This window comes from Gopherus flavomarginatus, chromosome 5 (genome assembly GCF_025201925.1).
Source record: "Gopherus flavomarginatus isolate rGopFla2 chromosome 5, rGopFla2.mat.asm, whole genome shotgun sequence".
Taxonomy (NCBI): domain Eukaryota; kingdom Metazoa; phylum Chordata; order Testudines; family Testudinidae; genus Gopherus; species Gopherus flavomarginatus.
This window is the reverse complement of record NC_066621.1, coordinates 72,431,925-73,585,357: the sequence shown is the minus strand read 5'-3', so window position 1 is coordinate 73,585,357 and position 1,153,433 is coordinate 72,431,925. Positions and strand designations below refer to the sequence as shown.

General features: G+C 41.3%; 5 protein-coding genes and 1 long non-coding RNA gene across 21 annotated transcripts; 5 read left to right on the top strand and 1 right to left on the bottom strand.

Moving 5' to 3' along the window:
- The first annotated feature begins 36,095 nt into the window (after nucleotides 1-36,095).
- On the top strand, nucleotides 36,096-47,422 carry HTATIP2 (HIV-1 Tat interactive protein 2). Its single transcript, XM_050955531.1, is given in 5 exon segments — nucleotides 36,096-36,324; nucleotides 36,415-36,522; nucleotides 39,799-39,936; nucleotides 47,050-47,129; nucleotides 47,194-47,422. Coding segments are annotated over 5 exon segments (750 nt in total). The 5' UTR covers nucleotides 36,096-36,129.
- Nucleotides 47,423-57,785: 10,363 nt separating this feature from the next.
- Nucleotides 57,786-176,822, top strand: PRMT3 (protein arginine methyltransferase 3). Of its 5 annotated transcripts, none has more exons than XM_050955383.1 (16): nucleotides 57,812-57,992; nucleotides 58,071-58,200; nucleotides 67,529-67,611; nucleotides 72,401-72,450; nucleotides 73,994-74,096; nucleotides 76,953-77,106; nucleotides 83,405-83,549; nucleotides 88,161-88,226; nucleotides 101,725-101,846; nucleotides 104,886-104,985; nucleotides 122,774-122,852; nucleotides 134,210-134,397; nucleotides 141,096-141,182; nucleotides 160,831-160,881; nucleotides 161,079-161,166; nucleotides 176,156-176,822. In XM_050955383.1, the coding sequence occupies exons 1-16, from the start codon at nucleotides 57,968-57,970 to the stop codon at nucleotides 176,263-176,265; spliced, it is 1,581 nt and encodes a 526-aa protein (XP_050811340.1). In that variant the 5' UTR covers nucleotides 57,812-57,967; the 3' UTR covers nucleotides 176,266-176,822. The 5 variants fall into 5 exon arrangements, with proteins under 5 accessions (XP_050811341.1, XP_050811340.1, XP_050811342.1 ...); XM_050955385.1 differs by lacking the exon at nucleotides 57,812-57,992 and adding an exon at nucleotides 64,002-64,048 and having other exon boundaries at nucleotides 58,102-58,200; XM_050955386.1 differs by lacking the exon at nucleotides 57,812-57,992 and adding an exon at nucleotides 64,002-64,085 and having other exon boundaries at nucleotides 58,102-58,200.
- Nucleotides 176,823-213,367: 36,545 nt separating this feature from the next.
- Nucleotides 213,368-261,538, top strand: SLC6A5 (solute carrier family 6 member 5). The gene is made up of 14 exons (XM_050955398.1): nucleotides 213,368-213,380; nucleotides 213,626-213,757; nucleotides 214,246-214,419; nucleotides 219,230-219,371; nucleotides 219,804-219,936; nucleotides 225,571-225,705; nucleotides 228,475-228,578; nucleotides 231,426-231,550; nucleotides 239,873-239,985; nucleotides 240,283-240,414; nucleotides 241,618-241,717; nucleotides 255,005-255,105; nucleotides 258,782-258,949; nucleotides 261,383-261,538. The coding sequence occupies exons 1-14, from the start codon at nucleotides 213,368-213,370 to the stop codon at nucleotides 261,536-261,538; spliced, it is 1,728 nt and encodes a 575-aa protein (XP_050811355.1).
- On the bottom strand, nucleotides 253,053-272,983 carry LOC127052187 (uncharacterized). The gene is made up of 3 exons (XR_007774696.1): nucleotides 272,811-272,983; nucleotides 260,062-260,285; nucleotides 253,053-253,146 (listed from the first exon to the last, which is right to left on the bottom strand). It is a non-coding gene; the product is annotated as an uncharacterized LOC127052187 (long non-coding RNA).
- A 140-nt stretch (nucleotides 272,984-273,123) lies between these two features.
- On the top strand, nucleotides 273,124-725,293 carry NELL1 (neural EGFL like 1). 7 transcript variants are annotated; one of them, XM_050955297.1, is made up of 20 exons: nucleotides 273,126-273,305; nucleotides 279,364-279,489; nucleotides 307,328-307,478; nucleotides 330,160-330,330; nucleotides 350,960-351,056; nucleotides 357,053-357,125; nucleotides 358,005-358,087; nucleotides 365,495-365,629; nucleotides 366,470-366,572; nucleotides 371,421-371,494; nucleotides 373,856-373,955; nucleotides 383,437-383,565; nucleotides 461,706-461,831; nucleotides 507,532-507,654; nucleotides 618,881-618,976; nucleotides 689,745-689,885; nucleotides 707,601-707,794; nucleotides 713,971-714,147; nucleotides 719,330-719,554; nucleotides 723,061-725,293. In XM_050955297.1, exons 1-20 carry the CDS (start codon nucleotides 273,257-273,259, stop codon nucleotides 723,109-723,111), a joined length of 2,424 nt encoding a protein of 807 aa, XP_050811254.1. In that variant the 5' UTR covers nucleotides 273,126-273,256; the 3' UTR covers nucleotides 723,112-725,293. The 7 variants fall into 7 exon arrangements, with proteins under 7 accessions (XP_050811258.1, XP_050811256.1, XP_050811260.1 ...); XM_050955301.1 differs by lacking the exon at nucleotides 461,706-461,831 and having other exon boundaries at nucleotides 273,124-273,305; XM_050955299.1 differs by lacking the exon at nucleotides 507,532-507,654 and having other exon boundaries at nucleotides 273,124-273,305.
- A 334,367-nt stretch (nucleotides 725,294-1,059,660) lies between these two features.
- Nucleotides 1,059,661-1,151,431, top strand: ANO5 (anoctamin 5). Of its 6 annotated transcripts, XM_050955280.1 has the most exons (23): nucleotides 1,059,661-1,059,976; nucleotides 1,085,405-1,085,449; nucleotides 1,088,535-1,088,605; nucleotides 1,095,540-1,095,587; nucleotides 1,101,798-1,101,839; nucleotides 1,103,996-1,104,109; nucleotides 1,117,260-1,117,328; nucleotides 1,118,620-1,118,904; nucleotides 1,119,360-1,119,473; nucleotides 1,122,062-1,122,177; nucleotides 1,123,357-1,123,491; nucleotides 1,125,056-1,125,161; nucleotides 1,125,257-1,125,317; nucleotides 1,127,181-1,127,332; nucleotides 1,132,224-1,132,298; nucleotides 1,133,057-1,133,279; nucleotides 1,136,508-1,136,677; nucleotides 1,140,197-1,140,294; nucleotides 1,140,627-1,140,757; nucleotides 1,142,451-1,142,656; nucleotides 1,143,745-1,143,926; nucleotides 1,145,606-1,145,711; nucleotides 1,147,297-1,151,431. In XM_050955280.1, exons 1-23 carry the CDS (start codon nucleotides 1,059,916-1,059,918, stop codon nucleotides 1,147,519-1,147,521), a joined length of 2,835 nt encoding a protein of 944 aa, XP_050811237.1. In that variant the 5' UTR covers nucleotides 1,059,661-1,059,915; the 3' UTR covers nucleotides 1,147,522-1,151,431. The 6 variants fall into 6 exon arrangements, with proteins under 6 accessions (XP_050811237.1, XP_050811242.1, XP_050811240.1 ...); XM_050955285.1 differs by lacking the exon at nucleotides 1,125,257-1,125,317 and having other exon boundaries at nucleotides 1,125,056-1,125,120; XM_050955283.1 differs by lacking the exon at nucleotides 1,085,405-1,085,449 and having other exon boundaries at nucleotides 1,059,662-1,059,976.
- Nucleotides 1,151,432-1,153,433: the final 2,002 nt, after the last annotated feature.

Below are 1,153,433 nucleotides of genomic sequence, written 5' to 3'. Positions count from 1 at the left end.
GATTACTCCAGCTGTACAAATAACATAGGAAATGGATTTTTTTTGCATTAAAGTTATGCAAGCCCAACAAATACTTGCAACAATTGCTTCTTAAGTCACCAAAATTTAAAACCATTCAGTTTCCTTGTAAGGAGCTCACGGCTTCTTTGATGCTAAGGTTTGTTAAGCTCAATGTGGAGAACCAATAAAATAATAAAAAGGCTCCAGAGGTGTTTATAGATTTCAATTATCTCTTGCTTTCTATCCCAGGATTGGACTAGGCAGGATTGTGCTGCCCTCAAGTAGTACTTGAGGCTAGGCTGCATTTTATACTGGCTGTCTTCACATTCTTCAACGTTTCTTCTTTGTAGCTGAATTGCCTTAGTGTGAGTAGTGTACAGAGGTGCTAAGAGCTGGCCTGGACAAAGCAGACATGCTTCACAAAAGCAAAGGAGCAAAAGGAAGCAAAATTGAATCTCTAGCACCCAGCTCCTGAGCAAACAGGCAAAACTAATGGATCCACTCTTGCTCCTCCCATCCAATTACTGTGATCCAGTAGAGAGAATATGGCAACATCGGTTCACACAAATTCTAATACTCTTAATCCCTTCCATACATATAAATCTCACATTCACCAACATTACTTCATTATCAAGCCACCCAGGCAGACTGAGTATTGGAATGGACCCACCAGCTGCAAAAACCTGCCTCCTTCAGGTTTTAATCAGCTAATGAGGGATATGCAAATGACAAGCTTATGGGATTATGGTTTGTCTAACAGCAGTCCTCCCCACAGTGATACAGTACTAATACAGGTGTTAGTAAACTGGTTATTAGGCACTGGCTAATTTAGGCCCATTCATGCTGTGATTGTGCTCTCAGCCCTGCCATTTGTACTAGTGTTTGTGGCCCAGTAGGAGATCTGTTAGTACTGTGGTGGGTCTGACACAAACTCCTTGCTGTTAGATATGAAGTTAATAAATCCGGTTGGTTTGGTGTTTAGCCATACACGACAGCACGTGACTGAAATGATTATTTCTCTTTTTGCCTTTGCCTGGGAAATTGCCATGGGGTGGGTAGAGGGGAAATTTAATTAAGTGTTATTTACCATTTATATGGACTTTTCACATACTTTATTAAGAAAAGTGTAAAGCACAGTAACTCATTTAACCTCTGTTTTCTCTTGGTTGCAAGTAGCCAACTCTGTTTTCCATCAAAGGGGATATAGCCTAACAGGGTATATGACGGGAATGAAATGTGCAGCTTCATTAGGCTAAAGAAGACGAGCTGGCAAAAAGGGAAAGGCACATAAAGTAATTTAGGCAGTAGCTTGTGCTTTGAATGTTCCAGTGATCCAAACTAGCACTCAGCTTTACTATACTTTAAAAGAGAGAGGTGAGAGAACTTAACATAGTGACTGCCTTGCTGTGTGCTTTGGGCAAGTCACTTGGACCAAAATTTCCTCACTCAGATGTCTGAAGTTTGATAAAGTATACTCCAATGAGAACAAACAAATGGACAATATTACATGATACAAGCATATGGGGTCAGGTTTTCACCTGTGGTTTCAGCCATCCTGGACTTCAATGGTGCTATGCCAATTTACAGCATCTGAGGATCTGGCTCATGGTGATTTATTATAATTATGGGATGACTGAAATATTGAAGACAGGTGTCCTTCATGAGCAGTGTGGTATGTAAATATATCCGTTTCCAGGTATGCGTACTCTGTAAGACAGCAGAAGAGTAGGTCAGGCGCAGAGCTCATCAAATGATGAAAATAGGTATTTGTAAATAATTTGATGATAGATCGATGGGAAAATATCTAATCAGTGATCTCTTGAAAATTATTGGCTAATCAAATAATGAAAAGAAAATGTAATAATACATTATTTAATGAAAAATGTCACCATATGTTAAATAAACTATTCCCAAAGAATAACAACATTGACTGGCTCTAGCCAAGAGAGGGAATATGGCCATTGACTTTAATGGATGCTTTTAGTGTTGCTGAGCATTTGAAGGATTGTGCTACAAAGATATCTTCCTCCCTGAAAAGCTTACACAAAAGTAATCTTTCCTTTATACTTACTTATCGCATAAAAACCCAGAGCTAGACTAAAGTTTTAACGTGCCCTGTATGAAGCCAGACATATTTCAAATCCCTGTAAAGCCATTAACTACTTATTCTTCAAAGTTCACTGAGAGGTAGGGACTGAAGAAAAGGATTATTATCCCCATGTTTCAAATATGGGAACCGAGGTACAGAGATTAATGTGAAAAATGTCTGAAGTTTGGCACCTAAAGTGAAACACCTGAAGCTCCTTAGATTTAGGTGCATATTCGTATGCAGTCCTCCTATTTTGTTCTGATTGGACCTAACCTAAATTCATATTTTAGACAATGATACCAAATCTGAACTCTTATTTCCCCCTGAACTTTGACACCTTTTTAATTCAAACTCAGATTCAGATTTTGCAGTTGGGTTCCCTCTGTTTACAGTGGCTCAAACAATCACCTCAGATCCTAAGACTCCTGAATTTTGAGGCATTCAAAATTCTAAACTGAATGTTGTGGCCATAATCCACATATTGCCACAGTTTTGTATCTGTTCTGCTGGTGCTGCCCCTTTTTATTTTTATTTATCCTGGGTAAGGCACTGATGATGTGCTTGGTGCTGTACAAACTACAAAGACAGCCTCTGCCCCAATGACTTTACAGACACAGATAAGACCAGACACAATGAGGGAGACAGGAGAAGTATGAACACTGAATGCTACATGTTTCTGTTTGGTTATTGCTCTATTTTCTTACTCTTCTCTTCTTCAAAATAATGTTGGGGTGGAGAAGGCATTTCACTTGTCTGGGCTACTAGCGGCTCTGAACCTTGCAGAAAAAAGTAAATTTTATGGGAGGGATTTGAATGAGGAATCTGACTTCGGTGCGGTCGCACCAGCATAACAGAAAGCAGCATTCACCTACAATGTATGTATCCAAACACCTCTTTTTTGAAGAAACCATTATCTAGTAACACTAATCTAGTCTATTTTTAAGGAATATGAGGCATTAATTCAAGTTCTGAGGTGTTGGGCAAAGTATATCTATTATTTATATTGCAGATGTAATAACAAAGGACCCAGTGCTGTAAGATGCTGAGAACCTTACCGTGTGACAGTGGTAAGGATCAGTTTCTTCTAGTACTGACCAAGGAACTTGATTAGAATTTTTAAAAAATGTATTATCCCTAAAGCCTCCCTCTCTGCTTCCCTGTTGAGCTTCTTTCTAGAACCTCATTCAGTCTCCTTCATGACTGGATTCCTGCTACAATTTTAAAGAAACAATACACACACGTGCATTGACTTAGGTGCTCAGGGCCTCAGGATTGGGTCTCATGCAGTAAAACTTTCATTCAGAGGACTTCTTTTCCCCAGAATATGGAAAAAATGTATGTCACACTATATCCTGTTTAACACACTTTTACCCTCAAATTCAATTTTATTTCTGTTCACTTCTGGCCATTCATTCAGTACAACACATTGGTAAAAGATAAAACTGTATTCATTATTTTTGCTGAGTTGGTGGATTATGCCATTCAATGCAATAGCAACAGCCCTGAATGTTTCTCACTGGGTTTCATCTGAGAGCTGAGAGAGTGAAGGAGGGTATGTGTGCCTCTGAAATGTCACAGTTAAGTGAACGCAAATAAGCTGCGATAGAAAAATCTGTTAAGCTTTCGGCAGAACTGTTCAGAAATGGGAAAATCAGCTGCTTGTACATATGATAAACGTTAAAACAAGACCCAGATTTGACAACACCATGAAAACGGTGATGGCTGCTTCGGTGGAGAAAAAACAACTGCGTGAGGTTTTTAGACTGTAGTGGTCTGGGAATAATATGTGGTTTTAATGTAAGGATATTTGTTTGAGGCACGTAGAGGAAAATTTATACAGTATCCAAGAAATGGAGATTCTATAATCAGACTAGGACAACACACTAAATATGGACTTCCAAAAATGAAAGTGTCTGTGTGTGTAAACACATTCACACACGTATACAGAGAAGTTGGAGCCATAAGTATATACATACATATATACATGCATACATAGCAATAAAACTATGATAACAATGAGAGTAAAATGGACAGCTGAACTATATTCATTTCTTTCAGGCAGTCCTAATGAGAGCAAAATGGACAGCTGAACTGTATTCATTTCCATAGGGCAGTCCTGTTGATTAATGTGCCACCATCCCCAAAGAGAGAACTCAGAGCATATAATGCTGATTGAGTCTCTGTTCTCTTTCCTGGGAATAAATATCAGGGAGGGAGAGGAATTATTTAAGCTTAGTATCAATGTGGACACAAGAACAAATGGATATAAACTGGACACTAAGTAGTTTAGACTTGAAATTAGATGAAGATTTCTAGCCATTAGAGGAGTGAAGTTCTGGAACAGCCTTCCAAGGGGAGTAGTGGGGGCAAAAGACATATCTGGCTTCAAGACTAAGCTTGATAAGTTTATGGAGGGGATGGTAAGATGGGATCAATTAATTTCCAAAATTAAGCTATCTTTGATTATTAGCAGGTAAATAGGCCCAATGGTCTGTGATGGTATGTTAGATGGGTTGGGATCTGAGTTACTACAGAGAATTCTTTCCTGGGTGCTGGCTGATGAGTCTTGCCCACATGCTCAGGGTTTAACTGATCGTCATATTTGGGGTCGGGAAGGAATTTTCCTCCAGAGCAGATTGGCAGAGGCCCTGGAGTTTTTCGCCTTCCTCTGCAGCATGGGGCATGGGTCACTTGCTGGAGGATTCTCTGCACCTTGAGGTCTTTAAACCATGATTTGAGGACTTCAATAACTTAGACATAGGTTAGGGGTTTGTTACAGGAGTGGGTGGGTGAGATTCTGTTGCCTGCATTGTGCAAGTGGTCAGACTAGATGACCATAATGGTCCCTTCTGACCCTGAGTCTATGACACTCTCCATGTCTGGGTATGGTCCTGGTAGTGCAATTCAAATAGGGTCATGTTGCCAGGGAGCAAAGATGAGATACCTAGATTGGGTCAAAGAGGTGGAAGTGTGAGGTATTCTGTGCGGATGTCCCTGGTTTCCGGTGGATCCCGTGAGTTTGAAAACCAAACTTGCAGCTTATTCTGCAGGGAATGGGGCTTCTTAAATATTATACTTAAAATAGGATGATTAATCTTATTAGAACTGTTGACTTCAGTGGGAACTTTGCCTAAATAGACACTGGTTTAGGATTTAGTTTACAACAATAAGATTATTGGTGGTAATGGGAAACAAATTAAAGATAATTTCTTGTCTGCAGTATCTTACTGAAGTGTACTCAATTATTTGACTTATTTATTATTGTATGACTTAGCAGATAATAATTGAACATGTGATTAATGAAAAGTTAGCAAATTTCAGGCTTCTATTATATATTTATCAGAGGGGTAGCTGTGTTAGTCTGGATCTGTAAAAGCAGCTAAGAGCCCTGTGGCACCTTATAGACTAACAGACGTTTTGGAGCATGAGCTTTTGAGGGTGAATGCATGCATCCAACGAAGTGGGTATTCACCATGAAAGCTCATGCTCCAATACGTCTGTTAGTCTATAAGGTGCCACAGGACTGTTTGCTGCTATTATATATTTATCACGTTTATTATGGTAGTGGCTAGAGACCAACGGACAGTGGGGCCCCAGGATGCTAGATACTACACAGGATATACAGTTACAGTCCCTGATCCAAAGAGCTTACAGTCCTACCATGTTACCTATTTCTAATACACAGACATACAACGGCAAATTCTGCCCTCAGAAACTCTTATGCAACCCCAGAATGAGCGTGCACAACTGTAAGTAAGGGCAGAAGCAGGGCCAGCCCCAGCTTTTTTGCGGTCCCAAGCAGTGAAGGAAAAAAGAAAAGGAAAAAAGAAAAACCCAATTGAGCTGCCGCCAAAGTGCAGCTGAAGAGGAAGAGAGGGACTGAAGGACCCGCTGCCGAATTGCCACCGCAGACCTGGATGTGCCGCCCCAACAACGGACGGACTTCTGCCCCTTTCTATTGGCCGCCCCAGGCACCTGCTTCTTTTGCTGGCTCCTGGAGCTGGACCTGGGCAGAAGAATTTGACTCTCTGGCAACACAGCTACCTACACCAACAGGATGGCTTCTCCCATCGGCATAGGTACTCCACCTCCCTGAGAAAATTCTCCCATCGACCTAACTGTGGGGGTTAGATCAGTTTAATTGTGTTGCTCAGGTATGTGGATTTTTCATGCCCTGTGCCAGGTAGTTATACTGACCTAATTTCCTAGTGTAGACCAGCCTCAGGCTAGATGGGGTCTAAGAAGTACCTTGTACAGTAATATTAACACCTTGTTAGAGAGTGAATCCCGCAACTTGATGAGCACCTTTAACTCGCACTTACAGGATTGGGGCACTAGTCTGTTTATTGTCTTTATTATGTTGTACTCTGTGTTATTGCAGTTGCTATGGCAAATGCTCATTTTTTGGCTCAAATGCCCAATTAAATATCATTGTTATATTACCAGAGTTCATGGCAGATTTAGTTTAAGTGGTCCTCACTTTTTGGCTTGCCAGTGCTTGCATAGTTTTTATTAGTCTGCCTTTATGTTTGTTTTTTGTAGATCCCTATTTGCTTCCCATGGAGGTGATAATTTTTCCCCACAAAGTAAAAATTGCACGAATCATGTAAATGTATCTCTTCTTAGAAAATTTATGTTCTACAGTTTCCCCCCGTATTTACTGAATTGAGCAGTGTTGGGTGGAGGGGGGGGGGGAAATCTTCATAAACAGGGCACATAGCTTTTTTATGAATCAAAAACCTGAGAGCTTTTCAACATGGGTTTCAGATGCCAGTACCTAGCCTCAGCTGCTGGTTTTACAATAAGGTTCACTTGTAAATTAGTTCCTGGAAACAAAAATATTAATAGAAAAGATAATCTCTCATTGCATTAATTGACTTTAAAATACTACATCAGAATGCTAAGAACAGTGTTTCATTCTCAGACTATCCCAGTAGTTACCTGTGTATTGTTTGAAGATGTATTAATTTTTTCTCAGTAGTACAGCACAAAGATTTCAGACGGAAGGATGTCCCCTAACCTAGAGATGGGTTCAGCCAAAATTCTGGATCCAAACTCTGAATCCAACCTGAACTGTATCTTTGGGTCTTGCTGAACTCTGCTCAAAGAGCATTGGGGAGAGAGGGTGCTTCAGGACAAAGGTTACTATATGCAACTTTTATGGTCTGTCACCTTCTATGTTGGGGTTGTCCAGGAGCTGGGGATCACTGCAGCACTCTAGCTACTCCTTCATCCGGTAGCCACTACTCCAATGTGTCCCCTGAATTCAAGGCAGTGAGGGGGTTGCTTACACTGGCCCTACACCATTGGAATATTCCTATATACAAGTGGAACTCTCTGTTCCTGGCTTAGACGTGTTAAATTGCTGGATGAAACTCTGGCCCCACTGAAGTTAATGGCAAAACTTCAATGGGGCAACTGATGTCAACGATTTCTCCTGCTGTGCTTTGTCGGAATGGTATGAAACAGGTTTAATGAGGCCAGGTATGGCCCCATCTTCCTATAAGGGGCAAGATCAAAACATCAGAGCTGAATAAGCTCCTATTTGGGTGGTTGAAATCTATATCTAAGCTTTTTAAAAACTTGGGGGTGATTGTATTTTTTACTCACATTGGCCCATTAAAAGACTAGAGCTGGTCAGGAAACCAATTTTTTTTTTCTGTGAGAAATGTTTAACAAAAATATTTTTGATTTTTTTCAGTCAAAAAGCTTCAACTTTCCTAGGGGAAGGTGGATTTTTTTTTAACATTTCACACACCCCACAATTAATGCAGTTTATATTTAAACTTTGCTTTGTTTTGATTTTTCAGTTTAAAAAAACTGAAACAAAACAACATTTTAAGTCAAAACTAAGTTAACATTATGTTTTGAAACCAAAACGCAATGATATGTTAAGACTAAACAAGATTTGTTTTGTTTAGAAATCTCTTTCAGGAAAACAAATTTTTTCTTTAGAATCGACATTCTCTCATTACAAATTCTGGTTTGAATGAAACCATAGTTTTTTCCAAGGCAGCTTGCCTCACAAAAAACTTTGGCTGGCTCCATTGGAAACACCAGTTTTAGCTGCTAACTTGGATCCAAGTCTAGATCTGGGATTTTGTTTCTGACCTAAATCTATCACTTTCAGGTCAGGACAAATGGCTTTGTAAAATGCTGGAGTGATTAGAGACGGGACTCTGCCCACAAAATTAAGCTAAGGCTGTAATGATGGGTACTGGAAATAAAAGTGTAAAACTATGTCATGCGCTCTAACTTCTCTACAATATGCCTTTGGGCAGGGGGAGCTTATCTTCCTGCTCCTTCACCCTTCCAAGTGGTGATCAATTTATATCCAGAAGTCTGAGATTTGTTAACCCTTTAATTTTGTGTCTGACCCACTATAAAGTAACTGCAGGTTGTAATTTTTTCATACAGATCTCTAATCCCCTTGAAGGTTGCTAGTCTTTTTGCCTCTCATACATTCTGTGGTAGTAATTTCCAGGGGTTAATTATATATAGCATAACAATGTAGTTCTTTTATCTGCTTTACATGGTCAGTCTTTCAATTATGTACCTGTGTCCTTTTGTTTGTATATTATGGAATAGAGTACATAGGAACCTTCAGCTGGCATCTCTGTACCCTTCAAAAAGAACAGGAGTACCTGTGGTACCTTAGAGACTAACAAATTTATTGTAGCATAAGCTTTCGTGGGCCACAGCTCACTTCATCGGATGCATGTAGTGGAAAATACAGAAGGAAGCTACATATATCTACACACACACACACACACACACACACACAGCATGAAACAATGGGTGTTACCATACACATTATAATGACTGTGATCAGTTAAGGTGAGCTGTTATCAGCAGGAGAGAAAAATAACCGTTGCCAACTCTGTCCACATATCTATTCAGGGGATACCATCATAGGACCTAATCACATCAGCCATACTATCAGAGGCTCGTTCACCTGCACATCTACCAACATGATATATGCTATCATGTGCCAGCAATGCCCCTCTGTCATGTACATTGGCCAAACTGGACAGTCTCTATGTAAAAGAATAAATGGACACAAATCAGACATCAAGAATTATAACATTCAAAAACCAGTTGGAGAACCCTTCAATCTCCCTGGTCACTTGATTACAGACCTAAAAGTCACAATATTACAACAAAAAAAGCTTCAGAAACAGACTCCAACGAGAGACTGCTGAATTGGAATTAATTTGCAAATTGGACACCATTTAATTAGGTTTGAATAAAGACTGGGAGTGGATGGGCCATTACACAAAGTAAAACTATTTCCCCATGCTTATCTTCCCCCCACTACAGTTCTTTATATCTCTTTGTCAAGTGCAGGAAATGGGCCATTTTCATTACCACTACAAACAGTTATTTTTCTCTCCTGCTGACAACAGCTCACCCTAACTGATCACTCTCCTTATAATGTATATGGTAACACCCATTGTTTCATGTTCCCTGTGTATATATATATCTTCCTTCTGTATTTTCCACTACATGTATCCAATGAAGTGAGCTGTAGCCCATGAAAGCTTATGCTAAAATAAATTTGTTAGTCTCTAAGGTGCCACAAGTACTCCTATTCTTTTTGTGAATACAGACTAACACGGCTACTCTGAAATCTGTACCCTTCCGTAATTTATACATTGCTTTCATAACTCTGACTCTCCTCTTTTCCAAGTTAAATAGTCCTGAGGGCTTTGGATAACTCTACTCTATGGCTATGTCTACACTTTAAGCTGGGGTGCAGTTCCCTTGCTCATGTATATATGTTCTCTGTAGGCCAGTGAGAGCTAACATGGGTGTAAATAGTAGTGTAGCTGTAGTAGCACAGGCAGTAGAAGTGGAGACGTGGCTGAGCCGTGCAGAGTAAAAACCCGCCTTAAAATGGTGGATACATATTGGCATGGCTCAGCTGCGCCTTCCCTGCCACTGCGTGTGCCACTATGGCTCACTACTATTTATACTTGTGCTAGCTCTCATCGACCTACTGAGGGTATGTGTATTTGAGCAGGGGGATCACACCTCTAGCTTGTAGTGCAAACATAGTCTACAGGAAGTGGCCTTCCTCACTGGGGTAGACAGACTGATGCTAGCAGAATTCAAGCTACCACGCTACGAATAACAGTGCGGACATTGTGACTTGGGCAGGAGCTCAGGCTCTCAAGCCCCCCAATCTGGAGAACCAGACCTACAGCCTGAGCTGGAATGTCCATATTGCTATATTTTAGCGCACTAGTTTGAGCCCTGCTAGTGTGAGTCTTGCTCCCAGCCGTCATGTAGATACCCTAACGAGTTGATTTTCAAAGGCAATTAGGCACCCAATTCCTGTTGAAAATCAATGGTAGCTTCAGTGCTCTTTTGAAAATCTCCCCCCTTAAATGATCTATGACTTTTTCATAAAGACTGACTAGGTTCCCTATATTTTTATTGGGAACACAACAATGGAAAAAGATACTAAGCTCATACTAAAAGATGTGTTTCTTTGAATCACTGTTTAAGGAATTAGTGGAAACATAAGAAAGAAATGAGATGATGCTGTGCAGAAGTTACCTCTAGAAAATCCTGAGGTCAAACAGACTTATTGTTGGTCTTCTACAAGGAGAATTTTAAGAAGATCCCTCCCACATGGCAGTGCAAAGGGTTAAAGGTTAACAACTGACCAATTCTTAGGACAAGGTGTTATTCAAAATTAGGTACTTAAAACATTTGCTAGAGGACTTAGCCATTAGATTTATTTGGAATAAGTGCATTTCCCAACAGGGAAAGTATTTAGGGGACAAAAAGAATTTGGAGACAAAGAATTCCACAAAGCTTGTCACAGTCTCTTGTTACTGTATAAACTGAAAAACCCCAATTAGAAGTTGAGTCTCCTTAACAAAACCTGAAAATATCCGCATGTGTTCTGGGGAAGGCATTCTTGGCAGAAAGAAAAAGCGAGCGTTCTCAATAAATAGAACTTAAATAAGGCAATCCTAAGTTAACTGCAACTTGCACATTGATTTTCTTTTCCCATGTCATTTGCCTTTGATGCTGTCACCTTTAAGAATTATGATGTCTATTTAGCCATCAATCACCTAGTCTATCTACTTATCAGACTAGTACTTATTTTAGGGCTGGCAGGAAGTGGTAATGTTATAATCAGTTCCGAATTAATGGAAAAGACTGACAGGGGATCTATTGTTCCATCAAAACTTGGAGGTTATATTGTGATGCTTTGAAATCCAAAATGCCTTGGCCCTACTGTCTCATAATGGAACTTCTTTTATAAACCTGGTTGTCCAGAAAATATTCATGTTGTTTAGTATGAAGAGTCAACTATTTTATGTGTTTTCTGATCCAGCTTAGCAGGATTCTCTTCTAATTCTTTTTGCTTTTGAGGATCTTCTGTGTAGTAGAGCAGTTGCCTATTTCAGACAGGCTGGACATCCATTCTTTGTCCATTCTACTCTTTAAACATTCTTCAAAATGTCACCATTGTCTTCAGCAGGATATAAACAAATGAAAGTCCTGGAGCTTCTGAGGGCACAAAAAGAAAGCCCTCCAAGGCAAAGTACCTTTTAGTCTGTGACCAAATGTCAAAATGTACATGTGGGTAAGCATGTGGGATCTTCTTGGATTCCTGTAAAATGGATATAAGAATACATTCTACTCATGCTCATACTAATATTACTAGTTGGAGGGGGGTAGGAAGGGAATGCTGACTCCACTTCTCCAGCTACTAGTATCACTGTATTGGGGAGACCTGAGTTCTGTCCCTGGTTTTACCTGGAACTCGCTTCTTGCTTGACCTTGGACAATACACAATCTCTGTGCCTTAGTTTCCCCATCGGTAAAACAGGAATAATAGTTCTTAGTACAGTGTTGTTGTCAGGCTAATGTCACCGATATTTGTAAAGTGGACCCTAATCCTCAGACTGAAATGGAAAGTATTAGTATATGTTTAAGTATATTTGTGAATAAAAACAAAATACATCTGTTAGTAATGAAATGCACTGAATTGTCAAGCACTGACTGTAGAGGTAAAGAAGCCCCTTAGTATTGAACTAATGTGAGACAGGACTTGCTTTAACATAACTTTTTGTATTTAGGAAGATTTTGAACCACCAACCCAAGCAGTTGCTGGTGTCTCTAAAAACAGACAATAGGGAGCTTTTAAAGTGCAAACATAATTCAAAGACAAACCAAATACAGATAAAGAATGCTGACCTTTTGAAACAATGTAATTCTTTTTTGTCTCAGTCTTTGCCTTCTGGGAATAAAATTCTAAATAGCACATTGCACAGAGATGCTTCTAACCCGCCTATCTCTTATGATTGCAAATACAAGGTAATAGCTAGAATACTACATTCAAATGTGGACACTCTGAAGTTGGGATTTTCCCACTGGGAAGGAGTGAATGTCCTGTCCCTGACCCAGTTTGCGTTTCATGGTATGATTTGAGTTTTACACATTTGTTACTCTAAGGAAGATGAGAAAGAATAAAAACATCTTAATCATTTGAAGAAGTTTATTTGTGGCACTTAGCACTTACTCAGCAGCCAGAGAGCTTCTTGGGAAACTGAGAATGAGAGCTGGGACTTGCCCAAGAGCACATGACAAGTCAGCAGTAAAGCTAGGAACAGAATTTAGGTTTCCTGACTTCTAGTCCTGTGTCCTATCTCCTGGTCTACACAATTATTGGCATTGCTGAGCAAGAATAATGCGCCTGGTGTTGAATAGACACAGAAAACCCATGCAGTTTTGAGAAAAAATATATATGCAAGATAAAGCAGGTTAAATTAAAACTAAAAGATGCTACATCTCACATTACTAGTATATATGGGCTCAGCCAGAAAAACAGGATCCAGACTTGGGTTTCCTAACACCCCAAATCTGGATGAGGGCAGGGGCTCAGTAAGATGAGGCATTTTGATTTATTTGATTACTTAAAAAAATTGGGTGTAAATGGAGTTTGGTTCAGGATCATGTTTCATTAACAGAATGTATTTAAACCCAACAGAATGGCTACATGATGATCAGTAATCAACCCTCCTGGATATCATGAATATTCCTCATCTGCAGAGCTGGTTAGTTTTCCATCTAAAACTTCTTCATTTGATTTGCTCAGTAATTAATGCATTGTATTTGGCTAAATACATTAGTAATAGGTCTTATTAAACCTAGAGTGAGGACCCAGTTTTGTTGGTATCTGTGATAGATCTCCCTGAATCGGTCTTAGCAAATATGCCGACATCCCTCTCATTCAGGGCACACTGCCTCTTAAGTGAATGTGCCAGATGTGGGGCTAGATCCTCTGGTGTGGCAGAGATCCACTCAACATAGCAGGACAGGAAAGAGTGGCCCGTCAGGAAACCAGTTATGGCTTTCTAATTCTTTGGTCAGTTCTGCATCAGGCCAAGCCCTACTGGAATAGAGTGCAGCTCAAGGGATCACCCATATTCTCCAATCACCACTCTCCACCCTCAACACTGGGACTGCAGAGAAGTAGTTTATGGTAGCATGCTGGCTTTCAACTTACTGAGTAACACTGTCATTGCTTACTACACTACCACTTTCACTGTACTGGTGGAGCTGAACTGGGATAGCAATGATGGAAATTTTAGGAGGAAAATAGCCTCGTGCAGCCAAGATCCTAGAGACAAGGAACATAATTAAAATGTTATTCTAGTAATCCACACTGCAAGTGATAATTGTATATTGGAGAGTTTCGTTATCTAGAGTAATGGGCTTCCCATCCTTCAGTGGCTGGGTTGCAGCTGGGTATAGTTTGAGAAAGAGGCTGGGGAAAATAACTTCTCATGCAGGCTACTGTTATCAGAAGAAGGCTGGATTTACATGTTCATTTACAATCCTGAACATTGTTTGAAGTTGGACAGTGGAACTACATCAGGTTACACCCTTTAAAAATCTGGTCCATTTTATTTCGTTCTGACAAGGGACGTTAACATTTGGAACGTTCTTTCTCATTGTCCCTGCACATACAGTTTACTCTGTTAGGAGAGGTACTAAACAGGCTTCATGGATGTTCTCCACCTTCAACTCCCCTGTTCCAAGCCTGAGCTATTAAAATTATGCATTCTTTACTGCCTTCTAAGAAGATTACCGAGGCAGATGACCCAAGCAGCAGTGGTATCAATTAGTTATCATTCAAAATTAATAAACAATATGATGATAACAAATAAAAGGATTGATTCTTCTGATGTGAGAATCATTTTAATTAATTTAATCCTTGTTGAAAGATCAGCTGTGCACAGTCTTGCTCACCAGCAGGGCCCATTTGTCCCTGTCTGTCCCCATCACCTAAAGCCAGTGAATATGATCAGTAGCCAGCACTTAGGGAACAATAAGAAACAGATTGTACTGTCAGGCTTCATTAAAGATCATCATTAGTATTCCAATTTGGAAACAGTCAATCTATCCTAACCTTTTACCAATTCTTTTCGGGTGCTTTTGTGAAGTTTGGTTCAGCTGCTAAATGTAAAAAATTCTGTCTGGGCTTCTTTAAAGAGAAGGCTGGATTTCGTTGATGCCTGTCAGTCTGCAGCTTAAGGACAAAGCTTCAGGGAAATAAATGTTATGCAACTACGTTCGAAACTATATCATGTGCAGCTGCTTATGATTTGAGTATTAATGGGCAATGAAACTTTCTTAAACTCACCCTTAACAATGATGAATGGAAATGAAATTGATATGGCACCTTCTTTTATCCTGCTGCTGAGATGTTTGGTCACAGGAGATGGTTTTTCAGGGATAGTTTTCTGGCTGTTCTCTTCCCCTTGATCTGGCTGTAGAGGGCATTTTGAGCATGTTGATGAGGTAGATGGAATTTTTAGGTTTGTTTGCAGTTCACCTTATCTTTTATACTAAGGTCAGAAGGGTTAGTCTGTTAGTTCATGATTCTTACCACTGGAAATAGTTATGGACAAATGGATTATAGGATTTCAGTGTATGTTCCTATATGACCATCCCCACATCTCAGCTGTTCCCTCTGGCTGCACAAAATATATGTGCCCTGGATCTTAGTTTGTAAAACTTTGTCTGTCAGTTGTTAACTTCACTATTTTAATGTTCTTGAAATTTATTATTTACTAATCAAAATTGTGACCCTGAAACAAGCAGCTTTACACAAGATAGGGGAAAATAAACCTTTTAAAAATGGTAGAAAAATGTTTTGCCTGATGTGATGCAGATGGTGAAAAATTCAAAATGGTAGGATTAAACGTGGGTTGGTGTCTCTTTTCAGATACACTGGTGCTAATCAGGAGTTACTCCACTGAAATCACTCAAGTTACATCTTTATAAACTGATCTATATGGGAGTGGAATCAGGCCAATATAAAAACCCCTGAAACTCTCACTCACTAACTCTTAAAAATCTATTGTTTATGATTACTGTGCTATAGTAATACAAAACCATAACTATATTTGCTTTTATGGTTTATGAGTTAAATGTTTACCAGCTGTAAAAGACATAATCATCTCCTATGAGTTAGTGCTGCTGTATTTCCTCAAAATTTAAGTACTTTAAGACCAGAATATTTGAAATAAACTACCCATTCATTGCATTAACAATGGAAGCTGTTAGTTCATTTTAAAAACATATAGGAGATTCCTGTAGAGAGCAATGTCTGAGACCACTTCAAGCTATTTCAGGGTGGCAGCAAAGTTTATTGCTGAATACTCATCTAAAGCTTTGTATGGGTTTTTAAGTTAGTGACATGTTATGGAAATTAGTTACATAACTTGCACTGATAAGTAACATACATACTTATTTGAGGTTTTAGGGATCAGATGTATAATGTCATTTACTGGATGCTAATTTTCCAAACTATGATTTTTTATTTTTTTTATTATTTATACCTTTAGTGATTTATTCATTACTTTCCAACATCTGATATGATTATTTTATTAGCCATATGCAGTATAAACCTGGTTGCAGAAGAAAGGCCAGATGGAGTTATTCCACAATTACAATAGTGCAACTGAGGCCTGAAGTATGTTTATAAACTTCGTTCTCAATAAGCATAGTGAAGAGCAAGAGGGTTTTTTTTTTTTTGTTTTTTTATTTCTTACTGAATTAGGTCATCTCCACATGATGTGTTCCCTTTCACTCTTTTTGCAGCTCTTGGTTTCATCACTATTCTTTTGACTCTTTGACAACTCCTATATAACGTCTCATTCCTTGTCAGATTATTGCCATTGCTGTTCTGATTTTTGTGTCTTATATACCTAGGCTGGAAAGTGACATGCTTAAAACGTGAAATTCTTAGGAAGGAGCTGCTTGCATTGTGCTACTAACTTTATATTTTAAAAAGAACTTTTTATTGGATTTGTTTTACTTTGTGATGTTTTACATGAATTTAATACTTATGAAAGGTGGCAGATTGAAAGCCCAGAGGCCCTACTTCCTGCTACAGGACACATGTAATGCCCATGACTTCAATGGGAGTTACTCATATCCTGCAATGGGAGAATAAAGCCTCAGGAGCAAAGGGCCAGATCCTCTTTTGAATAAACTAGTGTAGCTCCCTAGTAGACTATGAAGCTTTGCTGAATTACACCAGCTGAGTATCTGGCCCATGATCTAAAAGTGTCAGCTTCCCAGTACTACTAATGTACCCACAAACTGACCTGTAGAAACTATAAGGTCATTTCAGACCTGATCTTGTGTGGTGCTAAGCACATTTATAAGAGGCACTACCACTTCACAGGATCAGGTGCTTTGACTCCATTATTGGGGATCTCTGCTTAAGACTTCAACAAAGGTGCCAACTGTGGAAATGTAGCTTTTTTTCTGATCGGGATGTCTATATAGAATAAGACTGAAATAACTGGTTTATTTCCTACTGGCCATGAAAGAGTCATCCCATGATAACATTGTTGACCCCAGTTGGATATGAAGTCATGAGCTAGATGTGAAAGATTCCATATAGCATGGCCCTGACACCATCTCCTCCTTGACTGAATGTTAAATGGAGACTTGCAAGACTGTAAAGATAAACCAAAAATAAATTTACTCAGACATAATAAAGCTTATTTAAATATGAATTCTAATCTATCTTAAAAATCACATTATACAATAAAGATTATAACTGGCATTAGTGATAAATATACATATACGTCCTTAATGAATACAACCAGCCACCAACAAAAAGGCCGAACATGACATGACTGGACTGGGCCTCTACTGTATAAATGTGTCAGTAACTGGTTCTGACAAATGTTGTGAAGCTACTGCATGGCATGCACTCCATGTAGTATTACTGATGAAATATCATCCATCTTGTTGAGCCATTTTCTCTAGTCTCCAAACATTTCTCATCACTGAGGTATGTGACAAAACCCAGGCCGCTAGCAATGCTGGGATGGGGTGGGAAGCACATAAACAGCACATTCCCTTTGCTCTGCACTGTCTATGATGTCTAAGATTAAAGTCAACCCCAGGCTAAACTGACTTTTCTTCACAGTAAATAATTTACATTCTTTCATTGCATTGGAGGCAAATAGACATGTGCTTTAAAAAAAATTATTGGGCTAAACTGCACAGTGCTTTCATGCACAAAACTCCCATTCACTTCAATGAGAGTTTTGATTGAGTGAAGATTACAGGATTGGGCCCAGTATTATTAATACTTTATTTTACAGAATACTTTTAAACATGGTGCCCTGTTGAAAAAGATAGAGTAAAATGAGTTATGAATAAAAATAAACCAACTAGGAGAGACAGAGAGACAAGGAACAGTTAGTAAACACATTGTACAAAGTAAGTTGTTCAAATATTAGTTTAGATAATGGGAATGGAACAGCGAATGTTTGCTTAACAAGTTATCAGAGAGAAATGAGTTAAACCCCAACATTGTTTTCTCATTATTTGGCCAAATATTTTCTACTTGATTTAAAGAAAGACTAAACATACTCCTCGTAACCATGGCCAGCTTTCAGTCAATGGTAATCCTTCCAATGGCTTCAGTGGGCACTGGGGAGGGGTACATAGGGAACAATTTATCAGCCAAGGTATAGAATGCATTTTTAAGATATGTGAATAGACCAGAGGTGGGCAAACTACGGCCCACGGGACCCGCCTGCCCAGCCTCTGAGCTCCTGGCCCGGGAGGCTAGTCCCTGGCCCATCCCCTGCTGTTCCCCCACCCCTGCAGCCTCAGCTCAGTGCACCGCTGCACAATGCTCTGGGTGACGGGCTGCGATCTTCTGGGGCAGTGCAGCTGCAGAGCCCGGACTGACCCAGTGCTTTGTGCTGCGTGGTGCATGGCTGGTTGCAGCTGAGTGGTGCCGCTGCCTGTCCTGGTGCAGCCGTGCCGCCAGCTACTGGTGCTCCAGTTGGCGTGGTAAGGGGGCAGAAAGCAGGGCGGTTGGATAGAGGGCAGGGGAGTTTGCGGTGGTGGTGATCACGGGGTAGGGGGGTTAAATGGGGGCCGGGGTCCCAGGGGGGAAGTCAGGAAGGAGGGGGGGTTGGATGGGGGGGCAGTCAGGGGCAGGGGTTCCAGGGGCGGTCAGGGGACAGAGAGCGGGGGGGTGGATGGGGCAGGAATCCCAGGGGGGCCATTAGGAATGTGAGGAGGGATTAGATGGGGCGGTGGGGGGCAGTAAGTGCTGGAGGTTCTGGGGGTAGTCAGGGGACAGGGAGAAGGGGTGGTTGGATGGGACAGTCAGGAAAGAGAGAGGCTGGATGGGGAGGCAGGGGGCAATGGGCCCAGGGGTGGTCAGGGAGAAGGAATGGTTGGATGGGGTGGAGGTCCCAGGGGGCAGTCAGGAAGGAGTGGGGTTGGATGGGGTGGTGGTGGGCAGTTGGGGGCAGTCAGGGGACAGACAGCAGGGAGGGTGGATGGGGCAGGGGTCCTGGGGGGCTGTCAGGGAATGGGGGGTGTGGATGGGGCAGGAGTCTTGGGGAGGGCTGTCAGGGAGCAAGAAGTGGGGCAGGGATCAGATAGGGGGTGGGGTCCGGGCCACACGTGGCTGTTTGGGGAGGCACAGCCTCCCTTAACCGGTCCTCCATACAATTTCAGAAAACCGATGCGGCTCTTAGGCCAAAAAGTTTGCCCACCCCTGGAATAGACATACGATTATTAGAGGCAACAACACGTGTTTGGTTTAGAAATATTCTACATATGAATATATATATTTAGTCAAGCACTATTATACACAGGTATTTGATGTAATACTGTTGTTATAAGTCCACAGTAGTTAAAAGGGAAGAGGATAGAGGTGTGTGTGTTTAGACAGATAGATAAAATGAGTAATTGAAGACTAATGTAAAGCCCATTGAAGTCAATTGAAAGAGTGATTGAAGACAGTGGACTTTGGATCAGGCCTTAGATGAAAAAATCTCATTTTTATAATAAATTTTGGTCATATGCATTTAAAAAGCACGGACACACACACACACACACAGAGAACTCTATTTGGGATGAAAACTTTGTTGCTTGTAAGAACCTCTAAAATGAGCTCATAAAGTACAATGAAGGCTGACTGATCTTTCACTGCTGAGCAGCACTATCAAGAACTCCTGTACTAATGCTGGGAACAAATTACTCTAACTGTAGTTGGTCCTGGAAGGGCTGGGCTAAACCTCACTCTTTTTGTCTACCTTACAAGGTGCAGGTGTGGGTGGGTGTGTTTAAATTTTAGTCAATAGGACTACCATTCTTTCCTTTGTATATAAAAAAAATATGGGAAGAATTTACTTTCCTTTAAAGTGAAAAACTAAAACTAGTCATTAGAGTTAGTGCAATGAAACATTGCTGAAAACTTGTCCAATGCACTTCGATCATACAACATCCCCTACTGTTTCAGACTTAAATCTCTCATAAGCAGGCATTGCCAGTCATGCATGACACAGTTCTTTTTAATATGTGGAAAAATATTGGGAGGGGCTTGTAGGAAAACAACCAAATTCATTTTACTTTGGCCCTAAGCCAGAGGTCTAACTCCCTTCTCCAGAGTTGAAAGGCTAGTGCACTAACCTACTGCATGGCTGAAAAGTGTTCAGCTTACTTGATGTATGTGTGGCTAATACAGATCAATAAAGTCCAGAAGAAGTTTAAACAGCTTTAGCTTGCAGTGCTATTACTCAGTGCCTTTGAAAAGATCAGTTTCAGACAAACTAGGTCTGCTTTTGAACACTGAACAAAGAGGAACATAACGTGGTGCTCGCTGTCTGTCTCACATTTACAAATATGGGGCCAAATCCTGAAAGACGCTGAGCACTCACATCTAGTTCCAAAATCAATGGAAACTGTAGTATTGCTAAGAAATCACAATCCTGTGCTGACAGAGCGATTCCAGTTCTTCACACTTAGGAACATGAACATTCACCCTCCTTGTCTTTTTTGCCCCTGACGTTATAAAGGTTCATTGTGTGTGGAGGCTGGGGAGGATAAAGTAGAAAAATGTAGTAATTAAAGTTGGGCTTTTAACTTGTAATACTGAGACAGATGACAGATATCAACCTTTAATGTCAGGACTGTGTTTCTTAGACTTTGACTGATCGTTTTCTGTGTTTATCACAACCCACAAACTTAACTTCTGCTTGATACAGAGAGCTGTACCCAGTTTAGAACTACACTGCCCTCTTGTGTTCTCAAAGTGAAACTTGAGTGCAAGAAAGAAAGAAAGAAAAAGAATCCTACTCTAAATCCTAAATAAGGACCCATATATTTGTAATTTAAAGTTAGATTTTTAGGTACTTAACTTTTAATTACATGATGAATATGTCAGCTGTAGCAGAATGAAATTATTCCTGTGCTAAACCAGCGATAAGGGGGCATAATCAAATTAGTTTAGTCTGTTCTGGGAAAATACATGCAATACAGGGATAAGTGAGGGCAGAATTTGTCCATTCTGGACTACACGTTATCAGGTTGCTTTAAAGAACTCCAAATGTGTCTTTTGTCAAAAGTAACTAACTTTTTTTTCTAATTATGAATCACTCGTGTTAAGAATTCTGAAACTTAATGAGATTTTATTTTTACAGATGAGTGTTTCGTACTAACTGCAACTGTTGAAAAAGGTAACATGAAAAGATTTTAAAAAATTTAAATCCTAAATATTTAACAAAATACTGATGTAAAATTACAAAAGAGTCTATTTTAAAATAACTTAGTTGAAATTAAAAATATGCTGTGCGTATATTCAAGCATCTCAGGTATTTTAGCAGTATTAATGAATCAGTATAGGTTAGGAATTACTATACTTGTTTTTAAAGATGGGGAAACCAAGGCATGTACCATTCCCCCATCCCTTAGAAAAGAGGTTCTCAAGTGGGGGGCACCCCCAAGGGGAGGTCTGTTGGATTTTCAAGGGGGATGCAGCAAGTCTTCTGATGGTTTGGTGGAAGTGAGCAAGTGCCAGTTGCAACACCACTCCATCTAGGGGTAGTCAGGGTGTGGCAGCTGTCTGGGTACTCCAGTTCAAGACTCAGGACAGCACAGGATCAAGGACTGCTCTAGCTACAGGCAAACTAGGGGGAGTGGTCAAGCCACATTTGAGTGAGTGGCATTGCAACCTGGTGCACAGTACTGCACATCCTGGCCTCCACCCAGTGGCTATTGAAACCATGTAGGCTGGGGCTATAACCCTAGTGGTTTCTCAGTCAACACACTACACATGGGAGCTCTGATTGGAAGATCACTAGGCTCCACTGATGGGTCCAACTATGCCATTTAAACCAGGAAGAGGAACAGAAATTTGTCTGAGCAACAAAGTGGATTCCTGTTGCAGCTGCATTGGACCTTGCTTGTGCCAGCTTCCTGTACCCAACCCTGTTTCTGGTTCCTGCTCTGCTCCTGGCTGCCTTACCCCCATCTTCACACCTCTACACATTATGCTCCTGCTCCGTGCTCGATCCTTGCCTCTTCTCCCACCCTTATGTTTCACCTCCAGTGCTCAGTGACCAGTCATGGCTCCAACACTTGCCTCTGACTTCTGTTCCTGACTCCAGCTTGACCCTTGGCTCTGGCATTTGGCCTCTCAGCTCAGCTTTCAGCTCAGCTTTGATTCCTGATTCTGACTCTAGCTTGACCCCTGGCTCTGGTAACTGGCAATTGCCTCTGGTGCTGATCTTTGGCTCTGTTCCCCAACCTGGATGCCTGATTTGCTCACTAGACCTGATTCCTGCTCTGATAAAGTAAGTGAGACCACCTACATCTTGGTCCTAACAGCTCTTTCCTATCTCAGTGATGGTTACTAGTATCTGCCATACTTATTTAATTTGGAATGCCGACAGGGTGAATAGTATTAACAAACAAAATAATTGGCCCATGCTGTAAGGCACGTTAGCTTAATTCAGACCCACCCAATATGAATAGGAGGTGACGTAAGAATCTAGGACCTTGTTTACACTGGGCATTTGCCTCGTTACACATCAATGGCCAGCAGCTGATGTAGGTGAAGGATTGCAACCCTCTATTGCAGACAAAGCTGCTGTAAGATGTGATTTGCACTAGTGCAATTTACCCTGGTTTCAATTAGGAATAAACTTCACCATTGCAAATCTTGGTTTATGTTGGCTTTGCCTGTGTACACTATTGGTTTGCACCAGTCCAGCCACACAATTCTCTTCTACTCTATACAGGTTCTTACACCACACTCATCACTGTAGATCTGAGTGCCTTCCAGTAGTGCATTAAGCAACATAACTAACATCTGTCACATGCTTGTTCTTTCATCCTCTTTGGAAGTGTGTTCAATGGAGAGTTTTGTTTTGGAATTTAAAATCTTGTTTTTTAATAACATCAGTATATACATACACATGTTTCAGTGTGTTTATGTTAGAGAAGGCAAGGTCAAAAAAGTGTTCCTGACCTTTGGAAGGGAAGGTGGTGAGGTTAGTTCCTGGCTGGATGTGTGTGCGTGTGTGTGTGTGTTCATTCTGCAGTCTTGGGCCGGCCCCTGAGAAAGCTTCACCCACTGCACAAAGGAGTCTTACCCTTACCATTCTTGCTTTAAGGTTCATACAAGGATTTTTTGTAGATTTCAAGACCATAAATTTTAAGAATCTGCCTGCTGACACTCTATCACTGTTGAACATTTTGAAATATTGACGTCAGCCCACCCTCCCCATAATCAGTAAGAGTTTGCATCATTTGGTGCATATAAAAGCAAGGCAGAAGATTTCTACCACATGAAATGCATGTCTTCAACATTTGCAATATAAATAATAATCCATATTTGAATAATAAGGGCATACGAGGAGGGTGTTTGAGAATATAGAATAAACCTCAATTTTCATTTCATTCATTTCATTTTAATGTGAAAAATATCCAAGAAGTTATATTATAACAATAATATTAACCAAATACTGCAGTGGATAGTGGAGGTACATCTGGAGACAAAGCATTTTCCCCACATGTGTGCCTGAAGATGTGCTTATTTTACATTTTCTATAAATGCCTCAGCTGTTGGTGGTAAGGAGCTGAACTTTGGTGTTGACATGGTAATTTTGCCACTTGTTGCTGCCCATGATTTCTGCCTTGCTTCAACATAGCAACACAATGTGATTGACTGTAGCATGCGGCCAGTTCAATGACGTTGGGCACTGCTGCACTGATGTCACCCAGCAGAGACAGGGAGTATCCAACTCACAGAATCTTCAACATAGTGCCTCTGTGAGACCAAAATAGGAAGCTACTGTATCACAGCTTGAGAGCGCATGGGCAGCTAACAGTCCTGAGTCAATATTCGGTGTTAATGTGGTAGTAATATGGATATCTATTACAGCTCTCTTGCAGTGTGGGGGTTCCATAATCACTAAAGATGTTAGGCCTGGTTCAAGGTATTGGTGCAAGAGTAAAACAAATACCTCAATGTCATCTGATAATATTGGTATGCCCACTGCTTTCTCTTTTGTAACTATCATCATTTATCATACAAAGATGTTGTTGGCGTCATCATGCAGGGTGGCCATATCTCTTCTGTTGACCACCACCTTCCTGGTTTATTTCAATTAGGGTATTGTCTCTGCCTGTGCTTTAGTGAGTCATTGGTGAAACTGTCTTTAATGAGTTCTATACAAGTGATGTCAATCAACTCCTTTTTATTTTCAGTAATTGTCAGACAACTTTCTGTGGTGGTAGCTATGTACTTATACTCTGCTGATATATTCTTCATGCTTCTGTGGCTATGCTAGATCTTGTGATTCCTTGTGGTGAAGTTTTTCTACCCGTCAAAGACATGATATGCATCTCCTGCCATTAGCTTGAGTTCAGTGTAGAGTCTGAAATTGGTCATAAAGTTCTTAATGATCCCGCTTGCTGACCATTGTACTACCCAAAGAACTACGGAATCTTCAATCGCTGTGCAGATTATTTCTCATGAAGTATGTCTAGTTGACACTTCAGTCCAGAGCTGCTGCTTTAGGTTAGACTTAGCCTATGCAGTCCTCATGTAACCAGAGTCATGTAACCTCTTATGAATTTGCTTATAGGCCTATTACTCTTGAATAGATAAGGTAGGTGTCCAATATCTTTGTTGGATGAACCTGTACACATTTTTTTTTGTCAATATCAGTGCCTCTGCTATCCTTGATATTGTATCCTAGAACCCTGGGCCAGCTATGCTCAAATTCTTGCATTTGGTGAATTTCAATTGTAAGTGTGTTGTAAGTGTACATTTATTGACCGTGGTGCCACATGAACACTGACAATATTTATTATTGTTGTTGGGTGCTTAGGGATCAATGCACAACTCTAGTTTCTTACTAATGGCGTCTCTGTCCCTTGTATCTTCAACAATCCTTGATTTCATTTCTTCCTTGTGGATCTCTTGTACTTATGTCTCATTGGTGCCACCTATGTTCGCAATGTCTTCCACCAGTCAGCTGCATATGTGGAGGTAAGAGCCCAGGTCTTGAGAGTCTTTGGTTTCAGGTTGTCAAGGCTTTTCCCCCCACTTTGAACTTTAGCGTCCAAAAAGAGGGGACCTGCATGATCACTTTTAAGCTTAATTACCAGCTTAAATTTGGTACGCTGCCACCAGCCAGAAGTCTGTGTCTGGCACACTTCCGTTCCCCCAAAACCTTCCCTGGGGAACCCAAGACCCAAACCCCTTGGGTCTTAAAACAAGGAGAAATTAACCATCCCTCTCTTTTCCTCCCCCCCCCAGACTCTCCCCTCCCTGGGTTGCCCTGAGAGGCTACACAGATCCAAACTCCTTGGATCTTAAAACAAAGAGGAATTAACCTTCCCCCTTCCTTTCCCCCCACCAATCCCTGGTGAGTTTAGACTCAATCCGTTGGATTCTGAAACAAGGAAAAATCAACCAGGTTCTTAAAAAGAAAGCTTTTAATTAAAGAAAGAAAATGTAAAATTTATCTTTGTAAAATCAGGATGGAAAATGCTTTACAGGGTACTGAGATTCATATAGACTAGAGGGACTCCCCCCGCCCCACCCAGCCTGAGATTCAAAGTTACAGCAAACAGAGGTAAAAATCCTTCCAGCAAAAAGACACATTTACCCGTTGAGAAAACAAACATAAGACTAATCTGTCTTTCCTAGCTATTACTTACTATTCTGAAACATGAGAGACTGATTCAGAAAGATTTGGAGAAGTCTGGGTGTACGTCTTGTCGCTCTCAGTCCCGAGAGCGAACAATGAACAAATTCTACAGGCCACTTCCCTCAGATCCCACTGAGGAATACACTAAGAAACTACAGCATCTACTCAGGACATTCCCCACACTAACACCAGAAGAAATCAACATACCCCTAGAGCCCCGACCAGGGTTATTCTTCCTACTACCCAAGATCCACAAACCCGGAAATCCTGGATGCCCCATCATCTCGGGCATTGGCACTCTCACTGAAGGACTGTCTGGATATATGGACTCTCTACTCAGACCACCAGCACTCCCAGCTATCTCCGTGACACCACTGATTTCCTGAGGAAACTACAATGCATTAGTCACCTCCCAGAAAACACCATCCTAGCCACCATGGATGTAGAGGCTCTCTACACGAACATCCCACACACAGATGGAATACAAGCTGTCAGGAACACTATCCCTGACGATGCCACAGCACAACTGGCTGCTGAGCTCTGTGCCTTTATACTTACACACAACTATTTCAAATTTGATGACAATATATATCTCCAGATCAGTGGCACTGCTATGGGCACCCGCATGGCCCCATAATATGCCAATATCTTTATGGCTGACCTGGAACAACGCTTCCTCAGCTCTCGTCCACTCATGCCCCTTCTCTACCTACGCTACATTGATGACATCTTCATCATCTGGACCCACGGGAAGGAGACTCTGGAAAAATTCCACCACGATTTCAACAGCTTCCACCCCACCATCAACCTCAGCCTGGACCAATCTACACGGGAGGTCCACTTTCTTGACACCACGGTGCAAATAAGAGATGGTCAGATTAACACCACCCTATATCGAAAACCTACCGACCGCTATGCCTACCTTCATGCCTCCAGCTTCCATCCCGGACACATCACACGATCCATTGTCTACAGCCAAGCACTGAGGTACAACTGCATCCGCTCTAACCCCTCAGACAGAGACCAACACCTACAAAATCTCCACCAAGCATTCTCAAAACTACAATACCCGCACGAGGAAATAAGGAAACAGATCAAGAGAGCCAGACGTGTACCCAGAAGCCTCCTACTGCAAGACAAACCCAAGAAAGAAACCAACAGGACTCCACTGGCCATCACATACAGCCCCCAGCTAAAACCCCTCCAACGCATCATCAAGGATCTACAACCCATCCTGGACAATGATCCCACACTTTCACAGGCCTTGGGTGGCAGGCCAGTCCTTGCCCACAGACAACCTGCCAACCTGAAGCATATTCTCACCAGTAACTGCACACCGCACCATAATAACTCTAGCTCAGGAACCAATCCATGCAACAAACCTCGATGCCAACTCTGCCCACATATCTACACCAGCGACACCATCATAGGACCTAACCAGATCAGCCATACCATCACTGGTTCATTCACCTGCACATCCACCAATGTAATATACGCCATCATATGCCAGCAATGCCCCTCTGCTATGTACATTGGCCAAACTGGACAGTCTCTACGGAAAAGGATAAATGGACACAAATCAGACATTAGGAATGGCAATATACAAAAACCTGTAGGGGAGCACTTCAACCTCCCTGGCCACACTATTGCAGACCTTAAGGTGGCCATCCTGCAGCAAAAAAACTTCAGGACCAGACTTCAAAGAGAAACTGCTGAGCAAATCTGCAAATTTGACACCATCAGCTCAGGATTGAACAAAGACTGTGAATGGCTTGCCAACTACAGAACCAGTTTCTCCTCTCTTGGTTTTCACACCTCAACTGCTAGAACAGGGCCTCATCCTCCCTGATTGAACTGACCTCGTTATCTCTAGCTTGCTTGCTAGCATATATATACTGCCCCTGGAAATTTCCACCACATGCATCTGAAGAAGTGGGTATTCACCCACGAAAGCTCATGCTCCAAAATGTCTGTTAGTCTATAAGGTGCCACAGGATTCTTTGCTGCTTTTACAGATCCAGACTAACACGGCTACCCCTCTGATACTTGACAACAATGAACAAAACAAACAGCACAAACAAAGACTTCCCTCCACCAAGATTTGAAAGTATCTTGTCCCCCCATTGGTCCTCTGGTCAGGTGTCAGCCAGGTTCACTGAGCTTCTTAATCCTTTACAGGTAAAAGAGATATTAACCCTTAACCATCTGTTTATGACACAGGTTGATCCCGACCATGCTGCCATGGCCATGGCCATATCTCATGAAGGTGGTTTCAACATACATGTCACTCCATATGCCTTTCCATATTCCTGGAACATGGTGCCTCAAGAAAACAGCTGACCATGTGTTTGATTTATAATCTGTCCAATACTAGGAAACTAATTCTTATGAGTGAATGTGTAAGAATATGTAAGAATTTGTTAAGTAAGCTCTGAGAGTACAAAAAGAATATGCCTTGTATGTTGATTCAGGCATGGGGAAGGAACATATTAGCAAGATACACTGCTAGTACAGACACATATGTACCCCCAGCTAATTATCTTCCATAACAAAGAATTAGTATGAAGCTTTCATTAAAAAATTATTGAAATCCAATTAAAGTTGTTTCATTGTCACCTGGCTTGTGAATCTGGAGGGGAGGTGGTAATAAGCGCTGAACATAGTTCAGAATGCTTAATAGTGACAAGATGTCATCAAGCAGTATCTTTGAATTTAGGGTTTTGAAATTCAGAATTCACAAAAAAAGTTTTATGGACACTGAAAAAGGTACCGCCAAAAACTTGCATTTGGCTACCTGATTAAATGTTCCACTGTGCCAGAAGAGTTAAGCTGTAGATCATGGTCTTCATCCTGGAGCTTTAGGCAATATTTCAGATATCCTTGGTCCTAGCTATTGAGTGTCTTGAAGATACAGACTGAAACCTTGAACTTGGATTTGTTCATGGAAGCTTGTGTTCCTGAGGAGGCTTCCTACAGCATTTGGTGCTAGCTGGAGTTTCCTATTGGTTGATGGCTTCATGTCTAGGTACATTGCATTTTTGTGGTGCAGCCAAGAGGTGATGATGGCATGAATAACTTAGGGCAGGTCCTTGTTTGCCAGGATGGGATGGAGTTTCTTAGCTAAAATGGAGATGATAGAAAGCATTTTTCACAGATGCTGCTATGTGAGAGCTTAGCATCATTGAGAAATCCAGGAGCGTTCCAAATGTATAGACTGAATTTACCAATTGTGTATGTGTGCCTTCAACCAAAGGACACTGTGCTGTGCTGCGAACTCTTTAAAATGCTTTCCTCTGCTCACCAGCAGCATCATATCTGTCTTGCCCTGTTTCAGCTACTTGGTAGTGGTGGTGTGGTTGTACAGGGAGAAGGAAAGTTAGAGCTATGTATTATCTGCATATTGCTGGAACTTGAGTCCTTGTAGTCTGACCAGATTATTTTGTGGCTGCATGTGTATGTTGAATAGGACCAGAGAGAGAACTGAACCTTGTGGGACTCCACAAGTGAGGGATCTAATTATAGAGAAGCAGTTTCTTCTCACTGTTTTTTGGGTGCATACCTCCAGGAAGGCTCAGACCATGTTAGCACTTCCCCTGGGATCCCTGCCACCTCTCTCAGGTGATAGTGTTGCATATTGCAGAGAGGTCTTTGAGGATGAGCCTGGATGTCAGTCCTTTATCCACTGACTAAGAGGAGGACCAGGCATGCTGAAGGCTCAGAGAGGAGTGGTTTTGTTGGGGACAGAGAATCTATGCTTAACCTCTGGGAGTGTGTGACCAGCGAGAAGGACTGTTGCAGGAACGGGGTCCCCCAGGGACTGTGGTGAGCAGTTCCAGGGGTGGAGGAGTCTGTGGCTTGACACTGGGATAGTGGTGGTGACCTGGAGAAGGGCTGGCATGCTAGAAGTTCTTCCTGGAAACCATGGGGAGCTGAGAACATGCAAGCCTGCGAGTGCATGGCAACTACAGTAACTTCGGGGCCGCCGGGGACAGGGACGGCTTTAGGAAGTGCGGGGCCCAATTCGAACAGTTTCGACGGGGCCCCGGCAGGGAAGACAAAAAAAAAACACTTTAAGAAAACACGTGGGGCTTGTACTAACCGGGTGGTGCACGGAGTCTTTGGTGGCACTTCGGCGGCAGGTCCTTCACTCGCTCCAGATCTTCAGCGGCACTGAAGGACCCACTGCCGAAGACCCAGAACAAGAGAAGGACCCACCTCTGAAGTGCTGCTGAAGATCCGCAGCGCCACCAGGTGAGTAAAAATTAAAAAGGCGCCTCTAGCCACGGAAGAGATTCTCACTGGGCGCGGGGCCCTCTTAGGCGCGGGGCCCGATTCGGGGGAATTGGTGGAATTGGCCTAAAGCCGGCCCTGGCCGGTGCGATGTATAACCATCGCCTTAAGAGGGACTTGGTCGAGCTGTGCAAGCAGAGGGGGCTACGCATTGGGAAACTCACCAAAGAACAGTTGATTGCCCAGCTGGAGGAGGAGGATTGCTCAGATTAACCGATCCCTGTCTCTGAGGAAAGCAGCCCCGCAGATGCAGGGAGGACACCAGGATCTGTCCCGGCAATGGTGTCTGTCCTGGCTGGGAGGGCTCAGACTGCTGCCAAGGGCATCCTGAGACCCCTCCTACCTATGGATAGTGGAGGGGTTGGAAGGAGCCCAGCGAACACCAAGGGCACCCTGACCCCTGAGGCCAGCAAGGGATCCTCCCGGTGAAACTCCCCATCGCTGGAGCTGAGGTAGCTGGAATGGGCAAGGGAGCTAAAACTGAAAGAGCTGGAGATGAGGCAGCAGGAACTGCAGGAGGAGTGGGAAGAAAGGAAAAAGCAGCAAGAGGATTGCAAAAAGCAGCAGCAGCATCAACTGGAGTTGGCGAGTCTGAGGAACAGAGAGCCCCCTGCTATGGTGAGTGAGGGGGGACCCAGGACTGCATAGAGCTTTGATAAATGCATCCTGTCCCAGCGTAAGGAAGGGGAGGACATAGATGAATTCCTGATTGCCTTTGAGAAGGCCTGTGAGTTGCACAGGGTTGACCCTGCAGTCAGGCTCCGGTTTCTCACCCCCTTACTGGACCCCAAAGCTGTGGGGCTGTACAGCTGAATGGAAGGGGTGGAGGCAGGAGACTATGAACTGTTCAAAAAGGCACTGCTACATGAGATTGGGAAGACTCCTGAAGCATACCAGAAAAATTCCAGAGTTTGCGTAAAACCCCTGAGGTCACATATCTGGAACTGATCCTCCGAATGCAGGGCTATGTCTATAAGTGGGCAGATGGGGCCCAGACTAAGGAGGACATGGTTAACCTGATTGTACTGGAGCAACTATATGGAACATTGACCATTTGATCTGAGGATGTGGTTGGGGACAAAAAGCCAGAGGACCTGTGGCGCACAGGGCAGCTGGCCCATGAGTTGTGGACCGCCAGTCAGGGGGTGGACAGGAGGAGTCCCAAAGGAATAGGCCCACCGGGATGCAGAGAGAGAGTCACCCTGGGATTCCCCAAAGAGGGAATGTGGAGACCACCCTCGCCAGGGGAACAACCGGCATAAGGACCAACCGCCTGAATCAAGGAGACCAACAAAACGTGATGTGGTGTTATTGTGGCCAGAGAGGCCACATACGGACCCAGTGCCCCAAGCTCCAGGACGGATTGAGCAGGCCAAACCTGTACAGGGTTAACTGGGTAGAGATACAGCCAGAGGGGGGCAAGCTTCCCAGGCAAGGTGGGCTGGCAGCTTACCGACTGCTCAGGAGGGAGGAATTTTCCAGACCAGCTCCTCTGGGGGGGCTGGATGCTCCGGACCCAAGGTTTTTAGTTTACAGGGTGGGCACAGGGCTGTCCCTGTGGAGCAAGTGCCTTGTTCCCCTAGAGGTGGAGGGGAGGAAGGTCAATGGGTACTGGGACATGGGCACTGAGATGATGCTGGCCTGGCCGAGGTGGTGGCCCCAGATCAGGTGGTACCCAACACCTACCTGACCCTAATGGGTGTGGGCGGGACCCCATTCAAGGTGCCTGTGGTGAGGGTACATCTGAAATGGGGATCCAAGGAGGGTGCCAAGGACATAGGGATGCACCATCATTTGCCCACTGAGGTGTTGATGGTGGGTGACCTAGAGGACTGGACAAGCAACTCCCAGAATGCCCTAGTCATGACCCATAGCCAGAGCTGGCTAGAGGCACTACGCCCTGACATCGAAGAGGCGCAGGACACTACCCTGGTGGGGAGGGAGTGCCCGAGGCAATGCTCAGAGGTGCTGCGGCTTCAGACCCAGCCTGCAAGTGGGAGCAAGTCTCTGTCTCCTGCCCAGAAAACTGAGATCAGAGGGGTCTATACCGAAAGCTGTTTTCCAACCAGCCGGGACTTACTAATCTGACTGTCCACTGGGTGAAGATGGGATTGCACCTGCCTATAAGATGCTCCCCCTTCCAAGTCACAGGGAAAACTGCTCAAGACTTGGAAAGAGAGGTCAACGACATGCTGGCTTTGGGGGTGATCCAGCCATCTTCCAGCCCTTGGGCCTTGCCAGTGGCGCTGGTCCCCCAAAATGACGGGTCAATCCGGTTCTGTGTGGACTATCAGAAGCTCAATGCCATCACTGTATCTGATGCCTACCCCATGTCCAGGCCTGACGAGCTCCGAGACAAGCTGGGAGGAGCTCACTACCTTACCACCATGGATCTTACAAAGGGCTACTGGCAAGTGCCACTGGATGCAGATGCCAGGCTGAAATCAGCCTTTATTACACTTCTGGGGCTCTGTGAATTCCTGACCCTGCCTTTCGGCCTTAAGGGGGTGCCGGCCACCTTCCAGCGCCTGGTGGATCAGCTACTGAGGGGGGTGAAGAGTTTTGCCATGGTGTATATTGATGACATCTGTCTCTTTAGCCAGACCTGGGAGGACCATGTGTCCCAGGTTAGACAAGTGCTGGACCGACTCCAGGAGGCTGGGCTGACTATAAAAGTGGAGAAGTGCAAGGTAGGGATGGCTGAAGTATCCTACCTGGGCCATTGGGTGGGGAATGGCTGCCTAAAGCCAGAACCAGCCAAAGTGGAAGTGATCAGAGACTGGCCCGTTCCCCAAACTAAAAAGCAGGTCCAAGCCTTTATTGGGATGGTGGGGTATTAGCAAAGATTTGTGCCACACTTTAGCTCCATAGCCACCCCCATCACTGTGCTATGCAAGAAGGAGAAGCCAGACAAGGTGGTCTGGACCGAGCAGTGCCAGAGGGCTCTCTGCACTCTGAAGGAGGCTCTGGTCAGGGTAAACACAGACTTTGACAAGCCCTTTATGGTGTTCACTGACGCCTCAGACACGGGGCTGAGTGCGGCGTTAAATCAGGTTGATGAAAAGGAGGAGAGACACCCCATTGTGTACTTGAGAAAGAAGTTGATACCCCGCCAGCAGAACTATGTGGCCACAGAGAAGGAATGCCTGGCAATGGTGTGGGCTCTTAAGAAACTTCAGCCATATCTCGTTGAGCAACACTTCACCGTGTACACCGACCACTCTGCCCTGACCTCGCTACAGCAGATGACAGGAGCCAGTGCCAAGCTCCTGAGGTGGAGCCTGCTCCTGCAGGATTATGATATGGACGTGGTCCATGTGAAGTGGAGTGCTGATGCCTTGTACTGGAGAGGGGGGCCTGAACTTCTCCAGGTCACTGGTTAGAGTGACCCCGCTCAGTTCAGTCTCGAAGCGGGGAGAGATGTGATGAAGCAGGTAGTGGGGAGGACTGACCTGGGGATATTGCGTGGGAATTTTGCAGGTACTGTCTGCATGGTGATGGGATATCAGGGTGTGACTTCACTTGAGGGATGATACCTGAGCATGTAACCTGAGCCCAGGAGGGTGATGGGGCTAGGTGACACCTTCTGCCTGGGAAACTGGACAAAGGTTGGAGGAGGAGCTGGAGGTGTGGAAGGAGGGGGTTTCAGTTTGGAGCTGACTGGGGAAACAGAGGAGACCTCTCCCCCAAGGTATTCTGGGAGAGTTTGGTTTTTTTTAATCCCCTTCCACAGCTGGAGATGGGGAAATTGGGAGGGGTGGGCCAGGGCTTTGAGGTAGCACTGAGCATTCTGTCTCTCAGCTGCTTGGCTGACTGGTTATTGCTCACAGTTTCAGGGTCTAACTGATTATCATATGTGGGGTCAGGAAGGAATTTCTCCCAGGTCAGATCGGCAGTGACTTTGTGGGGCAGGGTGGTTCACCTTTCTCTGCAGCATATGGATGTGGATCACTTGCCAAGATTATCTGGATATTTTTCATTTAATCACTTCCCTGACACTGCAGGGGCCTCAAGCACTGGTGCATCTCAAACCCTCCTGTTTTCTGCCTGTGCCATATAACAATCGTGTCTCCTGTAGGCTCTAATACTTTGGACTTGTTTCGATTGTTGGGTTTCATGTGTAGCTGTTGGGTGGTGTTGGTGGCCTGTGATATACAAGAGGCCAGAATAGACAATCTAGTAGTTCCTTGTGATAGGGTATACAGACCCCACACTAGACAAGAGGGTGTTAAGGAGCTGCTCTGAACTCAGTTGACTTTGCCCGACCACATCTGCAAAGCTTGCACTGGCTTGAGGAGGAACTTAAAAAGGGGAGCACAGTAGGGTCAGTGGAAGGCAGACAGTGGAGGTGAGTTGATTTACATGCTAAAGTCCCTAGGAAGGAGCCCTGCAGGAGTTTTTGCTGCCTGAGGCTTGGCTGTATTGGTGTGACCAAGCCTACAAGGAAGGCGCCTGTGACTCTCTGAAGGTCAGAGACTTTATGTCCAGTTCTTTACTTTACCCTGTGGGAAGAAAGGGGGCTTGTAGGAAGTGATCCAGGGAGGCAGCCACATAGTACCTGAGGGTGCAGGACTTAGCTACCTACCACTGGGCTCTGCATCCAAGCTCAGTTGAGAGGGTGGGCCTAGGCTCTTCTACCACTCACTGAAGAGGGACAACTATAAAAGCCTGTCCCTCAGCAGGAAACCTGGTTGATGGAAGGTCCTGAAGATACAGGATTCTGGACCATGAGCCCTCAACCTAAGTGGGAAGCCCTGAATCCCTCACTTGATCCTGAAAAATTCCCTGATCTTGGACTTCTTATAGGTACCCTAAAAGGGACGGACTTGAAACCATGATCAGGCTGAAGGTCTGAGGCATTGAACAGACAGACCACAAGTCTACAAAATCACCATCAACTTACTTGCAATATGAGAGAGATCAGCTGAGTCAGCAACTCCTCACAAAGCGGCAGTCTAATTAATGCTGTAATACAGGGCCCATACCACCTGCCTGCTTTTACATCAAAGGATTGGGTTAGCCCTTTAAGCTACAGCTTCGCACTGGGAACTCATGTTCAACTCATTGTCTGCTATGACCTGTAATTCCTTTTCATTGTCACTGCATTCCAGGATATGATCCCCCGTTTTGCTTTCCAATCTGTAAAAGGGGGGTGATGATATTGACCTCCTTTGTAAAGCTCTTTGAGATCTATCAATAAAATGCAATATTTAAGAACTAGGTATCAGCATTGTTTGTTCTTTGTAACCAGAGATCACCACCCCGTGAAGTATTATACGTAGTTCCAAGAGCCTCCTCATGCTGCCAGCCAGGATACCAGCAGCACATGCCTCTGCTCCTCCACCAAGGCTTTGGTGCTCTACACTCAGAGAGCATTCAGGTTATTTATTAGAGAGAGAGGTCCTATTTATGACTGGGGATAATTAGCTCTTTTATGTCAAACCTATGTGAAAGCTGGCTGACCCCCCTTAATAGATTACAAGCGGCCAGTAGGTGGTGGTGGGGGGCTGAGTACTGCTCATGGACACAGTAGCCTGAATTTTTGCACTATCTCTTTTCCTCTGCCTCAAAGCAGGAAGATCCTGCTCCAAACCAGTTAGTACTACCCAGATAACGAGAGCATGAGATTTTACACTTACTAATCAAGTATTAACACACAAGGGTCTTTGTCTGAATGTGTATAAAAGGTTTGTGAAATTTGTGTAAGACAGAGTCTTTTGTACCAAGGTACAGGCTCTCTTTTTTCTGCAGAATAAAGCATTTTTCCTTATCCCTGTCAGGCTGTTAATTGGCTCTCAGCTAAGCAGACCCGATATTTCGGTAACACCTATTACCTTTCCCGGCAGAGTTCCAGAAATAAACCAGTCACTTTCAAGGATACTTCCTTATTTTGCATTAATGTTAAAGAAGTTATTTTCCAGCTCCCTGTTACAATGACAGGTTTCCTAGTGTATGTCAATGAGACATAACATTTCACTTTTCATTTAAAAAATATTTATTCAAATTGTCACAGTTTGAGAACAGTCCTGAGAGACTGAAGACATGGTTCAATTAAAAGTCTTTAAAACATTTAAACCTTTCTTTTCTGCTATTGAACAAAAAAACAGTAAATCTGATATAACAGAAAAAATCAGTATCTGCGTTTATACCTCTAGACAAAAGGATGTTTAAAAAAATCCATTGTGACTCTTTTAAAGAACTGTATGTTTTTTTCTTTTCATATACAGAATGGCTGAGCTTGAGAACATACAAAACCTTCATGAAAACTTCAAGAAACAAAATAAATCTTGTTTTATCCTTGGTGCGTCAGGAGCAACTGGCAAAGAATTGTTAAAAGAAATTTTGAAACAGCAATTGTTTTCTAATGTCACCATCATAGGATGTAGAAAACTGACTTTTGAAGAAGTGGCATATCAAAATGTGGTAAGTCATATAACTGGCATATTTGTTGTCAGTTTTAACACTGCTTTATAGGTTAATGTTTTCATGTTATTTTGTATCCTTGTGTTTTAGAATCAACAGGTGGTAGACTTCGAAAAACTAGATGAATATTCTGCAGCATTTCAAGGTCATGATGTTGGATTCTGTTGTCTCGGTACCATAAAAGCAAAAGGAGGAGCAGTAAGCAAAAAAAACCCATTGCTTAGTTTTCACTTTGCAGAAGTATATTACAAATCCCCTTGTTTCATTCTCTTCTTTCAATCAGCACAGAACCTAATAACCTCCCCCAACCCTCACATTTAGGAAAATTTGGATTTAGCTCTGATTCTAGGTCAAAGCTTTACCACCTGGGGCCATGTTTTGTTTCACTCTTGTGAGTGATATTTGTCTTGTAAAGTAGATTTTTGTACGGAAATTTCTGTCAGGGGCAGGGCTGGAATTAAATGTATAAAATAAATATAGAATGTGGAAAAGATTCCTTTAAAAGAGATACTAAAGAATCTACTTTGGCAACTTTTTCAATATTACACTTCAAGTGTATACTGTCAAGTTAACTGAGCCTAATTGCAGAGCTGAAATTTCAGCATGAAAAAATCATCTATTTGAAACTTTACCTTTGTAATATTTCATTTGTAACTTGTGATGCAAAACTATCCACAATATGCACAGCCTCTGCCAAAACTGATTACTTAGGGCATGTCTACACTACCCGCTGGATCGGTGGGCAGTGATCAATCCAGCAGGGGTCAATTTATCGTGTCTAGTGTAGACGTGATAAATCAACCCCCGAGTGCTCTCACGCCAACTCGTGTACTCCACTGCCATGAGAGGCGCAAGTAGAGTTGACGGGGGAGCGGCAGCATTCGACTCTCCGCAGTGTGGTCTAAGTACGTCAACTTCAGCTACATTATTCACATAGTTGAAGCTGCATAACTGAGATTGATTTCCACCCCCCCGCACCCAGTGTAGACCAGGTCTTAGAGAACAGGTTCTACACTAAGGCCTACACTACACTTGGGGGGAGAGGGGGAAGGGACGGGATCATGAATAATGTAGCTGAAGTTGATGTACTTAGATCTATTTACCATGGTGTCTTCACTGAGGTAGGTCGACTGCTGATACTCCCTGTCGACAAGCCCCTGAGCACTGCAACTTTCAGTGCTGTAAAGTGCCAGTGTAGATAGTGCACCAGTGCTGGGAGCCATTCCCCTCGTGGAGGTGGGTTTTTTTATAGCGTTGGGACAGTAGTACTTTAACGTTTCTAGTGAAGACATGCCCTTATTCATCAACATCATTATGGTACGGTGAAGCAAGTAGATTTATGTTCATAATGCCACCCTGGCTCATCCTCTTCTGACATCAAAGAAGAAATGTTCATGACCCAATGTACAAACAAATGGCCGTCAGAATGTACCAGGCTTTCCAATTGTTGAACATGGAGTACATCATTCAGCAGTTAGTTAACTGTGTTGCCATTAATATACTATAACTAGACTTTTTTTTTATTTTTTGCTGTGGCTGTTTCATTCTGCCTGGCTGCAGACTCAACAAAAATGCACTATGTTATTGTATGGAGCAGGGCAGGCAAAAAAAAAAGATGTGGAAACTTTATTACCACTATTTGGTTTTAAATGGAAGATTAGAAAGCAGAGGATCAGTAGAAATCTTCATGGAGATCCTAAATCTATGGAGCTTTTTGTGCCAAAGATTTGATCATATTTAAAGTGTATCTTAAGTCTTTGAGAATTGATAGCCAGTTAAATGTAACATTAAAGACAACAGGCATTTTTGGCTGTTGAGGTTTTGCTCTCAACTAAAATGCCACATGTTGGAGGTTGAAGGAGGAAAGGAGAAAACCCATCTGAATTTAGCAGCTTAGAAAAACGAATGTTTATAATCAGTTTGAGAGCTCAGTGGATTTGTGAAATCATTTAGGATTAACAGGCTATTGATTGCTAATAAAACAATATTTAGCTTTGTCTGGGGAACAGCAGTGGAAAAAACGTGTGGGCACCTTGTCAAACAGGACCCATTGAGGAGAGATGATGGGTTAAGTGTGGGGGTCTGAGTGGCAGCGTGGGTGCCAGTTCTTCAAGGAGAACTTGTCAGTTGTTAGTAAGGCTAGTGAAAGGAAGGACGCCAGCGTCTGATGGCTGGGGTAGTATTGATGCAAGTTAGCTGACTAATCAGATTGAAAAAGTCTCATGGTATTTATGTCACTTTAATTTTCATCAAACAATTGGAGACGACAGCACTCTATTAAGGAGAGGTTGATCCAGAACTAAAGCTAAATAAATTAGGGTCTCAGTTTAATCAAATTATCCCTTTACTGGCCTTGGATTAACTGAGAGAGACAGCGTCGGTCTAGGGACTTTTGATTGGCTAATTTTTTTTTTAAGAAGCTGATACAAAGAATGAGAGATTTAACGCAGACGCCTACTACTCAAAATACCCCAAACAAGCATATAAAAAAAAAGTTAAAATTAATATTTATCAGGAGCATTTGTAGTTTTATTGAGGGAAGCTTCTATTTTTATTAGTTTTATAAGGCAAAAATCTCCATTTAGTCTGAAGGGCTGAGGTTTTGTCACATTTACAAAACAAGACAACTCTGAAAGCATACCTAGAAATCTAAGAACTATCCTAATGCTACTATGTAACCTTCTGAGGAAGTTTTTCTATTTTCCTAGATGGTGAATTACTTATAGATGCCTTGTTTATCTGCTTTTAAAATCTCCTGATTAAACAAAGATAAAATTTAGGAATTTACTTAACCGTGGGTTAAATAACTTGAATATTTGGCTACTTTTTGTTTTCTATGTGCTTTTAAATTCTACATTGGGGACAGATAGAACCAACCTGTGCTTGCAGGAGTAGATCCTATGGAGTTACTTCAGTAGGAATTTAGGGCATTCCTTATTTCTTAGGATGCACTCAGGATCTTTCAAGATTGGGCCATTAATGAAGTGTGCTTTACAAAGTGTCTACAAAAGTGTGCTTTACAAAGATTCTGCTCAATTGCAAAGATAAAACAACCAACCTTTGAATTACTGATTTAAATAGGACTGGAAGGGAGCACTTGAGTCATCAAATTCAGACCTTTGCTATCGCAGGCAACCCCACGATAATAAATGTATTAAGAGCAATCTTAAAACTACCTAGGTTGTTTGCCCCCCACCCCAACCTGTTGGGAGGATGTTCCAGAACCTAATTCTTCTAACGGTTAGAAACCATTTACTCACCCTTAGCTTAGTTAAGTATGAAAAGATTTTCTAAAATGAAGTGCCATGAAATTTCCCTTCAGTCTTTGTTTCAAAAATGAGAGAAATTTTGAAGAAAATGGAGAGTCACTGAATTTGGTCCCACTTATAGTTTTGCTTTCCCCCACCCCACACACTTTCCCTCTTCTGTGGATTCTTCTGACCTGGCTTTAATCCAAATAACTTTTTATCCTAGGATGGATTTGTTCGCGTTGATCGAGATTATGTTTGCATGTCAGCAGAGTTGGCAAAAGCTGCTGGTTGTAAACATTTCCTCTTGGTATCTAGCAGTGGAGCTGATAAGCACAGCAATTTTTTTATTTTAAAAATCAAGGTTGGTCTAAATCTTGTAATAATAATCTGGAGAAATTTATGTATGGTTTAAGTGTGTAAAGTCAAAATTTCCCTGTGAATTGTTTAAGCAGTTATCCAAGGCGGGGTGGGGGTGGGGGAACGACATGTTAATCAGGAGTAAAACTGAACAAAGAAAAACTGGAGAAGATTCTTAGACAGCTCCAGTGACTGAGAAATTTAAAACTAGATGGGGGGGGGGGGAACACTAGAAAATGTACTATCAGAGATAATCCTGCACTGGCAGATGGATGGACTAGATATAAAGGTCCAGCTTTTCAAGGTATTTATTTAGATGGCTTAAGTTGCGGATAGGTGCTTCAGAAAATCCCGCTAGAGATGGAATTCACAAAGGTATCTATGCACCTAACTCCCATTGAAATCAATGGGAGTTAGGTGCCTAAAAACCTTTGTAATCCACCCTAGGTGCTGAACCTTGTTAGGTGCCTAAATATCTTTGAACAGTTGGCCCAAGTTCTTTTTCATTTCCACTTTCTATGATTCTTTACAATTTAGCTACATTGTTGCTGTCTCGAGCTTCTCAGGATTCAGTTCTGTCCTCTTATGTGAATAAAATTCCCACTGCCTTCCAGAGGAGTTACACCTGTGTAACAGAGGACGGAATTGGGCCACATTTTCAAGTGCTCAACACCCACAATTTGGATCAGATTTTTAAAACATTTCAGCTCTCATTTACGTACCTAAATAAGGTCCACACTTTCCAAAGTGCTCAGTGCCCACTAGCTCCCATTCTGACATTTATGGTCAGCTTTTCAAAAAGAAAGTCAGCCCCCAGCAGTGAGTGCTGAGTTCCCTTGAGAATCTGGCCCTATCTGTTTTATCTGAGGTTCAACCTGCTAACTCATGTAAAAACTACAAACTGCCTTGTCAGCAGTTGGATTTTACCTTGAGTTAATTAATTCCAGTTAGCTAACTCAAGTTAAGAACTTTTTGTGTGTGTGAAGACAAGGCCTAAGGTAAACATAGAAGATTAAATACCTGTTTTATTGACATCAATGAGAAAACTTCCGCTGACTTCAAAAGAGCCAGGATTTCAGAGAGGAGAGGGATTCTTCATGCCTCTTGTTTTCCTGAGTGTCTTAATAACCATATATCTCCAGAACAGTTCCTTGAATCAAAATATATTTTTGATAATCATACATCGTACAGATGGAAAGTCCTATTGCGTTTAGGGTGACCAGATGTCCCGATTTTATAGGGACAGTCCTGATACTTGGCGCTTTTTTTTATATGGGCTCCTATTACCCCACCACCCTCTGTCCTGCTTTTTCACACTTGCTGTCTGGTCACCCTAATTAGGTTACTAATTCATCCGCCTCACCAATGCTGGATTGTTTTCTACCATGTTTACTAGTGGTTTGAGCTGACTTTGCTTTGAAGAGGTTAATACTATTCACTTTGGAACAAATTCCTACAGGTCAGTTACCACCAGATATGTTTTTAATGCTACCACTTACAGCTACTTCAGTTTGAAGTGAGCTGGAACTCAGTTGAGTGACAGTGTAATGATGCAAGTCATCTGAGGTCATCCAGCTATTCCTAAGTGCGTAGTCACTGCAGCCAGTATATGAGTGGTATTTTTTAGGGGTTGCTTCATTCCATTGCTCCAGGATAGATACAGTTCTCTCAGAAGAAGTCAGAAATCTGTCTTCTCTTCAAAGTGTACCTGAGTGCCACAGTGATTTTGACCTCTAAACAATCTACAGCCCTGTCTACACTCGGGATTTGTCTCAGTTACAGCCAATGTTGTAACTGCACTGGGTCAAACCTCTTATGTAGGCAGGCAACGTTGCTATTTGCACCAGTGGTGCTAACCCCTACTTGAAACTGAGGTAAGTTCCACTGGCGCAGCTAGGTTTGACCTAGTGCTGGTCACCAAGGGAAAGGGCATATCCCCAGTGCAGACAAAGTCTAAAGACTTAAGATTTTCTATCTTGCTTTTGATTAAAACTTATTAAAGTGATAAATGGTCTATAGATGATATCTGGTCTTATACTCAGTAAGAGTTTAACACCGTAGGCATAATTACAATGAGCAACATCTTACATTTATGAAAAATGCATCCTCTAGTGTTAATGTCCCCATTCCCTCTGCCTCTCTTCCTGAGCAACCTATGAGCAAGAAGCCTCTCTCCTTCAGATAGTCTTTTCACCCTCACATCCCTGTTGTAATTTTCAGTTTCTTTGAGGTTTTTGTCCTTATCATCACATCACCCTGTCAAGAACCAGAGCAGAGCCAGTTTCTGGGCTACCTAACAAGTGTATCTGCAGTAGGTGGCCTGACTGGCTTTGCCGCCTGATCAGCTGGAAGGATCAGCTGACCGGCTCTTAAGCCTAGCTGCAATTCAGTGGCTGCTCCAAGCATCTGCTCATGGCTGTAGTAGCTTCTGTTTGTTCCCAGACTTGCCTAACTTCAGCTTTGACCCTTGGCTCCAATTCCTGCCTATTGACTCCTGTTCTGGCCATTGGGCCTGACCACCCATGTTCTGGTCAAATGAACCTGCTCAAAGTGGTGTACCAAGTATTTCTGCACACTGGGTATTACTGTCTGTCTCATGTCCCTTGAATTTTTTTTTCCAAAATCACTCGCTTTGTTAGTCCTATGTTGCTTTTAAAAGTTAATCTGCCTAAAGTGTATACAAATAATGACTGATTGTTATCAGGAGATGTTTTCTGTCCCTGAATGAATGTGCTAACCTTGAAAACAGGTTATTGTCTGCCTTACATCTGAGGTTACAGACAGGGCTCATAAAATTTTTATAATTTTTTCTACTCATTAAATTGATCCTATGGAATTAATATGTCAATCATTCATATTTTACAATCTACCACATTCTTCTTCCAAAAAGTTATAGAAATCTTACTCTCTCCTCTCACAAGAGTTAACAAAAAGCGAGATAATTTTGTTTGGTCTTTTTTTGTAACAACCATGGTTCATACCTCTATGGTACAGGAGTGGGAGTCAGGAGATCTGGGTGTTACTCCCAGCTCCGCCATTGATTACCTGTATTACCTTGGCACATCAGTTAGCCTCTCTGTTCTTTAGTCTGTAAAATGGGCATAGTTATAGTTGCTCATCTTTGTGGGGTACTTGGAGATCTCTGAGTGAAAAATGCTATGTAACTGAGATCTTCAGAGACTGAAAACGGTTGATAGGTCCCTACCCAAGCTTTCCCACAGAGGCGCTCAGGCATAAGAATATAGGAACTGCCATACCTGATCTAACAATCAACCCATGTAATACAGTATCTCATCTCCAGCACTAGCCAGTACTAGATGCTTCAGAGGAAGATGAAATAAATCCCTTAATAGACAATTATGGAGTAACTTGCCCAGTGGAGAAATTCCTACTAACTTATGTCTATTAGTGGTTGGCTTATACACTTTTATCCAGTATAATGTAGTGGTGGATGTTCTAATTTTTCATAGAAATGTCTAATCCTTTCTTGAATCTTACTAAATTCTTACTTTTCAACTGTATGTTGTAGCAATGAGCTCCACAGGTTAATTATGTGATTGCAATTTGATTACATTTATTTTGTGCAAACAGAACAGATTCCAAACAATCTTTATATATATAAATATATATATATATACACACACACACTTACTGTTTTAAAAGGGCCAAGTTCAGAAAGTTGAAAGCAATTATGAGCCAAATCAGCTGAAAGTATTTTTTAAACCACTGTAGTCCTTTTGGATTGTGGCTTTTTGGGCATCTAATAAAATATTCTTATACCGTTCCCAATTATCATTCACATTTTCCTGTTTCAATTCTCTCAGCTGATTTGGCTCATAACAACAAACAAAAGACCAGCCTGGCTTAGAGGGGAAGTGAAAGAAGTTATAATATATGGCTGGGAAAGGTTAGATTTTTATTGGTAAATGATGATAAACAACACACATAACAATGAAAAAATATTTCCATCAATAATAGAAAAATTACAGATAAGCAAAGTAAGAAAAATGCTGCTTGAGAACTTTATTAGAGTTTGATTTAAGGCTAAAATTTTGACACATAATATTTGCAGTTTCTCTTTTAGTGGTTATAAAGCTTTACCTTTTTGAATCTGTGTCTAGTGTCCTTTAATTATTACGTAACACGCCCCCATAATTTCCTGCAACTGTGAAAATTTAAATAAATAAAAATAGGGAATAAATGCTTAAAACCCATAATTTTGCACATTGTGAAAATTTAAATAAAATTTTAAAAAAGCTTCAGAATAAATCTTGAAATTACCCATCAAAATTAAAAAAAATAATCAAATTCTGCCTATTCTCTATATACTTATTTAAAAACAAATAGAAAAGGGGGGAAGTTGATAGCAGTGAATATAAATTAGAAGTTAAGAATGATAGAAAATTGATAAGGGAAACAAAAGGACACAAGGAGAAATCTCTGGCCAGTAGAGTTAAGGAAAAGAAGGACTCTTCTAAAAAGTATACTAGGAACAAAGGAAATCCTACCAATGGTATTTGTCTATTACCAGCTGGAAATGGTAGAATTGTTGTTGAAAAGGCACAAGTGCTGAATAAATACTTTTATTCTTCTTTGAGAAAAAAACAGATGATTTATTCATATTATATGATGATGATCAACTACTTTCCATTCTAACAATAATTCAGGTGAATGTTAAACAGCAGCTACTGAAGGTAGCTACAGGTATTTTAAAATCAGGACGTCCAGATAACTTGCATCCAAAAACTTTAAAAAGCTGGCTGAGGAGCTTTCTTTAACATTAATGTTAATTTTCAGTAAGTCTTGGAACACTAGAGAAGTTCCAGAGGACTAGAAGGAAGCTAATGTTACACTAATATTTAAACAGGTGTGACAGAGTGCTGAAATCTGACAAGGTGGGTCAGCACTCGATCACTGTAGCCTCAGTTCTGCCAGTAACAGTTGATTGGATAATTAGCTAATCAGAAGGTGAGGCCGAGGAGGTAAGGAACTAATTAGCCCTTAGATGAACAACCTGATAAAAAGATAGGAAGGAAGTGTTATGTAGGAGGATAGGGCTAGCTGAGTCTGGAGTGAGTGATTGGTTTTCCTTCTAGGGCTCTAGCAAAGAAGTGTTCAAAGAGGTAAAGGTTAAAATGGTGATATTGCACTGTACTGAGTTAGTGTTTGGGTTTAAAATAAAATACAGCCTACGCACAAGGTGAAAGGGAGAGGGATAGCTTAGTGGTTTGAGCAGTGGCCTGCTACATCCAGGGTTGTGAGTTTAATCCTTGAGGGGGCCACTTAGGAATCTGGGGCAAAATCAGTATTTAGTCCTGCTAGTGAAGGCAGGGGGCTAGACTCAATGACCTCTCAGGGTCCTTTCCAGTTCTATGAGATAAATATATCTCAATACATTTTTTTTTATTAAGTGGGTCTGATCAGTTCCCGGGGCATCAGAGAATCAGGAGAGAGCATCTCCCCATCATGACAAGGTAAGCAGGATGATCTCAGTAATTATAGGTTTGCAGCCTGCCATCCATTCAGGGCAGATTAGGGAATAGCTAAAACAGGACTTGATTGATGAGCAATTAGAGAAAAGTAATATAATTAATACCAATCAACATAGCTTTATGAAAAGTCATTTAGCTTGATTTTTTTTTATAGGATTACAAATTTGTTTGATAAAGGTAATAGTGTTAACTTATTATACTCCTGTTCTGCATGGCATTTGACATAATCAAAATATTTGTGTGGCACTAAGAACAAGAATGATACAAAATCAAAATGGTCTTAAAAGGTAATTGTAGTGGAGTCCCTTACGGATTGGATCTTAGCCCTATGCTCTTTAACATTTGTATCAATAACCTGGAAGAAAATAAAAAGAAAATCATTACTGACAAAGAGAGCAGATAACACAAAGATTGGGGGAGTTCACTGATTTAGAATTACCTGGATTGCTTGGTAAACTGGGTGCAAGCAAACAATGCACATTTCAATATGGTAATTGTAAAGTCATACCTATTGGAACAATGACTACAGGTCATATGCAGAGGATGGGGGACTCTATCTGGAGAAGCAATGACTCTTAAAAGATTTTGGGATCATGATGGATAATCAGTTAAACGTGCCCTCCCAGTGTGATGCTGTGGCCAAAAGTGCTAATGCAATCTTTGGCTGTCTAAACATAGGAATATTGATTTGGAGTAGACAGGTTATATAATCTCTATATTTGGTACTGGTGTGACTGCTACTGAAATGCTGTGTCCAGTTCTAGTATCATGAATTCAAGAAGTATGTTGATGATAAAATAGAGAGCATTCAGAGGATAGCTGCAAGAATGATAAAGGATTGGAAAATATGCCTTATGTGTAGGGCCATTTTGGTCAATTTCATGGTCATAGGCTTTTAGAAATCACAAATGTCATGATTTCAGCTATTTAAATCTGAAATGTCATGGTGTTGTGACTGTAGGGGTCTTGACCCAAAAAAGAGTTGTGGGGGTTTGAAAGGTTACTGTGTGTGTGTTTGGGGGGGGGTGTGTGTGCGATACTGCTACCCTTACTTCTGTGCTGCTGCAGGTGGCAGTGCTGCCTTCAGAGCTGGGCAGCTAAGAGCAGCAGCTGCACACCGGAAGCCCTGTTCTGAAGGCAGAGTCACCACCAGCAGCAGTGCAGAAGTAAGGATGGTATAGTATGGTATTGCCACCCTTACTTCTGCACTGCTGGCTTCAGAGCTGGGCACTCAGTCAGCAGCTGCTCATCCTCAGTTGCCCAGCTCTGAAGGCAGTGCGGCTGCCAGCAGCAGCACAGAAGTAAGGGTAGCAGTAGAGGGTGAAAATAGTTGGGTGGGGGAAAGAGAGAGAATGGCTAACTGTAATATATTTTGCTATAGACTAACTGCATGTGCAACTTGTGGATACAGCTGGTTTGGTTGGGTTTTTTGTAACTGTTAGGAGACAAAAAAGCAGATCCATAGTAATAACCTACGGTGTGTAATACACAGTTCTAAAGTCTTTTGCTCTCAAGGTTGACTCTTTTGTCAGAATTGCACTGACAATACTTTAAGTATGCTAGAATGATGAGCAGTAATTTTGGGGTTCCTGTTTAAACATGTAATGGATTTTGTTTTTTTTAAGGGTGAAGCAGAAGTTAAAATTGAAGAACTTAATTTTGATTGCTGCACTATATTTAAACCTGCATAAGTAATTGTTGATGTGTGAGTGGAAACTGTTTGCTATTTTTTACCTCTTCTTAATCCCTCTTTCTTTTTTGTTTTAAAGATTGATTTTATGTGACCGAGAAGAGTCACGTCCATTAGAATGGTGTGCTAGAAAAATTCTGGGTTGCCTTTCTCATGTGATGTCTATTACTGCACTTTCTGTGCCCATTTCAACGTTAGCGAGAGCTATGGTGAACAATGCAGCAAACCCCAGTAACAAGAAGGTAGAGCTGTTAGAGAACAAGGATATCCACGTGATTGGAAACCAAGATGAAACACAGACCAGCTAAATGGTGTGATATCAGATATTGTGTATTTCTTCTCCTCCCTAATAGCATCACCAATTTCTATTTCAGCATCTGGAAAAAGTTTGCAGTGCAGTAAAATTTTGTTAAATGTTTGTGGTTTCTTCCTGCTGCCCCAGGATTATGAAATAGTAATTCATTACATTGTAAATCGTGCTGTACCATGAAAATCCTTTTATAAGGATTATGAGATTGTAACAATGATATGAGTCATTTTTTTAGGACGTATTTAATGAAAATGATACTTTTCCTACATAATTTTTTAGTATGATTTTCATCCAGCCTACTACATGCATCGATCCAAATAAACAGGTGCCTTTCATTTATTAAATAGTATTTCAATATATGTAATAAGAAAAAGATTTCAGTTACAAGACTGTGGCACATTCAGTCAGTTATTCTCAGAACTGAACACTAGCAAAGGGTGTGCAATGGAGCAAAGACTGCAATCAGTGACCCTTTGCCCCTTCACTGGGAGAGAATTTCAGTATAACACAAAGAAGCTGCTGTTACTAGTTTTGCTGCTGTCAGCCAGGGACTGCTTGGAGAATGGTTGCTGTTGAATTTGGGCCTGTGATTACGTTACTGACTAAGTGTAGAGGGAAAAATAATTTAGCCAATGATTTTATTGCAACTAAGCCTTGCTGCATGAAGTTGAAACCATTTGACTTGCAAAGGGTTCTTGTGTAGATTGATTAACAAGAAAATATGTCTGTTCGCAAAGGGTTCATACTGTTCCCTAGTCTTAGGAATTCCTTATCCTACATTATATAGGAGAAACCCTAGAGAAAAAACCCTTTATCAGTAACAATGGTTGATTTTTGATAAACAATGTTTGAAGAGTCACTAATTTGATATACCTCAATTTTTATAATCAGAGATGGGTCCAAAGGAGACCTTATAATCTACCCCCTTCAAACTTCACTGGGGTTGTTTATGTTAAATTAAGTTTCCACATTAAAACATGTGGTTTTGGTACTGGGTCAGATGCAAAATTTAAGAGGCCAATGTTTTGGTTTCAATGTCACAAAATGCTTTGACTTCTTCACAGGTGATTTTTTAGCCTAAGGTAGTAGACGTTTAGAATGACTTCTGTGATTCTGGAGCTGAGTAATTTGAAACAAAAGCCTACGCAGAATCTAATCTGGATCTAAACACTTTTTTAAATCTAATCTATCCATGTGTAAACTGTTCTTAGTCTGCTATTGTATTTTAGCCCCTTCTTTGCTTAAAATAGGAGTAGGAAAGAGGAGGAGGAAGTCAGGTTTTGGAAGAGATACTAAACTTCCCTGGGCCAGATTCTGTTCAGTTACACCTCTGTAGATCTAGAATTACACCAGTGAAATTACTCTGAATTTACTGTGCTGTAACTGAGATCAGTGTCTGACTTGGTCCCAATGTGTTAATAATTAGAATTTGGGCCACTAGCCCAAATACTTGAATCACAAAAAGTAATGCTGGTGTTCCCTCTGGTGGTTGTACGGTGGTAAATAAGCACTGTCCAAAGGGCACTTGACATCTATAATTATGCTGATAGCAAAGTTGCTGGGTGATTACTGTTACCTCAAATGAATTGTTTCTGAAACAAACATGACACATGAAGATGGGAGTTGCAGAGAAGAGAAACCATGTTTGTCAGTGGAATGCAAATAGGGGAAAGCAGGACTTAGCAGAAAGGAATATGCCTTGACCTTCTCAGAGGGTACTACAACTACTCCAGTTACATAAGAATTAAAGGAGATTAAAAGGAAATACATGACAGTATCTTTCTATATGAAAACCAAAGTCCCAAACCTGCATTACTTTATGTTGGATTTGACTCTGTTTGTTTGTCACACCAAAAAATCAGTATGCATCCCTCTGGAGCTGTGCCAGTTTGTTAACCAGGTTACAGTGCTTAGCTGAAATTACCAGTGCCAGAAGGATGCACAGCATGTGCTTATTGTTGCAAATAGGAGGTGTCACAAATAGAGTAGCTGGATTTAAAGGGGAGGCCAGATAATTTCATGGACCATATTAATATTTGTAACCAATCAACTCTGGTGCTTGAGGGCATAAACTGATCACTGCGGGGGGGCAGGAAAGAGTCCAGTTCCTCCTCCTCCTTCTCTGTGTGCTTCATTGCACAGTTGGAGCTTGATCCAATTCCCATTCAAGTCAATGAAAAGTTAGCTTCACTGTGAGATGGACTGAGCTTCACTTAGGCTAAAAAGTTAGCTTCACTAGGAGATGGATTGAGTTTCAGTCAGGCAGAGGGTCAATCAAAATAGTAGACGTGACAGGCTGTGTCAAACCAGGTCAGACCAATGGCCAATCTTCCTTGACGATGGCTCTCACACTTTATATTCATATTTATTTCAATTTGCAAATTAAAATAATTTTTAAAGCTATTGTACCTTTTGAATGAAAATTAGGATCTTTGTTACAATAAATAGTAAAAAGCTGGTGCCAAACTTTGAAACAGTTGATTTTTCTGCCTTTTTAGATATTTAATTTCTTCTTAACTAATCACAATGACACTCATCTTTGATAAAAAAGGGTGAATCATTTTGCTTTAATTTCCTTTAAGAAATAATTTAAATCTAAAACTGGTAATTAAAACTGTTAAGTGCCTGAATTTATTATTCTAAGTTCTTAGCAATAAGAGAAGTAGTAATAATTATAGACCCTCAGCTTGTGTAAACTGGAGTAGTTCCATTGACTTCAATGATGCTATACTGATCTACATCAGCTGAGGACTTGGTCCTTTATCTCCCTCTTTCTCGTGTCACAGTTATACATACATATGTATTTGACACCATAAATTTACACAATGCTTTTCAAACATATAGTAAGATGCAATTTGTGTCCCAAGCAGTTTACAATCCACATATACACATGTGATATATACAGTCAATGGAGGCAAGGATTGATTGCAAAGCACTGTGTACATGTATATATCAGTGTTTGAGTACAGTTTGTATGGACTTGAGAGGGGGCACTGCAGATGTCAAGGAGGCCAAAGAAGAGTTATCTGGAATCAAGAAAAATCTACAGCTGGGCAGAGCGGTCAATCAGAGTAGCTAAAATGGCAAATACCAAACAAGATGTTAATAATGGCAATTTTAGCAATCACTTATGATTCTTAGTCTCCTGCTGCTTTTTTTATTTGCATTTATTTCCTAGTCACATGTTTACAGGAATCTGTCCCTTACACCACTTGCCTTGTACTACTGGGGAAAAAAAATGGTGTGCAAAGAACTGTGTGGCTACTGATGTATATTACAGAGTAGTAAATATTCTTGATTCTATTATTTTTGTTACTACTGACTCCAAGTCTTAAAAAGCTATGCAAAGTAATGTTTTAAGATACTTAGCAAGACACTACATATTGTAAAATCAGTATGAATTAAATTGTATTGTTTGTTAGTACTCAAGTCCTGTGCCTAAACATGTTTTCTGCTTATCAAATTTGTGTAAAATATATTTAAAGTGTTTCTAAAAATAGCAGCTGCTGCATATTTTTAATTTTAGAAAATGTGACATGCACTCTCCTTTTCTTGATTGTATTAAATGGAATCCGGTCCTAAATTAGGATATGTATTATTTTTCTTAGACAAATTTTGCTATTGCAGGTTTGGCTCACCTGCAAAAGCTCAAAAAACATGAGTAAGTCACCTCCCCTCTCCAAATAATGAGATTTAATTCAAAAGATGTGATGTTTTCTAATCTGTCTTCTGCTTTTGGGACTCCTGCTGAGCATGTGTGAGCAGGACACTGAATAGAGTGTTGCTATCATTCCCAGATCTATAAAGTAAGGGAATTTTTGGCCTCAGCTTCAGGAGCTCTCCCTGAGATCAAATTATAAAGAGCTGTATAAAATGCTCCATGATAGTGTGCAGCTTCCCTTTTTCCTGAACCCCCTCCCCAAATTTTAACTATTTGCCCCCCAGCTCCAGATCTGCTGTCCCCAGTCCATGAATTATACTACCCCCTAGCCCCACATCTGCTCCTTCACCCTCAGCACAGCTGCTTGCTTCTAGTTGTGCTCGGGGGTGCTCAATCCCTGCTCAGGCCCTGCCCCTGCCCCCACCCCCACCTTGCCTCTTCCTGCCCCAGCTCTGCCCTTATTCTGCCTCTTTTTGCCCCATCCCTGCTTCTCTCTCTCCCTCCCACCTGCTGCAATCAGCTTCTCTGCAGAGTGCAGAAGGCAGTGGGAGGGAGGAAGAAGAGTTGATTAGCAGAGCACCAGGGAGGCAGGAGCCACTGGGGGCAGGGGAAGAGGGGAGCTTGGCTGGCGGTGGGTGCTAAGCACCTGCAACTTTTTTTTTTCTATGGGTGCTCCAGCCCTGAAGCACCTATGGAGTTGGTACCTATGCCACTCAGTGCATCTCTGCAGCTGCAACGGTTCTTCACCTCCTTCTCCCAGGCCTGGGGAGAAGCTCTGAGAGTTGTTTAGCTTAGTGGGGCAGCACTGAGGTTCCTTGGCAGAGGGTCTCCATGTTCAAAGGTGACATGTAGGAGGGTGTATGTGGGGGTCACATCCCCCCCATATGTTTGCCAGCCCTGCTCAGTCACATGGTATGACTGGCCCCTCTCCCTTTGCAGCTGTCAGAGCCAGTGAGTTTCAAGCTGTGCCACATGGGGAGAGGCAGAAGCAACAGCTGGGAGTTCCAGGGTGAGGCTCTGGTTTCCAGGAGGGGAAACTGACTGTAAGAGGGGTCCTACCTGAGGAGTGTGTGTGACTTGAACTGTTGTTCCAGGGACAGCTGAACCTTTAAATTGTCTCTCCACTTCCTCGCTAATAGCAGGTACAGGTGGTCTCTGCCTGTTCTTTGGAAACAATTCTGATGTCTGACCAGACAAACTCACTATACCAAACACAGCTTGCAGAATATTTAGCCATAAAGAATAACAAGATCTATAGAAAAGATTCATAATCATTGCAAGATGTACGCACAGGTAATAGTTAAGGAATAATATGTTTATATTGAAAGCATGGTTTACGGACTGGGAATAAAAGTTAATCCCCACTGGATATTATGTCTGTGATTGTCATGGTATAATTCCCCACTCTGAACCTTAGCGTCCAAAAGATGGGGTACCAGCATGAATTCCTCTAAGCTTAATTACCACCTTAGAACCTGTAGTGCTGCCATCAACCAGGAATTCCAGTGCCTGGTACACTCTGGTCCTCACAAAACCTTGCCCGGGGACCCCCAAGACCCAGACCCTCTGGATCTTAACACAAGGAAAGTAAACCCTTTCCCTCACCATTGCCTCTCCCAGGCTTCCCCTCCCTGGGTTAACCTGGAAGATCACTGTGATTCAAACTCCTTGAATCTTAAAACAGAGAGGAAAATCCACCTTCTCCCCCCCCTTCTCTCTCCCCCTCCCAGACTCTCCCTGAGAGAGAAAGAAATCCTAACAGAGAGAAAATTAACCTTCCTCCCCACCAATTCCCTGGTGAATCCATACCCAGTCCCCTGAATACAGTCTCACCAGAATAAATCAGGTTCTTAAACAAGAAAAGCTTTTAATTAAAGAAAGAAAAACAAAAATTATCTTTGTAAATTTAAGATGGAATATGTTAGAATCTTTCAGCTATAGACACTGGGAATACCCTCCCAGCCTAAGTATACAAGTACAAATTAAAATCCTTTCAGCAAAATAAAAGTTTGAACTCCTCCCAGCCAAATACACATTTGCAAATAAAGAAAACAAACATAAGCCTAACTCGCTTCATCTACCTAGTACTCACTATTCTGAACTTGTAAGAGCCTGTATCGGAGAGAAACCTGGTTGCACATCTGGTCCCTCTGAGCCCCCAGAGTGAACAACAACCAAAAACTAACAGCACACACAAAAACTTCCCTCCCTCAACATTTGAAAGTATCCTGTCCCCTGATTGGTCCTTTCGTCAGGTGACAGCCAGGCCCACTGATTCCGCCAACCCCCTACAGGCAAAAGAGATATGAAGTACTTCAGTTCTATTAACTCTTACTTATCTGTTTATGACAGTGATAAACCATTTGGTTATGCTGCTGCAGAAGAGGATCTGGGGGGGTCTTGGGGATTACCACCTGCCTATGAGTCAGCAGCAATGTGATGCAGCTGCAAAGAATTGTCTAGCCTTGCTCCATCCCAAAACTTTTAATGGAAAACCACCAGAGCCCACTGCAAACCATCAAAATCACTTGAAGGTAAAAAAAAAAAAAAAGGAACATTAAAACAGACAGAGCCTCATCCTGACGGTCTAAGCATAACACAGAGTGGGAAAAGGCACTCTGGATCCTTTAACTGAGGAGACACCTTGGGGAGCAGGGATGTTCTCATGAAAAACTGAATCCTAGTTCCTGTGAAACCAGCCAGCTAAGCTGCAGACTGACCTTGGTGTGAGGGCGGGACCCCTATTTTATTATGTTTGTGTTTTATGATTTTGTTTTGTATGGGAACTGTTTGTTTCCATCACTTTCTCTCATTTCTAGTTAAATCTTTACCCTTTCTTAAATAAACCTTTTGTTTTATTATAAGTGCTCACAAGTGCTGTATGGTTCACAGTGGAGTGGCGATTAAGGTAAATCCAGTAAACTGGGGTAAGCTGCATCTTTGTGGGCAGAGGATCTGGGACTGGTGTGAGTAGCCAGTAACGGGCTGGATATTATAGGGAGACACTTCTATGGGATTTGAGATTGGGGTGCACCTATTGTTAACCTGCAAGATGAACAGAGGGCTCGCATAGCCCAGAGGAGAGTGCTTGAGTGGCTGAAAGGTTGGGAGCATTAGGAAGTTGAAACCCAGCCAGGCCCAGGCAAGAATCCCTCACACTGGACACAGGGGGTAACAAGAAGACTCACAGTCCTGGGAGGCCCAAGAACCATCATACATCTCCAGGGGTTCTTCACCACCCCATTTTTCACAGGAGGGAAAGGGGAATATACTGGGATAATGTGGGTTACATACACAACAGGGTGCAGGTGGGAAGTAGAGGGCTGTCCCTGCATCGTAATAAAAAGTTGACCTTCTTTCTTCTTCATATGGCTGATGTAAAGGTAGAGCACAACTATAATTTTATATGCAGATGGGTAAGCCAGATAATTGTGTCTGGAGTAGCATATTGCTGTGATACCTCCATATTTGTGAACTGGGCATTGAGTTGTTATAGGTTCCATGGTCTGTTAATTAAAGGACTGAAGAACAACAAAAAACAAGACTGAATGTGTCTGTTGCCCAGCGCACATTGCACACAGTGTTAAATTTCTCGCATTTTTAGGAAGCATGAGAAGGGTTATGGCACTAGTTTGGGATTCAGGAGAGCCAGATTCAATTCCCTGCTCTGCCACATACTTCCACTGTATGACCCTGGGCAAGTCACTTATCATGTAATCAGACATGTGCAGGCCTGGAAGAGACTTTGAAAAGACATTCAGCCCAGCCTCATGTGCTGAAACAGGACCAAGTAAACCTAGACCTTCCTTGTCAGATGTTTGTCCAATGACAGGGGTTCCGCAACCTCCCTTGGAAGCCTATTCCAGAGCTAAACTACCATTATAGTTGGCAAGCTTTTCCTAATATTTGACCTAAATCTCTCTTGCTGCAGATTAAGCCCATTACATCTTGTCCTATCGTCAATGGACAAGGAGAACAATCCTCTTTGCGTGTGACTACACTGCAAAGAAAAACTCACAATGCCGTATCTCAGAGCGAGGATCAGTTGACTCAGGCTCAGGTTTGGGCTTCAGGACTAAAAACTGCTGGAGCCTGGGCTCTGAAACTTGGCAAGGGGGAGGGTCAGAACATCTACACTATTATTTATGGCTCTGCAGCTGTAGCCGCGCAAGCTTGAGTCAAGTGTCCCAGGCACTGAGATGCAGTCCTGCGGGTTTGCAGGGAAGACATACCCTTGAGAACAGCCTATAACTTATTTGAAGACTGTTATCAAGTCATCCCTCCCCAAGTTTATTTTCTCAAGACTAAACATGCCCAGTTTTGTTTTTTTTAAACTTTTCCTTCTAGGTCAGGTTTTCTAACCTTTTATCACTTTTGTTTTCTTTTCATAGATTCTAGGACTGGAAGGGACTTCGAGAGCTCATCGAGTCCAGTCCCCTGCCCTCATGGCAGGACCAAATACTGTCTAGACCATCCCGGATAGACATTTATCTAACCTACTCTTAAATATCTCCAGAGATGGAGATTCCACAACCTCCCTAGGCAATTTATTCCAGTGTTTAACTACCCTGACAGTTAGGATTTTTTCCTAATGTCCAACCTAAATCTCCTTTGCTGCAGTTTAAGCCCATTGCTTCTTGTTCTATCATTAGAGGCTAAGGTGAACACGTTTTCTCCCTCCTCCTGATGACACCCTTTTAGATACCTGAAAACTGCTATCATGTCCCCTCTCAGTCTTCTCTTTTCCAAACTAAATAAACCCAATTCTTTCAGCCTTCCTTCATAGGTCATGTTCTCAAGACCTTTAATCATTCTTGTTGCTCTTCTCTGGACCCTCTCCAATTTCTCCACATCTTTCTTGAAATGCGGTGCCCAGAACTGGACACAATACTCCAGTTGAGGCCTAACCAGCGCAGAGTAGGGCAGAAAAATGACTTCTCGTGTCTTGTTTACAACACACCTGTTAATGCATCCCAGAATTAGGTTTGCTTTTTTTGCAACAGTATCACACTGTTGACTCATATTTAGCTTGTGGTCCACTATGACCCCTAGATCTCTTTCTGCCATACTCCTTCCTAAACAGGGGGTTGCTCTCCTCCAGGCTCCCTCCAATTTGTTGACAATTTTCCTAAAGTTTTGCGCCTGGAACTGGACCCAGAACTCCTGCGGTGGCCCTCCTAAAATGAAGCAGTGTGATACAATTACCTCCTCAGTCCCTAACACACCTGAGAATATTAGCTTTCCTTGCAGCTGCATCACATTGCTGCTGACTCATAGGTAGGTGGTAATCTCCAAGACCCCCACCCCCAGATCCTCTTCTGCAGCAGCACAACCATTGCCTAATCCAGGGGTTTTCAACCTGTGGGTTGCAACTCAATACTGAGACATGGACTGTAAGGCACTGGGTCATGGTGGCTCTGGTCATCACCGCCAACAAGGCTATTTATAGTCCAGTTGGCAATGTTGCCCGGCTAAGGCAGGCTAGTGCCTACCTGTTTGACACTGCGCTGCGCCCCGGAAGGGGCCAGCAGCAGGTTCAGGTCCTAGGCAGGGGCGTGCTGCCCCGGTCCTAGCACTGGTGGTCAATGGGAGCGGGAGGGGGGTGTGTGTGTGCCTGCAGGTGAGAGCCATGTGGAGCAACTTGCGTAGGGTGACCAGCTGTCCCATTTTATAGAGACATTTCTGATTTTGAGGGCTTTTTCTTATATAGGCACCTATTACCCCCACTCTGATTTTTTACACTTGCTATCTGGTCACCCTACACTTGCGTGCCTCCAGCAAGGAGCTGGACCTGCTGCTGGCCGCTTCTGGGATGCAGCACGGTCCATGCTGACAGGATAGGCAGGAAGCCTATCCTGCCTATCCAACCCCCTGCCCCATCCCTGAACTCCCTGCAAACCCAGAGTCCCTTCCTGCACCCCAAGCCTCTCATCCCCCCAACCCAGAGCCCTGACCCATTCCTGTACCCCAACCCCCAGTCCTCCCAACCTGGATCCCCTTCCTGCACCCCAAAGCCCTCATGCCTAGCCCCACCTCAGAGCCTGCACCCCCAATCCAGAGCCCTCACCCCCTCCCACACTCCAACCCTGAACACCTCCAAACCCAGAGCCTCCTCCTACAGCCCAAACCGCCCATCCCTAGCCCAGACCCCGTCTCACACTCTGAACCCTTCTGCCCCCCAGCCCTCACCCCTGCACCCCAACCCTCTGCCCCGAACCCCTTGGCCCCAGCTCCGTTGGGTCCTATTGGCATCAACACTTGTCTTCAACTGGGTCGCCCTAAAACCACTGCCGGGGGGGCGGGGGCAGTCTGTCTTCCCAGTGGGGCGGGGCAAGGCCGGCCCGGCCCCCCGCGGAGGTTCAATGTCCCCAGGCGGCACGCGAGGCGCTGTGACACCAGAGTGAGGGGCCGCGGACAGCACGGTGCGAGTTCAAGGCCGGGCTGTCCCCGAGCGTCCCATTGCCGCCTCCGGCAGCGGGTGCCACGCTCCGCCCGCGAACCAGGGTAGCCGGCGTGACCCCGCCCACACTCACGGGAGGAGCCCGGGATCCTCCCGCAGCCAGCCGAGCCAGCGCCCCGCCCCCCTTTCTCACACCGGCCATGGCATGTTTACCCACCTGCTGTCTGAGGGCTATTTCCTCGCCGGGCAGCAGGGGCCGCTCAGCCGAGCAGTGCCCCCCTCCTCGCAAGCCCTTGGAGCCCCTCTTGACCCATTCTGCTTCTGGCGTCGTAACCTCGGCTCCGCCCCTCCACGCACATTCTCTCCGAACCCTATTGGGCGATGTCTGGAGCGACAACCCGGAAGTGGGGCGGGGCGGCCGCTGTGCTACCCGCACGCACGTGGGCGAGCTGCCGGTGCGTGGCGCATTCCGTGGTGTCTGTATGTGTTCCAGGGCAGCCCCTGCAGGTGGGTACCCGGACAGCCCCGTTCCCCCGCCCGCGGGGCAGCGCGCGGGTCGCTCACCCCTCTCCCTTGTGCCCGCAGCTTCGGGGCCCGGCCGGGCGGCGGAGGCGGAGGAGGAGATGCCGGAGCTGTCTGACAGCAGCTGCGAGGAGGCCTGGGAGGATGAGGAGGACCTCGCGGAGCTGCAGACCCCCTGCCTCTTCTGTGACCGGTTCGTGCGCGCAGCCGGGGAGCTAGTGCTCGGGGGCCGAGAAGGGAGCGGCTACCTCGGTCCCTCGTGTCTGCTTCTGGCTTGATGCTGGGGGCGGAGGGGCCCTTGCGGGCAGACCGGGCACCGGTGGCTGGCTGGGAGAGGCCCCGCGGGTGGCGTTCCATAGTCTCCCCAGTTGCCCGTTGCTCCCTGGGGTGATGCCCTTCCTTCCACCTTCTCGCACCCGCTTGTCTCCTTGAGCGCCTGCTCCGAACCCAGCTGCCTTCAGACGAGCGGTTTGTGTTTGCGGTGCTGTTTTCTCAAAGCAGATATCCTAGAGCACGTTATTCCGGCGTGTTTTCCTGTTAGGCGAGGCCAGCTCTGCTGCTGATTTGCTGAGTGATTGTGGGTAACTCGTGCTCCCTTTCTCTGCCGCTGTTTCTGTTCGCATTCACTGTGTCTTGTCTGCTTAATTCCTGTTCCAAAGTTTACGATCTGATGCTGTAGGTTTCTACAGTGCCTCGCACAATGGGTCTCTGATCTCAGCTGGCACTTTTAGTTGCTATTGTAATATTAATACTAACTTTAGTTCGTAGGTGGGAATAGTGATGGGCACAGGTTGAGAAAATAAATAGATCATAGTTTGAGATTTGCAGTTCTTTTGCTAGAAAGATTCCCCAGGGTCAAGGTTAAAGTAGGGGAAAATTGTGTGTGTGTTTGTTTGTTTGTTTGTTTGTTTAAAGATTGTGTTTCTGGGAGGAAAACAAAGGGCTGTCTTTCTCTTGACTCTATTCCTCAGCAAATAGAGGCTTTTTGTCTCCTATGACATGAGTGTCATGTTGTCTGGAGTGTCTTATGATTGCCTGCCTCAAGGCAGACTCAAAAGCAGGGCAAACACCTCAAACTGGAGGTATGTTCCACAATTAGATTTCATTAACCCAGTACCAGATGTAAACTCCCAAAGTACTACAATAGTCTATACTGTAACTGGGAAATTACCGACCAGTCAACTTAACTTCTGTACCTGAAAAGATAATAGAGTAAACAATTAAGAAATCAATTTGCAAACACCTAGAAGATAATGAGGTGATAAGTAATAGTCAGCATTGATTTGTCAAAAACAAATCATGTCAAACCAACCTGATAGCTTTCTTTAAAGGGTAACAAACCTTGTGGATAAGGAGGGAAGCGGTAGATATGATATATCTTGACTTTTTAGTAAAGCTTTTGATACTGTCTCGCATGACCGCCTCATAAACAAACTAAGGAAATACAACCTATAAGGTGGGTGCATAACTGGTTGGAAAATCATTCCTAGAGAGTAGTTATTGTTATACCAATATAATAAAAACCAGCAGGATCTTATTAAGAGGGATAAGGCAAAGATGCCACATTTATTGTAAATATAATAGGCAAAAGATAAAAGCAAACAGCGTTGTTTTACTACTTATTCCTATCACTATTTATTGCTTATATACATACACACACACATATATATTCATTCAGACAATCATTCATTCAGGTTTGTATAGGTGTTATAGTTACCAGCCTAGAAGTTGCTCATGCCAAGTTACTGGCCAGGTATCTTGGTCATGAGGATGGAGCCGAGTCTGTATCAGATGCACCTGATGCTCCTGGAGGTTGGCAGCAGAACCAGGGACTCAAAGTCCTCAGAGTCCATTTTTGTAGGAATTAATTCCTATGTTAGTCTTTGGGAACTGTTTCATCCTGCTGTTGTTGACTCAGTCAGCAGATGGCACGTTCCTGGTGGCTCTACACCGTTTAAAGTGGCACATTCCTTCCAGATGTTTGAGGTGGATCCCAGTTTACCCTCCAAGGGTTGTCTGGTGGTCCACTTGACACATTCTTCGGCTGATGGATCCTTTCCAGGCTGGCACCTCCCTAACCATTCATGTACATCAAACATTCATCAACATACATTCCATATCTTAACCATATTTTAATTTACTGTCTCCACCACTTTTGGGGTGTATGTTAATTCCTATGAGATTTCCGGCCCTGTAATCACAGAGGGTGGGAGTCTGTTTGTTTACATTGTATCAATTACAGCTTAAGGCTAGCATAGTGTTTACTTCAAGAACAGAGTCAATTAACTTGTTTGTAAGTTTTACGTAGTAATAGAGTATCTTTCACAGGACAGATACAATCAGTGTTTTCTGCATATAGGAGCTTACAAGTTTTAACGTAAGAACTGCAAGATTTTTGTACTTGGTGAAACTGGGGGATCACTGTCACTTGGGGGAATCACTGTTAGTACCTTTTTTAAATATCCCTACATTATCACTGGTTCACAGTCATGCTGGAAGAGCATAACGAGTGGGACCCCTCAGGGATAGGTTCTGGGTCTGGTTCTGTTCACATCTTCGTCAATGATTTAGATAATGGGCATAGTTATAAAGTTTGCGGACGATACCAAGATGGGAGAGGTTACAAGTGCTGTGGAGGATAGGTTTAAAATTCAAAATGATCTGGACAAACTGGAGAAATGGTCTGAAGTAAATAGGATGAAATTCAATGAGGACAAATGCCAAGTACACCACTTAAGAGTACACACAATCAGTTGCACACATACAAAATGGGAAATGACAGCCTAGGAAAGAGTACTATGGAAAGGGATCTGGGGGTCATAGTGGATCACAAGCTAAATATGAGTTAACAGTGTACCATTTGCACACAAAAAAGAAAAAATAGCTAACATCATTCTGGGAGTATTAGCAGGAGTATTGTAAGCAAGACGTGAGAAGTAATTCTTCTGCTCTACTCCGTGCTGATATGGCCTCAACTGGATTATTGTGTCACCGCATTTCAGGAAAGATATGGACAAAGTCCAGAGAAGAGCAACAAAAATGATTAAAGGTCTAAACAACATGACCTATGCGGGAAGATTGAAAAAATTGGGTTTGTTTAGTGTGGAGAAGAGAAGACTGAAAGGGGACATGAGAACAGTTTCAAGTACATAAAAGGTTGTTACAAGGAGGAGGGAGAAAAATTGTTCTTATTAACCTCTGAGGATAGGAGAATGGGCTTAAATTGCAGCAGGGGCTGTTTAGGTTGGACAATAGGAAAAGCTGTTAAAGTGGTTAAGCACTGGGATAAATTACCTAGGGAGGCTGTGGAATCTCTATCATTGAGGATTTTTAAGAGCAGGTTGGACAAACACCTGTCAGGAATGGTCTAGATAATACTTAGTCCTGCCTTGAGTGCAGGGGACTTGATTAGATGACCTCTAGAGATCCCTTCCAGTTCTAGTATTCTGGTCATATAATGGAGTCAGCCCTTTTAGATGCTCCTGTTTATCTTGCCACCCAGGCAAGCTGGACTGTGATATAAATGGTGATTTATGCCAGAAATCACAAAATACTCATGTCACATCCAATCCCAAGAAACCAATCACTCAGGTGGATATGCATTCTAGATTTCACACCAAAAGCTTACTATAGAATTGGCTAAGGGCACATCTACACTTAAAATGCTGCATAAGCACAGCTGCAGAGATTTAATGCTGACCCTCTTAAGTTGATGGGAGAGAGCTTGTCCAGTAGGCTTAGGACGTGGCTACACTTGCAGATGTAGAGTGCTTTGAGTTAACCAGCCTTTATAGAGTGCAGTGGGGAAAGCGCTGCAATCTGTCCACACTTACAGCTTCAAGCGCAGTGGCGTGGCCACATTTGCGGCACTTGCAGTGGCATTGGGAGTGGTGCGTTATGAGCAGCCTGCAAGTGACTGCAACGTGCTTTTAAAATGGGAAAGGTGGGGTGGAGTGTGACAGGGAGTGTGTTGTGTGTATGTTGGGGGAGAGAGTGTGGGTTTTTGGGAGGCTGAGAACATGTCAGCATGCTGTCTTGTAAGTTCAGACAGCAGCAGACCTCCCCTCCCACTCCCCACCTCTGTCTCTCACAGACAGCATTCCACGGTAACAGCTTGTATGCTGGCTGTCAGAAACAGAGCTTTGAAAGGACATTTCTGCATTCCTACAGGAGTTCAAAACAATGACAAGAGTGGCCACTTGACTTAAGGGGATTATGGGATGTTTCTGGAGGCTGATCAGAGGGCAGTAACGCAACACCTTGTTCACACTGACGCCCGGGTGTTGTAGCCAAGGCACAGTAAACATTATTCTTCTCGCCGAGGTGGAGTACTAGCAGCCCTGTAGCCGAGGAGTCAGCTCTATGTGCCTTACCAGTGTGGACGGGTAGTAAGCTAGTGCACCTAGGACTTCTTTATTGCACTGTAACTCACAAGTGTAGCCAAACCCTTCGCTACTGTCTCTAAGGGAAGTGGATTAACTATGTGGGTGAGAGAAGCTCTTCTGCTGTCATAGCGCTGTCTACACGAGGAGTTAGTTATACTGATCTGTGTTGCTCGGGAGTATGGATTTTTCACACCCCTGAGCAACATAGTTATATAAGTCTAGTATAGACCTAAGTAAAGGTTTATCATCTGAGAAAAAGGAACGAGAGTTATTGAGAAGTTAAAGTGAGTAAAAATATATGTACAGGTAAATTAATCTGTGGTTTCAAAAGATAGCAGAGATGTAGTAATCTACCAGTTTCTCAAAAGTCTTTTAGGGCTATAACTCTGGGGTTCTCCATCTTCTCATTTGGTTACTCTGCCCTGTTAGAATCCCAACAGTCCGGAGATGAAGAATTCTTCATTGTGTCCATATTTATAGCTTCCTTTCACAGAAATTAAGCTGACAGCAAGCATGTTGTTCCCTTCTTTGTGGAGGAGCTAGGGGAAGGAATGCACTTAACGGAGTGTTTGATCTTTGATCTCGCACACAATGACCATTTGCTTTCAATGTTCAGGACTTAGCACTTCCCTGTTAAAGTTCTTCATTTACATTACACTGACATTTTTCTCACTTGATAGGTTACTTCGTTACAATGCAAATGTTGGCCATTATATTTTAACAGGGTACAGATAAGTGCAAACAGTGCACGCAACATCCCACCAGTTTTTCATGAAGTTTAAACATTAAACACATGTTATCTGTTTTAAACTATACTAACACACAAGTGAGTTGGTCTAGCCTCCGGCTGTGAGTTAAGCAGTTCTCAGCTGACCCCTAGGCCTTGGCCAGAGCTGGCATTTGGCGTACCATCATCCCTACTGATACCTGGCATACTTCATTTTATTGACAAAAACTTGATGTCAGGTTATGATTTTCATGTGCTTACCGGTAAAGAAGACCGGTTTCAGAGGGATAGCTGTGTTGTTCTGTATCAGTAAAAACAACGAGGAGTCCTTGTGGCACCTTAGAGACTAACAAATTTATTTGAGCATAAGCTTTCGTGGGCTATAACCCATCTCATCAGATGCAAGGAGTGGAAAATACTGTAAGCAGGTATAAATATACCCCACATGAAAAGATGGGAGTTGTCTTACCAACTGGAGGTCAGTGCTAACGAGGCTAATTAAATTAGGGTGAATATGGCCATTCCCAACATTTGACAAGAAGGGGTGAAAATTACTTTTTGTAGTGCTAACGGGGCCAATTCAATCAAGGTGGATGTGGCCCATTCCCAACATTGGATTAGAAGGTGTGAGTATCAACAGAAGGAAATTTACTTTTTGTACTGACCCGGCCACTCCTAGCCTTTATTCAGGCCTACTTTGATGGTGTCAAGTTCACAAATTAATTCCAGTTCTACAGTTTCTTGTTGAAGTCTGTTTTTGGTTGAAGAATGACCACTTTTAAGTTTGTTGGTGCGTGTCCAGGAAGACTGAAGTGCTCTCCTACTGGTTTTTGATTGTTACAGTTCTTGATGTCTGATTTGTGTCCATTTATTCTTTTGCAGAGAGACTGTCCAGTTTGTCCAATGTACATGGCAGAGGAGCATTGCTGGTACATGATGGCATATATCACATTGGTAGATGTGCAGGTGAACGAGACCCTGATGGCGTGACTGATGTGGTTAGGTCGTATGGTGGTGTAACTTGAATAGATACGCGGACAGAGTTGGGCAATGGGTTTTGTTGCAGGGATTGGTTCCTGGGTTAGTGTTTCTGTTGTGTGGTGTTTAGTTGCTGGTGAGTATTTGCTTCAGGTTGGGAGGCTGTCTGTAAACAAGGACTGGCCTCTCTCCCAAGGCCTGTGAGAGTGAGGGTTCGTCCTTCAGCATAGGTTGTAGATCCTTAATGATGCACTGGAGAGATTTTAGCTGAGGCTGTAGGTGATGACAAGTAGCATTCTGTTACTTTCTTTATTGGGCCTGTCCTGTAGTAGGTGTGACTTCTGGGTACCCTTCTGTCAGTCGGTTTCTTCACTTCCCCAGGTGGGTATTGTACAGGGTGGAAGTTGATTTAAATCACTAGTTAGGAAGACTCAATTTAATCATGGATTTCTATATAAAAGTGCGTTCTTGTTGGTTGTTATAACCTTAATACATATTCTTCACAGCTCAGAGATAGAGGTAGGATTCATTTTTAGAAGATACACACTATACATTTTTTAAGTGATTTATTTTGAAAACTTTTCAGATTAGTTTTACTGCTATATCAGAAAATGGATGATTGGTTATTTCATTTACCAAAGGTAATTGAAGGAGATATTTATGAAGTCATTGGGAGGTGCTTGGGGATTAACCAGTTCAACAGGTTAATCATTAATATTTGGAGGATTTTCTTGCCATGCTGTATTAGGAGAACATCACCAGACAGACATTTAAATTGTTTTTTTTTAACAAAAACAGCAACGTTATGGATTTTTTTCTTCAACAGCAAACATGATATTTTAACAAAACAAGCATATGAATTTTTCAATTTAAACGTTCAAGTTTTTTAAAATCAGGTTTGTTTTTGTTAAAATTGTTTTTAACTAAAATAGTTAAATGAAATTAAAAAAAACTCTCAAAAATTAAATTAACTATGTCAGCCAGGTCAGCATGAGAAATTTTAAAATATTGGCTTCTGCAGCAAACTCAGTCATCTTCATCTTCTACTTTGTTCATAATCTGGAAAAGAAAAACAACCTTTCCTGCTTTTTCAGGTCTCAAACGATTTCTCAGATTTGAATGAATTAGTCCAAAGGAAGAAAATATTCTTTCTACACTGGCAGTGAGATTATCACTTCAGCACTTCTGAATCCAAGTGCTTAAGTGACTTTCACCAGTTCACTGGTGTGACTTTCTTTAAAACATCATCAGCAAACATATATTTCGTGAATGTTTCTTATTCCCAAACTGAGTCTCTTTTATGGCCTGCTGCCATTATAGGTTTTCCCTTTTCATGAGAGAATAGTATGGTAGACCTCAAATTAATGAAGGCTACACTCAGAAAGACCTCCAGACTTCTGGAACAAACTGTTTGAGCAGCATCACTTTTGTTTCTTCTGCCTGTCCCTCCCTTCTCACAGTTATCTCCAGACTTCCTCTCCTTGTCCAAAGCTATTCCACACTCAACAATCTTCTATTCATTGGACTTTTTGAAACTTTGCACCTTTTGAGAGAGGCAAGGGATTGACTCTGTGTACACAAATTTGTAGAGGGACAATAGGTTTGAGGTCTGTTACTTCACACCTCTATATATTTATTTAAAAACATTTTTGCTGTTAACAAGCATGTTATCTCTGGAGACACAAATTCTCAGTTTGAGAACTGGAACACTAAGCATCTCTGATTTTATTTTTTAGATTGGGCATTGAGTCCCATTGGGTATATAGAAAGATTAACCTAAATAATCTATACAGAAACCCTTGGAACCCCATAAAATTGGGTCCCTAATCCATGAACTATTGGAACTAATTTACAAAAATTTTCTTAAACATTGCATGAATATATTGTCTCATACTATAGAATTTATAATCCCTATTCCATGATGAGATATCTTTGAGCTATAATGTACACCTCTATTTTGATATAACGTGACCTGATATAACATGAATTTGAATATAACGTGGTAAAGCAGTGCTCCTAGGGGGCGGGGCTGCGCGCTCCGATGGATCAAAGCAAGTTCAATATAAAGTGGTTTCACCTATAATGCAGTAAGATTTTTTTGGCTTCCGAGGACAGCATTATATTGAGGTAGTGTTAATTAAGATACACCTTTATCTTTAGATAATGCTTTTTGAGGAAAAAACCTTAAATGAAAAAAATCCAATGATTTTTTTAGAGGGATTGGAGCAAATGTGGTTCTATCTGAGGGCTTGGCTGTAAACAATGGATGTGGTCTGGATGAAAGCTGGAGGCAAGTAGGTGAGTATAGCAGTCAGTAGCTTTTTGGTATAGGGTGATGTTCATGTGACCATCGCTTATTTGTACTATAGTGTGCAGGCAGTGGGTCTCTTGTGTGGACTGGTCCAGGCTGAGGTTGATGGTGGGGTGGAAATTGTTAAAGTCATGGTGGAATTCCTCAAGAGCCTCTTTCCCATGGGTCCAGATGATGAAGATGTCATCAATGTAGTGCAAGTAGAGTAGGGGTGCTAGGGGACGAGAGCTGAGGAAGCGTTCTAAGTCAGCCATAAAAATGTTGGCATACTTTGGGGCCGTGCGGGTACCCATAGCAGTGCCGCTGATTTAAAAGTATAAATCATCCCCAAATCTGAAATAGTTATGGGTGAGGATAAAGTCACAAAGTCAGCCACCAGGTTTGCCGTGACGTTATTGGGGATACTGTTCCTGATGGCTTGTAGTCCATCTTTGTGTGGAATGTTGGTGTAGAGGGCTTCCACATCCATAATGGATATCACACCTTCTTGTCAACTGTTGGGAATGGCCACATCCACCCTAATTGAATTAGCCTCATTAGCACCGACCCCCCCACACACTTGGTAAGGCAACTCCCATCTTTTTATGTGCTGTCTATTTGTACCTGCTTACTATATTTTCCACTCCATGCATCTGATGAGGTGGGTTATAGCCCATGAAAGCTTATGCTCAAATAAATTTGTTAGTCTCTAAGGTGCCACAAGGGCTCCTCGTCATTTTTACTGATACAGAATAACACGGCTACCTCTCTGAAACCTGTCTTCTTTACCGGTAAGCACATGAAAATCATAACCTGACATCTAGCTTTTGTCAATAAAATGAATCCTGTAGGAAATTTTAAAACAAAAATCTTGGTGTTTGTCTATCATGTTATCTCAAAGCACTCCACAAAAAACAATTAGGCTACTCAACTTTGTGGTGGTAGGTAAGAAATATTTAGGCACCACTTAATACTTCCTCTACTAAAATGCAAAAGTTTGTTTAAATGATTTATAACATCAGCATGGGATAGGTTAGACTCTTACATGTATGTCACACCAAAAAAAAAAAAAAATCAAATTTTAAATTAATGTTATAATACTATTGACTCAATGTATATTCATCTCTCTTTTTACCTGCAGGCTGTTCAGTTCTGCTGAAGATACATTTTCCCACTGTAAATCGGTGCATCAGTTTAATATTAGTAACATGATCCATAAGCATGGTAAGTACTTCTGTGATAATTTTTAACTCTTTGCCATGAAATGACGTTTTATTTAAATTTTTTTTTGTGGACCATAAAAGAAAAATTTTTTAAAAAGGAAAAAAAAACCCTCCTTCTGAAGACTCGGCAAACAAAACATATTTCTGTCTGGGCCATTTATGCCCTACTAAGCCTAATAAAATTCCTATACAACATTTCAATGTTGGGCACTTTTTGTCCTTTATTTCTGTCAGTAAACCAGTTCTGTCTACAGTTTAGACAGAGCTTAAGTGTGAACAGCATCTGACAGTTACTGCTAACATAGCTGAGTGCATCTCCCCAAGAGCCATCTTCCCTTCTTAGCTCTTTCTGCTTTTTCATACCTGCTACGCTGAACAGCCATGTTTGTACTAGGGCATTCTAAGATCTGAAAATGCCTCAACTGTTTTTCACCGGGTGCAGTCCCATCTACATTTATAATTCTGCTGTTGCCAGGGGACCCATCTTAAAAGGTTGTTATCCTTTTGACACATTGGGGTTTAAATCATTTTAAATAAGACCTGTTTACGCTGCAGAATAGAATTGCTCTATAGTGTCAGGGCAGTCATGTTGTAACCAGGGTCCCTGTCATGGTTCTACAAGTAGTGTAGGATAAATCTCAGAAATTATTTACTAGGGAGAGAGGTGGATGTGGATTGGATGTGAAGAGAATAGGGAGACATTAAAGCAGGGTGGTAGATATGGGAGCTCCTAGTGAGGGGAGGTTGATGTGAAGCAGATGGCGGTGAGGGGGTGGAACTGATGGAATTACAGGCACTCAGATACTAAGATATTACAGTGACGGATATGGTAATAAGAACCTAGATAGGGATTTGTCACGAAGTTTGAGGGAGACAAGGCCCTGCACCTCCGGCTTCCTGCAATTCACCATGATTCTCAGCCAGCCAGTAAAACAGATGGTTTATTTAGATGACAGGAACACAGTCCAAGACAGATCTTGCAGGTACAGACAACAGGACCCCTTCAGTCAGGTCCACTTTGGGGTTAGTGCTGGTGGGCGGGAGGGGGTAAGGGAGACCAGAGCCCCCTCCGTTTTCCCAGCCAGCTCCAAACTGAAACTCCCTCCAGCCGTCTCACTCAGCCTCCCCCCCCCCCCGACTCCTCCCCCAGCCTTTGTCCAGTTTCCCGGGCAAAGGTGTCACCTGGTCTCCAACTCTCCTCCTGGGTTCTCATGTTACGTGCTCAGGTATCCTCCCTCAAGGAAAGTCACCCATCCCCAATGCAGACAGTCCCAACAGAACTCTTCTGAAACCTTCCCAGGTCAATACTCCCCACTCAGTATTAAAAAAAAAACATTAAGAACATTCCCACTTCGTCACATCTCTCCCCACTTTGAGACTGAACTGAGTGGGGTCACTTTAGCCAGTGACCTGAGGAAGTTCAAACCCACCAACATTCCCATGGATGCACCAGCATCCCTCCCATTCCTTGGTGGGAATTACACCAGGCCCTTCCAGTTTCATGCCCTCTTTAGGTCTGGTATGCTCGATGGCATTTGTAGTCCACATGTGGTAAGGCTTATGCGGTCCGTGCCCTTTTCCCACTCCAATACCCCTGGGATTTAAACTGGGATTGGGTCTTCTCCCAGCGTTCCAGTCTGGAGGGCTGTAATTCGGGCTCTCTTGGTTAAGAGCCCCCATTTTGACCTTGACCACCCTCTGGAAAGGCTCCTGTATGATGGGCAAGAGCCTTAAAGCCATTTTCCCCTTGTCCTGGGCTTTTCTTACCCTCTGACATGGGCGACAGGACCGGCAATACTGTCAGACAGTAATAAAGACCCCAGGCCAGTAAAAGTTCTGTAGCAGCCTCTGCCTGGTGTGCCAGATTCCCTGATGCCCTAACAGGGGAATGTCATGGGCCAGGTACAGCAGCTGGCTGCGATACTTCTGGGCTACCAACAGCTGTCTCCTAATTCCCCTCCCCCATGCCTCCATTTCCCCTGGAGAAGCCCATTCTCAGTATAGGAAACCCTTCTCCCACAGGAACCTTTTCTGGCAACCTCTCCCCCTGGTCTGTACCGCACTGAGGTCGGCCAGATCCCTTAGCTTCTGCTCGGAGGGATCTTTCTGCAACTTGGTCTGGAACTCAGCAGCTGGGACAGGGATGGGGACCTGCTCCCTCTCTGGCTGGGTCTGAAGCCGCAGCCACCCTGAGCCTTGTCCCTGGGTACTCCCTCCCCACTGGGGTAGGGTCCTGCGGCTTTGGCAAGGTACCCTTCCCGAGGTTAGGGCGCAGTGCCCCTCGCTGGCTTTGGGTCATGACCAGGGCGTTCCGGTGGCTGCTTGGCCAGTATTCCAGGTCCCTCCCATTAACACCTCAGTGGGCAAATGGTGGTGCACCCTCACATCCTTGAGGTCCTCCTGCTGCCCCATTTCAGATGTACCCTCACCACAGGCACCTTGAATGGGGCCCTACCTACCCCCGTCAGAGTCGGATAGGTGTTGGGCATCACTTGATCTGAAGGTACCACCTTGGGCCGGGCCAGCGTCACCTCAGTGCCTGTGTCCCAGTATCCATTGACCTTCCTCCTGTCCACCTCCAGGGGAGCGAGGCACTCATTCTGCAGGGATAGCCCCGTGCCCACCCTGTAAACAGAGAACCTTATGTCCGGAGCATCCAGTCCTCCAGAGGAGCTGGCCTGGGGCACTCCTCCCTCCTGAGCAGTTGGGAAGCTGTCAGCCCCCGTTTTCTGGGAAGCTGGCCCTTCATATGGAAGGGTCCCTACCCAGTTAAACCTGTGTGGGTTTGGTCTGCTCGATCTGTCCTTGAGCTTGGGGCACTGGGTCCATATGTGGCCTCTCTGTCCACAATAATAGCAGCTCATGTCCCGTTGGTCCCCTCGAGCCAGTTGGTTGGTCCTGACGCTGGATGCTCCCCAGTTCTCCATGCTCCCCCTTTGGGAGGTCTCAGGGTGACGCTTTCTCTGAATCATGGTGGACCTGTTCCTTTGGGACTCCTGCCACCCCCGACGGGCTGTTCACAAACTCATTGGCCAGCTGCCCCGCACGTCGCGGGTCCTCTGGCTTTTTGTCCACCAACCATAGCCTCAGGTCGGATGGGCACTGTTCATACAGTTACTCCAGTACTGTTAGGTTAACTAGGTCCTCCCTAGTTGGGGCCCCATCTGCCCACTTGTAGGCGTATCCCTGCATCTGGAGGGCCAGTTCTAGATATGTGACCTCAGGGGTTTTACGTGCACTCTGGAACCTTTTCCGGTACATCTTGGGAGTCAGCCCAAACTCACATAGCAGGGCCTTTTTGAACAGTTCATAGTCCCTTGCCTCCACCCCTTTCATTAGGCTGTACATTGCCACGGATTTGGGGTCCAGTAAGGGGGTGAGAAACTGGAGCCTGACTGGCCGGTCAACCCTGTGCAGCTCGCAGGCATTTTCAGAGACATTCAGGAAATCATCTGTGTCCTCCCCTTCTTTACGCCGGGCCAGGACACCCTTATCAAATCCGCATGCAGTCCTGGGTCCCCCATCACTCACCGCAGCTGGGGGTTCACTGCTTCTCAGCTTGGCCAACTCCAGCTTGTGCTGCCTTTGCCTTTCTTTCTCCTCCAGCTCATGCTGTCTCTCTTTCTCTTGTTCTTCTAGCTCACGCTGTCGCTGCTTTTTGCAATCTTCCAGCTCTCTGTTTTACTCCTTCTCCCATTCCAGCCATTTGTTCTTGGGAGCAAGAGGAGTTATTTAAGTTAAGGGCCAATGTTAGCCCAAGAACAAATGGCTATAAACTGTCCATCAATAAGTTTTGGTTTGAATTTGGATGGTTTCTAACCATCAGAGGAATAAAGTTCTGGAACAGCCTTTCAGTGGGAGTTGTGGAGGCAAAAAACCTAACTTGTTTTAACACTGAGCTTGATAAGTTTGTGGAGGGGATTTTATAGGTCAGATTGCCTACAATGGTATATGACCTATCTGTGACTGTTATTAACAAATATCTCAATCACCAGAGGTGGGACACTAGATGGGGAGGGCTCAGAGTTATGACAGAGAATTATTTCCCAGGTATCTGTCTGCTCGGTTTTGCCCACATGTTCAAGGTTTAACTGATCACTGTATTTGAGGTAGTGAAGGAATTTCCTCCCAGGTCAGATTGACAGACCAGGGTGGAGGAGAGGCCTTTCGTCTTTCTTTGCAGCATGGGTCACTTGCTGGTTTGAACTAGAGTAAATGAAGGATTAATATAGCAACCTAATGGAATAGTTCTGTTGCTATAGTTGCATAGCGAATATGAGATATGTTTAAACCACTTCTGTTGCTGTGCTGCATAGCCAGTTTAAGGGATTGTTTGTCATAAATTAGTCCTAGCTGACACAGTTTATTCAATAATTAGAAAGCTGCTAATGTGTATCAAAATTGTCATGGGATAAAATACCAGCATTTATACTCAGGTTTCTAGCCAAAGAGTCTTACTATCGATGTTACTGTGGATGTTGCGGCCTTTCTCAGCAGGCCAAGTGGAAAACTGTTTGCTGAGTGACAGAATTCCCTCTTAAATAAGCTATGTTTACATGTGTTCAGTTTTTAGTGTGTAGCAAATATAAACTGAAGACAGAATTAAAGGATCTGACACTTAAGTCCTGAAGAAAAATATCAGAATAATGTAGATGGCAAATTAAGATAGGGACACTGCGCTGAATATTAGTGTGCACCCCTGGGAACACTGGCCAATTGAACAACTAATTAACGTTTGCACTGTTGTCAAATGTGATTTTATGTTACATGAGCTTTTTTTTATTTTGCAGCACTTGAGTTTTATGGATACATTAAGCTAATAAACTTTGTTAGAATGAAGGTAAGTGGACAGTTTATTTAATTTTTTACTTTGTGCATGGGGAAAAAGATATTTTGAGTTTGTTTTTACGGAATAATTCTGCATTAAGTCTCTAGAAATAAGTAATTGTGGAAATTGATTTAAAATTTATAAATGAATTTATGCAGATCTCTGAGCAGCTTAAAAGGTTTTTAGTTTTTATTTTGTAAAATCCACCTTAAGTAAATTAAAAGTATTTTAAAATTGAGACACAAGATTTATTCATCCAGGGCAATTTTTCCTGTCTCCTATAAAGTCCAAGTAATTGGCCTTCATGTGATTGTGCTGCATATTGGGGTTTGATGAAATGAGTGGAATTTACCTACCTGGCCCCAGTTGGAGTAACAACCGCTGCTCCATTCAGTTTAGGGAGGGGATTTCCTTGCCACTGGGTCCATGTCTGTACAGAATCACTCTGGTAGTTAAGACTAGATTACATAAGGTGGGTAGAAAGTGCAAAAGGAGAGAACCCTAAGTAGTATTGAAAGTATTGCGCACTTCTAATTTGATTGTTTTAGGCCCTGTCTCTGTTTTACTGATGTCAGGATATCTGGTTCAGAGCTGTAGTGGGGGCTGCTTCATGTCCCTGTGTACACTACAACTTATTAATGTGTTGTAATTCTTTCTCCTGATTCAGTTTAGTTTTAGCATGGATGGGGTCTTACACAGCTTAGCATTTTTGAGACCTGTAATGCCCAGGCATGCTTTCATCTTCAGGTCGTATGGACTTGTTAATTACATCTTACTATTAGTCCTGTGAGGTAGGTAATTGTTGCGATGTTGCAAATGGAGAAACTGATGTTTCGAGCCTGATTTTCCCCTCAGGATGTGCTGAACATATGTAACTACTTAGAGCTGTGAGGCTCAGCACTTGTAAAAACTGGGCTCTGAGTGACCTACTCCAAGTCACAGTTGTTGTCAGAGCCAGATCTGGAATCCAGGAGTACCTGTCTCTAGTTTAGCAATTCTCAATCAGGGATCTAGGGCCCCCTGGGGGGCTGCAGGCAGGTTTCAGGGGGTTCTTAAGCAGGGTCGGTATTAGACTCATTGTGGCTCAGGGCAGAAGGCCCCTGCCATGTGCTGAAGCCCCCAAGCCCTGCCATTTGGGGCTAGGGCTGAAGCCGAAGCCTGAGCAATTTAGCTTTGTGGGGCCCTCTGTGGCATGGGGCCTTGGCCAGTTGCCCTGCTTGCTACTCCTTAATGCCAGCCCTGGCTTTTATATGCAAAAAAACAGTTGTTGTGGAACAAGTAGGGCCTGGAGCATGTTGCGGGGGGGCGGAGGGGGCTCAGAAAGAAAAAGGTTGAGAACCTCTGCTCTACTCTACGTCATGTTGCCAAGTAATGCTTCTGTCTCAGCTTTTGCTACAAGGTTATTTTAATAAGTCGTTTAGACACTTGCAGCCCAGGTGATTTTAATGATGGGAGAATGTGAAACTAACACAATTGTCTTGTAGTTTACTTCTTAAACTAAGGTCCTATGATTTTGAAGAACCTTATTTCACATGCTCATTTAACTTCTGTCTAGAAACCAACTGCAGAGTACTTGAATTCTCTCAGCAGCCCACTGCCTTGGGAGGAAGAGGAGTACTTGAAACCAGAGCTAGAAGATGATCTATTACTTCAGTTTGGTAAGACTTTTCAGTCAGAGTATAGCCTACTAGAAAATTAAGTGAATTCGTCCCTTTGCTAGTTTAGTACATCCCAGGTGAGACAATATCCGTAGCTGTAGATGGGCTAGATTTACATTTCCAAGGGCAGTGGACTATCCAAAAAGGTCATGTGAAGTGATCTATGAATATTTTGTATCAAATGAAAAAATAAGAGGTGGTATGAACAGATTGGGGAGGGAGTGTCACACTTAACTTTGAATGTTTATGGAATTTCCATTCTTATGCTGCAGCAAAACATCTTTGAATATTCCATTTGGGTACTTAAAATTAATCCCAACACATACAAATAAACACATTAGAGGAAGATCTGTGTCATTGAAAACTACTTCATGTTTTCTATTGGTTGTCTTTCATTAGGTACCCAACAAATACAATAATATAACAAAATTATACATTATAGAATTGTGTTTCCACCTTGGAGTTCTGATGACCTATACAAATCACTTGTTTATCTCACACAACTTATATCTATGTTACTTGTATTCTTCCTCCCCTTTGCCAATACAATTTTTGTCACTCACTTGGTGTATCTTTCCTTCATTTAAAATTGTAAGTTTTGTAGGGCAGGGACCGTGCCCTATGTTTGTACATTACCTAGCACAAGGGGGACCCTGTCTTAATTAGAATTTTCTGTATTGCAGTAGCACACAAGACAGTAGCACCCAGTTCCTAACCAACTGATAGCTTGGGATTTTTCTGAATATACTGCTGACTTGCAATGTTATACTTGAGCAAGTTGCCAAGGACCAGATTTCCAGAGGTGCGGTGTACTCACAGCTCCATTTGATGTTATTAGGAGTTAGAGTTGCTCAACACTTCAGAAAATCATGCTGCAAATGTGTATCTCACTTTTACCTATTGAGTAAAATGAGTATTGACCTACCAGCAGGGGTATGATTTTTAAATCCAATTATTCCTGTTATTAGAAATTATTCTTTCTCTATATAGCTCTAGTTCATTTTTTAGAACATCCAAACTGTATCTAGAGGAAGCTATGATTTTGCTGTTGATCCACTGAAGTAACTTCCAAGCTGCTTGACAAAATCTAAATAACAAGGCTCTCTCCAGGACTTCAGGAGCAATGTCCTGTACTTCATGACTGTCTTACCAATGGCTTGTCGTGGCTTTGACATCCACTTCAGTCCTGTTGTGTGGCTTTATTTGTGCTTTACTCTGTGCCTCCATTGTAAGTGTTTTTGATGGTTTCTAACATGTTCCATGCTTGCGCTTGCTCCCTTTCCTTCTCCCTCCCTCTCGATAGTTTTCTGCCCTGCATTTTCCTCCTAACGTTCATGTTGGGGACTAGTGGGGAGGGCTAGCTCAGAGGTTTGAGCATTGGCCTGCTAAACCCAGGGTTGTGAGTTCAGTCCTTGAGGGGGCCATTTAGGGATCTGGGGCAAACATCTGTCTGGGGATTGGTCCTGCTTTGAGCAGGGGGTTGGACTAGATGACATCCGAGGTCCCTTCCATCCCTCATATCCTGTGATTCTAAGACTGCCTTTAGGGTGGGATAGTGATTTTGTTTCCTGTTCTGAGTGGTGTGGAAGCATTACTTCCTCCATCCTCCATGACCCTCACCAGTTCTAGACATAGGCATGGGAACTAGGGATTCAGGGGGTGCTGCTGGACCCCCAGGTTTTGTGTGGGGTCCTGGGTCCTAGCCCTGTGCCTGGGTCCCGTCTGCTGCTGACCTGGTGCCTGGGGCTCTGTTCCTGGCACCGCACCCTGGGGTCCTAGCCTCCACCCCTAGCTGTGGTTCCAGCCTCAGCCCCTCACCCTTGTCCATGACTTCTCCCACCTCTGTCCTCCCGGAGCCGTGGCCTGGTCCTGGCCCCAGCTATGGGGAGAGAGGGCATGGATGGGGGTAAAGGGGGTGTGTGAAGTAAAAATTTCGGGGACAGCTGGCTTTCAGTATCTGCACTGTAAAAAGTGTTCCAGTGTCACTGGTTCTAGAATTTCTGTTGCCACAGCTCTTGTTGGCCTTGTGCAAGCCCCCTCCCCCCACCCCTGAAATGCATAGCTCCATTAGATCAAAGCAAAGGTGTATTTGGTCCCTAAATCCAAGCTCATTTTCTCTGCGGTGCTTCTGGCTAGTCCAGGAAAGACAAACCAGAGACTCAGTTATGATAACCTCATCTCCTAAGTGTGGTTGGGCCTAATTCTGCACTGTTGACATCCAGTGAGAGTTATGTCTGCTGTGTTCAGTGGGTGCAAGGTTAGACCTATATTTTGAGTCCAAGGCACTATTTTAATAATAATGAATTCTACTTACCTATAGATCTCAAAGCATCTCACCCATTTTTATTAAGCTCCACAACAGCCCTGAGGGATGAGTTTGAAGGGCTGTGAATATATTTTTTGTAGCATGCTAGTTATGAAAGCCTTCATCTTGTAGAACAACTTGTCTTTTGAGTTAATAGCCCTTCTAGCTCTTGGCTAAGGTAATTGGTAAAGCAAGGTGTACCACCTTTATTGGCTTCAGCTAAAGAGAATGTCTGATTTGTTAAGTCACGAAGACTAGCATTCAGACACATTTTGAAAGGTAGATTTTTTGAGTGTACTGGTGTTAAGGGCCTACTTCCTCCATGCTCATTTATGTTAAGTGTTATCTTGCTCTGTCAGTAGTCCTGTCCATGAAGATACTTGTAGAATAAGGTACTATTTAGTGAATGAAGGTAGCAGCATCAGGCACTTAATTTATCCCGTTATTTTTATTACACACACACACACACACACATACCTACCTACCTACCTGTAATTAGGTAATGCTGTCAGTTGACAGTGGTTGATGATATTTGTTTTTTGTTTCTTTAGACATAGAGGATCTTTGTGCTTCTACAAACATCTTGGACCCTAGTGGATTAAGTGATAACACAGCAATCCTTGAACAGTTGAAATGTATGGAACACAGAGCAAAGCTTGCAGAAACAGCATTAGCCAGAGCACAAGAAGATCTTCAGAAAATGAGGTAAGATGTTTTCGATTGAAGCTTTTTCTGAAACACTTGGCAGTGTTCTAGATGGTCGACAGAAATGTGTGCAGGTAATGCTAGCAGTCAGTGGAAACTCAAGCTGCAGAATTCAAGTGTAAGTTAGCACCAAGAGGACATTAGTCTTACCTGTGTGTTTTGCCTCTGTTTGCAAATAGTGTTGATTGTGCTGTGTTTAAAAATGTTGCAAGTTGAAGCACAACTAAGGCCATGGCTACACTAGAGAGTTGCAGCGCTGGTGAGGGGGTTACAGCGCTGCAACTTTGGATGTGGCCACACTTGCAAAGCACGGCCAGCGCTGCAACTCCCTGGTTGCAGCGCTGGCTGTACACCCGGTCGAGCCTCGGGTGTAGCGATTCCAGCGCTGGTGATCCAGCGCTGGTCAGCAAGTGTGGACCCCACCAGCGCTTTTATTGACCTCCGGTGTATAAGGAGGTATCCCAGAATTCCTGTCCACAACAAACCGGAAGAAAGGGGGAGCTCGGAGTTCTGCCAAACTGCTTATTTCAAAAACAAACACAGCTCCTGTTTGCTGAGCGAGCGGAGGCAGGCAGGGGAATTACTTTGGAATGTTCACAGCTGTTTGCTTGAAGAGAGAAACAGCACGCTAACACGGCAGAGGGGGAGGGGGAAGTCCATGTTGAGCAGATGCTTATCTGGTCTGACAGCTATTTAGGAGTGCATAATTTGCATTTAGTGAATGAGAGAGGGGTGGGGGAAGGGTCAGAACTTTTAAAATGATTGAAGGTAGGCACTGTGTGTCTTCCAGTCCTTAGAACTTGCAAGGCAGGGAGCTGAGAACAGTGTCAGCTCCAAAAATCCATTCTCTCTGTCTCCCCCACGCTCCCTGTCACATTCCACCCCACCCCCCTCTTTTGAAAAGCACGTTGCAGCCACTTGAATGCTGGGATAGCTGTCCACAATGCACCACTCCCAACAGTGCTGCAAATGCTGCAAATGTGGCCACACTGCAGCGCTGGTAGCTGTCAGTGTGGCCACACTGCAGCGCTGGCCCTACACAGCTGTACGAACACAGCTGTAACTACCAGCGCTGCAGAACTGTAAGTGTAGCCATGGCCTAAATTGACTAAATGTCTATACAAAACTCCTGAGCCATGAAACAGATTTCTTCCCCTTCCCCTCCCCCAGCCATCAAATTCTAATGTTGAGGAATTCCCATTGAAAATTTCTTTCCTTCCACTGCTCCCTTATCCCCAAACTCAAATCTAGGGAGTACTAGCAAAAATATTTCGGCTGATTTTAACTTTGTTGTGCATGTTAACTTTTAAATCATAAAGTTTTGCAATATGTCATTGGTGGTGGTGGTGCAGCTGCATAAATACAAAGGAATTTCAGACTTCGTTGGTGTCTCCTGGCATTTATGAAATCCTGTCAAACTGTTAGTTCAAGATGACAACGGCAGCCACTCCAGTTGAAGCAATCAATGGCATTGGAAAGATGAAGTATTAATGTACCTTGAATCATCCTTATTTAAGAAGTTATGGTTGCTGCCTGTTGGCAGAAGCAGTTAGAATCCCAGGACTGGAAGGGACCTCGAGAAGTCATCTAGTCCAGTCCCCAGCACTCAAGGCAGGACTAAGTATTATTTAGACCATCCCTGACATGTTTGTCTAACCTGCTCTTAAAAATCCCCAATGGTGGAGTTTCCACAACTCCCCAGACAATTTATTCCAGTGCTTAAGCACCTTGACTGTTTTTCCTAATGTCCAACCTAAACCGCCCTTGCTGCAATTTAAGCCCATTGCTTCTTGTCCTATCCTCAGAGGTTAAGGAGAACAATTTTTCTCCCTCTTCTTTGTAACAACCTTTTATGTGCTTGAAACTGTTATGTCCCTTCTCAATCTTCCCTTCTCCAGACTAAACAAACCCAATTTTTTCCCATCTTTTCTCATAGGTCGTGTTTTCTAGGCCTTTAATCATTTTTGTTGCTCTTCTCTGGACTTTCTCCAATTTGTCCACATCTTTCTTGAAATGCGGTGCTCAGAACTGGACACAATAATCCAGCTGAGGCCTAATCAGTGCAGAGTAGAGTGGAAGAATGACTTCTCATGTCTTGCTTAGAATACTCCTGCTAATACGTCCCAGAATGATGTTTGCTGCTTTTTATTTTTTTTTGTGTGCAAGTGTTACACTGTTAACTCATATTTAACTTGTGATCCACTATGACCCCCAGATCCCATTCTGCAGTACGCCTTCTTAGGCAGGCATTTCCCATTTTGTATGTGTGCAATCAGTTGCACACATACAAAAGTGATGTACTTAGTATTTGTCCTTATTGAATTTCATCCAATTTACTTCAGACCATTGCTTCAGTTTGTCCAGATCATTTTGAGTTTTAATCCTATCCTCCAAAGCACTTGAAACCCTGTCCAACTTGGTATCGTCTGCAAACTTTATAAGTGTATTCTCTATGCCATTGCCTAAATCAGAGGTGGGCAAAATTTTTGGCCTGAGGGTCACATCTGGGAATAAAAATTATATGGCGGGCCAGGAAGGCTCACAAAATTGGGGTTGGGGTGCGGGCACTGGGGTGGAGCCAGAAATGAGTTCAGGGTGCGGGAGGGAGAACTGGGTTGGGGCAGAGGGTTGAGGTGTGGGAAGGGGTGCAGGCTCCAGTTGGCTGTGCGGGCTCTGGGTGGAGCTGGGGATGAGCGGTTTGGGGTGCAGGAGGATGCTCCGGACTGGGATCGAGGGGTTTGGAGGGCGGGAGGGGGATCTGGGCTGGGGAATGGGGTTGCGGTGTGGGGAGAGGCTACGGCATGCTGGCTCCAGGTGGCGCTTACCTCAAGCATCTGGAAACAGCGGCATGTCCCTCCGTCTCCTATGTGGAGGTGTGGCCAGGCAGCTCCTTGCACTGCCTTGTCTGCAGAGACCGCCCCTTCAGCTCCCATTGAAGTGCTGGAGGAGACCATTGGAGCGGGGCCATTGGCATGCATAGAAGCCAGAGAGGTGGCCATGCCGCTGTTTCCAGGAGCTGGGTGGAGCGACCCCTGACCCTGCTCCCTAGCTGGAGTGCCAGAGAGGGGCCATGCTGCGTCTTCCAGGAACTGTGTGGAGAGGCTCCCAACCCTGGCTGGAGCCCTGCAGGGAGGCCATGCTGCGGCTTTCAGGAGCCACGTGGAGTGGCTTCTGACCCTGCTCCCCATCTGGAGCCCCAGAGCAGGGCAAGCCCAAGACCCCAGACCCTCCAACTGGAGCTCGAGGGCCGGCTTAAAATGGTGATGGGCCCAATCCGGCCCATGGGCTGTCATTTGCCCACCCCGACCTAAATCACTGAAGATATTGACAAGAACCAGACCCAGAACTGATCCCTGCGGTACCCCACTTGTTATGCCCTTCCAGCTTGGCTGTAAGCTACTGATAACTGCTTTGTGGGAACAGTTTTCCAATCAGTTATGCTCCCACCTTATAGTAGCTCCATCTAGGTTGTATTTCCTTAGTTCATTTATGAGAAGGTCATGCAAGACAGTATATGTAAAGTCAAGCTATACCACATCTACCACTTCTCCCCTATCCACAAGGGAGGTTCTCCTATCAAAGAAAGCTATTAGGTTGGTTTGACACAATTTGTTCTTGACAAATCCATGCTGACTGTTACTTATTGCCTTGTTATCTTCTAGGTGTTTGCAAATAGTTTATTTAAATTATTTGCTCCATTACCTTTCCGGGTACTGAAGTTAAGATGACTACTCTGTAATTGCCCTGATTGTCCTTATTTCCCTTTTTTACAGATAGGCACTATATTTGCCCTTTTCCAGTCCTCTGGAATCTCTCTCGTATAAAAGTCTTACATGTTACATAATGTGAGATATTTGAGTCCACCACATGCTTTCAAGTTACAGAACTACAGTTCTGCGTACTTCACAGACATGTGGAATGCAAACTTATTCTTGTTCAGAACCTAGTCATTACACTTATAAAGAGCATGCTGCATTTGAGACCCCGTAATACTTTCATGGGATATCAGCGTGATCGTCACAAAGTAGAAGTCTCTTCTTGAGCCATGATTAAATTTTTAAGTCGTGGTTTGTGTTGTACAATGTTCGTCTGGTACCATTACAATTTTAGTAACTTCTCTTATTTGTGGTAAACAGGGTAGATAGGAGGGGTTTGTATCTACATCTTCCTAATCAGTATGTCAGGGTTAACATCTACAGTTATGAAAAATGCTTTGGAAGTTTAAATGACCGCATGTTCAAGACTTCAGTTTTACATCTCATTTGAGCAGAGAGGCTTCTAAAACTATTAAAGCTATCTCCAGCAATTAGTGGGAGGACAGTCACCTAGTGAGTCACAAACATTTCTTGCAGCATCTGAGTTTTCCTTAAAGGTTGCCAGTCCAAATAGTCATATTCTGATGAAGTTTAGTTTGAGCTGACAGCTTGAGAATACAGTTGTATGTGGTTGGAGGTTAATAGTAGCAATCTTTTGCTTAACCGGTTGCAGGAGTAACCTTTTTTTCTAAACATAACTGGGTTACAATCTACAATATTTGACACAGTTTACAAATTTAAATGTGTGTCATATTTATCTTGAATTTATCATCAGTGTCCAATTGAATGGCAACCTTTGTTTTTTGTTGGTATTTCTCATGATCTTTCTTGACAGTCTTAAATTTCATTCTATTGGAAGTTTAGACCTAGAGTTTCCTTACAGTTAAATTACTTGATAATCATAACACTGGCTTCGGGGCAGAGTGACTTTAAAAATAGTCTCATTTAACAAAAAAATAAAAACAACTTTTTTTAAACCAGATTGAGACTTTATAAAACTAATTTGAAAATATGTACTATTGCAACTTTAAACTAAAAATTATAACAAACAAAACTAAATTCTGTTTTTAAATTCTGCTATTGAAAGATTCTTATTTGAAATGCACAAAACTGCAATAGGAGAAAACAAAATATTGCCCTGCTCCTCCACACACTGAGGATGTATGTAACTTTGCTCACATAAATAGTGGTCCTACTCATGTGTAAAGTTAAGCATTTGCACCGCCGGGCTAAAATTGTATTTAATTAAAAACTTTTCTCTTAGTGGCATAAAATGTTATGTCACTTACAGAAAAAAATGTTCATGATAAAAGTAACTACATTTCCAATAAACTAATACAATTCTTCTGAAGTCTTTTGTACAAACTAGCCAAAATTTTCAAAATAAGTTCCTAAAGTTAGGCTACTAAGACTATATTTAGGCACCTAAGTGCTTTTGGAAATCCTGCATCTAAATCACTTAACAGCACAAGTCCTGTTGACTTCAGACCGTAGACTCTGATGGAGTGTAGCCTGGTTGAAGCATTTCTGTTTGCTTGACTTGTGGGAATTCATAATATTTGGAGGTGCTGTTGGGTGCAAATATAGTACAAACTGTTTGCTTATAAGTTTTTTTTGTGTTTTGAGTTTATAGTATTCTAACAGTGAGGCCATGGTCTTATCTTTTTTTAGCATAGAGGAATATTTTCAGTGGCAACCTTCTTAGGAGAGAAAACTGTAAATTCTCGTGGAAGAAATAAGACATCATCAACAAGGAACAACGTACAAAATATCCTCTTTAGCAATTTGACTATAAAAGGGGAAATAAGTGGAGAACTAGTAACACACAAAGGAAAAAAAAAACTTCTACCCTTAAAATAAATCAACTTGCATTAAAACATCTTTTTAAATCATTATTTGTATCAATCCTGTCTGGTTTTCTCTTTTTTAAAAATTTGTTGGTTAATATACTCTACCTTCCATAAATCACTAACGTAGGTGTGTTTTAGAGTAGTTTTTAAAGGTGTCATGATATTGAGCCACATCTCTAGATAATATGGTCTGTCATGTTTGTCTCATTCTTTATTTTGACTTCTGACATACTGTTACCATAGAAACACCTTGCAAAATGGTAATTTCCCTCTTTAAAAAAACCTCTAATGAAATCTAAATCAGGTGGGTTGTAATTGGGATGCTTTTCCAAAATAGATGGAGGGTGCAGGGATAGCAGGCAGATAAATGAAACACTGCAAACTTCATACTGCTGGAATTTAGTGTCTATAATGCGGAAGAAATGCTGATGTTGAAATGCAGAGAAATCTTGCAGTAGCTTCTTTCCAAAGCCAGCAGGGGGAGTTTCAGCACGTTTAAGGCATAACAGAGTTTTGGTGTTGTAAAAGGCCCTCTGGAGTCTGTATTCCTTATCTCCTCTCTGCTCCCCCCCCCCCCCTCTTTTTCATCGTCCCGTAAACATGTCTCAAGGGTATGTTTCAAATTGATTACAGACAATTTGCCCAGGATTTTGTGATGAATGCAGATGTCAGAAGCAACTCATCGTCGTCTAGCGCCATTGCGGAACTCCGGGATGATGAGGATGGCGTTTACTTCAGTTCATATGGGCATTATGGGATACACGAAGAGATGCTAAAGGTTAGAAAGTCAGCAGAAATGTGTCTTACTCATAACTAGGATGGAAAAATGGGATGAAAAAAAAGCGACGTGCCCGTAAATATACACTGCAGAGTAGCTGCATTTTTAACCCTTTCAGTGCTTAATAGTTTATCCTGGGAGCGAGAGTGAAAGAATCACAGAAAAAGAGCTTATATTTTCAGCTGCCTTTGTAAATAGATCCTTGTTGTATACATTCTTGACTGTACTAGAAACACTAGAAATTTAATAAGAGTATATTGAGCTTACAGGTATACTTGATGGCTAGTAAGAAAATATTAATCTCTCAATATTTGTAACATCTATTCTTGCCGCTTTTTTGTTTCTTTTGCTGTAGAAATGTAGTGTACAGTATTCATCCACTAAACGATATAAACAGTAAATGTCCTTCATTTTTTATTCTGCTCTTTAGATGAAAATTTAGGAAGCAAAAAACACACTAAACCTTTAAATGCTATGTCTGCCAATTTATGTAGTTTATTCAGAAATTCTTTGAACTTCATTTAGTGTGTTGATAAGCATTACATCGAACAATTACTAGGGTTGTCTAAATAGTACAAAATTTAAAAATGGAAAATATGTTTAAAAGAGAATGTCTAGAACTCTTCAGAAAACAAACAAAAATTCCTTCATCCTGAGTATTAACTTAATTTTATAAGTGGCTTTTATTTTAACCCAAAATCTTTAGTACCACCTCTCTGAAAAAATAATATTATGTAATATACAAGGACAGGAATTTGTTGCTCTGAAATATCATAAAGCATTTTTGCAATTTCATAATAAAGAACGATTAAACAAAATCAACTAAAATCTGAAGCCATAAAGTACACTCACTCTTGTATAGCATAGGTAGCAGATTTAGGCTTCCTGCTTTCTGAAACATTTACCGGTCCTAGCCTCAGAAAATTCCTCTGCGTCTGTTTTATGGTACATTTGAACAGCATTGAGCAGCCAATGTGTTTTTATGGAGCATTCTTGCAGAACTGCTTTTGTGGCACAGGTATCTGTGGATACAGAAAGTAATACGCTTTCCAAAATGAAAAGCATAGTGGTGAACAGGTATGTGCAGAACTTGGAAACGATCAGATTTGCCTCAGCATTGTATGTCTGGCAGACCAACAAAATGACTTTTAAATATGAGGCTAGAGGTGGGTTATTTTTTTAAGTCAGTCACACAAAGAAAATCTGAAATCATAAGCTCTAAATTACTTTGTCAGATGGGGGTAAAAAACAACCATTTTGTCTATACTAACAGTTCATAGTACCTTGTTATGGAGCTATACTAAAAGATCTTGAACCTCTAAAGAATTGATAGTTTTGTAGTTTGTGATAAATCTTTCTATTTCACTGGCTTCAGGAAACTTTTTTTGTGATGTTAAAATCCCTTTAGTAACATCTGATTTCTGCCCAATAAAATGTGGAAAAGTTATGGCATGTATAAATTCTTGTGTATATACCTAGTTTTTAGCTCCAAATTACTACCCAACACATACAAACATTTTTTTACTCAAGTTTTTATTATTGTGAGTTTTTTACATTAAAAATATTGGCTCATTAAATCTAAGTGACAGCAAACTGTTAAATAAATCCTAAATTTGTTAGAATTACAAACGTTTTGTTGGTTTAAAATAAACAAAACGATACAAAAAACAAAACTAAGAACCATGCGCACACACAACTTGTTCTTTTTTTTTATCGTCTAACTTGGCCTTGGCAGGTCAGCATTGTTTATGCTGTCCTCTCCCATAGTATTTCAGAGACAGGAGGATTGCTACTTGAAACTGATGGTGCACTTTATTTAAAAATTGCTTGAGGAGTGTCTGATAATAACTTAATTATTCAGGTAATTGTACTGAAAGGTTGGATGGGAGGAGAGAAGGAATTGATGAATAGAGACCCAAAATGAATGACTGAAGTTTATTCAAGCAGCAGTGCATGTAGTAAAGACAGCAGTTGGAATTCTATTGATTAAGTTGGGGGAGTGCTGAGGCAGTGTGATAGGTGAGGCTGAAAGCTTTCCAGCTGACTGCTTTCTTGATTGATGCTGAACCTTTCAATTTTTTCATGGTTTCAGCAAATCCAGTATTTCAATGCTACTGAGAGCATAAAAAAATCCTAACTCCTTAGAATCTGCCCTCATAACAAACAGATATAATTTTAGCTGATCCTAATGATAATTTTTATAATTCATAGTTTTATCAAAACAATGCAAAGCTGTGATTCTTTCAACATTTTACTAAACTATCTCATTTTTGTAATTTTTGTTCAAATATTGATTTTTTTTTAATTTATGTATATATTTTTTGGTGTATGTGAAGAACTGACTTACCTTAAATTAAAATGGAGCGCACTGGAATCTAAATAAAGTTTTTAACTTAAGTTTGCATGCTTATATTTTACTCTTAACTTTTTTTTAAGTAGCTTTGTTTTGCTTGTCTTGGCTGATAGAGAAATTATTCTTTTATCTTCCATAATATTAAATTCTTGATCCTTTGTCATCTAATGGTGCAGTACGAACTTTGTATGCATGCACTAGGGTTCAGCTATCTTCTTCAGCACAGTATTGTTTTTAGACTGTCCAAGCCAGAGTCATAAATAGTTATAATCATGGCTTTTAAATTTCCTTTTCTTTTACTCTTTCACTTGATTCTCTGGCTGTTGCAATAGGGACTCTAAAACAGATGGCTTACTGTCCATTTGAGTGCCTACACGTATAAAGAGGATCAGTGTTAGCTTGCTGGTAAATTGAGCTACTCTGCCAGCTCACATACCTATCCACTACAGATATCCCAGAGAGGTGATTAAGAAAAAGCAGAAAGGGATCAGCAAGGCAAGCTACCTTACTGAGGTCGGAACATGTAGGGATAAAGTGAGAAAGGCCAAAAGCCCTGTAGAGTTGGACCTTGCAAAGGGAATTAAAACCAATAGTAAAAAGTTCTATAGCCATATAAATAAGAAGAAAACAAAGAAAGAAGTGGGACCACTAAACACTGAGGTTGGAGTGGAGGTTAAGGATAATCTAGGCATAGCCCAATATCTAAACAAATACTTTGCCTCAGTTTTAATGAGGCTGATGAGGAGCTTAGGGATAATGGTTGGATGACAAATGGGAGAGGACATGGAAGTAGATATTGCCACATCTGAAGTAGAAGCCAAACTCGAACAGCTTAATGGGACTAAATCGAGGGGCCCAGATAATCTTCATCCAAGAATATTAAAGGAACTGGCACATGAAATTGCAAGCCCATTAGCAAGAATTTTTAATGAATCTGTAAACTCGGAGGTTGTACCATATGACTGAGAATTGATAACGTAGTTCCTATTTTTAAGAAAGGAAAAAAAGTGATCCGGGTAACTACAGGCCTGTTAGTTTGACATCTGTAGTATGCAAGTTCTTGGGGGAAAAAATGTTGAAGAAGAAAGTTGTTAAGGACATTGAGGTCAATGGTAACTGGGACAAAATACAACATGGTTTTACAAAAGTTAGATCATGCCAAACCAACCTGATCTCCTCCTTTGAGAAGGTAACAGATCTTTTAGAAAAAGGAAATGCAGTGCATCTAATCTACCTCAATTTCAGTAAGGCATTTGATATGGTTCCATGTAGGGAATTATTAGCTAAATTGGAAAAGATGGGGATCAATGTGAAAATTGAAAGATGGATAAGTGATACCAGTGATACCTTGTAAAGGTGACTTGAAAAAGAAGTTTTCTCAAAACTGGGTTTGTGCCGATATGCAGAAGGTTTTTAAATGTTTATTTTTCCCAGGGCCGCCCCGGGGCCCCCACGAGTACATAGTATTGCAACTTTTTTTTATGGAAGGGGCCCTCAAAATTGCTTTTTCCCCAGGCCCCCTGAATCTTCTGGTGCTTGGTCATTGCTTCTGAACTTAGTATTTCATAGTGTGTGTCGTGCAGCTCCAATGATTTATTTGTTGTTACGGTTTGTAGGTTTCTATGTATTGACAGTTAAATGTGCTTCCAGAAGCGAAACGAGGTAATCTGGTATCAGGAACTGATCAATAGCTTCTTTAAAACAAAGCAAGAAGTTTGAAACCCAACTGATTGCATAACCCGATGTATAATAATTTCACTACACATGTTCATGCCCCAGATGTCAAGCCTCAGGTAGATGACTGTTTGATTTATGTTGATCAAGTATTACCTTTTAGTTATCAGTGCTGCTGCGAGGGATAGGGAATAAGTATAAAACAAATACTTTAAAATGTGAAGCTCATTCAAACACTTGAAAGCAGAACAAAAATCACAAGTAGCTTCTTCTAGATTTTGATAGTATGAATTAGAACTATGTATAATTTCAAACGTGGATGCTTGTGTTACTGCCTGCCACAGTTTGTAGCAACCCAAATTGTCTTTGCTTCATAAACAATGTACATTCTGAAGAATCATTGTGTGGGAAATCCTGAAATTACACTAATGGTTGTGTCCCTGTGGCTTTTTAATATGTAGAGCAGCGAAGGGTTAATTAATCAATATTTTCTTAGAAATTACGATTTAAAAAATATTGCTCCAACATCTTCAGACTGTCACATGTACATAACTGTGTGCACTCTGTTTATGCTTAATTTATAGGATAAAGTGCGTACTGAAAGCTATCGTGACTTCATATACAAAAACCCACACATCTTCAAGGGCAAGGTAAGCGAAACAGCTTAGAAGCTGTAATATTTCTGCAGTCCATGATTCTCTCATGCAGTGGAACCCTCTTTGGTTTGGATATCTCCCTGCAGTGGGGATGGAGTATCACTGACAGGATTTGATTTAATGCACTCTGGCTTTGTTACGTGGAAGAGTGTTATTTAACTGCTGGAGGGTGCAGACTGCTGATAACAGAAATGCTCATCAGTGTTGTCATTGTTCTGTATGGTGTCTTGGAGTGTTCATTAATTATGATGGCATCGCTAAGGTAAACGTTTCTTGTCCAGTATTTTAAGCAGAATCTATTTTGGACAGGCTCTATTTACAGCAATTCACCTACATCTGGCATCGTAGAGGTCCCAGTGCAATTGGTATTGGGAAAGGGTTCAAATCTAATTAATTTATCTAACTCATGTTGTCATGAATTAAGCTTTCTTGGTCAGATTAGGAATTAAATGAAATGGGGCCCAGGGTTAATCATGCTTTATTATTGGTGTATGTTGTCTTTGCTAGATTACTTTTGGTCGTCAATTGTTACCCAGGCTATTTAACTTCTGTTTTTCTGCAAGGCATTTTGGCTATTTCTAATGCTTACCATTCTTTAAGATCTATTTGCAGGTCATCTGCAATGATTTCTCTTACCTTTTCATAGATTTCAACTGATAGTCAAAGAAAGAGAAGCATTAGATGCTATAGGTATTTCTTATTGAATGAGAATTTCTCTTCTCTGCCTCCCCTATTTCCCTCTAAATTCTTATACTCGCAGGATGAAGGTATTTTGTAAGTGATAGTGCTACCACAAGGCATCAGAATAAAGAGTTGTTCTTCCTTAATGGTCCCTCAGCTGGAAATCGACCTAAATAGCTCTCTAAGGTAGGAGGTTCTTATTTCAAGAAATGCTACCCTCATAATAGGGTGCCTTGTGACCCATGTTTCCTCCCATTTGATCTTGTAACTTCCCTGTGGCAACCACAGCTATTGTTCATTTGAAAAAGTGACATTAGGAAGGAGAATGGTATTCATGTATTTTCAAAGCTCTCTAATGTGACATGTCCTTTGTGAAACCAGTCAATCTTCCCCTGCTTTCCTGCACACGGTTCTGTCTCTCTTCCCTGTCTTCTCACCTTCTACATGCTTTCTTGCCCTCTGGTTCTCTTCTCCATAGGTTTGCTGCTCAACCATCTAATTGCTTCTCTCCCTTTTTGGCGGCTGGCAGCTGCAGTCCTATTGGTGGCTTTCAAATAGAATAAGCCTCACTCCTGTTAGTAACCTCATGTTAGTTCCACAGACTCGTTCTTAAGCCTAACATTGATGAATCAAGCCTCTTACAGTGCAACTTCCTGCACAAAATAAATTTTTATTGTTTCTAACTGTGCATTTGAACCCTTCTCAGTATGTGAAAATGGAATGGGCAAGACTTAAGGAAAGGATACTCTAGCAGTGTCCCACTACTGCCGTAACATCCAGGAGAAAACTACCACGTTTACTTGCATCTCATTCTGGCCAAAGCTGAAATTCTGGTGCTGAGATACGATATTGGTCTGGTAAAAGCCACATCTTGAATTTTCTTCAAGACCCTGTGTCTAGGTTTTATGCCCAGCCTGTTAAAAAACCATTCCCTGTGCCCTCCTTTCTCCAGCAGCAGTCTTTCTTGTTAAGAATTGCTTGAATATTTTTCTTCATCTCCATGCAAAATATTTCCTGAAAGCAAAATATCTTACTAGACCATTAAGATTGTGAAGTTCCAAGCTGGGAACTATATTAACCAAACATCGTCTTGAACTTCTATTTTGTCCAGTTTCAAGTCTATTGGCTATAATAATCAGAGTAATATGAATATTCAAATATAGCAGTATTGGAAGAAAGGAAATTGTGGTGCTTAGTGTTGAACCTGTCTGTCTGAAAGGTCAGCTGTGTATTTTCAGAAAGCTCAGAAAATGTCACTTGCTTTTTAGTCCAGAACTTAGGCATCAAAAAATACAGAAGTTAGGAGGGCAGTTAAGTGCACTGGTGATGCATTAATTCAGAAAATCAACTGACCTGTGCTGTAATATCCAGAATAAATGATGCCTCTATCAGTACGTGGCTCAGGAAATTACTGCTTGCTGCCTCTCAACATAGAATTGTCAGATTTTAACAACTTGAGGCTGATTTGTCCCCAAAAAAGGAACTTTGTTTCACTTTAAAACTGAGACATCTGTTTTGTTTGGTTTTTTTTTTTTAAAGGAGGAGATTGTATGGAACAAAGAAGTTGCTTTGCCTAAGATTTGTTATAGGTACGCTCCATGTCTGTGACGCTCTGTGGGGTATCTGTTCATGAGTTCATAATTTAGCTCTTCCTAAGATTGTTGGCCGTTGAGGGAATAGATTTAATTGACTGGATAGCTGACCGCTTCTTTCCTGAATCCAAAGTAATTCACTTTTCTGTATGAAATTGTACTTCCCGGAAAGTAACTGCAGAGGATACTCAGAATTCAGTAGCTACAGTGCTATAATACGCTGCAGTGCTGTCAAATCACCAGCCCAGCTACTCCAGGTATCTAGCGAGAGGCCATATGTGATCAGGGCAAGAATACTTTAGCTGTAGACCTCTGTCCTCAGGCTAAGTGGTGATTATTGTTCGTCTTTCAGTTTTTCAGATGTGCTCCAATTCAACTATTCTACCTATCTATCCCATCCCTCACGTTCCCGTGGTGGGTTAGTTCCATTTGGTTTTTAACTAACCAGGGCAACTGTCCAAAATGCTGTCGGTTTTAATTTTCCCCATTAATGGTGATTGCTCGCTTCTGTGCAGCTGTGAAACATGATCATTGTTTTGCAAAGGTTTATTTTTAACCCTCATTTTCCAGCTTTCATGGTTCAGCTATTTTGTTACATCCTGTAGATGAAATGCTATGTAAGAGCAGGACAATATCATTTGGAAAACATGAGACTTCAGCTGTTAGAAAAGCATTAGCTTTATTTTCCATTCCTGTCTCCAGAAGACCTCAGCCTGATTCCTGTAGCCGCTCCATTCTAGAACTTCAGTGGCAATGGCAGTACCATGTATGGATTGGCCATTGAATTGACTTCTTACTGGAACAATTGCAAAGGTTGAAGAGAAGTGCATAGTTCCTAGGAAAAATTCTGTGTCCAGAACTTCCATTTCCTTATCTGTTGATGGTGGATTGCGGACTGGTGTATTGGTGTCATCCCCTACCAGGCGGAATTCACAATGGTGATTGGGAAGCACAAACAGTTAAACAAGTATTTATCATGAAATTTTTCCTAGATACTTGCACATTTTTACGAAGATGTGCAGGGAAGTTAAAAGTAAACTTCGTCTTGCCTTCTTTTTTAGTACCTTGCCACAGCATAACAAACCTCCTGTAAACAATAGGCTGTAGGGGATGAGGAGGTGGAAGTGTGGTGCCTGGGGGATGAATTCACTGTCCAAAATGCACAGTGGGATTGTATGCAGTCCAGATGTATCATGGGATGGAGGTCTGGCTGTACAGTTCTTAATCTGTATTATCATGTGTGTTTGCATGTAGTCCATATGGAAATGTAATCACATTTCAGCAAAGGGTGTATTTTTCAGGGAAGCATTTCTGTGACAAACTTGTGATGGACATCCTAGACAGACAGGGCTAACAATCAAGTACAATAAGAAAGGGAAAAGGATTCAGAGTAAGTGGAAAGGCACAGACGGGCAGCAGAGCCTGTGGAGAGAATTGCAGTATGTGAGGAGACACTTGCAACACAGTTTCTGGAGCAGGCACATTGCTTGAGGGAGGAAGATAGAGCACAGCAGAAAGACCTATTTGCACTAACTGCTGCTAGAGTTCAAGCTCCTGCACCACATCCTGAGTCCCCTCCACGGTACCATGTTCTGCAGACTGGGAACACATTAGGCAATGCCATGGTTGGATGGCCCGTGCAAGGGGAAATGAATGCTAGTTGGACAGGGTAAACCACATGCCTGATTGCCTCAGAAACTTCCACCACCACTTTTCCCACAGTTGACTTTCCAATACCAAACTGGTTAGCAGCAGCATGCTTCTGGACCAGCATGGCCTTCCCCATGCATGTTCCCTGAAGCTGGAGGGTCAGGGCAAGCAGCTCATGAAGCTTCAGAAATATTGTTTTCTTAATATGACCGTTCCAGACTCACTGCTGATCATCCCAGGTCCATGTGATGATGTGATTCCACCAGTCTGTGCTTGTGCTCCAGAAGCACTGGTCAACATAGGGGGCATCAGCAGCTATGTAGAGGGTCATGAGAAGGATCAGTGAGTTCGAGTCTGTTGTCATTGCCCTCCTCCAACAGACTCTTCCGTAGATCAGAAAAACACCACTGAAATGCCCACCAGTATCTCATGGATGCTCTACCTGTTTGCTGACAGAGGAGTAAAAGTGCAAGCAGAAGAAGCTCTTCAAACAGGGAGCTCTCCCTTTTGCTGGCCAAAGTCGCCAGAGGCTTGCTGACCCAGTAGATGTCTTGGCTTGATGTGTTGGCAGGCTGTAATGACTGTGATGGTCAAGTTTTCCTATAGAGCACCACGAACAAAGGTTTAGAGCAGCTGGGGAGGACACTAGGCAGCCTGGGATGAAGTGGTTTGACTCAAGTGTGTGTAGTGCACTGGTGATTTGACTCAAGTGTGTGGACTCATGAGCACTGGTGTGAGACCCAGTCAATGTTCAGTGTGGATGCCCAAGTGCAGGCTTACAAACACCAAGCCTGCTGTCGTTAAGTCCCACAGGTTTAGGTTTACATTAGAGTGTAGACAGAGCCTTAGGGTTTACAGGGTTCTTGCCACTGTAGCTGGCAGCCTTGGGAGCCCTGGCTCAGGCTGTGGCTTTGAGTCTAGGCTCCCAGCAACACAGCAGGGAGTCCAAAAGCTCTCTCTGCTGGCTGTGGGAGTTGGGCAGGCTGGGGAGCAACTGGCTTGGGAGTTCGGAAGCCCTGGGGTCCAGATGGCAGGGCTGCCCTGGGGCAGTGGACTCAGGCGTCTCAGCAGTTGCTGATATGTTTCATGTCAATTTTACTGCGGTCCATCACTGAGTAGCAGCTGTGAAACTGATCAATCATTGTTAAAGGTTACTCATTTCCATTCAGTCCTGCATTTAAGGTGTAATACTGTACTGAAAACAGCAACTGTCATCTCAAGTTCAAAGACTGGAAAGTTTGTGGTCCCATTTTGTAAATGGGAAAACCGAGGTAGGGATTAAGAGTCATCATGGCTTTAAAGCCATTACTTGAGAAGAAAGATTTGTGTGAAGAGTAGTAACCATGCTGAATTGAGGAGCCCTGGAGAAATTCTAACTGGCTAAGTTAGCTAGAATTCCTGCTGGGGAGCATTTGCTAGAATGGGAATATCTTTCAAGGGCTGCTACTGGACTCCTGCTGTACCTATCTAGTTCTGCTGGCAAGAGCAAAATGAGAGGCTAGGAGAAGTTATGCCCATCTTCTCTCCTTGTACTTTTAGGGAGTATTTCCCCAGACTCTGGTTAGCAGGGAGAAATGTCAGCATTTACTGATATCTTGGCCCCAGCCAGACATGCAGAGGGAGATGGGGAAGACTCTCTTTTTGATTCCCAGTCTCCATCTAAGCCATTTCTTGCACCTGCATAGGCTATGGGTAGTGAAGCCCAAAGTGACTTGCATAGTCATATAGAAAGTCAGTTGCAGTTGGAAACTGAACATGGGGCTCCTGAGGCTCAGGCATCCATCTCCTGTGCTGACTCTGGAACACTTCAAAAAATGTCTCCTACTTAGCATTCAATCACCAGCTGACAAACTAGGTTTCAATGTCAAATCCATGGTGAGGTGCAGTTCCCATACCTGGTAAAAGCAGCAAAGAGTCCTGTGGCACCTTATAGACTAACAGACGTTTTGGAGCATGAGCTTTCGTGGGTGAATACCCACTTCGTCAGATGCATGTAGTGGAAATGTCCAGGGGCAGGTATATATATATGCAGGCAAGCTAGAGATTATGAGGGAGGATGAGGGAGGATGAGGCCCTGTTCTCGCAGTTGAGGTGTGAAAACCAAGTGAGGAAAAACTGGTTCTGTAATTGGCAAGCCATTCACAGTCTTGGTTTAATCCTGAGCTGATGGTGTCAAATTTGCAGATGAACTGAAGCTCAGCAGTTTCTCTTTGAAGTCTGGCCCTGAAGTTTTTTTGCTGCAGGATGGCCACCTTAAGGTCTGCTATAGTGTGGCCAGGGAGGTTGAAGTGTTCTCCTACAGGTTTTTGTATATTGCCATTCCTAATACCTGATTTGTGTCCGTTTATCCTTTTCCGTAGCGACTGTCCAGTTTGGCCGATGTACATAGCAGAGGGTCATTGCTGGCATATGATGGCATATATTACATTGGTGGATGTGCAGGTGAATGAACCGGTGATGGTGTGGCTGATCTGGTTAGATCCTGTGATGGTGTCGCTAGTGTAGATATGTGGGCAGAGTTGGCATCGAGGTTTGTTGCATGGATTGGTTCCTGAGCTAGAGTTCCTATGGTGCGGTGTGCAGTTACTGGTGAGAATGTGTTTCAGGTTGGCAGGTTGCCTGTGGGCAAGGACTGGCCTGCCACCCAAGGCCTGTAAAAGCGTGGGATCATTGTCCAGGGTGGGTTGTAGGTCCCTGATGATGCGTTGGAGAGGTTTTAGCTGGGGACTGTATGTGATGGCCAGTGGAGTCCTGTTGGTTTCTTTCGTGGGTTTGTCTTGCAGGAGGAGGCTTTGGGTACACGTCTGGCTCTGTTGATGTGTTTCCTTATTTCCTCATGCGGGTATTGTAGTTTTGAGAATGCTTGGTGGAGATTTTGTAGGTGTTGGTCTCTGTTAGAGCAGATGCAGTTGTACCTCAGTGCTTGGCTGTAGACAATGGATCGTGTGATGTGCCCGGGATGGAAGCTGGAGGCATGAACGTAGGCATAGCAGTCGGTAGGTTTTCGATATAGGGTGGTGTTAATGTGACCATCACTTATTTGCACCGTGGTGTCTAGGAAGTGGACCTCCCGTGTAGATTGGTCCAGGCTGAGGTTGATGGTGGGGTGGAAGCTGTTGAAATCGTGGTGGAATTTTTCCAGAGTCTCCTTCCCATGGGTCCAGATGATGAAGATGTCATCAATGTAGCGTAGATAGAGAAGGGGTGTGAGTGGACGAGAGCTGAGGAAGCGTTGTTCCAGGTTGGCCATAAAAATATTGGCATATTGACATGCATCTGACGAAGTGAGTATTCACCCACGAAAGCTCATGCTCCAAAACGTCTGTTAGTCTATAAGGTGCCACAGGACTCTTTGCTGCTTTTACAGATCCAGACTAACATGGCTACCCCTCTGATACCTGACACCATGCAAGGCGCTGCATTTAGCCATATGGAGTGGAAATCCATCAACCTCATGAAGAAACTTGCACAAACACAGACAGATATCATCTTCCTTTCCAAATGCAAACGGATGGACATTATAAGCATTAAAAAATCCACTGCTATCTACATACTACACAGACCACAGTGAGAGATTATGCCATACTCTATCAAAGAAACTGAGGAACCACCTAATCAGCATCCTATACAGCAAACAGGAAAACATCAAAAAAGAGCTCTTCAACCTGGAGACTCTCATTAATAACCAAATTTCCATACAAACGGACTTCACTAAAATAAGACAGGAGATCTACATTACTCACTTCACCTCTCTACAAAGGAAAAAGGACTGTAAGCTGTCTAAACGCCTATCTGCCTCATGGGGCCACAACCGTGGTACCCCCAACCCACCCAGCAATATCATCAATCTATCCAACTACACACTCAGCCCAGAAGAAAAGTCTGTCCTATCTCGGGGACTCTCTTTCTGCCCTGCCACCCCCACCAACATGATACAGTTCTGCGGCGATCTGGAAGCCTACTTCTGCCGTCTCCGACTCAAAGAATACTTTCAGGACAACACTGAACAGCACACTGATACACAGGTACCCTCCCACCAACAGCACAAGAAGAAGAACTCCACATGGACTCCTCCTGAGGGTCGAAATAATAGTCTGGACCTCTACATTGAATGCTTCCGCCGACGTGCACAGGCAGAAATTGTGGAAAAACAACATCACTTGCCTCATAACCTAAGTCGTGCAGAACGCAATGCCATCCACAGCCTCAGAAACCACCCAGACATTATCATCAAAGAAGCTGATAAAGGAGGTGCTGTTGTCATCAAGAACAGGTCTGACTACCAAACGGAGGCTGCCAGACAACTCTCCAACACCAAATTCTACAGGCCAGTTCTCTCATATCCCATTGAGGAATACACTAAGAAACTGCAACATCTACTCAGGACACTCCCTACACTAACACCGGAACAAATCAACATGCCCTTAGAGCCCCGACCAGGGTTTTTCTATCTACTACCAAAGATCCACAAACCCGGAAATCCTGGACGCCCCATCATCTCGGGCATTGGCACTCTCACTGAAGGACTGTCTGGATATGTGGACTCTCTACTCAGACCCTATGCCACCAGCACTCCCAGCTATCTCAGTGACAACACTGATTTCCTGAGGAAATTACAATGCATCAGTGACCTTCCAGAAAACACCATCCTAGCCACCATGGATGTAGAGGCTCTCTACACGAACATCCCACACACAGATGGAATACAAGCTGTCAAGAACAGTATCCCTGATGATGCTACAGCACAAGTGGTTGCTGAGCTCTGTGCCTTTATCCTCACACACAACTATTACAAATTTGACAAGATATGTCTCCAGATCAGTGGCACTGCTATGGGCACCCGCATGGCCCCGTAATATGCCAATATTTTTATGGCCGACCTGGAACAACGCTTCCTTAGCTCTCATCCACTTATGCCCCTTCTCTACCTACGCTACATTGATGACATCTTCATCATCTGGACCCATGGGAAGGAGACTCTGGAAAAATTCCACCACGATTTCAACAGCTTCCACCCCACCATCAACCTCAGCCTGGACCAATCTACATGGGAGGTCCACTTCTTAGACACCACGGTGCAAATAAGTGACGGTCACATTACCACCACCCTATACCGAAAACCTACCGACCGCTATGCCTACGTTCATGCCTCCAGCTTCCATCCCGGGCACATCACATGATCCATTGTCTACAGCCAAGCACTGAGGTACAACTGCATCTGCTCTAACCCCTCAGACAGAGACCAACACCTACAAAATCTCCACCAAGCATTCTCAAAACTACAGTACCCGCATGAGGAAATAAGGAAACACATCAACAGAGCCAGACGTGTACCCAAAGCCGCCTCCTGCAAGACAAACCCACGAAAGAAACCAACAGGACTCCACTGGCCATCACATACAGTCCCCAGCTAAAACCTCTCCAACTCATCATCAGGGACCTACAACCCACCCTGGACAATGATCCCACGCTTTTACAGGCCTTGGGTGGCAGGCCAGTCCTTGCCCACAGGCAACCTGCAACATATTCTCACCAGTAACTGCACACTGCACCATAGGAACTCTAGCTCAGGAACCAATCCATGCAACAAACCTCGATGCCAACTCTGCCCACATATCTACACCAGCGACACCATCACAGGACCTAACCAGATCAGCCACACCATCACCGGTTCATTCACCTGCACATCCACCGATGTAATATACGCCATCATATGCCAGCAATGACCCTCTGCTATGTACATCGGCCAAACTGGACAGTCGCTATGGAAAAGGATAAACGGACACAAATCAGATATTAGGAATGGCAATATACAAAAACCTGTAGGAGAACACTTCAACCTCCCTGGCCACACTATAGCAGACCTTAAGGTGGCCATCCTGCAGCAAAAAACTTCAGGGCCAGACTTCAAAGAGAAACTGCTGAGCTTCAGTTCATCTGCAAATTTGACACCATCAGCTCAGGATTAAACCAAGACTGTGAATGGCTTGCCAATTACAGAACCAGTTTTTCCTCCCTTGGTTTTCACACCTCAACTGCTAGAACAGGGCCTCATCCTCCCTGATTGAACTACCTCATTATCTCTAGCTTGCCTGCATATATATATACCTGCCCCTGGAAATTTCCACTACATGCATCTGAGGAAGTGGGTATTCACCCACGAAAGCTCATGCTCCAAAACGTCTGTTAGTCTATAAGGTGCCACAGGACTCTTTGCTACTTTTACAGATCCAGACTAACACGGCTACCCCTCTGATACTTCATACCTGGTAGTGACCCTTATTTTTACATGTTGGCAAATGGCCTTCCATATAAAAAACCCTCAAGTAATTCATAGGGTTTTCATGAAGTAAATAGGTGATGGTCAATATCCTTCTGTCAGCCCTATCCATCTGTTGCAAGCCTCCCAAAATGATACTTCTACCCTTCCTGCCTCAGCCCTCCAGCTGAGGGAAGTTTGGGTAGGACAGGTTGCCTTATTTAGTATTATGAATGATAAAGGTTTGTAGGAAACCCACCAAATCCCCCTTGTGGGGAATATACCCAACCCAGAGGTAAATGGAGAAGAGGTAAAAATGGTATTTACATAAGCAGGGAAACAGGCAAGTTGGGGGGCATTTTTGTATATTTATGTAGTGTCAGTAAAGAATTGAGCAACATATCGGGAGAAAGATGGGGTTTTTTGCTTTTTTTTGTTTGTTGTTGTTGTTTAAACCTAATCATGGAACTTGCATGGGAATTCCAGACACAATTCAATTTTTTTTTTAATGATCACTGTGTCTGTTAATTTATTCTTTTCATGGAAAGTAGGTATTTAAAAGTGCTTGCAGATTATAAACACTCTTTGTAGAACAAAGATTTCTAAGTTCCAATTGGCTTATAAACTAACACTTCAAAATATTTTAATTTTTACTTCTAATCCTTACTTATTCTTTCCTTTACTTCTTGACTCTAGTACTTACCTAAGCACTTTGTAAATAACTGTTTTAAAAATCCTTATCTGAGCTTTTTTATACCAAGTTTGTGCTTGTAATGAATCTTTACGGCAACATTTAAAAATCACCAGATAGGCTCAGAATGGAAAAAACTGGGAAACCTTTAATTACAGTGCCGTGAATGGTACAACTGGAATGCAAGTTTTTCCACAGCAGTGCTAGTTTAAATTCTGACAGTATGAATGGTTTGGTGATATTGAAATTCTAGTCCAGGAGTAGACAGCCTTTCAGAATTGGTGTGCCGAGTCTTCATTTAGTCACTCTAATTTAAGGTTTTGCGTGCTGGTAATAAATTTTAATGTTTTTTAGAAGGTCTCTCTCTGCAAGTCTATATATTATATAACTAAACTATTGTTGTATTGTAAAATAAACAAGGTTTTCAAAATGTTTAAGAAGCTTCATTTAAAATTAAATTAAAATGTTGATCTTACGCCACCGGCCCGCTCAGCCTGCTGCTGGTCTGGGGTTCTGTTCACCTAGGCCGAAAGTGGGCTGAGTGGGGCCTGCGGCTGGGACCCCAACTGGGGAGGGTCTGGCAGCCAGAGCCCCAGGCTGGCAGTGGGCTGTGCGGGGCCAGCAGCTGGGACCCCAGACTGGCTGCGGGCTGAGCGGCTCAGCGCACTGCCGCTCAGGGGTTCCATCCGCTGGCTCCTGCCAGCCGGGATCCCGCTGCCGATCTGGGGTCCTGGCCCTGCCCACATACAGTGGGTACTTACATTCTTCCGGTTCTGGCCCATTCTCTTCCTCTCTCTGCACTGAGCTGAGGGTGGGAGTGGACTGAGCACAGGGCTGGGGGTGAAGGGTCTGGCCAGGAGCTAAAATGAGGGAGGGGGCTTAGGATTGGGGCAGGAGGTTTGAGTGTGGTGGCACTTACCTGGCCAGCTCCCATTTGGTGTGAGCGGTGCAGGTGGGATTGTGAGTAGGGGTGCAGGAGCTCTCGTTTGGTGCTCAGGCTGGGGATGTGCGGGGTGCATGGGATGTGGGGGGTGCAGGTGTCAGGGTAGGGGGGCTGGGTATGTGTGGGGCTGCCAGAGTCAGGGCTGGGGTGATGGGTGGGGGGTGAAGGAGTCAACAGAGGGCTGGGTGGTACAGGGCTCAGGGCAGGGTCCTTGGGTGTGTGTGGGGGTGCAGGGCTCCAGGCAGAGGACTGGGTGTGTGTGTGGGGGTCGGTCAGGGCTCAGGGCAGAAGGCTGGGTGACTGCCCCCCCCGAACTCTCAACCCCCCCCGCTCCTTGTCCCGACTACCCCCTCCTGGGACCCCACCCCCTGTCTAAGCCTCCCAGTCCTTTGTCCCCGATTGCTCCCCTAGGACCCTACTCCCTACCTGTCCCCTGACTGCCCCAACCCTTACACACACACCCGCACCCAGACAGAACCCCCTGGACTCTCCTGTCCCATCCAACCGCTCCCTGCCCCCTGACAGGACCCCCAGAACTCTGGACCCATACAACCCCACCCTGCTCCCTGCTTGCCCATCCCCTCTCCACACCCCTGCCTCCTGACAGCTTCCCCAGAACAACCACCCCAGCTCCTTGTCTCCTGACCACACCCTCCAGAGACCTCCCCCCACTCTAACTGCCTGCCCGACCCTCCTTGCTCCCTGTCCCCTGACTGCCATGACCCATATCCACCCTCCACCCCCTAACAGACCCCGGGACTCCCATGCCCCATCCAACCCCCCTTGCTCCCTGACTGCCCCCTCCAGAGACTCCCACCCCGAAACACTCCCCCCGGGATCCCACCCACCCTGCTGCCTGTCCCTTGACTGCCCCCACCCCTTACCCAACCCCCGGCCCCGGACCCCTTACCATGAGACGCCGCGCTCATGTGGAGCCCTGCCTCCATGTGCACACGCACGCAGCCCTGCTCCGCCCCTCAGAGTGCTGCGCGCATGGCAACAGGGCTCCGGATAAGCGGGGAGCATCTCCCTCCCCACGGCCGCAAATGCTGCCCCGCGAGAGTACGCAGCCCGGGCCCCAGAGCCCTGCACACGCGGCGGCGGCAGGGCTCCAGGGGAAGGCGGAGGAGGGGCCGACGGCTTGCTGCGCTCGGCCAGAAACTCCGGCCGGGGAGCGTGGACCCTGCAGCTTGTTGCGTCAGCAGGATTTTTAATGGCATGCAGAGTCCCAGCAGGCAGTCACGTGCCATTAAAAAACGGCTCATGTGCCATCTTTGGCACGCGTACCATAGGTTGCCCACCCCTGCTCTAGTCTTTAATTTTCTGTCCATCCTAGTTATGCAACTTTCCCATGTTAATTTTTTTAGTAGTTCTAGTGTCGCATGCCCAAATAATTGCATGTAAATGTTATGACTCATGAATTGCTCTATCTGAAGATGAAATCAATCTGCCATGTTTACCTGGCTCTTCAGAGTTACTCCTTTTGTATGGTGACGCTTTTAGCTTCTCTTCAGTTGTAATGGATGATTGGGTCATGGTTGGATTTTGGGACTGACGTTATTTGAACAGTTTAATTCCTCCTGTTAGGTTATAGTTTCAGCAGAGATAAAGAAAAGCTTTGTGGTGATTGGAAGGAAAATGAACTAAGAAAGTAAATGCTACCTTCTTTGTTTCAGGTGGTTTTGGATGTTGGCTGTGGGACTGGAATACTCTCCATGTTTGCTGCCAAAGCAGGTGCGAAGAAGGTGATTGGAGTTGACCAGTCTGAAATTGTTTATCAGGCAATGGACATCATTAGGTAGGAAAAGTTCTGAAATTGTTGTGCTGTAACTTAAGTGACTTTTAGTGGTTAAAGCTACTGCTGTTAGTGATCAGTGGTCAGATCTGTTCATGTCTTTAAAAATCTTCCCTTTTAACCAGCCTTGGCAGAGATTGAGTGCATGTCTTTTGGTGAGGATAAATGGAAAGCAACCACCAGTGCCTTTTCTATTCTAGTGCTTCCACTAGTAGCTCCACCAGTGGTAGCAATGGTGGGAAATTTTAGGTAAATTTTAGGTAACAAATCTTAGTGTAAGGTAAGAGCCACATCACATTAAGTTATTGTTACAATTTCTGAGCCACTCTAATTAATCAAAGCAGTCCAATGTAATTTTATATTCTATGTTTTGTAATTGTCTTTCATGGTTCAAGTCCTTGTTGGTCCTTAAAAATGAAGACTTTTCATGCTTTAGCTTATTTTACGCTTTTAAAGAGTTTTAAAGAGGGTTTATAAAATTCACTTTGCTGACTTAGTTATATAAGAATATATCAATTGATGTCATAGTTAAGAGGGTGTCTTAGCTTTATAAGTCTGCTGTCGAGAGCTATACTATTGGCTTGCTATAAATTGGTTGTCTGTAATAGACTTTAATGGAGTCTTCCTTTTGTAGCGCACGTTACAGAATGTCCACTTATTACTTGCTGCATTTTGTTCCTCTCTTAAATATACAAAATCAGACTAATTGTCCTCTATCTGTTTTCTTACTAGCTGGAGGGGAACATTATTATGTTGCTAACATTAATTTTCGTTAGTGTCAGCAAAACCTTTGTTTAAAAAAAAACAAAACACTGCAAGGTCACCAGGAACAAAGTACTGCTTCCAGTTTCACTAGGATGTATGTGGCCATGTGTAAAAGTAGGATGTTGTGATGGAACAGGGAGGACGGTGACCCTTGGAAGTTGAGGACTTTGCGATATGAAGAGTGGGAGCATGAGAAACATGGAACTAATGAAATGAGAAGTAATGTGTCAGGAGAAGCTGGTGGGAAGAGTGGCTGATCCCTTGGTTACAGCTATATGTTTGGTTACTTCTTCTGTAAAACTGTTTTATTTCTCCTATTTGCATTCAAGCAATTTATGACAGCCTTGTTATAAGTTAGTACTTTTCATAAAGGGTGTAACTGTCAAGTTCATCATAATATGATGAATGTTTATTGTAATATCATAAAATGACAAGGTTAGGAGTAATGCAAGAGGAGTAATGCAATTCCTATGTTGTGAGCAAGCCTGCTCACCTATGTCTGTCATGACTTCAAGTACATCTGCCCCCCAGGAAGTACAGTTACTCATATATATGCTGAATTAGTAGCATGTGGAAGAGGTCAGTGACTAGAGTATAACTGACTTAAGCTGAAAGTCATGGTGAAAAATCAGGGTAAAAATGAGGTGAATTAATCATGATGAAAATTAGGGTTCTGAGTCAGGTAACTATCTGCATCACCACATAGAAGACTCCTGAGTTAACTAACTGTGCTTCTGGCCTTGTCCTGAATACCTAATAGCTGTCCAATGACTTTCTAGTGTGAAGCATGATTTGAAGTTGTCACTGTAGAGTAAAAAACAAAAATTGACCTGCCAAATGAGATTCTTGCATTTTTCTATAGTGTGGTTGCTAAATCACTTTTTACTACTGTATTGCACTTCACATAAGTAATGGATATAATGAATTTCCACTTTTTCAATTTACTGTTCCTCCTATGTATATTTTGACCTTTGCTTTGGCTAGATTTCTATAGCTAACTGCTGCTCAGATTCGTTGATCTATTTAAAATTTCTCATTTATCAAACTTAATTCTAACTTCTTTTAGTGCATATTTAGCGGCAGAAACAATTCTTTTTATCACTATTATCGCCCTTGGTGCTGTAAATTCTCAAAATATTTCAACAGAGGATTCTGAGGTTTGGTCAATATTTAATTGCCCCCTCATTCAAATGTTCACATAGCCCGTCATCGTTTCCATTTCTCCCTCATGTTGTCTCTGCTGTTGTCCTCTAGATTAAGTTTTTAATGAGATTACTGGGTTTCACTGAAAGTGAGGCATAGAGAGATTGTAGGAGTAAGATATCCAGAAAAGGGGCAGAGATAAGAATTGTGGAGAAATAAATTTCTCTGGTGCAAATAATTATTCTGTCCTCTATAACATTAGCTGTCATGATAATGCACATGCAAGAAAGATTGATATGGTGCACTACGGAGACTGGAAATATTATAACTCAAGTTGTTTAGCACTTAAGTGGCAATGTGTTTTTATTCAGAAAACTGCAGCAACATGGCAAAGAAAACCTTTTGTACTGAACATGTTTCTACTATAAATTGTGCATAAGGTAATATCGGAATACTGCAGTTATTAAACATTGCAGATAACACTGTTGCAGAAAGCACAATGAAGAAAATGCCTTTATTGTAGAATGATATTATTGATCTATGGGGAGCAGTTGCTCTCAGTTACTTTGCAGGTGGTTTTGCTTGCACGCAATTTGTTTTTATTAAAATAGCTTTGTGAGGGAGTTAATTTTCATCACTCATTAGCGTGCACGCCTCACAACACTCTAGGTTTATTCAGGGAGGTCAGAGAAGAATTGGGAGCCTACAACTGAAAAGAAGGGGGAGACGTATTGCATTTTATTTTTTCCTGTGCTTTGAGGCCAACAACTTCGTATGCACAGTGCTTCAGGGATGCCCCTATTAATCTTCTACTGACCACCATCTTTTACTTGTCACTTGCCTGATAGAGTTTTTGGAACTTTTAGTACGCTCTTTGCTATTTTGAAAGATGACTCAAAAGAGGAAGATTAGAGGTCAAATTTCCAAGCAGTAAGCACTAAGTTTGCTGAACTCTTACTCTGCTACAGGTTCTTTACTGCATAGTAGAGAAGAATGTTTTACCCCTTAGAAAGGAGAACATGAAAAATGTAAACATTCAGAATAGGTCTTCTACTGTATTATTGAAACCTCCATGGTGAGTTAACATTAAGGAGTCATCTAATATGACTGATATTGTGAAATTGTAACTCGCAGGCTGAATAATCTTGAAGATACGATTACCCTCGTCAAAGGAAGAATTGAAGAAGTTGATTTGCCTGTTGAGAAAGTGGACATTATTATGTCTGAGTGGATGGTAAGATGCACAAATAACTAAATGTAGTGTAAAAGACTTATTTTTTTTTTAAGCAAAAGCATTATCAAAATCAGTTTTACAAAAATAATCCTGATTTTTTTTCAGTCTAGACTGTTCAATTGAATTTTGAAATCTGTCTTGCCTGAAGGAGAACTTTTGTCACTAGGAAAGGTGGAGAAAATGGTCCTCAATATCTGGCACCAGAAATACCTGATAATCACTAACACCTATTTTCTGGGTTGTCCCAATTGAAGATTTTTAAAGCACAGTTATATTGCCTTTTTGTAGTGTACTGTGTCTGATACAGCTCACCATCTATATTGAATTTGCAGCTTGAGGCTTGTGTAGTTTGTGACTGTATGGCATGATGTTTCAAAAACTCATGGGTAAAGTCTTATAACATAGGTTTCACGTAGAAAGTCCATTTAAAAAAATTGAGCTTTGCCATGATCTTGAAACATCATCATCTTGCTTATACAAAGTTATGTAGTGTAGCTAATCTTTTTGAGCATCTGTGGAAATATAAAACTACATTGGGAAGCATTAGATTGCATTGTTAAATGCACTCCCTCCCTGCCAAGTGGTTTAAATTTTAAATTGATATCACAAAATTTGTATCCGCATCCCATCCATGATCCGCAGACGTGGTCCGCAGAGGTAAAGCAGATATCTGCAGATTTGCGGGGCTCTAGATGTAAAATTTCGGTCTGCATCCATCCGCGATCCACAGACATGGCCCATGGATGTAGATATCTGCAGTTCCTTAGTTGTCTGGTGTTCTCCATAGACAAATGAGACAAAACGTATGTTTTACAATCTTTTTGGGACAGGTATCATGTCTGACTTTTCATACAGTCAGCACTTAACAAAGATTAACTAGCTTCTTATTGCATTTGCAAATGTACTCTTGGCTCTAACTGCATTGACTTCCATATCATTTGCATTAAGTAGCTCAGAGTTGGAAATATGCAAGTGTTTTGAGTTGTACTGCCTTTAGTTTCAAATATTTCATGCAGTTTTATAACAGTGTGATACTTGGGTTTAATCACATGCTAACTAAATTAGTAAAGCTCCCAGGCTCAAGTTAGCCACTTTGGTTACTTTTGACAGTATAAATACTTGCTGTTTGGATGGCATTACATTAGGTTTTCTGTAATTACCTAGTGATAGACACCAACTTTGGAAATTCCAAAAGCATCTTAGAGTGTGTCTACACTGCAGCAAAGACAACAGAAATGGTTTCCATAATACTTAGTCAGACACACACACACACTCAGTTTTTTAAAATAATTTCTTTTTACAATGATATGAAAAATACCAGTACAGATTTTAAAAATGTTATTTATATGGTGGTAGCTCCCAAGGCCTTTGTTAGACTTATGGCACTGTTGTATAATGCACCATACAGACATTAGGAAAACAGATTTAGATTAAGCTTTGTGCAGCAAATTTATTCCAGAAAACTAACAGACTGATAAACAATAGAATGGAAGGTGGAGGAAGAATGAGGTTAATAGTAACAAATGAATTCCCTCTCTTATGCTTCTGAGTGGTTTTTGGAAGAGATGTGACATATACAGAATAAAGTGTGGTATAAAGATTTAGTGTTTCATTACACGATTCCAAACCTCAAGCAATCCTGCATATGTCTTGTGGTTTACAAAGCATTATTTTAGAGTTTAAAAAATGTATATTGGTAGATCTTTCATACTTTTCATCTGTAAAGTCAGTTACCTCAATCTGTCCAGGTCTCTGAGGGAGATAAAATTGTAGCTGATAAAATGGGGAAATCTCTTGGCTTTATATACACCGTATTGTTTTTTTGAGGGGCAGGGGAAGAGTAAAGATTCAAATGCCCTTTTGACCTTCTAGAATGAACAGCAAATGATATGCATCCTAATAAAAAGCTGGGACTCTTCACCTTTCCAAGAGTCTAAAGTTCTTATTTCTAACCTTTGTGGGTCATGAGGTGTTGAATCATAGACTTCCACAGATGCCAGATCAAATTATTACCTGTCCTCGAATTAGTCTAACTTATTCTTGCATGGGGGATGTGAATTTACTGGGGTGAGGTGACAGGAAGGGTTTCCCCTTTTTTTTTTAAAAGGTGACTACTTGAATTGCTTAGAGATTTGGAATACAGAAGTAGCTCTAGCAGATTCATAGAGTCCAAGGCCAGGAGGAGATGGATTAGTGGCCAAAGGTGCAAGTGAGATGGTTAGAGAGATGATAAATTCAGTTTATCGTAAGGATACTGCCACATGTGGATTCACACTTCAGCCCTACATGACAGGGAACTGATGGTCTTTTGTGGGACTACAAGATTGAACTAGCAGTTTTTTTGCAAAAATTCTCACCATAAGCAAATAACTTTTTGATGGGAGAATAAAAAATACCTTACCATCTTGGGTGGGTAGGTGCAGTATCACTTGAATTTTTTTTTTTTTTAAATGACAAATGGATGAGCACTTTTTTTTATTTGCACTAGTAATAACATTGTAACAACATTGCTGGTCAATCCTGCGTAATGACATATTACACTCTACAACATCTTCCATGTTTTACTATTGCCTTGGTAACATTCCCAGTCTACTGAGAATTTTCATTTTTGTTTAGAAACTGCAGATCTTATATAGCACGGCACAACTACATAGCTTCCAAGCTGGCTGCCTCCTTAAACTATTTTTCTCACTTAGCCATTTAAGTTCTATACTCCAGTGGAGCTATTGGAAGGGGAATGGAAATAATCATACATAGATACAAAAATGAAAAATTGAGACTAGTGAAGATAAGCAGGCAACATTGTTGAGTTTAGACCATGCTAGTTTTTAATTGTAAGCGTTCCATTCTTTGAAAACCTTTCAGTGGCAAAGATATCGCTGCTCTTATTTAGCAGATATTGTAGCAGACTAGTTGGATTACATTTCCCTTAACAGAACTATGGAGGAAGGTAGAGCCGGTGGTACGTTGCATTTTGTGGGTGTCTCATTTTGTGTGCCTAAAACAAAGATTTCGTGCTTTCTGCTCTACTTATCATCCTCATCAAGCTTAGAGGTAGGATGAATGAGCAGTTTGTCTCTTCTGTGAATTTTATTTGTGTTTCTTGGCTGGCTAGCAGGCAGGGGATGTTGATAAATAGCAAAGCCAGTCCTCCTCCGTGCCAGAGGCTGAATGCACTGTTGGTAAAACTGAAGGACTAAAATGTACATCTTACCTCTTAAGTCCAAAATGTAACTAAGACACCAGTTTGTTTCTGTTCTCCATTAAAACTAGCTTGTAAATTACTCTGAAGATATAAAAAAGTGTGGTCAGTTGGGAGCTACCCTTCCATGTAGTGTGTATCGAAAAGCATAATGCGAAAGACTGGAGCTAACTCAGTAGGAGGTTCCCGGCCAAGATTCCTCCCCAGCTGTGTGTTTAATAGAGAGACTGGTTGGCCTTGCAGCCCGAATCAGGGATTTCTTGTCTGGGCATTTGGAGCAGAGGACCACCCCACCATAATGATCAACATGGTTTAGAGCAAGACGATAGTGACCAAGTAATGACCCCTCCTCTTTTCCACACAAGTTGGCAAAGTATTGGAGGAAACTGATCTGTTGTCTTACGGTTCTGCAATTATCCTTTTAGCCCTATTTATAGGTGAAGTCCTAGTATGGGGAAAAACTCTGCAGAATGAACAAAAAATACAACTCTCCCTGAAGAGCTGCAATGTCCTCAAACAGTTAGATGCTTCCATAGCCAGCATACATGGAATTAAAAGGCTTATCTATCTTTCCGCATAAAGCAGGGCCATGATTTAAGGTTGCGCCTTTAATGAACGAAGAGTTGGCAATGTTCAGTGTTTTGGAGTAGTTTAATAAAAATAAGCTACTTTAGAATAGCAGTGGTTGTAGGGATTCTAAGTAAGCAAATGTTGTGGTTGCCAGACCTCCAGGTTTTAAGTGACTGTGAATGTAGGAACATAAGATTTTCTCTACCAGATTAGACCACTGGTCTTGTATGCAGAGGTGCCTTACCTCTGGCATTGTACTTGTGGTGTTAGAGAAGGATGAACCTGCTATAATGCCCTTCAGTTACCTTGTGTTCTGAAGTATAGAAAACCTTAATTTAGAGAACTATAATTATTATTGGCCACACAATTATCCAACCCTTAAAAAAACCAAAACCATGACCAGTATATTTAATTTGTTGCCTTTGTCATAGATATTCTACAGGCAGACTGATCAGATCACTTTATTCAAAATGTAGTTCTTAAATAAATTCCCACTTACTCTTGTATTCTGTATCGAGATGCCGCTAAAACAGTGCTCATATATAGTCCATTGGCAGTCTGCAAATGGTTACCAAGTAGAGGATTTTCTTTGTGCATTTGTGTATGTACAGTGCTTCAAGGTTATAAATCACTATGGGTGTCAAGTTTTGTTTATTATACCAGATTTAAGCGGAAGTTCAGAATCGTGCTCTGAATACTGCATTATCATCAGGTATTGTGTGCAAAATAGCTTGTTGCAGGCAGGATCATGTTTATGCCCTTTCCCTGGAGATAAAGATTTTTAAGAGGCAGTGATGTCTTACATCAATTAGAGTAATTCTACATACGGTACTTAACTGTGAAACAAGAGCCACTATATGAAGTGCTGATGCAAGTTCTATAGGTATTTTGAATCAGACATGCCCTACACAAAAATTAGAGTGGTGGGTATTTTATTGCAAACATGAAACACCTTTTGGCATATTTGCAGATTTTATATGCTGCTTGTAGAGAGAATCAGTGCAGGTAACTGAAAGAAAATACCATGTTGCACTAGTGGTTCATGGCAAAATACTCCTCTTCCAAAATGTTGTCTCACATTTAAACCTGTTTATCTTTCCTGTTTGGGGGGTTTTTATTCTTTAGTTATTCCCTCCCTTCCTCATTTGAGCCTGAATGAATTTTAATTACATTTTTGGATCTGAAAAGGAACCTGGAATATTATCATCACTTGAAAAACATTTGTAATTCTTTCTCCGAAAAGGATTTTACAGTTGAATGAAACCTCCAGTATTTCTGAGACTGTTATGCTCTTTTTACATGTGGGTAGATGGATAAGTCACAACCTCTCCATACCTCCAAGTTAAAACAGTGAATCCTTTACAGAGCCAGGTATAAAGCCCCAAATTCCTGTCTCTTAATCCTTCACTTATTAGAATTGCTGATGTTTGAAGGAAAATCTTGTCAATTTTTCCTTATAGTTATTGCTATACATGTACCATAGTCAAGTCTGAAGCTCATCATTTCAGTGAGGAGGGAAGGGTTGCAATGAGATGCAAATAACATTTATTACTCCCTACTGGTGGTGGGAGCTAGAGAACGAACATGTTTTATAGCTGTACATTATTTTTTAAAAATCATTTTTATTAGCTTAAATAGTTTGGTGCTTTTTAATATTATTTACCACATACAGTAGTACTTAAAGTTAATTTTGTGATGACTTCATTAAACTTTGGAAGTAAGAGCTTATAATTTTGCCAGCAATAACACAACCTTTAAATATTTTCTTTGAGAAATCGTAACCTATATTTTGAACTAGACTTGAATTTTTTTCAGTTTATTACATTGTGAAGAGAAGTTATTTAAATGCTGAACACATTGATTCCTGTAAGGTTGTATGAAAATATGATTTCAGCCCACATCCAATACTGCGTATCCAATTTCTACTTTAAAATCTTCAGTTTGGCTCTTTTTCTATCTGTTCAATATTACACTTTCTTAAGGACACAGCAAGATGTGAATGCTAATAAAATCACTGGTTTTTTTGTTTTTTTTGCTGTGAGTATAAATATTGTTTCCCTGGTGCATTTTTGAATTAACTTGCATAATATCATTAATTTCAAGTAGTGTGAAGGCCATGTTAATAAAGTGTTAGGAGACTGGGAGATGCTGCAGACCATGTGATGAAGTTCCTGTACAGCTTATTCTTCCTCATTTAAATGTGCCACAGCTTTATTTTGCATTTATTTGTTCCCCGTGAAATAGTTATAAAGAGCAATTTAATAAAATCTGCAAATCAGTCTTTCTTTAACTAGAAAATTGAGAGACTGATTGTCCTGTTTGTGTACCTGGCAGTGCAATATTGTTCTGTAGATTATCAGATACAATTTCCTGTCGAGTTTATTCCACCTTGTACCTTACTCCACAGTCTAACAGGCCTCATATTTGGGAATTTATCTTGATAGTTAAAAATCTTCTTGCTTAAAGAAATAAGACAAACTCTAATTGGGGGTGGGGGGGAGGAGGAAGGAAGAGATTTTTATGGACAAATTATTCTGTAACTGCATTCTGCAGGATTTCTTGTTTTCATCTGGAATGTTGGATACTAACGTCTATTGGAGGCAGGGTATTAGACTAGATGGACTAGTGGTCTGGTCTGGTACAGCATTTCCTATGTTCTCAGTTTGCTACTACCATAAATCCTAATCAGGCAACAGAATATTATTATAGCGGTTATTCAAGTGGCTGCCAAACTAGGTTGTTCAGTTCTTCTTTCATTCCATCTCGGGTCCTCCTCTTTACTGAACAAGTTATCAACCCGTTTTATAAATGTCATATTTCAGGGCAGCTGCAGCTGTATTTCCCCATAGAGGTTCAGCAAGGGCAGCTGCTCTCAGGCTTTCAGCTCCGCAGCTGTTGCCTTTCTAGAGTGGCGACCCACACCTCTCTTCACCCTGATGGGTTATTTCCAGGCTGAGCGGTTTCCTGCCTTTGCTGTGTTCCCAGCAAAAGACAGTCTGCCTTCCAACCCTAAGAATCTATGATTCTGTGATTCTAAATATAGCTACTTGCTTCTCCCCTGAGAAGCAGTATGCAGTGTAATTGCCACAGTTATAAGTTAGAGCACTTCCTAAGGAAACGTTGTTTATTCTTAAGGAAAAAGCATTCCAGAGAAAACATTAAAAACCAAAGAATCTACATGCATGTTAATAAGTTTACCAGAGTTCCTTCTTTCCTCCTCTTTCCCTCTCGCCACCCCACGTTGTCTCCAACATGGGCCTCTGGCAGGTGAGTCCTCCAAAGGGGTCTCTGTTGTGATCACAAGTTCATCACAGCCTCAGCTCAGAACTAGCACCCAGTTTTATGAGGCCTCAATAAGCTTAGGCCTTCCAACCATTTGCTAAGGATTGGGCCCGTCCATAGACCAAAGGCCCTATTTGTTTCCTGGATCAGGAAGAAGGCCCTGAGTCATGTTAAACCCAAGCTGTTTGTTTAAACGTTCTTTCTTTGTCTGTTTGGTCCTTGGAGAATCCAGACTGTGCCTTTACACTGTTCTCATATAACTGATGATCAGCTGCCCACTCTCACCCCCCACATCAAAGCTTTAAAGGCTGAGTTTGTAGGTGGGGGTTTCCAAGTATTTCCTAGGAAATCCACTTCATGTGTGTTGTCCCAAAAAAACCTTATTCTTCCCAGAGATTATATTAGTCAATTGCCTACAGGAGTTGCACACAGTTCCACAAGAACAATTTACAATTACATTTTTAATCCAGTAGATCCCAAAGGTATAACATTTATTCAGCAAAGCTTATCTTAATTCCATATGATTTGTTGACATTGTTGCAGGATATTGTCATTTGTCACATCGTAGAAATACATTTGACAAAATATTTCAGCTCTGTATATAGCTAAATAGGTGTACTGCTATACCTTTTTTATTGCAAGAACTATGTTTCCTATTGCATCCAAAGAAATTAATCATTTACTTCCCTTTAGTGATGAGAACATGCCTAAATTGCTAGGTGTTGATCTGAAACTATATACACCATATTTTCTGTACTTTGATTTTAGTCCATCTTCAGAATTTAACAATTTAAGGAAAACTCCTTTATTTTTCAGTGACTATGACAGACTACAGGGTATTGCATTTCATGGACTAATAGAGAAGGAAACTAATATGTAGTAATATATGCTATTCAACTGGCAAGAGTTTTGTGAAACTGTTGAAGTAAATCTCTCCTCTCGTACTGTATTTAAAAATTTGACAAAAGAGTTTTTTGTTAATGTCAGTAACTAACAATTTGTATTAATGTCTGCAGACAATTTCTGTAGCAGGGTCTCTTTGCATAGAACTGACCTTTTGTAACTTTGCTTTAAAGGAATGTGCCCAATTTTTAGCAACATTTTTGTTCATCACTCAGGCCAGTCTGCTGATTTAACCTTCTTTGAATTTAATGCATAGAACTGTTTATCTATTTTTATTGCTTTTTGGCAGCAGGAGAAGTGTCTCATCACTTATGATTGTAAAGCGTAAAGAAAGGAAAAGAACCTTGGTAATTTGTTTTAACTATTGATTGTTTAGTGGAAGAATGGTAAGCTTTGTAAGAGAGAAACGCTTAATTCCACAGCACAGGATTTAAAGTGTTCCGTGTATTCAGTTTGGTCTTTTACAGAGAACATGTCATTTTTATGTCTGTTAGTTCAGCCGCTAGCAAGACTAACTCATTAATATTCTACTCACAGATTTGTGCAGTACAGATCCCTTTGCAGTAATTATTTTTGAAGGTGCTAATGCAAGTTTTTTGGGTTTTTTTTGGTTTGTTTGGTTTTTTTTTTTAAACTTGAACATTGTCAGTGTGGAAGCAGAGCATCATGGGAGAAAATGTCAGGTATAATTCTCTTTCCAGATGGCACCCCTACAGGTGAGGCAGTAGCCTGTGAAATTACATTCTAAATTACACTGCAGATGAGCACAGCACATAGAGCGAAGAGTTCTGATATTGATAATAAATGACTTGATTCAGTACCAAGGACAGTTTCCAGTAACTTACCAGGTTGTTATATTGCATTGGGGAGAACATAGGGCTTACATAAAGCCAGCAGAGCCACAGTGGAAAGGTCAAAGAAAGGACAGTGGTGTTTACTAAAATCTGATTGTGTTGCTGGTAAGGAATATTTATCATCCAGCCTTATCATTTAGACTAGATTAGTAAACGTTATAGATAACATGAATACAGTGTTGTTGCAGCCCTGTCGATCCTAGGATATTAGAGAGACACAGTGGGTGAGGCAATATCTTTTTATTGGACTGGTCCAATAAAAAGCTATTGTCTCACCCTTCTTGTCTGTCACTGCAGATGGCAGGCATTTTAGAAGAAATTTAATAAAGAATTAATCCATAACATTGAAACTTAAAGCTAGCTGCTAACATCTATTTTAGAACTTTAAAAAAAATTGAGTAGTGTAGTCTTTATGAAGGCACATGTGAGCATGACCTCACTCACTCTGGCTCCTATATTAAATGTTAGGGCATTAGTCTTCAATATTCCAAACTAAATCAAAATTGAGAATTTGGGTGTTATAACTAAAATCAAGTGAACTATTCCTAAAGTATGTTTGAATGATTAATTTAAACATATATATTGCTAGAACCTGGGCTCGTTCTTTGCTAAATTAACTATACTTTATTTTTGTAACTGCAAAGATGGGGTAAAGTAATGAGTGCATATCCTTCTCTTTTCTTCAAAAGGAGGTGAAGCACATTCTTCCCCTTCCCTGGTTTGTTGTAAATATAGGAACACCTCCATCACTGGTGCAGTTCAGCCTTTAACCATTGTGCAAAAGTTAACAAAATGTTTATATTTACCTTATGCAAGGGTAAATGCATAGAATGATACTTAAAGTTACTATTGTATATTGAATCCCTTAATGTTAAGTAAGAGTGATACTAGCTAACTTTTGGGCTGTCTTCATCATTGAGAATAGTATTCATCCTGGGACATATTGTTGGGATTTTTATACCCTTCTTGTGGTTTAATGACATAAAGGCAATGATTTCCTATTGGTGCCAACAAATTAGTGGAGGAAGCAGAACTAGAGAAGAAAATACCTAATACTTGACAAATGTTATGATCAAATTGTGTGAAAACAAGCCAGGTATCTAGTGTCTCTGTATCACTGAATGACTTTAACCTTTTGACTGACATGAGTATCAGTAACATTTTTGTGGGGTCATTATTGGAAACTCCAGGTAATCTCTTCATTCATTCAAGAGCTCTTAAAAAATCATTCTCTACTTTGCATTTATAGACTTAAAAAACATTTCGGCCTTGCCTGGATGTCTTTTTATAACATAGAAAATGCTGATCTTGTTATGGCTGAACACCAGTTGATGGCTAAAGGTAAATTAGTATTATCAGCTCAGTTGCTGGGCAATTATAGGAAGTTAAGTTACTATTTGTGGATCTCACAATCCAGCTCTTCTTGGTATAGGTAAATATTCCAGTATGTATTGGAATAACCTATAGCCACAAGGTCCTACTACATCAGTCACTGCTTCTGAATTTCTAGGTTACAGTACAGTGGTAAGCCATTGTTGTTATAGGAATGATGAGAATGATTTAGCCTTCTCTACTGAGGTCCTCACAACAATTTGTTCCCCCTCTGATGATCTCCAGTATGTTTTACCATTAGTTACTTCTGGAGCTCTGACTAATGCAAAATTAAGCTATTCAACTCCTGAGTGCTGTAGGTTGGTGTAAATGTGCTTGTGTTAATCTCTGTATCATCGTGTGTGTGGGGAGGGGGGTTAATTTTTGTCCTCTTTAAAGGCCCTGGAATGTCTGAGACGTGGTTCCTTGAGGGTACATCTATAGAGAGAGAAGACCCACAGCACGGCCATGGCTGGCCCAGATCAGCTGACTCTGGCGTGGCCTGCTGGGCTAAAAACAGTTGCTGTGTAGATCTTCGGGGTTGGGCTGGTGCCTGAGTTCTGGGATCCTTGGCCTGAACAGGGTCCCAGAACCTGAATGTCTACACAGCAATTTTTCAGGCAGGGCTCAAGTCCTACTCAGCTGACCTGGGCCAGCCATGATTTTTTTTTTTCTCCTGTGTAGATGTACCTTGAGTAACTACCTGTCACATCAAGTAAGATTGATTGCTTAGCACATAGTAATGGAGCCTGGTTTTGAACACTCAGTTGGCCTTGGTCTCTTTTAGTTCAGGATGCTCTGGAATGAGAGCCCATCAGAATTAAAGTTGGTTAGTATTTGATTAACTTACTTTATTTTGTGTCATTTTCTGTAAAACTATGAACTGCCACCATGCATCCTGTAGGAACTGCTGAAATAAAGTAATTGATGGAAACTAAACTGCCTATATTCTACTCAAAATCTGTATTTGGCAGGTATTGGCTATATTTATGCAAACTGTATGAAAGGATTCAGAGCTGCTGTGTGTGGTGATGGAAATTTCCTTTTGAGGCCTGGTCCCCACTACGTGTTTAAACCGATTTTAGCAGTGTTAAACCGATTTAACGCCGCACCCGTCCACACTACGAGGCCCTTTATATCGATATAAAGGGCTATTTAAATTGGTTTCTGTACTCCTCCCCGACGAGAGGAGTAGCACTAAAATCGGTATTACCATATCGGGTTAGGGTTAGTGTGGCTGCAAATCGACGGTATTGGCCTCTGGGCGGTATCCCACAGTGCACCACTGTGACCGCTCTGGACAGCAATCTGAACTCGGATGCACTGGCCAGGTAGACAGGAAAAGCCCCGCGAACTTTTGAATTTCATTTCCTGTTTGGCCAGCGTGGAGCTCTGATCAGCACAGGTGACCATGTAGAACTCATCAGCACAGGTAGCAATGCAGTCTCCTGAGAATCGAAAAAGAGCTCCAGCATGGACTGCACGGGAGGTACTGGATCTGATCACTATATGGGGAGAGGATTCAGTGCTAACAGAACTCTGTTCCAAAAGACGAAATCAAAAAATATTTGAAAAAATTTCCAAGGCTTTGATGGAAAAAGGCCGCACCAGGGACTCAGTGCAGTGCAGAGTGAAAGTTTAAGGAGCTCAGACAAGCCTACCAGAAAATCAAAGAAGCAAATGGAAAGTCCGGGTCAGGGCCAAAAACATACCGCTTCTACACTGAGCTGCATGCAATTTTAGGGGACTGCGCCACCACTACCCCACCCCTGTCTGTGGATTCCGAGGTGGGGGTTGTAATCTCAACCATGTCTGAGGATTCTGCGGAGGGGGAAGATGAGGAGGAGGAAGAGGAAGAGGAAGACGACCTTGCAGAGAGCACACAGCACTCCGTTAGCCCCAACAATCAGGAGCTTTTTGTGACCCAGACGGAATTACCCTCTCAGCCCTCCCAAGCCACTAGCCCAGACAGTGAAGCCATGGAAGCGACCTCTGGTGAGTGTACCTTTGTAAATATAAAACATGGTTTAAAAGCAAGCGTTTTTTAATGATTGATTTGCCATGAGGGCTTGGGATGCATTCGCGGCCAGTAAAGTTACTGGAAAAGTTTAACATGTCTGGGGATGGAGCGGAAATCCTCCAGGGACATCTCCATGAAGCGCTCCTGGAGGTACTCCAAAAGCCTTTGCAGAAGGTTTCTGGGCAAGGCAGACTTGTTCCGTCCACCATGGTAGGACACTTTACCACACCATGCATGTAGCAAGTAATCGGGTATCACTGCATGACAAAGCATAGCTGCGTATGGTCCTGGTGATTGCTGGCATTCAAGAAACATCCGTTCTTTATCTCGCTGTGTTATCCTCAGGAGAGTGATATCATTCATGGTAACCTGGCTGAAATTCAGGAATTTAAGTAAGGGGACAGAGATGGCCATTCCTACTGGGCTGTTTGCCTGTTGCTTAAAAGAAATTCTTCCTTGCACGTAGCCAAGCGGGGGGAGGGAAATAGCACTGAGCTTTTTCGCGTTTGGCTATCAGGAATCTTCCCTGCTACCAGCCACGCGGTGGGGGGGGGGGGCAGCAAGTGGGGTGATGAGCAGTGATCTTCCATGATACCAGCCATGTGGTGGGGGGAGGGGTAAAGCGATCATCCCACAGAATTGGAGTGGGGGGTGGCTTCTGCTGCTGCATGTTAAAGGAAAGAAGTATCACTGAACGGGATTTGCTTGGTTTTTGGGAAAGGAGGGCACTGTGTATATGAAGGCTGCAGAAGCCGAAAGACAGTGGCTTACCATGGCCACATGCAAGCTGAATTCTGATGCCTGGGCCTGCGTCTGTGAGATCTGTAACACCAGAGCTGCAGGCACTCAATATTAAGATGCAAAATGCGACCTTGTAGTGAAATCACATGTGCTATGTAAGGTGAATAGTGTTGTTCACTGTGAAAGAGTATAACCATTGTTCTGTAAAATGTATCTTTTTAAATACTTCTCTCCCTTTTTTCCCTCCCTCATGCAGCTGCACATTTTTGAAGTCTCCCTGCTCCATCCCGAAGGCTATCTCAGATAAGGCGGAGGAAAAAGAAGATGCGAGACGAAATGTTCTTGGAAATCATGGAAATGACCCACAATGAAAGAGCTCATCTGAATGAGTGGAAGAACGTGGTATCAAATTACAGGAAAGATGCCAGTGAACGTGAGGACAGGAGGGACGCTCGAGTTGAGAGGTGGCGCCAGGAAGATCAGAGGTGTAGGCAGGAAGATATGCTGTGGCGGGATGCAACGCTCGGGCTGCTGCGTGATCAAACTGATATCCTCCGACGTCTGGTGGAGCTTCAGGAAGAGCAGTGGGGTCACAGAGTGCCGCTGCAGCCCGCGTGTAACCACCCTCACCACTCACCATGTTCCATATCTTCCTCACCCAGATGTGTAAGAACGTGTGGGGGAAGGCTTCGTGCACCCGCCCACTCCGCCCCCATGGATAGCCCAACCAAAACGCTGTAATTACACTGAAATGTTTTTAGTGGCCTTTTCCTTCTCTCCTATCCTCCTCCCAAACCACACCCAGGATACCTTGTCATTTCTCTCCCTCTTTTTATAATGACTTTTTAATAAAGAATACATGATTTTTAAACGATAGTGACTTTATTTCCTTAAGCAAGCTGTAATAGAAGGGGGAGGGTGGGTTGCTTACAGGGAATGAGTCAATCAAGGGTGGGGGGTTCATCAAGGGGAAACAAACACAACAGTTACACCGTACCCTGGCCCGTGATGAAACTAATTTTCAAAGCTTCTCTGATGTGCACCGCTTCCTGGTGTGCTCTTTTAATCGCCCTGGTGTCTGGCTGTGCGTAAACAGCGGCCAGGTGATTTGCCTCAGCCTCCCACCCCGCCATAAAGGTCTCCCCCTTACTCTCACACAGATTGTGGAGCACACAACAAGCAGCAATAATAAAGGGGACATTGGTTTGACTGGAGTCTGAGCTAGTCAGTAATGTGCACCAGCGCGCCTTTAATTGGCCAAATGCACATTCTACCACCATTCTGCACTTGCTCAGCCTGTAGTTGAACAGCTCCTGACTACTGTCCAGGCTGCCTGTATCTGGCTTCATGAGCCATGGCATCAAGGGGTATGCTGGGTCCCCCAGGATAACTACAGGCATTTCAACATGCCCAATTGTTGTTTTCTGGTCTGGGAAGTAATTCCCTTGCTGCAGCCGTTTAAACAGAGTAGTGTTCCTGAAGACGCGAGCATCATGAACCCTTCCTGGCCATCCCACGTGGATGTTGGTGAAACGTGCCTTGTGGTCCACCAGTGCTTGCAGCACCATTGAAAAGTACCCCTTGCGGTTTATGTATTGGGTGCCCTGGTGCTCCGGTGCCAAGATAGGGATATGGGTTCCATCTATCGCCCCGCCACAGTTAGGGAATCCCATTGCTGCAAAGCCATTCACTATGACCTGCATGTTTCCCAGAGTCACAACCTTTGGTAGCAGCAGCTTAATGATTGCTTTGGCTACTTGCATCACAGCAGCCCCTGCAATAGATTTTCCCACTCCAAATTGATTCCCGACTGACTGGTAGCTGTCTGGCGTTGCAAGCTTCCAGAGGGCTATTGCCACTCTCTTCTCCACTGTGAGGGCTGCTCTCATCTTGGTATTATGGCGTTTTAGGGCAGAGGAAAGCAAGTCACAAAGTTCCATGAAAGTGCCCTTACGCATGCGAAAGTTTCGCAGCCACTGCAAATCGTCCCACACGTGCAAAACTATGTGGTCCCACCAGTATGTGCTTGTTTCCTGGGCCCAAAATTGGCGTTCAATAGCTAGAACCTGCCCCATTACCAGCAGGATCTCCAAAGCGCAGAGGCCCATGGTTTGAGATAATTCTGTGTCCATGTCCTCATCCCTCTCGTCGCCGTGCTGCCGTCGCCGCCGCTTCCTTGCCTGGCTTTGCAGGTCCCGGTTCAACATAGACTGCACAAGAATGCGCGAGGTGTTTATAACGTACACGATTGCGGTATTGATCTGAGCAGGGTCCATGCTTGCCATGGTATGACGTCTGCACAGTTCACCCAGGAAAAAAGGCGCGAAATGGTTGTCTGCTGCTTTCAGGGAGGGAGGGGTGAGGCTGTACGCAGAACCACCCACGTCAATGATTTTTGCCCCATCAGGCATTGGGATCTCAACCCAGAATTCCAAGGGGCGGGAGAGACTGCAGGAACTATGGGTTAGCTATGGGATAGCTACCCACAGTGCAACGCTCCAGAAATCGACGCTAGCCTCGGACCATGGACGCACACCGCCGAATTAATGTGCCTAGTGTGGCCACGTGCACTCGACTTTATACAGTCTGTTTTACAAAACCGGTTTATGTAAAATCAGAATAATCCCGTAGTGTAGACGTACCCTCAGTCTGAGAGATTTTAAGTACTGTTGTCATCCTCAATTTGCCTCTCTTTCTTAGTTATAGCAGGTGATTTTTGCCTGCCCCATGTATTAGCAACATCCAGCACCTAGCAGGTTGAATTTAAAAAGGAACTCTGTTGTTAACTCTGCATTTCCTGGCTTTAATGTTGTTCTATTGTGTGCCAACTTCTGGGGGAATTATAATAGGCTATTGACTGTAGAGATCTTTAATATATGGATAGTGGTAAAAATGCAGAAATAAGTGTATGCTAAGACATGTCCTATAAGAATATAAGTGGAGCAGACGAAACAGAGAGCATCCCAGAGGACAGTTTTAATTCTCTAGTAGATTCAGCAATGATAGTTTGCTTGTCTGATACAATTTTTTACTCAGTGTTGCATGCTGTTGGCTAGTGGTACTTTAGTTATAATTATACTTAAATGTGGTATTACTTGGTGGTAATTGCAGGAGTATCCAATGTAAGTGATGCACACTTATGAACAATATTTTCTGAGTTGTTAGTTTTCATTTGAAAATGCATACCATCTGCAAAAGCCAGTTGATTTATTCTTCAATTTTTTTTCTTGTGTAGAAAATGATAAATGCTTTCATGTCGGAACAAACAATATATTAAACTATGCAATTGGAGTCTGAAGTGCAGAATTTTTGTAATACGTTTTTCTGTGGTCTGTTTTTTCCCCTGCATAAAACATTTTCCTTTCTGGAAATGCAGATAACATTTTATAGATCAGGCTCTTGCAATACCCTACCAGAAGTGTTTGATGTGCTTTAGTCGTGTGGTTTTCCACGTGAAAGTTCAATTACTGGCACAGGTCCAGTTGTATCGATAAACTTTGTTTTAAATAGAGTGGGAGTGAGGACTTCCAAATGAAAATACAAAATCGGTGTTAACTTTTTTTCTCAGTTGCTTCAGAAGTATAAAAACAAATGTAGATGAAATGTATAATAGTAGTGAAGATAAGGGCCATTCTGTAAGCCATAAAATACAAGGACTGTGGCGTAATGGGCACTAGGCCAGTTTGTAGAACAATGGTTATTTACACGTACTATAAAACATGCTGTGACTACTGAAATGCTATTGTATTTAAATCTGATTCCTCTAATGCTGTCTTTCTGTTGGCATTGGTATTGCATGGAAGAAAACAATTGACTTGATGTTTTTGAAAAAAAATGTGCGTAATATGTTTCAAACAATTAGAGTTTAGCAATTAGTCTTAAACAAATATAAACCTTAAATATTTATCAAAAGAAATAAACAGAATTTACCCATCACTCAAAGTTCTAACCAAATTATTTCCTGTAAATGTGTGTGCTGATATGCAATGTTGTTGGTATGGAATCCTGTTATAAATTCATGGATTATAGCACCTCCAGGTATCTCTGGAGTGCGGGGGAAGGTTTTGTGCGTATTGTCCAAGATATACCACCAAGAATACAGAATACCACCAAGTTAGAGATGCTAAATAATATAAACATTTTGTTTTTGGTGTTTATCTCTTTGGTAGTCATTTTAAGTGGAAAGGAGTTTTCCTGTCTTGTATTAATTTTGAACTACTGTACAGTCAAATCAACACATACAGTTCATCGCTCCTGTAAGTTCAACAGATCTGATTTCTAATCCATGTCTAGTTCCATTGGCTAGTTCCAAAATTTCTTTGGGAATCCTATTTAGAAAGTAATTTAAATACACAAGTATACCTGTGTTGCCTGAAACTTAATCAAAATACATTAATTTAGAAACACTTTTGTAGTTGTACATTACAGGTGTGTGTGTGTATGTATATTTATATATATAAAAATTGGTGTGCATGGAATAGTAAATGTATATAACTTCTAATTTAGCAGGTCTTTTAGCCATTAGAGAAATGTATGATGCTCGTCTATGTAACTAGAATATTGCTGTAGAAATACTATAGCAAAATCAAAATTGAGGAAAAACATTAATTTTTTGTAAGACATTCATACTCTGGTCATGGGGAGCATATTAGAACCTAGATAGCTCTTCTCTTCTAAGCCTTTATATTTAGTTGCTAATAACTTTATCATATAACCTTTGGGGCCTGAAAGTTCTCTAGTGAATCAATAGGAGGAGATGATGTACTGGTGTAATAACAAATATTTGCATTGACTTGTAGATATAGAAAACAATTCTTTCTAAACTATCTTTTTTCCCCTTTCCAGGGCTATTTCCTTCTCTTTGAGTCTATGCTGGATTCTGTCATTTATGCAAAAGACAAGTACCTGGCAGAGGGAGGCTCAGGTTGGTTCAGAATTCTTTCTAATAAATAATCCAACTCTGAGGGGAAAACCGAATGAACCTAAAGGCTTACAATATGCTATGCATGGCTGATACAGTTCTCAGTCGAAGTGAAAAATGCTTCCATTAGAGGAAGCTTCAAGGCATTCATTTACCATAGAGGTAATAGAAGAGTATTAGATGGGATTACTCAGGCCTTAAAGTTAATGGTGTTTTCAAGAACACTTTGCATTAAAACAAAACCTTGAAAGTTTGTAAATAACAGGGTACTTTTGCAACCAGAAACTGCATGCCACTTCATTTTCACCTATGTAAATTCTTCAGTGTGCTATATGCAGTCTTTCCCAAGACCTGTTTTAAGGTTGAAAAGTATATTAACTTTGCTTAGATTATATGCCCTATGTACATGGAGAACTAAAGCTGGTCTATTTCTGGAGGAATCTAACCATTTGGAGGTGCAGTGATTTAAATCTACTCACATCCATGCTTCAAAATAACATATGCCTCTACCTCAATATAACGCTGTCCTTGGGAGCTAAACAATCTTACCGCATTATAGGTGAAACCATGTTATTTGAACTTGCTTTGATCCACCAGAGTGCACAGCCCCTCCCCGCTGGAGCACTGCTTTACCATGTTATATCCAAATTCATGTTATATCAGATGGCTTTATATCCTTCTCAATCTTATTTTTGCATCTACTCTATTTAGATGCACACACTGGGCTATTCTGAAGTAGTCCCCAGCTATAAGAAACAATTAGGAACTGCACTAAAGGTATGTCTTCACTACCCACCGGATCGGTGGGTAGCGATCAATCTAGCGGGGATTATCGTGTCTAGTCTAGATGCGATAAATCGACCCCTGAGCACTCTCCCGCCGACTCCTGTACTCCAGCGCCGCAAAAGGCGCAAGCAGAGTCGATGGAGTGGCAGCAGGCGACTCACCACATGAAGACACTACAGTAAGTCGATCTGAGTACGTCGACTTCAGCTACGTTATTCAGTGTAGACCAGGGCCAAGGCTTCCTAGTTCAGTTTAGTTGAAGTTTTAGTAAATCTGCTCTGTCATCACCTTTTGCACCCATCCTGCCACTGCAATTTTATTGTGTATGCGTGTATGTATATATAAATTCATTCCCAGGATGCTAGTTAATTTTTCTGACTGCTTTCAATCCTATTATCAAAATTAATTTTGGGGATTTTTAATATTCCCAGTTTTGTTTTTCTAATAGAAAATGGGGCCATTAGGTGGTCACTTATTCACAAACTCGTTACATGCACAGATAAGTGGCTTAATTAAAATTGTGCCTAGCTAGGGAAAAGTGCAGGTCAGTTACCAGATGGGCTTTCAGTATTTCAAGAACCCTAGGTCTGTCTTTGAGTGATACTGTATATTATCTTAGATTAAATAAACTATGAATCTGTTATGTTGTTAGTACTACAATTGTAGATTGGTAGTTGTGGTTATTTATATACTAGTGTTGATCCATCAACTGTTTGACAATGTAGTAACAGGTTGTTGTGTTTTTTGAGAGGCAAGAACCAATGTATTATACAGAATCAGAAAGGTTTTTAGTGTTAGTGATCTCAGACAGCTGTCCAATATAAAACTGAGCTGCCCATAATGATGATAATTGGTCCATTGCCTCATCAGTACAGAGTCAACAAAATTAAAGTCTTCATAATGTTGTTCTTTTTCTTTACTTGTGCACAATGCAGCACATGGAAGTATTCAGGGAGATGTTTGAAAGAAGGGGTGGCTTGACAGGCTGGCATAGGGAGAATGGTGTGAAAATGATTGTGGTGGCGGGAGAGGAGATTAATTGTATATCAAGACCGTTATAGTTGGTGGTGGAGCACAAGTATAGAGATGTGATAAGGGGCTTGGTCTCAGAAGTAGTCCAGGATGTTGTATTGAGCGGACCTTGAAGAAGAGAAGCCTGCATCTGATTGGAAAGCAAGGGGAAATGAAGGATGGGGTTCAAGTAAAGGAGAACTGACATGGTTGGAGTAGGCATAGAAATTATGGAAGGCTATTTTTTTGAATGAAATGGAGATGGGTAATGTAGTCTTCAACTTCCCCACTACCCACAAGTTGTAGTAAGGACATAGGAATTAACATATGGATCAGACTTGTGATCAGTCCAATATCCTATGGCTGACGGTGACAAGGATCAGGTGTTTCAGAGGACTGTGTAAGAAATTGCATTAAAGAGGTGTGGGATAATCTACCTTGCATTTTAGGTGGTCTCCTACTCCCCTGTAATTAAAGATTGGCTTAAACCCTGAAGTATGAGGTTTTATCTCTTCCAAATTTGTAGCCTTGACTATTATAGCACTGGATATTCTTTGTATTTGTATAAATGTACAATCTTCTTTTTTTAAATCAATTTTGCTAAGTTTTTGGCCTCAGTGATCCATTATTAATGAAGATGGTCAATGCTTATGGCATGGGCAAGAGTCTCAGTTATCTGGACAGAGAGGAAGGTTTGGATATTTGGGTAAGGGGCAGAAGAAGAAATGACAGTTTTGGATCAAGCATGGACCTTTGAGGACTCAGCTCTTCCAGTTCATCATTTAGCAGTAAGGCATTCCCTGGGAAATATCCCACCCTCTGACTTCACCACCTCAACCAAGCTTCACAATCATCATCACTGTGTACAGTATGAAATTGTTTGTTTAAAACGTGTGTGTGTGTGTGTGTGTGTACACATTATATATATTTTTATAGTCTTTTGTCTGGTGAAAAAGATTTCCCTGGAACCTAACCCCCACATTTAAATTAATTCTTATAGGGAAATTGGATTCGTGTAATATTGTTTCGCTTAAAGTCACATTTTTCAGGAACATAACTACAGCGCTAAGCGAGTAGTTACTATACTCCATATGCTAAGGCACTGAGACAGGAAATAAGAGTAACTGACTTAGAAGGGGAAAAGAAAGGAGCCACAAAGATAACAAATAAGAGATGCAAACCAAATTTTGTGTATTAAGTTTGAAAGTGTTGGCATTAATTTTTGGGTGTAAGCCAGAGTAAAAGCAATATAGCACTAAATTAGAGAAACGGTGGTGGGAAAATTGGGTCTTAAGGTAAGTAGTTAATATACTTGGCACATATAGAGACTTTCGCAGGCACAGGAAACATTATGAAAAAAGCAGGGATTATAAATGTGGCACTGTTTCATGGTTTTTTACACATGCATTTTTATCCCAGGGAAGTTGTGCTCTTTTTCTAGAACAGAAAAGACAGAGGTGGGTTGGATAGAGTAATTTGCGCAATTTATGTGGTTTTGATAGTAGTAAAATGGGTGCTATGAATAAGTCTTTAAAATATTTCATACTGTTCCTATGATACTGTTGTCTAGACTATGCATTTGTATACGTTTTATTAATGTAAGATTTTTACCTCTCGTAGATTTCATTTTGACCTTTTCTATTGCAGCTGTTCACACTGTTTTTCCATGTTGTACTAACCGTGCTTGTATTCAGTTTCACTATGCTGACTTAATGACTGGATTAATGACTTTGTAACAGCGCTCACTGCAGTGCACTGTTTGATTGCAATGTGCTATCATGCGATTAGAGGCGCAGCAGCGAAAAAAGGCACTCTTGTGGAGATGTGTGGAATTCAGTTATAAAGCTGAAGATTACACAGGCAAACAAGAAATTAGTATTCCTGGGTTAAAGAAAAAATGTAATAATATGTAGTGTTGCTCCAGTTAATGCTTTTACAATAGTGCACAGGAACTCCATTCAGAATTGGGATCCAGTCGTGTTAAGCTTCCCACAGATCCCTATTAATAGGTAGTTCTTGTCTTGAAATATGTAATGTAGGTATATTAAAGATTTTTGACATTCTGTAATGTAACAGTGGCATTTAGCAATGCTTTTTCCCCCCGATTGCTCCAAGCACATCTTAGAACACCAAGAAATCTTTGACCTCCCATTTAACCTAGCATACTATCAATGTTGAAAAAGGGAGGTAATATGTTGTTCTCCATCCTCACTGCTGGAAGGATTGTTAGAAATCTGAGCCTTCCTCATTTTCCTCAAGGGACAGAACGTGATGGTTCAGCAGCAGTGCTAGGAATTCTCTCATCTTTTTTTCCTCAGAGTGATTCCATATTATTCAACCACTGTCTGTCCAGCTCGTTTAGTTAGATTTTAAATAGAATACTTTTTCCTTTAGGCATTGATAATCACTACTCTACTCTTCTGCCAGCTGGTATGGAAGGTGAATAGGATGCCTCTGAGACAGACCAATGTCACCCCATAAATCAGCCAGCAGGTGGGGTTCAGGCACCAAAAGATCCCTACTCTCCATAGCACAAAAAGGTCAGCTCTTCAGTACATGTGAGTAGCAGTAGAACTAAAGACACTTCCAAACCCAGACAGCTAAAAGTATAAATCAGTTGTAGGATGAATCTTTCTGGCTAGCCTTCAGCTGGAGGTACATTATTAAGGTCCTGAACTTTCCAACACATTTTATTCTTGTATCTCTAACCACTTTACAAGGTGGATAAGTATTAGGGTCTCTATTTTGTCAAATTCCCTGACTTTGAAAGAGGTTGACTTGTCTATAGTTTTTGCAGTAAGTCAGGCTGAACCTGGAATGGATTCTAGATCTCCAGTTTTATGCTTTATCAATTAGATACTAGCTGCCCCAACTTACTTTACTAGCTCCTCAAAATATCTGGGTTGATGTGTGTGATTGGTTCCTCTCGGGGTGCCACCTGGAAATGGGGTACCACTGATCCTGCCTGACCCACCAGCCTGGGTTCCATTTACAGTGTACTGCTGTAACAGGCCCTCAACTCCTCACCAGCAAACATACAGGTAGGGACACACTCATCTGCAGCTACACGCATTTGCTGAGGTCAGCTCTGCATGGGAATGCTCCGCTAAATTCCTAAGGCATGCACACCCCTCTGGAGCATAAACCCAAAATTATACTGTCTTGCGCTGCCCAGAGAACTGTACAGCGCAAGCTCGTGAAATTTGCTCCCTCCTTCAATGTGGAGAGGAATATACACAGCATTCTGCCTCAAGTTAGGCTTTCCACACACTAGTTTTAGACAAAAACAAAACAAGGTTATAACTACAAAAGAGAGATTTTAAGCCATTATAAGTGATAGCAAACAGATCAAAGCAGATTACCTAACAAAACCGCAAACTGAGCTTAACACACTAGATAGGTAGGATATGGGTTAGCAAATTCTCACCCTGAGCGATAAACAGGCTGGCAGATTCTTAAGGCACAAGCTGCCTTGGCTTTTCAGCGTAGATTTCCCAGGTTTTCATACACAGGCTAGAAATCGCTTTAGCCTGGGACCATCACTTCCCCCATTCAGTCTTTATTCCTCAGGTGTTTCCAGGTGTGGTGTTGTAGGGAGAGTAAGGTCCCATCATGATGTCATTTTCTCCCTTTTATATCTTCCTTCTACTTCCTGGAAAGCTCTTCTGCTGTGACCTGGGTGCTATCTCTGAGAGGTTTCTTTATTATACACAGTTCCTGGGGTAATCCTTGTGCTTGTGTGCATTTCCTCAATAAGCCAATATTGTTTGGCCTTTTTACTGTTATACCTGAAAACCCCCACAAGCAGCCTTTCAACTTTGCAACATGTTTCAGTAACACATACATAACCAAACTTCATAACTTCACATATGACAATAGCACATACAATCCAACAAGATATTAATGTCTAGCAGATCAAGACTTTTAGAATGATACCTCACGAGGCATACTTTGTACAAATATCCTAATTACATGACAGTGGTGAATGTTGGGATGCCAAGGTGTCTCAATGTGTATAGAACATAATACCTTTATTTGGGAGTGAAAATTTCTTGTTACACAATGCCTATCTGTTCATTATACATAACTTTTTTTTCTTGATTAGGCATGTATTTTCCCATATATTTGGATGAAATACAAAGTGATTGTGAGTGGGCTAGGTACACAATCTTCATGGGGGGTGGGGAGGAGTGTGTCATGTTTGCTTGTTCATGACTAGATCACATTATTGTTCACTTGGAATTATTCCTATATACCCTGAGGTTTATAGTCTTACCCTTTAATGTCCTGAAATTTGTGAGGCATTACTAAGGGATAAAGGATTTCCCATCTTACTCTGTTCACCACGTGAGCTGTTACCAATGACAAATGATTTCTGGGCAGTGAGTCGAGAAGGACACAGATGTCAAAGCTATGAATTTGTGAGCTGGCTGCTGAGTGCTTCTGTCCAATCAGCATTTTGTTAATTTCATTTGTGAGATGGAATAAGTATTCAGTTATAGCTTCAGTCAGAGAAAACTAAATGACAGACATGTCAGGATTGGATGGGAAAATGTTAGGAGTGGGTCAGACAAAGATGGACTGGGGAGGATTTAATTTTTAGAAACAACAAGGAGGATGGGGAGTGAAACTGACCAATATGATTAAAGCCACTTATTTTAAATGTTTACAGACCTACTTTCCTATAAATCATGGGATAAATGGGGTGAAAGGAGAGACTTTAACTGATAGATCATCCAAATGACACAAGTTCCTAAGTATTAGAATCAATGTTTACATCTCTGGCAAAAGCTCTTAGTTTTGTAAAGCACTCAGATACCATGGTGATGAGCATGGTATAAATCCATAGCCACCATTGGATTTGTAATTATTACAGATAATTTGTAAGTCAAACATCCATTTACGTCCCTTTATAAGGATATGTGAAGTCATGTTGTTATCAAATGTGAGAATTTAAGTCTTGCGTTGTTGCATAAAATTGTTAAAATCTCATTTGCAGGATAAGATTAAAAACAATTTAAGCATAGCTGTACCTGTTCCTGCTATTTATGGTCTGAACAATATTATAAAAGGGCAAATAGTTCTACAAACAGTGGTACGTGTGTTTATGGTCCTTTGCCCATGTGTCCTGGCTGTGGCACAGTGTCTTGTTTAACTCTATTTACAGGGCTTGTTAATTCATGTTTGGTTGATAAACTAAAGATTACATTTGGGCACTTAGTGTTTACCCTCCAATTGCTGTTTAGAGCTTACTCTAGTCTAATCAATCAGAAGTTTTGCAGCTGATTTAGGAGTTTGGCACACAGTGGAAGTAATTTTAAAGCAATTGGATGGCAAACTTATATTATTTCAGGCTTAACATACAAGGCAAATCATCTCCTGTTGACACAATGGCTCAGAACTATGGACCTGATCATGGTAGTACAGTAACTCCTTACTTAAAGTCGTCCTGGTTAATGTTGTCTTGTTGCTGATCAGTTAGAGAACATGCTCATTTTAAAGTTGCGCAATGCTCCCTTATAACATTGTTCGGCAGCCACCTGCCTTGTCCACTGCTTGCAGGAAGAACAGCCTGTTGCAGCTAGCTGGTGGGGGCTTGGAACCAGGGTGGACCAACAGCCCTCCTATCAGCTCACCGTTCGGTAGCTGCCCAGCAGGCCATCAGTTGCCCCAGCAGTTCAGCTGTCCCTCCCCCACATTGCTATGTACTGCTCATACCCTCTGCCTTGGAGCTGTTCCTCAGAGCCTCCTGCTTGCTGTGGAGAGTGGGGGCTAATGTCAGGGTGTCCCCGTGCTTATCCCATCTTCCATAGGACACATGATGGAGCTTGGGACAGAGGGAGCTTCCTAGCAGCAGCTTCTATCTCAGCTTGCTGATCTATTTAAGGTATACCTCCAATTATTAAGTATTTATATCTCCTAGAACAACTGGAAGGGACCTTGAAATGTCATTGAGTCCAGCCCCCGGCCTTCACTAGCAGGACCAAGTACTGATTTTTACCCCAGTGGACCCCCTCAAGGATTGAACTCACAACCCTGGGTTTAGCAGGCCAATGCTCAAACCTCTGAGCTATCCCTCCCCCTACAAAGGCAATGTACTTAGAGTGGGGTCAGGGACTTAAAGGAGCAATGCGCCTCTCTCACACACAAGTGGTGTGTGTCTGTCTCTGTCTGCCATGCTGTCTGTCCTCCCTCCATTTGTGCTGCCTTGTAGAGTGTGAGGCTACGTTAACAACAATGTGTTTAACCCTTGAGGGCTCAGCCAACTGCTAGTTGGTCATTTAGCAGTAAGGCATTCCCTGAGAAATATCCCACCCTCTTGACTTTACCACCTCAACCAAGCTTCACAGTCATCATTGCCGTGTACCAGTATTAAATTGTTTGTTTAAAACTTATACTCTCTGTGTGTGTGTGCTGTGTACCAGTATTAAATTGTTTGTTTAAAACTTATACTCTGTGTGTGTGTGTGTGTGTCTTGTCTGGTGAAAAAAATTTCCCTGGAACCTAACCCCCCCTTTACACTAATTCTTATGGGGAAATTGGATTCGCTTAACATCGTTTTGCTTGCATTTTTCAGGAACATAACTACAATGTTAAACAAGGAGTTACTGTATTACATACCTGTTGCAGGTTGCCGTTTCCTCCCTCATACACTACAATCCTAGTGCCACTTGCTTGCTAGCATGTCCTTATATACTGTACCACACTATTGCTAAGACCTGCAAGATCTGACCAACACTCACAATTTTGAGAGTACCATCGTAATATTCCCTTCCTCTGCTAGCCCTGGAAGCAAAATTCCTAATTGTTTTGGAACCCTTCCTGCAAACCTTATTAGCCAATTCGTGGAGCAGCAGTAACGTTCAGGACATTTTGCTTGCTTTGTGAATTAGTTATTACATAGTCTGCATTCTCATTGGGGTGTCCCTTGTGATCCAAGAGGCGGCTTGGAATGCTGGGAGGCAAAAATTAGCAAAATGCAGTTTGCAAGACTCTCTGGCACAGACAAGCAACAGGGGAGTATTGAGAAACTGCAGCCCCTTGTCGCTTGCTCCAGGAAACCACTCACAAGCCAGATGCTGGTTTTGTGTGACAGCTGTCAGGTGTGTGGAAAGCAACTGATTTGTTGCAAATGGTACATGTTGGGCTGCTGCCCTTTGATCTCTCATCATGTTGCCTTTTTCCTGGTGAGTTAATCAGAGTCCTGTCTTGGAAAAAGTCAATAGCTTTGCTTCAGTTTCCTCATCTGTACAGTGGGCATGATAGTCTTCTGATCAATGGTGTGTTGTTAATTAATGCTGTTTAAAAGAGCTAGCCAGAAATATGTTAAGAATATTACAACGTGCTTGTTTATTTATGTAGAACTTTTTTGCAATTGTCAACGATGATGCTTTCTTAATGAATATTTTGTATGAAAGAGTGTGACTTCTTTAGCAAAGATGCCTTTCTGTGTGGTTGGTTGGTTAAACTAAGGGGGGGACTTCCTTTGGAATAAACCTGCTTTTGTTGCACGGAAGTACCTTTCAGTTTACTATTGCACTTCAGTCACCTAATGGATAAGGCATTGGCTTCCTAAGCCAGGGATTGTAGAGTCGAGTCTCATCTGGAGTGACAAATTATTCACGGGGAGGGATAGCTCTCAGTGGTTTAGAGCATTAGCCTACTAAACCCAGGGTTGTGAGTTCAATCCTTGAGGGGGCCATTTAGGGATCTGGGGCAAAAGTCTGTCTGGAGATTGGTCTTGCTTTGAGCAGGGAGTTGGACTAGATGACCTCCTGAGGTCACTTCCAACCCTGAGATTCCCTAATTCTACTATTTTCTCACTTCAGTGTATTAAAAAGAAAAATTATATTATCTTTGTATATTTGTCTTCCTATACATCCCCTGCCTCTCACTGATTCCATCATGCTCATTCTCATAAAGTTAAAATTTCAAGTATTGAAAAAGAAATCAATTTTACAGTTAACCAGATGTTGGAAAAGAAAAGAGAAACCTAGTTTGATTTTTATTACCATTTGCCGCACTTCTCTGTAAAAACATTAAAATGGTAAAGTGCCCTGCAATGTGCTTACTACTTATATTTAGACAAAAAAAAATGTCTGGTTGTGTGTATGTATTAATGATAAATCCTCCAATAAAGGTTTAACATCTCACCAGTGGCAAGTAGGAAACTTCCCTGTGGGAAGAATCCTAGCCATCTATTCTGCAAAAGGTAAGGTGCTATTTTAACTTAATTCCAATGTGAGGATAACCTTCCGGCTGATGCAGTGCTGTTCTCCAGAGACTGCAGACTGCGATATCCAGTGTTACTGCAATTCACAACTTTTCCGGTCAACAACCGAGTGAAATTGCCACAGGACCAGTTTCATTTCTTAGCATATGTGCAGTGTGCTTCAAGCGGCACATGACCAGGACTCATCATCAGATGCAGTCCACTGGTTGGATCATTGGCTTTTCCAGCTTGGGGCGGGTGCTGGCAGGAAGTGCGATGTGAATGCTGGTCCATGCCCTCCCACAGTGAAACTGGTGAACTGTTAAACAAGAGTGTCAGTCACCCACTACTGTTTGAGAAAGCAATAAGCAGAGACAGGTGCTGGTCCTATTCATGGGAAAGGAGCAATCACAAATGGAAGTTGGGGAGTGGTAGAGTCCCAAATGTAGTGTGCGTAGGGAAGAGATTTCTTGAAGATAGGAAGAAGGAGGAGAGAACTCCTCCTCCTTTCCGGCAGCCAGAAGGTATTTCTTAAAAATGCCATCAAACATCTATGAGCAAGAAGCTGATACAAAAGATAGCGCTGCAGTAGGCATCACTGCAATAGGCGTCACGTCATTCTTCCCCTTTCTGGTGGAGGACGTTTCATGAGGGATTTGCCCTTTGACATTGCTAGTAGGCTTTCTTCAGCTTTCCTAAAGGCCTTTGGCCAGTAACTGCCTGGTAAATTTTCAGGCTTTGGTATACTCACTTATGGGTAGTTTCAGCATAAAAGCCGAAGAATGCCCTATGGTCCAAGGCATTCTCCATGGAATGTTTCGCCTCCGTATCCTGGCAGCATGGCTCAACCATAGAGGTATCTTCTTTTGAGACATGTTGCCATGGTAGTGTGGGGCAAACTTCATAAAGGCAATGACTTGTTTATACTGCTTGATATACGATCACTGAAATGTAAGTACAATATTTATATTCCAACTGATTAATTTTATTATTATGTGGTAACAATTAGAAAATAAGCAATTTTTCAGCAATAGTGTGCTGTGACACTTATGTATTTTTTATGTCTGATTTTGTAAGCAAGTAGTTTCTAAATGTGGTGTAACTTAGGGGTACGCAAGACACGTCAGACTCCTGAAAGGGGCACAGTAGTCAGGAAAGGTTGAGAGCCACTGGTCTAGCCTATCCATATTCTGTGGCTAAAAGGACTTCAGCCTATGAAACTGTTTGTTGGTTGGATCCCTGTGCAAGCGCTAAAATCGGTTCCTTTTTTTTTGTTGTTCATTTATAAAACATAAAAGAGCATCTGAAGTCTCATTCTTTTTTCACCTCTAGTCCTTTCTGTTTGTTACAGTCTATCCAGACATCTGCACCATTAGCCTGGTGGCTATAGGTGATAAGAATAAACATGCAGATAGACTAGCTTTCTGGGATGATGTGTATGGCTTCAACATGTCCTGCATGAAGAAGGCTGTAATTCCTGAAGCTGTTGTGGAGGTAGTGGATCCAAGCACACTTATATCTGAAGCCAGTGTCGTTAAGGTACTGTACCAAATACCTCTCTAAAATAAAAGCACACTAAAAATGCATTCTTCAGGTTTTTTATTTCCATTCATAAATTCTCAAACAACTATTTTTAATATGGAAAAGATTAATAAAGCATATTTAATCTAGAGAAATCCTGGAACAAATGCAACAAGGTATTTACAGCATTAAAATGGCTTACTTTAAATATCAAAAACTAAGTGCAGATTCTAAAGTCCATTTAGGAACTTCTGGCTCCTGATATATAAAAGTAATGATCTTTAAACTTTTTTTCCTCTAAATCCAGGTCTTTCTTCTGCCCCCCAGAACAGAGGAAATAAAGTGGTTATATAATTTTACAACTTTAATTTGCTACAAATTTCTGACTTTCCAGTCAGCTAATATCTTCAGGTTCTCCTGAGAACCAGATTGTGCTGTCTTTTCATAGTGACAGTGCAAAGGAGAAGAGTGATTACAAAGTAAATAGCTTTCATTGTAAACAGATATTGTGATTCTTATTTCATACTGAGTCATTTAATATTGTATGTCTTCTGGCAGAGGTTAAATTCTAGAATGCTCACTTGTCTGAAATTTTAAGGTGTGCACTGAATTGCACATACCGTTCAAGCCACCTCAGTAGGAGAAAGGGTTGCCAGGAAAGAAAGATGTAGATAAAACAGGCTTGTCTGTGGGCAACTGGAGAGCTTTGGTGAAATACCATCCATCCCTTCATGGTTTTTTTCCCCTCCATCCTGGAGAAAAGAGGCTTTACTTCAGCAAGAAATTTTAAGATTGTAAGGAGGGAAGACAATCCAACTAGGTCCATGTTCTCTGTTTTCATTAAAAGTTGTTGCTGTCTTTCCTTCAAATATTTGAACTCTTAAAACCAATGTCAATTAATTTCTCCTCTAATTTCCCTGGATAGTTATTTCTGTAAAGGAATTCTGTCCAAATACTTCTAGTGCCCAAGGCTCCCCTAGCTTAACCTTGTATTTGATAGGAGATGAATGTATCTTGTATTTATAAACTTTGTCAGAGGTTAAAATATGGCCAACGGTCTGTCGGTCTTGATTACAAGTGTTATACTTACTGAGTTATAACCTATCCAAGATGAGTTAGCAATGACTTCAGAATGTGCTGGTATGCTCCCAACTCAAAATTAGCATGGAACTATGGGCAGCTCCACAACAGCCCAAAATACATTGCCTAAGCCAGTTTTATACAGCCATATGTCTCAATATCATGTTGGGGATGTGTATGTAATAACATCCAGGAAGACAAAGGTAAAAAGGCTAAGGTTTCAGAATTAAGCGCTCAAAAGTTAGGAAATGCCAGTTGCCAGTGCAGCCTTTAATTGCTCCCCTTTTGTACTTGCACCAGGAGACAGTCTTTGATTACTTGATCATGTGCTATTTGAGCACCTGCCTCATTCAGTGCCCAGGAAAGATATTTCTCACTGAATAAACAGCTATTAAATATTTAGACTCATAGACTCATAGGTCAGAAGGGACCAACATGATCATCTAGTCTGACCTCCTGCACAAGGCAGGCCACAGAACCCTACCCATCCACTTTTATACAACCCCTAATCCAGGACTGAGTTATTGAAATCCTCAAAACTGGTTTGAAGACCTCAAACTGCAGAGAATCCACCAGCAAGCGACCCATGCCCCACGCTGCAGAGGAAGGCGAAAAACCTCCAGGGCCCCTGCCAATCCGCCCTGGAGGAAAATTCCTTCCCGACCCCAAATCTGGCGATCAGCTAAACCCTGAGCATGTGGGCAAGACTCACCAGCCAGCACCCAAGAAGGAAATCTCTGCAGTAACTCAGTTCCCATCCCATCCAACATCTCCCCGCAGACCATTGAGCAGACTTATCTGGTGATAATCCAAGATCAGTTGCCCAAATTAAACTATCCTATCATAACATCCCCTCCATATACTTATCAAGCTTAGTCTTGAAGCCAGATAAGTCTTTTGCCCCCACTACTTCCTTCGGAAGGCTGTTCCAAAACTTCACTTCCCTAATGGTTAGAAACCTTCGTCTAATTTCAAGTCTAAACTTCCTTATATCCAGTTTGTACCCATTCGTCCTCGTGCCTACATTAGAACTAAACTTAAATAATTCCTCTCCCTCCCTAACGTTAACGCCCCTGATATATTTATATAGAGCAAGCATATCCCCCCGCAGCCTTCTTTTGGCCAGGCTAAACAAGCCAAGCTCCTTGAGTCTCCTTTCATAAGGCAGGTTTTCCATTCCTCGGATCATCCTAGTAGCCCGTCTCTGGACCTGTTCCAGTTTGAATTCATCCTTCTTGAACATGGGACACCAGAACTGCACACAATATTCCAGATGGGGTCTCACCAGCGCCGTATATAACGGTATTAACACCTCCTTATCCCTGCTGGAAATACCTCGCCTAATGCATCCTAAAATCGCATTTGCTTTTTTAACAGCCGTATCACATTGGCGGCTCATAGTCATCCTGCTATCGACCAGTACCCCAAGGTCCTTCTCCTCCTCCGTCGCTTCCAACTGAAGCGTATATCTAAAATTCTTATTAAAATTCCCAACGTATATCTAAAATTCTTATTATTAATCCCTAAGTGCATGACCTTGCACTTTTCACTATTGTATTTCATCCTATTACTCTTACTCCAGTTTACAAGGTGGTCCAGATCTTCCTGAATAGTATCCCTGTCCTTCTCCGTGTTAGCAATACCCCCCAACTTTGTGTCATCCGCAAACTTTATTAGCACATTCCCGCTCTTTGTGCCAAGGTCAGTAATAAAAAGGTTAAATAAGATCGGTCCCAAAACCGATCCTTGAGGGACTCCACTAGTCACCTCCTTCCAGCCTGACAGTTCACCCTTCAATACAACCCGCTGGAGTCTCCCCTTTAACCAGTTCCTTATCCACCTTACAAATTTCATATTCATCCCCATCTTTTCCAATTTAACTAACAGTTCCCCATGCGGAACCGTGTCAAACGCCTTACTGAAATCGAGGTAAATTAGATCTACCGCATTTCCTTTATCTAAGTAATCTGTCACCTTCTCAAAGAAGGAGATCAGATTGGTTTGGCACGATCTACCTTTAGTAAATCCATGTTGCAATTCGTCCCAATTACCATTGACTCTGTGTCCTTGACTAATTTCTCCCTTAAAATTTTTTCCAAGACCTTACATACTACAGACGTCAAGCTAACAGGCCTATAATTACCCTAACAGGCCTATAATTACCCCAACAGGCCTATAATTATAATTTAATTCCATTCTCCTTATTCTGTGTGTTCCCATGCTTTATTTGCTGCTCCAGACCCTGCACTGAATACAGAATTATTAATTTCCACTTGGGCTTTTCTTTGCTGCTGTCGTCCTCGTTGCTTGGTGTTTACAGATATTATTGAATTTTTCAACATCCGTGTGAGATGGAGATGGTGGTATTATGCCCTTTTTACACACGAGGAAACTCGGGTATTAGTTGAAGCCAAAATTTTCTAGTGTCCACTAACTTTGGGTGCCCAGATTGAGAAGCGTTGGGCTAGATTTATTGCAGAGTAATTAGCATTTTATAGCACACTTCATAGCTCCAGAGCAGAGTTCCTGCTGATGCAGTTGAGTGCTCAGCACTTCTGCAAATCAAACTCCAGGTGTTTCTGTCTGGATAACACAATGGCCACCTATGAACATTTTGGTTCATGTGTGTCGGAGACTGGGATGTGGACAGTCAGCCTAGTAATCAGAGCAGGAATCAGTAGCCAGGAATTGGAGCCCAAGATCAGAGCTGGAGTCAGAGGCCAGATGCCAGCTTGAAGGGTCAAAGATTACCTGTAGTGAGTCAAGGCAGGAGTATGGTTGGGAACAAGCAGAAGCAAGTGGAGGAGCTATCACAGCTGCTGCTTCTGGGCTTGAGAGCTAGGCTCCAACCACTCAGGCAATATAGCCAGTTAGGCAGCCTACTACAGGCCAACTGCACTTGTTAGGTTGCCTGGAGAGTGGTTCTGCTGCAGTGCCTTATTCCTGATAGTGTATTTGCCCAATATCACACAGGAACTTTATGCCAGAGGCAGGGATAGAATCCAGTTCTCCATGGCAGCACTGAACTGCTGTAAGCATTAGCCTGTCCTTTCTCTTCCTGCCTTATTTCTGGCATTTCCTGACTTTAGAGTTCTTGATTTTGCAACCTAATGTTCTTATTATGTAGTACTTTGGGATGTAACTTCCTGACCTCTTATAACTACATTCTGTAGAACCATTCTGACCCACGCATGTATCATTAGCAGGGTTGGGATCTTTAGATCTGCAGCATGGCTCATCTGTCACTTGAGCTAATGGAATTGCTGGTAGTAATAGAAGGCTGTTCTGTTTTCTAAACCTACCACAAAAGGGGGATGGAGACACATTTTGCCAGTGAGTTTCACAGTTATTTGTTAGACAGTAGAGGAATATTGAGGCTTGAGGAATATTGGGTTCAATTTTAGGTTTTTTAGGGGAGTGCTCTCTAGTGGTTTAGACCCCACTCTTGTCCTCCTTCCTGTTCCTGACCTTCCCCTTCTTACTGTTTTAGACCTTCTCTGATCTTGCTTATGTCACCCCAACTCCTGTTCCTGTCCTCACCCTTCTGCGTTCCAATGTGGTTGTTTGCTCCTTCTCCTCCTCCTCCTTCCCAGCACCAGCTGAGGGGAGGAGGGAAGAGGGGGGCATTGATAGCACAGGAGAGGCTATCCCTTCACTCTCAGTTCTTGTGCCTGGCAGCACCTCACATGAGGAGCTGTGTCAAAAAGGCCAACTTTACCCCTGCAATCTAGGGTGGAGCTTGCTCTGTGAGAATGGTGCAGTTTGGTCAGTGTTAGGAATCTGTGGGGATACAGCATGCTCAGTGCAGACAGAATCTTTGGAGAATTTAGCTACCGAACTCTAATAAGTCTATATGTGAGATTTATTCCAAAGTTTAAATTTTGGCATATTTGGGTGAATTTTTACATGGTTAACAAAAGGCATATCCTTGATACAAAGGCCACCCCTCCCCCCTACCAAATTTCCTGCTCCAAAAGATGGAGGTACTGGTGCTTTTTACTGAAACCATTGAAGCAATGTTTAAGGTGGACAAATCAGACACCTGTTATGGAAAACTTCAGCCTGAGCAGTCTTTTAGGATAAGTCATAACTGAAAACAGGGTCTTTTAATAGGTAGTGTCTTAACTGTAGGTGTTATTCCTTACTCTACCTATAATATAACACTAACACTATTTCTGTCATATTACTGAACACACTAGTCTTAAAGTTAAATATGTATTTCCTGTATCAAATAGTGCAGTAAGCTCTCTTTAATGTATACCTTTAGGGACAATCATTGTCTGAGCTGTATAAGTCAGCCAGAGTATCCATTCATAAAATAGGCCTGTCATCATACAGCTCCAATATAATATGAGAACTTCTTTACAGTTTAAATTTATTCTTTTTACATAATTTTTAGTAACAATATCTTTTTAAAATAAATCCATTAATCTTGAGCTCCTTTGTTTCTTAGTGTTCATTGCACAAGCTGTAGTATAATTAATGAGGGAAGCAAGAATGACATTACATATAAACAATTTTAATCAGTAACTGTTCCACATAATAAATGGATTTAAAATAACTAGGAAATTATAAAAATGTTCCTATTCATCATAAGATTATTAAAGGAAATAGTTTAGTACACTTTCCTCACATTAGCTATTCATTAATTTTGAGTATTGCCTGTTAGAATTGGGTTCAGAAAAAGTATAAAAGGTGTACAGCATTGAGAAATGTTTGAGTATTACATGATCAGCTAAACTATGAAGAGTATAGGCATTAGAAGTGTACTCTTTTTAAACTCAGTAAAATGTTCAGTTATCATTCATTCATTAGCTAAAATGTGCTGGCCGTGCTGCACAAATTTTGAATTTTCTGTAAGGAAGCAAATCAAAAGAATCCATACGATGCAAAAATAGTGAGGTATTTTCCGAGCTATGACAAGATTGAATATGTAGTGAGGCTCTGTTAATAATGGTACTGAGTTTTCTTACTATTTTTCAAATTTTTAATTCACAGTATGCATACAGCGTAGCGGGTAGCTCCAACGCAGGTTCCCCATTAGGCCAAGTCACCATTCCTCAGCTGTAACCTGGAGGACTGTCTTTTCAAAGTTTGGAGAGTAGAAGTCTCCATGGTTAACCATTCTTTTCTTTTTCTGCTGAACCTGCCAACATGGGTGCCAATTAATAAGTTCTTTGAGATATGGGCAAATGTCCATGGAGAGAGAGACTGAAACCAGCAACTCATTCAGCTTAGGCTACTGTTGGCCAAGACATCCAAATGGGTATAGGCTACATCACTACCAGCCTTAACAAGATTTCAGCCAATGGTGAAAGGCTCCGTATTCCAACTTTTATTTAGTTTCCTTCTTTGTTAAGTTTAAATGTTTGGGAACGATTGTTGTAGACATATCTTTGTGGGTTGCACAAATATTGCTTAATATATTATAAAAGTTATGTGTTTTTTTGAAAACTCTAATACGTAGCATTGTTTTACTCTTTCCAACTGATGAGTTGAATCAGTAGTGTACTATAAGTAGTCTTTATTTTATTTTACTTTTTTTAAGGGGGATGTAGTTAAGTTCATCTTAGATGTATTTTTTAATTCTGATTAAACTATTTAATGTCAAAATTGATATTTCACTTTTTTGATAGCGTATAGACTGTCACACAACATCCATTCCGGATCTTGAGTTTTCTTCGGATTTCACCCTAATTATTACTGAAAATACCATGTGTACGGTAAGGCAACTTATTCTTTCTGCATTTAACTAACATTATCCTTGATTGGCAGGCTAGTGCATTCATTGAAGTGCTGATGATAAATGAATGTAAGTATTGCTATTGACAGTTCATCTGTGCATTTACAGAGGTGTGAAACTGGTGCTTTAAATAAATTAATGCAGAACCCCCAATAATAGTCTGGTTCAGTGGGGCAAGTAAAAGTGGGCATGGTCACTGAAAGCTATATTTTCTTTTGTATCTTTTTTCCATTGCCTCGAACTGTGACTCTCTTCCCTTCCAGCTTAGTCAGAAGAATTTCCTGTTACTATAACTTATATTTCACTAGCATAGAGCTGAGTGGGAAACATTTTCCCATCCTGTAATATTTTCAAGATTTGCAAAATTTTCCTATTCCATATCGGGACAAATCACTTCCCCTACTCTCACCTCCCAGAAAATGGGAGACCCACCCTATCATAACAAATGTCCTGGCTGTTAGGAGACTCACTTAAGATGTGGGATAGCCAGGTTCAAGTCCCTGCTCTGAATCAGGTCAGTATAAATATTAAATTAATTTGTAATGGGCACTTGAACCTGATTAATGCAATAGGGACTTGGCATGGCATTGATGTATTATTTTTACCATTAAACTTTTATGCAGGGAAACTTTGGCAATGGTTTGAGTCCTGTATTTTTTTCTGAAGGTTGGTTATTGGATTTTAAGAGTGTTTATAGCCATGAACCAATAAGGCTCTGTTTCCCAACTCTGTCTAGTCCTGGTCCCATTTTTCCTGAAGGGCACGGCCAACAATGTGGATCTTCCTCTGGAGGGAGAAGCGGGCTCTTAAAATAAACGACTTCTAACTGTTGGTAGTTCTAAAAATCAAGGTGAAGACCTTGAATTCAATCGAGTCATTAATTGGGAACCTGTGTTGATTAGCAGAGTGTATTACTGCTGCATGTTAAATCAGCTAGATCTTTTTCATTGTCTGTTCATTTTTGGATGTTATGTATGGGAATAGTCGAGATTGACTGTCTGTCAGTCGAAAATATGTGGCTAAATTGCTATATCTGTAGAGGGAAGGGGGCATTTTTTAGCTGTTACTATTTGGGTATCCATTATTAGTGGAGTCTGAAAGGGCTGCCAAGATTCCGTGCATACAGTTTTCATAAGATGATGGGTGACAGGGAGGTAAAGCATTGGCTTCTTCACTGAAGGCTTTATTACTTTTTGCCAGCATTGTGCCTGTTTTGTCTGCATTTAGCTTTAAACAATTGCTGATTGCACTCAGGCACTGTTTGTACTACTTTTGTCTGTCATTCCGAGGTAAGAGATGTACCTAATTCATTTATTGCGCATCTTAAGAGGCACCTTACAAGGCTGTAGAAAACATGTAATCAGACTATTTAATATATACACTCCATGTGCAGAATTAAGGTTGTTAAAATTAAATTTCCAATCTATTGAAGCTTATCACGTCAACCTTAATGTTTTCTTATAGTTTATTTAATCATTTGTTATGGTAGCACCCAAAGGCATTAGTGAGGGCCATTGCTCTTATGCTAGGTACTTTCAGTAGAAACATTTCTGTGGGTTTTTGTTCACAGCAAGTTAAGTGAGCTGCAAGCCAGCATGTGAATCTACAGCACAGTATCTTGCCATGTGGACCCGCTATGGCGCACTAACAGTTCCATAACTGCCGTAAAGCACTTTGCCATACTGTTGGGATGATGTACGTCAAAGCACGCTATGGAACTTCTACCCAGCCATAGCAGGGGCCACATGACGAGTTAGTGCATGGCAAGCTAATGAGCTGTGGATTCACTTGCTGGCTTGCTGCACACTAAACTTGCTGTGTAGACAAGCCCTCTTTAAAACATGTTCAGAAGTACAATGCAAAACTATAGCTCAAGTGTACAAGCATAGCCATCTGTCACAGGCTCTGTGCGTGTAAGTGGAACTATTTTTAATGCCTGCTTTTCTTATTTAAACGTGTGTTTCAAATGCAGCCTTGCAAAATAATCATCAAAAGGTTCAAGTTCAAGCACAAAATCTACCAGACTCCTATTACTGTAATGGAGACAATAGTGAGGGGAAAAAATCTAGTGAAATTTTACTTGAAATTACCTTGGGAAAGCAGATGCACACAATTTTTGTAAAGTTTTCTTAATGTGTAACTGTTTGTTAAATGTATACCATAAAAATAAGTAAAAAAGTGAATTGCTGCTACGTTTTGAATTTCCTGTCTTCTGTGTATCTGATTTCTCAATTAAAATTGCATTTTTGTGCTTTTTTTCCAATTAATGTATATGATAAAGCATTCTTTTGTATCACTTTATGAATGTCCGTATCAAATTTGGTTGAGAAGTTTGACATTAGAAAGGATTTGCCTAACAAAAGGGTGATCTTTATTAATGGACTGTTGTAATAGGTGCTGAAAGCACAGTCCTGGAGCGTGCTGTGCATCTTAAATTCAAATTGATTTTGGTGGGAGTTGTAGATGCCTGCTATCTTGCAGCAAGTGCTCAGTACATCACAGAATTGAGGACAGAGAGAGGCAAAAATTAGTGCATAAACAGTAATATGAAGGGACAACAGCCTAGTGTACATGTTAAATTCCATTGCTTTTTTATATTGATTCAAGAAAATAATATGCATTTTGTCTGACATATGCAGTCGCAAAAGGATATGTGTAGCCATATAATAAATACAGAATTAAAAAACTCACATTAATGTAATGGTAAAATCGAGAAATTAGCTACACTAGTCAGGAAATCTTAAAATCTAGCCACTTCCTAGCACTTCTACTTGTACCTTCCAATAATGCTATTGGCCGTGTGTGTCAAGAGAGGTAAAAATATGCATTGTTGGGTGTTTCTCCATGTTTTTTGTAAATTGAAATGTTGTGGTTAACATTGTGTTCTCTTGTTCACTGAATGTGTGTCAAGCAAAGTGAAATGTGCAAATTCTCAGTGCAATTCTGTTATATGCATAAACATTTCATAATAAAATGTTAAATATTGCCTAATAAAAAAAATTGAAGGCATTTTATTTTTTAACTGTGACAAAATGATTTCTTGACCTTGTGACCTAAAAAAATGCTAGTGTAGGGTGACACTGATTTCTTTGGCCTTCTTGGAATAATTATGATCAGTTAGAGAACTCCACATGGTCTTTGTTGTCCTGTATTGTTTGATGGAGCAAAACAGGATATTGGTTAAAGTATCACTTTCCTCTAATACTGGACCTTTACAAAATCACCTTCTATTGTTGTGCAACTCTTTTAAGGTAATGTTGGTTAGATGTTGTTTTAAGTTTGGAAGCTTTGTGAGCGCTAGTGGTTTATTTCTGGAATTTTCTGATTAACATAGGTCTTAAAAAAACAAGTAGAATTCTCTCAAGTATTTTGCACTTAATCATGTCGGATTATTAACATTTTATGAGTAGAATTTCCACTCCTTTTATGATGGAGTGTGGAGGTTTAGTTAGAGGCTGACAGTCCATCTGTCATATCAGGCTGCCTAACCTTGCAGTAAATGAACAATAAAAGTCCATTATTTGTATTGAGAATTTTTGAGGTACAGTTTTGTGCTTTGAAAGCAGCATTACAAGGCTTGCCTTGAATGCATCAGCTTCTACTTTTTTAATATGCTAATTTATATTTTACACTCTAGGAAGAAAATCTAAAAGCTTTTTTTGTACCTGACAAAAGTTCTGATAAAAGAAAATGATGAATGTATCTGCTCTGACTTCCTTGTTTTTTAACATAAAAATGACACTGTATTTTGTTGTATGCAGTGTTGTTGTAACTGTGTCGGTCTAAGGATATTAGAGAAACAAGGTGGGTGAGGTAATATCTTTTATTGGATCAACTTCTATTGGTGAGAGAGACAAGCTTTTGAGCTTACACAGAACTCTTCTTCGGGTCTGGGAAACTTTCTCAGTGTTACAGCTAAATACTAGATGGAAGAAATTGTTTAGCGTAAGTAGATAACACATATTTCAAAGGACCATGCAAGGTGAGGTGGCCTGTTAACAGGTCTCCTGTTATAGGGCGAAAAGGAGGGGAAGGGGAAGTAGTTGTGGGTGGAGTGTTAATGGGTTATAGATTGTTGTAATAAGCCATAAATCCAGTGGCTCTATTCAGAGCATGATTTTTAGTGTCTGGCAAAGTTATGGCTGTGCCACGGTACAATGTAGACTAGTGAGTAGCTGTGCCACCTCTGCTTTCTACCCTGGGGTGCCCTTTCCACTGTTTTGCTGCTGTAACCTCCCTTCAGGACTGTTCACAAACAGCTTACAGCATGTAAATTACTCCCAGCTGTGTCCAAGTGCACTTATAGCCTGCCAGTCACACCTAAGCTCTCACTAGCCTGAATTACATTCAGGGGGTCCCCAAAACACATGTTTTAGTAACATCGTACAGTGGAATCTTGTAACTTTACTGTGCCGAGTTTGGTCACAGAGACTCCCTCAAGACTGTCACTAGATGTGTTGGGATGCCACTGAGGACAAACCACCCTGCCAGAGAAGGCTTTCCTCCACTCCCATCTTGCTGAGCTGGACACACCATTTGGCTACAGCACAGACCAAAAGGTTAGGCCAAACCCCTCTTGCAGTTTACAGAAACTAAGATTCACTTACCCCAGGGGCTTCTCAGTTAACAGGGACTTTCCCAGAACCCAGTATTCAGTATTTCTGGGAGCCTAAACCCCAAATGCATCTGTTTTACTCTGTATAGCGTATACTGGGTAAACTCATAAATTGGCCACCCTCTATAACACAGAGAGAGATGCCCAGCTGTTTGCTCCCCCAGGTATTAATTACTTACTCTGGGTTAATTAATAAGCAAAAGTGATTTTCTTAAGTATAAAAAGTAGGATTTAAGTGGTTCCAAGTAATAACAGATACAACAAAGTAAGTTAGTTACCAAGCAAAATAAAACAAAACACGCAAGTCTAAGGCTAATACAGGAAACTGAATACAGGTAAATCTCACCCTCAGAGATGTCCCAATAAGCTTCTTTCACAGACTAGACTCCTTCCTAATCTGAGCCCAGTCCTTTTCAGACCAACATTGTGGTTTATGGTCCAGGTCCAGCAATTGCTCACACTCCTGTACCAGTTTCTTTCAGGCATCTCTTTAGGATGGAGAGGCCATCTCTTGAGCCAGCTGAAGACAAAATGGAGAGGCTTCCAGGGACTTTTATATTCTCTTTTGTGGGCGGACATCCCTTTTGTTCTTCTATGCAAATCACAGCAACAAGATGGGAGGTTGTAGTCACCTGGGCAAGTCACATGTCCATGAGTGATTCAGCTTTTTGCAGGTCCATGCCATTGTTTGCATGTTAGTTTGAACATTCTCAGAAAAGCTCAGATGTGGATTGGCGTCTCCCAAAGTCCATTGCCAGTTAAATGTTTCTTGATTGGGCATTTACTCAAAATGGTCCTTTCTCAAGAAGGAGACCAAATGCTTCACTGATGCTACTTAAAACCAAACACATTGAGATACAAGTACATAGCCAATATTCATAACTTAAAATACGAAAATGATAACACATACAGACAGCATAATCATAACCAGCAAATTACAACCTTTCCATAGACACCTTACTTAACTTCCTTTGTACAAAATTTGGTGCAACTGCCGGACCTTGGTTGCATCAATGATCTATATTGTCACAGTTCGTGTCAGTAATGTCACATGTACATACAATGTTGCTACACATATTTTACCAGAACAATAATGACCAGCAAATTGAGTTCTCAAATGATCCCTCAAAAGGCATATTTTGTACAAAGATTATTACAATAGTGTGCAAAGTTTAAATACAGGGGTACAGTCTATCACAATGGCTCATTTTTTGAACGTGTTCTGCAGGTTTCCTTTGAGGATGAGAACTGATAGCTCAGATACAGAGAGATCGCTTTGTGACGAGTGTTCTCCCACAGATGAGGTGGTGGTTGTCTTTTTTTCATTTTCCTGTGTGTGTTCATTCACGAGCATAGTGATTGTCTGGTTTCACACACATAGCTGCTATTGGGGCACTTGTACCTCACTCTGTGGACTACCACGTGCTGTACCACTATAGGCATGTGTTGGACCATGGATCTTGAAAAGTATGTGTATGTGTGCGGGAGGGGGGAGTTTGATCATTGTGGCAGAGGAGATGTCTGCTGATTTTGCAGCTGTTATCCTCATAGGGTTCTGTGTTACTTTGAGGTACTATGTCCTAGTCTGTGAGGGGCTCGCTGCTGATCTTGGAGATATTAGGACATAGTTTGTCATAGTCCAGAAGTGGCGGTTCTGATAGAAATCTTTCCTGGATGGGGTCCCCATTGCATATGATTGTAGGTGTTTGATACTCTGTATTGGTTCCAGTATGCGGTGGTAGGTGACAACTAGGAGTGTGCAGTTGGGGGGGGTGGTTATTTCTGTATTGAAGCAGGTTCTCTTTGGGTATTTTGGTGGCCCATTCCCCAGTTTATTTATTAATTAAATAAATATGATAAATTCATGCTGAAGCATCTATCGTAAACTTGGCATCAAAGGCTGAGTTTCTGTATAAAGAGAATTACGGGGTGGGCAATCTAACTTTTGAAGTCAGGCTTTATCAGTATAGCACAATAGGTCAGCCTAAGTATCCTAAGAGACATGGGGCAGATCTGGACTAGAAATTTTCATTGGTGCAGCTGCACGCTGTAGCGCGTCTGGTGAAGATGTTCTAAGGTAATGGGAGAAAGCTCTCCCATAGGCTTAACTCCACCTCCGTGAACGGCTGTAGCTGTGTTGACAGGAGAAGCTCTCCCACCAACATAGTTCTGTCTACAGTGGCACTGAAGTCAGTATAGCTCCATCGCTCAGAGGAGTGGATTATTCACACCCCTGAGTGACATAGTTATACCGAAGTTATTTTGAAGTGTAGACTAGGAATTTAAGATCCAGTGTCTTTTAAATTAGGCATATTTGAAAATTTTTCTCAGGCTGACCTTAAATATCAGTTTAATTTTCTGACTACAATTAATCCCTCTGTTTTAATAAATCATTTAGTTATAAATGGGAAACATAAGAGAAGTTTATCCAAAATTTAAAGTTGTTTTGTTTAATTTAAAGCAAATTTTGTAGGCTGTTTTGTGTTTAATTAAATTCCACTTACCATCCTAATGCAGCTTGACACAAATCATGAGCAAAAAGTTAATTATCTAGTAAATATATCAATGTATCATTCACCATTCTCTAACATACTAAAAATGTACAGTTTTTATAAGAATCTGAAAATATTAAGCTATATAGTTGCTTAAATAAATCTGTCTTCCTAGGTAGCACAAAATATACCAAATCTATTGTAAAGACTCTATTTAGTTGTAAATCAACATATTTTAGTGATATATCAGCCAATGAGAATATGCCTTTCTTGAGAAAATAACTGAAGTACAAATGGATAAGTTGATTAAAATTGCTGATTTAAATCACAGCTTTCCACTTGGTGATTTTTAAATCAGTCCACGTTGCCTTTAATTGACTAGTATGTCAATCGAAATATCATCAGTCTTGCACTTCCTCCACAACAAGTGTTACTAAAGTCTGATTTCAGGTGTATTCTAGAGGATCCATCCTTCCTTCTAGAAGTTACCATTTTACTCCACAGTCCCTTGCTCCCAAGAGCCCAGCACTTCATTAATTTTTGTCAGCAAAACTGGCACATCAGTATTTATTTTATGAGTATCTTATAAAAACAACTAAATGCAGTACATGTGGATATTTTGTATTAAATGTAATGGAGCTGAGAGGGCCGTGAGAGAAACACTGAAGATGGGCAATGGGGACAGTGAGCTGTGAACACAAAACTGAAATAGATGCCAGAAAAGTAACACAGTATTAAATACAACATTGCTGAAACTGTGATTAACTTCATTTATTTGGCGGATGGGGGAGGGCACGTAAAGTATTACATAGGTGGAGAAGATTTCAATAACATTAAAATTACAAGGTGGAAATAAAAAGTTATTAAGATATTTCACATAGTTAAGTAATGCAGATTAATGAAGAGATTTAGGGAATGTCTCAACTGCAATTAAATACCTGTGTTAGCTGACTTGAACTCCTGGGACTCAAGCTGCAGAGCTATAAAACTGCAATGTAACTGTCGAGGCTTAGGTTAGAGCCTGGGGTTCGGGATCCTCCCCGGCTAAAGCCTAGGGTTAGTAGAACTCAAGTTAGTAAACCCTGGATTTATTAATCTAGGGCTTGAGCGTCTACACTCATTTGTAATCCCACGTTAGGAATTGTTGAACCCAGAGTCCCAACCTGGGGCTACAGCATCAACACTGAGTTATGTAGGTCTGAGTCCAACCATCCATATCCCAGGCTTTCTAGCGTCCTCTCAAAATGTGGCCACTTGAGCTTTTTGTTCGTGGTGCGGTGAGGGAAAATTTGACTGTCCAGAGTACAAAGAAAGTCAGCCCACAAGATTGTGGACTACTTTTGACAGACTCCCAGAGCATGTGTTCAGTGGGGCTGCGTCTACACTGCAAAGTAATAGGGCAGGGGTCGTCAGCCTTTCAGAAGTGGTGTGCTGAGCCTTCATTTAAAGTTTCGCATGCCCGTAATATATTTTAACGTTTTTAGAAGGTCTCTTTCTATAAACTATTGTTGTATTAAAGTAAATAAGGTTTTTAAAATGTTTAAGAAGCTTCATTTAAAATTAAATTAAAATGCAGAGTCCTCCGGACCAGTGGCCAGGACCCCAGCAGTGTGAGTGCCACTGAAAATCGGCTCACGTGCCGCCTTTGGCACGCGTTCCATAGATTGCCTCCCCCTGCAATAGGACTTGAATGCTAGGTTCCAGCTTGACTCAGGCTTGGACCGTCCATCCTCACGGGGTACTGGGACTCTAAGTCTGAGCCTTGGGTTAGCATGATTTATGTGGAGATGGAAGCGAAGGTAGGTTTGAGCTTGAGTGTGAACTCTGGGCTTACAATGCAGTGTAGACGTGCCCTTACTGTCACCCTGTTTTAATTTGCCTCTGCAGTGTTTATGAATCAGCACTACTCCAACTGATCCTGTGACTTTTTTTATATATTTATCCTATAATATCCATGAAAAAGAACTGACTTGGTTTCTTTAAATAGTCATGTTTCTTCGAACAATTGAAGAATTATATTAACAATTAACACAATTTTGCAGAGCTTTTGGGAATGTTTTCATTTGACTTTTGAAATATGTGAAGTTAAGTGTAATTAAGTGTTTAAAATTTGACTATAAGCTTATTATTTAATATTAGATATATCTGGATCTTCATCTTCAAAGCTCTTTGAAAGCATAAATTTTCAAGCCTCTACTGTGGCACAGTTTTCTCTTTCCATGATTTCCTGCAGTTAAATCTCTTATAGGATTAAGCTTCTCCTTTCTTGGCATCACCTTGATTTTAAATTCTGCTCAAAACCTCAGAAAACTCTTTGAGAGCACGAAACAGTCTCAAACTGATCATAATGAATCAGTTCTAAGAGCAAACTGACCTATTTTCAACCTCACAAAATTAATCTGCTTAAAAAAAAAACCCTAATTATCTTTAAAAGCACATCTTTCCTGTTAGAGAACTAAGTTTGTCATTGCAGATTTTAATGAAACATCTGGCTGAAATCAGTCAATAGATTCTGTTAGGAAAATATGCCATTAATTGTATTTGAAAGTTCAGTGTTTGCTATTAATTGTATACTAGTTTTGAGATTAAAATATAATGGTTTCTTACTCTCAGAGATCAATTGATGAACTTCCTCTTTTGTTTGAATGCTTCCCCCCGTGATCCTATCAAGGTTGTTTTGTTTTTTTCCTAGCTGAATGGTAATATCCCCTGGGAGGAAAATGGCAGTGTCTGTTCATTTCTCCCAGCAGAAGTTGTCAAAGAGCAGGGTATGCATTTTTGTTGAAAGAGGATGGACAACGGTAAAATGAATAAGATGATATTATTGATATACTAAAATCTCAGTAAATAAAATACAAATTGAGTTAATTTTGATTAAAGTAATTTTAATTGAAGGATAGCTGTATTTATAAAAAATTTAAAATTTTGTGCAATGTCATTTTCTGCACTTGAGAACTCATTTGCCAGTTACAATAAGAGGTATTTGAATACATAAGTGTTAATTTGAACCATAATCATAGTACTGAATATCTTCAGACTCAGGTTGGAAACCCAAACCTTCTGTAGTGTGTATCAAACACATTCTAGAATACACTTTCTTTGTTTTAAATTTAGTAACTTATGCATTGCAATAGCATGCTATTAAAAATGACTTATATTCATAATCAGTTTGTGCCAAGAAGACTATGCAATAGGGAATCTCAAGGTTTTGTATTCTTTTTTACAGAAATAGTTTTTAAAATAGCTGTTGTATTTCTGCGGCACGGATGTATAGTAACTTTCTCTGCTGCATGGATTACAAGCATTCCATCTCCATGCTTGGATAAACTCCATCAAAAGCACATTATCCTCCTACTTCTCTGGCCAGCTGCCTAATTGTATCTGCTATAGCCACACGCTGTTGGAACATGATACCAGTGATGAGCAAAATGATAAATTACTCCCTGCAGGTGATAGTGATGATGATAATTTTTAATTTCCTTGTTCCTTAACTGAATTGGTAAGGTTGTCTTTACCACTTCTCAAGGGGGTCTCAAGCAGTCTTATTTGTTTAGATCAGATTAGATTCTGTGTGTTTACAAAGCAATTTCCTTTACAGAAAGACTTTTCATAATAATTTTGAATCAAAATCCAATTGTTTTCATTTCAGCTCACTAGTCATAAAATAAGACTAAGTGTAAATGTAAGAACTATGCGTTGGGTATTTAATTGCTGCAACATATGCCATGTGTTAGCTTTTTTGTATCTTAATATTTTTGGTGACTTTATATTTTACATGCATTATTTGAGTGAAAATTACCTATTCTCCCTATGGCAATTCATTAAAATATCTGTAGTTTGTGACAAATATTTGTTGTTGTAATTTGTGCTGGAAGGGTACAGATTATGATCTCTTTCTGAAGGTGCATCTCCAAATTGAGCCATGTTTAGGATGCTAATACCTGTTTTTTAAATACAGGTTATTTACATATTTAGAACTATCCTGGCTATGTTGCGTTGCAGTGATCGTATTCTGTGCATAAATTATCTATTTTGTTTATAGATTGGCTATCACATTTACCATTTGAGGAGGTTTCACTTTTACTTTCCTGTAGCTGGTTGAAATGATGCTGACTGCTGTGGAATGCTGTTTTGGCAGTCTAAGCAATAGAAGTCAGTTATGAATATTACTTTGCTTCTTAATTAACCTAGCTACTTTAGCTTTGAGATGGCTTTAATCTTTTTTGTAGCATTTGTTTCTCCTGACAAGATATTTATAGAGAACAAGAAGCAGAATAATCTTGCTGCTGTGTTTCCTAACATATAGAATCCTTCCAAAGCTGATGGCAGGCTACAGTTTGTTTATTACCAATCTAGAAGTCATTGTTTTCAGTTTCCTAGTGCATGTTGTTCAGAGACTAATACTTGAATGCCTCTTCCAGAGAAATACTAAGGTTCATGGTGATTAGTCCTCAAGGGAACTATAAATGGGCTGTCAAAGATGAAGTAATGAGGTAGTGAAATTGCAACAGAAGAAATTAGCTAGAAATATTGGACAAAAGTGTGGAGCACTGTTGCTGTTTGATTACCTCAGCTTTTTCCCAACCTTGTTAGATAGTTACTCAATTCAGAGACTAACTGTAAACAGGTGAACACTGTTTGTTTTAAAAACAAAGCTAGAAAATGAATAGTAATCAGTGATTTGTGGATTACTATATTTCTTCTTTGGCACAAATTCTGCTTCTGCTGCCATAAAGGCTCCCCTCCCCTGGCAGCAGCTCTGTTGAAGACTGACCCTGTGGCAACCTGAATGGGGTGATTGAGTGTGAGTGGGAAGGACAGTCAGAAGATCTGCTGGTCCTCTGGTGTCCAGCAGTTGCTGTTTTAGTTCTTGGACTGAGCCTCTGAAGTAGCTGTGCTGGCTTGCCAAGATGATGTGTCCATTACACTTACCCTTTCTGCACATCTGCCCAATGCTCAGCTACTTCATGCTTGGCGTTGAGCAGAGAATTGGGGCATTAATAGTTTTCCTGTAAAATCTGCTTAGTGACAAGTGTGTCCCCTATCTGCCAACACTAAAGACTCAGCATGGGATCAGAAACTTATTTCTGTCATCCAGGTAGCTTTCCATCAAAGTCAGTAGGAACTGCACACAACTTGTCCCTCTGTCAGGAAAATGGAGCAGGTTTGATTTGGAAATAGACTGTAAAGAGAGAGTTGAATTTGAAAGTGCCAGTTTTACATGTCCAATCTCCTGTATGTAACCACACTTTATTGATACAAATACTGCAGATGAGAATCCTAACCTACATCTCTAATCCTCTTGTTTTTTCCAGATATCTGGCACATAAGGTTATATAACATTGCTGCTGTGTGTTACCGAATCTGTCAACTCCTCCTAGTGACTGATAACTTCTAGATGAAAATTATATACATAAAATTGGGATAATGTTGGTTTGTTTCTCGTAGCTGTTTTGGGGACAATGCCTAATTCTAATTTGGTGTATGTTGGATGAAGTCATTCTTTTACCTGCTAATAAGATGGGGAAATGCTTTGGGAAACTTAGATAATTACACTGATTTATTTGTGACAGTAATTCTCAGCAGAACACAACAGGCCTTCAGTATTTATGTTACCGCACAGAAAGTTATATGTTTCGAGGGAGAGAGGTCTTTTTTTCAAAATCTCAACCTTCCCTGTACCTCTTAAAAAACTATAAGTGGGGAAATCTGTGTGTGGACACGCACTTTTTTTTTTAAAGTTCTTCGAAATGTATTGTGGGAGGGAAAACCGTTCTGGAAAGAGCCTGAGAAAATGAGTATTATATTTTATTTTTTTATAAACAAGAAAACTTGGCATATATGCTACTAAGGTTGGAACAATGCTTTTTGGTTTTAAAACTTAATTTTAATTGTTACATCGCCATTCATAAGGAGGATTTTGATCTTTGCAAGTTTGTACTTAATTGTTTTGAAGGGTCGCCTAAAATGTTTAAACATTTAGCAACGAATATTCTATCAAGTAAATAGATTTTAAGAGTAGGCTTTGTGTTCTGAGCCTTTTATGAATATCTTAGTAAATACCTTTTATTTTATGGCCTGTAGACAAGAGGTTAAATGTCAGTCTGAGAACATGTTATAAGTACAGAGAGTCTTGTTCAGTGTTCATTTAGATCAGTTTTAAAATGTTAAATAGTGTTTTCAGTAACTAAGACTTACATTCCAGTTGGGAGTCTACTCCATTGAATGATTTTGTAGTCTTGGCATGATTTCAGTAATGTAGCTTTCAGAATTAAAAGGAATTAGTTATATTAACTGAGTTCAGTGAGTCAGTGATTTTATTGCATAAGTTTTAAAAAGAGGCAAACATAGTTCTGAATGTTACTGTGTATATGGCTCACTGGTGAAGGAAAGCATGAAAACAGGAAATCAACAGTGGGAAGACATAGCTAAGTGTTGGAGTGTAAGGACTATCTAACCACTGTGTTATTGATCTTCATTTATGGACTCAACTAAGCAACTGTAGTCTCTCCCCAATCCTACCTGGATGACTTCTGTTTGAGTGTCAAAAATCAATTATACTGCCAGTCATGTTGAGTCTTGTTTCGTGACAGTCAACATATGCTTCCTAAATCAATGATTCTGTAGTCTCAACAGAAGGTTATTATGAAAACTCGCTTCACAATTCATACTGTTTCTCTTGGCATATTTAACATGTGTTAATATGCTAATATGTTTTGATTTATTAATCTTTTAAAATGTATTAAAAATCTATTCAACGAAGACTTCCTAAAGGAAAAAGATGTGTCCTACTTTGAGAAAACAAACTTCATAGGCAGGTGATTCTCATAGTCATTGGCTAATTTGGCCAGTTGACACTATTTTTCTAAAAACAAGCCTTATTAAACCTGGGATTGACAGAAATTAGAGTTGTCAAGCGATTAAAAAAATTAATTGTGATTAATCGCATTGTTAAACAATAATAGAATACTATTTAAATAGTTTTGGACTTTTTTACATTTTCATGTATACTGATTTCAATTACAACAAGATATTTTTGTGCCAGATGCATTAAAGATTCATATGTCCCTTCATGCTTCAGCCACCATTCCAGAGGACATGCGTCCATGCTGATGACGGATTCTGCTCGATAACGATCCAAAGCAGTGCAGACTGACACATGTTCATTTTCATCATCTGAGTCAGATGTCACCAGCAGAAAGTTGATTTTTCTTTTTTGGTGGTTCAGGTTCTGTAGCTTCCTCGTTGGAGTGTTGCTCTTTTAAGACTTTTTTAAGAAAGCATGCTCCACACCTCGTCCCTCTCAGATTTTGGAAGATTCTTAAATGTCGGGTCGAATGTTGTAGCTATCTTTAGAAATCTCACATTGGTACCTTCTTTGCATTTTTTGGTTTTTATTTTTCAAATCTGCAGCGAGTGAACATCATGCTGGGTCATCATCAGAGACTGCTATAAAGTGAAATATATGGCAGAATGTTGGCGACTCAACTTGGATTTTTTCTGGTGTTTTTGCTTTGTCAGTTTGGTTATGTTAATATAGGTTTATGCACACTTAAAGGTAGCAAAGGGACACTGAACAAGATCGATAATAGGCACCGCTTGTGCTCTGCATTGTGAGGCTTCAGGAGAAATGGATAACACCTCAGAGAAAATGATAGTGCTATATCCCTGCCCCTTTCTGCAGGCATGTCAACAATACCTCATCATCAGTAGTATCAGTCTAGTAGCCAGAAAGAATTTGCATGACTCAGTAGACCTTTGTCCATTCTCAAGAAATTGTGGATTAACAAGAGCAGTTTGACAGAGGTCAAGATAATCTGAGGACTCCAGGCCTTGACAAAACATTGTGGATCTTCCAAGGAAAAAATAAATTAGAAACCAGTATATTATTTAGCTGGCATTCTCAACATGAACTGATGGCCCTCAAGGAACTGAACAATCACTGCTTTGAGAGGCTGGCATTTATACCTTCTGAAGAGAGTCATTGACAGTGTGTCTCCTTAGTATGGTTTCTCTGCCAGGAGGAATATTGCTCCAAATTGGAGCTTAAAGCTCTCCAAGAATTTTCAAACTGCCATTAGTTAAAAATCAAACAAGATGGCTATACGTAGATGGATCCATCTTAAGAGATGTCATGTTCTCCATTTAGTACATGGTCTATTCAAGTATTAGGCTGGAGAAGGGAAACATGAGATTGTACAAGTGATGAAATATTTCACATCCTTGATACCCATTTACCAGTCACATGTTTTGTCTTCTGGAAGATACTTAAGTGTTTTCTTTCACACAGCCCATTTCTTTGAGTCAGTACTGAAAGCATAATGCTTAATTTATGACTTGCATAATCACTTTCATAGCAAGAGATTGGTATTCTAACTAGACATTAAGTAAAAGGTAAAATGTTGAACTGTGACTAGGAAACTTCTTTCAGACACAAATATTTATAACAAAAGCAAGTCAATTGCATTAGGGAGGAATGTGATTTGAAACAATGAACTAGCCGTCACGTGGAGTCCTGATTAAATGTACCAGAAGAGACTTGAGGGAAATCCCTATTTGATATCCTAGTGGGTGGAGATTCCCCAGCTGCCAGCCTGACAGTCTTACACAATAGAGCATGGACTCTTTACAGGTCTCAGTATCTTGTTTCTGAGGCTGACTTTTGGACTGCATAACCATAGCCCACCTGAAAGGGTGGGGGAGGGAACTCCAGTTGCTAGGAAAAGGCAGGTGTTAGTAATGGGAGATTCGATCATTAGAAACAGATAGCTGGGTTTGTGATGACCGGGAGAACTGGATGGTGACTTGCCTGCCTGGTGCAAAGGTTGTGGATCTCTCAAGGCATCTGGACAGACTTAATTGTGTAGTGCTGGGGAGGAGCCGGTGGTCGTGGTACATGTAGGTACCAGTGACATAGGGAAGGGTAGGAGAGATGTCTGGAAGTCAAATTTAGGATGCTAGGGAAGAGACTGAAATCCAGGACCTCTATGGTGGCATTCTCAGAAATGCTCCCAGTTCCACTCACAGGGCCAGGTAGGCAGGCAGAGCTTCAGAGTTTCAATGCGTGGATGAGACGATGGTGTAGAGAGGAGGGGTTTACGTTCATTAGGAACTGGGGAAACTTTTGGGATGGGGGGAGCCTATACAGGAGAGATGGGCTCCACCTAAACCAAAGTGGAACCAGACTGCTGGCACTAAACATTAAAAAGGTTGTAGAGCAGTTTTTAAACTAGGAGATGGGGGAAAGCTGACTGCTGCAGAGGAGCATGTGGATTGGACAAAGACTTCTCTTAGGGGAGAGTCTGAGGATAGGGAATCTCCAGGTTATAGTCAGAAACAGAGGAAGGAAGAGGATAATGTAAGGGCTGGATCAGATGATAAACAGTCACTTAAAAAAGAATCTGGCACATAAGAAAAGGGCAGACAAATAAACAGGGACAAGTTTTTAAAGTGCTTATACACAAATGCTAGAAGTCTAAATAATAAGATGGGTGAACTAGAGTGCCTTGTGATAAAGGAGGATATTGATATAATAGGCATCACAGAAACCTGGTGGACCGAGAGCAATCAATGGGACACAATTATTGCGGGATACGAAATATATTGGAAGGCTAGAACAGGTCGTGCAGGGGGAGGAGTGGCACTATATGTGAAAGAAAATGTAGATTCAAATGAAGTAAAAATCTTAAGCAAATCCACATGTTCCATAGAACTGCTATGGATAGAAATTTCATGCTCTAATAAAAATATAACATTAGGGATCTATTACTGACCACCTGACCAGGACAGTAATAGTGATGATGAAATGCTAAGGGAAATTAGAGAGGCTGTCAAAATTAAGAACCCAATAATAGTGGGGGATTTCAATTATCCCCATGTTGACTGGGAACATTTCACTTCAGGACGAAATGCAGAGATAAAATTTCTCGATACTTTAAATGACTGCTTCATGGAGCAGCTGGTACGGGAACCCACAAGGGGAGAGGCAACTCTAGATTTAATCCTGAGTGGAGCGCAGGAGCTGGTCCAAGAGGTAACTATAGCAGGACCGCTTGGAAATAGTGACCATAATACAATAGCATTCAACATCCCTGTGGGGGGAAGAACACCTCAACAGCCCAACACTGTGGCATTTAATTTCAAAAGAGGGAACTATACAAAAATGAGGGGGTTAGTTAAACAAAAGTTAAAAGGTACAGTGACTAAAGTGAAATCCCTGCAAGTTGCATGGGCCCTTTTTAAAGACATAATAGAAGCCCAACTTCAATGTATACCCCAAATTAAGAAACAGAGTAAAAGAACTAAAAAAGAGTCACCGTGGCTTAACAACCATGTAAAAGAAGCAGTGAGAGAGAGACTTCCTTTAAAAAGTGGACGTCAAATCCTAGTGAGGCAAATAGAAAGGAGCACAAACACTGCCAGCTTAAGTGCAAGAGTGTAATAAGAAAAGCCAAAGAGGAGTTTGAAGAATGGTAGCCAAAAGCTCCAAAGGTAATAACAAAATGTTTTTTAAGTACATCAGAAGCAGGAAGCCTGCTAAATAACCAGTGGGGCCCCTTGACGATCGAGGTACAAAAGGAGCGCTTAAAGACGATAAAGTCATTGCAGAGAAACTACATGGATTCTTTGCTTCAGTCTTCACGGCTGAGGATGTTAGGGAGATTCCCAAACCTGAGCCGGCTTTTGTAGGTGACAAATCTGAGGAACTGTCACAGATTGAAGTGTCACTAGAGGAGGTTTTGGAATTAATTGATAAACTCAACAGTAACAAGTCACCGGGACCAGATGACATTCACCCAAGAGTTCTGAAAGAACTCAAATATGAAGTTGCGGAACTATTAACTAAGGTTTGTAACCTGTCCTTTAAATCGGCTTCAGTACCCAATGACTGGAAGTTAGCTAACTCGTTGTAGCTAAATTAGCCCCCATCATATTGTATGTCTAGTTGGGGTTATTTTTTCCAATGTGCATTACTTTACATTTATCCACATTAAATTTCATTTGCCATTTTGTTGCCCAATCACTTAGTTTTGTGAGATCTTTTTGAAGTTCTTCACAATCTGCTTTGGTCTTAACTATCTTGAGTAGTTTAGTATCATCTGTAAACTTTGCCACCTCACTGTTTACCCCTTTCTCCAGATCATTTATGAATAAATTGAATAGAATTGGTCCTAGGACTGACCCTTGGGGAACACTACTAGTTACCCCTCTCCATTCTGAGAATTTACCATTAATTCCTATCCTTTGTTCCCTATCTTTTAACCAGTTCTCAATCCATGAAAGGACCTTCCCTTTTATTCCATGACAGCTTAATTTACGCAAGAGCCTTTGGTGAAGGACCTTGTCAAAGGCTTTCTGGAAATCTAAGTACACTATGTCCACTGGATCCTCCTTGACCACATGTTTGTTGACCCCTTCAAAGAACTCTAATAGATTAGTAAGACACGATTTCCCTTTACAGAAACCATGTTGACTATTGCTCAACAGTTTGTTTTTCTATGTGTCTGACAATTTTATTCTTAACTATTGTTTCAACTAATTTGCCCGGTACCGACGTTAGACTTACCGGTCTGTAATTGCCGGGATCACCAATGGGGGCTGCAGGAAGGGCAGCCAACACGTCCCTCGGGCCGCGCTGCTTCCCACAGCCCTATTGGCCTGGAGCAGCAAACCTCAGCCAGTGGTAGCTGCGATCGGCCGAACCTGGGGACGCGGCAGGTAAACAAACTGGCCCGGCCCGCAAGGAGCTTTCCCTGAACAAGCAGCGGCCTAAGTTTCACAATCACTGCTATAGAGGACATGAGGGTCCCTGTACTGACTGTGCCCTACCCTCCATGCACAGGGAGTTTGTGTAGAATAGGCTCCATGTCACTCAGGGAGATAAAAGAAGCCCCCATCCACAGCCCCTCTTTGTGTGTATAATTGCACCCTAGGTGCATGTTATAGCAGCCACAGAAGAGAGAGGTGGATTTACCCATTTGTGTGTATACCTAAAGAATAACTGTTGTAATATTAAATAGCTACGATATTAAATATTAAATAAGAATGTTCATTTTTTAAGTGAAAGGTTGTGATTGAAAGCTGCAGTATAATGCAGTGTAGAAGTCTAATCTTTTGACTTTCAAATAGAGTCTTGCTTAAGAGAGCATCTGTCAATAATATGTCTGTTTTTTCCTGAAAGTACAGACTTCTTGTTTAGACTGAAGTGACTCATCACTTCAGTTGTAAAACAGAATTTATGGCGTGCTTGGAAGTATTAGAAATATGTCTATGAATTAATTCAAGAATTGTCTCCATCTATTCTGTATTATAGGTTTCTAGTAAAGTTCAAATAGTGTGAATATCTGAATTTCCTGAATTACCCCTGAAGAAAAATGGAAATGATCTATGTAATGGAAGAAGTTACCTTTGCTGCTTCAAAAAAGCATATTTTGTTCATAGAAAATGTATAGAATCATGGGTGTCACTATTATTGTACTTAATATTCCCTGTTCATATTTGTTTTTTTCCTTTTATTATAGGCAGTTGCTGGCTACTTCGATATATTTTTTGAGAAGAACTGCCACAACAGTGTGAGTACTGGTGATTGTATGTTCAAAATTAATTATGTCGAATGTGTTGTACTTTTTCAGTTTGTCGCCTCAAGGTGTTTGAGAGCAAGCCTATTTTGCTGTTGCAAGCATTTGAAGTGTGTTTTGTGTAATAGATTAATGTAGCATGATATTAAAAATGTTGTACTTCATCAGATTTTTGAACTCTGTCAATTCAGGTCATGTTCTCAACGGGTCCCCAGTGTACCAAAACACACTGGAAACAGACAGTATTTCTTCTGGAGACCCCTATTTCTGTAAAAACAGGTATGCTTTTTTATTTTCTTTTATTTTCAGTGTAATATAGTTTTTGATGTGACAGTGCTATAAGTCACAAGTCACTGTTAAATTATGTCTTAAAACGTTTTTAATGGTGATACCAGTTTTTGACCATGATAATTTGAAAGTTTCTTTTTACAATAAGCAGGGAACTAGAAAATGCATCTATTTATGTTTTTATCCTGCTTCCATAACTACAGTCTGGCTTTGTTTTTAAAAAAATTGCCCATATTACAACAGATATAGATTGTTTTTCTTTCCTGTAGCCGAGTAATATAAAACTAGCTTATTGTGGTATTTTTTGTTGAGTATTTATCAATCTTACAAATGTTTTTTAAAATGTGACAGTTGTACCCATTTATTTGTTCCCTATTTGTCAAATTATGTATAGTTTTATTGAATGCCAGTGCAGAAGTATGCTTAAATTAATATATCAGATCAATGACTACATGTTTTGCTGTTGCTCTTGCTCTTAAATTAATACTGTGGAGTTGAAATGATGAGTGTCGCAATGCCTAAGTCCTTTTGTGGATATAGCCCAGCATCTCTTGCTGTCCATCGGGATGAAACAAAACTCTAATGTAAGATTTCATCTGAGAACATTGAAATTAAATAGTGCTAATGAAAATATTAAAGTAGTATTTCGCTATATCTTAAAGCATTGTACAGATATTAAGCTTGAAAAACATCAACATCTGTGGCTAAGTAGTTTAATATTACCCCCCATTTTACAGAGGGGGGCACTGAGGCACCCTAAAGGCACAATATTAATTTGTGGCAGATCAAGGATTAGGATTCAGGAACTCCTGGCTTCTCTTCTTATGCCCAGTTCACTGGGACAAACTTCTCCCTCTTGTTTTGGGTAGCATCAACCTTTTTTAGAGCTTTACAGCCAAAGTAGACAAAATAATTTTTACTGAGCTATGTTTGTAACTGAAGTTGTCATTACCATCTTGTGAATGCTTATCCCGTCACATTCAGTCATTATGAAGACTATTTGTATACCTAGGGATCAACTAAGAATGGGATGATGTGCTAGTCACTATATAAAAGCAGAGTAATAGGTGTTCCCTGCTCCACACCAGACAGATAGAGGGTGGGGAAAAATGGAATATAACACCACAAGAAGAGTGAATATACGATGGCTGCAACCGTTTTGTTCTATGACTTTGGGAATTATGTTTAGTTAGGTAATAGCCTAAACAGAAAGACAAGGGAAGGGCCAGTCCAGAAAGAAGAACGTGGTGAGAAAGCAGTGTAGGGCATGACAGCAGGTGTGAGGTGAGGCTGAAGTGAAGAGTTTGAGGGAGGAGGCCAACAAGGGATTGGAGCAAACAGACAATCAGTTCCAGGCATTAGTGTCTGTTGCCTGCTTAAACTGCTTCTGCATCTGCTCCTGCTTGCTTCAGTCTCTCTCCAGCTTCTCCCTCTAGTTTCTTTCCCAAAGGCCACACGGGTCCTAGTGCCCCAGAGGAAGGTCTCCACAGGTGGGAGGATTTCCCTAGTTGGGCGCCATTTCCCCCCCTGCATGCTCAGTGCAGTAGTACCTGCTTCAGGTAAGCACGTGCTTTGCAGTACTCAGCAATCCTACTTAATACTATTGTTCAGGCACAAGAGCTCATTCTGCTGCTTAGTTGCTTTGTGTGTGTGTGGTGTTTTAAAGGCAAAAATCGCAATGCAGGTGCCTGGTATGTTTGCAGGTTACCTGAGAGCATGTTGATGCTGCAGCAGTTGGGATCTAACGTTCCTAGTTCTCCTCATTCTCGTTTGCATATTCTTACCATTGTAACTACTTGGGTTCCTCCATAAATCTCCAAAAATCTGTTCTGCTCCACACCTATCTCCAGAACCCTAGGGTTCAGTAACCTCTCAGCTAAACTACCACAACTTCCTTTTCACCTCCGTTCTTTCAGTCCTTTCACAATGCTGCTGCTTAATTCTTCCTCTTGCCACTTTGACTAGGTTACCCCACTCTTTGATTCCCTTCACTGGCTTTTGCTCTCCCTTTGTCAGACTCCAGTTTCTCGTGCTTGTCTCTGTACAGCTCCACTCCTGCCTATTTCTCCTCCTCGTTTCTGTCTACTTCTTCTCCCAGTGCTCATGCTCCTTACAGACCAATAGCTCTGGCACCATATCGGTGCCGTTTTCCATACATACTTTTCACCTGCTGTGATAGGTGACCCCCCTCTCAGCATTTAGATCAAAAAAAAATTTTTCAAATGGATCCTCTCAATGCTAATACACTGCAGAAATAAGTATAAAAGAGCAGATAGTGCAAATGTGGTTTATTTGAAGACTTTATCCTCTCCTGGCCATCCAGTGGGTTTTTAACTGTATTTATCTAACAAATATCTAAATTCCTTGGGCAAGAATTGTATCCTTTCAAACATTCCAGTGATCAGCAAAAATATTGATAATGGTGAAGTTATCAGTGCTCCTAGTAGGCTTTGGAAATATCTAGTGAATAGGTATGAGTCTTGCACAGCTCTGAGCATAATGGTGGCCAGATACAAGCATTAAACAATTAAAAAACTGGGGAAAGGGAAAAAAGTAATGTCAGCATTGAATAGATTGAAAAGCATGCAGCAATTGGGAGGCTCTTCAAAGGCAGCTGCCCATATCCTGCCAGTTCCATACGAGAGATGGCATCTCCCTGATTCCAGATGTGACCTTTTAGAGGACTTCAGGGAGATGCTTGACTTCTAGGACTCTAGGACATAGGTGGGCAAACTACGGCCTGCGGGCCACATCCAGCCCGTGGGACCCTCCTGTCTGGCGCCTGAGCTCCTGGCACAGGAAGCTAATGCCCAGTCCCTCCCCTGCAGCCTCAGCTCACTGCGCCGCCGGTGCAATGGTCTGGGCAGCATGGCTGCGAGCTTTTGCCAGGCCGCGGTTCTGCAGCTGTGCTGTCCGAGCCAGTGATCTGTGCTGTGCGGTGGCATGGCTGGCTCCAGCTGGGCGGCGCGGCTGCCTGTCCTGGTGCTCTGGGCAGCGCGGCTGTAACGCCACCAGTGCTCCAGGCAGCGCGGTAAGGGGCAGGGAGCAGGGGAGTTCAGGGTGGTGGTCAGGGGAGTTTGGGGTGGTGGTGTGGATAGGGGGCGAGGCTGTCAAAGGGTGGGGAATAGAGGTTGAATGGGAGCAGGTGTCTTGAGGGGGGCAGTCAAGAAGTAGATGGGGGTTGGATGGGGCGATGGGGGAGCAGTCAGTGGCAGGAGTCCCAGGGGTAGTCAGGGAGAAGGAGTGGTTGGATGGGGCAGGGGTCCCAGCGGGGTGGGAGGGATAGTCACGAATGAGAGGAGGGGCTGGATGGGGCAGCAGGGGACAGTCAGGGGCAGGAGCGGCGCCAGAGTTTCTGGTGCCCTAGGCAGAATTCGGAGGGGTGGCATTTTGTGCGCTCCCCGCGGGTGCGCGGGAGCTTCCGGTTCTGCTCCCATCGCGCCGCTGAAGAAGGACTCTCTGCCGAAATGCTGCAGGCGACAGCAGCAGTCATTGAGCTGCTCAATTGCCTGCCGCTGTTTTCCACGGCATGTCAGCAGAAGGTCCTTCTTCGGCGGCACAACGGGAGCACAACTGGAAGCTCCCGTGCACCCCGTGGGGAGTGCACAAAATGCCGCCCCCAGAATCCTGGCACCCTAGGCGACTGCCTAGGGTTGCCTAATGGAAGCGCCGGCCCTGGTAGGGGGACAGGGAGGAAGGGTTGGATGGAACAGGGATCCGGGGGGGAGGGTGCGTCAAGGGACAGGGAACGTGGGGGTTGGATGAGGCAGGAGTCCTAAGGGGTGCTGTTGGGGGTGAGAAGCAGGGGAGGTCAGATAGGGGGTGTGGGCAGGGCCATGCCTGGCTGTTTGAGGAGGCACAGCCCTCCGTACAATTTTGGAAACTCGATGTGGCCCTCAGGCCAAAAAGTTTGCCTGCCCCTGCTCTAGGAAGATAGTTAAAGACTTAATATTAGTGTTGAATTCTATTTCTTCCTTTTGGTTCAGTGAGTAGTTCAAAATTCTGCAGCCAGTGGGAAGATAGACGTACTTATTACCTATTTGTTCAAAATTATAAATTATGTACCCTTGGTGACACTTGCTTTCCATATTTTATTTAGTAAGGATGCTTGAGAAGATGTTATGACAGTTACAGAAAAAAGTAAATAATGTTATTCTTTATAGCAATAGTCCCCAAACTTTTCAGTCCACCACCACTCTCATCCCCCAGGGCCCACAGTGGGGCTGTGGCTCCTGGGGAGAAAAGGAGATGGAGACAGAAGTAAAAGGGCTGAGGTTGGTGCCACAGCTGGGGGCAGGGGTGGGGACAGGAGCGCAGCCCTGTGGGGGCTGGCCCAAACTTTACTCTGTACCCCCCCCCAGTGGGCGTGCCCCACTGTTGGAGATGTCTACTTTATAGTGACTCTGAAAGCAGGTTTATACAACCAGTTTGCCAAAACTCAAGTTATTTTTGTCCACCTTTTCTAGTCTAAGTAAAACATTGTTAAAATTGTCATCAAAAATTAAATCCTCATTCTCCAATGATCAGATACACAAAAGCGCCTTTTTGTTTTACTTGAGTTGCTTGAAGTGATTGTAAAGCATTTGTTATATTATTAGATTTGCTGTCTGCAATGCTTTTGGCTGATTGAGTCTATTGCATGTTACTTTAACAGGAAGAGGGCTGCATTATGCCAAAGCATGACTATTCAGTTCTGCAGCATGAGCTAGTTCAGTCCTTCCTTTGGTATCATGCCAGTTTGTGTTCTCAAATTATACATCTGTGTATTTTTCTTTTAACGCTAACAAATGTATATGTATTCTTTTTGACATTAGTGCTAATAATACCAAATAGAATGAGACTGCTTTAATAAAACAACCCACACCTGGTTGGAAGAGGCTGAAAAGAATTATGTTTGTGGGGAAATGAGAGAGGGAAAAGATTCAGCATGGGTCAGAAGTTCTTGAGACCAAGTTAATGGAAATTAGTCATAATGATAATCATATGAAGAGTTGTCTGTAACCATCAACTTAAGCCAGAACTATGTAGTAAACCAAGATATGGGATGTTTTAACCCTGTAGAAAGAAGCTCCTGCTGCTGATTAAATCTGAAAAGTAACTTTTGTATTTTTTTTCTGAGTCTTGAAGGTGATGAACAATGAAGTAAAAGTGCTGTGAGCATGCTGGATTTGTTTTTAATTATTAATGCAGCAAAATGAAAGAAACTAGAGGGAGAAGCCAACTGACATTTTATTGGCAAGACGCACATTTTTTTTTTCCATTTTGAAGGACATTGCTGGGTGAACTCTCTGCAGATAGCCCCCCTTAAAAAGCTTGAAAATTCCTTTTAAAAAACAAAAGTGATACTTTATATCTATTTGGATTATTAGGGAGGGAAAATTGCATTTGTTTCTTGATTTTTTCCATCTGCGGCTTTCCATCCTGTTAAACATTTTTGCTAAATTTCTCCAAACAGAAGAATATAAAGAGAAGATCATGAGTTCATGAGTTTGATGTAGGTCCAGATATATGGTAAATAAATTTAAAGCTTCCAAAAATAACCTTAAGAGTCTCTCTGTTGAATTTTCCCCCCTCCCTTATAACAATGCATTAAGTTGAAACAGAAAATCTGTATGCAAACAAACTCCATTAGCAATAAAACAGCACATCCCCATTATTTTATGTTCTTGATATTGCCTTGCAGTGGAAATAAAACCTTGATGTTATTGTTTTTCCACAATGCCAAAAAGGTTGAGCACAGCAAAACTGAAATAGGACTCGTGCAACTAAACCTTGTAAAATTCCTGATTATCTTTTTACTCCTCCTCTGTTTCCACCATAATTAGGTTGCCATTTGTAAGCGAACAAACTTTAAAACGTTAATTTTCTTTCCTTGAGTTTGTTAAATTGTAGGAAATCGGCTTTGGCACAATTAATGCATCTTCATGCTTTGATTTTAAACTGAAATACTTCTACATTCCACATTCAGTTACTGGAGGATTTAAGCTCTTAAATGAGATTCTACTTCCTATTCTGCCTATCTACCATTGCAATTAAATTCTCTGTTGTAACACTGTCACCACTGCAGTTGTTCACTGATAAATGAAGTGGTGATATCTCATCCTTTTTAAATCTAGTTTTCCTTGCAGCCTGAACTTTAAGGTCAAAGGGGACCAGGCCAATGAAACGGCTGATACCTAGCCTTTTTTATATTGGTTTTCATTTCTTAAGATTAAAATATGAAATTATCTGCATTGAGGGAGATTGTCAATATCTTGCATATTATGTTACAACATGTCTTTCAGGACCTGACATTAAAAACTGCTCTCAAGATTTTTCAGGAACCTCTGTAACCTACTACTTCAAGCACTAAGGAAGAGGTTTTCTCCTTTCTATTGCCTCTCTTATGCTGCTGCAATGAAAAAGGGATGTTAGAGCCCCAGATCTGGCTAGTGGAGAATTCACCCTGGCTTTGTGTTAGACTGTTTATGCACCCCTGTCCAAAACTCCAACATAGGGGGCATATTGGAGTAGGAGAGGCACATAGCGCTGCAGGGGTATTCCAAGCAGCATTGGTGAGTGTATGCAAGTTGGCCCAAGGTAGGACAAGTGGGGACAGGGTATTGTAATTTAGGCAGCAGTCCAGGGCCAACTGGGCTGCAGTGACCCCTGCAGCCACTCAGAAATGGCAGGGCATTAAGTTGTCATAAAACCAGTTTATCCTCTTACCCCTTCCCTGGCCTGTCTGTTTACAAAATCTCACTGTAAGTATTTAGTCTACACCACTATGCTGTCTGAGCGTAAAACATCCCAGTAACTGATAATTGTTTTCCATCCCCACAATGCAATTGCAAAATGCTTCTGATGCAGAGGTACAGCAGTATGTGGTCCGACTTGAGGAAATCCGTAATATCTCCACCTGCAAAATCTTCGTGAGGATGTGGTCATGAGCCTCCGGACATGAAAGCAGAATTCTAGAACACTTAACAAGTCCCTTGAAACATAGTCTCATGAGTTCAATTTTATGTCAGCAGTAGGGATCACTGAAGTGGGGCTGCTCTTCAGCGTTCATAAGCTGGTGATGACAGCAGCAGAAGTTACAAACCAGGAAGAGAGAGTGGGGTGGGTGGCTGTGGCTGGAAGTGTCTAGGATCTAAGAGAAGATACATGAGAGGCTTAGCAATATGGAAGGAATAAGTAGAAGTTACTAAGTTTAAGGCAAACAATCCTTTGGAGAATTTCTTACCCTTCTATGGGTGGCTTTTTTGTTTGTTTAGTTGGTTGGGTTTTTTTGTTCATCAGATGAGACTGAGGTTTAAGACAGAGTTTTTCAACCCATGGGTCAGGACCCAAACTTGGGGTTGCCAGAATGTTTCAAAGGGTCATGTGATGGCTCCTGTGGCCCTTGTCCCATGGGGCTAGCTGGGCTTGGCTCTCTGCTCCCAGCACTGCAACCTCTGGGGTCCCAGTGCTACTCAGGTTTAGTCCAGCTGTCATGATGATGGGAGTCCGGGTAGGCCAAATTTGAGTGAGTGGCACTGCAACCCCATGAGCCAGGTCACAACTCCACTCTCAGATTTGCTGTGGTCGGGGACGCAGAGCCAAACCTGAGCTGCACTACAATGCTGGATCTTACAATGCCCAGCGCAGAGAGCCAAGCCCAGCCAGCCCTGCAGCACAGGAGTTGCAGGAGACGGGGTCCAACAGAAACCACCCCAAGGCCTCTACCTCCAGACTATTTATTGAGTTGCAATGGGCCATAAACATTTACAAATGGGTCCTGAGCCCAGAAAGGTTGAGAACCACTGGTTTAAGGAACCAATTTTCAAGCCAACTTTTCTAAGCAATAGTGCTCATTTGAGGTTTATACCCAGTTAATTATGATATAAGACTTTGGATATGAAGCCTAGTTCTACAAAAAATAAATTCTGGTTTGGATCTTGATAAAATCTAAATTATGCAACTATTGTCTGTCTCTGTCCCAGATGATTTTCCTGTTGAAGCACATTACATTCACCGCCTTTTTCATAAATCATTAATCACTTGCTGTTTGGGTCATGAGGATTGGAGAAAGGGATGCAGTTTGCCTTGATGTGGGATGGGAGAGTAGCCTGCTCTTTGAATTTCCACCTTCAGGTCTGTAAACCATAAAATCAAAAGAAAGGAATAAGAGAAGGCTTTGCTCAGGTTACTTCCTAAAACCAAAAGGGTCTGTAAACGCTTTTTCCAGATATTGAAGAGCCAAGTGATTTTTGTTAGTAAAGTGGGGGTGTGTGTCTTTTTTCCATATATAAAGGTATACAGTAACGAATGCTATACACACTTCTATTTCCCCCTTTCTCATAATGCAAGAACAAGGGGAGATTCAATTAAACTGAAAGGCAGAACATTTAAAACTGATGCAAAGAAATACCTTTTCACCCAAATGTGACTAATTTGCGGAACTCATTGCCACAAGACACGATTGAAGCTTAGAGCTTAATGGATTTTCTTGTTCTTAAAAACATCCAGTCTTTTTTTAAATCCTGAATTATAGTAGTAAAGACTTTTAAAAAATCATCTTTGGAAGGGATCTAAAATCCTATGCTTCAGGGCTTAAATTTAAAAGTCATGGGGGTAGGAAGAAATTTACCCTGTGTGCAGATTATTGCACTATTTCTTTCTCTAACTCCTTTCAGAGATGTGATACTGGAGTAGGTGGATCACTGCCCTGACCCAATATGAAACTTCCAGTGTTGGCACTGTACAAATATATGTGGAAGTTATTGTCCCTGTTCTGAGGACCTTTCATACTCATTGGTAATACAGAGCAGAGTCACAATAATACATCAGAGGTATTATCAGTGTCATATCCATAGCATGCTACCATATGTAGGGAAATTGCAAATATGTAATTTATCTTTAGATTATTTTGGTATGGAAATAGAGGCACTTTTTTTAATCTGCTGCGATAGCAAGTTTCTTGCTGCAAGCATTTACTGCAGTATTTTTTTTTCTTATTGGGAGACAAAATTTAAGGTTTTCCAGGGGATGAATAAAAATGCTGCAACTGGATTATAACGAATTCAGTTTTGTCCTAATTGAACTGCAGCACTACAGTATGGTTTGTTTGCATCCTGCTGAGCATAATAAGAGCAAGGTGATGCAGCTCAGTCCCAGAGAGCGCTTCCTCTGCAGCCTGTAAGACAGTAGAGCTCTTAAAAAGCGTCAGTCATCTTATATCTCCATGGCATAGATTAATTGTTCTGATCTGCCTCCTTCTTACATGGTCACACAGCCATTGCTTGGTTCAGCTACAGAAAAGGCTATTCAGAAAGGCAGATTTAAGGGGGGGGAAGGCATAGCTTGCCTCTTGACAATGAATTACACTTTGATTCTCTGGGTCGTTTAATGCAATTAACTTTTTATAAATAACTGAGGGTGCTCTTTCATGAAATCATCAGTAAGTTGTTAAGAGATGTTCTTCCTCAGAGCTTGCCTTGAGGCTAAATGTCTTCCATTTGCTGGTAATGAAGTAGTTAACTGGTATCAAATCTTATTCTTTTGCTTGACAGGATTGTTGCATTTAAATAACTAATCATTCCATTTTAACAGTGTATTTGTGTATAGAATAACAATTACCACAGTGGAGCAGTCTTGTTGAGCAAAGTGGACATTTAATAAAAAGCTCAGCTGGAATTTCAGGGAAATAGCTAAATAATTCTAGAATTTGAGAACAAGATTTGTTTTTATTATCCTTAGGAGGGTACCACTCTGCCATGTTTTAACTCTTTTCTTGAAAATCATTCTTGACTGTGAAAGTATTCTGCATCCTGTGACGAACTCCTGCCATTCAATCATTTTAAATGTGGATCTGGTGTCGGATTTATGTTTAATATGATATCTGACAGCTGCAAGAATAGATTTTTTTTAATCCATTTAAATTTGAAACCGGCAGTCCCACTTGATTTTGAACTGTGCAGATATGCTGCCATTTGTTGGCTCATAACTTTTATTTATCCAAAGACAGCACTATAAATTTCAGCTTTTTCAGCAACAAAAAATGTTGCAGACGTTGACAATCTCTTTAGAAATCCTACTAAATAACAAGTATCTCTAGCTGCTCTGAGACTAAGAAGGATGGGAGATGCCAAAGAGGCAGAGGAGGCATAAGAAGGTAGCAGAGGCTGGGATTCGGGGTAGGAGGGGTCAAAGATCAGGTAAGGAGCAAGGCCTGCTGTGGGAGCAGCAGAGTAATTAGTGCTTTATATGGATAGCCTTCTACTTTATTAATGCACCATTCAGCGCCATACAGTTTTAAACAGAACTCCTCATTTTTTTTTTCTGCTTCAATTGATAGAACTTGGTTTAGTATATGGATTTTCCAAATAGTAACTATTTACAAATAAAAAGCACAATTCCATTTTGAAACTCTCTTAAGACTGAAAGAAAAATACTTCCTTTGTAAAGCTTTTTCAGTTATATTTTTTCTAAATATTTTGGAAAATGTTAAAGGAGAGAGCTGCTAATTTAATCTATTAACTGTTCATATTTGTCTTCCAAAAAACTCCAAAACCCTAGGGATAATTCTGTTGCACATCTGCTCTCAATTTTTTTTCTCAAAACAAAGGTAGCAACAACGTTGAGATCCCTCTGCTAGATAATACTGTTGTAAGCCCAGAGGTCAAATTTCCCCACAATGTGGAAAAATATCCATATCGGATGATGATTGCTTCTGAAGAGTTGGTGGGGCATTCATATGTAGCATGATGACTTACTCTTAACTCTTGTGAGCATCAGAATGGAAGGTGTGATGTGTATGTGCCAATAAACCAAAGCTAAACCATTACAGTGCATCTAAATTTAATGCATTGACATTTGCAGTCTCTTTTATGAGTCATGACTGAATTTTTGATGCCATATTAATTTGTATTTAACTTCCAAAGGTGTTGCATCTCCACAACTTCTGTTCACTTAGGAAATGCAGGTGCTTAGTGCCTCCAAAAATCAGGCTGCTATTATATGGATGCTTAATTTTAGACATTCGCGTATGAAAAGTTTGGATCATGTGAATTAAACTTCTGTTTTTAGTGCAATCTGGCATAAAAGTACTGATAGTATTAAAAAGCCTTGCCCATGGTAATGAATGTATATAGATTTTTTTTTTCTTCTCGAATGTCCATTAACCATTATAAAGATCTAGGCTATGTCTACACTGCACTTTCGTTGGCGGGAGAGTGTCTTCCCATCACTGAAGCTACTGCCCCTCATAGGGGATGGTTTTATTTTGTCATCAGGAGAGCTTTCCTCTGGTGACAGAGTGCCTACTGGGAGTGCATTACAACAGCGTGGCTGTAGCAGCGCGGTCGTGCCGTTGTAAGGTGCGCACTGTAGACATAACCCTGGTCTGACACCTGCATAAGACAGGCCATAGAAATTCACCCACTGATTCCTGTATCAGAATTTCTGATTAAAATATGTGCCTAATTTTTAGTCTGAATTTATCTAGCATCAGCCTTTGTCTAGTGGATCATCAGTACTTTATGAAATAGGTGTTTTTGTATTTGATAAACGATCCATTTTATTATACATGGGTTTAAAATGAGCTCTCAACTAATGGACCAAGAAACACAATTTGTGCTGCATTCATACATGTATTCAAAAAGTTGTAATGAAAATTAAAGCAAACTTTGAAGTAGGCACAAAATGACAAGTATGAAAAGAGTCCCAGCCGTGTACTTTGACAAATGGCATTTTTGTGTAACAGCACTTCACTTTTAACTGCTACAGTACTTTCAAAGACCTAGTATTGTTTTCTTTTTTATAATCAAATATGTAGTTAACAGAATGCAAGATGAACCGCTAACTAGATGAAATTTGCAGGAATGCTTCTGAATTGGTTAACTTAAAAATATGTCTTGTGCATCTAGATTTTCAAAATATTCGTGCACACAACTTTGTTCAGTTGTGCATGTGTAAAAGTGACATACTTTATTTATACCCACAGTCCTGTTTGTTCACGTGTGGTGAACACAAGTGGATTTCCTACAGGTTGTTCCAGTACAGAGGACATTGGACGGTGGGTTAGGACACTTGGGTCCTAATTCCGGTGTCTGCTCTGGCCTCTCAAATGTGTTCATTGATAACTTATCTGAAATTGTAGCAGGAGGGAGAGTCTGAAGTGTTTTAGTCAGTAGCAAGTGCTGTTTTGAGTCATTTGCAAGTCCTTAATCAAAGAACCAGAAATGAAGATTTACTGCATTATTTCCTTTTTTGTTTTTTAATAACATTTCAATCTGAGTACATAATAAATTTGAAAAGTAAGCAACTGTGACTAGTTGCAGTTGTTAAAAATACTTCAGCATTTATGTGTACCTCTTTATTCTATGAAAGTATGTACATTTATTTATAGCTCTCTATCCTTTGTTTGTTCAAATCCATGAAGCATGGATCAGCTGTTGGTAATCTTTGTAATTGTAAACTCACTACTGTCCTCTTGGTCTATGAATCTTTCATCAAGAAAAGTAAATTTTTCTAGAACTAGCATTGTAACTCTACAGAAACAGCTATTGTCCATGTCCTACGTCAATAGTAAAAACTTGCAGAAATGTGTACCCCTTTGGATACACACTTTAAGCCTTTCCTGGGAAGATATTTTTATGTAACTCTGGAAAATTAAGGGCTGGATCCTGCCTACAGGCATATGTCTCCACAAATCTTATACAGTCTGCTACAACACACTAATCTTAAAAAAAAATATAAATATGCATACACATGTACAAATTAATAGTATTAATTTGCCCTTATAATACCACTTTTCATTATAGGATCTATAAGTGGTTCACAGTTAATGAGCTTCAGAAACCTCTAAGATGATAAAGAATATATAGGGAATTTTTTATCCACTACTGAAGCACAAAAGTCTCTGGGATAAAACACAGTAGCTGTCTAATAGCACCTGTTTAATAGCAAATTCAGCATATCACAAAAGATTAAGATGAACGGAATGTTAAATTGAAACATTAAGGAGTGGAATTTAGGTGGATAAGTGCAATTACCTCAGTTGGGATATGGCCAGCAAACCAAAAGTAACCTCCTCCCTCCTTACCCTTCTGAAAAGGGCTGCGGGGCCTCTGTCAAGGTGTCTGCTTGATGTCTTAGCCCCCAAAAAACTGTTGCTAAATGACAATTTTTGTTTGGGGTTTAACAAAATTTAATGCTAATTGTGACTGATCTGACAGTGATTTGCCATATCCCGGACAAACCTTATGGAATTAAACCTCATAGAATTCAGTTTAAAACCTATGGAGTTCATTGTATTGAAAATGCACATATTTGTATATTATTGTGGGATTGTATAGAACTTCTTTAGGAGGAAGGCAGGATTAATGCAGTCTCTGGGAGATATTAAGAGCTTCAAAGGACTTTCTGGGTCAATAAGTGTGAAGTGGATTTCCTAGGAAATACTTAGGGGTGAGAGGAATGCAAATGACCCACCTCAAATCCATCCTTTTGAAGCTGCAGTTTGAGCAAAGACCCACTGTCTGGCTGATTATCTAGTCATGAACTCTTCAAAGAGTCAGGCTGGATGAATTGGTGACTCCCTTGCTCATAACAGTTGTTCAGAGCAAAGGATGTAATGAATTTAAAACTACAGGAAAATCCCTGGGTGGGGTTTGAAGGCCTCTCCTGATACAGCCCTTGTTGCAGTTGAGGTGATCTCTGGTAAACTTATTAGCATGTGTGTAGGTTCTGTATTGCTTTTCGTATGTTTTCTCTGTGTTGCTTTTACCTTAAAAATAAATTGGTACTTGCTTAGAAAACTCGTTCGGAACTTACAGATGTGTCAATTACACTATGTACCATTGGAGGAGAGGAGAGAAGCAAAGCAGGCCTGCTTTAGATAGACTGTCTTTTTCTGAAATGACATAGTGAAGGCAGGGAACTGTTGAGCCTGGAAATACCATAGTCAGGAGGGAGAGGAATGCATGTCTCTGCCAGCTATTGCCTCTCTGGAGTGGAGCCAGAAACCTGAGGGTGGGTGTCCTCTATGGACAACTGAGGGAAAATATAGGTGTAATTGCCCTGAATTGTGACAATTTATGTTTTTTGCAGTTTTTTAATTTAATGAAGTTTTTATTTAAACATTCCCCTGCAGGACCTGACTCAAAACAAAACCATCTTAAAAACCAAGGCCAACATTATTGTAATACAAATAAGAAACACTCAGCATACATGGTGAAAAGTGAACTAGACTTATACTGTTCACTCAGTTTTAACTCCTCTGACATGGTTGTAGTAATGTCCCTTGTTTAAACACAAGGAAGGAATGAAGAAATGTCCACTTCAGGGAGTAATACTTTCCCTTTAGTAGTGTGCTATGGCTAACACAGATGTTTACTTCATGAAGAAAGTTTGTAATATGTTATTAAAGAATTTAAAATTTTAACTTTTCCTTAGGGAATGAGAACTGCTTCTTAAACTCAAGGGCAAAAGTGATACCAAAATGACTTTTTATATCTGCTATATTAATGAAGTATTGAGAAATGCTTCCAGAAGCTATTGCAAATGGCCTGCTAAGCAGTTGCTGTGCAAATCCTCTTAACTGGAGACAATTTTTGAGAGTCTTGGGGAAGGAGAACTCTTTGTATGCAGGACATATTGAGTCCTTTACTATACAATCTGATTATAGCAATCTTGATTGGAATTAATAGCTCACTGGATGGGTTAAGTGAGAAGTTAACAGGTATGATGAAATCTAACCTATGTCATAGTAAGTCAATCAGTTTGGCCAGATTTGTAGTCAATGACGTTACTAATTGATAGAACAGGGAGATGGTTTCAGCACGTAGCTGTAGCTGTCGTAATATTTTGTGCCTTTTATTCATCTCTTGTCCTCTGAAACAGACTCCTCATGCAAACCAATAAAAGGAGATAAATGTAACACTGCTGTTTTAATCAAGCCATTCAGTGTATCCAGCTTAGTGTAAATGCAATCATTGTTTGTGTTTTGCTCTTGTAGGTGAGACTTTGAGAGGAAAGATAACGGTCCTCAAGAATAGGAAAGATCCACGGTCCCTCATTATAACTCTTTTGGTGAACAATACAAAACAGACATACAGCCTGCAGTGAAAATACTAAACAGACTTCAAGAAATGCAAATTTTATATGTATCTGATGTCAGTTTTTCTAAACAAAAATGGTGTTTGGCTCAAGAATACAGCAAGAGTTGGAACTGATTAGCATTGTGTGGTCTTGCAAAGGTGATAGATGAGATGATGATGAAACCAAATCTGAACATTTCCTGTAATGTGGAGAGAAGGAATGAAAAAGATTTTAATTTTGGTGAATCTGCTAGAAAAGTCAGATAAGACTCTGCCATTTACTGTAATGATAACATGCTGTCTGTAAAATTTTAACTCCGCAGAGCATAGCTTATTCTTACTATGCTCACTGGCAAACCTGATTATTCTCACCAAAAAAGGCAATCTTGCACAGTTTCTTAGCTAAGATCAAAAGAGGGCCAACTCCTGTGCAGACCTCATTTTTATTTGGAACAATTCAGTACAAGTAAGTGCTTCAGGATTTGGCCCATCATGCTCTAGTGATGAAAACTACATTTGTTTTTATAAACTTTCTATTACTGTATGATGTAAATTGCACTTGTCAAAATAAACTATCAAAGTACATATCGTTATTCAGTTGCCTTAATTTTCGTTATTTATTGGAAGATTAAGACCTTCAATATCTACAGTGGCTCTCCTAGTAATTACTGAAGCTTTTCCTGTCCTGATCTATTGGACTGGCTTTTGCAAAGTTGCACATGTATCTGGGTAGTACCAATATCCTTCATCCGCTCTTGACTTCTTCATAGCATAGTGACACAAAAATGCAGTCAGTTGTCGTCATATGTCCATCTTCTACAATTCAACAAAATCAAATTCCATAGAGCTAGCAATGAAGCTCCATTTATCGAAAAGCAGAAGGCAGAAAGTCTGGCGGTCCTGACCGTAGGAAAACTGAAGGGATGCAGGTGCATCTCTGACATTTACCAATTTGCTGGTCACAATGCACCATTGATAGCGGGACCAAAACTGCTACCAGTCTTTGGGCTGAATTGCAAGTAGAGCAGCCTTGCGAGCATATTGTCCCATTTCCCACCTACCCATTTCTTGCATTTTTGAGTTGGAATTGTGGGGCTTGATTTGTCCACAGTGAAAAAAATTTGGCTTGGACTTTGTGCACATGATAGGAATTTTACCCTATGTTAAGAGTAAAAATGGACGTTGCTTTAATGTTTAATACTGGACACTCTCTCTAAAATACAAAACAAGAGATTCAAAAGTCCGTGAGCCAAATTTTCAAGAGCTCTGCTCCCATTTAGGCAGCTAAATGGGAACAGCTGGAGGCTGAGCCCTTCTGCAAGTCTGGCTACTTCACATAGGGGCCCAAGCGGGAGGTGAGGTCTTTTGAAAAATCCCTCGAGATTCCTGCAGTAACACTAGCACAGCTGTGTTGTGCACCTTGTGGTGATGAATGCCCAGTTGCAAAGTTTGAATCCAACTTTCCCAGTTCATTGGGGAAGAGAGAGGGTGCTGTATTTAGTTTTTTCGTTTGAGCCCATCTCTAATGAATAAAATCTGTAAATGTTCCTTAGTAGCATTGTGATTCCACACAACAAAATTCCATTAAGTTCATTGACATTAACTCATCTATTTTAATTGCTCAGTCTGAATGAAGTACCATGAGTGAATAGCATAAATGACTGAATAGTTAACTTCAATTTTCAGTTTCTACAGTTTCCTATGCTACTACGAGCAGGGGTTTTAAAAATGATTATTTTGATAATATCCATTGTAGCCCAGTGTAATTCTAATGGAAAGCTCTTGTAGGTTGATACATGCACACCATCAGTTCAGTGTAGAGGTATAAAGAACATAGGTGCATCAGATTGCAAATTAACTTAAATCTTTTTAACTACAAGAATAACAGTTTTTAGCACTAAATTTTTTTCACTCTTCAAAAAAAACTTCTCTCTAAAATATTCTATGGCTCATTTAACTCTACATGTTGAAGCAACATATAGAAAAGGGAGTGGAGATGGTGAAGAGGGATCCAGTCTTAACTTTTCCAACCAAAAACTTCAGACAGTTAAGTTTAGAGTGATATCTGCCATGGGGGGAAGAGGCATTTTCTTCAGTCCTTAAAAATTAATAATCTGTTTTCATACTATTTTGTGAGAACAGCTCAATACTTAAAGGAAGATTCCCAAGAACTTGATCATTAATGTTGGTTAATGATTAGTTTGCTAGTTAATGGCTCAGAGATTGCAGGCTATTAAAGCTAACAGATTGCTCATTAGCTGCAGTAACTGCAGAATTTGAGGAGAAAGCTACTGTATTCAATTAGCTCTTCTAGTAACCCGTAATTATTTTTGGTTTCCACCCCCTCTTTCAGTGGGAAATAGTTTGAAAAATCATTCATTAGTCGTTAATATTCTCTGCAAATATGTACCATTTGCTGTTTATAAATGCTTGATGCAGATGTTTATAGATGCTGTAACCATGCAGAGCTTTCAGAGTGAAAGAATGTTTCACTTTATTGAGAGATAACTAGTGTAAAAACAGAGCCTGCTTCGAGTAATGATGAGTTAGTTACATCAGCCATCAATTTTCCCACAGGTATTATATATATACTTGGTTAATGAAAACTGTAGCAAATCTCTCTTCAGATGAGCATAAGGACTGACATTGTACTTTCAAAACATATCCATATGCCTAAAACCATATTCATGCACCTTTCAGTACAAATGGCTTGATCTGCAAGGATGCTGGGCCCCTGCTACTACCAACTTGTATTTGGATGCTGGATTACAGGAAACTCAATTTTCAAATTGACCTTTCCTTTGTTTTTCTGGTAAAGTAAAGTTTTTGATCTCCGGTTTATAAACTTCTCCTGAATGGCTTTGAACACTTGTCGGCCAAGCTGCAAAAGTGATCTCCTAGTTTACCCGTGAGGGAGAGGGGAAGCCAGGCATTAACATGGATGCAGCTCCAGTTCCTTCATTAGCATGTGTCTCTTGAATGAGTCTCCTGCTGGGGACCCTAATAGGATTTCATAGTTTGCCCCTGATCTTTATTCTATAGCATGGTGTTTGCTTTAATGAGACACAGCTCCTGTGATAAAGAAAAAGGCTTTTGATCTTCAGATGGACAAAGCTTTAAGGGGAATTCGTAAATATATCCACCACTTTTCAGAACACACATGTAGGCTGCTAGCAAGATTGCAAGCCACCTTTTTTGTTTGTCAGCTGAATTTTAAAGCGTACAGATTGTCTAGCAGTTGTCATGTGCAAACATACCTGTTTGATAGTTCCTGAAGTTCCCTACAGTTATAATTCTTAACACACTAACAACGTTTTATGTCTCTGGTTAAATTCCCCGTGAGAAAAGGTTATCTGTTCACCAGGATTTTTGGTAATGTGCCACAATAGTTTCACTACCACCTGTTAATGACTTCCTCTCTGTTGGAGGATGTAGAAAGAGCCGAAAGCCCTGACTATTAATGTCATAAGTCAAAGATGGAAAGGAAGAGTGAGAGAGCAGAGGGAGTGATAATGTCTCCTGCAGGAGACGTTAAGCCTGGAGCAAGCTTGCTAAAGGAGCTAACCAGAAACACCTTGCTTGTGGGGAGGGAACTGCAAGCAGCTGGTTCCGTATAAGAGAGCCAACACAGTTGGGGAGCTTACGCTGGGAGTCTACAGCTGAGTCCACTCTGAAATGGACAACTGCAGGCTGAACCTCAGGCAGGTCACCCCTAAGAACGCATTCAAAAAAAGAAAAGGAGACTAGATGAAAGAACCCTTTCAGCCACCCAGGCTCTGAGGTAAGAGTCGTGCCTTGGGCCAGGTACTTGGTACTCTGAGTTTTACTTCTGAGTTATTGTCTGAATAAATCCAGACTCCTATAAGGGTGTTGATTGGATAAGAAGTGTGTGCAGTGTCTGTAAAAGAGCCTGTAAGCAGGAGAATAAAGGGCAGAGCAGAGGCACCATGGCTGAACGGGGCAACCATCTCATCTACAAGGAGTGAAAACCAAAGCTTTAGGAAAGGAATGGCCAATGTAACCATGTGCTGAGGCCATTTTGCTGATTGCCCATTGGAAAACCCTTTCTATTCGCGATATTTAATTTCTGGAGATAAATTTCAGGAGCCTGTTAACTTTGATAACATCAGTAACACGATATAGCTAAGTTCATGGTCATTGATCAAAATACTCTATCCCAGAATTTCTCTTCAAACAGCACCAGTATGGTAGGAAAAATTCTCTGTTAAAGTGCTGTCTAAGTAGTTTTAACTAGATTTCTAGCAAACTGGATGGAATTATTCCAGTGAAAGATTTCGTTTATAAAAAAATTAAAATTATTTGCAGATTACTGCACACTTGCAGTAGAAACAATGAATGGAACTATTTGAAAAGTCACTTCTCCAATTACCAGCCAAGACCTAACTTCTGTGGAAAAGCTTTGACATTACATTCACTTAAAACAGTTCAAGGTCATTAGCTGCCTCAGGGCAAGCCTGACTTTTGTACTCAGGACTTAGCATGTAAGTATAGCTGTATTTTGTTTTCTGATACTTTCATATATTCATACATGTAGGGTCAAATATTCAGTGACCTCTGTTTGCACACAGGCAAACACATGTCCAGGGGTCAGATTCAAACTCCTGTGCGCACACATGATAGAATGTACATGTGCAAATCCTGTCACACCATTGTGCACAGATGTTAGTGGTTGACAGTACATGCAGGAGTGGTAGCATGTGCACAAATAAAGGATGATTTGATACCACTGGGGAATGATGTTCCTTTATTCTGTTATTGGCTTGGGCTCTGAAAGTTTACATAAACGTTTAAAACTGTTTACACTTCAGATAAAAATACTTGGGCCAGATCCTCATCTGGTGTAAATTGGCATAACTCCATTGACTACAATAGAGCAACACCAATTTACACTATCTGATCTGGCCCTTTTACTTTCAAAATTAGAGTATATACCAACTAGTAAAACTGGGAGTGGTATATAACACCATATTATCCTGTTGTCATGTATCCACGGGTGCTTTTGCACTGTAAGCTTCGTAAGGTTGTGAGACCGTTGTTGCTATTTATTACTAATGTCATGCCGTAAATGTGAATGTTATGTTTAGGTCTGGTTTGCCTGTTGTAGAGGGCCATGTAAATTTACAATGCTATATAAACAACTTTTACCTATATATGAACTTCAGAATTGTTGACAGCTAATTGAAATCTCTTATTCTGCTATTCTTGGTATATTTAGAATATTTACCACATGTTCATATATTGGCATATGAACATGCATATATATTTGCATATTAGAGGCTCAGGCTGTGCAGCATTTGTGCCGTACAGTAAGTCCCAGTCACCACATTCATCTATAGTATACAGTATATTAAAAAAAAAACACTCAACCCAAGTTCTGTTTTGAACAAAAAATACCTTGTATAATTCTTAATAAGGTTACCAATATATTCAGATCCTTTTAAAATAAAATCCATTTGTAGCATGAAACACTTCTTAACTATTGAACATGCAACCTAGATAGTGAAGGATTAGATTAATAATTGGTCTTAGGCATCTAAATCCCAGAATCAGGCCCCACTGGGATCCACAAAGCCTCCAAACTCTGTAGGCACCTAAACTTGCTTTTTGCGGTACAACTAAACTTGCAGTAAAAATTTCCTAGGTGCTTACATTTCTGCCTCTGAGTATACACCCTGCAGTCCTAAACTAGCCTCAGTGTGATGCACAAACTGGGAGAAGATAGGCGTTCCTCTGCCCAACTTGTCTGTGGGGCCTCATTTAGTAGGCAGGCCTTGAGCCTGCTTACTGGTTTGGACCCCCAGAGGTAAGCTTATTCAAAAGGGTCATGGGAGGAGCAACCTCCTAACTTCTAGCCTAGTGCATAGATACTCGCCTGTGATGTGGAAACTTTCAGTTCAAGTAATACCCTTTTTCCTGAGGAGAAGGGATTTGAACTGGGATCTGCCACTTCTCAGATCAATGTCCTAACCATTGAGCTATTCTGATGTGGGGCTCCCTCAGTCTTTCCTGAATGCTCTGGGTGGCAACTGTTCACTCCAAGCAGGATGTCGGCATTGCACTTGATAAATCCAATCATAAATTAAACGTCAGTAACCTCCAGGAGAGGAAATACCATAACTTCACCATGAGTAGTTCACTGCAGTTAAATCACTGGACTGGTATGCAGGACATCAGAGTTCAAGTCCTGGCTTTGCCAAAGACTACCGGTGTGACTGGTTGCAATCCTAGAAATGTTGTGTGTGGAAACTGCATCAAAGATTTGTGCATGTGCTTAAAGCTGAGCACATGTGCATTTGCCAGATCAAAGCCTACATCAATATCTTTTGCTCTGCCTCAGTTCCCAATCTGTACAATGGGAATAATACTTCCCTATCTCACTGGAGTATTCAGGATAACTGCACTAAAATTTGTGTGGCTGCCATCTTATGGTGAGTGTTCGTGAAGCATGTAAGAACCTTGAAAGATATACTGAAGACTGCTTATATTATATAAATTACAGAGCACTGAACAGCAAATAATAGCAAATGCTGACATTGGCTTAAACAAATGACATTCACTTACACCAAACATAATGTATAGTGGATGAGATAAAGTATAGAAGGCAGCTAAAACAAATGTCATGAGCACAGTAGAGAATTACACTGAGAGGCTTGAGAGATTAAACATGTAGAAAATGAATTTTATCTTTGTTGTGAGGAATGTCTAGTGGGCAATGTGAGGAAGCCTCAGCATAAAGGAGCTAAAGTATGTAAAATACATGATAAAAGGTTAGAAGGTTTGGATTTCTCAGGAGACTGGAGCCTTTTACCATACCACCAGCTGGTTCTGTACAAGTCCAAGTGACCTAAAATTGTAACCACCTGATGGCTGGCCTAATGTGAACTCAGTAGGTATTCGGTCAACTTTACACAATGAGAGCATCAGCAATGCAGGGAAATCTGATCTGTCATCTTACTGATTACGGTGGTCCACCTGGATCTGGGGCGAGGCATGTTAATAGGATATTCGAAAGCCTGCATATATTGTCCGTCTACTGCTCTGTGAATAGAGGGCTGCAGTTTCACAGGTACTACACTCTGATCTACTCAGCTGTTCCCTCACATTTCAGAACAGGTATTAGCTCTTTCTGTGAAGTGAGAGTTTTACTTAGTTGCTTTGGATTCTTGCTAATGCTTTCAGTGTTCCATACAGCTCTGAAGCCGGCCATGGCAAATAAAGAGTGGGCTTCAGCCTTACCCAGCCAAACAATGGTACTGTGGAACAATCAAGTACAGCTTTACAACACTTCATTCTGCTCTTGCAAGATTAACCAAAGCAAAACAAAAGCCTCGTAATGAGAGCGGTAGCAAATTAAAGGCGAATAAAACTTACTCAACAAGTTAATTCTATTTTCCACTTGGGTACTGTTTATAAGTTACTGTGGAAAAGTGTGTATGGCGTGGTAGCAAACGTGCCCTACTGAAAGAATATATTTTGCCTCCTCACAATGAAACCTATAATCCTCCTCTGCCCCCAACCCCTCCAAAAAAAATTGCTTTCTTCAGAGTTGCTATTAAAATGCCCACTTTGCACGTGGAGGTCTAGGGACCTTTTGTGATTTTCAAAGCAGTCTAAGGGAGTTTGGTGACCACAATACCTGCCTAGATTCATAGGCTTGTTTCTCTATTGCCTTGAGCCTTGTGATGGTGGTGTTCACCTGTACAAAATGGCTGTCAAGTGTTCACACAATGAAATGTGTTGATATGGAGGGATTACACCTGTGCAAAATGGGTATGAAAATGACCATACAAGGTAAGGTAATAAGGGAGCAAGCCCTTAGGGCTGTTCTATATTAAGGAAATCTGTATTGCTGCAAACTCCTAATGTAAACTTGCTGCACAGTGACATTACCAGGTAAGCTATACTGGTGCATGCCCCTCTTTATACTGTGCCATACATCTACAATTAGGATTTTATGCTGCAAATTCCCCTGATGTAGATAGGTGCTTTATCTAACCATATGTGCAGTACTTGTATGACACAGTAACAAGTGTTCTATTTTATTATTTCTTTCGAGTTCTAAAATGGGGTGCCTATCTTAGTTTTGAAAAATACTCTCTATTCTCAACATAAATATACACACACTTGGTTAGCTAGTATACCATTATTTGTACTGTTGACAGAGGGGTTCATTACAGTAAATTTCCGCCAACAACTTACAATCACTATTAGAATTTAGCATCAAACAATGTGCCCAACTTTGGGTGATAGAAGGAATTTCCACTGATAACTGGAATTTCCACTAGACAGAGAAAGGATGGTCTGGTGGTGAGATTGCTAGCCTAAGACTTAGGAGCCTTGATCATATAAGTATTTTAGATAGAAATAAATGCTACTGGGGGACACTACATGAACCTCAGTTATCCAAAACAGAGTAATCAAGCTTGACCTGTAAATAGAATTGAATTTTGATTAAGCCATTTAATGAGTTATGCAAAGGAGAGTGAGCAAGGATGGAATCTTCTAATACCATTGACCTCTGTCACAATGCTGGACATCCGGCAAGCAAAATCCATTCAGCTGGAAAATTGGATGGGATGTGGGCGTGGAGCAGGACTTCGCTGTAACTCACTTGCTATAGCTACATTGGGCTACACTTGCCTGAATGAGTAAATTGACACAAAGCTTTAAGTTGAGAAGAGAAGGTGTCAGAAAAAGCCAATAGATTTTTCCTCCCTTCCTTCCCGTGTTGGCATGTGCATCACCAATTCTCTTATAACCTGTGTTTTTCTAGGTCTTTCACAAGTCTAGATTGCTCAGCAGGGTTAAAAGGCTGCAAAACAAATTTTGCCTAAGGAAAGGTAAATGTCATACAGTGTCCCTAGAGAGAGAGAAATTAAATAATAATTTTAATATTTTTAAAAAGGGGGGGGGCTGATGTTTGGGTCACTTTCACAGCACAGACAACATTGCCATTACAGCTTACACACTATTGGAAATTAATGGACTTTGCCCACTTGAAATCCTGACATCTGCAGTGTCTCACCCCTCTTCTGGACTGCCACAAAAAAAACAAACCAAAAAAATCCAGTGGGAGAACCCTCAAGAGTCTGTATGCCTTCCTCTGTGGTGTCTGCCACCACATGCAGGGCTGGGAGAAACTTCTGTAGAGAGAGGCTTTTTCATTTATTTTTAAAGAATGAACGACGGTAGGTATATGTGAGACATTTGCCTATCCAACTACCAATCCCTTCTGGCAATTTAGTCCCATGGGTTGGAGTAACTAGAGATTATGAATGCTTTTGAGTGCCCAAACTGATACTTTTAAAGCTGGGGCTAATTTTCAGAGAGTACTGAAAATCAGGCCTCTTTGAGGTCAAGTGAGAGACCCCAAAACTCAATGATCACTTGAGAATTCAGGCCATGAATCTTTTGATTTTTGGCTAATCCCACTGTCTATGACTTCTGCTTATGACCACTCTGTTTGCTGTGGATTATGAAGCTATAAACTGATAGTTATAGCTTCAGGTAGGAGGAACTCCTTAGGAGTAAGATGCAGTTTTTCTTCAAACATTAAAGTGAGCTATCAGCATATAAAACAAAATAGTATTTATGTAGTTTTTTCCCCTGAAATTTCTGTAGGAAGAAATTTTGTTTTAATTCTTAAAATAATCTTGTGCTTTTTCTATTCTCCCTCCATTCATAGCTAATTATTGCTGCACAGTAAGTGATGAAAAGATCAGATCTGAATCTGAACTTCTCCAAAGTGTCTGAAGGTGTTTTGAGCTGGGCTTTTTTCCTGTTCCATTTTAAGCAGGGGTGGCTCTAGCTTTTTCACCACCCCAAGCATGGCAGGCAGGCTGCCTTCGGCGACTTGCCTGTGGGAGGTCCCCAGTCCTGCGGATTCGGCGGCATGCCTGCGGGAGGTCCCCGGTCCCGTGGATTCGGCGGCATGCCTGCGGGAGGTCCGCCGGTCCCACGGCTTTGGCGTACCCACCACCAAATTGCTGCCGAATCTGCGGGACTGGCAGACCTCCTGCAGGTGCACCGCCGAAGGCTGCCTGACTGCTGCCCTCACAGGGACTGGCAGGGCGCCCCCCGTGGCTTGCTGCTCCGGCCACGCACTTGGAGCGCTGGTGCCTGGAGCTGCTGCTGATTTTAATGATAGAGGCCAGCTACAACGTCTAGATTCTGATTACAGCGTGGAGCAGCATTTTGGTTCAGACACCTCTCTGGATAACTGGGCTGTATATTCTAATCAATGTGATTGGTTCATCTATGTCACAAGTCATTACCGTTTTAAAGCAATTATAGTGCCACTGAAGGAAGTGAATAAACGGGATTCATGACAGTCAGCAGTGCATATGCTATTGTGAGCATGGAGTGGACAGCTACAGTTTTATCAATAGAATAGCATTGCACATGTTCCTTTGTGTGCTCTTGGATTTACTCCCCAAGAAAATGTGCCTTGATCATCACCAGTGATGGGAAGGAAATTTAGCAAACATACAGGGAGCATAATGGGTTTTTGATAAAATATTATGTTTTCAGAGCTCTGCTGGAGCATGGCAGTTTCCTTTAATTCTACCACTACAGCTCTGGGGATTTTTCGGTGCTTGAATTCTATAGACAGCTCCATCAGCTATTTTGTACATTTTATTAGAGCAGCTTTAGCAAGCTGGAAACCGCCCCCATTGGTCATTCTGTCCAATTAATGTATTGCCATTATTGTAGGCCTTGTTTTTCAGCAGGCCATAGGCTAGTCAGTCAGTCACTTTCACAGCAATTGCTGCCATGTTTTTAAATCACTCAAGTTTAGAAATCTATCAAAAGAGGATACATAGACTTTTTAAAGTTTGCTCTGCCTCAGTATTATGAAATTTTATTTGGTACAAAACTGTACATGGTTCTTGGTAAGGCTTTTGGTTTGGATTTAAACTGATCCATTCTGAAGTTCTGGCTTCATCTCCATTATGTAGCCTCATCTGTTGATTTTATATATTGATTACTTGAGAATTCCCATTATCACTGTGAGGGTTGATAGGTTCTTGTCCCAAGATCAGGCCCAGGATTATTAAAATTACTCTATAGTTGGGAATCCAGATGTGCACAGGTGCAACGCTCATGCTATAGGAACTTTTATATTTGCATATAGTTTTAGTGCATTTAGCAAAGTCACAAACACTTTAACTTGGTAAGATAAATAGGGACGCTACAGAATACACACCTGAACATCCATATACTCACATCAAACTGAAAAATTAGCTGTTGTCTTTCTCATTACCATCACCTTCCTCATTATCACCAGTGGCCATCATTCTGGCACCTCCCAAGGACTACAGCTCTCTCTCCTACTGCCCACAGGCTGGGATGCAACTTTTGTAATATGTTACATTGATGCTACTCTATCTAATGCATATTCAGTAGGTTTTTTTTTTCCCCTTTTATTTATTTGTATTTCCTCAATCTACGAACGTTGAGGTGTCTTCCGATAGGTTAGTATATTAATACGTGTAACTGCCATTTCAGCTCAGGATCGTACCTGTCATCCCTTGCGTAAGCTGATTTACAGTTATTACTTCCATATTCCTTGCAGTAGCATTTACTGGAACATTCTATCGCCTGCCATTGAGCAAGTTCTTCTTAGTTACTAAAATCTAAAGGTAGCCATTGATCTATGCTCAGGATTAACCACACTTATGCTAATTTAAATTTCCTGTAATATCTTACAGGATACTGACCTGTAGATTTCTTGCATTACAGCTCAATATAATAAAGGCAAGCTAGTTCTATGGGCTATAAGTAGCTCTTTCTAAGTCAGCTCACACTAGTTTCTTTGAACTCAGAAATCATTGCAACAGTTAGTAAAAACGCATTGCAGGTGAGAAGTACTAACAGTGAATCTTCACAACATTGTAGGGTGAGGAAGGAAGGAGGGAGTTATTGGGAAACTAGGTAAAAGAGGTAAAGTGATTTTGTCCAAGGGCACAGCGGGAGTCAGTGCCAGTATTTTAACATGGCAGTTTAGTTTGAGTACTCTGCTCAGACTAGTACCCCATCCCTTTCAGCTGAATATCCAATTCACCCATTAAACTCTGGGCATAGTATCAATAGTTTAAAACACAATACAAATCCACAATAGAATTCAAAAATAAACTCACTCAGCACATCCATCAGAAAAATCCTGCAAGAATAGGCTTTTCAATGTGCCCTCCAGACCAACAAACCTGGACTCCATCAGACCTCAAGGGTGGTGGGAACGAATTTCAGTTAAAAGACCTTTGTTGTTTTTGTTGTGGTTTATTTATTATATTAACACTAGAGTCCCCAGCTGAGATTAGGGTCTCATTGTGCTAGGTTGTGATGTTGCACTCCATCTGCTTAATGAAAATATGTTTATGAATGTGGATATGATGTAACTGAAATATGCTTTATGCAAAAGATCTCTTGTAAGGTATCATTACAAAGCTTATAATCTACTGAGTGTGTTCATCCTATTTGTTTGCATGTAATATTTCTATGTCTGAAGTTAGGAGAATAAGCTATAAACTTGTATTACTGATGTAAACATATTAAGTGGAAGCCGTTAAGGGTGCATCAGACTCAATAAACTGTAAATGGCTCTGTTTACTTGCAAGCCTTCCTGTGTACATGTGGGTCAGCCCAGGAAAAATGGAGGCTGGGGTCTCACAGGACATGTGACCATTTCACAGGATACTGAGGTGGGAACACCAGAGAGACGCAAGATTTCCACCTTGTGCCAAAGCTATAAACGGGGGTGGAACAGAACAAAGGGCGGCCAGTCATGAGAGAGCCCCTGCTTAACACCTCAGATGTCTGCTGGAACTAACAAGAACTGTACCAGAGGAAAGAATTCGGCCCAGACTAGGAAGGAGTCTAGTCTGTGAAATAAGTTTATTGGAACATCTGAGGGTGAGAGATTTCTAGTAATCAGTTTCTTAATGTACTAGACTTAGACTTGCGTGTTTTTGCTTTATTTTGCTTTACTCTGTTCTGTCAGTTATTACTTGAAACCACTTATCCTACTTTTTGTACTTAAATAAAATCATTTTTGTTTATTAATGAGCCCAGAGTAAGTGATTGCTCCCCCAGGTATTAAACAGCCATGCATATCTGTCTGTCAGTGTTATAGAGGGCAGACAATTTGAATTTACCCTGTATAAGCCTTATACAGAGTAAAATGGATTTATTTGGGGTTTGGATCCCATTGGGAGCTGGGTGTCTGGGTGCTGGAGGTAACTTGCTGAGCTGTTTTTGGTTAAAGTCTGCAGCTTTGGGGGTGTGGCCCAGAGCCTGAATCTGTGTTGAAGCACGCTAGCATATCTGGCTCAACAAGGCAGGATTCTGGAAGTCCCAAACTGGCATGAAAAACAGGCTCAGAGGTAATTTCAGTACATCAGGTCCCAAGGGGCTCTCTGTGACCGAACCCATCACACAGGTAATGTAGACACACAAAGTAAGAGACAGTGCTCTGAATATCTTACAATCTAAATCAGGGGTTTCAAACTCAATTTACCTTAGGGCCAGTGCCAGTCCTCAAATTCTCCCAGTGGGCCAATGTCACTCATACCACCCAGAACCCACCCCCTAAAAACTCTGCCCCCCAATAACTCCACCCCCACCTGCCTAAGGCTCTGGGACAGAGTTTGGGTGGGAGAGGAGGTCTGGGGTAAGGGATTGGGGTGCAGGCTCTGGGACAGAGTTTGGGGGCTGGGGGAGTGTGAGGAAGGGGTGCAGGCTCTGGGAGGGAGTTTGGGGGCAGGAGGCGGTATGTGGGGAGGGAGTGTGGGTGCAGGTTCTGGGACGGGGTCAGGGGTGTAGTGCATACCTGAGGCTACAAGGCAGGGCGACGGGGGCCTCTGCACACTTCTGCCCCTGGCAACACCTCGGCAGCATCCCATTGGTCGCAGGGGTGCTTGGTGCAGGGACAGTGTGCAGAGGCCGGCAGCCATTAGAGCGAGCAGGCAGACACTGTTCAGCTCCCCTGTGCTGCTGGGGCCTCTGAGGGGGGAGCACCCAGTGGCTGTGGGTGGGGCCAAGGGAGAGACCCAGCCCCAAAATTACTGGAACCCTGTGGGCTGGCAGTTTTAAACCCCTGGTCTAAATAGACAAGACAAAAGGGGGAGGATGAGGCTCATTCTCTAAAATTTTTGCAGATGGGGCCCAAGAGAATAAGTAACTTGCTCAAGATCATCCAAAGCATCCGTGGTGGTGAATAAAAGCTCCTTAGTCCCAGTCCAGTTCCTTAATAACAAGGCCATCCTTCTTGTCCTTTGCTGAACACTAAGACCCACAAATCTAGGAACTCTGTCATCTTGACCAGTTCATCGTAAGTGCCGATTCCATGGGTGCTGCACGGCTGGAGGGTGGGAGGGAGGAGGTCAACCCCCCATCCCGGGGGCAGAAGGGAAGTTGGTGCCTATGAATCTCGTATTCTCCCAATTGTTGTGATGAGTGTAAAAGGACCCAAACTTTGAATTATACCCAGAAATGAATTGAAAATCAGAGCAATCTCTGTAACACAGATGTAATAATCTCCCTATGTGAAGCATGCCTGACCCAGATTGTGCAATAGCTGATGCTTAAGTAAATATCTGTATGTAGCCCATCTATCAGTAATCTATCTGGATGCACAAAAACATGAAGGATTGTGGCAAGGTTCCTATAAAGTAATGGTCACAGCCTCCTAGTCCAGCACAGTCATATAGCTTAGGACTTGACTCTCTTTCATTGAAATGTAGGAATCAAAGGGACCTCGAGAAGTCATCTAGTCTCTTCCCCCACTGAGAGGCAAAGCCATGACAGGTGTTTATGTAACCTATTCTTAAGAACCTCCAATCATGGGGAGTCCACAATCTCCCTTGGAACCCTATTCCAAGGGAGCTTAATGAACCTCATAGTTGGTAAGCTTTTTTTTTCTTCTCATATCTAACCTAAATCTCCCTTGCTGCAGATTAAGCCCATTACTTCTTGTTCTATCTTCACGGGACATAGAGAACAATCTAGCACCATCCTCTTTATAACATCTCTGTCTTCTTTCCTCAAGACTAAACATGCCCAGTTTTTTTAACTTTTCTTGATAGGTCAGGTTTTTCTAAACCTTTGATCATTTTTGTTGCTTTCTTCTGGACTATCTCTAATTTGTCCACATCTTTCCTAAAGTGTGGCACCCAAAATTGGGCAAACTATTCCAGCTGAGGCCTCACCAGTGCCAAGTACTGTGGCATGATTACCTCCCATGTCTTCCATTCAATACTGCTGTTAAAACACCCCAAAATGATAATCATTTTTACAGCTGCATCAGTGTTGGCTCATATTCAATGTGTGAGCCACTTTAACTTCAGATCCTTGTCTGCCGAATTGCTGAGTAGCCAGTTATTCTCCATTTTGTAGTTGGGTATTTGATTTGTTCCTTCCTAAGTGAAGTACTGGTTTTCATCCTGTTGATTTCAGACCTATTCTCCAGTTTGTTGTTCCATTTTGAATTCTAATCCTGTTCTCCAAAATGCTGACATCCCCTCCCAGTTTGGTGTAATTTACGAATGTTATAAGCATATTCTCCACACCATTATCCAAGTCATTTATGAAGATGTTGAATAGTAATGAACCTGTGACAGATGTGTGGGACCCCACTGGATTGTTCTTCCAGTATGACAGCCACCCATTGATAACTACTTTTGACTACGGTCTTTCAGCCGGTTGTGCACCCACTTTATAGTAATTTCATCTATATCAAATTTCCCTGGTTTGCTTATGAGAATGTTATGTGGAACTCTGTCAAAAGCATTATTAAAATAAAGATAAATCACGTCTACTGCTTTCCCCCCATCCACTAGGCCAGCAATCCCTCTCAAAGAAGAAGATCCAGTAAGTCTGGCAGGTGTGTTCTTGAAAAGTCAGTGTTGGCTATTGTTTCTCACCCTATTATCCTCTAAGTGCTTGAAAATTGATTATTTAATCATTTGTTCCAGTACCTTTCCAGGTATTGAAGTTAGGCTGGCTGAGCTGTAATTCCCCAGGTTGTCTTTGTTCCCCTTTTTAAAGAAAGGTACTATGTTAGGGGCAGGGATGTGTCCCTAGCCTCTGTTTAGCAGAAACTGGGAATGGGTGACAGAGGATGGATCACTTGACGATTACCTGTTCTGTTCATTATCTCTTGGGCACCTGGCATTGGCCACTGTCGGAAGACAGGATAGTGGGCAAGATGGACCTTTGGTCTGACCAGTATGGCCATTCTTATGTTTGACCCTCTCCAGTTCTCTGGGAACTCAACCTTCCTTCATGTGTTCTCAGAAATAATTACTATGGTTCTGAGATTGCTTCAGCTAGTTCTTTAAGTACTCTAGGGTGAATTTTATCAGGCCCTGCCAATCTGAATACATCTAACTTGTTTAAATATTTTTTAAACTTTTCACCCTCCATTCTGGCTTGTGTTCTTTACCCCCTTATTAATCGTGCTAAGCATCTGGTAACAATTAACCTTTTTAGTGAAGACTGAAGCAAAACAGTCATTTAACACTTCAGCCTTCTTGGTGTCCTCTGGCGTTAACTCTCCTTCTCGCCAAGTATAGTCTTTTGTTAGTCTTTCTCTTAGTCCAAATGTACTTATAGAACCTTTTCTTAGTGTCTTTTACATCCTCTTCTATGTATAACTCATTTTGTGCCTTAACCTTGCTAATTTTGTCCCTACACACTTGTACTAGTCCTTTGTACTCATCCTTAGTAATTTGTCCATGCTTCTACTTCTGTAAAATTTCCACCTTTTTGATTTTCAGGCCATTAAGGAGCTTCTGATGCAGCCATATTGGCCTCTTACTATTCTTTCTATCTTTCTTTCACATCTGGATAGTTTGCTGTTGGGATCCTGTTGATCTTTCTCAGTCTTCTCTAAGGCCCATAAGGTATATTTGATCAGATGGGGATTGTTAAATGAGGGGGGAGGGATGGAATGGAGGATAAAAAGGGGTCACCTCCATCAACTTTACTTGGCAGGTTAGTTGTATAGTGAGGGCAATAAGAAGACTATCTGAGCACTGGAGCAGAGACAGGACTTGTGCATTACATGGAGTAGAGCTTGTGAGAAAGCTATGTGCAAGTGCATGTGGTTGATGTGTATATACGTACATGTAAGCAAAAGCATATACATATTCTTGTGTATAAAATGTCTTGTATCTAAAAATGTCTCTTCCCTCTCACTTCCTCCTCACCCTCTTCTTCTCCAAGAAAAATAAAGTAGTCAGCAGTCTACTTTACTTGGCTACAGGGCTAAGTTCAAATTACATCAATGGGTTGCTACGGTTAGGTGGGGGTAAAAGAGTGTATGCAGGAAAGAGAATTCAGTGAATAGAGTATAATAATTACTACATTGCTTTATGTGCAGATTTATATAAATCTATAGCTACACTGTGATTCAGAAAAATATATTGGATTCCTGTTAGTTTCTTCCATATTTTGCACAAGTCTTTGCAAGTCTAATTTCTTCCCCTTCCTCCTCCAGCCCCTGGGTATCTAACATTGAGAAGCTTTTTTCCATGAACAGCAGCATGGAAACAGAAGCAGGAGCATGAGGCAGTACCTAAGGGATTTTTGCCAGGTTGTTACACATGGATCTCTTGAAAGGCCAGCTGCAGAATTTGCAGATGCCACTTTATCTTTCTGTAGTGTGCCCTGGTCCTCTGGGCGGCTGTTTGCATTGTCTTGGCTCACTGCAGTTGTGTGAATTTTCAAACAGATACGAAAACTTGCTATAGATGCTAATAACAATTTGGCTGTAGATAGAAATCTGTCAGGCTCTGTCTACAACTATATTTGTGCAAAACACGAATCTGGACATTCACATATCCACCTCTCTCCCTCTTTTCTGAGACCATCTGGGTGGATGCTATTTGTTAAGTCTTCTTGCCTATTGTCTTTCTGTCTCTGGTCTGATAATGGAGAAGCATGATGATACACATCAAATTAGAGTTAGAAGAAGGTGCACTGATTCAGGGATCTTTGGACCTTGCCAGTTGCTTTGGCCAGTGTTATTTTTCAAGCATGAGTTGTTGGGATCCAGATCCCTTCCATGGAAAATTTTGAGGACTATGTCTGGGCTCAGGAATTCCTTTCTCTTTTTGGATGTTTTCATTTTCTGACTCTAGACTTTTCCATCAATCTGAAATAAATGCGTCAAAGTTGTATATCTGCATAACATTGCAATGTATGCAGTGTGCTTTTTTTTTTCAGCTATCCCAGGTGGTCTTGTGGTTAAAATGCTCAAAAGCGGGAGTCATGAGAGGTGGGTTCTGTGCCTGGCTCTGCTACAGACTTCCTGCATCAATCCTTGGTACCCCAGTCTTCCCATCAGTAAATACATATTTCCCTCACAAGAGTATGGGGGAAATAAATGCAAAAGAGAAGTGAAAACTACCATTTTTCTAAGTTTCATTGTTGAAATTTAGTAACAATTTGGAATTTTAATTTCATATTTTAAGGATGCAAAAGTTGGGCTTGGAGAGGTAAGAACCATCCCTTTGATGAGTCATCAAGAAATAATAATCATTTATTGTCTTCTAACACCTCCTGTAAGCTACCTGGATATAGATTACTGCTCATGGAAATTGGCACCCTCTGACCTGAAGAAGAAAATACCTGCCCTCTCACTTTAAAAGCCTCTACCAAGTAAGTATGGCAGAGGTGGAGATATAAAGCCTCATTACCTGTAGTTTGGGTCAACATGAGTCTGTCTGCTACCTACTGTTGAAACAATTTATTCTTATTCTATGTTTTACTATGGAATTGTTGATACAGGATACAGACACTGATGTGAGATGCTGGCGTTTTTTTCTGATATTTTGAACAACTTAAAAAACAGAGGAGATGGATATAGCAAAATGAAGAGTTTTAAGTGAAAAAAATTCAATGTCAAAGATCACCAGCAATAGGGAAAAACACTATATATAATGTTACCTTTTTGACCATCGTGATGTTTAAAAGGTATAAGTCAGTCAGCTACAGTCTTGTGTTCAGCTACCTTTACTACATGGTCAAATAAGATTCAGTAAATATTAGGATGCTTAGCCCACAATAAAACAGAATTTAACAATAATATTCTTACTTTCTTAAGGAATTCAGAGGATCCTTGACAATAATGGTAACAAACGCAGCACAGCCACAGCCCTGATCACCAGATGCAGATGCTATTGCAATGGGATCTTTGGTTAACATTTTCAAAGCAGTCTAAGGGATTTAAGCATATCTCCCATTAAAATTGAATGGAAATATGAATCTAAATCCTTAGCCTGCCTTGAAAAGTTGCATGTATGTAAAAGTGTCTGTTCAAAAACATGGATTATAATCACACATAGGTAACGTGTTTTGTTATTCTCTCTTACCAGCTTTTTGGGGAAAATAGTCATGTTGTCATGTTGGACTGGATGATCTCCTGAGGTCCCTTCCAACCCTAATAATCTATGATTCTATGTAATCAGTCGCTTTATCATATATCAGCACAATGACGCCAGTCTTGCTTAAATTTTTTCTGCCTACAAAATCGATATGCTTAGGTAAAGCTACCTTGGAGTCTGACTATAGTAGAAATGAAAAGCAGAATAACTGAGGTAGGCCTAAGAGTAACACTTTCAAAGCATCATGTATAAATTGGTATTGTTATGAAAACAGAATTATGCAAAGGGTCCCAATGCACTGGAGGAGCTGCCTTTTTGTATTTTATAAATAAATATGAGAACTGGCAGCAATGTCTAAAGTTAAGGATTGACTAGAACCTTTCATTATAAGACTATGTTTTCAATTGCTTATAACTTTGCCAAACTGTTCAGGCTGAAATTTTCCATGTTAGGTGTCTGACTAAGGCTGATTTTTATTGTGTGTAAGTTTCAGCAAAAAGGGTTTGGCTATTTTTGAGAATGAGAAGAAAATTTTATGTTGTCCTTATTAATTTCTTACTGTTTAATTGAGAAGCTCTATTGCCTCCATGTTTTGGAGCAGGACTTGAAATTTGGCATATGTATATAATGGGATTTTCTAAATTGCTAAGGAGATTTGTCACCTTACACACTTGAAAACCCTTGTGTACTCCTGAAAATCCTATCCACAGTGTTTTAAATATTAAATATTATATATTTAATTTTACATATGCAGATGTACATGTGAGTGTGTTGGTTTTAATGCTGGCATTGTAGTTTCTTGCATTGTGTAGTCTCCTGCAATATTATGTAGTCACCTGCAATGTAGTGTAACAAAGGTGTTATGCTGATCTGACCCTCTGTTTATCTTCGTTGAAGCACTACTCAGTCAGCTGCTGTTTCTGTTCTTGTTGTAAAGTGTTTTGAGATACTTTACCTATAAACTTTGCCATAACACTAAATTCTGTTCTGTTTTCCATTGCAGAGTTCCTGAGCTTACTCATCTGCATCACACGCAGAAGCAAGAGGAAGCAGAGGCATTGGTCTGGGCTGGAAGATTATCTGTAAGATCATAGTCAAAGTAACAGATAACATTGCCATAATGTGTAGGCAATAAAATAACCTTGCTAATACTGTTCTTCAGTTTCTATGTTCTTGGAAGCTGTTGCAAACTTAGGGCTTTGTGAAGGGTGACTTGACTCAGCCTTGCTGGTGGAAGTTGTCAATTTATCCAAAGAACAGGTTTAATGCAATCTTTTGGCTTACTGCCTGGCTAATATGCCATATTCCTGACCTGATGGAACAATTTTTGGGGCCTGAGTTCTTCGGTCTCCCCAATCCTTGAGCTCTCAATTTAGAGAGACAAGGAAATCAGTTTTGACTGGAGATTTTGAAATATATATTTTTTTCAATAGGGAATTCCATTTAGAGCATCAAATAATTTCATGAAAGTCATGGGCATTAGAGTTGTTAGACTATTTTAAATGAAAATATTTTTCATTAAGAGATGATCTTTTATATGGAAATTTTAAAAACATTGCATTTTTTCATTTTTCTCCCTCACAAAACTAGAAAAATGTGTTTTTTTTCTTTTTTTGGTTTAGCTTTCATTCTCCACTTCCTATTCAGTAGCAAAATGGAAAAAAAAAGTTAAGTAGGGGGAAGACAGAGGAGGAACCAAAATCTCAACATGTCAATCCCAAAATTTTCAGTAAAAATGTTTGACAAAATTTCAAAGAGATGAAAAATCATTCTTTTTCAAAAACCCTTGTAACAAAAATAATTCCTATTCTTTCACAAAACTCTTGGTCATTTTTCAAAAAGGTCTACTAAACAACAATCAAATGGCATGTAACTTTTGTCTCTACCAATCTTGGGCATTATTTGAACTAGTGATTTAGATGTGAAAGGTTCGTTGGTCTTTCACTATTGTTTGTTACCATCTCCTGAGCCATCCAGTCCTATAGGAAACTGTTTGTGTGTTTGAGTTACTTTTCACACACAGGAAGAGTGAATATCTGGAAAAAATGTGTCGTTTCTCCTCCTCCCAACCCCCTAAATGGTGTATGCTGCTAGATTTTGCCAGACTGACATGGAGAATAACTTGGCTACAGAAAAGACACCAGCTTCAAAGTAGATCAGGATGACTTGTAATCCTCTGATTTAGAATTGGTGCTATATGGTCTTTCATGTTCTGTAGATAGAGGAAGAAAAGATACTGCAGACAGGCTTGAGAAGAGCACTGATCTAGCCCTCTTTTTCCTTACTAGCATTGTTCACGAAGTCTGATCAGTGGTTAGTCAAAAATAATTTGGATTGAATTGGACCAGTTGCTGACACACACCCCTTAATCTTTATGGTAGGTACATGTGGAATAGTTTGGGGGTGGAGATGGGGTACAGAGGGGAGGCAAAATGTATCAGACTTCTTTGAACTTCCACCTGTAGAAGCTTGATCTGTGATCATGCATAATTAGCTGTGAGCTTTTGCACCCTGGAGGGCCATGGGTCTTCAAAGCATTAAGGACCCTGTATAATATTTGAAGCCTTGAAACAATACATAACATGTGATGAAATTGGAACCACAACATGAAAGGCTGTGATACATTACTAAGAGCGACCCTGTAAACAGTGCCCAAGTGCTGGGAGCTTCCAGCCCGGGGAGCTACACCCCTCACTGAGGTGGGTTTTTTTTAGAGCTCTGGGAGAAGCTCTCTCCCAGTGCTGTGCCGCAACCACACAAGGCACGTTAAAACACTGCCGCTGCAGCACTTTAGCGTTGCCAGTGTAGACTAGCCCTAAGCATAAGACAAGATGGATACAAACAAATGGGGGAGTACAATGAAACAGACAACGCTGATCAGTATAAAAGGCACACCAGCAGCCATTGTCACATTTGTTTTGTAAGCCGTGAAGATGGATTTGAAGGAGAAGGATGAAGTGGCTTTGGGAATGTTTATGAAAAGCTCCTTCCAAGCATGAGGGGAGTGTTACGGAAGGCACAAAAATGCTTGTTTGAAAATTTAACAAGTGGGTAACAGAGGCTAACATTGTGGGCCGATTGGAGGCCAGGGTCAAGTTTTCAATACTGAATGAGAGATGATAGGTAGGGTGGGGATAGGCTGTGAAGGGTCTTGACATTGAAGGCAAGTTTGGTATACTAGAAAAGTGCACGCCAGTGAAGGGCTTCAAAGAGAAGTGTGATGTGATCAAAGCAAGGGGCTAGGAAAATGATCTTTGTAGCACCATTCTAAACAGATATCCATGGGAAAAGATTGTATCTGTTGAGATCAGAGAAAAGGACATTGCAGTAATTGAAACATGAGATGGTGGGAGTCTGGATGAGACTTAAGAGCTCTGTTTTAGCCCTGTTATGAATTTAGTCATGCCATTGGGGTTATGCTAATAACCTATATCAGTTTAAATTTACACCTTAGCTTATACCTGTATAACTTTCCTGTGTAGACAAGTTCCTCGAGTTTATTACCTTCTCCGTGGACAGTAAATCTATCTCAGTACCTTAGGCAAGTAGTGCAGTGCCTCAAGGTCACAACAGAGATTAGGATTCCATTGTACTAGGAACTGTGAAAATGCACAGTAAGTCCTGGTCCACATTCAGTTTTTGTACTGATTTAGCTACTTCGGATAGCAGTGTGATTTTTATTTTTTGAACAGAGAAATTAAAATGGTCTAGGTCTTAATATGGATGCCAGTATGAGGATGCCTTTACACCTGTGTAGCTTATTCCCCTAAATTTACAATTATAAACACAGAGATTAAAATTAGTCCCATTTTTCATATGGGGAACTAAAACACAGAGACTTGCCCAAGGTCATGCAGGAAATCTGGGATTAAAGGCGCTCTGTAAATTCTATGCGATATTATTGATGTTTTATTAGTCCAGAGTTAAAGATCAAATTCAGATTTATTTTGGAGAGTCTGTTGAAGTATGAGCTTTGGTGATCTCCATCCACACTCTTCCCCTCTCAGTATTACTGCCATTCAAGCCTTAAACAAATCAAGAAATCACTGGCGCACACAGAAAGAAAACCAGTCTGAGAACATTCCTGATACAAGTAGTCTGGCTTCAGTTTTTCAGCATTTGCATATATTGATCAATGTGAACTTTTGCTGGTATATTTTGCCCGTTTGGTGCTACAGCTCTGCATGTGTGGAAGTTATGGGCCAGAGTCTCTGCTGTGATCCAGCCCCTTTGAACATTGTGACAGTGCAATGGATCCCTAAAGCATCTAAGATTCCCCCCACATGGGATAATCTGCAGCTGTTGTAGGTGAACTCTACCACCTATGCCCATTGCCCCCAGTAAAGTACGTGAGGCGGGAATGCTTCTACACTTTAGCTATTCTTTGCTCATGTATTCATAAACTAGTATTAAACAGTTAGTCACCATCACTAGGTGCTATAGTGCTGGTCCAATACACTAATATACCTTGGAAATGACAAACTGGTAAAGCCTAAGAGTGAAACCCTCTTTGATTTAAAATAAACTTATACTTTTGTCAGAGGAGATGACATAAGGAAGAAAAAGAAGTTTTTTTTGTGTGCAGCTGAATTTTAAAGACCCAAAATACTTTCAGAGAGGTGCATTAAGAAATACATAAATAGTTATGTTTATATGGCCTGATTCTGGTCTTGTTGGAATTAAAAATAGGGAACGATTGCCATTATCTTCAGCAGAAGCTGGATAAGCCTCATAGTGCCCTGATGGATCTGTATGCAACCATTTTACATTGCTACAGATGAAAGTCTACACTATCGAAAATGACTGACACCCTGTAAAGGTATTCAAATACATTGGTTATTCATTGAAACCTGCCTGAGTGATGATGCAGTGTTTCCAGAATGTACACATGCCCACAACCCATCTGACCTGGAAAACTCACTTCCTTGCAGCTTCAGATGCAGATACTTCTATTGCCTTTTCTCTAAACACTGGGCTCTTCATGGTTGTGAAATGGAGGGAAAGATTTTATTATGGTGATTGGAATAGTGCTAAGGCTGGATCTGGTGCCCACTGAAATTAATGGAAAAACTTTTATTGACTTCAGTGGATGTGGACTGGGCTCCTAATAACAATGGAACGGACCTGAAGCACTGGATATGCTCAATTTATAATTAAATGGTATCTCTCTCACTAAATATGTCCTGTCTGTCTGATTTCTTACTTTGTAACATTTTCCTATAGTAAGCCAGATACTCCGATCCAATTTTTCTGTTATACCAGATATGGAAATTCCTCTGTGGGCAGGGGAAATGTCTGGCCAAATGAAGAAACATGTAACTATGGGTTAAATAGCTGTTAAGAGCATGAGTGCCTGACCAATGGTGCAGAAATCTCTTTCAGATGCTTGCACCTGATCTCCCATCTCCCGAATTGCATTATTTCTTGTGGCTTCCCCTGAAGGAATTAAATTTCCCTGGCACTGGGTCTTTTTACAGTGAGGACTCCTGAATTTGCCAGTTCTCTGAACGTGCAAGTACCTGCCACTGAGTTACTCAGGTTAAAGTAAATGAAGACAGGTAATCCAAAAAGTGTCCAGTCTGATTAGAAAAAAGCATGATAAGCATGAGGCATTTCACAGAAGAAAAAGTACATGTAATTAATGCTTTAACGATTTACCAGACTCTTCATTATCAGAGTGTAATTATCTGGACTGAGAGAAGTACAATATCACAGAGCCTATTAAGGTGAGGCTTCCACTTTAAAAGGGCCCGGACTTTTTGTGGACAATCACACTGTTCAGATAAATTAGGATTCATGTAGGTCTGGACCTTGAGAGGAGAGGAGCAATGGGACTGGACTATGAAGGACAGGATGTGCTGAGCAACTTGCTGGATCTATCCCATAAACAGGTTTTTAAACCTTACTGACTCCAGAAATATATAAATCTATAGTCTTCCTATTATAATTGTCAGTGGGCAATGGAAGATAATTAACACGTTGCTGCTAGTCTTCTATTTTTGGGTTTAAATACAAGTTCTCACCTGTATTCATTCTCTTTTATATAAAAATTAGCCTGTATGTTCACTTGCGTTTTCTCCAAATGTGGAATAACAAAATGTTGTTGTCCCATGGCCCAGGATGGGCAGAATTTTTTTTCAGACCAATGATACGTTTAAGGTCTGACATCTTGCAACCTTGCAGAGCTAGAAATAAGAACTTTTTAAAATTGGAGAGAGGAATGTTCCAGGTTTGCTGCTGATATTCATTTGAGTTAACCCACATAACTCACGCAAGTAATGTGAATAATATAGCAGGCAATAAGATCTCACACTACTACCTACCCGTATATATCTATGGCTGTGTATGTGTATACATCTTTACTCTAATGAAGCAAATGTACATATGCACATGTAATCTTGTGCCTTGCACCATGTGGAAGTGAACATTCTTATAAATCTAAAAATTTTAAAAAATACTCCTGTAAGTCATCCCTACAAAACTCCCCTTAAATGCAATGTGAAGATTGAGCAATCAAGCACCTACAAGATAACAAATTCTAAAGTGTAGTGTTAACCTAGTCAGGTTGAACATCTTTCATATATCGTTACATAAAGTTTAAAGTAATAACAAATTTTATTAGCTCTAATTTTAACTAAGGAAATAGCAAAATATGCACATGATTCTAACTTAAAAACTCTTCACTGTCAGAATTTACTGTGGTGGTTGAAATGATTTCTTATCCCAAACATTGCATTGAAGACAACTTTTGGCCTTTAGCTGAAAAGTAGAAAAAAGAGAAAACAACATAAATGATTGTAGATTCATTAACCCAGGCTGCTTTCTCTGAACCTGCTGAATAGCTCTATTCTGCAGAGGTGCCAAAAAAGAGTAGAGGAGAAAAAAAACAGAAACCCATTTGATTTTCTTCAGACTTCAACAGTTTTTCTTTTTCAGTGAGAACTATAAAACAAAGCCAAGATTTAAGTTTCTAACATTAGTCAATCTTGTGTTTTATGTGGGTTGCAAAATGTCAGCTGGCAGTTGCATGAAAAGTGGGTAAATGGGATGGTGGCAGGGAATTATGTATCTGATGTGGTGTGTTTTCCTGCTCACATACCACTCAACAAGCCCAACCAATTTTGCTCAAGCTTTCCAAGCACCCATCCACACCCCAAACAACACCACAACTTTTAAGTTAAGATCAATAATGGAAAAGTTCAACCAGAATCAGGAAGTTAGGGGAAGTGAGACAGAGATGTTTGGCTTGGAAACCAGAATTCACTTTATTATAAATATCTGTGTGTTTTTAGATGTGTTTGAGTAGTGGTGGATAGATTTAGATGTAGGTACATGTATTTTAAAATGAAATATCAGCTTTCTTCTTGTGCAGATGGGGCATGCCAATATCCATATAAACCCACACTTATATCTGTTCTGGGGGTAGGGAGGTTATCTAATGGTGTTTTAAATTAATATATATCTATATCTATATATCTATATATAATTGTCATATACACATTTACATATATTCAAAATCTTTCCTCTTTGTTTTCTCCCTTCTCCTAGCCAAACTATCCCAAGGACGTGGACAGCTTCTCTGCAGAGGTGTGTGTGTGTGAGAGAGAGAGTGAGTGTGAGTGAGAGAACCTCCTCATGCGGTTTCATTATCTGAAAGTGTAAGCTTACATTTCCAAAGGAGCCCTGCTTTTTGTATTTATTTGCTTATCTATGAGGAGAGAGCAGAGGGAAGCGAAGCGATCGAGGACAAGATCAATTGCTATTTTTCATCTTTGACAAAGTAATTAAGAATGTAGTGACTTGTTAATTCAATCTGAATGTCTGCTGCAGTGATGGATGCGGATTTATAGGCAGTTCTGCTTCAGTGTAGGGAAGCGATTATCACTCCAAGCAGGCGGCCAGAACGGGGAATAGCTCCAGGAGGACGTGTTTTCTTTTTTAAAAAGACTGTGGGTGCTGACTGACACAGCGAGCGAGTGAGGGGCCAGTACACACAGGTCTATACACACGGCGAGCTATGCAACACATGCCGATCTGTGCACCAGCCGCATACACCCCCTCTCTCCCTCCCCCGCCCCGAAAGCAGAGGGAGTTTTAAGCACCCAGAGGACCACAGGGAAACGGATCCATTCATCCCTTATATGGCCAGGGAGTTCATAACTCAGCGCGTAGGGGAGAAATTGGTTGACATGCAGGGTTTCCCAGCTCCGCTCTCCTGTCTCTGGGCACCCGGTGTTCAGCAGGATAGCGCAGGGGTGGGGCTACCTTACTCCTCTGGCGTGTGTTTGATGGATTCGGTGCAATGCTTAAGAGAGGGAGGAAATAGACTCCGCGCTTAAAACTTTAAACGGCCCAACTTCAACCGCATTATTCTGAGTCACGGCTGCGCCAGTCCCTAAATCTCCCCGCTCAGCCTCCGCGTCAGGCTGCGGTCGTTGTGGGGACACTGCACAATAAGGCGGAATCGCTGCATGTCCGATCTGATGTTATAACAGCTCTCACCAGCCTGTACAGAGGAGACTTGGAGGGGTAACCCAAGGAAACGGGCCATGCACTTACCCTTCCTGCTCCCCGAAAAAAGCCGAGGATATTGTTAAAGGGTAACTGATGAGGAGGGGAATTACGCAGGGACATGGGTGAGGGGAGCTTTAGTACTCACGAGTTCTAGCTATTTTTAACCCAAAGGAGACTAATACGTAAATGCTGATCCTTGGTGCCCACTCTTGTCAAGATGACCCGGTAGTCACGCACTCGCCCAGCTCAGCAACATTTGTAAAATTCTGCACTAGAGACTTTCTACCCAACCTTAACTCTTCCTGTCCCAGAAACTAGTAGGAAATTCATGTTCATGGTGGGTTGTGGAAGTTGACATAGAAGAAAAAACAGGCACATGACACAAACTCAACTAAACAGCATAGACTTATGCCCAGGACCCAGGCTCTACTAGCTGGTCTTTCTTATAGGTAGTGTTTTGCATTCATTGGGTTTACTGAAAGCCGCAGCATAGAAATTAGAGTGCGCCTTTCAGCTTAAACTAAAGGCCACTTCGAGTCAGCCTTTTGGATCTGTGTGCAGGGAAAGAAAATTCCAATTAATTAGGATTCTGAGCGCGTTTTATTTTTAAGGGCTCTAATTGGGTTTGCGAGGAAAGTCAGTAATTGATATTTTGAGGAAAAGGAAAAGTTGTATGAAGAACTCAAAGGGGTATTTCTTTTCGGGTATTCCCCCCTTATTTTTCGTTTTGTAACTATCACACAGATACACTATTAATTACTTAATTCTATTAGAACCTTCGTGGTTGAGGAAATTCCTTGTTCTCTATAATGTCTGCAAAATACTCTCTTTTTCCTAACAAATTTCTGAATCGAACTAGTTTTCTTCCTGCGTCTTGTTTTCGTGTAACCGTCCGAGAAGTCAAACGTTTAGTTAGCACCTCACAGCTGATGAAATAGACAAGATTAAGAATATTTCAGGAATTGGAATTCACCATTCAAATCCTGTCCTTTTAAAAAGCAAAATAAATCAAGCCTGTTCCTGGAAATCCATGGGTATCTGGAAAAGGAACTCAATTTTCTCTCACCAAAAATACTCCTTGGACAGCTGGCTTGTCGCTTTTAATTTAGTCTTTGAATGTAAAGGTATTACTATAAACTGAGGGGAAAGGTAACTGAACTGACGACCATCATCAGTTCCCCGCTTCTGAACAGGCTGTTCTGCAGTTAAATATATATGCTGGTAAAGAAATACTGAAAATATCACAGAAAGCTGCTGATGTACTGCTAAAATAAAATAAAAGTAGATTCTACCCACACTTCCCACTATTTTCGAATAAATATAACTGGGGGGGATGTTAAGCAAGGATATTTAAAAATTAAGTATGTATTTTGAGTTTAAATATGTTTTAAATAAGAGCAGAAGGAAGACTAAAGCCTCTGCTTTACAATTCTGAGTGTTTAATTTGAAAGTTTTGGAATGTGATAAAAATTTCCAAGAAAAATGACATTTTCTGTTCTCAGTTGCTAGCCGCAACCTCCCTCACCTTGTGGTGCTTTTTATATATTAGTCCTGCAGATGAATTTCTGCCTATGGCTGCAGTGAGAAGGTGTAATTCAAAGACCCATGTTGAGTTATGATTGTGATGGGCAGTCCTTGCAGCTACATGTGTAGTGCTGGGCTGCTGCCTGAGACTCCTGGGCAGAGCTGGCTGCAGGGGAGCAGAGCTCTTAAATCACCCCGCTAGGAACTAAGACTAATTATGGCACAAGACAGTAGGTAGTTTGGAAATAATGTGTGTTAAGGGTTAGTTTTTCTATTGAAATCCAGGTTAGTCTTCTATAAGAGAAGGGGCGTAGCAGCAGATTTTTTAAAAATATTTTAATTTAAAGTTATATTTGCTCCCGGTTAATAACAGGCATACACTTGGGATTGACCACACATGGATATAACATAATGTGTGGAGAGGCTGGGAAGAAACAGAGGGCATATACTTTCAAATGGAAAGACAGAGAGAGTGTTATTTAAGGCACATCGAGATTTGTCAAAAGTAGATGCTATGATTACTTACTTTCAAAGCAATGACGCCTTGTGCTCAACTGCAGTAAGCAGCCTCCCATAGCACCTATTTACGAGTGATTATTAAATGCATCGATGGATTCCTTCACTGGAAAATCAATTCTATCGCCAACTTAATATCTTGACTTCTAAAGAGTTTTCGTCTTGCTTGTAAAGGATAACATCTAAAACTGCACTGAACGTTGTACCCCCCCCCGCCCAACTGCAGTGAAGAGGGTCTTGATGAAAAGAAATATTTCTTTACTGAGATAATAAACTTTGTCGGGTGATTCAACTTCCATTTGTTTAGGTAGGGCTTCCCCCCCGGAGGTGCTGTAATAATAAACACGTTAAAATATTATTGTCTAACGGTGTAGAATTAGGTGGAGGAAGAAGCTCTTTAGAAGTCTAAATATTATATGATTAAAAAGGTTTTCTCTTTGGAAGAAGCTCTTTAGAAGTCTAAATATTATATGATTAAAAAGGTTTTATCTTTGGAATCATTGTCAGATGCAGAGATCCAGGGACAAGAAATATCGAATGTTGAATCAAAAACAATAACAAAGGAGAGAGAGAGAGAGATGAAAGGCTTCTCCTCTTGGCTCTTCTCCTTTGGGTGCAATAGGACGTGTTTCTCACATGTTCCTCCTAATTACCAGCAAGAAAGTTCTGCTTTTGCCAGTGCTCTTGCGAGGTTTGGTTTAGTAGTCAGTCCCATATGAATCACACTGAACACGCAATCCCACTCCTACCTGACTGACAGCTTGCCGGCGCTCTGGCTTCTTCTTGTCCCTTTAAAATCTGAATCCAAGGGTAATGATTTATCAAACTCTTATTATCAAGAAAATGTCAAACGAAGGGCACCTTGCTCTGCACTGACGCAAACCCAATCTTTCCCAAGGAGCTATAGAAAGCTTTGCTCTTGGATGAGCAAAATTCAGTCTATCAATCGCCTGTACTGCTGTTTTTACCTCCACCCGTTCAATCTATTGCTATTTAAGACATGGTAAGTGCTTGTTTTCCCGTCTTAGAGATGTGGTTAAGGTGGGGGGAGAGTTTTTCTTTAGAATTTACTTTGGCTATACTCTATGTAGTTTCTATTTGTTAATTTCACGTATTACTTCATGTAGAGAGTAACAGTCATGCGGAAGTATCAGAGGGGTAGCCCTGTTAGTCTGGATCTGTAAAAAGCGACAAAGAGTCCTGTGGCTCTTTAACAGACGTATTCTAGGTTGTGGGGTGAAGGGGCTGGTTTCAAATAGGAACTGTCCAGGGTGCTGAAAGGCTACTTTCCACTATGGAAAAAACCTTTCTCAACCTATAAGAATAGCCAACATAAGAGAAGAAAGAGAACGTATTCAGAAAGGTATGTACTTCAGACCTCAGAGCATCGATGCTGAGTTCTATGCAGATGTTTCATTAGCTGACATGAGGTGGGTTTGGAGATTGTTAAAGATAAGCAGGATATATGCGAAGAAAACTGCATCGGGCAATTTTCTTCCTTTGAAATATGACAGTGTAAAACAAAGAAGGGCACACATTTTAACAAGAAATTGTTAAATGGTGAGATTTAGCAGCTTGTTTGTTTGTAACTAACAATATTTAACCAATCAGGCTATCTGCTATTTTCGAAGATTTTAGATCTTTAAGAGGAGCGTGATTTCGAAAGCTTATTTTAGAATAATAATCCAGCATTTGTTTTGGTGTAGAATATCCCTTCATGGTGTTGTCTTTTCCATCTTTAGAATGAATCTAGTAACTTCATTGGGAATATCGGGAATGCTAACCAACATTATCCCAACTATTCCGTTTGGATGCAGCATCTCTAGCTGCCTACAGGGCAGCTTGTTTATTGCCTATAAAAAAGCCAGTGTGCATTGTTGAATGACAGAAAGGAAATGGGGCGTAAAATTAAAGAAGCTTTCTGCAACGGTGATAGGGGAAGGGAGCATTCTACAGTCGTGATGTGAAATCCAACAAGGTTTGGAGGTGCACGGCTGTAGAAACATTGTCTAGAATTATAGGTTTGCAGTCTCTATTGTTTTTGTCTCCCGGTTAGCTTCTCAGAATATTAGCGTGTAATGTGATAAGGCTACCGAAGAGAGCCGTGTAGACTGAAAATACTGCAAAACCTTCCTAACCACGGTTAGCAGCAAAATTGCACTGCAATTTTATGCACCGTGCTTATTTGTGAACTATCGAAAAACAAAATCTTAAAGCTTTTTTTGGTGTAAAGTATGTGATGTCATTTTAGGATTACACCAGTCAAACGGATATGAACAAGCAGGTTGTCAACAGCCCTGAAACAGTTGCCCTTGGACAAATTGAAGGTTCGGGAGTTATAGGAACCAGCCCTGAAAATGAACAGCAGAACCTACCTTCAAAAGCCCCGTCCCAGTTGGCCAAGGTCTCCAGATCTCTCTCCAGCGACAACAAAATCTCTCTATCTGAAGAAGCCAAACAGAACGATTTTGAGAGGACCAAAATTGGGATCTGCAAGCTCAGCAGCACCCCAGTCCAAGCCAACTCCACCACCAGAAAGGATTCTGTAGAAACCTTTCCTCTAAAGAACATCCCCAGCGCAGGAAACCAAGGGCAAGTCAGTATCCTCCACTGCAAAATCCCCCCTCTGCAAAGCACAGAAGGCGAAGTTAATCAAAGTCTTGGTAAGAGCACACTGGAGCAAAACAATGCCAACAGCGGTTGGGTGACCATGAGCCAGAGCACCGTGGTTTTGAGCACAGATGGGAACACTTCTGTTCTGCCTGGCAGTGTTAACGGGGTAAGTTATTTCTCTGTCGCTTTCCCCTCCTCTAAGTGAACCGGGTAGATCCCATGTGTTTTGACACCATTGAGCAAAGCTCATTAAAGTACATATGTATTTGGACTCCAAGTTCTAAATGCCTAACACAAAGAAGGTGATTTGGGCACAGTCCAAGGGGATGATTACTGAAAATCTCCCCCTCTCAAAAGGACCCCCTTATAGAAAGAAAACGGTGTGACTGAAATTATGCAACGGGAGTCTCTTTGCTGCTGATTAATAATAATTTGTTAACAATAGGAAAATGGATGATCTATAGTTCCAAGCTAATTCAAAGGCGCTTATTGAGCGGTGCCTGCCCCTAAAGCTCAGCTGCAATGGAGTGGTTCTCTTAAAATGGGCGATAAAAACCATCAGAATTTGCCCGGAACGAAATAACGAAGCTCAGAATACTTGTAGTAGAATTCAGTTGCACAGGGTCTCCTTCACGGTAGGAAGAAAAGTTTGTTTACCTAGTTTTTTTCAGGTCAACTCTCCCTTTCTGGCATTAAATACCAAGAGATTGCCCTGCCTTTCACTGGCCCCGTTTATAAAGGCTTTGCATTGCGCTAACACCTCTGCGGATGTTACTGCCTGTAACACATTGGAGGCTGTAACCAAAAACAAGAACAAAATCAGCCAGTCATTGCACAAACCCTACCAAACCCTGTCCCTGACCAGCCACCGGGCTGGGGCTGGTGCTGGTGATCAATCACTCCCTCTCAGACAGCTCGATTGTTATTTAGGGTCAGTGAGCGGCTCCTAGGCATTGCTGAACTATGTGAAAATGTGGCTAACGCTCACCTCACACTCTCCCCTAGCAGGGGCTTCTGTCAGTGGAATATAATCCGGGAGACAGGCTTACTCCGGGCTGCAGAGCTCCTTGCTATTACCAATGCGATGGGAACGGCGCTGCACTTTCTCTTCCACATGGACTGGGGACATTCGTATTCAAGGGAAAGAGGCGACCCGGGATCATTCAACAAAGATCTTTGCTGGGGTGGGGTGGAGCGGGAGAAAGCGAGACGGCCTAGCTTTATACTAGACTAAAAGATGTTTACATGATGCCAAACTGTGGTGGAGTTCTACTGACTCTACTGGTGCGCAGGATCTGACTCCTGAGGACCAATCAGTTCTGGCTCACTGGGGGATCGTTCTCCTCAGAGCAGCACGAACCTCAGAAGAGCAAAGCACCTCAGGTACACCCCAAATATATCTAACCTGGGTTAGATTTTTTTTTCCAGAAAGAATCGCAACAGAAATCAGTTCTCTTCCCATCGGTCAGGAGCTGGAATAAAAGTTCGGAGGCCTGGAATTTAAATATCAGATACACCGGGAGAAAATTCATGGCTGTTCATTGAACTCACATGGAAGGATTAAGAAGCACTGGGCCGAATAGTTCTCGCTCTCACTAACCCCTCCCCAATTTGAAACAATGCCCAAACTGAGGTCCTCTGTTGCTTCCACTGAAGTCAATAACAAAAATCCTCAGCAGGAGCCCGATCCAGAGCTAGGTGATTGTATCCAATGAAACCGAGAGCGCACAGAATTATTGGTGTAGATTGCATGGGGAGGTAGGAGGGTGAAGACGGGGAGTCTGCTTGTTATATATAGTAATATCTCTTTGTATTGGATATTTTCTCCCTTTCACCTCCCCGGAGCAGCTGGTCTGTAATAACGTCTTCTTGCGGCTCCAGGTAATTGCAGAACTGAGATTTTTGTTTGATCTGAAAACAGCCACGTTGACAATGTGTTTTTCCCCTCCACCCTTCAGGAGGACGATAAAGGGGATGAAAATAAAGCCCGAGGGAACTGGTCTAGCAAGATGGACTTCATTCTCTCCATGGTGGGTTATGCAGTGGGGCTGGGCAATGTCTGGAGGTTCCCGTACCTGGCCTTTAAGAATGGGGGAGGTATGGCTTTTCCTGTCTTTATACACCCTGCTGCTCTTCAAGCTATACTGAGCCAGCAAATAACTTGTCGGGGCGGGGGAGGGAAGGGGACTGGGGCGAGAGGAAAGTGCCTGGGAAAAGACCTCTCTCAACACCCGCTCTTCAAAACATATCAACGAATATCCTGCATCAATCAAAGATTTAGGGCTAGACCAAACCATCGTTTTTTAAAAGCTAAAATTCACATTGACATCAATGGTCCTTAGAAAATAGCATGTTCTGAGCTTTTTTTTTTTTTAAAGGAGATCCTTTCCTGCTTAATACTGGCCAGAGAGAGAGGAAATGAACAAACACACTGATAAACTTTGAGCACCGGTTTTCACTTGACTAAGAACGTTCCAACCAAAGTATAAATTAAAAGAAACGTGTGAATTTAAATTCAATCGCACAGAAGCGGTTCTAATCCAAATACTTGGCTTTGGCAAGAGAAGGTAAAATAGGAGAACCCAAAATAAGGGGAAATCTCTGCAAAATCTGAATCAAAATCAACCCTCATTAATATTTTACGTCGAACTGCTCATTTATTTTAAACCCCATTTCACTGCCTCAGAAACAGTAATTTTTAAAAAGTCTGAATAATGTTCAACGAAGTAACATACACATATAATAAATGTGCTGAAAAAGCAGTGTGCAGTTGTGCTGCTTAAACCGTTTTATTATAGAAAACGCAATTTGACTTGAAAACTTCTAATTAGATTTAAATAGCCTTTTCTGTTGAGTCCAACAAAATCTTATAGACAACGAGTTGGCTTTTTTTTTTTTTTTTTTTTTTTTTTGTGAAACAGTTGCGGTAATCAAGCAACTGTTACCACTGTCATATGGTAAAATATAGTGAACACGCCTGTAATTGTTTAAAATACCAGATAGACTAAAAATCCTTCAGATAGTAAGAAGTGGATCATTCACGGTGGTATTTTTGCCAAAGAATGACTTCCTGAACTCCGTTATATAAGAGGTTTTTCAGCGAAATTCCTTTATTCATTTTATAAAAGGAAATGTAGGACTTTCACTGTAAATCCTTTATACAGCGGAGCTCAGTAGGTCATTCTTTGGCAGAAATAAGAGTATATAAAATTTGATAGGTTTTATTCCACCCCCACCCTTTTAAAAATATCACATTTTCCACACTCATTGTAGCTTACTGTAAATATGAGAAATCAAGGATTGTACTGAATTTGGATGAAAACACGTGTATCTTATGACACTCAGAATCTGGGTCTTCATTTTTTTCCTGTTGTGCTCAAGCCGATACAGCATTTTGCAACGGAATGTGTATGTGCCTGTGTACATATTCTCTGCGTATATCAAAATGACTGTTCCGCTTTAAGAGCAGTTTTCCAGCAGCAGTAAGGCTAAACTCTTTGAAAGAGATCCCTAATAGTTTAAATCCTTGATTTGGAAATAAACTCCAGGAATGCAACGAATATATATTTAAACAATCTTTTATGATCATCAAAGTGGTAACCAAGATTAATTAAGTGACTTTTCCAAAGAAGCACATTTATTGCCTCGAAATCTGGCTCACCTGCCCTGGCAGTAATTAATAAGTGTCTACAGAGGTTCTGTTGGGAAGTCTTGTATGTACTGCATGTGATGACTCTTCCTAAGCCTTTCTAGGGTTTACTGGCGTTAACCAATTTCCTGATGAATACAATTGTATTATAGAAAGATTAAAAGAAAAAAAATACAGACAACATTGGAGAGGGACAGTGACTGGCAATCTCATTGTTAACCCTTCTGGGCAAGCTGTTACATGCGTCTCAGGACGTAGGTATTCACTTTATGCTCCAATACCTCTGCTAGTCTATAAGGTACCACTGGACTCTTTGTTGCTTGTTACAGAAGAGCATGCTTGCTCATCTCATCCTCGATTTAGATCCCTTCTGTTGTTCTAATACACCAGAATCTCGGCATGATGAGTGTAAAGTTGTCTTTTTCCCCACATTGACCACTCCAGCTGGTTGCACCAATGACTCTTGCCCTCACCAGGGGCGGCTCTAGCCATTTCGCAGCCCCAAGCACAATGGCACGTGCCTGTGGGAGGTCCACCGGAACCGCCTGCCGCCCTCCCGGCAACCTGCAGAACGCCCCCGCTGCATGCCGCCCCAAGCACGCGCTTGGCCTGCTGGGGCCTGGAGCCGCCCCTGGCCTTCAAGCTCACTGGAGACTGGTTCCCTTCAAACACGGACAAGGAAGCACGTTGCAGTTGATGATGAGGGGAATTGACGCTAATTAATTAAATAGGGGTTACCACCTGCAGCGAGACTGGTATTCATTTCCAGACAAAATAAGAACCCCTGGAATGTGGCAAAGTACAGAAATAAAATCTCCCGGAGAATGAATAAGGACTGATTCATATAATTAGAACAAGACTTTTCTCAAGACACAATACTAGTCCTTCTTAATGAGTTAGTCAAACGTATGGCGGTGAGCAGTATGTTTAAGATTAATTTACTGAAACAAAACGCCCTACAGTGTCCCTTCTAAACAGATTAGAGTGTGCGGTGTTCCCACTGCATCAGCCTTTTTCATCCCCTAATACGCTAGTGGACCAGGTTCTTTTAAGGCTTCCTAAATACCAGGAATCTTTGTTAACTTGATTGGTGTTTGATGCTGAGAATTACCGCAGCTTGAGCATTTTCCCACTGCAGTTCAGATCTTTCTTCTCTTTTCCCCAAGGTGCATTTCTCATCCCTTACTTGATGATGCTGGCACTAGCTGGAATACCCATTTTCTTCCTGGAAGTTTCACTGGGGCAGTTTGCTAGTCAGGGACCTGTGTCTGTCTGGAAAGCCATCCCAGCCTTACAAGGTGAGCATCAGCCCTCCCCTTCATGTTTAAGGGAATGTCTGTAGAGAAGTGTGAGTTGCCTCAAGCTTTAACAGATATTTGTAAAGGATTTTATTTGGTATGGCATTGTCACTTGAACCATGCATTATAGTCTTCATTTGACCTTGGAATGTTATTGCAAAAGGGAATGTTAATTTGACTTGTCCTCTTTTTTCTTAGGAAATCCAAATAATATTTTGTGTTAACTTCACAATTATATCATTATTTTATATAACTGAATTTTAAAAAAATATATACTGATCTGTATTCAATAAGTGACTTGCATAGCTAATGCTGGGGTATTGTTGCTGGGCCTTCAAGGAAACGGTTTTTATATGTGCAACAGCTGAAAAATGTCTTTCTGCTTATGATATGGTCAGGTTTGGATATTTTACAATCCATTGATAGTATAGGTTTGTAATCAGGAATATGTGTGATTGTATTAACCTTTCGTTTCCTTTCTTTTTCAGGCTGTGGCATTGCTATGCTGATCATCTCTGTTCTAATAGCCATATACTATAATATTATTATGTGCTACACACTTTTCTACCTTTTTGCATCCTTTGTGCGTGTATTACCCTGGGCTTCCTGCACCAATCCTTGGAATACACCAGATTGCAAAGATAAAAGAAAACTTTTATTAGGTAAGTTGTGACACGCTTTTTAAAAAATTTATTTTAAAGGACATTCCTTACAAGCTGGGTCAGAGGAGATTTTGTACCTATGACACTTTATTAGGAACTCACACTGCAGTCCTTATTTCGACAACAGTCCCACTGAAGTCAGATCCTGAATGTCATTGGCAGTGTCATTTGATGCAGTTGGTTTAAAGTGATCTGTATAATCATGCACTCTTTTCTTAGATCCATTGGTTGCATTTTGTTTTTGTTTTTTATTTTGGAAAAAAACAATAATAAAGAAGGTCCAAAATGACCTTTTTGGCCAATATTGATTTTTGTCAATTTTTTTTCAGTTCTTCCATGAAAAATTGGAAGCTGGAAACCAAAATATTATTGGTGAAAAGTTTTGGTTTTCAGTAAAAGTTTTTGACTTTTTATGAAAACTTACAATTTTTACTGAAAGCCAAAGAATTTTACTGAAAACAGGTTTAAAAAACAGAAACAAACAAAATCTAAAACCTGAAAATTAGTGTGTGTAGGGGTGGGAGTTTTTAAACTTCCCACAAAAATAAATGGTGTTTTTTTATCAGCTCTTTTTAACAGTAAAATGGTATTGCAAGTTCTTTTTAGGTTCCTTCCATCTGTGCTTCCAATACCAGATGAATTTTAGTGCATTGAGACTGGAAGTGCTATGGCAGTCACCTGCTTGTGCCATCGAGCATTTCGATGAATCATTTGTGGTTAGGTATTATTTGTTGAAGAGTTTTTATAGCAGCACTTAATAACAAATAACTTTTAAAACATGTTTTGAGAGGGTGGGGAGTAGAAGACAAATGTCGTTTGTGTACTGTGATTCAGTACTGACCAGCTCAGTTGAACCAATTTCACCCATTGCTTTAATTTCTAACTCATCAGGAATAAATCTTTCCCAAGTTTCCCTCCTGATCTGCTGGAGCAAAGCAGGCCAGAGTCACATGTTTCATTTTATGACTATGACCACTGTACAATCCACTAAAATCCTACTGTGGCAGATTTAGGGCCCTGTCCAAATTCCATGTAAGTAAGGGGAAAGACTCCCATTGACTTCAATGGGCTTCAGATCTGGCTTTTATAAAACTGATACATTCAATTTTTATATTGATTAATCTTTGTAATCAGACTTAATTTAACTGTATTTGCGTCTCTATTGTGTTTGAGTCCTGAAAATATTCCAGCAAAGGAGTGTGCTAGCAAGAATGGTCACTTGCTCATTACTCAATAGTGGATTTTAAGTGGCTGTTTAAGGAAAGTCAGTTTCAAATTTGTAACTGTACTGTTCAGCCTGAGAACCTGATTCCAAGAGTTTCATTTGGTCAGGGAAAAGAAACCTACTAAGTGGCTTGTGTATCCAATCTAAACTGCTTGCATTGCCAATCTTGAGAGCTCATGATGCACTGTGCACGCACAAGCTACAGATTCAGAATTATTTACAGAAATTATTTAATATCTCATTTCAAATAACTAATACATTCAAGAAATCTGTGACCTGTTAGTGAATGATGCACAAACTGGACAGGGAGAAAAATTAATGGAATATGTTACACCTTATGATTTATTTGCTCAGCTTTACAGGACACAATGGCAACATAATAAGAAACAAGGACATTGCTTCTGAGGTTTAAACCCCCATGTTGTACAGATATAGGGCTCCTAGGCACTAGGATAATGCAAATAATTTATAACTACTAAAACAACAAGTTAGGAAAATGTTAATAATTACTGATCATGCACCGGAGGTCTGAACTTTTAGGATTTGGTCCTATACTGTTGATGTCAATAGAAAAGGATCCTTGAGGACCAATTTCAAGAGCATAGGGACAAATTCAGCCCTGCTACAATCCCAACTGTTTTGATGGAGTTGAGTGATTATGCTAGGGTTGCATTTGATCCATAGTACAATCTGACTCATGCTTCTAGTGTTCTGAAGTGTGTCTTTCACATCTGCCTGGGACTTCCAGATAAGCAGCCCAGCCCCCCTTTTCTTTTCAGGCACGTAGCAAAGACAGCTGTTGAACTGTGTGCTAATTCATAAAGCCAATGAATGATTTTCATATATTTGCTTGAAAATTTGTAAACATTGGCCTCTTTTAAAGGTGAAAATGTAAACCATTATATTCCCTTAAAGTATTTTATCTCCTCAACGTCAAAGAAGCCTGAGAGAGTACAATCTGAATGCAGTGCTATGGCTCCCATTCAGCAAAGCACTTGAGCAATGTGCTTATCCTTAAGTATGAACTGCCCCATGGAAGACAGTGTGACTCCTCAGGTGCTTAAAGTTAAGCATGGTTCTAAACGGGTTGTTGAATATAAGGGCTTTGTCTTATAAAGATATAGCACAGGAATGATCAGATCTCATTTTGAGGATCCTTCATTTCTATCTGTAAAGTTGGGGAGTGCCATCTGCAGGTTTTCTTATTGGTTTAATGTGGTCAGTTTCTCTGACATGTTTATCCTTCAACTTGCTCAGCAACTGAAAAGTTTTGTCTATCTTCAAAAATTAGAGTCAGGTCTTGAAAGGCCAGAGATTGGTCTCAGCTTTCTTCTACAGAAAAGCAAGCACAGTTACCACTGGACTTAATTAAATTGCTCTTATCTTTCCTGATTTCAAAAAAGTATGGTTTTAATTATGAATGTTTGTCCATGTAAATGTAATTTCATGTTAACATCTTCCAAGGTAGCGTAATCCTTGTTTCTGTGGCACGTTCAGTTTTGATCAATAGCACTGCATGAGAAGACTTATTTATACATGATTGCAGGGGCTTGTGCTTGAAAGTACAATTGTGCCCTCTGCTGATTTTAAGAGGATAGTGCAAGGAAACCGAAAGCTTTACAGAACTAAGCTATTAAATGTTAATGCTGTGCAGAGTTGCTGCAGTGCAGCAAAAGTGACCTTAGGTGTCACCCTGTGAAACCGCCTATGAGCTGGTTGCAGTTGGACGTGTAGATTAATAGTTTCTGTTTGTAGCAGAGATTTCAAAGCCTCTTACTGTTCATTGTGCCATGGATCTTTAAGGCTTAGTCTCACTGGAAATGGGGAGAGATGTTTCTAATACATCTGTATAATTTATTCTGTGTGCATGTCAGCAAGGTGTATGTGCACAGGTACACATGGATTTACATTGGATTGGAAGGTTTTCTTTAAGTAGATATATTATTATAGTGTGTCCTGTATATTTGTGCACTTTGCATGCATAGAGAGACACTATAATAATTAATAATTCTATTTAAGGAAAACCTTCCAATACAATCTAAAACTGTATGCACCTGTACATATACCCCTTGCTCTCGCTTGTGGATGCGGGTGCACACACTCTCGGGGAATATATTTTACAGAAGTATTAGACTTGTCTCTTCTCATTGCCATTGAGAATAAGCCTTAGAGAGCCATAGAACTATGATCACAAACAAGTAAGTAGCTTTGAAATTGGTGCTAGAAACAGAAAATATCAAATTATACATTTAATTGCAACAAACTCATAGCAGGTTTCATAGGGTGACAGCTAAGGTCACTTTTGCTGATCTCCATATCTGCCTGCAGGTAGAGCTCAGGGGAATCATGGACTTGGTGATATCATTAGAGTCTGGGGGGAAAGGAGATGACAGCTCAACACATCCTTCTTTGCTTATTGCTTTGCAGTGTGACAATATCCATTTCAGAGAAGTCTGGGCTTTCCTCTTATCAGAGAGCTTAGCTTGGCTGTGTCAGGCAATACAAATGGGAAGTGATGCCTTGCTGGCAATGCTTAAACATCTATGAAATATTTTTGTATTTCATGTTTCTTTTGTATAGTCTCAAATAATTATTAAAATTGCCAGTAATGATATCTTCAGGAAGGAGTTACACTAAACAGAATGATTCTGTTTAGTGTAACTGAACATAGTGGTTTAGAATTATGTAAGTTACAAGTAAGGAAGTTTTTGAGCTTCAGAAGATACGGATAAATATTGAGAAAGAGAGAGACTATGCTAGCTGTCTATTGGCAATTCAGCTTAGAAAATTTATACTTCTTACTCAAATGAAATATCTTGAATTAACAAACCTGTTTGTTTTACATTTGTTGGTGATCTTTGGGAACTTCGGCAAAGACCATCATTTCTGTAATCACAGAGGGCTTCTGTTCAGACTAAAGTAGCCTCAGATTATACATGGATTCCCATCCAGTTTGAAGACCCTTAAAGTTTGGGGATTTTCAGATCTGGAATTTATTTGAATGTTGTAAGGATAAGTATCAACGTAAAACTTATATCTGAATCCAAACTCTCTCAAAATAGATCTTAGGGTTTGGTTTGGATCCATATACGGCTAAGATTCAACCATATTACCTTATTTTTAACATTTACAGTGGTGTGTTTTGGAGTACAATTGTTTTTCATAGGTGTAATTTTTGTTGGATCTCTGTCTCTGTATTTACATCTTTTTAGTGGATGGGACTTCTGGGTTCTGTTTTCAGTGTTGCCACAGATTAATATTGTCCTTGGGTAAGTGAACTGGGGGTCAATTCTGCATTATTTGCTCACCCATATCTCCCATTCACTCAAGTCCCTAAACCTCTCTGTGCCTTAGATTAACCATTGGTGAAAAAAAGGATAACAGTGCCAACTATCTGAGATGGGTATTGAGACTTAATAAAAATTATATTTATAAAATGAATTGAGATCCTTGGTTCCAAGGTGCTATAGAAACGTAACATATCACCATTAAATAGATCTATATTATACAGTGTATGTTCAGAGTTGTCCCCATCAGTCCCAAAAATGTTTAGTCGAGTACTTTATTTGTACCTTTTCTTAACAGATTCGTGCATCATTGATGACCACCCAAATATACAGATCAAGAACTCTACTTTCTGTATGAGTGCCTATCCAAACTTGACTATGGTTAACTTCACCAGCCAAGGAAACAAGACTTTTGTCAGTGGAAGTGAAGAGTACTTCAAGTAAGACCCCTATTTGATTAGAAAATGTCAGGTTACTTTTCTGCTAATGAAGTCTGGGGGTTAAATTGAGTGGGTCACTTATGATTGGTTCCAGAAGACACCAACTATAGCATGTGAGAACTGTCCTTCAGGCATGAAAGATAAGAGCTAAGTTTCAAGATTAAAAAGACCATCTTTTTGTTTTGTTTTGTACAGTACCTAGCACAATGCAATCCAGGTCCATGACTGTCTCTCTTAGGCGCTGCCACAATGCACATAAATAATAATAAACAAAAATTATTAATAAAAGGCATAACACTACATGGTGAATTTTACTGAAGCCTTTGGGGTAGCTCAGAGAAACTTCTCAGCACTATAAGCGATGTCTAATGTAGATCCTTACACTGGAAGAATGCAGCTTGCAATCATTGTCGCTAACTCTTTGACTCTCAGGTACTTTGTATTGAAGATTTCTGCAGGGATTGAATATCCTGGTGAAATCAGGTGGCCCTTGGCACTTGCTCTCTTTCTGGCTTGGGCGATTGTGTACGCATCCCTGGCTAAAGGAATCAAGACATCGGGAAAAGTGAGAATATTACTTTACCACACTAAACCAGAAACAGTACACTATGTTGCTTTAAATCCATAGCGCTTATAGTTTAAGACAGTGAATCGGTTGGAAGTTGCTAAAAGCAAAAGTTTTTATGGGACCTGACTGGAAGTTGAACTTACTAAGTACCATCAGCAGGGCCAGTGGAAAATGGCAGGAAGAGATGCTGGTGTTACTTTATGGAACATTTTGAGAGGGGATGATCCCATTTTATGGGAAGTTTGTGAAGTGATCTCATTTTGAATCCAGGCCTATTTTCCTTGTCACTCAAGGTGGGAGCTGGGCAAAATGTTTTAACAAAAACCTTCTTTGAGCAAAAATGCAGATTTGGTGACACCAAAACATTTTGAAAATTTGTGTTGATTTCACTGAATTGTTTTGGTCAAAAATTATGAAAAAAATTGAAATATTTCATTTTGCAATTTAAAAAAATAAAACATTTTGATTTTTGATTCAAAAGGATTTTTCATTGCAAAATCTCCTTTAACTTTAAGAAAATTTAAAAAATATTAATTCTTAAAAACAAAATAAAACATTTTATTTGAGCAGAAATTATTTTCTTTCTATTTGATTTGCCAACAATTTTGAAAAGTGCCATCTTTGGTGCAATCTCAAATGGGTGTTTTTTTGTTTTTTGTTTTTGGAATTGCCAGTGAACCAAAACATCTGTTATTTGCCCAGCTCTACACAAGATTTCTGTTCACTTCAGGGGGAATTCTAGGTGCAGGATTGCATCCCAGAACTCAGCGGTTCTCAAACTGTGGGTCAGGACCCCAGAGTGGGTCACAAACCTGTTTTAATGGGATTGCCATGGCTGATGTTAGATTTGCTGGGAACTGGGCCGAAACCCAAGCCCAAGCACGACCGTCTGAGGCACAAGCCAAAGTGCAAGCCCCAACATCTGGGGCCAAAGCTCAAGGTCTTCAGCCCTGGGTGGTGGGGCTCAGGTTATAGGCCCCCCCACCTGGGACTGAAGCCCTTGGGTTTGGCCCACCCTCCTCCCTGCCCAGGACGGCTGTGCTCAGGTGGGCTCACGCTTTGGTCCCCCATCCTGGGGTTGTGAAGTAATTTTCGTTGTCAGAAGGGGGTCGTGGTGCAATGAATTTTGAGAACCGCTGGTAACTAAATTTCAGTGAAATATTCTATTAGTATTTGCTCCTACATTCCTGATTAACTAGAAAGCCAGTGGAAATCGGCAGATATTTTTAGTGGGATGTTCACTCCCAGATCTGCAGAGACTTTAACAGTGATCCACTGCTTTTTAATGTATTTGGCAATTATGTTTCCAGGAGACTTGGACAACCTTTCATATTTCTGTTCAGTGTTCATAATGAAAGCCCCTTTAACAGTTACAGTGACACTTCTGCAATTATGATAAATGTCTATACAGTAACAATCATTTCTGCAGTCATGGAAATTAAGCAACTTCACTTCATAAACTGGGGGAGTCAAGTTCAAATCTGAGTCCAGACACCCCTTCCTTCTCAGGAAATAGTTATTACATTGTAGCTGTGGAATTTCAGACATGACAACTCTTTCAAATTGAGTACAAAAGGTACAATTTCTACCTAAAATTAAGCCTCATTCATGTCTCACAAGATAACTTTCGGTCAGGATTTTTTTTTTCAGCCACTCCACAAATGTTTCCAATCAAACATTAGTTACCCCATCCTAAACAAAGAAATGTGGTTTCTCCACTGGGCAGTTAATTCCAAAGTACTTTGAAAGAAAATAATTCATTTACATATCAGATAAACAAAGCTAGCAAGCTAACAAGAGACAGCTGGCTACACCCCAACAGGGAAGAGAAATTTCATCTGAGAAAGATAGAAGCAGAGGAGGGCCAACCTCAAATAAGCATCAACTGGAATAAAAGCCTGACATGTAGAGTTCTAAAAGTGAGGCTTAATTTTACTTAGAAATGCTATGTGCAGCCAGGGCTCCAGCTGACGACCCTGAGTGGCTGCTCCCCTGCCAGCCTGGGACATGGGAGAGGGATCCCCACTTCAGCACCCTCAGGCCGGGGGAGAGTGAAGAACCCTAAGGAGCAGAGGTGAGGCTGGAGGCTACAGAGGAGGGGCTGAAATGAAGAGGATGAGGGCTGATGGGGTGGAGGGGGCTGGACTGATGATGGATTCTGAGCAAATGGAGTGAGTGCTGGAAGGATGAACTGAGGAGGGTAGGGGTTGATGCAGTAGGGGGGATGGGGTCTATGGGGATGAACTGAGGGGGGTTGGGTAGGGAGAAAACTGACGGGATTGGGAGTAGGGGAGGCTCTAGACATTTCGCCGCTCCAAGCACGGCGGCATGCTGTGGGGGGCGCTCTGCCGGTCACTGGTCCCATGGCTCCGGTGGACCTCCCTCAGGCGTGCCTGCGGAGGGACCGCTGGTCCCGCTACCGAAGCCACAGGACCAGTGGACCCTCCACAGGCACACCTGCGGGAGGTCCACCGGAGCCATCTGCCACCGTCCCGGCGGCCAGCAGAGTGCCCCCATGGCATGCTGCCCCAAGCACACGCTTGGCATGCTGGGGTCTGGAGCCGCCCCTGCTTGGGAGACAGGATTAATTGCTGGACAGGAGATGGGCAGATGTGGGGGGTGAGAGCTCCTGCAGCAGAGGCCTAAAATCACCAGTACACGTAGGGGAGTGGGCAATGTTAATTGTCACATGCACACACCACGGGGGAGTTCAAAAATCAAGACACTGACCTAAAAAATACAATATGATCTTTTTTTAAGATGTCCTGATTTTAAGGCCAATCAATGATTTTTGGGAGTCTGTCTCATGATTTTTGATCTCTTGAAGTTGGCAATGCTGGAAGTTCCAGGGGTGGGAGCAGGGCTTGGCACTCCAGGTCTGATGGGAAAAGTTGCTTTGTGAAGGGTGTGGGAACAAAGATCCAGAAATGAATAAACTGAGACTTGCATATAGTAGTAAAACTGGTTCTTTTAATGAACCTAGAGTTCATGGAAGAACTCTGGCTTGTAAGCATTGAAGATTGAAATTCTCCATGTAGCCACAGAACAGGTTCAGTCTGGCCAGAAGTAATGAAGCTTCAGGGCCCTACCAATCTGTTACAAGCCTGTCCTGTAGGGTTCACCTCCTGAAAGACTTGTGATACCATGGAAGGGGAGGATTACAGTGACCTGGCTCAAAGCTGCAGCTAAACTGAAATGAGTGCCCATTCAAACTTCTGTACCAATTTACCTAAATAGGTTTAAAAATGACACCTTTAAAGCAGCGTAACTTTCTCATGTCTCATGTAGACAAGTCCTTAGAGATGAAAGGCTGAGCCATCCAGTTTTTCTAGTTACTGGGCCACATTCATGTCTAGTGTTACTCCTCTGACAATAAAGGAGTTATATTAGGGATGAATGGTGCCTAGGGTTTTCATAATAGTCCTTTGTGTCCATTTGGGGCTGGGCGTTCATTTGGTAGAATGCACTCTTTAATCATGCTACCTTTCAAATAGTACAAGCCAAATTCAGATCTTAATAGCAATTTGAATGAAATAAAAGAAAGGGATGTAGAATTATCCCCTTTTCTACTTTATTTTTTAATTGGAGATATTTGTCGCAAAAACTGTTTAACATAATATGGAAAGCAGTACAATGAATTAGGAAGCCATACACTGGCAATCTTATTTTTCACCTTAATTAGAAAAATGGCATATTTCAGGTATCTGAAAACTGCAGCATCTTATTTTTCTTTTAACTGCAATTTTCCACTGGCCACCATCATAAGCTTTGCAACTGCATGTTCCTTTTTGATGAATAATTATTATTCAATGAAAACAGTATTACTGTTTGGACTTTCCAGTCAGGTGTGTATCTATTTTGGGAATAACTCAGTGGTGCAATGTCTACTGCCAACTCAAAATCTAGGCTTTTTCAAATTTTATTTTTTTTGGAAGAGATAAATATCAAGATTCCTAACCAGAAACACTTCAAAACACACAGTTAGTCCTGGCTTATTCATTTGCTATGCATTTATATCAATATTAATTATGATGCATTCATGTTATCTATAACTGTGTTAATAATGTGCCGAGTGTTTGTTGACTGAAGTTCCATGAAAAATGCTTCTAGTATCATTAAAGTCAATACAGATTTTGAGATTGTGCTTTTGTTAAGATGTTTCTTCCACACATCCCATGATTACAAATATTCGATGATTATACATATTTTCATAACTAAGTGATTAAGGAGCTTAAATTCCTTTTAAAAATGACTTAAGCATATGTCTCATTAAAAGTCATGTGACATAATGATTACAGCACAAATTTTAAATATTACAACCAAATGACCAGGGACAAGAATTATTTACTATTGAAATTCACGTAGAATTTGGAATGAGTAAATACAGAAAATTGTGATCTGTTTGTAGGCTGAAAAAAAGAGATGAAATTTATTGAGTAAACCATTTCATTAATTTATTTGCCCAGCACTAGAGTTTATCTGGTAATGAAATGATTTTATAGCATTGTCTTTTTGGCGTGGTTCTGAACTATATAAATGATTATGCTTTGGCACAATCATAATTTTTATTAACACTGCAATGAGACAAAAAATACCAAATTTATGGCCCCTGGATGCTCCATGTATTCCAATGAAACTCTCCAGCAGGGATTCCTTGTACAAAAGCTTAGGAGACAGAGAGGAGTAGGCTACCAATGGAGTACCAATGGGTTCAAGTGAGATGGAAGCTGCGAAGGTATGTTCAAAAGTCATCTCAATTAAGAGGGTTGCGGTGAAGGATCTCAGTCCCAATAAGAGTTTCAGGAGCTGCAGGATATAAAAGATTTCAGTTTTTAGACCCTACACCATAGCCTGTAGCAGATCTTGATTCACTCAGCTCTTTTTATATGACCAGCTGGAACAACTCTACATATCAGTGTACTGAATAATTCATAATTTAAATGATAGATCAAATGTGTTCAGGACACTAGATACTTAGGGCCTAATCCAAAATTAATGGTATTATTTCCACTGACTTCAATGAGCTTTGGATCAGGCCCATAATTAATGTTTTAATTCTATATAAGTTTTAAGAAGTGCAAACAAAAACACTTCAGATTTAGCCGATATTGGAAAATGAGAGAGGCTAGATTCTTCACCAGTATAAATTGGCCTAGCTCACTTTATTCTCATAGAGCGATGTTGATTTACACCAGCTGAGGATGTTCGAATTTGGTTGTAAACTCCAACTTTTATCTCTTCCCTTTTCCCCCTTAACCAGGGCTTGGGAGCTGTACTCCGGCTCTGCTCCAGCTCCAGGCAAAAACCTGCAGCTCCACTGCTTTGGAGCAGCTCCATGCTCCAGCTCTGGGCTCCGCTCCAAAGCCCTTCCCTTAACTATCTACCACCCCAGCTCTCTGCACCTAATCTTTAGTGCCTTTGCTATTGACACTAGCAAGAAGTGGTGTAACAATGACAGCATTGTCAGGATCCCTGGGAAATAAACCTCTTATCTTCCCACTCTGCTCCTCCTCTGGGCTAATTTGTCAATGTATGTGGCTGGGAAATTGCTATTTCTAGGTAGTGGTGGACTACTCTTATTTTCGTCTCCTCATACAGATCCAAGTCAATAACATTTTGTGGTCTCTCTAGGTCGTGTATTTTACTGCTACATTCCCTTATGTAGTGCTCATCATCCTGCTTATCAGAGGAGTAACCTTGCCAGGCGCTGGGGCTGGAATCTGGTATTTCATCACGCCTAAGTGGGAGAAACTAACTGATGCTATGGTGGGCTCATTATTCCACTTATAACACTTTATGAGTTTATTTTCCCTATCAGACTTATTAATGCTTATTACAAACATATTTGAGATGTGGAGTATTGGTGTTTGAAAATGTCATCTGTGGAATCTTGTTCTCATATCACTAATTTATTGTATGTTTCATTGTGTTACATTAAGAAGTGTTACGGTGACTGGTATGTATCTTAGGTGACTTCCCCAAGCAGGGTATTTGAGAATAGAAGTGTGATGGATGACACAAATTGGGGGAGTGCTAAATAATGAAGAGGACAGGTCACTGATACAGAGTGATCTGGATCACTTGGTAAACTGGAGGCAAGCAAATCATGTGTTTTAATACGACTGAGCGTAAATGTATACTTCTGGGAACAAAGACGATAAGCCATACTTATGGGATGGGGGAATCTATCTGGGAAGATGTGACTCTGAAAAAGATGTGATGGGTCATGGTGGCTAGTCAGCTGAACTTGCGCTCCCAATGGGATGCTGTGGCCAAAAGAGCTAATGCGATCCTAGCATACATAAAAGGGAATCTAGAGTAGGAGTAGAGAGGTTATTTTACATCTGTATTTGCCAGTGGTGCCATCGCTGCTGGAACACCATGTCCAGTTCTGATGCCCACAATTCAGGAAGGATGTTGATAAATTGAAGAGGGTTCAGAGAAGAGCCACGAGAATGATTAAAGGATTAGAAAAGAGCTCAATCTATTCAGCTTAAAGAGAAGGTTAAGGGGTGACTGATTACTGCCTTTAAGTATCTACATGGGGAACACCTATTTAGTAATAGGCTCTTCAATCTAGCAGAGAAAGGTATAACATGATCCAATGGCTGTAAATTGAAACTAGACAAATTCAGACTGGAAATAAATTGTACATATTTGACAGTGAGGATGATTAATCCTTGGAACAAATTTACCAAAGGTTGTGGTGGTTTGTTGTTTTTTTTTGTAGATTACTTTAGGGTTCATGGTGAATGATTTAATACACACTGGAAAAAATTAAGATTATTCTGAAAAGTGAATCCTACTTTGATCACTATCAGATCAGGTTATGTAACTCTACTCCATCAGTAATTTTGCTTTATAAGAAGTGCAAATGTGCAGGTATAGAACATCTGTTATAACCAATATCATAGGTAACTAGAACCCCTAACTATATATAAGGGTTAGGGTTGAAGAATTTTTGATATCTATATGTACTGCTAAACACTAGAACATGAATTGGAAAGGATTGGAAGAAAGGTTATTTCTCAGCTTTCAACATGGCTCCCTCCCATACAGTTTGAACTGATGTTTGAAAACAAGTAGTTTATTAGAGCAGCTAGTAAATTAAAACCTCAAAGATGTACATGTATAATGTGTTTACTTTGATACTGATTCGCAGATGGGCCATGGAGGAACATTCATCCATGGAGGCATATTAAGTTTAGGTTAGATTTTAGTGATCAAATTCAGGTCTGAGCTAGGGTTGGAGTTCAGGTTCAGATAATTAACATTGAAATCAGTTCAGGTGTTGTAGCAAGATTTTGGTTTCAAATTGCTGAGATCTCAGAAAATCTGCCAATTTTCCAGGACATAAATCATCTTCCCTGACATGATGTTGGGACACTGGTTGTATCTGAATTACAGCTTTAAAACTGTTCCCTTCTGGTTAGGTTTTATGAGTGGTTTCTTTCTTCATAGCTACTTTGCTTATATTGGATTGTTTTTAACTCTGTGTTGTAGCAAGTAGTAAACCTTTTCTGCACAACTCCAGTTTAAACACTGAAATAAGTGGACAGATTTCCAAAAAAAATCTGAAAATCTGGCCACAAGTGTCACAGTGAGAGCTGCTGGGATTGAAGCACTTTTGAAAATATGATGAAATTTTTCAGTTATGATAAAAATGACAATCATTTTTATTGCTGGACACAAAACCCAACATTTGGACAAGTTTTGGTTCAATTATTTGTGTTGAAAATCAAATATTAAAATTTTGATGTAATAAAATTATCAAACATTTGAAAAATGTTGATCTGCTGTACTAAATGAGGTGCTGATCTCTCTTGAAAATTTGGCCCTAACTGCAGGTGCTAAGTACTTGAATATCAGGCCCGTAAATGCATCTGAGGCTTGTGTTCATGTTCTGTAGAAAACAATCTATAATGACCTATAGCATAGACAGTGTCTGATATTTTTAAAAGCCTTGATCCCAGGTGTATTTTCCTCTGATACGATGAAATTCAGACCTCGGCAGTGAGTTCCCACAACTCCCATTGAAACTGGAGCTGAACTTGGCTCTTGGTGTGTAATTAAGCTAACACAAAGTGGAGTTACTTCCTTGCATCAAGAGGAGAAAATGCCATTTTGACTGGATTTGGGGATATGATAGATAACCTATTAGTATTGACTGAACATTTTTTTTCTCTAGATCTGCATTTTCTTTGTTGAACACAGGTAAATCCATTCTGTTTTATACAGAACATAATTCACTGAATATCTGTTTTCTATATTTGCCAAAGGGTCTAGTCTGTCCTCAGGTAGGTACATCATTCTTGTTCAAGCTCATGTGCAATTATCAAATAGGCACCATCCAGTTGAGGGCAGAATTTGGCCATAAATTGCTGTCTTATTAACATCAATTGTGTTTGAGTTTATTTAAACCATTTGTGTTAACACCTTACCTGTAATGTTTAATGGCACCATTGATTTCATTAGTCTGCCCAAAGCCCTTCACTGAAGCTGACACTGTTTGTTTTTGTTCCTGTGCTTTCTTAGGTGTGGAAAGACGCTGCCACTCAAATTTTCTTCTCGTTATCTGCTGCATGGGGAGGTCTAATTACTCTCTCTTCATATAACAAATTCCATAATAATTGCTACAGGTATGGAGAGATTAAATCAATCAATATTATTCAAGACACACAATCAAGTAGTTTAAATCCAAAATGTGATCTACCTTTGATTTGTTGAAATCTGGTTGGAAAGGGTCTCCTTTTGTTGTAGTTTTTTATTTCAAAATCCACCACTCCCAAAATGTGCATTGAGCTCACCATTGTCCCTGTGGGACATTTGTTCTCATTACAAGCAGTCAGTCCCAGGATGAAAAGCAATCCCGAAAGCTGTCAAGGACTCTGGGCTGTGGCATGAAATCAAGCACAACTGGTAATCTCTGTTGAAGAGCAACTCATGATTACAATTAGGTGAGGGTCAAGCTGTACTGAGAGATGTGTGAGTGAGTAACACTCAGTTTTCACTTACGTGATTCCTGTTTCTAACAAGGCTGCTTATTACTCTTGTAGTTTCATTTACACCAATGCTACTTTTTTTTTAAAAAAAAATTTCTCTCAGGTCACAAACTTAGGAGACTTTTTTATTTTATTTTTATTTTTATTTTTAAAGAAAAAGTTCTGTTTCGTTGGTTGAAAAAGTTGTCTTCACTCAGATTATTTTTTTACTCAGAAATCCTATAAAAGAAATGGTCATTTAAAAAAGCATAATTATTAAGATGCGTGCAATGCCAATAATAATGATTAACTCACTTGCTGTTACATTGGTCTGCCCTCCCCCCTCCTTTGCTTCACTGATACTGCCTTTTTAAGAAGCAGTCCTTCTTCCATTGAAGCAAAGCTCCCATTGATTTCCAGAGTAGTGATTAGGTGCTGATTCAGGAAAGAATTCCTATTCAGAACACCATTTAAGCACATACTTAAGTGTTGTCCTGAATAGGAATGGACTTAAGCATATCTTCAAGTCCTTTTCTGAATCAAGACATTAGATTGTAAGCTTGTTAGGGTAAGGATCTTATACTTAACATCTGTGAAGCACCTAGCACATTTTTGGCACTACTTACCCGGTAAGTATGTTTCTGAGTATCTTTTTAAGTCCCTGGACCAAGATTTTTGAAAAAATAAAGCTGAAAATTAGCCTCCTAAATTCCTATTTAAGCACCTAAATATGTAGCCTGATTTTTCAGAAGAGCTGAGGGCTCAACAGCACTCTCCGAGTTCTAATTTTCGGTTTTGTTTTTTAAAAATCTTGGGCCCATGTCTTGGATTTATTAGTGCTGTCTGGACTCCTCTAACCTTGGAAAAACAGTGCTCCAAAGCATGAGGAAAACATGCAGGTGCAAAAACACAATATGTCATCTTCTGGTGACTTAGTGTATTAATTAGCTACTGGCTTACTGTATTTGGAAATGTTTGCTGAACTTCAGAATTAAAGGTACACTACCAAGTTTTTAAAAAAAAACAACCTCAAAAAAATTCTTAGGTTATTAATAAATCTCATAGTATTAAAACTGGAAGAAATTTAAGAAGCTTAGTGCTTTTTCACCTATTGGTTTAAATTTACATATCACACAGCTTGGATGGTAAAATAAGGCATATTAGTTTTTCTCTTTATATAATCAGTTTTGTTTTCCAATTGGTTCATTCTAGTACGGCAAAGGCAAATGTAATTATTTTTAAAATGTAAGTGAAAATAATTTTTTTTTTAAACTTCATTAAACCATTTAGAACTGTACCAGTCTTGCATAAATCCTCTTAGGCCCAAAATTTAGGGTATGTGTTACAGAAACTCTTTGATCCTGTCCATTTAACTGAAACAACGGATAATGCTTCCTACTTTCTGTCTTTCGCTCCTTTAGAGGCTTGTCCCAGCCAAAACCCTTCCTTTGGAACAAGATTAGCACACAGTGATCTCCTTCCAAACAGAACGTTATCTGCCTTCAGCAGAACTGAAGAATGATCGTATATTGTAATATCTCGTTTAACGGATGCTCCATTAGGGACTCCAGGATGCTGTCAGCTCAGTATGGATCTTGACGGCTTTCTACATAGCTTTTCTTCTTGGGTCTAATGAGTAAATGTCAGTGAGACTGTGAGCAATTCAATGCCAACTTGGAAAAACTTTTTTTCCAGGGTTTGAATTTTTGGCAAAGGGCTTCTGTATTCATAGAGTTTGAAGTGGGAGTCTGACACATGCCTGTATTAATGGCAGAATAGACATCTTAGCCAGGATGAGAGAACTCTGAAGGGGGATCATTATGGATTCCTTCTTTATAAAGTCACACACACATAAAGAATAAAGCCCACTACTCGGGCACACACATCTCCTGAGGCTGCTTCTCACAACTCTGAAAAGATAATGAACATCGTATCAGAAAGTACTTGACAGAGGAACTAGATGTGGGGGGCTGGGGGAATGATACAGGATATGGAAAACTTCACATTGAGATGTCTGGTTTAAATTCTGCAAAGACAAACTGACTGAAAGTCATGGCTGTTTGGTGACCTACACAAAATCTGTTGAACAGGTATCCACATCACAAACAATAAAATCCCCCCATCACAATTCATCATAGCTTTATTAGGCAGTTTCATCAGAGGAGCCAAAGACTGAAAGGGCAAGAGAGCTGAATGTCCTGCTTAGCCCTTGAGAAGCTCTCTCCAGAACATTGATGGGTTACATTGGTGAGTCAGTGCAGGGGATCTTGTAATGCTGCTTCTTGTGGCAACTGCTCATCCAAAGACTTCTGTCTCCAGGTCAGCCTGACATCTTTCACCAGCACTACATTCCCTTGAAAAAGGGGTTGATGTGTGGTTGGGTGGGAAGTATCTTTATCAATATTTTTATTGCTTGTGTACGTTTGTTACTTGAAGCACATGTACTGTCTACAAAGCTCTCTTTTACATATTAAAGCAAGCTGGCACATGTCTTTTTCTCCTCAGGGACACATTGATAGTCACATGCACCAACAGCGCCACAAGTATATTTGCAGGCTTTGTCATCTTTTCAGTTATTGGCTTCATGGCAAATGAACTCAAAGTAGATATTGAAGATGTGGCAGACCAAGGTACAGTATTTTCCCCCTCCTTAGATCAGCTTCCAAAATGTGTACGAGTGTATTCAATGATCTGTCTTTAATTATATTCTTATCGCACTGCAAACATGCATCAGTTGGAATAGGGGAGTATGGCTGCAGTGTGTGCTGGAGGAGTCCAGTTGCCATACCAGGACCTCTTGCAGTGCAATAGGCAGCAGGACAAAGCAAGACTGTGGGTTTCAGGCCCCCGGCAAGACTAATTCAGATTAGCCTACAGTCTGTCCTCCACTGCTGCTGCTTCTGCTCCTGCTCCCCCAGGCCCAGTGTAGATTTAAGAAAGTGTGTGTGTGGGGGGGGGAGTGGGCAGGGTGTCTAGCATCACTTGCACATTTGCCTCTTCCCTCCATCAATTCTGCACACTTCTCCTGCAGTTTCACCTCTTCTTCTCCTGTAGTCGCTGGGGTTTCTCACCCTCGATGCTTGGGAGGACTGCAACAGGGTCCCCTCTCCCCCTTCCCAGGATGGATATTGCAGGGAGGGAGGCCCAAGTAGCCATCCCATTGATCACAGGAAGGGAGGAGGAAGGAAAGAGCAGAGCTGTTGGGATCTTTCCGCTCCCTACTTCTCTCTCCTCTCCTGTGCAATTGGTGTGGGGCGGGGGAGCAGGGGAGTCCTAAGGGGATGGAAGAGAGCTCTGTTGGCTTCCTGCAGCAGCTCAAATTGGCTGCTTACAACCCAGGAGGCAGGAAAGTAGAGAAAGCTGCCTAGCAGAGGGGGGTTTCTCCAGATGCTATTACAAATATGCATCCTTCAATCACCTGGCTTGCTTTTTAGAGATTTTATTTCCAGGGTCTGGGACTTGTGTTGATGTGGTGCATGTTAGGCACTGCCCAGATCCAGTAACAGTTAAAAGGGATTGCTGATTTGGCAGTGAGATGTGAGGGAGGGGGGCTTTAAGCAGAGGTCACTTCAGAACCTGGGAACACGAGGTTCTGAAAGGTGGAACCAGGGAGAGGTTTGTGAGCAGGGCTGGCTAATGGAGTGGGGTGGCATGGGAGTGGTACGGATTGGATTGACAGAGGTGTGTATGTATGTATGAATATGGAGTGAGTACAAGTGACAGGTGAATTGGTGCTTTGTGTGTGATTGTTTATGGGATGGGAGGTAGGAGGGTAAGAGCTTTATTGGCCAGGACAGAGAAAAGAAGTTGAGAGGAACTTATAATAGCCTGAAAGAGGGATAACTGCTATTCTCCTTTGACTTACTGTGCCTGTGGGTGCTCCATGTCACGATGTGCATGTGCCTGTACATTCCTGATCAGAGATTTTTTGTCAGCAGTTTCTGTGGGTCTTCACTTGCACCTTATACATTGTCTTTCTTGAGAACAAGGATTTATAGGGAGGGAGGGATGTGTTGCTGCTCCAGTTTCTTCTCAATTGTCTGTGGATTGAGAGGGAGTGTTGCAGTGTCTGCTTGGTAGCTATACAGCTTCCTTGTTTCCTTTTTCTTATTTAGCACAACTTTTTTGCTTTTGGTGGGACTTCTTCCCCCCGTTCTTTTTTTGCCTGGGTGGGGCCTCAGTTTCAGCTTGGCCCTTGGTAACTGTGGCCTGCATGGTTCAAGGGCCACCCCTTTATCCTCAAAACTTTTGCCTGAGCTGTTCAGAATGCTCCGGTGACTGCCCCAGCTCCAGCTATGTTAAACACAAACCTTGGGAGCCCTTTGAGTTTTCTAGACTATTCAAAAGGAAGAGACCCCATACTCCAAAAAGGAAGACAGAGAGGAGGGAAGTCATCCTCTCAACCTGAGGAAAAAGGAAACCTTGCATCCTGGTATGGGTACCTTGAGGCTTCTACCTCCTCTGGTACTGAGACCTTGGGTCCACCTAACAGGAGCATGCTGCATACCAAGAAACCTTCCAGTAAGCAATCTCAAGTGGCATTGGTATCAGTACCAGAATCTGAGAATTCTAAGCTTAAAGACTCCTCCAAGACCAAGGCCTCGAAGCCATTGACAATGGTGTCTTCTTCAGGCCACAGTAGAATGTGCACAGAATCATCCATGATACTGCCTGATGTGGTGATTCCTGAGAAATAGCATCCAGATTCACCAGTACTGTCCAAAATCTTTTCTCACAAAGACCTCTTCATCCTGGAAAAACCAGAATCCCCTCTGTTGAGGGCTACCAAGAGGGATTGTCTGCCAGTATTGACTTACCCTTTTTGAAGCTGACAGGCTCCAGTCCTTCCACATACTTCTGTGAAGAGTTGACCACTGGTATGATGTCCTCCCCCCCATGGGCCTACTGAACCCCATCTGTCAAGTGACACCATGATGGATTTCCAAGTACTGACTTATCCACTTATCTTAGCACATCCTTCTCCAAAGGCTTGACCGCTGGTACTGATGTGTTTACTGGTCCCTTACTGGCCTCCAGTATTGACAAACCCCCCTGTACTGACACCTCTTGCTCCAACTCAGGATTCCAACACCTTGCCCTTCCAGCCTCCCTCCCTGAGGTGCATCCTGAGGAAGAGCTACCCTCCCCGCCCCCGGCAAACAAATGACCCAGTAACCCTGCCAAGAGCAAACATGAGATCTTGTCCCTTTTTCCTTGTGTCCCATCACAGTGGGCTCATTGGATCTGTTGGGCCCCAAATGGTGACCAGTTCTACAGCATGGCCTCATGCAGAGGGCCCAGTAAGAACACCACCACCAGTAACAGATCCACTTCCACCGGAAGGACCCCCAGAAGAGCAACAGCTAGGTGCAGAGGAGGAGACTCCACTTTCTCACAAATCATCCTCTTCACTAGACAAGGCTGTTATCCTGCCATCCTACATGGATGATTTCAAGACCTTTCAGGATCTCATGAAAAGGATTGCAGAGGCCCTAGAGATTCCACTGGGGGAGATACCAAAATCTCAACATTCTTTACTGGATATTCTACATAACAGGAATGTGTCCCTCTACTTTCCTTAGACACTTTGAGCAACCTTGCCTGCGACAAGAAGAATACACAGCAAGTCATAGGCAGTTCAGTGGTCTCACCCAGTTCACTATCAATTCAGAGACTGACTGAACTTCTGAGAGAGAACCCTAGATTCCCTAGAACGAGCCATCTTCCACAGTTATATCACAGTTGGTCACTTCTTCTAAATGGCTGATTTGACCCGCTGGTCAAAAGTCACAAACCATTCCCCTTTCTGAATCATATACTGCACCTATTCCCCGACCCCCTCCTCTGGGGATCATCTCTCCCAGTTCCTACCTAAATATAAGGTTAAACAGACAGAATATGTGCTAACTATTTACGATAATCTGAAGGACTATTCAAAGTGATTCTCTTGTATTTAGCTGTGCCACTTTGAGTACCTTTCCCAGAACTGAGGAAGAGCTCTGTGTAACTCTCACCAACAGAAGTTGGTCCAATAGAAGATATTACCTCAGCCAGCTTGTCTCTTTAATATCCTGGGACTGACATGGCTACAACACTGTATGTGGTTGCAACATTCAGTAAAACTATTCATTTGGCTCATTCAGTATCCCTACCTAAGGCAACCCAATTCACTAATCTATTTTGTAACCACATACAGCATGATGAGACACATTTTGCAATGTACTATGTCTAGACAGCAAAAAGTGCTTTACCTGAGGAGCTCCAGTGCATATTGCAGAAGTTACAAAAAGGGAGAATTGAAGCATTTTTGTGATAAGATGTTGCAAGTCCCACAATCTGAGGGATATTTAGCTTAGGAATTCAAGGATTACAGCTTTATTCAAATATTAACATATATATCAACAGAGCAGAAGTTGGTTGGTTTTCTACCTGGTCCATCTTTCCATTATATGTTTGCCTAGGACAATGGGACCCTGATGCTGATTAGAACCTGTAAGCACTATCACAATACAAATAATAATAGACAGTAGCATCTGGGGAACGGTGCGCTGCCTTTATGTTTAATGAAGGCAGCTGAAACCCGGGGGATTGTAGCTAGTGACCATCCTTGGTTATAATCTCATGAACCTTGAATGCTGTTCTCTTTCACATCAAGGGCCTACGATTTTGGTATGTTCTTCTCCTGGATATATGCTGGAGTATGTGTGACATCCTTCTCATGCAGTGAAGCTTAATAGTCTTTTTTTTGTTTCTTTCCAGTTTCATTTGAATGGAAGGTACTGTTGTGTATTCTGTGACTGGTGTACTAACGATTTGTTTTCCCCCTCTGCATCCACCTCCAGTTAGGGAATGTTACTTTTCTATTTGTGACATTCATTAATTTCCATCGTTCAATATTAATTTCCATATTCCCAACAGAGGCTCTGGTCTTTGGGTTACTTTTGAAATAGATATTTTTATCATTTGCTTACTACATTTGACTGGATGTGGCTGCTGTGGCTTGAGTATGACATTGCACTGAAGCATTTTTTTACTTATTTGCGATATTACTTAATGACTACTGGCAACAAGTAAAGTTTTGATGAAAATGACAAAGGGAAGGGATGCTGTCCAGAGCAGAAGAGAGCTCTTAAATAACATCAGGCACAGCACTGTGACTCCTAAGCCAAAATTACTAGCCCTTTGAAGCATTTCAAATGGAAAGACACAAGATGAGTTTGCCACTATTTGTGTGTATGAGCACACAAGCCGCAGATTAAAAATAATTATGCAACCATCACTGATCTTTTTATGTACACGTGGGAATGCTAAAAGTGTATCACATGAAGTCAGATTAACCTTCAGCACACATGCAATCCTTTCCAAGAACAGGAGTAAAATGAAGAACAGCCTCAGTGAGTCATAACAGAATGAGGGAGAACAGCACAGAATACAAAGACGCTCCTAACGTAAGGAGGACTGAAGAGTTCCAGAAGTGAATGTCACATACTCATGACTCCTGGGCATGAAGATGTTTCACTGGCTGCATTAATGTGTAGACATTAAGCTATTTTTCTGACAGCTTTATTATGTGGATAAATCCAGCAGTTTAAAGCTCAGAACAGAGTCTAAGGTAACCGGTGAGCATCTTGATTCAAAGGCTGTATTAGTGAGTTGATAATGGAACACAGAAATCAAGAAGTCTGGTAATGTTTCCAGTTATTAAGCGCTCTTTCCGGAGTAGGTGTTAATGAGCGTGAATTTTCATTCAGTGCCCTGGATCATTTGGTAGAGTTGCAGGATTCAAATGGAGCATAGGTAGCATTAGCTGTAACATTCAATTTATGGGGAATATTGCCAGTGACATGGATAGAAGCATTTCTTGTTCCATTCACCAGTCTTTCACTGAAGCATATGTTTTCCCAGAGCAGTGATAGTTTTATATTATCAATGCTGCTACAGTTTAAAAAAATTATAATGGAAGGAACAAGGGTGATGAAAGAAAGAGACGCTCTCATTGGTTCATTCTGTATATTGTTGTTCCATAGACTAGAAGTGGTAGAATGTAGTGTTGGAAGCATAATCAGCTGGATTCTAAAGTTTCTCCTGAGACATAAAAGGTGCAGTTAGGGTATAGTAAACCTATAGGTAATTCTTTATTTTTAGGATGCTGGGCTTGCATACACATGGTAGCTCCTGGGTTTGTTAGCTTGCATCTTGAAAAACTAGCTTGTGTGACATAGTTCTACCATGTAGAATCTGTTTATGTTCTAGCCTGGAATAACCAATCATGGAATGAATTGCTTACTACACTACAGAAACAACAACTCTAGTGAGTGAGAGGAGAATTTTACAGCACATCAGCAGGTCAATTATACCTCTTCTCCCTAGCAAGAAATAGGTGACATGCTATTTGGGAAGTCAACTTCAATTAATTCAGCCTTCAATGTCTTCTCTGTTATGTTTGTCAGTTACTAAACCAGACAACCTTTAGTGCAGTCCCATCTCATGCCTGGACTGCATTATCACCAAATCTGGGATCCAAAAACTTGGACCCTTGTATTTCATAGACAGATGCTCTACTGGATGAGCTAATGATGGTCTTCTCCTGGCCAACCAAGTGGAAGGTGTGTTAAATTTGTTTAAACTATAAGTCATTTTGCCTGTCTTCCTGTGATAGGACAGTAATAGCAGTATTATCATATGCAAACTTACATGCCTGCTGTACTGTATATCTGCTTCTGACCATCATATAATGATAGCTTGAAAGCAACTTCCCCCCCACCACTGATAAAGATACATTGGAAATAGGATTTGTCACAGGTTATGCTCGTATGAGTGATAGTCTGAGGAGGTGCTTCTCTGAGTCTGAAAAAGCAGTGAACTCCAAATCAATCAAGCAACAGAGCATGTTAAAATAACCCATTTTGTACTTGTTGGGTTTGAAGGTTACAGATGACAAGTATCTCTAAGAGGAGCTGTTGAAAACACATGCATAGGAATGTAGCTCCATCCCAAGTATCCAAAAACAGGCAACATCATTTCCATCAGCTTTACTAGGAAACATAGATGCATGCTTTATGAAAAAAGAAAACACTTTGGTGAAGAATTATCCCTTCAAACATACTAGGGCAGATTCTTTTCTTGTAACCCATGAAATGTATAAAATTAAATTTCCAATTGTGTACCTCTCAGCTATAGAGTTGAGCATCTAAACAGTTACTGATACTGTTTTTGAGCTGCTTAGATGGTTCATTACTACAGAGCAAATAAAGCCAGCATCCACATCCTTAGTGGCACTGAAGTATCTCAAAAATGCAAGATGGCCCAATATAAACCAATGGCATGAGATTTTAACTCACTAAGGAAAATATATTGGTTTTTGTCTTCCATACAGTTGTCAGGGAAAGAAAAGACCTGGTTCACAAAGTATCTTGAAAAAATGAAATACTGTATGCTGCTCAAAATGTTTCCTACAGCTGTCATTTTTGAGCTGAAATAATTTGTACATTATCCTTTCGTACTTCAAGAAACTGCTGAATTGGCACCAATAGGGATCTTGACAGAATTATTCACGTTCCATAGAATGAAATGAGCAGCTAGAGGAGGCTCATTTGCAACACACAATTTTAATGGTCTTACAATACCCAGAAACTATGCTAAATGTTCCTGAGCACCATCTACCAGCACCTTTTCTCTTAACCATTTATCTATGTAAAGAGCGAGCATTTGAGTAACAGAACTTTTACCCCTTAAGGGATTCAGCTGAGTTATGCTGGAATGGTTTGCACAAAGATGACTGGTTAACTGAAGCATGAACACTTAACAAGCTGGCTTTTCTCAGATTGGTAGCCAAAGAATCCGAGGGGGAGGTGTTATTGTATATTTCCGTCTTGTATCTTTCATGTATTCATTCTCTTGTGTTCAGTCTTCTGAGCGCTCACATTCTCTTTTACATGCTGTCTCACCCATTCTCATGTGATGATTCCATGCGCCCTCCCTTTCTTATTTTACTTTGTCTTCCTAAAACCTCACATATAATGGGAAATGCCAGTGTTTTTAGGATTAATGCTTCCATTAATCAATCTTTTTATTTTAAGCACTATCTTGATTCAAATAAATGATATTGCAGCCTCCAGAAATAACTTCAAGGTGCACTGTTTAAATTACACTGGAACAGATGAAACATTTGCCAGACTGAAAGTATGGAATATGACAGCAAGCTTGGCGAAAGAATTGACAGCATGAAGCATGGAATCATAGGTGTTAGAGATGGAAAAGATTAGTTTGATCACTAGTCCATCTCCCTGCCAACAGCATGGCTTCTAGTGCAGCGGTTCCCAAACTGTTGTCTGCAGAATGCTCATATGGCGCTCAAAGAAATGGCGAGTCACATGGTGTTGGTTTTCCTTCCTGTTTCCACTCCTTGTTTCCAGCTGCATCTGCAGAAGGCCAGGTAAATGTGAGTAGTATAGACCATAAGACAATCTCTCTTAGAATCTGACCCATAGTATACGCACTCTCCCCTTGTCTAGAGATTGTTGATGGTGGGAAATTAATTTCAGATTATGAAAGAAAGTTACAACTGAACTTCCCTGGTCTGATTTTGTCTGATTTAAAACTAAATTTGTCTGAAGTGTGTAATATCCAGGTTAAACATCCTGCAACTTGAAAATTATGTACTGTATTTTATATATAACATGCTGAAATCCATTATTCAAGAATAGGACACGAAAGCAATAGAATAGTAGCCATCCAGGGCCAAATTCTGCTACACTTACTTTGCAACAGGTAAGACTTCACACCGTGGACTAAGGGAAGCAGAGTCTGGGCCTTAATTGTAAACTAGAACAAAGTAGCATTGTATTGTTTCCTGAAACTTAGCTCTTTGTGGCTCCCTGATATTTTCCTTCCTAAAAATAATTGTTGTCGCTCAAGATACCACAATCATTTCGTTTTTTTGTCATTTCTAGGTCCTGGTATTGCCTTTGTGGTTTATCCTGAAGCCTTAACAAGGCTTCCTCTCTCTCCGTTCTGGGCTATAATATTCTTTTTGATGCTTCTAACTCTTGGATTGGACACTATGGTAAACTGCTTTTTTCACCTTTCCTCTTGCTCCATCACTTCTGTCTTTAGGATCATGTTACATACTACTTGCTATGTGGCCTGTTACTAAACCTCTTTGAGAAGAGAGAAACAAACTGAGGACAATAATACTTAATTCATAGGGAAGCTTTGAATTTTCATAGTTAATGTTAAAAATAGTAGGTGTTGAGCACAATCACGTACACAATGAATTTATCATGTAGGCTATTTCTCGATCATATCATATTTTGTATAAAGACTAGATTATTATTAATGTTTTGTTTTTCTGTGATCCCAGTTTGCCACTATTGAGACGATTGTGACCTCCGTTTCAGATGAGTTTCCCAAGTACTTGCGTACCCACAAACCACTGTTCACTCTTGTTTGCTGCATTTCCTTTTTCATCATGGGATTTCCTATGATCACTCAGGTAAAATATTGTCTTTGAGCACCACTGTGACTTGTCCTTCGATTCCTCTCTCCTATGGGATAATGGTTACGTCCGAGTTTCCCAATGGCCCATGCCTTCTGACTCTGGAATAGCCAGAGATACTGGATTTTAAGAACTGTTAATTTTGTTTTAAGATTCTTTTCAGAGATTATCTCCTTCTATACCCTGTAAACTGGGACTCATGGGTACTAAGGCCATGTCTACACTGGGAGCACTTTACCAGTATAGGAATACTAGTATACTATGCCAGCAAAGTGCTCCTAATGTGGACACAGCTACATCTACAAAGCACAGTTTTGTACTGGTATAGTAAAATCCACCCCCACAAATGAATCAAGCTTTACTGGTAAAAACATGGTTTTGCTGGTATAGCTGAGTCTACTCTAGGGACTTGTGCTGGCATAGCTATGTTAGTCAGACCTAACACATTTTTATACCCCTGAATGACATAGCTATACTGGCAGTGTAGACATAGCCTAAAGCACCTTTCCTTACAGGTGGAGGGATACAAAAATAGTTCCAATCAAAATTTTGGAAAGAAATCTAAATTGTCCTGTAGTGTATACAGCATACAGCCAGTACATGCTGGGTTGCTGCAGTACCTCAGGCCATAGGTTGTGTGTGTGTGTGTGTGTGTGTGTGTGTGTAAATATATGTAAATAAAAATTGTACATTAAAATGAATTTGCTGCTGATATAAGGTGCTGTAAGGCAGCAATAGACACAGGACAGATGCAGGATGGACAACAGTTGTGGAAGCTTCCTCACCCTGCCACCCACCTCAGCCCTGGCTGAGCTGTGTGTGTGTGTGTGTGTGTGTGTGTGTGTGTGTGTGTGTGTGTGTGTGTGTGTGTGTGTGTGACATTCCTTGCCCTGTCTGTTGAGATTGCCAAGAAAGATGGTGTCAGTTGTGGTGATATTTTGCAATATGAGTCCCTATCAACTGGGAGCTGAACTGAGAACACACTCACCCACACATTTCACATAAGCTATTGAAAAGCTGCTAACTCCTTCTGGCACTACTGACCTTGGGATGGATTCAAACCAGCAAATTAGAGGTGAAAAGCTCTTTATTCCATTGGTCCACACTTTGTTATGCAGAGATTGGGAATAGTATATAGTAAAGACAGATACAATATATAGCATGTGTGTGCCATAGGTAATTGCCTTTTTTTAACTTTAGGGTGGACTGTACATGTTACAGCTTGTGGACACTTACGCAGCTTCTTACTCTCTTGTCATCATTGCCATCTTTGAGCTTGTTGGGATTTCATATATATATGGTAAGAAATCAGTATTGTTGTTGGATAGCATTTAGAGACAGATATGGCGAAAGGGATGTTTACGGTACATGATGAAATAAGAAATAAAGGAAGTGGCAGCGCATGAAAGTTTAACTTTGAATCTCCTCAGCAGTGCAATGCAATATTAGCAAACAAGAAAAAGAGATTTAGAAACATTATTTTAAATGACAGTGATTCAGTGATGCTTCCTTACCAGAGCAATCCTCTAAACTTATATATTCAGGTGATTACTATTTCTATAGGACCAACAGTGGGCTGGTCATTTCAGCAAGTGGTTAATTATGATTATCGTTGTTATACATTTATCCAATCCTTGTATTGGATGAATACTGAGAAGTTGTTTAAAATATGCAATAAATTAAACAATGGGTAAGATCCTCAGCTGGTGTAAGTCAGTGTAGTTCTCTTGATATTAATTCTCAGATGTAGTTCTCTTGATACATCTTGATACATCAGTTTATACCAGCTGAGGATCCTGGCCCTAGAAACTGTTTAGGAGTGACATTTTCAGGAGACCCATTCTTGGAAAGAGGCACTGTCCAACAATGGTACAAGGAAATGCGAAGTTCTCCCTTTGCAAAAGACAACTCCTGCCTTCAAGCTTAACATTCTCCTGGAGACACTTGGTGACATGTCTTCATTAGAAAATGAGAACGTGACACTGAGGGGTCATGATGAGAAGCACAGTTCTGCAGTCAGTGCAGACAGGGATGAATTGTATCTAATTTTATGTCAGTTGGTAGTAGGTAACCCTCTCATTTTCTAGTGAAGAGAAACCTTGGGCACACACAATGTTTCATTTTTAGACCCTGCTCCTGCAATGTGATGTGCACAGGCACTTGGGTCCATCTGTAAATGGATTGCTCAAAGCTGAGCTCGTTTCAAAGCACATTGACCTTGTGGTAACTGTAGAATGCCAACTTGTTGCTGAGGGGTGAAAGTTATCTAAAGGATATGAAAAGAAGGAGAGATTGGGGCAAAAGTGGTATAACTGGGGCTATTAAGCCAGTTTTACCTATTATCTTCTACAACAGCATGCTAGTTAAAATGGTGGTAGTGTCATTGAGGGATGGGCATGGCAGCGGTTAAAGTTAGCCTTTGCCATCAGTCTGTGCCTCTGATTATATAAATCTTGTTACGTCATTAAAATGTGTGGAGCTGAATTCTCTGAGTTTATGGACCCGGGTGGAGTGGGTTTGTGTAGGGGTAAGTTAGGGCAGAAGTTAGCTCAATGAATGGGAAATGTTACCCAGCTATACAATGTGAAATGTTAAAGGAGAGCTTCTGGTTGTTGGATTTTATTTGATCAAAATCCTCTTTGCTCCCATGCCCACAACATTTATGCATTTTAATTAGAGATGATTCAGAATTATAATAAATCAACACACTTACTTAGGTAGAACAAAAATACCAGATAATATTGGTAATGGTTACCAGCTTGGCATCCAAATAACTATCCTAAAGATACTCAGATCTGAAGCTTGGCAAGATTCCCTGAAGTGAAATCTAAAGGACAGGTCATGGGGGAGGAGAGAGGGGTGAGGGCAGTGGTGGCGGGATGCCTGGTTTCTGCTCCTAGCTCCTAAATGAGCTGCCTCAGTTTACATGTGGGAAGGCAATGGTAATACCTCTCTGCCCCTTTGGGATGCAGTGAGACTCAACTAACATTTGTAAAGCACATGCAGATCCTCAGATAAAATAGCAGTGCATTACATGTGCAAACTATTGTACATTTCCACATTTTATATTGATAGAGAGCACCCTGCACTCTTTTTCCAGACATGTTGCAACAAATCAGTTCTTCTCTCTTCACCACTCTTAATTAACTCCTAATTTTGAAAGAGGCCAAATATTTTTCAGAACTAAGTTTTTGCCCTTGTCTGCTCATGAATAATTCCCATTGAAGTCAGCTCCTGTTGAAGTCAATGGAAACTACTGATGCATCCATCTAAGTCCAAGGGAAGAGTTGACTGCTAAATAACCCAGAGTCAAACAGGGTGAGCATTATAAAGAGATGTTTATAATTTGAGGCAGAAGAGGTGAGCAGCTTTTACCTTTGCCCTTCTCCAACAGCATGCTAGTTAAAATAGTGGAATGTGGGGGAATAGCTGAACCCCCCCTTTTTTTTTTGGCTGAGCCTGTTGGCAATAGGTGGTAAAACAGTGCAAAACACAGCGCCAGATGTTGTTTATGAAATGGAGTGATTGCATATTGCTCTGTGCCAAAAGAAAGCATTAAAATGACAGGACTCTTTCATTACATTCCCCATTTGACTTATTGGAAGATGAATTGAGTTCCCACATGATTTCTCTTGAGAAGCTCAACAGTGAGGCCTGTTTATAAGATTTGTATTGCCACTTTGTGGTGGATTTTATTTTTATGGAAACACATAAAAGGAATCTAACAGAAAAAAAGAACAAATTTTAGTAAAGCAGCAGCCTCATGTGAGGGTTGTGTGGGCAAAGCACAGAACTGAGGGTCAGGACCAGGGTTTTATTGCTGGCTCTACTACAGACTTCCTGGCTGTGTCTGGCTGTTTTTTCTGTATAGTTTTTCACCATTAGTAATGTCAGTATAGCTGCAGCAGTTGTCACAAGTGGTGCTAGCCACTGGAGGCCTTAAGCAGGAATATTTTTGGGGGTCCCCTGCACACAATACATACTAAAAAAAAATTGAATAAGGGGCTCCCTGAAGCTGCTTGGGGCCCAAGCAATTGCTTAGTCTGCTTATGCCTTGCGCCAACTCTGAGAGTTGTAGCAACAGAGGGAGTGCTAGTGCCTCTTGGGCTGCAGGTGGCAGTTGGTGTTCTTAGCCATATTGTGTACATTTGATCACAGCAGGTTTGCAACAGCCCTGTGCTAAAAGCACCCTTGGGATGCTGACACTGTCTACACTAGTGCTTTCGTGGTTGCTGTGCCAGTGTTAGCAATAGTGTGTGGGAGGAAAAGGCTTGTGTCTTTCTAAGGCTCCACTGTGACTGTGGGCAAGTCACTTAGGCCCACATGTTAAATAGAGGCCTTTAATTTTGGGGTGTTACAATTTTGGGATGCCCAACTTTAAGCTCCTAAAGTTTTAAAGATCTCAATACTTTGCTGAGAGCAGTATCCACAGCACTCTTTAGGTTAATTAACAAAATGAGGGGCTTGCATGGTTTTTAGGTGCTCAGCATTTTCTTCACTTTCAGTCATCTGGCTCCACAATGGGGCTTCTGTGCGCTCTCATGGACCTCTAAGTGGGCTCTTCACAAGCAAATCTGCCCGCATGAAGTTGGTTGCAGGATCAAGGCTGTCAAGGTATTATTCCCACTTTGAACTTTAGCGTCCAGAAAGTGGGGACCTGCATGTACCCTTCTAAGCTTAATTCCTAGCTTAGATCTGATAGCGCTGTCACCAATCAGAAATCCCAGTGTCTGGTGCACTCCCTGTCTCTCCAAAATCTTCCCTGGGGGACCCAAGACCCAAATCCCTTGGGTCTTAAAACAGAGAGAAATAAACCATTCCCCCTCATTCCCCCTCCCAGACTTTCCCTGAGAGGTACACTGATCCAAACTCTTTGGATCCTAAAACAGAGAGGAATTAATCTTCCCCCCACTTTCTCCTCCCACCACTCCCTGGTGAGTCCAGACCCAATCCCCTTGAGTCTTACACAAGGAAAAAAATCAATCAGTTTCTGAAAAAAGAAAGCTTTTAATTAAAGAAAGAAAAAATAAAAATTATCTCTGTAAAATCAAGATGGAAAATGTTTACAGGGTCTTCAGCTTATATAGCTAGAGGGATTCCCTCCCCGCTAGCCTAAGATACAAGTTACAGCAAACAGAGGTAAAATATCCTTCCAGCAAAACACACATTTGCAAATAAAGAAAACAACCATAAAGACTAATCCGCCTTCTATCTAGTACTTACTATTTTGAACATGAGAGACTATTTAAAAAAGATTGGAGAAAGATCTGGTTGCACATCTGGCCCCTCTTAGCTCCAAGAGAGAACAAAGAACAAAAAAACCCAGCACAAACAAAGACTTCCCTCCACCAAGATTTGAAAGTATCTTGTCCTTCGATTGGTCCTTTGGTCAGATGTCAGCCAGGTTCACTGAGCTTGTTAACCCTTTACAGGTAAAAGAGACATTAACCCTTAACTATCTGTTTATGACAAAGGCCCATGTGGATGTCTGCAGAAAGTGATGGGCCAACAGATGTGGGGTACTGTGACAGAGTGCAAGGAGTGAACAGGTGAGATGGCACTCTGAACACTTTAGATGCTAATTAATTCCTCCAGAGGAAGCTGATTGGGGCGAATAAATAATCAGGCTGGCGGGCTGGGTGGGTTAAAGATTCAGTTAGCCCATCAGTCCAAGTCTGAGATAGTCAAAGGAAGGAAGTGCCAGTGGGGGAAGAAAAAGTGGAACGAGACTAATTGAGCTCAGTTCACACAGAGACCTCAGGTCCTGAGAGGGCCCAATCATTGTAGATGTTGTAAATAGACAGTTGCTCTGGGACTGTAGTAGTACTAGAGGAGGGAAGTTGCAATAAAAGGTCACTGAGTAAACACCTAATGGAGTTGGTGGAGTTTTTGCAGGGAAGAAGACAGGAGGAGATGGATTTCCTGTTATGCATGGGGGCTTGTCTGGGATCATGATGTTCCCATTGGTGGGGACAGAGGACCAGATGGGGGAAGCTGGTGCCAGGAGTTAGCATTCTGGTAATGGAGCAGACCTTACAATGGTTGGTGGAGCAAAAAAAGAGATGCAGAAAGTTATGCATTTGTTCCAGAAACCCTACACGTGGAAGGACAATCCCTCCTTGCATGGCAGGTTGAGCAGCAGAATTGTCTGCAAGAGTTCATAAAGTAACAGGTGCAGGGGCAGCAGAATTGATATAGGGTCTGGTGAGGCCAGTGTCAGGGAACAGCAGTTGGACGTGGGGTAAGCCTGTGTAAGATGGGCCCAGCAGAATACCTCAATGTGTTTTTATTAACTTTTGAGAGGGTAGCAATTGGAGCTGGATGGGATAAGGGATTGTGGGCCTTCTGTGTGGCACCCTATTTGTGCAGGGAAGGCAGGCTATATGGCCCTGAGTGAGGAACAGGCCTTAGTCTATGATAGGATAAAAGCAGCCAACCTGGACAGGGTTGACCTTTTGGTTGAAAAATACCTCTGAAATTTTGGGACACTAGATGAACTGGAAGCATGTGACCCAAGACATTCATGCAAAAATTATCAGACTGGGCAACATATCAGCTGAGGGCTGAAGTGCAGGGGAAATAAGGCATGATGATATTGGAACAATTTCACCAGAGCCTTCCTAACAGTGCACGCATTCGCATCTGGAGGTACCAGCCGATGACCCTGGAAGAAGCGGTAAACTTGTAGAAGAGCTTGTGAACACAGACTTTCCCAGGAAAGAATTCCACACATTTCAGGAACTGAACTCAGAAAGAAGGGGGCCATGCCCAGGATGAATGAAAGGGAAAAGGAGGAGATGAGGGGAACTCCTGTGGGTAGCTGGGGGGTGGTTTGCTACCAGTGTGGGTGGCTGGGACATATGAAATGGGGCTACCTGATTATGGAATGTGGGTGTTCAAGATTTTGTGGATGGTCTAAAACTATTGGAGATGGGCAGAAAAATAAAACACCTGCAATCCCTGTAAAAGTGGGGAGGAGATATTGGGGGTGGGGAGGCTGGTGGGCACTGTCTCAGGATTCACACTCATCTGGAGAGATTTGGTGGGATTGGATGCTGCTAAGTGGGATCCTGAAACTAGAATATATCCACAGCAAGAAGAGACTCTGCTCAATGGCAGAAATCCCCCTAGAGGCTAAGGAGAGGTTGAAGTGGGTAGGGTGGAAGATGGGCTGCCTCATCCAGTCACTATAGGGACAAACTGGAGCCTCTTCCCTTATAAGAGGAAAATGTGTCCAGAGGCCCTCGCAGAAGGAAACAAAACTAACAAGGAATGGAGCAAAGGACTTGACATAGAGAAATCGGAGAACCCTGGACACAAGACAGGAGGAAAGCAGGACTTCCCTGGAGAAATGAAGGGAGGGAAAAGACAGCTTTAAACAAGGGATAGTGGAAAATACAACCCTTAGCTTGCAGATGAAATAGTTCCAGGGAACCTCATTGCCAGAACAGCGGGAAGAGGAATCCCAGGAACAGTTCCTGGGGCTGGTGGAATCAGGGTCCCTAGTGGAGGAGAAAAAGAAGGGACAGCAACAGGTCCTGCCCCAAACCAAAAACAGAAAGGGAAAAGAGAGTGAGGAAACAGGCTGCCAGTGGTGCAGAAACAGTTATGGGGGTGACCCCCAACATCAAGTGTGACTTCTGTGTGTGAAAGATGAACAGCCACCCTGGGGGCAAGCATGAGCAGAAGGAGTCCAGCACCTCTCTTAAAGAAAGGAGGATACAGGGGAAACAAAACCTGGCTGGGAGGCAAGAGGGACTAGGTGTGTGACAGTTCAGGGAGTGAACAGGTAAGCCTGCACTGTGATGACTTAGATGCTAATTAGTTCCCTAGAGGAAGCTGATTGGTGTGATTATCTAATCGGGCTGGTGGGCTGAGTGGGATAAATATTCAGCACAAGTCTGATAACGAGACACAGAAAGAAAGTGCTGGGGGTGGGGTGGGGTAGGGGAACACAAAATAGTTGAGCCAGTCACACATAGGCCTCATGGAAGGAAAACCTCTATTCCCCTCAGATCCTGAGGAGGGGGGCCAAAAGCACTGTAGCTACTGTAAACAAACTGTTCCATGGGGACTCCAATAGTACCGATGAAGGAAAGTTGAAATAAAAGGTCACTGAGTACACACCTGCTGGAGTTGGTGCACTGTCTGCAGGAAAGAAGACAGGTGGAGAGGCACGCCCAGTTACATGTACCAATGAGCTAGGGTGACCAGACAGCAAGTGCGAAAAATCAGAACAGGGGGTCGGGGGTAATAGGAGCCTGTATAAGAAAAAGACTCAAAAATCAGGACTGTCCCTATAAAATCAGGACATCTGGTCACCCTACAATGAGCACTGGCTCAATCTGGCACCTGGCCTCCAAACTGCTAAGCCAAAAGCATTTAGAATTGTCATTTTGCTCATGATTTTGAATCATTTCTACTAACATACTTATAGCATAGATAAGCACTTATGCAAAGGAGAACTAGGTTTTATGCAGCATCTTAGTTTAGAATAATTAGAAATGGAAAAGATCTGTTAGGTCAAATCTACTTCTCCTGACCCTCCTCTGAGTACAATATTGATGTTGTAGTAATTATTATTGTTGTTAATAATAATAGATGATACTGACATACAATATAGCAAATATTAGCTTCTCAAATTAGTCAAGTGTCAAAGCTTAGAGACCCTGGCTTTTGTTAGCACTAAAAATAAAGGGCCTTTTATTTCTTACATTTTCTTTGTGGTGTTATTTATGCAGGGTATTACCACGACACTAATTTAACTATACATTCCTTTATTAAATCCAAAGTCGAAATAATATTTATACTATTGCTCTAAACATGTCTTTAAAAGCCTAAATATTAAGCAATTTACTGCTACTAAACAGTAACAAAACATTTATAAGCATTTCGTCAAAATATGGGTTAACCCCAGGTGTGCTTAGCCCGACATGGGTTACTTCCAACATGGTCAGGCAGGTATTAGCAAGGAGCCCTTTAAAAAAGTTTTCTTTTTTATATCTTTTTAACCAAGTGATGTCATTGCCAGTTATTGGACCTTAGCTAAGGCAGATTGAAGGAGTTTGTTATCTAGCCAATTGTTTACTGTGTTTACAATTAACTGTGTTCTATTTCTATTACTTTAGCTCAAAGCTTAAATGAGGTCACACTGGTATTTTGAAGGGTCTTTACAAGTTTAACACAACAGTTCTTCTTTCTCGTGATTTTACTCTTTTTGGTCATATGTTTTGGGCTTATTGCTCATGCTAATATCCCAACTCAATTTAAAATCATAGTTTACTCATATCTACATTTCTACTCCCTCAACTAGTCTCCTTGACTTCAGTGAGACTGGTTTTATAAGGACTCCTCACAGGAGTAGGGTGCAGTGTCCACAATTTGCACTGGCAGAGGTGGGAATTACATCTTCATTTGTGTATTTATTTTAACAGCGCTTTAAATTGGCATGATGCATTTTTGAACTCCAGACAATTGCTAGTTTTACACTCCAGTGACACCTTTCTCCACATACTTGTACCCTTCATACCAAGCAGTCTGGCATTGTACCAGGCAGGAGCTTTTGATGATGAAATAAATCTGTCTTTAGCTCTTGTTACACATTCTGCTTGCTGAACTCAAGTTTTTTAAATTAAAAAAAAGAAAGCCATGCTTGGTTATTTCCTTGCAGTCATTTGTTTTTCATTAGTACTTGTGCTACATAATCCAATCAAAGCCTTGCATTCCACATGCCCTGCACAGACATTTATTCTCCACTTGTTTAGATTATGGATGCATGATTGGTAAGTAGCAGTTTAGGGCTTCACTCGTTAATTGAATCATCTGCATAATCCCCATCAGTGTATTTTGGAACACACAAAGATGCCAGAGCTGGGTGAAACACTGCAGAAAACTATGCTCTTGAAGTTTTAAATGAATTCTTTTGATGCTCTTTGTCTTTGTTTCTTGGCAAGAGCATGGCAAAGATGTTTAATCTCGGAAATATTCATCAACACAACTGCCTTGGGATATTTGTAGAAAATAAATTTTGAAATGTAATTATGAACATTTCTATCTGCATCTAGATATTTACATGGCCCTCCTCATCCTAGTATCTGAGCATCTCATACTTATCAATGGATTTTTTCCTTACAACACTCCTGGGTGTAAGGAAATTGCCACATTTTAGGGATGGGGAACTGAGACGAGGGTAGGTTGTGACTTACCCAATGTCACACAAGAAGTGTGTGGTTGAGCTGGGAATTGAACCCTTGTCTCCTGAGTCCCAGTCCAGTGTCCAGTTCCTTAGAATATCCTTCCTTTTCTTATGGGACACTTGATACTAATATATATGATCATCCGATCAAGGAAGAGAAACATACTATGTGACTTGTGCGTCCAGTGTACTGTGCTTGACTTCTGAATTGCTGTTATCGAATGCTTGAAGCAATATTTGCAGCAGTATGTTTCTGAGCGATCAAGAGGCTGAAGTAAGTTTTATAGAAGGGCTTCAAACATGTCGGGGTTGGAGTCACAGGCAGTTTTGACAAGAGAAAGGGGCTAAAATACATATCTGAATTGCTTGCTGCAAATTGTTCATTCAGCTCTACTAGACTTGCAAGTAGATATCAGTATAAAACAATGAGGGCCAAATACACTGTTACATAAGTACAACTCCCACTTAAGGCTCCTGTTCAGCAAGATATATAAGCAAGTGAATAGTCTCTGTGGCTACTATGAAAGTCAGATTATATAGCTACTTTGTGGTTCTGTAGTTCTGTAAGAGAAGCACTGGAAAAGTCACACTAAAATGGTGAACTAAAATTGCTCTTAATAACCGTAGAAACAAAATGAAGAACAGAAGTGGTCATGTGAGGAGGGGGGCATTAACCATCAGGAGCTAGGGAAAGCAGAGGGTACGTCTTCACTACCCGCCATATCGGCGGGTAGCAATCGATTGCTTGGGGATCGATATATCGCGTCTAGATGAGACTCGATATATCGATCCCCGAACGTGCTTATATCGATTCCGTAACTCCACCAACCCGAACGGAGTTGCAGAATCGACAGGGGGAGCTGCGGACATCGATCCCATGCCGTGAGGATGGTGAGTAATTCAATTTTAGATACTTCGACTTCAGCTACATCATTCACGTAGCTGAAGTTGCATATCTAAGATCGATTTCCCCCCGTAGTGTAGATCAGCCCAGAGAGAGCTCATTTTTCTTGCTTTCATAGTCCAAGGGAAATCGGACAAATTTTATATACTTTCATCCTTTGTAAATTTGTGTTTTTCTCTAAATATAACTTTTCTTCAATACCATTTTTCTCTTCTACCTCATTCCTCCCCCTTATACGTTACCATGAATGGGGTTTTATCTCTTTTCATATCTAATGCTCAAGTCCTAAAAGAAGAAGTGCCAAGAGATAGTACCAGAGGTACCAGATGTTCTGGCCAGGGGTGGCTCCAGGCCCCAGCACGCCAAGCTCGTGCTTGGGGTGGCAAGCTGCTGGGAGCGCTCTGCCAGCGCCGCGAGGGCGGCAGGCAGGCTGCCCTCGGCAGCTTGCCTGCGGAGGGTCCGCTGGTCCCGCGGCTTTGGCAGTAGCCACGGGAGCAGCGGGATCTCTGCAGGCAAACCTCCGAAGGCAGCCTGCTTGGAGCGGCAAAAACCCTAAAGCCACCCCTGATTCTGGCTCTCCCCCATACCCCAAAAAAAGCATTGGAAAGGCATTCAGGAGTATGATGGCATGACATAAGCCCTGGTCTCATCTGGTATTACCCCCGCAAGCCACCTTATGCTGCTCATATTTCTGCTCCTTCTGTCTGATCCAGGCATTGCTTTGTGAGGAACTTCTTAGCACTATCTGGACTGGTACCTTTTTTTCAGGGGGAATCAGAAGATACTGTACACCAAACTACTACTACTCATGCTGTGGAAATGTTAAGGCCTGGACTATCCCTCTGCACAAGTTTCTAAGAGCAGGACACCTTGAGTCAACTCCAACTGATGTCAATAGAAACATCTTCCATTGACTTCAAAGGAAATTGGATTAGGCCATTAAAGCATGGGCATCATCTACTCATGCATTCAACACATTCACATGGCTGGTTATATAAGGGCAACAGGAGTGAACAGCCAGCAATGTTGCTTTTTCTTGTAATCTTACTCCTTTCTTTTTCCTCTACCATTTTAGACTCAATCCCCCTCTCCACATCATGCAAATTGTATAAACTGCTGTAGAAGTACAAGTAAGGAGAAATGTTAAGTTTATATAATTTAAATGAGAGAGGCACATCATATACATCATACACAAATACACATCATAGCAGAAAATTTAGCCTTGGGCTCAAATTTTCTCACTTTCTGTCACTCTGAGAAGGACAAAAAATGGCACATTTAGTTTTGTTTTGTGGTGGGATGTGTTTTTTTTTTTGTTCCCTTTGGATGAATAATTAACAGATGTGGCAATGTTCTAATGAGATATGGGTTTCCATTAGAAAATATCTGTTACTGAGCACAGGCAATCTATGTAGGGCTGGTCTACAATGTGTGTGGGGGGGAGGGGATCAATCTAAGATATGTAACTTCAACTATGCTGTTGGTGTAGCTGAAGTCGAAGTATCTTAGTTCGACTTACCTAGCTGTCCTCATGGCGGTGAGTCAACTGCCGCGGCTCCCCTGTCGACGCTGCTTACTTCTCCTGCCGAGGTGGAGTACGGGCGTCGATTCACAGATCGATTTATCGCATCTAGACGAAATGCAATAAATTGATCCCTGATAGATTGATTGATTTACTACCCGCCAGTGTGGGAACCCTTGGTGGTAAACAGGTGTGCCAAATAGTAGTGACAAGTCAATGAGTGCCAGATCCTCAGATGGTATAAATTGGTTTAGCACCCCTAAGCAGAAACCGGGAAATGGGAGTTATGCCAATTTACCACAGCAGATTATCTTGCTCAATACAAATTAGATAGAAGGCACTTTACTGCATATAAAGAACTGTTGTAACAAATGAGGAGAACTGGCTTCCTTAGGATGCAGATCGTCATTTACTTCAGATCAATGGAGTGATGACAATTTACACTAGCTGAGGATATGCCTTATGGTTTTAATGTAGTCAGTCTAATTTTGATCTCACTTTCCACAGTGTAAATCAATAGTAATTACACTGAAGACAATATATTAACACCAGTGTGCGAGTATAGATTTAAGGAGATTTGGTCAACCTTTACTTTGACTAGCTGGTATCCATCCCTGGCCCTCAAAGGTTCTGGAACCCATGTTGCTTATTGAAAGAAATGATCAATATTTAGCCAGTTTGCCTCCAAAAATTAATAGAATCTTTGTTTGAGTGCCAGTTATGAGAGGACTATATGTCCAGTTCTGTGGACTGGTAAGGGCGTCATAGAATTGTCTCTGTTATCTGTCCTGACACTTCTTAGGTCTGAACTCTGACTGCTGCAGAAGAAACACCTGAACCACTCATTTTTCCAGTCTAAACAAATCAAATTAAAATGTAGTGGGTTAATATTAAATCATCATATTAATCAGATAATTAATGGGTCTGTGTTGATAGTTCAAGACATTTGAGGTACAGGGGCAATCCACTGACATCATCTCAACCATCTTACATAAGTCCCAACTCAAATATAATTAAATGCAAAAATAGCAAAAAGTTGACACTGAAATCAAAGGAAAGCATCAATCATGCATTCACTCAGTCATGCACATAAAGGAACAGTTCCTGTTTTCAGACAGATACTTATAAATCTCTCTCTTATATTTTGTCAAGTATCAGGGGGTTAGCGGTGTTTGTCTATATCCACCAAAACAACAACAAGTCCAGTGGCACCTGAAAGACTAATAGATTTGTTTCTACTGTTAAAATTTAAAGTATTGTTTTTAAGAAGTTGTTTTCTGTTAGTCTTTAAGGTGCCTTGTTGTTCTCTTATATTTTGGTATTCAGTGGCTCAACTTTGAACAGCCTTTTTAACACACAATGTTTGGATGAAAGGTCACACTTGAACTTGGTCATGGCAAAAATCTTTGCCTCTAAAAAAGTCACAATTTTAACTTTCACTTTTTATATACAGGCCTGTCTGCCTCACAAGCACAACATGAGATCTGAATCAGGCCCCCTGTGTGCAGTGTTTGAGATCATGGTGTAAATTAAGTTTATTATTTTTTTACAGTTGTCAGGTGGTGGATGAAGCAATTAACAAAGGTTATACTCAAAGGTGTGTGTGTGTTGGAGGGGAGAAGAAAATAAATATAGAAATTTCAGACAACATTATAGATTTGCAGCTAGCCAACAAAAGGGATTTTGTGTCATTACATTAAAAATTATTTTTGAAACATACTATATACTTGATCTGTATATACAATTTCAATTTGCTGTAATTTTTAGGGAGTAAATAACTTATTAGAATTGTGTTCTACGCAGTATTCTCCCACCATACTGTATAGTTAGAACATCTATTGAAATTTTGAATTGACAAGTCAGAGAGTTTGTTACCATAATTAGACACAAGGGAGATCACAATAGTTGTTTTGCAGACTGCAGCCAGTCTCTCACCCCTAACTGTATTTGCATTTGTTATTTACAGGCTTGCAAAGATTTTGTGAAGATATAGAGATGATGATTGGATTCCAGCCAAGTAAATTCTGGAGAATCTGTTGGGCATTTGTGACCCCAACTATTTTAACTGTAAGGCAAAGAAGTTTCTGAATGTCTCCTGTTCAATCAGATTTTGTTTGTTTGTTTATGAAACCTGCTCTTTCCCAAAGACAACTATAGCTCAAATATAATGTGTGCACATGTACACATATGTATGTGTGTGTACATGTGTGTGTATATATACATATGTGTGCACACATACCTACATATACCTATATGCGTGTGTGTGTGTGTGTATATATATTTAATTCTACAGTATTCTCATCCATTGACTTCTAGAGGAATTTCGGGTGTGTTAGGACTTGAGCTGATCCTGTAAGTCCAGATTCCGCAAAGCACCTAAGCACATGTGTAATACCCATGGAAATAAACTTTAGTAAGGCTTTTGATACTGTCTCGCATGACCTTCTCATAAACAAACTAGGGAAATACAACCAAGATTTAGCTACTATAAGGTGGGTGCATAACTGGTTGGAAAATCGTTCCCAGAGAGTAGTTATTAGTGGTTCACAGTCATGCTGGAAGGGCATAATGAGCGGGGTCCCGCAGGGATCGGTTTTCTGGGTCTGGTTCTGTTCAATATCTTCATCAGTGATTTAGATACTGGCGTAGAGAGTACACTTATAAAGTTTGCAGATGATACCAAGTTGGGAAGAGTTGCAAGTGCTTTGGAGGATAGGATTAAAATTTAAAATGATTTGGACAAACTGTAGAAATGACTTGAAGTAAATAGGATGAAATTCAATGAGGACAAATGCAAAGTACTCCACTTAGGAAGGAACAGTCAGTTGCACACATACAAAATGGGAAATGACTGCCTAGGATGGAGTACTGAGGAAAAGGATCTGGGGTCATAGTGGATCACAAGCTAAATACAAGTCAATAGTGTAACCCTGTTGCTAAAAAAGCAAACCTCATTCTGGGATGTATGAGCAGGAGTATTGTAAGCAAGACACGAGAAGCAATTTTTCTGTTCCACTCCATGCTGATTAAGCCTCAACTGGAGTATTGTATCCAGTTCTGGGCGCCACATTTCAGGAAAGATGTGGACAAATTGGAGAAAGTCCAGAGAAGAGCAACAAGAATGATTAAAGGTCTAGAAAACATGACCTATGAGTGAAGATAGAAAAAACTGGGTTTGTTTAGTTTGGAGAAGAGAAGACTGAGAGGGGACATACGTTTTCAAGTACATAAAATGTTATTATAAGGAGGAGGGAGAAAAATTGTTCTTCTTAACCTCTGAGGATAGGACAAGGAACAATGGGCTTAAATTGCAGCAAGGGTGGTTTAGGTTGGACATTAGGAAAAACTTCTTAACTGCCAGAGTGGTTAAGCACTGGAATAAATTGCCTAGGAAGGTTGTGGAATCTGTATCATTGGGGACAGGGCCGGCTTTAGGCCAATTCCACCAATTCCCCCGAATCGGGCCCTGTGCCTAAGAGGGCCCCGCACCCAGTGAGAATCCCTTCCCTGACTAGAGGCACCTTTTTAATTTTTCCTCACCTGGCGGCGCTTCGGGTCTCCAGCGGCACTTCGGCGGCAGGTCCTTCGCTTGCTCTGGGTCTTCGGCAGCACTTCGGCAGGGAGTCCTTCAGTGCCGCCAAAGACCTGGAGCGAGTGAAGGACCCACCGCCGAAGTGCCGCCGAAGACTCAGACCACTGCCCGGTGAATACAAGCCCCACTTGTTTTTCTACAGGTGTTTTTTGTTGTTGGTTTGGTTTGGTTTTTTTTTTAGTCATCCCTGCTGGGGCCCCGTCGAAACTGTTCGAATTGGGCCCTGCACTTCCTAAAGCCAGCCCTGATTGGAGATTTTTAAGAGTGGGTTGGGCAAACACCTGTTGTCAGAGATGGTCAGACTCTAGATAATACTTAGTCCTGCCTTGAGTGCAGGGGACTGGACTAGATGATCGCTCGAGGTCCCTTCCAGTTCTATGATTATATATAAATAGATATTAAATGTGTAAAAGCTAAGCACATGCTTAAGTGTTTTGTTTTATTTCAATTTTTAAAATACCTCCATAGGAACCAAGCCAATGCGATGCTGAATAGGGATGGACTTAAGCATGTGCTTAAAATTAAGCACTTAGTTAAGTGAATTATTTAATTGGGGCCTCAGTGTGTGATCCAGTTCTCCTGTGGTGGTAGTGGGAATACACACATCTTTCTCCGGGAGTGAAAGTGGGGGCATAACTATTTCTTACCTAGTGTTAGGATTGGTTTCTCTTGGCACTTAGCAGGACCAATAACAAATGCTCTGTTCTATGTCATTGTGCCAAACAAATTTAGTTCTATTGAACAGTTTCTGAATTGCACAAACACCATTCAGGGCACCATAAACTGAGAGTAGACTTTTTCTTTTTCTTTCTAACACTAGAGCTAGTCAGTTATTAAAAGCAATGCTTCACAGTGCCAGTAAGTGGCACTGTATGCTAGTAGTTTGGTTGTGATATCTCTAATGAAACTTAAGTTGATATTTTTGGGGGCAAAAGCCATATAATTTTTCTGCTGCTGTCAAGATTATCTTGTATGGTGTTAATTTTCTTATATATTCCTATTAAAAATTATATTTTTTAGTTTTATAACTCCATACCAAAAATGTGGATCATATTATCACTAATTCCCTTTTATTCTTTGCTATAATTTTAGATCTGCATTTGATTAAAAAATTACACAAAGGCTCTGAATTTTAAAATCAGTAAAGCAACATTTTCCATTGCTACAGTCAAAATAGGGGATCCATGGGCTTGTGTAGCCTGAGATGTGAATTTTGAATTTTGCCACAGTGTTGTATTTTCTTGACATCTGATAAACATTGGCACTGAAATGAGAGAACCAGTCTGTGATTCTAAAACTTCTGGTTGACTGCTGAGCTAAACCAAGACTTAAGAACTGATAGCAGTCAAGGACTAGGACCAGGAATTGAATCTTGGTCTCCCCTATGGTCTCTTACCACACATTGGAAGCAAACCACGAGGCCAGCTCAAGCCCATATGTTTCAACTGAATTACAAGAATGGGAAAATACAACATCTGTAGTAGTAAATGATTTTATATTGATCAGTCATGATACAATCATTATGCAATAGGAAAAGAGCACAGAAAACAAAGCAGTATATCTTCCTACTGTGGTCTTCTGTAATACTAATATTTGATGTATTTGAATGTCTTGAGATTAGAGTTTAAATTACTTCATGTCTCCAGAAATAAAACTGACCATTTTTGTACGTGCCTTCACATAGCTATATTGTATAAATCTTGTGTGCAATTATTGGGCACATATGCAGTTTACAAAAGTTACTGAATTATGCACAAATGTAAGCAGATGCATTGCTATTTATACAGTAAGTGAAATGGAGTAACTTAACATAATTATATTAGGAAACACTGCCAATAGACTGTGTAATAAAGCTTATTACCCTAGGGACAAGATTCTAATCTTAATTCCGACGGTGTAAACCTAAAGTAAATCCATTGATTTCAGTGGAATTGTGCTGGCTTTACACTGGTGAAACTGAGATCAGAATGTGGCCTTTAACTTCCAGAAGCGTCATTATAACATAGTTTCTCTCTCTCTCTCTCTCTCTTTCTTTCTCTCATGTGTGTGTGCAAACATCTCTGATTATACTTGTGTTTACTGAAAGTGTGCATGTAAATCAGACTGTGTATGTGTGTGTTGCTTATTAAAATATATTTTCTTTGTTTTCAGTTTATTCTTTGCTTCAGTTTTTACCAATGGGAACCAATGACCTATGGAGCTTACCATTATCCAGGCTGGTCGATGGTCCTTGGGTGGCTGATGCTGGCCTGCTCTGTTATTTGGATCCCTATTATGTTTGTGATAAAAATGCACCTAGCACCTGGCAAATTTATTGAGGTAATTCTTGAACATCCCACCCTCTTAAAAATATAGTCACAGAAGATTATTTTCTATAATTTACACTGATTCAGGTGTTGGGAATTGTTGATTGTTTATTAGAAAACTTTTTTTATTGCAGTACAAAATGCAGCTGGTTGAAATGCACACCTACTGCTCCCCTCTTCCTGAATAAAATGCACCTAAATCACTATAGGCTTGATCCTGTGAGATTGAAGGAGCTCAGACCCTCACAGGATTAGGCCCTAAAACAGTGACAGTTGCAGATGACTTACTTGCTGGTCTTTCTGCTTTTTGACTCAGATCTGCCTCTTGTGGAAGCAGAATGGAATTAGAAAGCAGCAGGTACTAGAGAGCCAGAAGGCGTTTCAGGCCCTAGAAAGTTTCAGACACTAGAAGGCATCAGATTAGATCGCTCTATAGAGAATCATGCAACAGAGAGCATCAGTCCTTAGAAGACATCAGACACTAGGTATCATCTGGACATATCACCCTGAATATCCTGCTCGCAGCTCAAGCTACAAATGGTGAAAATGAACTCTTTATCTTTCCACTTAAACCTCTTTGCTTCTTCATTGCGTTGAAAACACCCTAACCTTCCCTGTCACACAGACTTATGACTGCTGTGTTTTGAGTTTGTTTTTTATTCCTCCCTCCTACAATTCAGGGTGCTGCTGATTCTCTTTCTCTTAAAAATTCCCTATAGCACCTCTGGTTAATACTTGGCCATTCTCTGGCTGCCTCCCATCTTGGCTTCCACAACCTCCCCTTCACTTGCATTCCAATTTCCCATCTTACTCCCCTGTGATCCTTTCACAATGATATGGCTAAAACCATCTCCCATGCTAACTACTTAGACCATATCACCCCTTCACTGGCTTTCTCCCACCATTTGAATCAGTTCAGTGCTCTCATCCTCACCCTTGACACTCACTGTGTCCTGGTCTATGAACCTGCATTCATTTCATGCTACTCCCTTCTTCGCATGTTGCCTTTCCCTCTCCTCTTCATGCTTTCTTTCATACTATCCCCTATTCCCCTATTCTCCCTCCTTATTCTAAAGCAACAGGCACCACCACTTTCCTCCTTCCAAAGCCCTCTTTGCAACTCACCTCTGCAAAACCCACAGAGAGCAAGGCTGTGGAAAGGAGAAAAAAATAGAAACGTCTTCTGGGTCCCTCCATGTGTCAGACTGTCCACGCCACAGGGCAAGGACCACATCTTCCTCTGTTTTGTACAGAACCAAGGTGCTTGATGTTCAGTGCTGGAAAACCCATCGGGCAATAGAATGCATCTATGGCTTGTCAGACTGCAGAGGGCACTGGAGTGCATCAGGCTATAAAAAGAACATAGCACACAACAAGTGAAGCAAGAAGTTAAATTTACTCATTTTCCTTTGTCCAACTCTGATCTAGTATCAGAGATGTGGGCCTAAGTTGGAAAATAGCAATACACAAACTGGTGCTCCTTTTTAAAAGGCCACGACCCAGTTTCCCTCACTGAGAAATAGTACTCTGCTTCTGGTTTCCTAATTTATCCATTTGGCACTGGGATTATTTATTGCCTCAGAGAGCAGGGCATGCTCCCTAGTGTCCTTTAACCAGTGCACCCAAGGAAATGCAAAAAGTCATATCCTGCGTGAAAGGAGGGAAGGGTTTAGCTGCAGTTATTTCAGCTTAAGCGCAGTATTTCCTGAACCATTGAGTCTGCTGCATAAATTTATTATGGTTGATTTGGGAGGTAAAGGTTGCAAACTGGTAATTAAGCAGAGATTAAAATAACTGATATAGAGACTTGATTCATTTTAACAGGTAATAAACATATAATTGTTCCCTCTTAAACCATCAGAAATATGTTTTCTTTCGTTTTTATATATAAATGCTCCAACCAAATTATATCTTCAATAAAGAGATCAGTGGAAAGATTAACAAGATATTAATTGTTGGTAATTTTGCCAGGTTAATCTGCTACTTTTTTTGGGGGGGGGGGACAGATAGAAATGATATATTTTGTCATCAGCTAATTAAAATCTTTGCTCACTCATAGCAATGTATTACTTTTTGGTCATTTATATACTTTTGGGAAATATGCTAAACAAAAATCCAATTATTTTGATGCAGCTACCCACTGCTTAGCCGATTGGCCTAAGTAATTGAGCACGTCCTTTAGTGAGTGAGTTTAGCAATCTGTGGCAGTGGTTATGAGTTCCCTTCATATGGTATGGGGGGAGAATATATAATTAAAATCTGAGCATTTTATCATCTATTAATCTTGCAAACTTGTGCAAAACAAACACTGAGCAGCAGAGCATTTTAATATCCCCTTGCAGGATATTGTCAATAATTTCAGATCAGCCTAACCTAGTTTCCTCCATTGAATTGTAATTCTGCTCTATAATTTTAAGGGATTTTTTTTCTCTCCTACACTGTACAGAGGCTCAAGCTGGTCTGCTCTCCACAGCCTGACTGGGGCCCATTTTTGGCTAAACACCGTGGTGAACGTTACAAGAATATGATTGATCCACTGGGAACTTCCTCCCTTGGACTTAAACTGCCAGTGAAAGATTTAGAATTGGGAACCCAATGCTAGTAATTCCTATATTGGTGGCAATAATGTGTACAGCCTTTTTAATTTTTCTTTTATTAGTTTGTCTCCTTTGTTCTTTTTCACAGATGCTAAAAGTGGTTGCTTAGAAAGTAGGACTTATTGTTGCATGCTGTAGTGAAAAACTAGACGGCCACTTTAAGTACTGTTTTTTTGTTGTTGTTTGTTTGTTTTTTGTTTTGTTTTTTAGTGGTGCCCATGACCTATTATTTCCACTGTGAAATACTAACATGACATCATGCAACTGGTCAAAACTCTTTTTAAAAAATAAAATAAAAAAAGGTCATGCACAGCCCAACAGGAGTGATTGTTGAGTTTAACCATTTAGATAGGGAAATGGTTTCAGCCCATTTAGGGCCAATTCTATTCTGTTGCAACCCCTTTGACATGAGACTGAGAATTCCTTACTAGTGTAACTGAAACGAGAGTTTGACCATTGGGATGGCATGAGAGGGACTGAGTGGATATTGTGGCCCATTTGGCCAGATTCTGACCTCTGTAATATTGATGGTAATCCAGAGTGACACCGCTGGCCCTGATGGAGTCACTCTACATTTACCTTGATAGCAGAATGTGGCCTGCAGAGTCTGCAAACAATCCTTCTATTAAATAAGTACTGATTATACCGAAGCTTATTTCATGGCTTTCTGACTCAGTCAAGGAGTTAACCTTTAAACACCAAGCACTGGTATCGGATGCATGACATCAAAACAGGAAGAGCTTAACGAGCCATTCAACACTTTTGAGGAGAAAAATAAAAGCACATGCAAAATGTATTTGAGATCAGGACTAATGTTGTATTTGAGTCTGAAAGTTGGTTTGAAATAGCACCATAATGAGGCAGATGGGCATCACTATTTTAATTAATTTCATGCATTCCTATTAATAATTTGATGTTTTTTTTCATTAAAAATGCCTCAGTTACACTATCTAAACTTCATTGGCAAACTGCACACATAAGTACAAACCCAGTTTTATTCACTTCATCCAAGTTTTCTGAACATGTTTTCTTCGCTATCTTCACTTTTGTTTAAAATCTCCCGTAAAGAAGCCATCATATAATTTGTGCCTAATTTTATATTCTTACAGTAGTAGATGTATTCTAGTTTCCACATAACAACAGTTATTAGAATGTAGGTGTGCTGTTCAACTTTGTGATTCCCCTATTTGTTCTCTTATAAACTTCTTTATATAACCTGTAGCTATATTCTTCTCTTTCAGCCAAAGGGGAAATAACTGAACCCCTATTTCTGTCTCTCTCTATAGTGTGGGTGTGTGTATATATATATAAATTCTCCAAGACAATATCCTCGTATAACAATCTGAGCTGTGCATAGTTTCTTTCCTTAAATTTTTTTTACTGTCAACCTTTTCATTAAAAACAATTAAATACAATAAAGTGATAAGACTGGATAGATAAAATTATAAGGAAGATAATGCATACTTTAGTAGATTGTTGTTTTAACATTGCATTGCAGTAGTATATCCTCTATCACTGCATTTTAGAAATCCAGTAAATGTATGGCAATCTGAGTGTTAGTCTTAAATATTTCTGCTACCTAATGGGCAGAGTACAAATAGAGATTTTAAGAGTACCTTTAATTAACTGAATATAAATTACCCCAAATTATTGTAAAGTGCACTATAAAGAGGGAGAAAAATATGTCTTCAGTAAATCGGCAAAACTGCAACCTTTATTATGCTGTTGTATTCTATACATATATATGAGATTTTTAAGAGTGATCAGTGTTCATGTAGCGTGTACTAGTGATGTTTTATGTCCCTATAAATATCTTATCAACCAGTGTAGAGATATGGTGAGTTTAGAGTAGTGTAACCTGAGTTTTTCCCCCACTATTGTAGTAGCCAATCTAAATGTAATTTCCTTTCGGGGGACTGTTTATATCATGTTCTTTTTTTGTGTTCACATTACAGGGTCTCAGGTAAATCTTCAGTTAAAATGTGTCTGTAGATGTGATGTTTTCATCCTGTTGAAGAAAACAAAAACAAACAAAAACTAGACCTTAATGTAACATTTACAAAATAAATAATTTATTTTGTATATAGATATTAAAAAATCATTTTGCTGAACTTTCTTTTTTATGGGGCAAATAGTGTTGCCAGTTATTGACACTGCTAGGGATATTCAATCCTCAGGCAGCATACATGAAGCACAATCAAATATTTGTCGTTAAATGAAGTGGGAATAGATTTTGAAGCATTGCCCCCTAAATCTGTCTTATGCTTTTTTATGTTTGTTGTCTTTACTTGTCCCAGTATTGCACAGAACATTAAGATCGTGACCCTTCCACAAGCATCTCTGCCTTAAAGCTGCACCAACTTGATTTGGCTTTGCCAGCTGATTCAACAGAGAGCTGCTATTCTAACTTGTTCTTGGTTTTATTTCCCTGTGTGAGCAATATTTGAGGAGCTACCCCTTTCTTGGCATAATGAAATTTCATAAATACAAGATGAAAATTAGCTCCTCCAAGTCTCTCTGGCTGGAGTAAAAAAGAAAATTGTTTCACATTTAATGAATTACCAGCTGTCTTCCCAACAAGTAGGGTGAAGAAGGAAGCCTAAATCAATCAGCGCCATCTATTGGGAATGGTGTGTTTTCACCAGGATGAACAATACTTGGCCTCTTTTTTTACCCTTACTGGCTAAAACCTGAGCTTGACTTTTTTTGGAGCCCAACCCAATGTATACTAATTACTGCCTTTGTGATTTAAAAAAAAAAAATACTATCGATTTTGCTGTGTTTGTTAGGAAATGGTGAGTTAGCCTAATAGTTGTGAATCCTTTTCACTTTCTGGTTCGTTTTTCAGAAGACACATTTATTTGAACTGGAATTAACTAACTCTGTAAAGTGCAACTGGTAACTTCCACTGTGTAAAGATATCACTTGCTTACTTCTTGTTTTAAAAGTGTAAAGATAAATCATTTGCAGGGACACTGTTAGGTTAACAATAAAATAATACAAATAAAACATTGCTAACTGTGTCATTAGCTAAGCTACTAAAAGGGAGAGAATATGAAAAATATAATATTTTTTCAAGATTTATGTAGTTGTAGTGTTTTACTGTTTTTTATTTGTATTTATTTATTTATTTTGCACTTCACTCAGGCTTTGGTCCTGCTCCCACTGAAGTCAGTGGCACAGAATCAGGCTTTTGGTTGAAACACTGAATAGACTAGTCAGTTTCATTTTTGTTTCTAGTCAGTTTCACTTTCTGGTTTTCACCTGCCAGTGTTTGGCTTGCAAAAACTGCAGGGGAAATTTTAACTAAAAGAAAAAAACCTATTTTCAGTTTAACTAAAAAAGTGGAAATACTTCTGTTAAATTTAAAGCTTTTTAAAAACATATTTACCAAAACTAAAAGTTGAGATTAAATTACTCAGAAGTGTCCCTTTAAGTGAAAAGTAATGTTACAGTTGGGGAAAGCACTTTATCATTGTCTAGTAAAGTTTGCACATACAGCATTTTATAACATGAAAGTATTTCAGTAACTGATTAAATATCAGAAAATATTTTAAAGAGAGGGGAAAAAGCCATATTTTCATAAAGGTGACCTATTTACATGCTAGTCTATCATAAATAAATATGTATTTCCTTGTAAGGAAAAAAAAATTAAAAAACTGATGAGGTTTGCCTCTATTGCAATTTTTAAAAAATGAGATTGAATTTCTGGACAAGCTGAGATGCACTATTATATGCATTAAAATTATACTTAATGCAAATCATTGCCATTTTCAAATTCTTTGGGGGTCTTCCTAATGTTTTTAAAATGCAAGCAATATATAAAATCTGTGTTTCAGTTAGACACAGCAGCACATTGATTCCAAAAGAAGGGTTTAACAAAATGACATTTAATTGAAAAAGACTTGGAATGTCTTTATACTAATGTTTCATTTGGGTCAAGTTATCCTTTTGTTAGGTTCTGCTCCATTGATTGTATAGATGTGCCTCAGTGCCCAAGATCATCACCTCCCATTTATTGTGGTTTCCTCCTGCCATTTCATTTGTTTTATCACTGACCCTTTATTTGAATACACACGGTCATGTGGCTTATAATGATCTCTTGCTAGCTGTGTTTTAATGGTTGCTTTTTCATGCAGACATTGATGTTTATTTTATTTTACATCTTTCTCTATTTTGCAATCTCAATTTAAGAAAGACTGTTGATGTTTGCAGTTGAAGGCTGCATGGCTTTGGCATGCAATGCTCATGGTTAGGAAGTGTTTTAGCTAGGTTTCCTAAAAGCTGCCACTAGGTCTAGTGGGTTTATGAGATGCTTGTTTCTGAGCTTGTACTTAAATTTCATGTAAATAACGTACTGTATTTGTGAAAAGGCTGGAGCTTAGTATTCCAGGGGACTCATGCCACAGACTCAGAGGGAGAAAACCATTTATGGTATTTATGATTTCTGCCTTTGTCACCTTCAGGCAGCCTGTAACTAAAGAGAGACCGCTTTCTTGATGGGTTTAATTTAAAATGTGAGAGTTGGGCTGGACCTCATGGCTTGCATTATTATGATTTGCCCGTCATGTTTTAAATACATCTTCAGGTAACCATTTGCCTTATAGGTGTATTTCATTGTTAGAAATATAATTATTGTTGACTAGAATACGTTATTGTCTGTAACCAATAGTGTGTAGTGTACTTTGTGGGGCAGATCCTTAGCTGGTACAAGTTGTCACAGCTCCATTGCAGTCAATAGAGTTGTGACAGTTTACACCAGCTGAGGATCTGCGCCTGTGTCTTTTTGGCACTTTATTGTGGACCTATCACTGAATAGGTTAATTCTTAATTACTTGCGTAATGTCATATACTTACAGGCATTCTATGGGGGTACTGCTGCCTATGGATAAAGATATGTACCCTAATCAGGTTGTTGTATTTTTTCATTAGCTATACATGGAGAAAATATATTATGTTACAAAGGATGCATCATATATCTTATATAGTGCATATTATATGCTGTACATTATTCATTTAAGAAGTCATTCTTGAGGCCCTACCTCAGATTTTGTATTTATGTGTACAAATGCAATTTATTGTATTATATATTTGCCTATTATATTCTGATGTTATAAATTAACATTTATCCTAGAATGTATGGGTTCTAAAAACACTAAATAAATGTCCAGTGTTTAAAAGAAAAATTGTTAGTGTTATGTCTACGGAAAATAACCCCCTCTACCACAGACATCATTCTTACTTAACACACTGCCTTAAGGTATCTGCAGAATTGATCCGTTTGATTGTTAGAAACCTTGAGCAGCAACAGAAAACAGCTCTCCTGGGAAAGAGAGATATTGCACAGCTGCAGAAACAATATCAATAAAATGGTTAGATTCTTAACTATTAAAAGATTCTGTAGCTTGTTGAATAATTACTCATCTAAGGATGAACTGGATTTGTTTATATCCTTTTATTGTATCAAATTAATCATGCCAAAGATTTTTGAACCACAAAAAACAGAGGGTGGAAAGAGATTGATACTGAGAGATGGAGAGGAAGAGAGAGAGTAGAGTCTAGTTATAGAATTGGAAGCTCCATGCTGGCTTTTTACACCATTTGTGTCTTTTCTTCTAAAACGTAAACCTGAGCTTTTCCAGTCCGGTAATTGCAATGTAAAGGTAGAAACATATAGTAATAAACATACTGTAATGGACTCCCATTTACCAGCACTGTGCTATTAAAATGAAACCCATCCAACCATTTTCACTAACAGTAAGGGGAAAAAATGCTTTTGACAAGCCATCCTTAAATATAAAGTTGCGATTAGACATCTAATCACTATACTGTGGCATGAGACTGAGACACATATGCTAATGAAATAAAACCAAAACATACATTTGCATTATGTTAAGGTTATGAATGCGATACATGTCAAGGGCCCAATCCTGAGAATTACTGAGTGCTTGGGAGTTTTTCAGCAATTCCCAGGACCAGCTCCCTAAAGATAGAAACTATAGGCTTTGTTCTGTCTGTAAACTACACTGTTGTGGGAAAGACAAAATTGGAATGGATGATGAAATAGTATAATGATACTCTATTTATAACATGTATTTCATCTCCGAGCTCTGCATTATCATGAAGCATTGCAACCCTCCTGAGAGACTGGCAAGTATTATCTCCATTTTACAGATGGGGAAACCGAGGCACAGAGTTTGTGATTTTTCCCCAACGTTACACACTGAGTCAATGTTAAACCCAATAATAGAACATCAGTGTTTTGGAAGTAGATAACTGCTAGTTTTCTGCCCTCACCATTAGGAACCATTCCCTTCCAGCATTAACTTTTCTGAGTTTAGCGGACATAATGTTCCCTACTTTAGATTTTTGTTTACATGGATTTTTAGATGAACTTATGTAAGTGATCTTTGAAGTCATGTATATTACAGAAATTTTCATAAAATGTCCTCATCCTGTACTGAAATCGGATGCATATATTTAAATGGGAATCAGTCCAATGTGGTAAGCAGGGGTCCTGTTAAAGTTCCCATGGCCAGAATTTAGGCCAAAGCCAGCCCTTCTGATCCTAGGAATCTATCTGCTCCTGAAAACAAGGTTTAAAATATAACATAACTGCAAGGTGAATCACCAACAATAAATTCAGAGTGCTGAGTACAGGTGTCTCTTTCAGCAGCACTCTCACTGCCCAGGTCCTGCCCACTAGTCCGGGGGAACTCTGCATTTTAATTTTAAATGAAGATTCTTAAACATTTTAAAAACATTTACTTTACATATAACAATAGTTTAGTTATATGTTATAGACTTATAGAAAGAGACCTTCTAAAAATGTTAAAATATATTACTAGCACGCGAAACCTTAAATTAGAGTGAATAAATGAAGACTCGGCCCAGCACTTCTGAAAGGTTGCTGACCCCTGCTCTGTTATGTAAATCTTAGTATGGAGTCTCTTAACCTGTTGAAGTGATAATGAAGCCGTTGTCGTCCATCATGTCTGTTAGGCCGCAGGACCTATATGTTAAGAGCTATATTCGCCCTCCACTGAATTCTAGCGAAGTGTTTTGTTTACCAGTGCCCTCTACTGGATGCCATGTCATATTTGCTCATAATATTGTGGTGGTGATTTACTTTTGTGGCTGTAGCTGGCAAAGCATATATACCCTCATACTGATGCAACTAACAGATTTGCCATGACCTCAAGTGATAGAAGGCCTGTGTTCTATCTTTGATGCTACACGCATGTAGTTTAGCTGGCAATGCCACCGGCACATTTTTCAGATAACAGTGATTATAATGAACTTTTTTTTTTTTTTACACTGATAATTCTTTGCACTTTTAAGCACCTTTCATCCAAGGAACCCAAATTGCCTTAAGCCCTCTGAGGTAGTATAAAGGAAACAAAAATCTTCTGAAATGCCACAAACTCTGTGGTAGAAAGGACTAGCAGTTACAGTCAGCCCCATCGCATATAGTGAAGATGCATACAGCATCCTGTTGGAACTACAAGGGGAATTATTGGTAAATAGAATATTAATGTGAACTGAAAACTAGCTAGCCTGTCAGAGTTAACATCTTACTCTTGCAAAAAATGTCATCAGATTGTTCATTGCTACAAATGTCTAGGTTTTAAATGTCTAAGTTTCATCTGAACCCACACCCTTCAGCAACTTACATTGCTCCTTGTAACCATTCTAGGGTGTTGGTTTAGAACTGACTTAGGGAAAAGTAGAGCTGACTGGAGGATGGCAGTCCCGTTTTGCAGTAACTTTTGAGGTTTTGAAATTTGTTTTTGTTCTCTGTTGGGGGGAGTTACTTTCAAATGTTTTTGCAAAAATGGAATTCAGTCAGTCTCTTCTAAGATTGAAACCTGGGCTTTTATTTTTTATATATATATGAGAGAGCGTCATAGTAGTAGTCTGGGATGAGGAAGATGTAGGTTCAATTCCCTGCTCTGCCTGATTCAGAGCTGAGTTTTTCCACCCAGATTACTATGAAGTTCTGACCTACTCAAGAGAGAAGACTTGGTGCCAATCATATAAAGTTAGAGGAAGTGTGAGAATGATCTCTAGGAGGTGCCATTTTCTCTAATCCCTATCTCCACCTCTTCTATCTCATTCCTATACAAATTAACAAATTATGCTTCCATGCTGCTATTGTATGCCCCAGTGTGTTAGCTACCAAAGAGCTTCCATATGTGTAACTGCACAGTTACCCATGTCCCTAGAACTCACCCTGGTTAGAATCCCACCTACAGAATCATCTGCATCATTTCTTGTAGTACCTAGGTATTCCTTGGAGGTTTCCCATCCCAATAATAACCTAGTCCAACATTGCTTACAACTTTTCTACAAACAACCTGGTGCAATTATAACTAAAGTATGCTTCTAAACTGATTTAGATAAGCCACTGGAAACTCTTATGTGCACCCTCTTACATTTGTGTTTATCTCTTTAAGCCTTAACTTAAACTGGCAAGGAATCAATTCAAGATATTGATATGCAGGGATTTGGAGCAATCAAATTTTTGAATTGCTCCGCTCCAGCTCTGGGCAAAAATCTACTGGTCCACTCCCAGCTCTGGGCTCTGCTCCAAAGCCCTGTTGATATGTCAGGTTTAAAGTGATTTAAGAAATTCAGAGATTTACACTGGTTTAACTATATGATAATATAAAGACTAAAGCATCTTAAAAACCCAGTGCTATTTTGTGTGTAGATAAACCAGACGTTAGTTTCTGAGATCTACCAAGATCAAAGCACAAGTCATAATATGGCTCAGGTAATGCACTAGAGAATGAAACTGCCCCACAATACAAAGGGTAAAAACTGTTCATAATTTATTAGTTTACTGGAACACAGTAAAGGTTGGGTTTCTGCCTGTTGTATGATTAACTTCTCTTGCTGTTGTTGGTAGTTACATGGGATGAGATTGTTGCCAGCAAAACAGAACCTTGAAAAAAGTCAGTATTTCTCTAAACCAAATTGTGTATAGGTCACTAGTGTACACTAGGGGTTAATTACAGAGAAACTTTTAGATAAACCACCACAGATTCCACAGTTTACAGCCCTTGCCTAGAGTCAGGGATACCCGTTTTTTGAAAGTATATCCAGTGATCTTATTGTTAGATCTTTTCACTTACCCCGTTGATCACCAAAATAAAGGTACATGAATGCAAATATCCCCTTAAACAAGGCAGCATATATATTTTTCTTGGTGTCTTTGTGGCTTAATAACAGCTGAATGGAATTTAAAAATTAAAATTCTGGACAAAACTGTTTCCTATGTGAACATCACTTATACCAAACTTCCAGCTGAAAAGACACTGCCCATTACATGAGGAAAAAAATCCTCTGGTTTTACAAAGGACATAGTGACTTAATTTGAATGTTAGCAAAGCTAGAATAAAATCTTCTGGGAGGTGGAAGGAGAATTAGTATGGCTTTGTATTCCCCAGGAATAGAAATCACCTTGTTTCTTAGTGTCTGATCCTGTTCCCTTTGACTGCAATATGAGCAAGATCTGATTCCCAAATTTTCTGTCAGAATGTTAAGCCATGTTTTATCTATTAGGTAACCTTCATTCATGTGGTGTTATATATTTTTTGACATGAAGACATCCAAATGGGGGAGATGCAGAGAAAAAATTGTTTGCAGTTCTCTGTATAGTGTCTTATCGAACATACTGTCAAAAGCTTTTCGAAGGGAGATTGTATCCCCATTTTACTGATTGGAAGACTGAGATAGAGCAACTAAGTGACTTGACTAAGGAGACCTAGGAAGCCTGCAGAAGATTCCCAAGCTCCCCTTCCTTCATCACTAAGACATAAACAAACAGATCCTACATTATTTCTTATCAGAAATAATATTTTCTGATGCAAATTATTTGTATCGACTAATAGTAGACAAAAGCAAATTTTCTGTGAATGAGGGACATTTAGGTGTAATGAATGTAATTGAAGGGGCAAATGTATACTACCTTAGGCTCTGACCCTCTGTGAACGTATTGTTCAAAACCTGCCAATGTTTAAATGCAAGACAAAGACTTGAAAGGAGGGACGCAATAAAAACAGCAGTGTAGAAAGCTTTCACCTATGTGGAATTTAATTTTTTAGTCTGAACAACATATTCTGTCACCTCTCTTTTATGATTCTACATTTCCCATATAAATAATTTACAATAGCAAGACAAACAGCAGGTTGGTGAATGACAGAGTCAAATGTGGATCTAAACGCTCTGGGATACCTGTCATCAGGAGGGGCAGTTAAGAGAGGTGAGTGTCAGTGTGTGTGATGGCTCTTAATTTTGCATGAAATATTTTTGTTTTAATCAGTGTACAAAGCCCAGAATCAGGGTCAATGCTAAAAGACATTTTAAAGAAAATGATTAACATAGGCATGCAGCAGATAGAGGTTATAACAACCCCTCCTCCCCACACACGAGTTCTTCCCACCCCCAAGACTTTTCTCAGTAGAAGAAAAATGTGTGTCAATCTTGGGATATTAGCCATAAGGAAACCTATCATTCTTTTTCTGTGTGTGTGGAGTTGGGGGGCAGGCCAGAGGATGAGAGTAAACCCACACCCAATGCTGGATGCCCTGGGGAGTTGCCTGCTGGGTCCTGAGGTTGCAAGGAATGCCATAGTGTAAATGGGCTCTGACATTCTATTTTATACCATTTCCTTCTGGATATAGTGAGTGAGATTACATGGATGGTTCAAGTTTGAGGATGATTTCCATTCCAAGATCACCCACAGGGACTTCTCTGTATTGTGCTCTTTACAAATTTAGACCTGCTGCTGAAAACACAGGTGCTGAGCTTTTACTATGGCGAATAATCCACTTCGTTTCAGAAAGACTACTCATCTTTATAAAGTTAAGCATCTGTGTGCTTGTAGGATGGAGCCACAGATTAAGATAGTCCCAGCGTTCACCATTTATTCATGACAAAACACTCATGCCCACTATCTGTTCATTAAACTCCCAAGGTTCTCTCTCTTCATTACGTCCCCCTAACATAGGGGCAACTGGAATGGAGGGGGGGAATATATCTTCAACAATGCAGGGAATGAATAATTGCAGTAGACTATATATAGACTATGATCACCTCGCCTTTGATTTCTCTAGCATCAAAGTGCTTGGCAGGCGCCGCTATTGTAGTTTTGACTTATTGTAGCCACGTGAGCGCACAGTGCGCTGTGTACGAGTGAGGGCCATTCCACGGAACAGGGATCAAGCAGATCTCAGCATAAAAACCCCTTTTTGGATACTCGACGATGCTCACTTGCACCGTTCTTCCAGCAACGCCTCTGCCTGTCTCGATCTCAGCTTCGCTTTTGGGGGTGGAGGGGGCTGATCCAATAGGCTCCGAGAGGGGGATCCGACGAGCACTGGAGTCTCCAGGCTGTCTCTGCTAACAACAGGCAAATGAACCTGGGTGGAGCAGGGGCGTCAGGCAGAATGACGCTGACCCGAGATGCCATGGGAGGTGGGGCTTGAGCAGCCAGCCCCCAAGGAAGGGGCTGGGTGAGTTGGGTAGCATCCCTGAGCGTGGCACATGGGCTGTTCCTGGGTAGCAGTACTGGCCGCTAGTGGAGCTGCTGCTCTCTCCCCCAAGCCTGTCAAAACAAGCTCTTCAAGTTTGGGGCTCTGCTCAAAAGAAACTGAAAGCGGGATTCCCTTGCCTGCCTCTCCGAGCTCTGCACCGGGCACGCAGCGGGGCCAGCACAGATGGATTTAATACTAGTCCTTTGGGCTTGCGTGGCCTCTGCCAGAGCAGGTAAGAGAGGGTGACCCAGCCGCCGGAGGGGCAGAGCTGCAAAGTGCATCTTTGCAAAGGAGCAGCTCGCGTCGGGGCGGATGATTGTAAGGGCTGAGCTGTCTCCCCGTGCCAAAGCGATCGGCACCTGCATCTTGGCCAGTGGGTGCGGTGGGAGATGCGACCCGCTCTCCTGTGCCTTCGCTGCGCTGCTCATTATTTAATAGCATCGCATATTATCTGTATTATCACTGTCATCCTCCAGTCGTGAGCTAGCTAATGCTCTGGGATGCATGTGTGTGACTAGCGATGTCCGGGAGTGGATGGGTTTTCATGCAATCGTATCGGGAAAATCAGCCACATGGATGCAATTAGCTGCATCTGGGAAGGGAGAGTGGAACACTTCTCTGTGCCACGTACCTTGCTGTACCAGGGCCACCAGGCAACACCCGAGCCCACGGCTCAGCTCCTCAATGCCCTGGGAAAGATTGGATTGCATGCTGCGGCGACTTGTGTAGAGAACTCGGAAACTTTTCTTTGCTTTGGAAATAGCTCGTTTCGGGCCATGACAGTCCAGCTCCAACTCCACCCAGCCTGGTTGGAAAGTAGGCTTATTTCCATGCCGGCTGCATGTTTAAAGTGGCAGCAGGCTGTACTATTATCATTAGTTGCCGCTGATAGAAACGTGCCTCCGAGGCCGTGCCTGAAATAAACATGTGGACGCAGTGATTTGTGTGTTCAGATTTTCCCCACTTAAAACCGTTTCCATGTGTTTGAGATTAGTGAGATCCGCTCGGACAGGGCATGCACCTGCTGAGGATTTGCCCCTGCTATAGGCTGCTGAAAGCAGCCGACTCTTTTCTCCCAGGGAAAAATCATTTTGCTTAGATTTCACTTTGGGGTTAGACTGAGTTTTTTTTCTGTGGGGTCCGCCACTGGGGGATTTCAGCGTCGCTTATTATTTGTTTTACACATGGGTGGTTCCCCTGGCTTTACAGTGGAAATAGCACTTCGGCGAATATTAAGGTTGGTTTAGGAACGGCTGGCAATCTTGAAATCAGAGGTGAAATTGGCATATTAAAACTGTCCTCATAAAACGCACAGTCAATCGCATAAAAATATCAAGCTACCCAGGTCTTTGTGCAGTTGCAGCTGGCCAGTAGATCAACCCCCTTATTTGTGTGGGCTTCTCACCCAGGAAAGAATCCTCACTTATTGACTTTTTAATATTCTTTATGGGGATCGTTCTTATTTCGCCAGTCTCCTCTAGGTTAGCCCTTGCTTCCTCTGTTCGCTGTAGCACTATTTAGGAACCTTTCTCTCAGGAAAGGCTTATGTGAGACAAGATTTAATAATGAAAAGTTTCAGGAGTCTGCCTCTCTCGCTCCCTGCTATTTGTTCACAGAGGGGAAGGATTTGAAGTAGGGACAGGTGAAGGCTTAGGAAAGCACACTTTTGAAAAGGAAAAATATCAGGTCTCTCAGCGTTTCTCTTTGACTCAGGCAGACCACAACTGCAGGCAGAGTTTTGTGGTGTAGTCTCTCCTTTAATAATGTTGGGAGCATCCTTTACAATGTTGGCATTAAACAGTAATTCACCAGAGTATTCTAAGATGCAGATCCATACAAGGGACTGACTAAAAAGCTTCCTTATAAATGTGAGCTTTCTTGGACAGTCTTTCTCTTGTATGAATATAAAAATACATTTTTATTCTGACAAGTGCAGGCTGTTTTTGAGAAGGACTTTACATAACGTTTTCTGATCATTTTGAAAGCAGGCATAACAGATCACACATGAGCTTATATGTTGATATGTTTCATCAGCAAGTGTTGCTATATTGACTGCAGTGGGGGCCATTTTAATTAAAATGTGTGTTTTTAGTTGGAACAATGTGCCTTTGTAATATAGCCTCCATAGGTATTTAGGAATGGTTAAAGACCAGGCAAATCCATAGGAACAGTCAGGTTGAGAGTTCCAAATCCCTAATTTAAATAATGAATAGAAATAATATAATAGAAGCATGACTTTCTTGTGGAGTCTTTTGTTCCCTTTATTCTTGTGTAATGTACTATTCTAAATAGGTTCTGATTTAGAGTATGTTAGGGGATGTTTTCTTGAAAATGTGCAAAGGATATTTTCAAGGAAACTACCTAGTAAAATTACTATATATTTTCCAAGGAAATCAATGTGTAAAATGGCAACTAACATCAGAAAGTATTACAGTATCACCCCATTATCTAAGATCACTAGAATTTGAAAGGTGTGACATAACAATGTCTAGGGAGAAAATATCTCTTGTTTTCACAGCTAATATAACACCAGTATTGCATGTTGACACTCCAAAAGGTAGTCAAGACTAATCTGAGATTAATTTATTTGGAATTGTGAAGCCATTTGGAAAGTTCTATGTGCAACAATTGCTATCCTGCTGTTAACAGTCAAAGCTAAAATACATGTTATAGAGTTCACTTCCTGCTCCCACTCAACTAGCAAATATTTGTATGAGACTGACTAAATTGTGTCATGTCACTTTCTACTTAAAGTTCCCCCCCAGTGCAACCTAGGTGTGTACATATGTAAAGTATAAAGGAATGTATAATCTCTGTTTTGTGTTTGTACAGTGCCTAGCATAATGGGGGTCCTGAACCATGATTAAGGCTCCTAGGGGGTTCTAAAATTAATAATTTATATCACATAATTTATGCTTTCTGTGTACCAATCCATTTAATTGCAGAGAGTTTCCCATGATTCCTGGACTCAAGTTTCCAAAGTGGTGATAAAGGAGCAAGTAGACAATTCAATTTGTCAGAGCTGTTAGATTGATTTAATTTTTTTCAGGGATTTCTTGGTGACACCATTCATATTATTGAGTTATAGGCTATATAACAGTTATAGGCTGTTGATCCTGTAACATACTATATATACTACCTTCACCTGTTCATTAATAAGGGCCGAGTTTTTTTTTTCTGTCCTAATCCAGACAAAACTCTCACTAAATGACTTAAGGATTTGGCCTACTGACTTCAGTAGGACTTGAGGGCAGTGAGTACCATGTAGGATCCTATCCATAGTTTGCACAACTTTAAAAGAAATAATATAAGGGCTAATAGTTCTCATTTAAAGGAGGAAATGAGATTTTCCAATTTTTTGTTCTATTTAAAAGACAAAATATAAAATGCTGGATGCTAATAGAGATACATGTGATTTTCTTTGTATGAGTCTTTTACTTAAGGTCTCTGAAAAAGAGAGCGGGAGACTCTGGGGGAACAGAGACCTGCTTATAAAATAGAAGCTATTTGTTGTTTAATTATTAAATAACCAGGGTTTTGAGCATCTGTGTGCAGTCTGAAGAGCCAGCTTAACAAAATGACTAGGTATTTAAAACAATGTATGGGCTTGCTAAAGAACTGCTATGATACTGTAATAGTTTCTTTGTTGGAAAGCTTACGATAGTTGGAAGGAGGCACAGTATAGCTGGTGGGCCAGACTCTCAGCTTTTGTGAATTGAAGTTAATGGAGCCACATTGATCTATACCAGCTGAAGCCTGCTGCTGAGTTTGGAATCAGTAGCTTTAAAAAAAAATAGTGAGGCTATTATGCTTAATGTGGTTATCTATTTTTGCTGTGTTATGGCCCAGTTCTGCTCCCATTGAAGTCAGTGGTAAAACTTCCATTGACTTTAATGGCTTCAAAATTGGAGCTTATTGGGCATGGCTTAGTGGTCCATTGTTCCAGTTTAAGACATTTTTGGACTGATCCAGCATCCAATGATAGCACTATAACGTCTCTCATTGACTTGAATCGTCTTTGGATTGGGCCCTTAGTATTTGGAACCACATATTCCAATCTTCACTGGGTCAGCTCAGCCCTTCATTCTTCCTAAGTAGATCATTTTAGTATCAGAGAGTTTATGTGGAGTTTTCTTTTGGACGAGACCTTAAAGAAACAAAGTCAAATCTGTTTTGTGTGGACTGTAAAGCTCCTCAGATGGTTTTTTGCGTTGATATTCTTAGCCAAAAATTGTCCTCCCCTGACTGTTGGTTTTTTTTTTGTTTTTTTTTTGTTTTTTTTGTAAGCTGCTGACCTCTACCTAGAGATGGATTCATTTCAGCTGTATGCTGTGAGGCAGTGTAGGATGCTTTGAGATGAAATGTCCTATGTAATACAAGCTTTAGTATTACCATTTATTCTCCTTATCGCTCTCCATTTTGGCCAAAGAGAGGTAGTTTCAAAACAAAACAAAACAAACAAACCCAACAGTTTCTAGTAGTGGGTTTAGCCAGACAGAGGTAAACTTGTTCAGGATGATTTGCAGTTAGAAGAGTTGGTACAGTGTTAGGAGTGTTAGCTATCACATGATGTGGTAGTGCTGGTCTGAGGGAGATGTCAAAGTCTCTTTGCAATTCAGATATTATAGTTTCTGAGCATCTGGCCTGGATTAAGCCAAAGAGAACCTTAAAGTCCAGTGTTGTTACAGAATTTCTAGGAAGTTTGTATCTCCTGGTTTATATTGTAAGATCAGTTTACTCAGGTTCATTCCAGTTGTCTTAATTTTCTACAGAACTGTTTAGTCTTCTATTAATATGAAAGCATTAGGGTAGCACATACTAAATAAACTTAATTTGGCAAGCCAGAAGTGTTTTTATGAAGTCATATCTTCCTGTCAATGGGCCCAATCCTTCAAGATGCCCAGTACTCTCTCAATTGCCATTGTTGAAGTGAGGTTAAAAGAGATCACTTTCAAGTTTCCTTTTCAAGAGCTTTTATTACTCTCCATGCATTTTGTGAAATGCTGTCTTCTAAATTTAGGACAAGATATCATCCCAAGGTATTTAAATATTTGAGTAAAGGAAAAGGAGAAAAAAGTGTTTTGTGGCATAACTGTAAGTAGAATTTCTGATTTATTCTTGTTCATTATATACCCTGACAGTTTTTCAGACAGTCTTTTAGAAACTCAAAACAGGATACTTGCTGCCTAACAGCTCAAAGTCCTGAAAGAGAAAAAAAATGAATTGAAACATAAAACTGGAGATCACTTAATGGAAAGCCAGCTGACTGTACACTATAGGTGAAATCTTGGCCCCCTTGAAGTCAATGACATTGACTTCAGTGGAGTTAGGATTTTATTCTAGGAGTCTACTCCTTCTCCTAGAATGAAGTTAGTAGCAATACTTGTTAGGAGCAGGACTGGTTTCTACAATAGGTTCTTGCTGTATATGCCAGGCATGGATCTCGTATTACCTCAGCTACCATGCTGATGGATGGACCCTTGTAAGAACAAACCATGCTGGTTTCCTGCCATATCTCTTGTTCCTTGCTGGATAAAGGTTGCATATTTAACCACGTAAAGTGTTCTGCAAACAAGCAGCTGCCCCTGAGCCTCTGAGCCTAAATTAGTGCAGCAGTTTTGTTACCACTTGGGCATGAATACCCACTGTCACATGATTTCCATACCATCACTACAGATATCACCCATTTCCATCAGGATGCTAAAGAATACCCTATTATCAGCAATTCATGGGGGGCATGTTGTCCAGTTTGGAATATATACTACATCTAACTTACAGTGAATGGTGGAAGTAAGTAACCTAATCTATTAAAGAGTAGCTGCAGCTCAACATGGAATGCTAGCATGCTTCTTCAGTTGATCATGAAAGGAGTATTCAGACTTCAGTAAGTTCTTGGTAGTAGTATAGCTCAGTGAATATGAGCATTGCTGGTCTGAGTGATTACTCATTTCCTCTGCCTGCTGTTTTCTTTCTGTCTTCATTTTGTTGCTTTTTATTATAATTGGATAAGTTTTGTTTAATTGTGATGGTTCTTCTGCCATGTCATACTGATGTGTTAAATGTAGTGTTTCTATTGTGTTCTAAAATCTGTGAAGATAAAAGGTGCTAGCTTAAAGGTAGTCAGTGGAGAAGAACATCTTTTCTTTACATCTGGGGAGGTTACTGTCTCTTAAGTGATTACTGTACATAGTATCTGCACATACCTCATACTGTACTAGAAGTTCTTTGTTGTTGTTGTAATGCTTTGATTTAAAATAAAAATTGATCAAACTTTCATATTTTTTAAACAGTTGCCGGATTTGGAACGGATCCCAATTTACAAATTGATATTATCACAGAACTGGATCTTGTGAATACAACTATTGGAGTTACGCAAGTGTCAGGACTACATGCTAGCAAAGCATTTTTATTCCAAGGTAAATCAAACATCTTCATTTACCTAAGATGGCCTCTGTCTCCATGATTACTAAGAGATTGGATGTAAAATGTATTCCCTGTACACAGTGCTTGCGTTTTACTACAGGTTCCATTGTTCCTAAGATACTGTTATTCTACTGATAGATGTTAAGGGTGTTTTTACAGGGATGACATCAGGTCATTTAGGCCCAAAATTTCAATGAAAACATCTTTTGGGTGTGTTTAAACATTCCTCTGTTTAATTTCCAGTCGAATACTCCCCCTGAGTTTCCTTGCATGGGCCCAGTTGCATGCATAGATAAGAGGACAGTATTAAAGCCCTTTGTAGTGTATTGATGCACACTGATAGTAATACACCAGTCTCTGTCAACTTCAATGGAATTGCATGCATCAGAAAGGCAAGCAATATTTATCTTCACTCTCTGAGCAGAGTGACAAGCACAAAGTAAATGAATTCATGGTACAAATAAGACTGATTTCTAAAGAAATTTAGGTTTCAGTGTTGTAAGGTGGAACTGGTAAGAGATTTAAAAGTGGGATTTTTAAGTGACCAGTGGATGAAGTCCTGGCTTCCGTGAAGTCAATGTTGCATTTTGCCATTGATATTAGTGGGGCTAGGATTTCAGCCATTGTCGCTTAAAGCCCTAAACAGCAGAAGAAATGAGTTGCTAAAATATGTTTACATGAGCAAGTAATATGAACAGAGAGATTGTTTCACCTAGCTTAGTATAACTTTTCTATAACTTGCTTAATACTTAAATGAAAGACTGTCTTCGATGGCTCTGGTCTTTTCGCTTTGGTAACAATGTAGAGCAGGAGTCGGCAACCTTTCAGAAGTGGTGTGCCAAGTCTTCATTTATTCATTCTAATTTAAGGTTTCGTGTGCCGGTAATACATGTTTTTTAGAAGGTCTCTCTACAAGTCTATGTATTATATAACTAAACTAGTGTTGTATTGTAAAATAAACAAGGTTTTCAAAATGTTTAAGAAGCTTCATTTAAAATGTAGATCATATGCCGCCGGCCCGCTGCTGGTCTGGGGTTCTGTTCATCTAGGCCGGAAGTGGGCTGAGTGGGGCCTGCGGCTGGGATGGGTCTGGCAGCCGGGACCCAGACTGGCAGTGGGCTGTGCGGGGCTAGCCACTCAGCCCACTGCCGCTCAGGGGTTCCATCTGCCGGCTCCTGCCAGCTGGGATCCCAGCTGCTAGACCCGCTCAGCCCGCTGCCAGTCTGGGGTCCCGGCCCTGCCCACATACAATGGGTACCTACCTTCTCCCTGGTTCTGGCCCATTCTCTTCCTCTTTCTGCAGTGAGCTGAGGGTGGGAATGGATCGAGCACAGGGCTGGGGGTGAAAGGTCTGGCCAGGAGCTAGAATGAGGGAGGGGGCTCAGGGTTGGAGTGTGGGGGCTTTTAGCTGGGAAGCTCCCATTTGGTGTGAGGGGTACAGGTGGGAATGTGAGTGGGGGTGCAGTAGCTCCCATTTAGTGCTCAGGGTGGGGATGTGCAGGGTGCATGGGATGTGTGTGGGGTGGGGCTGGAGATGTGGGAGGTGCAAGAGTCAGGTCAGAGGGCTAGGCACATGTGAGAAGGGTGCAGGTGTCAGGGTAGGGGGGCTGAGTATGTGTGGGGGTGCCAGAGTCAGGGCTGGGGTCATGCAAGGGGATGAAGGAGTCAACAGAGAGCTAGGTGGTACAGGGCTCAGAGCCGAGGGCTGGGTGACTGCCCCTCCAGAACCCCCAACCCCCCTCACTCCTTGTCCCCACTACCCCCTCCTAGGATCCCACCCCCTATCTAAGCCTCCCTGCCCCTTGTCCCCTGACTGCCCGCCTAGGACCCTACCTGTCCCCTGATTGCCCCAACCCTTATCCACACCTCCGCACCCAGACAGAACCCCTTGGACTCCCATGCCTATCTAACCGCTCCCCGCCCCCTGACAGGACCCCCAGAACTCTGGACCCGTACAACCCCCCCCACCTGCCCCAACCCCTCTCCACACCCTTACCTCCTGATAGCCCCCCTGAACTCCCGACCCCCCCCCCAACTCCTTGTCCCTTGACCATCCCCTCCAGAGATCCCTCCTCCCCAGGACCCTCCTTTCTCCCTGTCCCCTGACTGCCCTGACCCCCCATCCACCCCCTAACAGACCCCAGGATTCCCATGCCCATTCCAACCCCCCCTGCTCCCTGACTGCCCCCTCCAGAGACCCCTGCCCCTAACCACGCCCCCGGGATCCCACCCTGCTCCCTGTCTGCTGACTGCCCACACTCCTTATCAAACCCCACCCCCTCCTCCGGACCCGGACCCCTTACCCGCTGGGTTCCCGCTGATCCGGAGCCGCGCGCATAGCCCTCTGAGGGGCGGAGCGGGGCTCCAGATGACCGGGGAGCGTTTTTTTCCCCCCACGGAGCCAAACGTAGCCCCGCGGGAGCTCGCAGCCCCGACCCCCAGATCGCTGCGCGCCGCGGCAGGGCTCCAGGGGAGGGCCCGGCGGCTTGCTGCGCTCGGCCCGGCGCTCCAGCTGTGGAGCGCGGACCCTGCAGCTTGCCGCGTTGGCAAGATTTTTAATGGCACACTGGGCTCCCGGCAGGCCCCAGCATGCCATTAGAAATTGGCTCGCGTGTCATAGGTTGCCGACCCCTGATGTAGCGGGACAAAGGGCCTGATTCTGATCTCACTTACACCGGTTTTATTCCATGAACTTCAGTAGTTATGCATAATTTATGTTCGTGCAGGTGATACAAGAATCAGATCTATAACTTAGGCCTTGGCTACACTCACACTTTACAGTGCTGCAACTGGAGTGTGAAAAAACACCCCCCATAGCGCTGCAAGATACAGCGCTGTAAAGCGTCAGTGTAATCAGGGAAGCAGTGCTCGGAGCGCGGCTCCCAGCGTTGCACGCTACACCCGTAAGGGATGTGGTTTACATGCAGCGCTGGGAGACCTCTCTCCCAGCGCTGCCGCTCTGACTACACTCACACTTCAAAGCGCCGCCGGGGCAGCGCTTTGAAATTCCAAATGTAGCCATACCCTTAGCCTATTCTTTACCCAGCTGGTAAATATGTACAATATGAAGAGAGAGAACAGGTGTTATAGCGGAGAGATTGTTGAAGACCATATTTGAGAAATTATGCAAGGTTCACCTTCTTTTCAGGACTCAGAGTCAAATGGTTTCTGCTAATTCCTAGATGCCAGAACTATTATCAGCAACATCTAGAGTATAGACATCAAGTTAAACATCTGAAATGTTTTGCTTTGGATACTCTTCCTAAAAAGTCAATTTTTTCATTTTGTGCTGAGCACTGCTTAAGTAGTTGAGGCAAACAGTGTTAAAAGTGCAGTCATTTCTCAGCAGACTGCAATGTCCTAATTGGCTTAAACTATTTTAAAATTTCTCATGGTGTTTTTCTGGAGTTAATTGAGAACACATTGACAAACTGTCACCATAGCTTTTCACAGTCTAATAGTGCCTAATGGCAAAACTAAAAAGATCTGCATGTGCAGCCCAGGGCTTGTTGTAACAGTTGATATTAAAAGTAAATTTTAAGGGATAATGATTGTGACCTAATATTGCTTTAGCTCCTTTTGTCCTGGAAGATCCCCAAAACACTTTATGAACTTTACAAACTAACATAAAAACTAAACATGCTGTGAAGTTCATCCACCACTGAAATGCAGCCACCTCTGGAGTCAAATGTTCCTAGAAACTCTGAACAAAAGTTCAGAACAGCAAGTGAAGAATAAAATTCAGGGTCTTAAATTTATTATATAAAGTACTTTATAACTGAGATTCTCCTCAAGAACAAAATTCTGCCCTTGGGTGCCTTGTAGATAACCCTCAGTGCTTGAGCAATTGCCTCTTGCATTCCCCCCTACCCCCTGCTCAGAAGGTTGGCCAGGGTACAATTGCTCTAGGTGTATAGTTTGTCAGGATTGGGTCTGGGACAAGACTCTTGATCCAAGGGTCCTTGGTTTTGTTACTCGTTCCTGGAGAAGGTCTGAAGGAGACCCTTTCCAGCTGCCTTTAGGCTAGGATGCAAATTCTAGATTATTCCTACCTAGTTTTTTTGAGCTTTTCCCTTATTATTTATTGAAAGCCAACAGTGTGGTTGGGGCTTTATAAGATGCAGAAGTCAAATAAATGTTCTCTTTCATTGAGTAAAGTAGCTGACCTTAGGACATTGGTTTTCAACCTGTTTTAATTTGTGGACCCCTAAACATTTTTGAATGGAGGTGTGGACCTCTTTGGAAATCTTAGACCTACTCTGTGGATCCCCAGGGGGTCCACAGACCACAGGTTGAAAATCACCACCTTAGTACTATGATTTGATCTTGTGCCAGATTGTTTGGTTCAGGATAACTCTGCTTGTGTCTGCTTGATTCTTTCATTTAACATAAATGTTTTTGTATTGGTTTTACTATATGGCACTCATATTTATTATTAGCTGGGTTCCTACTGTATTAAATAAATAATAATAATACTTTTCCCAGTTGAAACTTCAGGGAGAATTTGGGAAGGCAGAACATAAATTACCAGAGTTGGAAATTGGTGATACTAGACCGAAGCACTGAAAGATTGAAGTGTTGATCTTTGTGCTTATTTTATTTAACTTTTTCAATAGTTTTTCAGCATTATGGATTTACATTACAGCACTCCCAAAATGAATGCCTTATAATAATGACTGGAAAACAGCATCCAGATTTTTTAAATAGCAATATTCTGTTGGAGCATGTCACTAATCCACTGCAATTTGTCTTTCTTCTTCTGTGTCCCCCAAGAGGTGATCCTGTCTTTCAGCTGAGCTTTGCTGTGATCATTTATTGGTGCAGTTCACTCTTTAATGCCTGCTTTTCTTTGTTTCGCCTCATTGCTGCACATTGCTCCAATACCTGGCATCTTTCTCTAAGCCTTCAAAGTGGGGGAGCACCTGTTCTCTACCGGACACTACTGCTTCTGTCTGCCTAACTGGAAAGGAATCTGAGATAGATTCACTGGATGGTTGGATTATTGTATCAAGACAACAACTGAGCACTCTCCGCTATTTGCATATATTTTATCTGTGTGCCCAGGGAGGAATTCTGAAAGTCAGATCTCTGGACTGTAGTTTAAATTATGACTAGATTGTTTTTTCTGGATTTCAAAGTCCCATTATACAGTCTCTTCTGAAATTCAGCCGCATTTAAATCCCAAAATGGAAAATGAAGGGGAAGGCTTGAGAAATTGTTGCTTTAAATACATGTTTGGCCTGTGTCGTGATGAGACTGCAACATGGTGGTGTTATGCAGAGCACCAGTTCGAAACTTTCTTGGGCCAAATTCTGCCTTTATTTGTGCCAGCAAAAATTCAGAATAAGTCCACTGACTTCACTGGCCTATTAGTTACCTTGATGTCAAATCAGAGTAATTTTAAGAAGTCAGTGGAGTATTCTGACTTTACACCCATGCACCTGAGAGAAGGCTATAGCTCTGGAATTTGGATTTCAATTTAATACAGACAGAGAGACATATTGAGTCTTGGAGTGTGAGCAGTGTGATAGGCAGCATGCTCTACAGTGAGGAACCGAAGTTGGAGTCAGAAGACCTGGGTTCTACCATCTATTTCCATAACCTCATTTTATGTCAGTTGGCGAGTTAAGTAGGTTGTGGTTGAGCGAAGCATGTAAGCACATGAGTAGTCCCATTAAATGCTAGCTGTAGTGCAACATTGTGGGTTCTTCCCCCCACAACACTCACAGTGAGGGAACCATAACTTGGCCCTTTTGTATTATACCCATTGTTAGCACCACTTTTATGTAAGGTTGCCTGATGCTTCCCATTATAAGATCCTGTTTTCAGCGGCTTATAACTTTGCTAAACTTGAGCTATTCAGGCGGAAATGTACCATGTTGGGTGTCTGCCTCAGGCTGAAGTTCTGTGAAAGTGACAGCCAAAACAGTTAAGCTGTTTCTGAGGAGGCAAGGGAAAAATACATTGTTTGAAATGTTTAAAAAAAAATAAACAAAAAACTATTTTTGGAAAGCTCTCGTGCGCGCCAGTGTTTTGGAGCAGGACTTTGACATTAGCCAGGGGAGCGGCCTATGTGTCAGGGATGTGCTATTTGCCATCCTTGTAAAAATCCACCCAGATATGTCCAAGTTTCAAGCCTTTGAAAAATCAGTTTGCACAGGCTCAGTAGAGACTTAGATGTAGCAGCTAAAATCTCTGAAGATTCCATCCTCACTGAGCATGTTTGGGTCTCTTGTGCTGACCAGACTGTGTGTGTGCAAGCCCCATAAATTAACTGAGCATCCTCTATCCCCTGAAAACTCCTAACTGTGACCTGACTGCTCATTTGCTACCCTCAAAGAAGGACTGAGTAGGCACCAGTCCGAGGCTACAGGAGTGAAGGTGGACTTACTTTCCTTAAAACAGCTGCTCTGGGATGAGGCCAGGCACTAGGTCTGAGAGCTGGGAGGCTGTCTCTCTTATGTTCTGAATGACTCCCTTGCTGGTGCCCTGGCAGGGTGGAGGAGGAGATGACTGCCTGACTTAAATACAGAGGAGACGAGCTGGGCCTGGGGGCAGCCAAGGGAAGGCTGGGGAGTAGATGGGCATAAAAAGCCTGGGTGGAGGAAATGGGGGCTGGAAGCTAAGTGTAGAAACTGGGACTGACTGGTCAAGAAGACTAAGGACAAGTAACTGGGATGGGGGGGATCTGGTAATGAGCTGGCAAGGATACTGGAACTGGGATCAGAATCCTGAGGTTTGGAGACTGAATGAGTCATTGAGGAACATGAGACTGTAATGTGGAAGAGACTGAAATGGTACAGGGAGAGGTTGGAGGGGATGGGGAAGAAGGAATCAAGTTTGGGATAATGGGCAGAAGAGTCTGTGCCCACTACAGTATGTTTCCCTCCAGAGCCAGAAATGGAACAAAAGATCCTTGAATCTCAGGCGATACCTCTGATGTCAGCAGATATCTGTGAGACCCATTGGCAAAGTGTCCCATCCTCCTCTTCTGGTCCCCATAGAGAATGACATGCTGCTACCAGTTGGTCCATTAGCTCAAGTGTCAGAGGTCTGTGTTGTAGCTCTGAAGGGTCGAGCTCTGCCAATTATCCATGTGGGTGTCATTATGAGACCACATCATGGAATTTCTATTTTTTCAATTTGCTTTTTAAAAACCTGGGATATTCAGTTTAAAAAATGATGTTGAAAGAACACGATTAAGCTTGCAAAATCAAGCTCTTAAAAGTTAGGAAATGTCAGAATTCAAGTTGCTTGCGTAATGTTAGTTCAGCTGCTTTGTGCATATGCTTTGTGTTGCAGTCTTTAAATACATTATCCCATAATTGTTGTCTGCCCTATTCCATGGCTGAATCTGGGTAGTGAAGAAGGCCATTTCTGGGACTCCTGCTCCATTTGCTGTAGAAGTTGAAAGGCGTGTGCATGGATGAGGCAGGAAAAGAGAGGATATTTTCCTGGATGTCATCCTGGAGTCTATCCTTGACTATGTGACAGATTTCCTCTATGATGCTGAGCAAGTCACTCAAGCCAAACTTTTCACATGTGGTCACTAACGGCGTGTTCCTCATTGTCTGGGTGCCCAACATGATACTCTAAAGTCTGGTTTACAGAAGTGCTGAGTAGTCACAGCTGCAACTGAAGTGAATGAGAGCTGTGCTTTGAACATAGCATTATATAGCATGTATTTATAAGTATTCTGAAAAATCAGGTCCTGGACATCTCATGTTGGGCACCCAAAATTAGTAGATACTCCTAACCTTAATCTCTCTGTGTCTCAGTTTCCGCATCTATAAAATGCGGATAATACCATCCCTCATCTCACACAGGTGTTATGAAAATCAATTCATTAATATTTATAAAGCACTGTAGTGATAAGCATCATAGCAAAGTCCATGGGGAAAGTAATAATTCTGTCTTCAGAGCAGAGTGTGAATAGTGTGCTGTATATAAGACATGGGGGAGAAAACAAAATATTGAATACTTGCTCATTGAGTTAGTACCATCCATTTTGTGCTCTGAATGAATCAGGGATCCTGTGGAGAAATGTGATCATGTAATTAAAGTCTGTATCATAATGCATATGTAGAAGGGGGCTGAATTAAGATTGCATGGACAATTTTAATTCTTCTCATCCCAAAGCATCATTAGAGACATGAGGAGCCAAACAGCAGCATCTTTTGTTCCTGTTCATGATTCATTTCTCCATTAAGCTCAGCCTGGTTATGCCCCTGCATATGATGTCCCACAATATAGTTGATGGTCAGTCTCTAGGTCTGAACGATCTTTGTTGCATTGCATTCTTTTCTTTGGCATTTTATCATTTGTCTTCTGCAGTGTCTCCATCACTGTAATCTCTTCGATTGCAGCCAATCCGGTACTCTTTCGCATCCTACTCTCCTTCTCTATTTCATTTGTCTTAAAATCATTCCACTTTACCCATGCCATCTAAGAACTCTCCTCTCTACTGCCTCCAGCTTTCTGATGTCGGTTTCATTTAATGGAGCTGCTTCCAGACCATAATACTGTTAGTAAACTGGTTTGATACATTTTCATTTTTATGGATAACAGCTAAACTCTATGAGTTGGAGTGTTAAAACTTTAATGTTGGCATTTCTTAACTTCTGAGTGCTTGACTTAGCAATCTTAATTTTTTTTTTTTTGGTGGTGTGTGTGTGTGTGTATATATGTGTGTATATATATATATATATATATATATATATAAAGCAATGTTTCTCTGCAAACCTCTAGCAATCTTCAGGAGAGAGAACAGATCTGGATTCAGCTTACAAAGAGCTAGGAGGGGATAGTGAGATGATTCATCTTCATATGGAACAATTAAAGATTGCTTGAGACATAATTACTGAATAGCATCCCAAGGCTGTGGAGATAGATAAACTACTGTTAATCTTTTAACTACCCAAAAATGATGCCACGCTGAATAACCGCACAAACTTTACGTATCCTCCCATGGCCTGACAGCCAGTGTATGCTCTTGGGAATGGTCAGTGTTTGAATTGTGCCAAGTTCTGTGAGAGATGAGCCCAGCCACGCTTATAAGGGCAGCTTATAAGAAGCTCTGTAGTTCGAGAAAGAGCCCCTTTATCTCTCTTGATGATACGTCAGTGAGAATACTAACCACACATCTGTCTCCTCAGTTCTGGTAGCTAAATTGTAGCACCAGGGGATTAATGTGTCTCATTCTCACTGACCAGTGCAGCTCCCCTGGCTGGCGTGGGAAGTGTCTGGGGAGCCTATTGAGGTGGTGTCCACTGTGTAGAGCTGGGCTCCAGGGCAGAGTTCCCTGTGCACCACTCTGTATTTGGAGGCAGGTTGCAGGATTGGTGGGACAATGGGGATTAAGGTTGTGTAGGGGCTCAAGCAGAATGGAGGCCATTAAAACCTTGGAAGATGTTCCCAGCACACACTTTGGCTACTTAGGCTGTGTGCTGGGCTAAGGTTTTGTCTCATTGGAATGGATGGCTCTGGAATGGATGGCTCTGGGTAGGGCTATGTGACATTGTGAAAGTGAGATAATTTACAGTTTTTCCAGGTATTTAAACAATGCAATTTCTGGCTTTTAGTGACATTTTGTGGTAACAACCAAGCCAATTTTTTTTTATTTTATTTTTTTTTAAAGAAATATTTTTATGGCAGCCAAATACTCCTTTTTCCCACTGGTAAAGCTGACTGGCTGGAAGCTAAGGCCTAGACCTCTTGTAGACTTTCATGTGGAGAATGGGTGGGGAGGGAGCTTGTCAATGGTTATGAAATTTCAGTTTCCAAATTAAAAACTCAGCCCAGTAATTTTAGCAACACTAAATGAAAATGATCAGTTTTTACCCTGGAGAAATGTGCAGGAGAGGTGAAAATATTGCTGTGCTGCCTCCTCCTGTTATCTAAATTATTTTGGGTTTCCCAACATGTCTGTACTGAATAGGAGAGAACTCTGATCATGCATTGCCACTGTCCTTGCCAGTTATTTTTGCTTTCCTATGGGACAATAATTGTGTTGCTTGTCTGTCTGCATTGATACCGACATACACATGGGGAAGAGGAGACTTTCTACAGCTAGCACTTCTCTGATTTGCTAAAAGCCATTAACTTTTCTGGCAATTTGTTGACAAAAGACCTTTATTAAAGATAAGCAGAGTGAAAACAAGGGATGTTTATTCTCCACTTGATACAGAGTGGGACACAAGAGGTTAACTCCTCATATTGCTAATGGGAGTTACAAGTTCCAAACCCTAATATATCAGTAGTAACATGAACACCCATATCTTTAAGGAAAAAGTGTTCAATTTAGATAAAAGTAATAGTAATGATTTTCAGGGTTCCTTGGAGCTCCATCAAAATGAAAGCAGAATGTGTTGTGCCTTTGTCTTAAAGGAATGCTGTCAAGCTAATAATCACATGGCCAAATTCCATTTTTCTTACTCAAGTTGAGTAATACTTCATGAATAATCCCATTGGAGTTAATGGGGTTACTCACAGAATAACGTGCTACTTAACTGGAGTAAAGGTATCAGGATGTGGCCCATAATAATCATTATAGTATTATCAGCTAATAATCATATATTCTTTTATTCAAACTCAAAATATTAAAAACCTAATTTACAGTAACTCTTCACTTAACATCCTAGTTATGTTCTTGAAAAATGCAACTTTCAGTGAACCCAATTTCCCCATAAGAATTATTGTAAATGGATGGGGTTAGGTTACAGGGAATTTTTTTTTCCAGACAAAAGACATTATATACATATACAGTATAAGTTTTTAAAAAATTTTTTAAATAATTTAATACTGTACTCACCGATGATGTTGAAGCTTGGTTGAGGCAGAGGCGTAGCGGGGTCAGGGCACGAGGGCTTGCCCTGCTCCACCCACCTGCCGCTTCTGACGGGGTCTGGGGGCGGGGGCTTGCTCGCTCCCCATCAGGAACATTGAGCGAGCAGAATGGTGCAAGCCCCCGCATCTCCACTCTGCTCCCCGTCAGGAACATTTTGCAGGACTTTAAAGGAGTATGTTCTCTAATAGGGCTGTGACCTAATAGTGAAACAACATTAACTGGGAGGACGTTAACTGAGGAGTTACTTGTACTTCTCTCTGTTTATGCTGTTTGCTCTTTGCTTGCTGAAGTTCATCCCCGTACAGAGGGGCAGGCATATATGCTGCTGAAGTTCTATGTATGTTTAAATGGGTTGTAACTGGGACTTTAGAGACTCATCAACCTTGGGCTTGCCCTCTGCATAGGGGTGAATATTGCCCAATGAATAACACTTACTTGGGCAAATAGTTCTAATGGGCCTGTTTCTTACTTTTACACCTATGTATCTCCATTGATGAAACTTGATTTACACCAATGTAAGTCCAAACAGAATTGGACCCATTACTGTTGAGTAAGTAAGGGGTTGTTTACATGGGGAGTTGTTCCAGAATAGCTATTCCTGATTAATTCCATATTTGGGGGGATCTTATTTCAGAGTAAGAGAACTTTGAGTGACTACACATGGAGTTCATCTAGAGTAGTTAATCTGCTTTAAATTCCCATTCTGTTTTATTCCAAGTTAATTTTCATGTGTAGGTGAACCCTTAGTATTACGAAGCATGAGAGAGGCTTGAAGAGTCAGGCTCTCTGCCTGGGCAATGAGGTGGTTGATTTTACTTTTGTTCTTGTGCACTAGCCCCCCAACAAACAATGTTGTATTTGAGCCCAAACGCTGAAGGGGACTGTTAACAGTCAAAAATTCATTTTAATGGAAATTTATTTAAATCAAGTTGATGGAAACAGTTCTTCTCACCTCCCGTTTTGTTTAATCACTTCCAAAAGAAGAGCGATATCGTAGACAAAAGCTAAGTTGACAGTGTTTCTTTAAAACAATTATATAGATAAAAATAGTTAAAAACTATTATGCATCTTTAACAGATTATGCTATAATCAAAGCATAATACAGTAACTAGACATGGGTACTTTCCTGGGGGAAAGGGGGAGTCTGCTATCTTGAAGTACCCGCAGGGAATAGATTTCAGACTAACAGCCGTATCAGTCTGTATCCGCAAAAAGAACAGGAGTACTTGTGGCACCTTAGAGACTAACAAATTTATTTCAGCATGAGCTTTCATGAGCTACAGCTCACTTCTTCGGATGCATAGAATGGAACACACAGACAGGCGATATTTATACATACAGAGAACATGAAAAGGTGGAAGTATGCATACCAACAGGAAGAGTCTAATCAATTGAGATGAGCTATCATCAGCAGGAGAAAAAAAGAACTTTCGAAGTGATAATTAAGATGACCCATAGAAAGTGTGAGGAGAACTTAACATAGGGAAGTAGATTCAATTAGTGTAATGACCCAACCATTCCCAGTCTCTGTTTAGGCCTGAGTTAATTGTATCTAATTTGCATATTAATTCAAGTTCAGCAGTCTCTCTTTGGAGTCTGTTTTTTGAAGTTTTTTTTTTTTGCAAAATTGCCACCTTCAAGTCTGTCACTGAGTGGTTAAAGAGGTTGAAGTGTTCTCCCACTGGTTTTTGAATGTTATGATTCCTGATGTCAGATTTGTGTCCATTTATTCTTTTGCTTAGAGACTGTCTGGTTTGGCCAATGTACATGGCAGAGGGGCATTGCTGGCACATGATGGCATATATCAAGTTGGTAGATGTGCAGGTGAACGAGCCCCTGATGTGATTAGGTCCTATGATGGTGTCACTCGAATAGCTATGTGGACAGAGCTGGCATCCGGCTTTGTTGCAAGGATAGGTTCTTGGGTTAGTGTTTATGTTGTATGGTGTGCGGTTGCTGGTGAGTATTTGCTTCAGGTTGGGAGGCTGTCTATAAGTGAGGACTGGCCTGTCTCCCAAGATCTGTGAGAGTGAGGGATCATCTTTAAGGATAGATTTTAGATCTCTGATGATGCACTGGAGAGGCAGTCTCTACGCAAAAGAATAAAGGGACACAAATCTGACATCAGGAATCATAACATTCAAAAACCAGTGGGAGAACACTTCAACCTCTTTACCCACTCAGTGACGGTCTTGAAGGTGGCAATTTTGCAACAAAAAAACTTCAAAAACAGGCTCCAAAGAGAGACTGCTGAACTTGAATTAATATGCAAATTAGACACAATTAACTCAGGCCTAAACAGAGACTGGGAATGGTTGGGTCATTACACTAATTGAATCTTAATATGTTAAGTTCTCCTCACACCTTCTATGGGTCATCTTAATTATCACTTCAAAAGTTTTTTTTCTCCTGCTGATAATAGCTCATCTCAATTGATTAGACCCTTCCTGTTGGTATGCATACTTCCACCTTTTCATGTTCTCTGTATGTATAAATATCTCCTGTCTGTGTGTTCCATTCTATGCATCCGAAGAAGTGAGCTGTAGCTCGCAAAAGCTCATGCTGAAAGAAATCCGCAGGGAATAAAAATTAGATGCTACTTTTGTGGCCTCAACATACTACATATTTGCTAAAAATTCAGATTAGTCTTGCCACCTGATGCAATAGATTGTTCACTATGTGAGAGAGGGAAAAGAACTTTTTTATTTTTCATTTCTGACACACCTAATGTTAGGTGATCATGTCATGGCTTATGGCATGATGCAACATTGTGTAACAGGACACAAAGGCAAGGCAATGTGAGAAAATGTAGTGTCTCAGAAATCACAAAAACATAGAATTATTAGGCACCTGCTAAGTTAGTTCTGTAATTCCCAGAAGTATCTGAGGGAGTTCCACATCACTATGTACTGAAGCAACCAAAACTGTAATTGAGCATCTGCTTTTTGGCTTTCCAAAAGGTGCTGTTATTTTTTTCCTGCATTTCTTTTATAGTTACAGTTGAGTATCCCGTTGATCCTTTGAGCTATAAAAAGAGAAAAAGATAACCTAGGATCATAGTGCTTACAGACATACTAGTCTATCAAGTCCCTCCCTCTCTGCATTTACAGGAAACTGCTCTTTGAAGCTAGGAATTTTCCTATTGACTTCAATGGGAGCGGGCCCTTGGTCCTAGTATAGACAAGTTTTGATGTTCCTACTGTTACATTTTTTAAGCTTAGTTCTTGTGCTTTTCAGATCTTGAATTTCTTGAATACCCACACTCTGAGTGAAATCAAAGGGAGCTTTGGATGTGCAAAGAATGCAGGATTGGATCTCACATGTCAAATAATCATTGTCCAGTCACGAACAATTGAAACACAGAAATGCCTTTCTCCCCTTTGTTTTATCATACAAATGTAATCACGTGTACTCTGAAATCACAGCTCTTGGGGAGGGGAGAGGGGGAATAAACAAGCAAGCAAAGATTTGTGGGAAGATAATTTTTTGTGTCATGATTTTTCTTGTTCTGTGAAGATCTACACAGGTGCTCATTATGCTGCTTAGAAAATGAAGCAGCAAAACCTTAAAATGTGACACTTCTAGAATTATTTGATAAATGACCATGATTTGCAAACCTGATATGCTTTACTTTATCTGGAGCGTTGCTTTCCAGGAGAGTACAGGGCCAGTCCTGGAGGCAGGACTTTGGGAAGGTGTTAGTTACAGTGGTCTTCGTGATAAGTAGTGAGGAGGGGAGGAAGAAGGAAATAGTTAAAGATTACCTTTGCGTAATTAATTATGAAGCCAGTATGAAATTAACATTTGTTTTGTACTGCCACATATTTAGAAGTCGTGCTCCTCTGTGTTACCCATTTGTTCTTTGTTAGTGGCAGTGCATGTAATGTTTGTGATATGTTGTGAGTACTTGCTTTCGGATGGGATATTCTCTCTTTCTAATTTTATACCATCTAATTGTTTGAGATGTACTTTGTTTTTTTTTTTTTTAAGTAAACATTAGTGCTGGTGTTATTGCTAAAAGCAAGAAATGCAAAAAGGAGGACACATGGCAGTTCTATTTAAATAAAAGTCTATTTTCAGAAACAAAGGCTTATAGAGCAAAAGGGAGCTCTTAGTACCCTGAGCACGTTTGCTGTTATGGATGAACCCACAGCTACGGATGCTATCAAACTTGTCATATTTTATTCATGAGTTGTGGTGTGCTTGGATGAAATAAGAAAAGCAATGCTCCAAATCATAATTATGGTGTAAAAAGATGAAACCGTTATTATTGTGACATTTAAAAAAAATTCTTAAATCTCTCAAATAATTCATATAACAGCTTACAGGGAATGACTAAGTGTGTTGGCTGTGTTTGATTCATTTTGTTTCTTTGCAGAACGTAGTACAAAGATACATCCTGAAAGAATCTATAAATGTGTGTGAGAGTATACCCACTCACCTAATACACATGCTTTTTAAATTCTTCCAGGATGTCTCTTTTAACAGTGTTCCACAAAGATGCACAGATGATATTGAATACAAAAATAATTGTAAAGAGGCTGACAGCAGAAATTACACATCAATAGAAAAGGGCTTTGACAAATTATGTTCCAAGCTATTATAATGCACTTACTAAATAAAACAAAACAATCCAGGATTTAATTTGCTTAAGTAGTAATGTGTTGTGAATTTTCTTATATAAAGAAATCATAGGAGGAGAATTATTATGAAACATGTTCTATAGATAATTTGCTACACATTCTTTGCATATTTCCTAAAGACCTTTTTGGATTTTCCTTAAGATGAACTAAAATGCTTTTAAAAAAGTAATTTAAAACTCAAATCATTAAGGTCCTGATCCACCAAAGCACATATTTAACTTCAAACATATGAATCATCCAGTTTGATTTCAGAGGGACTGCTTATGTGGTTAAGAGCTTTGTTGGATCAGGGCCTAATAAAACACTTGTGTAGACTTCACATTTTAAAATAAATACATTTATTAAAAAAAAAAGTGAGGTTTTTGTTTGCCAGGGGCTGAGTTCAGGGATCTTCTTCTGCTGGAAGAGTTGAGTTCACTGAGGTTCAGATTTGTGCAAATGCAAGGGTCTGACTCAGCGGATCCAGTTACAGAATTGAGCCTTACTACTTTGAGATCACACTGTGTATTCATGGACACCACCTGTAATCTTCTTGACTTCAGTAGAATTACATGAGGGCATAAATCAGTAATGAATGCGGACCATACAGTGCAATGACATGGTTTCCTTAAGCAGGTTGGACCAAATTCAGCCCTGTTGTAATTCTATGGAATGAATTCCTCGGAGCAAGGGCTGTTTTTGTGCTCGGCACTGTACAGACATAAAACAGAATGTGGCCTTGGTCCATGAATAGGGTAACTAAGCTCTACAGCAATATAAATAATAATAATTTAACTTAAGGGTCTGAGCCAAAGCCTATTGATTTTGATGGCTTTCACTCAACCCTTTGTCATCAACTGCATCAGGAGACAAAGAGAGCTTTGAACATAGGGAGGTAAGTAAAAACTACTACTTTTCAAGAAACATATTTTGTTTTCAAATACCTTTGTTTGTAATTAATAATAATATACACCTCTACCTCGATATAACGCTACCCAATATAACACAAATTCAGATATAACATGGTAAAGCAGTGCTCTGCGGGGGCGGGGCTGCGCACTCCGGTGGATCAAAACAAGTTCGATATAATGCAATTTCACCTATAACGTGGTAAGATTTTTTTTGGCTCCCGAGGACAGCGTTATATCGAGGCAGAGGTGTAGTGCCTTCTATCTGAGCAGTTCAAAGTGCTTTACAATCATGAATGAATTTGCCTCTCATTTCATGTCTGTTATGCATATTAAGCAGCATTAAATATTGTAATCTCCCTTTTTACAGATGGAGAAACTGAGTCATAGAAAGATTACAATTTACCCAAGATTCTAAGTAGGCATGTGGCAGAGGCAGGGATAGACTGCTGGTATCTTGACTCAAAGATTCAGGAGTTGGCTGTCCTGTCTATATACCAAATTCTGCATTCCTTGTGGTCCCACTGATGATTTACAAAGGAGCTTAAGTGAATTAGTCCTCTCGATTGCCATTCAATTTCAGTGGGAATTGGGTGCCCTGGATTCCTTTGAAAAGCCCAGGCAGTGTGACTACTTACCTGAATATTACCATTAATTTAGGAGATGTCATCCTGTTGGTAACATCCATTGTACAGGGCAATATTTATAGTCTTTCCCTGTAATATAGAGCTGTTCATCCTAATGGGATTACTTTTTGGTGTCTTAAAATATTCTCTGTTGTTTCTTTGCCTATACCTGCTAGCAAATGCTCTTAAAATAAGCTGATATTTTAAAACACAATTCCTGTGTTTCTTACCCATGCGTGGTCAGCCAGCAAATTATGAAGTCATAATGTCAACCCTACTGGAAAATGTTCTTTAAAGGGATGAGGACAAATGTGAGGTTGGCCTTGGAAAAAAGCCAGAATAGTAACAGACAGAATTTTCAGTGGCTCATTGTTTAGTGGGGGAGGGATAGCTCAGTGGTTTGTGCATAATGCTGCTAAATCCAGGATTGTGAGTTCAATCCTTGAGGGGGCCATTTAGGAATCTGGGGCAAAAATCTGTCTGGGGATTGGTCCTGCTTTGAGCAGGGGATTGGACTAGATTACCTCCTGAGGTCTCCTGCAACCCTGATATTGTGTGATTCTAGTGTGACATTAATGTTTATCATATTCTAAATTAGATCCCAAACAGACAAGTGTTTCAGTGAAACATATAAGAAGTCTGTAATAAACCCTAGAATCACTGCCTCTTCCCAGTGTTGCATACATTGCCACTGGCTCTGGTGACAGTTTCTCTAGCAACTGTGTTGCCAGGGCACTGTCTGGTTTCCATAATGCTCTTTAAATACTCATGTGCAAAGTTGGAAAACAATAATTGCAATATTTAGCTTTTGCAGCAATAACACTACTGTACCTTGTGGGCAATACAGATAAACAGTGGGAAAGACCTTATAATCGATGAGTCCTGAACTAATTAGCTAACAAGGCATGTAATTCGATTAACTTGTGATTTAAGAGCAGACGATGAGCTTTTAGCGGTACTGTGACTTCTCAAGCATTTTCACTGGCTAAGGAGTAGGTGTTTAGTTTAAGAGACCAAATGGTTGCATGTGTTCTAAATAGTTTTGATTTCTGTGCTAGTATTTTTGGGGAAAACAAACAAAACCAAACCTTGCCTCAAAAGACAAGCCCAATAGCCACCTAAAATCTCTGAAACACAGAAGAGTCAGATGCATAAGTAACAGGTGGTAAATAAAGCTGACCTACGTGAGGACAATACCAGTGAGCCACACATTAGTTAATTGCTTGTGGTTGATCTGGAACACTATTATTCCTTCTTGATTCCTCTACCTCTGCTGCTTTTCTGGCCAAATAAATGGTTCGAAAACCATATCATTTTGCAATATAACATACTATCCAGGTCCTCTAGTTGATGGAATGTATGTATTCTTTTGCTGCTGAAGTGCCGTTGTTATTGTTGTTTGTTGTTATATTAGTTCGTGTGAGGAGAAAGAAATAGAGGGCTTCAAATCTCTAGAGCCCTCAATGTACCTACACAAGTGCCAGCACCTGCAATGCAGACTTCTCCATAGCATTCTGCTAGTGTGTCTCAAATGTGTCCCACAGGGACCTTTTATTGGTGGGGGCTGAAAGAGGTGGGCATTTTTTTTCCTTACTTCGTATTCATATCCAAGTCTCATATGAGTAAATACTGCTCTGTTTGTCTCAGTGTGCCAAATTTATGTAGTTTAGTTTTGAAATATTGCCGAGGCAACCAAAGGCATTTCTCTTAGACTCTCTGACAGTTACTTAATTAATATGATTTTGCTCATTCTTGCTGGTGCTCAAGTTAGACCAATTTCCCAGAGGTGAAAAGTCAGACATTAATCCACTAAACTAACTAAATTATTGGTTGGGGAGAGACTATGGTTTCAAAAGTGGTCTCTTTCAGATATCTTAGTGGCTAAAAGTCTTGATTTCTCAGAGTTTTGAATTTAAAATAGCTTCCCTTAAAAGAACATGGCTTTTTATTTCAAATACTAAGTTTATATTGTTAACAGATACCTAGTCATAAACTTGTTTACAAAATGTATGCACATCAGAATGACAGGAACACATGAATGTTTAAATCTGGTAAGATAAATTGTCAGGGTAATTTTGCATCATGCAGAAGGAAAGTTTATTTAGAAATAGACTGTTTTCCACCTTCTTTTCTTGAACTGCCTTTGTTGTATAGCCATGGGAACTTACCTTTGAAACATTAGCTGCTCACCCTGGTAATTGCTCCATCCGCTAATTTAATGAAAACCCATTAAACCGAAACAATAATTAAAATGAGACATCATCTCTGTAGGAGGTTTGCATATTAAAATTAGTGAGCATTTCACTACAGGCAGATCTTATTCTTGAGAAACAGTGTTTGAAGCAACATGTAAAAAGTGATTTATAATGAATAATAATGAATTAGAAAGCTGTGCTGTTGAACATGATGCTTTACTGTTTATTGAATCTGAGCAGAACTGGCAACACAGATGCCAATAAAGCATTTAAAAAGGCTTTTCTCACTAGTGAGACCCCTCCCTTAGCTTAGAAGAAGGGCATGCATGTGGCAAGACATATATTACATCCTGGTCAGGCCTCTTTACTAATATGGTTTTATAAGAGTTTTTGTTCTCTCCTATGAGTAGACTGGGAATCTGCTTTAAGTGGTTGCTTGCAGACTGTGATGTATGTGCCTGCTGTACTGGTGTAGACGATGTTGGCAAGCAAGCCGTGATGGGTACCCCAGGTGATGAGTGCCCTAATGGAGACTAATGTGCTGCTTACTGCTCATGTTTTGTGCTGCATAGCATGAGCTGCTTTGTGCTGACTCAGAGCTGTATGGGGATAGTAACCTGAGTGCCCTAGGGAATCAGGATGGTCATATATATCTGTTCACCTCAGCTCTGGCTGGCGCACGTTGCAGATTCCCTCCAGCTCATATTTAAGATAGAAACTTCCACCCATTGTTTCACTAACACTACAAACACACACACACCGGCCTGGAGACAGAATCAACCTTTCTGTGGGATGGGGCTCTCCCCCCTTGACTACTCCAAGCCAACTTGGTTTTGCCCATATTTGGCAGGAAAGGATATCTCCCTGAGGCTTTTCTCCTTTTGGCAGCGAAATGAACCATCACTGGTGACAATCCTGTGCTTGGTGTTTTTGTCCTTTTGCAGCTCTTTGAGAGTATTGCCTTTTCTAAGGAGCTTTTTTGTAATGGAAAGGAAGGATGATGTTCCTCTAAAACATCACTATTTCCACCTTTGCTACTTGCATTAAAAGTCTTGTGTTGGGCTGAGCTGGATTTTGCTTTTGGATCCCTTAGAAAGGGTTTGATGAGTCACATCATCTTCTCCTGAGAGGTACAAGGGCCCCTGAGACGTGGCTGTCCCGGTGTGACGATGCCGTTCTGGCGGGACCCAACTGAGAGTGCCAATTCAGGACCAATTGCTCAAACAGGGCAGTCACAGCCCAAGGCTGGGGTTTTTCCACCTCTAAGGCAAACCAAACCAGCCAGACAAAATGACATTGGTTTTACCCCACTGGCTAACCACAAGTCACACAAGCAATTTCCTAGACACTCCAGTCTCCCAGTATCACCACCAGAGCCACCCATCCTGGGGATGAATGGTTATGAAAACCAACACCCCAGTAAAAGAAAAAGGTTCTCTTGATCCCAAAGGACCAAGCCCCAGACCTAGGTCAATATACACATCAGATCTTACCCACAAATCATGCTATTGCCAATCCTTTAGAATCTAAAATCTAAACATTTATTCATAAAGGGAAAAAGATAGAGATGAGAGCTAGAATTGGTTAAATGGAATCAATTACATACAGTAATGGCAAAGTTCTTAGTTTAGGCTTGTAGCAGTGATGGAGTAAACTGCAGGTTCAAATCAAGTCTCTGGAGAACATCCCCCACTGGGATGGATCATCAGTCCTTTGTGTAGAGCTTCAGCTTGTAGCAAAGTCCCTCCAGAGGTAGGAAGCAGGATTGAAGACAAGATGGAGATGAGGCATCAGCCTTATATAGGCTCTTCCAGGTGTAAGAACACTCCTTTGTTCTCACTGTGGAAAATTACAGCAAAATGGAGTCTGGAGTCACATGGGCAGTTCCTGCACACCCTGCTGAGTTACAAGGCATATCTGCCTCCCCTCAATGGGTCAGTTGTGTAGCCGATGGTCCTTAATGGACCATCAAGCAGGCTAGGCAGAGCTAACACCAACTTGTCTGGGGTATCACCCAGAACTACAGCACCAATTTGAAATACAGACAGTATAGAGCCAATACTTCAACTACAAAATGATACAGACATACAGACAGCATAATCATAACCAGCAACCTAGAACCTGGTGCTAGACACCTTATATGACCCCCTTCACATAAGATTTGGTGCCACTACAGGACATTGATTGCAAACCATGTTCTATATGGTCCCAGTTTATACCAATAACGTCACAGCCGGGAACAAGGATCTGAGCTTAATATTCACGTCAAACACCTCTCCTGCCAAATGACTGCCTGACCAGTCTCTTGTACCAATACTAAGTAACTAATCTCATCTGAAAAGCTGAATACAAACAGGGTGATTTCACTATTTTAAGTAATTATAAAAATGAATGTTGACTTAAAAATTAAAGTTTATTGCTGATGCACAAAATAATGGTATCTTCTTACAAGGTGGGCAGGAGTGAACAAGTTAAAATAGGCAACAAAGGAACACTGCGCTTAAAAGCCAGTACCCTCTGAGCCCTGGTCTACACTACGAGTCTAGGTTGAATTTAGCAGCGTTAGATTGATTTAACCGTGCACCCATCCACATGACACAGCCATTTTTGTCGACTTAAAGGGCTCTTAAAATCAACTTCTGTACGCCTCCCCGACAAAGGGATTAGTGCTGAAATCGACATCGCCGGGTCGAATTTGGAGTAGTATGGATGCAATTCGACCATATTGGCCTCCAGGAGCTATCCCAGAGTGCTCCATTGTGACCGCTCTGGATAGCACTTTGAACTCAGGTGCATTAATCTGGTACACAGGAGAAGCCCCGGGAAGTTTTGAATTTCATTTCCTGTTTTTGGCCAGCATGGCAAACTCAACAACACAGGTGACCATGCGTCCTCCCAGAATGTTTCTACGTTCCCCTATCATCTCTGTCCCTGAGGTTATCACAGATCAGAAGGCGAAAAAAATGCTCTCACGATGACATTTTCTGAGCTCATGCAGTCCTCCCACAGTGATAGGGCACAGCGTAATTCATGGAAGCATTCAGTGGCAGAGTCCAGGAAAGAATTGCTGTGTTTGCTTAATGGCAAAAGTATCGTGCCTCGCTGGCGATCCTGCCCAAGCCAGGTCGCTGTGTCACATGCACTCTGCACTGTGTCCGCCTTGGACAGGGTCATGACTGCTTTGTGAACAGAGAGGCCATAGATATAGACATTGCATTAGGTAGCTTCTGTAGCTAGAGAAAACATTCCTGTGCATTCAGCGAAGTCTGTGGCAAAAAAAGAGAAGCCCAGTAGTGTAGTGATTATCACATTCACCTAACATGTGAAAGTCCCGTAGTGTAGTGGTTATCATGTTTTTCCTTACACGCGAAACATCCCCGGTTCGAAACCGGACAGAAACAGGTCACTGTTCCTTTTTCTGACTCCCCTCCTGCATTTTTAGTTTTAGAACAGACTGCGCTGTGAAATTTTACTTTGAATTATATCAATTATGAGTTAAATAATATGGAAGCTCTCTCTAAGTTATAGTCCCAGGTTCCTTACCCTTTCAGCTGCTCTGATAGATTAACATTTTTGTTAGGGGTAGGGGAAAATTTTCATGAAGCCTATTATAGCGACTAAATGCTATCTAGGACTCTGAAATAATCTTAATGTGGCCCATAGAGTGCAATCCTTCGTTCTGGATTTGTCATTCCACAGGTTGAACTGCTCCTTACTACTGTCCAGGCTTCATAAGCCATGGGAGCAAGGGGCAGGCTGGGGTAGGTGCAACTGAGCGGTGCTGCCGGCTGGGAGAGCAGCCTGAGGCAGAAGCCTCCAGCTTGCATGATATTCCAGGCAGGACTGAAACTCCATGAGATGAAACTTAAAGAAGAGAATGACCTGAAGTCACTCCCATTCTGTGCTCTAAGAGGAGGATATCCCTGTCTATTCAGGCACCCTTGATCAACCTCACCGAGGTCGGCCAGCTGAGTGGGGCTGAGCAGGATCCCGGCAGGCAGGAGCCGGCAGATGAAGCCCCAGACCAGCAGCGGTCGGTTGGTCGGTCGGTCTGTCTGTCTTTATCCTCCTCAATTTCTCCAATCGCTGTATCTGAACACCCTCTACTCATTAAGAGTCTGATTCTTTGCCCACTGAAGTCAGTGGCACAGCTTCCAGGCCCTACTGTAACACTATAGGAACATTGTTTATGTGGACCTATATTTTGGCTGTCCGTCAGAACTACTCAGTGCCAGCAGCATGATCAATCTCAGTGGGGAAAGGCGTTTAGGGTATTAAGGATATGTGCTTATGCATATAGGCCACTGTGTCTCTGGCCACGAAAGAACTGTGGGGTGTGAGTACCGCAAGTTGAGAGAAGAACATCATAACTTGCATGTTGTGGTCTCCTGTGCATTGCTTTTCTGATGAGGTCCTATGTGGAGATGAAATTTGGCTCTGTGTTTTGGGCTTTGTGTTAGTCAGAGTGCGTAGTTTCCTTCATTAGATTTATAGTAGTTTTCAGGTAGGCCTCATTTTTGGATTTAAATGACTTGACACTCACTTAATAGGCAAGTGATAGCAGCCCAAATATCTGTCTTTGATTAGCATCCATAATAATCATGAAGGATTTTATGAAATATACAGATGAGTATTTCAGATGTATTTGACACTAACAGAACAGTAGAGCTAGTTATACTGTGTATATGTCAAGACAGAGCTTAACAAAGTGTTAAATGTGTGCAGAATCTAACCATTCAGCATTATGTATTGGTACATTTCCTAATTAGTATGTTATCTGTGTCTTTAAACCCCCTGACAACAACTCCATCAACTCAAATGATTTCACCAGAATTTGGCAAAATAGGAATGAACCTGTACTAAATCCTACAATTTGAAATTTATTTGGAGGTGCTTAAAAATGCTAAACACCATTGATAATTGCAGTTAATGCATACTGTATGAACTGCAGTAAGTGGTGGTCTCTTATGCTAAAAAGGAATGTTGTTCAGAATATTGACATTTCCTTTTAGAATTTTAGAATCCCATTTTTTTTTAAACAAAAGAATCTTATGTTTTCTTTTGCTTTGTTCAAGGTAGAAATCTCCCTCAGTAGATCCTTAGAGGAGGTTTATGATATCAGTTTGTGCTTTCAAATAAATATACAGAGCTGCTTATTCACCTGGGTTTGATTTGAGAAACACTGTGACATGTTTAAAGAAACCCCCAAACACCCAACATTTCAAATTAAGAAAACACATAGCGGAGCATGAGAGAGTCATATTTTCATCTCTGTTTTTCGCTGAGGTTGCATTATCATTCAAGTGTGAAGTAATATTTCATTGAAGATGACTAGATAAAACAATACTTTATATTACACAGAAAAGAATAGCACTTTATTACAAGAAGCCAGTCATTTTTTATAGATAACGTAAAAAATATTTTTCCTCTATGGACAGCTATCGCCCCTCTTCCCCCATCCGAGTTAAAATTGACGGAAAATAGAACTCTGAGTGTACAATACTTACAATTCATTTGCATGATATTTTGTCTAGAGATCAGGTGAAACACAGAAGACTGCTCAAAAGCAGATGATGTACATGACAACCATGTGAACTGAATGTATACACATTCTTTTTTTTAGCAATATAGGGTCAGATCCTGCAATCCAATCCATGTAGTTGGATCCCTGCACATGTGTGAAGTCCACTTGAACTAGAGAGAACTGTACACACGCACACTGACTTGTCCACCTGTACGAGTCAGATGGCAGGATTGGGAGTCATATTTACCAGTCAGCCCTTAAAAAAAGCTCTCTGTTTCCAATATAGTGTATGTCAATTATGTTAAAAAGTGTGTCCATAATCTTTTCCAGGTCAGAAAGTATGTTCCATTGCTAATGTAAAGCTTTCTCTTGCAACACTCAACTACGAAGGCTAGTGGTCAGTAGGATTTTTCATGGTAATAACAATATATCTGATAGCTAAGTGTTTGCAGGATTTGGCCCTTACAAGTTATTTTACCTTTTCAAAAATATACTAAAACAGTGGTTTGAGCCACTATTCTAGAAAACGGTGGTAGTATTTTACATCCATGGTGTATATTCATTTTAAAACTAGCTCAGAAAATTACCTCGTTCTTTTTAAAACCTAGTTGCAGGGGATATAAATGTGTACATCCAAATGTCAATTAGTGTTCATCTGCCTCCTTGAGAACATGAGGAAATCCTCCATGAAGGTCTTCCATGCTCCCATACCCAATAAATTAACTCAATTCATATTTAACCCATTATATATATATATAAAAAAAGGTATATATATTATATATATATATAAAAAAAAGTTTTTTCTTTTTTTTTAAAATCATCAGTCTGCTGATCCAGTCATCAAACTGTGGAGCAAAATGGACATAAAATTAAAGCCAGCACAATTACACCAGGAATTAGTCGGGGCCACTAGTGAATGAAGGCTCAGTGTATTGAAACTCAAACCATATGGATTAACAAAAACCATTCTTGAGGTGAATATCCTCATTTTGTTGTGGGTCATTTAGTGACCTGGAAATGTAGGATTCTGCAAAGATGCTCTGAAATTTGCCAATGAAAATTTCCCTTACAAAACTACCATTGTTTTCAGTGTGAATTCATTATTAACTGAAATAACTTCAAAAATGGTTTGAATGTCATATTTTTCTCTCTTTTTTTTAGTTTGTTTGGCAGGATTTTCATGATATTGAAATATTTTGGAAACTTCAAATCAAAGAGCAAAACTCTTTTATTTTCAAGGTTTTGGGATTTTGTACTGAATTTTTCACACCTTAGTGGCCCAGACTAATTCTTGGTGTATTTGTGCTGGCTTTAATTTTATATCCATTTTGCTCCACAGTTTGATGACTGGATCAGCAGACTGATGATTTAAAAATAAAAACGAGAGAGAACTGTCCTTTCCATACCTTTTCTTTTTTTTTTTTTTAATAATGGGTTAAATATGAATTGAGTTAATTTATTGGGTATGGGAGCATGGAAGACCTTCATGGAGGATATCCTCATGTTCTCAAGGAGGCAGATGAACACTAATCAACATTTAGATGTACACTTTATATCTCCTGCAGCTAGGTTTTAAAAAGAACGAGGTAATTTTATGACCATTCATAACATTTGTAGCTATGCAAGCTAAACTAAGATAATGATATGGATAATCAGATCTCCAGTTTAAGGTCATAAGCTGGTCACCTACAGCAGACAGGAAGGATTTTTTCTCCCTCCAATGGTCTTGTACAATTTGCTGGCTATATTAGAGATTTTTTCTGAAGCTTCCATGATTTTGGCAGGATACAAGACTAGACAGACTAATAGTCTGTATGGTGAATTTTAGGGGTGAGTTTGAACCAATAGACCAGATATTTAAAAGTGACTAATGGTTTTGGATGCCCCCCTTGAAATACCTTAAGTATGCTGGATTTTGAGTCGGGGAATGGACAGCATGTTCTGAAACTCAGTCTGCTTTAAGACTTTTGAGGTTGGGTACCCCAAATTTGAGGCACCCCAAATCACTAGTTACGTTTAAAAATCTTGAGCACAGAATTTGGATTCTCTCCTTCAATAGTGCTACTTTGATTTATACAAGTTGAGGAACGGAGCCAGAATGTATGGCTTCAAAGAAAGCCTTTCCAAAGAAGCAGCACTTGGCTTTTTAATTGGTAATGGCATTTGGGAAAAGAAAGTGACACAGGCCCCGAAAATGTGTGACAAAGTGCCAGCATGAAAGACATGACAAAACAAAATAGCAGAGGAGGGTGAAATGATGCGTGATTCATTCCTTTAACAGATCTTCAGTGTTCTCTTCCCTTTCATTATCACCATCTTAGAGGCTGGTGGCGTGCAATAAGAAATGGTGAGATAGCAGTGGGTGGGTTAGAACAGAGGTGACTTTGGGTCTAAGAAGGGTAAGTGGGAAGGCATGTCACTGATGGACAGCAGCAGAATTAGCAAGACTGAAACATCTCTGGCCCTACCTGATCAGAGTGTAGATTAATAAATATTGTATGAGCTGTCACACATTGCTTGTTTAAACTGAGAAATTCCAGAAATGATAGTGTATTGCATGCATGTCTTGAATGTGTTTTTTTTGGGCAAAGGCATAGCTATATAGCATTATTTGCAAGAATACATCTCTACCCTACACAGTGCAAGGACAGGGTCCCTCAGATATATTGTGGAGAGATGGTAACTGAGTCAATGGTAAAATTGAAATCGGAGCTAGGTAAGTGGCATTGGGAGCAGGCAGTTCCTGAGATTCCTTGGAATTTAGGAGATTATTTATCTGACTGCAGCACACATTATTTACAGCAACTTAATCTGCTCACAGCAGACCCAAATTGCTTAGCATCCTGTCAAAATTTCTGTCAGAAAATCAGTGCCTGGCCAATTGTGAACTTGTCCAAGTGACAAGTGGGCATAGTGACAGAGATGGCATTTTGGGTTTTCGCATTGAATGAATGCAGCTGTAGTGTCGGTAGGTGACTCTTGAAAATGAAAAATATTGATGGGGAGAGGAAAGTTTAAAAAGTGTAATGTGAATCCTACAGACTTAGCATTTTTACAGTGCCATTGTGTTTTTTCCCCTCCCCTGCTTTTCTTGTCAATGAAACTCTTAGATGTAGAACGAGAAATCCATGCAGCACCCCACGTGAGTGAGAAGTTAATTCAGCTCTTTCGGAATAAAAGTGAGTTCACGTTTCTGGCCACCCTGCAACAGCGGGCATCAACTTCTGGAGTTGTACTGTCCATCCGAGAGTTGGAGCACAGGTAAGCTTCACTTTTCTTCTATAGTAGAAGTATCTCTGCACTTAATGATCTAGCATGACATTGCGCTAAAGTAGTTGATGAAACATCTGAAGTGACAGTCAAATTCTCTGTTTCATAGATTTCAGTCAGCTAATTTTTTGTTAAAACAAAAAGAGGCAGAATACTTTATTCGATAAAAGACTTCATATTACTTTTGATCTTTTAGTTACCTTTAAGCCAACGAGATATGCACTTAACACACCATAGAAGTTACAGCCCCTGTAATGTCATCTCTATTAGTTCATCATGTGTTTCACTTCTTCATGGATGTTAAATCTACATACATTGCACAGTCCCATGTTTCCTACTTCACTACGTTTTGTATCAATTTAAATAGTTTCTGCTCTTTTGAGGTCTAGCAATTGGACCATTATTGAAACCTGTGCTTTGGATGCCTTCCAGATAGTGATGCATTTTATGTTCTCTTCCTGAGATATACATGTATTGTGAATTAAAAAAGATTTGTCTTCCTTTAATGTCAATGGGAAAAATGGATAGCTGTTGTGATGTTGCACTCCATATGCTTTATGAAAATAGGCTTGGAATGTGAATATAATATAACTGGAATATGCTTTATGCAAAAGTTCTCTTGTAAGGTATCATTACAAAGGTTATAATCTAATGAGTGTGTTCCTCTTATTTGTACGTATGTATCATTCTTGTATCTAAAACTAGAAATATGAAGTTAACTCTAGGGTCCTATTGTAATTATGCAAAGTGTGGGCCATTAATGGTGGTTTAGAATCTTGATGGCATCCATTGACTAGGACAATTGGCTGCAGATGGTTTATTTACCTGCAAGCCTTCTTGTGGATGTGAAGACCAGCCTGTGAGTAATGAAGAATGAGATCTTACAGTGACAAGTGACCTGATACTGGAATTCATCTTAAACCTGGTGCTTTTCCATTTAGAAGGAGAGTGGGAACCCAGAGAGACAAAGGATTCCTGCCTTGGGCCAAATCTGTAAAAGGGGGTGGAACAGAACAAAGGGGGCTACAGTCATGAGAAATCCCCTAGTTACCACTTGAGGTGGAACTAACAAGAACTGTACTGGGGAAATGATTGGGCCCAGACTAGGAAGGAGTCTAGTCTGTGAAAGAAGCTTATTGGAACATCTCTGAGGGTGAAATTTACCTGTATTTAGTTTCTTAATGTATTAGGCTTAGACTTGCATGTTTTTGCTTTATTTTACTTGGTGACTGACTTTGTTGTCTCTGTTATTACTTGGAACCACTTAAATCCTACTTTTTAGTCTTAATAAAATCTCTTTTGTTTATTATTGAACCCAGAGTAAATAATTAATACCTGGGGGAGCAAACAGCTGTGCATATCTCTCTATCAGTGTTACAGAGGGCATGCAATTTATTAGTTTAACCTGTATAAGCTTTATGCAGAGTAAAACAGATTTATTTGGTGTTTGAATCCCATTGGGAGCTTTATTAACTAGAAATTTTTCTTTAGATTTTAAGCATCAAATACAGAATGACATGTAAGGTGGTGTAAGTTAGACACCCCTCAATTTACATTCATTTAGACCCTCTAACTGTTAGTTCTCATCAGAACCAAAAAACCAACGTGTAAGGTAGTCTTAGTGGGTGGAATTTCCCAAAGAGGAACTGGAAGAAAGTGTATATTAAAGTAGAGCGAGAAGGATATTTTTTACAGCTTGTTACTCCCCTGCAGTTCCAGGTCTGATGGAGAAGTGGATTCTTGTGACAGAGGATGATGAAATTAGTATTTTTACCTGTAATTTTGTCTTGATTGAATCAGGACTGGGGCTCCATTGTGCTAGGATTATGAATGTCTGCCGAATCACTACAAATATTTCTCTTGCTCTTTTTGCATTACTGCTAGGCTATTTGTCCATCACTTAGGACAGATCTGGCACTGCTTCCCTACATGTCTAAAGTTCCTAGCTAAGACATTAATAGGAACAGTGTTTTCAAATCTGTAGCTCTGTGACGACTGTAGCAATTCTTCAACAGATGGGAAAAGGAAAAAAATACTTTTAAGGCTGGTGAAGGAAAAATAAAGCAAAGATTTGGGGCATAATATTGTTCAGGTCACTCCAGTCCTTAGCTTTGATTCGTCATAAGGTTATTGAAGTGGACACAGGCCCTTGACAGATCAAAAAACTGTGTGTTTCAAGTGCTGCTTTTGCCAACCTTTGGATCCAGAGCTGGCTTCAGGTTTTCTGCCACCCCAAGTGGCAGTGAAATAAAAACCCAAAACGATCGGCGGCACTTCGGTGGCAGCTCAATCGTGCCGCACTCCATTCTTCGGCAGCAGTTCGGCTGCGGGTCGTTCACTCCCTCTCTGGTGGCATTTTGGCTGCAGCTCAAAGAGGAAGAGAGGGACTGAGGGACCAGCTGCCGAATTCCCGCCAAAGACCCGGACGTGCTGCCCTACTTGCGGACGGAGTGCTGCCCCTTTGTATTGGCTGCCCCAAGCACCTGCTTCCTTAGTTGGTGCCTGGAGCCGGCCCTGTTTGGATCATTAGCGTTGTGGTTTTATTTTGACTACCAATAGTGTTCTTAGCTGCTCCTTATATTTAAGGCAATAGTCATTGCAACAAGAGCATTGCCTTGGGGATGGCTGAAGAAGCAGCTCGGCTGGGGCTATTCCTAGCACTGTGCCCTGTGATGTTACTTTTGCAGTCTGGAGTCAAAATAACACATAGGACAGGCTGGGGAACTGAACTGATTCTTTCTTAGCCACCTCACTGCACTTTTAAACCTTGTTCGTTACTTAGAGACCACAGAGATAGGTGCTGTGTTAAAGAGAGGTCCAGAAAGCAAGGGTATGGAGAGCTTATAAAGACGGTATTGCCTTCATGCAGCTGAAATACTACATAAAATGAGTTGGCTAATCTTTGCCTAGTCTTCAGTATACAGTAGTCTAGAATGCAAAACTACCACATTGAATTTCAGCATGATACGGCTGTCTGGAACAGCTGTGGCAACATGCATATGCAGCACAGTTATTGGCTAACTGCATACAGCGATTTGGCGATGAAAAAGCCAAAATAGAGCCAACAATTGCCACTCAGTTGTATCTGAGATTTCCCCTACACATAAAATAGAGAATAACTGTCATAACTGCATGGCATCTTTTAACTTTTTAGTGAAACCACTTCTGGGCTACAGAAGTATGAATCTTCAGGTCCCTAACACTTGAGTTAATTAATATTAGAAGGTGTGTAACTATTGCACCCTGATAAACGATTGAATAGGTCAGATTCTACCCAGTAGAGGGCAGTGTTATGCATACCTCCAACCTGTTGATTAAATGGATACTTTACAACTATGTTGTTGTTGGAGGGGTTTTGTAATATATAGAAGACACAATAAAATAGTAACAGATGAATTTATCGTCTTGAATTATCTTAATGGTAGTGCAGATTAAATGTTTATTTTTCATGATCCAGATGTGTTAATCTGGAACTCAGAAAATGGAAAACTTAATTAACACAGATTAAGTCTAATTGAACAGTCTGCTAGTATATACATAACTATCTGGACATAATGGTAAATCTGCTGGTTTTCCATCTGATTTCTAAGTTATGGATGAAATAAAATTTGAATATCAGATGGAAAACAGTCTCCACTGACCCAGGGCCGCTATAACCATTTAGGCAAACTAGGCAGCCGCCTAGGGCGCCTAGTAGTTGGGGGCGCCTAAAAGTCCCCTCAAGCGAGGAGGTGAAGTGGAGGTGAGCTGGGTGGGGGGGCGTGTGGGGAGGGCTGCCTGCAGTAATGGGGGAGGGGGCGCACAGGGGAACAGCTCCCCGCCCCAGCTTACCTCTGCCTCCTCTGCTGAGCACACAGCCCAGCTCTAAGTCTCCTCCAATCAGCACCACAAGCCTGGGCGGAGAGGAGAATTAGAGCAGCGCCGGCATGCTCAGTGGAGGAGGTGGAGCTGAGGTGAGCTGGAGCGGGCTACTCAGGCAGGGTTAGCTGCCGTGGGGGGAGGTCTCCCCAGGCGGGGTTAGCTGCGGGGGCGGGGGAGCCTCCCCAGGTGGGGTTAGCTGCCGGGGCGGGGGAGCCTCCCCAGGTGGGGTTAGCTGCCATGGTGGGGTGGGGGAGAGAGAGGAAGTCTCCCCAGGCAGGGTTAACTGCCGTGGGGGGACAGGGAGAGTCTCCCTGGGCGGGGTTAGTTGCCGTGGGGGGATGGGGGAGGAGAGGGGTTAGCTGTCGCGGTGGGGGGGGGGGAAATGTGCTGCGGGGGGGGCTCCCCGGGTGGGGGGTTGAGTTAGCTGCCGTGGGGGGGGGGTTAGCTGGGGGAGGGTGCAAGGTGGAAGTTTCGCCTAGGGCGCGAAACTTCCTTGCACCGGCCCTGCGCTGACCTCTAGCTCCAAATGGCCTTTCTTCTTCGCTGAAAAACTCTGCTAGGCCCAGTAGTTTGGGTACATCTTGTGGGCTTTGCTAGTCACAATCTTCTTCTATCCAAACCTCCAAAACATAGCCTACAAGGCCAATGAGGCCTCTTGTGACTCTGAAATGCAATCTATCACAAACCCCTGGATTTCACAGGGATCTAGTAGAGACTTTCATATTAAGCCTACTCAGGCCAAACCAGTAGTGGCCTTGCATGGCCTGGAACCCATGCACAAAATTGAATAAAGTCAGTATTTTTGTGCTGTTTTGCCATTCCCAAGGTCCTACACATGGCTGGTCAACTTTGTCTCAACGTTTTTGGTTGATCTGGCAATGTATCCGTTTTGGCTATTGGCTGCATGCATAGGAGCTTACCACAAATTCCTGGTAACTAATGGGGCAGAATTCAGAATCCTTTAACTTCATTTATGTTTTTCTTATTAGTATCCAGATTTTGGTTCCAAATCTCAAGTAAAAATATTAAGACAGAACCTCTCTGTGGACCTCAAAGTGCATTGCTTGTCTGATTTTTTTTTTAAGCTTTCTAGTAGTGAGAGACAGTGTGATCCAGTGGATAGTGCACTGGGCTGGAATTGGAGACCCGGGCTTAATTCCTGATTCTGCCATTGATGATGTGACCTTGGATAAGTCACACCCAAACTTTAAAAAAAGTGACTTGGAAGTTTGCTTGCCACAATTTTTGGGTGCTCAACTTTAGATTCCTTTGTTCTGATTGGCTTTAATAATAGAAATGTAGGGCTGTAAGGGACTTTGTAAGCAGCACAAGGAGAATGGTACTCCAAAAAAGACTTTAACAAACTCAGACAACTGGTAACCAGAGTCCCATGGGAAGAAAATCTAAGGAAAGAAAAGGAGTTCGGGAGAGCTGGCAGTTTTTCAAAGGGACAATATTTAAGGCACATCAGCAAACTACCCCAATGTGAAGGAAAGATAGGAGGAATCCTTAGAGGCCAATATGGCTGCAGCAGGAGCTCTTTAATGACCTGAAAATCAAAAAAGAATCTTACAAAAAGTGTAAATATGGACGGAGATGGAACAACAATATGAAATTCAATAAAGACAAGTGAAATGTACTACACTTTGAAACGAAAAGTCAAATGCACAAATACAAAATTAGGAATAGCTGTCTAGGCAGTAGTACTGCAGAAAAGAATCTTGGAGATATAGCTGATCCCAAATTGAATATGAGCCGATAATGTGATGCAGTTGTGGAAGAGGCAAATATCATTCTGGGGTGTATTACTGGGACTACTCGTGGTTAAAATTAAGCGTGGGTATAAATTATTTCCAGATTGGGGTTTCCAAAGCAGTTAGGAACACCAGAATTACAAACTGACTGGTCAACCACACACTGCATTTGGAACTAGAAGTACGCAATCAGGCAGCAGCAGAGAGACCCCTTCCCCTGCCCAAAAAAGCAAATACAGTATAGTACTATGTTAAATGTAGACTGCTAAAAAAATAAAGGGAAAGTTTTAAAATAAGATTTGATAAGGTAAAGAAACTGATTCTGTGCTTGTTTCATTTAAATTAAGATGGTTAAAAGCAGCATTTTGCTTTTGCATAGTAAAGTTTCAAAGCTGTATTAAGTCAATGTTCAGTTGTAAACTTTTGAAAGAACAACCGTAATGCTTTGTTCGGAGTTACAAACAACCTCCATTCCTAAGGTGTTCATAACTCTGAGGTTCTACTGTACTAGGAAGGATTGATGACCTTGAGTGGATTAATCAGATCAGTTTCTCTGCTTGGGTGTAAGTGGATGCAACTCATTGAAATCAATCTAGTAGCACCAGTATATGTCAGCTGTGAATTTGGCACACTAACAGGAAGTGGGAGGAAATGCTGCCTTCCCAATAGGATCTCACACAAGATAGCAGCAGCACCTAGCAACCAGGCCATCATCTGACTATCAGTGGGAGGAATACAGACACTGGGACAAATTCTGTGGTCCTTTATCTGGTAAAACTCCCATTGGTTGCTCAGAATTTAACCCATTGCTGCTTACCTGGCTTTGCATCTGCCCTTGTGGCAACAGACTTTCCTCAACAATTAAAGGACTTTAACAAACTTTTTTTTTTATTTTCCCAGCAATAGAAAGTTGTGATGTTAGAAATTATAGTGTAGATCATAAAGTAGAGATATTTATAGTTAAGAGTAGTTGATTGTGACTTCTATTTAATTCACCTGAATATACTGTGTAATATATAAAATGACTTCCAAGATGTGCTGTTTTTCTGCTTTCCCCAAAGGTATCCTGGTAAGGTGATAGGCTAGCAAGCTTGAAGATGCTGAGAACTTTTGAATGCTGTGAATTATTGGGCTGTGGAATTGTCTAATGGAAATGATGGAAGCTCCATTGCTTTAGACATTTAAAACTAGGCAGGACAAAGCCCTAGAGAATTGTTGGAGATAGTCCTGCACTAATCGGGGGAAAGGACTAGATGTAACTAGGTCTTTTCCATCTCTAGTGAAGTGCATCCCAGAGGTCTGTGAAATGGGAGGAAAGCTTACAAAACAAACTGGGCAACACAGTATGGGGAGGAGGTGAGCAGCCATCAGTGGTGAAAAAACAGGTTAAGGATGATTTAGAAAAGCTGGACATGCAAAAGTCCATGGGGGCTGGATGCAGTGCATCTGAGGGAGCTGGCTCATGTGATTGCAGAGCCATTAGCCTTTATCTTTGAAAACTCATGGTGATTGGGGGAGGTCCCAGAAAAAGGCAAATATAGTGCCTATCTTTGAAAAAGGGAAGAAGGAGAATCTGGGGAACTATAGACTGGTCAGCCTCACCTCAGTCCCTGGAAAAATTATGGAGCTGGTCCTCAAGGAATCCATGTTGAAGCACTTGGAGGAGAGGAAGGTGAACATGGAACAGTCAACATGGATTCACCAAGGGCAAGTCTTGCCTGACCAACCTGATTGCCTTCTACAATGAGATAACTGGCTCTCTGGTTATGAGGAAAGCAGTAGACATGATGTACCTTGACTTTAGCAAAGCTTTTGATATAGTTTCCCACAGTATTCTTGCCAGCAAGTTAAAGAAGTATGGATTGGATGAATGGACTATAAGGTGGATGGAAAGTTTGCTAGATCGTTGGGCTGAATGGGTAGTGATCAATGGCTCGATGTCTAGTTGGCAGCTGGTATCAAGCGGAGTGCCCCAGGGGTGGGTCCTGGGGCTGGTTTTGTTCAACATCTTCATTAATGATCTGGATGCTGGGATGGATTGCACCCTCAGCAAGTTCATGGATGACACTAAGATGGGGGAAGAGGTAGATACGCTGAAGGGTAGGGATAGGGTGCAGAGTGACCTAGAGAAACTGGAGGATTGGGCCAAAAGAAATCTGATGAGGTTCAACCAAGGACAAGTGCAGAGTCCTGCACTTAGGGCAGAAGAATCCTATGCACTACTACAGGTTGGGGACTGACTGGCTAAGTGGCAGTTCTTCAGAAAAGGTCCTGGGGATTACAGTGGATGAGAATCTGGATATAAGTCGACAGTGTGCCCTTGTTGCCAAGAAGGCTAATGGCATTTTGGGTTGTATAGGAAGGAGCATTGCCAGCAGATCGAGGGATGTGATCATTCCCCTCTATTCGCCACTGATGAGGCCTCATCTGGAGTACTGTGTCCAGTTTTGGGCCTCCCACAACAGAAGGGAATTAGACAAATTGGAGAGAGTCCAGCGGAGGGCAACAAAAATGATTAGGAGGCTAGGGCACATGACATAGGAGGAGAGGCTGAGGGAACTGGGCTTATTTAGTCTCCAGAAGAGAAGAGTGAGGGGGGATTTGATAGCAGCCTTCAACTATCTGAAGGGAGGTTCCAAAGAGGATGGAGTGAGGCTGTTCTCAGTGGTGGCAGATGATAGAACAAGGAGTAATGGTCTCAAATTGCAGTGGAGGAGGTCTAGGTTGGATATTAGGAAACACTATTTCACTAGGAGAGTGGTGAAGCACTGGAATGGGTTACATAAGGACAGAGCTATCCTTAGGGGGTGTGAGAGCTGGGACATAAGCACTGAGTTTCTATCTGATAGGGAGGTGCTTCCCCTGGCTCCGACCATGCCCTGCCCCCACTCCACCCCTTTCCCCAAGGCCCCAGCCCTGCCCCACCTCTTCCTGCTCCTATCCCATCTAGTTCCACTCTCCTTCCCGATTTTACTGTGCCCTCGCTCTTCTCCCCTCCCGCCCCCAGCACCTGCAGATGCCATGAATCAGTTGATCGGTGGTAGGCGCTGGGAGGGAGAGGGAGGTGCTGATTGGTGAGGCCTGCTGGCGGGCAGGAAATGCTGTGGGGGGAGATTTTAGGGGGGCTCCTCTCTGCTCCTGCCTCCCTGCATCTTCTCACGAAGCACGAGGACCAGGGCGGTTGCCCCCATTCGCTGTACCCTAAGGATGGGTCTGCCTAGGGAGGTGGTGGAATCTCCATCCTTAGAGGTTTTTAAGGCCTGGCTTGAAAAAGCGTTGGCTGGGATGTGGGCCTTGTCCTGCTGTGAGCAGGGGGTTGGACTAGATGACATCGTGAGGTCTCTTCCAACCCTGATCTTCTATGATTCTTCTATGAGACTTCTTTACAAGAAAGAGAATAGCAATGGAAGGGAGAAAATGGGTATATGACGAGTCAAATGGTAAATAAGTTAGATTACATGCAGAGAATGCAAAAGGGTCAGGGAATGAAATTCAGTGTTTGGGAGTGAGAAGGGAACAATAAGGCTTAAGGATAAGATGCAAAATGAAGCTCTGTAGCAGTGATGCTCAATTTCTTGTTTATTATTCATCTCTTTTTGATAGAGATCTCCAAGAGAACTCCTCTTTCTCAGTCCTGATTCCACACCCCTCTGCTAGAGCTATAGTACTTGATTAACTACAAGAGTGATATTAAGTCAATATTAAGAAGGAAAGATGAAAAATTCACTTTAATGTGATGAGTGAAGCTGCTTGCTTATGTCCCACCCACTATCTCCTATTTATTTCCCCTTGCTATATGTAGCACTTTCCATTTGTTAGTACCAGCTCTTCCTTCATGTCCTGCAGTTCTCTTGCTCGATCATGTTGAAATTTGGCATCCCGCCATTGTCAAACAATTTGATTATGGCTGAATTTATACCTGACAAAGAAGGGGGCTTCATGACGCTTCATAGCTGGTTCTGAATCAGGAGCAAATTCATTGAAATCAATGGAGATAAACCAATTGCCAACCATGTGTTCTAAAGTTACAAGATGAGCAAAGAAGGCATGAGTTTTTTAAGAATATAGTATATTTTAGGTTCTCTTTATGTGTTTCAGGGATTTGGCCCTGTAGGATTCATGTTTCAAAGCTTTTCTTCCCAATGATGAGGGATACCAATGTGCATCTTTTTTAAGAATGAAAGATGAGAGTCTTACATTAGCACATGACTAGGAATTGGGGCTTTAGAAAAACAAGTGCCAAGTATTGCAAGACTTGCAATAAAATTGCAAGAGTTACCTCCACTGCTAGTGTAAAACTTATTAAATAAGATCTGAATTTGGCCCTTTAGTTGCAAGTGTGGCACTCCAGATTGGCATAGGCATGCAAGGGGGTCTGCTAGAAAACTCTTGTATGCACAATTGAAATGTATTATGGAATCAACTGAATGTTACTGCTGCATGTATTTCACACTTCCACCATTACAAGCAAAGCACCTTTGAAGTCCACCTGGAAGTGCTTTCTGTACCACTAGTCCACAGACCACAATTTTGGACCACTGTACAGTACAGCCCACTAACCCCCACCCCCACCCAGGATAAATATGAAAGCAGCTGCAAGAGAGCTAGTGTAAAGGATTTTACCAGATTTTACAAGCAACAAACTAATTAAATGAAAATTGAAACCTAATTAGGAAAAAGGAATCTCCGCAAGGGACTTTTGACCCTAATTGCAAAACTGAAGGATCAGTTACTTAGTGTAGCATTTTTAGTGACTCATTCCAACTTGTTTATATGCATATTAGATTCTGGGTTGTACAGTATTCAGGAAATGGAAAAATGGCAAATATAGCCATTAGCCATTAATAGCAAAAGTCACAGCTTCATTATTTATATGTTGAATCACTTAAGGTGTATTTAGTACACCCAGAATATGCAAAGAGTCTGGCTCATTTCACTTGCCTCTGAATTAGCAGGCATGCACATCTGTAAGGTGTACGCACACATTTTGTTTGTGTGGAATAAAAAGAACCAGTGAACCTGGCTGATAATTGGAATTTGGTTTTCTGTGCAGAGGGCCTGATCCAAAGGTCACTAAAATCAATGGAAAGACTCTTATGGGCTACAATGGGCATTAGGTCTGGCCCTGACTCTGTCCTTTTGGAGTCCAGTATGAAGAAGGAAAAAGAAAAACAAGAAAGTTAAAACTCCATACAGTTCCCACCGATTTAAACACTGTGAAAGAAGGGGAACTACCTGCCATATTGAGGCTTCCTGCTGAGAGCAAGTGTTTTATGTACAATGGACTGACAATTGTTGTCTGTCTGAAGCATTAATGCACTGGCAGTAACCAGCTGTTGAAACACAATGGCTGGACCTTGTCAGCAATTGGAATAGAAGGGATGACAGTCTGAAACTCTTTAAGGCTGAAATTGGACAGGGCTGAAATGTCAGAGTTGGCTAGAAGCAGGCTGTGTAGATTCCCCCTGGAGCCCTCCCCAGCATTTTGAGTTATTCAATTTGCTTGTTTTATGGCACTCTGTTGGAGTTCCCTGTAATTTAGACTGAAGGCAACTTTCTCAACTAATTGATGAAAGTTTTATAGCCATTCTGCAGGAATTTTGGAATGGATCTTTGCTAAGCAGTGTGTTGGTGTTGCAAATTAGTGTCTGCCAGAGCCACCAGAGGGGCCACACTAGCTGTCAAACTGACCTCTGTCCCACTACATGGCCAGATTGGTTTTCTCCCTTTGTTTGAAAGGGCTGCAGGCAGTGCCGTCATTTCTGACAGATGCTATTGGGAAGTGGCTAACATCTTCTACTCTCAGACTTCCTGCAGCCATCTGGGTTCAGGGGATGGTTATCACAAAAATGAGGAGAGGGACAGCTTCCCAGGAGACGTTTGGCCCACATAAGGGGGAGGATATGTTTCCCTGACACTAATTAATTTGACTCTTCCCCCACAGCAGTTTCAGCCACCTGCTGTATTGTAGACACAATCACTGTATGGTGTCATGGGACAGCTGTTCTTTTTGGGGAATTAGGTCCTAATCTGCCTGATTGCTTTATAAAAGTCACACATGAGGGTGATTGACTGCCCCAGGTGGCTTATTAGTAAACAAGCACTTAGACCTGATAAGTGACTCAAGATCAGTTGGAGGGAACTCCAAAGGGAGACAGGAAGCTCCTATAGAAGGGAGATCCCTAGAGAAGCCTGAGCCAGAGGGTTGAGCAGGGACCCTAAGGTGGCACGTGAGCTGATTTTCAGTGGTACTCTCACTGCCTGGGTCCTGGCCACCAGGGGGGTGGGCTCTGCATTTTAATTTAATTTTAAATGAAGCTTCTTAAACATTTTTAAAAACCTTATTTACTTTACATACAACAATAATTTAGTTATATATTATAGACTTATAGAAACAGACCTTCTAAGAACGTTAAAATGTATTACTGGCACGCGGAACCTGAAATTAGAGTGAATAAATGAAGACTTGGCACAGCACTTCTGAAAGGTTGCCAACCCCTGCCCTAGAAGGTGAACTCTTTAGGGAACCTACTGAGATGGAGAGTATGTGAGAGTTGCTGCTGGGTAGGGGAGAACTGCAACCAGCAGGCATCCAGGAGGGCCTAGTCTTAGCCAAAGGTCCCCCTCATTCTAGCCTGAAGCCCAGCCTGGGAAGGATCACTCATTGTCTCAGAGAAGAGTTGTAATGGACCAATCTCCCCAGACTCCAGAGTAGGATGTTACTTTGGTAGGGGCAAGAGGCCTAACACCAGGGGAAGAAATTGGAACGAAGAGAACCCTGGAGAAAGAGCCTGGGTAGAAGCAAACACTGGATTCAGGTGGGGGACCTGGACTAAGAATGGGATGTTGGTGTGAACGTTGTGTTTATATGCTGTGTTGGCTTTTCCATTAATAAATAAGACTTCCACAAGGAGGTGCTCTTTAGCACTTAACTGGCTGTGTGGACTTGTTTATACCCTGGGTGAGAGGAAAACCAGTTAAGGGCTCATCTGCAACACTATGCTTCCCTGCAAGGGGGCATGCTGGGTGAGACTGGAATGGTGAATATGGCTGCTAGAGTGATCAGGGTGAGAGGAGCAGAGGGATGGATCCAGCAATATCGTATCTGTAATTTTTTTGCCTGCTATCTTCCTATCCAAGAACAAGCATTGTTTTCTGAGCGAGATAAGAGGGTTGAAATCCCCTTCCCTCACAAGAGGCCTGAGGGAGGGGTGCAGTCCTGAGTGTTTGTGCAGAACAGAGTTTTCTGTCCGACCTGAACAATCTGCTTCTGAAAGTCTGCTATATGGTTCCAGGGTGTCCCCCCCAACCCTGAAAATATTTTCTGCATTTCGATCAGTTCTACTTAGCATATCCCAGATCCTATTTGTGCCCTGGTGGTATATTCCACACTAGCACAGTGTGTGTCAAGTCCTCGATTAGTAGCTGGTCCATCAGAGGATAACAGCCTAGCACTGCGACCAGGTAAAGCAGTCATTACTTTACTTTACCTTAGGAGGTCTGAACTGTGCTGAAGGTCCTAGGTTTGCACGATTGTGATCTATGCTGCTGGTGGTTGTTACAGTGGAATAAACATTTTTCTTTTTAGTCAGAGGTATTTAGGTGGGCATTCTGCACACTGAGGAAACAATCTAGAGTGCCATCTCCACTATAACTATAGGGTCCCATCCAAGGCAGATCTATGCAAATTCACCAACAGCAGTGTTTTCCAGATAAGTGTGCTAGATACAGACTCATGTTCCACCCAGATGGACTGAGGATGAGTGGGTCCTTTTGAATAAAGATGTGATGTTGTCATTTTTTCTCTCTGCCATGTACCATCACCTTATTGGTTTAATATGACCTGGGAGAGCGTGTGTCACCTGGACAGACAGTAGGCAGTTGCTCCAACAGTGGAGGAAATGGATGTTCATATCTGTGATAGGAACCTAGAATATGTTGAAGTTAGTCTTTCTGCCACATACTCTGAAAAAAGCAGTTATTTTGCACTGTACTCTGAAGGAGCTGCCTTTTTGTGCTAGTCAGACTTCAGGGTTATTTTCTTTTATGATCACACAAGAAAAGAAAATTGTATTGAGATAAATATTTGCCTAGTTGCAGGTACACAGACACATTTGAGTGTCATAAAGGCGAAGTGCCATGCCGTTTGATATACTCCTCCTGGCATATAGAAGAACTATAGGACAATAAGACATATACACCTTTAATGAACAAAATGTCACAGTGGTGGCTTTTTTCATTAAACTTTTCAGATTAGGTTAATATAAAGTGTAGTCATAGAAAAAAAGGGCTGATTAAGTTATTTAATTGACTTCCTTTTATTTTAGGGATAGAGGATACAAGTGTACAAATGAGCAGCATTTCATTCTCTCAGATTCAGGTATTTGGATTTGGAACATGGTAAAGCTCAACCCAAGGAAGTCATATTTTTGTGCCCTCAGATTTCTAAGATGAGAGTGTTGGGATGCAGTAGAGTTACAATCTTAAATCTGCCTCACTTCTTCATTTTCCTGAGAATGATGGGGACTTTCAGAGTTCTATTTAAGAGGTTAAACAAGTAATCCACACAGAGAACCTTTGAACATTGACCAAGCATTATGTTTACAAAGCTCAGTAGTGGATACTATTGGTAGTCAGGATTATAGCTTTAATCCAAACTACATTAGTGTCCAGTGTTAGATGGCAGCACCATAGAAGGCAGAATTGAAGTCATTTGTTGTTTCTGCAAAGGCTGTTTAGAAAAGTCCATACCCTTTAGACCATCTTCAGTCAGCTGTTTTTCAGAACTGTAGAGCTTTCCTTCTGTCATTTTATTGATTGCATCCTGAGATCAGTAGCTTTTTTGAATGAAACTTGCCATCATCTGGCAATTAGAGTTAGAGTCTGTGCATCAGTAAAGTTGGTGATTACATGAAGCTGATTCTCCTAAGTAGCTGATGGATGAACACAATCCTGCTTATAATCTTCCCCCCATCCATTTCAGGTGTTTATACATTTTTGTCACAGGCTTTCTTTCTTTGTATTGTCTATTCCATTTCCTTTGGTCACTGCATCCATAGCAGCTGTTTCCAGGTTACAGTATACTGCTGAGCATCTTATTCCCATGATCTTGAACTGAAATGAGTTGTGTCAAGTGCCTGGTTAAAGCTTAAGCATGATTATGACGAGAAAAGGATAATGATCAAGCAATAAACTTCAATAAGGCAGGCATTATCCCCTCTTAACAAGCCCCTTGTGTGAGGTACATAAGAGTTCCACATGCTAACAGAGGGATTGTAAAACACATTGAGTTGATTGTAGGATAATAATGCCCATCTCCAAAGATTTGTAATTATTTTAAAATGTCCAACTTTTTATGTGCCTAAAACCCATTCTGCACTTAGCAACATAATTTGGTTTTTTGCTCTCTGCCACTAGAATTTGAATAGGCAACTGATGATACATCTGTAAAACATGATAATGTTCAGATGCTCTAATTATAAAAATGAGGGCAGCAGTAATTTCCATGCTAACAAATAATAGTAACTTCAGCTAGGCTCTCCTAACCATTCACTCTGCTATTCCTCAAGCAATGTGTTTCCTTAATATATGTATCTAACCATTCTATCTGTCAAATCACATCATCATCTTAAAAATCTGTAGATCATCGTTCCTTAAAAACACAAGCCACCATTACTCATTGTTGACAAATTTTCTGTCCAGAACATGCTCTCAAGTCTCTTGTTCCTGAATAAGGTTATCAAAAAGGTGATTAAAAGGCTGACTAGAGCAGTAAGTTGGAATAGACAAAAGAAGACCCTTTTCATTTCAGCATCACACTGACATGTCAGAGAAGCAGGGCTGGTTATGGTGATGGGCAATCTCCATAGGGGATGTCAGTATTTCTAGACTTGCTTATTGACCACTAGTTTTGTTCAGGAGAAATGAGTGCTGAGGCCTATCTTGTTTTTCTGTGTGCTGCATTTCCTCCAGGAAACATAGGTGCTGTCAAGAATCAAGACCTGCAACAGAATCATTCTCTGGGCAACCTAATGAGCACAGCTGGTCTGTAGTAGGCTGCCTGATTGACTGGAAGGGTCTGCAGGCCAGCAGCAGTTCAGCAGCTGCTCAAAGCATTCATCCATAACCATAGCTCCTGTACCTGCTTGTTCCCAGCCCTGCTCCTGCCTTACCTCACTCCAGGTAGTCTGGTTCTCACCCTGGGCTCTGATTCCTGACTTTGGCTCTGATCATTGGTCCTAGCATCTGGCCTCTGACTGCGGTTCTCACCCTGAGCTCTGATTCCTGACTCCTGCTCTGATGCTTGGCTCTGATACCTGGCTTCTGACTCAGCCAGCAGCTCTGGATCCTTCATAAAAGTGAGTGGGCCATGAGGCCTGCCCCTTCTGTGGCTCCGCCCCTGTGCCCCCCAAAGGCACCACCCCTTGCCCAGGCCAGAAGCTGGAGCCTGGCCAGGGTAACAGCCTCCCAGGCTGCTATGGGGAGCCCTGGACCCTCCACCTGCCCTCATAGGCATACCCTGGGGAGTGGGGACATGGGCTGGGAGTGTCTCTTGGGCTCCCCACCCAGGGCAGGTGGAGAGTCCAGGGCTCCCCATAGTGGCTGTTACCCCGGATGGGCTCCAGCTTTTGTACCTTTCACATGGACCTGGAAGAGCAGTAGTTCACCATGTTAACAATCTGATGGCTCTTATTCAGAAGCTAAACAAAGAAAATGCAGCAAAAGCCTCTAAAATGGTCAAAATTTGTCCATGATGCAACTCCATTGATTTCTGTGAAGTTACAATAAGGATCAGTTTCCGCTATTATGTTTAGAATCCAAGGTAAGATGTAAATGAAGGAGATTTTTGACATCCCTTACTCTTTACTGAAGGGCAAGGGCAGAAATATGGGGGGTGCTGTTTACCCAGGCTTATATTTTTTCATTTATTTGTCTCTATAACTCACAGAACATACACTGTGTGTAACACAGAGCACAGAGGAGCAAGTAGCCTCTCTGTCATTGCAGTTGAGAGAGTCTTTCATCCATCCTCTAAAGAAAGAGGAAGAAAAGGCAGTATTTTGATACTGAGGGAACTATTTCCGAGAGAATTAGTACTTTAGAATAAAGCCAGGAATATTCTTTGAGTTTGTTCACTTTTTGCCTTGTATGCGCTTGCTTAGTCAACTTGTGAATGTGGGCAAGGTTTGTGCAAGTGTGTATGTAGCCAGATTCTCTGGTGGTGTGAACTGATGCAGCTTCCCTGAAGTCAGTGGAGCAGTCTACACTAGCCCATGTTTTTAAAGATCTGTATAGATTGGGCCTGATTCTCCACTCACCCCAGTTTAACTCCATTGAGTATAGTGGAGTTGTTTCTGATTTACACTGGTGTAAGTGAGATAAGAACCAGGCTCAGGATTTGTCTAGTGGTACACTCCAGAGAAAGCAAAACCGCTAGGGGCTTCATGCCATCCATGGGCATATCTACACTATAAAGAAATGGCTGCACTTGCTGGTACAGTGAATCTTCTGAGACTGAATCTTAATTGGGCAATTTTGGATGTTGTTACTCGGTGGCTTGACACCGAAATAGGAGGATCATCCCCAAGGCCAGTGGCAACACCTGTTTTCATTCCCTGAAGTAACCATTACTACTAAAGGCTGCCGAGTGAGAAACCACTTTGTCTTGGAACACATTGTGCCAGTCGACTCATACAGTTACAATACATAATCGAATTTAATCTGACGGATTTTTCCAGAGCTGGGACATTGTCCTTTATTAACAAACAAAACATTGTGTGGTAGGTGATTAGCTCTGTGGCTATGAGGGATTATGAAGAATCATTGCAGAAAGTAATGCATTTCCTATTATAGCTGCTTGTTTTGCACTGAGTTCTTTAAGCTTCTGGGATAAACCTCGTACATTTATATATTTATTTTTCTGCCACCTTATTATTTCTATAGGTGGGCCATCCCTCACTTCTGAAACATTAGCCTCTTCCATGCTGCTTATGTGAAGAGGAGAGAGAAATCCATTTAAATGACTTCTTTTGTGCTTTGACAGCAGATGGCAATTATGAAACATTTAACTTCCTAAGTGCAACTTCATTGACAGTGCTTGTCCTAGTACTGTTCTAGCTTGCAAAGTGCCAGCAGCAGCAAGCAGTGCCTTTATATTGACAGTGCTCTTATTGAGTACCAAAAAATAAAATAATCTCTCCGAAATCTTCTTGATATTGCAGTTTTTAGGTGAACTTCTAAGGCTTTCCTTATCAAAGTTCTGCTCTTCCATTTAGAAAACCTAGATTCTTCTGCCTTTGTTTTGCCTCTTACATAAACAACAGAATGTTAGATCCTCCACAATAACATCCTCAGTTAATTTTTTAATGTTATACGTTTGTAGATGTGTGTGTCAGTGACAGGAAAGCATAAGGAAAAGGAATGTGTGAACTTTTTGAAAGCAGATGTTATTTTATTACCCCTGCTTTATTCTGAGCTGGCAGTCAAGAACCAAGCCACTTTATGGGTTTTTGAGGTGGTAATATCTGAACATCATAAATTGCTCCTAACGATGTTAATTGTCATCACTGTCCACTAGTATGAGGAGATGTCATTGTGGAAACAGATGAAGCGTGGCCTAGTTGGGAAGCTAGGATTGTGACCCTAAATATTACTGCTAGTTCTGATAGTGGGGACCCTGTGGGACCTTGGGCAGATGGTTTAACCTTTCTGTGCCTTATGTTCCCATCTGTGAAATGAGGATGACGATATCTGCCTAAAAGGTGTATCTTGTGGCTTAATTTATCAATATTTGTAAGTTCTCTAAGATTCTCAGATGGAAGGACCCTGTTCTAAGTGCAAAGTATGACTGGTCCAAATCCCGATTCTTTGCCTTTGTACTCCTTTAGTGGCACTTACTATTTCATTTTTTTGTGTTATAGCACCTAAGAGCCCCAGTCATGGACCAGGACCCCATTGTGCTAGGCACTTTACAAATGCTGAACAAAAAAGCTGTCACTGTCCCAAAGAGCTTACAATCAAAGTTTAAGACAAGAGAAAACAGAGGGATGCAAAGAGACAAAATTGTATAAGGAAACAATGAGACAATATTGTTTAAATAGACAAGTCAGACATAGGGTGTGGGAAGGTACAGAAGGTGAGTGAATAGTGGGTGGTGGCAAACGGCATGTTAGTTCCACAATTTTTGTTTATTTGGGGAGCATGGTTACTTAGGAGGTGATCAGCTAAATAGAAAGAGAAGGGAAATGGTGAGTGGGGCAGGGTAAGGGGGAGCAGAGGGTAAAGAAGGGCATTGTGGAGTGGAGTGAAGTTGAAGTGAAGAGCCTGGTGAGGGAGACGAAGGGTCGGTGCAAACAGCCAATCAACACAGGCAGAGAAAATCAGAGAATATTCTATAGTCTTGACTGGAATGTCCAGAGACCCCTGCTTTGGCTCCTTCTGCTACTACTGGCTGGACTCTCAGGCTGGCTGCTCTTGGCAGTTTTTCCGCAAGGCTACATGCTGAGGGTAGTGCGGGAGGTCTCCCCTGCACAGTTCTGTGTCCAGAGGTATTTTAGGGTGAGGGGTATCCCTGGTGAGGGGTATCCCCCAACCAGGGATACCCTTCACCCTAAAATACCTCTGGACACAGAACTGTCACCACTCCCCATAGTGCAACAGTCCCTGCTTTGGCTGCTTTTGCTCCAACCAGCTGGTGTCTCTGGATGGCACTTCATAGAGGGAGCACTCCCTGGAACCTCCCAGAGTGGCCAAAATGCATTGCAATCTTGGAGTGTGCACTAACAAAAGTCCCCGATGGGACTGCTCTAACTGACATAAATTAGAGAAGTCCTGAGGCTTCTCTAAATTGTATCTGGAGTCAAATCAGTCCCTGGCTGCCTCCAGGGTCATAAGGTGAGACCAGAAGGTAGCAGCATGGAGCTCAGGTGCACCTTAGGATCTCGTTATATCGGAAATATAAATGAGAGAATGGTGTATATAGTGTTGGTGAAGAAAAGACAATAAGGAACAAGAAAAGGAAACTGCAAGGAACAGCTTTCTCTGTTTTGGGCTTGCCTAGATTTGGTTGTGGTGACCTTGAACCAATGTTCATATAGTGGACCTTGTAATAAAAGGGCCTACTTCTTTAGGATTAGCTCTCCTCTAAGCCCATGATTCCAGTCCCATACTTTTTCTGAGGCAGTTTCTATTGGAAATATCTCAGATGTTACAGTGACGAAAATCACATAAGAACCTAGATAGAATGAAGATAAACTCATTTTAATGCACTGGGCATGGCTATTTGGTTATATCTTCCCGTTTTCTATCTGTACTGATTTATTTCCTTTCCCTGGGCTGTTGGATTTAACATTTTTAAATAATGACTCTCCCCTTGTTGCCTGTATCTACCACTACTCCAGTCTCGCCGGGTCACACTGCAGTGTAACTCTCCTGTGTATTTGCTGCCCCACCAATTTTGGTGTCCTCTGTAAATTTGATCATGGCTGAGTTCACACCACAGGAACAGCTGACAAAGAAAGCCATGAAATGGTCACATGAGGTGCAGAGAGAGGCTTGTATTTTTATTTTTGGGTTTAGAGTAATTGGTTAAAAAAGTCTCTGAAAATCCTAAAAGAATCCGAGACTAAGCTGGAATTAACTGGAAACATCACTGCTCAAGAGTGCTGGTCTCCACAGTTGGAGAATCATTGCCTTGAACAACTGGATAATCTGCATTGTTAATTCCCTCTGTCTGTTTGAAAGAAAATCAATAACTATGTGAAATGTGTCATGTGAAACAGTAGAATGTATCAGAGAATAATGGTTAAGAGTGTTTCTCTTCCGTCCTATTTTACTTGCAGGGCTCCTCCGTCCATCGATTTGATGTTTAATTTCATTGTTGTCCATTAAGGAGATGAGAGGTTTGCAGTCTCTCAGATGGCTGGAATCCAGCATTTTAGATAGATATTTCTTCTTAGTTTCCCAATTAATTGGATTGGTACGTGGAAGGAAATCTGAACTGCGACCCCTCCCTTTAAATGAAATAAGTCAGTTCTTCTTTTTATTCCCTGTCTGTCTCTTCATTACAAACTGTTTTAGATTTTACATATTTCTACTGTTGAGTATTTTAGGTGAAAAAGTTAGTGTTTTTTTTGGTAAAGATGGGAAAGAAAATATTATAAAACAAATAAAACTGCATTACATGTATTTGTCACTTGAGGAGTGCAAAGAGTTTTTTGTTTGGATGTAGTCATTCCCTGGAAGCATTTGTGTCCCAAATGATGCCCCATTGGGCTGCTACATGAGAATCAGAGAGTGAAATTGACTACAAACCAGAGTGAAACTGCCAATGCTGTGCAACATGCGAAAAATAGACAAATGGCATGAATGGGCAAGAATAAATGAGCTGTTTAAAATGTTTTCATTTTTAATAATCTCTGGAGTTTTTAACTAATCAGGCATCTTTCTCTTTTTTATCCCTCAGAAAAGTTTCTCTAATCCTATGTATTTCAGTGGCTTTAAATGCTTCCCTATTTTCTCTCTCTAGTTCTTCCTATTTCTGGCTTTCAAGAGTTGGGCAGGTGTATTACCTTTCCTCCACACCACTTGTTCGTGTTTCAGTCTTTAGTCTTCTTTTGGTATGGGTCCTTGCCTTTCTTCTGTTCATCCTCTGTGATCTCATCTTCCTTCCAAATGCAGTATCATGGAAATCTCCTTCTGGCAGTGGAGAGCAAGGCCTATCAAGACTGTTTTTCTTCCCTCTTTTAGAGAGGCTTGCTAGAAAGTGAAGCAAAGCACTCTTTCCTTCCCACACCAGTGATGTAAGCATGCAGTGTCCGGTGCAGCAATCCCAGCTTCCTTGGATGTACCACCAGCAAATAGCTACTGTCTCTTCCTCCTCTCCCATTTCCATTATTGTCTCTTCCCAATAATTCTGTTTTCTCTCCTCTTTCCTCTTCTTCCCTACTGTTTAGCTTATGCCCAGTTCCCTCCCAAAGCTCCAGAGCATACCTATAGCATTGGAGGACTACGCATTTATGCTTCCTTCAAGGCCACAAGAATTGTGCAGTCCTCATTAGTTCCACTCTGCTCTTATTAGTTTCTGCCCACATCCTTCCCTGGCAATTTTATGACAGACCTAGGATTAAACAGGCAATAAGACCAGTCTCCCCTCTTGTCCCTAGAGGCTGTCGCCGGTAGACCGACTTGGGGAAATTGCTCTCGTGCTGGGTGTGACTCAGTTGCCACACTGCTAGTCTGGTACCTTTTACAGGGAGTAAACTCACTGTAAAAATTAACTGTTTCTCTAGTTCCTTCTGCAAGTGTGAAGCAACTATTGACGGAAGTTTGAGCCAAATAAAAATGTTGTTTTGTTAGCAAGAAAGTGCTCTTGTAGACTGTTCTGTTGTGACAAATGTCCCAGGGTTGACTGTGCCAGGTTTTGAGAGAGCTACTCTATCTGGTGACTTTAATTTCCTTGTAAAACTGAAACATTACAGCCTTAAAAATAAAAGTCAATAAATTGAATAAGCACAAATTTTGGAGGAGAGATTTAAAAATAAGCATTTTAAAATGAGATTGGTGGCAAGTAGATACTACTCTGCTAATTAGCTGGCGCATTCTTCCTGTAGTACCTCTTCTTTGGCATTAGTAATGTGAATAGAGCCCATCATTTCTAGGTTGCCCATCATTTCTAGGTTGCCAATTCAAATCCAGCCAGGAGATGAAGCACATTGGTAGAGCAGTGGAAGGATGCTTGTACTGTTGATTAAAAAAGGGAACTTTGATCTTCAGGGCTATCTAACGGTGTTTTTAACATGTGCAATCTTCATATAAGTGATATTATTTAATATTTCATGCCCTGTCTCACTCTTTTTTTTTATTAAAAATAATAAACTACCAGATCTAACACCCATACTGTGTAACCTGTTTTACATTTGTAAGCTAATGTGGTGATTAATTCATTTTCAAATGCATGAACTGTTTTTAAGCCTTAGAGCAGAAGGAGGGAAATGGTGGTGATAGCAGGGATAACACAGTCTAAAACATGGAACTGATTCTTCATCTTTCAAATACAGCTACTTTGAACTGGAGAGCAGCGGCCTGAGGGATGAGATTAGATATCATTATAGATTTAATGGAAAGGCAAGAACAGAGGTGTTCCCGTACCGGATGGCAGACGGACAGTGGCACAAGATTGCACTGTCACTTAGCGCATCCCACCTTCTGCTTCATGTTGATTGCAACAGGTAAGAAATTGTGTTGTGTAAATTCTTCTTTTTTTAAAGAGAAATGCAAGCCATCTCTTTCCTCCCTCCTCCTCCTCCTCTCCCCTGGGAACAAAACTGCAATTGAAGAAAAGAAAAAAGCTGTTCTATATTCTAAAGTGACCAAACGCAACAGAGTAAGAAAGAAAACAAAGCATAAAGATGAAATGGTACATTGTGATTATGAACACATGTAGGAAAGGTCGATTGCTGATTGGGGAGTCTTAAATATACCTCAGTGTACTGTAGGTACTGGCTGATGTCATTTTCAGCTGTGATTCCATTTAAGTGTGATACATGGTTGTGCAGTCTGTTCTGTCTGTGGAGTGCTTCACTCAGCATGCCTCGAAACGTGAAGAATATATGAAGATGTTGTTTGAGCTTCTAATTTCATTTCACTTAATCAAGTGTCCTTTTTTAAAAACAAAATAAAAGCCTAAATGACTTTTCTAAAGGGAAACTTGTAAAAGGGGCTGCTCTCCTTAAAAGTTCAGTATTGGTACCATTTATTTTCTGGCTGCCAGTTCGCTACCTCCCTTTAAAAAGCTGTAAGGATTGCATATTGCCACCATTAGTGTGCAAGCCCCACCCCCCAACCAACAAAAACACAAGCAGGAGCAAAAAGCTACCCACCGAGAAACTGCTTGCATTTGGGACTTGATTTTATGATATACTGAGCACTCATCTCTCACTGAGGTTAGTGGCAGTCAAGGACACTCAACGCGACACAGGATTGGGCATTTGAAGACAGTTCTGTGTGTGGAAAAGATAATAGATTCAGTCCTGCTTGCACTGAAATGAACACCAAAACACCCCTTGACTTCAACAGAAGCTGGATCAACCTCTCCTCTCCCCCATATAAGGTTTTATTGTTGCGGTGCTTACATGATCTAGGGGGCATAGGTGATGGATCTAGGGGTTCCTGGGGATGCTGGCTTTCCATTATATACAGGGTTTACAGTTTGGTTCAATGGCTGTTAGCATCCCCACTATACAAATTGTTCCAGTGTCCCTGCAAGGGAGAAGTTATTGCCCTCTACATTCTGCATTTCATTTTAGAAAGGGAACTAGAATGTGATTATAGCCCTCCTCCCTCAACAGTAGGATGCAGATCTGCTCCAGCACAGAGAGGAGAGCAGGCCATTATGTGAAGTAGTGCAGCCTACACCCCCTGTGCATGGGAAGGGATTCTTCTTCTGGAGTATCCCCTGGGGCGGTGCAGCTCAGCTCTGCTCCCAACATGCAGCCATAACTATCTATCTCTATTTGGTTCTATACTTTTGCAACAACTTCCAAGGCAATGGGAATATCTTTAAAGCCTGGCTTGAGGCAGAATGTAGTAGAGGTTTAAATGGGGAGGAAAAAAAGAGACGATTTTAAGTTCCTGGCTCAACTGTAGCATCTCAATTCAGTTAATTAGAGTTTTTTCTCCAAGTGTTGGCATGAACAGTTTGCTTTATATCTTAACCTCCTACACCTTTGCGTTCAAAGAGGGAATCAACTTTTTTTTAATTGTACCGATATGTCCTGCTGAGACTTGAGTAAATTTCATAAGAAGGTGTAGCAGAGTGGGTCTCTGCTCCTGCCCTGAAGGGGTTAAAAAGAGCCCTGGATAAGGGCTGGGGCTAGAGAAAGCAGCCTTTTAGGCTGGGCTGATTGGGGAAGTGGCAGCTGCTGGGGCCATGCCCCAAACTGAGCAACAGGCCCTTATATAAGGGCAGAGAAGCCAGGAGCCCAGACAGTCTCTCTCTGTGTTCAGAGAGAGAAAGGGCCTGGCTGCAGGGAACCAAATAAGGTACCTAGGGTGAAGCAGGGCTGGGGAAAGGCAGAGGAGCTGGGGAGCTCCTGTCTGGAAAGCCCCAGGCTGCAGCCTAGCAGAAGGCTAAGAGGTACTGGGCGTTGCAGGGTGCAACCCAGGGGTAGGCCAAGGCAGCAGGTCCAACCCCCTTTGCTGATGATGAGAGGCTAATACTGCAGTCTGCCCCAGGGCGTGGGGCTAGCTAATGACTGGGCAGTTGCCAAGACACTGAGGCAAAGTGGGGATAGAGGGTGAGGGGTTCCCAGGGAGGGGAAACCCCTAAGAAAGAGGAAGGGGTTACTGCCAGGGGGCAGAACCCCACCCAAAAGGGGCACCGGGGTCCAGGGAGGGACACAGGGCCAGTAGCCAAAAGGCGGATCACTGGCCTGCAGAGGGCGCTCCGAGCTGGAATTTGAGCTAATTCCCAAAGCAACCAGCAGGAGGCACCGCGGGGGTGAGTTGTGCCCGGTTACAGAAGATGAAAGTGATCTGTTGTGCGTAAAAACAGAGAATGCCAGCAAAGGATACTGTTGAGAACTGCCAAAAAATCTGAGCCCTCCTAATCTTTAGTGGGAGAAAAACTACAGCTGAAAGTACACATGGAATCTTGTATTAGGTAGGGTAGATTTTTATATATAAATGTCAACATTTTAGGATGGCTTAGTGTCATAGGCTTTGAGCTAATTCCTGAAAGCCTAATAAGAAGCAGTGCCTCTATGGACTTAATCGAACGAACAAATTAAATCACAGGAGAAGAGAATGCTATTTTAGTCAATAGATGAATACTTTTTGCTTCCTTAGGATGTGCTGCTCTCCCTGCTGCAATCTTTCAGTTCAGCCTAAATAAATACTGGGGATGTGTATCTAATTAAATAACTACTAGCCAAGAGAACCAAAAATGCCACTCTGACTAGTGTAGGGCCTGATTTTCACTGGGGCCTCAGCACCGCCCTCACTTACACATGTGCAGTTTTATGCATGTGCACACCTACATATATCCTTTTGGGTACTAATATCATTGCATACACTGGAAAGCATTGAACATCTGTGAGGGAGCAGATGGTGGACTTGGAATGTGCAAAAGTGTCACTTTCAAATGTTAGAAACTATCACGTGCACGAGTTAGAGCATTAAAAGAGGATGTGAAAAGGGCTATGTGTGTGTGTCATGAGTGTATGTGCAGTCAGGATCAGAAAATCAGCTCTCTAATTAGTGACAAGGTTTGGCTTGATACTAAAGGGTAGTTCCTGCCTTTAAAAGTTAGAGAACGGGCCAGGAGGTAAAGGAGAGCCTTTAAATCTTGAACAAATCCTCCGATCCATTTTTGTACCTCCCCCAGCCCTTTCATCCGCATCCTGCTGACTCAGACTATCAGATTGACACCTGTTGCTTGATTAATCATTGACCATAGTCTTTCAAATTCAGTGTAAAATTGTCCTTTTTGTATCTGGATATGCGAAAGGAAGATACTTGACAATTAGTGAAAGCCTTTGCTACCTTTTACTTTGCACTAATGAGATGAATGTAGTGAGGTGAATATATCAAAGGCTGTAAGTTTGCCCTAGTGTGTGTCATTTTAACATCTGCTCTTCCCATGTCTTGATTGCTCTTGGAAGAGTCTCGGAGTAAGAACCGTTACAGAGTCTGATATTGGAGTTCTGAGGTGCTCACACAGGTAGAAAGATTTGGACCTGGGTTTTGAAGTCTGATGAAGTCAATCAGAACTGTTCTATTAACTTCAGTGGCCTTTGCTTTGGGCCTTTGAATAGCAATGGGAGGGAACAAATGTTTGCACAGAGCCAGTGATGTGTTACAAATATTAAGGGTTAATGGGAGACAGATAAACCTGCTGATGTGCCTTTAACATGCAACTGAAGTTTTTAAGGTACTTAGAAAATGAGCAACCTTTGGTTTTGATGGATATTCTTGGTTATTTCCTGTATTTTTTTTAAGAGAAAGAGAAATGGAAACCAAGCAGACTAAGAAGTGGGGTCCATCTGAGAAAAATATGTTGTCTGCTCCATTTATGTTTCTCCTGCTGGAGTAGAGCATCAGAATAATAAGTGCATGAGCAATGAGAACTTTTTAAATTGGAAACACAAACAAACAAAAAAACAAACAAGAAAACCAAACCAACCAAAATATAGTAAATAGTAAGGTGGGAAATTTGTTTAAAAGAGTGATTCTATTGCCTTACCTGCTGTACGAAGCTTTTTACTGGAGGAACAGGAGGATGCTTTACAGAGCTGGATGATTCCTCTTCCTCATTTAAATATGTGGTCCATGACCCAGTTCTGTTGCATTGCTTTCTTTATTCCTTGTTCTTGTCCTTTTAAGATTCTGCCAAGTAGAGTGGCAGGAGTGATCAGAGAGGAGGTTAATCAGGTAGAGTGTTGTGTACAGTGTGCTGTAGGCATACCCAGTATCTGGCCTAAAGTATTTATTGGAAATTATTTTTTCTCCTTTGCCCACTGAAAGCCCCTTGAGTGTGACATGAAGGATCTAAACCTTTTAGAGTAAACAATATCCCCAGATAACATGTCAGTTGCTGTCATGTCTATAAAATTATAGTTATTGCAGTCAAGGTACAATAGGGTATTCAAGATGCATTCAGTGTGACTCCATTGCCTAGAAAAGGATTATTTTTAACCCACTGTACATAAGCAACGCTAGGTAATTATTCAGTAAAGAAAGGCTGGTCTTATGGTTAAGGCAGAAGACTCTCAGACTGTACATCTTAGTTCTGGCTGTGGTTCTGCCAGAGACTTCCTGTGTGATCCTGGGCAAGTTTACTGACTTCAGTGTTTCTTAGTTTGCCTGTCTGTAAAATAGTGATATAATAGTACTTCCGGGTTTCATGGATGGGATGGGGAAGGCATTAGTATCTGTGAAGTACTCAAGATACTGTGTTATGGTGATCAGCACCATAAGGAAGCCATGAAATAAATTAAATGTGTAGCTGTAGCCTTACCCAGCTGACATTGACAGCTCCATTTGCTCTCTTGCAAGGAGGTAGCTGCATAAGGTCATCAAGGGGAACTCCATGAACTTGTTCGTGGAGCTCCACTAGCTTACAAGGGGCACTGGGATGGAGCAGAGATACCTTGGACAACTCCCTGTGTGTTGGAGCACAGCAGAGCACAGCAGAATCCCGAGGCAGCTGTTTTTAGAGCATGATCTTATTGCAATTGAAGTTGGTTGGAATTTTGCCATCAATTTCAATTGGAGGAGGAACAGCCTTGATTTTTTTTTTTAATTTCCTAAATAATGATTTGGCTCAGTGACTGCTGAGGTCCACAGCAGTTCCAGAACTTGGTAGCAGCAGGGTCTAACTTCTGTTCAATAGAGACCATAGCAATGTATTTTTAGACTTGAGACTTGCAGTGCTTTTTCATGAAACTGAAAATGTTGATAGGCAGGTTCATGACTTCACTAGGACAGGAATAATATTGTGTTATGCTTTACTATGACATCATGTATTAATCTTCTTTGTATGCTACCGGTGTGCCAGAGAGAGGATGCATAATGGTAGAGGAAATAAGTTTAAATCAAGACTGACAAGGCTCAAATGAGTTATTCAGTCATTTCCTTAAGTGTGGTAGGAGATATATTACGCCATTCTCAAATATTATGAATTCACTTTTTACATTATTCCAATATATATTTAGATGTTAGTTATTGCACAGCAATAAACCCACACAATAGAGGTGGTTTCCTAGAGCATGGCTATGGTGAAATTGTATTTGTGGGGATTTTTCGGAGGGAATCTTTTGTCATTGCTTGTTTCCATTTTTTTTTTATGTGGAGGACTAATGGCATTGTGGAGACAGGAAAGAGATTGAGGGACTGGGAGAATCACAAATGTGTACAGTTTTTCCTTTTCAGATTGTAAAAATAATTATTGTGCGCCATTCAGGCAGGTAAATTTAGTTCCCAAAAATAAAGGGACTGTCATCTGTGGAGTGGTTAGCCAGCCCATGGAATTCAGTGTCGTAGGTGGTCATGAACAGTAATATTTGTAAAAGGATTGGGCCAGAGCCAAAACAACAGTTCTGAATACTTCCTTAAATGTCTGTGGAAAGCCTAAATCTAGATCTGAGTCCCTATTTAACAAATATTCCCCAATTTTTCTGAATGATCTGAAACCCCCAAAGGTTGGGGATATGATGGGATTGATTCTCTTTTGATGCTGATGTAAATCAGGAATAACACTACTGGAGTCTAGATAACCACCTCCAGATTTGTAAAAGTGACTAGCGATTTTGAGTGCCTCCCTTTTTCAGTGCCTGATCTGAGATAATTTAAAAGGGGCCTAATTTTCAGAAGGTTAATATTCCACTGTCTGGATATTAATCTACTTTAAGGTGCTCCAAGATGGATACCCAGAAATGGAGGCATCCTAAGTAATGTTTAGAAATTTTGGCCAGCTTGCATCTAGGTATTCAACTGGCTCACATCACTGCGCTATCTGAGCACCTAATAAACATGGATGTATTTAGCCTCATAACACTCTTCTGAGGTATAGAAGTGTTGTTATCCCTATTTTACAGTTAGGGAATTGAGGCACACCGAGATCAAATAAAAAGTCTCTGGCAGGATAGGCTGTTGAACTCTGGTATTGGAATTACAGCTGGTAAAACTGGCGTAGTTGAGATCATTATGAAGTCTGCGGAAATCCAGATCCAAATTCTATAATTTGAGCTCAACCTTAATTTGTGAATATGCCAGTTGAGGAAATAAGGGTAATCTAATCTCATGCTTCAGGAATAAACTGATTGCCGCGGGATTCAGGAAAGTTTTCCCCTGCCCCTTTTCCTCATGAGCATATTGCTCAATTGGATAGTTGCATTAAGCTATTATTTTTGATGATGCATCAAGTATTGGTCACTTCTGTAGGCAAGATCCTGGACTTTATGGACCATGCTCTGGTTTGGTATTCCCAATCAAATGTTCTTTTGTACTGGTTGGGGAGGAAAAAGAAGTGGTTTGATTCTGAGCATGAAAACAAAAGAAAATTATGTTTCTATTTTTATGAATGGCTTTCATATCTGAGACCAGATATGGAGGGAGGAATCAGAGGAAAAATGTGGTGGTATTAATTAATTTTGTTTTGCAATGTTTACAGTGTGCCTTCAGCATATAAACAATAAAATAATTTAAAAACACGTATAACGAATCAAGTTAACACAATGTAGAAAAATGCCACTTTGCCAAGCCAAGTCACTCAATCTAAAGGCTGAATGGATAGATGTGTCTTGCAACATCCCTGGGGTGAAATCCTGGCTCCAATGAAGTCAATGGAAAAACTCCCATAGACAGGTTTCACCTCTGAAGTCTGTCAGATCCAGAGAGAAATAAGTTCCTGAACTGAGGGCCCTTCATTGAAAGTGTTCTGCTCCCAATCTGTATATTATCTATCTTTCTCAACACCCACATATCCCAGTTACTATGAGATCCCGGGTGATCTGAATTCCAAGGTTATTGCATCAATAAATTGTTGTTCTTAACCACTGCGGACAGGACAAAAAGTAATTGGTTTAAATTGCAGCATTTCGTTTAGACATTAGAAAAAACTTCCTAATTATAAGGGTAGGTAAGCTATGGAACAAATTACTGAGGGAGGCTGTCAAATTTCCGCCACTTTACGTTGTTAATAACAGATTAGACAAAAACCTGTCAAGTGTGGTTTAGATAGAACTTAGTCCTGCCTCAGTGCGAGGGACTGGACTAGATGACCTATCAAGGTCTTTTCCAGTCTTGCATTTCTATGATTTTATGAAATAAAAGATGCTATGTAAGTTATTCAGGGTCTAAACCATGTGTTTTACAGACTAAAATCAATACTTTAAATTTAGAACCAATGTAACATTTATTGCATACGCTTGTAATCACGGCTAATTAGTCATTATGGAAAGTGCACAGGGAGTGCATCATTGCAGGAAATTAAAAAGGTGGATGAAAATATCACGGGAAAACTGAGATGAGGATTATATCGCCTCACCACAAGTGAGTTCATAAAGCTAGCTAAGAATGTAAGCAATGCCTATGGAATGAGAGGAAGGAAATGGTTAATGGAAGAGGCCAGGTTTGTCTCTGGAGAGACTGCCATGTCATTGCACAGTATCTTAAAAAAAAAAAAAATTGGATGAGAAGACTGTTTGATAGGAACATGGGAGCAAATATATAATGCTTCAAAGCCAATCCTGTGGCTCGTTATCTTGTACCTACCTTCCCTTTGTGAGAAATTGACTCTGGAATATCGATGAGATTATTTTGATTATGGGTAAATTATTATGACATTATTCTCTTGATAAGATGCTCCTGTGACAAGATATTCTGTAAGGCGATTAACTACTCAGCGGGTGATTCTGGAAAGCAAAACTTAGATATTTAGCAGGGAATCTGACAGTGACAGGGCCATGGTTTTCTTTTATTTTACATTTATTTTCCATAACAGTGTAGCTCAGTTTTGGAGTCTGGTTATTCTCTCACTTTTACCAGTTCTTGTTCTTTTCTTCCTCCTCCTCCCCCATTGTTTTTACTCGTATTGTTTTTACCCATTGACTTTCTGGTTTACATAGGAGCAAATAGGAGGAGAATCAGGCCCAGTATTTTCTGACTCATGCTTGTTGTGAGCAAAACCTTAAGGCTTCGAAGATATGCCTTCAGGTACACAGAATGCAGCTGTAGTGAGGCGAACATCTCCACACTGTGGGAGGATTTACTGCTTTGCAAATGTTGCATACATATCTTGTGGAAAGTGTTTCAGATTTTCTAAGGTTCACTTTTCGGTGCTTTGTTGCAAAACAGAAATAGTGTCCTTAGATTTTCTGTGTCATGATGGTAAAATATACATGTAATGCTTTGACATTTTTGTTCTAAATTAGTGGTATTTTTGGTGCACCAGCAGTGCCGTGTCCCAGTCACATGGGATCAGTGAGCATGAATCATCACTATCAAGTCATAGGATGGGATTATGTCTTTTTTTTTTTTTGTTTCATAGACACTTGTTTAGTTTTTATTTATTGCCCATCCTGATCCCATTCTGCCTGAAGATTTCTCTTTTTGCTTGATTTTTTTTTTGGATTTTCTTCTTTCTTCCCCCTTAGGAGGACCCATCATATTAATTTCCTCCTTCACTTGCCAGGATTTCCTTTTCTAGTCATTCATTCTTAGATTTTATGATTATTGGTATCTGAGACGTAATTCTAGAGATTCAGCTTCTAGGCAGTTACTGAGATAGTTTCTGGGAAAGGATTACTCTAGGGGGTATTGGTATGGTAATAACTGGGAAAGAGCCCAATATTGATAGTTCTGCTAGTAATATGTAGCAGAGGCATTTAGGTGGTATTGTTTGGCACCTGATCCAAAGTCCATCGATGTTAAGGGAAGTTTTAGGCATTGACTTCCAGTGGGCTATGGCTCAGGTCTTTAATATACAAGCTGTTCTTTTTCCTTTGGAGATATGAGTTCTAGACCAGTTTTAGGTCACAAATAAAACAGAATTTGGTGGTTGTCTCCTACTCCCTGGTGGATATTTGCATGCATCATAAAAATCACTGCTACTTGGTACTACATTCAGACTGTTAGCAGTGTCTGCTTAAGAGAGGTCAAAGACTGCAGTAGCAGAAGTGTTGCTGGTAAAAACTGAGCTGTGTTTCCGGAACTAGAGGAGAGAAGTTTCAGCCGTATGGCTAACATTTTCAAATGTAGATGGTTAAAGTTAGTCATCTAAATTCATACTGACTTAAACTGGAGTTCAGCTCTTCTGAAAATCAGGGAATTTAGGCATATTTTATCCTGAGTATTTTCCCACAATACTTTCCCACGGTGTATCTGATTCTAGTCATTACACTGGGACCCTTTACTTTTGTGACTGCTCTACTTGTTAGTATGAAGATGGGGTAGCAGTGTGGCCTAATAGACTCAGAAGACTAGGGTCCTGTTCACTCTATTCTGGCACTGACAGCCAGGGTCACTTTGGACAAGTCACTTAGTCTCTCTGTGACTCAGTTTCCCCATCTGTAGAATGGGGATAATGATTTTGATCACCTTTGTAAGCCCTTTGAGATGAATTGATGAAATATCCTATATAAGAGGTAGGTGCTACTATTAGTATGAATGTTTGCCCTCCATATTGTAGTCACCATATGTTTTAATAGGTCTTCTCCTCTTCTGTGCATCAGTAATAACCCAGTGGCTTTTCTAGGACTGTTTTACGCAATCTCCTGTTGATTCTTGCTGCACTAATGCTCCCCTCACTTAAAAGTCTTACACTAATTGTGCTGCCCCTAAACTAGCAAGCACAGTCAACTTTTCTTATGGATATTATGTCAGTGGTCATTTGTAGTTTAATAGTGAAAAAAGCAAGGATAAAAGAGTCATCCATAGCTTTGTTAGAGGTTGCGATGCTGTGTGTACACCATGTAGGCCATGGGGCCATGTAGGCAAGGGGTTAACATGGGCCTGAAAGGCCAGTTTACATACCTGGCCCATCTGCCAGAGAGAGAGAGCCAGCTGTAAATGATAATGAAGCCAAGCTGGGGAAGGGATGGGTGGTGATTATAAAGCTAGGAAGCAGTGAGGCATTTTTTTTTTTTTTAGAGCAGAAAGGGGCTGCAGGGAGAGAATGTGCAGTCAATCTCTGGGGAATAGAAGAGGTCCAGGGAAGCAGCAAGAAGTCTGAGGGAGTAGACCTTGTCTGGGTAGGTATGGGTCTCAGGTCTGGAACCCACAGTAGAGTGAGGGCCTAGTTTCTCTACCAGCCACCAAGGAAGTTGAGGTGAAACACTCTGAGGTTAGGGGTGTAAGGGCCAGGGAGCACAGAGACAGACAGAAGGCCATTTAACTATAGAGTTGTTGGACTCTAGTCCACCCCTTCTGGGGTAACAAAGTGTGACCTAGCTGGAGGGCCAAGTTGTGAGAAGGGAGAGCACCCCTGTAAAGAAGTGACTGTCAGCAGGAGCACCATACAGGGAGACAGCCACTATGCCAGGTTTGGTCACAGGGAGGTGCTCCTGCAATGAGCGAACCCATTTACAGACATTCTAAATGTCAGCTTAGTTGCTTACATTTGAAATATTTATTATTACTTAGGTTTAAATGAGAATATTTTCCAAGTGAACATTTAAAAAAAAACCAGGTCAAACTGGACATGTTAGCATCTCTTTAGGGTTTGCCTTGTGCATATGTGTGTTTTGTCAAAAGAAACACTTTACTGTTCTCTTCTAAACACCTCAATTTTATTTTGTTATGTCTCATTCTTACGCTTTTTATAGTGAATTGAAAGTTAACTTCCTCTGTTGTTGAAAGAAGTTGTTTAAAGAAACATTTTTGGATACGCTTTTTATTTTTAAATTTTGTAGTGTGGGAGATCAGCAAGGGAAAGGATAATTAAACTGATAAGTAGGGAAGCTTATCTTGATGATCGTAATAAGAAAATCAGTGAAATGGTTTATCAGAAATGTACCATTATAGTTTAAATGATTAAATTTGAGCTTGAAAAGAACTTTAAATCTGAGCAAGCATTTTCTAGTTTATTTAGCACAAATGCTATTATATGACACCTCCCTTTTTCACCCTCCAGAGCCGAACAATAACTTTTTGATTAAACAGTTGGCTGTTGTATGTTCCAAATTTAATAGCAACAGCCTTCCTACAAAACCTGAGTTTTATCTAAATTGCTTTCCTCTTGTTCAGCGATTGTGAACTCCTATAGTATGACAGAGGAGACATCATGAAAAATCAGAATTTCTCACAAGAAGATTATTTTTTATCAGAAACAGAGAGCTGAAATCTAGATGAATAGTTGAGTTAAACTTGTTACAAAACTGAAAGACTTGTCAAATAATGCATCCTATCTGTAAACACTATTAAAAAAACAATCACATAAGGTATTGGCATATTTTCATTGGGAAGAATATAGACAACTGTTAGAAAGAGAAGCATGTAGAGACAACCTGGGATCCCTTTCCAAAAGCAGTTCTTAATCCTTTCAGAGGAACTGAAAACACAGACAAATGCCAATATTGCAGTCTTACAGCTAGAGATTTGTTTAATGACCTGCTATAATCAGCACTTTCTTCATGCTGCTGGGATGCACAAAATAAACAGGCCAAACTTTCAAAGTTTGATTTTTGGGTGGCCTATGTTAAGAGCCTATGGCATGACTTTTAGAAGTGCTGAGTACCTGAAACTCCAGCTGAATTGTGGGTGCTCAGCACCTCTGAAAATCAGACCCAATTGGTGTCTCAGATTGAAACAGACATTGAGGCACCCAAATGAAGAGGACACTTCTGAAAATATTGGCTATGCTGTTAAAGACTATTGGATTCAGGAATGTGACCTAAGCAATCTCAGCACATTTAAAGACTCTAAAGCTATAGATGGATGCAAACAAGGTAAGCTAAAAGTATGTTTACAGGGGAACATGCGTGTAATGGGGTGGCAAACTTTAGGATCAAGCTGAGAGATGTAGGACTCTTTTTTGATGATTCACTCTAGTGTCAGATACTAGAACCCTGCACAGAAATGTACAGCTTCATCGGACTCTCCCTGGCAGCCACGCCTGGTGGGACCAGTTATCTCCAACCCAGGAGTATAGTAGGATCTGAGTGCCTCTTTGAGGAAACTAGGGATTGGGACATAAGGGTCATTCAGCTTGCAACTCTAGACACAGCAAAACACAAGCTAAAGTTGGTTTGTTCTTATTAAAGTTCACAGTAAAGAAACCTCAGGAATCAGGTAAACCTAGTTCATATAAAGCATGGATGTACTGTTCTAAGAGCAATGCTGGAATATTTAATAATACTGCTTATGTTTAATAATGTCGGGTATTTTAATTAAAAAAAATTAAATGATTTGGGGTTTTCTAATTGAAGTATTACCTTATTGGATTTAAAATATAACCCATTTATCAGAGTCCTGCTTAATCACTGCCTTCCTGCAGCTCCCATTGGCCGGGAATGGTGAACCGCGGCCACTGGGAGCTGCAGGAGGCCATGCCTGTGGATGGTCAATGTAAACAAAAAGTCTCTTGGCCCGCCAGCGGATTACCCTGATGGGCCACGTGCCGAAGGTTGCCAGCCCCTTCAGTAATAGATTGCTGAACTGGTACATTCAGCCAGAAAGTGCACCTGTCACAGCTTTAGCAGGATGCACACGGGAAACCGAAATCAGGGATGCTTAGTATGCTTGCTGTGGAAGAGGGAGAATAGTATGTTTATGGATCTATTTGTGCAGCAGTTTTTACAGTAAATGAAGTATTCTTGCTGTATGCTATGAATGGGGGTGTGTGATTGTCATGAACTGTTTATTGTGGATGAGTTGATTGCCAATCAATGTGGTGGGGGATGGTGGTTTGTGTGACATGAATTGTGGGGCTTTATTATGGTTTGATCTGAATAGATGTATTGAGAAATTGTGTTTGGATGCAGTTTTCCAATTGTGTCTTTTCATGTCTTTATTTTTATTCTTCAAAATACACATTATATGATGTGGTGCAGTGATGACAGTAGACTCCTTAAATAAAACAAAAGCCTTTGTGAGTATGGCAGTGTTGCAAAAAACACTATTAAAGCATTTTCAGGCGGGCCAGCTGCTTATACAACATCAAAACACCAGTAATAAACCAACACCCAAACCAGTAATAACATAAAGTGCATAACACAAATGTTGATTAGTATAAAATATTGGAAACCAGTGGTAATAAGTTGTCAACATTTGATGTCCCCTGGACCCCTACTCACCTTCTTCTTCCCCTTTCTACCATGTTTAGCATACTCTTGGTGCTGCTGCACAGGGGTGGAGGACTGCAGGAGGTACATTTACCCTGTCCAGCTAGTGTTCAGTCCTGCTTGCATGGGCCACCCAACCATGATTTTGTCTAATGTGTTCCTGGTCTGCAAGACATGCTATTGTGGAGGGGACTCAGGATGTGGTGCCGGTGGAGCAGGAATCTGAATTCTTGTGGTCATTAGCACAAGCAGCCTCTCAAACAGGTCTTTCTGCTGAGCTCTGTCTTCTTCCCTCAAGCGATATTCCTACTCCAGAAACTGTGCTGCAAGTCTCTCCTCACATGCCGCAGTTCTCTCCTGGTGCTCTGCTGCCCGTCTGTGCCTTTCCACTTGCCATGAATCCTTTCCCCTTCCATATTGTAACTGCTTGTTGGCTCTGTCCAGGAGGTCTACCATAAGTTCATAATGGAAATGCTTCATCTTTGACCAGTCCATAGCAGTTCAAAATCCCAGGATCCTGCTGGACTCTGGCTGGGGTGCTGAGGTGAAAGGGCCTGAAAGCAGACATCAAACAGTACATTTATTGTCTCAGTACTTAAAAAAAAATGTTTGGAACATCCTCAGAAAACAGTGCCTGTGGAATCTCGAAGTCAAAAAAATGATACTTTGTAAAACTCAGCTTCAGTATAGTTTTAGAGGAATGCTTCAATTCCCAGAAGCTTCATGGGCCCAACAGAGTTAATCAGAGTGAAAGGAGTATGCACAATAGTAAGCTGAAACATACACGTGCAATATGTTTACATTTTTTTAGGCCATTGTAGGCAGGAGAGGAGACGTTGCTATGGTTTATTACCTAATGTGTCTCAGTTTTTTTCAGGCATTCTGGAGGACATAACAATCCTTGAGGTTCCTGAATGGCAAAGAGTTATTCTATTCCAAGCTACTGGTGGCAAGCCACACATGCTTGTCTCAGAGCTTTTCAAGTATATGAGGACTGAGCAACACATCCATGAGTGGAGTGGGCAGGTGTCCTATAGAGGAGGGCCTGGAAAATATGCCCTTCCCCAAAATGTGACTACCTTTCCGGAGTTCTTACTATGGAAAAAGTTTCCAGCTTATCAGCAACTTGGGTTGGGTCAAAATTCATAAGGGAATCAACAGGATGCTGTGCTAGTGTCCATATTGGATTACTGACTCCCTACAGTTTACGATACAGCCTGCTCTGACTACATCTACCTGTGGACTACGTACAAAAACACATGATGATATGAACTCTCAAAGAACTGCATAGACCAGGGGTTGGTAACCTTTCAGAAGTGGTGTGCCGAATCTTCATTTATTCACTCAAATTTAAGGTTTTGTGTGCCTGTAATACATTTTAATGTTTTTAGAAGGTCTCTTTCTATAAGTCTATAATATATAACTAAACTATTGTTGTATGTAAAGTAAATAAGGGTTTAAAAATGTTTAAGAAGCTTCATTTCAAATTAAATTAAAATGCAGAGCCCCCCAGACTGGTGGCCAGGACCCGAGCAGTGTGAATGCCACTGAAAATCAGCTCACGTGCCGCCTTTGGCATGCATGCGATAGGTTGCCTACCCCTGGCATAGACAGATACCCTGGCACACTGGACTGCATACAACCCCCTGTTGTATTTCAGACATTGATTTTTGTCATCCAGGCTCTACATTTCCCCTCTCCCCTGTACAGTTTGTTTACAGTTGGCTCGTAATGCTGTGGCATGGGCTAATTCTCCAATGTGGTGTACTAAAAGGGAAGTCAATATATGGTTCTTATTTTGAACACTCCAGTACATCTTTGTAAGAATGTGTGAGTAGCTCGTAATATAGTAATGTTGAGTGCTCGTTCAACTATTTGTGCTTCCTGGTCTCCATTTTGAATTCCAGTTTGTGGTGGGGTGATGCCAAGTTGCTCGTGTGCATTTCTCCATTATCGGATATACACTGCTACTCATAGTTTATAATAAAAATTGCATTGGGTCATAAACTGGAAATCCCTCCCATTTGTATATTAAAAACAACATACCTGGAGCCAAGCACATACCAGGCACTGGGGCTACTTCTGTGTCTTCTGTTTCTGCTGTTGGTTTCAACTTCCAGGAGGCTGCGTCTCTGGAGGGTCACCACACAACTCCTACAACTATGGACCCAGGATGTGCTGCCGCTGCTCTGGTGCAAAGCCTCCTTGGGGACTGGTGTGAACAGCATAGTCACTTTGCTAGCCTGATCTGGCACCTGCTGGCTCCCCAGTTATGCTATACTAGATTCAGGGATCAGAAGGTCACCATTCTGCTGACCAGGCTATTATGAACCGCTTGGGGCTTGGTGTAGTACGCAGCACCCAGTCAAAGTCCTCATAAAAGAGGCAGGATGACAGAGAGTTCCCAGAGGTACAGTTTTCATCCCTGGCTTTCTGTTAGCTATTTCTTGGTACATGTGGTCATTTCTGATACTCTTACTGAAGTTGAACATGTTGCTTGCCTTGCACCACAGATTTATCAGAATCTGATTGTGGTCCTGTGACCACATAGCCGTATGCTTGGCAAAGGACTTCTTCCTGTAGATGGCTGAAGCTACTGCAGGTTCACTCTGGAGCTCAGCAATCCATAATTAAATGGAAGAATTAAAAGCTGAGCAGCTGTATTTGAACCAGACACTTTCTTCAGTTTTCTGCAAGTTGATTGGCTAGTCTTGGGATAGAAAGGATATGAACACTGGCCCATGGGATTGTGAAATACTCTCTGGACATGAATCTGATGGACCCGGGACCAAGCTCTGTCCATGCTGTAAAATGATGCACTGTGGAGCCAAATCCCACTGGGACTCTGGCTTAAACCCCTCTTGTTGGGTCCAAGGGCTCAGGTCCAGAGGGCTTGCTGGCCTGAGTCCAATAGATGTGTGTGTATAGACAGAAGGGGGACTTGGGCTTGAGTCTGAGCCTGGGCATACACTGCAGTGTAGACATACCCTCTGACTCTGAGTCAGATCCCCATCAGTAGAATGGTGATAAAAATACTTCCGTACCTCACAGAACATTGGGAGGGAAAATACATTAAATATGATGAGGTAGTGGAGGCTATATAAGTACCTAATATAATTTATTATGGAGTGTGCTCATGTATGATGGGAAGTGTGCATGTACTTATGGTGTTTTATGAACATTTTACAATTATCCCCCTGATAGATCTTATATAATTTTAAAAGCAAAGTTTTCTGTATGATTCTATTCCTTGCGTCATGCTGGCTATTCATACAGATGACTATTTGAGATGCTTGCTTGTGAAATATGTTCTTTGATTTGCATACCTTTCTTTGATGAGCTTGACTGTGCAGCTAATGTAGGTATATTATTTGTATGGGTATTATATACTTTAATCATTTGACAGAAAATAGAACAATGGTAGAATGGTAGACAACACAAAAAGGAGAAGAGAAACAACCTAACATAGAAGGGAACTGGGAGAGAGAGACACCCAGTGTGTGGAACAAGGGAGAGACATGTAAGGAATTTGTAAAGGTTTTTTTGGAACTAGTTGGGAGCAGCACACTGTTTCATGACCAGATCACTCCTCCTACCATAAAATCCATGTGTGTGTGGGGGAAGGGGAGCAGAGTTTGCTCTCCTGAGAAGTAGGGTACTTAGCCCCTCCCCCTCAATAACAAAAAGCATGGAAGGTCATTTTAGAGCTGCACAGATCTCGATGGATTTGCATGAGACATGGAGTCTTCAGCGCATAGCCCTCTGTCTTTGCACTGGCTTGAGAGCCCATTGCCCCCAAGTCCTCCTCCAGGGCTTCCTCCATTAGCAAATGTCATTCATAAACTTCTTCAGGGGTTGTGGGGGGCGGGCTTTAGTCTCAGTGAAGTCTTCCTTTTCTGGCAGTGCTACAGAACTCTGGTAGTGCTCTCATGATTAAGGCATGAAACTGGGAGGCAGAAGATCTGATGTAGGAGGCAAGTCAATTAGCCTTACTCTGCTGCTGTTCCCTGGTTGTGAGACTTCATTCATTAATATTTGTAGAGTCCTTTGAATTAACCTTCATTAAATCCTTGGATTATTAATCCTCCACTGTATTATTATGAACAATCAATTCCTTTTTATTTATTGATACAAAAACTTCTTTTTGATACCAATTTTGGTTTTTGTTTATGTGGATACTTATCCTGTGATCAAAGGTATCTAGTTTGTCTACCTGGGGAGCTTTGCATTATTATTTATTTATTTATTTATTATTTTGGCTGTGTGCTGTTTTAGTCGTGGATTTAGTTCTTACATGTTGACAGTGTATTGTACGCAGTACGATATTCCTCATGGTCTGCTACAGTCTGTTTCTTTCTTTAGGAATAAAGATATGAGTTTTAATCTTTTAATTTGCCAAGAATGTAGCCTATGTTTTGTTGTAGTGATAGGCTGTGCAGTTTTGCAATGGCCTTTTCATGTTTTGCTGATTTAAGCAATATGTGGTAGTAAGGTTTGTTCCCATAATCAATGAATAAGATATCATCCAAACACCCTTTTTGTAAAAATTAAGCCCACACAGATCAATTTCTACAGTTGACACCTGCACATTAATTAATTATAAATAGATTTAATGATCTAGAAAAAATATATTTCATATCTGCCATGGAGCCTACACACATGAAGATCTTCTTAGACATTAAAAGCTACATGGAAGAAGGCACAAAGCCCTTTATTTTTAATCTGAGTAGTCATCTGAGGGAGAAGCTAGATGCTCCAGAAGTGCAATTAGAATAGAATAATGTACAGAGAAAAATGAAGTCTATTACCACAGAGCATATACCATATGAATGGGACCATCTGAAAGGACACTGGAAGATAGGTTATTATAGCTTTCCCACACAAAGGACAAAAACCTTTGTTTTATCCTCAGGAAAGCCAAAGATAAACCACTTTGGCCTGTATCTCATTTGTTACCTTATATTCTGTTATTGACCTATAGTATAATGCATGTTGATTTGTATGCTTTACATTGAAAAATTCATTCTTATTATATAATTGAGGATAGATATCATGGAGTCCCTTAAGAGCATGTTACCAGCCCAGGTAAATAAAAATCCAATATTCTCTCATAAGAAGTGTTGTAGAAACCACTGTATTGCTTTGTTAAAAACATTGGGGCTTTGTCTGTTAACAGAAAATGGAGTTCTTCATGGAATATTGACTAGTATTTTACAAAGACTAGACACTTTCCAGAGAGGATGTTATTAACCCAAGTCATGAATAAAGATGTGCTATATATCTAAAGAGAAATTCCTAATGTAACTGTGTAATTCAGTGACTCGCTTTCTCAAGGAGCATGTCAATTATTCTGTGCCTTGTTCAGCCTTTTAAAGCAGTTTTGCATTTGAGTAGATGTTTAATTTTGCATGTGCTTATAGCAGAAAGGAGATGCTTACATTTTAAAATATTGATAGAAATAATACGTGCAAAATTCCCATAATTCCAATAACATAGTTTGGAAGAATACCACCCTATTTTGCTGTCCAAATAAGTAAAATAGCTCGGCATGAGAATTTTACAGATAGGATAGGTAATTACCTAGCAAAAACAAAAATATCCGAGAGCTCTGAATCTAACTTTGCATGCCTTTTTGTACTGCAGCATGTTAAGAAATGTGATGAATTAGGGTTGATTGTAATTACCATAAACTTAAGCAATTAACTCACAGAATTGTTTGAAGAATTCTTTTGAACTCTCTGCTCATGTTCTTAAGTTGTTGAGTTTCAATGTAACTATTTTCTTAGGCCTGGGCTACGCTAGCGAAGGGGTTCGAACTAAGATACACAACTTCCGCTATGCTGTTGGTGTAGCTGAAGTCAAAGTATCTTAGTTCGACTTACCTGGCTGTCCTCATGGCAGCGAGTCGACTGCTGCGGCACCACCATCGACTGTGCTTACTCCTTCTGCCGAGGTGGAGTATGAGTGTTGATTAGCGGATCAATTTATTGTGTCCAGATGAGATGCGATAAATTGATCCCCGATACAGCAAACACTGCCTGCCGATCTGGCAGGGTAGTATAGACGTATCCTGATTTCTGAAAAATACAAAGTTTTTTTCCTTTCTGTGGCTTTTTTAGCCAGATTATTCTCCCCTTATTCTGGCAAGCTGTTTGTTTCCTCCTCCTTCTCAGGATAAACAAATGTGCAGGGAGTACATGTCTTTATTTTTGACTGCATTCATTTTGATGTTTAAATTTAGCGGTGCTTTTGCTAAAGTTCTTCAAAACTCAGATCATTTTGGAGCTCAGAAAATAAAAGCAATGATTACATTAGTTGAGCCTGAGCTCGAACAAACTGGAAAAGTAGTGAAAGTGTAAATTGAAGGATAACTGTGTAGTGAGTTGTTGATGGACTTGTATTTTATATTGGAAACTGCTCGCATTCATTTTAAAGCTACAGCTGTCATGCTAATGTGGGAGAGAGGAAGGGAAAAAAACCCATTCATCCATTTCCTATTAAACAAACAGATACATTACAAGTGAAATAACTTGACATGTTCAGAGCCTATTCAATTGACTGGCTTGCTGGTATGATTATGGAACAATATGAGTTAGAGAGTAATGGAAATATATTTCATCATCTTCCTTAGCCTCCCTATAGTACCACACTTGTTCTGATATAAGGCAGAGGGTCTGTGCCTCCTGGCTGTATAAGAGTGGTACTATAGCTAGTGGTCAAAGCAAAGGGAAGGGGAGTCCAGAGTCTTCTGTTGAATTCCTGGCTCTGCTGCTGGCACTTAACCTCTCCATGCTTAAGTTTTCCATATTGTAAAATGGTGATAATATTTTACTCACTATTTTAAAGTGTTTTGAGAGTCTGAATAATAGGTGTTATATAAACTGTCAAGGATTATTATTACTATTATTCATTACACTTCAGCAAAAAAAATTAATTGGTACTATATATGGGTGTTTAATCATAGAGACTTCTTTAAGCCAAACTTTATATCATTTCTTTTTTTCACTGATTTTTTTTATTAGACTTTTTCAGAGGGAAAAAAAAGACTTGTTCCAACTAATGACATTTCCCTCCACAGGATTTATGAACGTGTCATAGATCCTCCAGAAATGAATCTAACGCCAGGAAGCAGTTTATGGCTAGGACAGCGGAACAGGAAACATGGTTTTTTTAAGGTAAGCAGATATACAGTAGCAAATGTAGGGCACTAACCTCAGCTTTATTACCTTGCACACTCCCTTCATAGGAATTTCAGTAGGGATAGTAGGTATCTGAGGAACACAGGTATGGGTCCAACTTGTCACAAAAGGGCCTGATTCTGCATGGTGTGGACTGTGCTCTCAACTCCAATTGATTCCACTGTGCCTTAGGAAGTATTCCTTGTCCTCCTGCAGTGTATTGTCCTGGATCACTTGTGACTGGAATGAAATTGTGGAACATAGTTTTAGGAACCCAGCCAAGAGTCACTATCTTAAAAACCTTAAGAATAATTTTTTACAATGGTCTGGGTGACCAAGCGATGCATCTCCTAATATTCATAGACCAGAAGGAATTGGGCTTCTTCTCTATTACATCTACATTAGCCTCTCACTGCTATTGATGGACTCCATAGTTTCCATCCTTCACAGTTTAGGTCCCATTTGACTTCCATCAGGTAAAAGTCCTCTGTGGGCCTGACATTATTCACAATGGTGAAGGTATTTGCAATTGTGCACACTGCATGTGCCCTGCTGAAAGGCCCAGGAGAGTTAACTTCTTTCCTTAGTGAACTTCCCCTCTTTTTTACCTCTTTTCCACATGTCACCAGTGATCAACTAGTTCTGATTTTCTAGGCAGTTGATTTGATCCATGAGCTATAGTTTGTGCTGCATGGCTTTGAGGGTCACAGTGGCACAGAGTTTGAATTGCTGATAGTAGGGAGCCATACTATACTATCTCCCCCCTGTAGGTCCATGCACATTGCATACTATGTTCTCATATCTGAACAGTGACAGACACTGCTCTAACTGCCATTCACGTATAATGAACACTCAGGTCCTGGAAAGCTGACAACCATTTGAAAATGGTTCAGGGCGCTTAGGTCAGGCTTTTGGGATGCACAAGTGGGTCTGGAAATGGATGTTGGAGATGCTCTTTGCATAGGAGAGTGAAGATATCAAAACTCCTCCTTCAAAATTTTCCTTTGGTAACCAACAATAAGTGTGTGGCCTATGGGTCATCCTCACTGCCATAGCTGACAGAGTGCATGCCTGCTGGTTGTGAGACAGCCCAAGCCATCCTCGTGGACTAGACCAATGTAGGGATGGAGACCAAAAAATGCATAGGGAAGGCCCAATTAATGTTGTCTTGGAGGCAAATGCCCTAAGACCTGGGAACCCTATTTCCCTTTTTGTTTCTTGCTTCTGTTCCCTTTATCCCCTGGCAAGCCTTGCTGGCATTATGATCCAGGCTGAGTTGTTGTAACTCTTAAAAATTAATAATCTGTGCCATAGGCAAAGTTATAGCTAAAGCTGACCAACTGTCATATCTTATTTTGTGTCCAGTGGATCCACAGGTATTGCAATGGATCTGTTGCTGACTAAAGAGCATGGAGTTTAGTCAGTTGGTGGGTGGTATACAGCTGAATTCCTGATAAGTACCTTGTATCTTGGATAACAAAACACAATCTAAGTATTCATTCAAATCAAAACAGCATCAATTTGATAAAATAGTCCGTAGGATAGTGATATACTTATCTACATCATCTTGAGACTGGCATGGCTTTCCATTATCAGGATGGTTGACGACCAGTTCAGTTTCCTTTTGAAGCATTCATTATTTAATTGATGCTGCAGTTACTAGTTTTTGAAGAACACCCCTTCTCAACTTTTGTAGATTTTTCAGCCAGCCAAACAAAATATCAAATGCAGTATTGCTTAAATAGTGTAATTGGTGTGGCAACTCCTGTTTTACGTGTGTGTGTGCGCATGCATGCACTACCTCCATCGCTGTTTTGCTTTTATATTTAAGTTAAGGTCCAAGAATTGCACTTAGCATGGACTTCATTTCTTGTTGTAACAGCTGAACTGTCACTGTGGAGTGAAATTAACGGCATGATTTTATTCTACAGCTGTTGTTTTTTACCTCAGCTGCTTCCCATAATTCCACAGATGGTAAACATATGTTTAGAGCTGCATAGAAAAAAGTAAATTATATTGGATTCACCCATCTTTAATTCTTATTTTATGCAGACAGCCAGATTCTAGGAACTCTGGGATACTATACATTTGTAAATTAATATTTCTACACATTAACACTTTGGAAACAGCAGGGTAGCTAATGATATGCTAATGAGCTGCCAGTTTTTATTGATCATAATGAAAGTCGACAAGTGCCTTTCTTTGCTTTATGTTTGCTTAAATATTTTACTAACTGTCTGCAGGGCAGAAATGCGTAATTGGTTGCATTTTTTTAATCCTGCTTGTGAGTTTCAGAAGTCTTAAGGTTTTTTTTTTGTTTGTTTTGGTTACCCATTGCAAAAGCTTGGAATTTTGCCAGTTTATAAACAGTACGTATCTCCATCCATATATTTTCATGCTCAATAGGATCTCCCTTCCCTTTTCAAAGCAATTTGTTTCAGTGTTTTAACACATAAAATATATAATTATTTTCCTCATTGTAAACAGAGATCTTCAGGGAAATAAGAGCGGTAAAAAAGAATTAGCATTTTTTTGTATGTGTGGTGGAGCTGTGCTAGTATTTGTATGTGAAAGAATTGGGTATTCTGCACTTTAGCCTAATCATAGTTATTCCAAAAATATTAGAATTTTAATGGTGTAATGTACTATTCATTTTGCTTCTCCTTCTTCTGCCCCTTTTTAAAAAATGAGAAGCTTTCTTAAATGAATATCATTAATGTCTGTTTTAGGTGAGGATTCTCCTGTTGTTCCTCATGGACCTTTATGGAAGTGTCATGTAAGGATCTAAGTCACAATGGGCCAGATTCTGACCCTTTTATTTACACTGAGTGACTTCTTACTCCACAAGTAGTCCCATTTGGGTTTGTGGGACTACTGGTAGAGTGAAGGCCTCCTCAGCATAAGAGGGGATCAGAATTTGGCCCTTTATATAAACATTTAACAATACGTAACTTACCCTGTACAAATACCTCCGAGCTCTGCCCTTCCAGTGCTCCAGTTCTGCAAAGTGCTGAATGACTTCAACTGTCATTCAGGTCAGTGGAATTTAAGGGTGCTCACCATCTCACAGGAGGAGCTCTGTGCCTTCCAGGATATTGGCCTGAGGTAGACAGTGGAGTGAGCTAATAACAGAGATGAGATGTTTTTGTTTCCTCTACAAGAGGAAGTGCATGAATTATTCCTTCTGAAAAACAAGGATAGCATTTGACCATTCAGGTTTCTTCAGTGTACCCCAGTAGCAAAGATCATCTCTGTGTGCTAGGGATGATACTGGAGTCAGGTTAAGAAACAAAACTGAAGGGAACCCAAGGAATAATCTTTTCAGTAGCAGGCCCAAAACTTTAAAACACTCTCCCCAGAGGAGATCAGGTAGAATTTTACCCTTGCTAACTTCAGACCATGCTGAGAACCTCACCTCTTCAATAATTTATATAACCCTTGTGCAGTGCCCAGATACAATGTTGAATAGGAGCTTTGGAAATATATATTGATTAATAAATGAATAGAATGTACTTATGTGGCAGCACACATGCACAAGATGCTTTGCATATAAAAAGCCAAGGTTCCCGCTCCAAGGACCATATAATCTAAATCAAATAAATATGATACGAAGGGCAACAGTTCGGGCACAGGAGAATGATGTGTGTTACCATAAGAAGGCTTTGTGAAAGAAGTGGGTTTTAAAGAGTGAGAATAGCTGTATGAAATCAAGTGAATTAAAATGCAGAAGGTGAGAGTGTTAGTGCGCCCTGAATGTATCAGCCCTTTCATATAGCATTAATGGAGTAGTTCATTATATAGAGCAATGAAAGGAGCTATAAACATGCCAATGCTTTGCTATCAAATTCATATAAAATGAGGTGGCTATTTAAAGCTCTGCTCCTGCATTGTCTTCACTAGTGTGGAACTCTGCTGACTTCATTGGGACTTCATGCAGCTGAAGGTGTCCGCCTTAGGGTGTGATTCGGTAAATTGTTCATATAAAAGCCACATATAGTGATACTCACTTCTGAAGAGGAAAATCCTGATAGGTGCAGAACAAGCACAGCTCACATCATAGGCAAATACTGCTCCCATTGAAGTTAATGGGAAAGTTCCCATCTGTGCCTGACCACAATAGCTCATCTGTAGCTGTAATGTATATGATTATATATAATAATTTTCTTTCCAGACTGTATTGTTCATGCTTTGTTAGAACACCTATTGCCTTTGATAGGTATCCTTTAAATTATCATTTACATTGAAATAAATAAATAAATAAAATGAATATGTATTTTTATGTTTAGATATAAACCTATCCAAACCACAGTAATACACTTAAACATGTACTTAACTTTAAGCACACACTATTCTTGAACAGGGATTCTTTCCTGAGACAGGGCCTTTGTGCTTTCCTGGATGGGCTCCTGTCACTATGGTGATATAGTGTAGTGGAAGTCTATAATCTGAGTTATGCTTCTTTAATCATTTCACTGGAGAGAACTGAGTCTTAAAAATACATTTATGTGCTGCAGCTGTTAATTGTTCACCAATGGTCACTGGAAAGAAGTAAAGTAAGTAACATTCAGCATTGTTTTATAGGCTACTTCCCAACCAGTGACAATATCACTTCTCATTATTGTGATGGCTTCATTAGTCTCACAGATGAAAAGGTTAATAAATATATATTCTTCTGCTACAGAGGTGGTATGATCTGGTTATTTCTCTTAATATTTTCAATTAATATTTGATCTTGAAATAACAAGCAGGAAGCAGTGCTTGCTGATTACTTTCTGCTGTTTCAGAAAATGAACACATAAATGTTAAATGTTACTGCATTTGCAAGGCTTCAAGTTATCTGAGGCCTATATTTTATTTATAGATCAACCTCAGTATTCTGAGCAAGCCACTGTGTCTTCTACCTGCTTTTCAGAATCCATTCTATCACCATTTAACTGACAATAAAACCAGAATACACCCAAATCAATATTTTCATTCTAAGACAGCAAACTGGATGATAAATTTCTTCTTAAATTAGATCAGATAGGAGGTAGAGTCATAAACCCTCTTTGATTTACAGCGAGATACTTGGACTTCTCCTGGAAAATTCCCAGTTCTTTTAAAGTTTATTAAGGGAAAAGAGATCATCTAAGATGCTGAATGCCCTCAACTCCCATTAAAGCTAGTAGATGTTGTGGGATATAAGTGCCTGGTAGAGTCAGACTCTGAGAAAGAGCTTCAGTATTTGGCTCTAAGGAGCAAACCCCAATCCCCAGCACTCTATGTGTGTGTTTTGTCTTGGTTTCGGGGGAGATACACAGGAAAGGGGCTAAGATTTCTCTCTACAATGATGTGAAATGACAACAGGCTGCATTGTGTGGAAAGTGCTTCAGCTTACAATGTTCGATGCATATGGAGAAATGACATGGGATTCAACAGTGGTGGATCATTCAACCCTTTCACTTCCCCAGCCTGCCACTGCCCAGCTTCCAAAACCCCATATGTGCTGCTGTTGTGAAGGGACTTCCTACAGAGCTGAGTTATATATGACCCCTAAATCCTGCTCCCTCTCCATCCCGCATGCACAGGAGGCTTTCCTTACCTTTTATGTTAGGAACAAGATTGACTCCTAATTGAGCAGCAGAGAGAATTCATTATGAAATGTCCTTTTAAATGTGGTTTGATCTCCTAGGCTAATTTGGCTAAATGAATCAATAAGAACATTTCTAGATAGTGTGCAATTTTTGCATATGTTTTATCAAATCCAATGCCGCAAAGTTTTTTCTTGGAGAAAGGAAAGCTTTTGTAATTCATATCTTGTTCAGCTTTAGCTGAATTGTTCAGTTAGGGTGGCGCTCTTTGTAAAAAAACAAAAACAAAAACGAACAAACAAATAAAAATAATAAGCTGATCCGTTATTCATGGCCTCTTGGCAGAAAACTTGAGAATAATCTTGTAAGTTTTAACTGTCTGACTACAATCTATATTTACCAGCAATCTTTTCTTTTATAAAGGGCATCATTCAAGACGTGAAAGTCATCTTTATGCCCAATGGATATATAACTCAGTGTCCTAATCTGAATCGCAGTAAGTAGCAATTTATTTACTTTGACAATTGTAGATTTAAATATTAATTCAATATTTTTAAATATGATGATGCTTAGCTTTGTCCTGCATCATCTTTGTACACTTTTAATATGATCAGTTCAGGGAAACAGAAACTCTATTTAAGACATTGCATTTATGTTAAGATAAGTTACGCTGTTGTGGGTCCGGCATGCCCCGTCTCCTCCCAGGACAGGGCACGAGTCTCGATAGGTCCACAGTTGTGCCTCTGCACCCACAGCTAGGGCTATGTGGGCTAGTGATCAGAGTCACTAACTGCCCCCAGGTGAGGGGCTGTGTGGCCTAGCAGCCTAAGTCAGTCTCTATCAGGTTGGGCCACTACCACAGGGTCTCGGGCCAGGATAGGGGGACCCGGGCCCTCCCTCCCTCTCCACCAGGTCCCAACCTAGGGCCCTATCGGTAGCGGGGTTGTCTGCCACCAGCTTGGCAGGGATCCGGTCAAAACATGCTGGGTTAGCCTCCAGTTGTCCAATCAACTCCCCAGGTTAGCAAAAGAATCCCTGGGTTACTTCCTACCGGCTTCTCCACATCTTGTGGCTTCCTAGTTCCCCCAGTTCCTTCTGCCTCGGTAATGTCCGGAGCCTGGGGTTTGAGGGTTGCTGTCCGTGGCCCTTCAGCAGGAGCCTGTGGCACACCACTTTCCCATATGGCAGTCAGCCAAGACTGAGCCAGGCTGCTCCCTCTTATACTGATTTTGCACTTCGAGCATGCACAGTGAGAGGTTAACCCCTGCAGTTCCAGTGCAGGGCACGCATGCCCCATCGCACATGAATTAATGATGTTTTAACAGTATATCAGTCTTCATTGATTTGTTTTGTTTTCCCCACTTCCTTTATTGAGCATGCCCAACTTGCAGTGATTTCTTAAGTCTGGTGCAAGGAATCATGGATTTACAAGAGCTCCTGGCAAAAATGACTGCAAAAGTAAGTACTGGAACTGCATTACCAGTTCCTCATCCTGTCCCTCATTTCCCTCAAGTTGAGAGCACTATAAAAGCATTTACACCTTTGCATCTGCGTTACACTATCCTGGTAAAGTTTTATTTGGACTTCCAGTAGATCTACCTGTGGTGGATTTTGCGTAATGCCAATAAAGCCTCATTCAACTTCTATAGTATTTTACAAATGCCTCTGAATTAAAAGAATGTGGAATAACAAACATGCTTACTACTAAAGGGTCTGATTTTTAAAGAAACCATAGCATGTGTCCCTTTATGTGCCAGCAGATAAGTCCAGGTACAAAAAAAGGGTAAACTCCCCAGTGATCTTATTGCTGAGGATTCCCCAAACTGTCAGTATGTGTGCATTTGCCCCAAGTGGAATAGGCAGTGGCACTACCCACAAAACGTGAGGGCTCTTCGAAATCTTCAGGAGGCTAGGAAGGATCTTTATACAGAGGCTTTGTCTCCTTGCCAGTTCTGGAGACCCCAGTCAATCAACCAAATACCCAGGCAATTCCATTGAAGCCACTGCATTTCTCTCTTTTAAGGGAGATTTCTAAGTATGAAGATATTAACAGAAGAATGAACATAGTTCCAGGCTACACTAATTCTCTTCTGCCTTATGGTGGTGGTGAGGGTGAATGGGAAGATGTGCTTCTCCCTTAGCTCTGCTACAGCCCACGACCATCTTTCATTTTAGCCATACACCTCCAACTGAGGGTGCTTGTAGAGTCTGGGGGCTAGGTAAGGAATGGGGTGATCTATTTTAAGGGGTGTGACCCAAGGACCTCTTGATGCCCAGTGGCAGAGGACACAGGTTACAAGGATCATGAAAAGGGGTCATGTAAGGCCTCTATTGAAAGAACGTCATCAGAATCATTGTGAAATGTATGAGCAGATAATGTGTAAGGAGTTACATACGTTATCTTTTTAAGGCCTTATAGTTAAAGGCACGTTGCTCAAAGGTGTAGCATGCATTGAGACAGACTTTTCCAGATAGGAGGTGGGAGACACTTTTATCTCCCTGGTTGACTGTGCATTGTTTCTTACAATAGAAATCTATTGCCTTATTGAGTCACATGCTGATGAACAGATAATAACTGCTGCAGGGAAAAGCAAAAACAACCAGGGTTATACTTTTAGGGATGTAACGGAGTATGGTGATACACCGGGCATCCTTCAGTCTTGGAAGACAAGCTGCGAGCAGGCTTGATCTTATGAACGGAGGTTCTCAGCCATCATGGTTGAAAATGCTGGGAAAAGAAGTTGGTGTAAGCTATCCTTTAGGAAATGGGAGTGTCTTGTGAGTCAAGTTTAGACTCTAGAAAGCATGTTATGATTTTGTTTTATATGTAATCATTTGTTTCCAGTATTCTCTCTTACTTTCATTTGAATCTCTGTTATTTGACAATAAACTTACTCTTGTTTTCACTATAAATATATCTAAGGGCTAGTCTACACTACCGTGCTACATTGGTGAAGCTGCACTGTTGAAAACACGCTATCCTGACTGGAGAGCATTTTCTCGTCAGCATAATTACTCCACCTCAGCGAGAAGTGGAAGCTGTGTCAGTGGAAAAGTGTCTCCCTCTGACATAGTGGACTAGTGTGAACAGTGTTTAGGTCGATGTAACTTGCGTCACTCAGGGGTTGGCTTTTTAACACCGACTTTTACGTGTATTTTTACATCAATTTAAGCTGTAGTGTAGACAAGCCCTAAGTGTAGTGAGTTAAGCAGAGTGGCAATCCTGATTTGCATCTAGTAAATTGGTGGTGTGTACTGTTCCTTTGGGAATATTCCATGTGATTAACATTAGCAAAACCATCTGGCCTATGATTAATTCTATCATCTAAACAAGAATTAGTTATCTCACCTGGCATACTGCTTATATGCTAATTACTTTTTGATCAATGTGTAACCACAGAATCACCTGTAGGTGCATTTAATTACAGCATAGTTACTGAACATGATTTTCCAAAAGTATAATCTACATAGTAACCCTGTGTATATCAAGATGGTAAACTTGTGATATTTTTTAACTTGTGAATTGTGCCTCCTCAGCTGCCCTTATGACTCCTTCCTAAAAAGAAAGATTTTAATTTTAAGCATGTTTGTATTATACTGACACTCTGTTCACCCAACCAGTGTATTTTGGACAGACTCACTCAGAGAATAAGAAACATTAAGCTTTTAGTTCACTTTACTGCTGGAAATGTGAAGTAGAGGTAATTTATTTTAAGCCCTGCTGGTGGTATGAGCAGGTCCCAATTATGTACTATGCTGAGTGACTTGTTCTCTCTGCTGTTAATTATATTTTTGCTTGCTAATACATTTTTGGGGCCAAATAACATGCTGTTGATACTCTGAAGATTACTTGTTCCCATACAGCAGTGCTGGGATGACCTTTTTTTGCTTGTTCCTTTCCCCGATAAGGTTGTTTTGCTCTCCTTAGTAATGCATTAACTAAGTGTTTCGTTGCATTAGCTATAGCAGTACTGTTGTCCAGAGAGAACACACACAGCAATGCAAGAAGTTTTAATTGTGAGGCAAATGCAAATTAAAGACGGTAGAATTTAAAAACAGGCATTTTAATGGTGAATGTTCACACCGCAGTCCTAGGGAGAAAATTCAGGCCCTAAGTGATATTTCTGCAGTTTTAGGTGTACACTAATGTCGTGTTAACATATGTCTGGGCTAGGAGTAGGTTTGGAACCCATGCACAGCTGCCCATGGAGATTACTTTTGCCAGAGCAAGGAGTATGTATTATGAAATACATAACAATGACCCCTAATTCTCTCCCCCATTCTGGGAGTTGCAGAATATGAATTTGGCAGCATGCAAAAATTGTGTCCCATGTTTCCGTGTCCGGCTGTGGTATGCCAGAAACTTGAATTTGTCTGTAGATTTGCATTTGGTTACAATTTAATCTACAGACTCAAAAAGCCCCCAATGAATGGTGTTTGCAATGTTAGTATGTAACCAAGAGAATTACAACTGATGACGAGTAAGGCATATAGTAAGTTAAGTATCATTGCCCTTTCTTTCCCCCACACTCTTCAAAGATTTGAAGTCAATTTGAAGTAGTCAATATGTTGCTTTTAAAAATGCATTAAAGTGTAGCTTTTCTGAGTCTGAAGTATTTCTTTTCATGGTGGGGAAGGTATTTGAACTTTTTGCTTTACCATCTACACGCCGCTGTTTCATCTCTTTAATTTTGCAACCTTAAATAGAAAAAGGCAATAGATCAAATTGTTAAAAACTCAATTAAAATATAAATTACCTTGGGACAAGATGGACAGCTTAATTTTAACCGTGCCCAATTACTGTGCTGGGTACAGAACGTTAGGTGGTGTTGACCCTAAATGGGTCGGATCCTCAGCTAATGTAAATCGGTATAACTCTAATGAATCAAGGGTCTTTGAAAATGGAGTGCAATTCTTTTTTAATAAACCAGCGAGTCACACTAGGAAGTGTCTTTTTCCTTGTAATCAGATGTGTTTCTTTCAGTGGCTGGAGATAGTTACTGGAGATGTCCAGCCCCAAACTTCTAATTAACTTTATTTCTTGCCAAATCTTAACAGAGTAACAGTCAAAAAGTTCAATGCTTCGTTTGGTTGGCATAAATACCTAAATGTTTAAGGGCAGAATTTACAGTTGAAATAACCCTATTGGCTTGGTTACACCATAGATTTATTTGGCCACAAACATTTATCTGAAATACATGAACATTTTGAGGCAAAGTTCTCTGAAGTTCTCATGAGAAAGGAGGTTTTTTTGTAAGATTTCTGGTACTTCCTGCATCTGGATGGCCCACAGGTAATATATAATAAAAACAGTCTTTTTCTTCATCTTCTGGTTTGGAAAAATGAAAAAATGATGGGAGAAATAGTTAACCACAGCTCCGTTGGTTCATTCCTACTCGTAATCCATCCAAGACTTGAGCACCTGAGAATTTCCACTGATGTTTCAAATCTTTGACAAATCTATTTATGCAAAATTGGCAGCATTTGGAATGGCATTTCAGTTTGTAACACATTTAATTTTGAGGATATCATCATTTTGTTGAGCTTAATGATGATTTTTCAATTATGTTTGGAAGTTTAAATACAAATGGAACATTTCTATTCAATTCCATATAGCAAATGCCAACTAAATAGTATTTCAGAAAAGATAAACCTGTGTGTGTTGAGATACATCCATTGACCTATTACTATCAGAAAGTTCTCTGTTGCATGTCTTCGTATCTACAAAGATAACTCTGACATTTTCTGTATAGTTGCAAAGATAAATGCATGCCAAAGGTAATACTGATCATACACATCTCTGATTAACTAATAGATTCAGTTTACATCCAGAGTCATTCTTTGGAGTAAGTGGTAGATGGTGCGTTTTATCAATGAATTTTATATAAATTCAGTGTGACAGAAAAAGTCACAGAATATGCAACTTTGTTGATTAGTATTAGCATTTGCATCTTTTTTTAACCTCTGTTACAGGAATACACACACACACACACACACACACACACACACACACACACACGCACACACTATTAAATGCCTTTTCAGATCTGGCTTTTCTATAACATCCTTTCTCTTTCTGTGTGCAGTTTATACAGAATCATTCTAAGAAATAAAAATGATGAATTTTACTTTTTTGTGGTTTTTTTTAAAAAGACTAAAGAAAAGGTACAGGTTAAATAAACTGCAACAAAACATATAGATTAAACACAATTTTAATGCAGCGAAATATATTCTATTTTATACATTATAAATATAGAAATGCTTTTCAGGTCATTGCTGAAAACTGGCAGGATTAGCAGTTCAGTAAGAGAGGATGATTTTTGCCTTTTAAACTCTGAAAAGCATTTTTGAAGTCACAAGATCATGCTGGCTTTGGGAGGGCTGAGTGTCAATTCCAGTATAATCCCAGAATCCTGACTTAAGGAAAATCAAAAGCTTTTACTCAGGGCCCTTTTCCTCGTTTTCGATTCTTGAATTCTCCAGAGAAGTTTTCCTAGTATCTTCTGCTGATGTCTGAGGTTTACCTGACAGGAAGTATGAGAGTTGATGGGCAGGTTGGAATATTCCCATTAAAATGGATAATGGTGGAAGTCTTGAGAGCCTTTTTGCAAATGGATAAAATGCAGTAGATACCAATATAAAAATAGTACAGTGTTGTACAGTGATCTCTCTGAACAATGCAAAAATGCTATTGTAAGCTATAATATTTTGAACCATCTTGTAGTATGCCGTTTATGAACGATCAGGGCTAGCAGTCATCTCACTTTGGGCCAGATTCTGATACATTGGCTACTGTGGGACTACTCATGCAGTAATGTGGTGCTTAATGTGAGTAAAAGTAGCAGAATTTGGCCCTTTGAGAAGTTCCCACCTGCTCTGGGATTTGTGGATTTCTGGGAGAGATGGCTATTTTATTGTTTGAAGGATGTGGAAGTTTAGTCCTGCCAGGAAGTTTGATGAGTTAGTAAATGGGACTGAGTAATTTGGTTCTTATTATGCATAGCAGAGGATCTTGCATGTGTCAGAGCAGGTGTGCCTAACTGAGCCAGTTAAAGAGATCAGGGCTACATGAGGAACTAACTACAAGGGTCTGTCAGAGGGCAAGAAGAGGAGTGATTGGGGCAGGCTCTGCCTTGGGAGAGGAACCACAGAAGAGTGCAGCCAATTCCTGTGGTGGGTCCCTGGAACAGAGGGCTCAGGGAGCTGGTCCTGGGTTTGGTATTCCAGAAGAGGATCAGAGCTGGCTGAATGAGAACGGGCTGCAAGAAGGGAGCTGGCTGGCACTTGGAAGCTGCAAGAGACCCCTGGGAAGGGAGGTTGTGAAACCCCAGGACAAAGGGTGGGCTGAGGAACTGTTTATTTTAATCTGTTATGTGGACAAATAAACTTATTTAAAGGAGACTGGGCATGACAGCAAGAATTTGTTAAGATGAGGAGAAGCCCTGCTCCATCACATACGGTAGAGAATGTGGGTCCTTCAATACAAGGATAGATTGAGGAGGATCTTTGGTGCACAGTGAAGAGAGGGAAAATAGAGGCAGTGGGTGATTGGCCACCATGTTACAGATCACTCAGGAATCTTCATTTGCATGGAGTATTCTTTGCCTGGGAATGACCTATGTAAACAATAATCTGTGTCATAAAGACTGGGAGTGGATGAGTCATTACAAAACCTAATTTCCCCCTACAGTTACTCACACCTTCTTGTCAACGGTTTGAAATCGGTCACCCTCATTACCACTACAAAAGTGATTTTTTCCTCCCTGGTATTCTACTGTTAATTGAATTGTCTCATTAGACTGACCCCCCTACTTGGTAAGGCAACTTCCATCTTTTCATGTACTATGTATATATACCTGCTGCTGCATTTTCCACTCAATGCATCTTCTGAAGTGGGTTCTGGCCCACGAAAGCTTATGCCCAAATATATTTGTTAGTCTCTAACGTGCCACAAGGACTCCTTGTTGTTTTTTAATAATTTGTGTGGGTATGTTGAGAAGGATGGGAAGGAGCATGTGCGCAGAAGAAAAGTATAAATTACTCATAGCATGGATAACAACTTGGAGAGATCACCTTCCCTTACCTTTGCCAGCACATGAACCCCCTCCCTCCCATTCACCATTATATATCATTCTTCAGGCAAATATGGCAATTGCTTGCCTAGAAAAATATTACTAGGAAAAGAATATTTTTAGCATTTGTTAATTCATTTTAGCAGCTGGCAATGAGGAGATGCTGATGGTATCATCTGACCAGCCCGCTCTTTGATGTCTACCAGCAAGTGCTCTGTGGGCCACCAGTGGTCCATGATCCATAGTTTGGGAAAATCTGTTACACAACACATTTAAATGTCGTCTTTTCCCTGTAAATCGTAGTAGCTTTATATAATGTCTTTCTGCAAACTGTTAATCTTAAACAGTGTGGAGATAGATTGAACAGAAGGAATCAGAGCCTAACAGCATTCATGCTCTTAAATTACATGTATGCCAGTAAATGAATAATTCAGAATATTACAAAGATTTCAGTTTTTGATGTTTGAACTTGAAGTACCCTATTAATTAATAATCTGAGGTCCCCAAGAGGAACGTTTTTAATATCTTGCTGAGGTTCATTAGATTAGAAGAGACAATCATACAGATCATCAACTGGTGTACATTAGCTTATCTCCATTGAAGTAAATGGGCACAGGTTGATTTACACCAGCTTTAGTTCTGGCTCAGTGTGTCTTCTATTTAGTTTGTTTTTCAACTGGTGTAATAAAATCTGATTCAGCTGAAAGTCAGTAAGCTGCTTCTTTTGTTCTTTGCTTTGTTAAAACCATGTGTATGAATTACAGAAATTACATCAAGTAACTTTCACTTATAGCTAAATTATGCAGAAACGAGGCTTAGTCAATTGGAAAACTGTCATTGTGAGAAGACTTGTCAAGTAAATGGAGTGATCTATCGAGACAAAGACTCATGGGTAGAAGATGATCACTGCAGGAATTGCACATGCAAAGTAAGAATCTTCTAACGGGTGTAAGGGGTAGGATGCCTAATTATAGTGTGAATGGTCCTTGAATATATAATGCCAACTCTGAGATTTATTATCTTTTTAGTTTGCACCCAGTGACAATGTGAACAAGTGAAGGAAGTAGCAAAGAATTGCCATTTCTTATATGGATACTTAGTAAATAAAATCTGCTTTCCCTTGACAACTCTGTCATTTGTTCTAATTATATCTGGAAGAATCTCACCATTTTGCAGGGGGGGAGGGTGGGAAATCATGGTGTTGTCTCTGTTTGGTTCAGAATAGTTTCACTGGATAGTGTGTGTGTGTGAGAGAGAGACAGAGAGAGCATTATCTTAATTTTATTCATAGGTGCTCAATTGCATCCTGCATGGTAACAACATGCAGAATCTGTTTTGGGTGTTTATCGTTTTGAAAACCTGTGGAACAGAAGAGAATTAGTATGTACGTCTTGTCTGGTTGAAAGTATTTGATAGATATCTGAAGAGAGCCTTTGTTTGCCTGAGAAAATAGAAAACTGATTGTTAAAATTTTGAAGATGATTAACAGAGCCTGCAAAAGGTAGTGGTTATGTTCTGGTAAAGATGGTATTATTTTTTGTCTAATCCACGTAAATAGCATGCACAAGTGGGATAAGACAAAGATGTATATCACAACGGTAATGGGGGTGGCTTAGTTCATACGGGTAGCAGTCAGATAAGACTTGTTGCTGAAGGAAGGAACTGAAATCTTTATTGCTACTTTTATTTTTTGGTATAGTATTTGTGCTTTATATAAAATATAAACTAACACACACATCTGAACTTCATCTTTCTAACCTTTGCTTAGAGCGGAGTAGTGGAGTGCCGAAGGATGTCCTGTCCCCCTCTGAACTGTGCTCCTGACACCCTCCCAGTGCATATGGGAGGCCAGTGCTGCAAAGTATGCAGGTGTAAGTACATTACATTTGATATTTTCCTCCCACTTTCTTTTTAACTGGAATCACACGTGTCTTGAAACTAGGAGCAGCTGATATGTTTTCCCCCTTGATTTTTCACAGGTTCCGACAAATTAATGCAGGGAACGTGAGTCACAGTGGCAGCTTTGGTTAAAAAATGAATAAATAACTATTTTCTGAAAAATAAAAGAACCACACAGGAAATACAGTGCAGTACTGTATGTTTCTAAGACTATATTGCTGCATTCTATTGGCATTAAAAAGGCCATGCCCTTGTTTGTACCTCTCCAAAGGAAAAATGTCTGGCTTCTACTAGTAGCTGTTAAACCCAATTAATGTTAATTAGCATGAAGCAGTTGGTCTGTACTTACCATAAAGAGAGGTAATAACTTGTTCTGGTTATTTGTCATCCTGTTCTGAACTGAAGGTGGTTCTTTGGATATTGTAGGTTTTTTTTTTTTAAAATAAAATGATATAATCAGCAGAAAAAGGAAAATTCATGGTCCTATCTAGCCTGTAATGATCTATGTTGTGTGCAGTAGTAGTTTATGTAATTTATTTCAGACCAAATGAATGTGGAAAAGATGATGAGCAGTAAATTCTGTAGTTGGCCCAATTGATGAAATTCTCTTATCTCATCTGCAAATGGAAGCCCTATGTGAAAAAAGGATTTAGCACTCAGGACTTAAATGGGGCTGAGGGACAAAGTCAATTGAGCATATGTGTGCTCAAGTACAAGAACTAAATTTCCTCCTGCTCTCACGTATGAAGAAAGTGAGACCTTTTTCCTTATCTCGCCAACCTACACGTTCTGGGCACAGCTCTTCTCCATTTAGACTAGTCAGTGATGTAGCTGTTGGCTGATTTAGGATTAATTAGACACCCCTCCTCCCCTGAAAAAAATCAGATTGTCACGCTTTGATTTCTCCACTTAAATTCCAAATGGATATCCATGAATCCTGTCAAAAAAAAGTGTGCACCTGTTCTGCATAGTCATGAACATGTGCACAGTTCACACCTTTTCCTTCATTATACACTGGCCCATGAGTAATCTGTGCACAAAAGGACAAACTCCTAACTTTCACCTTCCAGAACACAAGTACTTGTGATTCACCTGCTGAGAGTTTGTAAAGGGTTATTTTCATGGATCTGAGAGCTTGAGCATCTCTCTCTGGCTCTGTCTTTTCTGATGTGCACTTAGCAACAAATCCCAGCCAAAATTTGGCTCAGAGTAATTCTGAAGGACTGAACTGTAGGTTGAATGTAAGTCCCAAAGTGTAGACTATGTTTCTGATTCTTTAATGGAAAGATGAACAAGCTCACTCTTAGTCAGTGGTTGGCACCAAACTCAGCTCGTTATTCTGACAAGGACTCAGCATGTCAGTCAATGGAAAAAGATGTATGAAAGTTGATTGAAATTGATTGTAAGTGCCAGCTCCTTGACAGAATGATATGCGAGGGCCACAGTTAGTCGTTTTTGGGTATGTAGTGGCAGCCACTGAGGCTATCCACATTATTACACTGCTGGTGTTGATTTCTCTGCAGTTTCCCCATTTAATCCTGGATACAATCATCAATTGTAATTTTCTGTCTCTAGGAGTGATTGAACAGCTTGATGGTTCTTTTTTTTTTTTTGTATCAAAGTACCAAGCAGTTCTCACACATAAAATGTTTAGGTATTTTAAAATGGATGTTTCTGCTTTCTTCTCTGCCATCTTGTGTTAACCTCTCCAAACCAGAAGACAAGAAGACTAAAACTTTATTTGAAGCCCGGTGTCTCTTTTCTATTGTAAAATTCCTCACTTTCTCTTCTGTCCAGTGTAAGTCCAGCCCTGGGCTACAGGCAGTCAGGTGAGACAATAGAGAGAGAGTAAAAGTACATCACTCTAGTTCATCTTTCCCCAAACAGTCATCTTGATGCCATCTAGCGTGTTTTTCTGAAGTGAGATCACAGTTGAGCTTATACTGAGCAATATAAAGCTAGGGCCACATTTTCAAAAGAACTTCTGCATCCTCTTTGGATACCTAAATGAGATGGATTTTGAAGTGCTCAGCACCCAGCTTCTCACAGTGGAAGCTGAACTCTTTAGAAAATCTATCTGCTTTGTGTGTGGTGAGAATTATTTAGATTCTCCCATTTCCAGAAATATGAACACAGAGAAAGAACTCTGGGAGACAGGATAGTGTCTGAAAGACTTTATGGGTTATTCTAATATGTAGAGAGATTTGGATGGAAAGTGAAACAAAAATCAAAAGTAATTTATTATGTAATACCTCTTTGATGCCAGAAGCAAGGGATATATACAATTGTCATCACAGTATTGAAGAAGGCAGGTGAGGAAGGACCATTACAGGATGTGCCGAAAATGGCTTCATTGAGAAGCAACACATATCTCTCAGTTCTACAGACAAATGTCAAGTCTTACTGATTAGTATCAGAGGGGTAGCCGTGTCAGTCTGGATATGAAAAAGCAGCAAAGAGTCCTGTGGCACCTTATAGACTAACAGATGTATTGGAGCATAAGCTTGCGTCTGATGAAGTGGATATTCACCCACAAAGAACATGCTCCAACACGTCTGTTAGTCTATAAGGTGCCACAGGACTCTTTGCTGCTTTTACAAGTCTTACTGACTTATAGCATAGGACTCTAGGTGCAATAGAGTAGATGCAGGTCATACTTCGCTAGTCATTCCTCAAGAGAGTTTATGATGGGACTTTGGAGCACTGTCCAATAGACAGAAGAGAATGATATCAGTATAAGAGAAGAATCATGGGCTTCACCGGTGATATAGAGAATAGTGTGAGAACAGTGGCCCTATTAACATTGTGTATGTGTGTGGACCTAGAATTGTTGGTCAAATTTTGTGTGTTTTATTTTGGGTACTAATGTTACCCCATTGGAAGGAAGGTGTACAAGACCTTGGGACATTCCTGTGTGTTCCTCAGATTGTAAAATCACCTCTAATTTAGTGAGAGTCCTCTCAGAATGTTCAGACAAGAAGGAATTTGGACCCATCAAATATACAGACACTTGCACGGATGGCAGCCTGACAGGTTGTGCATATATCTGTGGAACAGTTTTCCATAAAATCATTGGAAGATTTAAGAAGGAACTAAGCATGTGTCCTGCTGGCTGGCCACAGTTGTGTACTTAAAGAATAACGCTGGCACACAGAGCAAGAGGAAAATGAAAAAAGTGTCTCTTCACAGCGGTGGAGAAACATCTGGCATAGACTGAGATGCATCTCTTGGAGTTAACAGTGGTGCACTTAGCAGTTGGTTGCATAAGCAGGCCAGCTGGCTTAGTTTGTATCGGTTGCACCTGTGAGAGTGGAAATTAATAGTACATGGAATTCCAGGCTCCCTGCTGCAATAAGTGTGCCACAGATTGTTTTGTTTGCTACTTGTTTGCTACTCAGAAGAATTGGGAAGAAATTCTCTGTCAGCAGTTAGAAGGAAACATAGGCCTGGGCAACAGAGACCTTCTCATGGTGCTTGGATTGGGAGCTAGTTTATCCATGAGTCTTTAGTACTGCAGTGACAGTGATGAGCCAAGATGATATTTGTGGTCAAGATGAACTGGTTCATTGAATTCCTACAACTTGGAGTGGAGGAACACATGTTGCTCAGCATGGATGACGATAATTTGTCTTTCATACTAGGATGTCAAAGTTTCCCCTAATCCGTCATGCCAGTCTATCAATTCTAATGTACTTATTTGGTCCCCATCATAACAGTATTGAAGAATCTGACAATTACTCATGGATTTTATCATCATGACTTCGCTGTAAAGTAGGAAGTAGTATCCCCATTTTACAGTTGGGAAATGTAGGCACAGGGTAGATTAAGTGATTTGCCCAAGATCACACTGAAAGTCTGTAGTTGAGAATTGAACCCCGGTCTTTTGAGTCCCAGTTGAATGCTTCTCTAGAATATCCTTCCTAGGACTCTGGATCTTGCTATTTCTGATTTAGAGTGATATTAGAGAATCCCCATTCAGTCTAGAAAGCTGCCTCCTTGCTATAGAGTATGGGAGCTTTTAAGAGGCTATTTTGACAGACAGTTCTAGGTGCAATAGAAGGAAGATGTAAATATCTGCAATTAGGAATGTGGGGGCTGGGGGAACAATAGAGAGATTTTTGGGGTCACATCCCAATGCAATCCATTCCAAAAGTTAGTCCAAAATTTAGTGTTGCAGGCTCTATTTGTCCATCCTTTGAGACTGTTTCTGACAGTGATTTTTTTCAGTTTGTAGAGTCTGAGAGTTTCAGGCTTTGACTAGTTCTGAACCATTTCTGCAGTTTCTCAGGGACAAAGCTGTATTAAGGATTCTATCCTCATTTGTCCCCAGGTACAATCTGGAAGCTTAACTGAAACCCATGCACCTGCCAGTCTCTTGACATACAATGCACCAATGTCTGTCTGTCTGATTTTTGAAGTGCTTTGAATAACCTGATGCAAACATATAGTTATACAAATGCACTCTATCTAATCAATGGGATGTCTATGCTGTGCGTGATTCTATTAATGAATTGGGTTCAGTATCTACTGAATAATGCTTTATTCTTGTTATCACTTTGGGTCATTAATAGGCTAGTTTGTCAGTATGAGGGGTATAATGTTTCACAATAATAGTTTTTTTTTTAATGAATGTACTATTGCACTCAAAATAAATGAAAGCAATCAACACTTACTTCAAGTGAAGGCAAAGGGACTACATCATATTTACCACAGTAGGCCTGTATTTGCTCATGTGTATATGTATTGATTTTACTTATATTTATATTTTGCGGTCACTTTCTACCAAAATATTAATTTTGGGGATTTTTTTTTAATTATAGCTAAGTGTATCTTTGGAGGCAGAGTGTTAGCAGAAGGTCAGAGGGTTTTAACCAAGAACTGCAGGGAATGCCGAGTAAGTTTTAATTTTATTAACTTCTACTGTTTCAATAAATATGCAGTGCCCATAAATTATAATGATAACCTGGTATATTACTTTAGGGTTCCTTCATGCATTTGTGTTATCCATTCTTTTCTAATGCTGACCATAACTTCAGCGGAAGCCAGACATACACAGACAAAGGTGGAACATGGCCTATTTAGGATAATAAAGTGACTAAGGAGGGTATTCTCCTTTCTCTTTGCTCCTTACCTGAGTTGTGGGAAGAGGTGTCATTTTAGGGCAAGATTCTGATCTCAGCCACATTGGCTTAAGTCTTTGAAGTTACTCTGGATTTGAACAGGTGTAACTAAAAGTTTCTGGCCTTTATTTAAGCCCTGACTACTCGCATGCTTAAAACCTAAGAAGGTGCTTAAATGCTTTGGTGGGTTGGGGCCTTACTCTAGTGATCCACAGCACTTCTATTGAGTAGCGCCTCTTCATGTGAAGGAAGCCTATGTTTGTTCTCTGAAAAGTTACTGGCCCTGTTTATCTCAGTGGATTAAATCTGAAATTTAATGTCAATTTATATTAATGGAGCGACATCACTTTGTGTCAACAGATTTTAACCCAAAGTGCTTGTTTGAACATTTTCTTACTATAGAAATAAGGCACAATAAAATCCTGGATATGCAAGCTTCTTCTCTCTAGGGTGCAAGGTCACCAGTAACAGAAAATGGGGAAATTTTTGGAAACAAAATTGTTGTTGACACGAAGCAACTATGACTTAACTTAATTTCTTTTCTGTGGTTCTCTAATGAAGACATGAGTTTGGTTTGAGTTGGTTTTGAGCTTTTTCTGAGCAATTTGATTGTCATAGTCTTTCTTGATTTCTTGCTGTGTGTTTGACCTGACTTATCAGCACTTGCTGTTCGTACAGTGGTATACTGTACCTTTCCTACTGTAATTGTTTTGTCAGACCTTGAATAGGTGGTGAGTTATAGCCAATACCTTTCCAGCTGGGTAGTTTGATAAAATGACTGACAGTGATCACTCAGTTTGCTGGTTCTCCTCTCACCTATGCTGGTGTAACTCCATTGACTCTCGTGTGAGACTCCTGCTTTACACCAGTGAAAGTGGGATGAGAATCAGTCCTAATGTCCGTTAGTTCCACTCTTTTCATGTGGGCACCCACATAACATGGCATGTGCTGTATCCTCTGCAGGATGCCGTTCCTCTTTGCCTCCACCAAAGTATGTGTCCCCTTACATTTGAACACCTCACTTGACACCTATGGGCTAATAAGGTATAACTGGGTAGCAGAGAGAAATGACTTGGCAGTTCTCAACCAAAGGAGGTCAGGGATGGGACGTCCAAAATTTTCCATTCCTTGCCTCTGCTGGAGTAAATTTGCTCATTCTTTTACAAGTCCTGCCTGCTGTCCTACATCTTGCGTACCTTGCACTTCGTAGGCCTAGTATTGCCAGCCTTCAAAAATCATGAGGCAGGCCCTAAATATCATGAGATTTATTGAAAGTAATTTTTGGTGGAGGGCTCGAAACATATTTTTAAAAAAAAATGAAAGCTGAGTTCCTCATGTACTCTTTTGATTCCAGCATCTGAAACATTAAGAAAAACACCAAATATGGTGAGACTTATAATAAAACTAACAGTTCGCAATGGTGGTGGCAGAGCTGCTCTCTCAATGAGGTCCAGCAGCCAAGGCTGTATGTCAAACATGCAGCAAGGCATCAAGAAGCTGGATGACTTGAGCTGCAGCTGGGCCAGCAGGCAGCCAGGTGGCTTCTCTATCTTTCTCACTTTGCCAGTTCCTGACCTGCTGGGAGCAGCAGAGAGGAATGAGACAGCAGTAGTGCCACTCAAGCTCCACTGCTGAAAATCAGGCCCTTTAAGGTGCCCAAAACTGAGGCACTGAAATCACTGGTCACATTTGAAAATCTTGGCCATCTAATCTCTCTACTTTGTCTCATTGGTAATTTACCTATCACCACAGTATACAGAATTTAAAATACCTAAAAGATAACAAAAAAAAGTCTCATGTGAAGTAGAAAAAAATTCTTAAATAAAAATCTGGAGCGAAATAAAATATTTTAATTCCTGCAAGTGCTTATGCAGGTTAAGAAAGGAAAAAGCAGCTGTACAAGCTTGAGTTTAAATGTAGTGTCTTTTCCTTAAACTGTGGGAATAGAAATGTCCAAGTAGATTAATTTTTGATTTGAGTTTATAGTGTAAAAAATGACTTTAGCTTGCTGCCTGTCACTTTACTACTGTTGTTACTAAAGATTGCTAGAACTGTGGATAGAAAACTGTGTGACCCTTGCCGTCAGATACATTTTCATTAGTGTCATTTTTTAAAAACATTTTATTTATTTTCAGAATAGAGTTTTAGTAAAAGTAACAGAGACCTGTCCTCCATTGAACTGCTCAGAAAAAGATCACATTCTTCCAGAGAACCAGTGCTGCAGCGTTTGCAGAGGTAAGCAGTACATGCTTGGATGGAATGTAGTCATTGGGTCATTTTTGGGATATGTTGTAATGAACCACGCCTCTTTAATTGATGGCACTGGCTACTTACATAAACCTGTACTTGTAAACAATGTTCTCTATAAACCAACCTGTGCTGTTCCTTTGGGAGGATAAATTTACAGGGACAAGGCAGTAACTTCTCTGGGCTTACGAGAAAGAGGACAATGGACACAATGTCTCCTGTTGCCTACAAGACCCAGTTAATTATTAGTTATGTTTAAAATCGATATGTTCTGAGATGCTAAATTCAGATCTGAATGTCCGGAGTTCTAAGATGTTTGCATATGGGATTTTTGGTTGGCCTATTATAGAGGTAAGAGCTAGTGTGAAGTTCAGATCTCAGTCCAGATCCAAACTTTGAATGTGCTTGGATCTGGGGTTTTGTTTTGTCATATTACTTCCTTAAGGGGAGCTTCCATATTACTCATTAAGGGAAAACTCTGTTTCTATCTCTATATCTAGATTTATAGCTTGCAAGATAAGGGCCTTAGTCAATAAATATTTAATTAGTGTATGTGTGTATTTAAATATTTACTGATGAAGGCCCTGACCTTGCAAGCAACTCCATGTGGTAGCAGGGGCCTGCACATTTGAAGTAGCTTACAGGATTGGTTTCTAACCATATAGACATCATCAATTTTTAAGCAGTTTTTAGAAACACCTGTAGCTGTTAAAGTAAGCAGTAAATGTTGCTGCTGCCTATCTCTGAGGGGTCGCTGTCTTAGTGACGCTTTATAGCAGTGGTCCAGTTTGATCCAGTGCAGCTTCGTTACTTAGAAGCTTTGGAAATCTGCAAACTTCAAAGAAGAAAGATAAGTTCTGTAACTATGGAGGTAGGTTCTATATTATTGTGGCTACTTTTTTAGGTAGTCACCCTAGGCATGTTTTTTAATTATATTATACAATGCCATGAACGTGAATGCCTGCAGGTGGGTTTCAGACATAAAAGAAGGAAAAGTCCCTGCAACTGCTATGAACTCTGATTTCTAGTGCTATCAAATGGTGATGCTGACATTCAGTCCTATTCTGTATTATCACAATGTTAAGATGGCAGCTTCCTCTCTGATTGTTTGTTTATTTTTTGTTCTTTTAAAATTCATTTTATCTTCCTTATAACTGGATATACTGAACAGAATATCTAACATATTACACTGGTTTTTTTCTTTAAACAGAACACATCTTCTGTTGGGTTACCTCTTGAATCAGTTAGAGAAACCTGAAGAAATAGCGGAGTTTATGATAACATTTCGGGCTTCAGTTCCCACAAGTGTGAACTGGTGGGAAGTGTACGATTCTCTCTATGGGATTGATCTGCAGGGTTTTCGCCGGACCTAGTTCAGCAAAACATTTAAAAACTTGGATTGGGGCAAAGCGCTCAGCAATCTGCAGGATCACCAATTCTTTGAGCCTGTAGTCTGCTTTTATTGTGGGAGAGAGAGATTTTGGGGCAAATTTGACCAAATGGGATACTTAATATAGTCATTTGGAATCATTGCATTAACTGAAGTCCTAAATGGAGAGTTATAGCAAATATGCAAAGAAACATACAGCAATTTACATTTGCCTTTCAGAATATATTTAATTCAGAAAACTTCAAAAAAAAATGATCACTTGGATTTTCCAGTGGATGTTTATTGGTAACCAATAAAATGTCATCCGTAGTTCAATGGTAAATCAATCAGTTTACACTTGTTGAACTATAGAGCAAGGCTTCATTTTTGCAAGTCTCTGTCAATTTATGTTTTCATTAGGGTCTAGTCATTTTATTGTAAGTGCTTATTTAGTACAGTAGTGGGCACTATGAAAAACCCAGTGGTAGATAGGTAGGTTCTTACACCACACCTATCCAATGCTATCATATGCTTTCCGTCTTTTTCTCCTTTTCCCCTGCCCTCCCCAACATTTATTTGTCCAGAACTTCTTATGGTCAGGTTATACCTTGCTGCCAGAATTTTGGCAGGAAATATAGTTCATTTGGCAGCCTATACATTGCTGGTTGCTGAACTATAGCAAAATTATTTACAGTCTTGTGAATGAATGAAATGTGGGGAAAGGGAAAAAAGAGGGAAGAAAAGATGATAACATTGTGATAACAAATTCTTACCCCATACATGTCTAGCACAGGGTTTTTCATAGTGGCCATATCTGTACTAATTAAGTGCCTAGAATAATATATGATATCCCATGGGAGAAGAAAAATCTGTTGTTTACATAGATTCACACTGAGAGTCAACAAAGTACTCATGAAATACTGTAATAGACCCAGCTGGTAGACTTGCTGCTCACTCATTATTGTTGAAAATGGTTAGACAAGTCATTACTGCAGATAATTCTCTTTCTCTCTCTTCATCTCCTTCCTTTTTCTCTCTCCCTTCCTCCCCATACATTTATAATATAGTGGCATCTAACTTATTCATATGATACCATTTCTGTGTTTTATTGAAATGACTGTGTATGGGGTACAGTATAGAAGATGTAGTAGATCTAATAGAATAAAGAGTTTTCCTGTACAGTGACACTCTAGCATAAAACATGGGAGGCTAGACCACGCAAATGGATCTGCCTGGATGCAGGGGTGTGCATGACCAGAGCCATGTGCAGGATCTGTCCCTGACCAATTACTAGTAATATATCCAGCTATGTGGGTTCCTCACCTGTCAGTGCTTCAGCAGAGTGGACATCGATGTAAAAGTACAGTTGTAGTGTATAGTTATTTTATAACATTGACTGGGAAAATTCACAGCTGTACCATTAGACACAACTTAGGCTTGTTTTAAAATCAAAGAAGAATTTTCAGCACAAAAGGAACAAATTTGTAACTTATTTTCACAAATCTTTATCATTTTTAGTGTCACCCTAGGCTTATTTTTATTGCCAAAAGGCAAATACAATAATAACAGTAAAATAGTTTGGCAAAAATGTATTGAGCCTCTTTTAAATGTTGGTCTCTTTGCTAGAGATAGTGAGTCATTTTGAATGATAGATTGGATCCCATATCTCCTTCCCTTGTCCAATGAACGGTTCAAATAAAGTTTACAAGGGTTCTTTATGTTGCTACTTCTTACAGTTTCTTGTGTGTCGCCAACCCCAGCATACTCAGATTATTCAATCGTCCTCTCCTCCTTAAGAGAGTGGGGGAGGGAGAATAATGAAGTGGTGAGAAACGCTCAATTTCTATGTAAAGTAATTTCTATTCAGTATCTAGTAATATGGTTTGGCTGATGAATTTAGATTGGCTACTGACACTGGTTGGCAGCAATTGTAGAATACTCCTGATGAGCTGAAATGTGCATTTTATTGAAGAAAACAGTGGTGTAAGGCAAAAGTATGGCTTCTGTCACCTTTACATTTATTGGTTTAAAAAAAATGTTTCTGATTTTTCAACTGCAGCTCAAGGAGGCACTTCAATTAGCATATTTCTTAACTCTCCCTGTCTAGCTGTGAGGCTCAAGATTTTTCTTACTAGAAGAAAAACTGAGTGCATTTTGCATTCTCAGAACCAGAAATCAAACATTTCTTGTGCATTGCTGGGGGAATGTGAGCTGTTTCAAGATTTTAATTTTATTAAGACTCTGATGGAGGTTGAGACATATGAATTAGTTACTTCCTACACATAGGTACAAGAATGCTTAAGATTTAAGAAGTGCTTTATATCCTCAAAGCACTCTTCACACATTAGCTAATTAAACCTTGAAACACTCTTGTGTTGCTACATATCTACTGCACAACACAGATTTGTTGAAATAGTTTCCACATACATTAAAAGAATTAGTAAGGATGTTGTTCGGTGTCACACCTCTGAGCTCAGGATCTGCAATCTCCAAAGATATGAAAGGAATCAGAAGAATCTAGCTGCTTGTGGCCTAGTAATACTACTTCACATCATGAAAGGCTAAGGTTGCTAGTTCACAATTCTATGATTCTTCATCTGAGTTTGCCCTCTGATATTGCATAAGCTTGTATAACTGTTGACACAGATTTGCATTTGTAACAGTTTTGAGGGTGAAACTACTATTGACATGTAGAACGTTGATCAACCCCTGCAAATGAAACATCACCCAGACTTTAAATAAAAATTAAAAGCCTCTGAAGTATGGAACAGTCAATGAGAGTATGATTGCTCCAGTACAACCTATGGGGAAGCAGGTGGTGGGATTTGGGGACATGTAAGATAGATAGCCAGGAATTTTGGAAAGTGTAGTGAGAGCACCAGCAAAACAACTAGAAAGGTCCCAGAAAGAGGAGAGATTTATCAGAGATGACCATGAAAGTCAAACTGGATCGTGGATATGTTGCTTCCAGCCCAATACAATGGGACTTAAGCATGTAGATACTTTTCAAAAACTCAGTGGGTGCCTATCTGCATCTTCAGGGACCTACGTATCTTTTAAAATTTGGCCTGTTGGCCCATATCTACAAAGATATATAGACTTCCAACTTCCTTTGATATCCATGGAAGTTAGAAGCCTAAATACCTTTATGGATCTGGGTGATAATGTCTAACTTTAGATAACCTACTTTGAAATTATTAGTCCTAGATAATTGTGCAGTTTCTTCCTGGCATCACACACCTGAAGCATGAAATTTGATTAATTTTATAGTTAGTTTAACTTATTGGTCACGAGGCAGTCAATAACATCAAGGGACAGGCCCCATTTAGTAGAAATAGTAATAAAAAGACACAAATATGCTGTCAGCGGAGGAAAAAATCAACTGTAGATCAAGCAAACAGTCAACAACATTGAGAAAGAAGGTTGTAATATGATCAGAAATATTTGGAAAAAGAGGTCATCAGGCTCATGAAAAATCTAGGCACTCTCTTCAGTATTTAATCCCTCTCATGATAGTATTTAATTATATTGTAAATGTCTTGAATGACTTTGGTGGGCTGTTCTGTGTGTGTGTGGGGGAAATTGGTTCCTGACATCTGCTGTGAATGTATTTATCTGTAATTTTAATTCATGCTCACTTGCCTTGTCATCTGTGTTAGACTGAAATTAGTTGAGATTATCTGTTCTGTTTAAGATTTTATATGATTCTGTTAAATCCTCTCCATGTGCCTTTTTGCTGGGATACAATTATTTTCTTTTTAAGCCTTTTCTTTTATCGAGAGAATGGCCAACAGTATTGGATCAGACATTCCTGAATATTCTGAAACCTCAGCAGTTCAGTTTTTAACCTACCCAGTATGGATGTATGAACTCTGTTGTTCACTAGCCCTATTGGAAGCTGGGAATTCCAAGATCACATGGAAATTCAGATGATGGTTTCTACTGTGTTCGATATTTTAAAGGAACTGGAAAAATTATTACTGCAGAGATATAATCAAAATTTGCTCTTTGTATTCTTTTGAATTCATTATTTACTTGTTTAGTGCTCAGTAATTGCCATCATGAATAGAAATGTACCAACATTGAAGCCTCCGCTATCCCTGTATAGTAAAGGATTTAAGCACATACTTAATCAACTAATCAATGCAATGTGCCTAACTTTAAGCATGTGCTCAAGTGCTTTGCTGACTATGGATGTATTTAAGCCCATGCTTAAGTGCTTTTCTGAATCAGAGCCTCTAGGGGTGAGAAGAGAATAAGAATCCCCATTCCCCCCAGGACATCCACACAGCAGGCACCCATAATTTGGCTGCTAGCAGGAGGGTTTGAGAAGCAGTCAGGCCAGTGCTGACTGCAGTACTCCATGCTCCAGAGAGTCTAGGAGGAATGTAGAAATGGTTTCTTTCCCCTACACCCAGATCCAGAGCTGCAAAGATGTAGAATGTAGATGTGCATCTAGAAGAGACATAACTGTGTTTCCTAGGTATGTTCCTCTGACATGTTAAACCTACTTTACATGTGCAGAGGAATAATGCCTGCAAAGTCCCTGCTAAGGGGATGCTCCTTATCTCACTCTCAAAGCCACAGTGCAGCACTTAATATTTTGTAACTTAATGTACATTCTTTGGCTTTCTAGTATCAATTTTAATTTGTTCTGTAAAAGCCTAGTGACAGATGGTGTGGAACAATATATATGCCTTCACAAAGAGATTTTCCCACTTCCCATTTGTTAAGGTTCTTAACAAGTTTAGTCAAGTGCTATGGGAAATGTGAAGTTGAGCCTAGCAGCAGGCGATATACTTTATAATCCAGGTCTGATGCTTGTGCTTCACAAGTCACTTGTAATAACAAAGATGAAGCCAGTCTACAGATGGACTAGGGTGTACTCCTATAATTAGGAACTCACAGTGACACAACAAGTAAGAGTTCTCTAGAGTCTCTAATTAAATATAGTTAAGTTAGAGAACTGGAACATTAATCTTTTTTTGTTCTGCCCTTTTATCACAGCCTATAAGCTTGGGAAAAAATGATATAAGAAAGAGGCTGATTTGGAGAGGAATTGAATCTCAGATATTGTTGATAATTAGAAGGGGAACAAAGGAATCGAGGACTTGCCTGGAGAACTTTACAAGGTAGCAATTATAATGGTCCAAGATAGATAACTAGGAGAGGGCTCATCTATATCAAATTCCTTCTGAATTTCAGAGGTGGCAAACAAGCAAATGACAGTCCTTAGAAATATACTGTGATACTGAGAACTAATCAAGCACTTTAGACAAAATTCTGATTTAGAGATGGACAGTTGAAGAGATGATGAGCAAGTCAATCTACTGACTCCTGACTGACCAGAAAATGGAAGTATCACTTTTGTAAGTATGTCACTAATGAAGAAAAGTGTGATCACCAGGGTAAAGAGAAAATAGAAATCACGTCCAGGCAGAAATCCATATAAATGTAAGGACCACTGTTACTAGAGAAACATGCTAAGCAAGGTGAAATTTACTAAGTGTACATGATTTGGATGAGAGAGAAGTGGTATACATAACAGTAAATCCTAGTGGAGTGTTATCTGCCCAGTTAAAGTAAAGCATTTTCCTATACTAGGTATGCATATGAAGAGGGTTTAGCATTCTAGGCAGCAAAAAATGGTGGTATCCTTATTGATTTTATGTGACACAGCAAATGTTACAGAATTCCTTGTCTCTGGTATGTGGGCTAAAGGGCAAACAGAATTTTAATTAATTAATCCTAGTGAAAGAGTAGAAATTTGGTGGTGTTTGGATAGATGAACTTGGTGTTCAGTAGGGATTATAATTACTAAGGCAAAAGTGAGGGGTCAAATCCTCTGAGGGCCTAAATGGGTGAAGTCAAAAGCACACTGATCTTTTACACCAGTAAAGAAGTTAGCCAGGATTGATAAAGTTTTATTTGGAATACCTGAATGTTTTTTACCAGACTCTGAAATGAATGTAGACTAGAAAGAGAATATTTGCAATTTTATTAAAGAAGGCAATAAAAATAAAAAAGACAAAGATCTATTTTGTTGTAAGCAGGATCAGAGTGAAAGAACAAGCCAACTGTTATCCCTGATTACTATTAATAAGATTAGTCAGAACATCAGGAATGTAGATAGACATTGACACTTGGAAAGTGCCTAAGTGTTACTTTTGCCAAGTGACCTCACACTCTGGTGGCGGATGTAAACCTTTCAAGCTACAAAGAAAAGAGCACAAAAGTGAAAAAGTGTGTGTAAGGGTTTTAGTTTATTAATTGGTATTTGGAACTGATTTTATTTTTGAACATACATAGCCAGCCTTGGGGTAAACCCACGAATACTTGCTTGGATTAGATAAAAAATGTCATTTCATAGATGCTAAGTCTTTCTGAAGTTCCCCAAAGAGTGTCTAGGCAACGTAAGAACAACGGTTATGAAAAATCCAGTATATAAGTCTTAGAACTTTAGGTTTTACTCTATTTCTTAGCTGTCTGTAGGGGAGATTACGAAGCTTTAGAATCATTGAACTAGAACTTTTACACAGGGAATCTTTGCTCCATTCCTTTTCTAACCAAAATTGGCAGCACTAGAGTTGTACATTTCAGACAAGCCCAAGCTATACCTTGCTCCTAAAGAACAGGGCACTTGCAAAATTGAAGTGTAAGTTAGAATCATGATAAATTTAATAATGGCTTATTGGGAATTTTTGTATAAAATCTTCAAAGGTGTTTTTACATCAGAATCCCATGATATTCTTGGGATTCTGAGATGTGGAGTTCAAAGTCCATGCTTGTAATTGTATAATAATTTCCTATTATTGGGAACTCTGAGTCCAAAGAAATGCATCCAGAAGACACAGGGCCCAAACCCTATTTACCTATCACTGCTCTGTAACAAAAGGAAATGGAATTTGGCCCAAGAAAATAAAGAAACAAAACAAAAATGAAAAAAACCCCTGCCATTATCATGTTCTCTAATCATAGAATCATAGTAAGGTTAGAAGGGACTGCAAAGGTCATCTAGCCGGACCCCAAGATACAGGGTGTGTTGTATCTAAACCATCCAAGACAGACTCTCCCCTCAGTGACAGTGGTGTAACTCCAATGTAGTGATGCGAGTATTTGCAGAATTATAATTGAGCACATAATTTGGATCACAATAGAGTTAGTGAAGAAGAGATTTTGAGACTTTGGGTTCATTTCATGTAAATCTTGTTATGAAATTCATAACACAATATGTAATTCCGTCCCTGAAAAATACATGATAAATCTCAAAAGTGATATGTACATTTTCAAGAGTCCACAGAACCTTAGTTTTCAAGAATCCAGAGTGAATGTCGAATTTCAGTGAGGTGTGTTTTTGTAGACGAAAGTTGTGAACAAGTACTGAAGAAATTATCTCAGGTTGGGTGGTGGGGTAAATCCATCTCAACAGAAAAACTCCACTGCTGAGTCACTATATCGTAGGAAAATTAGAGATAAATCATTTATTGTAAAAGGGTTTTTTTATTAGTATCATTAATATTATTTTCAGGATAAATGATGGAATGGAACCAGCTGGTCTGGCATGTTAATGTGTAGCAACATATTTAAGGAAGTCTTCCTTTTCAATCAACCTTCCTGTTCTAATGCAAAGTTTCATTTGCTGTTTATGCTCTTCTAACCAAACTTTCGATTCTCCATTATCATATACAAATGTGTTGAAAAATAGCAATTTAGTATGGCTTAATAGTAACTGTAATTGCAACAATGAATTGTGTCCTGGAAAGGTGGATAGAAAGTAATGCACAGCATCTTCCTTTGCTAAGTACATACAGTAGCATTCATATTTGCTTGGGAGTTGGCCACCCCCCATACCTAAAACCTGAATACTATTACCAGAGGCATCTAAAAATGAAATGACATTCCCCATAATGAAGTGGTTTCAGAAAAGCTCATTTAGACCAGTCTTTGCCAGGCGAAATGAAGGAGAAATCCACATTAGAATGCCTGGAGGATAGCATCACAAAACTATAACAGAGTATGGCACAGTGAGGTATGCATATTAATACTGATTATTTGAATTCAGCATGGCCTAAAAAAGGGTTAATGTACTTTGTATTTCAGGTCATAACTTTTGTGCAGAAGGCCACAGATGTGGTGAAAATTCAGAGTGCAAAAATTGGAACACAAAAGCTACTTGTGAATGCAAGACTGGTTATATATCTATCCAGGGGGACTCAGCATATTGTGAAGGTAAACGAGATATTCAATATAGTAATGTCTTAGCATCCACTGAGAAATTTACGGTTAAGTAAATGGCTGCAGAATACATTTAGTTATGAAAGTCCAAGTTTTATGATGGTGTTTGTGATACTATGGATTTATGCGTGGAAATTTCAGATAACCAAGATAGGTGGACAGTATGCTGGGACACTGCCTATCCATAGGCAACTCCACTGCCATGTTATGATCTTCCTCAGACTATCGCTTTCAGGCAGTGGCAATTTTATGCTGTAGGTGGTGTGTAGGGGACGGTGCATCTTTCTCAGATATAGAGCTAATTATGTAGGTGGCAGTTTTGGGAGTGATGTTAACAGCACCAAGAAAGAAATCCCTAATGCCACTGATGGTTAGAAATGTTATGGCTGTGCACAGAAACATTAACCTGTAGTTTGTCCTTCAACTCCTGCAAGTCAGGTAATTTTCCAGAATGGTCTTAATGTTGTATAGAAGAGACTCTATATTTCCCAGGAGGCTCTGTTCTATGTTGCTGAGCTACTTCTATTTGCTAATGATGCACTAGTCTGCCTCAGGAAAGAATGCAGTATGGCTTTGCTCCCATTCTCTTCTTTGTGATGGAGAGAATCATCCCTATTTCCTGTAGCTTGCTCTTATTTTGTGATGGGTTACTCATTACTGTATAATCTTTTTAGAATGATAAATCAATATACACAGCATTCAATTTTGCCTTATGAAGTCTGGGTTTTTAAAAAATGTCCCAGAATTTTGGGTCTTAATGTTGTGATTTTGGGCTTTTTTTTACACTATTTCTCCAACTTCATCCTTCCATCAGTGCTGGTGATGGAAAAGAGATGACATTTTTGACAAGCTGATAAAAAATATATTGTAAGAATGGGGAAACAAGACTGAAGAATATGAAACAGAGATATGTTATACTGGCATCAGCTGAGCTTAAATGATCCCATTGTTTGGATTTTTTTTTGAACCATATATAAGTGATCAGGACTGTTCTAGACATGATGAACAAAGGTAATCTGCAAATTCAAGCAAAAATTTCCAAGTCTTACAACATTGTTGGTGCATCTCTTAAAAGAACAAAACCAAGCCCTCAATTCTGTATATGCTTTTAGGGAATACAAAAGATTTCCAATCATTTAGTTCTTGAGGTAATAGCAAAGATGCAGTATATTAAGAAACTTCTGTATTAGAGAGTTTGTGGGAGTAGCTGCTGTATAGATACTACCAAGACTACAATAAGGCACTTTGTCAGGGATGATACAGTACCCACTTTGTATCCTTTTTTTTTTTGGCTGTTCTGAATAAAAGCAGAAGTCCCCATTTTGAAAAATGCATTCATTAGCATTTAGTGTTTTGTTAACCTTGTAGCAATTTCTCTAATTCCTTTATCTGGAAGCATTTTAAACCTCTTTGCTCAAAATAATATTTGAGACCTTAGCAATATTGGAATGGGGGGAAAAAAGCCCAAAAAGCTGTCTGAACAAATTAGCTGAATTTGTGACATTGCTGGTCTCAGAGTCTCTAGCTGTACTATTTGCAAGACAAATCCAAGCCCTATCTTATACGACTGTGTACTGAACAAAAGACAGCAGAACAAGGTTAGGTCTGCTTCTTGAGGTCAGGAGAGATGTAGATGAAGAGAACTACGGTGCACCAAAGGGTTGTGTTTCACAGAGCTAAATCATAACTAGTGATCTGCCGGTGAGATCCCCGGTGGGGACGTATGGCTTGACAAATCCATTAGTCAAGGAGTGACTCTCTTTTTGCCCTGTAATATGGAACCCCTAACCATCCACAGAAAACCCCTGTGCAAAGCCTGTTTATCTTACAGATCTGTCTCTCTTATCTAATTACTATAATCTATCTGCCTATTCTATTGAACAGCACTCAATTCACAGTCATTTGACTAAATTCTGCTCTCAAAGGCATGCACAGCTGCCATTGAAATCAATGGGGGCCATATATATGCCTGTGAGGGCAGAATTTGCCTTAGTATTGGCCACAGTATTGGGTGTCACGTGGATTTGTATTCATATGAGTATATCAGATTCCTGTATCTATTGTTTAATATTTAAACATAAATACCTCTTAATAGACTGAGACACAAATCTGTAGAACCAGAGAAAATGCTCATGTTAAGCACTGGTAATATTCCAAATTCAGTTCTGTTGTTCCTAAGCATAGAAATATAATAGCATATAAGATCACTTCTTCTGAGACATGTAGGTTCAAATATCTCATATTATGACATATCTAGGTACAGTGGCACTTTAGTTCAGAAAACTGTGGACCATTAATTCTGAGATTCCAGGTTTCATATCTCCTCTGATATTATTTGAACCTTTTTGGGTGTGTTTTAATGTGTGGCATTGTTTTTCCTTCACCATATTGTACTGTCATTGGGGTTGACTTGCTCTAATGTAAGTTTTTTGCCTTTCTTCATGTTACATTATCACCCATTATTTGCCTGCACATTGTTTTGACATTGTAGCATCTCCTCTAAAGACTTGCATCGAGACTACTATTTGATATAATTTACTCATGTATATTTGTAACTTTGTACCATTCTATTTTTAAAGTTGCATTGCCTTTGTTGTGGGTGAACTTTACTGTGAGTCCAAGGTCCATTAAAAATGGTGATGAATACATCATCACATTTTTTAACAAATCTGAAACACATCTATGGTTCATTCTCCTCACAGCTTCTTTTCAAATGGCGATGTTAAAGCATGCATAATCTATGTTAAAGCAAGCATTTTAACAGGAAAGGTCTGATTATGCCTTCGGAATAATCACCCATTAAAAACTATAATTTTTGTAGAAATCAAGATGCTTCTTAGCAAAACAAAAATTATCCAGAATAAATAAAGAAAGTGATTAGAGATCTGTACTGTATTAAAGAGAGAACAAACCCTACTTTTTTTTTACTCATTACAAGTAATAGGTTTTTTCTTTCACTGACTCTTCATCTATTCGCTTTGTGCCTCTATAATAAGCATAGAATTTGACATTTTCAAAGTGATGAACTAACATTAGTTCAGTAGTCTTCACAGATGCTAGTGGGGACGAGAATTAGTATTACCTCCTTTTCATAGATGAGGATACCGAGGCACAGATAATTTAAGGGCCTCGTGTTGAACCATGCCTCTATTCAGCCATCATTTGCAACTGAACAAGTTGCATTTGCACAGATACCCTTGAGGTCTTGCACATGTGGGGATTTGCAGTTGAAGAGTGAAGGCACATGGGACTGTGTGGCTGGAAATCAGACTCATCGTGCTTTGCGCAATGTGATGCAACAGGTTTGTGGCAGAACGAGAATTAAATCGAAGGAGTTCATAAGTCTCCATACCATGCTCATTCTTCTTCTAGACCATGCTGCCTCTAAAATAAACATTGTAATACTTCACACTTTTATAATGCCTTCTGTGCAAGAATCTCAAAGCACTTTACAAATATTGAGATCATCCTCACAACACAACATGTGGGGATAGACATTTCTGTCTCTGTCTCTGTCTCTGTCTCTGTCTCTGTCTCTGTCTCTGTCTCTGTCTCTGTCTCTCACACACACACACACACAATCCAGACCACCTAACTCCTAGTTCTGTGCTTTAGCCACATGACCGTCCTTACCTTCTAGATGCTGATAAGCAAGGGTCTGGTCTTTCTCTCATTGGAGTAAATGGGAGTTTTGTCTTGAATATCAGTGGGGGGACAAGATTGTTTCTAACTTTTCTCCACCGTTTCAATTAGACTTTGTTTTTTAGTTTGTTGGGAGCAAGGGGCTGTTTATATGTCAAAATTATCATAAATGTGTAAGAGTTGTAGTAAAAATGTACCTTAAAAAGTATTTGCATTTTAAAAACACAACCAACCAAACATTTTTCCTCTGCAGGAAAAACACAAGTAAAAATGATTTAAGAAAATCACAAGTTACCTTGTCATGCTGCACAGCAGTATCTTTTCCCACTCTGGTTAACCAATGTCATGCTGAACATTTCTGTAATGATAGATACAATATAAAAAGTCATTTGTTGACCAGAGTAAAGGGAACCTATATGATTCCTTGCTCATTCTGTTAGTATTTTGCAAGTTATTTTCCCCCCTCGTTTAACAAAGCTGAGTGACAGATGCATTCTAAGTCTTCTCCCAATGGATCATTTATAGGATACAACTTACAAGTTTAAGGATTTAAATTGATCTTTTTGAACCAAATAACCAAACAGCAATATTTTATAACAGGAAAAATAAAATTTCCCTGGCACAGCATTGATTGCTTATATTGGCCTATGCTTAGGACAGAACATCCCAGCCAGAGATCTGTAGCCCTTGGGAAGGAAGTGTAAAAGTTTCCTCAGGTTAAATATCGGGCTCGGAGTGGTTAGTACTTGTTTCCCTTTTAGAACCAAAATTGAATAGGTTAAGGCTGGAAGTATATGAAGTTCTGTGAGTTCTAGATATAATTCTGGTTAGTTTTCTTGTATGACCCATTAAATAGTACCTAGATAGGATGTCCTTGATATTCATTTTGTAGTATATGGCTAAAACAGAGAGGTCAGGTTTTCCAAAGTTACCATTTCCTGGTGGGTAAAAGAAGTCTGGTGGGTAAAAGATGAGTCCTTAAGTCTCCCATCAAGAAATCTGTGCTCATTTCACTAGACCAGTGGCATAGGACATCATAGGAGCATCCTCAGCCAAAATGGATTTTGGTTGCTAGATTCTCCAGACACTTCTGCTTGTATAATTATTTTATATCTATTTGTTTCTTTCCATGCACCCACCTACTAACTACTTGGATTGGTGTTGTCTCATTCTCCAGGAAGTGAACCATTACTGTTTTATTTGTAAATTCATCCCTTCTTGGGAATGAAGTTCAGCCAGTCCTGTAATTGTTGAGTTTAATCATAGCAGTGTGCAAATCATCGACGATCTGTACAAATGTTGGCATTGAAACTCTCTCTGTGAGAGGCTCCCATGTGGCCATTGTCTCAGAGAATGTTTTCAAAGCTAGGAGAAAGGAAAGGCAAACAAGAGAAAAGAAGGATAGGGATGAATATTATTAATGGATGTTCATTCAAAGAGAAGGCAAACTGAGAGGTAAGACAAAATTGTCTCTCTATGATCTTCAAGCTTTTATTATATTTTTACATCTTTTTACCTGATTGTACTGTGAATCACTGATTGACTTCCTAATCCTAATGATAATGATTGCTAACTTTCTAGTAGAGAAAATATTTTCATCTCTTTCTTGGCTTTATATGTCTCTATACATATCCAATATGTCATAAAGTCTAGAGGTAAATAAACATAGATATCAAGAAGACTAAACCATGTTGCTGACCTTTAGTTCCTATTAAGAACCTTATAATTCACTGCAGACAGAAGTATTTCAAATGGAATGAATTTTTCTTCTTTTACTTTGATGGAGGAGAGACACAGGACCTAAATTAAAGAATTAATTGGAAACCTCTTAGGTGCACTTGGTGTCTGGTTGACTGAATCAAAGTTCTTTTCTTGAAAGGTCAATGAGTTATTCAGTGATCCTTCACTGCTTAGCAAAAAAACCCAAAAAGTACAAGTCTTCCTGCTTGTTTGGCTTGTAGACTTTTTTAAAGACACAACAGTGCAGAATTATGGGCATGAAGACTGTATTCAAAGAGCTACCATCCTATTATTTTAACGTGGAGTCTAAACTAATAGAATTGGATGGGATGTTTCAGTGGAAATTAGCTAATTTGCTATCTTTTTCACTGTAAAAAGCTCTGCAAGTCATTTTTTGTGTATTCAGTTTTTGTACAATCAATTTATGCTGTTAAATATTAATACCTTATTCTGATTATTTGCAGTATTTAAATGTTAATTGTTTTAATTTAGATTCCTTCTTAGAGATTGGATGACTCAGAAGACTGATAGGTTGAATTGGTGTCTTCAACTCTAGATTATTCATTTCAGTTTGTTTCAAGTTCACAGTGACTGAAAGACATTATGATCTGATGTAGTTCAGTTGATAAAGCGAAGAGAGATGCTGATGTCAGTCCAGTTCACAGTTGGGTTGGCATCTTAGAGACCATTACGATAATAGACACTAATTGACGCCATAGTTGGCAATATCACCGAGAGGCCAAGGATTAAATGGCATAGAGATTGAATTACTTTTCAGCCTTTAGATTTCATGAGTTTGTTTGATAAAGTTGCATTGCTGCATTTGTTGAACCTGTTTTTGTGGTGAAGTAAAGGACTTTACAAACAGCTTGCTCTTAATTGTATTGGTGTAAATAGGGATTGACTTAATTAGTGTTACCCTACATTTACTTTGGTGTAAGTGAGAGCAAAAAGTTTGCCCTCAGTTTCTGATGCTTTCAGTTTGGCAACTTAAATCAACACTGAATTATTGCAGTCCTGCTTACATAGTATATCCGGTAAGGACTGGATTCTGCCACCCTTACTCATGCTGAGAACTACCTTACTCAGCAAGTAGTTTCACTGAAGAAAATAGCAATACTCAGGGACTAAGATGTTATTCAGTGAGATTAAGCATGGCAGTATCTGCCCCTAAGTGACTAATGATAAACTCATTAAATCATTAAAACTTGCCATGTCATTTGTTACAGAAGCCCTTTTTTGTTGTTGCGTTATGCTTCCCTCAAAAGAGATGTGCATTTTGCTGAAGGAAATTAGACTTGTCATTTATTTTCATACCACCACAAGCACTGCATTTGAAAAAAAAATCACAATCTGGAGGTGAAAGGTTTTGAACACTGCATCACTCCTTTCTGTCTTTCTTTCTGCCTTCCTTCCTTTCTTCCAAGTTTATTTAGAATTGCTAAAATGCTGAATATGTTTAATTTAATTTGATGGGATTTTTGTGGAAACAAATTTACATACTAGATCGTTAATTCAGAGTTACAGTCTGTTGTGTATATAAGCAGTAATCTTTTTTGGAATAACTTGAGTGAAATTCAGGTGCAGTGTCTGGGGTTATGATGTTCTTCTAGGTCAATGGATAAATTCAGTTCAAATGAGATCTCAATTATAAAATGGCATTGGCTGTTCTGATTTTATTTTCCTCTTATTTTAACAACTGATCCTTCCCTTAAACTGACCTTTTAATACATTGTACATTCATTCCAGGTGATCCGGATTAGCGTATTCTGTTGTTCAGTGAGTGTTTCTACGTTTATTGAATGTTCTCAGTATTTTGTGGCTGTTATTCTGTAAAAGGGACACATTCATATACAATACTTTTCATCAAAATGTCAGCACTTACCAATTTTTGCCGCGCAGTGATTTTTAGGGTGTTCTTGTAGTTAAAACACTGGACTGGAACCCAGGAAATCTGGATTCAATTTCTGGCTCTACCACAGACTTCCTGTGAAACTTTGGGCCAATCACTTAATCTGCGTGCCTCTGTTTCCCATCTGTAAAATTTAAGAGAGTGCTTCCATTCTCCCATCGTTGTTTATTTAGATATTCAGCTCTGCAGGGCAGGACCTGTCTCATACCAGGTGTTTGTACAATGCCTAGAGTAATGGGGCCCCAATGTCATATCTTCTAGACACTACCATAATATAAAGAGTAAATGAGTATGATAACAATAGCAAAAAACCCAAAACAAAATAGTTAAAATATCAGTTATTTCCTATTCTAAATATAGAGAAAGTTTGTGATAGCTCATAGTATGTCTACCCTACAACTGGGGTGTGTGGTTTGCAGCATGTGTATACATAGCTGAGCCAGCTTTTATCCAGCTATTTCAGATATCAATAGCAGTGAAGCCATGGCAGCATGGGCAGTACAAGCCCTCGTGGGTCCCTGGGTACTTACTCAAGCAAGCTAGCCTGCCCTGAAGTCCATGTTGCCATGGCTTCGTTGCTATCGGTATCTGTGCTACTTAGATTAAAGCTAAAAACATGGATATGTTGAGACATGCTGCAGACAGTCCTCCAATCACTTCCTCCAGATTTCAACCCTCAGTTACCACAGGGGAATGCTCTCTTTACAGGATCTGCACCTGCCATTAAGAAATGAATGTTCTTCCCAAGGCTCTGCTAACATAATTACAACTGATGGTGCTCCAGCAAGGATGTACATTTAAAGGGGCTTTGCTAGTTTCAAGTAGAGCTAGTCAGGAATTTTCCAGCAAAACTGAGTTTAATTAACATAAGACCATAAGAATGGCCCTCCTGGGTCAGACCAAAGGTCCATCTAGCCCAGTATCCTGTCTGCCGGCGGTAGCTAGTGCCAGGTGTCCTAGAGGGAATGAACAGAACAGGCAATCATCAAGGGATCCATCCCCTGTAGCTCATTCCCAGCTTCTGGCAAACAGAGGCTAGGGACACCATTCCTGCCCATCCTGGCTAATAGCCATTGATGGACCTATCCTCCATGAATTTATCTAGTTCTTATTTGAACCCTGTTATGGTGCTGGTCTTCACAACATCCTCTGGCAAGAAATTCCACAAGTTGACTATGCATTGTGTGAAGAAATACTTCCTTTTATTTGTTTTAAACCTGCAGCCTATTACTTTCATTTGGTGACCCCTAGTTCTTGTGTTATGAGAAGGAGTAAACAATGCTTCCTTATCTACTTTCTCTACACCAGTTATGATTTTATAGACCTCAATCATATCTCCCCTTAGCCGTCTTTTCCAAGCTGAAAAGTCCCAGTCTTATTAATCTCTCCTCATATGCAAGCCATTTCATACCCCTAATAATTTTTGTTGCCCTTTTCTGAACCTTTTCCAATTCCACTATATCTTTTTTTTTGAGATGAGGTGACCACATCTGCACACAGTATTCAGGATGTGAGCACACCATGGATTTATATAGAGGCAACATTATATTTTCTGTCCTATTATCTATCCCTTTCTTAATTATTCCCAACATTCTGTTCGCTTTTTTTGACTGCCGCTGCACATTGAATAGACGTTTTCAAACAATTATCCACAATGACTCCAAGATCTCTTTCTTGAGTGGTAACGGTTAATTTAGACCCCATCATTTTATATGTATATTTGGAATTATGCTTTCCAATGTGCATTACTTTGCATTTATCAACATTAAATTTTGTTGCCCAGTCACCCAGTTTTGAGAGATACTTTTGTAGCTCTTCGCAGTCTGCGTGGGTCTTAACTATCTTTAGTAATTTTGTATCATCTACAAATTTTGCCACCTGACTGTTTACCCCTTTTTCTAGATCATTTATGAATATGTTGAATAGGACTGGTCCCAGAACAACCCCCCTGTGGGCACCACTATTTACCTCTCTCCATTCTGACCATTTATACCTATCCTTTGTTACCAGTCCATGAGAGCACCTCCCCTCTTATCCCGTGGCAGCTTACTTTGCATCAGAGCCTTTGGTGAGGGACCTTGTAAAAGGCTTTCTGAAAATCTAGTACACTATATCCACTGGATCCCCCTTGGTTCACGTGCTTGTTGGTCCTCTCAAAGAATTCTAGTAGATTGGTGAGGTATGGGTTCCCATGGAAAATCCTGGTTCATTGAACTCAAAGAATGTGGCAGAAACATCTGAGGTTCAACAAACTTTTGTTGAATAACAGGGAAACCTGTTTCTATTGGAAACCTGCCTGGCTCCTGGGGAACCTGGCTTTCCCGTGCCTCTGTCCCCAGGGCCCACACGGACTGCCCTGGGGTTGGAGATCCCAGGCTTCCAAGGTATGGGCTCAGGGGCAGCCCTGCCAATCGTACTGCCCAGTTTTGGCCAGCTCTGGTTTCAAGCCCAAATTTAGGGTGTGGAGATGGATGGAACCCAATGTTTGCCATATTTAAAGTATATAACAAAAAATTCGCATTGAGAAGAAAAAAAATCTCATTTCTTGTGCATTAGAGAGGGCAGAGAGATGCATTCCTAACAGAGGATTAAAATGCATTTGATTTTTAAAATCAGTTGTGTAAACCTTACCTTACACCTTATTCCAGTGGTTCTCAAACGTTTGTACTGTTGACCCCTTTCACACAGCAAGCCTCTGAGTGCGACCCAGCTTTTCTAAATTAAAAACACTTTTTAAATATTTAACACTATTATAAATCCTGGAGGCAAAGCAGGGCTTGGAGTGGAAGCTGACAGCTTGTGACCCCACCCCCAATAATCTCTCTACCCCCTGAGGGGTCCCGACCCCCAGTTTGAGAACCCCTTCCTTATACCATCCTGTGCTTTGCTGCACATTGGGCTACCCACATTTGCCATCCTTGCCTGTCAACTGCCCTTCTCTCCAAATCTTCCCATTTCATGTTGAGGTGCTTGATGTCATTCAGAACTAATTGTTTTCATGTTATTTGCTGTCTTCCTCTCTTTCTTCTTGCTTTTTCTGGCTTCTATTCAAGGGCGGTATTTGGTATGTGTCCCAGCCACTGAAGTCTTCTTTTGTAGATTATTTGTGAGAGGGTGCCTCGTCAAGTAATTTTTCTGACTTCTTCATTCGTTTTCCTATCTCTTATTACCAATTCAGATGTTTGTGATGAAATGCATCCCACTTTTGGGTATCTTTCTTGGTAAGTTGCCATGTCTCACTGCTATATGTTGTGATGGCAATAACAATTGCTTTGCACATGTTCAGTTTTGTCTTAAGAGAGATGTTTTTGAGTTGCCAGATGTTTCTGAGTCTTCCAAATGCAGTGTTTTACTTCCCGATTCTTCTTCTTGTTTCTTCATTAGTAATACCATCTTGGCTAAGGTACTTCCAAGATGCATAAAATTATCCACCTTCTCCAGTTTCTCTTCTTCAGTTTTTATTTCTGTCCCTGTAGTCCCCATTTACATTTCTTTGTATTGTATCTCAAACCTATCTTCTCCATTACTTGGTTTGTTCATTTTTATAGTCCTTTGGCATCTTTATTGATAAGAGCAATGTTGTCAGCGAAGTCTAGATCAAATAGCCTTGAACTGTTCCATTTTAGGCCATATGTATCACTGTTGCATTGTTTTAATCCACAGTCGATGACTAGCGTAAACAAAAAAGGAGACAGGACACACCCCTTCCTTACAACTGTCTTGTGTAAACATTCTTCCTCAAATTGAATTCTTATATATGTATTCAGTGTCATGTCTGATGATAGAAAGACAGAAAACAGGTTTTACTGCTTTTTAAAAAATTCCTGTTAGTCCTTCAGCGCCTGCAGCGCTAAGAGAGAGTGAGCTGGATTATATTCCAGCTCATGTGTCGTCCATAGAACTTGCATGGTGTCAAGTATCAGAGGGGTAGCCGTGTTAGGCTGGAGCTGTAAAAAGCAACAAAGAATTCTGTGGCATCTTGAAGACTAACAGATATATTGGAGCATAAGCTTTCATGGGTGATGCGTGCATCTGACGAAGTGAGTATTCGCCCACAAAAGCTTATGCTCCAATACATCGGTTAGTCTTTAAGGTGCCACAGGACTCTTCGTTGCTTTTGTCAATAGAACTGTTACTGTTGTTTGAAAGCATGGGGGTTGCATAGGTGCTTCTGCAGTCAGAGTTTGAAGAACAATGGGTTTGCACAGTTATAACTGATAGATAACTTGGCCTGCAAAGCCTTTGTGATATGCAGTAGGGAAAAAATCCAACTTGACTCTGAAATTCCAGATTGCAGAGCTGGCAGTTGCATGCCTCCTCCATCTATTTACTTGTAAACTGAGCACATTTGATACAGAGGTCACCGAGGAACAGATTTGTATACCTTTACTCTTACAGAGTAGTGTCTGACCCCGGGAGTAGTCAGATAGCACTTTTTCAGTGGGACTAAGGATATCAGGACCTGGCCCTGAGATACCATAAACATGGATTCTTGAGATGCCATCGTTGCAGTCATTTTTCCAACTTGACTCACATTTCTTTTCTTTTTGGTTTGAAAGAACAAACTATTCTGGGCTGTATGCTCCCTTAAGAGTTCTTTAGAAACATGAATGGTACCGTATAGGCTACATCTACACTTATGGTGGCATGTAGATTATAGATACTGTCTGTCCAGCTAGCACAGGTATAAGTAGCAGCATAGATAGTGAGACATGGCTTAGGTGAGTAGCGTAGACTAGAGTGGTCTACATGCTTGAACCCTGAGGGTATATATATACACCCTGCATGACTCCTGATGCGCCGAAGCAGGGTCTCCCATGTCTACACTACTATTTTCAGTGTAGTGTTGCGCTGCCTGTTCACTGCTGGAGCTGTTCCCTGTGTCAGTGAAAAGTTCTGGCTTGGGGCAGGCAATGGGAAAAGGTTCTGGAAGTGGGGAGGAAACAGGGAGCTCCCCTTTTCTGGAGCCTTTTCTCGCTGCCAGAGGCTTTCACTGCCATGGTTAGCTACATGTGGAGTGCCTGTGCTCTTACAAGCTGCTGTAAGTGTAGATATAGCCATCGAAAATCCAGCGGCTGAACCTCCTCATATCGCACATAACCAAACAACTCCTTCCACCAAAATAAATACATTGAAAATACCTCACTTTCCCCAGATTTCAGTCCTCAGATACCTCCACTTATCTCCAGAATATGCAGTGAAAATACATATATTAGCTGGTTGGAAAATAGTAGGGCTATCGATTAATCACAGATAATTCATGCGATTAACTGAAAAAAATGAATCACAATTAAAAAAAATCACTATTAATTGCAGTTTTAATCACACTTTTAAACAATAGAATACCAATTGAAATTTGTTAAATAGTTTTGGATGTTTTTCTACATTTTCAAATATATTGATTTCTATTACAACACAGAATACAAATGGCACACTGCTCACTTTATTATTTTTATTACAAATATTTGCACTATAAAATGATAAACAAAAGAGAGAGTATTTTCCAGATCACCTCATACAAGTACTGTAGTGCAATATCTTTATCGTGAAAGTGCAACTTACAAATATCGATTTTTTTGTTACATAACTGCACTCCAAAAAATAAAATAAAAAAAAAAAGGGCAAAACTTCAGAGCCTACAAGTTCACTCAGCCCTACTTCTTGTTCAGCCAATCGATAAGACAAACAAGTTTGTTTACATTTATTAGAGATAATGCTGCCTGCTTCTTATTTACAATGTCACCAGAAAGTGAGAACAAGTATTCACATTGGACTTTTGTAGCAGGCATTGCAAGATATTTGCATGCCAGATATACGAAACATTCATAAGCCCCTTTATGCTTTGGCCACCATTTCAGAGGACATGCTTCCATGCTGATGACGCTCGTTAATAAAATAATGTGTTGTTTAAATTTGTGACTGAACTCCTTGGGGGAGAATTGTATGTCTCTGGCTGTTTTACCTGCATTCTGCCATATATTTCATGTTATAGCAGTCTCGGATGATGACTCAGCATAAGTTGTTCGTTTCAAATACACTTTCACTGCAGATTTCGCAAAATGCAAAGAAGGTTGCAGTGTGAGCTTTCTAAAAATGTTACAGCATTTGACCAAAGATTTAAGAATCTGAAGTGCCTTCCAAAATTTGAGAGAGACAAAATGTGAAGCATGCTTTCAGAAGTCTTAAAAGAGCAACGCTCCGATGTGGAAACTACAGAACCCAAACCACCAAAAAACAAAATCAACCTACGCTGGTGACCTATGACGCAGAGGATGAAAATGAACATGAGTCAGTCTGCACTGCTTTGGATTGTTATCGAGCAGAACCTGTCGTCAGTATGGACACATGTCCTCTGGAATGGTGGTTGAAGCATGAATGGACATATGAATTTTTTGCGCATCTGACATGTAAATATGTTGTGACGCTGGCTACAACAGTGCCATGTAAATTGTTCTCTATTTCAGGTGCATTGTGAACAAGAAGCAGGCAGCATTATCTCCTGCAAATATAAACAAACTTGTTGGTCTGAGTGACTGGGTGAACAAGAAATAGGACTGAGTGGTCTTGTAGGCTCTAAAGTTTTATATTGTTTTATTTTTGAGGGCAGTTTTTTTGTGCATAATTCTATATTTGTAAGTTCAACTTTCTTGATAAGGAGATTGCACTACCGTACTTACATTAGGTGAATTAAATTACTATTTCTTTTGTTTTTTACAGTGCAAATATTTGTAATACAAAATAAATGTAAAGTGAACACTGTACACTTTGTATTCTGTGTTGTAATTGAAATCAATATACTTGAAAATGTAGAAAACATCCAAAATATTTAAATAAAAGGTATTTTATTGTTAACAGTTCAATTACTCACATTAAATTTTATTATGTGATTAATTGTGATTAATTTTTTAAGCTCTTGACAGCCCTAGAAAATAGCATTTTTAAAAAAAACCCTCACAAATTGTCATTAAATTTTTTGTTGACATTTCAGTAATTCAAGAAATGTCTTCTGCCATCCTCTTACTATAGCTTTTGTGGGATGTCATGAAAGTCAGCAGGTTTGATTGCTTCAGAAGGAGGAGGAGAATCAGTTCCAAAGTTGAGGGGCCTGGCAAAATTTACAATGTGTACATAAGGGAAAACCAAAGAAGAAAGTTATATGGGAAAGAAAGTGTTTTTTAATTACTAAGGAGTTATTACCGTCAATAGGAAGTAAATACAATATAGTTAAGACAGCTTAGAAGTAGAGGTGCAGATGTCTGCATTTTTAAAAACTTTTTCGATTTTCATTTTAGGTAACCATGTTGTGTAGTATGCAGCAACAACAAAAAGCTCTGTGTGACACTGTGCAGTGACACTGCATTCTCTTCCTTAGGTCAAACTTAATCCTTTGATTAAGTACTTGCTGAACATGGGCCATTATTATGTTGTGCGTACCCAGACAAAGCTCCCGTTGACATCAGTATGACTTTTAGTTGAATAAGGAATGAATAAGGAGTGCTGAATAGGGCCCAAAGGATAGAAGTCAATTAAAAATCTGCTGAGTTTCCACAACTGGACATATTTCCTGCTACACAAAAGAAATAAAATCTATTGCTGCTTTTTTTCTTCCTCTATATAATGTTTTCATTGTAATGGATATAGTTTCATTACATTGTGACTCTGGAGATAACATTAATGTTATATGGTATCACTTAAACCTTCTGCATGGCAGTGATGTATGACTGTATTTTTGGCTGATCTTCTGGATCAGTTTTTAATGATTATCCTTCTGTTTGTCATCTTCTCTTCACAAAAGCATTCCATACTAGATGTTAATATTTTCTGTAGCCAGCATACAGTTTATTCCATAATAAATCACACCCCAGGTTCTCCTCTACCTCAAAATGTATTTATGAAGGCACACTGGAAATCAACTTTTTTAAAAAATTCCTCATTACTGATAAGTTGACTTAGGAGAGTTACTATAGTTCTAAAAATTCCATTTTCCTTGCAATATATGTAGTCTTGGATCCTACAAAAACTTACACGTGCTTAACTCTACCCACCATGAGTAGACAATGAAGTTACTCATAGTGAGTAAAGTTAAGCATATGAGCAAGTCTTTGTATGATGAGGACCTAAATCCAGTGTATACTTTTATGCACTGCTTTCATCTTGTCTTCTTTGTTTCACTTTCTGTACATATTTTCACATTCTCATTTCAAAGAACAAATCCAGTGTGGTTTTGGTTCATAACACCGTGGGGGATGTTTAAATTAAAAATCACTCTTTTCACTGAGACTTTAAAAAAGTTCTCTCAAACATTTGGGTTTTGTAAACCTTACTTTTTTTTTTTTTTTAAGTCAAGCCTACATTTTAGTTCCAAACTATCTGACAGTGCCAATCTGAAGATGCAGTTCTATTCTTCATAGCTGAAATTCACTCCTGTGGGATAAAACTAAACTTGCAAGCGTATGTCTCTCACCAGAAGTTGGTCTAATAAAAGATATTACCTCACCCACTCATCTCTCCAATATCCTGTGACCAGCACAGCTACAACAACATTGCATATTTTCACTCTTGTGGTCATCTTAATCACTAGATAACGTCAAACCTGTCTTGTATAAATGGATCATAAGCTACAGTTTGTCATTATTCAGTCAGCCTTATGCAGTAGTAAGTAATCAGCCTTTATTACAATGAGACTTCCATCTGCTTGATGTTGAGCATGAAACTTGTTGTGTAGAAGTCAGATTTTTCTAAATATCAGCAATCTAATGGGACAGTAGAAGGAGAGAGCTCTGGCTTATTACTATGAATTCTTTCCTAAGTGTCTGGCTGGTGGGTCTTGCCACCATGCTCAGGGTCTAACTCATCACCCTATTTGGAGTTGGGAAGGAATTTCCCTCCAGGTCAGATCAGCAGAGACTGCTGGGTTTTTGCACCTTCCTATGTGACATGCAGCACTGGGCACCTGCTGGTTTGAACTAGAATAAATGGTGGATTTTCTGTAACTTGAAGTATTTAAATCATAATGTGAGGATATCAGTAACTTAGCCAGAGGTTAGGGGTTTATTACAGGAGTGGGTGCGTGAAGTTCTGTGGCTTGCAATGTGCAGGTCACACTAGATGATCACAATGGTCTCTTGTGGTTTTAAAATGTATGAATGACACATTGGAAAGGCGGAGCAAGTGCATTCGCTAATTGGAAAACAGGTTTGGAAAGGAAAACATTAAACAAATTAATGATATCTTGTGAGTAAGAAATAAATTATGCAGGCTCAGAAACTTATAGGAAAATGGTAACATTTGTGCCTGTGCCTGCCTGTAGATGGATTATTTGTGTTATCAAAAATAGCGTTTATATTTACAAGTGAATTGGTTTAAATTTCATATTGCAACTGCCAAGCCCTGGAACAGTTTAACTGAAATTATTTGCTATCCCCTGGAGTTACTTCAGTTATTCTGGTGTAATATCCTGCTGAGATTTATATGAAAATGAATTTTAATTTCTAGTAAGGTAACCATATGTTTTGGAGTTGTTGTAATAAAGTGTCATAAATAATTATTGTTCCAAAGAAATTCAGCCTTGTAGCGATACATTCTTATGCTTAACAGTGAACATTTGAAACAGATTACAGCCATTGCCATAGATTAAAAAACAAAACCAAACAAAAAACCCCATCAGAATTGCAATAAAAAGCTTCTGCTGAAGTTGTGCAATTTTTTCCCCTCCGTCAGTCAAAACCCGCCCCCACAAACATCCTAAGCTTTAGAATTGCATGTATCATCAGAGGTGATAGGATGTCTATAAAGATGTACCCTTACTTTCTGCATTTTATTAATTGCCAAGAAGAAGCTGATCATTTTTTTTGCATAGGATAAATCAATTTGATGATCCAGTGCCCACTGAATCTTCAGTAGCTCTAAGAGAACTATTTTTGGTCACCTGTTATATTATGAAAGGGAGTATAGTCTAGAGCAGTGGTTCTCAACCTTTCCAGGCTACTGTACCCCTTTCAGGAGAATGAAGCCTGAGCTCCACTGCCCAGGGCTGAGCCCCCCCAGGGGCTCATGACCCCTAGGTTGAGAAACTTTGATCTAGATGAGTTGATATACCCGCAAGGGTATATGTATCCATGGTTGAGAACCACTGGTTTAGAAGAAAGTTTCCCAGTGTCTAAAAGCTAATTGACCCTCTTCCATACTTAGGTCATTTATACACTATAGGGACTATAGTGGCATAGCTATGGCACCATAGCTATGCCGGCATAACCCAATAGCATATAGACAGCCTACAGTGATGGAAGTGGTTTTTCTGTTGTTGTAGGAACACCGCTTCCTCAAGTGGTGGTAGTGAAGTTAATGAAAGCATTCTTCCATTGACCTGGATGCAGCTACACCAGAGATTAGGTAGGTATAATTGTGTTGCTCAGGGGTGTGGACTTTTTACATACCTGAGTGCTGCAGCTATGTTGATCTATGTTTTAAGTATAGTCCAGGCCCAAGAAAAGTTTCATAGTTTCTTCCTCTTCGACTATTAACTCAAGCTCTTTGTATAGTACTTAACTTAGTGAGGCCTGAATTCTGATTGGGACCTTGGGCCACTACCACAGTATCAATATTACATAACGTTGATCAAGCAATTTAAAAAAAATTTCTAGTTGCACCAAAATCATTAATTACAAAGGCCTGAAAAGTAAACTTTATTTATAAAGGAGGGTTAAAGAGGATATAAAGCAGAAAAGGGGGTTAAATTACTGGTTCTCTCTCTCTCTCTCTCTCTCTCTCTCTCTCTCTCTCTTTCCCCCTTCCCCTCCCCTCTCTACTGTAAGTAAGCTAAGTAGCCTGTTGAATTATTTACTTAGATTTCCAAAACAAAATGACACTCATCTAAAGCTCTATCCATACAGCATTATACAACCCATCCATAATTAAGTAATATATAAACAAGCAAATTCTCCCTTTCATTTCAGACCCTACCCTCCAAAGTGCATAGTCTGTTCTTTAGGACTTTGAGTGGTGCCTAGGTAAATTTCACCCTGTATTTATGAAGATGAATGGTAATTGTGAACAGACATCCTGATGTATTACTGTCGTCCTGCAACCACTTTGCTGTGGAATTTTCAATGTGTGTTCAGATTTACCCCGGTTAATTCTAAACTCCTTCTGTAATTTTGATGGCCCATTGTAAGAAAGCCTGGGAGGCAGATTCCAACTAGAGTGGCCCTTCCTCTTGGCCCATTAGAGATCTTTTTTTTTTTTTTTTTCAGAAACAGCTAGTACAAAGGAACCTGTAATTTATACATTCACTCTGTATTCTCACATGACCATGTGGATTATTTATTGGGTCCATTGGTTCTTCTTATAAATGAGCCTGGGAAATACAACAGTCTGTTCCCCTAAAGAGAATTAATCCTCAGGTTGATTCACCAGAGAGTTTTGAATGTCATTTGGTGGTTTAGTTCTGATACATCTCCTTTTCCCATTACATCTTACTTGTGTTAAACCTCCTATTATATTTACACTGTGGTAACCTTGGGAGTTTGCTATAATCAAGATCTTCTTTCATACTCCTATCTGTTTTGTTAATCAGGTTCCTCTTGTGCTGCCCTTTAACCTACTTTCTGTGCAATCAGTCCTAGTATTACAAAAAATAATCTTCTTTCTCTAGGCTTATCAGGTTTTGGACAAAAACACTGCAAAATCTTATGGGCTATTGAATAGTAGCAGCCCCTAATTTAAAAGCACTAGGCTGGTCAATCATGCTGACCAATGTCTTATTATGCCTTCCTGAAACCAGCGGGTATGTACTTGGCACAGCTAAGCCATACCTCTGCTGTTGGTATGGCTGCTATTTTTGTTTCTGCTGGGTCAATAAGGGCTAACTTGAGTATTTGTAGGTGAGAAGAGTAATCAGACCACTAGCTTGTAGTGTAGAGATAGAGGGCAAACACCCATACTGTCGTTCACCAGACAATATAAAGAACACCCTGGTCTTTTATGCCATTTCCCATGTTAGTCCCACAGAGCAGTTTAGAACATTAGCTTGTTTAAAATCTTATTAGACAAGTGGGCAAACAAGTCATTTGTGGGTAGGGACGTAACAAGGCCTATACTCCACTACAGTAAACTCACAGCATAGGCTAAAGAGGAACTAAACTGGTGTATGTTGCGCTGTCCCTTGCGTGGATATACACTTCACGTGAGTATTTCTGGGAGCAATATCTACAGGAAAATCCAGGCAGTCTCAGTGGCACTAAGTACACAGAACATACATTTTGAGAACTCTAGTTTTAAAACAACTCTAAGAAATGGGATTGTCGGTTAGCACATGATAAAGTTGCTTCAGCTGTCCCTTTCTTTCATTAGCGTATCAAAGTTTTAGCTGCTAGTCTACCACCTGTTTTGTAAAGGACATCATTACTCCAGAGAGCATAGCTAATTATATTTCAGTGTTTGAAAGGTCATTTCTTATAAATGCTAGTGTTTGTGACTGTTTTATGCTATGTATCTTCTTGTCAATTTAGAGAGACACAAAAACAAATGAAATCCATGGATCCAGTGTTTTTTATTAGATAGTGGCAGAATTCTAAAATTATCTATGGCATGACTGCACATGTGCTTAATAGTCTTAATGAAATTAATTTTTGATCTTTAGAAGACGAAACATGAAATGAAAATTTTCATTTGTAATTGAAATTTTAGTTTTGTTTTATTTTTGAAATTCAATAGTAAATAAAATGTTGGTATCATTATGTGCTATAGTTACTGACATGCCATGAAATAATGTAAACATTTAAATATAAAAATCAACAAAACAAAATAAATTTCAAAACTACAATCTGGTTTTGAACTGATTTTTTTTTTCCAAAATAAAATTATTGAAAACTATTATCTTCCCTTTTGAAAGTTTGTTCTTGGGACATTTTGTGACATCAATACAAATTTTCAAGAAATTTATGTTTAATTGATATGGCATTTTTGCAACAGAAAATCCTTTTGATGAAAACTTTCTAACCACCTCTAGTCAATTCTTTGGAATTAGTTTACGACGTAGATATTCATAATACCTTCTGGGATGTTGGCATTTTGGTTTAGGGTCCTTGTCTTTGCAAATGCGTTATTTTTAATCCAGCTCCTTCATGATAAAGGCAGTTTTGCTTTTCTGCATTTACCAATACTTTTTTTTCTTCAGTCCTGAGGTTAAAACTTTCCAATGTCTCATTAAATCACAGTGTTATCTTACATTTAACATTGATTATGCGCCTTTAGTTGAATCATCGCAATTCAAATAACTTTTGTTTGCAGAACAACATTTAATGGTTATAGATGTTTCATAGATACTGTACTGAAACTATACAAAAAGGATTTCTGTAGATGCCACTTTTGCATATGTTATTGGTTAGTTTTACATCAAGGACTCTCAAACTGGGGGCCAGGACCCCTTGAGGTTGCAAGGTTATCAGCCTCCACCCCAAACCTCACTTTTCCTCCAGCATTTATATTGGTGTTAAATATATTATCAAGCATTTTTAATTTATAAGGGGAGGTTGCAATCAGAGGCTTGCTATGTGAAAGGGGTCACCAGTACAAAAGTTTGAGAACCACTGGTTTACATTATGTTGTAAGTGTCTTGCAGTAGAGTAACAACATCAAGCTTGAATTCACATCTTCCCAGTATTGTAGAAATCAATTTATTAGTCATTAGATTAATTCACATGCATAGGCAGAGTGCATGTTCTATCAGTAGCTAAGGAAAAAATAAAGAAGGTTTACATAGCCACATATCAACATGAAGGCAGAAATCTAGGTAGTGGATTTACATCTGGCAATGGACCACTGATGTGGAACGTGAATCTTTTTATATTCAGAGACTGGCTTATTAACATATAGAAGTTACATGATGTCCTATTCTGAAAAATATTCTTAGTTTCCAAACAGTTCCATAAGTTTGTTTCTGTGCAAAACATATACAGTGGCCCAGATTTTGCTCTCAGTTACACTGTATTTACATCACTGTAATTTGAGGACAGAAGCTGGTGCAGTAAATATAATCTTGCATCTTTTTCCTTATTATGTGAATGCATTTTGTTTTCAGTACATGAAAAACAGAAATGGTTCTAGAAATCTAGATTCTTTAAAACTATGACAAATATCGATTCATAGTGACACATATTTTCCCTGCAAGACCTAATATGTAACACATTGGATAAGATTCTGGGTACTCAAAGCTAGTGTGCATGTAACAGGCATAGTGTATAAAACTGCAGAAATTATTGGAATGAAAATTATTGCTAGCCTAAGGCTGCACTTTGCAGTAACTTCTGCATTCTCCTTTTGGAATTTAACATGCATATTTTACACCTTTTCTTGGTCTCTCTTTGAAACAGTATATATTTTATGCTGGAGTAACTCAGAGTCTAATAAAAGCAGCAAAGAGTCTTGGGGCACCTTATAGAGTAACAGACGTTTTGGAGCATGAGCTTTCGTGGGTGAATACCCACTTCGTCAGATGTTGCATCCGGTGAAGTGAGTATTCACCCACGAAAGCTCATGTTCCAAAACATCTGTTAGTCTTTAAGTTGCCACAGGACTCTTTGCTGCTTTACGGATCCAGACTAACACAGATATCCCTCTGATATCAGAGTCTAATTTCATTCTGTTTGTATGGGGCATGTCTGCATTAAATTCAAACCACTATAATGCACTCATTTAAAGAGACATTGAGCCTGAATCCTATGATGTAAACAAGGAGTAATGCCATAAATATCAGTGGAGTTACACAGGTGTACAACAATCACTATATCTATGCCATTCTCTCTCTCTCTCAAGTAAAAAAATTTCATAGTATAGATTTTGCAAGAGATTAATGTTTTGGTTTAAAAAAACTATTTTTTCCTTTTCTAATCATATATTAATTGGCTAATTCTTTAACTATTTAATATTTTTCTCAGCATTTTAATTAAAAGTTTAAACAAAAAATGAAAAACTTTTTGTTTTAAATGAAAGCATTCCTTTGCAATGTTGTGAGCTGAAGTATCAAAGCATTGTGAAAGACATTGAAATTGACTATAAATAAAAGTGAAACTCACCAGTTTAATTTAAGTGTTCAAGTAGGGAAGGAAAGCACTGAACTGGGTCTTTGGATATCTGGGTACTGTTCCTGGTTCTGCTAGACTTCCTGTGGGACCCTGAGGAAGTCATGCACTAAGATCTCTCTCTACTTTAGTTTCTCATCTGCAAAATGGGCATATTAAAAATATCCTTTCCTGCTGCACTGGGATGTGGTGAAACTAAATTTATTATTGTGCTCAGATACTTAAGGTGATGGCCACCACAGAGAAGCCTAGAAATAAACCAGCTGAATGAAGTGCAGAAAAGTAAAACAAACAGCAACCATAGTGAGACATAAGTTCCCCTCCGCCCACATTTACTAATCTAAACTAGTTGTTAGTAACACAGAGCCAAGGGACTTACATTTTTATATATAGATAACTGTATTGAATTTATATGGCTAATCCTTCTTTTGTTAGTTACTTGTCAGAGGGATCTATTGAAAGGCTCTGTGTAGGCTAAACCTTGTCCCAGAGCCAGATTTTTAAAGGTATCTAGGAACCTAAGGATGCTAATAGATGGAAGATAGTGCCCAACTCCCAGACATATTGGCATCCATAGGTGCCTGAAACAAGGGTAGCCTGCACAGAGCCTTTCAGTAGCACTTTTGAAAATCCTACTAACTGCTTCTTTGAATCTTTAGGTTACTCAATATCTTTAAAAATGGGGTGCCTTCAGATGCCTGAAACATGTGTAGGGAAGAAAGAATCAAAATAAGTCAAAGCTTGCATAGCTTTAATCAGCAGAAGCAGGACACTTGAAAACACATTTTTAACAGTGAAGGAGATTAAAAACTGGAACAATCTGCCAAGGAAAGTAGTGGTTTCTCTTCAGGTCAAGACTCAGTTACTTTCTGGAAGAAATGCCTTAGTCAATAATACAGGCATAACTGGGTGAAATTAATGGCCTGTGATATACAGGAGGTCAGACTAGATGATCTAATGGGTCTCTCTGGCTTTAAACTCTGTGAATCTATGAGTAAGCATGTCCAATACCTAGGAAGATAACACATTTATCTATGTTTTTGTCAGTGTACCTTCTTTTAAAGAGTCAGCAAGTCCACTAAAAACGTTAATAAAAAATGTGTCCACTAGGCTACAGTTCTAACCTGCAATAGCTCCAGTTAGTTGCCACGCTCCCTTTCTATCTAAAGTGTCGTTTTCAGGGAGCATTGTTTAATTTGCTACCTTTTTACTTCATTATTTTTCTAACCTTTTTTTGGTCTTCTACTTTGACCTACTGTTTCTTTTGTAATTTTCCTTTTTATTTCTACCTGAGAAATTTCTTTCATTCTCACCATTTATTAACTTGGTTGATGATTATAGTGGTGCAATGCCTTGATAGTGTGGTCAAATTTAGAATGGTTTAATTACATCTTGCCAACCTAAAATTCTCCCTAATGTTACTGTTGGATACAGTACTATTTCTGCTTCCAGTCGTAAACTTTTCTGCAGTGTGGCTGTGCATTTTACAGCTGCAACTTGTAACCATAGAGGTAGCTGCATTTTAGTGGTGGAAAGTGAATTTATCTCTGTATTTAATTTTGAAAAAGGGCTGGGAGATTGTTTGTTTGTTTGAATGAAATCAGCTATATTATATGAAAGCCAGGTTTGTGTTTTTCTTGTCATGGCTTTTTATTCTCATTTAGCTGATTTTTTTTTGCTTTTCTTGCTTTAATATACTACACTCCTTTTATTCCAAAAAAATTACAGACTTTCTTTTGGCTAATTTTCCTTCATATCTTCATGTTGGTTGTTTTGTTTCCTTCATTCTGATGTCATTTCTTCCCTGCAAGTTTCTAAACAGAGATTGTAACTGGATGCATTGGTTGTATTTCTTGCTGAAATCGTGATGTAAAATACATGCAATAGCATCTTCGGATGTAAATGTGAAGTGTTATCTCAGATTCTGAGCTTTGTAGGTTCTTATCCCAAACTCAGCACTGGAGTATTTGAGTGCCTTCCAGTAGCATATTAAGTAATGGGACTAACATCTGTCACCAAGTTGTTTGTCCTTTTACCCTTTCCCTGAGGGAAAAGCGTGTGGCTTGTTTTAATAGGATTTCACGTTTTTTGAATTTAAAAAGAATAAATAGGTTGCTATGTGTGTGTCAGAGAAGGCAAAATCAAAGATATGATCCTTGTGTTGAGGTTTTGGATGGTTCTTTAGTTCATGGGGAAGTTCATTCAGCGTCTCAGACCAGTTCCTCGGAAAGCTCTGTCTCCTGCACAGATGAACGTTGCCTTCATTGTAGGGAGTTCTGTTGTGCCAGTTGAATGCAGTTATCAACCCAGTCTTCCTCCCATCTCTTTAGCTGGGCTTTTTAGATATCCTGGTTCCAGACTATGGAGCTCCTTGAAGAAAAGGACTGAGGCCTTAAACTTAATTTGAAATTGTATGTGAAGCCAGTGTAGGGAGTGGAGAACAAGTTTGATATGCTTGCGTTAATCTGCGTTGCTGACGAGACAAACTGCAGCATTTAATACTAGTTGGAGTCTCGTAGGTGCTGAAGGCTTAATTCCCAGGTATATTACATTGCTATATTTCAACCAAGAGAGTATGAACAAGCCACACCCCCTGGTAGAAATTTAGACTTTATTGATGGAATCTGAGACATGTAGGGACTTTATGTGCCTATAGGGTTAAGCAGCTGCTGAGGAGGGGTTTTGTGAATGCCAGTGGTGCTTATGTTGGATTTATGTAGCCAGTTACATGTCTAAGAGACTGATCTTGCATTGAAGTCAGTGGAAGCGAAGTGTCTAGTGCTTTGCAGGATTGGTCTGTGAGGACCTGATCCAAACCTCACTGAAGAGAATAGGATCCTTTCCATTGGCTTCAATAGACTTTTTGGATCAGGCTTTAAGGGCATAATACTGAGGAAAGTGAGGACTAGCCAAGTAAAAGAACCGTGTTTGTATAACTGTCCTGGAACTAGGGCACTGAATACTAATACTCAAACTGAAAGCTAGTCACAGGCTCATTTAGCGTAGCATATGTAACTTCCACAAGTTGTGGGGAAGTATTGGGTACAGATTGCTGCTTCCTTCATTTGCCAACTTAGTCTGCATGGATCAGCATTGTTCAGTCACCACAACCCTGGCTTGCCTACAATTATTCTTCTCCTGTGTGTTGCAGAGACCGACCTCTGAGATCTCCTTGGCAGCAGAATCCTTCTGGGTTCTAAATAGCTTCACCCACCTTAATTTCCTGGAGTAATGTAATACTGTACAGTGCCTGATTCTGCTCTTCCATAAACTATGGTAAATCCTGAATATTACACTGAAATATAGGTCTGATTCTCGATTGCCCTGCCCTAGTGTAGTCATTAACACTTGTGCAAAGTGACTTTAAATCATTACCATTCTGATACAGCAGCATTTTACACATGCTTTGTATAGATGTTCGTGAATAAACTATGTGGCAGGCAGTGGAGAATCAGGCCCAGTGTAAAACCAGTGTGAGAGGAGAGAATCAGGCCCATGGCTTTTAAACTGGCTTTTAACCCTTCTTCATCCAAGTGACAAATCTTAGGGCTGACATGGAGCAGAAAAGCACTGGCTTTAGATATGCAAAGTTGATGTGCCCAGATCGTTTTTCAGCAGAATGCAAGCTGCTTTATTAAGGAACCTGCACTGGTGATAAACACTCTCCTCCATTTGGTTTGGGGCTGATGACATATGAACCTTTGAAGGTCAAGCTTTCTACTCTGTTCTGCAGCTGGCTTTAACCCATTACCCTTAGGTGACTTTATTTGCTTCTTGGCTTTTCAGTCCTGCTAGCTGAATCAATGCTATTGTGAAAAGGTCAGCAACGTTTTGAAGTGCCTTCAGTTTGTAATGGAATGCAAGGCACAGTTTCCAGTCTTTCTTTCCCACAGGAATCAATGCACTGCTGCTATGTGTGTGGTTTTCCTATAATGATTTTTCTGTACAGGTGTTAATATCAAATTTGAGTAAAACATGAACACATCTCCCTTTTTAGTAGGCCATTTCTTGCTTGACTACAAAATGGGCACAACATCCTAGTATACCTTTTAGTAAGTAACCCCTTGCTGTCTTTGTGTTTTCTGTCAGTGATATGCTACATAAAAAGTCACTGAAAATTGGTTTGTGTGAAGAAAATGCACAGCTTTTGTATGTACAGGGAGCTACATACTTTGCGTGAGTTGTTTGGAGTGTTTTGCTTGTGTTGCAAATACAGTGATAAAGCAGTGGCTCACCTTGATCTGTGTGTTTGTGTTTGTATGGAGGGGTAAAAGGTTCTATCAGTTGTTTTTTAGTATTGGTGTTATTGGATATTCCTTAATGGGCAGCAGGCAACAAATGTTGAAGTAGAATGAACCCTCCTCTCATATTAAGCATTTGGATACAAATGAATGTCAGTGCAAGGTGAGTGGAATTGCTTTTTCTCTATTGAACAAAAAAAATGTAATGCTCAGTTGTATCTATTTTGAAATTCACAGCATCTTGTAATGAACTAACTTGGAAATGAAAAAAGAAAGCTATATCTTGCCCTTCATAGGAATTTAATCAATATAAATCCTCATGAACTGTATCTGACATAGTGTGTTATACCCCTTGATTTTGAAAACATTTTAATCATCATTCTCTTTGTTGAGGAATGTATCCTACATTTTAATTTAATGATAAAATAACTTATCTGGGATTCTATCTCTTTTATAAATGCAAATGAGTAAATTTCAGTCCATTGTCTCCATATCTCTCCATAGGACTGATTATTGTTCCCATTGGGAGTAGAAGTATTTCCACTGAGTTCAGTAAGTTTTGCCCTTAGATGGAAGTATAGGTGTTGAGTTCAAGACCATGATCCTGATTCCCATGTGGTGGTGTATTTCTCTGTTGCTTGACCACTGCATGAGCTGTCTGCCATAGAGTGACCAACCCCTTTAAGGGGAGACTGGCCCAGCTCCTCTTGTGACTGATCAGTTTCCTCCTTATCGAGGCTGTTGAGAACCTGAAGAGCACTAGGTCCTTCTAAAAGATAGCAAGAGCTCAGCTGAGCTAGAAAACTGAAGGGAATTAAAAAGGCTCCTGAGATAGCCTCAGTTTGTGTTAAACCATTACGTTGTTCCTTGAGGCAAGATACTGAAACAGATTCTGGGGGGGCATCAGTCCTTCCTGAGCTGGAGAGCTAGCTCACCTGCATAACGCCATCATTCTAATTTGAATATACAGGCATCATTAGTAGGTTTTTTCTGTTAATTTGGATTAGATTAAAATGAAAATGTAGGCCCATTTGTTTGGCCATTACATATGGTTCATTCTGAGGAATGAAAATTTCCCACACTGGCTTCACATTACAGAACTCCTCAACCCTTCTTTTATAAAGCCTCTTAGATTTGCTGATTGCTTAGCATTACCTGTGGTTTTAGATGGATGTGTTTTGCATTATGTTGTGCCTGATCCTGTATTCCCTGGGCATCTAAAATTCTGCTTGGTTTTAGTGAGAGTTGTGGGTGAGGAAGGAATAGAGAAGATCAGAACCATTGCTTATGTTATATTGAAGGGTAGTATCAGATGTTCCTGCACGCCTCATGAAAATGATGCTCCCTCTCATGTGGATATCCTAGTGAGAGAAATTATAGTTTTTTTAATTTACTGTAAATAAATACGGAATTTATAACAGTGCACAATTCAGTATAACTTGCTACCTTTTATTGGTTTCAAGGGTCTATCTATAGAGGGCCGGTAGAATCCAAAAAATGCTGGAGCTAATGCTGGGAGTCAAACTCATACGTAATGTCATTACATTCCCAGTATTCCAAATTTTCTAACGTTAACAAAATTTGCTTGCTAGATTTCTTGTTCAGGAGTTTGGTTTGACTGTATGGATCAATGCATTTTCTCTCTGGAAAAACATTTATGAATTCAGTTATTATTTTGGTAATATAGATAATTTGAAAGTGTTTTGCTGTGTTGGGGGAAAAAAGAAAATTATCCAATAACTAGTATGAGAGCTGGCAGTGCCATAAATATAAACATAGCAGTAGGAGATATTTTGGCCAGTAGACAGACAGGCTATCATCTGTTAAACCATTTGGAGCTACAGGGGACAAACTGTGTTAATGTTGTTAAAACCACAGCAGTGTCAGATGATAGTGTTTGATATTCCTGATCTGAAGTTCATTTAAACCTTAGGGGAATTTTGTTTTACTATGTGTCAGTTGTGTCTCATCACAGATGGTTTTTGTGAGGCGGGGCATAGTAGAATCCGATTGCACGGTATTAAAAATGAGTTAGTTCTTGAAAAGTGAAGAACACATATTGCCCTTGCAGTCATTTAACCACCACTCAGTCAGTGTAGAAAAGAAAAATCACTCGAAAATTCTTCTGAGGCAGAATTAAACAGACATGAAATTGAGTCAATTAATTGCAGGAGTACTCTGCACATATACATGCAATGTACTTTATATGCATAATGTACACAATATAGTATCATATAATTCAGATTTTGATCTTGAATAATGTGTTTGCTTTGTGTCATCAAAATACTTTTTTTGGAATTGGGCTTTACTGAAATGCCATTGTAGCTCAGCAGTCTCTGATTACTACTTTCTTGTTCATGGATAAAGTGAGTAGGTGTGCGATAGCACGGAGAGTCCTAAAAACAGAGGGGCTGACCTCTGCAGTAGGCAGAATGGTTATGCCTAGGATGTACTGTGCAATATGGATGTATTGTGCAAGTGTCAGACATATGTGGCTACATTCTGCTCAAATCACACTGGTTTAAATCTGGAGTAAATTCATTAATTTACACAGAATTACATGGATATAACTCAGAATAAAATCTGATGCAGGAACTTTGAGTGTTCTGGGAAAATCACACAGCATTGATTACTGCTGTAGCATTCAGCAGAGGGCAGGGTATACTTGCATATGTCAGCTCAGCCCAGTTTGCTGGTGGGGAAGGGGCCAGAGCTGAGGAGATGGCCCTGCCCCATACCCTCCTTTTGGGTTTCTAGTGCCACAAGTGGCATTGGAGAGAGTCTTTTTAATGCCAGTTTGGGGACACACAGAAGTAGAGAAGGCTGCTTGTGCTCTGTGCCTTCTTTGCACCCTTGTGTAAATCCGTGATCTACCCTGTAATCTGCATACTGCTAGCCAGGCTTGCCTATGAGATTACCATGCAATAATTGTGGACTAGCATTATAGCCTGAGCATGGAGAGATGTAGGACATGAAAATAATAAGAAGGCTTTTTGCCCTGCAGGGTTTAGTTTAAGTGAACTACAGTACAGAGTTCTCAATACGTGGTGAAATAGGGATTATACATACTTTGGCTGCAGCTGTATAAAAATGAGCTAAATTTGCCTAAAGAGTTGAGATTAATTTTAGTTTACATATCCAGTGCTTTTTTTGTGTTCCTCTGCATTCTAATTCTAGCCCCTTTAATATTAAATACCATGGTTAGTTTGAATGGCAATGTGTAAACAGAGAGATGTAAGTATGAGTTTAAAACTTTAATATTTATCTGAGTGGGAGAATTATGTACCACGTGGTTGTGTAATTGCATATTCTCTTTTAAAGAACTTCAACCTATTTGAATTTATCTAATTTCAGCATCCTGTGATGTATGTTTTCCTATGGATAACAAAATTCTGCCCTTGCTTACCTCTGCTGAGTGACTGAGATTCTCTATTTCATTTAACTAGTGGCAGTGTTTAGTCACTAGACTATATTATAATGAAGTTACCGTGTGGCAGGGGGGAAAGAAGAGTTTTGGGGGACATGTATGAAGGACATACGAAGGTGCCAGAAAGTGGTGAGTGTTAAAGGAGAGCATCTAGGCGTGATCACATGAGAAATATTAGTTGCTTGTTTATGGAACATGAACACATGCCACAGCTACACGTGTACTTTTGCATATTTATGCATTAGTATATGTTAGTTGTTCGCTGCATCTATACCTCCAGGCTGTTGTTTTGCCTGTTGTAATTTTGTTGCAGTAATTAAAACATCAGAGAAACAAGACAAATAAAACCCCAGCACATTTTAGTCTAATAGAAGGTATGGTGCGTGATTTGTGTCAGATGAAGGTAATTAATCCACACAGAAGAAACATACAATAGAATCTGCTATCTTTTTATAGTATCCTCAAAGTTTCAAGTGCAGTTTTGTGAGACCTTTAGTTAAAGTCCAGTCTCTATTAGGCAGTCTTCACTTGCTCTTCCCCCAGATGGTATAGGAGTAAGAGTGATAGGCAGAACTATTTACCCCTGTAAAACATCGTAAACATCACAAAGAAGTTACTCCTTGTTACTGCTGTGGCTGATGGATTTTGGTTTCTGACTGATTCAGAGAGAGATCATAAAATGCAGCCTCGCCCCTAAGAAAATGAAATTAAAAGGCTTCTAAATCCTGTTGAATACATGGAATATGCTCAGCCAGTCAGGGAGCTGCAATATCAATGCCCTTATGACGTGATCAGTCATAACAAAGGAACTCAGAAATTGTAAAGAAAAAAAATACCATCATAAGATACAGGAAATAAATGAATCAAAATTACATGAAAATTGATAAATTTGATAAAATTGCTCCAATTGCATGGGTTCTTTATGTGACTTTAAACCCAGCCCATATGATGAGGCAGAAAAGAAAAAAACATAAGAACGGCCATACTGGGTCAAACGACAAACCCACTTTGTGAGGTTTATGTGCTTCTGAACCCTAAGAAACCATCTGCTAATGCAGGGGTCGGCAATCTTTCAGAAGTGCTGTGCCGAGTCTTCATTTATTCACTCTCATTTAAGGTCTCGCATGCCAGTAATACATTTTAACGTTTTTAGAAAGTCTCTTTCTATAAGTCTATAATATATAACTAAACTATTGTTGTATGTAAAGTAAATAAGGTTTATAAAATGTTCAAGAAGCTTCATTTAAAATTAAATTAAAATGCAGAGTCCCCCCGTACTAGTGGCCAGGACCCGGGCAGTGTGAGTGCCACTGAAAATCAGCTCGCGTGCCGCCTTCGGCACCTGTGCCATAGGTTGCCTACCCCTGTCCTAATGTTTAACTGCCTGCTTATCACCTGGAGGAAGGTACCAGTAAGAATGAGTTGAACTTGCTGATGTGCCTTTCTCCTGCCAATTTTTTCATTTTGGAAAAACATCAAACAAGGGTGCAGAAAGAGCCTGATACCTGAGAGTGAAAAGTTCAGTGACTCATGAAACCACTGTTTTTTCTTTGCAAGGTTTACAGAAATCTCATGTAGTGCAAACGATACGTTTCCTTTGGCAAATGCCAGTGATAAAGTTTTATTTTAAATTTCACATCAAAATTATGATAAGCCCTAAGCTCCCCTTCTGTGATTTAAGCCTCTTATCACTTTGGTCAGATTGTATAATTTTTTTAATTAGATTTCTTTGTATTATCTGGGATTACTGGTTGATTTGATTCACTCTGCCAGAACCTGACCTATGCACATGTTCTAAAAACTCAATCCTAGCAATTTCAGCCATTGGGAACTGACCCTGGATTGAAAGTGAGTTATTTAGCATGTTGCTTCTGCTGCACTTGCCTTGCATATCATTGGTGGGTGTGGTGGGAGGGTTGAGTAGGTGATATAACATGGACAGTTTAAAACAGAAAATAAATACTTTCTACCATTGTTTCTGTCTCTCAGGACATGGCAGTATTTTTCTAAACTACTGAAAAGGTTTCTAAGACTCCCTATGTGATCCTTAAACTCCACTTTCACTGGGACCAAAAATCAATGTGGTCCAACAGAGAGAGAGAGAGAGAGAGAACTGCTCAGGTCTGCCATTGTTCTGTTGCTGCAGTCCCCCACATGCTAGATTCCAAGAACATGTCCCCTAGTGTATCTGAAGTTAACTTTACAAAGCAGTAATGATACAGTAGCTTGCATAGAGAGATGGGAACAGTGCTGGCAAGTAATCAGATTAAAAAATGTCTTTTCTGTTTTCAAGGGAGATGGAAAATTTTCAGCAAATGCCATATTCTAACAAAAGGAAAAAATATATGTCAGGGTATAATTGGCTACTACAGAATGCTTTTCTTCCACAAAAAATATTAAGCAGAATCTCCACAATCTAATTGGCATGATTAAAAAAGCTCAGGAGGTCACTGAGAGTCACTAGGGCATAGTTAAATCATGTTATCTAAGACTTATGATACTTCAGGTGACAGGAACCTGCACATCTGAGAGAGGTGACAGTCTGGGTCACTGAATGTTATCTTGTGAACTGAACTTTAACATTATATTAAATATTTATTTTTAGGGTCAGCAAGCAAGGTCTTCATAGGAGTGCAATATATACAGTAAGAGACTTGTAAATAACAAATTAAAACCACCTTTCCATGTCTGTAGATTAAATACCAAGGTACCTGATTTTACAGCTTGTTCTGAGCCTTTCTTGGTTTTGTAACTTGTGTTTTTTTTCTTATTGACACACATTTCTAATGTTCCTAGACACATAGGCTCAGTTTCTCAAAGATATTTAGATGCCTAAATCCATCATTTAAGGGCAACTGACATTTTCAAACTGCCACTCAGCTGCTGTCTAATCCCTGAGGCCCCTGCATTTTTACAGTGTTACCTAGGCCCTGACGCCGCCCCACAAGTGATGAGCAGCTCAGAGCCTTACCTCAATAGGTGGGAGTATAGGGTAACATAGGACGATCATGACAGAGGTATTAAGTGTGAGCAGGAGACAATTTCAGCTGCTAGGGCATTGGGCTACCTAAGCAGCCAGCTTAGGTGCCTAACGCTAGAAGAGGGTTTGTGGCTGAGGGTCCTGAACAGAGGATCTTCTCAGCCTGACATGCCAGGTAAGCACTTAGGATAAGTCTACACTGGGGGGAAAAAACAGTGGCAGTAATGTTCCCTGTGAAAATCTAGGGCACCCAAGGCTGGTTTAATATGGAGTGGGGTAGGGAGGCTGATCAGGTCTCAGGCCTACAATAAGTCAGAGTCCAGGGCAACTGATTCAGGCTCAATCTAGAGGACTAAAAGTAGCAGTATAGAAGTTTCCACTTGGGCTAGAACTTGAGGTCTGAGACACCCCCCTTGCTGGTTTTCAGATCCGGGGACTCCAGCCCAAGCGGGAACGTATACACTGCTATTTTTATCCCCTTAGCATGAGCCTGAGTCAATTGTCATGGACTCTGCTCTGTCTCCTGCTCAGTGATGTTTAGCATTTTATGCATTTTTGGGTTAATGCATAGACAATTGTTCTCTTTGCACATTTGAACAAGATAAAGATGTGCTAGTAAAATTTACTATAGTTCTTATTTTGTGTTCTGAAGTTATGTATAGGGAAAATAGGTAGAAAATGAAAGATCTTGAAATAGTCCCAGATACACAGTAATTTCTTGGAATAGTTCTTACAACAACAGAAAGAACTCCAGATCATCCTAATATTGGTGATTGATGACTAATATGAATGACTGCTCAACAATGCATGATGTGCACATACCTATATGCCCATTTCACTTGTGCCTATCAAAATTCCTTTGAGGCAGACACACAATCAAATTTATCCTAACTGATGAAATGACAAGTTAAAGGAGCCCCAGTGTTCCTGGTGGCCAAATATTAAAGTGGCAAAAAATGCCTACTTCTGTCTCTGATGATTCAGGAGATTGTCTGTCGGCCTGCCACAGATTTAGCCACAGTGATCCACATATTCCTGGCCTCTAGGCCAGGTTATTGCAACTCATTATATTAACAATGAAGCCTCAAGCCATGAAAAAGCTTCAACTGGGGCAATAAGTAAGTTTGTTTCTGTTGGTGTCCCTAGATCTCTTGTCCAAGTGGGATAGTCTGTACTTAGTGGTTTGGAATATGAATTCATGATTGAGGATGACTTTGAGTTCTCTTATGAAATGAAATTGGTGTTAGAATCCAGCAACCATCTGTTCAGAATTATGCACTGAAGAGAAAACATGTTAACACCTCAAGTTTGTCTGATTTCAATCCTGTTAAAATTTCTTATGGCTGATCCTTCATTTAGAGTCTCCATCAAGGACAGAATAACTTTACATCCTCCTCTGAAATACTTGCCAAAAGTAGGCTTGGAATTCTATTTGACTCAGGCAATTTACAAGCTTGTTTTTCTTTCCCCCAAGACCGTGCAATCTTCCTAGGGATGCCAAGTTTCATGATTTGGATTTAAAAGAACTATTAGTTACCACCTGGAAAGATCAAAACTCTTTTGGAAGTTATCCCAGTTATTTGTAATTTATAGGGAGTAGTACAGTGGGAAAGCAATCTCGGTTCTAAGTTTGTCTTGTATAGTTATACTTCACCCATTGCTGTGATTTCTAAGGATGAGGGTGCCACTAGAGTTGCAGCTGCCTCTGTGGCTCATCATCATAATGTGTGAGATCTGAGGTTTGTAAGGCTGACACCTGGAATTCCATCCTCTCAGTACTGATCTCTTGATATTGAAGCCAGATCAGATGATTATTTGGGAGGGCAGTTCCTCAAAACTTTTAAATTAGTACTCTTCAGAGAAACTGAGGATTTCTATTACTTGTTAATCTCCTACATGGGGATTAGAAAAGGGAATTTTGTGAGGGAGAAATGAAGGTTGTTTGCCAGCAGTTAAAGTTATCTGAATATATTGACTTTGCAGATCCACACAGATGCTTCCTTCCTCCCCCTTATTCTTTAGGATCCAGAGCTAGATTTTGGTCAGATAAAGAGGATCCTGGGAGAAGACCAGGGACAAGAGCCTCTTACAGTCTTGGTGAGAATGCTCAGATCCACTAGCAATGCATATACTTGGTCCCAAATGGTTCCAGGACCTGCAAGGCACAGCACAAGATTCATGCTGTATAGCTGTGCAGAGGCAATATATTCAGAGAATTTTTGTTTCAAATAGTCCCATGGTTTCACCTTGGAACTCTCCTTTCCTTTTCAGCTTTTCCTTTTGTTCCTCTTACAAACATTGCTTCTATGGGGAAAGCAAGAGAAGACAAATTGGTTTGAAAACAGCCATTTTATATGTAAAATTAGTGTTAAATTATAATCTTAGATTTTCCCTTAAAACACTGTAGATTTCATGCAGCATTTGTCTTCTTTCAGAAATGGTACAGGTCTTTTCTGATCTAGTAACTGCTTAGAATAACTCTGGGATGAAGATAAATGGCAAGCACAGTAAATAAGTATGTAAAATGCCTTGTAAATTGTCAGGTCCAAACTTACTGTTATGCTGAGGCTTCAAGATGCACTATTGATTCTTTACTCAAAAATTGTCTTCATTGATTATATCAATCATGATACGAATGCTCATGGTGGATTCCATACCCTTTGGGAGCAAAGGCAACATATCCTCAAATGGTGTAAATCATCATAGCTCCACCAAATCCTTGGACCCAGTTCATCAAAGCACTTCAGTATGAGTTCAGCTTTAATCACATAAGCATTCCCATTGAATTCATTGGAGCTATTCAGGTGCTTAAGGAAAAGCATATGCTGAAGAGCTTTGCTAGATCAGGGTCCTGGTCAGTAACACTTTATTTTCATAAAGCACATTAAGTTATTTCTGTGCCTTGTCTGATGCAATTATTTTCATAGTTTAGTATTTTCTCTGATGGATCATAACTTTCTAAACTGCAGTGCATTAGAAAAATAGAATAAATAAGGCAGTATTTTGCAGATAAAGGTATCTTAACCAACCCAAAAATTCCTGATTCCCCAGTGGTAGCATTTATTCTAAAAATATTGTATAGCAATGCAGTACAAATTGGAACCATTTTTTACTGTGAAGAGGCTGCTCCTTCAGTTACTATGCTCATGTGCTCTTCTAGTCATTGTTGAACTATGCTGTATTTGTCTGGAACATTGCTGGTGGTGCTGCTTAGATTAAGTGAGTCTCCCTCCTCCAACCATTTTTGAATTTCAAACAGCATGCCTAGAAGAGGAATTAAAGTATCTGTTCACATTATACATGTGGGTCAAGATTGTTGAAGATTCTTTCTCAAATTATGGGCTCACTGTACTGTGAATCATTATTGTCAGTGTCCAGTACAAGTCTCTGGAGCAACTGGTTTCCTGAGTAGCTGGATTTTCACTGTTATAGATGGTTAAGAATAGGAAATGATGTCATGTCCTTAGTAACAATTGCTGTGTATTGTTATGGGTTCTTTCCATGCTTTTAGTCTTGACTAATATTGTAGAAACCAGATAATACTGCTTCCAATGACATACTAGACAGGGACTGGAACAATATATATTCTGAGAGTTGGATTGTAAATGAAAATTCTTTTACATCCAGAATGATTAAAAATGTTATCTGACATTTCATTTAAACATTGTGGTGGTTAGCAGCAGATCATCCTCAACGCGATGTCTTGAGCTTTTCCCTTGTTATGTTAAGAGTGACACCTTCAGATCATTGCTGCATATCTGATGGGAAGCACCCATATTAGAATCTACTTGAGAGGAAAATTGTTTTAAATGTGGAGTTTTGACCAAAAAAATCAGAGAATCAGTAAACATTATAATTGTATTTCTTGGTCCTCTGTCTATAGCTGTTAATAAAGAGCCTCTGATGGTTTGTCAGATTTTAATGAGACTGTGTGCCTAATACGTGTCAAAGCTGTTATGAAATGACTCTTGAAATGACAGTTGAAATGAATGGGATTCAGGAAGAATTTTTTTTTTTTAAAATAACGTAACATTTTCCCCTCATATATAGGCCCAGTTAAAGCAGACTATTTTGTTTCATCTTTAAAAAAAAAAAAAAAGAAAAAGAAAAAACCTCCCCCCCCAAACCTTGCAATTATTTATGGCATATGCTCTAAGCTTTAAGAGTGCAAATACATCTTAGGAATTAATGGTAGTGGCCAGCTGTGTAACGCTACACAAGAGTTTAAAGCTTAATTTTAAAAAAGAATCTTAATAAAATGTTAGCATGACGATTGATGAGGTTGCACAGAAGCAGAATGTCAATCAGTGACATTCAGTCTTTGTTGATCAAAAATAGGAAATAACTGGTGTCTGCCATTGGTAGCAATATTATTTATCTTGACTTTTTCCTTTTGTTGCAATGGGAGTATATGTATAATTTTTTTTCTTTAGTCTTGAGACGCTATTAATAAAGCAGTGTGTTAGGAAGCTATAAAGTGGAAATGGGGGAAGGTTGACTAGAGCTTCTTTCTGTATATTGATAATTTAGTAATATTTCTATAAATTAAAATATGACTAGAAAACTTAATAAATATAAATGTAATTTTCAAGATGGTACAATGTTTGAATCTGCCTTTCTCAAAAGTTGATTCAGGAAGTGCTATGTAAATTGTACATTGTAGCAGACTTAGAGAGGAAGTGCTGAACTAAAATATGCAGTGTTGACTGACTCAATAAAAGAAACTCCTGTGTTTCCAGATCTATTTTGATTGTATTCAGATATAAAGTCCTATTTTATAAATTTTGAAATTTTTTTCTTTGACACTGACTTGGGAACAATGCCATGTGATCAGTGCACCTTCCTGCACCTTCTGACAGGCATACCATGGCAGTTTCTGAGCTTGAAAGATCTCAAACTGAGCAAGGGTTGAGCTGGATTAGAATTTGGATGGCAGAGCCCCAGATTGCAGTCAAAATTGGTGATGTGGGTTCAGTAGGTACTACTTTTCTTGTTGAGCAATTGCCTTAGGGCTGTGTGTATGTGTGACGGAGGAAATGTGTGAAATGTAAAACTGTCCTCCTGGCTAGTTAAAGATTCCATGATAGGTTTGGTAAGCCTTGGTATTGTGTTTTATTACGGGTTTGTGTAACTTCAGTCTGTCCACTTAAATCCCCTTTGAAAGTTCAGCTGTAGCTCATGTTCTTCAGTTCCTTCCTAAACGTGCAATATGGCTTTGGGCTGTCTAACAGTTGCTGCATTCTGGGTTTTAAGGTGAAATTTGAATGTGGAAGGTGATTGGCACATGTTGCAATCCATAATCTATTATGTTACAAAATCCTGGATGAATTGTATATGGATGCTAATTCAATAGGGAAACAGCAGCTATTGTGGGCCCAATCCTGGAGCTCACTGGCTTTAGTGGGATTACTTAAATGTTCAAATTACCTTGTAGTGTCCTTGTTTCTTTAAGAAGGTATTTTGTTTCTCAAAGGCAGAATATGCACCAAGTGGTCTTGTGGTTGCTATGGTATTTCACTAGCAAGCAACCTGTTAAATACCCACGGCATAGAAAATGGTCTTTCTAACTAGGCTTACTCCTTATGGAAGTATTCATTTTATAGAACTGCACTCTGTTGTTCTGCATTTTATAGTTTGGTGCAGGAAAAAAAACCCTCTATTCTTTCAGTGAGTTAAATTGCTTTTGACAAGTATGTTTTTCAGTTGGCTCCCTTTTGTACTTTCATTGAAGAGTGGGATAAATAGTCTTTGTCTCCTTAGAGCCTACCTTAGTAACCAGAATAAACTTTGACCAAGTTCCAGGCCGGCTTAAATTACACAACTCCCATTCTGGAAATTAATTTTCTGTAGGTGTGACTTGTTCATCTGAGAGAGTCCAATTTCATTTTCTGTTGTAATTTCTTTTCTTTCTTGTTCCGCTCCAGGATATATAATGGAGGAATAACCAGCTGTGTAGAAGGAAGTGCAGAGTCTAAGCAAGGATATGTGGTCAGGGGAATGGAGAAAAATAGTTAAAGCCCTATGTTTTTTCGCAAATGTGAAGTAATTCGAAATAAAATTAAAACCAACGTATAAAAAGGGAAAAACCTCATGCAGCTCTTGGCCTACGGGCTTGGATCCCTGCTCTGGGTGTTGTGATTTGGTGCATGAGGTTGCATGATGGCTCAAGTTTGGCCAGACGTGCCCCTTATCGTGATCTTGGGCTTGCCAGGGAAACCTTGAGTGGTGCTGGCCGGGTCACAATCAGGGCCATCCTTAGCCCTAGGCAGAACAGGCAGACGCCTAGGGCACCACTAGGTCTGGGGGCACCACTCTGCCAGGAGCCCAAACAGACGGGAAGCAGTGGAGAATGTAAGAGCAGGGCTGCTGGGTCCTAGAGAGAGGTTAATGCAGCACAGTCTGAGGGAGGGGATTGGCTGCTGGGAAGTCTGTGGGGAGGGGTGGGGGAAGGAACTCACCTGTGAATGTGACGCTTTCCCTCGGCGTGAGGGCTGTCAGGGCTGTGTTGGATGAGGTGCTGGGGAGGAGGTGAGGCTGGCTGCCTGCCTGCTGAGGAATGACAGTGAAAGTAACTCACTTCTTCACAGGTAGCCAGGATTGGAATGGTCACACATGGCTGGGCTGGGGATAGCCAGATAGCATGTGCGAAAAATCAGGACAGGGGGTTGGGGTAGGGTGAACAGATGTCCCACTTTTATAGGGACAGTCCCAATTTTTGGGTCTTTTTCTTATATAGGCTCCTATTGCCCCCCACCTCCCATCCTGATTTTTCACACTTGCTCTCTGGTCACCCTAGGTGGGGGTAATTGGTGCCTATATAAGTCAAAGCCCCAAATATCGGGACTGGTCCTATAGAATCGGGACATCTGGATCTGGTCACCCTAGCTGGGGAGCGCATCTCTCCCCCGGGCTGGCAGTGATCCATCTCATCCAGGGGGAGCTGCACAGGGCAGGATGAGCTGCTGTGGCTCCATGGGTGCCCCATCCCTGAGACCAGATGCTGTGCTAACTTCACTATGGTCCATTGGGCTGGCGGTGGCGCCCATTGGCGTGTGATCGGACCTGAGGGTTTGCTGCTGCTGTTGCCACTCTGCACCCCAAGAGGTGGATTTTGAGGTCCTGCAGTTTTCCACCTATCTCCTCTTCTACTGCAGTTGTTGAACCAGAAGGCTGCAGGGGTGAGCCAAGCATGAAAGCAGTACTGTGTTGCCATTTTGATTGTCATTGAGCAAATTTGTTTGCCAAAAATGCTTGCTAACAATCCTGAATTCAATTTCAATATATTAAAAAAAATCAATATCTTAGACAGAAATGGAAAATTAAATTGTTGACAATTATTTGTGACAAGTTTGGTATGGGGAAGGGAGTGGGCCAGTTTTCATCAGAGAAACAAAAATTATTGACTGACTTTCCTATAGCCCTGTTACTGCTAAATAGAGTCCTCCAACCACTGTAATATGCTCATCTCCTTACTAGTGTATAGAGCAGTGGTCGGCAACCTACGGCACATGTGCCAAAGGTGGCACGCGAGCAGATTTTTGATGACACGCAGCGGCGGGCTGAGCGGCTCAGCCCACCGCTGCTCTGGGGTTCCGGCTGCTGCCCCATTGTCACTCGAGGTCCTGGCTGTCAGCCCCACTCAGCACCTGCTGCGGGCCTGGAGACCCCCAAGGAACCTCAGGCTGGCAGCGTGCTGAGCCAGCCAGTGGCTGAGACCCTGGTTGAGCCACTCAACCCGCTGTTGGCCTGGGGTTCCATTCACTCAGCTGGCAACGGGCTGAGCGGGACTAAATTCAACAAAATAGGAAAACAAGAGCAACTAATGACAAAGTGCAAGAACCTAGAGCAGTGGTTCCCAACCTTTTTCGTCTGGCGGGCCCAGACGAAGGACCGTGGTGACAGACGAGCAGCCGCCGAAATGCTGCCAAAATTCGGCAGCAAGCAGTGTCATCCAGAGGCGTTGGCGCCGAAATGCTGCCGAATTTCGGCAACATTTTGGCAGATGCTCGTCCTCTGGCCAGTACATGGGTGCACTGAGAGGCCCCTGTGGGCGCCATTGCGCCCACGGGCACCACATTAGGGACCCCTGACCTAGAGAGCCTCCTGAAGCATGGTGATCATTTTGATTTAAATGGACTTGAACTGTATGAAGAATTGAGTTGTTGCCACGTGCAAAATTGATGATGGACATTGTACAGTTTATTCATACCAGCAAGCTTGCCACTCATATTCTACTGACAATTCCTGTAACAGTAGCATCAGGACAATGGAGTTTCTCAAAACTAAAGCTCATTTAAAAACTATCTCCGCTCTACAGTGAGTCAGGAACACTTGACTGGTCTTGCTATTCTTGCAATCGAACAAGACATCACTTTATCTTTGCATACGATGACATTATTACTGATTTTGCAGCCAAAAAAGCCAGAAAGATTGCTTTTAATTAAAAACTAATCCTTTTTTCAATACCTCTTCATATACATTTCCAATAAAATGTTGACAAATTAAAAAAATTATACTATTTGCATCATTTTGTCAAATCAGAATTTTTTCTATAGTGATACTTTTTAGTGCTAGTTCATCAGCATTACAGTGTGCTTAATTAAGTTAAACTGGTTTTAGTAACATGCATGTGGCAAGTTTTCCAATACTGTAAGCTTATGTTCATGTTGCTAAGAGCAAGACAGGCACAGGAGCACCAGTTTAATAATCCCGCCAGGGCATCATAAATCCTAAGAATGGCCCTGGTCACAATGCCCAGAGCAGGCAGCCTGGCGCAGCCCCATGTTACAGGAGCTGCCTCTGCAGGGTGAATGTGCTGTGCAACCCCTCAGAACCTCCCATCCACCCTAGGGTCAGGGCCCATCCCTCCCCCCACAGATAAAACAAAGTAAGATGAAATTTCCAAATGAAATATTGTAAAATAATAATAATAATATAAAAAGGAATTTCACATGGCTCTAGAAATAGTTAACCAAACAGCAAGAGAGCATCGTCTGAAAGTATATTTTTCCTTCTGTCTGATATTTTGTCTAAAGTCAACATTATTTCTTCAGATTGTCCCCTTAGTTACTGAAAGATCTTTAAAGAGAAGAGAGGTTGTTTTTTTTTGTTTTTTAAGGGTAAAAAATTTTATATTTTATATATCGAAATATTCAAAATAATGTGGTTATTTGTCCTGCAGAGGAGTTGAGTCTGAATAAGAGGTGCTGTTTAAACTGCATAACACCAAGAGCAGTCACAGAAGGTGTAATGTCTCAGAAGCACGTCTTCAGAGTGCATCTACTGCAGCTGGGGGTGTGCTTCCCAGCTACAGCAGACAGATGTTCTAACTCTTCTTGAGCTCACATGCTAAAAATAGCAGTGTAGCTGGGGGGATAGCACGGGCAATCTGGGCAGGCTTTACTCAGACAGCTAGCCTGAGCTGTCACCTGTGATACCCTCAGGTACACTGCTATTTTTAGCTGCTATTTTAAATGCACTACTGTCTTTTTCAGAGCTAATGTGTGTCTGACTGCCTGAGCTGGGAAGCATGTTCTCCGCTGCAATGTAGATGTAGCCTATGTCACAATTCCCTACTGCTACTACAGTGTTCCGGTAGCTGGGGTATTGTGGAGGGAATAATTTCTTGCTGGCCTGTATAAGCAACAAATTCTGACTGCTCTGCTGGCTAATGCATGGAGAGTAGGCGAGTGGGTCTTGGCTCTGCCCATTCCCCATCTGGCTTCTTCTATTTGGTCAGGAAGGTTGGAGAGATCTGTATAGTCTGAGAAAGCTACATAATTGTCTTACACATCTATGTGATGTGTACTCCAAATCTCAATGCAAACCCATGGGAGATTTGACTAAGGTGTTCAGAATTATGAAGGCAGTGGTGAATCTGATCAGATGCTTATTTTAACCCTATTCCATGAAAACAAAAAGGTAATTTTAAAAACCAATTACTGACCAAATGCAGAATGCATAGTAAACTTGTGATAGTCATTGCTGCAGGTGGTCATCAAATCAAATATCGTATCTGAGTTTTTAAAATGCTTGGATAACTTTATGACCAGCAGTAGCACTTGTAGTTATGAACGATAAGATAAAGACAATCAAATCTCATGCTTCAAGGCATAAGATAATCACTGTAGTGGTCTAAGAAGAATCCCCTCCACACACACTGTGCAGCATTACACAGTTGGTTATGTGCCTTCCTCTGAACTAAAACATTAGCAAAGGCATGGTTCTGGACCTGGTGGGCCAATGGTCTGATCTATTATGGCAGATCTCATAGAAGAATGCTTTTATGTAGGTTTGGCAGAATTAGAATTTTTTTTTTAAAAAATTGATATTATCCTTTGAAATTATTTTAAAGTAGTTTTTTCTATTTTATCAATTTAAATTTTCACAGTTTTGGGAAATTACAAGGAGTCTGACAGTATAATGGAGTCAGACAGTAATTATGTAATGACACTATACATTGTGAATCAAAAGTTAAAAGCTTTCTAACCATTAAAACACAAATGGTCAATAACATGTATCAAAATCTACAAAGTAAATATCCGTAAATCAAACTTTAATAATTTCTCAAATACTTTTTTTTTTACTGACTTTGCCTATCTGTAAATGTTGGTTGTTATTGATAAAAGTATATTTTTGTCAGTTTACATATGTGTCTTGAAATTGTTTACTGACATTTACTGATAAAAATCTAATCTTTCCAAGCCCACTCTGTTGCATTACATAATCCTAGCTGGTGTTTTACATGAATGTCGATTCATTAAAGAAACAGTATGGATTAGGACTTGTGATGGGGCATCCTCCCAATATTGACATGAAAGGGGCTAATGGGGCCCTATAGAGGCTGTGCAGGAAGCAGCCAATAGGAGAGGGGTTGTAAGGAATGTCAATCAGGGCTCAACAGACTCATATAAGAAGAACCATTGGGCAGAGCAGGGTGAGTGACTCCCTGGGGCTCAAGGAGGAAGAACTGGGCACCTGGCAGGCAGAAGGAAGCAAGTTCCCTGGACAGAGCAGTGCTGCTAGCAAGGACCAGGGTAGTTAAACAAGAGCTCCTGACTAGCTGCTGGGATTTTCAGGCTGAAGCCCTGAGGCAAGGGCAAAGAGGATGCTGGGCCATGGGGAAGTGGCCAGACAATTGGCTGCATTCCCTACTGTGGAAGTGACGGGACAGTTGGACTGCAACACTTGCCCCCAGAAGGGGGATGCACAGATGACATGGCTGGAGAATGCCAGCAGGAAGCACCAGTGTTTTCCCCCATTTTAGATTGCCTTTTGTTTGTTTATTTATTGTGGTTTGTATTTTTGTGTAATTTTGATGCGCTCATGCTCTTGTTTAATTTAGAAAATAGATATTACATGGAAAAGAAGGTTAGGGTGTTATTTCCATCCTTTCACTTGGTTTTTGAAGCTCAAAAGCATGATATGCTTCCAGACTCTTTAGGTGCATGTGTCTGAAGATACAAGTTGTGTTTTCAAAATGTGGCTGTGTAGAACAAGTCCTGCAGGCTGAAACTGAATGTGGAGTCTCCATGCTTACTAAAAACTGCTTTCACTTAATCTGGAGTGGAGATTACACTTGCAGGCCAAGGCCTTGATCCTATAAAAATTTATGTAGGTGCTTATCTTCAGTCATTTTTCCATTGGCTTCACTGAGGTTAAGTGCTCTCTTGAATTGGACTCATGGGCAGAGAATATGTTAGTGTTACTTGTTCATACAGTACAGTGAAGCATTGGTTTCTGATCTCTTAGGTGCTAGTGCAATAGAAATAAAGTAATACTGATGTTTTCATGAAGAACAAAATGCAGAGCCTTGCTGCTACAATGAAGAATATTTTGTTAATTTAATCATAGCTCTTACAAAAATATTAGCTGTAGCTCTATATCTTTATGATGTGGTGGTGTATTTTAATACAGCTGTTTTCTATGGCCACTACTCCTCGTTTGAAGACCATAACAATTTAGGACTTTTTAAAGAGTGGCATTTTGGGTCTACTGTATCCATTACTGTCTCCAATTTACTTTCTATACCCAATCAGTCACAGAATCTGAGAAATTATTAAGCGGATGTGAAAGGGGAAAGAAAAAAACATTGATTTTTTGCCCTTGATAATAAATTTTCGATTCTTTCAGTTTTTTTCCATTGTTTGATTGTATGTAGAATTTTAAAGCAAAATTTGAGATTAATTTTCATATGTGGTACAATGCTTAGGGCACATTATGGCCATACTAGTCCAAGAGCTGCCATAAGCTGGCTAGCTTCATGGTGTAGCATGGGGAGATGGTTATTACTGTTGACCATTCTAGTGGTCCCATGTTCTAGGAGACTAGGAGGAGTGCAGGGAATGTGTAGCAAGTCCTAGGCCATGGCTACACTGGCGCTTTACAGCGCTGCAACTTTCTCACTCAGAGGTGTGAAAAAAACACCCCCCTGAGCGCTGCAAGATACAGCACTGTAAAGTGCCAGTGTAAACAGTGCTGCAGCGCTGGGAGCGGCTCCCAGCACTGCAAGCTAATCCCCATGAGGAGGTGGAGTACCTGTAGCACTGGGAGAGCTCTCTCCCAGTGCTGGCGCTGCGACCACACTCACACTTCAAAGCACTGCTGCAGCAGCGCTCCCGCGGCAGCGCTTTGAAGTTTTGAGTGTAGCCATACCCCTACTGTCCATTACACTTCACCAGTCCCTGTCATGGCATTTTTTTCTACAAAATCCCCCCACCAGTCCCAGCACAGAATACTCTTTAAGGCCAGATCCTATTGCTCTTACTCATGCCTAGGAGTGCCTTGTTCTGTGATTAGTTTCACTGAAGGCAGTATGAGAGTGACAAAATCTGGCCCTCTGAAGCTGTAATTGAACACGCAGGATTGAGTTCTGGGTTAGACTATATGCTTTCATAAAAACAAAAAAGCCCCAATTAGAACAGTTTATTTCTAAATTTAAACATTACTTTTAGTGTTGGAAACCCAGACAAAACAGGGTTTGGGGGGTACATGAGAACCAGACTGAAAAAGTGAAAACAATTATAAATGGAAAGTGATCAGTGTAGAATGCGGTTGAATCCAGTTGGAGATGGTTCCCGTTGGTTTCAGATAATCAATTAGGTTTTGGTGCAGTGCAACAAACGTATTGCTTGAAGGGTTCTGGGGGCTAATGGTCCTATAAGAGAAATCAAGAGGAGACCAGTGGAAGGGTTCTAATTTGGTCTATTGGAACCACTATTAGTGTGCGTGATGAGTAAAAAGTAAACAAACAGCACAAATCAAATTTTAAAAATTATTTCGGTTTTACTAACGTAAGGTGTTAGTAGTAACAAAGATAGAAGGGCATTTTAAAGAGAATATAAGAAGAGTTGTCCTCTTCTTCTGGTTTTGATTTTGACTCGTGGGACCAGCATTGACTCCAAAGAATGTTTTCTAAATAATCTAGGCCAAACTCTGCTCTGAGATTGGTGTAAAAATGGAATAATTTCTTGATTCCATTTGAATTACTTCGGACTTACACTGATGTAATTAGAACAGAATCTTGTCCTCTATAATTATATCTTTTGTTAACATTATGTTGTTAGGTTATTTTTCTTTCTTTCTTTGGTATATGGCTTTCATTTAGAGTATTGGATTTTAAACTTGTCTTGTTTTAGGGATGCATAGACTGAAACATTGTTATTAAAATTCCAAGAATAGAATTTCTACTGATACATCTTTACATAGAATATAGCTCTCTGAATGTAGTTCATCAAATTTTATTGCCCCCTTTTGTCTATTTGCTTTGGAATCTTCTCCAGTAATAAAATAATGGATTTTTTAATCTGGACATTTAGAAGATAAATTATATCGCTTTTTGTTCAGCCCAGCAATTTTAAAGGAGAACACAGAACAGTCACTCTGCATGAATAGCTGGGCAACATTTTTACTACAATAACCCTTCTTATTAAAATCCAGTTCATGACCAGGTAACAAATGAAATTAGAGTAAACAGTAGATAGGCTCATTTGCTACACTGCTATTTTAAAAACAAATGATTTGTATTTATGTAGAGCCGTTCTATCTAAAGGATAAACATTCACAGCAATGCTACAGCTTCTGAGATTGTGTGTGTTAAGTAGCTCTTTAACTGTACATGATCCACAGTCAAACTAACCTCATTTTAGGTCAGGAAGTAAATAATTATTCCCTGTCCTACTGAAACTTCAATTTAGAAACTTAATATAGTCACTCAAGTTGGAATAGACAAAACAAGCAAAGAGTGCCGTGAGATCTGTACATAAACTGTTGGTTTTATGTCTTATCTGAAAAGTCGCACTTCCAACAGCACTGTGTCTCCTTGCTTCATATATGGTGTTGGATCAGTAATGAATAAAAGGAGAGAGTGCCAAATATGGAATCACGCACACCTAATGCAACTGGGGTTTTCCTTGAAGTTTTTCCATGTAAATTGTGACCCAGCTTTTCCTGCTTAGTTTGTGAAATCTGACAACTTGACAGCCAAAGGGCCTAAGAATGTGAAGGTTCTTCTTATATAAATTTCATGTATTACTTCTTTTTAAATAACATTTTGAAGAATGAATTAGTGACAAACTCTTATTTAACATGTAAGCATGTGTTTTAACATTTTAAAACATATAAGTAATGTAATATGTAAAAGGAAAGTAAGTGATCAAGTGAAACATCTGCACATGGAAGTTACTCAGGTGTCCTAGATTCAGATTACACAAGGGAGTTTAAATATTTTTAGATTTTTAGGCACTAGATATATAGAATGTCTTGCATTTTTAAGCAGTGTACATATTCCTAGACGAGACTAGAATGAAAAAAAAATCTCTATTTAATTGGGATGAGACTGCTTCTGTTGAAAGGCTCAGAATGAAAGGGAGAAAGAGAGAATTCAAAATTCACAGAGGGAATATCTTTTAAAAAAATCATTGTAAAAATAGTATTATCAGTCTCAGGGAATGCAGTACGGTGTCCAGCATAGAAAAGGATATAGAGAATAGAATATTTTGGGAGGGGGAGAAGTGTCTACAAGTGAAAACTGACTAAAATGGAAAATGACTGTTAACTGAAACTGTAGGCGTATCCTGAATAAAATATTGTTCTAAATCAGATTGTCCCCAAATTGAATTCTTATAAAACTGGCACATTATAAATAGGTTTTATCTGTAGCCATTACAGCTGACTGGTTAGTACCCCCCCCCCCCCCGACTTGTGAGTATTTGCATAACTAGGAATATGTATTGCTTTGCATTAAGTCTATTTACATTCTATTCTAGATAGATACTTAAACCACAATCATCACCACAGTATTTGAGCGCCTTCCAGAAATACATAACATAACTACACCTCTTAATATGTTTGTTCTCTCATCTTCTCTTCAGAGGAAGGCATTTGTGCAGTGGAGTGTTTTGTTTTGGTAGCTTTTGGGGATTTGTTATTTATTTATTTTTAAATATACTTGTTGCTGTGTGTGGATGTTAGAGAAGGCAAAGTCAAAGAAATGTGCATCTACTTAGAGCAGAAGGTGGTGAAGTTGGTGATGTTCCTTACTTCTTGCTGGAGTTAAATCTGTAGTCTCAGACTCACCCCCAAGAAAGCTCTGTCTCCCATAGAGATTAGCTTTACCCCTGAAGTAGAGAGTTCCGTGGTGCCAGAGGAGCATAATTGTCGAGCATGGTCTTTATTCTGTATCTTTAGCTGATCTTTTAGAGATTGTGGGCCCAGACCATGGAGTGCTTTGAAGATAGGGACCAAGACCTTGAACTTGATTTGATATTCTGTGGGAAGCCAGTACCCATATCCAGCTATGGGTAGCAAGTGGAGGACATGTTTGATGTGTTTGCTATAGTGTTGCTGAGGAGATGCACTGCAGCATTCAGTACTGGTTGGAGTTTCCTAAGCACTGAAGGCTTCATGTCTAGGTATATCTGTGACACTGTACCTCAAAGCAGCACCCTGGACCCCCATATTCACCACTGTCATATAATTATGATATGTTTTTTACAAAGTATGTGCTATCGTATGTGGAGTTATGAAGTTTTGTTATGAGTGTGTGTTAATGAAGTATGTTGTGAGGTTGGGAACACCAACAATCAGCTTTTCAGGTACAACAATGGAATAGCCAGGTGTGCTAATGGCCCATTAAAGGGAATCCACTCTCCCAAAGGCCGTCCCAGAAGACTTATCAGAGAGATCGCATAGACAATAGAAACTGCTTGACCAATGGGAGTGGAGCCAAACATCATAAGCATATATCTTTCCAGTAAGCTGGAAGAAACTATAAAAGAAGGGAAGTGACTTCGTCACTTGGCTTTTCTCAGCCCACAACTCAACACCTGGAAACATATTTGGAGGACAAAGACTTTGAATTTGGGGAGGATGGTCCCAGGCCAGGAAAGAGTTTCAGCTTGTGTATTGAGGATCTGTTCATACCGTCTGTCAAGAGTGGCACTAGTTCGTGACTCTTTCACAAACAAGGAAGGACATGGATTGCATTCACAAGACTTACACTGAGACTCATTGAAGGTGTCCAGAACTTTTTGATGAGTGATTTTACTGAACTCTGTGCATGCAGATCGGCTTTTGGTTGGTGTGGGTGAAGCCAGATCCATGCCGTTCTCGAAGCCTACCTCTGTGTGTGTGTGTGTGTGTGTTTACATCAATAAATTAGGATGGTAGTTTTTTGCAGTGGTTGGTACTCAATTCTGATGCAGGTTGTGAACATTTAAGATTGAACAAATGATTTAGCACTCTGGATAGCTCCTTGGGGTGGAAATGGCATTTTCAATTGAGACTTCTAGGAAGATTCTTTTGAGGTAGTATTACGGCTTTGGCTTTGAGGAATTTGTTATATTTCATCCTGTCTGAATAGGCCTTTGTTTTCTGCCATTTGAACTTGAGTTTCTGCTCCTTGTCTTCATCTGGTGCAGGGTGTCACGCAGATCTCATTGGATTTCTGTGTGATGAGGAAGGGGCCCTTGGGAGCCAGCATGTCAGTGGTTTAGGCTAGTGTACAATGATAATGACTCATCCAAGTTCTTGACTCCTTGTCCTGCTGATGGAGAGCTGTTATTTTCAGCGGGCTCTGGAATTTGTTGGATTCCATGAGAATTGGAGCAGAGGGACTGGACCCTGGGTCTCCTACCTTCCTGGTGGGTGCCCTTAACCACCAGGCTACAAAGTCATTCTCTAAAGCCCAATAATTCTTTAATTATTTTTAATTCTATAATCCACAGTGAAACAGCTGGAACAGAAGAGATTGAAGGAGCCCTACACCAGAATATCCCATAGCTCAGTGGTTAGAGATCTCTCCTAAGAGCTGAGAACCCCCTATGCAAATCCTTTCTTCGTGATCAGAGGGGAGGAATTAGATCTAGGTCTCGCATATCTTACTAACCACTGAGCTAAAAGTTAGAGTGAGCCCCTCCATCTCCTCTGGCTGTCTTGTGTGGAGTGAGTAATTCATTTTCACAGAAACCAATTTAATTGTCTAAGCTGCCTGATTCAGGACAGGGGTTTGCAGTTGTGGATCACTAGCAGAGGTAGGCACCTCCTCACAGCCTGGTCTTAGGCACCTACCTCCATGAGAGGGGCAGGACTTAGCATACTCCTGTCATAAACAGATAGTTAAGGGTTAATGTCTCTTTTACCTGTAAAGGGTTAACAAACAGGGAACCAAACACCTGACCAGGGGACCAATCAGGAGACAAGATACTTTCAAATCTCGGTGGAGGGAAGCCTTTGTTTGTGTTTTTGGGTTTGGCTTTGTTCTCTCTAGGCTCTGAGAGTGACCACACGTACCTACAGGCTCTCTAATCTTCTATTCCAATTTTGTAAATACAAAGGTAGAAAGGCGGTATAGTCTTTTTATTTGTTTTTCTTTATTTGCAAATGTGTATTTGGCTGGAAGTATTTTAAATTGTATTTCTGCTGGAGGAGGCTTTTCCTCCAGTTTCTAGAAGCTGACAGACCATGTAATATTCCATCTTGAATTTACAGTGATTTTCTTTATTCTTTTTTTCTTTTATTAAAAGTTTTGCTTTTAAGACCTGTCTGATTTTTCCCCTTGTTGAGGCTCAAGGGAATTGAGTCTGTACTTAACAGGGAAGGAGAAAGGAGGGGGAGAGAAACAGGGGGGAAGCCACCTGATTTCTCTGTGTTGTGATTCAAGGAGTTTGAATCACGGTGATCTCCTAGTGTACCCAGGGTGGGAAAGATCTGGGAGGAAGAAAGGAGAAGGGGGAATCCCTTTGTTTAGATTCACGGAGCTTGAATCTGTATATCTCTCCAGGAGCCCAGGGAGGGAACACCTGGAGGGGAGGAAGGAGGGGGAAGGGAAATGGTTTATTCCCCTTTGTTGTGAGACTCAAGGAATTTGGGTCTTGGGGGTCCCCAGGGAAGGTTTTGAGGGAGACCAGAGTTTATCAGGCACTCTACTATAAGTCCTGATTGGTGGCAGCACTACAGGATCTAAGCTGGTAATTAAGTTTAGGGGAATTCATGCTAGTACCCATATTTTGGACGCTATGGTTCAGAATTGGGAATTATACTATGACAACTCCCCTCTCATTGGTATCTCCCACTGGCTAGCTTACGCAGCTCTGTACCTATTTTGTGCTGGCTTTTGTGGATTGCATTCTAAGTGACATATCTCTCTGCATTCATTTTAGGGAGCCTAGCAATCTAACTCAGCCTTTGTGGATTGCAGTTTTGTTCCTGTGATTTTCTAGGTGCTGAGTGTTATAGCACCTAAGGCCCTTTGTGAATCCATCTCGCAGTGCCCTAGTTCCCATGAAGCTGCCATGTAAAAATTTTATAAATACTATATATGGCCTAGTTATTGAGAGAGACTGTATATTAGAGTTAGCATAATGATGATTATTATTTGCCTACATTGTTTTAATTCAGAGGGGGCTGTCTCCAGGAAGAAAATAGCTCCTGGATAGAAACATCCCAGCACACTTTAAAAGATGATGGGAAAACCATCAGTTTTGAAGATTCTGTGTCCTGTCTCCAGTGAAGTTACTAGGCTTATTGGAGCGCTAATGTATCCAAGGGCTATAAACTGTTAAAAAATGACTTAGTCCCTTTTAAGGCGGGTGATCAAAAAGACTGAAGGGGATTTAAAGGCACAATTCCTGAAGTGAACAGGACTGAACTGATTTGTAAATTAAGGGAACAGATTATGCCATCCAGACCCTAGATGTCTTGGGGTTTCTTTAGGAAGCTTAGACATACCAGGAGCCTCTTGTGGAAAATGGATAAGCACCTGGTATATTGGACGTGTGTATAGTCTTTTTTTATTTACAAATCTTTTTGTCTGAAATGTTTTGGCTCCAGATAAATAATATTTGCTTTAAGAAAGGTGTCACTGGATGCTACTTGCAAAGCCTTCTGGAGAAAAGAGAACTCTGGGTATTAAACCTAATTTAGGCTTGTTTAAAGTGATCACAGTTAATACCAGGGGACTGCAGCTCAAGGCCCCTCTGAGAGTGGAAGAATTGCATGATTCTACCCTGAGAACGCTATCAGCTGGAGGCCCGAGACCTAAGAGGGATGAACTCAAAGAAAGGAGGAGAAGTAAGGGGGTCATTAGGTCAGTAACTAAGATTTCCCATGTGTAAAACAGGGATAATAGTACTTCCCATCCTCACTGGGCCTCTTGATCTACCACCCATACTTCTTGCCTTCTTTACTCCTATCCCATATATTTTATATAGACTCAGGTTCACTGAACACCTTCTTCTTTAATAAATTTCTGAAGACTCAATTGTTCCATGAACCATTCCTGTTATAAAGACCACAAACCTACTCTGTGATTGTTATGCAGTGTATTGTTCTGTATTTTACCCACTTATAAATTCTTCAGGGGAGGGACTCTGTTCTTTATGTGGCTCATTTAGCCCTTTGGAAGACATTCTGTAAAGCATTTAGAGGGCTATATAACAATGAACACTACAGTTTAATATGACTCGTAATCTCTGCTCAGGTGTGCTAAGACTGCATTAACAGGGAAAGCTATAATTACATATTATGTAGATATGGAAGGTTGTATGTTGACTGTTTGCACTATGTCTGTCTTGAGTCTCATTATCAAATGAGAAAAAATGTCTCATTTGTATAGGGACCAAATTCATTTTTTTGTCTTGATTAGAAAGTAGGTAAAATCAGGTATTTAGAATGAACTTTTCATGTTTACATTTGGTATTACTGTGAAAAGACAGGGTACTGCCAACCTTATTAACAATGAGTGTCTCCTTACTCCATGAGGAGTGTCATTTTAATAGGGCTACAATCTGATTAAGAGTCCGTAAAAAATCAAAATTTTACATATATGGCACTCAGTATTAAAACGACACAATTTGCCATCAGTTAACCCTCCTTTTATGCTATATTTAGAGTAGGCAATAACTGTAGTAATTAGGTGATAGAAGTTGGCAAATGTTGACTTTTTAATGGTGACCTCTGTCTGTCTGGCTCTACTTTACTTTCTCTTTTGTTCAGAAGATCAGGTTTAAAGGTTCCTTTCTGTTTAAAAATTCTGTGATCAGCAATTCTTATAGTCTAAGATGCTAAAAGGCTTTGCAGAGAAAAAAGGCTGTGAATTCTGAAACAAACGTGTTTCACCTTCGGATCACTCATTGCACATGAAATTGTTATATGGTGTAAATGCCATTTGGTGATATGCTTTCCAAAGCTCTCACTTCCTCTGAGAGATCACAGGTAGTGCATCTCTTTGAACTCCAGTTTTGAGAGGCTGGGATGATGACAGGCTGTTTTAAGGCTGCTTTTACCAGCAACTTTGGTAGCTTAGGGTGTTGTCAGATAGACATCAATGGAGGTTTACAAAACTGCTTTCCAATGCCATTCTGCATTAATGTTTAGTGGGTTTGTTTTTTTACATCTCTCTCTCTCTTTTACAGCTGGAGAAAGTCAGCCTATGCTATTCCTGTCCACCAGAGATCCAGGGCTCTTTCAATGTGCTATTAAACTCAATTGGGCTGTTCTTATTAGGTGGTTTAGAGAGCTATAAGATGCTGGGAACCCCTTGTCCACTAACATAGTTATATAGGAGGCAGGAAAAATGCTGCTGCTTTCTGATTGCCAGGTGAAAATAGGTGCATGACTGGATGGGATGAGGGGTATGGGATCAGGCGTTACACCTTACCCTGTATAATCGGTAGTCTCTCTAAATTTAGCAGTGGGGAGTCTGCATGCTTCCCTATAAATAGGTGGAGTGAAAGCTCTTGAGCATGTTCCTTAGCTGCTAATTCCTCTGTACCCTCCTCTCCCACCTCAGACCAGCAGTACAATCCATAACTGGGATCATTATTCTCCATTGACCTGAAGTAAAAGAAACACTTCCCGCTGGACCTTCCTCTAATGTCAATGTGAGCAGAATATCAAAACTGGGAATCACCATGAGGTTCTAAGCACAAAATTTGGTCCCAATCAGTGAGAACTTTTATTTCCTTTTTGGGAGGCATTCCTTATAAAATGTGAGATCATCCACATCAGGATATCTCTCCTTTGTCATTTCTTGCAATATTGTTTTCCACTAGTGCCTGTGTCCCATCCTGCAGCACTGAAATGCATTGACATGGCATGTGATTTTTTTATTTCTGGGTTGCATTGACTGGTGCTAACTCCATGAGAAGCAATGGTAATTGGAAGTGACAGCTCCCACATTATCATGAAAATGCAATTGTGTTAGCTCCTGATAACATGGAAGTTGTCACTACTGTGTGCAGAGGAGAATGTATTTAGGATGGCAATTAAAGCATGTTTATCAAACCATCTCAGTCTATGAAGTTGCTTGGTTTTGCACAGGGAATCATTACAGCTTTTAATATGCCAAGGGTGGACAGGTAATGCAGATGTAAAGTCAGAAAATATTCCTTAAATTGCAGTATTTTTATCTGTAACAACAGAAATACATGGTTTGTACATAATAGCTGGCTAGGATATTAAAACATCTGAATTATGGGCACCAAGACTTCCCTATTACTGCATTGCTGTACTACACATCCAGAAGGCCTGATACTCCTGATTTTCACCGTGTGGGTGCAAGGGGATATCTCCATTGAACCTGATGGAATTTCATCAATGTGAAACAGTGAAGTTGAGATCAGAATCATGTCCCTCTGTGTTTTACTGCTAATTCATAAGCATAGCAGACAAGAACACTATTATTTTTAAGCAAGAAAACGCTGTCTTGATTATGTCTTCATATCACACATTGACTTGCATCAACAGTCTATTTTCCAATGATGTCCTTTTTGCCTTCAAGATGTTTGGGGTTTTTTGTATACAATGTAATGCATGAACAATTGTTCTTTATTTATATGGACAGGAGATAAAAAGTGACAGGTTAAAGTTAATGTGTTAAATTGCAGAAACACATTATGAACCGCTGAGAAGATTTATACTGAAAACCAGAAACAGTTTCCTCATCAGAATAAAAAGTACGTGATCTCAGAAAATGAGGAGGGGGAAATATGTGGTGGGAAAGAGGAATCATTTATGTTTCAAGGATGTAATGAGGTAACTATGCCTAAGGGAAATTCAATAAGGAATAACATGTTCCATTTTAGTTGCCTCAGAAGCAAAATATTTCTCTATCATTGAATATTCAAGACTATTTCTTTTACATCATTCGTTAGCCATATCAGCAGTGCTGGAGGATTCCGTGCTTTAATATTTGTCAGTGAAACAAGCTCAATTTACTAATAGGACTTCAGGAATGACTTCAGGATTTGGGCAATAGTACATTGTGTATTCTCTTATTATTATTCTTTACCAGCCATTTCTCACTTGAATTACTCACACAAAATTCCCATTGACTGAGTAAAGATGGCAGGATTTGGACTTATTTATGTAATATGGGTATACGTTTCCATGTGTTTGACGATCTTTTTATACCGATTTCTTCATAATTTCAACAATTGCTGTTCTTTTAATTCCATGCCTGTGTCTAGGGTGGCTGGATGGGGGTCTTTTGTCTTCAGAATAAACCCCTGATTCTGCAATTGGATGTGTGCAGATGGATCTCTGGCTGGGTACTGGATCTGCAAGCTTGGAAGCAGTTAAGTGAATAAATATGTACGTTTCAGATTTTCAAATGATGTAAATCCTTGTAGCTCCATTGACTGTATTAGAGCTACAGTGTTTTACATCAGTTGAAGATCTGGCCCATGAACCTTCCAATTAGCCTAATGAGTTGCATATTGACTTTATCAGCAAAAAAACAGAACCCTACCATCCATAAGATAATCTGTTTCCCTGTTTCTGGTAGTGTCAGCTTTAAGGTAGGTTTCTATGATTAGATGAATGTATTACTGAATGCTTTTTTTAGCGTAGTTGGAAAACAGCAGAAGGATTTGTGTGACCCAGAATTTGCAGGTAGTCGCAAATTACATGTTACATAATTATGATTATCAGAGCTTCGTATGAGCTTTCCTTTGATTAGAAGATCTTTATGCCACTGTGCAAACCTCAAAGTAACTCAAAACCTCTGATTTTGTTATTTCTGTGCAAATTTCCTTTATAGTACCTCAAAAGTTAATGTATATACTGTTAAACTGAATGTTTTTAATATAGATTTCCAAGGTCAGACTAATAAATAGTTTTCATTTTGCATAAGCTTTTTGGAGCTTTTTAGAGCAGAGTTCAAGGCACATGAAAGGCTGAGGCAAATGTCATGATCAAAAGATTTAAAATTAATAAATTGAAAGATATTCAGAGAAGAACTATTAAACGACTAAGAGCTAGATGAATTAATTTATGAAGGAAGAGTAAAAGCTGAATACATACAGCTTGGTGGAAAGGACAGATGGAATCTGTTTTCATGTTCTTCAGGGATATAAACACTTATCACCTGATATTGCTGTCTCTACTCAAGAAAACCTCCCAATGAATTCACGTGTGTGGAATCTGGATGCAGAGGAATTGTTTTGTTGGGGGGTCAAGCTGGGGATGAGACAATGAGTGATGGAAAGTTATGGAGAAAAAGAAAATTTAGTCTGATTGTTGGGAAGAAATTCCCTTATACTTAGATCATGAAATACTCTCCAAAAGAAGAGAGTGTAAATTCCATCATTTAACTCATTTAAATCTAGACTGGGGAGATCACTTGAGGGGAGCTGTAGGGAATTATCCTTCATCAACAGGATGAGACTAGGTCTTTTCCAACTTTAATTTCAGTGCTTCTGGAAAAGGCAGGATGTTCAGGGAGAGCTCAGTGTACCATGCCAATTTCACATTATTAATTTTTTCTCTGCATTTATTGAATTCAGGTAACATCAGTGCACTCTGACATCCATGGGTATATCAGTCACAACAGTCCTTTGAACTACCAGGATTTCAAGTGGATTGTAGTAAAAAGTGCTGATACTTATATTAAATGAATTTTCTCATGGAATTAGGTTTTGAGCCATCATATTTTAATGAAAAACAATGCCTAATTAATTAAAGTACTGCTTGCTCCCCATTAGCTTTATCCTTGAAAGAGTTACATGTAGTGAGCATTTTCCAATACAGTGACTTTTCTTGAAAACTCATTAACTTACCTTCCCTTATAGTTAAATGGCCTCTGTGTTCCACAGTCTAGATACTGTGTCAGTGCCCAATTAGTATAGAAAAATTAGATGATAGACAAAGAACATAGAACATAAGAACTGCCATACGGGGTCAGACCAAAGGTCCATCTAGCCCAGTATCCTGTCTTCCGACAGTGGCCAGTGCCAGGTGCCCCAGAGGGAATTAATAGAACAGGTAAATATCAAGTGATCTATTCCCCAGTTTCCCATTCCGAGCTTCTGGCAAACTGAGGCTAGAGACATCATTCCTGCCCATCCTGGCTAATAGCCATTGATGGACCTATCCTCCTGGAACTTATCCAGCTCTTTTTTGAACACTGTTATAATCTTGGCCTTCACAGCATCCTCAGGCAAGGAGTTCCACAGGTTGACTTTCTCTTGTGTGAAAAAATACTTCCTTTTGTTTGTTTTAAACCTGCTGCCTATTAATTTCATTTGGTGACCCCTAGTTCTTCTATTATGAGGAGTAAATAACACTTTATTTACTTTCTCCATACCAGTCATGATTTTATAGACCTCTATCATATTCCATCCCTTAGTTGTCTCTTTTCCAAGCTGAAAAATCCCAGGATTGTGGTGAGGCCCAGAAAGATAATCTTTGGGAACCCCAACATTGTTACACCTTCCTTGTCTCCCCCCAGAAGGAAAGATCCATTTTAAATAAAAATGGTCATTGCAGAAAAGAAAATATTGGGGCCATCACCAGCTTTCTCTGCTGCAGGGGACGTGAAAGACATTCACTGTTTCTTTCATGTTTATTCCTGCTTCTCTATTGTACATCCCCTTTGGTCTTGCTGTTACCATATTATATTGTCACTCCACCTAGTCTGCCCACTTTGTACCCTATGTTCCCACATCTGTGCATATCTGTAGTCCATTGTCTCTCCCTCCCCCTACTGGATCTCTCTCTTCAATCCAAACTCTGCCGCCCTTTCTCTGCACATCCTTCTTTGCCTCTACCTTTCTCTCCTTCCCCTACTTCTCACCTACGTCTCCTCTTTTCCTCACTCATCATGGTTCCTCTGAGGTTCTGCTCTTCCTCTCCCATTGGGGGCCCTTTGTTGAGGCTGGAAGTGGAGAGATTCTTTCCCCCCATGGAGGGGCTGCTACTACAGTGCATGAAGGCGGAAGTATGGCTTTCCTAGCTCTCTTCCTAAATTGTCTTGTCTCCTCACCCTTCTGGAGGACTTTTCCTGCTGCTGCTAATAGTGAGATTTGTGCTGCTTCCCTGCCCTCAAATATTACAGCTTCTCTCTCTGGTAAGGAGAGGCAGCTGCCCTCACTGGAAGTAGCAGAAGAATAAGTCCCCTCATCCTTTGCCCACCTTTCCCAACCATATTGTGCTGGCTGCTTGCAGATGAGCCAGCTTGTCCAGTGTGCTGCTTCACCATGAGGTCACAGGTTGCACTTGCAGCTCAGTGGGAGGCTAGTGGGTAAGAGATACTATGACTGCCCTGATGCCATCTGTAGCGGCCCCAGAAAAACCCACACAGTCAAGAACGGTGTCTGTGGCAGGGATTATGTATGTATCCCATTATGCATCATGACCGCAACACGGAGTAAGGGATACAGCATGCTGCTTTGCCATTCCAGGAGTATCCTAACAAAGGAACTGTGGCTAAGAACAACCAATTCCATCCCTATTCCTCCCTTGTTCCAGAGGGGTAGTAATTTGCTGCTGGCCAGCATGTTGGGAAAGATAGGCAGAGCTCACTCATTTCCTCCCCACTCAGAGTCCACCCATCTGCTCCAGATTCTTATGCCCATTTATGTGCTGGCATGGGCAAGCTAGGGATGACCAATTTTGAATCTTAGGGATTGGTTTTATATTTTCAAGGTTCATAGACTCGTAGACTTAAGGTCAGAAGGGACCATTATGATCATCTTGCCTAACCTCCTGCACAATGCAGGCCTCAGAATCTCGCCCATCCACTCCTGTAACAAACCCCTAACCTATGTCTGAGTTACTGAAGTCTTCAAATCGTAGTTAAGACCTCAAGGTGCAGAGAATCCTCCAGCAAGGAGTTATTCAATAACAAAAGTCAGAAATTTAAGTTAAAAAAAAAAGAGAATGAGGGGTACCTAAAGTGAAGGGGCTCACTAGTTGTAAAGACTGGAGGTGCTGGAGCCTTTATTCAAAAAGCTTGTTCCTGTGCTTTTACATGGCTTTGTAGCCATTATATGGTAGCACATTTCTGTTAAAGGAGAAGCATCCTACCCGGTCATATTGTATGGGTTACTTTATGCTACTCAGAACACCACAACTAGGCTAGAGTAATATAAGCATGCTCTCCCTGACCCCCACCAACCCAGTAGCTTGAAATGTATCTGTGCTGAGGGAGGGAAGTTGTGCAAAATGATGAAGCTTTTTAAAAAATCTTTTTGATATTGGTTTTGCTACTCACATCTCATTTAGTTGTGCACTGTGTATGCAGCTTGAATTTTTTATAGGTTATTTACAGCTACTTTAGAATTGCCAGTTAAATCGGATTATAATTTTACTGCTTTTTAATAGAGGTCAGGTAAATGCATCATGGGTATATATGGAAATCTCCTACCCCCTGGTGCATAACAGAAGCTTTACACTGATTTCATAACTGTTTTCTCCAGGAATAGAAAACACCAATCTTCCATTAACATTCATCTCAGAATCAGAATATTTTAAATAAAACTTACTGTAACTTTAGAAATTGAAAGGCAGAATTGGCCTAGTGAACTGAATATAGTGCTCAGAGCCAGGAATTGTGGAGCTCTAGTCCCATCTTTTCGGCTCACTCACTGTGTGGTCTTTAGTAAGTTACTTACCCTCTCTGTGGCTTAATTTTTCCATCTGTAAAACATTTATCAGTTGGCAAGATGCATTAAGCAGCACTTTGTCCAGTACTGTAGGCTTGATCCAAAGCCTGTTGTAGTCAATGGGAATCTTTCTTTTAACTTCAAAGCACACTGGCTAAGGCTGTCTTGGACTAACCTGCTACCCTAATGCCTATTGGGTAATACCAGACTTAAGAGTCCCACTGATTTCAATGGAACTGCTCAGAGAGAGCGAGGGTCTGCTATCCTTACTCGCATTGAATAGTACCATTGTTTTCTAGTAGTTTAGTTGAAATGGACATGTGAGAAGATTGGGAGAGTATAGCCCAGAGTAAGGTACTGCCCAGTATTAATGTGGCTGGTAGAATTGTACCCTATGTAACTTCTATCTAATATTGCTAATGCAATAGTAATTGAGGGCCAGAATGATACTCTTACTCATAATGAATAGCACTGTGATGGGGCCCTGTTCCAGAACCATACTGTACTCACAAATATCAGGACACAGTCTATTTGGGAAATAATAAACTTTCTTTTGGATGAGTCTCAGGGAGCCAGTAGAAGTACTGATTCCTTTAATGACTTATTGTAAGTGCCAGGCTCCCAGCATATCACAACCCAAATGCTAGTTAGAAAGCCCTCCTATCAGGGAATAAAGAGTTTCTTTCTGGCCACCTTCTACCAAGTTTGCCTTTTTATATCTGCTCCTAGTAATTGGGTCCAGCTGTTCCAGCTTCCTGCCCTGTCAATACCTGTGAGAGCTGCTAATCTTGTAATCCTTGGTTTCTTTTGCTTGGGCGCACACATTTTTAAAAGAAAAACTGGGACATGAGGGAGCCATGCCTCTGAAGGTGCCCTTTTGTATCCCAAAGGGTTGATACTGTTTGTCATAAGCACCTTGCTCCATGAATGGCCCCTCTGATTTCAGTGGGCCTACTTGAGGAGTAAGGGACTATCCAACATGAGCAGGAATATCAGAACCCTGGCCCTGGTGCTGCATGTACGAGGGAAGACACGTGTCACTGACTGGTGATGGTCATATTGGATGCAATCATTCAAACTTTTAGTGCTATTAGAAAAGAAGTAGCAAAGAGTTGAGAATATCCCAATTTAATGCTTTTTAACTGCAGCAAAACTTTGACTGTGTTATCGAAGAGAGAAGAATTACATTGCTAGTTCAGTTTCATAGCCAAAAGCAAAGCAATTAAAATAAAATTTCTTGCTAAGCACTGAGGCAAGAATGAAGGTGGGGGGAAAAGTCTTATATGATCATTGTTGGATAGGGTTTTTTTTTCTTTGTGTTTTACAGCTCTTCTAGTTCAACTTACCTGAGATTATGCCTAAGGTTAGTGCTGATGAGATCTGCAGAACTAAAACGCCTGTTCTAGTAACCAATGTTATAAATCATACTCGATTACCAAATTTGCTAGGCTGAGAAATCTATCTTCTGTTTTCAGTTATGCTGATTAAGGTTATAGTTATAAGAGAAAAATGAATTTTAAAATGTGAGGACTTTTTTTGCTGACACTATTCTTATTTTTGTTCATGAGAGACTAAATAAACTGTGTACCTGGATTTAAAAATACATAAACAATAAGGACTAGATTGTGTCAGAGGAACACAGCACAGAAAAAAGGGTAAGGCGTGTTGCCATGTGCCATTACACGAATGTTCCAAAGAAGGAATTGTGGTTTTAGCACCTAAAATTCCATCTGTGTCCCCTCCATCCCTTGCTGTGGGGGGTAACAATTTGCTGTTGGCCAGCATGTTGGTGGAGAGAGGCAAAAGCTCCATCCATTTCCCACTTCCTCCTCATTCAATCTCCATCCGCTTGTTCCAGATTCTTATTCCTGGGGCAGACATGCACGTTGAGGGACATGTTGCCCCCTGGAGCTAATGGTAGTTCTCTTTGCATGTGGGGAAGAGACAGTATCTCCAAACCCTTAACTACCTGAAGGGTTATAATTTACATTTTATTCAAATCTGGTTCAGGTCAGTAGTAGCTCCACTTGGTTGCTTTCTTCAGGCAGTAAAATGACCTGTGTGAAACAAGATGAGAATCTCAGTACCTGTTGCAGAAGGGGACTAAAAAGGAATGTATACTGCTTCAGTCAGGATTGACTCTCATGTGAATACCTGCTGGGTTATTGGCAAATGGTGCCAGAACAAGTGCTCTGCCCCCTAGCTGCTCGGGAATCTGATGAATGTGGAACCACAAAATATGGGGCAAGCACATGAGATTAAAATCAGAGAGTCAACTGGCATTTTAAGTCAGCTGATATTCTTGCAACTTACTTTAGGAAGGTGGTGTGGCCTTTAGCTACGTTAGCAGTTATGTTTTTGTCTATTCATAAACTTTGCTGTTTCATTTTGGGTTTTGGTGCAGAGCTCTTGTTGATAGATGACCAAACGGATAGATGTGAGTGATGATGGCTCTTGATGAGCACTTGAAAAAACACAGAGACAATTTAGGAAACGTAAATAGTCTTGTGAAAGTCATAAATAGGAAAGATAGGACACAACAAATGTATATCAACATGAGACAATATTTTTCCATTAACTGCATGCTGTTTTACACTGCATGGATTGGTCATCAGGTGAATGAATTATTTCAGCAGCAAAGTGGTGGAGTATTAATTTTGTATGATGGCTTGCTGTTAATGTATCACATTTCTCATTTGTTATAAAGGTATACATTAGAAATGACTATGAGATGTAATACCAATGATTCTTCAGGGACTGCGGATATTCCTAGGTAGGGCAAAGACAAAAAATATCACTAGTTTTCATCACTATTTAATTTTTCAGAGAGATACAGAGTCCTTCAAAATGCCACAGTAAAAGGTTGCCAGGGGTGCAGGGATTCTAGATCAATTATATGGGTAGCCTGCAACAATTTATCATTTGAAGATAGCATCTATGTGGATTTGAAAGAGTAAGCTAGTCAATATCACAGGACGTAGATAGAAGGACACAAGGTAAGAGTGTTAAAGATAAAAATAGAGCAGCAAAGCAAAAATTGTGGGGGATGGTATAAGATAAATGCTGATGGAGCCAGGTATTTTAATGTAATTACTTTGGGTATAGCAGTGTTAGGAAAGAAATATTCATTTTTGAATACAATAATCCATTGTTCATCTGGAGTCATTAGTAAAATCAGAGAGACTGGAAAAGGTAAAATATGTATTACCTAAATGAAAATTGATATCATTATTTTAATATATCTTACTTGTAGGTGAATGAAAGAGCTTAAAACAATCTGAATAGGAATCCCCTAAAATCTATAAGAAATCTTTGAGAAGATTAACAGAAAATGACAGATTAGGTTGTAAAACTATTAGATGAGTCCTTCACAGCCCTTGTGAAACAGAAATCTTTATTTTATCACAGCTTATTGAGACCCAAAAAGAGAGTTTCATAAGCAATATTAAAAAAAAAAAGAACGAATCAAACAACACAGTGGAACTCATGTATATAATCAGTAGACCAGAGGCAATCTTTCTAGAGAACATGGTTTGATTTGTAAGAGTGAGGTGATTACACTGCTCTACAGCCAAAATGCTTCTGAAATAAATGTAGTCCAACTTTACTAATTCTGGGTCACTGAGAACGAAAATGATGCTTAAAATTGTTGATTGGCTCTAGTTTTCAAGATATGCTATTGGGTCAGTATATAGGACCCTTGACTTGGAAATGGCGGAGAATAAGTGAGTTATAAAGGGAAGGGATCTCAGTTTAAACCAGAAATGACTAAAATACATCTTTGACTGGATCTATGAATAAATCTATGACTGGGTTCGGACAGTACTTGCTTTTGAGGCAAAACGAGGAATGATGCAATCTGAAGCTGGTATTGCGTCATACATTATATGAATTGCATCATGTTATTCCTGGAAGTCATGGATGATGCAATCATAACGAAGCTTACATCACTCTGCTGAACAAATTGCCCTATATCAGCTCTAGAAATCATACAATCTTTTGCTCTCATTTGTCAGTGTTTGATTTTGCAAAGGGACACATTTCTGTTTAGCCAAAGTGAGCAGAGATGCCTCGTACTTGTGTGAACGGTGCAGATAACTTCTGCTATGTTTGTGGTGAAGTGACTTTTGCATCACGAACGCGCAGTATAACCACTATGGTTAAGAGAGCCTATCACCTTTCTTTTGGCTGCAAAATTGGAGATCAGGACAAGAGGTGGGCCCCACACATATGCTGCAACACTTGTGCAACAAATCTTGGCCAGTGGTTGAACAGGAAAAGGAAATCTATGCCTTTTGCAGTGCCAATGATTTGGAGAGAGCCAACAGATCATACCAGCAATTGTTACTTTTGCATGGTGCCTCCAGTTGGGAAAGGTGTGTCAAAGAAGAAAAAGTGGACTGTGCATTATCCAAACATTCCATCAGCTATACGCCCAGTACCCCACGGAGAAGGACTGCTGGTTCCTGATGCACCAGAATCATTCTCACTGGAGTCAGACGGGGAAGAGGATGAAACTTCTGGTCCTGAACCATCAATGTCACAGGACCCACATTTTCTCCCATCCTCCTCCTCTGAACCACACCTCATAAGACAAGGTGAACTGAATGACCTTGTCAGGGATTTGGAACTACCCAAGAGTAAGGCAGAGCTGTTGGGCTCCAGACTACAGCAGTGGAATCTCCTGGCAGGCTATCAGGGCAAATGGAGCCCATCAATGCTTGCAGACTATTGCTGGACAGTGACAAGAGATGCTCCATTTAATGAATACAAGAGACAAGCCAAGAAGCGCCGAGTAGACACTGAATAGGACTAAACTATGTGCATACTAGTTTTTTGCCTTTTGTTTCATAATAAATTTTATTTATATAACCCTTTTGCTGATTTTTAAAGTGTTACATAAACAGGACAGGTGAACTATTATCATGTAAAGCAACCATAAACACATGAAAAGACCTAGGTTTACAATTTATGATTAAAACTCTACTATCCACACAATATACATAGACATAAAATGTAAAAACTTCAATATCTTTGAAACAGTAGCCAATCAGTTGTTTTAATTGTCATATTTGAATTCAGCACATCAAAATACATAATAAATATCACATTTTATCTCTGAAGCAGACGACTTCTCAAAAATTGTAGACCAGTGTTATTATACAGGTTTGTTTTCTAATGGATTACAATATTTTTGGGAGCAATAGTACTATACTTTTATCTCTTATAGCCAAGCATGAAGTAGCTAGTTTTAGAATGATATCTGAAACATAAAGAGCCCGTGAAGAAGAGAGATGGCAAAATAAATGGTATTAAAATGCTAAGGGAGAGTAGTCTAGTTAGATTTATTAGATTTAACTCTGCCTCATTCTATTCCTGTGGTAATTTGTTGTCATGGGTGTTAGCCAGGGAAAGGCGGTTAACCTCCATCTGTGTTCCGGACAGGCAAATTATGTTGTCCTGATGAGCACCATTTAGATAACTGAAAAAGTCTTTATAGACTATTCACCTGTTTGTTGATTTTAGTATATTAATTCATTGTAGGAGCATGGGATACATCAGACACACTTCATCAAATTCAAGTCTTCATCCAAAAAATAGTGGAGAATAGTTTCAAAGTATTGATCTCAATCTTTAGAGCTCTCAGTAGGCCAGATTCATGCTTTCTCACAGAGTTCATCTCCCTACAAATCCCGCTGCAGCAGCTATGAATGTTTGGGACAACACTGCCTACAGGATTAAATTTCTCAAATAGTGATCAAGATGAGCCCTAGTCTTGTCATATTTAGGGATCATGTTGGGTGGATGACCGGGACTGTGAGCTGGTTAGACCTCACTCCCTCCACAGTCTGGAGATTCCAAAACCTTTTTCACCTGAGGGGAGGATATGAAGGAAATTCTGTGAGAGGAGTCTCACAGAGATGTCTGTCTTCTGTAGCCCTCTTCTGCAGGATGGAAAGATCCAGAAGCTTTCCTACTATGGGGTATCATTCCACATCTGATAAACTGTCAAGAATTGTCTGCTGTTGAACTTGAGCAACATTTTCTTTTCTCCTTTCCATCAGGAACTATGTCATAGGCTTTTGCCTCATGGCCTTTACCCCGAACCAACATATCCATTGGAATTTTTATTTATTTAAGAATTAGCATTCAGATGGCAAAAATTTAAATAATCCTGGTCTGTTTAAAAGGAACTGACATTTACAACTGTGGGTAGCCTAATCTTAGAACAAATATATAAGTGGAATGTCAGAGAATATTACATGCACTATAGAAACATTTGTCCACCTATGGAATGCAAATATTTTGGGTCATCTTCTAAGACAGACAAACTCTGAATGGATTGTGTCATAGGAAGGTTAATAGCATTTGGGACCATTTTTAAATGATATTTTAAAAATGCATCATATACTTTGTGCTGTTAATCTTTACTCTTCCTTTGAATCCAGCCCTTTTTCCATTATCCTGTCCTTGGCAATGATGTCAAGTGTGTTACTTTGCCTACAGATGGAGGCAAGTGCAGATAGATGGCTTCCCACTGCTTCATTACAATGCTTCCTTCTGGCCTTGGAATCTATGCATTAAGCAGCCTTGCTATTAAATGCCTGGGTGAAACAGTGACAGCTTTTCATACCACCTGTATGAAAAAAAGCTTCTTCTGTAAAATTTTATCCAAAGAGACAGCTCCTTTGCCAAGAATGGGCTTGGTCTGCAAAGTGCCGAGAGCCCACAACTCTTATTGGGCTTGATTTGAGTTAAATCCAGTAATTTGAGAATAACTCCATTTTTTTTTAGTTAATGGAATTACACTGGTGTAAGTGGAATCTGAGTCAGACCCATTAGTTCAGCTGTGACTCAGAGATGCTTGACACAGTTGAAGATGACACACCAAGTGCCCTTTGCACTCCTTTGATATTGGGGTTAATCTGTACTGGGCCAGTCCCCTGGTGTAAATGAGAGCTCTAACCTGTGGCAGCTGCCAACAGTCTGTAAAGGGTTTGCTATAGCAGCTGTCAGAAAGGAGTCTTAGCTACTTCCCCAGTTACCGATCATGCCCTCTATAATAATAGCCTTGAGCGGTGATGGTACAAGGAGGCAATATAGCAATCTTATGCCATCCAAAAATTTCCCACTACAATTCTCTGGGTTTAAGACTGAGTTGCTCTGGTAAAGCAGTGCATAGTGGCCAAAGCTGGCTCAGGATGGAGAACCATTTATGGAGCAGGAGTTTAGGTTACTCACTGCCTTACCGGCTCATACTCAATATTTGAGAAAATACTTCTCTCATTACCATGGCCTTTTGCAATACAACTTGTGGAGGAGGCAGTTAAACAGAGGCTTTGAAGAGATGTCTTTACACCCACTCAAATCCACCACTTTATAACCTTTTATGTTGTGCTATCTTCTAAACACATACTCATGGCACACTTCCAAAGAGCAATTTAAAAGGCTGAATAGTGCTGGGTAAAGACAATTGGGATTTCAGTTTGGCTCTAAACACTGGTGACTTTGCTATTATTTTCAATTTTAAAAAGGATAGTCTTAATTTTTTTTAGTTAATTGATATGATATATTTGAGCTAATGACTGAGTGTGTCCTGTTATCCAAAACCTGGATTCCCCCAATGTTTTCTTTCTGCTTTTTATTCTTTTTAATCTGCTTTCTCTAAGCTGCATTATCATATGTGAATTCCTGCTGCATATTTTAAAAAATAATTTATTTGTAACTGTCACAGCTACCTTATGAATAAGTTATCAACCAACCCTGAGAGCTATGCTGGCAAATATGTTTTTTTAAAATAATATTTATACGACTATGAATATTTCCCATTAATGCGTTTATCAAACAGTTGCAGCCATTCACTTAGGTTTAAGAAAAGATTTCCTTTCTATTAATGCCTCTTCCCCTGAAAAAATCCAACATTACTTGATTTTTTTAATACTAATTCAGCAGCATTCCAACTAATTTTAATTATCTTTTACGACAGCAAGTTCAACCTATATAACCCCTTCTGCTAAGAAAGGCACTTAAAAATACAGACCCATAATAATATACCCAGCTGTACCAAGCTAATGATGAGACATGAAGAGTGTCTTCAATCATGATTTAAAAAGTGGCACTGTTCCTGATATCCTCAGGCAGGGAATTCTGAAAAGGGATTATGCTAAATTTCGGTACCAGGGTGATGGGATTTGGGGGGAATGGTGAGACAAGTGACCTTAGCTGACACATGCTGGGTACAAGGGGGTGACCAGATTAATTGAGGCTCAGGTTGTGAAGAGCTTTTCAGGTTTAAAAAAAATCAGTGTAGCATAACTAGACTGATAATTAGTGCATCTGAGCTTGAACTGAAGTTGTGAGAACGTTAACAAGAGAGCGGGGATGTGGAGAATTGAGCACGTGCTGTACCCTGTATTCTGAAGGTGAGAAGGCCAAATTCACCTTGTCAGAGCACATGTCTCCATGTCAGAGCACATTTTAGCAAGCAGACGCCCTGTAAGAATGGCTGCTTGCTGGACTGTTCCCAAATGTAATAGAGAAAATAAGCGCTTTAGGAATATCAGAAGTCCTTAGACGGAAGACAACTGATCATCTGCAAAAGCATGCCAGTGAGTACCTGTGCTTAATGTAGCCAATAGGTAAAAAAAAAATTCAACCTCAACAGCATTAAAATGATCATTTATACTTTTAAAACAGCTGTAACAAAACACCCTTTTCTCCAGTAGAGAAAAACTGTTTATATTTACATGGCTGGAAAGGGGAGGAACATGCAGATCCGGTGAATCAAACCTCTAATTAATATCAGTTCTTCAGCCTAAGCTATTTTTTATTTTGATTTTTCAATGGGTGTAAAAGGGGATGATGTGGCCTTTATGATAGAGAATACTGTGCCTGCCTGAGGCACCATGGCTCTAGAAGCTCCCATGTCTATGGGATGCTTCCACAGAGCTCATGCCACATGGCTTTCCAGCCTCAGTTTAGTCTTAACAGGAGTTGGAATTGGGAAGATTACAAGGTCCATATGATCATGTGCAGCTAAAATTAAAGGAGTTTCTGGACAGTTTCCAACGGAACAACCACTGGGAAAACGTAGGTTAAATCATTAAATTAATCATTCATTTATCTTATCCAGGGCCAAATCCAGAGATGAGTCTAAGTAGGTGTATTTTACACATAAGTATTATAATTTATTATTTATGTTACTGTGGATTTTAGGAACCTCAATCACTGTGCTAGTGCCTGCCTGCTGGGGAGTCTATATGTCAGGCAAAAGCTAACATCTAAGAGGGAGAGGAAGGATAATTTAATTTGCATTTATTTCATACTTCTCAAGAAGTATGTTATTCTAGCTAAGGCCTAGCCTACCCAAGAAACTTTTACAAGTAAAACTAGTTCAGGTAGGGATGTGATTTTTTTTTAAATCAGTATAATTATGCTGGAAAAAATCCTAGTGGATTTATGGATGTATGTATGTAGTTATACTGCTATATGGCTAAATGGATATAGTTATATTGCTATTAAGGTGACTTATTCCTCTGCCTGTACAGAAATAGCTATATAGGTATTAAAGCACTTTTGTACAGATATAGCTGCACCCACCTGAAGGGATTATGCTGCGTTGATTATGCTGGTATAGTTAGAGAAGTACAACTTTCTAAAGTAGGCAGGGATCTAGAGTCCCTTTAGATTCTTTCAGACTTTTTTATCATTCATTTATTTATTATGTTTTATTTTTGTCACAGTCTGTGGCGAGTAGCCATTTGGAGCATCCAAATAGAGACTGACAGAATGCTGGTAGAAATATGTAGGTTTTGAGGCAGAATTTGAAGATGAAAGGCTGTGGAGAAATGAGTGTCTCTCAGGCATGGGGTGCAGTGGATCTGTGTGAAAAGAACGCAGTTGTGAGTGAGAGAAGGAGACTAACGGTGCTGAAATCAAGTGAAACTGGCAGAGGATGGAGTGACTAGGAACAGTTAGAAATGAGAGGCAAGATATAAAAAAGGCCGAGTGATCGAGAACATTTAAGATGAGTGAATATGATAGGAAGCCAGTGGAGCAAGAATACTCTGATATCTGGGGCGAGGTGTTTTAGATTGTTTGGGACTCCAGGATACCTCTGAAGTTCCATTATTTAGAATATTTTACTTTTCTGGTATCACTAAGCTTTCAACATACATTAAGATCTGCTGTGGGCCTTTCAGGAGCTTACCAGTGAGGCTGGTAGTCCTGCTGGCAGCAAAAAGTCCTAGGTCATTTAGACCAGAGATTAACATGAGTGTGGACAAGGGCAAGGTACAGCATATGCCTTATAAACAACCCATACCCCTTTTTCATGTTCCACATAACAGGCAGCACCCATTTCTAGTGGCGAGGGTCAGAGAAGAGAAATTTTGGAGTTGGGAAGGGGAAGAGGAGTTGTGGGATGTGCTTCTCTTCAAAGTGTTTGCAGTTTAAGATGAAATTTGGCACAATGTGGTCCCAAATAAGAAAGCAAATAGATTTTGAGATGATTTTTTTAATGGCAGCATTTGATTCTGAAATTAAGCGCAGCAAGTAGAAAGATCCTGCATGGATTTCCAAAGATATTGCCTATTGTTGTGCTGGAACACTTTTTTTTATATTTATTTATTTATTTATTTTGGTAAATAAATGTTACTGCCTCCCATTAGATAAGCACTGGAATCTCAAACAACTAGTGATGACATTAACCCTGTCTAAGAAGGTTATTTTAAAATGCATGCAATTACCAATGGGTCATTTGAATTGTTTTGCCTGCAAGGTTATTCTGACAGGCTGCATATTTGTATTATACCTAGCAGCCTCAAAGATAGGGGTAAAAAAACCACATTATTTCATTAGGGAACCAGGCATCGGAAAAGGAAGATCTGGACAGTCTTTTTTTTTTTTTTTTTTTTTTTTTTTTGATTGCTAATGTTTTTACAATATGATGGGGCAGTCTGAGCAATCAGGTGGAAGACTCACCTCAGTGATTAGAGTGTTGATGGGAGCTGGTCTGCATATTAATATATACAGAGGGTCATATTCTGTTTCTGCTTACTTAGGTGCGTATAGGATTAACACAGTGAAAATAATTAGTCAAATTCATCCCTAGGGAAAATAGGCACAACTCCTTTTGCAGTAACAGGAGTTGCACTCATTTTTTAAAGATGAAGTTGGCTTGATATGATTCAAAGCAGCAGAGAAGCTGAACAAAGTACATCACTGTAAGCTGTGTATAATATATATTTGTGGCACTATGTCTCCACAGTGGAACTCTGAGAGGGGAATTGGGTCCATTCACAGTAAAGATCCACATGGCCAAACCACATGTAGGAGAGAAGCAGCTGGCTACATGAGCTAATTTGCTCCCAAACCCTGCATTAAGCACTACCATGTCTATTTGGGTTCCATAGCTCCACCACACATTGGGGCTGAGGATTCATTCCTAGAGTCCCATTATGTTTCAGCACATCTGCAGGTGAGGAAAAACTCTTTTAGAGCAAGTGTTGCTTTTTCCAGTGTACAGCTAATATTGTTTTAGAACTAGAAATGTACCGGGGTACATACTCAATATGTTAATTTTTCTTGCTTTCTTTCATCTTGGAGCAGGCTTGGTTTTTCAGGGCTTACTTCTGAATTAATTTGCCTTCCCTATTATATGGCTTTCCCCCAACTTTTAACTGAATTGAATGTGTTTACCTGATGTACATTTAATCACTCAGTAGTATTAAAATGTGTATATATATTTAATTATTTTTATAGTAATAACATTTCATTTCCCTTGACCCTCTAATTTTCTCCTGACTCCCACCCCACCCCCTTAGATGTTGATGTCAAGGAGGGCTGCACAAGGATAAGGTCATTCATGGTGATATTTTCCAGCATTTAAAAAAAAATTAGGAATGATTAAACACTGATGCTGATAGGGGACTGTGCTATGCTGACCATCTGGAAAATAGAGGGCCAGATCCTCTGCTGGTGTAAATTAAGGCAGCCCCAGAGAGGTCAATAGATCTATGCTGATTTGCACCAGACAGGGATCTGCCCCAGAGTAGTGCTTCTCTTTCCATTTTTATTATTAACGTGACCTTTCTGAGTACATGAATCCTGTTTTAGTGACAGAGGAACTATGTGGGCTGCTATATTGTACTGAGCATTGCACTAAGGAGCAATACCCTCGCTCTCCTTACGAAACCAAACTATACCCTATAATTCAGTGATCCTCACTGAAAACCTCTAGGCCAAATGTGTCTTTGTTATTGTAGAGAACTAGCTGATGCAGAGGGAAGTTGGTGATATGTGAAGGATCATTATGCTGTGACAAGTTTCATTTTAAAGACCATATGTAGACCTTTTATAAAGGAAAACAAACTAATTCACCAGCCTAGAGAGAAACATAAATCATGTATTTTTTATCACCTCAAAAGATCACCAGAAGATGAGCTCTGATATTTCAAATACGACAAGCAATCTATATGCATGAATCACAATGAGTTCTATTACACCCGTGCTGATGCGTACCACTGTGTTGTTTATGGATGCTACTCTAACAATGATCTGTAAAAAAACAAAGCTTTTTGTCATGGATATCTAGTCCTACACAAGACTATGCCAAAAATTATGGGCTAAGTAAATGGCCCTAGCATTACTCCTCAGACTTTGTCCCAGTAAAATACTGTTGCCAACTTGTGACTTCTGATCACTACCCCCTGAAAAAGCAACAGGCTTAAAAGTGCTACAAGGGCAATGGAGAATATAAAGAACTGAAAGATGTAGCCCATGGTCTGTATGTTGCTACTCTCCTTTCTTCCTTTTGTCAGGATACTGAAGTCAACCATCTCATGTAGCCCATTTTTTTTAGTGGTTATTAATTATTTTTGACTTCCAATTAATTCTCATTTAAAGATATGGGGGATTGTGGAGTTCTAGTCTCTGAATCAGGCACAACAGAACCAAGGTTATTAAGGTCAGTATCTGGTTGGGAACCCCATTGCACAATGAAGCAAAGGTTTAACAACTTTTATTAACATAATTAGTGAAGAAAAGCTCCAGACCTCATAAAAAGATAGCAAAAATGCAGCATTAAGGTGATGTCTTGTATCGTTCCGCATGTATGTACTTGTATACTTACATACTCACACCCTCTTTGGGGATCTGGTGCCGAGAGACTAAGAAACTGCTCTGTCCTTGGCATGCCAAATGATGGTCCAGGTCCAGATCAGTTGATGACAACTTCCTGGTATAAGTGCTGGAGGAACTGACTAGGGGCCGTGCTCCTCTTGACCTGCTGCTTACAAATCGAGAAGAATTGGTAGGGGAAGTAGAAGTGGGTGACAATCTAGGCAGCAGTGACTATGAGATGGTTGACTTCAGGATCCTGACAAAAGGAAGAAAGGAGAGTAGCAAAATACAGACCCTGGACTTCAGAAAAGAAGACTTAGACTCCCTTAGGGAACTGATGGGCAGGATCCCCTGGGGCAAGGAGTCCAGCAGAGTTGGCTGTATTTTAAAGAAGCCCTATTGAGGGCCAGGAAAAAACATCCCCATGTGCAGAAAGAATAGCAAATATGGCAGGTGACCAGCTTAGCTTAACGATGAAATCTTTGATGAGCTTAAACCCAAAAAAGAAGCTTACAAGAAGTGGAAATTTGGACAGATGACTAGAGATGAGTATACAAATATTGCTAGAGCATGCAGGGATGTAATCAGGAAGGCCAAGGTACAATTGGAGTTGTAGCTACCAAGAGATGTGAAGGATAACAAGAAGGGTTTTTACAGGTATGTTAGCAATAAGGAGGAGGTCAGGGAAAGTGTGGGACCCTTACTGAATGGGGGAGGCAACCTAGTGACGGATGATGTGGAAAAAGCTGAAGTACTCAATTCTTTTTTTTGCCTCGGTCTTCACAGACAAGGTCAGCTCCCAGACTGCTGCACTGGGCAACACAGTGTGGGGAGGAGGAGAGCAGCCTTCAGTGGTGAAAGAACAGGTTAAGGACTATTTTGAAAAGCTGGACATGCACAAGTCCCTGGGTCCAGATCTAATGCATCCAAGGGTGCTGAGGGAGTTGGCTGATGTGATTGCACAGTCATTGGTCATTATCTTTGAAAATTTGTGGTAACTGAGGGAGGTCCTGGATGATGGGAAAAAGGCAAATATCATGCCCATATTTAAAAAAGGGGAGAGAGAGAACCTGGCCAACTGTAGACTGGTCAGCCTCACTTCAGTCCCTGGCAAAATCATGGAGCAGATCCTCAAGGAATTCATTTTGAAGCACTTGGAGGAGAGGAAGATGATCAGGAACAGTCAACATGGATTCACCAAGGGCAAGTCATGCCTGACCAACCTGTTTGCCTTCTATGATGAGATAACTGGCACTGTGGATATGAGGAAAGCAGTGGATGTGATATATCTTGACTTTAGCAAAGCTTTTGATCTGGTCTCCCACAGTATTCTTGCCAGCAAGTTAAAGAAGTATGGATTGGATGAATGGATTATCAGGTGGATAGAAAGCTGGCTGGATTGTCGGGTTCAATGGGTAGTGATCAATGGCTCGATGTCTAGTTGGCAGCCGGTATCAAGCGGAGTGCCCCAGGGGTCGGTCCTGGCGTCGGTTTTGTTCAACATCTTTATTAATGATCTGGATGATGGGATTAATTGCACCCTCAGCAAGTTCACAGATGACACTATGCTGGGGGGGAGAGGTAGAGAGGTTACCTAGGGAGGTAGTGGAAAATCCCTCCTTAGAGGTTGTGAGGGTCTGACTTGTCAAAGACACGGCTGGGATGATTTATTGGGTTTTGGTCCTGCTTTGAGCAGGAGATAGAACTAGATGACCTCCTGAGGTGTCTTCCAACACTAATATTCTATGAGTCTATTATCCAGTGGCCCATCCCCCATCTTAGATGATGGTCTGGCCTATTATAGGGCCTAGAGCCTATCAAGAGTATTAATTGCTAATGTCTATCCTCCCTTGTCCATATCTAACTTCCTCACCCTAATAATGTTGGAGTTTCTCTATCCTATACATTAGTATATTAATAAGGTCAACTAATTATCATATACATCAACTTGTTGCCAAGGCAAGTTCATGGTTAAGCATTTGCCAACATTTTATCCTAAAATATCCAAGCCTAGCATCAGTTCAGTGTTCTTATGATTACTTGGTATCATTATGCACAAACTCCCCACTTAAGCTGTCCCCTGTTCCCCAACACTCAGGGTAACTGTTGGGCCATTTACCTGGGCAGAAGTTCAATGGCCTCAAAGTTTTATGCTAACTGTTTATTTAGTGTCTTATGAGATACAGGCCTGACTAAAATAAAATGCTAAAGCTAGCTTTATGGGCTACAAAGGGGCAATATGGAATGTAAGAGGAAAAGACACAAAATGAGATTGAGGATGGACCTATGTGAGTGGCAAAAGAGGGAGAGGGCTTCATCTCACTCCTTACACCTCTTTTGCCAGGCCCAGGCCCAGACTCAGACGTAGTCTTTTCACTACCTGAACATAAGGACTGCTGCTGCAAACTGGTAATCAAATCAACTTTTGAAGTTCTTAGTCTCCTTTATGAGTTTTAATAAGATCAATGTGCCACATACATATTTTTCTTGGGGTTGTAAATTTCTTTTTAACCACTGGTAACTTGGAAGCAGCCTAATTTATTTATTTATTGGGGGGGATTGTTAGTATTTTTCTTATAGTGAATCAAAATGCCAATTAATTTCTCCATCAACATTTTCCAATACCCCCATTTTTTATTTTTTGAGTCATTGTCCAAAGACTTCCTTAATGAAGGTAGAGACAAGTGTGGGGTAATTTTCAGGTGAATTGGTTTCTGTTTTGATGTTCTTGTGTGTTTTCAGGCATCTTTCTCTTCCCTCTTATGCCAGAAAATTAGTAGACATGCAAGAGCAAAATCCCTCAAAGCTAGAAGCTAAAAGCCTATTAAAAAAAGGTGGCAAGTCCCAGGTGTATGTCTCAGGTGGCCTTAGCATGCACTGGTGTGATAAGTAGACATTGGGGGATTTTTCTTGGCATTTGCTTTTTGTATCCTGCTGCTTTAGGCATTTTTATACAATTTATCAAGAGGCTCAGCATCAGAAACACAAGGAGAATGAGGATAGCTGGCTAGCTCACGGTGTTTGTAAGGGGATGTGGAGTCCTTTGCTTCCAGGCCATCATTTCAAATTCAGGCCAGATTGGTAGTGATCAAAACTCAGTACCAACTAACAGCTGTTTGATGGCCAATATGAAATGATTTAGTTAGTGGTCACAGTCTAGTTTCTCGTGGACAGCTGCCCAATAGCGTAGAAACCATGAGCACAATTGCCATGTTTGTTACAACTCACAGCACAAAGCCTAGGGACTGTATCAGCATGGAAACAGAACTGCTTTTTCACCTTACAGGTTCCTTCAGACCAGAGCTGTGGCATGTGGTAGGAGGGCTCTGGGGAAGCATGCAGTGTTGCTGTCTGATCTGTACCTATACAATGGAGATAAACAGAGACTTCAGTCTCCAGTGCTGCAGTCAATTCAGTTTCTTGGGCATGGACAGTCAATAAAATAACTTGTAAGGAGAATGTAATAAGAAAAAATGGGTCTGAGTCTCCTTTCACTTTGTGACATACATAAATCAAGAGTAAATCTTCTAAAGTCAAAAGAGTTGCTTCAAAGAAAACTGGTGTTAGTGAGAGAAAAATCAGTCTCAATCAGAAAAAAAAGCTGTTCAGTCCTAAAGTAGAAGTAGCTTATATTTTGGGGGAAAAGATTGCCACTAAGTGAGCTCTACAATATTTAGTTAATGGCAGTTTTAATCCCCCTTCTCAGGCAACAAAAATTGTTTTGAGTTGTGGCCTTGCAAGAGATACTGTGATCCACTAATAACAAATAGGGTTGCAAGGCCAGGTCCTGGGCTCTGCTAAATCTGCTATGTCCCACTGGGATGATGCAGAGCAGATAAAAAGCTGGTTTAAGTGGCCATGTGAGATTCCTAGTTGTGTAGGAGGATTCTTCAGTGGCACAGAGCTGAAGTAACTGGCCTAGTTCTACCTACCTTCTTGTAGTTCACAGCATGGGGCTGTGTCAAGGGAATGGAGACATGACCTGAAGTGTGGTTGTGCTATAGTGATCCTAGGCTCCTGGAAGGGCCCTTGGCAGCTGTTACAGCTTGTGCAAATTGGGAACTTGCAAAATCAGAGCATCTTTTTGCTGCATAACAAACACTGCTATTTCATATCTGTCCAGCACTACTCCTGACTGATACACAAAGTATCATTGTATATGGAGCTACTGCGTCTTCATATTCTAGCTTCTTTATGGGGGCAGAATTAAAGTTGTCTGGGTGTATTGTTTGGGAAGCAGTACCTGAACTATTCATCTCCTGGTTCCTTTCAGTTTGTGATTATTTTTGTTGTAATGCTAACATCGTCTAGGAAAATATGGGGGAGGAGCTTAATTCAGTATTTCCTGGTTTTCCAGCATTTAACTTTAGAGTTTGGAAGTGTACAGTACAGAGACATTATTGTGTTTCAGCAGCCTTAACTCCACCTTAAGAAAGATTTTGCTACTAAATTTATGCTAGTAGATTAATATTAGAGTTTAAGACTTTTTTTGAGGTTCTTCTGGGGCTTGTAATTGGAATTTCTCTTCTCTTATTTCAGAATTGAGTCATTGTGAGCATTTAACTGTGCAATTGACTGTGTTTGTGCTGGTTCTTTTCCCCCCTCAGATATTGATGAGTGCGCTGCTAAGATGCATTATTGTCATGCCAATACAGTGTGTGTTAACCTGCCTGGATCATATCGTTGTGACTGTGTCCAAGGATACATCCGTGTGGATGATTTTTCATGTACAGGTGAGATTTTTAAGTCTTTGTAAGAGCACAGTGGTATCCTATTTCTTGTGTACTGACCAATTCGCTAACAAATCTCCTCTCTGGAATACAAATTATAGTTGGCCCTGAGCAGGTGTGCAAGTGGATGAGAATGCACAAGGAGCCTTCTTTCCTTTGCACACTTCTAGGGGACAGATACAGAATGATCCCAAAGAGTTCAGGCACTCTCCATGATTAACACCGTCAATTTAGGCAGTCTACCTGGGAGGAATGAAGGTGGCAGTATGGCATCTGTCCATCTTACCTCTGCACTGCATGTTCAATGGAGCTGACTGAATGTAGAGGAAGCTCATACTGCATCCAGTTTCTAGCCTTGAAGGGTGTCATGGTGTTACTCCACATACCCATCACTTCACTAAGGCTGAGAATTATCCATCCCATGCTTCAGACAGTGCAATGTTTTTTGGGATGGGGAGAGGAGAGAGGATTCCACATGTCTGAGGGGAAGAAGGAAATGTTTCTCTAGCAGTACTTTGGAGTTGCTCAATGGTTTGAAACACCAGAAATAGTCATGGAGGAGATGAATTAATGAACAGAGTCAAGGAGAGATGGTCAAAGATGTTAAGCTGTAGGTGAATTGTATAGGTCATACCATATGAATGTTGATTAAACCTTTATTCCACACCACACAATCCTGTATTCTGTAGAGGTTTCGTCTGCTGCAGATAAACTAATCAAAGATGTTAAAAGAGTTTGACAGTTTTACTGAAATTAAATTTTGTATCCTTCTGCTGTAAAACCAATGGCCTTAGTTGCCATGAGTCCAACACTACAGGGCCCAAAGGAAGAAGAAAATTATAATCACTATAACAAATAAAATGACCTAAAATAGTTTTAGTATACATAAAAAAGCATATCATCTCAGATATTCCAGGACAGAAAGATGTAATAATATCAGTTTAACACATAGATATCACTATAGATGTAGTAATGTGTGTGTCCATATCTGTATAATGCCCTTAAGCATTTGTTTGTCTGACTGTCTGGAAAATGTTAGTGTTAATGCCGGGAGTTTCTTATTTCTACTGTTTTTAGGTCTATGACAGAGATTACTCAAGGGTAGAGAACAAATACAATAGTTTTATACATTGAAATAGATAGATTTTTAATAACTGTCAGCAAAATCAGTCCTTAAAAGTCTTAGGGGATCTTGGATGAGTCTTATTTCCATGTACACATCTGAAGGAGGCTTCACTGACTATCAGAAAAATTATTTCTCCAGAATGTGAGAAAATCTCTTGAAAAGTGCTCTGTCCTATCCATACCTGAAATGATAACCTCTTTCAATGAGAGCCCTCAATCAAGGCTGTGTTCAGAACTATTCAGACACATTTACTGAAATAGAAATAAGAAAACTTAACACAACCCCAGGTTTGATATTATATTGGGCAGTCTGTTCTCTCAAGTAGAAAGATGGCCAAGAAATGTTCAATATGAGAGTGGTTATTCAGGGTAGAAATCATGCTATAATGTACACATTATTCTTAGGGAAAGTCATAGACACTGTCTATTTCATGATGACAGCACGTCTTATCATATACCTTATAGATGCTTTGGAAAAGTCCTCCTCACTTCTTGAGAGCGGATGATGCTAAACAATTCACATTCAACAGACTTTTTTTTTCCAGACAGTTGTGTGTCTCTAAAGCCCTTTCTCTGCCGTGTAAGTAAGTCCTGAGTTCTCATTGATCTTTTACAAACTATCATGCAGGAAAAATGTCAGCCACTGAATTTTGTAGGGTGCTTTCTTCTGACCTTGTACACCAAATAGGGTAATCATTTTTATAATGATGGTAAACCTTTTTGATAATCTGACACTAGCTTTCTAATTCCCTAATAATCCTTTCATTCCAGCAAAACAGTGTCATTAGACATGGAAATGATTTAAAAACAGAGTATTTGTGATTTACAGCAAAAGTGTGGAGTAATAAGACAAGTGCTTGAGAGTAATGGGCGAACAATCATTTACTGCATAGACACATACAAATCTCTGTATAAGTAAGAAATAATGGAATGAGTGAGATAACAAATATTCCATGTAGTTTTCATTACCTTGCTAAAACCATTTATTTTTTGGCATCACAAGTAGGAGTACTGAAAGGGAGCATGCATTCCACGTAGTTTAGGAGAAGCGTGGTTGAATTGGTAGTTCATAATTAGAAATAATAGCTAATTAAAATTATAAATGTATTTCAGGTAAGTAATTGCACAATGGAAGAAATATTCCTTTCTTAGTTTTTGCCTTATATAAAAGTAGCTTAGAAAATAAATGTAGCAAGTACTTAGCTTATGCCTCCACTTGTTGCTACTGATGTCTTTACAAGCAACATTGAATGCAGCAATTACTTAGCTATCTAATGTGTTCCTACTTACTGAGGGTACGTCTACACTACAGGATTATTCCGTTTTTACATAAACCGGTTTTGTAAAACAGATTGTATAAAGTCGAGTGCACGCAGCCACACAAAGCACAATAATTCGGTGGTGTGCGTCCATGTACTGAGGCTAGCTTTGATTTCTGCAGTGTTGCACTGTGGGTAGCTATCCCATAGTTCCCACAGTCACCCCCGCCCATTGGAATTCTGCGTTGAGATCCCAGTGCATGATGGTGCAAAAACAGAGTCGCAGGTGATTCTGGGTAAATGTCGTCACTCATTCCTTCCTCCAGGAAAGCAACGGCAGACAATCATTTTGCACCCTTTTCCCCTGGATTGCCCTGGCAGATGCCATAGCATGGCAACCATGGAGCCCGTTTTGCCTTTTGTCACTGTCACCGTATGTGTACTGGATACCGGTGACAGAGGCGGTACTGCAGCGCTACACAGCAGCATTCATTTGCCATTGCAAGGTAGCAGAGATGGTTACCAGTCGTTCTGTACCGTCTGCTGTGCCATTGTAAATTGTCAATGAGATGATGGTTATCAGTCGTTCTGTACCGTCTGCTGCTGTCATGGGTGCTCCTGGCCGACCTTCGCTGAGATCGGCCGGGGGTGCAAAGACAAAAATGGGAATGACCCCCTGGGTCATTCCCTCCTTTATGTTGTATCTAAAAATAGTGTCAGTCCTGCCTACAATATGGGGCAAGTGTACTAGAGAACCAGTGTATCAGAGAACCAGAGAGCACAGCCGCTCTGTGTCAGATCCCACAGAAATAATGAGCTGCATGCCATTCTAGAGGGTGTCCCTGCAACAACCCCACCCGTTGCTTCCCTTCTCCCCCAACCTTCCTGGGCTACCGTGGCAGTGTCCCCCCATTTGTGTGATGAAGTAATAAAGAATATAGGAATGAGAAACACTGAGTTTTTAGTGAGATAAAATGAGAGGGAGGCAGCCTCCAGCTGCTATGATAGTCCAGGCAGTACAGAATCTTTTCTTTAGACATGAAAGGGGGGCGGGGAGCTGATGGAACTCAACCTCTAGTTGCTATGAGGAGGACGGTTACCAGCCATTCTGTACCATCTACCGGGAATGACGGGGAGTCATTCCTATTTTTACCCAGGTGCCCCTGGCTGATCTCACCTGAGGCCGGCCAGGAGCACTCACAGGATGATGAGAACAGCTATTAGTCCTTTTGTACGGTACCGTCTGTCACCGGGGAGGGAAGGGGAGAGGATGCTGCTATTCATTTCCCCAGCACCGCGTCTACCAGCAGCATGCAGTATACATAGGGTGACATGTAAAAAAGTCAAGAAACAATTTTTTTCCCTTTTCTTTCACGGGGGGCAGGGGGGGCAAATGGATGACATATACCCTGAAACACCCCAGACAATGTGTTTGACTCTACAGGCATTGGGAGCTCAGCCAAGAATGCAAATGCTTTTCAGAGACTGCAGGGACTGTGGGATAGCTGGAGTCCTCAGTACCCCCTCCCTCCCTCCATGAGCGTCCATTTGATTCTTTGGCTTTCTGTTATGCTTGTCACACAGTGCTGTGCTGTGGACTCTGTATCATAGCCTGGAGATTTTTTCAAATGCTTTGTCATTTCGTCTTCTGTAACGGAGCTGTGATAGAAAAGATTTGTCTCCTCTTACAGTGATCAGATCCAGTATATCCCGTATGGTCCATGCTGGAGCTCTTTTTGGATTTGGGACTGCATCACCCCCCATGCTGATCAGAGCTCCACGCTGGGCAAACAGGAAATGAAATTCAAAAGTTAGTGGGGCTTTTCCTGTCTACCTGGCCAGTGCATCCGAGTTTGGATTGCTGTCCAGAGCGGTCACAATGGTGCTCTGTGGGATACCACCCGGAAGCCAATACCGTCGATTTGCGGCCACAGTAACCCTAATCCGATATGGTAATACTGATTTCAGCGCTACTCCTCTCATCGGGGAGGAGTACAGAAACCGGTTTAAAGAGCCCTTTATATCTATATAAAGGGCCTCGTTGTGTGGACGGATGCAGGGTTAAATCGGTTTAATGCTGCTAAAATCGGTTTAAACGCTTAGTGTAGACCACGCCTGAGTCAAAGCAAATGGAAAGCTCTGGTTTTGATGAATTATGTATTTTGGAACCAATCCTAAGAGCCTTGCTTATGTGAGTATTCGGATTATTTCAATGGTACCACTTATTTGTAAAGCAAGCGTGGTCTCTTTAGACCCAGAGACTTATCAATATAAACCTTCCTGGGCTTCATATTTTATTTTCCAAGATATGGGAACAGTGCTGAGTTTATTTTATATAATACTGAGCTAAAAGCAGAAGTTCTAGTGCATAGATTAAGTAGCATCTTTCTTCTGGAATAACTGGCAAAGGGCCCAATTTGTGCAAGGTACAGTGTGCTTCAACTGCTGCTGAAGTTATTGGGCCAGATTCGGTGAAGTCCGGAGGACCATCAGTTCCCATTGATATCAATGGGAGTTGAAGGCACTGACTACCTCAGAGGAAGTGCTCAGAACATCACAAGATGTACATTAACGATTAAGACATGAAGCTTATATTTAAAATGATAAACTGAATGCAAGTGATGATTCTCAAACACTACATTCAATTTTAAAATGATATAATGTAGATTGGAGTCACTAAACAGCCTTAGATCTCATATAAGCACAAAAGCTGGTGTGATGGAGTTCACCCAGGGTATTTTCTCATTATTCTGTTCAGTCCTGTGATGTTCTTGACCTATATTCATCAGGAAAGGTATGTTAATATTTTGTAGTCTCCTATTCCTGGAGTGGTGAGTTGTGTATGTTAATTAAGCCTTTTGATGAAAGACAGATGTATTAATGAAAGGTATTCCTCAATAAGAAGCTTCTTGCAATCTTCATTATAGTCACATGTTGGTTGACTACTGTAAGTTAAATCGTTTCCCAGCCCACTCAGTAAGTGGGAGCAAAGATACTGCTTTGTCTCTTCAGTTACTGGAATCTACTGACTAGAGAAATCTACTTCCAAAAGTGGCACCATAGTGTCAGGTCCATCTGTACCATGCCAGTTAGTGCTTGCTGTTGACCACAGCATATTAACCTGCTGGCTGATAGAGATAGTCATGCCATCTAATAGGTAAGCCTGGCCACCTTGAGAAAACAGATGGATGCAATAGCTGTCCTCTTTTCCTAGCCATATATTGACTGTTGTGAAAAGATTCTGCCCTGTTGCTTATATTGGAAAAGAAGTCCCCTGTGATCTTTCTTGCTCTAATACACTGGCACAGGAGTTATTCCCAAATATATACTACTCTTTTCTTTCCTGAAGTGTTGTTATGAATCTTGTATTTTCATTTTTGAAGGGTTGCATCTATCCTTTGAGATTTTAGATCTTATCATATAAGCGTCTTTCTCTGTATCATTCTGTGCCACAGTATATTGCTTTTAACCTGCATTCTCCCATTGCATCAGCTGAATGAATCAACTGTCTTGTCTTAGGCAAGGCCATAAAGAAGTCTTCAAATTCTAATATCTAATCATACAATATTTATATGTAGAGCAGGCAGGGTGAAGTCTGGCCTAGCACATACTAACACAATAGGAGCCCCTGTTATGCAAGGGATCAAACTTCTTATCATAATAGTCCCTTTTGGCAATAAAAACCTATGACTATCAGAGAAAAGGTAAACCTAGGTTTGACAAAGGATTCATCAGGTCTGGAGGAAAAACAAAATCTTCATAAAATCATGGTTAATGGATTATTGTAATGTAATCTAATGTGGAGTCTTTACAAACCTGATCCAGGCAAAACTCCCACTGAAGCCATTGTAGTTGCACCTAAATAAAAGCTGTACAAAGGCCTTAAAATTTGGCCCTGTGAATATAGCAAGCATCGAAACCACTGCAAAATTGGCAGTTTTAAGTCTGCAAAGTGAGTCTTGTATTTGTACCTGGGCCGACTTAGCACCTAGATACGATAGTGATGGGTGCTACAGACTTGCTGATAATTTAGATAGACAGAATAAACGTTCAGATTTCATTCCTGTTTCGTGAATGTTCTATATAATTGTAGTGTTTGACTGAGATCATCGCAGTTTATACTGTTACCACATCACTTAGTTCAGAATTGCCTGTCAGTCTTCGGTTTGGTCTGTATTGTTTTTTTTTTTCCTTAGCTTTACAGAAGTGTTGAATCACTAAACAAATTACATATTTCCAAGAAGCAAACTCTTTGTATTGTAACTCGACTGTTATTTTCAAAATATATCATTTAACCTAGTGTTTTTTCCTCTTGTGAAAAAATTGACTTTTGATAGAAACACATTGTTTAAAAAATAGCCCTATGATTTAAATGTTACTTAAGTTGCAATTTGAGGTATAGCGTGGTGAGACAATAGCAGATGACAAAACCTAATGACTTTTGTGGGTTATCCTTTAAGCCCTTTCCCATTTGTTCTGTGTGGTATTAGGAGTAATATGTAATTTTGAATCTAATGCTTTATCCAGAGTGATCACAGTGCCTCCTGTGTTTCTTGATGTTGACAATAAGCAGAATGAGAGTAAAGCACAGAAGTACCTGGAATTCTGAAAAAGCTGGGCTTTGAGGGAACAAAAACTCCAGAATAGTATCTCAAAATTACAGGACTTTGATCCTATAATTTGAGAAAAAGTTGGAGAAATTGTTTGCACTTACAATAATCAGTGCCTTTACAACATGGCTGTTGTACTTTACCTCTCAGAGCCCTGAAGTGATGTATTTGACCCAGTAATAATAAATAATAATAATAATACAGCAGCTTTCACAAAGATGAAGTGGCAATCTGAAAGGGCAGACAACCAGACGGTTAACCAGAATCAGAGTGTTATTGAATAGGTCTCGAATGGACTTTTCAAATCTAGGCAGCAAATAGATATTACAGCCATTCTTGCAAGGAAAACACTATCACTGAAATCTATTCCACTAAACCCATTACCTCCCCAGCTTGTTGGTGAATTAAATAACCATTCAAAGAGGAAGCATGAACACTTTAGGTGTAAAGGCACAGTTTTGCAAAGGTCTTCACAGTATGTTGTGCATTTGCACTAGTCTAAACCAACACATATCATAGCTAAAAATGTGGTTGTCTAGAATAAAAGAATTGAGAGAAATGAAATGACATGTACAGAATTAAGACCTAAAATTTGGGCCAGTGAGCAAACAAAAATGTTCACTGGTTGAAAAGCTTCCAAAAATATTTAGAGGGGATGTTTAAAACATTTGCCCTTGGTGATCTATTGAAATTTATGTTCCTTGTGGATAAAAATATTATTTGGCACTTATCTAGTGCTTTATAATTTCCAGAAAGTATCCAATTATTAACTAAGTAATCCCGACCACAGTCCAGAAAGACTATTACAGAACTATTTTTCCCATTTATAGACTGGGAAGTAGACCCAGCTCCAATTTATTTATTATAAATGTGTATTGTGTTAGTGACTAGAGGCCTCAAACAAATCAGGGTCCCACTGTACTCACTGGAATGACTATCCCGGTCTCAAAGATTTTACAATCATTCTCCCATCTGGAAAAACCCATAGAATATGTTCAGTATGGCGTAAATATCGTAAAGGATATCAAAAACTGTATAGTACCCCAGTGTATTGGGACCCTGAGGATAGAGTTTGCCCTCTTGTCATCTCTCCCCAAGCTCTCTTTAGGTTTGTATAGCTAACCTCTTTGGGGTTGTGTCTTAAAAGTCCTATTTAGTCCTAAATGCTTTTGGAAGCTGATGAGACAAGGTGGGTGAGGTAATATTTTTACTGGACCAACTTCTGTTGGTGAGAGAGACAAGCTTTTGAGCTATACAGACTTTTCAACAGGTTACTGGTCTCAGGCCACCCTTTCTTCCTTAACTAGAACTGCAGTCTAAGAAGTTTCAGTGTAAATGTATGTAATAGTTATTGTTAACACAGAATATGTGAAATTTAATGGCTGACATACAGCATGAGATTAAACATCTAATCCCACATGCTGAATTTTCATTTTTGAAAACTAGTCCCTAAGCATCCTGAATTGAAATACGTACCCTGTTTTTAAATAATTACACAAACAACTCTCTGACTGTGACTTCATTGCCTTCCTAATACATGTTACACAAACATTAGTTTCCTGGTCTCTTTCCTTCTGGAGATCCCTGTATCAGGTATTGGAGCGAAGAACTACGCTTTGTTTCTGGTGCTAAATGGTACAATAATTTTTGGTTTACAGTCACGTTAGCACTTTTTCTTGCAACTGTGAAGAAAAATGTGAGTTCATTCCTGGAACCTTTAAAATGCAGATACATTTGTTTGAATCCCTAAATTGGCTCTTGGTTAAATTTAGCAGCATGAAATCTGTTTGCTGATGGGCACTGCCATCACCAGAGAGCATTCATCTGCTCGGCAGGGCAAGTCAACATAAGACAGAGACAATTTAGAGTAAGTCCAGCCAAATGAAAAAGGAGACACCATAAATAAAATCACTTCAAATGGCTTAATCCAAAGGCCACTAGCTCAATGGAAGTCTTTCCATTGCCTTCATTTGGCTTTTTATCAGGCCTTAGTAGTAAACACGTGCCCAAGCTCTATTTATGACTATACTAAGAAGAAGAATTTGTTTTTGTTTCCAGAGCACTTTTTTCCTAAGGCCTGGAAAGTGGTGGACTAACATTAATTAATTGTGCTTGTCAGCACTCCTTTGAGACCAATAAATATTTTAATCTCCAATTTACAGAGGGGAAGTTGAGGCACAGAAAAACTGAGTAACTTGCCCAAAATCATACTGAGGCAGGGATGGCATTGGAGACTCCATTTAATCAAACCATAAAAATTAGAGGTAGAAAAGACCTAGCAGTATGTTTACAAGAATTGAATCAACAATTAGATTTTTCTTATGAATTTACATTCTGTACAAAATCAACACAAATACATTTAAACACACTGTGCATGATCTATTGTTGTAACCCTTGTCCTTCCCTCCTCATGCTCTCCATACAATTTTGTAAGCTTCTTTTTTGTATCATCTGAAGTTCTGCCCCAATCCTCCAAGGTTTAAATGACTCTCTATATTCTTTAATTTCCAACCTAACTCTTATCATTCGCTAAGTTTGGTCATTAGGCACATTGCCTTCCCCCTCTTTTAAAAATTATCAGGTCAGACTGGCTTGTTATTTGTTCTCGAAGCCTTTCACTATTGTGGGAAATATATGCCAAATAAACCGAATCCATGGTTGCAGTGACATCTGCCTCGCTGGTAAATTTCTGACTTCAAACAATGGAGACAGATGTGGAGACAGTGCTAGGTTATCAAGAATATTTGGTTAATCTTTCAAGTTTTCTTGTGTAATTCATTTACTATAACTAATACTACTAAAAAACTTTATTTCAGTCAGACTGTTCTATAATGTAAATATTTACATTTCTTTGAAACTGTGTTGCCCTCTAATTATTAAGACAAAAAATTTAGATAAATATGTATGATGCAGTCTAGGATAATTAGTATTTGTTAAGTTTTCGTAGCTGCCAAGTTTTGTGCAGCTCCATTTGTGACATCATAATTATTTAGTGAAGTTATTTGCATATTTAAAAGAAATTTGCTTATGTAGGTCAATGTCAAGTTAAAAACTTATGCAGTCTTATTGCTCCTTTAGCTCCAGTGAGTGAAGCTCTCTGTTTATCTACAGGGATGCAGCAGGGCATGCTTCTCACATAAACTGCTAGGCCAGCATGCCTCAGCCTTATCTGGGAGGATTTCCCCTAGGAGATACAGGGGTAGTTCTGTCTTCATGGCCCATGAAGTTCTTGGCTTGTCTCCTGAATCTGTCAATTAGTGCACAGTGTGAGAGTGCATTTGTGACATGGGGGCTGGATCTGAAACTCAAAAAACTCATTTCCTATAGGGCCACCAACATCCATTAGAAGGGAAAAACTTGTAATCCCTGCTGAGATGGACTGGAGTCAGACTGGTGACCTACAGGCAAATGGTGCTGAAGCATCATAGCAATATCTTAAGGCAGCCAGTTTCCCTTCATGAGTTAGCTTGCTTCCTGGAAAGCTCAGACTTGTTAAATATTTTGGGGGAAAAATCCATGTTCCCTTTTAATGTGGAAGAGCTTTGGCTAACAGGCAGATTTACTTGGGATATAAAACAGACAGTCTTTGGGCTGAGAGAGAGAGGTTTTGTTCTGCCGTGTGGGTAGTTTGTAACATGAACTTTTTGCCTCCTAGCAATGCTTCTGGACAGAAGACCAACCACTTACTGCTGGTAGTTGGGATGAAACTTTCTTTATAGGAATATTATTACTTATAATAAAAAAAAAATCTATAGCTGGGGTTTTACACCTTTCTACAAAGTGTTTGTTGCTAACCATTATCAGAGGAAGGGGACTAGACTGTGGACAACAATGGCCTGATTCTGTCTTGCAAATCCTTCTTGTATTCAACTGGGTTAATCTCTTTCGATGCATTTATTTATTTATACTTTTCTTTTTGTGTCTGTAATTTTCCAGTAAAATTCAGTTTTATGAACAACAGCTCAAATTGGGGTTAAGATCCAGTTAGTGACTGGGATACTCACTAGCTTCAGCCAGTAGTTGAACTTTGTTCTTCTGGAAGGAAGTATCAGAGATGGGTGATGTCTGGAAAACAGGGTCACAGGTAAAGCAAAAGAGTGGGCACAGAGAAAGCTGACTGACTTGAAAGGTGCTATGCAGTGACAGAATAACTTTATTTTTCCAATCTAGTGGTACTTAAGAGTTGTTTTGAGCAAAGAGCAAATTCATTTGGCCTATTATGTGCTTCTCAGAATTAAGATACCAATTTCTGAAAGTGTATTTGTGCTAAAAGGTAGATTACAAAAGGGAAAATGTGGATTCCTTTTCTTGCTCAATTAGGTTGTATTTTAGTAAGGCCTGAAAGTTTGTTTGTATTTAATTTGTTTATTTTTTTACCTTTTAGAAATATCTCAGATCTTGAGTCTTCTGTGGGATAGGCAACATACTAAACCCATTTGCAATCCTTCTATTTCTATGAGTGTTTTTTCTATATTAGAAAAGAAATCTCTCACACACACACTTGTGTGCCAGAAGCAGAAGGAAAGAACCCTGTCATTGTTGGAACTTTCAATGGTTTCTTTTCTAGCACTGAAGATATCCTTTCACTGAAAGATATCTAATCTAACTTAAAAAAAACCCATTGTTTTACTACTGCTGTAAATGTGCCTGTGCAAAAAGCAAAGATGCTCAATATGCAGTCACATTTCAACTAAACAGCTGTGAGAATCTTGCCACAATTCTAAACTTCATAGTATTTATTTTCAGAGCAAGGAAAATAACAGAGCACAAAACCAACAAATACTCTATATTGGTGCTTCAAGATCCACGTGCTTGTAGGAACCAGTTGTGACAAAGTTCCTCCTTTGGGTCCTGCACTTATTGGCGGATTTGCTCACCTCAGTGATCTTCCCCTCTGGTGGAACCCACAGTCTGGGTCAGTTCCTCCTGTGTCTAATCAGGAGTTGTGAGGTTTGAGGGGAACCCAGGCCTGCCCTCTACTCCAGGTTCCAGCCCAGGGCCCTGTGGATTGCAGCTATCTATAGTGCCTCCTGTAACAGCTGCATGACAGCTACAACTCCCTGGGCTACTTCCCCATGGCCTCCTCCAAACACCTTCTTTATCCTCACCACAGGACTTTCCTCCTGGTGTCTGATAATTCCTCAATCCTCCAGTAGCACACCCTCTCAGACTCAGTTCTTTGAACCTCTTACTCCCAGCTCCTCACACACGCTTCCTCTCCTCTGGCTCCTCCCAGACTGACTGGAGTGAGCTCCTTTTTAAACCCAGGTGCCCTGATTAGCCTGCCTTGATTGGCTGCAGGTGTTCTAATTAATGTAGCTATCTCCGCTGCCTTCTAGAAAGATCTTAATTGGCCCCAGGTGCTTTGATTAACCTGGAGCAACTGCCATTTTGATTACCATGGTCCTAGGGATTTGTTTAACCTGGGGCTAACATACCTGTTCCTCAGTACTTTACTGTAGCCATCTGGCCTTGCCCCATCACACTATGAAACAATTCCATTTATGCTAAAAAAAAAATCTTACAATCTTAGCCAATGGCTTTATTCAAAATAATATAAAATAATTAGGGCTGGATTAAGCCCTTTGTCTCTAAGTTGATATTACCAGTTAGAGGGTTTCCTTTTGGGCAATTGTGATATGGACATCTATCCCCTAAGAACCAGACAGAGATCACAGACTTACTGCACTGAGATCATTAGCAATCCTGAAACTAGATCCACTTGGCAGACCTATGAAGAAAGCTTACATTAATGTTGCTTTTTCTTTCATGCTTATTTTCTGCCTTAGAAAATATATATTTGATCATAAATATTTCTGATATCTCTATCCAGGATTTAAAGAAATATGAAACAAAACACCCCCACTCCAGTTGTAGAATGTACAGTTTATTTATTTGAATTAAGGACCCAGACAATATGAAAACTCTTATCACAAACAGAAATCATGAGTCTTAAAACTGAATTGTTTGATCTCTACGGGTATACCATAGGGTGTAACTTACATTTTTTCCTTTGGTTATTGGCACTTCAAGAAAATACATGAAATACTGTGTTTTATGATGTCAGTAACAGAATGGGCCACTTCTGTCCTGGGATGCCACAAAGCATCACTGTTTTTTGAGGATTAAGTTTCCACTGTTGAAACACGGTTGATGATGGTGGTTAGAAATTAGTAACTCAGATTCCTTATACCAAACCGACTGAAGTAGCTGGATAGAACAGAATGGTTAAACAAAGTTATCTGAAAAGATCATAATCCAAGATTTTAATGAAATTTGAGAAAATCAGAAAAGGAGAAAAATTGCCTTCTGTAATATTACCATGAATAAAATTTCTAACATTTAAAAATATGCAGGGGCCAGGTTTTCAAAAATGCCGTCTTTTTGCAAATTTTGCATTCACAGATGCGTGTATGCACATTTTTGCTTCTGCAGTGAATTATTAGTGCAAATATATGGCAGGTAGACTTATTTTTGCCTGCACGTGGCTTCAGATGAAGAAGTTTGATGTGTTTATGGAAGGGATGGTATGATGGGAGAGCCTAATTTTGGCAATTGATCTTTGATTATCGCCAGATAAGTATGCCCAGTGGTTGGTGATGGGATGTTGGATGGGATGGGATCTGAGTTACTGCAGATAATTCTTTTCTGAGTGCTGACTGGTGAGTCTTGCCCACATGCTCAGGGTTTAGCTGATCGCCATATTTGGGGTCGGGAGGGAATTTTCCTCCAGGGCAGATTGGCAGAGGCCCTGGAGGTTTTTCGCCTTCCCCTGCAGCGTGGGGCATGGATCACTTGCTGGTGGATTCTCTGCAGCTTGAGGTCTTCAAACCACAATTTGAAGACTTCAATAACTCAGGCATAAGTTAGGGGTTTGTTATAGAAGTGGATGGGTAGGGTTCTGTGGCCTGCTTTGTGCAGGGGGTCAGACTAGATGATCACATTGGTCCCTTCTGACCCTAGAATCTATGTGTAAGTACTGATTTAGGTAATACTAACTGCACATGCAGCTAAAAATATGGTCAAGTTGCATGTGCAAAAACATAGGCTGGGTTGATGGTGCTCAGCTGGAAACCAAGTTGTAGCTACTTATTTAACTTCTCTTTTAGATCAAATTCTGGGAACAAGTCTAATTTTAACAAGGTACATTTGATTAGTTGCGGTTACATTGATTATTTTTAATAAAATAATCTGTACCATTAGATTATCTCTCAGTGTCAATAAATTGGGTTCAGGAACAAGGGCAGTTATTACCCTTTCTGGATTTTGTTTTTGCACTGGAGAAAAAGGACAAATTAATTCACTGACAAAATGAATTTCTAATCAGTTTGAAATGTGAAGCTCTTACCTGATTATTTCCAAGGTTCATAAGGGTATTTATTTTACTTAAATTACTTCATGAAGTTCAGTCCCTTCAGGTTCTGAATTTCCTGTTTTGATGGAAAGTTTAATGTTCTAGCTGATTTTACCTGAGATCTTGAATTTAAAACAGGCTAACAAAGTACAGCAAAGTATGGAAACTAATGCCGCATGAAGGTTAAGTACTTGATTTAATGTGGTTGGCACATCAGTATATTCAGACAGCTCTTGAAGGACATTGGTGAATCAATTTTGCGTACTCAGTATAACTCATCACAGTTATGTAGGTTTTCCACCAACAGATGGCTTAGGGGTGATACATTAGGTTAACAAAAAATGAGCTTTCCTATGGTGTGAGTGGTGCTGCAACAAAAACTTTTGTGATTTTAATATACAGGTCAATAGGTGAAATTCACTCCTATCCAGAGAACCAGCATAACAATGTGAAGCACATATGTCAAAGAAAAGATCATGAAGCCCCCTTAAGTGATATTAACTTGAGAGATGCTGTAGGACTTTAGTGGTGCATAATCCTCATGCTAACCCTCTGAACAGATGGAATTTACCCCACGTTTACACATGCAAGTGGGGCTTTAACTTGCAAGGTGCTGAACAACAAATAAGTGTATGTCTACGTTGCAGCCTCCAGCCCAGGCAGAGACTCATGATAGCAGACTCCTTTTCTAATCTAGTTTCTGTGCCTGAACTGGAACACTCAATCTGATCCCTTGAACTCCAGGAAATGGGGGATCCAGCAGATTTCCTCTACAATAGGACCAAACAGAACACAGAATCTGAACACTCCTAGACTTTTTGCCTGTCTCTGGTTTCTCTGTGTTATGAAGGTCAGAAAACTAAACAGCTTTAAACAGTGATTATGGGCATTAAATCTGTTGACAGTTGGACCTAAAACTATTAATATTTTAGTCTTTCAATACAGCAGTTTTCTTTTCTATCCAGCTTATGACAGAGAACACAAGCAGCCCTCCACGCAGAAGCTGTCAAAATTGAGACATTCTTTAATAAGGCATCAAAACTAGAAATACATTTCTACTTTGAGAATGAACATGAAAAAAAAATCATTCAATTTGGCACCTCAAAGCTTCTTTTAAAAAAAAATTCTCCAGTCCCTGAGGATTTTGTCTAATTGTTTCTTGAATGATTCCTGCCTGTTTACACTTTCCTGGGAGACAGCTCTGCACACGTAATAATTCTGTGCACGGAAAGGTACTTCTTCTGATATCTACTCTGACTTTGTTTCCTTTAATTTCCATTCATGTCTTTACTTTCTGCATTCTCTGGAAAATAGTACCTTGGGCTGACCTTATCTAAACCATTTATTTTATATTCTTCAATTAAATCCTCACTTGGCAATTTAAGGCTGCAGGTTTTTTTTTTTTAATCTTCTCAGAGCTCATGAATTTTGGACCAGATTCTTTTTACATTTTTGTACCCTCTCTATTATCATCTCAAATTACAGTTGTGCATATATACAAGTATTTGATTAGATGTATAAGAGATGGACAGTAAAATAGTCCACTTGACATGTTTTTCTCTATGCCATGTTATAAAACACTATGGTTTGCCTTCAGACACAGACCTGAGCAGAGTGTGGGGCATAAGTTGTACTGCCCCAAGAGTAACTCCCAGAGTCACATATGCTCCCCTGCTCCCTCTTTGCTCTGGAGGGAGTAATATTTTTTATCTGATCTATACAAATAACAAATTAACTCACTGCCCCTTTATATAGTGTTGTCATAAACAGATAGTTAAGGATTAATACCTGTTACCTGTAAAAGGTTAAGAAGTTCACCTAGCCTAGCTGACACCTGACCAGAGGAACCAATAGGGGGACAGGATGTTTCAAAAGGAAGGAGGGAAGTTCCCTTTGTCTTGGTCAGTTTCAGTTTTGGCCGGAGTGGAAAAGATCAAGGAACCAGCCTCGTATCAGAGTAGTGAGTTTTAGAAAAGAATAAATAATTTTGTTTATTTTCTTTTGTGACTTTGTCTTTGTGAAATTAGAGGAATAATCAAATTGGGGATTCTTTTGTGTACTAAGTTTTTGCCCAGGGGAACGTCCTCTGTGTTTTGAATCTGTTGTCCGTGAAAGTAGCTGGTATGCTAATCTCTCTCAGAGATTTTTTTCTTTTACCTTTCTTTTCTTTAATTAAAAGCCTTTTTTAAAAGAACCTAATTGGTTGTCCTTGTTTTTAGATATAAGGGGTTGGATCTGGACTCGCCAGGGATTGGTGGGGGAAGAAGGGGGTGAGGAAACGAGTAACTCTTTCTTGTTTTAAGATCCAAGGAGTTTGGATTGGTGTTCACCAGGGAATTGGTGGAGGAGTCTCTCAAAGCTACCCAGGAAGGGAAAGGTTTTGGGTGGGAGAAGACAGAGTTTCCCAAATGACTCAAATATTTGGATGGTGGCAGCATACTGATCTAAGCTGGTAATTAAGCTTAGGGTATCTCACGCAGGTCCCCACATCTGTACCCTAAAGTTCAGAGTGAGGGTGGAACCTATGACAAGTGTTCTGACCAGTGGGTAGTGAGGGTAGATCCGCAGCTGTACCCATTCCTCAATACTCCCTGCCCACCTAACAGTGCCCATTTACACCCCTGTGCCCAGACCCATGTAGCCCATACAGGGCGTAAGGGGGTGGTTCTTATTCCCTTTCACTCTCCTGTGTAGGCCCATAGACAAAGATACAACCAAGACTTATGTTGGTTTTTATATGAGTGTCTAGAAGATAAAATTAGAAGTTGAATAAAAAGAATCAGAACCTTTCATCTTTGCATCATGAGTTCTTATCCACTCCATGTTACTAGTGGCTGAAATTCATAACAATCAGGAGTCCTTAGTGACTGTACTGGAGTTACACCAGTATAAAATAGGAGTAAGACAGTGCATCAGGCCCACTGTTTACAGGAGATTGTATTGGCACCGTGTACAGGAGATTGTATTTACAAGGGACAGGTCCAGGAGGCAGGAAACCTGAGTTATATTCTTGGCTAGGCCCCTGACTCATGTGTTGTCTTGGGCAAGTTACTTCATTTTTTAATTTTTTTTGTCAGCTGATCCATCTGTAAAATGGTGAGACTAATACTTTCCCTTGTAAAGCACTTACAGATCTGTGGAATCACTGTATGAGAACTATGTATTATTATAGTGTGTTGATATACATTATATTTTTCAATTATTCTGATGACAATCATGACTCATTATAGATGGTTATAATCGTGTTGATTCTTCTCTGCTCAAATACTACATCAATTTTCTATTAACTGGCATCCTTGTTGGCAGTCCTGATGAACTGGAGGCTGAACTATTGTCTCAGTCTAGAGATGATTTCTTCACATCAGAACTAAGGGCCACTGGCAGGGTAGTGTGTAAATGCTTGCGCAGATGATGCCTGTGTATAGCTGGCTCTACACCACTTATTCCCTCTTCCCGCCCCATTACATATGCAGAGCATACCAAGGGTGGAAGGGGACAGAGTGAATAGTGTGCTGCTCGATCCTCTGGCTGCAGCCAGCGTAAATAAGAAATTCCAAGGCTCTCTAAGTTACTTGATGGGTCATTTTAGTCCCCAGGGTGCCCAGTATCACGGCAATGGGAAGATGAGTGACAATCAACTTCCCCTCTCATTTTCACCTCAGTCACACTGAGTGTAAACTTGGTGTAGATGGAGACCGAGCTCAGAGAACACAAGCCATCTAAATGCAGAAAACAGATGTTACAGATGTTAATCCAGAATGCCCACATCCTGTGATGACCAAGATCTCTTGAGATAGCAATCTAAAAATTCATGATTTGTTTCTTTTCCCAGATAAAATTCATCACCATTTTATTAGGAACTGCCATCTTGAACAATGGTCTGTCTAGTATTTCTGACAGTGGTCAGTGTTGGTTCAGAGGAAGTGTAGTTCTCCATCTGGCTATAATCTTGGGACTTGAGCCCTAAGTACTGATAGCCTTTATATTAAATACTAACTCGTGTTACTATATATGCTATTCATAGTGATAAAAAATCCTAAAACTATTTTGATTATTAAAAACTTTCCCTCAGTAATATCCTGTTATGGAATTTCACAAGTTGATTATGATGTTTTTGGTTTTTTTGTAAAGGAGTATGCTTCCTTTTATCCATCTTAATTTTTTTGCCATCTAATCACATCAAATGCATAGTTGTTAAACATCAGAAAAAGAGTGTCTTCTATTTACAATTCATCATTTTACATACTTTTGTCATATCTCTTACTCATCTTTTTGTAGAATATTGAATAATCATAATCTTTTAAATCTTTTTATTCATTTGCTTAAAGAAAACAAATGAGATCTTTAGAGGAAGCAAGTTAAGTAGATACATGAATATTATAGTGACCTCAGAGAAATAATCATTTTTATCTTTTCATTTCTGCTCAACAGAGAAAAGAATAATTGCTGCTATCTATTTAAATCCTTCTGATTCTGTTTGTGGGTGTGTTTTCAGATGGCCACAGTACGTAATTTTGAATGTGCTTGGATTTTAATCTCTAACATAAAAATGTGATCACTTAAATTTTAAAAAGAAATTTGTCAGGATGATTCAGTCAGGTCATTATGAAATATGTAATTAGATTAGATGAATTTGATGTAATTTAAATAAATCTGCCAGAACCAACAATATGGGAGGAGAATAACAGCCAGAAAGTTTTTAATAATAATAATTGTTTTATAGCTTTTCCATCTGAATAGCTCAAAGGTCTTTAAGAACAACAGTGGATTGAGCATCCTGTCACCCTTGTGAGATAAACAATTATTATTATCCCCATTTTATAAGTGAAACACAGGTCATATGGAAATCTGTGGTAGGGCATGCCAACTCTTCCTCCTTTTGTTTTAAATCACTTGGACTTGGGTCCAAACTCAGCCCTTTGGCTGCATCATGCATGCATCTTGTGACAGGGTTCACTTGCTGCAGGTAGTGCCTTCTCCTGGCCATCCTGGGGATTAGCTCTGCCAGGCATTGCTCCCTCCTGTGGTGGTATCTTCACTCATCCCTCCCACCCTGTGGCCTCTCTCACTCCAGGAACCATAGCCTACTCATCATGATCTGGCCTCTGGCTGGGTCACTTTGTGGTTTCACCATCCAGGGGTTACTCAAAATCCTTCCACGCAAACCATATCAGTCAGTCTTCTCCAGCATCTGGAAATGCCTAGATGGTGCAACTTCCCATGTGGCCAGTAGGGGAACCCAGGCCTGCGTGCTACTCCGGTTCCAGCTCAGGGATCCTACACTTGCAACTGTGGCCTGCTTTCCCACAACCCTTGTTGCTCCTTCCTTTCGACTCTTTCCAACAACTCCTGGTTCCTCGCCTTTCTCTGTGTTACCAGCTCCAAACCCTCCTCCCTCTTCTCAGGGAGTGGCTGCAGCCTTTCCCAGCAACCTTGTCTGTTGCCAGCTTCCATCACTGTTCCTGCACAGCTGAGCCTGCTTTCAATCACTTCCCTGCTCCCTGGCACCACCTGGCTTGAAGTGGTTTCCATCATATACATTCACAGTTTGGTTCAGTGGCTCTCAGCTCTCTCACTGTACAAATTGTTCCAGTGCCCCTGTCTGGCTCCCTCTTCAGGTGTAGCCTGTGGAATTAGTTGACTTGCTTTGCCATCTTAACCCCTTCCCATGTTGTGGGGGTAGACACATGTATATCAGGGATGGACTTTGGCCCTGAGAGGGTATAAACTTCATATGCAGTGTAATGAGTTCATTTATATCTTTTCTGTGTCTGTTGACATTCATGTCTGAGTACAGGTAATTATCCTATTGATTCTTCTCTTCTTTTTCAAGCGCTATCTCATCTCTCTTATAATGTGGTAATCAGAACTGAGTAGCTGTAACTTCCTAAGAATTACTTCTATACACTGTCTTAGTTACGCATCCTTGCATTCCATGGGTCATTTCAGCGGTGACGTGATATTGTCTAGACATTTTTTTTGGAAAAAACTCTTTTAAATCCTCTTGATCTAGTTCATCCCAGTTCATTTTTCATTTGTTTTGTTCTATTTGAGCCCCACTCGACTACCTCAGATTAGTTAATATTAAATTCCATTTGTTATTCATTAGCCCCATTTTAAAGTGTCTTTACAATCTATTTACATTTTATTAAACTATATTCTGTGTGTCTGCCTCTCTTGTATCGACAAGTTTATTGGCAAATGTGCACAATTTGTATCTAATTCTCCTGCCTTTATCTATCTCTGTAGCAGATTGAAACTCATCAGAGACATGTTGTTCCTGTAGCAACCCAGAAAGACTCAGTTTAGAGTTTTCGTCCTTTTTTCCATTCTTTCTTGTGATCAGCACTATACCCCTGTAGCTGCTTTTGCACACTCCAATAAGTACAGCGTAATGAAGAGTTTTGTGCTTATTTTGGTTTAATCTGAGCCTTGCCCCCATGCTAGCAGTGATCATAGATGTAGAAGTCCCTGTCAGTCTAGAGAGCAAGTGACTGAAGGCTGGCCCAGGAAGCGATGGTACTGAGGTTGCTGCAGTAGTTAATTGCCTTCTTCTGATAGTGATATTGTTATCAAAGAATCCCTGGTGTGCCTTGTCAGGCAAGAAGTGAGCAGAAGAAAAACTCCACAGAAAAATAACTGTTGCAGTATGAAAGGGACATTGAAAACCTCATAACAACCATACCCTTGGGCTATAATATCCGAAGTGATTCTTGAAGAGGCAGAAGATCCAAAGCATGAATTCTTCCTTGCCCATGCTTAGATAAGAGGGAGAATGAGAGGAAGGGCACTCCAGGGATAGTGATGCTTCCTAGTAATTAGAAATGGAAATGACCATGACCTACTGGGTTAACTAGTTCATCCCCTCTCAGTTCAGTATGTTATCTAATGCTCTGTCCAGTCTGTTTGAAAATGCTCCAAGCAACTGGGCTTCCAACATTTCTCTTGGGCAGGGGTTCTCAGACTGGGGGTTGGAACCCCGTAGTGGGTTGCGAGGTTATTACATGGGGTGTTGTGAGCTGTCAGCCTCCACCCCAAACCCCTCTTTGCCTCTGGCATTTATAATGGTGTTAAATATATAAAAAAGTGTTTTTAATGTATGAGGGGGTTCGCACTCAGAGGCTTGCTGTGTGAAAGGGGTCACCAGTACAAAAGTTTGAGAATCCCTGCTCTTGGGAGACTGTTACAATCTCATAATTCTCAATCTACTGGAATAGAGCACCAGTTGAATAGCAGGAAGTTTATCCTGATAATCTCCTCTTCGTTATTTCATCCTATTACTTCTGGTTATCCTCTCTCCCCTATTGTAACACACTAAGTAACTTGTCTCCCTCCAAGGTATTTACCGCCTTCAAATATTTGTAGATTGTTATCATGCCACACTTTAGACATCATTTAGCTGTGTTAAACATATTTGATTCTGTTACTCTGTCTTCTTTAAACAATACCTCCGGCGCATTAAACCTTTGAGGGGCTCTTCTTATGAGTCCGAGTGCATCTGGTTCATCCTACTTGACCACTTCCCTACATGCCCAGCCACCAACCATTCCATTTAGAAGCAAACATCTTGACATTGGCCATGCAGGGTCAGAAATGGTGACATTTGGGTCTCTAACAGGGTTTGATTGAGTGAGCTCAGGCTATTCCTGAATCTGTCACACTGCTCTACTTCGCACTGTTGCCCTTTGTAACCTCTTTAGAAAAATATCAGCATTGCCAATGCTGGTGTGGCCTTTGGCGACAGTGACCTGTCTTTTCTCTTTGCCATGGATGCTGCTGTTCAGGCGGCCAATTGTGTGTCTCAGTTAGTTAAAATCTTTGTAGAAGAAAGACTGGTATCTTTCCATTACAGGATTGTATATTATTTTTGCAAGAGAAAGATCATTCCTGGAATGACTTTATCCTGCCTCTTATTACATATTTAGAATATATCTCTATGAACTTCACTTGACACCCCCATCCCTGGTGAGGTGTATTACACAAGATGACAGTTTGGGGCTTACAATGTCACTTGGTTTCATATTAAAATTATACTCTGACCTGGACAATTGTTTTGAGTTGCACTAATTTGTTCCACCTTGTGGTCACCCAAGAAGGCGGTGAAGTCAGTGTCAAAAGGAATGTTTTCAGTTTTCTTCCAAATAAACTATTAAATTTAAGTATCCAAATGACTATTAATATTTAACATTAATTCACTGATCATTCTCTCCAGCACCATGGCAGCTTCCTGGTACTATGTATAGAAATCCCGCCTCTGCTGAAAAAAACTTGAAATTACTGGGATACGCTAGCCAACAGTCTCTAGATCTGTATTTATGGGAGCTAGTGGCAGGAGATTCTCTGTGGGGGGCCCTTGACCCTGAAATTATCTGCCGGCCCCCTTGTTCTGACAGATCCTGAGTATACTGATCATCAGGAGATGCTGCAGACCCTATCTGTATACTAAGGTTTTCTGAAAGGTCTTGGGAGATCAGTAGTCTTCAGTGTGGTTGAGTTGCTATCAGAGCTGGGCAAATAATGGATTTTTTGGTTCGTTGGTGATTTTGAAAAGTTAAAACAAATTTCTTGACAGACTGAAAATGAAAATTTTCAAAATTTTTGGCAATTTGGAAAGTTTCGTTTTGGGTCAAACAATTGTTTCATTTTGAAAAAATCAAAATGTTTCATTTCAATTTCAATTATTTTAAATGTTTTTGGTTTTTTAAAATAAAATTAAAGGACATTTTAAAAGGAAGTGATTTAAAAACAAAAAAAAACCCATTTCATTTAAAAAATGTCCAGATGAAATGTTTGTCTTTTCTGAATTTCTTTCTTAAACAAACAATTTGGTGAAACGATTCTCAGATTTATTCCTGTGTTTTTAAAATGTAGTCCATGTTCCTAGAAACTTTGTGGCAAGTGCAGCATATAAATGGGGAAGATAAATAAAGTTGGCCATATTTTCTAGTGATTTAAGCACGAGGCTGGATTCTGGCTCTGAGTTCTGTTCCCAGCTGTGACATAACTTGCTGTGTGATTCTGGGAAAACCATCTAATGGTTCTGTGCTCCAGTTTCCTCATCCATATAATGGGGATGATAATTGTTCCTTACCTTACGATGGTGTTGTGAGACATAATTTTTTGATGTTTGCCAAGTGCTTTGAGCTCCTTGGATGGAAGGCACTGTAGAGACTACAAGGTGTTATATACCTGACTATATTTCTTCAATTTTTTGACAGGAGAGTGGGGACCTCTCTTGCTTCTTTTTTCCCCCCCTTCTGGGAGAACTTGCTGGGACTTCACTTTCATCCTCTGTTGGTGGAGTGTTCCTGGAGGGCACAATCACATGAAGAAGTGTTTGTGTTAAACATTGTCCTGCAGTGCTTGGGGTCGAAACCCTCTGGCAGGATGGCCATTTGTTTTATAAAACATGTTTGTGTGTATTATTTTTTATTATGAAAACAAGACACAAGTGCAGAATGAGAGGGAGATACTGACCATTGCCCCAGTTGTCCTCATAACTACACTCTATTACAAAAACATATGAAACTTCTCACAGATTGGAGGGTTCCTCTGGAGGGTTCATAGCTATCTCATTCCATGGAAGATATGGGTGCTGAAAAAATAGTATGGTATTCAAAAGAAGGCATAGCCTGCAGCTACCAGCCTAACATGGTGTCATACGCCCACCTAGCATGCACACTGCCTCATTTGCCAAACGCGTGTTGAGTGAACCAGGCAGAGGCAGCTGAAAATCATGTTGAGCAGCATGAATATCCTCGCCCCGAGCAGAGTTAAAACAGAGATGCACTCTGTCATCATGTGGAGTAGCCAAGGCATATCTGTCAGCCCAGGAACAGTCAGCACCTTTGGACTGTGCATCTCTATGCTTGTGTTGGTGAATATGATACAGTAAACATTTGATGGACTTTCTGTGGGACATTGGGATGAATATGGCTGTAATGCTCTTTACTGAGTGTATCCCCCTTGGGTTGTGCTTCAGTACTCTGTGCTCCATTGGTGTGATGATTTTCCTTTGTTAATATATTATCAGTCACTTTCCCAGTGGACTTGTCTGATTTGCTTCAGCTATCTTCTGTGCCAGTAGATCATTATCTGCTATTCTCTCCAGGTTGTCAGTTGATTATTTGCTGGCTTCTGTATTTATCAGCCATCTCTGGAGTATTAGTTCCTTTGCCATAGGTCATGAACCTTTCCCTAACTCCACCTACCTGTTCTTTGAGTATTCTGGGTTCTGATCTCTTGTTTCAAATACGCTGTCCTCCAGAACCAGTCTCCTGGGCATTGTGTGGCTGATGATATTGGTAAACAGTCTGGTTACAGTGGGGAGTTAAGAGATTTCTCTTACACTTTGCACTTGAATAGTATCTTTCAAATATTGACATCAACACGCTTTACAGAATATGTCCATGTCACACAACCATTAAAAAGAACAGGAATAGAATCCATGTCTCCTGACTCACAGCCACATGCCCTAATCACTAGATGACACTACCGTCTTTGACGCTGTTCAGACAGACCCTTTTACAACACTACTGTTAGCCGCCTGCCCCCTTTTCTGAGGTACAGCGCTCCTTGTACTCCTGCTTTTGTTGCCTGTCACTTATGCTGGAATAAGCTTTCTGAGAAACACAATAGCATGTAATGTGCACTAGTATTTTGGTGCTTTGTTTGGAGGCAGTTTACTTTCAGATGCTGCTTGCCTGATTTTTAATTCACTTTGGAATGATCAGGCTATATATAATTGGTTTTATTTCTATCCCTCACCAAATGCTGTATGGCCAGACACCCTTGGTCATACTGAGTAACACCTTACTTTGCAAATAGTCCCATGGAAATGAGTGGAGTAAGGGCACTGCCCAGTGTAAATAAGGATGGCACAATCTGGCCCTACGTGTTTACAATGTGCACATTTTATTTTCATTTTAGTTATTAGTATAAAGCTTTCTTCATATATTTTTGTCTCATTTCTCCTTAACGAAGTGTGATGTCACATCATTCAAGGAAAAAGAGGGATTTAAGACCAATAAAACCTAGGCACATTGCACATCTGGACTGGACTCGGAATTCAGGCTGAATCTGAATCAGGAAAAATGTTCCTTAAGTGGCCCAGAGCAGGGCAGAGAGAGGTCACGGAGATGAAATACATAGGATTAACTTGCTTCTGATGCTGTTTTTGTTGTATGTTTGGTTGTCATGGTTTTTGTTCCTATGGCAACTGAGTTAGATTATTAGGGGATAGCCCAGCCAGCTTCGGCCGGTTAGGTGAGTTCTGTGTCTGTAAATAAATGGTAGTTTTATTAGCTGTCTGCTGTCTGGCCTCATGTGATTTCTTCCTAAACGGGCTGCCCCCAAGGATATAACAAGTGGCGATGATAGATGGGATTCCGGTGCTGCTCCAGTAACAGAAGGAAGTAGAAGTCAAAGTAAAGAACAAACACACAAAAAAACTGCTTGTTTGCACTGAAAGTGAAACTAAAAATCATGGCTACTCTGACCGGGCCACTGGAACCTTATGATGAGAATATAGTGCAATGGCCTGTGTATACTGAGCGTTTTGAGTTTTTTGTTATTGCAAATGACATTACAGAAGAGAAGAAGGTGCCAATATTCTTAAGTGTTGTAGGGGCTAAAACTTACTCCCTGCTACACAACTTACTATACGCTGTTAAGCCTGAGACTAAATCTTACAGTGACGTGGAAATCCTGGGGTCCAATTTTTCCCCCAAACCGCTGGTAATTGCTGAAAGATATAGGTTCCACAAAAGAGTTCAAAAAGAAGATGAAACAGTTGTACAATTTGTAGCAATTTTAAAAAAGCTAGCAGAACACTGTGAATTTAAGGAGATGTTAAATGATGTCCTGCATGACAGGTTAGTGTGTGGCCTGTACATTGAAGCTATATGGAAGCGCCTACTGACAGAGGCTCAGCTTACATTACAGAAGGCTGTTGATATTGCTGTCTCCATGGAACTGGCTACAAGGGAGGCGCAATACATTGGTGCATCCCCTAGGGTGCAAAAGGTGTCACAAGAACCTACCCACAAAACTGTGCAGAGTCAGGAATGTTACCGCTGTGGTAAGCCAGGTCACCAGGCATGAGAATGCTGGTGTAAGGACCTGGTGTGTTGACACTGTGACAAAAAGGGACACATTGAGTGTGCCTGTAAACAAAAGAAAAAGAGACCTGTGGTCTGGCCAATAAAAGGAGGAACCCTGCATACCCTAGAGCAGACCCAGGATGATCAAGGTGACACCTCATTGCAAGAGGAACTGCCACTGCATGTTTTGTCTTTGGCAGTGGGCTCACATGAATACTGGGTAACCCCATTGTTGGATGGCAGACCTATACGCATGGAACTGGACACCGGTGCAGCCGTCTCGCTGGTCTCCGCGACTGTGTATAAAGAAAAGCTACAGCATCTTCTTCTTAAGGCAACAAAAACTGTTCTGAAGACGTATACGGGAGAAGCTGTGCCCATGTTTGGCACTATTGATGTTAAGGTGGAGCTCAATGGATAGGCTGCAGATCTTGTGTGGCTTGTCAGGAGTTGAGTGCTATCTGGATGATATCCTGGTCACTGGAAGGAATGAAGAGGATTACTTAAAGAATTTAGAGGCTACCCTACAAAGACTGGAAGAGTATGGCCTACGAGTTCGCAAAGACAAGTGTGAATTCTTCCAGTCCTCTGTTGAATATTTGGGACATATCATTGATGCTGCGGGTCTTCATAAGCCCCTGCAAAAGTTAAGGCTATTGTGGAGGCTCCTCCACCTCGAAATGTAAGCCAGCTGCGCTCATTTCTAGGACTACTGAACTGTTATGGAAAGTTCATCTCGCAGTTAGCAACACTGCTAAAACCACTTCACGAGCTCCTTGGGCAGAACAAGGCCTGGAAGCCTGTGATGTTGCATTTAACAAAGCTAAGGATGCGTTGCTAAGTTCTGAAGTTCTAATGCACTTTGATCCATCCTTACCCCTACAATTGGCCTGCGATGCCTCCCCTTATGGAGTGGGAGCAGTCGTGTCACACATTATGCCTTCGAGAGAAGAGAGACCTGTTGCTTTTGCTTCACACACTCTAAGTAAAGCAGAAACTAACTACGCCCAAATCGAAAGTGAGGTATTAGGAATTGTTTTGTTTTTGGAATTCGGAAGTTTCACCAGTACCTGTTTGGGCGGAATTTTACTCTTCTCACAGACCATCGACCTCTGACATCAGTTTTTGGACCCTACACAGGCATTCCCCCATTAGCTGCTAGTTGTATGCAACGTTGGGCGTTGTTACTTTCAGCACACACATATGAAATCAAATATCAGAAATCCACTCTGCACGGCAATGCAGATGCCTCTCAAGGTTGCCTTTGTCGGTCAAACATCAAGATAGTGCCAAAAGGAAATATTCTACTTTTGAACAGGTAGAGAATACACCCATCACTGCTACTCAGATAAAGAAGGCAACTTGCGTTGCCCCAGTATTGTCCCAAGTTATGGACCTGGTGATGCATGGAAAATCTCGACAAACCTCTCCGGTCTCACCCGACCTTGTTACCTACATCTCAAAGAGGACGGAGTTATCAGTCCAATCTGGTTGTTTGTTGTGGGGGAGACGTGTCATTATTCCACCACCACTGAGATCACAGATGTTAGAACAGCTACATTCCGGTCACTGTGGAATAGTGCGCATGAAGGAAATTGCACGAAGCTATTTTTGGTGGCCTGGATTGGACAGTGCTATTGAAGAGAAGGCAAAAGCTTGTATGTCATGTCAGGGTGTGAGGAATGCACCCCAGTGGGCACCCCTACACCCATGGGACTGGCCTGAAAACCCGTGGGAACGTATTCACGTTGACTTCGCTGGCCTCCTTGAAGGAAGCATGTTCGTGGTGGCAATAGATGCCCATTCTAAATGGCCAGAAGTCTCTCTAATGCAGTCCACTACTGCAGAGAGTACTATCCAAAAACTAAGGGGACTCTTTAGTCATTTCGGTCTGCTAGAACAGTTTGTGAGCGACAACGGACCGCAGCTCGTCTCTCAGGAGTTTCAAAATTTTACGAAGGCAAATGGGATACACCACATCACTTCAGCACCATATCATCCATCCACCAATGGATTAGCTGAAAGATTTGTGCAGACAATGAAACACGCTTTGAAATCAGCAAGGGGACAACACCATTCAAAAGCGTCTGGATACCTCTTACTTTCCTACAGAAACACATCTCATGCTACGACCAAGGTATCCCCAGCCTTTCTAATGATGGGACAACATCTGCGCACTTGCTTTGATCTGCTGAAACCTTCTGAACCCCAACAAATTGTGCAACATCAGCAGCAATATCAAGTCATCAGACGGGCACCCAGAGCAAAAGACCAAACCTTTAGCTCTGGACAGCCAGTTTTGGCTCGGAATTATATTTCCAGAGCTAAATAGGTCCCTGCCATGATCATCACTCAAACAGGATCTGTTTCCTACACAGATCGGACTGCAGAGACATGTAGATCAGCTATTGCCAGGTGATGCCAGTCCTCAGGACACATCTGCATTTGAGTGGTCTGACTTCACCTCTTCTGGTGAGACACCGAATCACGAATCATCTGTTCCTGACTGTTCTCCTCCATTACTGCCGGCGGCTGAGATACCCCTTTGCCCAGCACGAGCTGATACCACCTCCTCACCCGTTCGTGCTGTAGACCCTGAGCCCATAGTACTTTCGGGTGCAACAACACCAGAAGTTCACCATAATCCACCTAGAGACAGAAGGCCTCCTCATCGGCTGGATTATTAGCTAGGGCGAATCCACGGTTATGGGGCAAAATAATCCCCAGGGGTTAGCCGGGAATGGAGGCAGTCTACCCTCCTTCTCTAGTCTAGTTTGTGTTTTATTTAGGGGATGTTCTTATTGTGGGGGAGGACTATGTTGTGTATTTGGTTGTCATGGTTTTTGTTCCTGTGGCAACTGAGTTAGATTATTAGGGGATAGCCCAGCCAGCTTCGGCCGGTTAGGTGAGTTCTGTGTCTGTAAATAAATGGTAGTTTTATTAGCTGTCTGCTGTCTGGCCTCAAGTGATTTCTTCCTAAACCGTCTGCCCCCAAGAATATAACAGTTTTGTCTTGTATTTCAACATTTCTTGTATACGAAGTGGTGCATAGGTCATCCCCAGAGACATTACTCCTCTCTAGCCAGTTTGCTCTACAGACTTAATTGATGGCATGGGGAGAGCTGCACACTGGCAGCTCCCTTCCTGCAGAAGATGGTTGGCTGTGGTTAGAACTTCCCCCTGAAATTATTTTGGGGGTTCAAGATGTATGGAAAATATAAATAGTATTAAAAGATAAAGATACTTATTAAAGCTGGAAATTTTGTAGTAATTTTTTATTAGAAACCTACCTGCCGGCTTACTGGGCTTCTCTGGCTACACAGCTGTAGAAACTGCTCTCCCTTCCAAGGAGCAAGCAGGTACTTCCTTCTCAGTCATGGTCACAGCTCTTCAGATTCCATCTTTTCTATTCTCTTGGCCTATGGCTTCCAGCTCTCTCAAATAAAACACTCTAATCCCACTACCTGAAACTACTGGCTTCCCTTGTATTTCGTTGTACTCCCAGAAACTTAGTCGTTCACCCTCTCTTCACTTCTTGCCTTGTAATGAATTTGTGTGAAAGTTTCTCTTGTCTGGCTTCCTAGACGCACAGAATTAAAATGTAAAATGTAAATTTGAATTATTTTTTCTTGTATCCTCTTTTGTAAATGGATTTTTGTAGTCTCTCTTTTGTGCTTACATTTTTCTTGCCTTTTTAATGATCTTCTCCTTTCCAAAGGCTGCCTACAGTGGTATTTTCAGGTAGTATTTTATGAATCAGACAGTGTGTAGTGCTGAAAAGAAAGGGCAGCAAGTGAACCACTCCCTCCCTCCCTGAAGGCCCCTACCTTAAATCCACAATGCACTTATACCTCTGTCCTTAGATTTCTCCACTTGATATTTCAGGTTATTGCCTCTATCCCTCCTAAACTCCTGTGCTAAGCTTTCCTGGAGAAAAGACACTTCTCTACAGCTGTCATCTTGCATAATCCTGTGCTTAAATTCTTATTTTTCTTGGCTAGCAACATGGTTTGTTAGTGCTTCCCTATGGCTGCCTGCATGCATTCAGAGTATAAATCCTTTAGAAATGATCTCCCTATTTGGATTAACATCAACCAACCATGCATTTTTTCAATGTAGTGCATCATATGTCTGGATATTTAGGTTATTTTTATTTTTTTTTTTAGTTGTGATAAGTTTATGGAATACATTTGTGCTGTGATTATCTAGTGGCAAGTGAGTCCCAAATGCTAGAGCAATAAACAGCATATAATGCTGTCTGACCTAGCTTTCAGTGTACTTTAAATATTTCACTGATATAATATGTTATGTAGCTGCAGCCAAAACAGTTTATGAGCTATGACTCCATCACAGCCTGAGCTAAGCGTAGTCCAATCTGGTTGGTATTTGGATGGAAGATCTTCAAGAAAATACATAGGTGCTTTAAGTGATTCACTAGGTGTCATATTTTGCATATGAGTCAATATTGAACCTGTTCCTCAGCATAGGATTAAGAGAAAATGTGTTGCTGGAGGTGCAGTCTTTTAAATGAGATGTCAAATTATTTGACCACTTGCTGCCATTAAAATTTCAGTGTCATTTTCTGTGAGGCTAAACGAGGCTAAGGTAAATAACCAGCCTAAATAAATAAAAGGCCTTCTTTTCAAAAGTGCTGAGCACCCATCTTGTCCAATTAAACTCAGTGGAAGTAGCTTGGTACTGAGCACTATTGAGAATCAGGCCACTTTTAATTTTGGGCACCTAAAAACCGTAACTCCTTCCTTTATGTTGTGGTTATGTTCCTGAAAAATGCAACTTGAAGTGAAATGATGTTAAACAAATCAATTTCCCCGTAAGAATTAATTGATGTAAATGGCGGGGGGTGTTAGGTTCCAGGGACTTTTTTTTCACCAGACAAAAAACTATATATATACATACACACAGTATAAATTTTAAACAAACAGTTTAATACTGTTACACAGCAATGACGATTGTGAAGCTTGGTTGAGGTGGCAAAGTTAGAGGGTGGAAGAGGGTGGGATATTTCCCAGGGAATGCCTTACTACTAAATGATGAACTAGCACTTGGCTGAGCACTCAAGGGTTAACACACTGTTGTTAATGTAGCCTCACACTCTGCAAGGAAGCATGAATGGAAGGAGAGGAGACAGCATGGCAGAGAGAGAGAGACACATCCTGTGTGTGTGGGGGGGGGGGAGAGAGAGAGACATGCATTGCCCCTTTAAGTATGCTGACCCCACTCTAAGTACATTGCCTTTAAAAAGATCAGGAAGTTGAGACAGCAGCTGTGGCCAGCAAGCTCTCTCAGTCCTGAGCCCTGTCCTGTACCCACCCTGCTCTATATGGAGAAGGGGTAAGTGGGGGGCAGGAGTAAGGGGGAGGGGGACACCCTGACATTAGCCCCTAACTTCACCCCTCCCCTTCACAACAAGCAGGAGGCTCCTGGGAGGAGCTCCAAGGCAGAGGGCAGGAGCAGCACTTAGCAGTGGGGGAAGGGACAGCTGAACTGCCAGCAATTGGTAGCCTGCTGGGTGGCTGCTGCACAGGGAACTTACGGGAACGGGGGTGGGGGTAGCTGATAAGGGGGCTGCCGGTCCACCCTGATACCAAGCCCCCACCAGCTAGCAGCAAGGGGCTGCTCTTCCTGCAAGCAGTGGACAAAGCGGGCAGCTGCCAAACAACGTTATAAGGGAGCATTGCACAACTTTAAACAAGCATGTTCCCTAATTGATCAGCAACATAATAATGAAACAACGTTAACCGGGAAGACTTTAAGTGAGGAGTTACTATATGGATCTAGAAGCCTAATTTTAGGAACCTGCTTTTTAAAATCTTGGCCCAGGTATCACAGCCAAACTCCAGTTTACATGAGAGATTCTGCATGTAAAATAAAAGATATAAAAGAGATATAAAAGTCTCTCTCTGTGTCCACCTGTACTATCAAAAAGCGGCAACGTTATGACCCAGTTCCTGAAAGGATTTAAAATCCTGAAGTTCATCCTTCTTCTGGAAAATACTCAATTGTATGCTTAACTATAAGCATATATATAAAAGATACCAAAATGTTTAGTGACATTTAAGGTTGTATTGGGACACATCCCCCCAATTCGAAACCTGAAAGGCATGGAAATGGTCAGTTAAGGGAAAAGTCTTCTGCAATCTTTACCACTTTGACACTGCCCACAATGCTGTCAACACTCACTCCAATACTCTGCTAAGCTTTCAGTCCAACAGATACCAAAAAGTAATACGTGCCTGAGTTCATCAGACTTGTACTCTAACACAAAACCTTAACAGTGATCTCAGATACTTTTCAGATCCACAGACTGGCACATCTGGTTGTCTCACATTCCATATTTTTCGGAAATGATTCTGTCTTAATATTGCTGAGACGTCGCTGTTACTCTTAAGCTAGAGTGCAAATTTGATGAAGTTGGGGTATATGCTGCTTTTTGAAGTTTGGTTCAGGTAGAAGTGAAAGCCTTATGGAGTGATGCTATGAGACAATGGAGTGAAAAACTAAAGGTGGCGGGGTCCTTTTTTTTAAGAACTCTTATTAACTCAATTTTCATCAGATCACCATGCAAAATGTGTCAAAGTTTATGCTGTGTGTTTCACTTTTATCTCTTGAGATTTCTACTAAATAAAGGTTTAAAGCTCCTGTTAAACTGAAAACTTCTGGCTCAATCTTAATGATGGTATTGCAACTAGCGACTCCATAATAGGTAAAGCTTATTTCATATTACCCTTTACTTTGCTTTGAAGTATATTTTTACAATACATGGTCAAAATAAAATGATTTCGTAAAACATAATGGTAATAGACACATTTCTGTAATGTGTGAATTAGGCAGTTGTAATTGGAAGACACATTCTCAGTTTGCTGAATTGCGTCATTACCTCTGATTTACTAGTTGCACCTGTTTCTCCTCAGTGTTTAAATTTACAGTATGTCTGACATGATTTTCATCAGAATCTTGCTTTCTACTTCCTCATGCTGATAACTGTTTAGGTATTGTGAGGAGAAAAGATTTTATGTATTAGTTTTTCCGTGATTAAGGCAGGCAAGACCTTCATAGTCCTGTCCTCTTCTTTACCTTGATTTTGATTAGTACAATTCCTTTAGCTGACAACTGGCTTATATAGCTGGAACTATGCACTTGCTCTCCTGTTTAGTATGTTAAACTGAATTCCAAGACTCAGGGTATATTTACATTCAACTTTGGGGGGGGGGTAGCTGTATGTATGCTAGCTTTGATTGTGCTGGCACAGTAAAAGTAGAAGCATAGCCATGATGGCCAGCCAGTGGGAGGGGCTAGCTGGCCCCAGTACAGTCCTTACTGTGGTGGGTAGCCCATCCCACCATCCATGCTAATGCGCTAGCTTGATCAAAGTGGGCATGTGTACACCTACCCAAGCTGTAAATTAAATGCAGATGTGACTTAGATTGTTCTCTCTACAAGACTCATTATTCCACTTTCACAATAAAAAAAGTAATAATTACACAAAAAATGCAGACAGGCTGTGCTTTCGGGATAATCACAATTCAGTAGTTTGTGGTTCTATGTTTTTGGGAAAAAAATTTTGTAGGGCTAATTCCTGATTCCACTGAAGTCAGTTGCAAAACTTTCATTGACCTTAATGTGATCAGACTATAGCCCATAGGGAATGATTTGTCCACCTCCTTGTATACTGATTAACCAAATGATTTGTAGAGGAGGGGGAGTTTACTTTCTAAATATTATCTCCAAAACCAGCTGTGCTAAAAATGAATATAATAATACTTAGCACTTCTATGGATGGGAACATTCCATCTATCTCAAAGCCTTTACCAAAGATGGTAAGCATAATTATTTCTGCTTTACTCACAGTGCAAATGAAATACATGTAGGATATAGTGACTTTCGCAAGATCACAAAAGAGAAGAGTGGAATCTCTTGACTTCCAGACTTGTCCTCTAGCCATTGTACAACACAGCCATAACATATCATACACAAAGGCTACAGAATGTATCTGGTTATCTAAAAGTATGAAATTACCAAGCAAATTAATAAGAAATATTAGTTGTAAACTTCCAGAAATTGATACCAATTATTCTTAAATCTTCATGTTTTAAATCTCATCAGACTGTAGCATAGTCATACAATATTCAGCACTGTGGATGTTTACCCTCTTTCCATTGTTAAACTTTTGGCAGTTTTTTGTTTTGTTTTGTCCCTTGGTAACTTTGTGGTAGATCATTGATATCTCTTACTACAGTGTAAACCCCATTTACTGAACTGAGATTAACTACAACTCTTGACCAAGTTAAAGTCCCCAGGGTTGCACTGTTTGTAGAGCAAAGATTTGCAGAAGCAGAGCTTCAGTCCAGGACTGGCAGCTCTTCTGTAGCTCAGTTCTTGTGAAGTTTAGGAATTCCTCTGGAGCTTTAGCTTCTAAATTCTGAAGGGCTTGATCTAGGTGCCTACGTAGCACCTAAGTGCCATATAGCTCAGCATTAAGCTCTGCAGGTCTGAAGCTACCTGGCAGCCCTCTCCTTTACTGAGGGCAGGTGTACACCAGAAAGTGTTTGCTGGTATAGCTGTACTGGCAAACCTCCCTAATAGAAAAGGAGAGTGTCTTTTCGATATGGCTTATACCAATTTCCCAAATGAAGTAAGCTATAATGGTAACATGACCTTTTTTGCCAGTTTAACTGCCTGTACACTTCAATCCAAACACCCTCTGGCTTACATAAAACAATAAAACAAGCTGATTAACTACAGCAAGATAGATTTTAAGTGATTACAAGTGAACAGGGCTAGTGCAACCATTTAGGCGACCTAGGCGGTTGCCTAGGGCGCTGGGATTTGGGGGGCTCCATTTTCTTTGGCAGCGACTGCGGTGGCCAGATCTTCAGCTGCCCTGGTCGCCACCAGCATTTAGGCGGAGGGAGCTGGGCCAGGGGAGCGTGGGGAGAGCCACCAGCAACAAGTGTGGGGGAGGGCAGCATGCAGGGGAACTCCCCTCCCCAACTCACCCCTGCCCCGCCTCCTCCCTGAGCATGCTGTGGCTGCTTCACTTCTCCCGCCTCCCAGGCTTGCGGCGCCAATCAGGGGGCAGGAGAAGTGAAGCAACCACGGTGCGCTAGGGGTACTCATGCACGGAGCAGGGGTGAGTTGGGGCGGGGTGCCTCAGGGCGGAGGGTGGAAGTGGGGAGCTGCCGCAAGGGAGGCACCTCAGGGTGGAGGAGGGTAGCTGCAGTGGGGTTGGGGGTGCCTCTGGGTGGGGGAGGGCACGGAGGGGGAGCGCAAAGTGGAAGTTTTGCCTAGGGTGCGAAACGTCCTTGCACCAGCCCTGCAAGTAAAGATGCATAAAGTCAGGCTTAGTTACAGAAAAAAAAGGTAAAATGCAACTAACACCTAACTTAACAAGCTAAGTGAATTCAAAGCAAAGAGCCTCTCTCACTACGTGCACTAACAGTCTTACTGTCTGGAATCCTTCCAGCCAGGATCTCTTTCCCCCAGTTCAATGTAATTTCCTTGTCCTTAAGGTGGCGTTGATGCCGTGAGTAGAGATGGAGAGAGATGTATTTGGGGGCTTCCATTATCCTTTTTTAGAGCTCTTTTTTCCCCTTTGAAAATCATCTCTAGCTGAGGTTCAGGAGACAGCCAGTCTGTGGAGACGGGAACTTCCAGCTGTTCATTGCCAAGATGTAAATTTCTTGGTCACAACTTTTTCCTGCCAAAGAATGTCTTCTTAACTGGGTTGATCGTCCATTTGACTTTATTGACACCTGGTTGAGGCATCAGTTTGCCTTTTGTCTCTGAGGAACTGGTTTGTGTCTGCTTTTCTAAACTTGAGCATGTCTCAGCAATGTCTTACAGTAGAATTTAACAATGTTGCCACGCATATTTTATCAGGACAATAATGATCATCAAATTGAGTTTTCAAATGATACTTCAGAAGGTATACATTGTACAAAATTCATTATAGTATTGTAAAGAGGGTGAGTATAGGGATACAGACTAGGGTGACGAGATGTCCCATTTTTATAGGGACAGTCCCATTTTTTGGGAATTTTCTTATATAGGGACCTATTACCCCCACCCTCTGTCCTGTTTTTTAACAGCTGCTATCTGGTCACCTTAATACAGACTGTCTCAGATACTATGATAGCAGGAGATGTTTTTAGTGTAGATCTGGTCTGAGTTGAATTTGATCATCCAAACACACACACAATTTCACACAGCTTTTGGTGTCCCAAAGTGTAAAATTAGGCTTCCAGAGAGAGAACGGCTTAGTTTTCTTACATAGAAATATGCTAAGGTTTGGTTTTTTCAGCCCTGTTTGGAAATTATAATAGATTTAATTTCTAGCACCCTAAGAATGAGGAGAGTCACTTGATTGAGGGCCCAGTTCTAATGAGAGCCCTGTTGTCTTTGTCACTAAATCTTTTCACAAGGTCGCTTTTTAAAATTAGGGAGCAATAAAGCACTGGAGAGGATTCTCCAAATTTATTGTAAAACCTGCGAAGTCTGAATCACAAAATTTTCCCCAAAACTCCAGCGAAGATGAGCATCTGACTTAAACTGAGGAATTTTTCAATTTTTTTGCACATTTCCTCCACAGGAACATTCGCTTGCCAAGGGCTCATTTCAGAATTTCATTAAATATGTCAGTGCTGTTACTGTACCAGTTACTGGTAAACATATCATACACATTAAATGTCAGAAGAAAACTGATGCTATGAGTGTTAACACCAATAACTCAGTAGCTATTCTTCTATATTAATAAAAAGATTGGGAGCACATTTGTGGGACAAAGTGGTAAAGGATGAGAAAATCAATCAAATGTATTTTAAGAAAGAAGGGAAATAAAAGGGCAAAAAAAGTCTACATGAGAAAATGTGGCACATGAATTACACCACCCTGACTCTATCTTTTAGCTAGAGCTTGAAGCAAAGCCCATTGTAGTCAATGGAGATCTTTGCACTGACTTCAGTGGACTCTGAATCAGGCCCCTAGTGCTCAAAATTTAACAGTATCCTGAAGGCCAAATTTTCAGAAGTGTGGCCCTCACGTTCTGATGTCTCTCACCCTTTCCCCCCATATGCACACATCAAAATATTTTGTATTTGCTGATTGTACCCGCAGAATCCAAATTCGTGTACATTAACAGACATTTGCTCAAAAAGAATGGATAATGGCACATAAATATCAATGTGCATACATAATGGGTGCCACAATTTGTAGGCATGAATTAGGATTTTTCAGGGGCCAAGTGATGCAGCAGATGTTTTGGAAACAATTTAGAAGCCCATATTTGGAAATTTGGCACTTAAATAGTGATACGAAAATATCTGGTAAAATATATTCATAATGAACAATAATTGCCTAGTACTAGATTGATGAGTTACTCTGAGCCCTGTGTAAGGGACATTATGCAGATGCCTTGCAGGAGACCGTGGACTGAATTGTGACCCAGGCCTTGTAGTAGATATGCCTGTCCTAAAATTACTTTTCCTAGTCCACATGATGTCTCAAACAGTCACAGTTCAGTCTCCCAGAGGGTCAGCAAGCTGTGTCAGCCCTTGACATGGCACAGTTTACTTCACTAACCAATGAATTTAAAGGGATGCAGCCACACCTCTGCTCACTCTGTCTATGTGTGCCCTCACACTCTGTCCATCTGTACCAGATGGGGTATAGCAGTTCTGCAGAGGCTGCTCTCTCCTCTGTAAGGGTGCCCAATAATGGTCACAAGTTGACCCATAATACGGTAGGTGAATGAAGTACAAACAGATACAATGAAGTATTCCCTGCCCCCCCCCCAAAAAAAACAACAACAAACAACTCTGTTTCTCCTCATCACTGTTCAGTATTTGACTTCTGTGTAAAAATACACACACAAGGTGAAATTTTGGCATGGAAAGTCAAATAACTGCTGAAGAAGAGGTTACTCACCTTTAGCAATTTTCATGAAGTTGTGCAGCAAAGCAGATTTCATGGCACAGAGTATGATTTAAGATTGTCCCTGTGATAAGGACAAACCTGAGGATATGTACCGCTGTCCTATATATTAAGATGCCAATTTCATGAGAAGCTCAGAGCAAAATGGCTTATGGTTATTGATAGGAAATAAAATGTATTTGTGTGAAGATCTGGTATAGTAGTTATTTCAGGTAAATAAGAAATTTGAGTTTTATGCTTTGCGCTTATTTGTAGAACTGAAAACAAAATATGAAATGGCAAAAATGCACTATTAAAATTAACTGGATAAGGGTTTTTAATTTGGAATCTGTGATTGATATAGTTTTTTGTATGAAGTTTAGAATGTAAATTGTATTTATATTGCTTTGTGAAGACAAAAAGTAAAAGATATCGTAAATGCTTCTTTTTCTGACATATTCCTTACCTAGTTTTTAAATTAAATTTTAACTCAGAATGCTCTGAATGGTAGGATTCTATATGCTAAGTGAATGTAAGTATAAGGCAAAGATCACAGTTACAGAATATTGTTTGGGATCTTGCACAGTATAGAAACTCTTGGGGAAAATGTAGATCACATTTTGTACTTATGCTATTACATGGTATAAAAATAATATATATGACTTTGTTTGCCGGGTTATTCTCACCTCTGTTTATGCACACAGTGAGCCAATGGAGCTATTGGGATTTACGCCAGCTTGAGACTATGGTATATTACATCAGTGATTATTGTTAATGAGATCTATTTACACATATTGTGAGGCAAGGACACTGACATTTGAAATCTGTTTTGTTTTTGTTGCTAAGGGAAAATGAGGGAGCCTGGATTGCTCAGGGCATTGGCAGTGGGATAGAAAGGCTTTTTGCTCTAGGTCACCAGTTAAAGCCCAGTTCAAGACAGTGGTGAGCAAAACCCATTACCATCTGCTGGCTGTAAAGTGACCTGTGTGAAATGAGTTGGTAGTCTCAGTCCAGTTCCTCCTGGATGTGTCCACACCACTGACATCACCATTAAACTTGGCATTAAGTATCTTGACTTGAATAAGTGTGGGGAAACACCACTGCTCTTTCACTGTTAGATTTAGTTCATCTGGGTCCAGATTGGGTCATATTAGTAACTCATCATGGGCAAGATTGCACTGCTTCTTTCCACCTTGCCCTGTTATGTGGCTAAATAGAGGACGTCAATCTTCAGAACATATAGAACCTTTCACAAGCACATATAAATTCACGAGTAGAAGGAAGATATATGTATGTATGCACATATATTTATGTTTAGAGTAAGAGATAAATCCTTGGAATAATCTCTCACTTTGCAGGTATTTTCCAAATCTATTTCTAAGGGCCTCTTGACTCTACAAATACTTCTGGAAAAAGAATTTCTGTATAATGTGCTTCTTTGGATGTAATCCCCTCGTATTCTTACTGCACATCCCCAGCTGAATGCAGCATAATATACAGGGCATTTTTCAAGTGGTAAAATATTCACCTCAGTGAGAGGACCTAGTTCTGTAGCTTTTCACCAAAATTAGGCCAGAAAAGTTGAGTGATGGGGGATGTGAAAAGGAAATAGGTGCCCTAATATTGCTGACTTCTTTGGTTTTTGTTAGGTTTTGTTTGCCTTATCCAATTTACATTTTCATTGGTGTTATTTGCTGTCAACAGTGTTGTGTATTTATGAGAAAGAAAAAGAAAACTCAGTTGGAGCAGATAATTCTTTGATGTATGCAAAATACTGCATTGCTGTCACCTACAAACACTTTACCCTAATTCACATGAAGTTTCCTGTGTTTTGAAAAAATGCTAAAGATCTGTTTAAAATCTAAATATGTGAGTCCACAGGAAAAGACTCCAAACTCTGATATGCCCAAGAGGGCATTGTGGGACATATTGCTGTCATTAACTAATATTAGATGTTCCATCTGTCATAGTGAACTTCTCTGATGAGATGTATTAATGACAACACTTACCTGTAGGGTTTAGTTCTACTGTCTGGACCATAGCTGCCCGCTGCCTCAAATCTCACTCATTTATTTTTTAATGCACATTTGCACAATGGGTGATTTTTATGTGACTGGTTGTAGAATATACTTGTTGAGTATGTGGAATTGTGGTGACCTATGTGGTGTATATTTAGCTATCCGATCTATCCAGGCTCGGTCAGAATTCCTCCAAAGGGTTGCACTCTCATATGGCAGTTGCATCATCTTTGGCTCCATGGCTGGCCAACTATGCCATGGTGATTGGGGATTACCTGTCTCTTTGCCTTTCCAGGCATCTAGTGTGGTTGGGGTGCTAACAAGAGACAGGGCCTGTACTCTCCCTCCACATTATGGCTAGCTCTTCCTTGGAGCTCAGGGAAAGGGTTGACACTTCATGTGCCCCTCAGCTTCCCATTTGTATTCTTTCAGTGGTACCAGACAAACACAACTTATCTTAAATCAATTCTTAAATGCTTAAGCTGTTTTGAGCTACTGTGTAAGATGTAGTACTACTTTCTTCGAGTCTAAATGTCATATTCAACTTGCTATCTACTTGAAGCTAACTATTGGTGGATTAATTTTGCTTTTTATATGATTATTATTTATATAAGGGCATGCAGTGTTGAAAAATAAGATTTTCTTCTTGGATTACTTGTTAGAAGATACACCAAAGTGTTCTAATAATCAAGATAAACAGTTAATTTCATTAGGTATCTACAGCAGAGATCTGTAATTACTGTGCATAGCATTGTATATCTCTAATGGTACATAAACAACTTTAGTTTTCCCAAACCCATAGTGTTATCGTTGTAGATTTCTGTTCAGGTTTATGCTCTCTCTGTTGCCTGAGGCAGGTCGTTAACTGGGGCTGACTTTCCAGTGACAGCATTTTCAAATGCAAGTTTTCTGTGGGGATTTTACTCACTTTATGGGTATACAGTGGGCTTTGACTTTGGGAACAACAAAGGCAGGAAGGGGAACATTCTTCCTCAGAAATATTTTTGTAAAATAAGTCTAGTTTCTTGGAAGTAATTTTTCAAGCATACATGAAAGCAAGAGTGCATCCCTAGCCAATGGCCAAGAGGAGAATATGCGTTCTTATCTTTTCTTCGCAAACTATCCTGCTACAAATATGAACTGAGAAAATACTGTGCTTGTAAAATAATCCTCTTGTGGATTTTGGGAAAGGTCATGAAAGGTTTTGAAAATTCTAGGAAACTTTTACTGACAACAAATAGCTTAGTAATAAATTATTAGTTTGTCGATTTTGGTTGTGGCTGGCTGGATAGGCAGAAGGGAAATGTGAGGTGTTCTTTGTGCTTAGTGATACAACAAGGAAGAAGTAAAAAGGCAAAAGATAAGCCAGCAGCAAACACTCGATTCTCAGATTTATACCAATAAAGTAATAATAAGAATACTCTAATCATCTACAGTATCTTACATGTGAGCATTTCAAAACAGTTTACTATTGTTAGTTAATCCTCAGAACATTTCTATGAGTTTAGTAGTAGTATCCCCATTTTACGGAAGGAAAAAATGAGGCAAGCCTCTAGCACAGGTGAGAATGTAATCCAGATCACCTGACTCCAGAACTACTAGGCCACATTTCTTCCCCATTATAGGTTAATATATTATTTAGATACAAGATATATAAGACCTGAAAATACAACCTCCAAGGATTTAATAAAGAAATTAACATGTCTATAAGGAGGAAGTATTATTATAATAACTATTATTGCTCTTGAATGGTTACTGTTTCTTGAAATGTATGTTAATACTCCAGGGAATGACTTAAATTTAGGAAATCAGTAAATCACATCTCTCATCTCTGTTCCCAGTAAGCCATCCATGCTCCGATTGGGTATGTCTACACTGCTATTAGGCAGCCCCGGCTGGCCTGTGTCAGTGGACTTGGGCTCGGGCTCTCAGGGCTCAAACTGCAGGACTGTTTAATAGCAGTGTAGATTTCTGGGTTTGGGTTGGAGTGTGGACTCTAGGACCCTCCGAGGTGGGAGGGTCCCAGAGCTTGGGCTGTGGCCTGAGCGCCGAAGTCTAAACTGCAGTTAAATAGCCCCTAACCCAAACCCAGGTCAACTATGGAGTTTTTAATTGTAGTATAGACACACCCTTTGTCTGCTGCTAGCTCTTTCACAAACTTCAACTTTTGTCAATATTGTATAGTAAATCAGGGATAGATGAAACCAGTTAGGTAAAATAGTGACCACCACCCCACATATACGATCCCTGTACCTACCCTGAAAATCCACTTTTTGAGATTATATATTTTTTTATTTTTACATGCCCCTTTCTGCACTTCTGGGTTCCAGCTAAAAGTGTAATTGCCAAAATAAGACATGCTCTCAACAAGTAGTGACTCCAAATTCTCTTACCTCAGATCTTTTGTTTTCTTTTTAATTTCTTTTTCTTTTTCAGATTCTTCACATTCCATCTTGGGTTGCCATCTTGTCTTGTAATTCTCCCCTTCTGACTCTGAATCCCACTGACCTCACTGAGCCAATGATTCAGCATGGTGTTAATTGCCCCATGCTACTGGAGGAAGTGTCTTTTGAATGAATTGCCAAACTGAGCCATTTGTCGCAAAACACTTGCAAGAATTAAAAATATCATAGCAATTTCTTGCGAGAGTAGCAGTGCTAATCCTGGTCAGTCTGATTTGTCTTCTGTTCTGCTTCTTTGAAATTCCCTCTGTAGATTGATTTCACTTTCTATAGACACTGGTGTAGGTTTTCGGGCTACAACTAAGCACTAGAGAGTTTTGCTAATACACATTATGAATCATGCCAAGGTGAGGCCTTAAGGGAATTTCTCAGAAATGCTATTTTTAAAAAAAAATAACGCTGCTCTTTGGTGAAATCTTTAAAGGACAAAGGAAACACAACCAAAGTAGGATACTGACAGAGTAATAAGCCTTTTTCCTTTTCTCACAGGTTAATGTGTTTTGAAATAAAAGACTTTTGTTAACCTGACAGAAGATCAATGCTGACTCATTCTCGCTAGGGCTGTAGCTAACTTTTCTATAGACTTGTCTACACTAGGGAAATTAAAAAAAAAATCCCACCATTGCAGCTGGCCCATAGTTCTCAGTTTTGGAAATTCTTGCATGGACAGGGATCCCTTAGTTGTACTGGTGTTAGCAACACTGGGTTCTCTTGTATAGGGCAGTTTCCCATGGCCAGAACGATTGTTAACACCGTGCCCATTACATTTCTCCAAACAGATCTAATTGACATCAATGTTAAAAAAGGCTGCAAGTATGGAACCTTGTCTACGTTAGACCCCCTATTGTTGTAAACACCTGGGAAGAGCTCCGAAGGGGTTAAGGTTTTGTATGTTTTGGCAAACGCAAGTTTTTCCCTTAAGATGGGATATTGTTTTTGCTGTAAATGTTGAGGGAATCTAAACAGATTGTCAGTTCTTTAGGGCAGGGTTGATTTTATTATGCGTGTGTATAGTGCCCAGCACAATGGGCCCTCCATCCACCCCCCCCCCCATGTTTCTGGCGCTACTGAAATACAGATCAATTACTACACCAACTTTCCTCTATAGTGAGATTTAGGGCGAAATGTTATTTTTAAAAGAAAATATGTTTTAAGAATAGAATGGGCTAATCACCTCCGGTGGTGGTCAGAGGGTTACCACTATAAAAACTTCTCCTTAGTCTGCCACAATGGGCTGAGCTGTGTGTGGTGCTTTTCTTAATCTAGGTAGGAGTTGCAAAAGCTAGGCTGCTGCATAGTTCCCTTTGAGTTCAGGAAGAAGAGTTTGTAGTGCCCAGGAAGGAGCCTAACACTCAGAATATCTAAGGGTCTGAAAAGTAGAGAGTAGCTAAAGTGAATTCTGCAACAGAGCAAGGGACCAGCATAAACTGAAGAGCATAAACATAAGTCTGAATTTATCAGCTGAAGCTAGATATATTTTTTTATCTATGAATTTCTTATTTTAAAAAAGTGAGAAGGAAAGAGCAAAATATCTCTGATACTCCTTTGAAAAATTATGTAAATCCCATATAACTTAGCTATCGAATGTGTTTGGAAACATTATATACTCAATAGATAATGTGCAAAGACATATTTATGCTCTTTCAAGAACATTAATTCTAGCAGAGCCCTTGCAATCCGTCACTCAGACAGTTTGAATTATCCTGAAGTACAGTGTCAACCTGGAATTTGGGAGAGTCTGTTTATAAGGCATAACCCTTTTCCCATTAGAGAGTACCTTTCAGCTACGAGTGTCCATTAAGAGAAGGTTATAAAGACTAACTTGACTTTTGTATTAGCAACAATAAAGACAAACACTAGCAAGAAGCATTTCAATTTCTGCTTTTTAATTACACCCATTTTCTTGCACCCATAGCTGTGCTTTCTGGAAGCATCACTGCACTGTGATTCCTTTTCATAAAGAAAGAGTTAACAAATTAACTTCAGTTAACATTAAATCACCATCCTTTTAAAACATGCAAGAGGCAGGCAAAGCATCACCATTATATTTCTTCTGGGATGATGCGTCAGCAGCTCTTCTTTCTTCCCCTCCCTCCAACTCCTGCCACATATGCAGAGGGAGGAGCTGGCTGAACTATATGAGAGGCGAGAGGCTTCAGGGGCAAGGTTGCTGGCAACCTTAAACTGGTGCTTTGCTGGAGCGGACTGCAGCATCACGCATGTGGATGGGGTGGAGGAAATGGAAGGGAGGGGAGAGTAGGTTGCAGGCCTTTCAGCCCTGTTGGCAGCTTGGGTAATGAGAGTAACACAAGACTAATAATTCTGGAAGGTGCTTTGAGAACACTTGGTCTTAAAGTTGCCTTAGAACTGCAGAATATTATTATTTTATATTTTATGCCAAGCTTTAGCACAGCATGCATTTGTGCATGTGAATGATTGTAATGGAAGTGCTGTTGGACCTTTAAAACTATGCTGTCAATGCGCCTCACTATAAACACTTATCTTGTATTTATATTCCCCACACTTGGTAGTGGGCAGTGATGGTGAGGCTTATCACATCCGAGATGCTGCAGTGATAATCTTCCTGTGACTATTATGGTAGCAGCGCTGTGTAGTCTTCCCAGATAGTTTTCTCCTCTTCAGTCTGAATAAACAAGCTGCTCCTGCAATGAATATGTCATTATGTCCTGGAATTGAAGCAGTCCATATTAGGCTCTTACATTTGAAACCCTGCTGTGTTCAGCCATTGTGGCAGCCTTAATGTTAGTTCTAACTCAGTTTTCAAATGTCAGATCAGCAAACTGAAAAACAGATCTTTTTCTCTCTTGTATTTTTTTTTCTGGTAGAGCATGATGAATGTGGCAGCGGACAGCACAACTGTGATGCGAATGCAATCTGTACTAACACTGTCAGGGGATATAGCTGCACCTGCAAACCTGGATATGTGGGGAATGGGACCATCTGTCGAGGTAGGTCTGTTACTCTAGGAACTTGAGAAAAGCCACAGACTCTATTAATATTTTTTGACAGTCACCTAAGTTCTGGTAACTCGTGATGCTGGGCTCTGTCAAAGATTCATTGTCTGAATTATCACCTGGCAATTGTAGTATGGATAGAGATAATTGATTTGTGAATAACCTCCTATCATAGGACAGTATTTTTAAATTGTTTTTGAAAAACCCTTCAAGTTTATTGCCATTTAAAGTTGTAATTTAAGTCTGTTTCATGCAGCTTTTAAATTGTGTTTTGTGTCTTAAACTGAGTTAGTGTCAGATATGTCACAAGTTACCACCTCCATGTTTTAAACTAGGTTCATGTAGCCTTTAAACTGGTATAATTTTGTAGCATCATGTAGCAATGCCATGGGCTATTAACGTTATAGAAGTGATTGATAGGGATGTTTTTGTCCATGATGTGTTTTAATTAACAGCACACCTATAAAGTGAAGATCTGTATTTGGTAGATTTCACTGTAGCTTAGACCATGAATACCTGGAATCAGTCCATCTTGCTGTAAAATGGCAGTTTTTGTTGGTCTTTTTTTTTTTTGTTAAGAAAGAAAGATTAAACTGTTTCATAAAGATAGAAGAGGAAATATACACCATCAACCAGCTGGCTCACTAATGACTGCAACTTGGAAATGTCATTGAATTGTGCCTGCAATGCCTGTTGTTGTTGTGTTTTAGGAATTACCTTGTCTCATAAAATGCTATTAATTGCTCCATCGCTGATTCTACAATTCCTGGCTTCCAAAACACTATTGCCATAATGGCTAATTTGTTGAAAACTACTGCTAATGTAAAGTAATAGTCCATCCAGAAAACATTCATATGCACTTAGATTTGGGGAGAAATATTAGCTTTCTTTCAGTGTTTATGAATTGGTGATATTGTCTTGAAGTGATGGATGGTGAACCACTACTTTGAGCTTAAATTCTTCACCAAGGTTTCCACAGTCTATCAGGTATCAAAGTAACATGTATCATGTGATAATCTCTCCATCTGACTAACTCTCTGGAATGTACAATAATGTCAACATATTTAGAAAAAATAAAATGGTTTCTAAATGAATATATCAGGGACTGCAAAAATGAGACTGTAATGAAGACAATAGTCCAGATTGATCCTATAGAAGTCAAAGAAGTCACACCAAGAATCAGTTTTGCCCAGTATTTTCCCAGTTCTTGCTTGCAGAGATTGTAAATTACAACATTTCCAAATAAAGTTTCAAGCAGGGGTGAATGAATATGCTCTCTAAGTTTGACAGTGGCTTTTTTCCCCTGTAGAGTATACGGTGTGGGACAACTCTTGACTCTGCTGTGTGCAACAAGGACATTTTTGATTGACTCAAACAGGACATTTTTTTGGTTTTACTTTGCTGGTTTTACTTTGAGGTTCAGGTTGAAAGGGCTGAAAAAACTTGAAGCAAAACTCATCCAGCACCCTTTAGTTTAAACTAGTAGTTTAATAGGAAAATACTCAGGGTTCTTTTTTTTTTTTTAAAAAAAAACTCTTTTAATGAACTTGTGCTGAGATTCAAGCTTGAAATGAAATCCCAAAGCAGATGAATTTCCATTTCATTTTCAAATATTCTCCCAGCTTTGTTCTCGACATGCCTAGAATTACACAATTGAATAAAGATATAACTGCCTTTTTAAAAAGTGGAACATGGAAATGCAAAAAACAGAGCTGTGGAATTTTGTGGTTGTTTACATCCCAACTGGGAAATATATCTACAGAACCCACGTTGAAAATTTTTGGAGCTTGAAAAAGTGAGTTATATTCTCTAATATTCCAGATGGGAAGAAGCCCCTTAATGGGAAGCTATGGAGAAATTCTTCTCTCACTACAGGAGGAGCTATGGATAATTTAGATCGGGGTAGGCAACTTATGGCACACGTGCCAAAGGCGGCACACAAGCTGATTTTCAGTGGCACTCTCACTGCCTGGGTCTTTGCCACCGGTCTGGGGGCTCTGCATTTTAATGTAATTTTAAATGAAGCTTCTTAAACAATTTAAAAACCATATTTACTTTACATACAACAAATAGTTTTGTTATATATTATAGTCTTATAGAAAGACCTTCTAAAAACGTTAAAATGTTTTACTGGCACGCCAAACCTTAAATTAGAGTGAATAAATTAAGACTTGGCACACCACTTCTGAAAGGTTGCCGACTCCTGATTTAGATGGTACTCGAGTGGTAAGAGACTTGGTAATCAGTAAACAGAGAGGCTGTAAAATAATGGGCCAGATTGCTTAGTAGTAAAATTCCATAACACCAGTCAAGTCAAAGGAGCAAAGCTGAGGATAACAGTAGCTGAGGATCTGGCCCATATCATAATTTACTTGAATGGTCTCGAAGTGTTTTATAAACTTTTACAAATGGTATATACACAACAATCATTTCAGCCACTACTGCGTGCTCCACCTCTGGGGTGGAACAAGGCAGTTTATTGTCATCACATAGCAACACCACATACCAACAGGGAAAGGATGATTTTGTAGCCAAAGCACAGGAGTGGGAGTCTATTCCTGGTTCTGCCACATACTTCCCACATTGCCTTGGGTAAGTCACATGGCCACTCTGTACCTTATTTTCAGTATAAGTAAAATGTGGATGATAAAAACCATGTTGTGAGGCTTAATAAATAAACTCAGCAATCTTTGGAAGGCTGCATAGAAATGTAGAATATTATTCTTAATATTTTAGGATAGCAAGTATAGGGGGATAATGGCCCCAAATGAAACTACATTGAGAGCTTTGGAGTAGGCATTGAGAGCTTTGGAGTAGCCTGATAGGAGTTTGTTCAGGACACCGAACTAACACTCTGGGGCTGGGGGAAGGGGTGAGAGAGAGAGAAATAGTCAGGTAAAGAGGAAAATAGAGAGAATCTGGGAAGTAGAGATACAATCTCTTTTGATTTATGAATAAAAATATTAGGAAGAGGAAAACAGAATCTTTAATAAAAGTACACAGTAACAGGCAGCAAGTAGGAAAATTTATTTCATTCACAAAGGATTGTGTCTACTTCATAAATAAAGTGGACTAGAGAATTTTAGAATGTAATTAAAGACAAGATGCTGTCAAAGTGGACATGGAAATAATCAGTTAGAAGAATGGTGTAAAAGGATGCAGACAAAATCAAAATGCATGTCTGTTTAAAAAAAATTTAACACACAAAAATATGTACTACTTAAGTTTAATTGACATGAAAATAGCAAGAGACCTGAAGATGAACAAAGGTAAACCTTTATAAATACAAAGAGACAGGAAGGTCACTGCTGGGCAAGTGTAGAACGGTAAAGACAAATGTGACCATTATTTGCTGTGGGCATAAACAAATTCTTGGTCTCAATGTAAACGTGGACTATAACATTGCAGAGATGAACATCTTGTTGGGGGAGAGATGGGAAAAGAAGGTTGAGGTGAAGCAGAATGGCAAGGTTGTGTGATACAGTATCGCAGCAAATAATAAACTTGACAAAATACCAGGTGCAGAGCCAGATAAATTACATCCTGGGACTTTTCAGGCAGTAACAAGGAAAATGGGAAAGCCTGTGGCAAAAGTATTTATAGCGCCAAAGACAGAGGACTGGAATGTGGCTAATATAATATAGATTATATACCTATAAAGTTGCTTTTAGCTACAAAGAAAATGTTGGCAAGATTGATAAGGAACAAGAATGTGTAATATTATATACTACAGTTCAGAAAATAGAAACTAGCACAGATACATAAAGGAAACTCATACCAAGCAAGTTTGCTTGAATGACTTGAATACACTGTGGAATTAGTAGTTCAGGATGAAATCATGGCTGTAAAGCAAATCAGCTAGACTTCAGGAGAGGACTTAATGCTGTAGCACAAAGCCAATTAATTTACAAAGACAGAATGCAAAGTAAAGTGGTTTAGTAATAGAGAGTCTCAAGAAAATGGAAAAGTTGAGGGTAGAGGATGGAGAATCATAGAACTGTAGGATTGGAAGGGACCTTGAGAGGTCTTCTAGTCCAGTCCCCTGCATTCAGGTACGACTAAGTATTATCTAGACTATCCCTGACAGGTGTTTGTCTAACCTTCTCTTAAAAATCACCAGTGACAGAGATTGCACAACCCCCTAGGCAATTTATTCAAGTGTTTAAGCATCCTGACTGTAAGGAAGTTTTTCTTAATGTCCGACCTAAACTGGCTTTGCTGCAATTTAAGCTCATTGCTTCTTGTCCTATCCTCAGAGGTTAAGGAGAACAATTTTTCTCTCTCCTCTTGTAACAACATTTTATATACATGAAAACTGTTGTGTCCTTCCTCAGTCTTCTCTTCTCCAGACTAAACAAACCCAATATTTTCAGTCTTCCCTCATAGGTCATGTTTTCTAGATCTTTAATAATTTTTGTTGTTCTTCTCTGGACTTTCTCCAGTTTGTCCACATCTTTCCTGAAATGTGATGCCCAGAGCTGGACATAATACTTCAATCGAGGCCTAATCAATGCAGAGTAGAGTGGAATAATTATTTCTCATGTGTTGCTTACAACACTCCTGTTAATACACCCAAGAATGATGTTTGCTGTTTTTGCAACAGTGTTACACTGTTGACTCATAGACCTCTACCCCACTATAATGCAACCCGATATAACATGAGTTTGCATATAGTGTGGTAGCAGCGGGGCTCTGGCGGTGCTTTAAAGGATCCGGGGCTTCAGTTGCTTCAGGGAGCCCCGGGCCCTTTAAATCTCCCTGGAGCCCTGCCACCGCTACCCTGGGGCTGTGGCAGTGGGGCTTGCCAGCGATTTAAAGAGCCTGAGGCTCTGGCTGCTGCAGGGAGCCCCGGGCCCTTTAAATCACCTCTGGAGCCCAGCTGCCCTACCCCGGGGCTGTGGCAGAGGGGCTCCACCAGCAATTTAAAGAGCCTGGGGCTCCCCACAGCAGCTGGAGCTCTTTAAGTCACCGCTGGAGCCCTGCTGCCCCTACCCCGATATAACAGGGTTTCAGCTATAATGTGGTAGGGAATTTTGGCTGCCCATGACCGTGTTATAGCGGGATAGAGGTCTGTTTAGCTTGTGATCCACCATGAGCACCAGATCCCTTTCCACAGTACTCCTTCCTAGGCAGTCATTTCCCATTTTGTATGTGTGCAACTGATTGTTCCTTCCTATGTGGAGTACTTTGCATTTGTTCTTATTAAATTTCATCCTATTTACTTCAGTTTGTCGAGATCATTTTGAATTTTAATCCTATCCTCCAAAACACTTGCAACTCCTCCCAGCTTGGTATTGTCCGCAAACTTTGCCCTTATCTAAATAATTGATGAAAATATTGAAGAGAACCAGACCCAGAAGTGATCTCTGTGGGACCCAACTTGATAGGCCCTTCCAGCTTGACTGATAACTACTCTCTAGGAACGGTTTTCCAATCAGTTATGCACCCATAGTAGCTCTATCTAGATTGTTTCCCTAGTTTGTTTATGAGAAGGTCATGCAAGACAGAGTCAAAATCCTTACTAAAGTCAAGATATACCACATTTACCGCCCCCCAAAGGTTTATTACCCTATCAAAGAAAGCTATTAGGTTGGTTTAACACAATTTTTTCCTGACAAATTGATTGGTTAATTATTTGCTCCATTATCTTTCTGGGTACTGAAATTAAGGTGACTGGTCTGTAATTCCCCCAATTGTCCTTATTCCCTTTTTCATAGAGCGGCACTATATTTGCCCCTTTCCAGTCCTCTGGAATCTCCTCCACCTCCCTTGACTTTTCAAAGATAATCACACTAATGGCTCAGATATCTCTGCAGTCAGTTCTTTGCGTATTCTGGGATGTATTTCATCAGGCTCTGGTGACTTGAAAACATCTAACTGCAGATGTTCCACTTCTTCAGTTTGCTGTACATGAGTGATCCTGTAGCAGGCCATCATTTCAGTAGTAGATAGAAATAGAGCCAACACATCTGAAAATTATTTAAGAAGATCAAATTTATGAAGAAAATGTCACCCACTGATTTGTCTGGAGAAGAAATAAGGATAGGCATGCTAAAGTGTCTTGAGTGTTACAAACATATCTGAGTGTGTAAGTGGGGGAGATGATGTAAGAAGACCTCTTCTTGTCCCTGTTGAAAGCTGTGTAAGAGTAAAGCCACAGTCTTGATTCTTGCACAAGGTCTGGGCATGTGTAGCACAGACAGTAGCATTAGGCACACCAAAGAAATCAAAGTGACTGTATTATAGAGAAAGGCATGCTGCTCCATTACAGAGATTGTTTTGATCAGCGTGAACTCTCCTGGTGTTCCTGTGTGAATTCTTCTCAGGGCTTGGATATGGATTTTGTGTATGTCAGTATGAAAGGGGTTTGCAGACCCATTTTTCAGAAAGAAAAGGCCACTATCAAGTGTTTATTTGGGTTGAAATGAAATGAGATGAAGTCAACTGGTTTGTATTTTCTTGTTTTATGAGAAGAGCCCTTGACGCAGGATGCTGGCCTTCCCTAGCTCATAGTTCTATTCTACAAATTCTTTTCATAGGACCAAATTCTGCCCAAATATGCATTTAAAGTGATTTGATTAACTTCTTAAACAAGGTAAATCTATAGCTATTCCCCTTAGGGATGAGAGAGAAGTGATAATCCTTGTAGCTTTCACTCTTGCAGAGTGAGCTGAATTTAGACAAGTGCCTGCACTTGTCTATTGCATTTTGAGTACTGTATCTAATTGTTAGGTTGACTATTTTATTAATATCTCATTTTAGGTTTTCAATGAGGTATAAATTTAGGAGAAGAGTTAAACTGGTTTTTAAAAACCCCTCAGAAACATTGAAAGCATTTTCTTATTCTCTTAGCAAGATTACCCCTTCTGCATTAGACTTTAGTGACTTATTCACTGATGAAACATCCTACTTTCTATAGATGGAGGTTCACATTGTTAAATTACAGTCCTAAACATTGAAGCAAACAGGTGCATTCTAATCTTGGTACCTGGACAGTGAAACCTCAAAAGCTTTCAGAAGTTCTGGTACCCAGTTGTCAGGGACAGCCTTATTATGATTGTCCATAGAAAAGGCTGAGATTTGGTGTCTCTTCTGTTATATTCCCATATGTTCTCTCAGTGAATTCACCAAGTCCATGATTTTTCCAGTGGGGCCATCAGACACTTTTATTTCCCAATCATGTTTCATTACCTTTCAGTGCTGCAGCTTGTGCAAAAGATGATAGGGTGCAACCGAGTCTCAAAGAGGAATACTATTATTTTAAAATGTGGAGAGGGGTCAAATGCTACTGGAAGATCAGGGAAGATCTGGACTGGCCTGGTAGTGTAGTTCTGATTCCTTGATAGATGTATGCCTTGGAAGATGCTATGTCTACCACTGAACGTTGTAATTCCACTTAATGGCCATCTCATTTGTATTTATAGACAGCTGTGGAAGAGTGAAAAAACACAGTGGGCAGTAGGCAGTCTCTTTTACAAGGTAGCAAGAATGTGGAGATTGTAATTTTAATACTTTCAAGGTGACTACTGGATGATAACGATAGGGGCTTGAAAATGACTTTTTCTAACTTACATCAATAAAGCTATTCTTTTTCATATTGTCTAAATAACATTTTAGATAAGTGGATGGACAACTTGTTTATTCAAACAGTAAGTACTGTACTTTCCGTAATTATACCCTTCTTGGTAATTTCCAAAATAGCTGTGTTTTTAATAATATTGAAATGCAATGCATAAGCTGGTAGAAATGTCACCTAAAAGAGGTTTAATCTGAGTGTGTGAACTGATTTTTAATATGGAAAAAAAATCTACATGCTTATGGGAAATGATAGAGAAACAGATGGAGGAGAGAGAAAATAAAATGAACAAAGAGAAAATACAAATGAGAAACTATTGGGTGAAGAGAGTATAAGTAAAAGGATAGGTAAATCTTGAATGGAAAAGAGGGAACATGAGATCATATTTGTCAGAACTTGTTTCCACATTAGGCAGACAGAGAAATGCCATCAAGCTGAGTATAGGGACCTACTTCACTTGCCCAATAATAGATAATTATAATTAGTTGATGTGTATCTCATCAGTAATTCTTGTTAAATAATGGATTGACTGCAGAGTAGTCAAAAATTGGAGAAAAATGTTACCAAAATGCAATAATAAAACCACTAATGGATATGAAACAGGTAGTGTTTCTACAGATTTCAGCAGGTATGAGCTATCAAGACTCCTTTATTCAGATTTTTTTTCTCATATTTGTTTTACAGTGTTGTAACTCTAGTGATTTAATTGTAACTATTCCTGGGTTTTGCTGGTGTAAATTAAAGAAGGATCAGGTTACTTGGTTTTATTTGTGCCTCTGCCACTGATCCACTTTGTGATCTTTGGTATCATTTAATCTCTTTACACCACAGTTTGCCCATCTGTAAATAGGATATTCTGCACTTTAGTTATCATTGCGTTACAGAGTTCAGTTTTAGCAAGAGTGTGATGAGGCATTCTCCCCACACTAGCTTGGAGCAGTTAATATAAGAAAGAGAAGCCAATAAGCCATAGGCTGCAGCTGGGAGGACACTAGGATACAATATGGCTTAATTGAGAATGAAGTTTACCTGGGCAGAAAGATGTGGGACTTCTGCAAAGCTAGGGAACTGGCAACAGAGCCTGCAGTCACATTCCCTGATACAAGGGAGGAGAGTAGGCCTGTAACAGGAAATGTAGGAAGCAATCCGAGGAAGGAGCAGTAAAGACTGGGAGAATAAAGACCTGAGCTGTTGGGTCGAGGGTCCCTGGATTGGAACCTGCTGGGTTCCTCTACAGTACGCTGTAGGAGTGGCATGCCAGGAGCAGCCTATTTGGGGACTGCTGGGGACAGTTTGATGATAGCTCAGGAAGGGGGAACTACAATGTATTTTAGTTGGAGGGCTAAACCATGAAGAGGAAAGCTCCAGGAGCATGAGATAGCCCATGCAGTGAGTGAATGGAATGATGGACTCAGCAATCGTCAGACTATGTGGCAGGCTAATCCCCAGGAGTGCCAGAGCAGCAAGAAAGCATGCTCTGTCACAAAGCATTTTAAACCTTTATTTTGTAAAAACCTTATTGGAAATGGCAAAATCCAAAATGTAGAATACAAACTTTGAACACAATTTGAATTTTTCATGGTGATTTAATGAAAAAATGAATTGCTAAGAAAGAATAATAAAAGTTTAAAAATCATCCCTGTTGACAATTTTTCCCCACAGGATTGTCTCACTTTTCTTTGTGTCCCTTTTGCACTGACCTTGACAGCGTTAAGGCAGGCTGACATCCCAAATGCCTGCATTGTGTGACAAGCAAATGTGCATGTGTGTTCATGTAATTGCTATAAAAGCATGTGGTTCTGCTGAGGTATGGATGGCTTTTGGTATCCATTGGAGGTGGAATTGAAAGCCTTTAATGGCATATTGGATTATATTATTGACAGCATTATAGGTAACATGAAAGTGGAAAGGAATGCACAAGGCTTTCTCCATAGCTTCTGATTGCTGTGCTTTTGTAGGTTTGGGGTGGACTAATATGTACACTTAAACTACAGGTTTTTTCCCCACACTCTTTAATCTACTGCCTAAATAAAACTTTTAAAATGCAATAATACAGAAAATTCTATATTTTAGGTTTGTGATTATACATGAACTCAGCCTGCTGGATTTATTATAAGTAAGAAAAAAGACTTCCTCCAATTCATTATTTTCCTCTTTTCCTTTCTCAGTATGAAATGTTAGATTTTTTTTTTAAAGTTTCATCCATTGGGATTCATGTAGTCTGAAGAAAAACATTTAAACAGATAGACTATATAAACTTTCTTAACTATTGCAGCTTTGAATGCTGTCCTTGCATTGGTTTTAGAATGTAATAAAATAATTTGTTTATTTTTTTCTTGTCCATAGAGCACCAAGATGTAATAGGACAGATAATCTGGCAATGAAAGAAGTTGAAAGTCTGGGGAAATATTTTTACATTCAGCTCTAAATTACACCACACAGTCTATGTCTTCAGCCTTTACAGACACATAAATAGTTCTACTAAATTTTTCAGGACTCCATGTGTGAATAAGAGGCTGGAGAATTGCGTCCATGAATGAATCCAGTACTACTTGTGAGCTTGTTAAAGGTGGTTTATTAATTAGTATAAATCATGACATTGTATCTTTTTAAAGTATGTATCATGGGACCGCCAGGGGCCATATACTGCTCCTTTTACTGATCTGTATCATCAGCTAGTGGAAATCAGTGTAACAGATTTACATTGGCTGAATTCAAAGTGGGCCAGAGCAAAACAACTACGAATGGTATAAAAGAAACAACCTTTGGATCCAAATGATGTAAAGCACCTACTTGGAAGGGAAATAATTTATAGCGTGATCCTGCAGTGTCTTACTCCCGTGAGTAGTCCCATTGAGTTCAACAGGATTACTTAAGGCTGCTTATAAAAGAAGCAGTGAGAGGCAAAAAGGCATCCTTTAAAAAGTGGAAGTTAAATCCTAGTGAGGAAAATAGAAAGGAGCAGAAACACTGGCAAGTGAAGTGTAAAAAGACAATTAGGAAGGCCAAAAAAGAATTTGAGGAACAGTTAGACAAAGACTCAAAAAGTAATAATTTTTTTTAAGTACATCAGAAGCATGAAGTTAAACAACAAGTGGGGTCTCTGGATGATCGAGGTGCTAAAGGAGCACTCAAGGACGATAAGACCATTGCAGAGAAACTAAATGAATTCTTTGCATCGGTCTTCACAGCTGAGGATGTGATGGAGATTCTCAAACCTGAGCTATTCTTTTTGGGTGACAGATCTGAGGAACTGTCCCTGATTGAGGTACCATTAAACAGCAATAAGTCAACAGGTCCGGATGGTATTCACCCAAGAGTTCTGAAGGAACTCAAATGTGAAATTGCAGAACTACTAACTGTAGTCTGTAACCTATCATTTAAATCAGCTTCTGTGCCAAATGAGAAGGATAGCTAATGTGACGCCAATTTTTAAAAAGGACTCCGGAGGTGATCCCAGCAATTACAGGCCTGTAAGTCTGACATCAGTACCGGGAAAACTGGTTGAAACTATAATAAAGAACAATATTGTCAGACATATAGATGAACATAATTTGTTGAAGAAGAGTCAACATGGTTTTAGTAAAGGAATCATCCCTCACTAATCTACTATAATTCTTTAAGGGGGCCAACAAATATGTGGACCAAGGGGATCCAGTGGATATAGTGTACTTAGATTTTCAGAAAGCCTTTGACAAGGTCCCTAAGCAAAAGCTCTTACGCAAAGTAAGCTGCCATGGGTGAAGAGGGAAGGTGCTCTCATGGATTGGTAACTGGTTAAAAGATAGGAAACAGACGGTAGGTTTAAATGGTCAGTTTTCAGAATGGAGAGAGGTAAATAGCGGTGTCCTCCAGGGGTCTGTACTGGGACCAGTCCTATTCAACATATTCATAAATGATCTGGAAAAAAGGGTAAACAGTGAAATGACAAAATTTGTAGATGATACAAAATTACTAAAGATAGTTAAGACCCAGGCAGACTGTGAAGAGCTACCGAAAGATCTCTCAAAACTGGGTGATTGGGCAACAAAATGGCAGATGAAATTTAATGTTGATAAATGCAAAGTAATGCACATTGGAAAGCATAATCCCAATTATACATATAAAATGATGGGGTCTAAATTAGCTGTTACCACTCAAGAAAGAGATCTTGGAGTTATTGTGGATAGTTCTCTGAAAACATCCATTCAATGTGCAGCGGCAGTCAAAAAAGCGAACAGAATGCTGGGAATGATTAAGAAGGGAATAGATGATAGGACAGAAAATATCATGTTGCCTCTATATAAATCCATGGTACACCCACATCTTAAATACTGTGTGCAGATGTGGTCATCCCATCTCAAAAAAAAAATATTGGAACTGGAAACACTCACTCACTCACTCATGCCCGTCACCCCAATCGGGGTATGGGCCGCCAACCACAGATCTCCAGAGTCCTCTATCCTGGACCATTCGCTCAAGCTGGTTCCAGGTATAGCCAATGTTTTTGCTATCAGCTTGAAGGTCGCGTCGCCAGGTGTTTCTTGGATGGCCTCTTTTCCGCTTGCCTTGGGGGTTCCACCGCAGTGCCTGTCTGGTGATGTTAGTTGGCTGCTTACGTAGTGTATGTCCTATCCAACCCCACCTTCTCCTTCTGATTTCTTCCTCTGCTGGGAGTTGACAGGTCCTCTCCAAGAGGCGGATGTTACTGATGGTGTCTGGCCAGCGGATCTGGAGAATCCTTCTGAGGCAGCTATTAATGAAGGTCTGGATCTTCGTGATGGTTGTTTTGGTTGTCCTCCAGGTTTCAGCTCCATACAGTAGGACTGATTTCACATTGGAGTTGAACAGTCGAATTTTTATTGCCAAAGACAGCTCTCTGGAGCTCCAGATGTTCTTGAGCTGTAAGAAGGCTGCTCTTGCCTTACCAATCCTTACTTTGATGTCTGCATCTGTGCCACCCTGCTGGTCGATGATGCTACCTAGGTAGGTGAAGGACGGCACTTCTTCCAGGGAGCTTCCATTCAGTGTGACTGGGTCATTGCTGATGGAGTTAATCCTAAGGATCTTGGTCTTGTCCTTGTGAATGTTGAGGCCAACCTGTGATGACGTGGCTGCCACTATGTTGGTCTTCTCTTGCATCTGCTGTTTACTGTGCGAAAGAAGCACAAGGTCGTCAGCAAAGTCCAGATCATCAAGCTGGGTCCACAACATCCACTGGATTCCGTTCCTACTCTCGTAAGTGGATGTCTTCATAATCCAATCGATGACGAGGAGAAAGAGAAGTGGTGACAACAAGCATCCTTGCCTGACTCCAGTTTGCACCTGGAAGCTGTTAGTAAGCTACCCTCCATGGATCACTCTACAGTGTATACCGTCATATGAGTTCTTGATCAGGTTGACTACCTTTGCTGGGATGCCATAGTGCCGAAGAAGCTTCCAGAGGGTCTCTCGATCCACGCTATCGAACGCGTTCTCATAATCAACAAAGTTGATGTACAACTAGGAGTTCCACTCCATAGACTGCTCGACTATGATGTGAAGCATTGCTATCTGGTCCGTGCATGATCTATTCTGCCGGAAACCTGCCTGTTCATCTCGTAGCTGTGGATCGACGGCATCCTTCATTCTCTCTAAGAGGATTCGGTTGAAGACCTTCCCTGGCACCGACAGGAGTGTGATTCTTCTATAATTGGCACAGTTGCTAAGATCTCCTTTCTTGGGGATTTTGATGAGATATCCCTCTTTCCAGTCTACCGGAATCACTTCTTCTTCCCATATCTTCTCAAAGAGGGGGTACAGCATTTCCACTGAAGCATCCAGGTCTGCTTTCCGGGCCTCTGCTGAGATGTCATCAGGTCCAGCCGCCTTCCTATTCTTCTTCATGGTGATGGCTTTTCTGATCTCATCTCTGGTTGGTTTATCGCAATTAATTGGGAGGTCCTCGTTGGCTGGGTTGATATCTGGTGGATTTGGTGGTGCTGGTCTGTTCAGGAGTTCCTCAAAGTGTTCCGCCCATCTGTTCACCTGTTGTTCTATTACTGTTATAGACTTTCCCTGCTTGTCTTTAATGGGACGTTCTGGCTTGCTGAACTTTCCAGACAGTCGCTTGGTAGTATCATACAGCTGTTTCATATTACCGCTGTATGCTGCCTGCTCCGCTTCTGCTGCCAGTTCATCCACATACTCTCTCTTGTCCTTCCTGATATTCCTCTTCACTGCTCTGTGGGCTTCAGCATACTCTTTTTGAGCTTTGGCCTTTGCTGCTCTAGTCCTGCTGTTACTGACTGCTGCCTTCTTCTTCTTTCTGTCTTCTATCTTGATCAAGGTCTCTGCTGTGATCCACTCTTTCTGCTGGCGTTTCTTAATTCCAAGCACTTCCTGGCATACTGACCTAAGTGCCTCTCTCACTTTCTGCCATCTGTTTAGTACACTGTCTTCCTCTTCCTCAGACCGATCCTGTAATACTGAAAACTTATTCTTCAGCCTCAGTCCAAAATCTTCCTTGGTCTTATGGTCCTTTAGAAGGCTGACATTGTACTTCACTCTTCTGTCTGATGCGTCTATCCAGTTCTTTTTCAGCTTCAGCTTCAATCTGGCCACCACTAAGTGATGGTCGGACGCTGCATCTGCTCCTCTTCTAACTCTAACGTCCTGCAAGGATCTTCTGAACTTCTTGCTAATGCAGACATGATCGATCTAATTTTCTGTCATGCCTGCTGGTGATACCCAGGTACTCTTGTGGATCCGCTTGTGAGGAAAGTTGCTACCTCCTATGACCAGGTTGTTAAGTGCACACAGATCCACAAATCTCTCTCCATTCTCACTCATCTCTCCCAGAGCATGGGTCCCCATGACTTGTTCGTATCCTGTGTTGTCAGGTCCAATTTTGGCATTAAAGTCTCCCATAAGGATGATGATGTCTTTGTCTGGGAGAATCTCTAACATTTTCTGGAGTCTGTTGTAAAAATGATCTTTGTCCTCCTCTTCGCTGTCATTAGTTGGAGTGTAGCACTGAACAACATTCATCTTAATCCTCTTCATTTTAGTTCTGAAGGATGCTGTGATGATCCTGGGACCACGTGCCTCCCAACCAATCAGTGCTCTCTGTGCCTGCTTGGACAACATGAAGCCTACTCCCTGTGTGTGGGGTGTGTCGCTCTCTTCATGTCCTGAATACAGCAACAGCTCTCCTGTCAACAGTCGTCTCTGTCCCGCTTGCGTCCATCTTGTCTCGCTAATGCCTAACGGTCAGGTTGTTGCTCCTCATCTCTGCTGCCAGCTGCGCCATCTTTCCTGACTCGTACATGGTCCTCACGTTCCATGTGCCTATGGTAATCCTCCTGGTTGCAAGAAGGGTAATCGGCTTAGTGGCTTCCTCACGGCTTTTACCACCCAGCGTCCTGCATCTTCGAGTTGAAGACCGTTCTTTTTCCAGGGTAAAAGTCTCTGTTGTCTCTATTGTTGGCGTTTCTGTAGCAGGTTGATTTTTTACGAGGTGGAGTTGCTAGCCCCACGCCCAACCCTCCTCCTTTATCCTGACTTGGGACAGGCAGATGGCCCCAAAGGACCTCTCTGGTGGAGTTGGAATTGGAAAAGGTTCAGAAAATGATTAGAAGTATGGAGCGGCTTCCGTATGAGGAGAGATTAATAAGACTAGGACTTTTCAGCTTGGAAAAGAGATGCTAAGGGGAGATATAACAGAGGTATATAAATTCATGACTGGTGTGGAGAAAGTGAATAAGGAAGTGTTGTTTACTACTTCTCATAACACAAGAACTAGGGGTCACTAAATGAAAGTAATAGGCAGTAGGTTTAAAACAAATAAAAGGAAGTATTTCTTCACACAACACAGTCAGCCTGTGGAACTCCTTGCCAGAGGATGTTGTGAAGGCCAAGACCAAGGTTAAAAAAAGATCTAGCTAAATTCATGGAGGATAGGGCCATCAATGTCTATTAGCCGGGATGGGCAGGAATGGTGTCCCTAGCCTCTGTTTGCCAGAAGCTGGGAATGAGCTACAAGAGATGGATCACTTGATGATTACCTGTTCTGTTTATTCCCTCTGTGGCACATGGCACTGGCCACTGTCAGAAGACAGGATACTGGGCTAGATGGACTTTTGGTCTGACCCAGTAGGGCCATTCTTATGTTCTTATGAACAGCCTGATCTTACTCCGATGGGTTCAAATTCTGATACGTTTACTCACATTGAGTATTGGTTTGCTCCAGATTAGCTCCATTGAAATGAGTGGGACCATTCTGGGCTCAGAAGTATTGTACAACACGAATAAGAGTATTACAGTAAAGCTTACTGAAATCAGTGAAGAGATTCTCGGTGTCTTCCTTGGGAGTTATATTGAGTCTTGTAGGAATATGGTTTTACAGGACCAGATCCTTGATTTTGACATTGTATTGTGTGTTTTGGGATGTTGCCCTTTTTGGTCTGGACTTCTCAACACGAGGCTTGCAAATGCAAACTGTTGTTTTAAATATGTATTTATTTATTTATTTACTTAAAAAGCACCATGCTTTCCATGCTGATGATGCCCTCTCATCAGTTAAGAACTCAGCTCAAAATTAAGATGGTCCAAACAAAAGATTTGCTTTTTAAAAGGGAATAGTAGCCTCATTTGACCTCACACATTGAACTGTATTGATCCAGTAACCTTTATAGGCTGGGAAATAATTCTGGGAAGATATTTAATTTCCCAGGCAGGTTTTTCTTTTCTTTTTGTACTGAATGATCCACATGAGATAAGCTTTCCAGTTTAATTCAAAGCAATAGCAATTTCATAACCACTCAGTCAATATCAACAAACAAGAAGCTTAAAAAAGACCCTGCCTTTATGTATTGGTTCCAGACAATACATTCTGTTTAACACTGCTGGGAATCCAAGACTTTGAATATTAAACATATTCATTGCTTTTCTCTTGTTTTTTTAAAAGAGGCTGTGCTTTTTAAAATCAAAGCTATAACGATTTTTCTTGTTTTTAATCACATTATTATCCACTTTTCATTTACCCCAGTTCTTGTCTGTTGTGACACCATTTCCATAAATAACTGTTTCCATAGCAGGGGGTCCTGGGACTTCTCAGAACTCCAGTATAGCAAAGGAGACTGATCTGAAGTCCATTGAAGTCAATGGTAGTCTTTCCAGGTGCCACTGAATGGTTGAAACTCACAGATGCCACCTTACTTAATATTTTCTTTCTTGCCTAGATATTAAGACATTAACTCTTGTTTGAGTTTCAACATTATCTAGAATGGTTCAAATCCTTGAGCATGCTCTTCAATTGAAAGGCTGATTTGCTATCTTTGAAACAATAGAGTTTATGCTCTAGTCACTTAATCCTCAGTATCTAGTTGGTTTCAGTTTGTAATTGTTGAATGTACTGTTAGCTCTACCTTTCATATTTAGGAATGTAACTGCACCAGGGAACACGAGGAGCCTAGCTGCAGTTACTTGCAACAGAGTGCTTAGTCTTTTCATGATGAATGTAAAATCATTTCACGAGGAGCATCTTGAAATACTTTATTGCAAAGAATCTATCAGGACATGGGCTCAATCTTTCTCCTGGTCCCAGCAGTATGCAGCTCTCTGTGTCATGTGAAATCAGTTAGTTATGCATATAGTTCAACACTAGTGTATGTGAACCAAACAGCTCATATTGAATGGCAAAATAAGGCCATGAATCAAAGGATGAATTCTCATTGTGACAGAGTCAGGCCAGATGTCTACAGGAGAGTGATAGAAGGCAGATATATTAGCCCCAGATTAAGTAGGTCCCCTTTCCCTGGATAAGGTAACAGGGAAGGTTCCAGAACAATCAGGAACTTTCTGGAAACAATTAAGGCAGACAGGCTGATTAGAACACCTGCAGCCAATCAAGAAGCTGCTAGAATCAATTAAGTCAGGCTAATCAGGGCACCTGGGTTTAAAAAGGAGCTCACTTCAGTTTGTGGTGTGTGTGAGAGGAGCTGGGAGCAAGAGGTGCAAGGAGCTGAGAGTGAGAGGGTGTGCCGCTGGAGGACTGAGGAGTACAAGTGTTATCAGACACCAGGAGGAAGGTCCTGTGGTGAGGATAAAGAAGGTGTTTGGAGGAGGCTATGGGGAAGTAGCTTAGGGAGTTGTAGCTGTCATACAGCTGTTACAGGAGGCACTATAGACAGCTGCAATCCACAGGGCCCTAAGCTGGGACTTGGAGTAGAGGACGGGCCCGGGTTCCCCCCAAACCTTCCAACTCCTGATCAGACACAGGAGGAGTTGACCCAGATTGTGGATTCCACCAGAGGGGAAGATCTCTGAGGCAAGCAAATCCGCCAATAAGCACTGGAGCCACGAAGATAGAGGAGAAACTTTGTCACACCATGTATTCACAATAGGAAATAACCAAACAATATTCAAAACTGACTGTTCGTAGCGCAGCCAAACATCATAATAGTAATAATAATAATAATAACTGCAGTGTTAATTATAATACTAGTTGTTGTTTAATTTGAGGGTAGATGCTACTATGGATGAATTTGGTCCACTAATTTATCCTTACAACAGGTTGGTAAGGTATGTAAGTATTATTATCCACACTCTACAGATAGGAAAGTTGAGGCAGAGAAGTTAAGTCTCATGTCTGAGGTCACAAAGGGAATCAGAATCTGAGCCAGGATTAAAACACAGAATTCCTTGATTCGCAGTCCTATTTCTAAACCACTGGACCTCATTTTTTTCTATTTATAAATTGCACCCAAAGTATGTGAAAAGAACAATGTTTGCAAAGTTAAGCATTCAAAAGTTAGAAAATGCCAGATGGGGCCTCATTTCAGAAAAAAATCAGGGGTTGTAGTGGGCAAAGTTGTGTCTGCATATAGAACATTATATAAAATTATATCCTGCAAAGTTTGAGTGGATGGGAGAGGCAAAAAATGGAAGACATAATGGAACATATAGACCTTTGAAAAGTCAGAGGGCACCTGCCCTCCTTGCCCCCAAAGCAAATGATGACCCTGATGCCAGCATTAGCTCCACAGCACGGTCCTCTATGTTTGAGCTGATGGGGTAACTGATAGCAATAGCAAGCGGTTATCTTCTATGTGTACTTGCTACTAGAGAGAGTAGAGTTGCATTCTTTGCTAGCATGTTTCACAGTTGTTTGCTTGGCAGCAAAGGAATATGGAGACTTGGGAAGAACAGATTCAGATTCCATGTTGTGGAATGGAGTGTGCTGTAGTGATTGTAACTCTTCCTGTGAGGCACCTCGCTATCGCCTGACCTTAGCAAGAGGAAGCCTGGTCTGTGCCTGCTGTGGGTCAACTCCTTGACTCCACCAGCCATGGGCAACACAAGCACTGCCCTCTTAGCCAATGTAGGCTCTGCTGTTTCTCTGCAGGTTAGCAATAGACACGCTTCGTCCCACAAGCCCTCTGAGAAGCCCACTGGAGCATCCACTCCGTTCCCTGGGACACTTACAGTATTCATAGATCTGTTTTTCCCAACAGATGCAGTACACCCCAGCTTACCAGTTACATCGCAGATCACTGCTGCACTGAACATCTAACACTGAGTTCTAAGTTTATAGTAAAAACAATTTTATTTACAAAGTATGGGTGATAACAAGTAGAAAATATTGTAAACAAATGGTTACATGTAAAATAAAACCATAGTATGCATTCTAGAGCCTAGATTTAATTAACAAAACACCATCATGTCTAATAAAGTACTGTTCATCAGTGTTTTCATGCCAGGCAGGCTGTGATCCCTGTCATTGTCAGCTTGTATCCTCTGTGAATACTCTCTGCACCCCCATATATACACCAATGTTCCATTGTCTTTACTTGTAAAGATAATGCCCTCCTGCAGTTTTTTTCTTGTGGTCTCCCTCCCTTGTCGACTTCAAAAGCTCTTCATTGGCATTTGACTCAGTATACCAAAAGGTACCCATTTTAAGACATACAATGCCCCATACGCTTGTGACCAGAGGGGGAGAGAAACATTGTCTGCCTTCTGTTTTAAAGACGCATGTCACTTCTTGGTAATGTGCTTCAACTTCAAGGCTTTGAGAACATAATTTCCAGTTTAGATACATAACTCCTTAAATACTATCCTTACATACATTTAGAAATAATTATAATGATCAGTGGGCTACTGACTCTTGATAGAACTCTTGCATGCCACCATTTGGTAAACTTAATATGCCTTTATCTGACCCAGGAAGTCCCTTTAAAATTCTATCCCCTTGGCACCAAGAGGTCCGTAGGTCATAGTGGTTACATTACAGACGTCTCTGCCTCTCTTCCCTTCCCAACTTCTCCCTGCTAACTTCTGCTCCTATCTCCATTTTCCCTGCCCACATTCCTATCTCTTCTGTCTGTTTACTATGCTCCTACCCATCTACCCACTCCACAGTTCCTGGCTGTCTCCACTCTGTTCATATTCTCTCCACCATCTTCCCCCACCATGTTGTGCCCTTTTTGACTCCTGTTCCTCATTACTCACCCCTCAGCATTCAAGTCATGGAGCTTCCTCTTTCTCTTCCACTCTGCCTGGGCAATCACAGAGGAAGTATTACAAATACAGGAGACTCTCCCCGCTTTCAGTTCTGGGGTCTGGGGCCACATTGGCCCCTAGTAAAAGGAAGGAGTAATGGCAGCTCCTTTAATCTTTGGATGAAGCATCTCCAGTTGCTCTGTGCAGATGACACATGCAAGGTCTTGTCACCATGTCAGAGCAGTGATGTAGTAGAGCATGCTCAGCCCATATGAAACCTTGAGGGAATTCAACTTCCAAACTCCTAATAGGTCTATACTAAGATTTTTCAGAGGCTCATAACTTGGCCAAATTTGGTTAGATTTTTACAGGGATGGAAAAAGGAACATCTCTGACACAAATGTCACCCTGATGCCAAATTTGAAGTCCCTGCTTCAAAGCATGGGAGAACTGGAGCTTCTTATATGAATGGTTTTAATATGAGCAAAACATTGTACCGTTCATTTTTTTTCTGAGAAATGGCTGACCTGTTTTAGTTGAAATTTTGCAAAATAATTCAGCATATGCTAGACACCCAGCATGGGAAAACTTTAAGTTGAGCAATGTTAACCGGGTACTATAATGTAGCGTATTGGGCAGCTTTAACTATAGGCATCTACCCGTTCTGCCTAGTTGCTTATCAGGTTTAGATTAAGCCCTGCAGTTGAAATTGCTATTATTTGTTGACTGTTAGATGTGGGAAGTCTAGAAGCCATGTGAGATGCTTGACAGGCTCATTTGCATCTTAATACCCAGGATGCTTTGCCATCTCACAGCTGTTTCACAGTGGTGCTGGTGTCCTAGCTCCTGGAACATGCTGAAAAGTTTAGGCACCCTTGTGTGTTCACAGAGTTTTTATCCATAGTGTTGTGCAGTAAAAATAATAAATGTTTCTATGCTAAGTGAGCATATGCTAAGTACAAGACTAATTGCTAGACTAAATAGTATACTCTTAATGGTACCTGAAAAAAATGCAATGGTGAAAAACATCCATTTCAAAGTCTACTAAAAAAAGAAATTGTTATGAAGAGTGTATCATCAAAATGAATGATTGGACAAATTCAGTGCATAAACTGCAATGAAGATGCAAGTTAAAATAGCTTAGGACACATTATGTGTAAAGAGAATGAAAAGTTAAGATACATCAAGGAGATGTAGAGGTTGAAAGGGACCGCCTTCAACATCATTTGAGATTGAGTCATCCCAAAGGTAAAGCCCAATGTTTCGTATCACAGAAAAACTGGTGGGCTTGCCTTAGATATTTCTGAAGTGGTAGAGTTCCATGAGTTGTATGGTGACCTACTGTGGCCTGCATTCATCACCCAGCTTGTAAAGACTCCAGCAGCCAGGTTCATCACCTGGATAGTATTTGCAGCTTTATCCTTTAAATTGTGTTCATACAGATGGAAACTGTTGGGCTGAGTTTTTGAAGTTAAGCTTCCTTATGATTATTTATCACCAGAACCCTATTCCTACATGGCAGTTTTAAACCTTGACATCTAGAATCCAGATAGATTTCAAGACGGTAAGATTTTAACTACAAGTAACACAGGATCACTTAAGAACTTTTGAAAAAGTCTGTTGCAAGCCATGCTTTACCTGTGTTGACTGACTGACTGACAGAGATCATATTTTCTTGTTTAATCTTTTCCTACTGTAGTTCTTAAAAGCCATTTCACAAATGTAATGAAATTCCTACTCTTTATTCCCCTGAACTTAGACTGAGATGTATTTTGAAATTTTAAAGTACACTTATTACAGCAGTTGAAGGATGGACTTCTGGCTAGGCTGCTGCACTAAGGGACTGTTTGATAGCTGTGAAGAACCCAGCTCTACTGTCCCCCTGTCCAGCAGCTTTGGGTTATAAGACAGGAACATCTAGAAACTTAGCTTCAGTTCTGTTGTAGGACAGTGGTTGGAACCAGAATAAAAATGGATAGGAATTTGAAAAGATGTTGTCCCTCAAGCATGACGTTGATCACTTGGACCAAAGTGATTTTGAATGCTCCGTTTTTTTCATTGTATAAGCATCAAAATTCTGAATTGGCTCAGGCATTAAATATTTTCCCATTACATATTCTGTTTAAATTTGGCTTGATGATTACTCTTGTCACTGGAAAAGTTACACCAGTACCTGTTGTAAACAACACCTTACACACATAATCCACATAAGGAATCTAATAAGTCATCCATGCTAAAATTAGATTTTATAAATCTGGAACAATATTTCTTCATGTTGGATGCTTAAAATTGAAAATAAAATGTACATATTAAGCAGAAACATGATATACACATGGGAACATGATTTTGGATGTTTTTATGATGTGTTGCTAAGTTCTGAATTATGATTTTTTTTATAGGGTTCAAAATCTTGTATATTGCTTTTTCCTGGCAGCCACTGAGAAATATGCAGGCATTCAGTGCTAATAAAATATGCCACAGAGTGTGACTGAATTTAAGTTTAAGCAAACCTGGCATATTATATTTGCATCTGAATATAGTTATTTAATTCTTATCACTTAATATTCTTCCTGACATTCCGACCCTGATGAGCACCATAAACCATGTCTCGTAGGTTATATCAGACAGGCCCAGTCATGATTGCATTCATTTTAGATCGGCTTGTTGAGCACATGTTAATAAGGTAGTGTATAAGTGGACAGATAGTCTATTCTTCCCTTTGAAATTAGGTTTGACAAGCAGTATTTCAAGTTGACTCAGGAGCCTAAAATATTACTACCCATGAGATTGTCTAGGTATCATGAAAGAAAGCATCTTCATTAAGAGTTTGTTCATGTAGTCTAAAGAGTGCATGCACTTTCCCTGAATTTTCACTGTTTATTTGTAACATAGTCTAACACTGAAATGCTTCATAATACTGATTGTCCTGAAGTGTAATAGATTGGTGTTCATGTCTCTTATTGATGATGTCAACATATTGAAAAAACAGCATTTATCTCCACTTAGATGAGCCTTTTAAGTGTTTTCCCTCATCTAAATACTGATTCACAACTGGTGCACGAGGTTGAAAATACTTCTAATATAAGGGAAATTGTCTTAACCTTACAGCTGGTAACATAGCAGTTTAGTAAATATACAATAGATTAAGGTTTCTGAAGTTTGTGGCTATACAAGCAGTTATTTGTTTATGTAGAGAATAATATTTGTTCCTGAGGGCTGCCGAACTCATGCTCACAGTCTAATCTATCTAATGATGAATCAAATGGCTGTGGATGTGAATAATTCAAAAAATTAGGCAGTTGTATTGAAAAGCAAGAAATCAGAAACCTTCTTGGAGGCTGCTTAAAAGAGGTATCAATCTATTTATCATGCATTTATCAGCCAGCAGGGCAAAAGACTAAATGTGAATTGAGTTAGTGTTGATTTTTGTCTTTTTTAATAAAAGATGTACTAATATTTTTCTTCACGCTTTCTAAAGCCATTAATTGTTTATGTAATTAGGTTTAGAGGCTTTAAATGTTACATAATCAGAGGAGCGATTGGTGAATGCAGTCTAACTGTCTTCAATGAAAGTTCGCAGTTCAGTAATCAACCTTATTCAGTCATGTAGGCATTGCTCATTAAACTTTAGTAATTATGTATTTTGGAATGTCTGCCAGTGATTCTGGTGAGAATTTCTCAAGAATCTATGGTGATTATGTTGGAGATGGATTGTAAAATAAATGCTCCCTATGTCAAACAGGAGTTGGTTTGCATTTCACTTGTTTTTGCAATTGGCTTATATATAATCACTGTATAGTATATTGCATTTACTCAGGCATGGAGGGAAGAAGGGAGGGGAAGGGGGATATAAAAGAGCTTGAAACGTATGAAACTGGTAGGCTTGAACTAATACTGAGCCTGTTATGCGAATCATTTAACAAGCCACAAAAAGACAATACCTGTAATTCTAAAGGCTCAATTATGACCCCCTAAAAGTCATATATATGGCATAAAATAATGTATATCATATCTGTCCCTTTTCAGGCCTAATAGACACTTCTGTGTTATATAATTGTCTCATTTTTGAAATGTAACTCCAGGTTGCCAAAATACAGTTGTACTAGGAAACCGCTGGGTTCTGAAATGTCATTAGTGTGTGTGTGTGTGCGCGTGTGTGCATGTAATTAGTGATACATAAACTATAGACAACATTTTTTCTTATGCAATCCAAGTATAATTCAATACAAATTATAAGCAATAATAATTTATCATTTTCAGTTATTTCAGACCAAGTGTGGGAGCAAACAGTAGACTAGAAAAAAGAGAAGTGACTCCAGCTTGTTTTGGCATGTAACTGGCCTCATGATGTAGTGAAGAACATGTCATGCTCCATTTTCTAATGAGATATTCAATAGCCTAGATGATGTCACAATGAAACAAGCAGTTGCTGACAAGATTTTCACTTTATCCAGAGATATGCCAGCAAATCACAAAATGATATAACTGCAACAGGAAAAGATTTCAGCACCAAACTGTAATGTTGTTGAACGGAGTCTAATTTGTGACGACAACAGAAAAGCTGAGATAATGGGACAAGTATTGTGTACACACACACTCATTGCTTTTTGATTAGGAAATGCCCCATACTTTACAGATATGTGTGCTGTATACATATTTACTATATGGTGGGCATTGTTAGCACTGACTTTCTGAAGCTGGCACTCCGAGGTTTGTGGTGTTTCAGGTCTCCAGGGTTTTGTGTGGCCCAAAGGGAGTTAGGTCTTTGCGTTTGAGGATTCCAGAATACTCAGGTATTTTCAAACATTAGCACTTTACGACAAGCAGAACAATGCACATGATGGACAGGATAGAAGTAACTATCTCAAGATACAGAGAAGGGTATAGAATGAACATTGACTGTATGAGGCAGAAGCACAGATATGGAAATCTTCCCCACGCTCAGATCAGCAAGCACATATATTGAGTCCAAAAGGTCAGTATATGGTTGAAATTGTGTGCCCTCCCCTGATGCTGCACTTACTTTGCTCAGTTTACTTTTTGCCCAGAGATCCAAACAGAGTTTAGTTTGTTAGCATTATTGTCAGTGTCTCAGAACACCAATTAAGGTCATTGAAAAAGAACTGGTTACCAATGGCTGTCACTGCTTGCAGACATCAGAGTAGTTTGTTTACGCTAAAGGAAATGAGAACAGAATGCATAATAACTTAAGCAAGCAACCTAAGCAATTGCCTGTTTCTTTTTTTGCTTTATAAGAATCAGAAAGGGAAATATGTCTGACACAACTAGGAGTTAGGATCTTGACTGCTTTGTTATTTTGGTCCATCTTTGGTCTTTTCTTTCTTTCCTCTCTAACTTCCAAATAGATGCCATCATGACACAGGAGCTTCTTCTGAAAGGACAGGGTTTGAGAGTTATCCCAAGGGTGTCCTCTGTACTGGTTCACAGAACAGCTAGCTAATTGTGTTGTAGAACAGGGATTCTGGCTTCACTCCACTACAAGATGAAGCACATTAACTGTTTCAATGCATTTATTTTCCATTAGCTTGGTAAGAGGGCATGTTAAGGTTGCTTCTTAACCTGGGCCTCCCAGATGGCAGCACGAAGTGTTGCTGCTTTACCACCTGGGCAGCTTTTCTTTCACAGTCATATGATTCCAAAAATAATGTTGCTTTTTGTCAGTTTGGATGGAAAGATACCTCTGCATATTAGGTTTATTGATTTGAAAATACATGCTGGGCAACTAACTGCATAGCTAAACATTAAGTGAATAGTAAAGAATGTCCCTAAGTGTCTTTCAGATTAGCATTCAAGAGAGAAATTTCATATTTTAAATCCAGCATATTAAGTATTGTTTTCTTTGTTAGTATATATGATGAAAGCTGGATTGACAGTCCTCTATTTAATTTATTCACAGAGCAGGTACAAGACACTTCCCATTCTTCAGTTTTCTTTTGGAGGGTAGTGTGGTCTCTATGGCCTATCCATCACTGGTATGATGGGCGAGAATGGCAGCAAGATCACCAAATAGTACCTGTTTTTTTGGTGAGGTTTGTGATTTGGATATCTGTCTAATGAAAGCTACCTCATTTAACAACCTTTCATATCTTCTATAAGAATCTTAATCCCCATTCCTTCATCCTGGAGAATCTTTATGAATTTGTCATCCTAATTCAAGAAAAAGAAGCGATTGTAAATGTGTCAGAAAACCAAATTTAAGATGGAATAAGTGTTTATTTAAGATGGACACTTGCTAACGTAATGTCAGTTTTATGCATTTTAAGCAAAACCCTTTTCCCTTATGATTAATTTTTCTCCTAACATTAAAAATTTCTGTAAATCTGAACTTTAAATTAGAATAGAAGTGTGGCCAGTTTACACTTATAGAAAATGTTTAATTTCCAATTAAATATGAGGGTTGTGATGCCTTTGGGGGAATTGACTGGTTTCAGTTGTCTACTGGGTGATTATTAGCAATGGAAGATATTGAGACTTAATTATACTTCTGTGTATTATGATTAATTATGTCTGGAAAGCTGGTATTTCACATTTTTCTTTTAATTGAAATGTACTGACTTAAAGAAGCAATATTTTTAAAGCTTGCAAATTTTAAAGATTTGAGCGAGAGGAGAAAAGAGATATTGCATGCATTGTTCTGAAACCAAAACATTTACAAAAGTATGAGCTGAGAGAGAAAAAGAAAAAGTGTGTTTTGGTTACAGGAAACAATTGCTGAATGGATGGCCTAAAGGAAGTTAAATGGCTGTGACAGGGCAGCTGCCCCTCACTGGTTAGCAAAGGGTTAATTGCAGCTCTTGGAGTGGCTGAGCAGAACCCAGCCAATCAGAGGATGGCTTAGAAGCAGCCAGTCATGGCCAGTCTGGGCCCTATAAGAAGGACTGCAGGGCAGAGAGGAGCTCAGTCTCTCCCTGGAGCTTGAGGGAGAAGGACTGGCCACCTGTAGAGAGAAGTACCTGGGACAGAGAAGTGCTGGTCAGGGAAACAAGTGGAGCTCCAGCCTGGCTGGCTCTCAGACTGAGGCCTTGATACAGGGGCCAAGTAGGTGCTGGGACTATGGGGAAGTGGCCCAGGGAAAGCAGGTGGTGGCAGAGGGGAAGGAGAGGCAGTGAACAGCTGCCAGCTATTGGGTCCCTGGGTCGGGGCCCAGAGTAGCGGTTGGGCCTTCCCTCCCCCACCCTTTGCCCCATTGGCCAACGAGGGAAGTGGCCAGCCAAAGGACTGCAGTTTGCCCCTGAGTGAGGGGGTGGACCAGGGGCAAAAGGCCAGGCAAAGGAATGCTGGATCCTCCTGAAGGGGGACGGGGAGACAATGGAGTTGGGGCACAGCTGGAGGGTCATGCTCTGAAGAGGACACCGCGGTCCAGGAGAAACGTGGGTCCCCACAGACAGTGGAGACAGTGGAGAAGCAGCGATGGAAAGTAAGACACCGCTAGAGGAGGGTGCCCTGCTGATGGACAGAGCTAATTCCTGAAGCAACTCGCAAGAAGCACCATAGTGGTGAGCACAACCCGTTACAGTGGCTTATACAGGGGCACAAAGTCAGGCTGCCTAGATACTTGGATGGGAGATCTCCAGAGAACTCCTTCTTGCTGTAAGACATTAGGTTTGTGATTCAGTAGATAGCATTCTTTCTTCTTCTAAATCATTACGAGGCCAGTAATGTGGCACATTGTGCTGTTGGATGTACCATCTTTGAGATTAAACCAAAGCCCAAGTCCTAGGGAGCATGAAGGATTTGTGTTGGCACATTTTTCAAGAATTCAACTGTTAGCCCTATGTATTGGCCAAATCCCAGTTGCTGTTAGTGTTCCTTTCCACTTTTGAATAGTTAAACTCCAGAGATGGATACATTTCAGTAGTGGAATAAGCAATTCCTGTAACAGCTTTTACAGCACATATTCAGGATTAAATGAACTATTCAGGGCTAGACCCTGCACAATTTGAGTGGAATGTTACAAATATAAGGTTAAAAAGGGTGAATAGTGCAGGAAGCACACAAGAACCCAGATGAGAGTTGCTTTGAGTTTGCTGAGCTGCTTCAAGTTACTTCTAATATTAATAGCAAGAGTATGAATCATAGAATCTTATGCTCACCTGTATCTCCATTGCTGGTACACAGACGCTCCTCTGACCTCCAGAAGAAGAAAGAGGAGTGTCCATGTACCAGCAATGGAGATATAGGTGAGCAACCGTTTCCATGTTCTTTCCACAGGTGCTAATGTGGAGAGTGGACTAGATGATACATCTGAGGGAAAGGAGCAGAAGGAGACTCCACCGATAGGAAGGCATGAGATGCACTGTCCTAGGGATGGGGGTTCCACAACCGCCGCTCCCAAGAGAAGGAGGTGGGTGGTGGTGGTCGAGGACTTCCTCCTCAGGGGGACTGAATCATCTATCTGCTGCCCTGACTGGGAAAACCAAGAGGTCTGCTGTTTGCCAGGAGCTAGGATTCACAATGTGATGGAGAGACTGCTGAGACTCGTCAAGCCCTTGGATCATTACCCCTTCCTGCTTCTCCACGTGGGCACCAATGATACTACCAAGAATGACCTTGAGCAGATCACTGCAGACTACGTGGCTCTGGGAAGAAGGATAAAGGAGTTTGAGGTGCAAGTGGTGTTCTCATCCATCCTCCCTGTGCAAGGAAAAGGCCTGGGTAGAGATCGTCGAATCGTGGAAGTCAACGAATGGCTACGCAGGTGGTGTCGGAGAGAAGGTTTTGGATTCTTTGATCATGAGATCATGTTCCAAGAAGGAGGAGTGCTAGGCAGAGATGCGCTCCACTAATGGAGAGGGAAGAGCATCTTCGCAATCAGGCTGGCTAACCTAGTGAGGAGGGCTTTAAACTAGGTTCACCGGGGGAAGGAGACCAAAGCCCTGAGGTAAGTGGGGAAGGGGGATACCAGGAGGAAGCATGAACAGGAGAGTGCAAGAGGGGAGGACTCCTGTCTCAGACTGAGAAAGCGGGAAGATCAGCGAGTTATCTTAAGTGCTTGTACACAAATGCAAGAAGCCTGAGGAACAAGTAGGGAGAACTGGAAGTCCTGGCACAGTCAAGGAACTATGATGTGATTGGAATAACAGAGACTTGCTAGGATAACTCACATGATTGGAATACTGTCATGAATGGATATAAACTGTTCAGGATGGACAGGCAGGGCAGATCAGGTGGGGGAGTTGCATTGTATGTAAGAGAGCGGTATGACTGCTCAGAGCTTCAGTATGAAACTGCAGAAAAACTTGAGTCTCTGGATTAAGTTTAGAAATGTGAGCAACAGGGGTGATGTCATGGTGGGAGTCTGGAGAACACCAGATCAGGGGGATGAGGTGGACAAGGCTTTCTTCCAGCAATTAACAGAAGTTACTAGATTGCAGGCCCTGGTTCTCATGGAAGACTTTAATCACCCTGATATCTGCTGGGAGAGCAATACAGCAGTGCTCAGACAATCCAGGAAGTTTTTGGAAAGTGTAGGGGACAGTTTCCTGTTGCAAGTGCTGAAGGAACCAACTAGGGGCAGAGCTCACAAACTGGGGAGAATTAGTAGAGGAAGCAAAAGTGGATGGGCACCTGGGAGGCAGTGACCATGAGATGGTCGAGTTCAGGATCCTGATGCAAAGAAGAAAGGAGAGCAGCAGAATACGGACCCTGGACTTCAGAAAAGCAGACTTTGACTCCCTCAGGAAACTGGGTAGGATCTCTTGGGAGAATATAATGAGGTGCAAAGGAGTCCAGGAGAGCTGGCTGTATTTTAAAGATTCCTTATAAGGTTGCAGGAACAAACCATCCTGATGTGTAGAAAGAATAGTAAATATGTCAGGTGACCAGCTTGGCTTAATAGTGAAATCGTTGCTGATCTTAAACACAAAAAAGAAGCTTACAAGAAGTTGAAGATTGGACAAATGACCAAGGAGGAGTATAAAAAATATTGCTCAGGCATGCAGGAGTGGACATAGGAAGGTCAAATCACACTTGGAGTTGCACCTAGCAAGAGATATTAAGAGTAACAAGAAGGGTTTCTTCAGATATATGAGCAACAAGAAGAAAGTCAAGGAAAGTGTGGGCCCTAGAGGCAACCTAGTGACAGAGGATGCATAAAAAGCTAATGTACCCAATGCTTTTTTTCCCCTCTGTCTTCACGAACAAGGTCAGCTCCCAGACTGCTGCACTGGGCAGCACAGTATGGGGAGGGGTGACCAGCCCTTTGTGGAGAAAGAAGTGGTTCGGGACTATTTAGAAAAGCTGGATGAGCACAAATCCATGGGGCTGGATGTGCTGCATCTCAGGGTGCTAAAGGAATTGGCAGATGTGTTTGCAGAGCCATTGGCCATTATCTTTGAAAACTCATGGTGATCAGTTGAGGTCCCGGATGACTGGAAGAAGGCTAATGTACTGCCCATCTTTAAAAAAGGGAAGGAGGAGGATCCAGGGAACTACAGACCTCAGATCTCTTTTATTAAGATCATCAGACTTCAGTCCCTGGAAAAATCATGGAGCAGGTCCTCAAGGAATCAATTCTGAAGCACTTAGAGGAGAGGAAAGTGATAAGGAATAGTCAGCATGGATTCACCAAGGGCAAGTCATGCCTGACTAACCTAATTGCCTTCTATGAGGAGATAACTGGCTCTGTGGATGAGGGGAAAGCAGTAGACATGTTATTCTTTGACTTTAGCAAAGCTTTTGATACGGTCTCCCATAGTATTCTTGCTGGCAAGTTAAAGAAGTATGGGCTGGATGAATGGACTGTAAGATGGATAGAAAGCCGGCTAGATCATCAGGCTCAACGGGTAGTGATCAATGGCTCGATGTCTAGTTGGCAACTGGTATCAAGCGGAGTGCCCCAAGGGTCGGTTCTGGGGCCAGTTTTGTTCAATATCTTCATTAATGATCTGGAGGATGGCATGGACTGCACCCTCAGCAAATTTGCAGATGACGCTAAACTGGGAGGAGTGTTAGATTTGCTGGAGGGTAGGGATAGGATACAGAGAGACCTAGACAAATTAGAGGATTGGGCCGAAAGAAATCTGATGAGGTTCAACAAAGACAAGTGCAGAGTCCTGCACTTAGGACAGAAGAGTCCCATGCACTGCTACAGACTAGGGACCGAAAGGCTAGGCAGCAGTTCTGCAGAAAAGAGACCTAGGGGTTATAGTGGATGAGAATCTGGATATGAGTGAACAGTGTGCCCTTGTTGCCAAGAAGGCTAATGGCATTTTGGGCTGTATAAGTAAGGGCATTGCCAGCAGATAGAGGGACGTGATCATTCCCCACTATTCAACACTGGTGAGGCCTCATCTGGAGTACTGTGTCCAGTTTGGGGCCCCACACCACAAGAAGGATGTGGAAAAATTGGAAAGAGTCCAGCGGAGGGCAACAAAAATGATTAGAGTGCTGGAGCACATGACATGATGAGAGGCTGAGGGAACTGAGATTGTTTAGTTTGCAGAAGAGAAGAATGAGGGGGGATTTAATAGCTGCTTTTAACTACCTGAAAGGAGGTTCCAAAAAGGATGGATCTAGACTGTTCTCATTGGTAGCAGATGACAGAACCAGGAGTAATGGTCTCAAGTTGCAGTGGGGGAGGTTTAGTTGGATATTAGGAAAAACTTTTTCACTAGGAGGGTGGTGAAACACTGGAATGGGTTACCTAGGGAGGTGGTGGAATCTCCTTCCTTAAAGATTTTTAAGGTCAGGCTTGACAAAGCCCTAGCCGGTATGATTTAGTTGGGAATTGGTCCTGCTTTGAGGTCCCTTCCAACCCTGATATTCTGATTCTATGCATTCACACTACAAAATTAATTTAGGTGATCTACCCTTGAGTTACTTCCTTGTGTTAGTGTATCGTGTATCTCCTTCCCATGTGCTGACATGGAGGTGGAGTGAGGTAAGGCTGACCAATGCACTTTTTATGCATGCACTGCCTGAGCATGGACTGCCTGAGCCCCCACCACTTAACATGGTAGTGTGCTTAATATGCATAATCTGTATAACGTGATAACATGGCACTGATGTGATTGGAGTCCTGATTTTGGTCACTATGGTTAAGCGGGTGTGTCTTGAAGTATGCAGGCAGATATTACAGAGTCTCTCAAACATGTCCCTTAATAGCTGCAGTTTCTTTCCTTCATGTCCTGCTCTTGTTCCCTCATTGTCCAGTCATGCTGCAGATAGTTGTCCACTATCTTCTCCTTCCTCTCCAGCATTTTCTCTGGTGTGGTGTGGTTTTGCAGTTCCAATTCAGACCTTCCCCACTCTGCTGGCAAACTCTATTTGCATCCCTGCAGCAAGTTGTCCTGCCTTCTTTTTCTACTGCTGCAAAGATTCAACAGCCACTGGCTCACTGTTAATTGCTTCCTGGGCAGAGGCCTGTCCTCCTTTGGATTTGGCCCTGGAAAGCAAAAATATATATACAGACATACATTTTCATTGTGTTTCTGGGGGGAAAAAAATCCTCTTCCACTTTCTGCATCATAAAAAACCCCAGAAATTACAAGTTTTATTTCACACTGAATTCCAAATAGCCTTTCACTTCTCTGCTTTCTGCCTGCTCTGAGCATTGGTTTCCCCTTCACAGCAAGAAAATGACAAGTGATTTCTATATATTTTGCCAAATGTTTTGGTTTTACATGGCATGGGTGGCACACATGTATAATCTGACAAAGACTTTACAGAAAAGGGGGGAAGAAGCAGAACATTACTAGTGATGATCTTAAAAAAATGCATGCTGTCGTGGTATGAAAGGATATGAGCTTTAGCAATCCTAGAATGGAAAAGAGGACAGTAGTGCAAGACCTCTGATAGAAAACCATCCATTTGTGCCATGGAAATATTTTGTCATCTGTTGCCCCATTGACACATTAATGACTGGAGGGGGTTAATAAACTCTGGTAGAGTGTGTGGGGGAGATTGGGAAAAGTTGACCCAGGGACCCGACTGACTGACTGGCATTTGTTAATGAAAAACTCCCCAGAATCAATGCATAAGAGTGGACCAGAATTAGAACCTACATAAACAGGATGCTGCACTATAATGCAGCAGCAGAGCCACCATGGATATGCCATTACATGTTCTTATTCCCCTTGATTGACAACAATGGGACTGCTACTCATGCTTAAAGTTGTGCCTAAGTACCTTGCTGATGCACGGTCTACATGCCTAATTTTGCATTTTGAGGATTGTGTTTAAATCCTTGTCTCCTCAGGCAATCACTTTCTCTTCCCATGGCATCTAAGGGACTTGAGATTTACAGCTGGATGGTATCAAGGGCTATAACCTTACTTTTATCAGTGCATAGTTTCCATTAACATGTGTACTGGAATGCAACAGCTTTTGTACCCTGATGTTCATCACACAAGTGTCTCTAGGATAAAAGGCATAAGTCATAGAAATTAGAGCCAAAGAAGATTTGTAAGATCATCCAAGGCCTGATCCAAAGCCCACTGAGGTCAGTGGAAAGACTTTTTATTGACTTAAATGGACTTTGTTTTAGAACCTTACTCTTTATCACTCCCAATAAAGGACCATTCCCTATAGTATATTTTTAGGTTTGATTTATTTAAGATATTATGTTATTGCTGTTATTATATAATCATTTTATATGTCAGGAGAAGGAATGAGCAGGAAAGCTTACAAAATGTTCATTACAGCAACACCCACTGTAGCATCACAAACGTTTCTATTTTAAACTGGATCATTCTATCCTGCAGTGATTTAAATGGGTTAAGGCAAGGTTGGAGCTCTGTCCTCTGTTACCCATAATTTACAGCTTTCCCAAGATAATATGGTATCGTTAAATAAATCATCCCCATTTGTAACATGGGACTTCTGGATATGTTCACTGATCTCTCCTTTATCTCTTTTATTAAGATCATCAGACAGCTAGGCTGCAGATAGGGTCTTGCTTTATCTGAATACATTGTTAAGGAGTTAATTAGTATAGTAAACTTGAACTAAATGGTAGATATTGTAGCCCTGATAATAAATAAAGTAATATAAAACCACTACATTTCCGAGTTACTTTTCTGCTTAGCTTTGATTAGAAGTACTTGCTGACGCCACTGGAAAGTTAGTTCTTTCAACTGAGCTATCCTTTTTTCTCTCCCGTTTTTGTAATGTTTTGGCTGTTTAAGCATACATTATGACAATTTTACAGCTGTCCTCTTTTTGGAAATTATATAATCCAAAATTTTACCATTTATTGTATTTGTTTATGTATATGTTTTGCCTGATTATTTTGCTGTTTCCATGTAGGAGATGGGGTAGATTGATGTATGAAAGCATTATTTTACTGAGGGTAGTTTGTGCACAGGGCTGAAAAAAGAATGGCAGACTTCATTCATGAACAGCTAAATGACAATAATCTTCTAAGGGGCAGTGATTCTGTAAAAGTAGAACTTTCTTACTCAGTAGGTTCCCTCCTCAGTGAGACTGCTGGATAAACCACATAGTCCAGACTCCAGGTAATGGCACCTCAAGGTCATCTCCATAACCATCCATAAGTTGAAAGAACATTACCTAGCAACCTGGGAAGTTGCTCTGGTTACTAATCCACAAAAGTCTTCCCAAAGATCCATATTTCAGGCAAGAGAGGTTTTTTTATTCGGAAGGTCTCTGTGTCCCTGATCCTATGCTATTAAAGCGAATGGGAGTTTTGCTATTTACTTCAGCCCTGTGTGATAATGTGTGTGTGGTTGGTAGCACAGCTTATAATTCAGATTGTTTGGCGCTTCCCTTTGTGAGACCCTCTTTTCAGTTGCTTATAAATTTTCCAAAGTTGGTTTTCTGTCCCCTTGAAAACTCCTTGGCTTTCTGTCCCTTTGAAACCCTGTTGGCTTTGGATTAAGTGGAACTATTTTAAAAGGGGTTAAAAGGAACTGGTAGCAAAGCAGAAATATGAGTTGCATTTCATCAGGAAAGGATCAAACAGACAAACTATCGTCATGTGTTACATACTCTTTAATAATGTAATGAACTAATGGATGAGGAAAAACTAGACTACAGGATAAGTGCTGTTGAACCAGAAATGTGAATGAAACTCTGAGGAGGAAAAACAGCAAATGGAGAAATATGGGAAAGTTAGTTTCTCATTTCAAACAGAAGTTCAGAATTGTGTACATTTTTTTTCCTGCGCAGATGATTTTTGGAGTTCTCCCTTGGAATGCAGTATATGTGTGTGGTGTGTAATGAAAATTACATCTTCTCTTTCATCCGAAAGAATCCCAAGGCTATACTTTATGCCACAAGACTCAGTTTTTCTGCTGTGGAAATGCAGCCACCTCTTGAATGAAATACAACAGCTGTGAGCTCACAGTATTTTATAACAATAAGTGAAGAAGAATGTTGCATCCAACTGAAACTACTGGACAAAAACCCAGACACCCTCCTTGCCCCTCTATGCTGGCTCCATGAAAAGAAATGTCAACTCAGGAGATTAAAAATAATGCCCTGTGCCAGATTCTTAACTGCCTCTAACTGTGGTTGTGCTAGTGTAAAGAGGAGCAAAAACAAGACTTGACTTGCATGACAAAAATGGATATTCACAGGGACAAAACTGTTGAAAAATTGGGATCTTATCACTACATTTGCAAATGTTTAAGAATCAACACAGCACAAGCCAGAACAGTGAATGAAGAGGAGCTTTGAAGTCAGAGCTTGCATCATTTAAGCATCTGGTCTACTACTGCTAATGCCAAATTTAGTTCATGTAAAATAGATGTAAATGAACGTGTGTTGCAAAAGCGAATAAAAAGTGAATATCTGCTAAATGGAATGGTGCTGCAGCAAAGTGACAAGAAAAGAGATTTCAGAGTTATTGTATAGAAATCCCAAAAGCCGACAGCATTTTATGCAGCTGCAGTGAGGATGGCAAACAGGATTCCGAAATGCAATGGTAGAAAAATTGAGTCAGATGTCAAAGGAAATGATATTAATGCTATTGAAGACACAGACTAGGCCTCACCTAGGATACGTTATCTAGCTTCTGTTTGTGTTCAGAATATTAATTTACCTTGAAAAGGTGCAGCACATAATATTCTGCTTCAAATAAGATTCCCTCTCCTATATGCACTTAGGTCTGGGCACAAGAGAAAGCAGGAGCCATGTGCCTGGTGCTTATTCTCAAGCAGGTGGGCAGGGGAAGAACAGAGAGGGACAGAGCTGAGCCAACACATGATTTGGGGGAGAATGTGTGTGTGTATGTGGGTGGGGGGGGTTGCTGAACCAAATAAAGGCTGTAACGAATTTCTCTCCCTTAGGAGGGAGAAGGTTTTAAAGTGAGATGAGGATATTTCTACACTGGCATTGCAGCACATGTAGACTTTAATCTAATTAGCTAGCTAAGGGATCAGTAGTAGTGAACCCATGGCAGGGCTTGTACAGTTCATGCAGAAGTCCATGCTGCCACATCTTCACTGCTGTCTATACCAGAGCTACTTAGATTAAAGCAAGTTCAAGTATGTCTACACATGCAGAAATCACACACACACACTGATTGTAGTGTAGAACTACACAACTGCTCCTTGACTAGCACTGCCCCATATTCAGGGCAATGAGAATAGGCTTGATTAAGCCCTCAAACATCGGACTTGTTGGAGAAAGAAAAATCTCCTGAAAGCCTTTTTGAAATATAACAGCATTTAGCATTGAGATAGTTAACACTGAATGGTAACTTGTTTACACTCGCAAATACGGAGAGTGGTGTTTGTAACAGAAGCCACTGGAGTCAGTTGATTGTTCCCCATGCTGTGTGACAGGCCTGTGTAACCTTTTGCACTGCTGATCCATGTCAAGTAACTGGGTCCAGGAGATAATAGATCAGTCTCTTGCCAGTGATCATCTTTATTATTTGACATGAGAAGAAAATTTCTTTGAGCAAAATAATGGAGCAGTAGAGTTGAATCTGACCCTACATAGCTTAGACTCTCCTATCTGAGAGGTCACTTCTTTCCTGAAAACCCACCATGGCAGCCTAGGTCCTAAATTATTTCCAGGGTTATACATGAGGTGGCTGGTGCCATTCTACGTGGATTACCTAATGCACTCCTCTGGCTGGTCCAACACAAGCCAGATTTAAAAGTCCCCACACAACAGGATTGGGAAATCTCAGACTTTGCCTCCAGATTAAGTGAGTTGTCCCTGGGAATGCTCAGGACATCTTCTTGGACAGTAACTGAGAAGAATTGTTGCCTCTGGATTTGACTGGTCCCTTCAGGCATAGAATCATAGGACTGGAAGGGACCTTGAGAGGTCATCTAGTCCTGTCCTCCGCAGTCATGGCAGAACTAAGTATTATCTAGACCATCCCTGGCAGGTGTTTGTCTAACCTGCTCTTAAAAATCTCCAGTGATGGAGATTTCACAACCTTCATATTTATTCTAGGGCGTAGCTACCCTGACAGGAGCTTTTTCCGAATGTCCAACCTAAACCTCCCTTGCTGCAATTTAAGCCAATTAAGGGCTCTTGTCCTATCCTCAGAGGATGAGAAGAAAGTTTTTTTTTTTTTCTCCCTCCTCCTTGTAACAACCTTTTATGTACTTGAAAACTGTTATCATGTCGCCTCTACCTTCTCTTTTCCAGTCTAAACAAACCCAATGTTTTCAACCTTCCCTCAGAGGTCATATTTTCTAGACCTTTAATCGTAGTTGCTCTTCTCTAGACTCTCCAATTTTTCCACAGCTTTCCTGAAATATGGTGCCTAGAACTGGACGTAGTACTCCAGTTGAGATCCTAATCAGTGCAGAGTAGAACAAAAGAGTCTCTTAGTCAAATAGTGAACCTCTGGCTAGGGTCCACACCTACTGGATGGGGGAAAAGGTTTTGGCCTATGGTGCCGAGTTCTGAGATGTGTGTAAGGTAACGTAAAGCAGATTCTCCTTTGACATCAATGCATTAAGTGCAAGTGTAAGGGGCTCGGTGTGGTGTGGGGACACTACCTTACACTACTTGTAATGCAGTTTTAGGAAGCATCAGGCGAAGTATTTCCAGCAAAGATAAGGAGGTGTTAGTACCATTATATAAGGCACTGGTGAGACCTCATCTGGAATACTGTGTGTAGTTCTGGTCTCCCATGTTTAAGAAGGATGAATTCAAACTGGAACAGGTTCAGAGACGGGCTACTAGGATGATCCGAGGAATGGAAAACCTGTCTTATGAAAGGAGACTCAAAGAGCTTGGCTTGTTTAGCTTAACCAAAAGAAGGTTGGGGGGGTGGGGTATATGCTTGCTCTTTATAAATATATCAGAGGGATTAATATTAGGGAGGGAGAGGAATTATTTAAGCTTAGTACCAATGTAGACACAAGAACAAATGGGTATAAACTGGACACTAGGAAGTTTAGACTTGAAATTAGACGAAGGTTTCTAACCATTTGTAATGGTATATTTCCCCAATCTGAACCTTAGGGTCCAAAAGTTGGGGTACCAGCATGAATTCCCCTAAGCTTAATTACTAGCTTAGATCTGATAGCTGCCACCAATCAGGACTTGGAGTGCCTGATACACTCTGGTCCCCCCAAAACCTTCCCTGGGGACCCCCAAGACCCAGACCCCCTGGATCTTAACACAAGGAAAGTAAACTCTTTCCCTCACCAGTGCCTCTCCTAGGCTTTCCCTCCCTGGGTTACTCTGGAAGATCACTGTGATTCAAACTCCTTGAATCACAACACAGAGAAATCAGGTTTATTCGCCCTCCATCTCTTCCCCTCCAGGTGTTCCCTCCCTGGGCTCCTGGAGAGATAGACGGATTCAAACTCCATGAATCTAAAACAAAGGGATTCCACCCTTCTCCCCTCCCTTCTCCTTCCCTGTTAAGTACAGACTCAATTCCCTTGAGCCTCAACAAGGGAAAAAAATCAGACAGGTCTTAAAAGCAAAAGTTTTAATAAGAAAGAAAAAAATAAAAGGTGTCTCTGTAATTTAGATGGTAAAAGTTACAGGGTCTTTCAACTTATAGACACTAGATAGAAGCTTCCCCCCAGCAATATGCAATTTAAAATACTTCCAGAAAACTACACATCTGCAAATACAGAAAACAATCAAAAGACTATAACCGCCTTTTCTATTAAATACTCACTATTCTGAATATATGAGAGACTGTAGCAGGGAGATTGGCAAGAAACCTGGTTGCACATTTAGTCCCTTCCAGGACGCAGCGAGAACAAAGCAGAACCCCAAAAACACAAACAAAGGCTTCCCTCCACCGAGATTTGAAAGTATCTTGTCTCCTGATTGGTCCCCTGGTCAGGTGTTTTTGGTTCCCTGTTTGTTAACCCTTTTCAGGTAAAAGAGACGTTAACCCTTAACTATCTGTTTATGACGCCCCCCAAATCGCAGACAGTGGGGAACCTCACTGGCGGTGATTTCTTCCTAGAACTTTAGAATAAACAGATGCACCTTTACATATACTACTAAGTATGTAAACTACAAGACTTTCTACATTTCAAGGACAAATTTTAACCAGTGGATTTTGGGAAACTTTCACGAGAGAGTGCATCAGCTACTTTGTTAGAAGCTCCTGAAATGTGTTGAATTTCAAAATCAAAATCTTGGAGAGCTAAACTCCATCGAAGCAGTTTTTTATTGTTCACCTTGGCAGTATGAAGCCACTTTAGCGCAGCATGGTCGGTTTGTAGCTGGAACCACCGTCCCCAAACGTATGGGCCTAGCTTTTCCAGGAGGTACACAATGGCGTAGCATTCTTTTTCACTGACAGACCAGTGACTTTCCCTCTCAGACAGTTTCTTGCTGAGCAACACGACACGATGGAAGTTGTGATCCAGTCCTTCCTGCATGAGAACTGCTCCTATACCACGCTCAGATGCATCTGTGGTTACTAGGAATGGTTTGTCAAAGTACGGGGCCCTTAGCACAGGGTCAGACATGCGCGTCGCCTTAAGCTGGGTAAAGGCCTTCTGACACTTAGCAGTCCACTTAACTGCATTCAGCTGGGTCTTTTTGGTTAGGTCGATCAATGGGGCAGCGATTTGGCTGTAGTGGGGTACAAATCGCCTGTAATACCCAGCCAAGCCTAAGAAGGATTGGACCTGTTTCTTGAACTTTGGGACAGGCCACTTTTGGATAGCATCCATCTTGGCTGTAGGGGGTTTATGGTTCCTCGACCCACCTGGTGTCCCAGGTAAGTTACTCTGTTTTGGTCTATTTGACACTTTTTGGTCTTAACAGTTAGTCCTGCCTGCCTGATGCGCTCAAAGACTTTTTTCAGGTGTTCTAGGTGTTCGGGCCATGAATCAGAAAAAATGGCCACATCATCGAGGTAGGCAACTGCATATTCTCCCAATCCTGCTAGGAGACCATCTACCAGCCTTTGGAAGGTGGTGGGTGCATTTCGCAGCCCGAAAGGAAACATGTTAAATTCATACACCTCCGCATGAGTGATGAATGCTGACCTCTCTTCGGCAGGTTCGTCTAGCGGTACTTGCCAGTACCCCTTGGTTAAGTCTATTGTAGATATGAACTGGACACGTCCCAACTTCTCCAGTAGCTCATCGGTGCGTGGCACTGGATAGTTGTCTGGACGAGTTACTGCATTTAGCTTACGATAGTCCACGCAAAAGTGTATTTCTCCATCTGGTTTGGGTACCAGAAACACTGGAGATGCCCATGCACTGGTAGATGAGCGGATTATCTCCATCTGTAGCATGTTTTGCATCTCCCGTTCTATAGCAGCTTGGGCATGAGGAGACACCCGGTAGGGTGGGGTTCTAATTGGGTGAGCATTACCCGTGTCAATGGAGTGGTATGCCCATTCAGTCCGTCCTGGGGTGGCTGAGAACAATGGGGCGAAGCTAGTGCAGAGCTCCCTGATTTGTTGCCGCTGCAGATGTTCCAGGGTGGTGGAGAGGTTCACCTCTTCCACGCCACGTCACTTTTTCAGTCATAGTAGACACCTTCAGGCCACTCAGCGTCATCTCCTCCCTGGGCTGTAAACTGGCAAACCTGTAAGTCTCTGGAATAAAAGGGCTTGAGAGAATTAACATGGTACACTTTGGGCTTTAGGGAGGAATTGGGAAATGCTATGAGGTAGTTAACAGCTCCCAGGCGCTCTTGGACCGTGAATGGCCCTTCCCAAGATGCTTCCATCTTATGGGCCTGTTGCGCCTTCAAGACCATAACCTGGTCTCCTACCTTGAAGGAACACTCCCTGGTATGTTTGTCATACCAGGCCTTTTGCTCTTTCTGAGCATCCTTTAGGTTTTCGTTAGCAAGGGCTAAAGAGTGTTGGAGGGTGCTTTGTAGGTTGCTTACAAAGTCCAGAATGTTAGTTGCTGGAGAAGGTGTAAACCCCTCCCATTGCTGCTTCACCAACTGTAATGGCCCCTTAACCTCGTGGCCATACACAAGTTCAGATGGTGAAAACCCTAAACTGAGATGTGGTACAGCCCTGTAGGCAAAAAGCAACTGCTGCAACACTAGGTCCCAGTCATTGGAGTGTTCATTGACGAATTTAGGTATCATGGCCCCCAAAGATCCATTTAGCCTTTCCACTAGGCCATTGGTTTGATGGTGGTAACGGGTGGCAACCAAGTGATTCATCCCATGAGTTTCCCACAGTTCTTTCATTGTTCCTGCCACGAAATTAGATCCTGAATCTGTAAGGATGTCAGAGGGCCAAACTACCCTGGCAATAATATCTGTTAGGGCCTGGCACACAGCTTTAGCCCTGGTGTTGCCTAGAGCTACTGCTTCTGACCATCAGGTAGCAAAGTCCACGAAAGTCAGTATGTACTGCTTTCCTCTTGATGTCTTTTTTGGGAGAGGACCCAGAATATCCACAGCTACTCACTGAAATGGGACCTAAATTATGGGGAGTGGCTGGAGAGGGGCTTTGACCTGGTCTTGGGGTTTTCCCACTCTTTGGCACATACTTGGCAATGTCCTTGCCCATCCCCTCCCAGTGGAAGGACTTCCCCAACCAGTCTTTGGTTCTGTTCACCCCAGCATGGCCACTGAGATGATCATGGGCTAAGCTTAAGAGCTTTCCCCAGTACTTAGTTGGAACCACCAACTGTTTTTGCGGATGCCAGTCTTCCTGGTGTCCACCAGAAAGAGTTTCCTTGTATAAAAGTCCTTGTTCTACAACAAACCGGGATCGATTAGAAGAACTGAGAGGCAGTGGGGTGCTCCGTGCTGCCGCCCAAGCTTTCTGAAGGCTGTCATCTGCTTCCTGCTCAGTCTGGAACTGTTCCCTTGAAGCTGGAGACACCAGTTCTTCCTTAGACTGTGGACTTCGGCTTGGTCCCTTGGGAAGCGATGTAGGTGATGGGGTTGTTTTCGTTGCTGGTTAGCCGCTCTCCGCTGGTGCACCTGGTGGTATTTCAGGCTCTGGCTGAGCCTCTTGGGTGTGGTTGTCTGCTGCTTCTGCCAGTTCAGGCTCGCAGGTGCCCTCTGGTGTTGGGGTTGAAGATGGATTTGCAAGCGCTGGCGTCAGTGCTGGCAACGGTTCTGGTGCTGTTTGCTTTTCCAGTTCCTGGTCTGGGACTGGAGGCACTGTGGCTGTTTCAGTTGTTGGTAGGGGATCCGGGTCTACTACCTCTGTCTGGGTCTCTGGTAGCACAGACGGGGCCCCTGTGGACGGCTCAGGAACAGGAATGGGTTTGGAAGCTTGCCTGGTTTGGCTATGGTTAACCATTCCCACTCTCTTGGCCCGCTTCACCTGGTTGGCCAAGCCTTCCCCCAGCAGCATGAGGATGGGATAATAGTCATAGACTGCAAAAGTCCACATTCCTGACCTGCCCTTGTACTGGACAGGTAGTTTAGCTGTAGGCAAGTCTACAGCTTGTGACATGAAGGGGTAAATTGTCACTTGGGCCTTTGGGTTGATGAATTTGGGGTCGACGAAGGATTGGTGGATAGCTGACACTTGTGCCCCCATGTCTCTCCACGCGGTAACTTTCTTTCCGCCTGCTCTCAAAATTTCCCTTCGCTCCAAGGGTATTTGAGAGGCATCTGGGCCTGGGGATCTTTGGTGTGATGGTGGTGTAATGAACTGCACTCGGTTGGGGTTCTTTGGGCAGTTGGCCTTTATATGTCCCAGTTCATTACACTTAAAGCATCTCTCAGCTGACTGGTCACTGGGCCGAGGTGGGTCACTGGAGACTGGTGAGGTGGGAGAATAGGTAATCTGGGGCTTTCCTTGGTTTGTAGGTGGGGTCTTGGGCTGCCCTCGGTTATAGGGTTTATTGTCGGTGTGCCCCCTGGGGTATTCGCTCCCCTTGCTAGTAGCTAGTTTTCTTTTCTGCTACTTCCATCCATTTGGCTCCAATCTCCCCCGCCTCGGTTACCGTTTTGGGTTTCCCATCTAGGATGTACCCTTCTATTTCCTCAGGAACACCCTCTAAGAACTGCTCCATTTGTATTAGGAGGTGCAGCTCGTCCATATTGTTAACCTTTGTTCCTAATATCCAGGCTTCATAATTCTTTGGAATGTGGTAGGTGTGTCGGGGGAATGACACATCTCATTTCCATCTTAGGGTTCTGAACCACCGACGGGCACGCTCAGGTGTTATCCTCCTTCTGAATCTGGCCTTGGCTTGAAAAAGTTGATAATCGTTCATGTTCTCCTTAGGCATTTCAGCTGCCACCTCTGCTAAGGGTCCACTGAGCAGTGGCCTCAGCTCTATCATGTACTCGTTTTCAGAGATGCTGTATCCATGGCAGGTCCTTTCAAAATTTTCTAAGAAGGCTTCAGTGTCATCACCTGCCTTGTAGGTCAGAAATTTCTTGGGATGTGGAGCAACAACTGGCGAAGAGTTGGTAGGATTGGCCGTGTCCTTTGGCGTAGCCTGTTCTAATTCCAGGGCCTGCCGGTGGGCCTCCCTCTGCAGTTCCATCTGTCTTCGGTGGTCTGCATCTTTTGCTTCTTGTTCTTTTCTGTGGGCTTTCTCTTTGGCTGCTTGTTCTCTTTTGTAGGTCACCTCTTCCTTGGCTATTTTTGCATTAATGAATTCCATCCGTCTCTTATGTTCATTGTCTTTCTCTATGGCTTGTAGCCTTGCCTGGTCCTGCTTCAGGACGTCCTTGGTACTCATGGTTTCTGATTTCTTGTGTTGGGGCGTCCTCTGGTGTTTGTTGCCTGACATGCTGTTCCTCTGCTGCCTTCTTAGGGTTGCTTAGCAACAGAGTCTTTTTTAACTTTTTCTAAGTAGCCTTCCCCGCTAAAGTTAGAAACAAAAAAAAAAAAAAACCCTTTCATTTGCACATGTGCTTTGCTGGAGTTCCTGTTGACTCACAGTTGGAGTCCCTTTTGTTTAACAAAAGACCCTTGTTAAACTTAGTGGCCTTGCCTTCAGGCAATCTCTCTGCACAACCAGAAAGGAGAAAAGGAAAAAAAAAAAAGGTTCTGGCTGTAGTTTTAAAAACCTTCTCTTCTGCTTACACACAGCTAGCAGAGAGAAAAAAAGAAAAATAATAATCCTACTGGCTTTTTGGTCCTACTTTATCCACACCGCTGCCAACATGTCATGGTATATTTCCCCAATCTGAACCTTAGAGTCCAAAAGTTGGGGTACCAGCATGAATTCCCCTAAGTTTAATTACTAGCTTAGATCTGATAGCTGCCACCAATCAGGACTTGGAGTGCCTGATACACTCTGGTCCCCCCAAAACCTTCCCTGGGGACCCCCAAGACCCAGACCCCCTGGATCTTAACACAAGGAAAGTAAACTCTTTCCCTCACCAGTGCCTCTCCTAGGTAACTCCCTGGGTTACTCTGGAAGATCACTGTGATTCGAACTCCTTGAATCACAACACAGAGATATCAGGTTTGTTCCCCCCCTCTTCTCTTCCCCTCCAGGTGTTCCCTCCCTGGGCTCCTGGAGAGAGAGACAGATTCAAACTCTGTGAATCTAAAACAAAGGGATTCCATCCTTCTCCCCTCCCTTCTCCTTCCCTGTTAAGTACAGACTCAATTCCCTTGAGCCTCAACAAGGGGAAAAAATCAGACAGGTCTTAAAAGCAGAACTTTTAATAAAAAGAAAGAAAAAAAAAATAAAAGGTGTCTCTGTAATTTAGATGGTAAAAGTTACAGGGTCTTTCAGCTTATAGACACTAGAAAGAAGCCTCCTCCCACCAATATGCAATTTAAAATACTTCCAGCAAACTACACATTTGCAAATACAGAAAACAACCAAAAGACTATAACCGCCTTTTCTACTAAATACTCACTATTCTGAATATATAAGAAACTGTAGCAGGGAGATTGGCAAGAAACCTGGTTGCATGTCTAGTCCCTTCCAGGACCCAGCAAGAACAAAGCAAAACCCCAAAAACACAAACAAAGGCTTCTCTCCACCGAGATTTGAAAGTATCTTGTCTCCTGATTGGTCCCCTGGTCAGGTGTTTTTGGTTCCCTGTTTGTTAACCCTTTACAGGTAAAAGAGACATTAACCCTTAACTATCTGTTTATGACACCATTAGAGGAGTGAAGTTCTGGAACAGCCTTCCAAGGGGAGTAGTGGGGGCAGAAGACATATATGGCTTTAAGACTAAGCTTGATAAGTTTATGGAAGGGATGGTATGATGGGATAGCTTAATTTTGGCAACTGATCTTTGATTATCAGCAAGTAAGTATGCCCAGTGGTCTGTGATGGGATGTTAGATGGGTAGGGGTCTGAGTTACTGCAGAGAATTCTTTCCTAAGTGCTGGCTGGTGAGTCTTGCCCACATGCTCAGGGTTTAGCTGATTGCCATATTTGGGGTCAGGAAGGAATTTTCCTCCGGGGCAGATTGGCAGAGACCCTGGGGGTTTTTTGCCTTCCTCTGCAGCGTGGGGCATGGGTCATCTGCTGGTGGATTCTCTGCAGCTTGAGGTCTTCAAACCACAATTTGAAGACTTCAGTAACTCAGACATAGGTTAGGAGTTTGTTATAGAAGTGGATGGGTAGGATTCTGTGGCCTGCTTTGTGCAGGAGGTCAGACTAGATGATAATATTGGTCCCTTCTGACCCTAAAGTCTATGAGTCTACTTTACTGACCACTTCTGAACTAGGTCTATGGCAGTGGTTCTCAAACTTTTGTACTGGTGACCCCTTTCACAAAGCAAGCCTCTGAGTGCAGCCCCCCCTATAAATTAAAACACTTGTTAATATATTTAACACCATTATAAATGCTGGAAGCAAAGCGGGGTTTGAGATGGAGGCTGACAGCTCGCAACCCCCCAGGTAATAACCTCGTGACCCCCTGAGGAGTCCCAACCCCCAGTTTGAGAACCCCTGGTCTATGGGCTTTAAGGAGCATACTCACCTATTTCAGTACCTTTACAATGATGAGGGGAAAAAGAGCCAAAGATGTTGGAATGCATCTTATAACGAATGCCTCAGGGAGGCAAAATCACCCCACAGTTCCCCCCCAATGAAAATTTTAATAGTTTAGCTTGTGATGCCCATAGTCACCAAATGAGATGTTTGCATATCCTCGGCCCAACTTGAAAAATGTATTCCATTGAGGAGAAGATTTGGAGTTGAGACTAGAAGCTATTTCCATATCATTTTTAGAAAATTCTTTTATTTATAGGTAGGACAAGATAACCTACACAAATCAGGGCATCTCTTGAAGGAAGGAGGGGGTAGTAGGCTCTTTAAATTTACAGCTCTTGAACTCACTACCTCTCCAGTAATGTAGCTGTAAGAAATGTAAAATCCTTTGATCCTTTCTGTGGGGAGAAAGGGCTGTATAGTTTGGATGGCCTCCACCTCAGAAGAAGGGGAACCAATCTCCTTGTGAACAGGCTGGCTAGAGTAGTCAGTAGGGTGTTCAGCTAGTAGCAAAAAAGGGAGGGTAAAATACAGAAAATATAAGCACTCAGCACAAAATCAAGATGTTGACAACAAAATTAATCAAGGAATCAAAGGACACAAAGAAAAAGAATCTTGAATTATGAGTACGCCAATGCTAGGAGCCTGAGTAACAAACAAGAATTGGAATTGCTCATTTATGAGCATAAATTTAATCTAGTTGCTATTACTGCAACCTAGTGGGATGATTTGCATGATTAGAATGTTAAAATCAAGGATTATAATTTATTTAGGAAGGATTGAATGGGCAACAGGGATGGGGGAAGTGGCACGCCATATGTCAAAAATGGCATTACCTATTTCAGACTCATTAATAATTCAGACAAAAATGACCTTGAATGCTTATGGGTCATTGTCCTAACAGATAACGCACAAGATGGGATTAGTTGGTATCTGCTACGGGCCATCACATTATACTAGAGAACAGAATGACTGCCTCCTTAAGCACTTATCTATAATGTATAGGGAGAAGAATGAAGGATCATGGGGGACTTCAATCTGAGTGACACACACTGCAGATCTCATGCTGCCAGTACTAAAATATGCGTGAAATTTCCAAATATTCTAGATGACAATTTCCTAACTCAAAAAGTGTTGGAGCCAACACAAGGAAATTTTGTTAAACCTTGTGTTTACATATAAAGAAGAACTGATCACAGAACTAAAAGTTAATGGTAGTTGAAGTACAAGTGATCATGAGTTTATCACATTTATAATGTATAAGCAGAATAAAGTGCATACCAGTAAAATATATATATACTTGGTGCTTTAATAGGGCCAATTTCAAAAAGCTGAAAACAGCAGGGAGGAAGAATTTATTTAGAAAAATGTGAATGATACTGGGAATCATTTAAGAACATTTTACTAGATGCCCAAAAAAGCCAAAATGTAGGAAGAAGGTTGTACTGGTTAAATAATGGACTTAGTTTAGAGGGGAAGTGAAGGCAGATATATGCATCTGCCTTCACTTCCCCTCTTCACTAGGTTGGTTTTTCGTGTGTGTGTGTGCCCTAAAAATTATTTGTATATATTCATGAATATATGAAAATGGAAGAAAGGGGAAGTTGATCATAAAAAATGTTAATCAGAAGACAGGAATTGGAGAAATGTGATAAGAGAAGCAAAGAGACAAGGAAAAATCTACGGCTAGCAGAGTTAAGGAAAATAAATATTTTAAATATATTGGGAGCAAAAAGAATCCCGAATTGGACACCTCTCCCTTTTCTGCATTATTATTGATAATTCAACCATTTCCATCTAGTAATGGATCAACAGTAATAGTAGAATTATCAATAATGCAGAAAAGGCAAAAGAGTTTAGTAAATATTTCTGTTCTGTATTTTGGCAAAAACATATTAAATCTCATCATTCCAGTGGTATTTCTGGAGGATGTTAAACAGAAGCTAATAAAGTTAGGCATTTTTAAATCTCTAGGTCCAGATAATTTGCATCCAAGAGTTTTTAAAGAGCTGACAGTTGAGCTTGCTGGAACAATTAATGTTGCTTCTTCAATAACTCTTGAAGCGCTGGGGAAGTTCCAGAAAACTGGCAGAAAGTTAAGGTTGTGTCAATTTTTAAAAAGAGTAAACAGGATGACCTGGGTAGTTAAAGGCCTGACATTGTTCCTGTGTAAGAAAATTTAGCTGCTCAGATAGGACTTTGATTAACAAAGAGCTAAAGGAGGTTAATACAGTTAATCACATGGGTTTATGGAAGATTGAGCCTGTTAAACTAACTTGATATATTTTTGGATGAGATTACAAGATTGATTGTTAAAGGAAATAATGTTAATGTAATATACTTAAACATCTATAAGGCATTTGGCATGGTACTGCACTACAATATGATTAAAAAACTAGAACAATATATTAATATGACACACATTAAATGGACTAAAAATTGGCTGATGAATAGGTCTCAAACTATAATTGTAAATGGGTAATTTTCACTGAGCAAGTGTGTTTCCAGTGGAGTCCCACAGGGATCAGTTTTAGGCCCTAAACTTGTTAACATTTTTATCAATGACATGGAAGAAAAATCATAAAATCATATAGTTGTGGGACTGGAAGAGACATTGAGAGATCATCTAGTCTAATCCCCTTCACTCATGGCAGGACTAAGTATTGTCATGGCTGTGGATAGTTCCCTCTAAGGTGCGTGCCTGGGCAGCTGGACAAGAAAGAATGAAGGGCCACCCACCTAATTAGTGGAGCCGCACTGGCATTCCTTCACTAAGTAGGTGCCTAGACCCTGGAGGGTATGCACATGTAAGGTGAGGTGGTGGCCTTGGGAGGAATAGGAAGTAGGTGGGAGGGGGCAGTGGGGTGATAATAGGGGAAGGGGGGCATTTGGGGTGTGCTGGGCTGTGGCGGCCAGAGAAAGAGGCGACTTTCCCCAGCTCCAGGGCTGTGGCTGCCAGGGAGAGATGGCCCTCCTTCCCAGCCTCAGCTCTGTGGCTGCTGTGGCAAGGGAGAGACTCCATTCCCTCCTAGCCCCAGCTCGGGGGGATGCCGCAACAGGGGAGAGAGGGCACTTCCATTGCATTAGAAAGGTAAGACTACTGATATTAAAATATGAGTTCTGTGCTTTTATTTGTAGAACAAAAACATTGTGGTTTTTTTTATATAGTGCTTTTATCCAAAGTGCTTTACAATAGTTAACTAACGGTACGAACAACATTTGGAAAGATCATTAAGTGGTCCGCCAGGACCCTCAGCAATTTTCAAGTGGCCTGCAAAAAAAAAAAGAATAGTTTGAGAACCACTGATCTATACCAGCAGTTCTCAAACTTTAGCAACCCGAAGACCCTCGTTTTTATTTAAAAATTTTTGGGGACCCCCAAGCCCGCCCCGCTCAGCCCTTGCCCTGCCTCCTTCCCCAAGGCCACACCCCTGCCCTGCCTCTTCCCCAAGACCCTGCCCCACTCACTCCATCGCTTGCTCTCCCCTACTCTCACTCACTTTCAGCAGGCTGGGACGGGGTTGGGGTGCAGGAGGAGGTGGGGCTCTGGGAGGGAGTTTGGGTGCAGGAGGGAGTGCGGGCTCTGGGAGGGTTTGTTTAATTGTAGTATAGATGTTTTGGCTCGGGAGTCTGAGCTCTGTGACTCTCTCACTTTGCAGCATCCTAGAGCCTGCACTATAGGCGAAGCCCCAATGTTTACACTGCAATTAAACAGCCTCTTAGCCCAAACCAGCTGGCACGGGCTAGCCACACGTCTTACTGATGCGTAGACATATCCAAATTGCTCAGTCTATTTAGCTTAAAAAAGAAAAGGATGAGGGGTGACTTGATTACATTTTGTAAGTTTCTGCCTGAGGAATAAATATTTAATAATTGTCTCTTCAGTCTAGCACTCAGATGTAGTGACTTTTTCATGAAGCCACATTCTTCAGTGACAGAGATCTCATTGAATATTTTCCCCATAGTCATTGATTTATAACTTTTAAAATGAAATGGGCAAACTTCTTCTGTTTCACACGTGAAGCGGCCTTGAAATCAGTAGCATTGTTTGGGTATCAGAGAGAGCCTAATTTAGCTCATTGTTTATATCCATTTTGGGTTTTAATGCTAACAGTGAGAAAAACTTCTCTTTCAGAATTCTTTCCACTTCTGTGTTTTATATATATAAGAAGGTAGCGACTGTCTCTGTCCCTGAAATTTCTCCCAGGGTTACCTATCTCATTATTCCTGTGGAGTCTTCTGGGGGTAGAGACCAGTACTCCCTTGTTTGGAGTTTTCCTCCTTTATCTTTCCATGTAGTCATTGTTGACTTTCCTCTATGATTAGTCATCAAATATGAGAGAATATTGTTATAAAGGAGTTTGCTGCTAATAAATAAATATTCCACATGCACTTCCTAGTGCTTGGTGTTTAACCAATTCAATAGCAATTGTCGGTCCACCATTTTTCTTATTGATATCCTTTCCGTGGTATTTTATTTTTCTTCCACTTTGCCACTTTCTTACACCAAAGATTGTGGTTTCTTTGTTCTCTTGTGCCACACCAGCCTCTTCTGCACAGAAAGAGAAAAATGCTGCTTTTGTAGGGCTCCTGCTGAGCTGGTAACAGTCTACAGGAAGACATCTATTTAAACAGAAATAAACAGAAATAAACATGCCTTAGGATGCTTGGATCCTATTTTCAGCTTTATTAAGCTATTTTCAGCTTTATTAAGAATGCTGTGTTTAATTTTTCCAGCATATCCAGCCCCATTAATTTAATTTACACCGCATTTGGATCAGTTAGCACACTGATGATAATGTAGTATTTGCCTCTCTGCCTATTTAGAACAAGCGAAACAAGATGATGGATTCTGATTGGATTAAAGATTCTGGATTTCTTCCAAGGGCTCTGTTTACTAAAAATATTAAATCTCACAGTCTGGTCAAGCAGAAAGTAAACTCTACGTAGGGTGGCTGGTTAATGGATCTGTCTCCTTTCTCCAATGGCTTCTCAGCTCTTTGGCTTGCATCCTCTTATTTTTGTTTTTAATCTGATGTTAGTGTGCTCTGGTGTGATGGCAGATTGTAGTTAGCAGAAGAAAAAACAAGTGACTCACAGTATGAGCTACAACTATTAAAACTAAAGACAAGGAAAAATGTGAAGATGCTTAACAATTCTGTTCTCTGTTACATGCATGCAACCTGATTAAAAATTACTTGAGGTTATAGGCTCTTTGTAAGTCTCTACTCCATATTTTCAAGAAGATCTTTATACAGCTCCTTTTCAGAAGATTAATTACTAACCTCCTTTTTGTTTTAAAAAAGCAGAATGTTTGGACAGAACTCAGTCATCTCACCCTTACTTGAATTGGCATCTTTTTACCCCATTAGGTCCACATGCAAAAAAACATCAAAATGCCAGTGTTAAATTTGAGTCCTTTCTAATCTGTCATAAATGTGGATTGAAGTACTCTTGGTTTTCTTGTTTTAATTGCCCTTTTAAAAAATGCCCACCATAAAAGGCAAATGAAAGACTTTTATTTTATTACAACATTTGCAAATGTAAGTTAGTGCAATTCCAGCCATTAACACTGAAAGATCTTGCTCTCTATCCAAGGTTATTGGCAGTGCTCAAAGACGTAGTGTAATGTTTGCTAAGATTTTATTTGGGATAATCTCCCTCATATGTTATGCAGTGTTAAGATACCAAGGCAAGAGAAGTGAATTCTAACAGTCAGAGTATGGGATTGACAGGATCCTTGGGTTCGGTTTCCAATTCTGCCAACAACTTGTGACATGTCACTTAATCTAGCTGTGCCTCAATTTACCTAGCTGTGAAATGGTTGCAGTAGTATTCACTAACATCATGGTGGTTTAATGGCCCAGGTATAATAATTATTTGCAAAGTACTTTCAGATACATGGATGAAAAATTCTTTAGAATGGCAAACTCCGAAGGTTGCTCTAACTAATGCCAGCTCTAGCAGAGGAAAGATACCTCTTGAAATGAATTGCTCCAATATTTTTTAGAGATTTTTTTCTATACCTCTGTATTCTGAACAAATACTCAAACTTGACAGGACTGTAGGGGCATGTATTGTTCCCTTGGGCTTGTTTACGCTCCATTTATTGCCACTTTAGCTGACACGAAACATTTATGAGTTTCCATATGTTGAGACCTGTAATCCCATTTGCCTTCCCAGGCGTTGTATGGAGCTATAAAAATATTTGTTATTCATTGAAGTGCTTGTTGGATGGCAAAATATAGAAGTTGGATACAGGCCACATTAAAATCTGTATTGTGATGCTGAATCCATCATCTTATTCACCAGTAAAATAACACAAAGAAAATTGTTACTGTACCTAGGCTGAGACTCCAACCAACATCCGAATTTTAGATTCCTCTGTGTCCGTTTTGGGAAATATCATTGCCTTCCTAAGTATATATGCCCAGCTTTTTTGTATTAAATTGGTGGTTCAAACTTCCCCATACAAACAGCTGAGTATAATGTGGTTGTGGGATACTGAAAAAGCAACTGTTCAAGGGACATCTCAAGAGCCAATTTTATTTGTGTACAGTATTCCACTACAAGTAGTATGTTAAATCCTTATCTTATCCTTCAGCTGTTTTGATGCACTACCAGCTCTCCAGAGCTTGAGACATACTGTGCTTGATAAATAGCACATAAAGCACAGTTTAAAAGGCTTATTTTGGAGTAAATATAAAAGTCTGGTTCAGTATTGAGGCACACTAGTATGGTGACATGAGTGAACTTGCATTGCCACTGACAATATCTTAACTGAGGATAAACAGATGACTTCAGACTCAAGGGATGCCAGTCTGCACACTTGAGTCACTAACCAAATTATGGGAAGGAGGAACAAGTACCCAGTCAGATGTTCATCCATGTGCAGAAGACTTTCTCCTTACGGGTTCTAATTTGATGTTCAAGTAATTTTCCCAAGCTTTTTCAGTACCAGGACACATACCAGAACACAGACTTTGCTGCTGTGGGTCCTATCCAGTTAATCATAAGGCATATGCTAGAATGAAGCTCAGTTTAACTGGATGTTTGATTTCCCCTCAACATTTATTTTTATTAAAGCTTTCCCTTGTCATTTATCTAACAGCAGGAGACCTTTATCCTATTGTATTATCCTGTGGGAACTTTTTTTTCTATTACCATCTCTGATTATATACACTGTAAGTGGCTTAATTTTTTCTTTCTTTTACCTATTATGTACAGTGCAGTCCAGAGCTCTCTAGTCATTTCATGTGTGTCACAGTAAATTGTAGGAGGTTCAAAACAATACCAGTGTATCAAAGTAGCATGAAAATATTGCAAGTAAAGCTAAAAGCTTTTTGCTGGGAGTTTAAAATTAAAAAGAGGGAAAAAAACCACCACCACACATCTAGGTACAAAGTTTCAGAAAACAAAGAGCTTCACTCCCTCTTTTCCCCCATCCATCTGAATCTTGTCAGTGTAAATTAGAGATGACCTGTTGACATTTTTCTCAGTAAAATCATACCTTTTCCAAAAGATCAAACCTGGTTTAACTTAAAGATGACTTCAAACAGACATGACTTTGTTACTACCGAGTTTCATGAAAGTGAATATGGTAAATTTTGAACTTTCAGCGTTTTTCTTTTATTTTCACTTGAATGGAGCAATTCATTTCAAGAGGTATCTTTCCTCTGCTAGAGTTGGCATTAGTTAGAGCAACCTTAATGATGTCAGACAATATTTAAGTATTTGCTTTTTCACCACTCCAATTATATTTTCCACTATACATTATTAGGTGTGTTTTCAGCTTGTCACACAGGTAATTGGACATATCAATCCAATTTGTTTAAAAAAACTTAGTACTGCTTGTTTACATTTCCATGTATTTCACTCCTGGCATAAGTAGCATCCCTTGTGCTAAGCTAGCTCTCATTTTAGATATGCATAGGATACAGTGATTCAGAGTATGACAGAGAAATAAATATAGAGGAAGAGGGAAAATATATGATGGTGTAGTGTATTATAACGATTTTATTGGCATGAGTTTGGTATAGCTTTATTAGCATGTCACTCGTCACTTGTGTATCATGTCTCACTAATAAGTTATATAGTGTTGTGCCATGAATACGGTAAACATTTCAAAATATGTTTTCTTTTTGTGTCATTTTGACTGAATGGATCAAATAAATATGGTCTGCTGTAATTTCATTTCCAGACTTGATTCTAATTATTCAGGATAGTCTTGGAATATTAGGGGGTAATATTCTGCAACAGTGGGTAAATAGGAGCTTGTTTTTTCCTTATTATAGAAGTGTTTCTCCTTGTCTGTGTGTCTGTTTGGTGAGTATTAAATGAACTTTTAAACTAACCTGTTTTGGGGGAAGTTGTTCCTATTATTCATCATGTGTTTCAGGGGAGGCCATGCATTGGAACTTATTGTCCCCATTTTTTTAAGGTGACATACTGTGGTTAGTAAATTGAAGGGGTATATTTTTGGAAATATATTTAGACTAAGAGTTTAGCAAAGCATAATGAAGCTCCGCCAACAAGCCTTTGTGACATCCCACTGAGAACTAATAGGAGTCACAGTCTTTGAGTTTGGCAAGACCAGGAGCTCACCAGGCACAGGAGCTGATGATGATAAGGTGTTGAAACAATTAGCATGAAGAAGATTGCAAATGTGCACACATGCACACATCCACACACACAGTCATCTTGAAAAGTGCCTTACAATCCATTACAAACAAATCCTAGAAGGTCACTGAACAATTGGTGCAAACTGTGGCTTTTCATGTAAAAAGACCAAAAATCCCACCTTCTTCTGTGTTACCCTTTATGTGTGGAATGCCCTCCCAAAATCAAGCTACAACCTTATCCTTCTTCAGATCTCTTCTTGAGATCCACCTCTCTCATGATGTCTATGGTAAATGGCCTGATGATAATGGCTAGCCACGTGGACTGTGTAGTGTGATTCATTAATGTCATATCCTATTATTTTATTTAAAAAATGAACCCTATGAAGCCTACAGATTGTACATACAGCTAGTACACAAAATTTTTTCTTTCTGTAATTAGCACCCTTGTCTTTCCACTCCACCCCTAGTGCTACTCCTTTCTCCTCCCTTGGTTTTCACACTTCAACTGCTAGAACAGGCCCTCATCCTCCCTGATTGAACTAACCTCGTTATCTCTAGCTTGCCTGCATATATATATATATATATATATACCTGCCCCTGGAAATTTCCACTACATGCATCTGATGAAGTGGGTATTCACCCACAAAAGCTCATGCTCCAAAACGTCTGTTAGTCTATAAGGAGCCACAGGACTTTCTGCTGCTCCACTAGTGCTACTGTCACTGGTTGCTTCGAGTATCCATGTGTAGGGCCTGCTTGTGATATCTGTACTCCCACTGAGCAGTGTCTTATTCCTCAAGCAGTCCCACTGAAATCAGCAGAATTATTTGCAGAGCAACATTACTACTAGCCTGATCAAGGGTATCAGAATATAACCCTTAACTTTCTCTGCACTTAAACTGCTGCAGTGACACAGCTGCGCTGCTTTCGTGTTTCAGTGTATACACTTGTTACAGTGATGGGAGGGGTTCTCCCATTGCTGTAGTTAATCCACCTCCACAACAGGCAGTAGCTAAGTCTATGGAGGAATTCTGCTTTGATCTAATGCTGTCTATGCCGTGGGTTAGGTTAGCTTAACTACATTGCTCAGGGGTGTGGGTTATTCACACTCCTGAGCAACATTGCTGGGGCGATCTAACCTTTTAATGTAGACCTAGCCTTGGATGATAAACTCTTTGGGACAAGAATTAACATTTAATTTATATTTGTGCAGCACCCAGCACATGGGATTCTGATCCTTCTTAGAGCACCTGTATGCTACTATAATAAAGGTTAATAATAATGTCTGTAATGTAAACTAATGTGTTGCTGCCTTGTTAACCCAGTTTTGCAGAGTCAAAACAATAGTGGCCAAATAGTATCAACAAAGGTGTGAACTTTCTCCACCTCTAGCCCATTCATCTCAAAGACGTGAGAAACATATGTGCATGTTTTTACTGAAGGTGTAAAAAACGTTCTTCCTTAAAAACATTTTGTAAGAAAATCTCAGCCTCCTATAAAGTGAATCTCAATGCCGTATATTCAGTCCATGCAAAGGGCCAGGACAAGGCCTCAATTAAAGTTTTATATTGGATTTAGGTGTATTTATGACTTCTGCTGTACACAATCTTATATAGAATACTTTGGCTACTAGATTAAAATGTTTTTAAGAATTTCATTTTAGTAATGTTAGAAAATACGGGGAATACCACTGTAATATTGTGTAGCTGCAAATGCAAAATTGGAACTTTTTTGTGGGTAACCTCTGTGCACATATATCTCTATGTATAGAGGAGTGTGTGTGTGTGTGTGTGTGTGTCTGCATGCTTGTTGCTTTGTAGTGTGTGGGAAGTATAGAGTTATGAGCGGTAGATTCATCTGCATGTTTCAATAACAAAAATAAATACCATAGTTTTACTAGTTTCCCACACAGTGTTTAATGGCTATGAAGCAGTTTATTGATGATATCAGGGAACAGATATATTTGTTAAAATAAACATATTATCCATGCCATAAAATTAAATGGTGCATTGTAAAGTAATTTACCAAGTATCTCTTTAGTCAGTTTTTGCAAATTAAATGTTGTGAAATTATATTGGAACAAAGATGCATATAAATCTGTATAGAAATGTATTCCAGTTAAAAATATATTCTGGTAACATGCACTGCATTTGATATACCCACTACTTTTGCACTAAAAATATACTGCTTCCTGTTAACAGGCTTCCATTATGACATTTTAAAAAATCCTTTACGTTTATATAGAACCTTATCATTAGAAGGGAACCCAAACTATCATATAAGAGCAGCCATATTGGGTCAGACCAATGGTCCATTTAGCTCAATATCCTGTCTCTGACAGTGGACGGTGCCAGGTGCTTCAGAGGGAATGAACAAAACAGGACAATTTTGAAAGATCCATCCCTAGTCATCCAGTCCCAGCTTTGTGCAACTGGATTTTTAGGGACACCCCGAGAATGGGGTTGCATCCCTGACCATCTTGGCTAATGTTGATTGATGGATCTATCCTCTAGGAACTTAATTCTTTTTTGAACCCAGGTATATTTTTACCCTTTACAACATCCCCTGGCAACCAGTTCCACAGGTTGACTATACATTGTGTGAAGAAGTATTTCCTTACATTTGTTTTAAACATGTTGCCTGTTAATTTCATTGGGTAACTCCTAATTCTTGTGTTATGTCAAGAAGTTAATAATGCTTCCCTTTTCACTTTCTCTGCATTATTCATGATTTTATAGACCTCTGTCATATCCTTCCTTAGTCATCTCTTTTCTAAACTGAATAGTCCCAGTTTGTTTAATTTCTCCTCACATGGAAACTGTTCCATACCTCTAATATTTTTGTTGCCTTCTCTGTACCTTCTCCAATTCTAATGTATTTTTTTTTACATGGGGTGATCAGAACTGTATGTGGTATTCAATGTGTGGGCATACCATAGATTTATAGAGTAGAATTGTCATATTTTCTGTTTTCTTATACAGCCCTTTTTTAATGGTCCCTAATATTCTGTTAGCTTTTTTGATTGCCACTGCATTGAGTGGAAGTTATCAATAAACTATCCATGATAACTCCAAGATTTCATTCTTGAGTGATAACAGCTAATTTAGACTTCATTACTTTGTATGTATTTTTGGGATTATGTTTTCCATGTGCATTATTTTGCACTTATCAACATTGAATTTCATCTGGCATTTTGTTGACCAGTCACACAGTTTAGTGAGATCCCTTAATAACTATTTTCAGTCAACTTTGGAGTTAACTATCTTGAGTAATTTTGTATCTTCTGCAAAATTTGGCACCTCACTTTTTTTAGATTGTGTATGAATATGTTGAACAGCATTGTTCCCAATACAGATCCTTGGGGCACCTTGCTGTTTACCTCTTTCCATTGTGAAAATTGACAATTTATTCCTATTCTTTGTTTTCTGTCTTGTAACCATTTAGTGATCCGTGAGAGGGCCTTCTCTGTTATACCATGATTGCTTAGTTTGCTTAGGGGCCTTTGGTGAGGGGTCTTGTCAAAGGCTTTCTGAAAGTCCAAGTACACTGTATCCATTGGAGCGCCCTTGTCCACATGCTTGTTGACTCTGTCAACAAATTCTAAATGATTGGTGAGGCATTTATTTCCCTTACAAATACTGTAGTGACTCTTCCCCAACGTATCATGTTTCTGTATGTCTGATAATTTTCTTTACTATAGTTTCAACCAATTTGCCTGGGGCTGACTGACCTGTAAGTACCATGATCACTTCTGCAGCCTTTTAAAAAAATCATCATTACATTAGCTACCCTCCTGTCATCTGATTTCGAGGCTGATTTAAGTGATAGGCTACATATCATAGTTAGTAGTTCTGCAGTGTCTTATTTGAGTTCCTTCAAAACTCTTGGGTGAATACCATCTGGTCTTGATGTCTTATTACTGTTTAATTTATCAATTTGTTCCAAAAACTCCTGTACTGACACTTCAGTCTGGGACAGTTCCTCAGATTTGTTACCTAAAAAAGAATGGCTCATGTGAAGGCTGATGCAGAGAATTCTTTTGCTTCTCCACAATGGCCTTATCTTCCTTGAGTGTTCCTTTAGCATCCGAAAGGTCCAGTCTACATAAAGTATACATTCAGTTTGAGCCTCTATTATGGTGTTTTCAAATAGTCTCCATGTAATTTACAGGCACTTCGCCCTTGTGACTGTTCCTTTTAATGTCTCTTTAACTAGTGTTTTCATTTTTGTATCATTCCCCTTTTTGAAGTTATGTGCTACCATGGTGGACTTCTTTGGCATCCTCCCGCCAACCTCACAAGGATGTTAAAATTAATTACATTATGGTTGCTGTTACTGAGCAGTTCAGCTATATTCACCTCTTGGACCAGATCCTGGGTTTCGTTAAGACTAAATCAAGAATTGCCTCTTTCTAAGCAAACATGTTTATTTTCAAGGTAAAAGAATAACAGAAAAATCATATTAAAAGCAATACAAGAATTTTACATGCAAGCATAATAAGCTTACTGGAGATCACCCCCTGACTCCACCAAGGGCTCTGGCTGGTGAACAGTCCTTCAAACCCACCAACAGATTTTTCTCTGATTACCTGGTCAGAACCACTTTGGCTGAGAACCAGCAAACTCGTGAATCTAAGAATTCCACCTTTATGCTGTTTGGGACTTTTGATCCTGGGAACAGGTAAATCGTAGACAAAGGTCCCCTCCCCAGGGCAGCATGTCAAAAGAACATGTCCCTTCTCCCAAGTATATCCTAGGAAACCTCCCCAACTAACTAATGCTTTAGCCCATTGCTTCAAGAGAGTCCTTTGGTGCTCTTAATGCTTCCCAAGGTTTACATTAGTCATGTCTCCTACACAAGTTATATACTGTTCCCCAGTAACACATAAAACATTTTCATTTTTAATACAATGAGCTTCTAAAATACTTAGTTCAATAAGAGTTAATTTAATAAGGTTTGTCCAGGATATTGCAGGAAATTGTGGCATCTGTCATAGAAGCTTGCTGTGCAGCTGTGGGTGAAGGGAAATTATGGTTAAACATGGAAACATGAAAAGTTCCAAAGGATCTTTAATATCCCTTAGGCCCTGATCTGAAGCCCATTAAAGTCAATGAGGCTGTGTGTACACTGCATAGTAACCCCATTTGGGGACCTGTGCCTGCAGACTGGGTGTTTCCAAGCCCATACTTGAGCATCCACACTGCATTGTAAACCTGGGCCTCACAACCGATGCTTTCTGTCCATACAGCATGAGGCAGACCTGAGTCAGAAGAGTTTCTAGCACCCTTATGAGCTGTAGCATGTAGCACCTTAATTAGATTTAATTCCTAGTGCTTGTGGGAGATCTTGATGTAGGACTTCTTGTTAGTGCTGGCCACACTGAGCAGTCTGTGGAAATTAAAGGCTGGATGCTGAGCAGCTATATCCAAAACAGGTTCTGGTTCCTGGGAACTGAGTAGGATTTTTGGGAAACTCGAGCCCAGGGGATTATGGGATAACATTGGTGGACTTTTCAGGCACAAGCCTTGTGACCTGGGCTTGAGCTGCATCCACACTGAAAAATGCCCAGGCTTGGCCCCACAACATAGTGTACTCAGATCTATACTCCTGGCCAGGTCATCATGTCCAATTCCTGAGTACTTTCTGGCTCAACTCAGATTTGTGTGCAGATGGTAGAGAGGCTTGGCCGGGGCAGCTCTAGGTATTTTGCTGCCCCAAGCATGGCAGGCAGTCTGCCTTCGGCAGCTTGCCTGCGGGAGGTCCCTGGTCCCGCGGATTCGGCGGCACTCCTGCGGGAGGTCCGCTGAAGCCGCGGGACCAGCGGACCCTCTGCAGGCATGCCACTGAAGGCAACCTGCCTGCCATCCTCACGGCGACCAGCAGAGCGGCCCCTGTGGCTTGCCGCCTCAGGCACACGCTTGGTGTGCTGGTGCCTGGAGCCACCCCTGGGCTTGGCCTTAAACCTGAGGCTGAGCCCGTGTATACTATGCAGTGTGGACATACCTGGAGAGTCTTTCCACTGACTTCTCTGGGCTTTTGATCAGTCACTGGGGTTGGAATCACAAAGGGTTTTAGGCATTGCAATGCTAAGCACTGCAGTGCCTCACATTGTAGGTGCTTTGCCACCCAGTGGAGTCCCCAGCCTCTCTCTACGATACATGGGAGAGTTAGGTGCCTAAAGATAGAATCCACAAAAGCAAGCAAACTGAGCAGGGAGCTGTGCTAAGCTAGCCAATATAAAATGTTGAGGAGTGGTGCCCCTCTCCAGGAGATAAGCATGCAAGTCCAGGTCAGTGGAAGGTGCATGTCTCTGCTTGAGGTTCTCAGCTGTGAACCTTCTTCTGAAGTTAGGTGCTAAAGCATTTTTTTTTGCAAGAAATGTGGGGTGTAGTGTGGTAGGCGGAGGGGAAGAGGCAGCCTCCTGATAACCTTTAGTTCAGTGATTAGGGAACTGATTTGGGATGTGGGAGATGTAGCTTCAGTTCCCTCCTCTACCTGATGTGGAGAAGAAGGGCTTGAACTCACCTCTCAGGTGAGTTACTTAACCATTGGGCTTTGGGTCTCTGTTCTGTTGAAGCTGTTTCACTGTGTCTAAATAATTAAATATGCTTTGGGCCAGAGAGAGATTGATTCTAGGTCTATAGTACAGTGATTAGGGCTCTCACCTGACAGGTGGCAGACTCAAGTTCAAATCCCTTCTCCACATCAGGTGGTAGTGGGGTAACGAACCAGGTCTCCCATGTCCTGCATGAGTGTCCCAATAAGAGAGGTCACTGCCACCTCTTTCTGAACTCACACACGGAGCTGTTTTGTGTGAGTTGAGGCATGTGCTGAGCACACCTACAGATCGGGCCACAGCTGGGGCAATTCTAGCTTGATGATCCCACTGTGCTTAGGCATGAGATAGGTGTCTGTGCACCTAGACTGAAGTGGCTGTGCACATGCTCAGTGACAGAAACTTAGGTGCCTCGGGTACTCTAACAGTAGAAATTTAGTTGCCAAAGGACTTCAGGTGCCCACAGGATTAGACAGCAGCTGAATGGGCAATTTGAGAATTTCAGTCTTGTCTCTTCAGGCACCTTGTCCTCTCCTGGTCTGTGTACATATGAAGGGGGACATTTTCAAAAAGAACTGTGGTGCAATCTCTCTTTTTGTGGACTCAGATTGATCTCACTCTTTTGCAGATACAAATTGTGTCACTTGCCCTTCTGATTGAGTGTGCAAATCACGTAGTTACAGGCACCGGTAGCCTGACTTCCTCCAGTCATTCAGCTTGTGGGTGCAAGAACCCAAAATAGCTTCCAAAATGGAAGTGCAGGTACAAATTATGCATGCGAAATTAGAGGCCACTTTTTTGACATTTTGCTCCAGAATGTTTATTTTTTTAAATAAATCAGTTCTTTGCTTCCTTACTTCATGTATCTGCAGCCCTGTATGGAAGGAAGCAAGACTCTCTATGATCTTTGATACACACACATACACTCACGTATGTGGTATGTTGATCATATGACGAATTACCGTGCATGCCTGAAGTACATTTTTAAACATTCATGTCCCTTTGATGGATCAGAACCAATTCCACTGAAAGGGACATCTGTGACCTAGGAACCACGTTCCTGCAAAATCTCGAATTTTTAATATTTACCATGTGTCTCTAGAGGTATTTTAAAGAAAGGTCATAGAGCTTATTTTTTTAATAATGAGAATTTCCCCTTTCCACACACTATGTATGCTTTCAAAAAATGGTGGAATAATTCTAGTTCAAACTTTAAAAATGAATATCACGCCCGAGTTAAGAAAAATATGACAACTAGTCTGAAAGATTGAATTTTCGGGAAGTTATAAACATTTGAAATAGAAAAGCTTTGGCATCTTAACTGTAGGTGGTATGCTTAAAATAGTTGTCTTTGTCTGTCTGTAACTATGGATCAGATTCCTGGGTTCAGCTGAACTGTGTTTATCATAGGACCTGAGAAGAGAGAGAGAGATGGCCCTAAGCAACAATTCCCCCAGCTCATGGTATTACGGTCAGCTGTGGGGACCAATTCAGTACCCTAACCTATCTTACAGCTGCCTCAGCAGGCCATTATTCTAAGGCCCACTCCACTGGCTCAAGATTGATGGAGCATAACATGCTCTGATAACATACACTGCTTTCCTTGGCTCACCTCCTTATGCCAAGGAAACTAGGGGTAAGTGGCATAGAGTCATCTAAATCAAATTTATGCCAGCTGGTCATTATTGGGGAGAGGGGGGAGCTGAGGATCAGACTTTCTATTTCATGTTCTCCCATTTACCTCTGATTTCATAATCCAGTCACTACAGAATGAGCTCTCCCTAGAATAACGGCAAAAAAAGAAGAGTGGAGATAGATGGCAATAATATTATTACTATTTGTTTTTTGTATTACTGCAGTGCCTTGGAACCCTTGTAATAAACCAGGACCCAATTGTGTTAGGTGCTGTACAAACACAAAACAAAAAGATGGTCTTGCCAGAGAATGACTGTACATATTTTCACAGTTACTAGCTTGGGTATGTCTGTTCATATATATCTATATCCAGAAAATGACACTGATCACATTTTAGATTGTCAAACAAGCATGCACAGTACGTTCTGGAAGTGCGAAGACTAGAGGGCCGAATTCTCAGTGAATGTGTAAATTGGTGTAGCTTCACTGCAGTTACCAGTTTATAAAAGCTGAGAATCTAGCCCTTAATGTCTCTCAGTAATGTTAGCTTAGCTGCCTTGCACAAAGATAGTATTTTCTATTCCTCTTTTTCCTGTTAAACATGTAGTTTAATATAATTTCATTTGTGTAGTTAACTTTGTGTCATAAAAGTACCTAGAAGGATCAGATCTTTAATATGTGCCTATTTCACAGGGGGTGTTGTAAGGTTTAATTGTTTATAATGGGTGTTGAGAGCCTCAGATGAAAGGAGTTATGTTAGAACAAAGTATTATGATGATTATAATGATGATGTTGATACATACCATACCTGCTGTCACACCAGATTGAACAAAGCAGTATCAGCCTTCTGACTTTCAGATTTTTGCACAGCGGTCACTACAGCATTTCTTCTATGTAGTTTTTTCCCCCTGATAATAATGTGCTTAACTAAACTCCTTGGAAACAGATATAATAATAATAATAATACCTACCTCCTCTAACACCTTTTCATCAGCTGACCTAAAGCACTATACAAAGAAGGTCAATATCATTACTCCCATTTTACATGTTGACTGAATCTCCGTCCAGTGCTCTGTGCATTAGGTCACAATTGCCTCAGTGATTCATGTCAGTTTTGGGGTCATAAATAAGGGGAAAATAATTTTAACCCAAACAGCCATCCAAAAATAATTTTGTGTATCTACATTGTCCATAATCGTGGAAAACTCCCCAAATGGAATATGTTCAAATTTACAGAAATCTAAAGGATTTTGAAAAGCTGATAGTTTCCTCACATGTGAGTATCATCATGATACACTCTGTGTGAGGATGTCCCAGCCCCAGAGATGTTAAATGCCTCTTAAATGAGAAGTTCACACTTTGGGATTTAACTGCTACACAAATCATTAAGTAATGAATGTGTGTAGTCCATCAGTTTGATGACGTTTTCATGCTCTCTCTCTTTGTGAAAGCAGCAAAGAATCCTGTGGCACCTTATAGACTAACAGACGCTTTGGAGCAAGAGCTTTCATGGGTGAATACCCACTTCATCAGATGCATGTAGTGGAAATTGTTTACAGACTCTTTGTTTGCTCAGGTATAGATATGCAAGCAATAGAGATAACGAGGTTAGTTCAGTCAGGGAGGATGAGACCCTGTTCGAGCTGTTGAGGTGCTAACCAGATCAGCCACACCATCACCGGTTCATTCACTTGCACATCCACCAATGTAATATACGCATCGTATGCCAGCAATGCCCCTCTGCTATGTACATCGGCCAAACTGGACAGTCTCTACGGAAAAGGATAAATGGACACAAATCAGATATTAGGAATGGCAATATACAAAAACCTGTAGGAGAACACTTCAACCTCTCTGGCCACACTGTAGCAGACCTTAAGGTGGCCATCCTGCAGCAAAAAAACTTCAGGACCAGTGTAAGAGTCCGGTACTGGGGCTCGTCCTTCTCAGGTGCAGCGGGGAGCCAGGGCTCCTCCCTACAGGCAGCAATCTGTCCAGGGCCTAGACCCCTCAGCAGGGGCTGAGCAAACAAAGAGTCTGTAAACAAGGCAGAGTCAGCACAGTATATAAGCCCAGGCCCTTGGGCAGGGCAGAGCAGGGCAGCAAGCAGTTCAGGCTCAGGCCGTTCAGCAGGGCCGAGCAAACGCAGAGTCTATAAGCCTGGCCCTGGAGCAGGGCGGGGCAACAATCAGTTCAGGCTCAGGCCTTTCAGCAGGGCTGAGTGAACACAAGATATCAGCCCAGGCCCTTGGGCAGGGCGGGGCAGTACGCAGTTCAGGCTCAGGCCTTTCAGTAGGGCTGAGCAAACGCAGTATATCAGCCCAGGCCCTTGGGCAGGGCGGGGCAGCAAGCAGTTCAGGCTCAGGCCTTTCAGCAGGGCTGAGCAAACACAGGTAAGGGTCAGACCCTCCGGCAGGGGCTGAGCAGCGAGTTAAACAGTATAAAGGGGCCTTCTCAGGCCAGGAGGGAGGGGGAGTCTGCCACGCTTGGAAGGGTGGCAGGGGGAACGCAGGCCCTTCCACTCCACTGCGTTCCAGCCCGGGGCCCTAGCAGCGGCAAGGATTCGCTGCAGTCAGTGGGGATCCTGGCCACAACACACTGACATCGGTTCGAGGTCCCCTGGAGCCAGACTGGGGTCGGCTACCCCCAGGCCACTTCCAATTTCCCCCTCTCTAGGTACCTGTCTCTCGCTGGCGTTGTCCGGTGGGTCCCAGACCATGGGCTCCTCAGGATACCGGTCGTCGGGAAGCTCTGGCCGCTCCTCTGGATACTGGGCGTAGGGAAGCTCAGGCCGCTCCTCTGGATACTGCGAATGGGGCAGGCTCGGCCAGTGATCTTCAGGGTAACGAGCATGGGGCAGGCTGGATCCAGCGGGAGCTCAAGCACCAGCATCTATCCTCTCCAGCAGCCCGTGCCTAACTGAGCTCTGAGACCGGGCCTTTATACTTCCTGTCCCGCCCCATGACTTCCGGGGGGCGGGGACGGGCGGATGTGGCTCCACCCACTCCGGCATCAGTTCTGGCCCGTCCTTCTCAGGTCCGGCGGGGAGCCAGGGCACCTCCCTACACACCTCCCCCCCGCAAGGCTGGCTCCCATGCAACAGAGCCAAGCTCCTCCATACCCCCGAGTCGGGAAAGGAAGTCCGCGTTTGCGTGGTCCTTCCCAGCCCTATGGCGGACGGTGAGGGCATAGGGCTGCAGGGCCAAGTACCACCACTGGAGCCGCATATTGTGGTCCTTCATACGGGCCAATCACTGAAGGGCCGCGTGGTCAGTGACCAAGGTGAACGGGGCCCCAAGGAGGTAATATCGCAGGGCGTCACACACCCACTTTGCTGCGAGGGCTTCCTTTTCAACCACAGCATAATTTTTCTCAGGGGGGAAACAGCTTCTGGCTGCTGTAGAGGACCAGATGCTCCTTTCCATCCACCTCCTGTGAGAGGACAGCCCCGAGCCCTACCTCCGAAGCATCCGTCTGCAGGATGAACAGCCAAGTGAAGTCGGGGCTAAATAATACCAGCTTACTGCAGAGGCTTGCCTTGAGTGACTGGAAAGCCTCGTCACATTCAGGGGTCTATCGCACGTGTCGCAGGCTGTCCTTGGTAAGGAGCCCCGTCAAGGGGGCGGCCATTGCCACGAATTGGGGGATGAATCGTCGATAATATCCCGCCAGCCCCAAAAACTGGCAGACTTGGCATTTCGTGATTGGCAGAGAACAGGCTACGATGGCCTGAACCTTGTTCGCAAGGCGTTTCACTTGCCCATTTCCGATGGTGTACCCCAAATAGGTGGTCTCTCACCAGCCGATGCAGCACTTCTTAGAGTTAGCCGTTAATCCGGCTGCCCGCAAGGACCGTAGGATGGCGGCGACCCTCTCTAGGTGCGTTTCCCACTGGCGACTGTAGATGACTACGTCATCCAGATAGGCTGCCGCATAGTCCTGGTGTGGTTGGAGGAGGCGGTCCATCAAACACTGAAACGTGGCGGGTGCCCTGTGAAGGCCGAAAGGCATCCGCGTGAATTGGTATAGGCCTGTAGGAGTGGCAAATGCGGTCTTTTTTCTGGAGGCTGGTTCTAGGGGGATCTGCCAATATCCCTTGCTTAGGTCCAGGGTTGTGATATAGTGGGCCTCTCCTAATCGGGCCAACAGCTCATCTATTCTGGGCATGGGATAGGCGTAGAACTTGGAGACGGCGTTAATGCATCTAAAGTCAATGCAAAAACTTTGGGAGCCATCGGGCTTTGGCACCAGGACGACTGGGCTACGCCACTCGCTTTGCGAGGGTTCGATCACCCCCAGGTCTAGCATAGCTCGTACTTCCTCGTCAACAATCCGCTTCCGGTGATACGGCAGGGGCCTGGTCACGCTCTGGATCACCACCCCCTGCTCAGTCCGAATTCGATGATATATCAGGGAGGTATACCCCGGTTGGGCCTTAAAAGTCCGGGAGAACGCTTGAAGGAGGCACCGGGTTTGTTCGAGCTGTTCCTCCGTCAGTGTCTCCCCAAGCTGGGGTCCCTTGGGGTCTTCGGCAGGGTTCACCTGGGGTGAGCTCGGGTTCCGGTGGGTAGAGATTCATCAACAGACCTTCTCGTTCCCACCAGGGCTTGAGAAGTTTGACGTGGTACTGCTGGACCTTTTTTCGCCGGTCAGGCTGATGGATCTCATAAGTAACAGGGCCCACTTTTCGAACCACCTCATACGGCCCTTGCCACTGGGTCAGGATCTTGGACTCACTGGAGGGAAGGAGGAGTAGGACCCGATCTCCAGGTTCAAAGTCATGGGTTCGAGCGTCCCAGTTGTAAGTCTAGGCCTGCATTTCTTGGGCGGCTTTCAAGTTTACCCGCGCCAGGGTCCCAGCCTGGAGCTGGAGCACATATTTTAGGAGACCCTGGGCGGGTGATGAGGGTTTGCTCCCAGGTTTCCCTCATCAGGTTCAAGAGGCCCCGGCGTCGGCGGCCTTACAGTAGTTCAAAAGGTGAGAACTTGGTCGACGACTGGGTGACCTCTTGTACCGCCAGGAGCAAGGGCGGGAGTAGCTGGTCCCCCCGGCGGAGGTCCTCCGGTGGGAACTTCCGCAACATGTCCTTCAAGGTTCGATTGAACCTTTCAACCAACCCATCAGTCTGGGGATGATACACTGATGTCCGCAGCTCTTTAATCCCCAGGAGTCCACACACCTGCTGTAACAGTCGCGAGATAAAGTTGGTCCCCTGGTCCGTGAGGATCTCCTGGGGCAAGCCTACACGGGCAAAGACCTTCACCAGCTCGCCTGCGATGGTACGGGCTGTGACGTTACGGAGGGGAATCGCTTCGGGGAACCGGGTGGCATAGTCCAGCATCACTAGGATGTACTGGAACCCCGCAACACTCTTGGGGAGGGGTCCCACCAGATCCATGGCCACGCACTCGAAAGGGGTCTCGATCAACGGCATCGGGACCAGCGACGCCTTGGGAGTTCTTGCTGGGGCAGCCAGCTGGCAATCGGGGCAGGAGTTGCAATAGTCTTTTACCTCCTGGTGTATACCCGGCCAAAAGAAGCATCCCAGTATCCTGGCTAGGGTCTTCTCGGGACCCAGGTGTCCGGCAGCCGGGACGACATGGGCCAGCTTCATGACCGCCCGTCGGTGACATCGGGGCACTAGGAGTTGAGTCCGGGGCTCCCTGGTGTGCGGGTTTCTCTCAACCCGATACAGGCACTCTTGCCGTAATTCAAAGTGCGGCCACTGAGCCGCCTGACCTGGATCGAGGATGGTCCCGTCCACTGCAGCCAACTGCTCAATTGCCCGGCTGAGGGTGGGGTCGGCCCTTTGGTCCCAGGAGAAGTCTGTGCGGGTCGAGGGATCTCCCACCCCTCCCGGGGAAACATCCTCCCGTTCCTTTATCTCGACGGTGGGGTCGGGTGCTTCCTGCTCGTCTTCCCCAGTCTCCGGGGCCTCCCACTTGTCTTCCTCAGTCTCCGGGGTCTCCCGCTTGTCTTCCTCAGTCTCCGGGGTCTCCCCCTCCCAGGCTGATATGGGGCCCGGGCCACCTTCGGCATCTTGGCGTAGGACAGCCGGGAACTCGGGCCAGTCCTGGCCCAGGATCACCGACTATGCCAGCGTTGGTGCGAGACCCACTACCATTCGTTGGGTAACCCCGTCTATCGTCAGTTGGGCCCGGGCGCTGGGGTAAGGCCATACGTTGCCGTGGATGCACTGCAGGCGGATTTCACCCAGGCGTGCATCGGCCTGGGGACCTAAGTGTTTGCGGATCAATGTCTGTCCGCAGCCTGAGTCAAGGAGGGCCACCGTCGGGTACCCCTCAACAACCATGGGCACAGTAATCTTGGCGGCCTGTGGGCAGCGGGCACGAGCCTCCCCAGAGCAGACCTGGCCAAAGGTGCACTCCCGTCTGGGGCAGTCCCGCTGGAGATGGCCTTTCTTGCCGCAGGAAAAACAGGGCCCCAGGTCGGCTCGTCCCGATCGTAGCCGGGCCCCGAGGATGTCCCTAGGAGGGCTCCAGTACATCTTCCGCGGGGCCGGAGTCAGGGCTCGAGCCAGTCGCCCGGGTGGTGCTGCAGCCCGGGTGAGTGTCACCTTCTCCTCGGGGTTTGGGCGTCCCGTCCCTGGTGGGGCTGCTCGACCAGCCGGGCCCACTGGTGCTTCCGTGGCTAGGAAGTCCTCCATCAAGGTGACGGCGGAGGTCAGTGTTGCAGGCTGATGGCGGAGGACCCAGGCCCTTCTCTGCGACGGGAGGATGTGGGTGAACTGTTCCAGGATCACCTGTTCCGCTAACTCCTCCGACATTTGCTGTTCGGGCCACAACCACTGCCGACAGGTCTCCTGGAGCTCCTGGGGCACCATACGAGGCTGGGCCCCGGTGGGATAGGTCAGGCTTCTGAACCGCTGGCGGAAAGTCTCTGGGCTCACATCGAGGGCATCTAGGATAGCAGACTTCACCTGACGATAATCCTGGGTGGCCTTGGCAGCCAGGCCTCGATAGACCGCCTGGGCCGTCCCTGTCAGGTACGGGGCCAGTATGGAGGCCCATTGTTCGGGGCTCCACCCCGCGATGACTGCCACCCGCTTGAAGGTGATGAGGAAGGCCTCGGGGTCATCGCCGGGGCCCATCTTCGTCAGCCTGATTGGGGGGCTGGGACACGGGCCCCCATCGATATCTCCTGACTGGGCCCACCCTCGTGGGGCCTGCGCCGCCGCGAGTCGCTGGAGGCATTGCTGTGCTGGAACTCTTGCTGTTACTTGACTAGGTCTTGAATCAGCTGGCGCTGTTGAGTCCCCAGCTGCTCGACGAGCTGCTGTTGCTGGTGGAGCTGGGCGGCTTGCTGCTCTTGTTGCTGCTGCGACTGAGTCGACTGCTGCCGCTCCTGATTCTCGGTCAGGAGGGCAAAGAGCTGCGACATATCCATCTCTCGGGAGGGAGGTCTCTCCCCTGCAGCCCCTCTCTCACTGGAGTCAAGAGATCGCGCCCACATCCTGGGCGGAACTCCTCAGAGAAGGCACCCCATGTAAGAGTCTGGTGCTGGGGCTCGTCCTCCTCAGGCGCGGCGTGGAGCCAGGATACCTCCCTACAGGCAGTAATCCGTCCAGGGCCTAGACCCCTCAGCAGGGGCTGAGCAAACAGAGTCTCTAAAAAAGGCAGAGTCCCGGCCCTTCAGCAGGGGCCGGGTAAACACAGAGTCTATAAGCCCGGCCCTGGAGCAGGGCGGGGCAACAAACAGTTCAGGCTCAGGCCTTTCAGCAGGGCTGAGCAAACACAGGATATCAGCCCAGGCCCTTGGGCAAGGTGGGGCAGCAAGCAGTTCAGGCTCAGGCCTTTCAGCAGGGCTGAGCAAACACAGGTAAGGGTCAGACCCTCCGGCAGGGGCTGAGCAGCGAGTTAAACAGTATAAAGGGGCCTTCTCAGGCCAGGAGGGAGGGGGAGTCTGCCACCCTTGGAAGGGTGGCAGGGGGAACGCAGGCCCTTCCACTCCACTGCGTTCCAGCCCGGGGCCCTAGCAGCGGCAAGGATTCGCTGCAGTCAGTGGGGATCCTGGCCACAACACACTGACATCGGTTCGAGGTCCCCTGGAGCCAGACTGGGGTCGGCTACCCCCAGGCCACTTCCAATCTCCCCCTCTCTAGGTACCTGTCTCTCGCCGGCGTCGTCTGGTGGGTCCCAGACCATGGGCTCCTCAGGATACTGGATTTGGGAAGCTCAGGCCGCTCCTCTGGATACCGGGCGTAGGGAAGCTCCGGTCGCTCCTCTGGATACCGGACGTAAGGAAGCTCAGGCCGCTCCTCTGGATACCGGGCACGGGGCAGGCTCGTCCCCTGTTCTTCAGGGTGGTGAGCACGGGGCAGGCTGGGTCCGGCGGGAGCTCGAGCACCAGCATCTGTCCTCTCCAGCAGCCCGCGCCTAATTGAGCGCTGGGACCGGGCCTTTATACTTCCTGTCCTGCCCCTTGCCTTCCAGGGGGTGAGGACAGGCAGTGATGGCTCCGCCCACTCCGGTGTCAGTTCTGGCCCGTCCTTCTCAGGTGCGGCGGGGAGCCAGGGCACCTCCCTACAGCCAGACTTCAAAGAGAAACTGATGAGCTTCAGTTCATCTGCAAATTTGACACCATCAGCTCAGGATTAAACAAAGACTGTGAATGACTTGCCAACTACAAAACCAATTTCTTCTCCCTTGGTTTTCACACGTCAGCTGCTGGAACAGGGCTTCATCCTCCCTGACTGAACTAACCTCGTTATCTCTAGCTTGCTTGCATATATATACCTGCCCCTGGAAATTTCCACTACATGCTTCTGACGAAGTGGGTATTCACCCTCGAAAGCTCATGCTCCAAAACGTCTGTTAGTCTATAAGGTGCCACAGGATTCTTTGCTGCTTTTACAGATCCAGACTAACACGGATACCCCTCTGATACTCTCTTTTTGTGGATTCTGGAGTGACTCTGAAGTCCAAATCATGACGTGCATGCTTGTGAGCAGATTGGGCAGACAAAGTCATTGGTGAGCGTCTTGATAGCTATAGCTATCTAAGACGTTTTTCTCTTGCAGCTAACAGTCAATTATTTCTGTCCTCTTCTATGGCTTGAAAAGCTCTAAGTGTTGTGTGTTGCCATGCTGATCTATGTAATGCAGCCTTCTCAAGATCATCCAGATCGTTTTGTTGCACCAGAGCTTATGCTGTTCTTGATGCTGCCCTTGTAGCCCTTTCTGGGGCAGCCTTGATTCTGGTGTCCTTGTGCCAGTTCTTCACAGAACATTTTTCTGAGGAGTCGATATTCAGGCATCCTCATGATGTGTCCAACCCAGCCTAGTTGGGCTTTTATCAGCATGGCCTCGATGAATGTAGCATTTGACTTTTGGAGAACCTCCAGGTTGGTAATTTTGTCCTGCCAGTGGATCCCCATAATGGCATGCAGAGACCGCATGTGGAAGGCCTATAGCTGTTTGATATGCCATTTGTATGGTGCCCAGGTCTCACAGCTGTAGAGGAGAGATGTGAGCACAAAAGCACTGTAAAGTTCTATTTTTGTTGAGAGGTTTATGTTGTGGGTTTTCAGGACTTTATGTAACTTTCCTAATGACTGAGAATCTTTCTATATTCTGTTCATGATCTCTTTGTCAAGATCCATCATCAGAGATGTTGGATCCATCATCAGAGATGTTGCTGCTGAGATAGGTAAAACTGTCAACTTGCTTTAGTTGGTTTCCACTAATGGATATGCTAGGGGATATAGCACAGAACAGTGAACATGATTGGTGCAACACCACAGTTTTCTCCAGGTTGATTGTGATGCCAAACAATTTTGATGCTTCAGCAAAGCGATCTATGACACACTGGAGAGCTCTCTTTGTGTGTGCTAGGAGAGCATAATCATCCACAAAGAGTACTTCTCTTAGTAGTAGTTCTGTTACTTTTGTTTTTGCTTTAAGCTTTGTAAGATTGAAGATTAAGCCGTCGTGTCTGTATCTGATGTATATGCCTCTGTTGAGCCCATCTGTAGCATGGTTGAGAACTTGGGTGAAGAAGAGGTTGAACAGTACAGGGGCAAGGACATAGCCTTCTTTGACTCCATATGAAATGAGAAAGGAGTCAGTGAAATCTCCATTAAAAAGTATCTGACTTTGCATCCCCTCATGAAATAAATGAATGATCTTTACCAGTTTTGGTAGGCAACCAAGTTTGCTGAGGATCGTCTATAATCCTTCTCTACTGACTTTATCAAATGCTTTTGTCAGATCGATCAAAACATTGAACAAATTAATGTTTTGTTTGATACATTTTTCTTGTATTTGCCTGATACTGAAAATCACGTCTATGGTGCTACAACCAGGTCTGAATCTGTACTGAGTCCCAGGTAGACTGGCTTCTGAGACAGATTAAATCAATCGTGTCAGGAGACCATAAGCAAAGATTTTTCCCGCAACAGATAGGAGAGAGATCCCATGGTAGTTCTCACAGACCATTTTGCTGCCTTTGTTTTTAAATAAAGGAATAATTTTGGCATCTTTGAAGTCTTGTGGAATTTCTTCACTGTCCCAGATGTCAGTAAGGATCTTCTGGAGTGTGGTTACTACTTTTAGACCCGCAGATTTATATATTTCTGCTGGTATTCCATCTCTAACCGAGGACTTTCCTGAGATCATCAAACTGATTCCCTTTTCTGTCTCTTGAAGTGAGGGTGGTGAGTCAGGGTAATGCTGAATAGGCTTCTGAGGTATCCAATTAATAGCACTTGCTTCAATTGAGGATGGCCTGTTCAGTAGCTGGCTGAAATGTTCAAACTATCTCTGGTCCATGCCATGTTTGTCTTTGACTGTCCTGCCATCAGCCATCATGAACGAACCTGTGCCCACCTTTGAATGTCCATAGACTAGCTTCAAGGAATCAAATAACTTCTTTGTGTCATTTGTTTCTGCATATATTTGAGTGTCTTCTGCTATCTTTTTCCATCATGCCTTTCACCTTCCACAATACGTTGCTGCACTGCTTTTCAAGCTGTTGGACCAATATATGGTCTTTTTCACCTTGGCTACCACAACAGTCTTCGTGTGCTTGGGAGGACAGTCCCTAAATGTCAGCTTCCATACTTCCGGTTACCCTTAATGGGTAACCAGTAATCAATGGATACAAGTATTATCCTGTGTGGGGGAAAGGAGGCTGATATAAGGATATGAGATTATGTATTGTGCCATTCACACATTAAATATAAATCAACACTTATCAGCTGACTCTGGTGGCTAGTTATGATCCAGCTTTGAGATAAGAAATGTGAATAATGTATCAAACTGGTTAAATTCCACATTCTAGATGTGATAGAAGCTCTGCAGCCAAGAGACATACAGACAAGATACAGAGCAAAACAATGTAGCTAGGGGAAAAAAAAGAAACACCTGCCAAGTTTAAAAATGTAAACATAGCTGTTATTAGTACTAACCAGGATAGAACAGCCTTAAAAATAAACAACGTCCTAAACTTTAATGACAACACTTCTTCATACTAAGGCATCTCAAGATGCTTCACAATGATATTAAGATTAAAAGATGATCCATCCTGTGAGATTAAATTAGTTAAAATCAGTTACAGTCCAATGAAACAAATACATTGTGTGTTTATAGCATTTATACCATTTATACCATTTCCTCAGCCCTATCCAAGTCCCCTTTGTACTTCTGCTGCAGTGGTGCAAAGGGAACTACAAGCTGATTTGAACAGGCAGCTGATTCCCTCCTATGCTTTATGCTATTTGCTCTTCCCAGTTTGGGCATAAAGGGGTGAGTCAGGGGCATCCCAATGACAGGAGGAACCAGGCTGTAGTGCACAGCGCTCCAGGCTATGCTTGGCCACTGCAGCAGCCACCGTGGGACTGCTCTAGTCAGCATAACTTAAAAAGGGAGCCATTTTGGTCTCCAGCATCAGTGTAATGGGAAGGTGGCTTAGAGCCCAAGAGGAAGCTATTAGTAGGTGTCAGTGCACAAATGCTCAAAATTGTTGCCATGCAATATGACACATTCTGTTTCAGTTAACCTTTGTCGGTGACCAGTATGATTAAGGGATCACTGATTTGGAAAAAGAGAATGAAAGCACCAGGACAAATTCTGTTAGTTACATTTGTGTGACTCTGTGGCCCAAACTTTGTGATTTGAATGAACCAGAGGAAGCATGCAGGTCTATCATTCACAGCTACAATGGAACTTTTGGAAATATCTGGTTTTCTTGAGCGTAAAGTGATATCTTGTTGCTCCTAACCTAGGGTGCACTCCTGTATGCTGAGAACTGGGATGGCCCTAAACAGTTTCTATGAAGAATTGGTGGGAAACGAACTTTTATAAATATTGTTTAGCTATATTTTTAACCCTAAGATATTTTCTTGTTCCATTAATGGAAATGTGTCCATGTAGAACTGTACCCAGTTGCCTATGAATTCCTCCTTTTCAGTGGTTCAAGAATACTAGCTTTGAATCTTTGCAGATAGCACTAGCATTAAACTCTGTAGAGTTCTTCTAGTTTCCAGAATTGGTGTCAACTCTCCTTTGAGATTGACCATGGTGACTCATCTGCAATTCTAAGTGGTTATAGATGGCACTAGAAATGACAACTTCTCAGTCCTACGTTTTTTTTTCTTTCAAACTTTTGTTTCCTGATTTGCGAGTTTTGGAGGTGCTGTCCACCAATAAGAACAACAAAGAAAAATATATCAGCTGTTGGATGATCTTGCTCCAAAGCATGGCGACTGTGGGGAACTCCGATAATTTATGCATTAAGATTCCACATACATGGAAACATTTTTCACAAAGTGTAGATTGTAGGAGGCCCATCCTATGATTTTGTAAGTGTATTTCCTAAATAAATTAAGCACAGTTCCTCTTGTACATAGATCCATGCAACCATAGAGAGAACAGCATTCGATTTTGTAACAGATTTTGCTAAAAAACACATTTGCTATAGAAAAAAAGCATTTAAGACAAAATATACGCAACAAATTCTAGGATTAATACTTGCATTCTCTACTCTTCTCATTCTCTTGTACTCTAACCCACAAATAGAAAGTTAAAGGTGGAGCAAATGGGTGCAGAATGTCCTACTGACCCACAAGAGAAACAGGAGATGAACCAGCATTACATATTTTGTCTGTGTAGTCAAACCTTTCCTTTTAATTTTTCTCTTTCACTGCCTTAATCATTCTCCCTTTCTCTTATAAATTTGATTTGACTGGGACAGGATGGCTTGGGGCATTGTTAATAGGATGCAGAGCTGTTCAAATTTGGACCAGTTCATTAGCGACTGCAAATCATTACATGTTAAAGGCTACTTGGTAACCTAAAGGAAATGAGTTCATAGCCCCTTAAGTCATTTCCTAGAGGGAAATGTCTATATCTAATTTGGCATCCTTCCTGATAGTCTCAGTGGGAGATTAAGGACTGTATGGACATGGAGAATGAGCTGCCTTGTCATCCCTGCTTTTTGAGCACAGCTGAGCAGTAAATATGTTTCCCATAAAATGTCTAAGACAATGAAAAATTTCCCATCCCAAATGGGGATGAAAAGCCAATATCAAATTTTCTTGCAAACTGAAAATCCAGGAAAAAAATGGGTTCAAGTAAATTGGAACATTTCATTTTGATCATTTTTTGTTTTACATTGTTTTACTAATTTAACTTAAATTTCAAAATGAAAGGTCATTTCACACTTGAAAACTGGAATTTTTGTTTTTGAAAATATCAGAACAAAACATTTTGACAATTTCAAAACCTTTTTCCAAAATACTTTAAAGTCTAAACATTTGTCAAAAATGGATCCTTCCCTGCAACAACCTTCCCCCCACAAAAAAAAACAAAAAACAAAAAACAAAAAAAAATCAGTTTCAGTGAATTGGCATTTACCAATGAAAAAGCCTTTTGATGGAAAATTTCTGACCAGTCCTGTACTTAAGTTCCACTACTTAGGCATTGTGAAGATGCTCCTTTCTGTGTTCTGTCTGTTGTGTGGACAGGGGACTTTAGGGCTTGTCTAAACAAGCAGTTAGGGCATGGCAAGTTCCAATGGAAATCTGCTGAAAGTTCTCAAGTGTGCATTGGCATACTGCTGACATCAGTGTACACTGTGCATGGCAGCAGGATCCATGTGGATGGTTAACATGCGACCCACTGGAGTGCTGTAGGTTTTAATCTCAGCTTGCTGTGAACTGACTGCACATTTTGACATGCTCTTAGTTTCTAGAGCTGTTAATCCAGCACCTTTCATTAGTGCTAAACAGTTCATTTAAAAGAAGAAATTTGACTTTGTGTGGGATATCGGCCAGGGATGGGTGAGATTTAGAAGATGCAAAAACACGTTTCAGGGCATTTTCAGAGCTGCAAGCAGGGACTTAAGTGTGAGCCTACCACAAATATCATGTAATGTCAGTATGCAGTGTTATAGCCATGTTGGTCCCAGAATATTAGAGAGAGAATACAGGTGAGGTAATATATTTTATTGGACTAGCTTCTGCTGGTGAGAGAGAGATACTTTTGAGTTCTGTGTAAGCTTGAAAGCAACTCTCTCTCACCAGCAGAAGCTGGTCCAATAAAAGATATTACCTCATCCACCTTTTCTCTCATGCAATGAATGTCAAGTTGGTGACTAAAGCTCAGTATGATTATTTGGAAATGTTTGACCAAGGACTTCTGGCCTTCAATATAGTTGTGAAATTGCCATTGTCATTTTACTTCGGGGGTACTTTTTTTCTTTTTTTTTTAAACTCTGCTGAGCTGTCAGTTGTAACTTAACAAAGCAGAATCAGAGTCAAGTGCAGGGGAAACCAAAATAAACATTTGATTTCAGTTCCAATTCTTATTTTCACTCTAAGACTTTACTAGCCCTTTAAAAACCTCAAACAGTTGAGTTTAATTCTGTAAAAGTTATGATTATTCCAAGAGCAACACCATCTCCCAACTAATGACAAATAAAAGATGCACTCCCTTCCAAGTTTCCTTTTAGTGTTCAGATGATAGTGCCCTTCACACACAGAATTACCAGTTTCCAGAAAAGTGATGTTTTATTGAAATGTTGGGCATATTTTGCAAGTGGTGAGACTGTTCTGCACTCAAACTGTTTAATAAAACATGATTATTTGAGTTGCCATGAAGTTTCCATTAGGCACTATACAGTAAATAACTCAAACTGCCTTATTTCCTATAGATAAAAACACTATGGTCTGTTGGTAAGATCTCCCATCAACAATGCAGCAGTATTTAAGGAGAGTGATTTTAGGGATTGTAATATTTACATACATAAGTATTATATTTTCATTTTGGCATCTTTTCATTCGTGAATCTTTTACTTGGATAGGTCTTGTGTATTTTTATGTGTGAAACTTTTAAACTGCTTCTCTTATATTTGAGTAGAATATATCTGCTCTTGTGCTGTATGCGTGTGTAAGGCCAGGGAGAATGTAATTGCTTTTCTGGTGAATATACCATATAACACGTCCAGGTGGAACACAGCTGCTGTGCTGTTTGAATGCGCTTTGTACCACATTCTGGAAGCATACTTCTGGGACTTGATCAAACAAAAGTTCACTGAAGTTGCTCTTTCTAAAGACTTTAGTGGGCTTTGAATGAGGCCTCTGTGATGCTGGTAGAATGTACCACGTAAAACATTCCTGTTGTGCTGCCTGGAAAATGCCATCTACCAATTCCCCTGATTTCAGAAGAAACTTGAGAGGCACAGGATCATTATGCACATTTGTATCCACCTAGAAGAAAAGGAACAAAGGCATACAAATATAAAACAGGAGTTACTGTGTGTTTTTTCTCAGTTAGAAACAATAAATATTCAGTAGGGCCAGCAAATATAGTAATACTATCAAAGTGTATGTTGTCCTCCAAAATAGTGCCAGCAAAACACAACTGACTTCATTACGCCTTTGTGTCTATAACTGGGGATTGAATTTTATGACAAAATGGGATATCCAGTTTTTTCTGGTATGTGGGAAATGCTTTATTATACCCTGTTTTGTTTGGTTTCATAGTAGAGATCCAGGAATAGCGCTCCTGCTGTCCTAAACTGTTAGAGAGCCTTGCCTTAATTATACAATACATAGAAAGCATGGCAATAAATTGGCAAAAACACCATTTGTTTAAGATACCATTGTTTGAGGATATGGAAGAGAGAGTTTCAGAATGATATAATAATATATCAAAATACATATTTTAGTACAATTTTTTGTCTTTTATTGTATCAATTAATTTTATTTATATTCAAATACATTGTAGAAAATTGATGCATTACACTCTTCATGGGAACTATAAAACAACCTAGGCTTTAACAGGTATATTTCATCTGTGTATTTTACCCAAGAGCAAAGAGTGTGAGAGGTCTCTAATATTTACATATTTTATTCATTCCACATACTTTGTCATTTATGTAATAAAATATATTAATATTTTGTGTGTCTTTTCATCAGAAAAATTTTTTGCTGTGAGAGAATAGTGTTAGTCAAAGCAAGTAATTTATGCATTTGAAAATAGGCTCCCCTGTTGGTAATCCAAGCAAAGTAATTAGTGTTTATTACTGTGGAAGGCAAAAAGTATCAGGGATTCATTTTATTAATTGTGGAAAGCTGACGTTTCAACGTTCAAAAATATAGTGTCCCCAGCCAACTGCACTTGACACTAGCCTTAAAGTATCCTATAGATGAAGTGCTGCCTCTGCAGTCTAATGGCCACAGCTTGATTACAGCATGTTGATCAAGCAGATGTAGGGGAGAAAGGGGAGTAGTAATTTTAAACTGTTGGATGCTGAGTAAATTCATTTAAAAATACTAAAAATATTTACTCTATAGAAAAAAAATGGGAGACCAGCACTTACTAATTGTTTCTTTTATTACCAGTTCAGACATGTGACCCCCACTATTTTAGTCTCAGAGATTCTTTTACATAGCTTAAGGAATACCATGTTTAAAATAAAGCAAAATAATCATAGTTATTAACCATGAATATTTTGGACAGAACACAAATGATGAACTGGTTACTTCCATTACAATCTCTTCTGTATGCCTCTCCATGGAGAGCTTTTAACAGAAATTACACCTTTGAGAGTGGATCTGCCTCTGGGGGCATTCTTCATTTGGTAAGTTAAGACCAGAGTATATTGTTACCCATATTTATTGTGAACCCATCTTAGTATCTTACAGATACTTAAACTGTTTATAACTGAGCAAAATAATTTTCTTTAAGGAAATGTGGGTCCTGTCTAGTCTGTCACTGATAACATAACCCATTTATAATTGGGCAAAGTAAGCAACCTTAACTAAATCCTCTGAAATCAAAGAAAATATTTAAATCAGTTACTTTAAAAAAGCCATTAAAGGAACTGTCTTAAGACAGGCCCATTATGAATATTCAGAATGTTAAATCCAGTTAAATCCAACTATTTCTCTGTTATCATTGTTTAGTCCGAACCTCCTCTCCAGATCTATCCATTTGGCGATTAACAGGAGAAACGATTAGTATCATAAATTACAGTAGGATTTCCGTATGCAAATAAAATCATTACAATAGTTTTAAATGTAATTCCTTGGCATTGTCTTTGTTTAATTTCTCTCGCCAGTTTATACTGACGTCTTGGAGTGGTTTACCTTGGACAGGTTTCTTGTTGAGTCTTAGCTGTCTGTGGAAGGTTGCTCGAGGAGATAGACAGGATGAGTTGTGTTGGGTGCTGCATTTGAGCACTGTAGCAGAGGGGTATGTGCATGAAGTGTGCTCACTTCAGAGTTTTTGTACTCTTCTCCTCCCTATTTTCATGGAATTATTGGAAAAGCCTCCTCTTTCAGGCTTGTTTAAATGTAATGCTAGTTGCTGTAATTCTTTCACTGCCTCATTACTTTCAGGGGATGTCCCTAGGAGCCTCTTCATCTTATGAGTAAGTAGTTTTGTTAATGCATATATGCATTACCGTTGTAATTCGTTTTTTGACTGTTTTATTTCCTTTTTCTTTATGGCAGGAAATTCTCAGAACTCTTTCTTTTTATTGAGTCTGAGATATTTCTTTAGTTTTACTGGAGTTCAAAAGGAATTTTTTTTATTTAAAAAAAACAGTCCAAAGACTCCTGTTTTTTATAGGAATGATTTTAGTTCTAAAAACAGTCTTTTTTAAAAAATTAGTAATTCCTAAAGAGAGTCCTGTATCTTAGAATCATATGAGTGGAAGGGACCTCAGGAGGTCATTTAGTCCAGTCCCCTGCACTCATGGCAGGACTAATCTGCTCTATTTGTCTAACCTGCTCTTAAAAATCTAAATCTCCAATGATGGAGATTCCACAACTTCGCTAGGCAATTTATTCCAGTGCTTAACCCTGACAGGAAGTTTTTCCTAATGTCCAACCTAAACTGCCATTGCTGTAATTTAGGACCATTGCTTCTTGTCCTATTCTCAGAGGTTGAGAACAATTTTTCTCACTCTTCTTGTAACAACCTTTTATGTACTTGAAAACTGTTATCATGTCTATCATGTCTCCCCTCAGTCTTCTCTTCTCTAGACTAAAAAAAACCCAATTTTTCCAGTCTTACCTCAAAAGTCATGTTTTGTACACCTTTAATCATTTTTGATGCTCTTCTCTGGACTTTCTCTGGTTTGTCCACATCTTTCCTGAAATGTGTAATCAGCATGGAGTAGAGAGGAAGAATTACTTCTCGTGCCTTGCTTACAACACTCTGCTAATACGTCCCAGAATGATATTTGCTTTTTTTTTTCCCCAACAGTGTTACATTGTTGACCCATGTTTAGCTTATGATCCACAATGACCCCCAGGTCCCTTTCCACGTTATTCCTTCTTAGGAAGTCATTTCCCATTTTGTATGTGTGCAACTGATTGTTCCTTCCTAAATTGAGTACTTTGCTTTTGTAATTTTTGAAGTTCCTCCTATTTACTTCAGACCATTTCTCCAGATCATTTTGAATTTTAATCCTACCCTCCAAAGCACTTGCAACCCCTCAGCTTGGTATTGTCCATAAACTTTATAAGTGTACTCTCTATACAATTATCTAAATAATTGATGAAGATTTTGAACAGAACCAGACTCAGAACTGATCCCTGCAGGGCCCCACTCAATATGCCCTTCCAGCCTGACTGTGAACCCCTCTTAACTACTCTCTGGGAATGGTTTTCCAGTTATTCACCCACCTTATAATAGCTCCATTTATGTTGTATATCCCTAGTTTGTTTATGAGAAGGCCATGCAAGACAGTGTCAAAAGTCTTCCTAAAGTCAATATGTACCCCCTCCTCTGCTTCCCCCTATCCACAAGGCTTGTTACCCTGTCAAAAAAAGCTATTAGGTTGGTTTGACACCATTTGTTTTTGCTGACTGTTACTTATCACCTTATGTAACAGGTCCTTTGCCCACCCCTCTTCCTGGGGACCACTGGCTGCCCCAATAAAGCACAGAGAGGTTTCTCCTTCTGCAGCACCCGTGGCTTTATTTACACATTTCTCCCACCACCAGTGATATACTATATACAGCTTGCAGCCCTGACAATCTCCTCCTCTACACAGAGTCTGCCCTCAGCCTGGAGACTGACCTTCCCCTGGCCATTCCCCCTCCTTCTGGCTGCCAGCCAGCCTTTATAGCCCTTCAACCCTCAGGTGCAGCCAGTTCTAAAGGCCAGACACCAGACTTCTCCCCAGTCCCAATCTATTTCCCCTGATTGGGGCTGGATGAGCAGGGGCGAATTAGGTGCCTTTGCCCCAGCACCCTGCTACACCTTATCATCTTTTAAGTGCTTGCAAATTGCTTAATTATTTGCTCCATTATCTTTCCAGTACTGAAGTTAAGTTGACTGGTCTGTAATTCCTTGCATTGTCCTTATTTCCCTTTTTATAGATTGGCACTATATTTGCCCTTTTCCCAGTCCTCTGGAATCTCTCCTGCCTTCCATGACTTCTCAAAAATATTTCCTCGGTCAGCCTTGAGTCCCTGAGTATTCTAGAATGTATTTCATCTGGCCTGGGTGACTTGAAGACATCTAACTTGTCTAATTTCAGAGTAGTAGCCGTGTTAGTCTGTATCCGCAAAAAGAACAAGAGTACTTGTGGCACCTTAGAGACTAACAAATTTATTTGAGCATAAGCTTTTGTGGGCTACAGCCCACTTCATCAGATGCATAGAATGGAACATATAGTAAGAAGATATATATATACACACACACACACACACATACAGAGAACATGAAAAGGTGGAAGTTGCCATACAAACTCTAAGGCTAATTAATTAAGATGAGCTATTATCAGCAGGAGAAAAAAAACTTGTGTACTGATAATTAAGATGGCCCATTTCAGACAATTGACAAAAAGGTCTGAGGATACTTAACATGGGGATATAGATTCAATTTGTGTAATGACCCAGCCACCCCCAGTCTCTATTCAAGCCCAAATTAATGGTATCTAGTTTGCATATTAATTCAAGTTCAGTAGTTTCTCGTTGGGGTCTGTTTTTGAAGCTTTTCTGTTGCAAAATTGCCACCTTTAAGTCTGCTACTGAGTGACCCGAGAGGTTGAAGTGTTCTCCTACTGGTTTTTGAATGTTATGATTCCTGATGTCAGATTTGTGTCCATTTATTCTTTTGCGTAGAGACTGTCCGGTTTGGTCAGTGTACATGGCAGAGGGGCATGGCTGGCACATGATGGCATATATCACATTGTCTAAATAATTTTTAACTTGTTCTTTCCCTATTTTAGCCCAATTTTCACTGGCATTCACTATATTAGATGTCCAAATGCTACTATGCTCCTTGATGAAAACTGAATCAAAAAAGTCATTTAGCACTTTGCTGTTTCTACATTAAATAGTTTTTAAATACCTTGTTGATTCTTTATAACAATTTTTGGAGATACGATTCTTCTTGTCTTCCTGAATTAGGTGAGAGAGTAGTTTGACCACTGCCAGTAATTAATTAATTCCCTATTAATATAAATAATTCCCCATTAATATAAATATTCTATACTTAAATGGCTTATTGTTTTAATAATCAGTTTAGCAAGATCATTAGATTTCAGGTTGGGACATAAAGCTTTTTACCAGCTAGATAGCAATGATATTAGAATTATATTTGGAGCTTTGCATTTAGCTAACTAGGCGCAGATATGCATTTCACAAAGGTATTTGCCATTTTTAACATAAACAAAAGGTTTTAAATATTTCCAGCTACACTTTTTCCCTACAGTCCTTTCTTTGCAAAGAGGGGAGGGCAGGACTCACTTTATCCTAGGTTTTTATGGTTTGATAAGGATCTGCAGTGTTACTTCTCTTTGAAGTTCTTTTAACCAAATTGTGTTTACCAATTGCAGTTTTTACAGTTCAAATATTCACAGCACCAATCACAGCAACCAAATTTACTTCAGTTTTTCAAAACACAGTATAAAAGAAATTGATATAGAAAGTTAAAGCATGATAAAGTTTAAAATGCAGCTTTTCTCAATTTGTACTAAGTACAAGATCCATAATATAAACTCACAAGGCCCGGCATAATCTAGTTCCTCCCTACATCTTTGCCCTCATTTTTCCTATATCACCCACTGCTACCTATGCTCCTCGCAGTCATTTCTCTTTACTGCCCCTTCATATACTCTCAGTTCATGCCTTCTGTCATACTACTCCTTAAACTTGATGTGTTTCCCGTTTGATGTATGCTAAGTGCTCTCAGAAAATCCCATCTTCAAATCCTCCCTAAATCCCTGTTTATGAAGCTTTCCTATACTGATCTATCTACATATCTTCCTATCTATACCCATATCTGGGCTGCTCTCAAGTCTTCTGACTTGACTGTTCTACACCGGGTGGGCACTACGTCTAATTATGTTTTGTAAAGTGTCTTGTACATGCATAGCCAATGTAAATATAAAACAATGGTAACAACATTATAGCCAGCTATTAAAATGTCTGAGTGTTATGGGCTTTTCCTGAACTTAAGGGTTACAAGGATAGCTCAGTGGTTTGAGCATTGGCCTGCTAAACCCAGGGTTGTGAGTTCAATCCTTGAGGGGTCCAGTTGGGGATTGGTCCTGCTTTGAGCAGGGGGTTGGACTAGATGATCTCCTGAGGTCCCTTCCAACCTTAATAATCTATGATTCTATGAACTAAGTTTGACATGGACCAAGTATATAATATGAAGCATAAAGTAGATGGAGAGCTACCTGGTGAGAAGATGAAATGCCCAGCTAAAGAGATATCTTCTCATCCTCTGTTATTGAATGACTTGTTACAGTCCTTCCCACCCCAATACCTGGGATCGGATTTTTTCTGAGTGTTCTGTTGGCCCACAACTTTCTCTTGCCACGTTTGTCCTTTCCTGACTCCAGCCAGCTGTAAAGAGGCTTCAATGGCATTTTGCAGGCTTTGCGTTAAATAAGCCTGACCCTGTAGGCAACGGATGCAGTTCACTGAACCAAGAGAGGGTCTTGTACTTTTATAAATGGTTATGTCATACTTCAGTACTGAGAAAGAGAACAGAATCTCTACCGCTCCTTTGTTCTGCTTGTTCCTTGTCCTTGGTTTTTCAGCTCCCCTCTAAATCAGTCTCAGTAACTGCTGTGATCTGATTATTCTGGTATTTGGCACAAATTGTTGGAATACTACCAGCTACCATCTTGTGTGTATGTGGCTGGCTAAATCCATTCTGCTAATGAAATTATGATCTCTCCCTCAAATGATTATCAACTTGCTTAGATGGTTCACCTAGCACATTTTTCTCTTCCACATCTTCCTCTATATGCATATGATACATGGGTAGCCTTTATCTTGCCCTTTCCTTATGCCCATCCTTCATTAGCATATATACCAATAGTATTCAGTAATTTTATCTGGCCAAATGTCAGCGGATTTTTTAGTTACAGTACTTGCCAGCCTGTTGGAAAAGAGTGTAAGTCTGTCAAATATGGAATATATACCAATTGTGACTTGCTTCATATTTTAACTTAGAACTTGGTTCCCTTTAAGACTATGTCCATATGTAAACATAACACTGGCAAGCATGCATTTGCCTAACTTAGGGCCTGATTCTGCTTCCCTAGTTCACACTGGTTAATACCATAAAAAGAGCCAAATTCTGCCTGGCACTTACAAAGGAGTGCACATTTATGTAAGTAGGTACCAGGAATCTGCCCACCCTAACATGGCCAATGTAAGGGCTGCCACAGTTGCAGTCCTTGTACCCAGAAGTTCACAGTGACTGATTTGTCTGTACTCCACTAAGGGCCTGCAGCAACTGAAAGGGGGAGGTGGAGCCATGACTCCACTCTAAAACCAGGCAAAGGGGGCTGTAATTTGCATCTCATAAAAGAGTGTGACAGTTGGTTTGTAGCATCCATTCAGATAGCAGCCCCAGTGATTTCAAAAATGCTGCTATCCAGGGCTTAAATTCTCATATAGTATTTCCTGGAACCCTCCCATGCTCTCCCGCTGTCCAGAGGTCCATATTCAGCTGCGGGGTAGGAGGTGTCGGGGTTTTAGCTCCATGAGTTTGAAAATATTTACCAGAGCTCTGCTCCAGACAGCTCCAGCTGCCACCTTAATGCGTGTCAAATAGTAACAATTTCAGTGGGACTAGTTGAGTATTAAAATAGTGTTTCCCAAACTTGGGACGCCGCTTGTGTAGGGAAAGCCCCTGTCAGGCCAGGCCGGTTTGTTTACCTGCCCCGTCCGCAGGTCCAGCCGATGACAGCTCCCACTGGCCGTGGTTTGCTGTCCCAGGCCAGCACATCCCTTGGCCCGCGCTGCTTGCAGCAGCTCCAATTGGCCTGGAGCAGCGAACTGCAGCCAGTGGGAGCCGTGATCGGCCGAACCTGCGGACGGGGCAGGTAAACAAACCAGCCCGGCCCACCAGGGGCTTTCTCTACACAAGTGGTGTCCCAAGTTTGGGAAACACTGATTTAAAGAAAGGGTGGCAGATTGGCATCCTTTGAATTCATGCTTCCTAGATAATTACTGTGGGTTCAGTTGTCACTGTAAAGCATAGCCCTACATTGGGCATATAGCTGGAGCAGATTACTTTTTCCACACATGTGCCTTTGTAGCCCTGGTAAGGGTCAGCTACCATCCTGTTTCTGTATGAATGAGTGTAACTATGTAGTGGTTTGAATTGAGATGCAGAATTTAGAAAGGCTGTGGTTTACTTTACCACTGCAGCACACTAAAAACTGGCATCACATTATGATACATAAAGTGCATCCCCTCATCTCTGGGCCACAGATGAATGTATTGAGATCACAGGAATTGCCATACCAGATCAGACCAATAGTCCATCTGGTCTGATGTCCTGACAATTATACAACTTGCCTATGGGAGCAAGTTAGTAATTGGCTTATATCCTGAAGCATGAGAGTTGACATCCCTGGTAAATCTTAGCCAATGTAATGATGGATATTCTTCTTATTCATATAAGTATATATATTATTCCATATATCCCATTTTGCAAACTTCTGTTTGCATGCTTTGATTAACAGCTTCTTCCATTGTCATTTGTTTTGAAGCACTGCTGCATTATTTGCTAACTCTGAGCAGGCTGAAATACATCTTCTTCTTCTGTACTGCTGCTCCTTTTGCTGCTAATGGAACCTATTTCAACATCCTAAATATTTCTCCTACAAAACTAAGTAAATACGTACATACATAAATCAGGATAAAAGCAGTCAGGAATACCCTCAGCTAAATGTACTTACTTTTGGCCTACTTCTAAATCTGTGTGCTGCCAGATTAAAGAGGTCAACTGCTAGTGAACTAATTGTACAGAGATTTTAAAGCACTTCTGGAGATGGATTTTCTCTTACAGAACATGCTGTTTGATGTTTGCTGGTGTTGCTTTCTTTATGTGACGTTGACAGGGAAGCGATCTACTCACTTGGAATAATTTCAGTCGGATGTTTCTCTCTCCAAATATATGTCTACCAAAGAATGAAAGATAAATGGAGAAATTTTATTTGTTCTTTCCTAAAGTAAAGGGAAGCTAGGCTGAAGGAGAAGGGGACATATTGAAGACTGTATAACCATGGATAAGGTAAAGTGTTCAGTAATACAGGCAGAAAAAGAGAATGCGCATTATACTATGTGAGAGGCACAACAACTATATAAAAAGAACCAACAATTTACCCTTGATATGTCATTAATCAGTCATGTCAAAAGAATAACTGCACACAATTTGAGTTTGAGAGAGTATTTCTTTATAGTCTAGTGGGCATTGCTCTTCAAACTCATAGAAACATTTACTGTTGATTTGATTCTTCTTTATTGGGACATGGCATTTGAATTAATAGATTCTCTTTATGGTGATTATTGCATTACATTTGTGAGTATGAGGCATCCAGTGCATCATAGATAGGTCATGCCAGAGTTCCAGTCTCCAATTCCTCGTACTGTGAAGAGTTATGGTTTTGTGCTACTTTGCAGCAAAGACAGAGCGTCATTGAGACAACTACTCCAGCTCTGTGGAAAAAGAGATATGGACTGGCTATAGAGCTTGTGTATACACACCAGATGTGTTCATCATAAGGCTCTTTAATGCTCTTCCAGATATGGCAGAGGTTTGTTTAAATCAGTGGTTCTCAACCTGTGGTCTGTGGATTCATAGGGGTCCACCAGTATAATTGAGAGGGTCCGTGAACATGCTAGCAACTAGAGGTCACGTGCCTCCCATCCCCATTTTCTGCCTTCCATTTGGCCCTGCTCCCTGAAGTGCTGATCATAGAATCATAGGACTGTAAGGGACCTCGAGAGGTCATCTAGTCCAGTTTCCTGCATTCGTGGCAGGACTAAGTATTATCTAGACCATCCATGGCAGGTGGTTTTTCTAACTTGCTATTAAAAATCTCCAGTGATAGAGATTCCACAATCTCCCTAGGCAATTTATTCCAGTGCTTAACCGCCATAACAGTTAGGAAGTTTTTCCTAATGTCCAATCTAAACCTCCCTTGCTACAGTTTAAGTCAATTAAAGACTCTTGTCCTATCCTCAGAGGGTAAGAAGAACATTTTTTTTCTCCCTCCTGCTTGTAGCAACCATTTTATGTACTTGAAATTATGTCATGTCCACTCTGTCTTCTCTTTTCCAGACTAAACAAACCCAATTTTTTTTCAATCTTCCCTCATAAATCCTGTTTTCTAGACCTTTAATCATTTTTGTTTCTCTTCGCTGACCTTTCTCCAATTTGTTCACATCTTTCCTGAAATGTGGCTCCCAGAACTGGACATAATGCTCCAGTTGAGGCCCAATCAGCACGGAGTAGAGCGGAAGAATTACTTCTCATGTCTTGCTTGCAATACTCCTGCTAATACATCCCAGAGGGATGTTCACTTTTTTTGCAACAGTGTTACACTGACTCATATTTAGCTTGTCATCCACTATGAGCCCCAGATCCCTTTCCGCAGTACTCCTTCCTAGGCAGTCATTTCCCATTTTGTATGTGTGCGTCTAATTGTTCCTTCCTAAGTGGAGTTCTTTGCATTTTGTCCTTATTGAATTTCATCCTATTTACTTCAAACCATTTCTCCAGTTTGTCCAGATCATTTTGAGTTTTAATCCTATCCTCCAGAGCACTCGCAAGCCCTCCCAGCTTGGTATCATCCGCAAACTTTATAAGTGTACTCTCCATGCCATTATCTAAATAATTGATGAAGATATTGAACCCACAGCTGATCCCTGCAGGACCCCACTCGTTATGCCCTTCCAGCATGACTGTGAACCACTGATAACTACTCTCTGGGAATGGTTTTTATGAGAAGGTCATGAGAGACAGTATCAAAAGCTTTACTAAAGTCAAGATATACCACTTCCCCCACTATTCACAAGGCTTGTTACCCTGTTGAAAAAAGCTATCAGGTTGATTTGAGACAATTTGTTCTTGAGTGTTACTTATCACCTTATATTCTAGATGTTTGCAAATTGATTGCTTAATTATTTCCTCTATTATCATTCTGCGTACAGAAGTTGATGTAGTAGGGCAGAGCAGAGGTGTGTCTCTTTGGCTATCTGCTGCCTGCTTGTGGAGTCAGTGGCTGTGAGGCAACCCTTTCTGATGGCAGAGGGAGATCTCTCTTTGCAATAAGGCTGCAATTTTGGATTGTGCGCACCTCACCCACCCGCACAACCCAGACAGGCAGGATGGCCTAATGAGATGAGTTGGGATGGAGATGGTGCTCTCTCCCCGAGCACCTCTGTAGGGGGCTGGCCTGAGCTGCCTGGCATCAGTGCATACCCCAACCTGCAGTTGGAAAACCTGTCTGAGAACGAAGATGCTAATACATTGAAGAATGTGCCAGTATGAAACAACACCATTAAAAGGTGAATTACAGATGTTGCAGCTGACATCAAAGACCTGTTGTTACACAGGATTCAAGCAAGTGGGAAATACAGCTTATGACTGGACAAATCTTTGCATGTGTCAGGTGAGGTTCAACATTTGGTTTATGTGATACATTTGTGATGGGAAAATAGAAGAACTGCTGTTTTTGCAGATCACTACTGACAAAAACAAGTAACGAGAGTTTTAAGTGCCTGAATAATTTCATGATGAGCAGTAATCTAGACTGGGGGCAGTGTTATGGTGCATGCACAGACAGTGTTTTTGGAATGACAGGGAGCCATAATGGGGTGTAAAAAATTACAGATGTTTGACCATTTGCAAAAGTAACTTATTGCATGCTTCACAAGGAGAACCTAGTCATGAAAGAGATGCCAGATGACCTGAAAGATGTACTTGACCAGACAATAAAAATTGTTAACTTTATCAAGGCACACCCATTAAATGCATATATTTTTTCGGCAACGTGTGCAGAAATGGCTGAATTGCATCACAGCCATCTCACTGAGGCCAGATGGCTTTCCAGGGAAGGGTTTTGAGTTGTGTTTTTGAGCTTCGTGAGTCTCTGAAGGTATTTTTAATCAGCAGATAGATTCTCGGAGGAGAACTGGCTTGCTCAAGGTGCTTATCTTGTGGATATCTTTGATCACCTGAGTCAGCTTATTATTAGCATGTGAGGGCGCCAGTCAATTTTTGTCACACTGTCAAACAAAGTGACTGTGTTCATTGAGAAACTGGATCTAGGGCAGAAATGAGTATACAAAGGAAACATGAGCATGTTTCTGCTCCTCAATAATTTTTGAACTTTGATGAAGTCAAGGCCAACTACCTGACTTTGTGCTATTATGACAGAACACATGGATTCCCTTCTTTACCAGTTCAGAATGTAGTTCAGCAACATGGTAAGCAATCCTGAAATGATGTGGATCACAAATCCCTTTTTATCTACTTACGTAGAATTGCTTGAAATGATTCCAAAAGAGGAGGATGAATTTATTGAGCTGAAAAACAATATTGATATGAAATGTGCCCGTGAAACCATGCCTGTTGTTGAATTCTGGTTGCGTGTGTCTGGTAAATTTCCCAAACTGGCTAACCCCTGCTCTGCAAGTCCTCCTTCCCTTTGCTACCACCTATCTTTGTGAAAATGGATTCTCGGCCCTCACCAGCATTAAAAACAAGCACTGTTCAAGAATGAATGTTGAAGATTATCTTTGCACTTGCCTAACTGAAATTACTCCTCAATTGGATAAGCTATGTGCTGGCAAACAACCCCAAGGATCATGTTAGTATCAGGTAAGATGTCAATATTTTAATTTGCTGTGTTTTTTTTTTATTGATCTGTTCAAATACATTTCTCTACAGTAATATCAATGATAATTACTAAAGTAACATGAAAGAAACAAATTATGAGCAACAAAAAAATGAGGGGGAGTTAGGGGGCCTGCAAGTTTATCTATTTAAATTTACGGATCCCTGGGTAAAAAAAAGGTTGAGAACCATTGGTTTATATCATGTTTCAGAGTGGTAGCTGTGTTAGTCTGTATCAGCAAACACAATGAGGAGTCCTTGTAGCATCTTAGAAACTAACAAATTTATTTGGGCATAAGCTTTCGTGGGCTGGAGCTGTCATAACCTTAGTCCCAGATTTGGACCTTAGCGTCCAAAATATGGGGGTTAGCATGAAAACCTCCAAGCTTAGTTACCAGCTTGGACCTGGTACTTGCTGCCACCACCCAAAAAATTAGAGTGTTTTGGGGCACTCTGGTCCCCCTGAAAAACCTTCCCTGGGGACCCCAAGACCCAAATCCCTTGAGTCTCACAACAAAGGGAAATAATCCTTTTTCCCTTCCCCCCTCCAGGTGCTCCTAGAGAGATACACAGACACAAGCTCTGTGAATCCAAACAGAGTGACTCCCCCTCTCCGTTCCCAGTCCTGGAAACAAAAGCACTTTCCTCTTCACCCAGAGGGAATGCAAAATCAGGCTAGCAAATCCAACACACACAGATCTCCCCCTGATTTCTTCCTCCCACCAATTCCCTGGTGAGTACAGACTCAATTTCCCTGAAGTAAAGAAAAACTCCAACAGATCTTAAAAGAAAGCTTTATATAAAAAGAAAGAAAAATACATACAAATGGTCTCTCTGTATTAAGGTGACAAAATACAGGGTCAATTGCTTAAAAGAATATTGAATAAACAGCCTTATTCAAAAAGAATACAAATCAAAGCACTCCAGCACTTATATTCATGCAAATACCAAAGAAAAGAAACCATATAACTTACTATCTGATCTCTTTGTCCTTACACTTAGAAACAGAAGATTAGAAAGCAGAAACTACTTCTCCAAAGCTCAGAGAAAGCAGGCAGACAGACAAAGACTCAGACACAAACTTCCCTCCACCCAGAGTTGAAAAAATCCAGTTTCCTGATTGGTCCTCTGGTCAGGTGCTTCAGGTGAAAGAGACATTAACCCTTAGCTATCTGTTTATGACACGCCCCCCAAATTGCAGACAGTGGGGAAGCTCACTGGCAGCGATTTCCGTCTAGAACTTTAAAATAAACAGATTACTACAACACATGTACCTTTACATATACCACTAAGTATATAACTAACAGACTTCTACATTTTAAGAACACTGTTTAACTACTGAATTCTGGGAAACTCTCACGGGAGAGTGCATCAGCTACTTTGTTAGAAGCTCCTGTGATGTGCTGAATTTCAAAATCAAAATCTTGGAGAGCTAAACTCCAATGAAGAAGTTTCTTGTTGTTCCCCTTGGCAGTATGAAGCCACTTTAGTGCAGCATGGTCAGTTTGTAGTTGGAACCGCCGTCCCCAAACATATGGGCGTAGCTTTTCCAGGGCGTACACAATGGCATAGCATTCCTTTTCACTGACTGACCAGTGACTTTCCCTCTCAGACAGTTTCTTGCTGAGAAACACGACAGGATGGAAGTTGTGATCTGTTGCTTCCTGCATGAGCACTGCTCCTATACCACGCTCAGATGCATCTGTGGTTACTAGGAATGGCTTGTCAAAGTCCGGGGCCCTGAGCACAGGGTCAGACATGAGCATCGCCTTAAGCTGGGTAAAGGCCTTTTGACACTCATCAGTCCACTTAACTGCATTTGGCTGGGTCTTTTTGGTCAGGTCGGTCAGTGGGGCAGCGATTTGGCTGTAGTGTGGTACAAATCGCCTGTAGTATCCGGCCAAGCCTAAGAAGGATTGGACCTGTTTCTTTGACCTTGGCACAGGCCACTTTTGGATAGCATCCACCTTGGCCTGTAGGGGGTTTATGGTTCCTCGACCCACCTGGTGCCCCAGGTAAGTCACTCTGTTTTGGCCTATTTGACGCTTTTTGGCCTTAACAGTTAGTCCGGCCTGCCTGATGCGCTCAAAGACCTTTTCCAGGTGTAGTAGGTGTTCGGGCCAGGAGTCTGAAAAAATGGCCACATCATCGAGGTAGGCTACTGCAAATTCTCCCAGTCCAACTAGTAGACCATCTACCAGCCTCTGGAAGGTGGCGGGTGCATTTCGAAGGCCGAAAGGAAGGACATTGAATTCATACGCCCCCGCATGGGTGACGAATGCTGACCTCTCCTTGGCAGGTTCATCTAGCGGTACTTGCCAGTACCCCTTGGTTAAGTCTATTGTAGAGATGAACAAGGCACGTCCCAACTTCTCCAATAGCTCATCAGTGCGTGGCATTGGATAGTTGTCCGGATGAGTTACCGCATTTAGCTTACGGTAGTCCACGCAAAAGCGTATTTCCCCATCTGGTTTGGGTACCAGAACCACTGGAGATGCCCATGCACTGGTAGATGAGCGGATTATACCCATCTGTAGCATGTTCTGGATCTCCCGTTCTATAGCAGCTTGGGCATGAGGAGACACCCGGTAGGGTGGTGTTCTGATTGGGTGAGCATTACCTGTATCAATGGAGTGGTATGCCCGTTCAGTCCGTCCTGGGGTGGCTGAGAATAATGGGGCGAAGCTAGTGCACAGCTCCTTGATTTGTTGCCGCTGCAGACGTTCCAGGGTGGTTGAGAGGTTCACCTCTTCCACTCCACCATCTTTTTTCCCATCGTAGTAGACACCGTCAGGCCACTCAGCATCATCTCCCTGGACTGTAAACTGACAAACCTGTAAATCTCTGGAATAGAAAGGCTTGAGAGAATTAACATGGTACACTTTAGGCTTTAGTGAGGAATTGGGAAATGCTATGAGGTAGTTTACAGTTCCCAGGCGCTCTTGGACCGTGAATGGCCCTTCCCATGATGCTTCCATCTTATGGGCCTGTTGCGCCTTCAAGACCATAACCTGGTCTCCTACCTTGAAGGAACGTTCTCTGGCATGTCTGTCATACCAGGCCTTTTGCTCTTCCTGAGCATCCTTTAGGTTCTCTCTAGCAAGGGCTAAAGAGTGTTGGAGGGTGCTTTGTAGGTTGCTTACAAAGTCCAGAATGTTAGTTCCTGGAGAAGGCGTAAACCCCTCCCATTGCTGCTTCACCAACTGTAATGGTCCCTTAACCTCGTGACCATACACAAGTTCAAATGGTGAAAACCCTAAACTGGGATGTGGTACAGCCCTGTAGGCAAACAGCAACTGCTGCAACACTAGGTCCCAATTATTGGAGAATTCGTTGATGAATTTTCGTATCATGGCCCCCAAAGTTCCATTGAACCTTTCCACCAGGCCATTGGTTTGATGGTGGTACGGGGCGGCAACCAAGTGTAAGCAGAGTCAGGATAAGCTCTACCCTGACATCTGGTGGAAAGAATGTCAGAGAGTTTATTTGCATAGACACGCCTACCCTATCCCAGACTGCTGAGCGGTGGGACTGCTTGGTGACAAATGACTCACCCTCAGTTGGGTGGTACTTGCTAGACAAGGGACATGGGTTCCAAAACCCAGTGAAGTAGAGAGGTTGGGGACAGGTATCTGTGCCTGGTGGTGCAGTCTCCTTGTGGAGCCAGATGCACCAGTTGCACCCCCTCCTCTCTCCACTGTGGAATGTCAGAGTTGATTTTTTTATTCCCTCAAGAATCTAAATACAGGTTGCTGAGCTGAACTCACTTTGGGCTAATGGTGCACTCGCACTGGGGCTCCCCTACTAAGAGCTGAGATCACTAAGAGTTGAAATCACAAAAAAGCTGAAATGACTGAGCTGAGAGCACTGAGCATTGTGCTAGCTAGTGGGGGAGCCTGAAGATATGCTGTGGAGCAGAGCAGCTGGCGGAGTGGAGCAGTTGCGGGGACGGCTGGAGCGGATCACGGGACAGCTGGTGGCAGCAGAGCGGCTGGCAGAGCGGAGTAGCTGTGGGACGGGTGGAGCGGCCCACAGAGTGAGCGGAGCCGAGCAGTTTTGCAGAGCAGCTCATGGAGCAGAGCAGCTGGTGGAGCGGAGCAGTTCCTGAGGACGGCTGGAGGAGCAGAGTGGAGCGGCTGGTGAAGCGGAGCAGTTCGTGGAGAAGGCGGAAGCAGAACCCACGGAGAGGCAGGGCAGTTGGCCCTGGACCACGTAAGGTGCCCCTTTCTACCCAGGCTGGGGGGAGGGACCTCTACAGATAGACTCTCGAACTCTGGGGTGGCATTGACCAGAGACTTTTGGGTTGTTGGACTTTGGGGTGATTGGACTTAAAACCCTAAGCGGAAAAAGGACAGTGCCAAACGTACTTGGAGGTGGGTTTTTGTTTATGGTTTGTGTTATAACCCTGTTTGTGGTGTTTCTCCAATGGGATGCCACATTGATTCCTTCCTTTATTAAAAAAGATTTTGCTACACTCAGACTCCGTGCTTGCGAGAGGGGAAGTATTGCCTCCTAGAGGCGCCCAGGGGGGTGTGGTATGTGAGTGTCCCAGGTCACTGGGTGGGGGCTCGAGCCGGTTATGCATTGTGTTACTGAAACGGAACCCCTGGATACTGAACCCGGCCCTTGTTGCTGCCAACTAGAGGGGCAGAAGGGTTACACAAGTGATTCACCCCATGAGTTTCCCACAGTTTTTCCATGGTCTCTGCCAGGAAATTAGACCCTGAATCTGTAAGGATGTCGGAGGGCCAACCTACCCTGGCAAAGATGTCTGTTAGGGCCAGGCACACAGTGTTAGCCCTGGTGTTGCCTAGAGCTACTGCTTCTGGCCATCGGGTGGCAAAGTCCACTAAAGTCAGTACGTACTGCTTTCCTCTGGGTGTCTTTTTTGGGAAAGGACCCAGAATATCCACAGCTACTCGCTGAAATGGGACCTCAATTATGGGGAGTGGCTGGAGAGGGGCCTTGACCTGGTCTTGAGGCTTTCCCACTCTTTGGCATACCTCACAAGACCGGACATACTTGGCAACGTCCTTGCCCATCCCCTCCCAGTGGAAGGACTTCCCCAACCGGTTCTTGGTTCTGTTCATCCCAGCTTGGCCACTGGGATGATCATGGGCTAAGCTTAAGAGCTTCCCCCGGTACTTAGTTGGAACTACCAACTGTTTTTGCGGCTGTCATTCTTCCCGGTGTCCACCAGAAAGAATTTCCTTGTATAAAAGTCCTTGGTCTATAACAAACCGGGATCGATTAGAAGAGCTGAGAGGCGGTGGGGTGCTCCGTGCCGCCACCCAAGCTTTCTGAAGGCTGTCATCTGCTTCCTGCTCAGTCTGGAACTGTTCCCTTGAGGCTGGGGTCACCAGTTCTTCCTCAGACTGTGGACTTGGGCTTGGTCCCTCTGGAAGCAATGTAGGTGATGGGGTTGTTTCCGGTGCTGGTGAACCGCTCTCCGCTGGTGCACCTGAGGTTATTTCAGGCTCTGGCTGAGCCTTTTGGGTATGGCTGTCTGTTGCTTCTGCCAGTTTTGGCTTGCTGGCGCCCTCTGGCTTTGAGTTTGAAGATGTGGTTGCACTTGCTGGTGCTGGTTGCTGTTCCAGTTCCGGGCCTGGGACTGGAGGTGTTGTGGCTGTTTCAGTGGTTGGCATGGAATCCGGGTCCACTACCTCTGTCTGGGTCTCTGGTAACCCAGACGGGGCGTCTGTGGACGGTTCAGGAACAGGAATGGGTCTGGAAGCTTGCCTGGTTTGGCTACGTGTAACCATTCCCACTCGCTTGGCCCGCTTCACCTGGTTGGCCAAGTCTTCTCCCAGTAGCATGGGGATGGGATAATTGTCATAGACTGCAAAAGTCCACATTTCTGACCAGCCTTTGTACTGGACAGGCAGTTCAGCTGTAGGCAAGTCTACAGCTTGTGACATGAAGGGGTAAATTGTAACTTTGGCCTTTGGGTTGATGAATTTGGGGTCAACGAAGGATTGGTGGATAGCTGACACTTGTGCCCCCGTGTCTCTCCACGCAGTAACCTTCTTTCCGCCCACTCTCAAATTTTCCCTTCGCTCCAAGGGTATTTGAGAGGCATCCAGGCCTGGGGATCTTTGGTGTGATGGTGGTGTAATGAATTGCACTCGCATGGTGTTCTTTGGACAGTTGGCCTTGATATGTCCCAGTTCATTACACTTAAAGCATCTTCCATCTGATGGGTCACTGGGCCGAGGTGAGTTACTGGAGACTGGTGAGGTGGAAGAGTAGGGTGTCTGTGGCTTTACTTGGGTGGTATGTGGGGTCTTTGGCTGTCCTCGGTTGTAGGGTTTATGGTCGGTGTGCCCTCTGGGGTATTCGTTCCCCTTGACAGTAGCTTTCTTGCTTTCTGCCACTTCCATCCATCTGGCTCCAATCTCCCCCGCCTCAGCGAGATCTTTGGGTTTTCCATCTTGTATGTACCGTGTGATGTCTTCAGGAACACCATCCAAGAACTGCTCCATTTGTATGAGGAGGTGCAGTTCTTCCAAGGTTTTAACATTGTGTCCTGATATCCAGGCCTCATAATTTTTTGCAACATAGTAGGCGTGTTTGGGAAATGACACATCTGGTTTCCACTTTTGGGTTCTGAAGCGCCGACGGGCATGATCTGGGGTTATCCCCATTCTGTATCTGGCCTTGGTTTGAAAAAGTTTATAGTCATTCATTTGCTGCTTAGGCATTTCAGCTGCCACCTCTGCTAAAGGTCCACTGAGCTGTGACCTCAATTCTACCATGTACTGGTCTTCGGGGATGCTGTACCCAAGACAGGTTCTTTCAAAATTTTCCAAGAAGGCCTCGGTGTCATCACCTGCCTTGTAGGTGGGAAATTTCCTGTGCTGTGGAGCAATAATTGGCGCCGGGTTGTTAGGGTTGGCTGGCACATGCAGCCCAGCTTTCGCCAAGTCCAGTTCATGTTTTCTCTGTTTTTCCTTCTCTTCATTTTCTTTTTGTTGTTTTTCCATTTCTTTTTGTTGTTTTTCCATGTCTCGGCGGTGGGCCGCCTCTTCTTCTTCTAGTTTTCTTTTGTGTGCTGCCTGTTTGATTTGTTCTTCTCTTTCTTTCATCTCCATCTCTTTTTGTTTTATTTCCAGTTGTCGCCTGTGTTCAGCTTCTTTGATTTGTTCTTTGGCCTCAATTTTTGCCTTAGAAGTCATGGTTCCTGTTTTCTTGGGTTGGGGTGCCCTCCGGTGTTTATCTTCTGCACTGCAGGCTCTGTTGCCTCCTAGAGTCTGCCTAGCAACAGTGCCTTTAGCTAATCTTCAATGTTAAGTAAACCTGAAAAACCACTTTATTTGCATGTATATAGTGCTGGTAATGACTCTCAATGGGAGTGCTATTGCATGACAAAAGACCTGTAACAGCTCCTTAATGGCTTCTTGCTTAATATGCAAGCCACAAACTGCCAGAGAGAGCAGAAAAAAAAATTCTCTCTGGTTTCTTTGAAAACCAAACCCTCTCTGCTAAAAAGTCCTTAGCAGAGAAAAGAAAAATATAATATTCCTACTGGCTTCTGGATTCTATCCCACCGCTGCCACCATGTCATAACCTTAGTCCCAGATTTGGACCTTAGCGTCCAAAATATGGGGGTTAGCATGAAAACGTCCAAACTTAGTTACCAGCTTGGACCTGGTACTTGCTGCCACCACCCAAAAAATTAGAGTGTTTTGGGGCACTCTGGTCCCCCTGAAAAACCTTCCCTGGGGACCCCAAGACCCAAATCCCTTGAGTCTCACAACAAAGGGAAATAATCCTTTTTCCCTTCCCCCCTCCAGGTGCTCCTAGAGAGATACACAGACACAAGCTCTGTGAATCCAAACAGAGTGACTCCCCTTCTCCGTTCCCAGTCCTGGAAACAAAAGCACTTTCCTCTTCACCCAGAGGGAATGCAAAATCAGGCTAGCAAATCCAACACACACAGATCTCCCCCTGATTTCTTCCTCCCACCAATTCCCTGGTGAGTACAGACTCAATTTCCCTGAAGTAAAGAAAAAACTCCAACAGGTCTTAAAAGAAAGCTTTATATAAAAAGAAAGAAAAATACATACAAATGGTCTCTCTGTATTAAGGTGACAAAATACAGGGTCAATTGCTTAAAAGAATATTGAATAAACAGCCTTATTCAAAAAGAATACAAATCAAAGCACTCCAGCACTTATATTCATGCAAATACCAAAGAAAAGAAACCATATAACTTACTATCTGATCTCTTTGTCCTTACACTTAGAAACAGAAGATTAGAAAGCAGAAACTACTTCTCCAAAGCTCAGAGAAAGCAGGCAGACAGACAAAGACTCAGACACAAACTTCCCTCCACCCAGAGTTGAAAAAATCCGGTTTCCTGATTGGTCCTCTGGTCAGGTGCTTCAAGTGAAAGAGACATTAACCCTTAGCTATCTGTTTATGACAGGAGCCTACTTCATCAGATGCATGAATTGAAAAATACAGGAGCAGGTATAAATACATGAAAGGATGGGGGATTGCTTTACCAAGTGTGAGATAGTTTTTGGTTTATATCAGGTATTTTACACGTACTGCCACCTAATGGCTGAACAGTATAATACAGTTTAGCATTCCCTTACATCTTCACCTTAGGTTCTATATTTCAACCATTTATAATATTTACACTATCACACAGTCTTTGAAGTTCAGAACGTATCAGTCTGTTAAGTGTCTCTGAATCATACTGGCTTTCTAATTACATGACCCAAGCGTATAACAGCTTGGTCATCTGGGTGGCTGTTAGTTGCAGTGATTGACTGTGGTTGGTCTGCAATTCTTGAGTCGTCATCTTGTTCTGCATCTGCTTGCCATCTGTACAGTTCGCTCTGTTGATTGTTTGTTTTTTCTGAGTAACAAACTGCAGTTGTCAACGATTTCTGTTGAACTCTCCACTGTCAGTCAAAATCACATACGATCTGGGCACTGAATTCATTTTCTTTCCAACAGCTAGAGTTGTCCATTGTTTTTCTCCATCCAATTTGACATGAACATGGTCACAGATTCTAGAACTGACAATTCTCTAACTGAGTGGTTTTTTTTGTAAAAGTTTTTATAAGCTCTTTTAGCCTTTTTATCCAATTTGGCTACTCTTTTCATGTCTTTGGAGATAACTCAGCAACACTGGAAATGAAGCTATCTTCACATCATAAATTATGCTGGACTATATCTAGTAGCCGCTGGTGGTGTTGATCTGTAATTCAGAAGAGCAAGGAATGGATCTTCCTTCTGAACCATTTTCTTGGCTGTCTGAACAGCTGTCTCACCCTTTCCATTCATATTGTGGGTAACATGGCCTGCTAGTAATATGATCAAAATCATATTTCGTTTGTAGTGACTTAAATTCTATTACCATGAATTGTGGTACGTTGTCCATCACTCATTGTTCTGGAATGCTGAAGTTAGCAAAAGTGCAGTTCAGTTTCTAAGAACACTGTGACATGTTGTTATGGCTTTCAAATGCATTATTTCTATATACCTGGAAAAATAGTCCACGATGACCAGGTAACGATATTCTCTGAATTTACATAAATCTCCAGCTAGTCTCTTCCAAGGTTGTCTGACAGAGGTGGTGTTACTAAAGGTTGTTATTGCTGAGTTGGTCTGTTCATTCTAAAGTGTTCACATGCAGATACTTTTTTCTGTATATCCTTTGTGGATGAGATCTAGGATTGCTCCTCTCATTTTGTTTGGAATTGCATTGTAATTGCCTATAATCATGAGTCCATTCCACTCATTTAATTGTCCACGAACCACAAAGTAGTGTCCTGTCACTTCCATAGTATCCTTTAGATACGTGGGCCAGCTGCCCCAATGCAACTTAGAAATCCCTGAAGCTGAACGTCAGTTGAGGTTCCTTTTTGTAGCTGGAGTAGTCTCTTTTCTGACTTTGCTCTGTATGTGACTACAGTATCCCCATATGCCTTTCTGTCATCATTGAGCTCACGGGTAGTTGAGTGTGATGCTGGGGTCCTTGACAGAGTATCTGCAACTATCAGATATTTCCCAGGAACATATTTAGCAATTGGGTTAAATCTCATTAATTTTCGCAATAGATGTTGGCATCTCAATGGTGCTTTTCTGGTAATGAGGGTTACAAACAGTTTATGGTGCCGTAAATTAATCCAGTCCATACAGATAGCCATGAAAGTTCTCACATGCACATATGCCTGTCAGACTCGCCTTTTCAATCTGTGCATGTTGTTTATCTGCTTCTAAGCAAGATCAAACTGCAGTTGGCTTCCACTCAGAGCCACTCACTTGCAACAGTACATCTCCTAGGCTATTGCTGCTTGAATTTCCACTGACTTTTGTGACATCAATGAAAACTGGAGCTGTTAAGATAATTTCTTTTACCTTTTAGAAGGTGATAGCGTGATTTGGCCCTCAGTGCTAAGATATGTTGGCCTTTAACAGTTCATTTAGTGGTTTTGGCACCGTAGAAACATATTACAGGTATCTGCCAAGGTAATTTAGTGTCCCAATGTACTGGTACATTAATCGGTGCATTCAATTCTCAAATTGCTCTTACTTTCTCAGGGCTAGGATTGATTCTGTCTGTATCTGTCCTAAAAACTTGATTTGGGGGTAGGTGTAAAATGCATTTTTCCTTGCTTAACTTCAGTCCAGACTGACTGATTAGGCTTTGGACTTCATGGAGGGCTTTGTTGTGTTCTTCCATCAAAGATCCATGCATCAGAATATCGTCCATGAATATAACAACTCCATTTGTGGTAGTAAAAATTCTGCTACCGTTCTTTGGAAAATTTCAGGTGAACTGATGCTCCCAAAAGGTAACCTTTGAAAGCAAAATCTCCAAAAGAATGTGATAAATGTAGTCAGTTTGCTAATTCCTTGAGCAAAAGAAAGTGCTAGAATCTGCTCAAGGCATCCAGATTGGAGAATACTGTCACTCCTTTCACTTTGGGGAGGAAGTTATCCAGTGTTGGGAGGATATATTTTTTTCACTAACAAATGTTTTATTAAGTCTTTTGAGAGACATATTCATATTTTTCCACTTTTCTTTATAAGTGGTACACTAGGGCATACTATGCTGTTGGCTCAAAGATTTTCTTGAATATGCCAACCTGTTCCATTCTCTTTAATCAGTTTCTACTTTATGAAATAATGGGATAGGAATCTGGTGAAGTGTATGTACACTCTACGGTTCAGCATGGTCTCTTAAGGTATGCTGGATCACTTTTCAAAAGTCCAGTATCACCAAATATTCCACTGAGATCGTCCACATTACTCGCTAGGCCCATCATGGCTGCCATGCTACAGCTGTTAGTCTGTGGTCCTTTGACCACACACGCTCCGAACGTATAGCATTTGTGTATTAAGTTGTTTCTGCGGTGAACTGGCCCATGCAGTTCCCAGAGCTAGTCAGAGTTGTGTCAGGTGACTTCAGGTATGGGAGGGGTTGAAGATGATATTAAGTCTCTTCTGAGATTATTATGATTGAGTCAGTGTTAAAATCATAGTCTTCCCATGAATATTCAGTTTCACTCCAAGAGATAGATCCCAGAAACAATGGCTGTTGATTGAATGTAATAAGAGTCAACTCCCTGACTGAAAACAGCTGCAAAATGTCCATATTTCATGCATTTATTACATCATGTGCCTTTGTCTGGATGTGTGTCATCTCTTGGGCTCTGACTTTTTTCTACACCTTGTGTGTGTAGGCTGGAATTTGTCCCTTTTACCCTGAGAGTTCTCTCTCTTTGTGTCAGGAGTTTTTATGATAATAACTTTTTACACTTAAGTGTCTGTTCTATAGCTTCTAAGCTAGTTTCAGGTTTTTACAAGATGCTCCTGCCTTTTGTTCTGTTTGACTAATTCTGACTTTTGCTATCTGAGTAGTTATGGCTATGGTTAAATCTCTTCACTTGTAGCAGCTGTGAAATGTTTTCATCTGCTAACCCAATAACCAGCCTATATTAGATATTTGCATGTTTTGCATTCCCAGAATCACAGTTTTAAGCCACTGTAAGCAGAGCTCTTGTAAAACATTCAGCAGTTTCTCCTAGTTCTTGAATTCTCTAGTGAAAACATGCTCTTCATAAACGACATTTCTCTGGGGTATAAAGTATGCATCAGACATAGCCATCCTTGTGACTGTTTTCAGTAAAGTCAAGGAATTTAAAGATATGCTCTGCTTCCTTTCCCATAGCATAAGTTAAAGATGGTATATCTCTAGTTTTTTTGTGCAGCTTGGTGGCAATGCAAAATCTTGTTTCCGGTCTCTACGTTCTGAAGGTTTGTCAAAGCTCAAGTTCTCCGGGGCACTGAAGAGTAGCCTGTGTGATAAAGCTCTTTCTCTGCCTCGGTGGGTTCCATGTTTCTGCTTAGCGGCAGGCTAGGGTAATTCCACTTCTCCCTCAGAATTTCCCCATACCCCTGGGGTTACTGTCTACACCTTGCCTGAGCAGTGTTCCTCCTGGCCGTCTTGATAGGGAGAAGGGAGCATCTTAGTCTTTGGTAGCCCCTCCAGGCCTGGGAGCGACAGACCAGACACTCAGTTCAGTCTCTCCCCTCTAGTAGGGTCTCTTCCCTCAGACCTCCAGGCCTGGATGGGCTGTTATCCCTGCTGGGCAGGGTTTCTTCTGCCCTTTGCCTCTGTACCTGTGGGGTTTCTCTCCTGGTGCTTATCAGTGTTGGCACCATCAGACTCTCCAGTAGCATGCCTTCCTCCCACAGCTCCTATCACATGTTCCTATCTGGCTGGAGGGAAGACTCTTAATAGGTTCTGGGAGGTGCCTTGATTGGCCCCAGATGTCCTAATTAACTTGGAGTAATCCCTGTTCTGTTACCAGGGAAGCAGGGATTTGCTTATCCTAGGACTAATATACCTGACTTCCACCACTCTCCTTTAGCCATCTGGCCTGACCTCGTCAAACATGTTAATATCACGTGGAGACTTACATGGTGTCAGGAGTAAATGAAGAACAGAATGAACAAAGCAGCAATGAATTTCACCTATATCCCACTCCTAACACCATATCATGCTCCTGAACCAGATATGGACTGGATACAGAGCTTGCTTATACACATCAGATGTGTCATCATAAGATCCTGTAATGATCTGACAGGTATGGTGGAGGTTCCTTTAAATAAGGTACACCTCTACCCCGATGTAATGCCACCTGATATTACACGAATTTGGATATAACGCAGTAAAGCAGTGCTCCGGGGGGCGTGGGGCTGCACGCTCCAGCAGATCAAATCAAGTTGATATAATGCGGTTTCACCTATAACGCAGTAAGATTTTTTTGGCTCCCGAGGACAGCGTTATATCAGGATAGAGGTGTATTTTGCACACAGTGCCACCTAGTGTCTGAGCAGTATAATACAGTTTAGCATTCCATTACACTTGGGAAATAGAAGTAGAAGAGCTACCAAATTCCTTTCAGGTAAGCCCTCATTTTTTGCTGTTGGGGTTGAGGGAAGCAGGTGAGGTACTATGAGATCCAAAGCTCTGCATTTTTGCAACCTTCCCACTGGCTGTGTGGTTTGGGAAGTGGTTCAGTCCAGAGAAAGTCACCACAGTTCCTTTTTGTTGTCCTTGGTGAGAGAGAGAGAGAGAATTTTGAAACTCTGTTCAACTTGGATAATGATCAAGGCAGAATTTCTCTTTCATACAACGGTCAACATGCTCCTGTTTTGCTTTTAATGAATAACATATGAGTGTGAGAAGCCTCACTCTAGTTCCCAAAGTAGGGACACCAGCCGATTGCTAACTATGCTGCATATTTTTGGTGTGGGAGCATCAAAAGGACAAAGGAGACAGTCCCCTTGCTCTCAGTGCCTGTGCCCAATGCAATTACAGGCAAAGTTCTGCTCCACTCCTGCGGTCTCAGGGTGGAGCATGCTCGATGCAGATTCATTTTTGGTGAATTTAGATGCCAAACTGTAACAAGCCTTTCCTGAGCATCTGTTAATTGAGATTTTTCAGATGCCTTAACATATTTGGGCAAATTTTCACAGGGACAGAAAAACTCAGATTCCTGACATTTGGGCCACTCTTCTGCCAAATGTCAAGTCCCTACTTCAAAGCACAAAGTTTAGATCTTCTCAATGAAATAGTTGTACAGACTTTTTAACAAGGATGAGACAATGTATTTTTTCCCATTCCAGAATAATTCAGCCTTAAGCCAAGACATGGCATTGGTTGTTTCAGCCCAAATGGTTAAAGTTTGGCAAAGTTACAAGCAACTGAAATCAGGGTCTTATAACAAGAAGTATTGACTTACCTTAACTTTAGGTGGTGCCACCAACTCTACCTATAATGCTGCAGACTCTTTTCCCAGAATTAGAGAAAGTAACCTTCAAACAAATATCTCTGCTTTCATAGCCACTGTTTTCTGTGGGGTTAACAGGATGATTCCATTCCTTACAAACCCAGATTAAAAGGATTAAAGGGTATGTAGCCAATGGGCAGAATCATCAGCTGTGGAAAATGATTATTGCTCTTACCACTAGCAGAGTTTGTGCCTTTCCTCAGGCCTTTCTTTTACTGAGTCATAAACAAAGAATAATAAACAAAAACAAGCTACTCAGAACAGTGGGTCTGAATTTCTAGATATCTTTTTGGCCTGGAGGGGCAAGGACACCCCCTGCCACACATAACTGTTACCGAAGCCGCTTTTCCTCTACTTTAATATCCTAACCCTTGATCACCCATGTGACATGCAGGTGTCCATGCACTGGGGTTTGTGGAGTACCCTTCTTCCTCGCCACAGGATCGTGCAATAACATATCACTCAAAGCATCACTATATTGACATTATCACTGTGCGATGATGTTGCAGCTCATCAGTGATTTGGCATTGTGATGATGAACAAACTGCAAAATGCTGATGCAGTTGTGATGCTCTCCATGGGTACCCACCTAGCCACTACTTGTTCTTAGCATGAAGCAGTCTTGTCTGTGTCTGTAGTAGTTCCAACTGTCTGAAACTAACAGCCTCTGGCCACACAAGCACTGCCTTTCTGGTTGCTGCAGAATCAACCCCCTTTGTGCAAACTGGTAATAGGCACACACCAACCCCCAAGTCCTCAGAGTGTTCCCTGCAGTGTCCAGCCTTTAACCACTGGACACTCACAGAAGTTACCAGGTAAGCTGTCCCCAAAAGGAACAATGCAAAACAAACAGTGTTTGTTTTAACTGACGTTCAGCTTCAATATAACAACCCAGCACTGAAGTACATGTATAGTAAAAATAGTCATAAGTTTATTATAGAGAGAAGTGGATGAGGTAATATTTTATTAGACCAACTTGTGTTGGTGAAAGACACAAACTTTCAAGCTACACGGAGCTCTTCTTCAGATCAACTTTTGACCTGTGTGTAATTTGAAAGCTTGTATCTTTCACCAACAGAAGATCCAATAAATTATATCATCTCATCTTCCTTGTCTCTCTCTTTCCTTGGGGTCAATGCAGCTACACCAACACTGAAAAAAATAAGATTATTATCAAAAGCAAAGTTTAAGAGAGAGTGAATAATGGAAACAGAAATGGTTATATATAAAATAAAATACAAACCTGGATCTACACTTATCAAAGGTTATCTTTCCTATTTAATAGAGTAGATGTTCCCCCAAGGATTAATTCTTTTTGAGAGCTATCAGGTTTTCAGTCAAATCAGGATCCAAGCATTCATGAACACCCCTTCCTTTTTTCAAGACATTTTTTCAGTGAATGAAATAACAGAATGCAAAGAGACATTTTATTTTATTCTTCAAAGTTCATTTTTCTCCCAGAGAGAGGATAACCCACTGTAGTTTAGTCTCCAGTGTTGTTGCATCCTCTTGCTTACTCCGTATGCAGATGTGTCTTACATTGTATTGGCTTGCAGTGCTTAATTTATATAACCGATAGCAAGACAAGTGAATCAAGTGACTCATGAATTGTCTGTGAATCAAGTGAATTGTCTGTCTCAGAACCTGTTTGTCAACTCTGCCCTGATTTAGACTTTAGAACATATCTTTAGTACATATATACAACATCTTGAATATCATCCATACAGACATCGCGCAATGATTTTGAAAATCAGTGTGATACTGGCTTCCATTTAAGATCTCACATGACATTCTTAATAGATAACTACTATGAAAGCAGTGTGCTAGATACAGTGAGTTTGTCAGGCCTGATAGGACAGTTACAGAACAGTGAATTCTTTGCCAGCTGGTACCAGTGGGCCTCTATGTCACAGCAATGTCATCACATTTTGCTGTAAGCACCTCAGTACTGTGAGGCATGGTCTTGTCCCAGTGCCCAAAGTCTCAAAAATGGCAACCCTGTTCATAAACCGCTTCCTCCTGGAGGGGGAGCATTCTTTGGTTAGCTTGAAGGATAGCAAGAAAGTTAACCAGTTTCTATACAGATCTAGAAATAAGCTTCACACTAAGAAACAAACATGTCATATTCACAGAATCAATTATAGCAATAAGGAAACACAATAGACAATCCTTCCTAATTGAGGTTGTAGTCTACCTTCACTACATATGTGTATATCCCATTGGCTCTAATAAGTCTTATGTATGTGTATTATGAGTTATGAGCAATAAACCTCTGTCTCTCTTCTCTGCCTCTTCATGTGTCTCCTATTTATTTGAATGATCTGTCACGTTTATGAAACAGTACAGTATATGCTGTTGATATACTGTTTGCTATTTGATGGTGAAACTGATTGACAAACAGCAACTTGTTTTTCTTTTCTGTATGACTTTTACTTTTTATAACCTCTGTGCTGCAAATACTAATTATCTTCATGCCACATAGAATGTTAATGTTATTTCCGTAAGGTCCCTACTTAGCTATCACTTTCAAGCAAGAAAGATTAAATGTTTTAGTTTGCACTTTGTCAAGTACTAAGGAATTTATTTTCCCTGAGAATGCTAAGATTGGAACTGAACACAATATTCTAGGAAAGATTGCATAAGGAAATTCTGTAATCTCATCATGTTTTTCCTAGATTTATGGTTTTTGTAAGGCTGTGTGCCTTAATATTACTTTCTGTCTTGTGTGAAATTACCTTTTTGTTCATATTTTGGAAAATATTCATTGAGAAATCAAAATTAATGTTGCTCTTTAAACGTCTCTCTGCCCTATACTTACGAGTTAGAACATAATTGAGATGAAACTAGAGTAGATAAACTTCTAAATGACCAATACGTGGAATATGTGCAGCAGGAAATAACAGATATTTTTGGGCAAGTGGTTCCCCCATTCTGAGAATTCCTTGTGCTTTTCTATTACTATTTTTATACATTATTTTAGGATTCCGTACATCTTCACCAAAACAGAATGCTGTGCTACAAGGTATATTGATAGAGTGACAGATCATTTTAGCAATTAATTCAGTCAGAAGATAGGATTTGCTTCTCTCACCTTCAAGCAGTTACAAATTACAAGATAAATTTTCCTAATGTTTGGTATTTTATTCACCTTGTTATTCTTGTTAGTACTTTGCAAAAAAAAAAATATCCAAAACACCTCATCTGTTATGTAACACTTTGTCTTTTTATATGGTTTGTAACATCTCGTTGCCAACACTCCATCTGTGATTTTAGCTTGCAGATGCACTTTGTGGTTCTGTTATTAACACAGATACCGAATTCCGTTTAAATATTAATTTTAGCTTCTTTCACTAGTGGGGTTTAGTCCACTGAGTGCCTCAAGAACTGTAATGTGTGTTGAGGAAGGGGCAGGAAATATGCTCTTAAAAATGTGCTTCGCACTGGGACCATTCTTGCTCTCAGTGAAGTCCTTGCCAAAGCTTTCTGTGGGAGCAGAAGCAAGCTCATTTTGACCTCTCATTGAAAAAAAGTAAGAACAATTTTAGAACAGAAGGCCTGATTCTCTTCTCTTAGTGTAACTTTATTTAGTCTAGTGGCAGGGCCAGTGCAAGGATATTTCGCACCCTAGGCAAAACTTCCACCTTGCGCCCCCCGTTTCTCCCTTCCCCTCCCGGAGCATCGCTTATTGTAAACTTTCAGATATGAATACTGCATAATGTGGCATTGTTCATTAGAATTAATACAAAGGGGTCAGAGGAGATAATCACAACGGTCCCTTCTGGCCCAGGGGAACCTATGAGCAAGGAGGAGGCTAAGAATGCCCCCAGCTTGCAGGATCTCTAAATGTTCCCAGGCTCTGAGTACTTTGTCCTCTGGGGGTGAGAGGGGACCCAGGGGCAAGGAGGACAGAGCCAGGCTCTCCCAGGTAGCAGGTGAGGATCTCCTGGGGATCAGGGCTGGCTCCCTGCATTGGCACAGTGCCACCGGGGTGGGGGGGTGTTTGGAAGCGGCACTTGCGCCAGCCCTTTCCCCTCCGTCTTGCTGCAGGGTTTAGTTTCACTTTCCCTCACCCCAGGAGGCTGCTGCGTCCAGCCCCCAGCGTGTTGGAGAGCAAAGCTCACCTGAGCTCAGGACCACATTGTGCCTCCTCCAATGGCTCCATCCCTTGGCCACACTGGTCGCCGTGCCCAGCTGGCTGTCTCTTCCTTGCTCTGCTGCAGGCTCCCACTGACCGTCCTGCGCAGCACCCCTTGCTATGGAGGTGGGTTTGTTATGAGGGCCTCACTCCCACACTGCCCTGCTCAGCTGACTCCCAGGATGCCGGACACCGCTTTTTGGTGCCCCTAAATCTTGGCACCCTAGGTGGCTGCCTAGTTTGCCTAGTGGTTACACCGGCTCTGTCCAGTGGAGTTATTCCTTATTTACAGTGGTGTAAGAGAAGAAACAGAAGCATTATTTATAAGAATTGTCCTGATACATTGGTTTTCTTAATCATAATTACTGGATAGTTAAGTTTAGGGCAGGGGTTCTCAAGCTTTCTCATAGTGTGAACCATATCTCAATAGAGAAGTTGTCCCATGGTCCATCTCCCTTCCTGTTTTCAACTGTGAGGCCCACATAGCCTCCCTTTTGTGATTACATAACTTCTTTATGGCAACTGCTTAAACAGAAAAACAAGTTCAGGAGAGTATTGTATTTTGGTAGGCTTTGAATGAAATTCATAAGCTGGAAGCAAGGAGGAGGAGCCAATACCATGTGACCAGCCAGCTGTCTGCTGGCCACCACCAAGTGCTGTGTGGATCAGCGCGCCACAATAGCAAAACTTCTGCTGAGTTCATTTGAGCTAAGATCAGCTCATTAAATGTTGTTTTATACTCTATTTTTTTCTCTTCTATCATTTGCAACAGGTGGATATTAATCTTGTATTGGAAGAGTGCTTTGCCATGAGAGCAGTCAGGTAGCCTTCCATACCAGCTACCTGGATTCCCTGCTCCTTTTGTCTGCAGATGGGTTGGATTTTAACATTTTGAATTCTGTTTTCTGTGATACAATATTAGGAAGACTTTCTTTGGCACCTCACAAATGTATAATAAATGTAGAAATTGTGTTGTACAGTAGCCTGCTTTTCTCTTTCAGCATTCTGTGAAGAGGGATGCAGATATGGTGGGACATGTGTGACCCCTAACAAGTGTGCCTGCCCTTCTGGATTCACAGGGAGTCATTGTGAGAAAGGTAAAACTCCCTTGAAACTGTTCTTTTGTAATAAGAAAAAGATTACTGTCAATGGGCAACTGTTGCTTCCCATTGTTTTAGATTCTGGATGTTTTTGTTTCTTCAGTGAGTGTGTAAATTTTGATTATTTGGTAATGGACTTTCCCTACTTGGAACACACTGTTTCATTTAACACGGGTAATTTAAAAAGATCAAGGCAGTGCCTGCCACTGTTTACAGTGGACTTAGTTTGTGCTTATTGGAGATCAAGCCAGATGAACAAGAATTGCCACGCCTGTCATGCCTGGTGTCATCCGAAGGTGACATTCTGGTTTTCTCTCAATCTGTTTCACAAATTAGATCTAAATTTGGAATCTTTCCTTGCTTGCTTAAATTTTCATTAAATAATCCCACTGGCAGTTTAACCTGTTGCACTCTTGGGATTTGATTTAAACATGAAGTTACTGAGATCATCGTTACTCACAGAACTGAAAATGTACATATGTATCTGAGTGATGCTGGTTAGACTTTTATCAGCACCATCCCGAGTCTTTTTCTTTCCAGGCTATTTGGTGTTTACACATTGTAATATTTACTGCACTTCACTATCATCATCATTCCTCTCAAAATCCATCTCAGTGAGAGACAGATTTGGAAGCATATGATGCATATGATGTCTGTGCAGATATAGACTAACTCCAAATGCCAAGAAAGGGCTAGATTGTCCCAGGCCCTTGTGCCAGTCCATGGCTGAGGGAAGGCAGAACAGGCCTTCCACCTCTCCTTTTACATTCTGTTCAAAGGCTACCGACAGTTGCAGTCTCAGGAGGTTTCAGGTGTTGTTCCCTCCTACTGGCTTTAGGGGTGCAAACCAAGCCAAGTGTGAGGGAGGGGCAAGAAGAAAGCATGGCAGTGCTTCTGCCATGCCAGCCAGAAGTGTCCAGATTTGCACCTTTCTGAGGGAATGTGCATGCAGGGGGAAAAAATCCCTGCAGAACCCGCTGAGGTTGTATGATTCCACACCACCCTTCCCAGTGTGGTTTTGTGTAATTTGCAGAATCTAGTCCCAAATGTTTAGTACGGAAACTAAAGAACCTATTGGCAGAATAAAAATGGTAGTACATGAACCTCTCTCACTAAATAGATGTTTATTGTAAGAGAAAAGAGAAGTAGAAAGAAGCAATAATCCAGAGACTGGTAAAATGCCTACATCAATTTAGCTAAGTAAATGCTTTAAAATGTGTAAGAGATTAGTTGGGACAGATTCTATGCCCCATTCTGTTCTCTTTGGGCTGCTCAGATGGCACATAGGGAGCAGAGACTGGCATCACGCCCCCCCCCCCAACGTGGGGATTCCTTCAATTCCCTGTGGCTTCAGAGGTGGCACAGATGCTCCCACACCACTCTCCTCACATCTCATGACTCAGGCAATAAATGTGTGTGAGGAGAAGGCCTGGGTGTAGTCGGCTGTGCTCAGCTGGCAGATGATCTCTCAGGGGCTGTTGTCAGCTGGCCCGTATTAGAGCATTCCCAGCTGCTCTGTTCTGTACTGTAGGCCAGAGTTGTTACTGGCTCCTTGACAGCACTCTCCCCTGGGCCCTTTTTACTGTGCATTCAGCAGAGACCCTGGTTCAGTTTGCCTGTTACTAATAAGAAGAAAAGGATGCCAGAGGAAGATGTAAACCTATTTGCTCAGGCTACCAAGACAAAAGAGTTTAGATTTTATTTTCTGTGTTTCAGTGTCTTCAGTGCTGCACACTATGTAGTAAATGCTGTGTGTTTGTTCTTCCAGTCTGAACTGAGGCCAGTACTGAAGCAGCTACATTCTGCTGTATTGGGTCATAATTGGCTGGGTTTAAAAAAAACAGCAAACAAATGGAACCATTTATTGTATAAAAACTGTCCAGTAATTTAGTGTATTGTTATAGTCTGTCTAATATATTGGCCATGCTACTATAATGCAAAATGACTTAAATAATTTCTTGACAATGAGGCTTATCTACTTTTATCAGTTAGCTTTGACAGTGGATATATTTTATTTTTGATGCATATACTAAAACCAATTTATTGTGGACTATTAGGAATCCCCATAAAGATGTTCTTATTTAGTTGCTTCTATTGTGTTTACCGCCCACCAAGACTCATTCCTGTAACTTGTATGCTTAATCTAGCTTGCTCAGTCAGTTCAAGCACATGAGCTCTCAGCTCGTGGCTGTGGTTATTATTCAGGCTTTACCCATTTGAAACTCCCATTGATTTGGGACTGAATTATAAAGTTAACATTTGTTGACATACTTGTTTGGTACCTGTGTTGATGGAAATACAAAAAGATCAGATGACTTGCTTAAGGTTCACATGGAGTAAATTACTCTGAGTTAGCCCCTTGGGGCATGTCTACGCTGCATCTGTGGGCAAACTTCCCAGCCCAAGTTCCACAAACATGTGCTTCACACTAGTGCACTAAAAATAGCTATGTAGATATTTGACTTGGGCTGGAGCTCGGGCTCTGAAGCCGGGTGGAAGGGGGAGCGGGGCTTGAGAGCCCAAACCCCAACCCAAGCCTCAGTGTCTGAGCACTGTCTACACAGCCATTTTTAGAGTGTTAGCACAAGCCCTGCTAACACAAGTCTGTGGACCTGGGCTGCAAGGCTCACTTCCGGATATAATGTAGACATGCCCTGGGTTCCTCTACTCTCTGTCCCTTTGTTTCATCGATTAAACTTAGTTTCCTTCTTGTAGGGGTTCTAGGAGCCTCAATGAAAAATTTTGATTAAGAACTATAGTCTTGAACTCTTGGATTTTACAAATGTAGGGTTTCTCAGCGCTGCTAGAGAGGTCTGAGTCCAGCACTGTTGGAACCTATACTTTTCACCACTTATATGTTCTTTTTACGTCAAATAACAATATAAGAAAAGTCTTTTCTATCTCTTGAAAAGAAAATAAGTAGATGAGAGAATGAATGGATGAACAAAATGCGGATAGGTACAGGACAGGGAGGAGGCAGATCTATAATTCCATATGCTATCACCTTAAGAGTAAAGAGACCGAGTGGAGAAAGAGCGACCGTGGCAATACTCCCATTGTGCAGTGAAAATATGGTTATTACCCTCTACTGAACAATTAGGGATATATTTCAGGAGAGTTGCTACTGTTTTGCAGATACAATCTACACAACTGTGAGCTATGAAAGCTGATCCCTTTGTTTTGGAGATATGTAGGATGTGCCACTGGACTCTGGAACTGGGATTTGTTGCATAAAGCTGACCTAATCATGAGTGAAGTTTATGAATCTGGTATGCAAACTGATTGCAGAATGAAATGGAGCTATGCATCTGAGAAATCATTGCATATATGTAGTACAAGAGATATGTCTGATTTTCAGATGTGGCCTCCCACATTGAAGGCACAAACAAATGTGTGCACATATCAAGTCACTTGCATGTCTCGCTAACTGACTCTATGAAAATCAGGATTTTGTAGTAATAATTTCACCCAGAAATATATGTGCCTGAGAAAATTACAGGCTCAAAATTGAAGGCTGCATTGAGACTCTTACAAAACAGGCCTCCAGTGCCCACCTGCCTAAGGATCTTTGGAGAAAAGAGCAGATTTGGTAAAAAGAGAATTAAAGATAGCAGAGTTACTTCATTGAGAAGTTCTTCTCTTTCACCACAGTTTTTTACAGCACAATCTTTGTGTCTCCTCTAAACAAGCCTGTATTTTTCTGCTGCATGTGATGCTAAAATAGATACCTCTGTATACTTTAACATGTGGTATCATGCTCTCCATGACTGCTATATTGTCCAAAGAGAATACAATGGTTGTACGCTACTTTAAATTAAAGCTTAAATCTTTCTGGTGAAATCTTCTACAGAAGCTTATTGTAAACTAATACACATCTGAAGCAAAATGACATGTATCTATCATGTGTTCTGTTTGCCACACTGCATTTGAAGATGTCATTCAATAACACAGCAATCCCATATACGTTATTTGTAAGATGACAGTGCTTTCCTCATTGGCTAAACTTTCTCTGACCTAAATTTTCTTTAGCACAGAGAAAAGTGTAAAATGAACTGGCAATTAAAATCCCCATTGAAAAGCAGGTGGCTTTATTTTTTGAATGCGAATAGTCTATAATTTATCAGTTTAGGCTGACCTACTGAAGTGATGATATCAGACTCACTGGGAATTCGGTGATGTTGAAATAGTAGGATTTATGCTGATAATTGCCTCTGGTTAAAAATGAAATTAATACAGGCTGTGACAAAGTTCCTCCTCTACCTTGGTGGGTCCTGCGCTTATTGGCAGATTTGCTCACCTCAGTGATCTTCCCCACAGTCTGGATCAACTCCTCCTGTGTCTGATCAGGAGTCGAGAGGTTGGGGGGGAACCCGGGTTCCATCCCAGGGCCCTGTGGATTGCAGCTGTCTATAGTGCCTCTTGTAACAGCTGCATGACAGCTACAACTCCCTGGGCTACTTCCCCATGGCCCCCTCCAAACACCTTCTTTATCCTCACCACCTCCTGGTGTCTGATAACACTTGTACTCCTTAGTCCTCCAGCAGCACACCCTCTCACTCTCAGCTCCTTGTGCCTCTTGCTCCCAGCTCCTCACACACACTTCTTCTCCTCTGGCTCCTCCTCGCCTGACTGGAGTGAGCTCCTTTTTAAATCCAGGTGCCCTGATTAGCCTGCCTTGATGGGCTGCAGGTGATCTAATCAGCCTGTCTGCCTTAATTGGTTCTAGCAGGTTCCTGATTACTCTAGTGCAGCCTCTGCTCTGGTCACTCAGGGAACAGAAAACTACTCATCCAGTGACCAGTATATTTGCCCTCTACCAGACTCCTGTACCCCACTGGTCTGGGTCTGTCACAAGGCATTTAAGTCAAATATGCAAATACATAATGCAGCATGATAAGGAAAATGAACCATTGCTGGTGGCGTTTGCAGTTTAGATCCGAATTAAGGAAATATTACAGCCTAATTGTGGGACTACCTTTCCATGTTGCAGTTCAGGTGTACTTGCAGATATTTGCAGACATTGGTACTATCAGATAATTTTTTTCTAATGTTTATTTTTTGTGTTATATTGCTTATATTGCTGTGTTAGAAGCATGGATTCCCCCACCCCCACTTTTCTATTTGGCAATTATTGTCTGAACTGTACCTGTATTTTGAATAGAGATCAAATTTAATGGAGGTTTCTTGGTTTGCTATCAAGGGGGTAGACAAGATGATCCATATGCTGATTATCATCTGTGATCATCGTGTGAAACACTTAAAGCCAGATTCTGAGACCTTTGCTCATGTTGAATACTACCTTACTCCTTGTGTGGTCCCACTGAACTCTAGGTGAGAGAGGATGGCAGAATTTGTGTGTTCGATAGTGTCTTGGCATGCCAACGCATATTTTCTAGTACACCAGCAACTACTGTAGATGCCTTTTTACTTAATAGTTAATGAAAAACAGATGAAATAAAATTATTGTGGATGGTACAAAAAATAGCTGCTATTGTGTACTCTTTCAGTATCTCAGTGGTGGAATGCTGAACAACATTTTTTTAAAATGGTACTTAGAAATGTAAGGGGATACCAGTCTACTAAGTTAGTGGGTATGTGCCTTCATAGACCAGCAGAGCCATGAATTTGGCTCCTTAAATGTTTCATTCTCATTGAAGAGCAAAGATCTTTACAACAAGCAAACCAACATGAAATGCTTTAAGTACATTGGAAGAAGGAAGCCTGCAAGAAAATCAGTGGGTCTGCAGGACCTCCAGTAAAATAAGGAATAATTAAAGGCATAATAAAAAAGCTAAACAATTTCTTGTATCAGTCTCCACAGCAGAGGATTTTGGGAAGATACCTACTGCAGAACTACTCTTTTCAGGTAATAAAGATGAAATACTATCGGGAGGAGTGGGGCAAAAGAGGAGGTGCTGAAACAAACTGATAAATGAAAGATTAACAACTCACCGTGATTGGATGGTAAAGATTCAAGGGCAGCTGAGCTCCTCACAAAAAAAAAAATGCAGTCTGTCATTACATTCAGCCACTGTACTAGAAGATTGGAGGGTAGCAAATGTGCGTTTTTAAAAGGTGCTAGGAATAATCCCAGGAATTACAGACCAGTGAACTTTACATCAGTGTGGATCAACTGATTTGAAATTGTTTAAAAATCAATTTAGAAAATGCCTAAATGATCATGATGTGAAGGGGTCTAGCTAAGGTGGCTCTGCAAAAGAAAATCATGGCTCTCTAATTTATTGGAGTTCAGTGACTGTATCAACAAAGTATTGGATCAGGAGAATCAGTTGGTACAATTTATATGAACTTTCAAAAAGCCTTTAAGAAGGTCTCTCACAAAAGTGACCTTGAAGAAAGTTGCCCAAACTCCATGACCCTTAAGCAAAAGATGGCATATTCACTAGTTTTACTAGTCTCTTTCTAGAGTGTGCTATTTAGGGATGCCACGTGTTCAGGCTAACACTAAGCTATACCATGCCAACTGAAGCACTTGGAGGCATTCTTTCTCAGGATGTATCCTGGAACTCCTTTGTGCACAGCTTTTCCATGCCCATTACTCCACTCTGTAGCACGGCAGTTATCTCGCTCCTGAAAAACAAAGAGAAAAGGTAGGGTGATTGGAAAGGCAGCCACAGCTGGGACCGCATGCAATTAGGAGATAGCTGGCCCTATAAAACGGCTGTGAGCCAGGAACTGTGTCAGTCTCTCTCTAGCTTTGGAGAGAGATGGACGTAGCTTCCTGAAGGAGCAAAGGGTACCATGGACAGAGCTGGGCTGCAGGGAAAGGCAGCAGGCCCAAACCCCCCTTACCAGTGATGAGTGGCCATTAGACTGCAGTCTGCCCCGGTGAACAGGGGCTGGTGGTAGCCACTGAGGCGAGGTGAGCTTAGAGTGTTGGGGGTTCCACTGGGAGGGGAGACCCAGAGAGTGGGGGTACTGCTGGGGCAGAACCTCATGGTAAGGAACACCAGAGTCTGAGAGGGACATGGGGACCTGAAGCAGGTGAGCCACTGGCCAGCAGAGGGCGCTTCAAGCTGGTATCAAGCTAATTCCCAGAACAACCAGCAGGAGGTGCCACACCGATGAGTCTCACTTTGCTACACACACCTTTGTGGGGTGTGCAGCTGCTGTGTTGCTGGTCAGTTATGCTGTCAGGCACATAGGAAATAGGAAGGGATTGATCCCTATATTTCCCAGAGCATGGGGCCGCTGCACTTCTCTTTGACTATTTTGCAGGCATGTGTCAAGGTTTGTAAAGCACCCTGTGTTGTCCTCCTTCCCTTTTCCCTCAGCTTCACAGCTGTGCAAGGACCAAGTATAAACTGGCCATTTAGGGTTTAAGGGCTAAAGTATGCCTCCCCAGTTTGGATGTGCTGACTCTGTTAGAGGGCCTGCCTAGACAGGGGGTAGCCATAACACGGCTGGAAGATTGGAAAGCATGGCGGTGGGGCTGCTAGTATTCACAGGCAAAATGAAGTTGTCTGTGTTTGGAAATGATAGAACCATGCTGCTCCTTTCCAAATGCTGTCATGTGCATGCCATGAGGAACTTAAGCTACACCAGTTGAACAGGTAAACAACCAGTGGGGCCCCTGGACAATTGAGATACAAAAGGAGCACTTAAAGATGATGAAGTCATTGTGGAGAAACTAAATGAATTCTTTGCTTCAGTTTTCACGGCTGAGGATGTTAGGGAGATTCCCAAACCTGAGCTGTTCTTTGTAGGTGACAAATCTGAGGAATTGTCACAGATTGAGGTGTCACTAGAGAACGTTTTGGAATTAACTGATAAACTTAACAGTAACAAGTCACTGGGACCAGATGGCATTCACCCAAGAGTTCTGAAAGAACTCAAATGTGAAATTGCAGAGCTATTAACCATGGTTTGTAACCTGTCCTTTAAGTCAGCTTCTGTACCCAGTGAGTGGAAGATAGCTAATGTAATGCCAATATTTAAAAAGGGCTCTAGAGATGATCCCGGCAATTACAGACCAGTAAGTCTGATGTCAGTACTGGGCAAATTAGTTGAAACAATAGTAAAGAATAAAATTGTCAGACACATAGAAGAACATAACTTGTTAGGCAAAAGTCAACATGGTTTCTGTAAAGGGAAATCATTTCTTACTAATCTATTAGAGTTCTTTGAAGGGGTTAACAAACATGTGGACAAGGGGGATCCAGTGAATACAGTGTACTTAGATTTCCAGAAAGTCTTTGACAAGGTCCCTCACCAAAGGCTCTTATGTAAATTAAGTTGTCATGGGATAAGAGGGAAGATCCTTTCATGGATTGAGAACTAGTTAAAAGACAGGGAACAAAGGGTAGGAATAAATCGTCAGTTTTCAGAATGGAGAGGGGTAACTGGTGGTGTTTCCCAAGGGTCAGTCCTAGAACCAATCCTATTCGACGTATTCATAAATGATCTGGAGAAAGGGGTAAACAGTGAGGTGGAAAAGTTTTCAGATGATACTAAACTGCTCAAGATAGTCAAGATCAAAGCAGACTATGAAGAAACTTAAAAAAGATCTCACAAAACTAAGCGATTAGGCAACAAAATGGCAAATGAAATTTAATGTGGTAAATGTAAAGTAATGTACATTGGAAAAAATAACCCCAGCTATACTTACAATATGATGGGGTCTCATTTAGCTACAGCTAATCAGGAAAGAGATCTTGGAGTCATCATGGATAGTTGTCTGAAGACGTCCACACAGTGTGCAGCAGCAGTCAAAAAAGCAAACAGGATGTTAGGAATCATTCAAAAGGAATAGAGAATAAGACGGAGAATATCTTATTGCCCTTATATAAATCGATGGTACACCCCCATCTTGAATACTGCATATAGATGTGGTCTCCTCCTCTCAAAAAAGATATATACTGGCACTAGAAAAAGTTCAGAAAAGGGCAACTAAAATGATTAGGGGTTTGGAACAGGTCCCATATGAGGAAAGATTAAAGAGGCTAAGACTTTTCAGCTTGGAAAAGAGGAGACTAAGGGGGGTATGATAGAGGTTTATAAAATCATGAGTGATGTGGAGAAAGTGAATAAGGAAAAGTTATTTACTTGTTCCCACAACATAAGGACCAGGGGCCACCAAATGAAATTAATGGACAGCGGGTTTAAAACAAATAAAAGGAAGTTCCTCTTCACACAGTGCATGGTTAACCTGTGGAACTCCTTGCCTGAGGAGGTTGTGAAGGCTAGGACTATAACCGTGTTTAAAAGAGATCCTCCACATTTATCTAGTTAAGTCAATTAATGGCTATTAGCCAAGATGGGTAAGGAATAGTGTCCCTAGCCTCTGTTTGTCAGAGGTGGATGGCAGGAGAGAGATAACTTGATCATTATCTGTTAGGTTCACTCCATCTGGGGCACCTGGCATTGGCCACTGTCGGTAGACAGGATACTGGGTTGGATGGACCTTTGGTCTGACCCAGTATAGCCGTTTTTATGTTCTTATGTAGGTATAGCAGTATGGAACCCCTCTCTGCACTACCCTTAGTGCTCAGAAATCAATGGTTTTATCATAGGCACTTCTAGGTGTAGTTTGTTTATTGAACAATAAATTCTAGTCATGGAAAATATCAAAAGCATTTTTGCAAAGGAGGCGTGTGTTTAGAAAGAGACAGTTGGAAAAACAAATAGCAAAAAGTCTGAATCAAATCAAAACCCTTCATTCCTCTGAATGTTCTTACAGCACCTACCCCAAGAAATCAGGTTCTGTGCAGTAAACTTTGTTGGGGTAGAAGCCATGGGATTGACTTCCTGCTACAGGCCTTCCCTGCATGTATTCCCTTCTCAGATATTCTCAGTCACTGGATCTGCTGAGTTATCCTGTTCACCCTAACCCACCACAACCCATTTCAAGGCTCCCCAGCATGGCTGCTACTTCCATTGTCCCTCCGTACAGTTTCACTCTGGGTCTTAAGGAGGACATCAGATATCAGACTTTTCAAGTTGCTAAATTAGATGTTCATTTTCAAAGGGTGACTGTATTGGTGAATGTATTTTAAGGGGCCCAGTCACTAACTGAACATACCAGAGAAACATACAGTGCTGCAAAGCACTTGACAAATACTGTCTAACTGGAGCAAATGCATATGTAATTAGGATTTTACAAGTAAGAAATATCTATCTATGAAACTTTCTTGTAATGGTGTGCAAAGTGCAGGAAAGGCGATTGCTGCATTGCTCACTCTCTCTAACACCATGATGAATCACGCTGTAAGACCTGTGTGTTCATTGTACTTAGTTTAAAAAATCACCTGCATCAGGCTCAGTGGACTAATGCAAACATTGTGCATCCTATGGTAATTTCTGCTTGTTATTTAGCCAGTCCTTTATCTAGTCTCATATCATTCTTTGGACATTGCTGCTTTTTGCCTGGGTTCTGCATGAGAGGCCGGTGTGTGAGGAAGCAGACAAGTAGCTTAGCAACAACAAAACTCACTTGCTGAGGCTGAGTGGGGTAACACAGGGACTCTCGGGTCTGTATCCCCCCCAAGCAGGATGTCACAGGGAGGCACAGCCCTTCTGAGAGGTGAGGAAGCAATTGATGGATGGCATCAAAAAAGATGGTAAACTGGTGGACTTTAGTGCCTCCTTGAACAGATGAAGAAGATGGATGCCTGAATGGTGACCTGACATCAGATGGTGGGATAAGTGAAAGATGAGGAAGAAGGCAAAATCTTTATATTCAGTATTAACCAATGCATTTATGTAGAGGAAATATATAATCAGAAATTGTGGTAACAGAAAAACAGGCAAACCCACTTCACGCTTTCTAAAACTTCTTATGCATAATACGAAACCATTTTTGTCGGCATGAACCTACTTGGTACATCTATTCTGCTTCTGTATGTATAAGGTTCATCCTACTGCTCCTATAGTTCCAGTGGAGTCTTACTGGATAACTACAGCATTGCAAGTGTGGTGGAATGCCAACTATGCAAAGAGTCAATAGGCGCATGTTCATTAGACATAGAAAAGAACTGTGAATCCCTCTCCCCATACGTGTAGGATATAGGATCTGATTCAGATTGAGCCCATTAAAGTCAATGAGAATCTTTGCATTGATTTCAGTGGGCTTTGGATCAAGCCCATAATCTCCAGAGAGAGGAAATAACAGATATTTAAGCTAACTAGCATAAAAGCAGTTGGGGTCTTCATGTTATCTTAGCTAGTTGCCTTGTGTTTGATATAGCTTAAAAGTATCAAAAATTACTTTACCTCAAGGCAGTAAGAATCAAAGATATTTCAAACTTCTTATAATGTTCAGATGAAAATCTGTCCAACCCTTAAGGTTTGCTGGAATAGAGAGCTCCCTAAGTACAGCAATCATTTCTCCCTTTGAAAAGGAGCATCTAATTTAGCAACTTAAGCAGTCTGATATCTGGTATTCTTTACTATTTAAGCAGCGTAACGTCTGACTTAGTAGATATTTCATTCTGAAAGGAATAAGTGGATCATACGCTTCAGAGTCAAACACAAACGATGGGCTTGTTATGTGAAAGAGTGAAATCTCCTTTCTTATTTGAGCTTCCTGATGAGCCATTTTCTATACGCCAGCAGCCTCGTGTTTTGCACTGTGGAAATGATACTCATCCATCGTTCGAAACAAACATAAAACAAAGGCCCTAAATCCTTGTGGTCATTAGAGATCCAGTGGAACCTGGATCCAATTCCAGCTTGGGTAATTACATTTTATGTTCCTTAGTGGTTTCAGTCAGAGAAGTTGCTCATTTGCCCTTCTGAAATTGTTGTGTTGTGTGGCTGGAACAATAATGACCGCTATGGTTTTACCTCAGAGGTGGCTGCATTTTAATGGTGAGTTAGTGATCCATGCATATTTTAATCTCATTTACGATAGTTTAAATACAGAGTAATTCCACTGAGCTACATGTAAAATGTTTGATTCTTTAGAATCTAAATCACTATGATTACTAGCAGAGGTAGTTGGATACTGAGGGGGAAATCATGACTATTTCACAAATACTAGGAGTTTGGATAAATTCAGCCATATATGAACCTATTAATATTCATGAATTCATGAAGTGTCAGAACTGATCTAGAGGATTCAATCAAATTGAGTATGTCTATATCCACTGTGTGGATTCTACCCACTAATGACATGAATGACCAATTCTGAAGCTCAGACTCTGGGGACCAAGGTTATATACTTTGCAAAGAATCCAGAGGCTGTCATGTGTTATGTTGTGATATTTGCTGAATCTTTTCAAATACCAAATAGATTTTTAAATATGAGGACAGGTTTGCTTTGTGAAGCCAAGACTGCTGGGAAAAATATAATAGTCATAATAGTAGATAATTATTTGTTTGGCCAGATGTAATTATCATTGCATTTCCTGAAGAAATGCCACTGAACATTTTTCTTTTTACTTAAAAAAAAAAAAAAAAAAAAAAAAAAAAAAAAAAAGAATGTTCCATGATTTGGGTCAGAGCTCTACAGAAATTAATTATGTTTAGGAGCTCTGCAAGACAGAACTTTTTCTGCAAAGCCCTCCACTCAGTGACTCCCTAAAACAGATGCCCAGTGCACGTAGTGTTGCTTCCTTAGCTATAGAGAACACTACTAGTCAGTCCAAAACAAAAAGTATCTCTGCATACCTACCAGAGCCTTGTGTGCTGAGTCTTTTACAACTTAAATGGATTGTAAGCCCTTGGTTTACAACATCTTTGCTCGCAAAAGTCTATTGAGATTACAGGTAAGACTTATAGCTGCTTCTTTCTCCATTTTCCAAATCTACTGCTTTTTTCCTTTAAAGTATTCTGCTTCCCACTCACTTTCCACTCAAAATCTCTCATCTGCTTTGGTTAAATGTGTGTGTGAAATATAGACATATAACCCATACTTGAAAAACTCTCTTCCATTTTCTGATCTAGATTCTTGTCTGCCTGACTTTTTGTTAGTGAGCTCGCAGCTGAGGCAGTTTGTGATATTTGTGGGTTGATGGCAATAACAGCCCTGTCAGTGATCCCATTAATCATTGCTAGGCTAGTTAGTCAGACACACTGTGGTGGTGCATAGCTGTTCGTATGGCCTTCCATTTCAGATGAATATGTGAGTCATGTGTCTCTCTTTGTAGATAATTTCTGGGGGGCTGTTTAAATGATTTTTCTCTTCTATCTTTTCTCAGCAGGCTTCATAAGATATATTCATCCTCAAGTCAGATGAAGGAAAATTAACAATAAAGCCAGATAGTAACATGGTATGTAGCAGGTGTGGCCAAACTGCAGCTCATAAGCCACACACAGCTATTTTGCAGTTAAAGTGCGGCTCATGGAGCTCCCCCCCTTCATTCTTCACCTACCTGACTAGGTGGAGGGTTGGAGTTCGGGGCTTCTGCCCTGCAGAGAGGTGATGGAACCAGGGGGCTTTCTGCCCTTTGGGGTTGCGGGGGGTGGGGTCTCAGGGCTTTAGCCCTGTGCCCCGGTTACCGCCATCTCGCAGAGCAGGTTGTGCATGTTTTGTGGCTCTCAAACTTCTCAAGGTTATCATATGCAGCTTGGTGGGTCAGTAAGTTTGGCCAGCCCTGGTATATATACTTTTACCTCTAGGTCACTGAGGAACTAGAACCTGATCACTAGTGACTAAAAGCTGTTACCATCTAATGATTGTTTGATGCCTTGTTTGAATGAGTGATTTGTTTTTCAGCTCCCACCGTGGTGGGTGATTATAAACATTTAAAGAATCAAATACAAAGCTTCACATAACGGGTGAAGTCCATTAAATGGCCAGCCCTGCCTCTTCAAAAAGACATCTGGCCTCATACTGTCATCTTAATATGTATGGCTAGATTGCTGCCTATGAAATGAAATTGCTGCTTGGCTTGGCTTGAAAGCCAAGTCCACTTTTTACAACCACCACAATAAAATGGCCCTCAATTAGCATCTTTGTTAGTAGTCTCCATAGTGAGCTGAATGGCCATAAGAAATAAATTACTGTTTCCCCAATAGAGGGAGTACCTTCAGGACAGGACTAAGAGACCCATTGACAGGGCAATATAACGGTAGTGCTCTTTTCTCTGCTGCAGTTATCCTAGGTTAAAACACAAGATATTAGTCTTCAGTGCATTTAATTTGACACTTTTCATGAACACTAAATGCAATTTAGACCAAGTATGTAATATAGGATGTTCACCTTAGATTCCAGTTTACAGTTTTTTCGCTCTTCATCACATTGCCAGATATTCACTGCCCCATTTAAAGGACAGATGAGGTTTATAAATCCAATTGAGAGATAAAAATGGAAAGGAATTATAAAAAGGGCTTTGTGTTTATCAAATCTAAAAATGACCAGTTTCGTAAGCTGGCTATAGCATCAATAACACATTTCATAATTTGTCAGGGTACAGAGGACAATATTTTTGAACCATTGAAAAAGGGACAAACAAACTAGGAATAAATAGTCCCTAATGACCTTTTTTCCTCTTAAAGTTTATGATCCTCCTGTACAAATCATATTTTAGTTCCATTGAAATGCTGCACCATGTCTGAACCTTAATGTAACATACAAAATATCTTGCCTATGAAGAGATAAAAACTTGATAGGTTTTGTGGTTTCTTCGACACTTTGACAGCATTTCATTCAGAATAATAAAATCATAAAGAATCACAGACGTGTAGGACTGGAAGGGATCTCAATAGGCTGTATAGTCCAGTCTCTTGTACTCAAGGGAGGACTATGTAATAACTAGACCATTATCGACATGTGTTTGTCTAAACTGTTCTTAAATACTGCCAATGACGGAGATTCCGCAACCTCCCTAAGCAATTTGTTCCAGTACTTAACTACCCTGATAATTAATAAATTTTTCATAATGTCCAATTTTAAACCTTCCTTGCTGCAATTTAAGCCCATTGCTTATTGTCCTATCCTCGGAGGTTAATGAGAACAACTTTTCAGGTTCCTGCTTGTAACAATCTTTTATGTACTTGATAACTGTTGTTATGTCCCCACTCAGTCTTCTCTTCTACAGACTAAGCAAACCCAGTGTTTCCCATCTTTTCTCATAGGTCATGTTTTCTGGACCTTCAATCATTTCTTCTGTTCTCCTCTGGACTTTGCTCTAGTTTGTCCACATCTTTCCTGAAATGTGGCACCCAGAACTGGACACAATACTCCAGTTGAGACCTTATCAGCCTGGAGTAGAGTGGAAGAATTACTTCATGTCTTACTTACAACGCTCTTGCTAGTGCATCCTAGAATGATGCTTGCTTTTTTTTATTTTATTTTTTTGCAACAGTTACACTCTTGACTCATATTTAGCTTGTGATCCACCATAACCTCCAGATCCCTTTCCATAGTGCTCCTTCCTAAGCAATAATTTCCTGTTTTGTATGTGTGTAATTGATTTTTCCTTCCAAGTGGAATACTTTGCATTTTTTTCTTATTGTGTCATCCTATTTACTTTAGAGCATTTCTCCAGTTTATCCAAATCACTTTGAATTTTAATCCTATCCTCCAAAGCACTTGCAACCCCTCCCAGCTTCATACCTTCTGCAGACTTTATAACTGTACTCTCTATGCCTTATCTAAATAATTTATGAAGCTGTTGAACAGAATTGGACGCAGGATTGATCCCTGCAGAACACTACTTGATATACCCTTCGAGTTTGACTGTGAACCTTTGATAACTACTTTCTGGGAGCGGTTTTCCAACCAGTTATATACCCACCTTTGGATGCTTTGTATCATTTACATAGCAAACTTTCAGACCAGGTCACAGTTTTATGTATTTTCTGTTGTCCCCAAGAATAATACTAAAGGTCTAGCTATCTCAGCAGATTGTTGCAAGTTTCTGGGTTCCCCAGAGTGCTATTGTTTGATTCAGAAAGTTCAGATTGACCAAAATATATTCTAAGCACTTGCTGGAATTATGAAAAATTGAATAGCTTAATTCAAAGCTCTGAAGATCTGCAATGGGTGAGTTTTGCCATCTCCAGCAGTGTAATGACACTTGATAGAAATTGTTTTGAAGAATTCCAGGGATAATTAAACTACTCCGGGGCAGGGGAGAGGATAGACACAACCATATAGCTATGAGTTTGACATCCATTAAGTTCCAAAGAAGAGTACATTTAAATAATTCTTGGTTGGAGGGCCTGACTAAACTTCACAAAGGCAAAGAAATTTAGAGCTAAGACCGCAATTCCCATTTCTGTCTCCTATCGCGTATTGTATATAAGTATCAGATTGCACATTATGCAAGTGCATGCACTGTTTGCAAGCTGCTCCAATACTAGATACCATGTTACAAGTAAAATCATAGCAGTTAATTAGCACAGAGCATTTTTCATTTAGTTTAAGTCAAAAAGCATAACATCTTTGAGTATTTTTGCAAGGTGTTTAACTCACTTTATTTTATAGTAGGAAAAAGGGGGGGAAGGCAAAAACACATGGAAGTCTCTGAAATCTGGCAAAGAATTAGCATAGGAGATAATTTTATATAGCACTTTGCATTCTTTATAGCCCTACAATCTGTCTTAAAAACCTACTTAGACACTATAAATAGGACTGTAGAAACATAATTTATTTACCAAGCACACTCTAACAGTATGCTAGACACTTTTAAAAACTGGATTTTAAATTTAGACTGGCTATTCATTAGTGTGTTGCTTGATTCTTTGGCACAATATTTGGTAACCTATTTTGATCCAGAGCACAGAACCATTGTTGATTATTCTGTACTAATTATACAACTCCATAGGAGGGCCTGGAACTTTTCAGACAATTAAAGATGTTGTTTCCTCTCTGAACAGCCATTATTGTTCATGAATCTGGGTACTTATAAATCCGGAGCCTGGGAAATAGTGCATCAATTTAAAGAAGTCTGCCATTTAAAAAAAATCCCTCTACTGTCATCCCTAAGCCACAATATGTGTTCCCTCAGTCTTTAGGCAGCTCTCCATTGGCTACTATGAGAACAGCTCCAGCTTGCTCCAGCTGTCTGTGGCTCCAAATGGCAGTTACAATACTTGGACATCAGTGTAGTGCTAAACACCCCAGACCAAACTGCTGTCATCCAGTGCACAGGCGGTAGGGTAAGGAGGTGGCATAGCTCTGCTCATGGAGTAGCTGGTTAAGCTGGCTTTAAAGAGAAGTGTCAAACTGCAGCCCAGGACTTAATCTCAAGTTTTTACAGCCAAGGTTGTAACTCCTGACAAGAGATGTTTAGTTTGGAAACACACGGTTATTACTGTGCTAGTAAGGACTGAGCTACAAGTAAGACAGTTGCCTTATACTAGAGCCAAAATCACAAGCAGGCTTCTGGTTATTGCATGCATTTGTGTGTGGTTGGGTTTTGCAGCTCTGCATAAGACTGGAGTAAGACTGCAGAATTTGGCTTATATGTTGATGTATGACTCCAGCATTTATGACTTCCCACCATTCTTTTCTTGTCTTTTTTTTTTAAGCACAAAACACCCTGGTTGTAATTTGCTTTCCATTATTTTCAAAAGTGAATTTAAAAATCTAATACATATATTCTAAATAAATTCTGTCCAAATATCCTTTCAGGACTAAATTAGAGATAAAGGTAGGATTGCATATTTGAATTCAGATAACAAAACAGTTTTTGGTTTACAGTGAATTGTACATTGCTAACTGTTAAACATGGTTTATAATCTCTGTATAAGCTTGCTTTATTCATTGAAATTTTATCAATATTATTGCAAAGAGCATACAATATAGGTCATTCTGCTGATTTATTTTTCTTACAGTTTGGTCCCAAAAATGTGACACTGGAAAGAAAAATTTCATAGATTCATGTAGCCAGAATCTGGTGCCTGGCTGAACTGAGAGACATAACGCATGGAAGGGAGTGAAAAAGTGGCTTAAACCTGAATGCTACTCTGATTTATACCAGCTGACAATGGCTCCCAGGGCTGAAACAGCAGACAGAAGTAGGTGGGGCCTAAAAAAACCCTTGTCATACCCTCTTTCACCTGGCCATGCTCTCTACATTGGTGGCAGAGGGGTGGCCAGGCTGGCATAGGGCCCTTTATGATGTCTTTGTGCCATTTGACATTTCCCTGCTCTGGTGCAATTCTCCAATAGCTAATTTAGCCAGCTTTACAAGCAGAACCAACTGCTAGAGTAGTGCAAAGCCTTCACATGACACCCTCATTTTCTGTATCATCCCCTTCTAGTGCTGTATTGTTCCCTACCGGTTATGTTAGTATGAAATTCCTTTGGTAGTATTGTATGCATGGCTAAATACATACACTGTACTGATTCAGGTTGTGGAAATATATGCATTTTTTTCTACGTAGCTAGGAAGCATGCCTAAAGAGCTTGATAAACAGGATTTTAGTGGTGAAAAGAATAGCATTTTTTAAATGATTTATTTCAAATCTGGATTGAGGCTATCATCCATCTGTGTTTTCACATATTGTAATAGTTTTGTAATATGTTTAAGAATGTTCAAATGAATATTATTGCGTAGATGTCTCAGGTAGATTAAACAAATCACAATCTGTGCTTTCATATTGTAATGCAGAGTCCAGTATACAAGGTAACACATTCATTAATATTTTAAAATATTTGAGTACATGTAATTATTTGTGTTGGCAGAGAGATTTAAAAGTGAGAAATTGTCTTCTGTAGTGGAGCTATCCTAATGCTCCTTGGCTATGAATACATTGTATTAAATGAAGATTGCAGGATAGAAAAGTTTTATATGAAGTTACAGATATATAACTTCATTAAAATTTTTCCATAGTTTACTACTTTATCCATAGCATCTCAGTAAATTTTTGTGTTTAATACAAATTTACATTACTGAACATGCCAGGGCCGACTTTAGGCCCCAGCACACCAAGCGCGTGCTTGGGATGGCACACCGCGGGGGGCGCTCTGCTGGTCACCGGGAGGGTGGCGGGCGGCTCCGGTGGACCTCCTGCAGACGTGGCTGCGGAGGGTCTGTTGGTCCCGTGGCTCTGGTGGAGCATCCTCAGGCACGCCTGCGGGAGGTCCACTGGAGCCGCGGGACCAAGAGACCCTCCGCAGCCACGGCTACGGGAGATCCACTGGAGCCGCGAGACCGGCAAGCGGCAGAGCGCCCCTGCGGCGTGCCGCCGTGCTTGGGGTGGTGAAATGGCTAGAGCCGGCCCTGGAACATGCATAGGACATCACTCATTTTAGTCCCGAAGTTACCTGCACATTTGGTACAGTCTCATTTTCGTTTTTAAAATTACTTATATCAGAAATAAAGACTAATGACTTATGGTCCGCTACAGGTTCCAAATGGTACCCCTGGCCTCTATCATCCCCCTCCCTGGACCTGGTGGATTGGTTTGTGGCCCTGGACCTCCAGGATGCGTACTTCCATATCCATGTTTTTGAGGGGCACAGGCGTTTCCTCCAATTCCTGGCAGGGGAGGACCATTACCAGTTCACAGTCCTTCCATTTGGCCTTTCCCCGGCCCCGAGGGTTTTCACCAAATGCATGGTGGTAGTAGCAGCCTACCTCCAGAGGAAAGGGGTACAAATTTTCCCTTACCTGGATGATTGGCTCCTCAAGGGCAACTCTTGGTCCCAGGTACAGGCCCAGGTGGGCCGCCTTATGTCCACGTGCACAGATCTCGGCCTAGTGGTGAACGAGGCCAAGTCTACATTAGTTCCAGTTCAATGCATACAATTCATAGGAGCTCTACTGGACTCATTAGAGGCCACAGCCTCTTCACCGGAACAGATTTGAGACCCTCAAAGGTCTCATTGCCTCAGTCATGGCATTCCTTGTGACGACGGTGAGGGTGTGCCTTCAGATCCTCGGTCATATGGCAACATGCATGTCCGTGGTCCACCATGCCAGGCTCAGAATGAGGCCCCTCCAACCCTGGTTAGCCTCCCAATATTCCCAGGTCAGGGACGGGCTGGACAAGGTTGTCTCATTACCACCCCAAGTAGTGGCTGCCCTGCAATGGTGGTCCCTCCCGTGCAATATGCTACAAGGGATCCCCTTCCAAGAAGTCTCCCCCTCAGTAGACCTGCTGTTGGATGCCTCAGACCTGGGCTAGGGAGCCCATATAAGGGACATTCAAACCCAAGAGAGATGATCAGCCTCGGAATTACCCCTGCACATAAACATCAGGGAACTCAGGGCGATACACTTGGCATGCATAGCTTTCAGTGCACACCTTCGCGGGAAGGTGATCAATGTCCTCACCGAAAATACGGCTGTGATGTATTACATTGACAGACTGCGGGGCATGTGCGCGCTCCTGTGCCTGGAAGCCCTGAGCCTCTGGGAGTTTTGTATAGCCCACAATATGTCCCTGAGAGCCTTTCACTTATCCGGTGTCTGCAATGTGCAAGCCAATCACCTCAGCAGGGTTTTTTCCCACCAACATGAGTGGTCACTCCACTGCGAGGTCATCCTGCAGCTCTTCCAAGAGTGGGGAGCTCCCCAGGTCGACCCCTTTGCAACCAACCAGAATCGACGCTGCCCCCAGTTCTGCTCCAGGGAAGGAGCAGGAAGGGTGGTGATTTCGGATGCCTTCCTCCTTCGATTGTCGGGCCAGCTTTTCTACGCCTTCTCACCACTCCCCCTAATAGGCAAAGTCCTGCAGAAAGTAAAAGCAGACAGGATGTGGGTCATCCTCATAGCCCCGTATTGGGCCCGTCAACACTGGTACGGGACCCTCCTGCAACTCTTAGCGGCGCCCCCGCAGAGGCTGCTGCTCTACCCAGATCTCCTCTCCCAGGAGGGGGGATCCCTCCTCCACCCCAGCCTGGCCACGCTTCACCTGACAGCGTGGTTGCTCCACGGTTAGATGAGGAGGAGAGGTGTTTGGAGAATGTCAAACGAGTTCTGTTGGAAAGCAGAAAGCCGTCCGCACAACGGACATACCTAGCCAAATGGTCCAGGTTCTCTAGGTGGGCGGGGAAGTGCGGAACCTCCCCATCATCCACATCACTCCAACTCATTCTCGATTACCTCCTGTCCCTTAGGACCCAAGGGCTAACGCCCACCTCCATAACAGTGCATTTTGGTGGCCATATCGGCCTTACAACCCCTGGTACAGGGCCACTCGGTCTTTTCCCACCATATGACCTCTCGCTTTTTAAAGGGCCTGGATCGTTCATTTCCGTATGCCAGGACCCCTGTCCCGCAATTGGCTCTAAATCTAGTGTTATCCTGCCTCACAGGTCATCCCTTTGAACCTTGGCCATGTGTTCCTGGTCCCACCTGTCCTGGAAAGTAGCATTCCTTGTTGCCATCACATCAGCTCGTCGTGTCTCGGATCTTAGGGCCTTGACCTCGGAACCCCCATATATGGTCTTCCACAAGGATAATGTCCAGCTTTGCCCACACCCTGCTTTTCTCCTGAAGGTGGTCTCCGCCTTCCATATGGATCAGGAAATCTTCCTACCGGTATTCTGTCCTAAGCCCCATTCCTCCAACGAGAAACGCCACCTACATGTGCTGGATGTGCGTAGGGTGCTGGTCTGTTACATGGACCATACCAGGCCATTCCGGAAATCCTCACAGCTGTTCGTTGCGTCGGCTGAACATATGAGGAGGCAACCAATTTCCACCCTGCGCCCTTCTCGCTGTATCACCTCATGCATATGCACGTGTTATGATCTGGCAGGGGTTCCCCCGCCACCTATTATTAAGGTGCATTCTATGAGAGCTCAGGCCTCGTCGACCACCTATGTAGCTCTTGTCCCTATCCAGGACATATATATTGCTGCCACATGGTCCTCCGTCCACACCTTTTCTTTGCATTATGCGATTGTCTCCCAAACATGGATGACGTCGGGTTTGGTAGGGCGGTACTGCGTCCCAGAAACCCTTAAGCTCCTACCCACCTCCATCAGATATAGCTTGGCATCACCTACTGTGGAATACACATGAGCAATCACTCGAAGAAGAAAGGACAGTTACCTGTTCTGTAACTGGCATTCTTCAAGATGTGTTGCTCAGGTGTATTCCACATCCCGTCCTCCTTCCCCTGTGTCAGAGTTGTCTGGCAAGAAGGAACCGAGGGTGGGGGGAGTGTGCAGCTCCCCTTATAGCGTGATATAGAGGTGCCACTCCAGAGGTTGCAGCAGTGCTCCCCCCATACGAGTACTGCTAAGGGAAAAACTTCCAGCACCGGTGCACTGTGGAATACACCTGAGCAACACATCTCAACGAACGCCAGTTACGGAACAGGTAACTGTCCTTTCTGAAAGCTCACCTACGGGATTCCTGTTTCAGTCTTCAGACCCTCCTGACTTTCTTTCATGCTTAATTTTGTAGTAATTACTTGTGTCCGCTAGGGGTTAGGATAAGACTTGCCCGTACATTTCCCATTAGGACCTGCTTGGATTAGGATTTGAATCTAGGGCTCCAGAGAGGGAAAGCAGAGGATTTTTAAGTAGCTGGCTGGCAAACAGGTCCATTTGGTGCATGGACATAGCATTTTTCAAAAACTGTCTGTTCAACCAGAAAAGAAGAAAAAGCTTTTGGCATTACTTATGGACCTGTATAAACCTACATATTTTCAGTTTTGTGACAGGTAAATGTCTTCATTGGAGAGAAGTTCTCTGAAGATTAATATGAGATGTAGGTGCATAATAATAGACTGAGGAAAATAAAATACATGATTTGAAACATACTCATTTTTGTGAGAAGCTGATAGTTTGCTCATTGTATTGGAGTAGGGTAAAGGATGAGGGATAAGGTGCAACATAACATATGAAGTGCTGTACTGGATCAGACTAGTGATCCATTTAATCTAGTGTCCCATCCCTGGTATTGACCAGAGATGCTTCATAGGCAGTTATGGAATAACCTGCACACAGGAAAGTTTCTTCCTAAGGCCCATTAATAAAGGTTGGCTTACACTCTCAAGCATGATGGTTTACAGCCTTACCGACTCTTAGGTTTTATTTTAATCCTTGTTATTGCAACTCTGAATGTTCTCATTATTCATATAAAAGTCCAACTCTTTTTTTTTTTAATCCTGCTAAACTCTTGACCTCAATGTTGTGTTGTGGCACCAGAGGTTAGAGCCCTTATTTTTTTCCAAGGTGGTATGGAAATTAGGGAATAATGAAAGAAAATGTGAATTTCTCCAGCAAGATGGTTTAAAAGAGGTAAGGACATGTCAAAGGTGGCAGTAAGGGTCAATGCTGAAAGAAATTGGTTGAAACCTTATTGTTTCCTTTAACAAACGGTGTAGCAACTGCTCCTCACAAATCTTTTACTGTGTCTGACACAGAGGAAATGCAAAATGTAGAACTGTCATATCAATAAAGGCTGCTATTCTTTCACTGAGGTCATGGAAGTTATGGATTCTGTGGCTTTCCGTGACCTCCATGACTTCCACAGCAGGTGGTATGGTTGCCTTCAGGGCCACCCAAGCAGCTGGCCCCAGTGCCCTATGGCCAGCTGCACCAGCTGCTGCTGGAGTGAACCAGGGCCAGCTGCTCCAGCGATCCCCAGGGCTAGCTGCACTGGTTGCTTCTCCGGAGGCCTGGGGCCAGCTTGCTCCGGGGACCATTTGAGCAGCGGCCAGTGCAGCTGGTCCTGTGGACTGCCCAAGCAGCAGTCCAGTTGGCGGTCCCAGAGATAGCTTCACCGCTTACTGCTTGGGTGACCCTGGACAGCTGGCTCCAGGGACTGTCGGAACAGCAGCTGGTATGACTGGCTCCAGGGGGTGCCCAAGCGGTGGTCCTGGGGTTGCCCTGGAGTGGCAGTCCCGGGGTGGCTGGAGCAGCAGCCCAGGGCACTTGGAGGCCATCCGGAGAGTGGTCCCCAGAAGCAGCAACCAGGGGGCGGTCAACCCCCAGGCGATGTTGTGGTGGGCGTGTGCTATAGACCACCAGACCAGGAGGATGAGGTAGACAAGGCTTTCTTCAGATAATTAACTGAAGATTCCAGAATACTGGCCCTGATTCTAATGGGGGACTTCTATCACCCTGACATCTGCTGGGAGATCAGTACGGCAGCACACAGATAATCCAGGAAGTTTTTGGAGAGTATTGGGGACAACTTCCTGGTGCAACTACTGGAGGAACCAACCAGGGGCCATTCTCCTCTTGACCCGCTGCTTACAAACAGGGAAGAATTGGTAGGGAAAGTTGAAGTGGGTGGCAACCTGGGCAGCAGTGACCATGAGATGGTTGAGTTCAGGATCCTCACAAAAGGAAGAAAGGAGAATAGTAAAATATGGACCCTGGACTTCAGAAAAGCAGACTTTGACTCCCTTAGGGAACTGATAGGCAGGATCCCCTGGTAGGCTAATATGAGGGGGAAAGCAGTCCAGGAGAGCTGGCTGTATTTTAAAGAAGCCTTATTGAGGGCGCAGGAACAAACCATCCCCATGTGCAGAAAGAATAGCAACTATGACAAGCGACCATCTTGGCTTAATAATGAAATCTTCAGCGAGCTTAAACACAAAAAGGAAGCTTAACAAGAAGTGGAAACTTGGACAGATGACTAGGGAGTATAAAAATATTGCTCAAGCATACAGGGGTGTAATCAGGAAGGCCAAAACACAGCCGGAGTTTCAGCTAGCAAGGGACGTGAAGGGTAACAAGAAGGGTTTTCTACAGGTATGTTTGCAACAAGAAAAGGGTTAGGGAAAGTGTGGGACCCTTAATGAATGGGGGAGGCAACCTAGTGACAGATTATGTGGAAAAAGCTGAAGTACTCAATGCTTTTTTTTGCCTCGGCCTTCACAGACAGGGTCAGCTTCCAAACTGCTGTCCTGGGCCACACGGTGTTGAAAGAACAGGTTAAGGGCTATTTAGAAAAGCTGGACATGCACAAGTCCATGGGTCCAGATCTAATGCATCTGAGGGTGCTGAGGGAATTGGCTGATGAGATTGCAGAGCTATTGACCATTATCTTTTAAAACTCATGGTGAACGGAGGAGGTCCCTGACAATTGGAAGAAGGCAAATATAGTGCTCATCTTTAAAAGAGGGAAGAAGGAGAACTCGGGGAACTACAGACCCGTCAGCCTCACCTCATTCCCTGGAAAAATCATGGGGCAGGTCCTCAAGGAATCTATTTTGAAGCACTTGGAGGAGAGGAAGGTGATCAGGAATAGTCAACATAGATTCACCAAGGACAAGTCATGCCTGACCAACCTGATTACCTTCTATGATGAGATAACTGACTCTGTGAATACAAAGAAAGCAGTGGATGTGATATATCTTCACTTTAGCAAAGCTTTTGATTGGTCTCCCACAGTATTCTTGCCAGCAAGTTAAAAAAGTATGGATTGGATGAATGGACTATAAATTGGATAGAAAGCTGGCTAGATTGTTGGGCTCAATGGGTAGTGATCAACTGCTCAATGTCTAGTTGGCAGCCAGTATCAAGCGGAGTGCCCCAGGGGTTGGTCCACATCTGGAGTTTTGTTTAACATCTTTATTAATGATCTGGATGATGGGATAGATTGCACCCTCAGCAAGTTTGCTGATGACACTAAGGTGCGGTGAGAGGTCAATAACGCTGGAGGGTAGGGTTAGGGTCCAGAGTGACCTAGACATATTGGAGGATTGGGCCAAAAGAATCTGATGAGGTTCAACAAGGACAAGCTCAGAGTCCTGCACTTAGGGTGGAAGAATCCCATGAACTGCTACAGGCTGGGGACCAACTGGCTAAGCAGCAGTTCTGCAGAAAAAGACCTGGGGATTACAGTGGACGAGAAGCTGGGTGAGAGTCAGCAGTGTACCCTTGTTACCAAAAAGGCTAATAGCATATTGGGCTGCATTAGTAGGAGAGTTGCCAGCAGTTAGAGGGAAGTGATTATTCTCCTCTGTTCGGCATTGGTGAGACCACATCTGGAGTACTGTGTCCAGTTTTTGGGCCCCCATTACAGAAAAGATATGGACAAATTGGAAAGAGTCCAGCAGAGGGCAGTGAAAATAATCAGGGGGCTGGGGCACATGACTTACGAGGAGAGGCTGAGGGAGCTGGGCTTGTTTAGTCTGCCAAAGAGAAGAGTGATGGGGGATTTGATAGCAGCCTTCAACTACCTGAATGGGGGGTTCCAAAGAGGATGGAGTTTGGCTGTTCTCAGTGGTGACAGATGACAGAACAAGGGGCAATGGTCTCAAGTTGCAGTGAGGGTGGTTTAGGTTGGATATCAGAAAAGACTATCCCCCTAGGAGGGTGGTGAAGCACTGGAATGTGTTACCTAAGGAGCTGGTGGAATCTCCTTCCTTAGAGGTTTTTAAGGGCCGCCTTGACAAAGCCCTGGCAGGGATGATTTAGTTGGGAATTGGTCCTGCTCTGACCAGGAGGTTGGACTAGATGACCTCTTGAGGTCTTTTCCAACCCTGATATTCTATGATTCTAACCCTTAGCACTGGAGCAGGGAGTCCCTTGGAGCAGCAGGGCACCAGAAGTAGAGATTTAGTCAGGGACTAGTCACAGGCCGTGAATTTGTATTGTTCATAACCTGACCACGACTTTTACCCAAAATACTCAATCTTAGCCTTAGTCATACCCCATGTGTGATATCTCTGTTTCTGATGTCCAATTAAACTCTTTAATTCATACATTTGGCTGTTTTGAGAGTTGAATAATATGGTAAAGTAAAGCAACTCTGATGTGAGCAACTTGTAGACTATACTTGCTCTTGCTTCTCTGCTGCCTTCTGCTTTTCTCCATGGGTGTCAAATGAAGAGCAGTCCCACAACCAAAATGAGCCTTTGTTGTTTGCCTTTCTGATAGGAAGGTCTCTAATTTGTACTCCTAAATCTGCTCACTGCAAATTGGTTGTGAATATAGGATTATACAAGGCACACCTCGAAGCAGAACATCTCATGTCTCATGGAACTCAACGTCTCTAAGAAGATGTATTCTACCTGCCACTTCAAACTCTGAGTTGCTTTGATATTGTTGTTAGAAGTTATTCTTTTTGCTGTAAGGGAGGACAAAAATTGCTAGTAAAGTTGGAATGTGGCTGTTCACAGTATTGAAGAGAACATAATATTCTGCCTGGTTTACCCTTATGCAAGCTGTTGTCATGGAGTGAAAAGAATGACTTACCCAGTGCAGGTGAAGGAGAGAGTCTTTTTCCTGGTTTAGAAAAGAGGATTGAATTTGTCAGCATGTAGCTAATAACAGGAGGCAGTTTGGTAGGTTTTAATACTTTATGATTGACAAGTTTCTACTCTCTCACTGTCTGCATGGGTCTGGATTAAAACTGCCATGAATGATGACTCTCATTGATCTGTATCTCTTTGTTTTTTGGGGGGGTTTGTTGTGTGTGCATGTTTCTTGGTTAGTTGGGGCATTCAAGCTGTTACTGATTCTCTTTATCATTTCCTATGACCTGTATTGTACTTAATCTCTGTAGCTGAAAAGAGTAATCTTTTTGGCATTTGTTTTCACCTTAAAGAATGAAAGGGGGTAGAGTGGGAAAAGGAAGTGTCACATTAGCTTTCAAGTTTTGAAACTTTAAACAGGAGGCAGAACTAGAGGCTTATGATTGTTTCAGATCTGTATAATGTTCAAGGAATGCTGTATTCATTCAGCAGTTACTAATTAGGTATGGTCTACCATGTATTTTGTGTCTCTGTGCTCCTTAAAATTCAGTAAGCATTCCATTTCTGGAAGGGTGGGAGAGGTTGCTTTGTAAAGGCAGCTTCTAGTGCTCTCTGTCTAAAAGAAATTATGGTTCTTTCGGGTTTGAGGTACATGTTCTTGGTCTTGCATAGCTCTCCTGCTGCTCAAACACACTGGGAAACAAATGCATTTCTCCTGTAAGAGAATAAAACTCAGAGTTAGTCTTCTTAAAGCTTGTTTTGATCCTAAGCTGAAAACAAGATTGTCTGTTTCCCTGCCCATGTTGGCTGTTGATCTTTCTTCACATGGTCTGAGAGCATGTTATGGAGAAAAAATGAGTGAGGGAGGACAGTGATGTCAAGGAGATTTGTTATGACCAAAATCTTTAACATAAGACTTGAGTGCTGCTAACCTTCAGATAAATCCACTTCCCTGATAAGTAGCTCGATGCATGAATCGTTTCTTCTCAAGGAGCACTATCCTGTATATGGCTAGAGAGTTGTTATATTATAGAATCATAGGACTGGAAGGGACCTCAAGAGGTCATCTAGTCTAGTCCCCTGCACTCATGGCAGGGCTAAGTATTATCTAGCATTATCACGAATTAGCTATTTTTAGGAAGAAAACATCTGGGCTAAATCACACATTTAAACCTGAATTTTGTTCAAGATGTTGACCACAGTGGACATCGTTAAATAGTAAACATTTACTAACATTTGACACACAACATAATATCAGGAATCTGTGCTGATTAGATCTATCACTTGCTTTTGAGGCCAGAGAGAATAACCTCAAGGCCTAATGTCCTGTAACCACTTTTATTCAGTACATTTATGAGGCCGTGAGGCGATACCAGTTGTTCACTATGCTATCACATATTTCTGTTCATCCAGTGCAGACATGTTGGTTTAATATCTACCTGGAGTCTGCATGAGATTAGGATATGGAGAACACATTGGTTTAGAGTTAATTAGGGCATAGAACAGATTGGTTTAGAGTTAATCCTGAGAAGACTCAAGATTTTTGCAGTGAATTGGGAGAAGCATCTGAAATCAGCTGGTGGAAATAATTCCTGGTTCTGCCATTGGCCTTCCGGGTGGCCTTGGGTAAGTCACTTCACCTCCCTGTGCTTCAGTTTCCTCATCTGTAAAATGTGGTTAATGATCCAACAATGCTTTCATACCTTCTAGGCTGGGTTAGTGCAATATGCTATATGGATTGCTACAACTAAAAACCATTCAGATTTTTCAGCTAGTGCAGAATGGATCAGCCACTTACTTAACAGAGCTTCTCACATGTAACCTCTTGTGTCCGTGTCCCAAAAACTGCACGTATTTCCAGTTCATTTCAGAATGCAGTTCAAGCTGTTGGATTTGATCTTTACCACACAAGGTGACAGTGCCCAAACAAGTTTGTCCCTGGAAATTAGAGTATTCTAGGTGGAGAGCATGCTTGCTGAGCATGTTGCAAAGGTTATCTATTTTTCCAGGCATTCTCTAAGGTAGCAGGCTGAGTGGAAGTGAAAAGGTTGGGATGGATTTTTATTGTGACTATATTCATTTCAAATATTGTATGTTTTTAAAATGTGTCTCAAATTCTGGATTGGTACTTTTAAAAATTGAAATAAATGAAATCTGAGATATCACTGATGCTGCTTATTCTTAGTGCAGGTGAATACAACTGTATGGTAACTGTTGATAAGCACTGATATTTTAATTGAGACCATTTTATTTAATATGTCTCATTTTTCAACCACATATTATTCCCTAGGACTTGTAGCCTGCATGTTTCTGGGCTCAGGATATTGGGTGAGATCTTCAGCTATAGCCAAAGTGCCAAATAGACCAGACATAACTTGGGGCTGATTTGTAAAAAGCTATCTTTGCAGTCCCAAGGTCCTGCTACTGCACTATGCAGGTCCCCTTACCTTACTATGAATTAGGGCAGCCTATGCACTTCTCAAACTTAGCCCCAGGGTAGAAAATACATCCAAAGACCATTCACATGTATAAGTAGAATGGGATCTGGCCATTAATTCATGGAAAAACAGAGTCCTTTCATATAAACACATTTCTGATAAAATGCCTCACAGTTGTAAGGCAATGATTATCTTCCTTTGCGCAAAAGAAAAACCTCAAAAATGTATTCACTTTTATGGGGTTTATGAGTTATTAGTCTTTTATGTTTCTGAAAGAACCATAATGACTACCCTTCACAGGTGATCTGTCACTGTTTATGAGATTGGGTAATTTATATAGAAAAAGTACAAAGGGGGGAAATAATTGTGCCCAATTTAAAAATGATTAAAGTAAATCCAAATGAGAATCTAGCCTGAAACACATTCAGCTGACCTCAAAGTCACTAAGGCATGTATATATGCAATACACAAAGTTGTTCTTTGATTTTTCTTGGCCTCAGTCACTTATGGAACAGCTGCCTGGTATTGTTGTGCATTTGTTGTAAAAATCTCACTAAGCACTAATGTTGTAATTTTGCATGGAAGTAGTTAAAAGCACTGACAGCCACTTCTATTACAAGCCTCTTTTTTTCAGGGGTCTATTACATAGCCGTAAAAATTCACTTGACATTCAGGGTCTGTGGCTTTTAATACAAAAGTTTAAAAAAATATATTTTACTATTTCTGAATTAGAAAAATAAGGTTTTTTCCCCGCAATTAAAGGGAGAGAATCAATCTTCAAGACATGTTTTTGCTCCCCTCAGGACTAACTCAGATGTCTGTGTTTTTTAAGCAATGGGTTACATTATATAGTAATATTTAATTGTGCTGCCCCAGGCACTGCCTGAGAGGTTGATTGTGGCTCAGTGAGTCATAATTAGGGCTGCGTGAGTAGTAGATTTTTCAGTTCTCTGGCAGTTCTGAAACATTGAAAAGATAATGTTGGATCAAAATTAAAACCTTTTTCAATATTTTCTTTGAGTCAAAATGTTTAAAAAAATAGTTTTTGGTCAAACAAAATGTTTTGATTTCAAACATTTTTTATCTTACATTTTTAAAAATAAAATTAAAGGAAATTTTGCAACAAAAATCATTTTGAATAAAAAAATCTCAATATTTTGTTTTGAAAATGTTGAAATGAAACATTTTGCATTTTCTGATTTTTTCTGATTGAAACAATTTGGTGAAATCAACATAAATTGACAAATAATTTGTATTACTGAATTGGTGTTTTTCCCCAAAGAAAGTTTTGGTCAAAAAATTTGCCTTGCTCTAGTCAGCCTCATTCCTTGTTCTCCCATTGCAGGAAGTGCTACACAGCCCTCTGGATGTGTGTGCAGGGGTGAGGGTGGAACTATGACTTTGCTAATTCCTTTCAAACTTGTTACTCTTTAATTAAAAGCATGTGGCTAACAGACACCATTCTAGCCAAATCACAGAGCATGTACAGTCAGCTTCTTAACTGAAAATGCCTTGATAATGATTTTCTAACATCCCTAAACTTTCTTTGTATATAGCATTTTATTTATTTATGGTTTGTGGCATCTGAGCACCTAACATTCTCAAAATCAATAATTACCCCATAAAGGTCATATAATTACCCAATAACTGCCCCTAAAAATGATCAAATATGTTGCTGCTCTCAAGACACGGAGCCTGATTTTTCCTTCTCACTTATGCTGGTTTTATACCACTGTAACTTTACTCCTGACTTACATTGGTGTAAATTACACCAGAAGCCACCCCTTTAATGTTTGCCACCTTCCACTAGTGGCCTTAGCTTAAAGCCATTTAAAATACTATAGCCTGGCTGAGCAGATGTCTTACCCTCTGCTCCGAAAGTCATGGGCCTCTGACTCTAGTGAATAAATAGAGAAGCACAGGTGAGGCTTCTGAAATAACATTCTGCAGCCAACCCCTAGATAATCAGGGTTCAGATGCCATGATGAAGGGTGCAGTACAAAGAAAGAATAGGATAGAATCCTGTAAAGCGAGATCCTATGGACCAGCAGCAAAAGCAAACCACTGAGTACCCAGTTAGAAGAGGAGGCAGTGAACTGCAAAGACTTTTTAAAATATGGAATGTCGTTTTTAAGATTTTAACAGAATATATATGTAGACCTTAGAAAAACACACACATCTTGAAACAAAATAACTGAGAAATCAGTTCTTTCTCTGTCAAGATCTGAGTTCAGGATTCTGTTTTTCCCTGATAATAGTTTATAGTATCACAATGCAAGAAGTGTATTGAAACAACCCCACACACACTTATGAGTCCAATCCCAAACCCACTGAAGTCTGAACCTGTCTGAGTAGATCTCTGATAGGTGACTGAATACTGATGTCTGTTTAGGACTAAGAATGATTTTAAAAAAAAATATAAAGCCACCGATATGGGGACACACATTAGCCCTATGGTAGGTGACAACCTTTAGGCACTCGAGTTTGAAAATATAGACCATAACAACTCTTTACTAGGACATACACATTTACTTTGTGTGTAAATAGTGCTGTGTGTTGGCCAAATTTCTGTTGAATAGATCAGAAGGTTTCTGTGTGAAATTGCTTCTGAGCAGTGTGTTCAACGAGCATCATAAACTGACTGCTAATCAGCATATGGAATGATGAGTCTTTAGGTTCCATATACTCCCACAGACAGGTGGATCATAAATGCAATATTTGGATTTGCCACCAGAACTATATTAATTGTTCCCACGTACTTGAACAGCTACATATGCCACAAGGAGATGAGTTTTTAGCTTGGGGACTGCAACAGAACATCAGGATCTCACACTTGGGCATTCCAGTTGGACATGTCAGTGCTCTTTTTGTGTTCCTTTGTGATGATCTGCAGGTCCAAATATGGAATTGGTATAACCTGTAGTGGAGCCAGTGGTTGAAAATTGAGCCCACATGGTGTGCACTCTGAAAAACGTGAATAGAAAAGCAATGTATTTCTTTCTCATGTATTAAACAGTGATGACTGCTTAGAAAAAAGAGCAAGTCTGCATTTTGCTTCCTATCCCCCCTACTTTGCCTCTCCATTTTTTCCCATTAACTGCTAGGCATTTCTGCAGTCCAGCATTCCCTACAATTCTGAGTAATACTATTCTATTCCCCTCCTGTCTGCTTTTCCAGAGGTGATTCAAAGCTGTAGCATAGCAGCTTTGGCTTGCCACCAGATCCTCTGCAGCAGCAAAGTGTCACTTCACTTTGCTTCCACTTTAAATTGCATTCATTTTTTCAGGCAGTAGCAAATGGATTTCTTTGTTTTCTCCTCCACCGCCAAGACAGAAAACCCTCACAAGCAACAGACTAAATCCAGATGGTGTTCCATTGATGAGGAAGCTTTGACAGGCTTTTCAGAGGGCAAATTATGTCCTGCCTGTTCTCAGCCAGCTGACCTTAATCCTGATAGGTCATGGCATTCTGAGTTGGAAGTCATGTTGGGTCCCTTAATGCCCACAAAAGCCAAAATTCCAACACAAAAACACCTGGCCAGGAGAGACGGAGCAGAACGCAGAGAGGCTCTAAGGATGAGGAGAACTTAAGGTAGCCATCCCAGGCAGGTAAATTTGAGGGTAGCACAGGACCAGAAAGATAAGACCCTTCTAGGGCTCTTAGTCTCGCCCCTCCAAGTCCTAAAATAGGTCCTAAATTTTCTGTGGAGAGAAGCACAGCTCACATCTAGCTCCCCTCCTTTCAAATTCATGTCAGGGAATTCTGGCAATGAAACCCCACTGGGTAGGGGGAGTGGGCCCTTGATGGGAGGACTATAGGGGAGAAATTTCTAGAGAGCTCAGTGCTTTGCAAAAGGCAAGTTGCAAAAGACCTTACCCTGGCCACTAACTGGCAGCAACACCTGCAAATTGTGTCAAAAAGACACAGAAACTCAAAAAGAGTAAAAGGAGTGGAGGCAATCATGATATACTTGGTCTCTGACTTGCAACAGAGGGGAATCTGAGCAGGACCTGGGGAAAAAAATGCAACAAAGTGTTTTGTCCCTCTGGGAGGTTTGAAACAGTGTACAAAGAGGTTGTGTCCACAATCCAGATTCACCCTGAACATGTTCTTACGAACAAGCCTAAAGCAAATACCTTCCTTCCAAATCAATCCCCGAGGCAGCAATTCCCTTGCACCCATCCTTCTAGAATGTGATCAGAGTAAGCACATCAGTGTGGGTAGGCACACATACAGGCATGCACCTAAAGTTTACAAACTGAGAGAGCCAGAAAATGCCAATCCAGGTGCTCCAAAGATCGATGCTGAAGTGAAAGAGATATCTATTGCTTCAGAAAGGGATTTCTTTCTTGAAGATCCAATAGATAGAAAAGTGAAAGCCAGCCTTACACGGGATTTTGAAGCTTTCTTGGCCACCCTCAGAGCATTTCTCAGAGCTACACACTTTGCAAGAGCTATAGTGTCCTGAATGGAGACTTTAAGACCCCGATGGACAGAGACCACCTTCACTTTCCATCTACATTTAAGAAAACCTCGCTAGTAACAGCATTGATGGTAGATGACTCAATGGATGCAATGAGATTTTCCTTAAGGGCCATGGCACCCAGTTGAGCAGCTAAGTGCCACATATGGCTTTGTCCCTGGAAGGTGTGGCCTCACTCCAAGCAGTCTCCTGCTCCTCTAAATTCACAAGCTCTCTCCTGTTTGGAGAAAAATTGGATAAGATAGTGTCATAAAGAGCTGCCAAACCAAAAGAGTCCCTCTGCACCCCATTCAGTGCTGTAAGGAGGGACTACAAACCTATTAACAGACAAACCCTCCTTTCATCCATCTTCCTCAGAAAAATACCCAAGGAAAGACAGCAGGGATACTATGGGGAAACCCTGGAACTGGGGATCAGATGGCAAATCCACAAGTGGCTCCACTGCCTCCAAGAATCGACTATGACACAAGCGAATGGGCCTCCACCCTGATCTGAATCTAGGAGGCAGAATCTCTCATTTTTCAGAAGAACGGTCTGTGTTGACCAGAGACAAGTAGGTGTGAGAGAGTGTCAGTCAGTGATGCTCCCACAAGCTAAGAGCTCCACCCCATCCCTTTTTCATCCAGTCCCCTTTTTCCAGAAACCCCACCAAATGCAAACTGCTCTGAAACAAGACTTCCCATTTCCTGGACATAGGAGCAGTAGGAGTTCTGTTCTGTGCTGATTGAATAGAAGCCTTCATCTGCAGGGTGAACAAGTTTTATTTTGAGTATAGTTACTATAAAAGCTCTTCCTCTCTCTTTTTTATGCTGTTCTCTCTCCTTTCCCCCTTCCTTCTTTCTCAAAAAAAGAATATTTTTTTCCATTCAGAGGACCATGTCATCCCCTCACATCTGCATCCACAGTAGGAATAAAGTTGTGTTGTTGCCATGTGTCCAGTAACACCTGGTAACTAACATGAGGTAGAAATCCTAGTGAAGACAAGGCATGTGAGCAAGCCGAGGTAAAGGCTATGGGTGAGTCTAGGGTCTACTTCAAACTTTGAACATATGTTAACTCTACAGTTGCCTTGTCTTCAGTAGGATTTTACCTCATGTTGTTAATAAATATTAACATCTGGCTCCTATATAGCAACTTTCATCCGAAGATCTCAAAATGTTTTTCTAAGGAGGTCAGCATCATTATCCTCATTTTTACAGATGAGGAAACAGAGGCACAGAGAGGTGAATTAGCTTGTTCAGCGTTAACGAGCAGGCCAGGAAGGGAACATCTAAAATTTCCCAGGCCTCCTGATTTGCTGTCCAGTGTTCTAGCCAGTAGTCAACACTGCTTTCTTTTTTCCTAGTGAAGACAAAGCCATAGTAAAAGCAGTCATAAGGGACAAAACTTGACTGTGTTCTGAACTTGGTTTCTGAAACAATCTGACTTCTGTGGGGAAGGTTTAATTGGCTGCAGAAGGGGCCAACAGTGTGGGGTGTTAAGTCCCAGAATCCATGTGGAATCCCAGCTCCAGGGGTGGCCAGGAATGCAGTATTGGTCTCACACTAAGGACTAAGAGAGATGTGTGGAGTCACACGAATGATTAGTGGAGTGAGGAGGTAGAACTGATGTAACAGGAGACAAGCTCTCCTTAATTGAGCTAGCATGCTAAATATGGTAGTGTAGCTACAGTAGAAAAGCAACAGCAAGCAGTGATATGGGCAGCAGTGAGTGAGAGCATAAGCTAGCCACCCTGAGTACAAACCTGCCAGGACTGCATGGGTACATACAGCAGGTGGCCTCACAGTCAATACTTCTTCCTCAGAAATGCGGGTAATTATTGGCAACTCTGTATGGGAAAACACAAAAGGGAAGCAGAGCAAAAGAAGAGGATAGCATACAAGCTAATGAGTTGAAGGTAGAAGAAGTTTCAGCTGCCATAGAAATGTCTAATAAAATAGTGGCACAGATTACTGCCAACTTTAGTGTGGTTCTGGAAACCCGCTTGAGCAAGTTTTAAGAAAAATTAAATGATAAAAATGGACACAATGAATAGCCAAATAAATGAACTACCAGTAGTCATTACAGATGTGAGCTCAAGAATTATCACCATAGAGGACAGGCACAGTTGAGAGAAGAGATTTGCGGTCCAGGAGTCTCAAAACAATGGTTGAAAAACTGGCAGATTTGGAAAATATGGGCCAGAGAAAAAATATTAGGATTCTTGGCCTGCTGGAGGGAGCCAAATGCAAATGCCCCATAAAATACTTTGAAATATGGACTCTGACATGTTGGTGAAATCAGATAAAATTAAGATTGGTAGAGCACACCAGATTGGTGGACCAGTAAACAACAAAAGTTTAATTAGACCACATCCTGTCATAATATGGCTATGCAACTTTCAGAGACCAGGTTTCAACACTCTGCATAGCCAGGAAGTTGAAAGAAATAGAGTGGAGGGCAACTGAGTCTCCTTCTATCAAGACTGCTCTTTAGCTTTACAGAGGAAAAGGGATGAATTTTCAGATGGCCACAGGGCCGCCCAGATGGGAGGGCAAGTGGGGCAATTTGCCCCAGGCCCCATAGGGCCCCCACAAGAGTTTTTTGGAGCCCCTGGAGCGGGGTCCTTCACTCACTCCAGGGGCCCATGAAAACTCTCACGGGGCCCAGGCCCCCGGAGCTTCTTCCGCTCCCGGTCTTCATTGGGGGAGGGGGTCCTTACCGCCGAAGCGGGACCCACCGCCGAAGTGCAGCCAGGTCTTCAGCGGTAATTCGGTGGCGGGGAGCCCCCGCCGCGGGTCCTTGGGTCACTTCGGTGGTGGGTCCCGGAATGGAAGGGCCTCCTGCCGCCGAATTACCGCCGAAGCAGGGGCCCCCCACCGCCGAGTACTCCAGGCCCCCAGAATCCTCTGGGCGGCCCTGGATGTCCAAAAACAGCTCCCTAGGAAAAAGCTTTGATTTGCATTGATTTTTCCCAGCAATCCTGAAATACATCAAGCAGTTAAAAGTCACACCTTTTATATACCAGTAGAAGCACAAAAATTCCTGAACTTAGTCCTGGAACCAAGCAAAGGAGAATGAACACACACACACACTCTACGTTGAATGTAAATGCAGAGAAGCTGATAAAAAGTACTGTAGATATTTGAGGAGGGGAGGTAGAAGGGAAGGGGGGAAGTACTACATGGCAATGCCAATATTGAATTGTTGGGAAAATGGGTAAAAAATAATCAGCAACAATCTGGTGGTCCTGGAATGATAGGGGTAACCCACCCAATAAAACCAAAAAAAAAAAAAAAAACAACCACACACCCTTTTCCTTTCAAAACAAAGTTTCAGTGGCGCTGTTTCAAGAAACATATTTCAAAACAAAACTAATCAAATTTAAAAGGTAAAGGGTACCCCATGTATATATAAATTTTCCATTCCCATTAGAGAGAAGTGGTATACTAATATGTAAACATGTATATATAAATTTTCCATTCCCATTAGAGAGAAGTGGTATACTAATATGTAAACAAGTATCATGATAATGTAGAAGTACCAAAACCGATTGAGAGAGCAGAGCAGATGGGTTTTGGTACAGGTGTGTGAGGATATGTAGAGGTTAAACCTGTTACAATATGTCCAACATCTGTGCCCAATATGAGGAGACTATTTCATTTTAAATGTTATTTTTGGAATGATTATACCCCATTCCAAAATTCATGGGTGATAGTGGCAGGTCATTTTAGCTGTTGTCTTAACGCAATGTGGGACAGGCTACAACTTAGATAAGGAGCTCCATCCAATAAACCTGGAATGAGCATATATAAATAAGATATGATAGGTATTTGGAGCCTCCTATACCCCAGTGCAAGGGACTTCCTTTTTTTCCCCTCAGGAAATGCCAAAGTTTGATATCAAAAGGTCTTTTATGTGAAATGTTTATTGTTCTAATTGGATTAATGCATATCCTTGACAATGCACCTGGTTTCATGAAAATAAAGTCTAATTCAGGAAAGAAAAAAAAGAAGTTGGATACTGTTAAAAGACAGACTTTGTGAATAAAATTGAATACTACATTGACAATTATATTAATGTTAACAGCCTCATGGATATATCCCTTGGAACTAGATGTGAGGCCTCAAAAGCCATAATAATAAGACAGATTATCGAATACAATTATAGGAAAAAAAAGACATACACAAAAACAGTAGACTTAGGCTTGCCTACATGAACATTTAATTGGAGGCAAGCTGGGATGTGAATCTCTCCAGCACTAGCCTGCTGGGGCCTAACTCTCCACGTTGACATGACCTGCTGACATGCATTAATATTTCATCAGTGAACTTTGATAAGGCCTTTTCGAAATGGGACTAATCAAAGCACATTAGCGAACTGTTAATGTGCATCAGCAGGGTCCCCCAGACAATTAGTCTGAGGCAGGCTAGTGTGGGGTAGATTCACAACCCAGCTTGCCATGAACCAATTGTTTGTGTAGATAAACCCTTAGAGGAACAAATTCACATTTTGCTGAAGCAATATTATGTGACTAATAATGCAAAGTTGTTGCAAGAGATTAAGAATGCAAACAGAACACTAGAAGCACTGTTAACTGAAAGACCCAGGCAGCTCTCTTATTTGGCAGAAGACCCAGAACAGCCAGACCATAAATTAAGGACAAAAATGGAATAGTCCAAAACCAAAGGAATTAACAAAATACTAGTTGAATATTTCTGAGATGTATTTACTGGCAAATATCTAAAAGTGCACTTACTATTGTGCATATATGAGACACTTGGCCAAATGGAAAAAAGCACATCTCAGTAATATTTTTTAAAAATATTGTGCTTTCAAATCTTGGCTGAATACAGTAGCTTTTAGACATTGGGTCAGCTATCACTATGAATGAAGTAGAAGGAACTCTTTATGACTGAACAACCAAACAGGTGTAGCTGATATACTTAAAAAGACAAGAATGTACAATATGAGTTTAAAAATACCTTCAGAGAAGAAAGGAACCAGCAAAACTATCTTTATTAGAAGATGTCATACATGGGCTTGAAATTTCAGCAATCAGGATTATGTTTAGAACAGGGGGTAGGCAACCTATGGCATGCGTGCCAAAGGCAGCACATGAGCTGATTTTCAGTGGCACTCACACTGCCCAGGTCCTGGCTACCGATCCGGGGGACTCTGCATTTTAATTTGAATGAAACTCATTAAGTTAAATGAAACTTCTTAAACATTTTAAAAACCTTATTTACTTTACATATAGCAATAGTTTAGTTATATATTTATAGACTTATAGAAAGAGATCTTCTAAAAACGTTAAAATGTATTACTGGCATGTGAATCCTTAAATTAGAGTGAATAAATGAAGACTCGGCACACCATTTCTGAAAGGTTGCCAACCCCTGAGCTAGAACATATAATCTTGTGATCCTTTGTTTAAAGGACAAACTGCAGAAAGCTATTAGTTATAGAGTGCAGGCTCTAACTATGAAACAACAGCAAAAGAAAGAAAGAGATAATGCATATGAGGAATATTGTCTCTAATACCAAATATGGTAAATTCAGTACCATTTAATTTATGGAATATATGTTTACCCATCTCTAAATAATAAAATACATGATATTGCCCCACATCTCAGTATGAAATGCAAAACAGCCAATGCCACTTACATACACGTGATGTGGGGCTGTGGGATAGTTTAAAAAAAAATTGGAAACCCACCCCTGAAAAAAATACTAGTGATAAAAATTGAACAGGACTTAAAGATGTGTACTGGGAGTTAGCCTTTTCAATAGATTCAAATTGCGACCAAGGAAGCTACTTCTAGTCTTGCTCTTTATAGGAAAAAACCCACAATCTTAAATTTGTGCACCCAGGCAATGATTCCTGCTGTAGAGCACCGGGGAAACAAAAAGCTATTAATAGACTTCAATACTGGAAGACTTAACAAATTTTGTGAGAACAATGCCAGACAACTGCACCAAATAAATAAATAAAAAAGTAAAGTAATACTATACCTTGCACAGGAAAAGAGTGTAATAGAAATATTGAAACAATTTGGATGCTCTGATACCAGTACAGGAATCATATACTTATAGCATAGTCAAAAAGGCTGTATCCCCAGGATAATAATTGAATTACATGCCCCTCTCCGTTAGTTTCCTTTCTTTCTATTCTCCTGAGACACTTTTTCTTATTGCTCCCTACCCCAGGAAAATATTCAGTTTGTTTCTGCTGCCTCAGAAAACAAAAACAAAAAACCCTAAGGTTCTGTTTAAATATTTTTTGTGGGAAAATAAGGAATGTTAATGATATAATAATATATGCTCAATATAAAATGTTACTTAATACTGTTAATTCTATATTGAGATATGTGCCTAGATATTTTGAGACCGTGTAAATGTATTGTTTTAAATGAACCAAAATAGTATATCTAAATAGTAAATATATTTTTCTCCACATAAAACAAGAAATACTTGTTCTTTGGTGCTACAAATTTGAATGGGTCTATGGAACATGACACTTTACAGTGATGTAAAGCAAAAATCAGGCAAATTTGCAGTCAGCTCTGTGGCATGCTTATAAAAATGCTTCTGAATTAGATCCATTTCAGGCTATAAAACAACCTCCTTTAGGATTTCTGTATGTGGTAGGATACTCATGCACAAATTGGTCCATTATCATCCTAGTTCAGGTGCATTTTCAGTGAGTTCTATATTTACTCTCACTTTCCTCCTCTTTTCTTTTCCCTTTTTCTCCTCTCTACCTCATCCCACCCTCATAACTTCTGAAGGTTAAAGATGTCTGAAACTACCAGTTTCTGCCTGCTTTTTCCACACAAAAGCGCCCTTTCCCAGAAAATTGGAGGCAGGAATGAAAACTGTTTTGCCTGCTCTCCAACTAATGCTATCTCACCAGTTTCGCAGGTGCTGGGATTTGTGTTTACGCCATTCTATTCTGAGTTTGGATCTTTGTACTAATTACCATGTATTTAGAGTGGGGTGGGATCCAATTTTCTCATCTGCAAACTTTTCAATAATTCAAAAACTTTCCCTGTTCCTTTGGGACAAAACAGACCTTGGAAATATTTCACAAAGAAACCCAGCAGTAGACAAGAATAACTAATAACCTAGTGCCTAGGGCTCACCCAGGTTCAAATCCCTGCTCTACCATTCTCCACTCTGCCAGGTGAGTGCCCTAGCCACCAGATTATATGGGAGTCTGGGCTGGGGAGAAGGGTGGGCGGGTCTCTCTCAGTCTCGCCTGATGAAGCTGTTCCACTTTGTATAAATAATTAAGCATACATTGGAACAAGTGTTTGAACTTGGGGTCTCCTACATCCCAGATGAGTCCCTTTTGCCTAATCTGGAGTAGAGATCAGTCCCCCTCTCTCTCTCTGATTTTGACTAGAAGTTCAATCTTGGACCTGAGAAATCTGTTTAGTCAAACTGGTATATTTCTGCAAAAAGTTTCAGTTTTGACAAAGCATCATTTCTGACCAAAAAAAAAAACCCAAAACATTTTGTCAAATATCAGAGGGGGTAGCCGTGTTAGTCTGGATCTGTAAAAGCAGCAAAGAATCCTCGTCAGATGGAGTCCTAGTGGAACTGTCAAAGAATTCCCAATCAGCTTTACATGTAATAGCCTCTCTATCAATCACACTTATGATGTTTAACAGGTTAATGGTGGTTAGTGCATGGCACTAGAGTCAGAGTCTGGGTTTTATTCTTGACCAGTTCACTGATTTATGTGACTATGGGCAACTCACTCAACTACTCCATGCCTCAGTTTACCTACCTGTGAAATAAATATAATATATGCCTACAACATATGTCTGTGAGACTTAATTTATCATGCTGAGGCAACTCAAAATTCCCAGAGATGCAGAAAGAACAGAAGATGAGACCCGCAGTTCTTGCCTTTCAGAGCTTGTTTATCTGGGTGGAAGGAGGGTGGCATTAATCCACAGATTTTTTACTGCATGTCAGGTAACTCGCATTATGCAAGCTGCATGAATAGCATGCATACAAGATGGTATGCCCTCTGTGCATCTTTATGTACACATGGCAGCGTTTGCTGCGAACTGAGAGAGTAATGTTCGCAGAGGATATACCATACTCCTTTGCTTCACTGCTGAGCAGCGTTCTGCATTTTGCGACTTTTCTCTCTGTGCATTGTGGGATGCATACTGAAAGCCAGGTTAGATCAAATTTATTAACAAATCCCATGATTTCTTTGGCTTCATCTGTTTATGACAATCCTGTTACTTCCTTTGTGGGTGGACTAAGGCCATTTTCGAATTGCTGTCAGCCAACATAGATCCAACAATGCTCCACACAGTTGTGCTGGCAACCTCAAATGCACAGGCACCGCTTGGGCCATATTTCAACACTCAAAGCTGAATGAATTCCAGCTTAGTAGTTGCAGAATGACAGTGGGGTGTTTACTTGGACATTTGTGGATGAGTTTGGAAGCAACAGAAATAAAACATGCCAAAGATTATAGCAGCATTTTGTATTTTATGTGAAAGTTGTGAGATAGCCTAGGATATTTGCCTACAATGGCATATGGCCCATCTGCAACTGCTATTAGCAAATATCTCCAATGGCAAGAGGTGGGACACTAGACTGGGAGGGCTCTAAGTTACAACTAAGAATACTTTCCTAAATGTCTGGCTGGTGGATCTCATCTGTGTGTTCAGGGGTCAGAGAGGAATTTTCCCCAGGTCAGACTGGCAGAGAATCAATGGAGGGGACGGGTTTTCCTTCTTGTGCAGTGTGGAGCATGGGTCACTTGCTGACTTGAACCAGATTAAATGGTTGATCCTCTGTAACTTGGAGTCTTTTGAGAACTTTTGAGATTTGAGGACTTCAGTAACTCAGCCAGAGGTTATGGGCCTGTTATAGGAGTAGGTGGGGTGAGGTTCTGTGGTCTGCAATGTGTAGTTCAGACTAGATGATCATGATGGTTCCTTTTGGCCTTAGTCTATGAGTGTAAAGGAAAAAGTCTTAGCGATGGGTGGGCAGTTGGAGTGTAGAGACTTGCTTATTAGTTTGAGAAGCCAGCAGGGCATTCAAAACAAAAGTGATCAGCTGGGACAATATTACTAGGAATGCCTGTTGTTCATATTTTGAGTGTCAAGTCTAAAATCGTGCAGCTATACATCCTGCTGTTAACATATGGAGGTGCGGGTAGAAGTTGTTTGTGCAGTTCAGTGTTCCTGGGTGGTGGAAGTGCAACGTTGTGGCAATCTCTATTGTACCTTATGTCTTTGCCTACATCTGTTTGTAAAACCTTATGAATTATGTTAACTTTATTATTTTCTGTGTAAAAATGAACTGTTGACTCCTTTATGAATGAAATTTTAAAGGCTTTTTGTTATTAAACAATCTATTTTGTAACAAACGGAAATGACCCTTCAACTGAAAAGAAAATGAAAAAGCAGCTTTTAATTATGAAATGGCACATTATAAACCACTCTATTATCTAGCTCCAGGGAAACCTTTCATTAAACCAGCAGTGAAATAGAACCACCAAGTGCAACAGTGCCATGCTGGGCAAAATGCAGGGGGCAGTGGGATTTAAAGCCAGAAGCAAATATACGTCTTGGCTCTGCCTCTTCTGGTTCCCGGGGCTTCTGGTGTGGAGTGCTGGGGCTCAAAGTTACCAGGCGCAATAGAGGGCTCAAAAGAACAGGCGTCCCAAGTGCCACATGTTCAGTGCCGTGAGCTGGGATGTGGCAAGGGAATAGTGCCTGGAAGGACCGTGAGGAAGGAGTTACTGTTGTTGCCAGTAGCTGTATTATCCGGGGGGCTGCATAACACGGCTGGGTGTTGGTTTATAGTACTGCACTGCCTGCTGCCCTGATAACAACATGTGCTGCAACAGGGCATTTTGGCTTTGTATTGTCTCCAGGAGTTGCCTCTGCCTCCAGCCACAGCAGTGCTTTCCCTGACAACTGCCACGATCTCTTTAGCCACTGCAACGAGCTCCCTGAAAAGCTCATTATCAGTTTCCCTCTCAGTCTTCAGCTATACCTCCACCTCTCTGCATTTTTGGGTTTCTTTGGGACTCTGTAATGAGTAGGGCAGGCTCCAGACACCAGCGTAGGAAGCAGGTGCTTGGGGTGGCCAATTCAAAGGAGCGGCTCTCGTTCTAATATGGGGGCGGCATGTCTGGGTCCTCGGTGGGAATTCGGTGGCGGATCCCTCATTCCCTCTCTTCTTTGAGCTGGCGCCAAATTGCCACCAAAGAGGAAGAGAGGGAGGACCCACTGTCAAACTGCTGCAGAAGAAGTGGCATGATTGAGCTGCCGCAGAAGTGCCACTGCTCTTTTCCCCCCTGCTCCCCCCCACTTGGGGCAGCAGAAAAGCTGGAGCCAGCCCTGGTAATGAGAACTGCAAACATTGCACCATAAGTTTTCTGGAGCTGGCCCTGGTAATGAGAACTGCAAACATTGCACCATAAGTTTTCTGTTTCCCTCACTTGGGTTTGCCAGATGCTCAGCTGTTGATAAAATCCCTGTCCTTCAGCGTTTGGGCAGTGTAGGTGCATAACTGTGGGGGTAATTTTTTTTTTAAAGGACAAGCGGCTATGGTTCATATTCTCGGGAGGCTGAGATAGCATTTTTTACATGCATTTTTGGCATTACATCCCTGAGATTCTTCCCAGACTTGGGAGAACCTCAGAGATGCTCAGCGGTGTGTACATTGGGATTTTTGCCAGTGCAGTATATGTTGTGTGGCTTTGCCCTTGTGCCTTGGAGGCTGCAGGAGAGAGGGAAGCTGGAAGTTATGTTCCTGGTCTGGATATGTAGTTTTGCCATGCCCTGGAAGTGCTTATATGATGTAGGAGGGGTTAGCGGGGTGAATCTGTGGATAAGATGGATAGTGATCCACTATAGGCAGCCAGAGTAGCCACCATTTTGGAAAGGTGAACAGTGGTGGACTGATAGCAAGAGCCAATTGAGAGAGGGAGGGAGGTGGGGACCTTGGACTCAAAGGGCTTCTCATCCACCTACAATTGCTGTGCTTGTGGATTACCTTGAACAGTGTGCCTTAATGACAATAATAATATTAATAATCAAATAGTAAATTATGTATAAAAAATAATTTTAAAATGTACATGCTGAGGTTCTCTCAGCCCTGGTCTGGCATGCTTCCTGGAAATTGGGATTGGTTGCTGCAGGGAAGGAATTGGGCTCACCTTCTACCTGGTCAGCATCAAGGTCCCTAACAGATCCTGGCTTTCTAGGGAGACCTTGTCACTGGCTGCCTCATGCTTCTCCCACAGTGAGTCTTACTGGTTATCCTCAGAGTAGAGGAGTGGAAAAGGCAGCCAGCAGGCTCCATAAGATGCCTGGGTTTGGTGGTAATGTAGTTAGGTAAAGTCCCTGTCAGGCTTCTCAAAAAATGGGCAAGTAACATGTCTCCTGCTGGATTTTTTTCCTGTTGTCCTTCATTTTAAAGTAGATGCTCCTGACCTGTTTGCTCTTTACCTGGCATTGTTTGGCATCGCAATTGTGGCCCCTCCTGGACACATCTCTAGCAATGTCAGCAAAAGGGTCTTTATTCCAGTGGCTGGCCATGAGAGCTTCCTGCACTGATGCTTCTCCCCAGATGATGTTGAGATCCAGGGTCTCAGCCTATCTCCAAGAAGCTGCTCAAGGCATGTTGTAGGGCTTCTGAAGTATTATCAAAGCTATTATGATAAACTGGAAAGCAGGAGTGAGTGGACAAAATCTGGCTATGTACCAGCTTTTAAATAGGAGAGAGGGCATCCAAGCTACTTGATCCTTGAAGGCACACAGGTAAAAAACAAGTTAATAATGATCTGCCACAAAGCATTATGGGATAGCCATTGGAAGACTGCTAGACTAGTTTCTGGCTGTATTGTGTGCACATGAACAATAGGCTGAACTAATATGCTTCATAGCAAAGTTAGTTCACTTTGAAAGAAAACTCCAGAGTGGTGATAAATGCAGAGTCAGGGTGTCATGTGTACACACATGTTTTCAAAGGAGATTATATTGAAAAGCTGTGGATTAATCCCACTGTAGACAAACCCTAAGTATTGACAATTAAAGGTTTATGATTTTCACCATATAATCTTAAAGACTTAATCTCCTTTCATTTAGTTTGTTTTTTCATAAGTATAATTTCCTTAACTTTAATAGAGTTATTTATGATTTACACCAGTCTGAGATTAGATTCAGGATCACAGAATAAGCACTTCACTTTTATTGATTGGCAGTCATTTATTAAAATCGACAAATGTTTCCTATATTATGTGCAAGTCTCTTTCTTCTGCTGATGGATATCAATAAGTAATACCACATCTATCCGTACAATTTGTAGGCAAATTATAAATCAATAAAAGCAGAAGTTTATGCTAGAAATGTTTGGCCTGGCATTTACTTTAGTGGAGCAAAAGACACAGATATAATACCCTGGCATCATTTCCAAATGCTTTGTTTTGCTTTGTTTTGCTGTGCGTGGTTCATGGAAGTGAAGTGGACTTGTAAAATTAAATAGAAAGTGCATAAGTTTTCAGAGCCTTAATGAAATCACAGAATAAGAACAGGGATGTAAAAGATAATACACAGGACAATGAATGTGCATCTGAACAGTTCAGTTGTTTAATTGTGCTTGGAAATTGTTGCCTTTTTTTTAGATGACAAACACTCTTTTAATTTGAAGCAATAGACAAAGGCATGATCCATTGTTCTGGATGACATGGGTATGCTCTCTGTTGTAGCAGTAAGCCAATTATGTGTTATATTCTGCTTCAGTTATAATCCTTGTGTTGGAACTATAAAGAAGAAAAATTATGAAAATGATTACTGAAATGGATTTATTTTTACAGTTGAATTACCGTGAGTGTTGATGTGGTGTCTGCAAGTGCCTTTTTGCACAAGAAAAGAATGAGATTGCAAAGTTGTCACACTTTGGATACTGTCCACTGAGCATATGCAGTAACTGACCTTTCTAGAGCTAGAATGTGGCTGGCTTTTATACAGGTGGGCAGGGTGCAAGCAGCCTGCTCACTTCCCCTTGTGTGACCAACCTGAGGGTATGCCATAATTGCATTCCTGCCCTTAGATAAGCACAAAGGACTGCTTCCTCACTATGCTTCTGTTGACCCGGTGCCCCAAAAGAAATGTGGAGGGAGCAGAACCAGTGCACCCTGGGAGTAATATGCTGCTCCCCTTCTAGGGTGCAGGAATAGGCCCACTCCTCCTGTGTGCTAGAGGATTCTAAGCACCACTCCATTGGGATGTTTAGATCTCCACTGCCCCAAATGCAGGACTGTGCATAAATGGCACAAATGAGCCCCTAAAATTTTCTGATAAGCTTATCAGTACAAATGCTGGAATGGTTCCAGAAGATGCACTATTTTAAAAGATGCTGAGATACACCTGTACATGAAACTCTTAGAAAGACAGTAGCATATAGCGGTAACTGATAGCATTTGAGAATTGTGCCCAGGGCTGCAGCATATTATCCATACCGTAAACAGACTCTGGGCAAGCGTCTCTGCACAGCTTTACTTATGCATCTTGAGTTGGATCTGGTGAGACTGATTTCATTGCACGAGGCACTTAGCTCCTAGCCTGAGTACTATTGCTATTCCAGGACGCAGGCTGAGAATACTAAATATGCTAAATTGTATGATGGCTTTTCAATATGGGCAAAGTCACTTCATCTGTCATACACACTTAGGACCAAATTCTGCTCTTAGTCTGGACTACCTCTGTTAATTTAATGGATTTGTTCTGGATTTACAGCAGCATTGCTGAGATCAGAATCTGGCTCTATTTGCAAAGTGGAGAATTGGTGCCTTACACAGCTGAGCGAGGGGCAGTATTATGCTTCAGTTGTGTCATTGTCATGCCTTGTAAAATCAGTAGGGTTGGGCCTTGTTGAGATGCCTGAAAGGAAAGGGCAGGTGATGCAGTAGCTGCTTTGTGCTGTCTAACTGGTGGATGATTTCCTGAGTGTAACTGCAGCTCAGGCACTGCTCAGTATTTAAGCCATAGTACTGAACTGACCAGTATTTCATTAACACATTGTACTTTTACAGGTGCTTTGGTTAATTGTGGCCCTGAATCTTTGTGCCCATAGTTTAACCCAGGCCCTTTCTTTTGCAAGGGTGAATTGTTGCCTTCAGGACAGTATCCTGGCCAAATTGCACTTTGGGCAATGACATTCTGTCTCCATGAGGTTTGCCTGCCATTTCATTTAATGGGATATTCTTCTTCACTTTCCATCCTAAATTGTTGTTTAACACAGCTGTGTGCCGTGAAATAAGTCCTGCGTTCCACTCCAGAGTGAGCTGTATTCCATTGTTTGCCAAAGTGATTCCTTAATATACTGAGCATCATTTGTAAATTGCTTTGAGATTCTTTGGGATGAATCAAACTGAAAATGTTATTGGTAAAAAGCACCTCGTATATTAGATAGGAGTTGTATTTAACCTGAAAATAAAGATTCACTTCTATTCAGGAGGCTTGATTCTTATCTCACATTAAAGTTATAGTATAACTCATTTGACTTAAATTGAGTCACTCCTGATTTACTGTAGTATAAGTGAAATCAGAATTAAGACTCAAATGAGGTAAATACAATACAGAAATGTATTATGCTAATTGGCTAAATGATGGTCCAAGCTCAGAAAGAGAATATTTGATTTAAAAATCCGGGATTAATTTCTGTGATTGTTTATTACTAAAAAGCTTTGTGGTAGCAGTGTTTTTAAATGAGGGATTTGAATAATGAGTCAGTGATAATTGTAGTATTAAAAAAAAGAGTGAGTCAGTTTATTCTAACATTTGCCAAGAGAACATACTTTTACCTTTGCTTTGAGATAACTTTGCATATATTCTTCTGGAATTTCCAGAGCAACCAGAAAAATACAATAAAATGTACTAAAAACACATCAGACATCATCCCTGAAATCCTTTAAATCCAGGTCCTCCTCTCCTGTAGCTGGTCTCTTCATTTTTATTTTTACTTCTACCTGAATTTGTTGTTGTTTTGTTTATACGTTCCTGTTTTTTTTTAAACATGGATAAATGAGCCATAAAAACCAGGGAAAGGCTTATTGTAGTGTATTTCTCCCTTAAAGCATTGTTAGAGGCACTATTGTTCATATCTTTCCTACTGCTTCCTTGAGCCAAGATCTCCCGTTGGTACATTAAAGAGACCAAAACAGCCCCAGTAGCTTTCTTATGTATAAGCCAGCCAAACAATGCCTCCCTGAAGAAGATCTCTCCTCATTCATCTTCAACTTGCTGAGCAAATGGCCTCACATCAGTACTGCAGAGTCCTTCCCTGTAGCTGATGCAAGCTATTAAGATTATTATTGCTGCCAGCACTGTGGAAGTCCATCAGCGGACAGCTCACAACATGATGGCTCAAAAGGGCTTATATGAGTGTCTCACAAGAGTCTGGCATCCACAATGTAACAAGCAAAGGGAAAAGCAAAGGAAGCATGAAACAGCCTTTAAAACACCAGCAGTGGTCAGGGAGTAGGCAGCTGCCTGGAAGAAATCAATCAGAAGGAGACAACCAGCTGCACAATCAACCATCGCAAACAAAAGGAGGAAGAATTTCATAGCCCACAGTGAAGCCAGTCTCTAGCAAGAGAAGGTTGCTGAGTACTCCCCCCCCGCTCCAGTACAGTCAGCCACTTGGATCACCCCCTCTATCTCTCAGCAGGATAAGCTGCATTCAACTCATCGGCATATAGACTAGACAAAAACATTAAGTGAAATGAGAGTACTGCAATAAATAACCTGATGCATTATATAAATGCTATTTTTAAAAATAAGTATTAAAAATTGTACAAATGACCAGATACAGTAACTTACATAAATATTGTATTATCCTCACAGTTTATACACTGATATATTGGCAACATGCACATGTACAGTTTCACTATATGCATTCTCTTTACAACCTTGACTCTGACCCACCAAATACATTTACAGACCTTTTCAACGTAGACATCACTAAGTGATTACTTTAAATAGTAGAATATATGCATATACTAGTGATGCATGTATTGAAAGAGTTTGTATGTCTTGTGGGTCATAGTTCAGGTTGGCATGGGAACACTAAGGATAGAATTAGGCCTCACAAAGATTACTTTTTAGCCATACAGAATGTGGAATAGATCATGAGCACGCTGGTGGAAACTCAGAGCCCAGAAAGACATTTTTAAAACTCAGAGTCAGCTTCTCTGCTGGTGTAAAAGCCAATGGAGATGTGCAAGTTTACATCAGCAGTAATATGGCCCTTTTTGTTTGCTTGCAAAAACTGAAAATAGACATGCCTGCTATCTACTGCCGGCTATGCCAGCAGCACTTCTGTGAAATGTGTAAACCTCCAGCTGCATGTTCACTTTTTCCTAGAAGGTGAATGTGAAGTGGATGGTTGGCAATAGTGAGCTATAGTAAAAATGCTTCAATGTAAGGTCAAGGATACAAGATATTGAAATCAAAGTAACTTTTTCCAGAACAGAAATCATGGGTGTGATGGGTTGGATCACAGAAGCCCCCTTTGGGCTGCCAAATGATGTGCCAAGACTACTTCTGCCCCTGCTTTCCTGCCCTGGCAGCTTGGGACTTCAGTGCCCTGCCTGGTTTGAGCCAGACCCACTAGCCTGCTGCAAACCCAGACCCGGGTCTGAACCACGTCCCCTAACAGCTGTAGGCTTAAGCTGAAAGCAGCTTAAGAAGTGTTCATGTATTTAACACTCAGATGCCCAACTCCCAATGGGGTCCAAACCCCAAATAAATCCATTTTACCCTGTATAAAACTTATATAGGGTAAACTCATAAATTGTTCACTCTCTATAGCACTGATAGAGAGGTATGCATGGCTGTTTGCTCCCCCAGGTATTAATAAATACTCTGGGTTAATTAATAAGTCAAAAGTGATTTTATTAAATACAGAAAGTAGGATATAAGAGGTTGCAAGTAACAGCAGACAGAGCAAAGCGAATTACTAAGCAAAATACAATAGAACACTCAAGTCTATGTCTAATACAGTAAGACTGAATACAGATAAAAACCTTACCCTCAGAGGAATTCCAGTAAGCTTCCTTGTACAGATTAGTCTCCTTCTAGTCTGGGTCCAGCAATCACTCACCCGCCCCCCCCGCCCCCATAGTTACTGTCCTTTGTTCCAGTTTCTTTCAGGTATGCTTGGGGGTTGAGAGGCTCTGGGTACGTCTACACTACAGCATAATTTTGAATTAACTTAAACCGGTTTTATAAAACAGATATTATAAAGTCGATTTTATGCGTCCACACTAATTCGGCGGTGTGCGTCCATGGTCCGAGGCTAGCATCGATTTCCGGAGTGTTGCACTGTGGGTAGCTATCCCGTAGCTATCCTATAGTTCCTGCAGTCTTCCCTGACCCTTGGAATTCTGGGTTAATACCCCAGTGCCTGATGGGGCAAAAATCATTATCGCAGGTGGTTCTGGGTACAGCCTCACCCCTCCCTTCCTGAAAGTAGCAGACAGCCATTTCGCGCCTTTTTTCCTGGGTGAACTGAGCAAACGCCATAGCACAGCAAGCATGGACCCTGCTCAGCTCAATAGCGCAATCTTGGACATTGTAAACACCTCACGCATTCTCGTGCTGTCTATGGTAAACCATGAACTGCAAACGCAGGAGAGGAGGAGGCAGCTACGGCAGCGCGGCGACGAGAGTGATGAGGACATGGACACTGATTTCTCCCTAACCGCAGGCCCCTGCGCTTTGGAGCTCCTGCTGGTAATGGGGGAGGTTCTACCCATTGAATGCCGATTTTGGGCTGGGAAACAAGCACAGACTGGTGGGACTGCATAGTTTTGCAGGTGTGGGAGGATTCGCAGTGGCTGCGAAACTTTCTCATGCGTAAGAGCACTTTCTTTGGACTTTGTGACTTGCTTTCCCCTGCCCTGAAACGCTATAATACCAAGATAAGAGCAGCCCTCACAGTGGAGAAGCGAGTGGCAATAGCCCTCTGGAAGCTTGCAACGCCAGACAGCTGCCGGTCAGTCGGGAATCAATTTGGAGTGGGAAAATCTACTGTGGGGGCTGCTGTGTTGCAAGTAGCCAAAGCAATCATCAAGCTGCTGGTACGAAAGGTTGTGAGTCTGGGAAACGTGCAGGTCATAGTGGATGGCTTTGCTGCAATGGGATTCCCTAACTGTGGGGGGGCCATAGATGGAACCCATATCCCTATCTTGGCACCGGAGCACCAGGGCACCCAATACATAAACCGCAAGGGGTACTTTTCAATGGTGCTGCAAGCACTGGTGGATCACAAGGGACGTTTCACCAACATTCACGTGGGATGGCCAGGAAGGGTTCATGATTCTCGCGTCTTCAGAAGCACTGTTCTGTTTAAATGGCTGCAGCAAGGGACTTACTTCCCGGACCAGAAAATAACAGTTGGGGATGTTGAAATGCCTGTCGTTATCCTGGGGGACCCAGCCTACCCCTTGATGCCATGGCTCATGAAGCCATACACAGGCAGCCTGGACAGTGGTCAGGAGCTGTTCAACTACAGGCTGAGCAAGTGCAGAATGGTAGTAGAATGTGCATTTGGCCGTTTAAAAGCCCGCTGGCGAACGTTACTCACTCGCTCAGACCTCAGCCAAACCAATGTCCCCTTTGTTATTGCTGCTTGCTGTGTGCTCCACAATCTCTGTGAAAGTAAGGGGGAGACCTTTATGGCGGGGTGGGAGGCTGAGGCAAATCACCTGGCCGCTGATTACGCGCAGCCGGACACTAGGGCGATTAGAAGAGCTCACCAGGAAGCGGTGCGCATCAGAGAAGCCTTGAAAACGAGTTTCATCACGGGCCAGGGTACGGTGTGACTGCTGTGTTTGTTTCCCCTTCATGAACCTCCCCCTCTTTATTGACTCCTCCTGTAAGCAACCCACCCTCCCCCTTCGATTACAGCTTGCTTATGGAAATAAAGTCACTATCATTTAAAAAGCATATATTCTTTATTAAAAGTCATTCCCTGTAAGCAACCCACCCTCCCCCTTTGATTACAGCTTGCTTAAGGAAATAAAGTCACTATCGTTTAAAAAGCATGTAATTATAAAAAGAGGCAGAGAATTAACAAGGTATCCCGGGTGTGGTTTGGGAGGAGGATAGGAGGGAAGAAAAAGGCCATTAAGGACATTTCAATGTAATGACAGCCTTTTGGTTGGACTGTCCATGAGGGTGGAGTGGGTGGGTGCAGAAAGCCTTCCCCCACGCGTTCTTACATGTCTGGGTGTGGAAGATATGGAACATGGTGAGTACTGAGGGTGGTTAAACATGGGCTGGAGCGGCACTCTGTGACCCTGCTGCTCTTCCTGAAGATCCACCAGACGTCGGAGGATATCAGTTTGATCACGGAGCAGCTCCAGCATTGCATCCCGCCACCGCTGATCTTCCTGCCTACACCTCTGAACTTCCTGCCGCCACCTCTCATCTCGAGCGTCTCTCCTATCCTCACTTTGGTCCCTCCTGTCCTCACGTTCACTGGCATCTTTCCTGTACTTTGCTACCACGTCCTTCCACTCCCTCAGATGAGCTCTTTCATTGCGGGTTACTTCCATGATTTCTGAGAACATTTCATCTCGTGTCCTCTTCTTCCTCCGCCTTATCTGAGCTAGCCTTTGGGATGGAGTAGGGAGGCTTGAAAAATGTGCAGCTGCATGAGTGGGGGAAAATAGTGATAGAAGGATTATAAAAGATACATTTCACAGAACAATGGTTATACTCTTTCACAGTGAACAACACTATTCACCTTATATAGCACATGTGATTTCACTACAAGGTCGCATTTGGATTCTTTTAGTATTGAGTGCTTGCGGCTCTGGTGTAACAGATCAACACAGACGCAGGTCCGGGCATCACAATTCAGCCTGCATGCGGTCATGGTAAGGCATATAAAGAGGCATATAGCTTCTCCTGTGCTGCTTCTTTCCTCTTAACAAGGAGCAGCAGACGCCAAACCCTAACCCTAACCCAATCCAATCTCTAGAATTGCTTTACCCCTCCCCCCACCGCATGGCTGGTATAATGGAAGATCACTGCTAATCACCCCCCCTTTCTCCTCCCACCCCCCCACCGCGTGGCTGGTAGCTGGGAAGATTCCTGCTGGCCAACCGCTAAAAAGCTCAGCGCCATTAACCTCCCTCCCCTCCCCCCGCTTGGCTACCTGCAAGGAAGGATTTCTTTTAAGCAACAGGCAAGCAGCCCAGTAGGAATGGCCATCTCTGTCCCCTTACTTAAATTCCTGAATTTCAACCAGGTTACCATGAACGATATCACTCTGCTGAGGATAACAGAGTGAGATAAAGAACGGATGTTTTTTGAATGCCTGCAATCACCAGGACCATACGCAGCTAGGCTTTGTCATGCAATGATACCCGATTACTTGCTACATGCATGGCGTGGTAAAGTGTCCTACCATGGTGGACGGAACAAGGCTGACTTGCCCAGAAACCTTCTGCAAAGGCTTTTGGAGTACCTCCAGGAGCGCTTCATGGAGATGTCCCTGGAGGATTTCCGCTCCATCCCCAGACATGTTAACAAATTGTTCCAGTAACTTTAATGCCTGCTAATGCATGCCAAGCCCTCATGGCAAATCAATCATTAAAAAACGCTTGCTTTTAAACTATGTTTTTTATTTACAAAGGTACACTCACCAGAGGTCGCTTCCATGGCTTCACTGTCTGGGCTAGTGGCTTGGGAGGACTGGTAGGGTAATTCCGTCTGGGTCACAAAAAGCTCCTGGCTGTTGGGGAGAATGGAGTTCTGTGTGCTCTCTGCAAGCTTTTCCTCTTCGTCATCTTCCCCCTCCGTTGAATCCTCATCCATGGTTGAGATTATAACCCCCACCTCGGAATCCACGGACAAGGGAGGGGGTAGTGGTGGCGCAGCCCCCTAAAATTGCATGCAGCTCAGCGTAGAAGCGGCATGTTTTTGGCCTTAACCCGATCTTCCGTTTGCTGCTTTGGTTTTCTGGTAGGCTTGTCTGAGCTCCTTCACTTTCACTCTGCACTGCACTGAGTCCCTGGTGTGGCCTCTCTCCCTCATGGTATTGGAAAATTTTTCAAAAGTTTTTTCATTTCGTCTTTTGGAACACAGTTCTGTTAGCACTGAATCCTCTCCCCATATAGCAATAAGATCCAGTACCTCTCATGCGGTCCATGCTGGTGCTCTTTTTCTGTTCTCAGGAGACTGCATTGTTACCTGTGCTGATGAGCTCTGCGTGGTCACCTGTGCTGATGAGAGCTCCATGCTGGCCAAACAGGAAATGCAATTCAAAAGTTCGCGGGGCTTTTCCTGTATACCTGGCCAGTGCATTAGAGTTCAGTCACCTGTCCAGTGTGGCCACTGGTGCACTGTGGGATACCGCCCGGAGGCCAATAACTTCAATTTGCAGCCACACTAACCCTAAATCGATATGTTAATATCGATTTTAGCGTTACTCCTCTCATTGAGGAGGAGTACAGGAATCGATTTAAAGAGCCCTTTAAATCGATTTAAAGTGCATTGTAGTGTGGACGGGTGCAGCCTTAAATCGATTTAACGCTGTTAAAATCGGTTTAACAGCGTAGTGTGGACCAGGCCTCTCTCTTTAGCCAGCTGAAGACAAAATGTAGGGTTGTCCCGGGGTTTAAATAGACTTTCTCTTGTGGGTGGAGACTCCCTCCTCTCTCCTATTCAAAGTCCAGCTCCAAGATGGAGTTTTGGAGTTACATGGACAAGTCACATGTCCATGCATGACTCAGTTTTTAGAGGCAGCAGCCATTGTTTACATGCTACCCTGAACATCCTCAAGTAGACTTCTTATGTGGACTGGAGCCTTTCAAGATTCATAGTCCTTTAAGTGTTTCTCAATTGGGCACTTAATTTGCACTTTACTTTCTCAAGAAGCTGACCAAATGCTTTACTACTTAGAAATCAAGCAAGTACACAGCCAATATTCATAACTTCAAATACAAAAAAAAATGATACAGGCATACAAATAGGATAAATAGATTCAGTAGACATAACTTTTACAGAGATATGTTACATGGCATACGTATCATAAAACATATTCCAATTATGTCATATATACTTTCATAAGCATATTTCCATAAAGACTTATGGGGTGTACCATCACAATGGGTTAAATTAATTAAATGCTGGAGGGGTCTTTCAGGGGCTCCCTTAAGCCCCTTGTAAAATTCTACTACCAAACTGAAGGGAAGGTTGGACTGCCTCTGATGGCATTTAGCCCACTCCCTGAATGCAGCTAAATCCTTCCTGTCAGAGCTGACTTATCCTTGGGGTAGTTGTGAACAGCAAATATTTTGCCATTGGAATGGATCAGATTGCAATAAATAGCCAGTATTTTCAAAATATTCTTGGTGACTTTAGCCTCAAATCTTTTATTTGTATTTATACAAGATGAATTCTGTGGTACCTCATCAATCTACACACAGTAATTTTTAGAAATAAAGAACTGTTTTGCTACAAATGCACTTAAGACAAATTTGTTTGCCTAGCAGGGCTGCTTCCCTCCTTGGTTATAAGATGACAATTTGGTTTAAATGGAAAAAAGAATGTAAAAGATTCCTTGGTTTCTCATCCTCTTCCGGTCTCCACATAAATGCCCCTTCACCTCCTGTTGCTGGCATCCTTTTGTCTACAAGAGACGGTGGGAATTGCAGGCTATGATGGAGATGCTATGCAATGTCTCGTGACTGACTAGTCCAGTCTGAGATTTGTATGATCTTAGGCAGTTATTGCAAATGTATGGATCTTGGTTGGGAGCTGCTTGCTTCCTATGGGCTCTTTGCTCTTCAAGCTGTAGGAGCCAGCTCCTGTCATGGACTTTGATACCCTGATCGAGGTGCCACTTTTTATGATCACTTGCCAAGATTTCCCATTGGTCAGGATCAATTCCAGATTCCTTCGTATCTCGCTTACATGTGTCTTTATAGAGAAGCTTGGAACATTCTATTGTTCTTGTTTCTTTTGATAACTCCCCATATAGCATGTCCTTGGGTATTTGTCCATCTTCCAACCTACTTAGATGGCCCAGCCAAAGCAGTCATCTTTGCTATCACAGAATAAGAAGGATATTTTTATGGGAGCTCCTGGTTAAAATATTAGGACACATTACCATTTTAAAATGAGTGAAATCAACATTTTAAAGTCTGTGGCCTTTTTCTCAGCAGCTACAAATCAGTGGTATTGAAACAGATTATAATTAAGATGTATGTTTGGTTACATTGCTGAGCTATGGTGTTCAAGCTGCAGATGACCTTTGAATTGAAAACATTTTGGTAACTGAAAAGTTTTGAGGCCAGGGTCAAATCCACAGTTAGTGTAAACTGGGTAGTTCCACTGAGGAAATGTCCCTAGAAATATAAGAAATGATTTCTAATAAAAACAAAACACAATTGCCACTTTGAAAAAAATATAAGATACAAAAACTCAATGTAAAGCATGTGTATTTGGTGGATAATATAGCTTGTAAGTAATGAAGACCTCTCCTTGCTATATTTAATAAGTTAGAACAGAGCTTGTAGGATTTGTGAACTTTAACAAGAAAGTATCAAACTAAATCAAAATTGTCCACTTTATCATTATCATGGCTGGGGCACAGTCAGGAACCCAGAACCAGAGTCAGAGCCCAGAACCAGCGTCAAGGGCCAGGAGTTAGGAAAGGGAGCTGGCCTGGAGCAGAGTGGAGCAAAGCTGGAGAAAGGTTTGTCATAGCAGCTAACTGGGGCTCCACCTAGTTGCACAGACAACTTCCAGGCATTTCCTGCAGGATTAGGTCATGCACTTGGACAATCAGGGACTTTGGGAGCAATGCTAGTCAGACCCTCTGTGGGTGACACATCATGTGGTGCTTGGGCTCACAAAGCTCACAGCCTGTCAATCAGGGATTGCCAAAATTGTTGGGTGGTGGTGGGGATGCATCAGTCCCTGAAGGACTGGCAACCCCAACCTCTAGAACCATGGATCTTCCCAGTCATGTCCTCATATTTATTTCACTATTAGTCTGAAGGCCTCATTGCAGACAGCAAAATACTTTTAACACTCCTGCATTGAAAAGGCTATGATTTTTTTTAGTTGTTTTAAACAGATTCAAGTCCTCTGCCTTTACATACAAATTTGCTTTTGTCTGTGATCCAGAAATACTTTGAGAATGAAAGTGTACAAGCTTTAAAATATATTTTATATCAGGTACCTTCAGAATAGAGAGTTCATCTGAGTTCTTTTTTTAGGGCTGACTTTTGCAAGGGGTCCGTATTATGCAGAGAGAGCAGCATCTTTTCTGATGGTTTTCAAGCCCTATCGGCTTCACAAAAGCATACCGCGCTGGCTCAGCACACAATGTTGATGATAAAACTTCCTGCTCATTTACACTTGCTGGCTCAAGTCATACTTCCAACTTTTGGAAAAGCTTAACATTCTCCTTGCTCTGATCATCATCTCTCTTGTTCTTCCTTTCCAACATTTGACTGTAGCTCAGTTAATCATTGTTTCGGGTGAAATAGTTCCAGTCTTGTTACAAAATGATATTTCCCTTTTGCAGACATAATTGTTGAACTTTAAAGGTGTGTAGACATATAACATTATTCTAACTTATGCTTTTCATTCTTTTTTATTGTGACATGAGCCACAATCTTGTTATTGTCTAGCGCCGTGTTACAACTGTAAGTCTTGGTTAGGATTTTATGATACATAGTGGGAAATGTAGTTGTCATAGAAGGATTATGTAGACTTTGTATAAGAATAAATTACTCATTGTAATTAGAAATAAAAATCCAGGAGCCATTTGGGATGTTTAATGAGACAGTTGTGTAGACATTTCAGCTTTTTATGTCTTCCTTCTAAACACATTGTATATGTCTGTGGTATGTGCGTATTGCAACATTTTCAACAAAGGCTATTTATTGTGCATGCTTCAGTACGTGGGTGTCCAGCTTGCCATAGCTCATAGATTAAAAAACTGAAAATCAAAGGCTGTGTGTATATATACACAAATGCATTTGTAGTATTGATACTGTGCCATATATCCATTATCTAATCTTCATAACCTTCAGAGGTAGTTGCTGGAGGCTAGATTCGCAAGGGGGACGTAGGCTCCTAACTTCTACTTTAGGCACCTAAATCCAACATTTATGCCAGCTCCCCTCATTAACAAAACCACCACTCAGCTGCCACCTAGCTCTGTAAGCATCTAAAATCACCAGGCACCTAAGTTTTCACTGGTAAGTCTCTTCTGTCATATACCTCTTTTACATGGTAGATTGCAGGGCTGCTACTAGCAGGTCAGACTCTTGTACCTGATATGAACTGGCTACAGAGCTTTCTTTATAGCGAGATAAGATAGGGGTGTGTCTTACATGATATTCTGTAATACACTGGTGATTCTAGCTATTACCAGCCCAGGTCCTGGTATGTGACACACACCACCACCTAGTGGGTGAACTGTATAATACATTTTAGCATTCTATTACACCCTCAGCATGTAAATTTCTGCAGATGGGAATGCCCACAGCTACCAAACTTGGCACTGTCAAACTGCTCAGCACCTGACTCGCCCCCAAGCCCGAGCTGAATTCACACACTAAGCTAAGCATTCTCCCACCTCTCTTGTCTGCAGGGCCCAATTTTATTGGCCTACTCACAGCATGCTTAACCTGCAGTAAACGGCAATGCTGCTGCCACCCTCTCCCTTATGCCCAAAAGCCCAGTGGTTAAAGCAATTACCCAACATGTGGGAGATGCTGGTCCAAATCCCCACTCTGCCTGGTTCTAAGCAGGAAACTTGAACCCAGGTCTCCCATCTGCAATGTCAATGCCCTAGCCATGTGGCTGTAGGATATTTGGAAAGCGAGGGGGTGCTCTCAGTCTCTAGTGTTGAAGCTGTTACACTGTATAGGAAATGCTTAAATAGTCATTGGGCTAAAGAGAGAGTGAGAACGACTCTGTGACTCAATGGTTAGGGCACTTACCTTCTCCTCCTCCTCAGTTTTATTTGAGAAAGCGCCTTGCAACCTAATTTCAGTTGTTAGCTTTTGCAGAAAGGTTGCAAAACTTAGGATGTGTTTGCAGCATGGCTGTCATAGGCAAAGCAACTAAGTTTTGACAGATTGTTCTGCTCCAAAGTTCAAGGAAGAAGAAAAGCAGCTATTATGAGAAATTTTGTATTCATCTGAATTCCTTTTAATCTTACTTTATTTAATGCCGTTGACTAGCAACGGTGTTCAACTTCAGAACTGACTGAATTTCTGTGGTGAACAAAATCTTGCTTACATATAGTAAAATTTTGTTTACCCAAATGAAAAGAAGGACACCTCATTGGATAAATGAGTTTTTGATGAATGGAGGACTTCTTATTCATTTAACACACACCAGGAACTATAACTCCATGTTGGATATGAACATTCTTTGGATAATCAAGTAAGCAAGCCTTCATTGTTCCCCTTACCGTTCTCAAAAGGGTGTTGTGAGGCACTATTATTATTTAGTGCTCATAAAGTACTTTGAGATCTTTGCATGAAAGGTGCTATAAGTGCAAAATATTTATTTATTATTAAAACTTGACAAGTGCCTTGGCTTCTCTTGCAGGATTTTCCACTTATTTCAGTTGTGTCTTTTTAATTGCTTAGAGAAATGATTAAATCATATCTCTGTGTTGGTTTAATTGGAATTATTGATGTCTGAAGTAGCATCCAGTCTGAGAGAATTGAGTCTGATCAAAGTCTAACACAGAATGGTTTAGTGACGTTAAAAATTCAGCTCCTAATTAAAAAACAAGAGTGAGAGCACACCCCAGATGCACATTTTCTACTCTGGAAATGGTTAATTATATCTGGGAAAATAGAATCCTTTTAGTGCTTTTCAAAAAAAAAAGAAAAAGGAGACAACAGTGACTTTCAGCTCCTAATCCTGGATATTTGCTAATGACTAAAACACTCACTACTCCACTCTTCTTGAGATTTTCATCTAGATACATTAACAGACACATCACCTAACAGTCTCTTACATTTACTCATTCTTTAGTTTAAACTAGAACTGTACAGTGATTAAAAATTCCATTTTTCAAAGAATTTTGATAGTTCTAAATATGACTTTGTTCCAATATGGAATGAAAATCGAAAATGTTGACATTGTCCAGGAAGGAAAATGCTGGGGGGAAACATAGTTTTGGGTTGATCTAAACTTTTTGTTTTGATTTTGACTTTTTGATTGTCTATTATTTTGTAATATATGATACAAAAGAAAACAAAATACTAAATAAAAAGTCGATTCAGAATGAAAAATCAAAATGTTTCATTCCAAAGATGTTAAAATGGACATTTTGACTGACAATTTTTTTTTCAGTTTTCTTCCAAAATGAAGTTCTGGTGAAATCAGTTGGTTTCACAAAGCATTTGATACAGCTGGAATTGCCTAATCCAGCATGATATGGCTTTGTCGAAGTTTCTCCAACTAGCTCTAGTTTCAACTTCTCAGACTTCCCAAACAAGAAGATGTAATAAACAAAAGAAAAAGGTCTTGAATGTATTGACTGGATTTTGTGTGGGATATGCTCTGCAGTAAACCGCTTTCATTAAAGAGCCTGTTGAGAAATGCAAATGGGCTACAGAGGAAGCTTTAACATCACTGGGGTGAGTGTGATTCCAAGCAGGGCACAACAGAGAGAGACTCGTATTGCCATTGTGCACACAAGGCAACTAGAATGCCACCGATGTGTGTGCTGTATGGTCTGTGTTTAATTTTCCCCAAGCAATCCTTCCAGCCCTTCACAGTCTGACATTTCAAAAGGTCTTTCTTTGTAGCTGCTCCTCTATGGAAAATAAACATGCTTATTCCATGATGGACAACACTAACCACAAATGAACTCTGGAAGGCTTTTTGCATTGTCTGTTTGTGGATTTATTTAATAGAATCATAGAATATCAGGGTTGGAAGGGACCTCAGGAAGTCACCTAGTCCAGCCCCCTGCTCAAACAGGACCAATGCCCAACTAAATCATCCCAGCGAGGGCTTTGTCAACCTGACCTTAAAAACCTCTAAGGAAGGAGATTCCACTGCCTCCCTAGATAACCCATTCTAGTGCTTTGGAAAGTTTAAAACTATTGAAAATGCTCTTTTGAAGCTTAAAAAAAGTGTTTTTTTAACATTCAACTTGCTTGCAGGCTTATTAAAGAGACTGGAGTTGTCTATAGGGCAGGGGTACTATATACATTTAAGTTAGCATTTGGCTTCTTTTCTTACCTTAGGGTTACATACAGGAGTTGTGAGGATGACGGTTGACACTTTTCTTAGTGGAAATAATTTGTCTTTTATCATTTTTTTACCAACTGCTGCCTCCTATTAACAGTGAAATTGTTTTGAAAAGTATGCTGTGGTATTGTTGGTGTTCTGTTGTGAGAGAGACATGTTTTTGAGCTTACCATTTGGTCCTTTGAAATGTGTTATCTATTTATGCTAAACAGACTGTTCCATCTTGTACTCGGATGTGACATTCTGAGTTAATTTCCCAGCCCTGAAGAAGAGCTCTGTGTAAGCTCAAAAGCTTGTGTCTCTCACCAACAGAAGTTGGTCCCATAAAAGATATTACCTCACCCACTTTGTGTCTCTGTTTTGAAAAGTGTTGTTTAGTCTCATATGACTCTTATGACAAGGCTCAAACTAATCAAGAGAACTTCCTAATAATGTGAATGTAAGATTCCCAGTGAACTGGTAGGAGCGCCATCACAAGTCTTTTTGACATTAAACTGGGAAAACACTGAAGAATATCTTGTAGAGGACTTTTCTGCACTGTCACAGGATGGGACTAGATGAGATAATGAGCTATTCCCACTCCTCTGTGATACTGAACTTAAACATTTTAAGTGCTGGGTTTAGTGATATATTAGCTGGTAATACACCTGAAGATTGCCAATGGGATAGTCTCCTTTCAGCAGTAGAACAATGCTAAGGCTTATCAATGAAGCTATTTCCACTGGAGAACTAATGTCACTTGAACATTGTTTGTGGAGCACTTCATTGTTGGACAGTTGGTGCATCAGAGGTTATGTGGAATGGGGTCTGTCAGTATGCTAATGCATAAGAGGCCAAATTCATCCACTGTGTAATACCCTAAACCTGTGGCTGCCAGAAGCTGGCAACAGAGGATAGATTACTTGATAATTGCCCTATTCTATTCATTCCCTCTGAAGCATCTGGCACCTGCTGGAAGAAAGGATACTGGACTAGATTGACCATTGGTCTGACCCAGTACTGTTATGTTTCCTCATTCCATACACTAGATCAATGAAATTTGTGGTCAATGATGATTTTTGCTTCTAGAAGCAAAAAAAAGCATCTTTTTAGTTTTAAATACAGGTACAAGATTGGTGCTAAAAGTGTCTGCTATGGTCATCATGGATTAGAATGGATCTCCCATATTAATTTTGTTCTTTCATTCCCAAGCAGTTTTTGTCCTGGAGCTCCTATCTAGTACACTGTAGCATTGCTTGGGTATTGCACATGCAGGTATAACAGTATTTATCAATTGAATTGATTCTCAAGTGCCAAGATTTCTAATATATCTTAAAAAATTCAACCAATTTTTGTTGATGACTCACCAGTACAGGTAACGCTGCACAGCCTTGGGTCTGTTTGGTTGTTTAAGAATCGGCTTTATAGTAATTATGTGGTGGAAGGATGACCTCACTGTTAAGAGACCGGTCTGTGAATCAAGCGATTGGAGTCTGTTCCTGGCTCTATCATAAGTTTTCTGTGTAACCTTGGGTGCCTCACTTAATTCTTTTTGTATCTCAGTTGTTCCATCTGTAAAACAGGAATACTACCTACCTACGCTACTACAGGAAACCCTATAACCTGCCAACTTTGAAACCAATATTTCTTTGTGGCTTACAGAGGAGCGGCTAAAATCTAGTTCTTATCAGAAACTCAAATACAACCTTAATTGTGGACTGGCTACTCTCATTCCCTGATCATTGGCTGCTAAAATTTTCCATTAAATACTATGGCAGCATTCATGTTTCCTAAACAAGTCTTTATGCTTGGTATGAAAGAAACATTGGTATCCAAAACTTTGTCTTAGATAATATATTGTGAATTGACAACCATCTGGCTAGCTCAGCGACTTTTAAATTGCAGCCTTCAAGTATGCTGCAGATTTAGCATACAAATAGACTAATATGAAGAGACATGCACTAAACTGATAAAGAAATCAGTTTGGAGTGTTTATAAAAATGGATTTCAGTAAATGAGATGTGATATATTAAAAGAATTAATCTTAAAAATTGCTGGCATCCAATAGTCTGTTATCCTGATAGCTTCTTGGGTTAAACTAATACTTTTAAATTTACACACACATTTTCCAGCTGATTAACAATCCTGATAACACTAATCCACAGTTGCACAATAACTATGTTACAGCTGCTCTTTAATTGTAATAGGTGCCTGGACACACCATCTACCTCTGAAGTACCATGTAGCTGCTACATATATTCCGTTTTTATTGGGACATCATGAACATGAGTTGTATTTGTTATATTTACAAACTGCAGTTTTTTATTTTACTTTCCTGTCCTCATGCCCTGGAGCCTGATCCTACACTGTTACCTAGGACAAACTGCCACTGCTAGAGTAAGGACTGTAGGATGAAGCCCAACATAACTATAACTAAAATCACGACTTGAGAAGTGCCACAGAATTGCGGTTTTTATTATAAACATTTGAGAGTAAGCATAATTTCTTCATGCCAACTGGAAAGGGGCACCAGGGCCAACAGAAAAAGTAGTAATAATAAACCAAATTCAATCCTGAGATAAGCAGGTACAACAATTGAAACTAGAGGAGTGATGGCCACTTGCATCAGGACTGAATTTGGCCAAGTAAAGTTTTAGAGGGGTGGTTTGTCTGAAGTTTTTTTGGTTTGGGGAATGGCTGTTGGTTATTGTTTTAATTGTTAGCTTATTAATCTGCCAAATGGGTAACATTCAGATCACATGCACCAGCTTCATACTGTTTTCCTCAAAGCAGTTGAATTCTGTGGGAGCATGGAGGGCCCCTTGAAGTGGGTGCATGTCTGCTCTGAGGTGTGTGGGGGAATCATATTTGCATAAAGCTTTCATCCATATTCAGTTTTCCCTGTCTTAATTTTATGAAAATGGAGGGAGATAGGATTCATGCCTCACTTGTCCAGATGGATGGTCATTAAGCGATTTTATGATGAAGAGACTCTTTAGGGGGATGTTCCTTTGGAACATACAGCTATGATACTCTCCTGGAATTAGTATACTTAACAATCAAAGAGTGTGATTTCAGTTTAGGATGTCTGAGACCTTTGTGATGCTGTATTAATTGGAAAATAACTTAATTTTGTTTTTACCAAGTGTCCTATTCAATAAAGAGCTAAAGAAAAGGATTTCATATTTTTTACATGAACAGCAATATTCTAGGAATTTGATGAACAAAGGCTTTATTTTTAAAACTCTGCTGTCTCATTTTGTGTAGAGCCTCTGGTAAACACAGCATAAGAGTATAATCACATAATGACAGAAATGTGGTGAAGCATTTTAGAAGATTGACTTATTTTAATTCTCCATTTTTCATCGGGTTCTGAAACCATTGTGTTTTATTTTGAGGTAAATTATCCTATTTATCATGTGTGCATAAATACCCCTATGAATAATGCAGGAAGCTGGAATGGTAAAAGTAAAAACTACAGACCTGTCCTCAAAGGACAGGATTAGCATCCTGCAAGAGCGTATTCAAAAACAACGGGTGTCCCTGTTGTACAATGGAAAAATGTACCACTTCATACCTTCTGCTAAATCACCATAATGGAGTGTTATCAGATCCATTAATAATCCTGTGCTAATGACAGTTAAATAACCAAGTGGGATAAAAGCATGCATTAGAACCTCCTGTACAGTAACTCCTTCCAGATGGGCATTGTGAGCAGGGCTTAAAATGAAAAAAGGTTGAGAGGAGAAGGGCACTACGGGGTGGGGTAGGGTGGGGGGAAGAACTGCATTGCCCCTTGTTAAAATATAGTTAAATAAGAAATGTAAAAATTACATTAATGCAGACTTCATGTTCTGCACAGCTGAAAGTCACACATTCATGATAGTCAGAAGTTGAGATTCCCACAAGAATACAAATCTGCTGGGTCGCACATGCACACTATTTGGTTTATATTATATATTTTAAAATATAGCACTTGATCCAAAGTCTGTAAAAGTCAGTGAGTCAATGAGAGTCTTTCCATTGCTTTCAATGAGTTTTGGATTAGCCTCATAAAGATGAATATACGATAAAAGCTGTTTTATCCAGCACTTCACCACCCGGAAGGCTGTATAAACTGGCATTTCTGACCTCCACTGAGATTCTGGTTTATAGTCCGGTTGGTGCAGGGCCAGAAGGGGGTTGGAGTGTGGCAAAGGGTGTGTAGTGTGGGCTCTGGGAGGGAGTTTGGGTGTTGGAGGGGGCTCAGGGAAGTGGGTCGGGGCACAGGAGAGGATGCTTTTAGGAGGAGGCACAGCAGCCGGCTCTACATGCTGCCTCTACCCACAGGCACCGCCTCCACAGGTCTCATTGGCCGTGGTTCCCAGGCAATTGGAACCGCAGAGCTAGTGCTCAGGGCGGGATGAGGACAGAGCTGCCTGCTGTGCCTCCACCTAGAAGCAACCGGGGACAGGTTTCCACTTGTGGGGAGCCACCCAACGTGGGCACCCACCGGATCGGCACTTTGCACCCTCTCCCGTTACCCTACCTGCTTCCCTGAGTCCTGTCCCACACCCAGACTCCCTCCCAGAGCCCACGCCCTGCACCCCCTCCCATACCGCAACCCCTCCCACACCCAAACTTCCTCACTCTTAGTTATCTGGAATTTTTCACTTACCAGTATCTCCATTCCCCCAATGTGCTGGATAAAATAGCTTTTACTGTATTAAGCTATATATTTAAGGGGGCATCCTACTATCTCCTTTCCTTTCCTCCCACTCCCCACCCCCATAAATGCTTGTAGAGGGCCTTAATGTAGTGGAACTTTTGTGCTTCTCCAGAAATCTGTGCCCTTAACATAGAGAGAATGTGGAACATTGGTTTGGGGTGGGCTGGGAGAGGAGCAGCGCACACGGACCTGTAACTGCACATGTCCAGCAGTCATTTCCTGACAGCTGCATTAGGGTACAGTCCCAGAACAGTTTTGTAGTACTTGTTTGGGGAATCAATGCAATTCTGTTGTACAGTGCTGTTTTTATTCTTAATTTGCTGCTATATATTTTCCTCCCTTTACTTCCTTTTAACACGTCTTTTTATCTGGAAATCTATATATAATACACACACTATAGCTTTGTAGGCCATTAAATCATATACTGTAGTGAAAAATCTGGCACTGATATATGTATACCATATGCATATAAATACTGTGTACTTATGGCATCTTTGATCCAGTGATCTGAAAGTGCTTAATGTAGATGAGTGAGTGTATAAAGATGGGAAAACAGAAGGGTGAAGTGACTTATTTGAGGGGGCCAGTGACAAACCTAGAATAGAACCCAGATCACTTGATTTCCAATCATCTTATCCAGCCATTAGATATTGCAAAATCTTCTTATATACAAATACTCCACATAAAAGTGCTTCCAAGAACTATATGAGGATAAGATGGAAAAGATCCAGCTAGGTCATCTAGCCAATGCCCCTAACAGTGTAGGCTTGCAGTCTCCATTATATGAATTACATACTTTAAAACATCCCAGTTTACAAAGACCTCTTTGTTCTTAAATCACTCAGTATTTACAGAACAAATTCATAAATATTGTCCATGTATGACTTGCTAAAAATAGGGTAAGGGATAATAGGATCAGCTGAAGGGCCTTTTCTTTTTTTCTTTAGCCTTTGTGGACATTTGTGCAAGTGTGGGGGCTAACCAACTGTAATGCATTAGACAAATGAAAAGCCTACTTATTATTTTCCCCTTTGCCTTTCATACAGTGCTTCAGATGTTTATCAAAATTTCATCGCCTAACCCTTTTCACTATTCCTGTAGGAAGCTACAGACAAAGATGGTGTTGGTAGGTTAAGGAAGTAATCAAATCGAGAAATAATCAGTGATATTTTATTTTTCCCAACATAATGTGCATAGCCTCACGTTCTGACTCTCTTCTCCATTCTTTAAATAGGAGCAAATGCTCAGTTTTGGTCTCTAACCAGGAGAGCTCTCTAAAAAGTAATCTACTAATCAGCATCCTGTACCATAAACCTAAATCAGACATTCTTTCAAATGGACTCTGCTTTGGAGATAAACTTTAGGAAAACTATTGACTTCATAAATTAAAAACAGTAGAATTGAAGGGAGGGGAGGTCAAGTAAAGGACTGACCCAAGTAAACAATTTTTAGATCAGAGCGCTCTTGGATTCAATACAAGGGCAGAAAAAGACGCAAGAAGGATTCATTTGCAAATAACCTGCAGTAGCAAAGTCATGCACTTCCCAAATAGGATTAAACTTGTTCCATCAGCCATGACATGTGAAAAGATCATGGTTATAAATTCCATTTGCTGTAATGAATTGAAAGCATCTGAATTTGCAAGCAGCGCTCATCATTGATGGACAGTTAGATTTGTACATAATTTTTAGCATAAAAACAAGCTTCCACAAAATATAAAGTACAGACGGGTGGCAGCAGCAACAGAGTTTAAAGGGTAAACAAGCTAACTTTATTATTAGACAGATGTTGAAGAATGCTAGAAATAAATGGTAGTTGTATGCTAGCGCTGTAGAAAATTATATTGCTTCACTTTTAAGCAGAATATGAACACAAAAGTGAAAGGGGGGCTTTGTTTAGATTCCTGAGTTAGATTTAAACAAGAATAAATACCATTATTAAAAGAAAGAAAGATGAGTCTGTCCTTTGTGGTGCACTGCTAATACAAAATAATAAATATAATTGAATTTGGAAAATACTTGGTTCTGATCTATACTGGTCTACAGCAGAATAAATTTTGCTGAAGTCAATGGAGCCGCACTGGTGTATAATATTTGTAAATGGAGATAAGAATCAGACTCAGATTGCTCAGTAAGATCCCAGTCTTGCATCAAGATCCAGGGGTGAGAGCCCTGCACCCATGCTCAAGGCAGAATGAGGCCAAAGTCTGCAGATTTCCATTGTGTTTGTGATACAAGTTTCATTCTTGTTTCATATGCTGTTGACTAGCTAGGAATAATTCTCAGTGGATGAAAGCAGCTCATCCTTGTTGAAGGAAAGACATTCATTTATAATTGGAAAGATCCCCTACAGTGGTGCTGAAAACTGTCGAAGATTTTTTAAAAATGGTTCTGGCTAAACAGAAGAATAAACCATTTTTATGAACATCATGAAAATATAACAGCTTCTTAATTACTGGAAGGTTAACATAAAATTAATTTGCTAATTTTAATTACAACCCTCCAAAATATACTGCATAAATGCTCAAAGGAGAACAACAGCCAGGTGCCAGCACTAATCAGCCAAGATTATTACAGATTATGATGTTAAAGAAGGTTTAGAAAAATCCTTAGTAAAAGTAACCCATGTTTACTGGAACTCTGCAGGGAATCAAACTTTCTGTATATTTCCACTGCTACAAAATTACAGGTATATTGCCATTTGTTCACTCTTTTCCAGAGGATCTTATAACTGCAGCTGAAACATATGATTGCCTTTTCTTTCTGTCACATGCTATTACAATGTATTAACTTTAATCACAGAAACAGTGTGAAAATTGTAATTTCAGCAAGGTGTTATTTAATTTTGTAAAATGTGTTGAACACATAAAATCCTGTACAGTGGCCAAACATTAACTCTTGAACAGAAATCCAGTTGCTGAAAATTTGCCGTCTTTTGCAGGCTGTACTGCGATGCCCAGTTTGGAGATTAGGCATATTATTAACACTGATTAGGTATCCTTTCTATCACCTTTGCTCTCACTGCATCAGACTGTCTGGTCCAGCCAAACTCTAGGGCTTTCCTCAGTCCCTGGGCAAGCTAGTGGCCTGATCTGGTTCCCAGGGAAAGTTAAAATAGTGCCGTGGACCTTTCAGCCAGTCTCAGAGGCTTCCCAGCCATGATTCTTTTTGTCCGGCCATCCTACCTATATTTGGGGTCAGGAGAAGCATCATGGGAGTCACTACAGCAGCCCTACACCAACAGAGAATTTCCCCTATGCCAAGAGAATCCTCCGAGGGGGGATCCAATGATTTTAAGTCTGCACTGCGCTGGAGGACTAGTATAAAGCAGACCTAATGGAATTAAGATCATACCCAGTAAGACTACTTTCATAATTAAATAATATTCCATGTAATGGTGATAGAGTAGGGCCCTTAGGATCAGAATTGTACACCACTTCTACAGCACTTCAGAACACCACCAGCAGTAAGAATAATCTCATATTTTATTTTGGATAATTAATCTTTCATTCTACAGCGATACTTCAGGATTCTCAGAAAAAGATACAGGGCAAATTCTCAGTTGAGAATCTCCCTCAGAATGTTTTATGTACATGGAAAAAATAGTTCCTTACCTCTGAATAAAAACAGCTTATTTACGTATGATAGTAAAATTTGTATTTACTTTTTATGTTTCAGATGTCCTACTTATTGTTGTTTTTGCTGTTGTTGAGCCAACTGTGTGTTTGGTGTTTGGAACCATAACAAAATACAATCCATATTTTAAAGGAAGACTTTAAAAAAAAAAAGCATCTAAAATGTTGGTGTCAAAGGAAATTAATTTCCTGGCTGGCTTGTGTTTTTCTCTGAGGCAGATATTGATGAGTGTGCAGAGGGGATCATTGAGTGTCACAACCATTCACGCTGTGTTAACCTCCCAGGGTGGTACCACTGTGAGTGCAGAAGCGGTTTCCATGACAATGGAACCTACTCACTTTCCGGGGAATCCTGTATTGGTAAGCAAAGATCAGCATAGAGCTTTTTTTTTCTTCTGCATGGTGTCATACACTGACTGTTTGAGACAGCATGTCCTGAATGGTTACTATATTTAAGGCAAATATTAGGATGTAATTAACCATTTGTTAAGCTCATCAGCGTCCTTAGTAATACAATGTAGACACTGATAAAAGAGATCTGAACCATCACATTTCTGAATGGTTATGTGGAATACGACAATCAGAGGTCAAACATCTGACTTGCTGTCCTTAGCCATTTATCACCATAAGTAAATAACAGGGCCCCATGTAGGTTGTTTTGCAAGGCTACAGAATATGAACCATCACTTTCAGATTTCAGCACAAAGATTTGGGAACACACTTAATCATAAGTCAGTGTTATTCATTGTGTATTATCATTTGTATCTATCTTGTTTTATTTTTAGGGCTATTCAAATAGCCTCAAATGCTTTCTATGCTGTACGTACTGTATTTGGAGAACAAGGTCATAAAGACACAGATTGAAGACATTTTTGAAAGCGTGTAGGAATCCCACTCTATCGTTAGGCTCTGTGATCTAGTGTTGAAAGTGGGGACCAGGAGTCAAGATGCCAGGGATAAAGTCCTGGTTCTGCCACTTTTCTATACTATGTGTAAACTTGGTTTGGTCACTTTACTTCTGGGGCACAAGACTGCATGTAAAGGTGCCAAGCAGTGGGAACACCACAGAGCAGATATTGAGCAGAACATTCCTCTTCTGTCACCACATTACTTCCCTTGCACAGCCCTAGATATGACTCTTCACTGTCTCTCCATATGATAGTGAGTTGATGAGACCTGGGCTAAAGGACAGGGAGGCAAGGACAGCAATACATACCCCAGGTGCTTCTGAATACTGTGTTCTTAGGAAAATCTACAATGTAAGTTTCTATAGTTCCTTGTAGCGATTTCCCCACAAAAAAATCTCGCACCCAATAAACAACTTGGGCCCTGCTCCCAAGCTCATAGAATCATAGAATATTAGGGTTGGAAGAGACCTCAGGAGGTCATCTAGTATAATCCACTGCTCAAAGCAGGACCAACACCAACTAAATTATCCCATCCAAGGCTTTGTCAAGCCAGGCCTTAACAACCTCTAAGGATGGAGATTCCACCAGCTCCCTAGGTAACACATTCCAGTGCTTCACCACCCTCCTGGTGAAATAGTGTTTCCTAATATCCAACCTAAACTGCCCCCACTGCAACTTGAGACCATTGCTTCTTGTTCTATCATCTGCTGCCACGAGAACAGCCTAGGTCCATCCTCTTTGGAACTCTCCCTTCAGGTAGTTAAAGGCTGCTATCAAATCCCCCCTCACTCTTCTCTTCTATAGACTAAATAACCCTAGTTCCCTCAGCCTCTCCTCGTAAATCATGTGCCCCAACCCCCTAATCATCTTCATTGCCCTCTGCTGGACTTTCTCCAATTTGTCCACATTCCTTCTGTAGTGGGGGGACCAAAACTGGATGCAATACTCCAGGTGTGGCCTCACCAGTGTTGAATAGAGGGGAATAATCACTTCCCTTGATCTGCTGGCAATGCTCCTACTAATACAGCCCAATATGCCATTGGCCTTCTTGGCAACAAGGGCACGCTGCTGACTCATATCCATCTTCTCGTCCACTATAACCCCTAGGTCCCTTTTCTGCAGAACTGCTGCCTAGCCTTTCAGTCCCTAGTCTGTAGCGGTGCATGGGATTCTTCTGTCCTAAGTGCAGGACTCTGCACTTGTCCTTGTTGAACCTCATCAGATTTCTTTTGGCCCAATCCTACAATTTGTCTAGGTCACTCTGGACCCTATCTCTACCCTCCAGCATTATCGACCTCTCCCTCACAGCTTAGTGTCATCTGCTAACTTGCTGAGGGTGCAACTCATGCCATCATCCAGATCATTAATAAAGATGTTGAATAAAACTGACCCCTTGGGGCACTCCGCTTGATACCGGCTGCCAACTAAACATTGAGCTGTTGATCACTACCCATTGAGTCCGACAGTCTAGCCAGCTTTCCATCCACCTTATAGTCCATTCATCCAGTCCAAACTTCTTTAACTTGCTGGCAAGAATACTGTGGGAGACCATATCAAAAGCCTTGCTAAAGTCAAGATATATCACATCCACATCCAGCTCCCGCAGCCGGGCCCCGGACCCTTTAAATTGCCAGCGAACCACACTGCCGCAGCCCCAGGGTAGTGGCAGCAGGGTTCCGGCGGTGACATAAAGAGCTCCGGGCTCCAGCCAATGTGGGGAGTCCGGGCCCTTTAAATCGTCAGCCGAGCCCCGCGCCAGAGCCCCGGGGTAGTAGCAGCAGGGCTCTGGCGGTGACTTAAAGGGCCCAAGGCTCCCTGCAGCAGCTGAAGCCCTGGACCCTTTAAAGCTCTGCCCAAGCCCGCTGACGGAGCCCCGGGGTAACGGTGGCAGGGCTCCAGCAGTGATGTAAAGGGCCCAGGGCTCCCTTCAGCAGCCGGAGCCCTGGACCCTATAAAAGGCCGCCAGAGCCCCGCTGCTACCGCGCTATATGCAAACCCATGTTATATCCGGTCTCGTTATAGCAGGGTAGCAGTGTATATATTTACCATTAAAAACTTTATTTTGCACTGTAAATGCATTTTGAGGTTTTTTTTCTTATACACAAGTGAGAAGGTTCTCCCTGCTAATAAAAAATGAGAACTGAAAATTTCAGTTGCCCATTGAGAGAAAATTAGCCAATTAGGGCCTGATTTTGTGCTAAGTAAAGTTAGTGGAAGTTTGGTGGAAGACTGGGCCTATAATTTAAGAGAAAAATCTACAATTAAAATTCAAAAGCAATACTTTATAGACTGTCCAACAAAATTTTATTAGCTTTTTATGCTTTGTCCTAAACAGACTCTTTCTACCAGGCAATGTATGCATTCCCAATGGTCGATTTCATGAGGGTGGTTGTGTCAAAAATAATTAATTTCACAGCATTTCATGGTTTAATAGATACAATTCCACATGAAAGTCATTTATACTCAAACATATTCTTAGATATTTAAAATTCTGCTCTATTTATTTAAGTATTGTAAAAAGAGAGTGTCAGAGACAGTCTAATTTTATCACAAAGTAAAGCAACATGAAATAACCCAAAAAGGTCCCAAAGGGTACTAAGCGTAAAGGATATCTATAGAGTTCTTTCATGCCTGCCTGTCTCAGATATTTCAGAGGTGCCTACCATCCTGCTGTGTTAGCACTGGTAACAAATGTAATAAAGGCCTTGGACCAAACCATGATTGTAATTCCACTCTCTACAGTCTACACCAAGAATGTATTTAGTCCAATGTTGTCATAATTTTGAATTGTCCAATTTCCTCTTTTATAGATGGGTGCACTACCTGCTAAAGTCAGTAGTCTGAGTTGCAGTTGATGGGAGTTGTGTTCATGTAGTAAGGGCAGAACTGAGCCCAAAATGTTGCATTCCATGCTATACTAGAAGATTGAAGAGCAGTGTGCTTTCTTCAAAGCAAACTGCCCTTGTTTTGACCTGCACAGTGTGTTGGAAGTTCACGAGGTGAGACATTTTTCTCACCATGTGGAAGCAGGAAATGGAATGTGAAATTGATGGGATTTTTTTAATTGAATAGCTTTTCTGAGCCATCTGCTGCTGAGCACCACAGTCAAAAAGAGCAAACCAGTTTCTGATCATCATTTATACTGGTTTAACATTTAGAAATTAAACAGCAAATTCTGCTATTCAAGCAGATCATTTAAAGATTAAACTGTTAAATTCTTTTTAAAAATATGATTATACTATGAATGAAACATGGATGTTACAAGCACATTCCAGCTGAAGATAAACTAAAGCCACGTTACCTGAACTCTGATTTGAACCACTTTATAAACCTATTTCCATGATAAAGTATTTAGAGCCCAGGCCAGAGTCATTATGCTGTTTATTCTAGATGAGAGAGGTTTCATCTGCGTAGCAACTATCTTTGCTTTACAGTCCCATGTGCATGAGAAATTGTGGGCCAAAATCACAGTAGAGTTACTCCAGGGATGAATTTGGTCCAGTGTTTAAATATTTTGTGATTAGTCTAAGAACATAAGAATCTAAGAATGGCCATACTGGGTCAGACTCAAGGTCCATCTAGCTCAGTAGTCTCTCTTCCAACAGTGGCAAGTATCAGATGCTTCAGAGGGAATGACTGGAACAGGGCAATTACTGCGTAATCCATCCTCTAATGTCAGTTTCTGGCAGTCAGAGATTGAGGGACAACCATAGCATGAGATTATGTCCCTGATCATCTTAGCTAATAGTCATTGATGAACCTATTCTTTTTTGAACGTAGGTATATTTTTGGCTTCCGCAATATCTGTTGGCAACAAGTTCCACAGGTTGATTGTGCGTTGTGTGAAGAAGCACTTCCTTATGTTTGTTTTAAACCTGCTGCCTATTAATTTCATCGGATGACTCATAGTTCTTGCGTTATGTAAACTCCCTATTCATTTTTTCCAAACCATTCATGATTTTATAGACTTCTATCATAATCCCCCCCTTAGTCATCTCTTTTCTAAATTGAGCAGTCCCAGTCTTTTTAATCTTTCCTCATATGGAAGCAGTTCCATACCCTTTATCATTCTTGGGTGTTTTTTGTTTTGTTTTGCCCTTCTCTGTTCTTTTTCCAGTTCTAATCTTTTTTGAGATGGGGCAACCAGAACTTCATGAAGTATTCAAAATGTGGGCATTTCATTGATTTATATAGTGGCATTATGATATTTTCTGTCTTATTATCTATCATTTTACTAATTTTTTCTAACATTGTTAGCTTTTTTGACTGCCGCTGCACACTGAGCAGATGTTTTCAGAAAACTCTCCACGATCTTTGTCAAGTGGTAACAGCTAATTTAGACCCCACCATTTTATAAGTATACTTGGGATTATGTTTTCCAATGTGCATTACTTTGTATTTATGAACATTGAATTTCATGTCATTTTCTTTTCCAGTCAGGAAGATTTGTGAGATTCCTTTTTTACCTCTTCACAGTCAGATTTGGACTTAATTATCTTGAGTAACGTATCATCTGCAAAGATTTCCACCTCATTGTTCACACCATTGTTTTCACATAATTTATTAATATTATGAACATCACAGGTCCCTATGCAGATCTTTGGGGACCATGCTATTTACTGCTCTGTACTTAAAAATTGGTCATTTATTCCTACCCTTCGTTTCCTAACTTATAAATAATTACTGATCCATGAGAGAACCTTCCCTCTTATCTCATAGCTAATTATTTCACTTAAGAGCCTTTGATGTGGGACATTGTCAAAAGCTTTCTGAAAGTCCAAGTATGCTATAACCATGGTATCACCCTTGTCCACATGTTTGTTAACCCGTTCAAAGAATTCTAATGATGGTGAGGCATGATTTCCCATTACAAAAGCTATGTTTACTCTTTCCCAGCACATCATGTTCATCTCTGTGTGTGAAAATTCTGTTCTTTACTATAGGTTCAATCGATTTGCCAGGTACTGAAATTAGGCTTATCTGCCTGTAATTGCCAGGAACACCTCTGTAACCTTTTTTTAAAATCTGCATTACATTAGCTATCCTTTAGTTATCTGATACAGGGGCTGATTTAAGCAATAAGTTACATACCACAGTTAGTAGTGCTACAATTTCATATCTGAGTTCCTTCAGAATTCTTATGTTGATATCATCTGGTACTACTATCTTATTACTGTTTAATTTATCAGTATTTTCTAAAGCCACCTCTATCAACGCGTCAGTCTGGGACAGTTCCTCAGTTTTGCCACCTAAAAATATCTGGTGTATTGGGTGTGGGAACCTCACATTCCCTGCAGTGAAGACTGTTGCAAAGAATTCATTTAGCTTCTCCCCAATGGCCTTGTCTTCCTTGAGTGCTCCTTTATCACTTTTATCATCTAATAGCCCCACCGATGGATTTGCAGGCTTCCTGCTTCTTATGTACTTAACTATTTCTTGCTGTTAGTTTTTGTCTTTTGCTAGTTGCTCTTCAAATTCTCTTTTGGCCTAATTATACTTTTCTTTACAGAGATGATGCTCCTTTCTATTTTCCTCACTAGGGTTTGACTTCCAATTTTTCAAGGATGCCTTTTGCCACTAACTGCTTCTTTTATGTAGTGGTTTAGCCATCATGGCATTTTTTTTGCTGCTCTTATTGTTTTGTTTTTATTTGGAGAATACTATTAGCTTGAGCTTCTGTTATGGTGTTTTAAAATAATTTGATGCAGCATGCAGGCACTTCTCATAGACTCGTAGACTGGAAGGGACCTCGAGAGGTCATCGAGTCCAGTCCCCTGCCCTCATGGCAGGACCAAATATTGTCTAGACCATCCCTAATAGACATTTATCTAACCTAAAAAATTGAGTCCAGCCCCCTGCCTTCACTAGCAGGACCAAGTACTGATTATTGCCCCAGATCCCTAAGTGGCCCCCTCAAGGATTGAGCTCACAACCCTGGGTTTGGCAGCTCAATGCTCAAACCACTGAGCTATCCCTCCCCTAGATCTAGGCTGTTCCTTTTAACTAGCTTCCACATTTATTGTGTAGTTTCCCTTTTAGAAATGAACTGCTACTCTGGTGGGTTTATTTTATATTTTCCCACCTATAAGGATGTTAAATTTAATTACGGTCACTATTCCCAACCAGTTCAGCTTTATTAATCTCTTGGTGAATATTGGAGCCAATCCTTGCTCCGTTTAGGACTAAATCAATATTGCTTCTTCTATTGTGAGTTCCAGGACTAGCTGTTCCATGAAGCAGTCATTACCGGTGTCTAGAAATTTTATATCTGCATCCCATCCTGATGTGACAAGTACCCATTCAACATGGGCATAGTTGCAAATCCCCCCTTATTATTGAGTTTTCTGAGAGTTTTTTTGGCATCTCTAATCTCCCTGAGTATTTCACAGTCACCATCACCATCCTGGTCAGGTGGTTATTGCTATGCTCTTATTATTCAAGCATGGAATTTCTATCCATAGAGATTTTATAGTACTGTTCGATTCATTTAAGATTTTTACTATATTTGACACTATACTTTCTTTCACGTGTAGTGCCACTCCATCAGCGTGACCTACTCTATCAATTCTGTATATTTTTTACCCTGGTATTTCGATGTCCCATTGATTGTCGTCATTCCATCAAATTTCTGTGATGCCTATTACATCAATAGTAATAGTAATAATAGTCTGTTGAATAAACAGTGTTGCATCATAGAGGGCCAAATCCTGGAGAACAGAGTGTAGTCCAAGAATTTTTCTTTAGTAAAGTTCACTCAAAATTCACAGTGCAGAAGGAAGGATTCCTCAGCCCCAACAGACAGTACCTGGTGCACAGTCACACAGCCAGTGCTACTGCTAAATATTGGGAAGTAGGGGAGATTGCTTCTTGCTGCTTAAGCCTCCTTTTGGGGATTTGCAATTATGGATATGCTCTGTGTGGGCTCTCTATTCTGCTCTCCTCTCCCTCGTGGTAGTAGACAGATGGCCATGGAGCTGAGCCATCTCTTGAGTGGGTTATCTGTCTTCTGATCCACAAAACACAGAAGAAATCCATACTTTCTGTTTTGTTTGGATTTTACAGGCTAGCTTAAGAGTTCATCCCAAGTCAGTATTAAAATGAAATATGTTTCCATCCTGATATTCTCACAAATGATGTCACTTTAACAAAATGGTGGCTACCAGCAAGGAGCTCAGAATTGCAGAGTTTATTTTTATTTTTAGTTCCAGTTCCAGCATGTGCATGATATTATATGCCTTTTACAATACCATGTTCAAGGCAAATGATGGCTGCTTTGATGTGTGATTTCCACAGTGAACTCTGAAAACAAAAGCAGACGGGTTGTTTTATTTCCCCAATCAAAAATCCTGCAATTATACAAGTAGGGAACTTTCTACTTTCTGGTCTTTTATAATGGAAAGGCAATTCAGAGAATTAAGAATGTTCATGTGATATATTGTGTGTGTTTTGCCATTTAGTAGGCACCACACAAAAGTATTTGACATCCTTCACTATTTCCCTATCCTAAGTACCAATCAGATGCCGCTGTCTGGCAAGTGTATGTAAATATTGGCAATTTAATGGCATCCTGAGTTGTTACCACCACCAAAACAAGGAAATGTGAATCAAGGACAACAATATATGCCATCATGTGCCAGCAATGCCCCTCTGCCATGTACATTGGCCAAATTGGACAGTCTCTACGTAAAAGAAATGGACACAAATCAGACATCAAGAATTATAACATTCAAAAACCAGTTGGAGAACCTTCAATCTCCCTGGCCACTCAATTACAGACCTAAAAGTCTCAATATTACAAGAAAAAAACTTCAAAAACAGACTCCAACCAGAGGCTGTTGAATTGGAATTAATTTGCAAATTAGACACCATTAAATAAAGTTTGAATAAAGACTGGGAGTGGATGGGCCATTATACAAAGTAAAACTATTTCCCCATGCTTATCTCCCCTGCCCCGCAGTTCCTTATATCTCCTTGTCAAGTGCTGGAAATGGGCCATTTTCATTACCACTACAAATAGTTCTTTTTCTCTCCTGCTGACAACAGCTCACCCTAACTGATCACTCTCCTTATAATGTGTATGGTAACACCCATTGTTTCATGTTCCCTCTGTGTGTGTGTATTTTCCTTCTGTATTTTCCACTACATGCATCCGATGAAGTGAGCTGTAGCCCACGAAAGCTTATGCTACAATAAATTTGTTAGTCTCTAAAGTGCCATAAGTACTCCTGTTCTTTTTGCGGATACAGACTAACATGGCTACTACTTTGAAAGGACAACACTGTGTCCTGGTGTTTTTATACTAAATGAAACATATGCCTGTCAGGCTACACACACCTGTCTAGTGGAGTCAGATAAAAAAAGATATTAGTCCAGTCCATACAGATTAATCTTTACCCTATTTTCTGTACGTAAAATGCTGCTCACCAGTGCAAGACTGCTCAAAGGCTGAAACACTCACTTCCTGAAGTGGTTCAGAGCCTCACTCTTGCAATTTGTTTTGCAAGCATTGGAAGCAACCCAACATCTGTAGCAGGTCCCTTTCATGTTTGAGCAGAATAAATTCCAACCTCCTAGGAAAGCCCAATACACGTACTCACTATACCAGAACGCTGCAGGATTCCGTCATTTTAATCTTAAAGAGGTGTGTGAGCCAGGCCTTGCTGTAGTGATGGGATAGCTTGTGTTAAAATGAGGGAGACCATCTAGGGAACAGGAAGAATCACTGGCTTTCCAGCTCTAAGAGAAATCTCAACTCATGTTAGTCAGAATTTAGCATATTCTGGGTGCAAGAATGCTTCAAATCCAGGGTTTGAAATTTGATTAGAGTAGCTCTAATGTATAGCATGCTGCAGCATTCTCTTAGCCAGTGTGTAGATTTGAAAACAAAAGAAGAAAAAAAGCTTTCTGTGCGAAAGATTTCTTTTGAAAATCCTCCCACATGCTGAATTGCTCTTCTGTCACTTCTGTACTGTTAGATGGGGTGGGTTTGAACCAGATACAAGAACAATAAGCTGAATAGATATCCAAGAAAAACCTTTAGAACTTACTGTATTGTCATGCTTGTAATATTGGAGTCCATGTCTACTGCAGGTAAACTATGAATAACCATAGCTCACTTCATAAATATCAAGAGACAACCTCTCACTCATTCAGTGAGGCTAATTTATGCCTCAGTACTCCTGATGCTATCACAGAATTGTCACTTAACCTCCATAAAATCTCAGAAGTAAGCTTCATTTGTCTACTTTCTTTTTCAGTATCTGACGTGCCTTGGCATTACCGTACATTTAGCACCAGCTACCTGACTCCTGAATGATCAATCACTTTTACTGTAGAAATTTCTTAGTAGAATATAGAATAGCTAAGGAAAATCTGCTTGAGGGTTAAGTGGAACTCATGATTTAAATCCCATTTGAACCAATGGCACTTTTCACAACAAGAGCTGAAACGGAAGTTTTTTGTTAGGCAAGTTTTGTATCTTACATGTATCTATCTCAAAATTCCTTAGAGACTCTGCCATGACAAAATTCACAGAGTAGATTCTGTACTCTGGCCAAGCTTTGCTTGTTTCAAGATCGGTGTGGAAGTAAACATGTCTATAAGCCAGCCCGACACCTTCATGCTTGCTACCTGAGCAAGTCCCCCAGGGTAAAGAAAAGCAACCTCAAGCTATTGTATTTTGTACTGACTGCCAATGACCAGGGTTTGTTTCAGCAACTGGAGATTGCCAGGACTTAGGGTTGCCCCATCCACATCCTTGAGACAGCCCATATAGTGGCTTGAGTAACTCGAGAATTCCCCTGTGTGGGAGGACTTGATGGAGGGAGAGTTTTATAGCTGCTCTGTATCACCAGACTGATAATAAGGAGCCAAGGCTGGCTTGTGAATAAGACCCCATGTGTTTAAAAAATGTTTTTACTTCTGGTGGAGTAAGACCTTAGATTGAAAGACTGAAAAGTGTAGCAGATTTTTAAAATTATTTCCAACAGTTATCCTGTTTGTTTCCTTTATGGATGTAATGCATACTTTCTGTTCACAGTTACTTTTTCTGGTTCATTCTTCTTCACTAAAAAAAACCCTGCTCTTAGATTAATTTTTCAGTAAGCACTTTTAGTCATATCTGGATTTGTATAAGGATTTTTTAAAGCAAAACCTACATTTTAAACCTAACACACTTGACACTGTTCTTTTAATAGGCTGTTAGGCCTTTATGGATAAAAGTGATAAAAAGTTTTTCCAAGTAAAAATAGATCTTTTTTGTCATTCCCTTTTAAACCACAAGCACCTTCCATTAATTTTGATTTAAAAGAATAGAAAATAAAGTGCTAAAGTGACAAATTACTTGTGAAAAATAATTTGGTCAGAACAGTGTTGAGCTTTAACTTGAACATGCGTTTGTTGGAAGCCCAGCATACATTTGTCATATCAGATTATATTTTAGTGGCTTTAATGGACTATAAAAGTTGAAATTTGCACTCTAGTAGGGTTTTTTTTTCTGCGACAGTTTATCATGATATCAGAGTACCGTATCGCGCTACTCACATGCACACATTGCAAGATGCTTTAGAAAAAATTGAAGTTTGGTGGCAAGAGATCAGTTTAATATTTCAAAGAAAACAAGCTAATGAACTTGTGTTGGTGCGTATATTCATAGAATCGTAGGACTGGAAGGGACCTCGAGAGCTCATCTAGTCCAGTCCCCTGCACTCATGGCAGGACTAAGTATTATCTAGACCAGTGTTTCCCAAACTTGAGATGCCGCTTGTGTAGGGAAAGCCTCTGGTGGGCTGGGCCAGTTTGTTTACCTGCCGCATCTGCAGGTCTGGCCAATTGCGGCTCCCACTGGCCACAGTTTGCTGCTCCAGGCCAATGGGAGCTGCTGGAAGCCGCGGTCAGTAAGTCCCTCGGCCAACGCCACTTCCAGCAGCTCCCATTGGCCTGGAGCAGCGAACCACAGCCAGCGGGAGCAACGATCAGCTGAACCTGTGGACGCTGTAGGTAAACAAACCAGCCTGGCCTGCCAGGAGCTTTCCCTAAACAAGCATTGTCCCAAGCTTAGGAAACACTGATCTAGACCATCCCTGACAAATGTTTGTCTACTGTGTTCTTAAGAATATCCAAGGATGGATATTCTACAACCTCTCAAGGTGATATATTCCCGTATTTAACAACCCTGACAGGAAGATTTTCCAGATGTCCAACCTAAACCGTCCTTGCTGCAGTTTAAGCCCATTGCTTCTTGTCCTGTCTTCAGAGGTTAAGGAGAATAATTTTTCTCCCTCCTCCTTGTACCAACCTTTCATGTACTTGAAAACTGTTATCATATCCCCTCTCAGTCTTCTCTTCTCCAGACTAAAGAAATCCAGGTTTTTCAGGCTTCCCTCATAGGTACATATTTTCTAGATGTTTAATCAATTTTATTGCTCCTTCCTGGATTTTCTCCAATTTGTCCACATCTTTTCTCAGATGTGACACCCAGAACTGACCATAACACTCCAGCTGAGGCCCAATCAGCATGGAGTAGAGCGAAAGAATTACTTCTCTGTCTTGCTTATAACACTCCTGCTAATACAGCCCAGAATGATGTTTGCTTTTATTTTGCAGCAGTGTTACACTGTTGACTCTCATTTAGCTTGTGATCTACCTTGACCTCCATATCCCCTTCTGTAGTACTCTTTCATAGGCTGTCATTTCCCATTTTGTAGGAGTGTAATTGATTGTTCCTTCATTTCTCTAGTTTGTCCAGATCATTTTGAATTTTAATCCTATCCTCTAAAGCACTTGAAACCCCTCCCTGCTTGGTATCATCCACAAACTTTATAACTGTATTCTCTATGCCATTTTCTAAATAACTGATGAAGATACTGAACAGAACCAAACCTAGAACTGATACGCCCTTCCATCTTGACTGTGAGCCACTGAAAACTACTCTCTGGGAATGTTTTTTCAAGCAGTTATGCACTCATCTTATAGTAGCTTCATCTAGGTTGTATTTCCATAGTTTGTGTATGAGAAAGTCATAGGAGACGGTATCAAAAGCCTTACTAAAGTCAAGATATACTACTGCTTCCCCCCCATCCACAAGGCCTGTTACCTGGTCAAATAAAGCTATTAGGTTAATTTGACATGATTTGTTCTTGACAAATCCATGCTGACTGTTACTTACCACCTTATTATCTTTTAGCTGTTCACATCCTTCCACAATACAATGGCCATGGGTACTTTTGTCATACCTGAAGCAAATTACATCTGCATTAAAGGAAGAGGGAAGGTGGCAGAAATTGCAGTTTTTGATAAATGAATCCTTCCCTAATCTATATGTGTTCTTAATATGCCCTCCTCACTATAGTATCCTCAGAAATATTCATGAAACACTGTGACAAACATCTGTCACACATGGTTCATTCTCTCTCTCATCCTCTCCCCATAGGGACAATTATGTGTACAGTGGACTGTTTTGTTTTAGTTGGAGTTTATTTGTTTTAAAAGTAATGTTCCTATGTGTTTAAGTTAGAGAAGGCAAAGTCAAAGAAGCATGGCTTGCATTTGGAGTAGAAGGTGGTGACATTTCTGATGGTCATTAGTTCTCTACAGTACTCTTGTCACCCCTTAACATAGGTTGTGTCCTTGTGGTACAATCTAATACAAAGATTGCAAGTAAGCAAGCCACTGAAGGATCTATTTCCATGCTACCTCAATTTGGCATTATGTGCATTTGTTGAGGGGAGCAGTGATTGTGCCACCCTTACTCATATTGAGTAGTAACTTACTCCACAAGTTCTCCCACTGAAATCTGTGTAAGATACTGCTTAAGCAGGCCTCAAGTGTTTTCTGTAAATGAATTAGACATATCCAGAGGAGAAAGATGGTAGTTAAATTAATCTCACTTCCTTCAGTGGACCCTCAATGAATTTGTCCCAAGAAGCGAAGATAACTGCCAGTGTTGTTCTAATCAGAAAGGGGCTAAGCAGGTTTGCTGCTTTGTATATAGTACCTGCCTCTTCAATTATAGCTGCCTAGCTTTATTAACAAACAAGTTTTTACTTCGGTACCAACACATAGAGCTGCTATGGCTGGGAAAGAGCAACTTCGGCACAGCAGTGCCTCATGCATAATTAACAGAGTTCTCAACTCTTAACTGATCGCCTTCCCAGAACCTTTATGGTTGATAACAGAGAAAATAGCAGTTGGTTTCACCAAGTGGGTGGTGATATGTTGGCATTTATCAGATATTCTCAGTTTGAGTCAAGCTAGGATTTCTGTGATAATGACAGAGATGATATATGAGATTTGTGATATCATTTATTACTTAATTTCAGATTCACATACTTGAAGTTGTATATTATAATATTTAGGCCTGTAAATTGGGCTAACTTTTCTACAGCATTGTCACTCAACAAATTATTTGAGCTAAGTATGACTTGGACATCATAAAATGACTTTAAATTGCTGCAATATCCAAGGCAGAGCCAATTCATTATAATGGAGAATTCAGTCCACTTTCCTATGGCTATCCCAACAAAGCCACTCTTGTAAACTCATTTAGTGGTAAATATGGATTATTTTCTTCCATATTTTAAAATTGACTCTCTCTGTTCTTTTACTATGTATTCAATTACTCATTTATACCTGAGTAATTCCATTTGCTCTCATTTATAATGGAATAGCTGTAGTGAGATAAGTGAGATTGGAACCAGGCCCTTAATCTGTTTACAAAACCCTCACAATTTAATGTCCAGTGGTGCAAAAATGAGAATATCAAATTAAGCTTAAAACTTTTTTTTTCTGAAGTTATTGGCAATGTGGATGGTTTATTCAGATGCTCAGAAACACAGTCGGCAACAAGAGAAAACTGCCACAGCGATGTTCTGAGAAAATTAGTTCTATTAAAAGTTCAGCTATCGAATGGATGCAACTTCTAAGCTTTTTATATTTGATTATTGACAAAAACATTTAAATAATAAATGCAATAAAATAATAGGGAACCATCATTTGCATTAAGAAAGAAAAATGAACTGAGCAATGATTAGAGGCTTACGTAGAAAATATGTTGCTTGGCTTTTGCTTGATTGGTTCTTTTGTCATGAATGGCCTGCTTGCTAGTTTGGGCAACTCTCGGTAGGGCATCGTCTTTATATGCACTCAGCAGAGAACAACAGTTGCAATATGTAAATAGAGTACTTCTTCCCTTTTGGATATATATAATAGATTAAGTTGGCTTTGTTCAGTGCAAACAGGTCTGTAGTACTGAGAATATGAATAATGTCAGTTTCCATAATTGCTAACATCTGGCTTTCCATAAATCTGTTAAATTGCACGGAAGCAGAATTAGATTTCTGTGTCATAAGTAAAGCAGTTGCATGGAACTCTGTAGGCAATATGGCTCTATATTCATCTGTGAAATCCTTTTAGTTTTGAACAGTAAAAGATACTCTTCTAATCTGCACTCTAATCCTGATGCATATATATATGTGTATATATATATATGTGCTATTCAGGGAGGTCTTAACATTGTTGGGAAGAAAATATTGACAATGCTTGCATCTATTAAATGTGAAATCACCAAAGGCAGAGTATGTCACATTTATTTTCAAGACAAAATACAAGGTCAAGCACCGAAGAGACAAGTAGGAGAGAGGCTTTTTCAGGAATGCTCTCAGACCCATTGTAGCTAATTGGTTATTGTCTTCCATTGAAATCACTGATTCAGTATCAGCTTATTCATGGCCCAATTTATGTCACAATTTGTTTTTTTCTTTTTCTTGTCCTTTTGTCTTTTTCTTTTCATGGTACTCTGTCACCTGTGAAGTAATGGGACACAAGATTTGTTTTTCATTCATAAAGTCCCTTTTCCATAACCTGTAGTGGCTCTTCCAGGTGGTTTCCTTTATTATATGAAGAATGGGGCAAACACTAAGGGGGGTAAGGGTGGGGACATGAGATACTCCCCCCAAAAAGTCAAATTATAGCTAGTTGCTTTATCAGAGATGAGGCAGCAAAATATATCAGTGCCAGAGAAGTCTAAAGGCTGAACTGTGCCATTAGGAATACTGCTGAGCAAGAAGAATGGGAGTACTTGTGGCACCTTTGAGACTAACAAAATTATTGAGCATAAGCTTTCGTGGGCTAAAACCCACTTTATTGGATGCAAACAGTGGAAAATACATAGAAAGACACACACACACGCACACACTCACACAGAACATGAAACAATGGGTGTTGCCATATCAGGCCATGTCTACACTACACAGCTTTTAGCTACATGGTTGTGTCACTAAAGCCGTGCCGCTAGAAATTGTGCAGTGTAGTTGCTGTTTGTTGGCTCTCCTGTTGCCCAAAAGCTTCCACCCCCAAAGAGCAGCTTTTGCATTGTTGGCAGGAGAGCGCTCTAGCTAACAGAGCACTGTTCACACTGGCACTTGTCACCAGAAAAACTTTTTCCTTCAAGGGGTGGGGTGCGGGTTAACACCTCTGAATGACAAAAGTGTTATCATTCAATTGGCAGTGTAGACATAGCCTTAGAGACACCCCTCTGAGGCCTGACTAACTCTCTGCTTCATCTTTTTTATCTTCACAACACCCCTATGAGGTAGGAAAGGACCACTTAAAGATGGGGACTGACTTGCCCAAGGTCACAAAGGAAGTCTGTGGCAGAGCAGAGAATTGAACCCAGTCTGCCAAATCCTAGGCTAGTTTCCTAGCCACTGGATCACTGTTCCTCTCTAGGAAGGTTTTACTCAAAAGAAAACCAGGTTGATGTCGGAAGTACTGTTGGCAATGGAGTAGCTAACAGTCTAATTTCTGAGTTAGAACTGACTCTGTACTCTTTGTGTTTGAGAGGATACCATGCTTACAGAAATGCTTCTTTGGGATAAAATGTAAACCAGGGTCCTGACTGCTTGTGGAGGTCATTAAAGATCAGATGGTACTTGCCATAGAAGTATCGTCATTAGCCCTATTATCCTGGCCAAATTCTAGATTAGCTTAGGTTCCTTACGTAAATTCCCTCAGCAGTTTCAAATGCATATTATATCAATCACTTCTTTTCCTAAACTCTTGTCTAGTGGTGCTGCATATAATAAAACAGTTGCCATATTTCAGCCCAGAAGTGTAGTGATTCTGCGGTGTGTTATGTAAAGTTTTATACAAAAGAGCTTTAGAATTCTTCAGGATGAAAAAAGCACTGTGTAAGATTTGATCATCTATTCCCATTCATATTTACATGTGTGTATGTACATACACAAAATGTATTTCACATGTATATGTATATAAAATGCTTCATCTCATCCAAATCCAAAACTTTGTGCTGCAATGTGGTTAAGCTTTTTGGCAGTTATATACAGTATGAAAACAGGGCCAATCTATTCAATTGCATTTTAGCTGGAAATTCTGTCTATCTCATTTTAAATACTGCTCGAAAGATCTGCTGGAGAAACATGCCTATTTTCCAGATTGCGCTTAACTCAAAGATCTCATAGCCTTGTCTCCAAGAGATCTCCTGGCCACATTACAACTTGGAATAATTAGATTCTGTCTATCAGCATGTCCCCAGCAATTTCAATTAGATACAATATTTCATTTCTCCTCCAGCATTAAGTGGTTTGGTAGTTTAAAGTCATCAGTGAAAAATAGGTGCTTTCTCCAGATTTTGTTTACGCTAAATTCCCTGTTGCCTTGCTCAAACTTGCTTTTACAGCATGGCTTTGTATAGCTTGGGAGCTCTAGGATTTCTTTTCTATATAAAGTACCTCTGATTTCTTTCCTTTTATTCCCTTCCTCTTCCTCCTCCTCTGTGGCCAAAGACTGTGATTGATTGCCTTTAGTAGGGGGAAGCTTAGATCATGCTCGGAGCTTATGAAGAATTGTGTCTTTCTAATTCAGTCTAAAACTCAGACCAGAATGTGGCCTAATTGCAGAGTCACTCTAATTGTCCACTTGCTCCTGATCACTGGGAGATCACTTTACACCTTGCCTGGCCAATCAAGTTTGTCATTGCTATTTAGCCCCAATAGGAATGTCAGCTTTTACAGTTAATAAGCCTAAATTCTGTGTTTCATACTCTCGCACCACCAAGACAGACAAGCAGTATCTATTCAATCACAAATTCCATGGTACAATTTCTCACTTGACACCAAGATTAGCACTATAAACTGGTTGTGTTTTGCAGATATTGATGAATGTGCCTTAAGGACCCACACCTGTTGGAACGATTCAGCCTGCGTGAACTTGGCGGGAGGTTTTGACTGTCTGTGTCCCTCAGGACCATCTTGCACTGGTGACTGCCCACATGAAGGTGGCTTGAAGCGGAATGGTCAGGTGTGGACGCTGAAGGAAGATAGGTGCTCTGTTTGTTCCTGTAAGGTGAGTTCCACGAGGCCTGCATTTGTGTTTTCTTAGATTTTCTAGTGTTTTCTTTCTGTGAAGAAGCTGAGCTTTGATTCTTGTATACTTTTGCGGAAGCTAGTCACAACCGAAGTAAATCCACTTCAGAAATAAGGTTTATTCTGATTCGGTAGCAATCCTGTTTTGACTTAACCAGACCTCTAGAAAATTTAGGTTAAAAGGTATTGGGCCTGATTCTCTTCATTTACATTGGTCTAAGAGAGGAGTAATTCCACTGATGTCAGTGGAGTTTCATAAATGTAAATCTGGTTTTAGAGAGACATTCAGAACCGGATTCATATCTTAGTTATACTTGTATAAATCTATGTCCGAAACCCACTCCGCTGAAGTCAATGGTCACAATCCTATTGGCTACAGTAGAAATAAGACTGATCCCTTGTATAAGTATAGGTGAGATCAGAATATGGCCCACTGGAAATATGTTGGAAAGAGGGGTAGAAATGGAATATTGCTCCTGCTGGTGAGGGTCTGTATGCCAATTTGTTGGAAGTTATAAGGAGGCTTATTACTCCCATAAAACTAGAGTAGCATAGTGGTGGATCAGGCCATCAGAATCAATACAGCACTCAGAATTCACTGCTATTTGTTTTAGGTTAGAATGGAAACATGGTCAGATTAACACCGTTAATTACTCATAGCAGTGCCAGACACTGTACAAATCCCTCCCTTCAGGAGTGGACATATGTAACTCTGTTGAATATATAGTGAGTTTGTATTGTAATCGTAGAGAATGTCTGGTTCCATGAAAGGATTTCCTATCACTGTAATGAACAGCTTAATATACATGGAGACATCTGGTCAGCCTTTGTAGAGTTTTAATGATTAGTATTTTCATCTTAGTCTTGTAATTTATGCTTTACTTGTCATGTTCTCACTGTGACTATTTCTTATGCCGAGTTCCTCTTATTAGTATTTGAAAATATGTGATGTGACCAGCTAGTAGATAGTGGCATATTATGTAGCCATTGTTCCTCCTTATTTTATTTTTTTTCTTTATATCTTCTTCTCTCACTCTCATTTCTTTCTTCTTTAATATTTGCACTCTATTTTATTTCAGGATTTGCTTTATTTTCAGGAGCCAAATCCTGGACCCTTGCTCAATGCCAGTTTAAGGGAGTCTCCTTGGTTCCTCCCTGCTAGTACACAGAGCACCACTTCAAAGGCTCTTTAAGCCCATAGGTTGCAATAGCAGCCACTTTGCTCCCAGTACACCAAGGATTGGTCAGTGAATCTGCAAAATCTCAGACCCATTAGCCATGACTTCACCTGTTGACTGCTGTCACAGAGACAGCTGCCACAACATTTAAGCAGTGTGGAATCCCTCTGCGTGTCCTGCACTTGGGGGTCATCCACTCTTACAATCTAGGGGAGTGGGATGAGGGACAGGATATGGCCAACTATGTTATTTCTTTTACATGTGTTTATCTGAGTTTTGAAAAATGCTACTCACTTGTTTTGCCCAGAACAAGCAAATTATTGTTTTGTATATATGACTAAAATCCCCAATATCATTAAATAATTGTTTAAAAGGTCAGGTGCATAAATTTTGTCCGTGACCTGGTACATTTCCATGATACTTTTGCAAGTCTGGCTTATATGAAAACTAACATAAAATTCTTCATTCAAGAAAAGACATGCTATTCATAGTAAAGGCTATGAGAATTATGTCATTGACTTCAGTGAACCAGCTTTTAATTCCACAAGTAGCCCCATTGACTTGACTTCAGTGGGGCTATTCAAGGAGTGAGATACGATCCAACATTAATAATTGTATCAGACTCATAGACTATCAGGGTTGGAAGGGACCTCAGGAGATCATCTAGTCCATCCCCCTGCTCAAAGCAGGCCCAATCCCTACACAGATTTTTGCCCAGATCCCTAAATGGCCCCCTCAAGAATTGAACTTACAATGCTGGGTTTAGCAGGCCAATGCTCAAACCACTGAGCTATCCCTCAGAAGCCATTCCTGCTTATCCTGGGCCTGAGGGGATATATTTTTTTTTAAAGTGAAAGACAAGGGATTACGGTAGCACTTAAACATAATATGGTAGATAATCCTTTGCAATCATATTTGTTCCATGAGGACAAAATTTATAAAAACATTAAATATTCATAAAGCTTAATTAGTTGAATGTAATAATTAACAAAGTAGCCTGAAGTAGATTGCTTTGCCTTCTCCAAGTGCATCTTATGAGAATTACTATACAGGACTTGCAGAGACTTGTGTTTTTTAATCGTGGTTTGTTGTTCTGGCATTTTGTGAATAAAGCAGCCAGGTTGGAATTATATATTTCAATTGTTTCTTCATATGCATATACTTCTACCTTCCCTAAAAGAGAAAGAATATACAATTTTTGTGAGTGAGAAGGACAAGCATAGTTCCAGAAGGGGTGGGATGGAACTCTGAGTGGAAGTGTATCCACTTTAGAGAGTGCAATGTAGTAGTTAGATTCTATCCCTGACTTAGATTTAAAGGTAGAAGGAACCATTGTGATCATCTAATCTGACCACCTGCACATTGCAGGCCACAGAACCTCACCCACCCACTCCTGTAATAGACCCCTAACCTCTGGCTGAGTTGCTGAAGTCCTCAAATCATGATTTAAAGTTATAGGTAATTCACCATTTACACTAGTTAGAACCTGCAAATGACCCATGCCCCATGCTGCAGAGGAAGGTGGAAAAAAAACTCGGAGTTTCTGCCAATCTGACCGGGAGAAAATTCCTTCGCAATCCCAAATATAGTGATCAGTTATATCCTCAGCATGTGGGCGAGACCCACCAGCCAGAAACCTGGGAAAGAATTCACTGTAGTAACTCAGAGCCCTCCCCACCTTGTGTCCCATCACCAGTCACTGGAGATATTTGCTGCTAGCAGTCGCAGATCAGCTACATGCCATTATAGGTAGTCTCATCATATCATCCCCTCCATAAACTTATCAAGCTTAGTCTCACAGCCAGTAAGGTTTTTTGCCCTCTCGCTGCTTCCTTTGGAAGGCTGTTCCAGAACTTCACTCTTCTGATGGTTACAAACCTTAGACTGCACTACTGTAAGGTGTCTCATGTAGCTGCTCTATGGCAATGGGAGAGAGCTCTCCCGCTGGCATAATTAAACAACCTCCAAGGAGCAGCGGTAGCTATTAGAATTAGAATTCCAAAGAAGTAAGTGGAATGCTGCATCTGAAGAGGCTTTTTAACTTGGAGATGGTGCCATGATTCTCACCTTGCACAGACAGACCTGTGCTAGCTCTGCTTGAACTAGCATGCTGAAAATACTAGCATAGCTATAGTAGCATGGGCAGCAGCGAGAGGTGGCATGGACTAGCCACTCCAAGTACAATCTGCCTGCATCTCATGAGTACTTACTTGGAGTGGTTGCCCGTGCTACCACATCTGCACTACTGTTTTTAGCACAGTAGCTCAATGAAAGCTAGCATGAGTACATGTATTCGAGTTGGGAATTGCTCTCCCAGCTCCAAGTGTAGCTGTAGCCTTTGTGTCATAGCATCATGGGAATCAAAATGCTTTCTGCAAAGCATGAGGCCTAACAAGGTTGCAAACAAAACATGTGATGCTGAAAAGAATGAGGAGGGAAGTAGTGTGGTGTTATTATCAAAGGCTCTCCAGCAGAATCATGAAACATTATCAGTCTTCTGAAATAGAGTGACGGCAATGGTAAAAGGTTAGTTACTTCTCTAAGGAATGCAGGAGTCGTGAGTAGCACAGAACCACCAGCGCTGTTACCAAATAAGGGGTAATTTTGAAAATAATCTGAAGGCAAAAGGATGCAATTCTGAACAGGATGGACGGGTTATTGCTAGCAGTTTTTAATCAGAACTCCCACATTCAGATGGTGAAATTATTTGTCACTGTCACTACCTCCAAGTCACATAGAGGGCCTGCACATCCCTGAATGTATGGAGCCAGTCATCATGTTGGAATGCTTAGGCAAGATTGTAACTTTACAATCTCTCTGAGTGCAGGGTAGCACATAGGTCAGATAATCATAATTCCTCCTCCTCTGAGACTCACAGCTCCTTGTCTGTTACTCACTTGCTCTAGGGAGGGAGGAGATGACTTCTCTCCTTTTCCTGAAATAATTTATTCCTTTTGCCACCCTGTATCTAGCTTGCTGCTCTGGCCAGCAAATCTGATTGGGGAATGGAGTCAGAACTCCTCCTGCTCTCCCTAACATTTGCTGTCTGGAATATTAAATAAATAGACCCTGCTCTCTCCCATACAGGTGGAGTGACAAGCTCAGCAGCAAGTAAGAGAGAGAGCACTACTTCTTCATACTACCCTGCATTGCTGAGTAAGGGATGTGACAATCTAGCCCTGTGCACTGTTGGTGGAAAAAACAATTGAGTCCAGCATTTTATAGGTGTTGTGCTCTCTACTTTTCCATGCTTCAGTGACCTGATGTTGGGTTTTTTTTGTTGCACATAATAAGCAATTTTAATTATTCCTGCAATCAAATGTAATATGCTAATCATTTCTGGAATATTATTGAACACCTGCAGTGTCATTAGCTAAGATAAGCATTATGATTCCTTGCCGCTAGTGTTCTGTGCATTGCTTTGCAGAAAAGTTTGGTTTTGTTTTATTGGATTTTTGTTTACAAATTAAAACTTATGAACACAGAAAAATCTAAGCAACTGCCACCACAACTTAATGTCATTTTGGCTATTTAGGCTATTCAACCTGTATGTGGAGAAATCCATTTTGGCTTATCCCCAATTGTCTTAGTAATTACCCCTTAAAATAATTATGGGGGCTGATTTAAGAAATACTCTGATTAGTCAGTTCTGTAATATCCCACTCTAGGAAAGCTCCTTTTACTTGTAAGCATGATGTGTGAATGTGGCATTATTAATGGATGTTTGTATTTCTGCTTAGTTCAGGTACAGCCCTACAGCTGTTATTCAGTAACTTAATTCAGAGTAACTTAATGAATTTACTCAGGAATTAAACCAGTGTAACTCAGAGCAAGATCTGGCCCTCATTCCTTACTCAGCCAAGCTTTTCCTTGCCTGTGATTAAAACTTTGCATGAGTAAGAACTGAACAAATCAATAGTCTAATTAAAATCAAAACTTTTCAATAGCACTCTTCGTTGTAAACTAGGATTTCAGTTTCTCATTCTGTATATAGAGTAACAATGTATTGACTCACCTATAATGAAGGGTATAATTTATAACACAGTTATCCCTACAATTTTCATCACTAGAATTAGAATTTTGCACCAAATGGATGTGTCCTCTCCATTTTACATTCAGAAGACATTGCCATGTTTAGTATGATCATTCTGATTAACGGTATTTATCTGAATACGTCACAGTATGTGTAAATACTTAGCACCTGAAATAGGAAAATCATATTTTAGGGAATCTGTAGAATAAAAATACATCTTCAATGAATGACTCCAGATCATTATGCAATGTGATATGTTGTGGATGAGTAGTTTTTGTCTGATAAATGGAAGGTCCAGATGTAGCGTATAACTGGAGATAAATTAAGATTAAGGAATACTTAATGCCACTATGATTTTGCTGTATTAAGTTCCTTTGACAATACTGGCTTTCACTGAGTTTCTAATGTAGTGTGTTCCTATTAAATTTATCAGGCCACCTGCACGGTTTCAATTTATATAAAATTTTCTTGACAATCACACAGTTATTCAAAAGACAGTGCAAAGGAAACTATTGTTCTGATACGTGCTAGAAAAAGAGGTAACTATTTGGAGATTTCATTCATAAAATTGATGAGATAACTTCATTTCATCTGAACCCGAGAAGCTGTTCATTTTCTTTTAATCTAGTGGGTTAAGAACAAGAGGGCACACAGTAACATTTTTCTCAGCCTCAGAAGATACTGGTTAAAAAAAAGAAACTCTACAGATAACTAAATGTCCACTAGTATCAGTGGAGTGATTTTTACAACAATGGGAGCTAGAGAGGCTCATTTATTGGAGGATTGGGCCCTACAAGAATAACTTCAAATTCCTTAGGTAATCTGCAGTATCTTCCCTGAAATACCAATACCTGCTTTGCTATCTCTGATGCCCTTTCCTAGTCATCTGATAGTCCTCTTCTATTTACCACTTGCTTGATATCAGTGACAATTTGTTTTCTACAGAACGGGAAGATATTTTGCCGGCGAACAGCTTGCGATTGTCAGAACCCCAGCGTTGATCTCTTTTGCTGCCCAGAGTGTGACACAAGAGTGACCAGTCAGTGTTTAGACCAAAATGGTCATAAGGTGTATCGTAGTGGGGACAACTGGACCTACAGCTGTCAGCAGTGCCATTGTCTGGTATGGAAATAAATAGATTTTGATTATAGCAACATACTTTATATTATGACATTATTAACCCTATCTTCTCCTCCTTTCCACTATTTGACATATTAAAGTGATTTTAAAAGACTCAAAGTCACACGTCAGAAGCAAGGTCAGTCAGAATATTGGCAGACCACTTCTCAGCTCTGTGTAAATAGACCTGGACAACAAACACAAACAAATTTCACAGAAAGCTTGAAAATTTTGAAACTGTTTCCATTTTGTTGCGTTTGAAAAAAGATTGATGCTTTTCTCAATTGCAGAATTTATATTGGGATTTTTTCATTTTGAAGTTGATGGCTTTTGATGGGGTCTAAATTAGCTGTTACCGCTCAAGAAAGAGATCTTGGAGTCATTATGGATAGTTCTCTGAAAACATCTGCTCAGCGTGCAGCGGCAGTCAAAAAAGAAAACAGAATGTTAAGAACCATTAAGAAAGGGATAGATAACGAGACAGAAAATATCATAATGCCTCTCTATAAATCTATGGTATACTCACATCTTGCATACTGTGTGCTGATCTGGTTGCCCTAACTGAAAAAAGATGTATTGGAATTTGAAAAAGTATAGAGAAGGGCAACAAAAATTATTAGGAGTATGGAACAGCTTCCATATGAGGAGCAATTAAAAAGACCAGGATTTTTCATCTTGGAAAGGAGATGACAAAGGGGTGATATGATAGAAGTCTCTAAAATCTTGACTGGTGTAGAGAAAGTGAATAAGGAAGTATTATTTACTCCTTCACATAACACAAGAACTCGAGGTCACTGAATGAAATTAATAGGCAACAGGTTTAAAAACAAAAGAAAGAAAGAAAGCACTTCTTCACACAACACAGTCAACCCATGGAACTCTTTGCCACGAGATGACATGAAGACCAAAAGTATAACTGTGTTTAAAAAAAGAATTATTTAAGTTCATGGAGGATAGTCCATCAATGGCTATTAGATAAGATGGTCAGGGATGCAACCCTTTACTCTGGCTTACCCTAAACCTGTGGCTGCCAGAAGCTGGGCATGGACAACAGGGGATAGATTACTTGATGATTGCCCTATTCTGTTCATTCCCTCTGAAGCACCTGGCATTTGCCACAGTCAAAAGACTAGGCTAGATGGACCTTTGGTGTGACCCAGTATGGCCGTTCTTGTGTAAAATATTTCATTTTGAAAAAAATCCAACCATGTGACTGCTCTTCCCTATTAAAACTGGCAGTGCACAAATAAAACAACAAGTCCTACAAACTACCATTGAAAAACAATAAAAGAGAATACAGGTGAATAGTAACCTAATGCAAAAGGAAAGGATGAAGAAAACTGGAAAAGACCACCCAAACATACAGACTAAAAACCAAAAAAAAAAGCAGGTTACCCTTTTCATTCCCAATTGCCATAAAAAATAAAATTTATTATTTCTCCACTTTTTTATATTAATATAATAATATTTTTTAATAAGACCATTAAAAAGACCATTTGCTCTGCTCTGTATAGAAGACTGTCCTTGGTTTAGAGAACTCAGAGTCCTCTGGGCATAATGGATTGAGTTATAACATATAAAGTTTTGTCCTGCAAACTGAATCACCAGTGCTTTGTTGGAGTACTGCAAACACTTTACTTCAGTGAGGTTTTGAGTTTACTTTCCTGATGTTTTTTTAAATGCTTGCATAAGGAAAGAAAAGGGAACAGATTTTTCAGGTACATATTTCAGTATATTTCCAAGGTATGCACAACTCAGTTGCAGTATCTTGTTTTCAGAAAGATTCCTGGTCTTAGCTAATTTCATAGATGGGTTAACAATAATTAAAAGGCCAAGAGATTTAAAGTAATGCACTAAAACAGTGGTATAGCTGAGTTTAGAGCCAATCCTTAATCAAAATAGTTTAGACGTCATGGTTTTTGTGCTAAGCAATGCCCAAATGCAGCTTTAATTGCTAGCCTACTTTATTATTTTTTTCCATTCAGTTTGTAAAAGGCATGCACAGCCCCAATGGGAATGTACATTCTGTGAAACACTGTCTATTTAGCAGACCAAATCTCTAAAGTATGTGCTCAACTTTTTTTTTTAATTTTGATTATTTAATTTTCAGTTGTGAGAGAATAGAAAAATAACTTTTTTGTTTTAATACTTTCTAACATTCTTTTTTCTATGGTGTTCTATAAAAATGACTGGAGTTTAAAATCTGGTATGGCAACAGTTCTAGTGAGGGCTGCCTTTTCTTGGTGTGGAAAAAAATCATCTTCATTTAACAAAGTAAGGGAATTTTTAAAAAAGTTATATATGACCATATGCTTTGCGAGCAAATCGTCATCTTGACATCTGGCTGCTCAGGTAGCACAAAGCAGCTTACAGAGTAGCTAAGGATTTCCAGCTGTAGGGGATTTCCTGAGTAATGTAAAGTAGGCATAGCTGGCTCTGCTTTTTGCTTCCCTTTCTCTCAGAGGAGGGGGGGGGTTATGGGGAAGGAGCAGAAGAGGGTGTTCTGAGGCAGGCTATAATCCCCTGCACTCCATCTGATGCTCTCTGACATGATGGCCCTTGAGCAGCACAAGCAGCCTGATTCAGGGATGGGTATTTTCCACCTACTGCAGGTACATAATTTAAAAACAATCTCATAACTTTGTTAAATGAAAACCAATTCCTTCACCCCAAGCAAAGACACTGACTGGAAATGTGCCCATACCAGTATTCAACCTATATCCAGTCCTGCCCTGAGGTTCCTTTCATGGGCTTGGGTTTGTCCTTTGGCTGCTCCAAGGATGGGCGGGGGCGGTTGAAAGATAGTTTCAGAACCACCCTTGCTTCCTGCCAACCTCATCTTAAATAGTGAGCAGCTTTCAGAAACAATGGCTGGAGGGCTAGCCATAAGCTGAGAGACCTTTCATGCGGCCTTAAGGATCTCTTATTTTCATACTCAGGCCTGGAGATATTTTCTTTAGCCTGCACTGGTAACGAATCTCAATTAGGCAGTTTTTGGCCGACTGTTATATGTTACAAGTATAAATGTACAATTTACTAAGGACATGGATAGACACCAGACGTTTTTGGTAATTACTGCCCGTTAGACAACTAGACATTTTTCTCTTTAAAAATAGAAAAAATATTGTAATGATGTACTATGGTTTCAGCCGAAAGCACTAAAAATATCAAGAGTTGTGAAAGTTAAGTTTGAATGTGCAAACTTCATCCTGCTCCTATGCAGCTACACACTACCACAGTATTTAAATATGTGAGCATATGCTGCCATAGGTACATCTGTATATTTATAGTTATAAAAACAAATTTTACTATTTGAGAAATATATAGTGTATAGTGTGATCGCATGCTTTTAACGCCAGGCATGCCATTTAAAGTGCTTATATCATCACACAAACGTGTGCACACCCTAGTATTTAAAAATTCCAGTTGAATAATTACAGTAACCCTATCCCTGTAGCAGATTGTTTTAAAGAAAAAATACTTTGTTAAGGGATCCATTTAAGAGTGTATTTGATATTCCTTTTGAAAGTACAAGTTCATAGATGGGGGAAAATGCCAATTGGTGAATTATGTTAGTTACTAGCTAGAACAAAGTCTTTTGTGAAATGTAACAGCAAAGGGACTGAGGAGGCATTTACCCAGAGATTGTTGGGTGCTACACCATCTTCACTTACCAGTCTCTTCCATACGTATCTTAGCTTTGGAAATCCTCATGAATTTACAGGTTTGGGATTACATACATATAAGAAATGGTAACATTTCTTAAAGCAGCATTAGAGTACTTGTCCCAGAATACCCCAAGACGATTTACATTATACTACAGTGATTCACTCTAAGCATCAGAGACAAATTTAAAGCCACGGTATCTGTGTACTGTCTTTTCATTACTCTAATCAAACACCACTTCAATCCATGAACTGGCTTGATTTTGAGTATAATGCATCATTAAATGTGCTTTTTTTCATTTGTTTTGATAATTGTAGTTTAATATGTAGGTACTGATTATATTAAGATATTTGGCAGCATATTTGTTACAAAAATATGAAATTTGGTAATGAGATGTTACTTCTAAAATTTAAAGATTGTAAATTAGCAAAATGCAGGTTAGTAGTAGTAGTTCAGTGCAGAGGATCTCAAAGCTTGATGCCTGGATTGTTTAGCTGGTCTACACAGAGCTGAGTGGTAACGTGATTTTGGCTCCTCCTTATTTCTAGCTGTTAAACTGCTTCTAAAGAAGTTAAAAATATATTTAGAGTGGGGTTTTCAAGAGTGCCCAGCAGTGGCCCAACTGTTCATTTTGAAATCAATGGTAAAACTTACTTAGACTACAATGGGAATGTAGTTAGGCCACTGCGGAGCGCTTTTGAAAGTCCCCTCCTGCTTCTGCTAAATATTTTCCTAAATGTTACTTGTCTATGTAAGCAATTGCTGTAGCTGCCACAGGGATGTTATGCAACCATGAATGGAAGACTAGATGGCCTGCAAAGCAATAACTATATTGAAATATGGTTCATACTATGAAAAAGTATTAGTGCCTGAGTTTAAAAATAAACAAATAAATCACTAAACCAGGTAGTTTATCATAGAACAGAACAGATTCATAGATTCTAGAACTGGAAGGGACCTCAAGAGGTCATCAAGTCCAGGCCCCTGCACTCATGGCAGGACCAAATACTGTCTAGACCATCCCTGATAGATACTTATCTAACCTACCCTTAAATATCTCCAGAGATGGAGATTCCACAACCTCCCTAGGCAATCTATTCCAGTATTTAGCTACCCTGACAGTTAGGAACGTTTTCCTGATGTCCAACCTAAACCTTCCTTGCTGCAGTTTAAGCCCATTGCTTCTTGTTCTATCCTTAGAGGCTAAAGTGAATAAGTTTTCTCCCTCCTCCTTATGACACCCTTTTTAGATACCTGAAAACTGCTATCATGCTGAGCAAGCTGCAGATTAGGTTGCTTCATTAAGAAAAAAACCAAGAAAATTATATTGTACTGTACATAGGAAACATAAGTTTCAATGTCCAATGATGTGGCATTCAGCCTAATATGATATATATCCCAAACATGAATCTATTCTAATTTGATGCAAAAAGGAGCTTTCATTATATCAGAACTTATTTTTTTCTCAGTAACTAATGATTGGAAGAAATTTTTATGGGCCTTATTTCTATTTCTACAGGAAGGGGAAGTGGATTGTTGGCCTCTTTTATGCCCAAATCCAAACTGTGAGTACACCGCAATCTCAGAAGGAGAGTGTTGCCCCCGCTGTGTCAGTGATCCCTGTCTGGCTGATCAGATCACTTACGATATCAGAAAAACCTGTGTAGATGGCTATGGAATCACAAGGCTCAGTGGCTCTGTATGGACAATGGCTGGATCTCCGTGTACAACTTGCAAATGCAAGGTATTATGAGTACATAGTAGTGATTTGTACTGGATCATAAATATAGAGTTGTATTCTACCCCTGGAAGGTCACATACAACTCCCATTGAAGTAAATTAGATTGAAGGGCAGAGAATGTAACCTATAATATAAAAGTTTTCAATGTATGGTATGCATAGTGTAAACAAAATGGGGTAATTCTATAGTTATTTTCTTGGAAATTTGGGCACAGATATTTATCATCATTCTGCAACTTTAAAATATTCCATCTGAAATCCCTGCAGATATATTTAATATGAATCTAGGATAGCTATTTTAAAAATTGCCAAGTTTTATGTTTATTAAAATGTATTTTACAAAATATTTATTAGAAGCTAATACAATCATAAAAATTGCACTGTATATAGAAGAGGAAGATTTTAAACTTCTTTTGCCCTTTCTCCAAGACAAACATTGAGAACATGACCAGATAAGGAATCATTCAGACAAACTCAGAGGTGATATGTAGGAAGGAATAATTTACATGTTAGTTTCACAGGTGTAAATGACTACACATGGTATAAGATGGTAGCAAATTGGGCCCTTAGTCTATAGGTTACATTAACTTAGAGTCCCTTACATCTCTTCTCTATTTATTCCCTTAGCACTTCTTAATTTCCTCACAGTTATAAGTCGGGGTCGGGGGGGAAGGAACATTCTTACAGTAAAAACAGAAAATACTGAAAATCACACAGAAAAGTCTATTTTCATGAGATTTCCAGTCTAATTTTGAAATGTCAGAAGCTTTGCGTAATCATCAGAGCAGAACAGTAAGGTTCTGCCTTCATTATATGCAATACAGTGAAAAATCAATGTGGAATGATACTGTTTCTAAACACTATAAAGCTAGATCAATGCTCATGGGAGTCTTTCCATTGATTTCAGTGTGGTTTGGATCAGGCCCTTATATGAGTGAGGAACTGAGGGAATATGCTGTATTTGTAATCAGTATGTTGCAAACAGGCGTAATCATTAGATAAATCACACCCATTTGGGATTCTGAAACTAAAATCTTGGTCCTTCAACTCCAAAAATCTATCATTTGAATGGAGGGAGAGCTTGCTTAATTCTCTGTGTAGGTCATAGAATCATGGGACTGGAAGGGACAGCGAGAGGTTGTCTAGTCCAGTCCCGTGCACTTGTAGCAGGACTAAGTATTAAGTACTAAGATAACCCACTAAAAGGCAGCATCACACATACATAAACTAGGGAAAGCAAATTATAGAATTTTCATCTAGAACACATTTCCATTAAGTGATTGAAAAACTGGTTGAAAGACCATACTCAAAGAATAGTTATCAATGAGTCACTGTCAAACTGGGCGTGTGTATACACTGCGGAGTTCTGCAGGGGTCTGTCTTGGGTCTGGTACTCTTGAATATTTTCATGACTCAGATAATGGAATGGAGTGTATGCTCATACAATTTGCAGATGAAACCAAGATGACAGGCATTTCTAGCACTTTAGAGAACAGGATTAGAATTCAAAATGACCTTGGAAAAACTGGAGAGTTGGTCTGAAATCAGCAAGATGAAATTCATTAAAGAGAAGTACACTTAGGAAGAAAAAAATCAAATGCATAACTACAAAATGGGGAATACCTGGCAGACAGCATTACTGTAGAATAGGATCTGGATGGTATAGAGGATAATATATTGAATATGAGTCAACAATGTGATGCCATTGCAAATATCATTTTGGGGTGTATTAACAGTGGTGTTGTATATAAGACACAGAAGGTAATTGTCCCCACCATTCAGCAATGGTGAGGTCTCAGCTGGAATACTGTGTCCAGTTATGGATGCCTCCTTTTAAGAAAGATGTGAACAAATTGCAGAGAGTCCAAAGGAGAACAACAAAAATGACAAAAGGTTTAAAAAAAACTGGGCATGTTTAAGTCTTGAGAAAGGGGGAACCTGATAAGTCTTCAGATAGTTGAGTGCTGTTATAAAAAGGATCAGTTCTTCTCCATGTCCACTGAAGGAAGAGCAAGCAGTAATGGGCTTAATTTGTAGCAAGGGAGATTTAGGTTAGATATTAGAAAAAGCTTTCTAGCTATAAGGATAGTTAAGCACTAGGGTAGGCTTACCAAGGGAGGTTGTGGAATCTCTGTTGGGGATTTTCTAAGGTTAATTGGAGGTTTCTAAGAACAGGTTAGACAAACACCTGGCAGGGATGGGTTGCGTTTGCTTGGTCCTGCCTCAACACATGGGGCTGGATTAGATGACCTCTCAAGGACCATTCTACCCCTATGTTTCTATGATAAACACAATTAATTAAACACTGTTGAAAAATGCAGGCCTAACCTCATATTCAGCAACATGTACAAGATTTCCTACAACGTGTGCCTCTTAGTCCAGAGTAAAGCAGAGATCGCTTAAGTCTATTCTATAAAGAAAAGTTATATTGGCACAGCTACGATGAACAGGGGTGCAGGCCCTGAGAGGAAGTTTAGGGGTTGGGGTGTGTGAGGAGGGGGTGTAGGCTCTGGGAGGGGGATGTGGTGATTACCTAAAGCTCCAAGGCAGGGTGGGCCGGGGGCCTCCACGTGCTGCTGCCCCCGCAACTTCCCAAGGGAGAGACCCAGCCCTAAAATTGCTGGAGCCCCACGGACCACATTGGGGAGGTTCTCGGGCTGCAGATGGCCCGTGGGCCAGGAGTTTGAGACCCCTGCTGTAGAAGGAGGTGTAGTCTTCCATCTAGGCTTTAATTCTCCATGATTAGCTTTCCTGCCCCTTTTTGGTGGCATTTCTCCTGAGGTTCTGTGATGGGTTTAAATGATGCTTTTCTATCAGTAAGATTCCTGGGCATTTGACTAGATGTCGGAGACTAAGCTCTATGGCTGGTGGAGTTAAGCTTGGTATGGCATGGGAATTGCTATCACAGTTTTCTTCAGCAAATTGAGAGTCTGCACTACAGGCATATGTTCAAACAAGTGGAAGTCTCTTTGTTCAACAGATCTTAGCAGAGCTTATTTTTGACCGATAATTTGGGAGAAAATAGCAAAATAAAAGATCAACTATTTTATGTTTTTCAGGTATTCTCTGCCAGTTTAATATTGTTGGGGTTTTTTTTAGAATATAGGTTATGCTCATGAAAGGGGACTGGATGGCTCCAGGCATTTGTAATGAGAACTATTGAGCCTTTCACACATATGTTTCTGTTTTAAGCACAATTCAGGTCAGATGTGATGCAGAGTTATTACAATCTAGCCAATGGGAAATGAGTTGGCGATTTCAGTCAAGTATATAGTGCAGAAAGATGGCCACATCATAAGAAAAATCACCACACCTGTTCCCTTTGAGAAAAGGCCATGGCCTGAATGGGCACGGCAACCATACTAACTGCTATAGGGGCCAAAATCATACAAAATCTGTGTCCTGCGAATATCTATAGAATATCCATCCCCACATCTTATAAGCCCCATGTTTTCTGTTCTTTAACATTGTTCTGTATGCGTAAGTAACACTGATTTGTTTGTTGTACAGAATGGGAATGTCTGCTGTTCTGTGGATTTAGACTGTCTTCACAATAACTGAAGCATTAAGATTGGACTCTTCTCTGTGAGGAAAATTGACGCAGTTAACATCTAAAATAAAGTTGTAAGAGTTGGTGTTTTATACAACAGACAATTCCAAAGTCTCCACCTGAGTAAGATGTTTGGGAGTTGCCTTTGGGACCTACCACAATGCTATCCTTGTCTGGGTGACTTTACAGTACAAAGCATATAAGTCTATGGTTGTTAAAAAAGTTTTCAGTGTTGTAAATTATTCACTTTTCCTGTCACATCATTTACAAATACCTTTAAATTATTTCATGGGTAAACTAATGATGTAATTTTGGTTTAATTTGTGTATTGACAACATGATTGAAGCTCAGATTATTTTACTTTGAATCTAGATTCTACAACTAAGGCTGCCTGTTGTGATTTTGTCCCATAATACTGCATACTTAGTTCTAAGGTCTCTGTCAGATGTATTTATGAAAATATGTATGTATGTACAGTCAAATTGCATAATACTTATATTTCATAGCTGTCACACATTGTAAAACATTCCAAAGTACATTTGACTTGTACAGGCTGGAAGTAATCACACCTAAGTTTACCTTAAAAAAATGCATTTTCTTTTCCAAACATACGAACTAGTAGCAGAATTCCTGGATTGAGCAGTAAAGCACATATCCAGGAAACAATGCCCCTTACTGAGAGGTTTAGAAGAGTGGTCGAGTTTGCAAGTGACACTACAAATACTGGATGTTGGTGACATTCATCTGGATTGTGAAGCAATCAAAGAGCTTGAAACTTGTATATTTAGAATGGGATGGGCACGTTTATACTGCAGTTGAACATGCACTGCTGGTCTGTGGCAGCCGATTTGTGGGGCTTAGGCTACTGGGCTATACAATTGCCATGTAGACATTTGGGCTCGGGCTTGAACCTGAGCTGGAGAACCCTCCCCACCTTATGGGATCCCAGAGCTCAAGCTCCAGCCCAAGCCTGAACATCTACACTGTAGTTTTGCAGCCTGAGTCAACTGACACAGCCAGCCATGGATGTTTAATTGCTGTGTAGAGTTACCTAGTTCCAACAGTGGAGATGAGTTCACCATCTCTCCCGGTGTACTTTCTTTCCTATAATGAAACCTGCCATTCATAACAGGCTGAACCATTGTAGAGATGACAAGAAATGGTGTAAATGACAATTACATTTAGCCTGAATTTCAGCGTACATTGCAGCATGCAAGCCCTGGGAGATTGGTGGCATTCTATGCTACAATTTTCATTACATGTAACATATTCAAGAAGCAATCTGGCCCCTTTTTGTACTCTTCTGATGGTCAAAAGAACCTAATCTATTAAGTTAACCATGCATAAAATGCTTTTTAAAAACACCAAACCTAGGCAGAAATCCTAATTAAAACTCTAACAAAAGGTTTGATTTTTGGATGTCATCAAAGGAAGATGTAACTCTTTCTTTGTTTTCATGAGGCTAGAAAGTTTATAGTACTACCCCTATCTATTTCAAATCTGATGGCGTATACACCTTAAATGCCACATTTTTGATGTTCTGTTGTACTCTGTTCTGCTTATTTGTATGGTGTTCTTTGCCTCCCCAACCCCCTTTTCTTTAATTAACTGAACAGCAGGTATTTGGAAAAAGATTGCAGATATAAGCGTAGTGGCTATACTTTGGAAAAATATACACTTGTGAGTTTTTAATAGCTTTATCCAGGAAATGTGAAATTGATTTATAAGACTGGTGTGTGACTGTATATAATGGAAGAATATTAGAATATTCTTTTAAATAGTGTACTTTCATGTTTCTCCTAAGGGGGTTTTGCAAAATGCTATAAAAATTACTTGCAATCATTTAGCTATTTTTAGTCCACTATTCATTATTAGCATTGATAATTTACTTAGAAGGTTTGCTGATGACTGGGATCAAGCCTAAACATACAGTCATTATTTTCTTAAATGTCCAGTCACTTTCAGTTTCCCATGTGTTGATTACATTTGCATTGTTTTAATGATTGTATTATAAGGGAAAGAGTTGTGTTTTACATGATACTCAAAGGATGTTTGTAAATCATACTGTCAGTTCATTTTGTAAATCACATTGTAAACCCAAGGGTAATTCAATTGGAGGAGACAGTCAGTGGGCTGACATACAAAAGGGAATGATTTAAAACTTGTGGGCCTCTAAATAAACTCTTATGTACAGATTGCCTTTCCTTAATCTTATTAGCAATATTGTAAAACCCAAGTTTATTACAAACATTTTTCCTTTCCCAAATTCATTAGCAGAGTAGTAAGTTACTGCTATGGCTACAAATGATTGTTTGAGATTTAGCAACAGAGCTCTAGGAAATACTTCCAGTCACCCTCAGACCAAGCACTGTGTTCTAGGTCCAGTCCATTTGTAAACCTCACCACCTGATGTTCTGTGGATGCATCTGGAGAGTTTGAAAATCAGCAAATCTCTCTTCTCTCAAAGACCCCTTATTTCCTCTGATGCCTTCCAACAGTCCTCCGACTTTCCAGGCATACGGCAGAGTCCAGCTGAGGGAAACTGAACCCTCAGAGGTCAGTTAACAAGCCTGCAGGATTCAGTACCAAGGGATTTGTGTAGCCCTATTTAGCAAACACTATCTCCTGCATTTTCAAGATTGAATTGTTTAGCTCTAGGCAGAGAATGGATACTGGGGTTCTCTTATTTATAATGACTATGATGAATAATTCCTTGGGGCGAGAGTGTTACTAGGGACACCAGAATTATGTGAACATAGAAAACCTAGAGCGAGAAATATTCATCTAAAACAATAGTGAAGGACAATCTAGTTCACTGTTTCATTGTCAAAAGAATGTTGTTAAAGTAAAATATTACAGAATCTTAAAGTCTGTGAAGACATTTTTCACCTAAAAGCCTATTGAGACAATGAAAACTCTTCAGAGACCAGTCTCTGTATTTTCTGAATTTCTCTTCTTCATTTGGAGCATAGTCCTGCTAACAATGGGAGTTTTGATGCTGACTTCACTTGGAGCACAATTGGCTCAGATCATTATTAGAGATATCTGCACAAAAGCAAGATCATTGCTGCTTAAGGGAACAGACCTTTTGTCCTTACTAAGGACAAACTCTCACTAAAGGTAGTTGTAAGCATTCAGCTGATGATGATGATGATGAGCATGTCTCACACAAAAAATTATGGCTTCAGCTAATCATTTCAAAGGCAGTTAATGTTGCAAAGGAGTCTGACTTAATGAATAAATAAATAAGGAATGAGAAGTAGGGGAGCAAGACCAAAGAACAGCAGCAAAAATACAGGGGAACTTTTACTAGAAGAACTATGCAAAGTGTGAGAGATGCATTATCAAAGTGGTTCTCAAACTTTTGTATTGGTGACTCCTTTCACACACCAAGCCTCTGAGTGCGACCTCCCCTTATAAAAAACTGTGTTTTTACTTTACATTTAACACTATTATAAATGCTGGAGGCAAAGCAGGGCTTGTGGGTGGAGGCTTACAGCTTGTGACCAACATCGTGACCCTCAGTTTGAGAACACCTGCATTATCTAGTAACCTGAGTACAGCACTGGGACTCAAGAACTCTAACACACTAATTATTCTACTGATTCTCTACATGGGCTTGGGTAAGTCACTTAATCTTTCAGCCTCCCCCCTGAGTTCAAATGCTGGCTCCTGGAATCATTTCTCATGCAGTGTAACTCCACTAGTTACACTATATTAGGACCCTCCACACTCAGAGGGACAGTTTTACTCCCCTTACTCATCTACCTCACAGGAACATTGGGAGAATTGTGTAGCGCTTCAACCATGATGAGCTACACCTTGTACGTAAATAAAATGTGTTGCTGTGTTTTCCATTATGAGCTATTAGTGAATTTACAAGCTTAATGGTTTAATAAAGTAAAACATTTAGCATCAACTTTCCCATCATATTATGGCTTCTAAAAAGAAATTAAATTACAGCTGGATTTCAGTGTAGCAGACAAGTTATTTCACAAAATGCTGGGTAAAACCTCAGGAATAATTCAATAAATGGTAGAGGAAAGGGTGTAAACCATAACTCCTGCTAGACATGTGAGAAGTCTCACATAGGTAATGGCACTTCCATAACCAGGGATAATTAAGCACAATCTGTGACAATTTGATGCAGCCTTTTCCCTAAATGTTAGACAGTTGTGTCAGGAACACATTCTACTCTTGGAAAGACCAGGGTCTAATGTTCCTCTTGCTCACATCGTGTTTAAACTAGTGCAACTTCAGCTTTATACTGGCACCTGTGTCAATCAAGGTTAACTCTACTGGAATGTAAATGAGTCAAGAATAAGGCCCAAACTGTCAGGCACAAAGTATTTGATTTTTCTCCCACACAGGTGAGCATCAGCAATAACTCACTCATTTAAGTCACTGGAATTACACCAGGGTAAAAGCAATGCCAGAGACACAAGCATGGCCACATTGCTGCAGGGATCTACTAGTAAAAGGCTGATCTTTCTTTGAACACAGGAAGTAAATGAGTTAACACAGGACTTGGTGGATTCCAGCAGCACACATGCAAGTAACAGATCAACAGTAGTTTTGCTCATTATCATCTTCTTGCATACATCAGCCCAACATAATAGTCAAAGAAAAGAATCTTCAGGCATCCACTCACCCAAAGCATCAAAGCAGTATTTCTGAGATTTTGTGGAGGTCGCTTTTTTTTTTTTTCTTCCAAAACAGTGACTGATAAATCCATCTGGCACATTTTCAACAGGTTGAAATTAGATTATTCCTCACATGAGTCTCTATTAGGGAACCATTCCAGCAATGGGATTGGTGGTGTATAGCAGCCTCATAAATGACTAAATTAACAAGAGCCAAATTCTGCTCCCAGTTACCCCTGGGCAACAGTACTGAAGTAAATAGAAATGCATGGGTATAAGCAAGATTAGGGTTTGGCCCTAACTCAATCAAATACATGTCATTCTGAAAATCTTTGCTGCTATTTTAAATGTTTCAAGGTTCCTGCATTGGCTGTACCACAGATGTTTTCATCCTAACTTTGTAAGTTGTTTTAGTGTTTTGAGAGGCAGCCAATTCTCTTTCTGAAGAGAGCAGCAGCAGCACACACTTGTACTCAATGACCCCAGTGTGTCTATTCCTTGTTCTGGAGGATCCAACTCTAGGAAGTAGAAGGTAAGTTACTCTCTATGCCTATTCAATATGGGATTTCTGCTTCTACCACCATCTAGACTGATCATACAATGAAAACTGCCACCCAAAATCGATACATTGTCTACCAAGAGCTGGCCTGGGATCACTGACACATTTCAGATATTCCACTAAACAACTCTCTGACAGCAGTGGCATTTGGTTATCTCCCATAGTACAGCTAGTTTTGAACTGACTCTTTAAAGGAGAGACTCTTGTCACCCTATATATGTTATAAGATCTGCAGCTTTGTATTTATAAATTCATGTATGAATATATAGAGGCAAGGTAGGTGAGGTAATATCTTTATTGGCCCTACTTCTGTTGGTGAGAGACACAAGCTTTCGAGCATACTCAGAACTCTTCTTTGGGTCTGCGTACGCAGAAGAAGAGCTCTAAGTGTGAAAACATGTGGCTCTCATCAACAGAAGTAGGGCCAATAAAGATTACCTCACCTACCTCATCTCACTAATACCCTAGGATTGACAGGGTATAACAACACTGCATCTCTCACACACCACACACTTTACCAGCCAGAAGTGCACTGTCATTTGGAAGGCAGCTGGGATTCAGCAATGCAAGAAGATGATGAAGTTTCCCTGTGTAGTTTCAGCAAAGTTTGAAAACAGTCAGCTGATCATCTCTGTTTCCAAACAAAGCAATTGTTTACGGTTCTGAGAGTGCAAAACCAGTTTTAAAATGTATTAGAAATTAATAACCAAACACATCTGACTTAATGTAGTGCCTCTTGGTACTGGTATTTTGAGAGATTTCCTTTTCACACCTTTTGGTGTTACATATGCTATTTGGTTTGTTCTATGAATATGTATCCTTACATCATATCTGAGTGCTACAAGCATGATGATTTTTACTATTGTCATGTCTTCAGAGTTAGGTTGGAGAATTTCAGCATACGTTGCAGCATGCTAGCCCTGGGAGATTGCCGTTTAGAATGTTGCCAAAGTTTTATTACATCTTCTAGGGCTTCCCTTCAGTTTTGGTAACCTAGACTGGCCTGTGATTGAACATTAATAGCATATTTTTCCATCTTCAAATCAAAAAAGATTTTGGGCAAATTTCTGCTTGCACTTACGCCCATAAAAACCCATCTAATTTGTTGCTCTGGGTTTTCATGGCATAAAAAGGATCCCACAAAGGCTGAAATTAGAGTTGTGGGATCAAATGTATTATTTATATGAGAAACTCATATTACGCATAGAAATGTGTTTAACGCTTCAGATGTCAGTTTTAAGGAAATGCTTGGAATCAGGTTATTTGCTACCCAGTCTTTCTTTTTATGAAATAAATGAATACACAGTTTTACCTTTAAAGAAGATTAAGCAAATATAAATGACAGTGATACATGCAGGTGTAGCTTTGGTCAAGCATTCAAAGTGAAACAAACCCTTGACCTTTCTATTTCAACTGCCGAACATGTACAAGTCTAGGATGTATTGAAAGATAAAAAATAAATCCTCTAAAAAAAGCAGGTTGAGCAGCAGAACATCAACAGTTTGCTGGGGAGACTAAAACTAAAACCCAAGAGTCCTTATACTGCAACCTGTGACAGTGCTATTTCCCACCAAGTTTCCATCCAGCTCTGAGAACAGAACCGGAGCGACAGTAATAGAAATCTTAGAATACAACACAAATTATCTCTCTCTCGTATTGTGGTCCAGCACTTACTAATCCAGTAGCAAGAATTAGTAATAAATCTATTCAGGGTAGTACAATATCATTGAAGAAGAACTAACATCATACTTTTAAGAAAGGGAAAAAACAAAAACAATCTGGATAATTACAGGTTTGTCACTCTGCAGTAGTATGGAAGGCTTTAGAACAAATTATGGAGGCAAGAATCATTAAATTTATGGAGATAAATGGTAAAAGGGATGTAATGCAATGTGGGTTTACCAAAGGTAGATCATGCCAGATTAACCTGATTTCCTTTGTTGAGAAAAATAACTAACTGAATTTTTTAGATAAGGAAAGTACAGTAGATGTAATATATTTGGACGTCAGTAAAGCATCTGACACAGTATCACATGGCAAATCATTAGTTAAATGAGGGAAGATGGGGATCAGTACAAGAATTGTAAGGGGGATAAGAAACTGGTTAAAGGCAACAGGTTGTGCTGAAAGGGAGGTTACTTGTGGAGTTCCTCAAGGATGTGTCTTGGGATCAATATCACTAAATATTTTTATTAATGACCTTGGCACAAAAGGAGGAGTGTGCTATTGAAATGTGCTGCAGATACAAATTTGGGAAGCACTGTCAATACCGAGGAGGATCGGATCATCGTACAGGAAGGTCTGGATGCCCTTGGAGGCTGGAGTGATAGAAATGAAATTAAACAAAACTGAACAGTATATAGTGCAAGGTCATGCACATAAGGTCTAATAATACGAATTTCTACAACAAAGTGTGGGGGTTTGTCAGTTAAAAGCGACAGGAGGAAAAAGACCTGGGTGAGTGGTAGCCTTAAAAAAGGGAAACATTAGCCTAGGATATAATATAAAACTGGAAGGGACCTTGAGAGGTCATCTAGTCCAGTCCCCTGCACTCAAGGCAGGACTTAGATCATCCCTGACAGGTGTTTGTCCAACCTGCTCTTAAAAAGTCCAAATGATGGAGCTTCCACAACTTCCCTAGGCAATTTATTCCAGTGCTTAACCACCCTGATCATTAGGCAGTTTTTCCTAATGTCCAATCTAAACGGCTGCAATTTAAGCCCATTGTTTCTGGTCCTATCATCAGAGCTTAAGAACAACAATTTTTCTCCCTCTTCCTTGTAACAACCTTTTATGTACTTGAAAACTTATGTCCTCTGTCTTCTCTTCTCCAGACTAAAACTCATTTTTTTCCAATCTTCCCTCATAAGTCATGTTTTCTAGACCTTTAATCATTTTTGTTGCTCTTCTCTGGACTTTCTCCAATTTGGCCACATCTTTCCTGAAATGTGGCACCCAGCACTGGACACAATACTCCAGCTGAGGCCTAATCAGCGTGAAGTAGAATGGAAGAATTACTTCTCATGTCTTGCTTACAATACTCCTGCTAATACAGCCCAGAATGATGTTTGGTTTTTTTTTGCAACAGCATTACACTGATGGCTCATATTTAGCTTGTGATCCACTATGACCCCCACATCCCTTTCCACAGTACTCCTTCCTAGGCAGTCATCTCCCATTGTGTATGTGAGAGACTGATTGTTCCTGCCTAAGTGGAGTACTTTGCATTTGTCCTTACTGAATTTCGTCCTATTTACTTCAGACCATTTCAAATTTTAATCCTATCTTCTCAAAAACATATCTAGTGAGGCATTTCCAGAGATAGAGAAGTATTACTGCCATTATACAAGTCACTGGTAAGACCTCATTTGGAATAGTGTTACATAGGGTCACCCATGATCAAGAAAGATTAATTCATACTGAACAGGTGAAGATAACAGCTAGTAGTAAAGTTAAGGGAATGGAGGGCCTATCTTAGGAGAGGAGACTGGAACTTTTGCTAAGCCAAACAAAGGCTGAGATTATAGTCTATAAATAGCTCAAGGGGGTAAACACCAGGGTGGTTAAAGAGCTATTTAAACTAATGGACAATGTTTGCATAAGAACAAAGGGTTATAAACTGGCCACAAACAAAGTCAGGCTGGAAATTAGAAGGTATCTAACCATCAGAGGGGTGAAGCCTTCCACTGGGATTTGTGGAAGTAAAAACTTAATTAGTTTTAAATGAGACCTGTGCTTTTATGAGTGTATTTGTATGACAGCGTTGCTTCCTATGGTAGGGGGCAGGGCTTGGCAGACCTAGTTCACATCTGGTTTATGTTCCTAAAAGCTCATGTTTCAAGGCTTTAGCCAGCCACCTGTAGGGGTCATCAAGGGATTCCTCCCCAATGCCAATGTATTTGGGGGAAGGATAGTGATTGGTTGTCTTCCTCTGAAACACCAGAGATGGCCCCAGCTGAAGATGGGACATTGGATGGGGTGCTCTGAAGTGGCACCAAGCATCCTCTCTCTCTCAGGTGCTTGGCTGGCTGGTTCTTGCTCCCATGGTCAGGGTTTAACTGATCACTGTATGTGGGGTCAGGAAGGAATTTTCTGCTAGTTCAGATTGGCAGTGACCTTCGGGGTAGGGGGTGCTGGAGAAGCCTTCCTCTGCAGTGTGTGGGTGTAGGTCACTTGTCAGGATTATTGGGATATACCTCTCAATCATTTTCCTGCCATTGTGGGGGCCTCAGGCATTGGTGCACCTCAGTCCCTACTATTGTCTTGTGTAGGGCACCATAGGCTACTGCCCTGTGTAGTGTAATACTTAGCCTAATTTCAGTTGTTGGGCGATATTGGTGTCCTGGGATACATAAGAAGTTGGAATGGATGATCTGGTGGTCCTTTTCTCTGCAACCATGAGGACTAGATTCTTACCTAAAGAATTTTTTTTTAGCAAAAAAAACCCAAACACAAAACAAAAAAACCCCAACAACAAAAAACAACACACACACACACCCCTCCAGCAGCTGGGAACTTAAAAAAAAACACTAGTTATTGTGAGAGTTAGCAGTGCTAAGTGCAGCATGCTGAGGCAGTGCTGTTTGTCTCCCTGCCACATCCTAGAACAGCCCCAGCCTTGTATTCCTTAGTCTCTAGTCACACTTATGCATGTCCCTCTTGAAACAGTCATCCGCTCTCTCTAGTTCCAGTCATCATACTGCAGAATTCTCAATCCATTTCAGTGTGGACAAGTGGCATTACAGTGGGCATTCTTGCCAGCAGTCTCAAGAGAGGCCATATAATACATTGAATGAGAATAGAAAATAAACTATGTTCCTGTCACAGCTGATTTCCCACTCTGGCACTTCAAGTGCAGAAGGTGGGGGCCTGTAAGGACTCTAAAAATTAATACTTGCCACTCCAGGCTTATATTAACCTCCCAAGATTACAAGGTCAGAGAAAAGCTGGATTGGTAGATGCTGCCACGACCTAAGTGCAGAACCCCATTGAGAGACTAGGAAGGCTCACTTGAGAATTCCTTCCTTTGGGATACCCTCCAGCCCTTTCACCTCCCTCCCCCTCCAGGGAAGAGCTGAGAAAGAAAAAAGAAAATCAGCTGTGGCCACCAGCTAATTAAACATCTGCACAAACCTCTTAAGACACAAAAATTCAATTTTGTACATAAAGGTGTATTTTCTTTCCTTTTTTAAAAATAAAATTTATCTGGAAACTCAGCTATTGCTAGATTTTAAAAGAGCAATTACAAGTATTAAGCACCAAGAATAGTTTTCCTGAGGTCCAGCTTAAAGGTTACAAGCAAAACAAAAAGTACCAGAGTTAGCCAAGAGGAATTCACCTTCCATAAAAAAAAAAAAGGGACAAACAGACATCTTCCTAGACATTTCCTGATCTACTTACATATCTGGGGTTTTTAAATGAGTAGTTTCTAGGTATGATTTGATCATTTTTCATACCTGGCCCAAGCTTCTTACAGCATCACAGCTTTCCTCCTCTTCCTGGGTGAACAACCACAGAAAAAGGAGAAATTTTTTCTCAATTTTAAAAAAGTTCTAACTTCCCATTGGCTCTTTTGGTCAGGTACCCACTCACTTCCTTTTACCTATGCACAGCAGTGAGACTTTTCAACCCTTTACAGGTGAAGCAAGTAGAGAACAGCTACTAAGAGGGATTTCATAGCTAACTGGCTGTCTGGATGTCCATAGAAGGGAGCTAATGCCCTCACCCCCTTAATTTCTCACAGCTCACCATAAAGATTAGTACCTCCAGGTAATGTTGTTATCTGATGGGTAGTGCTGAGGAACTTACACTGCCAGCAATCATCACTTACCAGAGCTGTGGTAAAAGGAAGATTGTAGGGTGTGACTTTCAAAACCTACTATGAATTTTAGGAGCTGACTTTCAGTGGGAATTGTACTCTTAAATCCTCTCAGGGCATTTGAAAATCTGAACCTTAGTCTCTATGGCTCTTGATTCAGAACTGGTCAGAAGCATAGACAATTCAATCGAAAAATGTTAAGAGTCAATGCTCAGGATCAGCAGGTGGCCTGAATGGTGAGATTGCCAGTGCACAATCTTTGCAGGATTTGGCGGAGTGAGATGAATCCTTCCTCAGGCTTTGAAGAGGAAGCAGAGCCATTGTGCATCCTCATTGCTCCAAAAGCAACCATGGCCAGAGTGTAGTGAAGGATAGCTAGTGCACAGGGTCCTCAAACCTGTCCATAGCGGAATGGCACTAGTTCTGGGGCCTCCACACACATAGAATGTGGAGGGAAAGACTTGGTCCTGAAAGAATTATACAAATGTTTGGCCAGTGACTGACACACTTACTCTCATATAATTCTGGTCTGATGCCCTCTGATCCCCAGAAGTGGTTTGCAGGTTACCACATTTCTTCTTCTTTACCTTGTAGCCATTATGAAATAATAAGTACGCTGTATCAAAGGGGATTAAGAAAAGCATCTTACTAAACTATAGATATGAAACTACCCGCCGAAGAGCTGAACAAGAAAACTAGTGCATGGTCCCTGTTGTGAAGGATAGCTCAGAGTTTGAGAATAAGAAAAACCACAAATAGGTGAGAATGGTTTAGGAGGGCACCAGCCAACCCTGTAGATTTGCTTTGTTGGAAAGGTGACCCCAAATAAATCCACACTGATTAAAGGGTGGGTAAACAGAATTGGTTAAAGCACAGGCATGTGCCTCTGGCCCTGCTCTTGGAGTTATGTGATTACCTCAGAATCTCTGTTTGTTTTTTTAAAGAAAGAAAGTAGCCCTTACAGTTGAGAAAAAACACACTTGAAACTGAGATTCAAGTGTATCCAATGCAGGGATGCCTGCCTCAGTCTGTAAACACCCTGATACAAGTGCTCTGAGAGAGGTGAAGTGCTCAATGAATCTCAGTGGGGAGTTAACTGCAAGACCTACTCTTCTTGAGGCCACCACCACCACCACCACTCTGGGAGAGGACTGTGTGTGGGGAAAGAGGAGGAGCACAGCAGACTTGGCCCATTCCTGCTAATGGGTTAAGTACAGAGGAGGGCCCCCTGCTCCAACCCCAGCCTCTCATGGGAGGCCAGAGACTGCCCTGCTACTGTGACCCCCATGTCGCTGCCCCTGCCTCTGTGGGAGAGGAGAAAGGGCACTGGCTACTACTGTTATGATAGATATCCCAGTTGTAAAGTTATTACAGTATAATTATGTATACAGCAATATCTAGGAACTTAGAGAATGCTACTTTCCAGAAGTGCTTGATGAGAGAGGCCAGTATGTGAGGAGGAAGGAATCAAGCCAGAATATTCCAGTGTCTCGACTGACTCTTTTTACGATCACACACTGAATATGGTGGCTGAAGTGAATCAGCTTCTGCACAGGACATCAGATACAAAGAATATTGTGCACGCACATGCACGCACAAAAGAGAGAAAACAATCATAGCAGCATACCAGATTCCTGTCCTGAGCAAATGGACTTGAAAGGGATGTGATTAGCAACCAAACATTCTTTTGATTGCAGGGGGTAAACTATGAAATTGTAATAGAGCTGGATAATAAGGAAATCAAAATAAGAGCAGACACTATTAGCTGTCATGGGCAAAGGCTGCCACATGTTCCAATGGCATCTGGATATGCAGTAGATCAGGATGACCCATGTAAAAATCTCTCTCTCTCTCTCTCTCTCTCTCTCAAAAAAAAAAAAAGCCATACAAAAAAGATATGTTTTCAAAAATTCAATCAAAATGCTAGAGAAACAATAGACCAATATGTTGTAAAGTGTGAAAAAGGCTGCCTCGTGTGATTTGGTTTTGTTTTGTTTTGTTTTTTTAAGATTTGATAATTTGTGATAGATTACTAATCTGGTTGAAAGGTATTGGAGTTTGAGTGAGAATGCTTGGAGAACCCATAATAATGTTACCAAGAAAGTTCTAGAAATGTGCAATGCTAGTGAACAAGCTTACATCCGACTGCAGAGCATAAGTGGAGCAGACAGATAATTCACCAAGTAGCATAGGGAAAGCACTAAAATTTGTGCAAAAGCAAATGCACAAATACAAATCAGAGGAGACAAACAAAATGCAAAGGAAGAACTGTGGGTACTGTGGACAGGCAAAAACTGTACCAAGAGAAATAATGTCAAGGTTTATAGAAAAGAAAAAAAGAACCATAGCAAGGAAGCAATCAATGACTCAGAGGATGAGAATTTGCAATGTATGACATGAGTACAGTACCAAGCAGGAAAAATAAATGATTTTGTAAAGCTCATACTAGTACCAGATGCAAAGACAAGGCAGCAGCATACAAGCAAACAGGAAACCAAATGCTAAATATACATTGTGGGATGAGTAAATGTGTTAGGCTACATAAGAATTCCTCAGCATTATACAAGAGAATAAAGTAAAATTGGAACTTTGCAAAGCAAATTAAAATTTTATAATGGCACAAGCAAAGTAGAACAATGTAAATTAAATTACCACCAGACAGGTCTGCTCAATGGTCTGTTGGATGCGATGGGTACTGAGTTACTGCTGAGAATTCCTTCTTGGGTGCTAGCTGGTGACTCTTGCCCACATGCTCAGGGGTTAGCTCAGGGTTTAGCTGATCGCCATATTTGGGGTCGGGAAGGAATTTTCCTCCAGGGCGGATTGGCAGGGCCCTGGAGGTTTTTCGCCTTCCCCTGCAGCGTGAGGCACGGGTCACTTGCTGGTGGTTTCTCTGCAGCTTGAGGTCTTCAAACCATTTTTGAGGATTTCAATAACTCGGTCCTGGGATAGGGGTTGTTATAAAATTGGATGGGTGGGGTTCTGTGGCCTGCCTTGTGCAGGAGGTCAGACTAGATGATCAGATTGGTCCCTTCTGACCTATGAGTCTATGGGTCTAAATTAAAGAGTACCATCATGGAAAATATATAAGTTGAAATTTCAGATAATACAAACAACACAGAAGCTACTGCTTTTAGCTAAAGCAAATGAATTCACAAACCTAGTGACACTAAACCTAGGACAAATGATTCATGCAATAGAGACACAAGCAAAACTAAAAAACAAAAAACTATATCCAGAGCAGGCAATGCACTGTGGCATCTCTGCAACAAAGGGCAAGTCTATACTACAAAATTAAATCAATTTAAGTTACATCGACATGCAGCTGCTGCAGTAATAAAAATTGATTTTTCATGGCCACATTATGCTCCTTCTGTCAGCGGTGCACATCCACACCAGGAGCGCTTCCACCAATTTAATGGACAGTGTGGGGCAATGTGGGGCACTGACAGCCCAGAGCTCTGGGCTGGCAGCCACCTGGGGCTGGCAGCTGGAAGAGTCAATGCAGTATCGACACTAGCACTACATCGACTCAATTGCTACTTTGCTCGCAGATGTGGCGTTATTAGGTTGGTGTAGAGGGCAACTTAAATTGGCAGGAGCAACGTTATAGTGTAGACATTTACAGAGTAAGATTGATGTAAGCTTTCTTATGTTGACCTAACTCTGTAGTGTAGACCAGGCCAATCCTGCCTAAAGATTACCAAGATGTCTTGAAGGCCCGAGATGATTTGAGGCATGGTGCACCTGGAAATAAATAAAACAATTTAGTTGGTACAGCACCTGGTTCACAGATTAGCCAGTGCATTAAGAGAAAAAAATGGGAGCAATAAAACAAATGTAAAAAGAAGGCATCATTGCTAAGTGACAAGCTGGATAAGCAGCATGGCAGCCATCGAAAAGCCAGGCATATTGTGCATTGGCACAGATTCAAGCAATTTAAATAAAGCACTAACAGAGCTCTCTACAGATGCCTACATTTGAAGAAGCAAATGCAAAAATATTCTCAGTACTTATTGCCAGAGACCGATATTGGCCAGTGCTACTGGATAAGGAAAGCAGGTACCTCACCACATTTTATACACTAGCAGAGAAACACCAATGGTTACGGATATCATTTTGGCTCAGTCCTGCAGTGGAATACCAGTGCCACTGCCTAGATATAGTAACATGACTTGCAAGGATCAGCATCATAGCGGATGACATTCTGATACATGGACACAGGGACAGCATGGCAGAAGCTGTGGCAAAATTGGCACCACCACCTCATCTGTGTGCTAGAAGGAGCCAGGGAAGTAAGTCATAAATTAAATAAAACACAAGATGGAATTGTGATTGGCTGCAGTACCACACGCAGGTCACTTGCTGACCTCCCATGGGTTATGACCTTACCCTGAAAAAGTAAAATAATACAGCACATACCCGTACCTAAAGACCTTATATATGTTCAGGGATTATTAGGATTTGTGAACTGACAAAATTTCTTCCACGTCTCTCTGATGTATGTGAATTCCTGAGGTGACTACTTGGCATATATACAGTATGGACATGGCTGCATCATGTTGACACAACCATCACCTGTGTTAAGGATCTGGTGATCAACTATCCCATTCTAAAATACTACAATGTGAATGAAGAGACAACCATTCAATAGAATGCCACTGAGACAGGGCTTTGGGCATCACTCACACAAAAAGGGGCAGTTGGTAGCTTTTGTGTGTGTTCAAAACAGCAGTTGTGTAGAAAGTGATCATAAACCACTAGAGAACATTTTTAAAAAAGCCGCTGCTGGCAGGCCCCAAAACATCTTCAGATGCTAATGAAACTGCAACATTACAACTTGTGTGTATACTACAATAAAGGAACGGAGATGTACATAGCTGACTTCTTACGCAAGGCAACCTTGCAGCAGTTTAACATGATTATGAGATCCTCAGCTAGATAGAAATACAGAAAACACAGAAAGACCTAGAAAGCATCAGCCAAGCCAGTTCAGTGCCAGTTTCAAGGCATGTCTGAAAAGAAACTGTATTCAAACTATACAAACACAAATATTTACAGCCATATCACACAATCACCATGTCCCAGGCACTCAAATAGGAAAGCCAATCTCCAAAGTAAAGCAAGCATATTGCAAGCCACTGCTGGAGAACCACTCAACAGGAGGCGCTAGTAGCAGCCCCATACAATCCTTGATGTTGAGGCACATGTGAATCTTGATACCTATTGCTACAGTTTTACTACACCCAGCAGAGGTGGAAGGAGTAACAGACAAAAAGAAAGAAAGAAAGAACTACAAAGGCCAAAACCCACAAGCTAAAGACCTTCCAGAACAACAAACAGGAGACATTGTCTAGATCAAATTATTTCCTCAGGACAAATCATTCACTTAAAACCTTGTTCATAGGAATAGATGGGCATATATTTCACCAAAACAACAAATGCACTAACCAGCTATGGACAGAAGACAAATACAGACAGAGGATGGGGAAATGTACAGTCCACTGAGACTTAATCAGCAGGACATGGAAGAAATAAAGGCTGAGAAATGACCAATTGATAGCAGAACAGACTCTCAAAACACCACCAGAAGAACCAAGTGCAAGGGAGTCACCTGTTATCACAAGAAAGACTTTCATTTGCTCTATCATCATATTATCTGCAAGGTATACACAAGAGTTTATATAATAGTAAGGTATGGCAGAACAAGCTTCCCAAAACCAGAGTTGACAAGCAAATTAAGTTAGACATAAAACAAAGAACTGGTGTTAAATTACATATGTTACAGATTTCAAGGGAATACAATCAAGTGTTATGAAAAAGGTTATGGTATTCTTTTTAATTTTGCTATCTCAAATAATTGTGACAACAAGGATTTTATGATAGCTTCCCAGTATTATGGGGGCATCATATTACAATTATGAATAGGATAATGTCTAGCAACTTGAACAACTCTACTTTCAGAAAGTGCTTGATGACAGTGCTATGTAGAGTTAGGAATAAAGCCTAAATATTGCACTGTCTTGTCTATTTTGTTATGCATGCATACTGAGCAGCTACCACTCTTAGAGGCATGGTATAAGGATGGGGTTGGAGCCCCATGTCATGCTGCACCTTAGCCATAGATTGTCTTAATCCAGATGTGTGGGAAAATACAATTTGCTGAAGATGAGGCAAACAGCACCTGGAAGAGTGTGATTCCTGACTGCTAGTCCAAATAGATAGACTCTTACATCTGGTTTCTTGGGATGAGGTTAAGACACACACAGAGAATCAGAGTGGCCAGTGCTAGGTCAGGGTGATATAAAAGCAAGACAAAAGACATAGCTGTTAGATAAAAGTTTGCAGCTGGAGTTCTGAACATGGGATTCATTGTTCCAGGGAAACAGGACTTGTGTCAATAAAAGAGAGTAGGAAGAGCATCCTGAGCCTCTGCCTCACTCTTTTCACTTCTGATGAGAAATCAACACCACGGAAGCCTCAATCTCTTGGGAGTTTAAATAAATACATTACTGTCATGGCTGAAGACTTCAAACCTTCGTAAACCCACAGATTCACTGGCAGATGCAGTTCCTTCTTCACCCTCCTCTAGTCCTTCCATAAGCTGTAGGGTGTTTGTGGTTAGGAATCCATATGTATTCTACTTGTTGAGTAATAGTACTGCAGTAAGATACAGTGATGAGGAATTTGGATTTGGAAAGGAAGGAGCGTCTGAGAGCAAGGATGTCGATTCAAGTAAGGCAAGGACGATGACTGGACGTTTGGATTCAGTTCCTGGCTCTTCCATAAACTCCACCCCAACCCCCCCCCCCATCTGTAAACTGAAGACAATACCTGCTTTTCCCTTGCCTGTCTTTTTTATTTAGATGGTAAACTGTTTGGAGTGAGAACAGTCTCTTACTATGTGTTTGAGCAGCACATATCAGAGCCCCAGTGAGCTCTCAGTTGGGACCCACTGGCTTTATTGTAATACGAAATAGTAAAGCGCAAGAATAAAATTGCTATATCAGATGGCGTTCAAATAGGGCAGGATGGGGTGAGGGAATTGTAACCAACCAAGAATGACATCAGATGAATTCTATATCCTATCTTTGATTTTAAAAGCTAAATAAAAGATTTTCAAATGGTGATGGACTTTTACATGCAATTGCAATTTCTCTCTTTATGCACAGTTTCTTCATTGCTTAACCATTTCACTTAATTTAAAAAGGCAATTAAAAATTATTTTGATCCACTATTGTCTTAGGCTTTATAAGAGAAATCAGTTGATAGTGTGGCAGTAAAGGCTTTATGGAAACAGAGCATGCTTTACAATGGTAGAAGCAGATGGTTTACAAAGTTACTGAATGAGAACTGATTATTGATTTGCTATCCTCCTAACAACATCAGTGTCGAGTTATAATATACTGTGTGACTTGTTACCAAGTAAATAGCCATTTTTATATTACTTTCTTTCTTGTAAATTGGCTACTAGCAGGGAAAATAAAATATATGGCTGTCTAATATCTTGAAGCAGAATACAAATTGCACTGGGGAAACACTAGTGAAGCACCAGAGAATACTTGCTGATGTTTAAAAAAACTCCAGATCAAAAAGTTCACTATTTTCCTAATACCTGGTAGAGTCAGTACCCTGTTATTTCCTCAGGTACTCTCAACACATTTAATATTCTGCTAAAATAACTGTATATGTTCTATTTCAAACAGAACTCTTGCTTGAAACAAAATATCTATCCAAAGTGGAACATACAGAGATGTATAAGATTTAGAATGTTTGTTGGCTGATTTATTCTTTTAAAGGTCAAAAAAGGAAAAAGGCTGATGTCCTAGAACTGTGGTCCCCAACCTTTTCGTCTAGCAACCGCCAGACAAAGGACTGTGGCAGCAGTGGAGCATCTGCCGAAATGCGGTCAAATTTCTGTGGCATTTCAGCAGCGACGCCTCTCAATGACGTTACTTGCTGCCGATAAGTGACATCATTGAGAGGCTTCGCCACCGAAATGCCGCAGAAATTCAGGGGCGAGGCCTCTCGATGATGCCACTTGTCAGCAGCAAGTAGTGTCCTCAAGAGACATCGCCGCTGAAATGCCGCCGAAATTCGGTGGTATTTCGGCGGATGTTCCACTGCCAGCCAGGACGCGGGCGCATTTAGATGCCCCCGCGGGTGCCATGGTGCCTGCAGGCATCACGTTGGGGACCAATGTCCTAGAAAGTTAAAGAGCTTAACTATAGAGGAAGAGTAGAGAGGAAGTGGTGTTCTAATACAAAAAGGCTAGAGTTACAAAGGGAAGGGAGTGCTTAACTGATACTTTAGGCCACTAAATTCCAGAATCAGGCACCACTGTTATTCACATACCTCATCTCAGCTGCTGTTGAATTCTGTAGACCAGCGGTTCTCAACCTATTTGCAACTCTGGGTCGCATATGCAGCTCTCTGTGTCATGTGGGCCGCATCCACACAATATATATACTACCTGTATGGCCCTGAGGATGTCACATGGGCCATAGCTGTGTGGTGATTTGGTTGCAAGTGACCTACGGGCCACAAGTTGAGACCCACTGCTGTAGACTAACACAAGGTATGTCTACACTGCAATTAGACACCTTAGGTGGCCCATGCCAACTGACTCAGAATTGTGGGGATCAGGCCAAGGGGTTTTTTAAGATGTTCAGGCTCAGGCTATAGCCTGAGCTCTGGGACTCTCCCACCTTGCAGGATCCTAGAGCCCGGGCTGCAGCCCGAGCTTGAATGTCTACACCACAGTTGACTAGCCCCTTAGTCTGACCTAGCTGTAGGTTTTTAATTGCAGTGTAGACAGAAGTGCCTAAGTCTTTACACTCTAGGTGGCACTTGTGTTTCAGTCTCTGAGCATGTACACTACTGTTTCCCTCTATACATCTAAGCCCTAGTGCAATTCAGAAGCCAGGAGAAGACAGGTGTTCTTCTGCCTAATTTGCTGCAGGTCCCAATCCAATGGGCATGCTCTAAGCATATCTAATGTCACACAAAACACCTGGGAGGATAACATCCCTTATAAAACTTTTAGCCCAGTGTTTAGTGTACTCTCACCTGGGATTGGGGTGACCACCCATTTCAAGTCACCTCTTGGCCTGAAGAGGAAAATGAGATTTGAGCAGGAATCTGTCACCTCTAAGATGACTGCCTTAATCACTGAGCTATGAGGTATTTTGATGTGCAGCTCCTTCAATCTCTCCTTTTGAAGCTATGGTACTGTGGATAGGTAATTAAAGAGCTATATTAAGAGACATTGTTCCCTTGCATCCAGTCTATTGAGATCCAGATTGCTCTGAATCAGCAACCTATCCTTTTCATTATTTATCATGCCCCTAATTTGTGTGTCATCTGCAAATTTTATCAGGGTTGATTTTATGTTTTAGTCCATGGAACATTTTTTGCTAAAATATAGGACCAGATCATCAGCTAGTATACAATGACAATGACATGGCTACACTGATGTCAATGGAACTATATAATCAATTTCTAAACGTAATTTAGACACTGGTCTACAATTTTTGAGAAGTAGTCTGCTTCAGAGATAAAATGTGATATTTATTATGTATTTTGATGTGCTGAATTCAAATATGACAATTAAAACAACTGATTGGCTACTGTTTCTAAGATATTGAAGTTTTTACATTTTATGTCTATGTATATTGTGTGGATAGTAGAGTTTTAATCATAAATTGTAAACCTAGGTCTTTTCATATGTTTATGGTTGCTTTACATGATAATAGTTCACCTGTCCTGTTTATGTAACACTTTAAAAATCAGCAAAAGGGTTATATAAATAAAATTTATTATGAAACAAAAGGCAAAAAACTAGTATGTACATAGTTTAGTCCTATTCAGTGTCTACTCGGCGCTTCTTGGCTTGTCTCTTGTATTCATTAAATGGAGCATCTCTTGTCACTGTCCAGCAATAGTCTGCAAGCATTGATGGGCTCCATTTGCCCTGATAGCCTGCCAGGAGATTCCACTGCTGTAGTCTGGAGCCCAACAGCTCTGCCTTACTCTTGGGTAGTTCCAAATCCCTGACAAGGTCATTCAGTTCACCTTGTCTTATGAGGTGTGGTTCAGAGGAGGAGGATGGGAGAAAATGTGGGTCCTGTGACATTGATGGTTCAGGACCAGAAGTTTCATCCTCTTCCTCTTCCTCATCTGACTCAAGTGAGAAGGATTCTGGTGCATCAGGAACCGGCAGTCCTTCTCCGTGGGGTACTGGGCGTATAGCTGATGGAATGTTTGGATAATGCACAGTCCATTTTTTCTTCTTTGACACACCTTTCCCAATTGGAGGCACCATGCAGAAGTAACAATTGCTGGTATGATCTGTTGGCTCTCTCCAAATCATTGGCACTGCAAAAGGCATAGATTTCCTTTTCCTGTTCAACCACTGGTGAAGATTTGTTGCACAAGTGTTGCAGCATATGGGTGGGGCCCACCTCTTGTCCTGATCTCCAATTTTGCAGCCAGAATAAAGGTGATAGGCTTTCTTAACCATAGTGGTTATACTGCGCTTTTGTGATGCAAAAGTCACTTCACCACAAACATAGCAGAAGTTATCTGCACCGTTCACACAAGTACGAGGCATCTCTGCTCACTTTGGCTAAACAGAAATGTGTCCCTTTGCAAAATCAAACACTGACAAATAAGAGAGCACGACACTGTATGATTTCTAGAGCTGATATAGGGCAATTTGTTCAGCAGAGTGATGTAAGCTTCGTTATGATTGCATCATCCATGACTTCTAGGAATAACATGACGCAATTCATATCATGTATGATGCAATACCAGCTTCAGATTGCATCATTCATTGTTTTGCCTAAAAATCAAGTACTGTCCAAAGCCAGTCATAGATGTATTCCTAGATCCAGTCAAAGATGTATTTTAGTCATTTCTGGTTTAAATTGAGATTCCTTCCCTTTATAACTCACTTATCCTCCGCCATTCCCAAGTGAAGGGTCATATATACTGATCCAATAGCATATCTTGAAAACTAGAGCCAGTCAACAATTTTAAGCATCATTTTCATTCTCAGTGACCCAGAATTAGTAAAGTTGGACTACATTTATTTCAGAAGCATTTTGGCTGTAGAGCAGTGTAATTTCCTAAATTCAAAAAATTTTTTGCAGACAACATGGAGGAATTCTATCTTAGGTCTTGTCCTAACAGATAAAGAGGAACTAATCAAAGGAAAAAAATAGGTACAAGTGATCACGACTTGATCATATTTACAATATGCAAGCAGAATAAAGTCCAGATCTGTAATTATATATATTATATGCGAGCACACACACACACACAGGTGCTTTAATAGTACCCATTTCACAAAGCTGAAACAATTATGAGCCTAATCAGCTGGGCGAAAGAATTTAGGTACAAAAATGTGATGATCATTGGGAATTATTTAAGCACATCTTACTAGATGTCCAAAAAGTCACAATCAAGAAAGTTGTAATGGTTAAAACACACTAATTTGGTTTAGAGGGTAAGTGAAGGCAGCTGTTTTATAAACAAATGGAAGAAATGGGATGTTGCTAGATGTGAATATAAATCAGAAGTTAGGAACTGTAGAAAATTGAGAAAGGAAACAAAGGGACATAAGGAGAAATTTATGGCCAACAGAGTTAAGGACAATGAAGAGTTTTTAAAATATATTAGGAACTAAAAGAATCCTGACAGTGGTATTGGTCCATTACTAGATGGAAGTGGTAGGATTATTGATAACAACAAAGAAAAGGCAGAAGGTGTTCAATAAACATTTCTGTTCTGTATTTGGGGAATGATATAGTCTTATAGTATAGTGATTAGATTCTTTCCTTTCCACTAGTAACTCTGGAGGATTTTAAAACAGAAGTTATTAAAGTTAGCCTTTTTAAAAATCAGTAGAACCAGATAACTTGTATCCAAGGATTTTAAAAGAGCTGGCTGAGGAGCTTGAGGGGATATTAATGTTTCAATAAGACTTGGAGCACTGGGGAAGCTGCAGCACACAGCTAATGTTGTGCCAATTTTTTAAAAGGGTAAACATGATGCCAGGGTAATTACAGGCCTGTCAGCCTGACATCAATCCTGTGCAAGGCAATGGAATGGCTAATGCAGGATAGGATAGTAAAGGATGGTAATGTAATTACTGGAGATCAAATCTAAGGATCCTATCAAACTAACTTGATATTGATTTTTGGTAAGATTACAAGTTTGGTTGAGAAAAGTAAGTGTTGACATAATATATTAAGACTTTTTGTAATTTATTGGTACTGCACAACATGTTGAATAAAAACCTAGAGCAATATAAAATTAACACAGCACACATTACATGAATTGAAACTGGCTAACTATTAGATCTCAAATGGTAACTAGCTATTTAACATTTTTGTCAATGACATAGAAGAAAAGCAAAATAATCAAAAGTTGGGGGAGTAGTAAAAATGAAGAGAACAGGTCACTGATTCAGAGCAATCTGGATCGCTTGGCAAACTGGGCACTAAAAATGTGCTTTTTAATATAGCTAAATGTAAATGTATACATCTAAGAACAAAATCTTGGCCATACTTACAGGATGGTGACTATCATGTGAGGCAAGGACTCTGAAAAAAATGAGGGTGTCATACTGGATACTCAGCTGAACAAGAGTTCCCTGTGTGATACTGTGCTAAATGAGCTAATGGGATGCATAAACAGTAATCTTGACTAGGAGTAGAGAGGATATTTTACCTCTATATTTGTCCCTGGTTCAACAGTTACAGGAATACTGTGTCCAGTTCTCGTGCCCACAACTCAAGAAGGATGCTGATAAATTGGAGAGGGTTTGGGGAAGAGCCACAAAAAATGATTAAAGAATTAGAAAACATGCCTTATAGTGATAGCCTAACAAAGGGAGGTTAAGGGATTGCTTAATTACAGCCTATATACACATTTCTATATGGGGAATATTTACTAATGGGCTCTTCAGTCTAGCAGAGAATGGTATAACAATCCAATGGCTAGAAGTTGCAGCTGGACAAATTCAGACTGGAAATCATGAATACATTTTTAATGATGGGATCAATTAACCATTGTAACAATTTACCAAGGGTCACAGTGGATTCTCCATCACTGACAACATTTAAATAAAGATTTGATGTTTTTCTAAGAATTATTTTGAGGAAGTTTCATGGCCTGTGATCTTGATACAGTAGGCACCACAGACATTTGGTGGAATGAGGATAACCAACGGGACACAAAAACAACGAGGAATCCAGTGGCACCTTAAAGACTAATGTTTATTTGGGCATAAGCTTTCATGGGTAAAATACCCACTTCTTGAATGCAGTGATACCAGCATACAATATATATCTAAGAATCACAGAGTAGGTCACTCTAATAGGGGAGTGGCACTACATGTGAAAGAAAGCATATAAATAAAATAATCTTAAATGACAGTACCACAGAACCTCTATGTAGAGAAATTCCATGCTTGAACAATAAGACTATATCAGTAGGAATATATTACTGACCACCTCACCATGATGGTCATGGTGATTGTGAAATGCTAAGGGAGATTTAACAGGCTACAAAACCAACAAATGCAATAATAATGGGATATTTCAACTATCCTCATACGGACTGGGTACGCGTCACCTCAGGAAGGGACAACATTTCTAGATGCTTGAAATGATTGTTTCTTGGAACAGTTCATCCTGGAACCCACAAAGGAAGAGTAAATTCTTGATTTAGTCCTCAGTGGAGCACAGGAACTGGTATGAGACGAGAATACAGGAGGAGAACCACTTGGTAATAGCAACCACAGTGAAATAAATTTAACATTCTTGTATGGGGAAAAAGTGCTAATAAAACCCACCACAGTAGCACTTAACTTCAAAAAGAGGAATTACAGAAAAAACTAGGAAATTAGTTAAACAAAAATTAAAGCAGTCACAAGAGTGAGATACACGTAAACTGCATGGAGACTATTTAAAAACACCATAATAGAGGCTTAAACTAAGCATATACCCCAAATAAAACAAAACAGTAGAGGGACATAAAAAAAAAAAACAAACCACACCACACTAATCAGCCACCATGGATAAACAGCAGAGTAAAAAAGGCAGTTAAAGTAAAATAGGCTCTCTCTAAAAATTGGAAGTCAAATCCTAGTGAGGAAAATAGAAGGAAGCACAAATGAAGTGCCAAAGTATAATAAGGCAGGCCAAGAAAATATTTGAAGACACAAAAACTAACAACAAAATTTTCAAGTAGATGAGAAGCAGGAAGCCTGCCAGTCAGTAGGAGGATTCAGATGCTAAAGGATAACTAGAGGAAGACAGGGCCATTATTGAGAAGCTAACTGAATTATTTGCATAGGTCTTCAGTGCAAAGGATGTGGAGAGATCCCCACAACTAAGCCATACTTTTTGGATGACATATTGGAGGAACTGTCCAGGACTGAGGTGTCAGTGGTGATGGTTTTGGAATAAATTAAACAGTAATGAGTCACCAGGATGGCATTCACCCCAGAATTCTGAAGGAACTCAGATATGAAATTGTAATCAATTGCTGAAATCAGCCTCTGTACTGGATGCCTGGAGGGTAGCTAATGTAATGTGGATTTTTTTGAAAAAAGGTTCCAGAGTGGATCCTGGAAAGTACAGGACAGTAAGCCTCACTTCTGTACCCAGCACATTGGTGAAGACTATAGTAAAGAACAGAATTATTAGACACAATGACTAACACAATATGTTGGGACTCAACGTGGCTTTTGTAAAGGGACATCATACATCACTAATCTATTAGAATTCTTTGAGGGTGTCAACAAGCATGTAAACAAGTTTGATCCAGTGGATATAGTGTACTTACACTTTCAGAAAACCTATGAAAAAGTCACTCATCAAAAACTCTGAAGGAATCAGCCTTGGCATGAGAGGAAGATTCTCTCATGGATCAAAAACTGGTTAAGAGAGAAGAAATAAAGTGTAGAAATCTGTGATCTGTTTTCACAGTGGAGAGAGGAAAGTAGCAGGGTTCTCCAAGGAACTGTACTGGGACAAGTGCTATTTAACATGTTAATAAATGATCTGGAAAGGTGGGTAAACAGTAAGGTGTCAAAATTTGCAGACAATATACATTCACTCAAGATAATTAAGTCCAAAGCTGAATGTGAAGAGTTGCAAAGGTATCTCACAAAACTGGTTGACTGAGCAAGAAAATGGCAGCTGAAATTCAATGTTAATAAGTGCAAGTAATGCACACTGGAAAACATAATCCCAGCTATACATAGAAAATGATGGGATCTAAATTGGCTGTTACCAGTTGAGAGAGATCTTGGAGTCATCATGGACAGTTCTCTGAACACATCTGCTCAGTGTACAGTGGTGGTCAAAAACAGCTAATAGAACATCAACATCCCTTTCCTAATATTACACCATAACATAAATTCATAGTACACCTTGACCACATCATGCAGTTCTGGCTTCCCCTTCTCAAAAGGCATATTAGAACTGCAAAAGGTATAGAAAAGGGCAACAGAAATTATTAGGAATATGGAACAGCTTCCATATGATGAGATATTAAAAACACTGGGACTGCTTGTCTTAGAAAAGAGACAGCTAAGGGGGATACTATAAAGGTCTATGAAGTCATCAGTGCTATGGAAAAAGTGAATATGAAAGTGTTTTACACTCCTTCACACAACACAAGAACTAGGTAGTCACCCAATGAAATTAACAGGCAGCAGGTTTAAAAACAAAAGAAAGTACTTCACCCAATGCACAATTACTGCCAGGACTGTTGTGAAGACCAAAAGTGTAAGTGAGCTTAAAAAGACATTGGATCTATCCTCCAGGAATTTGCTTATCAGTGGCTATTAGCCAAGATGTTCAAGGATACAACCCCATTCTCTGGGTGTCCTTAAGCCTCTGTCAGAAGCTGGGGCTGGAAGACGGGATGGATCATTTGAAATTGCCATGTGCTGTTGTCATAAACAGATAGTTAAAGGTTAATGCCTCTTTTACCTGTAAAGGGTTAAGAAGTTCACCTAGCCTAGCTGACACCTGAGCAGAGGAACCAATGGGGAACAAGATGTTTCAAAAGGAAGGAGGGAAGTTTTCCTTTGTTTAGAGTTTCAGTTTCAGCCAGAGTGAAAAAGATCAAGGAACCAGCCTCTTATCAGAGTAATAAGTTTGAGAAAGGGATAAAATAGGTTTAATGTGTATTTTCTTTGTAACTTGTCTTGGTACCATTAAGGCATATAGGCATGAAAGTCCATTTGGAGAACAGTCCTTGAACTGCAGCCATGCTTCCAACCCCAAGCATAAGGGAATTATCAAATTTGGGTATTCTTGTGTGTATTGAGATTTTTGCCCAGGGGAACATCCTCTGTGTTTTGAATCTGTTGTCTGTGAGAGTAGCTGGTATGCTAATCTCTCCCAGAGGGTTTTCTTTTACCTTTCTTTTCTTTAATTAAAAGCCTTTTTCTTAATACTTGATTGATTTTTTCCTTGTTTTAAGATCCAAGGGCTTTGGATCTGTGTTCACCAGAAAATTGGTGAAGTCTCTCAAGGCTACCCAGGGAAGAAAAGTAGTGCTTGGGGGTGGTGGCAGTGATACCAGATCTAAGCTGGTAATTAAGCTTAGAAGTATACATGCAGGTCCCCACATCTGTACCCTAAAATTCAGAGTGGGGAAGGAACATTGACATGGTAAGCAGCGGTGAGGGATTTTTTAGGAACCAAAAGCCAGATTTTTTTTTCCTCCTTTGAGATGCTGGGGAAGCAGTGAAGGAGAATATCCTGAAGGCAAACAGATAAGAGATTCTAACAGAGGGCTTTTTGTTAGAAGGGAAGCTCCAGCTGTGATCACTGGAGGGTCATTAACATTGCCAAGGCAAGTCACAAAAACCTGTTTTACTTGTTTTTTTTTCCCTAAAGAGTCACATTACAGTAACCAAAGATTCCAAGCTGTTCCCCCCGCCCCCCACTCCCCACAGATAGCTAAGGTAGACTGGGGGAAAATGTCAGGCAAAGAAAAAAAACACTATCCAACAGCAGCTAGAATTAGCTAAACTCCAGGCTGAGGAAAGCCAAAAGGAACATGACAGACAGATGGCCAGGGCTGAGGCTGCCCAAAAAAGAGCTATGGAGGTAAGACAAAAAGAGAGAGAAAGCATTAACTGGAATTAGCGAGGGCTAAGCAGGATTACCAGCCAATCCTAACAACACTTCCCCAGGTACTGTTTCCCATCCCAGAAAATTCCCCACCTACAAGACAGGTGATAATACTGAGGCCTTCTTAGAAAAATTTCAAAAGGGCCTGCCTTGGGTACAGCATCTCTACAGACTGGTACATGATAGAGTTGAGGCCACAGCTCAGAGGACCTTTAGCAGAGGTGGCGGCTGAAATGCCTAAGGAACGCATGAATGATTATAAACTTTTTCAAACCAAGGCCAGAATCAGAATGGGGCTAACACCTGAGCATGCCCATTGGCGGTTCAGAGCCCTAAGGTGGAAACCAGATGTGTCATTTACCCGACACGCCTACCACATTGGAAAGAATTGGGATGCCTGGATATCAGGAGCAAGTGCTGAATCTGTGGAAGCTCTGTCCTTGCTAATGCAAATGGAGCAGTTCTTAGAAGGTGTTCCTGAGGAAATAGAAAGGTACATCCTAGATGGGAAGCCCAAAACAATAACCAAGGCGGGGGAGATCGGAGCCAAATGGGTGGATGTGGCAGAAAAGAAAAAAAACTACTAGCAATTGGAGCGAATATCAAAGGGGGCAAACCGAAACCAAATCCTATCACAGCAGGCAACCCAAGGCCCCACCTACAACCCAAGTAAAGCCCCAGACACCTTATTGTCCCACCTCACCAATCTCCAGCAACCCACCTTGGCGCAATGACCAGTCAGCTGGGTGATGTTTTAAATGCAATGAACTGGGACATATGAAGGCCCACTGCCCGAAGAACCCCAACCGATTACAGTTCATTACACCACAATCACACCAAAGATCCCCAGGCCCAGATGCCTCTCAAGTACCCTTGGAGCGAAGGGAAACCTTAAGAGTGGGCGGAAAGAAGATTATCGCGTGGAGGGACACTAGGGCACAAGTATCAGCTATCCACCAATCCTTAGTGGATCCCCAATTCATCAACCCAGAGGCCCAAGTGACAATTCACCCATTCATGTCAAAATCTTTAAACTTGCCTACAGCTGAGTAGCCTGTCCAGTACAAGGGCTGGTCAGGAATGTGGACTTTTGCAGTCTATGACAATTATCCCATCCCCATGCTACTGGGGGAAGACTTGGCCAACCATGTGAAGCTGGCTAAGAGGGTGGGAATGGTCACATGCAGCCAGGCCAAGCAAGCTTCCACACCCATCCCTGTTTCTGAGCCATCCACTAGGGCCCCGTCTGTGTTACCAGAGACCCTGACAGAGGTGGTGGAACTGGATCTTCTACCCATGAATGCTACAGCCGTAGTGAATCAAGTCCCAGAACCGGAACTGGCAAAGCAACCAGCACCAGAACCGTTGCCAGCACTGACTCCAGCGCTTGCAAACCCATCTACAACTCCAATGCCAGAGGGCACCAGCGGGCCTGAACTGGCAGAAGCAGCAGACAACCCTACCCCAGAGGCTCAGCCAAAGCCTGAAATATCACATAGTGCACCAGCGGAGAGCGGTTCACAATCAACAAAAACAACCCCATCACCTACATCGCTTCCACAGGGGCCAAGCCCAAGTCCACAGTCTAAGGAGGAACTGATGTCTCCAGCATCAAGGGAACAGTTCCAGGCTGAGCAGGAAGCAGATGACAGCCTTCAGAAAGCTTGAGTGGTGGAACGGAGCACCCCATCGCCTCTCAGCTCTTCTAACCGATCCTGGTTTGTTGTAGAACAAGGACTTTTATACAAGGAGACTCTTTCTGGCGGACATAGACAGTTGGTAGTTCCAACTAAGTACCGGGTAAAGCTCTTAAGCTTAGCCCATGATCATCCCAGTTGGCATTCTAGGGCGAACAGAACAAAAGACAGGTTGGGGAAGTCCTTCCACTGGGAGGCAATGGGTAAGGACGTTGCTAATTATGTCCAGTCTTGTGAGATGTGCCAATGAGTGGGAAAGCCCCAAGACCAGGTCAAAGCCCCTCTCCAGCCACTCCCTATAAATGAGCTCCCATTTCAGTGAGTAGCTGTGGATATTCTGGGTCCTTTCCCAAAGAAGACCCCCAGAGGAAAGCAGTACATACTGATTTTCATGGATTTTGCTACCCGATGGCTGGAAGCAGTAGCTCTAAGCAACACCAGGCCTAAAACGGTGTGCCAGGCCTTAGCAGACATTTTTGCCCGGGTAGGTTAGCCCTCCGACATCCTTACGGATTTGGGAACTAACTTCCTGGCAGGGACAATGAAAAACCTGTGGGAAGCTCATGGGGTGAACCACTTGGTTTCCATCCCTTACCACCATCAAACCAATGGCCTGGTGGAGAGGTTTAATGGAACTTTGGGGGCCATGATACATAAATTCGTAAATGAACACTCCAATGATTGCAGCAGTTGCTTTTTGCCTACAGGGCGGTACCACATCCCAGTTTAGGATTTTCACCATTTGAACTTGTGTATGGCCGTGAGGTTAAGGGGCCATTACAGTTGGTAAAACAGCAATGGGAGGGGTTTACGCCTTCTCCAGGAACTAACATTCTAGACTTTGTAAGCAACCTACAAAGCACCCTCCGACGCTCTTTAGCCCTTGCTGAAGAAAACCTAAAGGATTCTCAGGAAGAGCAAAAGGCCTGGTATGATAAACATTCCAGAGAATCGTCCCTCAAAGTAGGAGACCAAGTCATGGTCTTAAAGGCGCTCCAGGCCCATAAAATGGAAGCATCATGGGAAGGACCATTCTCGGTCCAGGAGCGCCTAGGAGCTGTTACCTATCTCATAGCATTCCCCACCTCAACCCTAAAGCGTACCATGTTAATTCTCTAAAGCCCTTTTATTCCAGAGACTTAAAGGTTTGTCAGTTTACAGCCCAGGGAGGAGATGACACTGAGTGGCTTGAAGGTGTCTACTACGAAGGAAAAAGTGACAGTGGAGTGGAAGAGGTGAACCTCTCCACAACCTTGGGACGTCTGCAGCGGCAACAGATCAAGGAGCTGTGCACTAGCTTCACCCCATTGTTCTCAGCCACCCCAGGATGGACTGAACAGGCTTACCACTCCATTGACACAGGTAATGCTCACCCAGTAAGAACACCACCCTACCAGGGTGTCTCCTCATGCCCAAGCTGCTATAGAATGGGAGATCCAGAACATGCTACAGATGGGTATAATCCGCCCCTAACAGTGCATGGGCATCTCCAGTGGTTCTAATTCCCAAAGCAGTTGGGGAAAATACGTTTTTGTGTGGACTACCGTAAGCTAAATGCTGTAACTCATCCCAACAACTATCCAATGCCACACACTGATGAGTTATTGGAAAAATTGGGAGTGCCCAGTTCATCTCTACATTAGACTTAACCAAGGGGTACTGGCAAGTAGCGCTAGATGAACCCGCCAAGGAATGGTCAGCCTTCATCACCCATGCGGGGGTGTATGAATTCAATGTGCTTCTTTCAGGCTGTGAAATGCACCCGCCACCTTCCAAAGACTTCTAGATGGTCTCCTAGCAGGACTGGGAGAATATGCAGTTGCCTACCTCGATGATGTGGCCATTTTTTCTGATTCATGGGCAGAACACCTGGAACACCTGGAAAAAGACTTTGAGCGCATCAGGCAGGCCGGACTAACTGTTAAGGCTAAAAAGTGTCAAATAGGCCAAAACAGAGTGACTTACCTTGGGCACCAGGTGGGTCAAGGAACAATAAATGCCCTACAGGCCAAGGTGGATGCTATCCAAAAGTGGCCTGTCCCAAAGTCAAAGAAACGGGTCCAATCCTTCTTAGGCTTGGCCGGGTACTACAGGCGATTTGTACCACACTACAGCCAAATATCTGCCCCACTGACAGATCTGACCAGAAAGACACAGCCAAATGCAGTTAAGTGGACAGCTTAAGGCGACACTCATGTCTGACCTGTGCTAAGGGCTCCAGACTTTGACAAATCATTCCTATTAACCACAGATGCATCTTAGCATGGTGTAGGAGCAGTTTTAATGCAGGAAGGACCGGATCAAGAATTCCATCCTGTCGTGTTTCTCAGCAAGAAACTGTCTGAGAGGGAAAGCCACTGGTCAATCAGTGAAAAAGAATGCTACGCTATTGTGTATGCCCTGGAAAAGTTATGCCCATACATTTGGGGATGGCGTTTCCAGCTACAAACCAATCATGCTGCGCTAAAGTGGCTTCATACTGCCAAGGGAAACAACAAAAAACTGCTTCGATGGAGTTTAGCTCTCCAAGATTTTGATTTTAAAATTCAACATATTTCAGGAGCTTCTAATAAAGTAGCTGATGCACTCTCCTGTGAAAACTTCCCAGAGTTAACTGGTTAAAATTGTCCTTAAAATGTGAAAAATCTTGTAGTTTTACATAATTAGTAGTATATGTAAAGGTGCATGTGTTTTATTAATCTGTTTATTCTAAAGTTCTAGGAAGAAATCACTGCCAGTGTGGTTCAACACTGTCAGAGATTTGGGGGCGGGGGGTGTCATAAGCAGATAGTTAAAGGTTAATTCCTCTTTTACCTGTAAAGGGCTAAGAAGTTCACCTAGCCTAGCTGACACCTGACCAGAGGAACCAATGAGGGAACAAGATGTTTCAAAAGGAAGGAGGGAAGCTTTCCTTTGTTTAGAGTTTCAGTTTCAGCCAGAGTGAAAAAGATCAAGGAACCAGCCTCTTATCAGAGTAGCAAGTTTGAGAAAGGGATAAAATGGATATAATGTGTATTTTCTTTGTAACTTGTCTTGGTACCATTAAGAGAATTATCAAATTTGGGTATTCTTGTGTGTATTGAGATTTTTGCCCAGGGGAACATCCTCTGTGTTTTGAATCTGTTGTCTGTGAGAGTAGCTGGTATGCTAATCTCTCCCAGAGGGTTTTCTTTTACCTCTCTTTTCTTTAATTAAAAGCCTTTTTCTTAATACCTGATTGATTTTTTACTTGTTTTTAGATCCAAGGGGGTTGGAGCTGGATCCACCAGGAATTGGTGGGAGAAAGGAGGGGGATGGTTAATTTCTCCTTGTTTTAAGATCCAAGGAAACTGGTGAAGTCTCTCAAGGCTACCCAGGGAAGGAAAGTAGTGCTTGGGGGTGTCCCTGCCTGCAGGTATATGGGATCTTGGGGAGCAATTACCACACAGGTGGGGTGCAAAATAAACTTTATTAAGAAAATGCAAAAACAGGGAAAATTTAATAGTGAGGGGTATGGGGTTTGTTAAGGTAGGCAATTGGGGAGGGAGTTCTTTTAGTATAGTATAGGGGGTTTCAATAGTGGGGTACAATACAGTGGGGTACAATACAGTTGGTAACCAACTAACACTGAAGTATAAATGTAACAGGTAGCTAACAATTTCTAGGTAAAGGGTGTGTCACAGCAGCATATAACCAACTAACAGTTATGGGTAAAATGTGTTAAATAACCAACAACTCTAGGTAAAAATGTGTCACAGTGGTGTAAATATAAAATGTGAGGTGTGTGAGAGAGAAAAAGGGTAACCAATGGGGTTTTATGCTAGACTTCAGTAATACAATTGAGGTTTGGCAGCAGTAGGAGCGGGGTGAACACGTGGGGGAAGGGATTAAAAGAGAGAGAGAGAGAGAGAAAGGCAGTGGTAGAGGAATGAGGTTAGGGGATGGGGGAAGAGGAGCACGTGGTGGAGCAGAAACCAAAGATAGAGGCGCTACAGAGGGAGATTTAAACTCAGGGAGACACAGAGAGCAGACAGGCTGCAAGTTTAAACAGCAGAGAGACTGCAATGAGTGACTGGGGAGCTCGGGGGGGGGGATTGGGGCAGTGGGAAGACAAATTCAAATAGTAAAAACCTTATCTATCCCCTAACTTAATCAAACTTATATAAAATGACAAGCAGCTACAGAATACAACCAGGCAATGATTTTCTAAACTTATCTTAACCAACAATTAGGCAACACAACAAATATCACAGAAACTTACAAGCTCTACAATCTTAACAAACTATGACTTATTAAATTAAAAAAAAAAAACAAGACCTATGGTGCACCTTATGCTATGGGGAGGTTACAGAGGGCAGAGTGGTATGTATCCAGGACCCAGCTCCCAAGGAAGCCAAGGGATGGTGGCTACAGCGGTGGATACAGCTGAAAGTAGAGAGCCCCAAGGCAAAGCCCACAGGAGCAGAGCTTAGCAGTGGCAAAGAGCCCTGTAGTTTAAGAGAGGTTTTAAGACACAGACCAAGGTTTAGCTGAGTCTGTGTGCTGGGGAAACAGAGCCAGCAGCTAAAATAATAAAATAAAAGTATAGAAAGTTTTACAGAGGGATTCTTACCAGTCCCCAAGGCAGCAGCAAAGGCAGAAGCAGCAGCAACATCAGAAGAGGCAAGGAGGGTTCGGTACAGTCTCAATAATCAGGAGATCTCTCAGGTAGCAATTCGTTCTTCGTGGGGGGGGGTGTTCAAAAACGGGGGTACGCTCAAAAATAAAATGAGAGCGGAGAAAGGACCCCCCAGAACCCCTGGCTGATCAGACCAGGCAGCAATGCAGGAACCTTTCTGAGGTGTGTTTCAAAAATGTCTGGTTTTAAAGGCAAACTTGGGCAGTTTACCACCAGTAATCCTGATAGGCTCCCTCTGTCACAGGGGAGGGGGCACAGGGGAAAAATTGAAGGTAAGCCCAGAGACATGCCTGGACATAGTCTTGTGCAATAGGTGACTCAAGAGCACATGAGACTATGACTCATGCCCAGGATCTTAAAACCACAATAGGCCTTGCAGCTCTGGACATTGCCTACCCTACACCAAGCCCAGGTTCAACGAGGTGATAACAGGACTAACCCTTTGAAAAGGGCAGTGGTCCCACTTAGCATGCAGCACAAGTGGCCATCCCTTTGAGAAGGGCAATGGCTCTTGTTAAACAACTTAAGGGGCCCTCCCTTTGAGAAGGGCAGTGGCCCTGGTAAACAACTTAACAGCCAGGGAAGGGCGGCCACAGGAGAACAGAAAACAAAATGGAGTCTGGGGAAACAAAATGGAATAGGGGAATAGCTGTAACGGACAGGGGGTGGTGGCAGCGATACCAGATCTAAGCTGGTAATTAAGCTTAGAAGTGTCCATGCAGGGCCCCACATCTGTACCCTAAAATTTAGAGTGGGGAAGGAACCTTGACAACTGTTCACTCCTTCTGAAGTATCTGGCACCGGCCACTGTCAGAAGACAGGAAACTGAACTAGATGGACCATTGGTCTGATCCAGTATGGCAGTTCTTTTGCATTGTACAAGAGGCCATCATAATTGTCTCATCTGGCCTTGAACTATATGAAACATGAGCAGGCCCATGTCACTCCAGTACCACTGTAACCAGAATTTATATTATCCATATGCACTGTACTTTTTGCTGCTTTAGTTTCCCCAGAAAGTTATTCATGGAATGCATGACAAAAACATAGCTAGCTGCTCATCTTGTCCTGGATTATGAGGGCTTTCCGGACTCCACACTGCTGACCCCAGACCACCGAATGGCTAAAATATGTGATGCCTAAACCCTTCTGCCATTTTCCTTGCTTTGATTTATACAGCTCTGCTTTGTCTCATGACTTTATATGTTGAACTTCCTCCCCACCTCCCGCCATCTTTTTTGTACCAGCAGTACATTCACTAATAATAGCTGACCCATAACATGGGAGGAAGAGATGATTAGCCTCAAACAGAGGACACAGATTGGGGATGCAAGAGCTGAATTCAACTCCCAACTCTGTTGCAGCCTTCCCTTCTTCCTCAGACACAATCCCCAAATCCTGGCTAGATATTCCACACTGATCTCTGAACTGCTTTCATCTACTGAGACTCCTTTGAATTGCACAATCTAAGCAATGAGTGGCTCAGCTGAGTCTTAAAGATTTCTGGATTGAAGGAATTGTGCCTCAGGATCTGGGGATGTTGCCATTCTTTGCTCTGAGTAGTCACTTCTATTTCCCCATGCCCACCTTTACCAGGGAGAAGCATAGTTAAATCCTCTGTAACTACACACAAGACATAGGCCTCAAGTTATTTTACAGTATGTAGTCTACATGCAGCAAGCAAATCTTGTTTAATTAAATCATTGACACAGATAGGAATTCATCGATCACTGTTGATTGCCATCTAGGCTGTGACCTACGGTGTCAAGAGGTTAATAGTTTGTTCTTTTTAATATAGGCAATTCAAAGTATTAGCGCATCACTGAATGGACTCTGGGGAGAAAAGAAAAAAATCTATATTTGCAAAAGAAAAAAGATTCTGCCTTTTCATGATGCTAATTTAGGATGAAAGCCCAATGTCTTTTGATCTTGTTGAATAAAGGTACTGCATAATTTCTTCTCTAATTAAAAAAAGTGGTATGTTTTTAATTACAGTTGGCTCAGAAAGGCCTGCTGACCTATACCCTACTCATAGATTAGTCTGAGTGCATACAAGATGTTAGACTATAATATACATACTGATTAGGTAATAACAGAACAGGGAAAATAAAATTTTATGGGGAATTTAAATAGCAGTGGATTAAAGTTCAGGAGGTTTGAGGATTTAAGAAAAAGATTTCATCTGGTCATAGTAGATAGTGGCCATTCAAGTCTCCTGTGTGAGATATGCCAATCCTTGACTAATACAAGCATGTTTTTGGTATATGAACTTTTACATTTTAATCTTTCTTTTAATCAAACACTGTCACAAATTGCATCTATCCCTTTCCAAACTTGCTTTCCTTTCTCTGCTGATGGGAATCCTGGGGTGCTCCACTCACCGCCAGGCTGGTGGCTACTCCTAGTCTGACCCAGTATGACTGTTCTTATACAGGAGGCCATCATAATTGTCCTATCTGGCCTTGGATTATATGAAACATCAGCAGGCCCATGTCACTCCAGTACAGGGTGAAAGTAATTTAAAGGACTTACTGGTATGCCAGAGTCCTGAGCAGAGGCCATGTCCTCAATCAGAAGAGGTGGGGCCTTTAAATACCCAGGCCCTTCAAATCAAGATTTAAAGTCCCGGGGGCTCCAGCTGCAGCAGGGAGCCCTGGGGTCTTTAAATCACCCCGGGAGCTACCAGCTGCAGAGGTGTCTGGGAGCCCCAGGACTCAGGGGCAATTTGAAGGGTACAGGGCTCTGGCTGCAGCTACCACAGCAGAGCTCCGGGACCTTTAAATAGCCAACAGAGCCCTGCTGCTGCTACCCCAGGGCTCCGGCAGCGACTTAAAGGGCCCAGGGCTCCAGCCACTGCAGAGAGACCCGAGCCCTTTAAATCGTCAGCCTGGGGAAGCTGGTGTTGTCTGGCATGACATACTGGCTCTTGCCAGTACACTGTACTGGACCGGCTTACTTTCACCTCTGCTCCAGTACCACTGTTCCCCTACCAGCCTCTGAGGGAATGGTACCATGGGGCAGTGAGAGAGAAGACTGGTGGAATTAGCTCTCAAGGTCTAAACCCCCTTCCGTGGTTTGTACAACATTACTCCTCTTCTCACTTCAGGATCCGCCGCATCCTCTCTATGACTCAGCCCTCCAGCCAGCTCGTATTATCCTCTTCTGGGGTAGTAAAATCCCTTCTCTCTAGCAGTTCTTGGCAGCCTTCCCTCTCACTGTCCCATGGTACCACTCCCTCAGGGGCTGGTAGGGGAACTTGCACCCACCCTTTTCTCCAGGTTCTAGTCCAGGGACACTCAGCTCAGAAATTTTGGGCTTTCCTTTCTCAACCCTCACTGCTCCTTCTGTGGACTGCTTCCTACTCTCTGACTCCTTTTCTCTCTCTGGATTACCACTCCAAACCCCTCTTTTCTTCTTCCCAGGGAGTGAGTGTTGTTTTTCTGCAGCCTTCCCCAGCAGCATCCTTCCATGACCAGCTACTTTGCTTTATACAGGCCCCACCTGTTCCTGCACAGCTGAATCTGCTTCCCATTAGTTTCCTGCTCCCAGGCTCTCCTCCCTCCAGGTGCAGCCTGTGGAATTAATTGGCCTACCTGGTAATCTTAAACATCAGTTGTGTGTGGGATGGAAACCCCATCACAATGGACTTATAAGTGGGAAATGTAATTTAACGGATATAGAATATATGTTTCACAACGACATAGCTAAATTCAATTATGCAGTGGAATATATTACATGCCATCTCAGAGTGTGCCTTGCCAACAGCAAAGTCCATTTGGTTTTCCAGTTGCTGCATGTTCTACAGTGATTGCAGTGGGAGTGCGGGTGGGGGTGGAGAAAGGAGAGAGGAACAAAAGCTAGTGCATGTGTAAACACTGTAAAAATACTTTGGCTCAGATCCTCAAAGATATTTCCGCAGCTTTTGTGCATACAAGCCATGTCTCTGTTACCATTGTTATTAATTTGGAGTGTGCATGTTAATTAGCATGCTGCTGAGAAAAAATCTTCTCTTGTACTGATACCCACTTTGATAAAGCCCAAAGCAATTAAAAAAAATTAAGTGGCTCATTTTTAAGCCATGCTTTTTCTAAAAAAAACATAAAAAAGGGTATTGAAATTTATTTTTAAACACATCTGACTTCTTATAAATATATCAAAACTGCTTTAAAATATATTTTGCTTTTGGAATTTTGTTTTGCACAAATCCTTCTAGACTTATTAGCCAACTCACCTCTTTCAGGCCTAGGAAGAAAATAGAGGGCATAGTAGGAATCCTTCTGGGCTACACATTTCTTTATAATATCCTGACACTGGATGCATTAAAAAAAAACTTGACAAGAAAAGTCTCTGAAAACCTCAACCTTTAGGAATAGATACAGACATGATAATGTGTTGATTTGTGAGAACTAGACTGGCTGGAGTAGAATATACATAAAGATGTCAGGGAAAATGCTAATAAAAATTGGTACTGGAGCAGCTTATGGTATACAATATCAATTTATGAAACCTACTTCATATGGTTGGTTAGTTACTGTGACAGAAAGGTTGCAGGCTGAAAAATAGCTCTGAAAGCATTTGGAGGCTAACCTGGGGTTCCGCTGAATATCAACATCTTGTATTTTCTGTGTATTGCCTTTGGGCACCTTAGTGGTATGTGTGCTTAAAAAAAAATGCCTGGGGTTCCAACCCAATTCCTTGGGCCTCTAATGACATTCAACTAGTAGTTGGTAAGCACCATAAAATTTGTAAAAAATAATTTCTCTTAGTTGTCTCCAGTAGCAAGGGTTATTAGGGAAGAAATACAAACATGGTGGGAAACTGCACAATATTAAAAACAGAAAAAACAAATAAGTGATTCTTTAGTGGTATAAAAGATGTCCACTATGTTTTTAAATGTAGTTTGTCCAAGGGAAATTAGTTCAGATTGTAAACAAACAAAAATCCTACAAAACAGTTAAGCAACTCTCCAAATGGATAGAATGTACCTCCCAGTCTTTCAGTATAATCATTGACAAGTAACACTAGAAAACTGCTGACTGCCTACTTGTAATCCCAGCCTTCTACCACCCTCCCCTTTGAGAGTTGTGAAGTTGCTTGGGTATTTAGGTAATTCATCTGAATGAGCTCATACCCTTACAGTAGTCCCACACATATGTGCATTCCCCTACCCCTATTTGGGGCCACGAAGTCTATTATATTGCTCCAGTGGGAGAAGAAACTGACAAGCATTTGTCTTATTCATTTGTAATAAAGTAAAACACAGTTTACCTTGTGAGAAGGAGCTGGGAAAACGACATCGAGGCTTTCATCTCTCTCTCCCAATTGCTATGGGCTAGGATTCATTCAGCCTGCTGTCACAGCTTTTGGGGAGGGATAGCTCGGTGGTTTGAGAATTGTCCTGCTTAACCTAGTGTTGCGAGTTCAGTCCTTGAAGGAGCCAACTAGGGAACTGGGGCTAAAAAAAAATAAAAATAAAAAAAAAAAAATCTGTCTGAGGATTGGTCCTGCTTTGACCAAGGGGTTGGACTAGATGACCTTCTGAGGCCCCTTCCAACCCTGGTATCCTATGATTCATGGTTGAACTGCCAGCCATGTAGATGGCCTCAGGCCATGCAGCTACCTTAAACGTCTTCTCAGCCATGGAGGAACCCATGATCCCACAGGGACATGAGGGATATACCGCACAGCGCTTCTCCTGATGTTACCTCCAAAAACACAATTGTATGTGAGGAGAGAGGACAAAAGTCACGGACTATGACACCAGGAAGGTGGGCAGCCACATAATTCAACCAAATCAGGGGGAGCTTCATCTGCATCTTGGGAGCCTGACTGCACCATGAAGCTACTCTGGGCTCCACAGCATGAAAGCTACTGGCCCAGGATTAGGCTGAATAATATCTGACAATATGTTAATCTCTATCTCACCTGTTAGGTGGCTGTCCCCACATGAGACATGCAATTATTCTAATACAAAAGCATTTTTTGCTAAGGATATTTAAAAGCTATTCCATTATCTGTAATGTAGTTATAAAATTATGATATTCTACATCCTAAAACATGATACAGTTGTGATCATTGTAATTTATGTTTTCTTAAACATACAGATTAAATCTGGCCACAAATGAGAGATCCACTGCCCAGATAATCCTAAATTATCTGTGGATTACCAAACCTGCTTGATACACGAAGTCAGAGATAGGTATAGGGTATCTGAACTAATAATTATCTCAGAAGGGCTGCCTGAGGCTGGATCAAACCTAATCTGATTAGCATTCAAGACCAGTGCTAGGAAATGATGAAGAACTGAAACAAACAAGAGCAGCAGAGATGAAAGGAAAGCAGCCAGAGAGAAAATGCTTTTCACCTGCCCTTTGGACTCTCTCTCTCTCTCTCTCTCTAATGAATCCTCTTTCCAATCCACTTTATTTAAAGCAACTGGCTTGCAGCATGTTTGGGAGATGGGTCCATAGAGACATTTATAGCTGTGTATATCAGACAAATAGGCTAGAGTTTCTATGTTAGCTAGCTAATCACTCAGCTGCCAGTCATGCCATGGACAAATCCTCATCATCTTCCAGATCCTGACTCATCCTCTTGGGAATGAATGGAGAAGTTTGTAGTAGTTTTGACAAAGTAAGGACTAAGATCATAACTTGTTTGTGCTGTAGTTGTAGAAAGTTTAACGAAGAAGATTCAGAATGCCAATTCCTTGGCTGGTGTCTAGCAATATAATTCTGTTGAAGTCAATGGAGCTTCATATATGTATACCAACTGAGGATGTGGCACTAGACTTTGCTTGATGTGGATATATATGAGAATTTTATTGCTAGAAACCTGGTGCTTTGTTGTTTCCTAAATATGGATGTGTGAAGTGTTGGGTGATTAGTGAATTAGAATGTGACTTTTTACATGGACTAGCTATGGTACTTTTGTTGCCCATGGACAGTCCAGATTTTTTTCATGAGCTACATAGAGACCTATACTGCATATGAACTGATTATTAATTTATTTTTAAAAAATAAAATAAAGGCTGTGATTTAGGTCTAGTTTAACACATTTCTTTTTCTTAGTTTATTTGCTTAGTAGCTTTGCAGGAAGTCAGTGATTGAATTTATGTATATCTGATTTAACCAAAGAGTTATTCTTCATTTTGGATGTTCAGAATTAATTGAATTTAAAAATTAGATGTGAAAAGTGACTTCTGAGGGAAAAAATACCCCCAAGCATGAAGAGACTGCCAAATATATATATTTTTTAATTTCAGCCTCCCTCCCCACCCCCAACCTTTCACTAAAGTGGCAGTGGTGATTTCTAACTTTATGATGTGAAAAAGGTATGCTCTAAAAGGTTTGCTAGATACATAGATGTGAAATCCACACATCAGCTATATTAAAAAAAAATAGAATGGGGGAAAAATATGTCCCTATCTGATCTGCCTTAACACTTGCTCATAAAAGCTTGGCAATTAGATCTGTGTAGGAGGGAAATCTGTGGGGTTCCATATGGATACAAGGACTGGCTAGAGTGTATCCAGTCACAGGATCAGGACTGAAATTTGCAAATGTGAAATTTGGATAAGGATCTAGAATTGGATTCACATGTCTTCAAAGGTCAGGCAAAGTTAGAGTTAGTTCCCAATTCAGGCCTGTCTGCCTACAAAACAGCATAAATGATGTTAATACACTGCTAGTAATTTCTGACCCATAATGAAATAGTAAAAAGTCCTGATTAGACTTCAGAGTAGCTATATTAAAAAAAAACACCATTGTCAATAGTCTGCATTGTATATTTAATGCTTTTCACATTTGGTTTTAAAAAAGAGTTGGCTATATAAGCCCAGAAACCTCTCTTTATGGCAAATAGCCCTCACAAGCACCAGTATGGTCTGAGGAAAGGACCACTCCCTGCCTCCACTCCCAACAGATCTTTTGTTGGGAAACTTCATAAACAGCTTGCAGACCAAATGCAGGAAAGTTCCCCTTCATCAAGCAGCCAAACCACAGGAAAACTTGCAGGGTAGAAACATTCCTACTCCCCAGCTACAGGATGGAGGAGAGAGCATCAGATCTAGGGCCAGGCATTGCTCTTCTCACCTGAACAATTCTATGTCAGAGCTTCCTGGATAGGGGTATTTTTGCCCTTCCAAATCACACCCTTGGACAAACAGGCCTGTCAACAAGTCAGTTATCTATGGCTTTATGGGGCTTTCATGGCCTGGAAGGCTGTGGATACTATATGCAAGATCAGGTCTTTCTTTCTGTATAAAAGGTAGGATGAATTTACAGCTGGTAGAGAATGAAATAGATTTATAGCTAGATAACCCAAGAATTACAATGATAGGAGGTGGGGGATTTAAAAACATTTCCCAACAAAATGCATATGCTTGAGGGGCTTTGGCAAGGAGTACAACTACAAAGATAAGAGGAGACCAAAGGAATAACAGCTACTGATGCTGAATGTCTATGATCATCTTTCCCATCAATTATTCAGATACGAACGATCTACATTAAAATTAATCATTAAATTCTGAATTGCCTCTTTACATCAATAATGAAACAGCTGCACCAAATACAAACAGACAAAGAGACTAGAGTAAGAAATCAATCCTTAACACACAAAGAGAGAAGTAATATTTTAATGAAACACTATGAGGCTGATTACTACTTTACAATGGTGGGTTCTTGTCAGTGACCTAGAATAGGAAGCTTTAGATGCTGAACATGAAACTTGCTGTTTAATCTGTGGCATTTGAAGTTGGAACGTGAAAAGTTTTGGAGTGGATTCACTTATGTTCCATCTAGCAAAATGTTTTGAGTAACTTAAGCAGTAAGTGGAACTTGCTTCATTTTCTTATTCATGTTATGAAAAGTAAGCAATGCCCTCTATCCCTATGTATCCAAAAATGTAACAAATGGGATAAGGGGACATGGGTAGATTTGTCTAAAAAGGGTCTGGAAAATGCAGAAAATGAGGCTGGACTTATTGAAAATGAGCAAGTTACAATTTCACGGTCCATGTAACTGTGGAACAAAAGGACATGGAATATTGTGAAATGTTCCCATTTTTTGGTTAAAATTCAACATTGCAAGGAAAAAAATTCAAACTTTAAAATATTTTTGACCTGCTCTGTTGATATTTCAAGTTGACATTGTCCCTTTAAAACAGCTTTTCTTTTGCAAGTGTGACACTTCTCATAATTACAAATTACTACTGTTAGATCTCTCAATTTTATTGCAAGTCTGGCAATGTTTAATGTGTTTCTTAAAGCCCCAGCTGCTGTAATCATAATAGTTCATGAGAATTGAAGATTTCATTATTAGGTAAAAGTTCCCTGGTGGCAGAGAAAAGCTTAAAAACATGAAGCAAGTGCACCCTAAACACTCCAACACCAGTTGGGAAATAAGAACCATCCAACATTTTTAATTTTTAAAAAAAATCTTGTGATTTTCAGAGTGATCATCATAATTCTTTAACAGTTGGGGTTGGCAGTATTGAAAACTGAATCTGATACATCACTGGCCAAAAGAAAACTGAAACAATATCTCATGCATAGTAGTGAACAACAACAAGGTTGACCCTATTACTTATTTATTTTTATTAAATACATCCCAATGCATCTTTTCCTTCCAGGAATCTCACATATAACCTCATGGGTCTCATAGCATCCTACATTTGAAAAGGTAAATATTATTATTATTATGACAAAACAACCTACAGAATATGCACAATACTTCTAATCAACAGCAATATCCAAAGTTAAAGCAAGCTTAGGCAAGGACATTGAACAAAAAGGACATTGATACATTGTGCTAAGTTCTATTTTAAACTTGGAAGTAAACATACTACAGAATCAGAGGGGTAGCCGTGTTAGTCTGGATCTGTAAAAGCAGCAAAGAATCCTGTGGCACCTTATAGACTAACAGACGTTTTGGAGCATGAGCTTTCGTGGGTGAATACCCACTTCCTCAGATGCATGTAGTGGAAATTTCCAGGGGCAGGTATATATATGCTGGCAAGCAAGCTAGAGATAATGAGGTCAGTTCAATCAGGGAGGATGAGGCCCTGTTCTAGCAGTTGAGGTGTGAAAACCAAGAGAGGAGAAACTGGTTCTGTAGTTGGCAAGCCATTCACAGTCTTTGTTCAATCCTGAGCTGATGGTGTCAAATTTGCAGATGAACTGAAGCTCAGCAGTTTCTCTTTGAAGTCTGGTCCTGAAGTTTTTTTGCTGCAGGATGGCCACCTTAAGGTCTGCTATAGTATGGCAAGGGAGGTTGAAGTGTTCTCCTACAGGTTTTTGTATATTGCCATTCCTAATGTCTGATTTGTGTCCATTTATCCTTTTCCGTAGAGACTGTCCAGTTTGGCCGATGTACATAGCAGAGGGGCATTGCTGGCATATGATGGCGTATATTACATTGGTGGATGTGCAGGTGAATGAACCAGTGATGGTGTGGCTGATCTGGTTAGGTCCTGTGATGGTGTCGCTGGTGTAGATATGTGGGCAGAGTTGGCATCGAGGTTTGTTGCATGGATTGGTTCCTGAGCTAGAGTTATTATTTCCTGAGCTAGAGTTATTATTACCATCAACCTCAGCCTGGACCAATCTACACGGGAGGTCCACTTTCTTGACACCACAGTGCAAATAAATGATGGTCACATTAACACCACCCTATATCGAAAACCTACCCACCGCTATGCCTACCTTCGTGCCTCCAGCTTCCATCCCGGGCACATCACACGATCCATTGTCTACAGCCAAGCACTGAGGTACAACTGCATCTGCTCTAACCCCTCAGACAGAGACCAACACCTACAAAATCTCCACCAAGCATTCTCAAAACTACAATACCCGCACGAGGAAATAAGGAAACAGATCAACAGAGCCAGACATGTACCCAGAAGCCTCCTATTGCAAGACAAACCCAAGAAAGAAACCAACAGGACTCCACTGGCCATCACATACAGCCCCCAGCTAAAACCCCTCCACGCATCATCAAGGATCTACAACCCATCCTGGACAATGATCCCACACTTTCACAGGCCTTGGGTGGCAGGCCAGTCCTTGCCCACAGACAGCCTGCCAACCTGAAGCATATTCTCACCAGTAACTGCACACCGCACCATAATAACTCTAGTTCAGGAACCATTCCATGCAACAAACCTCGATGCCAACTCTGCCCACATATCTACACCAGCGACACCATGAAAGCTCATGCTCCAAAATGTCTGTTAGTCTATAAGGTGCCACAGGATTCTTTGCTGCTTATACTACAGAATATTGGGCCAGATTTCCAGGGGCAATGTATGGTGCACTGCTGCAACAAAACCTGTCTTAATGGTCCTGAAGTAGACCACCCCAAGTGCATCCTGAAGGGGGTTACAAAAAATATAGTGGCTAGTATGCCAGACATCTTCCTTGCTGCCAGCTTAGCACGGAAAGTGAGGCCTGTACTACAGGAAAGATTTGACAATCCTTCTCTCTCCCATGCCAGTGCAGGCTATTCTAGTGGTTGTTAGAGGTCAATGTAAGCTGTCAAGCTGCTCTAACACACGCAGCGTAAAACAGAATCAGTAATCAGAGCCGCCCCAACATCGGGGCAGTCCCCGGGAGATCTTTACTCTCTACACCACTTGCTGAGTTGTACCAAAGGATCTGCCCCTTGTTTTGATGCTGATTCTATTTTAGTAATCAGTTTCTCTTGTTGTTTTCACCTTTACACAGAGCTTGCTTATTTAAAAGGTATTATACCAGAATTTTTTCTACCTACATTGAATAAAGCAAGACAAGCACTAAATTAACGTCACTTACTATAATTCCTCAGTTCTGAAGAGAACTTCATTTATTTTGTTTGCAACCTATGATTCCAAGATGACCATTTATTTCATAAGAAAGACCTATTTTCCATCATTTTATTTTGAAATGTGACCTTTTATCCACTTCTTTCTTAGCTAGTAGCTTAGCCCCTACACTTTCCTTGATGTAAATTCATTTTGAGCTTAATTCTGGGAATTCAGCACACAACAGGTTGGGCAGTGGGGATCAGAGAAGTTCTGTGCCTAGATGCTATGGTGATTGGCACCACATACCCATGCTGTTTATCTGTCTATGGCATTTAGATCTACACAGGAAAGAAAAACCTGTGACTGGCCCATGCCAGCTGACTTGGGCTCATGAGGGTTGTTTCATTGCTGTGTAGACTTACGGTCTCAGGCTGGAGCAGAAGCTCTGGGACACTCCTACCCCACAGGGTCCTAAAGCCCAGGTTGCAGCCTGAGCCTAGAAGTCTACACAGCAATGAAAGAGCCCCACAGACTGAGCCTTGCGAACCTGAGTCAGCTGACATGGGACAGTCGTGGGTGTCTAATTGCTGTGCAGACATACCCAATAAGGCCTCAGGTTGTCTTGTGGGGTGGAGTGGAAGCACACTGAGCATTACCTTGTGCAACACACTCCTTCTACTGTCCTTGAGCCCTTGGAGTATGTGGTCTGGAAAGGTAAGCACTTTGCAACACTTTTGGCCCTCTTGGTCCCACTCCTTCTGATGCAAGGAGTGCCAGTGGGTACCTCAGACATCCAAATAACCTTGACTACTGACCTCCTTTGGTTGCTAACTGCATCCTGCATGATATTTATCCCACACTGAGTTCCCTCACAGAGGCAGTCACAATTTAGCTCTTGAGTCTTATTAAAGAACAATGAGGTTTTCTTTAGCCCATTTCACTGGGGGTTTTATTTTGGGGAACATTACTTTCTAAACTTAATCAGCCGATAGTTTTATCGCTAGTGTTAAGTCTTGATAGCACTGTTGTCCACACAGTCAATTATTTTACCACCACAGGTAGATGTTAAACAGAGACTTGTTGGGGAAAGTGGTTATTCAGTTAAAAAGATATCAGTAAGAGAAAGCCAATAAGTAAATATACAATTTAGGTACATAGATACAGATTGCTCTAAATACTCCACATATCTGCAAAGAATCATTGGAACTAATTAGAAAACCTTTAGTTATGCTTACAAAGGTAAGAGAGTGAAATCAGATTTAATTATACAAGGTCCCAATAGTGCCAAAGGTGTTATAAAGAATATCTTTATTAAGGCAATCACTATACACATCTGATCCTTGCTATTATTAATATGTTCAGTTCCCCCTCCCTTTTTTTTTTAATATTACAGGAATTTTAATGATAGTATTTATATGGCTAATTAGAAGGAAGCAACACAGCAGTCACTGTGATAAATTATCAAAAAAAGAGATGAAAAAGTATCATCAGTTTCTGCAAAGACAAGTTACTTGTACATTTTATTTGCATTTCCAAAATGAACTGGGGCTTAAAGTCTTAGCGTTTAATCCTTTATCTCCCTGGTTTGCACCTATAGTCAGGTAGCTGAAGTGCAAGGACCTGGATTGGCATCTGCAGTTAAATTAGGGGCACAAAAATGTGGGTACATTATGTAACTGCAAAAGGGAAGCAAAACTTTTTTAAATGTATGCATTGTGTTTTCATTAAGAGTCATGTAGGTTAAAATAACACCACCTGCCCACATCAATTGTCAGTGATGGATCAGGAGTTCATTCCAAACTTATACTGTACATAGCAGGCTACTGCTATAGAATAGCTCCATTAATATCAATATATTTAGCTGTGGGTTTTTGGGTTGGCCCACTATTGATGTTAAAACTAGTTGGCAAAATTTGGAACACGATCTGTATGGGCACTTTCCCAAAGCATAGAAGTGGAACTGGGGTTTTTGACAGGCTTATCTCTGGATTTTATTACACGGACTTTGAAACTACCGGTGCACTGATGCCACAGCGGTATGCAGAGTAGAACTACAGGGAAAAGGTGTCTGGTTTCTAGAGTAACCTGGTTTGGTGTGTCAACAGAGTCAGAAAGACAAGCAAGAGCATGAACTGCTTGCATTCAACCTCTAGAGCCTGAGCCACACACTCGCCTTGGTTTTCTGACACCCTGTGCCAGATGAAGGGGAGGGGGTGAGAAACTCAAGGGCTGATGGCAGAAAACAGAGGCCAGTATAGACAGGATGAAACAAATTCCTCCAAGCCTATGCTGAAGCTGTATTACAAGCCAAGAGAACCTATCAGCCTCCACTAATGCCACTCCCACATCAAGGATTTAAGGTGCTAATCACTTCATCTATCTCAGTGCCTACAAGCTGCATAAGAACTGAGAACCAAGCACTGTGAAGAACTATTATCCTACTTCACTGAAAAGCTCACACATATTTGGGAAGGCTTCCCAAACAACCTGAATCTGCCCTCACCTGCATCCCTCAACTCATAGCCTGCCACCATTCCCAGATGTCAATGTATTCACTCATCAAGAAGTTTTGTGACTCCTTTAGGGTGTCCAGCTCATGACTTATGAGCCCAACCCATGTCCTTCCTGACTGGTGAAAGACAGTCATGAGCAATTGATGTCACTCAAACAAAATAGCCAATGCTTCATTTAGAAAAGGACTCTTCCTTTTTTTCATGCTTGAAAAAGAAGTCTGACCAGCACTGAAGAAACTCACCCTGGACAAGTTGGTTCTAGCCAGCTATTACCGAGCTTCAAACCTTCTGTTTCTGAGCAGGCTCATAGAAAAGCTAGTCAAAGGCCAAGTGCAAGCTCACCTCGTGGAAGCAAATATTCTAGATCTGACAATCTGGATTCAGCTCAGGACATGAAACTGAAACCATTTTAATAGCAGTGAAGGCTAACGTCTATTCTGATCCTTCTGGACCTCTCTGCAGCATTTTGACCATAAGATGCAGCTTTCACAATTGAAAGAGGTAGCCAAAGGCACTGAAATGGTTTGATTCTTCCTGAAGGGATGTACTCGTAGTAATGGGAAATTCTATCTCCACCACTAGACACTCATTTGTGGAGTCCCACAGGGATCAATTCTCTCACCATTCCTAGTCAACATCTACATGCAGCCATTAGGAATGCTGGTCAGACAACATGGACTCAAGTGTGAGCAATATGTAGATGATACACAGTTTTACCTATCCTTCACCACATACTATCTTTCTACCCCCAAGATGGCCCTGGGCTTGGATGAGATCCAGTCATAGATGTAGAACAGCAGGTTGCTTCCAGCATGTAGGAAACTCCAACTTGCACAGAATGCGGCAGTGCATCTCCTGATCAACGCAGGCTATTGCTAGCTCATCCAACCTGTCTTCTGCTCCCTACATTTCCCTGAAGGCCATATCAAATCAAGTTCTAGGTTTTGGTCCTTATTTTCAAGGCATTCTGTGGCCTGGGCCCAGTATACCTGAAAGGTAACTTAAAGCTCTGGAATGAAGACTGCAGCTGACAACTTTGGGCCCTTAGGTTTATTAACTACTGATTTCAACTTCAGTTGTATTTTAAACTATTCAAGACTGAAATGATCTTTTTACATTTGTTTACATTAATAACTTTTTCATTGCCACTCTAGTAATTTTGACCTTACTCTGAATTGTGAAGGAACTATTTACATTCAAAATAGCTGTGTACAAATGCCAGATTTTTCTTGATTAATGTACCTATCTATTGGCATTTATAAAGCACTTATAAAATTGAAGAGCTGACATTATCTAAGCACTGATATAAAAATATCACTCCACACTACAAAAAGAATACTGAATTGCCACCTAGATACATTTATTTCACAAAGTACTTTGTCATCCATTAAATCCCCAATCCACTTATTATTAGAAACAGTCCTTAACCAAAATCCCAGGCTCATGCAGACCTAACTTCAGATTCATATTCATATCCAACTTTTGCAGCTGGCAATTAGCCCAACAGTGGGCCAAAACACATTCCTGGTGCCCTTCAAACTTTGAGAATTTTGGGTTTTGGATCAATCTTGGCTTGAGTTCTTGTCTAGTTACTACTCTAATTTCCCCCTGTGCTCTTAAATAGCAATGCCACCTTATAGCTGCTCACTAGCTGAGCATTATTCTCTGTGGATGGTGTTGCACTGCTTATGGCTGTCACGGAGGTGGAACAAAACAGCGTCTTTGCTGCAAGAAATACAATCTCTGTTGGGGTGGAGGTGGGAGGATGGAGGGGTAAAGTAATTTGGATTACATTCCCCAGCATTCTGGAGCTCTCTTATGAAGATGCAGAGGCATGTTAGTGGTGGATGATGCGAGTCCTAAATATATGTGAAATTTGTTAAGCACTTGGGGATCCGTAGAGATGAAAGTCAGTTTTGACCGTGAATGTAAGTTGTTATTCCTTTGGCTTTGTAGGAATTCACTGCTTTTCTATAAAATGTTGACCTATTTCTCCATGTCAAGGACTTGTACACATTCTACAGAAATTATAAATTTTCTTTTCCTTCCTTTGCAAGGAAATATTATCGGTATTTAACTTAATGTTACTGCTGTGACACTGGGTTGTTTTTCATTTTGCTTCTGAAACCCATTTCAGAACAAAAATAGTGGTCTTGAGCTGTGCTTGTGAGGGGCCATCTCCCAAGGGGGAATGCTAAAGGAGCTGAAGACAAAATGAGAATTGCATTTCAGTCTTTGTGACCTTGTTGTGTTGATAAATGTCTGAACCAAGGATGTGTGCCCTTCAGTTTTCCTTGATGGTTCAAGCAAGGCTGACAACTCCTCTTACTCTGTGTCAGACATTTCATAGCTGGCTAATAGCAATAACTTTGCCTTCAGGCTGCCAATATTGCCACAAGGAGGTGCTCTTTCTCAAGCTGTTGTAGGTTCCCATTTCTGCCAGAAATACAATTAGATATATTTCTTCTGAGGATATGTGCAGTAGTTGGAATGTGCATCATCTACACTGACACTACCCAGTTCTGTGATTGTCTCAGAGACATTTGGAAAGCCATAACCAAGCTATTTATTAAATTTCAATGAGGTATAAATCCAGGCATATTCCTTGCCAACCTTGCACCTCTTTATATTCTCTAAAAATAGCTCTTTGTAAAGTGACATGTTGTAGAAAGAGCCTGGGACATGAGGACTGGTATAAGGGGGCTGATATGAGACCTAAGGCTTGAACTAAAAAAGCCCTGCTGATATAAAGCAAAGTTAGCAAGAGGCCCTGTCAAAAGCAGCTTGGCTGCAAGTTCGCTGTCCAGTACATGAACTCAGCACCAGTACTGCTAGCATTGCTAAGACACACTGAATATGTAAACTCATTCCAGCAGGCCAGCACAAGAATACCCCAACCTAGCATGATAAAATGGTTTGACAGAAGTGATGAATAGGGACGTTTTGTCTGAAACATCAGGAGACAGGTATAAGCAGAGGTAACAAAGATGTCATGAAACGGGTAAGGTGATCAGTAAATTGTTTATCCCAAATGGTTTGTCTCAGTCTATAAATGTTAGGATGCCTCACCTTAATCCTTTGTCTGGCTGAGGGGGAGACGGAAAGCCTCGCCTTTCACTGAACTAGTCCATCGTAATGGGCATACATGTCTTAGTACCCCACAGACTCTACAGGGATACTATCCTCATGCTTCATTGACAATAAACCTGGCCGAGCGCCTTCACTGCTGAACTGAGTCTGTAGTCTTCTTGGGCAGTTTGATCAAGGTCTGCTGCGTCAGGTATCTGCGCAGAGCTGGTGCAACACCCAGTGAGAACACAGACAGCCAACAACTGACAATATAATGTATTTTAGAAGCACACTTTACTCTTCAAGTAGCATTTCAGTTCCATCAAACTTCCTGAACAAGCTGATGGGTGCATGTTTTTTTGTCCCTTCCCCCCTACCTTTCTCATTCTCTCCCCCCTACGCATCTTGGCAAGTTACTAGTTCCCACAATGTAACTTTTTTTGTAGTTTGGTTTAACAAAATAATTGAAGTTACTGCACATTTGGCGATAGTGTTTGCATATTTTACCATCCCCTGTAAGGTAGTATTTATACTACTGTAGCAAGCAAAGGCCCACGTGGGACTGTGACATTGTGCTTTACAATCATATAGTAAGAGAAAGTCCATCCCCAAAGCACTTGCAGTTGAATTGACAGGTGGAGCATTGATTCATCTAAATAAGTGCAAAATCCATGGTTGGAACACACTATAAAAATACAGGCAATGAATCATTTATATTATTTTATTAATAATCTAATCCTCTGTGATATAGGTGATGAATAGCTTACACTGGAAGAATTGAAGAGAATGTCCCTAATCATGCCTGGTGTTCACTGATTTATGAACAACTTCTGCAGACTGTGTTGTGTTCTAATCATTTGCACACTTCAGAGTTCTGCTGGAGATAGTTAAAATGGAAAGGACTTGTTACATCTCTTTCACTGCAGAATTTTCCCCTGGAGTACATTTTCTAGTGTTTATCCCAGTCTGCTTTTAACTGTCTCAAGCAATGGGGCTTCTACCACTTCCCTTGGGAGGCTATTCTGAAATCTAATATATCTACCTGTCAAAAAGGCTTTCCTACTATTAAGTTGTACAGTTTCTTTTTCTTAATATCAAATCACCACATAGGCTTAATGAGGGCACAACAGGCCAGTTAGGTCACCTGAGAGACGATGGGCCAGGGTTAATTGATGAAGCCCAGTTGGAGAAGGGCTGGGCTAGCACTAAAGCCAAGAAGCTGAGTACTGAAAGGAGTGGATGGGGGACGGGTCTAGGGAGGAGGCAGACCATCAGGAACAAGGAGGAAGGTCAGGGAGGAGGGAATCAGAGTAAGCCCTGAGATCTTTCCAGAGAGTAAGGAGTCTGGCAAGGGGTTAAGCAGGGTGAAGCAGTCATGTGGAATAAAGCAAGAGCTACTGGTTAAACCCAGAACCAGGCAAGAGAGGATAGGAAGGCTAGGTATGAAGGAGTCAGGGAAACAGCAACTGGGATGGGGAACTGACAACCTGGATTGCTGATTGTAGGGTCCCTGTGCTGGAACCTTGTGTAGCAGGTGAGCCTGGATTCCCCTGCCAGCCACTTGTATAGTGACAGAGCCCCAAGCTGGGGCTGACACCATCTGGAATGGCATTGGGGCAGATGTCCTGTTTGACTCTAACCTTGGAAGGGGTAGACTAAATGGTGACCTGGTTAGCTCCAAGTTACCAGGAGAAAGCCTACTGCGGAGTGAGGAACAAGCAACAAGGGGTGCTTGATGCAGTAAGAGTAAGGAGGGACATTAGGGGTAAGAGGCAATCCTATATACACCATTATTCCTAGTTATAACCCCTCTCAGCACTTTTTTGGTGCTTACACCTTTCAAATTATTACCATATTTTCCTTCATAGTCTTCACTTAGCCAATCAACTCCTACTTATTTTCTTTCTTTATAAATCAGTGTCTCCAGCCCCTTGTTGTTTTTGTGATTTTTTTCTGAACATTTTTCAGTGGCTTTTTGTGCACAAGAGGCATATAAGGAGAAAGTGGCCTGTATGCCCCTTCTGGCGATTTCCTGCTGTGACAGAATTCCCAGTGGGCACAGCCACTGCCTATACCCTCCACTCTGTACCACCTTAGTTAGCAAGACTGTGTCTGGGCATCCTGTTCCTACTGAGATAGACACACAAATCAAAGGCTACATTTGACTCTCTTCAATCAGTTCTCTTCTTAGTTCATGGATGCAATTCCTACTGAAGTTAACTGAAATTATAACTGCCCCAATCCTACAAACACTTCTGCATGTGCATATCTTGAGTTATCTAAAAAGTCAATGAGACTACTTATGTGAGTAAAGGTAAATATAGTTCATAGACTATAGGAAATAAACCCTAGTTCTTTGATCTTCTAATACAATGGGCTATATCATACTCTGTTACACCAGTGTTAATCCAGGGTAATCCTAGTAATTTAAATAGATATACTCCAGATTTACACTGGTGTAACTGAGAGCAGAATCTGAGACAGTGTTTCCAAGTGAACAAAGGGTGTTCAATTTCATCTTCATTGCACATGTCCTATCACACTTTGGTGCCTTTCTCAGAATTATTTTAAAGATCTTGCATGTAATATCAATCTGAATGTGAAGGTAGTTTAGGGGTAAATAATGTTGCTTGAGGGTAAAATAAGATCAAATGTATTAACTTTTGCAGTATACTGACTTGGATTAGTACAATAATGAAAAAGTCTGCTCTGTAACTAAGCCACTAGATATCAGGATTTGAATGGGACCAGGATATGTCCTGTGATTCTTTTCATTCTGATGGATCCCAAAGCATAAACACCAAAAATGGGCCTATTTATCCTCTAAACACCATTCTAAAATTGGTGTCATTCAATTGACTTCTGCAAATCATGAGAACCTGATAATATGCACACAAGAGTTTCGAAGGAACTCAGATATGAAATTGCAGAACTGCTAACTGATATGTAAACTATTACATAAATCAGCCCTCGTACTGGATGACTGGAGGAAAGCTAATGTAATGCCAATATTTAAAAAAGGCTCCAGAGGTGACCCTGGCATTTACAGGCCCAAAAGTCTAACATCAGTACCAGGCAAATTGGTTGAAACTATAGTAAAGGACAGACTCATCGGGCACATAGATGAACACAATTTGTTGGGGGAAGAGTCAACATGGCTTTTGTAAATGGAAATAACATCTCAATCTACTAGAATTATTTGAGGTTTTCAATGAGTATGTAGACAAGGGTGATCCAGAGGATATAGTGCACTTGAACTGTCAGAAAACCTTTGACACAGTCCCTCACGAAAGGTTCTTAAGCAAAGTAAGCAGTGATGGGATAAGAGGGAAAGTCCTCTTATGGATCAGTCACTGTTTAAAAGATGGGAAACAAAGGATAGGTATAAATGGTACATTTTTTCACAGTGGAGAGAGGTAAATAGTGGTGTCCCCAGGGGTCTGTACTGGGACCAGTACTGTTCAACATATTCACAAATGATCTGGAAAAAGGGGTAAACAGTGAGGTGGCAAAGTTTGTAGATCATACAAATTTCCTTATTATAGTTAAGTCCAAAGCAGACTTTGAAGAGTGAGGGCTGGTCTACACTGGGGAGGGGGGGAAATCGATCTAAGATACGCAACTTCAGCTACGTGAATAGCGTAGCTGAAGTCAAAGTATCTTAGATCAATTTACCTCTCGTTTTCACTGTGTGGGATTGACTTCCGCGGCTCCCCCTGTCAACTTTGCTTTGCCATTCACGTTGCTGGAGTTCTGGAGTCGACAGGAGCGTGTTCGGGGATCAATATATCGCGTCTAGATGAGACGCGATATATCGATCCCAGAGAAATCGATCGCTACTTGCCGTTACGATGGTTAGTCTAGACATACCCTTAGAAAGAGAACTTGCAAAACTAGCTGGCTGGCTGGACAAGAAAAGGGCAGATGAAATTCAGTGTTGATAAATGCAAAGTAATGCACATTGGAAAATATAATCCCAACTATGCATACAAAATGCTGGGTCTAAATTAGCTGGTACCGCTAAGAAAAAGAGATCTTGGTATTATTGTGGGTAGTTCTCTGAAAACATCTGCTTAATGCACAGCGATAGTCAGAAAAGCTAACTGAACATTAGGAACAATTAGGAATGGGATAGATAAGACAGTAAATATCATAATGCCACTATATAAATCCATTGTACATCTGCACTTGAATAGTCTATGCAGTTCTGGTTGCCCCATATAAAAAAAATGGAAAAGATACAACAAAAATGATTAGAGGTACAGAATAGCTTCCATATGAGGAGAGAGAAAAAGACTGGGACTGTTCATGTTAGAAAGGAGATGAGTACAAGGGGGATATGACTGAGGTCTATAAAATAATGAATGGTGTAGTACAGTGAATAAGGAAGCATTATTTACCCCTTCGCATAACACAAGAACTAGGGATCACCCAATGAAATTAATAGGCTGCAGGTTTAAAGCAAAAAAAATTCTCTTTGGACTGTGCATAGTCAATCCTGTGGAACTCTTTGCCAAGGGATGTTGTGATGGTCAAAAGTATTACTGGGTTCAAGAAAGAATTAGATAAGTTCATGGAAGTTAGGTCCAGGAATGGCTGTTAGCCAAGTTGGTCAGGGACACAACCCCATGCTCTCACTGCCAGATGCTGGGAATGGATGACAGAATGGATCACTAGACCAGGGTTTTTCAAACAGGGGTCGCCGCTTGTGTAGGGAAAGCCCCTGGCAGGCCAGGCCGGTGTGTTTACCTGCCCTGTCCACAAGTCCAGCTGATCGCGGCTCCAGGCCAATGGGAGTTGCTGGAAGCGGCGACCCCTGTTTGAGAAACCCTGCACTAGATAGTTGCCCTGTTCTGCTTATTCTCTCCGAAACATCTGGCATGGGCCACTGTTGGAAGATGGGATACTAGGCTAGATGGACTATTGGTCTGACCCAGTATGGCCATTCTTATGTTCTTAGTAAAGCCACTTCTGATTTATACCAGAGGAGGGGAGCTAGTCCTACTTCTATCTAGATTTCTGCCACTGAACTGGCCTCATCTGAGATACAGCACAGCAACATTAACCAGTCTTCAATAATAAATGAAGACTATCATATGAAACTGCATAGGGGAGCCCCAGACAGAATTGGTCCATTGGATCTGCACTGACAGGGAACAGAATGTGGGGTGGTGGATTAACTACCCAGAGCTACTAACAGTTCTCTTTTAGGCACTTAAAGGAGTAGTCAGATTTTTCAAAAGAGCTCAACAACCATTAACGCACCTAAGGCTGTTTTTTCAAACATGTTAATCTGCTCCCAGACTGATGTTTATGGCCAGACTTCTGGTGTGCTGAGCAATTTTAAAAATCTGTGCACCCATGTAGGCACTGAAATACAAGCCGACTGTACTTTTGAATCTCTAGCTATGTCTGTCTGTTGAGTAGAGTTCCGGGTAGAGTGTGGTCCAGGGAAAGGAAAGGGGGGAGGGGGAAGCTGCAAGTCAAAATAAAGCCATCAGGAAGCCTTTTTGTTTATGTCTGTTGAAATTGTTTTGTTTAACAAAAAACTCCTGAAGAAGGTCTGTAGTTCTGTCTCTGGCTTCCTGTGGATACTGACAGATATAGGTGGTTAGGGCCACACCTCCCTTAACCCTTGAAAGCACAGCAAGACCAAGAGTTTTCCTCCCTCTTAATCTTCCTTTTGGGTTTTACTGAGAGAAGATGCAGTCTGGCTCAGTGTACCCTCTGTGCATGGATGAGTCCACTTTTAAAGGAGACGGTGGGGGCTGCCTCGGGGAACTTGAGTGTTTGTGCAAAGGCACAGTACCTCCACACAGTTAGGCCTGTGCCTCCAGCAATGCATCCTAAATCCTGAACACTTCATTCCTGTGTAGCTTTCTCTTAAAACGCAACCAATAACATAAGCTGTTTTGCCTTGTATTCCAGTCACCTACCTAATCCCCCAAGAAGCAAACACTACTCTAATGTGCTCATTATTATCACATGCAACAATATAAAAATCCAACAGAGACACCATGCAATTTCCTCTTGAGCTTGGCAAATCAGAAACCCTATTTGCCTTGTATTCTAATAAGGTCTCTCTCTAAGATAATTACAAAGCAAATCATTTATTGCTTGGATTGAAGTAAACAAATATTAATTGTTATTAACTGAAATGAAAGCTGAATGCTGACTGAAGGAAGGTTGAATGGAATATTTACCTCAAGGAACAATGAATTATACAACACATATAAAAAGAATGTGACTTGTCAAAAGGCATATGCTCTGTGCAGTGTATTTGGCTTACTAAACAATGTTGAAGTCATTTACTGATGGATGCTCTGCAAATGCTTAACAGAAATCTATTTGGCAAGGTTTGATGTGCAGCGGTGAGGCAGATGGAAAATGCTTTATGTTTAGCTCATATCCTTCTTATACAGTAAAACAAACACCCTATTATGCTAGAAATGCTTGTTCTCTGAATAAAAAGGGATGGCATCTATTTTCTGTAATTATCACCTTGCTGAATTATATTTTATGTGCAGTGGAGGAGCAGAAAAATGTCAACTGAGATCACCCCATTTTTGCCTGCTTTTGACTCTTCAAAAGCCTCCAGAGACATGTGGTCTACCCTGACAGCTGAGGTCTAGTAGGGCAGGCAAGCCTAACCGCCCCCCACCCCAAACCCCAAATGTACAGCACAGGCTGACTCCATTCAATCAGAGTTGGATCAGACCTCTGTTCAAGAGGGGACCTGCCATCACGGTATTTTCAGTGAGACTCCACTCCTGTCTCTTTATAGTCTAACATTCATCACACTGGAAATCCTCTCTTTTAGCAGAGGCTTTTGCCAGAGTGGGGACTAATAAGGTTGATTTTTGGTAATAAAATAAAATATATGGAGATATACCTATCTCATAGAACTGGAAGGGACCCCGAAGGGTCATCGAGTCTAGCCCCCTGCCTTCACTAGCAGGACCAAGTACTGATTTTGCCCCAGATCCCTAAGTGGCCCCCTCAGAGATGGAAAAATCCAACCAGGGTTGTGAGCTCAAACTGATATCGAGTTAGTTGGTGCCTGAAATGATTGTTTAATGTGTGTGTCAGCTAATTTGCACATTAGAGTTTTGTTGGGTACGTCATATAAATATAACAAATACATATTCAAAGAGAGGCACTAATGGTGTAAGCCAGCTGCACTCCCAAACCTATCTTTAATTGGGAAACAGACAGAAGTGGTTGAGGAATATTTCTACAATGCATGCTTGCAAACCAGATGAAGCCATAACTGAAGGCATCCTCATACCTCAGAGGTTTGGGAGTATTTGCTTCTGAGTGGTGGATTCCTTGATGTGCATAGGGCTGGATTGATACTCAAGGCACAGTCCTAACCAAAGGGTTACATGTAAGCTAAACTACTACAGGGGAAAATGTGCCTCAGAAACATGCCTCAGACCCAATTCCCTCTTTGATTCCCAGTGTTAGTACTATACTGCTAATTTATACTAGAAATAAATTAAACCCAGCCCATGCTGGCTTAGGTACTCTGACCAGCAAGAGAGGGAGAGGAAGAGAGTCAAGTTCCTGCTCCTATGAGTGAATAACCCTGCATTTTCCTATTCAGATAGAACAAGTACATACAAAAGGGGGTGGTTTTTCCCTTGTATGGTTGCATTGTGTCAGTCACTATCTAATCCATAATTTGTAATGGATTTTAGGATCCTTTAGGCTTTAATGTACTGTATTTATTAGAATAAATTCATATTCTCTCTCCTCTGTTTCCTTTTCTTCTTTTGACTAGTCAGAAATTTTGGGGAGGGACGTGATCAGAAAGAGGGGTGATCTAGCCAGGAAAAGGCAGATCCACATCCCAGGAAATTGGCAAGGGAAGAAAAACATGGCTATGCAGATGAAATAAAGTATTCATTGCCCCAGGGCTAAATTTGTCCCTCAGCAGCTTGCACACAACTCCTTATTTACTTCATTGGCAGGCATGTGAGAGTATGGTAGCTGAGAACACAATCTAACCCAAATGAAGAGAGCTGGGAAGTTAGGTATCATTATCTTACACATAAAGGTTGGAGGTGAAGGGACTCGGGGCTCAATACTCCATTCTGGCTGAGCTTCACTCAGCATATGAACAAATTGAGGGTAGGGGCAAAGATGACTTTGGCCCAGATCCTCAGAGATATTTAGGCATCTAGCTCCTATTGAAATCAATGGGAGTTAGGAGTGCGATCCACAAACTTACTCTGGTGCTTAAATGTCAAACTTCAAAACTTAAAGTCTCAGGCTTCGGGGCCTAAACCACAGCTTTGGCTCCTCTGAAACCTATAAAACTCTCACCAAACCCTGTAGGCACCTAAATTCACTCAGTGCATACATTTTCTGGGTAAAAGTTCCCATGACACTTGAGTTTCAGCCTCTGGGCATGCCCTAAGCACTGACCTACAGGGCCCAATGACTGTTTAAGTATTTATCCACAGTGGAGCAGTCATTGGGCAAGAGAGAATGAATCTATAGTCCAATAGGGCAGACACCTGAGAGATGGGAGACCCTGGGTCCAGCCCCTTGCTCCGATGATTCTTTTGTTATTTATTCTCAATGGAACAGCTTCAGGAGGAGAGATTAAAAGAGCCCCACATCAGATTATCCCATAGCTCAGTGGGTGAAGCACCCTCCTGCAAGATAGAAGACCCCTGTTCAAATCCTTTCTTCCCTTCTGGTAGAGAGAGGGGAGTTGAACTTTGGTATTCTGCATGCCAGGCAAATGCTCCTCTTCTCATTTTCTGTGGAGCACCTAATTCTGGCCCACAAAAAATGCCATAGGTACCTGACTCCAGGAAAGCAGCTCCCATTCGTGGATTGCTAACAAAGAAAAGCATTTAAGTCCAGGTTGTGGGGAGGTGCCTATATCCAGGGTGGAGTTTAGCACAGACCTCTCTCCTCAGCATCTCCCATTATTTAGCTTAGGTGGCTCTCTGAATAGGATGCTGGCTTTTGTGGATCACATTCTTAGGCACCCATCTCTCCCCATTCATTGTATAGGGAGCCTAGGCACCTAACTCTGCTTTGCAAATTGCAGCTTTGTTCCTATGATTTTCTAGCTGCCTAAAAGTTAGATGCTGTGACACTCAGCATTACAACATTTAAGTCCCTTTGTGGATCTCACTGCAAGGATCCAGGCCTTCGAGCCTTCTTTAGGCTTGCTCTATTCACAGGGCAAACCATACCCTGAAACAAGTTAAGCAACTTCTGAGATGCCCTAACATGCGCACAATTGCCTGTGGTACTAAAGTGCCTGTCATAAACAGATAGCTAAGGGTTAATGTTCTTTTACCTGTAAAGGGTTAACACAGGGAACGAAACACCTGACCAGAGGACCAATCAGGAAACAAGACTTTTTCAAATCTGGATGGAGGGAAGTTTTTTGGGTGTGAGTTCTTTGTCCTTTGTCTTGTGTCTGTGCCCTCTCTGCTCTGAGAGTGATTTTTCTATCTCCTGGCTTTCTAATCTTCTGTTTCCAAGTTGTAAGTACAAGGATAGCAAGACAATAGGTTTATATTGTTTTCTTTTGTATTTACATGTGTGTAGTTGCTGGAGTGTTTTGAATTGTATTCTTTTTGGATAAGGCTGTTTATTCATTTTTTCCCTTTAAGCAATTGACCCTGTATATTGTAGCCTTGACTATATATTATGTCCTTTTTTCATTCTTTTTATATAAAGCTTTCTTTTTAAGACCTGTTGGAGTTTTTCTTTAGTGGGGACTCCAGGGAATTGAGTCTGCAGCTCACCAGGGAATTGGTGGGAGGAAGAAGTCAGGGGGAAAATCTCTGTGTTAGATTTACTAAACCTGACTTTGCATACCCTCTGGGTGAGGTGGGGAGAGAGGTTAGCTCTCTCGGTGCTTGTGTTTCAAGGACTTGAAACAGGGAGGGTAGAATCCCTTTGTTTAGATTCACGGAGCTTGCTTCTGTATCTCTCTCCAGGAACCCAGGGAGGGAACACCTGGAGGAGAGGAGGGGGAAGGGAAATGGTTTATTCCCCTTTGTTGTGAGACTCAAGGAATCTGAGTCTTGGTGTCCCCCAGGGAAGGTTTTGGGGAGACCACAGTGAGCTAGGCACTGTATAATTCCTGGCTGGTGGCAGCAATTACCAGGTCCAAGCTGGTAACTAAGCTTGGAGGTTTTCATGCTAACACCCATATTTTGGACGCTAAGGTCCAGATCTGGGAAGAAATGTTATGACAGGGCCATTCTGTCTACTGGAAATATCCAGAGTGAAGGCCACGCCCTCCTTTTTGCTTTTCTACTACAAAGGGCCAGGAGAGGAGTGGCATGAAACTATCCACTACCTTGGATCTACACCACTCAGAAACTGCCCTCTACCAGGGAAATCCCCCCAAGGGCTGGTTGCATGGGATTTTTACAAAAGTGAAAAGGAGGACATAGTGGAACAAAGACTCAGGGCCTCTACCCTCATTCAGCTCAAGTAGACAGGAGTCCAAGAGACTTCATGGACTGCAATGGTGGTTGACCCTTAAGGGAAAAGACAAATTGGAAGAAACTTCTTGCTGCCATCTCTTCCCTTTACTTCTGTGGGTGCACATCTACAATCTAGCCTACATGCAGTAAGTGAGAGGGCAACAGATGTTCAAATGTGTGTGAATGTAGCAGCATAAGTTATGGGCTAAGTACATATAGCTACTGCTATGATAAAAGTCATCAAGGGCTTCCTTTAATCAGCTCATAACACTAGCTCCACAAATAGTTCAACTGTTTGCCTAATGCACTCAGTAATACTCTTCATTGGTCTTAATTCTTTTCTCCAGGAGTTAGTAAGTACAGTGCGTACTTGCAAAGGGGCTTTTATTCGCATGTGCTGCTAATTCAGACCTGAGAAACTACCAGGAGTATCATATCAATTATACGAATCTTTTAAAAAGATTATATAAGTCACCAGGAACCTTTACCCCCATCCTTCCTACAAAACTAGTAAAGAGGTTTAATTTTTCTTCTTTTTTTTTTAAAAGGAGCCTTCAGCTTGACAGACATATGCAGAAGCACATATTTATTCATTTAACTCAAACAGACTGAAATTTGTTACTAATAACTCATTTGCTTTTCCACCCTCCCTGCTTCTTTTTTAAGATGCATTAAAATACTTCCATTCTACACCAAGGTTTAAAGCTTTTTATTTCCATCCAGTCACTGGAAATAGGGTCTGAGACAAGCAATGCTGGTAGCAAGGATTGAAACAGGGTTGGATGAACAATTCAGATAATGGTTGGACCATCCAGCTGAATAATCATTTTGATAATGATTGCTGTCTTGAAGGCTTTTATAAGGCATGGGATGAAAGGAAAAAAATCAAAAGGAATTCCCTTTGAATAGATGTTTTTCATGGCTGAGTGCTACAGCAACACATCTGAATGATAAAAGGATGTTTGCTAAGACAAAAGGCGCATTCTTTGCTAGAAAATAAGAGAACTTAATTTGCTGGGATCAGTCCTTCCAAATCAACATTTAAAATACTGCTTTTCCAGATCACCATTTGTCTCAGTACGTCAGCAAAGAAAAGTTGAGGACTAAATCATACCTTTGCTGTTCCCCAGCACAGAAGCGGGAACCAGCTGCAGAGAGGATGTAAAAGCGAACTCTGCATTCCACTGGGCATTATGAAGCAGTGCTTCTCATCCAGATATCACCTCAGAGCCCTTCTGAACTAAGAGACCAGGAGGAAGCTGGGATATGGTTAGTGAGTACTCAATTACATGTATACGCTAGTCTACTGCCTCCCCTAGAATAGGCACAACACTACAGCAGTCCATGATCTGCTAATCTTCCACTCTCTAAGGGGAAAGACTCAATTGCTTCCCCAAATCTCATGTGCAAGCCTTGTACTCTGGTATTGTATAGGGCTCCAGAAACTTGATGCTTTAATATTTCACATATGCCATCATTTTAGGGTCACTCAGGTGTAGAGCAACAGGGAATAAGAATACACTTACTTGGCATCACCCAGCCACAGCTGACTATAGACCCCATAGCATTCTCAGGTCAATAGCAGTTTTTCCCCTGGGAACAGGCTAAAGCCTAGATTAACATGAATCCCTATTAATTCATCTTGGGTTTGTTTATAAATCTAGTATAACACAAGTATGGGAACCTGGTTGTTAGTGCAATGGGCTTGAGAAAAGCACTATGCTAATGTTAGATGTGATGTTTCCTTTTCCTTTCTTGTGCCTAGCTTACCTCCCTGTTTTAGGCTAAACTCTGTTCTGTGCCTTTGGGGACTTTCACATTACATATTATAAAAAGTTAACTCTCTGATAGCTGGAAAATAACAATCTCTAAAGAAAACATTTACTCTCCATCTTTGCACACATAGCAACTCTCTTATAATCCCTGAAACAAATTGTGAATATTATGAGTAACAATTCTTATTTACAGACAATCTTTTTTGTGGGATCTCCTCAAGTTTTAGCACTTGTTACTATCACACATTCACATGCAAAATATACTTATGTGAACACAGTCCCTTAAAGCTCTCCCTTGGGAGAACTTACCTTTCTCAGTCTCTGTGAAATACTGTGGCCAGCTCCTTATAGTTGGGAAAACAAGAGAGAGTCCCACAATCCCCTTCAAAACTACCCTTGAGTCTTTGCAACAACAGTCTGCAATTTGCACAGACTACAACATATTCTAGTCTTTTTCTCCAGTGCAAACTCCCCTGTGAAGAAGAAAACCTCAGGTGAACAGGAGATTAACAAGCTCTTCTGGGCTCATTCAGCATTAACAAGGAACACCTGCAAGGCTTGTTCTGCTTGGTGGGGTTGGGAACGAAGAGAGGGAGCTTAAAAAAATTGAAAATCTGCCACGGGAAGAAGATTGCTACACTTCAGAGACTATTCAGCCAAGAAGGAGACAGTCACAGGCCTTGTTGCCCTTGAAACAGCTGTAAAGCAGGGTGTCCCAAGAGGAGGGACTGGAGGTAGACCCTAAATAAAGACAGTAGGTCAGCTGGTAAACATAAGAGACAGACCACCTGAGTCTTTTTCCCCACTTCACTTGGATCCCCCTTTCTCAGAAGGGAGAGAGAGGAGAAAGGATCTTTTGTTTGTTTGGAGAAGCCCCATGCGCTACACGCAGGGGAAGGATACTATTAACTTGTATGTGAAACTGGTGAGAAATCAGGGAAGCCCGAACTACCCCTACCCACACACACTCTCTGGACACAGTCCTTACATCTGACCTTTCTTGTCCTTGAAAGAACTCTGTGAATTAGTGCAGTGTTGCCAACCTCAAAGTTTGTTTTTGTCAAGTGCATGTGTAAAGTTGCCCCAAAAGGTTAACACTGCTTCCTCCCAAATCTCCCCTGCCCACCCAGCAATATTCTTCCCCTCCTCCCTCTGGAGAAGAAATACATTTCTCCTTTCCCGTCCAGAATTAAAATCTGCCCCCTGCTCCCCACAAACCTCCAGAGCAAGAGCCATCCTACCCCTACAAGTTAGGTATAGAGGCATACATACAGGGGCTGCTGCTGCTTCACCTTACTTGTACCTGTGACTGCAGCATCCCCCCACCCTCTGTCTGCCTGGCTTTGTTTCCTGCTGTGGGTCAGATAGGAGAGCACAGCCTCCCTGCATCATAGAAATGGTGGCACTGCCAGGGCAGGGGGCTACAGCCACTCACTCTCTCTCATTCACCATTGCTGTGCTGCATGGGGGTGAGGTGGGGAGCACAAAAGGTGGCAGCAGTAGTAGCTGCAGGGTGAAGGGAAAAGAGGCACTGTTGTTGGCTGGATACAATAGGTGCTAGGAGCCTGTACACTCCATGGAGATATCACAGCAACAGCTGCCACTCACTTCTACATTGGTTGCTTCCAGATTAATACACCATCCCTGTCTCCCCACTGGCTGTAGCCCAATGAGTGAAAATTACTGAGGTGTGCAACACTACCTCCCTCTCCTCCTATATGCATAAACTCTTCCACCTCCCAACTTTCTAACTGCACAAAACCTAACACCCTTGCCCTGCCTCTTCTCAAAGGCCCCACCTCATTCACTCCATCCCCCCTCCATCCTGCACTCATTGTCTCCCACCCTCACTCACTTTCACCAGGCTGGGGAGCGTCCCTTTTTGACCAGGTGTTCCAGCTGAAAACTGGACACCTGGTAACCCGAGGCTGCTTGACCACAACGAAAGTCACCTAACCTAAGTAGCTTCAAACAGCTACTGAGTATGCCTAGTGCCTGCACACCCAATCCCTGGATGAGTTTAGTCCATCCAGTTGAGTCACTTCACTTCACATTGGCAAGTCTGCCGACACACCCACAGATTCCCCAAAGCGGGTATAAGAAGTTATGTACCCTCCCCATTGTCTCTTTCTTTATTTATACCACTAAATGTTGCAATGCAGGTATGTGGTTACAGTCACACAGCAGATTCAGTCTTGCTATGCTTTTAAAAACTTCTGTTTTAAAAAGGAAAAAAAAATACCCATGCACTTCCTTCCACCACTAGAAGAAATGAACATTCCTTTTTGTTGGCTTTAATGAAGCAGTACTCTATTCCCAAAGCCCAAGTGACATTCTTCTGGAATAGTTCAAGCAGAATGTATTGAACATTTATCCTTTGCAGTATTGTTGCTACAGAAGTAAATATTTCAAGTAACCTTTTCCAGCCCCCTGCAATTACCAAGAGTATTAATTAAGGTTCAGTGAAAAATTCCATGAGGAGTTATATGAAAATCTGGGGTAAATTCTTTGTAACATAACTGGCTTTCTTTAGGAGTCATTTCATTGACAATAGGGGTTGCCCACATCTATTTCTATTTTAAATACCTACCTAGAGCTATAACAGCATGTTTACATTTCATTCAAAATAGTGCAAACCATCAGATGCTCTGAATCTATTAGCTGTCTTTTGCAGGTCCACATCATGTTTCTTCTTTCAACATCATTTGTTTGAGAAAAGTGATGTTTTTCCAGAAAATTCTCACTCATTACTCTACATGCTTCTGATCAAGATTAAAAGAAAAAAAACTGGACTTAATTAGATTATCTACTGAAGTATCATTATGCTTTCAACAAGAGGAGCCACATAGATACATCTATCATCTGAAATAAAATAAAGTAAAAATGCCCTCAAACAAGCAAGCTTTTCAATTCCAGTAGGAATATTCTTTTATCACATAAATCATTAACTTACATTTCAGCTCAGTGACCTGGTGATTTAGCACCATGCCTTTAATCTATGGAATCCATTTTACTTAGGGGTATTATTCATATCCATGTAAATATCAGAACGCAAAACTATGACAGTTGAGCATATCTGATTTCTTAGGACAGACTTAGAATGTGTATAATTATATTTTTCTGGTCTCTCAACAGGGTGACCCTCTCAGATCTAATAAGTTCCTTGGACAGAACAATACAAGGAAAACTGAACAGAGTCTAGCTGATCAAAATCTGGAGGTGCAGGACAATGGATTCATGATGAGTCTGAAATTCTCTTTTTATTCTACAGCAGTGCAAGCTTCCTCAGACTGTCCCACCAATGCATTTCTATGCTGTCTTGGGGGGACCATCTTTAGCATGTAATTTATTCTCTAAATCCAGTCAGGAATGTGGGGGATAGCCTCTGGATTAGCTGGTGCTAATTCTTATAGCTCCATTGACTTCCATGGAGTTATGACAATTTGAACCTTCTGAAGAGCTGCCCCTTGGTCTCTTGAGACTGCAAACAAGAGTATCAGGTATTGCCACTTGTGACATCAGTCTTGTAATGTGGATATCTATCTACTGGGCTTCATGAGACTAAGAACATAATTTGTCTTGGCAGGTTTATATCCTTCCTTATACGAGACAAACAAAACCTGCCTCCAGAAACATGAACATAGCACCTATCATTTTCAGATGGGCAGACACAGCCCTTTAACGCTTAACACTGTAGCTTCTGCAAGTTCAGAGAAATGGTTCTATACAAACTACATTTAACTGGACTTTCCTAATGAAGTTCTACACTCAGTCCAGACAGGTGCAGATAGCAAACTGAAGACTTCATCTAATTCATTAATTCAATGTTTTACATTTTTTAATGTGAGAAAAGGAATCAAAATATGAAGTTGAATACAAAGAAGACAGGATGAAAACAATGCTTAGGGACAAATAAACAACAGTCAATTTCAAATTAGGAGTGAATGCAAATCTATGAATACACAGGAAGAAGAGACATATCGGAATGCTTAAATGACTAAAAGGTACTTAATTTCTTTTGTTATCACATAATAAGTAGAGAGCATTTTTGTGTTTCTCTCCCTTCAGGCACTGGTGGCATTTGTAAGATACTTATTCCTATTTTTCCTCTGCTTCAATCACTGGCCTTGTTGCAATTATCCAGTTCCTAAGAAGAGAGGAGATTGAATCAGTTCTTTTCAGTGGGGAGTGAACAAGTGGAGTTTTCCCCTAAAATGATTCTTTTAAATATCTTATTGCAACAAAATAAAGGTTAAACTGGATAAAAGGCTAAATACGTATTTAGGACCATGATTTCATATCAGCTAAATCAGAACTCAGTACTTCTTATTTTGATCACAACTATAATGTCCTTCTGTCTGACAGCTTGAATACAATGGGGAGATAATTAGGTATAGGTGTTAATGTCTTGTCAGAGTTATATGGATTCTTTTTGAAAGAGACATCTGGTTTCAGTGTTCAGTGCCAACTGCATCCCTATAACCAAAGGCAATAATTGCTCGCTGCTGATGTGTATCCATGAATAATTGAAGGAACTTGCTTTTCTCTAGCCTTGCATTGGCTCCTGGGATTGAAGGGACCCAGGCTCTGCATTTATTAAATAGATCTAATCTTGTTTTTATTTAATTTCCATTTTTATTGTATTTCTGTTCTGTTCCCATTCATGTTAACATTCTTCTCCCACTGTTACGCTCGTAGCTGTCTATGTAACAACACTGAAGCAAAAAGGCACATGAAGGCTTCTCTTGTTTCTAACACTTGCATTGCTTTAGAAACTCAAGTTTGTGAATTTCTAGGGGAAATCTGTATCTAAAAGATCCATAGAAGAGCCTTTGAAGCACCAATATGCCATTCCCAAAATAAAATAAAATAAATTCAGCAGTTAGGATGGCATTCTTTGCTTGTAATTGAAGATAGTCCTCCAAATACACTTCATAGTATTAATTTGTTCTGAAGTCAGGAAATTGCAGTCTTGATGATAAATTAAGCCTTAGAACACACTGTAATGTAGCAAAACAATATTTCCCATGTGTGTATTAAATGCAGTAGACAAAAAAGTCATACTTATTCTTCAGGGATACCATACCAAAAGAGTATAAAAAAGGGGATACCCTTGCGGACTAAAGAATTGATCCAAGGAGGAATAGTGGAGTAGAAACCAGAGTAACGGGTGATGCTGGTGGTGGAAGGTCTGTGCACGACGGGGGAAAGAATGTCACTGACGCCAAACGTCAAAAATTAAAATGTCTGTACACTAATGCGAGGAGCCTTGGTAACAAGATGGAGGAACTGGAGCTACTGGTGCAGGAAATGAAACCGGATATTATAGGGATAACCGAAACCTGGTGGAATAGTACTCATGACTGGAGTACAGGTATTGAAGGCTATGTGCTGTTTAGGAAAGACAGGAAGAAAGGCAAAGGTGGTGGAGTAGCCTTGTACATCAATGATGAGATTAACTGTAATGAAATAAGAAGCGATGGAATGGATAAGACAGAGTCTGTCTGGGCAAAAATCACACTGGGTAAAAAAGCAACTAGAGCTTCCCCTGAGATAGTGCTTGGGGTGTGCTATAGACCACCGGGATCTGATTGGGATATGGATAGAGACCTCTTTAATGTCTTTAATGAAGTAAACACAAAGGGGAAATGTGTGATTATGGGAGACTTCAACTTCCCGGATATAGACTGGAGGACGAGTGCTTGCAAGAATAATAGGGGCCAGATTTTTCTGGATGTGATAGCGGATGGATTTCTTCATCAAGTAGTTGAAGTACCTACGAGAGGGGATGCCATTTTAGATTTGGTTTTGGTGAGCAGTGAGGACCTCATAGAAGAAATGGTGGTAGAGGATAACCTTGGTTCGAGTGATCATGAGCTAATTCAGTTCAAACTAGATGGAAGGATAAACAAATGTAGATCTGGGATTAGGGTTTTCGACTTCTCAAGGGCTAATTTTAAAGAGTTAAGGAAATTAGAGAAGTGGATTGGATGGAGGAACTTGTGGATTTAAATGCGGAGGAGGCCTGGAATTACTTTAAGTCGCAGCTACGGAAATTGTCGGAAGCCTGCATCCCAAGAAAGGGGAAAAAAACCATGGGCAGGAGTTGTAGGCCAAGCTGGATGAGCAAGCAAGTCAGAGAGGGGATTAGAAAAAGGCAGAAAGCTTACAGGGAGTGGAAGAAAGGCAGGATTAGCAAGGGAAGCTACCTTGGTGAGGTCAGAACATGTAGGGATAAAGTGAGGAAGGCTAAAAGCCGCATTGAACTGGACCTTGCAAAGGGAATCAAAACCAATAGTAAAAGGTTCTACAGCCACATAAATAAGAAGAAAACAAAGAAAGAAGAAGTGGGGCCGCTATACACTGAGGATGGAATGGAGGTTAAGGATAACCTAGGCATGGCCCAATATCTAAATAAGTACTTTGGCTCAGTTTTTAATAAGACTAGTGAGGAGTTTAGCGATGATGGAGGGATGATAAATGGGAATGTGGATATGGAGGTGGATATTACCGCAACTGAGGTAGAGGCCAAACTTGAACAGCTTAATGGGACAAAATCGGAGGGCCCGGACAATCTCCATCTGAGGATATTAAAGGAACTGGCGCGTGAAATTGCGAGCCCGTTAGCGAGAATTTTTAAGCAATCGATAAACTCGGGGGTTGTGCCATACGACTGGAGGATTGCTAACGTAGTTCCTATTTTTAAGAAGGGGAATAAAAGTGATCCGGGTAATTATAGGCCTGTTAGCTTGACGTCTGTAGTATGTAAGGTCTTGGAAAAAATTTTAAGGGAGAAAGTAGTTAAGGACATAGAGGTCAATGGTAATTGGGACGAATTGCAACATGGATTTACTAAAGGTAGATCGTGCCAAACCAATCTGATCTCCTTCTTTGAGAAGGTGATGGATTACTTAGATAAAGGAAATGCGGTAGATATAATTTACCTAGATTTCAGTAAGGCGTTTGACACGGTTCCACATGGGGAACTGTTAGTTAAATTGGAAAAGATGGGGATGAATATGAAAGTTGTAAGGTGGATAAGGAACTGGTTAAAGGGGAGACTCCAGCTGGTCGTATTGAAGGGTGAACTGTCAGGCTGGAAGGAGGTCACTAGTGGAGTCCCTCAAGGATCGGTTTTGGGACCGATCTTATTTAACCTTTTTATTACTGACCTTGGCACAAAGAGCGGAAATGTGCTAATAAAGTTTGCGGATGACACAAAGCTGGGGGGTATTGCTAACACAGAGAAGGACAGGGATACTATTCAGGAAGATCTGGACCACCTTGTAAACTGGAGTAATAGTAATAGGAAGAAATACAATAGTGAAAAGTGCAAGGTCATGCACTTAGGGATTAATAATAAGAATTTTAGATATATGTTGGGGATGCATCAGTTGGAAGCAACAGAGGAGGAGAAGGACCTTGGGGTATTGGTTGATAACAGGATGACTATGAGCCGCCAATGTGATACAGCTGTTAAAAAAGCAAATGCGATTTTAGGATGCATCAGGCGAGGTATTTCCAGCAAGGATAAGGAGGTGTTAGTACCGTTATATAAGGCGCTGGTGAGACCTCATCTGGAATATTGTGTGCAGTTCTGGTGTCCCATGTTCAAGAAGGATGAATTCAAACTGGAACAGGTCCAGAGATGGGCTACTAGGATGATCCGAGGAATGGAAAACCTGCCTTATGAAAGGAGACTCAAAGAGCTTGGCTTGTTTAGCCTGGCCAAAAGAAGGCTGCGGGGGGATATGCTTGCTCTATATAAATATATCAGGGGGCTTAACGTTAGGGAGGGAGAGGAATTATTTAAGTTTAGTACTAATGTAGGCACGAGGACGAATGGGTACAAACTGGATATAAGGAAGTTTAGACTTGAAATTAGACGAAGGTTTCTAACCATTAGGGGAGTGAAGTTCTGGAACAGCCTTCTGAGGGAAGTAGTGGGGGCAAAAGACTTTTCTGGCTTTAAGACTAAGCTTGATAAGTATATGGAGGGGATGTTATGATAGGATAGTTTAATTTGGGCAATTGATCTTGGATTATCACCAGATAAGTCTGCTCAATGGTCTGCGGGGAGATGTTGGATGGGACGGGAACTGAGTTACTGCAGAGAATTCCTTCTTGGGTGCTGGCTGGTGAGTCTTGCCCACATGCTCAGGGTTTAGCTGATCGCCATATTTGGGGTCGGGAAGGAATTTTCCTCCAGGGCGGATTGGCAAGGGCCCTGGAGGTTTTTCGCCTTCCCCTGCAGCGTGGGGCATGGGTCGCTTGCTGGTGGATTCTCTGCAGCTTGAGGTCTTCAAACCAATTTTGAGGATTTCAATAACTCAGTCCTGGGTTAGGGGTTGTTATAAAAGTGGATGGGTAGGGTTCTGTGGCCTGCCTTGTGCAGGAGGTCAGACTAGATGATCATATTGGTCCCTTCTGACCTATGAGTCTATGAGTCTCCATGCTATTTTAAAGGCAATATTTGTCATATCATTAGAGCTATAAAATCATTAATATTAAAGGTAAGATAAAGAGTCAGAGCAGTTTAAATTGATGATGGATAGATAAAAATTAGATGCGTGTATTAATTTGTAATGTGTTTTACATATTTATGTTCACAGAAAACAGACTGTCAATTATTTGACTTCAATGGCAGTATTGCCTAAGTAATGGAAGTACCATTTCTGAAATGATTTTCCTGATGGGGCTGGATTCTGATCTCACACCCCTTTTACACTAGTGATTGACTTCATTGTAATTACTCTTGATTTACCTCAGGGTGAGTGAGATCACAATTGGGCTTATGTTCTCAACCAAGTTCCTCCAAGTTGGAACTGAAGCCAAAATTTGGCCTAAAGTCATTCTGTCTAAGCAGTATTCTATATATACATAGTACCATGCAGTTCTCTAATACAGTCACTTCCAGCTTTTTACTAAGATAGGAAGTCCTGCAAGCCTCACTCAGTTTTTTTAAACAGTCCTGGGAATTTTGCCAGTGGAAGTATTCCTGAGTGGAAACTAAATAAGAGCTTCAGGACTTGGTTCATAACTCATGCTTCAGTAAATTTTGTACTGTGAATAAATATTTCAGATATAGGTTCTGAAGGACTGTTGTTATCAAATGCTCATAACTAGTAGGATCTTTCCAAGAGAATGATAAACCAGCATTTGGAGAAATTGGATAGTGAATTTTACCTCTGCAAACAGACAGTTGCATATAAGTTTATGATTAATAACAATTATAGCTATATCAATTAAGACATGGGCAGTTAATATTTGTGCTTCATAGTATAAATGGAGCACCTGTGCAGGTCATCATTGGACTGAACTTCACCCCTTCTCTTCCTAAATATATTGCACAAAACAATTTACTACCTATTTTGGGCCTGTTCCTGCCATTAACTTTGATAGGAAGAAGATTAGTCTCATTCTGTTCTTTAACAAAAAAAAGGGATGGGGTGCTTTAAACTTTAGCTACTGGCTAATGCTGGATATAGTTTACCAGCCTAACTAGACATATTAGTCTGAACTGTTGGGGCAAAACATTGTGGTTCTTTAAGAATATGCCTGTGCATTGCTTTTAATGATGGAGATGTTCTGGTTTTATTGGATATTCAAGCCGAATATCTTTCTGAGAGAAATAGCCTGAATATTCCAAAATGGCTTATTCACTCTTTTTTAAGGCAGTAATTTCTAAAGTTTTTCTGCATTCAGTTTTGAAAACACAGTTAATTCCTTTATCAGGATTTAATGCTCCCATGAAAATAGAATTAAGAAAGAAAATCAAACAAAAATATCTCTCTCTCCCCTTCATTTTCATATCTCATAAACCATTAGTTGTGTGTACAAGAAAGAGGCTTGCAATTAGTAAGCAAACAGGGCCTAGTATATTTAAGCCTGGCTTCCTTCTTTGCTCCTGAAATTTACAAGTGAAAATAAGTTAGAATAAGCAAAATTGATCTCAATTGTCTAACTATCTCATGTGGAGGTACAATTGGTTAGACGTCTAAATAATGGCAGCTGCACCTACATGTTACTATAGACAACACATGGGAGGTCAAATAAAAAACATATTCACAATATCAGGGCCAAACTGTGCCTTCTTTGATTCCAAGAATATTGGACTTATTCCTCGGCTGTGTCTAGTCAGCACTGGGTGCAGATGCAAAGTAGCCATCAGTTGCTCTCTGATCCTGGGGTCAGCCATGGGCCATGTCAATTTCCAGCATATTTCAGAGCAGCCTCAGGGCTGCTCTAAACTATGCTCAGCTGACTATGGCTCCAAGAGACTGATGCACAAGCTTGTGATCACCAATATGCCCTCGGGGGAGCGAATGAGAGAGTGCGTGACTATAGTGCCAGTTCTGCTGACTGTGTATCATGCAAGGATTCTTCTACTTAAGAGAGGGAGATATTGCAGCTTTTCGGAACCTTTGCACTGCCAGAGATTTGCAAAAGGAGTGGCGGTTGAATGGGGTTTTGAGGATCATGGTGGTGCCTAAAAGTTGGACATAGGTGCCTATATCCTCATGTGGACCTAAATGTGCATTCTTTGGTGGAGATCATTTGTAATCTGGACTACTGACTCTCCTTGCAGAATGTAGCTGATTTGCTAAGAGTGACTGGAGAAAAAGATATTTTTTGAAATCCTTACTATAGAGATGGAGCAGAAATCTCATTATTTTTGTGAATTAATTTCAGTGGGGATCTATCCAGGAGTTTTTCCTAGGAAAAATTAGTCAAAGAAGAGCAAGGATATGGATTTGTTAATGATTAAAATGTTTTGCCAGCATTTGCAACAGTCATCGTTTCACCACCACCACCAAAGAAAGAATAGTATCAAGTATCAGGGGGTAGCCGTGTTAGTATATATCCTCAAAAACAATGAGTCCGGCGGCACATTCAAGGCTAACAGATTTATATGGGCATAAGCTTTCATGGGCAAAAACCCTCACTTTTTCAGATTCATGGAGTGAAAGGTACAGATGCAGGCATTATATAATGACATAATGCCACATGAAGAGAAGGGAGTTACCTCACAGGTGGAGAACCACTGTTGACAAGGCCAATTCGATCAGGGTGGATGTAGTCCACTCCCAATAATAGATGAGGAGGTGTCAATTCAAGAGAGACAAAGCTGCTTTTGTAATGAGCCAGCCACTCCCAGTCCCTATTCAAGCCCAAATCAATGGTGTTAAATTTGAAAATGAATTTTAGTTTGCTATTTCTCTTTGAAGTCTGTTTCTGAAGTTTTTTTGTTCAAGAATAGTGACTTTTAAATCTGCTATAGAATGTCCAGAGAGATTGAAGTGTTCACCTACTGGCTTTTGTATATTACCATTCCTGATGTCCGACTTGTGTCCATTTATTCTTTTATGTAGAGATTGCCTGGTTTGGCCAATGTACATGGCAGAGGGGCATTGCTGGCACATGATGGCATATATAACATTAGTAGACATGCAGGTGAATAAGCCGGTGATGGTGTGGCTGATGTGGTTGGGTCCTCTAATAGTGTCGCTAGAGTAGATATGGGGCAGAGTAGGCAACAAGGTTTGATACAGGGAGTGGTTCCTGGGTCGGTGTTTCTGTGGTGTGGTCTGTAGTTGCTGGTGAGTATTTGCTTCAGGTTGGGGGGTTGTCTGTAAGTGAGGACTGGCCTGGTTCCCAAGGTCTGTGAGGTGAGGGATCGTTTTCCAGGATAGATTGCAGATCGTTGATAATGTGTTGGAGAGGTTTTAGCTGGGGGCTGTACGTGATGGCCAGTGGTGTTCTGTTATTTTCCTTGTTGGGCCTGTCCTGTAGTAGGTGATTTATGGGTACCCATCTTGCTCTGTCAATCTGTTTCCTCACTTCCCCAGGCAAGTAATGTAGTTTTAAGAATGCTTGATAAAGATCTTGTAGGTGTTTGTCTCTGTCTGAGGGATTGGAGCAAATTCGGTCGTATCTTAGGGCTTGGCTGTAGACAATGGATCGTGTGATGTGTCCTGGATGGAAGCTGGAGACATGTAGGTAAGTATAGTGATCAGTAGGTTTCTGGTATAGGGTGGTGTTTATGTGACCATCACTTATTTGCACTGTAGTATCCAGGAAGTGGATCTCTTGTATGGACAGGTCCAGGCTGAGGTTGATGGTGGGGTGGAAATCATTGAAATCCAGGTGGAATTCTTCAAGGGCCTCCTTTCCGTGGATCCATATGATGAAGATGTCATCCATGTCGCACAAGTAGAGGAGGGGCGCTAGGGGACGAGAGCTGAAGAAGCGTTGTTCTAAGTTAGCCATAAAAATGTTGGCATACTGTGGGGCCATGCAGGTACCCATAGTAGTGCCACTGACTTGAAAGTATAAGTTGTCCCCAAATCTGAAATGGTTGTGGGTGAGGACAAAGTCACAAAGCTCAGCCACCAGGCATGCTGTGCCCTCATCAAGGATTCTGTTCCTGACATCTTGTAGTCCATCCTCATATAGAATATTGATGTAAAGCGTTTCTATATCCGGGGTGGCCAGGATGGTGTTTTCAGGAAGATCACCAATGTATTGCAGTTTCCTCAGGAAGTCAGTGGTGTTTCGAAGATAGCTGGGAGTGCTGGTAGCGTACAGTCTGAGGAGAGAGTCCAAATAGCCAGATAATCCTGCTGTAAGAGTGCCAATGCCTGAGATGATGGGGCATCCAGGGTTTCCAGGTTTATGGATCTTGAGTAGCAGATCCTGGTTGGGCCTCTGGGGGGATGTCCGTGTAGATTTGTTCCCGTGCTGTAGCCGGGAGTTTCTAGAGCAGATGATGTAGTTTCTTTTGGTATTCCTCAGTGGGATCAGAGGATAGTGGACTGTAGAATGTGGTGTTGGAGAGTTGTCTGGCAGCCTCCTGTTCATAATCTGACCTGTTCATTATGACTACAGCACCTCCTTTGTCAGCCTCTTTGATTATAATGTCAGAGTTGTTTCTGAGGCTGTGGATGGCATTGCGTTCTGTATGGCTGAGGATATGGGGCAAGTGATGATGTTTGTTCACAATTTCAGCCTGTGCACGGCTGCGGAAGCACTCTGTGTAAAGGTCCAGTCTGTCATTTGGACAGTCAGGAGGAGTCCATGCAGAGTTCTTCTGGTAGTGTTGGTAGGAGGGTTCCTGTGGGTCAGCGCACTGTTCAATGGTGTGTTGAAAATATTCCTTGAGTCGGAGATGACAAAAGTAGGCTTCCAGGTCACCGCAGAACTGTATCATATTAATGGGGATGGTGGGCAGAAAGAGAGTCCCAGAGATAGGACAGACTCTTCCGCCGGATTAAGTGTGTGGTTGGATAGACTAACAATATTGTTAGGTGAATTGAGGGTATCACTGTTGCAGCCCCGTGGCATGTAGGAGTTTAAATAGTTTACTGTCCTTTTTCCTCTGTAGAGAAATGAAGTGTGTGTTGTAAATGGCTTGTCTCATTTTTGTAAAGTCCAATCACGTGGAAGTTTGTGTGGAAGGTTGGTTTTGTATGAGAGTCTCCAGTTTTGAGAGCTCATTCTTGATCTTCTCCTGTCTGCGGTACAGGATGCTGATCAGGTGGTTCCTCAGTTTCTTTCAGAGGATGTGACACAGTCTCTCACCATGGTCAGTGTAGTATGTCAATTGCAATGGATTTTTTTACCTTCAGTCCATTTGGTATGATGTCCATCTGTTTGCACTTGGAGAGGAAGATGATGTCTGTCTGTATCTGTGCGAGTTTTTTGTTGAGGTTGATGGATTCCACTCCATACGACTAAATTTAGTGCCTTGCATGGTGTCAAGTATCAGGGGATAGCCATGTTAGTCTGTATCCACAAAAACAACAAGGGTTCTGGTGGCACCTTAAAGACCTGGGCATAAGTTTCTGTGGGTAAAAAACCTCACTTCTTCAGATGCATGGAATGAAAAAGAAAGAATACACTCTGCTGAACCCTGTAATCCACCGTGACCAGAACATCACTGTTTGTTCATACAGCTCCTACTCATTCCATAAAGTGGAGGCTACTTTCAGTTTATTTCAATGGAGCACATAACCTTTTTTATTGAAGAATAGCTTGGCAATGCAGGTTATTTCAGTGGACCCATCACATTCACCATCTGTTCCGCCAGCAAGTGAAAATGAAAACCATTCACAATTTCATCAGAAACCTCAGGCACATTCCCTGTGCCATGCAGCCCATGTTTATTTTGTTTTTCGTCATGACTCAGGCTCAAAGTGGGGAAAAGTGGTCTCCCCTGATATAGTAAATTCCTTTGTAAGGCAACTGTAATTTATGGAAAGGAATGTCCTGTTTGTGAGACACCCTGTATAAGTGCATGGTACCTTGTATTCAAGGGTGCCAATCTTCTTTCCATCTATTCTGTGTTTTTCCCACTCTGCTTTTGTCCCTAGCAAATCATAAAATCTGCTAGTACAAAAAACATCCCTACTGCAAAAAAATACCCCATAGGTGTATTGTGATATATTCTTCCAGCCATTGTAATGGTATGAAGTTGCCCTAAAGAATGTAAAATAGGTGCACCTCTCTGAGAAATTAAGATATATCTCATGCATTTTTAGGGCTTTCCTTTCCTTGGAGAATGAATTTCAAAGCAAAATCCATGCAGGACTCAGACTATTTTTATGCCAAGGAAGCTATTGAACAGAATCAGAGTGTGTATGAATCATTATACTTCCTTTGTTCTAGCTCTTCCTAAAAGCCCAGGAACAGTTCTCATAAGGAACTCCATGTTTTCTTTTTACTTTAATTGCAGATATAGAGTATTCAAGTCTAGCCCATTGTGCTTGCTAAAAGCAGCTTTGTATCTTAACCTGGAATTCTGCATAGTTGCATTTACTGAATTGTCAATACTCAACTCCCAATTTGTCAGCTAAATGGTACAATTTGGCTGCCTGACTGTATTTCAACAAAAGAAATCGTACTGTTTTACTAGCTTTGCAGCTTTAAATTTCCTTGGCATCTTAAGACCAAACCAATGAAGTCTGTTATTTTTGTTTTATTTCCCCCTCAGAAGCCTCTCTTTGGGACAATGCAGTGGATTGGTAACGAGAGATAGTGTCTCATCTCCATAGTGTCTGTTCAGGATGTCAGAATTCAGTCCAGGATGTGACCTAAGCTCATTATGGTATCCTGGCTGAGTAGTGGCTTTAGTACACAGTAGTTCCTAGTGGGTAATGTTTGCATTGCATAAGAAAAGCATCACCACCATTGTTGTCAATTCTGGGAAACATGCCAAGGACTGGATTAGACCATGGAATTCTTGCCTTTACACCTGGTCCATCCAGGCCAAATTTAAAACACACTGATGGGACCTTTTTACTGTCAGTCTCCCATCTCTAGGGTATAATAATTAGAACTGGTCAAAAAAATTCAACAGAAAAGTTTTTTCTATTGAAAAATGAAGTGTTACTGAAACTGAAATGTTTCATGGGAATGTGTTGATTTAGACTATATTGTCAATGGAAAAAATACAAAGTTTCTGACATCAGAATTTTTTGATTCATTTTCTTTAGTCTTATATTCAAATATTCAGTTAAATATGTTTATAAATTATGTTTCATACACACATACTGTATTCAATTTAATATTTGAATTTTATAAAATTCAAAGTGAAATTATTAATCAAAGTGAAAGTGTCTGAATGAAATGTTTTGATGGTCCAACAATCAAAAAATATTTTTGAAATGTTCATTTTAGTGGGAAGTTTTGAAATTTCAGCTTTTTGTTCCAAATCAAAATGGATTTAAAAGAGAGACAGTATCTCCCATGGAATAGAAATTCTGTTTACCAAACAGTTAGTATAGAAGTCAAAGTGTTGTTATTCTACTGTCCATCCAAGAATGTATAGGTATTCTACAAACATTTATATTTATTAGTTTTAGTTTATGAAATGCAACCTTCAGCACCTGATCTCATATATAAAATCACATCCTTTGTTGCTGCGATCTATGTATGAAACAATCTGATCCAAGCCACCTCTTCAAACAAATGTCTGAGTGCAGTACTTAGCAGCATGTCCTGGGAGGTCAACACAACCCCTGGAACTGATCAAGAAGGAACCACTTAAACACAATTAACTTTTCTCTGCCAGGATCCAGAAAAGCATCAACATAATGATGAGACCCATCAAAAGGCTGCTGACTAAACTAGAAGATCAGATACTTTCATGAATTAAGCATCTTTCCACTTATGTGAGGTATAAACAGATTTAAAAGTTTATTAGAGAATATTTTATTACTAACCCTACTTAACCATTAGGGAAATTAGACAGATAGTGTAAGAGACAAATTTAATAGTTTCACTTTTGGGGAGCCCAACTTTACCAACTCAGCACTGGATTTTCAGAGAAGCTAAGTACCCACAATTCCAACTGAAATCAATTGGGCATCTCTGAAAACCACAAGTGATTAAAGTTGGGCACTTAAAATTTGAAGCCAGCTTTTGAAACTGGGGCTCACGGTCAAAAAGAATGTCTGAGCCAGCATCTGAATTATAAACCATGTCTCCTCACTCTCAGTCTTATGCTTTAATCACAAGACATTTAAGGAAACACATACATTAAGTAAAATATAAAGAGTTTATTGTGGCTTATAAAGAAAAATGAGGTATGTCACTAGAATGATTTTACTCATACTAAACTATCTAGTCTGCTTAACCTCTGTTACCTAATAAAATAAAAATGGTCATAAACTCAGGATGAAAAATAAACTTTATTATCTTTTTTTGTAGTTTTGTTGAGTATTTTAAACATTCTCTGGGTAATACCTGACTCTCTGATATAACACATAATAAAAATATTTCTCTGATACAAGTTAATTCTTGATTTATTTGTGGTTATACTGTCTGATGACAAGTAGCTATCTATCAAGACAGGAGCATAATAGCTGTTCGTTACCTAAGAAATAATTGTCTCTTGGTCATGAAACTCCAAAAACCTATTACAAATAAATGAGGAAAAAGAGAGATTTTGTAACAAAATGACTGTTAAAATAGGTTATTCAAAAATCTAAATTTAAATCTAAATCAAAATACTAACTTGAAAGCCTAGTAGAGATCTGGATCTCAGCCCTTGCAGTGCTCAGGGCCAGACACTTTCTGATGTTGGCTACCATATGTACAGTAGCATAGCTAGCGGGGTGCAGGGGCAGCTGCTTCCCCTCAGCACATTTTCAAAAAGCGGCGCCTGCCAGGTCGGCGCTGGAGGCAGCACGGCCAGAGGAATCATGGGCGGGGAGGGGAGGGGCGGCTGGTGTGGCTGGAGGAGCGAGGGGGCCAGCTTCTTGGCCATCGTGCCCCACGTTCAGCGCGGCCCCAACATCGCCATAGCCACCTCCTGTGGCGGGGCTCAGGGCTCGGCAGCCAAGCGCTCCCCGCCCCTGCTAATGCGGCAAGTGGGGGGAGGTGAAAGGGCCCTAGCATGTTTAAGGCCGCCTGGCTGGTGAGCCCTACGTGGAGCGCACCAAGCACCAGGAGCAGGCGGTGGCGCAGGGTGGAAGGTAAGCAGCGGGGGTCTGGTGCCTTGCACTAGGGGGTCCGGGCAAGAGGCTCCCTGGGGCTGGGCCCACAGGGCAAGGGCGCAGGCAGTGCTGTCTGGATGGGGGACCCTGGCATGGTGCAGGAGCCTGGAGCCTGGGGTGGGGGGCACGGGACCCTGTTGGTGGGGCTGGGCAGCACCGCCCGACGGGGGACACCTGCAGAGTGCGCTGGGCAGGAGAGACTCTCCCAGGACCGCAGGGGGATGGGGATATCTGCACGCCCGGGAAACCCACAGGAGTCCTGAGCTGGGCCTGGGGTTAATCTGGGTGGGGAAATGGGAGGAGCCAAGGGGAGGGTCTTTTTTATGTTTGCTCTCCCTAACGTAGAACCTGGCTATGCACTCCATTTGTAATGTGTTACATGTATAGTGGTCTTTCATATGAGGAATCTTTACCTTACTGGATCTATGTTTAAAAGAGAACTGGATAAATTCATGGTGGTTAAGTCCATAAATGTCTATTAGCCAGGATGGGTAAGGAATGGTGTCCCTAGCCTCTGTTCGTCAGAGGATGGAGATGGATGGCAGGAGAGAGATCACTTGATCATTGCCTGTTGGGTTCACTCCCTCTGGGGCAGCTGGCATTGGCCACTGTCAGTAGACAGATACTGGTCTAGATGGACCTTTGGTCTGACCCGGTACGGTCGTTCTTATGTTATTATGAGATATTGGGTTAATCCTTTTTTACTACAGTATCTCATTCCCCCAGTTGACCATCATATTCTGTTTAAAATGGAGATGTCTTTTAATGGTAGATTTTTCTTTTCATTGGAACAGCAAATTATAACTCCATTGATTTTGTAAAGTGCTTTGGGATCTTGCAGGATCAGAATGCATTATATAAGTATTTCCCCATTCTGTGGTAAATGTTGTGAAGTGTGTCTAGACACCATGGTGATGAGTAACTTATAAAATGCTTTCAGTAATATATAATAATTATTATTAATGAACTTATCCATCCATCCCATCCTGGAAGTAACCAAAAGCTTTTATAATATGATGGCTGTTCAATGGCTTTGTTAAATGAATTAAGTGATCTCAATTTAGTTCCCATGGAGAAGTGTGCATGTCAAAAAACTTCCATTGGAAGTCAAATCCTAGTAAGGAAAAACAGAAAGGCACATAAACTCTGGCAAGTTGAGTGCCAAATATAATAAGGTAGACCAAGAAAGAATTAAGACATAAAAACTAACAGCAACTTTTTTAAAGCACATCAGAAGCAGAAAGCCTGCCAAACAGTCAGCTGGACCTCTGTATGGTTGAGGTGCTAAGCGAGCACTCAAGGAAGACAAAACCATTGCAAAGAAGCTAAATTAATTGTTTGCATCTGTCTTCACTGCATCGTATCTCCTGCCACATCTGAGCTATTCTTTTTTAGGTGACAAATGTGAGGAACTGTCCCAGAATGAACTGTCAGTAGATGAGGTTTTGGAACAAATGGATAAATTAAACGGTAATAAGTCACCAGGACAAGGTGGTATTCACACAAGAGTTCTGAAGGAACTCAAATGTGAAATTGCAGAACTGCTAACTGTGGTATTTAACTTATCACTTAAATCAGACACTTTTGTAGAGGGGAATCATGCCTCACCAATCTATCAGAATTCTTTAAGGTTGTCAACAAGTATGTAGACAAGGATTATCCCGTTGATATAGTGTACTTAGACTTTAAGAAAGCTTTTAACAAAGGCCCTTAAGCAAAGTGAGCAGTCATGGCATAAGAGGGAAGGTCGTCTCATGGATCAATAACTGGTTAAAAGATGGGAATAAATGCCTAGTTTTCACAGTGGAGCAAGGTAAAGAGCAAAGTCCCTCAAGGATCCATATTGGGATCTGTGCTGTTCAACATATTCATAAGTGAGCTGAAAAAGGGGGTGAACAGTTCAGAGGCAAAATTTGGAAACAATGCAAAATGACAAAAGACAGTCAAGTCCAAAGCTACTGTGAGGAGGCACAAAAGGAACTCACAAAACTGGGTGACTGGGCAAGAAAAAGGCAGGTGAAATTCAGCGTTGATAAGTGCAAAGTAATGCACATTGGGGGAAAAATCCATCTACATATAAGAGATGTGGTCTAAATTAGCTGTTACCACTCAAGAAATATCTCAGAGTTTCTGTGGATAGTTCTCTGAAAACATCAGCTCAATGTGCAGTGGCTGTCAAAGGAAGCTAAGAGAATGTTGCAACTATTAGGAAGGTGCTAGATAATGAAAAAGAAAATATCATAATGTTACTGTCTAAATCCAGGGTATGCCCACATCCTGAATACTTTGTGCAGTTCTAATTATAACTGGGTTTTTAAAAGAAATTAGGTAAATTCTGGAGGGGTTTATCAATGGCTATTAGCCAAGATGTTCAGGCACACAAGCACGATCTCTGGATGTCCCTACACCTCCAGCTGGGACTGAATGACAGGGGATAGGTCACTCGAAATTGCCCTGTTCTGTTAATTCCAGCAGAAGCATCTGTCACTGGCCACTGTCTGAAGACAGGATACTGGCCTAGATACACCATTGGTCTGGCCCAGCATGGCCATTCTTATGTTTCACCAAAATTGGCACTAATAGGCTGTCTAAACCCAGGTACTGCACTTAACTTTATACACTGTGTTTAGTCCCAATGGCTTCAATAGGGCTACTCAGAGCATAAAATTAAGGTCATGTGTAAATCTTTGCAGGATCAGGGCATTAGTGAATCGAGAGAAGATTTTCAAAGGCACAAAGTGGGGGAGGAATCATTTGGAGTTGGGAGCTTAACTCTTCTTTGCTCCTTTGAAAAATCACCTCCTGAATTCTCTATGCTCTGTGAACAGAGGACTTCATTCACCAGGACTGCCATTTTCAGCACATTTCACAAATGCTAAAATTAACAATATTAAAAAAAAGAAGAAGAAGAAAAGTAATACTGAAGATTGTCTAGATGGAGCTCTTCTCTGCTCTTAGATGGCACTGAAGTTTCCATTTATTCTCTTGGCCTGTTCACTGTCTGAGCTTTCCAGGTTTTAATAGCTCATTTTGATGTGAGAATTACTATATCCTCTTACTGTTGCCAACAATGTGAAGTTGCTTCAGATTTAAAATCTGTTATCTAGAGCTGTAATATTAAATTATAGATTTGATTATCTTTTAAACTACTGAAATTAAAGTCCATTTTCAACAATGAAAATTAACTTATCTTGCCTGAAGGCCTTTTTTTAAAGGTAAACTCTCTCACTCATCAGTAACATCCGTTTTTGTGTCTCTTTCTTTCTTTATGGTTATTGAACTGTAACTCTAAGTAACATGTATTTTTAAACAGAAGCTAAAACTTTATTCACTAGGGAGAAAAAAAACATTGTCATATAGATGAGTTATGTGATAGATACAACCGCACATTGGGTAAAGAAAGAGACCAGAAAAGTGCTATAGAGGAAAGACATTGTGATGAAAGGTCTGATCATACATCTATATGTTGTGACATAGGGTCATTTGGAACTTAGAGGTTAAGCTTTTAAGGTTTTAAGGTTATGGTTAAGAATTGCAAAGACTCATGGGACACAAAGGATAAATCTCACTTTTCTTCGCCACAAAACAAACAAACAAAACCCACAACTAACCAATACCACCAATAACATACTTTCAAATTAGCCCCCTCACAACAGTTCTTGTAAATATTTCCTTCACCAGACCCAATCCAAACTGGCTTTCCTCAGGTAGCTTTTCTTATTTTGTCCTTGTGGGAGAGTTCCCAGCCTGCCCCACTCTTAAATAGACAGCAATCAATCACAAATGTCTAGGGTTTGATTATGGCATCCTTACTTAAGCAAAAGTGAATTGGAATTTTGTATAAGTATGGGCAGAAGGCGATCAGGCTACAAATGTGGAATTAATTCTGAAATTAGGGAAAATATATAGGGTTTGATTTTCAAGAAAGGTGTGAAGTATCAGAGGGTAGCCGTGTTAGTCTGGATCTGTAAAAGCGGCAAAGAATCCTGTGGCACCTTATAGACTAACAGACGTTTTGGAGCATGAGCTTTCGTGGGTGAATACCCACTTCCTCAGATGCATCTGAGGAAGTGGGTATTCACCCACGAAAGCTCATGCTCCAAAACGTCTGTTAGTCTATAAGGTGCCACAGGATTCTTTGCTGCTTTTAAAGAAAGGTGTGAAATTTCATGCCTAATTTTCCTGAACAATTACTGCAGTTGCATGCAAAATTTGGCTAACTCCATGCACAAGTAATCAGACATGAACCTTTCCATGCATAATTATCCAATAGTCATGTTCAAGCAAAGATGCTCTAAATATGTACTTACATTACTGCACAATTATTTTGCATATGCAATTGTGTAACTAATTTTTTTCCATTGTGAAGCATACAAGCAATTTGTTACATTAAATAGTGCACAGATACTATTTGCTCAAAGCTTTATTTACACAGAATATTAGTGTCACAATTTAAAATATGATTTGTTGAACTGTCAGTCTTCAAGTTCTTTGTTTTTGTCTCCACCCTCCCCTTTTTTCTTTTTTTTTTTTGCATTGGTGGTTGCACGATAAAGCTTTAGTGGATGGGCCAGTCGAGTTTTACGTACAATAGGGCACCCAATAGCCCACTGTGTCCAAAATACTCCATGTCCCCAGATTGGATAGGAAGGGGTCAGGATTTGCACCACACTGAATATTGTGGCTGATCAGTCCCTGGAAATTGCACTCCAGGCTTGATTATACTAATTGGGAAGGAAGAGATGACTTTTTGATAATTCTTATTTATTATCACTGTGCTGTGTCACATCTCCGATTTCAAAACCATTGACTGTACAACACTGCAGTAAATCCATTTGAGCTACTGTCATAATCTCATCGTCACAAGTGTGTTGCCACCATTTAGAAAATATTAACAATTTTAAATACCAAAATGCAGTAGCGAGATGGAAGAAAGATATTGATTGGTTTGGCTAGATTTTTTAAAGAGTTTTATTGGTTGCACAGAAATCAAGTGTTTTTGCAGATGAGGGAAATGAGCATACAAATATTAAATCAAATATGAAGTAGCTGAAGAGTATGATCTCAAGAAAAGTAACCCCACCAAGGCATCTGTAATCCATTGCCTTTTTATGTAGGATAGAATGAATCAGAAATAATCTGTTTTTCTTAGACCAAGAAAATCCTAGAAAGGTCAAGGGATCTATTCAGACTGTACTTGAACCTAACATAAACCCAGTTGGAGGGAGGGGGGTAATTTAAATGGAAAACTAGCTGAATTCAGCTCTCATGTGTCATGTCTCTAAAACTGACATTTCATTGCCTTGACTCTCTGGCATAAAGCAGAAGTCTCGGAAGAACGCAGACATCCAAAGATGGAGCAGGAAACTGGAGTAACTGGGGGTAAGAGTTGCATAGGTGTACAACTGGGCCACAGATATGCAAACTGGCAGTTTCCTCATAACATTTGGATCAAAGAGTGGATGTATAAGCTAAAGCAGCTTTGGTGTTCTTCATACTGTTGTGGAAAATCGACCACACCCTTGATTTTGGATCAGACAGCCTAAGGCTCTTTTATTGATTACAAGTGTGCACACAGGGAGAAACAGCGCGGTTTCCTACGCAGAGGGTCAGCTGCTCTACATATTACAAATTTTACCAAACTTATAAAGGTTAAAACTGCAAAACGTAGCACGCTGGTTATACATGTTATTTGCCTTATCTGGAATATAATGTTGATGATAAACAAGTTGACCAATTAATTCTCCATCTATGGCTTTTCCTGTTATTGTCTTTGCCAGTCAAGTCTGCGGTTTGACCGTTCTAGCACCTTTTCTGTAGTCCTGACAGCAGGCTCAGCTGTTGTAACTTAACAGATATTCTGGTTCCCCTTTATTCAATTCTAGTTCCTCTTTTTGGGGCCCTGACCACATCTTTTTGCCTCAGCATGCCCTTTGTACAGAAAAACAAGTTTAGCAAAAGCTAAAACTCTTGCTTTTAGCTAAAGGCTTTTGGGTCTACTCTTACTCTATTCTTAGCAAAAAGCCTGGGGCCTTGGGTAAGGTAGGGTTGGGGGGGAGGGGGAGTTCCCTATCAATACAGTCTGTCTCCTGTGAACGAGCTTGTGCAAGCCCACTCTTGCTGAAGTCAGTGGAATCCTGGCACATTGGGCGAGACCCAAATAGCCCATAGTCTCATTACTAGGCATTCCTCCTAAGGGTAAATCATTCCTGAACAATTTATTCAGCTTTTTAGATAGAGATGAGCCATCTGGATTCAGAATTAAACCTGAATCTGGTCCTACACTGGTGTAAAATAGATGTTCCACTGAGTCAGAGTAGTCAAATGGATTATTTGGGGCCCATTTCTGTTGATTAAACAAACAAATGTTAACTTTGGACCTACATATTTCCTAGTTCTACCTCTTTATTTTCTTGAACAAGTCTGTTTTTGAGTTTAATGGAAAGAAGATCCTCTCTCCTCACAACGGAGTCTGAACAGGGCACCAAATCTGCTGACTGTTACTTTTCTCCAATTGCTTTTCAGCGAGCTCTTGTTCAGTCTGATGATTTGAAAGGGAAACAAAGGAATGCAAAAGTAATAGAAGCACCTTTCAATGAATCACAAATCTTAAAGTTCAATTTATACATTGCATGAGAAAATTGAAATTTGAGCAGTTGATTATAAAGGTCTGATGCATTCAATCCAATATACATCAGCCTATTAAATAATATAAAACAGCTTGGAAATAGCACAAGGCTGAGCTACATCATGAAGCCAACCACTAGAGCAAGTGTTCCAAGAGAGGCTGCTATAACCACTGGAACTTAGACTTGTGTTTCAGCACTACATTACTCATGCCATTCTTTGGAGTCTCACCATGTTGGGTAGAGGTAATTACTCCTGATTTGGAAATCAACAACACACGTGATGCCAAAGGCCAAGATTTGCCCCTGGATGGTGGGAAGCTGGGGGTTTGTAATAGACTGAAATACTGCAATAAAAAACTATATAGTAGATTGGTTTGTGTTAAGGGCTTGATCCAAAACTTATGACTTCAATAGGAGTCTTTCCATTGACTTTAGTGGGCTGTAGATCAGGCCCAAACTAAATGCCAAAGTAAAAACCAAACAAACAGTAGGGACCTTAAGGGTGTGTCTTAGGTTAGTGGAACTTGAGTCAGCTGACCTGTGTCAAGGAAACTTGGGCTTAAGCATCTACACTGCATTTTAACCGTAGGTTAATGATTTGCTGACCCATGCTCAAACCTAGGGCTCTGGTGTCCACAATACAGTGCACAGACCCAAGTCAGTGCACATGCTCCTCCCCACCCAAAGTGTTGACACTCTCTCTAGTCCTAGGAATGTGGTGCACTGTGGGAAAACTCCACTGCCCACCCTGTTTCCTAACTGTGGCGGGGCTACTGATGGGACTCAGGTGCCCACAAGGCGCACATAAACTGCATAATTAGCTCCTTTGGTGTCTATCTCAGTAGAATGCCTGCAGTTTGAGATGGTTTTATATTGAACTACCATCTAATCTGAGAATAGGGTTTTCCATCTCCAGGCTGAGTCACATTGGCAGGAAAATGCCCATGTGCACCTGTTCTGCGGATAATTAGGACATCAAGTTCCAGGGCTGTCAAACTATTAAAACGAAAGTTTGCAATTCTTCATTCTTAAAATGGGATGTTCAGTGAAGATGTTTTTGTTTGGCTGGTTTTTATTTGCTTTTGTCTGTTTGTTTTGAAATTTGACATAAAATGTAGGTTGCAGAGAAACCCCCCCCCCCTCCTAGCCTGGCCGTGGAGCAGTGTCATGTATCTCCAGGGCTTGGGATGCAGTGTGCTCCAGAACCCCCCAGGGATCCCTTATCCCTGCCCCTACCACAGCCTGAGAGGCTGGGATAAGGGATCCACAGGAGTGGTGGTGAAGTTTTGGGGTTGGTGCCTAGTCACTGCCCTAACAGTTTATGCTGCCCAAGCATCTCTGCACACACAGCCCCAGGGAGGGTGGTGGACGGGGGCGTGGGGGGTGGAGTGAGCGCAAGGGACAGACATTAGAGCAGGACCAAGCAGCTGCCCTGCAGGGAAGAGGAGCAGCCAATCTCCCGGCTCAGCACGGTTGGGGAGAGGGATGACCCGCAACATCCTGGGAGCTGGGAGCTGCCTCCCACCTGTTAGCTTTGTTCCCTCTGCAGCAGGGAGGAGGAGCTGGAACAGCTGTAGGAGGCTGCAGGGAGGTTTTGGGGCTGGCTTCCACCCACCACCCAACTGTGCAGGCTACCTGGGCACCCCCCTACATGCTCCTCAGAGTGCGAGGGTGGGGTGGGGGCAGAGAGCAGAGTAGGGACTAAGTAGCTGCCCTTCAGGAAAGAGGAGGGCTGGGGTCATCCTCCTCTGGCCTTGCTGAGCTGGGAGCTCTGCCATTCCCCCTCCCTGCAGGGCAGCTGCTTAGACCCCACTCTGCTCTCTGTCCCAGGCCCTCCAACCCTTCCGGGGGCAGCATGCACAGGGGCCCTGGGCAGTGTGCACCAACATCTGACTCTGCTGTTGTGATCAGGAAGCCGCTCTCTTTGCAAAAAACTTCTTCTGATCTGTCTCCATGGAAATCCCTGCAGGCTGTCTGATAGTGTGATTGCAGATCAGTGGTCAGCAGACAATGGATTAATGCTGATCTAAGTGGTTGCCATTTGCAACACAGTACAATGGACTGCACCACAAATTGTCTGGAGAGAGAGAACTAAGGAAGTTGCCCAAGGAACTCTGGGATACACCTGAAAGACTTCTGGTACCCAAGTCACATTGAGGTCCCAGCTTAACGTGGGTTCAGACCCTCCAGCCTTGCAGGGTCCTGGGATCCTAGATTCGAGCCCTAGTTTAACACAAGGCTCAGGCGAACGCTGCTGTGTAGACATAGTGTAATGTAGGAGACACTCTGCCCTTTACCTTCACTCTTCTATTTGCAGGCCGCTCTCGCTTCCTCCAAGTCAATCTATTTCATGCAGGTCTTCTTCTCTGTCTTTCCTAAATCCTCATATGCTACTGTAGCAATGCACCAGTCCCTATCCCCACTCTTATCTGACTTCCTAGAACCACTGTTTCTATTTATTTACATGCTACCATCATCTGCCTATATTACCTCTGGCTGTTGCTGTCTATTCTGTGCTCTGCTACATTTTGAGTAGGTAAAACACACAGAGACCAGTTCAAATAGGGAAACTGAATAAGAGCTTGAAAGATTTGGTACTATGCAGAAATTTCCTACACTCTGGACATCTCTGTTCTTCCTTAAGTTTCCTAATTCAAGATGAAGTGGCATTGGTTAATGTCTTTTAACTGCAAGTAAGGATAACAACTGATGCATAAGATTAATGTATATTCATGAGTGGAATTAGAGCTGTGCATGAAAGTACTACATTACTGCTTGGTAATCAACATCTACTTTACTTTAAAAAAAGTTAGCACAATCACTAATCAAAGATAATTACACTATTACCATTTAAAATGTTTATCAGGATTTTATAAGGGGAAGAACAAGAGGTACAATTTGTACTCTGCAATGACAGGTAGTACTAACTAAAGATGAGCTGAGGATTCTGTGTTCTGGTTTTACAAACCTGGTTCATAAAGTGTTGGTGTTGCAAAATAAGAATCATATAACAGACATACTTTTCATTCCAATAGGGCCTTCCATCTGAGAATAAAAGCATTAATGAATTAATAATCACCACATGTTATGTGATGGAGATAATTACTGTTCTCTCTACTTTACTGATGGTAAAACTGAGGCACAGACAGAGGTGAAGTGAGTTGGTCAAGTACCATGCAGTAAGTCAGTGGCAGAACCTAGACTAGCACCAATGTCTACCAAGTTCTAGTTCTGTGCTTTAGACAGCCTTTCCAAAATTAAAATTAAGAATGGTTTTGATCTAGATTGCATTTTATCCAATCCCCTGAAGTTCAAAGGGTTCGGATGAAAGGCCCATTTCACGTTAACTTAAATGGGATACAAACGGGACAACTAAACAAACATTTTATCTTAAAACAGAGAAGTCATAAATACTAGGCATGGGTGACTCTCAAATGTTTCCAAGTTTGGGTTCACTTCATGTAAACATCCATATTTACTCAGCATTTTTCTCTTTAGGGACTTGTCCCTCCACAATTGCGTGGACCCTACTGACTTCAAAATCTCCATGATCTTCTCCCTAAAAAGTGCCTTCCTTCCCACCATCACAAGATGCTCCTCTCCTCAGCAGGACCAGGCTCCCTTCTAACAATTATTTTTTTATGAGAAAGCAGTCCAGTGGTCCTTTACTAGCATTTTCATTGATCTGCTACATCCTCCTGCATTCTTTGGGCTGGGAAAACAGATGGTCAATAAATCCACACATTTCCTTCCCAGTCCTTTCTCCAGACATCTGGACATCATTTCTCCTGTGATAGAACCCTGGATATGAGAGACTCCAGGGTTCTGCATTAGGTTGTGAAATCGCTGCTCCCCCAAAAAGACTTGTGGGATGATAAGAGGAGTGTTTTGAGGAAGAGGATGTAATTTGGTATTTTATCAATCTTGGTTACCATAAGAAAAAACAAACAAAAGATAGAAATGGAAAATCCAAACATTTCAAAATCTCAGAGATTTGGTTTGGATTTTATTTACTCCTTACTGATATGTAAGGGTTGGCGTGCTCCCAACATGGAGACACCAACCATCATAAGTGTGATTTAATAACCATATACACTTACCACGTCCTAAAATGAACTTCCAAAAGTGCATTTAGTAATGGCACATCATTGTGGGAGCACCACACAGTATCCAGACATGGCTGTTCTACTAGTACCCAAATACTTCTAATTTAAAACTCCCACCAGTTAACTTCTACAAGCAAAAGCAACTTTAGGAGCCAGAAGTCACCTTAATGTGCCAAGAAATAATGACACACACAATGTATGCTATAAATGTTAATGCAGACATTATATGACATAAATTTTGTATATATGTAGATGAGCTGGAGACATAAATGGTATTTAGCCTTTACCCGCAAGGCATTATCCATTCTCCCCACTGATAATCCTAATTTCAGACATTGTCTGTATTTTTTCATTCTAATTTGTCTACAAAAAGGATCAGTGATTTTCTATTTTATACTGGCACTGATTTTCACACATGCTAGCACCACAACATGGATCGACTTTAATGGGAACTACAGGTGCTCAGCACTTATGAAAATTAGGCCCTATTCAACCACAGAGTAAACAGTTGCCACTCATCTTCACGTTCACTGGACTGCCCATGTATGCTAGAATAGTCTTTAGAACCCCTGGATTTGTTTCAGGCATTGTAACATGGTGTTATGATGAAGCATTATTTTGTGATTACAGAACTCAATGAATTATATAATCATCATTATGCTGCAGTAATATACTGGCTCATCAGAGTCAAGCCGTGTGCTTGTTTTCTTCTAATGGCATTCATTTTCTCTCTCCTCTCCCCTCCAAAGTGGGCAACATTAAAAACTTGCTATTTATCACATTTAACCATTTAAACTGAGTGATTTTTTCAATAATTTTCCATTCTAACTGCAGAGAATTCTGCAAATACCATGACTAATTATATAAGGGGTAAGTGACAACTTTTTAATGTTGAATGATATTGAGATTGAGTGAACTGGCCTGTCCAATCACCCAGTCCACCCATAAGCACTAAAACAGGTTTACCACTATTAAAAAAAAAAGTCAAACCAAAAGCTATTCACATGAGTTATGCAAAGCTGCAGTTGGATGATCTGGTTTACTGGCCTAACCCTTAGGCTTGAACTATGTTAAACTCCCTAGAAATTCAGGTTCAAATCATGCTAGCATTGTCTGAACCATTTATCCTTTCGGAACAGATAAAATGGAGTTCCATGCAATTTACTCTGTGGGTCATTCAGAGTCAATTTTTAAAGCCAAGGTGCTATCAACTGTCTATGGATGATGACGATCCTTTGGTTCTTTTCATGAATAAGAGATTCCCCTGAATGCCTTAGAATAAATTTAACCTCCAAAGAGGCTAAATCCTGACAAGATCTTCAGCAAAGGACACACACACTCTAGGAGACTGTCCAAAAACTCATCTATCTTCCTGTGGTCCTTTTTTTATTAGTAGTTGAAACAATAAAAACCTAAGCTTCCAGTCTCAATCTAGGCTGTGTCTAGGGTTTTGCTGTTCCAGACATTAGTTCAACGATTCTCTGAACTAACATTATACCCAAGGTAGAGTTAAGATGCTGCAGTGGACACAGTAAATCAGCATTCTAATACAGGTCTCCAACACCTGCTAACCTAGTGGTCAACAGAAGACCTTGCCACCCTATTTCAACACCCCAAATGATATTTAGCATCTGTGTGTTAGCTGGTTGCCATATGGTGGCCAAGGCACTAGGCCAGATTCTCTCAGTGTGGGGAAAGGCCCCAGCAATAGAAAGGCTATATGGGGTGGGGGGAGAAGAATTGCAGCAAAGCAATGAAGTCACAAGCTCACATCCACCTGGGACCTGCATAGTACCAGTGCTGACCCAAAGAGTGAGAAGCACTGGCTACAAAAGGACACAGCTAGGGTCTTGGGGGACAGACCTGTCCTCGCTTACAGACAATCCCCCAACCTGAAGCAAATACTCACCAGCAACCACATATCACTGAACAACTAACCCAGGAACCCACCCTTGCAACAAAGCCCGATGCCAACTCTGTCCACATGTCTATTCAAGTGACATCATCATAGGACCTAATCACATCAGCCATACCATCAGGGGCTCTTTCACCTGCACATCTACCAATGTGATATATACTATCATGTGCCAGTAATGCCCCTCTGCCACGTACATTGTCCAAACTGGACAATCTCTATGCAAAAGAATTTATGGACATAAGTCTGACATCAGGAATCATAACACTCAAAAACCAGTAGGAAAACACTTTAACCTGTCTGGTCATTAAATGACAGACCTGCGGGTGGCAATTTTGCAACAGAAAAGCTTCAAAAACAGACTCCAACGAGACACTGCTGAGCTGGAATTGATATGCAAACTAGATACAATCACCTTAGGTTTGAATAGGGACTGGGAATGACTGATCCATTACAAACAATGAATATATCTCCCCTTGTAAGTATTCTCACACTTCTTATCAAACTGTCTGTACTGGGCTATCTTGATTATCACTTCAAAAGTTTTTTTTCCTTACTTAATTGGCATCTCAGAGTTGGTTAGACAATTCCCACCTTTTCATGCTTTCTATATGTGTATATATATCTCCTCAATATATGTTCCATTCCATGCATCCGAAGAAGTGGGCTATAGCCCACGAAAGCTTATGCTCAAATAAATTTGTTAGTCTCTAAGGTGCCACAAGTACTCCTGTTCTTTTTGTGGATACAGACTAACACAGCTGCTACTCTGAAACCAGTGATATGATGGTAACAGTAGAACTGAAGAGTTATAGGGGCAATAAAATAAGTCCTCTCCTCCTTACTACATTATTAATTATTACACACATTGTGGGAGCACCTTGTAGCCCAAATGAGTCCAGGATTCCATTGTTTCAGGTGCTATATACAAATAGAATAAACAGTTCCTTTCTCAAAGAGCAAACAATCTAACATCACCACGGATCACAATGTAAAACAGAAGGATCCTTCATGAGGTTCAATATAAAGTCTGAATCTCATTGTATCTGGTCCCAGGCCTGGACATGTGGGAGATATAGCTGCCTGAAAAACTAGAGGTAACAAAAAGTTTTCAGTAACGGCAGGATGAGACTGAAAGTTCTCTAGGCATTGACTTTGTTAGAAGTTGGATCAGGCCCTAGTTTTGCTGATCTATATCTTGTAAGATTATGAGCAACTGTGGTGCTCATCATCTTACAACACTGAACTCTGTTGTGAAGTAATAAACACATCAACATGCCTCTTTATACATAAATTATTGCAATCCCAGGGCTTGAAAATTAATGGTGGGGGGTGGTGAGACATGAATTGCATTCACTGAGAGCAAGGAAGGCTTTTTTATTGGTAGTATCCACCCCTTTTGCTGGAAGTTCACATTGCTCATATGCATGATAATTAGATTCCATTAATGATGAGGGGAATAGACAAGGGGTGGTGTGAATTCTGGCAGCATGTTGTTTAGTTGTGGGGGGAATACACAATTTCTTTGTTGTAAAAGAACAAACATTACTATTTGCATGAAAATGGACTTCAATTTTTTTTTATCTGTGCATTCAGAATCACACTATTACCAGGGATTCAATAGTACAGCTGCTCAATGAATCTTCATATTTCAGAAAATGCTAATACAGCTGCCTGTAAAAACTGGAAAGGCGAGACATGAATCCCAGGATGATCTGATTTCTCAATCTTTAACTTGCTGTTGATCATTCCTGAGTAGGCTGGCTAATCTCACCAGGAACTGTGCGGATGATATTAGACCATAGAGGATTGTAAGTGTCACCACTTACAATAGTGGGGACAGAGGAAGTGAAGAGAAATAGCATGTCAGTTAGACCACAGGGCTGTGAGCCAGGAACTCCTGGTTTCATAATCAACATTTTTACTATATGACTTAATGATCTGTGCCTCAGTTTCCCATTTGTAAAATGGCCATAATACTTAACAACCTCATATGAAAGTTGAGAACGTTGATTAATGTTCCGTTAAGACCAGTAAAGAAGTTCCAATGACTGCATGATCTGGACAATAGCCTAAGCTGTAGGAGGTCAGCACATTTTTGAGTAACAACTCTCAAGTTTGTCTTCAGGCTACTTAATTAAACACAGGAGCAGGCCAGAACATTAGTTGCAACAACACACCTTTCGCAGCTTCCAGGCATTTCTAGCTAGAACATAATAAACAGGGAATCCAGTTTGGCCCCTGCAATAATTTATTCTTCTTTTTTTTCTTTGAGTTGTTGGAAGTTTGGACAGGTCATATGAAAACTATTTCTTGTCTTTTATATAAACTGCATGCATCAGTTAAAAAGCCAACAACAACTGAATTTAAAAAAGGAGTGCTGTGCTTTCTGAAGTCAGGTGTCTGGCTCCAGCTAATACAGGAGAGTAGTGTACCACATACCTTGTAAAATAAGTGATTTTGAAGGATACAAATACACATATCTGAGGGCAGCTATGGCTAAAGAGTAAAGTACCAATCCAATCTGCTATTAAATGGGAAGAGCTGTTATTGGATGAAAACATGCCATTTATGATGACAGTGATATAACTAATTTAAGTTACTTTTAATTTAATCACCTCTTGAATTAACTGAGGTTGCACTAGTATCTTACAATTCCTAACTTACCACTATCTCCTAAAGTGCATGCACTGATGAATTTCTACTTAGCTTACTATGCATTTCAAAGAGTCGTGCTGTTTCATTTAAGCCATTTTAATTATGTGAAGCCATAAGCTACTTCATGAATTACAAAAAAGCATTTTCATTCTTATGTTGCAATTATACAGTGAATGCAAAATCAGATAAAAATGCTGGAGTTCAAAGGCAGACCTGCAAAAATACCATACATCGTATACTGCATACATACCATCCCTAGTTAATGGGCCAAAAACATCAACTGGGTGCAGCCCAGTTGAGCCCACTCTCCCTAACAGCAACAGTTAACATTTTAAAAAAAATGCAATGTGGTTGTAGCCATAGCAGCTCCAAGATATTAGAGAGAAAAGGTGGGTGAGGCAATATATTTTATTGGACCAACTTCTGTTGCTGAGAAAGACAAACTTTCAAGCTCCATATAGCTCTTCTTCGGGTTTTGAAAAAAATATTTCTTTACTTTGCATTTTATAGGTAAAAGATGCTGGGATAGAAGCGCCTGACCCTTGAACTCTTCAGTGGAGTGCAACAATGCAAGGACACTGCACTTGCCATGACTCCAATACAGTCACTAGGCACACTTGTGAACTGGCACTCTCTTAAACCCCAGGTTTGCTGCCTTCTAGGTGACAGGAGGGAAGAGGAAGCCAAGTAAAGGCTCTGCTCTTTCCATCAGGAGGGGAAAGGAAGCCAAATAATAGCCCTGCTCTCTCCACACTAGCCTGCAGAAGGGGAAGTATACTTCATTTTCAGAGAGGTGCTGCTCCTGAGTGCCAGAGAGATTTGGAGATGCTACCCCCTGGAGCTGGGATGGTGCAGCCTCTGACTGAATAGCACAATTTGGCTTTCCCTTAAATGATGCTTGATATTATAGTTATTCAAACTAAAATATTTAGTATGGCTTTTGAAATGTAAAAGCCCTTGAGAAACAGATCTATTTTCTGCAAATAATTCTCCACACCTGCCATCCTAAGTTTTGGCAGCAAAGTCAGACATGCTTAAAAACAGGGGCATCAGAACACATTAAAGCAACAAATATGCTAGGAAAATTCCCAGAGACGTCAGTTTCTGAGAGCGGGGATTTAAAAGGATGCTGGTGTGCAACAAAAGTGTACAATTGCAAATTTGATTCTCATACCACGTATCCTAGCATAATCCCCCATAAAGAACTGTGGCTAAAAGTTCTTGACCTGGCATTACAGAATGGGGATGCTGGGCCAATCAGAGTCATAGAAGTTGAAGACGAGAAATGCCTAGGAAGGAGTTCCAGAGGTTAAAGAGGATTGAAACAGGAGAAAGAGCTCACCACAGTACCTAAAGGACAGAGGGAGTGCTGCTCCTCCGCTTCTCCCAAGCCAGGGTGCCAAAACAAGGCTGTTTCAGGGCCTTCCTTCGACTTTTAGCAAATAAGATTCTCTTCTCTTCCTCCTCCTGCTGCTGCTTCCATTTACTTGAGCCTCTGGATTCACCCCCACTAATCAAGGTTACAAATTACACCTCATTTTGCCAGGGAAGCATCTTCTATTGCACAAGGGTTTTCCTCTCAGGAAGACAGGCTATATTTCCTCTGTGAGGAGGGCAACTTTCACTTCTGACAGGGTTTCTTAGCAGCCCATGGTGGGGGTGAATGGAATCAACCTCTCCCCAACTAGTCCTGCTCACTCTTTGGGCGCTTGCAGCCCACACCTTGAGGAGACAGCATTGCACTGCCACAAAAGCAGTGCAGTCTCCCCTGAGAGACAATCCACTGCACATAGGTTTGTGCCTCCAGAAGCTAATGTAAAGCAGTGCTAAGGTGAGCCCCTACCATATCAGACTTAGTCCAATACCCACTTCCAGTATCTAGTTGTTCTACAAAACAAGTATATTTAATGCTTTGTTCAAAGTGTTGGTTTTTTTTTTAAATCTCAAGTAATGGGATTGCGCTATGTCAGGAAATCATGGATCTGCAGGAAATACATTTTCCTTGTCTCTGGCGCTTTGGGCCTGGTCTCCTCTCTGTGCTGCAGGCCATGCGTGCTGTACCAGTTCCTACAGCCTTAAGGATGGATTGATTGCCTAGCTGTCTGGTGTGCAGGCTCACTTCCTGTTCTTTGCCTAAAGGTACCTGAAGGAATCTTTCCACCCTACCATTGGAGTTTTGGTGGAGGTGAGGCAGTGCCAGTCCCCTGAGTTCTGAGGCTGGCAGGAGGTGGATGCTCTCTTACCTTCAGGACATATATTCCAAATGCCAGTTTTATAGGCAGAGGACATGAACTCCACGGAAATACGGTCTCTGGAAACTTCATCACATTGCCTGACAACTCTGTTTCAGAGTTTGGCCAAAGAGTGACAACAAGAGGACACGCGTTTCCTCTAAACTTCTTCCTTAGATGACTGACATTCAAACTGCTAGGAAACAGCCTTATCCTCCATAGTAGAATGTAAGAGAAGCACAGTGGCATGATTTATTAACCTCAAATTCATTCCTCCTAGCCTAAATGCCATATATTGACAAGAGCTCTGACTTTTACTGATGAGGATGGAAAATCCCATACTATATAAATATATATTGCTTAAAAATTAACCTTTTCCTGAAAGTGTAAGAACACTCTAGAATAGGTAATAATTTTTGTGGCTGCTCGATTTCACAGGCATCAGTTCTTGCCCCAGAAGGATAATGGCAGTCTCCCACTTCAGTGGGATTTGTCACTCAAAGGGTTTCTGCTATTCAGCAGCCATTGAGATGACTTTTTGGCCTGGATCAGACCAGTGGACTTCTTCCCCTTCTTGCTTCCTAATTTACAGCATGGATGAGAAAGAGAAAAATGAAGCAAATTCTTTATTTCATCACACTAACATGTCTCCATAAGCAGCTGCCCTGCTAATCGGTTCTCTGGCCATTGACCTTTCTGGAGGAAATAGCCTTATTTTGCTACACCATTTATCACGGGGCCTAAGTGTCAGTGGAAGATAAGATGTTTGTTAGCAGCACTTACAATGGCTTGCATGTAATTCTGGAAATATAGCTTTCACTGATGTCCTGGTAGATATGCTCTAGTTCATCCAGGACAGGCACAAAAAAAATAGGTGGTTATGGGATATCTCATCATTCCACATATACACCCCATAGCATCAAGACTCCCAGCTTGATTAGAAAAGGTCAGAAAAGAATTTTATTGAGAAATATATTATGTCTATGAATGCAATAAAAGCAGCATGCTATATTAAAATAGGATTTCCATGCCTCCTTCCCCGCCAACACATGACTGGATCTTCCAATTTTTCCTTGCCCTTTGCTCTTCTTTAGCCCTTGCAATGACCTTATACAATAAATTGAATTCCTATATTCCTTTGAACTATATATAACATCGCTTAGTGTGATTACTTTTCTCCCCCCCCCCACACTTTTCCACTTCATTTCAAAATGTGGCTGTTTTTTAAAATCAATATGTAGGATTTTCTAGCTATAAAAATAGATCTTGTCAATATATCTTCCATGTCATGTTACTATTGATCCTGTAAAGCATTTGACCAAGCACAAATAGTAAAATGACTGACTAAACAATTATTAGCTCTAAATTTAGCTAGGGAAAGACTAGGCTTCCTACAGCTACAGACAAGTCTGATCTGCATAGTTTATCATTTCCAATAGCCTCACTCATGTGCAGCTCATGAACAGTGCTCCATATTTCAGTCCTGATACTTTAGCTTAAATATCTCTAGCAAAGAGCCTAAAGCAAAAACTCCAACAAACTTGTAACATAAGGAAACCCAGCATGCCTGTCTCACCCCAGACAACAAAATATAAAGGAGATGGGAGCAATGGAAGGAAATGTCAGATGGGCCATGATTCTTCTTGAATGTACACTGGTTTTGCATTACTTCAATGGTGTTACTCCAGCTTTAAACTTTAGAAACTCAGATGAGACACAGGCTAACTGCTTTGAGGCAATATTACACTCTGGAAGTCATTCTGACCTCTCCTAAGTCACTGGAGTTACACCTGTGTAAGACAAGTGTAAGCCCAGTGACTGATATTGGAGTAAGTGAGCTCAGAATCAGGCCGGTTATTTTCAATCAGTTGAACCAATGATTCAAGAAACTCAAGAGGTGTGTGTATGTAGTGCTTATGTGCATAACTCACCTATTTAGATCATTATTTATAGTAAAAATTAGGCCTGAAATGATGTCCTGTTTGTTGTATATCCACATATGATATTTTCCAGAAGCGAGTCTCTTAACTTTTTAAGTATAGCACTCCTCCCAATTCTTTGTTTAGAAATTAAAATCTAGCTGCAAGCTTTCAGATTTGTTAGGTTAGGTCCCAGATCTACAGATATGTGACAAAGGAATATGGGAATGATAATCTTCAAAGCTCACACCCAGGTTTGTCGCTTCATCTCTCTGACAGTACAGAAGTAAAAATTATTTAGACACATTAAACTGTTTGAGGAGAAACATCCTATTTTGCTTTTGTTTACTGGTTATACTCTGAAAAGGAGCATGTTCTAAACCATAAAGCCTTATTTTCATCATAAACAGTGAATTTAAGACACAAGCAATATCTGCTTTCTCAAGGTCCATGAAGATGGCAAATAACAGTTTAAACAACTGTTAAGTTGACAACAGATTTTTTTTCACCCTTTGTCTGCTGTGGTTTAAATATATTAAGATGCCAGCAACATACTTTGGCTAGCAAGGTGTTTAAAGGGAGGAAATGGAGCTTAGCTGCAAAAGTTAACAGTTCAAATCATGCATGCTAATGGTTCTTAGTAAATTGATATTTATTATTGCTTAATTTTGGTAAACATTCTTACTGAAAAGTATTCTCTCAATTGCAGCCCATCTAAAATAGGCTCATTTATGCTAATGTCTTTCTCCTTGACACTCAGTAAATTCTTCCTAATGCATTAATTATGACTCCAGATAGACCAATGATTATTTCATATATGCTAATTAGTAATCATTTTATTCAGTCTGCCGCACACATCAGTAAACAAGTGGAACGAATTCCCCACAGAGAGGATAAAAAGACAATGATTTCCTTTCCACTGCAGCTTAGAGAATTTACCCCACGATCAAGAAGTAATTAGACAAGAAAATGAGGAGTTAGAAAAAATACATTTACAGGTGTGAGACACCAAGAGCCTGTTCCTCCCCAGAGATGGAATAAAAGCAGACGGCTTCATAGCTAATGAGTTTTTACCATATATGATTAGAAACCCTAATCTCCTTTCCATAAAAGTAAATAAAAAAATACAATCAAATTAGTTCCATTTGTAGTAGAACAAATTGATATGAAATAGTCCTGTTTGAATACTGTGACTGAAAGAGATGTGAAGTTGAAACAAAATGTGTGATGCTCTATTCTCAATTCTAATCTCTAGATGCTATGGTTAGGATTAAGCTAATTTACAAAAATTTTTCTTTGCACTAATTAAGAACCACTTCATGTAGTATCAAAGCCCCCAGTCCTATAACTGGATCCACCTAGGTCCCTTTGTAGAGCCCTGGTGACTGCTGTATAGGTACAAGGAGTTTATCCACACAGATCTCATTGCTGGATTGGGGCCAAAGTGAAATGGAAAGTGAATTAGTAAAAATGGTATCTCAGGACTCCATACTTAAGACCAAATTTTCAAATATGCACATGCCTAAGAGCCCAGGCACTTAGCGTGTGACTCTCCAATGTGCAGGTCAGGGCTGTATGTATGCCTACAGACATATGCTCAGAGAATGCGGACTTGTGTGTAGATTTGCATGCTTAATTTGGGTGAATGTTTGAAAATTTAGACTTTATTTTTCTCTCAATGTCTTTCAAACCAAGTTTACTCATTTTACAAAGTTGCCCACTTATCCTAAGATCTGAGAGTCAAATTGGGCTCTCTCTTTCTCTGTGACATCATTAAAAATGAAGATTGTACAATTATGATGCATGACCCAGACTAGAATCTAGTTAAATCCCCAAAGTTGTTCAAATACTTCAGTGATTGGGGCCTGATTGATTAACAGATGAGATCAATTTTATGTGCATTTGTGTGCTTACATTGTAGGAAAATCTAGCCCTAAGGTGTCGTAGTTTGGTGCCTAGTTTGGATCAGGGTCCAAACTACCCCAGAGTTTAGGGGCGTTTAGATGAAGGCTTTTAGTTTGGGCCTGTGCTTACTACTTAATGAACTGAACTCCATATTAATTATCCTTAGGAATAGCAATTTGATATTTAATTGATGTTGTTGAAGGTACTGTACATTAGTATGCTATTTAGGATATAAAAAGGCTTGTTGCTTTTTTCTTTTAATACAGGGGATACCAACAAATGGAAACTTAAAGGAAGATTGTTGTTTATGCTCTGTAAGATGATTTGGTTCTATGTAAAGACAGTTCCATTTCAGTAACGTTGACATCAGCATCAACATGTGACATTTCATAACTTGTCCTGCACATCAAGCTACATTCTATAGAATTTTCAGTGATTTCTATGTTTATCCCATGGAGTTCAAAGAACACTTTGATTAATTGGAAAATGAATATTATACTAGCTCAATTGCTAAAAATAAAAAGCACTTTTGTGAAATAACTTCTGTGCTTTTATGTTTTCATTATAAGGAGCTTGGCAATCTTCCTAACTCTTCAGCCACACTTTGGTGGAGCCGCTGGACCAGCAGACCCTCCCACAGGCATGCCACCAAAAGCACCCTGTCTGCCGCCCTCCCGGCGACCGGCAGAGCGCCCCGCAGGGCATGCTGCCCCCTGCGACGTGCTGCTTGGCATGCTGGGGCCTGGAGCCGCCCCTGGAACCTACTAACTTCTCTATGAAACAATGATGGGGAGAAATATCCAAGATTATTAAAATTAACATCAATCAGTTTAGACAGATAATCAATAATTGTCCACTTAGGTTGTTCAGTCATCCACGCTGCCAAGAAATAAAGGTTGCTATAGTCTGTTTTAGCTGACATTACACTTGTAATGAATTCAGAGTGGACTCTTTTGGAAAGCACCTTGAAAATAAGATCCTGGGAAAGAGTAGAGTTTAAGTTAGTTCACATACTTTTGTCTACAAGTGCAAAATGCCACTGTTTGATAGGGTAGCCATTGGAGCTTATGAAAATGATAATGAAAGATCAGAAGGATATTGTTCAACAGCATTAGTCATAATGATACCATTCTAAACTATTAGCAGTTTTTTAAAAAAAATATAATTGCTAATGGACTGTGTGTTTATCACACCATAGCAGAACTATTTTTTGCCAGCACAGATTATTAGAGAGAAGAGACTGGAATTCTAGCTATCTGAATGGTGCTGTTATGAACAGCAAAATTATTGAAAGCTAATTAAACAGTAATGGTGGTCCCTGTATGGTGCTGAGGCAATAGTATGCTTCTCTGGTCCTTTGATACACAGTCCTAATTTTTAGATGTGTGCATCTCAAAAACCATTAAATGAAGCCATGTGGAAATTGAAAGTCCTAGTCAGTCTTTTAATATGTAAAAAGTACTAATGCTTTCTTTGTTCTGATCAGAATCAAAACCTGCAGGAATCCTTAAATACATTTGCATTTTTAACAGCCATCTTGTCACTAGCCATCATGCCCTGGACATTTGAGAAAAAAAAAGTTCATTTTTTAAACAAAGAAACAAATTAAATAATACAGGTTACTTCTTTTTTCTGGCCCCCTAGTGCTCCTTTGAGTCTCTCCCTGTTCGCCAAACTATCTGCCTTCACCAGGGTCTTCAGTGCCCATCTCTGGACTTTTTAAATCCATCCCTTTACCTGGGCTTCTGAAGGAGCCTTATGGCTGTCTCAGGCTTAGCTCACTTTGCCAGTGGCAGAACCCAGGCCCACCCACTACTCAGGGGTTCCAGTACAGTGACCTTATAAACAGCAGTCACATAGTGCTGCCTTTAATTAGCTGCAGCTGCATTCCCCAGGCTTCATTCTACCTGGTCCCTTTGCCTTCAGTCTTTACCCTAGGTTAGAGTTTTCAGGGCCTCTCAGTCCCAGGTTTAGAAAATGCAGCCTGGAAAGCTCTTTTGTCCAGAGCAGAGCCCCCTTCTTTAGCCCCAGACAAGAACTGACATGCTCAGGCCCTGCAACTCCATTTAATCTGAGCCTGCTGGGCTGATTGGCTGCTTCCATGCAGCCTTTCTAGGCAGGCCTGGAGGACCCATCTTTGCTGCTTTTCCTGGGATGGGATGTAGTAGAACTGAAGAGCCACCAGCAGCAGGCCACGAAAGGCCAAGTACACCCCATCACACACCTGCTTAATATATGCATAGGAATAGTTCCGGTGATTTAAAGCAGGTCAGAATAACAACTAGTCCCAACAGATTTGTCTCTAGTCCTATGTGGACTGTACAAGGATCAGATAGTCTGTTCGAAGAGTCCAACGCCACTGCCCAGTGAATCCACCTAAGCACTATGGTAATTACTTGGATGGCCCATAGTCAGGACATAAAGAAGTTCAGTTTGCTGCTGCCTCCACTGCCCTTCTGCCAAAACTTCTGAAGTTCTTTGGGTAAGCAGTGTATCTGTTCCTGGGCTTTGGGTGGACTGAGGTGGATGGGAACCTTGACTTCCTTCTCTCACTCTTTTGGAGGGCATAGACCTCCCTCCTTCCATTCTTACGCAGGTGTTGGGAGGTTTCCTGAGTAGGAGATGAGTAAAAACTGATTGAAGATCTAGAGGTTTGGCCATAAAACAATATTTCAAAAAATTGCCTAAGATTAATTTGTCCGATTTGGTTTTCATTTTGGCGGGAAGGAATACACCATATGTAAGTTACAGATAAGATTTTATGCAGTATAGAGGGAGCCTAAGAATGGTGAACCTTTTCCATTTAAGCATTAGAAGACATGCTGATACAGCATTGGAACAGAACGGCTCATATTAACTCTAGGCATGGCTAGACAAGAGTAATTGAACATGTGGGAGGCTTCATTCTTTGGAAGACAGGATGAGGGAGGTACATAGATCAGCAGGCTGAAAACGGAATGTTTGTGCTATCTAAAATAGGTAAATAGGTCAGTAAGCTAAGAGATAGAACGTCTGAGCTAGCTAAGATAAGAGGTGGAACACCCAGGAAACCATTTACCAAGAACAAGATAACCATGGACAAGATAAGTCAGGTGCATAAAGATGAGGTAAAAAATCAAGTCGAGCATAGGCATTGTGTGGACAGTACACTTGATCTTAGCCAAAAGGCTGATTCCCAAATGTGCTATGCAATGTTTAGTAAATGTAAAGTAATTTGTAAACATATAAAGAAAGACGTTTTCTGTGTAACTTTGAATGTGTGGTATGTCTTATATCCAACTCAGTATAGACTTGTTGTATGCCAAATAAAGATGCCTGAGGGACAAGTTCTTAGGAACAAAGCTGAGTTCTTAGGAACAAAGTGGATACGGTCTCAGAGGTTACTGAGTGAATAAGGTCTCAGAAGCCACCTGAACATATTCCTGAGTGGATAAGGTATCACAGACTACCCCAACATTAACAAAACCTCATACTCTTTCAAACTGCATCTGCTCTAAATATTGAATGTGGAGCAGGCATTTGAGATTCCCGTCCAGAAATTATAACTTGTAAAGCATCAGTAGACCAGTATCAAACTACAGGTCTCCTATTCATCAACTCCATGCTGTATGAACAAGCCCCATTTCTGTAATCAATCTTTTAGTGTTTGAAACCGGTACTGAGCATCTTTATGCCTGTGATATGTTCCAGCTGAAAACCAGCCAAGGAGAAAATAGATTTCTCAATCAAAAGTTTTATTTATATTCGTACACACAAATCAGCATCCTTCATTTCTTCATGCAGATTCGTATTCCCTAATGCTCTTTTGTTCAGAAGATACAATGTACCTGTCAAAGCTATAGCCTTTTACCGGTGACATTAGAATAGATTTTGGATGCACGTTGTAAAGATAGTTTACTAAATTACTACATTTCAAGCCACATTTATTTAGAAGACTATTTACAGATTTCCTTTTTGGGGGAAGGGATAGAGGGGGTGTTGTTAAAGCCAGGCTGCTTCATTTTCTCACTGAAGAAAAAAAATCCCACTCTGGACAAGTCTGACATCAATTATGTGGAAATTTTTAGAGCATTCAGTGTAATGGATGATAGTTTTAATTACTTAAATACATAATTGCCTGACGACTAATCCTGATCATGATTGTGTTCCCTTTTTATCTGTACAAGACACTTACAAAACGAACATTGAAGCATAATTGTTTATTTTTATTCTATGTTGGTAATTACACTACATGTCATTGTTGAGAATTTTAAAATAGCAGGAGGGCTTTGAAAGTGCCTGGGAGCTGGGTCCAGTGAAGGCATGGACTGGACCAGGGGGATTGGCATGCTGAAAGTATCACAGCCTGTCTAGTTAATGGCCATTAGCTGAGCATGGATGACCATTTTAAATTGTGCCCAGCTAGGAAAAAATAATGGCCATTTAACCAAAAATATAGTGGTACTATTTGATGGTTTGGCTGGCTTGCAAAGGAAATCTCCTCTAAGGAGGAGGCATGTTTTCTGTGGCCTGTGACTGTAGGATAGCACCCTGACTATATGTTGTTTATTTTCACCACAAGCTTCAGTTGCTAACAATAGATGGCATGTTACTTCTGCATGAAATTTCAAGCCTTAGGGTACGTCTACACTACGGGATTATTCCGATTTTACATAAACCAGTTGTATAAAACAGATTGTATAAAGTCGAGTGCACACGGCCACACTAAGCACATTAATTTGGCTGTGTGCGTCCATGGTCGAGGCTAGCGTCGATTTCCGGAGCGTTGCACTGTGGGTAGCTATTCCATAGCTATCCCATAGTTCCCACAGTCTCTCCCGCCCCTTAGAATTCTGGGTTGAGAGCCCAGTGGCTGATGGGGCAAAAATCATTGTCGCGGGTGGTTCTGGGTAAATGTCATCAGTCATTCCTTTCTCCGGGAAAGCAACGGCAGACAATCATTTCGCACCCTTTTTCCCTGGATTGCCCTGGCAGACGCCATAGCACGGCAACCATGGAGCCCATTCAGCTTTTTTTTTTTACAGTCACCGTATGTGTACTGGATACCGCGGACAGAGGCGATACTCCAGCGCTACACAGCAGCATTCATTTGCTTTTGCATGATAGCAGAGATGGTTACCAGTTGTTCTGTACCATCTGCTGCCTGTGTAATTTGGCAATGAGATGATGGTTATCAGTCCTTCTGTGCTGTCTGCTGCTATCATGGGTGCCCCTGGCTGAGATCGGCCGGGGGCGCAAAAGCAAAACTGGGAATGACTCTCCGAGTCAATCCCTCCTTTATGGTTTCTAAAAATAGAGTCAGTCCTGCCTAGAATATGGGGCAAATGTACTAGAGAAGCAGTGTATCAGAGAGCACAGCTGCTCTGTGTCAGATCCCGCAGAAATGATGAGCTACATACCATTCACGGGGGGTGCCCCTGCAACAACCCCACCCATTGCTTCCCTCCTCCCCAAACCTTCCTGGGCTACTGTTGCAGTGTCCCCCCCATTTGTGTCATGAAGTAATAAAGAATGCAGGAATAAGAAACACTGAGTTTTTAGTGACATAAAATGAGGGGGAGGCAGCCTCCCGGTGCTATGATAGTCCAGGCAGGACATTAAGCAGTGTGGGGGAGAGGAGCCCAGCATCCCACTGCTATGATAGTCCAGGCAGTACAGAATCTTTTCTTTACACAGGAAAGGGAGGGGGCTGATGAAGCTCAGCCCCCAGTTGCTATGATGAGGACAGTTACCAACCATTCTGTCCCATCTACTGGGAATGACCAGGAATCATTCCTATTTTTACCCAGGCACCCCCAGCCGGCCTCACCTGAGGCAAGCCAGGAGCACTCACGGGCTGATGGTGATGACGGATATCAGTCATATTGTACCGTCTGCCACCAGGGAGGGGAGAGGAGTGGATACTGCTCTTCGCTGCTGCAGCATCGCGTCTACCAGCAACATTCAGTAGACATAGGGTGACACTGAAAGAAGTCAAGAAACAATTTCTTTCCCTTTTCTTTCATGTGGGGGGGAGGGAGTAAATTGACGAGCTATTCCCTGAACCACGCCAGACAATGTGTTTTAACATACAGGCATTGGGAGCTCAGCCAAGAATGCAAATACTTTTCGGAGACTGCTGTGGACTGTGGGATAGCTGGAGTCCTCAGTACCCCCTCCCTCCCTCCATGAGCGTCCGTTTGAGTCTCTGGCTTCCCGTTACGCTTGTCACGCAGCACTGTGTAGCCTGGAGATTTTTTTTTCAAACACTTTGGCATTTCGTTTTCTGTAACGGAGCTCTGATAGAACAGATTTGTCTCCCTATACAGCGGTCAGATCCAGTATCTCCTGTATGGTCCATGCTGGAGCTCTTTTTGGATTTGGGACTGCATTGCCACCCGTGCTGATCAGAGCTCCATGCTGGGAAAACAGGAAATGAAAATCAAAATTTCGCAGGGCTTTCCCTGTTTACCTGGCCACTGCATCCAAGCTGAGATTGCTGTCCAGAGTGGTCACAGTGGTTCACTGTGGGATACCGCCCGGAGGCCAATACCGTCGATTTGCGGCCACACTAACCCTAATCCGATATGGTAATACCGATTTTAGCGCTACTCCTCTCATCGGGGAGGAGTACAGAAACCGATTTAAAGAGCCCTTTATATCGATATAAAGGGCCTCGTAGTGTGGACGGGTACAGCGTTAAATTGATTTAACGCTGCTGAAATCGGTTTAAACACGTAGTGTAGACCAGGCCTTAGAAATAGTGACATATTGAGCAAGAAGTGGAGTTTACAAGTTGATCTATGCAAAAGATTTGGGTTCTTAAAACACATTAAATGCCTAGAAGGAAAACACATTAAATGCATAAAAGGAAGATTTATTGCAAAGTTTTAATCCATTTTGTTCAGCTGTCTATAATTTAATATACACCTCTGGTTTTGGAGTTCTGTTCCTCATGGTGCATCTAATAAAGTTAACTGCAACCATGTGACCATATGAGTTGTTACAAACACTGTCACCACAAAGTCACTGTACTTGAAATTGCACATTAGTGGTTAAAAGCAAAACATTATTTCAAAGCTCCATATTTTAAAGATCAATAAAGGGATAAAAGTTAATGAACTGTTGCTGCAGGTGAATAATGCACTAAAAGGACATAAGCAGGTAAACAAAATGGCAAAATATTCTCAGCTAACTTCTCCTCTGCTACCAAGGTCCACTGGATGCAGGGAGGATACATCTAGGGAAAGATATCGTCAGGGAGCTGGTTATGAATTCCTGATAGTGGAGACTGATCTATGCTAGTCCCAGAATAAATTGGCACAGTAAGGGAGGATCATCAGAGCACAGCATAGCTCTGCCATAACTTTCCTAGCCCCTTACATCGCCTCACTCCCAACATACTCCTTACACCAAGGAGAGAGGGAGCATGACTGGCACTGGAGCCAGCCTTATGCCAGTAGGAGGTGCCTTATGTTAATCCTTCAGGGGAATTCTTCACTGGCCATTTGTAGCTAGGATCATGATCAAGAGCAGCCCTAGCCATTCTACCAGCCACCAATGGGTAGAAAATAGTTTTGCTGTTCCCGAGCAACTGAGCAAAAGCAACCAATCAATGAGCAAAAAAAGCCTAGAGGCACAGCAATGTGGAGCCTCCTGAAAGTTGGCATTCAGGGTGACTGCCCTGCTTGCCTACCCCTAGAACTGGCCCTGGTAGAATGCTGTCTTTTTGCATGGCCTTAGTGCAAAAGGTCCTGATCTTAATGGAAAGTCTGGCCCCTGGGATTATGAACTTTTATTTTTGAAAAAGGACACCAGGGCTGAAATCCTCAGGGATATTAAGTATCTAACTCCCATTGATTTCAGTGGGGCCAAGTGCTCAAAACTGAAAACTCTTACCCACCAGACTAGTCCCACTGATGTCACCGGAAGAAGAAATCCCTGTATTTAAATAAATGTGATCACTCTCACGAGCGAGAATCAGGTCGGAAGAGATCATTTCATACTGAAAAGTAAGTTGTTTGAGAGCTCTTAACAAAATATACAGTGTGTGGACAAGCAGCAAAGAATCCTGTGGCACCTTATAGACTAACAGACGTTTTGGAGCATGAGCTTTCGTGGGTGAATACCCACTTCCTCAGATGCATGTAATGGAAATATCCAGGGGCAGGTATATATATGTGTGCTAGCAAGCAAGCTAGAGATAACGAGGTCAGTTCAATCAGGGAGGATGAGGCCCTGTTCTAGCAGTTGAGGTGTGAAAACCAAGAGAGGAGAAACTGGTTCTGTAATTGGCAAGCCATTCACAGTGTGTGGACAGGATCAAAACCACAGTGATTGGAAGGAGGCATTACAACAAATGTATCAAGCTTTTGATTTGGGATTTGCTTTATTACTGTCGCAAATGCATCTTAATCCTTCCACAGACTATTAGCAAATGCCAAACAAACAAACAAACAAACAAATAAATAAAAGGAAAGAAGCATGGACATAAAAACTTTTCCAGTTGCTCTTCACCTCCTTTATCATTACAGTTCCCAGAATTTCAGGGAGGCATACTTTGCTTGATCACTTCTTTAAATTGCTCAGCTACAATGCTCTGTTTGTCCACAAATCACCAAAATGCATTTCTCTGAACAGAATATCTTTTAGCAAGGAAGGGGAAATAAATATAAATCCTCCCACTTCACTTACAAATGGGGAAACCCAAAAGGAAATAAAAAAGGCATAAGACACTGAATTATCACCAGTCATTTATTTCTCTCTCACATGGCAGAAGAATAATCCCTTTGCTCACAGCAGCATTTATAAACATGATGGTTTGGGAATGGAACATCAGACCTGACTCTTTGTAATTAGCAGGTAATTAGTTTTAATTTGTTGTTAATGATAAAAGAATTAGCAATGGTGGTTTCTCGGACCATTTTTAACCATAATTTTTGGTAAGCCCAATTTTTTATGATTATATAAACCTACCATTCCTGGTTACATTATTGTTTCCTGTTCATACAGGCATAAATCTTTCATGGGTAGTGTAGTCTATTTCTAATGAAAGTCTTAACCTTAGAATAAGAAGCACTCAAATGAGGTGCTTTAGAATTAGTATCTCATACAAACTGCCTAGGAGGCTGCTTAAGTACCTTGCTGCCCAAATGAAATAATGGACCAAATTAAAGTGAAAACCTCTATATTCCTTTCTTGTAACAAAACCAGGACAACCTAAAATTGTTGGGGGAAATTATCTAAACAATCAGCTGCTAACAATGCTTTCCTAAGTGAGCCAATATATCAACATTATTTGGAATTCCAGCCTTCACTGGGAAGAGCAATTATATTAATGAAAATTAATGGGGTTTAAAGCTTTTCAGGAGTTCAAGAACTTTCCTTGTGTAGCTAAGTACTTTTTTTTAATCTATATAAGTTTATTAATTTATTTAGATGTGGTACTAATTAGAACTGGACTCGATCAGCAGAAATGTAGGCCCTGATTGCTAATGTCTCAAAGTTCTGTGTGTTTGGAGCGGGGTGCGCCATGTCTGTATGAATTTATGAACTCTATTTTATATTATGTGTTCAAAGCATGTCTAAACTTGTCTGTGAGGACTTATTGTATTGCATTTCAGACAGCGCCCTGTGCAGGAAGGGCACCTCTGTGAAGGACTACTATGGAGAAGCCATCAAGTTAGCCATTTAGGGCCATCCATTTTGAATTAATCAAATGCTGGCCCACTTCCATGAAAAAATGTAGAAAATGTTTTTTCTACACAAGGGCCTACAGGTAGGTCATGCCCAGGGTTGAAAATAACATTGAAAACTTACCGATATAGGGACCAGGTCCAGCTCCTCGCCTCCCCCAGAAGGGGTGGGGCCTCGGGCTGAAGGGGCAGGGCTAAGGGGCTCAGCATCCCCTTGCCAGCCCTTCCAGGCTGCCTGGCCCACACCACTCGGGGCTCCAGCAGGGATTTAAAGGGCCCGGGGCTCTGACCACTGTCGCTGCTAACGCAGCAGCGGCCGGAGCCCCGAGCCCTTTAAAATCACCAGCCCGGGGCAGCTGCTCCTTTTGCCCCCTCACGCCCATTGGCAGCCTGTGGACACAAAAGAGGCAGCAACAATAAAGTGCTGCTGCAGCAGCTCTTTAAGCAGGATACTGTTTAGGGGCCAGTACCTGCAGCCACTTTTTACCGGTATGCCGTACCAGTCCGTACTGCCTTGTTTTCACCCCTGGTCATGCCTGACTTGGTGAGGGTACTGAAGCTTCCCAGAGGATCACATAGCAAAGCAGGGAAGCTCGGGGGGGGGGGCAAATGGGGCAATTTGCCCCAGGCTCTGGGCCCCGCAGCGACCCCCACAAGAATATAATATTCTATAGTTTTGTAACTTTTTTTTATGGAAGGGGCCCCCAAAATTGCTTTGCCGCAGGCCCACTGAATCCTCTGGGCAGCCCTGTAGCAAAGAGACAGAGGCTAGGTCTGTGCTACAAACTGGAATATAGCTGTGTCAGTCAGGGTTTGTGAAGAGGTGTGATTTGTGACTGACACAGCTGGGCTGGTGAAAGCTCCTAGTACAGACAAGCAATTTTGCTTATATGAGTTATTTTACTGGTGGGACTGGAATAAACAAAAGCCAGGCTTTGACAGTATAAGATGTGTCCTCACTAAGAGCACTTTGCAAGTGTAGTGTATCAGAGGGGTAGCCTTGTTAGTCTGGATCTGTAAAAGCAGCAAAGAATCCTGTGGCACCTTATAGACTAACAGAGGTTTTGGAGCATGAGCTTTTGTAGGTGAATACCTACTTTGTCACATGCATGTGACGAAGTAGGTATTCACCTACAAAAGCTCATGCTCCAAAACCTCTGTTAGTCTATAAGGTGCCACAGGATTCTTTGCTGCTTTTGCAAGTGTAGTACACTAAAAATAGTCATGTTTATTGAATAGATGTTTTATCCAATAGTCCAGTTTTAATGTGGAAATTAATATGCCCTTCAAGTAAATGATAAAACCTTTGCAATAATATTAAATGCATTAAAATTACTGCTTTCATTCAGTTGTGATTAGAGTGCTTTTTAAAAGCTATAAAATAACAAGCCACAATTGCACTTTATTGATTTACATTTTTAATTACACTTTATAAAATGGAAAATTAATCTGGAGATGATTACCTAGTTAGTAAATATTTTAGCTAATTAGAAGATTGGAAAATCTCTTGGGCAATGGAGGAAGGAAAAGGGTGAGGAAAGGGTTGACAGTACAACATGTTTTAAGTATTTTGACCGTTGTATACTTGTTATGCAGTTTTGTGATGTCTGCCAGTGCCAATGGAGTTTAGCCTCATTATTTCTACTGTAACGACAGTTTCCAAGGGCCTATTTATAACTTAGCCTTGAAAATGTTACCAGTGAGAAAACAAACGTGATTTTTTGATTAAGTAAAAGAATATCTAGGCTAAAAATCAGGACAACCTTCTTGACTGTTTTCCAAGGGAAATTGAGGAAGTCTCATCTCTGGAAAGATTTAATCTAGACTTGGAAAAGAACCGGAAAAAATGCTGGAGGGAAAAATCAAGTAAATATGGGGATTGGTATGAGAAGGGACTGAACAGATCTTTTTCCATCTCAAATTTCTGTTAATCTAGCATTTTATTTTTGTAATCAAATTTGAAGTAAAATAATTTGGTCATTTAAAAAAAAACATAGTGTAATAGGAGTGTTGAGGCTTCAAATGTATGTCTTTGTCTTTTGTAGATAAAAAAAAAGAGGGCTGAATATAAATTTTCCAGGCATGAGGTCTATATTGGACTAATGTCTCTGCGTCATTTTTAAATGGTTTAAGATTAAGGATAAAGCAATACATGTTTTATATATGGGAATTCACTGCTTTTATTTTTGCTTGTATTTTAGCTTTGATTGTAAAACCAAATTTTGCCACCTTCTTCACCCAGCCAAATGTGAGGCCTAATGTTAGTTTGCATATCAGCAGTCTGGTTCCATTGCTACGTTACAACCTCCAACCTCACAGGCCATTTCCCTGATGTGCAGAGGCAATCAAATGGTGCCTTGAAATTCTGAGAGCAGCAGCAAATTGACTGGATCAAACTAGCACCTTTGTGCGGGCCTTAGTATATAACCTCCTTTTTCATTGTACAGATGATTCCCAGCCTCAGCCCCAGCACCAACTGGTAGGCCTGAACCAAGTTCCTTTTAGAATTCCAGTAATGCTGACCCTGTTTTTCTCTGACATTTGAACTCATGTTCTGTATATAGAGCAGCACTGAAAAATTCTACTTACCTTTTTATCTGGGCAAAGTACATTTTGGAGAAAAGGAAGAGAAATTAAATACTATTAGTTTTCTTATTGTTATCATATTGTAGTAAAATGTGTAGATTTGTGTCTAGGTGGATAAGTTTTCATAACTATTTTGTTAGGCTGATGTAGTGTCTGATCCAATGCCCACAGAAATCACTGGGCTTTCCACTAACTTCAAGGAGCATTAAAAAAGTCCAAAATGCATAGCACCACCCCAGGACCAGGCCTCATAAAGATCTTTCTTATGCATACTCAGTACTTGAGCAGCACAGAACATCAGTTACACAGTACATTATTGCTTTTAAAATGTCATTGTAGACCACAGCTTTTCAGTGGTTGAAGAATTGTCTCATTCTTCTACCATTGCTGCCAATTTCCTGAAAGTATCAGAGGGGTAGCCGTGTTAGTCTGGATCTGTAAAAGCAGCAAACAGTCCTGTGGCACCTTATAGACTAACAGACGTTTTGGAGCATGAGCTTTCGTGGGTGAATACCCACTTCGTCAGATGCACGTCATCTGACGAAGTGGGTATTCACCCATGAAAGCTCATGAGTGAAAAGCTCAAGACTAAACGTCTGTTAGTCTATAATGTGCCACAGGACTCTTTGCTAATTTCCTGAAAGAAATTAACTGCTGATGTAAATGTATCACAGAGAGGGTGATGGGTGCTACTTCCCCAGCTTAAAGCTATTGAGCAGGACGAAAAGCTTAATAATGTGGCAACCTGTGCAAGCTAAGATCAAGAGGAAAGTGGCCAGCAACCAGTATTAATTTACCCAAGAGGAGGATGACCACTTTCTGCAGGCTTTGATGCTGTGCTGAAGTCCAGACATTCTACACTTGTTCTACAGGTGCAATGGCTGCTGGACACAAGGATGCTTCCCTCAACATGCCTGGAGGCATTATGTTTATCTCCAAAACCATAATTCCTTCATCCATTGCTGCTCAGGCAGTGCATTTCCTTCCTTCCACCCAGCACACTCCAGGATCTCAGGGAATGTCTACACTACTGTTTTTCAAATGTGGCCACCAGGGGGTTTCTCTGCGGCCACAACAGCTTCCTTGGCAGTGATGTGGGAGGCGGCAAAGCATCGGCCCCACTTCCTCCCTCCCTGTTGCTCCTGGATGCACCACTCTGCAAGTTTCTGGAGAAAGATGGGGCATAATACTGAAGAAACAAGGTGAGTTCTCTACAGGATGGGTGGGGTGGGGGGGAACGGGAGGCTTTATGGGGCTCGGATGTCAGCCCTGGGGTGGTTGGGCAGCAGGGATTTAGGGAGCCTGGCTGCAGACTATGGCTCCAGCTTGGGGCTTCAGACTTCAACCCCTAGTCATGAGGTGGGCTCTGATCCTTGGCTCTAGCTATATGGTGCCGACCTCCAATCCCATCAGCGGCCACTGGTCAGAGCCAGGGATAGGAGTCCACCACCGCACAGCCAGGGGTTGGAGTGTGCTCCAACCTCCAGGCCCTAGTCACTGACCCCATGTGCTGGCCACCGGCACTGACCCTGAGCTCCAGCAGCTGCCGGCCCTGTGCCCTGGTAAAGGTCTTGGGCTCTGGTGGGTGCTGGTTATGGCTGCTGAACCCTGCCCATGCGGCAGCAGGTGCAGACCCCAAGCACCAGCCCCAAACTCTGGTGTCAGTCAACCCTCAGCAGGGCACTCTGACTCCCAGCCCTGGCCATTGACCTTGGGCACTGCTCCTGGATTTTGACTCTGGGTTCTGGCAGGTGCTGGCCATGAGCGCCGATGCCCAACCCCGGGGCACGCAACAGCAGGCACCAAGTGCAGGTTCCGGCGGGTGCTGGCTCAGGACACCTAGCCCCAGCTGTGCAGCAGTAGGCATGAACCCCAAGCGCCGACCCCCAGCCTGGTCACACAGCAGCAGGTGTCAGCTCCAGGTGCCGCCCCCTGGCTGCATGGCAGTGGGTGCTGCTTCCCGGCCCTGGGTGCCAATCCCTAGCCCTAGGCACACAACTGTGGGCACCGACCCTGGGATCCTGAGGGTGCTGGCCCAGAGCACTGATCCCCAGCCCCAGGAGCCGACCCACACCTCCAACCACGCAGTGATGGGGCCTCCCATCCATCACCCCGGGCTTCTGCTGCCTCACCCCTCCATCCAGGTCTTAACTTGCCAGGATTTGCTGTAAAAAGGGATATTAAAAAACATACAAATATCACTTTTCACAGCATTATTTTATTGAGTCTGCAAAAAGCCCCTACATAAATAAATTACGATGATCTGGATGTGTGCACATGCATATTTATTTGTTATTCCTAAAGTTAATCAAGTATTTTAGGAAAAAGTGTCAGTGCGGCCACCAGCAAGAGTTGGTGACCGCACTCTGTGGGAACCCCTGGTCTACATTGCAATTAGACACCTGTGAGTGGCCCATTCTATCTGACTTGGGCTTGCAGGGCTATTTAATTGCAGTGTAGACATTCTGGCTTGGACTGAGCCCAAACTCTGGGACCCTTCCACCTTGCAGGTCCCTAGATCCTAGCCTGAACCTGAAAGTCTACACTGCAATTAAATAGCCCGACAGCCCAAGCCCCATGAGCCTGAACCAGTTGGCATGGGTCAGCCATGGGTTTTTAATTGCAGTGTAGCATAATTAAGCCCTTTAACTGTACATAGAGTAGCAGGATCCAATGTGAATGTTCAACAGCAATCCACAGAATCAAATATCCAGAGAGGGTTTTGAAATACCACATCTGAAAAGAGTTTGTAAATGAAGAAAGCTCAGCATCTACTCACAGACTCCAATAAATCGTTCCCACCACTTTGATTGCATCAAATAATGTTGGAATGTTTCAAGTCTGAGGCTCACAGAAGTTAATCTACTCTTTTAGAGAACCAGGCAGATAATCTCAGTCTTCCTCTCTTCTGTGCTGCACCAAACATTTTAAATTTGCATAGCTTATTTTTCAGTTTAATCCTATCTAAATTCTCTTCCACTTTGATTTATTTTAATAAAATCAATTATGTGCTACTGTGTGATTATTTTTTGCTTTTATAAAACCAATTGTAGCATTCTTCATTAATTTCACTGTGTTCTAAAATAAATGATTATACTAAATAAATTACATCTGTCTCTTTCTGTCTCTTCAATCCCCTCCCATTTCAGTGCAACTACACTACAGAATTAACTCAAACGATCCACCCTTGTGTTAAATCCCTCATATTAGCCTGTCATGCAGGAGAGTGGCCATACTACAGAAAGTAACAATCAACTGCTAAGAGAGGGGCTACTAAAATGTCCACATTGGTGCTGTACTCGTGTGTAGTAGGAGGGAGGGAGGCCCCCTGATGCATAGCCCCACAGTAACTGTGCCACTATGAGTGCTTCCACAAGGTATTGTGGGAGAACTTGTCTATATCTTCTGGTGACTGTAGCAATCTGCAAGGAAATTGGAGGGAGGCATACAGGTAGCTGTAGGAAAGAGCCTAAAGAAGGCATCAGGAAGCCAATCTATATGCACATGGCTTTAATGCTAGCAGTACTTGCAGCACCTCTGTAAATAGTTCTCTTAGTAGAGAGCCAGGTCAGTTTTGGAGAACCATGAGGTCCTCTTGTGTTATTACCCAGCATATTGTATATGAAACAGTGATCATGGGTAGAAATGGTATGAACCTGGAAATTCACAAAATTAAATCAGTTGCAGGCTAGTACCCTCTAGATTTTTCTCTGTGGTAAGACCTGGATCCAACTTAGAGTAATGATTTCTACCAAATATTGACACTAATGCAACTCTAATTTTGGCAAGAGGAGGAAGAGTAAGGCATAAGACATAATGGTGGGTATTTTGGCAGTGTCTTGGTATAACCGATACAGAGGTGTCTGCCTGAGATTTCAGATAGCTTGAAATGATAGCTCTGAGAAGTGAGCAGTCACAGTCATTTCAATAGATGCTAAAGAAGATGCCGGTGATGATACTTTAAAGGTCAACATTGCTTACTAAGGGCTTGTCTTCACTGCAGTTTTAGCTTGAGGCATAACTTGAGTGTTGCTACCAACTCGAGTCTTCACCACACCCAAAGATCTCTAGCACAAATTAAGTGGTGCTTTAAATTTAAGATAGCTGGCCAATGCTTGATCAGACACTATGGGCTTGGCTACACTTGCACGTTATACCACAATAAAGCCACCCAGAATGCTTTACCTCACTCCCCGTCCACACTGGCAAGACACGTAGAGCGCTCTGACTCCCTGGCTAGAGTGCTTCTGGTACTCCACCTCCCCGAGAGGATAATGTCTGATGCATATTGGGTGAGATGCTGCAGCTCCAGTGTAAATGAGGAGTTACGTGACTATGCTCTGATTGACCTGCAGAAACATCCCATAATCCCCTTAAATCAAGTGGCCTCTCTTGTGATTGTTGTGAACTCCTGAAGGAATGCGGAAGTGCCCCTTTCAAAGCTCCATTTTGGAGAGCGGCTGCTTATCTGGTCCAAGAAAAAAATGAACTGCTAATGTTTGCTTTTGAGTGATTGTGAGAGAGATAGGGAGGAGGGAGGAGGATCTGAACTTACAAGACAGCATGCTGACACACTCTCAGCACCCCAAAAATCCACTCTCTTTCCCCTCACATACTCACAACAAACTCCCTGTTAATCTCTACCCTCCATTTGAAAAAGCATGTTGCAGCCATTTGAATGCTGGGATAGCTGCCCATAATGCACCACTCCCAATGCAGCTGCAAGTGCTGCGAATGTGGCCACTCCAGTGCGCTTGCAGCTCTCAGTGTGGACAGACTGGAGCGCTTTCCCTAGTGTGCTCTACGAAGGATGGTTTAACTCAAAGTGCTCTACATCTGCAAGTGTAGCCATATCCTAAGTCATGCATTTTAGGCATACACTTCCATGATAAGAAACTTACCGATGTCAATTTTTCCAACAACATAAATCTAGTTGTCCAATCAATGGATGAGCTGGTTGTAGTACTGGAAAGCTCAGTGACAAGTTAGCCTGAAAATCAATTGGGGTTGAACCAGAATTCTTCTAGTCAGCGATTTCAAACACATTACAGGTTCTAATACTATAGTGGGTGACCATCCACCCAAACGTTTGGTGATTTAACCTATCTCAGCTCTGTTGTCAATAGCATGGGAAGCCACAAGAAAGACGTGGGAGCCTGAACTGCAAAAGCATCATCAGTAATGGTGTGCCTCATCAAGAATATCTTTCACAAAACCGAATACAGTGATATAGACGAAACTGCTTTAAGGGTCAGTATTCTGACCTATGGGTCTGAAATATGGCCCCTCACGGTCAAGATTGGACCCCATTCAGCTGAAGGATCTGCGAAAGACTGAAAACATCAAATGGTATGAATTCAAGTTGAACTAAGAGATCCACTTCCTAACGTAATGGGTCCCTCTCACTCAAATGGTCACCCAAAACTCTCTACAATGGTACAGTCATATGCACCAAATGCCTACTGGCTTCCTTGTGAGAATCATCTTCAACTTTGACCCAGTGAAAGCAACTGGAAATGACCTTCAAGAAGACCTAAAACATGATGGCTGGACTTCATCAACAGATACCTGTCCTTCACAGGCATTCTACCCCATAATGTGCCAGATTTGGCCCATTGCAATAGGTGGCCACTACACTATTCAAGCAACAGCATGAGAACAGAACTAGCTGACCTGTCCAGGGGAATGGATTGATGCTTCGGTGCTGCTGCTGATCAAGCTGGTAATGCAGCAGGGAAGCAGCTACAAGCTGCAAACTTGAGTTAACACAACTCATCAGATGTTAATCCAATCACTCTGTGCTGCAGATCTAATAATTCTGTAGAGCTCAAGGTTGCTTTACAGTGTGGCTGACCTCATTCAAACTAGGCTAGCTTGAACTGAGTAACTTGAATGTGGTAACTTGAGTTAACTGTTGCAGGGAAGACAAGCCTTATGTTACTATTCATCAAAGCATGTAAGAAAAAGCAGGAAGTATCACATACTGAAGATCTAGACTAACATTTTCAAAAGTGGTGGTGGTGGCAGCAATGGGTATTGGGAGGGTGAAGGGCTGGCTGGCGATGTGAAAGATGTATAAATTAAGAAGTAGGACTTTAATAACACATGTTGAGGTGGTGGTGGGAGGCATAATTGATTTCATTCTCCAGAAGGGGGACTGGAGGGAAATCCTAGCTCAGGCAGTGTCATGTCCTGGTTGTGGGCAGTGAGACCTAGTGGTCAGAGAAGGAGTTGGGAGTCTGGCTGAACTGAGTACCAGTGGGCAAACCAAGAGTCAGGCATCAGTAACTAGTCAGGGTGCAGTTACCAGGAGGTCAGAGTCCAAGATAGGCCAGAAGGTAAACCAAGAGTCAGGAAGCAGGCAGAGTGAGAAGCCAGAGTCTGGGACCTTACACGCACAGGGTCTGAAGCAAGACAGGCAGACAGTCTGTATTGTTGCTCAGACAACTCCCTTTCCACTTTTCCTGGCTCAAGTACAGGTGCCAGGCAATCAGTGGGCTGTGAGGAGCTGCCACTCAGATCCTGCAGGGCAGTACTTCTTGCTGATCCCAGCCTCACAGGGTCCTCCCAGAGAGCCTAGCCTAATCCTGCTGTGGTGATGTGGAGGCATAAGTGGCCCTATGGTCCCAGGTTCTAGCCCTGCAGGTTCTTACAGGGAGGAAGCTTAGACTTATGCTCATGCAGTGTTACTGATCCAAATTCTGTTTTCAGATGTGATCCCAAATGAAATCCATATATACTTCATAGACTCCTGGTTAAACTGGCAGCAAAATTAGGCCATTGTTTTTTTAGATACCAGTAAAACTAAATCCCTGAAAGGTGTGTGTTCTTTGCTGAGCAATAGGTATGGACAAAGTAAATATTTAACACTAGAGTTGCATGCAGGTTTCGGTTGTTGCCCATATTGTTTCCTGTTGCAAATTTATCTGGAGATTTATCTTATACTCATAAGATCAAGAGTATAAATGCTTAGTTAAGAGTCTCTAGTGGGTAATTAGAGTGCAAGCACTTGTATTCAGCTACCGTATATGTTAGTGTAAGAAAGATCGAGATTTAATTCTAACAAAATAGAAGTGATTAGTGCTAAGTGAAAGATGTAATAGACTAGGGACCAAAGTATCTACAGTACTGAAGTATTAGCCTATACAATAGTAACAATGTGTTTTCTTTCTATCTAGCATTATTAACCACTGGGTATTTAAATTAAGAGTTTAAGTTAACAGTTCTAAGAATAACTTTTAGATAATATCCAATGATTGAAGGGTGTGACAGGAACAAATAGTGCTCTTCCAGTGAAACAGATATTTGAAATGCTGGATATTTCTGTAATTTTTTAATGTACATTTTAGATGCATTCCCACTTAAGATTCCTACTTAAAATGATCTCCAGATTATCAGGAAATGGGTGCTTTTCCTGCAGTTGTCTCTGATAATTTGTGCTGTGTACCTCATTTGTGGTGTTCATCATATGTCTTAAAGGCCATTGACACATGATGTGATATAATCAGGTTGAGAATCTTGCTCACTGAAATGTTTTCTCTTTCTAGCTTCCTCAACAAGTTCATTATTGCCTGCTATGATCGGCACACAATTACCTTGTACGTACTATGGCTGAATCAAGTAACCTGACCTCAATGGTCATGCTTGGGGAGCTATTGAAGGGAAATTCTGCAATCACAGGAAAAGGAGAGCTTAGGTCAGAAGCTTTAAGAGTAAAGTCATGGTAAGATAGTGCTATAAAGAGTGCTGACCCCAATTAAAAACATTTTGTTCGTATTTACTACTTCACAGACACTTCAATGTAGCTTTCCTTAATGTTCCCAAGTTGTTTTTGTTGAATTTTGGTTTGAGATGGGGGTAAGGGTTGGTGCTGTGCGTATGTATCTGAAGTATATTTTGCTAAATGAGTTTTTAAACAAATTTAAATAGTGGAGACCAGGACATGAACATGTATATCCTTAATCACATTTTTCTTGACACCTATTTTAACATTTTTTTTCCTGCTTGCGTGGCTTTTAATTTTAATAATTTAAGTTAGGCTTTTTTTGCAAACAGCATTTTTTCCATAACAAGTCTCATTGCGCATATTTTAAACCCTCCCCTTTTCTCCCCTCTCCCCCTCCCCGCCCCACTTTAGCCTTTACATGTATTTAGCTGCAGTTCTTTATCATTTCCAGGGACAGTGAATGCTACTTATCTGTCACTGAATTAGGGCTGCTAGGCCATTTAGTTAAGAATTAGATTTATAAATAGCTATTTTCTTTTAATGCGCCTCTTTGCACATCTTATAAAATCTCTCTCTCTCTTTTCATTTTAGCTTTTTCATGCATTTAGTTGTGTCTCTTTATTGGTTTCTCTTCTATGTAAGATGAGCCTTCTGGTTGCATGTCAGGGGTCAAAAAGGATTAGGCAAATCCCTGAAGGACATTTCCAGTGAAATTGCCATTCCTGTGACATCTTCATTTTTGGTGACATCATTTCCAGTACAATGAAGTAAAGTGGGACTTCTGGTTAAGGGAGGACTTCTTGTGAAATCATCCTTAGCCATTTATTTACATTTGACTGATAGTAGGATCATCCTACTACTAATAAATACCGACAGTTTCTTAGCTGTTGCAGCAAGTAAAATGCAAAGATAATAGGTTGTGAAGTATTTAGAAGTCCTGAGAAAGAACTATTAATAGTTTAAAATATTGATAAAGTGACTTGGAAATTTATTCTGAGTATATTTGTTTATAGATCATTGATTTTATTGCTAGTCTCTTCTCTGTCTCAGGCCTGCTAAGCCTTACTTCTGATTATCTAGCCATAATTCTGTTTAGACTAAAACTGCCTGTTGAAATATCCCCTGCAATATCACTGAGGATGTCTCTGGAAAAGCTAGAGGCTGGACCAATGTTGTGAAAGGGAGGGAGTGAAATGATGATGTAAATTTACTATTAACATTTATTTTTGTTGCTAAAGGACATGGCTGACAAAGAGGTTTTTCTTTAAAAGAACAATCACCCTTCTGTTACTGGAGTTATGAGAAGAGATTATATCATTAGAAGCCCAGTCCCACAGTAATGTCTGTGATTTCTTCGCACTTACTTTCTTGGAGTAATGCTACAGAACATCTGTCTTTCTAGAGATATGAGATAATCTTTTGCTGTTTAATTGAACTTCCTGGAACATTCAGGAAGGAATGTTTAGTTTATCCCTACTCTAGGATCTGTATATTTTGTAAATTGCACTGAATTTTCCTAAAGAAGTGGGTTTGGTTTTTTTAATTTTTTGTTTTTTTGTTTTTTTTTTAAATCAAGTCTTTCATGAATTGATCTTTACAACTATTTGTTTCTTTTTCTGCAATGGCTCTGCAATCTGTCACATCCCTGTGGAATGTAAACCACCACACAAAAATAGGTGCTGTAGACAGGGCCGGCTCCAGGCACCAGCGAAGGAAGCAAGTGCCTGGGGCAGGCAATAGAAAGAGGCAGCAGTCGATCCGGTATTGGGGCGGCATGTCCAGTATTGGGGTCTCCGGTGGCAATTGGGAGGTGGGTCCTTCACTCCCCTTCTTCTTCTTTGGCACTTGGGAGGCAGCTCAGTCTGGTTTTCCTTTTTTTTTTTTTTTCCTGCTTCGCTGCTTGGGGCAGTAAAAAAGCTGGAACCAGCCCTGGCTCCAGATGCTTTACATGGCAAAAATATGTTATTTCGGTACTCAGCACTGTTAATTCTCTTCAAGATCTGAGATGCTGTGATTCCCAGCATTCATTTTGATTGTATTTCTTTTTCTTTTAGAACTCCACAGTTTAAAAAGAAGAAGACTGACAAAATAAAATACACAGGGTCACATCAACTGACTGTTACAAATGTGTCATAATGCACAGAAGGTTCAAAGTTTCCTTTTGTTTTGCTCCTGTTATGTGAAATTCAGCAGAGTGATTTTTTTTCAGTTGCACATGTGTCTCAAAAGTTGGCATTTTTGTTTTCCGCCTATCTATATACTTAGAGCAAATTGAATCTTAACCATGTATGTACTAAGCAATGATTTACTGCTTAGTATTAGTGATGGGCTGGAAAGCACAGAGGTCATAATGATGACCTTTACTTATTTTTATTTCAAACATTCATTTTCTTTTAACTATAGCATTACTGAAGCAGACTTGCTTAAGAGACAGAGGTTTGCAGAAGGAAAGCCATTACCACTAGGGAAATCCATTGGCTGGTGCTGTAGGTAATCTAACAGAATTAATGTACACTCACTTGACTAGTACTTGTGGGCTTCTTTTCTGACTTATATCAATGTAAATCATGACTTACTGTATTGAAATCAATGTAGTTCTACTGATGTAAAACTAATGTAAGTGGGAAGAGAACCTTAGGCCCATTGGTACTGAGTGTGATAGAAATCCCTACCTAGACAGACACTGTGGACTGCAGAATAGGACAATTAAACATTATCTTAAATGACTATATACAAATATGAGAAGCCTGGGAAACAAGCAGGGAGAATTGGAAGTCCTGGCACAGTCAAGGAATTATGATGTGATTGGAATAACAGAGACTTGGTGGGATAACTCACAAGACTGGAGTACTGTCATGAATGGATATAAACTGTTCAGGAAGGACAGGCAGGGCAGAAAAGGTGGAGAAGTTGCATTGTATGTAAGAAAGCAGTATGACTGCTCAGAGCTCCGGTATGAAACTGCAGAAAAACCTGACAGTCTCTAGATTAAGTTTCGAAGTGTGAGCAGCAAGGTTGATGTCGTGGTGGGAGTCTGCTATAGACCACCAGACCTGGAGGATGAGTTGGACGAGGCTTTCTTCTGGCAACTAACAGAATTTACTAGATCGCAGGGTCTGATTCTCATGGGAGACTTTAATCACTCTGATATCTGCTGGGAGAGCAATACAGCGGTGCACAGACAATCCAGAAAGCTTTTGGAAAGGGTAGGGGACAATTTCCTGGTGCAGATGCTGGAGGAACCAACTAGGGGCAGAGCTCTTCTTGACCTGCTGCTCACAAACAGGGAAGAATTAGTAGAAGAAGCAAAAGTGGATGGGAACCTGGGAGGCAGTGACCATGAGATGGTCAAGTTCAGGATCCTAATGCAAGGAAGAAAGGATACAGACCCTGGACATCAGAAAAGCAGACTTTGACTCCCACAAGGAACTGATAGGCAGGATCCCCTGGGAGAATAACATGAAGGGGAAAGGAGTCCAAGAGAGCTGGCTGCATTTTAAAGAATCCTTATTGAGGTTGCAGGAACAAATCATCCCGATGTGTAGAAAGAATAGTAAATACGGCAGGCAATCAGCTTGGCTTAACAGTGAAATCCTTGCTGATCTTAAACACAAAAAGAAGCTTACAAGAAGTGAAAGACTGGACAAATGACCAGGGAGGAGTATAAAAATATTGCTCAGTCATGCAGGAGTGAAATCAGGATGGCCAAATCACACTTGGAATTGCAGCTAGCAAGAGATGTTAAGAGTAACAAGAAGGGTTTCTTCAGATATGCTAGCAACAAGAAGGTCAAGGAAAGTGTGGGTCCCTTACTAAATGAGGAAGGCAGCCTAGTGACAGAGGATGTGGAAAAAGCTAATGTACTCAATGCTTTTTTTTGCCTCTGTCTTCATGAACAAGGTCAGCTCCCATACTGCTGCACTGGGCAGCATAGCGTGGGGAGGAGGTGGCCAGCCCTCTGTGGAGAAAGAAGTGGTTCAGGACTATTTAGAAAAGCATGACTAGCACAAGTCCATGAGGCCAGATGAGCTGCATCCAAGGGTGCTAAAGGAATTGGCGGATGTGATTGCAGAGCCGTTGGCCACTATCTTTGAAAACTCATGGTGATTGGAGGAGGTCCCAAATGAATGGAAAAAGGCAAGAAGGAGGATCCAGGGAACTACAGACCACTCAGCCTCACCTCAGTCCCTGGAAAAATCATGGAGCAGGTCCTCAAGGAATCAATTTTGAAGCACTCAGAGGAGAAGAATGTGATCAGGAACAGTCAGCATGGATTTACCAAGGGCAAGTCATGCCTGACTAACCTAATTGCCTTCCATGATGATATAACTGGCTCTGTGGTTGAGGGGAAAGCAGTGGATGTGTTATTCCTAGACTTTAGCAAAGCTTTTGATATGGTTTCCCATAGTATTCTTGCCGGCAAGTTAAAGAAGTATGGGCTGGATGAATGGACTGTAAGGTGGATAGAAAGCTGGCTAGATCGTTGAGCTCAACAGGTAGTGATCAATGGCTCAATGTCTAGTTGGCAGTCAGTATCAAGTGGGGTGCCCCAAGGGTTAGTCCTGGGGCCAGTTTTGTTCAATGTCTTCATTAATGATCTGGAAGATGATGTGGACTGCACCCTCAGCAAGTTTTCAGATGACACTAAACTGGGATGAGTGGTAGATACGCTGGAGGGTAGGGATAGGATACAGAGAGACCTAGACAAATTAGAGGATTGGGCCAAAAGAAATCTGATGAGGTTCAACAAGGACAAGTGCAGAGTCCTACACTTAAGACGGAAGAATCCCAAGAACTGCTACAGATTAGGGACCAAATGGCTAGGCAGTAGTTCTGCGGAAAAGGACGTAGGGGTTATAGTGGACCAGAAGCTGGATATGAGTGAACAGTGTGCCCTTCTTGCCAAGAAGGCTACTGGTATTTTGGGCTGTATGAGTAGAGGCATTGCCAGCAGATTGAGGGATGTGTTCACTCCCCTCTATTCGATATTGGTGAGGCCTCATCTGGAGTACAGTGTCCAGTTTTGGGCCCCACACTACAAGAAGGTTGTGGAAAAATTGGAAAGAGTCCAGCGGAGGGCAACAAAAATGATTAGGGGGCTGAAGCACATGATTTTTGAGGAGACGCTGAGGGAACTGAGATTATTTAGTCTGCAGAAGAGAAGAATGAGAGCGGATTTGATAGCAGCTTTCAACTATCTGAAAAGGGGTTCCAAAGAGGATGGATCTAGACTGTTCTCAGTGGTAGCAGATGACAGAACAAGGAGTAATGGTCTCAAGTTGCAGTGGGGGAGGTTTAGGTTGGATATTAGGAAAAACTTTTTCACTAAGAGGGTGGTGAAACACTGGAATGGGTTACCTAGGGAGGTGGTGGAATATTGACTCTTCTGTGAAAAAGTTAGAAGCAGTGTTATTCCCATAGACCATTCACACTTTTCTTTGAAGCTGCAATATTGTATAATGTATATTAAAGAGGGAGTGGAATCAAAAGCAGTTTTTGGAGGTGGGAAGAGAGGTGATCAGAATCCAATCCTGGATCTGGACCTGAATTTCACACACTGGTCCCTTTCTCTGTGTGATGGCTAAACCCAAAACTCAATCTGAAATTTGAGAGAGGTTTTTAAGGTCAGGTTTGACAAAGCCCTGGCTGGGATGATTTAGTTGGGAATTGGTCCTGCTTTGAGCAGGGGGTTGGACTAGATGACCTCCCGAGTCCCTTTCAACCCTGATATTCTATGATTCTATGAACACACACAGGGAAAGTGCTCTTGTAATATAAGGTGAATAAAAAAGAAACAGAGAAGACGATAAGAATAAGAAAATAAAATGAGGAGAAAACAGAAAAAGGCATAGCTGTGTACTCCAGAGCCGATTGGAGGCATCAGTTCTTTCATTAACTTCAGTAAGCTTTGGATCAGGCCCACAATGAATTGTGTAGGAAAAATCTTCCAAAATAAGAGTATCTTTGAGGGATGATCCTAAAGCATGCCTGGGATACCAACAATAAGCAATAGTCAGACATGCAAACAGAAGATCTGTAACTAAACCCTAATATATAATTTAGCTTAGTAGTATTAGGTCCAAATTATTTGCAATATTTAATGTTTCTTTAAAATTTGTTTTTCCTAACATTATAATTTGCTCCTAATTATTTCTCCTTTTCTGACAAAATTAATGTTATAGCCTTAATTCAGACTCCTTTATTCTTGTTAGAGATGTGTAATTATTTTATTCCTTTCATTTTTCAAATGATCATAAGTAATACATTTTGGAAAGGAGATTAGATGCAGGAGAAAATTCAATCGAACGTAATTCTACCTGGCATTCTCAGCTGGGAAATTGTCAAGAAATCTCAGTCTTGATCATTTTTCCTTTTGGCATGCCTGGAAATGTGGAACAACTCAGGTAGAATTTTATTTTCCGTATAGGCAACTCACAGTAGCCCTTCCAGAATGTCCTCCATATATCATCATCTTTAGGTGATTATTAACTAAATATTTACTGATTCTTTGACTTTTTAGTTCATCCGCAACCTCTATGGCATGAATCTATTGCCAGAGGCAATGAGGTGAATTGTACTAGTAGATGTTTTTAAGATACAAAAGGTATGTCTCTTAATCAAGTATTGAATTGAGCCTGAAATGTCAAATCTTGGGAGATCTTCTTTTCTCTCTGCTTCCTAGCTATCTTCCAAACAAACCTCTTCCTCCTGGCCCCATCTTTACATTGCTTTTATCCTCAGTTCCACCTTCCCAACCCCAGACTCACTAATGCAGTTCATGTTTCCTAACCCAAATAGAAGCCCTGGACACAATTCTTTCACCTAGTCCTATGATTGGTCTCCCAACTAAACTTCTTCTCAGGATTGGTACTATTTCTGCATGGCTCTGACTAGAGGCCATCATGAAATCTTGCACAGTATGAGGATTATTACCTAATGTTTCATTTCCTCTATCTTTGCTTTTGAAAGCTCTGAAGCCATAAGAATTGAATATAGCGCTCATTACTAGTGTCTATATCTGCTGAGATTCCAAGATGGATTTCACCAAAACTGGGGTTGGGGGCTCAGAAAAGGGAGAGGTTTAACTTATCAGAATAGTTTCAAACCTAAAAAAGATTCTTTCTGTTCAGCTAAAATGTTGGACAGATTCTTATTTTCTTTACCTGGCCTTATTATCATGGATCTCTAAGGTGAGCTTACTTCCAACCTTTATACAGTCTCTCAGGGAACATACTTTTTTTGTTGCTAGGCCCTGAGTCCCCACTTGTTTGCAAGAGGGAGACCTCTGGCCCCCACTACCACAAGTCTAGGCCCTAACTTTGACATCATTGTTTCTCACCATGGCTTCTCTAGAGAGTCTAAAAGAACTTGAACTCCTGTTAGAGGCTTTACCCTATTGGGAGCGATGCAAACAGCAGATGTTTGAAATGGCAGAGGGCAGCCTTTTCCAAACAACACAGCTTTTTTTAGTCAGCTGGAATACAGTATGTTAGGATTCTTAGGTTAGAATGAAACAGCAAAGCTTACACACTTGCCATTCTAGCCCAATTTTTCTCTCTCTGCACTGGGCAGCAGAGTTCTTATAACATTTCTCTGACACCTCAATTCTTCATTTCAAGCTCAAGTCATGCTGTTTTTGTATGCTCTGCCTCAGCCTTGGCTGCCAGTCGTTAAAAATATCTGGTCATTGGTCTTTTCTTGTATCTCCAAGGTAAGGCTAGTAACATGTGGATAGTTCTTGATAGTTCATTCCTACCAACCCAGACATGCTTCTCTAACCAACACCCATCTCTTAGGACTTGTCTACCTGGGAAATTCATGGGGAAGTTAGTGTGAAATAGCTAAGGTGTAAATTTAAAACACAATTACTGTTCTGCACTAACTGTGCCTGTTTAATACTTATTCCTTATTCAGAATGCCTTTTGGGGAGGGGCTTACCCTAAACTGCACAAAGACATTCATAGTGCAGGATATGAGTTCCCATATGGGGAGTTAGAGTGGAATAACTATTCAGCTATGGCTATTCCAGGCACTTTTCCAGGCATTTTCCCCATGTAGACAATCTCTTATGCCCTTGTCCTGGAGAAGAAATTAATCCCTTTCACTCCTAGTAGATCACAATAGAAAGGTGAGTGGGGAAACAGTGTCTCATATTTCTCATAAAAATTATACAGAAATGTCTTATGTTCTTCATACTTACATTTTACAAATATAGACCTGGCATTAAACAACGCAATGTTAGCCTTTTAATTATGTAAGCAAATCCATCTGCATTATACTGTGGGCCAGATTCCAAAGTTTCTAGTCGTTTCTTACTCAGGCAAAACTTCCATTGATATCATTAAGAGCTGTAGCTGACTGGAAACCCATTAGGGACTTCAGGATGCACCCCTTGATCATAAAGCATGTGATTTGCCTTTATAATGATCCTGGATATATCACCACACTCAAAGAATGACTGAAGGTCTTCCTTTCTGAGATTATAGTAAGCAACTGTCAATGTCAGGTTAATTCTTTTATTAGTCATCATTATGCTAAATATGTTCAAAAACCTAGAAAATTTCTTGTGAAAAAGGAAAAGACTCTTTTGTTCACAGCACTTAAGGCTTGTTTTTGGTGATAACACCTGTTCAGACAACCGGCAGAGAAATGCAGACAAACCACCAATCCTGCTTAGAGATCTGTAAAGTCTCTCAAATAGAGCTGGTTGTAAAAGGCGGACTTTATTTTATGGAAAATGTATCAATTTTAGCAAAACCCCGAAAACTGAAAACGTTGGTCTGACCTCCCCCACTCCCCCAATTGTCTGAAAACCGAAAAATCCAACTTAGAAATGCTGCTGTGGTGCCTCAAAGAAGTTCTAGTTCAGGTGCTTCATATCCCCTATCGCTAATGGAGTAATAATAGGCCTAACATGTATCCCAGGTATAATAATGGAGTGACTGATAAACAGGGGAATCCTGAGTAGGAGTTGAGAGGTTATTTTACCCCTATATTTGGCACTGCAACCACTGCTGGAACAATGTCCAGTTATGATGCCCACAATTCATGAAGGATGTTGATTAAACTGGAGAGGGCTCTGAGAAAAGCCATGAGAATGATTAAAGGATTAGAAAACATGCCTGACAATGATAGATTCAAGAGCTCAAAATATTTAGCTAAACACAAAGAAGATTAAGGGGTGTCTATAAGTATCTACATGGGAACAAATATTTAATAATGGGCTCTTCAGTCAAGCAGATAAAAGTATAATATGATGCCATGTCTGGAAGCTGAAGCTAGAAAAATTCAGACTAGAAATAACATGTAAATTTTTGATGGTGAGAGTAATTAACCATTGAAACAATTTATCAAGGTCATGGTGGATTTTTCATCACTGACAATTTTGAAATCAAGATTGAATGCTTTTCCAAAAGATCTGCTGTAGGAATTCTTTTGAGGGAGTTCTACGGCCTGTGTTATACAGGAGGTCAGACTAGATTATCACAATAATTCCTTTTGGCCTTGAAATCCATGAGTTTACCAAACCAGTCTGTTCCAGTGAAGAGGTACCACCTTACAATAGGACACATTTGAAATACTAGATAATATAGATGCAGATTTGTCAATACCATATCTACAGTTGCCCAGGATTTTTTAAGGGTCTTGAGTGACAAGTGAGGCTGATTTTAATCCCATATAAATTGCATGCGAAAGCCTATGTATTTGAGCAAAGAGTGAGGGAGAGGCCTTGAAAGGCAATAGACTAATGATATATCAATCTTTGGCCGATATTCATTTTGGCCATTTCTATTCTCCCCAGTAAGGATAGAGGGAAGGGATGCCACTTCTTCACATCTTGGACATTTCTTTTAATATATAGTCCATATGTATAGAAACTATTTTAGGAAGATTAGGACAAATTTTAATACCCGAATAACTTTTTTCCTTGCTGGATTACTGTGTCCAGTGTTGGGCACCAGCAAAGATGTGGACAAATTTGAAAGAGTCCAGAGGAGAGCAATAAAAATGATAAAAGGTTTAGAAAACATGACCTATGAGAAAAGGTAAAAAAACTGAGCATGTTTAGTCTTGAGAAAAGAAGACTGAGAGGGGACCTGATCATAGTCTTCAAATATGTATTGCTTGTCCACTGAAGGTAGGATGAAAAGTAATCGGTTTAATCTTATGAGAGAGCCCTAGGTTAGATATTAGGAAAAATTTTCTAACTATAATAGGAATATGCCTCCAAAAGAGGTCGTGGAATCCCCATCATTGGACACTTTTCTGTTAGGGATGGCTTAGTTTTACTTGGGCCTTCCACAGCACAGGGGGCTGGATTTGATGGACTTAGAGGTCCTTCCAGACCTACATTTATATGATTCTATGATATTTCAAATGGAAAATGCTGAAACTGAGAAGGATCTGATCTTTTGGATAAAACCATTGCTTAGGCTGACCATATCTCCCAAAGTAAAAATTCCCCCCTAGCGCGTGGTTGGCCCGAGCCACCTGGAGTCTTGCCCCATACCACTTGGGGATGGCCCTGACTGCCTAAGCTCCATGCAGCTGGGGGCTGACAGCCTGTGCCCCCTTGCCCGGCACCTCTTTTTGCTGCTCACCACTCCACCAAAGTCCCTCTGTGCCCCCCTAGGGGGGTGCACCCCACTTTTTTGGCAAACTGGGTGTTTGTTCTATTTGCTTTTGCCAACTGAAGATCAGTTTGAAAAGAGCAAATTGGACAAATGCCCATTTTTGACAAAAAAATCAGGACGTCCAGGACAGGTCTTAAAAAGGGGACTGTCCTGGCTAAACCGGAACATATGCTCACCCTACCATTGCTTGTGATTTATTCCAATTAATGAGAAAACCAGAGATCTTTCAAAAATATCGACTACATTCAATAATGATGGGATTGATGAAGATGGATTCTTCAACAGTACAAAAATGTCATCAACATATAAACTTAGTATTTTTCATATTTATAGTCACACCTTCAGTGCTGGTGTATGTACATTGCCAGTGGTTCAAGAGAGATTAAAAAGGAGGGGTGAGAGGGAACAGCCCTGTCATGTCTCTCTTTCTAGTTGAAATATGGGAGAAATAATTGCATTAGTTAATAGTGAAGCAAGGCATGAGTTGTATAATACACTGACCCAATTCAGGAATATTCTTCCAAATCAGAATATTTTAGGACAATCATTAGATAAGGCCATTGAACCTTATTCAAAGCTTTCTTTGCATCTATAGGTAAGGCTATAAAGGGAACAGCTTGATGGATCAAGTGAGCAATTTTTCTTGTATTATCAGCAGCTAGTCTTCCTTTAATAAAACCAACCTTATCTGCATATATAATTGATAGGATGATGGTGTTCACTTGTGTTTCTAAAATTTTTTCAATTATTTTTTAATCTGTGTTCAATAGAGATATGGGGCAGAAGTCACCTCAATTGTGACCATCTTTGTTCTTCTTTAACATTAAAGTAATTAAAGCAGTTCTCATGTTATGAGATGTGCTCCTTTTTCAAAGAGACTGAATTAATAAAGTTTTAAAAGAGACTAGTATAATGAATGAATAGAACGATACAAAATTAACATCACAAACATTAAGTGGATTAAAAATAAACAAGGAATCATAGCTGAGCAGATGTATTTCTAGTGGGATCCTGCAGAGAATGATTCTTGGCCCTATGCAGTTTAACAGTTTTCTCAGTGACCTGGAAGATAACCTAAAACCATCACTGATAAAATTTTGCAGATGATACAAAGATTGGGGGAATGGTGAATCATGAAGGAAACAACCTGGAAGCAAGCAAACAATATATGTTTTAACACATCCAAATGTATATATCTAGGATCAAAGAACGTGGGCTATGCTTACAGGTTGGGGGGAAGTTATCCTGGGGAATAGTGATCTCAGTGAGGCATGTTGGTAAACAGTTGGCCTCCCAGTGCAATGCTGTGGCCAAAGGGCTCATTGAATCCTTGGATGAATCTATGGGACCAGCTCCCTGGCCAGGTCACATCTTCCGTGATGCACTATGGTCTCTTCTCTTGCTGAGCCACTTATAGTTCATCATGAGAGATATTGTCAACTTGGGAACCCATCCCATTGAGGAGAATGGGATGATGAGGCACTGAATAGATATTTTTCAACTGAAAACCAAAATCTTTTTGGGTTCTGGGTGTTTGGTCTAAATTTTCCATGGACTGTAGACACTTTTTGTGAAAAAGTTTTGTCGGGGAAAAGACCACCACCTTAATGATTTGATCAGACAGCCTGAGGCTCCTTTATTTCATACAAGCATATATGCAGGGAGAGACAGCATAGACTCCACGCAAAAGGCTGGCTGCTCTACATATTACAAATTTTACCAAGCTTATAAAGGTTTAAACCACAAAAAGTAGCACACTGATTAGACATGTTATTTGCCTTATTTGGAATATAATGTTGATAACAAGCAAGCTGACCAATTAATTTTTCATCTATGGCAAAAACCCAATTTTCCATCTATGGCTTTTCCTGTTATTGTCTTTGCCAATAAAGTCTGCAGTTTGACCGTTCTAGCACCTTTTCTGTAGTCCTGACAGCAAGCTCAGCTGTTATAACTTAACAGATCTTCTGGTTCCCCTATATCCAATTTTAGTTCCTCTTTTTGGGGTCTTGACCACATTTTTCTGCCTCAGCATGCCCTTTATACAAAAAAAACAAGTTTAGCAGAAGTTAAAACTCTTGCTCCTAGCTAAAGGCTTTTAGGTCTACTTTTACTCTATTCTCAGCAAAAAAAGCCTGGGGCCTTGGGTAAGTTGGGGGGGTTTCCCTATCAGTTTGTTTAGACAAATACAATTTTATTTTTAAAACCTATTTTGATGGAGAATTTTTTACCAACCCTACTCTCAACCTCTATAATGTATTCAAAATATGACCAAGTTTATGAAAACCAAACACAGTAATTATTTATATCTTAAGGAAACTTGTCAAAGAAACAGCCTGTTAGGAAAAATATGCTTAGAATGAAGTCTGTTCAATTACGCAATAGTCTCCAAGGAGTGTGAAATGGAAGCCCATCAGTGGAAGTCACCATTACATGATCATAGATGATAAACATGCACAGGAAAGGGGGTGAAACAGAGTTCTTCAGATTGTCACAAGGCATAAATCAATGTAGCACCATCGCATGGGCCTATGCTGATTTACAACAGTAAAGAACCTGACTAACTTGTGTCATATGTCTGAATTTTTAAAAAATGCAATATTCTTACTTTAAATCCAGAGCTGTTTTTTTTTTAAACTGGCCAGATTCAGAGGAGTGCATAAAGGAGTCTAAGTTGTAACTTCCACTTTCTTCCAGTTTACTCTCAAAATGTAAATTACACCAACTCAGAATCCTCTAGATCTATTTACAAATATGTAATATACAGCCCTTTATTTATCACTGCTGAATTTGGCCCAAAGACTAATTCAAAGGCGCCTCTCTTTTTTCAGTTCTCACAGGAGATGAGCTACTGAAAATATGTCAAGCACATTGGAAATGTGCGACAGGGTTGCCAGAGGAAGAGCCTTGTGGGATCCAACTCTAAGAATGCTTGAGGGAACCTGTCTGAAGTTTTAAACTTAATAACACAGTTTAAAAAACATAGGTGAGGTGATTACTATTATCATTTTTAAAGAAAACTCAATACCTATTTGGGCTGTCACTTGTAGCTGGTTTACTGTAATTCATTGTTAATCTCTTAGGCCTGGTCCACACTACGCAGTTAAATCGATTTAAACAGCGTTAAATCGATTTAACGCTGTACCCGTCCACACTACAATGCACTTTAAATCTATTTTAAGGGCTCTTAAAATCGATTTCTGTACTCCTCCCCAACAAGAGTAACGCTAAAATCGATATTACTATATCACTGAATAGATATTTTTCAACTGAAAACTAAAATCTTTTTGGGTTCTGGGTGTTTGGTCTAAATTTTCCATGGACTGTAGACACTTTTTGTGAAAAAGTTTTGTCGGGGAAAAGACCACCACCTTAATGATTTGATCAGACAGCCTGAGGCTCCTTTATTTCATACAAGCATATATGCAGGGAGAGACAGCATAGACTCCACGCAAGAGGCTGGCTGCTCTACATATTACAAATTTTACCAAGCTTATAAAGGTTTAAACCACAAAAAGTAGCACGCTGATTACACATGTTATTTGCCTTATTTGGAATATAATGTTGATAAAAAGCAAGCTGACCAATTAATTCTTCATCTATGGCAAAACCCCAATTTTCCATCTATGGCTTTTCTTTACTATATCGATTTAGGGTTAGTGTGGACGCAAATCGAAGTTATTGGCCTCTGGGCGGTATCCCACAGTGCACCAGTGGCCGCTCTGGACAGGTAACTGAACTCTACTGCACTGGCCAGGTATACAGGAAAAGCCCCGTGAACTTTTGAATTGCATTTCCTGTTTGGCCAGCGTGAAGCTCTCAGCAGCACAGGTGACCACGCAGAGCTCATCAGCACAGGTAACAATGCAGTCTCCTGAAAATAGAAAAAGAGCTCCAGCATGGACCGCAAGAGAGGTACTGGATCTTATTGCTATATGGGGAGAGGATTCAGTGCTAACAGAACTGCGTTCCAGAAGACGAAATGAAAAAACTTTTGAAAAAATTTCCAATACTATGAGGGAGAAAGGCCATACCAGGGACTCAGTGCAGTGCAGAGTTAAAGTCAAGGAGCTCAGACAAGCCTACCAGAAAACCAAAGCAGCAAACGGCAGATCCGGATCAGGGCCAAAAACATGCCACTTCTACTCTGAGCTGCATACAATTTTAGGGGGATCCGCCACCACAACCCCCCCCTTGTCCGTGGATTCCGAGGTGAGGGTTATAATCTCACCCATGGATGAGGATTCAGCGGAGGGGGAAGATGAGGAGGAGGAAGAGGAGGACGAGCTTGCTGAAAGCACACAGCACTCCATTCTCCCCAACAGCCAGGAGCTTTTTGTGACCCAGACGGAATTACCGTCCCTGCCCTCCCAAGCCACTAGCCCAGACAGTGAAGCCATGGAAGCTACCTCTGGTGAGTGTACCTTTGTAAATATAAAACATAGTTTAAAAGCAAGTGTTTTTTAATGATTGATTTGCCATGAGGGCTTGCATGCATTAGCTGGCATTAAAGTTACTGGAAAAGTCTGTTAACATATCTGGGGATGGAGCGGAAATCCTCCAGGGACATCTCTATGAAGCACTCCTGGAGGTACTCCAAAAGCCTTTGCAGAAGGTTTCTGGGCAAGGCAGCCTTGTTCCGTCCACCACGGTAGACACTTAACCATGCCATGCCTGTAGCAAGTAATCGGGTATCATTGCATGACAAAGCCTAGCTGCGTATGGTCCCGGTGATTGCTGGCATTCAAGAAGCATCATTTCTTTATCTCTCTGTGAGAACTCTCAGGAGAGTGATATCGTTCATGGTAACCTGGTTAAAATTAATGTATTTTATTAAGGGGACAGACAATTCCCTTAGGGGTAGAGTATGTCGTCTGCTGCTCCTTGTAAAAGCAGAAGAACAGGGAGAAGATGTGCTTTTTAGCATTTGGCCAGCAGGAATCTTCCCAGCTACTATCCACGCGGTGGGGGGTGGGTGGGAGGAAAAAGGGGGGGGTGATTAGATATCTAATTCCCTTAGCCTGAGAACCAATTTCCAGTTGATCATCTAGGCCCCTAACCCTAACCCTAACCCTAACCCATTCCTACGGGGCTGCTTGCCTGCTGCTTAAAAGAAATCTTTCCTTGCAGGTAGCCCTGCGGGGGGAGGGGAGGTGGCTTAATGGCGCTGAGCTTTTTAGCATTTGGCCAGCAGGAATCTTCCCAGCTACTAGCCATGCGGTGGGGGGGAGGGAGGAGAAAGGGGGGGGTGATTAGATGTAGGCCTTACCATGACCACATGCAGGCTGAATTGTGATCCCCGGACCTGCGTCTGTGTTGATCTGTTACACCACAGCCACAGGCACTAAATACTAAAAGAATCCAAATGCGACCTTGTAGTGAAATCACATGTGCTATGTAAGGTGAATAGTGTAGTTCACTGTGAAAGAGTATAACCATTGTTCTGTGAAATGTATCTTTTATAATCCTTCTATCACTATTTTCCCCCACTCATGCAGCTGCAAATTTTTCAAGCCTCCCTACTCCATCCCGAAGGCTAGCTCAGATAAGGCGGAGGAAGAAGAAGACATGAGATGAAATGTTCACAGAAATCATGGCAGTAACCCGCAATGAAAGAGCTCATCTGGGGGAGTGGAAGGACGTGGTAGCAAAGTACAGGAAAGATGCCAGTGAACGTGAGGACAGGAAGGACCAACGTGAGGACAGGAGGGAACAACGTGAGGATAGGAGAGATGCTCGAGATGAGATGTGGCGGCAGGAAGATCAGAGGTGTAGGCAGGAAGATCAGCGGTGGCAGGATGCAATGTTGGAGCTGCTGCGTGATCAAACTGACATCCTCCGATGTCTGGTGGATATTCAGGAAGAGCTGCAGGGTCACAGAGTGCCGCTCCAGCCCATGTTTAACCACCCTCAGTACTCACTATGTTCCATATCTTCCACACCCAGACATGTAAGAACGCGTGGGGGAAGGCTTTCTGCACCCGCCCACTCCACACCCGTGGACAGTCCAACCAAAAGGCTGTCATTACATTGATGGCCTTTTTCTTCCCACCTATCCTCCTCCCAAACCACTCCCGGGATACCTTGTTATTTCTCTTACTCTTTTTATAATTACATGTTTTTTAAACGAAATGGGAGGGTGGGTTGCTTACAGGGAATGACTTTTAATAAAGAATATAAGCTTTTTAAACGATAGTAACTATACTTCCATAAGCAAGCTGAAATGGAAGGAGGGGGGGTAGGTTGCTTGCAGGAGGAGTCAATAAAGGGGGGAGGTTCATGAAGGGGAAACAAACACAGCAGTCACACCATACCCTGGCCCATGATGAAACTCGTTTTCAAGGCTTCTCTGATGCGCCCCGCTTCCTGGTGTGCTCTTCTAATCGCCCTGGTGTCTGGCTGCGCGTAATCAGCGGCCAGGTGATTTGCCTCAGCCTCCCACCCCGCCAGAAAGATCTCCCCCTTACTTTCACAGAGATTGTGGAGCACACAGCAAGCAGCAATAACAAAGGGGACATTGGTTTGGCTGAGGTCTGAGCGAGTGAGTAACGTTCTCCAGCGGCCTTTTAAATGGCCAAATGCACATTCTACCACCATTCTGCACTTGCTCAGCCTGTAGTTAAACAGCTCCTGACCACGGTCCAGGCAGCCTGTGTATGGCTTCATGAGCCATGGCATCAAGGGGTAGGCTGGATCCCCCAGGATAACGACAGGCATTTCAACATCCCCAACTGTTATTTTCTGGTCTGGGAAGTAAGTCCCTTGCTGCAGCCATTTAAACAGAGCAGTGCTTCTGAAGACGCGAGCGTCATGAACCCTTCCTGGCCATCCCACGTGGATGTTGGTGAAACATCCCTAGTGATCCACCAGTGCTTGCAGCACCATTGAAAAGTACCCCTTGCAGTTTATGTACTGGGTGCCCTGGTGCTCCGTTGCCAAGATAGGGATATGGGTTCCATCTATGGCCCCCCCACAGTTAGGGAATCCCATTGCAGCAAAGCCATCCACTATGACCTGCACGTTTCCCAGAGTCACAATCTTTCGTAGCAGCAGCTTAATGATTGCTTTGGCTACTTGCAACACAGCAGTCCTCACAGTAGATTTTCCCACTCCAAATTGATTCCCGACTGACCGGTAGCTGTCTGGCATTGCAAGCTTCCAGAGGGCTATTGCCACTTGCTTCTCCACTGTGAGGGCTGCTCTCATCCTGGTATTATGGCGTTTTAGGGCAGGGGAAAGCAAGTCACAAAGTTCAAAGAAAGTGCTCTTACGCATGCGAAAGTTCTGCAGCCACTGCGAATCGTCCCACACCTGCAAAACTATGTGGTCCCACCAGTCTGTGCTTGTTTCCCGGGCCCAAAATCGGCGATCAATAGGTAGAACCTCCCCCATTACCATCAGGAGCTCCAAAGCGCGGGGGCCCGCGGTTAGGGAGAAATCAGTGTCCATGTCCTCATCACTCTCGTCGCTGCGCTGCTGTAGCTGCTGCCTCCTCTCCTGCGTTTGCAGTTCATGGTTCACCATAGCACGAGAATGTGTGAGGTGTTTACAACGTCCACGATAGCACTACCGAGCTGAGCAGGGTCCATGCTTGCTGTGCTACGGCGTTTGCTCAGTTCACCCAGTAAAAAAGGTGCAAAATGGCTGTCTGCTGCTTTCAGGAAGGAAGGGGTGAGACTGTACCCAGAACCACCCACGACAGTGATTTTTGCCCCATCAGGCACTGTGGTAGTAACCCATCATTCCAAGGGTCAGGGAAGACTGCGGGAACTATGGGATAGGTACCCACAGTGCAATGCTCCGGAAATCCATGGTAGCGTAGGACCATGGACGCACACCACCGAATTAATGTGCCCTAGTGTGGACACATAAAACCGATTTTATAATATCGGTTTTATAAAACCGGTTTTAGTTATTTCGATTTTATGCTGTAGTATAGACGTAGCCTTACAATACCAGTGACTCCAGTCCTGTAAAAGGCATACAGTTTATATGACTTCAGCCTCAAACTGAAATAGTTCTGTTAGTTAAACAGAACCCATATCGTTACTTAGGGAATTATAAAAGTCAAAACTAAATGATCTATTTTATCTATAATTCTGAAAGTACTAGTCACAATTAAAACATAGTCATGGACTTTTTTATTAGAGCTGTATGTTTCCTAATTTACTTCAAGGGATGTTGAATAACCTGACTAGTGTGTGTCTAGAAAAGCTTTTATCACAAGTTTAGTTACTTCTTGATACTTTCCCACTTGGATTGTTCCCTGCAGAGCTAATCTGATCTCAATGGAAAGTTTATTGATATAGAAGTCTCCTTTTCCCTTTGTTTCTCTCTGACACATATTTCCTACCTATGTTTTCCCTTCCCCCACCAAACAGCTCTAGTTTTGGCCCTATCTGGCTTCCCCACTTTTTGTTTGTATCAATCTTCTCCATGTTTTCTCACTTTTGCTTTCATTGTTTTGTTTTCTTCTATAGCATTCTGTATTAAGAAACTGAGCGGACTCATAGTACCGTTTTACAACTACATGGATGTTCCCCCTGACCCAAGGTGCTAATATATTGTTTATGGTGGTTAGGATGAAGCAAAGCCTTTCATGCATCATTAAAAGCACTATTCACATGGAAGCAATAATACAGAGTAGCTGATTACAACAATACTGAATAAAGATCTAGAGCCACTAGGTTGTAAACTAAAAACCAGTTCAAGGGATGCTGTTGGTAGGACCAAGAGCTCTGGAAGAGCAGGGAGCCCTGAAAAAAATATATTTGTTGCAGGTATGGGGTCATCCCATAGTACTTTGTGAGCCTATCAGATTATAACAGAAAGTTTAGCAGAACGTGATAGGTGAGCCTCAAAAGATTTTGAGCTGAACAACTGAATGGGCAGTCCTAGATGCTGCAATATACGTATTGCACTTAAAAACCTTTACCATCTACATTGAACATTCATGATGGGATTTTTGAAGGCACCTAAGGGAGTTAGGCATCTAATTGGAACAGCTTTAATGTTTAAAGAACATTTAAAATATTGAGACACGTTCTCAGCATAGTTACACTGATTTCATTGGAGCTACATTGATGTACACCAGCTGTGGATCAGAACTAATTTAATTTATCCTCTCCACTTCTGTAAGTAGGCAATATTAATTTCACAGATGTGGAAAGGCTAAGTGAATTGCCCAAGATTTCAGAATCACTATCAAAACTAGTGTAATAACTCATCAGTTCCTGATTCCCAGCAGTGAGATGCAATTACAAGAGTACACTTCAGCACACAAGGTCCTATCCAATTCCCAGTGAGGCCATGGGGGGCTGAATTGGGCCTATGTAGAATCCTATATAGAATTTCATAGAGAAACCAAACCTCTTACCAAATCTGCAGGAACCCACTTCTGTGAACTAATCCTTCAGTGTCAGGTATGTTTAACCTCTATTAGCCACGCATGCAAAGCATGATACTACTTGTAGTTGCTCATTCCAATAAAAACTATCCACTGGTTCTGCAGCAGAGACAGGATACAGTGAGTCAAAGTCACAAAAGTAGTATATAATGACACAAGGTTCAAGTATTGGCCCAGTGATGGCTATCTGAAAAGCTACTCACTTGCTGGTGCAAGAAACCGAGGCTATCCCCACCACACCCTCACCCAGAAAAAACACACAAATTAGTTTTTGGTTTTTAGCTATCATACCCCAAATCAATTGACAGCTACGCACCAAATCTACACAGCTGACTATGTGCTGCAGTTGATCCATCTGCTACACAAGCCATATGTCAGTTGCTTTATTTAGTGTGGTTAGGGAGATAGAAATATTCTGAAAGGCAAATTAATTCTAATTGCTATGAATCTTAGAAACTATTAGAGACCTAAACTTGCCAAGCAATTTCATAGCTGTTAAAATGATGTGCATACTAAGAAGCATCAACTTGAAAAACTTGCATTAATTATGTCATCACATAAGAAAAGGGTCTGTAAATATTTCATACCAATCAACCCAAACAGAGTGTTCGCTTTGCTGACAACCACCCAAGCCACACAACTAACCTCTCCCTACCAAGTTTTTGTTCCCACTCTTATCTTTGGGCTTCTTCCATGTGTCTCATATTCCTGGAACTCTCACCCTAACTTATTTCATCATGGATCTTCTCTCTCTTCCTTCAAGTTCATCCAGCAAACTAACTTTTAAAAGAGAGACAAGGAGGAAAGAGACAAGCTTTTGTGCTACAGAGAGCTCTTATTCTTCTGAAGAAGAGATCTCTGTAGTGGGAAAGTTTGTCTCTTTCACCAAAAGAAATCAGTACAGTAAAAGATATTACCTCAACCACCTTGTCTCTCTTATATCCTGGGACCAACACAGCAATACTGCAAATACATTCTAAAAGAGCCACAGTTTCTATCCCTCTCCATCAGAGAAGACCCCCCAAACACTTTCAGATTCACTCTAAAAATTACACTGTTCAGTATCGTGGCTTTTGTTCATACCCCATCCCTCAATTACTTGGCCATTTCAATTGCAAATTCTTTAAAGGAAAGACCATGTCTTCCCCTTCCTTTTTGTAAGTTGGCCAGCACATTTTTGATGTTGTAGAAAGAATAAATAGATAATTATTCAGAATAAAATGTCTATTCAGGTCCTGTATTAGTTGATTCCAAATTTTGTTTCTTGAGCTCATCTCCACTTATATACAAAAACTTTCATGATTAGAAGCTCAGATTCACCCAAAGATGCATGGCACAGTTTGATATGTGTGCCCCATCCCCCGTCGTACAAAGATAACTTCAATCTACTCTTGTGCTTCCAAAGTCCTGAAACCAGTGAGCCTGAAGGTTGCTTTAAGTTGCATCTGCTGTCAACAGAAAGGGATTGTTGGGGTTTAAGGACACTCTGGGTATGCCTCCAAACAGGAAAGTGGTTGGCATAGTGGCTCTGCGCCACTCCAGGATACCATTACCCAAGGGTAATAAAAAATGGCCAGTTCCACAGAGGTTTGGTCTTTTTTCTGTCGGGAGCATTATGCCAAAATGTAATACATAGTAGAATTGCGGCCTTTGTATTTTAGCTGATAATTTCTAGCACTGAAATATATGAGCCAGCTCCTCAGCTGATGTAATTCAGCACATATTCCTTGAAGTCAATTGGTCTACACCGATTTACACCAACCGAGGCTCTGGCTGTTTATGTTTCTGAATTTTTGATTTATAGCAAGAAACTGTCATTCTGTAAAAAGTCAGAACGTTATTGAAGTCAAGAAAGAAAATCCAGTTAATCCCTCACTTTTCGTAAATAAATAAATAGCAAAATGATTAACATAAAACTCATTAGAAAAGCGTTCAGGAGCCTGCTGCCTCATTCATATGGAGAGGCTTGTTTTGAAAGTGAACTAAGAATAGCAATAAAAAGTAAACAATTCAGCAATCATTTATTTTAATACTAGAGGGAAACATTCCAGGATTTTGTCAGGGTGGTCATTACTAAAAAGTCAAAACAATGAGGTGTACTTGTGGCACCTTAGTCAAAAAGTCTGTATTTGCCAACAGTGGTTCAGATTCTCTTGCTGTTTCAGATTCTTTGCAATGCTCAAATTGTGCAAAGTGGTGGACTCGGCCCCCAGCTGACCAGATAAGAATTCCCCCTCCCAGGAAGGGGAGCTCTGAGCTCTTATAAAGCAGCATAACCAACTGCTACACCAATTGTCCCCCACTATGATGTAGACAGCATGTTGAGGGTGGGAAGAGCACACCTGTGGCTTTGCCAATTTTAAACTGGGATACAGTCTCTTGGAGACTGCAGTTAGCTGGCATAAATTAGAGCAGCCCTGAAGGTGCTGAGAATCAGGTGGTCCTGCACTTCTCCTGCCACAAATGTCTTACAGTGAAATAAAATCTGGGCTACCTACTACTCACAATGATATCTGGGATTACCACAATTATTCCCTATATCTAGAATATATGTGTCTGTGGTGATGCCTGACAGTCTCAACAGAGAGACCAATGATTCAGTCACTAGCTGTGGCCCCTCCAAGTCAGGGTTCAGGCACATTAGCAGGGCAATGTAAAAGCAGCTTGTATTGCCCATGACTTGCCATACCTGATCTGTGGATAGAAAGATTTCCATCCTCAGGCATCTCAACTTCAGCATTTTTCATTGCCACTAAGTCCTTTCACTTTAAAAAATAAATAAAAATCCTAAAACTAAAGAAAATAAATAATAAAATTTCTATGTGGGGTGTTCAAATGATTTTGCATCCTCTCTGTGTCCCTTATCACAGAGTCACCACTGTACCCAATCCCTAGAATACTTGTCTGACATGTAGACACATCATAGGTTAGATATTTGTGTTTTTAATATACAAAAAGATAATACTAGATAAGGGAGCATTGTGATAATTTGCAAGTTCTGATAACTTAGAAAAAGGAGTGGAAAATTCCCTGAAAAAACTACTCTCCTTCAGCATATTAGATTTGCATATGTAGTGATCCATTTCAGAGTTGAACCATCAAACCCTAGGAGGCTAATTTATCCAATAGACTGTTATAATCAACCGTATCAAATGCATTGCTCAGATGCTTAGAGACTGCAGAAGTGAAAAAAAATGATATTCATACAAATTTTTATGTGTCACACATCCTTGCAAAGGAAGATCTAATATAGCCAGACAGTTCTTTCCAGAGAAGGCTGGGAACTGTATGAGCTAGTGTTCTCTTCTGCACCTGGATTCTTTTTGGAAAGAAACAGTTCTGAGATGAGCTGCTGGTTTATCCAAAAGTTAGTAGAGGGACTATATCTGTGTGAAATAAACAAATACAGCTTTTGTCCTATAGTTATTAATGCCAGGAAAAGTTTGTGATAGACTGTGTGGCTGGCATAGAGTAGTATACACAAATCACACAATGGTACAAAATTGTACTATTGTGCTTTTCTCTTAATGGAGCAAAACATCCATTATTTGGCACTGTTCTATTTCTGTCTATTTTAGATTTTTTTAAATAAATAGAAGTTTGTGAAGTGTAGAATGAAAGTGAGGGAAGCAGTGAGGGAAGCACGATGATTGACTGCATTGCTGATTGCTCTGTACTTAGTCTATATCATATTGATGTTGTTTAAATTGCCTCATGACATCAGGTACGTGATACTATTAATTGAAGCAGTATGATGTCCTAGTACCTTTGCATGCTTCCTCACTCAGGCAGGATGAATAGTGCATCTAGAAGCTGAAGGCATCTGAAATTGGAATGGACTCAGGTACTACATGAACACGTGTGCATCTGGGTTCAGGACCGATCTTAGGGAAAATGGCACCCTGGGCAAAACTTGTATTTTGGCACATCCCCATTGCCCGTGGCCTCTGTGGGCTCCCCACTCCCCCTTTGCTCCTAGCTCCTTCACTCCCAACCCTTGCACCTTCTTCATCCCTAACCCCTGCCCCCTCCTGTGCTCTAACCCCATACACTGTGTCCCCTTTGCCCTTAACTCCTGTGCCCCCTGGATGCATGAAGCAGCTGGCATTGCTGCCTGCTCCTCCCTGGAATGCTGCTCTTCCGTGAACCACTAGGGGACTGCGGCGGCGGGAGAAGGATCAGACGTATAGTGACGTCAGATCTCCCTGCATCCAGGTCACTTTCCTCACCTGTGCTGCCTAATGGGAGGGCAGAGAGCAGCAGCTTCTGATGCCTTCCTCAAAGCATAGCCCAGGTGGGGAAAGTGACCAGTACGCATGGAGCATTTAGTGTTGATCCTTGCTCTTCCCCAACCCTCTATGGGGGCACAAAGGAACACTTGAGGGGTGGAGGGTGAGCTGTAACTGTGTGTCACCATTTCTTCCCCCCACCCCATGTTCATCCACTGGGAAGAAGCAGGGAGAAATCTGGGAGCTCTTCCGGGAAGCAGTTTCTGACACTACACCTGCAGCATGCCTTTGCACTGCTGGACGGCACCCCTTTGACCACAGAGTGCCCTGGGCAGCTGCCCAGGTGGCCCAGCCCTAAGCTAGCCCTGCGTGGGTTAACGTTGCTGGCATAGCCCTAGGTTTTGCTTCATGTTCCCTCTTAAGTGGCTCCCTCAGTCCCCAAGAACTCTCCCCACCTTTGTCTCACACACTCCACAGATGTTTTCTTGGGAGCTGGTAGACTGATCCCTCCAATCCATGATACTTTCTGGACCTGAGGGCGGGGTTCTCCTCTTCCCTCCTTCTAAGGTATTCTGGGTAGCTATTTCCAGCACCTTTCATTTCCTGGTGATAGGAAACCCCCCCCCCCCGACCCCACCTTACCCAAGGCCCCAGGCTTTTTTCTAAAAATAAAGTAAAAGTAGGCCCTTAGCTAAAAGCAAGAGTTTTAACTCCTGCTATACTTGTTTTTCTGTACAAAGGGCACACTGAGGCAAAAAAATGTGGTCAGGGCCCCAAAAAAAGGAACTAGAATTGGATAAAGGGGAACCAGAAAATCTGTTAAGTTATAACAGCTTTTAGTTTATTATGGTTTATTAAGTTGCTTGTGTGGGCGTAAAATATAACTCATGATCATTTAACCAAAGGTACACCAATAGGTATTTTTGAACCCAAGTTCCTCAAAATTTGCTTCAGAACACAGCTGCTAAAACCGCAAGTAGGTAAAAACCAGGTGTCAAAGTCCTGACAATTACAAAAACCCGTAAAAAGGAAAAGTAACAAAAAGCAGGCTTGCAAATTAGCTCATAAACGGTATATTAATAGTAGTTGTTTTTTAACAAATGGTTAAAAAATATCATTGTATTAACCAAATATGGTATCCTCGGATGTATAAGTTCATATGGTAATGTGCGGTTTTTGGCTTTATAAACCCGGGTATCACTGCTGTAGGACAGAGCAACTTACCTCTTGCTAAAGGACCTGTTGTCTCTCCATGCATATGCATGTATTCTCTAATTAATCAATAAAGAAGCCTCAGGCTGTCTAATCAACTCAACTGGGTGGTGGTCATTTTCCACGACAATTTGGTGCATTGGCCGGGAACCCACGAGAGGGCTTCTCCTGGATCGGAGGACCGCAGGCAGTTTCCTTCCAACCCCAGGGCCCAATTAAAAGGTAAGAGACCTTTTGAAATCTCTAATGGGGCTTGGCAGAGGACTGGTCTGTAGGCTCCGGTTTGGGGTAAGTCACAAGCTGGGTTCGAACTTTTAGCCATCAGACAGACCTGACGCCCTTTCTCTGAGGTTTCCAGGTTGCATAAGTCTCAAAGGTATAAAGTCTTTCCAAAGACTCCTAAGGTTTCAAAGGTATCACCGGCAGCCCACGGACCACGCTTCCTTCGGTCCGGAGAGTCCTAATCCGTTCCTGGGCTAGTACGCCCTGGGAATTAATCGGGGATCCCCTTCCTACTAGGTTTGGTGGGGATCCGGGGTTCTAAGGTTTTTTCGCCTTGACGCCTGTGTCAAGAAAGTGCCTGTGTCTGTGTGTGTGAGGGCCAAGCGGCCAGTGTGAATGCAGCTGTGGGAAGACGCCCCGAGCCTCCTGCGAAGCGAAAGCTCGTGACCGGGAGTGCCTCGAAAGCAAGCCCCACAGCTGAGCTTCTGTGTGTGGAGTGATTGTGAAACTTCCCAGCTGGCAGGCCTTGGTAAGTGGCTAGCCTGTTGGGTGCTTGTGTGTTTCCCTGTCTTTTTCCCTTCCCTTCCATGACCTATGACCCTGTGACCGCTCCTCGAGCACTGTCCTCTAAGGACCACAGGGTCCCTTTTCTGCCCACTGGAGCCATAAGCTCCCTTCCCTTCTCGGAGAGGAGGGAAGCCACCAGGAAAACCATACCTCTGCGTCCGTAGCTTCAGAAGCATCGTTGGCTTAAAGCTGGTGCTCTGGGCTGACGACAGGCGTGCGGGGACCGCGGGTTCTCCGGAAGGAAGCCCGTCCCATCCTTTACCTCCTTCCTTGTAGGTACCTGCTGTTTGGCGGGTCAGTGAAAGCCTACTCCCATTTCCCCTGCCCAGGGCAGGCAAAGATGCCATTGGTGTTAGAACCGTGGTAATCCTGATCAGCGTTCCCCTGTGTAAGTGGCTTGGGTGAGAGAAGGCTGAAGTAAGAATGGAGTCTGGTCCAAAAGGCACTCCTGCTGCTTATATGTATGTGCACCGTGGCCCGTCGACATGTAAATATTTGCAAAAGTGGAACTAAAATACCAGAGATAACCCAAAACTGCAATTTCCTGTAAAGGGCAGTTTCGATCTTGATAGAATTGTGCACCTCCGGGGTGCCCTTGTTGCTAACTCTGTAGGACAGGGACAGTTTGATGCTTATTTCAAATGGCATAATAAAATGGGTAAAAGAAGTCAGGAATCCCAAGTTAGGGGTTTAAAAGATACCCAAAAAAAGTTAAAAATCCAACTTAAAAAGGCATGGAAAAAATTAGATAGTGCTCAAAATATGTCCAGTTCCCCCCCCTTAGACGTGGTTCCCCTTTGCCCGTCCCAAACGCACCCAAAACCGACTGCCCCAAAAAGAATCTACCCGTCACCACCCTCCGGTGAGCTAATTAATTTGTTCCTGGAATATCGGCAGTGGCCTGATAATCCTGCTCCTGTCCCTACTAGCCCTCCCCCATATGGTCAGGATGATAAAGCAGGGGGTGGGGCAGGATCTGGAGACAGTGAGACAGAGAAAAACCGGGGTGGCCATCAGGGCGCCTCCTCACCCTCCTCGAGTTCAAGTAGACCAATGTCTCCCACGACCCCTTCGAGTGAGTCCTCGTCTCAGTCTGCTATGTCAGCAGACATGATAAAAGCCCTTGCCCTAATAACAACTGAGGAGACGCTTATGAACCAATGGCAACAAACGGCACGCGAAGAAGACGTAGATTGGGAGTGTAGGGAGATTGATTGGGAAAAAGTATCCCCAGATTCCCCGTTACGACGGTTGTCAGGTACTATAGCTCAGATGAGGGAAATCATAACATCACCGAAATATGTATCCCTTCTGAAAAGTTGTTCTCCTGTCTCTGACCCTCATGCTGTAGCCTTCAATATTCGCCATAAGACTTGGCTACGTAAGGCTAAAAAAGTAACCACCCCGCCTAAAACCGTTACCAACTTTCCCCTCCGTCAGTTGCCGGCGGGCACAGGAGGGTTAATGACAGTGCATGCCCCCTGGTCACCTGGTGATCTTTATAATCTCATTAAAAAGTTTCCAAAAATCAGGGAAGATCTCATTAAATTCCAAAAGCAACTAGAAATGATAGTTAAGTGTTATAACCCCTCACATGCTGATATGCACCAACTGTTATCAGCTATTGTGCCCAAAAAGACCCTTACCCGCCTCTATGCGAGGGCAAATTGGCCAGCTAAACCCGGTCAGTTATCTGAAGTTAATTTTAACCAGAAAAGGGTTAACTTAGTCAATAAAGTCCCCCAGGCGAAGGCCAAAACAGGCAGTAACTAAAGCCCAACCCTATACTGGAAATAACCCCTTGACTAACCCTAACCCCTCGGCCTGCTTTTATGTGGGCAGAAGAAACATTGGAAAGCCAATTGCCCAAAAGTCCAGTGCAGCTATTGTAAAAAGGAGGGACACCTTATCAAAAACTGCCCTACGCGACCCCCTAGGCAGTACCCACGGCAGGAGGAAGTGCCTCTTCCTGCTCCACCGCCCCCTAATAAATGGTGTCCCTACCCCCTGCTTGGTTAACATGGGAGCTTCTAGCTCTACTCTAAGGGCACAAGATTTCTCCACTGTGCCCCTTTCTTCCAAAGTTGTGACTGCAGTAGGAGTGGGAAATGCTCCCATTCCCCACTCTGTACCTTTTTTGGTTTTTTTTGGTCTCTCTAACCGACATGCATTTCTCCTTAGTCCGTGTTCTCCCGTCAACCCATTAAAAAAAAATTTTGTTGTGTGAATTAAATTGTACAATCTGTTGTACCCAAATGGTGTGTATCTAAATATGCCTGATCCCGCTCACAATAAGGCCCTGGCAGCTTTTTAAAGAAACACTCTAAGAAAAAAACTGACCCCAGCCCTTCCTCGCTGCAACAGGAACTGTTGGTTAAGGTCTCTCCCTCCCTGTGGGCACTGTAAGCCAATCATGCTGACCAGGTTGGGCACATTGGATCTGCCCAGCTGGCTGAAATTTGCCTGAACCCAGCAAGACCACTTCCCAAAAATATAGTTAAATCCCTCCTCTCAAACTATACCAAGAAAGGAATTTTATTGTGCTGCTTATGCTGTTGTTCTCCCTATTTTATTTATTGTTTGTAGTCCTGTTATTATTCTCTTTTGTAGTGCACCGATGCTGAGGGGTTGTTGTTGCCTCAGGGAAAAATTGTGTTAAGTCCAGACATAAAAAAAAAAAAATGTTAATCGTTGAACAGGATGCCTCTGGATGTGGTGTGTGTATGTGGATGGGTGTGCGTGGATAAATAGAAGGGGATTTGGTCGGGAGGCCCGCTCTCCTTGCCAAATTGGTAGTAAAACAATGCCTGTGCCCATAAAAAAAAAAATAATAATAATGCAGCAAGAAAAAAGAATTGGGCCCAAACAAACGGCAACCGCGGTTTAAGAAAGTAAAAAAAAAAAAAAAGTTAAAAGTTAACTCTGTAGTTATTAAAAAAAATTAAGCAGTAAAACTAAGTACAAATGTTAAAAAAAGGTGTTATAAAAATAAAAATCTTGGTTTCTTTAAAATGTCTGTAAATAATCAGCACTCTTGGTGTGTATAATTTTTGTTTTATAATAATTGGTTTTGTTCTGGGTTGTAAAAATATATATATACTTTTGCCAGAACACAAAACTAAACAAAAAAAACAATCCAAAGTTGTGGCTGCAACAGGGCAGTCAAGGCCAGAAAAATGGTAAAAAATTTTAAATCTGTTTTGGTAACAAATAGCAAATAAAAACCATTAAAACTTAACCTGCCTACAAAACAAATACAAAAAAATATGAAAAGTAATTTAAGTAATTCCTCAGTTTTGCCTGCAATCAGCAAAAATATTTGTAAAAAAAAAATATTTTAAGCAAAATAATTTTATTTAAATGTTTAAATGTTGTAATTGCAAAATTTGACCGTAAATAAGGTCACAGACCCCATCCCTTGGACATTAAAGGCTAATAAAACTTTCACTCAGGTTAAGCATGTTCTGGCCTAAGCATTGGCACTGGGCCTCCCTGATTATAAAAAACCCTTTATTCTCTATTGTCATAAGAAAAGGAGGGGATGGCCCTAGGGGTCCTCAGGCAAACCCGTTGCATATTTTAGTTCCTCTTTGGACCCAGTAGCTGATGGTTTCCCTCTAAAATTTTTTGTCTTTGTATGCTGCAACCTCTTTCTCCAGCTGCGTCCCCTCATGACCTGGTACTATTGCAAAAGTCAGTGTCTAAAAAGAAAAAGGACGGATAAAAAAAAAATGGGTGCTCGCCACACCTTGTGGTGCACTCCAGATGGTCATCTGGTTGCGCCCCGGGCTATGTTCCCCTACCTTGCTCGCGTGGCCCATGGTTTGGCCCGCGTGAGAAAAGGAGGGATGATTGTATCAGTGGTGTGGCATTGGTATGCCTCAAAATTTTTAATCATGGCTCAACAATATTGTAATCCTTGCCCTATTTGTCTGGCACACAACAGTGAAAAACCAGTCCAAACTAGACCTGCAGCTCACCCCACTCCATGAGGACCCTTTGTAAATATTCAGATTAACTTTATAAACATGCCAAAATGCTGTTCTTATCAGTATGTGTTAGTTTTAGTAATATATTTCCTTATAAAAAGGCTTATGCCAAAACGGTTGTGAAGCTTTGGCATACTTGTAAATAGCAACAGTAAATGTAAACCTAATTTCACTGAACAAATTATAACTAAGTTATGTGCAGCTTCACAGATCTAGTATGGCCAAATGCACTTACAAGGCCACTTCCAACGCACTCAGCCCTTATAAAATTTCTATCAGGGCACCCAATGCAACTATCAACAGTGCCCTGCTGGCTTTGGCCCAGGTGGACATTTATTTAATAAATAACACAATGCATAATTATCGCCAGGCACTAATAAAATGTGTTAAGTCTTTTTAAATACAGTAGCTCTGCTGCTTGCTAAAACCAGAAGACTGGGTGTACATGGAGGTCCACCAGCTAGGAACTGCCCTGGCTCCATGCTAAAAGACCCTTATCAAATCCTGTTAATTACCAACACTGCTGTGAAGTGCCAAAAGTTGACTACCTGCCCATGTTCCTCACTGTGATGACTCTCTGACTAATGATTGGTCTATCTTTCCTTCTGGCGTTGTTGCTCTTTCTGGACGGCAGGAGTAAAGGACAAGGTAAAAAAACTGGTAACTTCTCCTTTGTTTGCTGACAGACCCACTGAGCCTTTGAACTTTGCTAAAAAAACAACCTCTCCACCTGAGAACATAATAAAGCCTCCAAGCAAGCAAGGTGATTGTGCTAGTAACCTCTCCCTTGCTGCCTCACTGCTGGACAGCTAAGTAAATTAAAACTACGAAATCTTAAAAAATAGCTTGCGGAAGCTAGCCAAAACTACCTAAAAATAAGACTTTTAATGTTCCTTAGCCTCTCCTCTTTAATAAACTTGGAATGGGGATGGAAAAGTAATATTTTCTAAATATTTTTCCAATTAGTAGCCTTACTTGTAAGCTCACTGCTAACACCACTAGTAAATAACCAAACATATACCCACAGGACTTGTCTAACCACGGGAATATTTTTCTACTTAGAGGCTATTTCAGTAACCAAAAACATAGCCTGTACCCTGTTATAGTATTTTCTCTCCTATATAACAAACCTAAAGACTCCTGAAAAAGTATCCGAGTGTATAACCAGCAGTTGTGGTATGGTTCTTCTATACTATACCATACTTAATGCCAGGCTAGGAACTATCAAATTTGCCCTGCCTTTATCCCACTTCCAGATCACTTCTACCTGCCCCAATTGCTCCTAAGGGGCTACCCTTGGGTTGGTATAAACTTGGGGTGCATCCTCCTACCAAAGGAGGGATTTAACTGGCTCCTTGCGGGACGGGGCAAATAGTGCCGCTCCTGTCTAAAATATTTACAAAAATCAACAGCATAATGAAAATTGGGCCAATTGGCCCAGGACATAGGCTTATCTCCGGGGCACAAGTAAGCAGTATCTGGGCTGAAGTGGACGAATTACATGTTGTCTCCACCCTTAGTTCTTTAACCCAAGATTTACTGCTAAAATGCTCTTAAGCATCGCTGAAACAGGCATGGCAATGTGGGATAAAATGGATATTGGGATTTATTCCCAGTTCAGGTGATTGCCATACAGGTGAGGTCCCCTGGCCATGCCAGGCTATTCCAAAACTACTAAACGAATCCCATCCTTCCCTTGCTCCCCCCACGGCCTCCCCTTTAGTTAAGCCTCCCATAGTAACTCCATCCCTCAATATCTCAGAAAATCATACCCGTCTCGAGCCCCAATCAGACCCATATTTACCCAAGACCTCGACCATTATACAATGGCCCAAACCCTCTTCCTCTGGTAATTTGTTTTCCTATTGCGTATCCAAGTTAATCTTCTCATTGCATGGCCATGTATACCAATGGTATGTTAAATGAAATGCGTTTGGTATGGTGTATCTTAGTTACCGTGATATAACCTCTTATGTTACTTATACAGGAAAACCTGACCAAGCTAAAATTTACATAAACACGTGGGACACTGACCATAATATAAACCTCGTGTTAGTCCCAGGCACTTGTTGGCCACTTACTGAAAAGGGTCCAGAATGTTTTATAGCCACTCGTGCCACCAGAACTAATGTTACAGTTAAAAGGATATGCTTAGCCACTGTAGGATTTCTTTGTGTCCAGGATCTTCCCCTCACTGTAAATATCACTTGTACTCTACTTCAATACACCCCTTCCCATTCAATTAACACTTCCCTGGCTAAGGAGGGTATTCAGGTTCAAAGCCAACAGTTATGGTATAAGCCCACAAAAAAACCTCACTTATCAGGATTTAAATGAACAATCTTAAATACTACTCTGGGAACTGTCCATTTCTCCCTACCCCTTACTCACTTTCAGATTACTAGCACTTATCCTAACTGCTCAAAGGGTGCAGCCATACACCTAATGGAACAGCAAGCTCGACTTACAAAAAGCAAAAAAAAAAAAAATATTGTTAACACTCTGCTGCATGGTGCTAACACTGCAGCATCAGCTTGAACTGTTTACAAAACGCAGGAACATGAGGGCCATCTAAGACAATTAAACCAGGCCGCAGGGTTTATCTCTGGGACTCAAATTACTGAGGAAAAGGCCGGTATAGGCGCACTCCATACTATTTCGGCACTAAGCATTGTTACCCAGGACCTGCTTAAGCATATGGTCCATCAGGCTACTGTATCAGGAAAGGCATTGCAGTGAAATCAGGAGTGTTCAGAAGTACAGGATTATCTCAATACCATCCTTTTCTCCTTACGTAAGGACCTCGAACAGCAGCGCTGACCCACTGCCCTTACTAATACATCTGGTATACCCCCCTATTTGTGGCCATGAAGACATACTTAAAAGTTTTCTGAATGGAAGTGTTGGCGCTCACAGTGTTCCTTCCGGGCTTATGGACCCGTAAAAAAATTTTGGGCCCCCACATATCGTATTCTCCCAGGCCCTTGGGGTGGTTGCTTGTGGGACTGGGTAATTCATCGAAATGTTTGGGAAATTAAGCCTCCTGGTGGTCCTAACCGCTTCTTAATCGGTGCCCCAGCTATAACCCCTGACCTTTAAATAGGTCTAGGTAATCTCTGGACCTATTGGCCCTTACAGCCCCCACAACTGAAATGCTTTAAAAAACTACACCCCGGAAAGGTGGTAACTGTCCATCACCGGGTATGTTGGGAGGGTCTTGGTAGTCTGCAAGACTTAGCCTCCCATACCCTTTTGTCCTTCAATAGCAGTTGTGTTCATGTCAATTCATCAATCATACATAATGTGGCCTTTAACCTCCACACTAGCTCAGGTACTCATAACATCTACTGGCCCGCAGAAAAAAATTATCAGGTTTATTTAAAATTTCAGCTTCCTTTCAACTGGACCTCTGTTGTCCCTGACCGATTCCACTCATTGTTATCTCTCCTACCAGACATTCAATCTATTTCGCAATTGCAAACTCAAATTCATTATTTAAAAACTGTTTATCAGAAAGCTATAAACGCCCTCCAAACTGTTCACTTAGTATCTTCCCTCTGTGTTAAAAGCGACATTCTCTGCCAATTCACAAAAAGTGTTCAGTCACCCCATCACCCCGGTACGTATGGCTCCTCCTTGGCATTAGCATGTTTACTGTTGTGTGTATCTGCTGCTGGTGTTGCTGTTGTTGCTGGTCACATTGCACATGCCCTTGTGCAACTTCCCATTCCTATACCCCACCACAGTTAGTACCCCTTAACCCATTAATGAAATCAACTTTAGCCAATAAGGATCGCCTGCATTATGCCACGCTAAATGCTTCCTTAAAAAAAGCCACCTATGCCAGCATTCCAAACTTAAAAAACCCTCATCCGGAAATCCAGGACTTAATAAATATCCAAAGTAAGAAGTTTGATGCCATGTAAAACAAAGGCATCAAAAAGAAGGGAGTTGATAGGAAACCCCCCCCCCGACCCCACCTTACCCAAGGCCCCAGGCTTTTTTCTAAAAATAAAGTAAAAGTAGGCCCTTAGCTAAAAGCAAGAGTTTTAACTCCTGCTATACTTGTTTTTCTGTACAAAGGGCACACTGAGGCAAAAAAATGTGGTCAGGGCCCCAAAAAAAGGAACTAGAATTGGATAAAGGGGAACCAGAAAATCTGTTAAGTTATAACAGCTTTTAGTTTATTATGGTTTATTAAGTTGCTTGTGTGGGCATAAAATATAACTCATGATCATTTAACCAAAGGTACACCAATAGGTATTTTTGAACCCAAGTTCCTCAAAATTTGCTTCAGAACACAGCTGCTAAAACCGCAAGTAGGTAAAAACCAGGTGTCAAAGTCCTGACAATTACAAAAACCCGTAAAAAGGAAAAGTAACAAAAAGCAGGCTTGCAAATTAGCTCATAAACGGTATATTAATAGTAGTTGTTTTTTAACAAATGGTTAAAAAATATCATTGTATTAACCAAATATGGTATCCTCGGATGTATAAGTTCATATGGTAATGTGCGGTTTTTGGCTTTATAAACCCAGGTATCACTGCTGTAGGACAGAGCAACTTACCTCTTGCTAAAGGACCTGTCGTCTCTCCATGCATATGCATGTATTCTCTAATTAATCAATAAAAAAGCCTCAGGCTGTCTAATCAACTCAAGTGGGTGGTGGTCATTTTCCACGACACTGGGATGGTAGATAATAGTAGTTACGTAGCATGAGCATTGGCGATATAAAGCAATTATTTCCGATAGTCATTCAGGAAGAGCTAATTTATTTGGGCATAAGCCTTTGTGGGCTATAACCCACTTCATCAGATTCATGGAACATCTGATGCTTCTGACAAAGTGGGTTATAGCCCATGAAAGCTTATGCCCATATAAATTTATTAGTCTCTAAGATGCCACAAGGACTCCTTGTTGTTTTTGCTGATACAGACTAACAGGACTATCCCTCTGAAACCATTCAAGAAGAATTAATCTGTCAGTTTAGGGACAGAGTATGTAGATTAAAGTGATGTTAGGAGTTAAAGGTAAGGCTTAGAGGAAGATTCCCAAATCTCTCAGTGAAGAGCACTAGCTTGGAAACTGATGGATTTTTTGTGTCTGAGAGGAGCTCAGGATCCACCTTTTCTCAACCATGGAGCCTGGGGTATATCACAGGATCGGAACAGTACTCCCAACTTTCCTTGTTGGGTGTATCATTCACTGCGTACGCCACTGATATGTGTCTTTGACCACTCACTGGAGCACTTACCCTAAAAGTAGTTGTGGCAATATGCTGAACTCAGGTGTTTCTTCTTTATGAGGAAATTCTTCCAACAGGATATGCAGGGGCATAGGAAAGCTCTAATTGATCCTGGATTGAATGTTGCCCATCTGGGCTTCACACAAATGCAATTTTGGGGAAATTTTTATTGTTGAGGAGAAAGATATAATTAGTAGGGAGATTATACATTTGAGAGGAGAAGGAGGAAACATTTCTCTGGCAGCTTGATTTTGTCAGCTCTTTGAAGGCGCTCAAAGGTTTAGCATGTTTTAGCAGTTCTTACAGAGGTGGATTAGTGAGCAGAGAGCAGGACAGGAGATAGTGAAAGATGCACACTAAATTCATTTATCACATAGCTCGTCGTTTTATTATTGTGGCGTTTTATGTTATCACCTACAACACCAATGCTGACTCAGTATTCACCCTTTTTGGTTTTCCAGTTCATAGATAGCAGTGGGCCCATGAAGGTGAATGGAGCTATGCTATTGAAGTGGTGATTTTGGAAAAATGATAGAATTGAGGGATCTTTAGAAAAAAAAAGCAGGAGAAGGAATAAAATAGAATGAAAATAAATTTCTTTTTAAAAAGAGACTTCTTGTAAATGGGCCCCTCTGTAGTTCAGTGTTATCATATTCCATGGCTATAGAATTAGAGATGACTAGAGCTGATAATATTTGCATGAGGATATATTAAATCTTGCTGCAGTATTGGCTTACTGTTGCCACAGAAACTAGCTCTGGAAAAAATCCCAGGGTACATGTGATATTGGAAAAGAGATTCCATAGCATTTTCAGTTCACTCTGTAAGAATCAAGTAAAATTTTATCATAATACAGCCATTCTTAGCTGTACAGAGTAACTTCTATAGGTCATACATATTTTGTGTTGTTGTGTATATAGGGAGAAATTTTGTTCTGGGCCAGTGACAGCTATTCAATACATTAAAAAATGCCATGACTTTGAAGCTCGTTATTAAAGTTTTTGTGGAAAATATGTTCCTTTTTAAACATTTGAATTTTCCGAACAAGCTCTTCTCATCATCTTGTGACCCTGCAGGCCTAGATATCTGACACCTCCACTGCCTGGAAGGGGAAGAGGAAATTTCCAGTCTCCCATTTATGATTTGCATCCCAGCAGTTCCCAGAGGCCCCAATCAGATCTGGAGCCCTATTTTGTTGCAGCTGTAGAAACACATAAGGAAATATAGGTCCTGCTCTAAAGAGTCCAAATAGGAGGCTTGTCACTCACCTGTGGCTCTGGAGGTGATATATTGGTAGGATGTGATGCGTACATGTGTGTTGGGATAGTGTTTGTGGTCATCCTGGAAAAAAATGAGCCTTTAGGAGGAACTTATGTGAGAAGAGGATTGGGGTCTGGTGCAATGAGCATGGGAAGTTGTACCATGCATATGGACCATCATGAAAGAAAGCTTTGGTACAGGTGGGAGAAGGATGAGAAGGAGGTTTCAAGGATGGCAGCACTGGTGGAGTGAAGAGGGCAAGGTGGCAAATGATGTAGCTGATCATCTTTGAAGGTGAGGATGAGAAATCTAAACTTGATATAGTGGCTAAGAAGAAGCTTGTAAAGGAAATTGAAGAGAAAAATAACATGATGGGTAAAGAAAATAATTTTAGCAGCTGGATTTTGAATTTAATGGAGTGACGTGTATCAAGAGGACCATGGAGAGGGTGAGTACAATAATCTGGGCAGGCGATAACCAGGCCACAGATGTTTTCTTTCTACCAACTTGTGGAGTAATAGTCTCTCCATCTGCCTCTTCTGCATAGCTACAGTCCAGACATGCCAAATGGGGCCTGTATCTTCTAGTCTTCTGTTACTCAATATCTAGCTATTGGGTCTGGAATTTACAGAGCAGTTGCTTAAAAGCCTTAAATCAGTCTGGCTCTTGAAAACAGAAAATGCTATTGTCAGCATCATTCTTAAGCATCTTGCTTAGTTGGCATTTTTAATTAACACAGTTAAGTACCTTACAGTATTAGCCCAGACCTGGATGACAAAAGTAACAGAAAAGGAGAAAGATTTTGACAGATGGGAAATCTTATCTAAGACACCTGCATTATGGAAGGGCAGCCAAAGTGGTTAAAATCTATTGAAACAATACAGCAAGAAACATACTTGTCATTGCAGAGAAATTCAGTTTAATGATCACTGCTTCTGGTGATGGAAAAGTTTCTCTACAAAAGCCATTTTCTGTGGAAAATGATGCATTTACCTTTACTCCTGCAAGCTGTTGAATGCTTCCTGTGAGGTGCTGAGTTCCCTCAAGTCCCACTGAAGTTGACTGGATGGGCAGGATTAGGTCCTTGGCCATGAGAAGAGCATTTTTCTGTAAGAATTTGTTTGGAGATTATTTTCCCTATGTTTTTGATATTTTTAGTATATTTTTGGTATATTTTGCCTCCAGATGAATCTTGGAAGGTAGTTCATTCATTTATGGATCAAGGTCTAACACTTCAAATTAGGATTCCATACTACCCAGCCTTGTGAACCACATTTGAACCCTGCTGAACAGCAGATCTTTGCCCTTCCTCCATTTGAAGCATACCTATACTAGTTAATGATACATAATGCACTGAAGACAAACATCTGATAAACAATGTTCTGGAAAATTGACACTTGTGTCCTCCACTGTGAAACTTTTGCTCAGTTTCACAAAAAGCCAGATAGATTTATAAATTCCATTTTGATTAGTTTTTGGCTAATATTTACAGGTATAGGGTCTGTGTGTTAAGGATGGAATCAATTTTTTTAAAGTGGGATTTTCATTGGAGCCAAAGGCACTTAGGCACCCAAATAATGAGATTCGGACACCTAAATTCCTTAGGATTTTTTTCAAACTTCTAGCCTTAAAATATACCTATCCAAATTATCTGGCGGTGTTATCTTAATTGAAGCCAGTGGAGTACAATGACCAGAGAATTTGGCCCAGTATACTTACTTGGGAAATGAACCCACAAGACATAGTCAGAGATAACAATTAACTTAGTGGAAAATGAAAAATTAAATTAGTGCCTGGTTACTTATTTTGTCTTTTGAGGTGGATCGAGTATGCCTTAGCTGGCTTGGGATGCGCCTCTTTAGCATGAAAAAAATAACAATCTAACAGTCTCAGCACCTCGGAACTTGAAGGGGAAAAATATGTTCTCTTCTGCTCTAACCAGTTTATGTATAATTATGTCATAAAAAAAAGGATAAGTTCTCCGAGTGTGGATCTTTCTTAAATTGGATGTTAATGAGAAGCTGCTAGTGTAAAACGACAGTGATATATTGCAGCATATGGATTTGCTCAGGAAAGGCGAGTGTATGGAATGAGGTGCATGGAACAGACACAACCTATTAAGAAGAGTTGTGATAGTAATTCCACTACTTTCAACTGAGCTCAGTCTATTTAATTTTAGTGATACCTTGGAAAAAAAAGTGATGGAAGTTTGGGCTCTTCTGGTCGATTATGAGTCTTAAATCTCTCGCTTTTTTCTAGTGATTGAAGAAATTGTATTAAACTACTAGATTTACCTGGGCATTCCTACCTCAACTTCCGAATCAGACTTATGAAAAAGATGTGGTCACCCATTTCAGATGCATGTAAAAGGTTGCCTCTGTTCATGTTCCCACATTCCTGAAAGCTATAGGTCTATGAAATACTGATAAAATAATGAGGCTTGATTGCAGATTTATGAAACATACTTAGAGCAGTAATTCCAGGAGCATTTAGAATAACTGGATTAGAGTGACTAGAAATCTGTACACAGTGATACCAATTCAATGTAATGAAATAAGCATTTATTATAATAATAGAGCTGTGGCATTATTAAAAGGAGGAGAGAAATGTGGTCTGGAGATGTGCATTCAGAAGTGGCACCCTGGAGCTATTGAGTTCTAATGAAGCACCACAATATTGGGGGATGTTATTTCATTTGTGAGGCTGTACTAATTAAAGATGGTCAATCATTTAAAATGAGAAAGTAGGATCTGAACATGCGAAATAAGAATGATCTAAGGCTAATAATAACTAATCAACAGTCCGAGTGAGACAACTGCTTCACTATTAGGAACATCAGCATGCTCACCTTTATCATTTTATACATTGAGACACTTACTGAACTTCTCTGGGATAGCTTGGCATTTTGCATTAGAGTGGTCTTCAGGATTTCCAGTACTTTTACTGATTTACAACTATCCTCAAAGCTGGTGCCTTCAAAGTGTCCTTGCACAGACCTTTCAACTGGTTGAACTAGGACTTGCGTTGGATATAATGTCACAAGCTGGAGGATACAAGCAGAAGCAACATCGATCAACAAAGGAAAGAAAGAAATCTCTCTTTGAGGACGGTAGGAAGAGGCACCAAATACTGAATGCTTTGTTAAAGGTAAGACAGATGTACATGTGGTACCAACAGGCAATTCAGTAATTTTTATTCAGACTTAATGACTGCACAGTAGTCACTCTGACAAGAGAAAGAGATTAATTACTGAAACCTGCTCATGTGAATAGTCACACTGAAGTCAGTGGGACAGCCTATGTGAGTCAGGTGAATAGAATTTGGCCCTAAATTATTAGCATTCACTATACAGACCCTGGATGAAATCCTGCTCCATTCAATGGTTTCAATGGAACCAGGATTTCACCCCCTCTTTCTGCTTTTTTAGGTTACTCACCAGTTTTCTGGTGTGAATAACAAGTGTCACCACTTTTCCTCATAGTTTTTAGTCTTTCTCAATTTGTAAACTATATCCATTTGTGCAGCAACCTGCTATGGTCACTCATGGGGTATAGTACACTGTAATAACTTTACATTGACTGTGCTTTCATACAATGTGAATCCATAAAGGCATTGTGGGGGGGGGAGTAAAATTTCCTACATCTCATTGATGTTTCAAGTGTCTAAGTTACTTAAGTAGCTTTGAAAATTGTACCCATAGGCCCAATTCAAAACCCATTGACGTGTATAGGAAGATTCCTGTTGGCTTCAGTTGGACTTTGAATCAGGATGTACGGTCTATCAATAGGAAATGGAAGGGATTCACAAAGCCCACTTATCACAACAGCTGGGTGAACACTGCTAGAAAAACATTGAATGAATATTCTTTTGAATTTTTAAATACCTGTATTTGTCACTTTTTTGGGATGAAAGAAGCTTCTTGCAAATGGGTTTAGTGGGAACCATGTTATCTAAAACAGTGCATATTCACAGAAAATGAATTCAAAATTTGCAAGCACGGGTGTTCACGTTGAAATCCAATGCTCATCCAATCAAAGAAGAGAAACATGCCATGTAATATATGTGTCTGCTGAAAATGGTTTGAATACTGAAAATGCGCAGAGGACTGTGCACAAATATTACACAGACCAAGAATTATTCAGAAATTCTAAACAATGATTCCATGTGATAAAATCATGATCTCATTGTGAACTAAAAAGCAGGCAAAATTCATCCAAAAAATTATTCATTTTTCATTTGCCTCATACATTGCACACATAGTTCTTGTTCTAAAAGTGCAAGCTGCAATTTTGGAGTAACTCCATTAAAGTCACTTACTTCATCATAGAACTGCATCATGGAACTGCAGCAGCAGTATACAATAAGCAACTTTCAGGTAGTTGAAGTTAATGGAGTTACTCTGGATTTGCACCTGTGTAACATTGAACCAGAGCGTAATACACTTCTTTCTCCTTTGTATTCTCATAAATTGGAGGTTGATTGCCCAGATCCATTTGTCACTGGTATACTAAGAACATAAGGAAAAACAACGAGGAGTCCGACCATGTGGCATCTTACAGACTAACAAATTTATTTGGACATAAGCTTTCATGGGCTAGAACCCACTTCATTGGATGCCTGAAGTGAAAAATACAAGAGCAGGTATAAATACCTTAAAGGATGGAGGTTAGTCTAATGAGATAAATCAATTAACAGCAGGATACCAAGGGAGGAAAATAACTTTTGAAGTTGTAAGAGAGCGGCCCAAGGACTCCTCATTGTTTTTGCTGATACCGACTAACACAGCTACCGCTCAAGAACTTAAGGACCAGCATACATTATAAAATCAAGTTAATAATCTTTTGCCTGTGACAGGTCCATCATGTTTAGAATCTATTTCTTTCAGATTTCCACGGTGATTAAACTTTTCATTCGATTGAATTCTCTTGTAATCTGTCAAGAATTTCATCAGCATTAATAACCTACCATTGCATAGTGCAATAATTAAGGGTCTTGTTTTGACTGAATTGTTACAATACTGGCACTCTTCAAAAAATGAGAAAAGCAATTTATTTTACTGGTCTTTACTAAACTAAAAGCTAAATACCGTTAAACTCAGAGTGCCAGAAATTCGCCACTTATTATTGCTAGCTGAATGTTAGATGTTTCTATTATAACAACACACAGTACAATTAATTTTTCCTTTTACAAAGGATGGGGAATATACACAGTCCTTTCCCATCCATACTCAAAACTTGGCATTCAGAGAAAATTGATAATGTTTTATATTCAGTCCTTTATTCATCATCAAAGAGGGCAGCATGTGTGAATACAGACAGAGCCCTCAAGTCTTTTGCTTTGCTACCATTTTGCTGAAGAAATTTGAAGAATCTTGTTTTCTTTACTTAATCTAGTTTTCCTGGGGAATTTTAGTACATTACTCCAAAAGAAAATTTTGTGAATTCGAATAAAAAAATTCTATATAAGCTCTCTGCAGGAAGTCTTAGAACTTATTAGGATTGCTCCAAATTAATATTTTTCATCTGCAAGCAGATGTTTCCTGCAATAACCAGCAATTCATAACTCATGAAGAATGGCTGTAACCTTTAGACAATGATCTCAAACACAAATCAAATTTCATGGGGTTATATGGATGCCTGTCAGTAATTTTGTGCATTTTATTTATTCTTGCAGTTTTCATCTCTGCTTAGCCAGCACAAATCAGTCTAAGAGCACAAAGAGGGAAACCATTATATTATACATATATTTTATGTCACTGCCCAAAATACTAGCTTGGCCAGCTAAGCATCATTTGAAATTTGTGTACTGAGTTATTTTATTTCAAGTCAATATACAATGAAGTGGGTGTAATAAAACCCAGTGAGAAACAAGACAGAAGAATCTACATCGGATTTAATCTTTGGAAAGATTAAGGGCTGTGAATGAATATGCTGGCTCAGTATTTCATAAAAACAATGGATATTTTATGTGATCATTCATAAATGATATCCATTAAAAAAGAGTTGAGGTGGAAAGTGTGTTTCAGAGGAGTGCAGCTGGCACTCAAAATCAATATATTACACTCTGTTATGAATGGGAATTGAAGGCACTCAGCTACTCTTCGTAGGTGCTCAGCACGTTGTATGATTGGACCTTATAGTTATTTGGACTCATCTAGACCACAGAAAGACTGAGTCAGAGGGCCCGTTAGGCCATGGCTGTTCTCTGACTTGGTTAGAACATGGTTAAGTGTACTTGTATAGATGGGAGCTAGCCAAGTAGTACCCAGATGATAAAACTATTGTCTAAGGCTTTAGCCTGGTTATATGACCCATTTACAATGTGGTTAGTGTAGACAGATCCGTTAAGTGCTCCTGGGCCTAATGTCTTTTCATAGAGGGCAACCACATTCTTTCAATAATGCTCCTGAGTATATTGCTAGGTTTTCACTACATAGGTACCTTTCCCCTTTTTAAAAAAAAAATTCCTTCACAAAATTGGAATGAAGGACACAGAGTTTTCTCAGACATGCATGTAACACAGGGTAGATGCATTAAATCAATGTCTTAAACTGGAGAAAATGTACTTGTTTATCAAGAACATCAGTATATATTTACACAACACTACAGACTTAGCTGTGATTGTCTTATATCACTAGATTACCAGTTTGCTTATGAGCGGTAGCCCAGATAATACTAATTAATATTAATATCTGCTTAAGAAAATGTATTATATACAGCTCTACCCCGATATAACGCTGTCCTCGGGAGCCAAAAAATCTTACCGTGTTATAGGTGAAACCTCATTATATCAAACTTGCTTTGATCCACCGGAGCGTGCAACTCTGCCCCTCCGGAGCACTGCTTTACCGCGTTATATCCAAATTTGTGTTATATCAGGTCATGTTATATTGGGGTAGAGGTGTATACAAGATTGGTTCAAACTGAAAAAATATTCTTTTCACAGGTTTGTTCCTTTGTCAATTATTGAAGTGGGTTTCAACATATTATACTATTTAAAATTATGATCTCAGTACTGCAGTATTCTGAGAAAAAGCTATCATAATTCTGTACAATGTACTGAGCCTGTGTAAATATGATATTACTCATGAAGTGTGACTCTCTAGTTAGTTTAGGAGGAGGTGAAAACTTCTATCATTTCCCTTCTTTAAAGCTTTCTGGCTACCAATGCCCCATGGGTTTCAAGAATCTGATGTTAGTAGAGAGTCATCAGCACTAAATGATTCTGTAAGCCCTCCATGTGTGAACTCTTATCGACCTAAATGGGAAATCCATGCACTGAAGGCATTCAGAAATGGGCAGCAAGGGTCATTCTGAGAGTGAGATTCTGCTCAGTTATACAGGTGTCAGTTTAGAACAACTCCACTGAAGTCTCTACAAACTTACATCAGTGTGTCTGAGAGCAGAATTTATCACTAAGAGCTTAATAAATGAGTTCCAGGGGGTATATTAGAGTCCTGTCTGGGCCAAATTTTGAAGTACACTCTCATTTTTACTTAGACTCAACTCAGTCAAGCTCCCAAAGGCAAACACACACGCAACAGCTCATCTCTCTATCATGCTGCACTTGACAGTCCTTCATTTAACTGCTTTCATTAGATTTCACTGGATTTCTAATATTGCTTCCATGAGGCAGGATGGGAATTGTCAACAAAGGGACTATTGAGCTATCTAGACCGTAGTGCACTTGACAGTCTGTCAAACAGCTGTTCCCAAGTGTATGCACGTATCTGGGGGTGTAACTTGCAGGGAGAAATTCTGAGCTCCCAGGATTCTGTTGCTGGAACAATACAAAACACCATCTGAGGTCCATTGCAGGCAAAATTTGGATTGGTGTCAGCAATCACTCCTAGTTTCCACAAAGAAAAGATGAAAATGACCAACTCTCAGCCGGCTTCTAGACAAATTGCTGCTTTTAATTTGTTTTCAAGAACAACTTTGATACATTTCATGACTTCAGTGAAATTGCCAGGCAAATGCTAACGTTTGTTAAATGGATTTTTTAAAAGACGTATTTATTGCTTCATCTGCAGCTGGTGTGACAGAGAGTTTGGGGTGGTGGGAGGGTGATGGAAATATCTAGTTGGAAAAGCTTCTCTAAAAGATTGCATTTTACTTTCACTGCAACATCAAAGGAGATAGATGGACTTTTCTCAACATTTTCTTTTTTCATATATATAATAAAGTATTTAGCTTTATTTGTTAGCATGAAGTTATGCTGAACTCTATGGAGACTTGATAATTTAATGCCAGCAAATGGAATTATGGATAGCAATGTTGATCTAGGATTTGGCAGGTAGGAAAATGTTGAGACAACTAATCTTATGTTAGTCTAGTGAGGTCCGGCACTGCATAATGTTGCTCAATCTTTTCATCATCAGAAATAAATCATAGGGATTGTGTACATAGCAACAGGGCAAGGGACTCCTGGTAAATCTGAAGGATTTGATCTGTGTAATTTAATGTTAGGCATTTCTGCTACTGTGTTATTCGTAGTGTCCTGTGAGAGCTTAGGGAAATCAGGCCTGATAAGCAAGCTGTCTTTTATTTACTTATTTTGGTAAGCAATGGGCTTTGGAAGAACATAATTATCGTTATAGTTAATGGAGCCCTTTAAAGTGAGGCGGGTGATGAAGGATAAGCAAGGATCAATCTCTATCAAGAAATGAGAGGAATACATCAGAAAAAAGGAGAACAGAGCAATGAGCGTGAAAATAGAGTTTTCTACCTTCATTATGAAGTGGATTTTCTGGTTGTGGATACAGCTGAGTGAATAACACACACAACATCATTTATTGGATTGTTAACATTGTTATGTATTAATTCTATTACAGTAGAGCCTAAGGTGCTGCAAACATCTGCCAGATCTTCAGCACCTCCAGAGGCTCTGTCGCACCTCTGGAGTAGTGAAAAAGGAGAATGAAAGGCAGGGATGTTTTAGGGCAATCCAGGGCCCTAGACACATAACAACATGCCTCCACTGAGTGCTCTGCCTCCCGGGGTACATCAGCACTGCAGCTGGGAGTAGACAGGCACATGGGCAACTCTGCTCAGGTAGACAGACACACACTAGCATGACTTGAGCTAGTGAACTAAGAACAGCAATGTTGCAAGGGTAGCACAGATGGCAGATCATGCTACTTGTCTGACTACAACCCTGTATGGACCCCCTTGGTATGTACTCAGGCAGCTAGCCCAAGTTGATGCCTATGCTATCCCTGGCTATAATGCTACAGTGTAGACATACCATTGGATGTCTAGGTAGAGTAGGGTTGGGTGCCTGCCTCCCCTCACAGAGAGGCAGGGGCAACAGCATGAGGCCCTTTTCCTCCTCCAGAATGCCAGAATGGCTTCAGAAAACCCTCCTCCCCTCAGGACCTTCATGGGTGTCAGCAAGGGCCCCTGCAGTAGATATCCGTTGGGGTATATATGCTTGAGAGAGTAGGTGAATCCCACTGCACTCTTTACCTACCACAAAGTCCCTCTTCAGGGAGGTGTTTCTCCATCAGTTACAATTGAGTCACATTTTCAACCTTTTTGTTGCAATCAGTAGCGATAGAAACTTACTTGGTTTTAAATGAAACCTGAGATTTTGACATGATGATATGGCTAGCTAGAGGCACAGTCCTCTAGTATGAGTTTGAGGGGAACAGAAGCTGTTGGAAGCTAGTGTAGGAGGAAGAGGTACCAGAGAAAGGAAAGCCAGAAGGAGGCGCTACGGTGGTGACTTGTGCCTTGTCACACATGGTGGAGAATACGGGCACACAGTCAGCCCTGATATAAGGGGAGGATAGAAGACGGATTGCCAATCACAAAGATTTGAGAGACTGTAAAGGTGGAGATAATGGTGTCAGGGTATGCAGAGGACTTCTTTGCAGAGGGTTCTTCCTGAACTGAACTCCAAAGTCAGTGCCCCTGTGAAAAGAGGCTGACAAGCAGCAAGGGCGGCTTCAGGCCCTGCTGCTGCAGGTGCTCACAACCCAAAAGAGACAATGGGAGGTACAGAAATACCTGCAGGCCTATATGACCCTACTAGCAGAACAACAGCTGTACCTATTCAAGTCGCTGCAAGGGGAGGTCCATAGAGGCCACAGAGAGTAAGAGAGGAAGCTAGGTACTGAGGCCAGGGGCTGGGCCAAGTAAATGTTATGCCTCTGGGCAACATGGATGCTGGAAGAGAGAGTGCTCCTACCGGGGTGGGGGACAGAAGCCTCTGCCAGAGACTGTGAAGAGGTGAGAGCCCAAGAGAGTCCTTCCTGTGAGGAGAACAGTAGATGAGCATATTGGACCTGTGGGCAATTGGGACACCTGAGGATGAATGCCCTCTTAGTTGCAGGGCCAAAGCTAGCCCAGGGGAAGGGGCTGAGGAAGGAAAGGACAAGGGGGTGCCCATGGCCAAGGGGAGACAAAGAGCTTGCTTCTGGTGCCATGAAGAGAGCCATATAAAAAGGCACTGCTCCCTTTGGAGAAGGTGTGATAAAAAGGGATGCCTGAGGGCCAGGCTGGGTCAGAGACTGCTCAGAGGGATGGGACTGTGATGACTGTAGACCTGGTGGGGAGCCATCTTTGCCACAGTGAGTCACACCCTCGTCACAGGACCCCAGGAAATACCATGAATAAAGAAAATACCATTTTGCTTACTGAAAAAGGGGGAAAGGGGAAATGAAAAAAAAAGATATGCAGGGAAAAATGAGAAACCAAAATCCTCCCAAAAGACCTATGTATTTATTTTGCTTTTCAATTTTGTCAAAACAAAACCAAAGAAACAAAATCCAGTTTTGATGAAAAATGTCCTATTTGAAAAATGTTGACCAGCTCTACCAAATACTGCAATTACCTAATTGCAAATCTAAATTATCCAAGGCAACTGGCAAGTTTATAATGGCTACCACTCGATAGGCTGTGTTGAGTTCAACTGTATGACAGATTTTGTGACAAGTTAACTAAAATTAAAAAACAAATGAAGTTTCATTTTCATTCTTTTTCCCTGTCAAAAACAGGGGTGTCTAGGTCATGTATGTCTAGAAAATGTATGTATTCTGTCTTAGTTTACTATCTCTTCTATTTGATACAGCGACTTGAAAGCTGCCTTTGTGGTTTTACAACTAGAAAGAAAGGAAGCACATAGAGATCTAATCTGAAGGTATGGTAGCCTGCGGGGAATAAGTAAGTTCAAGGGTGGACTTAGTATCACAGCCTTCAGGTCACTGGCACAAAGGACATCATAAAACTGCTTAGTTCCCAGGGAGAAGTTGTGGTCTCACTCAACTGAGCTAATCATCCACTCAGCAAGCAGTGAGAAAGCCTGCAGTAAATGTAAGGAGTGAGAAAGAGGAAATTAATCAAAGGAACAATATTTGTCTATCAAAATATTTCTAATTAATTTAGTATCTTTTCAGCTCTAGCATTAAAAGCCTAATATGAACTGGGGAAATAGCCGAATCCCAATAACGGATCTAAACCTTATAGAAAGCAAGAGATTTCAGATCAAATTTGAAATTGTTAGAGCATGGCAAAGGTGCAAATGTTTTGATGTTAATGTGGCTCCATATGTGTGTAAAGGCCTACATTCGCAGAGCCCAGTGGACTGTACTTCTTCCCATAGTGTCCTTCTAATCAGTTTTATGTTAGTAGCAGTTCAAAAAAAGGAACGTATCCCTTCTTATATTTTTGACTAACACCCTAGGTTGTCCAATTCATTACAGCATCTTTGATAAGTACCAAGGAGCCATGAAGATTCTTCTACATTGCTGGCATATGTCATTCCCTTGGGATGTGAAACTCACCCCTGTGCAGAGTGTCAGAACAAGGTGTGCTCATTACATAGCACTAGAGTATCATTCAGGGATATATTTAGGGCTTATGTTGAATCTAAGCACTATATAGTCTTTGTACTGGCCTCTGCATAGGGATAAATTGGACCTCCACAGAACACAATTTGATCTAGTATGGTAGCACATCCCCAATTCAGTGTTAGTGTGTGTTAACCCTTATTATGATGTCTTCTTAGCTTACTCCCTTATAGTATGGTTGCTTTAAAAGAAGTTAAATCTTTATGTAGCTGAGCTGTTCTCTTTAACTTGGTTCTTTTTAAAAAAAAATATTTTGCAATACATACATAGGTCTAACTGTCCTTTCATTTACACTGATGTAAATCAGAACAACTGCTTTCAGGTCAATGGAGTTACCCTAGAGTAAAACTGAAGAGAGTTTGACCTTATAAGGTGAAATCCTGGCCCTATGGAATTAAGTAGCCAAACTCCCATTGACTATAATGAGGCCAGGTTTTCATCCATAATATAAGTAATATATGAATTTAAATAAAGTTGAGCAAGAACAGTATGACTGATAAGGGCAATTAATTGCATTTGCTCTTGTATTTTCCATAGAACATTAATACAGAAGTGTAACATCCCACGGCTGAAGGATAACGGTAGATTACTATAGACTTCATTCCTATGGAATTGCATAGTTCATGCATATTAACATCATTAAAATGACTATCAAAAGAACCAGTATTCTCTTGCTCCTGGTTCCTGAATTAATGCCCCTGTTCTCCCAAAGGTATGAAGGAAGTGGAGAAGGAGATGGATGAGGAAAAAAAAAAAGAAATATAATGTGTTTCTGAGAAAGCTTAGCATGAATAAAACTTTCTCAGATGGCATGTGCTGATGCATGTGACCCTGAACAAAAGCATACATTAGGCATAATGTTGATAGATTTGAACCCAAATTGGGTGGTGAAAAATCCATATATGCCTGACATGTGATTAAAGGGTTAAGAACAGCATCTGAGTATGTTTGGCATTGGATTAAGGGGACTAGAGCAGACAATAGATGTTGCATGCTTCCTTAACATGTTGTCTCTTTCCCAGGAAAGCAAAGATGACATAATCTATCTCCAACTCTATCCTGTGCCTTTTCTTCCATTTTACAAGTATAGGAGCAATTATAGTTTTGATTACAATAACTTTTGTGGCAAGAAACACTTGTTTTCAGGTAGCAAACAGTCTGCATGTAGTCATAGATGACATTTTATTTAATTTGCAGAACCTCAATTGCACAATGCAATTTACAAGCTGCTGTTTAGTTTCTTATAATAATTCATATATTTGTTATAATTCTGCTCAACTGGTATATTTTCCTGAAAGTGCAAAAGAAAATAAAGTAAAATAAGTGATATTTCTTCAGATGGTTTGGAAATAGATTGGTTGCCAGTTCAAAAGTACAAATACGAAGGGAAATAATGGAAAAATCTTGGAATTAATTTTTGTTATTTAATAAGAGTGATTTATATATATATATATATATATATATATAGGGTTTGTCAGCTTGTTTCCTGATATTGGCTTATCTCTGGCTGTTTTATGTGCTGATTCCAGAAAACATCCCTATTCAAGACAGAATTTACTCATATGTTTAAATACTGTGCTGAACAGGGACAAACAAATATTTGTTTCAGTGCTTCCCTGAATAAGTGCCTTAATTACTAGATTGAGCAATAGGACCAGATGTGTAGCTGGTGAAAATCAGCATAGATATACTGAAGTCCATGGAGCTATGCCAATTTACAGCAGCTCAGAATCTGGCTACATAAGTAATATTAATTTGGGTCCTGTCCTCTGTAAATTTTGAAGGACTTTTTCATTGGAATAGGTAAGCATGCCTGGAAATAATATCAAAACCTCCTAAGATGTGTATATATTACATTGGTAACTTTATTGTGTGTGAAATCAATTTTTAAAATTACTAGCATTTTTGTTATATATATGTTCACTAATATTTAAATGAAGCTTTATGTATGTGATGTGTAACTACTGGATTCATATACAAATCCATTTTCTTAGGCAATTACACATTCTTGTTGGAAAGTTTAGTAGCACTAGCTAGCATGAGTAAAGTCACAAATAATTGAGCCCCAGGATAACATTAAATTTAAAACAGCCATTCAGTGTTGTTGCAGTTCTTTTAATAAATATGCAGATTTCTGTGTCAACACATTTGCCTCTCAGATGTGGATGCTTCTCATCCTAGAATTATGCACCCATTGATTCATCCATCCATAATTCAGAGTTCTTTTACACATGGAGAAATAAAGGTGTTTTTTGAATCCAGAAATGTAGACTCTTAATAGGAAAATCTCCACTCCATGTCGCTTCTGTATACAAATACAAGCAATAATTTAACATATACTAAGTGCATATTTAGGACTAGGGCTTTATGTAGGGAAAGAAAAATTATGTTTTCTAATCAAGAAAGCATACATAATTTAAGAGGTAATTGACCAACTAGTGTTGTATGAGACTTCTTTAGCCCAATTACATAAATCATTTATAAAGTGGGAATATAGCTAGAGTCATCATTTGCTGATAGGAACTATAAATAGTGACAGTTAAATGTTTGCTTGTTCCCGTATCACCTCAGGCTCCTTTTTTGTCAAATGTCATAAGATAAAAAAATTAGGTTCTGCCATCATGAAGTCACAATTCTGCTATACAATCCTTGCATACAGTCTTGCTGAACTAAGTGAAATTCTCAATGAGCTCAGGGATCTGCCCAAGTAGCTCCAATTGCAGGATTGCGGCCGTAGAGATGAGACCTCACAGGAAAGTCCAGGTGCAACTGAAAAAATTGACCATGATGATTTACTCACCATTCTGAACCAGTAGTGAATCAATAGCATTAAGGGGTACTGAGATGCTAGGGTGGCCATCTTTAGGATGTGGGCCAGTGAAAGGATGTTTTGCGCCCAAGGCGAAACTTCCACCTTGTGCCCTCCCCCCCCGCACCCCCACCCTGGGGTGCCCGCCCCCGACGGCAGCTCCCCTCCTCTGCCCTGAGGCATCCCCCCCACCCCAGCTCACCCCTGCTCCGCGCACGAGCACCCCGAGCACATCGTCGCTGCTTCACTTCTCCTGTCTCCCAGGTTTGCGGCACCTAAGCTGATTGGCGCCTCAAGCCTGGGAGGTGGGAGAAGTGAAGCAGCTCACCCCCGCCCCGCCTCCTCCCTGGGCATGCCGTGGCGCTGCAAGCCTGGGAGGTGGGAGAAGTGAAGCGGCCACGGTGTGCTCGGGGAGGAGGCTGGGCAGGGGTGAGCTGGGGCAGGGAATTCCCATGTGTGCCGCCCCCACCCCCTTACTTGCTGCAGGTGGCCCTCCCTGCGCTCCCTTACCCCAGCACCCTCTGCCTAAATGCCGGTGGCAACCGAGGCGGCCAAAGATCCAGCTGCTGCAGGCACTAACGAAGAAAATGGCGCTCCCCAAATGCCAGTGCCTAGGCGACCGCCTAGGTCATCTAAATGGTTGCACAGGCCCTGTTTAGGATGAGATGTAAACCCAAAGTCCTGAACACTGTTGTTATTAAAAGTCCCATAGCATTTTTTCCTGTGAGTAGGAGCATTAGTCCCAGTGTCCTGCCTAATCTCCTACTGAGTAATAAATGAAAGAATTTCAATTGCATATCTTCCATTTTCTGTCCTGTAGTGCTATTGTATACTGTTTAAAGGCAAGGCTGCAGTTCAGTGAAAAGTGATATGAGCCCAGTACATAAAAACACATTGGAGTGAAGTTTGTATAGCAGTTTATCTTATAGCAGCAGATGAAAAGCTCTATATAATTTTTAACTACTGTTATTAAGTGACATGCATGTTTGGTACTGTAAGCAAGACATTAGGCTGAAAGCTGTGTCTTGCTTGTGCAGAAGCTTTTACTGTCCAAACTCTTTTCCTATACAGAGAAAAACTCTGCTTGTTTGAGCACTGTGTGCTCATTTATTAGCAGACTCTATCAGTGGACTGACTACTTCTCAGGAGGCAATGGTGATTTAGTTACTTCTGTGCAGAAGGAAAGCATCTGAATACACAACCTGTGGTGATGATTCATTTTTCTGCCTTTCCAAAAGCTATTACAAGTAATTTCTCAAGAACATTCATGCAATTATAACAGGGTCCATAGCTAGGATGCCTTTTGATTTGGACACACATGCTATTGTGAGAGATATGGCAATTTCCTGAAATATCTGTGGGAGATCTTTCTGCATTAAATATAAGTATCTTTGTGGGCCAGGACTGCATATAATTCAGGGACCACAGTCCTCCAGGAGCTAAGAACAGTAAGGGATGGTTAGGCAAATTCACTCAGGTTGTAACACCTCCAAAGTGACTGGAGGGACTTGTAAGTACTGGTTCAAATTGGATTCTCCAGAGACCAACAGACAAATGGAGGACTTTTGGATAAATAGCCTGAGTTTAAACTGACTCAAGGCCTTCTTCCTGATCCAGCAAATGGATAGAACCTTCTATCCAAGATTCATACATTCCAAGACCACAAGGGACCATTGCGATCATCTAGTCTGACTTCATATATAGCACAGCCATAGAACTTCCCCCAAATAATTCGTAGAGTAGAGCAGAGCTTTTAGAAAAACATCCAATCTTAATTTAAAAAGAGAGACTCTACCCTTGATAAATTGTTCCAAGGTTAATTTTTGTGTGTCAAAAATTTACACCTTACTTGCAGTCTGAATCTGTCTAGCTTCCACTCCTAGCCATTGGATTGTGCTATAGCTTTCTTTGCTAGATCGAAAAGATCATTACTATATATTTGTTCCCATGTAGATACTTATAGAATGTAATCAAGCCACTCCTTAACCTTCTCCCTGAGTCTCTTTCCCCAAGGCATGTTTTTAAACCTTTAATCCTTCTCATGGCTCTTCTCTGAACCCTCTACAATTTATCAGCATTCTTCTTGAATTGTGGGACCTATAACTGGACACAGTATTCCAGCAGTGGTCACACCAGTGCCAAAGAGAAAGGTAAAATAATTTCTCTACTCCTACTTGAGATTCCCCTGTTTAAGCATCTATGGATCACACTAGCCCTTTTGTCCACACTGTCACACTGGAAGCTCATGCACAGCTGATTATCTACCATGACCCCAAAATATTTTTCAGAGTCACTGCTTCCTAGGATAAAGGCCCTCATTCTGTGAATATTTTAGTTCCTAGATTTATATGAAAATGAATATTGTTTGCTTGTTTACCAAGTGATCCAGATCCCTCTAAATCAGTGACCTGTTGTCTTCATTATTTATCTTTCCTCCAATTTTTGTGTTATCTGCAAACTTTATCAGTGATGATTTTATGATTTCTTCCAGTTTATTGATAAAAATGTTAACTATCACAAGGTTAAAAACTGATCCTTGTGGGACCCCACTGGAAACACCTGCGCTTGATGACTATTCCCCATTTACAGTTACATTTTTGAGACTTGTTAGCTAATTTTTATTCCATTTAATATGTGCCATGTTAATTTTATACCATTCTAGTTTGTTAATCAAAATGTTGTGCATACAAAGTCAAACACCTTACAGAAGTCTAAGTATATTACATCAGCACTATAACCTTTGTCAACCAAACTTGTAATCTCATAAAAAAAATATCAAGCTAATTTGGGGTGACCTCTTGTAAACTTAACTCGCATAAACCCATGTTGATTTGCATTAATCACATTACCTTCCTTTAGGTATTTATTAATTTAGTCCCTTATTAGCTGCTCTATTATCTTGCTGAGGATTGATATCAGGCTGACAGGTCTATAATTAGCCACGTCATCTCATTTACCCTTTTCAGAATTGGCACATTAGCTTTCTTCCAGTCTGGAACTTCCCTATTGTTCGCTGCCTCCTACCTTACTTCTTTCTCCAATTCCTTGGTGGTCAGCTTCATTATTCCTTGAATTTGGGGTACTGGTATTCCTTGAACCTGGCTGTCTAGGAACATCTCAGCTTCCTCAGTTTTAAGTAGCATCTCTGCATACCCCTGCAATCCATGAATCTTTTCCTCCAGCACAGCCACTAACTTGGTGAGCAGTGTGTTTGGTCGTTCTGTAACTTCCACTTCATGCACAGGAAATCCCTTCTGGCTTCAGGTAGGAATGAAAACATGGCACATCCGTTGCAGATCAACACCACTGTTCCATCACTGTCCATCTTGTTGTCATACATTGTTCTGAAACTGGAAAGAAAGCATCTCAAATGCCCTCTCTCAATTTCCTCTGATACTTTCCTGTCAGTGGCTTCTGTTTGTGGATCTCAAGTTTGCTTAGCTGGTGACTTTTTTATTCCAACCCTTCCATGATTAGTTCAGCTCAGCCATGCCCCTCAACACCAGCAAGTTATTAACTACTCAGAGACTTCAAACAGCTGGGTTGATCAAAGCTCTGAGGGTTGGAGCCTTGGAAACTTTAGCAAGGCATCCTCCTTCAGTAAGACCCTGCTACACAGCCCATACACAAAGAACAACAACAAAAAAACCATCAACCAAACAACCCATAGAATGTCCAGACACACCATTCACCAAGTCCTGCTACCTCCAAGCACAAAGTCTGCATCTACTCCCTCTGAAACCCTCCTGCTAGCTGCCTCTTTTTGTGGACAGAGTGGGGGTAATCCTTGCAGAAGGATTGGAATGACTGCCACCAGCTAGAGCCCCTTGTTGGAGTTGGGGTGATCTCTGGTAAGCTTTTTAGCATGCGTGTGGGTTATTTTATTGTTATTAATATGGTTTTGTTCTGTAATGCTTTAATCTTAAGAATAAATGTGCTTGCTTAGAAAGAGCTGTGTGTCTTTTAACTGTGGGCCATTATGTTGTTCATAGATTTCAAAGAGAAAACAAAGGACAGATGCTGGCCCATTTAGGCAGTCTGGCTTGTTGGGAACAATAGCATAGGCAAAGAACTATGCAATCTGGAAATACTTCAGTCAGGAGGGAGAGAGACATGCATCTCTGCCCAAGAGAGGTGATGGCTGGGAAGCACAAGCCCAGAAGTTGGTGCCCTTGCTGGGCCATGGAGAGGGAATACAGGTACAGGTGCTCTGAACTGTGACCACTCTGTGCTAGCTGCGTCTACAAAACATTGTGTACAATGCAAAGTACTATTTTCCTCTCTACACATTAATACAATAGTTTTTAAACTTTCCTTGTGAAATCCGACAGCTCTCGCCTTTCAGATGCTGGTTACACATAAACTTGTGTTGAAGAGTGAGGTCACTGGAAATGAAGGAGAGAAGAACAATAAAATAGAAGAGTTTATAAATCTAATCCCAAAAGCCAAAGCTGAAAACAAATGATCTAAACCATTTTTGATTTTGGTTTTTCTGAACATTCAAATCAGGTATTAGTACCAGTTTGTTTGAACTGAAACACAGCTGCATCCATCTATGAGGAATTAAAATCACAGACAAATAAAATAAAGTAACTGTTTGACACTGTAGTACAAGGTTAAGCAAAGTAATCTGATTGGAAGAATCACTTTGTAGTCATCGAGGTAGCATGTGCTAACTTAATTCTAAAAACCTTGTTTATCTTTCCTTTGTGCAAGAGACATTAATACTGTCCATGCCTGCAGCCTTTGTTTACCAGTGCATATCCCTCTGAGCAAAATGTATTTTGTTCAGGTCTTTACTTCGATCTGAATACTAATTCAGCCACAAGATAAAAGGCTGAAGTTTCCCTTAGAACAACTGTGGTAACATTTAAAATGTAATTGGTTTTGGAAACTGACAACTAATTATCCAAAAGCAAAACTCATGTTGGGCATTTAGATAATGTAATGTCAATCAGTATAATAGTGTCATTAATTTAATACTTTTTGGCTTCTGAAATTATTTTACTGCTTTTAAAATAGATCTATCTTCATATATATATATATATATACACACACACACAGAGTATGTATATACATATACCTAAATGCATTTTAATCTTTATGTGTCTTTACATATGTCATCTTCTTCTATACAGGCACACAAACACACATTAGGACCATCTATCTTTGAAGAAACACCTAAGCACTAGACAACAACTGCATTTCTGCAGATAGACATGAGGGTTTGTTCAGAAAGAATGGCATTGCCCTTGACATTGAACAGTGCTGGAAATCAAACTCCAAACCATCAAGCACGGATTCAAAAAGAGCAACAGAAAGAGATTTTCCCATGAATATTTATGTGAAATCCTGTTCGACATAACAGAAATGATAGGGACGTGCCATTGATAATGATCTGGTAATATAGTTTTTTAACAATTAAATTTGGGGATATGAAAACCCTGGCAATTTAATAAATTCAAGAAAGTAGAACTTCATTCTAAGGCCCTGATCCTGCAATTACATATGTGTATGAGTAGTTCCATTTAAGTCAATGGCACTACTCTCATTAGTCAATTTATGCAGCACGTAAATATTTGTGGGATCAAGGCCTATATGTTCCATTTGTTTTATTACAATGAGAATAGCAATGACTGCTATTGTTACGGTGGAAAAATTCTTTCCACAACAAAGCATTATTTTCACAAGGACATGACTTTGTGAAAAAGTTACCATTTGTGCTGAAATTTTCTGTGCATGGTGTCTGCCCAAGGACGATTCTTAAGTATTAGTTTATTTTTTGGAGGAGGTGGATATTTGGTAATTTGAGCAAAATGATTCAATCTTTGTTCATGTGAGGAGGGTGAAAAAATACTTCCTCATTCTAAGAAAAAAGTTGTGACTTTCTTTTGAGCAGCACTTTTGCCAAAGCAACTTAGGTTTGAAAGTAGCACTTTGGCATAGAATAATCCTTATTGAGGAGCAGTGCATGGCCTTGTTCTGAAGGGAATTGTTTTTTTTTTTGACTGAGTTATGAGCATCTAAAAATGGTGTAACAGATTTGACCAGCAGTTTTTATTAAACTCATGAGGCATATAACCTAAGGAATGACATGCTGGTCACGCATTTGCAGCTAACTTACTTACATAGTTCAACTCTTAAACCACAGAAGATCTCCAAATCAGTCACGGATGTTTTAGAAAATTCAAGATCTGACTAAAAGGACTTCTCTTCTGCTCATACTCTTTCCCCCCACCATAATGATCCCTCTGTCTCTAGGAGCTAAGGAGTAGGAATCTGGAGGGTCTGTATCCTAGCCCCATATACCTTCAATTGATTAGTATTCCTTATTCTCTGGACAACCTTTACTTAATGAGCCCTGAACAGGGCTATAGCTAGAATGGTTGAAGTTTGTCTCTAATCTTAGAGGGAAAATTGTGTGGTGTTCTATAGATGAAGGTTACTTACCCGCAACTGGAGTTCTTTGAGATGGCTCTACATAGTCACACTTATGGGTACTGTGCCGCTTTGTGGTGCCTTATGGTAAAAACTTCTTCTAGCAGTGTTTGCTAGGGGCTCTCTTGCCTCCCTCTGCTTACTCTCAGTGTCACAATATACTGAGGGCAAGACGATAAAGGGACAGAGCACCCTGACCACCTCAGTTCCTTCCACCTCAACACCGGAGACGCAGAACAAGAATTCTGACTGAGAGAGAAGGCGGGTGGGAAGTGTGACTATGCATAGCCATCTTGAAGAACTCCAGTTACATGTATGTAACCTTCATTTCTTCATGTGGTCCTGCATAATCCCACTGATAGGACAGACTGATAAGCAGTGCTGAAACTAACCAGGAGAGGGGAACAGGGTCCTAGCTGAATAAAGATTGAAGCACTGCCTAGCCAAACCTGGCATCTTCCCTAGAAGCTAAGTCCAGACCATAGTGAAAGTATGCACCAAAGTCCAGGTTGCAGCTTTGCAAATTTCAGCAACTGGCACCTGCATAAGACAGGAGAAGAAACTATCCGCAATGCCGGTGGAATGCAATCAAATCAAAGCAGATACAGGGACTTTTGCCCATATGTAGCATTCAAGAATACATTGTTTTATCCACTGAGAAATAGTCAGGGAAGAACTCATATGCACCAAGTGGTCCTTGGCATAAGGCACAAACAATCTAGATGAATTATGAAAACTCTTAGTTCTGTCCAAGTAACAGGCAAGAGCCCTTTTAGCATTCAAAGTATATAAAACCAATTCTCCCTTATCAGAGTGTGGATTGGGTGGGGGAAAAGCTTCAAATTAATGACCTGATTGATGTGGAAATCAGACATCACCTTAGGTAAAAATCTGGGATCAGATCTGAGAACTACCAGGTCCTTTAGAAAGGAAGTGAAAGGTGGGTTAGCACAAGGGCATTCAATTTACTCACTGTCCTGGCCAATGTGATAGCAATAATGAAAATCATCTTGATAAATAAATGATGGAACGAGCACTTGGCCAAGGGTTCTGAGGACAATTTTACCAGCAATTTTAACACCAAGTTAGATCCCAAGAAGGGACAGGATCCCTAACAGAGGGATTCACATTTGACAACCTTTCATACACTTTTTAATGAAAAACTGGACAAATGGCAATCTTCCATCAACTACATTGTGAAACATGGAGATGGCTACCAAATTAACTTTTAATGAGTTTGATAGCCCCTGAGTCTTTAAAACATATTCAATATTACAGAACACAAGGAACTGAGGCAGATACAGGAGAATCAGATCATCCCTTCATCCAAGTGAGAAATCTGAACCACTTTAGTTAGTAACAGTTTCTAGTAGATTGTTTCTGAGAGTTAATTAATATGTCCTGCACTCACTTTGGAAACCCATTGCCTTGAGTGTTTGACTGAGGGAGCTGCAGGAACCAGGTGATTGGATCTGACCTTGACAGGTTATGACTTCTTGGAACACTTCAGCTGTTTGGCCTCTAGTAGCCAAAAGGGCAGAGACTTACCTCTTAGACCCAAGATCCAAGGCCTAATTAGATCCAAAGGGTCTATCCTCAAGAGATTCTTTAAAAAGGAGGAGCTGCAAGTGAGTTTTCCTATACTTGCAGGCTCTGGGAGTATAGGCTCGGCATATTGAATGCCCAGAAGATGAATGTCCCTTTCTTAGGCATTTGAGGCAGTGCATGTGGTTGTTTGATGCCAGGAAGACAGCTGGGCAGAAAGCCCACTTCTAGAATCCCAGCTTCCTCTGTTTATTCAGTTCCTCCATAACGGACAGGGAAAAAGTTAATTCACTAACTATAACATATGAGCTAACACTAAGTATTTCTAAGCAGAAAAACTCCAGCTCTGAAGAGGATAGAGTGGTTCACTTCCATCCAGGAATGCAGTGAGAAGGAACTAAGGCAATGAAGGCATTCCACCCCCTTTGTAACCTCACCCTCCGTGTGTGGTGATCCTGAGGTGAGGAGCAGGGGAGTGTATGTGGTGCAGAAGCGCTCTAGTTGGCATGTTAGAATTGGTTTTTACCATAAGGCACCATAGCATGGTGCAGCAGTCGTGAGTGGGAATATTCAGAGTCACTAGAAGAAGTATTGTTTGAGAAGCAGTGCATACTCCTTTCATTTGAGATTGTATCATTTTATGTACACGTGAAGGCAGAGTTAAAGGTAAGCATTCAATTTTAACATTGACATTTCCTGACCTTTTTTTCAATACTTAACTATGCATCATTAATGATCTGTGTGGGTCAGTTGTGATTGGTCTGGTAAATTATACACTAAAGTTTCTGTTCCATGATTGCAGGATGCATAAGTACTTCCAGAATGACTATTTATGTGTGGGATTTAATAGTTAATTTCCTTGAATAGTAACACTAGGGACTTTTAAGTTTGATTTCTATGAGCAGTCATGTCTGTAACATGCAATAGAACAAATGATTGTAGCAGTGAACACAAGGGGAGAAGTCTGGGACCATTCACTTTGTTGGGAGTACATATCGATTGCCACAGGTCCCTAAATGTAAAAAGCCTAGGGCGGCTTCTGTATACGAAGTCCAAAAGCCCATAAACAACCATTCAAACAGAAAGTGGCATATAGCCCTTCTTTATTCAGGGAAAGCAGTTAATCTCTCTTCATTTCTCTTCCCCCTGGGGGTGGGGAGCACTAGAAAGGATCCTAAGCTCTTCTCTCCTCTCCTTTCAGGTAGGCTTCCTTTTTATAGACATCTCCCCATTCGGGAGGCGTAGTTGTCAATTCCACCTCTCAGCAGTTTAATGAGCCTCAGACACCAGATCTTCTCTCCAGGTCTGGCAGCCTTTCAGGGCTACTCTTCTTTCTACCCAGCAATGGCATTTAAACTCTTCCTGTTTTCATCATATGTCGCATCACAGAGCTAGTAGTAACTTTGCAACATTCTCAACTGGAAGTCAATCACTATTATACTAGGTACTCATTGCTGCATGAGTTCAAAATCTCCAGCAAAGAAGGCAAAGTGTTCTCAGTAGGGATGGTGCCTACTGACCCTAAATAATGAGAAAGAAACTATAACAGATGAATTCTGGTGCTTATAGACAAAAGGGAATGCAACTATACAGAGTTACATCATCTGCTTAAAAATTCTACTCGCATATAATGAACTCACTGAATTTTTGGCACTGTTTGCAAATATCCTCAGAAGTTAGTGAATAAGAACATAAGGATCCCCTGGTGAGTGCCTTCTTAAGATAACTACCACAGAGGAACCATTCTTAGGTCTCATGATAAAACGTAAGGGCTGAATTTTCACAACTAATAGGAGTATCCTTCTGAGAGCTCGGTAAATAAAATGCCCGTGTAGTTCAACTACAGAACTCTTAGAGTATTAAAATAAAGAGAGAGAGAGAGGGGAAAAGAGAGAAAGAAATCAAGTTGCTAGTTCACCATCAGAAACATAAACTGTTTGTGGTGGGTAATATCAAACTTGCCTAAACTGACCAGCTGCTGCTCTGACAACTTACAATTTGCTTGAAGAGAAAACTCCAATGTGTGGGCTCCAGACCATCTTTGCTGCAGTCACTGACCCATTGAAACAGAAAATGGCACTATGTTCTTCCTGTTGTAGAAGCTGCTGCTAAATGAAACTTGGAGTTTTCTGATACTGGATAATTTGTAAAACACCACTGTAAACTAAATGCTGCAAGAGGGAGATTCTGCTGATCTGAACCATATCCAAAATATGGATATAAACCGCCTGAGTTTGCAACATTTATCTAGAAATCTCATGATTGTTTGATGAGATTTCCACACCTCTGGCAATTCTGAAGAGCTTCTTTCCCCTCCTCCTGCATTGACCTATAGATCAAAATAGTTCCATCATTTATACCTAACTGCATGCAAATCCAGCAGGCCTAATTCTGCTCTCAGTTACATCAACCCAAATCTAAAATAACACCACTGAGCTTCATGAGTTCCACCAGTTTAAACTCAAAGTAAGTAGCAACACATTTGGACTGAACAACTTGGATGGGCTGCAGAGGGATAAATAAGGGGAGAATTTGGCCCACAGGGCCTCTTTTGAAAAACAGCCTGCATTTTTACAGGCATAAGTCTGTGGCACCACTATCTGAAAGTACAAATGCTATCAGTTAGATATCTCACTGTGACAGCTCTCACAAAAACAGGCCAGATTTAGGCCTTTTCAAAATCAGACCTACAAAGACAAATCCCATCAATGGACAGATTCTGCATTCTGTAGCAGATAGCAGAATTCACACAGGAGCGGTGAACTAAGTTCAGCTTACTCATGCATACAGCTCCATGGCTTCAGTGGGACTACAGACCTGAAGGGAGAAATTGAATCCTGACCAGAAGTCTAGCACAAGGCTTATCCATTGCCAAAAGAGGAGGGATTAATTTCACAATCAGAGTTTACACTGTCCTATTAGAATGAAATAAGGCCCAGGCATCAATGAAGTCCCATGTATGTCATAATATTTCATCCTTAGAGAGGTTCTGAAAGATTCTATCTGGGATGGTGTTCCTTCAGCTTTGCCTCCCACAGGATGAGGACTTTGCTTACCTGAATAGCAGGTGCTTCACAAGTGCAGATTTAACTATAGACTCCCACAGCAGGCACTTTTTTTCTGTATGGGTGAGGGGAGTGTCATAATCAGAGGAGATAAGGTTTCCCTGGAATGAAATGGCAACCTCAAAGGAATCCATCTTATATATCAGCACTCAAACAGTTACTTGCTATTTTTTTAAATGCTTGCCTTTGCTGAACTGCCAAGAATTTCACTGAATAATCTAATGAGGTTTCACTTGTTATCTTGCAAGAATTAACACTTTGACAATTGCAAAGCATTCTTCTTTGAACAAAAGATAAGGAAAAATGTATATATGACTAAAATACTGGGCCAAATTCTGCACTGTGATCCTATTAAGAACTAGATGGTGCCTTTGAAGTACAGCCTGACTGGAAGTGGTGGGTGAAGGGGACTGTATTGCAGCAGGAGGCCCAGGAAGATTTCTGGCAGACCCAGCTGGTATTCCTCCATGGCTCCTGGACACCAGTGTTGCCATGGAACTTAGCTCTCTGCATTGTTTTAAAAGGCATAGTGTATTCTGTTCCTCTGGATAGGCAAAGGGATGTAGCACCATTTCTGGTCCCTTTACATAAGAACATAAGAAAAGCAGTACTGTGTCAGATCAAAAGTCCATCTAGCCCAGTATCCTGTCTTCCAATAGTGGCCAATACCAAGTGCCCCAGAAGGAATGAACAGAACAAGTAATCATCAAGTGATCTATCCCCTGTCGCCGATTCCCAGCTTCTGGCAAGCAGCTTCTGGCAAACCCTCTATGTCCATCCTGGCTAATAGCCATTGATGGACCTATCCTCCTGAACCCACCTAGTTCTTTTTTGAACTCAGTTATAGTCTTGGCCTTCACAACATCCTCTGGCAAGAGTTCCAAAGGTTGACTATGCATTGTATGAAAAAATACTTCCTTTGTTTGTTTTAAACCTGCTGCCTATTAATTTCATTTGGTGACCCCTAGTTCATGTGTTATGAGAAGGCATAAATAACACTTCCTTATTTACTTTCTCCACACCAGTCATGATTTTATAGACCTCTATCATATCTCCCCTTAATCATCTCTTTTCCAGGCTGAAAAGTCCCATTCTTATTAAGCAGCAAAGAATCCTGTGGCACTTTATAGACTAACAGACGTTTTGGAGCATGAGCTTTCGTGGGTGAATACCCACTTCCTCAGATGCATGCATCTGAGGAAGTGGGTATTCACCCACGAAAGCTCATGCTCCAAAACGTCGGTTAGTCTATAAGGTGCCACAGGATTCTTTGCTGCTTTTACAGATCCAGACTAACACGGCTACCCCTCTGATACTTGACACCATTCTTATTACTAATTCCTCATATGGAAGCTGTTCTATACCCCTAATAGTTTTTGTTGCCCTTTTCTGAACCTTTCCCAATTCCCAATTCCAGTCTTTTTTGAGATGGGATGACCACATCTTCACACGGTATTCAAGATCTGGGCATACCATGGATTTATATAGAGGCAATATGATATTTTCTGTCTTATTATCTATCCCTTTCTTAATGATTCCCAACATTCTGTTCACTTTTTTGACTGCCGCTGCACATTGAGTGGATGTTTTCAGAGAACTATCTATAATAAGTCCAAGATCTATTTCTTGAGTAGTAACAGCTAATTTAGACCCCATCATTTTATATGTATAGTTGGGATTATGTTTTCTAATATGCATTACTTTGCACATTGTTTTTTTCCTGCCCCAAACAAACACACAAAAAAACCAAACCAAACCAAACCAAAAACCTCCAAGAGCGCAACCGCTGAAGCAAAAAACAAAACAAAACCTCCTCTGGAATTGTGCCACCCCATGCACGTGCTTGGTTTGCTGGTGTCTAGAGCCGGTCCTGATTTCATCTGCCATTTTGTGGCCCAGTCACCCAGTTTTGTGAGATTCCTTTGTCACTCTTCACAATCTGCTTTGGACTTGACTATCTTGAGTAGTTTTGCATCATCTGCAAATTTTGCCACCTCACTATTTACCCCTTTTCCCAGATCATTTATGAATATGTTGAACACTACTGATCCCAGAACAGACCCCTGGGGGACATCACTATTTACCTCTCTCCATTGTACAAATGGATGGTTTATTCCTATCCTTCGTTTCCTATCTTTTAACCAGTTATCAATCCAGCAGAGGACCTTCCCTCTTATCCCATGACAGCTTACTTTGCTTAAGAGCCTTTGATCAGGGACCTTGTCACAGGCTTTCTGAAAATCTAAGTATACTATATCCACTGGATTCCCCTTTTTTCACATGCTTGTTGACCTTCCCAAAGAATTCTAGTAGATTGGTGAGGCACCATTTCCCTTTAAAAAAAATCATGTTGACTCTTCCCCAACAGATTATGTTCATGTACGTGTCTGACAATTCTGTTCCTTACTATAGTTTCAACAAGTTTGCCTGGTTTCTTTAGAGAGTCTAGTGTAGTGTTTGCACTCTACAGTCACATTGTGACTGATTCCTGAGCAGCAGTGCAAGGAAAAAACCCGTCCTTTTGTAACCTTTCCTTTTAGGGAGTTGGACAGGTCAAAGCAGAATTTCCCTAGCGAGTCAAATTTTCAATTTTGGTAAGCTAGGCTAGGTATCTAGATTTGGCATTTGAGAACTCAATTTGGCAGTTAGGTGCTTAAATTTGGTATTGGGAACTTAAGTATCTATTTACTCAACCAAATGGGGGATTTAGATGCATAGTTTCAATATCTAGGCTTGAAAACTCAGCCCCCAGTCACATTTTTCTCTGGATTAAAAACCATTAGAAAACACCAGGAGAAAGGAAACCTTGTAAATTACAACTGTTCTAAAAATCAATATAGCTAACTAAAGCCTCAGTGAAGTCTCTCGATTGCACACATGCCAAAATCAGTATGGAAATAGTAACTTATCCAGCATGCAGGTATTCCCCCTGCTTAACTTAGCAGTGCTGTACATTTGTTTTATCACCTTAAAGATACTCCAGATATCTGCACATTGGTGTAAAAATAAAAAGAACAAAATACCCTCCCTATGGGAGAATACCCATCCATATGTTCTTTCCTCATATAATACAATGCATTTTGTTTGTAACCAGCCAAAGTAGGTTCGTGTAGCATAAAAAACTAGTTATCATTCCAGAACTGGAAATGACCATGGCCACACAAGTTGCTCTGGTATAGCAGGGCATTTTACCTATAGTTGTTATTATATGTGCAAAGAAACCAAAGAAAATCAACCGTGATTTTTTGTTTTAATGTCTTAAGGGTGTGGTCACTTTTCTAGTGACAAATGTTTGAATCATGGCCAAAGAATCCCAACTCTAAAATATACCTACTTTTCTCAGCCAGTATAATGCTTATTTTGTCTCTACTTTATTAATTTTTAACTGATAATGGGCCTGATCCTGCAAATTCTTACTCAAATTAACTGTTCAATTTACCACAAAGGGACTACATGTATGAGTAATGACTATTTGTAGCATCTAATAACTGTAGATTGTGACAGATAATAGCAATTATGTGTTAAACAACAATGGGACAGATTCTCTTCTGCCTTGCACCTTGTATAGTCATTTACTCCTTGGCAAAATGAGTGTAAAATGCTAACAGATCATAATGGCGGCATTTTAAACTCACTTTGTACAGATGTAAAGATGCAAGCCATGAAGAATGAGAACAAGTAACTTTAGTTAGGACAGAAATAGAAGACACAGCATATTAGGCCCATCACAAGCAAAAAGCTTTGCATAATCATCCTCATAGGCATCTACAGCGAACCTATATTATCTTTATTTTATCAAAAGCAATATACAAAATTCAGCCTTTTGTTGAGGAAAACCATCCTAGAGTAAATGTCATACCAGCATTATTTATTATGCTCCCTTTCCTTTTTCTGACTGAAATATACATGAAGTAATTATACACAATTAAACTTATTCTTTCCAATGCTATTTCCTGATCTCCTTTATCATTACTAAAATTACACTAAATTTCCTCTTACTAGTCAACTCAGACTTTCCAGGCCATTTTGTATGCATTTACAGTTGTTCATTATGCACCCAGGGGGACAATACAATATTTCATTGCTCTTTCAGTGGATCCATCACCTTTGCCATTGCTCTTTACATTGGGAATCTTGAACAAGATAGATGGCTATTTAGTTTTACACCAATCTTTTACCTTTTGTGGTTATTTCTAAACGTAACTTGAGCAAGTGACAAAAAAAAAAAGAGAGAAAGAGAGAGAAAAAAGAAGAGCAGATTCCTTCTCAGTGACTTGCTCTGTGGATGGTTGTTACATGTACAAAATTTGTTGTGAGCATGTACCGCTCTTTGTCATCAGTATGTTAGTACCTGTTAGTAAATATTCACTCTTTAAATCCTCTTTTTCCTGTATATGACATTAATTTACATATAAACTATTCTTCCAAAATTTTTATGGTATTAGCAAAGAGTGCATTTGAATTCTAAGGCCCAGAGCATTGCTTCTTAACAAGTGAGTGACCCATATTCAGGAATTTTATATGACTGAGTGACCTGTATCTAATTATCTTCATCATTTTCAGGTCTGTGGGAATCCACATGTCCAGAGAAAAAAACCCCTCAAACTACTACAATAAATAAAACTGGGTGATTGATAAAGGATACTTGTTATGACAGATGCTTTCTGTTAATGGAATGGGTGACTGATATGGAATAATTGTTATTACAGGTGAATTCAACAACAGCTGAAACAATGACCCATTTAAAGATTTTTTAACTCATTAAGAACTGTCACTTTTCATAGCCGTTAGTAACAATGACCAGATTAGAGATTTCTTTTTACTTATGAATTGGGTAAACTGAAAACCATAAAAAGAAATTTCATCAGTAATTTGAAAAAGAGAACACATAGCAAATATAACCATGGGAAAATATTTTTCCCTCAAAAAAGGGGGTTTCTATGTCTCATATCCTATAAAAAATATAGGTTTGGAAGTTAGGTTGGGGAGTGCAAAATGCCAGCACCCTACCACGTATGGAGGAGAGAGATACAGAGGCCAGTTTGTTACCTTTCACTATGAGTGACAGCATATCTATTCTTCCTGTATTCTGTATAGTTCTGTACTAATCTCTAATTGATAATCTTTGATTAAATAATTTCATTTGAATTTATTTAATAATCTCAAATTGTTATTAAATTCAAGCACAGGACAAATGGGAATTCTACATGTGAAATGAGTGCAGAATTATGCAGCTGAAGTTGCAGAATAGGGACAATGCAAGACAGCAGGAATGGAATACTCAAAGTACAGTGTGGACTGGAGTGAAGAATGTATTTGTCTTAAGGTATGTGAGCATTAGCAAGAATCATTAACCATAGAAAGAAGCTTCACGCCCTACAAGGTTGTAAAACACAAATGGCTCTGTTCACTTAAGACAGGGATTCAGGTAGAGAAAAGTTATCTAGTATTCTCTGGGGATAGTTATCCAGTATCGGTTGCACCAAATTATTTAAATTGTAAGCTCTTTGGAGCAGGGACTGTCTTTTACGCTCTGCTTGTACAGTGCCTAGGATAATAGGGTCTTGATCTTAGTCAGGGACGTTAGGTGCTACCAGGATACAAATCATCATCATCATCATCATATCCAGCCAGCACCAGTCTCACCAGCTAGGTTTCAGTGATTCATACAGAGGCAGGGGTGACATCTGTTATCAAACCATTAATTGTTGCAACTTTGCAGAGCACTACCCTGACATTAATTAACATGAAATGAAGGTCAGGATCCTTTCTTGTTTACATAATCTAGTAGTGAGAGTGTGTTACAGGTCCCTCTTTGTGCCAATTTTCAGAGGACAGGAATCTGTTAAAGCCTCACCTGCAAGGCACCTTGGCTCTTAAGCTGTATCAGCTTGTGCTTTTATTCTCTGGAGGTCCCTAGTTCAGTTCCTGCCATGTTGGTCAAAATGATGGCTTCACACTGACGTTCTCTTTCCTAAGAAAAGCTTAAAGACAAAACTAAAGGAATTGAGAGCTAACATCTCAGTTCTGGTGTCTGCCAAATAACGACAATTTCTTCCAGTCTTGTCTCCCACTCTGTTCTGCCACAGGGAATGAGGGACACAAAGCCCCACAACAGAACCCCTCCCACATCATATCTCCATGTTCCCAGCATGTGGCTGCGTGGTTCAAACTTCTCAGGCATGTTTGAGTGGTCACGAAAGTGACACCATTGTTATAACCAACCCTTAAAGAGAAGACACTCTGTCCCTCAACACCTGAGAATCCACAACCCTAACCACCACCTATGCAACCACTCAGTTGGAAGGCAGCCCTGTTTCCAGGAGGGTGTTTATCATCCCAGAGATTGTCACAGCATAAATTAAAAACAAGAGCAACTGCCAACAGCAATGGTGATTTTGTTTTATGTAGCCACCTGTGCACTGGGAACTTGATTGAGAGGCATTTATTTTACATAGACTGCGGTCAACAGATGGTATCAGTGTTCATTCACTAACATACTGGGATGAATTCTGAACCAGTGGCCTTGGGGTGAAAAGCTCTGTCTTCCATTGCCAAGCCCACAAGCCACCAAGAAAGTTCTTAGCTAATAGCCCTGTAAATGGGTTTCTAGTCCTTATTGTTTTCATTATGCCATGATAAGGCCTTTTCTCAGCTATAAGTGTTCAAAATGTGAAGTACAGAGTCAGCAAGGCAAATTCTCCTATCAGCTTCCCCCCTATATATTGGGAGTAACTCCACATAGCTGAAGGCCGCCAAGAGCAGAATTTGTAGCTGAGAACAGAATTCAAGCCATCAGCTGTTAGACATACAGTTAGGAAATTCAGAATCACACGGAGGGCAACATTTCCAGCTGTCGGGTTTAACTGAGTGAGAGAAGAGTAATGATTCCATGCAATTAAATGTGACATTGACAAGAAAAAATATCTTTATTATTATGTTATTAAAGTATTTTTGTCCTTAATTCTCCCTTCCTTTCTGTTATTTTGTTCCAGCTAACTTTGAATAAGGTATCTTCCTTGTGCCGCACGCTGTCTGTAATTATGCCCAGAAAAATACTACAGTACCTTATCGTAAAGCCAAAAATACCAAAGTACCAAGTTGCAGTGTTAGGGATTGTTACTGAAGACTCAGCTGCTATTTTTATGAGTGTATTTAAGGAGCAATAGGTTATTTGATCAGCCACCATTATTGCACTGAGCCCTAATACCTCTCATTGGAACAAATTCAGTCCTAGTGGAGCAATTCCATGGACGCTTATAAGGAAGTAAAAATGAGCTTGTGGTTAAGGCACTTCACTAGGATTTGCATTGGAGACCTGGGTTTAATTCTCAGTACTACTGCAAATATCTTGTGTGACCTTGGGCAAATCACTTAGTCTCTTTGTGCCTCACTGTCCCCATCTATAAAATGCTGACGTTACAGGGCAGTTGTGAGGATACATCCAATTCTGAAAGTGGTTAATCACTGTAAAGATGGGGGACAGGAGGCAAATAAGTACTGAGATATGTATGAAGTTGAATCTACTGACACTAGATCTGGATTTGGTTCAGTTGTGACAAGAACTCCACAACTCTTAGGGAGTTCAATCCAGTTTTCTGAATAAAAAAGTGAACTGTTTCTTATAGTCAGTTAAGGTGGGGTCAGTTCACTCTTACCATAAAGCAAAGGATGCCATTTTATCCCCAGTGGTGCATGAATGTGGAAGACAGAGTATTCTTTCAAATACCCTCATCCATACAGGAGCCTTTCTTTCAGCTTTGTTGATTTCTGAGTAATCCTTCTTCCCCTATTAGCAGCTGCCCATATGCACCTTAATGATGGGGGGAGTGACACAACTGCATTCCTCCACCTGCTAAATCTCATTCAGTGAATCAACCAGAAAGATTGGTGTGAGAGGGAAGCATCTGCTGGCCACCTCTTTGAACATGTTTCTTCTGTGACCTACACAGTCTCAGTGGGCTTGGGGAAGGAGAATCTCAGACCTGCTGCTTCACTTCACATGGCAGTAGTGTTCTGCATTCTAATGCTTCTGTGTCCTGTCAGACATGCTCTGTCTTTTCTCTCTGAGATTTTGTGTTATTCTACTGCTGTTACTGGATAATGATTTCAACAGTATCATCAACCTTTAGAGTGTGAGAAACCACATAATGCATGAATATCATTCTGGTTTCCTACTTTAAGCCAATTATTCGCTGAATTCACTGGATTTTCCCATCAATTTTGAATAAATTATTCCACTAACAATATATGACCAGCTATAAAGCTGTTTGGAAAAAACTATTAATTGAAAAATACTAGGGAAAATATTGGAAAAATATTAATTCACAAATATTATTTTATCAAATAATTTGTTCAATGCATAACAGTAAAATTCACAGGATAATTGTATATGACAAATTAATGTTTGACTATCTCTGCTTAGAAGCTCAGATGAAGTTCTAATTCCCACTGGATATTTGCTTATCTAATGTTTAGCAGACCGTATGCCATATTTCTCATGATTCTACTTGGCCATTGAGTGACCAAGTAGAATCATGGTGGATGAGTGGATGAGTCACTCAGGCCCAAATTATCAAGCCTCCAATTTTGGGTGTCTTGGTTTTTGAGTGTCCAACCTCATATATGTAAGGCCTGATTTTTAAAAGTGTTGACCATCCATTGCTCTCATTAACTTTAATTGCAGTTGTGAGTGCACAGCAACTCTGATCATCAGGCTGTGATGTTATTAACATGAACTGTGACCATATAGATCACCAAGTTCCTACAGTGGCACCAAATCTTGTACAAAGGAAGTCAGGTAAGGTGTCTATGAAAAAGTTATGATTTGCTGGTTATGTCTATGCTATCTGTATGCATGTATCATTTCTGTATTTAAAGTTATAAGTATTGGCTCTATAGTGTCTGTATTTCAAACTTGTGCTGTGTTTCTGGGTGACACCCCAGACAGTTTGGCATCAGCACTTCCTGGCCTGCCTGAGGACTCTTTAAGGACCATCAGCTATACAACTGACCCATTGAGAGAAGGCAGATTCACCTTGTGACTCAGCAAGGCATGCAGGGACATGCCTATAGACAGAACTTTTCCATGCCATGTGCTGGGTAGCTTGTGTTTGGAACAAAGGAAGCACAAGCCACATGGTAAATGGACTATAAAAGGCAGCTGCATCTCCTCCATCTGGTGTTCAATCCTGCTTCTTACCTCTGGAGGAACTTTGTTACACTGAAGCTCTGAACAAAGGACTGAATGACCTACCCAAGCTGTGGATGTACTCTGGAGACTTGATTTGAGCTTGCAGTTTATTCCATCACTGCTACAAGCCTGAACCAAGAACTTTGCCATTACTATACGTAATTAATTCTATTTAACCAGTTTTAACTCTCATCTATATTTCTTTCTTTTTATGAATAAACCTTTAGATTTTAGATTCTAAAGGATTGGAAACAGCGTGATTTGTGGTAAGATCTAATTTGTATATTGACCTGGGTCTGGGGCTTGGTCCTTTGGGATCGGAAGAACGTTTTTTCTTTTACTGGGGGGTTGGTTTTCATAACCATTCATTCCCATAAGAAGCAGTGCTGGTGGTAATACTAGGAAAGTGGAGCGTGTAAGGGAATTGCTTGTATGACTTCTGGTTAGCCAGTGGAGTAAAAATGAAGTCCTCTCTGTTTGGCTGGTTTGGTGTGCAAAGGACCCCAGCCTTGGGCTGTGTCTGCCCTGCTCTAAAGCAATTTGTCCTGAATTAATACTCTCAGTAGTGTCCCACCAAAGGCCACGTTGTTATACAGGCCCTTGAAAACTCCATTTGGGAACCCCAAAACTGATCACTTTCAGCTCCCAGTGAGGCCAGTGGCACACCCAGGTGCCTCGCAACTTTGAAAATTCGGTCACTTTAGTAAAGATTAAAAGAGGTGATTGTCATAAACAGATAGCTAAGGGTTAATGTCTCTTTTACCTGTAAAGGGTTAACAAACAGGGAACCAAAAACGCCTGACCAGAGGACCAATCAGGAAACAAGATACTTTAAAATCTCGGTGGAGGGAAGCTTTTGTTTGTGTGTTTTGGGTTTTGCTTTGTTCCCTCTGGGTCCTGGAAGGGACTAGACGTGCAACCAGGTTTCTTGCCAATCTCCCTGCTACAGTCTCTTAATTATTCAGAATAGTGAGTATTAAGTAGGAAAGGCGTTATAGTCTTTTGATTGTTTTCTGTATTTGCAAATGTGTATTTTGCTGGAAGTATTTTAAATTGTATTTTGCTGGGGGGAGGCTTCTCTCTAGTGTCTTAAGCCGAAAGACCCTGTAATTTTTACCATCTAAATTATAGAGACAACATTTACTTTTTTTCTTTCTTTTTTATTAAAAGTTTTGCTTTTTAAGACCTGTTTGATTTTTTCCCCTTGTTGAGGCTCAAGGGAATTGAGTCTGTACTTACCAGGAAATTGGTGAGAGGCAGGGAGGAGGGAAGGGGGGAATCCCTTTGTTTAGATTCACGGAGCTTGAATCTGTCTATCTCTCCAGGATAGCCCAGGGAGGGAACGCCTGGGAGGGGGAGAGAAGGGGGGGAGAAAAACCTGATTTCTCTGTGTTGTGATTCAAGGAGTTTGAATCACGGTGATCTCCTAGTGTACCCAGGGTGGGAAAGATCTGGGAGGAAGAAAGGGGGGGAATGGTTTATTCCCCTTTGTTGTAAGACTCAAGGAATTTGGGTCTTGGGGTCCCCAGGGAAGGTTTTGGGGGGACCAGAGTGTACCAGGCACTGGAATTCCTGGTTGGTGGCAGCGTATCAGATCTAAGCAGGTAATTAAGCTTAGAGGAATTCATGCTGGTACCCCAACTTTTGGACTCTAAGGTTCAAATTGGGGAATTATATCATGACATGGTGGCAGTGGTGGGATAAGAATCCAAAAGCCAGTGAGTTAAAAGCAAAAGCCAGTAGGATTATTATTTTTCTTCTTTTCCCTCTGCTAGCTGTTTGTAAGCAGAGGAGAGGGATTTTAAAACTACAGCCAGAAATTTTTTTTTCTTTTCTCTTTTCTGGTTGTGCAGAGAGACTGCCTAAAGGCAGAGACATTAAAGTTTAACAAGGGTCTTTTGTTAAACAAAAGGACTCCAGCTGTGAGTCAACAGAGACCAGCAAAACACACCTGCAAATTAAAGGGTTTTCTTTTGTTCTAACTGAAACGTGAAAGACAGTTAGAAGGAGTTAGAAAAGGCTCTGTTGCTAAGTAACCCTAAGAAGGCAGCAGAGGAACAGCATTTCAGGCAGTAAACAGAAGAGGGCGCACCAGCACAAGAAAGCAGGAAGGATGAGCACCAGTGCAGCAACAAGCAAACTAAAAATAGCTAAACTAGAAGCAATAAACAAATACAACTAACATAAAAAAGAATGGAAGTAATTCAGGCAGAAATGGCCAGGGAAGAGGCTGCCCACAGGAAAGACATGGAGAAGCAACAAAAAGAGATGGAAAAGCAATAAATAGAGATGGAAAAGCAACAAAAAGAGATGGAAGAGAGGGAAAAAGAGAGAAAGCATGAACTGGAATTAGTGCAGGCCAGGCAGCATGCTCCAGCCAACCCTACCAACCCTTCGCCAGTTATTGTTCCACATCCCAAGAAATTTCCCACCTACAAAGCAAGTGATGAAACTGAGGCCTTCTTAGAAAATTTTGAAAGAGCCTGCCTTGGGTACAACATCTCTGAAGACCAGTACATGATAGAGCTGAGGCCACAGCTCAGTGGACCCTTAGCAGAGGTGGTGGCTGAAATGCCTAAGGAGAACATGAATGATTATAAACTTTTTCAAACCAAGGCCAGAATCAGAATGAGGATAACACCTGAGCATGCCCGTCGGCGGTTCAGAACCCTAAGACGGAAATCAGATGTGTCATTTCCCCGACACGCCTACCACATTGGAAAGAATTATGAGGCCTGGATATCAGGAACACAGATTAACAATACGGAGGAGCTACACCTCCTAATACAAATGGAGCAGTTCTTAGAGGGTGTTCCTGAGGAAATAGAAAGGTACATCTTAGATGGGAAACCCAAAACTATAACCGAGGCTGGGGAGACTGGAAGTGACAGAAAAAAAAAAGCTACTGTCAAGGGGAGCGAATACCCTAGGGGGCACACCAACAATAAACCCTATAACCGAGGGCAGCCCAAGATCCCACCTACAACCCAAGGAAAGCCACAGACGCCCTATTCTCCCACCTCACCAGTCTCCAGTAACCCACCTCGGCCCAGTGACCAGTCAGCTGGGCGATGCTTTAAGTGTAATGAACTGGGACATATAAAGGCCAACTGCCCCAAGAACCCCAACTGAGTGCAGTTCATTACACCACCATCACACCAAAGATTCCCAGGTCCAGATGCCTCTCAAATACCCTCGGAGTGAAGGGAAACTTTGAGAGTGGGCGAAAAGAAGGTTACCGCATGGAGAGACACGGGGGCACAAGTGTCAGCTATCCACCAATCCTTGGTGGACCCCAAATTCATCAACCCAAAGGCCCAAGTGACAATTTACCCCTTCATGTCACAAGCTGTAGACTTGCCTACAGCTGAACTGCCTGTCCAGTACAAAGGCTGGTCAGGAATGTGGACTTTTGCAGTCTATGACAATTATTCCATCCCCATGCTACTGGGGGAAGACTTGGCCAACCAGGTGAAGCGGGCCAAGAGAGTGGGAATGGTTACACGTAGCCAAACCAGGCAAGCTTCCAGACCCATTCCGGATCCCCTGCCAACAACTGAAACAGCCACAGTGCCTCCAGTCCCAGACCAGGAACTGGAAAAGCAACCAACACCAGAACCGTTGCCAGCACTAACACCAGCGCTTGAAAACCCACCTTCAACCCCAACGCCAGAGGGTGCCAGCGAGCCTGAACTGGCAGAAGCAGCAAACAATCATACCCAAGAGGCTCAGCCGGAGCCTGAAATACCACTTGATGCACCAGCGGAGAGCGGTTCACCAGCAACGGAAACAACCCCATCACCTACATCGCTTCCAGAGGGACCGAGCCCAAGTCCACAGTCTAAGAAAGAACTGGTGTCTCCAGCTTCAAGGGAACAGTTCCAGACTGAGTAGGAAGCAGATGACAGCCTTCAGAAAGCTTGGGCGGCAGCACAGAGCACCCCACCGCCTCTTAGCTCTTCTAATCTATCCCGGTTTGTTTAGAACAAGGACTTTTATACAAGGAGACTCTTTCAGGTGGACACCAGGAAGACTGGTAGCCGCAAAAACAGTTGGTGGTTCCAACTAAGTACCAGGAAAAGCTCTTAAGCTTAGCCCATGATCATCCCAGTGGCCATGCTGGGATGAACAGAACCAAGGACCGGTTGGGGAAGTCCTTCCACTGGGAGGGGATGGGCAAGGATGTTGCCAAGTATGTCCAGTCTTGTGAGGTGTGCCAAAGAGTGGGAAAGCCCCAAGACCAGGTCAAGGCCCCTCTCCAGCCACTCCCCATAATTCAGGTCCCATTTCAGTGAGTAGCTGTGGATATTCTGGGACCTTTCCCAAAAAAGACACCCAGAGGAAAGCAGTACATACGGACTTTTGTGGACTTTGCTACCCGATGGCCAGAAGCAGTAGCTCTAGGCAAAAGCTAGGGCTAAAGCTGTGTTCCAGGCCCTAACAGACATTTTTGCCAGGGTAGGTTGGCCCTCTGACTTCCTTACAGATTCAGGATCTAATTTCCTGGCAGGAACTATGAAAGAACTGTGGGAAACTCATGGGGTGAATCACTTTGTTGCCACCCCTCACCACCATCAAACCAATGGCCTGGTCAAAAGGTTTAATGGAACTTTGGGGGCCATAATACGTAAATTCGTCAATGAACACTCCAATGACTGGGACCTAGTGTTGCAGCACTTGTTTTTTGCCTACAAGGCTGTACCACATACCAGTTTAGGTGTTTTTTACCGTTTGAACTTGTGTATGGCCATGAGGTTAAGGGGCCATTACAGTTGGTGAAGCAGCAATGGGAGGAGTTTACGCCTTCTCCAGGAACTAACATTCTAGACTTTGTAAGCAACCTACAAAACACCCTCCAACACTCTTTAGCCCTAGCGAAAGAAAACCTAAAGGATGCTCAAAAAGAACAAAAGGCCTGGTATGATAGACATACCAGAAAGCGTTCCTTCAGGGTAGGAGACCAGATTATGGTCTTGAAGGCGCAACAGGCCCATAAGATGGAAGCATCTTGGGAAGGGCCATTCACGGTCTAAGAGCACCTCGGAGCTGTTAACTACCTCATAGCATTTCCCCATTCCTCCCTAAAGTCCAGAATGTACCATGTTAATTCTCTCAAGCCATTTTATTCCAGAGACTTACAGGTTTGTCAGTTTACAGCCCAGGGAGGAGATGACGCTGAGTGGCCTGAAGGTGTATACTACGAAGGAAAAAGTGACGGTGGCGTGGAAGAGGTGAACCTCTCCACAACCCTGGAACGTCTGCAGCAGCAACAGATCAGGGAGCTGTGCACTAGCTTCGCCCCATTGTTCTCAGCCACCCCAGGACAGACTGAACGGGCATACCACTCCATTAACACAGGTAATGCTCACCCAATTAGAACCCCACCCTACCGGGTGTCTCCTCACGCCCAAGCTGCTATAGAATGGGAAATCCAGAACATGCTACAGATGGGTATAATACGCTCATCTACCAGTGCATGGGCATCTCCAGTGGTTCTGGTACCCAAACCAGATGAGGAAATACGCTTTTGCGTGGACTACTGTAAGCTAAATGCGGTAACTCGTCCAGACAACTATCCAATGCCACGCACCGATGAGCTATTGGAGAAGTTGGGACGTGCCCCGTTCATCTCTACAATAGACTTAACCAAGGGGTACTGGCAAGTACCGCTAGATGAACCTGCCAAGGAAAGGTCAGCATTCATCACCCATGCGGGGGTGTATGAATTTAAAGTGCTTCCTTTCGGGCTGCAAAATGCACCCGCCACCTTCCAGAGGCTGGTAAATGGTCTACAGCAGGACTGGAAGAATATGCAGTTGCCTACCTCGATGATGTGGCCATTTTTTCTGACTCCTGGCCTGAACACCTAGAACACCTGGAAAAGGTCTTTGAGTGCATCAGGCAGGCAGGACTAACTGTTAAGGCCAAAAAGTGTCAAATAGGCCAAAACAGAGTGACTTACCTGGGACACCAGGTGGGTCGAGGAACCATAAACCCCCTAAGGCCAAGGCTATCCAAAAGTGGCCTGTCCCAAAGTCAAAGAAACAGGTCCAATCCTTCTTAGGCTTGGCCGGGTATTACAGGCGATTTGTACCACACTACAGCCAAATCGCTGCCCCACTGACCGACCTGACCAAAAAGACCCAGCCGAATGCAGTTAAGTGGATTAATGAGTGTCAGAAGGCCTTAACCCAGCTTAAGGTGGCGCTCATGTCTGACCCTGTGCTAAGGGCCCCGGACTTTGACAAACCATTCCTAGTAACCAGAGATGCATCTGAACGTGGTATAGGAGCAGTTCTCATGTAGGAAGGACCGGATCACAACTTCTATCCTGTCGTGTTTCTCAGCAAGAAACTGTCTGAGAGGGAAAGTCACTGGTCAATCAGTGAGAAGGAATGCTACGCCATTGCGTACGCCCTGAAAAGCTACGCCCATACGTTTAGGGACTGCAGTTCCAGCTACAAACCGACCATGCTGCCAAGGGGAACAACAAAAAACTGCTTCGATGGAGTTTAGCTCTCCAAGATTTTGATTTTGAAATTCAACACATTTCAGGAGCTTCTAACAAGTAGCTGATGCACTCTCTCATGAAAGTTTCCCAGAATCCACTGGTTAAAATTTGTCCTTAAAATGTAGAAAGTCTTGTAGTTTACATACTTAGTAGTATATGTAAAGGTGCATGTGTTGTATTAATCTGTTTATTCTAAAGTTCTAGGAAGAAATCACGGCCAGTGACGTTTCCCACTGTCTGCGATTTGGGGGGCGTGTCATAAACAGATAGTTAAGGGTTAATGTCTTTTTTACCTGTAAAGGGTTAACAAACAGGGAACCAAAAACACCTGACCAGAGGACCAATCAGGAAACAAGATACTTTAAAATCTCGGTGGAGGGAAGCCTTTGTTTGTGTTTTTTGGGTTTTGCTTTGTTCTCTCTGGGTCCTGGAAGGGACTAGACGTGCAACCAGGTTTCTTGCCAATCTCCCTGCTACAGTCTCTTAATTATTCAGAATAGTGAGTATTAAGTAGGAAAGGCGTTATAGTCTTTTGATTGTTTTCTGTATTTGCAAATGTGTATTTTGCTGGAAGTATTTTAAATTGTATTTTGCTGGAGGGAGGCTTCTCTCTAGTGTCTTAAGCTGAAAGACCCGGTAACTTTTACCATCTAAATTACAGAGACATTTACTTTTTTTCTTTTTTATTAAAAGTTTTGCTTTTTAAGACATGTTTGATTTTTTCCCCTTGTTGAGGCTCAAGGGAATTGAGTCTGTACTTACCAGGAAATTGGTGAGAGGCAGGGAGGGGGGAAGGGGGGAATCCCTTTGTTTAGATTCACGGAGCTTAAATCTGTCTATCTCTCCAGGATAGCCCAGGGAGGGAACGCCTGGGAGGGGGAGAGAAGAGGGGGAGAAAAACCTGATTTCTCTGTGTTGTGATTCAAGGAGTTTGAATCACGGTGATCTCCTAGTGTACCCAGGGTGGGAAAGATCTGGGAGGAAGAAAGGAGAGGGGGAGGGAAATGGTTTATTCCCCTTTGTTGTAAGACTCAAGGAATTTGGGTCTTGGGGTCCCCAGGGAAGGTTTTGGGGGGACCAGAGTGTACCAGGCACTGGAATTCCTGGTTGGTGGCAGCGTATCAGATCTAAGCAGGTAATTAAGCTTAGAGGAATTCATGCTGGTACCCCAACTTTTGGACTCTAAGGTTCAAATTGGGGAATTATATCATGACAGTGATTATGAATCATCTGGAATTCAGGTATCTAAGTTGAGACACATGATCCTGAAATATTTGGAGCTAGGTGGATGAATGCCGAAGTGGAGTCACTGAGACTGCTCTAAGTAACTTGTTGTGGAAAATCGACCCCACTGTTGATTTTAGATCAGACAGCCTGAGGCACCTTTATTTCATACAAGCATATATGCAGGGAGAGACAGCATATACCCCACGCAAGAGGCAGGCTGCTCTGCTTTTTACAAATTTTACCATGCTTATAAAGGTTAAAACCGCAAAACATAGCACGCTGGTTACACATGTTATTTGCCTTATTTGGAATATAATGTTGATAACAAGCAAGCTGACCAATTAATTCTCCATCTATGGCTTTTCCTGTTATTGTCTTTGCCAGTCAAGTCTGCGGTTTGACCGTTCTAGCACCTTTTCTGTAGTCCTGACAGCAGGCTCAGCTGTTGTAACTTAACAGATCTCCTGGTTCCCCTTTATCCAATTTCCAGTTCCTCTTAGTTGGGATCCTGATCACATGTATGCCCTTTGTACAGGATAAACAAGCTTTGCTGTTGCTTTATAGCTGTGCTTAATAGGCCTTAGGCCTGCAAACTTAGTGGTTGCTTTCTAACTTTTGCTCAGGCCTAAAGGGTTGGGTGGGGGTTTCCCTAACATTTCCCTCCTTTGATGCCATTCCACTGGCATCATATTAATTTAAACTTCGATGTTCATTAAATCCTTAATTTTTTACTGGTTGCTTGTTGTTCGTGGATTGAGGCCGTTTCCTCATAAGTGGGTGTTTCCTGTGTTTTGCAGGCCAATTCCCTAAGAGGGATTAGGGCTACTTGGTCAGAGGTTACCTTTGGAATAGGTGACTGGTGAGGGGAACAACAAAGGGGGAAACATCGTCTGCAACAACAGCAGCAGAAGCATATGCTGATTAATATAGAAATTATTATAATTCTCCAGGTGATAATGTGGTGGGGTTGGAGCTGCTGGAAGGTTTTGGTTATAAAACACAAGGCATCATACTTAGTGCAAAGAGTTGAAACTTTATAGGCTGTCTGAAAGGTTTTTTTTTGTTTGTTTGTTTGTTTTTACTCTGGTACATGTTTTGGAGCTGGTGGATTTGCTCCTGCAGCTCAGAGATTTGTTGGACCTCCGGTAGGAGGGAGAGTAAATTGTGGAATCGATCAGGGACCAGAGTGGTCTAATTAAATGGCACCTGAAGTCGGAGGCTCACCTGCACATTCTTATCGGCGGGCCAGTAGACGACATGATTTCCTGAAGTCGTGTGCAGATGAAAGTGTACATCCCACAAAATAGCATTGTTGACATAGACAAGCCATTATTAGCCTGGATAAGTGGCTGTGCATCAATGGTTGTTATCTGTCCGGTACCCTCCCAACAAATATGATCATTAATAGTGACAATTTCTCCTGGCTTAAGTTTTCAAATACACTGAAGCTGTGGGGGTTCTAACGGCCAGAAGGTCCATTGATTTCCTAATCCTATCCAAATATCAGGTGTTATTTCTGGGGTGCCAATCAAGAAATGGTTAGGTCCATCGGGCGGTCTCACTTCCCATACATCCCAGTGGATGACCCAGTCCCACATACAACCTCCCCAAGGATCTGGGAGGATTTGGTATGTGGGAGTCCACACTTCTTTCATTGGCCCCATAGGCCTGGAAGGAGCACTGTGAGCACCAGCATTTCCATCCAGAAAATCTTCAAGTGTGCCTCCAGGGCCACAAATCAGATGGTACGCCTGAAGCATCCATAAGGGCGGTGGGCCAAGCCTGGTGTTCAAGATCACTCCGAACGGCCATTAGCTGGTCGTTCAGAAAATCCTGCACCTCAGAACAAGCCAGATCCCACCGCAATGCCTTCCCTGCTTCAGTGATGCTTGAGAGCATTTTCTCAATAAAACTTGGGTCAGAGAACTAAGAATGGAGACAACATGCAATTCACCCACTCCAGCCCAGATACTGCTTACCTGTGCCCCGGAAATAAGCCTATGGCCTGGGCCAATTTGTCCAATTTTTCATCATGCTGTTGATTTTTGTAAATATTCCAAACAGAAGCGGCACTATTTTTCCCGTCCTACAAGGAGCCAGCTAAGATCCTCCTTTGGCGGGAGGATGCACCCCAAGTCTGTACCAACCCCAAGGGCAGCCCCTCAGGCGCAATTGAGGCAGGTAGCAGTGATCTGGAAGTGGGATAAGAGCAGGGTAAAATTGATAGTTCCCAGCCTGGCATTAAGTGTGGTCCATCTGAACCCCCCTGGGTTTTTTTTTTCCTAGAAGAACCATACCACAACTGCTGGTCATACACTCGGATACCTCTTCAGGAGGCCTCTAGGTTTGTCATATGGGAGGGAGAATACTATAAAAGGGTACAGGCTATGTTGTTGGTTACTGGAATAGCCTCTAAACAGAAAAATATTCCCGTGGCCAGGCAAGTGAGGCTACTGATTGGCTAATATTTAGAAAAATATCACTTTCCCATCCCCACCCCAAGTTCATTAAGGAGGAGAGGTTAAGGAACATTAAAAGTTTCATTTTCAGGTAGTTTTGGCTAGCTTCCGCAAGCTATTCTTCAAGATTTTGTAGTCTTAATTCACTTAGCTGTCCAGCAATGAGGCTGCAAGGGAGAGGTTACCAGCACAATCACCTTGCTTGCTTGGAGGCTTTATTATGTCCTCAGGTGTAGAGGTTGTTTTCTTAACAAGGCACAGTGGGTCTGTCAGCAGACAAAGGAGAAGTTACCAGTTCTTTTACCTTGTTCTTCACTCCTGCCGTCCAGAGGGAGTAACAACACCACAAGGAAAGATAGACTGATCATCGGTCGGAGAGCCATTACAGTGAGAAACATGGGCAGGTAGTCAATTCTTGGCACTTCACAGCGGTGTTGGTAATTAACAGGATTTGATAAGGATCTTTCAGCATAGGGCCAGGGCAGTTCCTCGCTGGTGGACCTCCATGTAGACCCAGTTTTCTGGTTTCAGCGAGCGGCAGAGCTACTGTATATAAAAAGACCTAACACATTTCATTAGTGCCTGGCAATAATTACGCATTGTGCCATTTATTAAATGAATGTCCATCTGAGCGAAAGCCAGCAGGGCACTGTCGGTAGTTACATTGGGTGCCCTGGTAGAAATTTTATGAGGGCTGAGTGTGGTTTTTTAATTGGAAGTGGCCTTCTAAGGGCATTTGGCCATACGGATCTGTGAAGCTGCACATGACTTAGTTATAATTTGTCCAGTAAAATTAGGTTCACATTCACTGTTGCTACTCACAGGTATGCCAAAGTTTCACAACAGTTTTGACATTTGCCTTTTTACAATTATTAAAACTAACATATACTCATAAGAGCAGCATTTTGGCATGTTTATAAAGTCAATCTGAATATTTACAAAGGGTCTCCGTGGAGTGGGGTGAGCTGCCGGTCCAGTCCAGACTGGCTTTCCAATGTTGTGTGCCAGACAAATAGGGCAAGAATTACAATATTGCGGAGCCAGTCCGGACTGGACCGGCAGCTCACCCCACTCCATGGGGACCCTTTGTAAATATTCAGATTGACTTTATAAACATGCCATGGAGCTAGGTGGATGGATGCCAAAGTGGAGGCACTGAGACTGCTCTAAGTAACTCCAGGACTCCAAAGGCTCCAGCTGTCCTAAGGATCAGGTGAATGGAAATGATTGAGACCTTCCTTTTCTCTGACTCTAATCTGTATGGAATGGAGCTTGACTGTATCTGGGGATCTGGTACATATGTTTTATATGTCAGATTGGGTATAAATTACCAATGCATAACAGAATCACTGCCCTCTAGATTCATGCCATGTTTTCTGAATTTTGCAATAACTAGAAATTATTCTGTTAATGGTGTGTCCTTTTGATCCTCTCTCCTTCCTCAGCTGGTTATTAGCAGATCTCTTCAATAGAGCATTATCTGATTCCTCCCCTTTCAGTAGAATCCATTCACCACTTTACTATGGGGCTAGTGTGCTTTGAAGATTTTGGAATGAAAATTATTAATAACTGTTATTAATTAAGTTCTCTACTTGGTCAAAATTCTCTACCTTGTCATTACATTTTCTTCCTTTTCTAGCTATGACACTGACAATTTTAGGATGTTAGCCATTACCTTTGGGAGAAGAACACACTTATTTAAATGAAGGAGGGCCTCTGACAGAGCTATAGCAAGTTGTTCTCCATTGATTTGAACCTGAAGATCATGCACCTAGAGGTTGGCATGAAAAAGGCGGACTTCCCTTTCCGTATGCCTATTATGCATGTGCTCATTAAGCCTCAAGAATCACTTAACTGAGATCATGACTAGACACAGTGGGAGTGGGGGGTGGTCAGAATTGGCAGACAATACAAAGACTTTGCATTATTTCAATTTTAATAGATCAACAATATTCCTCATCAATAAGAGGCAAAAAGAGGGAGACAGAGAAGGGAAAATAGCTGTAGGGATATTTACTGAATTCCTGTAACTACAGGCAAGCAGCTAGATTGGATAAGCAAACTATTTAACTGAAAGGAACACTCATGATGGGCATTATGATCCTCGTTTTTTCCGCTCATCTCATACAAGAGGTCTGCTCTGCCCTGATAGACTGCAGCAATGACACCATGCATCACAAGTTTGGGAGGGTTTATTGAGTCCTCAGAATAACTACATTTATTTTTGTTTTATGATGTATCTGGCACATTGTTGAACAGTAACACGGTGAAATTAAATCCTGTGCGGAGGGCAAGCACCGTCGTGCTTAAGTGGGACTTAATTAGCAAATAGTGGGATTTGTACTGGCCATCTACGTAGGAGTGAATTTCACGCATAATGAATAACTCTTAAATATATGACCCAACATTATTTTGGGTGTTTTTTGGTATTAAATTGTCCACTAAGTATGCCATATTGTGCAGTAGCTGGTAGCTACCTTCAGATAAAGCTTAACCCCCCAATAATGCATATAATGAAGAAAGACTGGCTCAGACCAGTGGAGTCTAGTATCAGACACTCAAAGTATGGTGAAAAAAAATTCTTCAGTGGACAATTATAATTCATGTGGCTAATTTTTGTAATCTTGTACCTTCAGGAAAAATTTATCCTTGGTCTTCAGAGAAAATCAGGTGATACTCATCAGTCACGGAGTTTGAATGTCTTTTGGAAGGTGGGTCAGTTTCTATTCTTGGTTAAACCCTTGTAGCCCCACTGAGGGCTTGTCAATACTAATGCGCAGGGTCAATCTAAGGTATGCAACTTCAGCTACGTGAATAGCGTAGCTGAAGTCAAGATACTTAGATCTAGTTATCGTGGTGTTTTCACTGTGTTAAGTTGACAGCTGACGCTCTCACATCGACTCCCCTTGCGTTTCTCATTCTGTTGGAGTACCAGAGTCGACAGGAGAGCGACTAGATGCAATAAATCGACCGCTGCTGGATTGATTGCTGCCTGCCGATCTGGCGGGTAGTGTAGACAAGCCCTGAATTTAAGTGGGCTGCAATGGCGTAATTATCAAATGAGTTCAGTCCATTTTCTTTAGCTTGCATAGCAACAAATGTTAACAATGATAATATGATTTCAAAGCAACATGGATTTGAGTCTGAATTCACACTGTGTAACTCCATTGGTTGCAATAGAGTTATGCTTGATTTACTTTAGTATTAGAAAGAAAAGAATAAAGACCTCAATGAATGCATATCCAGTTCCCTAGAAAAAATCTCTTATTTCTACTCTCACTATGCTATTCTGACCTTCAGTTTTGTTGTCTTTTCTATTGTTAGTTAACATCTCTCTGAACTGCTCTTCAGGGATACTTTGGAACTTGGTTTTCCTTTAATTGGTCTCTTTCACCATTTCTTTACATATATCTGAAATTTTCCACAGTGTCAAGCATATTGTGTTATAAATTTCCAGCTGAGAAACACAAAATATGTTTATAAGACATCAGATAGCATCATCACAGGATGACTATGAGCCGCCAATGTGATATGGCCATGAAAAAAGCTAATGCGGTTTTAGGATGCATTAGGCGAGGTATTTCCAGCAAAGATAAGGAGGTGTTAGTACCGTTATAGAAGGCGCTGGTGAGACCCCACCTGGAATACTGTGTGCAGTTCTGGTCTCCCATGTTTAAGAAGGATGAATTCAAACTGGAACAGGTTCAGAGACGGGCTACTAGGATGATCCGAGGAATGGAAAACCTGTCATATGAAAGGACACTCAAAGAGCTTGGCTTGTTTAGTCTAGCCAAAAGAAGGCTGAGGGGGGCTATGCTTGCTCTTTATAAATATATCAGAGGGATTAATATTAGGGAGGGAGAGGAATTATTTAAGCTCAGTACCAATGTAGATACAAGAACGAATGGGTATAAACTGGACACTAGGAAGTTTAGACTTGAAATTAGATGAAGGTTTCTAACCATTAGAGGAGTGAAGTTCTGGAACAGCCTTCCAAGGGGAGGAGTGGGGGGAAAAGACATATCTGGCTTTAAGATTAAGCTTGATAAGTTTATGGAAGGGATGGTATGATGGGAGAGCCTAATTTTGGCAATTGATCTTTGATTATCGCCAGATAAGTATGCCCAGTGGTTGGTGATGGGATGTTGGATGGGATGGGATCTGAGTTACTGCAGAGAATTCTTTTCTGACTGCTGGCTGGTGAGTCTTGCCCACATGCTCAGGGTTTAGCTGATCACCATATTTGGGGTCGGGAAGGAATTTTCCTCCAGGGCAGATTGGCAGAGGCCCTGGAGGTTTTTCGCCTTCCCCTGCAGCGTGGGGCATGGATCACTTGCTGGTGGATTCTCTGCAGCTTGAGGTCTTCAAACCACAATTTGAAGACTTCAGTAACTCAGGCATAGGTTAGGGGTTTTTTATAGAAGTGGATGGGTAGGGTTCTGTGACCTGCTTTGTGCAGGGGGTCGGACTAGATGATCACATTGGTCCCTTCTGACCCTAGAATCTATAAATCTATGAATCTATTATTCAAGCCATAAATATGAGATACTTGAGGACATTTATAAAAAAAAAATTTTTGTGTTCTACATGAAGTTGGAAGCAGAAATTTACTCCTCATGAGACATCACAAAAACATGAAACTTGAGTTTTCAATCAAGTCATTGTACATCTGTGCAATGTGCAAAGAATAAGATGAGCATAAGATATCTTTGCAAAATTATGAGACTATGCACTCTGAGTTGCCTTTAAATTCTTTTTATAAAGCCTTAAAAGATTTTAATATGTTGGAAAACAGTGAACCTTTAAAGCAAAGAAAATCTTAAATCTGATATTGAACTCATTTTGTTTGCATCAGATTTTCATTGGTGTTCCACCACTGACTTCAGTGGAGTCACTCCAGATTTATATCTGTGGAAACAAGTACAGAATCTAACTCTATATACTACATTCCCTGCCTAGTCCACTGTCAGGAAAGTCCCCAGTTGAGCAATAAGTGTGGCTGGAAATTGGGGTTAACTCTCAAAATCCCTTGCATATCCTTATCTACACTTAGGGGTCAGCACTAGTGCAACTAAACCAACTGCTGAACTGGAGTTATATCCTAAGTGTAGACAAGGCTCCAATTATACTTCTGTAGATCTACAGCAGTTCCACTAAAACCAATAGATTTATTCCTGATTTATAAAGATATAACTGAAATTCAATGCTCAGTTCCTCCTTCTTCTTACTCCACACGTGACCTGGCTTGGACTAATTGATTCTCCTAAAAGCCAGGTTAACTTCCTCAGGTGGCTTTCCATAACCTTTCAGGCCCATCTAATTATATGAGTGATTTCCCATCATATAATATTAGTATTGCTTTATCAGGTGATTTTTATTTATTTAGCAGATACAATATGAAAACACCTCCTCATATTGGTGACTTTTCTGTCACAAAGCATTAGTAAAGCAGAACACTAATGAGATGTGATGGGATGGAAAATTGTTAGTAATATAAAAGATGTTCACACTTTAGAATAGACATGTCACTCTTCACTGTTGTAAAAGAAGTTTGGGGTTTTTTAAGGAAATAGTGGTCTTTCTTTCTCTCTACCATGTGCTACTATTATAGGACTGGATTTACACTTCAAACGGTGAGTGATTAAATAGCTTTCGTTCTCTGGATATTGAGCGGCGCTGCAAATTGTGGAGGCATTTGGGGGTAGTAGTATTAAGAAGAAACTACAGTTGCATTATCTTATCCACGGCATCTTTTGTTACTTTAAAAACATGGAAAAGTATGTCAAATTGTGGCAGAGATTGTAGCTTTATCTAAAATAAACATATTAAATGAGACATTCTTTATTATCAAGTCAGAAGCCAAGTGTTCCCTCTTTTTGAATACCGAATAGAAATCAATATACATTATGCAGTAGTGGCAGCTGAGATTGCAGAAGACCCAAGGACAGCACAAAGACTGTGATTTACTGAAAATATTTCATCAGGGTAAGAGCTCTGAGATGAAGCTCAGTTTGCCCACAGAATACATCCTCACTGCTGCACTTTTCAGCATGCATTTAGCAAAGCTACTTGCACAAACTGTAAAATGTACTATTCTTGTTGCAACTCCATAACTGTTGAGCTGTAAAGAATTGTTCATACATTCTAAGCAGGTCCTCTAAGAATAAAAGAAGTTTTATGGAACATCATATATTGTCATTCAATGCTAGACAATGTTAACAATTTTGTTGTTGTTGCTTATGACACTTGCCCCTACACGAAAACTTAACTGCAGAGCAGTGTGTTTCCTTTACTTCTGTGCAGCACTTCAGAGAGAAGGAGAGAGAATATCTTGAGAAATCCATGTTCAGCTAATTTTCATAATGCTGCACACCTCACCATGACCCTTAGAACATCACAGTATTGGCCCTGCTTTGTCTGGGAGACCTGAGAAATTCAGAACTCAAGCTGTGATGGGTCCCTGCAAAAAAACTGCACAACAAAATAAAAAATGGGACACACACACAAAAAACTACAGAGGTACTCAACTGAATATATCAACTATAATGAAATATAAAAAGCTATGCAATTAATGCAAAATCATCTCCACTGTATTGCCTCATCTTCAGAATGACTATTAGAAATGATTAAAAAGTACATAAATCTCAGAATTTTTTTCAACAGCATAATTCACTATGATGTGGAGAAATTCAGATTAGCAAGAAAAAAGTGCTCACCCTAGCTTGTTTGGTGAAAAGAATCAGGCACATCATATAAATAATGAGCTTTGTATCCACGAGGCAGAGGCCAAGCACCCTTACACGAGTCTAGTAGACAGCAGCCTTGGAGAAACCCTGGATGACAAAAATTGGAATGAAGGTGGTGAATAGGTAGGAAAAATTATGGATATAGACATATGGCTAAATTCTAACTGGATCTAACACTTGTACAATCTTACGGATTTGTGGTGTGCACAGCAAATAAGTCATAAGCAGAATATGGACCACATAAGGCAGAGCAGATGCCTCCAGAATAAGAAAGTGAATTTTGTCAAAGTGAAAAATAAAAATCCAGTGTTTGTGCATAAGGACAAGGGAGAGATTAGGGCTAAGTCACAAGTATGTGCAACACAGAGATCTATGGGGTTTACTAAAAATGTCTCAGAACTCTTCTTTTCCCACTAACACAATTATTCACTATTTGAATACATTGTAGACTATCTGATGCAGTCTTGATCTATTGTGAATCTGTAAAAAAGGCGATTGACTGTGATGAGGAAGAGAAAAGTTAATTTGGCTTTAGACAAAACATACTTTAGGTATCAGTTAGATTTTGCAGCTTTTCCTTCATGCTTAGAACCCAACTAACTATTTCTATCAAGATTTCAGTGGTGTTTCCTTTGTGTATCAGATTTCATACCTCTATTCAAGATTTCATAGCTCTGTTACAGTTTAGGAAAAATATCATTTCAGAAGTGTGTAACATTACCCGGGGTACAATCCGGACTGTTGAACAGTAGTGTCCCCTTAACTCTCTAGCCTGGGGTACCTTTTACACTGCTTTGCTGTCAGAACAGCTATTCCTGGCCTGCTCACACAGGGTTTAGCATGCAAATTCAGTCCCAGCGAAATACAGTAAAAGCTGTGTTATCTGCCACTTTACCAGTCGAAAAGCTCTATAAACCAGCATTTCTGATCTTCATTGAAAGTCTGGTTTACAGTCAGGCTGGCACGGGACTGGTAGACTACCTACCTGACTCCACATGGCTCTCCGGAAGCGGCGACATGTCCCTGCTGCTCCTCAGTGGAGGAACAGCTATGAAGGGTTCAGAGTGTGGGTGGAATGCGGGGCAGGGCGTTGGGACACGGGAGTGGTTTTGGGGTCCCAGATCTGGGTGGCACTCACCTCAGGCAGCTCCATCACACCTACTTTGCTTCAGATCACACTCAGCTGTTTGGTGCAAATATTTTTGTAATGGCTTTTAAAATGAAATTAAATATGTACGGATAGTTAACACTCAGTATCAGTACCTGCAAGGTTTATTGTTATCTCAGCAACAGGTCCTCATCTGTTACAAATTTCTTTAGTGGTTTTTTATTTTATGTGTTATACTACTGGCTTGATGAATTCCTTCCTTATACTCACATACATTTTATGTGGCGGATAAGTTACTGTTTGGGAATGTATGTATTAAGAATGGTTGATGGGATATGTGGAAATATTTAATTTCATTTTAAAAGTCATTACAAAAATATTTGGACCAAAGAGCTGAGCATGATCTGAAGTAAAGTAGGTGTGATGGATCGCACACCTCAAACCCAAGCCACTGAGCAGTAATCAGGCCATGACCACCGCCCAGCAGTTCATCTAAGTAACCAGAGAAGCAAACCTTCCCCCGAAACTCCTTATTGGGAGAAACACCAGCACCCACAATTGGCTGAGGAGCTCTCTATAAACCAGGAAGCAGTACAGGGCATTGTCTAAGCAACTAGAGGAATCCCTGGCTGGTTGCTACTATGGACCTCTTCTGCTTTCCTGAGTCTTGCCTGCTCCTTGTTCATATTCCCCTTATCACAGACCCCCATCTACTTCCAGTTCCTGATTTCCTGCCTTATTCCAGATCCCTGCTCCTATGTCTTATCCCTGGCACTGTCCTTTGGCTTGGCACCTGACTTACTCTGGCTCTGACCACTAGGCCCATCTGCCCATGCCATGGTAATTGCAGAAGGAATGGATTCATGTTTCTGGTGTTTCTTGAATATAGGCCAGAGTCACACTGCCAGATATGATTATTTGGCAGGCACTGTGCCTGAATACCTTTGTTACATAGGCCAACTGCAATGTCAGATGGCGGTAAACTCATGGTTGGCCAACTGTGAATATTATAGATGGAAGACAACTGAAAAAGATAATTTGCTCAATGTTTATAAATGCATTCATGCCGAGCATCATACCAGTAAGATGCTCAGTAATGAATGTAACTGCATCTGTGGCACAATTGTTAGACAGTAGGGCAGGTGAAACATGTGCACTGAGCCTATCCTGTGGAGAACCTAGTGTGAACCAAAAGATAGCATGCAGTTGAGTTCCTGAGTGAATTATTCCTGAGGATGTATACAATGTGTATTTTTAACAGTGAGCAGCTGGAAATAAAGTGCTAGGTAGTGAGATGTGGGATTTTAGTGCTTGGGGAATCTATTGAGCAGGTCTTGTTTAAAATCTGTGTAATAATTTGAGTGATGCGGGAAGGCTATGAATGAATCAGATAGTAGAATGAGTGTAGTGATGAGTGAATAGCAAAAAAGACAGCAGAGGCTAGTTCATCCAAAATTAAGAGGACTTGTCAGAAATAAGTAGCAGCATCTGGGGCACTGTGCACTCTAATGCTCCACTACCAGAAAAACATTGATGAACTGGGGGAGATTTCACAGTAGAACAGCAAAGTACTTAAGGGTCTGATAGAATTCATTATTAAGGGAAAATTAAGAGAACAAAATATATAAAAGTTTGCCTAAATTATAACTGAGGGGTATAAAATAACCAATTCTTCACACTCACCAGGTTAAGTTACTCCCAAGGAGCTATAACTAATGGAGCGGAAGAGAACAAAGACCAGTAAACAAATTGTTCCAGCACTGAGGTCTATTAGTCTGTGGAATTTTAAGACAATTAAACCTAGGCTGGAAAAGAGGCTTAGGAATATACCTCAGAGTTTCAAAGAGCATTCCTACATCTATCCTACCATACCATGCACTACACAGGAAAAACTCATTGCAGGGCCAGGAAACTACTGCATGTCCACTAGGCTTTCTATAGAGTGTTTGTTGGGGAGCGTTTGCCCCATACAGCAGCTGCTGATGGCATGAGATCCATGGGAAAAATTTCACAGACAGAATGCAGGATCACTTGCATAGTGGCACTGGGCAGTACACAGCTTCCCAGAAACATCCCTTCCCCCATGACAACACAGCTTACTCAGAAGCCACTTCCCTGTGATCCCTGCTGGCATCTGCCCTAAATATCCTCTCTCCCAAGAGGAAGGGGCAGAAAGGAATGCAACATGTGGTAAGGGAAACAGCTTCAGTTAATCTTGACAGTATCAGTCTTGTGTTGTCTTGCACATTCCCTGCAGAGTTGAGATAGAATCAAAGTGGCCATCATCTCTTTCTCACCCTTATCTCATCCAGATATATTCCCTACCCCAGCTCTGAAGCACACTTAAGGATGGACTTCTCAGGGCTTCCAGAGAGAGGCAACAAGTTATTGCTTTCTCTTTTCTATGGTTGCAGGGACATTTACATACCTTTTATCCTCTTTTTACACTTCCTTCATAAAAAGCAACATGAAGTAGGGCCCTATGATTCTTTCATTCGTGTGATGTGAGCACATTAGTGGTAGTGGAGTCAGGAGAGCGAACGAGTGAGCAAAGACTGGGATCCAGAGGTGAAAAAGAGAAGAATTAAAAGGAGATGATGCTTGGAAAAACATGTATTGAACTCAATAGTGTATAATATGTAGGCAAAGAATAGTCAAGCAGGTCAACAAGAAAATATTAGGCAGTGTCCCAGACTTCCAACTTTCTCTTGCTCAAGCACTCCATATCATGCCTCACCAGAAATTAAGTGTGAAGGCCACTGCAACAGGAGCTGCAGCACTCTCTCTCAAGACAACAGTGCAATGACAATTAAGTGTATGCAACATACAGTAATATCTAAATGTATATTCCAGGACATCAGAATATACTCAATAATTATTCAGCACTGCATTATTAAATATGTTACAGAGACCTTGCACATGTTTATAAAACCTTTTTGCAGTTCCACAAAGACCAGGAAAATTCTGACCCAGCTGGAAGGTGAAGGTAACTAGTTTAAAATGTCAGCTCAAGCAGGAAGCTCAAACTTGTTGGAACTCAGTGTTCTATCTGCGTCAGAGGCGTTATGAAAAACAAAAAGCCATATGTGCTTGCAGCATGTTGGCAAGCAACGGATCAAAAAGGCAGCTGCTGTCCTCCCCACTACCCACTCAAATCATGTTGTCAGTTTAGTTAACATCCTCCATCCATTTGAAATGGCAACTTGAAAGTGACAGTGATAATAGCGTGTGGCAAAAGTGATTCTGAAACCACCAAGGAGAACAATATTGCTATAGTGGCAGGAAATAACTTTCAAGCTGTCCTTGGGAGCCTTACAATCAGAGCAATGCTTGAAAGTGAAGAGTGCACATTGCAATATTGCTTTGTCAATGTGTCAAGGGGATCCTACTACCATCCAATGCAGACACTCAACAGATGACTGGAAGGATGATCTCATAGAGAGCTTCTGCTCCTTTCCCGCAGCTTCTATCTGCCATATACCTCTTGCAACAGTATGTCTATTATTACAAATGATACATTAACAACCCCTTTGATGTGCTAGGACCAAATGTAAAAAGTATGTTAATGTGCTACGTAAAAAATTTCAAATCAAGTAAATAAAAGCTGTTGCTGCTGTCTGCAAAAACATTTATGTTGGTTGAGCAGCATATTCAAGACAACATCAATCCCAAGGCTTTTATTAATTTCTCTTTTCCAGATAAGAGGGATGATGATCACGTTATGCTCTGAGTATATAACAGAACTCAAGGGCCTCCTCCTGCTCCCACTGGAATCAAAGGAAAAAATAATTCAAGGACCTTATTGAAGAAAAGATCGTTGGTAGTGGTTGACAGTGATCTTCATTAATGTACAGTAGAGACAAGTTATGATTCCATCTCCACGCAGTGGCTTGCCAACTCAGCTGGTGCTGGAAGTGGTACACAGTGGGGGTGGTGGGAGTGACTCACAGCCAGCCATGAACAGTAGCATTTCTCTGAAGACAGCTATACCCAGGTTGCCTTGGCAAGGCACTCCTAGGTAAAAGACACCTTCACGTTGCTTACATGGCAAATTCCTTGGTTTACTACCAGTTCTCAAAGGATGCACAGGGGAGATTTTGCTTAGACTCACATTGGAGATTCAGCACATTCTGACACCATTAAGTCATCTCTAAGTTGGGAAATCCTGCTTTCATTTTAGTGTGTGTCTAGAGACCTAGAGGGGCACATTTCCAGCAGGACCTCCTGTAGTTCCAAGACTTCAGCAATTACTCTTTAGAGAAGCCAGACACACCCTGCCCTTTGGGGAACATAATGCTGCTGTAGGTAATAGCTGTGTGGAATCCTTGCATTCAGGAGATCACACTGTGTTGGCCCATGCTCACAACTGCTGAGAGAATCAAGGATCCCTGCACACTCACCAGAGGTGAAAGTAAGCCGGTCTGGTCCAGTAAGGGGTAGTGGCAAGAGCTGGTATGCTGTACCAGACTGGACTGGCTTCCCCAGGCTGGTGATTTAAAGGGCCCGGGGGTCCCTGCAGCAGCTGGAGCCCAGGACCCTTTAAATTGCCTCCTGAGCCCTGGTGCCAGAGCCCTGGAGTAGCAGTGGCAGGGATCCGGAGGTGATTTAAAGGGACCGGGGCTCCTGCCACTATGGGGAGCCCCAGCCCTTTAAATCACCACTGGAGCCCTGCCACCGCTACCCCAGGGCTCCGGCAGTGGCTGGAGCCCCAGCCCTTTAAATACTCACGGGAGTCCTGCTGCTGCTACCCCATGGCTCCAGCAGCTAGGCTCGGGTGGTGATTTAAAGTGCCTGGGCTCCCCTGCAGTGGCAACAGGACCCTGTTGGTGATTTAAAGGGCCCTGAGCTCCACTGTGGTAGTGGTAGCCAGAGCCCCAGGCCCTGTAAATCACTCCTGAGCCCTGGAGCTCCCAGCCATCTTTGCAGCTGGTAGCTCCAGGGGTGATTTAAAGGTCCTGGGGCTCCCAGCCACAGCCAGAGCCCCGGGGCCTTTAAATCTTGATTTAAAGGCCATGCCTCTTCTGGTTGAGGCCACACCTCTTCTGATTGAGGCCATGCCACTGCTCAGGACTCCGGCCTACCGGTAACTTCTTTAACTTACTTTCACCCCTGACCCTCACCAACTTATAGCCCTTGTGCAGTCAGTCATTCAGAGCTAGAATCCAGCCCACTGGCACTAGGTGCTGTGGAATAAGCAAACTGGTTGACATAACTTCTGATACATATTGTTTCCAACCTAAATTATCCAGCACATGCTGTGCCTGCATCTTTCTGGTCTTGTTAACAGACAGAAGCTCCCTGCCTACTGTAGACAATACAGAGCATCTCACTTAATAGAAGAAGAACATGAGGAACTAAACTTCACAAATCGTGCATCTGCCCTTAGACCTCTGGAGGGCTGGCAGTCTGGCCTGAAGGAGAGAGACCTGGTTCTGTGGCCCCTTCCATTTGAGGGAATGGGCCTTTTGTTTTGTTGGGCTCCACCCCACCCTCACTGGATTTCAGATATGCCCTTCGGTATACATTTTTAATAGTGAGAGTAACTAACCAGTAGAACAATGTATCAAAGGTTGTATCAAAGGTTGTGGTGGATTCTCCATCACTGACAATTTTTAAATCAAGTTTGGATGTTTTTCTAAAAGATATGCCCTAGGAATTACTTTTGGGAGGTTCTGTGTTATACAAGGGGTCAGACTAGATGATCATAATGGTCCCTTCTGGTTTAGAAAGAATCTATGACCTAAAGGAGAAATAGCAGCACATAGGGGAAAATTATCAGACACATCTACCCTAATGGGGCTATTGGTAAATACAAAAATCACACAGCTGTGTGTCTGTTATCGAAGTCATATGTGTGCTGCTGCTGATCCATCTGCAGAGGAGTATGATTTAAAGTGGGGATCCATTACATGGAAAGAGAAATTCAACAGCAGAACTAAAGCTTTTCAATGATGTCCATACTTCCCTAAGCTTTCTTCTATGTGCCAACTGTAATCCTAGGTTGCTCAATTTGTGGATAAATTATTCTGGTAAGAAACATCTAAATTTGCTGCCTTTCCCTGAGTCTAACAAAAAAACCACTCACATCTCTTAACTTCTTCTAATATTTAACCCATCACTCACCCCAAACACTCCACACTGTTGCTTTTGTTTGTTCAGCCAACAAAATCCTAGAGATATTAATGAGCTAGCCATCAAGTACAAGAAGTATGAAATTACTTAAAAATTGAATCCAGGATAATCTTGTTAGGTCCAAGGGAACCTGGAGGAACAAAATATAGCTTTCATATCTATGCTATGTATGGCTCTGTTATGCAGTGTGGTATTTTTGAAAATAGGACTCAAAGCTTATTTACACTCATTTTTTTTCATTGCTGCATTGATCATTTAATGCAAATACATTTCCTGAAAATTGGGCTGTTATCCAGGCATGGCAAATTAAACTTCCAGCTCCACAATTAAAGGCAGCATGCTGATGAATGGAGCAGCAATACTGATTTACTTTGAGTGGTTCTATGACTCATAGACATGATGTACAATATCTTTGCCATCTTGGCAGAAGCAGCAGGCAGTCTCAAAAAGCCATTGCCACCCTGTTCTCCCTTGCTATCACTCTCACTTAGAAACCTCTACTGTTTATGATCATGAAGAATTTGCACCAATTCTTTCATTCTTTAATTATTTTTTTAAAGCAAATTAAGTGCTTGTGAATGGCATTATGTCGATAGCCTGCAGGTGGAGGTAGTTTATTTATCCAGAGAAGGGTACAGAATAGGCAATGCTCTTACCATTTTCTCCATACTACCCCACCACTGTGAATAAACTTTGGTCACAAAACAAACTCTTTGTAAAGGATAGGAAATGTCAGTCTCCAGGCCCATTCCATCTTCCATTTCTCTGCTGAAATTGCCAGTAAATGTGTTAGCAAGAGGCTGAACCTGTAGTCTGCTGAAGCTGGAGGGGCAGGATTAGCTTAGTCTGGGTGGGAGGGATAGTGCAGTGGTTGAGCATTAGCCTGCTAAATCCAGCATTGTAAATTCAATCCTTAAGGGGGTCATTTAGGAATCTGAAGTAAAATCTGTCTGGGGATTGGTCCTTCTTTGAGCAGGGGGTTGGACTAGGTGACCTCCTGAGGTCCCTTCCAACTCTGATATTCTATGGAACTCAGTTCAGAACTGACATCTAAAACAAAATGGTGTAAATGCTACCGGAACAGACATGTAAGAATCTAGCAAATTTGCAAGGGCTTCTGGAATTTGTAGTTCAAATGAGTGATGCTACCAGCAAGAAAACAGTGCTGCTACTCCTCCTTTTCAATTAGCCCCTTTATTGATTAAAGAATAAGTATCTAATGAGTTGTTTAACTAAATAATTTTCAGTTTAGTTGTTGCTCACGAACTCTTTACTTTGAATATTCAGTATTTATTGATTGATATTGGTCACATGGTATTTCTTCTGTTCCCTGATAGGATAACTGAAAGGTTTTAAATGGAAGACTGAAGGATGAATAACAACTCATGTAACAAATTTTCAGATAACTCACTCAATCAAGCTAAAATGTGCAAAACTTCCAAGAGTCACAAACATTTTAATGAATTCATGACGGTCATAAATACTTGAGAATAATCCCAAATCCCACTAACTCTGTGCTTTTATTTGCAAAAGATGTTTTGCAACTCAAGTGTAACTCCATTCACACCAGAAGAGTTATACTAACGATGTACTTGGCAATAATACATCCTGCCATGTTCAGTGTCTCTTATATGATATTTTTAACATGTATACATAAAAAATAAGAAGGAATAGGAAGGATGAAGGTTTGAAACTATTAGAATGCTGACATTTCCAAATTATTAAGACACATGTTCACATAGGTTTAAAATCCTGCTGAATAGTTCATCATTAATATACAAAAGGTGCTCTCTGACACTGTTTTCGAAAGGGTAAATAAAACTGTCATGGAGCATTTCAGAGCTTAAGAATTAATATTAACATAATTGCTCTAAAAAAATTTAAAAGATCTGAAAAAAGCATTTGCTGACTCTTCATCTGTAAGAATATATTGAGGTTGGCATCTATCTCTTGACAACGGTGTTATCAGACCAGTTGCAGTCCCAAGATAATACAGTGGTGCCTGCCAGTGCCATTACAGTTAAGCTTCTGTCAGCATATTCTTTATCAATTCTTGTTTTTGCAGATTTATAACTCCTTAATACTCAAGCATAAAGATAAGATTATGCCACAGAAGTCATAGATTCTGTGACTTTCAGAGACCTCCGTGACATTTACTGCTTCAGACCCAGGGTGGGGGCAGAGCTGTCAGCTGGTGGGGTCCCTGGGCTCTCAGTCGCCACTGGCGGTGGGGGACCCTGGAGCAATCAAGCATCCTGGAACTCTGAGCCACAACAGGCAGCAGGGATCCCAGATCTCTTAGCTGCTGTGGCTCTGGAGGGGGCCCCAGAGCTGTTGATCACGGTGGTGGGTGCTGGACCCCCCTTCCCTGCAATGAGGCTCAGCCTCTTTTTCTCCCACTTGGGCTTCAGTTATTCCCCCATCATTCCCCCTCCCATGTTATTTTTAGTAAAAGTCACAGATAGGTCACGGGCCTCTGTGAATTTTTATTTATTGCCTACAACATGTCTGTGACTTTTACTAAAAATAACTGTGACAAAATCTTAGCCTTACTCATGCATTACTATTAACTCCTGGATAAAACTGGACATAGAGCATACTGGGTTTTTTGTCTGTTGTTTTTTTGTTTTTACTATGTGGAGAAAAGTGTGAGGCATATTGTTTTTTATTTTTAATAAATAAATGCTTTTACATTAGAAGTCAACAGCTAGAATTCTGAAGATTTGTCTTTAAAATTCTGCAATGCCAACCATTCCTGCTATGTGTGTGCATGGAAAACAATGGATGTTTGAAAACTGTCGAATACTCCTAGGTAGTAACTTTAATTCCATAAGGTCTTTGCATATACCTAATTGTACTGACAAGCTAATGGATCCATAATATGGCCACATATATTCCCCCTACTGGATGAAATTCAAAGGGTCCATACAAGCCCCTCCACACATCACTTAATCTCATTTAGTGCCTTATTTTTAGAGATGCTGACAATCATCTGTAGCTTAGAGTTTTGATGCTCAGCAACTTAGCAATGCAGGAACTTAATGTGGGGTTTGTGTGAGGCATAAATATTGTGGGGGCCTTGAATGGACCCTGTTTGAACTGGGTTGTATTTAACCAATAAAAGAGAGTAGAGTTTTGACCTCACTCTGCAGTTATTAACTTTTTAATACTAGTATCTGTAAAAAAAGATATTATGGAACAATGCACTGAGATGAATTTCACTCTCTATGCATGATGGATTTTAATTTCATTCTCCTTCAAGTCCTGGATCTCCCCACAGGAGTACAATATTGGAGCTGTGATCAGCTATGCAGATTGGAAAGTGGAGTTTTGCCTTTGAAGGGACTTCATAACAAGGAAATATGTTAAGATCCATTTAATAATACTATCATAAAATGGACTAGCATAATACCAAAGGAATGCATATATAAGATACTAATTTGTTCTAAAGGAAAAATAATACACATTTAGGCACTTATTGCTTGCATCGTCAAAGTGTTTTTCACAAATTAATTTATTAATCCTCCAAGTAATTAATACTAATTGTTTACTAGGCTATAATTATGCCAGTCTACTGCCATAATACTAATTAATTGTAAATATTTTTATGATACACCATAATGTTTTATATGCAGTTGTTATGGTCTGTCATGTGCATCTTGAAAAGTCCTTGTAATGCTCACTCCAAACTAGTCTATTATGTGTTTACATGACATGTTGCAAATATTATACTCTAGCAGGAGAGTAATATATGTGTGCTAAAGTACCTGAAAAAGTCTTTGTTGAACAGTCATTTTCATTACAACATTTTTAGGGATGGGAGAACCAACAAGGCCTCGTTCCCTCCACTATTTACAATTTTTGGGAACCTGAAAATGCTGAAACACAATTTATTAATTATTATTGTTTAATATTTGTATTACAGCAGCATGTATGGGCTCCTACTGAGTTTGGGGCCTCATGGTGCTAAGCCCTGTGCAAATGAAGACTAGGAAACAGACACTGTCCAGGAGAGTTTGCAATCTCAATAGTCAAACAGACAAAGGATAAGGGAGGAAACAGAGACCCAGAGAGGTGAAATGACTTGTCCAAAGTCACACAGCAGGTTAGTAGAAATAGATCCCAGATCTTCTGATTCCCTGTATAATGCCATATTCACTAGGCCATGCTACCTTCTTGCTTCCAGAGAAACCGTGTCTCTCTCCATTCATTGCCATAAAGGTTGAGGTCATTTTATGCACACTCTTTAATTGCCCCCAGATTTGACTATATAAGGGCTGTTGGCAGAGGCTATTCAGGTCTTCAACTCTGGGAACGGCTCTATACTACACATTTTTGCCAGCGTAGCAATATCACTCAGGTTAGTGATTTTTTGTGACATTTTCATACTGGTGAAAGCACTATGTGTAGATGCTACACTAGTACATAGCTATACTGGCAAACCTTTTCTGATGTAAACTAGGCCTGGGATTTTTTGTCAAGCATTAAAGCCCAAGCTTTCAGATAAATCCCAAGCTTCTTAACCTTCAGATCATTATGTAAAGCCTTCCTATTTGACAATGGTTTCAGATGTTTACACTTCTAGTCAACGGTTGGGGAAGGTGGCTCTACTTTTCATTGTGGCAATCTAAATTTCAAAAGAGCCTTTTTTAAAGCACACTGTTGGCACAGCAACATGATTGTATTTGTAGTTACATTGAGGTGATGGGCATGTGTATTTTATAAATCTATGGATATGTTTACACTAGATTGTTTCACCTGATTGTCAGTTAACTCAAGACAGTTAGTGTTCTGGTTAAGGCTATCATGATCACTCCTTTGGCGGAGTGGAACAAATGCCACTAGTGTAGACATAGTTATACTGGCAAAACTACATATTAAGTGGTAGAGCAGCTTTTGTTTGGGGGCTGAATAAGCTGCACCGGCAAAAGCCCATTCACACTAGGAATGCTTTGCTAGTAAAAACAATGAGGAGCCTTGTGGCCCCTTAAAGACTAACATATTTATTAGAACTTATGGCTATGCTCTAATAAATGTGTTAGTCTTTAAGATGCCACAAGACTCCTCGTTGTTTTTGCTGAAACAAACTAACATGGATACCCCTCTGAAACTTGCCACCTTCTAGTAAAGTATGCCAGAATAGCTGTACTGGCAAGGTGCTTCTAGTGAACACCTGGAATGATGGGCTGTTCTTTGCTTCCTCCTTTGTGTTTAGCTATGGTAACTGTCAAGGTGTGTGCAGGACCGGCGCTAGGGGTTTGAGCGCCCTAGGCGCACGGCCATTTTGCTGCCCCATGCACTGGTCCCCCGGCTCCAGAGTCCTGCCTGCAGACGGTAGGCTGCTCCCACGGCTCTGGTGGAGCTGCCGCAGTAGTGCCTGCGGGAGGGCCACCACAGCCACGCGAGCAGCCTACCATCCACAGGCACCATTGCAGCAGCTCCACCGGAGCTGCCTGCCGCCCCCTCCGGCAAAATGCCGCCCCCTAATAAAGCTGGCACCCTAGGCAATTGCCTAAGCCGCCTAAATTCAAGCGTCGGCCCTGGCTGTGTGTCAAGTTTGAGGCTATGGTGGGAAGTCATGCAAGAGAGGGGCTAAGCAGAATATGCTTCACTTTACACAAAGAGACAGAATAGCTTAGGTACATTACTATTTCCCTAATTCAAATCAACTTCTATGTTTAATGCCAGAAGACAGTGACACTCTCTGGGATTCTTCACCATTGTTTTGTTGACAGTAGTTGATGCAGGGATTCTTAAGACATCTTTGTATCCTATGTTCTGCAGTAGGACTTCAGCACCACAATAAAACATAAAATTTTAGCCCTGAAGTGGATTTATAGTTAGAAAAGTGATGCCTGTAGAAATGACTTTGTGGGGTTCCATATTTAGTCTGTCTCAGTGACTCTAGATCAAATCAGCCGGTCTTGGAAAACATCTCTGGCATACTCGAGCAGCAGGATCTGAAAGTGAAGCTGTATTCTCTCTGTCTCTTATATCATCATCAATCATAAAAATTCTGCTGTAGGAATTTAAATGACAGTCTAGAATCCTGCTCACTACTCCACAGCTGTATTGCCTTTACATTGCTAATAACATCAAAAATTCATTTCCATCAGTAAATTAAGCATACATGACTGGAAGATACAAGATTAATTTTCCATTAATTTGGGCTCAAATACTGCATTCCTTCTGAATCCAAAAATGCCATTTATTTCAGTGGAGCTTTAGATCTACAAGGAATGCAGGATCAGATCCTTTAGCTCTGAATATTTTAGCTCTTAATTTTAAAGAGTGAAATCCTGGACGGAGTTACATCAATAACAACAAGCATCCCATTGACTTCACCAAAAGGTCTTAATTTAAGTCAAATATTCTCTAATATGAAAGAATTGACATATAAACTAAACTATATTACAGTGAGGCTGCAGTCAGAATGGGAGCTTCCTATATGTATACAAGTGCACAAGGGACTGTCATAAACAGATAGTTAAGGATTAATGTCTCTCTTATCTGTAAAGGGTTAACAAACAGGGACCCCAAACACCTGACCAGAGGACCAATCAGAAGACAAGCTACTTTCAAATCTCTCGGGGAGGGAAGCCTTTGTTTGTGGGTTTTGGGTTTGGCTTTGTTCTCTCTGAGTCCTGGACTGGGCTAGAGGTGTAACCAGGTTTCTGCCAATCTCCCTGCTATAGTCTCTTATCTGTTCAGAATTTTAAGTAGAAAAGGCGGTCATAGTCTTTTACTTTGTTTTCTTTTTCATTTGCATATGTGTACTTGCTGGAAGTAGCTTAAATTGTGTTTCTGCTGGAGAAAGTTTCTTTCTATTGTTTATAAGTTGAAAGGCTCTGTAACTTTTTACCCTCTAAGTGCAGAGACAAGTTTTATGTTTTTCTTCTTTTATTAAAGTTTCCTCTTTTTTAGAATCTAATTGATTTTTCTGGTTATCTTTTGTAAAACTCCAGAGAAGGGAGTCTGCACTCACCAGGGAATTGGTGGGAGAAAGGAAAGGGGAGGAGGGAAGGGAAACCTGCTCTCAGCGTTTATCTGTGTATCCCTCTCCGGGGAAGAAGGGAGGGCGGAGTGGTGATTCAAGGAGTTGAATCAGATGATCTCCTAGTGTTCCCAGGGTGGGAAAAAGCTGGGAGGAAGAAAGGAGGGGGGAAGGGAAATGGTTTATTCCCCTTTGTTGTGAGACTCAGGGAATCTGAGTCTTGGGGGTCCCCAGGGAAAGGGTTGGGGACACCAGAGTTTATCAGGCGCTCTAAATAAGTCCTGATTGGTGGCAGCCTAGCAAATCTAAGCTGGTAATTAAGCTTAGGGAATTTCATGCTAATACCCATATTTTGGACGCTAAGGTCCAGAATTGGGAATTATATTATGACAGGGACCAATTTACTTAACACTCAGGGTTTGATTTTGCTGCACTTATATTTTGTAGTACCTTACTCCACAATTTATACTCTGGAAACCAATGAGACTGTTGTAGCACAAGGTCCTATTCCACATGAGTAAGGCTGGAAGAATCTGGTACTTATGCAGGAAGTAATCCAAGTAAGAGAAAACACTTATCAAGAAAAAGCGCTTTTCTTGGAACTGTTTATTGTTTTATTTTGGTTTTCCAAAATGTCATAAATCAATATCTTTTGGACATTTATCAGCATGTGTAACATGCATGTGTAACACCGGTGTGTCACCTTGAGCTACACCAATGGAGTCTGTCAGCTGAACATTTCAGGATAAAGTTTTAGAACAATCCAGTAGCTTCTATTGGGTCTTACAAACAAATATTATAGGTCTCAAACTATAACTAAATGCAGGATAGGCAATGCCCTCAGATACCTCCTGGTAATTAATTACTTAGCCTCACAAATATTGGCATGCTTAGTCATCCCTAATAACTGTTAGCCATATACCTAATTTTCATAAGTAACGAAAACATACCTACTTTTAGTCACTGTTCAATTAACTTATTTCAAAGCCAAATTCTTTTTTGAGTTACACTATGTGAATTCAATAGGCTTGTACAGGGTATAAATCAGTTCAGAATTTGGACCTAACTTTTGAGCAACTGGATGTGTTCTCTGAATTGGCATGCAACGCAGCACTAAAGCCTTGTTGTCTTGATCTATGTAAGCCTATGTTTTTTCCTCCCAAATTTCTGTTGTTGCAGTCAGACGAGTTGCTGAATACTGAATTGATATGAACATTAGAATGCAATCCATAATCACATAACCAGGATTCTAAAAAGGTGCGAGTTATTTTTAAACCCATCTGGACTTTCTCATATTGTCCTCTTCCACCAAAACCTAGAGAATGGACTTTCCATTGAAAATTCTATGTCTGGAAAACTAACCTTATAGAGGAATATACCTCTCCTCCAGGACCTGAGCATGATATGATGTTTGAGTTCTTTTCTACAGGTGAAATAAGCAGCATCTTTTGCTGACAAGGAATAAAAAATTTTTTTTCTAGATACATAACTTTGATTAAGTAAATTAAAGAAGGTTGACAATCAATAAATGCACACAAGGAAGAAAACTGAATAAAATAAACAGGTCTGTTTGTTCTTAGATGAAGTTCATATTTTTATATTTAAGGGAAATACTTTCCAAGTTACCTTTATGGAAAAATTATATAGAATGAAACAGTGATTAAACGAACAAAGTTCTACAGATCTGTAACAGGGTAATATCAATACTATAATGTTCTAAGACCTATAGAATTTGATAAAAAATTACAGTCTTTGTATAGTTTTTTTGAAATATCCTCTACAATTCTATAGCAGGGATATAATTTTCTATTAAATTCTATAGGAATTTTACATAGAGGCACATATATGTGTGTGTGTGTGTGTGCGCGTGCGTGTCTATATGTTTTGTAATTAATGGGTTCTGGTAGATCTGGGCTTGCCCTCAAAGGTCAGATAGCAATTGTAAAAGAGCACATTTTCTCCTCTGGTAAAAGCGGTGTGACTGTTTCTTTCCAATACAAACCTTGCTACTATAAATGGTACCATTTGTTACCATGGGATTAGACTATTGCAGTAAAATCTATGTAATGTTCCAGCTATTCAGGGTAGTGTTTAATCTGCCGATGTTTTTGGATGCAGTGGAAAGTCTGTCTCCAGGTTTCAGCTACCATTTTTATATACTGCTTTACAGCAAAGTCACCTGCTTCTTCCTCTATATCTCTAAAAACAACCCATTCCTCACTTTTCCCCCTTGCTTAAATCTAGGATCATGCCTTGGTTATCTCATGCATTGACTGCTGGAATTCCTTTTGTGTCTTTGCTTCGCATTCCTCCATTCTGTTTAAACTGCTGCATCCTCCATTTCCAACCCCACTCACCAGCTCATTCCTTCCCTTATTGAGCATCATCATTGGCTTCCTGTCTTTCCCCATATCAACATCAAACTCTTCATCCTCACCTTGAAAGTTCTACACAGCTCTACTCACTTCACATCTCTGCTCTCATTTCTTACCACTGCCCCTTGTACTCACTCTTTTCTCCTGAATGCTCCCTTTGTCTCTTTCTCTCACTTGTGACTATCTCACTGCTTGAAAAAGTACCAGCCTTTTGCCTTCACCTCCTCTGTTGAATTCCTTCTTAAAAGTCACTTATTTCTCCTAACTTTCCACCCCAGAAATCCCCTTCAGAATGCAATACTTATTCTTTTGCCCTAACCATTAGAAAGCATTAAAACAAATTACATGATCTTTTTTTCATTGAAAAATATCTTCTCCCCACAATAGTTTTCTCTTTCTCCTGGCATTCTGTTCTCTTGCCTCCTTCCCTTCTCACTCTGTGGTTTATTGTCATGATTCATTAAATTATCTGTTTAATTTAGATTTTAATCATGAACCTTGTCTTCATATATGTCTATGCAGAGCAAACCACACTCAAGAAATGACAATTTTCAACAACTCATGACTTGTCCAAATCTGAATGGATTGCCATGGGCTAACAAAAGGCGAATTATAGTTCCTGCTACAAATCATTGAGGCACTAGAGCTCTTAAAAACAAGTTGGAAGAATTTTTATAATGGAAAGTTTTGGGAAAACTAAATATAAGCATTGCTACGACTCCCTTTACTAAAGTGCCATGCACACCAATGGTGCTCTGTAAATAACAGTAATAATAGCTGAAACATCAGCGGCATTGTACAAGAATGATTTTTAACAATTCATACAATAGCTATATAGTATTTACATACCACAAACAAAGCTTATGTGCATTTGCTTCCAGGGAGAGGTACAATTGTTTACAAACCAGAAAAAGAATCATTAAGGTATTTATAAAGCACAAAAGAAGATGCTGACAGCAAATTTGATATACCTATTGTAATTGTATTTATTATGTTGTAAATGCAAATATGCAACAATAACATTTGCATTCAAAATGCACAGAAAGAATCTTGCATAATGGAATGTACTAAAGCTTAGAACTATCTCCATAATGAGCATTAGGTAATTGGAGCCATGATAGCTGGGAAAATGACCCTGGTGTGAATGAATAAAATTATGGTATTTTGTATATACCCAAAAGCCCAAGGTTCAATTGAAAGACAACCCAGGGTTGCCAGAAGGTTCCTGGCTATTTGTGAGCCTTTTAGTGAATCTGGGCTGAGTTTTAGATTGGCAGTGAAACCCAAAACCAGACAAAATCTTAATTTATAGCTTATGATGAAGGGTATATTATTCAAATTCTCAGGGCTTAACCCTGTAAGGTGCTCATCACCTCTCAGGAGGTACCTTGCAAATTTGGGCTCCAAATTCATAGAGTTAGACCTGATTTAAGCTACAACAGTATATAATTAGGATAACTGCAGTGGAGTTACTCCATATTTACAATGCTCTGTAGTATGGTGAATGGCATGTCTTCATTAAAGTGACACTCCTTGTGAAATAATGTCACTTTGGCTGTACTGCAGAGAATAACATGGCCCTGAATAATATAGCATGTGGGAAGTGGTCTGGAGAAAAATACCAGGCAAAAGAGAGCAGTAAAATGGACAACTTAAAAGTATCTCAATTTTTCCCTCTATGCAGATAGTTTTGAAAAAATGTCCTCATCTAAGTTGCCCCAGTCAATCTGTTCTTTCCAGACTTTCAGATTTGTAGTTGTTAAAAGTCAGTTTCACTCCCAAAGGTTATATCTGTAGCACACAATATACTTTCGTAAGCAAGGTTTTACAGCTGGGAGCTTTTTCATCTTCATTTCCCGCTCCCTTCCCCCCTAGAAAAACGCTGCAAATTATTGTCTCTCTTTGCCACCTAGTGGGAAACTTGATTTTACAATTGCCTTCCAAGCAGCAACTTCCCATTAAAAATAAGGTAATGGAATTCTATGTGAGCACAGAACTGAGAAAAGGAAAAGTTCCAGGTCTAATATCTATGCTGAGTCTTCTGCAGGTGTAACACAGAAGGAATGGGGTGGAAGGTGGGGAGATAAAAGATAGCTTTAAGCCATCTCTGGACCTAGACTTTGCATTGCTCTGAGGGCCATTGTAAACACTGGCAGCTCAGAAGCCCCCAGAGTGCAAAGTGTTTGGTGTTAACCCTTCCTGCCCTGAAAAAAAAACCCAGTATACCCCTGGCAGGACAGTATATGGCTGTTTATGGAAGCCCTACTGGAGGTATTCTCCCTCAGCTTCTTCTGGGATAGTTTTAGCCTTTATATTCCATGACAAGGTTAGAAAGGGATCAGTGTGTTGGCATACCAGAGATGTCATAAAGATGCTATCCTTGCTGATAAGAAAACATACACAGAGCCTAATTTTGATCTCACTTATATTAGAATTTTGTTACTGATTTCAATGGAGTTACTCCTGATTTTCACCAATGTAAGGGGCAATATTCCTTTTTGCCAAGTTATAGATTTTGAATGTTTCTTTTCACATCTGTCTGATCTTATCTGTTTACATGTGTCAGTTAAGTAATGGCATATACTGCAGTGTGAGAAGATTGTCCTCTCCCAAGTAAATGGGAAAGCCTTTTTCAAAGCCCTATACTTACTCATAGGCTAAGGGAAATCAAGAGAATTAGAAACGCTAGGGGAGTCTCATCTCAGTGCTCTGCCCTTCCCCTGTTGTTTTTTTTCCTGGAGAGAATATTGCAGTGAGATAAAAGATTGATCTAAAGCCCCAGCTTTTCAAAAATATTGAGACACCTGAAGATGCAAATAGGATTTTCAAAAGCACCTAGAAGCCAACTCCCACTGAATCCACTGGACTCTTAGAACAAGGTATGATTTCACATATCAAAAGGGGCACCAGGGGGCCAGACAAGATGATAGGCAATATAATAGTAAAGAGGCCAACTCTGATACTAGGAGTTGATCCCTTCAAAAGTAACACAGAGCTGACTCAGGGTAAGTTCTAAAGTACCACTGAGGTGGTTTGAAGGTCATGGAGGGGAAGGAAGTTTTCTCATGTTGGTGAGAGAACCAAAGTTATGGTGAACTTGGAGGAAGGAAGAGGTGGAAAGTGAGGCGGTGGTATATTAAGGCAAGACTTTTTTGGTTTTGTGGGTAGAGAAAGGTTGTTAGGAGAACCTAGAAGGGTGGAATTTGCATAACACTGTTTGAACTTGAAGTGCACTAGTAAAGAGCAACCTTAAAAAATTTGTGGATAATTAGGAACGGCAACAAATGTGTATCCAATTTTGATGAAAAGCTAACAAACAGAAACTGACACTACTTTCTGCCAGCTGGGTGAATGTGAAACAAGGTTGATTTCAAATGCATTTAAAATATGAATGTTTTCACTTGTCTATTCTCAATCTATCATAATATGGTCATAAAACCAGCCATTTCAACTAGTCTTCTTAAATCAAGGAAATAGCATATGACATACCCTGAAGATGTCTCAGTACATATACTGTTCCTGCTAGTATTATAACAGGTACTCAGGCTGATACAGCACTGTCAGCTGGTAGCTGCTGGTAGACAGTCATGCATTTTTCAGGCTGTTACACAGAAGGAAAGTTGTCCATGTCCTCAAGTCCCCCTCTTATGTAAAAAATTTACTTGAACAATAGCCTCTTTTCTCTCACTTTCTATCCTGATTCAGAGCTATTCTCAGATTGCCCTTCTTCTGTAACTGGGATTTCAAATGGTCAGTGCTGGAATTTGATAGACACAGAAATGATAGCTGATTAGTTTCTGTCAAGTCAATATCAGCTCTTGCTTTTACTCCTTTTTCAGTGCTTCAGTGAAAGTTGAGGAGGAGGGAAAGCACAGAAGGTCCTTAATTATGTTCCAGAGTATCAAAGCTATGAACAGCCTCACAATCTGCAGAATATTTTTGGCATGAGTGGATTGCCTGGAGAGGTAATTTGCAAGCATAATATGTCAAAGCAAGTGTCTTCCTTGGCAACACATTGTTTTGGTGGAAAGACAGAACATGGATCTGATTCACCTCTCAGTTACTCTGATGTCAGTTCAAGTCAGTGGAGTTACCCAGGTGCCAATGATTGGGTGAATGCAGCCCAATAGCTTTAAATATTTCTAGCAAGCTTGAAAAATGTCCATACTCCACCTAGTGGTGCTGGCTTTTGGGGACTTTTGTCAGAACAAGGTGGCGGTGGTAATTCAGGACACACTTTATGTTTGTTTTGTTTTTTAAATTTCCATCCCTCCATTCAACATGTGGCATATTGAAAGTGTTTTCTAGATATAGGTTATATAGCCCATAAAATACATTAATCATTGTGTGGACTTAAAAACATTTTAAAACAACCAGTTTTCATGATCTCTGAAATACATCGTCTGACACAATGCTTTTTAAATGTATTTAATTTATAGAATGTCATATTAGAATGTGTTCCAATAATGTGCACAGCAGTGCATGAACCCCTGAATATGCACATAAATGGATCATGCAGCTGCTTGTAGAAGATGCTGTTTAGAGGACTAAATGCTCATGTAATTACTTGTATAAACAATGCCTTACATGTTTTTCTCAGAATTACAATGAATATGTTTGTCATGCTGCCTGGAGTGGCTTACAGCTAAGAATGCCAAATTCAGGACAGACTGTCAGAAAATAGGGCAGACACTCCAAACTGATGGTATAGTCTATCATTATATTTCACAAAGTCAGTAACAAATGTGTACTCCTGGATCACTATATTTGTCTTACCATTGAGTTGCAGACAGTCCTTTTAAGCATTCCTACCCCAGACAAACTGGACTTTATTATGAAAAGTTATTAAAACCAAATCCACCACATGTTGGATTACTTCCATCCCCAAAGTCCAGTCACTTACTCCCAGGTCAAAATATATTCAAGATCTCAATAAAGATAACACTGCAACCAAAACCTTTAGGAAACTAACTAAAAGTTTATTAACTAAGGAAAGAACTGAGAATTATTAAAAGGTTAAAGCAGATAAAATACATTACAGCTGGATCAGAGTATGTAGTCCAAGTGGTAGCAGAGATAAAGTAATCTACCAGTCTCAGAGCTTTTTCAAAAGTCCTCAGGCCCAGGGCTTCTCAAAATGGGGTTTGGGGGACCCTTGTCACTGTATCTAGAACCCCTCTCTCAGAATTCAGGTGGATTAAAGGTGCAGAATCACTCCCAGTGTGCTTTTTTATAATTTAAGATGGTCTAGCAATTGTCCTTAGCCCATCATCTGTCCTTAGACTTCACACAGTGAAATGTACAATAACCCCTCTTTGAAGTTAACCTTTTACTTCTCATGCATACACAAGTAATCCAGGTTTCAGAGTAGCAGCCATGTTAGTCTGTATCTGCAAAAAGAACAAGAGTACTTGTGGCACCCTAGAGACTAACAAATTTATTTGAGCATAAGCTTTTGTGGGCTACAGCCCACTTCTTCGGATGATAGAATGGAACATATAGTGAGGAAATATATATACACATACAGAGAGCATGAAAAGGTAGCAGTTGTCTTACCAACTCTGAGAGGCCAAGTAATCCAGTTACACTGATTTACATAAGGCAATTACCAGTCATTATAACATGGATAGAGAAGTGAAGACAATACAGGTAATATTCATTAGTTTCATGCAGTGTATACATATCTTTGTTCTTAAGGTAATTAAAGTACAGGATACAGATATGAAAAAGGACATTGCAACAACAGGTTAATTTAGTTACTTTAGTACACATTAAACAGGATACATACACAATGTAAATAGCATTCAGCTGGTTACAGACAAGTGTAGTCAATAACATTAACATTCAACAGACTAGTGAATTGGGACACTTAACACTGCTTTGAGGTCCTGACCTGAGCTCAGCGAGCTGCTAGCGCCACAATGTTCATGTCATGTCAATCATTTGTTAAAAATATATTACAATCATATTTTCTTTGTTATACTTTATGGCATTTACTAATTGTGGAATAAAGAAAACCTGACAAATGAGCAAAATCTCATTATTGTTTCGGCCTATTCGCTATCTAGAGTGATCACAGTATAAAGAGCAGCCTTGGGGGGTCTCAGGTTTCCAAATTATGCAATCGACCAGGATGCTGGCCATTGCAATTTAATGAGGCTAACACAGAACTGAATGTTCTTTATATGCAGACATGGAACAAGAAGTTAAGCAATGTACACCTAAGTGGAGTGCACTGTGTACAACAGATATTAGAAATATATTGATTTTTTTAAATGTGAAAATTATTTAAAAAAATTAAAAATGGAGGCTGAAAAGATACTTACAGCGAAAAACTCACCAGGGAGATTATCAAAGGCACAAATGGGAGTTAGATGCCCAATTCAAATTGATTTTCAGTGTGTTACTGAATTATATTCAGCAAATTATTTTCTACCCTCCACCCTAAAAAAATCTATATCTATTAAGCAAGAAAGAAGAAATGTGCTACAAAATCAGAATCAGTTCAAAATAGATAATTAAGAAACTAGAACATTTATGGTATTGATGAGAGTAGTCCACGGATTATGAAAATTCCCATTGATGTAAGTGGGGGCCGGGGTTGGCAATTGTTTGCACAGAGACTGCAGATATGACCTTTTAAAGAACTGTGGTTTCTCTTGTAGTAGAGAAGTTGCAGGACTCTTTTGTAATGAATCAAAAGGGGACTTTATTTTTACTGAAACTGTTACCCAGAGAGACGTTTTGCCCATCCTCTCTCTCTTATCACGGAGACTAATACAGATTCAGTGCCCTAGAATCACAACTCAGGATCTCCATAAATTTAGAACTGAATTAAGCAGACATGGTAAGGATTGTTACCCACACAGCAGCACCCTCCTAGAATTCCAAACAGGAAAAAATTGTATATACACTGCAAAACTTTTCCTCAATTAAAAAAATAAGGCAAATTTCTGCTCAGATTTGCAGAACAAATACAGATCTTGAAGTAATTCCTTGCATGGAACTCTCCAGGCCTGTTACTGTGTATAATGCATGTATTACAAATACATTACCTGTGACAAGGTTTCTCCATAGCAGATCATAAAGGAGAATCTTCTCCAAAGAATTTACTTACATTTTCTCTCCAGACTGTTACAAGTGAACATTCTGAAAGCACTAAAGTTGAGGCTATTAGGAGGAAATTATGATTTGATTAAGGACATGGAGCCACGAAAAGGAGATTATACTTAAAGCTAATATGATATAGCTGAGAAAGAAACACACATAGTATTAATTAACTAACAGAGGCAAAGCCATGGACATAACCAGTTGGCCACAAAGTATTACACATAAGAAGGTCGGTAAATACTTCCTTGGAGTTGAGTTAATTAAGTAGATAAAGAGTTGGCTTTGAGAGAGAAGGTATCAAAGCAGTATGAGATGAAGGAAATTGGTCAATGAAGTGCCACATGCACTTGTATTTGTACAAATATTAACATTAAACATTAGCAGCCTGAAGGAAGGAAGAGGAAAGGAAGGTGATTAAATTTGTTAATGAGCTTAATGTAGAAAGGGGTAATCGATATAAAGCAGGAGGGCAATAAAATTTAGAATGATGTGAACAGATTTGAAGCCTGGGCAGGACTAAGTGATTCAGTGTGGAGAAATATAAGATAATGAGCCTAGGGATAAAAAAAGGAGGATTGGAAATACAGCCTTAATGGCCATATGCTCCAAAACATCAAGCAGGACTAGGATATGGGGGTAGTGGCGGATAAAACTCTAAATACTTTTGGCACAATGCTGAACACCAGTAAAAAAGAAGTGCAAACAAAACAGTGGAAGATACTGGACCAAATTCAGCTGCAGAATAATCAGGCACAATTTAAGGTAATGGGAACTGTGTTTCAGTACTACAGGGCTGAATTTGGCCCACTGAATATGAGCCATGAGGATATGGGCAACATTTTATAATGGAGAAGAGGCAAAATTTTCAAATACATTTGCTGTTTCTCTGTGAAAAGTTGTAATTTTCTCTATTTTATTTATTGGATATTATTCACCAACAGTTCAGCGAATAATTCTTGGCATGAAGCCTGTAATCTTTGCACAAGGAATTAATCTGTGGAACCTCTCATCTATTTATGTGATATCTTTCTGTCCCCCAGTTTGATAATTCTTAGAATCAGGTTTCAATATTAATGAATGTGGAGTGAATTTTAAATTTATTTTTCCATTATTATGCTCTAAAATTTATTTAAAATTGGTAATTTCCATGATCATTCATGCCATTGGTCTCATTCACTAGAATATTTGTGGAAAGGTGAGAAAATAAGGGCATGGTATTTTCTGTTTTACATGTGTTTTATATTACTTAGGAGTGACTGAGGAGAGCCTAGCGTGATTCTGTCTCTCCTTCTTCTGAGAGTTGGGGAAGCTCCTGCCCCATGTGGTATCCCAGAGTCAGATGGCTACTAGGATCATATAACAGCCTGGGTGGGAGCTTTTGTGGGCAGAGCCTGGTCTGTTATGGCCTGATTTCATCCACCAACCGTTCCAGCTGTTCCCAGTGCAACGTGTGATGATGGTGCCATTTTGGCTGCAGTATGAACCTGGATCTTTAGAATATTTATGTTCACTTATTATATTGACAGGCTTCTAATATTTTTTCCAGCAGAACATAGATAAGAGAAGAGAAATGGTGATTTCTAACAGTGTATAATTCAGCCGAACCTCAACAGATTTTAATGGGAGAGTGAAAGGCATATTTCTAGCCCAAAGGCTTTGTCCTTGCTAATCCTAAAAGGGGTTGTTACCAGTCCCTACTATAATATAATAAAATAAAGCACCCCACTGCTTTATTTACATTTCCTTTTACTGGTATTCAGCACTGTGCCAATGGTATTTAGAATTTTATCCACCACTTGTCCCAGATAACACTACTCCTACTCCATGTATTGGAGCATATGGCCATGAAAGATATATGGAAATTTCTTGGCTTTGATCTGCATTGCAATTTCCTATATTCCTTTTATATGTTGTGTAATATCTTAGCACAAAGAAGTTTATTCTGGATACAGTAATGATTATGAGTTTCTTGGTATTCATGATTTCTTAACCTTTACATTATACTATATTTAATGTACCTTTTTTATGTGTTATACGGACCTTGTATTAGACCTGAGGAGCATTTTGGTACAAAATGATATCAATGAAAGAGTTAAGATTTTCCACTGATAACATAAAGGTTTCCTGCATTTTAAGTTATAAAAACTCTACACACTGGGACAATACATCATGCTTTGGAGCACTTTAAATGTCTCATGGATATAAAAGTTATGTGTTTTCCCATAAGGAATAGCATGCACAAGTTTGATAATGCTATAGCATTTATTGAACCTACAAATAAATCATAATACACAAGGCTTTCAGGCCAAAGAGTAGCCTTTTTTCAGGTGTATCTGTAGAGTGAATAATATGAACTGAAATATTCAAACTGAAATCATAAGCTGGGGTCATGTAGCAATTCTTGTTGTCAGAAGGGGGTCACAGTGCAATGAAGTTTGAGAAACCCTGCAGTAGCGCCATTACTGTTTTTCCAATGGTGATTATAATGGCTCCAAAATGAAGATTGATGAGACTGATGATGTCAGTAGAAATGCCGAGGAATAGCAATTTTAATTTTCCATCTTGAGAATAATATCATAGAGTAAACACGATAAATTCTAAGAAACCTTCATATAAAGGCACAATATGACATTTTCAGTTACGAACAGTAAATACTGAGATCCTTCCACTGAAACACTATGGGTTTCAGAGTCAATCATTTTGTGGCTTGTAGAAGTTACCGAGAAAGGCACAAGTTAACTCAAGTGTCTTCAGCCTAAAAGTATAAAAAAGATTCTTCTGAAAAGGACTACAGATCTGAAGTTTACTCGAAATTTGACATCTGAGTTGACAATACTCAGGTCAGATTTTATCCAAAAGTAACCTGAAAACTGCCACAAGGACACCTAAAATTTACAGAGCACACATTCATTTATTTCATTTGTATAAATTATGAACAGTGGACTAGATTCTCAGCCAATGTAAATTGACTCCATCTGGTCCAGTGGTTCTCAACCCATGACCCAATCAGCACACATCTGTGGCCCATGTGACTTTCTCAGGAATAGCAGCAAAGAGTCCTGTGGCACCTTATAGACTAACAGTCGTATTGGAGCATGAGCTTTTGTGGGTGAATACTCACTTCGTCAGATGCCACAGGACTCTTTGCTGCTTTTACAGATCCAGACTAACATGGCTACCCCTCTGATAGTATTCTCAGGGACATTCAGGTAGTATACATATTGTGTGATTGTGGCCACCATAACATACCAAGAGCTGTATATACAGCCCATAATGTTAAATAGATTGAGAACCATCAGTCTGGTCCATTTCTTAACACACGTTTCACCTATATTCTTTTTTGTACACCAATAGCATTTTGTTCAACTGTAGAGGAGCTTTTAGAATGATCTTAAATTTTTGCTTGGAATGAATTTCCTATAATAAGTGCACTGACAGTGCCCCACATTACATATTGTCAACAAGTCACAGGAGAGAGGCAGGGAACCATTTATCCAATACATTTTAGCCTCATGTTCCTTGATATACCTCTCTTTCCTCTCCAGAAATAAATCTAGGTGTCTCAGGATACTCTCTGCTTCACTCAACTTTCCTACCAGCTTATTTCATGAACAAAGGATCTTTCTTGTCTGGGAAAAGAAAAGACTGGCAGTGAAAGCACCATATCCAACTCAGTAGCCTAATTTAAAGGTATGAGTGAGTGAGTACGTCAGATTTGTCAATAACTACCCATCTCATAAAGGATAGCTACATTTTGAACTCATTTTTATAAAAGGTATCCTAGACTTCCCTTATGCATCCATATAGGTGACTACATTGATTATCTTTCTTTATTTTGTATGCAGTGTTGTTGTAGCTTTGTTGGTCCCAGGATATTAGAGAGATAAGGTAGGTGAAGTAATATCTTTTATTGGACCAACTTCTGTTGGTGAGAGAGACAAGCTTTCAAACTTACACAGAAGTCATCTGAGGAAGAGCTCTGTGTATGTTCGAAAGCTTGTCACTCTCACCAGAAGTTGTTCCAATGAAAGATATTACCTCATCCCACTTGTCTTCCTTTATTTTGCCTCATTTTCATAAATACTCCTCCTTCTATTTTCCCTGCCTTGTTTTGCTACACCTTTAGTTTATTTGGTGCCACAATTCTGATTTATATATCTGCCATAGCTTTGTAAATTGTCACTGTGTATAAAAACAAAGCCCTTCAGCCTGGCATGTACATTCTTGAATGATGACTTGCAAATACTAAGTGTGCGCACTCTGATATCCCCTTGACATATGATACTGCATTGTTTCCATTGATTGGCTGGTATGGTGTATTGATTTATTACAGACATCAATTTAGAATAACCTTAGCTAAACACAATCGTCTGCTGATTGTGGAAGTTGCAGGTTTACTTCAAGGTGAAGGTTACATCAGAATAGGTTCATATATCATCTTAAATCATGGTCATTTGGTAAGTGTGTGATATAATACATTATTAACAATCAATAAGGTAAAATATTTTGTGCTACTGTTGCACGTTCCATCTGAAAATAAAAGTGGTTTACAAACGCCTCACAACAATGTTGCTGAGCCAAATTTATGGGTAAGCATTATTGTCCTAATGTTTCAATTGGGTAAACTGAGGAATACAGAGGTTTTAGGCCTATATTTTCAAAATTGTCCATTAAATGTGAGTCCCTCACTCTTTAGGTACCCAAAGTGAATGGCTTAGATCATTTTACAGAAATACTGAACATCTGCAGCTCCAAATGAAGACAATGAAAACTGTGGTTATTCAGCATCTATCAAAAATAGGCCCCATATGGTCTGCTTTTCAGCAGTGTTTAATACTCAAAACTCTAATTGAATTAGTGATTGAATTCCATCAGTAGAGATTGAATTCTAGACCTTCAGCACTAAAATATGAGCCTTTGCCACTTGAGCTAAAAGGACAGCTACTTAGCCAGCACCAGCAGTAGGCTGGACCAGATGAGAGGAACATGTAACGTACACTTAGCTGTTCTGAAAATCAGACCCTATATGTGTCAAGTTTGGCACATGTAATCAGTAGACATTTGAAGATTTTGACATAAATTACTTGATTTTAAAAGTCTGTGTCAGAGATGGGAATAGATCCATAGATTCCTGTTTCCCAGTCCTTTGTTATAACCACAAGACATCCTTCCTTTAATGTACATAGGCAGCAAGACCTCTAAATGTTTAGTGTAGATTTCAAATGAAACTAATGATACATATGTTTCAATAGTATAATTACAAGGGAAGGATCACAATGAGAATCAATCTGTGTTTCATTTATTAAAACAAAGTCATGTCATACAAATAATCTGATTGAAAGAAAAGGAAGTCAAGTCACAACATTTCCCGTTAAGGAACTGGAGCGCCCCCCTACAGGCTGAACCTTTAGATGCTCCTGTGTCACCGGGGTGAGACACCTTTACCCTATCTTGTTTTTAATGTTTATCTTTTTAGTATGTGTTTCATGTTTTCCAGCAGTAGGGGGAACCATGATTGGGCATGTCCGGACTTGCTGGTTATGTGCATGTCCCAGAGCACATACATAGCCTAGGTTATAGATAAGTGTATTATGAGATTTTCTGCATGGTGTGTGGTGGAGTGGTGGCAGACTCTAGACAGAGAAACACTTTCATCTACCTGCAGCTGGTACATCTCGCTGAACCACCCAGCAGGGAGTGGGATTTTACTTACTCGTAATTGTAGACTAAGAGCATATATTTAGATCCGATTGCAGTTTGCAATAAATGGTTAAACCACCTGGTATCTTTTGAGCTTGATTGATTTGCTCCGGGGGAAGGACAGTTTTTAACATCCCTTCCTCTAGACTATAAAGACCTTGCTCTTAAAATACTGTGACAAGGTCTATCCTTGTAATAGCCACAATTCAAGATAATTAAAAGCCATTCAGTTTCCTCTCTCAAATTAATTTTAATCAAGCTAAACCATGACAAAGAAGAAGAATTGAATAAACATATGTATACATTACATTTTGAAATACTCTAATAAGCAGGAAGCTTTCAATCTATTAATTAGTCTATTGTCACAGGTAGTTGGAAAAAAAAGGTCTTAATCCAAGCATAGTAATTTACAAATGAGGAAATACAGGATTATCATTTGCACAGGCACATTTTAATGTTGACTTGCAGCACAAGTTCCTAAATTTAATGATGTATTGGAACAAGTTAATATTTGAAAAAGAGAATGGCACAGATATTCTCTTTGACAGAGACATTATTGGTAATGGCCGTTAGCCAGTATCTGGCCATTATCTTATTTGTACAAGGCTGCACTTGAAAATCATCTTTGAATGCGTTATTTTATTGAGTTTAATCATTATATTTGTCTACACAGGGGGTCTCAAACTTCTTTGCATCGCGACCCCCTTCTGACAACAAAAATTACTTCATGACCCCAGGAGGGAGGACTGAAGCCTGAGCCTGCCCAAGCGTCACTACCTTGGGTCGGGGGGGCAAAGCCTGAGCCCCACCACTCCGGGCAGCGGGGGCAAAGCTGAAGCTCAAGGGCTTCAGCCCAAGGCAGGGGGCCCACAACCTGAGTCCTGCCACCCAGGACTGAAGCCCTTTGGCTGTGGCTTCAACCCTGGGTAGTGGGTCTCAGACTTCAGCCCTGGGCCCCAGCCAGTCTAAGCCAGCCCTGGCGACCCCATTCAAAGGGGTCGTGTCCCATTTTGGGGTCCCAACCCACAGTTTGAAAACTGCCGGTTGATTTGTTTGGAATCTCAATGCACTAAGGGTGAAATTCACCCCTCTGTAGAGCCAGCAACATGCAAGTCCCACTTAAGCCTTCAAAATAGGGCTTTGGTGGTGCATATGCCCACCACACAGGCAGGAATTTCACCTTAAATAATGACCCCTTTTGGAACAAGCTGCTACCTTAATCCTAGTAAATTTCTGTTTTGCTAATGAAGGGTCTGCTTCAGGCCTGGTGAAAAGTTACTCATCTCTTAGTAAAAAGAACAGGAGTACTTGTGGCACCTTAGAGACTAGCAAAGTTATTTGAGCATAAGCTTTCGTGGGCTACAGCCCATCCGAAGAAGCGGGCTGGAGCCCACGAAAGCTTATGTTCAAATAAATTTGTTAGTCTCTAAGGTGCCACAAGTACTCCTGTTCTTTTTGTGGATACAGACTAATACGGCTGCTACTCTGAAACCTGTCATCTTATAGGCCTGGTCTACACTACGCGTTTAAGCCGAATTTAGCAGCGTTAAACTGATTTAACCCTGCAGCTGTCCACACAACGAGGCCCTTTACATCAATTTACAGGGCTCTTTAAACCGGTTTCTGTACTCCTCCCCGACGAGAGGAGTAGCACTGAAATTGGTATTGCCATGTCGGATTAGTGTTAGTGTGGCCACAAATCGATGGTATTGGCCTCCGGGCGGTATCCCACAGTGCAACATCGTGACCGCTCTGGAAAGCAATCTGAACTCGGATGCACTGGCCAGGTAAACAGGAAAAGCCCCGCAAACTTTTGAATTTCATTTCCTGTTTGCCCAGCGTGGAGCTCTGATCAGCACGGGTGGCGATACAGTCCCAAATCCAAAAAGAGCTCCAGCATGGACTGTACGGGAGATACTGGATCTGATCGCTGTATGAGGAGACAAATCTGTTCTATCAGAGCTCCGTTACAGAAGACGAAATGACAAAGCATTTGAAAAAAATCTCCAGGCTATGATACAGAGTCCACAGCACAGTGCTGTGTGACAAGCGTAACGGAAAGCCAAAGAATCAAATGGACACTCATGGAGGGAGGGAGGGGGTACTGAGGACTCTAGCTATCCCACAGTCCCCGCAGTCTCTGAAAAGCATTTGCATTCTTGGCTGAGCTCCCAATGCCTGTAGGGTCAAACACATTGTCCAGGGTGGTTCAGGGTATATCTCGTCAATTTACCCCACATCCTCCCCCATGAAAGAAAAGGGAAAAAAATCGATTCTTGACTTTTTTCAATGTCATCATATGTCTACTGCATGCTGCTGGTAGACGCGGTGCTGGGGCACTGAACAGCAACATCCTCTCCCCTCCCCTCCCCGGTGGCAGACGGTACAGTGCAAAATGACTGGTAGCCGTCCTCATCATCCTGTGAGTGCTCCTGGCTGGCCTCGGTGAGGTCAGCCGGGTGCACCTGGGTAAAAATAGGAATGACTCCCTGTCATTCCTGGCAGATAGTACAGAACAGCTGGTAACCGTCTTCATCATAGCAACTGGGGGCTGAGCTCCATCAGCCCCCTCCCCCTTTCATGTCTAAAGAAAAGATTCTGTACTGCCTGGACTATCATAGCAGCGGAACGCTGGGCTCCTCTCCTCCCCACCGTTTAATGTCCTGCCTGGACTATCATAGCAGCTGGAGGCTTCCTCCCCCTCACTGTATCTCACTAAAAAGTCAGTGTTTCTGTCATAGTATAATTCCCAATTCTGAACCTTAGCGTCCAAAATATGGGTACTAGCATGAATTCCCCTAAGCTCAATTACCAGCTTAGAACCTGTAGCGCTGCCACCAATCAGGACTTAGAGTAGAGTGCCTGATAAACTCTGGTCTCCCCCAAAACCTTCCCTGGGGACCCCAAGGCCCAAATTCCTTGAGTCTCACAACAAAGGGGAATAAACCATTTCCCTTCCCCCTCCTTTCTTCCTCCCAGCTCCTTTCTTCCCTGGGTACACTAGGAGATCACCGTGATTCAAACTCCTTGAATCACCACACAGAGAGGAATGATACCTTCCCCCCTCCTCTTTTCCCTTCACCCAGAGGCAATCCAGATTCAAATTCCGTGAATCTAAAACAAAGAGGAAATTCACTTTTCCCTTCTTCCCCCTGCTCTCTTTCCCTTCTCCCCACCAATTTCCTGGTGTATACAGACTCAGATCCTTTGAGCCTTAACTAGGAGAAAAAAATCAGACAGATCTTAAAGCAAAGCTTTTAATAAAAAGAAAGAAAAAAGGTAAAAGTTTATCTCTGCAGTTTAGATGGTAAAAAGTTACAGGGTCTGTCAGCTTATAGAAACTAGAAAGAAGCCTCCCCCCCAGCAAAATACAATTTAAAATACTTCCAGCAAACTACATGTTTGCAAATAAAGGAAAACAAATAAAAAGACTATACCGACTTTCTACCTTTGTATTCAAAAAGTTGGAATAGAAGATTAGAGAGCCTGTAGGTACATGTGGTCACTCTCAGAGCCCAGAGAGAACAACGCAAAACCCAAAAAACAGAAACAAAGGCTTCCCTCCACCGAGATTTGAAAGTATCTTGTCTCCTGATTGGTCCCCTGGTCAGGTGTTTGGTTCCCTGTTTGTTAACTCTTTACAGGTAAAAGAGACATTAACCCTTAACTATCTGTTTATGGCAGTTTCTTATTCCTGCATTCTTTATTACTTCATCACACAAATGGGGGGACACTGCAACAGTAGCCCAGGAGGGTTGGGAGAGGAGGGAAGCAACGGGTGTGGTTGTTGCAGGGGCATCCCCTAGAATGGCATGCAGCTCATCATTTCTGCGGGATCTGACATGGAGCTGCTGTGCTCTCTGGTTCTCTGGTACACTGGTTCTCTAGTACACTTGCCCCATATTCTAGGCAGGACTGTCTCTATTTTTAGATAAAACATAAAGGAGGGAATGACGTGGGGAGTCATTCCCATTTTTGTCTTTGCGCCCCTGGCCGACCTCAGCGAAGGCCAGACAGGAGCACCCATGACAGCAGCAGACGGTACAGAATGACCGATAACCGTCATCTCATCGCCAATTTACTATGGCACGGCAGACGATACAGAATGACTGATAACTGTCATCTCATTACCAATTTACAATGGCATGGCAGACGGTATAATAGGGATGGTAACCATCTCTGCTACTTTGCAAAGGCAAATGAATGCTGCTGTGTAGCACTGCAGTACCGCCTCTGTCAGCAGCATCCGGTACACATATGGTGACAGTGACAAAAGGCAAAACGGGCTCCATGGTTGCCATGCTATGGCGTCTGCCAGGGCAATCCAGGGAAAAAGGGTGCAAAATGATTGTTTGCTGTTGCTTTCACGGAGGAAGGAATGAGTGATGACATTTACCTAGAATCACCCGCGACACTGTTTTTGCACCATCATTCATTGGGATCTCAACCCAGAATTCCAATGGGTGGGGGAGACTGTGGGAACTATGGAATAGCTACAGGATAGCTACCCACAGTGCAACGCTCCAGAAATCGACGCTAGCCTTGGTACATGGACTCAAACCGCCGAATTATTGTGCTTTGTGTGGCCGCTTGCACTCGACTTTATACAATCTGTTTTACAAAACCAGTTTATGTAAAATCAGAATTATCCCGTAGTGTAGATGTACCCTCAGTGTCTGTCTTCTTCTTTCACAGAGGAACTGCAGTGATTCTACAGTGCTGAGGCCCTTCTGCAGCCATGGAGTATGGAGGGAATGCAGACAGTCCTTAATCCTTTCTCAAGTATTCACCCATAAAAGGAATTGCTGTAGTTTGATTAGTTTGAAAGGGAAACATTCTTTCAAACAGTGTTATTCCTGTACCAGGCAACCATTGCTTGGGCTTTCCTATAAGCCATGCAGCCTTGATGCAAACTCAGCATTCAGCATCTGGTTTCTGTATTATATTGGTTCTGACTGCCTTTGCCTCTATATTCACATTCAGGCTAATCTCTGCATTGTGTTCATTCTTTCTCTCTTCAAAAGAACAGACAGGAACAGGGGCCAGTTTAAAGACATTCCAAGTTTCCTTTGGCACTTGGTTTACAACAGCTGAAGCCTTGGAAATTATATGGAATTTATGGTCTGGCTTGATGACCAGCTCCCTGGCAGAATCCAATTAACCTTCATTCATATGTTCTCACTGACTCTTCTTGAAGCTTCTTCCGCTGTAGCTACAAGATTTGACTCTGCCTACCTGCCCCCGCCCCTCCACTCCACCCTTAGTGCCAAAGGTGCTCCAAATAAGAGATGATCAAAACTATATTTTAAATTATTGATGGATTCAGAAGTTCACTTCAGACAAGCACCTAAACATTCAGATGCTCATACAGACCAATTGAATCTCTAGGGTCTGCAAAACTGAGCTAACAATCTCATCAGACAGGGAACATACACCAGATTTCTGACACTTCTGATTCAGCTTTGGCTGCAACCCAAAAGTGCTGAGGTGAGCAAAGGTAGGAGATCATTTAAACTTAACACAGCAGAGTTTCTCAAGTAGAGGAGTGACTAATGTCTTGTTACGTGGTTGCATATAAATAGAATGGATGATGATACATATGTGGGATAGTTATATTTGACAATACATTATTCTTTTTCTCACTAGAAAGCCCTGACCTTTAATTCTAATTTACATCCTTCTTTAAGGCGGAAATTCATACACAAATGGGCTGTATGTGGGGGACTCCCACTGGCATTTAGAGGAATTCTTCATACGCTGGAATAGCAACTACTGTTGCCGCCACCTGTTCAACTGGGTCTCTGTGCCAGTGGATCTATGCAACTATTGCCAGCCTCTTTGGAGCTGGCACTGGGACTATCTATCTGGGAGTAATTAATCTGTATTTCTGCAGAGAAATTCCTTAAAGAATAGAGTAGTTTACATAACAATATAAAGATGCCCTCTGACAACACTTGATCACTAGCTTTCAACTACTCAAAGATGTATAGCTTGTTATCTTACTGCTTAAGTGCTCATTCAAAGTACCAAGATCAATGTATACAAAGCAGCTGAAATGCCACACTCTGGCTTGGAATAGTTTTCATATCATTTCTGTCATTTTTACCAGGCATTTCAAGCTACATTGACCTCTGTGGCACATATATAGAAATCAGAGATGTCCACTGGTGGGAGGCGGGAAGTGGAATCAGCCAAAAATACATGTTTCTATGAAAGGGATTGAATTATTCTGTTGCAGAGAAAAAAATGGAAAAAAAAGATTTCACTCCATAGAATATAAAGAAAGTGTTACCATGGTACCAGCAGAATCCTGATACATACACATACAAACCTTTCCTGACAAAATAACAACATACATACATATACAAGGCAAATGATTTTCAGTTAAACTTTTGCATAGTGTTCTTAAGTAAATGTGTTTCATAAATTTTTTTATTCATATGTGTAGTTAACACATAAGAAATCATCAGATCTTGCTGTTCATCTCTGTTATTGGCATATGATGGGAAGAGTGTACCTTTGCACTGGCCAAAGTAAAACAAAATATGCTGCACTAACATTACAGAAATATATGGCCTCAAAAGGTGTTGGATGGCTCAGGGGACTGAGAATGAAATACAGATATTTTCACTTCTTGGTGAAAAACTATTCTCATTTGATCAAACTGATACTTGACAATTAAGTGGATGTGATGTAGATAACAAAGTTATCAGTGATGAAAGTGAATGATGAGTCATGTTGTGTTCCAGTTTATCCATCTTTATAATAGACGTAAGAATGCTTTCCAATTTCACAGGGGTGTTCTCAGACATACTTGGGAAGTATTTAGAGGGGAAAAATTATTATTGCCTGATGGATGGGAATGTTATGTAGAGGTACCATGTCAGGTTGGAACTGGCAAAGGCTGTTACTGTCAGATGGCTGTTAAGTGGCTTAAGACGAAAATAGTTTGGTTGATCCAAATCTAATTCTAAGTAGATAGGTGTCCACATCACAAAATCAAACAAACAAACTGTCCCAGTTGTCATTAATGGCAATCTCAGTTGCAGGACTGACTAAGCATGGTGACAACATACGTTCTCACACCTGCATCTGGTCCCTCCAGATCAGGGTTGTAATAAATTCATGAGCACAAATTTTAAGTTCAGAAAGGACCATTATGATCATGTATTCCAGGCCACAGAATTTTACCCTGTGATAGCTGCATCAAACCCATAACTTCTGGATAAGATAGAACATCTCTTTTTAGAAAGGCAACAAATCTTTATTTACTTAAAGGCTTGTAGTGATGGGGAGGCCATCAGATCCCTAGGTAAGCTGTTCCAATGGCTAATAGCCCTCACTTTAAAAATTGTGCCTTATTTCTAATCTGAATTTGTCTAGCTTCAGCTTCCAGCCATTGATAAAAGAATCCTCTCCTATCAGAAATCTTCTTTCCATGTAATCCATGATGTCATCTCTTAATCTTCTCTTGGACAAAGTAAGTAGCTTGAGCTACTTCAGCCTTTCGCTGTAATGCAGATTTCCTTGACCTTGAATCTTTCTTATAGCTCTTTTCTGAACCCTTTCCAATTTTTAAACATCTTGTTTCAAGCAGAAATACCAGAAATAGACACAGTATTCAAGTAACAGTCTCACTAATGCCATAGACAAAGGTAACACTACCTCTCAACTCCTACTTGATATCACCCTTATACAAGGATCGCATTAGGTCTCAGTTACAGCTTTGCACCGGGAGTTCATGTTCAGCTGGTTATCAACCATGACCTCTAAGTCCTTTTCAGAAACAATACTTCTCAGGATATAGTCCATCATTCTGTAAATGTGTAAATTCTTTGTTCGCAGATGTATGATCTTGCATTTGGCTATATTAAAATTCATGCTGTTTAAATGAGCCCAGCTTAACAAGTGTTCCAGATCACTCTGTGTAATTGACTTATCCTTGGTATATGGAAGCTTACATTCCCTCTGCAATATCTCTGTGCTGTGGATAAAGAAAGGACTTCATCCTCCAGTGCTGTCTGTTTGGCACTTTTCACCAGCATGAAGTTCACAGATAATGTAATCAGAAAAATATTGTAACCCTTAACATTGCTATTTTTAACCCTCTACTTGATCAGTTATCAACGCACACACACACGCACACACGCACACACAGTGTCCTTCCATTACACCATCCCTTTTTGATAAAATTATCTCCCCTGGATTTCTGAATCTTACTGCACACTCCAAATCTGGAACACACATTCATTCCCAACCCTGCAGTGTCCCATCACTCCCTTTCTGTGATTCTCTCTCCCCTCTTAGTGAACAGTTAGGCAAGCAACAGTAAAACAGATGTAGTTGTGTGCTTTATTACTTCCTTTTCAGCCATGCTATATATTATATGCTGGTGAGAAAGAGTATAAATAGAACAGAGCTTCTTTCTCATTACAGTGATTGTAATGAGAATGATAAATGGGTTGAAATAAACCCATTGAGGCTACAGAGATAAGACTGTTATCTCCTCCGATGCTATATCTAACCCAATTTCATTATGTCATTATCTTCCCTGAAATGTAATGGAATTTATGGCAGTTTAAAAGATCTATCCTGGAATATTTTATATATAGATTTCTCTGGCAAAGAAAAGCTCCCATCATCTGATCATGCTGATACTACAAACTTTAACTTGCCTGAAATTCTGCTTTCACAAATGATAAAATAACTAGCTACAGAATAGTGTGTATATTGATCTGCAAATGTGTAGCCACTATTGCCTTTTGGTTGTTGGTTACTCCTAAAAGATCAGAGATCATGTGTTATGACTTGTACTGAGATGTAATGTAATTAATTGAGACCCAGGAGAAACTAGGGGAAACTGCCTGAAGAGCAAACTCAGTTGTTTTGTTTTGTGGGTGGAGTTTGAGAACAGGTTGCCAAATTCACTGCCCTGGAGATAGCCTAACAAAAGTCAATAGAGATTTTACAAGTGGAAAGGATAACAAAATACACATACAACATTAAATTATGTCAAGATAAATTTCTTTGCCATCAGCACAGAAAGAGCCTGGAGTTCACCAGCATCTGTTTCTGCTGATGCAGAGAAAGGGGTGTATCCAGGAGAAAGAATGGCAACTCAGAACTTCAGTTACAGCAAGTAACGTGGGGGCACATACGACCACATTGGAATCTTCTCATAACAATAATACTTATTCTGTACTGCCAGTTCTCGTGATTGTATCATGAGTCTAGACATATTTGGTGGTTGGAGTCACATCTCCTGGAGTCAGGTGATTGCTTGAGAATCTCAGTTTTCATTTAAAAAAAGAAGTCTCTAGTCCTCATGGTTGTGGATAAAAACTTGAAAATGTGACCCCAAGCTCAAAACTCAGAAAACAAATAGAGAAAACCCAACGTTTATTAATTTTTTAAAAATCTCATGATTTTTTAGTCTTGATTCATGATTTTTTTAATAGTTGGCAATCCTACTTACTGCTTCTAAATCACCTGTTGGCTGAGATCTCACACTAGTTAAATCAGTCTGACAACACCTTGATACTCTTGCTCAATTATAGCTGTTTTCCAGAAGAGTATACCGAGCCCTAGAGAGTTTAACTGAAGCCAAACAGCGAGTAAGTGGCAGAGCCAGGAATAGAACCAAGGACCTTGGTGCTAATCACTGGATCATAATTCCTCTCAAATTTGTCTAACAGCACAGAAAGTCTGGTCCCTTTGTCCTTGACATAACTCGTAGGAATAATAAAAGGAGGTCTCTCAGTGAATGGCACTATAATGCAGTATATTCCTTCCAGGACTTTCCAGTAAAATGGTCATCCTCTCTGACAAGAGAAAGAAAACCAAAACTACACAGAATGGTGCACAAAACACACACATCCACATTTACTCTGATCTACTTATCTAAATACTGATTCAGTTTTCGTGGAAACATAGGCAAATCCAGCAGGATTTACACAGCTCTTTGTCTTTCTGATATTGATAAAGTTTGTTCAAGAGAGGGTATTGTATGTGGGGTCAATATGATAAGGCCTCCGCCCCACCACCCTCACCCCCACGAATTAGATGTATTAGCAGGCATTAGAGATGGGATTTCAAAAGTGCTCAGCTTGACCTGAAAGAGCTGATAGCTCTTTTCATAAGAGCCAGCGCTTTGTCCTGGAGTTAAAGTGTCTCTCCTCCTCTCTACTGTACTTCAACAGGTTCTCTGTTGTCTTTCCATTCCAAAGGTGGCTACATAATTCCTGTATGTACAGTCTGTATACAGTAAAGTGCTTCAGCATGAAAAGTGCTGTATAAATCTAAGCTATTGTTAATTATAGCTCTCGAAGGAACATCTAGGTAGCCTAGTCTCCAAACTGAACCTACATTAAAGCTGCTATCCTGTATATTCTAAACATCCAGTGTCTTTTTTATATCCCTGTTTAATTCTCGACTCTTGTTGTCAAAGAAATACAGTCACAATTCCTTCAGAACCTTTAAAACCTGTGTGAGCCCTCCCTGCTGACTCAACAGCAGCAGTTGACTAATAAACACTATTCCTTTTGCTGTGCTGAGACTGACACTGCTAGGACACACACAAAAGAGAAAGATTGCTTTGTATGTAGCTCTAATACAAACATGAGCTGAGAGTAAAGAATGCGGGGGGATCAATGGTAGTCAAATGAAAAAGGCTGCAGCTGCTAGAAAAGAGGTTCTGTTTTCAGGTTTCCGAGAGGTTAAGCTATAATATACCAGTGAACAGAGAAGCAGGAGAATATAATAATCATAATAATGCTTTGTTCTTTAATCTTTCATGCAGAAATTTCAAAACACTTGAATTAAGACTTATGTGATATGCCTGTGAGGTAGCTAAGGGGAACAGAGGGGCATCTTCACCCACCATTCGGGATAGAAGATGGCAGCAGTTAAACATTGCAAATCAACATTGCATAACAATTTGGACAGTAAAGAACACAGCATACAGTGGGAAAGTCAGTCTACAGGGGAATTAACAAAGGCAGGATGTAACTGACTGAACTTGAATTATGTCAAGACAGCAGCCCTAACATCCCTAGTGCTGCAAAAAGTGCAATAGGATCATTAATGAGTTCACCTGCCAGAGGCGGTGGTGGAGGTAATATTAGTCCCTTTAACTGAGGAAGTGAAGTACATCCACTCCTAGTTACTAGGACTAGCAACTTAAGGTTGCTGCTGCTACTTGATGATGATATTACAGTGATGACCCGTTTGCTCTCTACCATCTGTATCTGGCTTGGAGGTTATGACTCTTCTTTTTGGACACAGCCTTTCCCCTGTTATCCAAGTACTTTTTACCTTAAGATTAGACTGATCCAATATGCTCTACATGGTCCACAGCTTAAAACCATTTGGAGACTGAAGCTAAGGCAGAATGAAGCTGCTTGCTTAATGAGCAGGGTATCTTGCTGGAAGCATGTGACTCTAGTGCTCCAGGATCTGCATTCTCTGGATGGAGTTTAAGGTGTTGATATGACCTATAAAGCCGTACATGGCCTGGGATCAGCCTACCTGAGGGATCACCACTATCTCCATGTCACCCTACCACAGTGCAGTCAGTCAGGGCACTCAAGCTGGATCCCTATTGCTGATAAGGCATTTTCTGTGAGGGCTCTGGAACTTGCTGCCTCTTTTGGTTTGAAATAGTCCAAAATCAGTGACCTTCCAGACATGCTGAATAAGACATCTGCTCAACTGGGCTTTTGGAGAAGTTTGAGGTTATGGGTACGAGTTGACGAAGGGACAGAAAGGAGTTTTTGTTGGTGGCTCACTAGCTGGCTGAGGTTCTGCTGAACTGATCATTTAATGCTGCTGAGATTTAAATTGTATCATTAATGCACCTTAGGGTGCCTAATGCCTTGAATGGACAGCTTTTTATTTATTTAGATTTAAAAAATAAATAAGATAACTTGGATTTCAGTTTTACATCGCCCCTGAAAGACAGCACCTCCAGCAGTACACAGCTGTTGATTCAGGGGGAAAGCACCATCTACTGAATCACCAGCAACACTTTCTGCTGGATCTAGGTGTTTTGTGGAGGTCTAACTATTAACATAAGAACATAAGAATGGCCATACTGGGTCAGACCAAAGGTCCATCGAGCCCAGTATCTGTCTACCGACAATGGCCAATATTCAGCCAGCCCAGTCCAGCTTCACTTGAAAGACTAGACATGGCCACAGCACAAGGAAGCCATACCAGGAATCCTGTTTTTGATATTCACCTCCATCTGGGTATCCCCAGGCAAATAAACAGAACCTAGCCAATATAAGGCAGTTGCAAGTTTGGTGGGAAGATTGGGAGTCTCAAACTGTAATATTCCATAAGATAGGCATGGGCAGAGATTGGGAGAGGCATGTAGGGGCATTGCCCCTCCCCCAACTGTATACTAAAGGTTTTCAAACTGTGGGCGTCCCCTCTAGGGGGGTGCAGAGGAACATATGGGGTGCCACTTAGTGTTGCCACTCATCCCCCCAAATGTCCACACACCCTAGGGGGGTGCATCCCATAGTTTGAAAACCTCTGGTACAGCTGAAGGGAGGTAAGTGGCACGGTCAGGTGGCTCAGGCCAGCCCTGTGTGTCTGCGGGAGGAAGGGGTTTAGGCCAGTTCCGCATAATGGAGGGGGAGGGTCTCGGGCCAGCCCGCATGGTGGGGCTCAAGGAGTGCCATCTCCACTCCCTGACTCACTCATTAAGTGCACTGTAATTTAAGTACCACTAACAATCGGCAAATCCGAAAGTTAGACTTATACCCATTATTAATAGTATTAAGACCCACATCCTCCCCAAAATATAAAAATCACACTATGTATATGATGATGACCCATTTATTAGTTAATAGTGGAGAGGATGAAGAACTTTTATTTGGAAGCTAAAATAATATACAGATCCAATGAAAGCTGAACAACAACTATCTTAAAACCAACCACAGTACCATCCGTGAGTTTAAAGTGGCTCCTAACCCTCAGTTTATAAACACCTTTGGTGCCCAATATCTCCATTGCTTTCCCAGAATTTCTGCAACTCAGCCAGGATCTACACACACGGAATCATAGAAATATATTGCTGGAAGGGATCTTAAGAGGCCACCTAGTCCATTCTCCTGCCTTGAAGCAGGATTAAGTACACCTACAGCATCCCTTACAAGTGTTTGTCTATCCTGTTCTTAAAAACCTCAAGTGACAAGGATTCCATAATCACCTTAGGTAACCTGTTCCAGTGGTTAAATATTCTTATAGTTAGAACGTTTTTCCTAATATCCAACCTAAATTCCCCTTGCTGCAAATTAAGCCAATTACTTCTCATTCTACCCTTTGTGGGCCTGGAGAACAACTGATCACCATCCTGTTTATAACAATCTTTAACATATTTGCAGACTTATGTCTTCCTTCAAACTTTTCTTCTCTAGACTAAACATACCCAATTCTTTCAATCTTTTCTTAGAGGTTTTCTAAACCTCATCATTTTTGTTGCTCTCCTCTAGACTCTCTGATTTGTTCACAGCTTTTTTAAAGTGTGGAGCCCAGAACTTGATACAATACTCCAGCTAAGGCAGGAGTAGGCAACCTATGGCACGGGTGCCGGAGATGGCACGTAAGCTGATTTTCAGTGGCACTTACACTGCCTGGGTCCTGGCCACTGGTCTGGAGGACTCTTCATTTTATTTAATTTTAAATGAAGCTTCTTAAACATTTTAAAAACCTTATTTACTTTACATACAACAATAGATTAATTATATATTATAGACTTATAAAAAGAGACCTTCTAAGGATGTTAAAATGTATTACTTGCACACGAAACCTTAAACTAGAGTGAATGAATGAAGACTTGGCACACCACTTCTGAAAGGTTGCCGATCCCTGAGCTAAGGCCTCACCAGTTTTTAGTAAAGCAAAACAATTACTTCTCACGTCTTACGGATGATGTTCCTCTTAATATGTCCCAGAATGACATTTTCCTTTTTTACAATAGCATCACACTGTTGACTCACAGTCAAATTCTGAACCACTATGACCCACAGATTCTTTTCTGCAGTACTGCTGCCTAACCAGATATTTTTCATTTTGCATTTCTGCATTTTATTTTTCCTTTTTAAGTCTAATACTTTTACACTTGTCTTTATTGAATTTCATCTTGTTGATTTCAGACCAAGTCTCTAATTTGTTAACATTTAATCCTGTCCTTCAAAGTGTTCACAACCCATTCCATCTTGATCTCATCCATAAATGTTATAAGTATTCTTTCCACTTTATCACTGAAGTTGTTAATGAAACTATAAAGTAATGTCCTACCCAAAACAAATCCCGCTTGATGCATTTTCCGAGTTTGACAGACAACCATTAATAACTATTGTCTGACTATGGTCTTTCAACAGTTATGGAAACCCTGTGACCCAAAGCACACTATATTCATACCCTCCACATTTTTGTAATAGTCACAAAATATGCTTGGAAGGCATGATTTGAAAACTAACTTATTCATCATTAATATTCTTGTGCGATTATGTACGCAATATATATTAAGAGTTATGAATATACGCTGGAAGTATGACTAAAGTGTGTATAAACCAGGCATGTTGGAGGGAGTTGTTAAACAGGTCTATCCTAAACAATGGAATATGTGTTTATCTCAATTTTCATATAAGCAGTAAACTGTCAAGAGAGCAGGGGGAGGAGAGGGCAGGAAACAGAACAATTTGCATTTTAGCAAACACTAGTGGGGAAAGAGAACATGGAACTTCCTTCACAACCAGACTCCATGTCACCTTCCTCACAGCTTGACTGGACTTTTCTCTGAGGGGTCACCTTCAGAAGAATCCATTTCAAAGCTTCACTGGACTATAATAGAAAGGAGCTGAGAACCCTGGTCCTCTTTTTTACCAAAGAAGACAAAGGAACCACAATTTTGAGCATCTGAAAGAGATCCTGACCCAGGCCGGAGTCAGCCACCATCTTGCTGGAAGCTGATGGGTGAGAAACAGGACCTTGAACAAAGCCTTGAACTAAACCTTGCTAGATTAGTTTTAGACTTTTAGATGTGTGTTTTCAGTTTTATTTGTTTGTAACCATTTCTAACTTTATCTTATACTTGAACTCACTTAAAATCCAATCTTCATTTGTTAATAAACTTGTTTTACTATTAATCGAAACCAACAGTGCTGTGTTTGAATTAATGTGAATGTTAACTCCAGTTAATTTGGCTGATGGATTTTGTTTCTTTAAAGGAACAAATAGAACTTATTATTTCTTTGAGCAGCCCAACAGACACAGCTAGACTCTTCAGGGCACATGGTTTGTGAAAATTCAGAAATGAGAGTAGGCTGGAGTCACCTTTCTGATTGTAACCAAGGCTGGTGGAAGCCAGAGTGGGGCTGTAGAAAGGCTGCTGGGGTCATAGTTCCTGAACCAGGGTTGGCTGCATAGCACACAGACATTTGAGGTGTGACTGCCTGCTTGTTGCTGACTCTAAATGTTCTAGGCAGAGAACTACAGTAGCAAAATATTGTGAGGCACTCACTGTCATAGAGTATAAGGTGACAAACCTCTCATCAATCTGGACTGCACCCATAACGTGGCACATACCTTACAGTAATTTCATCTAAACCACATTTCCATGTGTTGCTTATAAAAATTTCAGGAAGGAGCATAGGTGCCGACTCCATGGCTGCTCAGGGGCTCAAGGAACCATGGAAAAAAATAGGGAGGGTAACAGTGGTTACATGACCCCAGGGTTAACCTCCAATCATCTGTTTGGCGGGCCAGGAGCTGGCAGGAGGGCAGGGAGCCTCAGGGAAAGGGGTGGAGCAGGGTCAGGAAGAGGCTGAGTGAGGGCAGGGCCTCCAGGGAAGAGGCTGAGTGGGAGTGGGGCCTTGGGGCAGAGCAGGGGTGGAGCTGTCATAAACAGATAGCTAAGGGTTAATGTCTCTTACACCTGGAAAGAAGTAATCTGAAACACCTGACCAGAGGACCAATCAGGAAACAAGACTTTTTCAAATCTGAGTGGAGGGTTTTTTGTGTGTGAGTCCTTTGTTCTTGGGTCTTCTGCCTGCACTCTCTCGGCTATGAGAAGTGATTTCTGTTTCCTGCTTTCTAATCTTCTGTTTCCAAGTTGTAAGTACAATATAGTAAGGCAGTAAAGTTTCTATTGTTTTTCTTTTTGTATTTACATGTCTATAGTTGCTGGAGTGCTTTGAATTGTATTCTTTTTGAATAAGGCTGTTTATTCAATATTCTTTTAAGCAAATGACCCTGTATTTGTCACCTTGATACAGAGAGACCATTTTTATGTATTTTTCTTTCTTTTTATATAAAGCTTTCTTTTAAGACCTGTTGGAGTTTTTCTTTAGTGGGGAACTCCAGGGAATTGAGTCTGCAGCTCACCAGGGAATTGGTGGGAGGAAAAAGTCAGGGGGAAATCTGTGTGTGTTAGATTTACTAGCCTGACTTTGCATTCTCTCTGGGTGAAGAGGGAAGTGCTTGTGTTTCCAGGACTGGAAATAAAGAGGGTGGAATCCCTCTGTTTAGATTCACGGAGTTTGCTTCTGTGTCTCTCTCCAGGAACACCTGGAGGGGGGAAGGGAAAAGGTTTATTTCCCTCTGTGATGAGACTCAAGGGATTTGGGTTTTGGGGTCCCCAGGGAAGGTTTTTGGGGGGATCAGAGTGCCCCAAAACACTCTAATTTTTTGGGTGGTGGCAGCTTTACCAGGTCCAAGCTGGTACCTAAGCTTGGAGGTTTTCATGCTAACCCTCATATTTTGGATGCTAAGGTCCAAATCTGGGACTAGGTTATGATAGGAGCACCCATTGGAAAAAAAAGAAGTCAGAGCCTGTGTGAAGGAAATTGTCAAAAGCCTTACTAAAGTCCAAACAGATCACGCCTACTGCTTCTCCCCTATCCACTAGGCTGGTTATCCAGTAAAAGAAAGAAATTAGATTGATTAGACGTTATTTTTTCTTTACACATCTATTTTGGTGACTACTTTTCTCCATTTTATCCTCTAGACTTGAACAAATTGATTGTTTAATAATTTGTTCCAGTATCTTTCCAGGTATTGGAGTTAAGATGACTGGTTTGTAATTCACTGGGTCCTCCTATTCCCCTCTAATTGCCCTTCTCCAGTACTGCCAGACCTCAGCTATCCTCTATGAGTTCTTGAAGATAATCACTAATGATTCCTAGACTGTTTCAACTAATTCCTTAAGTACCCTTGTCTAAATTTCATCAGGGCCTTCTGTCTTAGATACATCTAACTTATCTAAATGTTCTTTTAACCTGTTCTTTCCACATACTGGGTTGCTGCTTTTCTACTGCAGCATACACATCAGTCAGGGGTTAGCAGGGCCAACTGGCCATGCTATAGAGCTGACATAGTACAGCATCTCTAGGTTTCACTCAGTTGCTTCTCTGCATATCTGGAAGCTTCTCTGTCTCAGATGGATGGCTGGGAATAACATCATTCCACTTCTCTACTCTTTTCCTTAGAAAAGACAGCAGGTCAGAACAAAGGAAACACCTCAGAGTCTCCACTCCCTGATACATACAGACACCATCTAGAGCAGTGGCTCTCAACCTTTCCAGATTACTGTACCCCTTTCAGGAGTCTGATTTGTCTTGCGTACCCCTAAGTTACACCTCACTTAAAAACTATTTACTTACAAAATCAGACATAAAATACGAAAGTGTCACAGCACGCTATTCTGGAAAATTGCTTACTTTCTCATTTTTACCATGTAATTATAAAATAAATCAATTGGAATCTAAATACTGCACTTACATTTCAGTGTATAGAATATAGATCAGTATAAACAAGTCATTGTCTGTACAAAATTTAGGTTGTACTGACTTCGCTAGTGATTTTTATGTAGCCTGTTGTAAAACTAAGCAAATATCAAGATGAGTTGATGTACCCAGGGCTAGTGCTTCCATTTAGGCCACCGCCTGGATTTGGGAGGGTGGCAGACTGCTCCGGTGGACCTGCCGTAGGCATCCCTGCGGACTGTCCGCTGGTCCTGCGGCTCCAGTGCAGCATCCGCAGACACACCAAGGGCGCCAAAAACCCTTGCGCCGCTCCTGGATGTACCTCCTGGAAGACCTCTGTGTACCACCAGTGTTATGTGTACCCCTGGTTAAGAACCACTGATCTAGAAGTTGGGATGAGTGGCAATCAAAGGAAACCTGTGACACTTGGTGTGAGTTGGGTGGATTTGGAGTCTTAATGTTTCCTTGATTTTCAGATTTCAACACTGAAATGATAGATTTTTATTTTATTTTATAGAGAAAAGATAGATATTTAGAATCAAGGTGTTATCATATAGTCTGACTAATGATACGGAGATCAAACTTCAGCTCTAAACTTTTCACTAGATAGTCACATCCCTTATTTAACTGACATTTCACTCACTAATCAGTATCCAAAACTGTAATGTATTAGCTTCCATGTTATAAACACATTTGCCCTCTACTGGATAGAATCAGAATTGTAGAGCATATGCATGAAGAATCCAATTTTATTGTTCATGAGTTGACAAAAAATAAAATTGATTCTTATTTCCAAAGTGGGTTTATTTTATTTTTTGCCAACTCACATCTTTTATTAGCATGAAAATAAATGAAAAACAGATACCGATTTTCCCTCCTCCAAATGAACAATTTTGAATAAAAGATAATCCAATATTTTTATTGCTGAACCATAAGTATTGTTTAGTAGAATGGAAATCAGAAGTTTTATACTAGTGTAACATAGCTAGTGTTTTAAAATTCCCCTTCCTGTACATTTGATTATTAAAAATAGATTTTTTTGTGTGGAGGTAGAAATTACCCATTATGAATACTGACATTTAGCAATTTCAACCTAATTCATCCAGACCTATTTATAAGCAAAGTTCATACTGCTCCCTGAAATCATATTGCTTTTGTAGAGCCAGTTTGTGCATACCATCCCCTCTAACGCATTCATGTACTTAGACGATCACCATCATGTCTGTGTAAATCTGCTACCACACAAAATTACAATACAAACATCTAGCACAGCAGAAGCATTTACTGGGTCAAAAGTGTCTACTATTAAGAATGTTGCTTGTCATTCTCAGTAGAGATAGAAGTAAATGAGATCACCAAATCCAAACACCACAGATAGCTCAAATCCATCTCTAATTCACATTTTTCAGAATAATAGTACAATTTTGTGGCCACACTGGGAAAAGTAGATAATGACTGCAAATTGTATTATATTTATGTTGAAGATGGACACAGATGGGTTCAATGATTTATCCAAAGTTTGATAGTGAGTCAATAAGGTCCCCAGTCCAGGAGAACTCAAATTCCCATATCAGTCCTAGAACCACAAGAAAATAAGTATTTTATAAACCTCCATTCTGACAATGCATAGGGTCCCTGCCTATGAATCTGTGGCTTTTTGCTGCTCTAGAGCTACTGCAACATGAAAAGGGTATAATTCCATCACATTGGCACTTCCTCTTTTAACTTGCACAGGATTCAATAGTTTTTCCTCTTTCAGCTCTTTAAGAATTTTATAGTCCTTTAATGAGTAACTAAAAAGGGTGAACACTTGGTGAGCCTTTGCCAGAGGTTTAATTGTATGATCACTCTTAGTCTTTGGGGAAACTAGATGAGTGGGATTGTACTTTGCGGTCTGGCCTATGTTCTTTTTAAAACTTAACTGTTTCAGTAGTTTGTCTTGTGTGGATGCTACCCTAATGAAAAGAACTCTGACTTAATTGGCAGGCTATTTTTTTCAGCTTGTCTGTCTTACATTTACAACCACATTGTGATTATACAGTGCATCATTCACATTTAGATACCTAGGCTTACTCTCTATGGAAAAGTGAGGCTATATAGCATAGTCTTTACCATGTCTGCCTCATCATAAGAGAAGTGGTTTCACCTAGCAGACATTAATGACTTTGTGCTCTTGCCACCATGTGTGCTTTGAACGGATCAGGTATCTTAATCCCCTCTATCTCACATGCTTCATTTATACCAGCAACTTTATCTGCTCAGGGACAGGAATAATTTTCATTTCTCATAGCACATTCCTATTACATTTAGTTGTGGCTCACGAAAATACATGCATGCAGTGTAGTTCTAGCACTCTAGGCTGCCTGCCTAGCTTTATGTGCTCCTTATTAATTGCACAATAGGTCCTTCTTTCTGGGAAAAAGTCACAGCTCTTTCAGCACAAACCTATCATAGATTTTTATCTGCTGAGTCCACTCTTCTCTTTCATTCCTTCTTCCCAACAATGACAAACCTTTCTCTAATCACACTTAGAAAAAATACCTGCTCTGTTTCTCCACTGTACTGAATTTAAAAGGCTTCATGAATCCTTGATTACTGATAAACACAGCACTTGCTCTGCACATTGTTGTTTAAACCCTCTACTGAGGCATTTCCTTTAAGCTCATAACTTTCCAGACTGTTTCTACAATGATTGCAGCTGATGCTAAGCTATTCTTTTACAAGGCCCACCAGGGGAAGCTTCTCATCCCAGGACCCAATCAGGTTTTCTCATTAATTAGGCTGCTTGAGAGCAGCAAGCTGAACATGTTTCCTAATCATGTTAAATGCTATGCTAGGAGCCTTCCTGTGGCTCCTACCTCTTCTGCCTCTCCAAAAGTGCCTTGAAAATGCTTCCTTGATAATATATGCTTGTCTGGGTTAAATATGGTTCTACAATGAGAAGGATTCTACTATTGTCTGTGGAAGTGAGGGAGAACTTTTTCTGATATACACACTGTCCCCCTATTGCCCCTACATTTCTGCTCCTTAGAGCCCTCTTTTCTTCCCACTCCTCTGGGGTGGTGATGTAGTCATGTCTTTGCCTTACTTCCACATACCTTAGACAGGGAGGAGGGGCTTTTAGCGGGGGGGGGGGAGCTAGCACCCTCCCATGTTCTGGCGCTCAAAAGGACACACCTCAGACAGTCCTGTTTGCTTGTTGCCCTATATTTCTCTTCTTATTTCTGAGTTTCTTGGCCCTTCCTTCATTTCTCTTGCTTCCCCTTATTGGTCCCTAATTTTCATACTAATGCCCCTTTTTTCAAGTCAGTTGAGATTTGCGACAAATCCATCATACCCTTCACTAGTTTGCCCCCTCAGGAGTTTGATTATTTTTTGAAGTATAGAGGAGTTCTTCCTGAGCATAGCCTGAATTCCTTTACTCTCCTCCACAAAAGCCATCCACTGTAAAGGTTGCTGGTTCAGGGAGGCGGACAGGCACAGCTATCTGTTCTTGGTTTGCCTGAGGTACCCTAACATTGATAGCAAGGGGTGAAAGATCAAAACACAAACTGACAGATTCTGATTTTAGTCACACAGGTGTAGATCTAGAATACTTCTACTTCTTTTGAAGTGTATGGACCTAATTCTTAGTTGTTCCACTCCTGTGCTTGGGGCAGGGATAAGGAGAGGGGGCAAAGGTGGCTTTAAATAACCTTTGCATTCCTATAATCTGGGCCTGTGGATGATCCTGTCTATCCCCTGGCAAACATCAGGGCAGCCTCAGGGCTGCACTAATTTATACTCTTATCCCCAGAGCTCTCTCTAGGCCTTGGGAAGCAGAGAACAGCTTTAGTGAAATGCACTTTTCTGCCCACTTTGAGTTTCTTTTAGACCACTCTAACAGTTTAAAGGGATCTGAATGTAACAGAATCAGGACTGATTCACATTGGTGTAAATGAGATTGTAATCTGGCCCAAGGATTTAGGAGCTAGGATACTTCTCAGCAGAAAGTATTCTGGAAACTTCTTCTAGAGAAACAGTAGTAATGAAAATAAGAGAGAATTAAAGATTGCCACCACTTTCTGGACACTTTCATGAGATATTTATTATCCATTTTAGGTCTTAATGAAGCTCCCATTACCATGTTGTCTGAGTACCTCACCATCTTTGATAATAAGGTAGAGAAACACTATTTTCTGCATTTAACAGGTGAAGGAGTGAGGTTCAAAGGTAGCATGTAGCAACATAGGGGATTGAACTAATTCCTAGACAGAGGACCTAACTACTGGACCCCTCTTCTTTTCATCCCTGCTAGGCCTCAGTCTCATTCTTAGTGAATAGGTAGTTCCATCACTAAACCACTATCTGTATCACCACCAAATGACACCCTTTCGGGGAGTATCAGTAGAAAGGCCAAGGTTTAAGAATCTGATCTTCCCACTGAAGTCAATACAGTTTTTATATTGGCTTAAATAGAAACAGGGCCAGGTTTTAAGGGTTTGACCAAAAGCCTCATGAAGTTAATTGAAAGATGAAGCCTAAATTTTGTGTAGTCACTAGAGTACGTTTATAGTATGTCTATGCTGAAATGTAAGCCCAGAGTCTGAACTCAAGCTCAAGCCTAACCTTGCTTCTATCTATACACAAATTGCATTAAGCCAGGGGGAGGACCCAGGACCCCACAGATGTGGAGGGCTTGAGCCTGAGTCAAGCTGGGACCCAGGGTTCAGACCCTATTGCTCTGCAGTTAGATACAGCCCGACTTGACTCATGCTCTGGGAGGCTGCCAAAAGTTTCCCACAATCCCATGGGACAACTTTCTTTGTCCTCTGGACAGGTAAGTTAGGTGGACAGTCAAGTTTTCCTACATTGCACCATAAACAAAGGGCTAGAGCAGCCACGTTTTGGGAAAGTGCTAGGAAGTCTGGGATATGGTGCTTGATCTCAGGCCCACATAATGAGGTATAGACACTGGAGCCCCAATTTAGGACCCAGGGGTCAGCAATTCCTAACCTGGGGTTAAAAATGAGTATAGCTGCACAAAGCCCTAGATCAATATTCTACTAACCCTTGGCTTATGTGGTAGTGCAGACGTAGCCTGTGGACGTGTCTACACTGCATTAAAAAACCCATGCCTGGCCTGTGTCAGCTGACTCGGGCATGGGCTACAAGGCTGTAAAATTGCAGTGCAGATATTTGGGGTTGGGTTAGAGACTAGGCTCTGGGACCCCAGGAGGGTCCCTGGGCCCAGTGTCCAGCCCAAGCCTGAACACTTACCCTGTAATTTTGTGGTCTCACAGCCCAGTCCCTACTAACCAGAGTCAGCTGACACAGGTCAGTCCCGGGTGTTTTATTCCAGTGTTGGCATATCCTCAGAAATTACTATTTATATCAGGGTTGAGGCTTTTCTGAGGAATGCTGCCCTCAATTACACAAGCTCTAGGGTAGTAAAATGCACTAGAATAACACCTGCACACTATGGCAATTAGTGCTACATAAATACCTTAAATAGATAGACTTGCTAGCAAAGCCCTCCCAACCTGCAGTAGAGGCAGAGCAGCAACTTATCTGGAGCTTGTAGCAGACCTTGCTTGTGGTTCAAGCTGGGACAAGAGTAGGTGAGCATACGTCATGTTCCCTCCACTCCAGACGGTTGAAAAATAGCAAAACAATTTGCAAATTTTTTGAAATTTCAAACTTTTTTTCTGTTTTTCAGGGTTTGAAATGGATAAAGAATTTTATTTAAGAAAATTTAAAAATAATTTAGAAAAAATCATATTTTTATTTCCTACCTTTTTGACTTTTCAGAACAGAGTACAATAAAATTAGCAATACGTGTGGGTTGGGGAAGTGTTATGTTGTTTTTCCTTTTTTAATTTTTCCATTTGATATTTTGCAATATATCTAAACTCCTCAATCTTTTGAAAGATCCAGACTGGTGGAGTTACAGAGTTTACTTTTTCTTTTGATACTGTTGCTTTTCCAAAATTGAAGGTGTTTTGAGAAGGTATAGAGAGGAAAAAGAGGCTGGGAGGGTGGGCAATGAAAGAAAAAGGACAGAAAAACTGAAAGCAAAACAAAACCAAAGTAACTCTGTACATCATCCATTTTACTGCATTCCATAGGAAAAAGAGGATAAAGTGAAAAAATTGAAAGAAAGGCAAAAAACAAAAATCTGAAGACTCAAAATCTTGAAGTTTTATATTTTGAAACTCCAAAATTTCAATTGTTTTCAATTTTCAATTTTAATGGATACCTGGACATTTAAAAAAATTGAAAGATTTTTGTGAACATTTTTATTTTAAAAGAGGCCATTTGTCATTATTTAAAATATATAATGAATAATTTCAACCAGCGAGGCAGGTTACCATGAGGACACTTGCCTGGAACTGACTTCTGGTTCTACCAACAAAAACATCCTCATTAGACTATGAACCTTCCCTGGAGAATGGTGCAGTGTCAGGTGAGGGGTAACAACAACATGGCTTCTAAGGTTGCCATAGAAGAAGAAACCAGTGCTCTTGCCTGGGAGAATATTACAAGATCTTCCTGTTGAAGAAAAAATGCATTGGAGCCAACTTCTGCGCTTGGATCCACACACAGAGATTCCATTGACTTCAGTGGGATTCACACGTGTGTCAAAGGGTAGAATGCAGCTTCTAGAGTTTCATTTGCATTGTGGAATCTTTAATCACTGACTCTAACTTTTCAAAAGAAATTAAAATCAGTATATCACTAAACTATGGAACATAAACAATCATTTATCCTTACAATTGGAATAACTAATTTTTTAACCAGACAAACTTGGACTAGGCTGTGCGAGAACCCAAACTTTTTTAAACACTGAACATTTGATATGATGCTGTAGTCCTATGATAAAGTCCTGTGTACAGCAGGTATCAGAAATGCCACAAAATAAAGCTATGGTAGTTGCTTGGAGTCTAATATTCTTTTGTTGCATAGCACTCATTTTCTGTTTCCTTCCAAATAGAGGGAAAGATTGATAGAAAGTCCAATTTGCATTTAAATTACATCATCCACATTTTCTCATGCCTTGCGGGGGTTTTGTCACTTATGGCATTAGTTGTAGAATCATAGTCATAGCATTTAAGGCCAAAATGGACAACCAGATCATCCAGTCTGACCTGCTGTATATTACAGGCCAGCAGCACCATCCATCACCCACAGCCTAAACTCCACAACCAAAATGAGACCAAAGTATTACAGCCCAAAGAAGACTACACTTTTATGTGTCACACAGTCAGAGAAAAAGAGAGACTGAGGTGCATCAGTGCCCGAGGCCCATGCAGTGGCAGGGAAGTGATTAAGTGAGATATACCCAGATAATCCTTGCAAGTGACCCACACTTACACATTGCAGAGGAAGGTGAAAAAACCTCAAAGTCACTCCTGATCTGACTTGGGGAAAAGTTCCTAACTCCACAGCTGGTGATCAGTTAGATCCTGAACATGTGAGCAAGAACCAGCCAGCCAAGTACCTGAGAGAGAAGATTCTCAGTACCATCCTGGACCCCTGGCCCACCCCTCCAATATCTGATGTCCAGTCTTAGCCATCTCTGATGCTTCAGATGAAGGAGATAAAGAAAAACCTTCCACAACATGATAGGGTGGAATCCCTTCCTGATCCCTCCCATCTGGGGTAGATGTCAAGAATCCAAGGTTCTGACATTATGGCCATCCTTTTCATGAGTCAGCACTCCAGAGACCAGTTTATGAACTCAGTTTCACCACTGTAAATCCAAAGTCATTCCACTGCCTTTCCTGAAAGCAGATTTTTTTCCCTACTAAGGAAGCAGCTTCTGCTTATTGGCCAATAACTCTTCCCACATAATGCCTGTTGTATTAATTTAGATGGACTACGTGGGCTCAAAGAGTAAAATGTATTAACATAATCCACACGTTGTCCAACATTAAGCAGTTTTAAACATGGTTTGGGGTTTGGAATACAGAGACCTCAGCCTCGCATGGCAAACACACCATTAAAAATCCTTTTAACCTTTTAACCTACAGGAAAAGAAGGGAAAACATTTAAAGAATTTGAAATATAAAGTGTAAGGCTTTCATTTTAACAATATCTCTTGCTCCCTTTCCCTTGGGCTGGAGAGAGTATTTAAAAGAACTCCCCTTCCGTCTCCCCTGCCTTGCTTGACAGTCTTCTAGATGGTATCAAAGATGGTAACAACTGTCCTCTTTTGGGAAAAGTGAAGAAGTTAGTTGAGATGGGCCAGAAGGTGGTGGTGTTACTGCTGATGTTAAAGTCTGATCCCATTTCCTAGAGGACAAAACAAGAACAACACAGGAAAAGGGGGCAAGAAAAGAACAGCAAAGACTGAAAATGCAGCCATTGTGTCTGATGTTGTCTTTCACTTGCAACCTCACAGCTGGAAAAACACAGGCCCAGCACACAGTCTTGTCAGCCACTCCGAGATCCGAACAACTTGTACCAGCAGTGGGCTGTTTGGAGTATTGGTTTTAGTTGCCTCTCTGGTCACAGGCTTACAGCAGTGTTGCAAAATATATAGTCTTGCCAGACTCTTATTAAGCAGAAAGCAAAAGGAGAGAGACAGGAAAGAAAATAAATAAGATGGAGGAAGGAAAAGGACACAGTAGCAGTGAAGAGGAGACAAAGTCTCACATCCTAGGTGTTGTTCAGGATTCAGAAGGAGTTGGTGAAGGTGGCAGTGTCATCAGGGTCCCTCTCTCTGGCTCAGTGTGGTCAGGACTTCTCTCAGGATTAGAATGATGAAGGCCTGGGTCCCAGGAGATGGAGATTGGAGGGGGGGCAGCCATGATGATGAAGCTCTCTCCTTCCCCTTCTCTCATCTTTCAGTCAGGCAGCATTTCAGTTGCCTGCTTTTCCTGCCCACAGTCTCTTTTTTTTTAAGGACCTCACAAGGGAGCAATGGGTGGAACAGCCTATACTCTCAATATTTTGTCCAATATTTTGTAACTGGGCCTAATTTCCAGCACACCATTTTTGCTTCACTGATTTCTGATCCCACTCCTCTCTTGTTTACCAGGCAGAAGCTTAACACAGTTCTTGAATTATCAGTAGGCCTTTTTCTTTGGACTATTACAATCTCTTTTGCAGCTTTTCCTATCAACATTTGTTCTTATTGGTTATCATGGCACTTTATGACCTTTTATACACTTTTTACAGCTGAGCTCACAATTAAGATAGATTTGTAGGCCCAATTATTGGAAGATGCCAGGCTGGTGGAAATTGTCGCTGGTGCACTTATAATAATAGCTATGCTTCAGGCCAAATTCTAATGCCATAGAAGTCAATGACAAAACTCCCTCTGAATCCAATAGTACCTAAAAGGAAAAAGTGACACCTGCATATTGGATAGCTAGGGGCTAACTCATAACGTCCGTACAACTCACTGTGCTTAGAGGGATACACACAGGGCCAGATCCTTGAACTCTCATAAGTCCCACAGCTCAATGGGAACTTAAAGCTGCCTTGCTGCAACCACAGCATACCACTTGCATAATGGTCCTCATATGGTGTGAGGCTGGCATTGTCAGGAGCTGCTTTCCAATAGTAGGTGTGTAGGCTGCAGAGAGAACAGGTCGGGGGCTAGAGATCCCAATTGGCAGAATTACTCCTAGAGCCATGAAGGTGCTGTAACTTCCACTGGTGGGAATTCAGTCTCTGGCATTCCTCAGAATGGACATGTACAAATGAGGGATGGGTATAATGTGGGTATAAGTGGTATAATGCCACCTATGCCTCCCCGGTTTGCCATCTATTGCTTGGGAGCACCAGGATTTAGCCCACAATTTCTTCCTTATTCTTTGGTGTGCTCTACCAACATGCTGTGCAATGCTGCTCCATTGATCCACTTCTCTACAGGGGTCCTTAGTTATAGCTAGAAGGAAAATGAACTATCATGTCCTTTTCACAGTAACTTGTTCCTCTGCCCTGTGTAATTATAGATGGTAAGTGAGTGGGAAGAAAATGGCCAAAGTCGAACATTTTCCTTTGCAGAACATGACTGAGTTACTCGGGTTGTTGTTGACTAAGTCAGGATTCTGCCCTTTACTGGTTGTTTATTCCATGTGAAGAGCTCACATGTGGGCTCTGTCACTGGTATTTGATTCAATTTGTTACTTGGGGCCATTGTCTTGCCTGCTTCAAACAAGCCTCTAGGCAGCTGTGGTCTGCTGTGATCTTTTCTGACACCCCAAGTAGTACTGATGAGTTCCTATGCACCTGCGGCAATGCAACCTGTCTCTTTGGCAGCCAGAAATGACTCTGCATTTGGTGTATTGCTTTTCGGCATGGTTCATGTATTCTTTTCTTGGCACAAAATTTTCAACAGGTGTAATCATGCCTTAGGAGGCCCAGGGTACCAGTCCTATAGTAATGGCTCAAAGGAGCTGTGCCTTTAGAAGAAATGAAACTTGCATTGTTATTCAGGCTGCTGATCATTGCCTGGCACTTATGCCCCTAAGGCAAGAATCCAAATAACTTGTGAGAAGGCACTTTGCCATCTTAGCAGATGGACATGAGTGCAAGCAGCCAAGACTATGTCCGTGCATCAACCATGGCATTGAGGGCTTGATTCCTGGCAAAGAATATTGTAACTGCTATTTATCTTTTGCTTACCAACCTAGGGTTCGGAGAATATGTCATTGCTAATTGAGGTCTAGGCTGGATTCTTTTTCAAAAATTTAAAATATGACTGTGTAAGACAAATGTCTAGCTGGCTTGAATCAGGCAGAAAATCTTGAAGGCCAAGAGAGGGATCAGGATGAAGTCTGTACCGGAGCAGCCCAAATGTTGTGCACATGAAGCAAAGCCAGAAAATGTTGCTATTGTATCAGAGTTATGAAAAGAATGGGGGAGAAGAAAAAGGGGAAATTGTTTTTCATTGGCTGGGCTCTTCAGTTTTCTCAAGGAACAAAAGGGAAAATTCACATAGTAAAGGGGGGAAGATGGGGAAAATTCAGGATGAATATCAGGAAAACTTCCTCACAGTAAGCTGCATTCATTTATGGCCTCTCTCAAGGGAAGAGATGGAAGCTCTATTGCTTGACAAATGTAATACTTGAAAGGACAAAACTCCGGTAACTATGGAATAGTGAACATTCCTGAAGCGGCAGAGAGATGGATTAGTGGACCTAACTAGTCTTACCTCTCTAGATTCCCTGATTCACAGAGAGTGAACATCACCCCTGTACAGAGGGCCAGCAGAAATCTTGTGCTGTGCCACTGTGCCTATAAGTGAGACTTAAGTGGGGCAAAGGTCTCATCTGGCACTCTACTGGGGTGAATATCACTCCTAGAAAGAGAACTAGATAATACATTGTCTTTGCTGTGACATGACACACTTTTGCTGGCTGGATTCACCTACATGATCCATGGCACCCAAACTCAGAGCTGAAAGAAATGGGAGACAGACGAAGTATATATTGACATCAAAACATAAAGAGCTTCCATATTGGGTCAGACCATGATTCATCTTGCCCAGTATCCTGGCTTCAACAGTGGCCCACCACAGCTTCCCATGGAGTGTACAGGACAGGGCAATTATGGAACAATCCACCCCTGGCTTTCACTCCCAATTTCCGGTAGTCAGAGTTTTAGGGTTGCCCTGAGGATGGGGTTCCTTCTCTGATCATCTTGGCTAATAGCCATTGATGAACCTATCCTCTGTGAACTTAGCCAGTCCTTTTTTGAACCATTACAACATCCCATGCCAATGAGTTCCACAGGTTACTTGTATGTTTTGTAAAAAAGTGCTTCCTCTGTTTATATTAAACCTGCTGTTTATTAATTTCATTGGGCGATCCCCGTGAAAGGCTGAAAGGGTAAAAAACACTTATTCTGATTCTGCTAGATAAATTGAGTGTATGCTCAGCTTCTGCAGAAAGAGGTCCATCATGAACAAAATCGCAAACAGTTCATAGTTACATAGTAAAATATGGTTTCTTTGCTTCATCTTGGTGCAGAAAATTCTGTATTAATAATAGTGAGAATATAGAGGACAGGTATTTTCCTTGCTGGAAAAAGCTGATTATAAATATGGGGGAAAAAGCAAGTGAATAATACATGCAAAACTAAAACTGAAAGGGGACAATTGCAAGCTATTGCAATGTGTAATCTAATATAGAACACTCATAGAAAAATATGGCATAGCAATAGAGAAAGCCAACAAAATGATGATCTAGGCATGCTAGATTCCAGAGCCAATCTTCTTTCATTCAGGTGGTTATCCATGCAGAATGAATAATAGAACTGTTTATTTAACCTAATCTTATTTCATGCATTTTCAATTGTATACCTGGACCTATCTGAGTCAAACCAAGTTTGAATGTGTAGGGACATATTATGGCTGTCCCTCCATGGCTGTGATAGCTGGGGGACAGGCTGCAGGAAATTCCTTCCCTTTCCCTGCCCCCACCAGCACATACATGGGGAAGCCAATGATCATTTGTTAGCAGGATTGGAGAGCTCACTAGTGCTATAGCCATGACCTGACTCACTTTCCCATCCCCTCAGCCACCCTCCACACACCAGCCAAAGCCTGATTGGTGCTATGGGAGTAAGCATAACTTATACCAACCACCGTCCCAAGAGATGCTATACACGGCACACTCTGGGGTCTTTCCATAGGTATATGCCTGCCTCTTCCCTGCTTGACAGCCCAGCATGCCTTCCCTTACCAAAGCTCGGCACACTGCACAAGAGGCATCATTTAGCGCTTTACTTCAAAGAGTCTTTCCAGCATCTTATTAGTTTTCTAAGAGCAATAGGTATAAAAATTTCCATCAGTATTTTCCATTTTTGTCTCATCTTTATTTGGCTGAGCAGCCAATTTCATTATAATTATGTTAGAATTTAGATTTATATTGATATTTGACTTTAAAAAAAAAATCCCTGTTTGAGGACCCAGAACTTATACACAAAAGGAAATCCATCGGATGTGTGTCTGAAGTATCAAGACAAAGTTATATGGCCAGCACATGACCTTGCACTGATTAGTGTGACATTGCAGATATTTCAGGACACAAGATCAATGAGAATAAGCCTTCAGTTTTGCCTCTTACTGTATGCTGGTGCAGCATATTCCTTATCATAAATATTTAGGGCTTGATACAAAGTCCAGTGAAGTCAGTGGGAGTTTTCCCATCAGCTTCAATGGACTTTTGACCAGATCTTTAAAGAGAACCAAGAGAGGATCAATATATGGTGTTATAAATAAGCAGCATCAGTATATATAGTTATTGTTTTCTGTCTTGGTTTTGTACTTGAGAATGAGCAAATTATTTTTGTTTCAATCTTCTTTGGATAGAGTCAAAGTGACGTGAAGACATGGGTAAAGGAAATGTGGGGTGTCAGGGAGAAGATGCTTCACTTCTGCTATAGCACTGAGAAACCCAGGACATTTAAGGCTACACTGTGACTTAAGGTTTAGCGCTGTGTAATCTGCACCAACCCAAGTGTAACCCTAGGAGGCATTGTTCCCCAGAGATACCCCTATGAGATACAATTTCCTCTCTGCTTTCTCCTGGGAAAAATAATCTACCTTTAGCCCAGTGGCACCACCCCCTCCAGAAATTTTTCACCAGGGATACCCATCGCCCCCACTCCTGGCCAGGTCCCCATTGCAGGCACTCACCACAGCTTCCTTTACTTGTAGCAGATCTTGAGGCTGTCACTGAGTCCTGTGGGCAAAGCAGAGGGGACATAGGCTGCTGAAGTAGAGGGATGCCAAGCACGCTACTCAGGGTGGGGAGTCCTGGCGCAAGAGCCAGCCTCAATGACAACTCAGGTTTGGCTGCATGACATCTGTCTTGACGGGGAGGTGGTGGGGCCAAAATTGGGTGAGTGGTCTTGCAACCTGGTGCACAGGGGTTGCAGTATCACTTAAGTTTGGGAACATGTGCCCTCTGGCATCACAAGGGTGGAGTGGCCAAGTCTGAGTGGTATTGTGACTGCTGTGCACCAGGTTGCAAGACTAGTCATCCAATTTTGGCCCTGACACCCCTATCATGAGGATGTGCCAGAGGACCAATGGCAGACATTGTGTGTGACGTGGCACCATCATTTAGCCTATCCTAACAGTAATTACCTAACCCCTTTCTTCCTCAGCTTCTTTGGCTGGTGAGTAGGGGGTGGAGTCAAGGCTCTGTCTGTTCTCTGCCCATCTCCCAACTCCCCACCCACCTGTTTCAGATAGGAAGTAAGTGGGACAGTAGCACAGTTTACATCCAGGAACTTGGGGTGCTGTTGCACACTCTGGCTGCAAGTGGTTTCCATTACATACAGGGTTTGCAGTTGAGTTCAATGGTTCTCAGCACCCCCACTATACAAATTGTTCCAGCACCCTTGTATATAGGGAGCATAAGGCAGTGTTATCCTTTGCACAAGCATGCAGTCCTAGTCAGAAGCTAGCCCTTAATTAATAAGAGCTAGGTAAAAAAATTAAGTAAGATGCTACAGTAATTACAGGAAGAGAAGCAGTTGGTGGTCCAGATGTTGTCACAATCATGACAGAGGCAGCAACAGTAAAGGCAGGGCAGCTGCTACCACAATGATGATGAGGCACCAGAAAGAAAGGCAGAAAGATGCTCCAGTTATGAAAGAGCCAGAGATGGGAGAAAGGGAGTAGACACTACAGTCAAGGAGTCCAAAGCTGCAGTGTTTTCTCAGACAAAACTCCCATTGCAGCTTTGCTTAATAGTGCCGGTAGGATAACACCAATAGTAAAGGTACAGTAGAGATAAGGGCACATGTTCCCGTACTGATAACGGCTGGGGAAATTTTTGCATCATTTGTAAAGTTAATACCATTCATATGGATAACTTTTTCTGTAATGATAAAAACATGAGTTTACAGCAGTATGTTGGACTGTTACTGTAGCACATTAGTTTTTGTGTTTGTCTTTTAAGTGAAGCTGTAGTATTCCTCTGTAACTTCTCCTTATGTTGCTACTCAGAGCAAGCAGTAGCATCCCAAATTTTTAATCAATAAAAACACTTCTTGTGAGAGCTTGCGGTGCTATTCATCATGGATTATATTGAATTTTAATCAGGAACAGTCATTGGCCCAGATCCTGATCTGCTGTAAATTAGTGCAGCTCCATTGGACTTCCCAATGTATATCAGATGAGTATCTGGCCTATTACGTATAAGTACTTGCTAAATAGTTTGTGTGAACAATTTTCAGCATATGAGTTATTTGTGAACTATTCTCCCTGAGTTTTCATTATTTGTTATACATAGTGTGTGTTTAGTCACCTAATGGGTTACCTAGGGAGATGGTGGAATCTCCTTCCTTAGAGGTTTTTAAGGTCAGGCTTGACAAAGCCCTGGCTGAGATGATTTAGTTGGGGATTGGTCCTGCTTTGAGCAGGGGGTTGGACCTCCTGAGGTCCCTTCCAAACCTGTAACTCTATGATTCTAAGTTGCACACTGTTGTTTCCCCTCATTCATTGGTTGACAAACTCTTTAAACAATAAAGAATGACAAATGCCAAATAACATATTGCAGCTAAAGCATTGTTTAATATGAATTAATTCATGCTAGAATAGCAAAACTTTCGGGGTTAGTGAACATTTTTACAAGTAAACTGTCAGTCATAGTCTTGAATAAACTCTCATAGGTTTGACTAAGTGCTTGTCTACAGTATCAAGTTTCTACACAGTAAAGCAGCTTCTGCGCTCAAACTGAAGATGTGTACATGCTGCCAGGCTATTTTGTGCACAGAAACTCCTCAGTTGCAGCACTACAAAAAATCCACCTTGACGAGAGTCATAAGACCATTTGCACAGAGGCTCCAGCGCTCTATTGCCAGTGTGAACACTTGATTGCTTTCTGTGCTGTAATTGGCCTCCGGAGCTGTCTCAAGTGACCGCTCTGCTCATTGTTTTGAATTCAGCTGCCCTGGAGACATGTGCCCCTCCCGCTCTGCTCATTGTTTTGAATTCAGCTGCCCTGGAGACATGTGCCCCTCCCCTTTCAAAGCACCGTTTCTGACAACCTGTGGGTGTTGTGCTTATCTGCTCCAGGACACACAGCAAACCATTAATGTGGAATGCATGTGCTGTTGAACACTGTGTGTGTGTGTGTGTGTGTGTGTGTGTGTGTGTTGTTGAACACTGTGTGTGTGTGTGTGTGTGTGTGTGTGTGTGTGAGAGAGAGAGAGAGAGAGAGAGAGAGAGAGAGAGAGAAATTGCTGTGCAGAGAGCCCAGGGAGGGAGGCGGAGGCAGATGTCAGGATTTCCCACCTCCCCTTGCCTCAGGATTGGTTGCTTCCTGCTGCTATCTGAACTTACAAGCAGGGCTGGCTCTAGCCATTTCGCCGCCCCAAGCACGGCGGCACGCTGTGGGGGGCACTCTGCTGCTCACTGGTCCCGCGGCTCCGGTGGACCTCCCGCAGGCGTGCCTGCAGATGCTCCACCGGAGCCGCGGGACCAGCGGACCCTCCGCAGTCACGTCTGTGGGAGGTCCACCGGAGCCGACTGCCGCCCTCCCAGCAACCGGCAGAGCGCCCCCCGCGGCATGCCGCCACAAGCACGTGCTTGGCGTGCTGGGGCCTGGAGCTGGCCCTGCTTACAAGACAGCATGCTGACACACTCTCTGTCCCACAAAACACACTGTCTCTCTCTCCCTCCATACACACACACACGCCCTGTCACACACTGCCCCACTTCCCACTTCAGTTGAAAAGTAGCTGGCAATGTAGTAGAATGCCCATGGAACAATGGGATTGGGAAACCTGCAGCATGTGACACTGTGCCTGCCCCATGAGGCATTGCAAACCCTTCCCAAAGCACCCTGCGGCTAGCTGCACAGTGTGATAGCTACCACAATGCACTGCTGTCTTTGCTGTTGCAAGAGCTGCTAATGTGGATGAGCTCCAGCATCACAAGGAGCACAGGGTGGACATGCAGCAGTGGTTTAATTCCAGTATTTTAATAAAAGTGGTATAACTTGTGGTGCAGAAGCTTGCCAGCGTAGACATGCTTTAAGTAATACTATTGTCTCACAAAGAACAGCAGTGGGAAATCTGCCTGTTATTCACTACTATTTTCACAAACATATTTCTTCATGATACAACCGATTCTACATCTCATCCTAAAATCACTTTCACCACCACCCCACACATGCATATAAACTAGCTGATGTGCCACACCTTAATTTTTTACGCTAGTACAATGTGCCTGCACTGTGGAAGACCACCAGAAGTCCCCCACCAGGATGAATGAAATCAATATATTCAGTTTAGGATTTTCTTCAGCTATCAGCTGTAGTATATCTGTATTAGTCTTATCCGCTTGCTGTAATAGAGGGTTTGTTTGCATTTTCCCATTCATATCTCATAGGTACAAAGTGACTTGACCTGTTTTTTTGAATGCCAAAAGGCAAAGCTAAAGGTCAGCACTAGCAGCATTGCTGGGACTTGAATAGCATGAGGGAAAAGAGAAACATTAAGAACATAACCAGCAACTTAAATGATGAATAGTACACTATTGTCTCATTGGTGATGATGGCCATGAGCCTTTTTTTTTTTTTAAGTTTTTCTTAAGAGACATTAGTACAGAATGAAGCTCTCAGCAGTGAAGGGGGATATATTGGATATTAGGATAGGAAGTCTGGGGGCATGCCGCTGTGAATTTTCCTGGCTCTGTTGACTTCAGGGAACTACTATAATTTATACCAGGCAAGGTTCTGCTTGAAATTCTCTTAGTTAGGTCACGGGATTGGGACAAAGGAGATCTGCTTTTCATTCCCATTGCTGCCTCAGCCATTCAGCGTGGGTTTGGGCAAATCACTCAAGCTCTGTCGCCGCAGTCCTTCCAACCCCGACAATAGCTGCAAATAAATTACAGAAAAGTAAAATGAGAAATATTTATTAAATTATATTACCCATGGCTAGTCCAGTGTAGGATTGTTTCATGCCAATGCATGGCATCAGTTTTCTGTTTTGTTGGCTCAAGTTATAGCTACTTCTGCAACCCAATACAGTACATCATTATACAAATATTTTTAAAAGTGTTGTTTTATGGGAGGTTGCATAATTGCCATCTGGACAGTAAAATATCATCAGCAAACAGTATCTTGACTAGTTTTAGTTTAGGATCCACTTTTTGTTCCTTTAAATTTTAGATTGTCATCATCATCATGGGTTAAGAATACCCTGCTCAGAGAAACGTTTTCCTCTTTGCATCAGTATCATTCCTATTGCTGCCTATTAACAAAGAAGGGTTAGTAGGTTACAAACTGTTGTAAGGAGCCATCAAACCAGTGTCTCTGTTGAGCACATGATTTTTGCAGAGATGTTAATTGCCCACTTCATTTAACTGGTCTCCTGCAACATTGTTAATCATAAAGAGTTAACACATCTGTCCCACCTCGTATTTAACTGTGATACTCTGATTACTTTTTCCAGGCCTGAAGAAGAGCTCTGTATACAAAAAAGCTTGTCTCTCTCACCAACAGAAGTTGGTCCAATAAAAAATACTACCTTACCCACTTTGTCTGTCTAATATCCTGGGACCAACACAGCTACAATACTGCAAACTACAAAGGAAGTAAAGTGGCACACTTGGGAGTATAACCCAAATGCTTCGTCTCTCATTCCTCTACTTTAACCACAGCATGACTGGATTAAACAGAACCTGATGTAATAGAAGGACAAACAGAGGAATTCATAACAATACTAGAATGCCCCAAAAGGAGGGACTTGCAAGAAGGGCAAAATGTGTACAATATAAATTAAATGTACAGTGAACCCTTTTTAAATGCCTCATTAAATTAAAGTGATTTAGCAAAGCAGCTATTAGCTGTTGCACAGTTCACTGGTCAACATGTTAAATAAATTATTGACTAAAAATCCTGCTGGGAACAATAGTCGTTAGGCTTTGTCTCCTACTGTAGTTAGTTTTGAAGGATCTTAATAGAAAGAAGAGGCTATTGATGTATATTAGGATTATTTAAAAGATGTATTAAACATTCTATCTTAATAATACCTATTGGCTGTCTCTTGGTCTACAATAGGAGACACCTGAATTTTCAAGAATAAATTTACCTTCTAAGGGCATGGCTACACATGCAAGTTGGAGAGCATTAAAGCAGCCCCATGCACTCGAATTCATGATGCGTCCACACTGGCAAGGCATGTAGAGAGCCTGAACTCCGCGGCTAGAGTGCTTCTGGTACTCCACCTTGGCGAATCGAATAACATTTGATGTGCCCCCACTGGAGCACTGCAGTGCCAGTGTGGATTCCCTGGTCTGTTAATGTGCTCTGATTGGCCTCCAGAAGTGTCCAACAATGCCTATTATAGCCACTCTGGTCATCACTTTGAACTCTAATGCCCTGCCCCCAGGTGACCAACCATCAGACCCTCCCTTTAAATTCTCTGGGAATTTTGAAAATCCCCTTCCTGTTTGCTCAGCCAGGCGTGGAGTGCTATCAGTGAATCTTTGCAGGTGCCCATGTCTCCATGCACCAGACGATCCCCAGTATGGAGCAATGGCGAGGTGCTGGACCTCATCAGTGTTTGGGGGGAGGAAACTGTCCAGTCTCAGCTGCGCTCCAGCTGTAGGAATTACAATATCTTCAGGTAGATATCAAGGAACATGATGGAAAGGGGCCATGACCGGGACACACTGCAGTGCAGGGTTAAAGTGAAGGACCGGCAAAATGCCTACCGCAAAGCCAGTGAGGCAAACTACTAATCCGGTGCTGTCCCTGTGACCTGCCATTTCTACAAAGAGCTGGATGTGATACTTGGGGGTGACCTCACCTCCACTCTGAGGACCACCATGGACACTTCAGAGGCCAGTTCAACAAGGCAGGAGGAGGAGGAGGAAAGTGGGCGAGGGTGCTGAGGAGGAGGAAGACACCCCAGAATCCCTAGATGCATGCAGCCAGGAGCTGTTCTCCAGCCAGGAGGAAGGTAGTCAGTCGTGGCAGCTGTTGCTTAGAAAAGGACAAACACCAAAGGAGGTTCCCAGTAAGTGGCTTTTATTTTGGGAAGGAAGTTATTCAGTGTGGGCTCTTGGGGGAAGGAGGGTTAGGGCTGCATGCATGCCTAGATGCAGACTAGGGTGTTGATGTGCTCTCTCACATCGCGGTAATCGGCCTCAATGATCTCTTCAAAGGTCTCATTCAGGAGTTGGGCAATGCACTTGCGCAGGTTTCTTGGGAGAGCCACTGTGGTCCTTGTCCCAGTCGGGCTAACATGTTCACACCACTGTGCTGTGAGGGACAGTGGGACCATTTCTGCACACAGGCAAGCTGCATATGGGCCAGGGCAGAAGCCACATTGCAGTAGAAGACCCTCCCTTGCTTCCCAAGTCACCCTCAGCAGTAAGATATCTTCCAGGACAAACTCCTGTGGAAAATGTGGGGACAGTGTTCAGTATAGGGGCCCCGTGCAGCTGTTGACTCTCCCCAAGGAACAGAAACCCAGAGGACAGAACGGCCATGAAACAATCAGTCCCCCTTGACCCTGTGCTTACTCACCATTTTGGGGCTCCCGTGGGTTTTGTATGCTCGCTTTGGGACGATTATGCTATTGTGTAGACGGTGCTTGCCTTTAAGTACAGGGGAATCATTGTTCTGTCTGGTGTGAACAATGCTGCCTCTGTGAAGTGTTGCATTTTGCCTTTACAGATGCAGCCTTGAGATCTCAGTCATCTGTGTTATCACCATCCAAAAGACTCCAAAGAATTAGGAAAAGGCCACGTAGAAGCAAAGAAGACATGCTGCATGAAGTAATGCAGCAGTCCCTTAATGAGAATCTAAAAATGCAGGAGTGGAGGGAGAGTGAAAGGAGGATACACCAGCAGAATGAGGAGTGCCAGCACAAAAACTCAGAGCTCCAGCAGCAAAGCACGGATTGGCTGATAAGTGTCATGGAGCACCAAGTGGACTCAATCCAGGCGCTCATAGCCATGCAGGCGGAGCACTACCGCACCCACCCACCCTCCACCCTCCCAGCCGCAGCAGCCTTGGTCCCAAAACTCTTTCCCTTGTCTCTCCTTGTCACCTCCAACCCACTTTCCCCAACATCCAGATTTTTATCACCACCAGCTTCCTCCAACACCTGGAGCTTCACCACCAAGCCCTGAAAACTACAACCCTTATCCACTGCACGCAACCCCCATCAACATGCAGCATAGCCATCCTGAAATGCAGCACTCATTGCACAGCACTCCAAACAGGAAGGCTGAGTATGATAACAGGACATACACAAATCTCTGATTGTACCATTCCCCACCCCCTTACCCTTTCTGTTTCCTAAGCAGTTGTGTTTCTTTTCAATAAATGAATTTTCTTTTCAATAAATGAATTTTTTGGCTTTGAAAACATTCTTTATTATTGCATAAAGTAAAAGATACCTTAGCCCAGGAAAGCAACAGGCACTGCAAGTCAGTGTAGCAAACACAGATTCCTACTAACATTGGAACAATTGCACTTCACTCCTGTGCAGGGCACCAGACATTAATGATGGCTTTCAGCCTCAAATTCCTCCCTCAAGGCATTCCCTAATCCTCGCAGCCCTGCACTGGGCCACTCTAATAGCCCTGATCTCTGGATGTTCAAATTCAGCCTCCAGGTGTCGAACCTCTGATTTCCATGCCTGAGTGAATCTTTCACCCTTTCCTTCGCAAATGTTATGGAGGGTACAGCACGCGGATATAACTGCGGGGATGTCGTCATTGGCCAAGTCCAGCTTCCCATACAGAGAGCGCCAGTGGCCCTTTAAAAGGCCAAAAGCACACTCCACAGTCATTCTGCACCAGCTCAGCCTGTAGTTGAACCGCTCCTTGCTGCTGTCAAGGCTCCCTGTGTAGGGTTTCATGAGCCACGGCATTAAAGTGTAAGCAGGGTCTCCAAGGATCACAATGGGCATTTCAACTTCCCTTATGGTGATCTTCTCATCTGGGAAAAAAGTCCCAGCTTGTAGCTTCCTGAACAGGCCAGTTTTCCAAAAGATGTGTGCGTTGTGCACCTTTCTGGGCCAGCCTGCGTTAATGTCAATGAAATGCCCACGGTGATACACAAGCGCCTGGAGAACCACTGAGAAATACCCCTTCTGATTAACATACTCAAAGGCTAGGTGGGCTGGTGCCAGAATTGGAATATGCATCCCATCTATCACCCCTTCGCAGTTAGGGAAACCATTTGTGCAAAGCCAGCCATAATGTCATGCACATTACCCAAAGTCATGGTTGTTCTGAGCAGGATGTGATTAATGGCCCTACTTGCATCAATACAATTCCAATGGTCAACTTTCCCACTCCAAACTGGTTCGCGACCGATCGGTAGCTGTCTGAAGTTGCCAGTTTCCAGATTGCAATAGCCACCAGCTTCTCCACCATCAGAGCCGCTCTCAATCTCCTGTCCTTGTGCCGCAGGATGAGGGCGAGCTCCTTACACAGTCCCATGAAAGTAGCTTTTCTCATCCAAAAGTTCAGCAGCCATCACTCTTAATCCCAGACTTGCAGGACAATGTGATCCCACCACTCAATGCTCGTTTCCTGAACCCAAAAGCAGCGTTCCACAGTGGTGAGCATATCCGTGAATGCCACAAGCAATCTTGTGTCTTATGCGTTACTTGAGTTGATATCATCGTCAGAGTCCTCACTGTCAGTTTGAATTTTAAGGAGTAACTTGACTGCCAAATGTGATGTGCTGGCGAGACTCGTCAGCATATTCCTCAGCAGTTCGGACTCCATTCCCGCAGACCAAAGGGGAAGACAGAGCACGCAGTACAAAAAATGTTGAAAGATGTCACCAGATGTGGACAGAAGCACAGGGATTGCTGGGATGCGAACTGATGCATCACGGGTGTTGAGACCAGAATGCCCTACAGCTTCTGCCCCTGCACCCTCTGCCCCCTTCCCACAAGCCGCAGAGCCAGAATGGGAAGAGGTGCTCTGTGGGATAACTGCCCATAATGCACCATTCCCAATGCCACTGGAAGTGCTGCAAATGTGGCCACACCAGTGTCAGTGTGGACAGACAATAGCACTTTCCTACTGTGCTCTACAAAGGCTGGTTTCACTCAAAGCGCTCTATATCTGCAAGAGTAGCCATGCCCTAAGCAGAGTGAATTACTATTTGATGTTGATTTCTCAATGAGTTTTCACTACTCTTTCCTGCCATTTCACCCATAATAATCTGGGATTGTTTGGTCAGTATACAGGAATGAGTAATTCAGAATTATACTGACAGTGCTAAATGCAAGGTTTTCAATTAGTCTGTGTTGCAATGAAAATCATATATATTTTTAATATGTGCTTTCTCAGATGCTCTAGTAGACAATCTGGGAATAAACTGCTCGGGGGCGGACATTCCTGCCTAACCCCCATCAGTGAGTAGTGGGTTTATGCCATGAAGCACGACTGTTTATATCCGTTCTAATTTTTTTTTTCCCTTCCCATCTACTTTGATTAAGGGTTCTCATTATGCTGACGGTTGGCAATACTGGGATTAGTTAAACTCACATCCTCCTGTAAGCTATTTTATGGCTATGCCACTCTCTTCCAACCCCTCAGCATCTAAATTACACTAGCTTAGGCTCAGTTAGATCTCCTTCTGCCCATTTATCAACATTATATATAAACTTCTGGCCCCTTCACTACAGAATTCCTAAAGAAATATAATGAAGTCATTCCCATTTTTTTTAAATTAAACTTATTTTGGCAGGCGGTGTGGTCTCATGTTCCAAACTGGACTGGCTACAGTCTTCACTCAGACAGCAAATTGTCCCTTTCCATGTATGATTTGAAGGATTTATACTTTAATCTACATATCTTTGGGTTTAGATTCAGGCTTTCTTATAGACAGATACAAAGATCTTACTATCTCCTTTCCCTCTTCTCCCTCCTCTGCTCAAATAAACTCTCCCCCTCACATTCCTTTTTAAAAGGAAATTTAAGTCTGAGGTTGCAGCAGAAGGAAAGGGGCTATTTACTAGCTAGCTCATCACAAAGAAGCAGTGCAAGAGATTTCTACAATGCATCCTGTGCAACATCCATATTCTCGAGACCCAATTGCTCTCCTCAGTTATTTCCATTTTTTTTGAATCATTGGAAATCAGTGGCCTTGATTACGTGTTTTGTCAAATAGATTGTGATGAGGTGAACTGCTTGGGAGGATATTTGACTAGTTCTGCATTTGTGCTTTCCAGCAGAAACAGCTCATCAGCTTGTCTGATATATTTCGGCAGCAACGGCAGGACAAAATATCACGATGGTGCACAACATTCTGCTGAATGACTTTAAAGGTTTTCTGACCTAATTCACTTTAATTTTCCTTTTTTTTTTTAAAGTGGAGTCTGCCTTAGTAAACCTAGTATCTGACTTTTACTACTGATTTGGAAGTAAAAATTATAAACATTACTTATGTGAATTATCATGCAACTGCATTGAGTGGCAAGTCCTATAAACAGATACTGAAATAATCTCCTTTTTTTTTTTAAAGTGGAGTCTGCCTTAGTAAACCTAGTATCTGACTTTTACTACTGATTTGGAAGTAAAAATTATAAACATTACTTATGTGAATTATCATGCAACTGCATTGAGTGGCAAGTCCTATAAACAGATACTGAAATAATCTTTCATTAAAAGTATATTGGATGCTAAATTAATCCAAGACACACATACACATTCCCCCCTAATATCTGTAGTGGGGAAATAATACACAAAGTTAAGAGTTTGCAATCTGTTATTTAAATGGAACATTAATGTAATAGAAGGTATTTGCTTGTATCAGCAAGACTACCATCATAAACTTTACAGAGTAATCTCTTACCATTAATAGCATTTCCCAGGACTCATTACAGAGAGCACAGGAAATGTATCCGTACACATGTAGAGCGATGCCCCATGGATTTTCCCATCACACAGAACAAATTTGTTTCAAAATTAGAAAGTGGCCTGAGGTGAAAAGTTCAAACTCTAGATTTGGGTTTGCATCTCAGTTTCCCCCAAAGTTTGAGGGTAGGATACTGTTCTAATCCCAGGTTTTGGTTCAACTCATAATAAAGATAGAGGACTACAATGAAATTTAATCTGGTTCTGAACATACACTCAAGTGGAGGAGTGTGTTCAGATTTGTACTATTGATTTGGTTCCACCTCTATAGATAATACTACACCTGATTCTCCTCTCACTTACATCTGCCAGTGCAGATCAAGAACAACTCCACTGAAGTCTGTGGGCCAGATCCTCAGCTGGTGTAAACCAAAGAAGCATCATCAATTTCAGAGAAGCTATTCTGATTCACACTAGGTGAGGATCTGGCCAACTGGTGTTATATAGTGGGTAAAAGTAATGTAAGGGTGCGTCCAGACTACCCACCGTATCAGTGGGTAGTGATCGATTTATAAGGGATTGCTATATCGTGTCTCATCTAGACACGATATATCTATCCCTGAAAGCGCTCCTGTCAACTCTAGAACTCCACCAGTGCAAACAGCGGTAGCGGAGTCGACACGGGGAGCCGCGGATGTCGATCCCGCGCCGTGAGGACCCAAGGTAAATTGATCTAAGATACTACGACTTCAGCTACGCTATTCATGTAGCTGAAGTTGCATATCTTAGATCGATACTTCCCCCAATGTAGACCAGCCCTCTGTGAGAGAAAAAAATCTGATTAATTATATGGCCTTTATACTTGACCTGACAAGGTAAAGTTCCAAATCTCTGTAATTTTACCAGTCTGAATTGTACGCTCCCAATAATGAAGCTATAAGGAACATTCAGCAAGCTATTACCAAAACAAAATTTATTTGCATTCTTTCAGATCCTGAAATACCTAAACTCATTGTAGTCTGCTGGCTTTTGGTTCAATGTGGCTTTCTTATGAGCACAATGTTGAGACTGAAGCATGGAATTAGCCCACAGCTATCACTGAAGCATGGAATTAGCCCACAGCAAAATCTGGATAGTGTAGGGGCCAGATTTTCACTTATATTAAGGAAATGGAGGGAAAGGGGTGTTCCCTGACCTCTCCTTGCTTCTATTCTTTCCTGAGTTGCTTTTATGCTCCAGTAGGATTCCACGATAGCTGTGATGCCATGGCCTGACATTAAATTATTGTTATGACTATATTGAAAATGCGCCAGTTATGGGCGTTTGGGACAATAAGTGTTCAGTGGATTTCCCGGGGAATCCCTAGAGCGAAACTAATGCAAATTCCCCACCTCTGGTTATGTAAAAACCCAGCAAGTCTCCCAGTCTGGGTTGACAGACTTGGGTTAGCAGGGCTTGCACTAGTGCTCAAAAAATTGCTGCTTAGACAGAGTTTGAAGTTTCAGTTCAGGCTCAAGTTTGGGCTCTGAAGCTCATGCCCCTCCCAAGGATTGGATATTGGACAGAGAGTTCTATTCTGTCTGGCTTGTTTTCTTAGATTTTAAGCAATTTGGGCTCTCACAAAAATGTCTGTGCAGAGCCTCGCAGAAGGGGGCCCTCATCTCTGTAAGGACCTCCCTTCACCTCTGTAATACAAATAATAATTATTATAATAAATATTTCCCAGGACCACCACCGACGTGCTGTATACTTGGGGAAACCTATCAGTGCTATAGTTTCCCCACCTGTAAAACTTGTATAATAATGTTTGCCTACCTTACATGGGTGTTGCAAAGCTTACTACTTTGATGTTTTTAAGAGCTTTGCATGAAACAGCTACTGTTAGTAGACTTGTTATTTCTAAACAAGTATATGCGCAAAACGGTGACCCAATTCTATGTTGCCTCAAAAATGTCTTAAATCAGGTAATTGTGTAGAACAAAGTGCCATGTCATAAATGAACAAAATGCTTTTTTTTTTTCTTAAAAGTCTACACTGGCTGACAGAAGTAGCAACATGTCAGATCAGTGCTAATTGCAGATTGTCAGGACTTAGTATTTTTTCAATACTCAGTTCAATTAGGAATAGTAGGGCCAAACCGACCTCTCTCCTATTGAAAACATAACTTGCTTTCTCTTTTTTGTGACTTTGGAAACACACTGAAATGCCTTTGTGCTATTAATGGGACATTCTTTTTCAGGTACACAAATTTCAGAATATTTCTAGATTAAATTTCAAGACAGTCATAAATCTATTTTAGAAAATACCTTGACTAGCTGTATAGTGTGTGTGTATACTGTGACAGACCCAGGCCAGTGGGGTACAGGAGTCTGGTAGAGGGCAAATATACTGGTCACTGAGTGAGTAGTTTTCTGTTCCCTGAGTGACCAGAGCAGGGGCTGCACTAGAGTAATCAGGAAACTGCTAGAACCAATTAAGGCAGACAGGCTGATTAGGACACCTGCAGCCAATCAAGGCAGGCTAATCAGGGCACCTGGGTTTAAAAAGGAGCCAGAGGAGAGGAAGTGCATGTGAGGAGCTGGGAGCAAGAGGTGCATGGAGCTGAGAGTGAGAGGGAGAGAGTGTGCTGCTGGAGGACTAAGGAGTACAAACGTTATCAGACACCAGGAGGAAGGTCCTGTGGTGAGGATAAACAAGATGTTTGGAGGAGGCCATGGGGAAATAGCCCAGGGAGTTGTAGCTGTCATGCAGCTGTTACAGGAGGCACTATAGACAGCTGCAATCCACAGGGCCCTGGGCTGGAACTCGGAGTAGATGGTGGGGCCGGATTCCCCCCAAACCTCCCAACTCCTGATCAGATACAGGAGAAGTTGACCCAGACTGTGGGGAAGATCACTGAGGTGAGCAAATCTTCCAAATAAGCGCAGGACCCACCAAGGTAGAGGAGAAACTTTGTCACAACTGGTGTAAGAAGTGGGATTTGGTGTGCACAGCGCGGCGGAAGAAGGAGAGTGATTTAAAAAAAAAAGAGAAAAGGAGAGGGTTTTTTTTTCACCACAATAGATGACTTAGTGTGGGCCTTGATACAAGCTACAATGGCCCAGCAGGAGGCTACTCATGTCCAGGCAGCAGCCCAACAGGAGGCAGTGCGGCTGCAGCAAGAGACTAATTGCCTGCTGATGGACCAGGCTTCTCAAGACCGAGCTATGTTGCGGGAACTGGTAAACCAGGTAAAGACCCTTACAGAACTGAACCGCGGCCATGATCGGATGTGGCTCATATGGGCCAGCCATTGGCTGAAGTAAATGACACGGGAGAATGATGTAGAGGCATACCTTCTGGCCTTTGAGAGGACAGCCCTACGGGAGGCCTGGCCTCGAGATCAGTGGTCTGGCATCCTTGCCCCATTCCTGTGTGGGGAGACCCAGAAGGCCTACTATGATCTGCCTGAAGAGGCTGCAGCAGACTACCCCCGGCAGAAAGCAGAAATCCTGGCTAGATCTGGGGTAACAACTGCAGTGCGGGCCCAGCGGTATCACGAATGGAGGTACCAGGAAAACAAAACCCCATGGTCCCAACTCTATGACCTCATCCATCTCGCACGAAAGTGGTTGCGAACGGAATCCCTGAGTCTGGAAGAGATACTAGAGGTTCTGATCATTGACCGATACATGAGGGGGCTACCGCCAGACCTTTGTGCTTGGGTAAGCCAGAATGAACCCTCCACCTATGATGAGGTTGTCGCACTGGTAGAGAGGCAAAGGACAGCGAGAGAGCTGACCCAACCAGTTAAGGAAGAGGCACCCTGGGTTAAACTAGCAGCACCAAGCCTTAGAGCTCGGGTGACTGGGCAACCAGGAGATCACAGGTGAAAAACGAGAGGGGCTGAAGGCCCACCAGAAGCCACAAAGAGTCAGAGCACTGAGGGAGAAGAGGATCGTGATGTTAGACTGCCCAAACTAAGAGACTGGGGAATGCCTACGGCGCCATACAGGCGTTATGCCTGCAGGGAGTGGGGACATATAGCTGCACAGTGTCCCAATGCTGAGGAGCCTATGCAGTGTAACCTGGGGAACTGGGCAGACCCATGTTCCCTAATCCACCTTGTGGGGGTCTCACTAACCCCACATATGTACACCAGACCAGTAAAGCTAAATGGGGTAGAGACCATGGCACTGGTTGATTCGGGGAGTACTATCATGCTTGTCTCAGGGAAGCTCATGAAGTGTAGTCAGCTGCTGCAGGCTAAGCGTATGGGGATAACATGCGTCCATGGGACATTTGGTTATTACCCCACTATCCCAGTAAAAATTGAGATTCAGGGGAACACTACTGAGATAGCAGCAGGTGTAGTCCCTAAACTCCCATACCTGGTGCTCATAGGGAGGGACTTCCCAGGGTTTGGAGACTTACTCCCAGTAGGAGGATTGGAGAAAGAGGGGAACCTTGAAGTTAGTGAGGCATCCACAGTAGACTGTCAACCCCCAGTCTTCTCTGAAATATCCCCAGATTTATTTTCCATTCCCAGACAGTGTAGAAAGTCGAAAAGGGAAAGGAGGGCAGCTAAGGCCTTGGGAACCCGAATACTGACTCAAAGCCAGAGGGTCGCTCTCATAGGTAGGTGGACCCGAGCAGCTGAAAAGGAGGCCACCCAGGAGGGAGAAGCACCCGAGACTGACCCCCACCCTAATGCTTCTGAACCAGTAGAGGCAACCTAGACTGGGCCCCTAGATCTTGGGCAGATTAGCCCCGGAAGAGGAAATTTTGGACGGGACCAGGCTGAAGACCCAAGGTACGACAACATTAGAAAGGAGGTGACTGAAATAGATGGGGTCCCCATGGAAGGGAAAACCCAGGGAGCAGGACCCTATTTCATAATGAAGAAGAATCTCTTATACCAGCTTGCACCAGTACGGGGGCAGAAGGTACAGCAGATCCTAGTACCTCAAAAACACCAGAATGCTGTATTAAGTCTTGATCATAGTCATCTTTTTGGTGGGCACTTGGGGGTAGAGAAGACCCTGGCATGAGTCCTACGACGATTCTTCTGGCCCGGAGTACATGAAGAAGTGTGGAGGTACTGTGTGTCCTGCCCGGAGTGTCAGCTGCACAGTCCCCGTCCCCACCTGAGGGCACCTTTAGTACCCCTTCCCATCAGAGATCCCCTTTGAGCGAATAGCCATGGACCTACTGGGACCCCTGGAGAAGACGGCTCGGGGCCACCAATATATACTTTTTGTTTTGGACTATGCTACTCGCTACCCAGAAGCCGTCCCCCTAAGGAACACAGCCTCTGAAAACGATAGCCAAAGAGCTGGTGGGGATCTTTGCCCAAGTGGGGCTACCAAAGGAGATATTAACAGACCAAGGAACCCCATTTATGTCAAAGCTAATGAAGGACCTCTGTATGCTGCTCCATATACATACCCTGAGAACTTCAGTCTACCATCCTCAGACTGATAGGTTGGTAGAAAGGTTTAACCAAACCCTCAAGGCTATGATAAGGAAGGTGGTAAGTTGGGATGGGAAGGATTGGGACACCCTACTGCCCTACCTTATGTTCACTATCTGGGAGGTACCTCAGGCCTCAACTGGGTTTTTCCCATTAGAGTTATTATACGGGCGTCACCCCCGTGGCATACTAGATATTGCCAAAGAGATATGCGAAGAGGAACCCAATGAGGGGAGAAATATAATAGAACACGTAATACAGATGCGAGACTGGATAGCCCGGGTCACCCCTATTGTACAAGAACATTTGGAAAAGGCACAGGAGGTCTAGAGAACCCATTACAATCACCAGGCAAAAGTGCGACAGTTCCAAGCAGGGGATCGGGTGATGGTGTTGGTACCCATGGCAGAAAGCAAGCTTCTGGCCCAATGGCAGAGGCCCTATGAGGTGGTTGAACCCATGGGGGAAGTAACCTACAAGGTGCGGCAGCCAGGATGCCGAAAACAAGAACAGATTTATCACATCAACCTTCTGAAACCCTGGCATGCACAAGAGGCATGCATAACTGTCCAAAAAGACCTAACCCAGGAAAACAAGCCTTCCAAACAGGTGAGAATGTCTCCCGATTTAACACCAGACCAGAAGAATGAGGTGTCTGAGATGATCTTCCGGAACTAAGATGTGTTCTTGACAAAACCAGGTCGAACAACCGAGACATATCACCACATCGTCACGAACCCTGGGACCAGAATAACAGTGAGGCCCTATCGGGTGCCAGCGGCCAAAAGGGAGGAAATAAAAGCAGAAATAAAAAAAATGCTGGAGTTAGGGATCATTGAAGAATCCCACAATCAGTGGTCCACCTCAGTCGTGCTGGTGCCCAAACCTGATGGCACCACAAGGTTTTGCAACGACTTCTGGTGACTAAATGAAGTATCCCAGTTCGACGCATACCCCATACCTCGCATAGATGAGTTAGTGGACCGTCTCAGGAATGCCCGGTACTTGACTACCCTAGACTTGACAAAAGGGTATTGGCAGATTCCCCTTGCAGAAGACTCAAAGGAAAAGACTGCGTTCTCTACACCAGAGGGTCTTTTTCAACATACTGTCCTCCCTTTTGGACTACTTGTAGCCCCAGCTACTTTCCAGCGCCTCATGGACAAGCTATTACGCCCACATAACAGTTATGCTGCTGCCAGCTTGAACGATGTGGTCATTCATACCCCAGACTGGGAAACCCACCTAGAGAAGGTGGAGGCAGTCCTTGATACCTTCAGGCAAGCTGCCTTACAGCAAACCCTGCCAAGTGCACTGTAGGGTTTACAGAGGCCAAATATCTTGGCTACATTGTGGGAAAAGGTCTGGTAAAACCCCAAGTGAACAAGTTGGAGGCCATCCAAAATTGGCCACGACCACATCGCAAGAAACAAGTCCAGGCATTCCTAGGTATAGTGGGGTATTACCGACGACTAATCCCCCACTTTGCCACCTGACAGACCTAGTGGACCTGATCTGGTGAGATGGTCTGACACAGCAGAGGAAGCATTCACAGACCTATGGACTGCCCTCTGCAGTAACCCCATACTGATAGCCCCTGATTTCTCCAAGGAATTTATCCTGCAGACAGATGCATCGGAAGTAGGGTTGGGGGCCGTTCTATCAGAGATGGTCGGGGAGGAGGAACACCCAATTCTCTACCTCAATAGGAAACTCCTTCCGAGGGAACAAAAATATGCAGTGGTGGAGAGAGAGTGCCTCACCGTAAAATGGTCCATGGAAGCATTGCGCTACTACTTGCTTGTGCGCAGATTCATCCTTGTGACCGACCAGGCCCCTCTTCAATGGATGCTGTGGAACACAGAGAAGAACACAAGGGTGACCCGGTGGTTCTTATCTCTCCAACTTTTCCAGTTCTGTGCGCAACACAGGGCAGGGAGCCGTCACAGTAATGCCGATGGCTTGTCACGTGTGCACTGTCTAGCATCCCAAGCTGCCCAACCCCTTGGTGTTGAGCAGGGGGGAGTGGGGTACAGGAGTCTGGTAGAGGGCAAATATACTGGTCCTATTGGCATCCAGCGGGGGTGGGCGGGCGAAGCCCGCCCACTTCTAAAGGGCCTCCCCCCAGCCTAAGGGGAGGACCCACAGGTCTGGGACACCAAATAATTACGGGGGACAACTAATGAAAAAAACAGGATCGGGAGTGAGGTCATAGGGCTAAACGAAGGGAACCCGATGGGGACACCGAGCAGAGAACCCCGGACAACGCCCACTGCTCCTCGAAGGCGTCAAGGGAGCCAGTGGACGCCGCCCAGAGGAACTCTGCCCGGATGCGAGAGCAGACGGAGGAACGGAAATAGGCCCCACAGTCGCAGGAAATCCCGTCGGCCAACCTCCTCTCCCTGGTGTTGTAGATGGTCAGTTTGGCCAGGGCCAAGAGGAGGTTGAGAAGGAGATCCCGCGACTTCGTGGGGCCACGGATGGGGAGCGTGTAGATAAAAAGGTGAGGGGAAAAGTGCAACCAAAAACGCAGGAAAATATTCAGGAGGAGCCGGAACAGGGGCTGCAACCTGGCGCACTCCAAATAAACGTGCGCCAAGGTCTCCTTCTCACCACAGAAAGGGCAGGTGCTAGGGACAGATGTGAACCGCGCCAAGTACACGCCCGTGCTCACGGCTCCGTGAAGGAGCCGCCAACTGATATCCCCGGCGGGCCTCGGGACCAGGGCAGAGTACAAGCTGGCCCACCGGGGCTCCTCACCCTCGAGAGGCGGCAGGAGGTCCCGCCATTTGGTATCGGGGCGGGACGCGAGGGTGAGGTAGTGAAGGGTATGGAGCACGAGCGAGTACAGATGTTTCCGTGGCGCGGTCTGGAACAAAACCGGCTGCAGATCATGCAGCCGGCTGGCAGTGAAAGGGTGAGGGGGCCAATTGGGTCCACGGGGCAGGGGCCCGATAAAAATGTCCACGGGGCCTGGGGTGGAGGGTGGGCGGGGCGTGCCCTCTCGCAGGACCCGGTCGAGGTAAGCCCGAGCAGCGGGCAGTAAAGCGGCCTTCACCTCCTGAAGTACGCGCTGGGGAGTACGAGGTCTGGAGAGCCCCATGCGCTGAGCGAGCGTCAGGGGATCCAGCCAGTCTCCCCGGTCGTAGTCCAGGAGGTCTCCGACCCTGGTGACTCCTGCCGAGACCAACCTCTGGCACACCGTGGGGGACTCCGCCACCTGCACACAAAGCTGGGGATTGTGTAGCAGGGGCTCCGCGAGGAGGTCAACCCCCACGGTGGCCGCCACGGACCTGGTCATTGAAAAGAGCTTCCAGGTCCGGAGGAGGTCTTGGTAGAAGACCGGCAGCCCGGAGAGGTCTCGCGGAAGACCTCTCGGATGGAGGTAAAAGAGCTGCCGGTCGTATCGGAGCCCTCGGAAGCGGCGGAGGAAGGCGTGCGCCAATACGCTCCACGCCGGACTACCCGCACCAAACAGGAGCCTCTGCAGGACCTGGAGGCGGAAGACATGGACCTGAGCGCGTAAGCACTTCAGGCCCTGCCCCCCCTCCTCCAGGGGCAGGTGGAGGACCCCTGCAGAGACCCAGTGCGTCCCCGGCCAAAAGAACTCCAGAATCACCGTCCGGAGGTTGGCCAGGAAACCCGGGGCCGGGACCAGGGTGTTGAGTCGGTACCAGAGCATGGACAGGACCAGTTGATTAAGCACCAGTGCCCTCCCCCGAAGGGAGAGGCACCGGAGTAGTCCTGTCCATTTCCGGAGCCGCTCCGTCACCCTGCCCTGCAAATCCTGCCAGTTCTCCGGCGGAGACGGATGCGTGGCAGAAAGGTAAATGCCGAGATAGAGCAGCGGACCCGCGCTCCACCGGATGGCCTGAAGCGCAGGTGGGAGGGAGCTCGCCTGCCACCCGTCCCCGACCACCAGGCCAGAGCTCTTGACCCAGTTGACCCGGGCGGAGGAGGCCGCCGAGTACACAGCCTGGCAAGCCTCCACCCGCGCCAAGTCGCCCGGGTCCTGGACCACGAGGAGCACATCGTCAGCGTATGCCAACAGGACCAGCCGCAGCCCCAGCTCCTGAAGCACCAACCCCGTCAACCTCTTGCGGAGGAGACAGAGGAAGGGCTCGATCGCCAGAGCGTACAGCTGGCCCGAGAGGGGGCACCCCTGCTGCACTCCCCGCCCGAAGCTGACCGGCTCGGTCAGAGTCCAGTTGAGCCTGACCAGACACTCCGCAGAAGCGTACAGCACCTGCAGAAAACCCACAAACAGGGGTCCGAAGCCGAACGCTCGCAGAGTGCCCAGGAGATACCCGTGATCCATCCGGTCGAACGCCTTCTCCTGATCCAGGGACAGGAGGGCGAACGACAGACCATCCCTACACCCCAATTCCAGAAGGTCCCGGACCAGATACAAGTTATCAAAGATGGTGCGGCCCGGGACGGTGTAGGTCTGGTCTGGATGGACCACGTCCGCCAGCACGGACCCTAGCCGCATCGAGATGGCCTTCGCAACAATTTTGTAGTCCGTGCTGAGGAGCGAGACGGGACGCCAATTCCGTAAGTCGCGGAGGTCCCCCCTCTTCGGCAATAAGGCCAGCACGGCTCGCCTGCACGAGAGAGGGAGGACCCCGCTATGCAAAGCCTCAGCCCAGACAGTGACCAGGTCTGGGCCGAGGACGTCCCAGAACACGCGGTAGAACTCCACGGTCAGCCCGTCCAAGCCCGGAGATTTATTGGTGGGCATGTGACGGAGGGCCTCCGAGAACTCGGCCAGAGTGAGAGGCAGCTCTAGCCGGTCCCGGTCGCCCGTGCTGACCATCGGGAGCCCGTCCCAGAGCACTCTGCAAGCGTTAGGATCGGTCGGATCCGGGGAGAAAAGAGTGGCGTAGAAGGCCCTGGCCCTCTGGCACATCTCCGCCGGATCCGTGAGGGGGGTGCCGTCCTCCGCCAGGAGGCAGGTGACGTGCTTCTTGGCCCCCCTCCTTTTCTCCAGGGCGTAGAAGAAGCGGGAGCCGCGATCCATCTCCCGAAGGAGGTGGATGCGGGATCGAACAAAAGCACCCCGGGCCCGATGGTCTTCGAGGGCCCGGAGCTCCTCCCGCTTCTCCCGGCACGCTCCGCAGAGGGATGGATCCGCGGGGTTGACGGCCAGACGCCTCTCCAGCTCCAAGACCTCCCGCTCCAACTGCCCTATCGCCGCATCCCTCCGTCGGCTGGCACCCCGAGTGTAGTCACGGCAGAAGAGCCGGGCGCGCACCTTCCCCAGATCCCACCACCGCCGCGCCGAGGAAAAGGCACGCCTCTGCCCTTGCCAGGCCAGCCAGAACTCCCGGAAGGACGCCACGAAGCCCGCATCCTCCAGCAAACTATTATTAAAGTGCCAATAGGCCGGCCCCGGCCTCTCCGCGCAGAGAGAGGCCGTCACGGTGGCAAGGTGGTGATCCGAAAAGGGGGCCGGCCGAACGCTGGAGGAGTGGGCCCGTGAAAGGTGGAAACGTGACAGGTAAATACGGTCCAGCCGGGAGTGGCACGACCGATGGGCCTCCACCCGGACGAAGGTGAACGTCGAGACGTCGTCTGGGTGGTGGTCGCGCCAGACGTCCACCAGGGAGTGGCGGTCGACAATCTCCCGGAGGACGTCCGCAGCTGCCGGGCACTGCTCGGTCCCCGAGCGGTCCCGTTCCTCGAGGGTGGTGTTAAAATCCCCTCCCAGGACCAGGCACTCAAGAGGGTCCAGGGAGCCAAGGAAGGCGGATGCCTGCTGATAAAAACGTAGCCTCTCCGGGGCCGATGTCGGGGCGTAAACGTTGACGAGATGAACCACAAGCCCCTCCATGCGGACCCGGAGGTGCAGCAGGCGACCCGGCACAGCCTCGGCGACCCCTAGCACCTCGTGCCGTAGGTCGGGGGAGAACAGGGTCGCCACTCCAGCCGCGCAGACAGAGAAGTGGCTAAAGTAGGCCCCATCCCCCCAACTCCAGCCGCCAACTAGCTTCAGCGGCCGGATCCGTATGGGTCTCCTGCAGGAAAACCACAGAGTACCCCCCCTCCCGGAGGAAGGAGAGCACCTGGCTCCTGCGGAGACCCATCCTACAGCCTCGGGTGTTTAAGGTGGCAAGGATGATCGGCGCCATGAGGAGGGCTGGGGGGGATCCTCGCTGGCAGACACGCCCACGGCCTCCGGCAGGCCGCGCAGCAATCCGTGACCAACCCCGAAGGTGAGTAAGGAGTCACGGAAGACACGGACCCGCCGGTAGGCCGCGGCGGCCTGCTTCCCGGTCCTCCTACCCTCCCCCATGAGGGCCCTCACGGCCCGGAGGACCTGATGGAAATCCCCCCACCGCTGGAGCGCAAGATGGACTTTGTTCCGGGAGCCACGGACGTCCTCAAGGAACTCCCGCAGCTCCTCCCTCAGCGCATGGGGGGGTGGGGTCACTGATCGATGACTGGCCCCCAGTGGGGCCCCCGTCACAGCCCCGTAGCCCACCAAGGCGGGTAGGCAGGGAGCAGATCCCCAACGTGGCAGCAGATGGACCGACGCCACACGACCCGCCCCGCTCTCAGATTCAAGAAGGGGCGGTGGAAGGAGAACAGCAGCCCTTGGGGGGTCGGGACAGGAAAGAACTAGTGAACCCGCTCCCTGGGAGGTATTGCCAGGGGCGGCACTGGCATCACAGGAAGTGGGGGGGACAAGGACAGAGCCAACAGGAGTAGGGCGGGGATCAGGGAGAGAATCCGGGAAGGAGGTAGAGGCAGGATCCGGAGCCTCCATAGGTGAGACGCCAGAAGGTGGCTCCTCCTGGCCAGGCTCAAGGATCTGGGAAGTGGGCAGGGGACCCCTAACGATGCCGGGCTCAGCCACTGTGGCACGTGCGGCAGCCTCGGCACCCAGAGAGAGATGGTGGTCAATGGGGTCCCCGCTGAGGAAGGAGGGCGGGTCCTCCACACCCAAGAGGGACACCGCCTGGGAAGTGGGTCTCGGCAGCGGGGCACTGGCCGTCACCCCAAGGGGCTCGGCAGCTGCCAACAGAGTGCCACCCACAGCCGAGTCGAGGGAAGATTCCAGGGGACCCTCAGAGGTGGGAGCAGAAACAGCGGGTAGGGGAAGGGAACCCAGGGACAGGGGGGATGTAGTGAGGTCGCCCAGATCGAGGCCCGCCGGCAGAGGGTCGTCCTCCCCCTGCGTGACCGGGGTCAAACCCAGGGCCTCGATTTCTGCGTAGATGGGAGGGAGATCACAGTCCACCACCCCAGGGCCCTCCCCGCCAGCACCCGAGGCGATACCCACCGCGGCGCTCTCAGAGGCGCCAAGTGGGAAGGGGGCGAGAGAGGCTCCCTCGGGGGCATCCACGGGAAGGGACCCCGGAGGAGGGGCGGTGTCACCTTCCGGTGCTGCCACGGCATCCCCAGCCGGCACCACAAACTGGGAGTCATCAGGGGACAAGGCGGAAGACTCGACATCGGCACCCCCCTTCCTGCTCTTCCGGGGGGCCTCCGAATCCGAAGTATGTAAAGTAACTTGAGCCTTCCGCTTGCCCCGCTTCCCCTGCACTAAGGACCAGCCCTCCATGGCATCATCCGGGGGCTGGCTAACAGGGGTCGGCTCGGGGGGCAAGGGCAATGGCTCAGGGACTCGAGGAGGCAGTGGTGGGACAGCAGAAACCGGGGAGGATTCCCCCTGGGATGAGCCCTCTCCCACGGCCGGCGGTAGCCCCGCCACACCCTCCTCCACAGAGGTGGACCGAGAAGGAGGAGGAGGGGCAGCTTCGGGTGCCGGGCAGCTAGGGGGACCGGCGATGACAGGGCCGGCGCCTTGCCGGGGCTCGGGGGTCCCGGACGCTCCTCCGTGCTGGGCCATGGGACAGTCCCTCCGGACGTGCCCCATCGCCCGGCAGAGGTAGCACCGGGCCTCCCCCGTTGAGTAATGCACCCGGTAGTGGGCTCCCTGGTAAGGGACCAGAAAGGACCCCTCGAGCACCTCTCCGCCACGCGCCGGCGACGGCAGTTGAAGCTGCACTTGCCGGCGGAACGAGAGAACATGACGGAGGGCGGGGTCCTTGCAGCCCAAGGGGAGAGGGCTGATGACAGAGATGGGGCGTCCCAGGGCAGAAAGGGCGGGCAGCAGGGCGGCATTGGGCAGGAAGGGAGGGACGGAGGTCAAGATCAAGCGGACCCCCAGGTCTTCTAACGGCTCCAGGGAGACGAACACGCCCCCCACCGCCAGGCCCGTCTCTACCGCCTCCTGGGCGGCAGCCTCCGATGCCAGGAAGAAGACCACCTTCCCGTACATTTTGGAGGCCGCCACGATGGCCGTGGACCCCACTACCCTGGCCAACGCCCGCACGTAGGTCTCCACGTGGGGCGAGGCAGGCACCAGGAGGCAACGGACGCCGTGCTTCCTGGTCAAAGTGGGAAAGGGGCCCCGGCCGCTGTAGATGTTGGCGGAAGCAGCGGGCGGAAGAGCAGCGGCAGGCGGGGGGGGCCGCCGCCACCTGGGCGTACGCCCTGGGGCCCGGGGGAGGGACACCTGCAGAGCTGGTGGAGGGAACAGCGGGGAGGGACGCCGCAGCCAGTAGCGGGGCTGCGGCAACGGGGGCAGTCTCCGCCATGGAAGGCCTGGCCTTTCTAGCGGGGCCCTTACCCTTCTTCCCACCCCGACCCTTCCCACCGGCTGGGGGGGCTCCCCCCGAATCAGAAGGGGCGAGAGACGTGGCAGCAACGGAGGTCTCCCCAGTACTCGCTGCTGCCAGTGCCCCAGCAGGGGCGGTGGTAGGTGGATCAGCAGTGGCGGTCGAGGTAGAGGCTTGGGCAGTGGACACGGGGGCAGGTGGAGGAGGGGTAGTGGGAGCATCCCCTGCCATAACGAGAGCGGGGAGGGGGACAAACAGCGAGGGGAGGGGAAGGAGAGGAGGCGGCCACCCTTCCCCGCTAGGCTGCAGGCAGGGGAGGAGGGCGCCAGAAGGGGAAGGCTAAAGGGGCGTAGGGAGCAACCAAGGACTACGGGTGGGATTGGTGCAGGGCACCAACGCAGAGGGGGGTTCCGGCTCCTCCAGTTGCACTAAGGGAGCGGGGGGGCAACGGCAGAGGGGGGAGTGCAGTGAACAAGGGGAAACCAAATGGGGAAGGGCACAAGCGCCTGAGAGGGGGCGTGGGCGCATGAGGGGGAACCGATCAGGGCTGGGGTAGCACAGGGTGGGGGGAAAGGGCGAGCTGAGATTGGGGTAGAGGGACCACGGGGACAGCTACAGGGCTGGGGCAGAACTATCAGGCAACAGAGGGAAATAGGTGGGGTGGACAAATGTGGCAGAGGGGAAGGGGTCAGTCCAGTATGAGGGGGGAGGTGGTGCACCCACAGGCACTTGTGCCAAAAAGTCAATGGTTGGCTGCTGCTGCTGCAGGCCCAAATGGTGGAAGTGGGCGTGGTGAGCCAGGCGAGCAGCTCAGACCCAGAGGCAGGAGTCCAAAGCAGAAGGAAAACAGCCAGCGGGGGTGGTGGAGGGGGCAACGATGGTGGTGGGGGCGAAGGGGGACACGGATGGACTGGGGGCAGGCTCCACGCCACACCCCCGGTGCCCCAGCAGACACAGTCCAAACCCCCACCACAAGAGCACAGTTTGAAAAAGACTCAGTCCAGAAAAGCCCCCTCCACAGTGGTCTTCATACTGTCTCCAGCAGCAGGCGGTCCTCTTCTCCTTCCTCTCCTTCTCTGGGCACCAACAGCTCCCCAGCAACATCCACAGTAGGCCCAGCAGCTCCAGGTGGTGGTGGTCTGGCGTCCGGGCAGGAGGGACCCCGCTCAGAGGGTGGTGGTCTCAGCAACAAGAGCTGGGGTCCCTCACTCCCCTCCTCTCTGGGAAGCAGGCCAGCACCCCCCCCAAGGGGCTGTAGGTGGAATAACAGCAGTAACTGAGGTGGGGGGGAACCACCAGCCAGCCAGCAAACAGACAGCAGAGAGAGGGGTAGGTGGTGGTGTCTAGCCCAGCCAGGGAAGCAGCAGGAGCAGGAACAGCAGCAGAAACAGCAGCAGCGAGGGCCCAGCGCCCAGCAGGAACAGCAGCAGCAGCAGCAGCCCTCTCCCTCCTTCCTCTACAGCAGAGTGGCAGAAGAGAGATCTCTGGCCCCAGGAGAAGCAGGCTTCTGCTCCCTGAGTGACCAGAGCAGGGGCTGCACTAGAGTAATCAGGAACCTGCTAGAACCAATTAAGGCAGACAGGCTGATTAGAACACCTGCAGCCAATCAAGGCAGGCTAATCAGGGCACCTGGGTTTAAAAAGGAGCCAGAGGAGAGGAAGTGCGTGTGAGGAGATGGGAGCAAGAGGTGCAAGGAGCTGAGAGTGAGAGTGAGAGTGAGAGTGAGAGTGAGAGTGAGAGTGAGAGTGAGAGTGAGAGTGAGAGTGAGAGTGAGAGCTGCTGCTGGAGGACTAAGGAGTACAAACGTTATTAGACACCAGGAGGAAGGTCTTGTGGTGAGGATAAAGAAGGTGTTTGGAGGGGGCCATGGGGAAATAGCCCAGGGAGTTGTAGCTGTCATGCAGCTGTTACAGGAGGCACTATAGACAGCTGCAATCCACAGGGCCCTGGGCTGGATCCTGGAGTAGAGACACAGGAGAAGTTGACCCAGACTGTGGGGAAGATCACTGAGGTGAGCAAATCTGCCAAATAATCACAGGACCCACCAAGGTAGAGGAGGAACTTTGTCACAATACATAACATTAAATAGTGTTACATAGCAAATTACTGCTTCAAAATTTAAGGGCCACAATCAAACCTACTATAATCAGGTACAATTTAGTTGACGTTAAGAAGGTCTGTTTGCACAACATCTTTATTTTGTCCTAAAATTTTAGGAAATATGGATAAAATTTATGACCATGACACTTAGGGCCAGATATTTAAAGTGATTTAGGCACCTAACCAGACATGTGCCTAGATACACCATGTAGAACCATCAAAGTTTCTACCTGTTGGCATTTTCAAAGCAGCCTAAGCCTTGTTGCCATCCTACAGCTAACAAGCTGTTCAGAACACTAGCTCAAGCTGAAAAACTGGAGGCCCTGCAATGGGATTTTTTAAAGAGTTGTGGCGGGGGGGGACAGGGAGGGGCTCCAATCTTATAAGCATGCACAGGGGAGAAGCAGGCCACCAGTTGTTTCATCTTTAGGACTGAATTTTTCCATGTTTCATGTTTGTTCAAAGGTAATTTTTTTTGCTTCTTATTCTTGTAAATTTGTGCAAAATCCCTTAACTTGTTGTGGGACCAGACATTCAAAAGAGGTCAGCTCCAATTTAGTTGTCTGAATAAGGACCAGATGTTTCAAAGTAAACCCAGCAGCTTCCACTGTGACACTTATAGCCAGATTTTCAAAAAAGCTTGACATAAGAGCTATCCAGAGAAGGGAAATCTGTTCCTGTGAAAAAAATTGCATTTTTACAATTTGCTGTCCCAAATCAAGATGAAAACTCAAAAATGTTGGATTTTTCATTGGAAAGGGTTTCTAGGAAAATCACTTTTTGGAAGAAATTCAATGTATTTCTCCCGGAAAGTGAAATTGGCAAGATCCTTCCAGGCAGACAGATGGGCAGCCTGTGGAAAATTTTGATTGTCCAAAAAGAGCATTTTCCATTGAAAAATTATTTCACCAGAAAATTCCTGACCAGTTCTGTTTAGCATGTAATGTGCTGAACTCTGGATAATCTGTCTGCTTCTTTGGGTGCCTGCCTAAATGACAGCTGAACTCTTAAAAATCCGACTCCTAGGGTTTTTGAAAATGTAAAAGAACAAACTTTTCCCATATAATATACATATTTATTATATATAATATATACAATATTAATCACATTGATCATACAAATATGCCTGAACCTAGAAACAAGAAGCTTAGGGCCTGATCCTGCAAACATTTACAAATCAATGCCTCCCTGAGGCATACTGTCATGAGTAAGTCTGAAAACAATTAGTTGACTAATAGTAATTTTGACTAATGAAGCCCCACTGCAGTTGCAGAGCCTGATGAAGCCCTGTTCTCTCTGTAACATGAAGGTGCTTAGCTGATCAAAGATCTAAATGCAAAGATGTTGCTGCTCTTCAAGCTTCTGCTGAGACAATTTACCTCAGGAAGACTGTAAATCTTTCTTTGAAATACAGAGCAAAATTTTCCAAAAACATACAAATAACAGAACAAACTCTGCCTAAGCAGTAGAAGCAGGAGAGAATCATGTGTGCAAAATTGTCAAATACCTGCATTTCATGGTATCAGCACAAATTTTGCTGCATTCTCTAATAATTCTCTCTTGTCATTTAAAAATATTTTTCTTTTTCGGTTGCCAAGCTACAGCCACGTAAACAGATGCTCTGCTAACCTAGTGTTTTAGGAAACTGTCTCCAGGAGGCAGATCCAGTGGCTAGGAGACAAGCCTTGGCCTTGTGAGGCTGGGTTCAGTTTCCAGCTCTGTGTGACTTTGAGTGAGTCCCTCTCTGTGCCTACATTCCCTGTCTATAAAATGGTGATAACAGTACTTACCTTCTTCAGAGGGGTGTGGTGAGAGTAAAAACATTTAAGGACTGTGAAGGGCTCAGACACTATGGTAATGGAGGCCATAAAAGTACCAAAAATAACTTTACAGGACTCCCTCACCTAAAGTAAAAACGTTCCCTACAGAAAAAACTAACACAATAAAAACAAGAATTTTTTATTTAATCTAAAATATTAAATAAAACATAATTATTTAGTTATTGCTTCAACATCTGACATTTTTACTGACCAAGCATATTTTAGCAAAAGCAGTTATTTTGTTTACCCCAGCTTTCTCTTAGCTAATTACTGTTTGCTAAGCCTCTGGTCTCTTGACCAAACTCTGGGTCTAAAAATGAGCTGGCACAATCCATATACCAGGTTGTTATATAAAATGCACATGGATTTTAACCCTTTACTTTTGTTCTTTTCAGTTCTTTTATGATGTGTAATGCAAAGTACTCTACTTAGGAAGGAACAGTCAGTTGGACACATACAAAATGGGAAATGACTGCTTAGGAAGGAGCACTGCAGAAAGGGATCTGGAGGTCATAGGTGATCACAAGCTAAATATGAGTCAAGAGTGTAACACTCTTGCAAAAAAAAAAAGAAAGAAAAAAGAAAAGAACATCATTGTGAGATGTATTAGCGGTAGTGTTGTAAGCAACACATGAAAAGTAATTTTTCCACTCTGATCTGCACTGATTAGGCCTAAACTGGAGTATTGTGTCTAGTTCTGGGTGCCACTTTTCAGGAAAGTTGTGGACAAATTGCAGAAAGTCCAGAGAAGAGCAACAAAAATGATTAAAGGTCTAGAAAACATGACCTATGAGGGAAGATTGAAAAAAATGGATTTGTTTAGTCTGGAGAAGAGAAGACTGAGGGGGCACATGATCACAGTTTTCAAATACATAAAAGATTGTTACAAGGAAGAGAGAGAAGGATTGTTCTTCTTAACCTCTGAGGATAGACAAGAAACAATAGGCTTAAATTGCAGCATGGATAGTTTAGGTTGGACATTAGGAAAAACTTCTGTCAGGGTGGTTAAGCACTGGAATAAATTGCCTAGGGAGGCTGTGGAATCTCTGTCATTGAAGATTTTTAAGAGCAGGTTAAACAAACACCTGTCAGGGATGGTCTAGATAATACTTAGTCCTGCCTTGCAGGCAGGGGACTGATTAGAAGACTTCTTGAGGTTCCTTCCTTCCTTCCTAGAATTCTATGATGGAATTGGGGGCAGTTTCTCAGCTGTGTCCACTTCTACTAGGTAAAGGTGAGCAATTATAGCTTCCTGATTCCCTGTACTGGCCCCAATGCAGGTAGGAGGAATCTGCAAGCTGTTCTAAATTGTGCCATACATACACCAGGATAGCTGAAGTGCATTGCTCCCTACAGAGAAACACTCCCTGTCCCGTGAGCCCAGGACTGCAGAGAGGGAAGGATAGGAGCTGGCTCTGTCAGCTCTCTGCTTGGTTGGGCTCCCTCGTGCTGGGGGTATCAAGTGGAGGACTAATGGGAAGATTTTGTTCCCTTTTTGCCACCTTTAGAATCTGCAGAATCTGCTTTTTCTGCTGTTGTCTTACTGATGTCATTTTAATGAGCAAGCTGTGTGCAAGGGATATAGGAAGTTGTACTGCACAGCCAACTATTATGGACCATTTTGGCCAATGACAGAGCAGTTTTGAATCATAAGGAAAGGAGGCACGCAGTCTTCCTCAGTCAGATTAAGAGCAGTGCCCACAATGTGGTCTTCTGCATAGTGTTTGTTCTGTCACTTGCTTCTGCTACATTCAGGGGTTCCAAAGAGAATCTTTGCTTCTGACCTAGGCATGGATGCCCCTTCCTCTCTTTCTTTTTGCTACATATGGAAGGGAAGATGACCCCTAGGAGGCAGCAAGTAATATATGATCACAGAGCATTTGGAAAGGAAGCCTTCGGGGGGGAGGGGGGGGCTGAGTTACTTTGCCTTCACACTTTCTCAAAGAAAAGAGGTTTTATGTTTCAACCTTCTGCATACGTTATAAAGAAAACATTCAGTAACAAAACAATAAAAGAACATGCATGTCCTAAAATGCTTCCATTACTGGCAGTAAACAGCGAATTACTGCATATGTGAGAAATTTTGCAAGTTAATTTCAAGTCAGGTAATGGTACCTTGAGACAAACTGTGCCACAAAATGACCATGACAATCCTCATAACATGGTCTTTGTACATAAAGGATGCAATCATCCAAAGAGGCATAAACTCACATGGCAAATAAGGTGTAATGGACAAAGTCATGCATGAAATTTTGCATTGTTTTTTCAAGAAGAACAAACCTATTTGTGTGGATGATGATTAATGCTAAAACTGATTTACTATCAAGTCTGAGTAGACTTGGGATAACACCAGTCACCTTTGATAGAAATTTGATTCTATGCAGACTCTCTAAGCTTTTGATCCAGGTCAGATCTTTAAAGAAATGCAAAAATAAAAAGGATCATCCATTTTTACCATGCAGCTTATGTTAAGAATTATTTGCACTGTATTATTAAACAGAACTTTAAAGAGGAGACATAGAGGGGAAATGTTAAGTAGGGTCCACCCCATATTTGACCTGCTTTAAAATTGACAGAATATCTTGACAAATAATTTGCACATGCAAAATATTTTTCTGCCCTAATACATGGAGATCTATTATTTTGTTGGATGCTCAAAACAATCAGTGAGCTCCCCTTACTGGTTCTGCAGTAGCATTAAGCCAAGAAACACTTTCTTCAGAGAGCTGTCCACATGATGAGTGATGCTGGTGCCCAAATAAGGAAGTAAACAAAACAACTCCTTTTCATCTTAGCACCATTAGGAATACAATGAAAAAATAATTATGGCCAAATTTTTAAAGGTTTCCATTTGGAAACACCACAAACCAGATTTTCAAACTTAAACACATACAATTACATGCATACCTTTGCACATGCCTTATCCTTGCAAATACACAATGGCCACATATGGACATGAATAGAAAGATAAGATGATCATGTGGCTGACACTAGACATCTCTCAGAAGCCCTGGGTTCAATTGCCAGCTCCACCCCAAATTCCTGGTGTGACTTGAGGCAAGTCATGTAATATCTCTCTGCTTTAGTTTCCTTCTGTCATAAACATATAGTTAAGGGTTAATGTCTCTTTTACCTGTAAAGGGTTACAAGCAATGCACCTGGACCACCTGACCAAAGGACCAATCAGAAGACAAGATACTTTCAAATCTCGGTGGAGGGAAGTCTTTGTTTTGTGTTGTTTGTTTTGTCTGTTGTTCTCTCTGGGTTCTGAGAGTAACCAGACATACCTACAGGCTCCCTAATTTTCTGTTCAAATAGTAAGTACAAGTAGAAAGGCGGTTTAGTCTTTTTGATTGTTTTCTTTATTTGCAAATGTGTATTTTGCTGGAAGGAGTTTAATTTGTATTTGTGCTGGGGGGAAGGCTTCTCTCTAGTGCCTATAAGCTGAAAGACTCTAACTTTTACCATCTTAATTACAGAGACAATTTACTTTTTTCTTTCTTTTATTAAAAACTTTTCTTTTTTAAGACCTGGTTGTTTTTTTCCCCTTGTTGAGGCTCAAGGGAATTGAGTCTGTACTCACCAGGGAATTGGTGGGAGACAGGAAGGGAAAAGGGAGGGGGAAAGGTGGAATTCCTCTGTTTTAGATTTACGGAGCTTGAATCTGTACTACCTCTTGGGGAGGGGAAAAGAGGAGGGGAGAAGGTGCATTTCCCTTTGTTTTAAGATTCAAGGAGTTTGAATCACAGTGATCTTCCAGGGTAACCCAGGGAGGGGAAGCCTGGGAGAGGCAACGGTGGGGGAAAGGGTTTTACTTTCCTTGTGTAAGAGCCAGGGGGTCTGGGTCTTGGGGTCCTCTGAGAAGGTTTTGGGGGGACCAGAGTGTACCAGGCACTGCAAGTCCTGGTTGGTGGCAGCACTACAAGATCTAAGCTGGTAATTAAGCTTAGGGGGATTCATGCTGGTACCCCATCTTTTGAACGCTCAGGTTCAGAGTGGGGGATATACCATAACACCTTCCTATAAAATAGGGATGATTAATAGTATTTCCTTGACTAGTATTGTCTATTCAAATTGTAAACTCTTGCAGACAAGGGCTATCTCTTGCTATGTGTTTGTACAGTAGCTAGCACAATGGTACCCCATGTGGTTGGGGACTGTAGACATTATTGTAATATAAATAAAAATATTTGTGTTTAGAAGTTTGTTTTGAGCATATGTATAAATTACATTGCCTACACCAGAAATTGGACCACTTGCTCTGAGACAGCTGCTAGTATGTGCTGTGCATATTGCATAATTCCAAGCTACTGCCTACTCGCTTGCTTTATATCATAATGTGGGGATGAAGTGGGCACTATGGAAACGGGGCACATCTCTTCTTTCCTGGGTCCTCCCATCCACTGCCTCTGGCTTATTGCTGTTTAGAGCCCCCTCCTGGACTTTAAGACTTCTCTTCCTTCCCATATCTGAACAAAGTGAGGAAAAACTATACTACCCATAGCAGTATTGGATGTATGTTGTGCTTGAGCTGAGAATCAACATTTCATAGAAGCAGTGCAGAGACAAATCGAGCTCCTGACGCCGCAGCATTTGGTGTATCCCACATTGGCATATGACAAAAACACAGAAAATGAATCAGATCCCTATATAACTTTTACTTCTTAGCTGGAGATTACAGTGGAGACATATGTAAGGGGACTGTTGCCCCCTTACTAACATTCAGTGGGGGTGTTTTGGTTGGCTAGCTCCCACCACTAAAAGACTGGGGAGAGGCCAATGCTCCAGGTCAGCCTCAGCTTTTGAGCCTGATTGACAGGGCGGGCAAGCTAATCAGGGAGTCAGGAAGCCACGGGGGTCCCATCTTCCATGTGAGCTGGAATTGCCTGGGTCAGACAGAGTGGGGCCAAGCTAAGGAGAAAGCAGGGGCCCAAGCTGAGCTGGGGAGCAGAACCGTGCCAGATCCAGAGGGGCCAGAAAAGCAGGTCAGAGTTGGGAGCAGAGCCAGAGAGAGCCCAGGGAGAGAGCAGCTCCTGTGCTGGGAGCAGAGCTGCAGCCACAGAGCCAGATGCGGTGAGCAACTGGGGCCAGCCAAGGGGGGACCCTGGGCAAAGGGCCCAGTGCAGAAAGATACCCCCAGCCAAGGATCCTTGCAGGCCAGACTGGGAGGGGAATCTTAACCTGATGGGAGGTGACACTGGGAAGAAGGGTCCCACCACCCAAAGCCCAGAGGTGTGTGGCCACCACCATTGCAAGTGTCCAACTCGCAGCATCCTTGCAGCACAGCCAGGGCCTGAGAAGGAGACCTGGGACCGACAAGGAACAGACTGTGAAATGCCCTGATGTCCAGAGACACTGTTTGTAATGTTGGGTGATGTGTTTTCCTTTAACAGTTCCCATTTTTCCTTTTTTTTTTAAATTAATTGTTAATTAAACAACTTGTATTTGCTTTAAATTGTATGAAATGATCAGTGGGTCAGGGAGGTGCCCAGTGCAGAGAGAGTACCCTGGAGTGGGGACACTCTAGTCCCTGACCCAGGTGACCACAGCAGAGTTGTTATTGTTACTAATACAAGCCCAGCATTGTGGACTACAGTAAATTGGACCCATTCTATGCTCACCACAGGCTGTATAAGCAACCCTTCTTTGGTACATATCTAGTTATCAGTAATCTGGGGATATCTGATCAGTACATTTATCAATGTCATCTAACTGTTATTTAAGACAGTCTTTTAAGAGTATTACTAAAGTCATTAGAAGAGACTTGTAAAGAAAAAAAAAAAAAGATCCTCAGAACACTGTTAGTGCATACAGCCTATGTCAGACAGCTCTTCCAGATTAGAAACTCTTGCTGCAGGCACAGAGTGTCTGACTGAGCGCAAGCAGCAGCCATCCTCCCTGATAGCATTTGGAATTTCACTCAGGAAGGCACACAGCAGAGGCCACCAAATTAACAATTTCACCTTTATTAGGCGCTCCATGATTTATTACTCACTTTTCAATTTGAAAAGGCTCCCTGGGGTAATTTCTAAGGAGTGCTTTATTTATTAGTCTTTATTAAGTTGGACCATTTGACAGCTTGTGTGTCACGTTTGAATAACAAAATCTTTGATAGGAGAGGATCAAGTGACCTCTGGTGACTGATATAGAGGAAATTAATTTGATTTGAGCACAATGCTCCTAGTTTCCATTGTTAACAGAATACAGACAGGTTAATTTACAATATTAGTAGGATCCCTGTGCACAGTGTACACAAAGGAGTCTGTCTGGGTCAGTGCTGCAACTTTCACTCATGCGAATACTCCCACAAGTAGGCCCATGGATTTCAATCAGACTACATGTATGAGTATGGATTACTCATGTGAGTAAGAATTGTTGGTACTGTACTTAAACTTCTGTGTGTGATACTCACAATGTCATTCCACTGATGTATGATAGAAATCTTTTTAGGATCTGATCCAAAGCTGACTGAAGTCAATGCAAGTCTTCTATGGTATATTTGAGGACCAGACACTGAATAATATATATATTTGTATTATGTACTAAAGCCTATCCTATGCAAAATGCATTGCTTATTAAACAGAAGTCAAGTTTATCATGTCACTGACAGTGAATGCATCAGAGGTATGGCTAGTAATTCTATCATAAATATTTTATATTTCTTTTTATTGTTAATTATTGATACTCAATAAAAAACAAAACCATGCAATGAAGTATTACAGCAAATTTCAATTAAGCTCCAGCTGGCCTTTGGGGTAGACAAGTTATATATCTAATCAAATGGGCCAAATTCTTCTTTCTTACATCTGTGCAGCCCCACTTCAGTGGCCTTGCCTGGGTCTGACTGCTGAGTTTTGCGGAGAAGTAAAAGTAAGAGACACCATGGTGAGTGGATGGCTCACTACACCAGGAAACCTGAATTCTATTCCCTGATGTGACTCTGAATTACTCTGCGACCTTGAGCAAATCATGTCACCTCTCTGTGCCACTGATTCCCATCCCACCTCTTGTCTGCTTGGAACATAAGCTCTTTAGATCAAGGTCTATATCTTATTACATTGTAAAGTGCCTAGCAAAATGTGGCTCTTCAGTAGCACTGCCATGTAAACAATAATTGCACTGAAAAAACACACATTAAAAGAATGTAAAAGTCAAACACATAAAATTTAGGATAGGTGCTCATGCAGACTTGTGCTTCTCTATTATGATACAGAAGACAAGTTTCAGGATCAAGAGAGGAGAAGGGAAGAGGACTGTGGCAATGGGAGTAGGAGCAAGAGAGGCAGTCCCAGTTGCAGCAGGAGGAATAAGGCACTGGCCTTTCCAGCACCGGAGGCTTAGAGCATCATTATCATTAAAAAAGGCATAAAACACAAGGAGGGAAGTGGGGAAGCCTATTATCACAGGTATGACCCTGCTGCAAAATGGCCCTTTCAGAACCCTGATGAGAGAGGAACAGATGCCAGTTACTGTGAAGCCAATCCCAACGGGGGAGAGAACTGCAGTTCCTTCATCTGTCCTCTCTCTCCTCAGAAGAAAGTGCTACATGACTTCTGACTGAGCCAGGAGGACAGAAACAAAGTGTCCACAAAAGTAGGAAACTGGTTGTCACAAAAGTACCAAGTGCCCATGGCAGACATGCACGTCAGGCCCAGAAAGGAGCTCTGAGCTAGGGGTAAAGATGATTACTGCGTATGAATGGATGCAGATAATGGACACCCACACTGTGAAAGAAAGGGGGGATATACAGTTCCAGGAGGAACTCCTGAAGGGGCATCGTAACGAACTAAGGGTACATCCCAAACTGCCCCCCTAAACTGCAAGCCTCAGGCAGGCACAAAATTTGCCCCTCAACACTGAATGGAGTTGCCCCTTCCCTCCCCCCCAAAATATAGAAGTCTAACTACACCTATGCATCCATTTAAAGGCTTCTCAGCTGGCTGAGTGTAATTTGGGCATAAAACCCTTCAGTGCTTTAGGGGATAACTGAGGGAAATAAATCAGGTCACAAAGATAGATCCAGGCATTGATTCCATAATACAAACAGAGTGAATCCCATGTGTGTGCACATGTACAAAAGCACAGACACATATGGTAAGAGACACATACTCAGGCACATACACAGGCTCTCAGGTAGTCATGTAAAGACTACACCAAGACAGTGAATTGGTTTTGCTAGTGGATGTTCCATACCACAGGCTATGTGGGCTGACTCCAGAATGCAGCTGTAGTGTCTTCCTCATAGATTACTGAATAATGACAAAACTGGCAATAGTTCTGACTCCTCCTGGGCCAGCTGACTTGGGAAGGGATGGTGCTGGCAGCTTGATGGGGGTGAAATTAATGGGCTGTATTTCTCAGGTAACAAACTAAATTCATTAGCAAGCATTTGGAATACAGGGCCTATCACCAAGGATCTGAGTCTGGCTATGCTCCTTAGATCCTGTCACAAGACGAATGTTAAATAACAACAGCAATATAGTAGTGAAAATGGCCTCATTGGTTTGGAGTGGTTGGGATCAGGGTGCATGACTGGCACTACAACTGTGAGATCAGTCAAAATGCAGAATGCCATGTCCTTCCTTTCTAGGCTGTGGAGAGAACAGGAAACCGCATTGCTGTCAACCTGCTCCTAACACTTGCAGCTCTGCAAGCAGAAAATTACTATAACCAGATCTCATGTTTTGGGACTACAGCTGCACCATTCACAGGATCAGCAAGGAATTTTTTTCCCCCAATGCAGAATTGGCAGGATGCATTCTAGGGGTTTTCACCTTCCTCTGAAGCATCAGCTATTGTGCAGAGTTGCAGGCAGAACAGAGGGACAAGATGGGTCAATGCTATGAGAGGGTACAGTGAATCCTGTGTGCCTAGAAGCTCTGCTGGATAAATCTTGCTCACATGCTCAAGGTCTGATGGATTGCCAGATTCGGGTTGGGACTTTCCCTTGAGGACAGCTTGGCAGGGACTGTAGTGGTTTTTCATCTTTCTCTGCAGCATGGAGCAGGGATCACCTTCCATGATCATCTGGACATATTTCACCTAATCAGTTCCCTGCCAATGCAGATGCCTCAGGCATTGGTTGCACATTGGTCTCTCTTGTTCACACCCTGTGACACATAACAGTTTAGCCTTCTGAGGATTGGAAAGTGGGCAAGATATTTGCTTCTGATTTGATCAAATAAAATCAAGTTGGAAAGATTCAGAAGAGAGTTGTCTTTTATCCCTAGTTATTTCTAACATGAGGCATAGAAAGGGCCAGAGATTTACCTCAAGTCACCCAGCAAGTGAGTGGCAGAGCTGGAAATGGAACCCAGCAGTCCTGACTCTGAGATGCACTAACCTTTAGAGCTGGAAAATTATTGACAGGAGGAAAGAATGTTCAGCATCAAGAAAGTAGGAGAAAGACAGGGCAGTGGGAGCAGGAGAGAGAAAAGCTGCCCCATTGCATCAGGAACAGTCAGTATGCTGGTAGTTACAGAACCAGGGAGAGGAGAGGGGACAAAAGCAGCATGAAAAATAACAGGCACAAAATTCAAGGGGAAAATGGGGAGTGGACAAATACAGATACAGTCCTGATATGAAATGCCCCCCTTAAAACCCTGACAAGGGAGGGATGGACACCAGTTAGTGGGAATTTGGAAAACTGTGTAGCCAGTTCCAATGGGGGAGGGAATTGTAGGGCCTTCATTTCTGCCCACTCCTCTCAGGGGAAAGCTTTCTCTTCACTGAACCAGGAGGCTGGTCAGACAGTATCTATGTAAGTTAAAGATGGAGTGTTACAAAGATACCAAATGCACATGGAAGTTCATGGCAGATATAGCTCAGGCCCAGAAAGGGCCAGGGAAAGAGTTCTGAGATAGGGGCGCAGATGGGAACTGTGTGGATGAATGATTGGCAATGGTGGATGCCCACACTGTGAAGGTAAGAGGGATGTAGGAGCAGGAGGAGTTAGTGCAGTGGTGATTACAAAGCCAGAGAGATGCGAGGGTAGTGAAGCAAGGTAAAACAGAACAGGCACAAAACTCAACAGGAAAAATGTGGAGGCCCATGAGGAGATGATACCCTTCCACATCCCATTTTCTGTGCAACCTTAACTGGCCCCCTGGTATAAATGCATTATAATACAGAATTTAGTTACATGATCAAACACTTTTTCCACAAGACCTTTGCCTTGTGCAGTGTTCAGGACAGAGAGGGCACATGATTAGCTAATAAAGGTGCTTTTCTAGCCTCATTATTCAGTGCATGCCTCTTAAGAATGTAGTTTAGTTGTATACTGTCCAAATACAAATTGGAGAAAGAGTCATTTGGCAGAAGATTGACTCTTACAAGTGTGACAGGTTATTATATCCAACACTCTCTTTATCCAATTCCTTCCATGGTCATCACAGTATTGCCAACCTCAAGCATTCAAATAATGTGAAAAAAAATCAAGACCATCTTAAAAGTCATGAAGTTTAAAAAAAAATAGATTTTGGGTGTGACAAGTTTCCCCCTGAGTTGTCACCTGGAACTGGGGTACCACTGACCCCCTAGCCCACCAGCCTGGGCTCCTTCTAACACTGTACTGCTGTGACAAGCTGCAGAACCCTCCAGCCTGCACTTTCACCAGCATATATATAGGTAGAGACACACCCAGCTGCAGTTACATGCAGGCTCTCTCACCAGCCCCTGCATAGGAAAGCTACAGCCAAGGCAACTCCCAGCTCCCCAGGCATACACCCTCTCTAGAGACTAAATATAAAATTATACCGTCTTGCACTGCACAGGGAGCTATACAGTGCAAGCTCATGAAATTCACCCCCTCCCTCAGTGTGAAGAGGAATATGCAACAGCCTTTTGCTCCAAGCTATGATTCCCACACACTTCACTTCAATTCACTGGGTTTAAGCAAAAGCAAAAGCAAAAAAAAACCCATTTATTAACCACAAAAGATAGATTTTAAGTGATTATAAGTGATAGCAAACAGATCAAAGCAGATTACCTAGCAAATTAACAAAAACATAAACTAAGCTTAATGTACTAAATAGATTTGATATTCTCACCCTAAGAGGTGATGCAAGCAGGCTGCAATTTCTTAAGGTGCAAGCTTCACTTGCTTTACAGCTTGGAATCCCCAGGTGTTTCATTCACAGGCTAAAAATCCCTTTAGCCTGGGTCCAGCACTTCCCCTAGTTCAGTCTTTGTTCATCAGGTGTTTCCAGGAGTCTTCTTGTGTGGGGAGTGAAGAACACCAGATGATGTCACTCCCTGCCTTATATAGATTTTGCATATGGTGAGAACTCTTTGTTCCCAAAGCTTGGTTCCCAGACCATTCTGTGGAAAAATACTGACATTCCAAGATAGAGTCTAAAGACATATGGTCTTGTCACATGTCCCTGTAGAGTCATAGCAGCCATTACTTGAAGATTGTCTGTAACATTCTCAGGAAGGCTACCCAGGTGGGAGATAAGCTTCTTCTAAGGCCTACTGTTTTTTTTCCTAATGGCTACTTGCCCTGGATGGGCCTTTCCTCACTCACTATCTAGACTGAAAGCATCTTGTCTAGTGGACATTACCAAGGTGTAACTACATTTGAATACAGATACATAGTCAATATTCATAACGTCAGATACAAAAATGGTACATGCATACAAATAGGATAATCATATTCAGCAAGTCATAACTTTTCCAGTGATACTCCACATGACTTATCTTGCATAAAATACATTATAATTATGCCATAATATTACTGTGGAGATTATGGAGTGTGGTGTCACATTGGGATTCTTTTTATTTGTTGTCTGGTTTCTGAGAATTGGGGTGCACAGCACATCTAGCTTTTCTCTGCAATTGTGAGGATTAGAAACTTCCATTTTCATGAAAATTGAAAGCTGAGATTTTCCTGTAATCAGGTTACACCAGGATCTGGGATGTTAAAATTAATACTGCAAGACTCATGGTTATTGTGAGACGTGGCAACACAGCAGTCATTCCTATCAAGGTTATGCAATTGGCCAAATTCATCCTTGGAGTAACTCCTTTGGATGGGGAAGTGGCTTGTAATTTAGAGTTTGTTGGAGAAAATAAATTAGCGGAGAAATATCTGTACACCTCCTTCTTGGAGTTACTGCTTCTTGTCTCTCTTATATCGGTATAACTCCCCTGTCTTGGGTTGACTCATCCTTGATTTACTTCACTGGAATGAGGCCACAGTCCGGATCCCAGTGCCTTTCTTTCCTAACTTAAAGCCTTGTGCCTGCCAGCAGGAGTCATATGCTTGCTGTGCTCTGGTTAATGGCAAAAAGCTAGTGAGTGGCTATGATTCTCAAAAACAGACAGAACACAGTATGTGCCATTTGCCCCCCTTTCCCCAAATGATGCAACTTTGCATTCCTTCCCAACAAAAGTCTGGCTAAGCTACTAACAGGCAGAAGAACTCAAGAGAGAATGTTCTGCAATGTAATTCGGTGCAATTCTATTCATTATGCACTATAATGCCCCAGTGAATGAAAGAGCCCATGAATGCTTCTTGAAAGGCATCTAACAAGGAAGCAAGGGAGGAACACGCCTCTTCAGATTAAACCAAATCATAATACCACGTTCAAAATGCTTGCTATAGATGACTAAGCCTTGTAAATTGTACAGGCATATTACGGAAAGTTATAGTCATTATGATATTGACATCATACAGCAAGAAGCACTATGAATCTAAGGAGCAGCACATAAGATCAGCCTCATTCAAAGAATGATTGATTACTTGCAAAGAAGTAAGAAATTACACAGGATAGCTCTTTCCAGGGACTGTGCATTCTTACTCATGCTTTTAAACCCAAGACAAAGCCTCTGATAATGTTGTGAAATATTGATTTAGAAGAAGTAAAAATCACTTTAACCTGTTGCATCAAACCCCTGCGCTACAGTCCTTTCACTCACAATACAATCTTGGCTCTTCTCAGTGATATGTATTTTTTGATTCTGCCTTGTTATTTAAGGTCTAACCACTGTTAGCTAAAAATGAATATTTTGGACATTCTTCACCCTTTTTAAGTTTAAGTTTCAGTGATGCTATTAAAGGGCCAAAAGTCCTGAGGAATTTACTTCAGCGGGAGTTTGGCAAGAGTAAGGATTTCAGGACTAGGCCCAAAGCTGCAGACCGTGATACCTTTACTCACGACGAATACTATTTTACTCCACATTTGTGGGAGAAACTAGAAGTACCAGACTCTGACCAATAGTGATAAGTTTCAGCCAAGCTGTCCTGAAAAGACTCAAGAAAATGAGTACCAACCTCAGGGCAGCCTGTTAAGAAGGAGGGTACAAACCCCAAATTGTCTTTGAGTTCTATACTTAGATTTCACCTACCAATTATCAAGTGTGAACTCTTCAAGCACTATAACTGCCTTATTGTGGGGTCACAGATAGTCCACAGGTACTCCAAACTATCCTGCCCTGCAGATAATCTTACCTTTGTGACAGATGGTCCCTTACACCAAAGATCAATATTCAGGTTATTCCCAGGCACAAAGGATCAATCACTGGCCCATGTCAGTTGCACTTTAGAGCTCACACCAAAGTGAGATTGTAGCCAATCCTACAATAAACTATCTAAAGTTGTACTGACTAAGAATATGAAATGAGAGCTATTTACAACGCTAAAGAATGTAAACATGTATACACACAAATGAGTTCCAGTCTTAAGTTTCAAAAAGTAATAGAAACTTCTATAATAAGCAAGCTCTAGCTGTCCTTTAGGGCTAACCCAGGCCAAACACTGGGGATCTTTTCCTTAAGATTAATAATCCTTGCCTCTCATAATCCAATCAGCAAAAAGATACAGTTCGTTCTTGTTAGGGATTTTTATTCTCTTTTCCCCAGAGTTCAGGATAATGGGTGGGGAGGGAAGGGAAGAATGAAAATAACAAAATCTTTGTTCTTTGATGTTTCACAATGGCTCATTCGGTTTCAATGGGGCTTCACGGTGGGCAGGACCTTATACCGTCTGTAGGAAGCCAGCATTTTACATTAATTAATGTTTCTTTCCTCTTTGATGACTTACATAATTAAAGAAGATTACATGCAAACACTTAATATCACCTTATATCATGCTGTACAGATGTTGTAAGTGAGATTAATATGTGCAGCATTCTACAAGCATTTCATCAAGTCTAAACACTAAACAAATGTGTATAATTCTAATATCTATTTGATCAACATTAATACAAAGGTAATCCAGACTGGCTCCAGACTGGCTATGTATTTATTAGTGTTCAATTGAGGACTAGGGGACTTTTACAAGTTGGCACCTGGTCTGCCAGCATCATAGTTTCTACCACTGGGCTTGGTGAAATCTGGAAATTCCTTATACACTTAGAATTAAATTCAGATTCAGGCAAAATGAATGCAGACAAATGCATGAGTCTGATTTCAAAGGTGACATAAACAATGGGGCACATTATATGTCAATATACTGGTGTGAGTGTAAACTATTGCAACTTTCACTCTGAATGGGTCGAAGGGTGAGGCTGTGGGAGTAAAAGCAATCAACAGGAGAGTGTGAGATGATAACAGAAGGTATAAGAGAAAGTAGGGTGTGGGAACCTGCTTTGTTTCAGGTTGTTTTCTATATAAAACATGCTTCAATTTGGACAATTAAGGGAAAAATTAAATGAAAATATGTCAAGTCTTCCTGGCAGAACAAATACCCTCTGGAACAGCTACCTTGATGTGATTCACAGCATTATCCTTCACAAGCAAGAAATGGGAGAATTTAATGATAATGGACACTGAAAACAGAATCATAACATCTTCTTTATGTTAAGCTGAGGACGTGTACTTCACTTGGTTCTTACTTAGACCCTTCTGTTGGAAGATATTTCATACCTGCTTCTTCCCAACCCTTGTTCAATCCTTGGTCTCTCAATTGGTCCAACCAACTAGAGCCGATGAAAAAGAAGGCAGAGAGGATAATGAACTTCTCTTTCAAATATTTTGTCTGGGTCTTTTTGTCAAAATTTTGAAATATGTATAATTCCTGCTGTGCTACCAATAAGAGGGCCTAGTAGTGCAAGTTATCAGGGTGGCTTTGTGAATGTGAGGTAACATTCTCAAAAATGCCTCAGTGAACATTAATGGGATTTAGGCTCCTAAACAAATAAGTCACTTTTGAAAATGGGACTTAGGTTTTTACAAAACTTGTACACAATAAAGGCTGAATTCACTTATCCCAAAGAATCAGAGGGCTGTATGTGATTTACTATACAGCAGACTTGAAAGGCTGTTCGATCACTCATAGGCCGTAGATCCCACCTAAATCAGCCAATTTCCCACATCTTCCAAATTACTCCAGTAATTTAGGGTAAGCATGTAGCTTGCCCTTCACCCCGATGCAAGAGAATAAGGAGGTGTAACACACTCCCTTAGTTGCTTGTGTGGAAAATGTGCACAATGGATCATACCACAGAGGGGAGAGCTTCCTCTGCCGTGCTGCTATTCTTCATCCTGTGCAGGTGGGCAGGGACAGGGATGAGAGGACATTTGGCTCCACCCCCAAAGTACCAACTATGCAGGAGTTGAGAGGGAAGTAAACTGTGGCAGTAATGGGTCTGGCACAAATTATTTCCCTCAAGGAGCAAAGGAATGAAATTGTGAGTTTCTGAATAATAATTCAGTCCCTAATCTCCTCCTTAATCAGCCAGCTGCGTTACCATTACTGTGAGCAGATTTCATTTTTACAATCTAGTCCTTGCTATTATTATTTCATGCAAATCTTCCATACTTTTATTGTTTGATAACAATGTCTATAATAAATGTTCATTTGTGGTATTTACCTAGATCTCATTTCATTAGAATTGTGACAGTTTTCTAGAGATACTAATATTTCACTGATTTTTTTTATTTTTATTTTTTAAATACACATATAATAACTCTTGAAAGCTGAAAACAAACCTAAAACAGATAGAAAAACGTATGACTGGTGGAAAACTTTATAGAAAGACATCCAGTTGTAGGCCTTGATCCTGCAGTCAGGAGGAAAGACTCACATGCATAAGGGTTTGCAAAATTAAATCCATAATTAATATACATCAAGGACCTGATTTTTAGAGATTTATGTCAATGGAAACTTTGGATGTTCACAACTGCTTAAAATCAGGCTCCAATCCTACTGAAAGTGTGAAGTTTATCCAGTGTAAAGCAATTATTATGGCTACTACTTCCCCCCTCATCAGGGCCGGCTCCAGGCACCAGCATTCCAAGCAGGTGCTTGGGGTGGCAATCTGCAACGGGTGGCAGTCCGTGTGTTTTTTGTGGACCCAAACAGCGTGCCAAATTGCCGCTGCAGATGGCGGGGGCAGTCCATGTGCCGTTAGGGCGGCTCGCATGTTCCCATAGTGGTGGCAATTTGGTGGCAGCTTCTGTATTCAGCTGCCCGCGGCAGCAATTCGGCACGCTGCTTGGGGCGGCAAAAACAGTAGAGCTGGCCCTGCCCCTCATGAAGAATCTTATAAACAGCACAGTAGTGCGCAAAGGATTAGACAACCAATTCATATTATTGTTGTTGTTAATATTAGAACTTGGGAGTTTTGTTACAGCTTAGTGGACTCAAGCAAACGTTGGGTCTATAATATAGAGCAGGTTGTAATGTTGCACAAAGTCTTCCATATTCATTTTCTTAGCATGTGAGCAAAGGTTCAGTCTAGGAACCATATAGTGTGTTAGTTTTACTATGCAAGTTTCTGTGTAGAGGCAGTGGTCCTTGGAGAATGAGCTGTGTGAAAACAACTGGAGAGTTTGCTCTCTGCTTTGGCCTCTGGTTGGAGTCAATTCTTGCAGCACAGTTGCTTTCTGAAAACTGTCATTGGTGTTGGGCTGAGATTCCTGAAAGAAGGACTTGCTTTTTGACTACCTTTGTTCTGAGGTTGATGTAAATGAAACAAATGTAAGCAGGGTCTGAACCAGCTCTCCCCTGACACCTAGTGAGGAGCTAGGGGAAAGACTTCAGGAACAGACCATGTTTGCATAGACTTGCCTACTTTGTCTAGTTACACAACACGATGAAGTGGCTTTGCCAAAATGATCATTTTTGTCTGGTGTTGGATACTTGAGTGCAGGGATCATGAAATATTGTTATACTTAGCCAAAGAGTTCTAGCCACCATTTGCCCTTCCCCTCTCCAGTGCTTAAAGACAGAGCTAATTAGATTCAATTGAGAATCTTTGTTTCTGTTCAGCAAGGACCAGAGCTGAATCACGGATAAGCAGGTCCAGGGGCTCTGCTTTAGACCTGGTGTCAGGACAGTGGTGAAAGGAAAGACAATGCAGAGGCTGTACTGGAAGTGAGGTTACCTGGTAAAATCATTAAGAGCTGAAATCACTTAGCAATGGAAACTCAGAACATGGCATCGCAGAAATGGCAGTGAGTGTCCGGCAGCGGCAGCATGCAACCAGCAGCAGCAGAGTAATGCAATGGTGGCAGTGGTAGCAAACACCCAGTTGCAGAGGCACACAGTGACCACGGAGACATTGATCGACACCCTCCTCCCCCTCCCTGCCTTTTCTGGGGTGGGAAATGAACCCCTGAGAACACATTTCTGAACTCTGGGTCTTCACTTACCAAGGACAGCCAGCTGTGAATGGGGTGCTGTGGAGGGATTTGTTAAAAAAGACATATGTTTGTCAGATTTTCCCACCACAAGGTGGGAAATGGAGGCGAAGGACACTGCCCGATGCACTGAGGGTTCGATATTTTGCCTATCGTTGCATGCATTTGAATGTGGTTGCGTGTTTTCCCAAACTAATGCTTGGTTCCCTTTTCCTTATATTAAAAGTTCTCTTTTGTTATACACAGAAACAGGGCTTGTGAGAGGGGAAGTACTGTCTCTTAGAGGTGCCCAGGGTGGTGTTAAATTTTCCCAGATTACTGGGCAGAGGCTAGATCTGGTTCTGTTTTGTATTCAGAGGAATCCTTAGATTCTGAACCTGGTCCTTGTTACTGCCGACTCCACCTGGTGAAAGGGTTACACAAGTCACCCTTAGAATATACCAAGACTCCCCTAACCTGATTTCTCCTCCTCTGTGAAGCAGACCTGCAGGACTCTGCATATCTGCTGGTATCAGTATGGGACACAGGTGTCAGAAGAAGGGGGTAACAATATCTTTGTTTAGTTGGATGTGCAACGTTACCAACTTGCATCAAATAAATAGGAAGTGAGTGATACAGTGTATGCTTCATTTTGTCCAAATGCAATAAAATACCTAACAAGATCGTGTAGCTTAAAAATGGTGATAATAGGTTTGTGATTATGCATTGTGAGGTGTCTTGTATATGAGCTTATGCATCAATGCTGTAGATGGATCCATGGAATCTGTGGAGTCCTACTGGCGTACAAGTGTGTTTGAAGGTTTAATCTGATCAGCACATATATTAAGAAGGTTATTGTTTTCTGGCTGAGCCACTAAGCTCTTCACTTCATTTTAATACTCTGGCTTTTATACACAGAAGCCCCGTTCACTCTGTTCATATTCCTCTGTTTATTAAATGAATATGTTACTTTAGTTGGTAGCCAGATATATTCATATCCAGAACCAATATTTAACTATGTATGTGTTCTTCCTATCTGTATGTGCACAGTTTATCCATCTATTGCCCTATGTAAATTAACAGACGTAGGTATAAATAAACTCATAAAACAAGACACACAGGTCAACAGATCCAACCTCAACAGGAAAGTATATTTTCTTCCCGCCAGAGGGCGCTAAATACTGAAAAAACAGAACTTTTCAATATGAGACCAAACAGAGACAGATTAATCTTTTCACTAGGGGATGGAAAGTGAGTTCAGTAAAAAGGGGCAGCCTCTGACCTTTATGTGATTAAATAGGCTTTGCTCATCAGAGCTTTATAGACAAAATTTGGTGACTGGCTACGGCCTTATCTTGCACCCAGTGAAATCAATTGTTGCTTTGCTATTAGCTTCAATGAGAGCCCAGGCAGATTTCTAGTGTTGTATGAACACAGCCAACTAAATAACCCTCCAGAACCTGATTCTAATCATGCTTGAACTGGTGTTAATTAAGAATAGTTCACCTGATGTTAATGGAATTACGTCAGTGTGAAAGTGGTGTGAGAACAGAATCAGGTCCCATAGGTTGGTAATAAATGATGAATATAAAAGAAACTAAATCCAGATTTTTCCCCATAAATGGACCTTTCCCTACCAGCGTGGGGGAGATGGAACCCATCCACTTTCCACTCCATGGGAAATCTATAGGAAAGTGAATTACCTGGTGTGCCTTAGGGTTTCTTTTGCTTCTGTGGAACTTCCCCTTTACAGGAGTTCTGGGGGAAGCTGTACACTGAGGACAGTCTTACACACTCCTTTACAGCTCAACTCCAGTGAAACTGCCATATCAGAGAGCACAACAGGGGCCTTCATCCAGAAGCACAAGGCATGTGTGCAGATTCCCTTGGTCTCTGGTGGATCTTCCATGATGTCTGTGGGTTTCAGGAAAATCATGAAATTGGGGTCTGAACCCGTTTTTTTTTGTTGGGGCCAATCCCTCACAAAGATATAATTCAAAACAAGATCTACAAAGCCAGAGTCATGTAATTTTCTTTCCCTGTGGGACAGTGCAATTTGAGACTCTGCTTTCACTTAAACTGGTTACGGTGTAAATCCGGAGTAATTTAGGCAGAGAAGAATTTGGCCCCTGTCACAAACAGATGGTTAAGGGTTAATGTCTCTTTTACCTGTAAAGGGTTAAGAAGCTCAGTAAACCTGGCTGACACCTGACCAGAGGACCAATAGGGGGACAAGATACTTTAAAATCTTGGTGGAGGGAAGTCTTTGTTTGTGCTTTTTGTTTGGTTCGTTGTTCGCTCTCGGGACTGAGAGGGACGGGACATCATTCCAGGCTCTCCAATCTTTCTGAATCAGTCTTTCATGTTTCAAAATTGTAAGTAATAGCCAGGCAAGGCAGATTAGTCTTATGTTTGTTTTCTCAACTTGTAAAGGTTTCTTTTTGCTGGAAGGATTTTTACCTCTGTTTGCTGTAACTTTGAATATAAGGCCAGGGGTGTGGGGGGGTCCCTCTAATCTATATGAATCTGAGTACCCTATTAAGCCTTTTCCATCCTGATTTTACAAAGATAATTTTTACCTTTTCTTTCTTCAATTAAAAGCTTTCTTTTAAAGAACCTGATTGATTTTACCTTGTTTTAAGATCCAAGGGACTGGGTCTGAATTTACCAGGGATTGGTGGGGGGGGAAGGAAGGGGGGGATGGTTAATTCCTCCTTGTTTTAAGATCCAAGGAGTTTGGATCTGTGTGAAGCCTCTCAAGGCAACCCAGGGAGGGGAAAGTCTGGGCGTGAAAAGGAAGGGGATGGTTAATTCCTCTTTGTTTTAAGATCCAAGGAGTTTGGATCGGTGTGAAGCCTCTCAAGGCAACCCAGGGAGGGGAAAGTCTGGGGGGAAAAGGAGGGGAATGGTTAATTTCTCCTTGTTTTAAGATCCAAGGGGTTTGGATCTGGGTTCCCCAGGGAAGGTTTTGGGGGAACAGAAAGTGTGCCAGACACTAAATTCTGGCTGGTGGCAGCGTACTAGGCCTAAGCTAGTAATTAAGCTTAGAAGTGTTCATGCGGGTCCCCACTTTTTGTACTCTAAAGTTCAAAGTGGGGAAAAAACCTTGACGTGGTGAGCAGCGGTTTGGGATTTTTAGAAACCAAAAGCCAGTGTGGGATTTTTTAGGAACCAAAAGCCAGTAGGATTATTTTTCCTTCCTTTCTAGCTGCTTGGAAAGCAGCCTGAGGGCAGAGGTGTTAAGTTTTTAACAAAGGTCTTTGTTAAGAGAAGGCTTCAAGCTGTGAGCCAGCAGGCAGCCAGCAAAAGGCATTTACAAGTGGAATTGTTTTCTTTCTTTCTACCTCTTGGGTATAGCTAGTTAGAAAATCTCTGTTAACCAAGCAGCCCTGAGCTGAAGCATCCCAGTCAGTAAGCTGCAGGGGGTGCGGCCAGCACAAGAAAGCAGAAAAATGAGTGCTAAGAAAGCAGTTAAACAGGAAATGGCTAGGCTGGACGCAGAAGAGAAAGCCAAAGAGGCTGACCACAGGAAAAAGCTAGAGATGAAAGAAAAAGAGATGGAGATGAGAGAAAGAGAGAGAGAAAGAGAAGAAAAAGCCAAAGAGGCTGACCACCGGAGGGCTTTGGAGCTCCAGAGGGAGGCCCACCAGCAGGCCCTGGAATTAGCAAAGGTTAAGCCGGATGTACCAGCCAACCCTAACAACCCTTCTCCAGGTACCGTTTCCCATCCGAGGAAATTCCCCACCTACAAGGCAGGTGGTGATACTGAGGCCTTCTTAGAAAATTTTGAAAGGACCTGCCATGGGTACAACATCTCTACAGACCAGTACATGATAGAGCTGAGGCCACAGCTCAGTGGACCCTTAGCAGAGATGGCGGCTGAAATGCCTAAGGAACACATGAACAATTATGAACTTTTTCAAATCAAGGCCAGAATCAGAATGGGACTAACACCTGAGCATGCCCATAGGCGGTTCAGAGCCCTGAAGTGGAAACCAGATGTGTCATTTACCCGACACACCTACCACCTTGGAAAGAATTGGAATGCCTGGATATCAGGAACAAGTGTTAACTCTCTGGACAAGCTGTCCCTCCTAATGCAAATGGAACAGTTCTTAGAAGGTGTTCCTGAGGAAATAGAAAGGTACATCCTAGATGGGAAGCCCAAAACTGTAACTGAGGCAGGGGAGATTGGAGCCAGATGGATGGAAGTGGCAGAAAAGAAAAAAGCTACTAGCAAGGGGAGCGAATATCACAGGGGGCAAACCGAAAATAAACCCTATCACCGGGGGCAACCCAAGACCCCACCTGCAACCCAAGGAAAGCCCCAGACACCCTATTGTCCCACCTCACCAGTCTCCAGCAACCCACCTCGGCCCAGTGACCAGTCAGCTGGGCGATGTTTTAAGTGTAATGAACTGGGACATATAAAGGCCAACTGCCCAAAGAACCCCAACCGAGTGCAGTTCATTACACCACCATCACACCAAAGATCCCCAGGCCCAGATGCCTCTCAAATACCTTCGGAGCGAAGGGAAACCTTGAGAGTGGGCAGAAAGAAAGTTATCGCGTGGAGAGACACGGGGGCACAAGTGTCAGCTATCCACCAATCCTTCGTCAACCCCAAATTCATCAACCCAAAGGCCCAAGTGACAATTTACCCATTCATGTCAAAATCTGTAAACTTGCCTACAGCTGAACTGCCTGTCCAGTACAAGAGCTGGTCAGGAATGTGGACTTTTGCAGTCTATGACAATTATCCCATCCCCATGCTACTGGGGGAAGACTTGGCCAACCAGGTGAAGCAGGCCAAGAGGGTGGGAATGGTTACACGCAGCCAAGCCAGGCAAGCTTCCAGATCCATCCCTGTTCCTGAGCCGTCCACAAGGGCCCCGTCTGTGTTACCAGAGACCCAGACAGAGGTGGTGGACCCAGATCCCCTGCCAACGACAGCAACAGCCACAGTGCATCCAGTCCCAGAACCGGAACTGGAAAAGCAACCAGCACCAGAACCGTTGCCGGCACTGACGCCAGCGCTTGCAAACCCATCTCCAACCCCAATGCCAGAGAGCACCAGCGGGCCTGAACTGGCAGAAGCAGCAGACATCCCTACCCCAGAGGCTCAGCCAGAGCCTGAAATATCACATAGTGCACCAGCAGAAAGCGGTTAACCATCAACAAAAACAACCCCATCACCTACATCGCTTCCAGAGGAACCAAGCCCAAGTCCACAGTCTAAGGAGGAACTGGTGTCTCCAGCCTCAAGGGAACAGTTCCAGGCTGAGCAGGAAGCAGATGACAGCCTTCAGAAAGCTTGGGCTGCGGCACGGGGCACCCCACCGCCTCTCAGCTCTTCTAACCAATCCTGGTTTGTTGTAGAACAAGGACTTTTATACAAGGAGACTCTTCCTGGTGGACACCAGGAAGACTGGCTTCCTCAAAAACAGTTGGTAGTTCCAACTAAGTACCAGGGAAAGCTCTTAAGCTTAGCCCATGATCATCCCAGTGGCCATTCTGGGGTGAACAGAACCAAAGACAGGTTGGGGAAGTCCTTCCACTGGGAGGGGATGGGCAAGGATGTTGCTAAGTATGTCCGGTCTTGTGAGGTATGCCAAAGAGTGGGAAAGCCCCAAGGCCAGGTCAAAGCCCCTCTCCAGCCACTCCCCATAATTGAGGTCCCATTTCAGCGAGTAGCTGTGGATATTCTGGGTCCTCTCCCAAAAAAGACCCCCAGAGGAAAGCAGTACATACTGACTTTCGTGGACTTTGCTACCCAATGGCCAGAAGCAGTAGCTCTAAGCAACACCAGGGCTAAAACTGTGTGCAAGGCCTTAGCAGACATTTTTGCCAGGGTAGGTTGGCCCTCCGACATCCTTACAGATGCGGGAACTAATTTCCTGGCAGGGACCATGAAAGAACTGTGGGAAACTCATGGGGTGAATCACTTGGTTGCCACCCCTTACCACCATCAAACCAATGGCCTGGTGGAAACGTTTAATGGAACTTTTGGGGCCATGATACGTAAATTCGTAAATGAACACTCCAATGATTGGGACCTAGTGTTGCAGCAGTTGCTTTTTGCCTACAGGGCTGTACCACATCCCAGTTTAGGGTTTTCACCATTTGAACTTGTGTATGACCACAAGGTTAAGGGGCCTGTACAGTTGGTGAAGCAGCAATGGGAGGGGTTTACGCCTTCTCCAGGAACTAACATTCTAGACTTTGTAAGCAACCTACAAAGCACCCTCCGACACTCTGTAGCCCTTGCTAAAGAAAACCTAAAGGATGCTCAGGAAGAGCAAAAGGCCTGGTATGATAAACATACCAGAGAGCATTCCTTCAAAGTAGGGGACCAGGTTATGGTCTTGAAGGCGCAACAGACCCATAAGATGGAAGCATCATGGGAAGGGCCATTCACGGTCCAAGAGCACCTAGGAGCTGTTAACTATCTCATAGCTTTTCCCACCTCAACCCTAAAGCCTAAAGTATACCATGTTAATTCTCTCAAGCCCTTTTACTCCAGAGACGTAAAGGTTTGTCAGTTTACAGCCCAAGGAAGAGATGACGCTGAGTATCCTGAAGGTGTCTACTACAAAGGAAAAAGTGACGGTGGAGTGGAAGAGGTGAACCTCTCCACAACCTTGGAACGTCTGCAGCGGCAACAGATCAAGAAACTGTGCACTAGCTTCGCCCCATTGGTCTCAGCCACCCCAGGATGGACTGAATGGGCATACCACTCCATTGACACAGATAATGCTCATCCAATCTGAACCCCACCCTACCGGGTGTCTCCTCATGCCCAAGCTTCTATAGAATGGGAGATCCAAAACATGCTACAGATGGGTATAATCCGCCCCTCTACCAGTGCATGGGCATCTCCAGTGGTTCTAGTTCCCAAACCAGATGGGGAAATATGCTTTTGCGTGGACTACTGTAAGCTAAATGCGGTAACTTGTCCCGACAACTATCCAATACCACGCACCGATGAACTATTGGAGAAATTGGGATGTGCCCAGTTCATCTCTACATTAGACTTAACCAAGGGGTACTGGCAAGTACCGCTAGATGAACCTGCCAAGGAAAGGTCAGCCTTCATCACCCATGCAGGGGTGTCTGAATTTAATGTGCATCCTTTCAAGCTGCGAAATGCACCCGCCACCTTCCAAAGACTTGTAGATGGTCTCCTAGCAGGATTGGGAGAATATGCAGTTGCCTACCTCGATGATGTGCCATTTTCTTTGATTCATGGGCAGAACACCTAGAACATCTGGAAAAAGTCTTTGAGCGCATCAGGCAGGCAGGACTAACTGTTAAGGCTAAAAAGTGTCAAATAGGCCAAAACAGAGTGACTTACCTTGGACACCAGGTGGGTCAAGGAACAATAAACCCCCTAAAGGCCAAAGTGGATGCTATCCAAAAGTGGCCTGTCCTAAAGTCAAAGAAACAGGTCCAATCCTTCTTAGGCTTGGCTGGGTATTACAGGCGATTTGTACCACACTACAGCCAAATTGCTGCCCCACTAACAGACCTGACCAAAAAGACCCAGCTGAATGCAGTTAAGTGGACTAATAAGTGTCAGAAGGCCTTTACCCAGCTTAAGGCGATCCTCATGTCTGACCCTGTGCTAAGGGCCCCAGACTTTGACAAACCATTCCTAGTAACCACAGATGCATCTGAGCATGGTGTAGGAGCAGTTTTAACGCGGAAGGACCAGATCAAAACTTCCATCCTGTCGTGTTTCTCAGCAAGAAACTGTCTGAGAGGGAAAGCCACTGGTCAATCAGTGAAAAAGAATGCTACGCCATTGTGTATGCCCTGGAAAAGCTACACCCATACGTTTGGGGACGGCGTTTCCAGCTACAAACCGACCATGCTGCGCTAAAGTGACTTCATACTGCCAAGGAAAACAACAAAAAACTGCTTCGATGGAGTTTAGCTCTCCAAGATTTTGATTTTGAAATTCAACACATTGCAGGAGCTTCTAACAAAGTAGCTGATGCACTCTCCCGTGAAAGTTTCCCAGATTCAACTGGTTAAAAATTGTCCTTAAAATGTGAAAAGTCTTGTAGTTTACATAATTAGTAGTATATGTAAAGGTGCATGAGTTTTATTAATCTGTTTATTCTAAAGTTCTAGAAAAAATCACCGCCAGTGTGGTTCCACACTGTCTGAGATTTGGGGGGCGTGTCATAAACAGATGGTTAAGAGTTAATGTCTCTTTTACCTGTAAAGGGTTAAGAAGCTCAGTAAACCTGGCTGACACCTGACCAGAGGACCAATAGGGGGACAAGATACTTTCAGATCTTAGTGGAGGGAAATCTTTGTTTGTGCTTTTTGTTTGGTTCGTTGTTCGCTCTCGGGACTGAGAGGGACGGGACATCATTCCAGGCTCTCCAATCTTTCTGAATCAGTCTTTCATGTTTCAAAATTGTAAGTAATAGCCAGGCAAGGCGGATTAGTCTTATGTTTGTTTTCTCAACTTGTAAAGGTTTCTTTTTGCTGGAAGGATTTTTACCTCTGTTTGCTGTAACTTTGAATATAAGGCCAGGGGTGTGGGGGGGTCCCTCTAATCCATATGAATCTGAGTACCTTGTAAAGCCTTTTCCATCCTGATTTTACAGAGATAATTTTTACCTTTTCTTTCTTCAATTAAAAGCTTTCTTTTAAAGAACCTGATTGATTTTTCCTTGTTTTAAGATCCAAGGGATTGGGTCTGAACTCACCAGGGATTGGTGTGGGGGGGGGGGAAGGAAGGGAGGATGGTTAATTCCTCTTTGTTTTAAGATCCAAGGAGTTTGGATCGGTGTGAAGCCTCTCAAGGCAACCCAGGGAGGTGAAAGTCTGGGCGTGAAAAGGAGGGGGATGGTTAATTCCTCTTTGTTTTAAGACCCAAGGGGTTTGGATCTGGGTTCCCTAGGGCAGGTTTTGGGGGAACAGAAAGTGTGCCAGACACTAAATTCTGGCTGGTGGCAGCATACCAGCCTAAGATAGTAATTAAGCTTAGAAGTGTTCACGCAGGTCCCCACTTTTTGTACTCTAAAATTGAAAGTGGGGAAAAAACCTTCACAGCCCATAAACTGAAAAACCATCAGTTACTTTACAAAAATCTCATTTTTTTCTTTTTACATAATTTGTTTTTCAACCCAGAGCCAAGATCACAAACTGTTAATAACTGATCATCTGAAAAGCACTGACTTTGAAAAACATACATGGGATACTTACGTGCCTATAGCTACTGGGAGTTATTTCCTTCAAGAGGTATTTACATTTAACATCTCTTTAAACAGGAAATCTTCAATGTACTATTTCCTGTAGCTTACAGATACTGTGGTATCTAAATTTAAGCAGCTTTCTTCCGAAATGTAGCATATTATACACAAATATATCTCATCAACACATATGTTACCATATAATCCCAGTCAGAATTAGTGTTTAAGTGTCTCTCCAGGTACTGTATATATTCAAAAGAACCAACAGGCTCATTAGGATCTCAAACTGGGTAAAACGTAGATATCTTTAATTTTTTTGGTGGGAGCACATTCGTGATATTGGAGTAGGAAACAGTATTAGTTTTAGGAGTGCAGTTTCTGAGCAGTAGAACCTCAGAGCAACAGGACTGTGTTGTACTGGATTTGCTATTAATATCATAGAATATCAGGATTGGAAGAGACCTCAGGAGGTCATCTAGTCCAACCCCCTACTCAAGACGGATGGTTTAGCTATCTGGGGAGCAGTTAAACATTACAAGGGGAAAAATAGCAAGCAGGAGATGGGACTAAAAGGGAAATCAGCTACTCTCCTGTTGCTATTAGTTCTATTTCAATTCTTGTGATTACATTTTCTAAAGTATGTACAGATGGACAACTCAGATTTGCACACAGTGCCTGCTTTGAAAATTCAGTCACTCTGAAGTTGACTGGGAAGGTATGATTAGGAGAAACATTGTTTCCAGGCCCCTTGGAGGAATGCAACTGGTAGAATGATTAATTCTCTGTCAAAGCTATGTTGTTTAAACAATACAATGTTATCTAAGATTCTGAGTGCACACAATACCTGGGATCCTGATTGCACATGGTATTTGAGAAGTACAGAATGCATGAGATCTTGAGTTAGACACCCACACTCTCCTATACAAGGCATGGGAATTGCCTAGTATAGGAATTGCATCCAGAAAAGCCAGCATGCTGAGCAGGGGGATGCCCAAGCTAGCCAATAGGAAAGGCCAAGGAGAAGGGTGTGGCCTAAGCCACCTTCTTCCTAGGGCCTTAGGTGCCTAATTCTAGGCCTGGAGGGAAGCACCTCCGTTTGCTCAGGATTCACAGCCACACGCCCTTTCTTGCAAAAATCCAAGAGGGAGAAAGTGTTGGTGATGGTTGCCCTATATAACTTTTCAACAGCACCTAAGCAGCTTAGATCCTAACTCTTATGCTTTGAAAATCCCCCTAGCACCTATCTGCATCTCTAGCCACTTAAATAAGAACTTAGGCGCTTTAAAAAATTTTCCCCATAGAGAATAAGAGTCTAGAAGTTCTAACACTTAACAGAATTACTCCTTTAGCTTACATAGCTGAGGCCTATTCTGTGATAGTGAGAGTCCCAGGTTCAGTCCCTGATGATATGTGATACTAGTGTTCATTTTCTACTTATTTCCTTTTTAAAACATGAATACTTACATAAAGCAAATATATCAGCTAAAAATGTTTCAATTAAATCCCACCAATTTCAAAGAATAAAGGGCTACAGCCTCTTTTAAGAGACTGGGGAGTGCAGGGATTCCTTCCTAATAATTGGGGGAGTGATTCATGCCTATTGAGGGGCTGGAGAATGCTCCATCCTCCCCACATACTGGTCTGTGGAACTGCCTGGCTATGGAGAGAAGGTCAGGGAATGTCATTGTAAGGGATGGTACAGCATGCACCCTTTCTGGTGCTCTGGGAGATACTCTTGGATGGTACAGCTCTCTGCCTCCAGCATGGGTCACTGTGTAATTTACACGATCTGGCCCCATCCCTCAATAAACCATAAACAAGTTCAATTACAAAGGTTTATTCTTGGAATTCCAGATACCATGTTTAGAGCTGTATAATAACATGGATATAATACAGAACAACTTGTAGCACATGTTGGGTGGAGCAGGGAGGAGACAGCAGATAATTAGAAGACCAGCAACCTAGTTGTAACCACCAGTATTCTTGCCATCTCTTGCTCTTGTTGAATCTTAGCGTTATAATTGTGTCCCCTGTGTACATAAAACATGTCCCCTGTATTTGAAACTGTGAGTAAATTAAAGGCTTAAAGAAACTGTATCTTTTTAAAGAAAATATTTTGAGTCAGTGAATTGCAGGCAGTAACATGCAGTTTAATTGCCTTCCTCAACTCACCACTAGCGAGCAAAGTACTTAGGCAACTTTAAGCGCATGAATAGGCCTGTCAGGGGAACTACACATTCTTAAAGTTGGGCACATAGTTATATGCTTTACTGAATCAGGTCCATAGTGCTTACTACAGGAAGAGGTGTCCCCCTGAATTTAACACTATGTTAATTAATTATTAATTATGATTTGTATTATGCTAGTCCCTTGAGGCCCCAATCAGGGCCCAGTTGTGTCAGGCAGCATATAAGCTTAAAATAAAATAGAGCCCCTCTTGCAATGAGCTTACAGTCTAAGTCAGAGATTGGGAAACTATGGCCCGGGGGTCACATCTGACCCTCTAGACATTTTAATCCGGACTTTGAGCTCCTGCAGGGAAGTGGGGTCTGGGGCGTGCCCCACTCTGGCGCTCCAGCCGGGGAGTGTGGTCGGGGTCTTGCTCCACTCCATATGGCTCCTGGAAGCAGCAGCACATCTCCCCTCCAGCTCCTACGCATAGCCAGGGAGCTCTGCATGCTGCCCACACTCCAAGCGCCACCCCCGCAGCTCCCATTGGCCGGGAACCGCAGCCAATGGGAGATGCAGGGGTACCTGCAGATAGGGCAGCACACAGAGCCTCCTGGCTGTTCCTCCATGTAGGAACTGGAGGGGGACATGCCGCTGTTTCTTGGAGCTGCTTGAGGTAAGCGCCACCTGGGGCCTGCCACCCTGACTCCCTCCCATGCCCCAAACCCCTGCCCCAGCCCGGATCCCCCTCCTGCCATCCAAACCCCTCCATCCCCACCTGGAGCACCCTCCTGCACCCCCAACCTGTCATCCATAGCCCCACCCCAGAGCCCACACCCCCAGCCAGAGCCCTCCTGCACCCCAACTCCCAATTTCGTGAGCATTCATTGCCCACCATACAATTTCCATTCTTAGATGTGGACCTCGGGCCAAAAAGTTTGCCCACTCTTGGTCTAAGTAGTATGCTCATTAGCATTTCTAGTTTTGAACCTTTATTTGTATGGCATCCTTCACTGGAAGCTGTAAACAAATGTCTACATAGTGCAGTAAAGCACATTAGAAGGGTGTGATTTGTAGAGTGTGCTGATGTGCTGTGATCTAACTGACCCTGCTGGCATGAACTAAACTGACATGAACTGGGTACCTTTTAGTTCACACCAGCAAGCTCTAGGCAGGGCAGTTAGAGCACTCTACAAATCACACTCCCTTATGCACTTTACCATGCTGTATAGACAAGACTGAAGTTCAGCCATACCATGACCTCCATTTTTAATTAGAACAATATGACCCACAGTACAGATTAAATAAGGGAAGAGGGGAGAAAAATGAAGAGGTCTGAGCAAGCGAAGAAAGAGCATAGATTTTTTAGATCAGATCTAAAAAGGGATGGATTCACTGAGGCTGAAAATATAGGAAGGCTGTTCCAGAAAACAGAAGTGCAGAGAAAATATACAGAGACACAAAAGAGAAGGGTAATGTTAGATGGGTGGGAGACAGTCATGAATAACAAGAGACTGGAGTCAATTTTCAAACGCACCTCAATGACTTTGGAGCCTAAGTCCCATTTTCACAAATGACTTAGGCTACGTCTACACTACCACTTATGTTGGTATTACTTATGTCACTCGGTGTGAATAAGCCACCTTCGAGTGACATAAGTTACACAAATCTAAATGCTGGTGTGGACAATGCTATGTAGACAGGATGGCTTCTCCTGCCAACATAGCTACCACCACTCTTTGGGGGTGAATTAATGAAGATGATAGCAGAGCATCAGTGCAGCTGTGCCACTGTAAGCTCTCTAGTGTAGTCATAGCCTTAAGCACTTAGGGCCAATTTTCAAAGGTATTTAGATGCCTAAAGGTGCAGATAGGCAACTACCTGGATTTCCAAAGCATCTAAGCTGGTTAGGCACTTAACTCCCATTGAAATCAAAATAGGTCAAATTTCCAAAGGACTTCAAGAATAAGCAAGCAATTTTGACCTGAATCCTGAAATGTACTGGGCAGTAATGGAATCTGAGGATGCGGGTGGAGGAGGGAAATGTGATCTTGCTTCTTACTATACCAGCAGTCGGCAACCTTTCAGAAGTGGTGTGCCAAGTCTTCATTTATTCACTTTAATTTAAGGTTTCACGTGCCAGTAATATATTTTAACGTTTTTAGAAGGTCTCTTTCTGTAAGTCTATAATCTATAACTAAACTATTGTTGTATGCAAAGTAAATAAGGTTTTTTTAAATGTTTAAGAAGCTTCATTTAAAATTAAATTAAAATGCAGAGCCTCCCGGACCAGTGGCCAGCACCCGGCCAGTGTGAGTGCCATTGAAAATCAGCTCGCGTGCCGCCTTTGGCACGTGTGCCATAGTTTACCTACCCCTGCTAGACCAGTGGCTCTCAACCTTTTCAGACTACTGTACCCTTTCAGGAATCTGATTTATCTTGCATACTGCCAAGTTTCACTTCACTTAAAAACTATTTGCTTACGAAATCAGACATAAAAATAAAAAGGTGTCACAGCACATTATTACAGAAAAATTGCTTACTTTCTCTTTTTTACCATGTAATTATAAAATAAATCAATTGGAATATAAATATTGTACTTACATTTCAGTGTATAGTATATGGAGCAGTATTAACAATTCACTGTATGAAATTTTAGTTTGTACTGGCTTTGCTAGTGTTTTTTATGTAGCCTGTTGTAAAACTAGATAACTATCTAGACGAGTGGATGTAACCTCTGGAAAACCACTGAGTACCCCCAGGGGTACACATATCCCTGGTTGAGAACCACTGATCTAGACCAAGCAGAGCTAGTAGGAATGATGAAGAAGTGATTCTCCCTGAAAGAAATAGTGGTCTGACAGTGGGAGGATCTTTTTGGTTTTGCTTATAAAGGCATAACAAGATGTAATGGCTGGAAGTTGAAGTTAGATAAATTCAGCCTTGAAATAAACTACAATAGCAGTGAGGGTGATTACACCTTGGAGCAGCTTACCAGGGGAGGGTGTGGACCCACCACTGCTGCGAGGGTTTATGATGAAAGTCAATATCCTCCTAAAAGATGTGCTTAACTACAGTTTCTGGGAGAAATTCTACAGCTTGTGTGTGCAAAAGGTCAGGCTGAATGGTTGTGGCCTTGGAGTTTCCTGGCCTAGGAGTCTGTGCACCTGTGAATCTGTGATTCTCTCATCTCATGGGTCATGGGGAGAACAGGACTGCCTGCATTGCCCTCAACATGTATATAACACTTGCAGCTCTGCATTAAGACAATGACTGTAATAAATCTCATGCTTCAGGGCTTCAACTATTCATATGCAATGGTTAGGAAGGAATTTTATTCTCTGATGCACAATTAACTAGATGTTTAACTGGGAATGGGATGATTTGCCTTTTTCTGAAGTATCAGGGACGGCCACACTTGGAGACAGGGACACTGAACAGGGTGGGCTAGTGATCTGAGGTGGGTGGTACAGAAAATCCTCTTTCTCAGTGCTTGACTGGTCAAATACTCAAGAGTCTAACTGGTCATCAGATTTAGGGGTGGGAAGAAATAGTCTCTCAGGTCAGACTGTCAGGGATCTTGGTGGGGTTACACCTTCCTATGCATGAAATGTGGATCGCTTGCTAGGTTCTCAGATCATCAGGGCATATCTCTCCTAATCAGTTCCCTGCCATTACAGGGACCTTCAGGATTGGTGTCCTCTTGATCTCTCGTGTTCTCTGCCTGTGTCACACAATGGTTTAGACTCCTGAGGACTGAAAAACTTCGGTCTGACCCAAATTATTGGGCTTAGTATATAAGGGTAACTGTGCGAAATTTAAAGGTCTATGATATACAGAAAGTCAGACTAGATGACCTAATGGCCCCTTCTGGCCTCAAATGCTATGAAAATATGAATGGAAGGATGAGAGTGAATGGGGAAAAAAAGTCTGAGATTATTTGTGACTGTTACAAAATGGCTAATTAAATAAATTGAGACGCCTGCTTGGAATGGAGTGGTCTAGTAAAATTGTTCTAAGAGGGGGATGCCAAGAAGCTTCTCTATAACTCAGTAATTCTGAAAGTTAGATGCAGTTGGGAGGTATTTCTAAGATACACACAGTTTTATCTATGTATTTATTATATGTCTCATAGACTACAATCGGGTACATAATGAAATGTCAAAATATAATACTAGCAACCTCAAACAAAGCCTAGAGCAGATAAAGAAGAAAGAGTTCATGAAGAAAGACTTCACGAACATCAGACTTCATTAGCTCTATTTTGCTTCAAAAAGGGAAAGGAAGTGAAATATTTCTTTACATTTTGGCTAAAAAATTCTTCCATTAATCCATTTTAAATGTTTCAGTAAATTACATGAAACCATCAATGATCCATAAATTCACTGCATTTGAAGTAATCACAAAGTCAATTTTTTACTTTACCCATTCAGTTCTACTTCTGCACATTCACTGGACCATTCACTGTCTGGAATACTGTAAAGTCAATGTGGATAACATCAAAAAGAATAATTAAATTTTAGTGGGGGAACTGTGGGATGTATTATCAGGTGGAATGCATTCTGTTTGATTGCAATACAAATCTCTTTTAGAGTCAGTTCTGATAGTTCCTATATAATCTTTACTGTAGGTGCTGCATTAGATAAAGGCATTGTATAATACAGGGGTAGGCAACCTATGGCACACATGCCAAAGGCGGCACGCGAACTGATTTTCAGTGGCACTCACACTGCCCGGGTCTTGGGCACCAGTCCAGGGGGTTCTGCATTTTAATTTAATTTTAAATGAAGCTTCTTAAACATTTAAAAAACCTTATTTACTTTACATACAACTATATGCATCTGACGAAGTGGGTGTTCACCCATGAAAGCTCATGCTAAAATATGTCTGTTAGTCTATAAGGTGCCACAGGACTCTTTGCTGCTTTTACAGATCCAGATAAACATGGTTACCCCTCTGATACTTAACAATAGTTTAGTTATATATTATAGACTTATAGAAATAGACCTTCTAAAAACATTAAAATGTATTACTGGCATGTGAAACCTTAAATTAGAGTAAATAAATGAAGACTTGGCAAACCACATCTGAAAGGTTGCTGACCCCTGGTTTAGTCCTTTATTAGCTTCTAAACTCCATATTAGTCCATTTGCAAGATCATCTGGTGTGGGAAGTATCTGGCATAAAAGAAACAGCCCAAATACCATATATACATTACTCAGAGGCGTGACAGTCATGCAGGTTATAGGGTTTCCTGTCTGGTTGTCTGCTCCTCCTTAATAGGTGCAGCCAAGAATAATAAATGTTTAATACTAAACATATGCCACATGCTTAATCCTACAATAGTGTTCATTCTCCCTAAGGGGAAATTCACTCTAAGGGACTAAACCAAACTGTAACAGCTGGTGTATGATGCCAACTTTTGGGCAGCACTATGGTATGACAGAGAAAAACAGACAGATCTGTATTTATCTGTTCTGTTCTCTGATTGCATGGCCCCCACATTCCCCTGCTCAGCCAAGAAAGCCAACCTTGAATACTTGTCTAGTTCTCCTATCAGTATTTCTGAACTTTCTTCCATGCTGGGCTTTACACATAGCACAAACTTAAACTGAAAGGGCTCTCCTCTCAAGATCCCTTTTCGGAGTCTTTCAAAGGAGAATCACCTGAAGTGGTCCCACTACTTCTCTTTCACTGGCTAGTTTGGTTTCGCTTTGAGCAGTTGTAGTGAACACGGATCTATATTCGATACCTCTGCACCACTCCATGCACCTTTTTTTCCTTTTCTAGGTACTAACATTTCAGGGCACGTTTTCTCTGCTAACATGAAGCTCGACACGGAGATTTTGGTCCAAGAAAAAAGCCAGCAGTTTTCTGCCGCTACACTGGTTTCTTGGGCGGAAACAGCCGATGTGATTACGAGCCCGCGTGTGGGCAAGGAAGGGCATCCCGGCTCCATCACCAGCAGCGTGCAACATTGCGGGCACACCCTGGAACAGGCGCCGCTGCCGACCCCCCCGCTCCAGCTGGAGCTGCGAGAACTGCGCATGCAGCCTCCTCCCCGGCAACCCAAGCCCAGCGCCGGCGCAGCCCCTGACTCAGCTCGCGCCCCCTCCCAGCTGACACAGTAACCCGAAACCCGGGCGGGCGCGGAGTTCCGGCGTCCTCCGGGAGCGGGGGCAGCTGGCGAAGGGAGGGGACAGGGCGGAGTGGAAGGGGCGCGGGGTGCTCCCGCCTGGCTCCAGCACTTGGGCGGCTGGGTCTCAGTCTAGAGCAGGGTCCGGGGAGCGGAGCAGCCATGAACAGGCTGGGGCGGAAGGACAACGAGACCCTCATAGAGATGTCGCTGGCCACGGATGGTAGGTGCCCGCGGCCGCGGGGTGGGCGCTGCTGTTTGTTCTGCCATGTGGCCTCGGGCTCGGGCCGGCTGCCGCCCCACCTAGAGTGACCGGATCGCTCCCTCCCCGGGCTGCGGCCTAGGAGCCTCCCTGGGCTGGCCGAGAGCCTGGCCAGGGACCTAACGGTGCCGCCGGCGGGCAGGCGCGGCTGGGCGTGGGAGGAGGCTGGAGCTGGGGCGCTGGGCGGTCAGGGGGAGCCCTGGCTGCCCTGCCGGGTGCTTGTGCCGACACGGGGCCAGAAGCAGCGGGGGATCCGCAGAAAAATCGGGACAGGTGGTGGGGGGTAATAGGCACCTATATAAGAAAAGGCTCCGAATATTGCAACTGGCCCTATAAAATCGGGAGTGGGACATCTGGTCACCCTAAGTCCCCCAGGCCTGGGCAGAGAGATTCCCAGGGACGGGAATAAGGCGTTGGCGGGGGGTGCTCTAGGCAGTTTAGGGGCTGCTGGAAGGCCCAATCCTCCAGCCTAGGGAGCCGTCTCCTTTTCCCCTGTGCTGGAGCCTTCCCCACATCCTTCCCTCTTGAGAGGTGGGAGACTGCACCTTGCCCGTCCTGCTTGTAGCACACTCAATGCTTTAGGCACGACAAATGCTGCATCTGGGCAGGGGGTTAGACTAGATGACCCTTGCAGTGCCTAACACTATGATTCAGTAGACCCAGGGTATACAGCTCTTTGCACTGGTGCAGAACTGTACCTGGGGAAGCCCCCTTGCTGCTTCCCTCTCTCTGTGCTTTGCCCTGCTTTCTATAGACCTTGTCGTGCCAATGAGTGGACTCCCAGAGAAGCCCTCTGACTTGAACAATGATGGGGCAGTGGGGACAGGCTTAGTCTGTGATAGTGGTTTTCAACCTCTTTTAATTTGCAGACCCCTACAAATTTCAAATAGTGATGTAGACCCCTTGGGAAATCTTATACGTGGTCCACATCCCCTTGGGGTCCATGGACCACAGGTTGAAAACTACTGTTTCATGGTAATGACCAAGACCCCCTTAGACATAATATGCAGACCCCAGTTTGAAAACCACTGGTCTGTAATGATTTGCGATCCTGAAGCTGATATTTCCATGTGCCTGGAGTATGTATGTGTACACTCCCCCCTTTTTATTAAAACAAAGGATGACTCCTTTGAGGAATTTCCTATATATCCAGTCCCATTTGAAGGATAAAAGCCCTCCCTTTAAAAAAGAGGTGTCCGAGATATGTTTTTTACATTTCATAAGCATATTGTCAATCTACTTCACAATCTGGTCTCTAATGACCATGTAAAACTCTGGAGGAATATTTATATTTTAAATAAAACTCCTTTGATTTTTTTTTTTGTAATACCCTCTGAACAGCTTGAGAAAGGAGGCTTTTGCCATATCGCATTGGCCACAATTTTTTTTCTCTTTTTGAATGCAGTTGAAATTAACATGGATGCCATTGTTTAACAGCATAACTTTCTTATTGCTTAGAACAGTGATCTGCTTCTACTCTTAGTCAAGATAATAGAAAATATCCACTGACTTTAGTAGGTGCAGGATGAGATCCATTGTTTGTGCCCCAGTATTCCAGATTAATATGAGAGGAATTCTGAAACCGGAGTTTGTTAGTTTCATGTTGTTTCAGAGTGCATAAACATTCCCAAAACAGGACTAAAAACAAACAAACCAACAAAACCAAAACACCTATTGAGAATCTAGTGGATTTTCCCCATCAGATTCAAAGTATTGAAATCAATCAAATTTTGGCCCTCAAGGCAAGCATTTGACAGCATTGCTTTTAAGGAGTTTGATAGTGAGCAATATCAAATGGAAAATTATCTATCAGTAGCTATTTGCAGTGACAGCTTTTCTGGGTACATAGTTCAGATATCACTAGTGAGTTTGGGCATTCTGAAGCTCATGCCCACTGAATATTTGCCCATATTCACATTTGATGGTACTGGAAGGAGTGGGGGTATTTGAGCCTGCTCATCAGCAGAACCTTATCAGAGCCATGTGCGGAGTTTTGCCTGACTTGTTTTTCCCCCACATTACCTAAGCACTGAAATTCATAAGTTGTGCCTAAAACTGACCTACTAAAGAACCTCATAACATATTCCAACTAGTTGTTTTTCTGTAGTAGTCTGAGATGAAGTTTTCCTCATGAGTAAAAGGAAAGATTAATATTTACAAAGTACACACTGTTTTGGGAATAACCTTATTGCATTCATTTTTACCTGTATGTCTCCTTTATGTTTTTTTATTAGTCATAAACAGAGAATGTAAGGAGAAGCTAGTTTTCCTGCTAGTTTTAAGTTTCCACGATCATATAAAGAATGACATAGCAAATGTTACAAATGAGAAACTGTTATATACATATTTTAGAAACTTTTTTTTGGCAAAATTGATTTAGATTATGGTGAATCCTTTCATTGCTTTATTTTTTCACACATTTGCAAAGCAACTTGTAACCATCAGATTCCTAGACAATTTTCTAGGGTTGGGTTTTAGTGTTTCTTAAAGTGTTAACATATAGTAAATCTAAACTGCTTCTTATTTTTTTTTAAACGTATGCATAATCATCTAGCACCACTGTATCAGAGCTGGTAATGTTTGAGGTCATGATGTCTCCAAAAGTATTTTCTCCAACCACAGAAAAGTACAGTTCTTGCCTCAAGTATTGGCCTTGTTACAGCTTCTTTTGGGTTGAGGACATTCAGGATATACTTGTCCAGTACTAAATGTCAAGTTATTAATCAATAGCCACAGCTGCTCACCAGTAAGGAAATTACATAGGGAGTAAATGCTGTGACATTAGAAACACTGCAATATATAAAGATGAGTAGCAAAACTAAAATCTCAGATGAAGGCCTGGAAGATTCCACCCATTTGTCTTAAGATTAGAAATGTAGGTCTTGGATCCCCTGGAACTCTGGATAACTGGAAGACTAGTAGGATTATAACATCACAAATTAGGAAACTGGAAACTGAGGTCATATCAATATTCAAAAGTTGCACCATTTTAACTTCAAAATGTGTTTAAAAACCAGTTGAGTTAAACAAGTGCAAAACCTGGTGTGGATGCTTAATTCAATTTAAACCTGGTTTGTATTATTTTATTATAAGTAATTGAGTTAAACCAAATTAATTTAAACCTGGTTTATAGCAAATTTAGGGTTTTGCACCAGTTTAACTACATTAAACCTTAGTTGTGCCTCTGTAATTTTGAATATATGCAAGGCCTGAGAGGGGAAAAGATTTTTGGCTTGACTCTTTGTTTGATTGTCTGAGAACAAATACAAGGCCTTTATTTAAAAAATAATCAGCACACTCACCTCTCTGATAAAACCTGTAAATATTGACAGTTTAAGATCTCCAGTGACTTTTCGAGTAAGTTTAACCACACTCTTAGTACTTCTGAGGGAATAGTTAAGCAAAACCACTTGCCCACTTTTTCAAACAAACAAAACACACAGAGACCTTATCAAGCCTTCTTCATAAAGAAGCAAACAGGGAATAAGATCAGTTTTGATTTTTTTTTCAGGTCATGTAAATTGTCCTTCCGCTTCAGAACAATGAATGATTAATGTTTTCTCTAGGTGTGCTGCAATACAGATCTTGAGTTATATGCTCTAATTAAAAGTGTAAGGGAACAGAAGCCATCCAAGCTGTATTAAAGATTGTGGAAAGTGGGTCTGGGTTGATTGGGGCAACAGCTCTGCAGAATAGGCTCTACAGTAAAGACTACTTCTCGGCTCCTCGGAGCTAAGACCAAAATATATTTTTACAATGCCTAGCACAAAGGGACTCTGATCCTTGATTGGATTCTGTAGGTGCTATTCTAATACAATTACTCATGATAATAGCTTCCCAGCGAGCATGTAGAAGCTTTTCCATACTATAGGTATTCAGATACTACAGTGATGAGTGGCAGTATAAAACCCCTCAACTGTATGCCTTGTATGGAAAAGGCTGTCGGTCAGAAGGGGCAAAGCAAAGTGATCAACTGGAGCATATTTTCCTCCAAGGCTGGTTCATATTTGTATAGGAGTTAATGTGACTTTGCACTTGTTGTACAACTGCAATCCCTTCAGGCTCTTGAGTAGTGGGACAGCAATGATAGCATAAGGGGAGGAAAGTCACAGGTCCACCTGGAGCTGAAGCTTCCTATCTTTGGATTTGAAAGTCCCCCTCAAAGGAGAAGGTTTGGAGTATAACACTTCAAGGAAACTGAGAGTTTCCTAGACTTCCTTGCCTCGCTCCTGTGGTTTTACCACAAAAAAAAAAAAAAAGAGGGTAATGATCCCCTATCTTCATGGGTGTGATATGAAGTTTTTTACTGAAGAATTTTATTTCTTACTATTCTGGTAAATTTAAAGGCATGTCAGACATTACTTGGGAAATCTGAAACTAATAATAAAAGGCAGGAGACACTTGGCTTTGGCTAGGAATATTTCTCTGCTATTAGCTAGCTTTCTCCTTTGTTTTTTACATAAAAAATTAATGATAAAGGTAGCATTGTTGTGGAGGATAGCCCAAGGCTCTGGACCATCAGAAAGCTGGTATACACTTCTGTGCCATGTTGCAGAGTGTAGTGCTTTCCATCAGTAGTTTTTTGTATTTTGAAAAAAGAACTTGCATAAACCATATATATACAGTTTGAACTCAGAATAATTAATGCAACACTAAGAATTTCTTGACAGTAATAACCTAAATTCCAGGACACTTATTTATATTGCTTCTTATCTTATTTGTCTTTTCATATCTGAGAAAGAAAAGTAACAAAATGACTGCAGTCGCTAATGTTTTCTGAGTGCACTTGTAATGTGTTATTGTAGTTTGATAACTCATCATCATTCGGGGCCATATTCTGATCTCATTTAATCCAGAGTAAACTCCACTTATTTCAGTTTAATTACTTAGATTTACACTGGAATAATGAAATTAGAATATTCTGTATTCCGTACTACAGTAAACTTCAATTACTGAAGTGATAGGTGTAATAATTTCTTGTCCACATATAGAAGAACTGAACAGGATACCCTGTTCTAGGAGGATTTGAACTAAAATGGGAAGATTTATTAACCTGAACAATGTTTGAAAAATTACCCTTATGTGTTGAAAAACAAGCTTGTAGTAGTTTGGAAAACAGTTCAGAAAATATGTTTATGAGACAACATAGAAAAACTCCTTAAAGTCAGAAAACATGTTATCTGTGGATGGGATTTAGTTAATAGAAAAGCGGATATGTAGCTGCGTGTGTCAAAAGTAGATGAACAACTTAAAAACATTTTGGCTAACCACAAGGACAACTATATTTTAACAAAAAAAGTCAGTGTTGTTTGTAGTAGGAAAGCTTACAATTTGGAACTGGACCCAGCTAACTTAAATATTACTGGCTTATATAAATGCAAATACATATGATAAGTGTTTTAGTGCATTTAATGAGAAAATTAATCTGTAGCCCCATTTCAAACACACATTTAAGTATTGTGGAAATCTGCTCCCTGACTTGGCACAGCACCTAAGCGCATGCTTAACTTTAAACATAGGGTTAAATCAATCTGTTCAGCACATCACTAAAGCGTGACTTCAGTGGGATTTAAATACATGCTTAAATTTAAGCACATACTTGTATGCTGTGCTAAATCATGGTCTAAATGCAGTTTAGATAATGCCAGTTGAAGTTATTAATTCTACAGCATGTATGAATTATAGACTTATAAGTTACAAATGGAGCACTTTCCATGTAAAACCATTGTTTCAGGAAAAGGAAAGTTGCACGAGGTAAAACTTTCATTCAGTTTTTTGGCCAGAACTGGATTGTGTATTAAATTTAAAGTTATCAGAAAAATTACAACAATTCAAAAATAAATTTCTATGGCATTCAGTCCTGGATTTGGATGTCTCTGTTCACATGTGAATTTATTTTCCTTGGTTAATTTTTTAATTGGATTTGGAAAGTGTCACTCCCTTGCCTTTTATGAAGTCTGAGGCCTTGGCTACACTCACACTTTACAGCGCTGCAACTGGGGTGTGAAAAAACACCCCCCTGGGCGCTGCAAGATACAGCGCTGTAAAGCGTCAGTGTAATCAGGGCAGCAGCGCTGGGAGCGCGGCTCCCAGCGCTGCACGCTACACCCGTAAGGGATGTGGTTTACATGCAGCGCTGGGAGAGCTCTCTCCCAGCGCTGCTGCTCTGACTACACTCACACTTCAAAGCGCTGCCGCGGCAGCGCTCCCGCAGCGCTGCCGGGGCAGCGCTTTGAAATTCCAGATGTAGCCATACCCTGAATGTACTAGCTCTTGAGTACTCTTAGGACTTCTCTACACTTAAAATGCTGTAGCAGGGTAGCTGCACTGCTATAGTGCATAAGTGAAAACACTAATCTACAACAACAGGAGGGGATCTCCCATAGTTGTAGGTAATCCACCCTCCCCCCCAAAAGAGGCAGTAGCTAGTTGATGAGAGAATTCTCCCATCCACCTAGCACTGTGTACACCAGCTGATTTAATTGCATTGCTCAGTGGGGTGTGAATTTTTCACACATCACTGAGCAACAGTCAGACTGATCTAATTTCTAGTGTAGAAATTAGGGTCTTTAGAGTATGACTGCACTGTAATTAGAAAATGTTTCTAGCTAGATCAAAGCTAACTAGAATAGCAGTGTAGTTGTAGCAGCATGGACTGTGACATAGGCCCACTAGATCAAAGCTAGCTCAGATATGTCTACATGATGCCTTTGGTATCATGGGAGATGAGGGAGCAGGCCAGAAGTTAGGCTGGATATCCAGCCTGACAGTGCATAACACGGAGCAATTGAGCCAAATTCTTTTCTGTTGGACATTGGTATAGTTCCACTAAAGTCAATAGAGTTGTGCTAATTTACTCTAATGTGGCCCCTTTATTTTAATACATTTTAGCACCCAATCCAGTGCTCATTGAAGTCAATGGAAAGACTCCCACTCACTTCAGTAGCTATTGGATCATGCTCTCAGTTAATTCTGGTTTAAACTTTGATTTCCATGGAGACATATTGTAATTTCCCATCAACATCCAACAGTCTGATGACAGTATCTGAAGAAAAAAGGCAGACAAGATAATTTTCTTACTGTTCCCAGTTTTGTCAAGATCAGGCAGTCAAAATCAAGAGTCAGGTCTAACAATCACAAGATTATTCAAAACTCATGAGATTTAAACAAAAAAAATAATGCCTTTTGAGTTGTTAATTTATCTTTGCCTTAGAGCCTTTAGAGCACACAGGCCATATTTTCTATTCAACCATGAGGTTAGAAATGTATGTATTTTTAAAAAATGAAAGTTGATTTTCTCACATAATCCCAGGATTCCGGCAGTTGGGGAATGAAGAGAAACACCACATACCACAAGACTTGTGATAAATGAGAACGGGCAACACTGAGTTCCACTGAGATTAGATCTGTTCATTTGGAAGGCAGCTCTTTCATAATATTTTATTTTAGGGTTGCATCCACTTTGCTTGAATTCAGATTGGATTGTTTAGAGCTGATCCGATCTAAATGAAAAACCTGTTAATTTAATTGCCAGCATTTTCTAACAGTGAAATGGTTCCCTTAGAAAAACAAAGGGAATCAGAATCAATTGAAATTTGACCTTTTACCAACCTGTGGAGTATAGTTATTGCTGCACATCTTAAACATTTAGAGTAGTCAATTTTCAGTGATTAAAGCCCAATCCTGTAGTGGGCTATGCATGTGTCAGTGCAGGAACCATCCTTTTGGAACATATTGCAGGAGTGGGGCCTAAACCATCAGGGGCGGCTCTATCTTTTTTGCCTTCCCAAGCACGGCAGTCAGGCAGTCTTTGACGGTGCGCCTCCAGGAGGGTCCCCGGTCCTGCGGATTCAGCGGCTTGCCTGCGGGAAGTCTGCCGGTCCCGCGGCTTCGACGTACCTGCTGCTGAATCCGTGGGACCAGCAGACCTCCTGCAGGTGTGCCGCCGAAGGCTGCCTGACTGTTGCCCTCGCAGGGACCGGCAGGGCCCCCCCGCACTTTGCTGCTCCAGGCACGCGCTTGGAGCACTAGTACCTGAAGCCGCGCTGTAAACCATATGCTCTCTTGCTTTGTGTGGTGTAGTGAGGAACAGCTTTTCTAATTCAGGTGTAAAATGGATTGCATGCTAAGCTTTGACACCCATGTTTGAAAAATTTGACCTTAATTACCAAGTCCCCAGTTCAGCAAAGCAGTTAAACACCTACTTAAAGTTTAGGCCTAGGTTTTAGTCCATCCCTGTTCAGAGCTTTTAAAAGCACACATAATGTTAACTTTAAGTATGTGCTTTGCTGAATCAGGACTTAAAATCAGGGTTAAGTATATAGTGATGTTTGAGTTCAAGGGACTTGTTAGTCATTTTTATTTCAGAGTTTCTTTTACAGGAAAAAATACCTTGTGTATTCTAGCATACTTAGTGGCTCTTACAACCTTGGAACAGCCTTAACACTTAAAGGTATTAAAATGGATTTTCAAAACCATAATACGGTGCCCAAATGTCAATATTTATCTTTTATACGGTTGTTCTCTTTAGGATTTTTGTTGGAAGTAATCAGGGAAAACTAGCATTCAGTTCCATAGGGTTTGCTTGTAACATGGTTTAAAATAGCCCCAGTTTTGAATACATTAGGCAGATAAACTTAGAGCCATTGCAGTTCTTGTTTGGGGGAAACTTCTATTGACTACATTAGGATTGGACTGTTAGTCCAGAAGGGGGAGTGTGAAAAGGAAAGGGTAAGAGAGGAACGTGGTGAACAGTTTAGGCTGTTTAAATCTTTTTCTTCAACTAAAAAAGTCTTAATCTATAAAAATACATTCAAGCATAATGTTAGCCCAAACTCTGGACTAATTAGAATTGTTTTAAAAGTTTAAAAACCAGCATTTATTTACACTTGAAAAGAAGCTATAGAATATATACAGTAATTGCTTTTAAGCTGTTCATAATTACACCAAATTACATGGTATATAATACTTATGGTTAGCACCATCATTCATTTTAATGGGACTTATTACAGTAGTTTTATTATTATAGTTCTATAATTTAATCGAACACAATACACATATACCAGATCCAAGAGAGCCCTGCACTGAACGTTACAATTTTATAACCATTTTGCATAGGGAAATTATGTATTGATATGATATGCCTTTTACCAAGATGTTGCACAGTGTGTATTTCTAATATGCAAAATGTTTATAAGTAATGATACATTTCTAGTCTTAAAGCCTTCTCTGTGTGCTTTTTGTTAGCTTTATGTTATGTGCACATGATGATAGATAATTTTTAAGTATTGTAGCTCACCAGTAAACAGGCCAAATTATCCTTGTATTACATGTGCAAGCAGTCTCACTGACTTCAGTGGCAGAACTCATGTGTAAGGTTAAGATTTTGTCATGGTTATTTTTAGTAAGAGTCACAGACAGGTCTCAGGCAATAAACAAAACTTCACAGAAGCCTCTGACCTGTGTGTAACTTGTACTAAAAATAAGGGGAGGGTTTGAGGAGGGATGACAGACGCCTAAGGTGAGGGAGGGGGGGTGAGAGCCCAAGCACTGCTGCAAGGGAGGGTCTAGCACCCACTGCCCACAGTGGATGAGAGGTGCAGGAGCTGCCCATGGTGGCTGGTAGCCAGGGCCACCCAGCGCAGGGGGGGGGGCAATTGGGGCAATTTGCCCCAAGCTTCCGGCCCTGCAGGGGCCCCCACGAGAGTTTTTTGGGGCCCCTGGAGGGGTATCCTTCACTCGCTCTGGGGGCCCCGGAGCTTCTTCCACTCCGGGTCTTAGGCTGCAATTCGGTGGTGGTGGGGTCCTTCCGCCCCAGGACCCGCCACTGAAGTGCCGGGTCTTCGGTGACAATTTGGTGGCAGGAAGACCCCAGGCCCCCTGAATCCTCTGGGTGGCCCTGCTGGTAGCTTCCCCCACTGGCTGACAGCTGTAACCCTGCTGCCTCGGGGCTGAGGCGGAAAATGTCATGGAGGTATCTGGAAGTCACAGAATCCACAACTTGTGACCTCCATGACGTAATCTTATCCTTATTCATGTGTGAGATGAGCAGAAATAGGCCTTAGTTTGTCTAACCTAGCGATTGTTAATTTGAGTTTATTAATTGCCAAGTAACTTTAGTTGGGTGACATGTTTGTACATACATTTTCATTTGACTTTCATTAACATCGATTTGAGCAAAATTTTGTTTGGATGAATGTTCTCTGGAAGCAAATTACAGACCCATAGACAAGATTTGTTTAATCAAGAAACAGAATTTATTTTGTAATGAAAAGGAATTTGTCTTGAGAAGATGCAGAAGTATACTTTGCAAACATTAAGTTATCAAATGAAGGAACAGAAACAACACTATGTGAGTTATGTTGAATAATGATTGTATATTTGCTATGAAGAATCAGCAAAACAACATTAATTGCACAATTTCTAATAATGAAGAAATCTGTATAAAATATGATCTGCTTGTGGACAGTTCATTCATTCAAGTGCCTATTGAACTAGGCTTTGAAATTCAGTGTGCTTATTTACAGGACTTGAAAAATTTACCTGACACATAGTAGCCACGATAAAAAAAGAAAAAAAAAGTTTGTCTCCAGGTCCCGTGGTGGTGGGTAGAGTTCATAGTTTTCTCAGTGATCAGCATAGCAAAATTGATCTGATGCGTAGCCATTTCATTAGTAGGCGGAGAGTTCAAAAGTGCAGCCGTTAAAATTAATGAGACCAGGCAGCAGCAGAAACACATTGGAGCTGTCGGTTTTTATGTGAAAGTGATTCAAATATGGATGGTTATCTTTGCAGCCATAAGGGCTAGAAACTTATTTAAAAAAAACACAACCCAAAAGACTTAGATGCTGCAGAGCTCAATAGCATTAGTTCCCATGCTAGTAGTCCAGGAAAACTTCTTTCTTGCCCTGATACGTGGATTTTTCAAACCCTCTAGTAAGTCATCACAGATCAATGAGCGGGGGTGGGGTGGGGTGGGGGAGGGGAATGTAAAATTCATATTTGACTTTTCCATCAGAGCTCCCAAAGGGCCACCAGCCTTTCCTGGGAGATTTCTACCATTTAAATAGCACTTGAAGGTTATGAATGACTGACAGATATCTAAATGAAGCTGAAGGGTGGAATGCTGTCAGCTTGTACAAAATAAAGTTGTATTTGATGGTGGTGTATTGTTCCCCCTGTTTGGGGGGGGGAGGGGTGGAATCTGAATACACCTCAAGAGAAAATATATTTGAGGCTTTTCAGGAGAGTGTTTTTGCATGAGTGTGGTGGGAGACAAGGGTATGGGCATGTGTGATGAGAATTTCCAGATGTTTGAAAGGTTTGCTGTTACATACTTTGAAGGCTCCCCAGCCAATCTGTGTCTAATCTTTCATATTAAACCATTAGAGGTCTGTAATACAACCTAGCAGTTAGTTCAGTATCTAATGAGCACTCTCAAGTGGCAGCTTCCTCCAGAGAAAAGGGAGGGGAATCTTTTCTGCAGCTTACTCTTACCAAATATAGACTGAGCTATGCAGCTGACTCATACTCCACAGTGCTGAAAAGCAACTCTTTTGTGGATTGTTTTTTTTTTTTTTTTAAAAAGCCATTGTAAACATTTAGGACTGGAGTCTTACCTGGCATAAATTGGTATAGTTACTTCCAAGTAAGTCTGTGTAGCTCCATTGACTTCCATAGAACTAGACCAAATTAGACCATTTGAAAATCTGTTCTTTGAGATTTGTAGTGCAAGATGCTATCATATGCAGTTGTCTTTTGCAGTCTAGCTAAAGATGTTGAGAACTGTAATAGAAATAGAGTAGTTAAATCAAAATGCACTTTGAATTTAGAATAAGCCAAAATTGTTAAGCAATTAGTTTACCAATATAATGTGGATGTGGCAGACTATGATTTACATGTCTCACTTATCATTCTATTCTATAAATCCAGTTAATCTAAAGAAGAGTGCATCTTGTGTCTCCAGCACTTTTTAATTCTTGTCTGACTTAGCCCAACAACAGCATGCTCCAGGGGCAGAATACCAGTGCAGTAAACATCTCATTAGCACCATAATCTTCATAATAAAGTACTTCATTATGTAATGTAAGCCGTCAGTTGTAGGTTTTGTGGCTATTGCAACCACACAGTTTGCAGACAGTTCACTATTTAATTCACAGTCTTCCCCAAATGCAGTGCTGTTGATAGGCCCAGCACAAGGCCATTCCAGCACTTATGGCCCCTCCACTCCTCAGTTTAGAAGTGAATGACACATTGGCCATGGCTTTTTGAATAGAGGTGAATTTCACCCACAAAGAGTTGCAGAGGAGTGTTGAATTCCCTTCTGTGGCTTCTGCTATTTAGCTCAACTCACACTGCAGAATCATGGCATTTTGATTTCTACAGCTGCAGAGGTGCCAAGAATATTTCATCATGTAGCTAAAAGAAAAACCCTGATTTATTAGAGTGCAGCTGCTTCCACATCCCTCTGAGCAAATCTTTTCATATTACTAACAAATTCAAATACTTTGCTTTTCAGAATTTATCACTAATGTAAATGCAGACTAGTTGGCTTTAGTAAACACCCCTTAACTACAGGATGTTGGATTGGAGCATGAGAGGTTTGTTGCTGTTGCCCCTGGAGAAAAGATTAAGCACTGAGATAGGCTTTTCTAAATGAGCCAATTTCATCCATCAGACATTCTTGGCTGTTCTTGCTGTATAAAGTTCGTACTTCTTGCTGAAATACTGAACAGCTGCTTCACACAATGAAAGGACAGTGTCACATGTGTAGGTGAGGATGCTTGCAATATACTCTTATTCAGCAGATTGGATAGGATTATTCGAAGGAATGAGAACTCTCCCAAAATGCTTTAAAAATATACTAAAATGTTGTAGCAAGTATTTAGTAAACAACCCAAGATACTTTTGTGAATATCTTTCATTAAAGTAAGGAGCCTTCTAAGGAGTTGCAAGCAGTTCTGATCATTGTTAAAGATGTACGTAACAGTAACATTATCTCTGAGACAGCAGCTTTCTCTACAGATTTATGTTGTTTGTGATAAATAGCAATTCAATGAACATTGGTACTAACTGTTTTATTATCAAGAGGCTGAATTAAAGGAGTGGTGTGATTGTCGGGTAGGCTTCATTGCATCACACACTAATGCCCTAGATAAAGCTAATTAAATGTTCTCAGTTGTATCTGTATATACCTGTAGGGAAGGAAGAAAATTTTCTTTCTATTGTTTGGATATTTGTTGCAATTATAACAGGCTCTCACGTTTGGAATGTCTCATTTGTTTTTCCCTGTGAGGCAGTAATATGCAAAAAGGTCAACAATGTGATTAAAGGATAATATCTAAGATGGATGGAAGCTTATTTTTTAAAATACTAGTTAAGAACTTATTACTAGGTGTACCATACTCCCAGTGACATGCAACCATTTGTGATAGATTTGTAAAAGTCCACAGCTTGTTAAACATTGGTCACACAAAGAACTCAATTTTGTTTGCCAGTTATACACCAGGAAAATGACCCATTTCCGATAGTGAATGTTAGCATAGATTCAGACAAGCAGCAGCTGGACACAATTTAGACCAGAACCAACCATGTTCAGCAGTATTTCAGAAAGCTATGGGGACAGATTTTAACCCTAGTTTTCTGAACCAGAGGTGAGCAAGATATGGATACAGATACAGTTACAGTTAATGTGTGTGTGGTTGAACACAGTTTGTCAACTTTATATCAGCAACAGGTCATATTTTAGCATTGGGGGAGGGATAGCTCAGTGGTTTGAACATGGGGCTGTTAAACCCAGGGTTCTGAGTTCATCCCAGAGGGAGAGGGGGGCATTTAGGGATCTGGGGCAAAAATCTGCCTGGAGATTGGTCCTGCTTTGAGCAGGGGGTTGGACTACATGACCTTTTGAGCTCCTTTCCAACTCTGATATTCTATGAATCTGTCAATCAGAACTTGAATGCTCTTTGTTGAATTCAACATAGTACAGTGGCACACTTAATTTTTAGCACTTTACAGTGGTCCTAAATGTAAATCAGTCATTAATAGCTTAAAATCTTTAGGAAAATATTAGATATTTAAAATACTAGTTTTAGTGTATTGAATTGAAGAGTGTCTTATAATTGACATATACACATGCATTTGAACAAATTTAAATATTAAGCTTAATGTTAACATTATGTAGCTTATATTAAGGCAATGAAGCACTGACAGTTTTGACCATAATATAGTTGTCTACACTTGCTTCCAAACAGCTTTGAGGCTTGTCCATATTAACTCTCTCATATCACCAAGGTTTAATTGTGATAGGCTGACTTTAATCAAAGTCTACTTATCACTAGGCACCCCTCTCATGGCTAGGCATAGCATAGAAAGTGCTAGCCCAGTGAGGAGCTGCTATCCAATGTCACTCCAGTGGAAACTCATTCAGAAGCTCTGGCTAGGTCACAGTCTTTATTCTACCCTTCCTAGGTCACAGCTGTCCAAACTGTGAATCCAAAACTGTTTTTAACAGAAACAAAAATCCTTCTGCCTCTCTGGGGCTCTTCCTCAGAGAGCCCTCAGTTCAACCTACAGCCTCCTTGCTGGGCCAAACCACCATTATGATAGCCATTCTCAGGGCTTGTAAAGGAACCTAATCCAATTCTCTACTCTAGGTTCCAGCCTAAGGTCCTGTATTACACTGCTAGGGTCAACTTCTTGAGTCATGTTGAGATTTTCCCTAGGCTACTCACCTCACCTCTTTATTTCGCTCTGGGTTGCCCAGTCCCTTCCCTGTTTGTTGAGCATCTCTCCTAAGCCTCCCTGGAGAGCTTTCTTTTCCTGCTGTGAGCTTCCCCCTTCTTATTCCCTGACTAACTTTCTTCCTGTCAGTAACTCATCCTGATTCCTTTTATACAGGAATCACCTGATTTCTCTTGTGTGGGGTTCATCCAGTAATCAAGGTGGGCTTAGCCTCAGGCTCTCAAGCTGATGGGGCAAACCATCCTGTTACACTGACTAGTGAGTCAGTAATGGTTAGCATTGTGTTAGCTAATGCAACTTTTCACAATTGCAGGTGGGATCTTGAGGGAAGATTCTGAGCTAAATCAGACCTTCCCTCCTCACTTAGCCCAGGCATTATTCCTAACAAGAGAACTTGAATTCATCATTTCTGAAACTCCCTTTTTCTCACCCACAGAATATCACATTTGAGGTCTATCTTGGTACATCTTCTGTACAAAGTACTTTAGTAACTTTTTGATTGTTAGGGTCCCTCCGCCCAGGAAAAGCTTGCGTAAGCGGACTTTATGAGTCCTCTTTTACCAGGCTGTGGAGCACTAAGTCCATTACTGTGTTGTCACATTGGCTGCTCCCTTGTCCTTGTTGAATGTGTGGAGAAGGATGCCAGCTTCAGACCTGAAGCAGGTCTGCTTTTAGGCCTTTTGCTCCCTGGGTTGGGATTAAGGCAACATTTACCTCTTTCATAATTTTCAAAAGTGTGTAGAAATTACTATGAACAGAGATGTTAGAGCAGTTGAGCCTTCCTTATTATGATCCTTAGTAATATATTATATTTCAGAAATCTGCCAAAAGGTGTGACTGGATTACACAGGCTCATTTTCCTGTGCGTGGCTCTATCATACCATTCATATAGTGTGAATGCTGAGCTGTAGAAATAAGTTCTGCAATTCTGACTTCTGCTTCTTGTGTTTAATTGCTACTGAATTTTTAGTGTGTTATCTCTTCAGATGTGCACACAATAGTCAGACTTTTGGGGGTTTTTTTAACCCTTCCCTTCCATTCAGCCTGGTATTTTTTTTTAATTTTACTTTTAAGTGAATTTAAATCTAGTGATTGTCAGCATCCACAGAACAAGCTTAATGTGAGTAGTGACAGCATGAGCTTCCTTGCGTAGCTCCGGCACTGAACGACCTGGAGGGATGAGCGTGTGCTCCAGTTACCATATACCCTTCTCAGTTGTGGGTCTCTGCCGACGCTGCTAGCAGAAGGTTCAGGTTAGTGCCACTTGTGGTATTGCTGATTGTAATGTGGGTATTTTAGATATCATGCTCAGAGACGCTTCAAAATACCTAAAGTGGATGGGGCTGGCTTCTGTATAAATTTTGGGAGGTAACCCTGCAGCTGTGTGTGTGTTTTTCAAGAGCGGGTAGCAGAAACATCTCCTCTCACTCCCAAATTGAAGTGCCCTGGGTGGTGCCTGAGCCTGCATATTTAGGAAAAAATTCTGCTCCCTTTTACATTGGTGTAATCCAGCCTAACTTCAATGACTTTGGTGGAGTTATTCTAGATTTACATTGGGATGACTGTGATGTTGTGGGGATCACTCAAACTGGTCAGGAGCTCTGTCACCACCTACTCTGTAGCTTTGGGGCATCTTTGTGCCATGTGGCTATGATTCAGATCCCTACCACAAGTAGTCAGCCCATAAGCATAAGGTTTCACCCTGGCTTTCACCATCTTAGTTACTCTTTGCAGGGTGACCCCAACAGCCCTCCCAATCCTGTGTGTTTCCAAATCAATCCTCACCATGTTTTTAAGACACTTAGACTGTTCCCTGTGGTTTGTCACTCTGATGGTAAGAAACCAGTCCCCGATTATCTGTTCCCTTGTGCATACACAGTATACACAGTTTTCACACCAGAGACCTGCTTGGTGTATAAACAAACAAACATTTATTTAATAGAAAAAACACACATTCAAAGATGAAATAATAAGAAAACAAGCATATACAAGTTACACAGAAAATAAATATAGTGACTTTACACTTCCATATTAGATAAAATCCCTTTTTCTAATACAAGTTATCTATTGCTTTTAAACAGTTTCCCAGCAAAACCCCCTCGCTATAGGGGGGATTCAGTGTTCCACAGACAGTTTCACTCCTCAAGGCTGCCCCTCAATTTCTGGATACTTTTCAGTTCAAACTCCTTCCATTTTAAAACAGTTTGCGTTTTTTTCCCCCTTCAGTCACTATAAATATTCAAAGGGGAAAACTCCCTCCTTGCTTAGTTTGGAAAACTGGGGTTTTCTTTTCAGTTTCAAGCTCTCTCCATGTGCTTTGATGCTTTCTTGTTGCTCTTTCTTGAGCTATACATTAGCTCGGTGCTGGGAGTCAGTTTCATCTGGTAAAGAGCATACTGGGGTCAGACTGTGGTCCATCTTGCCTGGTATCCTGTCTCTGACAGTGGCTTGTACTAGAGTTTCAGAGAGAGTGTAGAAAACAAGGCAATTATGGAGTGATCCAACTCTGCCTTCTGCTTCTGGCAGTCACCCTGAGCACGGGGTTGCGTCACTGGCCATCTTGGTTAATAGCCACTGATGGACCTATCCTCCATGAACTTTTCAGCCCAGTTATATTTTTGGTCATTACAGCATCCCTTGGCAATGAGTTCCACAGGTTTGTTTGTGTTGTGTGAAAAAGTACTTCCTTTTGTTTGTATTAATTTTGTCGGGTGACCCCTGTTGTTTTTTTATTGTGTGAAAGGGTAGATAACACTTCTCTATTCACTTTTTCCACACAATTCATGATTTTATAGACCTCTATCATATTCCTCCTTAATCCTCTCTTTTCTAAGCTGAACAGCTCTAATCTTTTTAGTGTGTCCTGGTATGGAAGCTATTCCTTATTCTTGGGAGGTAGCCTCTCCTTGCTTGATTGCTTCATTGCCCTATTGTGAGGTGATGATGAAGCTGCACCACAGTTACAATTATAACCTATATATGATACATACTAGTGGTTCTCTACCTGTTTACCATTGTGGGCCACATATGCAGCTCTCTGTATTATGTGGTCCACATCCACACACTGTATATACAATCTTTATGGGCCTGTCACATGGGCTGCAGCTGTGTGCTGATTGGGCTGCAGATTGTGACCCACTGATGTATACATACATTCATAACCATAACATATATACGTATCTCATAATGACTATTAAATTCAGAACATTACAAGCGTTCATAAAAAATCTTACTTGATATACTTTTATAGTATCATAACACAGTATGCAATCAGTTGGTTTAACGGCTTGTTTTTAGCGTTTAAACCTTTTGTTCTCACCTTCAGGTGTCTGGATCCTGATTGTCACTGAGAGCAGAATTTGGGCCATTGAGTTCATCTTCACACTCAGTTATATTAGGGCTAGATTCTGGTTGTAGATTCTGTGCTTGGTTTCATCCTATTCCTCCTCATTTCCCGTGGGAATCCATGTACCACTGTCAACGCTATATTAGTCGAGTGTTTGTGCTTCCCACTGATTGTTGCTGGCCCCTCGTAAGTAAGCAAGGATTAAAGGTCTGCTGGTGCCCTTTCCCCAGTTGTAATCTGGATCTTACTGTGCAACCCTTGGAATGTTTGTTTTTGCATTTGTAATGTAACAGTAACCCACAGATCTATAGATGAAGAATAAATGTAGGGTAAGGAACTAATTATAGTCTTTTCTCAGCCAGAACAGCTGTCACATTTTATCTTGCTAGTGTAAATGGTGATAATTTCAGGCTTCAGTTTGAAAACAGACATTTTAAAGGAACATATGGGTTACTCATGAACATAAAGTTGTAATATTAAAATTTAATTAATTTACCACACTGATTATTCTGCATGGAGTTCTTGATTATGGTCAGAGCTTTATGTATACCCTCTTGGGTATCTGTGACTGATTTAAAAGCTTCCAAGCACGTTCTGTTAAGAAGCAAGAATCACTTTAGGAATGGCGCAGTTTTATAACAAAATCTCAGGAAATGACGTGGCCTTCTCACCATGGTTATAGGGATAACTGTGAAACTTCAGCATTATCAAATACTTGGCAAGAGAGCAGAACACCATCAAGCCATGAAAACTGTAGGTGGGGCACACATGCAGGCAGCACATCTAAATATATCATAGTCAGGCCTTTAATTTTTCTACAGTCTGTCCTCAAACTACAGAGTGCCCTGTGGTTTGCTATTCAAAGAGGTTTTCTTAACTATGAGTTAGGATATTGGAGAGCCTGGAGTTGACAAATTGATAATGTTCTGTAAATGTATCATGCTGTCAAGTAAAAACTGCAACAGACACGTGTATAGTAAACATCCATTTTCAGGGCCATTGTCAAGTTGGATGTCTGTGCTCACTTCACTTTGTTTTAAAGACTAATGCTTGCATCAGATACCGTAAGACCTGAGGACCATGGTCCATTGCCCAAATCATCTTATTGACTGATGGGAAACATTTCTTTCTGAGATGATCTGGGATCTAGTGCCAGCTCCCAAAAAGTCATCCCATCTCTGTTACAGTATCTTGGGCACAAAACGTGAGCTTTCCAAATTGGGAGATCACAAAACCAAATAGAAATAGGAAGGTTTTAATGAGATTCTTTTTTAAAAAATCCAAAACAAAACAACAAAAACGATTTTGTGTTGTTCTGTTTTTGTTATGGCTGTTTTGATTTTAAGCATAGAAGGTGAAATCCTGGCTCATTGAAGTCAGTGACAAAACTCCCAATGACTTCCAGAGGTCCTGGATTTTACTCGTATTTCCGGAGAGGTCAGGAAAACCAATGGAATAGATCACCAAACTTGTGCCTGAGAACCAAAACGTGCGGAAAAATATAATGTGAAATGACCAGTTGAATTTCAATGTTGAAATGGAATGAAATGCAAAAACTTGCCTAGTGAAAATAAATCTAGGGCCTGGTTTTGTCTTTATTGCTTCTGATCATCTTATTACACCTACACACACCTAGTCTGTATATACCATCTTATTATTATTGTTATCCCATATTATTGTTCATTACACACAGCTGTTACAGTCTTCAAGACTGTCAGCTCTTTGGGGCAGTGACTGTTACTTACTCTATTTCTGTACAGTAGCTCGTGCATAGGGCCCCCCATCAGGTTGAGACCACTATACACCAGTATAATACAAATAATAAATAATATAAAATTAACCACTGTGTTACTTCAATTTTACACCACTATAACCCCAGTGATTTCAGGGAACTTTGGAGTGTGCAGTATATCATGGCTGCATTCTCATGCAGAGCCTCTTCTCTTGAATATAAAGAGGGGTGATCCGTGGCACGTCTCTATGTGTGTGAGTTAAGCAGGTATCCAGAGCATTTTCATCTTCTTGTGTAGCCACATATGTAGTAATGGACACATCTGGCCCTGAGGGTATAGAAGACGTAAGCAGTACACTACAGTGAAAACAAGTGCATAGTAGTTGTTACAGCTGAAATACTGAATTAGGTCGGTTTTCAGGAATTCCAGAGTTTGGTATTTTGCCAATCCACCCTTGGGAGGCTTCTTCAGCATCTTGTTTCCCTTTTATTTGAAATACCACCTAAATGTCTGGCAGTTTATAAATACTATAGGTTCTCCCTATGTCCAATTACTGCAATTTAGAATATTCCTTTTTGGAACTGTAATTGATAAGATTATCAATGTAGATGTGTATCATTTTGCAAAATGATGAGCTGATGATACTTGTAACATATAATATGTACGGAATGATATTTTATTATAGCCCACATTGGAAAGAACTCCCAGCACTGCTAGCTATTCAAATCCTGTGTGCTGTTGAAAAGAGTTGCCAGCACCACCACATTAAAATACCATTTAAGCCATGTGCCACTAGACCCTTGTTTGTGGGTTTTTGCTAAAAACAGACCTTTTCCAAAGCTGATGCCTTTTATACCAAAGGGAAGCTTTATAATCCTTTGAAAGAGAGACACAAAGGGTCAAATCCAAGGTCTCTGGTTTCTGAATTTTCTGAAATTTTCCTGAATAAAATTGACTGACAACTGAGTAAGGATTTTAAGATTTGACCTGTACTGTGTAGGAGATTAAAAACATTGCACAATGATAAACTTTTTCTTTCTGATATATTGTTCTGGATTGCATCAATTTAACGTGTTGGAGCTGCCCTAGGCATTCTTTCTAAAATGATAAAAGAGATTTTGTTAGCACTGGAAATAGGCCTCTGTCTCTCTGCTGTATGTTGAAGCTTTGTTACGCACTATCATTCTTGTAAATTTTGTTTCTTGTATGTGAGTAACACCCTGTTCTTTGGAACAGTTCAGGAGGCTTGTTTGTAGCAAAGTTTAAAAATAAAGCACTTTTTTTGGTAAATGAAAGTGTCAGTGCAGCAGATAACACTTACTACATCCTTTGAAAGGGAGGCATAGCTCCTGCTCCTGCATGTTCACCCTCAAGGCCTCTTCCTTAGTCATCCGAGATGTCTTTGGGGGACTCCTGCTGCTGCTAATGGAGTTAGTCTGGATTTACGCTGATGTGAGAGCAGAATTTATCCCTGCATTCACTGTAGAGAGTGAGTATATTTAAAGTTAATTTGGGCTTGGTTTTTAGAGATGAGTACTAATGTTTCATTACAAAATAGTGGTACCAATGTAAATGTCTGTAGCAGCATCTTATTCCTAGCTGCTCAGGAAAACAGGTATCTCTAGTTAAGAGAGGTTCTGCATCAACTATGTTATCATGAATTCACATGAGGAACGTAAGAGGTGATTTCAGTTCATTCCTTGCACTTTGTTTATATTTCTGCTGATTTAGAAACATAACATTTTCTTGTAGCTTATTTACGTACAATATTAATGTATTATCTGAGAGAAATTCAGTTCTTTTGATACAAAGGCCCTTTATATGAGGCTGTATTATTTTTAACTGCTGGACATCTCTGCAGCCTCTAGAAAGAGGGAGAGAGAAAAACCTAATTAGCATTTGCTTAGGATTATTACTTATTTATTATAGATTATTTATAAGCATCAGTTCAGATGTGCTAGCTTCTTAATGATATCTTTAAGGGAGGCTGTGCTACTTGCTCTGTCTGTGTTCTGGGTATGTATTAGTTTGAAAATTGGGCCAGCTTTTCAAGAATATAATTGTTCATACAATGGATGTGCAGTAGCTTTTAGGGCTGAACAGTATGATTTATGAAAAAAAATTACTTAAGGAGAGTAGATCCAGTACCTTAGTTTCTGTGTGTGCATGTGTAATTGAGTTTGGGGACACATGCTTAAGTTAAAGGGCTAAATTCATCCATAACTCTATTGATTTCTGTGAAGCTGTACCAGGGTAAGCTTGAATCTGTGCCCAGCGAGACAAACATAATAAATCATGTTGACATCACTAAGAACTCAAACAATGTTTTTTAAATCTACTAAGAAATAGATTGTGTATTTAGGCACAGCTCTGAATGTGTGTAAACCACCAGTTAGGAATAATCCAGGGAGGCATTGTGTCTCAGAAACATGCTTCAGAGACACAATTCACTCTCAGCTTCCCCCTTGCAGAGATTCAGATAGCTATTGCTTATGCAAGAAATAAGTTGCAACACTCCTCACATTAACTTAAGTATGCTAGTCAGCATGCTGAATGGAGTCAGAGATCCACCTCTCCCATCCCACCTGCTCTAGAGGTCTGAGGTGACCTACCTGCTATGCACCTGGACCCAAAGTCCGGGTAGCCTGTGAAAGGGGGCCTGGGATGTTATAAATAAATATATGGAGATATACCTGTCTCATAGAACTGGAAGGGACCTTGAAAGGTCTTTGAGTCCAGTCCCCTGCCTTCACTAGCAGGACCAAGTACTGTCCCTGAAAGTCCCCCCCCCCCATCCCTAAATGGCCCCCTCAAGGACTGAGTGCACAACCCTGAGTTTAGCAGGCCACTGCTCAAAACACTGAGCTATCCCTTCCCCTTTCTTTTGCAGGCAAATACTCAAAGTTACAGTCTATCCCAATAGTATTTTTAAAGATATAATAAAAGGATGCTGCATTTGGTTGACCCTCTTTAAAGGAAGGTACGTATTGGGGCTACTTTTTATGCTTAATAAAATAACTTTTGTTTCTTACAGGAGTAGGTGGGTGAGATTCTGTGGCCTGCATTGTGCAGGAGGTCAGACTGGACTATCGTAATAGTCCCTTCTGACCTTAAAGTCTATGAGTAAACCCAGAGATGAAGGAAAAAAGGCCTTCAAACCACCTTTATGCTTCCCCACTTCTGGCTGTTCTAAATTATGCCTGGCCACACGTTCCCTCAAAGGTCTCTATTGCTGCTGAAGACAGGTAGAGTGCTGCATCACTCTGATCATGTCCCTGCCTGTAAGTATGCCCTTGACAGTAGAGCAGGAAGGTGATGTGGCCTGTGGCAGAAGAATTCCCGATTATGCCAGAGTTAAGGGTACGTAGAACGGTAAGGGTACATAGAACGGTTATTGAGTCCAGGGTCTGACCCATTATGTCTTATGGAGCTTTGAGGAAGCAAAGCTGCCATTTCATCCTTAAACAGGGTGCAGAGCATGTTCATTTCTGCAGCTGACCAACTGTTCTGGCTAGTGTGGAGTGTGTGAAGGTAGTGTCCCTTGCTTACACTTTGCACAGGCTCGCACTAGCAGTAGCGCTAGTCCTATGGAGTTCATCTCATTTCTCAGAAAAGATGTAATAGTTCATAACTGCAGTATGGTCTTGCCTTACTAAGGCTTCATTGCTTTTTGAAAATACATTGAATATGTATACTAGTGTATTGTATTTATAAAGCTTCACAATTAAACTACGCATGCCAGGGTAAATGAACAGATTACATTTTATGATGCTTTTCCTTGATTTTTTTATCTTGCATTTGTTTTTTTACTTGCTAATTAAAAAAATATTCTGCCATTTATGCTGGGTCTCCCTGCCATGAGAGTGAATTTACCTGGTTTCACCATGTTATCATATTAAGTCTAGTGCATTCATTTAGTCTCCTGCCATGTGTCTGCTTTTTCAAATGTGTGACTACCAGCCTCACTGCACTATCTCACCTGTTGGTCATTAGAAGAATATGTTACTGGTGACTTAGAAAATATGTGAGTATACCACTGTCTAAACCATTGAGGATTTTGTCAGTGATCTTTCTGGAGTGAGAGGGTTCTAAGAAGAATAGGTAGATTTAAGAAGAAAGCCAATATTTAGGTTTCTGAAACACTGAATTATCTAAAAAATCCATTTCTTAAATGCAGATATGTGAAATGCAATTGCTTTTATTTTGAGTTTTTGCTTGTTAATGTATTTCTTTTTTGCCTGGCGCACATAAGGAAGACCTCTTGTGCAATTCCAGTAAAGATGTAGAATGCTAGTCTAATGCCCTGTACTGTAATTACTTAAGAAATTGTGCACATTTATAATAAAATATACCTGATCTCCCTAGTGAATAAATACCTTATTTTTATATACAGTAAGTTATCTAAAAAACAGCAAAAGTGTCAAAGCAGCTCTATGCCCTCCACATTTCTATTCCTACTGTTGACTCATAGGGGCTATTTTACAGCAGTCTGATCGTCCTGGGCTGTCACTCAAGTGGAAAGTACCTGAAATTCTATGGGTGTTCATACATACAGATAATGAAATACGCCCTGGGATTTGGTTGGCAATACATTTCTACTATTACCTCCTGCAAACAATGGCTGCTTGTACAACCAAACTGACAGCTTTGGCCATGGGAGGGGGTATAGTGATTCAGGGGTAAAATTTTCAAGTGTCTAAGTCCCATTTTCATAAGTAAGTCACCCGACGAAATTAATACAAACAAAAGGAAGTCTCATTGACTTACAATGAGATATAGGGTCCTAAATCACTCAGGTGCTTTTGAAAAATTTAGCCTCAATTATGGATCCAATTGAAGAGACATCAGAGACAGTGCTTGCAGTGGGAAGACATTTCTTTCAGAAACCCCATGTTGCTGACTATGGAGCGGCAGTAACATTTACTCATATTTAAATGTGGAAAAGTGTCCTTATCTTTCTAGAGTGGATTTCTATAGATGTAGGTTATCCTGTGATTATTTCCTAACTGCTTGAGCCATTGCAGCGGCTGACAGCAATTTATTTGCTTGAATTCTTCATTGTAAGGTGAATGAGTCTATTTATTTTCCAATAGATGTGTTTATTGCATACTCCTTTGAATCTACAGTCATTTTAGATCTCTTGTTTACCTTTATTAGGCAGTCTAATGTTGAATAGCAAAACAGGGCCTCTGCTGTTGTTGTACTCTGTATGTGTGGAAAAATGCACTCTCTTTTGTCATCTTTGGCAAGCGGAAGTAATGTTTACTGCAGACGTGACTGTCTTTTTCTTGCTGTTGTAGCTGTCATGCTGTTTTAGGCTGCTGAATAAGATGCTTGTGTAAGAGGGTGAAGGACAAAAATGTACTCTAGAGATTTTTATTTTAGGAGGGAGTCTTATAAAAATCATACTGTTTGCTCAGTTGATAACCCTTTATCTCTAGTGGCTTGTTCTGGTTATGGCAGCTTTGTCTGCTGCAACAGGAGAGGTCTGTACTAACTGTATCATGATATAAAATGGATGTGACTTTCAGGCTTTTGGTTCTTACTGTAATGTTTTTTCCCTTAAAGATAATATTGCAGTTCTCACCAAGTTCAAGCCATCAAGGTCAGCAGGTATTGTACTAACCAGCGATATGCCGTGTTCTCTTTTTTGTGTGTCATCTTTTTGTTTCTCTCTTTGTTCAGATTTGGAATTTAGATCAGTTGTGTCATAGATATTTCGTAAAACCAGTGAGATACATGGAACCATGTTAAATTTATAACATGTACCTCATACATTCTAATGTAAATTCTTGATTGGAAATAGAGATTGTCCTTATTAATACTATCGAGGAAAGACACTTTTGTTTAAATGCGAATGCTGCCAAAACAGATAGAGCTGTTTTCACTCCCAGCATATGTAATCAGCTACATTGCTGATAGATCAGTTCAATATTACAATTCTGAGTTATAGTTTCCCTTGAATTTAGCATTAAACTCTTCAACTCTACATTCATGATAATACAACAGGATTAAAAATTGTAAGGCTTTCATCTCAGACTGTCATTGTCTTAAGTTCCAGCTTTCTTTAGGTATTTTGTGACATGAACAGCTTTGTTTTTCAAATAAATGGGACAAATGTAAGAATACTAATTACTTGTTATCAACAACTATCAAGCAGTCAAATGTCCTTTTTTGTGACATGCCTCTCATGTTAAGTGCAGGTCTGTTTTCTGTTGTGTGTTGAGTATTTGTGCTGTGCTGAGACGTATTGAATTAAAAGGTCAGCGCTGAAGCCGTTTTCCTTGTCTGTACTTCTGAAAATCTAGTGTTATTGTTTTGAAACAAATATTCACCACAGGAATTATGAACCTCTATTTTGAGAGGAGCACAGTTTTCTCTGGTCCTCAAAGTGATACCTAAGGGATAGTAGTGGGATATGAAAGGAAGAAAATAATCCTGTTACTCCTGAGCTGAATTTTCAAGGATAGACTCATAGACTCATAGGTCAGAAGGGACCAATCTGATCATCTAGTCTGACCTCCTGCACAAGGCAGGCCACAGAACCCCACCCATCACTGGCCTGTAAATTTGCATCAACAAATGTGCATGTGCAGATCTCCAAATATGGGTACACAAACAGAATTTGTATGTGCAAATTGTGTAAGTATGTAACTACAAATTTAACTATGCTGGCATAACTGAATCGTATAGACATAGCTTGCACCAACACTGTGGGAACACCACCTCCCTAAATGACAGTGACTCGGTCAGTGGAAGCATTCTTCCATTGACATAGCTGCATCTACACTAGGGGTAGGTTGGCATATGGATTTTTCACATCCCTGCCTGACATAGCTGTGTCAACCTAAGTGTTAAGTGTAGACCACGTCTCAGATAACGTTTTATGGGGAAACTTCTGAATGTTATAGTAAATTAATGTGTTTGTTATATAGTATCTCCTCACCTTAGATGGTGAAAATATAAAGAATATATTTTAGAAACAAGCTTACACATATTACTTTAAGAGCATTAAGTTTGCTCTTAAAGATAAAGTAAATTTATTTTTTCCCTGACTTTCATCACTTTTGGAGAAAACCAGATGAGATTTTGGCATCAGATATGGATATGTTTGCAGGCACTAGAAGTGTAATAAATGAGTTACTGGGTTTATACTAGCGAGGAAAAAAATACACAGATAAACCAACACTGAAATTTGGAACAGTTTGCGGAAAGGGGAAAGGCTGATAATGCAGCATTTGATGTGAATTGTCGTTTCGTCTTGTAGAGCAAGTCAGTGAAATACATGTTTATCTGTGGTGTTTCTTCAGGCTCTTCTGGTAAACTGCATAGGCTTGATTTTAGATGTGCTAAGCCCCCACAGCTAAATTCAAATGAATGGGAGTTACAAGTGCTCAGCACCTCTGAAAATCAGACCCTGTGCACATCTGTGTTCTTGAAAATGGAGGGAAATGATGATCTTCCCCTCTATAAATGCTCCAGTGTGTGGATCAAATAATTCTCTTATTTCTCTTGTTTCTTTTAAAGGCATATTTTTCCATGCACAGCCAAAAACAAACCATCTTGTTAATCTTTTGCATGAATGCCTCGTTGTAAAAGTGAAAGGCTGAATTGACAAGACTTCGACCCTATAGTGAATACTTGTTTTGCTATATGCCTATACAGTTTCATAGTAGCAGAATGTGGAACACACACAATTTCCCTACATTTAATTTTTTTCTTAATACAAGGAAATTCTATAAAATGTATTTTACTATTTTTTTTAGAATGAAACCTGAATATAATAAAAAAGTTGACATATCAGCAACCTTTAAACATTAATAAAAGAGAAGTCAAACAGGGACACAGTCCACAGCCTCCTTATTAGAGTTAAGGCCAATATAAACCCTAGCTCCATGGTGATATTTACTAACTCTGCCCTTGCAGAGCATCTATCAAGGAGAGGCAGTCAGTCATTCTGGTATTACAGTTCAAGCACAGGTGTGGGTGCGATAGATGACAGTGATATCAACACCAAGCACTAGTATTGTGGGCTGAGTATACATGTGGTAGGTAATGCTAACAATCAGTGCTGCTATCAAAGTAACACCATGAAATCCCTTTTACTTTTTTTTTAAATAACGAGGATTTTGGTAATCTGAGCTGTAGATACCCCTCCTGAGTTTCTCGCCGTATCTCCATTACACAGGCATCTGTGATTCACAAAGACCTCTTGTGAAGTTTCAGAGCTGTTGATTCCCCAACAATGACAGGCCAATTTCAATTTCTAGCCAACATCCTCAGGGAAAATTGAATTTTCAGAACTCAGGCAGCAAGGTTCTCAATGTGTGACCCTTATAGATATGATCCTATCAGACATTCCATGCAAGAATGGATTTTATCTTCTGAGATTTCTGACATTCATTTATCAGAGTTAAATTTATTTCTGTGACTGCAAGGTTACAATGAGCTAGTGGAACTTGAGCTCAACACTTGGAGTATTTTGTCTCCGAGGCTACAGGAATCATTTGTGAAGGAAGTTTCTGGTTGTTGTTGAGAAGTACAACTATTTCCCAGCTTTGACTTTTGATTTTTTTTTAATGAAAAATTAGTATTTCTAGCTTGATGCATTGAATTTTTGCTTCTCTTACACTTTAAAAAAGGTTTTAAATAGGAAATATATATTTTGATGTGATTTTTTTTTTCCTGTACCCTTTAGGGGAAGATAGCAATGGACCTTTGTGTGAAACTATTTCAAACACAGAATCAGAACTTCGAAGCAACTCTGAGGTAAGATACGTGATATGTGCCATTCACTTTTCAAGTTTGTGTACATCAGTTGTAGACAGTAATGGAAGTACCGCTTTGGGAGATGGAATTAATCTTGATTAATAGTATGTCTTTAGATGTATTGACATTAGTTTGTCTATCCTGATTTAAATACTTATAATATTATCTAGGCAAACACTTTCTTCCTTCCCTGGTTTTGTGATGAGCAAATCCTACCTTAATATTGTCCCTGTACATAGCATGATTATATACTGAATCTTGCAAAAGAGCGTTACAGTATATCAACATTAAAAATATAGCATGCAATTTGAATTGAAAGTATTTCCAATATCAATCTGAAATGACAACCACAGTGCAGTGTCTTGGCAATTAGGAAGACACAATGCTTCTGTATAAGCACAACACAGGATAACACAGCACATTGCTTTATGTTACAAAATCGTATGATATTGGCCTGTTAAAGAAACAAAGGCATATTTGAATTCCTGCGCCCTAGGAATTATTTGAGATACAGTTGTTGAACTTGGTTATGACAAGGATAAAGGAAATTGTGTAATTTGGACATGTGAGCCCATCTGTTCAGTATAATGGTGTATAGTTCCATGTAATGAAATAATGAAAGGTATAATTCGTTTAACAGAGCTCACAATATCTCATTTCTAAGTATATACGGTACATTCTTTACTTAAAGAGAGGGAAGTGTATGTTCCCTATTTTTTAATTTAGATTTAAAAAAAAATCTAAAAAGACAATATTGAAGATGACATTTATTTTTTGTAATGGTTTAATGATTTTTAGGGATGCTTGGGACATCTAATCCCCCAAGCGTTGCAGGTGTCACAGCAACAGAAGTATGTGCGCTAGGAACGTATTCACATGCTTTCTACGAGCTACTAAGCTGAAACAATCTCTTCAAACTTTGGGCATTGGTAGGCCTTTTGCTTCTACTGCTAAACCACTTAGGTGGTGAAATCTCTGTTCTTATCACTGAAAGGCTTACACAGAGTTGCTTCCATTTTCTTTGCACTGGTCCCTCAAAAATTGTTACAGTAGGAAAATATTAATGGTCTCACTTAAAGGCACAATGCAAAGGGGATTACAGAACAGAATTAAATCATGACATTAAAGGAGAAATGAAAAGACAGCGTACTCCTTACATTAGACCTATCAGCTTTGATTTGGTTTAGTTTGAAAGCATATCAAAACATCACTCCCCTTGGGCTGTCTGTTTTGTTTGGAAAGGAACAGAGGTGCACATTACAGGGACAGCATGACCAACTCTATGGGGTTTGTTTGGTCAGTCATCAAGATGATCTTTTAGGATTTTAGGTTTTCTTATGGAAGGATAATCTCATTTGTTTTGGGGGGGTTTTTGAGGGAGGGGTTGCATTCATATGGAGTGATTTTTCCCCTGTAATTTATACCAGTACTTTTATCAAAGGCTAATTTAATTAAAAACACAAAACAAAACTATAAACAGCTCAAAAAAACAAAACAAAACAAAACACCCAGAAGCTAATCTGGCAACAAAAATCTACAGTATTTATTTTTTCTTTCTTACCCACTCTGTTCTTATTTTTCCAGTCTCCCTGCGTTTGTGAGCTACTTTGACATTACTTCCCTATTTCTTCCCCTCTCTTTTCACTAGGTACTTTATTTGGGGGGAGGAGGAGTCTTGCTTGATTTGCTTCTTTTCTTAGTCTCTCTCAAGCAGGATGCAAGCCCGGTAACTTTTGAGTGGAACTTCCTAATTCACAATTGTTTATGTGGGTTTGATATTGTACAGAACGTGCCCTTTTTAAAATTCAGACCAATAGCTTTAAAATGACGGGTACTAAATTCCCTGAATCTCTCAGGATGCTTTCAGTGCAATGGGAGAAGAAGATCTTAGCAGTTACCAGAAAACAGCTGATGGGGAGGAAAGGACAGGAATTCTTGTAAATAGCTGCAGTGGGGAGAAAAGTGTTTCAAATTGCTCTCTGTGGGTTTCTCATCTGAGACTGGATGCAATCATAGCATGGATTAGAATATAACCCTGCCTACCAGTCGCATCCAACATTAATCTTTGTGAATAGACTGCTTGGCAGACGCTCGGGGGATCTTACCTCGGTTATCCTTAAATCTCCAAGATATACATAAATAACTCTGAAGCGCTCAAACAAGTGACAGAGCTGATTTAAGTTATAATGAGCCTGATTCTCTGATGCATTTTATCCTATCTCGTCACTTAGATGAGTGCAAAGATGGTGGAAAGTGAACGTAAAATGCTACCATTCCAATTTGGTAGCATTTTACCTCGCTGTTCACAGGTGCAGTTGATGACACCAGTTGTGAGGCAGCAGACAATCACTGACTTTATTGCTTTCCAATTCTTTCACTTCAGAAATAGAGGAGAAAAGGGCACAAAAGAAAAACAGTCCAGATTTTTTGGGTTAGAAGGGAAGTTTAAATTGAATTTTTTAATGAATGACCAATTAGTAAACCAGGTATTGTAGCACAGGAGAAATCAAATCAACCACAGTTCTTTGACCTCTGTGATATCTGCACAATATGTATACATGGGTATTGTACAGACGGAGATAATCTTTGTCTATCTGCTACTGTAGGTTCAATTAAGGGATTAATGTTACTTGAACATAGCATTGTTTTGGTTTGTTGGGTTTTTTCAAGTTCCTCACCACCATAGAAGGCAATAGCATTACTCACATAAATCAGGTGTTGATCCTGTTAGAGCTGTATGAAAGTGATGAGAATTGTTTTTGCAAATTTATGCTCCAAAATGTTCTTCGTTTTGGATGATTTTGTGTGTAAGAAAATTTGTCTTTTGTGAAGCTTTTGTGAAATTAAAATTTCCATCATGAATGTCTCTCAGCCCCTTCAGCTCTTATTAAACCAGATCATTAACTAGTTTAAACTGCCATTGTTCCATTGTAGATAACGATGCTACACAATTTATACCAGTTAAGTGTCTGGCCCACTGACTTCAATGTGAGCTGCAGGTGGTCAGCACCTTTAGGTCTGTGTCCCAAAATGAGTTAAATTTTATCTGAAAGAAATAGCAAACACCCATGACTTCCCCACTTTCAAGGAGAAAAAATGCAAAATACCACTTTTTGTATGTGTGAAATCAGATCAGTTTCAAAAATTGAAAACAAAATTTTAAAAATTGTAATTAAAAAAAAATTTTTTTTAACAATTCTACCAAATGCATCAGGAAAACATTATTAGAGGAATACTGTATACATATTGAGGTCATACTTCTAAAGCACTCAGCATTGGCTAATTCTTCTGCCACTGAAGTCAATGGAAATTTTATCTTTAACTTCAATATGAGCCAGTTCTGATCGGTTTTGAAAACCCCTGTTGTTACTGTTTGGATAGTGACAGTGCCAAGGCAACGTGCACAGAGATGTGATAAGATCTATGCAAAAGATCTTGCAAATTAAGTGTATGAGGAAAGGGTATTTCATCTCTCTGACCAGTTTGACACTTCTGAACTCCAGTAATGTCAGTGAAATTATTCATGTTTTATGTGACATGAGAGCAGACTCAGGTCCCCAGCTGGATGAGAAAGTCTTTTAAATTATATGTATGTGTTCCTGCACCCTAACTCCCTCCCAGACCCCGCACCGCTGCCCCAGCCCTGAGCCCCCTCCCACACTCCAAACCCCTTGGCTCCAGCCTGGAGCCCCCTCCTGCACCCCAAACCACTTGGCCCCAGCTCAGAGCCCCCTTCTCTACCACAGACACCTCACCCCAGTCCCACCCCACACCCTTCACCCCCAGCCGGAGCCCTCATCCCTCTCTGGCACCGCAACCCTCTGCCCCAGCCCTGAGCCCCCTCCGGTACCCAAACTCCCTCTCAGAGCTTGCACCCTACACCCCCTCTTGCACCCCAACCCCCTGCCCCAGGCTCAGCCCAGAGTCCCCTCCCACACTCTGAACTCTTGGCATGCCTGTCATAGTATAATTCCCAAATCTGGACCTTAGCGTCCAGGATATGGGTACTAGCATAAAGTCCTCTAAGCGTAATTACCAGCTTAGATTCTGCAGCGCTGCCACCAATCAGGAATTTTTAGGGCCTGATACCCTCTGGTCCCCCCAAAACCTTCCCAGGGGACCCCAAGACCCAGATTCCTTGAGTCTCACAACAAAGGGAGATAAACCATTCCCTCCCACCTCTTTACCTCCTCCCAGGTTTTTCCTGCCTGGGTACACTAGGAGATACTGTGAATCAATGCCTTGAAACACAACATAGAGAGATCAAGTTTCTCTCTCCCCCTCACCCAGAGGCAATACATATTCAAGCTACCTGAATCTAACACAAAGAGGAAATTTACCTTTCCCTCCTTGCTTCCCACCAATTCACTGGTATATACAGACTCAATTTCTTTTGAGCCTTAATTAGGGGAGAAAAAAAAACAGGTCTTACAAGCAAAACTTTTAATAAAAAAAGGAAGAGAAAAAGTAAAAGGTTTATCTCTGCACTTCAGATGGTAAACAGTTACAGGGTCTTTCAGATTATAAACAATAGAAAGAAACTTTCTCCAGCAGAAACACAGTTTAAGCTACTTCCAGCAAGTACACATATGCAAATGGAAAAAAACAAATTAAAAGACTATGACCGCCTTTTCTTACTTACAATTCTGAATAGATAAGAGACTGTAGCAGGGAGATTGGCAGAAACCTGGTTGCACCTCTAGTCCCGTCCAGGACCCAGAGAGGACAAAGCCAAACCCAAAACCCACAGACAAAGGCTTCCCTCCACGAGATTTGAAGGTATCTTGTCTCCTGATTGGTCCTCTGGTCAGGTGTTTGCAGGTCACTGTTTGTTAACCCTTTATAGGTGAAAGAGACATTAACCCTTAGCTATCTGTTTATGACAGTGCCCCCCTCCAACCCAGAATCCACACCCCAATCCCCTGTCCCAGCCTGGTGAAAGTGATGGAGGGTAGGGGAGAGTGAGTGAGGGAGGGAGGGGGATGGAGTGAGCAGGCCAAGGCCAAGGGGAAGGGGCAGGCCAGGGGGCAGGGCAAGGATGTTTGAGTTTGTGTGATTAGAACAGTTGGCAACCCTGCTGACAACAGTGAGTTGTTGGCTTCATCCTTCTCTGTTTCAACTTTGTTCTGTACTATTATTTTATCTCTGAGGTTTTTTTTTTTAAGTCAAGATTTTATTAAAACAAGGCAGCTGCAGAAGCCAAATAAAGGATGGTGTGGGGCCTAAAACCCATACTGACAGCTGATCATGGAGGAGAAGAAAAATGTTTGAGTGCGAATGCAGAAAAGAAACTCAAAAGAGAGAGCTAGTGGAATTGTGCAAACTTGAAAAGAGAGGGCATTTTTCAAATGAAGAGGCTGAAATCCTTACGAGAACAAAGAAAAGCAAGAATAAGCACTTCCATTGTTCACAAACTTGTATAGTACTTTGAATTTTTAAACTATGTAATCAAGGGAAACTTTTCCACTGAAGACTGAACTACAAAGATGTAATGTGCTTCTCAAGACTTCTTCCATGGCTGCCAATAATGGGGATTGCCATTAACAGGAGCAGGATCAGTCCTCAATGCAGAATTGAGACTAGGTAACATATCAAGGCACTTTAACCATAAAACAGATTGATCGACATACCGTTGTCTAGGTGGGACTTTGTTTTGAGGATTTCTTCTTTATTATTTGAACAAAATATCAAGAATTGAGTTCGTTAGCAAAGTAAAGAAAGACAAATATTTGTTTCTTGACTTAAAATTTCAATGTAGACAAAACTTTTATGTTTGCTTTAAATAAATTATATCGATATTTCTTTATTTTTCTCAGGTAGAATTCTAGTAAATGAAAAAGTGAAAAGTAATAATAAAAACATTGTTTCATTTCATTGTAATTTCATTTCAGTTTTCAAAATTCTGTGTTTATTCCAATTGACTGACAACAAGATGTTTTTGTTTGTTTTTTTACTTTATTTTAATGCACATTATGTAAGATGAGTTATCTTATCCATTATCAAAATACCGTAACTGCACAGTACTAGTAAGCAAGGATTTTATGTGAAGTAAATAGGCTACTCTGTCCAACATCCATTCCAGTTGGCGGACAACTGCCATATTTTCACATCATGTGTCATCCTCTGCAGTTGCTGCACCACTTTATATCCTACAGCATCCCATTGCTCATCTCCATCTGTATGCTGTGATTTAGCTTTGGAAACAGATTTGTAAAATGACAGCACAAAGGATTATCACATGTTAGAAAATTATTTTCTGTGGTTGTTTTGCAAACCATTATCTTTTCCATTTTTACAGGCTTGATCCCACAAAACGTCACTTGTGCAAGCAATGCTTATTCACACTGGTGGGAACAGAGCATGTGGTTAACTTTACTCTCATTATTTACCTTGCCTTATTCACACCAGAAACCAAATCATTTCTCTCATCATGCTTGTTTTCATTATGAGGTGCATATGGTACTTCTAGTTTACATGGGAAAAATAACTCTAGATGAAGGACCTAAATAACCCTTTCCAAAATTAAGTAGGAAATAGCCTATTTCTATGAGATTTTCCTTTATCATGTGGTAGACTTATGAGTTCCAGAATATTTACTGATTATCATTTTTACAATGGAAAAATTTAGAGATATTGGATTGGCACCTCTTTTAAAGTATTCTTCTTGTTAACTCTGCATTTCTGTGTTCTACTAAACTATGCAGAACATCAGTGGCTATAATCCAAACAACCTGTTTCACCTGAAGAAGTAAAGATGATGAAATGATTTAGTTAATTTACAGTTTCCTGGGGCTAAAATCCAGCAATCACTCTGCACAGCTTTTGACAAAAACAAACCCAAAGCTTCATTGTTTCTGCTGAAATAACTTTTAAAACATTCTGCTGCCTTTGCATCATCACTAACATTATGTCTTTCCCACGATGCCACTGGCAGGGCCTAAGCAGCACTGAGACTTCTTTACTCATCCCTGATCATCAAGTGGTAAGCAGCAAGCAGTATTCATGCTTCCTTGCATGAATTTTTGGTGTCTTCTATTACTGTGTGCCAAAATACAGCCCCTGAAAATTTTCCAGTTTTTCAAACACGTCATCATCCTTCAAAAGCTAATCATGTTTTCTCTAGTATGTGAAAGCAAATGTGGTTTTGAAGTATTCTGATAGTAGATTGACCTGTGGGCACTTGTTGTATTTGGTTGCAATCCATAAACCAAGCGAGTTGAAAATAATTATATAATTTAATATGGACAAAATTAAAATGTTAAATGAGAGAACTGGAAAGTTTTTCTTTTATGTTTTTACTCATTGTTTTGTTTGATGAAATAATTTGTATAGCGTGTGTTCTAATTCTGGTGTTATTAGTCTATGTAAGTTTGTTTCCTCCTACCATAATGATCCGTAGTTCTGTATCGGAGTCAGCATGATACTTTAAAATGTGTTAAAGATCAAGAAATAATCACTAACATGATTTGAGGTATTTCATGTGCTTGTTCCTTATTGTGGTAAGTTGTAAATAATAAATATAGGCTGCAAATGCCAACTCATTAATACTGAAAAATTCTCAAAGCTATTCCTTGTTTATTTAACCAAATATACTACATTACTAAACCCGATATATGTACTCCCTTCATAAAGCAGAAAAAAAAGTTTAAATATAAATGGAGAATTACATGCTGAAATACACTGGAATTGTATGCTTGCTTACACTGGGGTCTGGTGTCTTACTTTAATACACATTTTCTCTTTTAGCATAGTTTTTTTCTTTTTTTGTTTTTTGTTTCAATGTTTCCGTGTCTTCCTAGTTTTTCTGTGTATTTTAACTTCAGACCAGAAAAATTAAAATACTTGCAAACTGCTTTGAACTGTACCTTCACACCCCCTCAGTATCTAAGTAGTTCAAAATCATAAGAACTGTAGTGAAAGTGCAGGAAATATTTATAAGTATATATTTTTTAAATTGAAAACTTTATTGCAACTTTGTGCTGCTTGCTTGAAGCCAACCTTGAAATTGGAACATTCATGGTCTTTAACAAGGTTTATATTACACTTTCCTGGCAAACTGAGAACAACCAATTAAATTATATTGATTCCTTACAGCAAAAAAATTCTGCAGAACCTTATGCTAAATGAATCCCTGGTGTAATAATTCCATTGGAGTTACTGGAGAGCTATACCAGGGATGAATTGGCTCACTGATTTTTGGTGGAGCATATGCACATTTGCATATGCCGTGTAAGAGCCGTTAGAGAATGTTTATGTTCTTTGGGAATGACTTTCACTGAGTTTTTTAAGCATGGAAGAAATTTAATCAGTATCTCACTCTTTTAGTCTTAAGAAAATGTTTAGCTAATTCTGTTAGAGATTTTTCCATGAACATCAGATTCAAAAATTAAACCTAATAAGCTCCTGGTGCAAACTATGTTTACTTTATGATTAAGACTACTTTTTAGTCATGGGTATTTTTAGTAAAAGTCATGGACAAGTCATCGGCAATAAACAAAAATTCATGGCCCATGACCTGTCTGTGACATGCTGGAGCTGAGAAGTGGGGGAGACCAAGACTGCCTGAGCAGTGGCCGGTGCGGCTGGCCAAGGAGCTTCCCAAACTGCGCTGACGGCCCTGGGGTCTGTTGCACCGACAGCTGCAGAAGTCACAGAAGTACCGGAATCCGTGACCTCTGTGACAGACACACATCTTTACTTACGATTAGAATGCTGATTCCTGTAATGCAGCTTTCACGCCTTTCTAATTTTCATGCATTCCAATATCCGCAGGTTCTATTTCTGCAGTGCATTGTTAATTTGTACAAATTAATAACTAAATTTTTATAGTTTATTAATTTCAAATTTTTATATTATTTCAGAGATAAAAACCTACAAAACAGGCTAGACGTAAGACAGTCATAACTATGCAATAAAAAAAAATACACTAAACCATCAGTTTTTAAACATTATCCTTACAAATCTGCAAAATATTCTAAAATTGAATTTATTTTAGGACAGGTGCAGTAAAGATTTCAATTCTGAGGGATGTGGGACATTGTCTATTGCCTTCTCCGGCAATGGAGGCCAGTGATTGTACAACTCCTAGAACCAAATTTGAGGGTAATGTTATTGACGTAATTAACTTGTTAACTTATACATTATATTCTTATAGCTCTTCAATACAGTACAACTCTGATTAAGCTAATTGATAAGGCGTCCTTCCTAAATATTTGAAAATGACTGAAGTACTTCTTAAATTACAGTTGATTTGGTGCCCAAAAGTACCCATACACTGTGAAAATAAAATGGAACATTAGAAAACTATAGATTGGAGGACCAGAGTCTGAGTCTTTGGTCCCAAGTTTGCAATGTTGGGGCTCTGTGGGATGTTAGGGAATGTGCTACAGTTGGAAAGGAATCAAGGCTGGGAAATACTACATTCCAAAACATGCTGCCCTCCAAAGACCACACAGATTTTTGACTGGAAATAAATATGGAAATGAATGCTCAAAGCAGAGTTGCCCTTTGCCTTCTACTGTGTAGACACGTAGGTTTGGAGATTTTAATGGCAGGATGAAGTCTGAGGAATTACTATGTTGCCATTGGAAAGGGAGTGGTGCACATAGCAGCACAGACAGGTAGGCCTTCCATGTTAATGTCTTGGAATGCAGGGTGTTAGGATTTGCCTGAAATCATACGGGATTCAATCATCAGTGGCTGTTACAACATCGCCTGGTAAATGATATTGAATGTGTGTGTTTTTTGCCTCAGTAATGAGGGATATTTGACAGAATAAATTAAGGTCAGAACTCAGCATGTTAGTGGGTACTTAATGTTAAGTAAACATTTACAACAGTCACTGTCACTTAGTGTGAATCCCGGGTGAGAGTCAAGTCATTTTTGTAAAGCACGTTCTGTTATGATTTTTCAGTGGTTGATGCCACATCCAGCAGTTTTTCTTTCCCCTCTTGTATTAGTGGTAGCTGGTTTGTTTGCTTTGCATCTGGGGCAGGGCGTGAGGTGGTCAGGACTTGTACATAAGCTATTTAGTTGTGTGACAGGATTTAAATGGGTGGGATTTTAGACTGCAATTAGTGGGGTGGGCCGACCAATAAGCTTTTAGTCATTTTACACTAATGTATCAAGGCAAAACAGAATGTGAAATTTGTTTAGAGTTGTCCTTAGCTCTAGGTCAGGCTTTGTTTAATTCCAGACTCAAAGTTTAGTCCAGTTTATAACCTTTCTTTTGGATCTGAAGTCCCTGGTATAGGGCTTTAGCTCATACCTATATGAACACTGCAACATACTGCTAGCCCGGCCATTCTTTGGAGTAGCTGTTAAGACATAGTCTCTTTTGCCAACTTCTGGTGGATGGTTAGGTGGAAAATAAAGATTCAGGGTTAAATTATGAACTCAGTTAAAGCAGTGTAACTTTAATAGGCTTGCACTTGCGTAATTACATGAAAGGGAAATCATACCCTTAATAATAGGACAGTGATAATGCTCAATTACCTGACTGGTCCACATTTAATAAAATCACATCGCTCTCATATAGGTTATTGGACTGTATCGTTGGAGCATTACTATAGGTGAAGATTGGAAACCAAAAAGTCAAATAATTTTTTTTAAAGAATAGTTTCTATTCATTTCTCTTACAATTGTTGGATTTATCAGGTTCTTGTAGGCACTGGTAAACTATGAACATTCTGGGGGACATCATTTCATAAGCCTCTATTAGTCATCTGTAACACTTATGAGGTATCTTGTAATTCAGTTATAGATTCCTCCCAGAGCCATATAAATCACAATATAATAGCTGCTAAAATAAGTCGGGATATTAATGAATGTAGTAGATAGTTTGTCTCACATCAAACTAATCTGCCATAATTAAAAACAGAACTGTTAAGAAAGAGAAAATATGAATCTGTCCAGCTACTACTTTTCAATATACAACTGATGCAAGTTACTTTACAGTGGTTTTATATGTGAGCCCCTAAATGCACAGATGCACACAGTGGGCAAGAGTGGTCTTGCTTTTGCTGCAAAATCTAAAAACAGAAGGGTGGAATGGCATCATTAATGTGCTTAATAAGGCCTTCCACTAGCTGTTACAGATAAATATATTTATGCTGACTGAGAGAGAGAGAGAGAGAGAGATTCATATGAGTATTTTTTTCCATCCTAGATTAGATCCAAACAGAAATTATACTATTTTTAGATATCTGAACTGACAGTCAGTACTTTATGGACAAGAAAAAAATTAATGATGTTCAGTACCATGTAACTGTGGTCAGAATTTGGTTCACCTGTGAAACCTTGTGGATTTCACTGTAATTGAAGGCCAAATATAGTACTAGGTGTATTATAATACCTGAACACTGCTGATCTCAGTGGAAATTTTGCTTGATTAAGGATTGCAGAATTTGATTGATTTCCTTTGTTTGTGTAGATTTTAATCAGGTTATTTGAGTCAAATGCTGTTCAGTATAGTCAGCTCCCACTGTCTTTTCACACAGGTAATTAAAGGCAGAATTTAGCTCCTAGGGCCTGATTTTTAGAAGAGACATCCCATTCTGAGTGCATAAAATACTGCTGGTGCACTTCTTTCAGGCCAAATACATATGTGTGCAATTGAAAGATGTGGACAAATTGGGGAGAGTCCAGAGAAGAGCAACAAAAATGATTAAAGGGCTAGAAAACATGATTTATGAGGGAAGATTGAAAAAAATGGGTTTGTTTAGTCTGGAAAAGAGAAGACTGAGAGGGGACATGATACCAGTGTTCAAGTGCGTAAAAGGTTGTTACAAGTAGGAGGGAGAAAACTTGTTTTTCTTAAGCTCTGAGGATAGGGCAAGAAGCAATGGGCTTAACTTGCAGCAAGGGAGGTTCAGGTTGGACATTAGGAAAAGCTTCCTAACTGTCAGGGTGGTTAAGCACTGGAATAAATTGCCTAGGGAGGTGGTGGAATCTCCATCATTGGAGATTTTTAAGAGCAGGTTAGACAAACACCTGCCAGGAATGGTCTAGATAATACTTAGTCCTCCCATGTGTGCAAGGGACTGGACTAGATGACTTTCAAGGTCTCTTCCAGTCCTGTGATTCTGTGATACTATTTAAATGGCTATCTGATTCACATCAAGTATTATATGTCTAAATAACAATAATTGCATCTGTAAGGATTCACTCTCATATTTATTTGTACGTACAAAATTATAAATGCAAAAGCATATGCTATTCATAAAACTCAGATCCAAAGTGTCTTTTCTTCCCTGTCTTGGATTGAGAAGATCCCAGAAAACATGCAGTCTTCAGAGGTATATGGATGCAAAATCATTCTCCAAGACTCCCCAGTTTTCTTCTCTAAGGAATTAGTCTAGCTTAGTTGGTCTGGTATATTTATTATACACAAAAGCAAGCATTGCTAGTTAATGAACAAGAGGAGCAGGAGGGGATTAAGGAATAGTTCTGAAAAAGATTATATTGTCACTGTATGTTTCTCTAATTTGAAATATATGGTCAACAATTTTCTGAAAGGTTGTCATATTCTAAAGAAACAGAGAAATTGCTACATCAGAACAAGTGATTGGTAGCTGGTCCAGTATCCTGTCTCTCACAGTTGCCGATACCACAAGTAAAAAATGAAGACACAGCCCCTTGATTCACTTTTTCTATGTTGTGGAATATAAGGGACATCTCTTTCATTATCCCATTTAAGGATGAGTTTATACCCTGAAGCATAATTTTATCAGCTATATATAGCTGCCCATTTGCTTTTTGTGTGCTGCATGACTCCAAAATAAAGTAAGCCTGAGAAAAAAATGCTTGATCTTTTTATGAGCTGCTGCTTGGTTTTGTTGTTACATTTGTGTGCTGATGACCTTTTCTTGGCCTGTTTTGATCTGCTTGCCTTTTTAAGTGACCTCGTAGTTAGCAACAGATAGTATTATAGAAATAAAATAAAGAGATTGGAGGCTCCTCATTTTTACTTGTTGAATGCAAGTTGCTGCATTATGATTAAGAATTATATATTATAGCTATATAGGGCTTGTTTTAATCCCCTCCCCATATCCTTGAAGCCTTATCTTGCCTTTGATTTGGACACTGAATTCTCACTGACTTCACTGTGAGTTCTGTGCTTGGAACAATGTCAAGATTTGGGTCCTTGAAGTGAATGACATGCTTGCTAACTCCTTGTTGGTTGTTCCAACAGACCGGAAGGAGATACAATCTGTTCCTGAAGCGACGTCTCAGGGTAAAACTGCGATGAGTGATACTGCTAGTGGCTTGGATAACTTGCTTCACTGTGTCATGTGTTTTGTTAATTGGGAGCAAAGTTCATACTCAGATAACTATATTGCAAGTTTTTAGAGAACTTTTTATGTACTTTGGGGTGTAAACTAGGGCAGAATTTGATCTATAGCTAACAATAACATATGGTACCTCCTTTGTACGTTTCCTTTTTCAGCTCTAATAAAATGTAGAATTGGGCCCTAAAAACCAAACTCAACCCTTGTGTAAGCACCTGCAACTCTTACTGAAGTCTATAACACTTAAGCCCATTTCGGCCAGGGTTGAATTTAGCCCTAAGGGCTGGTCTACACAAGGGGGGGAAATGGATCTAAGATACGCAACTTCAGCTATGTGAATAGCGTAGCTGAAGTCGAAGTATCTTAGATCGAGTTACCTACCATCCTCACGGCGCAGGATCGACATCTGCAGCTCCCCCTGTTGACTCCGCTGCCGCCGTTCATGTTGGTGGAGTTCCAGAGTCGACAGGAGCTCGTTTGGGGATCGATATATCATGTCTAGATGAGACGTGATATATCGATCCCTGAGAAATCGATTGCTACCCGCCAATATGGCCGGTAGTGAAGACGTACCCTAAGTGTCAGCTTGTGTAGATTACTTTATTTTGGCAAGGTAGATTTTCTGGAGTGGGATAGTCAGAAAGATCCTGTTTAGAAAAGTTTTTGTTTCTAGACAAAATGTTGTATGGGATTATCTAAGCCTAACAGTATTGGCAAGAGCAGACATGCTGAGGTAGTGATCATTATTAACTTGAAAGTATAAATTCAGTAGCTCATTTACACTAGTAGAGATTTATGCCATTCTAGCATCCTGCAAATGAAAACATGAAATTAACTATTAGATTTTTTTTTTTTTTTTTAAAGAACAGTTTCCCTGCTTTCCTGGTCCATTGGTCTAGGAGATTTTTTTTTTTTTAAAGGAAGCAAGTAATAAATTACGTAACCTGTTAAATGTAACCCATATGTTCTTTGTGTTCCATTTATATATGTGATCATCTAAGTATTGTTGCTTAGCAATGTTTCTGGACAACTGCTGCTTTAATGAGCCTTGTTTTGAATGGAAAGTGCATGGACTTTTTTGACTTTCAGATTTCAGAGTGGTAGCCGTGTTAGTTTGTATCAGCAAAAAGAATGAGGAGTACTTGTGTCACCTTATAGACCAGGGGTCGGCAACCTTTCTGAAGTAATGTGCTGAGTCTTCATTTATTCACTCTAATTTAAGGTTTTGCGTGTCAGTAATACATTTTAACGTTTTTAGAAGGTCTCTTTCTATATGTCTATAATATATAACTAAACGATTGTTGTATGTAAAGTAAATAAGGTTTTTTAAATGTTTAAGAAGCTTCATTTAAAATTACATTGAAATGCAGAGCCCCCTGGACCGGTGGCCAGGACCTGGGCAGTGTGAGTGCCACTGAAAATCAGCTCATGTGCTGCCTTTGGCACGCGTACCATAGGTTGCCTACCCCTGTTATAGACTTTCAAATTTATTTAGGCATAAGCTTTTGTGTGCTAAAGCCCACATCAGTTAGCCCACAAAAGCTTATGCACAAATAAATTTGTTAGTCTCTAAGGTGCCACAAATACCCTTCATTCTTTTTACTTTCAGAGTTGCTGTATTGCCACCTGCTTTCAGGTTTTTAAACTGTGCCCTTGTTTGCCTTTGTTTAAAGGGGCATGCTAATATTTTACAATGGGCATCATTCTCTGTGACACTGAAGCACTTACCATGATCATTTTTGCAGGAAAGTGTTAAACTGAAAAGAGGCATTTCAGAAGATTGTGAGTGACCTTTAACTATAGTAGTATTGCCAAGCATTGCTATACTTATGTGTGTCATTGTATATTGTAGTGTATATAACATTTGTGTCACATAAGGTATGTGGATCGGCCATGCATATGTGCAGCGAGTTTTGAGATCACTTCATAACTCCCATATAACAGGTGGAGCTGTTGTTGAAATTTCACCTGAGTTCAGATCTCTTCAGGTCTGAAAAGACTGAAGAACTGAACCAAACTGAGAAAACAATCCTCTCCTCTGCCTGGTTTCAGAGCAATAACAAGATTTGGTTTTTAATTGTGTTCCTTATGTACTCCACAGATTAACAAGAGACACCAAAGCAAAGATTCTGTTTTCTTCAGGGATGGTGTCCGACGAATTGACTTTGTACTTTCTTATCTGGATGATCCAAATAAAGAAGAGGAAAAGAAGGTGGTAAGTTTCTTTTATGATATCTTCTGATTGATGACCTAGCATAGCCTGAACCTCCTTACTAAGTCCTTGGGATCATTTACATGAATTGGACTATGTAAAATCTCATAGCTTGGAAAAAAAGTTCATGCAGTGTACTGAAATTTCTGGTGTGGAATTTTGTTGTGAATTAGCACTGATCCTGCAAAGTGCTTATCACTCTCAGATCCTGAATATTCTCAGCACCTTGCATGATTGGGTCCTAACTAATGGTAATATTTTCTTCATTTAATGAAATTGCCCTATATTTAGTATACTGATGGTGAAAAATTTCTCAGTCATAAGGAAGCCTTTCCTTTTTCAAGAAGCATGAACTGTAACACTGGTCTACAATTTTTGAGAAGTTGTCTGCTTCAGAGATAAAATGTGATATTTATTATGTATTTTGATGTGCTGAATTCAAATATGGCAATTAAAACAACTGATTGGCTACTGTTTCTAAGATATTTAAGTTTTCACATTTTATGTCTATGTATATTATGTAGATAGTAGAGTTTTAATCACAAATTGTAAACCTAGGTCTTTTCATGTGTTTATGGTTGCTTTACATGATAATATTTCACCTGTCCTGTTTATGTAACACTTTAAAAATCAGCAAAAGGGTTATATAAATAAAATTTATTATGAAACAAAAGGCAAAAAACTATTATGTACATAGTTTAGTCCTATTCAGTGTCTACTCGGCGCTTCATGGCTTGTCTCTTGTATTCATTAAATGGAGCATCTCTTGTCACTGTCCAGCAATAGTCTGCAAGCATTGATGGGCTCCATTTGCCCTGATAGCCTGCCAGGAGATTCCACTGCTGTAGTCTGGAGCCCAACAGCTCTGCCTTACTCTTGGGTAGTTCCAAATCCCTGAAAAGGTCATTCAGTTCACCTTGTGTTATGAGGTGTGGTTCAGAGGAGGAGGATGGGAGAAAATGTGGGTCCTGTGACATTGATGGTTCAGGACCAGAAGTTTCATCCTCTTCCTCTTCCTCGTCTGACTCAAGTGAGAATGATTCTGGTGCATCAGGAACCAGCAGTCTTTCTCCGTGGGGTACTGGGCGCATAGCTGATGGAATGTTTGAATAATGCACAGTCCACTTTTTCTTCTTGGACACACCTTTCCCAACTGGAGGCACCATGCAGAAGTAACAATTGCTGGTATGATCTGTTGGCTCTCTCCAAATCATTGGCACTGCAAAAGGCATAGATTTCCTTTTCCTGTTCAACCACTGGCGAAGATTTGCTGCACAAGTGTTGCAGCATATGTGTGGGGCCCACCTCTTGTCCTGATCTCCAATTTTGCAGCCAAAAGAAAGGTGACAGGCTTTCCTAACCATAGTGGTTATACTGCGCTTTTGTGATGCAAAAGTCACTTCACCACAAACATAGCAGAAGTTATCTGCACTGTTCACACAAGTACGAGGCATCTCTGCTCACTTTGGCTAAACAGAAATGTGTCCCTTTGCAAAATCGAGCATGACACTGTATGATTTCTAGAGCTGATCTAGGGCAATTTGTTCAGCAGAGTGATGTAAACTTCGTTATGATTGCATCATCCATGACTTCTAGGAATAACATGATGCAATTCATATCATGTATGACGCAATACCAGCTTCAGATTACATCATTCATTGTTTTGCCTAAAAAGCAAGTACTGTCCAAACCCAGTCATAGATTTATTCATAGATCCAGTCAAAGATGTATTTTAGTCATTTCTGGTTTAAATAGAGATCCCTTCCCTTTATAACTCACTTCTCCTCCGCCATTCCCAAGTGAAGGGTCGTATATACTGACCCAATAGCATATCTAGAAAACTAGAGCCAATCAACAATTTTAAGCATCATTTTCGTTCTCAGTGACCCAGAATTAGTAAAGTTGGACTACATTTATTTCAGACGCATTTTGGCTGTAGAGCAGTGTAATCAGACTGATGTGTGGGAGCAACTGAAATACTTTTATACAGAAGAACTGCAGCCTGATTCTTCTCCCATTAATGACAGTAGAATTTTGACTTCTGTTAGAGCAGGACTGGACCTGCAGATGCTGCACTGATCTAGTTTGATTGTCCTTTTAATACCAATAATGGAACAGCAGTCAATGTCAAAACATCAAAAGCTGAGTTAAAACTAAGAAATTACTTTGCAAACTCAATTTACAGCAACTCTAGGTTCCTGGAAGTTGAATTATAGGATACTTGCAAAAATCTCAGGTTTCTTTGAAATTGCTGTCTTCAGCTACCTTCAGAGCTCCAGATACTCTTCTTCATTATAAGGCTCCTCTTTAAGCACTTTGTCTGAAATAATAATGTTTAGTTTCTTGTACTTGGTGCTAAATCTCATCTGTCTGCCCAGAGCGTTTTACAGGGGATGCCGTTCTTCTCATGTTTTACCCTGGCAGTTGTGATCTACTGATGCTCAACCCTACTGTGGAAGGCCCTTGAATCTGGAACTATCTCTTGTTCATTGGTTTATTGACCTTTGGTTTTGTAGCATGCTCCGATCTATTTTGCAGGCTTATGTAGTTTGAAAGGGGTGAGTGGGGCTCTGGCGAAGGGTATAGTTTTGTTGATTGAGAAGGATATTGAATGTGGCCATTAGTTCAACCACGTGTGGTTTTAAATGTTATTGTGCGTGAGCTCAAGAGACATGGGATTAGTACATTCAGTAATTCTTAAACAATTTACTAAATAAATAAAGGCATCTTTTCCCTTGGGAAGCCAGACTGAACTGCTGCATTTTAATAAACATTTGCTGCTAGTCCTAGCAACTTTTGATCTGAATTTCCTCATTTGGAAGCATAATGTAAAAATAATCTTATAAGATTTTATTGAGATGAAGATGGCTGTGTCCTTGGAATTTGGAACCTAAAGGAGCAAGAGGTTCTGTTAAAACTTTTAGTTTAGGAGTGGAAATAATCCACTTGAACCTATGAGGTAATTTTTTTTTCCTCTGCTTGTAACAACACTGAAAATGCATGGCTCCAGAAGGTGATAGTGCACAATGACTAAAGCAGACTGAGTCTTTTGGTAGTCGCTGGAAGGAGAAGGAATCCTGATTCAGATTTTCCACTATTTGAAGTACGGAGTCAATTACTAATGCTTCAAAGGGAAAAAATCCAATTTTAGAAAAATTAGTGGCTTAGCCAAGTGCTTTATGTAAGCAGGTGTGAGATATTAGGGACACCATTTATTCCTGGCACTAGCATTTTTATAAATACCTTAGTAAATGCATTGATTGTGTGCTAGCTTCTTAAAAACATTGATGTTTACCCTTTACAAATAGAATAATATTTTAGTGTATGATGAATGACATGCCTGGGGAAAGGCACCATTAGAAAAAGTTACACTTGATGATACAGTGTCCAGGTTTGATACTGTTGTCCCTACTAATGTGAATAAGAGCTGCATGGCTGGGTCCTGCCTTTCCACAGCTGATGAACACAATATTTATTTAACAGTTAAAGTGTCTAAAATGTAATTTTACGGTTTCACCTACAGGCATTCCTGAATTAAATTAATTTGGTCTGTTTACCTGTGTGGTTCACTGATGACTCGTATATCCCCCTACATCCTCCTGAGGTTTCTGTGGTGGATGTGGTCTGTGTGAGGCTGTTAGTGGAAGAGCTTTTATTTCTAATTACTTACTTTATACTCCCAGCACAACAATCTCAGCACCTGCCCCTTCTAGGCTCTCTGCCTGGCATTTTGCCTTATTGCCAAAGTATTTGTAATTTATTTCCTTTTATTTTTATTATTAAAACATTCTCATTCCTTTAAAAGCAAGTTTAAAGTGTCCCTGAAGATGGAATCTTCCATGCAAGAGGCCACTAAATGCAAGTGTGCTGGGTTTTGCTGCAAAGTTCCAGTTAGAACTCAGCACTCAAGTTCCCAGCAAGGCAAAACAGCAAAGGTGGCAACAGTGGGCCGCCTTTCTGGAAAGAATCAATAAGTGACTTTTTAAATTATTTTTTGTCTACTTTGATATTTTGGGCCTGACTCAGGCTGTTTACATTGTAAGCTCCGGTATTTCCAACCACAGGCATTTAAAAAAGAAGTCACGAGATTGACCTAAAAATGGTGATATTTTTAAATTTAGTAAACTTGGGGTTATTTTGGCTTTTTTAATATGTCTTCACTTTCTTGAGCCATTAGAGATTACATTTGGAATAAGAAATAGGTCTTAACTATATTTTTAAGCATGCTGTATATTTATGGTGCCAAAAATGTTATGTAAGTAACAATAGTATTTTTTTGAGGGTATGTCTATATTTACCTCCAGAGCAATCGATCTAGCGGGGGTCGATTTATCACATCTAGTGAAGATGCGATAAATTGACCGCTGAGCGCTCTCCCGTCGACTCCGGTACTCCAGTGGAGTGAGACGCATATGCAGAGTCGACAGGGGAGCGTGAGCAGCCGACCTACCGCAGTGAAGACACCATGGTAAGTAGCTCTAAGTACACCGACTTCAGCTATGAAAAAAGCATAGCTGAAGTTGCATAACTTAGACCAACTTAGCTCGACCCCATCCCCCACCCTAGTGTAGACCAGGCCTAAGAAAGGAACTGCAAGGCTGGGCTGTTTAATTTATACTTTCCTATTAAGGAAATAATGCCTTGTTTAAGAGTTTGTGCTCCCTGCACTCTTATGCAAATATGAATCCTCCTTTTAAACAAAAAAGTCTTGTGTTCTAGTTGTAGGACGCAGAACAGCTGGAAAGATTGGTCCCTGACTTACAAAACCCTAGAATTTTATTATTGCAATCTCAATAAACTAAAAAAAGCAACATCAAGAAAAACATCAAAAGAGAATGTCCTTTCTTCTGACTCAGCACATCGTTTCTGCACTTCCCTGATCTTACAGCCTAGCCTCCTTAGCAACCCCAACCTAGCCAACATGTCTGGAGAGAGTAGTGTTTTTATTACAGCAACAATCCTATAAGACCTTGCTTGTTAAAAAGCACTCTATTGCTTGTTTGAAAGCACTCTATTCCGTTCTCATATTGATCCTTTGGCTTCTGCATATACAGCAGTATGATTCTCCTGCCGGGATTATCAAGAGGCTTCTTCTTCTACCATATAGCTAAAGGAATAAAAAGATGGAAGAGGATGCCAGTCAACAGAGAAAAGAAAGAAACAGATATATATACGTGATGAATGGTTCAGCACTTCTGTTATAAACACAAACCCCTACATGTTGGGCAGCACTGGTCAACCTCAGGAAACAAGAAGGAGGAGAGACTTAATTACCAAGATTATAATGGAAAAAGAGGAAATAAAACCCCCAGGCAGTAGTTAATTCAAAAGCACAATTGAAAGACTGCACACAATGCTTTCTCTCTAATTATATGTCTACACTGCAGCTGGGACCCTGCTTCCCAAAGGAGATAGACAGATGTGCTAGCTCAGCTCAAGCAAAGATGCTAAAAATAGCTGGAGGTAGCATGGGCAGCAGCTAGACCAGGGGTGGACAAACTGTAGCCCAGGGGCCACATTCAGCCCTTCAGATATTTTAATCTGGCTCTCAAGTTTCTGCTGGGGAGCTGGCTGGGGCTTGCCTCGCTCCATGTGTGCCGTGGCTCCCGGAAGCAGCAACATGTCCCCCTCTGGCTCCTATGTGTAAGGGCAACCAGGGGGCTCTACACACTGGCCCTGCCCCAAGTGCTGCCCCTGCAGCTCCCATTGGCCAGGAACTGTACTGCTGCCTTACACCAATGTCCTGCCTAATCCCCAGAGCAATCCACGCTCCAGGAAAAGCTAGGAAAAGAAGCATCTTTCTCACCTATGGAGCCTGATCCAGTGGGTGTGCTCAGAGGCCATCGGTTAGATCGAATCTCATTCAGAATCTAGCTGGAGGAGGAGGTGGGAGTGCTATTACCTACCTTATAATTTTTAGCCCAATGGTTAGCGAACTCACCTGGGATGTGACCAAGGCTATGGGATATTCTGGTATGGGGTTTCTTCAGTTTCTCCTACAGAAGCTGTTCCACTGTGGATAAATAATTAAAGAGTCAATGGTGCAGGGGAACTGGCCCCAGGGTCTCCTAGCTCCTGGATAAGTGCTCTAACCATCAGGCTATAGAGTCATTCTCTCTCTTGCTTTCTCTGACCCAATGACTACTGATGTATTTAAATGCTCTAAGCACTGAGCTAAAAGATATTAGAGGGGCATCTCTTCCTCCAACCATTTTGTGTGGCGTGAAGCAGGGCCCTAACTCGTTCTCACAAGAAACAACTTAAGCACCTTAGCCACCTGACTCCAGGAGAGGGTTCCTGGCTGTGAATCACAAGCAGAGATAGGGACCTCCCTGGAGCCTGGATTTAGGCGTCTTTCCGTGAAATGGATGGGGCTTAGATATGCCCCTCTCCTTCACATCTTCCTTTGGCTAGTGTGCTGGCTTTTGTGGATCACATTCTTAGACACCTATCTCTCCTGATACATTGTATAGGGAATCCAGGGAGTACAGGAAGCCACCTAACTCAGGCTTTGTGGATTTTATTGATATTCCTGTGATTTTTGAGGCACCTAAATCCCTTTGTGGATCCAGGCCCATATACAGAGCAGGAGCAGGGCCGGCTCCAGGCACTAGCGCAGCAAGCAGGTGCTTGGGGCGGCACATTCGGGTCTTCGGCAGCAATTCGGCGGCGGATCCCTCAGTCCCTCTCAGAGGGAAGGACCTGCCACCAAATTGCTGAGGAAGCGGTGGCGGTAAAGCTGCCACCGAAGTGTGATCGTGGCTTTTTTTTTTCTGCTGCTTGGGGTGGCAAAAACGCTGGAGCTGGCCCTGAGCTGGAGTTAATACTTTGTTTAAGTCCAGCCCCTGAGGGAACCTGCTGCAATAAAAGGCTACCACCATAGACCTGCCACTCCCAGAAAACCATCTTCTGAGCCTCAAACTCCATTGAATTGCAGCTGATGGCATCAAGAGTTAGAAATACGTGCACCGAAGCTAAGACTTTTCATTCCATGTCCCCATACTATTTACTCCCACTTCCCCTCCATCAGCACAACTGAATGGAACCTTCACATCTTAAATTAGGAGCAGATCAAACCTGTTTTCCTTCACCGATTCTCCTTGCAGGAAGAATAGGACTAAAGCCAAAGAAAAAGAGTGGTGCTTTCACAGTTTAATGGCCTGATTTTCATCCTAGTCTTAATGGGACCTCCCTGCTTTTTACTCACAAAATTAGGATTGCAGGCACAGTTTTGTAACTGCAATGTTTTCTTCCCAAAGTAGACATCATTCAGGTGTCTCCTTTTTTGTGCCAAAAATCAGTTCAGATTTGGAAAATTTGGCTTTAGAAGACAAACATCATTGCACCAATTTCAACATGGAGATGGGGTGAATTTCACCCCTGTATTTAGGGCCAGCGCAAGGCCTATGTGCACAACTAATGTCCCACTTAAGCCCTATGATGGGTAGGTGCTATGCAGCTCTCTCCTCAGAATTTTATCCACAGAGAAATCACCATCTGTGGTTTCATATGAATGAAGTACACACTCAGGCACTGGATTTTGTTTGAAAAGTTACAGAAATCCAGTGCAGTTTGTTGTTGTACAGTAATCTCTTGGCAGAGATGTGCAGTTCTCTTACTGCAGTACAGTGACTTGGCAAAATTGTACAGGCTAAGAATAGAAACATTCTTAGGAAAGGAATAAAATTTGTGACAACAGGTTTCTAATGCTCATGCTTGCTTCAGGGAAACAGTTTGTTTTGCGTAAGTAAGAGTGAGGTATACTTCTTCATGGCATTTCAACATTACTATTCAGAAAAGGCACTTTAGATGATTAAAGATATGTGCATCCTCTTTCTTAGCTTCATGCAAAACAAATCCAGATACTACAGATTTAGTGTTTTGCTGATCTCTAGCTCGCACTAGGGAATCTGCCAAGTGAAGTCTTGAGAAAAATATGCTGTTAGGAAAATGGTCATACTTTTGAGGTCACGTCCTTAAACTGTAATCAGTTTGTTCAGTTCAGAGTTAATAGGGTGGTGTCTTGAGATAATCCTCAAAGTTACCCTTTGAAACAGATTTGTAAATATTACATCCATAAAAAGCTTTCTTATTAATAGAGCTTTCGTTATCACTCATGCAAAATGAAAGGGATAGACCTGAATAGAAAAGTTTGGATATGTATCCGATTCAGACCCTCCCAAAATCTGGATGTGTTTGTATCTGGGGTTTTGTTTCAGGCCTAGTTTTTTTCCCATTTGATCTCCCCTGCCTGTTGATTCCCATTATCTCTACTATTGATTCTCTAATGGCTATTGTGGAATGCTGTGGTCTATGTAAACAGTACTTTTTAATCTCTGGATTCTGTCCAACTCTGAGAAGTGTTAGCCTCAGCTGTCTTGGAAGTTAGACATTTATTTCTAATACTGCTTTGTCTAGGTGACTTTTCAGCAGGCGGCCATCTGGTTAGCTGTTTTAATTTTTCAAACCAAGCTGTCTTATGATGCAGGGAGATGCTGAGTATCCTTAGTATTCACTGAAGGCAAAGCTAGATAAAGCCCTAAGATTAAAATTTGGGGGGCAGTTATAGTAAATTTTAATCAAATATTCAGTCAGGCTGGATATATTTAAGAAATCTATTTGTGATTTATATTCATCACAGCCTTACTGTATTCATTACAGGTTCTCGGTGGTCTAGCACATGTGAAAAGACAGATTTAAACAATAATTTATATTTCAATAAGGGGTAATCCATAAAGTTACTGATTACATTACCTTTTTCACTTGAAATCCCACTTAATAAGCTCATTTGCATTAATGTATTTATTTTAAGTGCAAAACATAAACTCAGTATCTTGTGCATAGCTATATATAATTTTTATTCACAGGGGAATGGAAAAATTTACATGTAAAACATTCAAATCAGAATAATTTCCACAGGAAACCATTTTTTCTGTGTATTGTACTTGGCTGTTCAAAAGCCACATGACTGAATCCTAGCCATAAAGATTTCTGTTAACAGAAGCCTAAATTACATTGTATGTTCAGCAATTTACTTTATATTTCTATTCAATACCTCTGACAGATAGTGTTTATTTTTCTGAGTGATCTCACTAATATTTTATTTTTATACACACATTTACTGATTTTATTGATCAAAAAGAGCTGAGTTTGTTTTTTAAAAAGTTCTGACTAGATCTGTTTATTTGGGACTAGAGAGGTGGTTTCCATCCTTTTTTCATTTGTGGAGCCCTAAAAAAGTCAAATGGAGGGGAGGACCTCTTTGGAAATCTTAGACATAGTCTGTGGACCCACAGGGGTCCGCGTACCACAGATTGAAAATCATAGGACCTAGAGCATGCTCTTTACCACCCCATGGGGAGCACCCCAAACTTTGTGCCTCTGGGAGCTCTCGTATGGGGAATATTTTATGACACCATTTTCTGGGGTGCAGAATCTCCCTGTCTCCAAGAGCTAGGCTGGTGCCTGGAGGGGCTGAACCATAATTTCACTCACTGCCTGGCCAGTTTTTGCTCATTTCCTCTAGGGAAGAGCCACTGCTGTGAAACTCCTGCTTACCCCTAAACATTGTGATCTATGTTCTGGATAGCCTTAATATCAGTTTTGGAAGGAGTGGGGCAAGAGGAGGTCATTACTCTGTTCTGTTCCACAGTACATGACTATGGTACAGCTAAACACAATCTGGCTTTCTCTGCATTATCACTTGGAGATTACTATTAAATGTAACATTTTATTGCTTTTTAAAGTAGAAAAAGTAAATACATTTCCAAAATGTAGGTCTTGGACTTGCATTCCTTTCACACTCAAAATTCAGATTTGCCTCAATGGAAGTTTCAGGAGCACAATATATAGAGGACTGACCTTTTATCTTTATGGGTCTGATTCTTCCAAATGCTGAGCACATTCACCAAAGTACTGAACACCCTGCTGGGAACTAGAGATGCTCAGCACTTCATAACACCAAGCCCCTAAATTCCTAACTGAGGGCCAAATTCTACACTGACTTATGCCCTGTGCAACTTCAGTGAAGTTAATGGGGCTGCGTGAGGCCTAGATTAACCCAGAATTTGGTCACATATTTCATTTTTTTTAATATATATAAGAATGTTCATAATTTTTCTTAGGACTCAAAATTACACAGATGGACTTCAGTTGGGACAGGAGTGGATGCTCTGCCACACAACAGACTTTTCCAGCATGACAGTCTGTTGCTCAAGAGTAGCTTTTTAAAATTTATCTTAAGGGATAATGTGCTATAAAGTTTAAAAAGTAATTTTACTCTATTGCTCTTTTTTATTTACTGATTATTGTTACTAGCAAACATCATAGTTATCAAGAGATGGATTTACCTTTGTAATATGTGTTTATCTTTCTTAGATAACTGATATTACTTACGTATGATATTAAACCTGCATTAGTCCCCCTGTTCCCATTGGACTTTGGGCCTAATTTTGGTAATCTTATCAAATATGTTTTCATATCTAAGTCTACTTTAGTCAGTAAGTTCATACTGGATCACTTTAGTGTGTATAGGGAATACACAATGGTGTGATTTGAAATGAAAGTTCTATTAGCATAGACGTGGGATGGATACACCTCGGTCATGAGAAGCACAGCTGGCAGTGAGTTTTGTAGGTCATTCCATGAGTGCTGATTTTAGTTTATCCCACCCTCACACTATCTTGTATCGTGCATATGCTGCATGTGCTCCAGAAAACATCTCTTAAAAACACTTAAGAGAGTTTTTAAGTTGTTTTTTTTTTTTTATCCTCTGCCATAGGGGTTGTGTAAAGCTAGTGTAATTGTGTAAATTAGTTTTACTATTCCTCTGTGCTTCTGAAATGGCACAAAGGTCTACAATAGAGGCAATAGTATGGGCCCCCATTTATAGTCCTGCAGGATTATGAGATAATGAATTTTTAAATTGTAACATTTTTATGTCTAGAAAAAATATTGCCCATCCTAAGCCTGGGACAGGGAACATTTTGGGGAAATTCCATACTTGGCAAGAGAAGGAAAATGTTCCCTGGCAAGTTGACATTTTTTTAAAAATAAGAAAAGGTTTGATGGTTTATTTGAAACTTTGGAGGAATACAAAATGCCAGAATAAGTTTCAGAGAAGATGAATTAGTGGACAGAGGACTAGTGAGGTGATCAATGGAGCATAAAAATTTCATTTATCTTATGGTTCTACAGTTTATTTCATAGAGTATTTTATATAAAATATATGCATGTGTCACTTAGGACTGAACTCTCCAGTCCTCTGTATATCTGCACCTCCTGAGCAGCACAAAGGATGAAGAGACTGTCCTTAACTTTCCCACTGATGATTCTGCCAATAAGTTTGAATCCCCAATGGGCATAGAACCAGCACAGTTGGCTCCTAATTCTCCTCTTCACCACAGGTTCTAATACAGGGGCTGGGGAGAGTGAGGAGTTGTTGCTGGCTGATGCAAAATTAAAGCAGACCGCAGCTTGCTGTAAATTGTATGTAGGGCTGAGACTCGAGGACTGACAGCCTCCCATGTGCTCTATTTAGCTGAGTATCTGCTCCATAACATGGCATTGTTTTTAGATAAGTCACCTGAATGTAATGGCCATCATGCTGTATAACCTTTTCAGATGCATTGTTTTGTGTTGATTTGATCATCAACTCAGTGAACTACAATTCTGTTTGTGTACTTATGCTCGTATGGGAGACAGAGAAAATGTAAAGGTCAAAATGATTCCAGCTCAATACATAAAAAGAGTAATTAACCAAATCGTAGAAGTCATAGAAGGATGATCTATTTTGTCTCAATAGGAAATCAGTTTCTAGGAACATAAGACTTGCCATACTGAGTCGGGCTGGTAGTCCATCTGGCACAACACTACATGTTTCAGAGGAAAGTACAAGGCTACTGTGATCAGTAGACATACTGATCTATTTAGCATATAGTACCATAAGACATGGGATCCCCATTTGACACACAGTCAAATGCAAAAGGAGTATCCTGTATTTCCTTGTGTTCTATGACAGTCTTGCTTTACAAATTGCCTTCAACAGAAATAGTTATAGTCTAAAGGAAATTTGGTTGAAAATTAATTTTTTGATATATGGCCCAAAAATATTCTGTAGAACTATCTATTCAGTTAAAAAAATATATATCTAACTGTAGACCTGTAGATCTTGAAAGCAGTAAGAGTTTTGCCAGTGATTTCTAAAGGAAGCAAAATTGGTATTGCTTATTTAATTTAAATGATAAATCCAGCATGTAGTGCAATTAGCGACTGTCACCAGGGCCACTCTTCTCCTTTGCTCCATAGCATGCATTGCCGTGCTCAGTCTTTTGCAAGGAGGTTTATTTGCTCAACAGGTTAACAAACAAACCAAAAAACAATCTTAACTCATTCCTTAGCCTCAGGCCACCCCTCCCAGGAGTCTAGTTCTCCTGCTGCTGGCAGTTTACCAGTCTGTCAGTTGCTCCCTTCTTTGGGCAACAGCCCCCAGGGCTGCTTCTCTGAGCCTCTTACTCCAGGGACCCACCACTCCAGTTTGGTTGTCACAATCCATCTCTCCCAGTTGCTCACTAACAGTGCATTTATAGGCCCAGGTGTTGCCCAGCTCTCTTAAGTTGGCTGGATTGGGATCACCTACTCTGGTCTGGGGAGCTAGTCCTAGGGTATGTCTATACTACCTGCTGGATCGACGGGCAGAGATGGATCCACAAGTGCTCAACCATCGACTCATGTACTCCACTGCTGTGAGAGGCGCAGGCAGAGTCAACGGGGGAGTGGCAGCAGTCGACTCAGCACAATGAAGACACTGCAGTGAGTAGGTCTGAGTATGTCGACTTCAGCTATGTTATTCACGTATCTGAAGTTGTGTAACTTAGATCAATTCCCTTCCCCCCAGGCCTTAGTCAATATACAGGGACCAGCTACTTTGAGAGAGATTGGTGATTAAAAGGCAACAAGTAGAATTTTGGAAAAATTACTCTTTGGCATCCAACTTTGCTTCTATTTAGGCAACGACAAAACTCATATTGGCTTTGATGGATACAAGATCAGACCCTATACACAGGGATACAGGGAGGGTTAAAATTTTTGACAGATGAAGTAAAAATTGCCTCAGCTTCATTTTTTTTAGTAAAGTCTCTTTATTTATCCTCAGGAAAGAAGGCGAGAATTTGAGAAGAATCTACAAAAGGCTGGTCTGGAACTAGAAACAGAAGACAAAAAGGTAAAAAAAACCCCAGTGTTCTCATCATACAAAGCAAAATAGGACCAAATAACTGAATTTTCAGATTGCTAGATAATACATTTGTTAGTCTGTTCCGATAAGATTTTATCCGCCATTGTATCAGTGGTTCTAGGAGATTTCAGTACTTCAAACCATGTGAGTAACTAAAGTTAAACAGGTTAATATAGGATCAAGAAAAATTGCTAAGTATTCTAAGCACTGTGAGAAGAAAACTGTTGTGTTTCAGGAGGACGTAATTGAGTTTTACTCAGTAATGAAAAGGAAATGGTCCCAAAATAACTGAATCATGAGTTCATTTACACAGGGAGATCAGTGTAAAAAGGAACTTCTGCTTGGGCCAGATTCTTCCTCCAGCACCTCCGCACAGCATACCAGTAACATCTGTTGAAGTCAATGGGAATTACTCATATGCTGTGGGGTATTAGGATCAGGATGGGGAGAGGTTTGGGATGGCAGTTGTGTCCATTTGCTTAGTGTTACTTTTCTGCCTCATCTGATTGGGATAGCGGGGGAAGTGCTTCTCTGGTCAGCGTTATCCTTACTCTACTTGAGAATAGGTGGAGCAGAATAACTTCTGACAAAACCAATGGATTCCATGAGACCAGAGATGGGGCTCCAGTAAGCCAGGTGTTAAATATTACTGGTTTAGAGTCAGACCCTAACATATACTATGTGCAGAGAAGTTCTTAGGGATGTATCTTGGGGGAATCATTCCTTAGCCACTGCTGCAAGTAACAGGGTTGCATACTTGCATGACTGCTGATTTACAGAGTGTTTTGCAGGGAAAACTGCATACTTGTGGATTCCATGGTCTATACACCAGCAGTTTCAGTACACCAATCCTAAAACTGCCCTCCCTGCCTGGGAGATGGCATAGCACCATTGCATGCAGGAGTTTTGACTGCTGTGTGGGTTTTCTATACCCTGCATAGCCTGCTCTGTAAAACCACACCATTTCCAATGCATTCAGTGTCTTCTGTGGCCTTTAAGTAGGCTGGAGAATTTGACCTTTAATATACAAGTTTGATGCAGTTTGAAATTTCCTCATAAGCCTCTGATCAGTGAAAAGAGTACAGATACCCACTACCATTAATCATACAAGCTTTCTGGCGGAGGGAAATTTTTCTTCCTGTTTTTTCAGAATCAGTGTAAGCCTTAAAGATAATAAAAGCACAAAGAAAGAAAAGTTTTGGATACTGTCTGACTTGATTTTAATTAACCCACACACACACACTTCAGTTTGACCTCAGGCTTAACTCTTCTTGTGCAGGAATCTGAAGATGGCAAAACTTATTTTGTGAAGATCCATGCCCCATGGGAGGTTCTGATCACATATGCTGAAGTGCTGAACATTAAAGCGCCCATCAAGGAAAATGATATTCCCCCTACTGTAGAGAACCCATTGGACTGTATGCTTGAGCCTTTTAGGCTACCGGAGAAGGTGATGCACCCTGAACCAGACTACTTCACGGCACCCTTCAGCAAAAGTAGGCAGGAACTCTATCTCATTGATAATGAGAGCACCTTCTTCTCAGCATCCAGGAGAAACAGAATAGTACGTATCTCAAACCATCTGTTTCCAGGTGCAGGCAGAATGTAACATAGGCCTGTGGGTGGGTGGGTGACTGAGGATATCTGTGATCACATATCAAACACTAAGCTGAGACAGCCATTTGAGTTCTGAATCTACAGAAGGTTGATTACTTTGCTGCAGTAAGGTACAGTATCTCTGGATGTTGTGTGATGAAATCTGATGTCTATGTATCTTTCTAAGTACAGATGGCTTTTGAGAAACTAGTTCTCAGCTAGCGTGGGACAGCTGGGGCATCCTTGTTCCAGCTGGAGCCTTGAGGATCCTCTAATTTCCCCTATATTGCAGTTACTGCAATGCATTACCTTTGAGGAAGATTGGACAGTCCCATCAGCAATGCTCCTTGATCCATCAGTGGAGTGTGGTATTAAACCATATTATAACAGAAAAGGATTAAACTCTCTGTGTTTGCATTTTAGGTGTACTATATTCTAACACGGTGCCCCTATGGAACAGAAGAAGGGAAGAAAAAGTTTGGGATTAAAAGATTGTTAAGTAATGGCACCTACACAGCTGCTTACCCTCTCCATGATGTAAGTATTTTAGCTTTACATTCTCAAAGGTATAGCACAGTCCAGCTTTCCTCCCTCATTTGCTTTGCTCCCTCATTTGCTTTGCCTGCTGTGACATTACTGTTTCCAGTCGAAATATATTTGGTCCCCAACCCTGTCAGCTTTTATAGGCCCTCTGATCTCCTGCCCTGTAATGCACAAGGAATATCTGCCAGCTCTATTATGCTGTTTTTGTATGCATTACAGTGCTTTTCCATATACTTAAGTGTATTGGGTTTACCTAAGTGTTTCAGTCACAGAGTTCAGTATTGTGATTCACACTGCAATGTATTTTATAAATGTTTTTATTTTACATTGTGAGATAAATTATAATAGTAACATATTACAAACACAGGTGAAAACAAGGAAATGAATAACATTTTTAGCTGAACCCTGTGAGTCATAGCTATATGTGGTATAAGATGCCACTGAAGTAGTTACATCAGGGATAAATTTGGCCCCAAAGTTTTGTGTGGTCATTTCTCCACATCAGGATGCCCTCTAGTGGCATACTGTCAGTATTGTAAAGTCTGGTAACATTCTGTTTTTTGCTTTAGGGCAGTGGTTCTCAACATATTTACCATTGTGGGCTGCATATGCAGCTTTCTGTGTGTTATGTGGGCTGCACCCACACAATATATATGCTACTTGTATGACCCTGTGGATGTCACATGGGCTGCAGTTGTGTATGCAGGCCGACCCAGCGCGTAGTGTAGACATACCTATAGTGTAAACAGGAGGGAGCTGTGCTACTAAATACCAGTTTATTACACTGAAAGTTTACCTCCAGGTAGTATTTTTAATTTATTGTTTTTGTGAGATTAATTTAATTCCTCATTTGTTTTTTAATAATTGTTTGAGGATAATTATGGTGCCTAGTGGCATTTTAAGTCACTGGTTTATTTTTTAATTTCCTTGTTTGTTTTTGACAATCCTTTGATAAGTTTCTGTCACAAGACAAATCGGAAAAAGATTCTGAAAACGAGAAACTTCTGTTGAAAGGAATGATGCCAGCTACTTGGGTGAATGGGAATTCTGGTGGTTTTCAGATTTTAAGCGTGGCAGGGTGAGACCAGTGCCATTTTTATGCTTGGCAAGCAGCAATTACATTGTGGGCAACATCAGAAACAAATAATAATAAATAACAGCAGTGGTGCCAAAATACAATTATGATGTCTTTCCACACAATACCAGTATTAGCAACCTCAAGAGATACATTTGAATCATGATATTGACTTAAAAATCATGAGCTATTTAAAATATAATATTTGGGGTTCTTTTTAACTTACTTTCTGATTTTTGAACTTGTAGAGTGCCCTTGGGTCATATTTTCATGCTTTTTCTGAACAAAGAATGAGGCCTTTTTAAAAACAAAAACACAGAAGCAGAAGTTCTCAATAAGGGAATGTCTAGAGTTGGAGGTATGATTCTCAGCTCAAGGAGACATTGCCACTGGCTGTGACTGAGCTAGAGCACTAAAAATAGAATATAGCTGTGGAGATGTGAGCCCCAAGAGGGGCTAGCTGCCCCAAGTGTGTACCTAGGGTTTTGGATGGGATTGTACTTAAGGCGGCTAGCTGCTCCCACTGCTTAAACCATGTAGTTACACTCTATTTTTAGTGAACTGGCTCAATTACAACTAGTGCAAGTATGTCTCCTTGAGCTGGGAATTACACATCCAACTTAGAATGTAGACATACCTATATTCATGTGACTCCAGGATATGGGGCTTTAAGAAATGCAATAAAAACATTGACAGCATTCCAGTCCTTCCATCCTATTCATTTCATAGGAAGCTGAAATGATCAGAAAACTCTTCTTATTCTTAATATTCTGTCATACAATAGGAAAATCTGTGAAAGTACAGCCTACCATTGAAATGAATTAGTGTGACAGTCTTATTTTATTGGATGTTTGCACTATAGCCTCAGAAACTGCAGTGATAAACACAATATAACAATCTCTGAAGAAACAGAAAATGGCTTTACGTTGTGTTACGTGTATATCTTTGCATCTCTCAGTGGAAGGCCCTTGATTACGGAATTTATCACAAGAGCCTGATTCTGACCCAAGGGATTTGGACTTGAGTCTGTTTCATGAGATGGGGATTGTTTGGGGCTCATCTACATCAGGAAGATTTTCACTGATGTAGCTTCATCGCTGCAACCTCCTAATGTAGACAGGCTACACTAATGTAAAACTTGACTTGTGCCACTGCAACTTACTCCAGTAACTTACTAGAAGAAGTCAGAAGTGCAAGGCCCTTTTTCCAAGAGTACAGCATCCCTACATTAAGAGTTTACACTAAATAGTTGTATCAGTGCAATTTTCGTTAACATCTAATGTATGCAGGTCTTTCGTGTTGACAAGTGGGTACATATATTTTAAAATATTGTGTGTTAAAAGGGTTATTCTAGGGTTGAGTTATGATGTTGAGCACCAAGTAATTTTAGCTGGCCCTAATACTCACCCAGGATGTGTTGCTGTTAAGATTTGTATATTTTAGTGTAATGTGTTAGTCTACTGATGATTTTCTTTGTCTCTCCTCTGATCTGTGCACATTCACACAGTGCCAATACTGGAAGAAGTCAAATGATCAAAACTGTGACAATGAGAGATACACATTATACATGGAATGGGCCAGGTTTTTACGGTTTTACAAGGAGCAGCCTTTGGATCTCATTAGGTAAGATATGGACTGTGAAGTGTTCATTGCACTTGGCCACATTTCATTGGTTTTCACTGCATTCATTTATGATTTGTTCCTCCTGGGGATTTTTTATTCCTTTCTAATGTTTGAGGAAAAACAGGTGCCTAAACAGGCACATGTGCTGAGAGTACACAGTGTATGTTTTATTAGAGACAGGCAAAACTGTACCTCAGATTCAAAGCCAAATGTAGAAGGGACAGTTTTCCAGATCTGCTTCAGATGCAGAAAAAAAATTATGAGGAGTATCAGGTATTTTGTAAAATCAGTTGATCTCTTTCACTGCTTAAAGTAGAAATGTTTCAAGAATAGTCAATGAGATTTTGGCACATTGAATCTGAGGGCTGGTCTACACTACGGGGGGAAATCGAACTTAGATACGCAGCTTCAGCTATGTGAATAACGTAGCTGAAGTCGAATATCTAAGATCGGATTACTCACCCGTCCTCACCGCGCGGGATCAACGTCCGCGGCTCTCCCTGTCGATTCTGCAACTCCGTTGGGGTTGGTGGAGTTCCGGAATCGATATAAGTGCTCTCGGGGATCGATATATCGTGTCTAGATGAGACACGATATATCGATCCCCAAGCAATCGATTTTAACCCGCCAATACGGCGAGTAGTCTAGACGTAGCCTGAGCCTGAAACTTAACTGTAATTAAGCCTAAAACCCAGCATAAACCTGCCTGAGATTCAATCAGTGTCCCCTTAGTCTATTAGTACCTTTAGTAACACACCTTGTTGCCTTTGTTATGATAAATATCCAGTTCTTTTAAAATGATCCTTTAGGAGCCATTGTGAATCATTAAATTTTATACTCTGCTATCCCCTTTTGGTGCATAAAACAAGTAAATCTGTATTTTCATTGAGAGTGGGGGAAAGAGTTCCTTAAGCAAGGTATTCCTTGAAGAGAAAGCAAGGGGTAGCTTCATCTGTTCCCTAAATAAGGTCCATGTGTTGTGCTTGTTCAACACATGTAGCTTTCTTTTTTGGGCTAAATTCGGATCTCATTTATACAGCATAAATCATTGGATTTACTATTTGGTGGGGTCAAACATTGGCCCATTATCTTTACTTTTGCTTGGATCTTGCTAGTTTTGCCTTTTGAGATTTGCAGTTTTTGTGTGTTTGCCTACCCAATTGTATTCTTTGTGTGCAGGAAGTACTATGGAGAGAAGATTGGAATCTATTTTGCCTGGCTGGGTTTCTACACAGAGATGCTGTTCTTTGCAGCACTGGTTGGCTTAATCTGTTTTCTGTATGGTTTGTTTACAATGGATGAAAATATGAGCAGGTGAGTGTAACTGCCAAAATTACATTGAAAGAGATATCTTTACCTTGTTTGTTAAAAAGCAGGATTATAGTTTTAAAATGTCTAGCTGTATACTATCAGAGGGGTAGCCGTGTTAGTCTGGATCTGTAAAAGCGGCGAAGAGTGTTGTGGCACCTTATAGACTGACAGATGTATTGGAGCATAAGCTTGCATCTGACGAAGTGGGTATTCACCCACGAAAGCTTATGCTCCAATATATCTGTTAGTCTGTAAGGTGCCACAGGACTCTTTGTTGCTAGCTGTATACTGTGTTTTTAGAGCATCACATTTTCATAACTGCTTATGTTCAGTATTTTTTGTATATGTAGAAGTCCTAATTTGTATTAACATCTACCAAAAATAAAATTGCAAGTAGGAATGATCCTGAAAATACAAAGCCAACTAAAGAATGTAGTTTTGCTCATTATAGAAAAGCAGCAAACATAAAATGTTATTAAGCAAAGGGGGAAACTCTGCTCTGTTACACCCAGACAACCTCCAGTGGCTTAATTGGGGTTGCACAAATAGAACACAACTGTCCACTGCACAGTAAAACCTAACATATAGTTGGAAGTTGAAAATTTTGTTTTAATTTGGCAAAGGATTTTCACTCTGCTCTTATCCAGGCAATGCTATGGCTTGTAGGGTCCTCAGGATACTACAATTTCTGCCCGTTTTAAGCTTCTCTGTCATAAAGATTGTTTATGTATCACCTGTTCATTTGTTGCCTTAGACCCTCCAGTTTTGATCCATCTTGTAGAGAAAGCTATTTGCCTCCTTCAGAGGGCCAACAATAGTGAATAATTACCAAAAATGTCCAGGAGCGATACAGAGAACATCTCCCATCAGAGATGAACCAGGCTTCACATGTAGTGGACATTCAAAGTTTGTTTTGGTCTCTGACGTGTGTATCTAAAAAGTGCATTCAGGAACTGGTACCTCTGTGCCCTGTTCTGCTGAATTATGCCAGTATGAGACTTGTGTTATATTCATAATATCCTATATTCTTCCTGAAAGATCCCTATGCACATTCAGACTTAAGTGGTCATTAAAAAGTATACACACAGGTCACTTCACCTAGTCCTGCAATACGGTTACTTACGATTAAAAAATGGAAGCTGCTTAACATCATACAGCAACGCTACACAACAATATATAACAGGAAATAAAAAGAAGCAAGTTGAAAAAAAAAAGTGCTATGAGCTCTTTAGTGACCAGATTAGAAAGAACCTTTGTTTATATCTCATCTGAAAGACTGTACATCCAGCACAGTACCTCCCGAACAGAATGCTCAAGTACTGATTCAGTACTGGCACAGAGGGAAGCATGGCATCAAGTGAATCACCAACTCCATTTCCAGGAGCAACTGGTTTTTTCCTGGAGGTTTCTCTGACTTGCTACAGTTGTATCATAGTATGTAACCTTGACACATCATCAGCAAAGCTAAAAACCCTTAAGTTTGAATGAGTGAAGCTTTGATCTTTTTCCAAAAGAAATGGCATATTGAGCTTCTGAAGAAAATGTAAAACCATCTTTTTCTCCTCAGCACAGAAATCTGTGCCCCTGCGATTGGAGGAGAGATCATCATGTGTCCTCTTTGTGATGAGAAGTGTGAGTACTGGAAGCTAAACACCACATGTGAATCCTCAAAGGTCTGTATCCAACTCTGCAATTATTTGTCATGTTCTGCTTTATTTAAAACTGTTCTGTCACTGAATTGTCCTGTCCCTGTGTGTTTCTGTTACAGTACTCCCATTTGTTTGATAACGTGGCAACACTTTTTTTTGCAATTTTCATGGGCATATGGGGTGAGTACATTTGATAACAAAGTTTAAATAAAGCAATGGGGAGATCTTGACTAAACCTTTCAGGGATGTTGGGAAAGCCATTTTGTTTTGCCTTAAATCTAAAAATATTTACCCTACCAAAGAATAAAAATAATTTAAAGTTGTGGAGGAATTGCTCTTTACAGAAAACATAACCTAGTACCTTAAACAACCCACACACCTGGTGCAATGCAATTAAAGACTATGTTTTTGCAGAATTGTTTATCTACAGGTCAATCCTAATGTTACAATTATTATTTTATTTTAATAACCTAATTTGTAGTGAACACGTTGCTAGTTTCTTCCCTACATGACAACAGGTTTTAAACAGTTGAAGGCAATTCAGACTGTGTTCTCTCTTTTCTTCTGATCCTTGCAATAAAGCTTCTCTTTCTCACCCTATGAAGCAAATTCCTTCTACTTCTGATTGATGGCTGCCACAAGCAGAAAGTAGTACATAGGCGCATAGAGTGCATTATTATAGGTAGCCTTAGGACCTGAACCCTTACATTGTCCCACTTTTGCACCAGGGAAATCAGACGAGTGTATTTTGAAGATGCAGAAGGCAGATGTATTTAACTGAGTTGTCTTCTCTGTGATGGGACTTCCTGTAAGCATGTATTTGTCATTGTTTTATTCATGCCATTTAACATATCCATTTTAGATACAAAATTCTATTGACTTTAATGCTTGTTCTTTTGTTAAATTTCATATGCATCTTTGTAAATGTCTGTGAGAGTGTGCTGATTATTTCCTATTCTTTACCTTAATTAATAAAGAACCTTTCCTGTTTGGGTGATTAAACCATGAAAGAATGTATCAAATGTCTTAGTCCACCAGAAAGAACCATATTACAGTTTCCATTATCCCACAAAGGTCTGTCTATCATATGTCTATTTATCATCTTAGAGTCTAGGCACCATCTTTTGCACTGGGATCTTTCAGGAAATTTCAGAATGAATAGATTTTGTAAGCTTGTGTTCTTCAAGATCTTTCTTACTTTTAAACATTGTCCCTTGAATGGCATAAATAAGTTCGTATTTCCAGAATGCTCTACCACGGCTTATAGAGCACCACAACATAAACCCTTTCTTGTGTATGTTCAACCCACAAACTCTTACCAACTCAGATACAGACATTTCAGATTACCAGATGTTTGCAGCATTTTAGATCAGTTTGTAGAGGACTTTTTGAAGCTTTTTAGATACCTGGTCATTTTGACATTCATATACACACAAGCCTCTACACCCTGCTATTTCAAAAAAGAAAGTTCTTAAGCCAAGCTCTCCCTTGACTTTCTGAGAAACATCAAAAGCTCAGTATCTTCAAAATGCCATTTTATCAAAATAACCCTCAAAAGAGCATCTGATGCTTCATGGAAAACTTTGGAAAGCATTCTACTGAAAAACAGTTCTGCTTATCTATAGTAAAGATGTTTCCATAATAGATTCTTGTACCCAATGGCCTAGGTTGAAATATCCCAGCTTATTTGTTAGTTCTGTGTAGCTGCTTATGTTTTAACTAATCACTGTAATAAAATGTGTGTGTCTTATCTAATGCAGTCATGAGGGCTTGCTACTTTGTCATCCTGCTCTCTACTCAACAACATCTACACTTCAATTTACCAATAAATATATCTAATTCATATTACAGCTCTTAGCAGTGAGCTTTCTTTTATGGCTGATTTATGGAATGAACATCAGGCAAATCACATTGAGAGAAGAAGTAATAGAATGGCAATCATGAGACACGAGAGAGAAGGGTTGTTTAATTTGGGTGGTATCTAGAGCCTACCAGTCAGTTCACTTTTCATAACGTGATTTATTTGACATTTTTCACTTACAGTAACACTTTTCTTGGAGTTTTGGAAGCGGCGACAGGCTAGACTCAAATATGAATGGGATTTGGTTGATTTTGAAGAGGAACAGCAACAGCTCCAGCTGAGGCCAGAATATGAAGCCAAATGTACCCACAGGAAAAAGAATCCAGTGACTCAGGTAATTAAAAAAAAATGCTCAGTGTGTGAAGATGTCTGTTGGGTGGACACCAAAATAGACAAAACTTTATGCTAAAATTCCATACTAACTTTTTTGTAATGTGATGGTTCTGTCTTAGGAACTAGTTAGCATCTAATTGCTGAGTAAAGATCTGTGACACTATAGTGGCAGTGAACCACTTGTATGAGGACAAAGCAGACTTTCAGGTACTGTGCTACACGAAGCAATGAGGCACGTTCTGCTGTCTGTTATACCAGGAGCAATCTGAAGTAAATCTACTCAACTCAGTGAAATTTTCTCGCATTTACTTTGGTGTCTGATAGCTGGTTAAGCACTCGGACATTATGGTGATGATGGTTGTAGAAGATCCAAGATATACAGAGAGCGTCAAAAAGATGTTGCAAACACTTGGTGAAATTATTTTCCTTGTTTTTCATCAGAATGATGGTAGATGATATTTTTTTAACAAGTCCTATGTCTGGGAGTAGAAAGTTTGGCATATAGAACTTTATAGGACTAAATTCAGTCAGCCCAGATCCCGTGCAATCTCATTGAACACAATAGAAACACATCAGGTTTAAACTAGGGCAGAATCTGGCCCCATAACTCGTCACCTATTATTTTCTTGCAGCAGGTAGCTGCATGGTAAGAATTGACGTTTTCACTCTTTACATGAATGTAATATGACAAATTATATATATACATGTATATGTAGATAGATACACATACACGCACACAATGTAGCTAAGGAGAAATGACCAATCAACAGATGTTTGCTGTCTGCATGATAAGGAATGCGGCAAAGCAATAGAAAGTACTAGGTATAGAAAAGGAAAAGTCTGCTTTACAGAGATAGCAAAAGTCATACTGGCTCTTGGGTTTCTGTGCAGTAGACATTTTTGTTTACTTAAAAGGAATGCTGAATACAGAAATGATGATACAGCACAAACTGAAGTATCCCTCCTCTCTGTTTCCAGTTGAAACAAACCTATAATTTTTCCAAATGAAAGAAAACACATTTGTTGTCTTCATTGCAGAACGGAATGCAAGACAAATAACTCCTTACACAAAAAAGATGCAGGAAAGGTGGATAGGTGTTGTGTTTGTCCTCTGATGGCTAAACTTGCTTGTGTTAAGTGCTGAGGAAGTGAACCTTGTGAAGGCCCATGATATGAGTCTGAAGTTAAATTTGGGATGCAATTAGATATTATGTGCTTGTTAGTTTTTCCATTATCATTTCTTTAAGCAGGTGTTAATTTGCAGGTTTCTAGAATATATGATTGAGATTTCTTGTATTCTGGAATAGCCTCCTTCATCTTAAAATGGACTGTCTCAGTCACACTCTTTGTCCCTGGAACTGTGTTTTAAATAGTTCCTTTTCACCAGTCGTGCAAACAGATACATGAAAGTAACACGTTTTTCAGAGGAAAAATTTCAATTTAGCCATGACTGTAAAAGCAGCATACTGTTACATGAACAGAATGGCCCTTCCCTTCAAGCCTCCTTACTTTTTAGGAGAAATATACACTGATCTTTTTTTCTCACTGAGAGTTTTTCTAATTATGCTAGGGCACCATTGTCATTTTTATGCCTCAGTGTGATATGCACTCCAACGGTGAGATAAATATCTCTGAAAATCACACAGCATGACTGCTTGAGCTCAAGGCCATGGGTGTAGCTCTGTGGAGTTTTTGTTTTTAGACTGATCGAAAGAACATTTCAGACAAGTAACTGTTTTTGACTACTGGATCAGACTCATTGGAAAGGAACATCTGCCTGTTTAATAATATATGTTGACATGTGTCCCTGTCTGTGCTTAGGGCTAAATACTTTTCCTTCTTGTATAGCTCCACAGTACCCACAAAGCATCAGAACCACTGTGGTTCTACTATGTGGGAAAGTCACATAACTCTCGTGTCTTGTAGAGCAGTGTGCAGCAGTCTCACTGTCCATGACAAAACATAGTGGGTTTTGAACAGGGAAGTAAGGGCATGACTAGTGGATAGTGATTGTGTACATCTACTGACCTAAAATCCCAGTGTTGGGTCATGGAGGGTGATGCAAACATAGATGCTTATACAGTTACATATAAGCTATAGTTGCAGCGTATCTGGAGCAGATTTGCTGGTACTGCTAGACTCAGAAACGATTCCATCACCCCTAAAAGCATGGTGGACTCCTGTGCAAAATTGTTTGTTTTGTCTTTGTACAGGAGATCAGGAGTTGCCCATCAATGTATTTTCTTGTCTCAGACATGAAAATTGAGCATGGCATTATAAGACAACAAGAAATCAATGCATAGCTGTTTCTTTTTCTTTGAATATGTATTGACATTTGCCATTAAAACCTCAGTTACCTTCTGAGCCTTTTCTTTATGACAGAGAGCATTTGTTATCTTTGCAGATTTTCAGAGGCTTTTGTAGCAATCCCTGTCAGTGCTCAGCCATAGAAAATTATACAGGTTAGCCACACTGTAGCTTCATTTCCTTTCATTACCTAATGTGTGATACTGAAAGTGTGAAAGGACATTGGTTTTGTATACATATAACATTAACTTCAGTTGTTTTTATAATTCCGTTAAGGGGGAAGACTTTTATTGTATACTATCATTGAATATCTTATGCCAATCAAGCTGCAAGAGTGCTCAGAATTATTCATTGATAAAAGTTTAAGTGTATTTTAGACAGTCATATCTTTCACCCAAAAAAGTACAGCGCTATACACTTCAAATTCAAATTGTGTCTTGTGCACAGATTGGTCTTCAGCTGGCTAAAGAATCTTGTCATTTGTCTTGGTTATGAACAGCCCTCACATAAAATGATTGATGCTATGTGATTGACACAAAAGAAAATGCTTTTCTCAGTTACACTGAGAGACATTTACTGAATCCAGTAAAATTACTCTGCATTACATCAGAGTAACAGAGAACCGTATTCTGTCCAGTATTGGTGGTTTTGTGTAACAGAAATAAAGTAGTTTCAAGAAAATGCCTGAGGTCCAATATCACCTTATTTCAAAACAAGCATCTACTTTGTCTCAGTAGTTATATGGTATTATTAGTAGTAGTAGCAGTACTAATATTTGTATTATGGTAGTACCTAGAGACCCCACTCAGGATCAGAGCCCCATCATGGAAGGCATTGTACACAGACATAATGAGAAAACAGCACTTGTCTTAGAGCAGGGGTGGACAGATTATGGCCCGGGGGCCACAACCAGCCCTTCAGACATTTTAATCCTACCCCCGAGCCCCACTGGGGAGCAGGGTCCAGGGATTGCCCTGCTCCATGTGTGCCATGGCTCCACATGGCTCCCGGAAGCAGCGGCATGTCCCTCCCTCCAGCTCCTACGCATAGAGGAAGCCAGGGCGCTCCACTCTTTGCCTCCACTGCAAGCGCTGCCCCCGCAGCTCCCATTGGCCCAGAACCTTGGCCAATGGGAACTGCAGGGGCTGCACCTGTGGACGGGGCAGCATGCAGAGCCAGCTGGCCATGCTCTGGGTAGGTGCCAGAGGCGGGACATGCCGCTGCTTCCGGGAGCTGCTTGAGATAAGAGCCTTCCGGAGCCTGCACACCTGACCCCCCCCCCCCACGCTCCAACCCTCAGCCCTGATCCCCCTCCCACCCTCCGAACCCCTCAGTCCCAGCCCAGAGCACCCTCCTGCACCCCCAACCCCTCATCCCCAGCCCCATCCCAGAGCCTGCACCCGCAGCTGGAGCCCCCACATCCCAATCCCCAATTTTGTGAGCATTCATGGTCCGCCATACAATTTGCATATCCAGATGTGACCCTTGGGCCAAAAAGTTTGCCCACCCCTGTTCTAGAGAGTTCCACACTATGGAGACTATATGACTAGATGACCCTTCTTCTAACCCTATGATTTCTATACCAGTGGTAGTGTGGGTATAGGTAGTGCAGGTATAGGTAGTGCAGCCTATACCACAGAATGGCTTTCTGTAAGTGTAGGAACATGTCCTCCCTGAATGAAATTATGTATGTCTGCGGAAACTATTTTCCATCGACAGACTTGTGTCTACACTGGGGATTTTGTTGGCGTAGTGATGTCAGTCAGGGCTGTGGTTTTTTCACACTCTTGATCAATGTAGCTGTGTTTTTTTGACACCTTTGACCTGTATAACTTTTTCAGTGTAGACGAGGCATAAGTAACATAATTATCAGATTTTATGTGCTGTGCTAATTTCTCTGCCCTTTGTATTAGCCCTTGTTAATCCATCTGATCTGATATTTTAGGAGTTAGAAATGGTTGTTAAAAAGAAGACTTTACATGAAAATGGGAAACTGTTCTTGTGCTATATAGGAATAATCTTTGGGGTGAGATATAGCTGCATGATAGTGCAGTTAGATTGGCAACTAATAAACTTAACCATTTCTTCAACTGAAAAAAAGGATTTGAAGGAGTGGAGTAAAATGCTTTGTGGCTGTGTGGAACAAATTAGTACATTTAAGTAAACATTTATTGTAAGAAACCTTGATGTGAAAAACACTGAAAACAGTAATGAAATTTTGAAGCCAGAGCTGTATTACAACTGACTTGGAACTATAGAAGTAATTTTCTCTTGTTCTCAAAATCAAATACTGTTAATTGGAGAAAGCAAACACAATCGTCCTTCAGGCACTGTGCATGATTTTGTTTAACCTAGTCTTCCTGGTTATTGGCTTTATTATTGATACTGTTTATTGGCCTCTTCACTTCTGATTTCTTTGCTACCACATGCAAACCATGAAACATACATTCTTCAGAATGAAAGGGGTTAAAATGATTTTCATAGGATGTTTGCTTTCACACAGCTGTTCCAGGCATTGTGTGCTGCTTGGGGTCCAAATATGTATGTGGATTGTGAACTGTGCTGTGCTTGCTTGACTGTTGCAGGAGATGGAGCCTTATTTGCCTCTAACTAGCCAGGCTGTACGGTTCTGCATCTCAGGAACTACAGTGTTGTTCTGGGTGAGCATCTCTTTGAATCATCACTTTAACATGTATTACAATCGCTGATCTTCATTATCACATTAACTTGTATTACAGTGTTTGTTTTAGATCTCCCAGTTAATACTATCCTGCATGTTTCCTGCTGTCATGCAAAGTACACTTTAATTTATATGGAGAAGATAAATATCTTGAAGATCTATCAGTAACTAAAGATTTGGTGAGTTTTGCTAGGTTAGGGCCAAATTTCACCCAGGGTCACACCTTAGTATAATCCAATTATCTTTGAGAAAATCTAATACAGAAAACTGCATGGATTATCATGTTTAAAAATAAAAGGGGAATTTTTTTTTTGCTAAGATCAAATGTAGTGTCAGTTTGATAGATATATAACCAGTGAGTTTGCAGAGAGATGGACTACCCAGTACTATTATAATTATAAATTATTTGTACTACTGTGCACATAGGAGCCCTAGTCATGGAGCAGAACCTTGTTGCGCTAGATGCTGTACAGACATAGAACAAATAATTTAACAGGTGAATAGAATTATTAAACGGTCAAACTTCTATGCTGATAAAGTACTTTTGGTGGATTATGTAACTAATATAACAGGGTATTTCATCTGTGTACTTTGCATTTCAGTGCTCCTGAACTCATAGCCAAAAGAACGAAAGCAAAACAAAAAAAGCTAAAGCATGACCCTATGAATTTCCATTCTTAAAGTGCATGCATGTAACTATGTTGTAATGTAAATTCTACATCTCTGTCCTTTCCTTAGATCTCTCTTATCATAGCTAGCATGATAGCTGTGATAGTGTACCGTCTTGCAGTCTATGCTGCCTTTGCCAGCATCATGGAGAATACACAAACTCTGCAACCCATCAGTGGATTACTGACCCCACAGCTGGCAACTTCAGTAACCGCATCATGCCTGAACTTTGTCATCATCATGATACTGAATTTCTTGTATGAGAAAATAGCTGTCTGGATCACTGATATGGGTAAGCAACTCACAAGAGGACAGAATTGCCAGGGAGACATTCTGCTCTATAATGGAGTCACTAAAAGTAGAATCTATCTATAGGGACCTGATACTGCTTTCCTTGCTCATGCACAATTCCCATTGTGCCCAGGCCCTATAGGTTTGTGATGAGTCTTTGTCTTGTTACTATGGCTATGCTGGACAAAGTTTAACAATTTCACTCAGTCTCCTTGTACAGTAACTCCTCATTTAATGTTGTCCCACTTAACGTTGTTTCAATGTTATGTCCCTGCTCAATTAGGGAACATGCTCATTTAAAGTTGTGCAATACTCCCTTATAACATTGTTTAGCTGCCTGCTTGTAAGATTTTGTGGAAGAGCAGCAACTTTACAAGGGAGCATTGCACAAGTTCCGCTTCTCTGCCTCCTCCCCCTCCCTCCCAGTGCTTCCCTGTTTGGCGGCACTTAGGACTTTGGGGGGTGAGGGATGTGGCATGCTCCGGAGAGGAGGTGGAGTGGGGGTGGGAAGAGGTGGGTCTGGAGTAGAGCAGGGACAGGAAGAGGTGGACCTGGAGCATTCCCAGCAAAGTCCGAGCCTGTTCTCTGAGGAAGCTGCTGCTGCTGGTGCAAAGGTGCTTCCTAGTGTCCTTGCCTGCAGCGGGCTGTACCTATGTGGGTAAGCCAGGGGCAGTTCCCAGCCACAGTACAGTACTGTACAGTATACAGTATAATGCCTTTTGTCTACCCCAAAAAATTTCCTTGGAACCTAACCCCTCACATTTACATTAAATCTTATGGGACAATTGGATTTGTTTAACATTGTTTCACTTAAAGTTGCATTTTTCAGAAACATAACTACAATGTTAAGTGAGGAGTTACTGTATCTAAATAGCTATTGTCATAAGTGGCTTTGTCTTGTTATGTGTGTATCTTTTTGTATATGTCTGCACATGCTGGAATTATCCTGACACCAAGGCAATCGTGTTCTGAAGTCTAAATAAAAATTATAATTGTGTGTAATATTAAACTCTTCAAAGCAAGATCAAGCCATCTTGGTTTAGCAGAATTTCCTTTAGAAGTCCTGAATATGAATTGACTGTGATTCTAAAAATGGAGCACTGTTTTCTACATCAAGTAGGACAATTATTCCAGTTAAATAAGCATGCTCCTTAACTTAATTTTATTGGGTACAATTGTCTCATCCAGATTCGCACACGTGGATCTCTCTTATGGAAAAGGAGCAGGGTGGGGAAAGCTTCCACAGTACTGGAGCCTGCAGATCAAGCATTCATACAGGGAAGGGAGTGGAGACTGAGGGCAGGAGCAGGTGGATTTAGGACTGTATCATCTTTTTCCTCATGGCTGTGACCAGGTGGGAGTCCCTGATAGTGCCAAGCTGCCCAGGAACTGGAGAATGTTGCTGGAGGCCCATTGCTGACATGGGTGTGTGTATGGTTATTTGCGTAATGAGGTTCTTATAGAAATTTCCTCTCCCAGGACCCTTTCTGTGTGTTTTTCCTAGGAGGGAACGATCTGGCTTATTATTTTTCAGCACCTCGAAGTTGCTTTGCATCACACAGAGAATGAGTGTGTTGCCAAATGTTCAGTTTTAACAAGCTAACTAAAAAAGTACTGTCCACTAACATGTTGGTTTGTGAAACTAATACTCAAGTATTCAGATGGTCTTAATCCTGGCATCATACTTCTAGATTTAAGGATAGGAAGGGGTCTGTCTTGGATCATGTCAGTAACACTCTGAGAGCTGGACTGTGAGAGTTCAGCTCACTTTGCTGCTGCCTGTCTTTGTATACTCAGAGCTTACCTACTCCCTATTTGTAATGAAATCACAGTGAGAGTTCTGCCATGGGCTTCAGTGTGAGCAGAACTGGGACAAGAAAACCACATCTAGAACTGTAGTTCTGTAGTGCTCACTTCTCTGGGCTAAATTTCATTGTCTGGCTCTTAACTTTTATTCCCCTCTCTGTCCAATAATGGGATAATAGGTGCAAATAAACTACTAAGATAATAATTTGCATAGAAGAGAAAATTATTCCTATTTAATTTGTTTTTTCATCTTTAAATTGAATCCTGCTAAATCCCACTAATATGTGCATGAAAGCTCAAGCAATCATTTTTTTATGTCTGCACATCAATGTGAAGGACTAATTCCTAGTCTGTGAAATACCATTTCCTTCTGTAAATTAGCTCACACTGTTTTGTGATGATCAGCTACAATCAGAAAAGATCATCCACTTCTTTACTTTTGTGTGACTACTGCCCTCTAATGTTGAGAAGAGAATCTACACTTTGCTGGGATTCCTGAAGCTTTAGTGGAAGAACGGAGTATGAAGCATTGACTATATCTGTCAAGAATGTGTTTTACCACCTTTATTCCTGAATTATATGTAACAGCTAGGCCAAATTTTGCTCTGAGATGCACAAGTTTAATTACCAGTAGCGTCAACAATTGAGGGCAAAATTTGAACCCAAACGCAAAGTGTGTCATTCAGTAGTTCTAAGACCAGAATTCCCAAATATTTCCCTATATATTTTCCCTATTGTGACTCCCCTGTTTTTGACTGTCCAATTACTTGAAAGCCCTTTTATGGGCTCCAGAAATTATTTGTCAGGCCAAACTCGCCAACATTCGTGCAGGGAAGAGTAAAGTAGCCCTTTCCCAAAGCCAGCTTAGTCCAGTATGTTTGCAGTATGTTTGCAGGGAGATTCGGCCCACTGCTGGCCAGCCTGAGTTCTTGTGAGAGATGCTGAGTACCTACAGCCCCGACTAGCTTCACCTAAAGTTGAAGGGCACAGTACTTTTGAAGATCCAGCCCTATAAAACTGCAAGTGATTCTCTTTCAGAAGACAGGATATCTTCTCCATCTATGCTAGGTTTCTATTTTACTGCCAAAATGGAAACTTTCTCACCCTGCAAGGGCACAACCAACAGTTTGGGAAATGCTGCTCTGAGGAATTAAGTGATTAAAGATTCCAAGGTGGAGCTGGTGACACTAGCCGGTATGTGAAAAGGGGGAAATCTGATCCGATTAGCATTTGTAGAATGAGTCCCATGCCCCTCCGTTCGCTGTGCATAGAGGCTATACTGTCTGACAACAGGAATGCCAGCTGCTGACCGTAATGTGTTTTCTTGAGCTGTTTCTTGAGATGCTGAGGGTGACAAACATTTATGAATCCATGTTTGAAATGGGGTAAAGGGAATTTAAAACTGTTTATTCTGGTTTCCCAGAGATCCCAAGAACTCACCTGGAGTATGAGAACAGACTCACTATGAAGATGTTCCTGTTCCAGTTTGTCAACTACTACTCATCCTGCTTCTATGTGGCTTTCTTCAAAGGGAAATTTGTGGGGTACCCTGGCACATATACATACATGTTTAGTCGCTGGAGAAACGAAGAGGTATGGACTTCAGGAGGAGGATATATAATAAGTACAGTTGGCCAGATCCTCCCTAATGATAACAGAAGTTTTCTAGATGTGGGAAGGTACTTGAAATGAATCCCGTTGCTGCTCTAAACTGGCACTAGGGACCGAACTAACCCCTGACAGTTCCCAGGATCAGAAAGACAAAAAGATAATAGAAAGCTACCTCGCCCCCCCGACCCTCCTTCTTGGGGACACCAAGTGGAGTTCAGGTATATCTGAGGGTCTAGAGCTAGATCCTTAAAGGGAATTTAGGGTCAGCATTGCAACACCTAACATTTAGGCACCCTGCCACCCAGTAGAATCCACAGCCCTACATTAGCTGCCGAGGCTCCCTATACAGTGGAAGGGGCAAGTTAGGTAGTTAAGAATGGGATTCAGAAGCCAGCAAGCTGAAAGGGGAGATGCCTAAACTATACTATAGGGAATTCAGAGGAGAGGGACATGGCCTAAGCTGTGCTCTTCAAAGGGAGTTAGGTGCTGGAGGGAGATGCTTATCGCCACTAGGGATTCACAGCTGTGAACCCTCTTCTGGAGTTAGGCGGCTAAGCCAATTCAGCTCTTTCTTGCGAAAAAATGATGGTGATGGTGGCAGCTCCCTTATGCCCAGCGGTTAGAGCACCTGACCCACTGGACCAGAGAGAATAACTCTATAGCGTAGCAATTAGCGCATTCTCCTGGAGACCTGGTCTCCAGTCCCTACCCCAACGACTATTTAAGTGTTTTACACAATATGGAATAGTTTCAGCAGGAGAGATTGAGAGGCCCTGGCCCAGAATAACCCATAGCTCATTGAGCAAGTCACTCACCTGGGAGATGGGAGACCTGGGTTCAAGTCCCTACTGTGAATGAGGCAGAATGGGGATTTGAACCCAGGTCTTTCATAACCAGGGTTAGATCTCCAGTCACTGGACTGTTAGTATAATGGTGACTCTGGCACCATGACCACCTCCAAGGCTGTTGCCCCAGTTTGGGGCAACTGTACCTGTACTTCACCTCAGTTGTCCAGCAAGGGCACCCATTCTTGGTCTTCCAGCTTCCCAGCCGTTGCCTTTCTTGAAGAGAAATGTGTGTCTCTCTGCCTCCTGACTAGGGTATTTCCAGGTCCCTGCTTTCACTGTGTTATTCACTGCAAAATACAGGCTGCCTGAGCAGACTTCTTCATTCTCTTCTTAGAGGCGGTACACAGTGTAAGTTACCACACAGTTCTTTCTAAGCAAGCACATGTTCTTAAGGTAAAAGCACTATAGAGAAAACATATTAAAGACAATAAAACCTACACACATGCTAATAGCTTACCAGCGATCACCTCAGCTACAACCTGGGCTCTGACAGGAGCAGTCCTTCAGACCCTTTGCTCTGAACAAGAATCCTCAAAAGTAAGAGAGTTTCTCATTTATCCAGCATAACTCTTTGAAGAGATCATGACCAGGTAATTAGCCAATGGGTCTCTGCTCAAAGTACAGCTTCCAAAAGATGGATTTGAGGTGGGTCATTTGCATTCCCCTCACCCCTACATATTTCCTAGGAAGTCCACTTCACACTTACAGTCCTCAAAAGACCTTTGAAGTTCCTAATATCTTCCAGAGATTTAATTAATACTGCTTTCCTCCTAAAGAAGTTCTGTACAATAATACACAGTTTGCATTTTCAATATAAGGGACCCAAAAGGTATTAAAATTTAATTCCATAAGGTTTGCCCAAGATACGGCAGGATATCGTCATATCTGTCACAGCTGTATTTTGTGCAGGGCTGGATCTGGTAGGTAGGGCCTAAGGCGACCTCTAAGCCTGCCTACCAGATCAGGCCCTGCAGATAAGATAGATGGAAAAAATATGTAGTTTCAGGATTCTGCCAGAGTTTAAACATGAGCTTGGCTCTGAACAGTTTGGCAAAGTCATGACTTGAACGGTATTGCACATGCCTACTGGAAGAAGTTTGTTCACCGCTGGGACTTTACAGGTGTAAATGTAGGTACCTAGGGAGTTTAGATAGCTACAGGATTAGGTGGCTGCTGAGTGAGGGTTTGGAGGATCTAGATTTTGGATTTATGTGCCTAAAGCAGCAGTTAAGAATCTAAATCCCTTTCTGGCTCTGGATGTATTTAGCACTTCTCAGGATTTGACCCTTGCTGTTTGCAAAGAAGACTAGTCTTTAAAACTTCTGCTCTTTATGATGGCCACCATGAGAATTTACTGTCCCTAAACAGCATGAGGACCTTGAGGATTATTTTTTCTAAATCACTGATGGGCACCTTACTTAACTCAATGATGTACTGGTTCTGTTTAGTGGGGCCTCTGGCTCTGTGAGTACTGTATGCGGGTGAAGACGGTGCTCCTCTGCACAGATTAAAACCAGGATAAACGACAGTGCTCACTGACATTAAGGTATCTCCACCAGCATTTTGAACACTGAGGTTAGCATCAAAGATTACTGGCCTGCTGCTGCATGCAAAACACTTCTAAAAGTTCTGGCTTTGGATATTCATGCATGACTCCCAGTGAAGCCATGTGTAAACCTCTGAAGGCAATATTGGGTGTTAAATGTTGCCTGGAGGGCAAGAGGGAGAAAAAGCTCAAGGCAAACAAAGGGCAGCTATATTAGCAAAGTTAGGGACTGAAGTCTTCTAGATGTTTTCTGGGCCAGTCAATTCTAATGGTGGCCCTGATACGGAGCAGAAATTTTGAAAATCCGCAAACAGTGAGGGCCAAATCCTGAGAAGTTCTAAATACATCCAGCTCTCTAATGAAGTGAATGGGAGATGCAGGAGTTGAGTACTTGGGATTTGGCCTCTGGTATTTCGAGGTACCAATGTTGGTGCCATGTTGGCATCTCGCTGGACTCAATGGGAAAGGCAGAAACTTACTGGAGGAAGTTGGGAGACTGCTTATGCACCATCCACATGCACCCATACTGGGTATGTCTGCACTCAGCTGGGAGTGCGGACTAGGTCTGTTCAAGCTAGCACACTGAAAATAATAGTGTGGACATTGCTGTATGAGCAGTGACTCAGGCTAGCTACCCAAGTCCAAGCCCTCACCTGACCCCATGGGTCCAATCTCAGGGGGCTAGCCCAAGCCAGTGCCCATGCCTCTCCATTCACACTGCTATTTTTAGTGTGCTAGCTTGAGCAGAGCTATCACGAGTCTGTCTCCCTGTGCTGGGAAAGACATTCGCAACTGCAGTGTAGATATACCCAGAGAGGCCAGTCTGAGCCCTGTTGAGTAACTTTTTCTCTTTCAAATGGTCTGAATATTTCAATTTTGAAATGTTTTACCTAGCACATTTCCTTTTTGGACAAAAATACAACACAGTTTAGCCTTTTGTAACAGTCTCCCTGAAGGTGAATTTTTAGCTGGGAGCTGAAGTGCAAATTACTACTTTCCCTGAGCACTTTAAGAACTCTTTCTTACATTAAATTGTATTGTATACAGGTGATGGCCAACTTAGTAACTTGCATTATTGTTTTCTCTCCAACTTCTTTTTTTGGTCAGTGTGATCCTGCAGGCTGCCTGATTGAATTGACGACACAGCTCACCATAGTTATGGCTGGCAAACAGATTTGGGGAAATATACAAGAGGCCATTGTACCGTAAGTGATGCCTTACCTTGAGCCACTCAGTTTGTAGATGGCTGAAATTAAGGGTGATGACTAGCATCTTTTCACTGGCCAAGCTGAGAGAAATGCTGTAGGTAAATTAACCGCATAAGTGCTGAAAAGTAAATCAAATTTTTAGAGTTCTTTTCTTTTGGCTTCTTTTCTGTTGGAGATGTTTGTAAAGTCTGTTCAGTATAGGAGTGAGGAGTTGGTTTCCTTCGGGGGAATGAGGTGCTTATGAATCAATGTATAGTGCACAATATGTTCTCTAATCATGACTCTATATTCCCCCCTCCCTTATTGTTCCCATCTCCACACACACACAGATGGATTTGGAATTGGTGGGGACGCAGGAAAGCCAGATGTAATCCAGAGAATTTATATAGTCGCTGGGAGCAGGATCATGATCTGCAGAGCTTTGGAGCCTTGGGGCTATTCTATGAATATCTAGAAATGGGTGAGCTGAAAACCCAACTTTGAAATGAGGACAAGAAACTTTGTTATTATGGTTATAAGAACAGAACTTTCCAGTTGGGGGGTTGGCGTATTCTCTGATAAGTATTGTGAACAGCATAGAATTCACTGATAGAAGGAGTTAAATAGGTTAGCCCAATAAATGAAGCTGCCTTTATATTGTTATAATGCATTGAGTAAAGTTCTTGTTCATAGTATTATATAGCCAAGAACTGTTTCTCTCTCAGCTGGATGGTGGATCTGTTATCCACACTGCATCTCTCTAGTGAATATTCTGCCATTCTTCCTAGGCATTAGTTCCGCTGATATCAATGGAAACTCTGACCATGGGATGAGTGCCATGTATGCTGTAAGAATCTGCACTGCAGATATGAGATCCACAGTATAGATTAGAGAATCCACTGTGTTTTGGATCTGCACTGATTTGTGCTCTGATACTACCGAGCTGACCAGCAGAGGGAGCATGAGCTAACCAACTGGCACTATTTCTAAAATGATGCCGACATGACTGATGAAACAGTTTGCAAACAGCTAACTAAAAAAACCAGAAATTAAGCCCATGCAAAATCCAAAAGACACTGAAAAAAAGGTCAGTGTTTGTCAAATAGAAAGGACAACATTTGTTGAAAGGATTGCCTGGTGGTGTCCCTCTTAATGCTACTCCTAAGCTGTGCATATAAATCTAAATCTTATTTGGAACTACCTAGCTACATTCGTGTCATGTAGCCATTTCACCTTGGGCTGTGATAAAAAATAGCTGCTGTAGTAGCTGCTGGTGGCAGTGAAGATGCAGTAGATGTTTTTCCTTTTCCTGAATCATAATTGGACGATTGCCCCAGCATGATTCAGTGACCACTTGGTTGTTAGAGATTCTATTTTTTGGCTGTGATGGAAAATTGAAGTCCTGACCACATGTGGTTATTAGAGATCTCATGACAGTTTTGGAACCATATTTAACACCCATGTCCTGGCCAAATTTTATGGTGTTTTACGTTCTCCTGGGGCTTTAAGTAGATATAGGATTCCTTTTCACTTTCTGTGCCTAAACTATTGTGGTAGTGTTGGCACAACTGAAAAGGCTGCCACATACCACGCCAGAGGTGGTTTCATTTTGGTAGTAGCTAAAGTGATTATTTATGTATACAGTTTGCAATTTTTTAATTCACATTAAGATTTACCAGCGGCACATATGTAATGAACTGTCAGTAAACACATGAACAATAGAGTCACAAGAAGAGAAGCTAAGAATATATGTTCAACAATTTCTTGTTTGGGAATGAATTAAAATTAATTAAAAACTGAAAGAGGTTGGTCTATAAAATAATTGTACAGATTGGAGGTTTTGAGAGCAAGCATGTAAAGTCTTGCATCAGTCCCAGTCTGGTCAGTCAGACTTTACTGCTTTGTACATTCAGTCTCTTTTCCAAACTGCTGAGTCTTTCAGTTACCACACACACACACTATTCTTTCTTGAAAGTACTTGGATACTATACTTTTATTAGCACACTGTTGTAATTTAGAAAATTGGTGATATGAATACATTCCACTAGAGTTGTTTTTCACTTGGTAGGGTTATCTTGGATGCTCTGGTATTTCAATAGCATGAATTGCGAACTTAAAGATAATTTCCCTAGAGTTCAAAACAACTGTTTTTCATTTTCCTTCCTCCCATGTAGTCATTCAGTTCGGATTTATTACTCTGTTCGTGGCCTCTTTTCCACTGGCTCCCCTTCTTGCACTGATGAATAATATCTTGGAGATTCGAGTAGATTCCTGGAAGCTTACCACTCAGTTCAGGAGGCCTGTTGCTGCCAAAGCCCACAGTATAGGAGTCTGGCAAGAAATTCTAAATGGAATGGCCATCTTGTCTGTTGTCACTAATGTAAGTAAACTAACTAAGTCCATTTTCATATGATGCTTTATACTTTCAGGATTCATAGGTTTTATAATCAGCTTCTACTGTTTCTTATTGTGTATAGAACCTATTCATTATGTGTATAACACCACCATTTGCGTTGCAGTGCTACCAGGGTGTTGATCATAGAAAATTAGGGTTAGAAGAGACCTCAGGAGGTCATCTAGTCCAACCCCCTGCTTAAAGCAGGCCCAACCCCAACTAAATCATCCCAGCCAGGGCTTTGTCAAGCCAGGCCTTAAAAACCTCTAAGGGTGGAGATTCCACCATCTCCGTAGGTAACTCATTCCAGTGCTTCACCACCCTCCTAATGAAATAGTTTTTCCTAACATCCAACCTAGACTTCTTGAGACCATTGCTCCTTGTTCTGTCATATGCCACCACTGAGAACAGCCGAGCTCCATCCTCTTTGGAACTCCTCTGTGACGGGGGTGACAACTCACCAGCGCGGCGCCTCCTGTTGGCCGTCCTGAGAATTAGTTGTTTTGACCCAGAGTGCCCTCTGCAGGCTGGTGCCTTGCTACCGCTGGCCCCGTGTCCCTCCCAGACCTGGTGCCCCCCTTTCTCATGAGGGCTACCCCCTGGCAGTACCCCCACAGTTTCTGGGTCTCCCCACCTCGCCTCAGTCTTTGGCTACTGACAGTCACCATCATTCACTTGACTTTCCCAGTGTCTGGCCAAACTGAGGCATGGATGGGAGTTAGTTTGCTGAAGCTCAGTCCAGATATGGTATTGGCAGTGCTGGTTGGCTAAGGGAAACCATAGGAGTTGGCCAAGGTAATTTCATTCGTTCAGTTGAGAATAGTTAATAAGATTCACAGTCTCTGGGTTCAGTTAGATCCTCAGCTGCTCCTGGATGTCCAGATAGCAGCTGTGGCTAAAGATACTTTTTATAAACTGAAAACCAATAAACTGCTGCATCCAGTGTTCCAACTTCACATTGGACTGTCAAACAGAATCAGATATTTCATTTCAAAGAAAAATATTAAGCAAGACACTAAGTCACGGCTTATGCCATGCTTATCATCATCTCAAGTTCTGTTTTTTTTTTTCAGGCCTTTATTGTAGCCTTCACATCTGATATGATTCCTCGTTTAGTTTACTACTATGCCTATTCTACAAATGAAGATTCGCCCATGTCTGGGTACATTAACAACAGTCTCTCTGTGTTCCAAGTCTCAGATTTTCTAGAGGGAAAAAGGCCTGAAAATAATCCAGAGAACTTTCTCACATGCAGGTTTGTGGTGATTTTAAAAAATTAATTGTCTCTTATGTTTTATGTGCAGTTTTCCAAGTAAATAGTTCTCATATAATTAGAAAATAGATAGGCCTAATTCTTTAATGTTAGAACTAGTGCAGGCTCTAGCTTCCTTTAGAAAATGATTTAGATAACCCCACTAACCACCAAAAATCACTTTTTTTTTTCATTTGAGTCAAAGGGAATCTAAGTTGGTGTAACTAATAAATGAAAAGGCACAAAAAAGGGTGTAACAGAGAAAGCAACCAATAGGTCTGAAGGCATCTAACTGAATCTAAGGAACCCAGATACTCACAACTCATTATCACCTCTGTATTTGGCTGTTTCTAAAACTGATTTTGGTCTATGTAAGGGGTGATCAAACTGTGGCGTGCAAACCACATTTTACCATTAAAGTGAGGCTCATGGAGCTCCCCTCGCTCTCCCCCATTCTCCACCTACCAGACTGAGGGCAGAGCAGGGAAGCTCAGGACCTCTGCCTTGCTGCGGGGTGGTGGGGTAGGGGCTTCTGCCCAGCGGAGAGGGGAGTCCAGGGCTTGGGGCTTCAGCAGAAGCAGGGCTGAAGCCCTGAGCCCCATCAGGCACCTCCCATGGGGCTGAAGCCCCAGCCCCCAGCAGGTGGGTCCCGGCTCTCGAACTAATGAAGATTATTGTATGCAGCTCAGAGGGCCAGTAAGTTTGGTCACCCCTGTCACAAGCAGTTTGATGCAAGTATTCAAAATCCAAGCTCAGCTGGTGAATTTTGATTGAACACACAGTGCATGTGGTGTGCTTCTGTTGCCTGATTGGAGACAAGTAAACCTCCTAGAATCAGGTTTAGAATGGAGTGAAAAAATACCCAAAGAATAAGGCCCTGGCATAGCACAAGTTTCTCAAGAGCAATGTTGTGCTTCACACTGTCATGATGGAGCCCTGCATTTTCAAAATGTCTTCTTCTGCCTGGCTTTGCCTAGGTATTTGACATTTTATACAGAAGGGCCAATATCTGTATACACACATTGGGACATAGTCTTAGTTGGTGTGCATTAGCATAGACATATTTTTCCAATGGCAGAGGAATTTTATGTCCATAAGGGTTCAATGTGTTGGTGAAAAAGTGTGGATTTGTCCATAGTGAAGGAATTATGGATTGGAGAAGGAACTTCAGAGATATCCATGACAAAAAGGAAACATACAATTGGATACAAAACAAATCCACTACAGATAGATCATGACTCAGAGTAAAGCTCCCGTAGTCTGTCTTTATCCTGCCATAGATATTAATGCTGAACACACACATGCCTGCTCACCCATTGAGCCCTGGATCTGTCCAATAAATCTGTCCATTCTGATACCATTCAATCAGCTTCCATTGTGCTATTCAGGAATTGTCCATTATTTGGTCACCCTCTGAATACAGTAGTAATCCACGTATAAATTTCACTTCTCACACATCCTCAGCCATCCTGTGTTGTTGTGAATAAGGGTATCTGAGCAAACTGGCAATAGAAACAAGTTATGAGGGCCAACCTGTTCCTGCCAAAGAGAACAGAACATTTAGAACAAGATCAAAAAGTTTCTTAAATGACAGCTGTATTTGCATGTAAGTGTCACTGAGCTTGTAGTCTGACTCAGATTAAATATAACATTTCACCTTTACATTTATTTATATCTAACAGGTACAGAGACTATCGATATCCACCAGGCCACGAGAAGAAATATTTACATACTATGCAGTTTTGGCACATTCTTGCTGCAAAAATGGCCTTTATCATTATAATGGAGGTATGTGCCAGTCTTCTGAAATCAATACATTATACATTTTGTATATAGTTACTATTTTTTATGAAAGTGAAACAGCAGCTGATAGTATCCTGTATTCGCTTGTATAAGCAGCACAAAGAATATGTCAGCTGTAGAAAATAAAGACCAAACCCTCAATTTTCACTCAGTCCTTACTCAAGCAACACTCCCTTTGAAATCAAGAGATTCGGTCCAAAGAAAAGAGCAGAGTTAAATCCTTTTATGCAAATAAGAAAATAATTAAACCACTAGGCCTCCCATATGTATAATTCCCATTTAGTTGGGAGTGCTGCTTGTGAGAGGACTGCAGTACTGACATTTAAAAAAGTGTTTTAAGACGATGAGCAGCAGCTAAAATTGCTCAAGTCAATCATTTTGAGTAGTAAGCCAGCCTTTTGCAGGCTATCAAAGGAATAGGGGGATTGTTTATGAGCTGCATCCATGGCATTTCCCATTGCAATCCTGTCAGTTCTCACAAGTTGAGCTGGGTCAATATGTGGATGGGATATTGTGATGGGGTGAAGACTCATTGCATGGCGCCTCCTGCTGGTTGTCTAGGGAATTAGTTCTTTTCCAACTCTGGAGTGCCCTCTGCTGGCTGATGTCTCATCTGTCGCTGGCCCCCATGTTCCTCCTGGACTCCAGTGCCCTTTGCCCAGGGGTTCTGCCCACAGCAACAATCCACAATTTGGGTCTCCCCACCCAGGGGAACCCCCAACCTCCTATCACCACCTTGCCTCACTGGCTACTGCCAGTCATCGTCTAGCCTCCCTTCCCTGGGGCTGACTGCAGTCTATAAACCACTCATCATTGGCAAGGGGGTTGGATCAGCTGCCTCTGCCTATATCTGGGCTGCCCCTCTGCAGTCCTAGTACCCTTTTGTGGGCCCTCAACGCGGCCTGCAGCCTGGGGCTTTGCTAGGCTGGAGCTCCCCAGCTCCCTCTGCCCTTCCCCAGCCCTGCTCCACCCTAGGTATCCCCCTCAGCTTCCCAGGCAGCCAGGTCCTCCTCTCTGTACCACTAGAGAGAGATTCCTCTCTTGAGCTCCTGGCTCACAGCCCTTTTATAGGGCCAGCTGTGGCCTGATTGGGGCATCACCTCAGCTGTGGCTACTTCCCCAATTAGCCTTTCCCAGCCACAGCCCTCTCCAGGGCTGCTTTTAACCCCTTCAGGGCCGGAGCGGGGTAATCACCCTGATACATATATCTCCAATGAGGCATCTAGATCCAGCAGAATGGGGCTAGCGATTCAGAAGGTATCACTCTTCCTCCTGAATCTGTTATGAAGCACTTTGGGATCAAAGTTGGTGTTTAAGTGTAAGGGTGTTCTATAATCATTTTATTTGTACATAAAATCCAGAAATAGCAGCGTTTGTAACATGATGTGTATTGTTCCAGGACAGTCATGTTACAGTATGCTCAGTTTTAAAGGAAAAGAGAACATTTCTTTTTAATAATAATACCTAGCTCTTGTGTTGTGAGTTTTTAGCTGGAGATCTAATTATTCCTTTATTATGCAGTACATCATCATCACTTTCTCTTGCCTTTTTTTTTTTTTTTTTTGGGCAGCATATTGTGTTCATTGTCAAATTCTTTGTAGCCTGGATGATTCCAGACGTTCCAGCAGAGGTGAAAGCCAGAATAAAACGTGAAAAGTTCTTAACTCAAAAAATTCTGCATGAATATGAACTCAATAAGCTGAAGCAGAAACTGTGTGAATGCAAGACGTATGAAAACATGGAAAAGGAAGTAATTGCCACAGAAGGAAAAGTGGAGTTATCCCAGGCAATGTAGCTGGAGGGGCTATCCGATTTTAGTCCCTGAAACTCTAGTCCTTATTTATCTGTGATCTGCTCAGTATGCAGTATGTTGAAAGCCATATGATAGTTTTAACCCTTTGCTTTCAGTCCAAAGATTTTAAACATTTGTTTTTCCAAAAGACACCTGTTACTGAGTATTGTAGGCTTGGTAAATACTATTTCTCAATTTCCCTGTTTTGTAGCTGTTCTGTAGCTATCCATAGGTCTGGACAATGGATAAATCTCATGGGTCTAAAAATCAATATATTATTTGGAAATCCTATGACGCTGATTCCCAGCATAAGGGTTGTGATTTTCCCCGAGAGGTTGTGATCAGGTGTATGAGGGTCATGACTATCCTGAGCTTCCCATCCTTCTAAATGGGAGAAGAAGGGGCAGTGCCAACTAGCTTCCAGCTAGATGTCAAGAAATGTACTGGACAACTCCTGCTACAGAGAAGATTGAGAATGAGTGTCTAGAACATCACAACTTAATTAGCTAACATGGAGGCAAAATGATCTTTTTTTGTATCCACTACATTTCATATATAATATTTGTTCACAGGCTTGCAACTTGTATTCATTTTTTAGGAACATGTGTTTTAAAGATATATTGACTTAATTCTACTTTGGATTTTTTAAGGCACAGAATTGAGATAGACTAATGAAAAAAAAGAATAGTTTAATTTATTTTCTATTTTTTACTCCGAATAATCCTCATCTGCTAAAGAGTTTCCTCACAATAAAGTTTAAACATCAAAAGTCTGTAGAATAATCTGCTAGTTACCGTACTTTTGCCGGGGTTTGATAGATTAGTTTAGACTACATTATTTAAGGAAACTTAGTTGTTTTATTTCTTAACTCTACAAGACATCATTTGAAAAACTATACTAAGTTAGTAGGGTCCTGCCCCATAGTATGATTTCTGATTATGCACATGTTATCTCTGAGAATGACAACAAAGGGATAAAATGGTTTGAACCGCCTAGTCAGAAATTCTTCAGGAATTAATCACAGGGCTGTGAATTTGAACAGACCTCAGTGTGGGGAAGCTGGACTGTAATACAGATTGATCTATATATGTCATTGTGTTTGTATGTGAATGTGATTATGAAGGGATAAAGTTAAGTATTCTTAATATTTAAAAAATGCCAAGCAATGTATGTTTATGTAGCCATTGTCCTGATAGAAGGAACCCTTGAATTTTTTTGTTTTTAATCTTACCAAGAAGAAACCTTTTTTATTTTGTCATGGGGCTGTCTGAAAAGGTATGAAGTATATTAATTCTCAGCTATTTGTGCAAGATAGCTACAAGCTATTTATGAGCACTGCCCTTGCTATCTAATTTTAATTACAATATTTTACTGATTTTACTGTATTTTAAAGACATATCCACCTTACAATGAGTAGTGCCTTGTTTATATGCATTTTACACAAGATGTGAAAATGCTCGCTCTATAATTAAATGATATAGTATATCTTAAAAGTGAACCTGCAGTCATCATGAAACTTTGAACCTCCATATGGCAGTGCATCGTGTTGGCTTAGCAGTGGCTGCATATGCAAACTTCAGTTTGTCAGTGCTATGCAAAAGAGTGAAAAGCCCTGTGAAGTGAACTGTGAGCTGAAGACGCAATGGACTTGCTTTATTCTCCCAAAATGTAGCATGCTAAATAGTGTTATTTGGAATTTTACTATATCTGCACTTTGAAAGTTATAGTTATTTAAATGTACCAGACCAAAACCCCCATCATCTATTTTGCCTTTCAGCTAAAGAACTCATTGTTTACTAAATCCACAAGTTTTCGATTCCACTTTCGGTTTTAGCAGAGAAAACCTGTGAATCAGAAAAAGAATATAATAAATACCTGGCTAATTAGCTGATTATTATATTATAACAGAGTTTTAAATCTGTGTCTTGGGCAGAACTAACATTACTGGTAGAATTTCTAATGATAAATGTTTACCTCTAATGAACATCACATGATTCTCCTACCGGCCAGGAAGATTACGAACATGTACATCTCTTTCCATTGCTTTAAGAGCAGAGTGGCAACTGACCACATTTGATGACTGAATACTCAGTTGGCTTTCTTAGCCAGGCTTTTCAGAATCTTTATTGACTTGAGTGTCCCCAGGGCTACTTGGTTAAATCTTTAACATTGGCAGTTAGTATATGTGATGAGCTGAGGTTGCGTGGTAACATTGATGTAACTTTAAAAACTCTGATTCATTGTAGAAGTGCATATATAGCTAAGATTAGTCTGCTGCTTAAGAACGTATGTTATATTATGAAGTGCAATAAGCCAAAGATTCATTACAATAGCTGTAATTCTGTATACTCTACCAAACCATAGTAAACAATACAAGCACTTTGTAAAATATCTGTAAAAAGCAGCAAATACTGTAAATTAAATGGAAAACGTGCAGTTTTCATATTTTCATGTTTAAATTATTTTCATAATTTTGTTACTGTTAGCAACCGGCAAAGCATGTGTAAAGTAGTAAGGTGAAAAGATACTACATGGTAATGTAACCTCTGAACAAGATGCACAAAAGGTCTGGTTTCAAGTTAAAAACCAGTAAACTCAGTATCTGATGTTGTATTCATGCAGATTTAAGAGAATGTCAGTTACACCAAGTCTTTGTAGTTTTTAAAAAAAAGTCTTAGTTTGCCACACTTGAAAAGTTTCCAGCAGTGTAGTTGTGTTGGCAATGGACAATGCATCTTAAAAAACAAGGAGAGACACAAATAACTTAAAGATAAGGATGCAGCAATGATGTGCAGAAGCACCAAGTAGTAAAACAATGAAGCTGATTTAACACGTGTCCCCATTTCTTACTTTAGGTCATTTTCTGAGAGCACTTACTATGTAATCTTATACTCTAGGAACATTGGGTTGTTTTCTTCACATATTATAGTATATATTAAAAAGTTAAAAACTTTGGGATCAGCTTTAAACATACACATTTTACGCTTTAAAGCATCACTTTTTCGCATGCACAAAAAGCTATTTAAAAGACAGTAAATTATCATGAAATTAACAGCTAATGTTACATAAGAACAGGTCGGTCTAAGCTGTCTCAGTATTTAACTATTTACCTTTTCTTAGTGGCTAAGCATTGTTTCAACAAACTTTTATTAGCATAACTAGGGTTATAAACTTTCACAGATTATATATTTTTTTCCTGCAAGGTGTTGCAAAGTGGCAAAAATAAAAGCCATACTGGGAATCTGAAAGTATTAAATATTCTGTGTTGAGTTTTTGTACATTTGAATACCTAGTTTTGATGTTGAATATTAATACTGAACGTACAAAATATATACTATGACTGTATATGTGTCTCTAAAAGTGTCCTTTAACCACAGGGAAACAAGTTCAGTGTTGTAGCTACTGTAATTTTTAGGCAACAGTGGATTGCTTCAATGGAATTGGTAAATGAGGAAGCTTATTGGCTTTTAAGTATAAAGAGTAACCCAATGAACAAATTTTTTCCCCAATATAGTGGTGATATTTGTGCTATGGAAAGGTTTAACATGCGATGATATAAGCAAATGACCATGAAATAAGCATGCAACCAGAGAACACTATACTGTTTTTCTAGCAAATTTTATTACTATGGTTTATCTTCTTTATGTAAATTGTTTAATAATGTTGCCAGTTTCAGACTGCAGGAGAAAGTGGCAGGAAAGGATAGATTTTCTTACTAAGCTGTTTGCCTCTTTTGTTTCCAACTGATATTGTCAGGTAAATGGACTGGTATTTTTGACAGTTAAGTATCATACTGATGTATATGATTCACTAATCCTGGAATAATTTTTTAAACATTGCATTTAAACTAATCTATATGTACAATACTGAGATTTTAAATGTGTTAGTGAATAAAGCAATGTTTATTTTTTAACTGTACTGTCAACTTTTAAAAAAATATATATATTACTTGTTTTGTAAAATTCGGCATGTGTCTGGAGTTAAGGGCTGAGTCGGTGTTCACAGTGCCACAAAAAAAGTGCTATTTGTATTACAGATGATTAATCTTTGATCATCGATTTAACATGACATTGATTTTAGATTCAACAAAAATACATGCCACTGATGAGTTCCTTTTAAATACTCTCTCTGCTATAGCATGTAGTATAGTGGACCTATATCTTGCTTGAAAGCACTAATACAAAATCACAAGATAGAATGATTTATGTAGCTTCATCATGATTCATAAGAAACCAGTTGTAAGGACCATTTTTTTTCTTGTATTGCATGCACTTCGCCTTGACTGATAGGCTCGTGTATATCATATCAAGAGGAGTATATCCCCGAATAATTTGTGTTTGCTATTTCTGAGAACCATGATGACATGAAAAAGCTCACCAGGCCCTCCACAATCCAATAGTTTTGCTCCTGGTGCAAACAAGACTGTGAACAAACAAGCTGTCATCTCAGGCTGTCTTTTTCTGCACTATTTGAAGCAGTCTCTTTTCTCCTCCTGAACCCAATAACTTAGATGGCAATTTCCTCACATGCTTTCAGCTCCCAGAGTCTGTCCCACACAGATACCACCAGTAGAACCAGTGGACCACACATTTGGAATTCACGTTTTTAGAAGTATTTTTGTTAAGATATTGGATCAAATTGTGGTCTCAGTTACAGTTGTACAACTCCCATTGCCTCTGTAAGAGGCACCAGGATTGACCAATAGCAACTGTAATTGCCCTTAAGCGCTTGAGAAAGTATATACCATTAACTAACTTACAGCATGGGCATAGGAAAAAAGTGCTAAAAAAGGTAAAAAGCTCCTTATGAAGAATTTTTACAGTGCTTTACTCAATGGATTTGTAAACATGAACATTTGATTCTCTTCTTTCAAACTCAGTTGTGACAACAAGCATCCATCATAGACTGTGTGTTTGGCACTCCCACTGGTGAATCTGGAGGCTGGTCCAGCGAATTCACTTTATTTTCAAAATTCAGCAGATGCTGGCGCTATTATTAAACAAAAGGCAACAGGCCATCAGATCCTCTCAGGAAAGCTGAAGACGAGTCACAAAAAGCACTTGGACTGATTCCATCCAGACTTCAAAGGGTTTAACTCCAAGAAATGAATAAGTACAGGTGCAGTGATAATATCTTAATGCAAAGATAAAATGACACTAGCTTGGGAAAGAATGTTGTGCAAAAGATAAAGGAGACAATGTGATTATCTACCATGCTATTGACTCTGTAACCCTATGTTTGGTGGGTTCCTTAAGTGGGTATCCAAAGGTAAAGTAAGAACAGTAGTAGGAAAGAGAAGAGGAGGAAAGCAGCAGCAGAGAAAGAGAAAAATAAACAGAAAAATTGAGAGAAGGTGAGCCAGGTGGAAGCAGATAAAGTATAGGGGGATGATGTAGCTATGCCTTGATATATGATCGTTATGCTTTATGATAGAGTATCTTTCAGAAGCTCCCAGAACAAGGAGAATTAAAGCTCATTTGACACTCTTAAGAAACAATAGCCTGGCCTCGAAGGCCAGCAGCACAGAGAAAGGGTCAAATCCTGGCTAAATTTAATTCAATGACAGAAACACTTGATTCACTTCAGTGGGTCCAGGATTGCACCCAAAGAGGGGTACATTGTAATGGGAAAAAATCATAAAAACTTGTGAGACACATTGTTCAGTCATACAAGCAAATGATGGGACCTTGCAGAGAACCCTCGTCTACTGTTGTGACAGGTATGGCAATGTCCTGCAATATCCCTGAAAAACATTATTGAATTAAGTTTAAGTTTGGAGTCCATTGTATCAAATGCAAAGGTTTTGTATTATTGTGGGCTGGGATGATCAAAGGATTATACTGAACGATATGCCAGACAAGAATGGTCTTTGGGGACAATATGTATAAAATGGATTTCCTGGGCAAGGTCGCCCA

Excerpts from the sequence above, each read along its gene's own strand:
- NELL1 (XM_050955297.1), top strand. The coding sequence starts at position 273,257 with ATGGATTTAATACTAGTCCTTTGGGCTTGCGTGGCCTCTGCCAGAGCA. Across the intron at positions 273,306-279,363 it reads CGTGGCCTCTGCCAGAGCAG|TTGCCGGATTTGGAACGGAT; the intron begins GTAAGAGAGGGT and ends TTTTTTAAACAG. Across the intron at positions 707,795-713,970 it reads GCTCTGTTTGTTCCTGTAAG|AACGGGAAGATATTTTGCCG; the intron begins GTGAGTTCCACG and ends TGTTTTCTACAG.
- PRMT3 (XM_050955383.1), top strand. The coding sequence starts at position 57,968 with ATGTGTTCCAGGGCAGCCCCTGCAG. Across the intron at positions 77,107-83,404 it reads GAAGATCTTCAGAAAATGAG|ACAATTTGCCCAGGATTTTG; the intron begins GTAAGATGTTTT and ends AATTGATTACAG. Across the intron at positions 88,227-101,724 it reads CACACATCTTCAAGGGCAAG|GTGGTTTTGGATGTTGGCTG; the intron begins GTAAGCGAAACA and ends TCTTTGTTTCAG.
- SLC6A5 (XM_050955398.1), top strand. Across the intron at positions 214,420-219,229 it reads TAAAAGAAAACTTTTATTAG|ATTCGTGCATCATTGATGAC; the intron begins GTAAGTTGTGAC and ends TTTTCTTAACAG. Across the intron at positions 228,579-231,425 it reads TTCCATAATAATTGCTACAG|GGACACATTGATAGTCACAT; the intron begins GTATGGAGAGAT and ends TTTTCTCCTCAG.
- ANO5 (XM_050955280.1), top strand. The coding sequence starts at position 1,059,916 with ATGAACAGGCTGGGGCGGAAGGACAACGAGACCCTCATAGAGATGTCG. Across the intron at positions 1,104,110-1,117,259 it reads AAGAAGAGGAAAAGAAGGTG|GAAAGAAGGCGAGAATTTGA; the intron begins GTAAGTTTCTTT and ends ATTTATCCTCAG. Across the intron at positions 1,140,758-1,142,450 it reads CTATGAATATCTAGAAATGG|TCATTCAGTTCGGATTTATT; the intron begins GTGAGCTGAAAA and ends CCTCCCATGTAG.